This window comes from Armigeres subalbatus, chromosome 2 (assembly GCF_024139115.2).
Source record: "Armigeres subalbatus isolate Guangzhou_Male chromosome 2, GZ_Asu_2, whole genome shotgun sequence".
Classification (NCBI taxonomy): domain Eukaryota; kingdom Metazoa; phylum Arthropoda; class Insecta; order Diptera; family Culicidae; genus Armigeres; species Armigeres subalbatus.
In genome coordinates this window covers 57,142,336-58,034,000 of record NC_085140.1, presented here as the reverse complement: position 1 = coordinate 58,034,000, position 891,665 = coordinate 57,142,336, and the positions used below count along the sequence as shown (strand labels likewise).

At 40.0% G+C, this 891,665-nt stretch overlaps 8 protein-coding genes and 7 non-coding genes across 19 annotated transcripts; 9 read left to right on the top strand and 6 right to left on the bottom strand.

The window, feature by feature from the left end:
- Positions 1-35,663: 35,663 nt before the first annotated feature.
- LOC134208689 (anaphase-promoting complex subunit 15) lies at positions 35,664-37,245 on the top strand. Its single transcript, XM_062684491.1, has 3 exons — positions 35,664-35,900; positions 36,027-36,120; positions 36,920-37,245. Exons 1-3 carry the CDS (start codon positions 35,781-35,783, stop codon positions 37,069-37,071), a joined length of 366 nt encoding a protein of 121 aa, XP_062540475.1. The 5' UTR covers positions 35,664-35,780; the 3' UTR covers positions 37,072-37,245.
- On the bottom strand, positions 37,148-42,449 carry LOC134208688 (RNA-binding protein 1-like). 3 transcript variants are annotated; one of them, XM_062684488.1, is made up of 5 exons: positions 42,290-42,449; positions 41,582-41,814; positions 41,412-41,501; positions 39,460-40,472; positions 37,148-37,870 (listed from the first exon to the last, which is right to left on the bottom strand). In XM_062684488.1, exons 2-4 carry the CDS (start codon positions 41,788-41,790, stop codon positions 40,205-40,207), a joined length of 567 nt encoding a protein of 188 aa, XP_062540472.1. In that variant the 5' UTR covers positions 41,791-41,814; positions 42,290-42,449; the 3' UTR covers positions 37,148-37,870; positions 39,460-40,204. The 3 variants fall into 3 exon arrangements, with proteins under 3 accessions (XP_062540472.1, XP_062540474.1, XP_062540473.1); XM_062684489.1 differs by lacking the exon at positions 37,148-37,870 and adding an exon at positions 37,877-39,369; XM_062684490.1 differs by lacking the exon at positions 39,460-40,472.
- Positions 42,450-126,298: 83,849 nt separating this feature from the next.
- LOC134208685 (ecdysone-induced protein 74EF-like) lies at positions 126,299-844,253 on the top strand. 3 transcript variants are annotated; one of them, XM_062684484.1, is made up of 6 exons: positions 126,299-127,838; positions 320,464-320,537; positions 351,487-352,363; positions 352,873-353,046; positions 353,107-353,617; positions 844,099-844,253. In XM_062684484.1, the coding sequence occupies exons 3-6, from the start codon at positions 352,286-352,288 to the stop codon at positions 844,224-844,226; spliced, it is 891 nt and encodes a 296-aa protein (XP_062540468.1). In that variant the 5' UTR covers positions 126,299-127,838; positions 320,464-320,537; positions 351,487-352,285; the 3' UTR covers positions 844,227-844,253. The 3 variants fall into 3 exon arrangements, with proteins under 3 accessions (XP_062540468.1, XP_062540469.1, XP_062540470.1); XM_062684485.1 differs by lacking the exon at positions 844,099-844,253 and adding an exon at positions 469,099-469,202 and having other exon boundaries at positions 126,300-127,838; XM_062684486.1 differs by lacking the exon at positions 844,099-844,253 and adding an exon at positions 401,018-401,053 and having other exon boundaries at positions 126,301-127,838.
- Positions 350,094-351,091, top strand: LOC134214417 (U7 snRNA-associated Sm-like protein LSm11). Its single transcript, XM_062693794.1, has 2 exons — positions 350,094-350,536; positions 350,606-351,091. Exons 1-2 carry the CDS (start codon positions 350,188-350,190, stop codon positions 351,067-351,069), a joined length of 813 nt encoding a protein of 270 aa, XP_062549778.1. The 5' UTR covers positions 350,094-350,187; the 3' UTR covers positions 351,070-351,091.
- On the bottom strand, positions 370,445-371,786 carry LOC134214416 (protein arginine N-methyltransferase 1-like). Its single transcript, XM_062693793.1, has 2 exons — positions 371,689-371,786; positions 370,445-371,624 (listed from the first exon to the last, which is right to left on the bottom strand). Exon 2 carries the CDS (start codon positions 371,611-371,613, stop codon positions 370,558-370,560), a length of 1,056 nt encoding a protein of 351 aa, XP_062549777.1. The 5' UTR covers positions 371,614-371,624; positions 371,689-371,786; the 3' UTR covers positions 370,445-370,557.
- LOC134214415 (uncharacterized) lies at positions 557,541-565,164 on the bottom strand. Its single transcript, XM_062693792.1, has 5 exons — positions 565,003-565,164; positions 564,808-564,943; positions 564,574-564,737; positions 558,592-558,712; positions 557,541-558,526 (listed from the first exon to the last, which is right to left on the bottom strand). The coding sequence occupies exons 1-5, from the start codon at positions 565,070-565,072 to the stop codon at positions 558,379-558,381; spliced, it is 639 nt and encodes a 212-aa protein (XP_062549776.1). The 5' UTR covers positions 565,073-565,164; the 3' UTR covers positions 557,541-558,378.
- Positions 565,750-566,814, top strand: LOC134214414 (uncharacterized). Its single transcript, XM_062693791.1, has 4 exons — positions 565,750-565,903; positions 565,961-566,359; positions 566,419-566,545; positions 566,607-566,814. Exons 1-4 carry the CDS (start codon positions 565,855-565,857, stop codon positions 566,728-566,730), a joined length of 699 nt encoding a protein of 232 aa, XP_062549775.1. The 5' UTR covers positions 565,750-565,854; the 3' UTR covers positions 566,731-566,814.
- Positions 723,485-723,557, top strand: Trnar-ccu (transfer RNA arginine (anticodon CCU)). The gene has a single exon. It is a non-coding gene; the product is annotated as a tRNA-Arg (tRNA).
- Positions 768,724-768,805, top strand: Trnas-uga (transfer RNA serine (anticodon UGA)). The gene has a single exon. It is a non-coding gene; the product is annotated as a tRNA-Ser (tRNA).
- Trnan-guu (transfer RNA asparagine (anticodon GUU)) lies at positions 827,443-827,516 on the bottom strand. The gene has a single exon. It is a non-coding gene; the product is annotated as a tRNA-Asn (tRNA).
- Positions 831,733-831,806, bottom strand: Trnan-guu (transfer RNA asparagine (anticodon GUU)). The gene has a single exon. It is a non-coding gene; the product is annotated as a tRNA-Asn (tRNA).
- On the top strand, positions 840,519-841,725 carry LOC134208687 (uncharacterized). The gene is made up of 2 exons (XM_062684487.1): positions 840,519-841,245; positions 841,673-841,725. Exons 1-2 carry the CDS (start codon positions 840,535-840,537, stop codon positions 841,691-841,693), a joined length of 732 nt encoding a protein of 243 aa, XP_062540471.1. The 5' UTR covers positions 840,519-840,534; the 3' UTR covers positions 841,694-841,725.
- Positions 844,254-848,596: 4,343 nt separating the features above from the next.
- Trnan-guu (transfer RNA asparagine (anticodon GUU)) lies at positions 848,597-848,670 on the top strand. Its single transcript has one exon. It is a non-coding gene; the product is annotated as a tRNA-Asn (tRNA).
- A 10,895-nt stretch (positions 848,671-859,565) lies between these two features.
- On the top strand, positions 859,566-859,639 carry Trnan-guu (transfer RNA asparagine (anticodon GUU)). The gene has a single exon. It is a non-coding gene; the product is annotated as a tRNA-Asn (tRNA).
- A 30,896-nt stretch (positions 859,640-890,535) lies between these two features.
- Positions 890,536-890,618, bottom strand: Trnal-cag (transfer RNA leucine (anticodon CAG)). Its single transcript has one exon. It is a non-coding gene; the product is annotated as a tRNA-Leu (tRNA).
- Positions 890,619-891,665: the final 1,047 nt, after the last annotated feature.

The following is an 891,665-nucleotide window of genomic DNA, read 5'->3' as shown; positions in this document are numbered from 1 at the left end:
TCCTGCAGGGACTTCTTGAAGGAACATTCCCGGGAATTATTGAAGGAACTTCCCGGAGAATTTCTGGAAAAACTTCCGGAGAATTTCCTGAAGAAAAGTCCGGAGAAATTCCAGACAGAACTTCCGGAAAAATTCCTGGAGGAACTCCTGAGGAATTCTTGGAGGACCTTCCTGAGGAACTTCCGGAGGAATTCCTGAAGGAACTTCCGGAGGAATTCCTCAATGAACTTCCAGAAGAATTATTGAAAGAATTTCGGAAGAAATCCTGAAAGAACTTGTGGAAGATGTCCCGAAGAAACTTCCGGAAGAATTTCTGAAGGAAATTTTGGAAGAAATTCTGGAGGAACTTCCGGAAGATTTTGTGGAGGAAATTTCGGAGGAATTTCTGGAGGAACTTCCGGAGAAATTCCTGGAGGAACTTCCGGAGAAATTCTTGAAGGAACTTCCGGATGATTTTCCAGAGGAATTTTCAGAGCAATTTCCGTATGTTTTTTTTGTAGAAATTTCCGAAAGAATTCCTGTACAAATTTCTGGAGGATTCCCTGTAGAAGCTTCGGAAGTAACTTTTGAGGAATTTATAGGAGAATTCCTGGAAGAACTTCCGAAGGAATTTCTGGAGGAATTTCCGGAGGAATCCTGGAGGAACTTTGAAAATTTCTGTAGGATTTTTTATAAAAACTTCCGAAGTTATTGTTTGTAGCATTTCGGGGAATTCAGGAGAAACTTCGTGGGGTGGGGGATGTCTGGTGACTGCTGGAGCAACTTCCGGAGGAAATATTTGCAAAATTTCTGGGGAATGATTGGAGGCAGTTCCAGGGGAATTCCTGGATGGTTTCCCGGAGGATTTTGTAGAGGAATTTTCGGAGGATTTTTGGAATGATTTTTTGTAATTTTTCATAAATTTCTGGAGGAATTCCTGGAAGAACTTCCGGATGAATTTCTGGAGGAATTTGCGGAGGAATTTCCGGAGGAACTTACGAAAATTCCTGAAGGATTTAAAAAAAAACTTCCGAAGTCAATTTTTGAGGAATTTCTGGGGAAATTCCTGGAGGTACTTGCAGGAGAATTACTGAAGAAACTTTGGGGGGAACTGTTGGAGAAACTTCCAAAGGAATGCCTGGGGGAGCTTCGGGAGGATATCTCATAGGAACTTCCGGAGGAAATTCTGGAGGAACTCCCGGAAGAATTCCTGGAAGAGCTTCCGAAGCAATTCCTAGAGGAACTTCCGAAGCAATTCCTGGATGAACTTCCAGAGCAATCCTTGGAGGATCTTCCGGAACATTTCCTGGGGGAAATTTTGGAGTTTCTGGAAGAACATCCTGAGGAATTCCTAGTGGATTTTTCGTAGGATTTTCCGAATGTTATTTTGTAATAACTTCCGAAGGAATTCCTGTAGAAATTTCTAGAGGACTTCCTATAAAAACTTCTAAAGGAAATTTTTTGAGTAATTTTTGGAAAATTCCTGAAGAAACTTCCAGAAGAATTCTTGGTGAAACTTCCCGACGTATTCTTGAAGGAATTTCCGAAGAAAATTTTAAATAAACTATTTATAATTCATGTGGATATTTTGTAGGCATTTCTAGAGGAATTCTTAGTGGAACTTCTAGAAGAATTTACGGAGAAACTTCTGAATAAACTCTCGGAGGAATTTCTGGAGAAAGCTTCAGAAGAACATCTTGAGGTACTTTCGGAGGAAGTCTAGGAGGATTTTATGAAGGAGTTCCTAAAGAAGCTCTCGGAGGAATTTCTCAAAAAAATCCTGTAATGACTTGTGGGGAAACTTGCCTAGGAAACACCTGAATCAATCACGATTTTTAATGAACCTCCATCCTCCAATGTCCAAAAATTCAGTTGTGATTCTCCTTCAAATTTTCTGAATACTTTAATAACTTGTCTAATTAAATATAAGCTCAAAATCTCGAGCGCCAGAGATACATATATCCATTCCGTAATAACTTATTTGGAACCCAACAGCGACAAATAAATGTTAACTGATTAACTGTCAAAAACCGTATGCATTGTGGGTTGCTTATCCGTTTTGCGTACGTTTTGTATTTTAGTACAAAACGTATCAAACGGATAGCAATACGCAAACTCAAACGCAAACGCAACGTATCCATTGTGCTCCAGCCTTAATCGCGCGTGCGACTCCGTTTGTTGTCGACGAGGAAAGGGGCAAAGTCATGGCCTGCTATTTACTAGTTAGTGTTAGCAACCAAACCGTTATACGATAGTTGCATATCTGTCATCAATGCACTCTAAAAGTGGATTGCCCAACTCCTAATATATCTCACCCTCACATTCCCCTTCTTCTCTCACTAAAAAAGAGAAAAAAAACCATTGACTTATGATTTTCATAAACAACTATTTACATCGCATTTTTTTCTAATTTTACAATCCAGTATCCAATATCCGTACTAGAGTTTCCATCCCGGGACATCCCGGGACAAAAAATCCCGGGATTTAGGACAAAAAATACTGTTTCATTTCCGGTTCGCCAACAGTGTAACGCGAAACCCAACTTAGGTGATAAACTCATATCATATTTTTATACCTCCATCAGACATAATTTTTTTTCCAAGTTCGTTTATTTGGTAGGCTTAGGCATGTATACGGAGCCAAGGTTCTTTGTGATGCACAATCGATATCATTTTATTATTAAATTAGTAAGAGAGGAACAGACATGAAAATGTCGGAGATAGTTAATAGAAGACCTTCACATAAAATATTAGATTCACCTATACCACTCAATGGAAGGCTACTGACTGATACTTTTTCCAGCAGCTACAGCTCTCTATTATTTAAACGACAAGTATCTACAGTACAAGATCAGCTACATCTATTTGGCGCCTGCTTCCTACCCATCTCCCGTCTACAGCGAGGTTGTGTACACTAGCTGATATTCGCCTTGCTAATCTCCTCGCGCCGCCCAACATTGAGTCAGTCTTCCTGAGCTTGTTGCCTCCAAAACAATTCTTGATTCAATTCATGTCCTTCCAATCGACGTTTGAACAACAAACTTTCCAGCACATGCGCAAGTACAAGTGGTCCGACCCCGCTCTGCCTAATTTTTTTGGTGTATCGCTTCGATCAAAATCAACTCTGGTCAACAGGCTGCAATCAATTTGTCCAATTCTCGGCTTCTGTCAAAATTGTATACCAACTTTAATCTCGTAATCTATTAACCCCATTATCGTTAAATTATCGAGTTAACTAACGTTAAATTATCGAACTCCGACAATAATTGAATTGATTCATCTTTATCGCAGCAAGCGATTACGTTGAACACAATCAACTTTATCGTCCATAACGATAAATTAATGATTAATATCAAGATTAGGAAGCGATCTGTTCATGATTAGTAAGGGCTGCAGCTCTTGTCAAAAGTATCAATAGGAGGATACTCTAGTATTGTGTTTTATTTGTGAGGGGGTTCCCATATATCCAATAGGTTATGGGCCCAGTACGATTCTACTGCGCATCTTCTATCTTTTGTCACTAGGGTATTGAATGCAATCCCAGCAACTGTCACTGTAAACCCAGTGCATATTCAAAACAATGCAAACAGTCAAGCCGACTTCAACCGCCAGCAATCCCTTCTTCTCGGACTCGGCGATCATATATTCCAAAAGGGTACTCTACCTTCCGAGAAAAGCGTGAATATTATTTGCTTCTTGAAGTCGTAGAATCGATTCAAATTAAATTGAGTTCCAATTTGAAATCTGTATTATCTGGCCTTTCTAAAATATGAACTTTACCCCTGAACATTGAATAAAATCGTTTTTAAATCAAAAAATAAGTTCTCTAAGGAAACATCGAAAAATCCCGGGATCCCGGGATTTCCCGGGATATACGAACAAGTTCATCCCGAATCCCGGGACAACAAAAATGGCCGGGAAATGGAAACTCTAATCCGTACTCAATTCCTATATTCAAAATCATCCTAATTCAAATTGGAATTCAAATATTTCAATATGATTTTCCAATCTGATACTCAAATCCAATGTATGAACAAGAAACGCTAATCCAATATTCCTATTCCATGACCAAAGTTTTATTCTTGGTCTGAGAACGTTTTTATAATGGAATACTAAAATCAAACATTCATATAAAATGATCAAGTTTTTTTTCATTCTCCTCATCTTCCATGGCTCTGCATTACAACTAGTTCTCGGTTTACTATTTATGTGTTCTTTAGCATTTTCACAGTAATTAATTGAAAGTTTTATTTATGCCTGCCATTGCATGGTTATGTTTTTTGTCCATCCATTTTCACAACAAATATTCTAATCCATGTTAGCTATTTCAGACTCATGATCCTCCAGCTGTATTCCTTCTATTTTTTTTGCGAATATTTTTAGCATTGCAATCCAAAACCAATAGAATTCGATCCGGCAGTCCATATCCAATACAATTTGATGGCCTTCCAATGGGAAAATCAAAACAATATCGGTGGTTCGCCAAACATACTATGCCCTTCAAGTTCAAGCCAACACTACTAAAAATTCACACATATTTATTGGCAAAAATCCATAGATTTAACTTATGATGTATACCAGCGCACACATAACCATTCTACACGCGAACACCTTATGAAATATATTTACAAATAAACTTTATGTGTGGTCTCGAATCAGCAATTATTTAATTTATGTGTGGTTCTATATCGATTATATTAGGGTGCAGCTATTGCAAAAATTTATAACGGCGACACATATATCTTATATAGATATTTTTGGCAGTGAATAAGTCCGGTACTTTCACACAACACCTTCGAAATTCAAATTTGAATAGTTGTGTTCTGCTGATCCGCATTAACGTTGCTTTGACGCGAACAATCCGCCCTTCTTTTACACAACCTTCACCATCAAAAACTGCAACAATCCGATACTCTTCCAGAGCACCTTCGACAACACAAGAAGAAAACCGATGGGAAAACAAATCATTTATTCCGAAAAAAAAATCATGTTTAGTCGAAACCGATAAGAACATCATATCTGGTACCTTCGATATTACAGTGGAAACCGATGAGAAAACGAATCATTTGCTTCCGCGCTACTCCAGAATTCTTTCGACATTTTAACTCGTTTAAGTCAAACCAATAAGAAAACAAATATCTTTTTTTTTCGGCGTTTTTCCAGAGCGTCTGCGACGTCACAATCCAAAACATTCAATCCAGTGCTCTACCACAGCAGCTTTGACATCACATATCGAAACAGATGAGAAAACAAATCATATATGCTGGCGCTCTTCAAAGCGCCTTCAACTTTTTAAAGTAAAAACCGTTGAGAAACAACACATTTGTCAATCCAGCGTCTTCGACATCAGAAATCGAAACCGATGTGCAAATCATTTTATCCGACGCTCTTCCAGATCGTCTTCGACACTACAAATCCAAACCGATGAGCAAATCAATCATTCCGACGCTTCCCACAGCGTCTTCGACATTACAAGTCGAATCCGATAGACAAAACATTCAATCCGCCGCTTTTACAGAGCGTCTTCGACATCACAAGTCGAATCCAATGTGCAAATTTATCAATCCGACGTTCTTCCAGAGCGTCGTCGACATCACAAGTCGAAACCGGTGTGCAAATCATTCAATTCGACACTCTTCCAGAGCGTCTTCGACATTACAAGTCGAAACCGATGTGCAAATCATTTAAGTCGACGCTCTTCCAGAGCGTATTTGACACTACAAGTCGAAACCGACGAGCAAATTTTTCAATCCGACGCTCTTCCAGAGCGTCTTCGACATCACAAGTCGAAACCGATGTGCAAATCTTTCAATCCGACGCTCTTCCAAAGCGTCTTCGACATCACAAGTCGAAACCGATGTGCAAATCATTTAATCCGACGCTCTTCCAAAGCGTCTTCGACACTACAAGTCGAAACCGATGAGCAAATTTATCAATCCGACACTCTTCCATAGCGTCTTCGACATCACAAGTCGAAACCGATGTGCAAATCATTCAATCCGACGCTCTTCCAGAGTGTCTTCGACATCACAAGTCGAAACCGATGTGTAAATCATTCAATCCGACGCTCTTCCAGAGCGTCTTCGACATCACAAGTCGAAACCGATGTGCAAATAATTTAATCCGACGCTCTTCCAGAGCGTCTTCGACATTACAAGTCGAAACCGATGAAAAAATGTCCCAATCACGCCCACAGGATACTTACAAAACAATTATTTCCAATCAGGAACAACCTAGCAGGATCGCCAAATGTGCGGCCTATTTCTGCCGAACGAGCGGGGTGTGCTGTCTAATCGCGCGTGCGACTCCGTTTGTTGTCGACGAGGAAAGGGGCAAAGTCATGACCTGCTATTTACTAGTTAGTGTTAGCAACCAAACCGTTATACGATAGTTGCATATCTGTCACCAATGCACTCTAAAAGTGGATTGTCCAACTCCTAATATATCTCACCCTCACACAATGATCACCAACATGTCGGGCCCCGTTGAAAGGCTAATTTCAACAAATACCAGGCGTTTCTATGCTAAAAGGGTGGTAGCTTCCTGGGATGTATCGATGGGAAGTGAACAGACTTCGGTTATTGCCAGTCGATATTGGCCATGGGCAGTTGGAAACTGTACTAACCGGACACGTCCATCCACACCGGGGAACACCTGTTGCACTCGATCGTGGTTCCATCTCATTGGCGGAGCATTATCGTCTTTAAGCAGCACGAGCGTTTCAACTTCGACATCCGGATGGATTGTTGGCCACGTAAAATGATGGAGACCTCTTTGCATTTTTTGGAACAAATCAAGGCGATTAATTGGGGTGTTAGACAAATCGGGCTCGGGGAGGGAACAAAGTGGTTCTCCCACGAGCAAATGGCCTGGAGTAAGGGCAACAACATCTGCTGGGTCCGACGACATCGGACAGAGTGGACGGGAGTTCATTACGCCCTCGATCTGGATGATCAAGGTGTGGAAGTCATCAGTGTTGATTACCGTGTCCTTCATCACACGATACAGGAAGCTTCCCAAAGGCTACCAAAGTAAGGCGAACGAGCGGGATTTAAATGGAAGGTGATTTCCGTTTATGCACAGAAGTGTTGTAGTCAAAGCGATTTGTGCATTGCGTCGAACTGGTTTCGATTTTCCTCGAGCATACGGTTTGCACCGACAAACGTACGCGCATTGTCGCAGTAGATATCGGATACACGACGAATGCGTTGGACGTCAGATTGTACACCATGTCGATGTGTAACCGCTTTCGACGACATATATACATATACATACAATACATACGAAAATAGCGACGTGTATTTTCACCGCCGAACCGCGACGATTTGGAAACGAAACGGAAAATGGCCCGCAATAATTGACGCCACAGCGGGTAAACGCGCGCGACGGCGTGATATTGTCGGCGTAGCACCAAGTTAGAATTCGGAAGTCGGGACTTCCGAACCGAACTTTCTTACGAAGTTTTGTTTGTCAAACTAATTGATGCGTTGTTTAGCGCATCTTTAGGCGAATCCAGCGCACTACTTCCGAAGTTAGGAAAGTTGCTTGTATCTGGAGAAAAATCCAACTTCGGTATAAAAGCGGTATAAATTTATTCCGGATACACAATACGAACAGCTGGTACACGCAAAAAAAGCGTTCATGAATTCGTGAACTAACGAGTTCACGGTGTATTTTTTCGTGAACAACAGTCGCGGATTCGAGAATACAGTCACGTTTTCTGGAACGTTCTGGAAAACGTGACTGGTGTTCCCGAATCCATGAATTAAATCACGGTGTATTTTTGCTGGTTCACGAATTCAGGAACGCTTTTTTTTGCGTGTAGTGGTCCCATAATTTGGCCAACGCTTCGAGGACTGCATCGGAAGCATGTGATACACTCTCAAACAACTTTCTTTGCGAGGTCATGACCTCGTATTGGCCAGTAGCGCTGCCGCAGGGTCGACAGAAGAAGTTGTTGAAATAAATATAGCATTCGCAAATGAGTACTTGGGTGTGAGTTGTGACTTTGAAGGCAACATTAGTGGATGTTTGGTGTCGTACGGAACATTGAGATGTTGTAGTCGCCCGGTGATTCGAAGCAATCCATCTGCGTCCACGAATGGGTGTAGTGATTTCAATTGCGACTTGAATGAAAAAGTTTTGCTGCAAGCACCATTGTGCTTCTTAAGAAACTCGATTTCTTGCGAAAAATAGATCCATTGCGATTGCTTGATCAGGAGTTTCAAAGATTGGTCCAGTTCGGTCGCTGAAGGTCGCCGAAGAATCCGAAGTGAAGATAGAGCGTTTATTTTAAGTGTGACCACCAATTTAGGAAATCCTCCGGTAAAGCATCATTCCAATTGAACTTTTCCGACCACAACGCTTGAAGAAAGATTTTTGCACCAACGATAGCTGCTCCGACAAGGCCCATCGGATCGAATAGGCGAGACATCTCCGAAAGATCTGAACGTTTTGTGATTGTCTCCGACCAAGAGAAGACGGGTACGTTGAAGCTGAACTCATCTGCTTTTGGTTGCCATAGAAGACCGAGCGCTTTCACCGAACTTGGTTGGGTTATTTCAAGCTCGCTTCGAGAGTCCCACAGTGATTCCGGAATGTGGGCAAGTACCGCGAAACTATTACTGCACCATTTTTGCATGTTGAAGCCGCCTGACTGAAGAAGCTCAATCAGCTGGAGGTTTGTTTCCACTTAGACGTTGTTCATCATCATGTCCCGATAAATAATGGTCCAAGTAGAAACATTTTCTTGACTGTTGGAGCTGCCAGCGGATACCTTTCAGCTTCATCTTCCGCTAGTTGATTGAGGACACGTGTGGCAAGGTACGGTGCCGGAGCGGTACTATACGTCACCGATTTTAAGCGATAGGTTTTCAATTCATCAGATGGCTTCTTCCGAAACAGGATCAGTTTGCAGCAAGCAATCATTTTTCGGCATCTGCACTCACTGCATGCCGAGGAACACGAAAATTGATGAGAGTAGAGACGAGCGGTGGTTGAACAGTGGGGCCGATGTAGCAGAGATCATTCAACGAGGAACTTCGGCCGTGTTTTCCTCCATGTGCTTCAACGATAAATACTCATCCATGAACTTGGAATACTCTGTGGGTCTGACGATAGCTTTCTCTCGATCGCTGAGAATCAGCGTTCAGCGATTTTGAACGACTCTCCCAACGTGCCAAGCATTTCCCCACGAATTGGCAAACGAACCACGTACCGACTATCAGAGGCTCTGGAATGTGTCTTCCGGAAATGATTCTCGCAGTACAGCTCCTCTAACGATAACGCCTTGCCCTTCTCGAAACTCTCCACCTCCCAAAACTTGGGAACCATCGAATCCAAGTTGTCGATCAAAATTATGTTACACACAACGGTGGGAGAAGTTTTCTGCTCAGCTTCACCAGCAACGACATATTCGAAAACTGTTTAACGTAGCACTGGTAAACCTGCGCCTAGCGAGATTTGGTCGTTGGCCAAGGCGCGAGCGAGAAGATAACTGCCACAAACGTGTTTTACTTTGACGTAGACAGTAAGCATGAACACCGATGTCATGCATGCTTTCGAAACGAAAGATTGATAGGGGCTAAATGTCAACGAAGGAAAAATCAGTACGTTTTGACAGGAACATGTTTGGGAACGAAAACAAAGGGAATTGCAGCGACAATCGTCCTCCATGGTTGACCCATCCGACGGCGACGGGGCCGATCCCATAACCCGAGGTACCAAGTGACATTGATCGGCAATGCACGACACCGACGATGGCTATTCGACAACCGATGCCGATCGTGAGGATTGTTGACATTGCCCATCTGTGCCGCTACGGACTTATCGTAGCTTTCTGTACTAGTATTTGGATTCGAATGCAACGGAGTATGGTGGCGTTTGTTGCATGTCCGACACGGGCGACACAAACCCGCAGAACAGTTCTTCATCAAGTGTGATGATTTTGGGCAGTTCAAACACAGACCTTGCCTTGCCAACTCGAAGCGCTTTTGTGGTGTTAGCTTCTTAAAATCGTCACACAGCGAGAGCATGTGCGACTGCTTGCGGAGAACGCATTTCGGTGTATTATCATTGTATGGCAGAGTGGTACGAGGAGGTTTTTGAACGGTACGGTTTGGACTCATTGGTTCGGTTTGGTTCGGTTCTGGCAACAGGGGTTAGAGGTTGGGAGAGCGTAATAGATTGCAGAACGCGTTACCGTTTCCGAATAAAGGTTCCCCCAAACACACGCGACGCGACAGTCGCGACGCGATTCTATCGTTTGGCGACAGCGATTCTGTCGCCGTTGGTATAGAAGCGTAAATAGAACATTGCCTGCAGCGACCCAACGATAGAATCGCGGCGACTAGTTGTCGCCGTCGCACATAGGGGAATTTTCGCAATCTAGCCGGAATAAATTATTTTATCTCTCAAAATGCTATATTTCACCTTGTTTTTGTGGGATTAACCGGCGGACACCCAGCAGGTAGCGAAGTGGACAGGTCAACACCGAAAGCGGACGGAATTAACCCGGGAACTCGCGATAACGTGGAAATAAAACGCAACTCGTACCGACTACTTTAGAACGTGTTTATTACTCGGACTGTTACACGGAATAAAATGTTTTCTCTTTCTCTACTGCAAAACAGCGTAGTGACGCCGGGTAAAATATTGCCCCCTCTTATACACTGCTAACAGTTTTATGATACTGTGATGATAATTTAGCTGAAATATCAGTTTTCTTAATTTTCACTTTTTGACTGATGTGCTTCACCTTTTAAAACCCTGAAAAACATTGATAATTTCAATTAATTCGTTCTCTTTATCGCTTCTACCGAAATCAGTTCAACTCTATGTGTTTGCAAGGGGAAACATATAGCTAAAATATGGTGTCATGGAAATTGATCAATGACTCTTCCTCTTTTCATAGGGAGGTTGAATGTATGATATAGGTCATAAATGCCTTAAATACAGTACCAAACTAAAAACATCCGCTTTCTAAATGGCGCAAATTTGCGTAAGATTTTTTTTTCGGGATCCTAAAATATAGACATAAATGCGTCCTCTCTATACTGAAATATTACCGATTATCATCGAATAAGTGTTTTATGCTTATTGAAAAGAGTAACATTAACTAGTTTAAGTTCGAAAATGGACTTCGAATTACACTTTTGTATTTCTGTTCAGAACCATTTATTCTTGTCAAAAACATGTTTACATGATACTATTTTGTCTACTTTTTCATGGTATGTACTGATCTGTTGATTACTGTGACAAATATTTGACCACAATAAAACATACCGAACGTAATCAAATTCAACAGAGAAAACCGGTAATGAAAAAAAAACCTAATGAAACCTCAAACCTAAAACCTCAATGAAAAACCTCTAACTTTCTAGAAGTGTAGTGGTAAAACTTTAAATCTACATAGAAAACCTACTACTAGGAGTGGCTCGTCTACTATTCAGAGAAGTTTGAGACATATTTAGACTGCTCTAGGACAATTTTGAAAATTTAACTTTATTCCGGCTAGAATGACGAAATACCCCTATGTGTGTCGCGGCGATGAAATCGCTTAGGTCTGGGGAAGCCTTAAAGGCAACTAGATCGGCATACACCGGCCGCACATCATCTGCTATTTGGTTTTCCCAGTAGATGCATAAGTATTAGATTGCTAATATCGTTCCTGTTCGCACGACTAACACCTAGGTTACTTTGACCTGGCAGCCAAAGTACCGGTACTGCAAGTGTCAAACCAATGTTGGTAATGTAACAAAACATGCACAACAACATACTGCATAACAAACAGACAAGTTAGGCTTGTGGAAGCATATTTTGGCAAAATACTTTTAATGACTGCAGCGCCTCTAGCGTTCTAGTACTTATGCTTCTACCCACTCCTTTTGGGTCGACGGATCGAGTTTGCTACTGAGCAACTCAACCAAAAAAGAATTCCAGTACTCCCTGGGATCCTCCAACTTATTCAACACCCTAACATGTTTATCGAATTCATCAGCGAAATTTCACATTAATGTCAAAAAATGTTGTTTAATCAGCAGGTTCTTGTTGCCAAAATGCTTTTTCGGCAAGTTCCACTCAATAGCATATTCGCTGATGAGACTGCAAGCATCGCCTTTTAGTACAGTTTTAAAGTATAGAAATTTCTGTACTGCCGAAAGTAGTCCATTTGTTTGGATGAGAGTGGAAAACAGATCATGAAAATTCAGTTCAGGGAGGCGAACAGAAGGAGCGTGTGCAGGTGGAGCACCAGGCAGGGGAGTGAGGAGGTCGATCAGCTCTTTCATCAGCAATCGCAAATTTGCTTGATAAAGAACCTTTTAGTTCAAAATACTGGGTTTCAAATGGCGATGTTCTGTCCAAGATTGTGCGAGCTGACAAAGTGACTACCAATTTCGGCGACCTTCTCTGCAGGACTTATCAAGCGATCCTTAGAGCCATTGCTGTCTGGATTGGATTGGATTTTAGAAATTTGGTCAACTTCCAGAACGGTTTAGCACAGTCTGGGAGATCGCGGATCTAATTGGAAAAATCACTATTTCTGAGGTCCACCATTCTGGCCTGGATTACTTTTGTCAAGCGATTGCATCGGGTTTTGAGTGCAGGCAGACCCGTACATTGGTACTGTCTGCGATCCACGTTGCGAAGTCGAATGAGATCTTTGGTGAGGGTTCCCATGGTTAGGGGGTTGCTTACCTGACGAGCCGATGGAACATGCTGCTCTCAGGTCACCGAGATCGACTCTTCGATGGAGCACAGCTGGTGGTCGATACTTTCTGGCGTCTCCGGACGCACCTCGTAGTCGATGGAGGTGTCAACAAAAGATATTTTAGTTACCAGATAAAGATTGTCGCTGTCGTCGCTGTCCGGAACATCCCGCATGGAAAGAAATCTAACAGAGAACAGGAATCTACCTGGATAAGATGCAAACCATCTTAGTCAAGATTCATTTTCATCTTGGGCACGAACCAACTCCTTTTTAAGTCTTATCATTTGTGTGTGTACACTCACACTGCTGAGTGCTGAGAATCGAAGCGGTTCTGCTGTCAAAAATTTTCCATAATATAGTTCGCGCGCGCATGTTCTTGATCGGCTTTTTTATTCAATCCAAGATAAATTTTAACTTTCAGTCGGAACTCGCCGTTTTAATTATCCTTAGGTGGACAAAGGCACTTCTCAACCTTTCTCAACTGATCAATCGATCAGATCGGACGAAACACTAATGTCGAATAAGAACCCCCGAGGAGCAACAGCAAAAAGTGTGGGAAAGCGGGATCGAACAACGGAATCCTATAGTGCTGCTAAATATTTCTAATGAGCTTCAAGGCTTAAAGACGACGGTCACCGATGCGGATTTCATATGGGCGATGGCATGTATCAAAAATGATTCAGATCATCGGGAAATTTCTGGTGAGTATTATGCTCTAGCTTTCAATCCGCGAATGTTCACTTTTATCATACCCATATGACCAAAACGTAAATGTTTCTTACAGAAATACCTGATCGGGTAAGCGAAACCGGAAACTTCCCTGGCCGACATTCACAAAATGGGTAGACGAAAACTTATTTCAACGTGCAGCTACATCAGATGGCTACGAACCAATGTTGGACACCCGTGTTCCAAATCCCACCCTTTGCAGAACCAAGCCGCTGTCGACCGTCGAAAATTACATCAATTTCCATTCAGCTTCCGGCCTCGCTCCTTGTTCCAGCTTTGACGTCTTTTAAAACCATAGAACCTCTCGGGAACTCCGTCACGCTCGAAACCATCATAACCATCACATTAACCAGGATCAAAAGTTGTGTCGAACACGGAACTGTGGGACCCACGAACATTCCAGCCGCTGCGAACGGTTTTGGCTCTGGAACAGTGTCATATTCTTGCCGCAGAATGTGATATACGGTATCTGTATCGTTAGGTTGGCCTGTTTTCTTCGGGGATAACGATCGATCACCATGCTCACAAAACAGTCGGATCTGCGGCCACTTGATCCCAGCAGATCCACATATATTTCTCGAAATAGCCTTGTCATTGAAGCGGACAATTCATAAAATGTTTATTTATTATAACTTACGAATAAAAAAAATAAAAATATGTGTGTTTAAATTTCAGAAAGTTATTTTTTAGATTGTAATGTAAACAAGCCGAAAAAAACAAAAAAAAATAATAATAACAGAGAAAAGAAAAAGAAGAAGCAATATGGTACCCACATCTAGGAGAAGTCTAGAAGACCCGTGGTATTCGAGTCTAGAAGATATCGAGGTAATATCTAAGAGACCACACCTGTCATATCCCTACCGGTTCAAACGGTCTACTCGTCTAAAATTTGAGGTAGACACCGGTTTAAACGGTTGTTGCATTTGAGGCGGATTTGAGGTCTGACAGGTTCTAGAAATCGACCAAAAATATCTAGGAGACTCATTTTTTTGTCTCAGAGATATCACGGGAGATTTCTAGAAGACGTTTCCGAGCGGGATCTTATGCTGGCGAGGATAGGGGATCTAAACGTCAATGAAGGAAAAATACATACGATTTGACAGTTAGGTACCACACATGTTTCGGACAGCAGAACAAAGGGAACCGAAGCGACAATCTTTATCTGGTAGGGGAGAACGGTCCAAAATGCACCCCTGGGGCAAAATGGCCTCACTCATAAAATCACTCATATTATCTATTGTAGTACATTTATGAACGAATATATGAGCTCCATTGGAAAAATTTAGCAAAATCCTATCATATTTACTCAAATATAACGATTTTCTATTCTTCCACCACATCCGTAAGATTGTAGTTCAATCCATTAAGAAAAAACAAACAACCATGCGTTCACCATCATCTTACATGCAATTGAGTCATTTTAGACCACCATTCGGGCGTTTTGCCCCAGGCCTATTTTTAAAACATTTTTTAAATGCGTTAGGAAGTCATGAAAACCATATTGTTTTGAATAGGAGATCATTGTGAAATGTAGCTGGGTTTGTAAATTTTGCACCTATACGTTGAAATCACAGACAAACAGACGTAACACTATAGAAAATAGCATCGAAATAGCAATTTGAATTTGATTGATTGAGCGTTTCACAACTAGAGGCGCTAGCGTCGGAATCCTTCTAGTTTGACATTTACTCTAGCGCCTTCTGGTGACAATGTCATACGAAACATTGTTTCGTGTAACATGCTCGTAAGATGGTGATAGAGGAGTTGAGTGATGGATTTTTCAGAAAAATGTTCAAGCTGTTACGTCTGTTTGTCTGTGTTGAAATGGTTGAGTATTTTTGTTTATATGGGCGAAAACATCGAAAAAGCTTAAGGGGTGCATTTTGGACCGTTCTCCCCTAACTAAAATATCTTTTGTGTCAACGCACTGCTGAAACCGCTGCCAGTTTATTCGATGGTAGTTCCTTCTGGAGAGTTGGTGACGGTTGATCGACGAACCGATTTTGGCCACCACCGGATAGTGATCCGAGCTGAGCTCCTGGTACACAATCAGTTGTTGAATGTGATTGTCCATGTTGGTGATGTACAGGTCTACCGTTGCGTGGACTCCGGACCGAGTGGGGGTATCCGGGCTCAGGATCGTGAAGTGATCTTCCTCCATGTTGTTGCCTCAGATGGTACCGTTTCGATTGCCGCGTCTGTTGCCCCAGGCTTGATGCTTCGTTCAGGTCACCGGCAAGATTGCATTATTGGTCATGATTTGCGTACTAGCTATCAGGGAACAAGTTACATAAGTGATTGTTCATAAAAATTGGTTTGCACTCAACTTCAGTTCAGTTCTGCCATGTTTGGACTTGGATGCTCGCGAAAAAGAATCTACATAGAGCGCGAGAGAAAATCTGCTTATAACCCGAGTAAATGATAATGACTAAAAGTGAACAATTTATAATTCAACAGATCTAAGGTAGACACATTCTGTTGGAAAACAAGGGAACCCCCTCACGAAGAACAACAAACACTAGAGTTCCCTTGGGATTAGATCCAGTAAATTGAGCTTTCTGAACGATTCACAGGCTTTTTACAACATGAACAAAAATGCGAGTGTTACAAATATGCGATCATGGACAGAACAGGTATGTGTATACAATACTTCAATAACAATCTTTCCTTAACCTATCCTAAAGAGGAACTACAACTAACCGGCGCCTGCTCCCTAACCATCTTCGATCTATAGCGAAGCGTCGCACACTACCTAATACTAAACTAAATTAAATCTACTAACTAAATCTGGGAAAATGCGTATTTGGAGTGACAGAGCTGCATAGAGATTATGAGAATTAGGGGCCACATCTGTTTAAATTTTCTTAAACTTGCTTTGATATTTTCAATACTGACAACAATTCTAAAAATGCAGTTTAAACCTTGTAAAAAGTATTCCGAAACCATTGTAGTTATGACTTAACTAATCAAAGATAACATTCTATGAGCAAATAAAAAGTGTTAATACAAAGCAAATCGTTTAGAATAGAACGCGAAGATAAAAGAGACGTACATACATAGAGCAAGCGTGAATCGATAGCAAAGAAAAAATAAGCAAAATTAAACCAAAATAATGAATAAACGTTCAAAGATAATACAAGCCGAAATGGACTAGACTAGAAAATATGAAAACAATTCCAAATCATCTTAACATAAGGAACAAACTGAAACAAGAGAACTGTACCCCAAACTTCACATCCTGTAGTAAATTGTTTTTATATACAAGTTAGCACGCATGTTCGAAATGAAAATCCAAAAAAAAACATATAGCCGTAGATTCCGTTTTAAACAGAAATGTAAACGATTAAGTACCACCAATCAACAATACAGAATCCGAACAAGATGGGAAAGAACAGAGTTTGTTGATTTTCTGTTTCGAATATGCAACCGTACACGAATGAGTAGTTGAAACTAGAAGTAATCGTTTTATAACCGTATATATATTTTTGTACCTTTTTGTAAACATTCAAAGGAGTACCGAAACAACATTGACGACACACAAATAATGGAAAGAAATAGTTTTTGTGCCTAAGATCGCAAATTAAATTGACAACACATTCTGAAGTAAGTAAGCATCCACTCCTATTCCTTTCGAAATTCTACAATTTCGTTCATTGGGATGATCAAACGAATAATTGTACTCCGTAGATTATTACAAGTAAAAAATGGCATAAATGGTGATGTCTCCATATGTTTATGTAATCCCAAGTGTCATAGAATTATAGCGTTCAACAGTCATTGACGAATGAAGATCCTTAGTTAATTAGATCAATCAAACCATGATAGCAATCCGAACAGTTCTAAATCTCATCGAATCATAACTTAACTGCAAATTCGCGAAAGAAAAAAGATAAAATTACCACCAAAGAAACGTCAGAATCCCACGTAGAAAAAAGTCATATCTCTTAATGCCAAATTTAGTCAGTCCGATATTCCATCTCAAGCCTTCTCAGGGCTTCTTTGCACCGTTTTTATACAAGAATGACAAACCCTAGCGGAAGCAGTTCTATTGAGTTTTATAATAAAACAATTTAGCTTCTGTCTGGTTTGAAACGGTTATTAGTTGACGCGCGCAAAGCGAAGATGGTATGAGTTTTGAGCCCAATTATTTGGTTTGCAATAGATTGAACTGAGAAAGATATCATAATTTGCTTCACAAAATCGTTCGAGAAAGACACGTGACACGTGTGTTTTCACTCGATTCGAAAATGTTGCATCAATATTAGAAAGCCAGAGAGAGGAATGAAAACCAAGCAAAAAGTGATGCACTAATAAAACAAACAAATCTCTAAACAAAGTGAAACAAGAAATGTATTTAGAATATTAAGAAAAGAAATCTCAATAAAGACACAAAATTTCCAATGTTCGATTAATGATTAAAACGTAAGTAAGGTAAAATGACAAAAAGTCACCTTCTGTATGGACGATGTGAAGACAAAAAAGTGAATATAGAGGAAGTAAAACATTTATTGAGAAACAAACGAACAAAAATACTTTGTTTTATTCTGACTTTCAGTAATATCACGGATCATTCTTTCTTCTTGATAATACCTTTACTTGATACGTAATTGGCTACAGCTCTTTCCTCAATGAGCCTGTGCCGTATGAAGTATCATTCTTCACTGGACTCGATCCTGAGCAAATCTCTTCTAGTTGCGCTGAACGGTCAGCATTCTCAGGCCCTCATTAACTGCGATAAGCAATCCTGTAAGCCAGTGATCCTCAAAGTGCGGCCCTCGAGGCCTTTTCCTGTGGCTCGCGACGAATTTCAGAATATACACTACATGTGGCCCGTTGATAAGCATTACATGACCTGAAACGCCTTTCATCATGCTCAGTTTTTTTTTGTTGTACTCAGGGAGTCTGTTAACTACCAAATTTAAAACAGAAAGTTACCATCCAACTATCAACACGACACCCTAATGGTGATAATGGCAATTTGAGAGTAATTTACGTTATAATTCTTGTTTTAAAATGTCCCAAATAGCTCCCGCTTTGCCAAAAGAACCCTCGAACGATGGTACCTAAAATATTTAACAAAGTCAAGAATTTTCCCATGCTCCGATTGGTTGATGAACAAAAGGTTTCTGTAAAATTCAATTTATCGGCAATCTGGAAACATGGTAAATAGTGCGGAATTCAGATTTATTGTCGCGCTTATCTTTTTCTAGAATGTTGCGGTGGTCTTCCACTCGCAGGCTCGACTGCGAAGGTAAACGTCAAGATAGCTGCCGTGTTATATAATAGGCAGAATTTTCCCGCTCAAAACAAAACCACGTGCTTTTCGCGAAATGACAGCAGTGTTCGATTGTATTAGTGAGAGGCAACCGGAGTCACTGAGTACATGGAGAATGTGTAACCACAGAGAAACAGACGTCTCACTCAACATATGTTTCATCGTACACCTTTTTAACAGTTTATTTAACTTTTTGTAGGTGGTCAATCGGCCACCGATGGCGCTTTAATCGATTTTGCTTGTGCTTGACGTTTGCACACTACCGCCATCTGGTTGCCGCTTGGCCACACATCGGGATTTTAGCATTGGGCGACAATGTTTTCGTGACGATGATTTTGATTTCATCTAGTTCTAAGTGAGACGTCTGTTTCTCTGTGGTGTAACGTTTTACGTTTATTTCAATTAAGTTTTAATAAAAATAGTCAATTAGAACCGTTTAAATAAAAATAAATTTTGAATTGTGTTTCAATTTGTGATCGTGTGTCGTGTTTCGTTTGCGTTCGTAAAATCTGTTCGTTTCCTGTATCAATTTCAAGTTTATGGTATTTGTTATAAAAGCTCAACTCATTATGGCACGCATGTGAGCTGCAAATAGGCGGCAAACTGGCGCCATGCTAATCGGTTGGCGCAATTTTATTTGAATATGCTTTAGAATCAAATTGAATGATAGCTCAGATTTGAATAGTTGAATAGTAAAATGATTTCAAAAGATTGAAAATTTCTTGGCGCAAGTACGACTCAGACTCGCTCTTTTCGTCTACGAATCGGCTGGAGAGCAGAAGTGCGCGTTCAGTTCTTGAAAGTTTAAGATTTTGCTTGAATAATTTTAGTTTAATTTGAAGCTTAGTGGACCGAGATCCATTTGATTGCGTTTTCTGCTCAGAAAATTTTATTAAAGTGAATTGGATTTGGACTGGATTTTTTGTCGCTAATCGGCGGCATTCATCGTTTCATCGAGATTCCGTTCGTGGTACTTCACCACGATTTCGTCCGTTGACCATCCGACCCGTGTGCCCAGCGAAGGCCAGCCTCAAGTAGGTAGCCAAACAGAGGTGAGTGAAGTCGCTAAGCCAATCGTAGCGAATATTCCACGTCGGTCGTTAATTGCCGACGGAAAGGTCCATTCCGTTACATTTTCGGACCAGTGTTTAGAGAGTGTAGGTTCGTCTTTCTGCGTGTCGTCAATTGCACGCCACGAACCTCGATCCTAACCTAAAGGATAGAGGACACACCACTCCCCGCACGGTGTACAAAAAAGGATTATTATCGAAGTTTCATGTACCTCTGATTTTTATTCACAGAAAGTTAGGCAAGGTCGGCAAGGTCATTAAAAATGAGGTACGGGGTGTTTTAAAATATTTCATCGGCGATTTTTCAAAAAAAAAGTGATTTTTATTGTTTTCTTCTCTTTTTATTTATTTATCATCAAACTTAGGCCGGAGTGGCCTGTGCTGCACATAAAGACTTCTCCATTCAGCTCGGTTCATGGCTGCACTTCGCCAACCACGCAGTCTGCGGAGGGTCCGCAAGTCGTCCTCCACCTGATCGATCCACCTTGCCCGCTGTGCACCTCGCCTTCTTGTTCCCGTCGGATCGTTGTCGAGAACCATTTTCACCGGATTACTGTCCGACATTCTGGCTACGTGCCCGGCCCACCGCAGTCTTCCGATTTTCGCGGTGTGAACGATGGATGGTTCTCCCAACAGCTGATGCAACTCGTGGTTCATTCGCCTCCTCCACGTACCGTCCGCCATCTGCAACCCACCATAGATGGTACGCAACACTTTCCTTTCGAAAACTTCAAGTGCGCGTTGGTCCTCCACGAGCATCGTCCAGGTCTCGTGTCCGTAGAGAACTACCGGTCTTATAAGCGTTTTGTAGATAGTCAGTTTGGTACGGCGGCGAACTCTATTCGATCGGAGCGTCTTGCGGAGTCCAAAGTACGTACGATTTCCAGCCACTATGCGTCTCCGAATTTCTCTGCTGGTATCGTTATCGGCGGTCACCAGTGATCCAAAGTACACGAATTCTTCAACCACCTCGATTTCGTCACCACTGATACAAACTCGTGGTGGCTCACATTGACCTCTCTTGAGCCTCTTCCTATCATGTACTTCGTCTTCGACGTGTTGATGACTAGTCCACCGTGTTTAAACAGCTCACCTGGTAGTTGGTCAACTCCAGGGGCTTTGTTGTTTTTCAACCGGCCGATCTCCTCCTGGATTTCCTGGAGATTCGGAGCCGGAAGTCGCATGTCCTGCGCGCGTGCTCCTAGGTTCATTACCATACCACCACCGTTGTCTGCCATATCGCCATTCAGGTGCTCTTCGTAGTGCTGCCGCCACCTTTGGATCACCTCACGCTCGTTCGTAAGAAGGTTCCCATTTATGTCCTTACACATATCGGGCTGTGGCACATAGCCCTTACGTGAACGGTTCAACTTCTCATAGAACTTTCGTGTGTTATTAGCGCGGTACAGTTCCTCCGTCTCTTCACGGTCTCGATCTTCCTGCTGGCGCTTTTTCCTCCGGAAAATCGAGTTTTGTCTGTTCCGCGCCCGTTTGTATCGTGCCTCGTTCGCCCTCGTGCGGTGTTGCAGCAATCTCGCCCATGCTGCATTCTTCTCCTCAACTAACTGCTCACATTCGCCGTCATACCAGTCGTTTCTCTGATCCGGAGCCACCGTGCCTAGTGCAGCGGTTGCGGTGCTTCCAATGACGGATCGAATATCTCTCCAGCCATCTTCAAGAGATGCTGCGCCTAGCTGCTCTTCCGTTGGGAGTGCCACTTCCAGCTGCTGCGCGTAGTCTTGGGCTAGTCTACCGTCTTGTAGCCGCCCAATGTTAAGCCGCGGCGGACGACTCCGACGCGTGTTGATCACCGTCGAGAGTTTTGAGCGCAGACATACTGCGACGAGGTAGTGGTCGGATTCAATATTCGCACTGCGGTAAGTGCGTACGTTCGTGATGTCGGAGAAGAATTTACCGTCGATTAGAACGTGGTCGATTTGGTTTTCCGTTACTTGATTAGGTGATTTCCATGTAGCCTTGTGGATATTCTTACGGGGGAAGAAAGTGCTTCGGACTACCATTCCGCGGGAGACTGCAAAGTTTATGCATCGTTGACCGTTGTCGTTCGATACGGTATGCAGACTATCCGGTCCGATGACCGGTCTATACATTTCCTCCCTGCCTAACTGAGTGTTCATGTCACCGATGACGATTTTGACGTCCCGCAGTGGGCATCCATCGTATGTCTGCTCCAGCTGCGCATAGAACGCTTCTTTCTCGTCGTCGGATCTCCCTTCGTGTGGGCAGTGCACGTTGATGATGCTATAGTTGAAGAAACGGCCTTTTATCCTCAGCTTGCACATCCTTGCGTTGATTGGCTGCCACCCAATCACGCGTTGGCGCATCTTTCCCAGCTCGTTGGTGGTGCCACAGCTTTGGTAGAAGGTAGCCGCTCGATGCCCGCTTTTCCACACTTTCTGTCCTGTCCAGCAGATTTCCTGCAGCGCTACGACATCGAAGTTGCGGGGATGTAATTTAGCGTAGATTATCCTATCGCAACCTGCGAAGCCTAGCGACTTGCAGTTCCATGTTCCAAGCTTCCAATCGTGATCCTTTATTCGTCGCCTAGGTCGTTGCCGATTGTATCGAGTCGTATTATCTTCTATGTCGTTTGTAATAGTTGTTTTTAAAGGCGGCTTATTGGGCCTGCGCAAACCTCCTGTCTCGTCGGAGGGCCGTCGTGTCAGGGCTGTTTAGCGTCCCACCTAACACCAGGACTTGGGCTTGTGCCCTTTGAGTGGCACACGGTCGCTTTGGCGGAGCCTACTTGCGGATACATGCAGCTTTTTATAGAGGTTTAACAGGGCCCACTGTCAAACCCCACCACATCCTAGGCAGGCGCCGCAACTCGCAGATGGCCTGGGGAGGGATCGTCAAGCCCTTGGACATAGTCCCTGCTGCCCCCGCTGTTTTCTTCTCTAATATACCATATAAAAAGTCAATCGATAACCCAACAAAGGATCAATCATTTATATCATTCCTCAAAATTCAAAATGTACACATTTGTAGACTTTTTTGAGTAGAAAACCTATCTTGAAATAGATCTAAATATTTGAAAAATATCAATTTGTGTTATTCAAGCCTTCCTAAACTACGTTTTTATTTTTTTCTGCGTTATTTTCGATTTTTTTAAGCAATAATCATCCTTTTCCTTTTTTTTCACATTTCTTTCTTCCAACAGTCGCACTATGAGACCAGCCCATTGCCAGTCTGCCATATTTTAAAGGGTTCATATTTTCCTCTAGATACAGTGTCTCATCATTTGTGGGGTACATACCATGTACAATAACCTTACCGAATATTGTTCGCAGCACATTTTGCTTGAAAACCCCAAAACTTTACTGGCCTGCTTCTTATAATTACCACGCTTCATGTCCGAAATAGGCTATCGGATGCAGTTATACACAGCAAATTCCATTTCCGGTTGCATCTTACATTTGATTAATTCCATATTTGTGTGGGTCATTCATACTTTTATGAGCAGTAATCTGGTAAGCTGTAAAAAAACGCTTTTGCACCCAAGTAATAATTATGATTTTATAATGTTTTTGAAGATAGCGATTTACTCGTCAGATATGCTATGAAATCATTGTACATAAATACAACGATGTTACTAGGGATCATTATCCCATTTCACAAGCATTCCATGTGAACTATTTCTTCAACGACTCCAATTATCTCCTGTACACAGAAAAAAATAAAATTGTACCTTTAAAAATTATGCACTTTTAATCGAAAAGTTGCAAATTTTCTTAAAATTAAAAGTGAAAAAACAATAAAAGAAAATTATGCATTTCAATCAAAAGTGTTTTTTTACTTTCCTGAGTGTAGTTTTAAAAGTTCATCTTTTCAATTTCAAAAACTGTTAAACTATCAAAAAACTGTTCAACTGTCAACAAAAAGTTCTGAAAAAACAGAGAAGAAGAAGAATTGTTTTTTTTTTGTGGCTTTATTAAGGAGACTTTCAGCCCGAGGCTGGCTCGTCTCCGCAATGAAGAAGAAGAATATATTGCTTTTTCGGTTGTATTCGATTGCCTTTGCCAACCAAAACCAGAAGTGCCATCAAGTTCACGCAAATGTGTCGTCGACATTAAAACGCTATCGTTTATTTCACGGAGCAAGAAGGTAGATATTTTCCGTATTTTCCTAATTATAACGTGAAAAATGTGAAATGCAAAGCAGTGCCAGTGTTCACTAATTCTAATTAAACAGCGTTGAAATAACGGAACACATCACGATAAATACTTATGCGAGATTTTCTTTTTTTTTTGCCTTGCAGATAATTCGCATGAGTCGGAACTTCTGGCCGACAAGAAAGATGGCGCAGTATCTCCACATGCTAACGACGTGCTCTCCGATGAGTAACTGTATTACTCGAAGCAGCCACCTTTGCATTTTAGACGCAGCTGTAACGTGTAGTACAGATTAATTCTGAAAATGCAATTAAACATTAAAAGCTATTTAATACGATTTTATTAGGTTTGAAAGAAACGATAGATGGTGAGTAGAGGGATTTAAGAAAGAAAAATCTCTGAATTAAAATTTTACACATGCTGCTTCCACCAGTGTAATAATTTTGTATTGACATTTCTACAATTTTAATTTGAAAGTTCAAACTATTAAATTTAGAGTGGTAAGCAGCTTTAAGCCATGGTAGTTGCAAAAGTTTCCATACTTTTATTTTGAACATAACCAACCCTCTACGAAAAAGAACCAACGCAACTTTTTATTTTAACCAATGTTTTTCTTAACATTACTAATGATTTTTCTTTCCGTGTACATCCTCTTATTTCTATTTCTATCCGTAACAGTGTACTTCATAATGGTAGTGTGAATGGATATGTCCTTTCTCACCATCTCAATCTTCAGTGAGACAAAAGTCTCCACCACTACTCTGCGATTGTTTCCTAAGGATCTTAATTTCATCTGCAAAACCAAGGAGCATATGCATAAGCTCTGCCAAGATGAAGTACATAATTACATGCAGAGACAGAGATAAGCTTAGTGTTGTTTGTGCTAAGAAAGTAAAGGGGATATGTATGAACAAAATTTACCTTTGAAATGCTGACAAACACTGACAAACACTAACAATGCTGTAAACACTGGCAATGACGTTTTCTATGAAGATTGTCTGCTTTATAGGGTTACCTCTGGCGTACATAACCAGTTTTAGGTCTAAGTTATGTCTCGTACAATACAGGTGAAGAAAAATAACTCAGATGGAAACGAAATTCGCTTTTTATAATTCCTCTCTTCTTCGGATGGACAATTACGGACATGAAACGTTAAAAGCAGCCTAGGATACTTTCAGATTTTTCTAGCGGAAGATGCTGCGTACAATACTCGGTGAGATGCCAAAAAAAGACATGTGGCTCATACGCATGAATTACAAGCAAAATCCATCATCAAAGGAGAAAACATTCTGAATCTTATAAAATACGGCGCACTTCAGTGGGCAGGTCATCTAGTAAAAATGTCAGAAGATAGAATTGCAAAAACAATATTCATCAGAGAACAATATAGATGCCAGAGATAGATTATTGTTTCAGCAAAGATTTCAAAACATAAAAAATAACACTAAAAATACTTCAGGAACGCTTGAACTTTAAAAATGTTTTTCAAAATTTTATTCCCTTGTCAAGATAGGTTATCTATATAGATACGAGACAGGCAAAAAGGCTAAAAATGTGTATATAATCAATTTTGAGGGGTAAATTACAATGATTAATCCTTTGTTGGGTTATCAATTAACTTTTTGTACGGTATATTAGAGAAGAAAACAATAAAAATCACTTTTTTCAAAAAATCGCCGATGAAATATTTTAAAACACCCCGTACCTCATTTCTGTTGACCTTGCCTAACTTTCTGTGAAAAAAATCAGAGGTACATGAAACTTCGATAATAATCCATTTTTGTACACCGTGCCCCGCTCGGTGAACCGGAAAGGTACGCGAAGCCGGGTCGCTTGGGTACGTGTGCCTCTATTTGGCGGAGCCGATCGTCCCGGGGAAATCCAGGCCAAGTGCCACAACACTCTCTCCGATCGAAATCGGGAGCTTCCGTTCCAGCCGCCACTCACTCCGCACCTTTAGATCGGCCATATCGCACACAGGTCATCTCCATCGCTGCGCGCCAAATCGCAGTACGGACCCGCCGGTGACCGCCATCGTTTTACCGCCATCTTCGAAGTAATCGTCGCCATCATCGAGACAACGAAAGCCTCATCGTTCCCGCCAGCACCGAGTCATCAAAATCCTGCGCAGGTACGTGAAGAGCTTTTTATCACATGGCCATGTTTGCTCTATTCCAGAGTCTATTATATAGAGTTACGCAAAGAGGATCTTCTTACACTTATTCTGAATGATGCTCTTCTTATTCTGTTGCCAACTTGCACTTTTGTTCAACCCATCAAGTGACTTCTAAAGCTTTTTAATTCGATAACCTGGTCACCCACAGAGTGCGAACAGGTGAGTTTCTTGTTGCTACTTTATTGGGGAATGAATTGATGTACAGTATCCCCGCTTATCCGGACCTCGCTAATCCCACGACTCGTTAGTCCGGATCTCCGTAATTTGGAATTTTCCGGATTAAAAGTATCAACACCCATTTAAACACATTATGCTGTCAGTTTTCAAATTTGTGCTGTGATTTTGTTTTGGTTCATTTGTATGGATTTGACAGTCGGATTAACGAGAGAAACCTCGATAGTCCGGCCATACATTTGTCGGATCAGCGGGGATACTGTATTTTGAAGTTGTTTCTAGATCAAATCTAATACATTTCAATTAATGCGTTTTGATTCGCCATAATAATCATTAGGCGATAACAATACTTCCGCTTCACCGACAAGCATTTGTTTACTTTGCTCGGTAGGTAGACGTTGGTAGACGGTTTGACAGTTCAATAGGTAGATTTGGCTTCACTCAAGTGTTGATACTTTTTAATCCGGAAAATTCCGAATAAGCCATTTTACGAGACAGGTTCGATCAGCTGATCGAAATTTTGAGTGGACGGCTCGGTCTTTGTTTTGGTAAATTTGCATGCAAACCATCATCAATTCGTCATCATCATCATCATTTCATTCCATTTTCGCAAATGTTCCTTGTAAAATGTAAATATTAGTGTTAGGTCTCCTGTCATTTGAGCTTTCTATAAAATGGCTTATTAGCGAGATCCGGACTAACGAGTCGTCGGATCAACGAGGTCCGGATAAGCGGGGGATACTGTATTACATATTGTCGGTGTAGCACCAACTTAGAATTCGGAAGTCGGGACTTCCGAACCGAACTTTCTTCCGAAGTTTTATCTGTCAAACTAATTGATGCGTTGTTTAGCGCATCTTTACGCGAATCCAGCGCACTACTTCCGAAGTTGGCAAAGTTGCCTGTATCTGGAGAAAAATCCAACTTCGGTACATATCAAGACAAAATTTTCAAAACGACTTATATGCTTTTGTAAACAAAGATTTAAACGACGATTTGACGAATCTGATAGCTCTCCCACGCAAACCAACACCATCAACAGGTAGCAGAATCCTTCAACTACCTATTGATGGTGTTGGTTTGCGTGGGAGAGCTATCAGATTCATCAAATCGTCGTTTGAATCTTTGTTTACAAAATCAGATAAGTCGTTTTGAAAATTTTGTCTTGATATATTTAAAAAGCGGTATATATATATATATATAACTTTGTTCCGGATAGACAATAATAAATCTAGAGTGCTTTGAAAATAGGTCGTATGTGCAAAAGAGAGTCTCTCTTTGGATCTACATATTCTCTTTCGATTATTACAAAACTACAGTATCCCCCCGTTAATCCGGACCTCGCTAATCCGACGACTCGTTAGTCCGGATCTCGCTAATTCGGAATTTTCCGGATTAAAAAGTATCAACACCCATTTAAACACATTATGCTGTCAGTTTTCAAATTTGTGCTGTGATTTTGTTTTGGTTCATTTGTATGGATTTGACAGTCGGATTAACGAGAGAAACCTCGATAGTCCGGCCATACATTTGTCGGATCAGCGGGGGGATACTGTATACAAAAGTTTACTTCTTTTTTTTTGGCAGATAACCAAAGACGATAGCTTTGTCTATCATGCTGAAGTGGAAATGTAGCAAAAAATGCAAAACTAGCCGATATATTAGCGAAAGAGAGCGCGATCAAAGAGAATCTTTCTTTTGCACATACGACCTATTCTCAAAGCAATCTAGAAATATCCCCCAAATGCTACGTGAAATTTATTTGCAGGGCGCGTGTATTTTGAAAGGCTGTCAGGTTGTCCGCTCAGGGATGCCAGACATACAGACATGTCTGTATTTATACAGACATTTCTAGGAACTTTTTTCAAATGGGCGTACATGATTCTGAGCTTGATTTTTGGAACGGCAACTGTGCTCATTAATTAAACTGTTTTGGTGAATTTATGTGCCTAACAGGAAGAATAGATTCCGATCTATCTGGTAGTACCGTTAGCTGAACGAAATATGCTGAATTGAGAGAGTATTAGCCATTTCAAATTTCAAGGTCAAACACAGTTACGCCTATTTGAAAAAAGTTCCTAGATTTGGACTTGCACACCAACCCCGTGGCAAGACATGCTTTTCAGCGTAGCGAACATCTTCATGAATATGTCCAGCATACATTTTGAAAAGTACTTCTCCCGAATCGTGCGTTTACAAGCAACTACATTTTATCCAAACTATTGTTGGCTACATATTTTCAAATTATTCAAAAATAATGCCAGCTATTATGGGCATGTAAATATAATCCTAAAACATCTTTCTGCACACCATTTATTTCATTTCAATTTCACTATTGAATGTTGTTCGAATTGCATCCCCGAACCATTTCAACTGTGATGCTCATCACAGTATAAACAATAATAATATCTTTTGTTTGATTCGGAGCGGGAGAACAAGTTACGAAATATGATTTCGTGTAGCGTTTGATTTCACCTATCGATTCACTCCAATTCGTTAGTTTATTATATTTTATCATCAAATAACATAATTCCCATGGTCAAAGATGGAAATCTTGCAAATTATTTCGAAAACAATTTTCAGATTTAACCAAAACAAATAGTAAACAAAACACATAATGTTTATTTTCGTACAATAACAACGGACGGTAATGAGCTACCGTCCGTGGACATGGTGGCTATTGTCAAACCCCTTGTGGTAGTATAGGACGCCAGGGGGGTGTTGCACACGGATAAAAATTAAAAAGCTAAAAAGATTAAATTCTAATCTAAAACCATATTCGGTCCATCCACTCATTGCTTTGTATAATTCTACGATAATCCTATGAATGAATACCATAAATTTAATCATTGGAAGGATTATTCCTTTTTTATCTAATAATGATTAAAGTTAATTAATTTAGTCAGTAGATTTTTATCCCAAAACAAAGACATCTGACTTTTCAAAATAAATAGAACGGAATGTTGTTTCAGCAGTGGCTTTTGCCGTCACGCCGGTGAAAATGATTTTTGCCGGGTTCTGCATGGGAATAAAACCGAGATTAAAACCTTGATGAAAACGTAAAAAAAACAAAAACCAAAAGTGAGCTCCTTTAAGTATGGTGGGTTTGAACGAGGGTGATGGTGGTTCGATTTTTCTCAGCCTTATCGCGGGATCATATGGGTGAAACATTGTAATTGTTGGATTGCCAGGGAGAACAACACATATTTTTCCAAGCCGTTTGCCAATGCCGTTTGCCAATGCAGATATCATGCAGTCAAGTAAGACAGCAAAACCCGCACAAGAATATGCCGTCTTTTTCGGCTTGAAAAAAAAACACGTGTCGTTCCCCTTGGGGATTGCTTTGTCGTTTCGGTGCAACTCCAGAACAAGTGCGAGAAATTAGTTTCTGACACGATTTTTCGTATTCTTATCGCTGACTGCGCAAAGCCGAACTCGGAGCGGACGGTCAGGTCCGTAATCCGATCAATATGGGCTGGAACCACCTGAAAAAAAATCTGAAGAAATTTGGCACCGATTCGACCTACCTTGATGAGCGACAAATATATAATGAATATTTTTCTCAAGTCTCAAGAGTAGCAATGCGAGCTTGTTAATCATTTAAAAGTTTATATTTCAGAAAATCATACCAATGCTTAAATACACAGAAAGAAAAACCATAAGTATAATTAAAAAAACCATTGGTTAAAATAAAAAGTTGCATTGGTTCTTTTTCGTAGAGTTGCTTATGTTCAAAATAAAAGTACGCATACTTTTGCGATAACCATATCCTAAAAGCTGCATACCATTCTGAAATTAAAAGTTTAAACATTTCAAAACAAAATTGCACAACTGTCAAATTTAAAAGGTTTCACTGTGGAAAATATAGTGGGGTATTTTCAATCATGATTTACCCAAAAAGGAACTTCCCACACCCTACCTTTTTCACCTTTTCCTTTGAAATGAAATTAAGTCGGTATGAAGTTTATGAATTTTATTATTTTAAGTATTTCTTTATTAAATAGTGCAAGCTCGGCAAGCTCTCATTCGCCAAGGCGGCTGAAAAAAATATATGCATTCGTCGGGGTTCGCAGGGTAGTTGTTTATACAATGCACGATGATGTTTTCGTCGGACACAAATGGGTTCCGGTACCATATTATCTGTAAAAAATATCAAAAACCTTCCATAAATGCTCTGATATCGAACAGCAAAAGCAGCGCCTAACTTCGGTCGCGGCCTTCGAAGCACCGGAGTTGGGTACTGTTTTGATGGCTGGAATTAACACACACGGGTTCTAATTCCGACTAGACACTTTTATTCTTGTTTTAAAGTATGACTTACCTTCCGATTCCATGATTTCATGTCCCGGTCGCGAGCCCGGTCGTTTTTTTCGGCGTATTGTATTATGGCCTCGTCCTTGTCTGATGATCAAAGCAGTAAATTTACGCGGGCACGGGAGCATCTTTGGATACTGGCGGCGTTTCAGGGATATTTCTAAGAGCCTCAAATAACCGAATAATGCCAAAAGATATGTCTTCCTTTCATGCAGTTCTCACTTTCGAGAAAATTTACTAGAATTTACACTTAACGAAGATGAATTAAATAATAAGCACAGCACCAGACCTCAGTTGCAAAAAAAAAATCTGGTTTGTTGTTGTTTGCGATGCGTGGCAAAAAGGGAACAGTATTGTCAGATTTTCTGGATATGATACACTGCGCGGCGTTTGTAATGTTCCCAAATGGGTACTTGCACAAAACTTCACGCGGCGAATGACTGTCGAAAGGTACGGCCGCGCCAAACGATACACCGCAATGCTATTCACCCATAAGAATCAAGTAAACGGGGTGCAGAAAGCGCGGCGGTACCTATCACGAAGGGTTCGCCGCGTGCAATTTTGAGAAAATCAGGCAATATTGTATTTTATACATACCACACCGCGAAAAACACTGAGAATTTTTCATAAATTAATGGACAAAATATGTTAAAAAAAAAAAATATATATATATATATATATATATATATATATATTTTCAAATAAATATACATGCAAGTAAAATAAGCTTAGTTATTTTTTTCGACTTATTCCATATAGACGAATCCAAGTAAAAATAAGAAGAAGACACACGACGGTGTTAACTTTGACAGATCCTACAGCACAGCATAGGAAGATCATTTAAAATGCTTATAATAAATATTTAGAAGCTTATCTCAATTTTTTGTATATTTTCCAAAAATTGATCTATTATTTATACAGTTCGGAACTTTTTCCGTACCATACATCAATCAGATTTTAATTACATTTTATCTGGAATTTATTATAAGCATTTTAAAATGATCTTCCTATGCTGTGCTGTAGGATCTGTCAAAGTTAACACCGTCATGTGTCTTCTTCTTATTTTTACTTGGATTCGTCTATATGTGTTTATTCTTACGTAAGAATAACATAAAAAATAACTCAAAATATTTGTTCGATAACCCAAATATGTACATATGTAGTAATTTTTTACCACTTGATAGCCCATAATGCCGTTTTGGGACTTAATTATTTATTTTTCAAATCTCTCATTTTTACCAAAAGGTTTATCGTCATAGATTTGACAGTTCTAGATTGCTTTGAGAATAGGTCGTATGTGCAAAAGAGAGATTCTCTTTGTTCACGCTCTCTTTCGCTAATAGATCGGCAAGTTTAGCATTTTCTGCTACATTTTCACTTTAGCACGCTAGACAAAGTTATTGTCTTTAGATATCTGCCAAAAAATCCAACATAAATTTGTGTATAGCTTTGTGATAATCGAAATAGAATGTAACCGAAGAGAGGCTCTCTTTTGCCCATACGACCTATTCTCAAAGCACTCTAGAGTTCTACAATGTTTAGAGGGAAAGGAAGAACTTTTAAATTCATATTGAGAACAAGAGAAAATGAACTTTTAAATGAAGAAAATACTTTAACAAAAACCAATTTCATTTTTATTTTCAAAGGAACGAAGCACTTTTTAAGCGGAAAGTGCAAAACTTTCTATAGCACCATGTTTGTTTTCTGTGTGTAGCAACCCAGGCTAAATTTATTAATAATCCTTGCAACAATTAAAATTTGAAAAAGCATAAAAAGGAATAAATATTAAGCTAATAAGCTTTTTTCATTTTATCCGTGCATACAGACATCATACAGATTACAGACATTATACAGACTTTTGATTAAAGTTACAGACTTTTACAGACATTCGGTTTTCAAAAACTATGAACTTCTAAACAGAATCCTTGTTTTTTTTTTGGGTTTTCAAACAAAATCGTTATGGGGATTTCGTACGGAATTCTATAAGGTAAACGGTATCATTTTGGAATTCTGCGCGCGGTTTTTAGGCTTCTGAACGGGATTCTGGATTTCACACAGAATCCTTTTAAAATTCCAAACAGAAATATTTTCAATGGTTATTTTTTATTCTATTCGAAGCCCTAAAAAGATTCCATTTAGAAGCCCAAAATTAATCCATTCGGAAGCACAAAAGCATTCCGTTAGGATACCCAAAAGATATCTGTTCTTACGGATTTCCGTGCAAAATTATGTCAACTTCCGAACGTTTCTTCCGAGGTTTCTTAAGGAATCCCTTGGAGCTTATGAATGAAGTTCTTTTGGGCTTTCGAAAGGAATCACTCTGGGCTTTGCAAAAAAAAATCTCTTTGGACTTTCAAACGGAATTCTGATGGGATTCAGAACAAAATCATTCTAGAATTTCCAACGGAATAATTTTGGTCTTCCGAACGGAATCCTTTTGGACTTTCGAAAGAAATACTTTTGGACTTTTGATTGGAGCGTTCTGGGCTTGTGAATGGAATTTTTTTCTGCTTCTGGATAAGGGATTTCGATTAGAATACTTATGGAATTTATTACCGAAGACCTAAAAGAATTTTGTTCGGAAGCGCAAAAGGAATCAATTCGAAAACCCTGAAGAATTCCAAAATCCCAAAAAGAAATCCGTTCAAAAAAATCTCAAAACAAGTCCTTTCTCTGGGTTTTAGAACGAAATTATTTGGGGTTCTGGAAGGAATTCTATTATATATTGGAACGAAATTCTCTTGGACTTCCAAAACAGAATTCTTTTGGGTTTCCGAACGGAACCTTGTTGGGCTTCTGAACGAAATTATTTTGAACTCAATTTTCATACGGATTCCTTTTAGACTTTCAAAAGGAATACTTTTGGAATTCCGTGGGAGCCATCTAGGCTTTTGAATTTTTTTCTGTCTCTGTACAACGGATTATATTTGGGATTGCAAAGCCTAAAAAGATTCTGTTCGGAAACCAAAAGGATTTTGTTCGAAAGCGCAAATGGTATTGGTTTGAAACCCCAAAAAGAGCTCCGTTTAGGCTTTGATCCGATTCGCGAATTAAAATCAAATTAAACCGAAAAGTGACAATTGGGTTGTTTAGCAAAGAAAAATATGAGGTTTTTTATAGTTTGACATAAAGAACATGATTTGCTGATCTCCAACATATTTTTATTTTGTTTGAAAACCTTTTATTTACATTTTTATACAGCAAACAATAAGCCATTTCAATCGATAGAATGACACTAAGATTCATAGAATGACAGTTAGCCCATGCAGCATAAGAACAAATTTTTAGTCCCATATAAATTTAAAATGCAAATTAAAAATAGTTCCGGGGCTCCAAAAATTCTGAAAAATTGGGGTTAGGCTCAGGGTTTTATGCAGATTCAGAATATGTCAAAACATATATACCCCTAAACAACCCAATTCGGAAATTGTCGAAAAATGATTCAACATCTGTCAAAAGTAATCTTGCTCTGCAAGCAGGATTATTTGAAAATTTCAATAATTTGTCAACTGTCATTTTAAAGATAAATTTGATTGCAATTCGCGAATCGGACCAAAGCCTTAGAAGCCAAAATATCCAAGTAACCATGAAGCTATATAGGCTTGTAAAGAAACACAGCCCTAAAAGTTGACTTAAAGTGGAAAAGGGCAATTATTGCCGATTTCACCAATTTGAAGAGTTATGTGTAGATTGTGATTTGCCCGCTTCTTTTTCTCACACTCACTCTCATTTCGGGTTGATCGATTTTTGTTACTGAAATTTACCCAATTATAACCCATCACTCGTTAGTCACGTGTAAGCGTGTACACTAAATCGATTCCCGCCATGATTTGACGTCTATTTGTTTTCAGATTGGGCACTCACACTCAAATATTATACACGGAAAATCAAACTTTTTTGAGTGTATTGAGTGTGAGAAAAAGATGACTGAGAAAAAAAATCTCGCAGAACTCTTATAAAGTGCAAAAAGCGCAATATAAGACCGAACTAATGATTCATTACTTTGACATGTTGAAATAAAGCATCAGTAATGCATCGCTGCATTCGTAATGCTGATTTAGAGTAGCGTTGTCTGACAGTTGATAAATAAATGCAACTTCACATCGTCAAAACTGATCTAATGCAATTAGCATTTAACATGCCGATTTGTGATTGATATATGTGCAATATTGTAATGCTTGGTGTTACTTGGGTAGTTTGAAAGACCGAAGGTTCTCCGTTTGTAAACCCAAAAGATGTCCGTTCCGTTCTTCGGGTTTTTAAACGGATATATTACTTCTGTGCATCTCCTTCGAACAGAACTCTTTTGGACTTCCCAACTTCCCAATTTTTAGAAAATTACTTGGATAATTAATTTATGCTAATGTAACAACATACATATTGATAAGTACATTATTCAGAGCTTTTAGTGGAATATTTTCACTTGTCCTAAGACGAGATAGTATTATCTAATTTAATTTCATCACTTGATTGTAACTTTACATTATGTAACTTCATGAACACGTATTTCGATCTCAACAGCAACCTTACTTGTCTTCAGTATCTCGTACTTGGACTCGACTAAGTCTTACACCGACTTTTTGATTATTGAAACCTCGATATTCTACGCTGTCAAAAGCGCATGATTTTTTAACAATTTTCCAATTCCTGTACAGTGATCGTTCGCTAATTGGGGCACGACCTCACCCCAACTAGCGAATGCCGTTCGCTAATTGGGGCGGTTTGACAAGCGTCAATGTTGTTTACTTTTTGCATTGAACAAAAGAAAATTTTACGCGCCAGAAAATATCGATCCCGCCAAACACGGAAACAAAACGTCAACACGTTTTTGACATCACATTCTGACGTTTAGCTGCTTTTTAATTGGGTTTCGCCCCAATTAGCGAACCCCCAACTAAAAAGCGCCCCAACTAGAAAAACCCCAATTAGCGAACTGTACCTGTACCTGTACCCAATCCATACAGACAAATACAGACATTTTGCTGAGATTGATACAGACTTTTAAAAATTGGATCTGGCATCCCTGTGTCCGCTGCATGCGCAAGCTGGTAACCTCGTATGCTGTCAATCATTGTTATGTCAAATTGGTCGCAAATGTCAAATGCGATTTGTTTATTTTATTATCATCGATTTCGAATTCTCGAGTCGGGCGAGATTTTCCGACGGTTTACGGAAGAGATTTTGATTTATTTGTGGTCCGCTTTAACTGTAAATAATTCCGAATGCTTCCGTTCTTCCCGACGCTAAGGCCAGCCGTCGCCAACAGTTTGTGGTTTGCGGTGGACGAATGCTGCGACGAAGACGCCGAAGTGAATGCAATGGAAACGGAGAATCAGGATTGGGTACGTTCTTCTGCGAGGAATCGGATGTGATCCAGTACATACATATTTATATGGATATTTTATTGAACTGTACAGAATTTCGCGACTTTCCTAACTGGGTTCCATATATCACTTCCTCTTTTTTAGATAAATCGAATTCAGCAGATAGGTGCAGATTTGGTACCGATCGGGAAAAACGTCAACGAACATACCGATAACATGGACTCAGAAGATGAAGACGGTAATTTTTGTTTTGTTTAAGGGTTGATAAATTTTAAAACATTAATCTATGATGCATGAATTAGAATGTTCGGGTATATAAGCGGAAAACTCTACCTTAGTATAATGTAACCAGACGTCCCACGTTTCGCGGGACGCTGCTGTAGTGTACAAATGAGTACAACTTCAACTTCGTTTTACAAATTTATTACAATTCATACAGCCTTACGAACATTTTCCAAGTTTTTTTTGGGCCAAGATCTATGCGAAATGCACTTTTGGAGAATCCACTTTCAATCCAGTGACGCAATCCAGATAGGCTACATGTGTTTCGCAGGACGCTTGCTGGTCACATTCGTAGCTATTCGATGTGGCTATGATTTTACTAGGCACATGTTTTCAACTTGAACATTCGATCTTTGAGTGAATTCTATATTGCCGTTATACGCATAACTATCCCATGTATATAGGGAATCCCAGCAAACATGGGACAAATATGCGTATGATGGCAGTATACATCTCTATTGATTTTGAGCTCCGAATCTTTCACTTTTTTATGGGGCTCCATACAATAGATCTATTTCCAACAGAATTATTTCCAACGGAAATGCGTATAAGCAGAATATATGCATGAATGTAACATTCATTGAATAAAAATTCAAGTCATTTTAGGCCTGCTGACAAAAAACCAGCCCAATCTAATCGCCAAAAATCAAGATATCTACATGGCCATTTTGTATGGAAACCGAGCTTGTCTAAATTTTGCGCACAACTATTCATGTTGTTTAAGACTTATAATTTCCTTAATTACCTATTTACAGCAAACGACGAAAGTGACGATTCGGATAACTCCGATGAAGATGATGAAGACATGGATGATATCAACAACGCAGCTCGGGCCAACGATCGCCTCGTCATGGAGACGACCTACAACAATACGGACGATGAAATACAGCCAAATGACACTCTTTGAGCAACATCCTAAACATCGTTCGTAAAGGGGAAACCATGATGGATATTTCTTTCGTTGTGATAAAAAAAAGTTCGTCTTCGAGTACACGTTATTGTATTGTATCTCACTTTATATTTAGATAATATGTAACTTGCAAAAACTAAAAATACATTTACGTTGTCCTAATCAAAAGGATTACTCGTCTCCTTTCCTACCGCGTGAGAGAATTCCAAATCTAAAATTTGTGTCTCCTCCGTCCTGAACTCCGGCTAAATTCTTGCTTCTAGGGCTATCTTGTCTTACATTTCATCCTTTCTGAGTTACGAATTCAAATTCCTGCTCTGAAGACCTTGCCAAGCATGAGTGAATCCCTGTCTGCCTGTGTTCTATCTCTAACGACACTAAACTCGAAAGTAGGGGTTGGTGTGTTCATACATACATTACCTATGTATTTCGACCTTAAAACTATTAAATGTGTTTGCATACAATTATACAAAGAATGATGACCGACTTCATTCCTGAATCCGAAAGCTTCCGAGTGTTGGTGATTCTACCATTTTTGTTTTAATTTAATATTATTTGAACTTTATTTCATCATCTTCGTCACTGTTGTTGTTTTCTATTGCAAGTGTTTGTTAAAAGTTACTCAAATATAATTACTTCATGTCTGGCGGAAAGTCGTCCTCATCATCTGTTAATGCGCTGCGCCAAACCGGCCCACTAGCGACGATCGCGGGATCCGCTGCGGCTTCGACGGTCACGGTCGCGTTCACGGCTCATGCTGCGGGAGCGTGATCGGGAACGGCGCGGCGAACGGGATCTGTAGATTTGGTTGAAAAGAAGAGCAGAACGTACAGCACATGTAGTAAGCGGATTTGGAGTCGATTGGAGATGGTGGTTGCGCGGCAAACGATGCTGGCCAACATGGCTGAGAAGTTGTCGGGGAACTGGGAAGCGGTGGAACCATTCGACGATACCGAACGAGGACTTCCTTGGCGGGTGGGGGTCTGATCATAGCTTTCGGAGGCGGCGTTCGCGGAAGTCATTGTTCAGTGCTAGCCTGATGTTGGTCCAGAAGATGTTGGAAATCGCTTCCGGGCAAGTGGGCGGTAAGAGCAAGGTGATCTCGCGTGTTTATGGTGGATTGGCTCCCGTCGCACGAGTTGGTACAGGAAGAAAAGTGCTAGCAGATTTGTAGAAGTTGGTAAAAGTTGGCGAATGCTGACGAGCGGCATCATGAGCGTCGAAACGATTCTGTAGGTGAGCTGACGGGCAGAAGAACGGGACAATGGTGTCGATGCACGAGCGCTGCTGTAGTTCAGCTTTCGGTGGTTGTCGGGCGGAAGAAGAGTCTCGTTGGGGTAGAGATGTGTGTTGTTGTAGATAGATGTGTGATGTGTCGTCGATTTTGATGGGATGATGAGAGATGGATGCAGATTGGTTAAAGCTGGGCTGATATTGCGATCGAGGCTCATCGATCGTTTAATTGCGTCACACAAATAGCTGTAGATGCAGTCAATAATCTTAACGGCAGTAACACAATTGACGAAAGATGAAAAGGCGAACCGTTGGAAGGCGACTTTATGTGATTTGGGTGGAGTAAAATACAAGAAATGCTACTGGATGATGAACAGATTGAGTTGAAAATTTAAATTAACCATTCAAGGCTGGTGGTCGCTCAAAAAGTATAGCGAGAAACTATGGAAAAAGATTAAGTAATAATGGATTATTTCGATTAATATAATTTCAGCTAATTTAATGCCCGTATTCATGTTTACGTTCAAAAACACTTTTAGTTGTCCGTAAACAAAAATAGGGGATATATGTAGTCGGTTTTTAAACAAACCCAAACAAATGAATTGCCATTTCCGTTTTGGACAACAATTTGTTGATTTCACGCGTAGGTATTTCTATTATTCAAAGCAACTAACAGAAGTGTTGTCAGAAATGGAGAGACACTGCGCTGATATTGGTCGAATTAGAAGTATTGGTTTGTTTGTGATACCACGAAACTACTGAAAAATAATTCAAGAAGATAATCCATTGCATGAAATACCAAAGTTTTGGTATCACAAAAAGAAACAATTCTAAACATTTGATTTCCCTCAAAGATTGCCAAATCAAGTTACCAGCCCGAGTTTTCTATTTGGGTATTAGATAATGACCAGATGATTGTTAGAATCGGAGAGAAATTGGAACGAACTACAAACATTGCGTAAAGAAATACGCCATCGGTCATCATTTCTAAACTACTTCTAATTAACAAAAAATAAATGAAAACAATTAACAAATAAAGAGCAAAACAACGCTTGTAAACTGCTATAAAAGAAAATCGCAATCGGTCACATGAAAGAAATGAACAAAAAATAAATAAATAAGAAAAATACAGGAATTTACAATTCATCCTACCTTTTCCAAGGGACGAGTGTGTGGGTCGCAGGCATAATACAGTTTGGTTTTGTGTGTTGTGGTGGACACGGCCTGTGGCGAAACTCTCTCTCTTTTCGAAAAAGCTAGGATGTTGGTTGCTTGGTTGATTTGGTGGTGTAGACCATGATGACCAGGATTTGAAGACGACGACGGATGACGACCACAAATTGGACGTGCTGGTGACTATCTACAGCGCTGGTTTTTTTTTGTTTATGCGCTTTACGGATGGTTACGCGGAGTTAGAAGGGCGCGTGGTCGATTGCAGATAGCGATTTGCTTTGGCGCACTACACATTTCGATACTAGAAGCGGTAGTATTATAGGTGGCTGGTGGTTGGTGTTTTTTTTTGTGGTGATGGTGGTAGTAGTAGTAGAAGGGCTGTCACGATGGTGTCGTAGAGTAGTAGGAAGAGCAATTCGGAAGACTGATGAGATGAGTAGCCGTAGAGTTGGTAGCGCTCGGTTTCGGACGGTCGTGGTGGATGAAGAAAGACGTGCGGTTGACAGTTGGGAGAAGAAACCCGGAAGATCGTCGGAGCTCGCCTTCGGAGGTGGGGAAGATCGTTGATTGGTCGCACAACCGCGCGAAGGTGTCCATCGAAGGATCGAGTTTGCTTTCAGCACACCGTTCAAAGGCGTGTGCTCACCGATCAGTGAAGTGTTGCTTGTAGTGTGGCCCAAGCAAAATTAGGTTCCGCCCGGTTGAAAGGGATGTCCGCTTTCCCTCAGGTCGGAAGAATAAATTTCAATAAATTTCGTCGTTGTGGTTGTTGTTGCTGCGGTTGAGAGCAAGTTGAGAAGCTTGTTTTCAGCGGCAGCAGCAGCAGCGATGTCGTCGAACGATGCAGCAGTTGTTGAAGTGCTGACGTTGGCGATTGCAGTAGTTGTGGCGGTAGAAGAAGTGATGTTTGTGGTGACGGTTGAGGCGGTTGCACTTTTGGCAGTAGATGGGAGACTACTTGAAGAGCTTGCACGGCGAGAAAGCGAACAAGTCTAGAAGAGATCGAAGAGGTTGAAGAGGTTTCTTTGGCGGTGATGGTGGTGGTGATTTGGTTGGTTGTGGTGATGGCTGTGGTGGTGGTGGTTTTGGTGGTGGATTTGATGCATTCGCTAGTCAGTACGGGCGAACTACTAGTAGAAGGTTGATTAGATGAAGTTCTGTGGCGAAAGTTGCTGACGCAGATTTTCATAGAAGAGCTTGCCCTGAAATTTGGTTGATCACCGAAGGTTAAAAATATTGGCATTTTTTACAACTTTGATTAAAATTTAGGAGGTCGAAATAAAGGAATAAATGACAGACAATAAATCTAAGAACTTGTCAAAGGTATAGAACAGTCCGTGGAAATGGAGTATAATAGATGAATGAGAATATGATCATGCAATTAATGTTTCGTGCAGTCATGCAGTACGATTTTCCACTATTAATAATAAGATTATAAAATTGAGCGCCAAACAAATTCAATTAATCTTCTTTTTTATCAGCCTGTATAATCAAAAATTTACAAAAATGCGTATATTTGGGAAGGCAGGGTTTAAATTAAAAAAATATTATAGAAAATTAGTCCATCGCACAGTGAGTATAATTGAACTTTTCTCAAAAGTTTTTACGATTATAATTTTAATGAATGGAAGATCGTACTGTTTCAAATTTTTATAGCATAAAACAAATATATTTTGTCAAAATTCATCCCGTCTTTAAGTATACGTCATAGAAATGTCAGAAATTTGCAAATCGGCTGCAAATTTCTTCCATCGGTAGATAAAAATATTGTTCTATTTTTAATGCGAAAAAGGCTATACACAAACGGTCAACAGGTGTAAAATTGTCGAGTACGTAGGTAGGAGAGCAAAAGTAATCAATCACGAGTGTTCTATTTTTTGTTTTTTAAACAGAGAACGGCGACTATTGCATTTGAAAACGAGCGAGCTTACCTGTACGAACGGCGGGGCGGCCGTCTGCGGTCATCGCGGCGGGTTCGGCCAGAGGACATCTCCACTCGGATTCGGGTTCCACAACATCTCCTATCGAGCAGCATAAAACATCTCATTATTATTACGATCCACCACGTATTTCCCCCCTCCCATTCTGCGGAGTAACTTACGTTCCGTCTAGCGATCGAACTGCATCTTCGGCGTCCCGTTTGTCCTCGAATTCGACGAACGCGAAACCTGGCGGGTTGCGAGCCACCCAGACGTTCCTCAGTGGGCCGTACTTTCCGAAGGCGCTTTCGATCTCGTGCTTCGAGGCGGACGATCCCAGATTACCGACGTAGACCTTGCACTGGAGGTCCCACTCGCGATAGCGTGCCATTGCTATAAAATGTTGTTTGGATTGCTAAAACAAAACGTCAGATGTTGGGTTAGTTTATTTAATCATACTAAAATTTTATTTCACAGGAAAGCAGATAGTGCTAGTTTATGTATTGAATTTAAAGCAAACAGTACAAAATCCATTCGTTACCGGATGGAACTAAACATTCAATATGTTAATTCAATTTGCAACTACGTCATTTGTGGAATGCGGATTATTATATCAGCAATTATTGATTTTTATTCCTGACTATAAAATATTTTAATAGGTACCTATTATTTTCTACATGAACAAACTGAACAAATAATCATGAGATAGTCAAACGAAGGAGAATAAACACTCGGACTCGAATATTGATTTTGCACTACCGAAATTTCAAAATGGCTGTCGGGGCGTAGCACCGCCTTTCACTAACTGCGTCGAAGTATCCACGAAGGCAAATCTTTTCTTCATCAGTTTTCCAGCAAGCATTCATCCGTAGGAGACATTTTCCACTTACCTCGAGTAAAACGTACTACCGGCTACAAATTACCAGCACTTTGGTACGATTTGAAGATTGATTTTACGATGTTTGGAACTTTTTCACGCAGCTAACTAGAAGAGCGTGCTATTTTTGCAGATGACGATCAACTTTTGCTTTCGAAAGACATCAACCTGACTGACAGTTTTAAAGTTCATAGAGCTGTGCCAGAGGAACATGCGGAATGTGGAATACAACAGGTCTACCTGGTAGTCAGAGGTAGAATTAAATACAATATGGTTGAGCTGCGAAGCTCTGGTTGTGACTAGGTGAACTAACAGATCTCGCGCTAGAGATGATGGTTTGCATGCAAATTTACCAAAACGACCAAAACAAAGACCGAGCCGTCCACTCAAAATTTCGATCAGCTGATCGAATCTGTCTCGTAAAATGGCTTATTAAAACTTAGAGTGAAATCAGGAGTGATTTAGTTTCATTTCAAATTTTCGACCACTATTCTAGTTTGAATCTGGAGCAAAATATGTAGAACAAACTCGCTGGTTTCCGCAGCAGTGTTCTATTCATGTTTTTCAAATTTTCAATTTAATTATATCATTATGTTGCTGCCAAGAAAGTAACTGCAAAGCGGATTGATCCGTAGATAAAATGACACGTTTATACACCAAAAAAATTGAAAAATATTTGATTCTCGTGATTCATTTGTGGTTCAAATCTGTAGAAAATAAAATGGAGCGATATACCAGTTTTGTTTTTTTGACAGTTGACTGGTATAAAAAATGAAACTAGAACAGCTGCTGGGAATATTATGGCACAGAGAAACAGACGTCTCACTTAGAACAATATGCAATCAAAATCATCGTCACGGAAGCATTATCGCCCAGTGCTAAATGCAGTGTGTGTGGCCAAACGGCAACCAGATGGCGGTAGTGTGCAAACGTCAACCACAAGCAAATCCGATGGAAGCGCCATCGGTGGCCAATTGACCACCTACAAAAATTTGAATTCACCGTTAAAAAGGTGAACGATGGAACAAGTGTTGAGTGAGACGTCTGTTTCTCTGTGATTATGGTTTCAGATTCATATTCAAACTGATAGCCCCGAACGATTTGAATCACTGCTTGTAAAATGTAAATATTAGTTTTAGGTCTCCTGTCATTTGAGCTTTTCATAAAATGGCTTATAGGCGTATAAACAAAAGATATTTTAGTTACTAGATAAAGATTGTCGCTTCGGTTTCCTTTGTTCTGCTGTCCGGAACATGTTGGGTACCAAGCTGTCAAATCGTATGGATTTTCCTTCTTTGACATTTAGCTCCCCTATCCTCGCCAGCAAAAGATGTTCCGGACAGCGACGACAGCGACAACACAAAGAAACAGACGTCTCACTTAGAACAAAATGCAATCAAAATCATCGTCACGAAAACATTATCCCCCAATGCTAAAATCACTGTGTGTGGTCAAGCGGCAACCAGATGGCGGTAGTGCGCAAACGTCAAACACAAGCAAAATCGATGGAAGCGCCATCGGTGACCGATTGACCACCTACATAAAATTAAATTAACCGTTAAAAAGGTGAACGATGGAACATGTGCTGAGTGAGACGTCTGTTTCTCTGTGGCGACAATCTCTATCTGGTAACTAAAATATCTTTAACATATACTCACAGAGAACAGACGTTGAAGCTACACTCGCCATGTTGTGATAACTTTTTACTGTTCATTTTGAAATTAGTTTGGAATGTCGCCGTTATCCCGTGCGTAATCAGCGCTAGCGTCATCAAAAAATGCCACTGTGCGCTAGTGTTGTTATGCATACAAGAGCATACCAGCGCCATCGTGTTGTCAAAATGAGATTGTGAGTTGCAACGTCGACGTCGATGGCGTTGAGGTTCGGTGTGTTTGTTTACACATGTTTTGCAAGAAATTTTGTTCGAGCCTCCATGTCTGTTCTCTGTGATATACTGTATTATAAAACATTATAAAACAGACGTAACAGTTAGATCAGTTTCCTGAAAAATTAATCGCCCAGTTACTTTATCACCATCTCGCGTGCATGTTGCACGAAATGTTATTTAGTACGACAATGTCAACAGAATAGGGCCCTCCTTAGCCGTGCGGTAAGACGCGCGGCTACAAAGCAAGACCATCCTGAGGGTGGCTGGGTTCGATTCCCGGTGCCGGTCTAGGCAATTTTCGGATTGGAAATTGTCTCGACTTCCCTGGGCATAAAAGTATCATCGTGCTAGCCTCATGATATACGAATGCAAAAATGGTAACCTGGCTTAGAAACCTCGCAGTTAATAACTGTGGAAGTGCTTAGCGAACACTAAGCTGCGAGGCGGCTCTGTCCCAGTGTGGGGATGTAATGCCAATAAGAAGAAGAAGAAGAAGATGTCAACAGAAGGCGCTAGTGTGAGATGTCAAATCCAACGGTAAACGATGCGCGCGTCTCTAGGTGTGAAACGAGTAATCAGTTTAGTTTAAAACGACCGTTCAAAGCATGGGCGATGGAAATTTCATCAGTGTTACGTCTGTTTGTCTGTGGTGCCGCCGTTGTTTTGATGCGGTGAGTGCTAAATGAGTTACCTTGATTGATCCCTTCGGTACACGGCTGTTTTCAAAAACCCATGCAAATAAATTTCTGATTATATAGTGTTGTGCAAAGACGATCTTCTTACCACAGAGAAACAGACGACTCTCTCAACACATGTTTTATCATTCACCTTTTTAACGGTGGATTCATATTTTTGGTAGATGGATCGGCCACCGATGGCACTTCCATCGATTTTGCTTGAGTTTGACGTTTGCACACTACTGCCATTTGGTTGCTGCTTGACCAAATCACTCAGAGACTGAGTGAAATTGTATTGCCGTCTCTTTTTTTCCCACGGAAAAGTTACTCAATTTTCGTGAGGAAAAAGAGACGGCAATACAATTTCACTCAGTCTCTGAGTGATTTGAAACGGGCGTGCAGGGCATTTAGCGTTGGGCGATTATGTTTTTGAGACGATGATTGCATTTCGTTCTAAGTGAGACGTACCTTGTAGCGTTCAGCAAAGCAATTGCGCGATTGTTGCTACAATCCTGCTTATCGCCCTTTTTGTATATGGGATACAGCTTCCATTCCTGCAGAACATCCTCCTCCCAAATCTTGGTAATTACCCTGTGAAGCGCTCTAGCCATCGGTGGTGGTGATTTAAACAGCTCTCCCCAGGTATTTTTTTGTGTTTTTCAGCCCGCTAATCTCCTCATGGTTTCATCAGCATTAAATCGCTATCGTTGTCTGCCACACGCCGTTCAGGTGCTCTTTGTGATGCTGTCGTCACAGACAGACGTAACAGCTTGAACAATTTTTTGAAAAAATCCATCGTCCAACTCCTCTATCTATCCTCTATCCTCTATCTATCAACCACCATCTTGCGAGCATGTTACACGAAACAATGTTTCGTACGATATTGTCACCAGAAGGCGCTGGAGTGTAATGTCAAACTTGAAGAGTTACGACGCTAGCGCCTCTAGTCGAGAAACGCGCAATCAATCATATGCAAATTGATCGTTGAAGTCATGATTGACGGTAATTTCTTTAGTGTTACGTCTGTTTGTCTGTGCTGTCGTCATCTCTTGATCACTTCACACTCACTGCAATCTCACCCATGCTGCATTCTTCTCCTCCTGTAGCTGCTTACATTCGTCATTATACCAGTGGTTTATCTGATCCGGGGACATCGTCCCAAATGCAGCCGTTGTGGTGCTTCTAATGGCGGATCGAATATCTCTCCAGCCATCGTCGAGAGAAGCTGCGCCTAGCAGCTCTTCCGTAGGGAGTACCCTTTCAAGCTGCATCGCGTAGTCTTGGACTAGTCTACCGTCCTATAGCCGCTCAATGTTTAGACGCGGCGTTCGACTTCGACACTTTTGTACACCGTTGAGAATTTTGATCGCAGGCATACTGCAACGAAGTAGTGGTCGAATTCAATAATCGCACAGGGTGACGTTCGTGATGTTGAAGAATAACTAACCGTCGACAAGAAGGTGGTCGATTTGGTTTTCCGTTTCTTGGTTAGGTGATCTCCATGTGGCTTTGTGGATATTTTTGCAGGGGATGAAAGTGCTTCAGATCGTTGGCCGTTGCAGTTCGATCCACTATGCAGACTATCCAGTCCGATGGTCAGTCTATACATTTCCTCCCTTCCTTCCGCAGTGGGCATCCATCGTACGTCTAGTCCAGCTGTGCATACACCCAACCGGCGGTTGTTAGATTTTCTAACAATTCTGTATAAGAGAATCTACCAAAACCTGTATACGAATTTTGCAGATGCGAAATTTCCATAAAAAATAGGAAATAGCCAGTAAAGAAATCAGGGTATGAGCAATAAAGAAATATAAAATTTTCACAAATAATGCAAAATGTCGATATACAGTTACCGTTCGCTAATTGGGGCACGACCTCACCCCAACTAGCGAATGCCGTTCGCTAATTGGAGTGTTTTGACGAGCGTCAATGTTGTTTACTTTTTGCATTGAACAAAGGAAAATTTTACGCGCCAGAAAATATTGATCCCGCCAAACACGGAAACAAAACGTCAACGCGTTTTTGACATCTCATTCTGACGTTTAGCTGCTTTTTAATTGGGTTTCGCCCCAATTAGCGAACCCCCAACTAAAAAGCGCCCACTGTACAATTGAGAATTTTCGACAAAACAAAAATAAATTAGCACTTTTAAATGCAAAAATTGCAATTGTAAGAGAATGTTTTCCCATAAAGAAATCAACGTACAGTCACAGACAAACAGACGTAACAGCTTGAACATTTTTCTGAAAAATCCATCGCCCAACTTCTCTACCACCATCTTGCGAGCATGTTACACGACACAACGTTTCGTATGACATTGTCACCAGAAGGCGCTGGAACGTGGAACATTTTAATTTCTTTATGAAAAAATATTTTTTTATAATTGCAATTTTTGCTTTTAAAAGTGCTAATTTATTTTTATTTTGTGGAAAACTCTTAATTGTATATAGAAATTTTGCATTATTTGTGGAAATTTTATATTTATTTATTGCTTATACCCTGATTTATTTTCTGGCAATTTCTTGATTTTTTATGGAAAATTTCTAATTTTTTAGAGGGAGTTTTTATTTTAGTCCGCGTAAACTATAGCAAAGATCTGAGGCCGTACTGACTGCGCTCAAGTCGTGGCGGCGAAGTCGGAGTGGAAGACTTTGCTAGAGGCCAGTAAGAAGGCGGAACATAAGATCCGTATTCTTACTGAGGAAAAGACGTCGGCGGTGAAGGCCAGGAAGAAGGCAGAATCCTTACTGAGGGGAAACGGCTGGCGGAGAGCCAGACTGCGGAGCTCCAAAAGCGGATGGCCTTCAGCGGTGCAACTCCGAAGCTAAGTAAGGTAACGCAGGTGGCGGACCTGAATGTAGCTAAAAGGGTTACAGTGCTGCCTAAGAGGAGAGATGCGGAAACCCGTCCCTAGAGGATTGAGTGGATAGTTGCCCCTAAGGATCATCGGAAAACAGTGCCTCCACACCCAAAAAACAAATCTTACAATTATTGTATAAAAATCTTGGCATATACAATTCTGTAAGCTTATTATACAGATATTGTATTAAAATAATACAAATCTGTATTATTTCAATACAAAAATTGTATTGAAATCTTCCGAAATTGTATATGCCAAATTATTATACAGTTTCTGTAAGGTTCTTATGCAGAATTGTATTAAAATCTGCCATCCGCTGGTTGGGTGCACCAAAGAGGGTAACTGAGGATCGCCGGGAGGAAGACCTGCCGTGGACGGCGGTCGTGAATCCCAAAAAGGCAAAGCGGAGTCGTCAACAAGCCGCAAGGAATGCGGCAAATGGAGCGGAGCAGGCCACTGCTAAGAAGGGTAGAGCCCGTGAGGAAAAGGGTGCGCCTTCCAAAAGCTCTCTAGTCTAGGAGGAGATGTTAACTGCATCCGTCGAACGCGGAAAGGCGTAGGGACCTGCATAGTTAACTCCTTGAGTCTCCTTACATGAAATTTTCAACTCGACGGAATACTGCATACAAAGTACACACATGTTGCGAACCACCTATAAAAGCTATTCGAAGGTGTTGTACTTTAAACAACGGTGCGAGTCCTGGAAGGTTATGTGAGACGAAAGTTATGCGGGGTGCTGGTGCTTTGCCAATTGCCATCTAGACCTTTTATCAAAAAACTGTTTTAATATGATCGTGGAGCACTTCGCCTTCGCGAAATACAAAACTTCTTCATATTCCAACATCACTCTCATTTTCCTTTCCCACTAGCGAGCTATGCGGCTGCCTCCCACATCACGATAGCTCTTGATCTTGAAAGCAAAAACAACCCCTCCGCGCGCGGTACATTTAATGGCCAAACAGCATGCAATGATGCAGCATGGAAAATATCATGATCCCTTCGCTTCTCCGCACCCACCGATCGTTCACTTTCCATCTACACACTCACCAATCTGCCCCATCGATAGAAAGAAGAAAAACCGCATAGATTTGCTGGTTTCTGCGCTTTATCCACGAGATCCAACCGCCGCCGCTCTGCTGCACGGTTTATTGGCACGATAGTGAAACAATTTCACTTTTTTTTTCTGGCCTCTCTCCGGTTGCAATCATGCAAGCGCGGCAGCAAAAGTGCATCGTTCCGGCGAGGTGCACTTTTGGAAAACCGCGCGACTTTTCTTTCAAACCAGCCAACCAACAAGAGACTCGTTCACTTGATAGGGTCGCCACATAGATGTACGATGATCCAAAAGTGTGGAAAATTTAATATTTTTCCAAGACATTCTCCAGTTGGAAGCGCGTATTCCCCCATTATAAACGAACATAAATTCAAATTTGGAAATTAAGATAATCATTTAAAAATATTTGAATTGTGGCATCCGTTGGATGAACAAGTCAAATAGCAAATAACAAGCCAATCCGTGATTATTGTTTTGTATTACACCAAAGTAATTCTTGTATTCGATGGAGGTTTTAGGTTTCCTAAATAATTTAAAAATTGAACCCCGGACAGCAATATCTAATATAATTGCAATATTCAGTAGTGGATAAATAAGTAAATAGGTATTGGAGGCTAGTTAAAAATGTTCGTTACCTAGTCCCTTCGAAACCAGTGTGAAGTGGCGAACTGATGCGTTCGCTGATGGTGTCTCGGGACGGTTCAGTAGAATGAACTTTTCTTCTCCATTTGTGGCGCTTTTCCTCGCTGTCGTTGGTAAATTGAACCTACCTCACATTGGCTATGTTTAGTTTATGCTTTGGATATGAAAAAATACATCAATCCACCTGGTGGTTATGATGTTTTTCCATGCATTTACAAAACAAAAATATGCCTTAAATCAGATTAAGCAGCAGTATTTCGGTTTCAGACAGCAATGACTCAATAAGCGAGTTGAGACAGTTGACATGCGAAATTCGGCCGGATCCGGATCTTCTATCGAACTTATGGCCTTTCGCACACGTAGTTGGCGTTACAAATAAGAAAAAACTGGCTCTCGGTGAAATGGCACACGGTTAGTAATCGGACGTTGAACTTGAAACTTTGCGCCACTCTAAAGTAGGTACGCCTAAGCAGTTTAGTGGAGGCTTTTGCTGCGGTGGGAAGGATGCAGATGCAGTTCGGTATCTCTCTTCCTTGGCTTGGGTTGCATGACTTGGAAAGTTTTTGCGCGGCGTCGACGGTGTGCAGTGTGAAACGAGTTTGGATACCCATTGCAGATTTGAATTTGATTATGCCCGATGTTTGCGAGGGGATTGAGCCAGATCTAGGTTAGTAATTTCAATAACGGCAACGGAATCTATAAGGAAATTTCTAGAATAGATACTAATATGATTAGTATTAAAGTATTAAAGTAAATTAATTATCGTCTACGTAATTAGAATTCCTTACTTCTGAGTAACATCGTGTGGTAAAATATTGATTGGAATTATAAATGCTGAAATTTTATACAAATTCTACAAGGTTTTAATACAGAACTGTGTTAAAATCTGACATCCACTGGTTAGGTGTAAGACGCTCTGTTGGAAATTAAAGATGAATCCAATGTCTAAATTTCATTCATAAATCATATGTCCACCATACGAATCGTAAAAGAGGCCTCATCATCTAAGGCTGCGCTCGTATGTTGATTTCTCTATTACATGCGAGTTTCACGAGCGGAAATGTTAATTTAATGTTGAAAGAAAATTAATTAATTGCAAAAATCATCGCAACGATAAGTGATATATGATCTCTTCATAATTAAACTTTTGATAGATAGGCTTGGAGACCCATAGTGTTATATACCAATCGACTCAGCTCGACAAATTGAGGTGATGTCTATTATGTTTTTTTTCTTCCTAAGCAATGGAGGGGGAATCTGCTCAACAGACATCCTGGGTTGTCCAGGAACTGCGGGGTTAGGGATCACCTCCAACAGCAAACGAGGGAGGCAGGACTACATCCCCGACCCGCTAAACCGTTTCCATTGCCGCCAAGACCATAGTCCGTTCGGTACAACCAGAAAGTAATGCTTCAAAGGGGGGCCAGTGCACAACGCACCTTCGAGGTTAGCTGCGTGTCCTTGCAGCACCGAACATCGTAACTCGCTTTTTTAGAAGAACACCATGGTATCGTGCCAGCGCGTTGCCGGCTTTTCAGGTGGCCTTACCACGCCTTATGTCCTCGGAAGGTGGGAAGGGTCGACTTCGTTCCTGCTTCCCTCTGCACGACTGGTATCAAGAATGATGATGCTGCGTGCACCCCAAATTGACCTTTCTGCGATAGGGCCTGTGCAATTCAACATCGCTCATAACAATCACCCATCATATTTTGCATTGCTTACACTCGCGACTCACTAGGATTGACCGCCCGTAAAAGTGTATCTCGTACGATGGCTGCTGTCATCTGTCATCTGACTGAGGAGCAGAGGTATATTAGGCTTGTTCATGTTTATAGGCCTGTCCAATGCCACACATCTCCCCCTTTCTCTAAAAAAATAGCTGGCATCTTATACTTTAGGGAAAAAAAACAACAATTCCGACATAAAATGTACAATGGGATGACTCTTCCACTATGATATAAGGCCATCTTGCAGCAAACAATCACTTTCGTCACATTATTGGATACACCGTTATGGGTGCCAAATCTAAATATGGAAAATCACTCTCAAGACATTCCCGAGTAATGACGTATCGACTGTACCCTATTAATACAAATCATCACTACTACTACTTCTGCCTGTAATTTAAGCACACGTCTATTGAACTGTGCATCTGTATATGCCAAACAACCAGCGACATGAAACCAAAAAAACCGTAACTGGACTGGTATCGATAAACAGTTTTTAATCAAATCAAACTTTTCGAGTAGATTTGACCTTTCGGATTCACAATAAAATCATTTTTCTTGCGGGCGTCCCACAAACGCAGTGGAAGAATTTACTTAATGCGGGCGTCCCACCACGCAGAATTGTAATCATTACGATCCACAATAACACCATTCTTCTTGCGGGCGTCCCACCAACGCAGAGGAAGAATCTACTGAATGCGGGCGTCCCACCACGCAGAATTGTGATCATTACGATCCACAATAACACCATTCTTCTTGCGGGCGTCCCACCAACGCAGAGGAAGAATCTACTGAATGCGGGCGTCCCACCACACAGAATTGTGATCATTACGATCCACAATAACACCATTCTTCTTGCGGGCGTCCCACCAACGCAGAGGAAGAATCTACTGAATGCGGGCGTCCCACCACGCAGAATTGTGATCATTACGATCCACAATAACACCATTCTTCTTGCGGGCGTCCCACCAACGCAGAGGAAGAATCTACTGAATGCGGGTGTCCCCCCACGCAGAATTGTGATAATTACGATCCACAATAACACAATTCTTCTTGCGAGCGTCACACCAACGCAGAGAAAGAAACACTTAAATGTGGGCGTCTTTTCACGCAGAACTGTAATACATCTACAGCTACACCAATCAAACTCTTTTTGATGAACTTTTACATCGCGTCCACATATTTTTCTAATGATAGATCAAAAACATTCAAACAGAACTCCAATTTATTGGTGAGTCATAACAATATTAGCCATCAACAATATTCACCTAATCGAAATATTGCTAATCAATTGCAATTAACTTAATTCACGCGATGTTATAGGAATTTTCTATCACAGCATTATTCCATTTCAATATATTTAGATACAAGTGCGATTGTTATTGCGTGTTCTTGATAAATAAAGCTATTGTAATCAAAAAGAAAACTTTGAAACATTTTGTTTGAAAATGACAACACTGAAATTATAACACATAGGAGAAATGTTGCATCGTACTATATGTGAATACATCTCATCTTGGAACAATGAAATAAAGCACCAATTTCATCGGATCTTTTTGCTATCGACAGTGTACACTGCTAAAAGAATCACAAAAATAATATTAAACCAACCAATTTCTTTTTATTTCTATGGTTTTGATTGGATGAACATTTGGCTATAAATAACTGGCACAGTTACCCTAGTTAAAAAAATAAAAACTTGTAAACTGTTAATTATGGAATAACCATTTCTCATTGGTGTATTGTAAAGTTTCAGACTACTTACAGAAAATCACTCCTATATTCGTTATTACTTTTTTCGGTTTTACCAAACATTTTTTTCGTGTGTATCGATAATCACACTTCTATTTAGAAAAAATCTATACTTATACTGAATCGTGTTGGCTTAGCTGACAACAAGGGGAAAACAGGGCAACTTGTTCGGAGCTTAATCATTCGACTTAATTATTGTCTTTCCGGAACAAAGTTAGAACGCTTTTTTATACCGAAATTGGGCTTTTCTCCAGATACAGGCAACTTTCCCAACTTCGGAAGTAGTGCGCTAGATTTGTCTAAAGCTGCGCTAAACAACGCATCAATTAGTTTGATAGATAAAACTTCGGAAGAAAGTTCGGTTCGGAAGTTCCGACTTCCGAATTCTAAGTTGGTGCTACGCCGACAATATCTTGCGCACGTCATACACTTGATGTAAACCATCAACAAATCAAATTGACGTGATCGGATCCAATAAACTCCGTTTAACGAATCGGAAGTAAGTCTCACAAAAACCACTGTATTTGACACAGGGGATTGAAGAGGTGGCCAATTCATCTACCCATCATTTATTCAATATGGCGTTCAATGTTTTTGTTTTTATTTCGTTCATTTCACAATAACAAAGCTTCGGAGTTATCGACGTCCAATTATTTTGACATAACTTCTTACCAGTGTGAACAAAAAAATCCGCCGCTTTACCTGTTTTTCGGCTCCCCGAGAAATGCATTCGAAACACTTCTACATAAAATGATGGGTGATTTCACGAGCAACGTTGGTACACACTCCTGGCAGGATCGCCAAATGTGCAATTCAACATCGCTCATAACAATCACCCATCATATTTTGCATTGCTTACACTCGCGACTCACTAGGATTGACCGTCCGTAAAAGTGTATCTCGTACGATGGCTGCTGTCATCTGTCATCTGACTGAGGAGCAGAGGTATATTAGGCTTGTTCATGTTTATAGGCCTGTCCAATGCCACACAGGGCCTATTCGCCAGCACATAGAGGGACTTGCCGACGCGGTGCCTACGTCTGCCCCAGCCTTGACGAGGACCCCTTTCCGTCCTCGGGCTCGGAACCCGCCCGGTTGACCGACGCCGCGAAAGCGACGATACCATGCGTGGCCACTTATTCGATGAAAGGATCGAGTTCGACCACAGAGCATGACCACCGGTATGACCCATGAAGCCGACTCCGATCCCTTGGACCACCTCTTATTTGCGCCTGAACTAGCCATCGCTTGAGTCCACGCGCCACCTTCTGTGTAGCTCCGAGACGATTTGGGCGATAGCCGATAAAACGGCGTTCCAGCCAACTTCATCTTTACACATTCTCCGAACTAGGTTGTCCGGGGTAGTATCCAGACACCATGTGGCAAGCATGTGGCACGCATTGCGCGAAAACGTGAGCACACGGACAACACGTGTTCCGCCGTTTCCTCTAAACCTGCGCTCACCAAACACTCGGGCGAGGCCGAGCAAGCCAGCTGCGTTACCTGCACTGTGATTTTACAGCACGCTTATACGCCGGGCACATCGAACCCCCCATGGGGTGCTTGCTATTCACAGCTTTGCTGGAACAAATCAAACAATTGGGAGGGTTAGTGCAGCATTGTGCCTTATGTCCCTCCAATCCGCAGCGTCGGCAGAGATTGCTTCTGTCAGGGCCTTTGCAGTCCCATTGCTTGTGCCCCGGTTCCAGGCACTTGAAGCAAGCTTCGGGTTGCTCGTATATGCCCACAGGGCATACCGACCATCCCACCTTGACGCTCCCTAACTTGACTACCTTGGAGGCGTCCGCTGCAGATAGCCGAACCAATGCTACCTGCGTCCCTGCCGGACCTTTCCGTAGCCGAACGGCTGCGGAGGGCGTCTCCACTTCACACTGTCGCCGCAGTGCCGTGACGAGCTCTTCGACTTCGGTGATCTCGTCCAGGTCTTTAACCCTTAGATTCACCTCCGTCGTGAGTGCCCTAACCTTGACCGTCTCGCCTAGGACTTCCTCCGCCAACTTCTTGTAGGCGGCGCCCTTTTGCGAGACGCTCCGCTTCAGCTCGAGGATCATCTCGCCCATCCGGGTACGTCTTATTCGACGTACGTCGGCGCCGAGTTCACCGAGCTTGACGTCACTCCTCATCGCCTTCAAAACGTCCGAGTACTTAGCCTCGTCCGCCGTGATGACTAGGGCATCGCCCCTGGAGCGATTGGTGCCTACCCTAGACTTCTTGCTACCCTCATTCGCCTGGGCCTTCTTTTCGGCCCTTGACGTCTTCGGTTTCCTCTTGTTCTTGACCAGGGTCCAGGAGGCGTCATCTCCATCTATTTCCCTGGTCTGGTGCGGCTGAGAGCTCTGCTGGGTGGACGGACCTTTCCAGGTCCTTCCTCCCCCGTTTTTGGAGGTACCTGGCCGGGGTTCAGCTTCCCAGCCCCACTACTCTTGTTCGGGGTAGTAACCCTCCGCGTTTTGGAGCGGCCCCCAGGGAGCTCATCCCCTGGAGACTGTCTCCCCCGTTTTTGTGTCTGCTCCGTTGGAGTATTCACCCCCGACGTACCCGCAAATACTTGAGCCTCAGTCTGGGTAGACTTTGGTATCACCGTCTTCGCTGGCACGCCTTCGGTCGATTCGACCTTGCCCGAGTCCGCGAATCCTTGGGCCTCAGTCTGGGTAGACCTTGGCCGTCCCGACCGCCCTCTTCAGCTTGGCGTCCAGCATCGACTTTCGAAGTTTCTGCAAGCTCCTCTTGAGGTCCTTACCGATATTATGCTTCGATGACGCAAAGTCGATGATGGCGTCCAGCTGTTCCGTCGCTACCTCGAAGGCCGAAAGCCGAAAGATTAGTATTGGCCGAGCAACTGGCAGGTTCCTTTCGACGGGGAGTTCTGTCCCATTGTTTGCTATTGAAAATTAGCTAGATCGGACTATGAGATCAGAAGTTATGGCCAAAATACTATTTCTTATTCACTCGTTCATATTTTTTTAACGAGAAAAATACCACTAACTTAACAGTAATAGGGCACTGCACGGACAAATCTCTTCATAAATTTTGACATTTACTGGCCTTGTTGTTTTCCAAATTTCTTTGAAGCGAGAAAGAGGCAAAGCAGTCTGTGCAGTTACTTAATACGCATTGCAAGAAAAATTTAGATGTGAAGATTCAAAGCCGCCTTCAATGAACATTTGCGATGATTTGTTAATATTTATAATTATGACATTTCTACACTGTGTCGAACAATTGTCCGTACCATGCTTAAGGTGGCTGGGTTCGATTCCCGGTGCCGGTCCAGGCAATTTTCGAATTGAAGATTATCTCGATTTCCCTGGACTGGAGCCTCATGATATACGAATGCAAAAATGCTACCATGGCTTAGAAATCTCGCAATTAATAACTGTGGAAGTGGTGAATGGACACTAAGCTACGAGGCGGAAATGTCCCACTGGGGGATGTAATATCAATAAGAAAAAGAAGAAGAAAATTGTGCGGTCTGATGATATTTACATCATTCTCCCCTTTGCAATTTTTCTATTGCTGCCGGATAAACAGCATCTTCGCCTTCGCTTTCAAAGCTCTTCTATCTCGTTGCATCAAATAGCACCCATCATATTTGCTGGTGAAGATTGGAGAATGGGGTTTTGTCTTTCACCGTATGTAGGCTCCAATTTTGCATATATTTAGTTTTGCTGGATCTCTTAGACCGCTTTTCGCGCTGCCGTGGAACTGTGGTGCGGTGCGGTTGGGGATTAGGTGTGAAGAAGCACTCATATCCATATCCACTTTCCCTGGTTTTGCTTGCACCGCCAACAGCAATAGCAACACGCAGTATACAATAAGTGGGCGCCTCCAGCCATCATCACTATATCATGCGAATATGCGATCACTTTACGGTGTTGTAGCAGCAGTCTTGTGGATTTTGATTTGAACCACCTCGTGTTTTCTTCGTTTTTCTTTTTTCAGTGCAATTTATCTTTGGAATATTTAACTGATCCACCAACGAATTGTGTAGGTACATTTGTTGATTGATATCCTTAATCCCATCAGCAAATGTACACGGAAAGGATCATTTCATGGCTAAGATAAGTTGAAAGAAAAGGTAAAAGTTTCCCATCTTGTGTGATTTCTTAGCTTTGATCTAATCCTTCAAGTGTTCTATACCGATACACACCAGGTTTGGCCATTTGTCGATTAGTGTAAAAATGTACATTGAAGCGATATCTCCATCAAACTTACGTATTTATGGCATTCGTTTTATGTCATTTATGTCTAACGTTTCTGATTTTTGCGCTGTGTATGGCTATGTTGTGTATAAATTCAATTTTATTCTTTCTTTAATCAAATGTATTTTTATGTTGAAAAATTTTAAATTTTAAAAGTAAAGATAAAAAAACCTGGTATAAACAGTTTCTAAGGCCATACACAATATTAATATGTACACAAGAAAATTATCTATTATTGTTAAACCTTTTTATAAAAATTGTCAAACGGTGAACTTAAAATTAGCATATCTCTGGCGTCTTAAAACAGAGGTAATAATTTTTTACTCACCAGAACCGGACAGGTTTCCAGAATATGACTAATGACATAAACTTAAGATTGGTCTCGGATCCAAAGCCGATTTGGAAACATTTTAGTATTGATTGGACAATCTTCAGCATACTTTTCAACTAAGATTCTTGAAAATTGTTAAATTTAAAGATGACAATGTTTAAAGTTGTTCTTGTTGTGCCAGATCCTTCATCCGCACCAAATGTGGTTAAAAGAGAATGATTGCGTGGTCACGTAATTATGAAAATATGATACCATAGTTTTCATTTAAAATTAAATGCAATCAAAATCAAATCCAATCCAAATCTATTTTGAATGCAATCCAAATCAAATCCAAGTTAAGTCCAATTAATCCAAATTCAATCCGAATCCAATTTAAATCCAATCCAAATGGAATCAAAATCCAATTCAAATACAATCCCGGTTAAGTTCAAATTCAAATCTGATTTAAATTCAATCCAAATGCAATCCAAATCCTATCTAAATCCAAACCAAATCCAATCTAAATCGAATCCAAATTCAATCCAAATCCAATCAAAATCTAATCCAAATCCAATCAAAATCCAATCCAAATCCAAATCCAAATCCAATCCAAATCCAATTCAAATCCAATCCAAATCCAATCCAAATCCAATCCAAATCCAATCCAAATCCAATTCAAATCCAAATCCCATCCAAATCCAATCCAAATCCAATCAAAATCCAATCCAAACCAATCCAAATCCAATCCAAACCAATCAAATCCAATCCAAATCAATCCAAACCAATCCAAATCAATCCAAACCAATCCAAATCAATCCAAATCAATCCAAACCAATCCAAACCAATCCAAATTCAATCCAAATCAATCCAAATCAATCCAAATCCAATCCAAACCAATCAAATCAATCCAAACCAATCCAAACCAATCCAAACCAATCCAAACCAATCCAAACCAATCCAAACCAATCCAAACCAATTCAAACCAATCCAAACCAATCCAAACCAATCCAAACCAATCCAAATCCAAGCCAAACCAATCCAAATCCAATCCAAACCAATCCAAACCAATCAAACCAATCCAAACCAATCCAAACCAATCAAACCAATCCAAACCAATCCAAACCAATCCAAACCAATCCAAATCTAATCCAAATCGAATCAAATCGAATCCAAATCGAATCCAAACCAATCCAAACCAATCCAAACCAATCAAATCCAATCCAAACCAATCAAACCAACCAAATCAATCAAATCCAATCCAAACCAATCCAAATCAATCCAAACCAATCCAAACCAATCCAAACCAATCCAAATCAATCCAAACCAATCCAAATCAATCCAAACCCATTCCAAATCCCAATCCAAATCCAAACCAATCCAAATCCAATCCAAATCCAATCCAAATCCAATCCAAATCCAATCCAAATCCAATCCAAATCCAATCCAAATCCAATCCAAATCCAATCCAAATCCAATCCAAATCCAATCCAAATCCAAACCAAATCTAATCCAAATCCAATTTAAATGCAATCCAAATCAAATCCAAGTCAAGTCCAAAAACATTCCAAATTAATACAAATTCAATCCGAATCCAATTGAAATCCAATCCAAATGGAATCAAAATCCAATTCAAATACGTTTCGCGGCGGCCCAATTATTCACGTTTTGTTTTGGTATAATTCTGCGTGAACATTCCGTTAGGTCCGAACACAAAATAATGTTTAAAACGTTTTACTTTTTATTCATGTTTTCTTCAGCATTTTACGATTAAAATGTAATGGTATGAATAGCGACACGGATTCGAAATCGTTTGAAAAACTTTGTTCTAAAGCCCTAGTAACCGAAAAGTAAAAAAGATAGAATCGATGATCCGACCCATTGAAATGTTCAGCGCGAAATAACCAAACAAACGGGCTCCCACTAATTGTCAAAGTAGATAAACACGAGAAAAACAGCTGACTCGATCCGTCTCATAAAATGCCTTATACAAATCCAATCCAAATGTAATTCAAATCTAGGAATATTTTTCAAATAAGAGCTTTGCAAACATGATATTTGAAACCTGATTCCAAAACCAATCCTTTCATACAATCTTGAAATTTCGTTTTAAACTAAAAAAAAATACATTTGTATCAAACAAACAATCCAACTCGTCATCTGTTTTTTTATAACCTTTTTTTCTACTTGTCATCTTTTTTTTGGAGACGAATTATTCTTTAACTTTCCATCTTTCTTTTGCACTTTGTTTTGTCGCCCGGCCTACTTCTCTACCCTTCCATCAGGGCAGGGAGCCTACCGGCGACGCTAGTCTTTGCCAATTGTTCGTTCTTTTATTATTATTGCCGATTTCACCAAATTGAAGAGTTATGTGCAGTTTGTGATTTGCCCGCTTCTTTTTCTCACACTCACTCTCATTTCGGGTTGATCGATTTTTGTTACCGAAATTTACCCAATTATAACCCATTACTCGTTAGTCACATGTAAGCGTGTACACTAATTCCACCTAATTCCATTCCCGCCATGATTTGACGTCTATTTGTTTTCAGATTGAGCACTCACACATAAATATTATACACGGAAAATCAAACTTTTCTGAGTGTATTAAGTGTGAAAAAAAGATTACTGTGAGAAAAAAATCTCGCAAAACTCTTATAAAGTGCAAAAAGCGCAATACTATTACAGTAGCGATTCGCTGGTTGGGCCAGGACCTCGGCCCAACTAACGAATTCGGTTTTTTAGTTGGGTCAACTGACAGCCATTTGAACACGTGTATTTCGACTTGAACATCACAAATGATGTCCAGTGACGCCCAATCCCGTTTCCCGTGTTTACATTGAATTTTGACGTACGGTTGCTTTTTAGTTGGGCCATGGCCCAACCAGCGGAGGCCCAACTAAAAAGTGACCCAAGTATTAAGATCCCAACCAGCGAATCCTGACTTAATATTATTATTGTGCCATCTCTTTTGCATTTTGTTTGCCACCCGGCCCACTGCCCTTCCGTCAGGGAGCCTACACGAAAGAAAAAAGTACCCAAAATTGAGTATTTTTAAACTTACTTTTGAGTTATTTTTTCTCTTCTCTTTCATCCACTCTTTCTTTTGTTGTCAAAAACAAAAGAGCCAAACAATCCAACGACGCCAGTTCAATACGGGAAGCCAATTTTGAGTTTTATTACCTGAGGTCGAAATTGAGTGAATTAAACTTAAATTTGGGTAAATAAATTTTCCGTTGGGTACTTTTTTAACATGGGAGTAAAAGCAAACTACTTCGACCCTACTTACTCAATTTTGGCTTCCCGTACGGATGTTCGAGGTTGGGTGAATTAAACTCACTATTGGGTAGTTTATTTCTTCCGTGTACAGGAGACGCCAGATTTCGTCATAGCATTTTTTGTTTGTTTTGGATGCCATTTTTGTTGTCACCCGGCCTACTCCTCTGCCCTTCCGTCAAGGAGCCTACCGAAGACGCCAGCTTCTATAATGTCCAATTTTTTTTTTGACTGCTCTCTTTTTGCCCTTTTTTGTCACCCGGCCTCAGAGGAGCGACATCCAATTTTTTTACTATGGATTTTGACAGGTTTGCCTGTTCGTTCTTTTTTGGGGGATAAATTTATCCCCCAGTGTCAAATTACCCCATACTGATTTATTTTGCAATAGTATAGTGCGCAATAGTATCCCGCATAATCATGGACCATACGTAGAACGCATCTGTTATAATTAGAAAGAATAAGTGTTACTGGTGCGATGGTCTCACTAATAGTAGTTAACCATAAATGGACAGTCTCATATACTGTTTCAACAGTAGCTCAGATGGTAAACGGCCAAATGACCATATGAGTAATAGGCGGTTAAGTATAATTAACATTTAAATCCGGTCGTTTTTCGAACAAAATTTTCGATGTACCATACATTAATTGGTAGATGTACAATTGAAGAACTATATAATTACACATCGACAGCGTGGTATGTATTAACAGTAAGCGTTGATGTAGGGTTGGTATGGTAAATCAAGCTTAAAATCGTATGCTAACAATGAAGCGAATAGTGACAATATATCCTATAACGCATATGCAATTCTGACTGCATGGTATGTCGTTTTTCATTATGCGGGATGTGATTCAGAAAAGATGTGACAAAGATGGCGTAGCTTGTCATCCCCGTGCCCGGCCTACACCTTTGCCTTCCGTCAGGGAGCCTACCGTTTATATTTTTTTCATAAATATTTGCTCTCTGAATCTTTCATTTTATTCCTTGCCGTTTCCTGATTCCACCCTCCACTACGTATCTTATATTTCGGGACCAATTTGCGATTTCGGCGAAACTTATTTTGTAAACAAATATTGTTTTAAGGATTCCGTAGAATGCAAGCGTTTTCCTTCCAAACTAATTACGTTACCTGCTAGAGATCACGATAGCAGGATACATACCGTGGTTTGCTCAGGAAACGCTTTTTTTAGCAGGAATTCGCCTTCCAATGTTTGTTTACAAAATAAGTTACGCCCAAATCGCAAATCAGTCCCGATTTTCCCGGAGCACTACAAAACAAAGTTAACCGAAAAACCGAGGTTCCAATTTAAATCTACCGGCTCCGGCATTATCGTGACCAAAACGAGGTTACTAGGTTCGTCCGTTCGTCGTAACAATACTCAGCAAACTGATTCGCTTTTCGCTTTGACACGATTATTCGAAATGTTTTCGACTAAGGTAGCTCGCTACCAATTCGAAAGAAATACATACCAAAAAAAGCGTATTCAAATTTAACTGATTGTCAATACCAAAATGCAGTACAATGAATCACTTTTTTGGCATAACAATGCGGCGTATCCTAAAGTGCGGTTATTCCTTTCCAATATGGAACGACGCGTGGAATTTCGTACAAATCCGCTTTTGGAAACATTACAACATCAGCACGGTGGATCGGATTAACAGCACCTTACAATATTGTACGTGGATTTCCTTATTGGACCCGACCGTTCGAAATAGTCGCTCCTTGAACAATCGTTGGAATCGCCATTTTCACCTTCACACCAGTTTTCATAGTAAAATCTGTGAAAACTGACAAGTCTGCCACGTGCTTTTTGCTGTATCCCTATTTCTTCTTCCGATGTTTTGACATCTGTTTTGATAGACAAGGAGCAAAAAACAAGGTAATCTACCAAACATTTATTGAGTTTGGCAAATCTTGTTGCATAAGGGAACGTTTGAAATAGGGAAGTGAACCGACCTTCGAATCCATTGGTCAAGTAAATCCACAATATAATTTCTTGAGGAAGCTTAAGGGCGATCCAAATATGGCGTCAACTACTTTTTGTGATTACTAGACCAAGATTTTTTTATGTACAGGTTATCCGACTTCGTCAGTAGATGGGAATAACCGGCGCGGGGGGGAAACATACATTTTCAGTGCAAAACGTAAACAAACGAGCATAAATTCCATACAAAAATCCAAGATGGCTGAGTTGGGGATATTGACAAGTCGGATAACCTGTACATAAAAAAATCTTGTACTAGACCACCTAGACCAGCCCTGGGGCTGGCAGCCAACACTGACAGTCTAAGCGGGGATGTGTTGATAGCTGTCCTGTGCTATAACGCGCGTGCGACGCCGAGGTAAGCCCGGTATAGAGATGGCAGACGCCCGGTATATTGGTGAAGTGCCGAGAGTGCACTGACCAATTTTTTCCATCTGACCATGACTTTAGATCTTCAGGAATATGTTATGGATATGAATGAATACAATTCCAACGCGAATCCCTAGGGTAACGCCTGTAATGACCAAAAAATTTGGGACTGAGGCTAGACGAAGGATGTAATGCGCCCGCACCAAGGAGGCAAGAGTGGACCGCCGTGAAGTGTTTTCTGCTGCGAAATTGGCTCTCAACAAGACCATTAAAAGCAGCAAGAGGACGTGTTTCGACAACCTGTGCAAGGGAGCCAACGCGAATCCCTTGCTGTGGTAACGCCTACAGGATTGTAATGGCCAAGACCAGAGGGGGTCTTCACCCCCCGAGCGGTTCCCGGATAAGTTGGCGAGGATTCTCGAGGTACTCTTCCCATCTGGTGGCTCCATTGACGAACGAAGAGATACTCGCAATGGTTAATTCCCTGGCATCGAACAAAGCTCCAGGGCCTTATGGAGTTCCGAACACCGCCCTCAAGGCAGCAATTATACTGCCGCTAATCGCAAGTCGAGCACATCTGTTAGCGGTAGTATAGCGAACCCGAACATGTTCAGGCTAGCTATGCAGAGATGCCTTGATGAGTGCAGTTTTCCCGATAGATGGAAAAGGCAGAATTTGGTTCTGTATAATTTGGAACTTTGAAGGGAAAGGGTTAATAGATGTATTTTTTCCAATAGATGAAGTAGAACGAGGATATGTTTTGAAAACATTAGACTGATGGTAGGCATTTTACGAAAAGACGGATCATGAAAAGACGGAAAGGATCACATCCATCAATCCAGGCAAACGGATACTTCCAAAAAAGAAATCTCATTTTCCGTTGATTGATGCCGGACAAACACCTTATTTTGAAGAAGGTAAAAAATCCAATATTGCCTCCGGGCAAACGCCTACTTTACAAGAAGGAATCATATTCACTATTGCTTTATTCCGGGCAAGCGCCTACTTTTAAAGAAGAAATCACATCCACCATCGTCTTACACCGAGAAACCGTCCACGTTTGAAGAAGAAATTTCATACACTTTTGCCATAATATGGGAAAAGGCATAAATTTTAAGAAGGAATCGCATACGCCTTCGTTATTTAAAATCTGGTCAAACGCCTACTCTGTAAGAAGGGATCAGGCCCACCATTTTCTTAATCCGGGCAAGCGCATACTTTTAAAGAAGGGTCACATTCACAATTGCCTTAACCCAGGCAAAATCCTACTTTTAAAGAGGGGATCACATTCACGATTGCCTTAAACTGAGCAAGTGCCCATTTTTAAATAACGAAACACATCCACCATTGCCTTAGCCCGGGAAAATGCCTACTTTCCATCGTTGCCTTAATTCGAGCAAACGCCTACTTTTATAGAAGGGATCACATCCTCCATTGCCGTATTCCACACAAAACCCTAGCTTCAACAAAGGAATCACTTCCACCATTGCCTTAACCCAGACGAGCTATAGATGCACTATTTTTTAAGACGAAAACATAGTAATTCTTGCCAATCCAATTGGGGCGTAACAATTACCATTGACCAATACTCGGCAAATTAATGTTTTCAACGAAATGATTATACCTTTTTAATATTATAATTGACCGGTGCTATATTCACCATTCCAGTTTTTTCCTCACCACTTAATCAAGCAACTAATTTAGTGGACACAAAAAAAATGCTATACATATATCCGTTATGGCAAACTACCCCCCATTTTTTGACGCTGTTCACAATTATGCCAAATAATCGTTATGCCAAATGACCCGCTCCCGTTTGTATGTGCTCGTTTCGATGTTTTCGGTCGGGACACAACCCCCGATATCCCTTATCCAGAGGATTTTTCAATTTATTTGATGCACATTATTTAGCTCCAATAGAATTTAACACGAAACATCATTCAATGTCTAGTTAAATAACAGCTAGACCAGAGCAGATGAAGATGTGTGATCAACATCTGGTACAATGTTTTTCTCATCACTGCACAATAGCTCAATCAAGCCATTCCTTCCAGCTCATTGCACTTTGGCGAGACATGTGTTCAACATGGATCCATCCATGTATGTACCTTTTCCAAGCATGGATCTCTAACAATCCTGCTCTCTAACCGGAGTCTCTCACTATCTCCATCATCAACCGGTCACATACCTACCTGTGCCCGTCAAGTTCAACCTGCTGTGAAAATGCTGAACGGCGCGCGGTGCGGTAGCAGAAACTGAAAGTGACAGCCAGTGACTTGACATGTCCATCATCCGAAGGTACCTCTGCGTTGCAAACCGATAGTCAACGACCTGCCAACTGCTGCACCAACGATGACTGCAGTAGCATAAATTGCAAACCCCGTTCATACCGTCGTCATCTTCATTCGGCGACAACATAACTGAAAGGGAAAAGTTTTCCTTGCCATCTCGACGATGACGACGACGTTGTAGGTTCGTTCAATTGACAAGACAAGAAAACGTCGCCCAATTGATCGTTAGTTGATCGCCACGGGCGGTGGGTAATCAGGGTTGCATCTCCACTTGGGAGTAACTAAATATACTCTAAATATTACCTCGATTAATATTCGAAAGGTTTATTCATTGATCGGATAATAGACGAATTAAAAATGTCAGGTCACTACAATGGCGTGGTTCTTTTTTTGTCTAGTGAAGCAAGAAGCTTGATTAGTAAAACCAAAAAAATGTAGAATAATCGGGATGAATTTTGAAAATTGAACTGTCTAAGACGAGTTTAGTGCTTCAGTGTCTCGTCCTTGACACCTAAGATGGCCTCACAGTTGAGGTCGAAATACGTATCTGAAAAGATAACAACACGTAGTGGAATCAAATGGAAAGTACTAAACCCGTCTTAGGCAGTTAAAGACATTCCACTAAAAAAGCTTAAATAATTTTTCGTTTGAAAATTGTTGAAGTTCAAGAAGAGAAATTGCTAAAATTGGTGAAATTGGTGAATTCCAAATTGGCAAAAATCCAATCAATCCAACAAATTCCATTTGTTGAAGCCGCCAATAGGCCGAATAAACTTGTCAAATGAAAACTGGAAACGAAAAAATCGGCTCCACCCCACTACCCCGAATGCATGTACCCCGAATGCCATTACCCCGAAGGCCACTTCCCCGAATGGGACAGTACCCCGAAAACAATCACCCCAAATGGGACACTATCCCGAAATCCATTACCCCGAAAACATTTGTAATCTATAGTATTCTTTTACTATGTTTAACATCAATAGATATCGATGAATTGCAACAGTTTTTAACCAACCAGTTTAACCAACAGTTTTGATTTTTCTTCTAATTAGCTTTAAAGCCCCAAATGCAATACAACGGAACGGCGACGGAAACGGAAAATTTGACAAAAAATATATGGGCTAACTGTCAAATTTTCCGTTTCCGTTGCCGTTTCGTTGTATTGCGTTTGGGGCTTAACTGTTATTCCTGTCATTATGACCTGGAAAAGTACTATTATACGAAATGGAGTAAAAGACCCTTTTTTCCAACAGAACGCGTTTTCCCGGTATAAGGTGAACAGAGGAGATGATTCCTTGTTTAAATGAAGGAGTTTTCCCGGTATAAGGCAGACAGAGGAGATGATGCTTTCTTTAAATGGACGCGTTGGCCGGTATAAGGCAGACAGAGGAGAGAATGCCTTCCTTTAATGGACGTGTTTGGCCGGTATAAGGCACACAGAGGAAATTAGGCCTTGTTCAAATGATCGCGTTTGCCTGGTATAAGGTAAACAGATGAGATGATGCCTTCTATAAATGGACGCGTCTGCCCGGTATAAGGCAGGCAGAGAAGATGATGCCTTCTTTAAATGAACGAGTTTCCCCGGTATAAGGCAGACAGAGGAACGTGCTTATACTTCGATAAGGCACACAGAGGATATACTGCCTTTTTAAAAGTAACGTCTGCTCGTTAGAAGGCGAAACGAGATGATGCCTTCTTTAAGTCAACGCAACTTTCCGAAGACAAACAAGATCTCCCTTTCTCTCACTCTCATACACAAACCCTCTTACTCACTCACTTCCTCTGTCTCACTAATTATTACTCATTCACCCATTCTCACTCACTTTTACTTTCAATCATTCGCTCTCTCTTTATCGCTCACTCTTACTCACTCACTCTTACTCACTCATTCTTACTCGTTTACTCTTACTCGCTCACTCACACACTCACTTTTACTCACTCACTTAATCACTCACTCACTCTTACTCACCTATTCAACCCCTCGTCGATCTGAGATTTAGACCACGCTTCATCCAGAATCCGTTGCTTTTACTACAGCGACCTTGTTGTCCTAGTAGCCATGCTGACGTGGACCGCAATTGCCTCCAACTCTCTGCATTGTGCATGAAAACGTGCCATGCCCTGCCATTCAGGAATCTTGAAGAGTGCCATACGAAATGGAACGGGATCTTACGGAGTAAGAATACTTAGTTCCATACTACAATGAAACAGTTTCAGTTCCAATTATTGTTCTATCATATGATCTATGAATAAACTGTTATTGAGTAACATTGTTTTCATTGAAATGAAGTATAAGCTTGAAATAATGACTAATTCGGGGTACTGGCTCATTCGGGGTAGTGTCCCATTAGGGGTAATGGCATTCGGGGTAGTGACTCATACGGGGTTGTGGCGTTCGGGGTAGTGGCCTTCCCCGTCGTAGAGTCGAAAAAATCATTTGAGGATAAAGTCTATTTTTTATTCTTTTTTTTTGTTCTATCTACTTTGTTTTTAGCATCCTTAAATTTCTTTTGCTCTAATCTTCGTTTTGGTAGCACGACAATCCTTCGAGGTAGACCCTGAATAAACCGACAAACATGCCTTAATTAAATTTGCAAACATCGTGAACGGGCCCGCAGCAGCGTGCCTGCCCCTAGTGCAAGTGAAGTAAGATACGCATGATAAAGTGCAGCAAGCTTGAAATGCGGTGCAATTGTGCACCAACCACCGAAGATGACGACGATGGTGCGCAGCGATGATGCAGTATCGGCACTACATAGAAATGAGCATTATAATAATAACTAATCGCCGAAGGAGGAGAAAAGCAGGAGGTATCAGCCGAAGAAATGTGGATATTTATGCGCACACCAACAACAACAACAAAAGTGCGCGCAAAAGTGGATTGTGACTAGTCGCGAGGTTAACAAACCTTTAAACCAGTTTTCTAACCACCGACTAGTGCGATAGAGACCGGGCAGCGGGATGTAGTTTCAATAATAACAAATGGTTTTGATATTTCAGTAAATGTCTCCCTTTAGGGATAAAATTATAACTGATCTACCATAAGGACAATGTTTGAAATAAAAATTCTTAAGAAAAACAGAAAATATAAAGAATGTCAGACTTTCTAATGCTGAATTAAAAAAATGTAATATGGAATGATAATAAGACAATTTGCAAACAAAGAATTAAGTTTTTACTGTGGTTGTGGGTGTGTGTTTATAATTTATTTCTAATTATTTATTTCATCGAGATCTTAGCAATTTAGGCTATTTTAGCTGAGGTTGAGATTTACACAGCGTAAATCATATTCTTACTGAGAAGTGAACAAAAAAGATATTTCGGATGGCAGAGTTGCAGAATTAAAAAAACTATGTATGTACGTACATATTTTTAGAATTTTTTTTATTTCCACAGTTATTTCAATTTCTATTGAAAAAATGTAAATTTTTATGGAACGCACACATTTCACCCTACGCGACTTTACCCATTTGAGCAGTGCATGTTGTTTGTTGCAATGCACTGCACATGCACTTATGTTTCGCGAGATGGAGCATAGTGTACTGCGTGATGAGCGCGCGATTAAGTAGCGGGTATGTGGCAGCGTCTCTTACTACCGAACAGGCAGGCAATCAGGTGATGATTCCGATGTGATAACAGCACAAAAAAAACAGCGAATCTTGTTTTGATGAGCACATTGTGTTCGACAGACAAACGGTAACTCATTGAAAGCGAAATCGAAAAGCGAGAGGAAAACAAACCATTGGAATGGTAATGTGCCGTTTTATGACGACAATGATGGGTTGTTAAACAGGTAAAAAGTGACCATTAGAAGGCATTCATTATAATTGGTGTTTTTCTTTCGGTGGATTTTGAAATTGTTGGTGCTTAGGGGTAGTAATGTAGTTCGTTTGTAAACAAATTTTAATAATTATCATTAGTTGCTAAGTGTCTCAATTATCAATTGGCAATCGCTTCCATCAACTGAGCATTATTATCGGCTCCATCAACATTTATTATCGTGTATATAAAGATTGATAGGAATTGAACTCAATTTGCATTGAATATGAATTAAGCTAAAATAGAATTAATATAGTCAAATTCAATGTAGTCAGCCGTAATGTTGCACATTGTTTCGTAATTATTCACTTAGTTTTAAAAATTTCTAAAAGTTCAAGCGTATTCTCTCACAAAAAAATTAACTGTATTGCAAATATATTAGAGCTTACGGAATTTTTGGTAATTGTGGTTTTTACTTTCCTACTTTAAAGTTTACGTCAGAACTGCAACGCGGATTCTAACTACCACCCTTATAAATTATGTTGTGAAGAACTTGATTTTGAGAAACATTTTTGTATAGAAAATCACAGATGCCTAAGTCGCCAAGCAATGAGTATATTTCCGCAATGAATTGAGAATGATAATGTTTATTGTCGTCCATGGCTTCCAGTCTACATCGAGAAATGGTGATAAATTACTCAACCCTTGAACTAATACCAACGAGTAGCAGCCTTGCCAGATGCATCAGTCTGTAGCTATCACTGTGTTGAATACAGAGAAAGTTCTGAATGCCACTGCTGATAAAGGGAAGCACAAACAAGCGAAAATGAGTGCGTCAGCTGCGTGTAATACGTTCTACCAAGCGACGAATGCAGTGTCAGTACTTAGAAGCTCTTGACAAACTCGTAAGCATATTATCCAACTAAGTCACTCAAAGATGGGCGAACTGCAAATAACACACATTTTCACGACTTGATAACACACTTTCATCTTGTTGTTCTCGTTGAAACGATCACTTTCAAGTTCACCCACCGACGACGTTGCGAACTGACCGACCCCGTCGCGCTCGAGATGTTAAAAATGGATTGACTCGGCGTCAGTAAGACACCAAGCGTCTCCATATGCAGCCTCGCCGCGCGAAGTCATCTTTCTTCATTATCACACTGATTGGAAGTGGTCAGTCAGTCGGGCCCTTCACCGGATTCTCGGTATTGGCCGCTTTGAAGGCTATTTCAGCAGCGCAGCGGAGCGTCAGTTATTCGTGCGTGTATTTAGTCTGATTCCGTTATCAAAGTTGTAATAGACGAGCCCAACATTATTGCATGGGAGCAGCTCTATAATAAGTTTTGTCAATTTTAACAGATGCGTAATTTACAGGGTTGTTAACGTTTATCAACGGCGTTGCGTTGATTTGCAAGGTTGTTATCGTTAGCGTCGACGATTTGCGTTGAATCAACGCTATCGAATCGCGTTATGTTGGCGTTGATTTTAATTTACGTTGGTAAACAATACGTTTCTATGGATAATCCTTGTTTCCATGAATAATTAAAAAAACACTACCCATGAGCAGAGCTTAAATAATCGAATATTTTTGGTGAAGCACATCGGCCTTCTTTGTCACCCTCACTTCGTACATATTCATATTCGGCAGAACATTGACTATTTCCGATCAAATATCAGTCAGTGAATATTTATTTAGGTTTGTAATCTAATAAATTACTGTAAAACAGAATACTTAAATGATGATTTAAACAATTACTCACATAGATCTGATCCCGACGTTAAACTGAGGGACTATTTTAGTGCCAAAAGTCAACATAATCAAGGCCAATTATGTTTTCTTTAAACGCAGTGACCATTCTCAGTCCCAGTCAAATGAATGAATATGTGAAGAAGAAAACTGAGTAAGTCATTCTATTAGGGTCTCGCCGACATTTCTCACCAACACGAACGCACGGTTGTGGTTGCAAACAATCCTATTTGATTTTGCCGTGACAGCTGCTCGTGGTTGCAAACAAACTGAGTAAAAGTGTGAGTGAAATATGCGTGTGCGTACACGCACGCAGAAAGCCTAATGTTTTGAATATTCAAGCGACGTTTGTCAATATTCGACCCGAAGCTGCTTCGTGAAGGTGAATATTTTATGCTCTGCCCATGAGTATAAATAGTCGTACAAGCAAGGAAAGCTTGTCAGTATTTTTACGGACATTTTGTAGCTAATCCATTTTCAAGATTTCAAATGGCCGTGAACGAAGCTACAAGAATGCCTTGGAATTTTACTTACTTACTTATGGATCCTGTACACCTCCGGTGGTGCAAAGGGCCGACTTGAAAGATCTCCATCCTGAGCGTTGCCCGGCTATCGCTTTAACCAGTTGCCAGGTTAGATTTCGGTCGACTTCTTTTATTTCTTTATTGAAGCTTCGCCGCCATGAGGAGCCTCTGGGTCTGCCTCTGCTGCGATGTCCCACTGGGTTCTAGTTTAATGCTTGTTTACAGATTTCGTTTCCGCCCCTACGTAGAGTGTGGCTGACCCAGCCCCACTTCCGATCCCGAATTTCTGTTGCTATCGGCCTCTGGTGACAACGGCGATGGAGCTCGTTGTTTGAGATCCAGTTGTGAGGCCACCAGGCCCGAATTATATACCGCAGGCATCTGTTAATGAACACCTGCAGCCGTTGAGTGTTCTCCACTGATACACACCATGTTTCGCTAGCGTATAACAGCACAGATTTTACGTTAGAGTTGAAAATTCGTATTTTGGTGCGTTTACTTATCTGCCTGTTTTTTCCAGATATTTCTTAAACTCGCAAAGGCAGCCCTTGCTTTCTTGATCCGTGCGCGTATGTCGATCTTGGTACCGCCATCTGATGCCATTTGGCTACCAAGATATTGGAAGCTTTCAACATTCTCCACTGATTGCCCGGCTACTGTGAAACTGAAAGGAGTCACCGTGTTTACATCCAACGATTTGGTTTTGTCGACGTGGCATCCAACGTGGTTTGTTGAATGCCTTGGGATGGCTTCAATATATACCTACTTCGATTTTGTACAGCAGAAGAGCACGAAAAATTTTGAAGCTCGATGCAAATTGTGCGACCCAGAATATTGTGTGATAGAGTGTGTGTTCACATCTTCGAATTTGAAAAGCCATCTTAAGGTAAGTTTTATTGAGCTGTAAACTAGGTTCTATAATTCTTATATTCACTTCATTAGCGGAAACACGAATATGCGGATCAGCAGGTGAAAAACGAGTTTGCAAGCGGAAGAAGAAAAATCCGATTTTCGGAAAATGAACCGGAAGCGCCAGTCACTCAAAAAGATGTTGATGATGCCGTAGATGAATACATTATCAACGATGGACTTGCTTTTCGTACCGTAGAGTCACGATTTTTCATGAAACTTGTTCTGCTAGGACTACTTAAAGAAATAACCGTTAGTTGCAGCCAAACACTGATGCAGCGTTTGGATGGCCGATTCCGAAGAATGTTAGGTGGTTTGAAGTCTCTCCGGGCAGAAGCCATGAACAGAATAACAAAACATGATATGGACTTGATTGACATAAGAGATAAAAGAACAGGCAACAATATCAAAAATTTGCACCGAAATATCACTTAAATATCAAGATGGATGGATAAGAACAAACTAATGGTACATGATATTGATCACTTATTACAAATAACATAGCTTGATCTGCTCATGATATTTTAGTGCGAAATTTTGATATTATCGTCTGATCTTTTATCTCTTATATCAATCATGTCCATATCTCATTTTGATATCTTATCAACATTTGATATTATTGAGCTATTTTCGTCTACTCGGGTCAGCTTGCAAATGCCAGCAATGTGGCAACGACTGCCGATTGCTGGACTAAATTCAGAAGAAGCTATCTTGGAATGACGGTGCACTGGATAGATGAAACTACGATGGAAAGTAAATCGGCTGCTTTAGCGCTTCGTAGAATTTATGGAAGACATACTGCCGAGACACTCGCTGAGGCCATCGATAAGGTTCACCGCGACTTTTCCATAGCAGAAAAGGTGAGACGATGTACCACAGATAGCGCAGCAAATCTCAGGAAAGCTTTTAAGGATTTTGCTACAAGAAGTCCTTTGAATGGTAAGTTTTAATTTGTTTTTATTCGTTTATATCATTTGAAAGATGTCATTAAACCTTTTGAATATAGTTGTCCTTGCATATGAATGAATTAAAGAAATCAAATCATTTTACAACTTCTTGAGGCAAAACATTTATAAGCCATTATATAATCCTATAATCATGATGCAACATTTATTATTATTTTTTGTATGTTCTTGTTACAGATGAGATTGATCATGAGGACGACGAAACCGATTACTTGGAATCAGTAGATGTCGATGAGTTATTGACGAATCTGGAAGTATTCGAGAATGATGTGTTACTCCCACCTCTCCAAAGGTGTGCCAGTCACATTCTGAATTTAGTGACGTCTCATGATGGGTTCAAGAACATAAGCGAGAAGAGCAGTCCATTGTCAAAAATGGAAGCAGCTGTTCAAAAGAAATTAAAAAATTTGGTGGCGTCCACAGAATAAATCGTCTGCAGTAGCGGAGATAATAAAGGCCGGAATAGGCGTATGCTTTATTACGTCTTGTAAAACAAGGTGGAATTCGGAGCATAAAGCAAGACAACAGGTTAGAATGCTTAGTTGTATGTCGAGTTGCCTTTATTGATTTTATTTTCTTCAAATCCGTGAGCTGTACGACAAGAATGTTGAAAACGTTGAGAAAGTAATCGATCGAGCAGGACTTCCAAAGCTTCTTCTATCCGAGTTAACATATCTCCGGGAATATGTATGGGTAACACATATGCCTTAGATTTACTCCAAAAAGAAAAGTACATGTTTTTGGGGTATCTTTAACCCACTGTGTATAGTCTTCTCCGCCAGCTAGAAGCTCGAAAATGAAAAAAAAAGGAAAATGAAAGGAAAGCCATTAATGAAGCCTTATTAAATGAAATGATTCGATCAATAAATTCAGAGCGAAGATTTGGATGTATGATGACTGAAGAAGATCTTTTGGTAGCCACAACTTTGATTCCTAGTTTCAAAATTGACTGCAATGGCTTTAATGTTCATTCATCTAAGGGTATCATACAGGAACTGCTTTTAAAGCAGATGAAAGCAGTTAATGATGGCACTCATCCGTGTGTTCGTCATGCCACTGAGGACGTGCATTGCAATACCCAAGTAACATGTTAAGTTTTATTCCGCTCTAGGAATGGTTTTCAAGATCAATTTATAAGATCTAACAATAAAACCCAATATTACACGACAACCTTTTGATGACCACTATAAGTGTAAGATATGACGAAGTGGCCCTCTCTAGATAACCACTATAAACCTGTTATAAGAGTATTTAGAAATCCTTTTTAAACCGCCTGCAAAAAAGGGAATTTGGCTGCGGCAGCTGTCAGAAATCTTGCTTTGAAAAAAGGGAAACAAAACTTTGCAGAAAAATAATAACAACATAAAATGTTGATGAAAATCATGATGAGGATGACTATTGAAAATATTATTTTCGGATTGTTTTACAATGTGCTTCCATCGGAATGATGTGCGCGTTCAATTTCATGGTGAAAACTAGGAAAAAAGTTAGATTGAACACCACGCGCTCTCAAAATAATGTAGTTTTGGCCATTATATTTATAATAATTGTAGCAGCAATATCCCTAATTTACCTTGAATATATTGATATTTCTCCCCAATATATTTCTAATGAAAATCAATGATCAAAAAAGGGTTTTACGCGATGAAAACATTACCTAATCATGCATGTCAGCGATAAATTTTACCGACTTGAAAATTCTTCTCCATTTTAAATATGGCCATCATAAATTTCGATTAGAAAAATGTGGCTCTTATTGAACACCTTTATAAACTCTTTGCAATGCAAATATTCTTATTGGAGTTACTCATTTCACCACATTACGACCAAAACATTTGGTTTTGATCCAGCTGTGGAAATAGGGTTTATCACGCTCTCCATCACAACTGTAGAGTCGCTCATAAGGTCAATAAGCTTTTGACGCTTTTTCAGCATATTTATGAGAGGTTTATTGATAGCAATAAGGTCGATAATAAAACTGAGCAACTAGCTATGGTGATTGCTATTATAAATCCGCTATAAGAATTAAATAAATCCAAGAAGCATGGAAATTGTTACCTGGGATAACTCCTTTCAATTTGAAGCTGAACGGTCAGGCGGATTTGAAGAACCAGATGAAGATTCGTTGTTTTTCAGGTTGAACCATTCCACGCTTTCAAGACATTCTGCAATACCCGATGAAGAATCAGTAGAAGAGCAGCTTGCACGATTTCTCTCTTCAAGTAGTCAGACGAGTATTGAAGACTGTTTCGGAGAGAAGAGCAAGAAACCATTCAAAAGATTAGGAAAACTTTTCTTGTATTATAACACAGCCCTTCCTTCAATAATCTTTTAACACTAGAAAAGATTATTTTCTTTAATTTTTTTAAGATACATTTTTGTAAGATACATGATTTATTTTGTAAGATACATGAATTTGAAAAATTCCTCATTTTTGCCTTTCTTGTGTACTAAGTATACATAGAAGCTACCCGAGCAAAAATGAATAACTTATTGATAACAAATTCTGTTATCCGGTTATCGGACATTTTGATAACTGAATTTGTTATCATTTTGGCTGAATTAACAGCCAACATAACAAAAATGATACCAGAATTTTGCTCCTGAAATAACTAAATGAAAACAAATTAAGTTATCACTGATACCACGTTGATAGCACATTTTGTTATACATATTATTGACTCAAATAACTAACTTAGTTATCAATTAGTTATCACTCATCACTGTTTTATCGACCAAAATAGTTAAATCTTCTTTGCCGACTTCGTTACGCATTGAAAAAAATGTTGGCATTCACTGGGGTTCGAACTCGAATCACGTGATTGTACGGCGACGTCTCTGGGCACTCATCCAATTACGCTTTCTTGTGGAGCAAAAGAGAAGAGCACTACGCTTCCTACAATCTTGTATTTACTGAAGACTATTTATAATCAAATCATGATGCCATGACCATAACAGTTGGCTGGACATAGTGCAAAGTAGAATAACTTATTAATAACAAACTTTATTATCAAATTATATTGATAACTAGAATTGTTATCATTTTGGTTGAATTACCATTTAACATAACAAAAATGAAAACCGAATTTAATTCAAAATAGCAAGTCGACAATCAATTAGGATAAATACAGTTCATCGTCCTTTTATTGAACACTTTTTTCAGTTGTGACCAATTAAATAAATATATAAATACTAGGCAATCGTTCCCGATCTTCCTCAGGTTAGTTTTTCTCACTTATTGTCAATCATTAGGTTGCTAGCAGTGCAACACTGTAAATCGATTTCAGTGCTAGGATTTATTCAAACAAAACCAAAATCTTGTATGTCGCAGTGAGTTACATGTTTTCTCAAGGGGCAAGTAACTCTAAACTTTGCGATAGTATTAATCATTGTCCAGCAATAGTATTCGTGGTATTTCTAGCATCCATGATATTCCTCAAACAAAGATACGGTTGCTAGTTTGGTTGTTATGGCATTTGTCTGTTAGTTTTTGAAACACAGTGCTCCCCCGTTTTGGGAACATCTGATTTGTACTTTTTACAGATTCTAGAAAACTTTTAAACCATAACATATTTCTAATGCCAACAAACCAAAACGGAGGCCCAAAACTATTAATAATAGAAAAACTGAACAATCATTTTTTTTTAAGAATTTAAATAAGACAAAAATCATGTGTTGCCTATAATGGGGTTGACTGTATTTCATGCTTTCCCAATCAGGGATCTTTGATCATTTCATCATAGATACGACGTAGTTTTTCGCTAATATTTTTAAGAATTTATGCATAGTGTCGAAAGTATGTGTTTTCATATGCATGTTTAAACTCTGCTGATCCCAAAAAGAATTAATCCATGAAAAAATGTTGTTATTTGTAGACAACAGAAATCTCAACTCATTCTTATTTATATGCAGTAAAGGATCAGGAGTCGATGTTCTATGACTCAATATCGATTCATAAAAGCAAATTTTTCAACACTAAAAATTGTTTTATGGGTTACTATGATGACAGTAGGGTAACGATACCAATAGTGGAGATATTAGTAGATCCACAAAAGAAAATATTTTTAAAAAATTGATAATTATAGGAAATTTACTGCCTTAATATCTAAGTCAATAGATAAACTAATAAATTTGCTAACAAAAATGAGATTGATGTCATTTAACATCAACAATTACCAAATATTGCTTGCACCACTAGGTGCTAGGGAGTCAATTTTGTTAAGGAAAATCATTGTTTTCAATAGTTTTTCAAGCGAAATCTCAAGATAAGTTGCATTTAACATGATATTTAAAGCACGACGCATCAACTCAAACCATCGTAAAGTGTATAAGTATGATAAATCTAATTAAAACTCCACTACCTCCACTATTGGTGCTACCTCCACTAAGGGTACGGTTACCCTACACCTACTTAATAATCTTCCATTCTTCATCTCGATATTTCCATGAGTCGACCGACCCTTAACTATCGTGGAGGTTTGACTGCATTTAACGATTTTGCCCGGATTCGTATTTTACGTTTCAAACCTAAGTTCAAAACTGTCAATAGTTGAGCATATTGCAGCGCTGCGCTTAGATCGACGTCAGTGCGATCATGATTGTTTTCTCCAAATCACACCAGATCGTTGCAATTTCTTGATTATCCGACAGTTAAATTCTTCGCTTCCCCATATATTTGAACACTGCGGATTATATAATAAGATGAATTATATTGCCGTTAGTGAATTATATTGCCTCAAACAAATGCAAACTCATTTTATATATAGACGTTATCCTACAAAGTAGGCGGTTAGTCAAGAGTATTCACCATTTTTGAATGAGCACATGCCCTTGGATCATATGTTTCGGGAGTTGCAATTCCACGTTAAGTTTTAATTCAACTCCTATATCGTATGATTCTCAGATACATATATACTTCATTATTCAACGACACCTGAAATGAAAGTAAAGTCAATAAGCATAGTATAAAACAAATAAGAAAACTTGAACTCTTGCGCAAATTCCAGAAAATAAACGAATCTATAGATATCGTTGGTAACAGGGAAAATCATCGTCTGCTTAGACGAACATTTCAGCTCAGTGTTAAGAAACAGTTCTTGTCACACTTTTTTAGCGTCCGCCATTATGGCGAGAATGGAAAGCTGGATAAACCTTAATCCTAATCTGTATGGTAAATCTGATTAAAGAAAGATTCGCAGTTTTATATGGTAGAGTTTTACCTTGTGTTAAACAAGTTGGGATGACCATTCACTATAAATTTGTCCATAGGGAAGTTGCTCCCACAAGTTAGTTTGTTTGAAAGAATAGAATGTTTAGTACGATATTTGAACGACGCGAAAATTTAAAGAAAATGGCAAATTTGTATTGATAATAAAATTTGTTATTATTCAGTTATCAGTTAATCACATGATTGATAACTGAATATCAAAATGATAATAAGGATAACTTAGCATGTTATCAGTTTGATATCATTTCAGTTATCTGCCTTTGCTCGGGTATATGATCGCTCCAAAAGCATTTAAAAGAAAGCCCGAACACCCATAGTGTTGTATATTGATTGACTCATTTCGACGAATCGAGGTGATGTCTGTGTGTACGTGTGTGTGTATGTGAATGTCTGTATGTGTGTGAGCAAAAATAATCTTAACTCTTTTTTAGGCACTTACCCTAAATCGATTTACTCGCAACAAGTTTCATTCGTCAGAGAATGTTGTTCCATAATTTCTCATTAAAAATTATGACCAAAATACATGTTCTTATGATGCACGAGAAAGACAATATTATCATTAGGAGGATTAATCAGGTTTTTTTTCGGTAATATTTTTTTCAACTTTCAGTTACTCAATAATGCCTTTTTTAATTGGATTTGGCAACGAACGCAACTTACATAACTTTTTGTGGGGAGGGTTATGTCTTAGCATTGCGCCTAATTCAAGAAAAAATCATCTATCACATAAAAAGCGTTACGTAGTGAGAATGGAAGGTGTTCAAAATTTTGCGCTTTTGACATTGCTACATAATAGAAGTGAGTTATAGATTTAACCATAACGTATTGAATGAATACTGTGTTCAATTACTCCTTGCCACAATGCCTTATTATAATTATAAAAAAAACTTAATAATCAATTTAATGAAAATATTTCGTTGATGTAACAAGATGACGCTAATTAAATCTGTTCTACCTTCCTTTGTTAGTTTAATAAATTCTACTCAGTAAATGTTCAACACCAGGAGCTAATAGTGCTTTTTTGATCATTTTAGGAAATCTGTGTTGCTTCCATTTGTTTGTGACACGAATATACCATTAAACCTTTGTATGATCATTAGTATTTTATCCAGCATCAAACAGGCTTATTGCAAGCCAAGGGTGACCAAATTCCGTTGGTTATGTAAATTATGACAAATCGATACTATGCCGAAAATTGGTCCTATACCCCATTAAAGCCTCAGAAAAAATATTTTTCTTTTCTATCTATGTTTTATGATGTATACCATCATTTATTGCAGGGGTTTGAGCGAAAAATAGAGTACAGGTTAGGAAAAAAAGCGGAGCAGGCTGTGCGCGTGAATAGCTGCTGTTTTCCTCCCTGTCACGTTTTTTTTCTGCCCGGTTTTTATCATTCGGATGATAACATCAAATTTCCGGAAAATTGTGATGATTTCTTTAGATAATCTTAAGATCCTAATTCCTGTTCGGAGAATCGCGTGTGTTAGTTAGCTTAGCTTAGCTTAGACTGACTGTACATTACATATCGATGCTTGCTACTTCGTGATTGGTCGGAGCTGGTGCGAATTGTACTTCGATCCAAGTGAATAGTGTTGGGATTTACCATCTATTCTCGAAGTGCACGTTCCAGCAGCTCTCGAATTTTGATCAATAACGGTGCCGGCCAAGTCCTTGCAGTCAGTTGGGAAAGGAAGGGAAGGTTAGTGTGTGGTTAATGTTGCTACTGGAGACCGAGAATACCTCTGCATCTCCACAATTACCACGGGAAGGAATTTGTGCTAGTTGGGTGGGGTAAACAGAAACATAGATCGGGATTCACCATGGAAAGTGATGTGATTTATGCAACTTCTATTTTACCAATTAGTACGTATATTTTTATATACAACAGTATTAGCATTTTCTTATCAGATCTTTTATTTTACGTGTTGAATTGTTCATCCATGGTGAGGATAAACAATCAATCACTCAAAGTGAGGACTAAAACGTCAACGCCATCGTTATTGTTTGAACGCGAGAATATCTAATGTTTACTGCGAAGTGGCGACAATGTAACAATGAAACTATTTTTGATATTTGAAACTAAGCAAAAAAAATATCATCATGAGCAACTCTATTCAGAATCGGATTATTAATTCTGTTACAATTGTTTCTGTGAACACTCAAATTAGAAGGTACCGGACACATAAGCCATCAAATATTCTTTTCAAATTAATCGAAAAAAAGGCTTAGAGACTGATAGTCTACATGCAATGCTTCTGCTAATGGACATAATGTCCAAAACGATTCATAACTTCAATAATGACAAAACGAAGTCGGAATTTATGATGGTATTTTGGTGAATGTAATTTGGGACTCAATAGCACTCGAAGGTTGTACAAATGCTTATTCATATAATTTAAAATTTAGATTGGAGAGATCTTGAGAGGAGTCCACCGATTATTGTGCCCGTGCCAATTGTTTTATTTGAAGAAACTAAAAAATACTTTATATTTCCTGTGGTAGGTAGGTAAGTGAAGGTTTCTGCAACCTGTTGATGGCGTTGGTTTGCATCGGAGTGCTATTAGATAAGTCAAATCGATGTTTGAAACTTTGTTTATAAAAGCAGATTACCGTGCGGGACCGAAATCCGTACAGCACCGAAATCCGTCCACCTAGAGAGATATCAATAAATTAAAGGGGGTTAAAGGTAATTAATGTAGAAATAATTTATCTTGTCCTGTTCAGATACTTGGCAGTAAGCTTTTAGGGCATAGAAATGGAAAGAAGGCTTTGAAATTAAAACAACAAAAATCAAAAACAAATCGCCACCCACCAAACGCGGAGTTTTTGCCGCCATTTTGTTTTCGGGTAGAGCATTATTGCACCAAAAGTAACTGTGTTTCTTTGCTAATTGCGAATCATTACATAAGATAAGCGGAATACAAATCGAAGGGATCGCTTCTCAAGGTGCGTATCGAACTATTTACAGTGGTAGTTTCGTCATTCAGACTGTTTCAATTTAAATATTTAGTTAAAAAATAGCTGTACGGATTTTGGTCCTTTGATTCGAAATCCGTCCACGGTGGACGGATTTCGAGTCAGGAGTAGTTGATTTTATTCATTATTTTATTATGTTTTTCGTAGTTTTTAATGAGTAAATGTGAAACACTTCAAAAGTAGAAGCCTTAATGCTCCTATGTCAATGAAAAACGTTTTATTTACATTCTATTCCTATTTTCTAATGACTTTTTCATAGACTGATGTGCTTTAGTTTACGGATTTCGATGCCCCATGGTAGTTGTTTTGAAATTTGGTTCTCTTGAATTGATGTTTGTTTTCAAGAATAAAATGTTTAAAGGAACAAAGCAGCTACAAGAGTATTTTCCTTGCGAGCCAGAAGATTCAACGAGAAATTAACAGAAAAAGTAGAATAACAAAGACTAAAGTAGGATGGTCTAACCGGTAGTACCAAAACCGGTAATACCGGTATCACCGTCCAATTTTGGGTACCAAAAATACCGGTATTAGAGACGGAAAATACCGGTATTTTCGGTATTTCAAATTCTGCATTCAGTATACAAATTCTCGAATATTTTTTCCCTACTTATATCAGCTCAACTGCCTGTAATCGCATATCTGTCGCATATAAACAAGAAATCCAGCATAGATAGGACAAATATTCGGTTATAAGCAGTAAAGACTCATCGAACAAAAAATACAATAATTAAATGCGCGTATGAATAACTTTGCCCAAGTAAGCATCATTGAAGTCGTTTACGGTACAACAAAAATCGATCAACATCGTCATTAATCATACCTGTTGCTTCATTCTCTTATCCATTTGTCAAACTGCGAATGACTTTTTCTTCAATAAACATTGTTGATATCGTCGAGAATTTTCCCACAATGTATGAAATTGTGAAAAAGGTACGAGCCGTAGTAGTTCTTTTCCGGAGATCACCTAAAAAAAACGATTTTCTGCAAACATATCTGCCGTGAATCGCATAATTGTCCCATATGAATAGGAAACCCAGCAAAGATAGGACAGATATGCGAAATAATTCAAGCCCTCGAACCTGTTCAAGCTGTTGTGGAACTACAGAAGCCACCAAAATTTCCGGCACTATTAAGATGCTTTTGAGGAATGAATCCAAGAGAGACGATCCAAGTACGCCGATCTTTTTGCTTTTTTGAAAAATTCTTTCCATGAAGCAATTAATCTTGGAGGCACCCAGAGGCGTTTTCTTGGAGGCACCCAGAGCTACTTTGATTACACAAGCGTACGGGATTTTGAAGCGTCTAATCATTCTTGAGGATCGTTGAGACAACGGCCATACCTGACGACCGGTACGAAGAAGATACCTCTATCGACTTTTTTTTTTTGGTTTATCGGTTAACCAACAACTTGTGAAGAGAGTGTAGCAGAGCAAAACACTTTGCTGGTGGCAAATAAGTTGACGCCAGGATCCTTGCATACAATCCGTAAGGAATTCTCCTACTATACATCGGAATGAATCAAGGGCAAGTATTTGACACTGATTTTCGACAGTCTTGGAACCATTCGTCCTACTTTGGTTGAGCCATAGAGGGCATTCTCAGTAGTTGGCAACATTGCTAACAAAATCCATTGGGATTGGGAGATGAGTGGCTCAGTATGTAATGCCTACTTAAGTTTCGCTTTGCCCAGCTCAACAAGCAATTATTTTAACTTTTGAAGTTTGTCAACAAATATTGTTTTTCATCCAAAAGTCCAAATAAAAAGTTTTTCTTTTACTACTTGAAATTTTCACAGAAACCGGTTTTCTATCGGTATTACCGGTATTCACTCCATCCATCAAATACCGAATACCGGTATTTGTCAAAAATAACCAATACCGACCACCCTAGACTAAAGAAATCACACGAAGAAAGCGAGAATAAAAATTTTTAAAAAAATCCACATACTTCTCAAAGGTTCGCCTATTATCTGCACGGCTGGTATGGAACATCGCACGACGCCACCCACGCAACCAATCGAACATTCACTTAAGCGAAACGGGACCCTTGTTCGATCAACAGGATCGCCCTCAGAATCGAAGCTTCAAACTTCAAACACCAATGATTTAAAAATCTTCGTACCTGAATCATGAAAGACCATCAAATCAGAGTTTACCGAAAGCTAAAAAATCACTTTTCCACGTGAATCGCGACCGAAAAAAAATACACCGCCGGAAAAGCGCCACACCGTAAAAATCACTCGTGCTAAGATCCCGGGGCCACAACCAGCCGAAATAAACAAAAAGCGCTGGATAAAATTCGTGTGAACGAAAATTGTTGACGTCCACCTTCGCGAACGGTTGCTACGATCTATCCGGAGCATCGCGTGTGTTAGTGTACAGAAATTATAATTAACAAGGACCAAGGTGTTTTCAAGACTGGGGAACAAGTACTGAAAAAATCTACCATCAAAGACATAACCCATATTTTGTGAGTCCGTTTCATGTTGTTTTCTGATTGTATAATCTCATGTATAATAACAAAACCTGAAATATTACGGTGCTATAGTTTGACTTAGCGCCTGCTTGAGGTAAGCGTTTTTCTGATATGTTGCCTTATCCATATCTTCTTATGCTTCTTATGTTGAACATGAACATTTCATTTAATTAAGTAGAGAAAGTAAACACTTTACAGGTTTTTGTTAATTTATTTGAATTATTCAGATAATATTTCAACCATATTACAAATACGATTTGATTTTTTTTGCTATTGCTAATTTTATTTGCTAATTATCTAATACATGCATTCATCTCTTAGACTAGTGTTTCCTAACACTATCATCCTTATTTGCTACATTTATGTTACATTTTTAGTTATTCTTAATACATTTCAATTGCCTCTGGCAGTTAGGATTTTCCTTTGGTTGAATTGAACCATGTAGGAATTAGAATGTTTTCAACTTAAACTAAACTTAACCTAATTTATACTAAGGGTACAAGGAGCTAATCGTTGCAATAGAAGATTGCAACGATTTTTGTATAAAATTGGAAATTATTGTGTTGGACATTTGTTGCAATGTCTCAATATTAGAAATTCTATGAAGTTCGTTGGTACTATACCACGGAGGCAACTTCAGAATCATTTTCAAAATTTTATTTTGAATCCTCTGGAGTGCCTTCTTTCTGGCATTGCAGCAACTAGTCCATATTGGCACAGCATACAACATTGCTGGTCTAAAAATTTGTTTGTAAATCAAAAGTTTGTTCTTAAGACAAAGTTTTGATTTTCTGTTTATAAGTGGATATAGACACTTAGTATATTTGTTACATTTGGCTTGAAGGCCTTCAATGTGATTTTTAAAAGTTAATTTTTAATCTAGCAGAAGTCCTAAATATTTAGCTTCGCTAGACCAATTAATTGGAACCCCATTCATAGTGACAATATGTCTGCTAGAAGGTTTCAAATAAGTAAATAAGAACGAAACCAGAGTAAATAAGTAAATAAGAAGGAAACCAGAAAATATCCAAACTTTTTTGCAATCTACTACAAATGACACGAAGGCTTCGCACTTTAGCGGAAAGGCCCGTGTCATCTGCAAACAAAGATTTTTGACACCCTGGTGGAAAATCAGGTAAATCAGAAGTAAAAATGTTATACAATATGGGCCTCAGTATGCTGCCTTGGGTAACACCAGCCCTTACAGGTAATCTATCAGATTTAGAATTCTGATAGTTTACCTGCAGTGAGTGATCTGATAAATAATTTGTTGAGCCGAATTAAATTCGTAACTCTTAATAACTGATGGGTGGTTGAATGCCCATGGCGAAAACCAAATTGCTCATCAGCAAAAATAGAATTCCGGCTTTAAAATTGGAACAACTTTGGCGTTTTTCCATTTCTCTGGGAAGTATGCCAATTAAAAACATTTGTTAACCTTCGGGGACTCGCGCCGTTGTAAAAAGTACAACACCTTCGAAAAAAGCTCTCAGGAAGTATTTTGATAAGTATGTAGAAAATACCATCATCACCCGGGGCTTCCATATTTTTAAATTTTCTAGTAATAGATCTCACTTCATCCAAATTAGTTCCCAACGAAGGGTCAAAAACATTCTCTAAATTGAGAATGTCTTCGAAGTTCCGTGTAATTGTTGATCAAGTTTTTGAGCCTTTTCGCCATTTGTTAATACAATTTAATTTCCCTCTTCAAGTGCTGGAATTGGCTTTTGAGTTGTTGTTTTAAGAATTTTCGTTAATTTCCAAAAGGGTTTCGAACTGGGATCCAACTTCAGACATTATTCTTAAAGTTGGTATTTCTCAGAATAGCGAAACGTTTTCCATTTTGCAATCTAATTTCATTTTGCAAATCTCGCCAAATAACTTTCAACGCGGGATCGCGAGTTCTTTGGTATTGCCTTCGCCTCACATTTTTAAGACGGTTCAGTATCTGAAGATCGTCGTAAATAATAATGGAGTTGAATTTTATTACATTTAGGAATTGCAATGCCTCTGGCTTTGACAATTAAATTTGTCAAAGATACGAGAGCATTATCAATATCACTTTTGGTATCAAGAGAAATATCAACATCAAAATTCCTATCGACATACGTTTTATATAAATCCCAATCCGCTCTATGATAATTAAAAGTAGAGCTGATTGAATTATCAATGGCTTCTTTTGAGATTTCAAATGTCACAGGAATGTGATCAGAGTCAAAGTCAGTATAAGTCACCAATTGGCCACTCAGCTGACTTGAATCCGTTAAAACTAAATCAATTGTAGAAGGATTTCGACTGCAAGAAAAATAAGTTGGTGCATTGGGATATTGAATAGTATTATATCCCGCAGAACAATCTTCAAATAATATTTTACCATTGGAATTGCTTTGAGCATTATTCGATCAACGGTGATTGGCATTGAAGTCACCAACCACAGGCGCTGTCAAGACGATCATTTCGGTAAATAAAATAAATCGGATAGAGGGTTCGAACAAAAATTTTCCTCTAAAAATTTTGTCTCTAAGGGGGTTTTATGTCCAAAACCAATAATCGCAAGACCACCCCCTCCCACCGGAGACTATGAATTAATAATCAGTTCATTACAAGAAACAGTTAAAAAAAATATGATATACGAATGGTAAATTGACTTATATCTCGCAGTTAATAACTGTGCTGTGAGGCAACAATGTCCTAGTGGGGGGCGTAATGCCAATAAGAAGAAGAAGGAGATCACCACCAGAAATGGTTTAGAAAAAAATGCACTGCTCTAGGACTAAATTTACAAAATGATTATTTTTACGGACGTTCCGGGTTTTCCAGAAGGCTGCCTAGTGGTCACCTACAGGCATAGATGAGTGAGAACTGTGAATTAACTCCAAGGTCATTGTCAGAAATTTTAGAGAAAATCATGCTACCTTAGGATGAATTTTTAATGAAATAAATGAATTCATTATTTATCACATGTCTTCCTGCAACTGAACCTTTTATTTAATTATATTTACCCGAGCCTTCTATCGAATCACTTTTGATGTCTTCTCCATTGATAAAGAACTAGTTTTGTGAGGAATACATGGTGGATTGGACTGTTTATGTCAGACGAAGCGAAATTTGATGTCAATTTCAATGTCTTTATTGTCTTTATGTCTATATTTATGTCTAATTGTTTATTAATCTGTTTTGTAAGATAAAAATAAAGATATTCTATCTCCAACTAGAAATTATTCTGAAGATGATGGGATTCTACCTAGTAAAATAACGTTTCATTTTTTTTATCCATCATGGAAATAAGCGCAAAAACCTCCTAAGGGTGTGCGCTTAGATGAACGCAACAAAAATCGAAAGCCGCAAAAGTGCAATCTACCCACAATCTTCTCTGAAAGGCTCTTACCCCGACGAATCTTTCTAAGCCAAAGCTGTGCAAAGTCTAGCAGCAACCGCGTGCAGCCGGCCTAGCATCATGCAGCTAGCATAGATCCGTCGACTCTCATCTCCCATAGGCAGGCAGTGGGAATGGTGCGGAGGGATGCACTTTTCCTCTCATTACAGTTTAATCAAACGCCGAGCCACCCCTCGCTCGTCCTATCGCCGTCATCGGAGGACTGACTGGACGTTGCGCAGTCTCAGCTTCATTGCGCCGCGGTCTCTCGTACCATGTAGGTCGGCCCCAGCTCCCAAACCATCATCATCATCATCATCATCACCGGCCGAGGCAGGATCCGGGGGGTGGTGATGGAGCCTCTTGACTATTTCTATTTTCTCTGCCTTTCGGAGCGACTGTATATTAGAGTGCACCTTTCTTCATTGCATCCATCTTGCAGAAAAGTGCATCGACCAACATTTCTTCTCGCTTGTCGCTTCCCCAATCCCCGCACCGCACTGTGAGTGGATATTATAGAGTTTGGCCGGTCATAGATGGTTGTATTTATGTTTGGTGAGCTCTAGTATACCTCTCACTATAAAACTGAGCTGTCTTAGCTAACTAGGCGAGGGTCGATGAACTTGAACGAATGCAGCAGCAGCGGCAGCTCCGCACAGCTCGAAGCGACTTTCGATGCACTTTTTCTTTTCTATGCACTTTTGCGCGCTGCACCGGTGTCGGTCCAGCCCGCCAACCAACCCCTGCACGGCAGTGGCTTTGAACTGGGATGAATGCGAAAGTGAGCGGCAGCAGTGGTTGGGGATGTTCGGTAGGATCGGATGGAAGGCGCGGAGCGAAGGCTTGTTTTTCCATTTCGTTTGACCGCAATCACTTTTCCCGAGCCCTCGTTTTGATTTTCTTGTGTGTTGTTTGGTGTACCGACCGGTTGGCTGTCGGTTGGGGCTCAGCAGCGTGGGAAGTGGGTAAACGTTTGCGGAGTACCTCCAACCACCGAGTATCATCGGGGAGGATTGTGTTCGAAGGTGGGTGGTTGACTCGGCTTGATCGGGTGAAATCGTGAATCATTCACCTTGATGGTTGATTTTCTTCTCAATGTCAACTGCCTCTGGCAGGAGGTGATTGTACAGGAACAATGTTGCAGGGGTGGAGAAATTGGATTAGACATCAGGAATACAGCGAACAACTGATCAAATGTGATAGAATGAATGTCCAACAGTTGATGTGATGAAAAGATAATGTTATGCATCATATAAAGAACTCCTCTATAAAATCTATCCTTTTTTTGCCTTTCTCGTATACAAAGTATACGTAAAGCTATAGGATCACTCCAAAACCGAACTTTTTATAGAAGGCTCGGAGACCCATAGTCTGTATGGCCCATATGTCTGTATGTGTGTATGTATGTGTGTGTGTACAAAAATGTGAGACACACTTTTTGGTACTAAGCATTATCCGATTTGCTAGTTGTTTCCTAATGAAAATTTGCACGATCGGTCATTGCGTTCCAAAGTTGTTAGAAAAACATTTTTATTTGCCAAGGGTCCCCCCTTGGGAAAAAAATTTCTAAAAACCAAAAAAAAAAAATTCTAAAGGTTGCAGCAATGTATTCAAATGACCGCAAATGGACATGTATTGGTGGAAAAAGTAAAATTTATCCCCCTAAAGTGCTATTTCGACCTCTTTTGCGTGTCTTCTTTTTTTTTAAAGCGCGAGAAAGGCACCACCAACGCTAGGTGGATTGATCTGGTTTTTTTATTATTTTTCGTCGGAAACAATTATTTTCAAGCATGTTTGTGATATTATCTTCACCCGACTATTTGTTACGGTGTCTCGAAATAACACGGATTTACTTGAGGCGGCTTACGCAGATTTTGAACTTAATATACTTACGCAGATTTTGGTATTTGTGCAATTTTTTTGGATTTGCACGGTTTTCTTACGAGGTTTTGATTTACGCTGAGTGTATCCCTCGCGTAAAAATCGACTTCAGTGTACTTCAAAAACGTTGTTGAAACCCTGAGCTCGTTAGAGCAATGCTTTTAGTCATTAGATATCAAAAACTTTCAATGAATTACCATCATAGTATTTAGATTTGTCATTAAAAAATAGATATTGGTATGTCCCAATTAATTGAAAAAATAAAGTAAATGAAAACATTTCTCTTAGTATGTCAGTGCAAACAATTGATATATTCATTACCTCCTACATCAAACAAGTACAAATAATGTTCATCTCGTTAGTCGTAATGCGTCACCACTCTCGTTGTCCGAAAAAAAGGGTTCTAAGTATGTACTAGACATTCCCAAATTAGTCATCTAATCTATGAGACTCGAATTTCACTTTACATTCACGCCGACGACCGTTCAAATCCAAATCCAATTTGCCAACCAGGCAAACGTCAACTGGTACATTTATTATTTATTTATTTATAAAACATTGCTTGTGCCTTCGGTATCATCTGTCTTTGTACCGCACTAGATTTACAATTGATGGGTGCCGGGTGCCGTGGGGTGGCAAGTTGTGTTGCATTGCATTTTTCCTTTTTCATTACATTTCATCGCTTCTCGCCGCAGATATTATAGTTAGGGACTGACTGGTCTGTATCTCCCATTTTCCTCCCATTCGAATGTCCCATGAGTGGACGGTTACAATCCCCCGTGAGGAGAGTCCGCGGCGGCAAACCAAGGAACTGCCATTCGTGTGCTGCTGCTGCTATTGCCCAGTTGCAATTGCATTCACTGCACTGCTGGTGCAGAGGCATGCGTTCGTTCACCTCGGTGTAGTGGCCAATGGCCGAGCTAAACCCAACGGCCCTAGTAGTGCAGCGCTTCTCGGGTTGCATTTTCTGGTGTGATGTGCGAATGGGTCGACAGTGGAGGTAGTGATGATGATGATGATGATGATGATGATGACGATGATGGCAATCATGGTGTAGAATTAGGGATCGAGTTAGGAACGCTAAGCCAAGAAATGGTAATTAGCCAACGTGAGACGAGTGATGGGATTGAATTTGGATTTTGAATGTCATTAACCCGCAGTTGTAATTTTGCATTCGAGGGATTGTGTCGACGAATTGTAATTTGCAATTCGTTCAGCGCACAAGAACTCGCAACCTACATACTGAGTGGAACGAAAGGGGAAGTCCTGTGACTAATCTATTCAGGTTAGAAATAAATTTTCACTAGTTCATGAATTAGAAAATGTCTCACAAGCTTTATTATCATTACAAAATTTGTAGGGGAGAGTGTTAGGTATCCAAATTACATTGTCATGATTTTATCAATAACATAATGATTTCAGGGCTTTAATAGTGACGGGAGCTTAGATGATACTTCCTTGTAGTTTACTCTTCAACTAAAAGTATTGAGCCCAGGCTGGAAAGTATACAACAATGTTTCACGCTTTTAATAAAAATATCACAGAATTTGAATTCTGATTACATATTCACTCATCAATATATCGAAATGTTAGTGAATTGAGTCTACAAAATAAGAAAGAGGTTATAAACAAATAAATTCAGCGGAAAAAATCAGTCAATCAACCCCAGGGCTGAAGTAGGACGGGCTATTTTATTAGAATAAGTGAGCACATCAATTGAACTGGTCGGTCAAAATTTGTGTCCAAACAGCCCACACAAAATTCGGCCAGTGATGTTTTCGAGAACAAACACAATTTACCAACAAAAAGGTGAGGTTACCCTGGAAACATTTACACCATTTTGTAGGAGTTTGAATATCCTTTCCTGCCACTACCTGTACCACGTTTTTGGAAATCGGATGAATATTGATTCGTGTTACATAAATAATTTTGCATACAACTTTGAGAATGGTACACAGCAACATAATGCCTCGCCAGTTATCGCACACAGTCAGGTCACCCTTTTTGGGCACCTTCACTAAGATACCTTGCATCCAATCGACCGGGAAAGTTGCGGTGTCCCAGATATTACGAAATAAACGATGCAGTAGTTCTGCGGATGTCATGGGGTCAGCTTTGAGTATCTCGGCTGATATGCGATCGACCCCTGGGGCTTTATTCGATTTCATGCTTTGGATGGCTGTTTGTATCTCTAGCAGTGATGGAGCTTCGGTATTGACGCGTGTTATACGTCGGATCCTAGGCAGATCATGCCGAGGTGGTGATGGCCTGGCTGGCACTTGAAAAAGTTGTTCGAAGTGCTCGAACCAGCGTTTCAGCTGGTCAGTTGGGTCGGTCAATAACTGATCATTCGCGTCTTTCACAGGTATCGTTGCATTCATCTTTGCCCCGCTTAAGGTGAAGGTGGGTTGAGTACCAAAACAAAGCTTTGAAAGTATTGGTACAATACAAACTGACATATACTGTAGTAGTATTGGTGTCGTATTTATGGAAAAACAAAAAATGTTAGTAGGGTGGTTCAAAAAACGACCCAGCTCCACCACGCTCACTTGATTCCGTCCCATACTACAAGTGTCCTCCAAAAGCCGATTTGAACAAAAACTGATTGAGAACAAGCCGGTTCAAGTTTGTATGAAAACTATTATGGGAAACTAAACCTTTCATTACACTGACTACAGCGCCTCCCTTCCAAACGCTGGCGAAAAGAGAACCCACATAGCTGAAAGCAACATTCCAGAGACTTCACTGAATGCACCTTAGAAAAGATCCGTTGAAATAGCATTTTGTACTCCGCTCACCCCCATGTCACACTTTTCGTATGAAGTATCTGCTGCTGGTGCGATAGATATCACAGAAAAAAAACCTGGCTATTTTGTTGAATTACACAATTACACAAACACAATGTCAGCGGAACGGAAACGGCAAACTTAACAGAAAATATATGAGCTAACTATCAAATTTGCCGTTTCCGTTTCTTTTCCTCCGACATTGTATTTGGGGCTTTATTATCATGCTAAAGATTTGCAACCTCTATTAAAATCGACTCCCCACTATTGGAACGTCCATTCAATATGCATTGTCTAAGGAGTTAAAGCTCTTGAATTTCATCCCGTCATATGGTCTTCCCGAATAAAATGTACCATAAAAAACAATAGCTTTTTTTGTTACAGTAAGAAAGAATACATTAAAGTTACAATAAAGAATAATGTGAATTTCACAATATAAATACAATACAATATATTGTGATGAACCATAAAATCCATTGTTATTGGAACTTTCACAATAAAAACGTAGGGTTGTTAGTTACCGTAACAGTAAAAAATCCACTTTTTCTCATATATTCTGGAACATAAAACAATGATTTCTATTGTTTTTGTATTGTCATAGTTTTTTTTATATAAACAATAGAATTTATTGTTAAACAATTGCTTTTCGATTCAAATGGCTCGGGTATAAATTGAAAGTAATAAAATCTTTTGTGCCAATCATTTAGATTTGAACAAAACTCAATTATAGTTTAAACGATGATAATCAATTTATTATTTAGACTTAAAATATTCGTTCAATATAACCAGTACATTTTTTTGTCTTCATTTATGTGAATTTTGATATTTGGATCAGTTCTTTACTCAAACCAGTACATCATAAATACATGTTGTCAAAATAAGGAATTCTGTAATTCTAACTTGAATTACAATTTACTTGGAATAATTTCTTCTTAGCAAATATCATTATATTCATAACTGTACATCTAATCTCTGATATTTGCAATAAAAGCACTGAGCAGTGTTGTGTTATTATATGTAGATATAATTTTGTTGCTCTTTATATTTAAATGCATGATTTTAAACACAATTTCCATAATTTTATTCTTATTCTGGAACCACAAAATTCATTAGTGTAGTAATGAAGTAGTTGTAATTAGTTCTTGATCTATAATTATTCACATTAGATCTATACATATTTACAAAGTTATGCATTTGCTCCGAATTCACAAATTATCCCTTCAGTCTCCTAGAAAATCGTCAATATTTGCGTTATGTAATTTGTGAATGAAGGCTTAATTTATTTTCTATATACCCTAATATATTTGTAAATTTATTTGCTGCACTATCAATACTAGCCGAATAGGATCCCCAATATAATACAGCAAATCTTCTAGCACCAGTGCGGCATCGTCAAATTGGTTCTCCAAGGATGCCTGCGAAGCCAAACTCAGCACATGTAGCTAATTTCACGTCTTCAGACTAGTCGTAGGCAAACGCTTACATCGCATCTTGCGGATTATCGTCATGGTAAGTCCGGCTTCGAGTTGGGTTTCAAATCCGATCTGGCAGACAAACGACATCTTAACTGTAAATCGGCATGGTGAAAACCAACATTATAAAAAATACGTCGTACAGAACTGTCTCGGTGCTCATGAAAGCAAGTTTTTACATTCCAACGGGGACCTGTTTTAGGGGTTTCGTTGCATTTTACAAGATCCAAGACAAAGGTTTTCGACTTACCTTCGATTGTGGCATCGAACAAAAGTAGTAGAAGTAGTTCGAAAGTATCAATGGATATGCTTTGATTGAATGTGGATCAAGCTAAGATTGGAGGTGAATTTGACCGATGATCCGCGGAGGATGATCAGTCAAGCGTAAATTATCTCGTATTGTAAATACCCTAGGATAAAGATTAACCATCAGAATAACCCTTTTAATACACACATGGTACTGGTTTTCGTTTCGATCGCGATTGACGATTGCAGTACGTGATCGGTCTGATTCCCTTCCGGTAGAATTCCTTCATTTCCAAAGCCAATTTTTGAAATGCCTCTCACCGTTACATCATTCTGGCAAACCACAGGCCGAATCGCATTACATGTTTTGCTTGCATCTCAAGCAGATCTGGATTCTCGAACTGACGTACATGTACATTTTTCCAACATTTTGACCGTCAACTATGTTTAAACAATTGTGCTTTGACCGTATTCTCCTGTTTATTGTAGTACGTTACACCAGCGACTAACTCCAGGAACTCAAGCAACACCATAGAGCGGTGATGCATCTAGGAGCGGTCTCGGAAGTGGTCATATTTAAAAATAAAAAGAGCACATCGGGAATATTGAACATAGGACAAAAAGAGCTGAAAGGTAAGACAGGTTGTAGGTTAGTTGAACGGACAGGAGCTGTTAGCATCTAGTAAGCGATACGTACCATATTTGCTCCGGATCCAGTAAATGCTTGATGTAGGATGCATTCTGGCAATTGCTGGGTAGCGCACTAAATATGTTTGCTTTTCTTTTAAGAAACATATTTTTCATTTTATTTCGAACAAAAAAAGTGTTTCGTATTCTGTCAAAAAAAGTGGCAGGGTAGCCAGTTTGAAAATTGAATGTAACAACAAAAAATGTTGTAAATCTATGGTATGAACAATAAACTCTGCCGAAGAAATACATTTTATTGTAAATGTGTTGTAAATACAATATATTGATTTATTAGTATAAAAAGCCTAACAATACAATAACAATATTTTTATTGTCTCCCATAAATTGTATTGTTTTTGTACAGTTCACACCATTTCTCGGGTACTTATTCAAAAGGACGTATGTGTTTTTGTAAACAAAGATTCAAACGTCGATTTGTTCAATCTGATGGCACTCCCACGCAAACCAACACCACCAACAGGTAGCCGAAGGCTTCCCCTACCTGTCTGTGGTGATGGTTTGCGTGTAAATACTATCAGATTGGACAAATCGACGTTTGAATCTTTGTTTACTAAATCACATACGTCCTTTTGAATAAGTACCCGAGATTTAAGTTAAGGTTTTTTTCTTTTCGGGTTCCCCTCGCCAGCTCCCAATCACGGAGTGCCACAATCAGAATAATGTAAAATTCAACCTCGCCATATCAACTGCCATACAAACCTGAAACGACCTGTGCACGGTAAGCCCCTATTCAAACCGACCGAAACCAGCGAACGACACCCAAAATATGAAACATAATCGACTGAGCGTGGAGGAGCAAAATCAGTTTTGAACCACCCTGTTTATTAGTTAGCTGCTATCGGTACCGGTGTTTACATTCGCTCCGCGATCAGTTTTTAATCGTTTTCTTCGGGCAAAAATTGCAGTTTATATTAAGTTTTCGCTTCAAACAAGTGACTTAATCCAAAAAGTGAAGTTTAATTTGCCTTCCATCAACATTTCGGGCTGCTCATGTGCGGAGAAGTGTGTAAAAAATTGATTTTTTCAATGCCCTTTGAGAAGAAGTGGAGTGCAGTGATAAACCCACCAAACCGCGGACGGCTGTTAAATTGGCACGAAACTGCTGGTTTATGCCATATATCGAGCCGAAATGCATAGGACTCTTTGAAGAAACATGTTAATTATCACGGGAAGTACATAAATATACTGTGAACAGGTTAGTAATCTGAATATTAAACTTTTGTTCGATGCTGTTCGATGCATTCGAATGTTGGTGGGAGAGGAGTGCGGGAGGTGTGGGGTTGACCCGTGGAAGGTCCGGTGCCATATTGACTGCCATCGTGGTACTCTTCCAACTATGTCCTTAAGCGTCGTGAGATATCGTAGAAGAGGCGAATGTCCCCGGTTGCGGCGGCTCTCTCTCCTTCGTCGGCCGGAGAGTCTGCCCACGCTCACTTGTCCCGTCGACATGAGCATTTTACTTCCTTCTCAAGAGCCGCGTATCGTTGTAGGGCTAAGACTTTGGCTCCTCTGGTTTTCGATCCCTCTATCGCGGCTTTGGCTTCTCTTCGCTCCTCTATCTTCCTCCAGGTCTCATCGGTGATCCATTGTTTTCTCTGGGTGCGTAGTTCGCCTAGATTGTTCTCGCTGATAGCGATGAAGGCATTCTTGATGGCGGTCCATTGGTCTTCCACGCTGCCGGAATATCTGCAGCACGCGTCTCCAGTTCTTCAACGAAGGACCGTTTCACCGTGGCATCTTCTAGTCGGCGTGTGTCGAATCGTCGTCCAACTCTTTCCTCCTGCCGACGAATCCGCGCAATGCGCAGGCGTATTTCGCCGATGAAGAGGTGATGATCAGACGCGATATCGGCACTACGTTTATTCCGTACATCAAGAAGGCTCCGTTTCCATTTTCGGCTGATGCAGATGTGGTCGATTTGATTTTCTGTAAAGCCGTCACGAGAGATTATATTTTTTCCCTCGGTTGAGGTAAACGCTAAACAAGAGAGTAACCCTTTTCAAATGTTTTTCATGGTTAAAAAAACTATATTTATTTGCTAAAATACTTGAAGTCTCATAAGCATTGTGATTTTGGGTTCAGATGATTATGGCTTTCACTGGTTTAATTTCGGATTAAAAGACACTGAAAAATCTGCAGAATGACCCCCCTATCTTCCCGAAGGACGTAATCCTTCGTCAAAAAAATCGACTTGGACAAGAAAATGTTTTTGTTAGAAAAAGTTTTTTTTTCCTTGTATGACCGGTTTGTAGGGAACATATCGAGTCAAAAGATTTTTTTTTGCAAATCGACTTTGAATTTTTTAAATATTTTTTTTTCAGCGTACGACTCAACTGGGATTTTTCGAAAAAAAAAAAATAAAAATTTGACTGATTTTGCGATAGTCGCCCATAAACCACTATTTTGTAGGACTTTTGTAGGTCTTTTTCAAGATTAAGTGACTTCTTGCGATAAAGTCTACATGTCCAGAAAGTTTCATTGAAATCTGAAAGGGTTTGCCAGCTCCGAATACGATTTGCGAAATGCCTCTTTCTCTTATTTGGCCAGTTCATTTCATTTCATTTATTTAGTTTACATCTAAACAGATAACACTGAATCAACAATTTGACGCCACAATACACGGTTTGAGGCCGCATCTATCCATCCTCGAATGCGCCCCATACTCGCCAAGTTGTTTTGCACCGGGTCTGCCCACCTCGCTTGCTGTGTACAACGCCGTCTCGTACCTGCCGGATTCCATCTTATGGCTCCGATATTCATCCCATTAAAAACAAATCAATGAAAAGGTATTTGATTTATGTTTTGTTTTGTTGACACATGTTGACAGAAATCAGTGACGAAATTGGTGCCGTATTTCTTTGTTTCGCGATGAGATGAATATATGTTCAGTGAGATGGAGATTGGAATAGTTCCCCTATTCTATGCAAACAATAATTTTATTGAATCTGTTGTATAAGTTTGATCTGTTGTGAAGATTTATGATACCTGAAAATCTAAGCACTGTGCCTTGAGTGCCTTTATTAAATGTTTTCTAATTTTTTAGTTTCCTTCATATGATCTTTTTAAAATCTAATATTTCTTTTTCGTTTATGTCTGACATTAATTTCCATTTCAGGTTTATGGTAGGATAATGAACCCTGGTGATAATGTTGCTTTGTATACAGTGGGTCAAAAAGTATTCGTCTAGCTGTGTGTTTTCTAGAAAATGTCAAAGATAGAATCTAGTAAGCTCAAAAAATAAAACTATCGATTACATTGTGTAGTAAATTAATCAATTCATCTTTATTGTTAAAAATCAAACAGAAAAATAAAACAATAACAAAAACAAAGGTAACAAAACATAACAATTCATTAAATACGGGCTCAAAAAGTATTCGTCTAGTCAGGTTTAGCGCGCTTTTGAAACGAAAACAGGAGTTGTAGAATGGAATTCAATATTTCGTTGGATTCCCCTGTGTATCTATGACGGGCTGTAGTTCTTGTGGCATGGAACTGACCAAATTAGCCGTAATGGGGGATGGAATATTCTTCAATTTTTCTAATTTCAATTCGTTGTTGTTCGAAATATGACTTTCACGAGTTTCACGAAAAGTTTGTCGTCCAGAACCTTCCAATGGAGTTAAGTTGGATTCATATCTGGGATCTGAGAAGGCGTTTTGAGTTGATTGGGGTATTATAGAGTAGCTACAGCTTAGTACTTTGGGCTGTGTGGTTGAGGTAATTATCACCCCGTAAGATGTATGTTCCCTGTAAGCCCAATTTTTCAGCACTGGCGTTCAAATTTTCTTCCAAAATGCGGATGAATATTTTGTGATACATAATTCCTTCAATAATGTGAAACTTTCCCACACCGGTTGCGCTCAAGCAGCTCAAAGACCATGACGGAGCTCCCACCATGCTTTACTGCTCAAAAGAGTTTCTGCGGCTGTATCTCAATATTCCTTTTCCGCCATACCATACATCGGCCATTTGATCCAAATATGCTGTACTTGCTTTCGTCAGATAACATGACTTAATTCCGAAAGTCATCCTTCTTTCAGCAATATTTTTAGCGGAAATCGAGCTGTTTTTGGTAATTTGATGACTCACTTGAATTTTCTTCCGTGATACTCGCCCATTATACCCATACTTTTCACAGGTATTTCTGTTCGTATTGGTTCATATCTGAGCACTTCTTCTCTCGAACTCACTTGCCTATATGGGTGAACTCGGATTTTTTATTTTCTGCACAATAAATCGCTCATAGTTATCAATTTACCATCGCTGACGACCACACTGTTATTTGTTTTGATAGATTTTTGTGGATCAACCACCAATTAAATGGTTGAATTCTTGCTACCCTTAGACTACCCACATTTCTTGCAAAGTCATAAGTCAACTTGCACTGATTATGCAGGCGTATAGAATAAGTTTTTTTCCATTTGGACTCATCTTTTTACTTTTCCCACCTATGGTGCTTCGATTTCCCGCGCCAAGCTCAAACAAAACAAAAACATTATTTGATGTGAGATTGTATATTGACAAAAATGTTGCTAGACATCACTAGAGTGTGTTAGTGTAACTTCTTCTTCTTCTTCTTCATTGGCATTACATCCCCACACTGGGACATTGCCGCCTCGCAGCTTAGTGTTCATTACACTTCCGCAGTTATTAACTGCGAGGTTTCTAAGCCAGGATACCATTTCTGCATTCTTATATCATTAGGCTAACACGGTGATACTTGTATGCCCAGGGTAGTCGAGACAATTTCAATCCGAAAATTGCCTAGACCGGGTACTGAATCGAACCCAGCCACCCTCAGCATGGTTCTTGCTTTGTAGCCGCGCATCTTACCGCACGGCTAAGGAGGGTGTTAGTGTAACTACATGCGAATAAAACAATTATATTCGTGTTTCACTCGATTATTTTCTGAATAGACGAATACTTTTTGAGCGAGCGAAATTGAGGAAATTTAGATATTCTCTACATACCAGAAAAAGTAATTGAAATTTCTGTTTGTTTTTGAATAATAATCATGTGTTGATAAGTTTTCTACCAAGTTTAGAAGACAGTTTTTTGATTTCACTTCTATCACGCCTAAGTTTTACATTTTACTAGAGAATATGCAGCTAGACGAATACTTTTTGGACTCACTGTATGCAATTAAAATTCCTTGAAATATTCATCAAACCTGGAATCATCATTGTTGTGCTTCATTAATAATCCTCTTAGGATTTCAGTAGAAGAGTCTTCAATAACAAATGGCTAAATTTTCATAATTTCGACAGTGATTCCTGTATTTGAGGACAAGCCTTACGGAATCCAAATTTAAAAGTTTCAAGGGCGTCAAAGTACTCGCGTTTTCAAGGGCACACCACTCAATACGCAAGCAACGCACAACGCAACGGTTGTATGACATTTGTCAGAAGGCCTTTTGCCGGAATCAATTTACCAGAATGCACCATTCCCCAGAATTGTTCATCTCCTATTTGCCATGCGCGCGTTTGCCCAGTATGCGCAATAATTCATAATGCCATGAACTTTTGGCATAACTATGAACAGCGTCAAAATGGAGGGTCATTTGGCATAAGGGACATTTTTCATAATTTTTTGTTGTTTTATAGTTGTTTTCTACACACCCGTTTCAAATCACTCAGAGACTGAGTGAAATTGTATTGCCGTCTCTTTTTTTTTCCATGGAAAAGTTACTCAATTTTCGTAAAAAGTGGAACTACTCAAAATTCGAGTAGTTCCAATATTTACAAAAAATGAGTAAGATTTCCGTTAGAAAAAAAAAGACGACAATACAATTTCACACAGTCTCTGAGTGATTTGAAAGGGCATGTAGTGAAGGATATAACACCGCACCGGTCGGTAATAAATTTGAAAAGACGTTATCCGTACATAAGACGTAAGCACACATTAGCCGAGTATAGCCGCTTGCTCAAATTAAGGCAATAATTGCGGATGTGATTCTTTCTTTCAAATAGGTGTTTGCCCGGATTAAGGCAATTGTGGATGTGATCCCTTCTTTCAAAATAGGCTCTTACCCGAATTATGGTAATGGTAGATGTGACTCCTTCTTTAAAAATAGGCGCTCGTCCGTATTAAAGAAATGGTGGGTGTGATCCCTTCTTTAAAAGAAGGCGCTTGTTCGGATTAAGGCAATGATGATTGTGATCCTTTCTTTAAAAGCAGGCGCTTGCCCAGATCAAGGCAATGGTAGATGTGATCCCTTCTTTAAAAGCAGGCGTTTGCCGGGATTAATGTAGGGGAAGGTGGGGAGACTTGTTCACCCCCTGTTTTATCGAGTACTAAAGTAGTTCTGTTCTAGCGTAATTTTTAGTATAGATCTTCTAGACAAATGACCTTTATGTGATGAGTTATTTTTTGGTTTGACAACCTTATTTATTCTGCAGGGCGGTTTGTATGTTTTGACCTTCCTAAAGAGTTTTTTATTGGCCACGCAAAATTTTAACAACTTTTCATAACAATGACCAAATGCTTTCTTTTTTCACAGCACAATGTCATAAATATGCTTAATGATCTGTACTGATGAAAATGTCAACACTCCATCAAAGTTTTAGGATATTTGGATTTGAAGTTATTGCCTCAATATGGGGACACTTGATCACCCATTAGTCACCCATACAAAAATTGGGCGAAAAAATTCAAAAAATATAAATCTGTTCTCAGGCTTCTAATTTTTTGTAGATTCGTCAGATTTGATGAAGGGTTGGCAGGAAAAAATATGTTTTTGCGTAGATATCATAGAATGGATATCAAGTCTCCCCAAACTTTAAAATTGCATGTGCTGTCGAATTCATTAAAGAAAATCGTTCATGTATACGCACAGCAATTCTAAAATTTCACGTAAAATTCGAAAAATATTTAAAAAATCTGAGGGCACCTTTCTAATTTTATCAAAGCAAGTTCTTGGAGAGGGATCAATTTCCCCCGAATATTTTAAAAGTCGATTTTTGACAGCACTTAAAAAAATCGATTGTGTATCAATAACAACAATTAATTTAAGGACCGGCATACATCAGTAAAGTTAAATACTATATTTCTTAGAGAGTCTGTGTGGAAATTGCGAATGTTTATTTATTTTTGGCTGTGATACATCGGAAATCAAAAAAGGGGATCAAATCTCCCCAGTCTCCCCTAATGGTAGATATGATCCCTTTTTCAAAAGAAGGCGCGAATTGTCCGCATAAGGACAATTGTGGATGTAATTCCTTCATTAAAAGTAGGCGTTTGTCCGGATTAAGGTAATGATGTGATCCTTTCTTTGAAAATAGGCGTTTGTTAGAAATAAAGCAATGGTGGTTAAGATCCATTTTTATTGAAGGAGGCGCTTGTTCCGATTAAGGCAAGGGTAGAAGTGATCCCTTCTTTAAAAGTAGGTGTTTGCAGGTGCCCGTGTTGGATGTCAATTGACCTGTCCCGTCAAAAAATTGTATTCGCTCAATCGATTCTGCACAGCAGAACACCACAGTAGATCTCGGCACAGTAGTGGTTAAGGCTTTGGTCCGATTCGTGAATCAAAATCGAATTAAACTTAAAAGTGACAGTTCAAAAATTTCCAGATAACCCTGCTTGCAGAGCAAGATTACTTTTGACAGATATTGAATCATTTTTGATAGATGTTTTGTTGGTCTTGCTGGGTAGCACCAGCCATTCTTATGAGCGGGGGATTTCATAATTTCCGAACTGTCACTTTTAAGTTTAATTCGATTTTAATTTACGAATCGGACCAAAGCCTAAGTAACACAGAGTGCCTGAATAAATAAATAAAGGAATAAAAAAAGCATCCTATTCAACTACTGCAATGTAAACAGATAAACAGTTCATTTTTAAAGAATTTTTGAAATTAATTTTGTCCAGATTGCGATGTGTTCGTGTATTTCGTGAACTTTGGACTATAACATTTATTAAAACTACTGCCCCACGAACTCTCTTGCAATTGGTGTTAGTCGACGGCATAAAATTTGGGAGAGTACCTTGTAGGCGGCGTTCAGCAATGTGATTGCGCGGTAGTTGCTACAATCCAGCTTATCGCCCTTTTTGTAGATGGGACACACGACACCTTCCATCCACTCCTGCGGCAGAACCTCATCCTCCCAAATCTTAGTAATCACCCAATGCAGCGCTCTAGTCAGTGCTTCACCACCGTGTTTAAACAGCTCTCCTGGTAGTTGGTCAACTCCAGGGGCTTTGTTGTTTTTCAGCCGGCCGATCTCCTCCTGGATTTCCTGGAGATTCGGAGCCGGAAGTCGCATGTCCTGCGCGCGTGCTCCTAGGTTCATTACCATACCGCCACCGTTGTCTGCCATATCGCCATTCAGGTGCTCTTCGTAGTGCTGCCGCCACCTTTGGATCACCTCACGCTCATTCGTTAGAAGGTTATGTCCTTACACATATCGGGCTGTGGCACGTGGCCCTTACGTGAACGGTTCAACTTCTCATAGAACTTTCGTGCGTTATTAGCGCGGTACAGTTCCTCCGTCTCTTCACGGTCTCGATCTTCCTGCTGGCGCTTTTTCCTCCGGAAAATCGAGTTTTGTCTGTTCCGCGCCCGTTTGTATCGTGCCTCGTTCGCCCTCGTGCGATGTTGCAGCAATCTCGCCCATGCTGCATTCTTCTCCTCAACTAACTGCTCACATTCGCCGTCATACCAGTCGTTTCTCTGATCCGGAGCCACCGTGCCTAGTGCAGCGGTTGCGGTGCTTCCAATGGCGGATCGAATATCTCTCCAGCCATCTTCAAGAGATGCTGCGTCTAGCTGCTCTTCCGTTGGGAGTGCCACTTCCAGCTGCTGCGCGTAGTCTTGGGCTAGTCTACCGTCTTGTAGCCGCCCAATGTTAAGCCGCGGCGGACGACTCCGACGCGTGTTGATCACCGTCGAGAGTTTTGAGCGCAGACATACTGCGACGAGGTAGTGGTCGGATTCAATATTCGCACTGCGGTAAGTGCGTACGTTCGTGATGTTGGAGAAGAATTTACCGTCGATTAGAACGTGGTCGATTTGGTTTTCCGTTACTTGATTAGGTGATTTCCATGTGGCCTTGTGGATATTCTTACGGGGGAAGAAAGTGCTTCGGACTACCATTCCGCGGGAGGCTGCAAAGTTTATGCATCGTTGACCGTTGTCGTTCGATACGGTTGCAGACTATCCGCTCCGATGACCGGTCTATATATTTCCTCCCTTCCTACCTGAGCGTTCATGTCACCGATGACGATTTTGACGTCCCGCAGTGGGCATCCATCGTATGTCTGCTCCAGCTGCGCATAGAACGCTTCTTTCTCGTCGTCGGATCTCCCTTCGTGTGGGCAGTGCACGTTGATGATGCTATAGTTGAAGAAACGGCCTTTTATCCTCAGCTTGCACATTCTTGCGTTGATTGGCTGCCACCCAATCACGCGTTGGCGCATCTTTCCCAGCACTATGAAGCCGGTTCCCAGCTCGTTGGTGGTGCCACAGCTTTGGTAGAAGGTAGCCGCTCGATGCCCGCTTTTCCACACTTTCTGTCCTGTCCAGCAGATTTCCTGCAGCGCTACGGCATCGAAGTTGCGGGGATGTAATTCATCGTAGATTATCCTATCGCAACCTGCGAAGCCTAGCGACTTGCAGTTCCATGTTCCAAGCTTCCAATCGTGATCCTTTATTCGTCGCCTAGGTCGTTGCCGATTGTATCGAGTCGTATTATCTTCTATGTCGTTCGTAATAGTTGTTTTTAAAGGCGGCTTATTGGGCCTGCGCAAACCTCCTGTCTCGTCGGAGGGCCGTCGTGTCAGGGCTGTTTAGCGTCCCACCTCACACCAGGACTTGGGCTTGTGCGCTTTGAGCGGCACACGGTCGCTTTGGCGGAGCCTACTTGCGGATACATGCAGCTTTTTATAGAGGTTTAACAGGGCCCACTGTCAAACCCCACCACATCCTAGGCAGACGCCACAACTCGCAGATGGCCTGGGGAGGGATCGTCAAGCCCTTGGACATAGTCCCTGCTGCCCCCTATGAGTATGAGTATGAGTTGATTTATATACGTGAACTCTCTCGTTTACGCTTAAAATGCTCACAAGCTCTTTCGATGCGATGGATACTTTTCGACAGTTTAGCTTGGTTATTTTTTGACAATAATTTTGCCTCTATCCACAGTCCCTAAGACTGAACTATTCATTTCGGATTGTCTGAATATTATCCGTACAACAAAATAGGATTAAAATTGTATTTTATTGGCAAATAAAAAAACATTTTACATTGCCGAACACCGAAAAAAGGTTTATTTATTCATTTAGAAATGGCTCTGAGACACACGACTTAAGTCTTTTGAGGAAATTATGCAGGATCGCCGCTAGTTCTTCTACAGGTAATTCTTCGAAGAAGGTAAACTTTAGAAGAGATGATTTTAGATGCTCCAGTGATTTGAGCAATGTTAAAAAACAGGATCATGGTTTCAACTGGAGGTCGCACAGAATAATTACTTGACACCTAGCAGGAAATTTATACAACAACCCATGGATTAGTGGACAATTTTCCGCTCAACGAAAAATTGTCTCCTTACTACTAACTCCTTATGAAAATACGCTTAGACGACTGCCGTCGCTAATAGCACGGCCACGAAGCCCACAGGTTCTGCAGACTCGTGATTGTAAGCAGGACCAATCGATTGGTCAATTGGATTTAAACCTGGTGAGTTGGACGATTATTCCTCTTTGTTAAAAAAAATCTGGAAAAAGGTGTTCGCAAAGACTAGTTCTCATTTTTGCCCCATGTGCCCATGAAAATTGCACAATTTCGCCTGAGTCGCCACCGGATTGTAGCCTTTTATTGAAGCACTTATAGTAGATTTTGCCATATTCAGCGTTTTTGCAATCACTGATTCCTAGTTTTCTCGATTACAAAGCTGAGCAACAGCTAACTTTCTGAGAACGCGGCTTCATTTCGTAGGTACTTGAAATCAAAACTCACCAAACTGTGTTTGTCAACAAAGAGCCAAAGTATTTTATTATTTATTTTGCTTGTATGCTTTTTATAACCCTTTTTGGCTGTGTGTTTTGGATCAATCGGTAATCTACGCCAAACTGGTGCATACATTGTAAGGCCTATGCATTGTAAGTATTTTTGTATCATGCACTACCAGCATTTGTTAAATCATGAAGAATTACTTCACACAAATTTCTAACCAGATATCTAATCCAATATTCTATTAGCGTAAGTAGTTTCCCCTACTCGTCTTTCATCCTTCTGCAGGGTTTAGTTATTCATGTTTTAATTAATTTAATGAACCTTTGATTGAAGAGAATTAAAAGATATGTTCGGATTTGATAATCCGCGATCCATTTACAAAATCCAACATTTTCTATTTAATGACAGCGAACTGTACGTGACGATCGTTGTACAGTGGTGATTGCTCCAACGCCAAAGATAGCCTACGTACATCCGAGCTTTCAACATTATTCAAGTATCGCAAACTTTCACACCTGGAGCAAGACAGACCTAGATCGGACATCTTTCCTTGCACTGCCGCTCGCTGTCAAGTTCAATGTTCGTAAACTGGAAACAAAATCCAACCTCCACCAACAACCGTTCTTTTCCACCCGGCGGCTATCAAGTTTGTGACAGTTTTCCTCTCCATAACTGCTTTGTGCGACAACCCGACCGATCATGGCGAGGGAAAATCTTCAAAAGCTTGCGCTTGCGCACGAATGCAAATTGCTCACCTGGCGGCCAAACATCAGTGCGATTTCCACCGCGCTCCGGTTGGTGATTATTATCTACTGCTGTGCTGGATATTGCTGATATTCAACGGAGAACTATGGAGTAGAAGAGCACAAACAATGACCGATGACTACAACGACTACATGATTTGTTATAAAGAAAGTGTACCAACAGTTCTCCGAGCAGTACTTATCGCGCTTTGTTTTGTTGTTTGCTGTCCATCAAGCTGAACGAAACTTTCGATTTCGAACCAATCAATGCCACGCTTTGTTGTGTCACTTTCTGCAGAACTTGAATTAATATAGTTAGTAAAGTCGACTACAATATACTTTTTCCGTAATTGAAACATGTTATTTACGTCAATTTGTGTTGTTTGTCGTCATGTTACTACTTTTGTTCCCTATTGTGTTTCTCCTCGAGTAAGTATATTCACCTTTTCTTTTCCTAAGTAAGTTATTTTCAAATAGATTTATTTATTCATTCAATTAGAATTTATAAAGGAAATTTTTGTTGCGAAGGTTTTTTTTCTTCTAATTTAGTTTCACAAGTTTCATAGAATTTCGCAAATATTAAAAATGATCACACAGCAAGTTATACTCCAAAAATTAAAAACTGCCATTGTTAATATGAAATAAATTGCCGTCGGAATACATTAGGCATCAAATCCATGAAATGTTTAGACCATTCGTCCTACCAAAAGTGCATTAAACCAGCGGAAAGGCGCACATACATTCGCACCTACCGCAGAGCCACGATAGTACCGCCAATATAGTAAAAGCAAGTTTGCGGCCTAGGGGCCATATTCCGAGATGTTTTCGCGCGCTTTGCTGCAGCTTTCCACTGTATTTTTTTTTCTAGCTGCAACTGCAACTGCACAGGCTGATGGCCTCTTACGAACCGGCCATTCTTCTGTCTTTTCCTGCACTAAGCGTTGCAGCTGACTGTGAAGGCATGGGCATGGTGGGTCGTGGCTAATGTTCGTGGCGGCGGTGGCGGATCGCTTCCTCTCTTTCTCTCGTGTCACATAAGTGCAATCATTCATCGGGCAAGCATAGGAGGAAAGTGCAAGTGGAAATTGTTTTCGAGGATGAACTTTAAATGGAGAAAATTTTCGCTTGTAAAACTTGTTGTAATTGCATTAGGTACTTCGACTCTTTAACTGGGGGATCGCAGTGTGCTGTGCTGGAGAGCGGTTGTGAAATTATTTTCGTGTCAAACTATTTTCCCGTTCTTGATTTTTTTTCGGATTTACTCAAATATGTTTACTAAGCTATGGACGAGTTTTGCTTGTTAAAACCTGATTTGTAGTGTTGCGAGTGTACCAGTAAATTACTAGGCATGTCAGAAGCAAACATGCTTGAGTTGGAATTACGGCGTAAATCTAAATATGGATGTGTTGGATGATTCAACTGCGACAAGGTATCCAAATCGGATGGGTAGCAATGTCCTCTGAAGGTGGTACGGTGTTCGGAGCAGGAAATCAAGATTCATCAAAAAAAAACAATATAACGGACGAGCTCGGCAGCACGGATCCTAATCTTCCACTGCTGATCAAACTTATCCAGGTGATGGAGAGGCGGGAAGGAACGTTAATGCAAGGAAGAAGTGCTCACCGAGATGCACCGATTTACCTTGAAAGATAAGTAGAGTTCCAACCAAGGTAAGATCTTCGACGTGGATGGTAACTTATTAAGGTAAGGTAATTGTAATTTACATTGTAACATTCCTAATCATGTATTACAAGTGTCCTAATCGGGTACCATGAGCTTTGCGTGGCTCCACTTGCATTTTGTAGGGCTTTTAATACGCTTTCCAGCGTACCACGTTTTTGTAAATCGAATTTAAATTGATTCGTGTTACAAACATTACTTTACAATAACATAAATTTACTCTCTAGCACCGAAAACACTAAAAAACATTCTCCTGTACAAACGAAAGCATGAAAACATCTAAATATTCGTCAGTACATGGGCGACCTAATACCTCACCATCACTGCGCACAAGAACCTTATCACAGGAGCCATTCGGCCAACCAGCTCCGGTTTTCCCTAAAATGAAATTTTCCTAATTATAGCTACAACATGTATGACATGTGATGCACAGAAGGTTTAGACATGATAAGTTATACTCATTATTTATTTTTTATGAACTACAGAATCCGCCACTTAAAATTTCATCAACATCGAGTGTCACACGTTTGTTATACTCGAATCTGAAAATAATCGATTTTTTGTCAAGAAATTACCTGTCATGAGGTAATTTCTCGAAATTGAGCATCTGTAGGCGTAGGAGCAAACACCTTTCAGTTATGTAGGGAGGTACCAAATGTATTTAAAAAAAAGGTTTCCAGTTCTACTTTCGAGAGAACTCTCATTAGGTTACTTTCGCCATACACATTTTTGATGGTTAACGTCATGAGGCTTGTCGCGCATATACGTTAGCGCCTGGATGCTGACAGCAGTGGGTAGTTGCTCGTGATTGTTTTATGAGTGAATATTTGCTAGTGAATATTTGGGATAATCAAGATAAAGATAACGATTCTAAGCATAGAAAATATGGAGCTATTGTAAGTAAATATGTAAATATTAATAGTTTTTGAGAATTACGCTTGTTTTTTTTTTATCGTTTTTGTTCCTTTTATCTCGTTTCAGAGGGCGAGTAATGGCGCTTGAACCTAGGCTTATATGTGCATTGATGACCAAATTTCTTCGTTATGTTTTCATAATAATCCTCATGAATTCATATAATATTTTTTATCATCAGTGTACAAGCCAGGACACTAGACTAAAAACTGTGTCCCATCCCAAGACGTTGAGGACCCAAGGAGTGAACAATAATTATCTTAGCTAAACCACTCCCAACCATTCAGCACCATCATCTAGTAATGTAAACGGAGCGGTTGGTACGAGATGTCCCCGTTCTATGGTTTAGTTGTGAAATCAAGTTAAGAATTGATTTTCACAGGTATTTTCAACAACGCTGCACAGTAGGCCTGGCCGCTTTTATGTTTGAACTACATCTATGATGTGCTTCAAAGATAAATAATGACAAGAAAAGTGATAGATGTAGTCGAATCTATCACTTTCCAGGATTCTTTCACGAACTGGCTGTGTATGTGTAGACTAGACTAGACTAGGTACTTCGACTCTTTAACTGGCATTGAATCGCAGCCGTGAGTGAGCCGGTTATAAGTTGGTGATGGTTCAATGGAACTTGGTTGGCTGGTTAGTTGACTTTTGCAAAATTGGCGATGCAGTTTCTTGACCCTGGCCAAGCGGTTTAGGACATTAGTTAGAGGTTCGGAAGAATAGGGGTCACGAATGGAATGGGATTACGGTTCAGGTAGCTGTAAATTGTGAAATGAGTTTGATTGTTTGTTTACTCTGCTGAAAAGAACGATTATGGAACGCATGTATGCAGTTTGACAAGTTTTACTAAACATGGGTACGGTTGACCCAGTATCGATTCTATTTTCAAAATCCTTTTGAAGCAGTCTACAGTTAGTCTGCAAAACTATCATGAAACTAGAATTATTAGTTAGGTAGATGCAAAGTGAACAAAAATTTCATGTTCCATTTCATTCCGATGGTTGCACGTGCTTCCAAAATTGCGATAGTGTAGTTCAACAATCTGTGATTAACCTGGATTTTTGAGATGATACGCGTATTAAATAACAAACGGAAATATGTATTCGTGGATATAGAAAGATTAAAAAAAAATTGACTGTGTAAGGGGTGCAGACTTGACAGATCAGAGGTAAACCAGCCAAGGGCTGAAAGCCTCTTTAATATAGAAGAAAAAAAACTTGACAGTTTTTAAATGCATCCCAATCCCGCCACCATCCTAGGTCACACATTTAGTATGGAGCATCGAAAACAAAAATGTATGGATCGTCACACTTATTGAAACCCCACCGCTCAACCTCTTTAAGCGTTACGTAATTTATGAATATTCCCTTAGTCCTTTGCCAGTTCCTTATGCTATGGAGATACTAAAAATAGGGAATAGCAGCAATGTTCTACGCGACAGAGATATTAGACAATTTAAACAAATTGGAACAATTAGACAAATAAGAAAAATTAGACTAATTAGACATAATAGTTAGACAAAGTAGACAAATTGAACAAATTTGACAATTTGAAAAAAATAAGACATATTAGACAAATATGACTAATAAGCCAAATTATAGGCAAATTAGACAAATACAGCAAATTAGACAAACTAAACAAATGATGCAAATTTATCAATTAAGAGACATAGGATAAATTAGACACATTAGACAAATAAGACAAATTTAACAAATTGAACAGATCAAATGACACAAGTTAGACCAATTAGATAAATTAGACAAACTAAAAAAATTGGATGAATTAGATAAATTAAATAAATAAGGCAAATTTCGACGAATTGAACAAATATGACACATTCGACAAAGAATGTCAAATTTGTCGAATTAGACCACTAAAATGAAAAAAAAAAGTTAGACATATTTTGGATACTGATCAAATTAAAACATATTAGACAATTAAAACAAATTAGGCAAATTCGACAAATTTGAATTTTTCTACAAATTCTGCGAATTAGACCAATTATACTAATTAAACAAATCAAATTGGACAAATTAGACAAATAGGCCAAATTAGACTAATTTGACTATAAGACAAATATTTTTTCTAATCTAATTAGACAAATTAGACAAATTGACAAATTTAAAAAATCTGGCGAATTCGACAAATTAGACAAATTATACAAATTAAACAAATCAAAACAGACAAATTAGATAAATCAGACATTAGACAAATTAGACAAATTAGAAAAATTATACTAATTAAATTAATTAGGCAAATTTAATAAATTAGACGAATTGGAAAAATTAGACTAAATAGAAAAAGTGGAAAAATTAAACAAATTAGATAAATTATACGAAAAAGATCATTGAATTAAATTCAGCTTATTACATAAATTAGACGATTGTACGACAATTCCCCGAAAACCAATTCCCCGAATGCAATTTCCCCGAATGAAATTTCCCCGAATAACAATTCCCCGAATGCAACATTTCCCCGAATTGTTTCCACAGTGCAGATAAAACTAAAACTGAAAAAGCAATCTGCGTCGTTTAACATATAGGGGAAACCGCCAAATGTTGAACGCCTAATTTTGTCGCCTATTGTTGAACTTCCATAAGAAATGCACGTGCGTTCAACAATAGGCGAAGAAATTAGCCGTTCAACATTTGGCGAATTACCCTACATAGTAACATAATTGGCTTTTGACATAATTTTGAGCTGCAACAAAATTATGGGTCGCGGGACAATTCACTTAAAAATTGTAAAAAAAAATAAGATGCTGGGTCATTGGGCCGAAGACCCTTATGCCGAACCGTCATTAGGCCAAGTGAGAAGTAATAAGTGAGAAATGATTAGTGAGAAGTGAAAAATGAGACGTGAGAAGCGTAATGAGAATTGAAAAATGAGTAGTGAGTAATGAGAAATGAGAAATGAGAAGTGAGAAGTGATAAACGAGATGTGAAAAATGAGAAGTGAGAATTTAAAAGTGAGTAGTGAGCAGTGAGTAGTGAGTAGTGGGAAGTGAGAAGTGAGACATGAGAAGTAAGAAGTGGAAAATGAGAAATAAGCAGGAAGTACATAGTAAGAAGTGAGAAGTGTGGAGTAAGAAATGAGAAGTGGAAAATATGATGCGAGACGTGTGATGTGAGGAGCGAGAAAAGGTGAAATACGACGGGAGATGTAGGAAGAGAGAATGGAAAAATAAGGAAAGAGGATAGAGATAAAGGACGAAAATTAATACGTTTTCCGGTATAGGGCGTAGGATGTTTTTTTTTGATAATCGTTTCGTCCGGTATTGGGGGAATACGAGTTATAATGCCTTATTAAAATGAACACTTTTGCCCGATATAAGACAAAGAGGGTAGATGGACCCTTCTTCAATTGAACACGTTTGCCTGGAGTAAAGCGAAGGAAGGAGATAATAGTGCTGTCCAATGAGAGCTCGAAGTAGCTCGAAGTTTCTCCCTGTCCTGCTCATGCCCATTTGTTGACAAAAAAGAACGAGCAGGACGGGAACAACTTCGAGCTGCTCATTGGACAGCACTAATGCCTTCCTTGAATGATCGCGTCTAAGCAATGCAAGGACAATGCAGGAGATATTGCCTTCTTTAAATGAACACGTCGATGAATTCGATATTTTTTTTTGGTATATATAATTGATATTTATTGCTAGATGCGATCTCATATATTATATCTATTCCGGGCTACATTCATCATTACCTTATTGCAGGCAATCTCCTACTTCTGAAAAGGTAATTTCATTCTACTTTGGCTTATTTCGAACTAACGCCTAGCTCTAATGAATAGATCATATCTACCGTTTTCTTATACCAGGTAGATACAAATTTTCAAAGAAGGAATAACACTCACTTCTTCATTATCCTGGGGAAACACCTACTTCCAAAGTAGATATCAAATTAATCCATTGCGTTATGCCGAGTAGATGCATTATTTTTAAAGAAAGGATCACATTCACCATCGCCTTATTCCGGGCATACGCATTATTTTTTTAAGGGTTCATATCCACGATTACAGTAACTTCCTAAGAAGGGATAGATCTTACATAGGGCAGAAGTTTTATTTCACAAATTTTTACCATGATGCTTTTAATCGCAATTTCCGTTCGCGATTCTACTCCACCAAAGAAATTCAGCCTTTGTTCGACTAATTTAGAAAAAAATGAATAGGAAAACACTTTAACTAATATCTTTATAATTTAACAATAAGGAAGATCAAGGACATACAATACTATCGAAAAATTTGATTATGTTCGGCATCTCCAAAGAGACACTTTGGAACAAATCTTCGATCGCTTCTCTGTTCGGGCGTTTATAGTCGATGACAATTATGCGTTTGCAAAAAATACTTTATTTTCGGGGATTTGTTACATTCGGGGAAATGTTACATTCGGGGAATTGTTACATTCGGGGAAATTGCATTCGGGGAATTGTTACATTCGGGGAAATTGCATTCGGGAAAATTGCATTCGGGGAATTGTCGTACAATCAAATTAGACAAATTAGACAAACTGAAAAAATCAAACTAAACAAATGAGATAAATCAGACAAGTTAGGAAAATTAGACAAATTATACAAATCAGACAAATCATATAAATAACAAACAAATTAGAACAAAACAAATTCGAGCAAGTTATATAAATTATAATTATAAAATAAATTGGACAGCTTAGACAAAGAAAAAATAAATTAGATAAACCAGGAAAATTGAACAAAATTACAAATTTAATCAAATAATACTAGGTAATCAAATTAGACTTATAAAACAGTTTAGACAAATTCAACAGATCAAATGAGACAAATTAGACGAATTAGTCAAATTAAACAAGCTAGACAAATTAGGCAAATAAGACTAAATAGACAAATTAGACAAGTTATACAAATGAGATAAATTAGACAAATTAGACAATTTTATCAAAGTGGACGAAAAAATAAGAAGTAATAGAAAGTGAGATGTGAGAAGTGACAAGAGAATGGTGAGAAGTGAGATTTGACACGTGTGAAGTAGGAAGTGAGTAGTGAAGAAAACAGAAGGAAGAGGTGAGAAGTGAGAGATTATAATTGGGAAGTGGAAAGCGGGATGTTGAGAAGTGAGAAGTGAATGGTGAGATATTAGACATGATGGAAGAAGAAAAAAGGAAAAAAGTAAAAAAGAAGGGAATAGAAGTAATAAGGAGTAAGGAAAATGGGAAGAGGAAGTATAAGGATGAAGGAAAAATTAAGAAGAAATTAGGATGAAGGAAGAAGACTGACCTAGGAATGAAGTAAGAAGAAGGGAGAGAAGCACAATGGTGAAGAAAGAAGGGAAGAGAAATCATAGAATGAAGGAAGTAAGAAGATGAAAGAAGAAAGAAAAACGAAAGAAAAAAAATAAAAGGAAAAGAAATTTATAAGGATAAATTATGCATATAATAATTTTCTTTTTTTACATAGCATCTCTCACTTGTCACACCTCACCTCTCACTCCTTGGTCCTCACTTCTTACTTCTCATTTCTAGATTGCTTTGAGAGTAGGGCGTATGTACGTGAAAGAGACTCTCTTTGCTCACGCTCTTTTTCGCTAATATATCGGCTAGTTTTGCATTTTTTGCAACATTTCCATTTTAGCACGCTAGACAAAGTTATTGTCTTCAAATATCTGCCAAGAAATCCGAAGTAAACTTTTGTATATTTTTGTAATAATAGAAAGAGAATGGAACCAAAGAGAGACTCTCTTTTGCACAAACGACCTATTTTCACTTTGCTTCTCTCACTATTCACTTCTCACTTCGCACTTTTTTCATTTCGCACTTCTCACTTCTTAATTCTCACTTCGCACTTCTTACTTTTCAATTGCATACTTCTCACTTTTCACATCTCACTTCGCAGGTGTAACTTCTCAAATGTCTTACTTCTAACTTCTCATTTTGCACTTCTCACTTCAAACTCTGCACTTCTCACTTTCCACTTTTTACTTTGCACTTCTCACTTTTCTCTTCCCACTTCTTTTCACACTTTTTATTTCCAGTTTCTCATTTCTAACTTCTCACTTCTCACTTCGTACTTTTCACTTCTTACTTCTAATTCTTCAATTCTCATTTTTCACCTGTCAATTCTTACTTCTCACTTCTAACTTTTCATTTCTTACTTTCATGGAAAAATGGGAAAAGGGAGAAGTTTGCCTTTTCATGTCTCACTTCTCACATTTTACTTCTCATTTCTCAATTCACTACCTGCTTCTCACATCTTATTTTTTATGATAAATCATTTCTAATTCACGCTGCACACTTCTTCTAATTCCGGCTAAACGCTACTCATGACTCACTTTTCACTACTCGCAATACAAGTTTTTTTTTCTACTATTCGGCCAAACGATATTCGGTCAAATGGTTTTCGCCGGCCAAACAGGATTCAGCCAAATGGCCCGACATTATTGTCCGACATCGTACATATTGTGCATGTGAGTTAGCAAGATGAAAATGTATTGGGTATTTACTTCGACTTGAAGATTATCGGGTAAGGGAGGTATCGACTTACGGAGGGAACATAGGAACACAAGGAACTTTAAATTTCAGCGAGTAAGGGAAAATATCGAGTTACAGGACATCGAGTTAGAGAAAGTTCACTATAAATTAGAGCAAATTATATAAATTAGTCAAATTAATCATATCAAATTAGACAAATCAGACGATTTAGACAAATTAGACAAAATTTAACAAATTAGATCAAATTAAACTAAATAGACAAATTAGCCTTATAAATGCCAACTTTTTTTTGGGTTGGGTGTAGTGTCGCTGGCCTTCTCCAGTACGGCTTTCTCATTCATTTACAAGTCTTCTCCATTCAGCTCGGTCCTTGGCTGCTCGTCGCCAACCACGCAGTTTACGAAGGGTCCGCAAATCGTCTTACAATACAAGGTATCAATGATTTCAATTCGATGCCTACACATATCAAACGTGCAACGACATTATCACAATTCAAGAGACTTTGTGTTTGACACCTAAAAGCTGTATTTTAAGCAGCTACTTAGTTGACTTTTTAAAAATCATTAATTATTGTTGACGTTATTAATTAATTATTGACGAAGTTAGACCTTCGGATATTTTGTTTGGGCAATTGTGTTTTTCAATTATTGAGGCACTAATAAACTATTTTGTTCGCCTCGATGATGATGATGGATTTTATATTTGCAGTCTACAAAAGATTGAGTTTCGTGCGCGTAAAGCAGATATGAATGATTTTTAAATTTATGTACAGACTTGCGCTTTTTCAGCTGTTTCAATGATTATGCGGATTAGTAATATGCTATTTAGTAGTTTGGTTTCCGCGGTTGATACCGAAACTTTTGATATCGACGGAGCGGTAACACAAGTTTTAATTTTGTTAACAACGACATAGTTTATTAGATTATTATTAATGCTTTCGAGTGGCTGACGTTACTTGTAATAACATGAAACGCGATTCTTGGTGGAACTTTTGAAATCTGTGCGAGAGGTATCACAAGTTTTGCATTTTTATGCACTCGAAGCATCACTACTGATACTTATGAGAATCTGTAGATGAAATAAACAGTTTTTTTACATTTAATATTTTTGCTGGATAGTAATGGAAAGTTAAGAAATTTATATCTGTGATGATAATCAGATCGTTTTTGTTTTGTTTTGCAAATCTGATTAAATTGTTGAAAAATTAAATTCAAATTATTATCTTAAAGATAAATCGTCTAACTCAAACCTTTGTAGGGGTATGTGGCGGAACCATAATCATCATCATGATCATCACCTTATCAATCCACCTTGCGCGCTACGTACCGTAGAATCCGCTATTGAAATATATACAGCTACTTTTTCTCCGGGTGAACTACCACGGTACTCCATCCTTCACCCTGTGTAATTCTTGAGTCCGCCAGGATTTCTGTTTCCAAGTAACGCTATTGTCCTCTTCAAAGATTAACGTGTTTTCCATTTCCAAACGTACATTTTCCTGCTTCTTATGGTTTAATGGAACTACTCTGATGTGCTATTGCTTCAGAGGAGCCTGTGAGAATTATGCCGACGTTCTTGCGTGCATCGATTTATCGGTCCTCAGCTCAACCGTTTTGTAATCATTCATTACACCTTTAAGATCCTTTAGACCATCTCTTTCTCATTCTCATGGAAGTTGTTCCTCCGCCCACGAAATTGTGCAGCTCCTCCATCAACCTCTTCGCTGCCACTATTTTTAGTTACCTTTGGCACTTGTATTGGTAAGCTGACGCGTTTTTGAAGCGGTACGAGACGCTTCTACATACCTTATAGAGCTGTGCTTTTTGTTCAGAGCCCATTGCAATAGATGGTCGAATATTGAGTCCTGCAAATATTCATCGATCAACAAAATTAATCATTTGTCCATATCTTCGGTTCAAAATGTCCTTAGCTCGAAAGGAAAGGCCAACGTGGAACATACTTCGCTACTGTACGTAACAAACGGTAACCTTCGTATCAGAAACCGTAGGAACATTAATCACAATCCAACTAAAAGGCTCACACACTTACTCATTGGACTAAACGAGAAGACATAGTACAACCGCCTCTCAGTGAGTGAAGTATGATGCAGCTCCAATGCTCCCCCATATCAACCGAACCGACAGCACAAAGCGCGAACCAAAACGATGACGTATTCATTCAATCGCATTTTTATTATGATTGTAGTATGGGTTCACCTTATGTTCCGTCCGCCACCCGGCGCGCGCGGCGATGCGATGTTCCGACCGAGAGCTTCACTCGGTTAAGGTGAGGCTCGCCTGCATCCAAAGTGGGTCAAGTTTTCAAGTCATCATCTGCTCAAGGCAGCCCGCATGAACAACGCTCTTCTCGCCGTCGTCGGTGGCGGCGGCGTTCTCCCTTCCCGCCTCGAGCAGAGGAACATCAGCAGCAGTTATAGCAGTGAAGCAGTGCTTTGCATTGATTGGTCCGACGAACGACGACGGCGACGGCGACGTCGACCACGCGAAACGGGTAGGTGGTTTGGTAACGAGACGCGAAGCACATATTTGCATCGTTCATTCATCGTTCGGTTCGATACGATGGGATTGCGCAGATTTTATTCGTTCCACCAACAAGCAAAGGTGCTTCTACCGGGAAACGTGAAAGTTCAACAACACTTTTCCAGAGGCGAACGTTTGCCGTCGACTGTTGATGAAGAACGGCGAAAGCAATTTCCACAATTTTCTTTGCTGCAATTCGGAAGGAAAAAGAGACGACGAGTGACGAAGGGAGACCCCGATGAAGGTCTGTCACCGAACGCTGCACCGTGTCGTGTCCTATTGCAAGAAAATGGCAGAAATATAACAATTATCGTTCTGTGACTGCAGCATTTTCACAAATTTTCCTACGTCCCTATTACCAATGTTACTGTTATGTGTGAAGCCAAGGCATATGCAGAAGGTTACAAGATTATAATACAAAAAAATTTAATGTGAGATTCTAATACATATACTGTATAAATTCATACATAATTGAAAGATTATTATAAAATGTTTAAATTTTTTTTTTTATAAACTTGTTAATTTGAACAAAAAAAAATGAAAGATTGAAAAGCCTTTTGAAGTGCATTTATTTGAAATTAACACTCGAAAAGGTACAAAACCTTCTCATCTATTCAAAAATTGTTATAAAAATAAAAATATGCAAATAATGAACAGCTCGACCGGAAGGACTTTATATCGGAGCCAATTCTAAGAAAATAAATTTCAAAATTAGGAGTTGTTATTCCACTTACCCCAGTGGAACTGGGTACCCGATCAGGAATACATAACAAAATTATAACTCAATTCTATCAATGGTTGTTATTAAGGTGAATCGCGTTGGAGTCCAATTAAAAATCTACATAGCGCTTAAAAGGGCACATAACTCGAAAAGTAAACGACAGACAAAAGCGGAAAGTAGTTTTTCACCTTTGCTCACTTGCAGCATACACGAAAAAAGGATTTCCAGATGTGCTAACCGCCTAAATATTTACATTTGTGCGAGCAAAAACGCGAGGTGAGGGATAGCACGGCCATTGTGGCTGCCATTTTTGGACGCCGCCGTAACTCACCTTAAAAACAACGTGTGTTATAATTAGATAATTCGATAAAAATGTGTCTTCGGCCAGTTTTATTTCATATCAAAATTATAACAACATTAGTTTTGTATATTTACACAAAATAATTGCCTACAATTTTTGATATTGGAAAAAAGCGGAGGTAATCACTTCCAGTATAACTTGAATCAATGTTCGATGTTAATAGCTAGTACAAAGTTAATTGCCTACATTATGGATGGAAATCCGGCGTTGTAGCGTACCACATTTTTATACGTGATGTAGGCAATGACCATGAAAGTAGATTTTTGTACCTCATAATCATAGCAACGGTTGTTATAATGTTGAAATGAAGGTAACAACCTCTGATATAATTATGTTACGGCTAGAGGGAATTTTGATATAATTTTTGTTATTTTAACAACTAACCAGCCAATTTCATAACACATTTTGTTACATTATTTTTCTGAAATAAATAACTCCCCTTGTTATAATTTTGTTATGCATTCTTGATCGGGTAGGTGGAAAACCCTAGTTACCTTGACCTTCAATTGTGATGTGTGGTGACATATAATTAAAATCAAAACGGTAATTGCTCGGAGTATCTTTTGAACAATAATTTCATTGAATAAACGGAATAGGTCCCCAAGAAATTATTGGAATAGCTAGAGAGAACCGTATTTCTTTTTCTCGTATACGTAAAGGCTATTTGTTCGTTCCAAAAACAAACTTTTTATAGGAGTGGAGACCCATTGACCGATTGACTCAGCTCGACAAATTGAGGGAATATCTCTGCAGAGGTGAACCAGCCAAGGGCTGAAAGCCTCTTTATCAAAGAAGAAAAAAAGGGAATATTTGTGTGTCTATGTGTTTGTATGTACGCAAAAGTTCTGGCCCACTTTTTTGGCACTTATCTTTATTCGGTTTGCTCGCAACAAAATGCTTTCGGAGGGGATTCTTGTCCCATTGTTCCCATTGAAAATTGGGCTGATCGGACTATGGGCTATATTTTACAAAAAAACTGACTTTTTATATGAGGCTCGAAGACCCTATTTATTCGGAAAATTAATTTCAAAATTTCACTTATTTTTAGGACACTTAGTCTTGACTTATTTACTCATAACAAGTTTTATAGGACGGAGAATCCTGTTTCATTGTTTCCTGATAGGAATGGGCCATATCGGGGCATGCTCAGAAGTTAAGGCCAAACCACATTTTTTATATGCAAAATGCGCTTGATGATGCTGTCCCATTGTAATATATTGAAAATTATCTTATTAAGTTTCAGAAGAGTAAGCTCATTTTTCAAGCAGGAACAAATAGAGAACTGAGTCGCGTTCTATTCTGCTGTCACGTGTTTTATATGAATATTTAAAAAAAATGTAAATTCGTAACTAGTAAAGTCTCAATAGATTATCAAGTGTCGTTGATAAATACAGATTAAAGATTTTCTCAAGTGTCACCCGCTTGGCGCAGGAATATTCCATCAAGGAGAGACGGAGCAACATCAATGTTCATAGAAGTGAGTGTTTATTAATCTAAAAAAATTCAACTTATATTATTCATATCTCTTGTTCATGTCAAATTCTGTGGACACTATTAAAGCCTTTTAATATTATTGAAACAGCTAGTCATCGCCAATTTAAATATCCAAAAATCGCTAGCTCCGATGGTGGAGTTTTAAAATGCTTTGTAGGACTATTCGTACATACATCGGTGTAAGCGATTCATAGACGACTTTCTACAAACAAATTGTGTGTGAGTTAGGATATGACGAGTTCTGCTTTAATCAAAGCAATTCAAAGTATCAAGTCGCCCAGTTACCTCCCGCTTAGTCCACTTCTATCTACCACTAGCTTCTCATACGGACCCGTGAATAGGATTTGAGATAATTTTGTCCGTAGTTTGAAATATCGTTAAGGACAATCACGATGGAGTCCAAAAATGGATGCCACAATGGTCGCCCTAGCCTTCACCACGCGTTTTTTCTCGCACAAATGACAATTTATGAGCGATACTTCTTTTTCTTCTTCTTATTTGCATTTCACCCCCCACTGGGACATTGCCGCCTCGCATCTTAGTGTTCATTAAGCGCTTCCACAGTTGTGGAACACAATGATACATTTATGCCCAGGGAAGGCGAGAAAAATCCCAACCCAAACATGTCCTAGACCTGACCGGGAATCCAACTCAGCCACCTTCAGCATGGACTTGCTTTATAGCTTTATATTTATATTTTACCGTGCGGTTAAGGAAGGCTCCACTGGCCAGTGGAGAGATATCAACTTCCACACTGATACTCTACCCTCCCTCTTCATCGGTAGTTTGGCAGAAGGAAGATCGTCGACTCCCGTAACACGGTAGATCACTTTGACGTAGTGTGTTGCGGTGTAAGATCTACCAAACAGAGCCCTAGCTTAATCCATTTTTCTAGCTAGGGCAATAAGTTGTGGTAATTGAGGATTCATCGTATTTAGTCCCCGCTACCAACAGCAGTGTCAGAAATAAAACATAATTAATGTTATCTTGCAAACAGTTGAAAGACTCGAATTCCTCTTGTTTGAGGCTAAACTGTATGCAGCGGAAACAACTTTTCAAGCAATTAGTTTAAAAAAACGGTACCCGGTCCTAGGCTGAACTGATTGCTGGAAAAATCGAGTTAGGGGTTTAAATACGTACTAACTCTTCATGAACTGGTGAAAAATGGTAGTGAGAGGAACACACGGAAGTTCTTATTACTGAACAAATTCTCTTGCTTGAAATGGTCTTGTAGGCAGAGCTAAATCCCGGGTTTTAAGAGTTTCACTGGTGATATTCTAGAAGCAAGACGAGGATGTGGCTAGGGCTCCGATGCATGGCCAAAAACAGTATTACTGTTCTGTTTTCTCAAGAAAGGATTGATTTCTTATTGATAAGGGGCGCGCCTTCAATGGGATTGCTCTCTATGAAGGGTCTAAATAGCGGGACCTTGTCATGGTGGTCTTGAGAAAACAAAACAACAACTGTATCGAAACCGATACTACATTGCTTCTCAATAGCACTGGAGTAATTCGACATGCACTTAAACACTAAGGATACGGGTAACGCTACAATAGATCTAATAATTGGTCGCAGTGGCACACCCGAACAGGAAAAAAAAAGGAAGATCGTGATATTTATATCACATACATTGCCCTCCACCTTATATATCACATACATTGCCCTCCACTACCATATTTCAACTGGAACTTGGCCTGCTTCTCAACTAAGTATTCTATTAGCATTTCCTCAGTTATTAATTGAAAGCTTTTCTATGCCCGCCATTGCATAAGAATTTACACCCGATTCTGTTTTTACACGGATTTTTTTTACACGGCCGTGTAAAAAAAAATCCATACAAAATGTCTGCAAATGGAGCAACATTTTGCATGATTTGTCGAGAAATTATAAAACTTTTTTACACGGATTTTCGAATTTTGAACTGATTTTTTCTACACGGAACACATCCCCTGTGTAAAAAAAAGAATCGGGTTTATTTTGTGTGGCAAGTATGTACAATGGATACTATGCCCAGGGTGTCGGGAAAGTTTCCAACCCGATAACATTCTACACCGCATCCGATGTGCAAGAAATCTTTATTCAAACCTAAAATTATAACTTCAATTATTGGTCCAGTATTAGTTACGGTCCAATAGCTACGATATTTTTTAATCATTGTTTCCTTACGGGACTCGCAACTATAGTAACACTACCGCAACTATTTGACGTTGTTTGTGGTATCCCCTAAGTATTTTTGCTGCGAATTCAGATTCATATTCCTATTGAAATGCGCTCCAAATCAAACTCTTGAAAATGCTCACAGAAAAGATGACTATTAGGTTTTTATTTGGCTTCTATTCATAAAGATATCTGAACTGGCTTTTTTTTCTGAAAAAGAAGTCTCAATTAAATTTTGTCGAGACTTTGAATTTTCGTATTTTAAAAATGTTTAGTTTAAAAATTGTCTTAGTCGAAAGCTAAGATCCAAATTTTAAATGCTTAAAGAGAAATCAGTATTCAGTTTCATTCCAAATTTTCGACCACTATTCTAGTTTGAATCTAGAGCAAAATAGAACAAACTCGCTGGTTTTCCCAGCAGTGTTCCATTCATGTTTTTGACGTAGGACTTACGTCTTTCTTTACTATACTGGGAGACATTTAGATTTTTGGAAATCGAGAGCGTTACGCTGGAAGGAAGATTTTGAACGTTACTAGCGCTTTTTATCTTTCGATGGATTTTAAGATTTATATATCAATCGACTCGGACACTCTCCAGCAATTTGCCTATTTCATTGAAACTTAAGATTACTAACGTAATTACTACTAATTACTAAGCTATTGAAAATTTCAATTCTTCTCAAATCTTTTTTTTCACTTAGTTTAATTTTCATTGAATCGACGCTAAATGAGCGCCAAATGATTCGATAATATATCAATATGTAGGTTGAGTTTCAAACTTAGCTCTGATAATTTTGCTAGTAAAAGGATAATCAGGTGTAACGGAAATTAATTGCTTAATGCTAATCGGAGTGAGAAGGTGGGTAATTGTAAGATTTTGTTGGTGAGCCGCAAGGTTTTTGAATGACACCGTAAGAGGCCTTCAATGTAAATACGTTACGTTTATGCAAGTCCTACGTCTACTCGCGGTTATGTTGAAAACATTACCCATTGATCGTTTTATTAACAAATAAACAAGGGGCAAGTAACTCTAAACTTTGCGATAATATTACTCATTGTCTCGCAATAGTATTTCGTGATATTTCTAGTATCCATGATTTTCGGTAAACAAAGAAACGGTTGCTAGTTCGGTTGTTATGGCGTTTGTTAGTTAGTTGATGAAACAGATTCTAGAAAACTTTCAAACTGCATTTTATAATTCAAATGCCATCTAACCAAAATGTGGGTCCTAAAGATTGCTCAAAAAGTAGAAGTAATAAAAATAGTTGTTCAGTGATTTCTTGAGAATTTAAAGGAGACTGAAGTCATGGGGTACCTAAAATTGGGTGGACTGTATCGACTGGGTGGCGTTGTGTTTCATGCTTTCCCAACCAGGGCTCTTTGATCAATTTACCGTCAATACGAGTTTTTCGCTAGTATTTGTTAGTATTTCTGAATACTGTCGAAAGTTTAGAGTTAGTTGCCCCTTGCAAATAAACAATGTTGCTTGCCTCTCCCGCAATACTTTTCACCCACAGCCATTTTACACAAAAGCGAACGAGGGTAAACTCAAATCAACAAACATACAGAAGTGATCCTTTGCGATCTCGCGCGGTAAAGCACTCTACGAACTGCTTCACCTCTTTGGCTACCGCTTCTCGCCTTTTCTCATCGCTTCCACTATGCCAGGTATAAGCGATTTCCATACATCGCTCATTGATGTAGCTGCACGCGGACGCTTCGCTTTTCTCTCAACTCTTCTAATCGCCCCTCTTCTCTCCCAGTATGGCATCATCCTTAGGGCATCCCACTGAAAATCTACTGAAACTACTTTAGGAATTTCAATTCTATTTTTTCAAAATTTAAGAGAAGTAATTTTTGTAAATTGTAGCTCAATAATCACTTATACATTACTGAATTACCACATATACCATTTTTTTCATAAGCATTTTATTCCACTAGTATTTCAGTACATAAAATTCAGGAAATATTCCAGAGTAACAAGATTTTTTTGTGATTTTCCTATTCATGTTCCTTCAGAGAATTGATCATATGAAATTTATCAGAATTTCTTCTAGCATCAGTTTCCTAAAAGATTAGATATGGTTTATGATTATTTTTTATTCCTTCTGATAAATCTCTTTAGATAAAAAATATCTATATTTGAAAATGAGCTCGCATTTCCTTGAAGTTATATTTCTCACGAACGTATGAACCATAACGTTCTCAAGAAATTCATGCAAATATTAAAGCACTGAAAAAACTGCATAGATACGTTTAGCAATTTCCACAATTCCACTTGAAATATTATGCAGGAGTGATTTCTATTTTCTGCAACTTGCTATGTAAATACTAAATTGCGATACATTACGTTACAATTCATACCAAAGATTCGTTACATTTTTTTTAATAAGAAGGCATTCTAGAATAACTTACTTAAAGATGTAACCTGACGTTTTTGGCAAACAGGTCGAGACAAAGAATGAAATTGTCCTAATCAAAGAGAAAGTACTCTATTATCTATGCACTAAAATATGTTCTGGAAAACGGTGTCTCATTTCTGTAGGTCAGCACTTATCAGATCCAGAACCTTAAGAATGATCCGTGGTGTGGAAGTCCTTTATTGAGCCGTTTCAAAAAATCCGATTATGTTGAAAGCTATGGGTCATTAAAATGAAATAAACCAATTCGACCCGTTCAACAAAGGGATCGGTTTTCCCCAGCTAGTAAACATGAATGTGTTAATATTAGGTTTTTGTTGATTTTTTTAATTACAAATACGCCATTATGTATTTATCTTATAGATATCCCAATAAGACCAGCAAATGTACCCCCATGGGTACATGGACTCCAGGTTAGGTTAAGAACCACTATCATAGAATGTAAAAATCCTAAAAATGGTCGAATAATCTGGAAGGCTAGAATAGTTTCTTACCGCATCTACACAGTGATCCTCAGCATTAATTAGGAGTCCAAAATCTGCAAAAAAAAGAAAGAAAAATTACAGCGCAAAAAAAGAACGTCTGACCTGATCAAGGACTACTTACCAAGTTATAAACTATCAAATTTGTATGCATATTGCATATACGTATATCTAATACCATAATTTTATACACATTATACAAAACCAAGAATACAGACCATACATTTGGTGTGTATGATGCAAGACTGATGCGGACCTAGTTTGCGGTTTCGGTGCCCATTGTTTTCTAAACAAACATTGGAAAGCAAATTCCTGCCGAAACAAGCATTTTCTGAGTAAACCACGGTGTGTATCCAACAATATAAACTTTCCTCTTCCGTATGTAAAATGAAGTCTTTCGCGTAAACGCATTGAAAATTTTTATTACTTTACTTTTGTGAATTTTGATACAGGTATCAGTTCTTCACTTCTATTGAAATTTGTAGAACAAATATAAATTTTTATTTTTTTTAAGTTGCATCATTACGATCGATCCGAAATATATGAATATTTATAAAACTATAATTTGCGAATAAACATGAGTTTGAGAAGAACAATGTTGAAAAATTTTATGAACTATTACAGACTTATCTACAAAAGAAATAGGTACACTCTGAGTGACAGTTGAGTGTTGAGTTAAAAACCGAATGATTTTGGTTTCTAACTGAATAGAGTATGCAATTCGGACACTGTGCGTCGCTTCCCAGTTCACGTCATATCAAGTGTCGAGCTTTTCCTTAGCAGTGAAACAGCACGGAGTCCGGTGGGTGGTGGGTGGACGTTGCAATGCAAAAGCAACAAGCGAGCACGCGATTGTTCGGCTTTTGCGCGAGCGTTCATCCGAGCTGCGGTTCATCCGTCCGTCGTCGGCGGCGTCGTCGCTTATTGCTCGCTTGCGCGAACGGCGTTGGCGGCAGCCGATCGCCTAGCGCTCGCCCCATCGTGCTGCCTGGCGCGCCAGTCAATCAGTGACTTTTGATTCGCGTTGACGTGTGTGCGCTTAGGCAACCACCATCAAGTTTCCCTCTTTGTGTTTTCGTTGCGTTTTTCGTTTGGGACGTCGATCCGTTCGTTCGTTCGCTCGTTCGTTCTGTTCGCGGTTCGCGGGATCGCTGCGTTTTTCGCGTGTGAATTTCCTCGCGTGCGCGGGGAGTATCGCTCCCTTCTTTGTGGATTTAATTAGCGTTATTTTGTGATAATTTTTTTTTTTGGGATTTGGGTTTTGTGTTTTTTTTTATTGCGGTTGCGTTTTCGATTTCTAAATCGACTGTGCGTATTCATTTAAGCTATACGACAAGCTGTACGTTTTGATCGCAAAGCTGAGTTGCCGAAATATTGGAATATCGTGATTGTTCTATAGCTGTGGAAAAATGGGTCACCGCGACAGCAGAGGCGGTTAAACCAGTGGGGGATCCACTTATGCTCATTCTGGATCGGAGAACCGAGGATTTGATTGAAAGTGAATTTTTCCGGATCTTTTTCCATCAACATTTGCGGTGAACTCAAAGGAAGATAAGGTGTGCAGTGCAACGAATAAGAAATTGCGCGCACGGTGGTTTAGAAAGTGATTTTAGCGTACTCTATGAAGGCTCCTGTGCGCTCTGAAGCAACATACCAAGAAGTGCCTGTACCAGAGATAAAAAATAACAGTAATAACAAACATAGCCGCCAAAGCACGAACCACGTATGTGTACAAAGTGAATCGAAGAAGCAAAAGTGATTGAAAACCGAATCTGCAAGTCTGTAATAGAGTAACATACAAACATATTTTTTCTAACGATATTTTTATTGGCCAACATCAACAATAAAACGAGAGGATTGTTATCACGATTTATACATGCTGGATTAGGAGAAAAGGAAGCAAACAGCAGCGTTAGTGAATTGAGAGCATGGTGTATGATAAAATTGGATTCGGCATACTGGAGAGAAGCAGAAAAATAACGAATTTGAATTGAAGAAAAACTTCAAGTGATACGAATATTGATTTGAAAACAACCCACTTTACATAAATACTTTGACCAGAGGCGAAAAATCGTGACTGATTGAGAAGAAAATTGAAAGTGTTACATACAGAAGCGACTACATAGGCACACACGCTCATACCCATAAAAATTCGTGCTTAGTCAAAAAGTTACTGCGAAAAGCAGAAGCGATAGTGTGAAAAGTGAACGAGTGATGATCAGCTAAAACAAAAAGGAAAATTGCCCGCCTCAATAATTGGCATACGTCGTCGAGAGTGCGAGAAAAGCGAAAAAAGATAATCGGATTCGGTGGAAAGTGACAAACAACTGTGCCAACAACAACGAAAAAACAAGTGCGTAACGTGTCTGTACACAGTATACTGAACGAGTGTTCCAAAAGTGATGTGTTGGTGACATTCGTCCGAGATATTACGCAAAAATTTGGATTACCCCCATAATCGAAGGAAGGTGTTTGCTCATCGTCGAGGATCCGGTTTATGATTTGAATCAGCAACATCAACGGAGATCGATTGTCAAGGTGAGAGACATTCATGCATAAATCCGATTGAGTCGTCGTCGTCGTCGTCGTTGACGTTCACGACGTCGACTGATCGTGGCGCGATTCAGACTTGAGTGAGTGAGTGATTTTAATTGGTTTCGTGATATGGTTTGCCTTGTGTCGTCGTCGTTGAAGCAAATCGATGTTTGATGATTGAGTGAAGGATACTGAGGCGCGTGTCGCTGGATGTCCTTACGGATCGTTGTTGTAGGCACACTGGATTGCTTTGAGAATGGCGAGACCAATACTCACCCGTCTGCCCGCAGGTGATTGTGGAATATGCACTCGGTGCTGCGGTGTCTGTGGCATTCAGCTTAAATGTGTTAATTCTACATGGGATAGGCTGCGTCATTAGAGGGTTCATAGCAGGGTCCTCTGTGTCACGACCCGTAGGTGACATTTTATCGCCTTCGGAGAAGTTAACTCGTGATTCGATGCAGATAGCATTAAAATTTTAGGTCCACAAATAAAAAGTCGAAACAAAAGTCCTGTCCACAAAAGTGAGACCAATTCCAATGTTTCGTTTTTGACTCTACGTCTTTTTTAATGGCGGAAGTGAAGTTTGAGAAATTCATTGTTAAACGTTGTTTTGCTGTAAAAGTTTCGTATTTTTTACAACAATTTCCTTTACATGCCTACCATACGAATAAGTGAAACCAGTGTATGTAGTAATGGCTGAAGTTCTTCTCTCTCTCGAATGAAAGCAACGGATTACATGATTATGTTTAGTTTGTAGTTTCATTTATTTAAGCAATAAAACTTATTTCGTGACGATAAAAAATATAAAGCAAATGTGGAAAATATCTTCCGATATCCATCGTTGATTTGTTATTAATTTATGCCCAGTCTGACCGAATTAGGTAGCAAGCATTTACCTATCTTCAAATCAAATCGATCATCGGTTCTCATTTGAAAAAATCACCACGACGTTTTTCACAGCCGTCCTTAGCATGTGCTTCGAGCGGATTAGGAAATATTTGACATTTCAACGTGAATGTCAATGCTATCGCCCGCCTCTACGAAGGATCAGTGCTGAGCACTGATGGTTAATCAATCGTGCTGATCGGACTTGACAACAAGATGCGTCACTCGATTAGAGTTCGCTGCTAATTCCGTATGCAACGCAGCCGAGCAACACGTCGTTCGCGTTGCCACACTGTGCCTGATCAGTGATCGCCGCCGTCACGGCATGGTGGCGCGGTGGGCCAAAGGTTAACTGAATCTGTCCTTGGACCTCAGCTCACAACTCAGTGGGTGATTTATCAACCTGCAGCGCTAGACGGACGCACTATCAATTGACCATTGTTTTGGCGTTTTGTAACGATGTTTTGCCGTTCTGAATCGAGAGTGTATTTCCCGGACTGTAGTCACTGAGTGAGTAATGGACAACAATCGATGTTGTCGGTAAGTGGCTGCCGTGGGTCGAACAACAACAACAACAACAATCACTGAGGATTTCCTTCTTTTCAGTTGGTTGATGGTCATACCGCCCGCAGCGACCCGAAAGCCAAAAGCGCATTATTTTGGGGGGCAAGCCTTGAAATGCTGTTCTCTCGAGCGCTCTACAGCGCTGCAGTAGCAATCCTACACGAAGATACAATTAACCAACAATGATGGCCACTGTTTTGGTAATTCGAAAATTATAAACTTTTGAAGGTTTATTACCAATTCATGTGCGGTTTATTGGTGTGGTGTTGGGGCAGCATACCACGTTGTTGGAGTGAAACATGTTTGGGAGTGGTGTAGTGCGAAGTGTTTCGCAAAAGTCAAAACCAGCAATTGTTTTGATAGGCATAACAACATTGCGGTCATCATTTTGTCCAAAATGTTGATTGTAATTATCATAGTGGGATTGTCATGTTGCAATCGAATTTGAGCTTGAGTAATGACTTCTTTCGCCGATATTAACAAAATTTAAAAAAAAAAACACTCAGTATTTCTGTCAAAATAAGATGCTCGGAGCGGTCCGAATTGAGACATTTGTGGCAAACATAAACCTTTACTCTAGCAAATGTCGCTCTTATTAACATTCGTTTTTATCGGAAGTAAATCAATTGATGTTTTATTTCAGTGCGCCATTCCGCGCCTAATTTGCACCTTGTTGATGCGGTTTCGTCGTTTGTTTGTAAGTTGCGCCAAATTTACGCCGAACGTGCCCAAAATGGTACGAAACAAGTACGCGCGTGGCGATTCGTACGTGACCAATAGCAATCTTTTCTAGAAACGCAAACTCTACTGCCTTAGTAGGTAAACTATTTACATCATATCACTGCAAATCGCAGCGTAACACAGACCAGTGACGTATTCAAGAGAGTGAATCTTGTCAGAGTTTGTCCCTCAGTCGGCATCAAATTGGTTTCCACATTATTTCCATTTTTCTATGAAACTGTAAATATGAAGCTTTTCGAAAATGAAGATGGCGTTTAGTTTAACAAAACCGCTATGGCTTTTTTTTGTTGAAATCGTCCTGAGTTGAATTTTTGTTGAGCTGTAAACAATAGGTAGTTAATAAAGAGGAATTGAGGTGCTAAAAGAATAACTTAAGTGGACTGCTACAGAACAGCTCAACCGTAAAAATCAACCAGAGCAACCCAAGCAAGACCGAGTCAAGTAGCTTCTCATGAATCCTGATTGTCGAGTTGATAACACAAAATCGAAATCAATTATATTTGCATTTAAGAAATTGTTTATATTTGACATTTAAACGCGCCCCCTTATCGCTGATTTAGCTATGATCTGCACCTACACGAGTCACTTTCAATTTCAGGAAGTATTCTCGGCTCATTAGGGGTAGCATCATTCACCGAGAAGATTGTAGAATTTCGCAAGGAGGTTCCAACTATCGTAAATAAACGAGCAATAGTGGCCGTCATGCACGAACTCGTCTGTTTACCGGCCCACAGTCACGTTCTGTTCGAATCCGAGAAAAGTAGCTAAATCTCGGGCCCCTTCTTTTCCGCGGCAGAATAGTTCTAGGTTTTATTATGGTTTGTTTCGTTATTACGCTGCTTTCGAAACCGTGTGTACCTTCCAGGCCTGTTGCCGTTGACGTGGCGAGCCACATTTTATGGTTTGTCGGTGGGTGACATGTGCGAAATGAAAACATGGGCCTGCAAGTTTTCGCTCGCCAGTGCGAAATCCGCGAACGGGACGATCTGGCGAAAGCGTTTGTTTACGTTTCGTTCTCGTGCCCGCGCGTGGTTCAATTTCCAACAATGCGATACAACCACAGCAGTTCCCTGGGAGCGTAGAACTGGCGTTCTGCGATAATGTGACGGTTTGTTGGAGAATTTCATTTGGTTTATGCTTATTATGGACACATATGAAATCTTATCAACTTAAAATAATTGTTTCAAACACGTCCATTTGTTATAAACTATGATTTGGAAAGAACAAGAATTTAAAAGCAATCAGGTTGGTATAAACATTTTGTAAAAATATGTCTTATTTTTGGTTAGAGATGGTGTAATCATTCTAGTGTTATCATTGCTAGTAGCAAGTGCTTACTCAAAATAGTTTCGATTTCTGCAAATATGTGATCCTGAAATCGCAGATTTTAAACGTATACTGTATGAGTCGTTTGGGTATATCCATAGTTCAAACCACAAATCAAAAATGTAGGATGCAAACCCAAAAAAATAATACCACGCGATCTCTGAATGACACTTTTTGAAACACCTAAAACTAAGTGCTCTTTTCTATGGCGATAATTGTTCGTTCTTTGGTATGTTCTACAACCATTTAAGCCGTGATATACATACCGCGAAAATCCCTCAAATATTTGACTAAATTCTCGAAAGTAGTTAAACAAGTATACTTATTTATAACAAAATGGAAGTGTCAATTTTTGGTGATTTTTGTTCTTTTATTGTCAGGAAGCCAGTTAATCGAGCTTTCTGGAATTTTGCCTCAATGCTTTGATATGCATTTGAAGGAAATCATTTCCAATTATCTAATAACAGAACGAAATTTGACAAAGCCGTCATTTCGTTTGCACACAACCTTTCTAGTCGATATTCTATTGATTACATAATCTGAATTTAACCAGGATTCGGTTCTTATTGAATCTTATGCAGAGGCGTCGCGTCCGCATGTGCAACCTGTGCACTGCACATGTTGCAATTTTATCCCCATCATTTAAACTCTAGATAGATTTCTTGTCTTTCTAATCCAATCATGTATTTGAATTATGTGCATTTGAAAGATGTTTCATGCAAATTTGACTATTAAATACATAAACGGAAAATATGCATGTTTTTTATAGGCGGCATGTGATGTGAGGCAACCAAACGCTGCGATGGGGACGCGTTATAGTTTTCTCTACGATACCGAACCGACCCACCGACACCACATGTTGTATCAACACGGAACTTTCAGCCGAGAACGTTTTGGCATGTATCATACACGCATTATTTTGTATGTGTGGATCATCTGCTCTAACCGCAATTGGCGATGTATAGGTAGTCAACGCGTTCCTCACAGGCAATGCACGGTTTGGTGCCTATCGAGAACCGCTTCAAACAGCGCATGCGCGATTCGGTGAAGAGAGCGCGCTCGAAACAAAATCGAAAGAGAAGAGTAAAGCGCGAGCATTTCTGCTTCCTCAAAGCGTTCCATGACGAAAGTTCCGCTTTGTATAAGCAACGCGAAGCAAAAGCGCTTTTGATATTTTTATATGTTAAATGGGATGGCCCGTTTACTCATCCACTAATCCTGACGACAATGTACTGTTCGATAATACTAACGCGACATTAGCTCAATTTAAACAGAAATTGTCATCTGCTAATAAGCGCAATAAAACCTGTTTACAAATACGCCTATTATATTAGACATTAAAGTATCCGATAATATTAACATATTTTAAACAGACTTCATCTTCTGATGAAAATCTATATTGTCGCAGAATTAGCGAATATGAAACGCGTCAACATTTTTAAAGAAGTTTTTTTTTCGAGAAATCCAATATATTTACTTAGGGAGGGGGTAAGTCAAATGTCAATGGTCCACACGAATTTATGAAATTTTTTATGAGCAAGTTTCCATGCTGATGGACGGAAAACTTCTCGACATCTGTCCAGTCCAGAATATTGATCAAAGATATAAATTGTAAATAGAATAATTATTAGTTGAGAAGAATAAGGGCTATGAACTTCATTGTTCTCTTTATTGTACAGACTTTATTTTTCTGATATGGTCGGGGTTCAGCCAAATCGCACCAAGCGGCTTTATGACTGACTTGTGGTATTTTGTTCGTAAAAATAAAACGGACATCATTTCATATTAATTCAAGCGTACATTTGTTGTAGGATATCCATGGTTATGAGGCTAAGGGATATTCGATACGATTTGTGATCAATTAAATCTGCTAATCGAAAGTTTGAGTAGAAAAATGGGTAATTTTTTGTTGGCGCTCAGTGCGATTTGGCAGAACCCCGACCATATGACATGCTAATTACAAATTATTATTAGAGCCTATATATTCCTTTTCTGTGCCTTTTCTGTATTTATAACTTCGTCTCATTTTACGAATAACTCAAATTAGAATTGAAAGTGCCAGTTCAATAATTTCCGAATTCTGATGATAGTATTTTTTAATTTTACTTAAATCACTTTGAAGCTTAGTTAAGTTTCAGTTAATTCAGAAAATAAGAAGTAGCTAAGAACCAGTTAGATGCAACAAAATAAGCAAACATATTGAGAAACGCGCTGGAAAATTATTTGTTTATCATTTCAGGTCCCTTTTATGTGTTTTTCTCGAAATATTAAAATAGTGCACAGGTTGAAGAATTGATCACGCGACGCCTCTGATCTTATGATTTAAGAGTTTTTAAAGTCTTTGAAACTAATGATGAAACGAGTTTCTTAAAGGAATTCCTAAGAATTGCATTACAAGTTAGATTAGTTGTTCATATGTTTTTTTCTTTTTTTTTGAGAATGCTAACAAATTTCTTTTGAGAATTCTAAAGAATTCTTTCCACACATTCGAACGAATATCATCAAAACTTAAAAGAAATTCTCGCTTAACTATTCAAAAGAACCTAAGTAACAGTTTTCCATGAGACATTTTAGACAAATTCATGCCAGTTCCTTCCAATACTACATACGAATTGCTTCTGTCCGCCTAAATGTTTGTCATTTCAGATGGAAATAATTATAACGTCAGCACTTTTATATGGGACTTCATTCGCTTCTAAAAATATTCCTATCGACCATTTGTTTGTTTTTTTTTTGGTTTGCGAAAATATTTACAAATCAGCTCTCTTCGGTCCACCCAAACGAACTTCCAAGCATTTAAGAATTTTTTAGGTATGTATTGCGTTTATTTGACAGGCTCAGACGTGTAACGGAGCCGAGACTCTTTATGATATTTACAAATTCTTCAGAATTTCCTCAGAAAATTATTCGGAATTTTCTCGGGATATTCTTTGGAATTTTTCCGGGAAATTTTTTGGAGTTTCCTTGGGAAGTTCTTTGGAGTTTACTTGGGAAATTCTTTGGAGTTTCCTTGGGAAATTATTTGGAATTTTCTCGGGAAATTCTTCAGAATTTCCTCGGGAAACTATTCGGATTTTCCTCGGGAAATTGTTCGTAATTTCTTTGGGAAATTACCGGAGTTTCCTCGGGAATTTCTTCGGAATTTCCTCGGGAAATTCTTTGGAATTTCCTCGGGAAATTCTTCGGAATTTCTTAGGGAAATTCTTCGGAATTTCCTCGGGGAATTCTTCGGAATATCATCGGGAGAATCTTCAGAATATCCTCGGGAAATTCTTTTGATTTTCCTCGGGAAATTCTTTAGAATTTTCTCAAGAAATTTTTCGAAATTACCTCGGGAAATTCTTCGGAATTTCTTTGGAAAATTCTTCGGAATTTCCTTGGGAAATTCTTCGGAATATCATCGGGAAATTCTTTGGAATTTCCTTGGGAATATGCTTTGGAATTTCTTTTCTGGAATTTCCTCGGGAAATTCGCTGGGATTCTTTGGAATCTCCTCTGGAAATTCTTTGGAATTTCCTCGGAAAATGCTTTGGCATTTACTCGGGTAATTTTTCGGAATTTTCTTTGGATTTTTTTAAAATTTTCCTCAGAAAATTCTTTGGAATTTCCTCGGGAAATTCTCTGGAAATTCTTCGAGAAACTCTTTTTAATTTCCTCGGGAAATTCTTTGGAATTTCCTCGGGAAATTCATTTCCTTGGGAAATTCTTTGGAATTTCCTGGGGATTTTGTTTTTAATTTCCTCAGGAACTTTCTTGGGAGATTCTTCGAAATTTCCTCGAAAAATTCATCGGAATTTCCTCGGGAAATTCGTTTGAATTTCCTCTAGAATGCTTTGGGATTACCTCGGGATATGCTTTGGAATTCCCTCGGGAAATTTTCGGGAGAAAATCTCGGGAAATTCGCTGGGTATTTTTGAATTTTCCTCAGGAAATTCTTCGGAATTTTCCCGGGAATTCTTTGGAATTTCCTCGGAAAATTCCTCGGGAAGTTCTTTGGAATTTCTTCGGGAAATTCTTTGGAATTTTCTCGGAAAATTCTTTGGAATTTCCTCGGAATATGCATTGGAATTTCCTCGGGAAATTTTCTGGAATTTTCTCGGGAAATTCGCTGGGATTCTTTGGAATTTCCTCGGGAAATTCTTCGTAATTTCCTCGGGAAATTCTTCGGAATTTCCCCGGGAATTCTTTGGATTTTCCTCGGGAAATTCTTTGGAATTTCCTCTAGAAATTCTTTTGAATTTGCTCGGGAAATTTTTTGGAATTTAATCGGGAAATTCTTTGGAATTTCCTTGGGATATGCTTTGGATTTTCTTAGAGAAATTTTCAGGAATTTCATCGGTAAAATCGCTGGGTTTCTTTGGAAAAATCTTAAGAATTTCCTTGGGAAATTCTTAGGAATTTCCTTGGGAAATACTTTGGAGTTTCCTTGGGAATTTCTTTGGAATTTCCTTGGAAAATTCTTTGGAATTTCATTGGGAAATTCTTTGGAATTTCTTCAGGAAATTATTCGAATCTCCTAAGGAAATTCTTTTGAATTTCCTCGAAATCCTACGGAATTTCCTCGATTTTTTTTTGAATTTTCTCGTGAAATTCTTCGAATTTCCTCGAAAAATTCTTCGGTATTTCCTTGGGAAATTCTTCGGTATGTCATCGGAAAATTCTTTGAATTTCCTCGAAATTCTTCGAATTCCTCATGAAATTCTTTGGAATTCCCTCGAGAAATCCTGTGGAATTCCCGCGAGAAATTCTTTGAATTCCCTCGAGAAATTCTTTGGAATTAACTCGGGAAATTCTTTGGAATTTCCTTGGAAAATTTTTGAATTTCCTCAGGATCTACTTTGGAATTTCCTCGTGATATGCTTTGGAATTTCTTCGAAATTCTCTGAAATTTCTTCGGGAAATTCGCTGGGATTCTTTGAATTTCGGATTTTTTTGGGAAATTCTTTGAAATCCTTGGGAAATTCTTTGGAATTTGCTTGGCAAATTCTTTGGAATTTCCTTAGGAAATTCTTTGGAACTTCCGAATTTCCTTGGGAAATTCTTTGGAACTTCCTTGGGAAATTCTTTGGAATTTTCTTGGGAAATTGGGGAATTTCCTTGGGAAATTCTTTGGAATTCGCTTGGAATTCCAAAGAATTTCCCAAGGAAATTCTAAAGAATTTTCCAAGGAAATTCCAAAGAATTTCCCAAGGAAATTCCAAAGAATTTCCTAAGGAAATTCCAAAGAATTTCCTAAGGAAATTCCAAATAATTTCCTAAGGAAATTCCAAAGAATTTACCAAGGAAATTACGAAGAATTTCCCAAGGAAATTGCAAAGAATTTCCCAAGGAATTTCCAAAGAATTTCCCAAGGAATTTCCAAAAAATTTTCCAAGGAAATTCAGAAAAATTTCCCAAGGAAATTCCAAAGAATTTTCCAAGGATTTCCAAAGAATTTCCCAAGGAAATTTCAAAGAATATCCCAAGGAAATTCCAAAGAATTTTCCAAGGAAATTTAAAAGAATTTCCAAAGGAAATTCCAAAGAATTTCCCGAGGAAATTCCAAAAAATTTCCCGAGGAAATTCCAAATAATTTCCCAAGGAAATTCCAAAGATTTTCTCGAGGAAAATAAAAAAAAATCCCGAGGAAATTCCAAAGAATCCCAGCGAATTTCCCGAGGAAATTCCAAAGATTTTCTCGAGGAAATTCCAAAGAAAAATTCCAAATATTTTCTCGAGGAATATAAAAAAAATCCAGAGGAAATTTAAAAAAATTCCCGAAATTCCAAAGAATCCCAGCGAATTTCCCGAGGAAATTTCAGAGAATTTCCCGAGGAAATTCCAAAGCATATCCCGAGGAAATTCCAAAGAATATCTCGAGAAAATTCCAAAGAATTTTCCCAGGAAATTCCAAAGAATTTCCCGAGTTAATTCCAAAGAATTTCTCGAAGGAATTCCAAAGAATTTCTCGCGGGAATTCCACAGGATTTCTCGAGGGAATTCTGAAGAATTTCCCGAGGAAATTCCAAAGAATTTTCCGAGGACATACCGAAGAATTTTCCAAGGAAATACCGAAGAATTTTTCGAGGAAATTCCGAAGAATTTCACGAGAAAATTCAAAAAACAATTCCCGAGGAAATTCCGTAGGATTTCCCGAGGAAATTCCAAAGAATTTCCTTAGGAGATTCCGAATAATTTCCTGAAGAAATTCCAAAGAATTTCCTTAGGAGATTCCGAATAATTTCCTGAAGAAATTCCAAAGAATTTCCCGAGGAAATACCAAAGAAAAGAATTTCCTTGGAAATTCTTTGAAATTTCCTTGGAAATTCTTTGAAATTTCCTTGGGAAATTCTTTGAAATTTCTTTGGGAAATTCTTTGCAATTTCCTTGGGAAATTCTTTGGAATTTCCTTGGGAAATTTTTCGGAATTTCCTTGGGAAATTTTTTGGAAATTCCTTGGGAAATTCTTTGGAAATTCCTTGGGAAATTCTTTGGAATTTACTTGGGAAATTCTTTGGAATTTCTTTGGGAAATTCTTCGTAATTTCCTTGGGAAATTCTTTGAATTTCCTTAAGAAATTCTTTTGAATTTCCTTAGGAAATTCTTTGGAATTTCCTTGGAAATTCTTTGAAATTTCCTTGAAATTCTTTTGAATTTCCTTGAAATTCTTTGGAATTTCCTTGAAATTCTTTGAATTTCCTTGAAATTCTTTGAATTTCCTTGGGAAATTCTTTGGAATTTCCTTGGGAAATTCTTTGGAATTTCCTTGAAATTCTTTGAATTTCCTTGAAATTCTTTGAATTTCCTTGAAATTCTTTGAATTTCCTTGGGAAATTCTTTTGAATTTCATGGGAAATTCTTTTGAATTTCCTTGAAATTCTTTGGAATTTCCTTGAGAAATTCTTTGAATTTCCTTGGGAAATTCTTTGGAATTTCCTTGGGAAATTCTTTGGAATTTCCTTGGGAAATTCTTTGGAATTTACTCGGGAAATTCTTTGGAATTTTCTCGGGAAATTCTTTGGAATTTCCTCGGAAAATTTTCTGGAATTTCCACGGGAAATTCTTTGGATTTTCGCAGGGAAATTTTTTGAAATATCCTCGAGAAATTTTTTGGAATTTCTTCGGGAAATTCTTTGGAATTTCCTCGGGTAATTTTTCAAAATTTTCTCGGGATATTCTTCGGAATTTTCTCGGAAAATTCTTTTCCGGAATTTCCCGTGGAAAATTCTACGGAATTCTTGGGACAGAGCTGCCTCGCAGCTTAGTGTTCATTAAGCACTTCCACAGTTATTAACTGCGAGGTTTCTAAGCCAAAATACCATTTTTGCATTTGATACTTCTATGCCCAGGAAAGTCGAGACTATTTATAATCCGAAAACTACCTAGACCGGCACCGGGAATCGCACCCAGCCACCCTCAGCATGGTCTTGCTTTGTGGCCGCGCATCTTACCGCACGGCTAAGGAGGGCCCCGAGAAAGAGAAAAATATTTAAGTATAAAGTAAGAATAGTAAAGAAAATAATATTAGTAAAGAAAAAATATTTCTCTTGTAGTAGTTTCATTGTCTTTATTAATGAGCCAGGCTCATCTCGTTCTTGTAGCAATTCAAATATTTTTTAGCAATGAGATTTTAATGTTTTATGCCGAGACGATTTGCAAATATGTATTATGTCAAAATTCTTGTTCAGGAAATTTAAATCAACAGAATTCTCGTTCGAGAGAACGTTGTTTTGAATGTCTAGTCTGCTCTCTTAAATGTTACTTTTCATTAAAACTACTTATAGTCAAAACTAATTGCTGACAGTAATTTGTCAAACCAATTTTAGCAACTGTGTTTCGCCTTGCCGGGTAATGTTTGCTTCCAACTTTGGTAGTGACGAGGGCAGCAGCCCATGCTCAAACTAAACACGAAATAGAAACCGTACTCGTCGTGAGTCATGCCGCAAAAACTGCCACCCTTGCGAGCGTAGGTTTATAAAATCCATATGCCCAAAACCCACCCGCTAACCTTATTTGCAACCGTAAGTAGTTTGATTGCTATCGGGTGGAAACCGATCTATCGTGATTTGCGTATTCGAGCGACGACGACGGGTCATATTTTTGGTGGTCATAGTACAAGGCAACGACAACTTCGACCTTTCGGCAAACAGGTTTCGCCGCACACCGCCGTGTCAGCGCAACTATGCAGCAGTGGTTAATGCTGCTTCGGGAATGTTGCGATTCCGGATTGATGTGTACGTAAGCTTAACTGGTTTTGTAACCAATCTTTTAGATTTTTGGAAGAACAGACCATCATGCTTACTCATTTGCACGGCATTACACTTCACAATGTAATTAATGTGTCTTCAAATTATGCAAAGATGGAAGTTTTTTCTGATGTTGTTACAGTTTGTGCATCATTTGTTGAAATTTCATCCTACTAGCTACTACTGATAAAATCTGCCAAAAACTTGATATCACGTCGTAGGCATCAATCGAATGCTAATGTTTTCTTCTAGAGTGCCTTATTAGTTTACCGAATTTCATCAATCACTCGCATTACCCAGCCCGGCACATGACGGCGATGTTATGATTCACAAAAGAGGCCATCGTTCGGGTTGTTTTCGCTACGAAATGCCCTACCGAGGCATTTGTCCGCATCGAAATGTTGTGGCAAGAACCACAGGGCTTCGACCGCCGCGCACTAAACCGATTCTGTTTGTAAAACTTACGGAGCTGAGCCAGCAGCCGGACATCGTTCGTCACCATCGAACCCCGTTGGAATTGTTTTCTTTTGACTAATTGAAACCTAAGTAAACAACGAACCACCATCGGAGCCCTCGATCGAGGGAGCTTAGCTCGACAGAATCCAGCGAGCAAGTAATCTAGATCACTGGATCATACGGTGTAGCCATACCGGCTCGATTGGTCGATCGTCGATCGGTGAAGAAACTTGCTGTCGGATGCGAAATCCGACGGAACTGGTCACATATTGAAATCGCATCGAGCTTACGTCACCTGTCCCGTTTGTATAACCGCCTGCAAACACTTGCCATTTTATTAGGTAACCTGAATATGCGTCTAACGCAACAATAAACGCACACCTGGAAATCCTCACGATTTATGTCATTTTATGGCACCCGATCCCACGATTCTGTCGCGCGCGGCGGCGCGATCACCGAATAATGGGCACTTGACACCATGGCAAAATAAAAGTGTGATCCGCCGAAACCCGAAAGTCACATTTACACGCCACAATCCAAAAAAATCCAGCGACGAAAACGAGAGGTCTGAGGTCTTGGACCATGGTGATGCGACGACACCGAGCAGCGGGGCAGGCGAGGGATAAACTTGACCCATAAATTAATTCAGCATCGGCGGATTGTGCTTGTCAGATTGAGAGCGAGATTTTTTAGAGCGGAAAGTGAATTTTGATGGCACGGTTTTGGCTTTTTGTTTTCAAGTTCATTGAGATGGGTATCAGATTCGGCGTTGGGAGTTCCAACGTGGAACTTGATTTAGACAAAAGGGTATTAAGTCACCGCTGGAAAAGCGGTGGTAAAGGTCACTGAAGAGTAACACTTGGATGATTCAATTCAAATTGGTTTCGTAATATTCATGGTAATATAGCTTGAGACCTTTTTAAAATCATTTAGGTCTCTTTTATCGATTATGTTACGTTGGATTAGTACTTGTTTTATTCGATGATCATTGACGTTGTAGTAGATAGGACTTTCAAAATCCAGAAAATGCACATGCAACGTAATGGCTTATATTTAAAAATGACCTCAAATCGGGTTTACAAATGTGCTAATTGCGACACAAATCTGCCGTACAATGAAGATCTTTAAAATTCCGAGCAATTTGGATATAAAAGGACTATAGAATTACTGGAACTAGCGTCAATCGGTAGATTTCGTCAGCTCCCAAACTTTTCCAATACCAGGCCTGGTAGCGAGTCACTTTTTAGTGACTTGGTCACTTTTTTCGGGTCAGTCACTAAAAAGTCTCTTTTTTCGACCTCAGGTCACTAAAGTCACTTTTTCTCGGAAAAAGTCACTATTTTCAACTATTTTGAAACTATTGACGAGGTTTCGTTAAGAGCATCGTCGCGGAATGAAAAAAAAATGTTGAAAAATTTGAAGCTTCTTCCATCGTAAGATGCTTTATTCATGACGGACATGAAATGACGGAAGAGGTGAACCAGCTAAGGGCTGAGAGCCTCTTTACTAAAGAAGAAAAAAAAATGAAATGACGGATTTAGAAAAAAAATGACTAGTATTTTTTGGCCCGAAAGCCGAAAGCTGTTCGCAACTTCTTAGTGACCTAAAATTCGCTCTGAATCTATTATTAATTATTAGATTTAAAACAGCGATTAATTGAAGGGGTTTTGTGTCACAGTGATCCAATTGGGTATATAGTGATGTGATGCAAGCAGGATGGGCACAGGGGATTGAGATTCTAAATATATTCACAAGACTAATAGCAGAACCTGCTTATTTTCAAATCTTTTTTAAAAACTATTAAACGATTAAACTCTACACCTTATCAATTCAACTGTTGAGTATTTCAATTCATCTTTTCAATAAAATTATGATATTTTTATCTCAGCCCTACAGAATTGTAGATACATTTCCTGTTGTTGTAATGCTCATTAGCTCGTAAGTAACAAGATTTTTAGTTTTTTTTTTATAATAAGTATGTTGTACTCACAAACATATAAATTTTTAAACATAAGATTTTTTTAGGATCATAATGAAAAAAAAACAATCTCTGCTTGATACTGCAAAGGACTTTGGAGTGGAACATTTCTTAGGTAGGGGATACCTCATAGAGAGATTTATTTCATATTTTTTCCGTAAGGAGCAAAATGAATGGTCTCTCGACATCTACTCCGATAAAAACAGTAATTGAATTGTTGACAATTTAGACATTCGAGACTGCATAAAATTTGGATATTCCATCAAGAAAAATCGTGAATTTGTTAAGATTTTTGTTATTTTGAGTTTGACTCACCGGTTGGTAGCTCAAACTTCTTGTTTAGGCTTTTCGAAATTCTGAACAAAATCCTTTAGGTTTCAAAATGATTCTTTGGTTTCAGATTTATAAACTTTGTGAGTCAAATTAAATCTATGTCGAAAAATTATTTAAATAAATTTCTGTATGATTTTTCGAATAAGTTCGAACCCATATAAAAAGACAGGAACACCGTCTTCGACCAGAGGTCGTACAGACAGAACACTTTACACCTAGACAACGGACAGGACACATAACACCCAGTGGACCGGTGAAGACCGATCACGAAAGGTTTCCTCCTTACTGGTGCGGGAATCGAACCCACGCTCCATAGCCCAAGCGTTTAGACGATTGACGTCGCTAACCGCACGGCCACGAAGCTCAAACATTATTGCCCATTATTTGGTATGACTTCCCTCAAATTGTGTTTTTCCAGTGGTAGAAGCCCGAAAGGTCAATTCATGTTTTTTGCGGAATTTATTGCCCCTTCAAATTGGAATTTTTGACCAAAAGATATTAGAGGGAGACATAATTTTTGAAAATTATTTGTATCGGCCTTCTAAACTTCATATAAAATATATTTTTTTCACTGCAAATGAAATTAAAAGTCACTATTTGGTCACTTTTTCTGCAGCTGAAAGTCACTATTTGGTCCCTTTTTTCGTCAGTTTTGGTCACTAAAGTCTATTTTGAGCGGCATTGACATTTGTGCTAACCTGATCGAACTAACAAATAGTAGTATGTAGCGTCTGCGTGCCTTATAGCAATTTCCCCCCTAAAATAAATTAAGCCTTACGGTGACAGCGTCGACATCATCGATGAGACGATTCGGCGATTGAAGAATGTCATTTTCATCCATGCATAAGGTGGTGTTGAACTCAGAAATTGGGCTTCGAAGTTCTCGAGTTCAACGGCATTTTCATTGTCTATTCCAATGAGTGTTTATAATTTTATTTTTTATCATGGAAAGCATAAAATTCCTTCAAAATAATTGCTTTGTAAAAAATATGTCTCCAAAACTGACCGAACTCCTGGCTCGGTTCAATATTTTTCTCATAATATTTATATTATGTATTTTGATTTATGCTACAGAGATCAGACATTTTTGTTTTCGAGCCTCGCTACGGACTCGCTAAATAATGACACTTTCTAATGCGGACTAAATATTTTTGATCCTTTTTTATACTCCAGTACTTCTGAGCCTTAGTATAGATCTGCGTGCTAAGCAATTGCTCATTCCAACGCGCGTTTGTGGTTTTAATTTATTCTCCCGAAATCAGAAAACTGATGAAAGCCTTGCAACTGAACTACGTGCATACGTCACATATATGAATTAATTTTGTTTTCTGATTTCTGCTTTAGATACCAACACATTTTTCCAATGCACGTGAACGAATCACGTTCCAACCCGCACTATTTAATTTTAATTTCTGAAACCGAAAAAAATCCAAATCTCGGTGCCGAGCTGTGGGCTAAATAATGACTCGTTCCCCTGAAAGAAGGCACGACAAAAACTACCCCGACGAAGTTTCCAGATATGAATCTCCGACATGATCTTGGACCAGCACAACTCCTAAGGACAGTAACGGAAGAAGCCGACTATCCTCGCGTTTTAAAGGCATAATTGTCAATTAATAGGTACTTGAAAAACTGTTTCACAGTCATTTGCTTTTAGAAATATTTGTGCCCGAAAGCGTAATGCAGTTCTTAAAGTGGTTCGGAAGGGGATTCAATTTTAAGAAACAATCTTTGTGTACACGTTTGGATATTTTTTCTCTTTCCAAAGTCCACCCACTTAGACTTGTTATCAATTTTCAGCTAGAAGGGCCGTTTGGCCCGAGACGTCAAATTACCTATTAGGCCTAATAACATGTTCGGCCAAATGACTTTCAGCTAGATGGGTTTCGGCCTAATGATTTGTTCGGCCTAGTGGCATTCGGCTAAATGGGGACTCTTCTCCGTTTTTTATAGAAGCCTATATAAACAAATTTTGATTGTCTATGCTTGTCAGTGCCTTCCTAAAACTCTTCCTTTACCTTTTCCAGGATTTATATTAATTTAAAGCTACAGAACATCAAATTGGGTTTTTTGTAGGTATTTTATTTGTTTCTGCATCTAAATACCCCATCTCTTTTTTTAGCCGCTGTTTTTCCTTAAACTTTTTGTTGCCTAGATCTTTGAATGAACAGCTTGAACTTGGGTAGACAAATAAAAAATAGTTTTTTACCGGAATTAATGAAAAATCAAATTTGTTTTGTTCTTGGTATGACACAAAAGCAAAGCATCTTCTTCTTACTAACATTGTGTTCTCACTTCAAACAAAACAGCTCAAACATATAATTTCAATAAAAAACGTCATTTACTTCCGATGTGATGTGACCACTAATCCGAAGCACTGAGTTATTGGATTTTCGAGTGTTCGATTAACTTCGTATAAGTAAATAGCATCGATTATCGACCTTCAGTATACCAACGTCTGCATTGTTTAATATCATTTATAAGATAGTTTTTTAACCCGCAGCTAAACTCCAAGTTTATCTCTTTAATCCCAATTCTTTTGCACCTCAACTTTCTGGCATTGACGCGTTTAAAGTAGACCAAGGCTTAACTCAGATCAGCCAACAAACGGCCTGTCAAACCCCGGTTTTCCAATAGATTGCTAATTCCAATCGGACACATTTCAAGAACGACCTTCACCAACACTCCTGCAAGCAACCTGTCCGACAATACCGAGTTGATTTCTTCTTGTCCGAAAAATTCAAACACCTTCCATCGCCAACGAACGCGCGGTGGACGTTTGAGGGTGACCCTGAACACCTCATATCGTAACGCTCTCGAGCCCTCTACAGCGCTGGTGGACTCTATACCGCGAGTGATCCTAGCACCAAAGTCCACCAAAGCCTAAATCAAGATTGCTGCTGCACCTCGTATTAGGTCGAATATCACTCATTATCGTAGGGGATGGTCGGTTCAATGTGTCATACTTCTCTCTCGCGTTTAGTTTAGGAATAAAAGGATTATTAGTCATTGAAGTAAAGCCAGCGCAAAAAAAATCTTGAAAATATGTATCTCTCTCCTTATATTTTTCTGAAAAAAAAAGAAGATGAATTGTTATTCTTTATTAAATTCAATGATTTTTGTATTTTTTTTGAAAATTATTATTTAAAAGAAAAGGTAAAAGAAAGTGGAATGTTTGCATTGTCATAAGATGAGTTTAGTATAATTCCATTTAATTCCACCATGTTGCAATCTTGACTGGAAGTCGAGTCAAGTACCAGACATTGAATACGGCCTTGAAAACAGTTGAGGTTGAAATACGTATCTGTAAAGATTACAACGCGGTGGAATTGAATAAAATTGTGCTAAACTCGTCTTGACAATGGATCATTCTTTTTTCCACCATCACGCACTGATGGAATAGCGATAGGATTTATTTTTTCAATATGTAATATTTTCATTGGCTTTAGTATCAGTATAAAAGCAGAAATCATCATCAGAAGTCTCTTTTTTCCCATCATGTTATATCTTTTTCCCAAAGGGTTCCTTCCAGCCCGTCTTCCCCTACCGAAGACAATGGGGAAAAGCGACGGCCGCGCGGAGCAGGACTGGATTGTACACTCTTTGGAGATCGCTTCTCGCCAAAAAATCTGGGTCAAGGTTGTGCCGGTTTCAATTCGTTAAAATGTTGCTTGAGCGCCATGCGCAGGCGCGCGCGCTCGAGAGCGCGTGAGTCTACTCCCCTCCCCTCCATTACTTTACATTTTTCGCTCACTTTTGTTCGTCATCTCCATCATCATCGAGTGAGATGCCTGCGCGCACCCAACCGCCATGGCTACCCAGTTTTTTCTTTCTTTTCGTTGTCTTGTTCACTTTGATTTTTCTTTTTTCGGGGGCCAGTTTGATTCATTTGTCCAGCCAGTTTTGGCTCTCTCCTCGTTTTCCGTGTTCGTTGCTCGATGCGACGAGACGCTGTTGTGCGCAATTGGTGTCTGGGTCGAGTCGGTCGCGACGGTCAGCATCCAAAACCTCCGTCCATGGGCGAGAGCGGTTTCATGTTTCGACATCCCCTTCGTCTGTCCACTCCAACCAAAATCTACACTGAACGAATGAGAGAAGGCTCACTTCGAACCCCAATACGCACCTCAGCTCTACGCAAATCATAAGTGAAATAAGGGGGCCTTCGATCAGTTTTTACCTAATTTGATGGTGCAGAAAATTGGCTTAGAGGGACGGGTGCAGCGGAAACTAGGACGGACAGGAGGTTTGCTGGATGTTTGCGAATTTGGTCAAACTACAAACCAATGAATCGTTACGCATTTAAACGCATTGGAAGCATGTGAGCTCGAGAACGAGACATTTAATCGACTACGCAAAACGGGACTAGTGAATGGTTGAATGTTGGTTGATTGGTTCACTGAGATAGAAACCTTTCTATTTTGTTCGCTTCAATTTAGAATTATTATATTTTGAAATATAACTTGAACTTTATATTTTTATTTACTATGTCTGAAACTCGATTCGCATATGCACAACATGTGATAGATTTTAGTTCGAAAAAGGTATTGGAGGGTAACCTGTGGGTAATTGGGTAAAATAAATAAATGGGGTTTGATCCCACGAAACCAGTAAACCAGTTAATTTCCACTCCGGGTGGCTTAATCCCCGGAACATAGGCAATAAACTTTGAATGTACTACAGTAAACTCTCTCTAACTCGATGTCCTGAAGCTCGATATTTCCCCTTAGGGATCGTACACATATTACGTAAGCATTTTTTCTGGGTTTTTCGACTCCCCCTCCCCCCATGTAAGATTTTTTTCATACAAATGATTTTTTATTTATATGGTGCTTAGAAAATGACGGACCCCCCTCCCCCTCCTTACTCGATTAAATTCAAATTATCTAAGTCGAAGTAATTTTCCAATGTATTTTCACCACGCTAACTCGATGCTGCCAGAAACAGTTACATGCACAATATAGTTAGAAGTAAGACGTTAAAAGTAATAAGTTAGAAGTGAGAAATGAGAAGTGAAAAGTTTGAAGTGAGAAATGAGAAATACGAAGTGAGAAGTGAAAAGTGAGTAGTGAGTTGTGAGAAGGGATATTCTTTCACTTGAATACATACTTTTTTAATTTTTGTAATTTTTTTTAACTTTTAAATCATTATAATAAAATTTTCAATATTTTCGAATTTTAAAAAAATGATTTATTAGCACTGAAGAATATAAAAATTCAGTGATGATTATTGTATTTCAATAAATACTAAAATATTTCATATACAAAAATTTAAAAAAAATAAAAGACTTTAAAATTTATTATTTTTGTACTTCTTATTTCTTAGAATTAAGAAACACTAAAACTTTTTTTGGATTGTTTATTTTTAAATCTATTTTTTTTTTCAATTTGGCCGTAACAAATATTTAATAAAATTTATGTCCTACTGGTCTCCAAACGGTCAGGCCCCCGCCTCTGATACAAAATAATACAAATAAATCATGAAATTTAAAAAATAAACAAAAACTCTTTAAATTTGCTGCAGCATGTTTTGAAAATCCCAATGGGAGGGAAGACATTTTTTTTAATGTTTGTATCGGCTTCATTAAATTTTATGAAAAATTTCTTGAATTTTTAAATCATTAAGCTTCAAAATTTTGAATGTGTGTGTATTTTCGAACCTATTATTTTAATTTAATGCTCTAATTATAAACTTTAAATTTTTATTTTATTATCTTTTGTTCATAAATTTTATATTAAATTTTTCTAATTTATAAATTTTAAAATTTATATAAATAATTAGAAAAAAAGGTTTTGATATTTTCAATTTTTTTTTGGTTTTTGAATCTAATAGTTTTTTTTCATAATGTTTCGTTTTAAATTTTTTTTTTAATTTTTGAATATTATTTGGCTTTATTTTTATTCCTTATTTTCAAATTTTTCAATTTTTGGGTTTAAATTTTTTAAAGTAAATTTTGAAATTTTTAACAAATTTTTTTTTTTTCAATTTTCAAATTTTCCAATTTCAAAATTCTTGAACCTTTCTTATTTTTTCAATCAGATCTATTATTTTTGGTTTTTGTATTTTTTATATTCCCAGTTTTTAAACATATAAACTTTTAAAATTATATTTTCTTTTTTTTGCCTTTTTATATTTTATATTTTGTCCATTTTAAAACTTTTAGATTTTCTTCTTAAGTATACATTTTTTAAAGTTTTAAACCTTTTCGTGTTTATTTTTTAAGTTTATAATATTCTAAGTATATCAATTTATTTTAAATTTTTGTAATATGTATTTTTTGAAATTCTGAAGTTTAGTGATTTTTTTTTAATTTTCCGATTTCAATATTTTTTAATATCTTAAAAAAAACTTTTCAATTTTTTTTATTGTTTTAATTTGTTTACTGAAAAGCTTTTAGTTTTTGTATTCTTAAATATTTAAATTTATGAATTTCTAAATTGAAACGATTTAAAAAAAATTATCTTTCAATTTAAGGAATTTTTAATTTCTAAAACTCAAAATGTTTTTAATTTTTCAATTTATAAATTTGTATTTATTTAAAAATTTATTTTTTTTTGTTTTTTTTTTCATTTTATAAATTCCTAACTTCTATTATTCAATTTCTTAATTCTTTTCTCAAGTTTTAAATATTTAAACTATGTATCAATACCAAAAAAAAAAAATTTTGTGTTTCGAAGCTTTTAAATTTCAAAACTTTTAAATTTTGGAAATAAATACTTTTTGGTGCATCGAATTTATTTTATTCATTTTTTAAACTTGTCATAAGACGAGTTTGTACAATGCCACTTAAGTGGTGGAATTAAATGGGATTGTACAAACTCGTCTTATGTCAAGTGAAGGCATTCCACAAAAAAGCTCAAAATAATTTTCTTAACATTTATTAAATTTATTCATAATTTTAAAAAAATAAAATTTTTGATTTCTCAAACCTTGAAATTAAAAATATTCAGATATTCAATTTTACAATTTTTAGATTATCAAAATAATTTATCAAATTTGTTAAATTGTTAAAATTTTTGATTTTTGTAATTTTCAAATTTCAATATTTTATTTATCAAATTTTTAATTTTAGTTTTGCATTATGCTATTTTTTCTTCACGTTTATATATTTTAAACTTTTAAACTTTTTGATTTTTAATCTCCTGAATCCCTAATTTAAAAAAAAATCGTATTATTTTGAATTTTCAAATTTTTAAATTAACTAATTTTTAAGTAAGAAAATTATGTTGAGCTTTTTAGTGGAATGTCTTCACTTGTCATAAGACGAGTTAGTACAATCCCATTGAATTCCACCACTTAAGTCGAGTCAAGTACGAGACACTGAAGACGGCCTTACATTTGAGGTCGAAATACGTATCTGTCAAGATACAATTAAGTGGTGGAATTCAATGGGATTGTACTAACTCGTCTTATGACAAGTAATTTTTAAGTTTTTGAATTTCAAAGTTTCTAATTTTTGAAAGACTAACCTTAAAATAGTAATAAGTTAAAGTTAAAATAAGTTTCATATTCTTGAGTTTCAGAAATGTTTATACATTTGAATTTTTAAATTCATCGTTTTTTTATTCCATTTTTTTTTTAAATTTCAATTTTCTAATTTTTTTTAAATTTTCAATTTTTAAATTTGGATTTTTTGTTTCTTTACAGTTCATTTTTTTTTAATTTTTTATTTTCCATTTTTGTTGTCCATATATTTTGAAGTGTCGAATTTTTTACAAATTCTTAAAAATTTTCCATTTCCTATTTTGAAATGAGTGAAGTCATAAATTTTATTTTTTTAGAGGAATGCCGTCATTTGTCATAAGAGGAGTTTGTACTACCTCAATTTATTGTACTTTTGACAGATACGTATTTAGACCTCAACTGTAAGGCGGTCTTCATGTCTCTTAGTCGAATCAAGTACTCGTCTTATGACAAGAATTTTTTCATGTTAAAATAATAAATTTTAAACATTTGAGTTTTAATTTTCTTTAATTTTTAATGTTTTCAATTTAAAAATGTTGAATTTCTAGTTTTTTAATTTTTTTTTCTTATTTTTAATTTTTTGATGTAATTTTAATTTTAATACCTATTTTATTTTTTTTTAAATTTTTGAATTATTAATTTATTGTTAATTTTGAAATTTATTATTTTGTTAATTTCAAAATTTTATTTTTTTTTAAATTTCTCGATTTTTTAAATTATTTCATTTTTTTTATTCTAATTAAAAGGTTTACATATTAAATTATTGAGTTTCTACATTTTTGAACCTTATTCTTTTTTAGTTTTTGAAATGTTTAAATCTCTAAACTACAAAGTTTTGAATTTGCATAACAATCAATATTTAAATTTTGATGTTTTTGTTTAGATAATAAAAAGTTTTAAAATATTCGGATTTAAAATTTGAAAAATTATGCGAACTCAAAACTTTGAAGTTTAGAGATTTGAAAACTTCAAAAAAAAAAAAAAATATATAGTTTAAAAATGTAATAAATTAAAAAAAAATTAATAGTGTAATAATTCAAAAAGTTAATGACTCAAAAATTTAAAAAAATTGAAAAATCTAAATTAATGACAAAATTGAAAAATTGAAAAAAAATTAAAAAAATCAAAATTAAAAAAAATATTCAAAATTTAAAAATTAAATAGATTTAACAATTTAAAAAATTTAAAATAAATTGTTAAATTTAATAAATAAAGAAATTTGAATTTTAAAAATCACAAGCATCACAAATTTAAAAATTAAATTTAAGAATTCATACATTTTATTTTTTTTCAGATTTTTAATTAGGCCGTTACAAATATTTAATTAACTTTTTGTCCTACTGGTCTCCGAAAGGTCAAGGGGGGGGAGGGGGGTATAATAAAAAAATAAATATTAAAATGAAAAAAATCAAAAAACTCCTCGGATTTGTTAAAGAATGTTTTTTGGAAATCCTCAAAATTATCCGAATTTTATTTTGTTGCCCCCCTCAAAATATTATTTTTTGGCAAAAAAATCCGAGGGGGGGTAATAGACTTTAAATATTTGTATCGGCCTTAATTGAATTAAAAAAAATTAAAATTCATAAATTGTCCATATTTTATTCTTTAATTTTTATTTATTTTTTAGTTCTTTAATCATTTTTTTCATTTCTTTTTTAGTTTTTTAATCATTTTTTTTAGTTTTAGTTTTAGTTCAGATTGTATGTCTCTTGAATAATGTATTTACTTTTCCAAAAAATCTTAAATTATTCATAGGCAATGAGAATTATAATCCTCCTTAGCCGTGCGGTTAGACGCGCGGCTACAAAGCAAGACCATGCTGAGGGTGGCTGGGTTCGATTCCCGGTGTCGGTCTAGGCAATTTTCGGATTGGAAATTGTCTCGACTTCCCTGGGCATAAAAGTATCATCGTGTTAGCCTCATGATATACGAATGCAAAAATGGTAACCTGGCTTAGAAACCTCGCAGTCGCAGCATAACTGTGGAAGTGCTTAATGAACACTAAGCTGCGAGGCGGCTCTGTCCCAGTGTGGAGATGTAATGCCAATAAGAAGAAGAGAATTATAACAACCTCATTAACTCGCATTCAACAGCTCCTTAGCGATCAATTTCAGGATCGCTTCCGATCAAGGCAAGCGCCATGATCATGAATGCGTCAACACACCTGCGATATCCGCTCCTGCGCTAACATCTCCGCCCACCCAGGTTGGTTGCTCACATGCTGCCCTGGTCTGACTATTTACGACTGCGAACACGGTAGCTAGGTACTTACGCACTGCCGATCGATTCATTGAAAAAAAAAAACCTTTATCAAACAACTAACGCCAAACAGTTAAACACCCATCTATTAACGACTTACACTAAGTGCACCCTTAAGGCCGTCACTGATGATGGCTTACTAACTGCTGCTGGCCGATCGGTTCTGGTTGTACTTGCAGTTAGTTGGCAAACGTTTCAAGATCGTCGATCAATCTTCTCGAGCCGACGGCGGCAGGCAGTATCACGTACCGGCGGAACCGGCCGTTGTTGTTGGCGCAGATTCGCTCGTTGTGCTACACTTCAGGGGCAGCCATAAATTAGTGTTTTAGCGAATTGAGCTTTTACGCGTGACAAACTGTTAGTTGGCGCAGGGGTATTGGGGGGTGATAAACCATCACTCTGTGTAATAACTATTTATTAATTATGCTAATTCGATCTGGCGGCGCGGCGATTTGCATGCAGCCGGAGAGTTCAGAATGCGCGATTCGCTTTCGATACGGAAAACAAGCAAACCGAGTTCACTGATGAAGTTGTTCTAAGACGCAGGTAGCGATCGACGACGGGGGGCTTGTCCTTGTTTTGAACGAACGCGTGAAGGAAATTACAGATTAGAGAACTTCACGGACGTGAATCGGCTCACCACTCCGTGCGGTTGATAATCGGATGGATGGAGGCGTGATGAGATTGCTTGATTAGATCAGAAAACTTCCTGATAACGTCGCGCATAGCGACCGGCAAGCGAGCGACCGCTTGGACACAAAGGGCGCTCGATGACCCACCTAGCGAGCATTCATCGCCGCCTCCCGCTCGATCCATTTCGGAATCGAGGCTAAGACGACGACGTTCGTCCGGCAGAGCAGAGTTCCAGTTATTTCTTTGCTGAGCAGGCAGCACGTGATCCAATTAAACCGTGCCGAAGCGGTTTAATTACCCTACGGTTTGTTTTGATTTCGACATTATATTGCTTTGTCATGTTTGAAAATCGGAGCTCATTGAAGGAACATTGAGTCATGCTTGATACGATTAATGTGCTTGCTGTAAAAGGCTGATTTAGTAGTAGTAGTAAAATTCTTCTTTATTTACACATTTTTTTGTTTTACAATTATTTTTGACATGTACAGTGATCGGCCGGCTTGGCCCTCCAACTTCAATTTTAATTATTATTATTATTATTATTATTTTTATGTTTCTACTTTATTTTTAAAATATAATGTATCATGACGGCCTTCAGGAGGCGCTAGTGTGTTTTTTAAAATTTGATAACCTAACTACTATGTACACTAATATTTACAATAAAAATTTGATAACCTAGATTGGAACTAGCGCCCTAAGCGCTTCTTGGTCCGAGTGCAAGCAACGGACCCTAAACTTTTCTTTACACTCACCAAAGCGTTCATGTAAGGTTTTTATTCCGGCCAGACGGTGGACCTCGGATGTTCTTGTCCTGGGAGGGGTGTTGTGGATCATCCTCAGGAATTTGTTTTGGACCCGTTGAAGTTTGAGGTGGTGGGTTTTAGCGCAGCTCTCCCAGACCGGCATGCCATATTCGATCACAGGGAGGATGATTTGCTTGTAGACAGCAAGCTTATTTTTCAGGGACAATGACGACCGGCGGTTGATCAAAGGGTACAGTAGTTTCAACAAGACGTTACACTTTGTCACCGTTTTGTCAACCTGTTGCCTGAAAATAAGCTTGCTGTCGAGGGTCAAGCCAAGGTAGCTGGCCTCATTGGCCCATTCCACAGTCGTGCCATTGAGGATGATTTTACAGTCCCCAGGCGGAACAAGCTTAGGGGATTTGGAGTGGGGAAAATGATGACCTGGGTCTTCGCCGCGTTGATACAGATCTTCCAGCTGGTGAGGTACTCTGTCAGGGCATCCAGGCCTCGTTGGAGTTTTGCCACTAGCGCTCTGATCACTCTACCGTTGTAGACGATGGATGTGTCATCTGCGAACAGAGACAGAATGCCGCCTTCTGGAGGTTCTGGCATGTCGGAGGTGAACAGATTGAAAAGCAGGGGCCTGAGGATACTGCCCTGGGGAACGCCTGCGACGATGTTGTGCGCAATGGAACTCGCTCCGCTGATTGAGACCCGGAATGTCCTTGCCGACAGGTAATTGTTGATGATTTTCACCAGGTAGCTGGGAAGATTGTAGCGTTGTAGTTTGTACACCAGGCCATCATGCCATACATTGTCAAATGCCTTCTCGACATCGAGTAAGGCCATGGCGGATGTTTTCGAGACAAACTTGTTCCGTCTGAGGACGTTGGTAACTCGGGTCAGTTGGTGTACAGTTGACCGACCGCGTCGGAAACCAAACTGTTCCTCGAGCAAGATGTTGAGATTTTCGGCAGACTCCAGTAACCGATGATGAATAGCTTTTGCGAATAGCTTGGATAACCCTGAGAGAAGGCTTATGGGTCGATAACTTTTGGGGGAGGAAGGATCCTTCCCAGGCTTCCGGATGGGGATGACTTTCGCTGACTTCCAGGACAATGGGAAGTAGCTGAGCCGGAGACACTGATTAAAGATCAGCGAGAGGTGCTCAAAGAACGGAGCACTCATGTGTTTGAGCTCGAGATTCAGGATGCTGTCGAAGCCTGGGGCCTTCATGTTCTTCGACGATTTGATATAGGCCGTCAATTCGCCAGCTGAGATCTCCAACTCCTCCGAGAAGTCGTTGGGAATCAAATGGATGTTGTTAGCATGCTCGTTGACGGCTGCTTCGTGTGGACTGACGATGTTCTGCCCAAGATTGTGTGAGTTGACGAAGTGACGACCTATTTCAGCGACCTTCTCTGCAGGAGTTATCAAGCGATCCTTAGAGCCATTATTGTCTAGTGGGATCAAAGGTGGAATGGGCCGAGGCTTGGATTTTAGAATTTTGGTCATTTTCCAGAACGGCTTAGCATAGTCTGGGAGAGTGCGGATCTTATTCGAGAAGTCATTATTTTTGAGGTCCACCATTCTGGCCTTGATAATTTTGTGATTCGATTGCAGCGTGCCTTAAGCTCAGGCAGTCCAGTACGCTGAAACTGCCTGCGAGTGACATTCCGCAATCGAATCAAATCTTTGGTGAGTGTATCGATGTTTAAGGAGTTGCTTACCTGCCGAGCCGTCGGTACGTGTTGCTCTCGGGCCGCCGTGATCGCCTCCTCGATAGCGCACAGCTGGCGGTCGATACTTTCCGGCGTCTCCGGACGCACCTCGTAGTCGACGGTGTTATCGACGCACTGCTGGAACCGCTGCCAGTTCACTCGGTGGTAGTTCCGCCGTAACTGCTGGTGCCGATTGACCGAGGAGCCCAGTTCCGCCACCACCGGATAGTGATCCGAACTGAGCTCCTGGTATACAACCGGCTGCGAGACGTGGTCACTCAGGTTTGTTACGTAGAGGTCGAGCGTTGCGTGGGCACCGGACCGACTCCAGCCGAGTGGGGAATCCGGGCTCAGGATCGTGTAGTGGCCTTCCTCCATGTCGTTGCTCCAGATGGTGCCGTTTCGATTGCCGCGACTGTTGCCCCAGGCTTGATGTTTGGCATTCAAGTCGCCGGCAATGATATACTGGCCTTGCCTCCGCGTCAGCTTGACGATGTCTCTCCGAAGGGCAGCCGATGATCCATCGCCGGCTTTGGCTTGCGTTGGACAGTACGCCGCGATGAGCGCGATTGTGCCCACCGAAGTGGTGATTTCGACACCGATGGCCTCGATGACACTGAGCTGGAAGCTTGGAAGCAGACGACAGTTGATGTTGTAGCGAAGAGCGATGGCCACACCACCTCCCCTGGTCGGCCGGTCGAGTCGCACGATGCGGAAGTCCGGGATGTTGATGTTCACCTCCGGTTTTAGGTGCGTTTCGGTGATGAACGCCACGTCTATTTCCTTCTCCTCAAGGAAATCCTTCAGCTCGATTGTTTTGCTCTTTAGCGAGCAAGCGTTCCAGTTGACCAGGCCCACCCTAGCAGCCATTTTCAATGATGAACATGCCAAGTGTGAAGACCTGGTCGAATCGGGTTTTGCAGCCGCGCAGTCGAGTGGCGAGCTGCGCGAAGATCGGCATCAGTTGCTCCGGAGTGTACAGCGGGCAGATTCTTCTGGTGGGACGGCTTCGTTCTCCGACTGCCGACGGAACCCAGAAGGAGGGAGCGGGGGCCATTCGCTGGTGGATGGTGCCGACGATGCTGGAGCTTGGACCGATGCAGCTGCCGCTGCCAGTCGCTTGTGCGGCTGTAGCGGTGGGAGTATTGGAATCACACGACGGGGAGCCGGGATAGCTGGAAAGTTCACCTCATTGATTACAGGAACACGGTTCTTCTTCGGAATGGTCCTGGTGGAAGCCTTCTTCCGGATTTCCAGGAACTCGGCTCGCTTTGGGCAGCCCTTTGTGGTGGCCCGATGTTTGTCGCCACAGTTGGCGCACTTGGGATCGGCCACCTCCATTTTGTCGCACTCGTCCGTCGGATGGGGTTCGCCACACTTGTTGCAGCGCGGCTTCATGCGGCAGTTCCTGGTGCCGTGCCCGAAATTGAAGCAGTTGGTGCATTGCGTGACATCGCGGTGCACTGGCCGATACCGCTCCCAGTCAACGACGGTGTAATTTATAACGCCAACCAGCTTCAGGTCCTTCCAGGTAGTGGAGCCGTGCTCCAGATGGATCAGGTAAAGCTGGTCGCGATATTTCCTCGCCTTGTCGTGACGAGCGATCTTGTGGACGGCTACTGGCTTCAGTCCGCAACTTTCAAGCTCTGCTTGGAGCTCTTCCTCCTTCATGTCGTGAAGTCCTCGCAGCAAAGCCTTGAGCGGCTTCGTGCCGGGGTGGTCATGAGTGTAGTACTCATACTTGTGGACCTCGAGGAACTCCACGACGGATTGATGATGGTCCCTGTTGGCCGGCATCACTTTCACGCCCTCGCTGCAGAGCCGAAAAGTACATTTCAGCCCTTAGCGATCAGCTGGCGAATTTTTGGGCGTAAATCCGGCGGATCGCCCTTCACAAACACGGGCGGGCACTTCTCCTTCCGCTCCGGTTGCACCTGCGGCAGCTGCGATTGCTGCTTCTTCCTCTTTTTCGGCGGATTGCCGGCGTCATCAAGCGGCAACGGCGAAAACACGTTGCTCTGCAAAAGCTGCTTGGAGGGGTTACCCGCGCCTCCAAGAGCAGTGCGCTTAGGCACTTTTCCAGCGACCGAATCGGCCACCAAGTCTCCCATGACGGGTCCGGGAGAAAATAACGCCAACGCGACAGGCGAAAACGTAAACAGCGAAAGAACGAGAAAAAACACTTCGAAAAAATGCGCGAGCAAAAAACACGTCCGTACGTGTTGCTGTCTCGAACTGGAATGAGTAAAAGGCTGATTTTCAGACAAACAAATTTGTATCAACCCTTCTATGCTTTCAATGCTCCTCCTTCTATTTTTTTTAATTTTGCGTCATGTTAGGATTTTTTTCCCAAGAGGGCGTTGAGGGTTTTTCATTCGGTTTGATAAAACTCTTTCTATCTACTGAGGTGATCAGCAGATACGGTAAAATGTAATCAGACACATCAGCTTGGTTTTTCGATTACAACCAATGTAAATTAACTTTTTGACATATTAATAGACCCGGCCATAACTATCACCTTCCTAGGAACTTCAATAATAATTTTGTTTTTGTCCATAAACACGTCCTTTTGATTAGAAAAAAACCCTACGTTGTAAGAAGAGTGAAATTACCCGGAAATGCTCCAGATGGACACTGCGACAAAGGCCATCATAAATAACCACGTCTCTTTCGCGCTGAAACGAGACAACAACAACGTGCCTTCTCCCTTTGTCTAGGATCGCTTGTGCCTTGTACATTCTCCAACGATCGACGTCGCCGACAGTGCAATGAACAAAATGCAATAAATTTCCTTCGTTCACTCTATCCCACCCCACACACAGACGCACACGATCACTTCTATTGAATCTTTTCTAATCGCTTCGCAAAACCTTTTGCATAAATAACTGGCCCTCTCCGTATCTTTCTTTCTCCGACCGACCGCATCATCGCCGGTCGGTGCGGCATGGCCGGAGAAAGACGGTTTATAAATACGAGCGCAATACACTCATGCACTGATCAACAACGCACGTACCGCAGCCAGAGTCGCACAAACTGAGATGCATTTAGCAGAGATTGCGCCGCCGCCGCCGCGCGAGCGCTTGGACCTTCGATTTCAATAACAAAATCATAAAACTATTTGCCTGCTTGCGGCGCGACTCTTGTGGCGGTGGAAAACCCTTGTCAGCACATCACCACCATGGTCACAGCCAGCGGTCAGAGTGGAAAAATCACGGGAAGTTGGCGTGTGGGTGGTGTTGGGTTTGATTTTAATGGTGACTGCCGGCGGTGCGTGCGTGTGTGTTTCGAGACCAAGTGACACGCAAATTCAATCGAAAACGACAATAATATTGAGTTGTTTGGCGGCAGAAACTGCTTCCGGCTTATTTTAGATACTTATGCTACGAGCTGCGGAAAGGTTTATTGGGCCTAGAATGTGGAAACTGAAATATTGTGATGTCCGGGCAACCTTGCGAGCAGAGCAAAACTCTAGGACAGTTAATCCAAAGATGGCGACGCGTTCTCTTGATCCAGTCTGATCTTGTTTTTCTTTTGGCTAGGCATTTATCTCGTACTCACATGCATAGATCAGGTTTCCAACCAAAGATATAATATCATGCAATGTAAGGCATTACAAAAAAATAGGTGATGAATTATTGAGTAACAACAAGTTGGCAAAGCTCCGATGAGGGCATGGAGATTTTGATTCCCTCTCATTCCCTTAAAAGTGCATATAATACGTTGAGATTCCACGGGCTGAAATAGAGACATAAACAGTGATACCTATGTTCAAATTATAAACACGATATAAATAGGGAAAAATGGATTTGAGAAAATTGCAGAGAAGTCTTGCACCTTTTCGGCTTCACAAAATATTTCGATTGATCTGCATTCTGTCTCAGAAGGCGTGAATACTGTCTAAATAAACTCATTTGTGGACCAAAGTTAAAAGTTACATCACTGGTTCACTAGAATAGTGTGCGCCGGTTCGAAATCGTCTAAGGTGGCGTTCGTTGTAATTCCTAGAATTTTCTCGAAAAAAATCCGAAAAGTCGCTCGAGGTAATTCAGAAGAACTTTCCGAGGAAGTTTCGAAGGAATTTTGCACGAAATTTCAAAGAATTTTCCAAGTAAATTCCGAAAAAATGTCTTAAGAAACTTTTAAGGAATTTTTTTCGGAATTCCCTTGGGAAATTCTTCGGAATTCCCTTGGGAAATTCTTCAGAACTTCCTGGGGAAATCTTCGGAATTTCCTTGGAAAATTCTTCGGAATTCCCTTGGGAAATTCTTCGGAATTTCCTTGGGAAATTCTTCGGAATTTCCTTGTGAATTTTTTCGGAATTTCCTTGGGAATTTTTTCGGAATTTTCTTGGGAAATTCTTCGGAATTTCCTTGGAAAATTCTTCGGAATTCCCTTGGGAAATTCTTCGGAATTTTCTTGGGAAATTCTTCGGAATTTCCTTGGGAAATTCCTCGAAATTTCCTTGGGAAATTTCTCGGAATTTCCTTAGGAAATTCTTCGGCATTTCCTTGGGAAATGCTTCGGAATTTCTTTGGGAAATTCTTCGGAATTTCCTTGGGAAATTCTTCAGAATTTCCTTGGGAAATTCTTCGGAATTTCCTTGGGAAATTCTTCAGAATTTCCTTGGGAAATTCTTCGGAATTTCCTTGGGAAATTCTTCGGAATTTCCTTGGGAAATTCTTCGGAACTTCCTTGGGAAATTGTTTGGAATTTCCTTGGGAAATTCTTCGGAATTTCTTTGGGAAATCCTTCGGAATTTCTTTGGGAAATCCTTCGGAATTTCCTTGGGAAAATGTTCGGAAATTTCCTTGGGAATTTTCTTTGAAATTGTTAGAAAATTCCGTGGGAAATTGTTTGGAATTTCCTTGGGAAATTCTTTGGAAAATTCTTCGGAATTTTCTTGGGAAATTCTTCGGAATTTCTTTGGGAAATTCTTCGAAATTTCCTTGGAAAATTCTTCGGAAATTTCTTGGGAAATTCTTCGGAATTTCCTTGCGAAATTCTTTGGAATTTTCTTGGGAAATTCTTCGGAATTTCCTTGGAAAATTCTTCGGAATTTTCTTCGAAAATTCTTCAGAATTTCCTTAGAAAATTTCCTCGGGAAATTCTTCGGCATTTCCTTGGGAATATCTTCGGAATTTCCTCGGGAATTTTTCAGGAATTTCCTTGGGGAATTCTTAGGAATTTCCTTTGGAATTTTCTTTGAATTTCCTTATGAAATTCTTCGGAATTTCCTTGGGAAATTGATTAGAATTTCCTTGGAAAATTGTTTGGAATTTCCTTGGGAAATTGTATGGAATTTCCTCGTTAAATTGTTTGAAATTTCCTCGGGAAATTGTTTGGAATTTCTTGGGAAATTGTTTGGAATTTCATTGGGATATTGTTTGGAATTTCCTTGGAAAATTCTTTAGCAGTTCCAGGGATAATTCTTTGAAATTTTCTCGTAAAATTCTTTGGAATTTCCTTGGGAAATTCTTCGAAATTTCCTTGGGAATTTCTTTGGAATTTCCTTGGGAGATTATTCGGAATTTTTTTGGGAAATTCTTCGCAATTTCCTTGGGAAATTCTTCGCAATTTCCTTGGGAAATTCTTCGCAATTTCCTTGGGAAATTCTTCGCAATTTCCTTGGGAAATTCTTCGCAATTTCCTTGGGAAATTCTTCGCAATTTCCTTGGGAAATTCTTCGCAATTTCCATTTCTTCGGAATTTCCATGGGAAATTCTTCGAAATTTCCATGGGAAATTCTTCGGAATTTCCATGGGAAATTCTTCGGAATTTCCTTGGGAAATTCTTCGGAATTTCCTTGGGAAATTCTTCGGAATTTCCTTGGGAAATTTTTCAGAATTTCCTTGAGAAATTTTTCGGAATTTCCTTGGGATATTCTTCGGAATTTCCTATGAAAATTCTTCGGAATTTCCTTGGGAAATTCTTCGGAATTTTCTTGGGAAATTCTTCGAAATTTCCTTGGGAAATTTTTCGGAACTTCGTTGGGAAATTCTTCGGAATTTCGTTGGGAAATTCTTCGGAATTTCGTTGGGAAATTCTTCGGAATTTCGTTGGGAAATTCTTCGGAATTTCCTTGGGCAATTCTTCGGAATTTCCTTGGGAAATTCTTCGGAATTTTCTTGGGAAATTCTTCAGAATTCTCTTGGGAAATTCTTCGGATTTTCCTTGGGAAATTTTTCGGAATTTCCTTGGGAAATTCTTCGGATTTTCGTTGGGAAATTCTTCGGAATTTCCTTGGGAAATTCTTCGGAATTTCGTTGGGAATTTCTTCGGAATTTCCTTGGGAATTTCTTCGGAATTTCCTTGGGAAATTCTTCGGAATTTCCTTGGGAAATTTTTCGGAATTTCGTTGGGAATTTCTTCGGAATTTCCTTGGGAATTTCTTCGGAATTTCCTTGGGATATTTTTCGGAATTTCGTTGGGAAATTCTTCGGAATTTCGTTGAGAAATTCTTCGGAATTTCTATTGAAAATTCTTCGGAATTTCCTTGGGAAATTCTTCGGAATTTCCTTGGGAAATTTTTCGGAATTTCCTTGGGAAATTCTTCGGAATTTCCTTGGGAAATTCTTCGGATTTCTTGGAAATTTTTCGAATTTCCTTGGGAAATTCTTCGGATTTTCGTTGGAAATTCTTCGAATTTCCTTAGAAATTCTTCGATTTTCGTTGGAAATTCTTCGGATTTTCGTTGGGAAATTCTTCGGATTTTCGTTGGGAAATTCTTCGGAATTTCGTTGGGAAATTCTTCGGAATTTCCTTGGGCAATTCTTCGGAATTTCCTTGGGAAATTCTTCGGAATTTCCTTGGGAAATTCTTTGGAATTTCCTTGGGAAATTCTTCGGAATTTCCTTGGGAAATTCTCCGGAATTTCCTTGGGACATTGTTTGGAATTTCCTTGGAAAATTGTTTGGAATTTCTTTGAACAATTCTTTGGAATTTTCTTGGGCGGTTTTTAGAAATTTTGTTCGAAAATTCTTTGGTAGTTCCAGGAAGAATTCTTTGAAATTTTCTCGTAAAATTCTTTGGAATTTCCTTGGGAAATTCTTCGAAATTTTCTTGGGAATTTCTTTGGAATTTCCTTGGGAAATTATTTGGAATTTTCTTGGGAAATTTTTCTGAATTTTCTTGGGAAATTCTTCGAAATTTCCTTGGGAAATTCTTCGAAATTCCATTGGGAAATTTTTCGAAATTTCTTTGGGAAATTCTTCGGAATTTCCTTGGGAAATTCTTCGGAATTTCCTTGGGAAATTCTTCGGAATTTCCTTGGGAAATTTTTCGGAATTTCCTTGGGAAATTTTTCGGAATTTCCTTGGGAAATTCTTCGAATTTCTTTAAATTTTTCGAATTTCCTGGGAAATTTTTTCGAATTTCCTTGGGAAATTTTTCGAATTTCCTTGGGAAATTTTTCGAATTTCCTTGGGATATTTTTAGAATTTCCTTGGGAAATTCTTTGCAATTGTCTTGGGAAATTCTTCGCATTTGTCTTAGGAAATTCTTCGCTATTTCCTTGGGAAATTCTTCGCAATTTCCATGGATATTCTTCGAATTTCCTTGGGAAATTCTTCGAATTTCCTTGGGAAATTCTTCGAATTTCCTTTGGAAATTCTTCGGAATTCCTTGGGAAGTTCGTCGGAATTTTCTCGAAATTCTTCGAATTTTCTTGGGAAATTCTTCGAATTTCCTAAATTCTTCGAATTCCTTGGGAAATTCTTCGAATTTTCTTTGGGAAATTCTTCGAATTTCCTTGAAATTTTTTCGGAATTTCCTCGAAATTCTTCGATTTTTTGGAAAATTCTTAGAATTTCCTTGGAAGTTCTTCGTAATTTCCTCGAAATTGTTCGAATTTCCTCGAGCAATTCTTCGAATTTCCTCGAAATTCTTCGAATTTCCTCGAAATTCTTCGAATTTCCTCGAAGTTCTTCGAATTTCCTCGAAATTCTTCGAATTCTCGAAATTCTTAGAATTTCCTCGAAATTCTTCGAAATTCTTCGAATTTCTCGAAATTCTTTGAATTTCCTCGGGAAATTCTTCGAATTTCTTCGAAAGTCTTCGAATTTCCTTGGGAAATTCTTCGGAATTTTCTTGGGAAATTCTTCGAATTTCCTCGAAATTCTTCGAATTTCCTTGGGAAATTCTTCGAATTTCCTTGGGAAATTCTTCGAATTTTCTTGGAAATTCTTCGAATTTCCTTGAAAATTCTTCGAATTTCCTGGGAAATTCTTCGGAGTTTCTCGAAATTCTTCGAATTTCCTCGAAATTCTTGAACTTCCTCGGGAAATTCTTCGGAATTTCCTCGGGAAATTCTTCGTAATTTCTTCGGGAAATTCTTCAGAATTTCTTCGGGAAATTCTTCCGAAGAATTTTTCTTCGGCATTTCTTTGGGATATTTTTTGGAATTTTCTTGGGAAATTCTTCTGAATTTTCTTGAGAAATTCTTCGGAATTTCCTTGGGAAATTCTTAGGAATTTCCTTGGGATTTTCTTTTTAATTTCCTCCGAAAGTTTTTTGGACGAGTTTGTGCTATTCCATTTAATTCCACTTCTTCATTGTACTATTGCCTGATACGTATTTCGACCTGAACTGTAAGGCCGTCTCCAGTGTCTCGTACGTGACTCGTCTTAATCTTAAAATTGATAATAATTTTCTAATCAAAATACCTTGGAATTTTTTTTAAGAATTTCCTCCGTAAAATGTTCGGAATTTCTTGAGGAAGTGGTTTGGGGTTTGCTTGGCAGCTTGGGAAATAAAATTCTTTGGAACTTTCTTTGAAAATTCTCTGAAAAGTGAAAGTGTGGCAACAAAAGTAGAATTTGGGAAAAAAGTCAAAGCAGAAATAATAAAGAAAAAAGAAAAATAGAAGAAAAATTAGAAATTATCTCGTAGAAATGAAGTAAGATTGATGAATGCTGAAATGCTGAAAAAGAGTGGAAAAAGCGAAAGAAAATAGTTGAAAGAGAAAGACGAACAATGAATAAAACTAAACGAAAAATGAAGAAAGAAATAAAGAAGAAAGTTTAAGAAGAACCAAGGAAGAACATTAAAAACAAAGCATGTAGAAAGATACTTCCATTTTAGAAAATAGGGAAGAGAAAAAAAGAAATTGAGATTGATGAAAGAGGAAAAAGCAAGATTTAAGCAAAATTGAAAGCTTGCTTTTCCAAAAATTATTTGTATTTTTGGACGAATGGCATTCAGCTTTACGACATACGGACGTTTTGCCCGACATTAGTCAAATTCTCGATTTCCTGCACCATGAAAAAAGTCATGTTACACATTGAAAGCAACCTATTCATAAATTTCGTTCTAGAATCATGATTTTCTTGATAATTCAAACGGATCATCTTATATTGATTAAAAATAAAACTACTTTTCTACTCGGTGAAAAACAGAGCTCTAGGAACAATCCTTACAGTCGAACCACTTGATACCTTCAACTACTAGCACTATGCAACTGTAACCAGTATGATGTCATCGGAATCCTTTCCAATTTCACTACTCAATCAGTCTCCCGTGGTCGTCATGTATTCCACAACTACATTGCACCCTCGAAGGCTATTGCGCGCTAAACACGCGTCGTTCGACCGAACTGCATTGCGATGGAACTGAATAGTGCAGGATTTGGCGGACCGCTACTGGCTGGCTGACTGCGTGCCTACATATGTGTGTCTATGTAGTGTCTAATAGCAAATGCGTTTTATTGCCATTGCCACCGACGACGACTAACTGTGTGCCGCAGCTTGGCCGTCCGCGATGTCGCGTCGTCGTCGTCTGTGCAAATTTATCGCTTTAGAATATTCAAGGCAACTCGCAACTGCACACACGGACTGGTGCGCGGTTAGATGCAATTTAGTGGTGCTATTATTGGCCGGACCCGGTCGAGCGCGATCTTGCACTCTGTGGCTGACGACGACGACGACCGAGCGCAGGCTGATGACAGCATGGTTCTCACCAGGAAGTGCGTTGGGTTAGATGATTGATTCGAGTGCGGGGTTCACTACTTTTTGAAGAGATGGTTTGAAGGATTGCAGAGCCTTGTATTTCGATGATTGCTTCCGTTTGGGCAAACGCGCGGTGTATTTGCGAAACTGGTGCTCACCGGTTCTCGCAATCGATTGGGAAAACGGGAGGGCACGAGAAAGCTCTGACAACGTGCTGCTTATCGGTGTTATCAGCGATAACCTAGAAACTCGAGAGTTTGTTCAAAACAACTAACCAACTCTGTTTCGTGTCCAAGCTCTGCGGCATTATCGACCATGAATCTGCCGATACGAGCTATGTAATGTGATGAGTGAAAACGATGACGTGTGGTGGAATTTTTCCGCTGATTGCCATTGCTTTAGTTTACTTATATCCCCCTGGGTAGGACTCTAATCACAGCAATAAAGCTTTTCTATAAAATCTAAACAAACTCGAAGACAATCCATCCTTGACTGTCCGTCTGTGTGAAAGTCTTTGTTCAAGAATCGTTGTAGCTTTGCAATGCTGAACTGGCACGCATTCACCAAGTGGCGATAGTGCGACCTTTTGTTGGCGGCTTTGCACTATCGCGCCCAGTACGTGTCCTATCTTATCGGCTGGGAACGCGAACCTTACTCAAGAGTGGTTCGTCGCCACCGCCAACGCCGCCGTCGCCATAATCGGCTAGTGTTTGGGATAGGCCTACTACCAAGGTACATACAGCCAATAGCGATAGAACTTCAGAACTAAGAAGGTGCGTGATTCCGTACCACAATAAACCGGGGTCAGGAAGTCACGTGGTGATACACTCTGCCTACGCTTCAACGGAAGCAGAACATGCATGCGTTTATCTATTAACAGATTTAATGACAGGGTTATGACATTGACAGAAGCTTGACAGATTGACAGAAAGGGTTGAAATCCACTATACATCACTGAAAGTACTTCAGAAATCACTTTACATCGAGTAAATATTGTTCTAGTTGAGTTAGGATAACCATGAAACGATTGCTACCATTTGTGTTGAACAAACATACTGCACGGCCAAATGCGTTAGTCTGTTTTTAGACTTAAACAACCGACGATGCACAACGTTCGCCAGATCATCTTGATTTTCACTCCAACTACGAAATACCTTACGAAAAAAAACGTAAACATATCACACCGCTCGCTTGCACGCTGACACATCCCTCCCGATGAAAATAATTCGCATCAAGGCAGCCATGATTGATAAGCCTCTGCGTTCGCGCACACTCATGCCGTCGCGCCAAGTCAGGAGAGCAATCGCATCGCATTCTTCGGCTTGTTCCTCCTATTGGTCGTGATGGTAGGTGGGTGGACAAACAAAACAAGTGGCGTTTCATTTTTCATCATTAAGCGCCGTTTTGTCGTCGTCGCTGGCGCAGTTCTTCCGCAAATCTTGCTCTCGACAATCTGCATTTTCGTTCGAACAGGCAGTCCCATATTCGACGGGATGCGCTATGCTCTACATTGTGGTCAGACCTCGTCAACCGGCAAACGAAAATCGAAATATACTGCGCCTCACCGTTGCTCGTTCATTGGCTGTTGTTATTATTTAGAGAGAGTGACGCGTCGCGGCACGACTTGGGCCTCACCGCCGAACTCCTCCGTCATGCCTGTTCGGTCTTCGGGTTCCCCCGGCTTGTTCGACTGACCTATATTTAGTTCTTGCTCTTGGCTGTGCACTCTTTTGTGTATTCGTTACTTTGTCTTCCGAGCGACAGTATCCATCCATTCCGTTCCCGTTCTGGGTTCTCGCGAAATGATTCGTCATCAATGGAGCGGATAGCTGCCTGCCTGACTTACTGCATTCGTGCGGTAGACAGGAGAAGTAGGGCGGCGTCGCTTTGCAAAACCAACGAGCTCTTGGTGGTGATTAATATTGGGGCACTATTTTTCTGCTCTTACGCTAGTTTTGGCTAAGCAAGATGCCTTATAAGATTAAGATAAAAATTTGAATATTCGAAATTTTAAAATGTAACAATCTCAAAAAATTAATAGATATACAAATCAAAGAGTCTTAAAATAAGAAAAAATAAATTTGTAAGTTTAAAGAAGCAGAAATCCAAAAAATTGAAAAATTAATTAAATAAAATAAAAACCTCAAAAAGCAAATTTTTGAAATTTTAGAACTGAGACATTTTTAAATCATTCAAATTAAAAATTTTGAAGTTTCGATTTTTTTTTCAAATTATTGATTTAAAATTTTTTGCCATTTCAAATCTTGAATGTTCAATATTTTGAATATTCATATTTAAAATTGTAAATTTTTTAAATTTTGATATTTAAGTATAAAATTTAAGTATAAAATTTTTATGTTTTCAAATTTTTAAATCCTTTAAATTTCAATTTATAAATTTTGAAATGTTTATCTATTATCATTTTAATTTATTATAAAATTTTTGATTTTTGAGGTATCAATTTTTTTTTCATTTTATAATTTGTAAATCTTTAGTTTGTAAATAACAGGAACTTTTTTTTTTATTATGAATTTTAAAATTTTCAAACCTGATACTGTTCAATTCTTTAATTTGTAAATTTTAGATTTTTCTGTGTTTGAAAAATATTCAACTGTTTCAAACATTTTATACTTAAAAATTTTAAAACCTCAAAATAAAAAAAAAAATTAAAATTCTATTACTTTATTATTTAAAATTTTGGCATTTTAAAATTTTTGAATCCTTTCAATTTTTTAAAAAAATTTCCATCTCTTTTCTCTCTTAATCTTTTTAACCTCTTATATCCCCCACTAGGACATTACCGCCTCGCAGCTTAGTGTTCATTAAGCACTTCCACAGTTGTTGACTACGTGGGTTCTAAGGCATGTTACCATTTTTGCATTCGTATATCATGAGGCTAACACGATGATACTTTTATGCCCAGGGAAGTCGAGACAATTTTCAACCCGAAAATTTCCTAGACCGGGAATCGAACCCAGCCACCCTCAGCATGGTCTTGCTTTGAAGCTGCGCGTCTTACCGCACGGCTAAGCAGAGCCCCTTTAGATCTCTACAGGTTTGATTTTTAAAATTTTTGTTTTCTTTTTTTTTGAATTTTCAATTTTAATTTTTAAATTAAACTTTTAGTATTTTAAAAAATAAAAAAAAATTGTAGATGTGGTGATTTTTGAATTTGAATTTTTAAATCTGTAAGTTTTTAAAAATTCAAAACTCTATAAAAAAGGAATTATTCAGTTTTAATGGTTTTACAATTTTAAAGGTTTAAGTTTCTAAATCGTATTTTTTTAAATTTCCGTGATTGCAGATAGCATAGCATTGCATGGAACCCTTGCACAAATCGTTGATGGAGTTGCAGAGAGGCAACGTTTCGGATTGGAAATTGTCACGATTGCCCTGGAATTGCCCAAGCAAATTCCGAAGAATTTCCCAAGGAAGTTCCGAAGAATTTCCCAAGGAAATTCCGAAGAATTGAAATTCCGATTGAAAATGAAATTCCGAAGAATTTCCCAATGAAATTCCGAAGAATTTATTGAAGAAATTCCGAAGAATTTCCCGAGGAAATTCTGAAGATTTTTCCGATGAAATTCCGAAGAATTTCCTGAGGAAACTCCGAAGAATTTCCCGAGAAAATTTCAAAGAATTTCCCGAGGAAATTGCGAAAAATTTCCCGAGGAAATTCCGAAGAATTTCCCGAGGAAATTCCGAAGAATTTCATGAGGAAATTCCGAAGTATTTCCCGAGGAATTTCCGAAAAATTTCCCTAGGAAATTCCGATGAATTTCCCAAGGTAATTCCGAATAATTCCCAAGGTAATTCCGAAGAATTTCCCAAGGCCCGAAGAATTTCCCAAGGAAATTCCGAAGAATTTCCCCAGAAATTCCAAAGAATTTCGAAGAATTTCGCATGGAAATTCCGAAGAATTTCCCAAGGAATTTCCGAAGAATTCCCCATGGAAATTCCGAAGAAATTTTAGAGAAAATTCCGAAAAATTTCCCAAACAAATTCCGAAGAATTTTCCAAGGAAATTCCGAAGAATTTCCCAAAGTATGTCCGAAGAATTTCCCAAAGTATGTCCGAAGAATTTCACAAGGTATGTCCGAAGAATTTCCTAAGGAAATTCCGAAGAATTTCCCAAGGAAATTCCGAAGAATTTTCCAAGGAAATTCCGAAGAATTTCCCAAGGACATTCCGAAGAATTTCCCGAGGATATTATGATGAATTTCCCGAGGAAATTCCGAAGAATTTCCCGAGCAAATTCCGAAGAATTTCCCGAGAAAATTCCTGAGAAATTCCAGAGGAAATCCCGAAGAATTTCCCGAGAAAATTCCGGAGAATTTCCCTCGGGAAATTCCGAAGAATTTCCTCGAGGAAATTCCGAAGAATTTCCTCGGGAAATTCCGAAAATTTCCCGAGGAAATTCCCAAAAATTTCAGAGGAAATTCCGAATAATTTCAAGGAAATTCCGAAGAATTTCCCAAGGAAATTCCGAAGAATTTCCCAAGGAAATTCCGAAGAATTTCCCAAGGAAATTCCGAAGAATTTCGCGAGGAAGTTCCGAAGAATTTCCTGAGGAAATAGTGAAAAATTCCAAAGAATTTCCCCAGGAAATTCCGAAGAGTTTTCCAAGGAACTTCCGAATAATTTCCCAAGGAAATTCCGAAGAATTTCCCAAGGAAATTCCGAAGAATTTCCCAAAGAAATTCCGAAGAATTTCCCAAGGAAATTCCGAAGAGTGAGAAATACCGAGAAAATCGTTGAAAGATCACTATATGAAAAGGTGTCTAATGTTTTTCTTAGCTTTGTGCACACACATACATATACACGGACGGACAGACATTTGCACAACTCGTCGAGCTGACAGGCCTAGCGGGACTTGTTGTTAACTGCGTGGTTTGTAAGCCGAGTTTTTGCATTTGTTTATCATGAGACCAACACGAAGGGAAGTCGAAAAAATTTCCAATTTGAAAATTTTCTAGACCGGACCGGGAATCGAACACAGCCACCCTCAGCATGGTCTTACTTTGTTACTTACCGCACAGCTAAGGGAAACCCCATTGTCCCTAGGTTTCTATAAAAAGTTCATTTTTAGAGTGAAATATTAGCTTTTTGGTATAACTTTTTTGTATGAGAAAGGTAAAAAGGTGCACGTTAAGACATGGTGCCGTGACGTACAAATTATTATTTTTATTATAACTATGGTTTTATTATAGACGTTTTAGCCTTAGGCTGGCTCGCCTCTGGTTGTGCCAATTTATACAGAATAAAAATTGTCTCTAGTAAACCACATCGAAGGTATTATTTAGCTATTACATAAAATACATTTTTTTCTTTTTTTCCGTGTCGAATCGTCGGGTAAACAAAAAACTCGTTTTAATAAGTGCAAGACTGAGTAGCCGTTCAATAAATGAAATTAAAACGTACAGTCGATCCATAATCAGTAAAATAAAATATATAGCTTCCTTATTAGGGTGGCTCAAAAATCACTTTTCCAAATTTTTTTCAGAGCATCAGGACATCAAATAGAACCGAATAAGAGGACGGCCCATCAAAAACATTGAAAATAGTTTTGACGTAGGACTACGTCTGTGTTTTCTATATTGGGGTACACTTTACGATTTTTCCCATACTAATTTGAGCCACCCTTATTTAACCAACTTATATAGAAACAGGACGAACGAAGAGTAAAATTTTGGCCCTGAATATCAAACTAGACCACGTAGTAGGCTTTCTGATAAATATTTTACATTCAACCTCATATAGAGTTACTGCACTTCATCTCATAGCTCCGATATTCATCTCACGAAATACAAAGCACTGAAAAGGAATTTGATTTGTTTATTGTTTTTGTGATTTTTTTTTAGCAGTGAGCACGCATGTTAGCAAGAAGAACCGACGAAATTGTGGCTGCATTTCTTTGTTTCGCGATGAGATGAATATGTGTTTAGTTAGATGGAAAACGTAACGTTTCCCCTATAACCTTTAATTTTTATGATAGGAATAATAATAAGAACATTTGTTGAAAGACAAAATTAATTGCTGAAGAAATGTAAGACTATAAGAATGAATAGAATCAACTATAAACTAGGAACTCAAATTCCATTCCCACCTTTTAAACCACCAAATTGAACCACTCACGTGCGCTCAAAATATATACTTCATTAGAGCCGCATCAGACCAATTAATATTGGACTCTCGAAATAAAAAAAAATCGAAGCCAATCTAAACAAAGCCACAACCCCTCTTTTACTGAAAACCACTTAACGTGCCATCACCGCAGCCCCGTCATAATAATTCATGGTCATTCTCTTCGCATGATTGCCACGCTGCGATGACGACGCCCGCCAGGTGGCAGATCTTTCTGCGCAATCTGAAGAGCGTCGCGTCGCTGGCGCTGCAGCGCGATGGCATTTCAGGGTTAGGTTGGACGCCCCGTGAAAACATCGCATTCGTTAATCCCGTCATCCCGTATCGCACAGATCGAATGGCAGCTTTTTGAGCGAACCATCAAGAAGGTGAAATTCGACCAAGTGTGGGATGAAACACCTAAGGAATGGTACAGTGGTACACTAATTAGTTTTTTTGCGCGGCTCCCTTTTTCCGTGTAGATCGTAAAAGAGCAGAACCAAGTTTTCTGTTCAAAAGTTATGGCCTCAAAAAAAAACTTGCGAGGCAAAAAGCCTTCTCGAAAAGCCTTAACGAAAAGCGGACGCATGGTGCGTTGTTTCTTTCAAATGTCAGTCAAACCGCAGTTTCACTTCTACAAGTTTTCCGACAAAAGAATTTTAAAATCCTTTTTTAATTGCAAAAAAAAAATCTAAATTTTTGTGATATTTATCTTCACTTAATATAAGATTCAATGTTTCTTAGATGACAACTATGTAGCTATGTTTGCTAAATGTCGAAAGATTAGAAAAATAAAACATCACTTGGTTTTCTAGTACATGGTGCCGTCTTTATCTAATTTTATTTTGAAACAAAATGTTTACTTTTAAAATATTTGTATTGTTTCCTTCAATAAACCGACAATAGTTCTCAGAGACAGCTTCACATTTCTCTCCATTCAACAATGTAGACCCATCAGACATTAGACCGGGATGAGGATGCAGAAATTTGGCAGCTTGTCTTCCTCTTCAAATACTATGTGCGCGAGATGTTACCCACTTGAATACCACTCAAAAGTGCAACCGACCAGTAACCGGTAGTAGTAGCAGTGGACCCTCCCTTGCTTGGACTTGTTGAATGGGGAGCTTTGTTTGGCGACGCACTGCCAAATGGTGACCATGAATTTATCATAAATTCGTTTGTTGTTGCCGTTGGGTGAAACGTTTTGTTTTGACTTGGACCACCGCGTATCGTGGTTATTTATTATTCAAAAAAGCATTTCTCGTAATGGAATGGCGGCATTTGTGGAAATGGTACTTTTAATAATAAAAATACGTGCTCAATCAGTTTACGGCCAGGGACGTGATTTATCACGCTGAGGAACTCAAATATAAGTTGAATAAGTGGAAATTATTTTTCGGTTGCTAACATAGGAATATAAATGCATTAAAGTATCTCGTGCATTGTATGCATTGACTATCTCTTGATCAGGGCGCACTAAAAACAGATTTATAGGTATTTATGTCAGAATTATTTCAGATTATTGTCAGATTATTTCTTTATGATTTATCAAAGACTGACATAGACTTATCTGAAATTTGAATAACCATGACTAGTTAGCACGTACTTTTTTGTCCTACTGTAACCTTGATACAGGAAAATGACTTATCAGTCGAACGTGCCATTCATAAATATTTATTTGAATTAAATAACCAAAACTTCACACGAATTGTTACTAAGGGCAAGGGGTTCCAATGAAGCCTTGCAAACATTCAGGGCACCAGCAATGCCAAGCTCGAGGCCCTCCACGCTTAGGATCAGTTTGATAGAGCTTTTCAAGGGCTTTTACTCATTTAAAGGAAATTCTATTTTTTCGAAATTTTGTGAAGCGGCAATTTTACCGGAATTTCCTCAGGAAATTCTGCCGGAATTTCCTCTGGAAATTCTTCTGGTATTTCCTCTGGAAAATTTTTCGGAAAATCCTCGGGAAATTCAAAGGGGAAATTCTACCAGAGTTTCTTTGGAAAGTTCTATCGGAATTTCCTCGGGAAATTCTACTGGAGTTTCCTCGAGAAATTCTATAACAGACCATGAGTAGAAATAAACTAAATTTATGCCAACTTGATGCTCTATTATTGCCTAATCGAGGAAGCTTTCTATATCGTTGAAATTTGGCGTTCATTGATTAAAAGTTTAAAGATCTTCATCGCTAACTAATGGGAGACAACTGAGCGAAGCAAATCACTCGGCAACCAAGCAATGAGTGTAGTTACCACACGCTGTTAGAAAAATCTTTTCAGACATTAGGAAAATTTAGTCCGCTATGAGTGTGGAACTCTAATACACTGCATGGGAGGCTTTGATACTTTCTCTCCTTCATCCCAACAACTTGAAAGCAAAGTGAATGAAGCAGAACACCTGAAGTGTTTTGATGTTTTGATGTAACACGAATGCTCAAGTCGTAGCTTCCATGGATATCATACGCAGCATATCGTTGTTTACGCAGCAACGATCGCTCATAATCGTTGTTTGGTTTCCATCTGAGCAAGGATGCTATGATTGAATTAGATCAATGCTCGTCCGCTTCACTCACGCTTTCAATGCCTGTTTTACCGGAACTTCCTAGGGAAATTCTACAGGAATTTCGAAAATTCCTCGGGAAATTCTTCGGATTTTCCTTGGGAATTCTTTGGATTTTTCTCGGGAAATTCTTCCGGTTTTCCTTGGGAAATTGTTTGGATTTTCCTAGGGAAATTCTTCGGTTTTTCCTCGGGAAATTCTTCGTTTTTGCTCGGGATCACACATGTTCCTCATTGGTTTCTGCAACTGATATGTGACCAGATTCAGTCAACCCGTAACGCTGGGTAGACACCCTTACGTGGTGTGTTACGGGGTAAGATCTACCACGGTTACATTGCCAGCTGCAGGCAAATCGTGACCCAACGAATACCTTCCTCATTATCCAAATCCGTGGTACTTATGAGGGTGTCGCTAAGTCGGTGGCCTCTCGTTAAGTAAGTACCACATCAATACTTCCTTTCTCTCCTTAGTTACAGTGAAGATGAGCGTGGCCAGGAGTAGTAATCCTCATGCTTTTGTTATTTTTGTTTAAGACTGGAATCAAGGACCACTCCCCTTCTTGATTTCTGATAGCATTCTAGATAAGGATCTCAAAAGTAAAACATGAGTATCACTAGTGTCCAATCTACGAATTACACCGTAACAATGCTAATGCTAATGCTAATGCTGATATGTGACCAGATTAAGTCACATTTAAGTTGCTGTAACCATTTTTGTCTGACTTGTTCGAGCAGCGGTTCGGAGTTTCCTTGGAAAATCCTTTGAAATTTCCTAGGAGAATTCTTTGACAATTCCTCGGGAAATTCTTTGGAACTTCTCAGGAAAGTTTTTTTGCGGAATTTTCTTGGGAAATTCTTTGAATTTTTCTTGGGAGATTCTTTAGAATTTCTTCGTGAGATTTTCTTGAGAAATTTTTTGGAATTTTCTTGGAAAATTCTTCGGATTTCCCAGGAGTTTTTTCGGAATTTCCTCGAAAAAAAAAATCTTTATGTTACCAGTAGAGAAAAATGAGAAATTAAAAGGAAATAGTGAGATTTTTTCAACTTGATTAAAAACAGAATTAAAAAGCGAAAAGGGAGACGTGAAAGATGGGTTAGTCTTCCTTCTTTCTTTCTTTCTGCGAAACGGAACTCGGTCAAATAAAGGGTGTAGGGCAGTGGTTCTCAACCTGGAGTACATGTACCCCTGGGGGTATCTTCGTTGGCCCCAGGGGGTACCTACCTCGGGCAAAAACCCATAATGACGGACGTATAACAATTCAATCAAAACTCATTTATAAAGTTTTGATAATTGTGTATTTTTTATTTCATAACTTTGTCTTAAACTTGAAAATAATATGCATGTCAATCAATAAATCAAAGTCAATTGAATCCTGCCTTCAACAACCAGCACAGTGTATGACGGTCTGCGGAACAAAAGATCAAAAGGACAAAACTTCGAATTAACAAATTAAAAAAAAACTCTTCAATACAATCTACCTGATCGAAACAAAATGTTAAATAATATGTTGAGAATATGCTTCTGATCTGAAATCTACCCAAGCAGCACAAGTTCGAAAAAAGTGGTTGCTGCAACTTGATTGTGACTAAATCTGGTCATATATGAGTTGTAGTAGCTTATGTGAAACGTATGTGCTGCTAGGGTAGAGTCTAAAGGTTCGGAGGCCTCCGTTTGAAAGGCATGAAACCTTCCTTCAATAAGCTCGGAATTCTTCTTTCAAGAGGCCCGGAAGCCTCCTTTCAAGAGGCCCGGAAGCCTCCTTTCTAGAGGCCCGGAAGCCTCCTTTCAAGAGGCCCGGAAGCCTCCTTTCAAGAGGCCCGGAAGCCTCCTTTCAAGAGGCCCGGAAGCCTCCTTTCAAGAGGCCCGGAAGCCTCCTTTCAAGAGGCCCGGAAGCCTCCTTTCAAGAGGCCCGAAGCCTCCTTTCAAGAGGCCCAAGCCTCCTTTCAAGAGGCCCGAAGCCTCCTTTCAAGAGGCCCGGAAGCCTCCTTTCAAGAGGCCCGGAAGCCTCCTTTCAAGAGGCCCGGAAGCCTCCTTTCAAGAGGCCCGGGCGCCGCCTTTGGAAAGGGCGGAGAGCCCCCTTGCAGCCGGCCCGGAAGCCACCTTTCAAGAGGCCCGGAAGCCTCCTTTCAAGAGGCCCGGAAGCCCCCTTTCAAGCGGCCCGGAAGCCTCCTTTCAAGAGGCCTGGAAGCCTCCTTCAAGAGGCCCTGGAAGCCTCCTTTCAAGAGGCCCGGAAGCCTCCTTTCAAGAGGCCTGGAAGCCTCCTTTCAAGAGGCTCAGAAGCCTCCTTTCAAGAGGCCTGGAAGCCTCCTTTCAAAAGGCCTGGAACCCTCCTTTCAAAAGGCCTGGAAGCCTCCTTTCAAGAGGCCCGGAAGCCTCCTTTTAAGAGGTTCAGAAGTCTCCTTTCAAGAGGCCCGGAAGCCTTCTTTCAAGAGGCCCGGAAACCTCCTTCCAAGAGGCCTTTTCAAAAGGCCCTGAAGCCTCCATTCAAGAGGCCCGGAAGCCTCTTCTCAAGAGACCCGGAAGCCTCTTCTCAAGAGACCCGGAAGCCTCCTTTCAAGAGGCCCCAGCCTCCTTCAAGAGGCCCAAGCCCTCCTTTCAAGAGGCCCGGAAGCCTCCTTTCAAGAGGCCCAGCAGCCTCCTTTCAAGAGGCCTGGAAGCCTCCTTTCAAGAGGCCTGGAAGCCTCCTTTCAAGAGGCCTGGAAGCCTCCTTTCAAGAGGCCTGGAAGCAGCCTCCTTTCAAGAGGCCTGGAAGCAGCCTCCTTTCAAGAGGCCCGGAAGCCTCCTTTCAAGAGGCTCAGAGCCTCCTTTCAAGAGGCCTGGAAGCCTCCTTCAAGAGGCCTGGAAGCCTCCTTCAAGAGGCCCGGAAGCCTCCTTTCAAGAGGCTCCTGGAAGCCTCCTTTCAAGAGGCCTGGAAGCCTCCTTTCAAGAGGCCTGGAAGCCTCCTTTCAAGAGGCCTGGAAGCCTCCTTTCAAGAGGCCCCAGCCTCCTTTCAAGAGGCCCGGAAGCCTCCTTTCAAGAGGCCTGGAAGCCTCCTTCAAGAGGCCCGGAAGCCTCCTTTCAAGAGGCCCGGAAGCCTCCTTCAAGAGGCCCGAAGCCTCCTTTCAAGAGGCCTGGAAGCCTCCTTTCAAGAGGGCTCAGAAGCCTCCTTTCAAGAGGCCTCGGAAGCCTCCTTTCAAGAGGCTCAGGCCTCCTTTCAAGAGGCTCAGAAGCCTCCTTTCAAGAGGCTCAGAGCCTCCTTTCAAGAGGCCTCAAGCCTCCTTTCAAGAGGCTCAGGCCTCCTTCAAGAGGCCTGGAAGCCTCCTTTCAAGAGGCTCAGAAGCCTCCTTCAAGAGGCCTGGAAGCCTCCTTTCAAGAGGCTCAGAAGCCTCCTTTCAAGAGGCCTGGAAGCCTCCTTTCAAGAGGCTCCGAAGCCTCCTTTCAAGAGGCCTGGAAGCCTCCTTCAAGAGGCCCGGAAGCCTCCTTCAAGAGGCCTGAAGCCTCCTTTCAAGAGGCCTGAAGCCTCCTTTCAAGAGGCCCGGAAGCCTCCTTTCAAGAGGCCCGGAAGCCTCCTTCAAGAGGCCCGGAAGCCTCCTTTCAAGAGGCCCAAGCCTCCTTTCAAGAGGCCCGAAGCCTCCTTTCAAGAGGCCCGAAGCCTCCTTTCAAGAGGCTCAGAGCCTCCTTTCAAGAGGCCCGGAAGCCTCCTTTCAAGAGGCCCGGAAGCCTCCTTTCAAGAGGCCCGGAAGCCTCCTTCAAGAGGCCCGGAAGCCTCCTTTCAAGAGGCCCGGAAGCCTCCTTTCAAGAGGCCTGGAAGCCTCCTTTCAAGAGGCCCGAAGCCTCCTTCAAGAGGCCCGGAAGCCTCCTTTCAAGAGGCCCGAAGCCTCCTTTCAAGAGGCCCGGAAGCCTCCTTTCAAGAGGCCCGGAAGCCTCCTTTCAAGAGGCCCAAGCCTCCTCTCAAGAGGCCCGGAAGCCTCCTCTCAAGAGGCCCGAAGCCTCCTTCAAGAGGCTAGGAAGCCTCCTTTTAAAACACTCGGAAGCCTCTTTTTAAGAGGCTCTGAATCCTCCTTTCAAGAGACCCGCAAGCCTTCTTTCAAGAGGCCCGGAAGCCTCCTTTCAAGAGGCTCGGAAGCCTCCTTTCAAGAGGCTCGGAAGCCTCCTTTCAAGAGGCCCGGAAGCCTCCTTTCAAGAGGCCCGGAAGCCTCCTTTCAAGAGGCCCAAGCCTCCTTTCAAGAGGCCCGGAAGCCTCCTTTCAAGAGGCCGGAAGCCTCCTTCAAGAGGCCCGAAGCCTCCTTTCAAGAGGCCCGGAAGCCTCCTTTCAAGAGGCCCTGAAGCCTCCTTTCAAGAGGCCCGGAAGCCTCCTTTCAAGAGGCCCGAAGCCTCCTTTCAAGAGGCCCGGAAGCCTCCTTTCAAGAGGCCCGAAGCCTCCTTTCAAGAGGCCCGGAAGCCTCCTTTCAAGAGGCCCGGAAGCCTCCTTTCAAGAGGCCCGGAAGCCTCCTTTCAAGAGGCCCGGAAGCCTCCTTTCAAGAGGCCCAAGCCTCCTTCAAGAGGCCCGGAAGGCTCCTATCAAGAGGCCCGGAAGCCTCTTTCTACGCGGCCCTGAAGCCTCCTTTCAAGAGGCCCGGAAGCCTCCTTTCAAGAGGCCCGGAAGCCTCCTTTCAAGAGGCCCGGAAGCCTCCTTTCAACAGGCCCGAAGCCTCCTTTCAAGAGGCCCGGAAGCCTCCTTTCAAGAGGCCTGGAAGCCTCCTTTCAAGAGGCCTGGAAGCCTCCTTTCAAGAGGCCCGGAAGCCTCCTTTCAAGAGGCCCCGTGCCTCCTTTCAAGAGGCCCGGAAGCCTCCTTCAAGAGGCCCGGAAGCCTCCTTCAAGAGGCCCGGAGCTTCCTTTTCAGAGGCCCGGAAGCCTCCTTCAAGAGGCCCGGAAGCCTCCTTCAAGAGGCCCAGGAGCCTCCTTCAAGAGGCTCAGGCCTCCTTTCAAGAGGCCCGGAAGCCTCCTTTCAAGAGGCTCAGGCCTCCTTCAAGAGGCCCAAGCCTCCTTTCAAGAGGCCCGGAAGCCTCCTTTCAAGAGGCCCTGGAAGCCTCCTTCAAGAGGCCCAGCCTCCTTTCAAGAGGCCTGGAAGCCTCCTTTCAAGAGGCCCGGAAGCCTCCTTTCAAGAGGCCCGGAAGCCTCCTTTCAAGAGGCCTGAAGCCTCCTTCAAGAGGCCCGGAAGCCTCCTTTCAAGAGGCCTGGAAGCCTCCTTCAAGAGGCTCAGAAGCCTCCTTTCAAGAGGCCTGGAAGCCTCCTTTCAAGAGGCCTGGAAGCCTCCTTCAAGAGGCCCCGGAAGCCTCCTTTCAAGAGGCTCAGGAAGCCTCCTTTCAAGAGGCCTGGAAGCCTCCTTCAAGAGGCCCGGAAGCCTCCTTCAAGAGGCCCAAGCCTCCCTTTCAAGAGGCCTGGAAGCCTCCTTCAAGAGGCCTGGAAGCCTCCTTTCAAGAGGCTCAGCCTCCTTTCAAGAGGCTCCAGGAAGCCTCCTTTCAAGAGGCTCAGAGCCTCCTTTCAAGAGGCCTGGAAGCCTCCTTCAAGAGGCTCAGCCTCCTTCAAGAGGCCTCAGGCCTCCTTCAAGAGGCTCAGCCTCCTTTCAAGAGGCTCAGAAGCCTCCTTTCAAGAGGCTCAGAAGCCTCCTTTCAAGAGGCTCAGGTGCTCCTTTCAAGAGGCCTCAGAAGCCTCCTTTCAAGAGGCCTGGAAGCCTCCTTTCAAGAGGCCTGGAAGCCTCCTTCAAGAGGCTCAGAAGCCTCCTTTCAAGAGGCTCAGAAGCCTCCTTCAAGAGGCCTGGAAGCCTCCTTTCAAGAGGCTCCAGCCTCCTTTCAAGAGGCTCAGAAGCCTCCTTTCAAGAGAGCTCAGAAGCCTCCTTTCAAGAGGCCTCAAGCCTCCTTTCAAGAGGCCTGGAAGCCTCCTTTCAAGAGGCCTGGAAGCCTCCTTTCAAGAGGCTCAAAGCCTCCTTTCAAGAGGCCTGAGCCTCCTTCAAGAGGCCTCAGCCTCCTTTCAAGAGGCCCAGCCTCCTTCAAGAGGCTCAGAGCCTCCTTCAAGAGGCTCAAGCCTCCTTTCAAGAGGCCTGGAAGCCTCCTTTCAAGAGGCTCAGAGCCTCCTTTCAAGAGGCCTCAGAGCCTCCTTTCAAGAGGCTCAAGCCTCCTTTCAAGAGGCCTGGAAGCCTCCTTTCAAGAGAGCCTCAGAAGCCTCCTTCAAGAGGCCCAAGCCTCCTTTCAAGAGGCCTGGAAGCCTCCTTTCAAGAGGCCCAGCCTCCTTCAAGAGGCCTGGAAGCCTCCTTTCAAGAGGCCCGGAAGCCTCCTTCAAGAGGCCTGGAAGCCTCCTTTCAAGAGGCCCGAAGCCTCCTTTCAAGAGGCTCAGAAGCCTCCTTTCAAGAGGCCTCAGAGCCTCCTTTCAAGAGGCCTCAAGCCTCCTTTCAAGAGGCCTGGAAGCCTCCTTTCAAGAGGCCTGGAAGCCTCCTTCAAGAGGCTCAGAAGCCTCCTTCAAGAGGCCTGGAAGCCTCCTTTCAAGAGGCCTGGAAGCCTCCTTTCAAGAGGCCTGGAAGCCTCCCTTTCAAGAGGCTCGGAAGTCTCCTTCAAGAGGCCCGAAGCCTCCTTTCAAGAGGCCCGGAAGCCTCCTTTCAAGAGGCCCGAAGCCTCCTTTCAAGAGGCCCAGAAGCCTCCTTTCAAGAGGCCCGGAAGCCTCCTTTCAAGAGGCCGAAAGCCTCCTTTCAAGAGGCCCGGAAGCCTCCTTTCAAGAGGCCCGGAAGCCTCCTTTCAAGAGGCCCGGAAGCCTCCTTTCAAGAGGCCCGGAAGCCTCCTTTCAAGAGGCCCGGAAGCCTCCTTTCAAGAGGTCCGGAAGCCTCCTTTCAAGAGGCCCGGAAGCCTCCTTTCAAGAGGCCCGGAAGCCTCCTTTCAAGAGGTCAGGAAGCCTGGAAGCCTCCCTTCAAGAGGCCCGGAAGCCTCCTTTCAAGAGGCCAGGAAGCCTCCTTTCAAGAGGCCCGGAAGCCTCCTTTCAAGAGTCCTGGAAGCCGCCTTTAAAGAGCTCGGGAGTTTTCTTTTAAAAGGCCCGGAAGCCTCCTTTCAAGAGCCTCTTTCACGTGGTACGGAACCCTTGTTTCAAGAGGCTGGGAAACTTCCCTTCAAGAAGCTCGGAATTCTCCTTTTAAGAGACTTGGAAGGGTACTTTCAAGTGTCTCAGAAGCGTCCTATCAACATTCTAGGAAGCTTCTTTCTAAATGGCTCAAAAGCCGCCCTCTCAAGAAAAGGTTTGAGAACCGCTGGTGTAAGGAATCAAATTGCATCATTTTAAAAGGTCGATACCATTTCGCCTCCTGGGTTGATTATAATGAAATTTTGTGCAAGACGGCTTCAGCATTTGTTATTTACTCTGCGTAAGTTTCATTGCTAAAATTTCCAATAGTTTCGAAACTACAGACGAAGGAACAGGACGTGCGCGATATTATCTTGTGCCGTCACCTCAACAATCCACATCTCAAGAAAAGATGCTAGTAATCCATTTTTTGATAATGGCCCCAAAATCACCCGAGTTGTGGAGTGATGAACTGATTCAAATATCAAAATTCACTAGACTATAAATAAGAGCTTTGAAGGTATCCAAAATTATGCTTTATGGAACATAAAATGCTGTATTTTTCTCGCGCGGTAACATTTTTATTGGCTAATAATACTAACAACAATTTTCTTTGATTAATTTTAGGTTAGCTTTCCGAAAACCCAATCTGTTTTGTCGCTTCTATCGTAAAAAAACAAAAGTCAAAGATATCAAAAAAAAGTACTGAAATATAATTTTGGACTGATATTCGCCAACCTTCACCGGGAAATCAATCAGATTGATGACTTTGCCATTGAGTGAGCCAGCGACCAGCAGACCCACTCTATAGCAGCCAATGTCGATGATGAACATACCCATAAAGAAGATTTGCAATCGAGTTGCGTGAAGATAGGCACTATTTACCCTGGACTGTACAGAGGAACGGTATCCTTGTAAAGAAAAGGAAGACGTGGAAAGTTCTGTTCGGAAAAGGTTGGAGCTGGAACTATTTTCTACCTTGTTTGATTCCTGATAGAAGCTCGCCTTCGGATATCCATAAATTCCGTCCTATTAGAGCTACTTCCTCCATCAATTCACATTGCACTGGTGGAAGACTGCCTCCGCATTTGTTGCATGCCATGCGATAGATCCTACTGAAATTATCGTACTGAAAGCAGTTGAGGCACTGGGTAACATCGGCACAAACTGGCTTGTATTTGTGTCATTCCACCACGGTACTGACTATCGCCTTGATATCTTTCAGACTTGTATTATGTCGAGGGATCTTAAATATGTTCGTTGACTTCAGTCTACAGTCCTCCAGTTCGGCTTTGAGCTCCTCCTCCTTGATGTCACCCAATCCATGAATTATAATTTAATCATTGCAATTATGTTGTAGTATTAGATAATTTTTATATTTTCGCTAATTTATTAAACTAATTTATTTTATCTGTTTCTTTTTTCAGGTAAGCATCCCTTCATGGCAAATAAGGATGTGCATCGCTGCCAACAGTTTGTAGCATTTTTACTAACCATATCTGCTCAATCACGGCTATAAAATTTGTATAACAATAATTTCTATACCCAGTGGAAGTAGGAGTCAACAGTATTTTATATTTTTTTTCCTTATTTACATTTTATTTTATAGTGAATAGTCTTATAGGAAGTGGAGTAAATTTTATACCCAAACATTTCTTTGATCGGGCCGGGGATTTGTACTTTTATTGCTGTGTTGTGAAAGACCGCCCTTCTTACATTTCTATATTATAGTTTTGCAATTTTATGCATTTTACAAACGATAACTTAAAAATCAAACAAAAATCTGTGGAGTGCGCATTTTTGTATTTTTTAGTCGATAGCGAAAAGTAAACAAAAATTGGACTTTCTCAGGAAATCATTGTAATAGCCTCTATGGCCAAATTTCACTTCCGCAAGCCAAAAGAAAAAATAGCCGCGCAAATTTTGAACTTTTTCAACACTCGTGAATCGTGAATAGATTCCGGAAGTAAAGGACGCAGCGCGAACGTAGATATGCTGCAGCATGGGACTCGATACGGTTTGTCGACGTAGGTGTAAACAAGTTACGCTCTGATTCCAGTTTGTTTTCGTTCCACATTCCAGCACAAAATTTCAAATTAGCTTCAGTTCTTGCAAGAAACGAAAGAGTTACAAAGTAGGAAAAAAAGCAAGCCCGTGTTTGGTTCTAAGTACTTTTGCTCAGGAGCTAGCAACAGTAGTCTGAAAACAAAGCCCGGCTAAATTTTGTAGTTGTATACTGACGTGTCAACTTATTGTGAGATCAAACAAGCAAATCAAATGATTCATTCTTAGTCATTCAAGTTCTGAAATCATCTGATATGAACATTACTTCCGGGTTTGGTGCATTTTCTAGTGCAACCCTTTCGGCACGCAATCGTCTAATAAATCACCATTAAGTGTGAGGTTGCGATTCAATAACCCAACCACCTAAGCTCAACAACGGCGTGTATCTAATCAACCAAGTTTTCAAGTTCACCTATGTACATACCTCCCCAATAGCATTCTATAGCGCACAAAAGTCAGCCCTCTCCGCTCCACCTAAGTTCACGCATTGCAATGATAAACACACCCAATAGTAAATTCCCGGCCCTAAACAATTTCTTCTTCAAAGAGGCACTTTCAATTATATGGCTTTGCACAATGATAAGGGTGCGGCTAAAAAAATCACTTTGCATTGACATGCGGTGAAACAAGGGAGCATGAGGGGGGGCACTTGCATTTGGTGCGAAAAACAATCTCCAATGTGTGCGATGTGCAACGGGCCGCCGCCGCCACAAGCTTAGCCCTCAAGGGCGCAACAACACTACCGCGCGCGGCGTTGACTCTCACCTTAAACTTCGCCTAGTTCGCTAGATGGCTGCTGGCCCCAATTCCTACATGATCAGTGGGGCATCTTCGTCGGCCGACGACGGCGTGAACTTTCGATTAGCACTTGCGCGATCCAAGCGGCTTCAATGGCGAGAATGTTTTCGGAAAAAGTTGTCCTTCGGATCCGAACGTCCACAACAGCCACTCGGAACCGACGACGACAAGCTCGCTCGGTACGTACGACGAACGCAACGCCATAAGTCTGTCAATCAGTAGGTCAAACTTCTAAGCCGCCCCTAATGTAGGTTGTAGGTCAACGTCAATGCAAAGCAAACGTCATTTAGCGGTAGAACAACAACGGCGAGCTCTACTACCAACAGCAATAATATATGGCTCTACAACAGTGGGTAGTTAGTTGGTTGCAGTTGCTTCGGATGGTCTGTCTAATCGCGCACCAATACCAGCGATGCGCTGCGTGACTACGAGCATGAGAGTTATTTCTATAAACCACTTCAAGGGTAGATTAGAGTAGGCACTACCCGGTCCGGCTAGTTGTTGGCTGTTTGGTTTGGTAGTGCGCTTCCGACCCCCCTCCTCCACCACCCTTCCTAGCGCATGCTTGTCTAACTCGGGCTCTTCATTCGATTCAATGCGAAACGGTTCGACAAGGTAGTGCCGCCAGCAGACGTGCGCGATTCAAACTGCATCGGCGGTGCTGCATTATTGCATATATGCATTCATGTGTGTCTATTTGGTGAGTCGATTGGGTTCGAACGCGGCTGGTTCTCGCCGTCCCACCATAGGCGGAAGCAAATTTGCAAACATGCGAGTGTTGGTGTGTGGGAGGTCTAACCATGAGGAAGGATGGGGGGAGGGAGCGAACTTAAGAAGGGGAAGTGCGGATAGTTGTTTGAACGAGGTCTGGGGGTTGTTTAGATAGTCGACGTCATACATGCAATGCGGGTTGTGTCATTGGCGGGACAGTGGAACAACGCTGATGGGAAAGGTTATAGCAAGAATGGCAATTTAGATGGTGAAAGTAAAATCAATGAGGATGTAATTGAAATTTCAATCAGAAAAATTGGTCAATAATGTTTGCAGATCTGCTACTGTGGAATAGGCTCTGTACAATTTAGCTTGGGATAATTTTCCGTAAAAGTTCACCTAAAAATTTTGAATTCACTTTGATTTTGGTACACTTGGATATTCAGAAAAAAAATCTCGTACGATGTTCAAAGAGTTTTTGCGGAATTCCAAATAGTTATACGGTTATTTTTTTAAAGGATTTTTCCAAGAAAATAGCGAAGAGTTTCCTATAGAAATGGATTTTCACGTGAAAATTTTGAAGATTTTCCTACGAGATAATTTCCGGGAAGCTCACAATGATTTTTCCACAGAAATTTTGAAGCATTATAGAAGAAGAAATATGAAAAAAATCCTTGACTAAACGAAGAACTTGTTACATACGTTTGAAAATTTCGAAAAACTTGAAATTCCAAAGAGATTGCTATGAAAATTCCAAAAAACTCGAAAAATTTCCCGAGAAAAATGCAACGGATTTCCCGAGAAAATTCCGAAGAATTTCCCGAGGAAAATCCGAAGAATTTTCCGAGGAAATTCCGAAGAATTTCTCGAGGAAATTCCGAAGAATTTCTCGAGGAAATTCCGAAGAATTTCTCGAGGAAATTCCGAAGAATTTCCCAAGGAAATTCCGAAGAATTTCCCAAGGAAATTCCGAAGAATTTCCCAAGGAAATTCCGAAGAATTTCCCAAGGAAATTCCGAAGAATTTCCCAAGGAAATTCCGAAGAATTTCCCAAGGAAATTCCGAAGAATTTCCCAAGGAAATTCCGAAGAAATACTCAAGGAAATTCCGAAGCATTTCCCAAGGAAATTCCGAAGAATTTCCCAAGGAAATTCCGAAGATTTTCCCAAGGAAATTCCGAAGATTTTCCCGAGGAAATTCCGAAGAATTTCCCAAGGAGATTCCGAAGAATTTCCCGAGAAAATTCCGAAGAATTTTCCAAGGAAATTCCGAAGAATTTTCCGATAAATTTCCGAAGAATTTCCCGATGAAATTCCGAAGAATTTTCCGAGGAAATTCCGAAGAATTTCCCGAGGAAATTCCGAAGAATTTCCCGAGGAAATTCCGAAGAATTTCCCGAGGATATTCCAAAGAATTTCCCGAGGAAATTGTGAAGAATTTCCCGAGGAAATTGCGAAGAATTTCCCGAGGAAATTGCGAAGAATTTCCCGAGGAAATTCCGAAGAATTTCCCGGGGAAATTCCGAAGAATTTCCCGAGGAAATTCCGAAGAATTTCCCGAGGAAATTCCGAAGAATTTCCCGAGAAAATTCCGAAGAATTTCTCGAGGAAATTCCGAAGAATTTTCGAAGAAATTCCGAAGAATTCTCAAGGGAATTCCGAAGAATTTTCCCAAGGGAAATCCGAAGAATTTCCCAAGGAAATTCCGAAGAATTTCCCAAGGAAATTCCGAAGAATTTCCCAAGGAAATTCCGAAGAATTTCCCAAGGAAATTCCGAAGAATTTCCCAAGGAAATTCCGAAGAATTTCCCAAGGAAATTCCGAAGAATTCCCAAGGAAATTCCGAAGAATTTCCCAAGGAAATTCCGAAGAATTTCCCAAGGAAATTCCGAAGAATTTCCCAAGGAAATTCCGAAGAATTTCCCAAGGAAATTCCGAAGAATTTCCCGAGGAAATTCCGAAGAATTTCCCGAGGAAATTGCGAAGAATTTCCCGAGGAAATTGCGAAGAATTTCCCGAGGAAATTGCGAAGAATTTCCCGAGGAAATTGCGAAGAATTTCCCGAGGAAATTCCGAAGAATTTCCCGAGGAAATTCCGAGGAAATTCCGAAGAATTTAACGAGGAAATTCCGGAGAGTTTCCCGAGGAAATTCCGGAGAATTTCCCGAGGAAATTAAGAACAATTTCCTAAGGAAGTTCCGAATAATTTCCTGAGAAAATTCCGAAGAATTTCCTGAGGAAATTCCGAAGAATTTCCCGAGGAAATTCCGAAGAATTTCCTGAGGAAATTCCAAAGAATTTCCTGAGGAAACTCCGAAGAATTTCCCGAGGAAATTCCGAAGAATTTCCTTAGGAAATTCCGAAGAATTTCCTGAGGAAATTCCGAAGAATTTCTTGAGGAAATTCCGAAGAATTTCCCCAGGAAATTCCGAAGAATTTCCTGAGGAAATTCCGAAGAATTTCCTGAGGAAATTCGAAGAATTTCGAGGAAATTCCGAAGAATTTCCTGAGAAATTTCCGAAGAATTTCTTGAGAAATTTTCGAAGAATTTCCTGAGGAATTCCAAAGAATATTTCGAGGAAATTCCAAAGAATTTCCCGAGGAAATTCCGAAGAATATTTTGAGAAAATTCCGAAGAATTTCCCGAGGAAATTCCGAAGAATTTCCCGAGGAAATTCTGAAGAATTTCCCGAGGAAATTCCGAAGAATTTCCCGAGGAAATTCCGAAGAATTTCCCGAGGAAATTCCGAAGAATTTCCCGAGGAAATTCCGAAGAATTTCCCGAGGAAATTCCAAAGAATTTCCCGAGGAAATTCCGAAGAATTTCCCGAGGAAATTCCGAAGAATTTCCTGAGGAAATTCCGAAGAATTTCCTGAGGAAATTCCGAAGAATTTCGAGGAAATTCCAAGAATTTCGAGGAATTCCGAAGAATTTCCTCGAGGAAATTCCGAAGAATTTCCGAGGAAATTCGAAGAATTTCCCGTGAAATTCCGAAGAATTTACTGAGGAAATTCCGAAGAATTTCGAGGAAATTTCGAAGAGTTTCCTGAGGAAATTCTAAAGAATTGCTCGAGGAAATTCCGAAGAATTTCTCGAGGAAATTCCGAAGCATTTCTGGAGGAAATTCCAAAGAATTACCTGAGGAAATTCCGAAAAATTTCCCGAGGAAATTCCGAAGAATATCCCGAGGAAATTCCGAAGAATTTCGAGGAAATTCGAAGAATTTCCAAGGAAATTCCGAAGAATTTCCCAAGGAAATTCGAAGAATTTCGAGGAAATTCCGAAGAATTTCCAAGGAAATTCCGAAGAATTGCCCAAGGAAATTCCGAAGAATTTCCCAAGGAAATTCCGAAGAATTTCCCAAGGAAATTCCGAAGAATTTCCCAAGGAAATTCCGAAGAATTTCCCAAGGAAATTCCGAAGAATTTCCCAAGGAAATTCCGAAGAATCTCCCAAGAAAATTTCGAAGAATTTCCCAAAGAAATACCGAAGAATTCCCCAAGGAAACTCCGAAAAATTTATCAAGGAAATTTCGAAGAATTTCCCGAGGAAATTCCAAAGAATTTCCCAAGGAAATTCCGAAGAATTTCCCAAGGAAATTCCGAAGAATTTCCCAAGAAAATTCCGAAGAATTTCCCAAGGAAATTCCGAAGAATTTCCCAAGGAAATTCCGAAGAATTTCCCAAGGAAATTCCGAAGAATTTCCCAAGGAAATTCCGAAGAATTTCCCAAGGAAATTCCGAAGAATTTTCCAAGGAAATTCCGAAGAATTTCCCAAGGAAATTCCGAAGAATTTCCCAAGGAAATTCCGAAGAATTTCCCAAGGAAATTCCGAAGAATTTCCCAAGGAAATTCCGAAGAATTTCCCAAGGAAATTCCGAAGAATTTCCCAAGGAAATTCCGAAGAATTTCCCAAGGAAATTCCGAAGAATTTCCCAAGGAAATTCCGAAGAATTTCCCAAGAAATTCCGAAGAATTTCCCAAGGAAATTCCGAAGAATTTCCCAAGGAAATTCCGAAGAATTTCCCAAGGAAATTCCGAAGAATTTCCCAAGGAAATTCCGAAAAATTTCCCAAGGAAATTCCGAAAAGTTTCCCAAAGAAATTCCGAAAAATTTCCCAAGGAAATTCCGAAGAATTTCTCAAGGAAATTCCGAAGAATTTCCCAGGGAAATTCCAAAGAATTTTATAAGAAAATTCCGGAGAATTTCCCAAGGATTCCGAAGAATTTTCCAAGGAAATTCCGAAGAATTTCACAAGAAAATTCGGGAGAAATTCCCAAGATATTTTTCAAGCGTTTCCCAGGAAAATTCCCAAGAATTTCTCAAAGAAATTCCGAAGAATTTTCCAGGGAAATTCCAAAGAATTTCATAAGGAAACTCCGGAGAATTTTCCAAGGATTCCGAAGAATTTTCCAAGGAAATTCCGTAGAATTTCACAAGAAAATTCCGGAGAATTTCTCAAGGAAATTCCGAAGAAATTCCCAAGATATTTTTCAAGCGTTTCCCAGGAAAATTCCCAAGAATTTCACAAGGAAATTCCGAAGAATTTACCAAGGAAATTCCCGAGAATTCCCCAAGGAAATTCTCAAGAATTTATCAAAGAAATTTCCAAGGATTTCCCAAGGAATATCCCAAGAATGTGCCAAGGAAATTCCGAAGAAGAGTCCCAAGGTCGGACTCACATGATATTGCCCTACTCGTAACTTTCGAGGAAGCAGAACTAGGTCCCTCCATCGCTGAATCACCCAGCTTTTTAATGGCCCTCGCCCTTGACTTGATCATCATCAGCCGGCCCCTCCTTCTCGTGTTAATGTGGCGACAGGTCACTCCAACGCCTCTTCCCTTATCACCTCCAAAAGACCGTGATAGTTTTATGTTGCCGCCGACTGACAGTCGGATTCTGCATACGATGACCGGTGATGGTCACCTCTCTGAACAGGCCACACCCTACTTCCACATGATTTCCCCGACAGGCCCTTCCAAACCGGGCAAAATATTTGGTAAAACATGTGAATTGATCGGTTTTATGGGTCAATGTTATGCGCTTAGTCCTTGGATCTGAGTGTTGCTACTTCCAACCCCCTCCCCTGCCAACTGCACCCTTGGTATTGGCAATATCATGACATTTGAAAAACTGAAATCATTTCAGAGTTCACGGAAATGAAAAATGAAATAAATGCGAAGAATTTCCAGCGGAATTATTAAAAACTTCTTATTGAATTTTCAAAAAGTGTTACATGAAGATTCCGATGAATTTCGCATACAAGTTTTTCCATAGAAAATCCAAAGTATTTCCGATAAAAACTTCTAAGAACTTCCCGTGGACATTGAAAAAACGTTTCAATGGTGCTTCCTTATGAATTTTCAGCTGAATTTTAAAGGATAATTTTTAATTATGGTCGTTAGTGTAGCCTTTCTCATATGCTATTTTAAACACATAACAGTAAAAGCCTTTATTAAGTGGGTTTATTTAATTTTTTTTTATAAATTTTGTTTACATTTTGATGCTTATCAAGTATTATATAATATATATACAACTTTCAATTCAATTGAAATTTATTTTCTGGCAAGATACATGTTTTATTTGTTTGAATTCTCTTCGTACCTCTTCTCTTACATCGGCTATATTATGCCTCGTTTTCTTTTTTCGGCTATTTCAGTTTCCATACACCCAAATATCAATTTCAAAAAATCCCCCAATTACACCCCAATTCAGTCATCGATTTCGTATCACCTTGAAAGCATCATTTTCTGCCCCGCTCTCGCTCGCGTACATTTGGCCACTTTCCGTGCCTAATTCTACCCGCAGTGGACCGCCATAATTGTGTGTGTGTTTTGTTTCCAATGTCAAAATCTACCGTTTGCTATGGTAAACTTGAATCTTTGCCACCCAACACCAACCGATGATCTGTACCCTACTACCACTCTGTTGAGGCACGGCACGGGGGTACGTTACTAGACACCAGATTTCAGCCCCAAGACCACCAACGATCCTCTGTGGTACGTTGTACGGTGTCCACCTCCTACAGATACCGAATCTGGTTTTACATTTGAGAATGGTTTATGAATTATTTCGACTTTCAACTGTTTTCCAGTCGTTCGCATATTTTATTATTTGATTATTGTTTGTCTCAGTGTATTAGGTATTTGTATCAAAAAATGGATTATTTTATCTTTATCTTATAATACATATAATATTTATAGGTGGATTTCTGTTATTTAATGTATTTTATCTAATAATTCGCTCAGAAAACACGACTGTCATATTCCTTTTTTGTATTATTTTTGTCATTGGTAATCTATTTTACCATTTTTAACGTGGATCATTTTCGCATGTTAGTCGAACGATCCCATGCTCATCCATTAGTTGCGTGCTCTAACCCCCACCGCCACCACTGCATGGTTATTCCGCTCACAGCAGCGCAGCGCTCTGTTGCAGTCATTTCAACCCCCAACTATCAACTGAGGCCGCACGAAATGAAAAAAAAAAACAAAACTGCACTCTGTCTGTCCGCGTCTCTCGCTCTCTGTCTCGGGGGATGTTGAGTCGCATCGTCGAGCCGAGAGTAGTGTGCTGCGAGTCGCTTCGTTTCCCCCCATCAGCAACCCCCAGCGCAGCGCTGCTCGAGCTGGCGATCGATGGCGCTGCGCTCGCGTCTCATAGCCCACAGAGCTCCATTGCAACAGCGAGCGTGGTGCGGCGAGACATGGGGATGCGGATGATGGGGGTTGGATAAATTTTATTTTTCAATGTAAAGTAACCCTGGCCTGCTATTGAAATTTAAAAGTGTGTTAAGTTTAAACCGCGCCGCGCCGTACCTCCCTTCTCGTTTGCTTTTCTGCGTCTCTCTCGCGGCTCGATTACCGGTTGTGATCTTGTTTCGCGGGCTCGCACTCACATAGTATACACATACATACTTTGAGTAGTTGGATTTTTTTTTCGTTTCATTCGCTTGTTTCTTCGAACCATCTTGGCTCGGCTTGATGTCGATCGCGTCGCACGTCCTGCTAGGGGGGTAGGTGGTTGCAAAGAGAAGATGCCTTGAATGGCGATTTGTTGTTGCTCATTGACGACAACGTCGTCGACGTCGATCTTTGCTGGAATGAATTTTATGCGAGTTGCGTACACCTACGATTTGGTGGAAATTATGCGCCGGTGTTGGATCCCCCTGCTGCAAGAGACTTTTTGGCGGTGACGAAAGCGAAACAGCCAGCGACGACTGGCTGTGCGAATGATGTGCGTAACCGCATTGGAACTTGGGAAAGTTGAAAATTGATGCCGTAGTTGGCGTCGCCGTTTGTGCGTTGAAATGCGTAAAGTTTTGTCAGAGTGTTTCGAGGACAATCGTTCTGCGTGAATGGGTGCAGTAATTGGCTCGAATGTTTTAGTAAATGAGGGTCCAAAAGATTTATATGTGTTGAAACGATGAGAGAAACTTCGACTGCTGACTAGTTTCATTTGTCAATTGTGGAGGTTATTTTTTGGATTCTCAGAGTTTTACGATTTCTTCTTTTTCTATTCTACTTACGTTTTTAACTAGTTTGAATGCGATTATGGGATTTACAAGACAGTCAACAGCCTTAGATATACTTTTGGGAAGCTCTATACCATAGACCTCTTCATGTTTTCAAAAAGTATCAAAAATTCAACCGGTTAACAATTAAATCACAATTCTTATGTTAATATAAGCCTCCTGTCAAATTTTCAGCTAATTCGGATAAAATTGTATTACTCAAATGTCCAGGGAAAAAAAGGAAAATAAATATTTTAAATTAGCAATGATTTGTCATAAATTCAAGAATTTTGTAGAACAACGACTTTTAGTGGAAACAGTGTTTTTATGCACTTATAAGCTTGAAAATCACTTTAACATGGTCAAAACATGTACGGAACGAATCGCAATGTTTACAAGACATGTAGAGCACACCAAAATCTTCCATATAGAGGTTGTTGCGATGGTTTTTGGATTTTATATCTCTTGTTAGATTTATTTCAAAATTGAAAATAGCCCAAAAACACTAAATCGACTTGAGCCACCTCGAAATTTTATCCGAATTAGCTGAAAATTTGACAGGAGGTTTATATTAACATAAGAATTATGATTTGGGGTTGACCGGTTGAATTTTTGATACTTTTTGAAAACATGAAGAGGTCTATTATACATGCTTTTGGAATCTGAGGTGATCCAGACAAAAATTAGAGGATATGAAGAACATGTTTTAGGCAAAATTTGGTTTGGAGAGCTCCAGACAAAATTCCAAGAAGCTGCTGAAAAGCATCAAACAAGCTTCTGAAACTCAGAAAATCACGGAAGATTAAAACAAGAATTCTGTTAGGAAAATTATTTTGAGCTTTTTAGTGGAATGTCTTCACTTGTCATCCTTTTGGTACTTCTTAAGGAAGTGAAGAATTCTGTGGTAAACATGTCCAAAAAATCCAGACAAGTTTGTAAGGAAAACCACTAAGAACATAGATACCCTACTTTAAAAAGAGGCAATATTACCAAGCCGAATGTAACGGGTCCGGTCAAACGGATCTTTCGGATTATAGATTTCCTAGCATTAAACGCTCTCAATCAATAGCTGTGGAAGAGCTTGTAGGATAATCTATAGGGGAAGGTGGGGAGACTGTTTTACCGAGAACCAAAATAGTTTTGTTCTTGGTACCTACCTGGATACCTGGTTGACTACAGCGTCGATACACATATGCCTGGCGTATTGTAGAGCTCCATCATCGTCGGTCTTGGGCGATGTTTCTCCAGTCTCCCCAAACAGTTAGGGTCCCCAGCTCCGATTCCACTGCGTGCAGCCAGCGTGTTCGTGGCCTTCCACGAAGTCGCCGGCACCTATCTGGGTCTCGGTAGGATATTGGTTTCGCTGTTCTTTCTTCCGTATTTTATACGATTCACGTATTTCCGTATTTTATACAATTGTCGTATTTTATACGATTCACAATATTTTCTTCTTTGTATACTTGATATAGCTCATAATTCATGCGTCTGCACCACATACCATTTTCTAGTTTCCCTCCGTGAATTGTACGCAGCACTTTTCGAAAACCCCGAAAGCTCTCCGGTCCGCCTCTTTTAACGTCCATGCTTCATGTCCATAAAGGGCCACTGGTAGAATTAGAGTTTTGTATAGAGCAAATTTCGTTTCCGTCTGCATGTTGCGGGACCTAAGCTGATTACATAATCCGTAAAAGGCCCTGTTCGCAGCAACAATTCGTCTTTCCACTTCACGGGAAACGTCATTGTCACAAGCGTCCCAAGGTAAACAAATTCTTCAACAACTTCAAACACATCCCCATCAAACACTACTTCAGCATCAACACCACTAGGTCTTCCTCTATCTCTACCTACCACCATGTACTTTATCTTGGAATAGTTAATGGTTGAGCCTATCCTCGCGTTCTCCCTCTTCAGTGGGACAAACGCCTCAACTACTGCTCTGCGTTCGATTCTAATAAGGTCGATGTCGTCCGAAAAGCCCAGGAGCATATGCGACCGTGTGGTGATAGTGCCCGATCCTCTGCACTCCAGATCTCCTAATAGCGCTTTCGAGTGCAATGTTGAACAATAAATTCGAAAGTGCATCACCCTGCTTCAATCCGTCTAAGGTCATTGTCACAAACGAGGTTGACACTTCGTCTGCAATCCGAATTACTTAATTTCGAGCCATCCAGCGTTGCACGTATCAGTCTAATCAGTTTAGCCCGAAAACCATGTTCAGAGATTATCTGCCACAGCGTATTTCTTTTCACTGAATCCTACGCTGCTTTGAAATCAATGAACAGATGGTGAGTCTGTAAGTTGTTCTCCCGGAATTTATCAAGGATCATCCGCAGGCTAAAAATCTGATCCGTCGTTGATCGGCCCTCACAAAAACCTGCCTGGTATTCACCGACGAAGGACTCCTCAAGCGGTATCAGTCTGTTAAACAGGATTGTTTACGCCGAGTTCAGAAAGTTGATCACTCTGAAATTTGCACACTCTGGTCTGTGCCCTTTCTTATAGATTGGGCATATGAGGCCATCCAACCAGCCGGCAGGCAGTTCTTCATCCTCCCATATTTTCTGGATAATGTGGGGGATTGTTCGATGCAGCTGCTCACTTCCGTATTTGAGAAGATCGATCGGGATCTCGTCCTTCCCAGCAGTTTTACTGTTTTTCGTTTAGAGCCTTCTTTACCTCGTTCAGCGTTGGTGGTTCCACAGCTTGACTGTCGTCAAGTATGTCCATCCTGATCCTTAATACACCTTCATTTTCACCGTTCAACAAATCTTCGAAGTGCTCCTTCCACCTGGCTGCCACCATAGTCTGGCCTGTCAGCAAATTCCCCTCTTGGTCATTGCCTTATGTCATTGTCTTATGCCGCACGCCATTGACAGTTGCGTAAAACTTCCGCATATCGTTTCTATCCATGTTCTCCTGTGCTTCAGTTATTACACTCTCTTCGTGTTGCCTTTTTTCTGCGGTGGGTTCGTTTCTCTTCTGCCCTTGCTACACTGTACGAATACGAGCCACTAGCATTCGACGCCTAGCAACATTTTTCTCGTCTATCACTCGCTGGCACTCCTCATCCAACCAACTATTTCGTTGTCGTTACTGTGGAGTGTCTAACACTTCCTGCACTGTTGTAGTAACAGCCTCGTTGATATTTTCCCACAATCTGTTGACGACGCCAGATCCGGTGGTATCTCCTATCCGCTCGTCCAGCTTCTGGTGGTACTGTTCAGCAACTCCTTCAACTGACAAGCGTTGGATATTGAAACGCATCGTTCTGTTGTTTCGTGAATTCGTGACGTTGGAAAATCGAACGATTTTTTGCAACTACAAGATAGTGATCCGAATCGATGTTCGGACCTCTGAAGGACCTTACATCTATAACATCCGAGAAATGTCGTCCGTCCACCAGCACGTGGTCTATCTGTGAGCAAACGTCTCCACACGGATGTTTCCAGGTGTGTTTGCGGATGTTCTTACGTGCGGAGTAGGTACTGCTGATTGCCATCCCTCTAGCAGTAGCAAAGGTCACAAGTCGCGGACCATTATCGTTGGTAGCGGAATGAAGGCTTTCCGTACCAATGACAGGGCAAAAGAACCTTTCTCGTCCGATCTGCGCATTTGCATCCCAATCTTTCCATCATGTGTTGGGCACTCTCCTTAGGCCTTATCAAGGCTCTCATAGAACTCATCCTTCACGTCATCAGGTTTATCGTTCGTTGGGGCATAGATGCTGATCAGGCTATAGTTGAAGAACTTGCCCTTCATTCTCAACACGCAAATGCGGTCGCTTTTCGGCTTCCACCGGATGACACGCTTCATCTGCTTCCCGATCATTATGACGCCAAATTCTGGTTCTGTTCTGTCACCGCCGCATTAGTAGATGTGGTACTTGAATGAAGTATTCGCTATGGGATCCACCGCCCGGAATTCACGTTCTCCAGTTCTGGGCCATTGTATTTCCTGGATTGCTGCCACACTCACGCCGACCTTCTGCAGCTCACGAGCCAGGAGCCCAGCACGTGCGGGTTCTTTAGCATGTGAAAGAAGTTTTGATGTTTGCTCTTTCAAATGAAACCGAATTGCAAAGTAAACGTTGAAACTAAAATTGTGAACACGAAGTAAATAATGGCGCTAACTAATTAATTATGGGCGAGTTTCGACGGGTCATCTAGTAAAAAATAATATTGAAAGAAACGAAATTAAAAAAATCATCAGATTTTCGGATGATGTTTCAGAAAGTTTTATTATTGTCCACTGAAATTGACTATTTTGACCGCAAAAATTTCACCGAATAGTTGATCATTTCTTCCATTACATTATGTGGAGAGAAATATGAGAGAGATATAAAAGAAGCTAGAGGTGAGAAATAAAAAAAACATTAACTGACAAGTTATTTTTAGTAATAAAACGCTATTCAGTTTTTAATTTAGTGAAACGAGTATTCTACTTACCCAACGTCTCGATACGGGGATTTTGTGTTCCTCAGTGGAAAAGTTCTGTCGTTTCTTGTGTCTATTGTTTGATCTATCTGTGACTGTCACGGTTGACAATTTCGTTTGTTGGCGAGTGTGAGAAGCTTCAGTAAGTTGTGAAAAACGAAGAAGATGAATTGATGGGAAAGTCGTTTGGCCGATAGCCATTTGGCCGAACTAACCATTGGGCCGAAGTCCATCTGGCTAATAGTCATTTGGCCAATTTGTCATTTGGCAGAAATGTATAAGCGCCTGAAAATTTCGGTCGGCCGAAAAAGTCGTTTGACCGAATTGGTCATTTGGCCGCACGGGTCGTTTGACAGAAAAGGCCATTTGGTAGATCATACGGCCGAAATTGTCGTTCGTCCAAACATATCTTATGGCCGAAAACGTCCTTTGGTCAAATAGGTCATTTGGCCGAAGTGATCGTTTCGCCGTTTTCCTTGTAGTCAGTTAGGAAGAGGGAAGGAATATTAGTAGGTAGGTTTTGCTATTTGAAGATCGCGTTTACCTTTACGTCTTCATAAAAAACCACAGAAAGGTAAAGGATTATCAGTTAGTTGGATCTGGATTTACTGTGATAGGTAATGCGACCGTGCCAATTATTTTAACACAATGATTCTAACTAACTATTACTCGGCCGCATAAAGCAGAACGAACTGGCTACTATCAATTGATTTACTTCTCGACCGCATAAAGTACAACGATTCATGATCGTGCGAAGTGTCGAAGGAAACCGAGCATGAATATGAAATCACCATACATGTTTGGTGGCACATACAAACTGTGCAGGATCGCGTTTTGATCAACCGAAATGACGCACAACACTAACACGCGATTCTCCAAACACTAAACAATTACTTTAGCTGTCCATCGGCGAGAGGAAATAAATTACACTCTGCATGCACGGCGGCATATGTGAACTGTCCATTTGGCTGAATGGGACATACCCACGAAAATGTTGTATGTCCGAAAGGTTGATACGACGGAAATGTCGTTTGCTGAACTGAACTTTTGGCCCAAAATGTTGTTTAGCCGAACAATAGTGAATGTGAAAAGTGTGAAGTGATCAATGCTAATTGAAACATGAAAAATGAGGAGTGAGACGTTTCACTTTTCACTTTTCGCTCTTAGTTTCTCACTTCTCACTGCGAAAAGTGAAAAGTAGGAGAATTGTGAAAATGAAAAATAGGAGTAAGATAGGGAGACGCCTCACTTCTCACTCCTCATTTCTTATTACTCACATTTAATGGAAAGAAGTGAGAAATTAAGGGCGATAAGTGAGAAGTGAGACGTCTAACTTTTCACTCCTCATTTTTTGCTTTTTATTTCTCACTTCTCACTTTGCACTTCTCTTTCTTCACTGTGAAAAGTTAGAAATGAGAAATAATGAGCGAGAACAGAGCCGCGGAACGATAAGTAAAACGTCTCACATCTCACTTTTTAGTTCTCACTTTTAAATTCTTTAGACCAAAGAACCATTCCGGTCATATGGTATTTGAGGTTTAATGTCCCTTTCGGTTAGATGACCATTTCGGCCAAACGACCTATTCGGCCGGATGACTTTTTCGGCAAAATCAACGATTCGACATTTTTTTTTAAAACGGGCTTGGTGGTCATATGGCTACCGCTTCTGCCTCATACGCAGGAGGTCGTGGGTTCAATCCCAGGCCCGTTCCGTTCCTCCTACTTTGTATCTTTTCATATATTTCTCATGTTCTAGCAATCGCTAGAGCTGGAAATGGGCTTTCCTACCGGTTTCCATCTTCTATCCCTATACCTACAACTTGATTAGTTCTAGCAGGTAACTGTTAGAATTCGAAATGAGCGAGAAGTTCGTTTCGGCATCCAATTAGAATACTACACCACCCTTTCATAACTATCACATTGGCAACCCGTTAACCAAGACGAACCTCTGCCATAAAACCTTAACCCCAAGATTCCAAAAAATTCCGCAGGAACTCGTGGCGAGTGCAGAGGTGTTCTCGGCTTGCAGTGGGCGAGTGACTGCATCATCAATTCCTTCCCATCTCCGATGACCGTGAGGACGTGGCCAGCGCCGTTATCGACTATCCAAAAATATTAGAGCTCTCGGACTGTGCACATTGAGGTTGGAGAGCAAATCCCATGCTTCCATCCATTGGTTCCCTGTGGAATTGCGATTGTTCTGGTCGATCACGGAGTAGCAACTACGAAATGCACGGTCATCATGCTCATGCTCATGCAAATCAACGATTCCACATTTTTAGTGCCCTGTGCGGATAAATAGCATTTTCGGCTTATGACGATTTCTGCCAAACGATAAATTCGGCCAAATGTCCCTTTCGGCCGAATATTTTTTTTGGCTAAATGACATTTTTGTCCAAACCGTTCTAGTCGAAATAACCGTTTCGATCAAATGTCGAATTCTGTCAACTGGAATTCAGCTAGATGACTTTCGACCTAACGTATTATTCGTTCAAATGGCTCCCGTCCAAAGGACTGTCGATCAAATCGAAAAACGATGATAGATATAAAAGTTGCTGATTGCGACGTTTGCCTTCAATTGCTAACTATTATCCACTGGAAGTCCTGAATAAATTCAAAGAATTATTTCCCATTGAAATTCATCCGAATTTCCCCCAGAATTCGTCTCAATGTTTTCCGGAAAAATCATGGGAATTTCCTCAGGAAATTAATTTAAATTTCATCAAAAGTAAATCTAAATTCCCCCGAAAATTCATATGAATTTGAAAGTTGTTTTTTTCTGAAAATCATTCATTTAATTTCCTCTGAATAAAAATCTTAAAATGCTTTAGAAAATTATGCATTTTTAATTTTTCCCGGAAATTTATTTGAATTTTTCACAAGCTTTAAACTGATTTACTACCCCTGTCAATTAACCTTCAATGTTCTAGTGATGAACTTTGTATTATCTTAAAAATCACTCTAATAAAGATTAAAAAAAAAAAAATTAACCTTCAATTCCTCTTCCTGAATTTTTCTTTTACCTCATGTTAAAAAAATATTCATTATGAAAACTCTTCTTAGTTTCTTCATGATTTTTTTCTAAAATTTCCCCTGGATTTTTTTCTAAATTTGTCCCGAAAATTCTTATGAATTTCCCCCGTATATTAATCGTAATTTCTTCCGGCTATACATTTACACACAATTCAGGTATAATTCAGATGCCGGAAAAAATCATTACAATTTCCCTAAAAAAATCGTCTTTAAATTTCCTTGGGAATTTATCACTTTCTTCCGGAAATGTTTCTTCCCATGAACATTCTTCGAGTCTAGACCTATTCTTTGGTATTTCTGAAGCTTCTTTGGAATTTTTACTTGAATTTCGTTTGGGAATTCTATGAAATTTTCTCTGGATATTATATGGAATTTCTTCAGCAATTTTTATTCTGAATATTATCAGAAAATCCCCCGAATTTTCTTTTGCAAACCGTTTGCTATTAAAATTCTTTTGGATTTTTTTCTAGAAATTCTTTCGTATTTTCTTTGGAAATAAGATTTGTATTTCTGCCGAAAATTCTACTGAGTTTCTTCAAAATTTCTTGTTTTGATTTTCGCTGTACATTATTCTGTATTGTATCTTTAAATTCAGAAGAATTTTCTCTAAAATAATATTCTTATCATTTAAATTATTCTATTATTTCTCCTGGAGACTTTCTTAATTTTCTCTAAAAAATCTTCAAATTTCATCTGAAATTTCCTGTGGATAATCTTTTGAAAGTGGACAGGCGATTCTTCTGAATTTTCCATGATATTTTTTATGAATTTCCCTTAATTTTTTTCTCCATGGAAATTGTACTGAACTCGCCCTGAAGATTTATCTGAATTTTCTCTGGAAAGTTACACAGTTACCGTCTAATTTTTTCTTAAAGTTGGTTCTCTTGATCTTGAATTTTATGTTCAAACAAACCTTAGTAAAATTCAGCATTCAGTTTCCAACGTCTGGTTAAGCCTCCCGCATTTGACTTGTAAATTTCCTCTGTTGCCGAACATATTCAAATCTTTTGGCGTTGGCTTCATCGTGAAAACGGCTTCTCCAACAAATTTGACAACCACCATCCAACACGAATCAGCGAAAGCTTCCTTCTCCATCGCCGCCACTCTCGCCCAGCTGACCCAACCGAACAATGTGCGTGCAATAAAAATCGTCCGACCAGCAGCAGCAGCAGACCTTTCCATTCGCCGGGCCGGACAGCGATGACGATTCCGTCCGGTGGCGCGGCTTGACCCTGACACATAAACGGTGGCGGCCGGCTGTCCTCTTTTTTTTCGCTCTCTCATTATTCGCGAATCAGCTTTATCTCAGCTCCAGGCTTATTCAGTGATGCTGCGCCGGCGGGCGGTGAACGGTGCAGGGCGAGTGAGTGGTAGACGATCAAGAGGGCCTATGTCAGAGCTGTCTTGTCCAAATTTGGACGCAAACAAGGATGCTGGAAGCTGCTTCGCCGATGCGAGTAGAAAATAATGCCCAATGCGGCAATGCGTACGGATTCTGTTTTAGGGTGCAGAATAATTATCATTCTATTTCATCACTTTTTTTCCCCGCGGCGCGGTGGTTTGGCAAGGCTTTGTTTGACACTCAGTCGAAAGCGAAAGTCAGACACTCGCAAACCAACGGCTTGTTTACGGCTTGGGAGCACGTTTTGGAGGGGGGTTTCTGTTTGTATTTAGGTGATCGGCGACTCGTCGTAATTTTACATAATATCGCGCACGCGAAACCAGCTGACTGATGGATGGCTACCTGCACACATTCGAGACAGGACAAGCGGACTGACGGGGAATGACACACTGCGCTAGACGGCGACACGCGTTAGCGACGGAACGACAAAACTGGTCAAACGGGAAAAATTTACACAACCGAATTTCACTTTTAATTTGAAGGTTAGACATAACTGATTGACTCGGGTGACTGATGGTGTAGCTTCCATGAGAAGATTAACCCGACCAGGAAAACAAAATGATATTAATACTCAATTCAATCAACTTGAAACCAACCGCTGATAACAGTTAGTTATTATCAAGGCTATTATCATTGTTTCGGCTATGCTTCGTAACTAAATGAAAACGTTTGTTTTGATATTTATCAGTTAACCACTAACCAGTTTAAATTTGTGATAAAAAGGTTGTCATGAATTCGATTTAAATTTGAATAATTTTTATGGCCGGGTTCCAGACACGAGTCAATTTCGGAAATTTGCATGGAACTGTGTGAAAATTAAAGCAAATCAAGTTTTTGCATAAATAAAAATTCATACAATGATACTGATTATGAATTATGCTGACGAACCACTGGTCTGCCTGGTCATGGGTATTTTCGGAATGAGCCATTTTGTATGAATAACGCATCTACTTAGGCGGACTAGAGTAGGACGTGTATGATTTATGACATTGAGCCGTTTCGGCGTTCCATTCGGCGTGGTTGGTTCCTTCTTGCCGTTCATTCCAGCTCAGAGTGGCGCATGGAAGAAAGAGAGAGGGTGAGTAGAGTTGAACTTGACAATCGGTTTTTGGCCAATGGTGATCGCCCGTGAGATTACGAACCGGCCTTTATATGTGATTGCACGTCACGTTATGTAAGCTGGCGGTGTGGCCGCTGATCGTGCTAAGGTGCTCGACGGTAACCGGTGGGTTTGGAATTTTTGGCGATGATTGTTTGCGTAATAGGTGATGTGAAAGTGCCGAAGAAAGTTATTATGTCGGTAGCGCAAGAATGATGAAATTGGTGGTTTGTATAAGAGAACTATTCTTGCATAGATGCATTATTTATTCATGTCCTATTCCAGAAAAATTTCAATATCAATTTAATCAACCCAACTAGAAAATATTAGTTAAATAAACAAAATTAAACAGGAAGTCGTTCAATCCTTGACCCGTTCCATTAAAAAAGGGGCTCGGTGGGCTAGTGACTACCGCTTCTGTGTCATAAGCAGGAGTCATGGGTTCAATTCCAGGCTCTATCCAATGTGGCATGGACTACACCAAGGAAGGGTGAATCGTTGAACCATGATTCAGTTTATCTACCCTACTCAATTAACACAACGGCAGCAAAATAAAATTTCCATGAAAAATTAGATTTAGACAAAATTAAACAGGAAGTCGTTCAATCCTTGACCCGTTCCATTAAAAAAAGGGGTCGGTGGTCTAGTGACTACCATTTCTGTCTCATAAGCAGGAGGTCATGGGTTTAATCCCAGGCTCTTTCCAATGTGGCATAGACTACACCAAGGAAGGGTGAATCGTTGAGAGTTTATCTACCCTACTCAATTAACACAACGGCAGCAAAATAAAATTTCCATGAAAAATTAGAAATTCTCCATAAAATAGAGGAAATTGCTAATGAAGAAATCAGGGTATAAGCATGAAATAAATATAAAATTTTCCCAAATACTGTAAAACTTCCATAAGCAATTGAGAATTTTCCACAAAACAAAAATAAAATTATTAAAAAGGAATTTTCCATTACAAATTAAAATGTTCCACGAAAAAAATACAAAATTTCCATAAATAAATCAATATTAACAATAATAAATCATCAAAATTTTCCAAAAAGTTTTTTTCCACAAAAAATTAAAAAAACTCAAAAATTAATCAATAAAGAGCAAAATAAAAATATGAAATTTTCCATAGAAAATGTAAAAAAACAATAAAACTGATGAAATTTTCAAAGAACTTTGATTGTTTTTGAAGAAGGGGTCATTATATGGAAAAATCAGGTTTATCACTTTTTTATATTTTATCACATTTTATTATTGCTTTTTATTGAATTTTTATGGAAAGTTTTTAATTTTTGGTGAAAAACAATATTTTGTTGAAAATTTTATAATTGTTCATTGCTAATTTTAATCATGGACATTTTGTATTTTTTTCCGTGGAACATTTTGATTTCTTTATGGAAAAATTTCTTTTTTTATTGCAATTTTTGCTTTGAAGAGTGCTAATTTATTTTTATTTTGTTGAAAATTCTTAATTGTTTATGGAAATTTTGCATTATTTGTGGAAATTTTATATTTCTTTTTTGCTTATACCCTGATTTCTTGATTGGCGAAAATTTCTGATTTTTTTCAGGGGGAGTTTTTATTTTCATCTTAGCACAACTTCCTTTCTATGGTATTGTGAGGATGCATTGCAGAGGTATTTCCGTTCTCTAGTAGCAACAATAACTATAAACAAACATTCCCCTCCTTGCCCAACTATCTGTTAGGACTTGGCCGGCGCCTTTATTGATCTAGATTTGTCCGCAGCTGAAACGTGTACTTCGAGAATGGGTGTTAAATCCCACCTTCTATTCACATGGATCGTAGTGCAATTTACAGTCAGTCTAACCTAAGCTAAGTTAAACTAAATTACTTCACCGATTTTTTTTATGTAAAGATAGTCATGAATGATTGTTTTTTTTTATATTTGTTTTTTTTTTGTGAACATTTCATGCCTCGCAAAAAACGCGTGCATCTCTAAAATTCAATAAAAACGAGTTGAAACTTGCGTAAAAATTGACTCTAGCAGGAGTCTGCGATCTTGTAAATGAATAAATAAATAAATAAATCCACGAATGAACGAAAAAATCGCTTTTATGAATTATCAAAATAACGAATTATTGAATTAACGAATGAACGAACTACGGCACAACTAGTCAACGAATTATTAAATAAACGAATCAACGTTGTTACGAATCAATGGATCAACGAATTAGCGAATTGACTTGTTAACAAAATAAAGAATCCATGAATTAACGATCTAACGAATTGATGGCCTTATAATCTAACATATTGAAGAACTAATGAGTGAACGATGCAACGAATTAAAGAATAAGATATTAAAAAAAAACGAATTATCAATTATCAAGTTAATGAATCAACTAATCAACGAATTGACAAATGAGTGAATCAACGGAATAATGAGTTAACGGATTAACAAATCGAGGAATTGATGAAACAAATTAATTAACAAATCAACGACTATTGAAATATTTTGGCTTTTTCAGTCTGATATATTCAAACGGGTTTATATTTGCATTGCGCGACGTTTCGGCCCGTTTGTTGGGTCTTTTTCAAGGGAAAAGCTGTCTGTCGTTCTTCGTAGCCAAAATATTTCAATAAACACCCCAGTCGAACTGTAACAAATTAACGACTTAACGAATTACGAATTAAGGAATTTATTTAATTATGAAATAATGATTTCACGAATTAACAAGTTAGCGAATGTATGAATTAACAAATTGTTAATTAATTAAATGAATCAAATAAACGAATTAATGAATCGACGAACTAAGCAACGAATCAATTTCGAAATACGAATTAAAATAACAAATAATTAAAATAAATAAATCAAATAAACGAATTATCGAATTATCGAATTTATGAGTTAACGAACTAACAAATTGTGTAGCAAATGAATTAACGAATTGTCGAATTAACGAATTTATGTACTCACAAATTGAGGCTTTAATGAATTACGAATTAACGAACTAACGAGTTAAAGAATTAACGAATTATCAAGTTATCGAATAAACGATTTAATGAACGAATGAACGAATTAAAAATTTCACGAATTACAGTATTTATGAACTAACGGATTAACGAATCTATGAATTGTCAAATGAACTAATTAACGAATTAACGAATTGTGAAACAAACGATTTAACTAAGTAACGAATCAACGACTTGTCGAATAAACGAATTATCGAATTAAGGAATTCATGAATTACGGATTAACGTTTAAACGAATTACGAATTAACGATTTAACAAATTAACGAGTTAAAGAATTAATGAATAAACGAATTATCTAACTATCGAATTAATAAATTAACAACGAATGAAAAAAATACAGAGTTTATGATCTAATGAATTAATCATCGAATTGTCAAATAAACAAATTACGTAAACAATTTTTCTGGGTTTTCCAACCGCCCATGCAAGATTTTTCCCATTCAAATATTTTTTCATTTATATGGAGCGTAAGAAAATGGCAGACTACCCCTTTCATAAGTTCTTCCGTAATTAGTGTACGACCCCTTATCGAATTTGTGAATTAACGAAACACGAATCAACGAATTAACTAACAAACGAATTGATTAGAAAATTACCGAATCTACGAATTAGCTCATGAACGATTCAACGCACAACGAACTAACATCAATTTAATTGATTTAGCGATTCATCAAATATCCGATATGATGAGCAAACCTATTATCGAAATAATGAATAGACGGATGAAACATCAGACAAAAATCATTGAATCATCAATTCAATTGACGAATAAACGAATCGACGGATCACGAATTTACAAATTAACATATTACGAGTTAACAAACGAACTAATCATCAAATTAGTGAGTCAACGAACAAAATATTAAGCCGATATCCATCTGGCTGAAAATGTCATTTGGCTGAAATGGACTTACGGCCTAAAATGTTGTTCGGCCAAATTGATTATTTGGTCGAAAAAGTCATTTGTAGAAAATGTCTTTCTGCCTAAAATGCTATATGGCCGAAATGATCGTTTGATGGAAAGGCCCATTTGACCGAACGGGTCATGCGGCCGAATATGTCCAAACAATAGTGAATGATAATTGAGAGCTGAGAAATGAGATGTGAGAAACAAGAAGCGAGAAGGGACACGTCTAATTTTTTACTTCTCATTTCTCACTCCAAATCTCTCATTTCTTATTATAAAAAGTCTGAAATAGAAAATGAGATATATTTTAGTGCTGAACTAGTTGCAATATTGATCGCAGTTGTAATAAAGTCCCAACAACAAATTGCAGAACTAAAAATTATCAAAATTCACTGTACATATTAAGGAAAAAAGTGACAAATAAGAATTGATAAGACAATTATTTAAAGCTCTAGTGGAATGTTTTCACTTGTCCTAAGACGAGTTTGAACTATTCCATTTAATTCTACTACTTTATTGTACCTTTGACAGATACGTATTTCGACCTCCACAGTAAGACCGTCTTCAGTATCTCGTAAGTCGAGTCAAGTACGAGACACAGAAGGCGGCCTTACTGTTGAGGTCGAAATCCGTATCTGTCAAAAGTATAAACTCGTCTTATGACAAATAAGAATTGACAAATGAAGATCCACAAAATACGCAACGTAAAAATTGACTATTTTAATCCCCCCCTCCCTCATCGTCACATTTTTTGTATTAAATCCCTGGAGTTTTTTACCCGACGTGACGTACTTTGAGAGCGTGACGTACTTTGTGGATGGCCCCTGAGAATAGAGAAGTGAAAAGTGAGCCAGTAAAACGTCCACTCCACACTTATCACATCTCATTTCTCACTTTCTACATTTCAATTTTGATTCACACTTCTCACCGTGATAAGTGAGAAATGTAAAATGAAAAGTGAAAAAAAAAACAACACAGATAACAGATACGTAAGCCGATGATTGAAATAAGGCCTATATAAATATTAAATTTATTTTATGTCCGACGGCTCTTGGAAGGTACGAATAAAAAAATAACAAGGGAACGGTGTGAGGCCAGCCTACGTCCATTCACACTGTGGAGTTGCTGTTGATATTGGATTTCGATGACATTGTCGTTGGGCTCAGCAATCGGGATCCAGTTGTGAGGCTACCAGGCCCGAGCTGTAAAACGTAGACATCGACTGATGCATACTTGCAAATCTATATGAACTCTGTAAATACGCACCAAGTCTCACTGGCGTATAATATCACAGATTTCACGTTAGAGTTGAGTATTCGAGGTTTGATCCGCCACCCGACGTTGTCTGGCTTTGGTTTTCGACCTTCTCCACTGTTTGTCCGGTTACCGTGGAGTTGGAGTTGTTCATATACAGCGATTTGGTCTTGCTGACGTTGATGAGTGGGAGTGTTCGACCAGGTCATTCAGTTTACTCTACATGGTAGAGCGCTGTTGCGCTGGCAGAGCAGAATCATCTTCTGAGTCGAGGTCGTTAGATTTCTCAATGGTGGTGGGCTGCTAGAGCGGCCCTTGATTTCGTCGATTACGATGAGCAACAACAACAGAGATACAATACATCTATCCTTGCCTCACTTTAGCGACTCCATTCCACAGGACTCTCGAATTTGTTTAGACCTTCCTGGGACGCCCACAGTTTTTTTGTGCTTCAGACGATCGAAGGTTTCTCCGTGGCTATTTAATCAGTATCAAATGGAGGGACTCTTGAAATTCAATGACCTACACCAGGATAATGCGAAGCATGACAGTATGATTCTCATTTGATCATCCGGGCCGGAATCCTGCCGGCTGCCGTCAGAGAATTGTCAACCTTTCCCTATATACGAATTAGGATAAGTCGTCAGAACTTGAAGAAGTTGTTCTAAGTGGTCGAGCCAACGTTTAAACTGATCAGTTGGATCGGTGAGTGACTGACATGTCGCGTCTTTCTCTGGCATCCACCAATTTGTCCTTGCTCCAATCAGACTTTGTGAAATATCGTAGAGGAGGCGATTATCGCCGGTTGTTGCGGCTTTCCTCCCCTTGCATTGTCGGCTGGGGAGTCTGCAGCCAGCAGCGTTTGATTTACTTCTCAGGAGCCGCTTTTAGTTGGCAGGACCAAGATTAATACATTACTAGGTTTCCAATCTTCCAAATTCATGGAAAAGAAGAAGGCGGGGGTGGAAAATTCATTTCCAGTGCAAACAAACTCGCTGGGTCTGCCATACTAAAATCCAAGATGGCTGAATCATGAATTTGGCAGATTGGAAAACCTAGTAGTGGGCAGGACTAGTATTTGTATTATCTAGGAATGGGTTAACTTAAAACCGCATTGCTCGGATTCAGCGGCTGGATGAGAGGGTCGGGCAACGAATCAACATAGACCGACTAGAAGATCCAACTGAGATCGTTCGTTGAAGAACTTGGAACTCGGGTAGTTCTGGAAGGTAGCAGTGTAGAAGAGAAGTCGGCGGCGAAAAATGCTTTTATCGAAACCGGCGAGAACAACTTGGGTGAGCTGCGCATTAAAAGAAAAGAATGAATTAAATATGTTACGCGGCGGAAGATTTAGGAGCGTACAGTTGCAATGGCTGAGAAACGAAAGAATCAGAGGAGTAAATTACGAAGTCGGACGCTGCTGCAGACAGGAGAGTCGGGCATAGGTGGACATCTTGTCCGATGAAGTAAGGATAACTCAGCATCCGGAGATTATTGCCTCAATTACTCACTGACTTGGACAGCTAAAATGCTGGTTCGAGCACTTTGAACAGCTTCTTCAAGTCTCAGTCAGTGTTCTTCAAAAAGCAGCCATCCGACGCATGAAATCTAAAGAGGCTCCCAAGGTCGATCGGCTTTCGGCGGAAGTGTTCAGGGCTGACCCTATGTTGTCTGTGCTAATGTTGAAGCAACTATTATGCAATATCCGCTCCGCATCATTCTGGAGCAGGTCAAACAGGTGGAAGTGTCCCTTTATTTGCTAAATATTCATTGACTACGGAAGGGGTTCTCACTGTCAAAATCACGAAAATCTGTGTGGCACCCATTGATGCAAGCGATTTTCAGATAGGGTCATAGCTTCACCGACCCCATTCAGATAGTCGCTGATGTGAAGCAAGGACGCATTTCATCTCCACTGTTACTTCTCATCGTAATCGATGAGATCTTGGTACGTACGATTGACCGAGTGCCATACCTTGAGCTGTTTGACAGTTTATTTTTGTGAAACACCTAGACGACTCCGATTTGGCTAATGATCACGAAACGCTATATCAGTACTGCAACGCTCTTTTCTGCGGAGTGGGCTCAACGAGCTGACCGTATGTTTCTTTGGGACGTCTCACCATCACCGTCAGCAGGACCATGTAGTTGATTGTCATCGAGAACAGCCCCTCAAACTTTGAAGTAGTCGAACGATCGAAAGATTTCAATATCTTGACAGTCTGATATCATCAGATTGCAAAATTGGAATCGACATGGAAGCACTAGTCAGAATGGCTACCTTCGCGAGTTTTCGAAATATTTGGAGACCCAATTGGATTGGATTGATACACGCACCAACATTCGAATGTACTACTCTATTGTGAAACGCAGATGATATCTAAAATTTAAAATTCCGACGATAACAGTTAGATATCATGTGCCGAGCAACCGATAAATACTAAATACCGATAACAATAGATGTTTGAAATCGTGGATGGAAATGGGTCGGCCACATATTGCAAGGGATATTAGACGAAATTTGTAAGCAAGAGTCCCTTTAATATTCGTGACCTGATAGGATATAGAATATTTATGCCGATAGAGATATATGCTCGTATTTTCACTTTAAATACTCTTTGTGACAAATGTATGGTCTTTAAATGATATAATTCAAGCCAAAATAAAAACAGTGATGCATAATGCTCAAAATAAAAAAAACCCTTAAAAAAAATTTTTTTTCGCCCCCCTCGATATTTTTGGAAAATTGAAGAGGGGGGGGGGGGTGACATTAAATAAATTTAATATTTGTATCGGCCTAATTTGAACCTCAGAAACGTATTTCGTAATCGTTTTAAGATGGCGTGGTGACCATTGTTGTGTAAACACAGCCCAAATGCGATTGCCAATCATTGCCCTTTTCACTGTGAGAAGTGAAAATGAGAAGTTAATAGTAACAAGTGAGAGATGAGATGTGAGACATCTAACATGTCACTTTTTATTTCTTACAGTGAGAAGTGAGAAGTAAAAAGTGGGAAGTAAGAAATGAGAAATGTGAAATAAGAAATGAGAAGTTACTCGACTTACTTTTTACTCTTCGTTTTCCACTTCTCATTTCTGAGTTTTCCCTTTTCACAGTAAGAAGTGACAAAAAAGGTGAGAAGTGTCATGTCTCACTTCTCACTGCTAATTTCTCACTTCTTTTCCGACATTTTCGGCCATATGACCCGTTCAGCATACGACATATACGGACGTATGATCCATTCGGCCAAATGACATTTACGGTCAAATAATCCTTTTTTGAAAACGACCATTTCGGCCAAACGATATTATCAGGCAGATGACTTCATCGATCAAATCGTCTTTTCTGTTAAATGACTTTTCTAGTCAAACGGCATTTTTGGTCAAATGATATGTTCGGCCGAAAGATATTTCTGGTCGATTGTCCATTTCGGCCATACCTATGGCGTAATTATCGCGTCGGCCGAACGTGTTATTCGGCCAAATGACTCATCTCCTTAACGACATATTAAAATTATTAACGAATTTATGAATCAACGAATTAACGACTTATTGAAATGACGAACTAATAAATTAGAAACCTGTTCGAATTAACAAGTTAGAAATCTGTTCAAATTAGAAATCTGAACAAACGAACTAACAAATCAAGATAGTCCTGATGAACAATTAGTAAGATGAAAAATTATTGAAAATAAAAATAACGATTGAACGATTTGTCAAATCTTCTTCTTCTTCTTATTGGCATTACAACCCCACACTGGGACAGAGCCGCCTCGCAGCTTAGTGTTCATTAAGCACTTCCACAGTTATTAACTGCGAGGTTTCTAAGCCAGGTTACCATTTTTGCATTCGTATGCGTGTCTTACCGCACGGCCAAGGAGGGCCCCACGATTTGTCAAATAGACGAACTAGCTAATTGACGAATTACAGAAAAGAAACAAACAATAATCGATTTGACAGTTTGATAAGTAACGGATTTACGAATTATCGAAGTAATAAATTAAAGTGTGACCGATTTAAAGATGTAACGAGTTCGAGAATACACAATTTAATAAAACAACAAATTCATGAAATAGCTGAAAACGACTTGAAGAATAAACGTCTTTCGAAATTTGTACAATAACGTGTAAAAGACGAAATAAATCATGTATATGTATTATCAATCAAATTCCTTCATTCCAGAAGTTTAACCATCAAAAGTTTATGCACCATGCGTCTCCATCACTTCGTATTCCTTCGTATTCCTTAGGAGAGTCCAGTTTCTATGAAAAACACGCATGAGGATAGTTCAGATTTTCCGAAAACACTCAGTTTTTCCACCATATGCAAAAATTCATCAAACGAATTCAACATGTCTTATAGCATTAGCATTGAGTAATTCGCACAAATTCGTAGGTGCTACAAGCCTGGACTATTATATGAGAGTAGAATCATTTTCATCCGTTACCACAGATATTGATTTGGGACTAATCACTCTTAGATGGAAGCAATGCACTCTCCAATACTCGAGATCTGTCCTGGCCTCGTCCTTGCGAATGCTGAGGAAGGGGAAGTATGGTTAGTTGGACACCTACTAAAAAAAGATGAAAGAAAACAGAAAAACAGATGTTAAGAAAATTATTTTGAGCTTTTTAGTGGAATGTCTTTACTTGTCATAAGACGAGTTTGTACAATCCCATTGAATTCCACCACTTAATTGTATCTTGACAGATACGTATTTCGACCTCAACAGTAAGGCCGTCTTCATTGTCTCGTACTTGATTCGACTTAAAACGAAAAACAGATGTTTCTCCGGAGGTTTTGGAATTGTTAGTGTGGGAGGTTATAGCAGTAGGAATCGTTTTGATAGATCGTGAAACACAGAAAGAACTTAATTAGCAATACAAAGTAGGAAAGGGACGAGCCTGGAATCAAACCCACAATCACCTGCTAATAAGGCAGAAGCGGTACTCACTAGACCACCAAGCTCGCCTACCACACGAAATTCAACATGTATAGGCACAAATTTTACCAAATAATCACGATTTCGCTATCATTCAACAAAAGCTATTCCCAAATTCTGTGGTTATGAATTGCCATTGCGAACCATAAGCATCCCCAATATTTGTTTACTAACTGCCGACCAGTGCAGTGGTTATAAGTTTTGATCAGTTGAAGTTGTATTTCCTTGCGTTTATAGAATCCGTTTATCCATTTTTTATATTAATGTGCATGACAATTGTTATTAATGTTAGATATGGCATGTATAAGTTTTAAATTGGATAAAAAGCTTTTAATCGCCATTGAACATAATTTTCTTTAGAGCAATTTCATTTGATCGCGCTTTGGAATTATTCCAACACTTGTCCATTTGAATAGTTCACAAAAAAGGTAATATTCATGGCGCAAGGATCGGCTATAGTGCGAAAAATTGTGCAAATTAGTTCCTTTTACAAACTTAATGTTTTCACATATCTCAGCTTTGCAGCTCTAGATCAAAGATTGTAGAATTGACGAATTGTTATCGCGGCTTCTTCAAGAGTCGAATCGACCTCGTGGCTATTTTTAATTTCTAAAGTCCGGAGAATTACAAATTCTGAGGTACGGAAAAGGCACCGGAGCGTTTTTTAAGGCGGAATTTCGAACTTTAGGGATCATTGTCTCTTCGAAACTTCTTCTTGTTTTTCGACCACGATTTCTATCCGTTAACTGTCAACAATCATGCCTTAAAATGCATGACTCAAACAGATGGGCAAACGGAGGTAGGTGAAGTCACTTAGTTTATCGTGGTGGCGTTAGTCAATTGCTGATGGAAAGATGGTTCAGTTCCGTTTTATTTGTAAACAAGTCATCTCTCGAATGCGGTTTGTGTGTCACTGTGGGCCTCAAACCTGATCTTAACATATAGCTTGTATCATTCCCTGCCCATTCCCTGGATATGTGTGCCCTATTTGATGAATTGGATCGTTGATGTTTGAATTTTGCCAAGTGCCACAAAAACCCTCTCCTTCCCGAATGAAATCGAAAGCCATTATCTCTACATCTTTTGTTTTGGCTATAGTGTATAAGGCTCGCCAACCTTCCTGCTATCGTCGCTATCATTTGAACAAGTCCTCGTCGTACACAACGTGTTTTCAAGACTTTGTATTCATGACTTTGCAAAAATAAAGCAAATTGATTTAACATGAGGCTAATTCGATAACAATACGTTTGACTCTAATTAGATGATAAATCTACTAATCAATCAAATTTATGTTTCGACTCGCTGCTTTGCTTCAATAAGAAGAATTCCTCAAACCCTATGTTTTCATGCGATTTTAAGTGTAAAAGAAATTTCCTGCGCTTGAAAATTAGTATATTTTCCGCGAAGTGATCCCTGTACGAAATAGTCTCCGAAGAGTAAAATGCAGTAAGAAGCATTGAATTTTTAGTTTGTGTAGCTTTCTTTTTCAAAGCATTAAGAACTTGAAAATGCAAATCTTGTTTAATCATTTCCAGCTACAAATTGTTCCATTTCGCATCTTCAGACAAGCACACTGCACCAGATTCAGAAGCATCCAGCAGCCTCAACAGATAAGCCGCGTACCTATGATTGAGGCGCAGGCCGTGTCATATTCACATTTAAGTGGTAACACCAAAAAACCAAATGTAGGTCATGGCTAATGCCAAAGTGACGATGACGAAGCCGAGCGCGCCCAATACAGAGTAACAACAACGTACCTACGCACTCGCACGTTCAAATTTCGATGGTGCCGGCGCGCACACGTAACATTTACACCGCTGCTGGCTGCTAGCATTAGGTCGGCTGCGTCCACGTTTGTGTCTGTCTGCGAAGCAGTGGTTATAGCGAGCGCAATTCTACCAAATATGAATAATGGCGAAAAATGCGCCGAAAATAGAAACCGAAAGAGATTTCGCGCCGCTAAATGGTAGGGTGGTTCGCCGGTTCATCACCTGTGAATCATAAATGATCCCAATCTGGAGTGTTCCCCCCAGAATCAAGAACACTCAATCAAATCTAATCAAACTTGTTGATGGACATCAATTGCGCCATTATTGTGACGGAGAAATTTTCGTTTGGCACAATTTTCGACGGACAAGTGCAACCCCAGCGGGCGCTTCACACCGCGAGATAACGCGCGGCTGCTGTCTCTAGGTCGAGAGGGGGCCCGTCTGAAGAGAGTACCTCATCTCTTGCTTGGTATGTAAACACACTTTCAACTGTCGACGTTGTGGATGGTGGGAGCCGCGGTAATGGAGCAAAAAATAAAAACATGAAAACAAACCGAAGAAGATTAATAACGTTTGGGAGCCTCACGCATGTAAATTTCGGCTATTTGGCACAACGCACAATACAATTAAGTACCCCACTTCATCCAACAGTCGTGTGTATGTTTTCATTTATTGCGATCATCATATCAGCCAAGAGCCGGACGCGTCAGGTGGTTTGATGGAGTGTGGTGCGTACACGCACATTCGTAAATAGAACCAAATTTTGGTGAACGCCGCCGTCCGCGTTTGTCGTTGTTATGTGCGAAGAGTGGCGGCTGTGTGGTGCTTCAAAGGCAATTTATCGACACGCTTTTTTGGCTTTGAACGTGAATATCAGGGTGCGTGGAAAGGCTTTGATATCACTCGATATTCTTTTGTTTTTGATTTTATTTCGTCCGAATCAAATCAGCCAGCGGTTCTCCAAAAAGTTCCCTTTTTATGGTGCTGTGTTTTTGCTACTGTATACATACTTATATACAATCCTAATAAAATTTCTTCTAACATAATACGAAGGTATGTTCTTAGTAAGCAACTGATTAGAAGAAGAGTTTTCCTTAAACATTTTAAGGAATTTCTCATAGAAATACAGAAGAATTTTACGTAAATTAAGAAGAAGTTTGAAACGAAATTTTAGAAAATCACAATGGAAGTACAAAAAGGTGTCCCGTAAAAACTCAAAAGAATTTCCCTGGAAACATAGATGATTCTGCCGCCAAAATTCAGACGGATTTTGCGAGGAAAATCAAAATTTTCTTTGGAAATCCGAAATCCGAAAAAAATCAGTGGCGATTCATAAGAAATGCAAGGCTTTTGGAGTGGTCAATGTTATGAGGTTCGACACGTTTGGCAGAGATTTCACTCTATAGTTTCTAAACCAATTGGACACGCACAACCGATTCCGATGAGATCACGGAAGTTTGTATTCGTAGACAATCATCTAACTTCAAGCCAGCCTTTTCTTGTTTCTACCAACGAGACATACAAACCTTATCTCCGCTCGGTAAAATCGGGCGATATTATCCTCCGGTACTGATGTATCCCAACAGAAATACGGGCTGCCACTTCTACGAGCCACCTTATAGCGTTTCATATGACTTCAATAAGGTCAATGTCGACGTTTACTTGTTCGGAATTTTTCTTACACGCGTTGTCTGCCTGTCCCATAAGAATAGGAAACGTCGCCTATCTGTGCCATACGAATAGAAATCCCAGCAAAGATCGGGCAAATGCGGTTACAGGCAGTTGACTGGGGTGCAATTCATCAAACCTTTGACGCCAATCTTGCTGCTTCGACTGTGTCAAGCATATTACTATACGCTATCTTTAAATTTATTAATCGGCTTGCTCATCTTAAAAACATAAAACGAGGGAAGCGCGCAGCTCTCATACAACATAGCCAGTATCATACAAATTCTACAAGAGCCAGCTTTATGAAGGCACACTTTAAGGTGGTTATACAAGAAAGCCACAAATCAGCCATCTTGGAAACCACGTGCTTTTTCTAGTGATTTTTCAAGAGCACGAATTGAGAGAACCAGAAAGCATGAGGTTGAAACATCCGTAGATTGTTTGCTTACTTTTGGTAAACAATCGACTTTATTTTCAGCATTGTACGAAAATTGTTACGCTAGATTTAAGCTTTTGATAATATGAGTAGAAAAACGTATGGTGAATTTGAAATTCACCACATGGCTTGATTGTATAATCACCTTAAGATGGTTATACAACAAAGCCACAAATCGGCCATCTTGGAAACCACGTACTTTTTCTAGTGGGTTTTCAAGAGAGAGAAAAAACAACGCCCATGGGGATGAAACATCCTTAGATCGTTTGCTTACTTATGCTAAACAATCGACTTTAATTTCAGCTTTGTTCGAAAATTATTACCCTAGATTTGAACTTTTGATAATAGAAGTAGAAAACCGTGGGGTGAATTTAAAATTCACCACATGGCTTGATTGTATAATCACCTTAACTATCAGCAACACAACGACCATCTTCGTAATGTCTTTCAAAATCGTCTTACAAAGCCGACTTAAGGACAACCTTTACGGAATCCAAAACTTAATGCACTCGCATTTTAAAGGGCGCCCCAATAAAAATGACAGTTGTGCGTGGCTTTCGTTTTGAATGGGGTGCCCTTGAAAAAGCAAGTGCATTTAGTTTTGGATTCCGTGAGACTTGTCCTTAAAACTAGGCCCGATTTTTTGGCAATACGTATACGAATAACGAAAGGAATTAGGACCGCTCTATACGATGTCGGATGGTTTACTTACAGTAAGTATTCCCAAAATGATATAGCGCTTAACGCTCAGGCTACGGTGATGTTTTGGCCGAACATCTTGGTATCGTTGGTTGGACTAAATTTTACGTTGAATATTTGATTATTCAACCAACTCACAAGGAATTAAAAAAAACTTATGCTAATTAACGAAGGGAGAAAAAAAACTAAACAAATTAAAAAAGACCTTACAAATTTCATAAATCTTTGAGCGTCATGCTACTACTTGCAAATAATCTAGGATATTTGGATAATAATTATTTGTTTTGGACTGAACCTTTTAGGCGCGTGCCCTTTTCTATTTCTATTAGACTTCGTTCGGGCACGGGTAGCCCTTATAGCAGCGTTTCTCAACCCGGGGTACATGTACTCCTGTGGCCCTAGGGGGTACCTCGGATAAAAATGTACAATGGCGGACGTGTTACAATACAATTCTAATCGGAGCTTATTGATAAAGTTTTGATATTTGTGATTTTTTTATTTCAAAACTTTGTCTCTTCAACTAGAACAAAATACGAAGGGCTGCGGAACAATAGATCAAATGGATAAATGTTGAACGAGAAAATTTAAAAAATCTTTAATATAATCTATCTGATATAAACAGAATGTTCAATAATATGTTAGAAACATGCTTTTGAACTAAAATCTAGAATCTAAAGGTTTGGAAGCCTCCGTTTGAGAGGCATGTAGGCTTTTTTCAAAAAAAGTTCAGTTGTTTCGTTGCAAGAGGTTTAGAAGCATCTTTCTACGCTTAACGGAAGCCGTCTTCAGAGCAGCACGAATGCCTCCTTTCAAGATGTTCAGAAGCCTCCTTTCAAGAGGCTCGGAAGCCTCCTTTCAAGAGGCTCGGAAGCATCCTTTCAAGAGGTTCGGAAGCATCCTTTCAAGAGGCTCGGAAGCATCCTTTCAAGAGGCTTGGAAGCCTCCTTTCAAGATGTTCAGAAGCCTCCTTGTAAGAGGTTCGGCAGCCTCCTTTCAAGAGGTTCGGAAGCATCCTTTCAAGAGGTTCGGAAGCATCCTTCCAAGAGGCTCGGAATCATCATTTCAAAAAGCTCGGAAGCATCCTTTCAATTGGCTCGGAAGCCTCCTTTTAAGAGACTCGGAAGCCTACTTTCAAGAGGCTCGGAAGCCTCATTTCAAGAGGCTTGGAAGCATCCTTTCGAGAGGCTTGGAAGCCTCCTTTCAAGAAGCTTGTATGCCTCCTCGCCGGACGCCGGGAAGCCCCCTCTCAAGAGGCTTGGAAGCCTCCCTACAAGAGGCTTGGAAGCCTCCTTTCAAGAGGCTTGAAGCCTCCTTTCAAGAGGCTTGGAAGCCGCCTTTCAGAAGCTTGGAAACCTCCTTTCAAGAGGCTTGAAGCCTCCTTTCAAGAGGCTCAGGAAGCCTCCTTTCAAGAGGCTCAGGAAGCCTCCTTTCAAGAGGCTCAGAAGCCTCCTTTCAAGAGGCTCAGAAGCCTCCTTTCAAGAGGCTCAGAAGCCTCCTTTCAAGAGGCTCGGAAGCCTCCTTTCAAGAGGCTCAGAGCCTCCTTTCAAGAGGCTCAGAAGCCTCCTTTCAAGAGGCTCAGGCCTCCCTTTCAAGAGGCTCAGGAAGCCTCCTTTCAAGAGGCTCAAGCCTCCTTTCAAGAGGCTCAGAAGCCTCCTTTCAAGAGGCTCAGAGCCTCCTTTCAAGAGGCTCAGAGCCTCCTTTCAAGAGGCTCAGAAGCCTCCTTTCAAGAGGCTCAGGCCTCCTTTCAAGAGGCCTCAGAAGCCTCCTTTCAAGAGGCCTCAGAAGCCTCCTTCAAGAGGCTCAGGCCTCCTTTCAAGAGCTCAGGCCTCCTTTCAAGAGGCTCAGAAGCCTCCTTTCAAGAGGCTCAAGCCTCCTTTCAAGAGGCTCAGAAGCCACCTTTCAAGAGGATCAGAAGCCTCCTTTCAAGAAGCTCAGGAAGCCTCCTTTCCAAGAGGCTCAGAAGCCTCCTTTCAAGAGGCTCAGAGTTTCCTTTCAAGAGGCCTCAAGCCTCCTTTCAAGAGGCTCAGAAGCCTCCTTTCAAGAGGCTCCAAGCCTCCTTTCAAGAGGCTCAGGCCTCCTTTCAAGAGGCTCAGAAGCCTCCTTTCAAGAGGCTCAGGCCTCCTTTCAAGAGGCTCAGGCCTCCTTTCAAGAGCTCAGAAGCCTCCTTTCAAGAGGCTCAGGAAGCCTCCTTTCAAGAGGCCCAGAAGCCTCCTTTCAAGAGGCTCAGAGCCTCCTTTCAAGAGGCTCAAGCCTCCTTTCAAGAGGCTCAGAAGCCTCCTTTCAAGAGGCTCAGGCCTCCTTTCAAGAGGCTCAGAAGCCTCCTTTCAAGAGGCTCAGGCCTCCTTTCAAGAGGCTCAAGCCTCCTTTCAAGAGGCTCAGGCCTCCTTTCAAGAGGCTCAGAAGCCTCCTTTCAAGAGGCTCAGAAGCCTCCTTTCAAGAGGCTCAGAAGCCTCCTTTCAAGAGGCTCAGAAGCCTCCTTTCAAGAGGCTCAGGCCTCCTTTCAAGAGGCTCAGCCTCCTTTCAAGAGGCTCAGGAAGCCTCCTTTCAAGAGGCTCAGAAGCCTCCTTTCAAGAGGCTCAGGAAGCCTCCTTTCAAGAGGCCTCAGAAGCCTTCTTTCTAGAGGCCTCAGAAGCCTCCTTTCAAGAGGCTCAGAAGCCTCCCTTTCAAGAGGCTCAGGCCTCCTTTCAAGAGGCTCAGGAAGCCTCCTTTCAAGAGGCCTCAGAGCTTCCTTTCAAGAGGCTCAGAAGCATCTTTTCAAGATGCTTGGAAGCCTCCGTTCAAGAGGCTTGAAGCCTCCTTTCAAGAGGCCTCAGAAGCCTCCTTTCAAGAGGCTTGGAAGCCTCCTTTCAAGAGGCCTCAGAAGCCTCCTTTCAAGAGCTTGAAGCCTCCGTTCAAGATGCTTGGAAGACTCCGTTCAAGAGGCTGGGAAGCCTCCTTCCAAGAGGCTGAGAAGAGTCCTTTAAAGATGATCAGAAGCCTTCTTTAAAGAGGCTCATAAGCCTCCTTTCAAGAGGCTCAAGCCTCCTTTCAAGAGGCCTCGGAAGCCTCCTTTCAAGAGGCTCAGAAGCCTCCTTTCAAGAGGCTCAGAAGCCTCCTTTCAAGAGGCCTCAAGCCTCCTTTCAAGGGGCTCGGCAGCCTCCTTTTAAGAGGCTTAGAAGCCTCCTTTCAAGAGGCTCGGAAGCTTCCTTTCAAGAGGCTCAGAAGTCTCCATTCAAGAGGCTCGGAAGCCTCCTTTCAAGAGGCTCGGAAGCCTCCTTTCAAGAGGCTTGGAAGCCTCCTTTCAAGAGGCTCGGAAGCGTCCTTTCAAGAGGCTCGGAAGCGTCCTTTCAAGAGGCTCGGAAGCGTCCTTTCAAGAGGCTCGGAAGCGTCCTTTCAAGAGGCTCGGAAGCCTCCTTTCAAGAGGCTCGGAAGCCTCCTTTCAAGAGGCTCGGACGCCGGCTTTCAAGATGTCCGGAAGCCTACTCTCAGGAGGATCAGAAGCCTCCTTTTAATAGGGCAGAAAGCCTTTTTTCAAAAAGCTAGGAAGGTTCCTTTTAAGAGTCTCGAAAGCCTACTTCCAAGTGAATCGGAAGCCTCCCTTCAAGAAGCTCGACTTCTTCCAAGAGGGTTGGGTTGAAAGCATACTTTCAAAAGGTTCAGAAGCACCTTTTCAATGTCATAGGCTGTTCTTTGGGTCATTTTATGCCTAACGTCCATTATGCCTAACGTACATTATGCCTATCGTCCATTATGCCTAACGTCCATTATGCCTAACGTACTTATGCCTAACGTCTTTATGCCTAACGTACTTATGCCTAACGGGGTATACCCCCATTCAAAAGCGAGTGTTCGGAATATGAGTCATGTTCGGAATTTGAGTCAAAACGGTAAACCCTGAATGAATTTGCGATGAAACTCCTGAATTCCTGAAGAAATATCCGACATTCTTAAATTCATCCCTAGAATTCCTTTGGACATTCCCCCAAAATTTCTTTAGGAATTCCTTTACGAGTTCCTTTGGAAATCCCTTTGCTTACTAAAATATTTCTGCAGTAATTGCTTCGGAAGTTCCTTTGCAAATTCATTCAGGGACTACTTTAGAAATTACTTCGGAAATTCCAGAAATTTTTTTGAGAGCCCTTCGAAAATTTCTTTAGGAACTCCTTTGAAATTTTCATTAGCAATAAAATAGATTTTTTTTTAATACTTTTTTTGAGATTTTTTTCAAATATTCCTTCAGGGATACCTTCCGAAATTATTTCAGGAAATTCTAAAGGAGAATCCTCCAGAAAAATCTCTTCAGTACCGGAGTTCCTGAAGACATTACATCAACAATACCTTTACAGCGTTTATAGAAACTTCTTTCGGAATTCCTTCGGAATTACAATAAGAAATACTTTCGGAACTCCTTTGGGAATTAGAAATTCTTTGCCAATTATTGTATTATTGTTTCTATAAAAATATCTTTGGAAATCCTTTGGAAACTCCAGAAACTCCATCAGAAGTTCCTCCGCAAATTAATTTACGAGTTCTTATGGAAATTTCTTTAGGAATTCCTTTGGAAATTTCTTTAAAAATATCTTTGGAAACCTTGGAAAACTTCGTCCTTTCCTTCGAAAATTCATTCATTCAGAAATTTCATCAGGCAGTTACTCTAGAAATTCGTTCGGAAAGTCCTTTACAAATTTCATCAGAAAATATTTTTTAAATTCATAAAATTTTGAGAGAACTTCTGCAGCAATTTTAGAAAGAATTCCATAAGAAATAACGTATGGTTTAAATAAGAGAACTTTCGAAGTAATTCCTGGAGAGGTTTTCGGAAAATGTCCAGACAATTCTATTCAGTAACATACCATTTGCACTTTTTGGAATTCTGAGCTCAATCGAGCAATCAGAACTTCCAGATTCTCCAGATCGAATGAGTGACGAAGATGAATTTTCCTAAATATTTTGTCTGAAATCCCCATACAAACTTCAAATCAAATGCGCCAGCTTATGCAACAAGCGATTGAGCTGAAATTTTGAAAGATTGATTTTCTCACCCAAAGACACAATCCTAGGGAGTGGAATTCGACTGGTGGGCCAGTCTAGTATTTAGTATGAGCTCCATGAATTAAGAAATAATCGAATTTGATGTAATTCAGGAAATTTGGAATATGGACATCACTCACATTTGACGAACAAAAATCTAAATCCTCAAGTCACATATTTCCTAATAAGAAATATACCATCACCACTAGGTGGATTAATAATCGCGTTTTTTTTATTTCGTGGTCTCATTCGCACATATACGTTTTGTGAGTGTTATTAGGCTTGATGAAATTAGGTTGCAACCTTATTCGCGTTCGGTTTGGAGCGCACGGAAAAAGCTACTCTGCGCGCACGCGTGTGTGACTGTGCGAAGATGCGAATCGCAGCATTTCGTCAACAACAAAATTTGAGGGCCCCGAAGGAGACGGAACAGACGAAGACGAAACGATCGAAAAGCGGGAATCTTTAGTTGAATATACATGAAAACAAAACATCGATCGGAACGTGCGTGACATGATTCGTTGATGATTTTATGTTCGCGTGTTGTGACCTTGGTGCTGTCGGAATGATTGTTACCTAATTTGGAAAGCTGAAATTGAAAGTCAAAAGTGATAAATAACCATTCTGGAAGATAGCGCGCGCCCGTTGACAAGTGAACTATCAATTTTGATTAGAAGTTGGAAAAGATTTTCGTCAGAGCAAGGGGCTCAATCAATTAGTCAATCTCTCGCCACTACATTGATATCCAGTTACTGTGATCCGCTTGTCCAGCAACAGCTGAGCTCACATTAAATTTATTGTTATTGCGATCATTATTGCTTGCCGCGTCGCATCGTACTGCAGTGGTGCGACTCACATGTCACCGCGGTCCAAGTATGCGTGGCAAACGTGTTGAAAATCAAGCACCAATGTCAAAATCATTGAAACCTTCCCCGCCGGTTGCTGCCGAGCTGTGGTGCAGTTTACAACTGTCTACCAGCAATAATAACGACCACGGAGTGATACAGTGGGGATCGCTAAATTTTTGAATCGCGATCGTGCGACAATCATTACAGCCGGCGTGTCGTCACAAACTCACAAAAGGTGGAGTGTGGAGTGGAGGGATCGACCAGCCGAATTTCTGTTGGACGCGGTGATGGGGCCACGCGGGTCAGACAGACGGGTGCGGTGCTCCGTTGCGAGTTTGGCCAGACAGCTATGATGCAAACATGGCGTGCTTGGCAACAATTGTTAGACCGAGCCGAGTTGCCGAATTGAAGTCTGGCCGGGCGGTCTCCGCGGATTATTGGGCTGGTGGAGGTGGCTGTGTCTCCGTCAGCTGGTGGGCTATTAGCATTGTGGGTAAAACTTTGGCGGTGATCAATTGTTTGGTTTTGGTTTGCTCTAGACATTGTCGAGTTTTGGGGAAATTGCGAAATTTTGCATAATCTGCTGTCACGTTTTGCGGGTGACTAGACAGTTTTTTGTGCAACTCTTGAGGTAGGTACAGAAATCTGGTTTTGTAGATTTGTGGACAACTGCTTCTGTTTGAGTCGTAAAACTTGTAGCAGTCCAAATAAAATACGTCCTATTTGATCCTTCGTATATAAAATTAATGGATATTTTGGTTTTAAGGCGCTTAAACGCCAGTGTTCGGAATATGCGTCATGTTCGAAATTTGAGTTAAAACGGTATCGGTCCAGATCCAAGATCTAACGAACTTGCCAACATGAGTACTTTGCATGATTAACATGTCTGTCCAGTTCAGCTCCGGTTTCAGTGTGCTTCATGGTTAGTCTTGTTCCTTTTTTTCTTAAAACCACGGGGGGTTGCGGATTGAAATTTGTTGATAGCTTGTTACGTTTGATGAAGTTTTTGATAACTACTTGATCGCTCACGTCAATATTTGATTGCTTAACTTTCCTTCTATTATCTTTCACAATTTTGCCTTTTTTTCTGATCACTTTGTTTATCGTGGAATATTAAACTGCCCTTCTACGCATAGTTGTCCCATGTTAGTTTTTGTGGATTTTGACTTTTAATCCTAGAGCAGTCTATTTCGATGCATACTTTTAGAAAACTCTAACAGATTTCGAACTTTGTTCGGAAAATCATTGGAAACAACATCAAGTCTATTTGTCCCATTGCTTAATTTCTACGCATAATTGTCTCGTGGTGATTAAATTCATCATTATGGCGGATTCTGTTATTTTATGGAGCAACACACATTGAAATAGCATTTTCTATTTAGATCTTGCAATCTTAGCCTGTTGCACTGGTTTAATGGGGGCAATTTGTACAACACTCATTCTAAGCGACATAATCACTTCAACCACGTGGAAGGTTCACTTCCATAGATAAAGCATGTGGAGACATATGTCAATCGCAGTAGTCATTCACGAAATCATGCATTGAACGGGGCTGAAACCATAAAACAAGTGCTCTATTTCTCGGCATAACTGTCCCGCCAAACTATTTTCATGATTGTTGACGCAAATTCTATTTGTGAGTAAAAAATAAGAATGATTTCAATGAAATTAAGTCTTCTGAAGGGTTCTGTGATGTAATAATCTTATATTGCATTATGATTATACGCCAGCAATGAAAATTAGTGTTCAATTTCAAATGCCATTTTCTCATTTGTTGTTTTTTGAATTTGGTACAAGCATGCGTAGAACGGCAGTAAACGTTAATGCCATTGGGCGCTGGAGTTTTATCCCGAATTTTACGTCCTTGAAGAAGCTTCGCTGGTTCAATATTTTGTTACAGAATGTGTAGATCGATATGCCATTAGAAAGTTTTGAAGATCTGATCTCCAATCTCTTTCCATCGCTGCGCTAATCTTGATCGTTTAAGCAAAGTTCTGTTCAATCGTTCCTCCAAACCATTTTAAAACGGTGCGTACGTAACAGATTAATTAATGGTATACTAGATTCGTTAAAAAATTGACTAAATTCTTTTGAAAAAAAAGGTTGTGATAGCAAACTATCTCATCCGGAAATTGTATTACTAGCAGTTGTTGATGGCATTATTTATAATTCTGGATACCTTGAAAAATAATTCAACGACTAGGTACTAGCAGATGGGAACCATTTGTCACTTCGGTAAAATTCATTGATAGTTTTTCCGTGGAGCTGATGCCATAGGTATTAGGTATGTGTCATTGGTTCCGTTGAACATTCTGAAACCAATAAACATTCTTGACATGTACTTACAAACCTTTCCCTTTAGACGTTTCTTCATTGCAATTATCCTGATGTGGTTCGTAGGCTAACGCTAGGACACGTTTCTGCAGTAACTTTGGTACTTATTATGTATTTTTCAAAACCATGTTTCCGTCGGAGTACAAATCTTTGGAGAGAGTTTTATATCGATACAATTTCCTACGTCACCTTTGCCAGCTAGTTCATCAGTTCAGGTAATCTATGTCATTCTTATTAGCATCGTTTATTTCTGCTTGTGTAAGAGCTACGGGACAAATATTCGAAGACATACAAACTACACCTTGCTGGCTTAATCTCGAAAATGGAACGGCAATCCTTGCTTCTCCCTGATGATATATGACTTTGTGATTGTAAGACATTAACCTCAATATCCACCTCTCTATCCTATCACATGGGTTTGCTCTATCACCAAGTATGACGAAAAGAGGTTTGTGGTCCGTAATGAGACAAAAGAATTGTCAATAGAAATAATAATGATGCTTCTTCACCGCCCAAACTAGAGCAAGTGCTTTCCGTTCAATTTGTTTATATTGTCTTCCAACGTCAGACAGCGTTTTGGATGCATAACTGATAAAACGAAAAACTCCACCGTTATCCTTATGGAATTAAACGGCTCCTAGTCCAACAGGACTTGCATCAGCCATAACACATGTTTCTTAATTTGTGTCAAAGTATGCCAGTGCTTCGTTCCTCGCAAGTATTGTTGTTAGTTCTTCAAAAGCTAGTTGATGACCATCTGACCACTGGAACGGTAAGCCGTTTTTTGTCAACTTCTTTAGAGATTTCGCAATTGTAGATAAATGAGGAATATACTGATAAACAAAAGTTATTAACCCAAGAAAGCTCCTACCATCTCCGGCAGATTTGGGTGGACGAAATTTAATAATCGCTTCCAACTTTGAATTTGAAAGGTGAACTCCCTTTTTCTATAGATGTTATCCCAAAAATTCCAATTCTTTGACACATTCAACTTTTTACTTTCATTGATTCAATATTTTATGTGACATCATCTACTTCTCGAATTAACTTCTGTTTCCTGAGCGGTGCATGTAGATCTTGACTTTTGGATGGATGAACATCAGATTTGTGCTTCCGATTCACATTAAGGGGTTCTTTTTGTTCGACATACAGCGCCTTGTAAAAAGGTCAAAATTTCCTACACAGACGACATATTGTACGCGCAGGATATTTGGAATCGTTGCCTAAATGATTTTCTGACAAACTTTTTGTTCGTGATTTCGTATACAGAAACATCTACAGAATCAGTTGAAGATTTGTTACGTATGTACGGCCAACCTTCAACATATCATCCAAAGATCTATCATAGTCCAAGTATTTTGCACGTAATTTATCATCGCTTTCTGTGGCAAAAACGATTTGATCCATTATCATCTCATCCGTTTGATCTTTAAACTTGCATATTGCAGCTTGCGATCGTAAACGAATTACAAAATGGTCCAATTTCTCGTGGGGATTGAATATCATTTGACGGAATCTAAATCTTTCGTTGCGCAGAGACATCCTGGGTGAATAATATTTATCTTAAACTTCCATCAAAATGGCTTATCCAACAAATGTGGTTTTACAAATTTTAGCGGTTTGGGCGATTTTCCTAACATCAATACCGCCGAAACACATGAGAACGTTGAATTTTCCATCATGATCTTCAACGGACTCGAGAGCAAAATACGCTATAAATTGGTCTTTCCAAACTTCTTATCTGGTGCTTGTGTGACCATCACCATTTTCCACGAGGAAGGGTCGTTTGGCGGAAAGCCTTTTGGCCGAATGCCACTAGACCGAACAAACCATTAGGCCGAAACCCATCTGGTCGAAAGTCATTTGGTCGACGTCTCACTTAACACTTCTCGCTGTAAAAAGTGAGAAGCGCTAAGTGGGTAGTGAGACGTCTCACTACCCACTTCGCACTACTCACTTTTCACAGTGAGAAGCGCGAAGTGAGTAGTGAGACATCTCACTTCCCACTTTCTACAGTGATAGGAGCAACATAAAGAGTGAGAAGTGAGACGTCACACTACTCACTTCTCATTTTCTCTTCCCACAGTAGAGAGTGAGAAGCGCGAAGTGAATAGTGAGACGTCTCACTACTCACTTCGCTCTTCTCACTTTTTACAGCGAAAAGTGAGAAATGAGAAGAGAGAAGTGAAACGTCTCACTTCTCACTCCTCATTTATCACTTATCGCTGTAAAAAGTGGGAAGCACGAAGTGAGTAGGGATACGTCTCAGTACCCACTTATCACTACTCACTTTTCACACTGAAGAGAGTAGTGAGACGTCTCACTTCTCACTTTTCATTTTTCTCTCCTCACTAAAGAAAATGACACTACAGTCAAACCTGCATGAGTCGATGTTCTATAACTCGATATCGACTCATGGGAGCAAATTATTCCATATTAAAAAATATTTTCTGGGTTACTATGATGATCCCTTCAAACAGTTCTCCAAGGATTTTATATTTCACATCTAGATCTTTCCATGAGTCGATGGTCCCTTCAATATCTACTCTTGGAGGTTTGACTGTACTCACTTTGCGCTTCTCATTTTTTTACAGTGAGGAGTGAGAAATAAGGAGTGAGAAGTGAGACGACTCATTTTTCACTTCCCACTGTAAAAAATGAGAAGCGTGAAGTAAGTAGTGAGACGTCTCACTATTCACTTCGCGCTTCTCATTTTCTACAGTGAAAAGAAAAATGAAGAGTAAAAAGTGAGATGTCTCTCTTCTCACTCCTACCTAATTTCTCACTTTTCAAACGACCTATTCGGTCAAATGTCCTATTCGGCCAAATGTCCTATTCGCCAAATGTCCTATTCGGGCAAATGACCCTTTCGACCAAATGACCCTTTCGGACAAATGACCCTTTCGGCCAAATGACTTTTTCGACCAGATGAGCCTTTCGGCCAATTGACCCTTTCGGCCAAATGACTCTTTCGGCTCAATAACCCTTTCTGCCTAATGACCCTTTCGGTCAAATGACCCTTTCGGCCTAATGACCCTTTCGGCTAAATAACCCTTTCGGCCAAACGACCCTTTCGGCCAAATGACTTTCGGCCTAATAGTCTGTTCGGTCAAACAAATAAGACATTCTAATTTTCTCTGCTGACTAAAATGAAAACTCCCCCTTAAAAATTAGAAATTTTCCATAAAAAAATAGGAAATTGTCAATAAAGAAATCAGGGTATGAGCAATAAATAAATATAAAATTTCCACAAATAATGCAAAATTTTCATAAACAATTAAGAATTTTCCACAAAACAAAAATAAATTAGCGCTTTTAAAAGCAAACATTGCAATTATAAAAGAAGATTTTTCCACAAAATAAAAACAAAATATTCCACGAAAAAAATACAAAATTTCCATAAATAAATCAATATTAGCTATAGACTAGATGTACCAGTCGTGGCAATAGCACCAGTTGTCGCATTAGTGGATTATACACCAAGTGGCACTTCACATCACCACAAAACATTTTCTGATCAATGAACCATATTCATAAGACACGATAACACCCGCTCGTTGCCAAAGCAGCAGTCCAAATAAAATACGTCCCATTTGACCGGGCGGTATGATCTGAATGACACTTTATTGACAATCTTTCTCTAAGACTACTGATCACAATCATGAACACTACTACACAACTAAGGTGCTGATCGCCGTTTGATGTCATTCAACATTTAATAAACCCTTTTCTATTATTTGATGTTCTGTATATCAAACAAAATGAGTAAAGTTGGATTATATTAACTACTGCACTGAAGTTTGTTAATCATAGCTCTAAACTACATTTCACAAATCGCTTCTTACGTGAAAGCAAAATTCAATACCAGTAAATGCCTGCCATGTTCTTCTGGATAATCTGATACGGTTGGTTGAACGACGCTTGCTCAATAAGCTATAGGATTTCTAGAGTTCTTATAACAAACGTAGATTTTTTTTTATCTTGGCAATAGTTCACAATAATATCCGGTAATCCAGCTGTTATTTTGTTTATTCATCGAGGGAAACAGCCACTTTTTCCGCCAGATGGTTCACTAATAGATAACCTTGAATACCAACCGTGGCTGACGCGGCTGGCAAAAGATACAGTAAACAACAGTGGGCCCATCAGTTCCCCAGAGAATCTTCGTAATTTCACAATAGCCAGCTTGTTATTATTTTGATTGCTTTACGCTGCACCGTTAAGCTGGAACAAGTATGCGGTACAGATCTCATCGTAGCTTACGCTGACGATATCAGTGTATTGGCAACGTCAGCTGATAAATTGGAAAGCATGATGATTCTCTTCCAACGTTTTGGATGTGCTGGGGGCGCCAGGTTAAACTTAATGAAGACATCAGCAATTGATGTGGGCTTTATAGATGATGGTGTACTACCAGTACCGTGGCTAAATACCGACTACAAAATTAAAATTCTTGGTGTGTTTTTTGCAAACTCAATCCGTGTGATGATAAAGCTCAATTGGGACTCTGTAATTGCAAATTTCTCCAGGCTAACGTGGCTGCATTCGCTTCGCTCCTTGACACTACATCAGAAAGTATCGTTATTGAATACCTATATCACATCAAAGATATGGTATATATCATCAATACTCCCAGCTTACTCCAAACACACAGCAAAGATAACGGCTATAATTGGTAGTTTCCTTTGGAATAGAAGCCCTTTTCGGGTTCCTTTGCAACAGTTAGCTCGGAAACAGGAAGATGGTGGCCTTAAACTACAACTTCCACTCCTGAAAAGCAAGGCACTACTGATAAATAGACACATCCAAGAAAAAGAGTCCATACCATTCTACACATCATATTTCGATGGAGGGAACAATCAGCCAGCAACCATACCAGCTGATCTACAGTGTTTAAAAGTTCTTCGTCAGTATTTGGAGATTATACCAGATCATATTCGACAAAACCCTTGCTCCAGCAGCATACATGATGTATTCGTCAACCAAACTGATATCCCTAAAGTGGAAAGAAACAATCCAGTCCAAAATTGGAAAAGAATATGGAAAAACGTCAATGATTCACACATTGCAACAAAACAAGAAGTAAGCTTTACTTGATCACAAATGAAAAAGTAGCAACAAGGAAGCTGTTATATGTAACTGGACGAGCTGATGGAGAAAACTGCAATCACTGTGGTGCAACAGTGGAAACTATTCAGCATAAATACAGTGAATGCCGGCGGGCAACTGAAGCATGGAATCTAACCCAAAGAAGAATCTCCGCTATTTCTGGGGTTGGAGAAGGTTTTCGTTCAACGACTTATTACAACCAACCTTGAATGGAGTTAGTAGACGGTATAGAAATAAGATGTTAGAATTATTCACGATACATTTTGCTTTTGTTGATTCATGTGAAAACATAATAGACATAAATGAACTAGAATCTGCTTTACAATATGGAATGTAAATAGGCATAGTTTTGAATTTTACAAATAAACAAAACAGTATTTTATAAAAAAAAAAAAAAAAAAAATCAGTCACTAGTGTAGTCCTTCGAGGCGATCAACAACGGCACTTGCACTCAATCAGACCCATTTGTCTGATAGGGTCATGACCAGAACACATGTCCCATAAGCAAGTAGCAGGCATTCGACGCAGACCTTGACAGCTGAACGAGAGTCCAGCAGCTTCTCTCGCAGCTCGTTCGAGTGTTTTTGTTGTGATTTTTTCTGCTCGCTCCAAGAGACTGTGGTTTGCAAAACGTCTGACTGATGCATGACTTGCTTCAAAGGACATGGCGATAAAGCGAGGCAGAAAGTGAAAATACTTATTTACTTGTCCGCGTCGCACATTCGACGGTGACGATACGCGCGGCTTCCAGCTCTGCGAAAATATCACGCCTTATTGGGCAAGACATATTATGTGAGATCCTCGTCCAGTATTTCCAGTATTTGTTCAATGGGTTGTAATTGATTCATGATTTTTTCCATTCAAGGAGATCAGCGGTGATCCCCCAAGAGCTTGGTTGGCCATGAAATTGACTGAAATTGCATCATAACCCACTTGGATCCATTTGCATAACGAGCTCTTCCCCGCCCGCCTTAACTTCAAAATTCATCGAAGGACCTTTCAATTTTTAAAATTTATAATTAATCATTTTTATACCAACAATAAAACCTATCGCTCACTGCTGAGCAAAAGAGCGAATAGTCCAAAGAGTAGACGCCGATCGAAGTGCGAAACGGAGAAGAATAATCGATCGTTAAGTCGAATATTATAGGCTTTTAATAGCCCGTTGTTGAGACGACGATGGGGTAACGACAACGCTACATTCATAACCCTCAATTTCATGCTCAAACGGGCGACGGTGGCCAAAGAAATGAACTGTGAAATGAAGTTTTTAAAACAACAATCCAGCCGCCACTACTGCCGGTAGCGGAACTTGCACATCCAGATCGCCAAAACGTGCTTCTGGTCGTTTAATCTGACAAAGGGTTGCAGTGTTGGAAAGGTGCTTTGTTATTGGAAGTTTACTTTAAACGATAAAATTTTAATAAGTAAATGATCAATTTAGATCGTTTAAGCGTCAAACATTATCGTTTCCAATTGCAATAGCATAACTGACATCTGCTAAGATATCTCAATCCCTGCTCCGCCGCGAGATATGGAGAAGTGATTCAAACATCGCGGCTGGACGCGGTCACAACCGTAATTATATTATTGTTTTCATTCATCGTTTGCATTAACTGGCAGTCTGGCTGGAACGAGTTGTGCGCTTGTTTTGACTGACGAACATGGCACAGGGTATCTAGCTAGCCACTACGTCTTCGACCTAAACATTTGTTACCGACAGTCACCCACCTACCCCCTTTCGGCGAACTACCTGGAGTTCGGACTAGAGTTCCGCATTTTGTGTGGCTTTCGGTGAGCTTGACTGAGTGTAATGGACCGTGATTAGGGGTTGCGCGCGACAAGTCTGCTAGCGGATGTGGATTAGAAAACAGGTTTTTGGAGGTTAACCAGTGACCCGCGGAAAGGTCGTATCTATAATTAGGTTGATGAATACACCGCTGTGTGGAAAAATTGCGTCTTTCAGAGTTCGAAGGGCTTTTATCGTGTTATTTTTAATGTATCGTAATCCGTTCAATCAGTTCGAGGTGTTAAATCCTGCGTATCTTACTAATATCAAATATCAATAACATTCATAGGTTTATGTATCAAAATTTATCATTCTTCGATCGTCCAATACAAATAAATTTTAATTATTAGTTATTTTTCCCTGATTATCCCACTTTGTACACTGTATACCGTTTAATTGCTTGCGCATAATTAAGTCGTTCAATTAAGTTCAACTGGTTTCGGACAATTTCTTTACCAAACCAATACGATTTTCGCATTCGTTGCGTTCCTCAATGGAAGTAAATGTCTTATTTACCGCTTCTTCTCCCCCTTCGCTTCGCAATTGCTTACATACGTAAATCTCATTGATGAAACGGCTTCATGTAGGTAGGATGCAAAACTGAGCGTGAAAATATTTTTCAATGATCAACAATGGTACAACACTTTTCGATCGTTTGGATCGACCTTCATCGACGAATGAGGACTTCATTCCGAGGTCATCGCTGAAATCGCAACATCTTGTCCGTCGATCGAGTGGCTGTGGAGCACCCATTTGATGATTTGTTCCGGATTCGGACACCGAATCAACGCCAGTGATGGATAGCATCTCACTTTTCCCCGCGAGCAATGACGAAATAAGAGTGAAATTGCAAATGACTTTCGCTGCTCCTCTTATTTTTTTGCTCATGTATAATGGAAAGTGCGCGCGATGAATGGCACTTCGCGCCCTTATCATCAGCCGAAAAAGTAGCGCACGGGCGGGCGTAACGATGTTGTCGTTTGTGGTGGTCGTGGCGATTATCACCCCATGTATCTACGAGCATTCTTTAGTGGCGTTTGTACACCTACTTCAGTGGTTTGTGCGATAAAAACAAACGCCTCCAAGGGACGCGTCTATTTTGGGAAACATACATATAGAAAATTTACTGCGAAGCGATTGAAGCACAATCAGAAACGCATATTCCATTATATTACTCTTATTGACACGTGTTGTAGTGATTGTCAAGTTATCGTTATCCGAACGACGATCTTATTGTACCTACCACGCAACAAAGTATTCCACGGTCCGTCCGATTGAATGGATTCGAAATATTAATCGAAACAGTTTGTGAGTTCTTGTGGGACGATACGATGCGCGCTGCATCAATGGCAAAAGTGACGCAAACTACAGCGAAGATTCGACAAACGACAAGAACCGAGAGGAAACGGTTTGACGCTCAATGCCGCGCCGTAGTAGTTTTCATGGTCGATGGACAACTAAGACTACGCCGCGCGCGGTAGGTTTTATCAGCCGAACGAAATCTCACGAGCAGCGTGAATTAATATTTGGTTCTAGCTTTTTTTTAGTTAATGAAATGTTAGTGCCAAGGTCAGCAGTGTCTTCAAGATTGCTGAATTTGGTGTGGATCGCATCGTTGGAGCTGGTATTTTACCTTGTTGAATGATTTGGTGTTTTCTAGATTGTTTGATGCGCTTTAGCAGCACTCATATCATATTTTAGACATGGTTAGGACTGATTTGCTATTTGAGGTTATTTAAATTATTTAAAATTTTGTTTTTTCCATAACCATGATCCTTTAAGGATCACATAACTTCCTTCTAATAGGTCATTGCTCTAAATCTGAAATTGGTGGCGATTTGATTCTTTTTTTTTTAATTTCACACACTTTGTATTTACAACAATGATCTATATGACAAAGTGCTAGAATCCTTTAAGCTTTACATGTTAATAAAAAAAGCCTGAAAGTTATAATTTTTGAAAAAAAAGTTATTACCAAATTCGCAAAAGAAATCCCACACATTTTTTGGAACATTTCCCATCACAGCACAGAACAGAGACTCATGTTCCAACTGGTATGCCACATGTCCAACTACATTAATTATCATAATTTCTTTAATTTGTAGGAACCCTGGTCGAACACCATCAACTCCCTTTTTCTTTAAATAAGGTACACTGGGGGAAGTGGAAAAGGAAAAATCGATAGTGCATGTTTAAATTAGTGTAAAACCAGTTTAAATGATCTAAATGCGTTCAATCAAAATGGGCTATCAATAACAGTCAATTTTGCACCAACTATGCGGAAATTCATACCATTTTGGTCGCTTGAAATTTATGGAAATAGATTTTAAAATTGGGAGTTCTTTTTCCACTTACCCTAGTGGGATGGGGAAAGTAGAAAACGCCTTGTTACCTTGTTACCTTGACCTTCAATAGTGATGAGTAGTTACATACAACTAAAATCAATACGATAATTGCTCTGAGTATCTTTTGTGGAATAATTTCATTACCTTAACGGAATAGATCCTAAAGGAATTCTCGTAATAGCTAGAGGAGGACTTGTTTTGCCTTCTCGAACACTAAGTGTACGTGATAAAGCGATCAAAGACTAGAGGAGCTTGTGTGTAAGCATGTCATCAGTAGTCGATTATGGAGTAGGAAGTGAAGTGCTCATGTCTTTTGTGACATAAATTTACGGGGAATGATTTTCCACAGGGAACTCTTCTTTAGTATTACAGGAAAAATCTTCTGGTTGAAATAAAAAGTGAGAAGTAAAACGTCTCGCTTCTCATTTCTCACTGTGGGAAAGTGAGAAGTTCGAAATGAGAAATGTGTAGTAGAAACTACGTAAGTGAGAAGTGGGAAATTATGAGTGATAAGTGTGAAGTAATACCTCTTACATCTCATTTCTCACTGCTCATAGTGAGAAGTGAGAAATGTGGAGTGGAAAGTGTGAAGTAAGACGTTTCACATCCAATTTATTATTTCTCACTTCTCACTGTGAGAAGTGAAAAATAAGAAGTGAGTAGTAAGGAATAAATTGGAAGCGAGAAAAAGAGCGTGGCGTTGAAACAGTTCAAATATTGCGTACTTACTGTATTATTTTTTGATAAAGAGAACTTTTCTAATTGAGAGACAAGAGATTAGTATACCAGTTTACTAAATCGAATTCACCTAGAAAACCAGTATGTCACTTGAACAATGAACACTGCACGATGAAAAGGTGGAATGAATATTCACGGACGTGCGAGTTTGCAAAATGTTTTACAACTACGGTCAGAGCAATCCGGGAGTCCGAATGGATAAATCGCGAACGAAATGTTATAAAAAAAACTATCTACAGAATGAGATAGAAGGATAGGTCGGGTCAGTTGGACATAAGGGTGAAAGAGACGACGCTTTAGACATTTGCTAAAATTCACTAATTCTCCGCCAGGAATTCCGCGGGAGTGTCCTTTGTCCATTTCGAAGTTAGATCACGCGATCATCTGATAGTTTGGCTCAATCGTGATCGGTAGTTATCAAAACCTGCGACCTAAAAGTTACTTTTACGTTTCGGTAGTGACTAGAAAGGTAGTGTAAACTATAGTTAATACCTAGTAACACAAATTATATATTTAATTGTTTAAATTCCTAAACTAGGTCCATTGAAAAATCTCTTTATCATCTCAAGTATAAAATTATTAAAAATGGGTGTAATACGGTTTAAATTCTGAAAAGGTAGGAAAAGTTTTCTTATGATAAAAGTTGGGTGTGTTTTAACATGTGGCTTCTATTAGCCACGGAATTTGTGGCTTTTCCGTTTGGAATATTTTTGTTCCCAGGAAAACGGTGAGAAATCTCCAAGCAACCTTGCGAGTGAGAAGAAGTCGGGAATCTCGGCACACAGGCCACCCTGATCCACGTGGTACTCGACATTGAGAACCGGTCTTTGACGTGAAACCAAACGTACGGTGATTGGCCCGAATGCTAGATTAATCCGCAGTGGTGAACGTACGGTTGATTCCTGATTTGGTAGCCGTACCTTTCGTTCCCACTATCCGTGCTAGAATTGAACAAACCCTCAGCCACCGCGTGGTCGCGCTTTGACAGCGACCCGATTTCGCACGTGTACACCATCTCGTCCCGCCCAGTTGGCACGTGGGCGTTCACTTCGATTGCCAACAGCGATTCATCCGCACCAAGAACCCAGTATCAGCAAGGAGGAGAACGGCCGCAACGAAAACCCCAGCAAAGGTACCTATAGGTTTTTTTTTTCCTTGTTGGGTACATTTTCCACTGCGACCAGTTGGTTGATCTATTGTGGCAGGCCCCGTTTTAATGTTTGTGCCTTGTCAGTGTGTCATATCACTATGAATTTGAGTGACTTCCACTTGCTGATTGTAGGCATTTTCCCAATAAGGTATAACATATCTTATGAAATGTATTGCCTTACTGGGAGAAGTCATCCATACATCTGATGGTTGTATTAGTCCTTTATCGAAAAATTTGCGCCTTTTTTGGAAAAGTGCTTCACAGGTACACAATAAATGTTCCGAATCTTCCGTGTCCCTTTCACAGAAACGACAGGTATCATCTTGAACTTTACCTATAGGTTAAGCCACACACACACACACCCCCAAGCAGGTTAGGTTTAGGGCTCATCCGTAGACCCCGTAGCATTGAACCAGAGAGAGAATCTACAATACATTGTCAACTTAAAAACCTAATGTTTGTATTACTGCTACAATTACTGTCTCGAAAGAGTTGGGTTATTGGGGGACTCGTGTTGATCTAGATTCGAAGTGATTTAATTTCCGATACAGCATACCGATACGTACTCGTGTACAACTTGATCGGGTTTGATTCGTTGGCGTTAGAGAGAGAAATAGAGGGAGTGTTGAGAGTATTCGATCGGACATTCGAGTGATCCACAGAACCTGCCCTGAGCTTCATTCTCGGTAGTTAGTCGGGCGTAAAACACCAAGCTGACAATCTGGAAGTCTATCCAGATTGGCGCGTAAGCCGGTTTCGGTATAGGAAGCTGGATTTGTTCCAAAACGCACCTCACAGCGTCTCACTTTGAACTTTTTATTCCTCACTTCTCATCTTATTTCAATCTTTTTAATTTTCACTATTCTCGTCCCAATTATTACTCTTCACTCAATTATCATTAATCACTTCCGCTTTTCACATACACTATTGTGCGGCCTTACATTTTCGGCCGACCGAACTAACAGCAAACAACATTTAAGGACGTATGAAAGGCCAAATGACGTTTTCGTTCAAACGACATTTTCGGTCAAATGGCGTTTTCTGTCAAACTTTGTTTTCGGCCAAATAACTTATTCAGCCAAAAGGCTTTTTAGGCCAACCGACATTTTCGGCCGTATTGCCCATTCTGCCAATTGACCATTTCGTTCAGACGACGTTTTCGACCCAACAACATTTTCGGCCAAATGGCCTTTTCTGCCAATCGACCATTTCGGACAAACGGAGTTTTCTGCCAAATTATGCTGCCGTCCAACCGACATTTTAGGCCACATGCTCTTTTCTGTACATCAACTATTTGGGTCAAGCGGTGCTTCCGGCCAAATGACCAATTCTATCATCAGCTTTCTCGGCCAAACGGCTTTTTTGGATAACTGAATTGCTGGACACGCCAGGTAGTCAAATAGAATGCGAAGTGAAAAATTCAATTTCTGCATTGAAGAGCAGAAAATCAATTAGGACGGTTTCGATTGTGTTAGTGCTAGGCACGTCAGTTCAGTCAGGAGAAATGATGATTTGAAACACGCTTTTTGTCTTCGTGTCTTTAAAATAACTTTGCCTATAATGAATATATTTAGTCGCTTACCAAGGTGACTTTTCATGAATTACCTTCTGAATTAACCAGCTAGCGTTTCCAGTGACGCTCACGGATATGCAGAGGATTCCTTGGTCTCTTGTAGCAATGAGTGTCGAACTAATTCTTTTCTTCTTATTTTAAATTGACTGTGAGGAGTAAGGACGGCATATTTATTGGTCTTGAATTAAGGGAACCTCTTAATCAAAAAATTTACTGTAAGAACAGCTTTCTAGTCCCTAGAAAACTATTCATTTGATGTGCTGTGTACATTTGTTGTTTCTCGGCCAATCACGACTAGCAACTACGATGTGTACGGTCAATCAAACTAAGTTAAGCAAACGTTATTTTCGGCCAAATGGTTCTTTCTGCCTAGCTACCATTTTAGCCACACGTCGTTCCCGGCCATATTATCTATTCGGCCAAACGATGTTTTTGGCTAAATGATCACTTCGGCTCAATGGCATTTGCGGTCGTATATCTATTTCGGTCTAACGGTTTGTTCGACCGAATGACATATTCGGCTAACCAGCTTTCGGTCTATTGGAACGAATTTTTGACCTGCCTAACCTCGTTGGTCCAGCTGTGCTACAAGCGAAGATATTTGTGCAATCACATGGTGAAAGGAAAGAGAGCTGTGATTGGAACGATCCGCTGCCAAACGAGTTCCAGCAATATTGGCTTGACATCCGCCAGAACAGCATCTCTCCAAAATCCTAGATGGACATATAGACGCACGGCATAGTTGGTTTAGAAACACATGGCTTTTGTAATGCTTCAGGCAAATGCAGCTTGTTTATACCTTAGCTGCGTTTTGAAAAATAGGTCAGCTTCATTACGTCAAAATGGAGAGAGGCGCTCGCCATTCCACTTTAGAACTGTCTTCGGTACTTTGGTTAAGATACCTTTACGTGACGTTTTGCAGCATTCTTCAACTTCCCCTGAAGTCATATTTCAGGACAGAATCTATGATTGTAAAGTGCAGACTGTCATCATTACCTTCTGGTTCACATGTTTTCGTCGCCAATTGACTATCAGAGACACGGAGACTGGAATCACGTTGCCGAAGCTCAACACCCTGCCGACATTCCATCACTTGGTGCAACGGCTGTTCACTTGCAAAACCAGTGTTCATGGTTTGAAGACCCGCTTAGGCTTGAATACCCGGTTAGGATCGCGCGACAAAACCAAAACCTCCGTCAACACATCCAAAAATTGATGGTTCTTTTGTAGAGGAACGCAGTACAATAAGGCTTCCAGATCAGTCAAAACCTTCAAATGAACTCTTTGATCATCGTTTATACGGGTCTTGTACGTCTCGTAGCCTAGATCCGTAGATTCGCACACAACAGCTCTCCACGCACTCGCGTTGTCATGCTAGAATAAAATTTCTCTTAAAGCGAATTGAACGATTTTCTAAACAATCTCACGCGTATTTCTCAACAAAAAAGTTATGCAGGAGAAGTTGCAGAGATGAAACAGGATCCGCAGTTGTTGCATCCGATTGTCATTGATGGGAAACTCCGACGAACCTGCCCATTTCTGGATCTCAGAAGTATCCGAGGATTTCGCATCCCCAACGTCCACTAACTACGCTAGTAATCAAGCACTTTTTTGAACATTCGTTTTTTGAAGGCTCATTTGCCGTTAAGCGTTTCGGAGCCGAAATCAGGTTTTACAATACATTCGGTTTTCTATAATTTCAGATTTGGGGATCCGAAAGTCTCGCGATTTAGTCGAGATTAGGGAATCCAATAATACAATAAGAAAGAAAGGGAAGTTAGAGTGCTTAATCGACCAGCAGATGGTAACAGATTGTTTGGCATACTATCCTCGAAACCGCAAAACTTTCAATGTTTTTCTTCGGTTGGTTTAATCTTCAAAGCGATTGTATCCATTCCGTAGCTAACAAACCCTTGACAAAGACAATTACACCTTTTTATTGAGAAGTACCCCTTAAGACCTTAGCGTTATTCGTGGTACTTTCTGGGTATTTTTGCTGGGAATCCATATTTGAACTCTTGTTGAAATAGGCTTAAACAGCAACTCTCGAAAATGTTCACAGGTGTATCTGTATATTACTGACAATTAGGTTTCCATTTCTTTCTATTTGTTATCTAAAATCTTTATTTAGAAAAAAATGTCAATTCAATTTTCACCACGCAGAAAAGGTGTTCTCAAATTCGTAAACAAGCAAAAGTACACCGTGATTTAGGTCACGGATTTGGAAACGCTAATCACGTTCTATAGAACGTTCCAGGAAACGTGACTGTTGTCACATAACACAACTTCGAAGAGAAACCGTAGCAAAAAGTTGGCCCCCTTTTGCTTCTCGCCAAAGTTGTATAACTGGTATAGGGAACATCGTTCTGTCATCTGAGAAAAGAGACACGGCACTAAAAAGTGGTATAAAAGTTAAGCCCTGCACTGACAAATAAATTAACCCAAAATTTGAGTCACATTATTTGTATATTATTCGGCAATTCGGTCGAACGAAAAAAGAATGTTTTTGTTAAATATCTTGGCTGTGCATATGCACAGCACATGTTTCGAAATGGACAAATTGATATGAAATTTGCGAAAAAGAATCCACGTGTCTTGGAGGGACTCGAACCCTCAACCTCCTACTCTCTAGATAGGCGTGATAACCCCTACACAACAAGACCACTTAAAGGTCACGTTTGCGGAAAAGCCATCAGAATCCGAGTACCAACCTCCACCGCGGTTAGATCTCTTTTTGCAAATTGAATATCTTTCGAATGCTTGATTTGTCCAATCTCCACATGTGCTTTACTGTTGTATATCCACAGTCAATCGAGTGCACATTGTTTATTAAACGAGAGGATCGCACTCCATGCCTCCAACAACAGGCTGGGCGGACTGATATAGAATGCGAATCAATTGCACTCTGCTGTGCCAAAGGCTTGCTTGGCTAAAGCATTTGATGAGTTTGATTACCTTACGTGTGCGGTCGCGTGTACTCAGACGGCTAATGACGGTGAAAGACTGACACCTTATACCTTTGCAGTCGAGCCTACGAGTGTAAGACCGTCGCAGCATTCTAGAAAAAGATAAGTACGACAATATGTCCGACGGAGATCCACATAATGTACATAATCACATATGAGTTTTAAGAACATTGTAAATTAATGCCCAAGTAGGGTGGTTTAATACTCGGAATACAGGCAATTTACTTTGATTGAACTAAAATCAATTATTGTTTCAAACTTAATTTTGTAATGATGAAGGAATTTGGTTAAATCAACCAAAATTTTCAAAGTAGAATTTTTGAGAGAAAAGGGTGACTTCTTCACGGTGGGAATAATATCAACATAAAAACAGTACTCAATAATGGGTAAAGTCATCTAACCGTGTAAGGTTTAATTGTGTTTACTATATTTTTTTCCGTGTTTCGAAAGTGAACTGGTTTAATGGCTTTGACATTACGATTTTCTCTATACCACCTCTGAATCTGAACTTGGGTACATCTTTTCGAACCTGAGTTACACATATGTTATGTGCTGTTGTTCTCGAAAACCATGACTCAAAATGCACCGTGATCTTATTAGTTCACGTGTTTGTGAATGCTTTTTTACGTAAAGCGAGATTTCGTTGAGACTTAAAATTTCCGTATTTTTATTGATTATTTGATATTTTGATTTTGGCTGTCGAAAAACATTTTTAGATTTGGACGGAAATAGTAGAATTTGAATTCATCTGGAAAACTTATTTTTGTTTTCTTGAGATCAAATTTATTTTTGGGAGTCAATCTTTCTGAATTCTGAACCAGAAAAAAAACATTGAGAAAATATAAATAAATCTTTTATGACAGGTTTCACTTCTAATTTTCCCAGAATTATAAGAAGTAATTCTTTAAAGCTTCTTGCAGAATATTCACTATGCATAACATCCAATTACAAGGGACGAAAGTGTCGTCAATTAAGACAATAATAATAACATCCAGTTGTACAAAAAATATGATGTATTTTAATGAGCCAGTTGTTTTTATTATTTTAGAAAACTGTTTATGTTCCTCCAACCTGTTAAATAATCATATCATTAAATTATATCATTCATAAAATAATCATATAAAAAAAATCTGTTGGGAACTGTTTTTATATATTCTTCTTCTTCTTCTTCTTTTATGGCTCTACATTCCAACTGGAACTTGGCCTGCTTTTCAACTTAGTATTCTATTAGCATTTCCTCAGTTATTAATTGAAAGCTTTTCTATGCCCGCCATTGCATGAGTATGTATCTTGTGTGGCAAGTACAATGGATACACTATGCCCATGGTGTCGAGAATGTTTCCAACCCGAAAACATCCTAGACTGGACCGAGAATTGAACCCGGACTGACAATCCTACGCCTTTGTTCGCAAGGCTACTGGAGTTACATATTATTCATATGGAAAATTTACCAGATATGGTTGTTTGATTTAATAGAATTTTCCAGCAAAAGTTTATTCGAGGAGGTTTTTGGGTAATTTAGCAAAATTGAAATTTTGCTTGAAATATTATCTTGGAGGGATTTCTCCTGAATTAAATGAAAGGATCGTCAAAAATATATTTCCATTCAATAAATTCTTCTTTAGAGTTTTCTATCAAAGAATTCCTGTTTTTTGCAGCATGCACTGTGAATTGCCTTTCCAATTCAAACCGAAGATTTGTTACACTATTTTATAAGGAGTGTCGGTGGTGGGGCCCTCCTTAGCCATGTGGTAAGACGCGCGGCTACAAAGCAAGACCATGCTGAGGGTGGCTGGGTTCGATTCCCAGTGCCGGTCTAGGCAATTCTCGGATTGGAAATTGTCTCGACTTCCCTGGGCATAAAAGTATCATCGTGTTAGCCTCATGATATACGAATGCAAAAAGGGTAACTTGGCTTAGAAACCTCGCAGTTAATAACTGTGGAAGTGCTTAATGAACACTAAGCTGCGAGGCGGCTCTGTCCCAGTGTGGGGATGTAATGCCAAGAAGAAGAAGATCCACAGCTAACCGCGGTGGAGGTTGGTACTCGGAGTCTGATGGCTTTTCCGCAAACGTGACCTTTAAGTGGTCTTGTTGTGTAGGGGTTATCACGCCTATCTAGAGAGTAGGAGGTTGATGGTTCGAGTCCCTCCAAGACACGTGGATTCTTTTTCGCAAACTTCATATCAATTTGTCCATTTCGGAACATGTGCTGTGCATATGCATGCACAGTCAAGATATTTTTCGTACGACCGAGTTGCCGAATAATATGCAATTAAAGGGAAGATATCGGGACTGATTTGCGATTTGGGCGTAACTTATTTTGTAAACAAACATTGTTTTATCAATTCCGTAGAATGCAAGCATTTTACTCCAAAACTAATTCCCTTATTTGATAGAGGAAAGCCTATTCTGTCGGATACATACCGTGCACAGTAAATAGTTTTGAAAATTCAACGACGTGTAAAATAGCAGCTAATCCCATCAAACGAATTAACATTCGATATTCAATTAAATTTGACTAAATTTTACAAGCAAGCACAGTTTAAATTTATTTCGATTTAAGGGGACAGTGGAATCGATCGAATGTTACGTTTATTTGTATGCTCCAAATATGTGCATGAAAATACATTTAAAATCACAACATATTTTTATCTGTGTGGTTTACTCAAAAAATGCTTGGTTTTGCAGGAATTTGCCTTTCAAGGTTTGTTTACGAAATAAGCTACGCCCAAATCGCAAAGCTGGTACAATATATAAAAAGACAATGCATGTCTGGATTGGGATCTTTTGCGAGATTGGGGTTTATTTCACTCCTATTTTTTGAATCTCAGAATATGATTTTTTGAAGACTGGTGCAGGTTCAGTGTTTCAGAAGATAGAAGAAGGCTTGTGTCATCCATTCTATATTAGGTACTCCATCCGCCGAATCCCGGCAATTAGATCTTTTGTAGCGATTTTCATCTGTTTGGCAAGCAAGCCGGTATATATGGATATTGCGGCTTATTTATCGACACAAGCATTCATGACCGACTTTAGGATGATCGACATCACGACTTATGTCGATATCACGCTGACATGTCGACTTCTCGACATCACGCGAATGAAGCCTCGACTTAAGTCCTCACCTCTGAACCACGCTCGCCCAGAAACTTTTGGAAATATGGAAAATAGCCACCGTCCAAGTTCGTTGTGTGTCCAATTTCTTTTCCAATTCTGAAGAGTACACGGAGGACTAATGGGAAGAACTCGTTGTGCCCACCTTTGCCAGCGAGTCTCCTTCTCATTGCTGTAGATTGAGCAGTGAGAAGAGACCCACACAAAGGTAATCTTGATCATTGTAAGGGGCCGTACACATATTACGTAAGCACTTTTGGGGGGAGGGGGGTCTGTGGTTTTCTTACGCGCCATATAAATAAAAAAAATATTTGTATGGGAAAAATCTTAAATAAGGGGGGGGGGGTTCAAAAAACCAGAAAAATTGCTTACGTAATAAGTGTACGACCCCTAATCTTGAATGATCTTTCGACTAAAACACGCATCTGCTCTCTCATGTTTGTAAGATACGTTCTTAACAGGTTTCATCGACCGGAGTGCCACGATAGAACTAAGACTATCCGAGAAGCTGAAATAATACGGGCTGATTGGAAATTATCCTCAAGACGAAGTTAATTACTGCCAGCTCATCAACATAAACCGAACACGGTTCCTGAAGTTTTCGGAAGGTGGTTGAAGTTACATTAAAAACTCCGAAGCCAGAGGATCCGTTAATGCGAGAACCATCAGTGAAATATCTGTTACTGCAATTGACATGTTCATATTTTTCAGAAAAAAGGAGCGAATAGTTATTTGTCTAAGATGATTTGGTATTCCTTGAATATCGTGTTTCATGTACAGGTCGTATTCAATTGAAGAACCGCCTTTAGTGAAGTAAACTCAAGATGGATTATAACACGGAAGACAAAGATCTGAGGAAATGTCGTTGAGATAAACTCTCAGGAGTCTTGATCGACGAACCAGTTCAAGCATGTTATCGAAGTTATCTTAGACAAGTGTGTTACTTGTTCCACATTCGATGTCTATTCTAAGTGAGAGCTCTCAATAGCGGTGCTTACAATGAGTGACTCCAGCAAGAACCTCCAGGTTAATGTATACAGCTAAGGCTTTGCAAGGGCAATACGCAAACAACGAATTAGTTCCAATTTGATCAGTTGGTAATCAGCTGCTGAGAGGAAGCAAAAAGAGCCATACTCTAAAACAGAGAGAATAGTCATTCTAAACTCGGCAGTTAAGCTACAACGAATCAAACGCACATTAATTCTCAAATTCCCATGAGTAACGATTCCAATGACTTCTTGGCACTGACCGCAGACCAAGTCCTTATTGGAAGACCGCTCATAACAGTTTCGAAACCAGACCTCCAAGACGTTTCGGAGAATCATTCGTCTAGGTGGCAGAATTCGCAACACTTAATCCAGAAATTGTAGAGCACTTGGAAAACTCACTTTCTGTCTGACCTTCATAATCGGACAAAGTGGAGGAAACAGCGTGACGGCGTAAAACTTGGCAGAATGGTAATCGAAAATGAAAAGATTCTCTGCCGCCACAAAAAGGTGGCAGCTGGATCAATTAGAAGGGATTTTCCCAAAATCGGTAGTAATCGTCCGGGACAATGAAATGGTCTTTCAAAAGCAGAAATTATTGAAAATTTCTATGGAAAGTTCCTCGCAACTTCCCCGGGAAACCGAATTTCCAAGGAAACGCTGTACAGAATCCACACAGAATCTGTTTTTAGATATCCATTATTCGTTATCGTTGTAGTTGGCAGTTCATCTTCTCGTGAGTCCATTGTATTGGCTGCCATTTAATCCGGGCAACGTTGGAGGAATGCCTCCCAGAAGACCAAGTTGTCAGTCGTCATCAGGCAGCCGTGACGGTAAGGCGCATACCCCAAGACGCCACCGTATTAGCCGTGGACCCGGCGACTGGCGAGGGTTTGGTGGAGGGGTTGGGAATCGAATTCATGGGCCATGGCCATTCGCTTATACTTAAGGCGAACGTGTAGCCAACTACGCTACGGGCCCCTCTACACCAACTCTTTTTTTGTTTTTATTTTGATTTGGTGTCTTATTATGAGAGAACGACCGGTAATGGAAAGCAAACGTTGATTTAAATCTGGCTTAGATACGTTAATGAGTCTCTGACCAAACTCCAATACAGTAATGTTTCAAGTTATTTGATATCCATAACATTCAGATTTCATTGAACCACCTTCAGTGACCTGCCACTCAAAGCTCAAATCAACGTTTCCGCGATTTATTGGTACGGTACGACCGATTAATATACTCATGTGTCAGTCAAAACAGCCAGCTTTAAATTGACAAATATGGAAGCGAATAATAAAAAAACGTATTAGCGGAAACATACTGTGCCATTCGGATGAATGGTGCTACAATAAGTACCACAAGCAATTATATTCGAAACCAATTTAAATTATCTCAGCGCAATTGCAGTAAATCGCTACCGCGCTGCTACTGCGATGGTACCGCGTCAAGTTTGCTGGCTCGCTGTACGCAAATGATGCTCATTGAAAAAGTCATAAACCTACTTTCCGATTCAAAATATGTAAACTTTCACAGAGATTCCCATACTGAAGGGGAAAACAACTACGACGAAAAACAATTCGCCATCAACTGCTGTGTAAATACTGCGGATCATAAAACCCTAATCTGAGCCCGTCCATCATGGTGTGCGACGGTTGCGGATGAGACCTTACGGACAAAGTGACCCTAAACTGCAACCAACCTGCCCCCATGACATAATCCGTACAACAAAACCCAAAAACTGGTTCAAGTTTCCCAGGAATTGCTTTACGCGTGCGACCTTCAGAAAAACCTCCACGCAGGCCGGCGACGACGATGGCTCGGCTCGAGACGAGATTGATAATGACCGAAAACCGCAGGCACAACTCTAATAGAAAAGCTCGCAATTCGCACTTGACCTACCTACGTAGAAGGGGCCGTCCGTCCATCCGACCGCGGAGCCGCTGCTTGAGCTTGAGTAGTTTTTCACTATACAAACTACACAAACGAGCTGAAGTGGCCATTAATCGCGCCACAATTGGACCAAACTCGATCTGACGTTGTTAAAGCAACAAAAACAACAACAGCAAAGCTCAACAAAAGCGACGTCCGATTGTTAGAGACCCAACCAGGCAGCAGCAGCAGAGCCGTGGGTCTTGAACCATGAAGGAACCGTCGAACGTGAGTGACGACGAAGACGTCAAATGAGCGCGTAAGTGCCGGAGGCAACGCAACGGCTGCGGCAACTATTGAGTGCGCACCAAACTCTGCTGGATAGAGAGATAATATGGAAATCTGGGTCAAAGGCAAGGTTATGTAGTGGCGGCGACGACGACGACGGTGGCCGCCTATTTGCATCAACCGTCATAACCTGAGTTAGTGCCATAGGTCGACGAAGGGGATCGAACCATAAATTTGTGGTACCTGTTGCGATGAAGAACGAAACTATCATGTCAAGGGAGAATTGAGTAACTCCCCTAGATATTTGTTTCGGGTCGGTTGATGTGGCGCACAGTATGTAGAATATTTTGCGTCAACTTAAAAACAATTTAAAATTTTGATAAAATACAAATCAAACATAGAAATAGGGACATTCCCGTGTTGCAGTTTTGTCAAAGCGACTATTAAATTTTTTTTTTCTTTAGCTCTGTGTACGCTAAATTCCAAGAAAACATACTTACAGGTATTTGTTTATTTTGATTTCTTCATAGCTCAATTCCCTCCGTCGTTTCTCTTTAGGCGATTTTTGCTGCCAAATGTTTTTCGTTCCCATCGCTCCCACGTTTTCCGTTTTAATCCACATGATAGGGATTAATGGTAGCTTTTTTGTCGTGGATATACGATGTTTGCTTTACAGAAAACAATAACAAACACCCTCTTCAAGACTTTCTTTATTCGTTTTTGTTGCCGTCGTAGTCGTCATTTACGTTTCGATTGTGGCTGAATTTGTTGCGCGTTTTCACTTTTCGGTGGGAATGGTCAAGTTGCAAATCGAATTTGGATTCAATGCAGACGTAATCAGAAGAGGATGATTGCTTCTTTAAAAATAATTTTAGCTGCATTTCCTTGTTTCCCCCAATTGGCATCCAATTCCATTCCAATAAAATGGAATTGAATTAATTCAAATGAAATATGAATGGAAATCCGAATAAAACTAGAAAGAAATTGGTATGGAGTTCAAATGAAATTGGAATCGTATCAGAATAGAATTGGAATGGAATTGGAATGGTATCAGAATAGAATTGGAATGGAATTGGAATGGAATTGGAATGGAATTGGAATGGAATTGGAATGGAATTGGAATGGAATTGGAATGGAATTGGAATGGAATTGGAATGGAATTGGAATGGAATTGGAATGGAATTGGAATGGAATTGGAATGGAATTGGAATGGAATTGGAATGGAATTGGAATGAAATTGAATGGAATTCGAATGGGATTGGAAAGGAATTGGAATGGAATTGGAATGGAATTGGAATGGAATTGGAATGGAATTGGAATGGAATTGGAATGGAATTGGAATGGAATTGGAATGGAATTGGAATGGAATTGGAATGGAATTGGAATGGAATTGGAATGGAATTGAAATGGAATTGGAATGGAATTGGAATGGAATTGGAATGGAATTGGAATGGAATTGGAATGGAATTGGAATGGAATTGGAATGGAATTGGAATGGAATTGGAATGGAATTGGAATGGAATTGGAATGGAATTGGAATGGAATTGGAATGGAATTGGAATTGGAATTGAAATGGAATGGAAATGGAATGGGATTGGAATTGGAATGGAATTGGAATGGAATTGGAATGGAATTGGAATGGAATTGGAATGGAATTGGAATGGAATTGGAATGGAATTGGAATGGAATTGGAATGGAATTGGAATGGAATTGGAATGGAATTGGAATGGAATTGGAATGGAATTGGAATGGAATTGGAATGGAATTGGAATGGAATTGGAATGGAATTGGAATGGAATTGGAATGGAATTGGGATGGAATTGGGATGGGATTGGGAAGGGAATGGGATGGGAATGGGAAGGGAATGGGAAGGGAATGGAATGGGATTGGAATGGAATTGGAATGGAATTGGAATGGAATTGGAATGGAATTGGAATGGAATTGGAATGGAATTGGAATGGAATTGGAATGGAATTGGAATGGAATTGGAATGGAATTGGAATGGAATTGGAATGGAATTGGAATGGAATTGGAATGGAATTGGAATGGAATTGGAATGGAATTGGAATGGAATTGGAATGGAAATCCAAATAAAACTAGAAAGAAATTGGTATGGAGTTCAAATGAAATTGGAATGGATCAGAATAGAATTGGAATGGAATTGGAATTGGAATGGAATTGGAATTGGAATTGAATTGGAATTGGAATGGAATTGGAATTGGAATGGAATTGGAATGGAATTGGAATGGAATTGGAATGGAATTGGAATGGAATTGGGATGGAATTGGAATGGAATTGGAATGGAATTGGAATGGAATTGGAATGGAATTGGAATGGAATTGGAATGGAATTGGAATGGAATTGGAATGGAATTGGAATGGAATTGGAATGGAATTGGAATGGAATTGGAATGGAATTGGAATGGAATTGGAATGGAATTGGAATGGAATTGGAATGGAATTGGAATGGAATTGAATGGAATTGGAATGGAATTGGAATGGAATTGGAATGGAATTGAATGAATTGAATGGAATGGAATGGAATTGGAATGGAATTGGAATGGAATTGGAATGGAATTGGAATGGAATTGGAATGGAATTGGAATGGAATTGGAATGGAATTGGAATGGAATTGAATGGAATTGGAATGGAATTGAATGGAATTGGAATGGAATTGGAATGGAATTGAATGGAATTGGAATGGAATTGGAATGGAATTGGAATGGAATTGGAATGGAATTGGAATGGAATTGGAATGGAATTGGATGGAATTGGAATGGAATTGGAATGGAATTGGAATGGAATTGGAATGGAATTGGAATGGAAATCCAAATAAAACTAGAAAGAAATTGGTATGGAATTCAAATGAAATTGGAATGGATCAGAATAGAATTGGAATGGAATTGGAATTGGAATGGAATTGGAATTGGAATGGAATTGGAATTGGAATGGAATTGGAATTGGAATGGAATTGGAATTGGAATGGAATTGGAATTGGAATGGAATTGGAATGGAATTGGAATGGAATTGGAATGGAATTGGAATGGAATTGGAATGGAATTGGAATGGAATTGGAATGGAATTGGAATGGAATTGGAATGGAATTGGAATGGAATTGGAATGGAATTGGAATGGAATTGGAATGGAATTGGAATGGAATTGGAATGGAATTGAATGGAATTGGAATGGAATTGGAATGGAATTGGAATGGAATTGAATGGAATTGGAATGGAATTGGAATGGAATTGGAATGGAATTGGAATGGAATTGGAATGGAATTGAATGGAATTGGAATGGAATTGGAATGGAATTGAATGGAATTGGAATGGAATTGGAATGGAATTGGAATGGAATTGGAATGGAATTGGAATGGAATTGAATGGAATTGAATGGAATTGGAATGGAATTGGAATGGAATTGGAATGGAATTAGAATGGAATTAGAATGGAATTGGAATGGAATTGGAATGGAATTGGAATGGAATTGGAATGGAATTGGAATGGAATTGAAATGGAATTGGAATGGAATTGGAATGGAATTGGAATGGAATTGGAATGGAATTGGAATGGAATTGGAATGGAATTGGAATGGAATTGGAATGGAATTGGAATGGAATTGGAATGGAATTGGAATGGAATTGGAATGGAATTGGAATGGAATTGGAATGGAATTGGAATGGAATTGGAATGGAATTGGAATGGAATTGGAATGGAATTGGAATGGAATTGGAATGGAATTGGAATGGAATTGGAATGGAATTGGAATGGAATTGGAATGGAATTGGAATGGAATTGAATGAATTGAATGGAATTGGAATGGAATTGGAATGGAATTGGAATGGAATTGGAATGGAATTGGAATGGAATTGGAATGGAATTGGAATGGAATTGAATGGAATTGGAATGGAATTGGAATGGAATTGGAATGGAATTGGAATGGAATTGGAATGGAATTGGAATGGAATTGAATGGAATTGGAATGGAATTGGAATGGAATTGGAATGGAATTGGAATGGAATTGGAATGGAATTGAATGAATGGAATTGGAATGGAATTGGAATGGAATTGGAATGGAATTGGAATGGAATTGGAATGGAATTGGAATGGAATTGGAATGGAATTGGAATGGAATTGGAATGGAATTGGAATGGAATTGGAATGGAATTGGAATGGAAGTGGAATTGGAATGGAATTGGAATGGAATTGGAATGGAATTGGAATGGAATTGGAATGGAATTGGAATGGAATTGGAATGGAATTGGAATGGAATTGGAATGGAATTGGAATGGAATTGGAATGGAATTGGAATGGAATTGGAATGGAATTGGAATGGAATTGGAATGGAATTGGAATGGAATTGGAATGGAATTGAATGGAATTGGGATGGAATTGGAATGGAAATGGAATGGAATTGGAAAGGAATTGGAATGGAATTGGAATGGAATTGGAATGGAATTGGAATGGAATTGGAATGGAATTGGAATGGAATTGGAATGGAATTGGAATGGAATTGGAATGGAATTGGAATGGAATTGATTTGGAATTGGAATGAAATTGGAATTGGAATGAAATTAGAATTGGAATGGAGTTGGAATGGAGTTGGAATAGGGTTGGAATGGAATTGGAATGGAATTGGAATGGAATTGGAATGGAATTGGAATGGAATTGGAATGGAATTGGAATGGAATTGGAATGGAATTGGAATGGAATTGGAATGGAATTTTAATTGAAATGGAATTGGAATGGAATTGAATCTGATTTGAATGGAATTTGATTAGAATTTGTATTGGAATGGATTATGAATGGAATTGTAATGAGATTGGAATTGAAATGGAATAGAATTGCAATGAAGTTTGATATGGAAATGCGAAACGTTTCTGATAATTTTTCCATGATCAGATCAGCATGCCAAAAAGTTTAATTTTTATCATAACACATCTCAACATTTTCTACAGAACTACTTTCTCATCGTGACAAAATATGTACGATAGAAAGCTTCTCCATCATGCTAAAGAACGTCTTCTTTCCTAACGTTTTCCTTCTCTGAAATAACAAAAGACGAACGAGCATGAGTGATCCCGATTGTGTACCCAATTCTGCAACAATCAGCATCACGATGATGGGATCAAAGAACGTCACACCACAAACGATTCATAAAAGTGGAATCAACCTAACCGACGATAATAGCGGCAACGGCCAAACACTGAAGTCAATCGAATTCTTGAGAACCGTTGTCGAGTACGCCGGACTGCAGCACGTGTGCTACATGGCGAAGAAAAGTGATGCACACCACCCACACCCCCTCCGCGATAGCGCGGCAAAGGACGACACACCGCCGGTTGTGGAGTCAAGAAGGAGAAGCTACAACAAACGAGAGCGTTGTGCGATGTTGTTTATCATCTGTGTCGCCCACCTCGCGCCTTTCGCACCGCATTTCCACCTCTTTTCATTTTTCATCCCACCGACGAACGGCGACGTCGACGACTACCACAATGATGACGCTTGACCCGATCCCGAGTGCAGTCTCATCGAGCGCGCGCTGTGCTTATGCTGCTGCAGTGTGTTTGTGTTGAATGTTGCAGAATCAGGGAATGAGAGCCATTGACCTCGGCATCGGCATCGCAGCTCCTCCGCGACCTGCCACAATGAGAAAAATGTATTTCCGACGGTAGGCGGCGGTGGTGGTTGGGGTCGTTCAGCGTAGTGTAGTCGCTCCGCTCGTATGGGACTGTGGGAGATGTGGGTGAAGCTAGAGGAACTCGACGATGTCGACGGACGGGATAAAATGGGTGTTTTGAAGAGCATTGAAAAATGCAACAAGCGCAAGCATCGTTGCCATTTGTCCGTCCGCTTGCCTTCCTATCCTTTATCGGTTCCCGGTGTCCGTCGGTGGATGGAGGAGGAAATGGATGTTAGAAATGCAATTCAGTTGGCGTGCATTGGGATGGCACGCGGTCAGGGCTCCATCGAAGGAAGAGGAGGAGGAGGTCATTGAATTGAACGACCGATGCGCGCTGCCATTCGACACAATGGGAACAAATAATCAGTTCGTGCGTTCGTTCATTTGAGCGGGTTAGCAATAAATGGGTTTTCTTTACGGGTGTACACGTACTTAATGAAATATGGCCTGCCTTTAAATTTAGTGTTTTTATAAAGATTTGTATGCCACATGAAAATTGCGTATGGTTGTTTTTCGTTCTAGTGAAAAAAAAAAAAAGAAAAATATTGGAATTATAAAACATACTTTAAGCCACAAGTATGGATCATCCAACTGCATCTAGGATTTGAATTCTATCTAAAATTGACTGTTTAATTTTTCCTTCGAATACGTATTATGCAGATTCTCAAACAAAAAGTCATATCTCATCAAATCGGTACTTTAAAAGTTTCAGCTCATCAGTCAATCGTTTCATTTGTTATTTTGAGAGGACGATTCCCCCACATGGGGTAACGACCGTCAGTGCCGCATATCATTTCTATTTTCAATGCGTGACTGTATCCCGGGGAACGTGATGGGAGCGATGTCACCAAAGTAGATGAAAAGGTTGTTGGCCATCTTACCCATTTTCATTTTCTTTGCATTTCGCCTACATACATATATGTACGTTTTTATTTTCTGCATGCAGTTTTCATTCCACTGCTTTGTGTTGACAGTTCACCTACTTGTGTTTATGTTTGTGGCCGGCGGCGACCCAAAATTTACGAGTCCGTGTTGATTGATTACCATGTCCTGAATGGGAAATTTGTTTATCGGTTTCTTTAGCTTTGACGTAAATGTGTCCGAAAGTGAACAATCTGTTTAAAAATACTCTAATAATTTATTTTATTTTATTTCGATTTCAGGTAAGATGTGTTTCTCGTATGACGTGGGACAGTTTGATTGGAAGTCTCAACATCTAGTAGACTAAATGAGAACTCATCTCGTATTCGCATCTTTTATGGTAAGAAAATTACTTCATGTGCTTCACTGTTCTCAACTGAATGTGCAAATTTAGGATAATTATACACAACTATGACGAATGCATGAAAAAAAACTATGTAAAAAAATTAGATATAAAAATAAATAACAAAAAATAGACAAGTTATTTTTCAATCGTAGACATAAAACATCAAAGACAATTAATTTTCAAAAAAAAATCTATAACCGATTCATGGAATACAAGTCAGGAGGTGTACAGAACCCATAATAAAATACAAGTCAAGTTCGTCAATGACTCTGTTTTGAGAAAATATGTTCGTCTGGTGAATTGACGATCTCGCTAAGCTCGTTTCATCGTGAAACGAAAATCCATTTTATGAAAACGGTCTTAGGCATACGTAATTAACACATGACAGATTATCGCGCATGACCGGAAAAGCGAAGATGAGTTTTATATTGCGGTAGAAGAATTCAGACTGTTCTGTCTCTTAGGTTTATGATGTCGCACGCACATTTCAACCACCCAAGGTGAAAAATAGATTGAGTGGAAATAATATACATATGAATAAATATTTGGGCATTAAAATAGAATGTTGCTTGTAAACAACCCTAAAGGTTGGTTTTTACTGCTGTGAATTCGTAAATTGTGTAAGTCCAGCTGAGTTGAAAACTGAGGATTTTTGAGCTTGAGTAATTTTATCTAGTCGAAATATCAAACATGTAAAGTTTTACGAAGTTCCATCTTAATACGAATGGAAAGACTTACAAATCTTCGCTTTCGTTTGCCATTTTCCCTTTCACCGAGACGAAATAGACGCGAAAAGAAAAATGCTGCAGCAGCGCCAGCTTGGGATAATCCAGCACCACCCCAAAATATGCATGTCTATCGGAACACAAAACGGGAGCTCGAAACAAAACACTCATTATGGCTCATACATATGTACGCGCGTACCGCCAAACACGCACGTGCACCACCGGACCCACGTCAACAAAGCTAAGCTTAATTCGCGGTGAATGCCAAGTGCAGCGCTCGGAGTTGCATCGGCGCGGTGTGGCATGAATTTAAAAATTTTCCATTTCTAAACCGGTCGGTGCATCGTCGTCGTCGCAGTTAAAGGCAGTGCAGCGAGAAATGGCTCTCGCCAAGCGTGAAAAGTTCAGCGACTTTTCTCTACTTTTTTTCATTTGCATTATGCTGCTACTACTGTGTTTTCGCGTTTGTTTACGATGCAAAGCCAGCTGTGCAAAACACAAACAAAGGGCACCTTTTTACTTTTCTTTGAAGATTTTCCACGGAACAACAACAAACGGTAGGGAGTACATATGAAAAAGAAGACAACTAAGGTACAAATGACATACAAAATAACGTCATGAAAATGATGTTCATTTTCCGTGACTCTATGCTTCTACTGCAACATAGAATACATCTAAACACATAATACTGAATCAACCATTTGGCGCCACAATACACGGTTTGAGGCCACATCTCTCCATTCTCGATTGCACCCCACGCTCGAGCAAATTTGAATTTAATTTCCCATGCATATTCGAAAGAACTTCGCAAAGAAGTCCAAAAGAGTTTCTCGAAGAAATTTGAAGCAATTTCCCTAAGAAACTCGAAGAAATCTCCCGAGAATATTCGAAAGAACTTCACGAAGAAATTCGATGGTTTCTCGTGAAATTTCGAAAAAGTTCAGATGCGTTTTCCGAGGAAATTCGGAGGAGTTTCCCGAGGAAATTCAAAGCGATTTTCTAAGGAAAATCGAAGCGATTTCCTGGAAAAAATAGAGGAATTTTCGTCGTCGTTTTTTTTCCCCAAAAAAGGGAAGAATTTCTCTAAAAAATGTGGAGGAATTTCCAGAATATTCCAAAGAAAATCGAAGGATTTTCTCTAGGAAATTCGGAAGCAATTCCCTAGGAAAATCGGATGCATTTCCCGAGGTGATTCCTAGGATTTTTTTCAAAAGAAAAGTGGCCATTTCCTGAGGAAATTCGGAGGCGTCTCCTAAGAACATTCTTAGGCAATTGGAGGGTTTTTTCTGAGAAAATTCGAAGAAATTTTACAAGGAATTTCGGAGGAGTTTCCCAAGAAAATTTGGAAGAATTTCTCGAGGAAAATCGGAAGAATTGCCTAAGGAAATTTGTAGGAATTCATCGAGAACATTCGGAGACGCTTTCCGAGGAAGTTTGATTTTTTCCCAAGAAAGTAAAGAATAACATGTGAAGGAAATTGAGAAGGATATCACGAAGAAATTTAAAAGTATCGAGAGGTAAGCCAGCCAAGGACCAAAGACAAACATAAAACAGTGTTGACCCGATTTTGTCACTCCCCGGTTTTGTCTACTCCCGATTTTGTCTACCCCCGATTTTATCATGTTTTCGACCCGATTTTATCACGTCCCGATTTTGTCACGTTTTCGACCCGATTTTGTCACCCCAAAAAAATTTGTCATTCTTTTTATTTTCGTAAATAATACCAAACACAACATTGATTTTCCTGAAATAACTTTCACCGCCTTTAGTTTATTACGAACGACTTCTAAGTACCTGGGAAATATTCTGTAAGCAACTTCGACAAGAAATAACGGGTACCATTCACGCATTTGGCCTTTCCAAGGCATAAAATGATTCATATTTGTGGAATGAATTAAAAAAAAAAGAAAATATTTTTTTTTCAATTTTATCGCATACCCTGTTTTATCACCCCAAAATTCATCAGGGGAGTGATAAAATCGGGATATTACTGTATAATAAAAGTATTACTGGAGGAAATTCGGAAGAATTTCAAGAGAAAGATCAGAAGTTTCTCCCGAGGTAAATGTAATTTTTTCCCCGAATACATTTGGAAAAGTTTTCCGAAATACAGTCAATTCTCGACGCCGGCTGAAATTCAGGATGACTAGTTGGGATCGGGAAATGTAGGAAATATGCGGTATTTGAAATTTCATGCAGGAAATGCGGAAAAAAGAAGGGATTTCTTGAAATTATGCAAAGAAACGGGAAAAAAGTCAGGTATTCTTTTCATTAAATCATGCTTTGATAAAAATACAATGAAAATGCTATTCAAAGTTGAGTCTAGAGATCTTCTCGGTAGTGATGATGGACCAACGTGCCACCCATCGGCATACGATTCCGAAGGATGGTGAGACCATCGAAGTATCCAAGAAAGAGCTAATAGCATTTCGTTGCAGCTTGTGAATTCCTAAAGTAGATCAAGCGATCGATATTCTTTTGAAAGTGACTCGAATGTTGTCTGAAGGCTTTTGACGACCACAGTCGAGAGTGAGCTATTATGTTCAATTCCAGACAGACAACTCAACAATCCCTGATCTATCTTTTCTAACATCTTGATTCTATCAAATGGTAACTGGAGAAGTGTTGAAACTATCTTAAATCTACAAGGGTCAGATGGACCCCTGGCTACTCCCCTGGACACTGGTCTAGCCACGGTGTCCACTTGAGGTGGGCTCTACAACAGCCTCTTTACAATGATAGTTATTTGTGTTTTACAGGGTCGTTTAAAGAATATTGGGTTCCGGGTAAAGCTTGGTGGACTATCTTCCCGCGTGGTTATTTGGGCAAATTATATACAATTTGGAGGAGGAAACAAGCAAAAACCTAATATGGAAAATAATGTAATATTCTAAATAAATTAAGACTACGCAATTTAGTTCAGACAAATAACAGACATGAATATAATTTATTGGGGTAATCAAACTTTCAGCTAATTTTATTTATATTATTTTCTTTAACTAGTTTTTAGCGTGTGGGGATAACTACACTTATAGATTGCAACCATGGTTTTATTTATCACAATGTAGGTACCTACTCTTTCGTTGCGGCCGATCGATGATCACATGTTGGTCGACATCAGCAGTTGGTGATAGGGTTGGACAACGATGACGGTGGCGCTGCAAGGGACACTTTCTTCGATGGACAGGGGCTTGACAAAGCTGGGTAGTGTCAAGGGGGCACTTGATTCTTCGTTCCCGTTATTGGCGCGGGAATCACATGTGACACTGTGGCCGAGTTTAACGATTGGCCAATGTTCCGGGGTCCAGGAAGTGGTTCACATTCGCGCGCGCACTGTTTAGTGTGGTCCCTACCGAGCGAGAGACACCAGAGCTGACGGTAACAGTCTTTTCTCAACACCGCGTGGCAAAAGTAGCTTCTAAACGTTCGTTTCACTCAGCACCACTTCACCCGTCAGCTCGGACCACTGTTTCTAGAAATTCACTGTCTATTGTCCGCACCACACTCGCTCGGTTTTCATTTGGTACGAAATTGACCTAACTGGCTTAGCGCGATCAGAATCTAGCATTTAAAAAACTTATCTTTGGGTGTCACTTATTCTCTGATCGTTTGTGGTGCAGCCATGAATAGGTCCGTACCTCAATTCACTACGGATAATGTTTTAACGTGGTGTTATAGCTGTTCACAATCACCGTAGTTTTTTTTAAACTTTAACTTTAGATAGTAGGTTTTACTTGTGGTTTTGGATTACACTTTTCGTACAAAACTCACGGAACTGCGAAATGCAAAAAAACGGGCAAATTCGCGGGTGTCACTTTTCTTCACTCCTCTGGACCGGCACAAAATAAGAGAGCAACTCTATCGTGCTATGGTCTTTTATATTTTTTTTTAGTCCCGAAAATAACGCCCATTGCCTTCCGTTTCGTTATTCCGGTGAAGAATCGCTGCGTTTCTCGGTGATATTTTGTTAGTAGAAGTTGAGGGGTTTTGGTTGGTGTTATATTTAGGATTTCAAATTTAAATAATTCAAAAGTAGTACTAGATTGCATGCATAATCTTTACACAAATACCCTAAGTGCTTGTTTCTTTTTCTTTTTGGTTTAAGGGATAATTTATTATGTATTTTAGTGAACATTTGATTGTAAATAGATAATTTTATAAATAGTATAGAAAAGCATCTTAGAAACAGTGTAAATAAATATTTTTCAAATAATTTAAATAAGTAATCTGATAAATAATGTAAATAAATATTGAAAATAAATAATAAAAATAATCAGATAAATAATGTAAATAAATATATATTTCTTTTAACACCAACCAGGAGGTAAACAAACAATTAACAATGAAATAACAAAATTGAACACAAACGCCATCTTTTATCTATAATAATTGTTTGCATACACCCTATAACTACTATGTACAGAATAAACATCAGTCAAACATATAAATATGGACCACAGACATTTATTTTATACATAGACATTTAATAATAAATTAGTAAACGAACACATAGACATATATTTACATTTTTTTTGGGGACTGAACTAAATTGGCCCAAGAACCAAGGGGTTTTAATTGTAACCCTAAAATGGCGGGTTACAGTGTTTTAGATGAATGGACAGTGTTTGGTCGTAAACTAATATCCGTTATTAAAACAATCCATTATCTGGATTTTGTTTATTATTCAAAAAAAAAAAACTATGATCTCGCGACTTCCCGGAGTATGTGACTTATGCCATCCCGTGATCTTACATAGTATAAGAAAATGAACTTCCTAATATTGAACTTTCTGAAGAGAATTTTCTAGAAATCTTGGTGAAGGATTTCCCTAAAATTACGTAGAATTTTTTTTTCCAAGGAAAGCTGAACTTTTGGAAAAACAATTCTGCGAGTTTTGGGAAAAAAATCCAATTCCTTAGAAGAATGGGAGAATGGGTCATCACTCTCACCGGCAGTCTGGAGGTCGTAGAGTAACATCGATCAAAAAGGTCTCTTATATTTTAGTCTTCTTGCGCTCAGATGCATTCAATCTATTCTACAAGCATTCTAAGTAGTTGAAACAGTGACCCATTGTCACCCCCATTTGACCCATTGTCACCCCCGTTGACGGTACTTAACATGGGTAAGGGCCGTTTGGCCGAATACCGTTCAGCCGAATGCCACTAGGCCGAAAGTTGTTTGGCCGAATATACCATTTAATCAGGTCATTTGGCCGAAAGGATCATGTAGCCAAATAGGTCATTTGCTTAATAATTCATTTGGCCGAAGAAGTCATTTAGTCGAATAGGTAATTTGGCCGAATAGGTCGTTTGACTGTATAGGTCAGGTAAGCTTTTGGCCGAATAGGTCATTCAGCCGAACAGGTCATTTAGCCGAATAGGTCATTTGGTCACTGTGAAAAGAAATAAGATGTGAAAAGTGATGAGTGAGAAGAGAGGCGTCTCCATTCTCACTTTGCTCTTCTCACTTTCCACAGTGAGAAATAATAAGTGAGAATTGAGGGGTGAAAAGTGAGAAGTGACACGTCTCACTTCTCACTCCTCATCTCATACTACTCACTCTGGAAAGTGAGTAGTGCGAAGTGAATAGTGAGACGTCCAACTTCTCACTTCGCACTACTCCCTTTTCACAGTGAGAAGTTAGTGATAATGTATGAGAAGTGAATAGTGAAACGTCTCACTATTCACTTTTTACAACTCACTTCTTACTGTAGAAAGTGAGTAATGAGACGCCTCACTTCCAACTTCGCTCTTCGCACTTCTCACTTTTCACAGTGAGATGTGAGAAGTGAGGAGTGAGGAGTGAGAAGAGAGTAGTGAAACGTTTCACTACTCACTTCTCACTCCTCATCTCTTGCTTTTCACTGTGAAAAGTGAGTAGTGCAAAGTGAGAAGTTGGACGTCTCACTACTCACTTCACTTTTCACAGTGAGAAGTATGAGATGAGTAGTGAGAAGTTAGACTTCTCACTTTGAGGGGTGGAAAGTGAGAAGTTAGACTTCTCACTTTCCACTCCTCATTTCTCATTTATCACTTCTCACTGCGTAAAGTGAGAAGAGCAAAGCGAGTAGGGAGACACCTCTCTTCTCACTCATCACTTCTCACTTCTTATTTTTACTTTTCACAGTGAAAAATGAGATGTGAATGACCCTTTCGGCCGAATGACCTGTTCGGCCAAAGGAACTTTTCAGCCAAATGACTTATTCGGCCAAATTATTAATTAGGCCAACTGGCCTATTCGGCCAAATGGTCTGTTCGACCAAATGGTATATTCGGCCAAAGAACTTTCGACCAAATGGCATTCGCCCAAACAGTCCTTCACCTTTTATACATAAGCGTCTCGTAAGAATAGAGTATATGTGTCTCGATATTCATGAAAACCAAACAAGAGGGTCAAAAGTTGTACTGAATTGCTTGTTTCCTATAAAAAAAACCCAAATATCTCCCTCATTTCAAATGACCCTCCCATCTCCTCTATAATCCTTTTTTTTAGGATAGAGGATACGTTTTGCAAATTTACCCCTCCTCCACACTCTCTTCTTTTCCTAATGACTTTCCTTCTCACAATATAATTGTCCCTTTAGGACAGAAAATGTGTTCTCAGAATTTGATTGAAATCGGTCATGGGGTTAGAAGTTACACTGATTTAATCTATAACTAAACAATACTCCCCCTACCTTTTGCCATGACTCTCGTCCACACCTCCAACTTTTACTGAAATCAATTTACGAGGTTTTTTTACACGATGATTCAACCATCCTCAAAACCACCGAAAATCTATAAAATAATTTTCAGATTACCGTTTTGGCTCATATTCCGAACACTGACGTTTTAGCGCCCAAAATCTCATGTTTTTTCGATTCTCCGTACTGAGGATCAAAATTACAAACGAATTGAAGATCCTATGAAGAAAATTACACGAAAAATGCCAAAATAGCTTTTTGAAAGCGAATGTTCGGAATATGAGTCATGATCGGAATTTGAATCAAAACGGTAGTTCTACTGTAGGAATTTCGGTGAAATTTCACCAAAATATGCGATTTATTTCAAGTGTGTGTTCTCATTGCTAGTTATTGTAAAATGGACAACAAACAAGCTGCCTGTTACTTAGTAGCAGTAAATAAATCTAGATCAACATTTGAAAAGGGCGTAACAGTCACAACTTAATCTTTACAGTTCTTTGTCTATGTAAATAGCTTTGTAGTAGTGTGTATGTACACTCGAATCGAAAAGAATGTTTTTTAGCTGTCACACCCTTTTAAAATTTGGGTCTAAAAATGTAAAATTAAGTTGGTATTAATTTCTACCCCTTCATGGGTGCTATACAAGGTCGCTTTTCTCATACTGGTCTCATACAGGCTTGTTGTATGGGTTGCGAGGGTATGATAGAAGTGTGCCTTCATTTCTCTGTTCGTTCTGTTCGAAAGAATAACAAAAATTATGCTCATAAAAGAGGCGCATTAAGACAAACGTTCTCTCTCAAAGAGAGCGGCTCCTCATTTTTTCATGACGAACCGTGCTGTCATGTTGCTCATTTTTGACGAACTTTTGTTTGCTCTTTCAGCGCATTGTGCGAGTATATCCCAAGCCTGCATACATGCAAACATGCAAGCATTAAGTTCTATATCGATAGACAGATAGATTAGTAACAGCCTTAGTGGCGAAATTATACAAAATGTGTGATATATGACCGCAGAATTCGAGAAGGATACTTTTTAGGAATTTTTCAAAGCATCGGGGGTTGCAAAAGAGGTGGAATTAGTAATTTTTCAAAATTATTTGAGGAGGAACATTCTGGATAAGGAATTTCTCCTTTCACAATTCCTGTAGGATAATTTTCATAGAATGATTGAAAAAACGAATGGCGAATCTCGCTTATTGTCATTTTTATTATTTCACACATGCTGCGACGCAGCAAAGCTAAATCAACAAAAATGACAGTTGTGCGCCGCCTCCGTATCGAGTGGTGTGCCCCCGAAAACGTGAGCACTTTGAATATTGGATTCCGTGAGGAGTGACCTTAAGTGGTCGGGATGGGATCTGACGACCATACTGGTACGATCACACAACCCTTCTTCATTGAGCGCAATTGTTGATGAAGCTGTGTGGATGCCACACATAACTAAATACTCATCATACTCGGCTTTATGCCTGGTGTTGGAAATTTGTTCTCATCATTAGCCTTCTGAGCTGCGAAGGACGATGGAGGTCCTTCGTAGCTTAGTAGGGAAAGCACCTGTGTAGCATACTGGTTTGGTGGGATCAAACTCCACCGAAGGTAGTAGTTACCTTCCAATACATTTTTTTTCAAACTAAATCTTTCACATGTTGTTTAATTGCACAAATCGAGTTACAGACATAGTAAGGGAAAAAACTAAATTAAAAAATTAAATGTTTTTGTAGTTACTTCGTATTGCTAACGAAATTGCGTGGAGTTGCCTTTTGTTGTTCGGTACTTCTTTCGAAAGACTTCTTTTAATGGCAAGTACTGGAAATCGATTTCTTTTTAACTTACATGCCTATTATAATCTTGCATAAGCTTAATAGCTCGCTCCGCGTAATTATTCGCCACTAATTGATTACAATTTCTTGACTAGTTTGGCATTCAAGATTTCTGCCTCACTCACACTGGTTGATGAAAAAAGCTCACTCTAATACTCAATATTTTAAAAATGCCACATCGCTTGTAAGCCCTATAACTGAGTGAAGGATTCACGATCAATCCACGAAGAAGCTCATTTTTTTCCTTCCTGAATAGCACAGAAAAAATACATATTCAAAATCATAACCGACTTTTTTTTATTAATATAATTTTACTAACTTAAGTTTACATGAGTAGTGTCAAAGGGCATTATTAACAAAAAATGTCATGCGTGATGACACGTGGGGGTTGCTGAAAGCATATCGATACCTATGGCGCGTACACTAAAGAAGCGTGCTCTGCGCTGTGTGCTTCAGCTGTCTGTTGAGGGACCACTTAGCGTCCATCTATTGGTCTGAACATTTTCTTTCGTAGCTGGAACATTTCGCACTTTTGCAAAATAAGGGACGGCTTATTCCAAAACCGAACTTTCAATAGATGGGATCCATAGTGTTATTTACCAATTGACTCACCTCAACGAATTGATATGGTGTCTGTTATGTGTACATATGTATGTATGTATGTATGTATGTATGTATGTATGCATGTATGTATGTATGTATGTGTGGTTGTGTACAAAATTTTGTGGACACACTTTTTTGAAATTTAGCATTTATTCGCAACAGGTTCCATTCGACGGGAAATCCTGTCCCATTGTCTGCTAAATTGGCCAGATCAGACTATGGGCTCAGAATTTGTGGCCAAAATACTATTTCTCAAGCACAAAACACGCTAAAAACACACTCACTCTTATTTTTTAGTATTTGTTTAGCACGAGAAAGGCATCATAACACAAGATGGATAAAGTTTTATTTTTAAATTCCTGATCCTTTTAGATTCCTGATTATAGCTGTTAAATGTTGTTCATTGGAAATTTTGAATTTTTGATTCATTACGAAAAGGCTTCCGAGAACCGCAAATCACTTCGATAAAAGAATATTTATTCCATGTATGATCTTTGTTCTTGTGTACCATCTTGTAGATGATCTCTGTTGAATTTTTCTAACGAGAAAATAAAGAAAATTATTAAGCTCTTTTAGTGGAATGTCTTTAGTATTCTTCTATTTATTTCTACCACGTTGTAATTTTTACAGATACGTATTTCGACCTTAATTGTCTTCAGTGGTAGGAGACTGATGATGGCCTTGACTTGACTTCTAGCCAAGTACGAGACACTGATGATGGCCTTACAGTTGAGGTCGAAATACGTATCTGTAAAGATTACAATGTGGTGGAATGAAATGAAACATGACTCAATTGGTCGTAAGACAAGAGAAAATATAATAAATGAGAGCTTTTTGCTTTTCCCCTTTTTAAATGTGCAAGGTATTTCTAAATTTCCACTCCATTTAAAGTACATGAGGGGAACAACATCCGACAGGAAATTTTTATTTTATTGAGATGTGAGGCTACTTTCAAGGTAAAAACTAAATAGAAAATATGACTTTTTCGATTAATAATCGAGTGGGATCCTACAGTCAGTGCATTAGCGTTTTTCTGATATAGATATCATCCTACTTTTTATGGAAACTTTCTGCTTCCACAAAAATATTTTGCATAAAAATCTAGATTTCAAAATGTATAAACATTTTCTGTATGAGATATTAGCTTTCCCCTGATACGAACCGGTTGCTGCTCAGTTCACAACACCAAGAACTTGTCGCTATGCTGAAGAAAAACTAAAACAACAACAATCCAGAAAAACAACATTCATTGCATCACGCGTTTCTGCTTCGCTATCGGCATGACTTTGCGATACACCACCCGGACCATTCCCCGGGAGTCACGCATTTGCATTTCCCATACCACTACTGAACCACACTCACAATCAAACAAGGAAAAAAAAGTACAACCAGAGGATTGCATAATAATAACCGTAATGAGCAACAACAGCGGCAGCGAACTCCACCGCGCTTATTCACTACACGTCCGACCAAGAAGACCGGTTATCCCGATGTTCCTGCGACGTTCTCGCCGATATTCTCAGTAGACACACCATCAGAACATGGTGCTGCATCACGGCACGACCACATCGCGAACAAGAATCCAACCGGCGCGAAACTGCATTCGACGGATTATGCAAGCCTCGCGAAGTGGAAGCAGCGTAGACGAAGAAGATCAATGCCGTACTCGTCGTCATCGTCGTCGTCGTCGTCGACAACGACGACCGTCTAGTCAAGTAACTTCTCATCGCATCGGAGCAGAAAACTGTGACGAGATAAGTCGTCTCCCAATGTGGAATGGAATCTGCGAGCTATATATAGACATGTGCCGCCCAACGATGATGATGTTGATGATGGCGATGACGACGAGCACAAGGTAGCGCCCAGTTATTCCCATGCATAGTCCCGGTCGTCACGGGAGAACTGACCATACTCAATCGGCGCATACGGCGGCGATGGCGACCGCGGGAAATCACGACAAGGTGCTGGTTTTACTTACTGCTCTTGTTTTATTGGGATTTCTAATCAGTTGATAGTGCCGAGAGCTGCTCAACCGAGACGAGAAAGAATGCGACGGTGTCGTTCGTTACACACCTTCGGTCCAGTCCAGCCAGTCACGAAACGCGTTGATATTGAATGTGTGCATATATGCTAATGACACTAAAGGTTGCTGACTATAGTGCAACTTTGTAACATATGACACTGAGCGCAAAGCTATTTAAGCTACATACTGTGTAACATGAATTTATGCTAAATGTGAGGAGTAATTCCCTAACAATTTGTATTTCTTCAGATAATGAATCTTTGTTGTAATGATTTTATTTAAATTTAGCTTGTTACTGATATCTTGATATCAGCTAGTAGATGTTTTCTTCAATTCTTTCAAAACTCCCTTAAACGTTGTACAACATATTTAAATCAAAATTATCAGATATGCTTACTTTATTGGACAAGGAAACCAGATGCTTTTCAAACATTTCTTCCAATTTGATTAGATTTAATGAAAATAAAAATATCATGGGATTCAAAGTTTTGGATATCTCCATTTCTCAACCCTAACCAAAGAAGAAGCTTATAGTCGACTTTCGATTTGTGATGAGCTTTAAATTCCATTTACTGAAAAATATATTAAGCTCGTTTAGTCGAGTCAAGTACAAGACACTGAAGACGACCACACAGTTGTGGTCGAAATACGTATCTGCAAAGATAACGAAAATTAACTGGTGGAATTAAATGGATAGTACTTAATCCATTTACTACTGCATGTATGTGCTGTATCAAATAGTTCGTCAAGTGTAGTCATTGTTCCATAGATTACTATGAAAATTTTCAACTCTAATCTCTATTAGACAGGCTAGGAAGTCAATCAGGTTACGTTATAGAATAATGTGCCACATTGCATATTTAATGATTGTATATGCAGGGGCCCTTCTTGGCCGTGTGGTAAGATGCGAGGCTACAAACCTAGACCAAGCTGGTCTAGTTCGATTCCGGTCCGGTCTAGGAAATTCGCGTGTTGAAAATTTTATCGACTTCCCTGGGCATTAAAGTATCGTGCCTCTTGATATACGAATGCAAAATGGAAACCTGGCTAAGAAACCTCGCAGTTAATAACTGTGGAAGAGCTAAACTGCAATGTCCCATTAGGGGATGTAATGCCAATGAAGAAGAAGACGATACAAATTCATAAATGCTAATTGTTGAGTGATATCGTTTTGTCATTTCTAGAACATTCACATATTACGCTGTCTCAGGTATGTGCTCACAAAATTAAAACCTTCTCACAATAGTAGTAATACATTCAAACACCAGGCACGATGGCATCCATAAATAGGCATCACGCGTTGCAGTTAGCACGTGAGCTCGAACACATGCTACAGCGACTAAAAATAATGATTGGGTCCAGTCGCTTTAATTTACACTGTTTTCCCTTTCCTGTTGCTTTGGCAAAACTAATTCCATTATATGAATGGTAAGCCTAATTTGGTGCATCTATCTACCAACCTTTCTTGACAATGAAAATATGAAATACATAATACGAAACATGGGAAGAGACAGTCAGTGGTACCGAAACGAAAAGGCAGTACACAAATCAACAAACCCGCATACAAATAAAACAATCTCTTTCATTTACCTGGCCTGCCCTTCCTCAGACTCTATGATAGCTTATACGCTAAGAGAAGAATGAATTCTGTCATCAAAAGAAAAAGTAGAATCATGAAAAGAATTTCACAGCGAGGTATGGAATGCAACTTTCAAAATAATTTTCAAAATTTCAAAATAAAATTTATTTATAAATAATTTATAGCATGAGGTTAGAATTTTTATTATCTACATTATACATATATTAATTTGATTGCTAATGACAATGAAGTTTTTTCTTGAAATGATTCCGGAGATAGTACTACTTTTAATCTTAATTGAATTTCTAATCCCGCCTAATAAATCATTTTCAAAAAAATCTCTGTTTGTAATTTTTAAAATTATTTTCAATTCCATTGGCTATACCTTGCCGTGTTAAATTTCAGTGATTCTACTTTTCCTCTGATGACAGCGTTCATCCACTTCTCCTCGCGTATTGCACCTGAGAAAAACGTGACGACGTCACTTACCCACCCACTAGCCAGTCCAAAGCCCACCTCTTCTCCTGTGCTGCGGGAAAAGCTGCATAAGGAACTACCCGAACTTTTGTTTTGTTTTCTCCTCCAATAAGAAATACGATGTTGCCTTCACCTTCGGGTGCATCCGTCGCAGCCGAATGAATGAACACCCGAGATCTTCGCGGTCGAGGAGATCGTGTTCGTAGAAAGAGACGGGAAAAACACGAGCTTTCACGATCACGGCGACGGCGTTCGCGTGGCGTCGGCGTCGCAAGCGGCGATTTGAACTTGAGCTGATTCATTTTCAAGTTCACCCGAAGTGGTGTGGTGTGCGTGCGTGCAATCGTCATCGACACCCGTTCGCAGCGTGCTTCGCAGTTTAGGTGCAACATCAGTGGTGTTGATGTAGTTATTCCCTCCTTCCTTCCGCAAAAAGCGAGCTGTTATCAGTAATGTGCTTGCTCAATAGCCACCGCAGCACGCCGTTGTTGTGGCACTGCTTACTGCTGCAGGGATGCTCTATCCGAAAAATAATTGTCCTTTCCGATTTTAATTACTCAAAAACATAATTTTTTTTTGCATCGCTCCGGTCTCCAGTTTAGCCTTGCGAACAAAGGCGTAGGATTGCCAATCCGGAGATGGCGAGTTAAATTCTCGGTCCGGTCTATGATGTTTTCGGGTGGTAAACATTCTCGACTCCCTGGGCATAATATATCAATTGTACTTGCCACACAAGATTCATACTCATGCAATGGCGGGCATAGAAAAGCTTCCAATTAATAACTGAGGAAAAGCGTATCTTATGTTTATGTATGGATTTATTATCCATTGTTTTAAGCAAAGAAAGGTAATTCGGTTAATTCAAATAAGAAGAACGTGTTGAAATCATACAATGATACAAATCACGAGTCGAATCATGAACGATTCTCGTAATAAATGAAAGCTGTTATACCTTCACAAAGTCTTGTTCACAATTCCTGCCAAAATTTTTGCCATGTAGGATAAGCTTCTGATTAAAATATGCTCAGTCTCGAAAGGCTAATAAAATTTTCATATAATAATTGAAATTTGAAACACATTACATTATCTGTACATGGCGGACTCGATTATCCGGAGTGTTGAAAAAATCAGAAGGGTTATATACAAGATACGACCGCCCGACGTAAACTACGTAAAACATATCATAAGATAGTTATTGTGGTTAGAGCCTAGAGTGATTGAAAATTTGACTTTTGCGCTCCCTTATGCTTGAACGATAACATTTGCTGTGTTGGTGTACCTCCCAAAGTTTCAACTGAATTGGTTAGAATATAACTGAGTACGAGCAGTTTGAAGTTTGTATGGAAATTACTATAGAAATCGGAATGTGAGAGATCGTTTCGTGAGGCGGATCATTAACTATTTAGGGGGAGATCTCCCAGCGCCGGACACCTCCCAATACCGGACACTTCTTAAAACGACACTACTTGCAGAGGTCCCTCCTTCATCTTATTAAGTACAAAAGGAAGCTATTGAAAAGGCTCCTAATGGCAAGGAATATCAGATCTTCATATGATAAACTTTGTACAAAATTTGAAGTTGAATAAAAATTCTTCACTCCTGTTTTGTTACACTTACTTCAATTCAATTGTTTCTTCTTGCTGAGAAAGCCACAGAAATTAGCAGAAACAAAAATTGAAGAGGACATTGAAAAAGGTGGGAATTTGGATTAGGATGTAAACAATTTAGCTGAAGAGTCAAATAAGCTCCACTAACAATTTTTAATATTTACTACTTAAAGCACGCGAATAATATTACTATTCTGAATGATGTCTACTCATGTAACAGGAACTTAGTCACATTTGAATATGATGCAATAGTGTCCGGTACTAGGAGACATTTTTTCACCAAAATTCATCGTCGAAAAACGTGTTCAAATGATCAAATATAGTTTGTAGGTAAGAATCATCAATGGTCAATAGTCATATTTTGTGTTTCTTTCTTCTATCTATCTAACTCACGAAGAGGATGACCGATTTGCGAGATTCCCTCACTAATCGGGAAAATTGTCAAAATACAATATTATGGCGAGTTTGGAGAAAACCTAATGCGATCGCTCGAACAATGATCTAGAGTGCGGCGTCGCTCGCAATCAACGCAGAAAATGACATTAAACGTAAAACCCGAGCAACGCAGGGTACGTTCTGCTAGTATGCTTTAAAAGGAAACAAAATCCGGATAGTTAAAGTTTTTGTTTGTTAAATGACTTATGTGTCCGGAACTGGAGGATATCCCCCTAAATATAGTAAACCCGAATACTTTATAGAATACTAGCTGACACGGCGAACTTTGTCTCGCCCAAAACTGATCAATTTGCTGATATATTTTTTACATACACAATTTATCTGAAAAACAAACCGGTTTTTCAAAATAATTTTTCCTTTTTTTGACATTATTTTTCATGATGCTTTTCAAATTAATTTAGTAGCCAAACCAAAATTAACAAAAATGGATCTTTCCGTTACCTGATGACAATTTCAATTTAGATGACATGATTTGAAATTATCATACAATATATTGTTGCGATATTGTTGCGAACCGATCGGGTTTTCGTAAGCAAAGTTATAAAGAAAAAAAATGCTCATTATTGATATGTTATTCTTTTACGTGCTCAATTGAATTTCCCACGATGTAGTATTTCCTTAATAATTTTTCTTGCAAGCAGGGAATTGTTTCACAATAAAGACGATCATACAAACTTTAAACCGCGCGTGCGTGCTTAGTCAAATTACATTGGGGTGTTGGATATATGCATGGGGTCGGGAGGTAGCGAGGTTTGTTTTGGTAAACGTTTTGTCGCGTGTAATGTGTAGTTTTTCCGCAAATCATGTTCGATCGGACACCAATCCATTTATGTTTCGAACAAAATTGGCGTAACTCACTATATATGAAAATGGTTGGATATGTCAATTTAACATTTTCATTTAAAACCCCAAATTTATTATTCCGCAGTGGTGATGATGCCTTTCTCCGATTGTTATTCGACTTAGAGTGATTAATGCATTTCATAGTTAATTGCATATTAAATGGCAATTAAATGTTATGAAGTGTTGCCTAAATAGTAGGATACACGCTAACTTTCACCTACTCAGTGACTGAGTAAAATTGCATTGCTCTCTCTTTCTATCCCACAGAAATTTTACTCAATTTCCGTCAAAAAAGTTAGAGTGTAACCTTGTTTAAAGTTGATAAGGGGTCGTACACTTATTACGTAAGCAATTTTTCTGGATTTTTTGACCCATCCTCCCCCCATGTAAGATTTTTTTCATACAAATGATTTTTTATTTATATGGAGCGTAAGATATTGACAGACCCCCATAAGTGCTTACGTAATATGTGTACGACCCCTAATCAATTTTGATATTCACCTCTTGCTTTCATGAATATGTCCAGCATCTGTAGCACTTTTTCATAAACACTACTTTTTTCTCCGGCCGCGGTCATTGCTCTGGTTCTGTTTTGTACTTTTTGTACGAATCACCGCACAAAAGTAGAGCGCAAGAACCAACCGCAGACAGCGGTCGTAACGAAACTGTACAATTTTACTGGATTGGTAAAGATTTGGATTTTTTCATGTTTTTACGTTGATAATCAATAGTTCCAATAGGCTTAAAAAAATGCTGGAGAGTTGCCGATTCGATTGATAATAATATCTCGAAAATCCATTGAAAGATAAAGGAGCTATTAGCATTTGAAATCTATCCTAATTTCGTGACGGTCTCGAATTTGGAAATTTTCGTTCTACACCCTGTATCAGAGTCTTCCCCTTAGACGTAGTTTACGTCAAAACAAATTCACTCCGGATAATCGTGCCATTTTTTTTTTGCTGAAAATATAAATTTTGTTCAAATAATCTTTATTCCAGTAAAATATTGTCTATCCGGATAAAAGCTAGACCGCTTTTTATACCGAAGTTGGATTTTTCTCCAGATACAGGCAACTTTCCCAACTTCGGAAATAGTGCGCTAGATTCGCCTAAAGATCCGCTAAACAACGCATCTGTTAGTTTGACAGATAAAACTTTGGAAGAAAGTTCCGTTCGGAAGTCCCGATTTCCGAATTCTAAGTTGCTGCTACGCCGACAATAAAAGCTTAGAAAATATCCCGTTGTTTCGCGCATGCGTTCTAACGGTAGAGATGTGCGCCGATCTGCAAATCGTTGGCGGCGTTTTCGGCGTCAAGCCGAATACCATTTAGCCACCGGCGGCGTGAAGGGCCGTGGCGATTTTTCTATTGCGTTTGTTACCTAAAGATTTGTCAGAATATTTTTAAGACATTAACAGGAGAATTTTTATATTTTCGCCAGAAAAACCTTATCCCTAGGAAATTATTCCAAGCTTTTCGGATTTTTGACGGGAAATTTCCAGGGAGTTTTATTTAATTTTTCACGGGAAATTCTTTAGAGTATTTTATTTATATTATTTATTTATAGAATTTCCACATAAATAATAATAATTGTAATGGATTTTTTTTTATTTTCACTGGAAATTGTTTCAATTTTTTAAGGGAAATGGTTCAGAAAGTCTTCGGAATTTCCACAGAAAATGTCACTTGCTGAACAAGTAATACGACTAAAAATGACGACCAGGAGGGTTTGTGGTCTTTCAGTCCTTCTCGTCGATTGTCGAAAGTCAATCGGTGGAAATCCTTTTTTTCAAATGCCACTTGACCGAATAACATGTTAAGGCAAGAGTTATCTAGCTAACTTCTATTAGTGCGAAAACGGTTTGGCCGAAAAAGTCATTTGGCTCAAAGCGACATACGGGTGAAGTGGTCATATGAACCACGAACTGAAAATTTGGCTGAAAAAGTTGTTTTCCCCAACAGATCGTTTGTCCGAAAATGGCGTTTGGACGAAAATGTCGTTAGGACCAAAAGGCTGAAAATGTCATTTGCCATATCGTCATATGGACAGAAATATAACCTCATTCGGCTAAATGGCCCTTTCTGCTAAATGAGCATTTCGACCAAGCGATATTTTTCTGCCACATGAACTATTCGGCCAAACGGCAATATGAGCAGTTCGGCCAAACAACACTTTCGGCCTTATATCCATTTTAGTCAAATAACATTTTCGACCGGATGGCCCGTTTTGCCATTTCGTCCAAAACGTTATTTTGTGCTAAATGACCTATTACACCAGACTACTTTTTCGGCCAAATTACCTGTTCTACCAAACGACTAAATGATTTTTGATCAGACGAGTTCCGGTCTAATGATTTGTTCGGCAATGACATGTCCGACCAGCTTTGGGCTTTATGGCCTTCGACCAATCGGCCCTCTCCTTTAAAAATGTTGATTTCAAAGTGAAATTCTTCAGGTTTTAATGGGAAATTCTTGAGAAAATCCACAGAAAATTTAATAAAATTTCCATAGGGAATTCTTTAGCCTTTCAACAAGAAATTGTTCAATATTTGCACGGATATTTTTTTTTATGTTCATTATGTTCATGTTCATGATTTTTTATGTTTATGGATTTTTGCAAATTTCAATCGTGGAAAACTGTAGATCAGTGGCGTGATACTTTTCCGGTGACCCATCGCAAAAATGTCGGCGGCGGCATGATGCCATAAACTCCTCCGAAAGATCTGTGGAAGATGGAAGATCCCACAAAAAGGTAAATCTGCGAATTTCATCGAAAAAGCACCAGGATTTTATAAATGCATTTGTTTTCATATTCTGAGTATGGATTTGATGTTGTGGCATAAACATGTTTACTATGACCCTCCTGAAGATCCGGAACATCCGGAAAATGCCAAATTATTAAATCATCATTGCAAAGCACCATTTGCGATGATATTATTAGATCATGAGGATAAGTAAAATATTTCTTCCTATGAGTATGGAGCTGGTGTTGAAATTCATGCATGACGTACCTGTGGAGGTTAGCCATTTTTTTTAATATAAATATTCCGGAGGAGCATTTGGTGCCATGACTCCCAATACCAATGCCGTACTAAAAATGAACTTACAAATGTTTCTAAAAAAATCGGTGATTTGAAATTAAATTCATGAATTTGCCATCTTTAGAATGTTTGATTTTGGATCCCTTAGAAAAGCGAGAAAGGCATTATCACCACTAGGTGGATTAATCTGGCTTTTTGATATTAGTCTGGCACATATTGGGTACGTTACGGCTGCGTTTGCCTTGATGTTGTGTTATGTGTGCCAAACACGCGTGTCGCGACTAATCGTAAAAGTGAGCTATGATATTATATTGATATTCTATTTTTTATTCGGCTTTGTTTGAATTATACACATTCGGGAAATTATAAGATTTGCAAAATAGCAGCGCGCCAATGCTGCTGGCGCACACCTCTAGGAGGAACCGAACCTACCGGCTATTTTATTAGTTGACTTCTAGATTTGGTTTTAGCATCCGTGAACAGAGGATTAAATTTAATTTTGTTTAAATTGATTTTTGTTTCATTGGATTTGTACTTTTGTTTGGCTTGATTTTGTTCTGAAATTTCAGTTTTGTTGTAATATTTTAAAATAAACTGGATCTTATAACTGAATTACTTAATACGTGATTGATCTCCATATAATTTCGTGATGCACGACACATATGATATTTTGTAAAATTTCAAAAAGTCTACTTAAACATCAAGGAGGGGGAAGGGAGGCTTTTGTAAAAGTCTACGGAAGTCTACTAGAGGGAAAGGGGTTTGGAAATGTAAAATTTTGGACTACGTGGTTTATGGACAGCCCTTAATGTGTATTTAAAGATCTATTCATTTATAGACTGCAGCAAATTTTTCATTTGATTAGTTGGAATTTGGAATTTAATTAGTTTTTTGCAGTCCTGCACTTGTCTATAGAGCATAAATATGTTGATTAATTTCTCCACAGTTATACTCTATTGATATCAAGAAAGTAGTAGAGATATGTTGTTGATAACATGGTTGTTAATCCTTTTCCGCGTCTTGTAATCTTTGGGGGCTGTCCATAAACCACGTAGACTCTTGAGGGGGAGGGAGGGGTTTCGAAAAAGTCTACGTTAGTCTACGAAGGGGGACGGGGGGGTTTACAAAAAGTGTACGTAGACTTTTTTTTAAAAACAATTGATAAAGCAGCTATGTGCAAGGTTCACTATTGTTTGATTTTTTTTAAGGATCTTCTCAGATTTTTTTGCAAGACTTTATCGAAATAATCTCTTTCATTTCTCTAGAAAAATCTAATGAGTTTCACTGATGTAATAGTCTGAACTATGGCTTAAAACTATATGGATTTCCCCAGGATATTCTTCTATGTTGAGCAGGAAAATTCTCCGAAGTATTCTATAAAAACTTTTGAAAAAATTTCAAAATTTCCCCTTGGATTTTATTGCAGATTCTACTAGAATATCTTTTGATTTTCGTCGGAAACTTCTTTAGATTGATTCTTTATAATTTTCACGAAAAAAATATGTCGCACTTCAACGGGAAATTCCCCGAAATTTCCGCGAGAAACCCTTCAAATCTTCTGGGAAGTTCCCAGGAAATTTTTCTTAATTTCGGAAATTCTTCGGAATGTTCGCGGAGAATTCTTTGGATGAATAAGCGACATTTTTCGAAATATGGGAAATTCTTCGTATACTTCACGAAATTTCGTCGGAAGTACTAATGCGAATTCTTTGGACTAATTTGTTTATTTATTTATTTATTTTGCTTATTTCATCTGACTGTGTCGTCTACATGAAAACTTAAACTAAAGGTCAGTTGATAAAATATCTGTTTAGCCGTTGACGAAACGCGGATGAACTGATGTTGAAGTCGAATTGGTCCGACACCTCGTTGAAATGACGGATCATAGCGACAATGTAGCTATTGGCAGCATAATTGGTGTTAAGCCTTTCTTCGAAGAGCAAATCTCGAGGTCGAAGGGATCGTGAGGGTGCATACAATAGAATTTTTGCCAACAAATCTGGCACGTTGTACTCGGATAACAGAAGTTTGGCGATGAAAACGGCTTGCGTCACGTTTCTCCGCTTATCAAGATTAGCTAGCTCCAGCAGACTACAGCGATCAGCATACGGTGGTAAATTCAGCGGGTCCGTCCTTGGGAGATGGCGCAGGGCATATCGTACGAACTTGCATTGCACAGCAGTCCAAACAGCTTGATATGGATTCCACACAGCAGAAGAAAATTCGAGTTGAGAACGTACCAATGAGCAGTATAAGGCTTTGTAGCATAAAGGATTGCGGAATTCATTTGAGATTTTAAAAATAAAACCAAGCTGGCGATGCGCTTTGTCGATCGTAGTTGAAAAATGACGTCTGAAAGTTAGTCTGTCATCCGTCGTGTTGGCCTAGATCTTTAACATGATCCACACGTTGTAAAATTGTACCTGCGATACTATAATCGAAAACCACGGTTTCTGCACTGCGACGGCAAAGCTTATTACGTAACACTTTGAAACAGCCAGGACCATCATATTACGCTCACAATCAATTGAAAATCTTCGGAATTTCTAGATTAATTATTGAAAATTTCCACGAGAAATTATTTGAACTTCTCACCAAAAACTCTTTGAGTTTCCGCAAAAAATTGCAATTTTTGTAAGATAGCTTTTGTATTTTCATAAAAAAATATTCGAATTTTTTACGAGAAACTCATCAAAATTACAACTGAAAATTCTCCATATAATTTCCACCGCAAAATATTCGGATTAGTCTTTGGAATATAGACATTTTTTTATAGGATTTTTTTTTCAATTTCTTCAGGAAATTGTTCCACATCTGCAAGAATGTAGGAAACCATTTTAAAATTGCATGGGAAATATTTCGGAATGTCCATTTAAACTTAAAATTATCTCGGGAAATGATTCCAAGTTTTCACGGAAATTTACTCAGAATAATCACGGGAATAGTTTTGGAATTTATAAGGAAATTCTTTCGATTTCAACGGATGATTATTCAATGGGATATTGCATGGAATTTTCAAGAAAAGCATCGGAATTTTCACGGAGAGTTCTTCGAAATATTACCGGGAAGCTTTGAAGATTATTAATCGGGATCTTCTACGAAAATTTCCAAGAAAAACTTATTGGAATGTAGACTTGACATTCTCGGAATTTCAACACGAAATTTTTCGAAAATTCCTCGGTTTTCTGCAAACTAGAACCGGCGTGGAGAATTATAGTTCAGATGCGTGACAGACTTTTAGCTGTGGCGCGCCGATGCAAAAGTATTGGTAGCGGTGCTGCACACCTCTAGGAGGAGTCGAATTCAACAGAAAAATTGATTGACTTTGAGATTTGGTTTCAGGAGCTGTAGACAGAACAGAGGATTAAATTTGATTTCGATTTTGATTGTCCAATCACATATGATATTTTGTAAAATATGAAAAAGTCTAAGACTTCAAGGGGGTGGGGGAGGGGTTTCGGAAAAGTCTACGAAAGTCTACCAGGGGGGAGGGGTTTGAAAATGTGAAATTTCGGTCTACGTGGTTTGTGGACAGCCCCTTGCTTCTGATTCCTAGCACTTTTTTGACCATTATATCAATTGACCTTTTCTATCGTAATCAACTAGGGAAAATCACCAAATGATGAACGGCTAATTTTTCGCCTATCCAGATGTATTGTATTGTACACAGGATTTTGTTTTTACACGATTTTTTTTCGCTCGTGTTTTTGATCGTGTGACTTCAATTTACCACCAAAATCTTCGCAACATGTTTAAAAAAAATCCTGAATAAATCAAAGAAAAATTACATGATAATTAACATGCGATAAACATTAAGGATGAAAGGAAAATTGAGAAAATGTAAATCATGTAAAAACGGAATCCAGTGTATATAAAATTATACAATCGGTAATAAATTGAGGAAAAAATCAGCCATTCGGATGAATTTATTCTTCGAATTTTCGGATGATCGATGTATTTTGCAGACATCACCTCATTTTACATATGCTTCTTACTTACAAATATTTACCATTGGTGGTTGCTATTGAACTCGACTTTGCAATGTCACCAAATGTATCAAAACCAGTAAAAGTAAACAAAACGAATTAATGGCTCCGGAGACGAGCCAGCCTCGGGCTGAAAGTCTCCTTAATGAAGAGTGAAAGACACAAAAAAAAGAATTCTCGCTTAACTTTTCAAAAGGACCTAAGTAACATTTTTTTCATGAATTAATATGAATAGCGCAATCAACAGAACTACATGAAAGCTATTGATTGCAGTATTCAAATTAATTCATGAAAAAAATGTTACTTAGGTCCTTTTGAAAAGTTAAGCGAGAATTAATGGCTTATTAATAGAAAACTTTGATAATTGCAATGCAACAAGGTATTGAAAAATTGATTGAAAAATCAACATCCCTCGGAAAATAATGCGAAGGAGATGAACGCATTTTCGGGAAGCTGAACCGCAGAATGAACTGTGTCTGTTCCCTGCTTGTGGTACGCGTTGGGATAGGTTCGGGTTCGGCGCTTTGGAAACAGCCGGCGTCTCGCCCGGCGCGAGCATTCCATGATGCGTATCGCGTACAGCGTAGCGTCGTATCCCGACTCTGTCTAGGGAAGAGCACGTGTTTCGTCGCGTCGCGTTTCGCGATTAGGAGGGCGAATGAATCGTTGGATCCCGTTGGTGGAAGTGTCGAGTGGCCGGCCGGCCCGCTTGTGTAAAGTAGCGCGACACGATAAAACGGGAACAAGCAGGAATGCATGATGGGAATCGCGTCGCGAAAGGAAACTGAATTCGTCGTTCTTCTCCGTTGATTCGGGTTCCGCGCGGATTATGTTGAGTGCGGTCAGGGATTGCGATTTTTCTTTTTTTATTTCTTTGGCGGAGGATGAAATAGAAAGTAGATTGGCGAGATTCGTGTTGTGCTGGGTTAGGTTTTTTGTTTGTGGAGAGACGAAGTTTATTTATAACTTATGACGGGTAATAAGAATCTTTTGGTTTCTGTGCTGGTGTTGTTGGTGGAAAAAACATCGTTCATAAACGATATATAGTCCATTTTGTAGTTTGGATTCAATTTCCAAAAAATGTTAGTAGCATTTAATGATTTTTTCAAACCATTCTAGGTATCTCGAAATTGATCAACTCGAAAAAAACAGTAAATAGAATGAAGCCTTTGGTCGTAATTATTCAGCTAAATATAAATGTTGTATAACGAGGAAATGCTTTGACACTGCTTAATTACCCTTTCTGAAAATATAAAATAAACTAGTTGTGACTGTGAGTATATCTGGAAAACACTTATTTTCAACCACAATTCCAATATTTTTTTGCTACCTTTGACCGTCGGTTCTCTTAGTTTGGTATATACATAGATATCTAATCGTCAACATTTTCTACATATGGACATTGGTTTATTCTACGACTTCCTTTTTGCATTGTCATGTTTCCTCGCAGATTAATCTATTTTTCTTTTTTCACGCGCTAAGGCGGTTTCGAAACGTTCAGAAACGTATCTTCTAATCTGAGCTCCAGGATAGTGTACATGTCTGTATGTGTGTGTGCATTATAGATTAGTGCAACATCTATTTGGCAATTAAACGCTCCTATTATCGTGGAAGTTGTGTTCAAACACATAGGAAGAGTTAAGTTTTACCTTTGCAGAATTGATTAGTTTTATATAGTAAAAACAACATCGAATTTAAATCAACTCAACACCACAGATAGAAACCACCCAGGGTCGACCTCAAGATGTTTGCAGTTTTGCTCTGCATGATGTTTAATTTAGTGCCGCATCATTCACCGAATCGTTCGAATGAGTGTCTGAAAGTCACACTAATCAACGATTAAATGTTGTTGTACGGCGCGACGATGATTTTTTAACGATTGACTCGGATCACACGACCCCCTGAGTACCGTTCAATACGCTTCATTACCAAGTACTTAGAGCTGTGAAACGGTAAGCGCCTGTTCAATCAGTTTAGCGAATCGATGAAACACGTCGCAGCAGCGGCAGTCCCGCCATTTAACCGTCAAGTTTTTTAGAATGTCAATGTCAATAACGTGCGCCATCATCCGGGCCGACTACCAACCAACAGTTTGGTCCAACGATCGATGGTAGTCTTGGTGCTGAATAGCGAATCTCGCGCCCATTGACTGTTTGGTTTGAAAAAAATATAGTTAGGAAAGGTATGCGAGAGGCGGCGTGAGTTTGTCGTAGGCAGAGTGCCAAAGCTCCATCCACACCGTGTAACCACCAATAGCGATGTATGCATGTACTACATTGGTTCAAAGTTTCGATGTTTAGAAGATAGATTCGTTTCAATGCATTACACGTCTCTCATTCTCATATAGACTGCATCGTGCATCAATATCTGGTAGCATTGACTGTGTAATAGAGTTGTTCCGTTATTTTTGTTTTTCCTGTTTGAAAAAATGTTCTAATCATATTTATGGTTACCTTTATTGAAATAATTCTAAAATGTTATATTGTATTAGCGAGTTAAGTTTGTTGAACTATGATTAAATTATTTTAAAAAAATCGAATGGGGCCTATTATATCTAGCAGGCCATTTGTACGCGAGGTATGTGCAACGGAATGAGATTCGAGATATGTATTGCAGGCCGGTTTGGGAGGTCCGATGGGGCGCGTGGGGTCACATGGCGAGAGATCAAAGACAGCTGCGCGTGGAAAATTCAAGATCAAATTCATGGCTCTATGAGGTATGACTGTGGTAAATAAATATGCGGAGGTTTAGTACTGGTTCACGTGTACGTAGCAGCTACATGGTAATATGTAGACAAGAGCTCGTCATAAGTTATGATAATTTGAGTAAGTGTGAGTCAAGTTTTATGCTCATGCATTATTAGTGCTGACATTGAACTTCAATCGTCGATTTGATTGATGATTCTTTGAACTGGAGGTAAAACTTTTTCCATCGTAACAAGTTTCGCCATGATTTTATTTGCATTTCTTACGGAAGTACTTTATCAAACATGAAGCCTACTTGGAACTGCACGCAGCATGATACACATACACTAAAACAGTTTGTTCTTATGTTTAGATCAAATGTATCCAAATTGGGATGTATCGATCACCTTTCATTGCTTCCTCGTAGAATAGAGGTTAGACAACTGCTTTTAAAAGCATGCTCGAAGACGTTTCTTCGATCCTATGACACGTTTGTGGAAAATTTCGAACAAATTTTCCTTGCTCTTCAAAATAATCCTTTCGTTTATCAAACGCTGAGCCATGATATTCTGATGTCCAACTTTTTAGGCATAGTTCAGCATGAAAAGAAACTACATCTGTTATAGAAACTTCATGTACAAACCAGACAAGTTTCCGTCATAAGTATCTCCTAAAAGACGTCATTTAGATGCATGTGTTATGGAGTGTGGGTTCGATTCCCGCCCCAGCAAGAAGAAAACTTTTCGTGATCGAAAAAATCTCCGCTGGTCCACTGGGTGCTATGTGTCCTGTCCGTTGTCTCATGCCAAGTATTATTTGTTCAGTCTTGTACGACCATTGGTCGAATACGATGTTCCTGTTTTTTTTATCTTCCCAAGGAGGAGGTATTTGGATAAAACACCTCCTCCTTGGGATGATTTGTATACACATCATTTATCATTTTTACTGTATTGAAGCTGAGAAGAACCGTTATTTTGAATATCTTATTTAGTTCGTAATCTTTCAGCACGAATATTCAATCAACATGTTACTCTTTCGCTCTTTATACGATTTGAAAACAAAACAGAGCTTCAATAAGAATCGCCAGGATAGCAGCAAGCCGATTAAATGCGTTGAATATTGGCGTGGTTTTCTGCCTCCGTTAATCCATTCCTCATCCGATGAAGATTTGTTTTTTCTTCAATTTTTGAGACGCAAATACGATCTTTTTTTTTGTCCACAGCTCAAACGAGATGGAGTTCTCTTCCCCAACCAATCTTCACTTGGTTTGAGTCACTCGACAACGACGACGACAACCGTCTCTCGTCGTCGTCACGGTCAACCGGCTCTCAAGCCTTGATCGTGACAAATTTTGCGGTTGAAGTCGGCGTGCGTGCGTTTGTATGCGTTGCGCCATACTCACTCACTATAGCTGTGGTACGGTTTGCGGTGTGACGTCATTCAAGCGCGATCAACGATCAACTGGTTGGCCGATGCTGAAGTGACTGGCAACACATGAATAAAAAAAAGCGAATGCCATAATAGCGGAAAGGGTGGTATTTCAAGTTATTTTTTTCTGTCTTCATGTTTTTACTCTGGCTCCAAAAGTTGATGGCCTTGTCAGTGTCTTATATTTTTCGGCGTGTTCATTGCGATCTTCTTATTTTCGCCTTCGCAGTAACCAGCGTGTTTTCTTGCCATTTTTGGGGTTGTTATTATTAGAACCATGGAGTTTTTTTTCTCTCGTGTTTGTGTCCATATTTCTTGTTCTTCCGTGCATTTCAAACTTGGAGCTCAAAAACTTGAATGGGTTAGAGTGTTTACAAGTAAATCATTACGAGGAGGGGATTTCTCGTCCATACCGGGGTGTGTTTTGAGCGGTTTTCAGTGTTGGTTTTTTATTGCTACTGGAGAATTATGACTCCGTCACCAGAGATTTTTATAGATCCAATGCATTTGAACGCGAGACATCTGATCAGGAAATGATGAATGCATAAGGTTAAACGGTATATGGTTAGACATCGCCCATGCATTCTTTTGATTGATTTGTTTATAAAACTTATTTGCATTTTGAGCTTTATCTAGATAAAACTGAAAAGCATTTTTTTTTTTATTTCTGGAGAGGGAGGGGGTTGAGCGATTCAAACAAAATTTTCATATGCTTCATACAAAAAGTGTGACATAGGGGGAAGGAGGGTTTGAAAATTCTCAATTTTTGCGTTACGTAATTAATGGATCTTTCCTTACAAGGATAGATATAGCTATCGCCACGCTACAACTAGTAAGGACTGCAATGTACAACAAACATAAATTGAAATAATTAATATTGAGCGTCTTAGGGAAAAATGTTACAAGGTTAAAAATGGAAGTTTGAAGTATTTTAAACATACATTACCTTTTGGTACTGTTCTTGATTTTCCAGTAATTCCTCCTCCTTTCGTTGGACAAAGCCTCTTGTCATTGAAATTCACGTAGGCTTTGAATTTTTCATCCGAAATTTTAGAAATTTTGCGAAATTTTGGAAACAGACATTCTGCTTTAATGTAAATCTTCCTTCTCTCTCATCGTGTATTCCAGGAATAGAGGCAAATCTCCAAGCGTTGTGACTTTGCATTCTTTTAGAAATGTTGTTACCAGTCAGTGCTTGATACTCAATGTCGATTTGAACCGCAATGACGATGTCATCTACATATATTAAAAGGTACATCTTGGTAGTCCTAATTTGTCAAACGTATAGGCAAGGAACCAAAACTGAGCTGCGAAAACCCAATGTTTTTAAAAATCCATCAATCTTGCGATTCCATACTTTTGCCCCTAGTTTGGGTCCATATATGCTGCAGCGTAGTTTGCACACACTTTTATGTAGATCTCCTCCTGCAGCTCTGTAAACAGGTATATAATTTTGATGTCTACATGACGCAATCGCATCCGATGCCCACTAGCCAGTGTTTGAACAGTCTGAAAAGTTGCTTGCTTTATGGCAGAAGCTAATAGAAGTTCCTAGCCAGCGCCATTTTTTTTTTGGGAAAAACCAACCAGTTTCGGTTGCACTTTTGTTTGAAGACTTATTTTCAACCTATGGTTTTGCATCCTGAAGGTATCAGCTCGAAGATTTCCCACATTCCGGTCTTTCATTTCATTTTCAATCAAATTGATCGGCGTACTGTAACACGTTCAATACAATGATCTTCGTCGGCTTCGTAAAATTACACAGAATCATGCAATTATTCGACCTCGGCCTCGTAAAATTGCACAGAATCATGCAATTATTTGCCATGTAATATCACATAAATAAAGTTAAAAAACGAACAGTGGGTAATGTCTGTGACATAACCGCGAAGTGGACGTTGAACTTGATTTGACCATGCCTTTAACCTACTTCTTCTTTTCTACTAGATCGCTCATGCAGTCCCGCCCGTATTGTGAACGACAAACGAGCTTTTAAAGATACATAATATGTCCAAATCTCTCACATCAACTATTTTGGATACATAATCGGGGTTGCATACCATTCCTTGGCAAAATCTTCTCATCAAACCGACACAGAAAACTACCTCGAACTAGAATAATAAAAAAAAAATAGGAAGTATCTGTCCGGTCACTGACGAGTAGCAGTGTCGGAATATTAGCCTCGTGGCTCAGCAGCAGGGGATGTGGACTGTATCTTTGCCCTTCGAGTGAAGAACCTCCGAGTCCGTACGATAGCGACTGAAGGAGAAAATTATTCAACACTTAGAGCCTTGAAAAAGAGGGGCCCTCCTTAGCCGTGCGGTAAGACGCGCGGCTACAAAGCAAGACCATGCTGAGGGTGGCTGGGTTCGATTCCCGGTGCCGGTCTAGGCAATTTTCGGATTGGAAATTGTCTCGACTTCCCTGGGCATAAAAGTATCATCGTGTTGCCTCATGATATACGAATGCAAAATGGTAACTTGGCTTAGAAACCTCGCGGTTAATAACTGTGGAAATGCTGAATGAACAGCGAGGCGGCAATGTCCCAGTGCAGTGGGGGATGTAATGTCAATAAGAAGAGGAAGAAGAAGCCTTGAAAAAGCTGGTTGCTTCGGCATAGTCCAAAAAGTAAGAAAACGATCTTTTCAAATAACCGCGATTTTCGCGTGATGGTTTAAAAAACTGAACGCTCTTCGAGCGAATGCATTTTTCTTTTATACTTAATTTTGAATCTTCTCTGCTTCCCAATTGGTCGACCAATCAGCGAGCGTCTTGTATCCCGTTCCTTTGTCAACCAATGCGTCATCATCATCGATGCGTTCGAGATGGGCTTCTTCTTTTTTTACTCTTGTTGCTCGTTGCTGGCGTCTATTTCCTAACGGGACTTTTCGCTTGGTACAGGTCAACAAGCCGGGCAAGCGAGCTTAGAATTGCAGTTCAGGTGGGAAGTACGTGTCCTTTTCTGAGACAACATTGTTAGTAGTAGGGGGAAGGAAACACCCGTGGTCTACTCGGAGTGAGCAGGACGGGACATGGGTGATAACATTTTGAATTGGTAACATGGGACGATCATTCAGTCACGTTCGCTTTATGTGCGGCCAGTATCAAACTTTTTTTTTCTACATATTTTCTATCAATGACAAATCCAACATTTGATAAAAATCTAGTTTTTTCTAGAGAATTTTTTTTTCTAAATTGGTCACGAAAATTGTAATAATAATGTTTGAGCTGTTATCGGCTGTACTCTATGTTTGAGTACACGCGACCGCATGCGTAGAACAGTCACACTCATCAAATGCTTCAGCCAAACAAGTCTTTGGCACAGCAGAGTGTGATGTTCTCGATAATAAACACGAAAACGTGACCTTCAAGTGGTCTTGTTGTGTCTATCTAGAGAGTTGGAGGAAGAGGGTTCGAGTTCCACCAAGACACGTGGTTTTTTTTTCGCAAATTTCATATCAATTTGTCCATTTTGTGCTCATGCACAGCCAAGATATTTGCCGAATAATATGCAATTAATCATATTCGCTTACCGACCGCCTTGTTTCGGGATTTTTCGTCCAATCAGCATCACTGTATCCGGAGAAAGCCGAATCTGCACTGTTTGGTACCCCGGAGGAATCATAATTTTCTTTTGGCTGCTGTCCAATGTGAAAGCCCTCTGGATCACTGCAAATCGATCTGACCACACTTATAGCGTGAATGATGTCCGGCCTCATGCACTGTGTGATGAATTGAAGATCTCCAATCATTTCACGAAATGACACCTGCTTCATCTTCTTTCTAACCCTCCCCCCTTTTCTGTCCTCAATAGTTACTGGTTTACGTCCAGCAGAGTTGATATCCGGTCACAATCGGTCATGTTGTCATGAGTATCTCATTGAGTAGTACCTAGCAGTAGCGACTTGCGCCATCAGCCTTTGTGACACGCAGCCCCAGAGCCTGCTGGGCTCATCCTTCATCTAGTCCAGCGGTTCTCAACCTTTTTCTTGAGAGGTACCCCTTCGAAGTTTTGCATAATTTGAGGTACCCCCTCTCGAAAGCAGGCTTCCAATCCTCTTGAACACATAATTCCGAGCCCTTTTGAAGGGAAGCTCCTTTATGCTTTTGAGTCCCTTTAGAGTAGGCTTCCGCGCCTTTTTATTAGAGGCTTCTGAGCCTCTTGTAGAGAGGCTTCCGAGCCTCTTGAAGGCGGTTTTCGAGCCACTTGAAAGGAAGCTTCCGTTGCATCTTGAAAGAACGCTTCTGAGCCTCTTGATAGTATGCCTCCAAGCCTATTGAAAAAAGAATTCTGAGCTTCTTGAAGCGAGGCTTCCGAGCCTCTTGAAAGAAGGCTTCCGAACCACTTGAAAGTAGACTTCCGAGCCTCTTGAATAGAGGCTTCCGAGCCTATTGAAAGGAGCCTTCCGATCCTCTTGGAAAAAGGCTTCAGAGCCTCTCGAAAGGAGGCTTTTGAGCCTCTTGAAAGAAGGCTTCCGAGCATCTTGAAAGGAGGTTTTTGAGTCTCTAGAAAAGGAGGCTTTTGAGCCTCTAGAAAAGAAGGCTTTCGAGCTGCTTGGAAGGATGCTTCCGAGCCTCTTGAAAGGAGGCTTCCGAGCCTCTTGAAAGGAGGCTTCCGAGCCTCTTGAAAGGAGGCTTCCGAGCCTCTTGAAAGGAGGCTTCCGAGCCTCTTGAAAGGAGGCTTCCGAGCCTCTTGAAAGGAGGCTTCCGAACCTCTTGAAAGAATGCAGCCTAACCACTTGAAAGGAGGCTTCTGAGCCTCTTGAGAGGCTTCCGAGATTCTTGAGAGGCTTCCGAGCCTCTTGAAAGGAGGCTTCCGAGCCTCTTGAAAGGAGGCTTCCGAGCCTCTTGAAAGGAGGCTTCCGAACCTCTTGAAAGGAGGCTTCCGAGCCTCTTGAAAGGAGGCTTCTGAGCCTCTTGAAAGGAGGCCTGAGCCTCTTGAAAGGAGGCTTCTGAGCCTCTTGAAAGGAGGCCTGAGCCTCTTAAAAGGAGGCTTCCTGAGCCTCTCGAAAGGAGGCTTCTGAGCCTCTTGAAAGGAGGCTTCTGAGGCCTCTTAAAGGAGGCTTCAGAGCCTCTCGAAAGAAGGCTCCCGAGCTTCTAGAAAGGAGGCTTCTGAGCGTCTTGAAAGGAGGCTTCTGAGCCTCTTGAAAGGAGGCTTGAGCCTCTTGAAAGGAGGCTTCTGAGCCTCTTGAAAGGAGGCTTCCGAGCCTCTTGAAAGGAGGCTTCTGAGCCTCTTGAAGGAGGCTTCTGAGCCTCTTGAAAGGAGGCTTCCTGAGCCTCTGGAAAGGAGGCTTCTGAGCCTCTTGAAAGGAGGCTTCCGAGCCTCTTGAAAGGAGGCTTCTGAGCCTCTTGAAAGGAGGCTTGAGCCTCTTGAAAGGAGGCTTCTGAGCCTCTTGAAAGGAGGCTTCTGAGCCTCTTGAAAGGAGGCTTGAGCCTCTTGAAAGGAGGCTGGAGCCTCTTGAAAGGAGGCTTCTGAGCCTCTTGAAAGGAGGCTTCCGAGCCTCTTGAAAGGAGGCTTCTGAGCCTCTTGAAAGGAGGCTTCTGAGCCTCTTGAAAGGAGGCTTCTGAGCCTCTTGAAGGAGGCTTCTGAGCCTCTTGAAAGGAGGCTTCTGAGCCTCTTGAAAGGAGGCTTCCAGGCCTCTTGAAAGGAGGCTTCTGAGCCTCTTGAAAGGAGGCTTCTGAGCCTCTTGAAAGGAGGCTTCCGAGCCTCTTGAAAGGAGGCTTGAGCCTCTTGAAAGGAGGCTTCTGAGCCTCTTGAAAGGAGGCTTCTGAGCCTCTTAAAAGGAGGCTTCCTGAGCCTCTTGAAAGGAGGCTTCTGAGCCTCTTGAAAGGAGGCTTCTGAGCCTCTTGAAAGGAGGCTTGAGCCTCTTGAAAGGAGGCTTCTGAGCCTCTTGAAAGGAGGCTTCTGAGCCTCTTGAAAGGAGGCTTCTGAGCCTCTTGAAAGGAGGCTCTGAGCCTCTTGAAAGGAGGCTTCTGAGCCTCTTGAAAGGAGGCTTCTGAGCCTCTTGAAAGGAGGCTTCTGAGCTCTTGAAAGGAGGCTTCTGAGCCTCTTGAAAGGAGGCTTGAGCCTCTTGAAAGGAGGCTTCTGAGCCTCTTGAAAGGAGGCTTCTGAGCCTCTTGAAAGGAGGCTTCTGAGCCTCTTGAAAGGAGGCTTCTGAGCCTCTTGAAAGGAGGCTTCTGAGCCTCTTGAAAGGAGGCCTGAGCCTCTTGAAAGGAGGCTTCTGAGCCTCTTGAAAGGAGGCTTCTGAGCCTCTTGAAAGGAGGCTCTGAGCCTCTTGAAAGGAGGCTTCTGAGCCTCTTGAAAGGAGGCTTCTGAGCCTCTTGAAAGGAGGCTTCCGAGCCTCTTGAAAGGAGGCTTCCGAGCCTCTTGAAAGGAGGCTTCTGAGCCTCTTGGAAGGAGACTTCTGAGCCTCTTGAAAGAACGCTTCTGAGCCTCTTGAAAGGAGGCTTCTGAGCCTCTTGAAAGGAGGCTTCTGAGCCTCTTGAAAGGAGGCTTCCGAGCCTCTTGAAAGGAGGCTTCTGAGCCTCTTGAAAGGAGGCTTCTGAGCCTCTTGAAAGGAGGCTTCTGAGCCTCTTGAAAGGAGGCTTCCGAGCCTCTTGAAAGGAGGCTTCCGAGCCTCTTGAAAGGAGGCTTCCGAGCCTCTTGAAAGGAGGCTTCCGAGCCTCTTGAAAGGAGGCTTCCGAGCCTCTTGAAAGAAGGCTTCCGAACCTCTTGAAAGAATGCAGCCTAACCACTTGAAAGGAGGCTTCCGAGCTGCTTGGAAGAAGGATTCCGAGAGACGTAAAAGGATGCTTCTAATTTTCTTGCAACGAAGCAATCGAGTTCTGGTGAAAAAAAAATCATTTTGTTCATTCAACGTTTTTTTCGTTGGATCTTTTGTTCCGCAGCCCTTCATACATTGTGCTGGTTGTATCAATTGGGATTTATTGATCGCATTACATATTATGTACAATATAAATTTTTGAAATAGAAAATACACAAAAATCAAAACTTTATAAATGAATTTTGATTGAAATTGTAATATGTCCGCCATTACGCATTTTTGTCCGAGGTACCCCCTAGGACCAGCGAAGGTACCCCCAGGGGTACATGTACCCCAGGTTGAGAACCGCTGATCTAGTCCTTCATCAGAAAAACTGTGCACAACTGTCGCTTCACATTGTCGACCAACCCATCAGGGTCGAACGAAGAACAGAACGTACATCGCTACGTTGATGATTTTTCCACTGGCCATACACGTGTCGAACTTTGATTACTTCAATCCCATCTGGTGCAGTTTCTGGACCAGCCTGAAAAGTAGGCAAGCTCGTACGAAGCTATTTTCAATATGCAGACTTTCTTTGACACTGTCTCGCCTCAGAATGCCCCATAAATATCTTCTTGTCGTTCATATCGTCTTGGAGAAATGTTGTCGCAGCGGCCATATGGTAAAATGAGGCTCAACGGCCTGCACAATAAGAAATCGTGGCGTAGGGAACAATATGTGAGATGTCCAGTCCACTCCGTTTACTAGTAAGTTATCCTTTATCATAAGTCTTGCCTTGCACCGCACAATGGTGCCGTCTGGGTTGAATTTAAGCATGAAGACCCATTTTTAAACTCGTTTGTTTTTGGAAGATCCTCAAGACAGCATGTCTCTTTAGATGGGTGCCCCCTTTCGCCCTAGAGCCGCTGGGCTTGAACGATGACTGTTCTTGCTTTCCTTTTACACAGGGAACACATGATGCCATCATTTCATTCGGGGTTCCCATTCTTGTCACCGTGGCACTGCCCATGATTTCATAGTTGACGTAACAACCAACACTATCGATGTTGGGAAAACGCATTTTTATTAATTTCATCCGAATTTTCATATCAGTCAACAAAATACATAAACTAATCTGACTAAATGGACAATATTAGTAAATATTTTAAGGCCGCAAGGAACTAATTATCGTTCCTTTGATTGAAGTGACCAAAATATGCATACGACAGTCTATGCGATCAAACAAACGTTTTGTGAAATGTTTGTTCCCATAACATGGCGTAAAAACCAGGCTACTGAGTGTGGTTATATAGCGTTGGTTCCGACGATTTATTGGTTTTGAAAAGTTCAAGTTTCCGGGAAAGGTTTTTCGGATAGTTCTTTCCGTGAAAATTAAAATTATGTGGTAAAGATAAAATTATGTGTTGTAGAATTTGTGTTGCATTGAATTTAACCCGTTTCGGCCCGGGCTACAATTTCAAATTATAAAATCCCCCGTTCTCTTGTTTTTCGAACGATTTGCATGAAATTTGGAGGAAAGGTGCATTAAACCCCATATTTTTGTGTAGATGTATTGATTTGGTGATTGGGTCCTTGGGGACGGTTTTATCGAGGGGGTCCCCTGGGTCAAATGGGGTCAAAAATAGGTCAACTTTCTTTTAATCGTAGATAGCTAGTAGTAAATGCTCTCAATAATGATGCCATCGTTTTTATTCATCATTTTGCAATAGGGGGAATGGAAACTGCACATTTGGACCTACAAAACCCGTTTACAGATGTTCCGGGAACCTGGTTCCCCCAGGGAAGCGGTCCATTTTTGAGTGGTTCTGAAACCCAACTTGCGACACATCAAACTTCCTGATTTTGCAACACAAATATAATAGAAGACATTTGCAGAGCATCTGTGCACATTAGCCACTTCCGGAGGTTCCCTGGGAACCTGGTGCCTGGGAAGTGGTCACTTTTTGATTGATTCTGAAACCCAGCTTGCGATACATCAAAATTCATGATTTTGCAACGCAAATACAATAGAACACATTTTCAGAGCAACTGAGCACATTGTCCACTTCTGGAGGTTCCATGGGAACACGATGCCCCGAGGGAATTGTTCACTTTTTGAATGGTTCTGAAATCCAGCTTGCGACACATCAAGCTTCAGGATTTTACAACACAAGTAAAATAGAAGACATTTGCAGAGTATCTGTAGCACAAGTGCCACTCATTTTGTTTTCCGATTTGCTTAAAACAAGTTGCATTCGAGGCAGAATTCTGTCCCATTGTTTCCTATTGGCCAGATCGGAAGCTATGGCCAAAATACTATTTTTATTTGCACGAGAAAGGCACTATCACCGCTAGGTGGATTAATCAGGGTTTTTGTTGATATTTTTGCCTGCTCTTTTGAATCTTCCATCAAAGTTCATATGTTTTATAATTCAGTTAGGATTCTTCCAGGTAAATGTGCTCGAAATATGCAGGGTATATAATAACGTATCATAATGATATCTAAAGTGAATTCACACTTCTTGAATCAAAATTTATTGCTTTTGAATCTGGTGTGTATTTAGTGATAAAAAGCATTATTTTTAATTCACAGTTTTACAATAAAGGCTTACCATGTTTTCCAAACAATCCTTACGCTCACCTGCACTGATGGTTTCACTTTCTTATCAATTTACTCGCCCGCACAACAGAACCTGACATTTCGATAACAGCGCGATCGTTCTACGTCCAACACAAAACACGAGCAATCCTGCACTGATCATTTCCCATACAAAATTTTGATATGCTTCTAAAAAAAAGTGTGACACAAATGGTTAACTATTTCGTTACATAATTAATAGATTTTCATTCTTCTATTTATATTAAACTTCCTTTTGAATGAGCGATTGTCTTAAATCAAGACTTTCTGCTACAATATTTAGCAAACAAACATTATTTTATTGATTCCAAAGAATGTAAACATTTTTCTCCAGAATTACACCTCGATAGATGAAAGCTTATTTTGCCGGATTAGACCGTGATTTGCACAAGAAATCCTTGCTTTAGCAGGAACTTGCATAATAATTTTATTACAAAATCAGTTACGCCCAAATCATAAAGTAGTCCTGAAATACGAAAAAGTAAAACTAAAACCTATGTTGTGCTTAATTAGTGGATTGTGAATGTGGAAAAAATATGAGGCAGGTTTTTGCTTCATATTGCAGCAGGTAATGGAGGTACGTCAACTTATGCGATCAAATGGTCATTTTTTCAAAAACAATTATAGCTATAACTCGAATGTTTCCGATCAAAACATTCATATTTTTTCATGGAGCATATGTATAACCGTACAAAGAATCCATATCCGCGAAAAAGTCACTTTTGATCATTTTGGCTTATACGTCAACTATGTGATCATGGGCAGGGCAGGTCATCGCTTTACGCTGTCTGCGTGGAAGTGGCCCGTCGATGTTGCCAAAGCTCGAGATAGGGTAAAGTGCCCAATAGTGGACCCCCAACCAATAGTGGACCCTCCAGCCATTTTTGCATTATTACAGCACAATGTAAACATTTTGTTATGAAATTCCACCGGGAGAACCTACCTTACATTCATATGATTTGATTACATGCATTGGAAATGCTATGGAAAGTAAAATTAGATTATTTTTTACAATTCTATCAAAAATAAACACGAGAGTGTCCATTATAGGAATATTTTGAGGGGTCCATAATAGGGAAGAAGAACGTCCCGAAACGAAACATGAAAATCAAATTAAGTGTCCACCATAGGAAAGCAATTTCCTATTAAGGACCCCCAGGGGGTCTATTATAGGGCGAATTCGGCCAGACTTTTAAATGTTAATTTCAACTAATAACGTCGAGTATCTGAGTGTTTTATGTATGTATCGTGATAAAAGGAGATGCAGAACTTGGTATTAGATATCAAGCAGAATTAATATGTTGAAAATTTCTTTCTATGACACGAATAGCAAAATTCCTCTACTAAGGGGTCCACTATTGGGCATTTTACCCTATATAGCAGGATGTGCTTCATATATCCAATAGCGATAACTTCTCACGTAGAGTCGTGTTTGACATTAACACGCATCTTTGACACTATAGATTTTTTGGCAGATACTATTCACAGAAAGAAGGTTTACTGGAAGGTTCAATACATAAAACTTTAGTTACATCTAGGCTACAGCACTCATCATCTACTTCAGCGTCTAGCTCGGCGTTGCTTATGACAACAACCGCTATCACGTATGCCTCTACAGCATAGATGGATGCTACACCTTCTTTGCACCTCCTGTAGAGAAGCCTCGTCCCAGTACATATAGTTTCCAGCTACATACATCAATATTGATTCTCCTACTGGTCCATTCTGGTTCTTACGCTTAAAAAGTCTCTTCTCCTTTTAGCTTCGATTTTTTTTTCGCTCTTGTTGGCATTCTGACTCGTAGTGCCCAAGCTTCTCGCATGTGAAACACTTCATGTTCGATTTGTCCTTCTTCTTAATGACTTGATTAGTACATGTTGCCAGCCCAGGAACCAGGTTCGATCGGAAAATCTTCGATATGATCCAATCTGCCGTCCACATGAATGCTGATACGTGCCCATTGGCTCGTATCTCTTCGGCAGGATTGCCATCACGAGGATCAACAACACGCGGGAAACCATTCTCCTGCAGCTTTTGGCTCGTCGTCAAAATTTTGTCCACATACTCTTCAACGCATAAACAGTCTTCTTGTCTCGTCGGGGACTTTTCCAAGCTTTTATGGATGTTAGCGTGTTCTGAGCCGGACTATAATTGTACCTTTCGATTCTCCGGTAAATCGTCGTTAAGACGCGGTCCGAGAGGGTCGGGTTAATCTAAACGTTGTCCCGAGAATTAACGACACGGCAGATTCCTTCTTTGACCATTATCACCAGCATTCCGAACGTCCACATCGAGTAGTCGTTACGGCCTTTTATCTTCTTCAGGGATCAATGATACATGTGGCTAAATTGAACTTTCTGCTCGCACATTCTTGCTAACTGATTTTCTCCACATTCCTCTGGATGCCAGAATTACTGATATTTTTATTTCTTTCGTTTTCTATTTGGACGCCGTCTTTAGGTGGTAATAATCCATCTCTGGTTCTATTAATATACATGTTTCTGAATACTTCATGATGAAAAATAATTTTCGCTTTCAGCTTGTTATCGGCCGGATGCTAGCTGCACCAGGAATTTGGCCGAGATTTTTTTTTTTTATTTCCAAGGTAATTTTAAAGGAATTTTCATGGAAAATTCTTCAGTATTATCAGAAGAAGAAAATCGTTGGAATTTCCAAGGACAATTTCTTAAGAATTAAGGCTTTGGAATTTTCCCAGAAAATAATTTTGAAAAGAGAAAATTGCTACTTCGCTAAATCGCTACGACAATATTTTATTTTCATAAAAATGTGGATTCTTGCAAATTCAAACCGGCGTGGAAAATTTGAGATCAGCGTCGCGAAATATGTCAGACGATACAAAAATGTCTGCCGATTTTTGTATTTATGTTTTATGGTGGTTTTATGGTCATTATGAGACTGTGCTTGGAAAATTTAATAAAAATTATTGATTTATTATTGTTTTTAAAACTTCTGAAGAATGAATATCACGTTTCCTTCATCAACTTCAGTTTTACTAGGTTGGTTTTTCCACCTCCTGGGGGGCCGCGAGACTGTACCAAGGGGGACCGTAAATCTCTTTGAAAAAGGATGACAGAAATGTTTCGCTTGCCTACAAGACATTTTTGATCAACTAAACTGGCAAGCAAACCAATCTGATTCAATTAAGAAACAATTTGAAAGCCTTCGTGACTATGGTTAACGCTAGTGAGACGTTAAAGCGATAAAGTGTGCAGTTGGATTGAGGAAGGATCAACTAAATTTGATAAAAACAGATATCAAATTGTAAGTCATGCCTTATCTTGACTCACTGGAGCAACAGTTTGATTATTATTTTCCTGAGCTGGCTCGAGAAGATGCTCCATTCGTTCGCAAACCGTTTTTGTTTACATTGGACGTGGCTAGCCTTCTAGATGAAAATCAGAATGAATATTTGGACATGTGAAATCGTTCATCATCTCGTGAATTATTCGATGAAAAGCTTGACTTGACAACAAAAGTTGTGTGTATTATACAAAATTTATCCCAAGGTCGCGTTCCAAGCTTTGAAGATTCTCAACAATGCTTGTGGATCTAATGGAAGTGGATTTTCAACACATCTCTGGATCAAGACCTGAGCAAGTTACAGATTTAGAATGAATAAAATAAAAACTGCCTCAAAAAATAGAAAAAGAGTATGGAACGACTATAATTTGCTTTTAGATGACCCATCTTATCCTCTCGGGATGGAGTCAATGGAGTAAATTATAAAAACGTAACTCAATCTTAGGCTGGTTTCGAAGCCGACGACATGGATCTTCAAGCTCCAGAGCGCTGATTAATTAGGAAAGAAGCGGATACGAATCTGAAAAAAATACTGATAGAGCTCTGTGTAAAGGTGAGTTTCAGAAATGCTCAAACGCAATGAAATCAGATCTCTGTACAAAAACGAATTCGGATCTCATAAGAAGAAGCAAAAATATGTTTGAACTTCAGTACCGATGCATGGCCAAATTCAGTATTATCCCATTTATTGTTGAGCCGAAACTGATTGAGGGGCGCGCCTTTGAGAGTTGGTATAAGCCGTTTCTCGAAGGGTGTAAATAGCGGTACCTTAATCTAAAGAGGCCTTACATTAAGCTTGAGAAATATATGAATAAAAAACGCCTACTTCATTTCTTCTCAATAGAAGTAGAGCAGAAAGACATGCACTAAACAAATGACACGGGTATACAGTCTCATCCCGATTTTGGCAACACCCGTTTTTGTCTACCCCCGATTTTGGCAACACCCGTTTTTGGCAACATTTTCTTCCCGATTTTGGCAACAACCTCGAAAATATTTTTTTATTACTTTTTAGAGCTAAAACCTTTTTATAATTATGTAATAGGATAAACAAAACCAAAAGTGAATGTCATTAAGGTTTATATGCGTACTATGGGCTCTGTACGAATAGTGGGCACTTTCACTGAATTAATGAACCACCACTCATATTACCGCTCATTGCAAACAATGTCTATTGAAACTTTTCTGCTCTTTTTATTCACGTTTTCCATGTCCCTATTCACACTACCCTAATCTAACCAGCCCACCGTAGAATGTCGTATTTTTTGGCATCTCACTGATTTTGTCGTCGATAAGCTGACTAACACCGTTGTACATAGTACAACACCTATTAAGCGAAGCCCGCTGTTTACATCACAATGCAACCGATACTGCATGAGTGATCCAGGAACAAGCAACCCCCGTAGGTTTAATTGCTAGTGATTGGCACATTCGATTTTCTAAATGCGCTGTCTAGCCATCAAATCGTGTTGCACATTACGCGCCTCTTTTCTGGTATCAGCCGAGAAACCGTAATTTTATCATTTTATCCGTATTTCTACTGAATTCCTGTATATAAAATAAGCAACAATTTTATTTCAAAGAGTTTTATTTTTTTTTAATTACGCAAATTTGTCTAGCGATTAATATCAGAATACTGTTGGCTTTTCCATTTTCCTGATGTGTCAAATGCATAACGAGCCTTTCGATTCCAGCATGTTTGCCAACAGTTCAATAATAATGGTAACAGTTTTGTAACATGTAACCGTAAGGCTCTCGAGCAGGCATTGACTTAAATCAGATCATGAGAAAAAATCGGGTTAATCTAAGACCTCCATGAGTCTGGAACTCTAGTACACTGAATGGGAGGCGTGGATACTTTTTCTCGACTATCTTATCACCTTGAAAGAAGGGCGAATAAGGGAGCATCCATAAATTACGTAACGCTTAGATGGGGGGGGGGGTTGCCCGAAGTGTGACAATCCATACACAATTTTCAAATGCTTCATACAAAAAGTGTGACATAGGGGGGAGGGAGGATGAAAATGGCCAATTTTTGCGTTACGTGATCAATGGATCTTCCCTAAAGGAGAACATTTGATGTGGTTTGATTGTTTGGTTTCAGTGTACTAGAGCAAGCGGGGTACGAATGCAAAAATCGTTGCTTACATGGATACCTCATCACGGCTTGGCTTGTTAGACGGTGTTGCTTATTGTTTATCACAGCAACGATCGCTCCTACTCATTGTTTGACATCCATCTGAGTGAGGCAGTTAACTCAGTTAACTTGAGCCTACTTCGTCTTCAACGTGTTAATCACTAGCATGGAGAACTGGAGTGCGATGTGCTGCAGTGAGCACCAGTAGGTTGACTGCTATCGAGTGTCAAAGGTGGCATGCCGCAAATGGTCTTCCAGCTTCCACTTGGTCACACTATCACTCGTAGTGCTAGGTGCACATAGTGCGCATGGATCAATCATTGTCGCCTGAAATATTCCTGGGTTGAGTGGTTTGAGTGAGTTTGTAGGAGACCGACTAGTGCAAAGGAATTTGGTTTTAGTGAGTCGAGTGTAGTTAACCCATACTCACACTACATTGGATACGCTTGACCAATATGCAGAATGGAGATTTCCGTTACCATTTTCTAAAACAATGGAACGTCTTATGACTTGCGTTCGTTTTTTCCATAATGTCAGCGAAAATTGTGCACAGAACTTTACTCTTAATCACACCAACCACAAGAAAGTTTGCCTCCATAAAAATCCATTATATAAGAATCTGAAATTTTTAGCACATTTAGTCATCTTGTATCCATCGGATCGCTATTTGATTTATATAGAGAATTATGTTTTATCATTTACAAGCATTTTCGGTGGACTAAAATTTATATCAGATGTCAGATTGAAGTCAGCACTTCAGAGAACTACTATAGAAACGTTTTTTATTACTACAATTTTTTTGTAAGGACATGGCCGACGCTATTGTTAATTTCAAATATTATTTATTATTAAAATTGTATTATGAAATTGGCTAATTATGTACATTATGTTTTGATTACCATTATTGAGTTTGTTTCAATTTTGTTCGAGCTACAATCTCCGAGTTATGAATAATATCGCAAAAATGACAATTATGATGCACGTGCATCACTTAAACACACTCCACATACTTTGTAGAACATATTCTAAGTATTTAGCTTCAATCATGCAAACAAAAAAAAAAATTGAAATTTTGTATGAAATTTTTTCCCCGTTTTTGGCAACATCCCCATTTTGGCAACATTAAAATCCGGTCGTGTTGCCAAAATCTGGAAGGGACTGTACTACAAAAGTTCAATGAAATGGACGCAGTGGTTCATCCCGAACAAAAAAAAACGGATGAAAGTGATACTACTCTCATACAATAGTCTTGGCTTGTACCACCTACGAATTTGTGCGAACTGCTAAATGCTAATGTTAATGCTAATTTAGTGGAACATTTTGAATTTTTTTTGTTAAATAAACAATAAAAATTTCAAAATGTTCACAAAATAAATATTTTTTTTCCATAAAACATTAAAAACTTCCCACGAAAAAAATCAATAACGAGCAATAAAAAAATATGGAAATTTCCATAAAGAAATATAAAAGCAATAAAACTGAGCATTCTTCTATAAATGACCCCTTCCTTAAAAGCGTTTAAAGTTGCATCAATTTTGTGAATAATTTTCAATTTTACATGAAAAAAAAAAAATGTTGTGAAGAAATATTATTTATCGGCCGCACAAAGCAGAACAAATTATTTCGAATGATCGTGCAATTCAGTAGAAAACCGAAATGGGCGTCTAGCGAGGTTGGATTTTTCTCACAATCCATACGTTAAACCTAATTTCGGAAGTGGTGCGCTGTATAGCGCAGCACCAAATGAAAACAGCGCACCACTTCCGAAGTTAGGTTTAGCGTACGAAATGTGAGAAAAATCCAACTTCGCAAGTCGCCCCTTTCGGTTTTCTACTGAATTGATAATACCGACCGCACAAAGCATAAACCCGGTCATCGCAATTTTTGTGCGTCCTAATACGAACCCGAGTAGAAGGTCACAATAAAAACTATATCAACTTGTGTTGCTAAGTTGAAATATTTCCGCTATTTGTGGTCTCACATTTTGGCGATCCTGCCAGTCGCTGATTTCATAAGGTGAGTTGAATTCAAGCGGTTAAGGTTACGTTGTGAAGAATTATATATTTTGGTTTGCAAAATCATAGGACGCGCCTGGAAGACCGTCGGAAAATGGTTTGTGGTTTGCAAAATCACAAGACGCGTCTGGAGGACCGTCGAAAAACTTAACTAATTTAGTTAAGAGTCATTCGCTGGCAGTACTAGTTTACACGTCTTTCATTTGGGTATAATATCTTTGACTTTTCGAAATTCAAAATAAATGTCACTTTCTAGGCGATTGCTCGGAAGGTCATAAAGTGATATAGAGTCCGAGTGTGCCATGCTTGCGACCGGTCGCAAATTTTAAAACGTCAATTTTTCGCCGGGTGCTGGAATTTGAATTTCGGCTGGTTTCAGCTGAACGTTTTCGCATGATTCAAAAATAATAATGTAGTGTCGGCAATGATTAATTTGTGATGTTCAATGGTGGAAACCAGCAAAGCGGGATGAGATCTCTCTGGAAGCTTTTGCAGGAATATTGTATGAAAATTGTAATGAATCGTGGAGACTCCACGGGTGTTCGCGGCGCGTTTTTTGTTTAATTCAAAACGTTTTTTTTCTTTTAAAACTTGTATTTTCTTTATATTATTCCTTCCGGATACGCGAGTGCTAACATTCTACAAGTGAAGCATGTGGAATATGTGCCGAGACAAGAATTGTTCCGCTTAAACCAAGTGATTTTTCTCTCACAGATTCCGAAGAAATAGATTGAGTGCAAATTTAGTTCTCCAATGTATATGAAGTGCATGTGAGTTGGTGGAGAGAAACGGTGGTGCTAGGGAAGGGATAGCGGCCTAGCGAGAGACCCAGGTGAACGATTAATTTAGTATTTCATGAATAGATTACTGGAGTTAATGTAAATTATTGGAGAATCTTGTCCGGCGACTTATGAAGTTCTTCTCTGGAGATTCCAACGCTGGTGCTTCGGATGTTAGCAACCGCGGAGTTCATAGTATACCAAGCTAAACTGATGCTTGTATTCCTGAAAAAAAATGTATCTTTTATCTTTTGTTTGGAAAAGCTAAGTATCATGCACATAAAAGATAAGTATCATTCACCCTTTTATGTTATTACTGTTTTCATGTCTTCTATTGTTGCAACGCAGTTTAACATGTATTAAGCAGTGTGAACGTATAGGCATAATTATATTTTGATTAAATTAAGTTCGAAATAGAAAATCAAAAGTGAAAATTCAGTTCGCGTTCAGTCGTGTTTTCTTCAGTAAACAGAAAGATCGGCCGGTCTTCGAAAATTTTGTTCTGCTTTGTTCGGTTAGCAGAACGATCGGCCGACCGACGAAATTATGTTCTGCTATATTCGGTTGCGTAAACTATTGTCTATCCGGTACAGAGTTAGTAGACATTTTCTACCGAAGATAGATTTTTCTCAAGATACAAGTAAAATACCCGTCTTTGGAAATAGTGCACTGTATTCACCCAAAAAAGCGCTAAATAACGCTTAGTTTAGTCTGACAGATAAAACTTTGGAAGAAAGTTCGGTTCGGAAGTCCATACTTCCAAATTTTAATTTGGTGCTACGCCGACAATAATTAGTAAGTGAAGATTCAATTCGCGCCCAGTGGTTATTTTTTTAATAAGCAGAACAATCGGCCGGTCATCGAAAATTATGTTCTACTTTGTGCGGTTAGTAGAATCATCGGTCGGTCCCTAGAAGAATCGTTTAACTCACAGAGCAGAAAGTACAAATTTGGTAAATTTAGATTTGTTCAACGGATAATTGTTGATAGATTAAGGTTAAGAAATCGCCTGTAAATTACTTAAAGAATAAACTGTAAATAAAATTGATATTAGCATACTCTTTCGACAGCCGGCTGGCAAGAGTTTAAATAAAACAGGTAAACAACATAGTCTGTGGGTCGAATTGCCAGCTTGAGGCAAACCTCCATGACCTACCTTACCCTACCCAACCACCAACTCCGTAGAACTTATGAGGGCGTCGCCAAGTCGGGGGCCTCTCGTTAAGTAAGTTCTACATCAACATTTCCTTTCCTATCCCTAGTTACGGTAAAGATGGGCGTGGCCGGGAGTAGTAATCCTCATGCTTATGCCATTTTTATCTTAGATTGGAATCAAGGGTAATTCCCCACCTTGATTTCCGATAGCAATCTGGATAAGGATTCCGTAAGAAACGTGAGTATCACTAGTGTCCAATCTACGAAGTATACCGTAACAACGCTAACGCTAACGCTAACGCTAACGATTGCTCGGAAGGTCATAAAGTGACCGAATTTCACAAAAGAATAAATAATGTTGAGCGTCATATTGATAGTGCACTATACGCGAAACTTAAAGTTTGATTAAATGTACGGAATCAGATATTCAGATTATTGTTGCAATTTATAATGTTTATGATCATAATCATTATACTGAAAACCTGTTCAGTTTACCATTTAAACGAGTGCCGTCGCTTGTGGACATAAAGCTTACCAGATGTTCGATATATCTCAATCTATTAGAACTATAAGATAATGACTTCTATATTATTGCTCTAGGATTGAAACCGTGATATTGAGACAAGTTTATTCTGGTATACACCCAAGTAACCACCAAGCATTAATTATTACATGTAATCAATCACAGATCAGCATATTCAATGCTTATTGCATTAGATCAGATTTAACGATGTAAAGATGCATTAATTCATCAACTGTCAAGCAACGATAGAGTAGTTCAGCATTACGAATGCAGCGATGCATTACTTATGTTTTATTTCAACATGTCGAAGTAATGAAGCATTATTTCGGTCGTAAAGGGGCCTTTTTCCACTTTAAGTCAACTTTAATGGCTATATTATTTGCATGCATATATAGCTCCATGGTTACTTGGGCAGCTTATAAAGAAATGGTTTTCCAAATGCAACCAATGTTCACCTTCGTCTCGTTCAAAAAACCCTATACTAAAAGATTTTTTCCTTTTTTAAATGATACAAGAAGGGAAATGTGGGGTTTTAGTAAAATACCTTCAGCGTGTCAATCGGCGTGCAGCAAGCCATTACTCTGCCTCTTCTTGTCAGATCTTGATCTATTAGTCACATATTAGTGAAAAATACAACTTGGCCCTCAACCGGAGACACTCCCCTTTATGTGCTACTGTAAACATTTTAGATGAGCGCAAAATTTTGAAAATATATCATAAGGCACTGCTCGATTATTGCTTCCCTGGTTATATGAGATGTTGCACTTCCACGAAATGTACCATCCTACAATTTCAAACAATCCCTTCAAGGAAAATCAATTACTATGATTCCTGAAACCATTCACCTCTCGCACAATCGATTCATCCAATGGAATTCCTCTCTCCTCCATTGCTCTGACGGTTGTCAGGTGGGTGGGTACTGTTACAGTGTACCTTCACGCCCTGATACATGATTTATAGAGTTATTAGCGCTCCATAGTCGGGTGCCATTGAGAACACTATCCTGCCTCCGCCAACCAGTCAGCCATCCAACCAGCGAGCTGAAGAGGGACTTTCCCCTTTCTGAACTGGAACCAGTTTGCTCTACCTATTACGGAGAGGAGTGAATCCGAGCCTCAAGTTCGAGTCAAACCTCCGATAATATGAATTTATGATTCACTGTCGAAGGTGACGGGTAGCGACAGCGGCCCTAATTGCTGTAATTAAACGATTGTGCTTATTAGTTGGAAGAGATCCCTGTTCTTTCTCTTTCTGCACTGCAGCTGCAGTTTGACGTAAAAGTGCAGCTCCGAACATCCACCTCCGCACAAATAAAAGCGTCGGCCATGCATTTCTCCACTTCAAGGCGGTGACGGTGACCTAATTTCTTCCTTGAACCGGGTCCCTATCCAACCGGGCTGAAATCCTGTTTTCCGTGAGATGTAAACTTGTTTCTTTTTTTTCAATCGCAATGTCTGTTGACCATGATTCTATTTTTTCGCAGGGAACCGTTGACGGCGGGACTGGCACTCAAATAAAATTAATCGCAGCTTAGAATTTGCGCACGCCAGCTTGTCATAAATCAAGCAACGCTTTACCAGCAGGCGAACCAGCGCAACAGTTGTGCAGGAATTTTGCTTCGGGAGCGGTGTGAATAAATGGATTGATTTGAGTCTGGCTGTGAGCTCCCGCAGTTTTGTTTATAGAGCTGGAGAATAATTATTGGATCTATTGTCTGATTGCGACCATCGTGATGCGATTTTTGATAATCTTTTAATTCAAAGTGACATACGGTAGTATATCTAAAATGAAATAAGAATTATATCCCAATCTTTTGAATAATTTCTATTAGCTTCTTGGAATGTACTGTGTACAATATTCAAAAATATGTTTTCCAAAGATGCCATCTAAAATTTACATTTACGTGTTTTTTTATGATTACGTCCTTATTTACGTATATTTTCTCATGGAAAACTATTAAAAACGTTGCAAACGTATGTTACGTGGGTCAGGCTTTATGCATGTCATAAAAAGGTCATTTAAAACATCATTGAAACCGAATAAAATCCCTTGTCATGCGTTCACAACAGGTCATAAATTGTCCACCTATGCACTGTAACAGTGTACTCAACTAATTGAAGCCGATGATATTAATTACGCCATGTAGCAATGCCGATCGGCTGTGGCCATTGAATCAACATATAGGTATTTATAATACCGTATAATCCCGAACTACGCCAGCCGCCGCGTGTTCAATCGATCGTTCCGATACGACTTTGACAATGAACCTCGGTGTCATAAATATTGTCCGTTTGCATCGCGGAGCCTGTGTAGGTATTGTGCGCACAAAAGCCCACATCACCGTAGATGGCGTTTCACACTCGCGGCTTTTGCTCCAGCTGGTTGCCAGAATCGCGCGCGCGCACGCTCCATCGCAATCGTCGTCATCCAGTATCATATTGCACACCCTGCTTCCGCGAACATGGCGACCCTGTTGTCAAACAACGCCGCTGAATTTAATCAGCGCTGCTGATGGGACAACATTGTTGGTCGATCGCCATAACTACGACAACAAACGTTAACGACGACGATATCCTTCGAAACAGGAAAGTTGTAAACACGATTCGGCGATACTGATGTTGGCGGTGGCGGTGACGGTGGCGACGGCTTGGCTGCACAGCAATGACTGGCGGTGATTGGAATGAAAGTAAAGACATGTAAAGCGTGGAGATTGCGCTCGGAATGTTAATCAGGCTCAGAGTTGATTCGATTCGGTGGCGTGACGAAACGTTGCTAGGCGCTAGGGGGTCCCGCCGAGTCAGTGTAATGTCGTCATTTTTTGCAATCGATGTACAGTGAGGGACTATCAAACATAAATAGTCAGGATCATCACGCTCCGATAAATATCGACAGAAATATCAAAGTTAATTAACCCATGAAATAATATCGGCTTCCATTTTCTCGGCGGAATTCTAAAAAAAAAATTATAAGAAAATTCCGTTGATTTTTAATTTGAAAATTGTGGAGATTTTCTCATGGAAATTTCGAAGATTGGAATTTTTAATGAATTCGAACTTCCGAAGTACCGAAGAATTTTCCTCGGAAGTGCAGTGTATTTCCCTTGGAAGTTCCGAAGAATTTTCCTCGGAAATTCCGAAGAATTTCCCTCGGAAATTCCGAAGAATTTCCCTCGGAAATTCGTATAGATTTCCCTCGGAAATTCCGAAGGATTTCCGACGGAAATTCCGAAGGATGTCCCACGGAAATTCCGAAGGATTTTCCACGGAAATTCCGAAGGATTTCCCACGGAAATTCCGAAGGATTTCCCACGGAAATTCCGAAGGATTTCCCACGGAAATTCCGAAGGATTTCCCACGGAAATTCCGAAGGATTTCCCTCGGAAACACCGGAAAATTTCACACGTAAATTCCGAAGGATTTCCCTCAGAAATTCCGAAGGATTTCCCTCGGAAATTCCGAAGGATTTCCCTCGGAAATTCCGAAGGATTTCCCTCGGAAATTCCGAAGGATTTCTCGGAAATTCGAAGGATTTCCTCGAAATTCCGAAGGATTTCCTCGGAAATTCGAAGGATTTCCCTCGGAAATTCCGAAGGATTTCCTCGGAAATTCCGAAGGATTTCCTCGGAAATTCGAAGGATTTCTCGGAAATTCGAAGGATTTCCTCGGAAATTCCGAAGGATTTCCTCGCAAATTCCGAAGGATTTCCTCGGAAATTCCGAAGATTTCCTCGGAAATTCCGAAAGATTTCCTCGGAAATTCCGAAAGATTTCCTCGGAAATTCCGAAGGATTTCCTCGAAATTCCGAAGGATTTCCTCGGAAATTCCGAAGGATTTCCTCGGAAATTCCGAAGGATTTCCTCGAGAATTCGAAGGATTTCCTCGAAATTCGAAGGATTTCCCTCGGAAATTCCGAAGGATTTACCTCGAAATTCCGAAGGATTTCCTCGAGGTTCCGAAGGATTTCCCTCGGAAACACCGGAAAATTTCACACGTAAATTCCGAAGGATTTCCCTCGGAAATTCCAAAGGATTCCCTCGGAAATTCAGAAGGATTTCCCTCGGAAATTCCGAAGGATTTCCCTCGGAAATTCCGAAGGATTTCCCTCGGAAATTCCGAAGGATTTCCCTCGGAAATTCCGAAGGATTTCCCTCGGAAATTCCGAAGGATTTCCCTCGAGAATTCCGAAGGATTTCCCTCGGAAATTCCGAAGGATTTCCCTCGGAAATTCCGAAGGATTTACCTCGGAAATTCCGAAGGATTTCCCTCGGAAACACCGGAAAATTTCACACGTAAATTCCGAAGGATTTCCCTCGGAAATTCCGAAGGATTTCCCTCGGAAATTCCGAAGGATTTCCCTTGGAAATTCCGAAGGATTTCCCTCGGAAATTCCGAAGGATTTCCCTCGGAAATTCCGAAGGATTTCCCTCGGAAATTCCGAATGATTTCCTCCGGAAATTCCGAAGGATTTCCTCGGAAATTCCGAAGGATTTCTCGAGAATTCGAAGGATTTCCTCGGAAATTCGAAGGATTTCCTCGAAATTCCGAAGGATTTCCTCGGAAATTCGAAGGATTTCTCGCAAATTCCGAAGGATTTCCTCGGAAATTCCGAAGATTTCCTCGGAAATTCCGAAGGATTTCCCTCGGAAATTCCGAAAGATTTCCCTCGGAAATTCCGAAAGATTTCCCTCGGAAATTCCGAAGGATTTCCCTCGGAAATTCCGAAGGATTTCCCTCGGAAATTCCGAAGGATTTCCCTCGGAAATTCCGAAGGATTTCCCTCGAGAATTCCGAAGGATTTCCCTCGGAAATTCCGAAGGATTTCCCTCGGAAATTCCGAAGGATTTACCTCGGAAATTCCGAAGGATTTCCCTCGGAAATTCCGAAGGATTTCCCTCGGAAACACCGGAAAATTTCACACGTAAATTCCGAAGGATTTCCCTCGGAAATTCCGAAGGATTTCCCTCGGAAATTCCGAAAGATTTCCCTCGGAAATTCCGAAAGATTTCCTTCGGAAATTCCGAAGGATTTCCCTCGGAAATTCCGAAGGATTTCCCTCGGAAATTCCGGAAGGATTTCCTCGAGAATTCGAAGGATTTCCTCGGAAATTCCGAAGGATTTCCTCGAAATTCCGAAGGATTTACCTCGAAATTCGAAGGATTTCCCTCGGAAACACCGGAAAATTTCACACGTAAATTCCGAAGGATTTCCTCGGAAATTCCGAAGGATTTCCTCGAAATTCGAAGGATTTCCTCGGAAATTCGAAGGATTTCCTCGAAATTCCGAAGGATTCCTCGGAAATTCCGAAGGATTTCCTCGAGAATTTCCGAAGGATTTCCTCGGAAATTCCGAAGGATTTCCTCGAAATTCCGAAGGATTTCCTCGGAAATTCCGAAGGATTTCCTCGGAAATTCGAAGGATTCCTCGGAAATTCGAAGGATTTCCTCGAAATTCTGAAGGATTTCCTCGGAAATTCCGAAGGATTTCCTCGGAAATTCCGAAGGATTTCCTCGGAAATTCCGAAGGATTTCCTCGGAAATTCCGAAGGATTTCCTCGGAAATTCCGAAGGATTCCCTCGGAAATTCCGAAGGATTTCCCTCGGAAATTCCGAAGGATTTCCCTCGAAAATTCCGAAGGATTTCCCTTGGAAATTCCGAAGGATTTCCCTCGGAAATTCCGAAAGATTTCCCTCAGAAATTCCGAAGGATTTCGCTCGGAAATTCCGAAGGATTTCCCTCGGAAATTCCGAGGATTATTCTTGGAAATTCCGAAGGATTTTTCTCGGAAATTCCGAAGGATTTTTCTCGGAAATTCCGAATGATTTTCCTCGGAAATTCCGAATGATTTCCCTTGGAAATTCCGATGGATTCCCTTCGGAAATTCCGAGGAAATTCCATTCGAAATTTCCACTGATTTCCCGTGAACATTCCGAAGCATTTTCCTTAATCTCTTATAAATTTTTTGTTTGTGATCCGGCCACTGTGCCTCCACATTAACCACTAATTATTTCATTTGTTTCAATTTATATTGTCAGTTTAACACAAGTGGTCAGAGTCACCGTCGCTTATTCTAGTCGGCTGTCTCGACTGGCATCATGTAAACCACTACTACAACTGGTTTGATTAGTGTTCAGATCGCATCAATCTAGCCTCGATTGAGCTGGAAAAAGAACTTGCAACGAGCAAGCATCTACTCATAAAGCCTCAAAAATGATAGTGTTCTGCTTCATCAGATGGTCAAGCCCATTTCGCCCTTATTCTAGCTTTGTCGAGAAATGTAATTTTCCGTCTCATTGTCGCTCCCCTTTCGACGCGACACCGACGACACGGTTGGTGCCGCCTCGCCTGTCGAGTGTCGTGAGAAAAGATGATTTCATAGAATTTACCACAGGCGCTGGCCAGCAAATGGTGAAAGTTGTCCTGAACTTGGGATCGAGTTAATTCTGGCGAAAGATTGCATCATTACGTCGCAGCCGATGACATGTGTAAATAAATACACGTTCACTTAGAATTAAAACGGTTTGCCCTTGAGTGGATTCTGCTAGAAATTGTAGAAGTTAATTTGATCAATACACCTACAAGCGTTAATGTTAGATGCGGACACTGGAATCGGTTCATATAATAGGCCCCGGAATCGAAGATTCAGCGTTGATTATAAATACTTCCTTATTGTCGTCGTTAAATATGGGTAAACGACGTTCAATTGATTTTGAATGATGTCATAAAGTGCGTCGTTCTAGCTTTCACCCTCGTGATCCATTGTCCGACAAATGTCGTTACAGATGAGACAAAAAAAAAAATAAATCAACCCAACTGCTGCTCCCATCATTCACTGTTTCGCAGATTCGAATTAGCGTTGTTCTTGATTGCATACAATGGAGCAAGCAGTCTAGTGAATCAACTTTAAATGTGCTAATCTGCCAAGTGCAGTAGCGGAATGGCGTGACAAAGGAGCCACGCTTCGTTGCAAATTGTCGACGCTATTTACTGCGTTGTGGTGGGTAACCACCTAATACTAGTTGTCCCTGAAGTTGCAAGTCCTTGCCGTGCTTGCGATCCGTCCTCCTCTTTTGGCGACTGGTGCGTAGAAAAAATATTCTACGCAACACCTAAATAACAGATTAGGTAGAGGTGCCATCGCTAATATAGTGGAAGGTTTAGAAGTCAAGAAAACGGGTTCGTATTTTTCCATATGATTCTATTATGTAATTAACTACATCGTAACATTCTTACACTTTTTCTTCTGTTAATTATTATCTGCATTGTGCATCTTTTTTTATATATAATTTTGTTTGTTAATTATCTAATACATGCATTAATCTCTTAGACTAGGTGCTCCGTGTTTTCTTAACACTATCATCCTTATTTGCTATGCTACATTTTTAGTTATTAATACACTTCAATTGCCTTTGGCAGCTAGGATTTTTCCTAGAGGAACTTCCGGTGAAATTCCTGGAGGAATTTCCGGAGGAATTCCTGGATGAACTTTCGGAGGAATTCCTGGAGGAACTTCAGGAGGAATTCCTGGAAGAATTCCCGGAGGATTTCCTGGAGGAACTTCCGGAGGAATTCTTGGAGGAACTTCCGGAGGAATTCCTGGAGGAACTTCCGGAGGAATCCCTGGAGGAACTTCTTGTCTTATTCACCATAAATTATTTATCGCGTCCCATTCCTACATTTGATTTCTATTTATTTATTTGGTATCTCCGAGTTACAAATGGGAATACGCTTTTTTCTAGTGTCGCGCTACATACAAAGTTGACGGACTTTCTATCGCTCGCATCGCTCCTTTTCTGCCGTACGCCACAAGAAAATTTGGCGTTGACTACTCTCCCGAAATGGTAATTTTTGTATGGAACTAGGAAAACTTGGTTGAAGTAAAACAAGCTTCCTTCAAAATTTAATGCGGTCACATATACTTTTTATTACATCAAAATTATCGTTGAAAAATTTCAAAACTTTTGTCAGTTGGGTTTCGGTTCCTTTATGCCTCAAATCATCGGAGAGAGGTACAGAGAAGTGAAAATTTTAGTTGCACAATTGTTCATCAAGTAAGTCAGAAGTAAAAATGTTATACAATATTGCTGCCTTGGGGAACAACAGCTCTTACAGGTAATCTATCAGATTTAGAATTCTGATAGTTTACCTATAGTGAGTAATCTGATAAATAATTTTGGATCAGTTTAATAATGTGCAGAGGAAAATTAAAATTCATCAATTTTACAATCAAATTTTCATGCCAAACACTGCACTGTCAAATGCTTTCTCTATATCAAGAAGAGCAACTCCAGTCGAATATCCTTCAGATTTGTTGAGCCGAATTTAATTCGTAACTCTTAATAACTGATAAGTGGTTGAATGTCCGTGACGAATCCCAAATTGCTCATCAGTAAAAATAGAATTGTCATTAACCCTTTATAAGGCAGACGATTCTAAACAATAAATTAACAAAAACAACAATAGGACACAATATTGACATGGTAGTAAACTCAAATGTATGTTTGTTATACTTTAAACAGTTCAGAAACATTGAAAAATTGGTGGCCACTGCCCGGCAAGCGGGAAAACAGGCAACAAAAAAAAAAGATTTTTTTAAATTAGGTTTTACGTAAAAGCAGTCAAATCAAGGCACGTTACATTTTTTGGTGAAGAGTCCTAGTCGGAAAACGCATTATAAGTGAAAAAAAAAAAAAAAATCTTGCGCTTTTGTTCCCAAGGGGGAAAAAACACAATTTCGTCAAAAATCAAAAAACCAAATATACAGAAAGGCAAAGCTTTTTTCACGCTAATCACGTAATAATCTAACACAGGAGATTCAAAATAATTAATACGGGAAAAAATATATCTTTGTCGTTTTTTTTTTTAACGAATTATAACTGAAAATGCTTCTTCTAGCCTATTCAGATTGGGCTATTTATGACTTTGTTAAATGAGAGGGTATCCAATTATTACGAGGTGTTCAGACTGCAGCAAGATAATATATCTTGACGTTTCCATGTTTCCTCATTTGCACGCTAATACAGGGTTGAATTCAAGGAGAGTTTTAAAATTTAATTTGCGAAATCAAGCATTTGTGTGGCGACAATCGAACATTTTTTTCTGAACAAAGTTTCTACGAAAAAAAAATATTTAAAAAAAAATATGAAAAGGGATTTTCGAAGAATATTTGAAGCTCTCATTAAGGATAATGAGCGAAGCTACATTCATTAGTTGGGTGCGCCGTTCTTCGGGGAATCAGACTATTCCTCAATTTATTTTTAAATTTAAGGAGTATTTTGATTCTGTACTTTGATCGAACGGAGATTTGAAAAAAAAATTTTGATGCTTTTGGGAATTCTCACAAATAAATAAAAAAAAGGACGGTTGGACCAATTTTCAAGAAATATTATCGAACTAAAATGTATTTCCACCAGTATCTCCATGTATGAAGGGCAACTCAGCAATTTAATTTTTTTTTTTCAAAAATGGAAACTGAACCATTGAGTTCTACTCGACAATCAATGATACAGCTTCTAACAAAATCGAATCGTGTGAATGTGATATAATTTAAACTGGATTTTGGATGAATTAATGCATTACCAATCCATGTTTTATTTAAGGTTATTCTACTTTATATATACATCCCATTCAAATTGTACAGTTGTCCCACGTGAAAAATGTTGAAATCCAAAGTATATTAAGCCATTCAAGGAGCAGAATTGAAACAATTTATGAAATCATGTTTATTCATCAAATATATTCGTTTTACAACCATTCCTACGTTTTAAATTGTCTTCCGCATTGGCCCTTGAACTTTGAAAATTTATTCGATTTGTTCTATTAAATCTAGGTTTAAGTTAAATACTTTATGTTAATTTTAGAGAGCATCTGTTTTTTAAACAATTCATGTTGAATAAGTGGAGAATAAATAATTATCATCATTATTTTTCATCATATAAAATGCTTTCCACAAAACCATCACAATCCGAGTTATTCTTCAGCGCTCAGAAGATTTCCATCTAACATGCATTCGACACTGCTGCGACAGAAAGAGCATGACTGTCAACTACAAAACGAAATGAAAACAGAGAGAATTTTCTCTCTGGCAAAGAGAGCGTGACGCTTGTCAGTTTTGTTTTGTTGAATTTCTCCCTGCATTCCAGTTAGAACGAAAGCTCTCTCGTAATAATTGTTCGTAATAAATTCTTTATGCCTCTTTTTAGCGGGTATCTTTTGACAGCGCAAAATGTATGGAATATTACGTAAATAATGACATCATAAAGCGTATTTACCCTGAAACGCCAATTATTATGTCATTAATGGCGTAATCTGAATAGGCTATTCCACTCAAAACTTACGATCTGTTCGTAAAAAAAACTGTACTCAAATTGACATTTCAATTTATTTATGGCTCAAATTCATCTGGGGTGTTACTAGGAAGCAAGTACAGCCACTACATGAGAAATAATAAGTAGAGCTGTTGTTAATAAATAGAAAAAAATAATAATTTGTTGGTGGCAATAAAGTTGCCACTGCCTTATTATGAGTTATTATAAAATTATGGGTTAATATGAACTATCATTCTATTTAAAATAATCTCTTCAAACAGTTTGCTTATTAAAGAAAGTAAACTGGTTGGGCGATAACTAGAAGCCTCAGCTGGATTTTTGTTCGGCTTCAAAATTGGAACAACTTTGGCCCCGAGCAGCACAAGTCAGACAAAAATGGTTGCAGCAACTTCACTGTGACTGAATCTGGTCACATCTGAGCTGCAGTAACTTATGTGGAACATGTGTGCTGCTAGGGGCGTTTTTCCATTTATCTGCCAATCTGCCAAAAGAATGCCAATTGAAAACATTACCAAATTAACCAAAAAAGATAAAGAGCTCCCAGGAAGTTTTTTGATAGTTTTTTGAACTACCGTCTACGGGGGTGTCATTGGGCCAAAATGTGGTATGCTCCAAGTAAATGTTACAAAGCTCTAGTAGTTAACATTGGATTCAAGTTTTAATAACAATTTGGTACAAGCTTGAATAATGAATTTACCACTGTGTGGGGAAAAAATAATAAATGAGGGAACTTCTTCATAGTTACATGTTGTTTAAAATTGGCCCATTCTCGCCCCTCACAGGGGGTGACATTGGGCCAAGTACAATAAAGTTCATCGGTGACGATGCAACGATTCAATCGTTCATTAAAAATAATTGCCTACATTACGGCTCTTACCAACTATGTATTAAGCATATGCGGTATTTCGAAAAATTTCGTTTTAGGGCATTCGAAACGAAATTCCGCGGAATTTGAGTATGGCGAAATCTGGTATTCTGATTTCGTTTCATATCACAGAAAATTCATACTTTTAACGAAATTAAACGGAATTTCGCGGAATTTCGAAATGAATTTCCAATATTTCAAAATTTCAGATAAAAAAAAATTCGGCTGCGCCGCTGAATAAAGCCATTCAAACTCTATTCAAAATGTTAATCTTTGTAATGACCAGGGAATGTAAAATAACAACATTGCAAATGACAACAACATTATCCTCTCTTGTGAATGTTAGGACAAACTCAACTCGCAATAAGCGTTTGTCAAAAATTGCGACAGAATAGGACAATTATTGCCTGTCGCGCATTTTGAGAAGTAGTCGGTTTTCGATGATGTTTTTAGTCAGTTATCCATGTTTAGACATAAACTTAACCATCTGTTCACATGATTTGTGTTTTACTTGAAATTTACAAGTTATCGCCGTTTGAAAGATCACAACAATTACCTCGCCATGTTTGTTGCAAATAAAAGGGAACGCAACAATATCTTTATCTTCTGCAGATGAGGACAAAGAATTATCGCTATTCTCTTTCGTTGCTTGTTTTTGCATTTTTCAACGACAATTACATTCCTTGGTAATGACTTAATATCACCACGAAATACAATTCTAGACCAACATTTGAAAAGGGCATAACAGCCAAAATTTATTCCTTCTGATTCTTCGTCTACATATATACTGCCGCTAACCGCAAGTCGAGCACATCTGTATATGGAGCCCCATATACAGATGTGCTCGACTTGCGGTTAGCGGCAGTATAGCTATTCGTCTACATGAAGAATCAGATGGAATAAATTTTGGCTGTTACGCCCTTTTCAAATGTTGATCTAGATTCTGTATCTACAACAGAAACGCATTTAGCTTTCCACTTAAAAATGTCTACAATTTTTTGTTGAAAGTGGTCAAGCATAAAACGTAATGCATATCTGTTAATTTAAACAATATTGATCAGTGACGTAAACATAATTTGTACATGTCATCGTTTTGGTATGCTCTATTTTTATTTAAGTAGACTGAGTTGTGTATGTAATATTCTTCTTCTTTTTCTTCTTCTTCTTCTTCTTTTTTTTTTTTTTTACCAGTTCGTTTATTTATTTGGCTCAATTGTTTAATTAAAAACTCTACGGAGCCGACAACATGACAAATAATTTGAACAAATTATTCTGAAGAAGTTTCAGATGCATTTCTGCGAGAAGTCTTCTTTGGTGGGGATCGGTCTGTCGATCCTACCGTAACTAAACGATCCCGTCGCTGACTCGTCGACTGCGCTTGCTGCTTTTTCAACTCCTCTTCCCTTTTCATTTTGTTGTAGTAATCCGTGTAGCCCATTATCCCCTTCTTCACAAACCAGACTCGATCTGTATTGTTTTTAAATTCCATTGTTTCCGCTAGCTTCTCACGCTCCACCATCGAATTGGGAATTTCAAATGTTTCCGTTCGTCCAGTTGGATCGGTGTCCAGTTCAACCACATCTTCCTCGGCCACTTCAACTACGTTGTTCCGCATTGCTTCCGCTGTTGTTTGTCCGAATCCAATAACGACACCGGAGTATGTTTTCCGTTGTCCGTCTTGCACATTCATTGCCTTCTTTCCAACTTTCCTTTGTGGACACGTATCCTTCCGATGACCTTCCGTTCGACACAAAAAGCATTTGTCTCGTAAATCTTGATAGAACACGTTTCCTTTCCAATTTGATATTTCCAACGATGATGGAATTTCACTTTTCACATCGATGTACACGCCTCTTACGCCTGTGTACATGTGGTCCAGTCCTAAGTTTGGCGGGAATTTCTCCCGAACCACACGATCCACTTCCCCATACTCCGCAAGACACTGTTTCAGTTCATTATCTGGCAACTCCGGTGGCAAGTCAAACACTCGGACGTATCGAACATTGCTGCCGGCAATCGTCATCTTCACTTCCACTGACATCCCGCTGGTGTAATGGAATTTTCGAGGTTCCATATTCTTCTTCAGTGACTCTTGCATTGCTTGCAACGAAACAAATTTCACAAACAGCGAACGATCCATAGCTGTTTTATAGACTGTTTCCATTGAAGATACATCGAAGTCCAATTGTCTCACAAACCCAGCAATCTCTAAACATGTTGGTCGGGGAGCGGTATGTGGAAAACGAAATTGGACGGTATTGACGATCATTTCGCACATTCTGATTGCCCACGGTGAAGAGAAGCGTACGAGCGAGGACCGATAGATAATGCGAAAGGCAACGGTGCCTGGTACCTACAGTGCCTGTATTTAACACAATCCAGCAGCAAACTGGTAGACGTCCGCGCGCGACGAGAGCAAAACAGCAACTGATCTTCTTCTTCTTCTTATTGGCATTACATCCCCACACTGGGACAGAGCCACCTCGCAGCTTAGTGTTCATTAAGCACTTCCACAGTTATTAACTGCGAGGTTTCTAAGCCAAGTTACCATTTTTGCATTCGTATATCATGAGGCTAACACGATGATACTTTTATGCCCAAGGTAGCCATTTCCAAGCCGAAAATTGCCTAGACCGGCACCGGGAATCGAACCCAGCCACCCTCAGCATGGCCTTGCTTTGTAGCCGCGCGTCTTACCGCACGGTTAAGGAGGGCCCCTGTGTATGTAATATGTAATGTATTATGAGGCGATTGTTCGACCTGCACTCTAGTTGGGGTAGCTCTTCGATAAGCGAAATATTCCTCACTGGTCTACTGAGTATTGTCCGTTTTCCGTTGTCTTTTGAAAGTATTCAGTTTGAACAACCATTTGTTTAAAAACAGTGAAATGGGGATGGTGATGTTTCAGAAGTTTTCCTGATTTATTAGATTTTTAAATCTTTGCAGATTTAAGAATGCTGATTTAAGATTTAAGATTTAGGACCCTCAAGACCCTCAACTTCAGTCGGTTCAAGTTTCCTATATTCTCTTAATTATTCAGATATTTACATTCCATTTTCAATGGATTGAATCTCCAGGCTTTACAGATTCATCATGGAATGGAGAACTTTTCTTGGACGCCAGGCAATGTGAGGCAAGTGGGCTGAACCCGGGACTGGCCCGCATAATTTAGAACGTTTGGCCACTTAAACCTAATGCCTACATGCAGATAGCGCATTCCAAGGCTATTATTGTTCAGGTTCGACTCCCACCGCAGCAGTCTAGCTAGCGTCTAGCAGTCACGATTTTCGTTAATCTTCCAAGGCTAACTCTATATAGAAAAAAAGCGAATGATAAAAAATGTTTTCACCATAACCAAACAAAAATGCTCGCCTAATATTTCTAACAGACCTCAGTAAAAATTTAGAAAAAGTCGAATTTCTCTACTACAATCAACAATTTTCATATTGCATACTTTCATATTTGAACCGTTTGTTTGAGAAACTGCATATGTAACATTTTTGGCCAAAATGAGATTTTTATATATTCTGAATCCTCGTCCAAAAATACATATTCTGGCAAAAACTAAGAAAAAGAAATTTTTGTTCAGGAATGTATGAAAAAAAAAAACGTTTGTTTGAGAAACTACATATGTCCACGTACTTTGCAGAGCAATTGTGGAGTACTGCTTACATTTTTTGCACTGAAAGTGCCCTAGAGTGTTGAGTTTTGCCAAAAACTATTGATCTGTATCGAAGAAATCGAAAGATTCGGTGCAAATTTGTTAAAAAACAGTTTTTTGTTGTTTTCTCGTAATAGTGTAAAATGGACTTATGCAGTTTCTCAAACAAATGATTCATTTGTTGAAAAGACCAGTTTGGAAAAAATAAATTTTTTTATAAATATTCATGAATTTGGTTGAAAATTTGCCTGGAGTTCAAAACGTTAATTTTACCTCATTTCATTTATGGTGATTTCATTTATACAAATGCTTTGATTTCCTCAATTGATAAACTTACACAGATAGAAAAAGTTGTTGAAATTTACACGAAAAGTAATGCACATAAAGGGAACGCCAAAAAGAGCGTAAATTTAATCGATATTATCGCCTGAATGTATGCGACTTCCATTGCATCATGTCAGTTTTTATCTGATTTATGCTATAGAAATTGACATAATGCAATAGAAATTGCATACATTTAGGGCGAACTTGTTGGAAAAGATCCATATCCGCCCGGAATAGTGTAATTTTCCACGTCTATATTTTTTACGCGCTAATTAGTTTTCATAATTTTTTTCTGTGTAGGTGTGCTCAAAATGCTTGCATCAGATACGTTTTTAATTTATCTAGATACTCTAGAGTATCTCTTCTTCATAAGGTTCTCATCGGATGTAATTTTTCTAATTTTTATAAGTATAGATCATGCATTACATTGTTTTAAATTATGCTGTCGCAAAAGCCTTACTGTTTATTCTCTAAGCTAAACCCCATGCGAAGTGATCGCAATAGAAATTACCACATTCCACAGCATCGATCTACTTATTATAGTCAATCGCAACGCTCGCTCGAGGCGTTGTTTAATGGAATCAGTTGCCTCTAAATATTAAGTCCAACGTTTCAATGTTTAACTTTAAAAGGGACCTTAAGCAGCATTTGGCAGTGTAAATCAGTTAGATGAGGAAAAAAAAAAATAAAAACACGAGGTCTAATTAACGTATATATGTATTACTTGTGGTAGCAATTGAAAAGGCTTGTAGCCTTATGTTACGATTTCATGAAATAAATAAATACAAGATGTTGATTGAAATGGAGGGGTGGCACTTTGAACCTGTAATACTTTTCAAAATGATGAACAGATCCAATCAATGTGAAATCTGTTTATTGCAGTTATAAATCGGCTTTTTTATTTTTACTGAGGTCTGTTGGATATATTAATCTATGAATATGTTTACGTTGTTTATTCTGAGGGGCATACTTTTGGAAACGGTGAACAGGTTAATTATGTCCTTTTGTAAAATTAAGCTAGATTCTGCCTATGGCATTTGGGTAACAATATTATACTTAAAAACTTAACAATATTATGCTTAAAAATATTAAACTAAATTATTTTCTACGTGGATTTTTTTTTATTTATATATAATGCAAAAAAAACTATTCAATAAAAATTCCGCGGAAAAAAATTAAATTTCGTTTCGTTTCGTAAAATTTCGAATCAAATGGACCTCGATTTCGTTTCGTTTCGAAGTCTCGGAAGTAAATCTGAATTTCGTTTCGTTTCGAACCAACAATAGCATTTCTAATTTCGTTTCGTTTCGTCAGGAAAAAATGTGTTATCGCATACCCTTACTATGTATGGCAAATCAACCAAAGGCTTGGCCCAATCTCACCCCTTTTTAGCGTGCATTGCTTGTTGCTACGAAAAACCAGAACCGCTATATAAATATGCATAAAATTCGATAAAACAACAACAGATTATCGTAACATGATAACCAGGTATCCATCAATCTAAAAACTAGTTATGTAATAGATTTGTAATGCCCCACTGACACTATTTTAATCCGGGTTCATTATGGTACGAGCACAATTAGTTCTTGTAATTTGTTTTGTGATTTCCTAGACGTGAATTTTACTATAATTTTGAACCGTTTGAAGTTTTGATCAAAATTCGTAACAGATTCTGAGATATTAGGAGTTGAAACATTTTTCGTTTTTGGCCTAATCTTACCCCCTAGGCCCAATGTCAGCCCGAACGACGGTATGTAGAAAATACCATCATCACCCGGTGCCTTCATATTTTTAAATTTTCTAGTAATAGATCTCACTTCATCCAAATTATTTCCCAACGAAGGGTCAAAAACATTCTCTTGATTGAGAATGTCTTCGAAGCTCCGTGTAACGTGATCCTCAATTGGACTAGTGAGACCTAGACTAAAATTATGGACACTCACGAACTGCTGAGCAAGTTTTTTAGCCTTTTCGCCATTTGTTAATAAAATTTTATTTCCCTCTTCAAGCGCTGGAATTGGCTTTTGAGGTTATTTAAGAATTTTCGTTAATTTCCAAAAGGGTTTCGAACTGGAATCCAACTTCGAGACAATATTCTCAAAGTTGGTTATACTTACCTGGCACAGGGGTTACCGTGATCATCTCAAAGTTGGTATTTCTCAGAATAACGAAACGTTTTTTAATTTCATTTTGCAAATCTCGCCAAATAACTTTCAACGCGAGATCGCGAGTTCTTTGGTATTGCCTTCGCCTCACATTTTTATGACGGATCAGTAGCTGAAGATCGTCGTCAATAATAATGCAGAATAATAATAATACCTATACGACTAAAACACACATGCGTATGATGATGATGCGACTCCACCAACTGTATTGGTACGAAGACATAGTATGGGTACTTATTTAGTTTAGCATTAGAAACCGCTGCTGCACTGCAGTTTCAGGAAGTAAATAGTCGACTGCCGACGGTCGTCGGCGGGGATCGTGTCCAAGCCGAACTCGTGACATGACTAGACGGTGACTAGAACGCTTGTGATGGAGCAGGCAATAGAGGAGCAACTTGATCTAAACGACCACGGATCGTGGTGCTGCTGATGACGATGGCGACGAGCAACCGAATGGAACGAACACACACGGACGGGTGTAGTTCGAATTCAAGGATACGCGGTGGGGTTCGTCGTCGTTGATGGTTTAGTTACAGATAAAGAGACCAAATCTGGAGAAAGGTTTTATTGGTCATGAATTAGATGAACTATTCAAATTTCTTTGGTTGTGTATCACATTTGGAGGATTTTTTAATTTGTCATTTCAACATACATATGGAGCGATAAAAAAAATCAAAATCTGTTTGTCTATGTTAGTAGGAAGTGTTCTAAGCAATAGTACACGCAAAAAAATATTGCAGTCGAAACTACCATTCCGAGGGTTATTTTAAGAATATGCACCGACGATTTTCAGCAGATAACAAACCCGTTTGGTTTTACCATGCGCGCAGTAAAAATCAACTGTGGCCCATGCGGAATGTTGTCATATGAACTGAAACAGTGGTGAATTTCTCTGAAACCATGGTAAAATTTACTGAAATTCCATGGTAGTTTTAAAAACAGAGCGTAGTCTACAAAATAGTAGTTTTAACCACGGAATTTTTTTCTGTGTAGTATATATTAGGTGTTGCATTTTTTCGTTGAATTTTATTTCTTTTTTAATACAGAGATTTAACTTATTCGAAAACATTCGGTTATTGTAACCAAGGCAGCGTGAAAACACCGAGAACCAAGAAAGCGAGTTATCGATGATCGTCTGGATTATATCAAACACCGTAATGACTACACTCGCTACTGGTCTTGAGACAGACACTTGTCTCTCCTGAGAAATCACAAACGCGAATGCAAATATCCATGCCTAGAAACCGATCACCCTGAGATGCAAATTGCAAAGTGCAAGTGATCGACCGGCAAAACATCCGACGCGCCGCGCCGCCGGCAGGCACGGCCGAGAGCCAGAAGCGCACAAATTCATGATCGCAACAGCCTTGGACCTTGGGCGGCCTCACTCCACCAGCACACCGGTGTTATTTATTGCTCTGTCTAGCGTGGATTCTGTGCTGCTGGGTACAGCTACCGGCCGCGGCTGGCTGGTTGTAAATCGTTAGATGCGCTTAGGATTATTAGTCATTACGTTGCTCCTGCACGGCATTTCCTGTTACTCATTGCGCACCTAACCAGATAGTACGATCTGTTTATTAGATAATACGTTTATCTAAAAATTATTTATTCAGTTTATTGATAATGACAAGATTTTAACGTAATATGAGAAAATGTTCAAAACAATTTATCAATACTTAACCGAGCTTGGCGTGACATAAACAGGAGCCGTCCTCAGTAAAAATTGATTATGAATAAAAAGAAAAAATATACATAATAAGGGTGATTTATGACATTATAATATGAGGTGTGATTTTAGTTCAGGAATGGAACAATTACTTTTACATCCGGCAGTGCCTCATTTATAAGCATGTACGAAAATATTTCACCCTTCGTAGCGCGCGAATAGGTTTTGTACTAATTTGACGTTAGCTCGCTGCAATTTATGAAAAATTCAAAATCAACAATAATTTTAAATATTCGAAGTTTAAAATAATTTTCCTAACATTCGATGTCTGTTTGTCTGAGGTAAGGTGAAGTAAGACACGATGAACTATGACATTCAAAATACATACATCATGTGTTGATCGTGTTTAGAGATGACAAAAAGTTGTTTAGTTATTTGTGATTCATTGGCATATCTGATATCGTTCATCTATGAGCCGCTTCACAAAAATATATATAATTTAATCTAAATGTATTCCTCTACTAAATGTTTCTTCTTCTTTTCTTATCCACAGATTTGATCAACTATAATGATGGAAATCCTACATTAGAAGAAATTTGAGCAGCTTTGCTGCTTACTGCCCAAAAGGTAAGTTTATATAAAAAAAACTAGCTGACCCGGCGAACTTTGTCTCGCCCAAAACTGATCAATTTCCTGATAATTTTTTTACGTACACAATTTATCTAAAAACAAACAGGTTTTTCAAAATAACTTTTCCTTTTTTTGACATTATTTTATCATAACACTTTTCGAATTAATTTAGTAGCCAAAACAAAATTAACAAAAATCGATCCTTTCGTTATCGGATGATAATGTCAACTTAGATGACATGATTTGAAATTATCATACAAAATGCACGACAAACCATTTTATCGGAGAGATTTAATTTCGAATGTCATTTTTTTTTTTTTTCAAAAAGGAAGGGACATAAATTAGCAAAAATTGAGCTGTCTATTCTTGAGTCATGCGCGGTCGTACAAATGCCAACTTTGTTCTATATATATATATAGATAGAGAAGAGAAGAGAAGATGATCAAAATTGAAAAAAAATCATGCAAATTGTACGAAAAACCATTTCAACGAAAAGATTGTGCATTGATCTTTAAAGTATTCCATTTCATCTTAACATTTTTCCTCGTAAATAGAAGAAGAAAATGGATATAAATTAGCAAAAATTGGGTTGTCTATTCTTGAGCGATGCGCGGTCGTACAAATGCCAACTTTGTTTTATATATATAGAATTAAAGATGGTTCTTCTTCTTCTTCTTATTGGCATTACATCCCCACACTGGGATAGAGCCGCCTCGCAGCTTAGTGTTCATTAAGCACTTCCACAGTTATTAACTGCGAGGTTTCTAAGCCAGGTTACCATTTTTGCATTCGTATATCATGAGGCTAACAACGATGATACTTTTATGCCCAGGGAAGTCGAGACAATTTCCAATCCGAAAATTGCCTAGACCGGCACCATAATCGAACCCAGCCACCCTCAGCATGGCCTTGCTTTGTAGTCGCGCGTCTTACCGCACGGCTATCAGGTATCAGGTATCAGAACGTCGGCTCAGGAGGCACGTTCCCCTCAATTCGAGAGATTTGTGCCATCGCCTTCACAGCCTTTCTCATCACGCACCTGACGGAAAAGGAAGTGAACAAAAAGGAAAGGAATATGGATGGGAGAAAAATGGGAAGTTTGGGAAAGGTACCCTTGAAGAGGGCATACAACGTATACAACACGTACAAAAGCTCATAGCTCCTTACCACAACGGGTTATGAACAACAGAACACTTTGAAGGTTCAGGTTTCTGTAGTCAATTTCACTTAGTAAGTGTTTACCAAATATTTGGAAACGCAGTTGCGCATAAACTGGGCAGTTACATATCAGATGATAAGAAGTTCCATAATCGGATTCACAACCATCACAGACAAAGGATTCAACACGTTGAATATTTGCCATGTGATAGTTGAGTCGGCAGTGACCTGTCAAGGCCTTGACTAAGACACTGCAATTCTGTTTAGACAGATTAGCTAAATAGTTAGCTACTACCGGAGATGGCTCTCGGATATACAATTTTGTTTGTCGACATGAATCCAAACTACTCCAATACCGTTTGTGCTGAGTGGAAGCCCAAGAGCTAATCAAACGCTTCACCCAACACTTAGATATTGGAATAGCTGGCTCAGGACCAAAAAAGTCTTGTGATGCTCCAGTGCGAGCTAACTCATCAGCCAATTCGTTTCCAGCTATGGAAGCATGGCCAGGTACCCATATAAGGTGTAAAGTATTAACTGAATTCAGTTCCTCAATTTGAGTTCGACATGCGATTACTAACTTCGACCTTGAGTTGGCCGAGGCGAGAGCTTTAATAGCTGCTTGGCTATCTGAACAGAAGTATATTACTTTGCCCATAATGCGTTGCTGCAGTGCAGATTGCACTCCACACATGATGGCAAATATTTCCGCTTGAAAGACAGTGCAGTGTGTACCCAGTGAGTGTGACTGTTCCAATCTCAGCTCACGCGAATAGACGCCTGCACCTGCTCTACCTTCGAGGAGGGAGCCGTCAGTGTAACAAACAATGCTGTCCGACATACTTCTCTCCAAATAACCAGATGTCCACTCATCCCGCGAGGGGAATTGTGTTGAAAATGTCCTATAAGGGAAACTACTAGCGAGTGTGAGATCACTTGGAGCAAGGACTGTTCTGTCTCAATCAAGCATGAGCTGTAACAGCGAAGTGTGTGTGTAGAACTGCGGTTTACATGATTCTCTTCCATGAAACCGAGAACCCATAATCAGTAAGTACAGGAAAGTGCTTTTTGGTTGAGATGTATGTGTAGTGGGACAACGTCGAGAAGAACCTCGAGAGCAGCCGTGGAGTCGAAGAGAACGCACCAGTCATTGCCATTAGGCACATCCTTTGAAGATGGCCTAATTTAGACTGAATTGTCCTCACTTCACCCTTTTGCCACCACACAAGACATCCATAAGCCAAAATTGGTCGTACAACTGTTGTGTAAATCCATTTGATATATTTAGGTTTAAGACCCCAAGTTTTACCAAAAGTTCGTCGGCATTGACCGAAAGCCATACACGCCTTTTTGACTCTGAACTCAATGTTAGGAGTCCAGGAGAGCTTGGAATCAAGAATTAGTCCCACATACTTTACCTGATCCGTTACATTGATTTCAGAGTCAAAAAGATGTAATGGGCGAATACCATTACGGTTACGTTTTTCCGTGAAAAGTACAATAGATGTTTTATTCGGATTAACCGAAAGGCCATATTGGCGACACCAACTTTCGACTGCCTGAAGAGCATTTTGCATCAGGTCGAATAAAGTAGTAATACACAAACTGGCTATTAATATTAGATAGTCGTCGGCAAATCCATAGGTAGGAAAACCGCCATTATTGAGTAATCTCAATAGCGTATCTGCAACGAGGTTCCACAAAAGTGGAGATAATACTCCCCCTTGAGGGCAGCCACAGACACTCAATTTCCTAATCGCTGCTTGACGTAATGTCGAGTAGAGATGTCGGTTTTTAAGCATCTGGTGAATCCATTTGGTAATAATATTAGGTAGCCCATGACAACGTGCGGCTTCCAATATTGCATCGAAAGACACGTTGTCAAAAGCACCCTCAATATCTAAGAACGCACCCAAGCATGATTGCTTTTGAGCAAATGCTTTTTCGATGTCGTAGACAACCTTGTGTAGAAGAGTCACGGTGGACTTTCCAGATTGGTAAGCATGTTGATTAACATGAAGAGGCATGTTTGCCAAACAGTCATCACGAATGTGATGATCGATAATGCGTTCTAAGCATTTCAGAAGAAATGAGGTCAGACTGATGGGTCTAAAACTCTTTGCTTCTTCATACGAAGCACGTCCTCCTTTTGGGATAAACTTTACAGTGACATCCCGCCAGGATATGGGAATATACCCAGTAGCAAAACTGCATACTAAAAGTTTTTTTCAAAACATGTTTGATATGCTCAAAACCCTTCTTAAAAAGAACGGGATAAATCCCATCTTCCCCTGGAGATTTGTAAGGAGCAAAACTATTAAGAGCCCATTGAATCGATTCAGTAGTTATGATTCTACGAGCCTGAGCCCAAGACCCATAACTACATGAAAAGACATCAGGAACATCCGAAGATGCAATATCTACACATCCAGGGAAGTGTGTATAAAATAAGTGCTCTAACGCTTCTTCGTCAGAAGAAGTGTAGTCGCCATTTGGCTTGCGAATTTCGCCAACTTGGAAATCCTTGGATCTCGCAAGAATTTTGTTCAATCGAGTGGCTTCACTCAAATTGGAAACATTTGCACAAAGGTTTTTCCAGCCGAATCGTTCAGCAGATCGTAGAGCCTTCTTGTAAGCTTTGCGAGCCAACTTGAAAGAATCCGTCCCTGCTGAAAGGCGTCTGTTCCAACTCCTTCTACACTGCTTCCTGAGCTTAGCCAAATCGGAATTCCACCACGGGGTTCCTCTTGAGGTTTTCACAGAACGCAAGGGCAAGCTTCTTCAAAAGCTTCCACGATATGCAACGTTGTAGTATCAACGGCATCATCCAAGTCGGTAGGAGTTTCAATGGATGGTAGATATCCATGAAATTTTGTCGAGAGCAACTCTGTATAGAGATCCCAGTTGGTTGAACGGGGATTTCTAAAACGCAAGGTCTGCGAAGAAACATTCAACTGATCAAAATAGATGTAGCGATGGTCAGATATGGATTCCTCATCTGACACATGCCAATTCGTCAACTCGTGACTGATTCTATTGGAGCAGAGAGTTATGTCTAATACTTCTGCTCTATTAGATACCATAAAGGTTGGGCGATTGCCTATGTTAAGTAAACCAAGTTCGGTACTACTTAAGTATTCCATCAAGCTGGAGCCTCTCAGATTGATATCCGAGCTACCCAGATGATGTGATGAGCATTAGCATCACTACCGACAATTAGCGGAAGGCCTTTTGACGTGCAATAACTGACCACTTGTTTGAAAGCATCCGTAGGGATGATTCATCATGTGGTAAATAAACCGAACAATAGACGTATTTCCTGACGGGGATCCGCCAGTTGCATCAATTGTGACAGCACATACATCTCTGGTTGTTAGTTCAGAGATAAGTGTAGCAACGATAGCGTTGTTAACAAGTACACATGCACGCGGCATTGATCGAGAGTTTGCCATTTCATTACTGAAAGCAGCAAAACCGGGTTCACTAGGTTACCTAGGTAAAAGCTACCCTTGCGAAAATAGGGTTCCTGCACCAAAGCCACTTGGGATTTGCCATTTTGCATAAGTCTACAAAGATTAATCGTTGCTGTTCTTTTGTGCTGAAGATTGATTTGAGCTATCCTAACTGTAGCCATTGCGAATTACGATAATACACTCCACAACTTCAACATTTATGTGAACAGCAACGATGAAACCAAGTCGGTATCGTATCAAGAACGTCAAAGACGAAACACAGAGTACACTGTGAAAAACGCATAAAGCGAATCCATATAGGTGACAATTAGATAAAAACTAAATAAAAACATACTCATAATCCCACCCTTATTTAACCTCAAGTTGAGATTGAATAAGAGTAGCCGATTATTCCGGAGAAGCAATAAGTCAACTACGCCATAGCTCCGGTTGGCGCAATAAGGGCTCAATACTGTGAAGGGTGCCCTGGTGCTTCACAGGCTCCGTTAGCGGTTAGGTTCATTTTAGACCCCCCTAACCATTCATTCATAGGCACGGTAAGCATAAAGCCGCATCACACCAAGAATTAGGGGTCACCTGTATGGTGGACTTTTACCACTGGAACAGGCAATCCGTAGCGTTATTCTTAGCCAGACAACCGGCTGCCGACACCACACGGCTATCTAGGCTGTTCGTGGAGAGAAGTTGACATTGACTTTACGTCAACTCTCAATGTGGCCGAACAGCCGCAAAATTGGGCTGTCTATTCTTGAGCGATGCGCGGTCGTACAAATGCCAACTTTGTTTTATATATATAGAATAAAAGATGGTTCTTCTTCTTCTTCTTATTGGCATTACATCCCCACACTGGGATAGAGCCGCCTCGCAGCTTAGTGTTCATTAAGCACTTCCACAGTTATTAACTGCGAGGTTTCTAAGCCAGGTTACCATTTTTGCATTCGTATATCATGAGGCTAACAACGATGATACTTTTATGCCCAGGGAAGTCGAGACAATTTCCAATCCGAAAATTACCTAGACCGGCACCGGGAATCGAACCCAGCCACCCTCAGCATGGTCTTGCTTTGTAGCCGCGCGTCTTACCGCACGGCTAAGGAAAAGATGGTTACGCCCAAGATTTTTGTATGTACAGGTTATCCGGCTTCGTCAGTAGATGGGAATAACCAGCGCGGGGGGGAAACATACATTTTCAGTGCAAAACGTAAACAAACGAGCATAAATTCCATACAAAAATCCAAGATGGCGGAGTTGGGGATATTGACAAGTCGGATAACCTATACATAAAAAAATCTTGGTCACGCCATTCTAATATTCGATCCAATATGAACTGTGGCCTATTGACAAATAATCCAAAATCTATAATTAGGCTCGTTTTGAATACCGCGTGACCTTTTGGAAATTATTTCATTGGTAATTATACTGCTCAAAGCGAAAAGGAGTAGTTAAAAGTAATGAAGATACATATTCGATGCCAAAAGCTGTTTGAACTTAATTAAAATAAAAATATTTTAGATGCTTTTCTGGGAAATTCGTGGGACACTTCCTTCCTCACATGCCCTTTTTGTAGTTTTTATTTTATCATTATTGTTGCTCTAAGGGTCTGGGTCATTTGGCCAAAAGTCATTTGGCATTTGATGTATTTTTTCCCATAGATAAAGTGGATCAAGGATATATTCTGATAAATTTAGACTGCAGAACGATGGGCAAAGAAACGGCAGAACTACTTCAGAGGAAGAGATAATATCCACCATTGCCTTTCCGAGTAGCACAATCCAGACAGATTCAGTTGCAGCGACATAAATATGACTAGATTTGGTCGTACATAAGTCAAGGAAACTCGTCTATGACAAGTGTGTTGCTCGGGACTCCGGGCAAAGTTCGACTTTCAAAAAACGAATTACATTTACCGTTACCTTATTCTGAGCAAACGTTCACTTTAAAAGAAGAGAACAATTCCACCATTGCCTTATTTCGGGCAAGCCCCTACTTTCAAAGAAAGGATTTCATCCACCATTGCTTTAATTTGGAGAAACGCCTACGTTTTAAAGAAGGGATCTTCTTCTTCTTATTGGCATTACATCCCCACACTGGGACAGAGCCGCCTCGCAGCTTAGTGTTCATTAAGCACTTCCACAGTTATTAACCGCGAGGTTTCTAAGCCAGGTTACCATTTTTGCATTCGTTTATCATGAGGCTAGCACGATGATAATTTTATGCCCAGGGAAGTCGAGACAATTTCCAATCCGAAAATTGCCTAGACCGGCACCGGGAATCGAACCCAGCCACCCTCAGCATGGTCTTGCTTTGTAGCCGCGCATCTTACCGCACGGCTAAGGAGGGATCACATCCACCATTTAGAGGTATGCGCCGCCGCTGACAGTTTTTCTACATTTCTGCTTCGGCGCGCCGCCGTTCGAAATTTGTCAAGCCACTGATCTGTAATTTTTCACGCCGATTCAAATTTGTAGAAGCCCACAGAATTTTCCAAGCACACTTAATTCTATTTGCCGGGCTCGGTTAACGAATTACCGATTTCTTAATTGTTGGTAGTAACCTCGGTAATCGAATTCATTTACCGACACCTCAGTTCAGCATTTACGGTAGTGAACCGTCAAAAACTTCCGTAAAATATCACGGATGGATTTGTAAAAATATTACCGACTTGTGTAATCGAAAGAACCGATTCAAATGTAATTTAATTTCCGCCTTCCTTTTTGATAATAAATAATTACACACATAAATATTTGTAAGGCTGCATTATGAAATCAGGTTGTAAAGAATAAGTGATGAAATATGTTTCTGTTTCTGTATTCCGCTGATTTTAATACAGGACTAGCACTATGGGAAGCTGACATGGAGATAGCGGTGAGGAATAAGGCAGGCCTAGCAATTGTCTGAAAATTTCATGTAAATTTGTAAAATAGATTTTTTTTAAGAAAAAGTGGAAATTCCAACAACAGTAAAGGAGTCGTACACTAATTACGTAAGCACTTATGTGTCCCCCCATTTGAACGTAAGAAAATGTGCGCTTCTTTAGAGGTCTTCATGGTATTAATGGTATTAATGATCAATCCCCCTATTGAAAAATATGTTGTCCATATTTCAACATACAAGGTTTGTTTCTTCACAAAAGTTGTAGCAAAACTTTCCCTCGTTCCTAAGCTCGTAATTTCATTATTTTTGGAGATGAGTTATGTTTTATGCCGACAACCCCTTAAAATAGTTTTTAGCCTTTCTCGTACTAAGTACGAGTAAAGGCTATATATTCGCTCTATAAAAAAAAACTTTTTCATTTGACATTTTCTTACGTTCCATATAAATAAAAAAAATATTTGTATGGGAAAAATCTTACATGGGTTGAAAAACTCAGAAAAATTGCTTACGTAATTAGTGTACGGCTCCAAAGCAAATTGGGCAAATCAAGCATCCGAAAGATACTCAATTTGCATATAAGAGCTAATTGCGGTGGAGGTTGGTACTCTGATGGTGATGGATTTTCCGCAAAGTGGACCATTATTACGCTATCTAGAGAGTGGGAGGTTAATGGATTGATTCCCTCCATGACACGTGGATTCGTTTTTCGCAAAATTCATATCAATTTGCCGAAGGCAACAATGCCGAATATGTAATTTGACCGAACAAATAATTTGGCCGAAAAGTTTACTTGGTCGAATGGGAAATACGGCCGAAATTGTCGTTCGGCCGAATAGTTCCTTTGGCTAAAAAAGTCGGTTGGCTGAATAGCTTATTTGACCGAAATGGTCGTTTGACAGAAAGGGCCATTCGGTCTAAATGGACATTCGCCCGAAAGCGTCGTTTGGCTGAACTAACCAGTTCATTTTGGCGAAAAGGTCGTGTAGTAAAATGGCCGAAGATGCCGTTTGGTCGACTGGTTGTTTGGTGGATAGGACATTTTAGGGTAAAATGACCCTTATTTCCAAAATACTCTTTCCACCAAACGGCATTTTCAATTAAATGACGGCAAACAACTTCTCCGGCTGTATGTCGCTTTCAGCCAAACCATTTCGGTCAAACCATTAGCGTCCTACTCACTTATGCTCGACGTAAACCATAAAAATTACCGAGTACATCAGCAATTCCATTTGAAATTACTGATTTACTGTAATTGTTCTTATAAGGGAAGATTAAATAATACGTAACGCAAAAATTGACCATTTTCTAATCCCGCCCCCACCCCAACATTATCGCTATGTCACACTTTCAATATGAAGGATCTATTATTTGTTGTGTGGATTGTCAAACTTACGCCCCCTATAAGCGTTACGTAATATATGGATACTCCCTAAACTACATTCTACATTAATTTTTATTACTGATTTTTTGGTAATGCTCATTGTTTACTGGAATTCTGCCAAAAGCCAGTAAAAATATTTACTGAGTTTTCTTCAAAAAAGAGAAGAGTGACAACTAACAAATCAGAAAAAAATAATAATTTCATTGCGTCCCGTTACCCAATTCTCAACTGTAAAAAGATTTTCAGATTTAGACTTTTGCAAAAATAAATATTATTTTGGATCATAATTTTGGAAATATTTTTTACTGGAAAACTCAGCAAATAAAAAGTAAACCAAACAGTTTACGAACTGTGTGCCATGAATTTATAGTTATTTGAATTCTCGTTTGGCAGTGTATAATATGCATAATATCCATTGCCGATATCTATACTCCAAATAATCTAAACGTTGTTTCCACCTGAATTTTCAGGTACATTTTACGTGCACACGTAGCTGCAAATGCTTTAGAAAATTCAGGTGAAACTTACGTGTCCGGTGAACTCTATCCAAAACTCAGGTAGAACTTACCTGATTTTCACGTAGAATGAAATTTCTATTGGTAAATCAGGTAAAAGTTACGTGAATTTCAGGTGGAAAAAATCTACGTATTTTTTTAGGTGGAAAGAATGTGCAGATTTTTTTGTGTGTATCTTTCGATCTTACGTCTCACGTGACTCGCCATACGCAAGCGCGTCAACGAGGCATAATTTGAATTAAGCTTCAGTAGGCCATGACTTAGGGAAGATCCATTAATTACGTAACGCAAAAATTGGGAATTTTCAACCCCCCCTCCCCCCTATGTCACACTTTTTGTATGAAGCGTCTGAACTTTTTGTATGAGTTGTCACACTTCACTTGACCCCCTCCCCTCCCCCCTCTAAGCGTTACGTACACGTAAAAAAATAACCTTATATGTTATGGCAAAAAACCATTCGAAAATACTTATACTCTTCATTATGCCACCTAATGAATGATCCCATATCAAAAAGCTAATAACATTCATAAGTTAATGAAAAGTATAAGTTTCCGAATGTATGTGACTAATGCGATGTATAAGTTTTTTCTTATACATGTCATTAAGCGCCTGCTTTGGCAAAAAAAGTATTAGAAATATTAATAATAAACAACATTAATTTTTTTTACGTGTAATTTGTGGACGTTCCCTTACAACACGTTTGCAAAGCAAGCAGTTTTCCCCCCGATTAGTTACGGACGACACGTAAGTACTATTTTGTCCCCGACTAATCCAGCTTTCCACGTTCACCATAATGGCGGATGCTATAAATTTTTAGACACTAACTGTTTCCCGACACTGAACTGAATTTTTAGTCTAAGCAAACATTGAATTTGCCGTTACCAATAACAGCCAATGCGTTGTTTGTTTATCGTCATCAAGAAAAAAAATGGTGTTGAATGCTTCGACAAAAGATTTTATCTTTTGACATGAAAGGTGGTTAAACAGGAAAGGAGCCGAACTATTATTGACTTAAAAAATACCCAGATTTCGGTGTGCTGAACCACTCATTGCTCATCGTAATTTTATTTGCCCACATCACAGGTCTTTTGTTCGTCGCAGCATGTGACACGACTAGGATTTCGTACCTAGATGAATTTCTCACAACTTAATCCATACTGCTAAATATTTAAAAATGTATATCCTATGTATGCGACAAATATTTGAACCGTTGAAAAGAAAGACAACCGTTCTCCCATCGCAAAGGTTTTTACTTTATTTCAAAATTGGATTCTCATGATATATAATAAGTTAATAGGTTCCGCCGTGCGGGACTTCTTTTGACAAATCGGGGGCTACTTTGGACATTTTGACACAAGAGTTATAACGTAAATTACTATCGAATGACCATTATTAACATTCAGGTGTCTTGTTGATAGTTGGATGAAATCTTTCTGTTTCAAATTTGGTATTTTTTTCGTTTAAATTTTTTAGAAAATCAAAATTCCAAAGTAGCCCCCGTAGTAAATAGAAGCCTCACACGACGGTATATGATTAAGTTATTAAGGATATGCTCAAAATCATATTTAAAATTGAGTAGTGAAACGTTTCAATAATCCAGACCAGGTATTTCTTTTCAGACAACTAAATCTACTAAACCAACTAAAAATTTATGTTACCAAAATGAAAACGTTTGCGAATATTTGATTTCGAACTGTTAGATATAGTTTTCTATTCCATCTCGAAGTGAAAAGTTGAAAGGCAGAAGGTAACAACACCTGATATCTTGCGAAGCGTATACAAATGCTGCATTCACACCAGCTCGTCACATCAGCGACGACTAAAGCCTAAACGCAGTGCAGCGGAACGGTGACGGAAATTGCAAGGTTTAACAGTAATTAACTGGGCTAACTATCAAATCTTGATCTTTATGACGGAAGAACGAGTATCTTTCTTTTTCATGCTTTAAATATTTATTGTGCACTTGGGATGTAAATTCATAAAATAATTTGCTGTATGGATGAAGTTGTGCGAGCTTTACCTACATGCCAGTCATACCGAGTCACGAAGAGCAAAATACCTTCGATGTCGGTCAAATAAAATTACGATGAGCTGCGAGTGTTCCCGCACACCGAAATATGTGTCTTTTGGAAGTCTCTAATAATTCGGCTCAGCGTATCTAGCTCGATCCCTCTGAATGCCTCTATCAATTGTACTTCTGTTCTGAAGATAAATTTTCATGGGGTAAAACGTATCTTTTAGAAGTTTGAGTTACTTCCACTTCAGCACAAGAACTATTATATCAATGAATCACCATTCGTCATTTCTAAAGGTATAATTTGCTAGCGGAGCCACTTGAATGTCCATTTAATAAATGTGTGGGCCTCATAAATTAGTGTTATTAGGATATCTCAGTATCTAGAATAAAGCAAATATTAGTAATAATAATAGTATCAGAAATATAAAATAGTATTTTTCGAAGGATATTCGTCACCATTTTTTCCTTGTTGACGATAAACAAACAACCCATTGGCTGTTATTGGCAACGGCAAACAGCACTGTTTGCTTAGACTAAAATTTCAGTTCAGTGTCGGGAAGCAGTTAATGTCAAAATTTTTATAGCATCCGCCATTATGGCGAACGTGGAAAGCTGGATACATAACATATTCGGCTGGTTCTTTTCCGATGACACGAGGCCACACAGGAACAACTCAGTAAGTTCTGATTTGATCGGTACTTTTTGACAATTCATAAGCATTTTTAATACCGAGTTTTCAGTAACCAAACTATTTACCGACTTTAGTCAGTTGTTCAAAAAGTCGGTACAATTTAACCGAAATTTTTATCGAAAGTTACTGTGTAATAACCGTTTCGGACAAATGAAACTCGGCTAGAAGACTTTCGTTTGGATAAATAAGTCATTTGACCGAAAATACCGTTTGCCGAAATTGTCATTTGGCAGAAATCGTCAGTGGCGAATAGGTTAATATCATTATGTCTTTATTTAAGAGACTTGTAGCCGTTGGTTGGCTCGCCTCTAATCTGGCAGAAAGGTCATTTCACTGAAATTGTCATTTGGCCAAACGGGTTTACATTTTATACCATAACACCCGTTCAGCAAATGACATTTTCGGCCGATTGACTCATTCTGCCAAATAACATTTCTAGTAAAATGACCTGTCAAACCATTTCCACCGGCCGAAATGGCTTTCGGTGTGACGCCGAAAACGCAGCCGCCGCCGGCCAAAATTAAGACAAACCAACGCCACCGCCGACGATTTTCGGACCGGCGCACACCTCTACCACCATTTCCTTAATCAGACCAGGCGTGTACTTTTAAAGAAGGGATCACATCCACCTTTGCTTTATTCCTGTGAGATGCGTTCCAACCCAAGAGTAACAATCGCATCGTGTCAGCATCAAGAAGGCAGCCCCTTCAACGCGATGTAGGTAGCGCAACCCTGGTAAGGTAGCCTACCGAAGATTCTACAGTTACCAAGAAAGGCAAAAGTAGAGCAAACGGATTGATTCAACGGCAACAGACTCGGCAACGAATAAAGGACAACGATTGGCAAGTCGGGTCTTGGAACGTAAGAACTTTGAATGAACCCGCACGTGTTGGGCTCCTGGCTCGTGAGCAGGAGAAGGTCGGCGTGAGTGTGGCAGCAATCCAGGAAATACGGTGGCCCAGAACTGGAGAACGTGAATTCCGGGCGGTGGATCCCATAGTGAACACTTCATTCAAGTATCACATCTACTATAGCGGCGATGACAGAGCAGAACGAGGAGTTGGCTTCATGGTGATCGGAAAGCAGATGAAGCGTGTTATCCGATGGAAGCCGATAAGCGACCGCATTTGCGTGTTGATAATGAAGGGCAAATTCTTCAACTATAGCCTGATCAGCATCTATGCCCCAACGAACGATAAGCCTGATGACGTGAAAGATGAGTTCTATGAGAGCCTTGATAAGGCCTACGGAGAGTGCCCAACACACGATGTAAAGATTGTCATCGGGGATGCAAATGCGCAGATCGGAAGAGAAAGTTTCTTTCGCCCTGTCATTGGTACGGAAAGCCTTCATTTCGTTACCAACGATAATGGTCTGCGACTTGTGGCCGTTGCTGCTGCTAGAGGGATGGCAATCGCACGTAAGAATATCCACAAACACACCTGACAACATCCGAGTGGAGACACTTGCTCACAGATAGACCACGTGCTGATTGACGGACGACATTTCTCGGATGTTATAGATGTAAGGTCCGAACATCGACTCGGATTCGGGCAAAAATTCGGGCGCGACCTTCAAGCGTCACGAACTCACGAAACAACAGAACGACGCGTTTCAATTCGCGAAGTCGAAGCAAAATTCTTCACACAAACAATGACAGTTCTTTATGGGTTTTTACAGTAGAGCAACAGAGAGGAGGAGATGGCGGCCATGTTTCACTCAAACTCTGACAGATAGCAATGGGGTTTCCCATAGGAGGGAAGAGCAGAATTTGCTTCGACTTCGCGAATATCCAACGCTTGTCAGTTAAAGGAGTTGCTGAACAGTACCACCAGAAGGTGGACGAGCGGATAGGAGATGCCACCCGATCTGCAGATTGTGGGAAAATATCCACGAAGCAGTGAATAAAACAGCGCAGGAAGTGTTAGGCTCTGCACAGCGACGCCAACGAAATGGCCAGCGAGTGACGGACGAGAAAAATGTTGCTAGGAGTTGAATGCTAGTGGCTCGTACCCGTTCCAACAGAGAGCGGTATAGTGTAGCAAGGGCAGGAGAGAAACGAATCCACCGCAGAAAAAAGGCATCACGAAGAGAGTGTGATAGCTGAAGCGCAGGAGAACATGGATAGAAACGATATGCGGAGATTTTAACGAACTGTCAATGCGCGCGGCATAAGACTGCCCGCCATGTGCAATGACCAAGAGGGGAATTCGCTGACAGACAAGACTATGGTGGCAGCCAGGTGGAAGGAGCACTTCGAAGAGAATTTTGTGTGAGGTTGACCAGTGGAGAATTTTCCGATCACGAAAAGTTTCTTCCTTGCCGGGTCGGGAATTAAACCCACACTCCATAACACATGCATCTAGACGATTAACGTCGCTAACCGAACGGCCACGAAGCCCACCATCCTGCTGGGAATGATGAGATCCCGGTCGAGCTTCTCAAACACGGAAATGAGCAGCTGCATCAATCGATCCACCACATCATATATAAAATAGCCCTGTTTGTCTGCCCGGTGACTAGCCAACCAGACGCAGCACGCGGGGAAATTTTCACAAAAAAATAAACTATTTTACACTTCAAGTCTTTTTTACTATCAGATGCAGAAAACAGAACCAGTGACAACCTTAGACAACCAGACACAGCATTTGATAAAAAAAATCACAGACAACAGACTTTGAAAACTTTGATTTTTTTAAATGCAAAAGAGAATCTTAAAAATTGAAAAAAAAAGCACTTGCCACGGGCGCTACTGCGCCCACAAATAAACTAGTTATTCAGAAAACATGGGAGGATGAAGAACTGTCTGCCGGCTGGTTGGTCATATGACCAATGTATAACAAAGGGCACAGACTAGAGTGTGCCAATTACAGAGGGATCACCCTTCTGAACTCGGCGTACAAAATTCTGTCTTAAACAGGATACGGTTTAACAAACTGAGACCGCTTGAAGAATCCTTCGTCGGCGAATACCAGGCAGGTTTTCGTGAGGGCCGATCAACGAGGGATCAGATGTTTAGCCTGCGGATGATCCTTGATAAATTCCGGGAGTACAACTCACCGTTCATTGGTTTCAAAGCAGCGTACGATTCAGTGAAAAGAAATGAGCTGTGGCAGATAATGTCCGAACATGGTTTTCCGGTGAAACTGATAACGCTGGTGCTGAGGTAGTGCTTGATTGGGATGTGTTAGGAGTTGTTAAAGAGTTTATTTACCTTGGAACGCTTGTGACATGTGACAATGACGTTTCCCGTGAAGTGAAAAGACGTATTGCTGCTGCGAATAGGGCCTTCTACGGATAACGTAACCAGCTTAGAAATTTGCTCTATATAAAACTCTGATTCTACCAGAGGCCCTTCATGGACATGAGGAATGGACATTAAAAGAGTTAGACCGGAGAGCTTTCGGGGTTTCCGAGCGAAACGAAACGCAGACGCATGAATCATGAGCTATATCAGGTATACAAAGAGGAAAATATTTTAAATCGTATAAAATACGGCAGACTCCAGTGGGCTGGTCACTTAGTGGGAATGTCGCAAGAAAGAATAAAGAAAACAATATTCAACAGAGAACCAAATAGGGGTCGGCGACTTCGTGGAAACTGGAGGAACTAGAGGAACATCGCCCAAGACCGTCGATTATGGAAATCTAATACGCCAGGCATAGGTGTATCGACGCTGTAGCCTACCAGGTATACGGGTAGGTAACTGTTTCTGACAACATCGAGTGAGGTGAAAATTCATTGGAAAATTATTTCGACTTATAAATATCGAATAAGGGAGATATCGACTTACGGAGCGAACGCAATATGCTAGATTCTTTAAAGGGACTTTTAATTTCATTGAATGTAAGGAAAATATCGAGTTACAGATCATCGAGTTAGGGAGAGTTCACTGTAGATGATACATTATCATGGGATTCGTAGCAGTGAGGCTGGAGCGGACAGGCATTCAATATCACTGTGCTGTAGAGTGTTGGCTCGATTCCAACCTTAGTCGCAAAACTTTTATTAAGAAAAAAGCATTCTGTAGAACTAATGGACGTTGCACACTGATCCGTTGTCCAGTATGGTGCTTGCTTCGAAGACCAAAATGCTTACGGGAAGCATGAACGTGTAGTGTCTTTTGGAAAATATTCCATCCCTTCCCTGATTGCTGTAAGGACGCGGCCAGCGCCGTTATTGGCCCTGCAAAAGTGGAGCTTTCGGAACAATATCATTGAAGATTTTGTGCTTATTCCATATCTACTCCATTGGTTCCCTGTGTAACTCCGCTATTTATGACAATCGCGGAGGCTGCCAAAATAAATTGTGGCTAATGCCCACCCGAATAAAAAAGTCCAATAGAATTACAATAGAAATTATTGTAATAATACGATAAATTTTATTGTAATTACAATAATCTCTATTGTTGCTCACAATAGAATAACAATTGAGAATATTGTTTCCCACCATAAATCCTATTGTAAATGGCAGTTTTACAATAAAAATAGGGCTTGTTAGTTACCGTAACAATAAAAAAAATCGTTTTTTCTCGAACAAATTTTTGCCATTACAATAAAATTTATTGTTATTCTATTGTCAACATTTTTCTGTCAATAGATTTTATTGTGAGTTTATTGGAACAACAATAAGGCAATTTAATTGGTACAATAGAAGAACAATAGAATTGAATGTTAATCAATAAAATGTATTGTAATTTTATGATATTTTAATGTAATTCTATTGTATTTTCTATTCGGGCATGTCATTGAAACTACATCACCCGTAAATAGCTTGGCTTCATAAATGTAGGTATTATTTAGCTTGAGAAACTGCTTTTGAATGTATAACATTTTCAACACAAAATTTTCACTATGAAAAAAAAAACAGTTATTCGCAAACCATATTTTGAAAAACGCAGTGTTCAAGGACAAAATATAGTGATGAAATGAAATGAGATTGATAGATGCCATAACGGCAATGCACAATACGAAGAAAAAAAAAGTTTTTATTACTCTATATAAAATTCCGTACACTTTGTCTGACGTTTGATAGATATTTTACGGAAAAAATGCCCGTGCTGATGCACTTGGAAGCTAATGGTCAAGATCGCACACTCGGATATGTTGTTGTGTTCCTTTTTTGTTGCGCCCAAGGTAGTTGCACTTCTGCTGACCAAATAGCAGCTTCAACTAGCTACTGTATGTGGTGTGTTCACTACACTATACCTACCATTAGGAGTCAACGTTGGGAGACGCAGGCAGGCAGACAGACACCGAGGAAGGAAGCAAAAATTGCATTCGAGTCAATGCCGTCCGCGTCGAGCAAGCCCCACTACCAGTGCACTACGAGCAGCGGGGTAGCATCGCAAAGGGTGAACTGCAGGAAGCGAGGAATCGATCTCCGCATAGTTGCACTGCATTGCATTTATGTGTTAACCGGGTGCAAAGTGATGCTTGTCGCTGTCAGTGAAAGTGATTCGATTGCACCAGCAGCAGCAGCTAATCTTCGGTGCATGGGGGATGTTCGCTGATGGGTATTATGTGAGATGGATACGCGGAAAATAGCGGTGCGGCAATGTCCAATCATGGGCAGGACTGGGTGATGGATGGGCAGAGCAGACGACGACACGGGTTGGGTTTAATGCGCCGTTCAGAATGTGAATCGGGATTGTTTTGAGCTGGGGTCTTTAAATGGAATTCGTTAGTTGAATGACTTAATATCCAATCAGCTTTGCACGGCAAACTGTGCTGAGCTTTTTCAAAAGAAGTGATTAAATGATCCGAACAAAGCTTCTTATGAAGTTGATTGCTACTTTCACTTCTTGCTTAAAAACCTTGAAAAAATAATACATTTAACATTATCATTGAGATTTGCAGTCATTATTGGTTCACATATCCCACGACACCTTCGATTATGGCAACAGGTTCCATGCAGCTCTTTTTCGTTTGTTTTTCCACTGAACCTAAACGAGAAATTTAAAAAATCGATATGCATTCTTTCCCAAATGTTGATGAATGATTTTTGCAAGCATGTGTGATAGTGGGTATTTAAAAACTAATAGAAACAAGTAGAAAGAAAGTCGTAGACAGTTTTAATCCGTCGAAGTAAAATCTTGTTTGCTGTCGAAGGTCGTTAACGCTGTCCGTCCGCGTCAATGACGACTGTAAACTGGAAAGGGTATTGTCCCTCGTTATATCTATTTACTAATTGAATTGAAGGTTAAACTTGTTGGGGTTTTTACGTATGGCAATGTAAATTTGACGCTTGGTAATGGATTTCATACTTCAAGTTTTCAATACTTGCTTGTCGCAGGATTAATATAATCGGGTAGTTTTCGTTGGGTTATCGTTAGGAATATTTTAATATGGGAACTGTACCGGTTTTGGCCATGTTCCTATTTTGGCCAATTTTGCGAATAAATAAAAAAAAAAGCAATTCGCAAGGGTTTTATTAGTTCTAACAAGAGATATATCCCTCACGCTTCAACGCTGCTTTCAACTGATCGATTATTTTGGAAAAATATGTATTTTTCAGGGTTGGCCAAATTAGGCACTAAGTTGGCCAAAACCGGTGCACTTCCCCTATTCTATTTTCTCCTAAACTAACGTGCTGCAACGAAACAAAATCGCAAGCCACTATTCGAAAACGGGTGCCCCATGCAAATATTATTCAAAAAAGTTTTGTTCAATCGTGTGGTTATAGACCTAAGTAAAACTAAGTAAAAGTGATATTCACTAAACTAAAATGTGCTCGATACACTTTTCTAAAGCAGCTGTGATGAATGTTTCCCTTCAAAAAGATGTATTACCGACAGGGATAGATAACGAACAACGATAAAAGAGAGGCAAAAATCTCTTCGAATCATAACAAGCCATGAAAACAAAACTATAGCACTTGTTGAAATTATATTCTTTGAAATTTTCTCAGGAAATTCTCGGGCAATTTTTTATAATTTTCTCTGGAAATTCTTCGAATCTTCTTTGAGACAATCTTTGTAATTTTATCGGGATGTTCTGTGAAATTTCCTCGGGATAATCTTTGGAATTTCTTTGGGAAAGTTTTTGGAATTCCTTCGAGAAATGATTTGGAGTTTTCTCAATAAATTCTTTCAAATTTCCTTTCCCAAAATTCACGCTGGAATTTGTTTTGGAATTTAGTAGGGATTTCCTCGCAATTTTTGTTTTAAATTTCCTCGAAGAGTTCTTTGAAATTTCCTCGGGAAATTCTTCGCAATATTTTTTTCAAAATAATCTTTGGAATTCCTACAGGAAATTCTCTGATTTACGCGGAATATTATTTAGAATTTTCTCGGGAAATTCTGTGAAACTGCCTCGAGAGGTATCAGAAGCTCCACCGTTTTAGTAAATGAAATCAATAGTTTTTTCTTAATTTACATTTTTTTCTGGATACCTAGTAATGGAAAGTTATGTAATTCATATCTGTGATGGTAAGCATATCGTTTTAGTTTTTTTTTTTCAAATCTGGTTGAATTGTTATATCAAATTCAATTTATTATCTCAAAGATAAATCGTCTAGCTCAAACCTTGGTAGGGGTATGTGGCGGGACCATCATCATCATCATCATCATACATGGTTGTTACGCTATTCTTTCAAATGCATAGGAATTTAGCGAAATTTTGGTGTTTATACTTTATTCACAGAGAACAGGCATGGAAGCTCATACAAAGCACAGAGAACAGATATGGATGTTCGAACAAAATTTCGCTTAAAACGTGTGTAAAGATTTGAATCGCACCTCAGCGCTGCCAACGCAGGCTGCCCGACATAAAAACTCAATCTCACTAAGCGATGGCGTTGGCATACACTACAAAAACAATGTAGTGCTGCCACCTAGGAGCGAGCCTAGGAGCAATTTGGAACACTAGCGCTAAAAAGCAAAACACGGCAAATTTCAACCATATTTATCAGCACACTAGCACCGCGAAACGGAGGCATAACGACATACCACAGACAAACAGCCATAACACATTGAACATTTACTCATCAAATTCAACGTCGTTCAAACACTAACGACATCTGTTGATTTAAGTTAGTTGGGCAAATCACGAACCAGATGGCGGTAGTGAGCAAACGTCAAACTCGAGCAAAAACGATGCGCGCGCCACGAGTGATCGATTGGCCAACTAATGATTATTTGAATTCACCAGTTAATCAGTGAACGATGGAAATTCGACGAGTGTTATGTCTGTTTGTCTGTGGACATACTTAAAAATTACCAGTACAAACTTTTACCACAGACAAACAGACATAACACTCGTCAAATTTCCATCGTTCACTGATTTACTGGTCAGTTCAAATAATCATTAGTTGGCCAATCGGTCACTAGTGGCGCGCGCATCGGATTTGTTCGAGTTTGACATTTGCTCATTACCGCCATCTGGTTTGTGATTTGCCCAACTAACTGAAATTAACAGATGTCGTTAGTGTTTAAATGACGATGAATTTGATGAGTGAATGTTCAATGTGTTATGTCTGTTTGTCTGTGCTTTTACACAACCACGCGAATGAAGATGAACGTCTGTTCTCTGTGTACAAAGTTTTGTTGAAAACGTGTGTTAAACTCCTCAGCGCTGCCAATGCAGACTACCCGACATACAAACTCAATCTCACCAACAGATGGCGTTGTCTTACACTACGTGTTACTATCAGTACACTAGCACTGCGCAACGTGGGCATAACGACATACTTCAAAACGACGAGTACAAAATTTTACACAACGGCACGATTTAAGACGAATGTCTGTTTTCTGTGCTTTATTCTTCATATTGAGTCATTATTGACTTTTATAAATTTATGCTGTAATAATGGATATTTTCTTGAGAAATATGAAGCAAGGGATTCCTACTTTTTACTGGAGATGTTGCTGTTACTCTGTTAACACAAGCCTGTTGAAATGATTATACGCCTTCTGAGAAAATCAGAAGCAGACTCCCACAAGAGCTCTTTTGCTACAAATCTTAGTTCAATGGGTACATCGGGATGGCCTAAAAGTTATTGGATACTAAATTTATATCTATTGAATCTGAATAATGTATATAAATTATAATTAAGGTACCCCGGGCAAGTGAAAATACGGGGTAAGTGGGTACTATGACTGCAGATGAGTCGATGAACGTTTTTAATGGTAACAATGTTCTAGGAAGATGAAGCAGATCTATAAACGAATTCACCCGACAGAAAAATATTTGAAGTCAAAACTATTTGAGGTACCATACTAATCCTATTGTTGATCATAACTTTAAACTACCGGGAAAATCTACACTGCGGCTAGTTTCTATAGCCGCACCCCTAATTTCACACACCTTGCGATGTTCACGATACAATCAATGGATGTAACGGTGTGTGTCTGTTTGTATTAGTGAAACATATGTTTTGCATACTGTACTTTGATAGTGTCTGTGTAACATTTGTTAACTTAACGTGTTTTCAAAAATTTGAGCGTCCATTTTCTATAGCCGCGCACAGAGTATTTGCCTTGGTTGGTTCAATTCGATAAAGTTTAATCCATTAAAATTGCTTGAAAAGAGGAAAGTTTTTTAAGTGAGAAAGAGAAGGGAATGATTGAAGCTTATAAACAGGAAGGTGTTTCAGTTCGAGAAATTGGGCGTAGACTCAGTCGATCGGATAAAGTCGTACGAAATTATTTGAAAGATCCAGAAAAATACGCTACGACCAAACGGAAGCCGAAAAAATCGAAGCTGTCACCGAGGGATAAGCGAAGCATTGTGAAGTTGGCCTCAAATTCCACCATATCACTCTCTAAAATCAAGTCCACTCTCAATTTGCCAGTCTGTAAAGAAACAGTTCGGAAGGCTTTGCAGACCAGTCCCAACATTATTCGGGCAAAAATGAACAAGGCACCAAATCTGACCCCTGTGCATAAACAGAAACGAATAGAATTCGCCAGACTCAACATGGCACGCCAGTGGGACACGGTAAAATCTTTGTGAAATTCATTTTTTTTAAACTAATGAGCCCAACTATATTTTGTTTATTTTTAAATTATTTTAATGTTCGTTTTTAAACTCTAGGTTATTTTTTCCGATGAAAAGAAATTCAATTTAGATGGTCCCGATGGATTTACCGGCTATTGGCGAGATCTTCGGAAGGAACCAGAGTACTTCTCCAGACGTAATTTTGGGGGAGGATCTCTAATGGTTTGGCTGGGATTTTGTGCTACAGGAAAGCCTAATTTGACATTCACATCTTGTAAGATGAACTCGACGGATTATATTGAGGTTCTAAACAGCTGCTTAATTCCGTTTAAAGCTAAGTACCGTCGCAAAAAAATCGTGTTTCAACAAGATAATGCCAGCATTCACACCAGTTCCGCTACAAAGTCTTGATTTAACGACCGGAAAATAGAACCACAGAGAACATAATTTCGAACAAAATTTCGTTTAAAACGTGTGTAAAGATTCAAACGCACCTCAGCCACAGAGAACAGACATGGATGATCGAACAAAATTTCGTTAAAAACGTGTGTAAAGATTTAAATCGCACCTCAGCGCCGCCAACGCAGGCTGCCCGACATAAAAACTCAATTCCACTAAGTGATGGCGTTGGCATACACTTCATAAACAATGTAGTGCAGCCACCTAGGAGCGAGCCTAGGAGCAATTCGGAATGAACACTAGCGCTAAAAAGTAAAACACGGCAAATTTTACCCATATTTATCAGCACACCCATATTTATCAGCATAGAAACTAGTCGCAGTGTATAACTTTTATTTTAATTCAATGGGTTTCCAACTAAATAGTCGTTTCCAAATTCATCATTGATGTGAAAAGTGAATATTTTGAGCAATTGAATAATTGCGTGACAGCGAAAAAGATTTAAAATTTTTAATTAAAGCCAAGATCTGCAATTTTCATTTGCCCTTGAGTTTTAACATACATGGGGCAAGTGGGACATATTTGAACAACATTTTCGATAAAGCTATTTTAATTGTTTTTAGATGGTTGTCTAGTGAAAAATAACTTCGTCATTCATATATCATATGGATCTGAATCAGATGCAGTTTGATTTCGTTGTTAAAAAGTATTGTACCAAACGTGTATTTTAAATTATGAAAATTATATCTCCCGCATGAAGAAGAGCAATGGCTATAACTATGCGATATTCTTCCATTTACAGTGCGAATAATCTATTTATTCTACAATAGGTCAACAGGATTTGTCTTGTATTTTGTTACACCCAGGTTTTTTTACACGGTTTGGTTTTAGTCGTTTAAGACCTTCAGCATCAATGAAACAATGAGTTAACCCCACGAAAAAATTCACAAAAAATCAAAGAAAATTCAGGGGGTATTTAAAAAGCTGTGAAAATTCAAGTTAGCCGAGAAATCAATGAATTCCAACCGTGTAAAAAAAAACCTGGGTGTATTTCAAACTTCGCATCTGCTTAATATTTTGGATATTTTGTTCTGTTACAAATTAAAAACACTGCGCATCGCCTGAATAAAAACGTTTTTTCTGAAGTAATAATTTGTGTTCTAAAAGAGAAATATTTATTCATACGAAAAGTAAACAAAAGTTGCTTAGCCTTGTAACTATGTTACAAGATTAGACAAAATATTCTGTTTCAGTTCGATTGATCAACCTTTCCGTCTGAAGTAAGATTGATTCAAATCAGAAGCTACAGATCGCAGCCATATTCTGCCGTTTTATGACATTCGCGCCTTCTCGCGGTGGATAGCCAAATTATTCTATTACCTTATCCCGATACAATTTTTATGCCCACTCACGATATTAAATTATTTGTTTTACTCATGAGTTCAATTTTAACGGCAATTGTTTGAATCATTATAATAGAATAAAGCTAACTAAGAAGTAAGAAACCCAATCAAAAGTCTTTCCGATTCGATCAGTGATTAAAAGCGGACGTGGTCCCAAAAGTTTGTGGAAGTATAGAAAGTTGAAAAGTGACTGTTAGCTGATTGAAAAGTTATGTGAGTTAGGCTCAGATCGAACGATTAGCCTAAAATTGTAGAATTGCTTTTTAATTATTCTAGTAATTATTCGGAAAATTATTTTAAAAAAACGTGGAAAAATAGTAGGCCCAGTGAGTGGAAACGAAGATTTCCAAAGTGAGTTGGTAAATCCGCCATGATGATGATGTAGTTTAATTAGGATTTGTGTCACTTTTCTAGATCTTAGAATAGATTAAAGCTGTCGCCAAACCAGCTAAATTCAGAATCTGCTGCTCGAGGCTCAGGTAAGCTCGTGAAAAACTGATTCGGAGGGAGAATTTTGTGCCGTCTATATTGTGTATTTGGTGCTAATCGATACGTGTGTGTCTTCTTTTTTGTTTCGTGAAGGAATCTAAATCCTTCACGCGAAGGTGTTCCTGCCGGGTTCTAGAACCGGAGGTAGGTGTAGGAGGATTCGACCATTCCGGATCCTCTGGGTGAATCCAGAAGCCTTGGCGGTTTGTAGGCTTTAGGCCTCATCGTCGGGCCAGTGGTTCATCGTCGCACCTACGGGCCAGGGAGAACACCACATCTCCCGAGAATCGCTTTTCGGTAGCCAACAACCGGACGCATTCTCCTTTCTCGTTGGCCTCGAGACAGCTGGCAGATCGACGTCCAAACGATCGGCACTAGGTAGGGTCGGCGCACACTACAGCTCAAGCGAACCACCCACAGCATCGCTGGGTGATCTCCAGTCGACGAGCACCGCCACGTTGGCCATCGTGCGAAGCACACACACTACCGCGCGAATACCCTTCGGCGCACTGACATCGCACCCACGACCACACGGACAGCCATCGTCGCTCCGGCGACACGATTCGTTCGCCAACACACAGCATTCGTCGCTCCGACGGCAAGAAACAGCTTTCGTCGCACACGCACACAGCTTGATCGCCTTCGTCGCACCGGCGGCGAACTCGCCACTCACACCACCATCTGTCGTCACACCGGCGGCGTACTTATCAGCGAGCCATCGTCGCATCGGCGGCGTACTCCGCCGAAACTGCTCCGCTACGCCTTCACCGCATCCATCGTTGGACCAACCTGAGCTCGAGCTGAGCGAGCATGATTCAAGGTCAGATCTATCTATACTATATGTAAACAGTAGAGTAGAAAGCGAAAGGGACCAAGCCTAGAAGCACGGCCGTGCGCAGAAATTCCAATTGGAATCTGTTAAGTAGAAGCTAGAGGATTTGAGAACTTGACAATACACCTGTGAATTGAATGTTTGCTTAATCACTTTAGAGGAAGGAAGTTTTTTGATTGGTGGGATTAGTGGATTTTTGGGTATTTTGGAGGGATTTTGCGTCCTTTGCCGTTGGGTTGAAAATTGTGGTCGGATAGGTCGGACTCGCTTTCGTTATTTCCGCGTGTTTTGATGGACTCGCCCTGAGTCTCGCCGGGCATACAAATATTGCTGCTTCACAAGCAAACGATTTAATCGTCTGCTTGGCGCTAAAGTGAAGTCAGTCGAAGGAAACCAGAATCGAATCCAACCGATCTTGAACCGTTTCAGCCTTGCCACCTAAAACATTTGGTACAAAAGTAAGCTAATGAAAAACAAGAAAACAGCCAGATAAACATTAAATCGCCTGTTGTCTTGTTTTCATATCTGAATATAACATTATAATCCCTTTCTTGTAGCAAAAATAAAGTCCGACATGCAACCAATCTTCATTCATGATCTTAAAATACTAAAACCACAGAGAAAAGACGTTCATCTTCATTCGCGTGGTTGTGTAAAAGCACTGACAAACAGACATAACACATTGAACATTCACTCATCAAATTCATCGTCGTTTAAACACTAACGACATCTGTTAATTTCAGTTAGTTGGGCAAATCACGAACCAGATGGCGGTAGTGAGCAAATGTCAAACTCGAGCAAATCCGATGCGCGCGCCACTAGTAACCGATTGGCCAACTAATGATTATTTGAACTGACCAGTAAATCAGTGAACGATGGAAATTTGACGAGTGTTATGTCTGTTTGTCTGTGGTAAAAGTTTGTACTGGTCATTTTGAAGTATGTCGTTATGCCTCCGTTTCGCGGTGCTAGTGTGCTGATAAATATGGTTGAAATTTGCCGTGTTTTGCTTTTTAGCGCTAGTGTTCATTCCCGAGTTCATTCTCAATTGCTCCTAGGCTCGCTCCTAGGTGGCAGCACTACATTGTTTTTGTAGTGTATGCCAACGCCATCGCTTAGTGAGATTGAGTTTTTATGTCGGGCAGCCTGCGTTGGCGGCGCTGAGGTGCGATTCAAATCTTTACACACGTTTTAAGCGAAATTTTGTTCGAGCATCCATGTCTGTTCTCTGTGCTAAAACTCAAAACTAATATCACAGACAAATAGACGTAACACTAAAGAAATTATCTTCGACCATGATTCAACGATAAATTTGAATTTTTTTGATTGCGCGTTTCACAACTAGAGGCGCTATCGTCGTAATCCTTCGAGTTTGACATTTCACTCTAGCGCCTTCTGGTGACAATGTCATACGAAACATTGTTTCGTGTGACATGCTCGCAAGATGGTGGTAGAGAAGTTGAGCGATGGATTTTTAGAAAAATGTTCAAGCTGTTACGTCTGTTTGTCTGTGCTAATATGAACAGAGAAGCGGGCATCGAGCGGCTACCTTCTACCAAAGCTATGGCACCAGCAACGAGCTGGGAACCGGCGTCATAGTGCTGGGCAAGATGCGCTGCCGCGTGATTGGGTGGCAGCCAATTACCGCAAGCATGCACAAGCTGAGGATAAAAGGCCGTTTCTTCAACTATAGCATCATCAACGTGCACTGCCCACACGAAAAGCGACCCGACGACGAGAAAAAAGCGTTCTATGCACAGGTACAGCAGACATGATGGGTGCCCACTGCGGGACGTCAAAATCGTCATCGGTGATATGATAGGAAAGGAGGAAATGTACGGTCCGGTGGTCGGACCGGACAGTCTGCATACCGTATCGAACGACAACGGAAAACGATGCATAAACTTCAAAAATATCCACATCATCTACCCAAGAAATCCAAGTAAATCCAAATCGACCACGTTCTAATTGACGGTAAATTTTTCTCCGAGACCACGAAAGTCCACACCTACCGCAGTGTGAATATTGAATCCGACCACTACCTCGTTACAGTATGTCTGCACTCAAAACTCTTGACGGTGCACAACACGCGTCGGAGTTGTCCGCCGCGGCCAAACATTGGGCGGCTACAAGACGGTAAACTTCCAACGGAAAAGCAGCTTGACGCAGCTTCTCTTGAAAATGGCTGGAGAGATATTCGATCCGCCATTGGTAGCAACATAGCCTCTGCACTTGACACGGAGCCCCTGGATCAGAGAAACGACTGGTATAACAGCGAATGTGAGCAGTTAGTGGAGGAGAAAAATGCAGCATGGGCGAGATTGCTTGAACACCGCACGAGAGCGAACTAGGCACGATATAAGCGTGCGTGGAACAGACAAAACTCGATTTTCCGAAGGAAGAGGTGCCAGCAGAAAGATCAAGACCCTGAAGAGACGGAGCAACTGAGTCTGACATGTGTAAAGACATAAATGGGAGTCGAGCTTGATGTGATCCAAAGGTGGTGGTAGCACTACGGAGAGCACCTGAATGGCGATATGGCAGGAAAACAGGGCGGAATGGTGAAGAGCCTGGGAGCACACGCGCAAGACAGCGTCGGATCTCCAGGAAATCCAGGAGATTAGCTTGCTGAAAAACAACAAAGCCCTTGGGATTGACCATAACGACCTGGAGAGTTATTTAAACACGGTTGTGATGCACTGGCTAGAGCGCTGCACTAGGTGATTACTAAAATTTGGGAGGAGGAGATTTTGCCGCAGGAGTGGATGGAAGGCGTCGTATGTTCCACTACCGTGCAATCATATTGCTGAATGCTGGCTACAAGGTACTCTCCCAAAATTCGTGCCGTCGGCTAATGTCAATGCAAGAGCAGTTCCAGGCGGGATTCATGGGCGAACGCTCCACCACCTGGTTCACCGTACGTCAGGTATTGCAGAACGAATTCAAAAAAATCATCGACTTAAACGCTACAATCGATCGGGACCAGCTATATGGCAGCTAATACGGTTGATCACCTACGATGAATCGGGTGATGTGCGTAGTTCTAGTTTCTGGGACATTTTCGAATCCCTTCCCGAATCCAACTCGCGACGAAATCGAGGTGGTTGAAAAATTCGTGTACTTGGGCTGGTGACCTCCGATAATGATGCCAGCTGAGAAATTCGTATACGCATCATGGAAGGAAATCGTACTTACTTTGGCTCCGCAAAACGCTCCGATTTAATAGAGTTCGCCGCCCCGTACCAAACTGATTATCTATACAAAACGCTCATTAGACTGGTAGTCCTCTACGGACACGAAACCTGGACAATGCTCTTGGAGGATCAATGCGCACTGGGAGTTTTGGAAAGGAATGTGCTGCGTACCATCTATGGTAAATAGGGTGCAGATGACGGACAGTACGTGGAGGAGGCGAATGAACCACGTGGTGGACTGGACACGTAGTCAAAATATCGGACAATAACCCGGTGAAAATGGTTCTCGACAACTATTCGACTGGGGCACAAGAAGGCGAGGTGCGCAGCGAGAAAGGTCAGTTGGAGGACGATTTGCGGACCCTCCGTAAACTGCGTGGTTAGCTTGCAGCCGAGTTGAATGGAGAAGGTTTCTTCATAAGGACCAATGTCGCAAACGTAAACAATGCCTTTTCCTGAAAATTCCTCAACAACTAGGACCGCTCCCAGCCAACATCCACTTGAAACTGGTGGCGCTCCGCGCCTTCTATCCAACGGAAGTGGAAATCAGCAGAAGTCAATGTTTACGTTTGCGACTTTCGCCCTTTTGAAACAACAATGTCGACTTATTTATTTACTGCACAGGCCATTCTGGTCTTGTCTGAAAAATAATAATACATAATACGGTACCAACTAGACCATTTGTTTCTGGCTGCTCACTTTGCTGTTTTGTTTTGATTTTTTCACGATGTTCCATTTTTCTTTTCGTCAATCCACGTGAAAAATGACTTTTTAATTTGATGTTCAAACCAACGGGGTTCAAATTAAAAACAGTTAAATCACAGACAAACAGACGTAACAGCTTGAACATTTTTCTAAAAATCCATCACTCAACTTCTCTACCACCATCTTGCGAGCATGTTACACGACATTCGTATGACATTGTCACCAGAAGGCGCTAGAGTGAAATGTCAAACTCGAAGGATTACGACGATAGCGCCTCTAGTCGTGAAACGCGCAATCAATAAAATTCAAATAATAAATTGTTATTTATTTTCCAATATTCCAACGTGTTTCAACCCTGGAAAATATTACACAACAGCGCCACTGGCTGTGAGAAACTGAAACTAATAAGGAACGCTGTGAGAGTTTCTCCTGGGAACGGCTTCGAAATCGAATCGGAAAACGTCAAACGTATTTTTGTTTTGTTTTTGTTTATGTTTGTTGTAATCAAACTAGCTGGTTTTGTTTTTCCGATTTTTCATTAAACTGCTTTATATCCATTAAACAAATTATTAATCAAAATGAGTGATAGTGAAGAATCAAGCACCCCCAGTCACAGTGGCAGCGATAGCAGTTCGGAAGGCAGTCCGACCATGCTGGATCCCACTTCAAACTGTTTCAAACCGCTGAGGGTTCTCTATTCACGCAAGGCAACGCGAGCTGTCCCAGTTCCGGAAGCAAAACTACACGACAATGTTGGTCAGTTTGAGTCGTGCTTCAAACAGTTAGGCGGCTTCGACCAGCAGTATAGCGCCGAGCGGATGAAACAAATTCAGCAAGAAAGGGCCGCCAATTCCAAGCGGGCCCAAATGCAAATGCCCAGTTCGAGTTGGACGGAGATGCCCCAGAGACGGTTTCTGCCACATCAAGGTAAATAAGTAAAGTGGATTAAGGAAATTTTTCTCATGTATTGATTAATATAAAGTGTTCGATTTTTAGGTATGATTAAAGCGGAAAAGCCGGCCCGATTCAAACGCAACATTTTAATGAAATTGGAAAACACCGATGGCCCGCTAAAGCTTTTGCTGGGTTGGATGCGGGAACGCATCCGGGTTAAAGTCTATACTCGCAAGGAAAGTGGCGTTAGGGGCTTTGTGACCGGATTTGTGGAGGCGTTTGACAAACATTGGAACATGGCGCTGGTGGACGTGTACGAGTCATGGAAGCGACGCAAGTATCACTACTCGGAGAATAAGCTGTGTACGTTGGGAGAACCACAAGACTGCAGCGAAGTGCTGCGAAAGATGGGCATCCAGGTGCCAGAAATAAGCGTTCAGTCGGCGGGGCGGAAATATGTAATGTGCAGTCGAAAGGTGCCAAAGTTACTGATTCGAGGAGAGCAAGTAGTGTTGGTGACGCGTGAAAATAGTGTTGATGTCAAGAAAGAAAAAGAAGAGCAATGAATAAAGTTGATATGGAAATTTATTTTGAGTTTTTTTTCGAAAACTTTAGTACGTGACACTGAAGGCGGCCCTACTGCTACTGTTTAGGTAGTACTTATCTGTAAAGTTCCGATCAAGAGGTGGAATCAAATGAGATAGTACTAACTCGTCTTATTGCAAATGAATTAAGTTGTTAAATTGATTATGCAGTAAATCAATGGTTTGGATTAGTATAATAAAATGTTTAAGAACAAAAAAAGGAATATAGAATACCCTTATTTAAAAAAACAAAACATTTGGACATGATTGGATATTTATTTTTTTATAGAGGACTTAATGGAAATCATAGCACCCTAATCCTATACATTTTCTAACTATCCTTACTGCTCTGAACAATTTCAACCTACTAATCGTTATTCAATATTTTTTCAATTGCAGATTTCTTCTCTACACTGCCGTCAACAAAAGTTACCAAAACTGGAACCTCAGTTCAGATACAAAAGTCAACTGAACATCCTCGCCAATGTCTTCCTAACAAAGGCACTATACAGCATCCGCAGTGCCACACAGTCCGTGAAATTTGGTTCCTACTTTCGAAGGATTTTGCAGAAGGGCACAGCAAAAAATGATCATCGCAAACCCACCGATCGGACCAGCTCAACCACAAAAGCAACGTCTCCGAGTTGAAACTTCTGCCAATCGAACCGGGAACCATCGGACAAAAAGGAGAACGTTTAATTACCATAACTAAAGCGAAACAAAGCAACAAACTGTGATATTCAAAGGCTACCACACTACACCACGAAATTTACCAATGGGTTAGAAAGATAAGTTCAAACACCGTCCTATCACTGAAAGTCAAAATCAACCAAAACGAGTGCCTTCCCTTTCGACCTTCAATCGGAACGACCGAAATTTGCATGTGTTCATAGTTTAGTAGCTTCAAACGTTCGGGATCTCTATTTTATGGCAACAGTCAAACTCGCTGCGCGAAAAGTGCTATAATTATTATCCTATATTCGAACCAGCTGTTATACAGCCGCTGTATTTTTATAGCACCTTACTCAGTACACGCACTCAACAAAAGAAGTGATTTTATAGCGGACTACTGGTAGGAAACTGTTCGAAAAAAAATCCGCGTCTTTGAAACAAAAACGTCGCAAAGGGACACCGCAACCGCACCAAAGGCCAAACGCTGGCGCTAGCAAGCTTACGTGGTGGCTCGGCCATCGTGGCGATGCCATTTATCGATGAGGACCTACTATGGTGCCCGGACAACGATGCGCGGATGGTCGACCTACAAGCATGTCTTCAGGTGAGTATCCGTTTCCGGTTCTATAGTATCAGGGACAAACACTTGTTAGTGTTAGTAACACTTTATAATTCAAGCCTCGTGCTAAATGCCGTTTTAATCATTTTTAATTTGAGCGATGTTTAAAGAATGAGGTACATATTAATGCTGTCCAATGAGAGCTTGAAGTAGCTCGAAGTTTCTCCCTGTCCTGCTCATGCCCATTTGTTGACAAAAAAGAACGAGCAGGACGGGAACAACTTCGAGCTACTTCGAGTTGCTCATTGGACAGCACTATTATTAAGAAGAGTTGAGATTAAAATCAGTTTCACGGCTACAATGGCTAAATCTTATATAAGTAGTTACAATGGTCAAGAAAGATATTTAAGTCCTACAAACTTTTTTTACTCCTAGTTCGCAGTATAAAAAATAATTGAATATAAAATAATAAGATGCTTATAGAATAAATGCTATCGAATGCTAATATTCAAGCTAATATTCCTCTATTTCATCTACCTCATCTCCATTATTAGGATGCCAACGGTCAAAATCAACCGTCAGATGCGAGTAGTGCCAATGGCTGTGATCTAAATAACCTGGAGGAATCCCTGTGCAATGACTCGGACGACCTGCTGCGACAACTCACGGAAAACACCTTTGAGTTGGAACAGTTCTTCCAGGACTTTCCAGTTACTGAGATTAAAGTCGTAACTATCATCTGGTTTACATTTCTATGGATATGTTTTTCTAATTTTCCTTATTTTTAGGAGGAAAACAACAACGACCTGCAGCTGGACGAGGAGACCAGCGGTCAGATTTTCCTGCAGAGTTGTAGCCAGTTACTAACCTCGGCTGCGGCCGTTGCCGTGGCAAACTCGCACCTCAATGTCCTCGCAGGCGACGGCACTAGTCTGAGCGATGCCCTTCTTGCCAATGGAGCCAACCTGTTGGCCCAGCAACACAACAACGGTGCCAATGGCGGAAGCTCCGCCGAAAGCCACCTGCAGGAGCAGTTGTTCCTGGTGCAGGCTCAGGGGCTGTTGCAGCACCAACAGCAACAGCAGCAACAACTCGCTCAAAGTCAACAACACCAACAGCAGCACCAGAATCGGTTACACCAGCTGGCCACCAACACTCTGCTGGCGGAGAAGTTGCTACATAATCAGACCACGCTGACCGCGCTGGACGGAGCGGGGATACCGACATCGATCGCGGTGACGGCAGCGGTTGTACAGGGAAACGGACGCGCCGGAAAGCCGCCCGATATCGTCATAAAAGGTACGGTGGGTACTTCTGGTTGAAGGGGGTTAGACGAGGAAAGTGGGGTTACTCGTCATATGGGGGAAAATTGCATTAGTGATCATTTCACATTATTATTCCACAGAATAATTTCACATTTTCCATTCAACAAATTCTACATTTATTAATCTAAGAGTCTCAGTAATTATAATTGATAGTGTCGTAAAGAGCAGTTGTGGATGAAGCTTGCATTATTGCAAATTCAGTTTATTTATCGCTACAATCATTTATATATAATATCCACTATTAAATGAACAATTATGTGCAGTGCGTACTTAAATTGCCTGTAATCGCATATTTGTCCCATCTTTTCTAGGTTTCCTGTTCATATGGAACAGATAAGCGATTATACTAAAGACACACTGGTGGTACAAGGACCGTGGTATACCACGGTTATGTACCCTAGTACATATTGTACCATGGTTTTCCACGTTGTACCAGCATGGTACAAGGTGACACACCTGTGGTACAACTTGTACCATGGTACGAATACCACCAGTGTGTCATTAGTATTATTGGCAGTAAAGTACATTGCAAAATTCGGTAAAATTTCAATAGTAGAATTGTTCTAGACAAGACGATAGACTAGCCCAAGAATGGCACTCCCAACGGAAGAGCAGCTAGGCGTCTCTTGAAGATGGCTGGAGAGATATTCGATTCCCCATTGGTAGCACCGCAATCGCTGCACTTGGCGCGGTGCCCCCGGATCAGAGAAACGACTGGTATGACGGCGAATGTGAGCAGTTAGTGGAAGAGAAGAATACAGCATGGGCGAGATTGCTGCAACACTGCACGAGGGCGAACGAGGCACGATATAAACGGGCGCGAAACATACAAAACTCGATTTTCCGGAGGAAAAAGCGCCAGCAGGAAGATCGAGACCGTGAAGAGACGGAGCAACTAGGAGGAGGAAGTTTTGCCGCAGGAGTGGATGGAAGGTGTCGTGTGTCCCATCTACAAAAAGGGCGATAAGCTGGATTGTAGCAACTACCGCGCAATCACATTGCAGAACGCCGCCTACAAGGTACTCTCCCAAATTTTATGCCGTCGACTAGCACCAATTGCAAGGGAGTTCGTGGGGCAGTACAAGCCGGGTTTTATGGGCGAACGCTCCACCACGGACGGACCAGGTGTTCGACATTCGCCAAGTACTGCAGAAATGCCGCGAATACAACTTGCCCACGCTTCATCTATTAATCCGCATATGATACAATCGATCGGGACCAGCTATGGCAGCTAATGCACGAAAACGGATTTCCGGATAAACTGATACGGTTGATCAAAGCGACGATGGACCGGGTGATGTGCGTAGTTCGAGTTTCAGGGGCATTCTCGAGTCCCTTCGAAACCCGCAGAGGTTTACGGCAAGGTGATGGTCTTTCGTGTCTGCTATTCAACATCGCTTTGGAAGGGGTAATACGAAGAGCAGGGATTAACACGAGTACAATTATCAATAAGTCCGTCCAGCTATTTGGCTTCGCCGACGACATAGATTATATGGCACGTAACTTTGAGAAGATGGAGGAAGCCTACATCTGACTGAAGAGGGAAGCTAAGCGGATCGGACTAGTCATCAACACGTCGAAGACGAAGTACATGATAGGAAGAGGTTCAAGAAAAGACAATGTGAGCCACCCACCTCGAGTTTGCATCGGTAGTGACGAAATCGAGGTGGTAGAAGAATTTGTGTACTTGGGCTCACTGGTGACTGCCGAAAGCAGAGAAATTCGGAGACTATGCGCCACTTCAGCCACTATGCGCTGGAAATCGTACGTACTTTGAACTCCGCAAAATGCTCCGATCGAATAGAGTTCGCCGCCGTACCAAACTGACAATCTACAAAACACTCATTAGAGTTTTCGAAAGGAAAGTGCTGCGTACCATCTATGGTAGGGTGCAGATGGCGGACGGTACGTGGAGGAGGCGAATGAACCACGAGTTGCATCAGCTGTTGGGAGAACCATCCATCGTTCACACCGCGAAAATCGGACGACTGCGGTGGGCCGGGCACGTAGCCAGAATGTCGGACAGTAACCCGGTGAAAATGGTTCTCGACAACGATCCGACGGGCACAAGAAGGCAAGGTGGATCGATCAGGTGGAAGATGACTTGCGGACCCTCCGTAGACTGCGTGGTTGGCGACGTGTAGCCATGGACCGAGCCGAATGGAGAAGACTCTTATATACCGCACAGGCCACTTCGGCCTTAGTCTGAATAAATAATAAATAAAATAAATAATAAGAATTGTTCTAGAAACATTTGTTCAATTTTTCGATAATGTAACAGTTGCATAATAAAAAAATTACAAAAAAAATGTAAAAAAACGTCGATCTTGGTGTTGGATTGATCCTGCTGTGAAGAGATCGTTCATCGAAGAAGAGTAGTGGACTACTATCAAGAATGCCTATATCGAAACCATTGAAGAGAATGGATTAATGTTACTGGTGCAACCTGGCAAAAGATACCCGAGCGTAGTAAAGCAAAAGCGATTGGCGCTTTGATGTTGCATGCAAAAATCTCCACGGGAAACCAAAAGAAATTTTTTGAAAACTCTTCTCAAAAATTTTAAAACAAGTTAATTAAAAACGGTAAACAGGAGTTGGACTACTGTAGAATAAACACAACATTTCTATTCCAATTTTTATTTTGTGATATTACACTTAATACACAGTTCAAACCCGTACTGCTTACCGTTTTTAATCAAATTGCCTTCAGAATTTTTGAGAAGAGTTCTAAAAACTTCTTCGTATACTTTCCCGTGGACATTTTTTCGATTATCATCTGTCTGCTTCTTCTTCTTCTTCTTCTTCCTCATGCAACATCAAAGCGCCAATAAAGCATGCAGGAACCGAAGCAGTCAAAATATAGGTGCCGACGACGATATTCGGCTCTAGAAAATGAAGTTCAACGCTGCTGTAGACAGGAAAAGCAAGCGTGGACGCACGTGGGCGTACTGCCTGTCCACCGAAAGGATAAATCCACAATGACTGGCGCTATTGCTTCCTCTACAAAATCTCACGTTCCTGTTTAAAAAGATGCCACAGATCAGTTACTTGCGGACCCAACTGATCTGCTAAAACATTTGTTTGAGCTTTTCTAATAACTTGATAACAGGTGAGCCCAAGGGTGAGCCCGCCTAGGGCTGAAAACCTCAAGACGTTTTGGTTCACTCGTTAGCTCTTTTTCGGTTCCGTTTTGGTATAGAATCGATTTATTCTTCTCTGGTCAAAATGTCGAGTACTGTCACTGTGAAAATATGCTGGCCTTTGTGTTTCCTGGAGATGCCGTTCAGCTTACAGTTGCAGACATGGCAAGCTTCATCAAATCCATCAAAGGTGACCTATCGACGATGGAAGCGGGAAGCGGCATACAGGGTTTCTGATAAGAAGTCTGTTTTCATACGTTTCAACAGCGAAGAAGCGATGAAACTTGTTATTGCCAACAACGAACAATTACATTCCCCAATACAATTATGGAAATAAAGTGATGGTTCGTATGGCCGGGGCGGGAAACACTAGATATGTGCGCATATTTGACCTTCCACCAGAAATAACGCATGCTGACCTGACATCTGTGTAATCCAAATTTGGGAACATTTTACGTGCCGTAAGAGAGCGATTTCCGCCAGCTTTCAACCTTGATATGCTAACCGGAGTACGTGGCCTCTATATGGATATCGAAGCGGGAATTCCAGATGTTCTATTCGTTCGTAATCAAAAAAGTAGACATTTGAAAAGTTGTTGTCCTGTTGCTCGAACGCGAAATGAAAAGAAAAACATCAAACAACTATTGAGCTTGAAATCGAAACCCTCGAGGAAATGGCAGAAGAAGGCGCTAACGCGGTGGCAGTGGAAGAGCCAGCTTCAGAAAGCAGCAATAAAAATGGGAAAAAAAAACAACCAAAAAGAGGAAGGCGGATGCGAAACGACAACGATCGATCGATTCTGATCGAGAGCCGGACGCTGTGGTCAACCAGATACAAAAGAAACCGATTTTTTTTTTTTTTTGTAAGGAGTACGTTTATTGGTCGATATGCTTATTTAAAATTATTTACAATAATTAATTTAAACTTCGACTTCTAAGGTGAAATTTAAGGCATCTATATCTATTCTATCATTGCTTCAAGTGAAAACGACGGTAGCATAATAACAGTACCCGAATATTCATCCGGGAACAATAGATACAGATTACGAACTTATGAGTGGCTAGACGATGAAGACGATCGATGAGCACTGATTGAAGAGGATAAGCAAAGGCTAGCAGCAGTCCTTGGCATTCTGATAAATAGAATGCAGTTCTATCATGATTTGTTTCAAATTACATTGTAATTTAATAATACTAGGTTATCAAATTGTATGTAATTACAATATTGTAAAACAAACAATAATGCTCATGGCATTTTTTGTACACGACTGAGCCTATCAAATGAACAAATGAATTATTGGCAGTGGCTGATTTTCTACCCGCCACTTCAACATTCAGGCGCTATCGTATATGCGCAAACAGCCAGCAAGAGTTAACCCCCAGAAATTTGTATGGCGAAAAACGTCTAACGCGGGTTTCCTCAAAATGAGGAACTTTTCAAGAGAAACTATTTGGTACCGGTTATGAAGAATGGTGTCCGCTACTACGCCTACCAAATATTTTATCGATGAATCTGCTTAATTTTGAGAAATCGAACCTTAGATGCCTTTCGCCATACTGATTTCAGAAAGTTAACTCCTAGTGTACCGCTGTAAGCACGCTCAAAGCAGGCGATTCATTGGTAAAAAAAAAAGTTTCGACGCCCGGTGATTTTTCTAACGTTGCTGTTATTCAAATAGGAGAATACTACTATTGTCATTTCATTCGAGCAATTTCACGTCACTCCACTCGTAGAATAAGCTGGGGGTTCGCAGACATTCGTCTCTCCATTCCTCTGCAGCAAGGTTTGAAAAGGATTTACCTGTTGCAGCAGAAACATGGATACGTCAATGCACGGTCACGACATTGTAGTGATAAACAGGAAATGTACAAAAGTCATAGAAAACAAATTAACTTTTAAAATAAAAAGATCGTATTTCAAAATAATAATGACAGCCTAGAAATGCATAAAACTTTAGGAAGATCAGTATTATTTTTATTTTATTTATTTGTTTAAGTCTTTAAGCTTGAAAAAAATATAAAAAATCGCACATACTGGAAACAAAATATTAATCTTCGATCTAAACACATTTTTCGCCATATTAAAATCAAACAAGTGGTAGGGTAAAAGTTCCAATAGTCGTGGGTGTTCCTATAGTTGCGGTAGTGCTATTTTTACAAAATTTACGTCTCAAACGCAGCAACCCATCTAGTCTACCAATTTGTTGACATGCCAATAGACGAAATAACAGAAAACAGTTATGAATTTCCCGTAAAATCGGTAAAGTATCATTTAAATACCTTAATTTTTTCTCAGCCTTGCCCCAATAGTTGCGGTAGTGTTCCCATAGTTGCGAGTCCCATATGAAAACAATGAGATTCGCAACTATAGGAACCCGAATTAAAAATTACCGCAACTATTGGAACACTGCACCAATAATTGGAGGCACCATTTTAGGAAACAATGATGGGTGTTGCTGCAATTAGCTCAGTTTTTGGATGAAATATAATGAATAACCTTCCATATGCACACTCGAGGTAAGTGGAATGAAGTATGGACTTGGTGTGAACCAACAAATAGTGATAGAACGTGCTTAGTTCCTCCACTATTGGGTCTTTTACCCTAGGTACACATAATTAAAACGTTGACAACACACATCTAGTGGATTATTTTGTCCATAAAGAGTTCGATGCGCTGCACTACGGAAAAGTAAAATCGCCTGGTTATCCTTTCTGGAGCGTTGAACCGAAGCTTTCCCAAGAACAGTCAATATTGCCTTGGAGCAGGTCAAAAATCAGCAAACGTTGGAGAAACTCACGTCGCTGCTATAGCGTTGGTAAACTAATCAAGGCACATCGTTGTTGGTACGATGGAAGAAATTCACGTGTGCGCCACGGAAGGTGCCGAAGTGCATATCGTATGAAAACCTTCTGGACTCGTTCCAGACGAGCGATTTGCACGGCATGATACGGGGCCCAGATAGTAACACCATATTTCAATATACTTAGAACAAGCGAAACGTATAACGATTTGAGGCAATAAACGTCAGTGAAGGTCCCCGTGTTACACCTTATCTTTCCCAAAATAGCAAACGCTTTAGCGGTAGCAATTGCGACGTGCTCAGAAAATCTTAGCTTGCTATCAAGTGAAATACCCAAGTCCTTGATGGTCGCAACTCGTTCCAGAATGATATTCCCCATCGAATATTGAAAATTGATTGGAGAGTGTAAGCGAGAGAAGGTGATAACCCTGATTTTTTTTTGGCGTTCATGCCATTTGTTACGCACCAGCCGAGCAAAGCATACATGTCCATCTGAAGAGCACAGCAGTCCAGTAGAGATGTCACAACTTGGTATATTTTAAGCACCGACAAACCGACGTGCCTTCCCATATACAGTTCTTCAAATTTCTTGGCAATTACTCTCCTTTCATTACCTAGCTCCATCTGTGCGATGGTTTACACAACAGCTCTCACAAATGTGCGGGCAAATTTGGTCATGCACTCTTTAATTTATTTCATCAGCTTCCACGCAATAATCAATATTCGATATTATAAATATCAAGAGTTTTATGATAGGATTTGTTAGCCAAATGAAAAACATTCGATTTTCAAAAATGTGTGTAATGATCGTAAAGACTTAAATGTCGATTTAAGCATCGAAAGAGATTTTCTATTTCTTGGTTGTTTTTATCCTCATCGCTGTGTAGATTGTTTGAAACGTGCATATAATGTTTACGTCGACCAGCTGGTGGATTGCGCGCATTTTGCTTTTTCTTTTTCTCAACTTTTTCTATCAAAAGAACGTTAATGTCAGTATATGACAGAACGAGTTACTACACTCGGAGTAAAACGATTGTAATTTTTTTTTGCCAATTTTGAAATCAGAGAGGCCCGTCGGTTTGTCGGTGTTTTAAGGTCATCTACATACATTACTTTACATGATTTGAAAATGGAGGGCAGATCGTTGACGAAGAGTACAAACAGTAATGGCCCTATATGGCTACCCTGAGGGACCCCGGAGTTTACAGAGAAAGGCGCCGAAAATGTTGAGCCAATTCCACCAGATTGTGAGGGACGCGGTCGTAAGCTTTAGAGAAGTCGACGTAGATAGCGTCCACCTGCTCACGTTTCTCAATTTTGCCTAACAGAAGGGACACGTAGGTCATGAAATTTGTTGGTGTGGAACGTTTTTTTTTAACAAAACCGTGCTGATGGATATATGATCTTCGGCAGGCAGTTGAGTATAGATACAGTAACCGTTCGCTAACTGGGCTAAGAGCACTGACCTAAGGCTAAGGGCTGACCTGTCAAACGCTTATGGACACCGAGGGTGATGTCGATGCAATGTTTTGAATTGCTTTTTAAAAACAATAAAAATATGCAACACGAGTAATTTGCCAATTGGGCGAATCTAACAAAATGCAAACAACTCAACCACAATTATTTACATTACATACTAAAAGACCTCACTCCTTGTTTGTTGTGTTGCTTTTAAATTATTCATTTGTACAAGATATTCTTGATTTTATTCAAACAACTAGCTAAAGCCTAGTACGCTGCTCTTACGGAATGGGTTTACGGAAAATTTGATCAAATTACCAAGGTAAATTTGACAGCTGATTCAGTATGGGAGAATGTCACTTTTCCGTACGGAATAATGGTACGGAATATATTTCGGTAAGGAAAAGTAATAGCTCCCAGAAAAGATTTAGCTTACCCAGCATTTTTACGAAATTTTCTCTACTTGTCAGCTCCGTACTACTCACGGAATTTCAGTAGCGGAATCATTCCGTGACCATTCCGTATCCTATCTATTAGCACAGTACTTTTCAGTAGCCTACTAGCTTTAAGTCATGCATTATTGTTTGGCAGCAATTTTAAAAATGTAAGCAGCAATTGGGCAATTGATCCTATTATTAAAACATTTTTTTTTTATTCAAGATTAGTTTTAAATAGTTCCCGCGTACCGAAATTCATTAAATTTTGAATTGAAATCGTCATTTATAACCACAGAGAAATAACCATCAAACTGCTGACCTTTAAATGGTTCACAATGGTGGAATGGTTCACATTCTGAATTTTAGTTGTGGCCATGTTCATAAATTTCAACTACCGAGATTATTGATTCAACTGATCCGGGTTTATTATGAGGGTACTTCTTACAGATTAACAGATTTTAACGGTAGATATTGAAATGGGTGCGATTGATTTCGATTTCGATTGATTACTCGCTTTCGGGCAAGAAGTTAATTTTTAAAAGGTCTTCCACATTCCTGAACATTATTTTGCGACCCTAATTATTGTTTTAATTTCTGAATAGAAATAATAATTGGTTTACGCCCGATTATCATGTTACTCGAGAATCAATTATATTCACTCGTCTCCCTTTTGCATGCCCCTTGCTAGCTTTGACAATGAGATGTCAAACTACTTTTGACGTCTATTTTTGACGGTTGTCTGCTTTTTAACTGGGCTGTAGCCCAGTTAGCGAACGCCCAGTTAAAAAGCAGCCCAGTTAAAGAGCGCCCAGTTAGCGAATGGTTACTGTATTCCTCTTTATTTTCTGACTTTATTTACGTCTCCGGCTTTATGGATTGGAGTTATTGCAGCCATCTACCATAATTTTGGAAAAAAAGCGCCTCACTTGAAAAGCGGTTGAAAAGCAGCGTAGGAGGTAAAGCCAACGAAGAGCAGCATCCCTTGATGAAGCTAAAGCTAAAGATTGTCAGAGCCAGGGCCTTTCGAGGTTTCAATGTTCAGGAGCTTTCTATGCACCTCTTCTACCGCAAAAGAAACAGCTGGTATGTTCAAATCATATTCCGGCAAACTGCTCAAGTACAAGATCAATATTAGCCATAATGTAGGCATTTATTATGGAAATATGAAAAAAAAAGAAATGTTTTCCTAAAAGTAAATGAATATTGTAAATGCTTTCAATAACAGTTGTCTTATCAAACAGTCGTCCTCTAACAGGGACGTTCCGTGGTGGAACTCTAGGTTGGAAAAACTGCGGAAGACTTCTCGTACATTTTTTAATCCAGCTTTTTACGCGGGTCATGCTATAAATTTTGAATCACCCCCATCTGACGTTTGGGGTGTCCACTATAATTTTAATAATTCGATCAAAGTATGCTTTGTTATGTTGAAAACCGGTGATTATGCATGGAAACGATGGAAACGTCATCATGTTTACCTAATGGTTTTACCATAGGTATTGATATTTGATATTTCAGTTATTTTTCATAAATTTTCTACTTTTAGGATCTGTCTCATTTGGAGAATTAAACTGAAATTAAACTTAAAAGTGACATTTCAATAATTATCAAATAACCCTGCTCGCAGAGCATCATTTTGCATCGATGTCTTATTGGAATTGCTGGGCAGCATCAGCCATTCTTATTACCGGGTTATTTGCTAATTTTCGAACTGTCACTTTTAAGTTTAATTCTCCAAATGAGACAGATCCTTAGGCAATTCAAGAGCTGCTGACGGTTGAGCATGTTATGAAACACGTCTGGAGAAAACGAGACCATTGATTGTATGTGCCAGGATAAGAGAATGATAGGTTTTCGAGGTGCTACGGCGGTTTTCAACCGCGACTTATTTAGCAAAGATTTGTTTCAGATTCACCTCGCCAGACTGATAATTTTCTGATGATTGTGATGGAAATTCCTCCGTTCCATGTGTATTGATCGATTGCATTCCGCCCTCTCAAAGCACTTCGAAAACTGTTCATTATTCGATGTCACTGACGAGACGGGTTTCATAGAAGGCTAGTGGGTGTGATTATTCTGAGCGGTACCTCTCTGTGAATACCACTTGTCTTTAGAGTCGGCATCATCTGCTGAACATGGAGATTTGACCCATACATAAACTGTGAGTACGGCACATAGGCAATTTGTTGGAACTGATAAAAACGAGATGTACTCTCTTGGTAAGAGCTAGATGCTTTTTTATGTAGGTGAAACCAAAACCGTGGTTGGTTAATCTAACTCCCGCGTACGGTGTTCAACAAAAGTCCCGAATGTGGTATATGATGTCGCTCTGCGCATTTGCTCAAAATAAATGCTGGTTTCCGAGCAGTGGAACGCGGAGGACGTGGTTTTCAATTATCGTATCCTTTAGTAGAAACCAAGCAACAAATGGTTGTGATTACTTGAGGATCCATTCAAACTTTGTGTTCCACTAGCACGGATTATGAATAGCACCAGCACGTTTCACGTCATGCCGCTCTAATGCTATGTTTGACACTTAATGAATCCAATTGGATTACCATAAGTTGAACATGTTCAACTATGTTTATGTTCAAATGAGTTTAACGAAGGTGTTCATTTCGCGTAGCAGTCAGCAGCAGAATTGCTCAGTGCATCTCCCTAAACTAGACTTAGAAAAAGATAGTTCAAGTGAACAAGTTTTAAATCGAAATGACCTATTAAAACCGTTAGAGAGTTAACCACGTTTAAGTTTAAGTTGAAATCAGTTAAGTCCACTCATTCATTTGCCTTATCTAAATCTAATGATATGAATGAAGAACTATACGGATCTGTGGTCAGTTTAAAAAGGGCTCGCCCAACTAACATTTAATGTCAATGTAAATGTTATTTCAACTCGTTTATACGGCTTCAAGCTGAACATGTGTGCTATACTTATGATCAAGAACATCTATTCAATTCCTTTACCAGCAAATCTGGCGAATCTATTCAGCTGTTTTTGACGTGCCGGCACAACTACTTTACAGCATGTTACACAATTTTTTCTCAATCTTTACTAAACAATTTAGTAATATAATTCGCTTCAATGGCGCTTATTCAGATTTGTTGAATCTGTTAAATAAGTTTTATACAGCCACTGAATTCAATTTGATTAAATATTATTTGAGAGGAGAGTAAATTTCGGAGTTTATTTAATGTTTTTTTTGTGAGAACTCAAATATCAATTTTGTTGCTACCTAGTTTCGAACTCCTGATCTCCTGATTCAATGGCCGCTGCTCTGTCATCACCGTCACTTTGACATACGTAAATAACAAAGAAAATTATGGATGTGCTTCTTCGCATACCCTATAGGTTGTTTTACTAACGCTATTTTCAGATTCATGCTGTATAAACGTTAGAAAGAGGCCTACATGCTGCTTTCAGCACATAAGCTTAAAAATTATGCTTTCAGCATTATGTCAACCATTATTCAAACATTTATCAGCATGTTCTGTTGGCTAACTTTTTTGCATCATCAATCGCTGAAATTGTTTTTAGGCAACATTTTTTCGATCTGTATGGATGCTACTCTGCTGCTAATCGATTAACAGTAGCCGTCAACAGAAATATCGCTTCTAACTGGCTAGTTTTCTTACACTAGCTGCTAGCGTTATTGACAGCGCTTTGTCAGTTGCTATAAGAGCAGGTGAATACTTTTGTAGCTGCAGAAATCAATAGCTCATACACAGCTCCGGCAACAAAAATCAAATGTAAACAATGCGGTTTTGACGTCCCATAAGCTAGTAAAAGCACACGCATACTCGCCGATGTGCTCAAGGACCGTGGATTCGGCATCGTAGCGCTGCAGGAGGTTTGTTGGAAGGGATCAATGGTGCGAACGTTTAGAGGTAATCATACCATCTACCAGAGCTGCGGCAACACACACGAGCTGGGAACAGCTTTCATAGTGATGGGCGATATGCAAAGGCGCGTGATCGGGTGGTGGCCGATCAATGAAAGAATGTGCAAGTTGAGGATCAAAGGCCGGTTCTTCAACTTCAGCATAATCAACGTCCATAGCCCACACTCCGGAAGCACTGATGATGATAAGGACGCATTCTACGCGCAGCTGGAACGTGAGTACGACAGCTGCCCAAGCCACGACGTCAAAATCATCATAGGAGACTTGAACGCTCAGGTTGGCCAAGAGGAGGAGTTTAGACCGACTATTGGAAAGTTCAGCGCTCACCGGCTGACGAACGAAAACGACCTACGGCCTACGACTAATTGATTTCGCCGCCTCCAAGAATATGGCCATTCGCAGCACCTACTTCCAACACAGCCTCCCGTATCGGTACACCTGGAGATCACCACTGCAGACAGAATCACAAATCGACCACGTTCTGATTGATGGACGGCACTTCTCCGACATTATCGACGTCAGGACATATCGTGGCGCTAACATCGACTCTGACCACTATCTGGTAATGGTTAAACTGCGCCCAAAACTATCCGTCATCAACAATGTTCGGTACCGACGACCGCCGCGGTACGACCTAGAGCGACTGAAGCAACCTGATGTCGCCACTGCATACGCGCAGCATCTCGAGGCAGCGTTGCCGGAAGAGGGTGAGCTCGATGGGGCCCTTCTTGAGGACTGCTGGAATACAGTCAAAGCAGCCATTAACGACGCAGCGGAGAACAACGTCGGGTATATGGGTCGAAGTCGACGGAACGATTGGTTCGACGAAGAGTGCAGACAGATTCTGGAGGAGAAGGACGCAGCGCGGGCGGTCGCGCTGCAGCAAGGTACCCGGCAGAACGTGGAACGTTATAGACGGAAGCAGAGACAGCAGACCCGCCTTTTCAGGGAAAGAAACGCCGCCTGGAAGAAGCGGAGTGCGAGGAGATGGAACAGCTGTGCCGTTCTCAAGATACACGCAAGTTCTATCAGAAGCTCAACGCATCCCGCAAAGGCTTCGTGCCGCGAGCCGAAATGTGCCGGGATAAGGATGGGAGCATATTGACGGACGAACGTGTGGTGATCGAAAGGTGGAAGCAGCACTACGAGGAACATCTGAATGGCGCTGAGAGTACAGGCAGTGAAAGTCAAGGCAGCGGAGGAGATGACTACGTCAGTTCAGCGGACGATGGAAGCCAACCAGCCCCCACCTTGAGGGAAGTTAAGGATGCCATTCAACAGCTAAAGACCAATAAAGCAGCTGGTAAGGATGGTATCGGAGCTGAGCTCATCAAGATGGGCCCGGAAAAGCTGGCCACTTGCCTGCACAAACTGATAGTCATAATCTGGGAAACCGAACAGCTACCGGAGGAGTGGAAGCCCCATCTACTAGAAAGGTGACGAGCTGGAGTGTGAGAACTTTTGAGCGATCACCATCCTTAATGCCGCCTACGAAGTGTTATCCCAGATCATCTTCCGACGTCTGTCACCATTAGTGAACGAGTTCGTGGAAGTTATCAAGCCGGCTTCGTTGACGGCCGCTCGACAACGGACCAGATCTTTACTGTACGGCAAATCCTTCAAAAATGCCGTGAATACCAGGTCCCAACGCACCATCTGTTCGTTGATTTCAAGGCGGCATACGACAGTATAGACCGCGTAGAGCTATGGAAAATTATGGACGAGAACAGTTTCCCTGCGAAGCTTACCAGACTGATCAAAGCAACGATGGATGGTGTGCAAAACTGTGTGAAGATTTCGGGCGAACACTCCAGTTCGTTCGAATCGCGCCGGGGACTAAGACAAGGTGATGGACTTTCGTGCCTGTTGTTCAACATTGCGCTAGAAGGTGTCATGCGGAGAGCCGGGTGTAACAGCCGGGTACGATTTTCAATAGATCCAGTCAATTTATTTGCTTCGCGGATGACATGGACATTGTCGGCCGAACATTTGCAAAGGTGGCAGAACTGTACACCCGCCTGAAACGTGAAGCAACAAAAGTTGGACTGGTGGTGAATGCGTCAAAAACAAAGTACATGCTTGTGGGCGGAACCGAGCGCGACAGGGCCCGCCTGGGAAGCAGTGTTACTATAGACGAGGATACCTTCGAGGTGGTCGAGGAATTCGTCTACCTCGGATCCTTGCTAACGGCTGACAACAACGTTAGCCGTGAAATACGAAGGCGCATCATCTGTGGAAGTCGGGCCTACTACGGGCTCCAGAAGAAACTGCGGTCGAAAAGATTCGCCACCGCACCAAATGTGTCATGTACAAGACGCTTATAAGACCGGTTGTCCTCTACGGACATGAAACATGGACAATGCTCGAGGAGGACTTGCAAGCACTCAGGTATTCGAGAGACGGGTGCTTAGGACCATCTTTGACGGTGTGCAAGAAGACGGTGTGTGGCGGCGAAGAATGAATCATGAGCTCGCCCAACTCTACGGCGAACCCAGTATCCAGAAGGTAGCTAAAGCCGGAAGGGTACGATGGGCAGGACATGTTGCAAGAATGCCGGACAGCAACCCTGCAAAGATGGTGTTCGCTTCCGATCCGGCAGGTACGAGACGGCGTGGAGCGCAGCGAGCGAGATGGGCAGACCAGGTGCAGAACGACTTGGCGAGCGTGGGGCGTATCCGAGGATGGAGAGATGCAGCCTCGAACCGTGTATTGTGGCGTCAAATTGTTGATTCAGTGTTATCTGTTTAGATGTTAACTAAATAAATGAAAAATGAAGCTAGTAAAAGAAGCAGTATAAGATTTACTTAAACGTTGTGTAATCTTCAAAGATACAGAAGTTGCCTAAAAGCTTCGTTAGTTCATTTATAGTGCCAGTACGCTATATTGATAGTGCTATAACAACAGCGAAAACGTTTTCATTGTGAATGCTACTCACCGTAATATGGGAAGTTGCTATCAAGCAACTCAGTTACATACATTAGCTCTTAACCGATAAGCTTTGTTGCTAATTCAGACAGAGCTGTTTTATGACTATATGAAAGCTGCATAAACGATAAAAGTTGAAATATATTCAGCACAAACTGACTAGCTGATAGATATTTGGGTAATAGTCGAGTTGAAGTTCAAGGGATTATTTGCGGTCAAATAGTACACAGCCAAAGGCTTTTAGCACCAAAATTGTTAGTTGGGATGTGCATAGTTCGAGTTTCAAGTCCATTCTCGAGTCCAAAGGGTTACGGCAAGGTGATGGACTTTCGTGTCTGCTATTCAACATCGCTTTGGAAGGGGTAATACGAAGAGCAGGGATTAACACGAGTGGTACAATTTTCAATAAGTCCGTCCAGCTATTTGGCTTCGCCGACGACATAGATATTATGGCACGTAACTTTGAGAAGATTGAGGAAGCCTACATCAGACGGAAGAGGGAAGCCAACTGGATCGGACTAGTCATCAACACGTCGAAGACGAAGTACATGAGGTTCAAGAGGTTCAAGAGAAGACAATGTGAGCCACCCACCGCGAGTTTGCATCGGTGGTGACGAAATCAAGGTGGTAGAAGAATTTGTGTACTTGGGCTCACTGGTGACTGCCGAAAATGATACCAGCAGAGAAATTCGGAGACGCATAGTGGCTGGAAATCTTTCGTACTTTGGACTCCGCAAGACGCTCCGATCGAATAGAGTTCGCCGCCGTACCAAACTGACAATCTACAAAACGCTCATTAGACCGGTAGTCCTCTACGGACACGAAACCTGGACGATGCTCATGGAGGACCAACGCACACTTGGAGTTTTCGAAAGGAAAGTGCTGCGTACCATCTATGGTGGGGTGCAGATGGCGGACGGTACGTGGAAGAGGCGAATGAACCACGAGTTGCATGAGCTGCTGGGAGAACCATCCATCGTTCACACCACGAAAATCGGACGACTGCGGTGGGCCGGGCACGTAGCCAGAATGTCGGACAGTAACCCGGTGAAAATGGTTCTCGACAACGATCCGCGACGGGCACAAGAAGGCGAGGTGCGCAGCGGGTAAGGTGGATCGATCAGGTACAAGTTGACTTGCGGACCCTCCGTAGACTGCGTGGTTGGCGACGTGTAGCCATGGAGTATTACATTGCTAATGTCGTTTCTGTTCGCGTGACTAACATCTTGGTTACTTCCACCTTACAGCCAAAGTACCGGTACTACAAGACTACAAAAGTGTCGAACCGATGTTGGTGATGAAACCAAGCATGCACTACGACATGATGCATACATAATGGCCAATTGAAGCTCGTTGAAGCATAATTTGGCAAAATAATTTAAATGACTACAGCGCCAATGGAGAAGACTTCTATGCACTGCACAGGCCACTCCGGCCTTAGTCTGACAATAAATAAATAGTGCGCTACTAGCGTTCTAGTACTTATACTTCTACTGGCTATAGTAAGCAGTCGCCCAGCATGGACAATGGACATCTTTTGCGTTGGTTATTTGTCTATCTACCAAACTAATAAATCCTGTAGGATTTTTCAAATTAGACTCACCTCAAAAACACGATAATATATTCATGACCAGGGAAGTAGAGAGAGTTCACAGACCACAAGTATACAAGTTCTTTTCAAAATGTGTTTTAACCTTGGTCACCATCATCACTCATCACTTCCCGAATTTTGGAATGACTTCCAAGGTATTCAGCATTTAATGCATGCTTTTCATTGTATCTATAATATAATTCTTGTACAAGTTCATGGTAAGTAGCGGTTATATCACCTTGATTCTTGTTTATGTTTGAATGCTCTTTCGGACAAAAGTTGATGCACATTTCTCGTTTTCGCCAGATAAATTAAATGGGAGAATATTTCGAACAAATTGGATTCGCTGGAAAGTACAGTTTGTCCATGAAGAAGAATACGGTATACTGGCATTTTAATCTTTATTTCGGAGATTTTCAGCCCAAGGCTGGCTCGTCTCCGCGTATAGATAGTCACACTGGGCAACACCCCTTCCCCTTTAAGCGTTACGTAATGTATGGATGTTCCCTAATATGAGATTGCCTTTTGGAAACCAATCAAACAACACCAAATTCTGAGATGCAAATAATTTATTTCGATATAATGTGAACAGTTTCATACCTCATTTCATGCGTAACAAAAATACCGTATAACATGTACTTAGTATCTAATCATATCTCACACATCATCGCAGTTTATAGAAAGTATCTTCCTTCACATCCGAATGCACTCCCTTGAACCGCAGCTTGATCCGGAAGTCTGCCTTCGCGAACCTCCCGGGCGAATACATCGACTTCATGCTAAACCTACCGCCAATCAGTTCGCCCTTCTCCACGACCAAGCCCTCGTCCAAATAGAAAATCATCTGCTTCCAGTGAGTGAACGGCGTCATCGGGGAGGTGCTGAATCCCGTACGGTGCTTGCAGCGGGTAAACTCCACATTGAAGTAGGTGACCAGCGCGTGCACAAAGTCGGTCCGCTTCGCGGTCAAACGAAACCGCGACTCAAATTCCCAGTCGCCCGTGGCGGACTTGCACTGGTCGACAGTGTACATGTCAATTTCCTTTATGCGATAACACGTGGTGACCATATGTCGATAGTGGATAGTATCCACACGCGGCTCTTTGATGGCCGCCCTGCGGATCGCGCTCATGTCAAACCCATACACATTATCCCACCAGTTGATTCGTTCATCGAGAACTTTTCGGTCTTCGATACCCGCGATGTAAAGGGTGCAACGATCAGGAAACATCAAACCTCCATTTGGATTGAGCCATTTGTTACGAGCATAGATGACCGTATCCAGCATTGGTCCATCCAGCAGACAAAGTCCCATCCACTCGGAAAGAATAATGTCCACATGGGTGATTCCGTGCGGAAGTTGATCGATGGATTCGACTCTTGCTTTAACCAGAGTGATAATGTGGCCGAGACCATTTTCGTCGACGACGTCCTGCGCGTAATCGATACCGTTGGAAAAATCTATGGCAATGACACGGGCAGCCCCGGCTCGGGCAGCAAACATCGATAGGATTCCCATGCCGCAGCCGACATCCAGTACGATTCGCCCTTTGAAGAGGTGTCTGTTCTTGTATATGGCCTTGCGGTAGGCTTGCGAGCGGACCTGGTCCTTCAAGAACGACTCGTGGGCAGCAAAGTGCGCGTACGGATCCAAATCGTACTCCAAGGAGGTCATGTCCTCGGGTCTGAGCGAACTAAAGGATGATGAGGATGTCGTCATCGTTGTGGTTTCTATGGCCAAAAAGAGAAAACGTCGATTGTATTTAAGTTAAAATTGACGTTAATGTTTACTTACTGGAATGAATTTAACGAGCTTCTTCAGAAATCAGTATTTAAATCCACACACGTCTGAAAACGGAAGCAGACAGAACTGCAATGTTACACAGATTGCTCCTTGCTGTCACATGTCGCTATTTCAAATCCTTTTGCGTATATATGCTATAAATTCTACTACCTTCATTGCGCTCGAGCGGTTTGTGTCTCGAATAGTGAATCAAGCAAAAATGTTACAGCTTCTTGTCGAATGCTCGTAGATGGCATGCGGTGTGTCTTTCTAGTACTGCATTTATTTTACATCAAGAGTGTGCCAGAGTGGATCGAATCGATCGGCTCGGATGATTTGGCGCGCGAACTGTAAATTAATTGTTGGGATGTAGTTTCGGTAGTATCAACCAGTTTTGAGTTTTAAAAGAGGGGGATTTGTATAAAGATCTGTTTTATTGTATGTATGATAAATAATATTCTACACTTTCTACTACTCGATGTTCTATATCTCGATATTTCTCCCAATGACGATGGTTTCCTCGGTCCCTTCAATCCATGTACATTCGGGCATTCTACATCTCGATAACCTCCCTATATCGATGTGTTCTGATCAGTACTGAAATTTCTCAATGTTAATTAGAGATGTCACGCGATCTGCCCCTTTCAATATCTATAGAAACGCGAAAGATGAATGGCATGCTACAAAAATCTTGTTGTTCTGTGTTCCTTGAGGGCATGAAAGTGTGCAATATCTGCTTTATTTTTGTGTTTATCACCACTTTCAACTCGGTGAATTGAAGGAGTATGATTCATTCATATTCCTCGCATATATGTATTAAAATGCCTTAGAAATTTTAATTTTAAAATAAAGCAAAACATCCTTTCATGACTGCCTTTCATGCGAAATTGATCAAAGAACCCACGATTCTTTCATTTGATCGCCTGAAATAGAAAAAGGCGCTTTGATCTCTGTCTTATGACGATCACGACCTTTTCCAGTATTGGTTCTGATCATATTTTGTTCAGGATTCACAATTGGCGTAAATAAGGGGGGGCTGGCCCTCCCCAGACCCACTTCTCCTCCCCAGAAAATTAATAAATTGAATTACAAAACTACCACACAAATATTTCCTCATTCCTCATTGCATCACATGTTTCTTTGATAAATTTTTCAGCAAGGCATCGAACTTGTTGCAAAATGTGAAGTCCATAGATTAGTCTGATTTTTATTGCCAATCACTGTTTGCAAAGCGTGATAACATCCTAGTTTATTAATTAAATCAAGTAGAAAAATAAGATTGTTTGAAAAAATATACATTGTTCTGACATCCAACTACGGTTAGATTTCGAAGCTGGAACTTTCTCGACCACAATTCAAAGAATAATAGACGTGACTGTTTACACATATTGTTGGCACCCACAATTGACCTTTCCCGTCATTTTTTTATTCGCTCAATCGATTACCGTGCACGCACCATACTTTGCGCAGTTAAGGAAATTCAAAATTTAACCAACTCGCACAACTTACAAAAAGTAGCTATCCGCCTGAAATAGTTTCCATGCTGTTGTATTATTATCATATTAATGTTCGAGAACTAAATTTGGTACAAAAATTTGTAATAAATAGTAAATTGAACTTTAAAGCAGACCCCTTATTATATGCCTAACTTTGCGCACATAGCTTGGAAAATTTCTAACACGAAGCAAGCGTCTATCATAGAATTTTCCAACCAAATTTTATTTTTTCAACTAATACTACTATTACAAATCATGTTCATTCCATTTGTAGGCATATATGAGCATATTTAAGAAAATGAGGATGCCCGGCATCATTTTCTCATGATTCGACATACTTAGTATGTTTTCACGTCTGTTGGTGTATGTACAGCCTCATTTATGTACATTGACCACAGCTAACAAAAGTACTTTTCTGTTCAAACCCTTTTCCGATGAGGTATATCATAAATGTTGAAAATATCGAAGAAATACGAGTTGTGCGCAAAATTAGGTACACTGTATTAAAAAACGGTTCCTAACATTGCGCATAATATATTTTAACGAAAAATATAAATAACAAACCAAATTCTCATTAGATGGCTTCAACAATATTATAATTATTCGATCCATGTGTAATAAGATGTCACCGAATGTAAAAATTTACAAAAATTACAATTTTTCGAGTAGACCGTCACTTCTCCAATTGTGCTAAGAACACGCCATTTTGATAATTTTCACAGTTTTCAGTACAAATTTCAACTATTAAAATAAAAAATCTGTCTTTTAACAGAGGCAAAATGCATGCGCTGTTATAATTACATGTATATTGTGCTGACTAGTTGTAATTATATTTCGAAATTCAATTTAAACGCATTCTATATCAAAAATAACCGCAAAATGCGCAAAGTTAGGAGCTGCGCAAAGTTAGGTGCGTGCACGGTATTTGGCTTATTTAAGGTCAACTTTCCCAAAGAAACCATATTTTTGAAATTTTAAACAAAAATCGAAAAAGTGCTGTTTTTAAGCATTGCATTGGCCCGATTTTGGACGAACATCGGGTGACTTCTTCATTCACATTGTTTTTTTTTATTAAATAGTTAGAGGCTTCAAAAAATATAGGTTCTTTGGGAAAGTTGACCGATGTTGAGACAATAAAACGAGATACAATTTTTGACGGGAAAGGTCAATTGTATGCTCCTAAATCCAGCAAAAGATAGTTCAAACGATAATTCTTTTGTAAACCTTTCCAAAATAGAAATTAGAGATTAGAATCGATTGGATATTATTTAAGTATGCCGCAAAACAGTTGATCAAATTCTTATAAAGGTTTTAAAAGTTGAATGTCCTTACAAGTCCAGATGTTTAGATTTCACTGCTCAACAAAACTCGTCCTCTTGTAACTTAACAGATATGCCTTTTCCAGTCGTTTACGTTTACGATGTCGTTTACGAAGCTGTTTATGATGCTCAGTCCTTATAAATCTATAATAAATACACTTTTATGCTACATTTCTAGCAGGCATATTAAGTTCGTCCTACTATGATATTCTACAACATCCAACCTGGTGTTTCAACAGGTTATAAATATTTGGCATTATTATTTACTACTAAGGTAAATTAGCTTACTTACTTGATGGGCTACAGCTCTTCGATGAACCTACGCCGAATGGAGTATCCTTCTCCACTGGACTCGATCCTGGGCCAATCGCTTCCAGTCGCCCTGAACATTGAGCGCCCTCAGGTCCTCTTCAACTGCAAAAAGCCATCGTGTACGCGGCCTTCCACGAAGCCTGCGGCCTCTTCCGGGTTCTATACTAAATATTATCTTCGCTTGACGTTCTTCCGGCATACGAACAACGTGACCAGCCCACCGTAGTCTGCCGTGTTGCATAAACTTATTAATATCCAGCCCTTTATACACCTGGTACAATTCGTGATTCATGCGACGCCGCCAGATACCGTTCTCTTGTTTACCGCCGAGTATTGTCCGCAGCACCTTACGCTCAAACACTCCGAGAGCTCTCCGATCAGCCTCCTTTAACGTCCATGTCTCATGGCCGTATAAAGCCACCGGAAGAATCAGAGTAGTATACAGCGCGAGTTTTGTTTTCGTTTGCAGACTACGGGACTTAAGCTGGTTACGAAGTCCGTAATAAGCCCTATTTGCAGCTGCAATACGCCTTTTCACCTCGCGGGTAACATCATTATCGCACGTCACTAATGTTCCAAGATACACAAATTCTTCTACCACTTCAAATTTTTCACCACCCAGCACTATTTCGCTACCACCACCACTAATGAACCCACGTTGATTGCCAGCGACCATGTACTTCGTTTTGCTGGTATTGATCGTGAGTCCAACCCTCGCTGTCTCCCTCTTAAAAGGCGCAAAAGCCTCTTCCACGGCACGGCGATCAATTCCGATAATATCGATATCGTCCGCAAATCCCAGGAACATATGCGATTTTGTGATAATGGTACCGCTTCTTTGAACACCAGCTCTCCTAATCGCTCCCTCGAGCGCTATATTGAACAGTAGGTTCGAGAGTGCATCACCCTGCTTCAATCCATCTAAGGTAACAAATGACGTCGATATTTCATCCGCAACCCTTACACTTGATTTCGATCCGTCCAACGTTATACGAATCAGCCGTATCAGTTTCGCCGGAAAACCATGTTCAAGCATAATTTGCCATAATTCATTCCGTTTCACTGAATCGTACGCCGCCTTGAAATCAATAAACAGATGATGTGTCTGCAAGTTGTACTCCCGGAATTTATCAAGGATTTGTCTCAGGGTAAACATTTGATCCGTCGTTGATCGGCCCTTACGAAAACCTGCTTGGTATTCGCCGACGAAGGACTCTTCAAGCGGTCTCAATCTGTTAAACAGAATACGGGACATAATTTTGTACGCCGAATTAAGGAGGGTTATTCCTCGGTAATTGGCGCACTCCAGTCTGTGCCCTTTCTTAAAGAGAGGGCAAATGAGGCCGTCCAACCAGCTAGCAGGCATTTCCTCGCCTTCCCATATTTTCGACATCATATGGTGCAGAACTTCGTAAAGCTGCTCACTGCCATGTTTGAGAAGTTCAGCCGAGAGCTGGTCCTTCCCCGCAGCCTTATTGTTTTTCAGCTCTTTGACAGCTTTTTTAACCTCATCTAGTGTAGGTGATTCCACAGCTTGTCCATCGTCGCTAATATTTATTCTGTTCACCGATGCACCGTCACTTCCTCCATTCAACAAAGTCTCGAAGTGTTGCTTACTCCTGGCAGCCACTTCAGTTTTATCTGTCAGCAAATTCCTTTCGTGGTCGTTGCACATGACGGGAGATGGCACTGTCTTTCTCCGCACGCCATTGACAGTCTCATAAAACCTCCACATATCCTTCTGCTCTGCTCTTCTGCTCCAGTGCCTGACTAATCATTCGTTCTTCATACTCTTTTTTCTTCCTGCGGTGTGTTCGTTTTTCGGCTGCTCTTGCTTCCTTGTACCGATCTCTATTCGATCGGGTACCTGACACCAACATCCGGCTTCTGGCAACGTTCTTCTCGTCTGTCACTCTCTGGCACTCCACATCGAACCAACCCGTCTGTGCAGTGCCTACCACTTCTCGTGCTGTTTTGCTCACCGCTCCATGGATCGACTCTCATAGATCGTTGATGTTGTCGCTAACGTTGATTGCACTTGTCCGTTCTTCGAGCTTCTGGCGGTACTCAGCCGATACTCCTTCCGCCGACAATCGCTGGATATTGTAACGCATCGTTCGCTGTGATCTTTCGTTCGATACAGTTGACAACCGTGATCGAATTTTACTGACAACGAGGTAGTGATCAGAGTCAATGTTCGGACGTCTGAATGTCCGCACATCGATAACATCCGAGAAATGGCGCCCATCCACCAGAACATGGTCTATCTGGTTGCAAGTTTCACCATTTGGGTGTCTCAGGTGTGCTTTCGGATGTTCTTTCGTGCAAAGTAGGTGCTATTGATGGCCATCCCTATGGCAGCAGCAAAATTTACTAGCCGTAGGCCGTTGTCATTGGTAGCGGGTGAAGGCTCTCCCTACCGATTATGGGACGGAAAAAGTCCTCTCTACCGACCTGAGCGTTAGCGTCTCCGATAACAATTTTCACGTCATGCTTTGGGCACTCTCCATAGGCTTTATCAAGACATTCATAAAACGTGTCCTTCACGTCGTCGGATTTATCGTTTGTCGGTGCGTACACGTTGATTAGGCTGTAATTGAAGAATTTGCCCCGTATCCTCAACACACAGATTCGTTCGCTAATGGGTTTCCACCGCATCACTCGCTTCATCTGCTTGCCCATTACTACGAAACCAACTCCATGCTCTGCTTTTTCAAATTAGCTTACATTCTTTAAAATATTATGTCATGTGAGTAAAAATTACTCACGAGTGAGTAATTGAATTGGTCATACTCACTCGTGAGTATGAGCATTGCAACCCATACTCACGCGTGAGTATACTCGCAGTGAGTTCGAAACTGAATACAGTCCCATCCCGATTTTGGCAACACCCGTTTTTGTCTACCCCCGATTATGGCAACACCCGTTTTTGGCAACATTTTCTTCCCGATTTCGGCAACAACCTCGAAAATATATTTTTTATTACTTTTTGGAGCTAAAACCTTTTTATTAATATGTAATAGGATAAACAAAACCAAAAGTGAATATCATTAAGGTTTATATGCGTATTATGGGCTCTGTACGAATAGTGGGCACTTTTATTGAAATAATGAATCACCACTCGTATCACCGCTCATTGCAAACAATTTCTATTGAAACTCTTCTGCTCTTTTTATTCATGGTCCTACTCTAATATAACCAGCCCACCGTAGAATGTCGTATTTTTTGGCATTCACACTGATTTTGTCGTCGTTGACTCACACCGTTGTAAATAGTACAACACCTTTAAAGCGAAGCCAGCTGTTTGCATCACAATGCAACCGATACTGCATGAGTGATACAGGAGCAAGCAAACCCCAGTAGGTTTAATTGCTAATGACTAGCACATTTGATTGTCTAAATGCGCTATATAGCCATCAAGTCGTTTTGCTCATTATGCGCCTCTTTTCTAATATCAGCCTAGAAATTGTAATTTTATCATTTTATCCGTCCGTCTAAGACGAATTAAGTACTCTCCATTTAATTCCACCAATTAATTTTCGATATCTTTGCAGATACGTATTTCGTTATGGTCGAAATACGTATCTGCAAAGATATCGAAAATTAACGGGTGGAATTAAATGGAGAGTACTTAATTCGTCTTAGACGGTTGAATACATTCCACTAGAAGAGCTTTATATATTTTTCTGATTTTATCCGTCTTTCTGGTGCATTCCCGTACAGATAATGAGCAACAATTTATTTCAAAAAGTCTTATTGCTTAAAATTGACGCAAATTTGCCTAGCGATTGATATCACAACACTGTTGGCTTTTACAGTTTCCTGATGTGTCATTTGCATAACAAGCCTTTTGATTCCAGTATGTTAGCCAACAGTTCAAGAGTAATGGTAAGAGATTGGTAACATGTAACCGTAAGGCTCTCGAGCTGGCATTGAAAAAAATCAGTTCATGAGAAAAAATCGGGTTAATCTAAGCCAATTTGATGCTCTGCCGCGGGACAAGTTATGAGCTTCCTTAGATCTTTGAGATTGGAAGTTCGATGATTCACCGTTTAATGATCTTCAACGCTCACCAATGGAAGCCTATTGAGTGAAGCTTGGTAACACAATAATGAGCGTCATTACGGTGCGCTATTAGAAGAAGCCATTCAAGCATTCTAAAAATGAAGACCTCTTAGAATCTGGAACTCTAGCATACTGAATGGGAGGCGTTGATACTTTCTCTCGACTATCTTATCACCTTGAAAGAAGAGTGAATAAGCATGTGGATGAATTGTTTGGATTCATTGTACTAGAGCAAGCGGGGTACGAATGCAAAAATCGTAGCTTACGTGGATACCTCACTGCGGGTTTAAAATAAAAAAAAAGAAACAGGGTCACCGTCTTCGACCAGAGGTCGCACAGACTGAACACTTAACATCTAGCATTAGACAACGGACAGGGCATTTACACAACACCCAGTGGACCAGTGGAGAACTTTTCGCTTTACGAAAAGTTTTCTCCTTACCGGGGCGGGAATCGAAACCACACTCCACAGCACATGCGTCTAGACGATTGACGTCGCTAACCGCACGGCCACGAAGCCCACTTGGCTTGTTAGACGGTGTTGCTCATTGTTTATCACAGCAACGATCGCCCCTACTCGTTATTTGGCATTCATCTGAGCGAGGCAGTTCACTCATTGGCTATGGATGCTACGATTGCAAGAATAGGTCAATGCTCACCTACACTTCCAATGCCTGCTCTCGAGTGTTCTGTTTGTGATGGCGAAGTATCAGAAGTGGAATACCTCCTGTGAAGTTCCCATGAGATCGCTGGTGTAATTCTAACTGATTCGATAGGCGAGTGATGCGTCACATGTGGTTTTATTATTATTTATTCAGCCTAAGGCCGGAGTGGCCTCTGTGGTACATAACAGGCTTCTCCGTCCACTGCTGTACGTTACCAGTCACGCAGTCTACGGACGGTCCGTAAATCGTCTTCCGCCTGAACGATCCACCTTGATCGCAGCACACCTCGCCTTCTTGTGCCTGTCGGATCGTTGTAGAGAACCATTTTCGATCGGAGTGTATTTTGGAGTCCAAAGTACGTACGATTTCCAAGTGAGCCCGAGTGCACGAATTCTTCAACAACCTTGATTTTGTCGCCATTGATGCAAGCTCGTGGTGAATGGCCGTTGTCTTCTCTTGAGCCTACTTCGTCTGCAACGTGTTAATGACTAGTCCGATTTGCTTTGCTACCCACCTTAGTCCGATGTAGGATTCTTCCATCTTTTCAAAGTTATGAAAATTAAAGTAGTGCATGGAGAACTGTAGTCGAGTGTAGTTCATCCATACTCACACTACATTGGATACGCTTGACCAATGTGCAGAATACAAATTTCCGTTACCATTTTCTAAAACAATGGAATGTCTTATGCCTTGCGCTCATTTTTTACATAATTTCAGCGAAAATTGTGCACAGAACTTTACTCCTAAGTCCTAATGACACCGACCACAAGAACGTTTGCCTACAATAGAAACGTTTTTTATCACCACAATTTTTTGTAAGGACGTGGCCGACGCTATTGTTAATTTAATTAATATTATTTATTATTCAATTTGTATTATGAAATTGGCTAATAAATTATCGTTTGATTACAATTCTTAAGTTTGTTTAAATTTTGTTTGAACTACAATTTGCGAGTTATGAATAATTTCGCAAAAATGTCAATTATGATGCACGTGCATCATTTAAACACACTCCACATACTCTGTTGTACATTTTCTAAGTATTTAGCTTCAATCATGCAAACAAAAAAAATGAAATTTAGTATGAATTTTTTTTTCCCGTTTTTGGCAACATCCCCATTTTGGCAACATTAAAATCCGGTCGTGTTGCCAAAATCGGGAAGGGACTGTACTCATACTCGTGAGTGAGTGAGTAGGTTTCAAGTACTGCTCACTCATTTCTCAACACTAAGCTGTATACTTCGACAACCTCAGCAACCATACAAAAAATTCGGTCAAATACGTGATTGGACCCGGACCCTCCACCATTAGCACATTCAGACTGACGCGCTAATCATCTGGACCGACGCGACCAAAGGCAATCATAATCCAAGTTTCATGCTATACGGATGTGACAAGTGGAAGGGTAACAGGTAACAGGGGTAACAGAGCAATGAAAATAAATACTAAGGTATGGAAATCCATATTTTGTGTGCGTGCCATTCGTGTATGGCGAAAAAGCTTTCACTACTACATTCGAACGAGCTCCCATAAGAAACCGTGCAAATATGTACGTCACCATTTGCTGTTTACATTTTCTATCATCCACTAATACACTTGCATTTGGTCTTCTTCCACACCTTCTATCTATTCTCATTGGTAACAGAGATAGAAATGAGTGATGCGAGTGGAATAAACACCATGCATATTTGTGTCCTTTTCCGTTATCAAGCTAAATGGAATCAGGAAGATTGTGTGGGTTAAAGTTATATTGTTGTACACGATTCATATACTTGTTCTAGGTTCGTTTGGATGTATCGATCGAAACCAATTAAACCGACTTAATGCAATGAGCTGTATTAACAAGTATGACATTCTCTGATCGGTTTGAATGCGAGATTTGATGCAAAATGCTTAATACTAGAGGTGTGCGCCGATCCAATATACGTCGGCGGCGGCGTTTATCAGAATTTTGGTCGGCTGCGGCGGCGTGATTGTTTTGCATTTTTTCGGGATTTTTTTCAAGACTTAAATTTACAAAGAAAGAATTTTTTGAATTTCGCATGAAAAATCTAAAGAACTTCTCCATAAAATTCCGTTTTCGAAATTTCCACGGGAGCTACTTTGATGTTTCGAGAAATCTTTGGAATTATCAAAAAAAGAGAATTTCCAAAAAAAATTGTTTGGAATTTCAGCTTTCAATTCGTCGCAATTTACATTAGGAACTTCAGAAAAGCTTTGTAAAGTTCTACAGGAAAATTTTCGGAAATTCGTTGAGTTTATGTTGAACATTTTTCGAAATTCATACAGATAATTCATCATTGGGCCCTCCTTAGCCGTGCGGTAAGACGCGCGGCTACAAAGCAAGACCATGCTGAGGGTGGCTGGGTTCGATTCCCGGTGCCAGTCTAGACAATTTTCGGATTGGAAATTGTCCCGACTTCCCTGGGCATAAAAGTATCATCGTGTTAGCCTCATGATATACGAATGCAAAAATGGAAACTAGGCTTAGAAACCTCGCAGTTTATAACTGTGGAAATGCCTAATGAACACTAAGCTGCGAGGTGGCTCTGTCCCAGTGTGGGGATGTAATGCCAATAAGAAGAAGAATTCTTCATAATTGTAGGAGAGTGCGGCTGGTAGAATGGGTGTTTTAACGTTGGCTTTCTCAGTCTAGAATAATTAAGATGGCTAGTTTGGCATAGCCATCGATAAAACAGTAAATTCTTAAGAATTTCCACGGGAGACTTCAAGGAAAATTCTCTGGAATATTCACGAGAAATTCTCCGGAATTTTAACGGAAACTTCTTTAGAATTTCCGCGGAGGATTGTTAAAAATGTAGATTTCTATAAAAAATTTTTTGGATTTCAACGGAAAATTGTTCGGAATTATTTGATTTCTACGGCAAATTCTTTGTGCTCCACAATCTTGTGCACTTCTATTTCATCTGACGTTGTCTGACACTCGTTTGGCGTCTAGATTGCGTCGCAGTTATTAAATGGCATTCGCTAACTGAAACGAAAACATGTTGCAGTTATTGTATGACTATTGAACGAACGACTTGGAAAATTCCATTGGCCGAAAGCGACATAGGCCGAACTGGTAATTTACCCAAAAAAGTTGTTTGCCCTAACAGGTCGTTTGGTCGAATAGGTCATCAGCCCGAAAATGCCGTTTGGTTGAAATTTTAAACTACCGAATGAGCCATTTGGCCAAAAATACCGTTTGGATCAGCAGGTCTACGGGAATATGTCAATAACTGAGCGGGTAATTTAGTCAAAAATATCCATCCGTTCGGCCTAAATAGATTTACGGCGAAAATTCGTAACCTCTCTACTTTTTAAGTCAATACTGGCTTTTAAGCCAAAAGTCATCTAACCAAATCCCAAATCTCGAACATATTTTGATCAAAAATGTAGTTTGACCGAAATCCACATACATTCGAAATGGACATTCACCTGATTATTTGGCCGAAAAAAATCATATAACCGGATAGATCATTTGACTGAAAATGCCGTAGGACTGGCCATTTGGTCCAGAAATGTGCTTTCTACAAAACAGCTCTTTCGGCCAAACGGCATTTTCTGTCTAATGACCTTTTCGGCTAAACGTCATTTTGGCAAAATGATCAATTTAACCGAACGACACTTGTCAAAGAAGGTTGCAGAAAGGACATTTTTGGGCCAAATGGCTCTATCTGCCTTATGTCAATTTTACCGAAAGACATTTTTGGTCAGATGATCTTTTTGGTCAAATGACTTTTTCGACAGTCTAAGGCGAGTTTCTTCTTCTTCTTCTTCTTCTTCTTCGTTGGCATTACATCCCCCACTGGGACATTGCCGCCTCGCAGCTTAGTGTTCATTAAGCACTTCCACAGTTATTAACCGCGAGGTTTCTAAGCCAAGTTACCATTTCTGCATACGTATTATATCATGAGGCTAGCACGATGATACTTTTATGCCCAGAGAAGTCGAGACAATTTCCAATCCGAAAATTGCCTAGACCGGCACCGGGAATCGAATCCAGCCACCCTCAGCATGGTCTTGCTTTGTAGCCGCGCATCTTACCGCACGGCTAAGGAGGGCCCCGAGTTTAGTACTTTCCATTTAATTCCTCTACGTTTTGTTATCTTTACAGATACGTATTTCGACCTCAACTGTGAGACCATCTTCAGTGTCTCGTACTTGACTCGACTTTTCCGGCTGATCTGTTAGGGCAAACAACTTTTTACAAGTCCGGCCATTTGGCAGTTAGCAAAAAGTTAAAAATGAGAAGTTCTTTCATCTTCCTTCGTATATCTGTCTTCTTCCTTCTTCTTTCTTCCTTTTTCCTTCTTCTTTCTTCCTTCTTCCTTCTTCCTACTTTCTCCTTCCCTCATTCTTCTTCCTTTTTCGTTCTTCCTTCTTTATTCTTCTTCCTTCCTTCTTCTTTCTCCCGTCTTCCGTCTTCCTTCTTTCTTCTTTTTCCTTCCTTCTTTCTTCTTCCCTCTTCCTTCTCTCTTCTTCCATCTTTCTTCTTCCTTCTTCCTTTTTTCTTCTTCCTTCTTCCTTTTCCCTTCTTCCTTTTTCCTTTTTCCTTCTTCTTCCTCCCTTCTTCCTTCTTTCTCCCGTCTTCCTTCTTTCTTCTTCCTTCTCCTTTCTTCTTCCCTCTTACTTCTCTCTTCTTCCTTCTTACTTCTTTCTTTTTGCCTTTTGCCTTCTTTCTTCTTTCTTTTTCCTTCATTTTTATTCCTTCTTCTTTCTTCCGTATTTCTTTTTTCCCTCTTCTTTCTTCCTTCTTCATTCTTTCTTCTTCATTTTTTTCTTCTTTCTTCTTCCATTTTCCTTCTTCCTTATTCCTTTTCCTTCTTCCTTCTTCTTTCTTTCTTCTTTCTTCTTCCCTGTTCCTTCTACCTTCTTCTTTCCTCTTTTTTCTTTCTTCCTACTTCCTTCTTCCTTCTTTATTCTTCCTTCTTTATTCTTCCTTCTTTATTCTTCCTTCTTTATTCTTCCTTCTTTATTCTTCCTTCCTTATTCTTCCTTCTTTATTCTTCCTTCTTTATTCTTCCTTCTTTATTCTTCCTTCTTTATTCTTCCTTCTTTATTCTTCCTTCTTTATTCTTTCTTCTTTATTCTTCCTTCTTTATTCTTCCTTCTTCTTTCTTTCTTCTTCCTTTTTCCTACTTCCATCTTCCTTCTTCCTTTTCCTTCTTTCTTCTTCCTTTTCCTTCTTTCTTCTTCCTTTTTACTTGTTTTTTCTTCCTTCTTCTTTTTTCCGTCTTTTTTCTTCCCTCTTATTTCTTCCTTTTTCCTTCTTTTTTCTTCCTTCTTTTTTCTTCCTTCTTTCTTCTTTCTTCTTCCTTCTTCCTTTTTCCTTCTTCTTTCTTCCGTCTTTCTTCTTCCCTCTTCCTTCTACCTTCTTTCTTCTTCTTTCTTCTTTCTGCTTTCTTCCTCCTTCCTTCTTCCATCTCCCTTTTTCCTTCTTCCTTCTTCTTTCTTCCTTCTTCCTTCTTTCTTCTTTCTTCTTCCTTCTTCCTTCTTTCTTCTTCCTTCTTCCTTCTTCCTTCTTCCTTCTTTCTTTTTCCTTCTTCCTTCTTCTTCATTCCTTCCTTCTTCTTTCTTCCTTCTCCTTTTTCTTTTTTTCTTCTTCCGTTCTACTTCTTCCTCACTTCGCACTACTCAATTCTCACTCCCCAGTTCCCATTCGGCCTAATGACCATTCGGCCTAATGGCCATTCGGCCTAATGACCATTCGGCCTAATGACCATTCGGCCTAATGGCCTTTGGCCTAATGACCCAGCATCGGCCTTTTTACTGTACGCTTTCGTCCGAACTACATTTTCTGTTAAATCAAAACTTATTTGACCTAAAATGATAACAGTTTCCGTTAAACGTTTAGTTTTGCTAAATGGTACTTGGCTAGATGTATTTTGGTCTAAAGGCCAGTATCGACTTAAAAGTAGAGAGGCTACGGAATTTTGTTCAATGGTCAATTGACAAAAATGCCACTACGCCAAACGAGAGCCATTTTTGACCATGGTACACGTTCAGTCATTTGTATTTGGCTGATGACCTATTGGACCAAATGAGATTTTCGGCCAAATGGCCCATTCGGTCAAAAATCCATTTCGGTCAGACGACCTGTTGAGGCAAATGGCTTTTTCTGACCAAAATACCAGTTGGGCCGTTTGTCGCTTTTGGTCAAAAGAATTTGTTGTTTTAACCGTTGTTTTAAAGTTGGTTATGCTAAACTAGCAATATACTGATGAACTTATCCCTGCGAAAAAATCACTCTAATAAAGGATAAAAAACTAGCCGTCCTAATTAATCTAGATTGAGAAAGTCAAAGTTAAAGCATCCCTTTTACCAGTCACAATTTTCTGTGTAAATTTCAAAGAATACTCAACAGAAACTCAATAGGAACTTTCCGTGGATATTATGAATATTTTCCTGTAGAAATTTGGACCAACTTCCCGTGAAAACTCTGAAGAGATTCTCATGAAAAATTCTGAACAATTTTCCCTGGTAAATCCAAAGAGCTCCTCTTGGTGATTCCAAAGAGTTCTAGAAACTTGAAAGTAGTTTCCGTGGAAAATCTGAAAATAATTTCCAAATGTATATTCTGGAAAAACTTGCAAAATTTTTTGGGGAAGTTTATCAAATTTTTGAGGTGAAATTCAAAAAATTCTCCCGTTAATGTCTTGAAAATATCCAAAATGACCAATTCAGCCGAACGACACTTTCGACCGAATGTCCATTTCGGCCAAAGGGCATGTTCGGCTATTGAGCTATTCGGCCAACCATTTTTTTTTCAGCCAAAGGAACTGTTCGACATAATGACATTCCCGGCCAAATAACTTTAGGGCCGGATATCCTATATTTTGATTTTGGCATCAAATTGATTCATAATATGTTTTCAAATATGAATCATCATGATTGATTATATTACTAAATTATTAATATTACTAAATTGAATGATATGACATCAAACTGCGTACTTATTTTGTTATCGGAAACCAATATCAAAATTAGTTTTTGATTTGCTCTTATCGACAGCAGGAATAGTTTTTGATTTGATGTCACAGTAAGATTTTTCGTTTTGTTATTTCAACCGTTAAAACGACCAAAAAGATATCAAATTATGTAAACATAATCGATGATTTCACAACATTAAAACAAGTTATCGATTTGCTCGGAAAGGCTTCTACCAAATAGTCTTTTCGGTTAAACGACATGTTAGGCCTAACAACTTTCAGCCTTGTGGTCTTCGGCCAAATGGCTTTCTGTCGAACGACTCATTTCCGTTCAAAAATTCAATTTGTTTCGTTTTGCTTAGTTTTTACGGAGAGCTTTTCGCAATTTTAACAAGAAATTGTATAGAATTTTCATAGAAGTCATTGGTGTATTCTCGTACAGAGAGTAATTAGTAAATTATGCGAAAATTCACTGAAAATTTTGCGGATTTCTTTAAATTTGAATCGGCGTGGAAAATTATAGATCAGCGGCGTGGAAAATTTAAAACGGCGGCGCGCCGATGCAAAAATGTCAGCGGTGGCGGCGGCGGCGTGGCGAGGCGGCGCACACCTCTACTTAATACAAATGAATGTCCCACATAATCGTTTCGGGTGTAGATATGTTTTTCCTTCCCAAATTATTATCGAAATGAAAGATATACATATGAGTTGATTCGAAAATTGACCCGATAACAAAGCGTGCTTGCGACGAGTGATGCCCTACCTCTTACACCACCACTTTATACTCGAGGAATCCAGGAAACTTAAAATAAGAATTTTATTTTATTAAATTTAACAAAATATAATTTGAACAGGTTCTCAATTATTCCACGCGACGCCACTGACCGAGAGAGATTCGTAATGGGTGGTTTCTTCTTCGTCTTCTTATATGGCTCTACATTCCAACTGGGATTTGACCTGCTTTTCAACGTGTTCTATAAGCATTTCCACATTTATTAAATATACCTACGTATACGTATTTCGTTTCCTACTTGAAAACTTCTCCAGTGCTTTGTTATCGACAGAGTCAAAACAAATACACGGAGAAAAATAAACAGTAGAAACAAGCAAAACGTGGGTTAAATCAACCAAAATCTTAGGTTGAATGCTTTCCAAAATCTTAGGCACAAACAATGCTTTAGTTTGAAATAACCTAGTCGTTAAGTTGAAATAAACTAAATTATTGCGTTAAATTTTTCGCCAATTCTTATACGAATTCAACAAAACTTATGTTTGAATCAACTATATTGTTGGTTTGTTTGTTTGACGTTTATGAAACAACCAAGAATTATAGTTGTTTTAAACTAAGAAAAGTAGTTAGAAATAAATAAAACTTAGATTGTATCAGACGAAATTATTGGTTGATTCAATCTATGAAATGGTTGTTATTTCAATTTATGGTAACCAAAAAATGATACTGCATCTGAAAGTACCCGGAAAAGCGCGATGAAAAAAATATCTTGATCTGTGTGTTACTTTTCACAATCATAAACGTACAAGCTTATATTTGATAAATACAGACTGATCGTTTGGTAATAACAACAAAAATATTGGTTTGAAACCACTATAATACATATTGAAACAAACTGGAATTTTAGCTTGAAACAACTTAACAAAACTGCTTGATTCAACCTTCATGCTTTTATAAATACAAACAACTTTTGTTTAAAAACAAATTTGTTTTATAGTTTAGAAATCAACCAACATTTTGAAATAAAGCTATGTCCATCTAGAATCCGGAATCATTCATTGTATTGCAGCGGCACGGAAAGTGACCGCTGCAAGAATTCTTTTACAGCGGTTTGTCAACCTAGGCGCCCACTTGCTGTGGTATAAATTTCACGAAGTTTCGTGCAGCGTGTCAAAAAATATTCCAGATGGAAACCGAAAGGAGAGAAAAAAGTCTGCACACCCACGTTGATAATCCTGCTCATCGATGATGGAACCAACGTCAAAATGGATTTCGGACAGCTTCCTAGCCAAAAATTCTACATGGTGACGGCACGAGGAGTAGTTCCTGCAAAGTTTACGTTTGATTTTTGGACAACTTGCAAAAAAAACGGATGATTTTGGCAAGGGATATGCACCTGTTGGGGCAAAGACCTAAGTGTTTGTGACGTTTAAGACGATGGACTCGAAGCTGTACAAGGAGGAATGTCTCAAAAACCGCGGTCGACCTTCCATAAAGCCCATAAAGGTCCCGTGAAGTTTTGGCCAGATTTGGCGAGTTGCCACTACAGCCGGGAAGTCATCCAGTACCACGATAACGGTACGCTGTACCACGATAATAACGAAGATTCCATCGATAAAAACATAAATCCACGCAATTGCCCACAGCTCCGGCCCATCGAGACATTTTGGGCAGTAATGAAGCGGAAGCTTAAGAAAAGTGGAAAAAGTGGAAAAACATCTCGGGTCGCGACTCAGATGACCAAAATGTGGAACAAATCGTTACCGCGATACAGATGATTTTATTATTCCGGATTCTAAATGGACATAGCTTTACGTATTTGTTGATACAAAGTGAATATAGTGGAAGTAAATGGAATAGTGAAGTCTTTTTAACTTTGTAACATTTTCGCCTAAGACGCTCAATATTATTTTTTCATAAAAATCTAGCTTATTCAGCTTGAATTGTTTGTTGGGAAATCTTGGCGCTCTAATATTGTTATCGATTGTTTTGAGATTAAATGGGTGATGGCATATTTTTCTAGGATACTTACCTTTACCCTAGTTGATTTTGAGTAGGTAAACAAATACGTTAAAGTGCCTTATTTCATAACATGACATCATCGGTGATTCATCTTCTTAAAATTCTGAACAATAATGCATTATATTGCTAATGAAAACCAAAAGGAAATCGAACTACATTCCTTTCGGTAATTGGAGTATTTGATGTGGCAAGCACCTCAACGAGCAAAAAACGATGGAATTTAATTGCGACTCAAAACCGTCAAACTTATGATTCATTGATGTTTCACTGTTCCCCTGTCTCCAGTTAGCCTTGCGAGCAAAGTCATGGAATGCCCAATCCGGAGATGGTGAACTCGATTATCAATACGGTCTTGGGTTATATTAGAAAATTTCTGGTGGGAAATTCTTTCGATTCCCTGATGTGCAACAGTGTATCCATTGAACTTGCCTTGCCACACAACTATACATATTTTTATGACATGACATTTTCAAATTCTGACAGAACACTAAGTTGAAAAGCAGCTAAGGTTTCAATTGGAACGTAGAGTCATTAAATGAAGTCCGTTTATTTTTACCTTTCAATACTATTTGATATAGAAACGGAAGAAGTAAGGTATTTGGTCACCAATGTCAAGTGCAGTGGCCTAACTGTGGCAACAACGAATTATGCTGACCGTTGCACAGCGCAACCATGCACCATGCTACTTGATATGTTGATTACAGCTTTCGCAAGCGTGCGAAATTCTGTTTAGGGAAGCCGAATACAATTAAGACCTCACCAAGGTAATTTAAACAAGTATAATTTGGACTCCAACTTTTGATTGGGTGTCAATAATGGGTCGGAATAAATCAGGATAGTATTTAATTCTCTGAATTGAGAATATATTTCAAAATTTGTGATATGGTTAATTAAACTGCTTTGTACGTGATGAACTTATAACATTAATATAAAAAATCACGGAAATAAAGTATATAAAAAAATGCTGTGCTTTGAAAAAATCACAAATTTGGTCGCTTCTAACCGATTCATACGAAGGAAGGTTTAGCTTTTATTCTAACTAACTAAACTAAACTTTTTTTTATAAACTAAACAAACTAAACTTTTTTTATACGTAGTGATATGTATGAGACTAAGCGAATAAATTTCCATTGGTCCGGAAAAGTACATGCTTATGGTTGCTTTTTCAAAATTGTTGCTGAACTCGTTCTTAGATTGATATTTTATCGAGTTCTAAATCCTCTTAAGATCCATATTAGTGCGGGAGTGTAATCTGTTTCCATACTATAAGTTACAAACTTCATAAAACATATAAATAAAAAATTGAATGGTACATGAATCACAATGGAATCAGATGTCTGTCATAGGTCTTAGGCATGTATGCGAGCACCAAAACTGCCCATTTAGCGAACTTGGCGAAATAAAATCCGCTCTGGAAGCGAATGGCATTCCGGTGCATTCCGCAGCTCTTGTGTCATGGTTGGTAAAAAAACGCACGCAATAGCCGGAGGTGCATAACTGAGTTCACTGAACTGCATACTAAATATGTATAACGGATTTGAAACTCGATGCTATTATAGAATAATGGAAAGGAAGAAACGTCCCTGGCGATATGACGTGGGAAAACCGGGTTTCATATTTTTTAGTGAGAAATGTGAGACACTCAAAAATCGAGTGAAGATACTATATTCAAGCATTGCTCTTTATGATTATATAATTAGGAATGGTGTTTTCATTATGTTCACACACAGTTGGTTTGACATGGTTACAAATTTAATTCATTCAATTGAAACAATCAATTAATTGAAACACTAATTTATCCACCTAGTGGTGAATAAATTAGGGTGCATATTCTTCCAGATTTAAAACTAAATTTACTTTCACGTCAAGAAACAAACCTCTTTGGATCGATCGCTTCAACGTACACACGGTTAAGCATGCTGGACCAATATTGATTCCGCTTCTAAAAAATTCTTCGGTTGTTAATTTTTTATCGTTTGTGCAGTTGTTCTAGCAATCAATCGACGTTTGGTGCTCTCTGGAGAAAACGTTTGGAGAAAAATGTAAAGGTGGTTTTTGGGCATTAGAGGGTTAATCAACAAATGATGCTCATTTCAAATTCTTCTTCTTCTTCCTATTGGCATTACATCCCCCACTGGGACATTACCGTCTCGCTGCTGAGTGTTCATTCAGCACTTCCACAGTTATCTACCGCCAGGTTTCTAAGCCAAGTTACCATTTTTGCATTCGTATATCATGAGGCTAACACGATGATACTTTCATGCCCAGGAAAGTCGCGACAATTTACAAATTATAAATTGCCAACACCGGCACCGGGAATCGAACCTAGCCATCCTCAGAAGGGCCCACTTCAAATTACTATTTCATAAATAAGGCTTCATCCATGGCATAGTGTGATTTTCGTTTGTTTCAAACTTGCCCTTAGATAGATACAAGCCGTTGTTCGTAAGCACTTTCTTAACCCTTTCAGGACGGAAGGGTCATATATGCCCAATGTTCTAGATTGGCTGTGTAAAATCACAGAAGAGAGATAGGCCACCATTTTCCTCAGCAAAAATGTTCACCAGGATGTTGGCTTTGCAGGAAAAATATCGGGGGTCAAGTTTGACTATACCCTGAAGATTCAGATATCCGAAAACTGGGGAAGATTTTGCTTCTGAGAGTGTGCAAATAAATCTGGCATGTTTGAATCCTAAATCACATCGTTTCATGATTCTGAATACCTAGTTAAGTTGAGCCATCCTGAACGTTATGGCTGTGATTAATTTTCAGAAATACGAGATGCTCAAGGTACTCCAAAACCAGTGTCCTCATCGTCGGTATACACCCAAACGCATCAGGCAACCCCTATTTTCTTGAATACGAGATGCTCAAAGGACTTCAAAACGTTCTGAAGTTCAGTTCACGCCATCTATCAGATAAATCAAGGCTTTTGCAATGTCCTCATCGTCAGTATACACCCAATCTAGTTCAATAATCATATACGCATCATGAAAACCCAATTTTCATTAATATCCTAAATATTCTTGAGTTTAGTTCATAGTATCTTCCAGATCAATCAAGACTTTCGTAATATCCTCATCATCGGTATTTACCCAATCCGGTGTAATAAGCATATGATCCTAACTTCCATGAACATGAGATCCAATGTCCAAGGTGCTCCTAAATAATCTTGACAATAAGGTCATCCTGCGATTTGTTCTGCATACATGGACTTGGATGATCAAGTAGTTCAATCTTTGTGGTTTCCAGGACGTTTTGGTGAACCTAAACGCTCTGTAGTAGTTTGCATCTAGGATAGGATGTGACAATTAAATTGCGACTGCCTTGTTGTTTTCTCAGTCGGTTACTTCAACGAGGTGGAGGCCAGTGCTTCCGAATATTTTTTTGCGAAATCCGCCAAATAGTATATGTAAAAAAATCATGTTTTCTCGTTCATTTCTTACATTATCCTTAATAAAAGATGCTACGTACCATCAGAAAAAAGTGTTTACATGGAATTAGATAAGTTTTACAGCGAAATGGGTAAAAGTTAATTAATAATGCTTCAATTCGAGTGGTTTAAACTAGCATAACCCTTGAGAATTATGCATACATCATTTGAAGTCTAGCATAAATTCATTTTACCCAAAAAATCAAAAAAAAACTTTTGAATTTTGTCATCCATTTCAATTTAATCACCTAGTAACATGACCAAGGTAACAACAAGTTGCCCTTTTTTAAAATATGATACCGACGATCGAAGTAATCGATTGTCATTTTCACCCAATCAGCAACCGGTACGATTTTAAATGACTAAATAATTGGTACATCTTATCCTAGGTTTGTATGAATAATTATTGAAGTGATATCAACTCGATGAACTTTCTGGGATATCATATTAACACCAAATTTTCAAAACGAATTATCTGCTTTTGTAAGCAAAGATGCAAACGTCGATTTGACGAATCTGAGAGCACTTTCTCGCAAACCAACACCATCAACACTTAGGTGAAGACTTGTGCTATCTGTTGATGGTGTTGGTTTGCGTGGGAGTGCTGTCAGATTCATAAAATCGACGTTTGAATTTTCGTTTAAAATAGCAGATAAGTTGTTTTGAAAAATTGGTATTGATATCTTACACCATTCATAAGTTGGATAAGTTGGATTGGATAGATATTTTCGGATGCATTCGAGAACAGTTTGAACGGCCTAGGACATCCTTAAAAAATATTTCAACACCTTTTTAGTTTTTTCTATACCAGTTTTGGCAGGATCGAGCGGAAAAACCCAGATCTGTAAGTTAAATTAATGTAAAAGGAAGTCGTCCTGGAAGGGTTAAGGATTCAGTTCAACATAATAAATATACTCAATATGCTTTTTTTAGATTTTCATAGCTTGTCACGCTTAAACATTGACCTTATTTGTATACATTAGTATTTTCTTCTGATTGCACCGTTCAGAAACATAATTGTTTGCAGATCTAAACATTCCTGTTCTATTAGACTACCAGCTTCGATCCGCATCAAAAAAGACTAAAGCATTTTAGAACTATGTACATCGAAATGAGCACCTGTAGGGGAAGGGGGGGCAATATGCCCTAGCTAAGCAAACACTGCTCTATTGTCTTATTTGTAACGCTATTCATGGGTATTTTTACATTATGCATCAGTTAAACAAGATAGCTAGTTGATGCCATTCAAAAATTGGCAAAAATCTCAATCATATTGATAATATTCACATTTCAAAAAAGTGGTGATATTCTGTTGCCGGAAAACTCATGAGGCAAAACGCCTTTTCGGTGTCAGCTCCTAGGGAACAAAGTACCACGCGTCGGCGAATCAGCATTCTAGTATGGATAGTCCGTGGAGACGCAAGTACTTTGTAGGTTATTGCCACTAGGGCGTTTTGCCTCGCTAAAATGTTAGATGTTTCTTCAAAATGTGGAAATTTTCGGTTTTTCCGACCTTCCCATACACTATTTTGAAACTTTCTTCGCCTATCCTACATAATTTTAGATCTAGTTTTGTTACGGACATCTTAATGACGGTAAATATGAGGGAAACCACAAAAGGCGTTTTGCATCGGGGGGGCGTTTTGGGGCCTCTTCCCCTACAGAGGCTTGGCATTTACTCGCACAATGAGCTCAATGAGCAAAAAGTTCATCAAAAGAGAGCAACAAAACATCACGGATATGATCAACACATAAAAAAGATGCTCTTCGTTGTGGGAAAAATTAAGAGCGCCTCTCTTTGAGAGAAACTGTTTGTCTCAATGTGCCCCGCACAACAGCCTCACACATTCGTACCTTTATGAGACCAGCATGAGAATAGGGACCGTGTATAGCATCCATCAACGGGTAGAAATGAACACCATTCTATCTTTACATTAATTATTTACTGCTTCTAAGCAACAGGCAGCTTGATGTAGGCAATTCTACATTTATCTGGTTAGCAATTTACAATTTGAATTGCAAAGAGATTATTGACGACATTATTTTATACTACGCGAATCTGCCCGATCTCGCTCGGGTTTTATTTTTGATCTGTCAATCATTTAGTTGATTGAGGCGTCGCACTCTAGATCAATTTCAGTTCGAGCTAGATGGCTTTCTTCAGAACTCATAAATCCGTTGCATTTAGACAACTTCCCAACTTTCCCCAGCAAATTGATCAGCTATTAGTATGTACAAACACAGCTGATCCCAAGACGAATCGATCACTGAGAGAATCTTGTAAATTGGTCCACCCGTTCGTGAGTTATATTGCCTCAAAGGAAATGCAAACTCCTTTTTATATATAGAGACTAGTTGAACGTACCCGACCTTGCTCGGGGTTGTATTATTTTGCATTCCTGCACAAAACAGATAGACATCATAGAACAAACTGCAAATTTCAAAGTAGGCTCTTTGTGTATCAACAATCGACGGACGGCACTCCCGTATATCCAGGGCGACAGAAAGAGAAAGCAAAGCATGCGATGCTGCTCTGTCTTATGTGCGATGTTCAGTAAAGCTTGACTTCCACCGCTAGGTTCGCTAGCATTCCAAAATCATCGAAGGACCACATTCCACGGCAAAGATGCTTATATGTTATGTGATTCCTGTCAATTGTTGTGTTCATTGCAGCGCCGCACTCTAGATCATTTTATGTGATTTGTAGACAGTTTTCCAGCTTCCCCCACCAGATTTGCAAACTTTTTGAATATATAAACACAGCGGAGCCAAAGCCGAATCGATTGGTGAGGAAATCTTGCAAAGCGGTCATATTAAACCGCATGAAAAGCGACTCCAGTGTATGCCGTTTTTACCGGTTTTTTATTATAGCCACGTATTATTACCATAGTTGATTTTGACACATGCCGTGTACAGATTTTATGGTACTTGCAGGGTTCGTAATGCTCACTCAATCTCAGGAGCACATGATTTTCCCTCACGAAAGTTTTCGGGGAGAAATCGCTTTTCGGGAAAGAAAATCAGCCTGGAGAGTGATAACAATTTCTCGCTCACTTCGATTGCCGCTAAACAGTTGGTTTGCTCTTTTTCTTTCATATTCGAGTCTTTTCGTGACATCATCAATGCAAATGGTAGTAGCTTATGTGGAACAAATAACTTAACGCTTTCATACAGATAGCGTGGTGGTGTGGCTAAAGTAAGCGCATCCCAACAGCTATTATTGTTACTATTCTGGGTTCGAATCCCGGCGCGGCCATACAATTTTGTAATTGTTCTGCGATAATTCTCGCGAAAAATGAGTGAGAGGTAAAAGTTATGAAACGAAAAAGGATTTTCATCTAATAGGCAAGATTTTCATTCATCTTCCAATGCTAATTCTGGCGAAAAGATTGATGGGTGAAAGATGATCCTCAACATAAACAACGAAACAAGATTTTCCCTTGGCCCGAAAAACGGTTGCTTTGGTCTCATTGAAACGAAAAGTCGAAACCCTGGGTACTTGCCATCCCAGCAACCTAGAATACTTGCTGAACAATTGAGACGTCAAAATTTTCGCATTGTGTTGATATCCAATTAGCTATTTATTATTTCTTCAAGATATTTTACTTTGTATTTAATGCTTCTTATATTTTAGATGGAAATGCAAAACAGGACAAGAACAGTCCCCTAAGGCATGGTGACCAGCGAACCGGGAAAACCGGGAGAACCGGGAAAAAACCGGGAATTGAAAATCACCGGGAAAATGTCGGGAAATTTAATAACCACCGGGAAAATTTTCAAATCTGCATTTGTCTCTTTGTAAAAAAATGGTGCAGTAGTCTCAAACATCATGAGATAATTGGTAGACTCATTTACTCATTCCATTCTATTTCAAAGTTTACAAATTTCTAAAATAGATCATGTATTTATGAAGACTAGACTGGCCCAGATTACTATGGGGAGAAAAAAATGTTGTCGAATTCCACGGGGCACCCCCCAGAATTGTGTCTTTGGGTGAGAAAATCAATCTCTGAAAATTTCAGCTCAATCGCTTCTTGCATAAGCTGGCGCATTTGATTTGAAGTTTGTATGGGGATTTCAGACAAAATGTATAGAAAAATACACCTCCGTCACTCATTCGATCTGGAAATTGGTTCTGATTGCTCGATTGACCTCAGAATTGCAAAAACGACAGTTGGTATGCTACAGAACAATTTCACAGAACATTGCATGATGATTAAATGAACTTTTGTATAATTTTCGGCTGATTTATTAGGAGCTGATTTAAACCTATACCTATATAAAAGTTCATTTAATCATCATACAATGTTCTGTGAAATTGTTCTGTAGCATACCAACTGCCGTTTTTGCAATTCTTATAGGTCAATCGAGCAATCAGAAGCAATTTCCAGATCTAATAAGTGACGGAGGTGTATTTTCCTATACATTTTGGCTCAAATCCCCATACAAACTTCAAATCAAATGCGCCAGCTTATGCAACAAGCGATTGAGCTGAAATTTTCAGAGATTGATTTTCTTACCCAAAGACATAATCCTGGGGGGTGCCCCGTGGAATTAGACAACTTTTTGTTTCCTGGGCCAGTCTAATGAAGACCCTATAGGGTCTATAGGGCAGGTATCTATAGATACCCCATTAAATCGAGGATCAATCGTCACCAAAGTTGAGTTATTAATTACAACTCCGGGTTACTTATACCCAGAACATGAGTAATAAACTTTGATTGCACCGATTTTTTTGTATTAAATCTGATTTGAACTTTTTTTTATTTTTTTATGATCCATTCGATTTGTCCAATCGATTGTCCAAATAAAAATATTTGGCATTCCTCCTCTTTTATTTCAAATATTGAAACATTTCCAAAGCCATTCAAAAAAGCGTTTTTCCACCTTCGTTTTCAACAATAATCTTGTATTCAACAAAAAAAAATCAAATTTGTCTTTCACGATCCTCATGATGCATCAAAAAGTTGTGACGATGGAGATTTGATTCACGGTTACACATTATATTAATTCGTAGTATCATATGAGGTTTAGGTTCGGTAATCTTGTTTACGGACGAACTATACTTTCAAACGTTAACAAGAATATGGACTTTCGATTAATAGAACCGAGAATAGAACATTGTACACATGTTCTGAGAAAATTATGTTTATTATCAAATTGTTGAATGGTTTGAATAAATGCGATACAGAGGAGATGTTTAAACATTTTATTTTTTATATTTTTCGATATTTTTCTGCAGAATTATTCTATTATAGCAATGTCTAAATAATTTGTTATGAGTTCATACTTACTAGAAAAAAAAAACCAAACTAATTAAGTAAAAAAATAGTATTATTTAGCCAGCAAAAATCACTCTTCTACATTTAATTTTGCAGTTGCATTTTTTTTTTGTACCGGGAAATTTTCCGTAATACCGGGAGAAAACCGGGAAATAACCGGGAATTTGAAATTCAAAATTCACTGGCCACCCTAATATCTTATTGGATACTAAATATGAACCCATGTGTACTATGTCGACCGCCAATGTGGAGCTTCATTCTCTTTATTTAGGGAATCACGAAGTTTCAAATGTTTGGGATTTTTTTTGACGAGAAGTCTGTTTTCCCATACCAGCTTCACAATGTACTGCCGAGTTCTGATGTCAACGAATTGCCCCTTTAACTAGAATTCGTTGAGGGCATTATCCTTGTGCACGGTTTTCCGAAAAGTTTATATGTGGACAAATTATTGGCTTATGGTGTGACAGCCGCTCTTGCGCGATTTTTTGGTAAACTTTAGAAGACTGAATTTTATTTTCAAGGACCGATTTGCCGACCGTGTAGAAATTCGTTGGGTGTGATCGTATTATGAAGTATGTTCAATATACAGAATGTTCAGGGCATAGCGAATCCTATATGTTTCACCTTTTCTAACTCAAATTGTGTAATTCGAACGGGATTTTAAGAACCTGTCGAGAATCAGCAATTATTCAGAATTTGAAGAATTCGTAAACGTGAACGTTTTTCCAACAGAGGAAATATGAAAATCTACAAGCTAAACGGCCTTCAATTGACAATCTGCCATAAAATACTGTAGCGATTGAAAAGCTGTGAGCGAGACTTATGTGTGAGAAGATTAACACATATATTAATTAAAAAATGGCTAATTGTTAACCAGAACAACGTGTACAGTACTGCGTATCTATGAATATCTATGCTTCTTTCAATCGTATTGTTTATTTCTGAGATAAGGCCTCGAATAATTATGTCATAATTTTGGGTCACTCTTGGATTCCAATTCGTATTCTCGAGATAGGCTTCATCAATTCATATTCAAATATCAAATCTAAAGGTTATGTTTTTCTTATGAATTATATTCAGTGCTCAACTTCAGAAAAAGCTTCGAATTAATAACCACCTAAAAATAAAAACGTATTAAATATTCGTCAACATATCTGAAAGAAAATGAAAACAATTATACTGAATCTGTTTGGATTCCAAAACAATGCAATTTTCCGACATATTACTTTTTTAGCACTCCTCTAAGGCTACTATGACTGCCCTTTAAAATCTGTACACACCATGTGTCAAATTTTAATTACCATAGTTGATTTATGGCTAGCGTAAAAAGCTGGATACTAAGCTCTTTTAAGGGAATGTCTTCAACGTGTAAAAATCAAATGGAACAGTCCTAAACCCGCTTTATGACAGTGATTGAATTGTTTTCTAAATAAACACGATAAATACAATAACCTACTGACTACCCTTTAGATTAGCCAACTAATTATCATAAATTTATTCGCCACCACCAATTCCGTCCTTCGAGAAAAGAGGCTCAAAGATACTCAATGAGCAACTTTTTCCCCACCTCATTGAGTCAAACCATTTAATTATCAATGAGAAATGAATAAATTTCGGAGCTACCCGAAAAAGAGAGAAACACAAAAGTTCAAAAGAGAAGAGCAAAGATTCGTGTGTCGAGAGCAGTGAGCATTTTTTTCTTCTCCTGATTCGCTCTGAGGAGCATTCCATCCCTGTCTGTACACAAATCCGCTCAATGAAATTCTTTCGAAAATCTTCGAGTCAGTCGAATGGTATGCCGCAAACAGTTGAACAAATTCCTAAGAAGCTTTTTGTTTTTGCTACTCAATGTACAATGTACACTCCCGGCCAAAAGTTTGGGTTCACCCTCGAAAAATATAGCTAAAAGTTTTTGGTCGTATTTTCATTTTACATCCGATTTCGGGTATTGTTAGCTCGATACAAATAATATGAGTAGATCTTGCATCGTAGGTATTTAAAACTAACATTTTTTTATGTACTAAAATATTACATAAGGATACTATTTTTTTATATTTATGTTGTAAAAATTTCGAAATTAAATGGTATCCAATTTTAATCTTTTTTTTTTTTTAATCCAAATGTTTACTTAAGTGCATAGTATGCATCGGTTAAAAGTTTGGGTTCACCCACTACATATATGGTGAACCGGTCATAAGTTTGGGTTCACTCTCCTGATATACAGTTCTTGATGTTTTGTTTGGAAACTCACTTTCCTCAATGTATATTTTGCCTGAATGTATATTGGTTTAGGGCTCTAATCCGTATTTTTACAAAGACTATGAGATTTACGTAGTTTATGAGCAATATCAAAAATAAAAAAAAAATGTGTTGCCAAAATCGAATGGGATTTGTACTAATTTGAAATGCTCTTCAAAGTGAATGAAAAATTGATTTATTATTCTTTTATTTATTTCTATTTTTAACAACATATTAGTAACATAACAACTTCTTTGAGTCAATTACTTATGATTTTCTTCTCAAAACGGCACAACTACTCCTCGCATTGAAAACTACTTTCTAAACATACTGCCATCGGGGGTGACAATGGGTCTGGGGGTGAGAATGGGTCATCGCTCTCACCGGCAGCCTGAAGGTCGGATAGCAAAATCGTTCAAAAAGGTCTCTTCTATTTTAATCTTCTTGCCCTCAGATACATTCAATTTATTCTTCAAGCATTCTAAGTACTTGAAACAGTGACCCATTCTCACCCCCGTTTGACCCATTGTCACCCCCAACGACGGTACATTAAAAAAATTGCCTAAAGCTAATGTGGCATTCGTCCAGAAACAAGATAAGAAACACCAACGACAAAGATAAACTTCTTTTGTTGTTTTATTTATGTTTAGCCAAATGCAGTTCAATGAGGATTGTGATTTTGAAAAAAATAATATTTGAAGAACGATTCATCTGTATGATCGTTTATGCCAAACATGATTTGTTCAAATTAGGATGTTAGAAAATAAAATATTTATTTGAATTGCAAATTTTGAAGTTCGTTTACCCAATTTTAATTATTTTCCATTTCCTTTTTTTCTCATTTCAGGTACGCATCTTAGAGTGCAATAATTGAAGGTATTGTAACAATAGTGAATCATGCCGATGTCTATAATTTGTGTGATTTTATTTCCATAATGTATGTGTATTAGCCTGGGACATGGATATATGAAAAAAATAAATTTTCGTTCCCTCATATTTTTCAGAAGCCTTTTGGGTCTTACAATGCTTGTGCGAAATTTCAGATCAATTGGTGAAACTATATTTTAGCGCCGGCGATTTTAATTTTCCATAGGATTTACTATGGGGAAATTTATCTTGACAAAGAAAAAATCCCCAAGGTGTCCCATTATTCTCTAACGATAAATCGATCTAACTACATCATAGGAAATTTTACCAGCAAACTTTCATTGGAAGACCGCAAAGTGATCCGATTCTCGTGAAAATGTTATTTAGATAAAACTAATTGCTGTATGAACGCAAGGCTCATTGCACTTCTTGTTCCAGCATCACTGCCGTCTGCTACTTGCTGTTGTTTGTACGAGGCACCACTTTGCGTGGAGGATTCGCTTAGCATGAATGAAAAGCGGGTTACTAGGGATACGTTTATTGGCCTTGCTGTTTGAGTCTTCGTCCTTCTATGTAGAAGAAATTCAACCAAATTTCAATGAAGGTGTGATTAACAAAAAGAGGCATGTAACGCACACTTTCCACACACAATGCAACAAAGCGACTATAGATGCGAGGTATAGGTTGGGGCCTTTCATTCTCGACGTCAATAGTTCGAAGCTGGTCTGGGCGGAAATGTTTTTTGATACTGGTATTCTTTAGGAAATTCTTTATGTTTCCATATTCTTACTTTCGAGAAGCTTTCTGGTATTTCTAATAGACTGAGATATGATTCTTGTAATACTGATTTCAGAAAAGAATAATTTAATGAAGTTGCTTTGCTTCTTTGATGTTTGATTGATATGCCAATAATTCAAATCAAAGACTTGAGTTACAACTAATTTTCTATTTTCATACAAACTATTCTGTCATCCGTGTATTTTTTTTTAATTATGAAGTGATGATTTATTTATTTAGTTTACATCTAAACAGTGATGATGTTGATAGTTAATAGTTATATCTTAAAATCATGAACTACTGTACAAACAGTTCTTAATATCACCGTTGATGTTGTACACGAATATTTTGAGTTCATATGTAGGAATGTGACATAAAATAGATTTAATAAATATGCTTTAAACCAAAATGTAAAAAAATAACTTATTTATTATTATACTTGAGACAAAAGAGCCATTTCAAAACAACCTTTCGAATAGATTCATTTTATATGCTTTCAAATTATTTTCTATGGGAAAATATATTATCCATTTCTATAAGATCGTAATAATTTAATTTTTTAGTTTATTTATTTATTTATTCTTTTCCATCAACAGGCTTAAAATAGCCCCAATGATGTTGATAATAGTTGCAGAATTATATAATTGATTTCTTTGCTAAATTTGTTTGATTAAATATTCATGATGTGACGTTGATTTAAAATGGGATGTGATGTAAATTTTACATACAATCTAGATTTTTTCTATAATCTTTATTAAAGAGATTTCCAACTCGAGGCAAAACAAATCTAGGAATCTCCTAAACTATTTCACAATTTAGAAAATACACAACTTTACAAAAGTGTCTCTAACCCGGTAGTCTTTGATTTGAATAATCGGCATGTCAATCAAGTATCAACGCAGCAGAGCAAGTTCATTAAATTATTCTCTTCGGAAGTCAGTATCACAAGTACACAGCAAATAGTTTTGAAAATTCAACGACTTGTAAAATTGCTGCTAATTCCATCAAACGAATAAACATTTGATATTCAATTAAATTTGACTGAGTTTTACAAGCAGGCACAGTTTGAATTTAATTCGATTTAAAGGAAAAATAAGATCAATTAGATATTGCGTCTATTTGCATGCTCCAAATATGTGCATGAAAATACATTTAAAATCCCAACATATTTTTATCTGTGTATCTTATCTAAATCTGTTAGAAACACTGGAAATCTTCTAGAAAATTAGAATTTGGGAATATAAATATTAACATCAAAAAGATTACCAGAACCAAAAAAAATGCCCGTTCAGACCAGCTTCGAACTATTGACGTCGCGATTCAGAGGCCCCAACTAATACATCGCATCTATTATCGCTTCGTTGCATGATGTGTGGAAAGTGTTCGTTACATGTCTCTTTTTGTTAATCACACCTTCATTGAAATTTGGTTGAATTTCTTCTAGCTAGAAGGCCGAAGACTCAAACAGCAAGGCCAATAAACGTATCCCTAGTAACCCGCTTTTCATTCATGGTTAGCGAATCCTCCACGCAAAGTGGTGCCTCGTACAAACAACAGCAAGCAACAGACGGCAGTGATGCTGGAACAAAAAGTACAATGAGCCTTGCGTTCATGCAGCAATTAGTTTTATGTAAATAACATTTTTCACGAGCGTCGGATCACTTTGCGGTCTTCCAATGAAAGTTTGCTGGTAAAATTTCCTATGATGTAGTTGGATCGATTTATCGTTAGAGTATAATGGGACACCTTGGGATTTTTTTCTTTGTAAAGATAAATTTTCCCATAGTAAATCCTATGGAAAATTAAAATTGCCGGCGCTAAAATATAGTTTCACCGATTGATCTGAAATTTCGCACAAGCATTATAGGACCCAAGAGGCGTGCGAAAACCATGCAGGAAGTGAAAATAAAATTTTGTCCCACCCTAATGTGTAGCTTATCGTGAGAAACATTTGTAGTTATCTGATACAAGAATAAACGTATTAACTTAATGATAAATTCTCTCTAAAAAGCTCCAAATGTGTTACCGGTGCTGATGATGCATTTTCACTTGTTCCAGTTGTACGAAAAAAAATTTGTCCCCAGCGGTAAATAAACGAAAACGAAGAGTTGATATTAGTGCTGTGCACCGCCGTTGCAAATGGCTTTGCATTCGACAGTTTGAAACTGCGCGTTGCTGATCATAATTTGGCCGATAAAAGGTGGAAAAAAGAAGAATAAGCAAGAAAGAAGAAGAAATAGAGACTTAAGAAAATTTGGCCAAATCGTAGAATACAAAGGCAAAATCGGTGCATCTACCCTATCGATGAACAGACCGATCAGAGCGAACACATTGATCTATCTTTCTATCAAACTATCTACTTATAGGGTTCCCGTGCTTTCATACGCTTCATCGTTAGACATTTTAATTTCATAATTTAATTTTCAATCCGAGCACGCCGGCTATTTCAATTCGAGGACGCTAGTTTTTTGAACAGAGTCGATTGGTATATAATACTATGGGTCTTTGAGCCTCTTATAGAAATTCCGCTTTTGAAGTGAAATTATAGCCTTCTGGTAGGTACAACTTTGTTGTACGAGAAAGGCAGAACATGCCAGAGCCACAGGATCGCGCACAGGTCAAGATTATAATGGACAGAAGTGTAATCCAGAATTCCTCTTAAGAACAAGCCTCCCGGAATCCAGAACTAAATGCACTCTCGTTTTCAAGGGCACTTCATTCAAAACGGGAGCCACGCATAACTGTCATTTTTATTATTCCAGCTATGGTGCGTCACAGCATGCGTAAAATAATAAAAATAACAGTTGTTCGTGGCTTCCGTTTTGAATGGGGTGCACTTGAAATCGCAAGTGCATTTAGTTTTGGATTCTGGGAGGCTTGTCCTCAAGGACGAACTTTTGGGAATCTAATGTTTTTTACTTCGCGTTTTCAAAGGCATCACTATCAATAGTAAAGCAACAAGCAATCGTCGTCTTTTTATTCTGTGCTAGAAAGATATTCGCTTGCCATTGAACTAATAAATTTTATAAGAAAAAAATTGATTACTGTCATAGTTGTACTTAAGTTTCTTTAATCTCTTCCAATCTTTTCCAATCTATTACCCTTCCATACTGCCATTACAGATCTCAAGTGATTCCATGAATCGATAAATTGAATTTGTTTTTTTACGGTCCCATTAAACCATATATTTTCCACTGTACCTTATTCTGCTTAGCATAGTAATACCTATTTCTGTTTAAACTGCTTAAAAAATCTTCCCAAAATACTACTATTAATGTGACAATAAAATTATTACCACCATACTTTTTCCTTTTACGAAAAAGAAAAGCAATAAATTCATTCGAAATATGGTAATTTAAAAGTAAAGTGGATAACGTACATGATTTCGGTGCAGTAAAATTTTTAATGCTTATGGACCAGAGCATTGGAATAGTCCCTCTCTCAATTAGATTTTTTTCATAAAAGCTCAAGTTTTCCTATGTTTTGAATATTTATTAGAAACACTGAGTACTCCACTCTAACTAGGCAGATTAGTCCCGCATTAACGTCCGCGTCTGGTGAGTGACAAAAACAATTTCACCGAACATACTTTCTCCGCGTTCAGTCGTAAAATTGTCAGCCATGTCCTGTGATCCTGTCGGGAACACGACAAGAACAAGTGCACCAGCAGCGCTCGCTGATCCGAACAAATCGACCAACGATGATGATGACACGGCGGCAGTGACATTTTTACACGACTGGTGAACTGGGGCTGGAACTGTCGGTAACTCCGTGTCCTCCTTTTTCGTTGGGAGTTGACTCGACCAAATAGCGAAACGGAAGGTGGTTCATAAATTTTATTGCTTTCGTCTGCTCCGCGTCGTCATTATTTCAACTGAACTTTGTACCATCGCATCGCCAACTGATACGATGCTGCTCCCGAGTAGATATAGACTGTGGCTGCTGATCCCTCGCCGTACTCGTTTTTGCGCCTCGTAAGGGAATAGTGGGACAGGATGCCTATAAGACGCAATTACTGTTATTAATTTAAAAAGTGCCTTCGTCCTAGATAAAGCTAACCCTTTGGCTTTACAGTCGTTAAGTCGTTAAGCAAGTACAGCTAACCCTTTTGCATGTGCAATAAATAAGGTTCTGTGGCCAAGTTGAAGTTGAATTTGTCTTCCCATAGTTCGATCGGATAACGCAATCATCTGGATTCGTCAGTATGATATGGTTTTGTCTTTCAACTATGCCTGAAAGTAACAATGAAATTTCGAGCCCGATAGTTTTCTTTAGACCAAACCGGAAATTTAATCTGTGACATACGACTTGGCACCTAAGTAAAGTCTTATCTTTACTAGAGTATCTGTTCCATTATTAATAACATGCTCCTATATCAATAACATTGGCAAAACAGGCAAATTAGGCACAATTAATGTCATGTTCTGTTGTTATCCGGCGTGCTCACTGCTGGAAAAATCCCAAAAATGAGAAACAAAACAATTTGCACACCAATTCGTTGTTTTCGAATGGTATTGATTTGGGTACCTACATGGTATGAATTCAAGGAGCAGTTCCCCTATATGAAGTTTAAATTTCCAATATGCAAATATCTACTACTTTCTTGTACAGTTGTAGAAATCTTCCAATCGGAAATTTTCTTGAGTTGCCACTACATTATAGTATCACCTTGCTACCCACATGATATTCGAAAGCAAAAATGGTTAATTGGCTTATAACCCTCGCAGTTAATAACTGTGAAAGTGCTCAATGAACAATGCCCTAGCTGACCACACTTTCCCCTGTTAGAATTCAGTCACATTTTCCATTATTCTGGTTGCGAGATTCACTTTATACGGTTGTCGTAGCAACGAATGAAAACTGCAATACTGGATCAAAATGGGGATGGTTTTGGTGTAGGTAACCATGCACAAGAGCGGTTGATCCTGGTAGTGTTTTATGGCAATCTGTCTGAATATCGGAATATAAGTTTAGGTTCTTGCACATAAAGTTTTTGTTCATGGTTATAAATTAAAATGACGTATACTTTAATCATTTTAAAATCAAGATTCAATTCGATCTGAAGCTAATTGATTTCAATTCGAATGTTAACCAATTTCTATATGATTAAATTTAATTAATTTGAATAAAGTTTCTCAAGCACTGAGAGTTCAACTCTGTTTTTGCAAATGCAGTCTTTAATCCTTGTGAGGCCTCCATCAAGAGGGTGACCAACGAACCAGGAAAACAGGGAGAACCGGGAAAACCGGGTATTGGAAATCACCGGGATGTTATCAAGAAATGTGCGGGAATTTTATTAAGCTCCGAGATAACATTAAAATTTTCATTTGCCTCTAGTGACAAACAATTCTCAAACATCATTGAGAGTTTTGGCAGACTCGTTCCGTTCTATTTCAGAACTTACATTTTTTTGTTTCAAGTGTCGGTCTTCCACCATCATTAGTCATCTGATTACACGCGACCGCATGCGTAGAGCAATCACACTCATCAAATACTTTAGCCAAGAAAGTCTTTAGCACAGCAGAGTGTGATTGATTCACACTCTATACAAATCCGCCCAGCCCGTTGTTGGGGGCATAGAGTGTGAAGTTCTCGATAATAAACAATGTGGGCACGCTTGACTGTGGATAAACAGTAAAACACATGTGAAGATTGGACAAATCAAGCATCCGAAAGATATTCAATTAGCAAAAAAGAGCTAACCGCGGTGGAGGTTGGTACTCAGATTCTGATGGCTTTTCCGCAAACGTGACCTCTAATTGGTCTTGTTGTGTAGGGGTTATCACGCCTATCTAGAGAGTAGGAGGTTGAGGGTTCGAGTCCCTCCAAGACACGTGGATTCTTTTTCGCAAATTTCATATCAATTTGTCCATTTCGAAACATGTGCTGTGCATATTAGGGTGGTTCAAAAAATTAATTTTGCTCCACAGCGCTCATCTGATTCTTTACCATGTTCTGAGTGTCCTCTGAAAATTTGAGCTCATTTGGATTAAAACTGATTTAGCACAAGCCGTTTTAAGTTTGCATGCAAATTAGTATGAGGAAATTTATTTTTTCATTGTACTGTTAATGACGCTTCCCCATTAGGCGGAGGTTAAAAGAAAACCTACATAGCTAAAAGTAATACTCAACACCTTTCACCCAGTGAAAACTGCATCTTAATTAATCTTTCCAATAATTAGTAATCGAATTTAATCTATACCGTGGTTTTCTGGAGCTAATTGCATAACTCCTCAACAGGCAACATTGCTGCTCGTGGCGCGAAAGATAGCACACACAAATTCAGGCTACTATGTTGCCCTGCACATTTCAGTGATGCCCTCAAAGCAGTTTAACGATCATGACTAGAGATTCGCATCCTGTCTTAAAATCGATTACTAATTATTGGGGCAATTAATCAACATGCGGTTTCCGTTGGGTGAAAGCTGTTGAGTATTCCTTCTAGCTATGTAGGTTTTCTTTTAACCTGCACTCAATGGGGAAGCGTCATCAACAGTATAATGAAAAAATAAATTTCCCCATACTAATTTGCATGCAAACTTGAAACGGCTTGTGCTAAATCAGTTTTAATCCAAATGAGCTCAAATTTTCAGGGGACACTCAGAACATGATAAAGAATCAGATAAGCACTGTGGAGCAAAATCGATTTTTTGAACCACCCTAGTGCATATGCAGAGTTCTGATAGTGAAAATTTGATTCAAAATTCATTGATTGATTAATGAGCTACAGCTCCACGAAGAGCCTACGCCGAATGAAGTATTCTCCTCTACTGGATTCGATCCTGGGCCAATCGCTTCCAGTCTTCCTAAACGAGCGCCCTCAGGTCCTCTTCAACTGCAAAAAGCCATCCTGTACGCGGCCTCCCACGAAGCATACGACCTCTTCTCACTGGGTTCTCTACTGAAAATTATCTTTGCTTGACGTTCTTCCGGCATTCGACCGACGTGTCCAGCCCACCGTGATTTGCCGTGTTGTATTCATTTCATTTATTGATGCCACAATACACGCTTCGTGGCCGCATCTCTCCATCCTCAAATGCGTCGTTCTGTGCCAGCAACCTCGCTCGCTGCGGTCCACGCCGTCTTGTACCTACCGGATCGAAAGCGAACACCTATCTTGCAGGGTTGCTGTCCGGCATTCTTGCAACATTCCCTGCTCATCGTACACTTCTGTCTTTGGCTACCTTATGTATGCTGGGTTCGCCATAGAGCTGGACGAGCTCGTGGTTCATCCACACACCATTTTCTTGCACACTGCCAAAGATGGTCCTAAGCTCTCGTGTCTCGAATACCCCGAGTGATTGCAAGTCTTCCTCGAGCATGGTCCAAGTTTCATGTCCGTAGAGGACATACCGATCTTCTTTTATATATGACATAGTTGGTGCGGTGGTGAATCTTTTTTAACTGCAGTTTCTTCTGGAGTCTGTAGTAAACCCGGCTTCCATAGATGCGACTTCGTATTTCACGACTAATATTATTGTCAGCCGTTAGCAAGGATCCAAGGTAGACGAATTCATCGACCACCTCGAAGGTATCCCAGTCTATCGTAACACTGCTTCCCAGGCCGGTCCTGTCGCCCTTGGTTCCGCCCTCAAGCATGTACTTTGTCTTCGACGCATTCACCACCAGTCCAACTTTTCTTGCTTAACGTTTCAGGTGTACAGTTCTGCCACTTTTGCAAATGTTCGGCAGGCAATGTCCATTAGAGTGGCCCAAGCTTATATGGAAAAAGTGGAAAGTCTGGAATTTCAAACCTTGCACCCTTAAATGACAGTTTGGGGGTCCCAGAAGCTCCCCTGAAAATTTCAGCTCATTCGGTCCAGTGGTTGGCGTGCGCAAATGGCTCAAAGTTTGTATGGGAAAAGTGATCCAAATGTATGGAGAAACGCAACCGTTTCAGTTTTTTGCTTCTAGGTGGCGCTGTAGTCGACGGATTCCTGTTGTGGACAAAATGTAGAACCTTTTTTATATAAGGAAGCGACTGGTGAAGACCGGATGTAAATCCCTTTGAAGTTGGCCAAGTTATAAGCAAAGTCGAGGGTGTCGAGCGTGTCTCCCAGGGGTGTTTAAAATGAGAGCAACGTGCCACCGACCATTGCGGCGGCGATGCAGGCGTATTCGGTGCCGTGCGAAATTAAAGGCATGATTATCACGCAATCTCGCGAATTTTTATCCGATTGGTAAATACTTTCCGTGCTCTGTACAGTAGTGTAGCTAGAGAGGGAGGGGGTGACTTACCACTAAAGCCAACGAGCTGAAGTTTTTAAGGGGAGACAAAATTCATGAAATATTTGTAACGAGTTGTATTCGGACATCGTGATTAGGGCTTCCATTTTTCCCGGGAATCAACTTCCGGGAAACGGGAAATGAAATAATAATTTCCCGGGATTTCGGGAAATATAAAAACTCTCGAAACTAATTCAAAATCGTAATTTAAATTTTGTGTGTAAAATATGGTTTTGAAAATATACATTCGACATCAGGGAGGCTTGCTGTTTTGACCTCAAATGAGGAAAGAGTTGGTTAAAGTCTGAGAAAGATTTTGTTCAGTTTGAAAAGCGTTTACTCCTTCTACAACAAGTTCGCCATGTCAAAAGTATCAGCATCTGCTCTGGATCAAGAGTAAGATTTGCAGTGTCCTGATGAGCTCCACTATGTGCTACTTTTCCATATTTTTTTAAAAACTTTTTCAGGTTATACCCGCATTTTTTCAGTTTTTGGACAACGACGGCCAAAATATTCCTAAAATGAACTATTCTTATACTCAACGACTTTTTTTTAGTGCATAGTATCTTCTGGTCAATTTTGAAGGATAAACCATTTTTATACATGTACGTCCACTTAAACACGTTTTGTATTTAAAGCAGATGAAATATTTGAAATGAGAATTCTTCCATTCGGGCGAGTACTTGATTATCGTACTTTAATGATCCTGGCTATAACATTTTTTTCAGTCAAACTTTGCTTGAAATGCCGAACAGCACCTAAAATGCATCAAATTGCAAAAGTTTAGCGAGTATTTGTTGTAAGACAGTTGTAATGATCGCATACTAAAGACATAAAATCTGTTTTTCCATCAAGATCTGTTAGCCCACCAATATTATAAAATATTCAAATGAAATACTTCAGAAATATCTAAAAAAAAACGAGTCTGTGGAATATGAGTCTGTTCGGGAATTGAATCAAAAAGGATTGAAGGTCTTAAAAAACCTTTGACAATAATAGGACAAACCTGCCAAAGCGGTCATTGCTATTGCTTCAGTATCTGCGAAAATTGATAGCTCTACCGTTTCACCACAGAAACTAAATTTTTAATTCGACTTCACAACGCTTACCGACGTTTGAACCTACTGAATAAACGAACGATAGATACAAACTGGTTCTTTGTCTCGCCTCTCTTCAACACGTGTTGGAATGCAAAATCCGTTATCATCAAATTAAAAAAAATAAGACAATTATTACAAAATATTTTAGTATATTCATTTTCCGGGAAATTCGGGAAATTGATAAATAAATCCCGGGAATCGGGAATCCCGATATTATATAAGTTATATATTTTTCAAACAACAGTTTTAATTTTTATAGCATAATTTATTAACTGAATAAAACTACAAAGTTATCAACACTTATACCTATATTAATTATTTATTTCAACTGCTAGGCCTTCCTTTATAACAGGGCGAGTGCAACCTGGAAAATTTTGCCTATGCTGTTGAACAACTTTGAGAAGATATTGAAGCTGTTCTTCATTTTTTGTCAGTTTTCCACAAAAATCTTGAACTAGTTTAACTCCTCTTTCAGCACAGTCATTCACTACCAAAAATGAATTAATTAATTAATGAGCAATGTCAAACAATCGATCCAAATTATTAATGAAACTAGATGCTTGCTCTTTCTGTTTATCTCCCGCGTGAGAAGATTTTTTTGATAAGTTCTCGCATTTTGTTTAATAATTTTAGGAGCTTAACAACATGTCTCCCAAAAACTTTGAAGTTCAGTTACTACAGTTTTAGCAGCTGGTTTTATACTCAAGTGTTGATTTTTCATTATAAAACGCATCCGACCAAGCAGCTCACCGTTTGAAGGCAACTTTACACCTTTAAAACTTTCAATTGGAACAACAAGTTCCATACTTAATTCTTCCTTAGATTTTAAATTCATTATATGTATTCCACAAAAGCAAGAAGCACATTTTTCTTGCAGGACCAGTGGTTTTGGAGATACAACAATTTGAAGAATGAAAAATTAATTACGTTATATCGAGGTATACCTGTAGACATAAAGAACTTTTATTTGATTTGTTAATATAACAAATAGGCCTAATGATTTGGGAGTTACAATTTTATGAAAAATTAAAATTCCTGAAATGATCGATTTTTCTGAATACCCTGTATTGAAATTGGTCACCATAAAGGGGAAATAATAAAATGGGTCCAATATTGTTCTATAAGGAACGATCTTACCAAATATAAGGTAATTTTGAGGGATCATATCAATAATGTTGGAACTGGATGGCTGTATATTTTTATTTGAGGCTAACAAAATAAATGGAAGAAGTACTTAATTTATTTCGTGTATTTACATTCACGCTTCGAAAATTGAACTCTAAACTATAGCATAAACCAAACTTAACCAAATTTTGAGTTCTTCAATTTATGTCAATTTTGAGTAAATTTTTTTAGCGTGTTAGCTCGAAGATAAAACGACGCCAGAATATTGCGAAATTAAACATCGAATATCCCGGATGTGTTTTTCTACAAAAAAAAATCCCCCCGCCTTGCCCCCCCTTATTCACCCCCTCCCTCTCTAGCTACACTACTGTACAGAGTACGGAAAGTATTTACCAATCGGATAAAAATTCGCGAGATTGCGTGATAATCATGCATTTAATTTCGCACGGCACCGAATACGCCTGCATCGCCGCCGCAATGGTCGGTGGTACGTTGCTCTCATTTTAAACACCCCTGGGGGACTCGCTCGACACCCTCGACTTTGGATGCTTATAACTTGGCCAATTTCAAAGGGATTTACATCCGGTCTTCACCAGTCGCTTCCTTATATAAAAAAGGTTCTACGTTTTGTTCACAACAGGAATCCGTCGACTACAGCGCCACCTAGAAGCAAAAAACTGAAACGGTGGCGTTTCCACATAAATTTGGATCATTTTTTCCATATAAACTTTGAGCCATTTGCGCACGCCAACCACTGGACCGAATGAGCTGAAATTTCCAGGGGAGTTTATGGGACCCCCAAACTGTCATTTAAGGGTGCAAGGTTTGAAATTCAGGATTTCGTGCATTTTGGGCCAGTCTAATGTCCATATCATCTGTGAAAAAAAAATAAATTGACTGGATTTTCGGAAGTCGTACCCCGGCTCTCCGCATGACACCTTCTAGCGGCACGTGACGTAAAAAGAAGTTGAAACATTATTGACATCCGAAAGTAAGCCTATAAGAAGGCACTCTTAGAAACCCAAAGAACAAAGTAGATGCTTTGTATAATCATCATTTGCTTTCAATAATTGTTTAATAATTTCCTGGAGTCTACACGCGTAACCAAGCAGCTAAGGTCTACAATCGTAACGAAAGAGCTGTTATCTCTTTTTAAAATGGTGCATTTGATATATAAAACCAAATTCCGTTCCAGGTCATCCAAGAATTCCCTGGAGTATAGGTCTTGAGGTCTACCCGCGTAACCGAAGGGCTGTTATCTCTTTTTAAAAATGGTTCATGCCCTATATGATCTATTAAACCAAACTCAATATGCCTTAAGCAGCCGTTCCTTTCCAGGTCATCCAAGAATTCCCTAGACTCCTCAGCCGCGGTTTCATCCCAAATATGTCCAGGTAGTACCAGACGGGATTTATGGGTGAACGCTCTACCACAGACCAGGTGTTCGCCATACGTCAGGTATTGTAGAAATGCCGCGAATACAACGTGTCCACACATCATCTGTTTATCGACTTCAAAGCCGCATATTATACAATCGATCGGGACCAGCTATGGCAGCCAATGCACGAAAACGGATTTCAGGATAAACTGATACGGTTGGTCAAGGCGACGATGGATCGGGTGATATGCGTAGTTCGAGTTTCAGGGGCATTCTCGAGTCCCTTCGAAACGCGTAGAGGGTAACGGCAAGGTGACGGTCTTTCGTGTCTGCTATTCAACATCGCTTTGGAAGGAGTAATACGAAGGGCAGGCTATGACACGAGTGGTACCGGTTAGATCGGTAGTTCTTTACGGACACGAGACCTGGACGATGCTCGTGGAGGACCAACGCGCACTGGGAGTTTTCGAAAGGAAAGTGTTGCGTACCATCTATGGTGGGGTGTAGATGGTGGACGGTACGTGGAGGAGGCGAATAAACCACGAGTTGCATCAGCTGTTGGGAAAACCATCCATCGTTCACACCGCGAAAATCGGAAGACTGCGGTGGGCCGAGCACGTAGCCAGAATGTCGGACAGTAATACGGTGAAAATGGTTCTCGACAACGATCCGACGGGAACAAGAAGGCGAGGTGCACTGCGTGCAAGGTGGATCGATCAGGTGGAGGACGATTTACGGACCCTCCGCAGACTGCGTGGTTGGCGAAGTGCAGCCATGGACCGAGCTGAATGCACAGGCCACTCCGGCCTTAGTCTGGTAATAAAATAAAATGTTCTCCGAATATTTCACTTGCATCTCAAATCCAGGCATACGAGATGTTGTAAGGTCTCCAAATTGTTCTGGAGTTTGAATCAAATGGTCTACCGAATCAACTGAGGCTTGCGTGATGTCTTCAGCTACGGTATCAACCTAATAATCTCCTCCGAGTACTTGTCTTTCACTTGCGTCTCTAATCCAGGCATATGAGATGTTTTAAGGTCTCCAAATTGTTCTGGAGTTGGAATTAAATGGTCTTTCGAATCAATATAGGCTTGCGTGATGTCCACAGCCATGGTTTCAACCCAATTATGTCCTCCGAGTATTTGTCTTTCTCTTGCGTCTCAAATCCAGGCATAGGAGATTTTGCAAGATCTCCGCATTGTCCTGGAGGCTTGCATGAAGTCCTCAGACGCGGTATCACCCCCATCATGCTCTCCGAATATTTTTCTTTTACTTGCATCTTAAATCCACACATATGAAATGTAGTAAGATTTCCAAATCGTCCTGGAGTTTGAATCAAATGGTCTGCCGAATCAACCAAGGCCTTCATGATGTCCCCAGCCGCGATAACAACCCAATTATGTCCTTCGAGTATTTTTCTTTCACTTGCGTTTCATATCCAGACATATGAGGAGTTGTAAGATCTCCAAATTGTCTTGGAGTTTGAATCAAATGGTCTACCGAATCAACCAAGGCTTCCATGATGTCTCCAACCGCGGTATCAACCCAATTATGTCCATCGAGTATTTGTTGTTCACTTGCGTCTCAAATCCAGGCATATGAGATGTTGTAAGATCTCCAACTTGTTCCGGAGTTTAAATCAAATGGTCTACAAATCAAATGGTACTGGTAATAGAACACTAATTTGAAAAGCAGGCTAGTTCCAGTTGGAATGTAGAGCCATTGAATAAGAAGAAGAAGAAAACAGATTTTACTTTTGGAAACATTGACTTATTCCGGGCAAACATCTATTTCTAAAGTAGGAAAAACATCCACCGATGCCTTTTTCTGCGTAAATGTCTATTTTTAATGAAGGGATCACACGCACTATTGCCTTATTCCGGGTGAACGCCTATCTGTAAAGAAGCAATCATCCTCCATCCAAAAGGAAACACATTAATCATTGCTTTTCACTGGGCAAACCATGATTCCGATGGAGAGGGTAACATTTATCATTGCTTTATACCCAGCTAAAGCATGATTTCTACGAAGGGATTATGTGTTTTTAATTGTATTACCGACCAAAGTTATTTTCACCATTGTGGCTTTATTCCAGTAATACTCAGTCTAATAACTATTTCAGTTAACACAAAAATTTTAAACGTCCATTGTGTCAAATTACCGCCACTTTTGACGTCTTCTGAGTTGATCGATCCCAATTTCCGTCTCCCAATACGCCAGCGCTGCGGATCCGGCGACTGACTAGGGTTTGGTGGAGGGGCTGGGAATCGAACCCATGACCATTCGCTTATAAGGCGAACGTGTGGCCAACTACGGTACGGGACCCGATACTCAGAATCTGTATCCAAAAGTGCTTCCGAAGTTCGCGTTGCTTCCCAACGAACTAACGTTAAAAATGATGGGAATGTATTTTCTAATACCGACTATGCTGTGCAAATTATGTCAAATTCTGAACACAGCTCCAAGAGTTGCATAAATTCAACGAATTTGTGTCATTACATAGACAGTTATGATGATCATAATCTTAAGACTTTTTGTGGATTTGATTTGAAGGAAAATCCAATCTTACACATCAATGAATACGCTGATAGAACACATTAACATTCCAATGAATTGAATTCTCTCCTAATTTGGTGACATATTCAGTTGTTTTGTTCGGACTTACAATCGAATTGCAAATTTGGCATTCACACATCGTCCTGCGCTTCGAAATTGTTCCAAATCCACCAACGTTTGAAGCAACGGCTTCGATTTTCTTGGTACCATTTCTGCACATCAAACGTCGACAATTTTGCTCGGTACTTCAAAGGGCCGGTAACTTTCCTCTGCTGTTCTGCCCTGTCAGCCAGACAGCCCCAAACCTAAATGTGTACAGTTTGACGTTGCATGACAATATTCAATTTTTCCTAGTCTGGCGCTCCACCACATCATTGCAGACTGCTGGTAGCGAAAGAATCCAGAGCATCCGTTGTGCACTTTTCCCGCTATTTTATTGCCGTGCTCTTCTGCATTTTCCCGCCGCAATGGTTCACTTTCCATTTCAGCAGATCTCCGACATGCCACATGCAAGGGGAGGGTCGTTCTGGCTTTTCCGTTTTTCCCTTTTTGCCTTGAAGAAATAAAAAAAAACTGTCGTTTATGGTTTTTACTGCTGCTGGGTTGCAGCAGCAGCAGCGATGACGTGATCCAATGGCACAGTTGCCTGCCACAGCAGTTAGCTTCGTCTAAGACGGATCCAAATATGATTGTCACTTATCCGACTCGGCGAGACATAGTTTTCCTAACGGTTATGGTGGTGTGGCGTGGAGTTGTTGGTCGTAGACGATTGAAGGCTGCTTTCGGTAAACAGGTAGTCTAGCGCCTAGACGACAAGTGCTAATCGTACCCAGTCCAAGCCAACTGCACCAGGCTTATCGGAACGGATGGGCCAAACTATTGCCGTGACGGCAATCGGCGAGTGGAGGGCTAAACAGAGATACCCTTGAAAGTTCATTGACTAGTGCACTGCCTTCGATGGATGGAGACAGGTGGTTGTATTAGGTTTAGGTACGATCGTTGGAGCGACAAATGCCGATCATTAGTTGAGGGGCTTTTCGATGACAAACAATCGAGCGGCGGCGATCGATGGTGACGGTGTGGTGGTTGCGTGTACTGCAAGAGCAAGAGTTGATCTTGAGACCCTAAAAGGCGATGGATGATGTTGGTCATTGGATCTTGACTGCACTGCACGAAAGGTTCTAAATCATTTGATCTTGTCTGGTTCCGTGTGACTATGTTACTTTATTCATTACAGGTTATTTGAACCTTATTTACTGGTCATCACAGTTGACTTGTGGAAAATGTTATTCAGTTAAGAACATGTTTTTCAATGAGGTTGTAATTGCCTTGTATCAACTTCTTATGCACTTTACTGTAGAAAATGTATCGTAAAACTTGATCTGAGAATAATTTACCTGTAGAGATTCTAACCCAACGTCAATTGATAATAAGCCCTCATCGCAATATTTTCAGCATCCTTTCCTTTCAGAATGTCACATTTTTACGATCCCCTAATGACCTTGACCTAGATTCGCTAAACCGAACAGCTGCCGCAGTCGCCGTACGTTGCATTGCTCACCCCCGTCTGATGAGGACGAGACCGTCGTTGTGCCTCCTTACGACTTGAAAACGCCGTCCATCACGTATGCTTATTTCTTAGAACGACGATCCTCTATATTGGTGTCAACTTTTACTGTCGTACTGCTTTGTATGGCTGGTTGCACACCGTCGCGTCGTCATTGGCCATAAAAATCGCGTAATTCATGCTAAAAAAGATGGCACTCGGATTTGCGTCCGTTTCCCCGCTGTCGCTTCGAGCAAACCAAGTTATAATTTTTATGGCACAATTACGCTGTCAAATTGATTTTGAACATGGGGACACCCACTTTGGTGCTCTTTGAAGCTGACCCGGGAACATTACCGTTTAATGAGCAATTGATTTTTAATGGCTGTTCTCAGATGTAGGCACTTGAAGAAGGTTTGCGCTTTTTTAGGACAATTTTATCAATAAAATCAAGCAAAATGTTGCTGATTTTTAGAATTGTTGATGACTACATTATTTTCAGTTTAATTTTAGTTGTAATTTTAGGGTGGCATATTTTCTTGACTTTCTGGGTAAGTTTACTTAGTTAACTACCTCAGTAAGTATTTTTATGAGCGTCTCCTAATCTTAGAAAAAAATACAAATCAAACCCTTTCAAATGTTGCAATCCGTTGCAATACATCCGTCCCTGAGGCTCAATTGAATCAAATAAAAATCATCCTGTGTCAGCGTCTCGTCGGGGATCATAAATCCCGTTATACGTTTTCGGACACGTACACTTAACTCCAATTTACAGGGGCAGACAGAAAAACGGAAAACCCATCAACACAACCGCCATCATTAATTTTCCATTCTGCAGAGCGTCTTTCTTATCAATTTCCAACCGTAAATCTCCACCCGTTTTCCGCCGCATCGCTCAGAAATAGAAAACTCAATGAGGCATTTGATTTTACGACTGACACAGCTTCCGAACATGCCACAATCCAATCCACCTTCTTCGAACTTGATCGGAGCTGCTCCGATTATGAATGGAAGTGCGTGATTGGTGCAGAGAGCAGAAAGTGTTCGGTGAAGACGTCCATCCGTCCGTCCGAGAACTAGCCAAGCAGCTTGTTTTGTCCACTCTTGCAATGTCAAATGGCGCCATAAAAATCTCTGGTGACATGAGAGGATGAACGCACGACACGACCGACGACGACGACGATGACGATGATGGATCGTACAATAAATCAGAAACTGTTCGTCACTCTTCGAACTGGAGTCTAGATTGGCAAGCTGAGCTGATTTTCAGTTCGGCAGATTCTTCGAAATGGTGTGGAAAATGTGCCATTGGGAGTCTGGTCAGAAGGAGGTTTGGTCAGCACTTTGATTTGATGGAACATGATTAGTTCAACCATTTGAGTCAATATCTGTGTGTACGAGCATATGTTTGGGTGTTTATTTTTTCTTCTTATTCTCTAGACGCTAGAAGAGTTGCAAGTTCCAAGTTTTTGTGTCTTTATTAGTATCCTGGCGATAGATGGGTGACGAGTTTTCATGTTTTTCTAGATTGTGACCATTTCATATTGCTTAGTATGTATACTTCGCTTAACTAATCGCAGGTTTCATTTAATCCAGAATGTAGAGTGTAGAATAGTTTCTTCCCCTACTAAATCCTCAAAAAAAATATAAAACGCTATTCATGTTGGGCACAATGTATCCATTCCCATCCCCCCTCACTTAAAAACTTAAAAACTCAAAACTCATGAACGAGAGTTGAAACGCATTCAACAAGCACCTAAAAACTCATGCATGAGTTTGATCATCCATTTGAATAATCGTACACGCCAAAAATTAACTACTCAAAATTGTGTCAAATCCGACTCATTTTCATTAAAAACGGGACAACTCAAAATTTGAGTAAAAATACTACTTCAATAAAATGATGATTGCACATAAAATAGGAGTCTGTTTGCCGTAAAATTCAGTTAGATAGATAGATAAACTTGATTCGCATCTGTCGTATTAAAAATTGATGGAAGGCCAAGCTTAACTTTCGCGAAATCATTATTTTATTGAAGTAGTATCTATTACTCAAATTTTGAGTTTTCACGTTTTTAATGAAAATGAGTCGGATTCGACTCAATTTTGAGTAGTTCATTTTTAGTGTGTAGGATTTCCTTTATTCTCCTTCGTTAAAAACAAAACATCGTTGTTGTTGTTTGTGTCATAGAACAATGAATACATTTGCGTGTGTGAGAGCAATAAATTGTCCCTAAATGATTTTTTAGAGCGAGATGATCTTTCGGAAAATGAGTAAAACGATGCGATTTAGCATGAAATAATCATAGGCGTGAATGATACTACCAATACTGGGAGTGCTATCAGATTAATCAAATATACGTTAAAGTCTTTGTTTACAAAACCAGTTAGTGTTTTAAAAATTTGGTATTGCGTTGTTTTTGCCACACAGGGTAAATTAATGCCCCAACACATAAAATATGCCAAAAAATCGTTTTTACTTATTTTATTCAACTTTTTTTATCGCGAATTAAAACAACAAATGACTGCTCTTGCAATAGTTTGCAGCTTTATTACGAGTAGAAGATTATTATGATATGTAGGCTGGCTGGCTCGTCTCTTTTAGGTGGAATTCTTTGGAGAATCTTGTTGGTTTTATAAAAACTTTTCGAAGACTATCTGGAACTATTTGGTCGAATTTGTCTCTTTAGCAGGGTTTGCAGAAATCGCTCTCGATAGATAACGAACAACGATAAAAGAGAGGCAAAAACCTCTTCGAATCATAACAAGCCATGAATAGTTATCGCACTTGTATACAAGTTAAAAAAGACTGATTCGTACAGGGTGGCCTTCATCGTGGGGGTTTTATAAAACACGTTTTCTCGTTCATTTTATGTTAGGGACCATATTATTTTCGCACAGCTGTGTAAAACAAGTGTAAATGCATCATCAGAACCGCACTTGGGGCTTATTAAAAGAAATTTATCATGGGTTGTAGCCCCCCGAATCAGTTCATTATCGTAACAGCTACCGAAAAACGTCTCTCACGGTATGCTACCTATCGACAGTGCATACAGAGATGATTAGTGAGAGATTTTCTCATTATCCTCTAAATTCAAATCTGCTCTTTAGTATTAGACATGACAAATATGAATACAGTGAACTCTCCCTTACTCGACATTGAAGGGATCATCATCATTTTTTTCCCCAAAATATCATGTAGAAATAAGATTTAAGGTCATTTGACCAAATGTCATTTGGGCGAAAGGGTCATTTTTGGCCGAAAGGGTCATTTGACCGACCTCCATGCCGACCTGAGTGCCGTTTGGATGAATAGTTAAAATTGTTTCGTTATTTAGTGAAGGGAAAAGTGAGATAGTCGAACTGAATAGTGGAAAGTGAGAACTGAGAAGTGAGTAATGAGATGTTCGGAGTGAATACGTGGGTACAGGGTAGTGAGAAATGAGTAGTTAGTAGTGAAATATGTGCAGTAACAATTGAGAAGTGAGAAGTTAGAAGTCAGTAGTGGGAAGTGAGAAATAAGAAGTGAGAAGTAAGATGCGAAAGCTGCAAAGTGAGAAGTGAGTAATGATAATTGGAATGTGAGAAGCGAGATGTGAGTGGTGAGATATCAGAAGTGAGTGGTGAGATATCAGTTCCTTGTTGGGTGTTTTAAGAGATATCAGTTATACAGAAGAAAGAATAAAGAAGGACAAAGTAGAAAGGAGTAAGAAGATAGAAGATTGTATGCTGAGGGGGAAAAACGAAGAACGAAAATGGAAAAAAAGGCATAAGGAGAAGAAGGAATAAGGAAGATAGAAAAAGAAATAAGGATGAAAACGGATGAAAGTAGGAGAAAGAGGGAAGAAAGAAACAGAAATAAGGGAAATGGTAAAGGAACAGGAAGAAAGTAATGAAAACAAAATCACCGTCTTCGACCAGAGGTCGCACAGACTGAACACTCAATATCTAGCATGTGACATGTGACGGACAGTACATATTACACAACACCCAGTGAACCAGTGGAGAACTTTTTGCTTTACGAATAGTTTTCTCCTTACCGAGGTGGGAGTCGAAACCACACTCCACAGCACATGGGTCTAGAAGATTGACGTCGCTAACCACACGGCCACGAAGCCGACAAGGTTGAAAATATAAGTAAGAGGAAATAAGGAAGCAGAAAGAAAGAAATAGGTCAAATAGAAGAAAAAAGAAGAAAAAAGGATGCAACAAGAGGAATGAAGGAAATTGCAGGCCTGGTAGCTAGTCCCTTCTTAGTGACTTGATCACTATTTTGAGTCTAGTCACTAAAAAGTCACTATATGCATCCAAAAGTGACTTAAGACACTATTTTTCGGAAATTGGTCATGAAGTCACTATTTTTGCATTGCCTACAGGGTGTTCAATAAGTTTGAATACAAATGTTTGATCATTGTACTTGTGAGCAGCTATGGGAAAACTCACTCACTCACACGAACCACGCAGATTTAAAATCCCTATCCATCAGCGAACACACGATTGTAAAATGAATGCTACTCAACTCAACAGCGAACCAACAAACGTTTCATACCTACTGAGTGCCTCCGCAGCAGGAATAAGTGAAACCAAAGATAGTGCGAAAAGAAATCGAGAGATGAGGATAAACCGATGTGTAGTGAGCGCTGCTGAAAATACTGAGTTGGACTCAGAAGATTGATTCAATTTAGACTCAATGAATCGTTTTGCGGGCTGAATCTTTCTGCCGAATCCTCACTCACCACTCAATTGCGATTTCATTCGTTTACGAACCGAATGTAAACAAATACTCGGCTATGCATCATTTACTATCTGTGGGAAAGATTCGGTGATGAATTTTGTCTGTTTGTTTTTGGCACGATTCGTTACTAACTGACGCCAAACGGTAGACAATCGAAATCGAAAATATTGGAAGGGCTCGTGTACGTTTGTCTAATTTGCGATTGTGTGTAGAGGTGAGTGAAACATTAACGCTAAATGAACCGATTTTTCCCATACCTGCTTGTGAGCCCAATGTACATATTCTTTATTAGTATTGGTGTCAGCGTTAGCGGTATATATACGCTAACGGATGTGTGTGATGTTGACATTCTGTCATTTGTTGTTTGTTAATTACGCGCGTTGAAAATGGATTGGGACATCGTAAATAGCCGTTTTTGAAGGTCAAAATCATTGCGGCGTACTACAAAACTGAGGTTTTGTGGACGATTAATGCCCCCAGTGGCCCGGTGCTAAGACGGAGATGAGTCCTACGTGTTCCAATAGCATGATAACCCTTTATATACGGAAAATGCGACTTAAGCCTAATATGGGGACGATTTCATCGACTTTTTGGACAAAACTTTGCGACCTTCCAGCTTCCCGGATTTGAACCCTCTTAACTTTCTTGTTTGGTCCTTTATTATATTAAGGCTGTACGAATACAAGGTCAGTAACTTGGACCAGTTCAAGACGTTATTATCAAAATCTGGAACGAAATGCCCATGCAAACCATGCGTGCCGCTTGCGATGAGTTTTAGAAACTTTTGAAGCTCGTGAAGAAAACAAAATAGAAGTCATTTCAAAAGAAATGTTACAAACGTTCATTATAAAAAATACTTCCAATGAAATGTAACCGGGAAAAGAAATAATTTAATCTCAATTTTTAAAATTTTTTTGAAAGTGTATTCGAACTTATTGAACCCTGTATTGTAAAAAAGTTCAAAATAAAAATCATTTGTTCCTACTATTATTATCAACCAAATCAAATGCAGGGCTGTTACAGGAATCGCGGATTTTGCGATTTTTGCGTTTTTCGTGAATTTCGCTGATTGGTCGCGGATTTGCTGATCGAGTCGCGAAAATCGCGGTTCTTTGAAATGTTGTCGCGAAAATCGCGGATTTATATTTACACTCTCTTGAAAATTGGTTGATGTTCTCACGATATTTGTAGACCATCTGTTGACCTGACAATATGATCATATTGTAATCCTGGATTTCCGGGAGGCCGAATTGTGTTTGTTGATAGTTGGATAGTTACCATCCAACTGATGTTTACGGGGAGCTGAATCACGCAACTTTTATATTCCCCTCTGCTTTAATATAAACTATTCAGTGATGATAGCTCCATTCATCACTTCGTGGACAGCACACCGTATTTTGACTAATTTGTTCCGCAGCCCTCATGGACATTTTTATCTGCCTTTGCATCTATTTATCAGAGAGTTCTTCAAACTTTGTTGGGTAGGATTTTAGGACCTGTCTGGCGCATCAATTTAGAAAACGAGTTAACACATTTTAAGTTATTGCTCTTCAAGATTATCATTTATCAATTTGTGATTATCGTGTGACTCAGCACCATCTGAACAACTTACTTTGAAACTCGTATCGATGTCAGTTCGAGTGTGTAGAATCAAAGCTGGTGGCTTCCCACCTTGGTTCCACCAATAGTTCGGAGTCACCAACTGTTCTTATCACAATAGAATCAAATTCATGCAATTGTAGGCCTCGAAACCCTTCAATTGGCTGTTAAATCTAGACCAACATTTGAAAAGGGTGTAACAGCCAAAATTTATTCCTTCTGATTCTTCGTCTACATATAAAAAATCAGAAGGAATAAATTTTGGCTGTTACGCCCTTTTCAAATGTTGGTCTAGAAATATTCATATTCATAGATAATCAAGTATTTTGGCTGAATTTGAAAGCCAGTTCTGCTTGAACATATAGACCATACACAAGTTTTATCATTTGATAATTGTATTTCATATAGTATAAAAAATAGTATAATGTAAAATAATATAGTAAAATAGTATAATAGTATAATGTATTTCGGTATGAGTCATCATGTACATTTGCAATGAAATTTAAATCTGTGAACTTTGACATCCAAACACTTTTTAACAAGCGATAAAGCCTGAAGGCTTTTATGCCAAAGAAGTTATGTCAAATGACACAGACTCTATTTCGGCGTTAAGCTGATTGGCCTCTGATTTTTTATCAAATAGAATGTAGATACCGATTTGCTATGCTAGGATCCATTTTTTAAACCGTGAAATTATGTCTGCTTTTCCATTCAAAACATTTTACGGCATAAATAATTTTATTTTTCTCTATTCATCAAAGTTTCGATATATTAAAAGCAACAGTATTGAAATTTCCTATTGAAATGTGAATCTACGTGATAATGTCATTATTTTTGTTCCCGCGGTTTTAGTTTTGCAGTCGCGGATTTCATTTCGTTAGTCGCGGATTTCGCGGATTTCGGAATTTGGTCAATTTGTAACAGCCCTGCAAATGTGAATCTGGTGGCAATATATGAAATTTGGGACATATGCACCAAAGAAGTTTCAAGTGTGTTGTGGAAATCGTGACGTTATTTCCGATTCATGCCGAAAATGATCTTTTTCTTCACGAATCGAATATGTTAAAATGCGAAATTTGGACCTCGAGTATATAGTACAGAATTGAGGAGTATTGGAACTTGAACCGTGTCTGTTGGTGAGTGATTGTAGTGAACAGTGAACAGTCTTAGTTGTTACTTGTAATTCACCCGTTCCCGTGACACCGTGTACATATTTTCTCGTGGAATGTTACTTAATATAATGCCGTAATATGATACCATGATCACATTGCTAGATTCTGGCTGATCCAACGAATACCAATTGAAGATGGTACCAACTCCGTGGTACTTTTATGAGAGTGTCGCAGTCACTTTCTTCCATCTTATCCCTTCTTACGGTGAAGATAAGCGTGGCAGTACCAGTAATCTTCATGCTTTTGTTGTTTTTACCTTTTCTTGATTTCTAATAGTATTCTAGATATGGATTTCAAAGATAAAACACTAGTTTTCCATCTACGAATTTTATCATAATAATGCTAATGAAACTTGTAGATCTATCCCCGGCTTATAACTTCATACAAAAGTCGCTATTTGGTCACTATTTCTGCAATTGAAAGTCACTATTTGAAAACTTTTTCGTTATCTTCCCGATCAGGAATACATAACAAAATTATAACTCAATTCTATCAATGATTGTTATTTAAAACAACGTGTGTTATAATTAGATAATTCGATAAAAATGTATCTTCGGCCAGTTTTATTTCATATCAAAATTATAACAACATTAGTTTTGTATGTTTTAACGTAATAATTGCCTACATTTGTTGATGTTGGAAAAAAGCGGAGGTAATCACCTCCAGTATAACTTGAATCTCAATGTTCGATGTTAATAGCTAGTACAAAGTTAATTGCCTACATTATGGATGGAAATCCGGCGTTGTAGCGTACAACATTTTTATACGAGATGTAGGTAATTACCATGAAAGTAGATTTTGTACCTCATAATCATATCAACGGTTGTTATAATGTTGAAATGAAGGTAACAACCTCTGATATAATTATGTTACGGCTAGAGGAATTTTGATATAATTTTGTTATTTTAACAACTAACCAGCCAATTTTAAAACACATTTTGTTACATTATTTTTCTGGAATAAATAACTCCCCTTGTTATAATTTTGTTATGCATTCTTGATCGGGGTTAGTCACTAAAGTCACTATTTTGAAAGACATTCTTCGCTACCAGCCCTTAAATTGGAAATAATAAGGATTTATTTCACAATTTTTAGGCTCTATAAACCGTAATCAAGTACTAATACTAATGCACTTTTAGAAATGCCGTGGAAATGCAAAAAAAAACTTTAGAACTGCTTTTTTTAATATCATGTTTCAAATGATAATAGAACACATACTAACTCCGAGCATTTGGATCAAACACATACACTTGTCATGAACATTCACTCATCTTCAACACAACAACAATTTGCTTTTTGCCTTTCTCGTATACTAAGTATACGGTAAAGGCTATATGATCGCTCCAAAAACAAACTTTCAGTTCGACGAATTGAGGTGATGTCTGTGTGTGTGTGTGTGTGTGTGTGTGTGTGTGTGTGTGTGTGTGTGTGTGTGTGTGTGTGTGTGTGTGTGTGTGTGTGTGTGTGTGTGTGTGTGTGTGTGTGTGTGTGTGTGTGTGTGTGTGTGTGTGTGTGTGTGTGTGTGTGTGTGTGTGTGTGTGTGTGTGTGTGTGTGTGTGTGTGTGTGTGTGTGTGTGTGGGTGTGTTTGTGTGTGCACAAAACGACGCAAAAATGTCACTCATTTTCGGGCACTTATCCTCAACCGATTTGCTCGCAACAAATTGCATTCGACGCAGAATCCTTTCCCATTGTTTCCTATTGAAAATTGGCCAGGTCGGACTATGGGATCGGAAGTTATGGCCAAAATACAAATTTATACGTAAAAATCGCGTAAAAATGTCACTCATTTTTCGGGCACTTATCCTCAACCGATTTGCTCGCAACAAATTGCATTTGACGCAAAATCCTTTCCCATTGTTTCCTATTGAAAAGTGGCCAGGTCGGACTATGGGACCGGAGGTTATGGCCAAAATACAAATTTTACGTAAAATCGCGTAAAATGTCACTCATTTTCAGGCACTTATCCTTAACCGATTTGCAACAAATTTGCAACAAATTGCATTCGACGCAGAATACTCTCCCATTGTTTTCTATTGAAAATTGGCCAGATCGGATTATGGGATCGGAAGTTATGACCAAAACACAAATTTATACGTAAAAATCACGTAAAAATGTCACTCATTTTCGGGCACTTATCCTCAACCGATTTGCTCGCAACAAATTGCATTCGACACAGAATCCTTTCCCATTGTTTCCTATTAAAAATTGGCCAGGTCGGACTATGGAATCGGAAGTTATGGCCAAAATACAAATTTATACGGAAAAATCGCGTAAAAAATGTCACTCATTTTTCGGGCACTTATCCTTAACCGATTTGCTCGCAACAAATTGCATTCGACGAAGAATCCTTTCCCATTGTTTCCTATTGAAAATTGGCCGGGTCGGACTATGGGATCGGAGGTTATGACCAAAACACAAATTTATACGTAAAAATCGCGTAAAAAATGTCACTCATTTTTCGGGCACTTATCCTCAACCGATTTGCTCGCAACAAATTGCATTCGACACAGAATACTTTCCCATTGTTTCCTATTAAAAAATTGGCCAGGTCGGGCTATGGGATCGATATTTATGACCAAAACACAAATTTATACGTAAAAATCGCGTAAAAAATGTCACTCATTGTTCGGGGACTTATCCTCAACCGATTTGCTCGCAATAAATTGCATTCGACGCAAAATCCTTTCCCATTGTTTCCTATTGAAAATTGACCAAGTCTGGCTATGGGATCGGAAGTTATGGCCAAACTACCTTTTTGCCTTTCTCGTATACTAAGTATACGGTAAAGGCTATATGATCGCTCCAAAACAAACTTTTATAGAAGGCCCGGAGACCCATAGTGTTATATACCAATCGACTCAGTTCGACGAATCGAGGTGATGTCTGCGTGTGCGTGTGTGTGTGTGTGTGTATGTGTGTGTGTATGTGTGTGTGTGTGTGTGCGCAAAACTACTCAACAAAATGTCACTCATTTTTCGGGCACTTATCTTCAACCGATTTGCTCGCAACAAGTTGCATTCGACGCAGAATCCTGTCCCATTGTTTCCTATTTGAAATTGACCAGATCGGACTATGGGATCAAAAGTTACGGCCAAAATACAAAATCATACGAAAAAATCGCGTAAAAAATGTCACTCATTTTTCGGACACTTATCCTCAACCGATTTGCTCGCAACAAGTTGCATTCGACGCAGAATCCTGTCTCATTGTTTCCTATTTGAAATTGACCAGATCGGACTATGGGGTCGAAAGTTATGGTCAAAATACAAAATCCTACGAAAAAATCGCGTAAAAAATGTCACTCATTTTTCGGGCACTTATCCTCAACCGATTTGCTCGCAACAAGTTGCATTCGACGCAGAATCCTGTCTCATTGTTTCCTATTTGAAATTGGCCAGATCGGACTATGGGATCAAAAGTTATGGCCAAAATACAAAATCATACGAAAAAATCGCGTAAAAAATGTCACTCATTTTTCGGGCACTTATCCTCAACCGATTTGCTCGCAACAAGTTGCATTCGACGCAGAATCCTGTCCCATTGTTTCCTATTTGAAATTGACCAGATCGGACTATGGGGTCGAAAGTTATGGTCAAAATACAAAATCCTACGAAAAAATCGCGTAAAAAATGTCACTCATTTTTCGGGCACTTATCCTCAACCGATTTGCTCGCAACAAGTTGCATTCGACGCAAAATCCTGTCCCATTGTTTCCTATTTGAAATTGGCCAGATCGGACTATGGGATCGAGAGTTATGGCCAAAATACAAATTCATACGAAAATATTGCGTAAGAAATGTCACTCAATTTTCAGGCACTTATTCTCAACCGATTTGCTCGCAACAAATTGCATTCGATGCAAAATCCTTTCCCATTGTTTCCTATTGAAAATTGGACAGGTCGGACTATGGGATCTGAAGTTATGACCAAAATACCTTTTTTCATGAAAATCACAAAAAATGTCACCTATTTTTCGGCCACCTAACCTTAATCGATTCACACGCAACAAGTTGCATTCGACGCAGAATCCTGTCCCATTGTTTCCTATTGAAAATTGGCTAGATCGGACTATGGCAGTGGTGCTCAGCACTTTGGGCGTTTTTTCCCTTAATTTACTTCTCACACCATAAAAATGAGCTTAACCCATACAAATTAGCACTTGGTCGAAAGCTTTCAAATATATCTATCTGCTGAGGGTAATAAAACGGATGTTGGTGTTAAATTCACTCCGTACGAAACGATCAAAGCAAAACAAAAGTGCGGCCCGCGGGCCGCAGGGTAATTTTACTTTGATCAAGTCGTACGGAATGATTTTACCACCAATATTCGTTTTAATATCCTCAGCTGATAGATATATTTAAAAGCTTTCGTCCAAGTACTAATTTATATGGTCAAAGCTCATTTTTATTGTGTGATAAGCAAATTTAGGCAAAAACACACAAAATGCTGAGCACCACTGGACTATGGGATCGGAAGTTATGGCCGAAACACCATTTTAGCTTTTTATACGAAAAGGCTGTATGTTCGCTCCAACAACCAAACTTTTACAGAAGGCCTGGAGACCCATAGTGTTATATACCAATCGATTCAGCTCGACGAACTGAGATGATGTCTCTGTCTCTCCCACTTCATACGGGAGTTTGGCAGAAAGACGGTCATGAGATTTATATCATAACAAATATTGCCCTCCGCTCGCGGGATGGGAATGACATTTTCGTTTTCTTTTTGTGTAGTCGGAGCTTCAGTTCAACTAACATCCAAAAGTGATATCCTTAAAATATATGACTGGGTGAAATAAAACAGGGTTATGTACGTCAAAAAGATTGGAAAAGGAAACAAAAATGTCGAAATTCTTATTAGCATATTGTAGATCAAGCTAAAAACCGAACCGAGGTCCCGCGAAATCGCATTTTCTCGCATTTCCGGATGTTGCAACTGCATCGCGAGTAGTGCGCAACTGTGCCATAGTCGGGCACCACTCGCGATGCAGTTGCGACATCCGGAAATGGGACAAAATATGATTTTCGGTTTTCAACTGGATCTACAATATCTTTGCCATAAATAATCTGATTTTCATAGAACGGACAAAGAAATTTGTCTTTTTTACTCCTAGCTACTAGCTCATCTTTTTTCAAGCACACACATTTTACGAAGGTCGAGAAAGGCACCATCACCGCTAGGTGGATTAATCTGGGTTTTTAATAGAAAAATCACAAAAAAATGTTACCTATATTTCGGACACCTAACCTTGATCGATTTACACGCAACAAGTTGCATTCGACGCAGATTCCTGTCCCATTTTTTCCTATTGAAAAATGGCCAGTTATGGCTAAAATGCAAACTTTTACGAAAAAATCGCGTAAAGAATGTCACTCATTTTTAGGCATTTATTTTCAGTTTATTTGCTCGCAACAAGTTGCATTCGACGCAGTATCCTGTCCCAATGTGTCCTATTGAACATTGGCCAGATCGAAATATGGGATCGGAAGTTAAGACCGAAACACCATTTTTGCTTTTTGTCTACAAAGTATACGAAAAGGCTATATGTTCGCTCCAAAACCAAACTTTTACAGAAGGCCTGGAGACCCATAGTGTTATATACCAATCGACTCAGCTCGATGAACTGAGATGATGTCTCTGTGTGTGTATGTATGTATGTGTGTACGGTGCGTGCACCAAAAGTGCGAAAAGTTTAGCTCACTTTTTTGGTACTTATTCAAATCGGACTATGGGCACAAAAATTATGGCCAAAATGCTTGGAAGGTCGGACTATGGGCACAAAAATTATGGCCAAAATGCTTTATGTTATAAAAAAGCGCGTAAAAAAGTCTAGCTCATTTTTAATGCACTTACCCTCAATCGATTTACTCACAACAAATTGCATTGGACGCGGAATCCTATTCTATTATTTTCTATTGAAAATTGGCCAGCTTGGACTATAACCTTAGAAATTATGGCCAAAATACTTTTTGCCTTTCTTGTGCTACAAAGTTGTACCGAAAGGCTATAATTTCTCTCCGAAAACGGACTATCGGATGCTTCCACACTGATACACTTCCCTCCCATCTTCATACGGGAGTTTGGTAGAAGGACGGTCATGAGATTCATATCATAAAAAATATTGCCCTCCGCTCGCTTGATGGGAATGACATTTTCGTTTTCTTTTTGTGTAGTCAGAGCTTCAGTTTAACAAACATCCAAATGCGATACCCTTAAAATATATAACTGGGTAAAATAAAACAGGGGTATGTACATCAAAAACATTGGAAAAGGAAAAAAAATGTAGAAATTCTTATTAGCATATTGTAGATCAAGTTGAAAACCGAACCGAGATCTCGCGTTTTCAACTGGATCTAAAATATCTTGGCTTGAAATAATCCGATTTGCATAGAACGGACAAAGAAGTTTTTCTTTTTTAATCCTAGCTCATCTACTTTCAAGCAAACACATTTTACGAAAGTCGAGAAAGGCACCATCACCGTTAGGTGGATTAATCTGGGTTTTAATCAATTTTTCTGGATTTTATCACTCCTAAACATAATTCACTAATCAAGCTCCACTTTTTTCTTCAATTTTGAACAAAGATTTCTTCACATCAAGTCAAAACAATAACGAAAACTGTTTCCAAACACTTGAAACGTGAATCAAACTTGTCGACGTATTGTGAATGTAGTAAAATTCGCACCACTCAAATTTACTAGCGCTATAAATGAATAGTGGATTCAAAATCAAGTCTGGCAACATTATGTATCTGCTGGTATATTTTTAACACCCCATTTCCACCCACCCCAGTTGTAAACAAAATTTATTTATTAGTGTTGCTCTTTTTCGTAGCAATTTTATACCAATCCTAACAAACGATACAATCATTATTTTCAAAATTGAGTGATGAGGCTCAATTATCACATCGCACTTTTCACCAGTCATATCCCACTTCTCACTTCTCTTTTCTCACTTTTCACTTCATACTGCTCACTACTCACTCATCACTTCTTTTTTTTTTTCTCAGTTCTCACTTCTTGTTTTCCACTTCTCACTTCTCACATCTTACTTCTCATTTTCACTTTTGATTTGTCACTCCTCTCGGCTTTACGTGATGCTTTCAGCATGTTTTCATTCTCGTCCAAATTGATAAAATGGCCAAAAATCAATTAGACATTGTCTAAGTGTCCGAAATTTAACGACAGGATATAAATAGGGTGGTTCAAATTAGTATGGAAAAAACTTTTTTCAATTTTTTCGATGGGCCGCTTTCATATTCGATTCTATTTGATGCCCTGATGCTGTGGATAAAATTTCAACTAAATTGGTCAACGTTTGGACAGTGCTAAACTCATTGGAAGGTTATATGCAAAAATGTATGCAGAAACATCCAAAAACAGTTTTTGGATATTTCTGCATACATTTTTCCATATAAACTTCCAACGAGTTTAACACCGCCCAAACGTTGACCGGTTTGGCTGAAATTTTGTTCAGAGCATCAGGGCATCAAATAGAACCGAATAAGAGGGCGGCCCATAAAAAAAAATTTAAAAAGTGTTTTTTGAGCCACCCTAGTGGACAGGCTTTAATTACGAAACGTGTATAGGAAAAATTCCTTTCGTCTACTCATGCGATTTCCTCTTGCGTTCAACGGGAAAATGTACACCGTTCAGTGATATTTAATTGCCTTTCTCCTGTGTATAACCTCCTGACGAGAACATCGCGTATCAAAACAATAATCATCTTCTGGAACTCTAAGCAATTCACAGTAGTACCATTAAATATTAAATCGCAGTAGTAAATACCTAGGATTTCTCGGATCCTATTTCGACACGAAGCGTGAGATTTGTCAGATATGATTTGAATCAAATAACGAAATTTAAAGATATGCCCAATTTCTTTAATCCAACGAGTAGTAGATATCTTATGGTCAACACCATTAAACACGGCTTTGAGATCCATGCACACAGCGTCGAGTTGAGCACCAGAGTCTTCTTGGCCATGCCGACAAGAAATTAACAAGGATCTTTGAAATCGATCGATCAGGGAAAAATCCATGTTGATCGTTAGAAAAGTAGCTCTGATAGCTTGCAAACAGAACACCAGTTATATATTTTTATCTTAAATACTTTTGAGCTGGCACAGAGAGATGTAATGCCATGATAGTTTTTGATGTCAGCCTTATCACCTTTCTTGTGAATAGAAAACATGCTAGAGTATTCCCAAAGCGTAGGAAATTTACGGTGTGCTAATGAAACTTTGAACAAGACAGATAAGGGCAATTTGGCAGAAAGTAATTCGACCGAACGCCATTTAGCCAAAATGTACATAAGACCAACATTTTAACTCGGCCTTTTTTTACATTCTGTCTTTTAACATCTCATTTCGTCCTTTTCACTTCACACTGTGAGAAGTGGTCAGCAACAAGTGGGATGTAAGACTGCTCATTTAATATTTCTAATTTCTCACTTGTTAATTCTCTCTTCTAAGTGTTTTCAAATAAGAAATAAGCTAGAAGTGAGACGAAGAAGAAATGGACATACGGCCAAGAATGTCGTGCAGCAGAAGGGGCCATGAGGCCGAACAGGTCATATAGCCAAAAATGATGAGAAGTAAGACATAAGCAGTGAGTAGTAGGACGTCTTACTTCTTGTCTCTCATTTTTCACTTGTCACAAAAGTGAAAAATGAGAAGGGAGAAGTAAGATGTCACACTTCTATTTCTTTAAAATGTCAAGAAGTGAGTAATATGTAGTGAAAAGTGGGACGTTTTACTTCTCATAAAAACTGAGAAATGAGAAGTGAGATTTATCACATCTCTCATCTAATAAATTATTAAAATAATTAATAAAAGGCAGTGAGAAATGATAGTAAGAAATGAGAAGAGATAAATGAGATGTGATAAGTGAGACATCTTACTGTTTATTTCTCACTCCCCACTTCTTACTTCGCACTTCCAAGTTCTTACTCTTCAATTGTCAGCAGAAGAATCTTGTATGATTTAAACAACTAGGTATTTCGATTATTAGATCAAACAACATGGAGATTATTGTTTCAATATTCAAAGTGTTTCTTTCGCGTATTCACTGTTTTATTCAATTGAATAATTGATCTAAGCAATAATCTAGCTTTTACGCTAAATAAACAAGGGGTGAATCAATTCTGACGTATGCTGTGTGTAAGCTTATGGCGATGTCTCAGTAGCCAGGATTTTTGTTCGCCAATAAATGTCATGTTGTTTAGCTATGTTTTGAAAATATGAACGAAGCTCCAGGACCATCAGGGTTTGAATCCAAAGGAGAATGCGAAAATCTCTCACTTATCATGTCTGTATACACTCTCGATAGGTAGCATACCGTGAGAGACGTTTTAGCTGTTACGATAAAGAACTGATTCGGGGGCTTCAACTCATGATATTTCTTTTAATAAGCCCCAATTGCGGGGGGCACCGGTTCTGATGATGCATTTCAACTTGTTTTACCCAGCTGTGCGAAAAAAATATGGTCCCCAACAAGAAATGAGCGAGAACAAAGCGTTTTATCGACCCCCATCCGAATCAAACGCTTTGTCGGTCGGTTTTTTTTTCAACTTGTATTCAAGTGCGATAGTTTTGTTTTCATGGCTTGTTATGATTCGAAGAGGTTTTTGCCTCTCTTTTATCGTTGTTCGTTATCTATTGAGAGCGATTTCTGCAAACCCTGTCCAGGACTGATTAGCGTTTTTGGGTAACATAAAATACTGTACCGTTCATAGAAGAATCTACTTTTCCGCTTATTTTTAATCGCAACAGAAAATGAGCGCCAGATAGTCGCCAAAGAAAAACATACCGCCAAAAATAAAAGCAACTTTGATATTTTTGAAAATTCGGCCGACACGTGGTGGATTGTGGCGATGAGTGCTTTGATGGCACGTGCTATTTGTACTACGGATAGTTTTTTACATCTATGAGAGCCTTGGAGGCACTCATCTTGGTTCATCTTGCCACAACCACAAATGGTCTGCCAATGCTGGAACTCTTTGGCGAATTTGTTCACCTTCTTCCTTATGTCCTCAGGAACGGCCAACCGTGACGTGGCAATGTTAAACTCCTTCCCGGCAACTGCTTTGTGTCCGCCTTGATGTGAGTCTCGTTGTCCGTCACGGTGCACTTCGGTAGTGCTTCCTAGCCCGATTTTGGCTAATGTATTTCGTTTGTCGTTCAGGTTTGGTGCCTTCCTGTCCTTGTATCCACGTCTACATCAGCACGTTTTATCGTTTTTTTTTCGGCAAACCAGATGGAAACCTCCACTTTCTTTGCCTTCCTTATTCTTCTTCTTCAATTGCTCTACATTACAACTGGAAGTTGGCCTGCTTTTCAACTTAGTATTCTATTAGCATTTCATCAGTTATTAATTGAAAGCTTTTCTATGCCTGCCATTGCATGAGTATGTATCTTGTGTGGCAAGTACAATAAATGCACTATGGCCAGGTGTCACCGTCGAATGAGGCTTCCTTAACCCTTGTGTGGCCGGGTACCTTTTTGGAATTCAATTCGCGATATCTAAATAAATGTTCATAGTAGGATGTTGAAACTCTGTCATATCCACAATAATGACGGCCAAAATCGATTGTACGGGTTAACTGAAATTTTGGGGAGGGGTGGAGGGAGGGGTTCCGACATTTTTTTACCCTTTAAATGGCTGGCAGGGTACCCGGGTACCCACGAAACTAAAATGCTTATATCTTTGGCAATTTTTAACCGTTTTCAACCGTTTTGGGCTCATTCGATTAAGAATTTTGTCCTTTATCATGCTGTTTTAGGGTGGGACCGGTCAGGTCCCTCGGATCACCGGGAAATCCGGATTTCTGAGGACATGTCCTGCACAGATTATACTGATCGTGGATTTCGATAGGTAATCAGCAATATGAGTATCAAACTTCTTGATATTTCATCAGCAGGTTGATTTTTATTGATTTGGGTCCATCAGACGTGCAGATCTTCAATTGGCCATCTTCAATTCCAGAACAGGTTCCTCGAGGGGTCATATATGGCCATGAACAATTTTCAAGGGAACATCAACAATATGGGTATCAAACTTCTTGAAATTATTTCCAGCGTGTGTTCTTGACAAGTTGACTCCGGAGTGGCCATTTTGGAACAAGTTTCCCTGGTGAGGAAGGGGGGGTGTTTGGTCAAGGTAGGCCAAAAACTTTTCTCATTGGATCCCCAACAATATGGATGTCAAAATTCTTGAAACACCAAACTGTTTATTATCTTGGTACCAGTTTCTTGGGAACAGGTTCCCAGTGGGGCCAAGAATGGTCATAAACAATTTTCAATGGAACCTCAACAATATGGGCATCAAACGTCTTGAAATTGCCTCAGCAGTTGGTTTCTCATCGTTTTAGAGCCACCAGACGTGCTGACTTTATTGTTTACATTTCAGAACAGGTTCCCCGTAGGGTCTTAAGTGGCCATGAATACTCTCTGCTCTGGAATAGCCGAAAAGGTGATCGATTCTAGAAACTCGCTCTAGAAAGCTGCGACTTTCGGAGACGAGCCAGCCTCGGGCTGCAAGTCTCCTAAATAAAGACAAAAAAAAAAAAAGCTGCGACTTTTTTTGTAGCTGTGTGCGATCAAAATCAATTCGAGAATCATTCATTGACACCGTGTGGCCGTTAGGTGAGCATCTGGAAGCTTCGGAACTTTCAAAGATGTGCCAATTTTTAAGTCGTCATAGAAAGTTGTGAGGTTTTAGAAATCGCTTGTTGAGAAATGTGAGAGCATAATTGATGCAATCTAAACGGATAGCCACAATACATCCAATAACGCTGCGACTTTCAATAAATAGTTCGTTCACTTCAAATGGTGGAATAAAATGGGATAGTACGAAATCGTCTTATGACAAGTGAAGACACTCCACTAGAAGCTCTAAACAACCTTTGACTGACGTATTGTAGAGCTTCACAATTGTCAATCTTGGGTGGTGTTCCTCCATTTTCCTAAACGTTTAGGGTTCCCATGTCCGATTCCACCGCGTGCAGCAGCTAGCGCAGCGTGTTCGTGGCCTTCCACGAAGTCACTGGCCTCTATCCGGAACTGTGGTGAATATTGTTTTTGCTATTCTTTCTTCCGACATTCACACTAAGTGACCGTTGCACGTATCATCGTAATCAGCTTCGCTGGAGAACCATGTTTAGACATTTTCTGCCACAACTAATTTCTTTTCACTGAATCATACGCTGCTTTGAAATCAATAGACAGATGGTGAGTCTGCAAGTTGTACTCCCGAAATTCATAAAGGACCATCTTCAGGCTAAACATCTCATCCGTCGTTGATCGGCCTTCACGGCCAGACAAGTAGATTTTGAAACTGGAACGACGAAACCGATAGGACTTGCCAGTTTCTTCATCTACTGAGGGAGCCCATCTAGTTACAGATTTTTTTCACACAGATTATCAGTGGATTTAGAATGCAAGTCAATGTAGGGAAGGGAGATGAAATGACGATGCAATCACTCGCCCACTGCAAGCCGATTATACCTCTGCACTTGTCACGAGTTCGTACGGAATTTATTGGAATTTTTGGGTTAAGGTTCAAGAGGCAGAGGACCGTCTTGGTAAACGAACTGCCAATGTTATAGATAGAAAGCAACTGATGGAATTTCTAATTGGATGTAGGAAACGAGTTCAGATTCAAAGTAGTAGAATGGAACGGACCTTGGATTGAACCCACGACCTTCTGCGTATGAGGCAGAAGCTCTTCTCCGTCTCTTTTGACTTTGTTACAAAAAAATCAGAAGGGTTATGTACAAGACACAACCGCCCAACGTAAACTACGTAAGGCAGTTTTGTTCATTGAGGATTGTAGTGCCATCATGCATGAATATTTTTAGAAAATTCATTTGATTACTTATGTCACTGGTTTCGAACAAAACTAGCGTATCTTAAGATATGAAAATTGTTGGATACGACAATTGTTTAAAAAATTTACTAAGAAAACCCAAATTTAGTCCTCAGTGGTAATGATGCCTTTCTTGGATCCGAATTGCCTACATTTGGGTTTTGAAGCATTTGATGAAATAATTCAATAGAAGAAGCCCTAGGGAAGCATTCTCTTTTCCGTTTGCAACATTTATTATTCAGAAACATTCCAATCATAGGCATATCTTGTTTTTCGTGCATCACTAGAAATCATAAAATGTCAACCATGTACCAAAACCCAATTAATTTGGTTGTGATGCGCGAGTAGTAAACGTTGCGGACGGGAAAAGAGGGTGTGTGTGTGTTATTAGAATCTAACTCCCACTGTCTGGCAGTGTCACCAGTGTTGGTAAAATCTCAAAATCTCAAATCTCATCGGCGATTCAAACCATGCGTGAGTCAAATCCCATCAGAATTATGGCCGAGAGATTTGCTCATGATTTGAATCGCAATTTGCACCATTGCATGATATTTACGTGTTATTTATTGAATGAATTGAATGCATTGAATTATCTATTTTTCGTCTAAAACAATGGCTAATAATTATATATAAACAAAACATACGTCTCGATTGCGTTTTGACGCTTTTTAGAACGAAATCATTTTTCGGTGAGTAAGCGAAGCGATGCGATTCTGGCCGAGAAACTCAAGCGCGATGCTTCTCCTACAGAATCGCAGGCGAGTTAGCTCGTGCATGAAACCTCGATGATTCAGATTTGAGTATGATTCTACCAACATTGAGTGTCATTATGGATAAAATATTCATGCAAACATTTTATTAATATCATTGCAAGACTTTTGAATCAGGGAGCAAGAAGGTGATAGCTCTATTGTATCTCATATAGCCCGTTGCAAGAACGTATGCGTTCCGAAGCTTTTGTCGTGTACAATAAGTACCGCATTATTGCACCCACGCAGTGACGGGAAATGTCATATCGATGTCATGGGACTTATTTGTTAATAACTTTTTTCACAAGTAATTTAGAATCGTATGTTTTATATAAACATAAAGCCCTCAAAGGATACTAAAACTTGTTCTGATAGGTCATTGCTCTAAAACTGAAATTGGCGGCGTGAGAGCCGATTTAGTGTCAAATGACATTAATGTCATGACATTTCGCGACATTTTTTTAGATTCGTTATCATGCCTCAAACTGTGTATTTAGAACAATGTCCTGTTTGGCAAAGTTGTAGGATCCTTAAAGCATTACATGTTAATAAAAAAATTCGAATTGTAAATAACTTTTGAAAAAAGTTATTAGCAAATTAGTAGTAGCAACCCCATGACATTTTTTTGACATTTCCCGTCACTGCACCCACGTATGATAAAAATATCTTTTGTGCAGTCACACTTCCTGAATCAAAGTTAAATCCTTCTGATTCAGGCGCGCATTTAATTGGACAAAATATTATTAGGCCGAAATATTTTTTTTAATGTGTCCCCACCCCCTTCGAATTGTTTTGCTCAAAATTAAAAAATTAACAACTTGAGGGGCAACAAAAAAAATTTCCGGTAAATTTTGAGAACTTTCAAAACATTCTTTAACAAATCCAAGGAGCTTTTTTTTTTTTTTTTTTTTTTTCATTTTAATATTTATTTTTTATTAGCAGACCCGTCGAACTTTGCTTCGCCTAAAATTGATTTATTCTCTGATTAATTTTCGAGTTATGCAGAAATTTCTGGTTCATTTGCAAGGGAGCCTACCTTCCCAGAAGGGGGAGGCGTTGCAAACCACCACAGAAACATATCTTCTCTTCCAAAACCTCCACACGCCAGATTTGTTTCCATTTGCTTGATCTCGAGTTATGATGAAATTGGTGTTTCATTTGTATAGGAGCCAGGTTTCAAAGAGGAGAGGGGTCTCTAACCATCTTAAGAACCTTCCCCGGCCCCAAAAACCTCTGCATTCAAATTTTCATGCCGCTCGATTCAGTAGAAGAAGAAGATTACCTCCTCCCCCTTGACTTTGCGGAGACCATAATTTTTAATAAATATGTGTTACGGCCTTTTCAGTTTGCAAAAAAATGCATTTTCCAAAGTCGTTTTTTAATATAAATTGATTGCATTACTAGCAAGGGCATTGGCATTGATAACAATTGATCGTCTCATGCCTGCACAAACATGCCCCTATCTGGATCACTTTTTATACACCATGCACTACATTACGCATTTTTGTTACATTTGTTTCGACCGCGGTCACTGGTCCGGCTCCATTGTTCTACTTTTTGTGCGAAACACCGCACAAAAGCAGAGTCCAAAAGCCAAACGCACTGAACGGCGACGGCCGAAACGAGACTCTTGCGGACAAGAAAAGAGGGTGCTACCAAAATAAACCGATACCCTATTTTCACATCCATAACCCAAAGTTTCAATATAATTGACAAATTGGTAGAGAATTTCCGAATCGATTGATACATAAATCTCAAAAATCCATCGGAAGATAAAGGCGCTATTAGAGTTCAAAATCTTACATGATTTCGTGACGGTCTCGAATTTGGAAATTTTCATTTGTCACCCTGTATCCGAGTCTTCCCCTTAGACGTAGTTTACGTCAAAATTGTTCACGATTACGCAACTGTTGAAAACAAAATGTAAGAAATGACGATTGCTTCCGGAATTCCGGTATTTCAGAGGGCTTCTTGGTGGCCACTCGGGATCAATGAATGATATTCGCAATCTCGCGCTTAGATTCATAAGGGCGTAACTGTTTTGATCGATTTATCTTCGACGAGTTCTTGGTTGTAATGAAGGATGATTGCATCTTCTACCTGAAGTAAATATAAAATCGATTATGAGAAATCGATCAATACAGTTACGCCCCTATGATTCTAAGCGCGAGCAAAGACTCTGCTTCTATACTGCTATTACAAACGATTTTTGAAAGTTTATAAAACGAACTCCAATAATTGACCACTGCTCTGGATGTCCCTGCACTTCTGGAGCATCATTTGGGGACCACCAGGTAGCCCTTGCATTAATTTTGCTCTCACAACAAATGAAGAATTTCAAGAATTAACCACTGCTCCGGATGATTCGGAGCTTCCCAAGAATAACTTAGTGTCCACCTGGAATCAATTGATGGCCCTAGACATTACTTTACAACGGATTGTTTATAAAAAAGCCGAAAATTTGTAGAACAAACTTTCGTAGTATCAGATAGAGGCCACCTAGGATCGAAGAGTAGTGCATGCATTGGTTCTGATGTGACAATGTTAAAACAAACGGTTTATGAAAAGTCACATCTATCTAGAAGAATTTCTGGAATCGATCATATCTCCGAGTGTCCGGAATCTTATGGTGGATCTCCTGCTGGTCACCCGGTGTCAATGAGTGGTCCTTGCATTGATTTTGCACTCACATTGCTAGATAAATTGATTTAAAACAAAATGCGACTCTGAAAATGTTTATGAACACTCTTGACTCCTCTTGACAACCTATTCCGGAATTGGCCATCCGGGGTGAACTTGTTTGATGAACTTAAATAGATCAGATATAAACGCTTGAGACAATTCCAAGAAATTTGACACCCATATTGTTGGGGTACCAATGAGAAATGTTTTTGGCCAACCCCGGCTCCCGGAGAACCTGTTCCAGAATGGCCACTTCGGAATCAACTTGTCTGGTGAGCTTAGGATCATGAAGGATATACGCTAGAGTTAATTTCATGAAGTTTGATACCCATATTATTGATGTTCCATTGAACAATGCTCATGACCACCTATGACCCCTCGAGGAACCTGTTCTGGAATAGCCAATCGAAAGTCTGCACTTCTGATGGACCCAAATCGATAAAAATCAATCTAGTGATGAAATTTCAAGAAGTTTGATACCCATATAGCTGATTAGCTACTGAAATCCATGATCAGTATCATTTATGCAGGACATGTTCCTGGAAATCCGGATTTTTCAGGAATCGAATTGACCGAATCGGTTCATCCTGATAACATCTTTATAGAAGAGAAAATTCTGAATCGAATAAGCCCAAAATTGTTGAAATCGGTTGTAAATTTCCAGAGATATAAGCATTTTAGTTTCGTGGGTACCCGGGTACCCTGCCGGCCTGTTAAGGGTGTTTTTTTGCCGGCCACACAACGGTTAATCTTGCAGTAAGATGCACGGCTACAAAGAAAGACCCGATTCCCGGGCCTGTCGTGTTAGCCTCATGATATACGAATGCAAAAATAATGGTAATTTGGCTTACAAACATCGCAGTTAATAAATGTGGAAGTGCTAAATTATTGTTTACATTCAAACAAAAATAAATTCCCACAAATAATTGAGTTCAATCGGATTAATCGTAAAAATTAATCTATTTTGAGCTAATTTGTAAATGAAAATAAGTTCAACTGGTTGCTCATGATTTTTTTAATTTTTTTCTCGTTTCAGGTACGTATCAAGTCGAGGGAAAAATCAACATTAACGGTCACGCAATTCTTGGAAAACGTGAAAAACAAAACTTCAGTGCATCCTTTGCAACACGGTTGAGTAAGTCACATTTTGGAACAACATACAATTGTTGGTTAAATGTTTCCTGTCTACCCCGCCCACTCAATTAGGCCCTAACTAGAGCGAAGAAGCTAAAGGAAAATTTTCATGCATGTTATTTAGGGAAATCCTTAACCCTCTCAGACAGTAGCGGCGAAATTTGACACCGACATCAACTGGCAACGTCGTAACTTTTCCTACCCGTTAACGTCGCAAGCGCTAGCTTTCGTTCCTAAAAACACTTGCCACGGTTTGTCTGTCTACTTTCTTCACCAACGCCAACGCCTCTAGGGATTTTATTTTCTCGAGACAGGACCGAAGCAAAATAGTGCAACCTCAAGTGGTTCCTCAGAGGACGATGCGATGGTGCATGGTGAGAATATTTATGAGTGCAGGAAAAACGGTAGTGACGGGGCGAGAAAAAAGGACACTTTAAGGACGACATCGTCATTGATGACGTCGATTAGGACGATGGGTTGCCGTTGTCACTGGAACAGGATGACAAGTGCAAGTCATCGCGCTGAGACCACTTGAGGTAATGACATTTTGTGCCTCGTTTCGAAGGTACATGTTTGAGATTATATGATTTTTAGAAGGCCTTTTTAGTGTGTGATTATCGCACAACTAGGTATTTGTATATCGTAATATTTGGGGCCGTACATTTATTACGTAAACAAATTTTCTGGGGTTTTCAACAAGATTACAAATTGTTTTCTATTTATATGAAGCATAAGAAAATTGCAGACCGCTTCTCCGTCATAAGTGCTTACGTAATTAGATCGTATCCAGATATCGAACTGAAACAAATCTTCAAAGCGAATTCACATAAATTCTCGTATCGATATCCAACCCCTAGCTCAGCCGCCACTTATACCAATCGTTCCGTATTTGGAGAGCATATTCATAAATAAAACAAAAAGCCGCCAGATTTCGAATCGACACGAATAAAAATAAAAATAAATAAATGTGCGTCCGATATGTGGTGTAAGTATCCACCTAGGCTGGAGGTACTCCAAGTTACAAACGCACCACACTGAACTGGCAACTGCCGCACTCGTGGCCTAGTGACTAGCGAGTACCCACCCGGCCAGCAGCTTCACTGACAAATTGAAAACCGATATCGTTAATATGCTGCGCATTAACGCAGCTGGTTGGCACATGGCTGTACCGGGCTGGTATGTAGCGCGTATGCAATATGCATGCCCGGTGGCGCACTAAATCTCTTTGTTTCAATGCCGAAGCTTCGGGTGGCTTTTCGGTTTTGCATATCTACGCAGGTACGTACGGAACCGTTTTGCTGTGGATTTACAATGCCGGATTGGATTTTGAAATCGGGATCGGATTGGACTGCCGCTTTGAATTGCTGCGAGTTAAGCGAAATAAGTTGTGATAGTGAAATTGGCTTTTCGTCTGTCATTTTTTGATTGGGACTTTTAGAAAACCAATGAAACTATTTGGCATCTGGGGAGCTTCCTAGAATTGTTGAAAATTTCCACCAGATCACTAGGAAGATTGTTCTGTTGTACGCCATCTCGATATGTATGTGGCATTGGCGTGGAGGAAATTATGGACACAAAGTTGTTCCATCTGAGCATGCTGATAACAGCACCGATAGCGCCCCGGAAGGCAAACTGTACGAGTAATGTGTTGTTTTGTGCAGAAAGTTAAAAAAAGCCAGCAACGGATTGATTAAAAAGCAGAAGGTGAGTCGAAGCTAATTGAAGATTAGCGCAATGTGTTCGAAAATCTGGAAAGTTATATACTTAATTGTGTTCCATGTTGAGGATGTCGATGATTTGAATTCGAATCAAGTATGAGATATTGAAGACAGACGACCTTACTGTATAGGTCGAAAATTTCGTCGAAATTCGTATCTGTGAAGTTACAATGAAGTTGAGGAATTAAATGGGATAGTGCTAATTCGTCTTATGACAAGTGAAAACATTCCACCAGACTTATCATTTTTGTATTGCGAAAAAATTATGACCAATCAATATGTTTCCCGTTCTGATGCTGAAAACAAAATTATGATAATAAGAGCAAGTTTATTTGCTTTTCATTCGTTTGTTTTAAATAGAATAACCCTGTTGAAGTTTTTGTAAATAAGTCTTACTAAATGTAGGTATTATATGCCAGAGCCATTCATGCTATTCTTATTTCATAATGACATCTTAATAGTGAGGTATCACTCATTATTATGAATCATTGCCACTCAAACAATATGCACGCAGGAATGACTATTTATGTTCGATGCATTTGTGGTCTTTACCGAATGCCTTTCAATAAGTCATGATATTTTATGGTCATGTGTTTATAAATCCAAAAACAAACCTAATCCAATATGCCGAAAAACCGGACGTCACCAATCTACCGACTCCAAAACTCAGTTAATCCATTGCGCAATTTCCTTTCAGATAAACTGTAAGGACAGAGAGCACAATCGAAAGGCGAAATCTCCGCAAACAAATCCACAACTAGTTATTCGAAACACCCAACGTGTCTCGGCCAACATTTATTTCTTCGCCCATGCAACCACGTATAGGAGGAAGTTCTCAACGAATGGCGCAATCCAGCTCCACCAAATAAGGCACCCGAAAAATGGCCAAATCTCCGCGAAATCGAAAGTGAGTTCGTCGCTGCAGCAGCACATCAAAACAACAACGACAAAAACAGCTCCAGCGCGCGCACCGACCTAAACAAGAAGCCGGCTTTTCCCATAACCTCGACCAACTATTTATTTGAACGTCATGCCGATTTTTTGTGCTTTTTTTTGTGGGTCTGATCTGTTGCTGGTGCACTGCCTCTTGGCCCCAATCGCAACGGTTTTGGTGCTGGAACAGACTGGTTCGTTCAGATGAGTTGGCATACAGCGGTGCAGTATTTGGACGGCTACATCATTTACAATTCAATCGTAATTCAAAGATTTGAGTATTTCAAATTGATTCAGGTCTTTCGTAATTATCTTTTCTCCAATTCAGATGTCAATATCTCAACAAAATCCTACTGGATAAACGGCATATGTTATCAAACTGCCAATCGTTTCATGAACCAGTTTATCTCGCGCATGACTTGTACTTATTCAGCGCTTCACTTTTCCACTCTCTCGAGCGGTTTCGTACCTCGAACCGATCACTGCCTCGTCGAAGTCGTCATACATAGGATTGCAACACATCTCCTGCGTTTAAAATTTTGCGTGTAGGTAGACTACGCTATGATGGAGATACGCAGCGGTGGGGGGGGATAGACGGTCCAAACTCGCACTCTCTGAAAGTAGTTAAGCGGGCGGGAGGGTCGCGCAACGCAGCACCGCCGCAGGCTAAAGCGGGAGTCCGTTCATGGACGTTCATTCACTTTTTCCTTTTGCTTTTTAAGTGCACCTATTCAGCTACAACAGCAACAACAAAAAAACTTCTGTCAAAAAAACCTGGCTTAGCATTAGCAGCATCAGCTGATGCCCGATGGTGCTGTTATTGTTGCGATGATCGGTCGGGTTGAGTATGCGGGCGAAAATGGCAAGTGATGCTGAGAAATTGTGTCGGTTGTGCTCTGACGGGCGGCATTGCGCAATGGTTGGACAATGTCGGCAAAATTGTACATGCTGAAAATTACCGGAGGGCATATACTGATTGGTGTTTTCGTTTGAGGGGCGGAACAGATAAAGATGAGTTTATCCAACCCCGACCTCGGAACAGATGTAAACATATTGCTATAGTGAGTAATTCTCGCTGGAACCAGGCCGCCATTGGCACATATCTTTTGATTTCAAAATTTCCATCGCTATTAGTTAGAATATATTGAAACTAGATGAAAAACGCTTTGGTTGAGCCAAATTGATGGACCCCTCGTTTCCTAAGGGGCTAAACATGTTGTAAAAAAGTCGATTTTTCGATAATTTCAAGGTAAGTAATCAAGTTATACCACAAAATTTTACATTGAAACATCTTCAAAACTCGTTGCTGTTGTATAGAGGATGAATAAAGCTTTCAATTGATGTAAAAAAAATGTGGCGGCCATCTTGGATTTGGCCGCCATCTTGAATTTTATCAAAAATATCGATTTTCACTATGGGCGCACCGCTCAATCTAAATTCTGAGTAGACCATCTGAAAGCAGAGAAAAAAAAATACATAAGATACAGTCGGTATCAGATGAGGTTTACGTTGAAAAGGTGCAGATGGTTGGAAACATCAGTGAGCATGATTTCCAAACATGACGGAAATTCTATCTCGACTTGGGATCCGGAATGTAAGTAGAAGAGAGCTGCGACGGGAAACCTTCCGATGCGAAATGCTTAAACAAGCCGTGAATGCAATAAGGCAAATTTTGAAGGTTGATTGCCAAGTGTACTATGACGATACTAACGTGCCAGTTATCAACACGGTTAGATGACTTTACCCATTAATGGGTACTATGTTATTGTTGATATTATTCCACCGTGAATTCACCCATTTTCTTTAGTGTCACTACCCATTAAAATGGGTAGTGGCGCTTTTCAAGAAAATGGGTGAATTTTTCACGGTGGAATAATATAAACAATAACATAGTACCCATTAATGGGTAAAGTCATCTAACAGTGAAAGATATCCTTGACAATTGTAAGATCGCATCAAAACCTGTCAAATTCCAAATTTTTAACATTGCTCACTCCTTCATGGAGCATGGAGCAGACAGAAAATGATGGATGAAACAGGATGCAGTAAGTATGGTAAAAGTCATCAACATTCGGAAGCTAATTTTCCACAATTCTGCAGGTAAATGGTTCGTCGCAAAGGCTCAACAAGTTCTTGCTTCGAAGGGGATTCTTAAACCTCCAGATGCTGGTACATCGGTAACAGGAAGAGGCAAAACAGTACTATTTGGACTGTAGTACGTTAATGCCCGGTATGCGGGATAAAATAAGTGTAAAGACACCCACCGGTCGAGAAAGTAGGCAAAAACGTTTGCTTCTTGGATCACTAAACGAAATTTTTGCAAACTTTTCCCAAATTTGAAAATCGGATTTTCTACGTTCCCTAAGCTTCGACCTCCGGAATGCATACTAACCGGAAGCTCCGGTACGCATACAGTGTGCGTATGCATGAGGCATGAAAATATTGAATTGTCATTGCGTGCGGCTAAAGCCTTATCGATAATGCGAGACAACTGCTTAAGCGAGCTGATTCAAAAATATTTAGTATGTAAAAACCCTTCTCCTCAATGCTACTTTTTGGAATGCACAGAATGTCTTGAGTGACTTCAGTGGAAAATTACTGGATGAAATTGAAAAATTTCCTCTTGAAATCATCAAGTTTAAAAATTGGACTCTGATTGAAAACCATTATCAACTTGTTGATAATACAGCAAGCGCACCTGAAGAGCTGGTAGAAAACTTCAGCAATTTGCTCAACGGCTTCTTGCCACATTACTTCATCACAAAGGTACACAAATGACAAAAAAATGACCCATTAATACTCATTTTATGTTTATATTCTTAGGCACAAAAAGACTATCTATTTGAGCTGAAGTCCAATCTGAAGTCAAATGAAGCTATCGTTTGCGCAGACTTTTCAGAAAACTACAAAGTAACCATTCAAAACGAGATACAGTCGCACCATTTTGCAAGACAGATGGTGATGGTGATCCATTCGTGATTTATTACAGAATCGAAGGAGAGCTTCTTCATAAAACATTAATAATTATTTCACCCGTTCTTGAGCATAACTATGTTTTGGTGCATTGCTGTTTTCGTAAGCTGTTTGAGTTCATGAAGATCAATCTTACGCAGATTACAAAGACCCACGTGTTCACCGATGGAGCTGGGAGTCAGTATAAGAACAAATATAATTTCACCAACATCACATTCATGAAGAAATATTTCCAAATGGATGTAGAATGGAATTTTCACGCCAGTTCTCAACATGTTTAGCCCCTTAGGAAACGAGGGGTCCATCAATTTGGCTCAACCAAAGCGTTTTTCATCTAGTTTCAATATATTCTAACTAATAGCTTACATCTAGTTTCAATATATTCAAGTGTGAAATAGGCAATTTTTGAGGCAGCGAAGCATAAAGATTATGAAATTTTCACTAGAAAATTAGAAAAATTATTAATAAAGAAATCGAGGTATGAGCAAAAAATAAATATGAAATTTTCCTAAATAATGCAAAATTTCCATAAAGAATTAAGAATTTTCCACAAAACAAAAATAAATAAGCACTTTCAAACAGTGACGGGAAATGTCAAAAAAATGTCGTGGGATTGCAATTACTAATTTGCTAATAACTTTTTTCAGAAGTTATTACAATTCCGATTTTTTTATTAACATTCAATGCTCAAAAGATCCTAGAACTTTGTCGAACAGATCATTGTTCTAAATACAAAGTCTAAGCCATGAGAGCGAATTTTAAAAAATGTCACGGAATGTCATGACATTAATGTCATTTGACACTAATTCGGCTCTCACGCCGCCAATATCAGATTTAGAGAAATGACCTATTGGAAAAAGTTTTAGGGTTCTTTGAGGGCTACATGTTTATATAAAAAACATAGTTGTAAATAATGTGTGAAAAAAGTTATTAGCAAATTAGTCCCATGACATCGAAATGACATTTCCCGTCACTGCTTTCAAAAGCAAAAATTGCAATCATGAAATCAGAATTTTCCATAAAGAAATCAAAATGTTCCATTAAAAAAAACACAAAATTTCAAAAAAAAAAAATCAATATTAGCAAAATTTGCCAAAAAATACATATTTTTCTTGTCTTGTCTTGTCTTGTCTTAGCACATGCACAGCCAGTATTGAAAAGCATCCTGGAAATGTCGGTTGTCATAAATATGAAACAAATATCAAAACAGCCGGACCCACAAGCCCAAAGAAAATCCAGAACTCCCCGGCAATCAGATTATTTAGTACTAAATAACATGATTAACGAAGAGTTTTGAATCTACGAAATACATATTTTTCCGTAAAAAACTAAAAACTTTCCATAACATAATCATAAATAAAAGAAAAAAGAAAATGATTTTTTTTAAATGCGAAAAAACAATAGAACTTCCTGAAGAAATCCAGATAAAAATAATTGCAATCAGTGTTGTAAAATGTCATTTGCATTCGTTTGTATAATTTTCTCAAAACTTTTTTCAGAAGTTAGCTATTGATTCTGGATGTATGACGAACTTATAGCGCATAAATGTGCCTACAACTTTGTCTAACAAGACATTGCTGTAAATATGTAATCTGGGGCGTGGGAGGCAAAATGTCATTCAAATGACATTATGTCAAATGACACGTGACATTTTGGAGAGTTTCCACTCTCCAGCCTTAGATGTTATATTTAGAGCAATGTACCCTTGAACAAAAATATAGCACTACTCAAGCGTTATGAGTACATCTAAAATTATGATGTGAATTTTATTTCTAAAGAAAGTTATTAACAAATTAGTCAAATGACATGCAGATGACATTTTACAAGCCTGATTGCAATTCAAAAGAATTTTTCGTGAAATTTCCGAAATTTCATGTGTAAATGTGGGGATCTGTGACAAAAGGTCGAAAGGACAAAAGGTCGAAAGACAAAAGGTCGAAAATACAAAAGGTCGAAAGGGACAAAAGTGAACTATATTTACTCTATAGTTTTAATTATTCATCTTCAATTAGGACTTCTGATTTAAAAGACATGCTTAGTCGAAAGTCAAATTCATACTGTATCTTCACTTACAATCCTAGTTTCCATTAAGCTTAATTCTACACATTTTTTGTAAGTCTACATAAGTTTAATTTTCTGGGAGGTGCTTGAAGTTTGTTTTTAAATAACTTGTTGACCAATCGTCTTCCAAGTTGTCGGTTTGCTTCGGTGTGTTTTGTCAAGTGGTTATGTTACATAAGGACCAAAAGTGTGTCAGGCGGTTATGGAAAGAATGCGGACAAGAAATTGCCTTGTATGTAATTTGAGCTTTTATTTGATTTTGGAAAGCGGTCGAGGTTAAGTTTATGTTTGGTTCGGGTAAGGGAAACATGTGCAAGATATTATTTTGAAGCGAGTAAATACAATGTGTTATTTTAAGAACTCATGCACTTGAGTTTTATGAAACTGTTTCTACTACAAGCTGGTGGTGTCTCGTGACAATTTATGGCCTATGGATGTAATCTTCTTGGGTGAGCTTCATGTCTTATGTAATGATAAATCTTTCTAGGAAATCGAGTATGTTAGACTCTTACCGGGATCAAATATCAATGTGGGAATCTAGTATGCTACAAAAGGTCGAAAAGACAAAACGTCGCTTCGAAAGGGACAGAAGGTCGAAAGGACAAAAGTTCGAAAGGGGCAAAAGGTCGAAAAGGAAAAAAGGTTGAAAGGGACAAAAGGTCGAAACGAACAAAATGTCTAAAGGGACAAAAGGTCGATAAAGAACGAGTTGGGTGTATTCTAAAGGAATTTGTTAAATGCATTTATTTTCAAGCAGAAATAACACACTCATCTCATCAATCAAAGTTGAAGAATGAGCAATTTTCAAAGAAGGAGTAATTACTATGAACCAATATTATGAATATCTAGATAGTTCTGTTAGAGATAAAATAGATTGTTAATTTAAGAAATGAATAAAACTTGAATTGTGCGAGACAGAGTTGTCCTATACAGTTGGCAAAAAAATTGCTCTTTTATTTTTCACTATTTTTAACAATTGAATAAAAATCCTTGAATGAGTGCAAATAGTAGATGAAGATCTAGATTTTCTAAATGTCTTTTTCTAAACTATTTTCTAAATAGTGCACGCCGCAGCCACGCAAGTGCGCGCATTAAAAATACACCGGTGTGTAAAGGCTCCCCAAGGCCTGAGCGATTTCATCGCCGCAACGGCGACAGCATGTTGCCGCGATTGTATCGTTTAATGGATGCTAGCAATGCTCCATTTACGCATCCATACCAATAGAATCGCAGTCGCCAGGCAATAGAATCGCGTCGCGATTGTCTCGTCGCGTGTGTTTGGGGAACCACAACACACGCCGATTTATTTGATGTACGGCGTGCGCCATTTTCAGGGAACGAAGTGACATTTAGAAAACTCAAACATCCATCTGTACATACTGAATGATTTTCATGTAATTGTTAAAAATTATGAAAAATAAAAAAAGCAGAGTTTTGCCAATTGTGTAAGGCAACTCTGGTGCGGGATTGATTCTATCCGTATCACAGGGCTGGTAGCAAGTCACTTTTTAGTGACTTGGTCACTATTTTGAGCCTAGTCACTAAAAAGTCACTATTTGCATCCAAAAGTCACTAAAGTCACTATTTTTCGGAAAATGGTCACTAAGTCACTATTTTCGCACCACCGTTTGTAAAAAAAAGTTCAAAATAAAAATCATTTGTACCTACCATTATCATCAACCAAATCAAATGTCAAATCAAAAAAGCAGAGTTTTGCCAATTGTGTAAGGCAACTCTGGTGCGGGATTGATTCTATCCGTATCTACAGGGCTGGTAGCAAGTCACTTTTTAGTGACTTGGTCACTATTTTGAGCCTAGTCACTAAAAAGTCACTATTTGCATCCAAAAGTCACTAAAGTCACTATTTTTCGGAAAATGGTCACTAAAGTCACTATTTTCGCACCACCGTTTGTAAAAAAAGTTCAAAATAAAAATCATTTGTACCTACCATTATCATCAACCAAATCAAATGTAAATCTGTTAGCAAAATATATAAAGTTTGAAAAATTGCTCCAAGGCCGTCTTAGGAAAGGCAGAGTGGGCTCGAACCATGGACTTCGGGATCGAGACACACACAGATAGACCACACAGCGAAGCTTGAGCATATGTTTAGGCAACGCCGTATATAAAGCGCAGGATTGTTACGACTACGAGGATTTCGCGATTTTCGTGGTTTTTGCTATTCTCGCGGATTTGATGCGGATTTACATAACGGTTGAGACTTCGCGCGGATTTAGTTTTGGGTGGAAATTTAATAAATAAGGAGCTTAGGGTTTTGTTTTCGATAGCAAAATATCGCTGAGAAGGGACTCCACATTTGAAGTCTATGCTTACCCAATTTTTTTGGATATTTCCAAGCCATTATTGAATGCATTATACTCTTGAGCACTCGTTTAACAAGCATGATAAGGGTAAGAACTTCACTTGCTGTCATTTTTCATCGTTTTTGAATATCCATTTTTTTGTCACGTCAATTTTGACATAATTCCGAGATATTTCTTAGTTTCTGATTGATTAACCCCTCTACGACGAATCACAGAGCATGACATTGTCAGCGTAGCACCACATTAGAATTCGGACATCGGGACTTCCGAACCGAACTTTCTTCCGAAGTTTAATCTGTCAAATTAATTGATGTGTTGTTTAGCGCATCTTTAGGCGAATCCACCGCACTTCTTCCAAAGTTGGGTAAGTTGGCTGTATCTAGGGAAAAATCCACTTCAAGCTCTATCTGGAATAAGGGCGAATGTCGCAAGAGAGGATTCTTTTCGTCGACTTCCCCTCTTTTTAATAAAAGTGACAAGCAGCAGATTTCCTTGTGGTTTATCACCTCAGCACGACAGAAAACAATGCGAAATTGCATTCTGAGGTGATAAAGTGCAAAGAAATCTTCTGCTTGTCACTTTTATTGAAAAGAGGGGAAGTCGACGAAGAGAATTCTCTCTTGCGACATTCGCCCTTTTACCAGATAGAGCTTGACTTACGTTATAAAATGCTTCCTAACTTTGTTTCTCTTGGAGGAACTTTTACTGTAATTTCTGTAGCGATGACCGCATAAATCTTTGTGTAAAATTCCGTAAAAATTCCGCCTTGAATTTGGGAAATAATTTTCGGAAGGTTTTTCTTAGGAATTCACCAAACAATATCTATAGGAATTCTCAAAAAGATTTCTACCGGAATTCATGAAAAAATCCGCTTGTATTTGAAGGAGATTTTTTTTCAGGGATTCGCAGAGAAGTTTTTATAGTAATTGACGTGCAGTTTCCGTGGAAATTCCTGAAAGACAGCAGGAATGTCTTCAAAATATTCTGCCTTAAATTTATGGTATGAAAGAATGTCCGGAAGTTTTTGTGCTGACATTCGCCATCGGATTTCTGTTCGAATTTCCGTTTAAACTCCTGGAGAAAGATTTCACAAGGATTGAAGTATTTTCTGCACAATTTCTGAAGAAAGTCCTAGAAATTTTCACAAGGTTTTCCACAGAAAATCAACGAAATTTCAGAGTCAGAGAAATTGCTTTTTGCATCGAATTCAAGATTTTGGATCACATTTTACGAAACTTGAAACTTAGGAAAATTAGGTTCGGTAAAATTTATGTTATATATGAGTTAATGTTTTTAATGAAAACGAGGTCAGGGTCTCGAAAAAACAAATGGCAAATGGACTCTATATGTTTTTAAACTTGTTATTATTTTTAAAATGTTATTTTTAATTATTAAAAATCGTATTTTAAAAATGTCATCATAATTTTTAATTTATTAACAATTTTTCCTTATAAAGATTCATAAGCTTTGTGATTCCAAATAATTCTCTGTCTAGTAATTGATTAGATCATTTTATTTCTTTTTTGCCGAAAAACCGTGTTAATTTTTCAGCGTGCCAAAACGAATGTTCACACGTCTAAATACATAAAAATTAGCGAAAGCCCAATCCAAAACATCGTTCTAGCACTTTTTCGTCCCCTGCTAAGATCCATCCTCTTCCTAGTTACGATGAAGATGCACACGGCCAGCAGTAGTAATCCTCATGATTTTGTAATTTTTGATTTCTGATAGCATTCTAATAAGGATTTGAAAAAAACATGAAATCCCTAGTTTCCGATCTACTACGAGTTACACATTAACAATACGAATGCAACTCAGCTCACTACCTCGTTAGTACTTCATACAAAAGTCACTATTTGGTCACTTTTTCTGCTTCTGAAAGTCACTATTTGGTCACTTTTTTCGTCATCGTTGGTCACTAAGTCACTATTTTGAACGGCATTTATCGCTACCAGCCCTGGTATCAGTTTCTTGTCTATTTCGACCTTTTATGACTTTTGACCTTTTGATCTTATTGATCTTTTATTTTTTTCGGCATTTTGTCCCATTCGACCTTTTGTCCCTTGCGATCTTTTGTCCCATTCGATGTTTTGTTCTTTCGACCTTTTGTCCCTTTCGTCTTTTTGATCTTATTGATTTTTTTTTCTTTCCACCTTTTGTCCTGTTCGACGTTTTGTCCTTTTCGACCTTTTGTCTTCCGACGTTTTGTCTTTCGACCTTTTGTCCTTTCGACCTTTTGTCTTTCGACCTTTTGTTCCTAACCCTAAATGTGGACGTGTACTATACACATGTGGAAGGGTTGGCTTGAGAAATGGATTGCGAGTGATTTGACTATGCCTCCAATTTGGGAATCTCGAGCTCGTTCAGTAGCCGCTAGGTTGCGAAGGCCGACGGAGGTCCTTCGTAGCTTAGTTGGTTAAAGCACCAGTCTAGCGTACTGTAGGGTCATGGGTTCGAGTCCCATCGAAGGCAAAGTAGTTACCTTCAAAACATTTTCCAAATCAATATCTTCCACATAACGTACATATTCACATATGAGTTTTCATAACATTGTAAATTAACGTCCAAGTCGGGTGGTTTAATCCTCGGAAATAGGTAATTAACTTTTATTGAACTGATCTGTAAATTGCAAGGTATTTGCCGTGAAATAAAAAATACTTTTTTTGTAAAAAATCAGAAGAAATTCCCGTTCGAATTAATTCAGAACTCACGTGTTTCACTCCAGTTTTCCCGAACGTGGAATATTGTTTCCGCTATACTTTCTTTCGACTGACTGAAGTCTGTCGTATTTTATTGATACAGCGCGTGAGTCATGCGTCTGCGCCAAACGCCATTTTCTAGCTTCCCACCGAGTATTATACGCAACACTTCTAGTAAATGCTGTGTAATATACCCCATTTCGTGGTCGTTAGCCTCTTACCCAGCAACTCCTTAGAAAAATCAGTTAACCAACTCTACTCGGAACTATGGTCGTATGGTAACAAGGATAGCCGATAGCTATTGAAAAAATATCCGGATGAATTCCTGGAGAGGAGAATTTACGGAAGAGTTCCCGGATGCGTTTTCGATGAAGATTGTGTAAGAATTATTGGCAGATTGGCTTTCCATATAATTTTCGAGGGATTAGCAGACGAACTACAAATGAAATTGTATGTATGTTGGTCTGAACTGAACCCATAGTCCGATTTGGCCAATTTTTGAAAGCAAACAATGGAACAGGATTCCCCGTCGAGTGAATCTATTGTGAGTAAATCCAATGCTAAGTTCCAAAAAGTGTGTTACACACATACATTCATAAACACAAACAGACATCACCTCAATCCGTCGAGCTGAGTCGATTGGTATATAACACTATGAGTCTCCGGGCCTTCATATAGTCTTTCGATACATTTAGTGCACGAGAAAGGAAAAAGGTAGAAATTTTCCATATAAAATAACAAATGGCCAATAAAGAAATGTAAAATGTAAAAGCAATTATTAAATTAAAAATTTCCCTTGACCAATTGCTTTTCGATTCGGTCTGTTGCAATTCACATTCGACTAAATGTCTACCAATTTTTTTGATCAGTTAGTTTTTCTAGATCATTTCTAATGGAACAAACGACATTTTTGACTATATGACCTGTATCGTAAATGATATTTAACGGCCGTGTGATTCACTCGGTCAAATGACATTTTGGACCAAATGGCTCTTTCTGCTGATTTTGACGTTTTCGACCAAAAGACTTTTTCGGCCAAACAACTTTTCCCGTCAAATAACTAGTTCGGGCATACGACATTTTTGACAGTATGTCCCTTTCGTTGCATATGATATTGATGTTGGCCGAGAGGTGGAAAGACGGGTTGTGGCTGCAAGCGGGACTGGCCGAATATGTTGTTTGGCTGGACAAGCCATTAGCAAGCCTGGCTGCGAAAACCATTCGACCTAAATGGACCTACCCTCCTATACCTATGATGGTCGTACACTTCTTGTTATCCGTAGCAAAACCATGTCGCACGTTCGTAGATCACCAATCGCCATCGGCGACCGGCGCCACCGCGACGGCGAAAACTAGTCGCCGCGATTTTATCGTTGGGTCGCTGCAGGAAATGTTCCATTTACGCTTCCATACCAACGACGACAGAATCGCGTCGCGTGTGTCTGGGAGAACCTTAAACCTTTTTGGCTGAGCGAGTCACTAGGCCGTAAATATTATTTGCAGAACGGGTCTTATAGCCGGAAATGTCGTTTTCTTCACAAATAATATGAGCAAGAAAGGCATTCGACCATACAGAATAAGACATTTTGTCGAAAAAATTATGAGTGTAGCTACAAATGAAGCTACAAATCTACATATTGAACTGTCAAACCGTCTACCTATCGAGCAAAGTAAACAAATGCTTGTCGGTAAGGCGGAAGTATTCAAGGGCGTAGCCAGAGGGGGCAGGGGAGGGCCCCCCCCTAAATGGTGGAAAGATTGAACGGGTACTGAAATGAATTCCCTTAAACATGTGCACTTTACGATCAAATCATATTCAGAAATATATGGTTGAGATTCAAAAGATTCCAAAAACTTATTAGGGTATACAGGATCCATAATATACAAAAGTTCAAAAAACTCGAAACATTTCGGGCTGAAGAATTCTCCTTGAAATCCTTCTATAAGCCCCTCTGGGAACTTCGAAATTCCTCCGGAAAGTTATCCACAAGTTCTTATTAATAAATTTCCCGAAAAGATGAATTCCTGAAAAGATTTTCAAAAATAACTTCATAGGATGTTCCATAAGAAATTTTTGAAAAAGTTTTTTTTTAAGATTTGGAAGAAATTTCATAAGGAGGTGGAAAGAAACTGTACAGGAGTTTCCAAATAAATTACAAGTAAACCTGTCGAAACCTGTCGACGTGATAATATGCACAGTCCCTAATGTCGTTTTTGTTTGCGCCAATTAGGAGACGTACAAAGAAAATGTATGTGTTAACTACCCAAGCAGCACACATGTTATAGTTACAGTAACTCATATACAATCAAATTTGGTCACATTTGAATAGTTGCAGCAAAATAATGCGAATTCATACACATTAAGTCTTGCCAACCCGCCAACCCCGTAAAACAAGCGCTAGTTCTTGAAGCCACCGTTTGTTGGCGTGGCGCTAGTGCTGTTTATAAAGTTTAAAGCTCCGTTCATATTGTACCGATTGCATTTCGTGCGGGTATTCAACTATCCCAAAATGATCTAAAATGTAAATTTCAATAACTTAAGTTAAATTGGTATGTTTTCGTCTTTTATTCAGCGATAATGAATGTCAAAATTAAACTCATGTTCAGGTACGGTGCAGTCTATTTAACGTTTGGCTTCATGATGATGGTGGTCGCTGCGATGTCAAACGACACACCATCATCATGAATTGACTTTTCCCGGCCGAAATTTTTATTCTAGCGCCTATTTGAGGCTAACTTTCCCAAAGAACTCATATGTTTGACGCCTCTAAGTATTTTAATTTTTTTGAGATGTTGGTTTGGCTTGTGCCGTTTGATATTCTTCCAGTCATCGACAGTTGTTTTTTTGGAAAACTGTTGGAACCGCGTCTATTTCTAAGGATTTTTTTTTTTCTTTGCATTTGATCTGATTCAACTGGAATATCGCATTGTGGATAAAATTTTGCTTTTAACTCTACAATTTGTGTGTTGACAGAATAATAGTTTTTTTTAAGCATAATGGACTTAGCGTAAGATCAGGAGGTTAAAATAATTAACTATCGAGCTGCCAATTACCATGCACCGGAGATAAGTTATTTTTAGCTGAAGAGAAACCTAAATATATTGCCTGTATAGCAAATGTGTAACATTTGTATTTTTGTCGATTCTTAATCTTAAGAATTGTTTCCAAAGTGTCAGTTCTTTGAGCGGACTAAATGAAATCTGAAAGTTTGTTCTAGAAAACCCGAAAAACTGTTAAGATGTTTTGTAATATTGAGTGGAATGGCCGAATAACAGAAACACTGAAAAATTCTTTCGTCGCTATGCCGTGCACAGCTGGTTTCGTTACTAATTTGCACTCAAATAAAAAATGTCGCTACCAAAGATCACAAAAGATTATTTTTTGCCATTTTTGGAGATTTTTAGAAAGTTATTTAGATTTCCATACTAATACATCTATCATAAACTTAAACGTCCAATTTTGCAATAGCCAGCAAAAAAAATTGGACAGGAAAGGTCAATTGGTTTCCAGATTTTTTTTTTTCTATTTGCGAAAGTTTATCTACAAATAGAAAGATGCATTAGGAATTAAAGGCTTTCTAATGTTAATAAGCCCGTAGCCCACTCTTTGTCACAATGACAAATATTTTCAAGTTCAAATCAAACAGACAGGCAGACTTGACAAATATTTGTTATTGTGACAAAGACTGTGCGGATAACTTTTGCGCTAGGTGTATCTGAAATGAACGAATCAGTTATAGAGATAATTGCAATAAAGTTTTAAAACATATTTAAGATGGTGTGCTTTTTCCACCTTTTTTCGTTCAACAACAGCCTAAAATATAAAAAAACAGTTATTTTTTTATTTGAATTAAATCTGCCCTTGAGCGATATTGCCGCATGCGTCACTGTGTTCCATGCCTAAAGCCACAACTTGACAGCTAGCACCAAGTTTTCGGCTTCAATCGCATTGTATGCAGATGACAGCCGTTTCAGGGGGCTGGTAACCGTGGGTCTTATCGCTGAGCTACCGAAGGTCTGATCGAAATGATTGTAAGTCTGAAAAGATGGCAAAGCCAAGAATAAGAACTGTAATAATCTTATAGGATTATCTTTAGAGTAATAAGGTCAACAAGCAAGAAAAGATCCTGAAAATTTGAAATTGAGAATGCAAGCTTAGCAATTAACATCACCGAGAGAAAGCGTCACTATTCACTACGAACATATTACACATCTACCCTGTCATAGACCACCCCGAAATCGCCAGGCCTATTCGCCACTACAACTGTCTGCAAAGGGGAACTGCAACTAATTTAAATGTCATTCTACGTCCGCGCATTTTGTAACACCGATAAAAATTATCTAACAACAACGCTTATTATTACTACCTTCCACCATATAGGTAGGCACGGCTTACACACCTTCGGTGGCGTTGTTGTACATATACCTACTTTTCGATTGATGCAGTCGTCGTCGTCGTCGTAGTTGTTATTGTTCCTAACCACACCGACCGACTTATTTATAACCAATCAGTTTCAACTTGTTGCCGTGCGCTTTTGGGTCGCGTGCACCAAAGAAGGTTCCTTCCCCTTATGAGATCACGTGGGCAACCTTCTCTCGCTCAGAACCAAGAACACCGCAGACAGGTGCCACATAGGGGTGTCGGAACGTAACGCACGATTCCGCACTCCCATTCGCCGAGACGAGTGGTGCGGAGATTTATCTGCTTCAGAGGACTGGGGCCAATGACTATAGTGCGGAATTGGGACCATGTTGTCGGCGCACTGCGTCGATGACATTCCGTCCGTGACTGGCCGTATATGGGAGGGACATTCTGGGAGTACCGTCGGCTCGAACTGGGGAGGTCCGATCGTTACGGTTCGAATTGGTTGTGCTATTTGTATTGGAATAGCTTGAGTTAGACTAGTTTTGACATTTATTTGCATACTGAACAATAATGTCAATTGATTTCAATTTTGTCGATCAAATCTGTATGCTTAGGTCACAGGTGGTCAGAGTTAATTTTGAATTTCGAAGATATAACTGAGCACAATAATAACACGAAGAAGGATTGCTCCGGTTTGAGGTTTCTTCTTGTGACGTTTCAAAGTTCATTGTTTGAAACAAAATCATAAAAAAGTGATACATAAAGTGGAGGTCATATAGGTACTTCTCCAAACAATATATAAGGCGATATACTTTAACATCTTAAGTTGCATGATATACGATTTTGTGTTGACTGGGAAGTTTCTGTGCGAAAACGTGAAACTTCAATAAAAAGCCATACAGTCATATAACATACGGAATAGCGTTTTGGTAGATTATACTAGTCCAGAATTAGCGTCACAGTTTAAAGCATACATATGGTACAGTCTATGTGGATGATGCTACAACCACTGTTCTGATACACGGCCTTTTCAAAGACATCCCGCATATTAAAGTGACTTTGCTGGTCTAATTGGCAGCATCAGTTTGCACATAACATAGGATTATAGTAAGGTTTCGGACCCGTGCTCTAAATCTGGCAACGGTTATCCTTTCATTATCATAGGCTCCCACTTCATAAGTGTGTGCCTATAGGCGTTTAGTAGGAAGACAATTCCACAATGTCGGGGAGCGTGTTCACCTCGGAAACTAGAGTATAACAAAATTTGTCCCGACGGCATTCTGTGCTTTCCAAAGTTTGACCAACGGACTTCACTCAGTCCTAGGATCTCAAGTTTCATGCGGCGTGCGTCGTTGGCAAGTTGTACCAATTCACCCTGATGGGAACGATTAAAACGTTTCATTTTCATATTCGTGTTCGTTGTTTTGCGCTAAGAGTTGTTGCTGTAGAATCAGTTCGTATTATTTTATTGTCTGATTCTCGAACAAATTGATGTTTCGGGAACAGTAGGTTCTTGGCCCAAGGTTACCAATAGATTTGCGAACCCTCCGAAGGCTGCGTGGCTAGTGACGTGCAGCAGTTGAACCAGTTGATTCGAGACTTCTATGTATTGCACAGGCCTCTTAGGCCTTACTCCGACTTTTCGAATTTTTACTTGAAAAAAAAACTATGTTTTTTCACTAACTTCGGAGGGCAATGATCAATCGGTCCAATTTTAAATGATTATACATGCAACTACCGCATTCCGCGTCGTTTGCAACTTTTTCCAAGAAAATCGTGGAATGCCAAAAAGTGTGCTTCACGTTTTTGTTCACATATACACAAACAACACACACGAGCTAAGTCGAGTATATAACACTATGGGCCTCTGAGCGTTCTATCAAAAGTTTGGTTTTGGAGTGATCCTATAGCCTTCACGTATGCTTAGTATACGAGAAAGGCAAAAAAGGAAAATGGAAGAGGGACAAAAGAAAAAAAAAACACTATTGATGCACCTTTCTTGTGCATTGTGTTTGTTAGATTTTTTCAACAACTCTGTATTAAAACCTACCAAAACCTGTATGAGAACTGGGAATATGCGAAATTGGTAAATTTTTATACAAAATATGTAAGCTCACAAACACATATTGTTAAAAAAACTTGCAAGACCTCATATAATATTTGTGATAGAATCTAGCATTTTCGCATATGCCTCGTACTTATAAAGGCTTTGTTTGGTTCTTTAAAAATTCAAGTGAGATTTTCTCAGCGTTTTTTTTTTGTATGAAAATCGAAATTGAGCATTAACTTTTGATCCCAAAGTCCAATCTTACTAATTTTCAGAAGGAAACAATGGAAAACGAATCCCCGTCGAGTGCAACGTGCTGCAAGTAAATCAGTTCAAGATAAGTTTCTAAAACATGAGTGACTTTTATTTTGTGCACATACATACACACATGCACATGCGCACACACATACAGACATCATCTCAATTCGTTGAGCTGAGTCGATTGGTATATAACACTATGGGTCTTCGAGCCTTCTATCACAGAATCGTGTTTTGAGTGAAAATATAGCCTCAGTGTACGAGAAAGGCGAAAAAGGAGGAGTAATGAGAAAAAAGAAAAAAGGAAGTAAAAAGAAGGAAGTAGGAAGAATAATAAAGGAATCAATCAGGAGCTTAACTGAAGAAGGAAGAAAGGGAAGAAAGATTAAAAGGGAAGGAGGAAGAAGGATGAAAGAAGAAAGAAGATTGAAAAAAGACGAGCAAAGAAGGAAGCCGGAAAAAGGAAAAAGAAACAGGGGAGAAGAGAAAAGGAAAATTAGATGAAAAGTCCTTATTTCTGATCTTCAGTATTGTCCTACACTGTGTGCACAAAATTTGCACACATCTTTGATTTTACACCATCCAAACGATTATATAATCTTAATTCAGTAAGTGCAACTAATAGAAGGATATACTGGTCCAACAATGCTAAATCGCCTACAGTTTTTGAATCAATTGAATTTGGAAGGCAAAGTTAGAATGAAACTGCCATTACTTGATACTTGATACTTGATGGGCTACAGCTCTTCGATGAACCTACGCCGAATGGAGTATCCATCTCCACTGGACTTGCCCTCAGGTCCTCTTCAACTGCAAAAAGCCATCGTGTACGCGGCCTTCCATGAAGCCTGCGGCCTCTTCCGGGTTCTCTACTAAATATTATCTTCGCTTGACCTTCCGGCATACGAACAACGTGACCAGCCCACCGTAGTCTGCCGTGTTGTATAAGCTTAATAATATCCATCCACCACCACCACCACCACTAATGAACCCACGTTGATTGCCAGCGACCATGTACTTCGTTTTGCTGGTATTGATCGTGAGTCCAATCCTCGCTGTCTCCCTCTTAAAAGGCGCAAAAGCCTCTTCCACGGCACGGCGATCAATTCTGATAATATCGATATCGTCCGCAAATCCCAGGAGCATATGCGATTTTGTGATAATGGTACCGCTTCTTTGCACACCAGCTCTCCTAATCGCTCCCTCGAGCGCTATATTGAACAGTAGGTTCGAGAGTGCATCACCCTGCTTTAATCCATCTAAGGTAACAAATGACGTCGATATTTCATCCGCAACCCTTACACTTGATTTCGATCTGTCCAACGTTATACGAATCAGCCGTATCAGTTTCGCTGGAAAATCATGTTCAAGCATAATTTGCCATAATTCGTTTCGTTTCACTGAATCATACGCCGCCTTGAAATCAAAAAACAGATGATGTGTCTGCAAGTTGTACTCTCGGAATTTATCAAGGATTTGTCTCAGGGTAAACATTTGATCCGTCGTTGATCGGCCCTCACGAAAACCTGCTTGGTATTCGCCGACGAAGGACTCTTCAAGCGGTCTCAATCTGTTGAACAGAATACGGGACATAATTTTGTACGACGAATTAAGGAGGGTTATTCCTCGGTAATTCGCGCACTCCAGTCTGTGCCCTTTCTTAAAGAGAGGGCAAATGAGACCGTCCAACCAGCTAACATTAACTTCCATTAACCATGATAAAAATGTGTTTGGCATCTAACTTGAATATTCGATTAAAGGTTATAGAAAGCTTCCTCAGCGTGTCTGTTGTTATATTCCCAGAGATAATAAAATTCATTAGGCTGTTTCTTTTTTGGACAACTTTTTTTTTTCATAGCTCAGACAGAACGCGGGTTCAAGAGCGATAAACTAGACTTGTGTGCCGATTGAAATTTTATCGGCGGCGGCGTGATTGATCATTTCTGCCAGCAGCGGCGGCGTAGGTCGCCGTGGGCTAATTTTATGCTTAGGAGTTCCCTCGTAAGGTTATCCAGGAATTCCTTCGAGTGTTCCTCCAGGAATTCCTTCGAGTGTTCCTCCAGGAATTCCTCCGAAAGTTCCTCCAGGAATTCTTCCGGAAGTTCGTCCAGAAGTTTATCTGAAAGTTCCACCACAATTTCCTACGAAAGTTTCTTAAGGAATTCCTCCGGAATTTATTCCATGATTTCCTTCAGAAATTCGTTCAGACATTTTTCCGAAAGTTCGTCTAGCAATTCCTCCGGAAGCTCCTACAGCAATTCCCTCTGGTTGTTCCTCCAGGAGTTCCTTCGGAAGTTTCTCCAGAAATTTCTCCAGATGTTCCTCCAAAAATTTCGTTTATCTGAAAGTTTCTCCACGAATTCCTACGAAATTTTCTTAAGGATTTCCTCCGGATGTATTTCAGAATTTCCACCAGATTTTTTTTCGATAGTTCATCCCGAAATTCCTACGAAAGTTTGTCCAGTAATTCATCCTGAGGTTCCTCCTGAAATTCATCCGGAAGTTTCTCCTGGAATTCCGCCGGAAGTTGCTCCTGGAATGCTTCCGGAAGTACCTCCAGCAATTCCTCCTTTAGTTTCTCCAGGAATTCCTCCAGAAGTACCCTCCAAAAATTTCTCTGCAAGTTCTTCCAGCAACTCCTCCGGAAATTTCTCCAGGAGTTCCTCCGGAAGTTCCTCCAGGAATTCCTCAAGCAGTGCCTCTTAGAATTCCTCCGGAAGCTCCTTCCGCAATTCTTCCAGGAATTCCTCCGGAAGCTTTTCCAGCAATTCCTCCGGTAGCTCTTCTAAGAATTTCTTCAAAATTTCCTCCAGGGATTCCTCTGGAAGTTTCTCCAGCAGTTTTTCCAGCAATTACTCCAGATGTTCGTCCAGAAGTTTATCTGAAAGTTCCACCACGAATTCCTACGAAAGTTTCTTAAGGAATTCCTCCGGAATTTATTCCAGGATTTCCTCCAGAAATTTGTTCAGATATTTTTCCGAAAGTTCATCCCGAAATTCCTCCGAAAGTTCGTCCAGCAATTTCTCTAGAAGTTCCTCTAGCAATTCGTTCGGAAGTTCCTCCAAGACTTTTTCCAGGAGTTTTTCCGAAAGTTCCTCCAAAAATTTCTTCGGAAGATCATACAGAAACTTATCTGAAAATTCCCCCACTTCTTCTTCTTCTTCTTCGTTGGCATTACATCCCCCACTGGGACATTGCCGCCTCGCAGCTGTGTTCATTAAGCACTTCCACAGTTATTAACCGCGAGGTTTCTAAGCCAAGTTACCATTTCTGCATTCGTATATCATGAGGCTAGCACGATGATACTTTTATGCCCAGGGAAGTCGAGACAATTTCCAAGCCGAAAATTATCTAGACCGGCACCGGGAATCGAACCCAGCCACCCTCAGCATGGTCTTGCTTTGTAGCCGCGCATCTTACCGCACGGCTAAGGAGGGCCCACATTTCCTACGAAAGTTTTTTAAAGATTTCTTCCGGATGTTATTCCAGAATCTCCTCCAGAAATTTGTACAGGCATTTTTCCGAAAGTTCATCCCGAAATTCCTCCGAAAGTTTATCCAGCAATTCCACTGGAGGTTCCTTCAGAAATTCCTCCGGAAGCTCCTCCTGAAAATCCTCCGGTAGTTTCTCCAGGAATTCCTCCAGAACTTGCTCCTGGAATGCTTCCGGAAGTACCTCCAGCAATTCCTCCGTTAGTTTCTCCAGGAATTCCTCTGGAAGTTCCTACAGCAATTCCTCCGGCAGTTCTTACAGCAACTCCACCGTAAACTCCTCCAAAAATTCCTCTATTTGTTCCTCCAGAAATTCCTCCGATAGTTTCTCCAGCAATTTCTCCAGAAGTTCCCTCGGAAGTTTCTTCAGGAATTCTTCAAGAAGTTCTTTCTGAAATTCCTCCGGAAGCTCCTTCAGCAATTCCTCCGGTAGCTACTCCATGATTTTGTCCATAATTTCCTCCAGGAATTCCTGTGGAAGTTCCTCCAGCAACTCTTCCGGATGTTCCTCTGGAAGTTCCTCTAGCAATTCCTCCAGGAATTCCTCCGGTAGATCCTCTAGGAACTGCTCCGGAAGCTCATCCAAGACTTTCTCTGTAAACTTATCCAGGAATTTCTCCGGAAGTTCATCCAGAAACTTATCTGAAAATTCCTCCACAACTCCAGAAGTTATTCTAAGATTTCCTCCAGCATTTTTGTCAGAAATTTTTCCGAAATTTGATCCCGAAATTCCTCCGAAAGTTCGTCTAGAAATCGCTCCAGAATTTTCTCCGAGAAATTGTTCAGAAGCTTTGGCACATGAAATCGAAAATCACATGAGAACTCCATTTGATTATTTCACAGATGCAAAAACTAAAAAAAGTCAATTCGAGAAATCCCCTAAAATTCCTTTTGACTTTCAGAAGGAATTCTTTCATACCCATCTCCCATTCAGCTCCTGAGAATTCATCCAGGTATTTCCCCCAAAATTTCTCCAAGACTAGAAATTCGTTCAGAAATTCTTTAGAAGTTTCTTCAGGATTTCTTCTGTAAATTCTTAAAAGATTTCCTTCAGACATTTTTCTGGTTATTCCTATTGAAATTTTTACAACAATTTTTCCGAAAATTTCTCTGAAAACAACTTCGGTCATCCTTCTGAGAATCCAACCAGAACTTTCTCTAGAAATTGTTTAATGAAATATTCCCGATAATTCCCACGGGAACTTCTCCAGAAACGATTGAATTCATTTGACGATAGCAGTCTTAATAAGTGGCGTTTTCGCTCCGAAATCCGGCTAATCGAAATGCCGGAGCAAAAAAAAAACGTTTTTGATACTTTAAACGTTCAAACGTTTAAACGAAAGACTTTAATCTTAAAAGTACGACCCTCATATGGAAAATGACTACCCATCTCCAGAAATTACTGACGACATTTCACTAAAAAAAATCTCCAGGTACTATCCCCAACAGTTCTACAATTGTAGAAAAATCCGAAGGAGGTTCTGAAAGATGTCATGAAACAATTCCTGAAGTATTTAGTTGTACCAAAAGATGTCAATCTACTTTTTTTTTGCATGCCGAACTAGGCACCAGACATTCCTTATAAAAAAGCTGCTATGTATTTTGTCAAAAGCTGTTAAAAAACGCCGAATCAATTAGTCAATCAACTCCTCAAGACTCCTTAGTAACAATCTGCCAACAAAATTTCCACTGAGCGCAGCCACCTTCGTGAACCGAAAGGGCAACAAGTGTCCATCAAGGAAATTGCAAAATCTTTTCCACTATCTCCATCCTACGAAGCCTTCACCGTTGCCGTTTCAAAACGGTACAAAAGCTGTTCCACGATCGCCGTCTTCGTCATCGTCTTCAACGCCACATACCGCCCTATTCGCGTGGCTAACTTTGGCTTGTTTTCAAGTCGGGTCATATGTTGCAACCACCTCATGATGGTCCATTGTACTGCTTTTAATGATTTTGCATGTTCTCTCATTAATAAATATCGCGTAGTTCCTTTCCCTTCAACACAGCACTTCTCCTTCGCTGTTGTCCACGGTTTCGGAATGTGAATAAGCAAAAACGAAACAACTTATGACTTCCAGCAAGACAAGCGTGCTTCCCGCGCTGCTGCCCCGTGTCGCGTCGTCAGCCGGTTGACCTAGTGCCAATGAAGCCGAAAAAGTGAACCGGCGACAACGACAATCGATTATGAAATTTCTGCCCAGTTCTCCTCCGTTTTCGGGAAACTTGTTTCCAACTCGCCGTGCCAAGTTGTGATGAACGGTTGAAAGTTGGAAACAACGAATAGCTAACCACTCGGGGACCGCCAGCAGAGCAGAACCGGATGGATTAAACTCAAGGTCCCGAAACGGTGGTAGCTTTTAGCTGTTGCTAGATAGAACAGTGCTCTTCATCGAGAATGGTTCACCAAAAAACCAACGGCGCAATGCCGCAAACTGATTAGCTAGACAGAATGGCTACCGATTGATCGGATCGGAGCGAACTTTGGAGCGTGAAGTCGTGCGAAGCTAAACGTTCGCAATAAACCGCGCAGTAACGGTTCTGTTTGTAATTCTAGACGTGTTGGATTTCGGTTCTGAAGCAGTTAGCCCCGGCAATGCAGCGGACGGTTCTATATTGCGGGTCGACGAAGCCTGGGAAAGTTGAAGGCATTTAGCGAACTGGAAAACGGTGCAAATCAATGAAATATATTGATTTGTTGACAATGCGAAGGTATTGAACTTGCTTCCGGTTTAACATGGACGATGTAAAAAATAAATTCTTGATGCAATAACTCAGGAGGAATAAATTAATTTGTTGTTCTATACGAAACAGTTTACTATTCAATCAGAAACTTTTAATGTGATTAATGCATTATAGGATCTAATTGTTCTTAAAGTTTTATTGATTACGTTCGTATGTAGATCGAGGTTTCTTAAAATCGATTCGTCAGCTTGAATAATTTGATTAGTAAACACCAGCGGCTGTTGACGATGCAAGCACGTTACGCTTGAATACAAGCAGCGAGTTCACACTCAGATACGCAAGTTTATCCCACCCTAATCAATTTCATCTCAAAACAACTGTTCCACATTTCCCTTTTGTTACCCAAAGTATATACAAGTCACGTCCATGCCATATTTCAAAAGAGGGCCTTCCCGGTTTCGGTTTTCCCGCTTTGTTGCTTCATTTCCATCATTTGCTCACACAGGATGTCACCAAACCGGTGACGACAACAACTTTGACGGTGAAGATAATGCTGATGAGAGCGAACTGCCACCCGACACATGGGTGTTTCCTGTGAAGTACTTAAGCGTAAGGGTTAAGCGCAATTAAGCAGCTAATCATGTTAAGTCACCGAAAGATTAATGCAAGGAAGAGACGATTTGCCGTTAATGGGTTTTTGGTTTTTCTTGGGATGGTGCACTTCCAAGGCGTAACAATAACATATCCCTATTTCAAGGATTGCGTGACTTTTCATGTGAGAATTTTCCTGTGTTCTCTTTCCTGTGTTTGATGTGTGTGGGAAACCTCTAACCAACGAACATTCCTCTCTGTGTTCCATTTCAGGTAAGGTTTGTCGATTTGCAACTGCGTCGGTGGCTGTCGGTCCCCGGTCGGATCAAGTTAAGTCAATCAAAATTCCTGCTGCTCGTTAAAGTGACCATTCAAATTAACCAATGGCGACGGTGCACGTGAATGGAACCGAGTTCGACAAATGGTGATCGAAGCGAGATTAATTGGCGTTTAGACAATAGACATGAGCAGGGCGAGTTGAGCCTCCCGCTATTGCATCGGCGGCGGTAGCGAATCGAACTCTCAATATGAACGAACGTTCCACTGGGAACACGCTCACGTGTTCTGAAGTGAGCTGAAATGGACTTGCAGGCAGGCGTTGTTTGATGGAATCTGACTTTTTGACGGTTATTGGTTGAGTGGTTCAACGTTTGTCGATTACGGTGTATCATATTTTGTAGTGGTTATTAGTTTGATCCCGATGTTTAATCTTGATGTTTAATGAAACTCGTTTCTACACGTTCATTAGTTCATTACTATTCTAAACTTTTGGGAATTTTAAACATTTTTTTCTGATTCTAGGGTACTTACTTGTTTATTTCCCTTTTCCAACAGTTAGCAATTCAATCATTTCCTCAGTTTATCAACTTTGTTTACAATTTATGTTTTGTCCAGAAACCGTAGATCAAACAGCAATTCTTCTCCTCCTCCTCCTTCTTCTTCTTATTCTTATTCTTATATCTCCATTCCAACCGGAACATGGCTTGCTTTTCAACTTTAATATTCTATTTGCATTTCCTCAGTTGTTGATCGTAAGCTTTTATATGCCCACCACTGCAATCGTCAGCACCAGAGCTTAAAATATTCATCTTCATGAAGCAACTTCAGTCCGAATATTGACAAACATCGCATGAATATTCAAAACATAGAATGACATAGTCAGACGACTACTCCACGAACTCATTCATTCGACTGTCACTGAGTGTGTTTACTATGTGCAGAAAAACATAATTAGCATTGTTTATGTTGATGTTTACCGTCGAAAGTGCCTCGCGGATGAAAATCGGATTCAGTTCTATGTGATACATTACTTTACTCATTTGAAACATGCTCAGATTTCAGATAATTTATCAATTTGTAAAATGTGCATAAATATTCAATGACTAATATTCAACTGAATATTGACTGTCCAGAGCCGACTATGAATGTGTCGGAAGTGAACTGACAAATGAAGAAAAATGGACTTCACCAAAAATTTTCGATTATTTTACACTCTGGTCAGCACCGTAGTTGAGTATTTCATGTAAAATCGCATTGTCAAACAATCATTTCGCTGTAGAAGACAATAACAAATAATTCATCCGTCAATGAGTCTGATGGTTTTTGGTTCGCTTTCGGTTGGAATTGTGCAAATTGTGCACAGGGAAATTCTTCTTTTATAATTGCTATTTTTGCTTTTAAAAGTGCTTATTTATTTTTGTTTTGTGGAAAATTCTTAATTGTTTATGGAAATTTCGTTTTATTTGTGGAAATTTTATATTTATTTATTGCTCATACCCTGATTTCTTTATTGGCAATTTCTTAATTGTTTATAGAAAATTTCTAATTTTTAATGGAAATTTTATTTTGCTGCCATTTGGATATGATTTGGAGTGGATTTTGATGAGATTTGGATCGGAATTGGATTGGATTGGATTTGTATTGGATTTGAATAGTATTTGAATTGAATTTGGATTATATATGAAATGGATTTGTATTAGATTTAGATTGGATTGGATTGGATTTGGATTGGATTTGAATTGGATTTGGATTGGATTGGATTTGGATTGGATTTGGATTGGATTTGAATTGGATTTGGATTGTATTTGACCTGGATTTGGATTGGATTCAGATTGCACTGGATTGGATTCGAATTAGATTTGGATAGGATTTGGATTTGGATTGGATTTAGATTGGATTTGGATTTGGATTGGATTTGGATTTGGATTGGATTTGAATTGGATTTGGATTGTATTTGAAATGCATTTGTATTGGATTTAGATTGGATTGGATTTGTATTGGATTTAAATTGGATTTGAATTAGATTTGGATTGAATTGGATTTGGATTTGGATTGGACTTGAATTGGATTTGAATTGGATTTGGATTGGATTGGATTTGGATTGGATTTGAATTGGATTGGATTGGATTTGGATTGGATCTGAATTGGATTTGGATTGGATTCAGATTGCATTGGCTTGGATTGGATTTGGATTGGATTCGAATTAGATTTGAATTGGATTTGGATTGGATTTTGGATTGGATGTGGTTTGTATTTGGATTGGATTTGGATTTGGATGGGATTTGGATTTGGATTTGGAATGAATTTGGATTGGATTTAGATTGGGTTTGGATTGGGTTTGGATTTGGTTTGGATTTGGATTGGATTGGGATTGGATTTGGATTGGATTTGGAATGAATTTGGATTGGATTTAGATGGAATTTGGATAGATTTGGATTGCATTTGGTTGGGATTTATATTGGCTGTGGCTTGGATTTGGATTGGATTTGGATTGGTTTGGATTGGATTTGGATTGGTTTGGATTGGTTGGATTGGTTTGGATTGGTTTTGATTGGTTTGGAATTTGGAATGGATTTTAATGGATTTGGAATGGATTTGGATTGAATTTGGATTGGATTTGGATTGGATTTGGATTGGACTTGGATTGCATGGGATTGGATTTGGTTTGGATGGGATTTGGATTTGGTTTGGATTGGTTTGGATTGGATTCAGATTGGATTAGATTTGGATTGGTTGGTTTGAATTGGATTTGGAATGGATTTGGATTGGATTGGATTTGGATTGAAATGGTTTGGACTGAATTGTATTTGGATTGTATTTCTATTTGTTTTGGTTTGAATTGCATTTGGATTGGTTAAATTGAATTTGGATTGGATTTGGATTTGGATTGGATTTGAATTTGAATTGGATTAGTTTGGATTGGGTTTAAATTAGATTTGGAATGAAATTTGGGTTGGATTTGAATTGGATTCAATCGTTCAAGTCAAGTCAAGATTTGATTTGGGTTGGTATTGGATTTGATTTGGATGCGATTTGGATCGTTTTTTAATTGAATTTCGATTACTTTTGAATTGATTTTGGATTAAACTCCGATTTGGGTTAGACTTGAATTGGATTTGAATTGGCTTTGGATTGGATTTGGATTGGATTTAGATCAAATTTGGATTGGATTTGGATTGGATTTGGATTGGTTTGGATTGGTTTGGATTGGTTTGGTTGGTTTGGATTGGATTTGGATTGGTTTGGATTGGTTTGGATTGGATTTAGATGGTATTTGGATTGGTTTGGATTTGGTTTGGTTTGGATTGGTTTGGATTGGTTTGGATTGGTTTGGATTGGTTTGGATTGGTTTGGATTGGTTTGGATTGGTTTGGATTGGTTTGGATTGGTTTGGATTGGTTTGGATTGGTTTGGATTGGTTTGGATTGGTTTGGATTGGTTTGGATTGGTTTGGATTGGTTTGGATTGGTTTGATTGGATTTGTATTGAATTTGGAATGGATTTTAATGGATTTGGAATGGTTGGATTGAATTTGGATTGGTTTGGATTGATTTGGATTGTACTTGGATTGCATGGGATTGGTTTGGATTTGGATGGGATTTGGTTTGGAATGGATTTGTATTGGATTCGAATTGGATTGGATTTGGATTGGTTTGGATTTGAATTGGTTTGGAATGGATTTGGATTGGATTGGTTTGGATTGAAATGGATTTGGACTGAATTGTATTTGGATTGTATTTCTATTTGTTTTGGTTTGAATTGGATTTGGATTGGGATTTTATATTGGATTTGGATTTGAATTGGTTTTGGATTGGATTTGAAATGGAATTTAATTGGATTTTGATTGGATTTAAATTGGATTTGGAATGAAATTTGGGTTGGATTTGAATTGGATTCAATCGTTCAAGTCAAGTCAAGATTTGATTTGGGTTGGTATTGGATTTGATTTGGATGCGATTTGGATCGTTTTTTAATTGAATTTCGATTACTTTTGAATTGATTTTGGATTAAACTCCGATTTGGGTTAGACTTGAATTGGTTTGAATTGGATTTGATTGGTTTGGATTGGTTGGATTGAATTTGGATTGGTTGGATTGGTTGGATTGGTTTGGATTGGTTTGGATTGGTTTGGATTGGTTTGGATTGGTTTGGATTGGTTTGGTTTGATTTGGATTGGTTGGATTGGTTTGGATTGGTTTGGATTGGTTTGGATTGATTTGGATTGGATTTGGATTGGTTTGGATTGGTTTGGATTGGTTTGGATTGGTTTGGTTGGTTTGGATTGGTTTGGTTGGTTTGGATTGGTTTGGATTGGTTTGGATTGGTTTGATTGGTTTGGATTGGTTTGGATTGGTTTGGATTGGTTTGGATTGGTTTGGTTTGGATTGGTTTGGATTGGTTTGGATTGGTTTGGATTGGTTTAGATGGTGTTTGGATTGGTTTGGATTTGGTTTGGTTTGGATTGGATTGGGATTGGTTTGGATTGGTTTGGAATGAATTTGGATTGGTTTAGATGGAATTTGGATAGATTTGGATTGGATTTGGTTTTGATTTATATTGGATGTGGATTGGATTTGGATTGGATTTGGATTGGATTTTGATTGGATTTGTATTGAATTTGGAATGGATTTTAATGGATTTGGAATGGATTTGGATTGAATTTGGATTGGATTTGGATTGGATTTGGATTGGACTTGGATTGCATGGGATTGGATTTGGATTTGGATGGGATTTGGATTTGGATTGGATTTGGATTGGATTCGAATTGGATTAGATTTGGATTGGATTTGGATTTGAATTGGATTTGGAATGAATTTGGATTGGATTGGATTTGGATTGAAATGGATTTGGACTGAATTGTATTTGGATTGTATTTCTATTTGTTTTGGTTTGAATTGCATTTGGATTGGATTTAAATTGAATTTGGATTGGATTTGGATTTGGATTGGATTTGAAATGGAATTGGATTGGATTTGGATTGGGTTTAAATTAGATTTGGAATGAAATTTGGATTGGATTTGAATTGGATTCAATCGTTCAAGTCAAGTCAAGATTTGATTTGGGTTGGTATTGGATTTGATTTGGATGCGATTTGGATTGTTTTTTAATTGAATTTCGATTACTTTTGAATTGATTTTGGATTAAACTCCGATTTGGGTTAGACTTGAATTGGATATGAATTGGATTTGGATTGGATTTGGATTGGATTTGGATTGGATTTGGATTGGATTTGGAATGAATTTGGATTGGATTTAGATGGAATTTGGATAGATTTGGATTGCATTTGGATTGGATTTGTATTGGATTTGGATCAGATTTTGATTTAATTTGGTTAGGATTTGAATTGGATTTGGATTGGATTTGTATTGAATTTGGAATGGATTTAAGTTATCTGGATTTGGATTGGATTTGGATTGAATTTGGATTGGATTTGGATTGGATTTGGATTGGATTTGGATTGGATTTGGATTTGGATAAGATTTGGATTTGGATTGGATTCGAATTGGATTAGATTTGGATTGGATTTGGATTTGAATTGGATTTGGAATGGATTTGGATTGGATTGGATTTGGATTGAAATGGATTTGGACTGAATTGTATTTGGATTGTATTTCTATTTGTTTTGGTTTGAATTGCATTTGGATTGGATTTAAATTGAATTTGGATTAGATTTGGATTTGGAGTGGATTTGAAATGGAATTGGATTGGATTTGGATTGGGTTTAAATTAGATTTGGAATGAAATTTGGGTTGGATTTGAATTGGATTCAATCGTTCAAGTCAAGTCAAGATTTGATTTGGGTTGGTATTGGATTTGATTTGGATGCGATTTGGATCGTTTTTTAATTGAATTTCGATTACTTTTGAATTGATTTTGGATTAAACTCCGATTTGGGTTAGACTTGAATTGGATTTGGATTGGATTTGGATTGGATTTGGATTGGATTTGGATTGGATTTGGATTGGATTTGGATTGGATTTGGATTGGATTTGGATTGGATTTGGATTGGATTTGGATTGGATTTGGATTGGATTTGGATTGGATTTGGATTGGTTTGGATTGGTTTGGATTGGTTTGGATTGGTTTGGATTGGTTTGGATTGGTTTGGATTGTATTTGGATTGGTTTGGATTGGTTTGGATTGGTTTGGATTGGTTTGGATTGGTTTGGATTGGTTTGGATTGGTTTGGTTGGTTTGGATTGGTTTGGATTGGTTTGGATTGGTTTGGATTGGTTTGGATTGGTTTGGATTGGTTTGGTTGGTTTGGATTGGTTTGGATTGGTTTGGATTGGTTTGGATTGGTTTGGATTGGTTTGGTTGGATTTGGATTGGTTTGGATTGGTTTTGGATTGGATTTGGATTGGATTTGGATGGTATTTGGATTGGATTTGGATTGGATTTGGATTGGATTTGGATTGGATTTGGATTGAATTTGGATTGGATTTGGTTTGGATTTGGATTTGGATTGAAATTGGGTGGGATTTGGATTGGACTGATTTTGGATTGGATTTAGATTGGATTTGGATAGTATTTCTTTTGGATTTGAATTGGATTTGGATTGAATTGCATTTGGATTGGATTAAGATTGAATTTGGATTGGATTTGGATTTGAATTGGATTTGGATTGGGTTTGAATTGAATTTGGATTGAAATTGGGTTGGATTTGGATTGGATTTGAATCGGATTCATTTGGACTTGAATTAGATTGGATTTGGGTTGGTATTGGATTCGTTTTGGATTGGATTTAGATTGGATTTGGATTGGATTTGGATTAGATTTGGATTAGATTTGGATTAGATTTTAATTGGATTTGGATTGATTTTAATTTGGATTGGATTTAGATTGAAATTGGATTGGATTTGGCTTGTATTTGGATTTGGATTGGATTTGAATCGGATTTGGATTGAAATTGGGTTGGATTTGAATTGGATTTCGATTGGATTTAGATTGAATTCGGATTGCATTTGTATTGGATTTTAATCGGATTTGGATTGGATTTGGATTTAAATTGGGTTGGATTTGGATTGGATTCGATGTGGATTGGATTTGAATTTGGATTGGATTTGAATTTGGATTGGATTTGGACTTGAATCAGAATGGATATGGGTTGGTATTGGATTCAATGTGTATTGGTATTGGATTGTCTTTGAATCGAATTTCGATTGGATTGATTTTGGATTGAACTTGATTTGGATTTAGAATAGAAGTGAATCGGATTTGCATCACATTTGGATTGGTTTTTATTGGATTTGTCTTGTGTTTTGATTTGATTTGGATAGGATTTGAGTTGGAGATTGTTTTTTTTTTAATTGGAATTTGAATTGGCTTGGCATTGATTTTTGCGACGTCTTCTACTGACTTCAAATTGGCTTTAATTAACTTTAAATAACCTATTGAGCTCTCCAATCGAAATTGAAATCCGGATCTCCATTTCGTGAATTCCGAGAAGAAAGTGTTAAGTCTTGAATTGATGCATTTCAGTCATAATAAAACATGTTTTTTCTTGATGCTTCGGATATCTAGCGTAAGACTTTCATACAGTTTTTTGCCTTTCTCGTACAACTAAGGGGCTGTCCACAAACCACGTAGACCGAAATTTCACATTTTCAAACCCCCCCCTCTCCCCTTGTAGACTTTCGTATACTTTTCCGAAACCCCTCCCCCACCCCCTTGAAGTCTACGTAGACTTTTTCAAATTTTACAAAACATCATATATGATCACAGAAATTCAGTTTTCAGCAATTCAGCTATTCAAATCCATTTCCATATCCCTTGTGAACATTACAGTAAAATTCAAATTTCAAACATAACGAAATCAAACTGAACAAAATCCAACAAAACAAATATCAATTCAAAACGAAATCAAATTTAATCATCTGTCCATAGCTCTTGAAACTAAATCTCGAAGCCAATTAATTTCATTTCTGTTGAATTTGATTCCTCCTAGAGGTGTGCGCCATCACGCTATGTTTAAAGGCAACTATTATGCAAAGTGAATGCACCTTGGATGTTAAGCCGTTAGATCATAGTTTTTGACCTCTAGTTTAAGGATCTGTGTCGATTGAAATATTTCATCGGTGAAAATTTGACTTTTTTACCATTTAAGGTAATATTTTTAGCCTAAAAATGTATTCTGATTTTTTTAATTTTTTTGTAGCAAGTTATATAAAATCCAGGCACCACATTTTTTTCCTGACGCTTCAAAGAAAATTTTCATATAAAAACAATTTTCATATAATGAAAGTAGCAGAAGTTATACTAAAAATACTGTTGACACCGAACATATATTTCATTTTTCGATATCGAATTCTTGTGTAACTGCATATCTCATACGTGTCTATTAAAAAACTGTCTAAGCCTTTTTGTCTAAAATTAACAAATGACAATTAACGCATTTAGGCTTAACAAGGCATAATATGCTTCATATTTGTGAAATGAATATTCCCCATTTTATCATCCCAAAATATAAAATTAAGATATTACTGTATCTAAAAGCGGAACGCTCCACGATATAATCTTGCTTATTGCCACTATCCGATTCCATTACAAATCGCCAACTGCAACACACCCTATCACGATTAGCTGATGGTTGTCACTCGACCGGAATTTCCCGTTTGTTTCAAAAAGTTAACTGTCAGTTTCCAACAAACCCATTCTCGAAAAACACACTCCGCCGGAGAGTGGAACGCGTTTCCCTTTCCCCGTTGTTGTACCAGAAAATGTGAGAGCTGATTGGGGCGCCCAAGTTTGCGCGCGAAGCGAACGTGTGACCAAAAGTTCCGACCTTATGCAATAAACCAAAATAGGTGTCACTGTCTATAGTAAGGTAACACCTCGAAGGCGCCAGAAAGGTCCCTTTGTCACATCGCCGCGTCGACACCGCAGTCGGTGCAGCTCTTTGGGGCTTATCGCCCCGGCGAAGCAGTCTTTCGAAGCTGAGAAAATCGCCCGCTCCGCCACTTCTTTCGCATCGTCATCGTCGTCTACTTAACTGGAACTTTAAATCTGTAAACGATAGCAACTTCTCGGTGGAGTCACCGCTGTTCGGCCGAATGGACGGGGAAATTTATGTGGTCTCATGGGAAACCGCGTCGTTGCGATTAGGAGGTTCAAAGGACATGTTCGGTTTGGTTGGTTGGTTTGATTGCAAAAAAAGGGGGCAGCGATAGAAACTGAAGTCGATGAGTATGCGGCCCTAGAGGTGCTAAATCAATTTCTGGATCGTTATCTTCATCTGCTAATCTCGGTTTCACACTTTTTGCTGTTTTGAAAGACTAATTTATTGCTGCATCCCTGGTCTTCAAATAAGTGGCAACACTACCTCTAACATAAGCAATGAAGCACTGTCTGTGTTGCAAGGCGCTTTAGAAAACTTTCATAAATGCACAAAAAAACATTTTTTTTCATAAATTTGGTATGTTTTTTTAAGAAGAAAAAAAACTTCAAATTAAATTCAAATTAATCCTCAAGCTTTGGAATGTTGAGCATTTTTTTTGGCAAACGGTACCTATGTGGATTATTCTGGTTTTGTCCAATCGCATAAGCTATTGCCGTTGTCCCGTAGTCGAACTGGGATTACAAAATCTCAGTTGGTTGACATCGACTATCTAATAATGATGAATCACACTTCGTTCAAACAGTGCCACGTCTTACGGAGATCTGCAGCATAACAAAATGGAAACAATGTTATTCCGTAGCTAATCGTTCGTTCCAATTATGAAACTACTCTTGCTGGTCTGCCCTTTCCCCCCAAACCGGCGACGGCTGCTGTGTGTTGTGGATCATGACTACACGCCGAGACATCCAGCTGGGCTTCCAACGCACGCAGCCTCAGATCATTCGACTCGACTTCGACGCATAGTTGACATTCTTTTGGCTTGTTTCAGTTTCATTTAGTTTGTAGCAGAAATATTCGCTTCGGTAACCGGGAGGTCCGAAACTCCGAAAACGATTTTTTTTTGCGTTAAATCCTAGGCCAATACAGTCCCGATGCAACCCCCGTTGCTAGATTAGATTCCAATCAGTGTAGAAGAGTGAGGGTTTCTTTTGGAGAGCACAGGAGCGGGTTTAGGGAAAATGTTTAGAAATTATTTATTTGATTCAAATTGATCCACTGTTTCGAGTTCTTGCCTCAGGATATGTAATCGAATTAACCAGTAAAATTTGACTCAACCTTGGTAGTCCAAAAAGTATCGGAAGTGGTGACCTTTTGCTCTACGAACTTTATTATCGAATGATTTCATACAGCCTGCGGTCACTATGCGTCGAAGCTGAGATTTGAACAGTCTTTGGTGTAAAAGTGCAACAGTACCAGCAGCGACGGTGACCTGCTGCAGGCAATGATAAATGGACGGTGATCGTCGATTGGCACAGGAAGGAGTGTCACCATTACGGGCCATCGCGGTTTCAACTGTTATTGCTGTGCGCTTGCGACTGGGGCTTTCGCAGTTGGATTGCGTCGTGTGCGAATGGATGTCGTTCCCAATTGGCCCAAGTCCGAAATTGGTCCGCGAGAGGGTTCCGTCTGTACGCAGATATGAGGCAATCCACTGGCGAGCGAACAAGCGTGGTGGTGTCGGTCGATACGCGCCACCCGATAGCGATTGAGACGGACATGACCAGCAGCGGGGTTGGCTTGCGGCTGAGGTTGTTTAGTTCGGATGGGGTGGATCTCAAATGGAACAAGAATTTAGGTAAAATAATATTTAGGTAAAATATTTGACCAGGTTGTTAGATTACATTCAAAAGACGATAAAACAAATTTAAAAGGGGCAATATATTAATTTTACTAAAACTTGAGAATTCGAAATTCCAAGAAACCCAAAACTAAGAATTTCTTATAGAAATGTTTGGACATATTTCAACAAACGTAAGACAATTTGAAAAAAATGAATACTTAAAAAACATATTACTTAAGCTTCCTTTGCGATATTTTATTTGAATGAGAAATCCGCCTATTTTTTTTATTAATGGATTGGAAAGATTTGAATTGAATTGGATATGGATTGGATTACGATTGGATTTGGATTGGTTTTGAATTAGATTCAGAATGCACTTGGATTGGATTTAGAATAGATTTGGATCGGATTTGAATTAAATTTAAATTTAGATTTGAATTGGATTTGAATTAGATTTGGATTGGACTTGGTTTGTATTTGAATTTAATTGGATTTTGATTGAATTTGGATTGTATTCGTTAGATTGATTTGAATTGGTTTTAACCTTTCTCGTGGTTTTTTTTTAAAGTTCGTTTATTTGGTAGGCTCAGGTGTTTATAACACTTCGCGGAGCCACGGTTCTTTTTGATATTTATAATCGACTAGCGAAAGAAACCCAGCTTTGCCCGGGTGTTGCAAATGTCACAATGTACCATTTGCAGCACCGCACTCTAGAGTCTAGATCAATTTCCATGCGTTTGTTTTGTTTTCCTCAACAGCTGGCCCAAAATTGTGCTCTAATGTTTTTTTTACTTTCCCCCGTCAAATTCACCAACTTTTTGTACATACAAACCTTGCGGTTCCCAAAACGAATCGTCCAGGGAAAAAATCTTGCAAATCGGACAACCCGTTCGCGAGTTAAGAAGGAAATCTCAACTCATTTTTATTATATAAGAAGAAGATAGCATATTTTTAACCAAAAAAAGTGAACTGAATTGGATTGAATTTGGATCAAATTTTGATTAGATTTGGATTGGATTTGGACTGTATTTGAGTCGGATTTAGATTGGATTTGGATTATATTTAATTTGAATTGGATTTAGATTAGATTTAGATGGGATTTGTTGGATTGATTTGAATTGATCTTGGATTGGAAATGGATAGGATTTGGAATGTATTTAGATTCTATTTCAATTTGGATTGGATTTGTATTAGACTTACATTAAATTTGAATTGGATATGGATTGGATTTTGATTGAATTTGGATTTGTTGGAGTGATTTGAATTAGATTTGAAATAGATTTGGATTGGATTTGATTCTTTTTTGTATTGGATTTGGATTTGGATTAGATTTGAATTGGATTTTGATTAAATTTTGTTTGGATTTGGATTAGATTTGAATTGGATTGGATTTGGATTGTTTTTGATTGGATTTGGATTGGATCTGCATTGAACTTGGATTGGGTTTGAATTAAATTTAGATTTGATTTAAATTGGACTTAGATTGGATTTGGAATAGATTTAAATTGGATTGAGATTGGATTTTGATCAAATGTAGCTTAGATTTTGTTCTGATTTGGATTGAATTTGGAATGATTCTTGATTGAATTTGGATTGAATTCGGATTTGATTTGCTTTGATGGATTGATTTGAATTGGATTTGGATATGGCCTGGAATTTGATTGAGTAGTTGGATTAGGACTGAATATGGATTTAATTCGAATTGGAATTGATCTGGATTTGGATTAGATATTAATTGTCTCTGAATTTGATCCAGATTGCATTTGTCAGATTGATTTGATTTGGAACTTTTTTGTGTTGGATTTGTTTTGGATTGAATATAGATGTGATTTGGATTGGATTTGAATTGGATTTGTACAAGAATGAATTTTGTCAGAAATTTTATTGGATTTGGGTTGAATTTTTCGGATTTCTGTAAAAATCTTCGGATTTCGCCAACAAATCTTCGGATTTAACCAAGAAATCTTCAAATTTTTAAAGGAAATCTTCGGATTTCTGCAAAAAACATCGGGTTTCTGCAACAAATCTTCTGATTTCTGCAAGAAATCTTCGGATTTCTGTTAAAAAGCTTCAGATTCATGTCTTTGTTTGCGTCTATTTTTTTCGGATTACTATGAAAAATCTTTGGATTACAGTGCAAAATCCTTAGATTTTTGATTTTTGTAAAAAAATCTTTGGATTTCTGTAAAAAACATTGGATTTGAGTGAGAAATTTCCGAATTTCTGTGATTTTTTATATTTCCTATGAATTGTTTTTGAATTTCTGTAAGAATTCTTCGGATTTCTGTAAGAAAGCTTCGGATTTCTGTAAGAAATCTTCGGATTTCTGTAAGAAATCTTCGGATTTCTGTAAGAAATCTTCGGATTTTTGGAAGAAAACTTCGGATTTCTGGAAGAAATATTCGGACTTCTTCGGAAGAAATATTTGGATTTCTGGAAGAAATCTTAGGATTTATGGAAGAAATCTTCGGATTTATGGAAGAAATCTTAGGATTTATGGAAGAAATCTTCGGATTTATGGAAGAAATCTTCGGATTTCTGGAAGAAAAATCTTCGGATTTCTGGAAGGGAAATCTTCGGATTTCTGGAAGAGAAATCTTCGGATTTCTGGAAGAGAAATCTTTGGATTTCTGGAAAAGAAATCTTTGGATTTCTGGAATAGAAATCTACGGATTTCTGTAAGAGAAATCTTCGGAATTCTGGAAGAGAAACCTTCGGATTACTGGAAGAGAAATCTTCAGATTTCTGGAAAAGAATTTTTTTGATTTCTGGAAGAGAAATCTTCGGATTTCTGGAAGAGAAATCTTCGGATTTCTGGAAGAGAAAACTTCGGATTTCTGGAAGAGAAATCTTCGGATTTCTGTAAGAGAAATCTTCGGATTTCTGGAAGAGAAATCTTCGGATTTCTGGAAAAGAAATCTTTGGATTTCTGGAATAGAAATCTTCGGATTTCTGGAAGAGAAATCTTCGTATTTCTGGAAGAAATCTTCGGATTTCTGGAAGAAATATTCTGATTTCTGGAAGAAATATTCGGATCTCTGGAAGAAATATTCGGATTTCTGGAAAAAATATTCGGATTTCTGGAAGAAATATTCGGATTTCTGGAAAAAAAAATCTTCGGATTTCTGGAAGAGAAATCTTCGGATTTCTTGAAAAGAAATCTTCGGATTTCTGGAAGAGAAATCTTCGGATTTCTGGAAGAGAAATCTTCGGATTTCTGGAAGAGAAGTCTTCGGATTTCTGGAATAGAAATCTTCGGATTTCTGGAAGAGAAATATTCGGATTTCTGGAAGAGAAACCTTCGGATTTCTGGAAGAGAAATCTTCGGATTTCTGGAAGAGAAATCTTCGGATTTCTGGAAGAGAAATCTTTGGATTTCTGGAAGAGAAATCTTCGGATTTCTGGAAGAGAAATCTTCGGATTTCTGGAAGAGAAATCTTCGGATTTCTGGAAGAGAAATCTTCGGATTTCTGGAAGAGAAATCTTCGGATTTCTGGAAGAGAAATCTTCGGATTTCTGGAAGAGAAATCTTCGGATTTCTGGAAGAGAAATCTTCGGATTTCTGGAAGAGAAATCTTCGGATTTCTGTAAGAGAAATCTTCGTATTACTGTAAGAGAAATCTTCGGATTTTTGGAAGAGAAATCTTCAGATTTCTGGAAGAAAAATCTTCAGATTTCTAGAAGAGAAATCTTCGGATTTCTGGAAGAGAAATCTTCGGATTTCTGTAAAAGAAATCTTCTGATTTCTGGAAGAGAAATCTTCTGATTTCTGGAAGAGAAATCTTCTGATTTCTGGAAGAGAAATCTTCTGATTTCTGGAAGAGAAATCTTCTGATTTCTGGAAGAGAAATCTTCGGATTTCTAAAAGAGAAATCTTCGGATTTCTTGAAGAGAAATCTTCGGATTTCTGGAAGAGAAATCTTCGGTATTCTGGAAGAGAAATCTTCGGATTTCTGGAAGAGAAATCTTCGGATTTCTGGAAGAGAAATCTTCGGATTTCTGGAAGAGAAATCTTCGGATTTCTGGAAGAGAAATCTTCGGATTTCTGGAAGAGATATCTTCGGATTTCTGGAAGAGAAATCTTAGGATTTCTGTAAGAGAAATCTTCGGATTTCTGGAAGAAATCTTCGGATTTCTGGAAGAAATATTCGGATTTCTGGAAGAAATATTCGGATTTCTGGAAGGAATATTCGGATTTCTGGAAGAAATTTTCGGATTTCTGGAAGAGAAATCTTCGGATTTCTGGAAGAGAAATCTTTGGATTTCTGGAAGAGAAATCTTCGGATTTCTTGAAGAGAAATCTTCGGATTTCTGGGAGAGAAATCTTCGGATTTCTGGAAGAGAAATCTTCGGATTTCTGGAAGAGAAATCTTCGGATTTCTGGAAGAGAAATCTTCGGATTTCTGGAAGAGAAATTTTCGGATTTCTGGAAGGAATATTTGGATTTCTTGGAAGAAATATTCGGATTTCTGGAAGAGAAATCTTCGGATTTCTGGAAGAGAAATCTTTGGATTTCTGGAAGAGAAATCTTCGGATTTCTAAAAGAGAAATCTTCGGATTTCTTGAAGAGAAATCTTCGGATTTCTGGAAGAGAAATCTTCGGATTTCTGGAAGAGACATCTTGGGATTTCTGGAAGAGAAATCTTGGGATTTCTGGAAGAGAAATCTTCGGATTTCTGGAAGAGAAGTCTTCGGATTTCTGGAAAAGAAATCTTCGGATTTCTGGAAGAGAAATCTTCGGATTTCTGGAAGAGAAGTCTTCGGATTTCTGGAAAAGAAATCTTCGGATTTCTGGAAGAGAAATCTTCGGATTTGTGGAAGAGAAATCTTCGGATATCTGGAAGAGAAATCTTCGGATTTCTGGAAGAGAAATCTTGGGATTTCTGGAAGAGAAATCTTGGGATTTCTGGAAAAGAAATCTTCGGATTTCTGGAAGAGAAATCTTCGGATTTCTGGAAGAGAAATCTTCGGATTTCTGGAAGAGAAATCTTCGGATTTCTGGAAGAGAAATCTTCGGATTTCTGGAAGAGAAATCTTCGGATTTCTGGAAGAGAAATCTTCGGATTTCTGGAAGAAATCTTCGGATTTCTGGAAGAAATCTTCGGATTTCTGGAAGAAATCTTCGGATTTCTGGAAGAAATCTTCGGATTTCTGGAAGAAATCTTCGGATTTCTGGAAGAAATCTTCGGATTTCTGGAAGAAATCTTCGGATTTCTGGAAGAAATCTTCGGATTTCTGGAAGAAATCTTCGGATTTCTGGAAGAGAAATCTTCGGATTTCTGGAAGAGAAATCTTCGGATTTCTGGAAGAAATCTTCGGATTTCTGGAAGAGAAATCTTCGGATTTCTGGAAGAGAAATCTTCGGATTTCTGGAAGAGAAATCTTCGGATTTCTGGAAGAGAAATCTTCGGATTTCTGGAAGAGAAATCTTCGGATTTCTGGAAGAGAAATCTTCGGATTTCTGGAAGAGAAATCTTCGGATTTGTGCAAAAGAAATCTTCGGATTTGTGGAAGAGAAATCTTCGGATTTCTGGAAGAGAAATCTTCGGATTTCTGGAATAGAAATCACCAGAATCCAGAATCCAGAAATAAGAAAATGTAACATCACTTCGTACCAATGTAAGAACATGCCTATCATCTTCGACTACATCCGGTCGTAGATGATAGGCCGAGTGCAGCACCTAAAGGATCTAGGTGTTACCCTGGACAGATGATTTACCTTTTGATTTCCCTACATTGACAATGATACAATCGCCAGAGCCAACCTACAATTGGGCTTCATGTTCAAAATTGCTGACGAATTTCGTGATCCATTTTATTTGAGAGCCCTCCACTGAAAATCCTTTTTTTTCTCGAAAAAGTGCTCGAAAAACTGATGTTTTTCAAGACTGGGTTTTTAAGATTGACATTGAAAGAAACATCGGGTGAAAGGCCGGTTCAGATGCGCAGCACTTTTTTGCTTTTTGTTTTCAATTTTTAAAATAGTTAGAATTTAAAAAAAAAATATGGGTTCTATATGGGAAAGTTGACCTTAAGAAAGACAAGTAATCGACTGAGATAATAACACGTGATACAATTTGTGAGGGGAAAGGTCAACGAGTCACCAACTAAACAAGTTTTTTGAACCTATTTGATTTTAATGTTTCTTCGGACGTGTTTCTTCAACGGATGCTCATTTCCAGTTAGGTTAAGTTTTATTTACTGCGACATCATTTGTTAGTTGGATTATAAATGCTATAAATAAATAAATTTATTTACGAGACGAGACAGCCTCAGGCTAAAAGTCTCGATAATAAAGACAAAAAAAAATAAATGAATAAATTTATTATTTTATTTTCTCACACCAAACTGGTGAATGATAGATTTTCTAACAATTCTATATAAGAACCTACCAAACATGTATAAGAACTGGGGATTTGTGAAAATGCTAGATTCTTCTACAAGTATAGTATAAGACCTTACAATTTTGTAAGATTTCTTTTATAATAGTTGATTGTTACATATTTTGTACATTTTTTGAATAAGAATCTAACAATTTCACATATGCCCAATTCTTATACAGGTTTTGTTAGGTTCTTTTACAGAATTGTTAAAAAATCCAACAGTCGCTGGTTTGGGTGTACTGTTTTCGTTTCTATAAAGCACCATAAAGTATGCAGGAAAATAGTTACACCAAAATAAATCTTAAACATTCTGTTAGAAACCTTCCAATTTCATTAAACTGGTTCTAGGACGTACTAGCAGAACTTCATTTGTGCATAGAAATATCCAACCACCCTATCGCACAAATCCCACAACACAGTGCGCCAGCTGCACTTTGTACTAAATCAAAATCGGAAAAATTTGACAAATGCTGCCGCACCAGATAGCAGAACCAATCAGCAAAACAACAAGCTCACCCAATCCCCACAAAACGGTTTTGTTTCAGTACGACCAGGCAGAACCTCCGTTGCACAAGGGGACCCCATGGACGAATACGCATGCATGCATGCATGCAGCCATACGGCAGGACGAGATTGGCCAGCCAGATCGATCGTTCCAATGGATACCAAATTGGGCCAAACCACTCTGCCAGCCAGCCCCGCAGCGATGCAACGATCGCACCGAGGGAAACCTCCGCTCTTATTTCGTTCCTTATTGCACTCGAAATGCACTGACACTTTTTTTCTCGGTGCCAGCAGAGCCCTATCACACGTTCGACAGTTGTCGCGCACCCCGCAGCTGCGTGTTCTGCGGCGAAATCGCAAATCGGCGGCGCGGCCATGCGGGTCGTGAACTACGCGTACCGAATCGCGCCCGCAAAAAAAACGTGCGCGCGGTCGGACATTCTTCGGTGCCGGCTGATGTTGGAGCGCCCTTCGCAACCTCCGTCCGCACTCTCCGTAGGTAGGTAGGTACTGATCGCTGTTGATCAGTTGGTGGTGCGTATGCGCTCTCGAGTACTGCGAACCGAGCTTGTAATCAATAATAGTGTCCCCATTTCGTTGTTGTTGTCGTCGCCGTTCGTCGTTCGTCGCCAATTTATTGAATGACAGACGGTGCGGTGCGGCGTGCGGGAACTGAACTGACTGAGGGTGCAACCAAGAGAGCAACTTATCTACGGCAACAAATGCAGTGCGGCGCGGATGTAGTGAACGCGGCTGCGTAACTAAGCGCGCGCGGGTGTCACCTTGTCCGAAGTGATAGTCGTTTGCGTGCAATCGGAAGGAAGGTAGTTGCTCGAAATGCGGGGGCAACGGAAGAAGTTATCCGCATTAGTCGGGCTAAGTACGACATGAACTGGAGTAACTTTGAAGCAAATGCAAAAATTGTTTATAATATTGAAGATCTGCAAAATAAAAGATTAATGCAATACATTTTTTCGTAAAAAAACAAGAAAATTTTTCGTGTCAATTTATAACAATTTCCTGTGAATAGGAAGATGAATTATTCGTAATATCCCAGGAGTATTTTCGGTGGAGAAGCAGTAGAATTTCCCATGGAAATTCAAAAGAGCTTCGAGGAACTTAACGTAATTAAAAAAGCATTACGCCATCACCTCTAAAAAATGCTTTCGGCATGATGCCGAAAACGACAATTTATAGACCGGCGCACATTTCCAGTGTTGATTTACTGTCTGACAACAAATATTTATCGAATGAATGCAAATTGGAGCGTTTTTGATGCTGTTCACAATATTAGACAACTTGAATAAATAAAATATTCAGTATTGGGACTTGGAATCATTGAAATAAGACTATCAAGCGCACAATTGAATTATTATTATTATTACTATTACATTACAGTATACAAATACAATCAATCGCAAAATTGAGCATACACCTTGGATTAGATGAATGTATTAACAATTTCAAAGGCAATTAAATTTTTCTCAAATTTTCTTTTTATGTATTTCAATAGTGTTTTTCATTCTGTTATCAATAAGAGTATAAAAAGATTGAAATTGTGTCTCGATTTGTGAACGAAAAAATAAATAATGTGCTTGACAAAATCACTATTAATGAGTAACCTGAGGTGATAATCGACCTGATCAAACAGTTTTTGATAAAGTTCTACTAAATTTAATTTACATCATCCTCAACATTTCGGGACTGATTTGCGATTTGGGCGTAACTTATTTTGTAAACAAACATTGGAATGCGAATTCCAGCTACAGCAAGCATTTCTCGAGAAAACCCCGGTATGTATCCGATAGAATAGGCTTTCCTCTAGCAGGTAAGGGAATTAGTTTTGCAGAAAAATGCTTGCATTCTACGGAATCCACAAAACAATGTTTGTTTACAAAATAAGTTACGCCCAAATCGCAAATTGGTCCCGATTTGTGTTTTCTCTCCATGTTTACATCTATTTTTATTAGCAACCGGCTGGGTTTCCACATTATTTGCATATGTTAAACTCATTTCCTATTGTCCTACATATAATACCGTATTGTGAAGAAATTTACAATATATTGAAACTATTTTTCCCTGCTACATTGAATTTTTACAAAGCAACGTTCTTGCCGTTTGCCGTTGCAATTTTAATCAAAAGTCGAGTGCTCTAATTTCAAAACAATGAATGTCAAAGTAGAGGATATTTATTATTTCAAGCCTTGTTATGAAAAAACGAGAAAGGCAAAAAGACATTAAATAACATTGATATAACAAAAAATTTGATAAATGTTTTTATTTGCCTTTGAACTTGTTAATACATTCATCCAATCCATGGTGTATGCTCAATTTTGCAATTGACTGTAAGTTTCTTTTTTTCAATTGCTTGCAAGCTTTTTTATTTTCTGGAGCTAGTACCTCATTAGCAATCGACGTTGCTTAGCATCGTCACATTACTTAGCGTATCCTCTGATATGTAATGATATGCTTGATCAGACCATAAAGTCTTCACTTTCACGAAGCAACTTCGGGCCGAATATTGATAAACGTCGCATGACTATTCAAAACACAGAATGACTTACTCAGTTTTTTCTTGATCGTTGGGTGGAGTGGAGTATTAATACCGGACTAATGTTGTTTTCGATACCTTGAAGGACAATTGCTATCAGGAGTTTTCTCTGATATTCATCAGCTAGCTCACTTGCCACCACAATCACGATTCTTCAATTCAAATCGATTTATTTATTAACACCGACATTTGCGTACAGACTGAAGTATGAAGTAAAGTTAGCTTTTCTTATTTTCCTAATTATTTTTCTAAAAACATTTTTCACACGTTAAAATCAAATAAGTCTGAACGTCGTTGAATGCTCGTAGACATGAACCAAATGGGTTATTGAAGCCATCATTATTTCTGTAGTAAGGGATAGTTAGAAGCGAGGAGTGGCAAACTCCTCTTATTGGAAGGTGTTATGCGATTTTTTACCGACTCTTTTAACAGTCTTGTTCAATTTGGTCAGTTGGTTAATTTTGAGATACCGCCATCTGGGTGACAATGGGTCTGGGGGTGAGAATGGGTCATCGCTCTCACCGGCGGCCTGGAGGTCGGATAGCAAAATCGTTCAAAAAGGTCTCTTATATTTTAGTCTTCTTGCCCTCAGATACATTCAATCTATTCTACAAGCATTCTAAGTAGTTGAAACAGTGACCCATTTTCACTCCCATTCGACAGTCACCCCCGACGACGGTAAAAAAAATGATGAAAAATTCTTTCACAACCGCGAACGTTCTGGTAGTCACAACTCAGCAGTTTTCAAATTGTCTCGTGTTCTATTCTAACAAACTATGGACAAACTCGGTCCCACCGGGACAGCATCCAGCGACGCAGCCACACACTCTGCAAAATCCAGTACTACCCGGGCAGAAGCCATGAACAGAATAACAAAACATGATATGGACTTGATTGATATAAGAGATATAATAACAGGCAACAATATCAAAAATTTGCACAGAAATATCATTTGAATATAAAGATATGCTATGGATAAGAACAAACTAAAGGCACATGATATTGGTTACTTATTACAAATAACATAAATTTATCTCATAATGATATTTAAGTGCAAAATATTAACATTGTCGTCTGATCTTTTATCTCTTATATCAATCATGTACATATCTCGTTTTGCTATCTTATCAGAATTTGATATTATTAAGCTATTTTCGTCTACTCGGGTACCTTTTGTGGAAACAACGCCTAAGCCACCTGCGGGATGGAGGTCCCCATGATCATGTGCCAACTAAAAACAAGACAACTCGTTGAAAAGCTGTTTCTTGGAGTGTTCTTTTCAGGCTGTTTCATTATATTTCTCAACTTAAGAGTTCAACTTAAAAAAAACTAAATACGCGCTGGATTTCAAATTGAAAAGTTTGTTTATGGATCCATTATCCATTTGATAATGGTAGCATAAACAGGCGGGGCTTATTGCGAGCAAAAGTGACCTCGGGCTGGTCATGAAACACCGGGCAGTTCGAAATGGGTCACTGGAGCTGCTGTAGAGCTAGCACCATCTACAAGTTCCATTTACTATGAAGCTTGTATTCAAGATTGCATACACAAGAAAAAGTTGTGTGAAAAATTAAATGACGTGTAAATTTCAGAATTTTAAACTGCTAATTCAACTTCGTCATTACACCATGTGACTGATTTAGGTCCTGTTTTTCCACTGGTTTTCGGAATGCACGCTTCTGATGCGGAAACAATCTTGCCCGTGAATTTCTCCTCCGTCAATTGATTCTACGAACGCAAGGTTCTGCTTGTAAGGCCCTCGATACGTGTCCATTGTCGCTTTTATCGTGGATCCATTCTACTCAATCTTGTAGTTTTGCATGCGGCGGTCTGTGTTTCAATCAGGATTGGGAAATGTTCACTGTCTGAGCAGTCTGGTAGAGTTTTCCAATCGAGCTTCGCTACGACAGATGTCGGACAGATAGAGTTATAAGAGCTATGGAGTTTCCTGCTACCGAGTTTCAATTCGAGTAGCTCAATATGACCAAGTCATGTTGCACCACAAGTTGTAGTACTTCTTCGCCTCTTTTTTTTGCTCTGCTGAGCAATGTTCCAATTTTACTGCCCCATGTGATGTTGTGTGTGTTAAAATTTGCCATTGTTAGTACAGGATTTGGTAGTTCAATTAATAATTTATTCAGCAGGTTAACAGCGTCCTTAGTCTTAGGTAACAAGTATTCGACGTACCTATGATTTTTATTGAAACGAAGATTTGTGCAATAATTGTTTGATCTTGGTTTGCAATGGTATGTGTTGAAATGGAGTCCCGTTTTTGATGGCCTTCTCGTCGAGGATATCTGCTGGCTGTGCTGCGAGTACTTTCCTTCTGCGATGTAATGGTCGATCTTGGGTAGGTAGAAAAGCTTTTGGGAGCTAATTTTTTTTTGAATTGGGAAATGTGTGAAGGTAATTCCCGTTGATGGTAGATTAGCACGCCAACTGCCGCCAGGAGGTTTTCGGGATAAACCGGCACATCGCTGGTCAGGGTGGACGTGGAAGGTCTCGCCACATGTTTGCTGATCGGGATGTTGGTATCGGGTACACGGTTGAATAGAGATCGGTACAAGGAAGCAAGAGCATTCGAAAAACCACCGCAGGAAGAAAAACAGGATAAAGAACAAGTGATTAGTGAGGCCGGCAGGAAAGAAGGGAGCTGAATGATATGTGGAGGTTTTATGAAACTGTCAAAGGCGTCCGGAGAAAGACAGTGCCATCTCCCGCCATGTGCAACAACCATGAAGAGAATTTGCTAACAGATGATATTGAAGTGGCTACCAGTTGGAAGCAACACTTCGAGACTTTGTTGAACAGTGCAAGGGACGGTGTAGTGATGGGCAAAATGGTTCAATTATGTGACCGGCTCTGAGCCAAGCATTCGCTTGAATGAGCCTATTCATTTGAACGGCTCGTTGGCTCATTACAAAGTTTTTTTTTGTGAACGAAGCAAAAAAGCGAACTGTTTTATGATATCATGTATATTAAACTGTTTATGTGCTGGTTTACATATACAAATTCGTCCAGCCAAACGTTCGAGCTTCAAGCAAAGATAATATTCAGTAGAGAACTAGGAAGAGGACATAGGCTTCGTGGAAGATGGCTTTCCGCAGTAGAAGAGGACCTACTGGCGCTAAACGTACAAGGCAACTGGACGCGAATAGCCCAGGATAGAGACCAGTGGAGGAGGATATTCCATTCAGCGTAGGTTCATCGAGAAGCTTTCATTAGCATTAGCAGTTCGCACAAATTCGTAGATGGTAAGAGTCTATTGTATGAGAGCAGCATTTTTCCGTTCGTTACCGTTTCGTTTCATCCGTTACCACAGATATTGATTTGGGACTAATCACTAACTCTTAGATGGAATCAATGCACTCTCCAATAGTCAAGATCTGTCCTGGCCACGTCCTTGCTGAGGAAGGGAAGGATGGTTTGTTGGTCACCTACTTAAGAAAGATGCAGAGAACTCTACGACCTCTCATAGGTGCCACGGGAGGTTTTGGGATTGAGTGGAAGGTTATAACAGTAGGAATCGTTTTGGTATAACGTGGAACACAGACAGAACCAAGAAATACAAAGTAGAAAATGGACGAGCCTGGAATTGAACCCACGACCTCCTGCTTATAAGGCAGAAGCGGTAGCCATTAGACCACCGAGCTCGTCACAGGTTCATCGAGAAGCTGTCATTGCAAAAAATAGCGTTCGTTATTCGTTGCCAAACTCGATTTTTGACATAATATTACGTCCTTCGGGAAGACAAGGGGGTCATTCTGCAGATTCAAATTTGAGACCTTCACGAAAAGTGGTCAGTAAGCATGGGCTAATATCTCAACCGTCTTTCCAGGCTTCGGAATTCTCACTTATATGAATAAAAACCTGCGATTAATCCATTGAGCGGAGTGTGATTTTTCATGGTCCCTCTGTGAGGGGATGTATTCTCACACAGCATTTTTATCCGGATAGAATGGCGGGTGATAAATTCGTGAGCGCCGGATAATTTAATTTTAATCCACAAATTTTCCTTCTCGTCGCCTCACCAGATAAATTTTACAAGCATATTTACAAAAATTTAGGACCGCAACGGGATTCGAACCCAAAACAATTTTAAAATGTTCAGAGCGCCCACTAAAACCACGCCACCACATGAATTGATTGAAAGCGAGGGGAAAAACTGCTGTATTGAACCTTCTGCTTATCGTGGCGCATCGTCAGATTCAATCAGCTTGGAGAGGCAAAGTAAGCAGCATTTGATTTTCGCGAAACATGGGAAGAAGGATAACAATTTTTCGCACCATCGCTTGTGCCGAAGTTTATCGCACTGTAATTTATCCGGATAAAATGCATGGTGGAGTGATCAGTTGTCGCGTGAGTGAGTGAGAAATCCGAACCCTGCGTCTTTCAATCGATTTTGAAGATTTTGATATCAATCGATCGATAAACTCTACAAGATTTTGCCCAACATTGTTTTAAATCAATGAAGGCGCTGAACTATTAAAAAAATTATTTCGGCAAGCACTGCTTAAAAATCGGTGAACCTACCAATCTCGTACGTGCATTACAAGCACAGACATCAAAATCGTGCAATCCTAATCCGGAAGGAGACGTGTTACCAGACGTACTCTTTTAAGAGTACATGTACTCTTTTTGGGGTAGAAAAATTACGTATTCTTCTTTTTCGGAGAAAATGGTCATATGTACTCTTTTTAAATATTGTCAGTACCAACTTGATTTTCAAACTTAACATTGCAAAGTGAATCAATTTTCCTTAGTTTGTACAAAAAAGTACGCTAAGATTGTGTATGTCACGTTTTGAATTGAACGTATTTATTATTTTCATGATATTTAATTTATTTAACTGTTCCTAGACACGGCGAAATTTAAGATAGGTCTCCAGTTTTTTTTGAGAAATTTAGATATCAAAATTCTGGAAAGTAATAGATGAGCCAGCCCTAGGCTGAAAATCTCTTTAATAAAGAGTTTAAAAAGTTGTGAAGCCAGCACGATCATATGACAATCAAATATGACACTGACAAACTGCATGAAAATTGGGAACATTATTTAAACGTTCGTTTCATACTACAGGCTGCGTTCATTCAAGCTTTTAAACCTATTCTTCAGATATCAGACTGTTTCATACCGTTTTGGGTCAAATCCCGAACATGACTCATATTCCGAACACTGGCGTTTTGGCACTTTAAAACTAAAAATTCTATCGGTTTTCAATTCTGAGGATCAAGATTACAAATGAATTCAAGATCCTATGAAGAGAATTATATGAACAAAGCCAAAATGGCCATTTAAAGTGAGTGTTCGGAATTTGAGTCAAAACGGTACAATATCAAACTTAAATTATAGATACAAAAATCATGAATTGTACTCTATTTTCACTTTTTGTCAATGTAATCTTTTTAGTCAAACCGAATCTGGCAACACTAAGTACGAAAACCCCTCTCTTATGTGGGGGTTCTCGTTTTTGTTCACTTGGATCTGGTGTAATTGGTGACGGCTTTGGTTCCCGTCGAGACGGCGGCGTGCTCGGCCAGATCGGCCGGCAGCAAGAATCGGATAACTTTCAGAATATCGCGGCTGGTGATCGTTTAACGTTTATTGTTGTGCGCCAGAGGCGGAAGCCTCATCCGCGATACGCTCGAAGATGTCGTTTATGAAGCTGTTCATGATGCACATCGCTTTCGACGTTGTTTGTTGCTTTCTCCTGATTGTTATGCCGATCGGTTGCGAAAACTGGACCTTGGCTTGCCAGTATTCGATATGAATTGAGATCGAGGCCTCGCCCCTTCGGTGGCCGGTAACGTTCGGCTTGTTGGCTCCGCCTTTCGTTCGTTCGATGCCAGTGCACCCGTGCAAAATCAGAATCAAGGCATTTCAGCAAGCGCCCATCGGAGCGAAAAGCTGCGAAAATTTATTCGCATGGATAGTGTCTATCGCGTTTCTGCGGCAAATCATAGAGTGGTTGACGTTGGCGTGCAACGGTGTAAAATTTCTGAATTCAAGATTCTGATTTTGGTTTTTGATTAGAAAGACATTATTGAAAACAAATCAGTTCTTTTCAGAATCATCATTTTGCACAAGAGAAGGTTGAGCCGAGACAAATATTTTTCAAAGTGCACATCATAATCGTTTGGCGATAGCAGAAATTTTCCGTCGGTAGCAACGCAAACACTCATCGTTGAGAGACGCGGGTTTCAGCGACAAATCATCGAGTGGCTGATGTTGGTGTCAGTGACAGTCAGGTGAAATTTTTCTAACAAGATTCAGATTTTGCTTTTGTTGCTGTTAGAGATTGGAAAAACACATTATTGATAATGAATCGGTTCTTTGCGAAGCCAACATTCTATACAATAGAAAGGTGATCCGAGGATTATTCAAAATGCAAACCGCAATTACCTGATTAATGCAGATCATCGCAACGATGGCATCGGTAACGGTCCCAGCTGCTATCGAATTTACTTGTCATAAGGCGGGGCCCTCCTTAGCCGTGCGGTAAGACGCGCGACTACAAAGCAAGGCCATGCTGAGGGTGGCTGGGTTCGATTCCCGGTGCCGGTCTAGGCAATTTTCGGTTTGGAAATTGTCTCGACTTCCCTGGGCATAAAAGTATCTTCATGTTAGCCTCATGATATACGAATGCAAAAATTGTAACTTGGCCAAGAAACCTCGCAGTTAATAACTGTGGAAGTGCTTAATGAACACTAAGCTGCGAGGCGGCTCTGTCCCAGTGTGGGGATGTAATGACAATAAGAAGAAGAAGTAGAAGACGAGTTTGTACCTTTTCATTTTATTCCACCACTTTATTGTACTTTTGACAGATACGTATTTCGACCTCAACAGCAGTGGTGCGAATTCTCAATCTCAGTGACTGAAATTTGTTGGATATTGATACCATTCCCTCTTCACACTCACTTCCTAGCAGTGAAAACTGAAAATGGTTAGCAGCAACAATCAAAGATAAAGTAAACAAAGACCTCTCTTCTCATTGCACACGCAGCCCGCACTGACAGTCTATTCAGTTCACTCGCTGCTGTGTGAATGCGACGGCCCTATATAAATGCATGGGTGAATACTATCACTTGAAAGACAATGACAGGAAATTTGTGCCGAATGATCATCAGCTTCAGCCCGCTGTTGGCAAACCGAGTTTGCTAAGCTACTCCTGCTTTCTCGTTCTGACCGAAAGGCACCGTCATAGGCAAAGAGGAGCAGAGAAAAATACAAAACAAAAGAATCACACTCAGCAGGCATTGTTGATAAATTGCACCACTGCTCAACAGTAAGGCCATCTTCAGTACGAAACACTGAAAACGGCCTTATTGTACAATCAAGCAGTAGAATTGAATTGGATGGTACGAACTCGTCTTATAACAAGTAAAGACATTCCCATTCCACTCAAAGCTCAACATAATTTTCATATCGAATTTTTCGAAAGTTAATACACTACAGTTGTTAATTTCGACTGTAGAGTTGATTTTTGAGATTTTTCGGCTTAGCAGTCTAATTTATTATAACAAATTTCTAAATGTTGCCCAACGTTTCGAAATCGGGTTCGATGTCATCTTCAGGGAAACTATTGTATTAGATATAAATTAGCTTAGTTTGATTAGCTACATAGAATTCTTAATATTACTTTCAAATTTTGCTTGCTCGAATACAATAATTTCCCTAAACCCGATAGTTTTCGAACCCGATGTTCAAACGTTGGACAAAATTTAAAAATTTGTCCTAATAAATCAGACTGCATAGCCGAAAAATCTCAAGCATACACTATATATATAATGTTATCACATAAAATTTTTCGTAATCCTACGTTCAATTAGGTGTATTCTAAGAAACAACCTAATACTTTTTCAGCACTCGTAGTATTTATCCATCCACGTACCATTTGTGCTGAAAAAAAATCATGTTATAATCATGTTTCACAAACTACTATTTTGGTACCGATTCGCACTCGGTATATACTGAATTGTTTATTTCATTGTCGCGATGAGTATGTTGATCAGCACAGTCTCTAAATCCACGTGATTTTACCGGCGCTTTAATTTCACTTCCATTTCGCACAATTTACATTAAATTTTGTATGAACTACACTTTACCGATACAAGCACTAATGAAATTCACCTGTGGGCACAGTTCAGGGTGCATACGGAATATATGTCAGAGTAAAATGAATAACTTTTGACCGAGCAACTTGAAGGTGTCGATATACAACGTGACCCGATCACTCGAAACTCTGGGCTCATCTGAATGTTATATTTCCTTTCGCTTTCAAATGGAACCAATATTGAATTATAATCATTAATTCCCTATAAAGGTCTTCAAAGTCAAAATGCGCATAAGTATAAATCAGAGCTCTATCTTGTAGTGGTCAGCATCATTTTATTTCAATTCTATGGTGGACATGCTGAATTTAAATTTAGTAACATTAAAAGAGCTCATCACTGTTTAGCTTTCAATATGGTTCTACATTTTATTTATGTGTTATTTGTAATCGTTGTCCTTAGAATTATAGAAGCGAGAAAATGTGACAATGATGTATAAAGACTGAAGCGATCCATATGGTTTAAGGCTTTAAATAAGATTTGTTGTTGTAATGATTATTATAACGTTTTTTTGAAAAGATGAAGAGGTTTTGTGTCTTTTTGAGAAAGAATTCGAAAGGAATTCATTCAAAGGGGCGTTTCCCTCTTCCAAATTTTTTGTTAAAATAAATAATAATAATAATAATAATAAGATTTGTTGTCATTGGAGTTTTAGGCATTGTACATTGGTTTTTATACATAAATAACGGTTATAATAATTTCGTCTAGAACACTGCATATCTTTAAGCTCAGTATCACAAAGTTATCTATTTTTCAATATGCTTTTAAGCAATTTATAATTTTATTTGACAAGTACAAAGAAGTTGTGAATGCTTCATAGCCGATAAAAACTTAGAGCGAATCGAAAATGTAACTCAAATTTGATTTCATGCGTTGTACGCATCGATAGCCGTTAGCTTACTGTGGAGGTGTAGTTTAAAATATAAGATGGAGATGCTCACTAAAATACAATATTTTAGTTAGCGATTATTCACCTATATTGAAGCTCATTTCATGTTTTATGCTTCTTAGTAACAAACAACCCTTCAACTCCTTTTCAACCTTTTCAATCCGATAGATATATTGGACACCCTTGAGCTACATTCCCACAAGGAGTCGTCTAAACCGCTCACGATGACAACGGAACAAGGGGGCGCAATCGGTTGCCTCCGTAGAACCCACCTCTAAGAACCCCGGACAGCATAAAGGAGCATACACTCTTTTTTATTTTGTCACACGATCGTTCCTTTAGAATGTCAACCACACACAACAGGGGCAGTGTGCAATGGCAGCATTAGCTGAGGCTTCAGAACCAACAACAACAATTGTGGTATTTAGAACGAACGCATGTGTGTCATACACGTACGATCGGGTGTTTAGATCCCAAAACATGAATAACGATCTAATGCGCTGGTCTGGCCAGCCAGTTGCGCAGTGGTGCAGCATACCAAGCGTAGATCTGCTGCTGAGACAACAACAACAACAACAACGACGAAAAAAATAACAATCTCGCAACTCTCAAGCAGCAGCATAACACTCGGCGCGACAAAGTGACAAAGTGCAAGCATGTGTTTCCAGCCAATCTCAGTCAGGGCAATCGAAGGATGACGATGCAACTGAGCACAGTGTGTCCGAAGATCTTGATCTGTGATTGAAAGTTTTCTGGCTGTAGAAAACAAATTCTTACTTTTGATTATGATAATTGTTTTGATGTGTTTTGATCAGGACTGTGAAGTCGTATTCGTTGTCTTCGTAATTTCATTAAATTTGGTATAATTTTCAATTGCCATCAGGCCCTCAGGGAACACTGTGCGACGAATGTAGGGAGGAGGTAAACGCATGCAGCACGAGGAAGATCGAGAAGCCTGTTATGCAAAAGGGATAGGCATTTTTTTTTCAACCTTTGCCTTACGTGTAGAGAGGAACACGTGTGCGCCCAGTTATGCAAGTGAAGGCGCTTGTTGCCATCGCGCGTCGTCGCCGGTCTGCCCAAACCAAATATGCATGTAAGACAACCCCCAAGTGCGTCCTGCTGGGTTTCGTTGTTTGTTGTTTTGTTAAGTGGCTTCTTAGGTTTCGCGATTTACTGCAGGCAATTGCGGTGTAAAGTAGTTATGAGTTGTGACAAGTGCCTTTTAAGGGGTAGGAAAAAATGCATTCTCAATTTGGTATTTGGGTTAGAATGGAAATCCCTGTTCAAGTCATGCGTTTTTTTAGATGGTCATCCATGGAAGATTTTGAGCTGATTTGGTGTGGCCACTAAACACTACAGTTACAAGATGTCAACGCGGTTGTTCTATTGTTTTAATTAGGATGCTCTGAATTTAGTTGATAACTTTTTCTATAGCGATGATCATGTTTTTAATTTCAAAATTGCAAAAAAACATCGATCATGGTCATGGTAACGTTAATTTTAAAATTAATAGGATTTTTCTAATTTGTAATTCGATTGCGCAATTCAATCAAATGACTAATTCAAATCAATTCTGTTGTTTGACCGCTCTGAATCTCTCCGAGCTGACACTTGTCCGTTTCCCAAGCGAAACGAAAGGCAACAAGATCACGTGTTTGAAGCGAAGAATGGGATCAAATCCCACATGATTCAAGCGCACTCACAAACTTGAAGGGGGAAGGTCAACGCCAGCCACAATAATGGACTTATGAATAATAATGCGCCTTTGGCAAGATGCAAAGCTCCGCGTGAACCGTGTGGACACTGACAGGACCGAACCGAACCGAACTGACCATTATTATAATGCACCCTCGGTTGAGGACCCGCAGAGTGGTGCTGTGTGGCAGGCATCAGATCTAACCGAACACGACGACTAGGCGAGATAGGCATCGATGACACTTAGTTGGCACTGTCGTGGGATGTAAAAGTTATTGGAGCCTTGATGGAGTATTTCTTGCGTGTGGCGCTCCACCTCACACAGAGTAATTTATCCCTTATCCAGTTATGATTTTTTTTTGTTTCTGATATGTTACCGATCGATGTGGGTGATTGTAATCCGATCCAGATCGCATAGCTAATGCCTTTATTCTCTTTTTTTTTAATTTCAGGTAAGCACCACTTTCAAATTGTAGGACCAAAGTATCATGTAAGTATATTATGTTTTGATTTCTGCTTAGATGGTTAATTTGTTTCGGCGTATGCAACGTATCAACGTTTTTGCCTTTCTCGTACAACAAAGTTGTACCAAAAGGCTATCATTTCACTCCAAAATCGAACTTTTTATACAAGTCGCGGAAAACCCAATGGAAAACAAATGTCTGATATGTGAGGATTACCTTATTGAAGGAAATGATAAAAGGGACAATGTGCTTTGGTGTGCTGAATAAGTGAAAAACCTTCGTTGCATCTTTTGAGCCTGTAAAAAGCCGGCTGTATGAAATCGAATAAATAATTATTCGTAGTGTATTGGCTACGTATCAGAGTTCCAAATTACGAATTGCTTGGAACTGTCGCTCGAAGACGTTCATAGTGATTTGACGCGAATTATCTGAGGTCATGTGGGTAGCTAGATTTTGATCGAGTAGATTTTGAAATTAGAAAAGCATTCATTATTGCTTTGACTTTATTTGAAGTCCAAATTGATAAGCACGAAGCGAGAATACAAATTCGAAGACGAAAATGTTATTTGCGGAGCTTTACAGTTGCTTGACTACTTTGGAGCGATTCGACTAGGACGTCCATTATTTTTTGAGATCTCTAGAACCCCCTCTACTTCCTCTGTCACGCTTTTTTGTATTCCTAGTATATGTACTGTCACAAAATCTTAGACTCCTCCCCCTAAAATCTGTGATTTGGATGGTTAAGGTACTAATTAAACTGTGAAAATGTAGCTGGGAGGCTCCCTATGGTATTTATTTGAGTCCCATATAATCGATGAAAATACAAATCTTGGTATGAACTTATCCTTCGGGGGCGTTCTTAGTGCTTTGTTTTATTTTGTGAGCTCCATAAACGCAAAGAAAGAGTAGAAACTCGTGCATGAAAACATCTCTTAGGGGCATTAATATTTACTAAGGCCCAAATGAAGCCTGAAGCCCAACGTTCTAAATGTCTAATGTACCTGAAGATATAAATTTGAGAATGAGATTGTCGCTAGACGGCACTCACAGAAGCTACTGTTCTGAGTCCATAAGAACGGTGAACGTACAAATTTTAGTTTGAAATTGTTGTTCGGAGGCATTCCTACTTCCTACATTTGACTACTTATCTGAATCCCACAAGAGCAGTGGAATAATAAATTCAAAAATGAAAATTTTGTACTTTTCTAACTTCAAAAATAAAGATGAATGTACTACTTGGAGTAAAAAGTTGATGCTTGGAGGTGTTAAATTAGTTCTTTTTTTTTTTTACTAATTTTATTTGCTAATTATCTAATACATGCATTCATCTCTTAGACTAGGTGTTCCGTGTTTTCTTAACACTATCATCCTTATTTGCTATGTTATATTTTTAGTTATTATTAATACATTTCAATTGCCTCTGGCAGTTAGAATTTTTCCTCTGGTTGAATTGAACCATGTAGGAATTACAAGGTTTTCAACTTAAACTAATCTTAACCTATTTTATACTAAGGGTACAAGGAGTTAATCGTTGCAATAGAAGATTGCAACGATTTTTGTCTAAAATTGGAAATTATTTTGTTGGACATTTGTTGCAAATGTCTCAATATTAGAAATTCTATGAAGTTCATTGGTACTATACCACGGAGGCAACTTCAGAATCATTTTCAGAATTTTATTTTGAATCCTCTGAAGTGCCTTCTTTCTGGTATTGCAGCAACTAGTCCATATTGGCACAGCATACAACATGGCAGGTCTAAAATTTGTTTGTAAATCAAAAGTTTGTTCTTAAGACAAAGTTTTGATTTTCTGTTTATAAGTGGATATAGACACTTAATATATTTGTTACATTTGGCTTGAAGGCCTTCAATGTGATTTTTAAAGTTAATTTTGATCTAGCAGAAGTCCTAAATATTTAGCTTCGCTAGACCAATTAATTGGAACCCCATTCATAGTGACAATATGTCTGCTAGAAGGTTTCAAATAAGAAGCTCTCGGCTTATGTGGGAAAATAATAAGCTGAGTTTTGAAAACATTCAGGGAAATTTTCCATTTTGCAAGTAAGTGGAGAAAATATCCAAACTTTTTGCAATCTACTACAAATGACACGAAGGCTTCGCCCTTTGGCTGAGAGGCCCGTGTCATCTGCAAACAAAGATTTTTGACACCCTGGTGGTAAATCAGGTAAGTCAGAAGTAAAAATGTTATACAATATGGGCCCCAGTATGCTGCCTTGGGGGACACCAGCCCTTACAGGTAATCTATCAGATTTGGAATTCTGATAGTTTACCTGCAGTGAGCGATCTGATAAATAATTTTGGATCAGTTTAATAATGTACAGAGGAAAATTAAAATTCATCAATTTTACAATCAAACCTTCATGCCAAACACTGTCATATGCTTTCTCTATATCAAGAAGAGCAACTCCAGTCGAATATCCTTCAGATTTGTTGAGCCGAATTAAGTTCGTAACTCTTAATAACTGATGAGTGGTTGAATGCCCATGGCGAAAACCAAATTGCTCATCAGCAAAAATAGAATTGTCATTAATATGAACCATCATTCTATTTAAAATAATCTTTTCAAACAGTTTGTTTATTGAAGAGAGCAAACTGATTAGGCGATAACTAGAAGCCTCAGCTGGATTTTTGTCCGGCTTTAAAAATGGAACAACTTTGGCGTTTTTCCATTTATCTGGGAAGTATGCCAGTTGAAAACATTTCTTAAATAAATTAACCAAAAAGGAAGTTTTTTGATAAGTATGTAGAAAATACCATCATCACCCGGGGCTTTCATATTTTTAAATTTTCTATTAATAGATCTCACTTCATCCAAATTAGTTCCCAACGAAGGGTCAAAAGCATTATCTTGATCGAGAATGTCTTCGAAGCTTCGTGTAACCTGATCCTCAATTGGACTAGTGAGACCTAGACTAAAATTATGGGCACTCTCGAACTGCTGAGCAAGTTTTTGAGCCTTTTCGCCATTTGTTAATAAAATTTTATTTCCCTCTTTAAGCGCTGGAATTGGCTTTTGAGGTTTTTAAGAATTTTCGTTAATTTCCAAAAGGGTTTCGAACAGGGATCCAACTTCGAGACATTATTCTCAAAGTTGGTATTTCTCAGAATAGTGAAACGTTTTTTATTTCATTTTGCAAATCTCGCCAAATAACTTTCAACGCGGGATCGTGAGTCCTTTGATATTGCCTTCGCCTCACATTTTAAGACGGATCAGTAGCTGAGGATCTTCATCAATAATGATGTAGTTGAATTTAATTTCACTTTTAGAAATTGGAATGTCTCTGGCTTCGACAATTAAATTTGTCAAAGATACTAGAGCATTATCAATATCACTTTTGGTATCGAGAGGAATATTAACATCAAAATTCCTATCGATATACGTTTTATATAAATCCCAATCAGCCCTATGATAATTGAAAGTAGAGCTGATTGGATTATAAATGACTTCTTGTGAGATTTCAAATGTCACAGGAAGGTGATCAGAGTCAAAGTCAGCATGAGTTACCAATTGGCCACACAGCTGACTTGAATCCGTTAAATTAAATCAATTGTCGAAGGATTTCGAGTGGATGAAAAACAAGTTGGGTCATTGGGATATTGAATAGTATAATATCCCGCAGAACAATCTTCAAATAAAATGTTGCCGTTGGAATTGCTTTGACCATTATTCCATGAACGGTGTTTGACATTGAAGTCACCAATTACGAAGAATTTTGATTTGTTGCGAGTCAGAATTTGAAGATCAGCTTTCAACAAATTCTTTTGCTGCCCGTTGCATTGAAAAGGCAAATAGGCTGCAATGAAGGAAAATTGTCCAAAATTTGTTTCAACAGAAACTCCCAAGGTTTCAAAAACTTTGGTTTCAAACGAAGAAAATAATTTATGTTTGATACGTCTATTAATGACAATGGCGACTCCACCACAGGCGCTGTCAAGACGATCATTTCTGTAGATAAAATAGTTTGGATCTCTTTTAATGGAGAGTCCTGGCTTTAAATACGTTTCAGTTATAATGGCAATATGCACATTATGAACTGAAAGGAAGTTGAATAATTCATCTTCCTTACCCTTTAGAGAGCGGGCATTCCAATTTCACACAATTATTTGGATCCATTGAAACGGAGTCCGATAACAATTTTTTGTGTGTACTTTATACCAACCTGAACAGCTTCAGGAATGGTATTTGCTTTGAACATTGCATCAATCATGTGATGCAATTGTTCAGTTAAAAAATCAAAATCGGAAGCAGTCATGCTACCTGAATCGGCAACATGACCATTATTTTCCGTTGGGACATGGGTATAAACCTCATTTTGAGAAGAGAAATTTGGTCTACCAGCAGCGATGTTTGCATACGTAGGTACATTGGAAAAATTGGAATTTACTGAAGTGCTTGCTACCCGTTGACGAGCGGCAAAATTTGTTTGTGAATTGTGGTGGGTATGAATTGCTCGACCACTAACCGGTTTCGAAATTTGAGCGTTTGAAAAATTTCTACCCGTCGAATCTGGGATCCGATTGGAATTTCCGTCATCAATTTTGCACGGGAATTCAAAACTTTTTGCGTGAAGGGCATTCCCAGAAATTGGATTTATGATTGCCCCCACAGTTTGCGCACTTAAATTTATTGGAATCTTCTCTCACAGGACATGCGTCCTTGGCGTGAGAGGTTCCACCACAAATCATGCATTTAGCATCCATGTGACAATGTTTGGTTCCATGACCCCACTTTTGGCACTTACGGCACTGGGTAGGGTTTTGAATTTCCCCAGGCCTGCGGAAATGTTCCCATGTAACACGGACATGAGACATAATACAGGCCTTTTCCAACTTTTCATATTATTTAGTTCACTTTTGTTAAAATGAACTAAATAAAATTCTTGAGAAATGCCCTCTGGGAAGTACCAGAATGGGATTTCTTTTTCATCTTAATTACTTGGACTGGTGAAAATCCAAGTAATTGAGAAATTTCAATTTTAATCTCATCCAGTGATTTGTCATCACTGGGGAGACCTTCAAGACGACTTTGAACAATCGCTCAGTTTTGTCGTCGTATGTGAAGAATTTATGGCGCTTCTCAGTTAAATAGTGAAGAAGACGTTTGCGATCGTCAAAGGATCCCGGCAAAACGCGGCAGTCACCCTTCCTAGCAATCTGAAATGAAACCTTGATCCCCTGAAGGTTACTCAAAATCTCATTCCGGAAGCCAGAAAACTCGGCAACAGATACCACAATTGGCGGAATCCTTTGCTTTTTCGCATGAATCGAATCACCTGGGCTAGAGGTAGATTCGATTTGCTCAATTTCATCATTAATCAAATCGAACTGATTGCTCAGTTCGATTGGAGAAGAATTATTTCCGATATTAGAGTTAGAAGGAATATCTGAATTCTCCAGCTTCCTTCTATTTTTTCCGCGCTTGGGCAGGACGGTCTTGAAACCTTGTTTCTTTGAAGGAAGTGGAGAATTCAGAGACTCCTTCCTCTTGTTTTGTTAATACTCATTGCTGAGCGTGGAGACGTGACCTTCTAAGAGGTTTTTTCCCAGAACGGTGTCCCTGCAGGATTACCACCGCTTGTCGGAATTTTACTTCCGCAAACGGGTCCAACGTAAAACGAAGGCACGGGTCCTTGCAAAGATCGTAACGGGATCAGTGGGTACAAATAGCGCTAAGAAGCACCGTTGAAATTAAAATAGCTTCGGGTAGTATTAAAACTTCCTTCCGCAAAGAGAGAAAGAACCGCACAGCACGAAAGCACGATGCGGTCTACCACCACTAGCTTTAAGAATTTCATGTAGACAGCACACGATAGCTGAAAGAGCCTGACTTAAAAGCGATTTTTTTTAAAGAAAACTAGACGATTTTCCTATCACGTTCTTATTAACAGCAGTTCGTACAATTCCTGAAACAGTTTTTCTTAGGGGCTTCTTTATCGAATTGGCAAAAATATTTGATTCAATCAAAATTAATAGCTTGTTTTTCGAGTATTCGTCCACCCAACTTGGACATTAATTTACTATGTTCTGAAAAGTCAGATGTGAATATATACATTATGCGGAAGATTTTGATTTGAAAAAATGTATTGGAGGTAACCGCTTTCCTTCGATGGGACTCGAATCCACGACCCTCAGTACGCTAAACTGCTGATTTTAACCAACTAAGCTACGAAGGACTTCCGTCCGCCACAGCAACTTAGCGGCTACTGAATGAGCCCGAGATTCCCAAATTAGACGAATAGTCGAAGCATTCACAATCCATTTGTCAAACCAAACACTTCCACATGTGTATACTACACGTTCACATTAGAGTGAACGTAAGTATTTATACTTTCTGGCGGCTACACATTCTCAATCAGCAATTGTTCTGATCAAGTAGAGGTTGTGTGTGCTGTTTGCCAGTCGGTCGTTAAGCTCCTATGCAAGGCTAGTTCATAACACAGTATAGTATCAATAACAGAACGAGGTATTATTGAGTTCTCTTGCTCGGGTAAGTACATTATGTGAAAGGTTTTGATTTGGAAAATGTATTGGAGGTAATCACTTTCCTTCGATGGGATCCACGACCCTCAGTACGCTAGACTGGTGCTTTTAACCAACTGAGCTACGTAGGACCTCCGTACCTCCAATACATTTTTCAAATCAAAATCTTCCACATAATGTACATATTTACATATGAGTTTTCAGAACATAGTAAAAGAATTTTCCTTTTTTTATATTAATTGTAGACAAACATAATTTTTTCAGGCAATTTAGAGATCTGGAAGGAATCATAAAAGCAATTAATTAAAGACGTGTGAGTTCCATGTATTTCAAATGGAATTTTTAGATTGCGTTGGTAAACTCGAGATTGTGTGATGAGATTGTCATGAATGTTTTTGTCAGATTTTTAAGTTTCTGTGATTACGCATAGTGGGAATCCAATTTTGAAATAATTTATTTTGTTCACAAAATGGCTATTCCATATTTATATTGCTCAGATATAAATTCTCCGATCTCATTTGTAAAGTCAAATCTGATATATCTAAGAAAATTATTTAGCTCTTTTAGTGAAATACCTTCACCTGTCATGAGACTAGTGTTAGGACGGTCGGATATTAAATGAAACCGTTTTTTGAAATTAACCTTTACAAGGATGATCAAACTGTGGAAGTGTAATATGATTCAAATTTTGAAAAGTTTTACAAATTTAAGGGGTTTTTATTTTATTTCTACCCACAATTTTAATTCGTTTCCCTCCTTTGACTTCCGTCTCAATCGTCCTCTTAGAGCTTTTCTCTAGTCTATTTCTAGCGTGTACAGTGACTGTCTGTCCTACTTGATTTCTGTGTCGTTCGTCTAGTTGTCGTCTTACTAGTACGTGGGCTGTCTGCGATTGTTCGAGCACCACTGTACTGTCCTTCGGTGCTAGTACGCCCACACGCTTGACGAACCCTTTCGACTCCGGACACGATGAGTTCTTCTATCACTCGCCGAACAACTTGGATTTCTGGTTCAGGAAAGGCACGTACTCCTTGATCCACCTATCCTATATCACGCTGGTTATTAGCTGGGACCGCTGCACTATGGTCCAGGATACAGATTTACGCGGAAAGATGTATTTTATGCCAAAACTATATTTTTTTTAGAAAAAACTGTTGTTCTACAAAATTGTTCGAAATAGTAAGGCCGTCATTATGGCGCTACGAAAAATAGAGTGGCCCGTCATATAAAAAAATTGAAAATATTTGTTTTATTTCTCAGAATACTGACATGTTGTGTTCTACAAAGTTGTAGCGCAGAAAGAGCAATTCATTTTGTTTATTATGTGGAAAAATTGGAGATATGTTATATTTTTATTTCAAGTTTTACCAATTTTACAAAAATCATGTTTTTTTTTTCAAGTAAATCGATATAACTCGACAATGGAAGAAGATACAGACAATGTTATTATAGCAAAACACGCGTTTTGAAAAGCCCCAAAAGTCTTCAGAAGGTGACATTCGTGAAAAATAAAAAAATCTACAGCTTTAACACTTTTCATAAGTTTTATCATTATCACCGTATTGAAATATTAACGAGAAAAGTTGCATTTCCGGCCTTAAGTATAATTTTAGGGAAAAAAATTGTTCCACAAAATTGTTCTGGATACTTGGGCCCTTATTATAGAGTTATCGAAAAATAGGGTGGGCCATTTTATAAAAATGTGAAATTTTATTATTTTTTTTAATTTGCGGTATATTGACATAAAATGTTCTACAAAATTGTAGCGCAGCTTTTTACAATCAACTTTGCAACATAAACTTTTTATGTAGCTCTTAAGCTCACTTGCTTAGAGCAATTTTACTTACCAGGGTTAGCTTACTTATCAATATTTATGATCTGCTCATTTCATTTTTTATTTTTCACGAATGTCATCTTCTGAAGATTTTTGGGGCTTTTCAGAACGCGTGTTTTGCTATAATAGCATTGTCTGTATCTTCTTCCATTGTCGAGTTATATAGATTTACTTGAAAAAAAACATGACTTCAGTTAAATTGGTAAAACTTGGGATCAAAAAATAACATATCTCCAATATTTTGACATAATAAAGAAAATGAATTGCTCTTTCAAATGCTGTGTTAACATTTTTTTGTCTCCTGTCATAAGACGAGTTTCAACAATCCCATTGAATTCCACCACTTAATTGTATCCTGACAGATACGTATTTCGACCTCAACAGTAAGGCCGTCTTCAGTGTCTTGTACTTGACTCGAGTCAAGTACAAGACACTGAAGACGGCCTTACTGTTGAGGTCGAAATACGTATCTGTCAGGATACAATTAAGTGGTGGAATTCAATGGGATTGTTGAAACTCGTCTTATGACAGGTGAAAACATTCCACTAAAAAGCTCAAAATAATTTTCTTATCATTTTTTTGTCTGCCCTAACCCAACTCAACTTTTGAAAAAAATGTAATTTTGACAGAAAAACGAATATAAGTTTCGATCGGAAAAAGATATTGAGCATATTGACCCATCAAAAGTTGCATTTTTTAAGCTCTAAAAGTCACCCGAAGACGACTTTTTTGTAAAGTCTAAAACAAAAAAAGTAGATCAAAAATACCGTTTTTTGAGGTACATCCTAATCCAATTAGGTGAAATTGCTCTAAAGCAGCCAACTTAAGCGATACAGAAAAATCTTTTTTAGAAAAAATTATTGGACTAAGCTGCGCTACAACTTTGTTGAACATAACATTCCAAGAAATAAAAAAATCTAATTTTTTTATATGATAGGCCACTCTATTTTTTTATAGCACCATAATGATGGCCTTACTATTTCTAACAATTATGGAGGATAACATTTTTTTAAAAAATAGTTTTGGCGTGGAATCCATCTTTCCGCGTAAAACTGTATCCTGGACCATAGTGCGCTGGAAAGCGTTCCGGATGTTCCCTGCCAGATGGGATGGAGGTGGTGTACCGCTTGGCTGTTTCGGTTACCCACCCCTAACCTCCTCAGCCTCTACGATTGCCGTCTGCAGAATCTCGTCCGTCAGTTGTCTTCCACCAATCAACGATGTTAGCGCCTCCTTCACGGAACGCACCTACCGCTCCCGGACGCCCCCATATGATGGGCAGTGGGTGGTTTGCACGTCCACCTAGTCCTTGCGTTCGTCATCTGGTCTGCACAGTCATATCTAATGCCATGTACTGTACAGCCTCTACCACTTCCTTGCTAGCTCCTCGCAGATTCGTACCATTGTCGGAGAAGAACTCAATCGGCCAGCCGAACGTCCGAAGATTCGGAGCGATGCGTTGCACAAGTAGTGGAGCCATCCGCGGAACATGCGGACACCAGACGCAGGCCGCCGACACTTTCCTCACCACTGCATCTACGTGAGGAATGTAATACAGCTACCGCAAACGCGTTTTTCATCACCATCCGGTGGTCGTTCGGAAGAATCACTGGGAACCGCAAGTCAAACGGTAGAAACGCCGGTCGCTCCACGCGGCCTTCCATTCTAATAAAGCCATACTTGTCTACCGGCGGGGTCTGCTTGTATAGCGGAATGAACTTCTCGAGTGCCATCCACTGACTCGCCGGACGATCTTACTCCTCGATAGCACCTTCATCTCGTCGATAAATCTTTTCGACTGCGCTCGTTCGTTAGTGATAGTCGAACCGACGCAACCGCATTCGATATCTGCGACTTCAGCTGACCTTTCGTAACTTGCAGAGTCTCTATTGGTAGCTTTCTTCTGTTTCGGCTACAGTTCGACACGAATCGGACTACACACGCCATCGTTCGAACCAGGATCGTCCACTTCGATACACGGTGCGCGTCTACGAGAATCGCTGGTACCTGCACGTCGTGTAGCAACAGATGAACCCGAAGTTCCTCAGTCGTATTCGCCGGCGGCAAACTCTTCCTCGGCCAATTTTCCTCCTGGTCGTACAAAAACTGTGGGCCTCGTGCCCACGGACTGCTCGGATGTAGATCTGGGTTCTTTCCCCACTTCGTCAGCAGATCTGCAACGTTTAGTCTTGTCGATATCCACCGCAATCTGCTTGCTTGACGACGCTCAGGATCTCTCGGATGCGGAAACCAACAAAGTTTTTGTAGCGGCGCTGATCGGATTTAATCCACGATATGTTGTGGTTTCGAGTAGCGTATGTGACAATGTGACATCCGTGCACGCAGTACCGCCGCAAGAAGCTCCAGATGCGGAACACTCATTTTCTTCAGGGGGCGATTTTCGCCCTGCTCATCACTAGCGCATCACGCAAAATATTGCACACATTCGCAGCTGCACGTCATGGATTTCATCGATTCTCGCAGTGCCGAAGTAGCTGCGCGGTAAATTAAACGCCTGAAGAGATGCTTGTCAAACGCGTCCACTTTTTAAATGATAGGTCATCTACCGTATCATCCCACCGTATCATGGCAGCCTGTTCTCCATAGATTTTTTACCAGAATTTCACCCAGGATGGTAACTGGAGCGAGGATTCCGGCCGGATCAAACTGTGCTATGACTATGCTGACGTTTGACAATAGCATCTGCTGCTTCTGGTACATCTTCGCAAATTCCTCCGCATTGACATTTTTCACGTGCTGAACACGTGGGTGAACACGTGGATCCGACAGCTACTTCGTCCATCACCTTTGAGCAGCTCCGAATTCAGGGAAATGCCATTCACCAAAGGCCTGGTTTTCGTGGGCTCACCACGGTGTTCAGCGGCAGGTACCACACAACAGATTGAGCAGTCTCCATCAACTCGGCGTCGGTTACTTTGTACGCGTATCCTTACTGCTGGCACTCTCCGATATGCCAACAGAGCCAACACACATTCTCCTTCACCGCTGGATTATTTTCTAATTTCCGATCGAGTGCATGCATTCTCCGCATAGCCATTGGGTAGCGATCGAGGATCTTTCGCACATCGTTGCGCCACAGCAACCCAGTTTCTGCTGACCAGACTTCACGTAAAAACACTCTAACCACAACTTCTTTATTTATTCAAGCCACAATACAATAATTGTATATAATAATTGTATTCTCCTCTTAAAATTTTCTTCGATTCGCTAATAAACCACTTTACTAAATTCGGCCATTTGTTTATGCTTTTCTACTCTACATCTTTAACGTGTATTCTTCTCAATCGCTTGCATTTCCTCACTCACTCTCACCATCATGTCAGCTGTTAGTTGACATCTACCTAGTCGGCCAAACGTTGTAATCTTTACAGATACTTATTTCGACCTCAACGTTTTCTCAATAACCTTTGAATTTTTTCGAGAAATGTAAAAACCGTCCTCTAAAACTTTGTTAAAGTAATTAAACGATCAATCATCATCACCCACCAATGCAAAATAAATTAGCACGTAATCTAGCGCCTGAACTGCTGAATTATTATTTTCCTAATCGACCATCCTGCTGTGACATAATAATGACATAAATTACTATGAATTCAGCCCCAACCGTTCAAGCCAAGACTCCAATTGCAAACGACAAGTACACGTGGAATTGATCGGAAATTAATAAGCATCATAAGTCTCAGGCGCGTCTACGGCCGTGTCGCGGCGGCTTAAGCCTCTACACCGCCCTCACGCGACTCTATCGCGCGACATGTCATCTAAGCAGACATAAACTATAGCCCTCCCCGCTAGGAGAGAGATATACCGAACCGAACCTACTCCACGTAACACCACGGACAGGTGTGACAGCTAGGGCCTGCTCCAAACCCTATGGTTTGGGTAAGTAAGTCAGCCCCCAATCGGTCTTCGTTCACCGACGACGGTGGCGTGGTCGCAAAGTACGAATAACAATGTTTTTTCCACCGATAGATTAATCCATTTGCACCCCTCGCCTTCTGCTCGCTGGCTGCTGCCCGTGCCCTTCGCCGTGGACTCACAATAGAAGCCAAGCGATCCAACCGAACGCAACGATCACGTGGACCGAGAGACGACAACGCGAGCGTGCGCACGCGGCGGCCGGTGTCGACTTGCAAATAAATATATCGACATATTTTAATCGCGATCATTATAGGCATTTTGCGAAGCCATTAGTCGCGCTCTGGGCCACGAGCATGGGGGCGATGGGTGGCGAGGGCGCTAAACTGGGGCGTTCCCCGGTTGGCACTCTATGGTAGGGCCGTTTTTTGTTTCATTTCGACTCGATCGATGATTATGGTGATTGTTATGGAGCTCTAATCGGGTCGTTTGGCGAAATTTATGGAATGATTGACGCACTGCAGTATGGCAAAAGCGGGACTGACCGGACTGAATTAGTAGCAAGGGCTTTGACATTTGTGAAACCAAGAACAAGATTTGTGGTCAAATTGTGTATAAAAGACATACTTTTTGATTACTTATTCTTTTTCTCATAAATAATAAACGATAAGTTTGGAGATGTAAATATATCCGGGCTTTATCAAAAACATCACCCAGTTAATTCTACTGATCTGATTACAGAACAAAGTGTAGTAAACACATTTTATGTTTAAAAATTTTGAACATTCCAACGGTCATGTGCTAGATTCGTTATTCAGTCGACATGATATTTATAATGAACAATAGAAAACGATTTTGTTTTTCGATCTCCAGACTATCCGTGAGTCCCGTGAATCCGCGTCCCTTAGACATATTCTGCGATGACGGTACTTGTATTTTCAGAGAGAACCCAGCCCTGATCTTTTCGTTGAGGAATTTTCTATTTTGCATTCAGTCTGGAAAATGTTCTTTTCTGAAGAAACCACCAACCATAATATATATTTTTTTAAGGTTGACTCTATCAAATTGTCTACAATCCAGGAAAATTGGTTGCACATTCGATAAACAGAAACACCTTTAGACAAAACTTCAGACAATATTTCTACTGTAGAATAAAAGAAATAATCAATCTCGCAGGTTATATAGAATTATCGTAAATAAGAAATTTGTCTTCGAGACCGTAATTTTGAATAATAATTGAATTTTTTGCAACTTATCAAAGTGAATATGTTAATGTTATTACATTTTGCTCTATTCTTCATCTGATCAACCTCAGTCAGCTAACGTATAACTGATTTGTCTATATACCACTTCCACAGAGCAATCATTTATAAAGGAGAAGCAAATTTACATCTAACTTAACGGAATTTGACAGATTTAAGCGATTATGTTTTAGAAACATGATGTGAACTTCGAACGATAACTTAAGTTTAGTTGGTCCACAATGCAGTGAAATTTATTTGCGAATACATCAAATCGCCTTCTTCTTCCTATTCTTCTTCTTCTATATTGAAAAAGAAAATCTGTCTGTCGGACCCTTATGGGCTCGTAAACTACTGAAATTTTCAAATTCCTGCATAACTCGAGAACTAATCAAGCAAATGGAATCAAATTGGGCATGTGAAGGCAAGATATGTGTCTGAGGTGATCCGAGACCCCTCCCCGCTCATATACAAAGAAAACGAAGATTTCTGCAAAACTCTCTAGATCTAATCAAGCAAATGAAACCGAATTTGGAATATGGAAAAAAAAGTTGACTTTTGCTCTGCGAATACATTTGCCCCTTTTGATTACTTCGTCGTCCCTCGAGGAAGAGTTTTCTGAAGGGTCAAATGAAATCGATTGTTTTTCGGCGAGACGAAGCTCAACTGGTCAGCTAGTAGAATATAGTATTAAATCAGATTCATGTTTGAGTCGCCAAATAATTATATTCAACTAGCTTTATGTACCCGGCCTTGCTCGGAATTGCCAGTTTGATTCGCAGTTTTTTTTTTCACAATCGGAAAATGAATAAACCAATTGGTCAACAGGATAATTGCGTTATCTTATCGATACTTCATCATTTGATCAAAAGAAGGCAGATTTCATTTGAAAACATTGACTGATTTTGGAAAAGGGAGCGAATCCATAATCGCCATATTCCGGGCAAACGTCTATTTCTAAAGAAGGACAAACATCCACCGATGCCTTATTCCGAGCAAACGTCTATTTTTAAAGAAGGGATCACATTCACCATCCAGAAGGAAACACATTAATCATTGCTTTTACGTTGGGCAAACCATGATTTCGATAAATGGTTGAATTGATCGATAACTAAACAATACAATAATGGGTTCAGAAGTTAGGCTGGAGCACACACACAAACATACAAACATTGAGTTTTATATATCTCGGCAACTTATTCAAAACGACGTATGTGATTTTGTAAACAAAGATGCATACGTCGATTTGTCAAATATGATGACACTCCACGCAAACCAATACAACGAACATGTAGCCGAAACCTCCCCTACCTGTATGTGGCGATAGTTTGCGTGGGAGTGCTATCAGATTGCAGAAATCAACGTTTAAATTTTTGTTTACAAAATCACATACGTCACATACGTTGAATAAGTATCCGAGATATATAGATAGCTAATAGCTATATGTATCCGGCTTTGCTAGGGACTGAAAAGTAAATTATAGAATTAAAATGTCCAATGCTGTAGCACGAAACCCACAGAGGTAGATCTACCGCTCATAGAATTGAACCTTTGTATCAATATATTTTTATATCTTTGTTTGGCCCTACCTTTTCAATAAACATCTTCCAAAATAGAGAATAAGTGTACCAAATCTGGTTGGAATTTATCCTGGGAGTTACACTGAATTCCTCATTTTTTAAAGACAACCCATTCCCCCCATAACTTTCCCTTTTCCAAAATGACCCTCCCACCTTCTTTGTTATCTTCTCCTTAGAATAGAAAATGCGTGCACCAAATTTGGCTGAAATTGGTCCTGGGAGTTGGGTGTTACACTGAATTGCTCTTTTTCTAAAGACAACCCTTCCTCCTTACCCTCCCCTTTTCCCAATGATCATCCCACCCCTTTGTTATTTTCTCCTTAGGATAGAGAATGTGTGTACCAAATTTGGATGAAAGCGGTCCAGGGGTTCAAAAGAAACACTGAATTGCCTGTTTTCTGAACAATACCCCTCCCCAGACCCCTCCCTCTTTCCCAAATTACACTTCCATGTGATCGACTTCTCTTAGTGAATACGTGTACAATATTTGGTTGATATGGGTACTGGAAGTTGGGAGTAACACTGAATTGCTCGTTTTATAAAGACAACCCTCCCCCATACCCTCCCTCTTTTACAATGACCGCCCCAATTTCCATTTGTTATCTTTTCTTTAGGGTAGAGAATGTGTATCAAATTTGGTTGAAATCGGTGCAGGGTTCAGAATTTACTCTAAATTACCCGTTTTCTGAACAATACCCTCCCTCCAGACCCCTCCCCTTTCCCAAAATCTCTCATATGATTGTTTCCTTATAGTGAATATGTGTACAAAATTTGGTTGAAATCGGTCCTGGGAGATGAAAGTTACACATAATTGTTCGTTTTCTAAACAAAACCCTCCCCTTTCCTAAATGACCCTCCCACCCCTTTGTTAACTTCCCTGAGGATAGAGAACGTGTACCAAATTTGGGTGGATTCGGCCTAGTGGTTCAGAAGTAGTTAGCGAACATACATACATAGATTGGTTTTTATATATATAGAAGAAGAAGATAACTTTCCGATTGCATGTAAATTTTATGATTTAAAAAAAGAAGGCTCCTCCATGTTTTGTGGAAACCTCTAACAACTTTTTAGGAAGACTCTATAGGGCTTCTCAACTTCTTATGGAAAAACTATCGATTTATTATTTTCTTTTGACTGTCTAGTCTTTTGTGATACGCATTTGCCAGCTACTGGAGAACAATTCTTGAACGATTGTGATGGAAAGTTAATCTATTTTTGATATAAGAAAACACATCTTCTCAAAGCCAGACGCTTCTAGTTGATAACGAAAATCTTTTCACGTTTTGAACAGCTTTTTCACGTTTTGCCAGCTTTTCAGAAAAACTCTTTCATTTTATGTAGGGGAACTGCTCCTGCTCCATACCATGTACCCAAATCAAAACCATTCGAAAACAAAAAATTGATGCGCAAATTGTTTTATTTCTCATTTTTGTATTTTTTTCAGCAGTGAGCACGCCGGATAACAACAAAACACGACACAAATTGAGCCTAAATTGCCTGTTTTGCGAATGTTATTGATACAGGAGCATGTTATATAATGGAACAGATACCCTACAACGATTTTTTGTGGAAGGACTTCTTACATTTCTGTAGTATGGATCTCTTAGCTTCTGTAAATTTGTTCAGCTACTTTTTTGCAGATTAAAAATCTTTCCTAAGTTTGGATGTTTCTTCGGAAAGCAATGCAAAACTACCACATTTTTATTTTAGTTTAGCAGGATCTTTGGAAAACTTTAAATATTCAATATAAGCCTTTAATATAAGCCTTCCGACATGAGATAAACGTTGGGTCATTCTTTGGGTTCTGAGAAGCTTGTCTAAAAATCTTCAGGAGAAGTGATTTAGCCCGTAATGGAAAATTTGTTCAGATTCCGAGAAAAAAAAAATAATTTGATTTCTGAGGTTAGGCTGTGGAAATAGAAAATATTTTGAATGTTGCAAATGTCTACAATTTTTCAAAGGTTTCCTTTTTTAAACTTTTTTCTTATACACCGACCCCACATATATGGGTCACTTTGTAACAATTATAAGTCACTCTATTTTGCATGTTGATCAAATGGAAATGACCCATGTTAGTGTGTGACCCATGGTTGTGGGGTCAGTGTATTCATTTTAGAGTTAAATTTTCTTTAACTTTTTTATAATTTTTTTCTGTCTTTCAGAGTAAGGGGTCGTTCAAAAATGATGTCACAGGTTTTAGGGGGGAAGGGTCTAAGATTTTGTGACAGTACATGTACTAGGTACACAAAAAAGCATGACAGACGGGGAAGGGGGTCTAGAAATCCCAAAAAGTAGTGGACGTCATATTTGAATCGCCCCTAAGTCTCTGTCCGAAAGTTTTTGCAGTTTTATGTTTATGAGAAATTTATTTTATACTAGTCGACCCGGCAGACGTTGTCCTGCATAGTAGGCGAAAATGCGCGTTGTGAACTGCCCATGCGAAGTTTCCATACGATTCTTAATTTTAGTTTTTCACGATTTGCTCAACTTTACTCGTAATTTTCGCATTAGGAAATATCATATAAACCCGTCGGAAACTATAACGAATGTTTCTGCTGAAGAAATGAAAAAAATCCATCCAGCCGTTTTCGAGTTATGCGGATACGAACACAGACCATTTCATTTTTATATCTAAGAAGAAGAAGATTCTGGAAGAAGTCAGTTAGGAGGATGACATGTCAATATTCTTGAGAAAGGAATCTACTATTGTGTAATATTCCACTAGAACCCGCTTCGCCAAATTCGTTGGGCCATTTACATACACAGAAAAAAGTTAAGAGAAATAAACAACGCGTAAAACTTGGGATGCGGAAATCTACACTATTCTACGCTGAAATGGCCCAATAACAAGTTTGCTTAGAACTTGCATACAATATTGACTAATCATGTAAGATATTGCGTGTACTATTAAGCTATTTCTCGTGTGAAGTTACGCTAACTATGGCGTTCCACTGATGTGCTTGAATTATAGCGTAAATTTAATAGATTTTTCTATCTGTGTACATAAGATTTCATTTGATTTTTCTATTTGTGTAAATGAATATTTAAAAAATATACCTTTCGCGGTATGAATTTTGATGGTTCGTAGCTTATTGTAGAACTACTTTTGGCAAAATGTACCATTTCACGGAATACAGATTTTCGGAATGTGCTGTTTATAAAATCAGAATTTTCTGAAAAAGAACTGTGTAGAACAGAACCGGATTTAGCCGGAAGTGGTCCCCGGGGGATTTCGTCGAATGGCGTTCCGCGAAATGTCTTTTAGTGAAAAATGTGTATTCCGCGAAATGTCTTAAGGAGAAAAGCATTACGAATGGAAAAAAATATCTACGAAATGGTTCTTGGCAAAATTGCATATACAAACCACGACTTAACTTGCGTATAATGACTTGCCAGTTTCTAAAGAAAAATCCTCTAAATCGTAGTGGGAGCTTATACATCCTTCTCGACAGCTTCTGATGCAATAAATCTCTGGCTATTAAATATACTTGTTTTGGATTGCGATATTTTGGAACTTATAGAAAATTGCCTACAGACATAGATTCCAATAACCATGCGTGCGTAAAGACGTCGACTTGCGGTTGGCATTCATTCCCTTCAAAGTAGGAGTTGAAACAAACGGTCCTCGACTCATCCATATGGCCGAAGAGATTCTTCATTGGAGAGTTTGAGAACATGCAGACCGATCGGGATTTTGAGGACCAGTGAAGATGTCACGAATCGAAGTTCGAACATCATCTCACTCTAATCGACGTAACTCCAGTACTAAGATAAACATTCTAGACCTCTTCAACCAACTTGCTCGTTCAGGCTAATACGACATAACGAGAGCGTCTTCGACCATTCAATTCCGTCATATTTGCAGGATTACACCTTTCGACCGCTCCATCCGTTGCTTGCAATGCGAATGCATCAGATAATTATCCGATACGTACCGTAAGAAGCTTTTTAGAAGACCCTGATCTCCTCAACTAAATTCCGCCGTGGCAAGTGATCATCATAGTCGTTGCGATCCATCACTAGACCACTGAGGTCTATCGCTACGATCGTAGTACTCTTAACAGTAGAAACTCCACATGAGGTGAAGTTTTTGTTGCGGTTCGGAAAGGGTTGAAGGACAGTGCTATACAAGATCCACCGGATAGGACTCGTGAAATCCAGTACATTGCAGGTCACTGTCACCGTATCTACGATTGTGGGTCATTTGACTCCAACTGACTCTGACGAAATTCTAAGGTTCTGAAAACTCAGATGTGAATATGTACATTATTTCCTTTCCTTCCTTCTAAAATACTCGTATTGGTTACTTCAAATACATTTTTAAATTAAAAATCTTATCCTTTGGTGAAGCACTTTCCAAATATCTCAATATTTGTTGTGTCGATCCCAACAAGTCTGGATATCGATTTCAAAACTTCTACGCAGACCCGACCATCATCTCATCGCTGAAGTGCTGACTAGCATTGACTTGGATTCTGATCTCGCAGATAACGTAGATGGGCTGCTCTCAAAAAGAATTGTTTTCATTTTGTGACGGTGGTGGAAAAGGTCGACTTGAAAGATCTCCTTTCTGAGCGATGTCGAGTTTTCGCTTCAACCTGTTGCCAGGCTACATTTCGGTCGACTTCTTATGTTTCTTTATTGAGGCTTCGCTGCCATGAGCCTCTGGGTCTGCCTCTGCTGCGATGTCCCGCTGCGTTCCACTCTAATGCGTGTTTACAGATTTCGTTTCCGCCCCTAAGTAAGATGTGGCCGACCCAGCTCCACTTCCAATCCCGAATTTCTGTTGCTATTGGCTTTTGGAGTCAACGACGATGGAGCATAAACATATACCGCAGGCATCAGCTTTCTTGATCCGTGCGCCTACTGTCAATCTCGGTACCACCGTCTGACGCCATTTGGCTACCAAGATATTGGAAACTTTCAACATTCTCCACTGATTGTCCGGTTACTGTGAAACTTGAAGGGGACGCCGTGTTTACATCCAACGGTTTGGTTTTGTTGACGTTGATGACTAAGCCTGCCGAAGAGGAGCGCTCAGCAAGGTTGTTGAGCTTATTCTGCATATCAGAGCGCCGTTAAGCGAGGGGTGCAACGTCATCTGCCAATTCGAAGTCGTTCAGGTGCTCCATGGTTATAAGACGCCATATCTGTTCGCGGTTTGATTCACGATCAATCGCACCTACCAGAATCTCGTCGATTACGATGAGGGACAGTAAAGGTTATAGAATACATCCTTGGCTCACACCAGCTACGACGGATAGGGTCGGACAAAACCCCATTGTGCAGCACTCTACACGAGAAGGCCTCGTACTGTGCCTTGATAAGGTCGATGATTTTCTCAGGAAACCTCTTGCGTCTTGGGGCGCCCACATATTTTTGTCATTGAGACGGTCGAAAGCTTTTTCGTAGTCAATGAATACCAAATAAAGGGACTCTTGGAATTCGTTAACCAGCGTGACAGCATGGAATCTGGCCTGCGGCCGCCGGAGAGTTGCATCAATCTTCTTCTAAACCCGGTCTAAGATAACTTTGCCTAGAATTTTAAGAACGGTACACAGCAACATTATGCCTCGCCAGTTATCGCATACAGCCTGGTCACCCACTTTGGACCGATTAGGAAGTAATGATCAGACGCGATATCGGCACTATGCTTATTCCATACATCAAGAAGGCTCCGTTTCCATTTTTGACGCAGATGTGGTCGATTTGATTTTCTGTAAAGCCGTCACGGGATACCTACGTGACATTCTTATGTTATGGTCTTAAATTCGCAAGTTGTGCCAATTTACCCTGCTGGGCTAGGGTTAAAACGTTCCATGTTCCTAGTCGTGTTCGTTGTTTTGCACTAATAACCGTTGGCGTAAAATCAGTCCGTATTCTATCGTTGTCGGATTTTCAAGCAATTTGACAACAGTATGTTGTTGGCCCAAGGTTCTCTATCTAACGAGATGGAGCCGGTCCAATGTTCGGCGGCAACGGCGTTTGTCAAAATTTTGGTCGGCGGCGGTGTAAATCAGAATGGAGATTTTTTTATTACGTTTCTTTGAGATTTTGTTTTGCATTTTTTCGGGATATTTTTAAGATTTAACTGGAAGAATTTTTCGATTTCCGCATGAAAAATCTGATGAACTGTCACAGAAAATTCTTTAAGTTTTTCCAAAATATTCAATTGGAATTTATTTTCAGAACTACTTTGAAGTTTCGAGAATTCTTTGGAATTACCAACAGAATTTACATAAGAAATTCTTTAGAATTGTTCCAAATTTCTGAAGGAAAATATTCGGAACATCCACGGAAAGTTCCTGTTGAGTATTCTTCGAAATTTACATTCAAAATTCTTCATATTTGTGGAAGAGTGTGGCTGGTGGAATGGGTGTTTTAACGTTGATTTTCTCAGTTTTAAGACGGCTAGTTTGGCAAGGTCAACGTTAAATAGAAAATTCTTCAGAATATCCGTGGAAGACTTTAAGGGAAGTTCTCCGGAATTTCTACGGTAAATTGCTCAAGATGTAGATTTCAATAAAAAAATTCTTTGGATTTCAATTCAACGGAGAATTTCTAATTATTTTTAAGGAATTTCTTTGGATTTCTACTGCAAGTCATTTAACTGCAATTCGATAGTTGCAAGAGTTTTGCAGTTATCCGACCGTTGAACTTCAGAACGATGGCAAAGTCGATGATAGCTGCATTGCGCTGCACAATCAGGTGCACTTCTAGACCAACATTTGAAAAGGGCGTAACAGCCAAAATTTAGTCCTTTTGATTCTTCGTTCACATATATAGCTATATATGTAGACGAGGAATCAAAAGGAATAAATTTTGGCTGTTACACCCTTTTCAAGTGTTGGTCTAGTCTTATATTGTATCTGACACTGACAGCCGTTTGACGTCTAGAGTGTGTTGCAGTTATGGTACGGCATTTGCTCACTGAAACGTAAACGCGTCTTAGACAGTTGAATACATTCCACTGAAAAGAGCTTAAAATATTTTTTCAATCCTTTCGGCCATACAGAATTTTCTACCAAATTACCTATTTGGCTAAACGATATTTTGGCAAAATGATCAATTCAGCCGAAGGGCACATTCGCAGAAAATGTCATTTGGCCGAGCTGGTTGTTTTGCAGAAAAGACATTTTCGGGCCACATGGTTCTTACTGCCAAATGACCATTCCTACTAAACGGCATTTTCGGTTAAATGATCTATTCGGTTAAAAGGTTTTTTCGGCCAAATTACTAGTTCGGCCGTCTGTCGCTTCTTATCAATAATACAAATAACTTCATGTAAAAATCCAAAATTCCTTAAAAATTACGAGCTGTTTTCCGTAAAATTTGAAGAATTTCGCTTGGAAGTTCCGGAGAATTTCTCGTGAAAATTCCATTGTCTCTCGCGGACAATTCGAAAAAATGAGTTTTAACGTTGGCTATGCCAAACTAGCCGTATTAATTGATATAGATTGAGAAAGTCAACTTTTAAGCATCCCTAAGTTAATAGGTTCCTACTATTGTGAAGCATTTTCTGTGTAAATTTCGAAGAATACTTAACAGAAAATCAACAAGAACTTTCCGATGATATTTCGAATATTTTCCTGTAGAAATTTGGAACATCTTTTCGTGAAAATTCTAGAGAGATTCTCATGTTCAATCCGAAGCCAACTTTCAGCCTTGTGTTAAGCTTTCTGTCGAACAACCCTTTTCCGTTCAAAAATTCAATTTCAACGACAAATTCTTTGGCTATCAACGGGAAATCCTTCACAATTTCCACACGAAGTTTTTCGAAATTTCAACAAGAAATTGTACACAATTTTCAAGAAAACTATTGGTATCTTCAAAAAAAAATTCTCAGTTCTCAATTCTCAGGGATCAGTAAGAAAATTCTACAGAAATTCCACTAAATCTTCGGAATTTCCACTAAAAATTCCACCAACAATATTACGCATAAAGTCAAAATGGACATTTAAAAGCGAATGTTCAGAATTTGAGTCAAGTTCGGAATTTGAGTCAAAACGGTACGATTTTTACTCCAAACTGACGCCTTGAAAAGTAAGATTGTTCGATATTATGTAAGCTCCATAACCTATCCAATTAGCTGAAACTAACCTGCTTCCATGTAAACACAGCCCGAAGCACGTGTAAGGCTACACGAAACCCTGGAAAATCCCGAATCGCCCGCAAAAAAACGCCCGGTCATTTTGTACCCCGTGAAGTGATCCAACGCGATCAGGCTTTAACACACAAGGTTGCATGTTATTCGCCCTTTCATCTTGATCCTCACGTGATCGTGGTGGCACCGCAGCCGTCGAAAATGATCAACGATCTAACGATTTTCATTAAAATTTCAATTATTTACTCTCTGCGGAGCTGCAGGCTGAGTTCCCCGTCCGACGGAGGAGCCCAAAGCCATGCCTCGCATTTGGCACGCAATGGCGGCAGCAGCGCCAGACTGTTGTGATCGTTCGTTGTTGGTGCAAACGTTTGTCACAACACCAAGAGCAACAATGAGCCATGTGTGGTACAAAACTGTTCTGGCGGATTTGGGTTTGGCGAAAAAATGTCGCTGCAATCTCAATGTCGACGACAGGCACTTACATGAAACTGAAATTATCGTACACCGAACGACGGTACAATGGGGTTTTCTAATTTACTCGAGGTTAAAATTATTATTTTTTCTATGTTGATTATCCCTTTTACCATGATTGACGTAGGAACTACATAATTTGCTTTAAAATCTTTGCTATTTAACCTGCATAAGATAACTTGATGTGTAAACACGAAATATTTTGTAGGCTTGGTAGACATTAAAGTCCTTAAAGGCCACATTGGTCCAGTATCAATTTCAACCGAGCGTCCCTTGAATCGATTTCACCGTGCAGAGAAGGTGTCTTAGATAGCTAAGCGATTCCTCCTTCATCCCATTCCCTCTGTCTCTTTCCCTGGCGCTCGCAGTCCAGACATCGTTAATTTATGTTATTCATAACAAGTGACATAAGCCCCCGTGAACACGCGGGAGTTGACGCGCGATCTATTGAGCCTGATCATGCAGAAGTCAGCCGGTTGAAGTGCTGAGCATAAGCCGACCAGTGTTCAAGCTCGGGGGAGCATGCGCAGCTGTTTTCTTAGCCAGACTTCTGCGGGATCATATAGTGTCCATTCCTATTTGAGGGGTGCTCCCGAAGCGCGATTTAGAATATGATTTATTACCCGACACTTGCCTGGGTTCGTTGCGGCAGGACCCGCTCAGTAACTGTTGCCGACGAGGGGGTGATTGACGGCTTCGCTAAGGGTCTTTTGGGGGCAGCTCACTGGTTCGAAAAGAACGTTGAACCGGTTGACCCTCGGCCTCTTTCCGAGCACGAAACGGACGTAGAAAAATTGATTTTTCCGCCGTCGTTCGCTGATTGGCCGGTCGGGGACGACGGAACATGCATTCATCTGTGCGTGCTCGACTGCGTTAACATTCTTCTCCGCTGAAGCTGCTCGCGCACGGTTCATGGAAACTAGTTTTTTTTTTCGACACGGTTGTCGTACACACGCAGGATATTGGCTGCTTTTGGAGAGGAGCGGTCGCCGTAGCAAATTAACCGAAATCACTCTCGTTTTCAGGGTGAACGGGGTCGAGTAAGTGGTTGTTGTTGTCGATTGAAGATTTCTGATCTTGTGAGAAGCGGTTTTAATAACGGAATAAGCAGATCATGCTCGGTTGGTAGGCCGGCAGTGCGGTGATGAAACACTAGGGAAGAATTTGTCAGCGGATAGCCTTGAGCTGTGAGTTGGAATTTATGAGGTAGCTGTTAGTGCAGCCGTATTACCTGATTCATTATTGAACATAAAGTGGTTACAATTTTTCATGAATGCTTATTAAAATAACTACTAGATTGGAAAAAAAATTCCCACCACATATAACGGGTTTCACAATATTGCTGCTCCATCAGCTTTATGAGTCCGGATTGCAACTAGGGCTGAGGACGATACGACAGAATAGCATGAAGGCAATATAAAAGAAATCGGGATGATGACTAGAAGTTTGCAAGACTTAATACCTATTTGAAAGATTTTAAGACCGAAATTGGACCGAAGTGAAACCAAACTGAAAATTACAGAAGATTCAAATTGAAATTGTTCAAATTCGAAAACAGTGGAGCTTCTCATTTCATTCGTCGACGCGTAGTTCTAAATCAATTCACTCCGGATACCGACAATCGGCTCGTTGGAAAAGCTCATTTTGTCAAGCTCATTATTTTGCATATCTCTTCGAACATATCTACATGGCACGATGGACGGCCGAGTTTTTTTTTTCTCTCTCGCAAACCACAAACCGTCGTCCTCCGCAAATTGTCTGCTGCCGCCGATTGGTTGGTCTGGTGTTCCGCCCGTTAAGCTGCGGCCTTTTAGTCGGTTGGCTGACTAGCTAGAATCGACGCTTTTAAACATATGCATTAGCCAGGCGACAGAGTTAGTAATACGCGTGGGCAGCTACCATGTGCCACCGTCTTCAGCGGGGCTTGGTCTTCGTATGCTGCTGGTGGAATATGGTACAGGGGCGTTTCGTTTTTCGGAAAACAAGTTGATAGTACTAGTAAATAGCATCCTGGGAAGAAGCCATAATCTAAAAACCAGATATGGTTTTTTTTTATAGAAGGATGAAGGCAAATCTGCAAACAGACACCTGAAATTATCACTCAGGGAGTGGGGTTGACGGAACGCCGGACCCACTAAACCCACCCAAGCAACGGAAAGTTACTTGAGTTACCCTCTCTACTAATACCCTGGATCCCCCAGGAGATGCCTCCCATCATTACTTCTGAGGGATAGGCAGTACTTGATGTACTCGCTCATTCACGCTTACACAGGCACTCATCCCGTATGAGTCTTACTTGGGTGCTCTCTCTTAATTACCCTCTGACACACCCTGACACTATTTCTGACGCACCATATGAGTCTTACTTGGATGCTCACCACTGACATACAATGTGAGTCTAACTTGGGTGCTCACCCTTTACGCACCATGTGAGACTAACTTGGACGCTCACCGTACCACCTGATTCACGCTCTAGCACACCAATTTGAGACATATTTGGGTGCTCACTCTAGCACACCTTGCCACTCCTCCTGACACACCATGTGGGACTTACTTAGGTTCTCACTTCTAACATGCCACGTGAGGCTGGCTTGGATGCACACTCTACTCTTCTCTGCCATGCCTCGAGGTGTCGATAGCGATAGGTGCTAACAGTTATATGCTACGACCCTCCTACCTCGGCATGTGCACTCTTCTGCCATGCCTCGTGGTGGCGACTGCGGTTGTCACCCGCTGCGAGACTCTTACCTCGACATGTGCAAACCTCTCATTCACTTCTCCGCGCTCAGCCTGTTTTCGCTCTAACTAACCAATCACAAGTTATTCATGCTTGTCGACTGCTGCTCGGCGCGCCAGATTCTCTGCAAGCTGCAGGCAATCTGAGTGGTTGCAGTCGAAACTGCGTTCCACTTCTACACCGCTTGGCACATCCTCTGAATAATGGTATCCGGGGTTGTGTCCCGGCCGCAAAGTCTAGCATAGCTCTTCTTTCGACGTCGAAATGAGGACATAAGAGCAGTATGTGCTCTGCAGTTTCATCAACACCTGGGCAGTCAGGGCAGACATGTGCCCAAACCTGTGGAGTTACTGCCGGAAGCAACCATGGCCTGACAGGAATTGTGTCAGATCCATAGTTTGATATTGTTGTCGTTGCCAGTTCATCTCATCGTGAGTCCATTGTGTCCATTTGTGCCATATGGTGAATCAAATGATCGTTGCTTTGTTCGGTTGGGAATCGAACCCATAACCATTCGCTTATAAGGCGAACGTGTAGCCAACTACGATACGGTACCCCCACATGATATTTCTATGCTAAATATTGATATTGTTATCTGGTCTCTCATATCTATATGACTCTAAAACTGATATTATAAGAATGTTTTGGGATATTCTCAAAAGTGCTTCAAATTGTTCATAAACTTCGGACTTAATACAATGATTATGGAACTTCTTCTTAAATTCACTTCGGTATGAACAAAAAATTCCTCGTTGTCCTGCTCGCTTCGGAATAAACAAAAAAAACTTTACAAATCTGGTTGCTCCGAAATTATCACAAAAAATTACCCAAACAACGATGTTCCCATCATTTAGTAATTTGGGTTCGATCATTTAGTAGTTTGTCAATAACTCGTTCCAGAGGATAATTTCAAAATGTGTTGTATGGTGCACTTCTAGTGTGAAGATTTTTCTACACCTCTGCATATAGACTCATTTTTGAATTCCATTAATAACAGAGTTAGAGTACTAAATGATAACAACCTTGCCGTTTAAAGGACCGACAAGAATATTCAAGAAGTCCTCACCCACGCCCAAGAAGCCCTCACTGAGCAGAATTCTTCTTCTACTGTTCATACGACTCTCTACCCGCTTCTACTTTCTGAAAAACTATCGCATCCGCCCGCTAGGCACCAGTCGAACTTCAGACTGGTCATCTCCATTTTTTTCACAACCAGTAAACCAGGAACAAAACAAATCCAAAATAACCAAAATTTTCTCAGCTAACCACAGCTGTGCGCAAGTATCCAAAGCTTTTCGAAAAGAGACCCTCGACCGTAAAGATCCGGAAGTGCCCCAGAAGCACAACGGTTCAACAGGAAGAAAACAGGCAATGGTATTGGCAAGTAAAACTTCGCCAAGTTGCCAAATTTCCAAGTAAAAAAATCAATTTTTCGTGAGTAAACCCCGCCGGCCTTCAACGCACCAAAAAGTAACAACGCTGCCATCTCCTTTAAGCCAAGGTCTGTTCCAGGTAGTCGAGGTGCCTTAAAACTGGAAGCCATTCCCCAAGCGGAACCTTGGGTTGACTTCGGCACCTAGAGAAAGCCGCTCACGAAGAGCCCTCAGGATAGTCGGGGCGCCGGTAGACTGGACACCAAGACCTGACCCGGACTATGAGTGCAAACCAGAGAATCAATATTCGAGCAACGTCTAACAAAATCTCGTCAACAGAGTTTGTTACTAACAAACGCACCTCGCAACAAGCCTTTGTCAGAACCAGGGTTTGCAGAAATCGCTCTCAATAGATAACGAACAACGATAAAAGAGAGGCAAAAACTGTTCCGAATCATAACAAGCCATGATAACAAATTTATCAAACTTGTATACAAGTGCGAAAAAACAGAATCGGATAGGCAGCCCCCACAGAAAAATTGTAATTCTCGCTTTGTTTTCGCTCCTTTCGTGTTGATTACTGCACAGCTGTATAAAACAAGTTGAAATGCATCATCAGAGCCAGTGCTCCCCGCATTTGGAGCTTTCTAAAAGAAATGTATCATGGGGTATAGGGGAGGAGAAGACCACCAGCTGTCATCGAGAGAAAAAGTGGAATCATTGAAATTTCACACGGTGTGGTATAGAAAATGAAGTATATTTTTGTTATAAAACAAAAATCAAGGACGTTTCTCAAAAAAATCTTGGTTTACGGGGTTAGAATTTAAAAAGCACACAAAATAAACATGATATCTGGATTTTTATATTTTTTTGGAATAAGCAGTTATTGCTTAAGATTGTTGAATTTCTAACCCCACGAACTAAAAATTGTTTGACGAAAAAAATTTTATAACGATCTTGAGACATTTTAATTCTCATTTTCTATATCATGCCATGTCAAATTTCCGTGGTTCAACTTTTTCTCTAAACTTTTCCAGGTGGCAGCACTGATGAAGGAACCTTCCATATAACATCCCGAATCAGTTCTCTATCATGACAGTTTGCGAAAAAAGTTTCTCGCGGTATGCTAGGGTAACCGGCGGTAATGTTGGCCCTGGATGTAACATTGGCTCATCACGCAAATTAATCAATATTTCAGCGATAATATGTCGATTTGTAGGGAGATATTAACCACTGCTTCTATAGAAAAGTGTATCAAACATATATCTGCTTCATAACTCTAGATTTATACACTTCTCAAACTATTACAAGCATTTATCTTGCGTGAAAAATCATTTTGACTCGGTTTTTTAGCAGCCATGTTTCGTTGACTTATGCAGGCTGGCTGTACTAGAGTTTTTCTTTTGCCCAATAAAAGAGTTTTCTGAATGAACATACCTGCTTTCGCACACCAGATGAATGGATACCAACCACACTATGTCAGCTATCATTTTTATTTCACAATTTCCATTAGTATAGCGACATAATTAAACAAAACTTTTTTGGACAATACTGGGGGCACCCGTAGCCAAATGGTGGCATGTGCTTTCGATTTGTAGCACTACGTTAGTATAGGTGAAAATCTGAAATCAAAACATTCTCACCAATAATCCGTACTGCAGAAAATAACCGAAAGCTGCAGATAGAATATCCGATGCTTGCGATTAGGTTGCTAAGAATTTTTGTTAAACTCAACACACACCAAGCCTCTAGTAATGCTTCATGTATGGTAGGATTCTTAAATTTATAAAGTCCTTAACGCTCAGACAAGTACCCTCCCACAACCTGAAACATCATGTAGTTTGTAAATGGGCCCTCATGATGCTTTTCTCGAATCACGATATAATCGCTTTCATTCGCAGAACATACCAAAAATAATTGCCTACCTTACGGCTTCCAAACACGATTCAAGCATCAACCTTTCGTGGTTCGATACACCATTTTCTTCATAATTTCGCAAATAAATGATTCAATTAGTGTAAGAATATTTAGTTTTATCATCTTTCGCACGAATCCTACAAACATTTTCTCATTTAATAATGGAAAGATACAATGGATCGTATGTTTCATTAGATAAACTTTCAACGTCATTTCATGTGAATAATTTCAAGTCAAATTACTTGACAAATACCTTCATCATAATTTAGATTTATTATTGCTTGCAAAAAGTATTTTGATCTGTAAAATGATTCCGAAAAAGTATTCTTTCAACTCGGGAAGTTAAAACACGTGAGAGTTTTGAGAGGATTCACAACAGCTGATCGATGTAGAGAGGAGTGGAATCAAACGCACGTACCAATCATACAACTTCAATGCAGGCAGAGTTAAAAACAAGCATCCAATAATTTTATTTATGAATAATTGTGTAATAATATCAGGTAGTTGGCACAGTTATAACTGTTTATGCACAGTACAAAGCAAGGAATTGCCTAGAATAAGTTTTACAAATGACTTTCTTTAGTAGTGCGTTATGCATCATCCCCACCTAAAGCGTTGTTTACGTTTTGGAAAAAAGTTTCTTGGAGAGTATCGCAAGAGCGAGAGCAACACAACTGCCATGGTTTCAACTAGCAGTAAATCTCAAAATTATGCGGCAGCCAATAATTAACATATGCAATTTGTTTGAAGGTACAACATGAGGGCTAGAACATGTAGCCTTTTTGCAAGTGCAGTTTTTAATACAGTTTTCATTTTTTTAAACTTCTACACTTGCAAATATGGTAAATATTTGGGAAATAAACGATTCATATAATAGTATTTTCGTTAGCATGTCCTTGGTAAGCGTGCTATTGGGGGAATCAGAAACGCACTCTCACAGTCAGTGTAGTAGTATTTTACATGCAACCAATTAGAATTCACGCTCAATAAGATGATTTGATTTTCTCTATTTGTTTGCATGCTGCCTTTATTTAACGCAAGCAAAATGACTGGTACTATAAACAGCAACCCATCTTTATCTCTCGCATGTTCGAAATCAACACTCACTCGTCCCAAGTGGGCTGAAAAATTATCCACCTGATAGGGACAAGGATGCCAAACTTTTGTCCATTTCTCTCGAGACTTTCGCTGGTTTAAATGAGATATTGAGGACATTCATCGTCGTTTTTTGCTATTTGGCGTCAAAACCAAATGTAAGCAAGCTGGCTGGTGGAATAATTCTGGTTGGAAATGCAATATATGAAGATTTATAACGATAAATGTGCTCAACCGTATCATAATGGGCCAAGGTTTGAGCCGTTACCCCTACATATCGTATATGTATACAGAGATGATAAGTGAGAGACTTGCTCTTTCTCTTTAGGATTCTATCCCTGGTCGGAACCCAAACACAATATAACAAGAATAATTTGGCTTGCATGCTCTGATATTTCCGAGCACTTCTCGAATTCGCCTATGGCGTCTTGAATGTCGCTGGGGCATGTAGCGTTAGCGTTGCTACGATATATTTCGTAGATTGGACACTAGTGATACTCATGTTTCTTATTGAAATCCTTGTCTTGATTGCAGAAATCAAGGTGAGGATTAACCCTTAATATCAATCTAAGATAAAATGACATAAGCATGAGGATTATTACTCCCGGCCACGCCCATCTTTATTCTTAACTAGGGATAAGGAAATAAATGTTGATGTAGAACTTACTTAGCGAGAGGCCGCCCTCATTAGTTCTACAGAATTGGTGGTAGGTTATGAAGGCTTACCAAAAGCTGTCAATTTGACCTATAGCTTATGTTGTTTATATGTTTTTTTAAATTGAATTTTTGCCAGCCCGCTGTCGAAAGAGTATATATGTACTTATATCATATTATCAAGTGTTTGTTTTTGAACGTCCAAGTTAATACAAGTACCCATAATTAGTTTAAACGGTGTATTCACTCACGAAACTCAAACATTTCGATTTATTCTGCTGTGGAATATTCTTTATGCATAATTTTCTGCTATGTTAGCAAAACGATCCCTCTAGGGTCATCGAACACAAAAAACGAACCATGTAATATGAGGATAATGTTACTGAAATGTTTTACTCAGTTTTATTTTACGAAATTTTTCGCGATATCCGATTTTAAGATTTTGTTTTTCTCCGATCGTACACTAACTGCTCTAACAACGAAAGTTTGAAAATTAAAAATCAAACTTCTTGAGAAATGCGTTGCGCGAATATTGAAATAGGGTTCGAATTTCGATCCGTCCAACGTTATACGAATCAGCCGTATAAGTTTCGCCGGAAAACTATGTTCTAGCATATTTTGCCATAATTCATTCCGTTTCACTGAATCGTACGCGGCGAAATCAATAAACAGATGATGTGTCTGCAAGTTATACTCCCTGGCTTTTGGCCTTTTAAGAGGGAGACAGTGAGGATTGGACTCATGATCAATACCAGCAAAACGAAGTACATGGTCGCTGGCAATCAACGTGGGTTCATTAGTGGTGGTGGTAGTGAAATGCTGGATGGTGAAAAATTTGAGGTGGTGGAAGAATTTGTATATCTTGGAACATTATGATGTTACCTGCGCGGTGAAAAGGCGTATTGCAACTGCAAATAGGGCTTATTGCGGACTGTGTAACCAGCTTAAGTCCCGTAGTCTGCAAACGAAGAAAAAATTCGCGCTGTATACTACTCTGATTCTTCCGGTGGCTTTATATGGCCACATGGAAACATGAACCTTAAAGAAGGCTGATCGGAGAGCTTTCGGAGTGTTTGTGCGTAAGGTGCTGCAGGCAATTCTCGGCGGTAAACAGGAGAACGGTATCTGGCGGTGTCGCATGAATCATGAGTTGTACCAGGTGTATAGAGGGCTGGATATTATCACGCTTATACAACACGGTAGACTACGGTGGGCTGGACACGTTGTTTGTATGCTGGAAAAACGTCAAGCGAAGAAAATATTTAGTAGAGAACCCGGAAGGGCCGTAGGCTTTGTGGAAGGCCGCGTACACGATTGCATTTTGCAGTTGGAGAGGACCTGAGGGCGCTCAATGTTCAGGGCGACTGGAAGCGATTGACCCAAGATCGAGTCCAGTGGAGAAGGATACTCCATTCGGCGTAGGTTCATCGAAGAGCTGTAGCCCATCAAGTATTGAGTATCGAGTATATGGAATCAGGTACCCTATTATCAAGCACCTTTCCCTTCTCCCGAAATCTTGTTCTTCAGTTCGTTCAACCAAACTGACCAAACCTTCCCAGATGAGTGACGGCTCAACCTCGTTATCCTAATTCTCAAATATAACGTTTCCTCTCGAGATGCCATCAAATACTGACTGATTTCGCTTACCTTTTGAGTGCCCAAGGTCGCCAGACCGGAAACTTCCCTATGAAGCGTTCTTCCCTACACGGCACAGTGGCATAAATCGTTTTTAGCGCGTTTTTATCATAAGATTTAGCTTAATGATGTCTTGATTCAGATATCTCATGAATAAGTGAATGCGCTTCTTAGGAGGTATTCAGCTTAATGATCGATCCCCCTAAAAGTGAGATGAAGAAAATGTTTTTTTTCACCTTACAACATACGAGGTTTGTGTTTTCACAAAAGTTGTAGGAAAACTTCTTCTGAAAAACTTTGTCGAAGGCGCCAAGTTTGTAATTTCATTACTTTTGGAGATATATTACTATTTTTGCTAAAAGCAGGGCCGGATTTACCCAGAAGGGGGCCCCGGGGCCGACAGCTTGTGGGGGCCCCAAAATGTACAAAAAAGGTTGGTTTTGGTACATAAGATTTGTGGGGGCCCTGGGCCACGCCCCCCCCCTTAAATCCGGCCCTGCCTACAAGTTTTAAATATGTACAGGCATATGGAGACCTCTGGTGCATTGTTTCGTTAACTTGAAACTAAACTTTTTGTGCAAAAATTAAAGGTTTATAATATTCTGTATACCAGTGAGAGCATATTTGCATGAAGTTATGATCAAAACAACCTGGCATAATGTTAAGGCCTATTTGAAGTTTCACAAAAGTAATGGCAGGCCTGGTAGCTGGTCACTTTTTAGTGACTTGGTCACTTTTTTCGAGGTAAGTCACTAAAACTCTCTTTTTTAGACCTCAAGTCACTAAATTCACTTTTTCTCGCAAACAGTCACTATTTTCAAGTATTTTGAAATTATTGACTAAGATTTTTTGACGTAGGATTACGTATTTTCGGAACATATGGGGGTCATTCTGCAGTTTCAAATCTGAGACCGCCACGAAAAGTGGTTAGGAAGTATGGGCTAATAACTCAGCCGTCTTTCAACCGATTTTAAAGATTTTGGTGTTAATCGATCGACGAACTCTTTAAGATTTTGCTCATCTATCGAAAAAATGCATTCAAGGTGCTAAAATATTGAAAAATTGAATTTTACTAGGCACTGAAAAATCGGTAAATTTTCGGTAAATTTTCTCGGAGAGCGAGCTCAACGATGACGCCCGTAGCAGCAGTCTCAGCAGGAAGCGGAACATCGAGTGGCCATCGCCAAAGGCAACAATCTTTGGACTATCGTTTAGTTACTGTTAGTGGCGCATTGTGGAAAGAAAATCGATCCTTCTCAAGGCCATTTTTTTATGAGAAGAAAGAGTTGATTGCAAAAATGGTATCGATTACGGTCCCCGGATACCAGTGGCGCCACTGACTAACATTTGGTTGCTATGAATGATTAGAAAGGCCCATTGTGGATCAAAATCGATTCTTGTCAAATCTACCATTGTACGCAAGAGAAGGTAGAGCCGAAATATTTTCTTCAAAGTGCACATCATAACCGCTTGGCGACGGTAGAAAGTTGGAATAGGTAGCAGTAAAAGTGCGGGAAGTAAACAATGATGACGTCTCACATCATTGAGTTGCATTAGCGGTCAAATGGATTTTCCAAGATTCTGATTTCGGTATACTTGCTGTTTATTATTGGAAAGGCGCGTCATTGGAAACAAAATCATCTTTTTACACGAGAGAAGGTTGAGCCGAGACAAAAATCTGCCAAAAATGCAAATCATAATCACTTGGTGAAGGGCAAAATTCTTTGTCGGTAACAGCCCATGCGCTCCTTGCATGGAGACGTTGCAAAACAATGTATAAGAATGGATGACGTCTATCGTGTTCCCGCGACAAATCATAAATTGGCTGACAGTGGCATCAGTAGTGGAAATTCATTTCAAAATTTTGATTTCCGGCGTTCGCGGTACGAAAATTCCTCTCCTCTTTGAGTGGGACTGTGGCCCTGAAAAGGGCCGTTTTAGGTGAAGCCACTTCCTCGTTCATTCACTAGGAGCTGACTTACGACTGACTCCGAAACGGCGGGCTTCACCAGCTCGACACGTACGAAGATGTCATTTACGAGGTTGTTTATAATGCTCGAAGCCATCGATGAGACGCCGTTGATGATGTTTCTCTGAGCCTTGCTTCCGCCGCTCGTAGCAATTATCGTCACTGCCATCGCCCGTAGCAACCATCATTGCTGTTGCCTTCTCCGCAGCCTTTCCGCCGCCGGTGATGTCTGGTTGGCACTGCGATGCAATTGTCCTGCCGATTTTCCGAGAAAACCAGACTACGGCAAACGTATGCATGGAGTCCGAGGCCTCGCCCCTTTGGGAGCCATATCATTGGCATCGTCTTGCTTGCTCCGCCTTTATTTCGTTCGATGCCAGTGCTTTTGTACATAACCAGGGCCTCTTCTTCTCCTCCTGCTGCTCCCCCTTCCACTTCTTTTACTTCTTCAAAGTGCAAACGATAATTGCTTGGCACCGGCTTACTTGCCCCGCCTTTCTTTCGTTCGATGCTAGTGCTTTCGTATATAACCAGGGCCTCTTCTTTTCATTCTTCTTCTTCTTCTTCTTCTTTTTTTTTCTTAAAAGTGCAAATTATAATCGCTTGGCATCGGCTTGCTTGCTCCGCCTTTCGTTCGTTCGATGCCAGTGCTTTCGTACATAACCAGGGGCCCTTCTTCTTCTTCTTCTTTTACTTCTTCAAAGTGCAAATTATTATCGCTTGGCGTCGGTAGCAGCGCAAGCGCTCTTCGGAGGGGGATGCTGCGAAAATTTATTCGCATGGATGGTGTCTATTACGTTTTAGCGGTAACTTATCGAGTTGCTAACATTGGGGTCAGTAGCAATGAAATGAAAATTTCTCTAGATTCTGCTTCGGTTTTGTCGCTGCTTGTGATTGGGAAGGTGCATTACTGAAAACAAATGGGTTCTTTTCAGAATCATAATTTCACACGAGAGAAGATTGAGCCGAGACAAATATTTTTCAAAGTACAAATCATAAGATTTGTTGCTGCTTGTGATTGGATAGGCGTATTGTGGAAAACAAATTGGTTCTTATCATAACCATCATATTACATGGGAGAAGTTTGAGCTGAGGCGAATTTTCTTCAAAGTGCAAGAGCAACAGAAGAACGCCGTATTCTAATAAATATGAAAATTGCTAACAGTTGAGTAAATTTTCAATCGAATACCGCCATCGGGCGTGACAATGGGTCTGGGGGTGAGAATGGGTTATCACTCTCACCGGCAGTCTGGAAGTCGTAGAGCAAAATCGTTCAAAAAGGTATCTTATATTTTAGGCTTTTTGTCCTCAGATGCATTCAATCTATTCTACAAGCACTCTAAGTAGTTGAAACGGTGACCCATTCTAAACCCCATTTGACCCATTGTCACCCCCGATGAATGTATCATCTTTATTCCCAGCACCTACTAATCTAAGAACCTACAGAGATTTCATCTGGTTCATGAACCAGTTTCTCTATCTGGATTCTGGATAGTGCTATACTACTACTATGGGCTATAGCAACTACTCTGGGTGGCACATGGCTTGTTCTAACGTTCACCCGGAACGTAAGTGTGGAATGCAGGAGATACTGCACGTACTTCTCCTACCGCCGGCCTTTTTTGTCGATTCTTGCGGTATCCCGTGGTAAAACTAATGATTTAGAGTTAAACATAGCTCTCTTCATCAGTTATGTTATTTTATTCTAGAACCAATCCCTTCCCAGTGAAGTGAATTAACGTCACTGATTGTCGTTATTCCGCTAGTTCATCTGCCAAAACGTTCGATTTCAACCTGAATGACCAATCATTGATATCAGCCGTACAGTCCGTAGCAAAAATAGACAATTGCTCCTGAAAACGAAGCTTGAGTATTCAGTAACTAAATTTATATTTGAATCATAATGTATTTAATATGAAACATTCTTTCCGTTTTGTTCTTTTCTTCGTTTTCTACAGATTCAGCCCAACAGTGCATTGATACAGCCTTTAACATTCATCGGGACTCAAAAGGCTTCAAGCCAACATAAACAAACGGCCCTTTTCAGGGCCACCAAATATTCACACAGGAAGTTGTTGTTAAGGTTGTTGTTTACCGATCTTCTGTTTCTTTAATACTGTGCTTATAGTTATAAACCGAAATGAGTTTATAGTAACAATCGGGTTTTCGCCCATTTATTTCCACAATATGAAACATGCCGAGGGTATTCCAACCCAGATCGAATTTACAGTCAAATCTTCGAAAATCAGCACCAAGGAATATATTCATAATTTCAAAATAAAATCTTCTACACTTCACATAATCCTACATCCAATTGGCGGTCGTGTCTCGGATACAACCTTCTACTTTTTTAAATAAAGCTTTATGTATCCGTCGGATGATGCTTTGATCACGGCGGAAATGAAATTACGGCTCTTGTAAAAATTATCGCTCAGAAACTTCGCCCGCCATTTAACTCGCTGCTTTTATTGGCATTTCACCAGTAGCTATTGTGCATTTAGATCAAAACTGTTTATATGACGCTGATGAACTGGCAGCAAGGCCCGCTTCCAACGAGATTCACACGGAAAAATAAAATAAATATGAAGCACTGCACGGTGTTATCTGTCACAAAATCGAGCTTGTTTTGTCGTTGACAACGTCGCGGGCACCAAATTGAAGTTCGGAAGTTGATTTCCACACTTTCGAACGCTCTTCCGACAATGTTTTGGTGGCAAATTCAAATTTTGTTCTAACGTTCATGATGTCGGAAGTAAGTTCGGAAGTAAAACGTCGGAATACAATTTAGTGCTGGCGACACATAACTAAAGGTGTTTTATATCACAATTTATAAATTGCTATATAGTCATGCATGCAGGAGACCTGCTGATTCCAATTTTGTTTTAAAGCTTAAACTTTATGCAGTAGGGGAAGGTGGGAAGACTTGATCCCTTGGGAGACTTAATTCTCCGCTATTTTACCGAGAGCTATATTGCCGTGAATTGCATATCTGTCCCATCTTTGCTGGGTTTCCTATTCATATGGGACAAACATGCGATTCACGGCAGTATAATAGTATTGTTATAGCGTATTTTTATTATAGATCCTCTAGACAAATGATCGTTATGTGGCGTTATGTTTTTAAGTGGCCACGCAAAATTTGAACAACTGCTCCTAATAATGATAAAATGCTATCATTTTTTCACAGCACAAAACCGTAAATATGCTAAATGATCTTCACTGATAAAAATGCTAACATCCCACCACTAGGGTGGCTCAAATTAGTATGGGAAAAACTTTGTTCAATTTTTTTGATAGGCCGCCCTCTTATTCGGTTCTATTTGATGCCCTGATGCTCTGGACAAAATTTCAGCCAAATCGGTCAACGTTTGGGCGGTGCTAAACTCGTTGGAAGTTTATATGGAAAAATGTATGCAGAAACATCCAAAAACAGTAAATTGCAGCTGGACTACACAACTTACGATGAAGAACTATGATACTCATTCAGATCTTGGAGAATTTAATACAGAATGTTATGCAGAAAACCGCGAGAAGATTCGAGTTTGCCCAGCTAAGTTATTAGCATTTCTCTGCAGTGGGGTTTGAGCAAATTTCGTTTCTTTTACCTTTGAATAGAAATAAATTCACCCGAAAACACTCCAGTAAAATGCTAATATCTTTGCGTAATAAACTCTAATCTTCTCGCGGTTTTCAGCATAACATTCTGTATTTTATTTTAGAAGAACTGAATGAGTATCATGGTTCTTGACCGTAAATTGTGCCATCCAACTGCAAAACACTGTTTTTGGATGTTTCTGCATACATTTTTTCATATAAACTACCAACGAGTTTAGCACTGTCCAAACGTTGACCGATTTGGCTGAAATTTTGTCCAGAGCATCAGGGCATCAAATAGAACCGAATAAGAGGGCGGCCCATCAAAAAATTTGAAAAAGTGTTTTTTGAGCCACCCTACCCACCACATTTTCCGGATAATTGGATTTTGATTTGTTGCCACACTATGAGGAGACTTGATCCTTGAGACTTGAGAAGTTTGACAAAAAAATTTAAGAAAATATAAATTGTTGTACTCAAGCGGCTATTTTTTGTAGATGTGACAGGTACAGGTGTAATGAAGGGTTTGCTCTAAAAAAATAATTATTGAGTACCTAGATATCATAGAGAGAGAATCAAGGCTCCCCAATTTTGAAGATTGCATGCGCTATCGAATTCCGTAGCAAAAATCTTTCATGAATACGCACAGCAAGTTGGAAAATCTGCGTATTTTGGAGGAAAAATATTTAAAGTTCAGAGAGCATGATCCTGCAGGTCGTGCGTTCATTCTGCGTACTGTTGTCATTTTTGTACTTAAAATTCCAATAACTTCCGTGGCACATATGATAAATTGTAGAGTTCTTTACATCTTTCTTAAGCAGCTAATCCAGTGAACGTAATTTTCACCCATGCTCACCAGAAGAGAATGCTCATTCACGCAGATTTTTGCCTGGAAATTATTTTTCCTAAAATAAAAACAGGTCTTAGGAGTGATAACCATATTTCGCTCACTTCCAGTGGCGTAAAAATTCTCTAGTCCTGCTTTTGACTCATATTTAGTAAAATTTCCGTGGGATTAAAAGAGGGGGCAATACAATTTTACTTAGTCACTGAGTAGATAAAAGTTAGCGTGTACGATTTTCGTTTCTCTTCTGAGTTCGTTTTAAAGCAGACCCCAGACGACGGAAAATTTTTGACAAACTATTGATTACTCAAGAAAAATATTGATGGTGGGAGTACCATGCCGGCTAATCAGTGAAAATATTCAAGAAAAGTTTGATGAGAAAAGTATTTTCAATATATCTCTCGTCTGGGGTCTGCTTAAGGTCACTCCTGACGGAATCCAAGTTTCAAAGTGCTCGCGTTTTCGGGGGCACACCACTCGATACGGATGCAACGCACAACTGTCATTTTTATTTTTTCACGCATGCTGCGACGCAGCAAAACTAAATCAACAAAAATGACAGTTGTGCGTTGCTTTCGTATCGAGTGGTGTGCCCCCGAAAACGCGAGCACTTTGAAACTTGGATTCCGTCAGGAGTGACCTTAAGAGAAAAGAGTGGTGAGCGAAAGATGTTTTCCGCCACAAATTATGAAAAAAAAGATTCTCATTTAACCCAAGCTTGATTTCGTCTCATCGATCTTGCAACTGAAACTGAAATTCACCATTTGGTCACTTTTTCTGCCACTGAAAGTCACTATTTGGTCCCTTTTTTTGTCAGCTTTGGTCACTAAAGTCACTATTTTGACATGCATGGTCGCTACCAACCCTGCATGGCAAAATACCGATAATTGATTTTTGCTTTAAACAGTAGGAAATAGTTTTTGATTAAACATACCATACCTTACATTCGCTTGCAACTCGACAGTTCATGTATTAAATCATAGTTAATTACATGTGCTTTGAAAAACATATGCCTGAAAAATCTATAAAAACTGTTTTAACTTTATTATGTTCCAAGTTTTTGAGTCGCAACAGTCACTAAATGGCATATTTCAATATTATCTAGAACTTCATAGAAAATGCAAAAAATGTAGAAATGATAATAAATACGAGAAAGGCAAAAAGGTTTAGAAGAATAAACATTTTTAGGGGGGGTTGTCGGCATAAAACGTGACATATCTCCAAAAATAATGAAGTTATGTAACTGAAGCAGTGATGGGAAATGTCAAAAAATGTCATGGGTTGCTATTACTAATTTGCTAATAACTTTTTCAACTATTTATTTACAATTCATTTTTTTATTAACATGTAATGCTTAAAGGATCCTACAACTTTGCCAAACAGGTCATTGTTCTAAATATACAGTGTGAGGCATGATAACGAATTTAAAAAAATGTCACGGAATGTCATGACATTAATGTCATTTGACACTAATTCGGCTCTCACGCCGCCATGTTTAGTTTTAGAGCAATGACCTATTAGACAAATTTTTAGTATCCTTTGAGTGCTTTATGTTTATATAAAACATACGATTGTAAATTACTTGTAAAAAAAGTTATTAACAAATTAGTCCCATGACATCGATATGACATTTCCCGTCACTGAACTGAAGTTACGTCTTCGACAAAGTTTTTTAGAGGAAGTTTTGCTACAACTTTTGTGAAGACACAAACCTTGTATGTTGTAAAATGGGAAAACAAAATTTCATCGCACTAATATCACATCCTGCCATTCCGAAATCATTTGTTGGAGGCCATCTGCCGCAAAACCGCCTTATTCGCCGCATCCACATCCAGGGGGATCGGATTCTACTCACAATGGCCGTCTCAGATCATCCACATCGGACTCAAATTTATACTTCGTCCGCTCTTTTGAGACTCAGATAGGCACTGAATCGGCAGCACTACGAAGAGCACCTGAATGGCGATATGGCAGACAACGGTGGCGGTATGGTAATGAACCTAGGAGCACGCGCGCAGGACATGCGACTTCCGGCTCCGAATCTCCAGGAAATCCAGGAGGAGATCGGCCGGCTGAAAAACAACAAAGCCCCTGGAGTTGACCAACTACCAGGAGAGCTGTTTAAACACGGTGGTGAAGCACTGGCTAGAGCGCTGCACTGGGTGATTACCAAGCTTTGGGAGGATGAGGTTCTGCCGCAGGAGTGGATGGAAGGTGTCGTGTGTCCCATCTACAAAAAGGGCGATAAGCTGGATTGTAGCAACTACCGCGCAATCACATTGCTGAACGCCGCCTACAAGGTACTCTCCCAAATTTTATGCCGTCGACTAACACCAATTGCAAGAGAGTTCGTGGGGCAGTACCAGGCGGGATTTGTGGGTGAACGCTCTACCACAGACCAGGTGTTCGCCATACGTCAGGTATTGCAGAAATGCCGCGAATACAACGTGCCCACACATCATCTATTTATCGACTTCAAAGCCGCATATGATACAATCGATCGGGACCAGCTATGGCAGCTAATGCACGAAAACGGATTTCCGGATAAACTGATACGGTTGATCAAGGCGACGATGGAACGGGTGATGTGCGTAGTTCGAGTTTCAGGGGCATTCTCGAGGCCCTTCGAAACCCGTAGAGGGTTACGGCAAGGTTATGGTCTCTCGTGTCTGCTATTCAACATCGCTTTGGAGGGAGTAATACGAAGGGCAGGGATTGACACGAGTGGTACGATTTTCACGAAGTCCGTCCAGTTATTTGGTTTCGCCGACGACATTGATATCATGGCACGTAACTTTGAGAGGATGGAGGAAGCCTACATCAGACTGAAAAGCGAAGCTAAACGGATTGGACTAGTCATCAACACGTCGAAGACGAAGTACATGATAGGAAGAGGCTCAAGAGAGGTCAATGTGAGCCACCCACCACGAGTTTCTATCGGTGGTGACGAAATCGAGGTGGTTGAAGAATTCGTGTACTTGGGCTCACTGGTGACCGCCGATAACGATACCAGCAGAGAAATTCGGAGACGCATAGTGGCTGGAAATCGTACGTACTTTGGACTCCGCAAGACGCTCCGATCGAATAGAGTTCGCCGCCGTACCAAACTGACTATCTACAAAACGCTTATAAGACCGGTAGTTCTCTACGGACACGAGACCTGGACGATGCTCGTGGAGGACCAACGCGCGCTGGGAGTTTTCGAAAGGAATGTGTTGCGTACCATCTATGGTGGGTTGCAGATGGCGGACGGTACGTGGAGGAGGCGAATGAACCACGAGTTGCATCAGCTGTTGGGAGAACCATCCATCGTTCACACCGCGAAAATCGGATGACTGCGGTGGGCCGGGCACGTAGCCAGAATGTTGGACAGTAATCCGGTAAAAATGGTTCTCGACAACGATCCGACGGGAACAAGAAGGCGAGGTGCACAGCGGGCAAGGTGGATCGATCAGGTGGAGGACGACTTGCGGACCCTCCGCAGACTGCGTGGTTGGCGAAGTGCAGCCATGAACCGAGCTGAATGGAGAAGTCTTTTATGTGCAGCACAGGCCACTCCGGCCTTAGTCTGATGATAAATAAATAAATAGGCACTGAATCCACTATGAGCGTCCCAGAGCAACCATTTCATATCGTTTGACTCAAATCCCGAACATGACTCATATTCCGAACACTGACTGGCGTTTTGGCACCATGAAACTAAAACCTTCAATAGTTTCCCGTACGGAAAATAATATTGCAAATAAACTTAACATCCTATGGACAGAATAACATGAAACAAGCAGACATAGCAATTAAAAAACGAGTGTTCAGAATATGAGTCATGATTGGGATTTGAATCAAAAGACTGAGTCATTAGACTCAGTATTATTGACCATGAGAATTCCCCACGAAACTGCTTAGAAAATCCCATGAATTTTTTCCAATAAAACCTTTTTGAATGTTCCAAAAAATCGTCTTCAGAAATCCGAATAATTTCTCGTGAATATTTGAAAGAATTTTTCTCAGGAATTCTGAAAAAGTTTCCGTTTAAAGGTAGCCCTACACCTCGGAATACTTTTCCTCCGGATTTTGCTTTCCGTGTATTTTGAATGGGGCTGGGTTTTGATTTTCCGTATCGAAATCCGTTCAATCCTGATGCCTGTTTAAAAACGGGAATAAAATCCGTGAACAAAGTTCCAGAGGTGTAAGTTTTTCCCGTGGTAATTCGGCAGATTTAGTCTCAGAAATTCCAGGAACGGTTGTGTTTCCATAGAAGGGTATTTATCAACCTTTCGTTAAGATTTGACTCAATGCTTTCTGCTCTTTTTAGCTATTTTTTTTAATTTTGAATGGTTTGGCATCGGGCAGTTTCTGCATTAAGAGTGGATTGTTTTTTACGCGCAGGGGCAGTCGTTACTATCTTCGAACATTGAGATGGAATTTTCATATTACAGTTCACATTTATTACTCAAATACAATCACTGGTTTATTTCATCTTGCCTATTATATTTTGACGGTTTAAACCAGTACGGAAACCGGTGGGGGCGCGTGACCGGTCCAAGGGGGGCGTAAGACCTTTACAAAGATTTCACCCTTTTTGTGATTTGACTATCATGAACTGAACATGTTTTCTTAGTATAATTTATATATCATTTCTTTTGTACAAAATTAAATATCAATTCAATAGGCCTACACAGAATCAGGAACCTTGAAATATAAGTTTCTTTGCTGTAGTGATTTGAAAGCTGTAACCAAAAGCTACGAAATCATCGCTGCAATAAAGTACCTTTTTATCTGGTGTCAAGCAGTGGGAGAAAGTTGGGGAGTTGTACTGATGGTGCACCAGAACTTCTTGGTTTAAAATTAGCATTTCAAGAAGAGTAAATAGCTTGCTCCACATGCCAAAGGTGTTCATTGCATATCTCACCAGTATGCCCTTGCTTGTAAGACACTTCCGCGAAGTAAGTACAAAAATCATACTGAATGAATGTCACATTCGAATGATAAACGTTATTGAAATGAAATGACTTGAAATGTTTGAATGTTTGTTCTTGATTTCTGCATTACATATTCAGGGAGCCGGGGACCATCTGGCTAATCATTAAAGAGGTCTGATATCGAGGAAATGCAAAAGTGAAAAACGAGAAAGCACTGTACTTAGAACCAGAAGACGTTGGAGGTGGACAGCACTGGCGGAGACGAAAACGGCGACGACGGGCGTCGAGACATGCATGATGTTATTATTTAAATTGAAAACCCACGTCGTTGTCGTTTCCGCAGCAGCCACCACCCCAGTAGCACATTAGCCAGCACACGATCAGTGGTGACAATTTGTCAAAATTAATTCGAATTTGATATTTATTGGGTTGGCATTCCTCCCCAGAAAGGTGCTGCTTCCGTTTCACACGGTTCGCCGCTGCAGAGGGGGGCGAAATAGGACCCCATGCGCGAGCTCCTCCAGCGCGGGCTAGCGGTAAATTAAGGTCAATGGCAAACCGAGCGCGACCGTTGTTCTTGTTACTGTTGTTGCTACAGGCACAGGTGGTATCAGGTGGCAGCTCGCGATTATTTCGCCTAGTGCTGTCAGTGCATGGATTGAATACGAAAATAAACCGCACGCAGATCCTCGACGCAGCGTAATTGTAGCCCTCTTCAGTTACCTCAGTCACGTTATTGCGCGCTGAACTTTGGATGATGCGAAGTTGGAGCCTGAAACCAGCTCCATACAAGAGAGTGGCGGCGGCGAAGTAAGTAAGGAAAGGGGCATTGAGTGTGACCTGAAAACTGGCACGCCACACCCCGACGGAGCCGGTAAACGGAGGAGTTGGAGCTTTCTGACATCAGACATTCATGGGTACCACACCTCTTACGTAATAAGATTTTTGTGCAGCAGGACAGCCAAGCAACAGTTCCAATTTGCAAATATGTAGTACTCATGGGGCAAACTTTATTAACGCTAATGATCCGCAGAGGCTTTTTAACGAATGAATTTATTACCGCGATCTGCCAACCTGCCAGCGGACCTCTGTGTGGTGGAATCTAGTCCGAGTCCGAGAGGCATGCCGATTCGCTTGATCCGGTCTCCCTAATACGGTAACCAATCGGTCAGTCAGTCAAAATATGTCGGTCCTTAGTTTGAAGGGTACTGGGGGTCCCTATCGCGATCTTCGCCAGTTTGCCACAGTTACTGGGAAAACGGCAAGTGCAGTCCGCTGGATTATGATTGGGGTTTGTATGGTAACTGTGCACTTTACTTGCATTGAATGCAAATTTTTAAAACTCAAAACCAACTTTAATTGATCAGAAAAATAATGACGAATCTGGAAAATAAAACGTTGAAAAGTTTTGGAAGAATCATACACATTTTTAAATTATATGAAGCCTGTGTGTTCCAATGTTTGGTGCTAAGATGTTCTAATAATCGAAAAATTCTACTACGAGCTCCAACGTAGTGAACCATAACGTAAACGAAACTATTCTACTCATTTAGTTAAATAATAATGATAAGCTTTTCATCTGAGACTTGACAGCATTCAAAAGCACAGAGTCGAAGATATGAAATAGCAAAAGTGGTTGGAAGAGGAAGAGGAAAGTAAATAAGTTGTCCAACTTTGACTCTCGAGGAATGTCGCATTGAACAAAGCGGAGCGGAAACGGTAATCAATTTCAAGTAAAATATGCATTAATCACGCACTTTGCCGCATGGATTAGCTGGTTAAACTTGTTCGTTTACCTAAAAGGATCCAACTCATTCTCTTTCAAACTCCACCGTCCAAAAACAGCCCGAACAACTTATGATGGCAGCAGCACCCAGCTCAGGTTCGGTTCACAGCTCAGTTCACTTCTACTGAAAATCGCGCGCACTCTCTTGTGCACACACGCGCGTAATCGATGTCAAGGTGCACAACACTACTTTTCAAAAAATAAATAAAGCAAAAGCAACTGCAGCAGCAGCAACAAATAAACAAAAAAAAACTTCACCCGAGTATGAGACGCAGTTCAAGCAGGGTTCCTTTTTTTCTAGGGTGAGCTCGCGATGAAAAAAAATACCTATCTGATTGCAAGAGGGTTCATATACTCCTTGCAAAAGCGTGCAAGATGCTGATGATAATTGCAGGAAAATAAGGTTCTAGAGATATGAGCCGCTGCAAACAGATTCACTACAGTAGGGTAAGACGGTATAATGCGCCCCACCTGGCCAAAACTAAGGGTAAAAATCAGTTGGAACCTATAAATATTTGTAAAACCATCATACTATGTGAATGTGGAAGTATTTTTCTATTACGCAATGAAAATAATAGCAAAATACAAAAAGTAACAGTTTTGATGTAACTTTTCATGTTTGTTTGCTCAACATTCTTGAGCGACTCTAGCATACTGTCCGGAAAACTTGCACTGGAACACTCAGTTGGGCAACAAAATAACTTTTCTCAGTGGTTAATATGATATAAAATTGCTTCCATCTTCAAAAATGTAACGATTTTTGAAAACATGTTTCACTGGCCAAAACGCCCCAGTGTAGGCAGGACGGTATGCCCTTACCAACTGGACACAAGCGCAGCGAGCTTGCAGCAGTTGCTTCCAAATTGTATGGAAAATATTGAAATGTAATTCACACCTGCTTGAATGGACCTATGTTAGTTTTTTAATGTCAAGCGCATAAGGATTTGTAACCTTTTTATTATGGGATAGATAAAATACTAATGAAGGGCTATGATACGTGTTTGATAACGGTGGGGCGTATTGCCCAGGCACTTTTTGAAATCCAGTTTTTCACGACTTTTCAAAAAAGCTTTATTACGTGTTCTCAGTAATATTTTTATATGACTACTCACAGGTAATGCATTTGCGACTTATTGAACTACCAAATAACACAAAGTTTGCATAAATTACGTTGAAAAGTAAAAAGTTTTCATAGGTATTGCCTTAGGGGGGGCATATTATACCGTCTTACCCTACATATAGCTGTGGCATAAATTCACGATAAATCGTTCATTTGAATGTTTAGAGACATATGCAATGAAACCTGTTTTATGCAAATTTGAATAATAATAATAATAATAACCTTTTTTCCCCTTCTAGAATTATAAAAGTATCTCACTCTCACATTAAACATCATCACTCTTTCATTCCTGGGTCAGTCTAAGTTGCAACTGTGACAACAGAGACATGATCACTTTAGGCCGCGTTCGATCCTACTAATCTCCTGACTTTGTGGTTGGATAATAAAGCAGGTCGGTATCTGTGCACAATTCTTCAGGGATGGCTGCGGGCTGGAGATACCGGAGGAAATTCTTCCAGGATTTCGGAGAAATTTTGTCTAGATATTCGAAGGAATTTCCTCCGAAAATTTGGAGCAATTTTTTCAAAGAATTCGGAAACATTTTCTCCAGGAATTCGGAACAAATTTTTAGGATGAATTCCCGAAAAATCGAGAAGTTGGAGGAATTTAATTCAGAAATTTGGGAATTCAGAATTGGGAGGAATTTCCACCTGGAACTCGGAAGAATTTTCTCCAATAACTCTAAGAATATTCCTCCGGGAATTTGAAGAAGTTTTACTCGGCAATTCATGTGCATTTTCCGGGAGTTCGGAGCATTTGTTTCTGATAATTCGAAGTAATTTACTCCGGGAAATTGGAGAAATTTCTTCCGGAAATTCGGGAGTTATTTTCCTCGATAATTCAGAGGAATTCACTCCGAGAGTTCCTCCGACGTCCTGGGAGAATTTTCTTCCGGGAACTCTGAGGAATTTCCTCCGGGAATTCGAAGAAATGTTCTCCGACAATTCAGAACAACTTTCTCTGAAAATTCAGAGGAGTTTCTTCGAGAAATAGGAGGAATTTTCTCCAAGGAATTCGGCAGCAGTTTCTTTTGCAGTTCGGAGCAAATATCTCCGAGACTTCGAAGGAATCTCTTACGGAAAGTCGGAGGAATTTTCTCCTGCACTTTCTTCCGGAAACTCAGAGAAATTTCCCCCTGAAATTCAGATGAGCTTCCTCCGGGTATTATATACGAGAATCTTGAAGATTTCCCTCTGGGATTTCGAGAATTTTTTTCCATGAGTTCTAGGAAATTCCTTCTAGTGATTCAAAGGAATTTCCTGCAGGAAAACGGAGAAAATTTCTCCAAGAATTCGAAGGAATTTCCACCGGCAATTCGGAGAAATTTACACCGACATTTAAGAGGAGTTTCTTCCGGGAATTTGGAGAAATTTATCCCTGGAAATCGGAAGGAACCCATGGTTTAAGCGTCAAAAAATCCGTAGAGCTTGTGGACAAACTGAAGAATGTCGAGATGCGACAAGGAGAAATAATGGTTCCCAAACGTAACCGTGGCAGAAGTTATTATAAGTTTGCGCAGACACCTAGAGAGAAAACGAGCACCCCCCAATCACATCGCCGCTTACCCAACTGTGGAAGTGGAGCTTACCTAACTATGTAGAAGTATGTATGAAACAAATTGTTTTTCATATTCAGGGGTAAGTTTTACAAACAAACGTTTAGCCTCAGCATTGGCAGCAAAATATCACCACTTTTGGCTGATGTGTTCTTGACTGATTTTGAAGTAAATCTGTCAAAAGAAAAGCTCTTCCCTTTGAATCTGGAGGCGTTACGTAGACAACGTCTTTGTGAATTTTCCGTGTGAATTCAGAAGATTCAGTGGAATTTCCTTAGAATTTCCCGATTGATTCCCACACCATAACGTTGAAACTCCTGCCAAAGTACTTTTCGTGAAAACACCAATGATTTTCTTAAAAAATCCATACAATTTCCAGTTGAAATTTTGAATAGCTTTCCGTAAAAACTAAGAAGCACTTTGAGAAGAAATTCCGGAGGGTTTTCCGTTAAAATCTGAAGAATTTATCGTTGAAATAGAGTTTTTGAACGGTGGAAAGCCATTTGGCCGAAGGCCACAAGTCTGAAAGTTGTTTGGCCGAATATATCGTTTGACCGAACAAACCATCCCATTTAGACTAAAGTTATAAGGCCGAAAATGACCTATGGCCGAAACTATCATTTGGCAGAAAGAAATGAAAGTTAGGCCGAAAGGATCGTTCGACTGAATTGGTCATTTTGCCAAAAAAGTCGTTTAGCCAGATAGGTCATTTAGTTGAAAATGCCGTTTGGCCGAATTGGTTGTTTTGCAGAAAGGACATTTTCGGGACAAATGCCAAACGACCATTTCTACCAAACGGTATTTTCGGTCAAATGAACTTTCGGTTAAATAACTTTTTCGGCCAGAGTACCAGTTCGGCCGAATGTTTATTTAGGCTGTGTGTCCCTTTCGGCTACATCACGCTTTCGGTCAAACCGGAAAGGTACAAACATAAAATAAAATATAGACCTATATTTTCCTCAATCATTATGAGTACAACAAGAATTATTTACAACAGCGTTCACGACGAAGCTACGCTGAGATGCTGAAAAAGACCACTTCAACTGTTGAAGCAGATAACATCTATTCGTCTCTATCTGTTGACGATCCTGTTGACTGTCCTTTGTTTTCAAAGGATCATCGACGGAATGAGGAAAGCAGAGCCAAAGACCCTCGAAAAAACTTCGAAAACTGCATCGCAGTGTTCCCCCAGCCAACATCGAAGGTACGTGGAAGTATTCCCAAACGTTCAGCTCCTAGAGTCTTTCTCCTGGAAGAACAGGACTTTCCGCCCCTTCCAGGGACATCTAAAATCCCTGATGTTCCCACTTTTTCGATTTTTCCGTCAGCTGCTGAGCATCGCGCGCAATCTCACTGAAAAACATGGTCAATTCAGTTCTCCCTCTTCTGAAGTAGCTGTCTTCCAAAATGCCCCTCTTGAAACAATCGTATCCTTCAATGGCTAATTCGGTCAACAAGGTTAATACGATTTCGGTTCTACAGTGGAACTGTCGAAGTATTCTTCACAAATTAGATATTTTCAAATTTTTAATTAACAAATTAGAATGCGATGTTTTCGCTTTGTGTGGCTAACACCCGATGTGAATCTCCATTCGAGATCGTGCAGACAGGCATGGAGGAGTGCTGTTAAGGATGAGAAAACAGCACTCCTTCTATAGAGTCGATCTTGCACCTCTGTCAGGCACCGAAGCCGTCGCATGTCAGGTGACTATCCGAGTAAAAGACCTCAGTATCGCCTCAATATATCTTCCTCCGGGAACTGCGATATCTCGCAGGCATCTCCCACACATCTGCTCGGTTATGCCCGTTTCCTCTTGGGAAAATTTAACTCCCACGCAACAGGCTGGGGGACCTCTGATATATGACCTATGCGACGACTTCAACAAGACCATTCTTAACACTGGAGAAGTTACACGAGTGGCACCTCCAGCAAAAGAGAGCCGATTAGAGCTTTCAATATGTTCGAGCTCACTATTGCTGACTGCACGTGGAGGGTAGCTCAAGATCCCTTCCCCATGGTAGTGATCTTTTGCCAATCGAAATATCAATCTCTAATGCAACATACCAGCCTCCTCCGGTAGATATCGCATATGACCTTACGGAGCACATTGACTGGGGCAAATATGCTGAGGCAATTGTTGACGGTTGACAGACGGTAGGCGTACTTTCACCGCGGGAAGAGTACCAGTTTATATCCGAATTAATTCCTAACAGCGCTCTCCAGGCACAACGCCGGCCGGTGCCAGGAGTTTCAGCCCGTAGGAAGCCATCCAGTCCGTGGTTGGACGACGAGTGTACAAAACTCTATCGCGAGAAATCCGCTGCGTTTAAGGATTTTCGAAAACATGGTTCGGTTGTACTTCATAAGCGATATATCGCTCTTGAGGACCAGTTCAAGAAATTGGTCAAGGCGAAGAAAAGCGGTTACTGGAGGCACTTCGTCGAGGGTTTGTCGCGCGAGACCTCAATGAAGACACTTTGGTCCGTTGGGAGAATAATGCGTAACGCGTCGTCGGTGAACGAGGATCGCGAAAGTTCACCACGGTAGATATTCGATTTCGCCAAGAAAGTCTGTCCAGCTTCCGTTCCAGTGAAGCGAATGGTTCGAGGCACCTCAACTGACAGCACTGGTGACATGGATCGGCCGTTTTCGATGGTTGAATTCTCACTTGCTCTTCTTTCATGAAACAATTCTGCTCCGGGGTTGGATAGCATCAGGTTCAATTTGCTGAAAAACCTCCCAGACGTCGCGAAGCGGTGCTTATTGAACCTATTCAATCAATCCTTGAAAAGGAATATTGGAGGTGCGAATCATAGCCATTCAAAAGCCTAAAAAGCCCGCGTCCAGTTGTAATTCGTATCGTCCTATCGCGATGCTATCGTGTCTTCGGAAGCTGTTGGAGAAGATGCTTCTCCGTCGGCTCGACGAATGGGTTGAGTCAAATGGTTTGTTGTCAGATTGATTTCCGTAGAGGCAAAGTAACGAACGACTGTCTTACGTTGCTTACTTCAGAAGTTCAACTTGCCTTCTCTCAAAAAGAACAAATGGGCTCAGTATTTTTGAACGTTAAGTGAGCTTTTGATTCAGTTTGCAACGATGTTTTGTGCAACAAACTCCACTCGAGTGGATTTTCACCAATTTTTATCTATTTATACAATTTGGTGTCAGAGATGTGTATGAATTTTTCTCATCGTGACTTGACAACTTCACGAAGGGCTTATGGAAAGCAATCTCTGTGTCTGCGGCGACTATCAGGATAGTGAACACGTCGTGTGGGGGCGCGTTGAGCATCGTGGAACTAGGTCTGAGTTGACTGACTTGGGTGCGAGGAAAACAGATAAAACCCGTTGGAGAAGTGTTGGCGGGTCTTGATTTAAAGTATATGAACCTTAACTATCTGTTTTTAACCACCTCCTTTTCCTATTGTGTATTTGTAATCCCTAACCTCGAGTCAGCCGCGTGTACATCGGTTACCCAAACTAACTCTAGTTATAAGATCTAGTTATTAGCAGAAATTGTAAAATGAGTTGTACAAAAAAAAATCCGGTTCCGTAACGCCAAATGGCAAATGAGTCTTCCAAATAAACGCAAGATTTAAAAAAAAACAAGAATTCTCCTTCCGATTTTTCTTTAAACAAATTAGTCAAAAGAATTGCAGATGATATTTTACAATACTGGGCCGAAGGTTACAATGCGGAATGGTTTTTGCCCAACCAAATCATAAAGCCAAACCCATCTAGCTGAAAATATCATGTAGTCAAAATAAATATAAGACCGAAAATGTTCGGCTGAAGTCGTCATTTGGCTGAAAAGGGTCATTTGGTCATTTGATCGAAAATACCATTTGCCGAAATGATCCTTGGGCCAAAAAGGTTATTTAACCGAAATGGTCGTTGGCAAGATGGACATTTGGCCGTAGTTGGGCCGAATGACATTTTCGTTCAAATGGCTTCTACTGTCAAACGATCATTTAAATCAAACGGCATTTGACCTTTTCGGCCTAATAACCTCTTCGGCCAAACGAGCATTTCAGCCAAATGACCTGTTAGGTCAAATTAGCAGCTCGGTAGTATGTCGATTTGGCCAAGTGAAATGTTAGGTCAAACCGTTTTTGATGTATAAATGTTTTGCCCAAACGTTCATTTCGAAATGTAATTTGGCTAGATAAATATCGGCTTAACGTGTTATTTGAAGATAAATTGTTAAATTTTGAAGAATTTTAGTGGTAACTAAAGTTATTGGCTCGTACTTCCTGACCTCTTTTCCGAAATTCTTTAACCGCACATCCGGTAAAGATATAAAGTAAATTCCTCTGCATTCTAGGATAAAATTCCTTCGAATTCCCGGAAGACTTCCAGCGTACAGGACTGCCTGAGCTTAAGGCACGCTGCAATCGAATCACAAAAATTATCAAGGCCAGAATGGTGGACCTCAAAAATAACGATTTCTCGAATAAGATCCGCACTCTCCCAGATTATGCTAAGCCTTTCTGGAAAATGACCAAAATTCTAAAATCCAAGCCTCGACCCATTCCACCTTTAATCCCACTAGACAATAATGGCTCTAAGGATCGCTTGATAACTCCTGCAGAGAAGGTCGCTGAAATAGGTCGTCACTTCGTCAGCTCACACAATCTTGGGCAGAACATCGTCAGTCCACACGAGTCCGGCCGATCACTGTACATATTGAAAATAATTGTAGATCAAAAAATATTGAAATAAAGAAGAATTTTACTACTACTACTACCCGGAAGACTTTTTTCCCGAATTCCCGAAAGATTTTTTTCCGAATTCCCGAAAGACTCCAAGATTTCTGAAAGGAATTTCCTCTGGGAATTCGGAGGATTTTTATTCAAGAATTCTGAGGAATTTTCTTTGGGAAGTCGGTGGAATTTCTTCCGGGGGTTTGGTGCAATCACTTCCGAAGATTCTGAGGAATTTCCTTCTGGAATTCGGAGGAGTTTTTATTCGATTGCTGACGGCCTCGGTAATATCTGAACAAGTTCAACTTTTGGCAAGTCAATTGAATTCAACTGAGTTGTTCAATTCACTTGCCCTGTCTAAATTTACCATTAGGGCTGCATTTTTGCTATTCAGGACATTCTTTATCGAAGTGCCTCCAAGTCCTCGTCTGAGACAAAGGGGTCGTCCAAAAATGACGTCACAAGTTTCAGGGGATCTGAGATTTTGTGACAGTACATATACTAGGTGGACAAAAAAGCGTTAAATAGGGGGGAGAGGAGGTCTAGAAATCTCAAAAAGCAGTGGACGTCATACTTGAAGCGCGCCAGAGAAGACAATCAATGATGATGACGATTATTTCAACGACATCGATGGTACGACAAATCAGATGACGAAGTCAATTCGTTCTCACTCGGTAATATCTGAACTTATATAATTATGATTATCTTGAATAATTCTCGTTTAACTTTTCAAAAAAAAAACCTAAGTAAAAAAATCTCGAATTGATTTGAATATTGCAATCAGCAGACCATGATTCTAGTACTCAAATTCTTTCAAGAAAATATGTTACTTAGGTTCTTTTGAAAAGTCAAGCGATAAAATCTCACACGGATCCAGGCAGCTTCTCATACAAAATTATAAGAATATCGAACATCCGCTGGTTGGGTATAGGTTTTGAAAAAAAGTTTTTTTATTCTTTTTTACCGCAGGCCTGGTAGCGAGTCACTTTTTAGTGACTTGGTCACTATTTTGAGTCTAGTCACTAAAAGTCACTATTTTTGCATTGGCTATTGAAATAAAGTTCAAAATAAAAATCATTTATACCTACTTTTATTATCAGCCAACTCAAATGTGATTCTGGTAGCAATATATTGAATTTGGAAGATGTGCACCAAAGAAATGTGTTGTGAAAATCGTGAGCTTATTTCCGATTCTTGTCAACTATAATCTTTTCCTTCACGAATGAAATTGAAAATGAGGAAGGTCCCCGTAGTGCTGGTAGAACCTTTGCGTGGTGTATTACGGTGTAAGATCAACACGGTCACATTGTCTACAGGTAAATCCTGACCAACGAATACCTCCCCAATATCCAAACTATGTGGTACTTATGAGAGTTTCGCAAAGTCGGGGCCTCTCGTTATAAGTACTTCATCAACACTTCCTTTCTCTCAAAGTTACGGTGAAGATAAGCGTGGCCAGGAGTAGTAATCCTCATGCTTTTGTGATTTTTATCTAGATTGAAATAAGGACCACACCTACCTTGATTTCTGATAGCAATCTGAATAAGAATTTCAAAAGAAAACATAAGTATCACTAGTGTCCAATCTAGAAGTAACAGCGTAACTATGCTATGCTAAATTTGTTAAAATGCGAAAGGCTGACCTCGAGTATCGAGTACAGAATTGGGGAGAATTGGAACCAAATCCACGTCTGTTGGTGAGCGTTAATATTATGCATCTCGAGAAAATATAGAATACTGCGGCGTCCTGCTGGCTGCTTCTCAGGTAATCGCAACAGTCACTAAACACGACAGAGTCAATAAAAATCTTACCCACCGTATGCACTTGTCATGATAAAACTCTCCATGTACTCAGTGACTCGGTTGCCTCTCACTAATCTAAATCGAGTACTGCTGTCATTTGGAAATCACGTGGTTTTGTTTTGAGAGGAAAATTTTCCCTATCTTTAACCCGGCGGCTATCTTGACGTCTACCTTCGCAGTCGAGCCTGCGAGAGTAAGACCGCCGCGAAAGTCTAGACAAAGATAAGCGCGACAATACCCTTCGGTAACAAAGATAGTGAACAGCCTCAGCCACTGAATTCAAAACATTTGATTGGAATTATTTCAGAAATATTATTCTGTTTTTGTTTATGTTAATTGGATTCTGTTTATTAACCCAAAAACTAGTGTGAGGATGAATGAATTGGTGATTTTATAAATTTAAAATAAAACTAAACTAATAAGATTTAAAAGTTTTTTAACTGAGATTATTGGCCACCTTTAATTATTTTAATCCTTTAATACTAAAGTCTGAGAGAAATTATAGTTTATTGAAATTTCTGGATTTCTAATAAGATACAATGGTTTGATTGATTTTCACAATTTCAAAATGCCACGTCGAGTTCAAAATTTCAAAAACTTCTGTTTAAATTTGTTATTAAACCGCAGTTTAATAATGGATCAAATTGTATTTTAAATTTTCGTTATTATTTTAATTACGTTATATTTTTCGAACAAATGGTCAACCAAAGATTCATAAGCTTTGTGAGTGCAAATAGTTCATTGTCTAGGAATCAATTAATTAGATGATTTAATATCATTCTTTGGCTGTTATACAGAAACTTTGTGCCATATTAAAAATAAATGTGTTGTTATTGAGAACATAATTTTGTGGCACAATTTGTAACTCACTACCTGTTCCCATGACGACGGTTGGATACTTTCTCGTGTGTTACTCAATATGGTACCATGGTATGGCTAACTTCTGGCTGATCCAACGAATACCATCTTCAATATCCAACTTCGTGGTACTTATGAGCGTGTCGCAGTCTCTGTCCTCTTGCTTCTATCCTCTCCCTCCTTACGGCAAAGATGGACATGGCCAGTAGTAGCAATCCTCATGCTTTTGTGGTTTTTGCCTTTTCTTGATTTCTGATAGCATTGTAGATAAAGATTTCAAAAATAATATGTACACTAGTTTGCAATCTACGAAGTATACCGTAACAATGCTAATGCATCTTGTAGCTCTATACCCAGTTGAAGACTTCATACAAAAGTCACTATTTGGTCACTTTTCTGCAATAGAAAGTCACTATTTGGTCACTTTTTGTCATCGGTGGTCACTAAAGTCACTATTTTGAACGGCATTCATCGCTACCAGCCCTGTATTACGAGACTCGTTGAAGAAAAGTTGACACAACATCTTCATGTGATCTTTCAGAACTCCCTAAACAGCAACATCATTCAGGTCCATGAATGCATTATATCCACAAATATTTTTTTTTCCAAATTCTTAGGTGTGATTGAAGAACACTGAATATGTAATTCTTATTAAAAATTGAAAGCTTTGAAGTAATTCACAAGATCATTGAGAGACGTTTGTTGAATCATAATTTCGCAATTAACGCATATAATTACCCCCGGAACCCTGCCTGCGTGCAATTCCTTCTCTGTACTTCTGTTCACCAATCGGACAGAGGTTCGCATTGAAAGTTAATGTTCGCACACAGACAACCAAGCGTACCTAGTTCTGAGTTGGAAATTACTAATCTGATTCCTCATATCCAAACGTGAAATGAAATTTCAAAATCGCGTGAGTTATCTTCTCAACTAGCCGTAAAACACGAATGTGTCGTTCGTCCGTAAATTCTTTCATCGGTTTGTCTGTGACCCTCGGTCGTGTTGTGAGTGATCTGGTTTCGGACCGGTTCTACCCTTAAAGCAGGGGGCGATGATTATTGATTTCCGTTACGTTTTACGAGCTTACGGAGGTACGTTCGTTCGTTCGTTGCTACACGGACTAGTCGGATTGAAGTTCCAACCCAGCTTGTACGTACCTAAACGTACGCATGCCACGCAAAGACCCCATAATTTATTGTTTATTTTAGTGTCGCATTCGCCGGTGGTTTCTTTATAGGAGGACGACTATCGCGAATGTAGTTACCACAGAAGCCCCCGAAGGCAAAACGTCATCAATCGTGTGGTGGCCAATGTGTCAAAGTGACAATTGGCAAGTCATAATTCCGCGTGGACCGATGGGCCCCGGAGGGCGTCCGGTGTGTGTGAGGCTGCGGCAGCGGCAACTTGGCCTATGATCGACGAGCGTAAAAGTCACTTTATTTGTCTGTTTTATTGGTTGGCGAGCTTTCGCCCGAAGCAGATTATCTCTAACATTTAACATTCAGTGCAGTGGTAACGGCTGGTTGGTTGATTTGGCACTAGCCTAGTTACTAACTACCTAAGACTAGCAGTTGCAATTCCGCGGAAAATCGCACTACATCTGCCATCAGGTCCAACTGTTGGCAATGCATCGACATCGGATCACGGCGGCACATGGGTGTTAATTATATAATTCAATCGGACCCCGACAGCGAGGTGCGGCTGTCGGTGAGGGGAGCTTTGAACGCATTCTGTCAGCAGCGTTTATTTATGATAATCTTGGGACAGAATCGAACCGAGTGCTGGAAGGTACATAGCGAAAGGAGCAGGCAGGTGTTTGACCCAAATCTTACGCAGGCTCGTTGGCGTTCTCCAGCTCGACGCATGGTGTTTTAGTCAGGAGGTTGCGTTGGAAGCCGCTGAAGATGTCCAGCAAGATCGGGGATCGGCAGTGTAGGAGCTCTTGCGCAATGCAGTGCTGCATGGAGTAGATGCGGCTGTTGGATAAACAAATTGAATACGATTTAGATTTTATATTACCAAATAGCTGAAGTTTACTTACTGACATTCGACGAAACTGTATTCTTTGAAAGAAATATTCATCGGTGGATTAATGAGCTGATTGACACAATGTTCAAAAATGGTGGACAACTGCTGTTCACAATTCCAAAGACGTGGATAAGCTTACGAAAAGAGAAAAATATTTAGATAGATTAAATAGATCATGTGCTGTTGCAGAACACTTTTCCATAGAGGTTATTAAACTGTTTTTGATCGTAGGAAAGTGGCAATTAATATGGAAGAATGTTTACATCAAACAATAGAACATATCTCTCTGAAAAGGGCATTATGATCAGTTGCCGTGCGGTTACTCAATAGAGAAATATTGTCGCTATTTGCTGAAAGAGATAGGCTGGGAATAAATATCAACGAAAATCCTTACGTTTTGAAAAATATGCACATGGCATAGGTAGTTGCGAATGAAAACAAAGGGAGCAGTAGCGACAATCGTCTTCTGTGGATTATTACCTCTATTGGTTAGTGGCGTCAATCGTCTATGCACATGCACGTGCTATGTGTAGGTTCGATTCCCGCCCTAGTAAGAAAAAATCGACTGCAATATATTCACTGTTCCACTGAGATGTTGTGTAATGTTAGGCGTTTAGTATTCGTCTCTGCTCGAAGATGGTGATCCTGTATGTTTTTAATAAGCCTGTGCCTTCTTGTTGATTTTTTTATTTATGCCATTAGAATTAAAGAAAGCTTTGCAGCAAATCATGCATGGGCTACGTTACTGTACAGCATTTTGCCAGAATCAATTGATTTCACTTTAACGTCAGATTCAGCTATCCAGAACAATCAGCTCTACCGGATTGGAATCAAACGCCAACTTGTCTTCTTCAGACGCCAACATCTGCTTCATACTTCGGTCTTAGGCGGAATGCGGAGTCGAATTATACATCAGCATACATACAGCATAAACATGTCCCATTTCCAGTTGAATTTAGATGCCTAGCTAATTTGTAATTGCTTCTTAAATGATATGTTTGCCCTTTCTACTTTACTGTTGGCTAGGGAGTATAGTTTTTCGAAGTTCTATACCACATTTCTTGCAGAAATATTCTAGAGCTTCGCTTACAGTGTGAGAGCCATTGTTGCTCACTCATAACAAATGCGCGTGCATTCAACAATAGAAATTAGCCGTTCAACATTTGGCGAATTACCCTAATTACCCGAGAATCCTTCGAAATTTTCAGCTGATAGTACGCATTAGCTTAGGGAACCTAACTACACCATCTACGCCAGCTAGAAATCCTTTGAGTCTTTGAGAAACGGTACCACTGGCGAGCAAACGCCTTAATCTTTAGAAGCAGTCACATCCACCATTGCCTTATTTTGGGTAGATGCATACGTGTACAAGACACGACCACTCGACGTAAACTACGTAAAACCTTTTAGTGCAATGAGAATCGTAATATCATGTTGTTGTATACATGACAAAATCGCAAATTTTAACCAAAAATTAAGTGAAGTGCAAAATGCTTACGATACAAACAGATCGTAATATGTTCTTAGCATAAACATTTTCTTCAATCACCGCCGACGACATCGTCTCAAGTTAATTCAGAAAGCTACTTTCCCGTTTGCGGTTTTGCTGAAAATCATCGTGCGATCGTCATCAGCATCGGCAGTGCTCAATAGAACTAATTGTTTAACACTACGAAGCTCTTCCGAGCCTCTTGAAAGGAGGCTTCCGAGCCTCTTGAAAGGAGGCTTCCGAGCCTCTTGAAAGGAGGCTTCGGAGCCTCTTGAAAGGATGCTTCCGAGCCTCTTGAAAGGAGGCTTCTGAGTCTCTTGAAAGGAGCCTTCCGAGCCTCTTGAAAGGAGGCTTACGAGTCTCTTGAAAGGAGGCTTCCGAGCCTCTTGAAAGGAGGCTTCCGAGCCTCTTGAAAGGAGGCTTCCGAGCCTCTTGCAAGGAGGCTTCCGGGCCTTTGAAAGGAGGCTTCCAGGCCTCTTGAAAGGAGGCTTCTGAGCCTCTTGAAAGGAGGCTTCCAGGCCTCTTGAAGGAGGCTTCCGAGCCTCTTGAAAGGAGGCTTCCGAGCCTCTTGAAAGGAGGCTTCTGAGCCTCTTGAAAGGAGGCTTGAGCCTCTTGAAAGGAGGCTTCCTGAGCCTCTTGAAAGGAGGCTTCTGAGCCTCTTGAAAGGAGGCTTCCAGGCCTCTTGAAAGGAGGCTTCTGAGCCTCTTGAAAGGAGGCTTCTGAGCCTCTTGAAAGGAGGCTTCCGAGCCTCTTGAAAGGAGGCTCTGAGCCTCTTGAAAGGAGGCTTCTGAGCCTCTTGAAGGAGGCTTCCTGAGCCTCTTGAAGGAGGCTTCCGAGCCTCTTGAAAGGAGGCTTCTGAGCCTCTTGAAAGGGAGGCTTCCGAGCCTCTTGAAAGGAGGCTTCTGAGCCTCTTGAAAGGAGGCCTGAGCCTCTTGAAAGGAGGCTTCTGAGCCTCTTGAAAGGAGGCTTCCGAGCCTCTTGAAAGGAGGCTTCTGGGCCTCTTGAAAGGAGGCTCTGAGCCTCTTTAAAGGAAGCTTCCTGAGCCTCTTGAAAGGAGGCTTGAGCCTCTTGAAAGGAAGCTTCCAGGCCTCTTGAAAGGAGGCTTCCAGGCCTCTTGAAAGGAGGCTTCCAGGCCTCTTGAAAGGAAGCTCTGAGCCTCTTGAAAGGAGGCTTCCAGGCCTCTTGAAAGGAGGGCTTGAGCTCTTGAAAGGAGGCTTCCGAGCCTCTTGAAAGGAGGCTTCTGAGCCTCTTGAAAGGAGGCTTCCGAGCCTCTTGAAAGGAGGCTTCTGAGCCTCTTGAAAGGAGGCCTGGAGCCTCTTGAAAGGAGGCTTCCTGAGCCTCTTGAAAGGAGGCTTCTGAGCCTCTTGAAAGGAGGCTTCCTGAGCCTCTTGAAAGGAGGCTTCCTGAGCCTCTTGAAAGGAGGTTTCCGGAGCCTCTTGAAAGTAGGCTTCCCGAGCCTCTTGAAAGGAGGCTTCCCGAGCCTCTTGAAAGGAGGCTCTGAGCCTCTTGAAAGGAGGCTTCTGAGCCTCTTGAAAGGAGGCTTGAGCCTATTGAAAGGAGGCTTCCGAGGCCTCTTGAAAGGAGGCTTCCAGAGCCTCTTGAAAGGAGGCTTCTGAGCCTCTTGAAAGGAGGCTTCCTGAGCCTCTTGAAAGGAGGCTTCCTGAGCCTCTTGAAAGGAGGCTTCCTGAGCCTCTTGAAAGGAGGCTTCTGAGCCTCTTGAAAGGAGGCTTCCAGGCCTCTTGAAAGGAGGCTTCCTGAGCCTCTCGAAAGGAGGCTTCCAGGCCTCTTGAAAGGAGGCCTGAGCCTCTTGAAAGGAGGCTTCCGAGCCTCTTGAAAGGAGGCTTCCGAGCCTCTTGAAAGGAGGCTTCCGAGCCTCTTGAAAGGAGGCTTCCAAGCCTCTTGAAAGGAGGCTTCCAAGCCTCTTGAAAGGAGGCTTCCAAGCCTCTTGAAAAGAGGCTTCCGAGCCTCTTGAAAGGAGGCTTCCGAGCCTCTTGAAAGGAGGCTTCCGAGCCTCTTGGAAGGAGGCTTCCAAACCTCTTGAAAGGAGGCTTCTGAGCCTCTTGAAAGGAGGCTTCCCAGCTTCTTGAAAGAAGGCTTCCGAGTTTCTTTAAAGGAGGCTCCTTAGCTTCTTGAAGGGAGGCTTCCGAGCCTCTTGATGGGAGGCTTCCGAGCCGCTTGAAAGGAGGCTTCCAAGCGTCTTGAAAGAAGAGGCTTCCGAACCTCTTGAAAGAGGAGGCTTCCAGGCCTCTTGAAAGGAGGCTTCCTGAGCCTCTTGAAAGGAGGCCTGAGCCTCTTGAAAGGAGGCTTCCGAGCCTCTTGATAGGAGGCTTCCAAGCCTCTTGAAGGAGGCTTCCAAGCCTCTTGAAAGAGCTTTCCAGCCTCTTGAAAGGAGGTTTCCGAACCTCTTGAAAGGAGACTTCCGAGACTCTTGAAAGGAGGCTTCCTGAGGCCTCTTGAAAGGAGGCTTCCGAGCCTCTTGAAAGGAGGCTTCCGAGCCTCTCGAAAGGAGGCTTCCGAGCCTCTTGAAAGGAGGCTTCCGGGCCTCTTGATAGGAGGCTTCCGGGCCTCTTGAAAGGAGGCTTCCGGGCCTCTTGAAAGGAGGCTTCCGGGCCTCTTGAAAGGAGGCTTCCGGGCCTCTTGAAAGGAGGCTTCCGGGCCTCTTGAAAGGAGGCTTCCGGGCCTCTTGAAAGGAGGCTTCCGGGCCTCTTGAAAGGAGGCTTCCGGGCCTCTTGAAAGGAGGCTCACGGGCCGCTTGAAAGGAAGCGTCCGGGCCTCTTGAAAGGAGGCGTCCGGGTCTCTTGAAAAATGGCTACTGGGCCTCTTGAAATGAGGCTTCCGGGCCTCTTGAAAGGAGGAACATAGCAAATAGTTTTGAAAATTCAACGACTTGTAACATTGCATTCGATATTCAATTAAGTTTGACTGAATTTTACAAGCAAGAACAATCTAAATTTATTTCGATTTAAAAGATCAGTAAGATAGATTGATTGTTACGCTTATTTGCATGCTCCAAATATGTGCATGGAAATACATTAAAACCACAACATATTTTTATCTGTGAATGTTTCCGAGAAACGTAGAAAAATGCTTTCAATCCTCTTGCAACGTGGCAACCGAACTATTCGAAAAAAAAAGCCTTCATGCCTTTCAAACGGAAGCTTTTGAACCATTAGATTCTATATTTTAGTTCAGAAGCATATTCTTAACATATTATTCAACATTTTGTTTCGATCATGTAGATTGCATTGACGAGTTTTTTTTAATTTGTTAATTCGAAGTTTTGTCCTGTTGATCTTTTGTTCCGTAGCCCTTCATACACTGTGCTGGTTGTTGAAGGCAGGATTCAATTGACTTTGATTTATTGACCGCCATGCATATTATTTACAAGTTTAAGACAAAGTTATGAAATAGAAAGATACACAAGTATTATAGGCTTTATAAATAACTTTTGATTGAAATTGTAATACGTCCGCCATTACGGCTTTTTGTTCGAGGTACCCCCTGGAGCCAGCGAAGGTACCCCCAGGGGTACATGTACCCCAGGTTGAGAACCGCTGACTTCGACCATAAAAGTCGTGCTGATGCTGCCGACCGCCACAGACGCCACCGGAGCGAACATTTTTCTTCCGCCACCGAGAAAAAAAAAGAAATCTTCGCTCCGTGAAATCTCGAACGAAAATGACGCGCGCGCAAGACACGGCTCTTTTTATGCACAGAGAAAATGGAGCGGTGGGCCAAAGTAGAGATGTCGCAAATTAATCGATTACTTCGATTAATCGATTCTTCGTTGTGATAATCGATTATTTCTGAATCGATTACTACCCAACTAAACGATTCAATAATGGACTAGAATCGAAAATAATCGATTAGTTACTAATCGATTAATCGAGGTTTTAAGACATATCTAGCCAAAAGGTGTGTACCTTACATCAATATGATGTCCGTGTTGGGGATGCATGAACGAGATTAGTTGGCTCGGAAATTTTTACCGGGCGTTAAAGAATTAAAATTGTCTATAGTTTGACGTTGAAAATCGATTGTTTAAATACAATTACAATTTGCTGAAAAGTTGGAAAAAAAGGCAAGGCACCAGGTCCAGAGCGTATCCTGAACCATGTCCGGATATGTTTTGGAGTTGCCTTTCCGTACTGTTGGAAACGGCAGAAACTGGTGATGTTACCACAGTCCGGGAAACCCCTCGGAAAATCTAATCAGTCTTCCATCATCAATCTGAATGATACCCCCGAGTTTCCTTAACGCGGGAGGCACTACGCATCGTGTATATAACCCATCTTTCGCCTTATTCTAATTTATCACCTTGCAATTTCGGATATGCAAATTTTGGGTTTCAGTTAATTGATGTAGCTGTAAATGCTTCAGCATGCATTTTGCGAGTAAATACGCGGCGTAGGAAAAAAGATTTGCATCGCGATAGAAACGATGATGATTTGATTATTGTCCGTGCTTCCCGTATTACGTGACTGAAACATGCAATGGAGAACTTACATTTAGAAGGCGTTGATTTTTCGTCTGTGCAGAGCTTTTTCTGAGTTTTTGAAACGGCACCAGTTAAGATGTTCTGCAATTCCGACCGAAAACTGACTAGAATGTCATATCTCTCAATTTCTTTCCATAAGCAATCGGCTACTGCTTTCAACTGCTGACAGGCGCTATTGCTCGTTTTAAAATTAGATTATTATAACTCCATGTTAAAATTACTTTATTGGTTCATTCGGTTACCTCTCATGAACCTTAAGCGACGAACCAACGATGGCGTCATTTGTGAAGCAATTAGCCATTTGTGATATCCAAATATCGTTATTATTTGTTGCAGCTCGTTGAAAAACGTCCTCTTCCGGAAGAAATGCCACTAAACCTGGAATATTCCAACTAATCACGTTTCTATCGGCTTTCCTGAATCTGTTCGGTAGTTACCGGAGCTCATTACGCTGAGGAAAACAATCACTTTCAGCGCTTTTGCGAATGAACCACTGAGTACGAACATGATTTCACGTCTCAATTTAAACTAAGAACCCACAACAATTGAACCATACGGTCATACGCCATTATCACTTACTCTGACTCACTCACTCGCCCGTAGAATCTACTCGCAAACAGTATAGCATTCCGCGCGAAATTGCCTCCGATTAGCCACGATTTCGTGTCCCACATCCAAAACAGTCAGTGGCCCTTTTTACATTCCTAGTGAACAACGGTTTACCGAAAGGCTCTTTTACACTATGAAAATTTAATTTTGATGGGAAATTCGGAAGTGTAAAATTCATATTCTTAATCTCTTCTGTGGAAACATTTTTTTTGAACTCATATTATTTTATCAAAATTTCATAACGAGAAAACCACCAGCTAGGTGAATTGCTCTGGAGTTTTCTCTTCATGACGATCATCATCATCAATTGGCGCATTCATTCATGAACAAAAACACGCGCAATTTGTCAATTTATTTCAGCTCTTTGTTATCGCCCTGTGTCCATTGTTCTGTCCGGACGTGGCGTCGCCGTCGCCGCCCGGGTGCGAGGGCGGAAGCCAGCCGCTAGAATACGCCGATCACGCATCAACTCTCGGTTCCCTTTGGTGGCGGTGATCTCAGTAGCGGTTCTAGATCGACGCTCTTTTTGTTGCAAAAACGACGGGTAATTCCCAAACAATATAAAGTCATTTGAGCAAATGCTGGAGTGCTTCATTGGTTTTCACGGGGGATGTCAACTCGCCGTATTCTGAGTTCAGTTTAGTTCAGATTGCGAATTGTTGAAGTCCGGTTCGGAAGAGATGACTGCTGTTGCTTTGGTTGTCGCGGGGATCATTCTTGCCTTGACAGGTATTTTGTATCGTTCAACTTCTTTTAATTGACCAATGACTACGACCATCGTCTTAGGTGTCACAAGAGCCGAAACGGAACCTCCAATGACACTGGAAACAGCCGAATTCATGAAAGACATCAAAGACGAATGCCGTAATGCAACGGGGGACGATCGGGCATTCAGGGAATTGGTGTTCACCATGAGCAGTGAAACTCCGCGATGCTTCATGGCGCACGTCAACATAAGCTACATGCAGACTCCGATTGATGGGCTGAGCAAGGCCGAACAGGACACGCTTCTGGGCGGTATTTGCCAACAGTTGGAAAACGCAGCCGTTTGCATCGAACCGGTGGTGGATGCGATTAAGCCCTGCATGGACGATGAAGATGATATGAAGATTCTGATGAAGATTGTTGACACGGTGCCGGATGCGATCGAGATGATCTGCGATAATCACGGAGCGATATTGTTGGGTTAGTGGGATTGGCTGAATGCTTTTGCAGAGCTTTGATAAGTGTGCATTTCGTTTAAGAACTGAGGGAACCTCTGTCGAGGTCTTGCGCGGTGGAGTTAGCACCAGCCATTGACGAATGCATGGATGTCATCAGCAACAGCACTATGATGATGGATCTGAAGGACTACAGCGCCACGGAATGCAAGTAGGATAGCGTTTTTGATGAAATTCTCGTTGCCTGTTTTACTGAGAAAGTTTGGTTTCAGTGAAATTTATGCCATGCGGGACTGTCTTGACCGAAAGATCCGGGACTGTGGAGCGTTGACCTATTTGGAATTGTTTAAACTGTTTTATCGGAATCTACTCTCGATTACGCCATGCAAGGAATGAGTGGAACGTTTGTGTGGAAATGGGGCCACTTAGAGTGAAAACTTGTAAATGAAGCAATAAAGTATCAATTTTCTTAAATATTAATTCCAATCCGTTTTTTATGAAGATATATCGCTTAAGTTTTTGTAACTAATTTTTTTAAAGCTTCCGATTTTAAAAACGTGCAATGATGTTTTTTCATATTTGTTTGGCAAAGCTTTGATAAGTTAGCTATAATAAATAGAAATATAATACCAGCTTTTTTCTCTTTCTTGGTCTTTTTCGCCAAAGGCTAAAGAATCCTGTTCAAAATAAAATAATTGGCCGTGGCATTGAAATAGAACTTTCTAGGGAATGTACAAACAAGAGGTGAAACTGGAAGTGGCCAATCGGCTAGGATGGAAAGCTTTCAAGCTCTTTGCACCATTCGAGATGTACAGGAGTTGTGGAAATCCAAGGCTCCCCAAACACACGCAACGTGACTGACACTCAGCGAATGCGATTCTATCGCCGTTAGTATGAACACATAAACGGGACATTGCATGTAGTGACCCAGTGGTTGAGTCGCATCGATAGTCACCAAACGATAGCGATGTACCACTTTTGAAACTATTTGATACGCCTTTGGTTACGCGTGTAGATTCTAAGGCCTTTCTTCAGAGTTTTAAGACCTCACTCCAGAGAATTCTTGGACAGCGCATAACTTGTGTTGTGATCACATTCTATCCTAAGAATCAGCATAGCATGCACCACTTGTGAAACTAATCGGTAGACCGTTAGTTACGCATATATATCATAAGGTCTTACTCCAGAGATTTCTTGGATGACTCAAAATATATACTGTAAACGCATTCTATGCTAAGTATCACAAAGAGCATGTACCGTATTTGATATTGGACGAAAGACCTTTGGCTACGCGGGTAGACCTTGGGACCTTGCTCCAGGGATTCCTTGAATGACTAAGGCCTTACTGGGTGACTCAGAACATACTAGAACTAAAACATACTCAAAACTAAGGTTCGCAAAGAGCATGTAGCATATTTGAAAATGGTTGATAAACCTTTGATATGCCTTAAGGCCTTACTTCAAGTTTTTCTTGTATAAATAAAGAAATAAGCTGTAAATTTTAACAGGTGACCAAAATCATTGCCGTTTCTAAAAAAACCATAATTATTCAAATCGGTTGAAAATTGTTAAAGTTGTGAAAATGTAAATTTCTGGGTACGAAAGTTTTTTTTATTTTGTTGACCGCATAAGGGTTAAATTTGTTGTGCAATGTGTTTAAATGATTTTGCCTATCTGCCTCTATGACATGAAATTGATGTAGAGGATTAAAACTCATGTTTTGTCTTAAGTCAGTTTTTATTAATGATAAAATTGATCCAAATTTGAGTGAAATCAGATGAGCGTGCGGTCCTTCAATATGAATGAATTTTTGACTAAAAGATATAAACAAACAGAATTTAAACTCTATCCGGTAAAAGGGCGAATGTCGCAAGAGAGAATTCTTTTCGTTTGAATAGAAGTGACAAGCAGAGGATTTCTTTGCAGTTTATCACCTCAGAATGCATGTTCGCATTGTTTTCTATCGTGCTGAGGTGAAAAACCACAAAGAAATCCGCTGCTTGTCACTTTTATTAAAAAGAGGGAAAGTCGACTACAGATAGAGAGATAGAGCTTGAATTTAGCACCCAATACATTAACAGTTTTCCACTTTTATATCTGGTTGCCGAATGGAACAAATTCATTAGTAATAAAAGAAATTGCTATGCCGATTATAAAGAGGTGGACCTGTTCCATTAATAAGGTACACTGGGGGAAGTGGAAAAGGAAAAATCGATAATTCATCACTTGTCCTAAGACGAGTTTATACCATCCCATTGAATTCCACCACTTAATTGTATCTTGACAGATACGTATTTCGACCTCAACAGTAAGGCCGTCTTCAGTGTCTCGTACTTGACTCGACTCGACTCGACTCGAGTACGAGACACTGAAGACGGCCTTACTGTTGAGGTCGAAATACGTATCTGTCAAGATACAATTAAGTGGTGGAATTCAATGGGATGGTATAAACTCGTCTTAGGACAAGTGAAGACATTCCACTAAAAAGCTCAAAATAATTTTCTTATCGATAATTCATGTTCAACTTATTGTAAAAGCAGTTTAAATGATCTAAATGCTAATCTAATTCAATCATTATGGGCTCTCAAAAACAGTCAATTTTGCACCAACTGTGCGGTAATTCATGCCATTTTAGTTGCTTGAAATTTATAAAAATAGATTTGAAATTTAGGAGTTATTTTTCCACTTAACCCAGTGAAATGGGGTAAGTGGAAAACCCAAGTTATCATGACCTTCAATTGTGATGAGTAGTGTTATATGATTGAAATCAAGGTGGTTATTGCTCTGAGTATTTTTTGTTGAATTATTTCGTTTGATTAAAGGAATAGGTCCCCAAGGAATTCTTGTAATAGCTAGGAGTGGGAAGGTTGGGCCTTCTCGAACACTAAGTGTGTAAAATCTGTATGTTCGCCCCAAAGATGAACTTTTTTGAGGAAGAATGACTCAAGAGTCGAGTCAAGTACGAGACACTGAAGACGGCCTTACTTTTGAGGTCGAAATACGTATCTGTCAAGATACAATTAAGTGGTGGAATTCAATGGGATTGTATAAACTCGTCTTATGACCAGTGTTGGTAAAATCACTCATAAATCTCAATCAACGAGCGCTCCCGTGCGAACGAAATCGCCTGCGATTTTAAAGGAATGCATCACGCTTGAATTTTTCATGCTAAAACGCATCATTTCACTCATTTGCCAAAAAATCATTTTGGTTTAAAAACGCACTTAAAATTAATTTGGGTGCAATTTTTTGCCTATACGTAAAAGAGTGTCTAATATTTTATGTGACAAACGTCAATTCACTGTTTTTAACGAAGGAGAACAAAAGAAAACTTACGATGATTCAAATGGATGATTCAACTCATCCATGAGTTTGTAGTTACTGAGTTGGGTGCGTTTAAACTCACGCTTGATTTGAATCATCCATGAGTTTTGAGATTTTGAGTTTTTACCAACACTGCTTATGACAAGTGAAGAAATTCCACTAAAAAGCTCAAAATAATTTTCTTATAAGATTCACAGTTATCGAAATAAACCATGGAGGGAAGGAAAAATTAGCGTGATCAGAACATTAATCCACTTCCCCCGCAGTGTTCGATATCAGGGGTAAGTGTAAAATCTTTAAATTATTTGCTTTCATCGTACAAACTACTACAAACTGAATGTGATTAGTTTAATTGTATTATTATGGTCACCTGTGGTGCAAAATCACAAGAAAAAGGAACAATTTATGCTAGTGAGAATTAATTTTATGAATGCAAAAATTAACTTCTCGTGAAACCTAAAATGACAGCTCCAGCGTAAACTGTGTTAGTGTATGTTTAACACAGATTTTAACACAGTATTAGTGTGAACATTAAAGTATATTTTTGCACAATGTTATGGTGTAGTAAAAACTGTAAAGTTTGTACAATTGAAATTTTTCGAGTCGATTTTTACACTTACCCCCTTTTTCCACTTTCCCCAGTGTATTAAAATTACTGAGTTTGTGTTAATAGTTGTTATATTTAATGAGCACCAATCATCAAAGGAAGAGCATCCAAATGTATACCAGTTGAGCTGTATCTGTGATTTAGTGTAATTATTCGTTATTATCTTTCAATTTAGCGAATGTCTTAGACTGCCAACAATAGGTATTTTCCCCTATTTCCGTACACATTTCTGCTGGAATTCTCCTAAGGAGTTACTGGAAAAAATCCTAAAGGAATTTCTGTAAAAAAAATCCTCAATGAAGATAAATTTCATGAGGAGTTGTGGATATGATTTCAGAAAGAATTCTCTTCGGTTTTCTTCAAATAAACTTCACGCACAGTATACAAAAATATTATTAACGGGTTTTCTATACGGGTTTCTGTAAGAATTTTTAAACTAATTCCATCTACCGAGGTAAGTTGAGACACAACTTCTTGGGAAAATCCTGAATTAGTTTCTGGATGAATTCCCAAACAAATTTCAAAAGATTTTTTTACTAATTCTAGAATGTAGTAAAGGATCAACTGCATTAGATGCTACATAAAATAAACCGAAAAACGGATATTCATAACATTTTTGAAGGATTTGCGAACAGTAGAGATCTGGTCGAGCGGCCGTCAACGAAGCCGGGTTGATAACTTCCCACCAATTCTTTCACTATTGGTGATAGACAGCGGAAGATGATCTGGGATATCACTTTGTAGGCGGAATTTAGGATGGTTATCGCTCGAAAGCCTTTCATGTAGATGGGATATGTATATCTCAAGTACTTATTCAAAAGGACGTATGTGATTTTGTAAACAAAGATTCAGACGTCGATTTGTACGATCTGATTGCCCTCCCACGCAAACCATCCCCATAGACAGATAGGGGGAGGCTTCGGCTACCTGTTAGTGGTGTTGGTTTGCGTGGGAGTGCCATCAGATCGGACAACTCGACGTTTGAATCTTTGTTTACAAAATCACATACGTCCTTTTGAATAAGTACCCGAGATATGACCTCTTCCTTCCACTCTTCCTGTAACTGTTCTGTTACCCAGATTCAAACTATCAGCCTGTGCAGACATTTGGCCAGCTTTTCCGGGTCCATCTTGACGAGTTTAGCTCCGGCACCATCCCAGCCAGCTACTCTATTGTTCTTGAATTATTGAATGGCATCCTTAAATTCGTTCAAAGTGTGGAATGGTTGGTTTCCATCGTCCGCTCCAGTCCGTAGTCATTTCCTCCGCTGCTTTAACCTTCACTGCCTGTAAGTGCTGCTCCCACCTTTCGATTACCATATGTTCGTTCTTCAAGATGCTGCCATCCTGATCCCTGCACATCTCGGCTAGCGGCACGAAATCTTTGTGAGATGCGTTGAGCTTCTGTTAGCACTTGTGTTTCTTGAGAACGGAACAGTTGTTCCATCACCATCTCCTCAGGAAGTTCTTCCGGGAACTCCTCCGGAAGCACCTCTGGGAACTCCTCTGGAAGTTCCTCCGTGATCTCCTCCGGAAATTCCTCCGAAAACACCTCCGGAAGTTCCTCTGGGAACTCTTCCGAAAGTTCCTCCGGGAATTCTTCCGAAAGTTTTCTCCTTCGGAAGTTCCTTCAGGAATTTCTTCGGAAGTTCCTTCAGGAATTCCTTCGAAAGTTCCTCCAGGAATTCCTTCGGAAGTTCCTCCAGGAATTCCTCCGGAATTTCTTCCAGGAATTCCTTCGGAAGTTCTTCCAGGAATTCCTCCTAAAGTTCTTCTAGGAATTCCTCCAAGAATTCCTCCTGCAGTTCCTCCAGGAATTCCTCCAAAAGTTCATCCACAAATTCCTCCGGAAATTCATCTTGGAACTCCTCCGGAAGTTCCTCCTGGAACTCCTCCGGAAGTTCCTCTTGGAACTCCTCCGGAAGTTCCTCCGGAGGTTCCTCCTGGAACTCCTCCGGAAGTTCCTCTTGGAACTCCTCTGGAAGTTCCTCTTGGAACTTCTCCAGAAGTTCCTCCTGGAACTCCTCCGGAAGTTCCTCCTGGAACTCCTCCGGAAGTTCCTCCCAGAACTCCTCCGGAAGTTCCTCCTGGAACTCCTCCGGAAATTCTTTCGAAAGTTCTTCCAGGAATTCCTCCGAAAGTTCTTCCAGGAATTCCTCCTAAAGTTCTTCCAGGAATTCCTCCAGGAATTCCTCCAGGAATTCCTCCGGGAGTTCCTCCAGGAATTCCTCCGGAAATTCCTCCTGGAACTCCTCCAGGAAATTCCTCCTGGAACTCCTCCGGAAGTTCCTCCTGGAACTCCTCCGGAAGTTCCTCCTGGAACTCCTCCGGAAGTTCCTCCTGGAACTCCTCCGGAGGTTCCTCCTGGGACTCCTCCGGAAGTTCCTCCTGGAACTCCTCCGGAAGTTCCTCCTGGAACTCCTCCGGAAGTTCCTCCTGGAACTCCTCCGGAAGTTCCTCCTGGAACTCCTCCGGAAGTTCCTCCTGGAACGCTTCCGGAGGTTCCTCCTGGAACTCCTCCGGAATTTCTTCCTGGAACTCCTCCGGAAGTTCCTCCTGGAACTCCTCCGGAAGTTCCTCCTGGAACTCCTCCGGAAGTTCCTCCTGGAACTCCTCCGGAAGTTCCTCCTGGAACTCCTCCGGAAGTTCCTCCTGGAACTTCTCCGGAAGTTCCTCCTGGAACTTCTCCGGAAGTTCCTCCTGGAACTTCTCCGGAAGTTCCTCCTGGAACTTCTCCGGAAGTTCCTCCTGGAACTTCTCCGGAAGTTCCTCCTGGAACTCCTCCGGAAGTTCCTCCTGGAACTCCTCCGGAAGTTCCCACTGGAACTGCCCCGGAAGTTCCGCCTGGGACTCCTCCTGGAACTTCTCAGGAAGTTCCTCCTGGAACTCCTCCTGAAGTTCCTCCTGGAGCTCCTCCGGAAGTTCCTCCTGGAGCTCCTCCGGAAGTTCCTCCTGGAGCTCCTCCGGAAGTTCCTCCTGGAACTCCTCCGGAAGTTCCTCCTGGAACTCCTTCGGAAGTTCCTCCTGGAACTCCTCCGGAAGTTCCTCCTGGAACTCCTCCGGAAGTTCCTCCTGGAACTCCTCCGGAAGTTCCTCCTGGAACTCCTCCGGAAGTTCCTCCTGGAACTCCTCCGGAAGTTCCTCCTGGAACTCCTCCGGAAGTTCCTCCTGGAACTCCTCCGGAAGTTCCTCCTGGAAATCCTCCGGAAGTTCCTCCTGGAACTCCTCCGGAAGTTCCTCCAGGAATTCCTCCGGAAGTTCCTCCAGGAACTCCTCTGGAAGTTCGGCCCAGGAACTCTTCCGGAAGTTCGGCCCGGGAACTCTTCCGGAAGTTCCTCCAGGAATTCCTCCGGAAGTTCCTCCAGGAATTCCTCCGGAAGTTCCTCCAGGACTCCTCTGGAAGTTCCCTCAGGAACTCTTCCGGAAGTCCCCCGGGGAACTCTTCCGGAGGTTCCCCCGGGAACTCCTCCGAAAGTTCCCCCGAGAAGTTCCTCCTGGAACTCCTCCGGAAATTCCTTCTGGAACTCCTCCGGGAACTCCTCCGGAAGTTCCTCCTGGAACTCCTCCGGGAACTCCTCCGGAAGTTCCTCCTGGAACTCCTCCGGGAACTCCTCCGGAAGTTCCTCCGGGAACTCCTCCGGAAGTTTCTGCGGGAACTCCTCCGGAAGTTCCTCCGGGAACTCCTCCGGAAGTTCCTCCGGGAACTCCTCCGGAAGTTCCTCCGGGAACTCCTCCGGAAGTTCCTCCGGGAACTCCTCCGGAAGTTCCTCCGGGAACTCCTCCGGAAGTTCCTCCGGGAACTCCCCCGGATGTTCTTCCGCGAACTCCCCCTGATGTTCTTCCGCGAACTCCCCCTGATGTTCTTCCGCGAACTCCCTCTGATGTTCTTCCACGAACTCCCCCTGTTGTTCTTTCGCGAACTCCCCCTGATGTTCTTCCACGAACTCCCCCTGATGTTCTTCAGCGAACCCTCCTGATATTCTTCCATGAACTCCCCCTGATGTTCTTCCGCGAACTCCCCCTTATGTTCTTTCGCGAACTCCCCCTGATGTTCTTCCACGAACTCCCCCTGATGTTCTTCAGTGTACTTCCCCTGTTATATTTCCGCGAACTCCCCCTGTTATACTTCCGCGAACTCCCCCTGATGTTCTTCCGCGAACTCCCCCTGATGTTCTTCCGCGAACTCCCCCTGATGTTCTTCCGCGAACTCCCCCGGAAGTTCTTCCGGATATTCCTCCGGAAGTTCTGTTTGTTTCTGTTTCTGAATGTTTCTATGGAAATAAAATTGCGAATTCCTCCTGAATATCAAGGTTTAAATTCTGCTATCCGACTCCCATCTCCCTTCACGGCGTGCAAAACAAAACATTCTCTAATGCGGACTAATGTTATTGATTGTTCGAAATTTCCTGGGTGGAATATATTAAATACTATCAGATACTTTACATCCGTGCATTACTCGCAGCATACAAAACAACCAACCTTTTCTAACACTCGTTTTTGAAATGGTAATATCGATTTAAAATATTTGACAAAAAAATCTCAAACGCTTGTTTTTTTTTCTTCTCACTGACTGAGTAGAAATAAACGGGCCCAAAGGGCTAAGCCCCTTTTTCATATTCGGAACAGTATTTGTCAACTTTCAGTGATCTGTATTCTGATAGCCACACAATTGGGTTATTTTTGGATTATAAATTCAAAATATTACAACTTTAACATTTATTTGACCAGGTCGGTTTATCTCATAGACGTTGGCGATCATATCAATCAAGGATTTATTTTGATCAAATGTCTATTCAACAAAATGTATCAAAAAAAGACTGAATGACTTTTCAATCTAGTTAACAAACTAAATAGTTTGTGATCAAACTAACTAATTGTTTTCTCTTCATTTCACAGGTAAGGACATACCCATTTGGTAAGAATTTCTATCAGATTCTGATCATATTTTATTGAATATTTCTATTATTAGTTTTTTTAGCTAATTGTTCGAAGGAGTATTAGTGTAGTAGGCTGTAATATATATATAGATGATCGTAGTAGACTTTTATATGCGTAATAAATCACTTTGACTTTTGCACCGGATCTGAAAGGACGTCTTTTAATTGTACGAGCGAATCCTTACAGTGGCGACGAGCCGAAACGGACCGGGAGGGAAACATTTTTTCGTGAAGATCAGCGTGGAGTAAATTTTCAAGTTATCTTTAGCGAAACAGAAGTAAACTTGAAGCAACAAATTACAATATAGAAAAAAAAAAGAAATTATTAAAATGTCGAAGGTAATAAAATAAATATCTCTATTTTTTATGAGATCGAAAGTTGATTGATTGTCAACTTCTTCTTCTTCTTCTTCTTCTTCTTCTTCTTCATTGGCATTACATCCCCAACACTGGGACAAAGCCGCCTCGCAGCTTAGTGTTCATTAAGCACTTCCACAGTTATTAACTGCGAGGTTTCTAAGCCAAGTTACCATTTTGCATTCGTATATCATGAGGCTAGCACGATGATACTTTTATGCCCAGGGAAGTCGAGACAATTTCCAATCCGAAAATTGCCTAGACCGGCACCGGGAATCGAACCCAGCCACCCTCAGCATGGTCTTGCTTTGTAGCCGCGCGTCTTACCGCACAGCTAAGGAGGGCCCACATTGTCAACTTAATGACTTCTATTGCTTTATTAACAATATTCTAAGGAAAAAACCCAGATTAATCCACCTAGCGGCGATGATGCCTTTCTCGTGCATCGTAAAATGTACTGAAAAAATCACATAGGAAAGGTCAAAAAGCACTTTAGGGGATAGATCGCATATTTTCTATCATTTTGCATGTTTTTGCATTAATTACTATGCATTCCCACCATTCTTGAAAAATTTTTTTTCGATTTTGTAATTTTTTTCCAAGGGGACCCTTGGGAAAAAACAATGATTTTCAATAATTCCGAAATGCAATGTCCGATCAGGCCAATTTTCAATAGCAAACAATGGGACCGCATTCCCCGTCGAATGCGACTTGTTGCGAGTAAATCAGGCAATGCTAAGTTCCAAAAGTGTGTCTACAAAATTTGTACACATACACATACACACACACACATACATACATACACACAGACAGACATCACCTCAATTCGTCGAGCTGAGTCGATTGGTATATGGCACTATGGGTCTCAAGCCTTCTATCAAAAGTTTGGTTTTGAGTGAAATTATAGCCTTTACCGTATACTTAGTATACGAGAAAGGCAAAAAATAGATTATTAAAGAGTTCCGTAACGTAGTTGGAAATTCAGAAATTTTGAGTATTGAATGCTGAAATGTAGGGGATGCTTCGAGTAATCCCAGCCCATTAAAGCATGTAATGAAATGATTCAGAAATTCAGTATAATTTCTGAGGAAAATGTAGGGAGCACTACGAGTGGCTCCAGTCCATTCTAATAAGTATAGGAGTTAGGTAACTCAGTCTACTGGAAAAAAAAATAAATAAAAGTATAAAATGTAGGGAACACTGCCAGTGCTTCCAGTCCATTATGAGTTGCAAATTCTGATGACAGCGGAATCGCGGAAAGAATCGCGGAGATTATCATGAATAATCTCAGTTTGAAAAAAAAAAGGGATAAATAATATCCTTTCACAGAAAACTGTTGTCATGGATACCCAAGAAATATTTTTGAAATTATTAAAATGAGTCCAAATCAATCAACAAGTCGATATTCCTAAAATAATATACATATTTGTTTATGTAAAAGTGGTTTCATGCATTAATGAATCAATTTTCGTAGCTGAGTTTCAACATATCGCCATTTGTTGAGATCGGTGATGGATCGACAAGCTCTCGATGGGAAGAATGGAAGGATCAGTTCACAGCATTTCTTTCATTGAAAGGAGTTGAGGACCATAATGAGATGTATAAAGCCCTCATGTGTTTCGGAGGTGCAGATGTCCGGAAAATAGGCAAAACAGTGTCGATGGATGAAAGTACTGCGATGGACAATCCGTATCGTGTAACAATAGAGGCGCTCGATAATTACTATTCACCTCGTATGTCACTGCGGTACGAGCGATTCAAATTCAGACAACTCCAATTCAACCCCAACGAGAAGCTTGATCAATTCCTTATTCGCTTACGGGCCCAAGCAGAGCTGTGTAACTTTGGAGACCAAAGTGAGAATATGATCATGGATCAAATAATATTTGCTACAACTGATGATAAATTGAGAGCAAAGCATCTCGAAGCTGATACTTCCCTCGATGATATGTTGAACATCGGAAGGACGTATGAATCAGTAAACAAGCAGGTATTAACTTAAAAATAAAACATAAAAAAAGGGAATTCTTTGAAAAAAAAATATTTCTATTGTTATTAAGGTTCAAGAGTTCCGTGGGAAATCAAATGTTTCAGCCGAATTAAACACCTTCAATAAAATGTCCAACAATCAAAACAAGAAACCAAGCACGAAGTGTACCAGATGTCTTGGGAACCATATATCAAACGATCAGCATTGTCCCGCTAAAACCTTTCGCTGCAATAAGTGCAACAAAATTGGGCACTTCGCACGTTGTTGCAGAGACAATCGAAAGTACCGGTTCAGCGACGTAAAAACTGTGGCCAACGGAATACACCAGAATACGGATAGGAAACCGAAATTCGTACGTGAGATCGACGATGTTACCAAAAATGTGGAGATTCGAGAATTATTCCATCTAGAAGGCAAACGAACGGTGATGGCTGATGTCGGTGGAGTCACTCTTCGCTTTATTATCGACACCGGAGCGGACGAAGACGTATTGAGCACGGACGATTGGACTACATTGAAACGCTTAGGTTTCAGAGCGTACTCCATCAAGAAAGGTAGTGATAAAATTTTCCGGGCATATGGTTCAACAACTCCTTTAACGGTGCTTGGAGAGGCAGAAATGGAAGTTTCGATTGACGGAGCATCCTGTGTTAGCACGTTTTTTGTCATCAAGGACGGCAGGTGCTCGCTGCTCTCTGGAAAAACAGCTGAAAAACTAGGCATAGTGAAGTTCCTACGTACGCTCACTCCTGAGGTGACCTGCATCAAAGGTAAATTTAGTATTGTTTAACTTTATATGACGTGTATAATGCATAGTTTAATTAAAATACCCAGATATGTGTGCTTCGATAAAAATAGATAAGTCTATACCACCAGTCAGACAATCATATCGACGAATTCCAATTCCTCTAGAGGAGCTAACATTACTGAAACTAAAGAATTAGAAGATCTTGACATAATTGAACGGGTGTTCGAAGCATCGGAATGGGTATCACCCATGATTGTCAAACGTAAAAGTGCTACAGAAGTTCGAATTATTATAGATTTGCGTGAAGCAAATAAGGCAATCATTCGAGAAGTTCATCCATTGCCCACATTCGAACAAATGATTTGCCGGCTGAAAGGAAGCCATGTTTTTTCCAAATTTGATATAAAACAAGCATTTCACCAACTTTTGCTTCGAGAGGATTGTCGATATATTACAACTTTCATATCGCCGCTCGGATTAATGCGATATAAACGGCTCATGTTTGGCTTATCTGCCGCCCCGGAATTATTTCAAAAATGTATCGAAACAATTTTGGCCGGTTTTCCATGGATAATAATATTCATAGATGACATTTTAATCCATGCACCTAATGAAGACATTCTCAAGACATATTTCTTCAAATATGTTAAATATTTGAAGTTAACTACTATTACTTATGTCCTTCTAGCTAAGAACCGAACTGGTCAAAAATCGCTTGAAGGAATACAATGTTGTTCTGAACGATGCGAAAACCGTAGAATGTGTCACATCACTAGAATTTCTTGGTTACCATTTATCTGCACAGGGTGTAAAAGTGTCGGTTGAGAAACTTGCTGCTATTACCAAGTTCCGTGAACCAAAAACGACGGAAGAAGTAAGAAGCTTCTTAGGACTAGTCACATTCGTAAATTTACATATACCGAACTTGTCTACCATAGCAAGCCCTCTGAACACATTAGTAAAAAGGGGTGTAAATTTCAAATGGACAAATGTTCACCAGGAAGCTTTCGGCAAACTTAGAGCGTCCCTAGCAAACAATGAAACCTTGTCGTTCTTTGATCCAAACATGGAAACTTTTGTTGTAACCGATGCGAGTCCAGTAGGATTGGGTGCAGTATTATTTCAGAAAAATGAAGATGGTATTGTAAAAATAATCGCGTATGCTTCCAAGACATTATCTGAAATTGAACGAAGATATGCACAGACAGAACGTGAAGCTTTAGCTGTTGTTTGGGCACCAGAAAAGTTCCATTTCTACCTGTATGGAAAGTTCTTCTGGTTGATCATTGATCACAAGCCTTTAGTGACAATATTTGAAGATAGAATCAAACCTTGCGCAAGAATAGAACGTTGGAAGCTTAGGTTAATGTCATATGATTACCGTGTGATATATAAGCCCGGTAAATTCAACATAGCAGATCCGTTATCACGATTATGTCAGGAAGGGACACTCTGTACAGAAAGTTATGATGAAGAATGTGAAAGGATTATTCGATTATTATCTAATGACATTAAGCCTATAGCTATCACATTACAGGAAATTATTGACGCAACAAAGAAAGACATTGAACTCACAGAACTGATGAAATGGATTCCATATCCACCAAGGAGATGGCTACAAAACTCTAAATCGCTACAAATTGATTGTAACTGATCTTTCGTCGAATGGTGCAATAATTTTGAAAAATAGAAAAATTATAATCCCAAGAAGCCTACAAATCAAAATTTTACAACTTGCTCATGAACCACATTTGGGAATTCAAGCAAGGAAAAGGCGTCTCAGGGAAAAGGTTTGGTGGATTAGAATCGACACCATGGTCGAACAATATGTGAAAACATGCAAAGGATGTCAACTGGTATCTGAACCAAGTGTGGAACCTATAACACGCATTTGTATGCCAAGCAAGCCCTGGGTAAAATTAGCGTTGGACTTTATGGAAGTTACTAATGGAATTCATTTGTTGGTAGTCGTCGATTATTTTTCCAGATATCCTGAAGTAGAAGTTATGACTACCACAACTGCAAAAGCTACTATTTATAAGTTACGAATAATATTTGCACGGTTTGGATATCCAGAAGAGTTAGTGTGTGACAATGGACCACCGTTCGCATCTGAAGAATTCTCTGAATTTTGTACTACTAATGGAATCATCATTTTACATTCGATTCCTTATGCACCTTTTAAAAATGGGCTGGTAGAACGATATAACAGGACACTACTTAAAACAATAAAAATAAGTTTTGCCATGAACCGTGACTGGAAATCGGACTTGCAAGATTTTCTTCTAGCTTACCGGAACACTCCCCATTCTACTAACGAAACTCCAGCCAAGTTGCTTTTTGGTCGAAATTTGAAAGACAAACTTCCAGACATAGTTGGCACTGCAGGAAACGATTCAGTGAGAGAACTAGATTTTTCAAGAAAGGAGAAAGGAAAGAAGTATGCGGATCATAAGAGAAATGCCAAGTATTCAAAAATTGATGTCGGAGATCATGTAATTGTAAAAATTTCTCCAAACGTAATAAGTTAACTACAAATTTTCATCCTCAACCTCATGTTGTTTTGAAGAGAGAAGGAACACGCCTTACATTGGAAAATATGGATACCGGTGTAAGGTCCGACAGACATGTAAATCACACAAAACTGTTAATATGCAGCAACCCATTTGAACAATCACAAAGATTTACAGCCCCTATCGACGATATTTTGAATTCAAAATCCAACCCAAAACCAATACCACAAGAACATGAAGTATCGGATCAGAAGCAAATGTATACTCGAGAGAATCGATGTAGTCGGAAGAATCGGAAACCAGAATACTTGAAAGATTATGTTCTTTATAAATGCAAGCGTATGAATTAATGTAAACAGATAATTTTGTTAAATTGTGTTTAACTATTAAAATGTCATAAAAATATTTTTAACGTAAAGGAGAGATGTAGTAGGCTGTAATATATGTAGATGATCGTAGTAGACTTTTATATGCGTAATAAATCACTTTGACTTTTGCACCGGATCTGAAAGGACGTCTTTTAATTGTACGAGCGAATCCTTACAAATAGATTCTAACGGCCTGAAAAGTAGATGATTTTTGAAAAGAAATAAAAAATGACTATAAATGTATAACAAAAATGTTTATTCTACCGTTTTCTGGCTACAAAATATAAAATTACATTATTGAAAGAATTAGGCCTAAATTGAACCATTTTTTGAGCTAGAGCTAAAAATTGTGGTAATTAAGGATTCATCTTATTTAGTCCTCGCTACCAACAGCAGTTTTTGAAGTATAACAACATTGAAAGACTCGAATTTCCGTTTGAAGCAAAACCGTACGGACCGGAACTGTATGCAGCGGAAGCAACTTTTCATCAATTGCTTCAAAAAACTTCGATGCCGATCCTAGGCTGAACTGATCGCTGGAAAAAATTGAGTTAGGTGTTTTAATGCGTACCAACTCTTCATGAACTGTTAACAATGGTAGTGAGAAGAACAGACGGAACTTCTTGTTACTGAACAAATTCTTGGTTTGGGTTTGTTTGGTTCTTGTTGGTTTTGTAGAGCTAAATTCCGAGTTGGTACGAGAACTGATTTATGGAAGGCTAAGTGTAATAATCCGAGTATTTTTCCATTCAGTAGCTAAGTCAAGTATGATGATAAAATGTGTGGATTCTCTTTTTCACACGAAGCTTTCATTCAATTTTCAATCGTTGTAATTCGTTCGCAATCCACTTCTGCACACCGGAGAAGGTTGTTCAACTCCCAAATAAAATATAATCCACAAAACTTACACGCTTAAGACACAGCAGTTTTCCCATGCTAACAAATTCCAAAAAAAAACTCCGAAAAAGAATAAGAAACCATAATCTCGCCAGAAAGCACTGCATCAAATTGGGAACTAAATCAAATAAACCATAAAGTCTCTCGTTCGGCTCCCGCCCCAGGTTCTCCCCAACGGCGCAACGGCCAGGACGACGACGAACAAACGAAAGCAAAACAAGCTCCGGATCCAGGATGGAGGATGTCTGCAAACTTTTGCCACTAAATTCGACTTCATCCCTTATTCCATCCTTTTTGGCATGTTGTGGCGTGCGCTGCAGCGCAGTCCCAATCCAAGAATAATGTGTCTCACTCCCGTCCCGTCCCCGTGTGTGTGTGTGTGTGTGTGGTGGAGGCAGTAAAAGTTACAAAGTCAGTGCGGTTGAGTCGATTTGTTCCCGATGAGACTCTCGACGGTGGGGTGCCGGCGTGATCCAGTTTCTAATTGGCTGAATTATGAGCGTATCAATTGGGTGATTTTCCGATTTTTTTAGTTGACTTCGCAGAACTGGAAAGCAACTTAAATCGTTATCGAGAGGTGAAAAATGAGATTCAATCAGGGTGATTTATTTTGCGGGTGCGTTCGAAATGTTTACATCTGATTGCGTTCCCTCGGACTGGAACATGAACTGAATGTTTAGATGGTGAACTTTGGCGGCAAAGCACAAAGTCGGCAGACAGCTGCACCGATGTCAATAGTGGAACAATTAATTCATGCCAATCTCCACCCAAGCTTGTGACGGTTTATGTGGAGGTAGGCAGATCGAAGCCTCGCGAGGACAACCTTTCGACCCGATCCCCATGACGGTGTTGCAAGGGGGTCCAATGAATTGTCCAGAGTGAATTGAAAATTAGGGATTACGCAGTAGTTACTTGGAGTAAGAAGAACATCTGATCCGAAGGACAGTGCTTGGCCAGAAGTCCCCACGAACTCTCAATCAGCTCATCGCCTTTTTGTAGATGGAATACGACACCTTCCATATACTCCACCGGCAGTAGCCCCTCCTGATAAATACTACTAATAAATACCAACTTGGTTTTGCCACCGTGTTCAAATTGCTCCTCTGGTAGTTGCCCAACCCCAAGAGCTTCTTGGTTTTTTTGCTTCGAATTATTGGAGATCTGGAACTAAATGAAACCGCTTCTTCACACACCAGTCCTCATTATTAGCTTGCGTACAAAGTTTTACATGCAAAGGAGATACTCTGTTCCAAAATACCTGCCCAATTACTGTATGAACCGTTCATCTTTCCCCTACACATCAAGTGCGGAATCGCAAATACGCACCACTTCCAACGTTTGAACTAAACCCGATCGAATCACCAATCGATTGGAACATTGCGTTACCCGTAGGGGTACGTGGAAAAATGGCACCAGCTTACTTGAAGAAAAATGTTCTTCGCCCCTCGCAATGTTCGTGTTGTGCGACCCGCTCTCCGCCTCCTTTAGCAAACTACAATTACGTAACTGTGAACGCGGCACTACCCTGCCGTTCGTGGTGTACCATCGCCGGCGAGTCTTAAGAGCGTACGTCTTTGCGTACCCAGAAGACCAGTCCTTCGTAGCCCATTGCTCTTCGGGAGAACTTTCAGAGTGCGTTGTTGCAATGCTCCTTTTTTCGCACCGCAAACGAGACCTGTACTGCGCACTCCGTTCAAGCCAGGAAAAGTGAACAAGTTTGTCCAACTTCAATATATATGTTCTTTAACACGGTTGGAATTTTTGATGAATAAATACGAAATCGTCATCATATTTGTGGGATGTTCTGTATTTCTCCGTCAATGGAATAATGAGAATATTTTGTTGCAAAAAATTAAGCATTTATTAATAATTTTTTTCTTGAAAAAAATGAGCTTTGCAAGCATTTAACTGACAAATAAATAGAAAGAAAATGTTTTTTGATTCCATTTGTTCTCCAGGGTTTTTCGAACGCAAATTCTATTTTTTTTACAATTTTTAGATATTTTCAATTATGTTTTTTTGAATTTATGTTCTATGTCAGTCATTATCTCTATTCTCGAATAGTTTCTACATGATCACGGGTCGATCAGTGTGCTACCATTTGTCGTCCAGGCGTTGTCGTTTGTCGGTGGCGGCGCGGTACAAAGAATGTGCGTGATTTCCGTGAGTTTGCAACTTTTTCCTTTTGGTTTGCTATAATAGTCGTCAGTGTGAATTGCGAATCAATACACGGGAGGTTGGTCGACGGTTAGTTGGTTGCAACAAGACTTTCGGTTTATTTTTGTTTCATTGTAAAGTATGTAGTTGAGCTGCACACTGTCGGTGGAGTTAGTCTGAAAGGGTTCATCGACATCTGCTGCGACAGGGCGACGGGCGGCGGCGCGTCACGATGCGAGAGGTTCAACATTTCACACACAGCAACACAACGCAACGCCACGCCACCTCGCCGGAGAGTTGCGACATGGGTTGTAACAACTCACTCTTGTGATTATGTCATTTAGGATTAGAAGTTGGAGTCGTTTTATGGCGCTCGATTAGAAGGGGAATGAGTTGGTTATAACTTTTTTCCTTGATCATGCGTTGCACTGTATGACATATGGCGTTTGAAACGACGAAATATGAATGGTTTGATAGATGTTTGCTATTTTAATTAAGTTTGACTTCAATATTAATATTCATCAAATGAATTGAAGTGGTCATTTGAAAACATTCAAAAACAATATGTTTATCTTACCATCGATTGCATGAAATAAAAATTTGAATGTAAAATCATGTAACGAGAAAACCTTGGAGAAAACGATTTTATTTTAAATTGTTGAACTTTTGTACAACTCCAAGCGATACGGAGTATAAATCATGCCATCTTTCAAAGCTAAACAGCACTTTAATTGACAAAAGAATGAAGCAACAAATATAATCTACCAAAATGGTAAAGCTTAATTTACTTCATATAATCATTCGTGCCAATAAATCAAGTTGGTGCAGAGGACAATCAGATTCCATGTTGTCGTCCCACGCTATGCAACGCTCTGCAACCATAGATGAACCTGCGTTTGAAGAATTTTGATATCATGTCCATCAAACTATTTCATTCAATACGCGACGCAGATAATATATTAACTGACCAATCACCCAAGCTAATTCACCAAAATAATGTCATGTAACGCGGGGTCTCCAGTTAGCCTTGCGAACAAAGGCGTAGGATTGCCAAACCGAAAGATGCGAGTCCGATTCTCGGTTCGGTCTAGGATGTTTCCGGATGGGAAACATTCTCGACTCCCTGGGCATTTTATATCCATTGTACTTGTCACACAAGATACATACTCATGCAATGGCGGGCATAGAACAGCTTTGAATTAATAACTAAGAAAATGCTAATAGAATAGTAAGTTAAAAAGCAGGACCAGTTCCAGTTGAAATGTAGAGCCATAGAAGAAGAAGAATATGGTAGAATTAAATCCTGGGATAAAATCCTAAATCATTTGATGATTATTCTACAATCACAATCTAGTATGTAATCTATTTGACATAATTCAAACTTTTCACAGCAGCGTAAATCAAGGATTCTTTCCTTCGGGATAATTGTGTTTGTGTACCGGCAAAGTGTTGGTCTGTTGTTGCATTACACGGACAATCATTATTTATTGCAGATATTGGCCGCAAGAATTATAGATCTGCAATACATATAAACATGTATTATTCGAAACATAAGCACACCGCCGCCACATTTTTGCCTTTCTCGTACACCAAGGTGTAACGAAAATGCTATATATTCACTTCCAAGACGATTTTGTGATAGAAAGTCCGGAGATTGGAAAAGTCCGGATTGGTGTTATATACCAATCGACTCAGCTCGACAAATTGAGATGATGTCTGTCTGTGTGTATGTGTGTGCGTGTGTGTTTGTATGTGCGCAAAATAAAACTCGCTTACCTTTTAGGAAACTATCTTGATTCGATTTGTTTGCATTCGACGGGGAATCCTCTCCCATTGTTTCCTATTGAAAATTGGCCAGATCGGACAAAGGGATCAAAAGTTATAAGAAAAATACGATATACATACAAAAAAACACGCTAAGAAATTCTCACTCAATTTTTTTCAGTATGTCTAATGTACGAGAATGGCACAAACACCGCAAGATGGATCAATCAGGGTTTTCTCCATCGAAATTATTTTTTTTTGTTTCGCCCTTTGTTGTCACCAAACAACGGACAGGATAACGGACATGAATTCTGGATAGTGTGAATTAGAACCCGTGTGCCGATTGATTTTTTTCGGCGGCGGCGTGATAGATAATTTTTCTCAACCGGGGGCAGCGTGGGTCGGCGTGAATCAATTTCGTGTATCAAAAATTCTCCGGAATTTCTATGATAGTTCCTCCACAAATTTTTACACGGATACTTAATAAAGTTCCTTCATGAAATACTGCAAATACCGCTTCCTCCATGAAATGCTCCCAAAAGAAGCTGCTCCAGGTATTCCTCCGGAGTTTTCACCGGAATTCTTCTGGAGGCTCCTCAAGGAATTCATTCCAGAAGTTCCTTCAGGAATTCCTCCGGAAGTTCCTCCAGGACCTCTTCAGGGAGTTCTTGCAGGAACTCATTAGGAAGTTTCTACAGGAACTCTTCCGCAAGTTCCTCCAGGAATTCCTCCGGAAGTACCCCCAGGATCTCCTTCGGAAGTTCCTCCAGAAATTCCTCCGGAAATTCCTCCAGAAGTTCCTTCGGAAGTTTTTTTTGGGTATTCCTTCAAAAATTCCTTCAGAGGTTCCAACAGGAATTTTTCCGAAGGTTTAACCGCAAATTCCTTCTGAGGATCATCCAGCAATTCCTCTTGAAGTTCCTCGAAAAGTTCCTCCAAAAGTTCCTCCGTAAGATCCTCCAGGGGTTCCTCCGGAGGTTACTCCAGTAGTTCCTTCGGAGGTTCTTCCGGAACTTCTTGCGAAGGTTCATTCAGAATTCTTCCGGAAATTTCTTCCAGAATTCTCCAGAACTTCTTCCAGGAATTCCTCCGGATGTACTTCCATTGATTGTTAGCAGTCCACTAGGAGCTACTACAGATTTTTTCCCCGTGAATTCCAGCACAAATTCCGCCAAAACTCTTAAAAAATTTCTTTGAAAAATATACTTCCTTCTTCTTTCTGTCTTATATCTCATCACTTTCTCCTCACGTCTCAACATTCACTTATCAATTTTCATCTCTCACCCTGTTTTTCTCACTACTCACGTCTTACTTCTCAATTCGCAATTATCGCATCTCACTTATCACCACTCACATCCCACTTCTCATTTTTCACATCCCTCTTCTTACTGTGTACACATCTCACTACTCTGTACTCACTTTAAATAACCCATTTCTCACTTGACAGTTCTCACTTTTCACTATTCACTTCGAACATCTCATTTCCCACTTAACATAATAAGGAAACAATTCTAGATATTCGATCAAAAGACGTTCGGACAAATGAATCTAAACCATATTTCTGTATGCTATGGTAATTGTTTGATAAGTATTATGGAAGAAATATAAATGTTTTCCCTATCTTGATACCTCCCTTACTCGATACTTACTTCAATATCGAGTAAGGATTTATCATTATTTTATTTATTTTTTGACGTAGGACTACGTCTGTGTTTTCTATATTAGGGTGCACTTTACGATTGCGAAAATCAGGGTCCGTCACGAAAATATGATAGACTTTGAACTTTAGTATCTCAGCCGTTTTTGATGGATTTTCTATTTTTTTCGACCATTCGATCAAGGATGAGTCAACGCTTCTGTTTATTTATATGAAAATACTGATTTTTAACTATATATTATCGATAATTGATAAAAAGTTTAGAAAAAGGTAAACTAACCAATCACGTACATGCATCGCTAGCACAGACATCAAAATCAATCACTTGAGGGTTTGGATCTAATCCTCAGTTTGAACAAGCTTTTACGCATAGCAGACGTATCAGAGCGATCGTAGCGGAGCGGACACAGCATCACGGAGGCGCTAATAACATTTTCGAAAGAAATCCATCGCATTGGTGGTGGTGCTCGATGTGTTGCTGCAGATCATTCAACCTCAACTAACCAGAATTTCATATGAAGAAAAGGTTGACCATAAAAATAGCACTGTGGCGATCCCGCACCGCCAGTGCCGATGCTGAAAATTTATTACAAATTGTGGTGTCAGTTAGTTGGAAAGAAACATTGAGAAAAGAAAATTGATTCTTCTTAGGACCAACATTTTATGAAAAGAAAGAGTTGCGAAAATGGACTGTTCCGGTGGCATCGGGTTTGGCGTGGTAGCTTGGTTGCTGTTAGTGATCCCATCCATTAAAATTTACTACATCATCTCCATTCGACGCGCTATCAAATTCGCTATTTACGATTGAGTTTTGAACTTTGAAGAAAGTTTTTTTCGGATAGTCGGATCTTTTGTAGAAAATCAATGAAGACGCCACCTCAGTGGAAACTTTCTACAGCAACCACTCATCGGTGAACGTCGCTCGGACAGACCAAGAGATAATGTTTGGTAATATGAAGAATGAAGGGCCCTCCTTAGCCGTGCGGTAAGATGCGCGGCTACAAAGCAAGACCATGCTGAGGGTGGCTGGGTTCGATTCCCGGTAGCGGTCTAGACAATTTTCGGATTGGAAATTGTCTCGACTTCCTTGGGCATAAAAGTATCATCGTGTTAGCCTCATGATATACGAATGCAGAAATGGTAACTTGGCTTAGAAACCTCGCAGTTAATAACTGTGGAAGTGCTAATTGAACACTAAGCTGCGAGGCGGCAATGTCCCAGTTGGGGATGCAATGCCAATGAAGAAGAATAAGAAGAAACTTCGTCTTGAGTAAAATTTCTGTTGTTATTCCTCGAAACAAAACGCATATTAGATAAACAACAACTCATGCCCAATTCAGAATCTTGCGAGAAAATTTCGTAGGATTCTTAGAACTTGTCATTCTCCAAACGGTATTTTGTCTGCGGAATCCAGATCAAAATGGCTCGCGCGCGCCGGAAAGCAGCTTTCTTATATCTAATGAAGTAATTCCATTAGCCCGCCCCTTCATTAATCGTTATGAGTGCACATTTTATTTACACCCATATCAGCTCACAAAGGGGCGGGGCTAACGGGCTTAATCTATTGAATACAAGAAAGCTGCTGTCCGGCGCGCGCGAGCAATTTTGATTCGAGCGGTTTAACATTCGAGTAGTGGAACGGACACAGCAGCACGAAGTGGCAATGCTGAAAATTTATTTCAAATTTTAGAGGCTGAGCGAAAAATCATCAACTGACGGTCGGACAGTTGCAACGCAAGGGTTCGACAAGCGATTAGATGCAGTTAGTTATTGGAAAGACGCATTGGGAAAAGAAAATTGGTTCTTCTTAGGAACAACATTTTAAGGAAAGAAAGAGTTAATTGCGTTAATGGACTGTTTCGGTGGTAGCTTGGTTGCTGTTAGTGATCCCATCCATTCAAATTTACTGCATCATCTCCCTCCGACGCGCTATCAAATTTGCTATTTACGATTGAGTTTTATACTTTGAAGAAAGATTATTTCGGATAGTCTTATCAACCTTTTGTATAATGAGCGGTTGGAAAAAATGTGATGCAGCGGAGCACACACAGCAGCACGAAGGCGTGGGTAGCAGTGGCAGGGCTGAAAATTTATTTCAAATGGTGAAGGCTTTGCGAAAAATCATAAAGTGATGGTTGGACAATTTCAACGCAGGGTGCTGACAAACGTTTGGATGCAGTTAGTTGTTGGAAAGACGCATTGGGAAAGGAAAATTGGTTCTTCTCAGGACCAGCATTTTATGGAAAGAAAGAATTAATTGCGAAAATAGATTGTTTCGGCGGCATCGGGTTAAACGTGGTAGCCTGGTTGCTGTTAGTGATTCCATCCGTTCAAATTAATTGCATCATCTCCCTCCGCCGCGCTATCAAATTTGCTAGTTACGATTCAGTTTTGCACTTTGAAGAAAGATCATATCGGATTGTCGGATCAACCTTCATTTGTATAAAGACCTTTTTGGAGGACACTATCTTTAAAAATGGCTGAAATAAAGGAGAAATTAGCAGAATCAGAAGTGGCGTGAAACCAAACGCAAATATATTTATTTGCAACGTTTGGTTTTCGCCCGCGATAAAAGCGTACGTGGCAAAGTAAGGATTGTGATGTCCCCGACTGAAAGCCAGTCGAGTGGCTTCAGCGGCCGATGAGTCATGTTAATTCCACGGTTAGAGACTGGGAACAACTATTCAACTTCTTGATTCAGTTGGCCTCCGAGCAGTTTGCTCAATGTTAATAAAACGACACAAATTATTATGGCAAATACCATCAATTTTGAATAGCTACGTAGTCCTACGTCACCTTTGCGTACAACCCGATTGGGCTGCACCTTTGAGTTTTATTTAGGACATTTTACATTAGAATGCTGCATTCGTGGCTATGAGTATTCATAAGCGATTTTTATTATGGAAGTCGACTTACCGAAAGACGTAATTCTACGTCAAAATATCTATTGAGTAAATATATATATCATTAAAAAAGAAAGGATCAAGTCTCCCAAAATTATAAGAAGGCATGCAGAGTAGAGAGTAGGCAAATTTTTACTTTTTTGCTTCCCGATGCTTAAACGATTGCATCTGCTGTCTGCAGTCAGAATTGTGCTACCAGGGTATGCTTGCAGCGGCAGTTAATTTCTCGTCAAAACAGGGGAGTCGAGACCAAGAAGAAAAAGAGAACGTTATTTTTAACAACCGGCCTGGCAACGAAATAAGGATTATGATTGGAAACTCGGTACCTGGAATACCAGGACCCTAAATGAACCTGGACGAGCTAGTAACAAGTCTTCTGGCTCGTGAACTGAAGAAAGTCGGAGTGAACGTGGCCGCTATTCAAGAAGTCCAATGGCCTTGATCCGGAGAACGTGAATTCCGAGCCGTGGACCCCACGACTAACACTGAATTCAAGTATATCATCTATCACAGCGGCGCGCGGCGGGAAAGCAGAGCATGGAGTTGGTTTCGTAGTGACGGGCAAGCAGATGAAACGAGTGACGCGGTGGAAACTCATTAGCGAACGATTCTGTGTGCTGAGGATACGGGGCAAATTCTTCAATTACAGTCTAATCAACGTTTATGTATCGACAAACGATAAATCCGACGACGCGAAGGAAACGTTTTATGGATGTCTTTATAAAGCCTATGGGGAGTGCCCAAAGCATGACGTGAAAATTGTTATCAGAGACGCTAACGCTCAGGTCGGTAGAGAGTACTTTCTCCGTCCCATAATCGGCAAGGAGAACCTTCACTTCGCTACCAATAATAACGGCAAATGGCTAGTAATTTTTGCTGCTGCCAAAGGGATGGCCATCAGTAGTACCTACTGTACACGAAAGAACATCCGAAAGCACACCTGGAGACACTCAAATGGTGAAACTTGCAACCCGATATTTGCGGACATTCAGAGGTCCGAAGATTGACTCTGATCACTACCTCGTTGCCATTAGAACTCGATCACGGTTGTCAACTGTATCACAGATCACAGCGAACGATGCGTTACAATATTCAGCGATTGTCGGCGGAAGGAGTATCCGCTGAGTACCGCCAGAAGCTCGACGAACGGATAAGTGCAATCAACGTTAGCGACAACATCAACGATCTATGGGAGTCGATCCATGGAGCGGTGAGCACAGCAGCACGAGAAGTGGTAGGCACTGCACAGAGGCGACCCAGAACAGGTTGGTTCGATGTGGCGTGTCAGAGAGTGACAGACGAGAAGAACGTTGCCAGAAGCCGGATGTTGGTGTCGGGTACCCGATTGAATAGAGATCGGTACAAGGAAGCAAGAGCAGCCGAAAAACGAACCCACCGCAGGAAGAAGAGAGAATATGAAGAACATGTTGTTAGCGAGGCGCAGGAAAAAATGGAGCAGAATGATATGCGGAGGATTTATGAGTCTGTCAATGGCGTGCGAAGGAAGACAGCGCCATCTCCCGTCATGTGCAACGACCAATAAGGGAATTTGCTGACAGATAAAACCGAAGTGGAAGGTGGAAGCAACACTTGGAGAGTTTATTGAATAGTGGTGTATCGGTGAACAAAATAAATATTAGCGACGATGGACAAGCTGTGGAGCCGTCTACACTAGATGAGGTTAAAAAGCTATTGAAGAGTTTTAAAACAATAAGGCTGCGGGAAGGACCAGCTCCCGACTGAACTTCTCAAACATGGCAGTGAGCAGCTTTACGAAGTTCTGCAACATATTATGTCGAAAATATGGGAAGACGAGGAAGGGCCTGCTAGCTGGTTGGACGGCCTCATTTGCTCTCTCTTTAAGAAAGGGCACAGACTGGAGTGCGCCAATTACCGAGGAATAACCCTCCTTAATTCGGCGTACAAAATTATGTCCCGTATTCTGTTCAACAGATTGAGACCGCTTGAAGAGTCCTTCGTCGGCGAATATCAAGCAGGTTTTCGTGAGGGCCGATCAACGACGGATCAAATGTTTACCCTGAGACAAATCCTTGATAAATTCCGGGAGTATAACTTGCAGACACATCATCTGTTTATTGATTTCAAGGCGGCGTACTATTCAGTGAAACGGAATGAATTATGGCAAATTATTCTAGAACATGATTTTCCGGCAAAATTGATACGGCTGATTCGTATAACGTTGGACGGATCGAAATCAAGTGTAAGGGTTGCGGATGAAATATCGACGTCATTTGTTACCTTAGATGGATTAAAGCAGAGTGATGCATTCTCGAATCTACTGTTCAATATAGCGCTCGAAGGAGCGATTTGGCGAGCTGGTGTGCAAAGAAGCGGTACCATTATCACAAGGTCGCATATGCTCCTGGGATTTGCGGACGATATCGATATTATCGGGATTGCTCGCCGTGCCGTGGAAGAGGCTTTTGTACTTTTTAAGAGGGAGACAGCGAGGATTGGACTCACGATCAATACCAGCAAAACGAAGTACATGGTCGCTGGCAATCAACGTGGGTTCATTAGTGGTGGTGGTAGCGAAATGGTGCTGGATGGTGTAGAATTTGAAGTGGTGGAAGAATTTGTGTATCTTGGAACATTAGTGACGTGCGATAATGATGCTACCCGCGAGGTGAAAAGGCGTATTGCAGCGGCAAATAAAGGCTTATTACGGACTTCGTAATAAGCTTGAGTCCCGTAGTCTGCAAACGTAAACAAAACTCGCGCTGTATACTACTCTGATTCTTCCGGTGGCTTTATACGGCCATGAAACATGGACGTTAAAGGAAGGCTGATCGGAGACCTTTCGGAGTGTTTGAGCGTAAGGTGCTGCGGACAATACTCGGCGGTAAACAGGAGAACGGTATCTGGCGGCGTCGCAAGAATCACGAGTTGAACCAGGTGTATAAAGGGATGGATATTGTTTAGCTTGTACAACACGACAGACTACGATGGGCTGGACACATTGTTCGTATGTCAGAAGAGCGCCAAGCGAAGATTACATTCAGTAGAGAACCCGGAAGAGGCTTCGTGGAAGGCTATTTGACGCGCACGATGGCTTTTTGCAGTAGAAGCGGACCTTAGGGGGATCAATGTTCAGGGCGACTGGAAGCGATTGGCCCAGGATCGAGTCCAGTGGAAAAGGATACTCCATTCGGCGTAGGTTTATTGAAGAGCTGTAGCCCATCAAGTATCTGTGAAGTTTAAGTCGCTCGTTACTTAATCAAAGATAATTTAATATGATTCCAAAATGCGCCAAGTAGGGACATGGGCATAGCCAGGATTTCGAGCAAAGGGGGCCAGCTTTTTAATATCTTCTGAATCATAGTTTTGGCAAAAAAAACTTGTAATGGAATTATTGCATTGGAATTAGAATTATTGCATATTCTGAACTTTTATAAAAACTCATGAATGTTAATGTTATTTCCTTCTGAGTTCGAAAAACTTTGGAAACGAGAAAGTGAAAATTTTGTTTCGAGTGTGGTTGTGTTTTCTTCAGCAAGTAGAAGTATCATGTTAACATTTTCCTACCTATTCCTTAATTGACCTGCATTCGGACACAGCCGGCGTTGGTTTTGCCTATTTTTGGGTCACCAGTTCACATTTTTTTTTCTTCCTAAACAATGGAGGGGGAATCTGCTCAACAGACATCCTGGGTTGACCAGGAAGTGCTGGGTTAAGGGCCACCTCCAATGAGGGAGGCAGGACTGCATCCCCGACCAGCTAAACCGTATCCATTGCCGCCAAGCCCATAGTCCCTTCGGTGCAACCCGAAAGTAATGCTTCAAAGGAGGGCACGTGCACCACGCAACCTCGAGGTTAGCTGCGTGTCCTTGCAGCACCGAACATCGTAACTCGCTTTTTAGAAGAACACCATGGTATCGTGCCAGCGCGTTGCCGGCTTTCCAGGTGGCCTTACCACGCCCTATGTCCTCGGAAGGTGGGAAGGGTCGACTTCGCGTCTGCTTCCCTCTGCACGACTGGTATCAAGAATGATGATGCCGCGTGCACCCCAAATTGACCTTTCTGCGATAGGGCCTATTCGCCAGCACACAGAGGGACTTGCCAACGCGAGGCCTACGCCTGCCCCAGCCTTGACGAGGACCCCTTTCCGTCCTCGGGCTCGGAACCCGCCCGGTTGACCGACGCCGCGAAAGCGACGATACCATGTTGTTCTTCGCGCGGCCACTTGTTCGATAAAAGGAACGAGTTCGACCACAGAGCATGACCACCGGTATGACCCATGAAGCCGACTCCGATCCCTTGGACCACCTCTTATTTGCGCCTGAACTAGCCATCCTTGAGTCCACGCGCCACCTTCTGTGTAGCTCCGAGACGATTTGGGCGATAGCCGATAAAACGGCGTTCCAGCCAACTTCGTCTTTACACATCCTCCGAACTAGGTTGTCCGGTAGTGTCCAGACCACATGTGGCAAGCATGTGGTCACGCATTGCGCGAAAACGTAAGCACACGAACAACACGTGTTCCGCCGTTTCCTCTAAACCTGCGCACACCAAACACTCGGGCGAAGCCGAGCAAGCCAGCTGCTTTACCTGCACTTTGATTTTGCAGCACGCTTAAACGCCGGGCACCCCCATGGGGTGCTTGCTGTTCACAGCTTTGCTGGAACAAATCAAACAATTGGGAGGGTTCGTGCAGCATTGTGCCTTATGTCCCTCCAATCCGCAGCGTCGGCAGAGATTGCTTCTATCAGGGCCTTTGCAGTCCCATTGCTTGTGCCCCGGTTCCAGGCACTTGAAGCAAACTTCGGGTTGCTCGTATATGCGCACAGGGCATACCGACCATCCCACCTTGACGCTCCCTAACTTGACTACCTTGGAGGCGTCCGCTGCAGATAGCCGAACCAATGCTACCTGCGTCCCTGCCGGACCTTTCCGTAGCCGAACGGCTGCGGTGGGCGTCTCCACTTCACACTGTCGCCGCAGTGCCGTGACGAGCTCTTCGACTTCAGTGATCTCGTCCAGGTCTTTAACCCTTAGATTCACCTCCGTCGTGAGTGCCCTCACCTTGACCGTCTCGCCTAGGACCTCCTCCGCCAACTTCTTGTAGGCGGCGCCCTTTTGCGAGACGCCCCGCTTCAGCTCGAGTATCATCTCGTCCATCCGGGTACGTCTTATTCGACGAACGTCGGCACCGAGTTCACCGAGCTTGACGTCACTCCTCATCGCCTTCAAAACATCCGAGTACTTAGCCTCGTCCGCCGTGATGACTAGGGCATCGCCCCTGGAGCCAATGTGCGCCTACCCTAGACTTCTTGCTACCCTCATTCGCCTGGGCCTTCTTTTCGGCCCTTGACGTCTTCGGTTTCCTCTTGTTCTTGACCAGGGTCCAGAAGGCGTCATTCCCCTCTATTTCCCTGGTCTGGTGCGGCTGAGAACTTTCAGCCTGCCGTAACCCCTTACCACCGTCTTGCCTGAGTGGACGGACCTTTACAGGTCCATCTTCCCCCGGTTTTGGAGGTACCTGACCGGGGTTCAGCTTCCCAGCCTCACTACCCTTGTTCGGGGTAGTAACCCTCCGCGTTTTGGAGCGGCCCCCAGGGAGCTCATCCCCTGGAGACTGTCTCCCTCGTTTTTGTGTCTGCTCCGTTGGAGCAGTCACCCCCGACGTACCCGCAAATACTTGAGCCTCAGTCTGGGTAGACTTTGGCACCACCGTCTTAGCTGGCACGCCTTCGGTCGATTCGACCTTGCCCGAGTCCCCGAATCCTTGGGCCTCAGTCTGGGTAGACCTCGACTCCACCGATTTCACGGGTTTACACTTGGCCGTCCCGACCGCCCTCTCCAGCTTGGCGTCCAGCATCGACTTTCGAAGTTTCTGCAAGCTCCTCTTGAGGTCCTTGCTGATATTATGCTTCGATGACGCAAAGTCGATGATGGCGTTCAGCTGTTCCGTCGCCACATCGAAGGCTGAAAGCCCATCGCGTTTGCGGTTCATCGCCTGCACAAGCCATGGGCCGTCAATAACTTCTACCGGCGTTTTTACAGCCGAGAGGAAGGTTGAGTGACCCACTCTGGCGCTGCGCACTGAGCTGCCGACTATTGCCTCTGGCCTCCTAGGCGGAGACCTGAACAACCCACCTCTTGCGAAGGGGTTGTCGTCTACACTACTACCACTAATTGAAGAATTGACTTGGTTTTCCATCTTGGTCCCACGAGTTGCTCGGGAAAAGAGGTCCACCACGCCAGAGCCCAGCATAACGCGGTAAGGGACAATTACTGTGGAGGGTGCCCAGGTACCCCACAGGCTCCGTTAAAGGCCTAGCTTATTATTTCACCCCCTGGCCATGCATCCCCTCGGCACGGGTCGCTTGACGCCTTGGGATTAGGGGTTAGGGACGATGGTCCCGGTCTAACTCGCAGTGGCCATGGGGAGGGGTCGTCAAGCCCTTGGACAAAGTCCCTGCTGCCCAGTTCACATTGAAGATAATGTTAGTCGCTACTTCATCTGTTACTTCTCTGTGCAATTTAGGTGTAATTACAGCTGGCCTGGCAATAATGGAGTAGCTCATGCTGAGTTCGAAAAACTTTGGAATCAATTCCACAACAAACAGTAACTCACCAACTGAGGACTGTCCGGCAATCCCATTGTTGGCTAGATATTGTGTTTTCTGCAACACTTCTTGTAATAATTGGTAGACCCTGGGTTAGCCATCATGGCTCTTCGAGAGGGACCATTCTCCAACGGCCTGCATATTCGTCCGATAATGAACTGAATCCTTTACGGTTTAGGAGAAACTGACGGCTTCGCGAATCGAACCGATTACTCGGCGGATAAGGAGTTCAAAAAGTAGAGATCCTAAGGGACAGATCGTTGATGATACCGGGTTTTGCTGCACTCCGTCTAGAATAAACTGAACGGTTCAATGTGCCATCTAGCGTATGCTAGAAAAGAGTGTGAAGCGCGGTTCTCACATAAAGGCAGGGTTGTTACGACTACGCGGATTTTGCGATTTTCGCGGATTTGGCGCGGATTTACCTAACGATTTTAGGGCTTCGCGCGGATTTGGCGCGGATTTAGTTTTTGGTGAAAATTCAACAAATAACTTGCTAGATCTAAGGACGTTTATTTGAAAATTAGTGGTCTAAATAGATCTGCTTTATTACCGTTAGCATGTTCTATAAAAGTAACGTTTGAAGTCATTTACTCACATTATTTTTCGAATATTTACAAGCCCTTATTGAATGCCATGATTACAGTTTTGAGTATTCATTAAACAAATGTTATTAGGAGAGGGGCGCTACTTGTTGTCATTTTTAAGTTATTCTGAAACATGATGCGTCTTATTTCGTCGTAGTTCCGAGATATTTGTCAGTTTCTGGTTGATGTTTTACGATGAATCACATAGCATGATGTATCATATCATTTTTCGAAAGTTTTTTTGTCAGGAATTCTCATATTGTATTGAACATTTTATATTGCTTCCATAACATTCTTCTAAAAATTTAATACACAAAAATGTGCCTTGATTTTATGCAGATGCCTTATTTTAATAAGTTTTAGCATAGCATAGCATATGTGATTGTACAAATCGTGGGTGGCTATACAATGCTCAATTGAGCAATCTACTGTATATTGTCGCAAATTGGTACTTGGGATTAGTACCTTTTCCTATACAGTAGCAGTTGTATACCTGGCCACGTCCTTACAATCACGGAAGGAAGGGAAGGAATGTTAGTTCAAAATCTGCTATTGAAGATGCAGGGAACCCATACTACCTTCATAGATGTTTCAGGAAGGAAAATTTGTGTTAGTGGGTAAGGTAGGGAGCTCTAATCGACAATATAGAGTGTTTATCAATAAAAGTAGATGCTAAAAAAATAATAAAATATATTCATCAATTTACTTACGAACCGTCCAAAGGAGGACAAAATAACCTGGATTTTACAAATGTTTCGCGCGATCGTTCTGCCGTCCGAAACAAGAGCCAACACGCACTGAACTAATTAACTTTATTATTTACCGGCCGCGCAATGCAAAACACAAAATTTCGGCAAATCGCGTGATCGTTCTGCCGTCCGAAACAAGAGCCAACACGCACTGAACTAATTAACTTTATTATTTACCGGCCGCGCAATGCAAAACACAAAATTTCGGCAAATCGCGTGATCGTTCTGCCGTCCGAAACAAGAGCCAACACGCACTGAACTAATTAACTTTATTATTTACCGGCCGCGCAATGCAAAACACAAAATTTCGGCAAATCGCGTGATCGTTCTGCCGTCCGAAACAAGAGCCAACACGCACTGAACTAATTAACTTTATTATTTACCGGCCGCGCAATGCAAAACACAAAATTTCGGCAAATCGCGTGATCGTTCTGCCGTCCGAAACAAGAGCCAACACGCACTGAACTAATTAACTTTATTATTTACCGGCCGCGCAATGCAAAACACAAAATTTCGGCGCATCGCGCGATTGTTCTGCCGTCCGAAACAAGAGCCAACACGCACTGAATTCAATTTTCAAAAAGTATTTCTGAATAAAAATTGTAGTAATTTCAGGAGCAATTTTTTGCGACATTTTTGGATAACTCCTTTGCAGGAATAATAAAAAAAATCGAAACCTCTCGAGGAATTTTCAGAAATATTCTATGAGGAAGTCAATAAATAAATTTTGACAGCCTAAAGAAGATTTGGATCATTGGATCTTGAATTCGTTTGTAATCTTGATTCTTTAGTTTTTGGGCGCTAAAACGCCAGTGTTCAGAATATGAGTCATGTACGGGATTTGAGTCAAAACGGTACATATCGATAAGAAAGAACATTATTCAGAGCTGTGTAATAGAATATCTTCACTTGTCATAAGGCGAAATATTGTGTCGCCAGCACTAAATTGTATTCCGACTTCCGACGTTTTACTTCCGAACTTACTTCCGACATCATGAACGTCAGAACAAAATTTGAATTTGCTACCAAAACATTGTCGGAAGAGCGTTCGGAAGTGTGGAAATCGACTTCCGAACTTCAATTTGGTGCCAGCGACGTTGTCAGCGACAAGCTCGATTTTGTGACAGATAACACCGAGCAGTGCTGCATATTTATTTTATTTTTCCGTGTTAATCTCGTCGGAAGTGGGCCTTGCTGCCAGTTCATCAGCATCATATAAACAGCTTTGGTCTAAATGCACAATAATATTATCCCATTTAATTTCACCGTTAGTTTGTAACTTTACAGTAACTTCTCAAATGCGTATTTCGAACTCTACAGCAACCATACTTGTCTTCAGTATATCATACTAGACTTGCCTAATCCTTACACCGACTTTTGGATTATTGAAACCGACTACGTTGTCAAAAGTGCATGATTATTTAATAATTTTCTAATTCCTGTACCTTCTGAGCTCCATACAGACAAATCAAGACAAAATTTTCAAAACGACTTATCTGCTTTTTTAAACAAAGATTCAAACGACGATTTGGCGAATCTGATAGCTCTCCCGCAAACCAACACCATCAATAGGTAGATGAAGGATTCCGCTACCTTTTGATGGTGTTGGTTTGCGTGAGAGCTATCAGATTCGTCAAATCGTCGTTTGAATCATTGTTTACAAAAGCAGATATAAAAAGCAGATATATACCACTAAACGACCCGTTCGGCCAAACGGCCTGACACCTTTTCATCAACGCTAAAGCTCGACATAAAATTTAATTGATATATTGCCTACATACCTGACCATCTTCTCACCAAAAAAGTAAATCTGGACTTAGTTCTATGTTCAATCTATGCGGCGATATGATGATATTATCACATAGCCCTAATTTAGGGAAGATATATAAGCAAGTGAACAAAGTGAAAAAAATCCCCCCAGTAGCGCACTATGCCAACGTCGTCGCCGGTTTCAACACTTTGCACGTCGTCGGTTGCGTCGTATGCAAGCAATCATTGATCAGCAGCAAACAGTGATGTCGATATGAACTATTGTGAAATCATAGCGGAAACATGTAAAATATCGATTTAATTAGTCATTCTTTTCCTAACGCATTATGTATTGATGCAATAATAATACCTTATTGATTTTGTTTTGGGGTGCATTGTTAAAAATTGAAAAATCGGGGCAAAAAATGATCTTGTTATTGGTGCGTTTGAGCAGCTGGCAACAACAGTTGAGGATGTAAACATAAACAGCCAGCATCGTGAAAACATTCAGGAATATTCACCTAAACCAAAGAAAAACTGATGCTTTTCTGACAAAATTCCATCTGTTAATCCCATGCTTAGACTGTATTGATTAATACTGCTTCTAAGTTGGGCTGAATTCTTCCGAATGCGTGCAATGTTTACTGTTATTGGATGTTAACAAAAAATGAATCCCACGTGTATGCTTACTGAATTGGTATTAGAAGTGTTCACCACTACAAATCCGTGGTTGATGATTTTTATGACACAATACATTGCAATTTGAGTGTCACAACGCTTCACCTTAATAAAACATAAATTAACAAATTGTAACCTGACATTTTGGTCGTGCTTTTGTTACAACATGAAACCAGCTATGATTTTGCTACAATACTTCGTACTGGACCCATTATAGAACCTATCGTCTCAGGATTTGAAATCCTAGAAACCAGTGTAGTAGAAATATTAACTTCAATTAAAGTTTTGTAGATAATTCTTAACAGAGTGTAAATTAATCGAAAATTTTTAGTGAAGTCCACCTTTCTTCACTTGTCACGGTGTGTTTGTCCGAAGAGGCTTATTTTCAAAAAATCAGTATCTCTCAAACACCCACTACACGAAAGTATAAGTTTCCCTCTTTCACGTAGGAGCTATTTTAAAATGTTCTGTCGAGGGTCATTTTTGTTAAATCGGCTATCATTTGAAATTTCTGTGAAGTTTGCACCAAAAATAGTGAAAAATAAAAATTGTTCTTCATACCCCGATAGAACATTTTAGGTTACCCACTATATGAAAGAGCTGAGCATCTACACGGTAAAATGAACTACTCAAAATTGAGTCGAATCGACTCATTTTCATTAAAACAGGACAACACAAACTTTGACTAAAAGATACTACTTCAATAAAATGATGACATCTCGCAAGTTAAGCTTGACCTTCCATCAATTTTTAATACGACAGATGCGAATCAAGTTTATCTATCTATCTAAGCGCATTTTACGACAAACAGACTCCTAGTTTAAGTGCAATCATCATTTTATTGAAGTAGTATCTTTTACTCAAATTTTGAGTTGTCCCGTTTTTAATGAAAATGAGTCGGATTCGACTCAATTTTGAGTAGTTCATTTTTAGCGTGTACTTTCAAGTGGTGGGTGTTTCAGAGATACTGATTTTTGAAGAATAATGTTTCCCATAGAGACACCGTGTTGTCAGCTCACATCCACATTCACATTCACACATTCATAGTCGGCTCTGGACTGTCAATATTCAGTTGAATATTAGTCATTGAACATTTATGCACATTTTTCAAAAATTATCTGAAATCTTAACATGTTTCAAATGAGTAAAGTAAATTATTACATAGAACTGAATCCGATTTTCATCCGCGAGGCACTTTCAACGGTAAACATCAACATAAACAATGCTAATTATATTTTTTTCTGCACATAGTAAGCACACTCAGTGACAGTCGAATGAATGAGTTGGTAGAGTAGTCGTCTGAATATGTCATTCTATGTTGAATATTCATGCGATGTTTGTCAAAATTCCGAAGTTGCTTCATGAAGATGAATATGTTTTGCTCTGATTCTTAACCTCGAGGACTCGCACCGTTGTATTATTATACTACACATATTGTCTTTATTAAGGATGTTTTCAGCTCTAGGCTAATACAACACTAGCGAAAAAAGCACGCTTGTTGTACACAACGGAGGCGAGACTGAATGAGTGATTCATGACTAAGCGAGTCCCGGAAGGTTAATATCTGAAGAAAATCTTATGATTATGCTGATTTAGTATTTTAAAGAATCCTCACATCAACATTTTTTTTTTTCAAAGTGATCAGCATATTTGTTAGTTATTTTGCAGAAAATTTTCATTTTGCTGAAATCACAGTATTACATTTAACTGGGTGTGGTTTTATAAAAGCATTGAAATATGGAGTTTGGTAGAGGACACTGGGTTTTAGAAAAACAATATTAATACCTAAAATTAATCTGTCATTCTCAAGTTAATTCCAGATTTTGATATCCTAGAATAAATTTAAAATGCCATAAAGAACGATACAATTTCGAGCATCACAAAAAATATCCCGAAGAGTGGTTTATGATTTTACAAACTATATATTTCAAAATGGTGAAAAATATTAAGACTGGTTAAAGAATCTTGTAACAACAACAAAAAAGTCCACAATGCTGTGTAAATGTTATTATTAAGTGTCACAATTGAATAAAGGGATTTCAAACAGACTTCAGACATTTCAAGGAGCATTATTGAGCCCGTAATGTTTCATATATCATAGATCCTGGATTCCCTAATAAGTGTTTGGGCATCTTTTGAATCTCAACTACTTATTTCTGAGTATGATTGGAAGTGCACATGATTAAGAGAATTCTTTTTAGTACCCGTTCAATCTTTCCACCATTTAGGGGGCGACACCCCCCTCCCCATGACCTCTGGCCGCGCCCTTGAGTAGGGAGCACGCGAGAAATTAAGAAACATAATCTACTGGTAAATTGTAAAAAAATGGCATTTGTTGGTTGAGTGTAACCTAACGGCCTATAGAAAACAATATCATTATTATTATTCAAATCCTTGTTCACAAAGAAAGCGGTGATTAATCGAAATGTTACATAACTTTTGACATATTACCGACCAACAGTCGGCAATCACCCAGGGTATACAAATGATCGTTAATAATTGATGTCACTCGACGGTAGTAATAGTTCATCGATAATCACTCTATCCAATAATGTCACGTGTGCACGAAAGAGAGCCAAAATCTCCAACCCCCCTTCGAAATCTGAATCATCGGAAGCACCCCGAAAACGATACTCGCATCGATGAACGAACCGAAAGAGTGGCTCCCCTTGCCCCATGTTTGTCAATGTGTTCGGATTGATGCGACAGCGAGCTGTTGCTGGGTTTCCACACTACCTTCCTGTTGCTGTTGAGCTGAGCACTGACTGATATGATGGGGATGCCTTTGTGTGCGTTGTCGCTGTCGTCGTTGTCGTTGCCACCAAAAATAACCCAGGGGCTGCACCAATCGCTCGCTACTTGGGGCAGGTCATGATTCCGGTATTACATTTTTTTTTCGGTTATCTCACCCCGATGATGCCATGCCTACTGCTGCGTTGCGGCTTGTTGTTATCGACGGCGCCGGTGACGACGTCGACGACGTATTCACGCTACGGCTTTCTCCCTGTTTTCCTTTCAAGGTCGGACGACGTAGTGTAGTGGGATGATGAGGGAAATGGTTATTGGAATTAATCTAAAATGTAGCCGTTAGCATGTTTTGTTATTTCCCTCTGAACCTAACCATTAAATATGATTATGATAAATTGAGATTGCTGGCCCAACGGCAACAGTAAACTATGCACATAAGTTGTTCTAAGCAAAACTATTCAGTGTTGCAGGGCTGGTACTCAATCTCAATTTTTAAACGCATGTTTTTCATGTTAATATTTCACAAGAAACGCAAAAGTTAAAACTGTTCTGCTTTTCTTTTGAGCCTGCAATTTAAGGGGGCATAATTGTTCGGCATGTTTTGTTCTCAAGTTTTTGCGTACTAAGAATTGTACTACACGATGCTGTCTCTCAAAATTTCTACCAGCGAAGAACTGGCCTCATTTAATAAAGACCCAAAATCTTCTTCAAATAAAACAGACTGGCTCCAAAAAAGCAATAAAAGAAATCCCATTAATCGCTTTCACAGTTTTCTCAGTCAACATTAAACTGATCCCTATCATTGGATTACTTTCCTTTAAAACTTACTATTCCTAGTAATCAGCGAACGCAACCATCCCTGAATTTGGGAAAACCATCCTCTTCACTTCTTCGTCCCGCCATACTATTGTCTAGCATTCTAAAGTAAGAGTTTCCGTTTTCTGACAACGAAAGCGAAAACCCCACATCCTGAGCTGAACGAACGAAAGAGAAACCCGCCTCTCTCTTCCAACCTCGAAAGCTTTCGCTTTCACGTGAACCAGCAGCAGCAGCCAAGCAACCAGTCCAAGGTTGAACCAAGGACACGGGCGATGACGACCAGGCAGGACGACGACGACGACGATGACGAGGTCGGGCACTTGTCTGGGTCGACGGCGCCGTTCTTGCCGTCCGCATCGGTCGATCGGTCGCAGAGAAGTCTGGATTTCCCTTTCAACGACTGCGACGAGAACGACGACGTCCGTCGTCCTCGACTGCGCTGGGTCGCTATTCGTAGGGTGGAAAGAGGGCACGACTAAAAGCTCCCACAGTGGGTTGACGCTCCGTTCCAAGACGACCGCCCGACCAACCAAACGAGAGTTCACTGTGCTAGACAGGATGTTCGGGTGCTGAGAGCGCGCAAGGAAGAGCACAGAAAAAAATGTACGTTCAGGAAAGGAGGACGACTGTGACGTGACGTTCGGTCTCCCTCCGTAGTTGACGGGTTGGATCGGGTTTTGAGTCGAAATGGGCGCGCGCCCAACCACCCCCCGTGTTTGCATCGGGAGCAGCGGGACCAATACAGCCGAACGTGGCAGGATGATACTACGAATGGAACGTTTGGATGGATAGGATGATACTTTGTTGTTACCTTATCTGACGGCTCATGCTGTGCTGTTGTTACTTTCGGGTTTGATGGGTGTTGGCTCCGATGGTTCGGCAGCTTTCAGCAGCGCCAACACCTTCAGACCCGGACGCCAAGGGATTTAAAGTTTTTATGAAAGAAATTTGGTGGATGCATGCATAAAATGGGATGGCAGAGATAAACGGATGAGGGAGATGTTTGTTGAGAATAGATGTTCAAAATCTTCTGATTGTCGACTTGTTTCGAGATGATGTATAATCAGACCAAGAATTGTAGTTGTCTCTCAAAAAGTCTAGAACCAAACATCAAGGAAGGCTTGCTGTTTATTCTTATAATTATAATTAATTGCATATTATTCGGCAACTCGGCCGTACGAAAATCATTTTTTTGTTAAATATCTTGGCTGTGCATATGCACAGCACATGTTTCGAAATGGACAAATTGATATGAAATTTGCAAAAAAGAATCCACGTGTCTTGGAGGGACTCGAACCCTCAACCTCCTACTCTCTAGATAGGCGTGATAACCCCTACACAACAAGACCACTTAATGGTCACGTTTGCGGAAAAGCCATCAAAATCCGAGTAAAAACCTCCACCGCGGTTAGCTCTCTTTTTTGCAAATTGAATATCTTTTGGATGCTTGATTTGTCCAATCTCCACATGTGCTTTACTGTTGTATATCCACAGTCAAGCGAGTGCACATTGTTTATTAAACGAGAGGATCGCACTCCATGCCCCAACAACAGGCTGGGCGGACTGATATAGAATGCAAATCAATCGCACTCTGCTGTGCCAAAGGCTTGCTTGGCTAAAGCATTTGATGAGTTTGATTGCCTTACGTGTGCGGTCGCGTGTACTCAGACGACTAATGACGGTGAAAGACCGACACTTGATTACAATTAATTGCATATTATTCGGCAACTCGGCCGTACGAAAACCATTTTTTGTTAAATATCTTGGCTGTGCATTATTGGGGTTATCACGCCTATCTAGAGAGTAGGAGGTTGAGGGTTCGAGTCCCTCCAAGACACGTGGATTCTTTTTCGCAAATTTCATATCAATTTGTCCCTTTCGAAACATGTGCTGTGCATATGCACAGCCAAGATATTTAACTTATAATTATAATTATTTTCCGAAGAAGAAGACATACCCAACTATTGGGTGTCAGATTTTTATACCAAGATTTTATATGGATTTCCAGAAGTTTTTTTTTCTGAGATGTATGAAAATCTTGCATTTGTTTGGTGCAATAATAACACATTTCATCTAACAATCATTTCAATCATCTGTTACAATCACAACAAATATGTTATTGAGCATTTAGCATGAGCATTTTAACCGTACAATTTGCTTCTTCGTTATTGACTAGAACTTGCGAAATCGTACAGAGAATAAAATAAATGGGGCTAGGGGTTGGCTATCCATTCTCAATGTACACGTTTCGGAAGCTAAAATATTTTCAGTCAGAAACGACGCCGGCCACGTACTTACGGTCATATAAGAATGGAAGGATTGCTAGTCCGACCCTCGTTGATGCTACTAGAGACCGAGTATACCTCTGCATCTCCACGATTGTCTTGGGATAGGACATTGTGTTAGTTACAAAGGATAATTTATCTGGATTCACTTCGGCAAGAAAGCATTTAAAATGTTTTACTCACTTTCCTTTCTATCGAATCGGCGAACGTGCTAACCTCAAATACATCCAACAGCGCACAACTTAGAAAACACGCTCCAACTAGCACTAATTTATTAATATTTACCAGTCGCACAACGCAGAACAAATTTAGGATGATCGGACGATCGTTCTGCACATTTCTCGAAAACACGCACAAGCAAGCCTTTGCGTATTGACCGCACAAACTCGGATTTTAAAATATTCTGCGTTCTACCTGTAACACGTCCGATCTCGCACCTTTTGATTTAATCACTCTGTAATAAATATATTATTAGTTACCATCTTTTCAATGATTTAATTGGTCGGGGTTCTGCCAATTCGACCCAAGCGCCAAAGAAAAATCACCCAACTTTTTGCATAAAATAACGTGTAGCTGTTTTATTTATTAACAAAGCGTATCAAACATTCCTCGACTTAATAATTGAGGATATTCTTAATCGCATAATCGCATAAACAGAAAAGAATATTGTTTTGTGTGTGTTTTTACGAGCTAAGTACCACAAGAGAGTCTGAAAACCGCTTGGTGTGGTTCAACAGAACCATGACCAATTGTTGATCTTAACCTTTCCGTCGCTGACGGCTGTTTTTAAGGGCTTTCAAAAATCAAAACTACTGTAAAAACCTCATTTCTGGAATGATTCCTTCGCAACAAGTTGCATTCGATCCGGATGGATTTCAATGTTTGGTTTATATGAGATTGGGGCAATCCTTAGTACGGAGTTATTCTATAATTATTTATTCTAGAATCCGTTGGGGTCAGTCCGTAGGGGTTCCCGGAAAAGCGACCATTTACAAATTAAAGCCGAAATAGGTCGTGCGACAACTCAGACTTTATGATTTCACAATACAATGATGGGAATGATATTTTCAGTATTCCTAGGTCACTCGGATTCAATCCGGAGGCCCTCTTGAATGGCTATTTCCTAAATTGAGCCAAAATAGGTCATGCGACAACTCAGACCTCATGATTTCACAGAACAATGATAGGAATAATATTTTCAGGTTTCCTGGGCCACTCGGGTTTAATCAAACTTGAAGTCCTCCGGAATGGCCATTTCCTAAATTGAGACAAAATAAGTCTTGCGACACCTCAGTCCTCATGATTTCACAATGCAATTATGAGAAAGATAGATTTAGGGTTCCTGGGCTACTTTGGTTCAATCCGGTACAAAAGCGGCACAATCCGGAAGACATACGGAATGGCCATTTCCTGACCTGTTTTGAATTAAATTTGTAACTTTTTACACTTTTCCGAAGACGTTTTTTTTTTTCAGATTCTGGAATAATTCTGGAATTGTATTTAGGATTGATCCATTATCCCAAACCCAGTATGAATAAAAAATTGGGATCCATCCGGATCAAATGCGAAGGAATTGATCAAGAAATGTGGTTTAGGTTTTTAAAGCCCTCAAAAACAGATGTCAGGGACAGAAAGGTAAAAATCATTATAAATAAATCAACTTCTTTCACCAAAATATCATTTTGATTTTAATAGATGGTGCCCATATAAAAAATCTTATTGTTGTATACCCAATTCTGTTTTTCATAGATTTTAAACACGACCGAATTCCATACAAAATTTGCAAATTTTTGCAATGTTGCTTTATTTTACATGGTTTGGCGAGATATCATAAAACTTTTTGCCACGGATTTCCGAATTTTGAGCAGAAAACATTATATAAAAGTATGTAATAACTCGCTTATTCTCGTTTTAGACGACCACTTATATCTCGAAGATTAAGGTGATTATAGAATGAAGCCAGAAATCGGCCATTTTGTAAACCACGTGCTTTTCCAATATTTTTTTCAAGAGCACGAGATTAAAGAACCATTATGCGTATGGGGCTGAAATAATGATAGATCGTTTGCTTAGTTGTGCTGAACAATCATAATTTGAGTTTCGGCACTGTACGAAAACTATTACACCAGATTTGGGGGTTTGGAAATGTATGTAGATAAACGTGTGGTGAATTTGAAATTCACCACGGGCTTCATTCTATAATCACCTTAAATGAAATATGTTTAATTCATCGTATTCATTTTGTATTCGCTTAAATACATTCAAATAATTTAGAAATTTTGATTTTCAAAAACTAAGCACAAATTCTCGATGATGGATTTTCATGCGAAAGAGATGAAGCAGCCCACAAAATTTTCCTGGGATAGAAAAAAACGTTTTATTCACTCTTCCATAACGATAACGACCTTTTTCAGTACTACTCTCAGTTATAACTTTTCTTCAGTCTGTTCATCAGTAACAGTAAGGATCCACCTTCTCAGGCACGAAACGTTTGCCATTATTTATCCGGAAACTTTGGCTGTCAATTCATTTAAAAGGATTGATCAGACACACTGTAAAATAATCGTATTTATTCGAAATTTCAGAACAAATTTCTTTCAGTATTTCCATTAGAAAATTTTATGGTTAACTCTTCGAATTTTCTTAACAAATATCCATTAGAAATAATTCGACAGTGCCTTGAAAAATTCTTCGGAAGATTCTTCAGAAAATCTACCATAATTTCCATTGGAAATTGTTTGGATTCTCAATGATTTTTCTGTTTTTCCAAAATTTTCTGAAGAAAAACTCTTATTGTTTTTTCAACTTATTTTTTGGTCTTGCAATGCCTTTCAGAATCGAAAGGATGATCGTATGCTCGATTGAAAATTTGTTTCAGTTTATGCTTTTGAAAATCAGTATTTTGGACAAAACTTCCGAATCCGGTCCATTTTCTATAGAAAACAATAAGACCGGAATCCCCGTCGAATGGCAAAGATGACTGCCTAAAAAATGATCGAGACTTTTTACGCGCTCTTGGCAAGTGGCACATTACATTACCACGAAATGTTTTACGATCAGTGAACCATATTCATATGACACGATAAGAACTTTAATCTCCCCCAAATCAAACAAACCATAGGCTAGATGTACCAGTTGTGGCTATAGCACCAGTTATCGCACTAGTGCTTTATATGCCAAATAATCAATCAAACCACCGCAAACCAAGTTCATATCGATAAAACCTATTCATATGATACGATAAAACCTTTGATATCCTCCAAAACAAGCAAAGCATAATTGTAAAAATTGATTTTGCTTAATTTTTTACGTCCTTTGCACCAGTTGTCGCATTAGTGGTCCCTATTTGGCCAATCCCATAAGAAAACAATGGAATTTGCCATATAAGGAACCAAAATTAAGAATAGTGCCACAACTGGTGCATGCGTTCCTATTATGGATTAATCAATTTTGAGGATTATAACAAATCTTATTGTGGTTTTCAAAGCTGTTCTAAGGAGCAGGAAGTAAAACCATTCGCTTGATATATAAAGTCCACCCACATGCCTTTTACTTATTCAAAAAAAAATAGTTGTTCTTATGTATGGCGACAATTGGTACACCCACCCTAATTGTAAAAAATGGTTTTGCTTAATTTTCGTCATCCTTTGCACCAGTTGTCACACTAATAAGGGTCTCATTATGACCAATCCCATAAGAAAGCAATGGGATTTTCAATAATAGTACCCAAATGCGTTCCTATTATGGATTAAGCAATTTTGGGTACTATCACGAATTTAAATACGGTTTACACATTCGTTCTAAGGAGCAGGAAGAGAAATCTTCCGCTTGACTAGCAAACTAGCAAAAATACATATTTTCGCTGAACATTGTAACTTTCTATCTCTATCTCCCTTCTTTAAAAATAGACGTTTGCCGGGAATAAGGCATCGGTGGATGTATTACCTTCTTTAGAAATAGACGTTTGCCCGAAATAAGGCGATTTTGGGTTTGATCCCTTTTTCAAAATCAGTCAATGTTTTCAAATGAAATCTGCCTTGATGAAGTATCAATAAGAAAACACAATTATCCTGTTGACAAATTGGTTTATTTGTTTTCCGATTGTGAAAAAACTGCGAATCAAACTGGCAACTCCGAGGAAGGCCGGGTACATATAGCTAGTATGATATAAAATTGCTTCCATTTTCAAAAATGTAACGAGTTTTGAGAATATGTTTCACTGGTCAAAACGCCCCAGTGTAGGCAGGACGATATGCCCTTACCAACATGGACACAAACGCGGCAAGCTTGCAGCAGTTGCTTCCAAATGATATGGAAAATATCGAAATGTAATTCACACCTGCTTAAATAAACTTATGTTGGTTTTTTAATGTCAAGCACATAAGGATTTATAACTTGTGTATTGTGGAATAGATAAAATACTAATGAAGGACTATGAAACGTCTTTACTAATGAAGGACTATGAAATGTTTGGTGGGGCGTATTGCCCAGGCTAATTTTGAAATCCATTTTTTCACGACTTTTCAATAAAGCTTTATTAAGTGTTCTCAGTAATATTTTTATATGACTTCTCACAAGCAATGCATTTGCGACTTTTTGGACTACCAAATAACACAAAGTTTGCAAAAGTTATCATAGTTTTGCCTTAGGTGGGGCATATTATACCGTCTTACCCTATATATAAGAAATAGATACTCGGATAGTTCAGCAAAATTGCTCGTAATAACATTTGCTATAACTTTGCGGAAGATATCTCGTGTCCATCTCATTCTGGTGGAAAAATAATTCTCTCAACTCGCTTTTAGGGGGATCAATCATCAAACTGTTTTTATCAAAAGATGCGCTGCTCAATATCTTGAATGTACACCCGATTCTTTTTTTACACGGGAGATGCGTTCCGTGTAAAAAAAGTTTTCAGTTCATGCAAAATGGAGCAACTTTGCAAAAATTTCGTATGGGATTTTTTTTACACGGCCGTGTAAAAACAGAATCGGGTGTACTGTGAACAAACCCTATATCCAAAAACAACATTTTTTGAATTTTTGTATTTCGATCGTGAAAATGACAAAATAAAACACTGTGCTACGATGATTGGTTCACCCATACCCTACTTAGTAGATCAGAACGGCAAAAATGTGAAAAATCCGTCATTTTGAGTTACTAAGAATATGAAAATATTTCAGGTTTTTCATTACAACTCTGTATTCAGCAAAGAAATCCGTCTCCAATCAAATAATAAATATATTATTTTTTCTTCTTCCATTTCAGGTAACCATGGATACTTGAAAACGATAAACGATGATAAGGTTTGTTACATTTGACAATTTTTGTTCAATCAAAGTGAATTAACTATTTTCCGGGTATTGGTCACCCTGTCGGGCGGTCATTAATCTATAACAGCGGTTCTCAACCCCTTAGAACTTTGCATACGCATAGCCGATGCCCACGTAGCGTCTTTTCAGCACAGCGTTAAAAAGACGTACCTAGGTGTGCATCGAGAAAAACCGGTAACGCAGCGTCGGTCGCAACGCCGATGCATATCTGCGTTATTTGACCATCTTAGCCTTAGATCCTATTTCCATAAAAAAATAAACGAAAAAACAGGTTGCGATTCAGTCTCAATTTCCACAAAACAAATTGGAAAGGAAAAATGGAAAATTATTTTTTTTAAAATTCCGCCGCAGATGGTTTTGCATCAGCGGACTGCAGCTACAATTTTGAAAAATGTTCAAAAAAAAACTCGAAAGAATTTCTTGTGAATATTCAGAAAAAAATCCAGTAAAGAAATTTCCTGTAAAAACTTTGGACATTACTTCATACAATCCTGATAAAGTGCTGGCATTCAGAATGATTTTTGAACAATTCTCTCTGAAAAATTTTGCTTGGAAATCTTGCTACAAATTGTTAATGAAAAAAAAACAAAACATCTCCAGTGTAAATTTCGAAAAAATTTCCTTAAAACTCCGAAAAAAAAACCATGTGAATTCTGTCTGAAAATTCAAAACAGTCCCGTGGGAAATACATATAATTTTCGGTGGTAAAATATGTTCATATTTTCATTTTTTTACATTCTAATGAATTTCTTCGACAAGTTCTTCCAAATCTTCACCAGAAAAATCTTCTTCATTTTCAAAAGAAGTTTTTCGTACATTTTAAGGAGTGCACTTCAAAATGTTCAGTCTCCAGTTAACCTTGCGAGCAAAGGCGTAGAATTGCCCATCCGGAGATGACGAGTTCGATTCTCGTTCCTGTCAATTTATAACTGAGGAAATGCTAATAGAATATACTAAGATGAAAAGAAAACCAACTTCCAGTTGGAATGTGGAGCCATAGAAGAAGAAGAAGACTTCTAAATTTTTCAAGAAAAATTCTTCGGAATTTCCAAGAGATACTAAACAGCTAATGCCACATGAAACACTTTGATATTTCCGTTGATTTTTAGTTTTTGGATATTTTGTTTTTCAAATTTGGAATTTTGATATGAAAATTTTCCGAAATACTTTTTTACGCTCTTTGTGAATTCTATCACATTTTTCTTAAATTTTCCAAGTATTTTTTATTCGGCACTATTTATAATTTCCACAGAAGAGTCTATGGATTATCTCCAAAAAAATCTTCGGATTTTCAAAGATTAAATCTTTAGAATAGTGTTATAATAACAATTGAAATTGAATTCCAAAACAAATCTCAACCCTTTCAGGACGGATGGGTCATATATGCCCAACGTTTTAGATTGCCTATAAAATCACAAAAGAGAACTAGGCCATCATTTTTTTAAGCAAAATTGTTCATCTAGATATTGGCTTTACAGAAAAATATGGGAGCTCAAATTTGACTGACCCTGAAAACTCAGATATCCGAAACTAGAGCTAAACTAAGAGCATGCAAATGAAGTTGAAATGTTTGAATCATTCTGAGCACTCAGATAAGATGGGTCATCCTGAACGTTAAGCCAGTGATTGATATTCAAGAATACGAGATGCTCAAGATACTCCAAAACGTTCTCAAGTTCAGCCCACGATATCTACCAGATCAATCAAGACATTTGCAATGTCCTCATCATCGGTATGTACCCAATCCGATGCAATAAGCATCACCCAACCAGCGGATGGCAGATTTTAATACAGTTCTGCATAAGAACCTTGCAGAAACTGTATAATAATTGGGCATATACAAAATCTGTATTATTTCAATACAATTATTGTATTGAAATAATGCAGATTTGTATTATTTTAATACAATATTTGTATAAAAAGCTTACAGAATTGTATATGCCCAGATTTTATACAATAATTGTCAGATTTGTTTTTTGGGTGTATGATCCTTATTTTCATTAACATAAAATCCAAGAGTCAACGTACCCAAAATTATCTTGAGTCAACATCAAGTTGCACAATGCCAATGAGGTTTGTTCGCAAACTTTTTTGTAGGGCCTTAGAAGCACTGGGTTCACGGACTTGAATGATTAAGTAGTTCAAACATTACGACTTCCAGGACGATTTGTATAACCTAAAATGTCTGTAGTAGCTTGTATAAATAATATCAACCCAATGGACCTACTGAAATCTATTGGTATATTCAGTGATGAACTTCATAATTATTTTAAAAAAATCACCAAAAAAGAAATTAAAAAAAATAAAAAATATAGGGATATTTTGGAATATTTCTAAACCATTACAAATTTTTCTCGAAATTTGTATAACATATTCGCGAGTCCACATTGTTTGTATCCTCCTGTTGTATCGAAGGTGTGCGAGTTCAAGATATCCTAATACCTGATACACATTACAACATGATAACATCATCAAAATGTTAGAATTCATTAAAATTAAAAATTTCCATGCTGGGTTTAGTTTGATTTTGAATCAGTTGAAATTGTCCATCTTCAAAATTGATCGGATTAACCATATGTTTTAGTTAATTAGGTTTTTTTTAAATTTTTTTTGTACTTGAAAAAAACCACGTGGTCATGTGGGGGGGAGGGGGGGGGGTCTGCCAAATGACCACGATAGACCACATGGGGGGAGGGGGGGTTCAAAATCTTCAAAAATATGACCACGTGGTTTCTGGATGGCCCTTAAGAGGCTTCTGAGCCTCTTGTAAAGAGGCTTTCGAGCATATTGAATGGCGGCTTTCGAGACACAAAAAAGAAGACTTCCTTTGCATTTCTAAAGGACGCTTCTGAGCCTCCTGAAAGAAGAATTCCGAGCTTCTTGAAAGTAGGCTTTCGAGCCTCTTAAAAGGAGCCTTCCGAGATTTTTGAAAGAAGGAATCTGTTCCTTTTAAAATGAGCTTCTTAATCTCTTGAAAGTATGCTTCCGCACCTTTCGATAAGAGGCTTCTGAGCCCCTAGTAGAGAGGCTTTCGAGCGTCTTGAATAGTGGCTTTTGAGCTACCTCCTTCTAATGCTTTGCACCTTTATAGGATGCTTCTGAACCTCTTGAAAGTATGTATGTCTTGGAAGAAGAATTCCGAGCTTCTTGAAAATAGGCTTCCGGACTTCTTAAATCAAGGCTTCCGGGCCTCTTGAAAGGAGGCATATGGGCCTATTGAAAAGAGGCTTCTGAGCTTCTTGAAAGCAGGCTTCCAAGCCTCTTGATAGGAAACTTTTGAAAAGAACCTTCCGAGCCTCTTGAAAGGACCCTTCCGAGCTTTTTAAAAGAAGGTTCTGACTCCCTTAAAACGAGGCTTCCAACCTCTTGGAAAGAGACTTCTGAACCTTTTCAAAGAAGGCTTTTGAACATTTTGAAAGGAGGCAATCGAGCTGCTCTGAATAAGGCTTCCGAAAAGCGTAGAAGGATGCTTCTAATCCTCTTGCAACTAAGCAACCGAGTTTTTCTGAAAAAAAAGCCTTTGTGCCTCCCAAACGGATGTTTCCGAACCTTCAGATTCTAGATTTTGGTCCATAAGCATGTGTTCGCGCACGGGCAGGACTTTTCTTCCTACGTTGTGTTAAATAAAAGACGATTAAAATGTGTCGCCATCTTGCCATGGCAATAGCTCAGAATACACTAATTTATTTTCTTAACATGTATAAGGACAAGTAAAGTACGGACATCTAGGTGTGACAATATACATTACTTTTGCACAAACAGCATGTTTCTAACATGTTATTCCACATTTTGTTTAGATCAGGAAGATTGCATTGAAGATTTGGTTTAGGTGGGCAGAGTTCAATTGGCTTTGATTTACTGATCGCCATGCATATTATGTATAAGAAAAAAGTTTTGAAATAAAAAATACACAATTATTAAAACGATTGGATTTGTAATACGTCCCCCATTATGCATTTTTGTCCGAGGTACCCCCTAGGGCCAGCGAAGCTACCTCCAGGGGTACATGTACCCTAGGTTGAGAACCACTGATCTACAATATTCTGAAAAACTTCGATTTAAATATGTACATTATGTAGAAAAAAAAGTTTGATTAGAAAAGTGTATTTTACAGTGTTTGCAGAAATCGCTCTCAATAGATAACGAACAACGATAAAAGAGAAGCAAACACCTCTTCGGATCATAACAAGCCATGAAAACAAAACTATTGCACTTGTATACAAGTTGAAAAAAAAACTGATTCGGATAGACGGCCCCCACCGAGGGGGTTTGATAAAACGCGTTGTTCTCGCCCATTTAATGTTGGGGTCATTTCTTTTGCACAGCTCTGTAAAACAAGTTGAAACGCACCATCAGAATCTTATTAAAAGAAATTTATCATGGGTTGTAGCCCTCCGAATCAGTTCATTATCGCAACAGCTACCGAAAAACGTCTCTCACGGTATGCTACCTATCGAGGGTGTAAGTGAGAGATTTTCTCCATCTCCTTTTGATTCAAACCCTGGTATTGGAGGTAACTACTATCCTTCGATGGGACTCGAACCCTCGAGCCTCAGTATGTTAGACTGGTGCGTCTAATCAACTAGCTACGAAAGACCTCCGTCGATCTTCGCAACTTAGCAGCTACTGAATGTGCTCAGTTGATTATAAGCACCAGTTTAGCGTACTGAGGGTCGTGGGTTCGAGTCCTATCGAAGGAAAGTAGTTACCTCTAATACATTTCTCGAATTAAAATCTTCCACATAACGTACATATTCACATCGAAGCATTGTAAGTTGACTATTTTGTTATTTCAACCCTTCCGGTATTGAATTTTCTATAATTTATTCATCTTCGCTGATTTCAAGAAACAAATTAATTTTAAATTCAATTCTATTGTTGTTATTTACGATAAAAAAATGTAACTTCCGGAATAATTATAAATAACAAAGATTATGAAAGGGCTTGCCCTTCACGGTAGAACTATTTTCTATAGAATTTCGGTAGGTTTGATTGATAGAAGTTTTTTAAACTTTCCATTTTCTTGTCTTGAAATCAAATTCTTGTCTTAACTCTTGTCTTGAAATCAAAAATTCTGAAAATAAGCTTCTTGATTTAAACATTTTATGGAACATTTTGGTTTCAATTTGCGACAATCCAACTCCGTGGTACTTATGAGAGTGTCGCTAAGTCGGTGCCCTCTCGTTAACTAAGTACTACATCAACACTTCCTTCCTCTCCCTAGTTACGGTGAAGATGGGCGTGGCCAGGAGTAGTAATCCTCATGCTTTTGTTATTTTTGTTTAAGACTGGAATCAAGGACCACTCCCCTTCTTGACTTCTGATAGCATTCTAGATAAGGATCTCAAAAGTAAAACATGAGTATCACTAGTGTCCAATCTACGAATTACACCGTAACAATGCTAATGCTAATGCTAATGCTAATGCATTTTGGTTTCAATTGGCGACAATGATGTGTTACGATGCCATAAAGACCTCTCTATTGATAATTGTGATTATTAAATTAACAAATTCTAAAATTAAGTTTAGGTGTTCATTGATTTACTTTTTCTGTCCATGGTAGAGGACTTCGGGTTTACGACACCAGCAACATCACAGACAAATGGACGTAACACAGATTTCCTTAAATAATCAAAAAAGCACTTTTAGCTTCTGGTGTTGAAAATTCACTGAGTAGAACTTAATAAACTAACAAAGGAAGGTAGAACAGATTCAATTAGCGTGATATCAACGAAATAGAATTTCATCTATTTGATATTTCATTAAGGTTTCTTTCATAATTATGAAAAGGTATTGCGGCAAGGAGTTATTCAACACACTATTCATCCAACACGTTATGGTTAAATCTATAATTCGCTTCTATTATGTAGTAATGTCAAAATTGTAAATTTTGAACCTGTTACCTTCTCAATGCGTAACGCTTTTTATATGACAGATGATTTTTTTTATTGAATTAGGCGCAACGTTAAGACATAAACCTCTGCCTCAAAATATTATATAAATTGTGTTCGTCGCCAAATTCAATTAAAGTGGCATTATTGAGTAACTCAGATAAAAATTGAAAAAAGGAGTTTGCTAAAAAAATCTGATTAATGCTCCTAACGGTAGTGTTGTCTTTCTCGTTCATTATAAGAAAATTTATTTTGGTAATAACTTTTGATCCCATAGCCTATTTTTAATAGGGAATAATGGAACAACATGATGAATGAAACTTGTTGCGAGTAAATCGGTTTAGGGTAAGTGACTAAAAAGAGATAAGATCATTTTTGCTCACACACATACAGTCACACGTACGCACTGACATCACCTCGATTCTTCGAAGTGAGTCGATCGGTTTACAACACTATGGGTGTTCGGGCTTTCTTTTTAATGGTTTTAGAGCGATCATGTAGCTTCTACGAATAGTTAGTACATGAGAAAGGCGTATGATGTTTTACTGAGGGGTTCCAAACTGTTTTGTTCGTTTAATATTGCGTAAAATATGCTTATACAAAACTACTAAAAACTAAACTCTGGACGGAACTATTATTACATTATCAAGCATATTGCATAGATCTGTTTAAAAGCTTTGTAACGATATATTAATATGTTACTTTTGAGACGCAAATATGGCAAATCTTCCCGTTATCCGTAAAAACGTAAAAATATCATTTCTAGGCGGGGCCAGTTAGAACGATCCCCCAACCCTTCCTAAAAAATCTAAAAAATAAAATCCGCCCTGATTATAAAAATACAGGTTATAAGCTGTGTATTCACACATTTTACACGCCCAAATAAAAAAATGGCCTTTTGGTAGTTTTGGCCACTCCTGTATATGGGGTTGTCCTATTGTGGGTTGGTATTTATTAATTTCTCAGATAACCTGAACTTTCACAGCTTTTAAAATACCACTTGAATTTTCTTTGATTTTTGTGATTTTTTTCTTGGGGCTGACTCATAGTTTCATTGACGCTCAAGGTTTCAATCGACTAAGTCTAAGTCTATGACAAGTAATTCCTCAATTTAAAAATTTTCATCTCAATATTCCCGTTGGAACACGAACAATTTCATAGAATGGTTTATTTGAACATTATTTCCATACAATGCATCGAGAACAGTGGCTGGCAGTTGGATCGGATACAATTATTGAGTTGCCTAAAATTTATTTATAGTTTTCTGTAAATCATTGTTCAGTTGAAACACAACACAAATATCTGGAAATCATCCGTCATTATTAATGCGGATGTACTTTGTTGAACTTGTTCTCGATTCGATATTCATTAGACGTTCCTATAAACGAAAATCTAAATAATCGTTTATCATCGAAATGCGAAATCTTTATTCAATGAATCGAAATTATATTAACACCTCCTCTAAAATTTTACTGCGCTTCTACAAGCAGCAAGCTGCCCATTGATTATTTTTTATTACATCAAATGCGTATCCTAGGAAGTCTTATGGGTCCCGTGATGGGTTTCCAATAACGATAAAAAATAAATTCACGCTCAATAACACGACAGCTTCGTTCAGCCAATAGACCCGAACAATTTGAAGCGATTTTTTATTTTATTTTTAACATTCATCAAAGTATTACAGTTTTCGATGCTTGAGTTAAAATTTCTGAATATAGCAAAAAACTTGCTTCAACTCGAAATAAAAATACAGTCAATAACATACTGCTACAATCTACTCCCATTGAGTTAATAAATGTTTTCGTTCACGTGCATTTTTATTGCAATAATGAAATTCTAATGATCAAAACAAAACTTTTTATCCCATTGTTGACCCCCAATACGCTATACAAATCGTAATTCATGCCGGAAATCCAGCTGGGCCAATAAATTTGCGAGCGAATTCAGGACGATGGAAAAATCTGTACCCGGAATGAGGGCCAAACAATGCCCGAAACTTCTGCGGCGGTGTATACCCGGTAATTGAATATTAAATAAGTTGCCATAAACAATTCGCGGGATTTTTTTTCTACTCCCGCGCCAGGATCGTTAGAGTGAAAGTTGGAGGGAAAATTACTTCTTCATTGATATTAGGTGGCCGTTTGCTTGTTCAAGGTGGAACGAAAACCCCATTGTGGGTTAATTGTGTTGGTTGAGTGTACTTCGGAAATCAAGCACCTAATTAAAACACATATTTTTTTACTCCGTTCCTCCCACTGACATAAAGCTCGGAAACGAGCCACATAATTCCAAGGAGTCTTGGAAATTTTATTGGTTATTACAATTATGAGCTATTATAAGTCTATGGGAAAATAATCAAAACATTGGGAGATGTTTTCCTTTTGTTTCTTCTTTTATAATTTGCCCGTAAAATTTTACATCAAGTTATATTATTTTGATTTGTGATCTGTCTTTTATATTGGCAGTTTTCTTCATATAACACTCAATATTTTTATATATAGTATTTGATATTTATAGCAAACTTCATCAACTGTATATTTCTCTCTAATTGATGGGAACCAATCGAGAAAGTTAGAGCCGAAGAAAATTATTACATTATGATTATTGATTGACGGACCACACGCCTCTAAGTGCCGCAGCGCGGCACATAAATCATCGACCACACGCGTGAACCCCGTCAAACATGGCAAATATTCCATGCCAAATCGAAATCAAATGGCCGAAATCTTATCGAAATGATTGCTACCGCCGAGCCGCACCACTTGCCGGTTAGCCGGGGCAGTGTGATAGTGGTTGATGGAAACGGCCAATTCCCCAATCATAATTCTCCTCTGTTTGCCGCCCTTCGGACGTGGCAAAATATGGAGCAGCAGAACTTTACCAAGGAAATACAGAAGAACAGCAGCGGTGACGGCGCGACGCGTCGCGTCGGTGGCGGAAAACGCTACGCGGGTGTAATTTATGGAAAAGCAAAAGTTTGAGCACTCCCGTCGGAATTGCGATAGAGAGGGCTGGGTGGGTTCCGCGGCACATGCGAACCAACCAGCAGCCAGAGGAGTGGTAGCGCGGAAGGAAGGAAGTGCGCTCGCGTGGGTAAAAACCCCTGAAGGAAAATAACCATGACTTATGAATATTCATTTATTTATTAGCCACTTCTTGGGAGTGCGCTGAAGTGCGATCAAAGTGTGCCGAACGCTGTTGTTAGGGTGAAAAAAACAGTGGGAATCGCAGTACGCAAAAGGATTACTCGGAATTTGTTGCAGGATAATGGTCTTGGAGGGTAACTAGAAAACCGTTTGCTGGTGGAAGCATCTTCAACTGAATTATTTTCGCAGAAATTTGAATTGTTTTTGTTCCTCTGTTACCGTCGAATTCTAGAGACAATATCTTAAAAACAATGGATAATATCAAATTGTTTAAAAAAAAACACCGGTCCATTTCGTATTCTCTTGATGATTATTAGGGTGGTACACTACTTGGACACATAAGCCAATTCTCGGCACAGTGTACAGGAAAACAATGGTTTATTCTGTCCGTTGTCTCATGCTGGGTGTTAAGTGTTCGACCTACGGGAATACAACCGACATTTCCAGAATGCTTTTCAATACTGGCTGTGCATGTGCTAAGACAAGTCAAGATAAGACTGTAAACCATTTCATCGATTCGTTTAATGAAGTTCTAGACCAACATTTAAAAAGGGCGTGACAGCCGAAAGTTATTCTATTCCGTTCTTTGTCTGAGTATATAGCTTTGTATGTAAACTGGGAATTGGAAAGAATGAGTTTTGGCTGTTACACTCTTTTCAAATGTTGGTCTAGAGTTAATATTTGACAGTTCTGTTGGTTAATTTCCTTTCATGGTTAAAGCATGCCTAATCAACTTATACTTATTGCAGTGGAAGACGACGTGCTCCACGATGTTGCGGACGTTGCAGACATAAGAGGTTCGTTCAAAAAGACCTACGTTTGGGCACCCCGTAGATTCCAACCCACTCACTTCTCCACCACCCTGGGTTATTTACTCGGCCGAGTCAGCTCAAGTCTCAACAACTCTTAGTCACTTGACTTCCGTACTCTACTTTCCAATAATCGTCAAGAACTAAGGAATCACCAGCCACCTTCATTATCTATCTACATCGCCTACTCTTGCCAAACGTCGATCACCAAAACTAGGAAGTCTCTCAGATGGTGGTCTACTGACACTCATATGGCAGCCAAAGCTCGGCTGACGCACTGTTTTTTTAAGAGACCCTCTTTTTATTGTTTTGCAAATTGTTTGGGAGTCTCTCCTCTTTCGGTGATAAAAATTAAGATTTAAAGAAGATGTGACAAATAAAACTTAATCTGGACACTTATTCATCAACTATGTTAGCCATGATATAGGACGAACCCTTTCTTGTTTTCTGTAGAAGCCTACCGGAGGAATTCCTGGAGGAACTTCCAGTGGAATTTCTGGAGGAACTTCCAGTGGAATTCCTGGAGGAACTTCCGGAGGAATTCCTGGAGGAACTTCCGGAGGAATTCCTGGAGGAATTCCTGGAGAAACTTCCGGAGGAATTCCTGGAGAAACTTCCGGAGGAATTCCTGGAAGAACTTCCAGAGGAATTCCTGGAGGAACTTCCGGAGGAATTCCTGGAGGAACTTCCGGAGGAATTCCTGGAGGAACTTCCGGAGGAATTCCTGGAGGAACTTCCGGAGGAATTCCTGGAGGAACTTCCTGAGGAATTCCTGGAGGAACTTCCGAGGAATTCCTGGAGGAAATTCCGGAGGAATTCCTGGAGGAACTTCCGGAGGAATTCCTGGAGGAACTTCCGGAGGAATTCCTGGAGGAACTTCCGGAGGAATTCCTGGAGGAACTTCCGGAGGAATTCCTGGAGGAACTTCCGGAGGAATTCCTGGAGGAACTTCCGGAGGAATTCCTGGAGGAACTACCGGAGGAATTCCTGGAGGAACTTCCGGAGGAATTCCTGGAGGAACTTCTGGAGGAATTCCTGGAGGAAATCCTGGAGGAACTTCCGGAGGAATTCCTGGAGGAACTTCCGGAGGAATTCCTGGAGGAACTTCCGGAGGAATTCCTGGAGGAACTTCCGGAGGAATTCCTGGAGGAACTTCCGATGGAATTCCTGGAGGAACTTCCAGAGGAATTCCTGGAGGAACTTCCAGAGGAATTCCTGGAGGAACTTCCGGAGGAATTCCTGGAGGAACTTCCGGAGGAATTCCTGGAGGAACTTCCGGAGGAATTCCTGGAGGAACTTCCGGAGGAATTCCTGGAGGAACTTCCGGAGGAATTCCTGGAGGAACTTCCGGAGGAATTCCTGGAGGAACTTCCGGAGGAATTCCTGGAGGAACTTCCGGAGGAATTCCTGGAGGAACTTCCGGAGGAATTCCTGGAGGAACTTCCGGAGGAATTCCTGGAGGAACTTCCGGAGGAATTCCTGGAGGAACTTCCGGAGGAATTCCTGGAGGAACTTCCGGAGGAATTCCTGGAGGAACTTCAGGAGGAATTCCTGGAGGAACTTCCGGAGGAATTCCTGGAGGAACTTCCGGAGGAATTCCTGGAGGAACTTCCGGAGGAATTCCTGAAGGAACTTCCGGAGGAATTCCTGAAGGAACTTCCGGAGGAATCCCTGAAGGAACTTCCGGAGGAATTCCTGGAGGAACTTCCGGAGGAATTCCTGGAGGAACTTCCGGAGGAACTTCCGGAGGAATTCCTGGAGGAACTTCCGGAAGAATTCCTGAAGGAACTTCCGGAGGAATTCCTGGAGGAACTTCCGGAGGAATTCCTGGAGGAACTTCCGGAGGAATTCCTGGAGGAACTTCCGGAGGAATTCCTGGAGGAACTTCCGGAGGAATTCCTGGAGGAACTTCCGGAAGAATTCCTGGAGGAACTTCCGGAGGAATTCCTGGAGGAACTTCCGGAGGAATTCCTGGAGGAACTTCCGGAGGAATTCCTGGAGGAACTTCCGGAGGAATTCCTGGAGGAACTTCCGGAGGAATTCCTGGAGGAACTTCCGGAGGAATTCCTGGAGGAACTTCCGGAGGAATTCCTGGAGGAACTTCCGGAGGAATTCCTGGAGGAACTTCCGGAGGAATTCCTGGAGGAACTTCGGAGGAATTCCTGGAGGAACTTCCGGAGGAATTCCTGGAGGAACTTCCGGAGGAATTCCTGGAGGAACTTCCGGAGGAATTCCTGGAGGAACTTCCGGAGGAATTCCTGGAGGAACTTCCGGAGGAATTCCTGGAGGAACTTCCGGAGGAATTCCTGGAGGAACTTCCGGAGGAATTCCTGGAGGAACTTCCGGAGGAATTCCTGGAGGAACTTCCGGAGGAATTCCTGGAGGAACTTCCGGAGGAATTCCTGGAGGAACTTCCGGAGGAATTCCTGGAGGAACTTCCGGAGGAATTCCTGGAGGAACTTCCGGAGTAATTCCTGGAGGAACTTCCGGAGGAATTCCTGAAGGAACTTCCGGAAGAATTCCTGGAGGAACTTCCGGAGGAATTCCTGGAGGAACTTCCGGAGGAATTCCTGGAGGAACTTCCGGAGGAATTCCTGGAGGAACTTCCGGAGGAATTCCTGGAGGAACTTCCGGAGGAATTCCTGGAGGAACTTCCGGAGGAATTCCTGGAGGAACTTCCGGAGGAATTCCTGGAGGAACTTCCGGAGGAATTCCTGGAGGAACTTCCGGAGGAATTCCTGGAGGAACTTCCGGAGGAATTCCTGGAGGAACTTCCGGAGGAATTCCTGGAGGAACTTCCGGAGGAATTCCTGGAGGAACTTCCGGAGGAATTCCTGGAGGAACTTCCGGAGGAATTCCTGGAGGAACTTCCGGAGGAATTCCTGGAGGAACTTCCGGAGGAATTCCTGGAGGAACTTCGGAGGAATTCCTGGAGGAACTTCCGGAGGAATTCCTGGAGGAACTTCCGGAGGAATTCCTGGAGGAACTTCCGGAGGAATTCCTGGAGGAACTTCCGGAGGAATTCCTGGAGGAACTTCCGGAGGAATTCCTGGAGGAACTTCCGGAGGAATTCCTGGAGGAACTTCCGGAGGAATTCCTGGAGGAACTTCCGGAGGAATTCCTGGAAGAACTTCCGGAGGAATTCCTGGAGGAACTTCCGGAGGAATTCCTGGAGGAACTTCCGGAGGAATTCCTGGAGGAACTTCCGGAGGAATTCCTGGAGGAACTTCCGGAGGAATTCCTGGAGGAACTTCCGGAGGAATTCCTGGAGGAACTTCCGGAGGAATTCCTGGAGGAACTTCCGGAGGAATTCCTGGAGGAACTTCCGGAGGAATTCCTGGAGGAACTTCCGGAGGAATTCCTGGAGGAACTTCCGGAGGAATTCCTGGAGGAACTTCCGGAGGAATTCCTGGAGGAACTTCCGGAGGAATTCCTAGAGGAACTTCCGGAGGAATTCCTGGAGGAACTTCGGAGGAATTCCTGGAGGAACTTCGGAGGAATTCCTGGAGGAACTTCCGGAGGAACTTCCGAGGAATTCCTGGAGGAACTTCCGGAGGAATTCCTGGAGGAACTTCCGGAGGAATTCCTGGAGGAACTTCCGGAGGAATTCCTGGAGGAACTTCCGGAGGAATTCCTGGAGGAACTTCCGGAGGAATTCCTGGAGGAACTTCCGGAGGAATTCCTGGAGGAACTTCCGAGGAATTCCTGGAGGAACTTCCGGAGGAATTCCTGGAGGAACTTCGGAGGAATTCCTGGAGGAACTTCCGGAGGAATTCCTGGAGGAACTTCTGGAGGAATTCCTGGAGGAACTTCCGGAGGAATTCCTGGAGGAACTTCCGGAGGAATTCCTGGAGGAACTTCGGAGGAATTCCTGGAGGAACTTCCGGAGGAATTCCTGGAGGAACTTCCTGAGGAATTCCTGGAGGAACTTCCGGAGGAATTCCTGGAGGAACTTCCGGAGGAATTCCTGGAGGAACTTCCGGAGGAACTCCTGGAATTTCGCAGGAAGTTCTTTCAGGAATTCCTCCAAAATTTTCTTCAGGAATTCCTTCGTAAGATCCTCTAAGAATTCCTGGAGGAACTTCCGGAGGAATTCCTGGAGGAACTTCCGGAGGAATTCTTGAAGGAACTTCCGGAGGAATTCCTGTAGGAACTTCCGGAGGAATTCCTGGAGGAACTTCGGGAGGAACTCCTGGAGGAACTTCCGGAGGAACTCCTGGAATTTTGCAGGAAGTTCTTTCAGGAATTCCTCCAAAAGTTCCTTCAGGAATTCCTTCGAAAGATCCACTAGGAATTCCTCCGGAAGTTTCTCCAAGAATTCCTCCGGAAGTTCCTCCAGGAATTCCGTAGGAAGTTCTTTCAGGAATTCCTCCAAAAGTTCCTTTAGGAATTCGTCCGGAAGTTCCTCCAGGAATTCCTCCGAAAGTTCCTCCAGGAATTCCTCCGGAAGTAACTGCGGAAGTTCCTCCAGGAATTCATCCGGAAGTTCCTCGAGGAATTCCACCAGGAATTCCTCCGGAATTTCCTTCAGGAATTCCACCAGGAATTCCTCCGGAATTTCCTCCAGGAATTCCTCCGGAAGTTCCTCCAGGAATTCCTCCGGAAGTTCCTCCAGGAATTCCTCCGGAAGTTCCTCCAGGAATTCCGCAGGAAGTTCCTCCAGGAATTCCGCAGGAAGTTCTTTCAGGAATTCCTCCAAAAGTTCCTGGAGGAACTTCCGGAGGTACTTCCGGAGGAATTCCTGGAGGAACTTCCGGAGGAATTTCCCGAAGAATTCCTGGAGGAACTTCCGGAGGAATTCCTGGAGGAACTTCCGGACGTATTCCTAAAGGAACTTTTGGAGGAATTCCTGAAAGAACTTCCTGCGGAATTCCTGGATAAACTTCCGGAGGAATTCTTGGAGGAATTTCCGGAGGAATTTCTAGAGGAGGAATTTCCGGAGGAATTTCTAGAGGAGGAATTTCCGGAGGAATTCCTAAAGGAACTTTTGGAGGAATTACTGAAAGAACTTCCTGCGGAATTCCTGGAGAAACATCCGAAGGAATTCCTGGAGGAACATCCAAAGGAATTCCTGGAGGAACATCCAAAGGAATTCCTGGAGGAACTTCTGGAGGAACTCCCGGAGGAACTTCCGGAGGAATTCCTGGAGGAACTTCCGGAGAAATTCCTGGAGGAACTTCCGGAGGAATTCCTGGAGGAACTTCATACTTCCGGAGAACTTCATACTTCCGGAGTAATTCCTCGAGGAACTTCCGGAGGAATTCCTGGAGGAACTTCCGGAGGAATTCCTGGAGGAATTCCTGGAGGAACTTCCGGAGGAATTCCTGGAGGAATTTCCGGAGGAATTCCTGGAGGAACTTCCGGAGGAATTCCTGGAGGAACTTCCGGAGGAATTCCTGGAGGAACTTCCGGAGGAATTCCTGGAGGAACTTCCGGACGAATTCCTAAAGGAACTTTTGGAGGAATTCCTGAAAGAACTTCCTGCGGAACTCCTGGCGGAACTTCCGGAGGAATTCTTGGAGGAACTTCCGGAGGAATTTCTAGAGGAGGAACTTCCGGAGGAATTCCTAGAGGATCTTACGAAGGAATTCCTAAAGGAACTTTTGGAGGAATTCCTGAAAGAACTTCCTGCGGAATTCCTGGAGAAACTTCTGGAGGAATTCCTGGAGGAACTTTCAGATGAATTCCTGGAGGAACATCCAAAGGAATTCCTGGAGGAACTTTCGGACGAACTCCTGGAGGAACTTCCGGGCGAATTCCTGGAGGAACTTCTGAAGAAATTTCTGGAGGAATGGCGTTCCAAAGAATTTCACAGAGCAAACTCCAAAAAATTTCCCGGGAGAAATTCTTACAAAGAATTTCCCAGAGGAAACTCAAAAAGAATCGCGGAAGAAATTTCAAAGAATTTACCGGAGGGAATTCTAAGAAGTTTACCGGGTGAAATTCCAAAGAATTTCCCGGTGCAAATTCCAATGAATTTCCCGAATGAAATTGCTAAAAACTTTTCTGGAATTATAAAAAATACCCGGTGGAAATTCTAAAGAATTTCTCTGAGGAAATTTTTAAAAAGTTCCCGAATGAAAGTTCAAAGATTTGCCCGTGGAAATTCTGATAAATCTCTCGTGATAATTGATTATCGATTTCTGAAGTCTTCGGAATTTCCCAGGGATTCAGAATTTTCCATGAAGATATACAATAAATTTTCAGTGATAAAAATACCGAAGAACTTTCTTGGAAATTCAAAATCATTTTCATTTGGAATTTATAATTCCGTGAAAATTCAGAAGTGTGTTTCGTCTAAATTCGGAAGAAATAAAAATGGCATATAATTTAAGTAGAAATTGCGGAAATTTGCTTTTAATTGTATTCATTATTTTTTTTCATGGTCACTCTCCTGTACTTGTCATACAAAATATAAGTTGACGAATGGAAAATTGTCACGCCGGCTAAAAGTGCGCCGCCGATGCCGCCGTCTATTTTCGGACCAACGCACACCTTTACATGCGTAGTACTATCGTACTTTCTTGGATATGAACTAGAATAAATTATGAGCTTATTAGGGAAATAGTAACACAAGTTCTAAAAATTGAACGATCATACAAATTCAAAGGATAAATAGTTTGTTGTGCCGAAATGTCAAATAAATTAATTATTAAATCAGTCCGAAAACTGTGTATGTACTAGCTGGTCGCATTTCTTCGATAAAAGTTAATAATCATGTTTGCTACTCAATTGTGGTCGAAAAATCCATCATCCCCGATTGTGGGTGGGGTACGTCTGCGGTTTATGAAAATACTTCCACATGCTGACGCCTTTAGAGCGCTGGCGACGACGACGACGGCGGAAAAGCAGGAAATGTTCCAAACGGTGGTGGCGCAGCTTGGACGGGGCTCAGATGGTTCTAGCGGTTCTGTGCTTGCCTTTGAAGGGCGTCCTCGTCACAGACATAATTTATGTTGGTTGATGTTCGTGACACGTGTACACGTCCAACGCGATTAGGCTTACTCCACGTGTCATAATGGTATTTTGATACGGAGAACATACCTTTCGACAATCAATATTTTGAGCCTGAAAGCCGATTTTGTATTATTTTAGAAAGTTTTTCTTTTCCGTTTGAACTGCGGAAGATACGCGATAAGTATGAGACACTGTACACACGTATTCATAGTAAAAACTCGAATAAAGTCATTTGTTAGACTTCCTTGAAACTATCTCTAATAAAGAATAACAAAATATTTTGTTCAAGGAATGATTTTGCATTGGCTATTCAGTAGACTCAACTCGTTTGAAATCAATACCTAGCTCAATAAAAGCATCCGATTTAGACCAGCCAAGACATTATATCGAACGACCCCAATTCGAAGAAGAAAAAAACTTCCACCTCCTCCTCCTAAAATGGTTGTCAAGGCTATCCGTTTTATTCGCGATTTATCGCAAACAAATGCGAACCTAATAGCCGATCAGCAAGGTCGTCTCGGATGTTGGCCAATCGGAACGAACCCAGGTTGGTTGGGGGCAATTATGGCCTGGATATTAGTGCGTGCGAGGCTTTTGAAGGGCTTTATTACGCGAGCAGGTCAATCGAGCGTTATCACGATCGACCAGCGGGCCAATCTTTTTTCCATTATTAAGTTGAATTTATGTTCCAACGATAAAAAGCATCCGATAGGCATGAGTCAACAATTTTTCGCCTCTTTGGACAAATCGTCGGCAGTCGTAAAAAATACGAAGAAGCTAAGAACAATCAATCGCGCGCCAACCGCCGGCAGCCGTCGAACAACAAGACACACGATGAACGATGATGCGGCTTGGAGATTTCCGACGGTCGTAAAAATCCGACGTTCCGGCGAGAATCCTCAAAACCGAAACCGGCCTAGACCTTGAAAAGCGTTTTATCTGCTCGCTGCCAGTCGCCAAATTTTGCGGACAGATGGAACGTGACGCGTTGTCGAGACGTCGGGCAGACACAGGAAAGGATGGGTAAACCCGGGCCGGCGAGCCATCAGCACCTGATGAAAGGCATCAGGGCACTGCTTGGGGATTTGAGGATCTGTTGTCGCAGAAAAGAAGACGAGCAACTTTTAACACCCACCGACTCGCCATCAATTTTGGGGCCAGATACATTATGTTTGTTTATTATGGAATTAATTTTTAAACTTCCTTTTATTGTTGGCTACTGTGAAATGCGCACTTTTGAACGACCCTGTACCTGAGCTGACAATCGTCAAGCGGAATTCGATAGAACTGCTCACAAGTTCCAATCCTTCAAAGTGAAATGAAATAACATCACCGGTTGTGATATGTTTCAACTTTCCGGCCTTGAAGGAAAGTTTTCCCATTTTTATTTCCCGGAAACAACCACTCCCAGTGCGGCAGGCACGTGACATCCGCTCCGTCGCCTTCAACCGCCGCCCGGTTTTTCAACCAACACACCCACACCCTCAGATGAGCCTTCTTTGCGTCCGGTACGGAGTGGGTCGTGTTTCCGTTTCCGTATCCTCCACGTTGATGTATGATGAATGCGTGTGTCTGTAGGATTTTTGGGGCTTTATACATTATTTGCGTAGAACGGTCGGAGGGCGAGCGGGTCGCTTTTTTTGTCTCCTCGTTTATTCTCCGGTTGTTTTATTTATGTTGCTGGAATTTCACGGGTTGGGCTCCTGAGCCGTTGCGTTGGTTGGCTGGTAAATATTTTAAGTGGACAATAGATTGCATTTTACTAATGCATATTCAAATTTTCACTATAGATAAACGTTTTCCTTTAAATATCAACATTTTCCATTGATAAAAAATAATAAAATTCCACGAAATAAGATTTTTGATGCGTAATCAATTGAACCGGTCCTGAGCAAAGTCTGAAAACATAATGAGAGCATATAGAAAACACATCACAATGGCAATTTCTTGAAAAGTGGTACATGTACAGTTCTACCCACTAAAATCCGCTTATTAAAAAGAAAATTTGAGAACATGAATGTTTCAGCAACAGATTTTAAACTTAATTTGGATTCCAAAATGGTTCACTGCCGTTTAAAATAATTTTATAAATGTACATGTACCACTTTTACTGGCAACGATTTTTGGTTTCTGTTGCATTTTGTTCCCATTAATAGTGTGCATTTTGTTCCAACAAACTTGAAATTTGTATATCAAAATTTCTAGTCTACTAGATCATTTTCGCTTAACTTTTCAAAAGGACCTAAGTAACATTTTTTCATTATTAAATTTGAATCATGCAATCAAAAGCCTTTAAGTTATTCTGATGATTGCAATATTAAAATTAAATCATAAAAAATGTAACTTTGGTCCTTTTGAAAAGTTAAGCGAGATTTGTTGTGTTGTCGTCATAGTGCTTTTTCTGATCTAGTGTCCATTTCAATGCTTCATCCATTCGTCAATCTCTCCATATCTCGAAGGTGTCTCTAATACCCAACATGTGAGAAGACGACTGTGAAATCAATAGAAAATTTTTAATGCTAGAGATTGCGACTGGTAGAATGGATATTTTGACGTTGGCTTTCTCAGCCTAAATTGATTAAGACAGCTAGTTTGGCATAGTCCAACGTTTCGGACCCGTGTATTGGACTTTTTTTCAAGGGATAAGAGTCGGCCGACAGGGCTATGCCAAACTAACCGTCTTGATAAATTTAGACTGAGCAAGTCAACATACGAAAAATTTTATATTTCCATAGAAAACTATAAAAAACATTATCATTTAGTTAGTTTTACCTAACGTGAGATATGCTTAACTTGTCTGACTTGTCCAATCTTTTTCAAAATGCAGACCATTTAACCAATTGCTAAATTTTGTCCACAACTTGTACAATTTTCTACATTAAATTTTGTTCGATTTTTTTCAATTTTTTCAAAAGTCCAATTCATTGTTTACACCATGTTGGGTTGTTGTTTTGCATATTTATCGTATTTAGCGCATTTTAAATTTTCTCGATTTGTTCTAATTTGGCAAATTATGTTTCGAAGTATGGTCAAATTTCGTTTTTTTAAGTGAGGCGTTGATAAAGTCTGCCGTTCCCGTATTCAAAAGCTTTTTATTGGCTGGCTCGTCTCCGCTATAAAAGCCATTCCACTCAGCCTATAGCTACACATCACCAACCACGCAGACTATGGCGAGTGCACAATTCATCTTCCACCGGATTGATCCATCTTACTCGCTGTGCCTTCTTGATAAATACTCAAGGGATATCAAGTCTTCCTGGCAGTCAACAAAGTTCCATTAACACTCATTAACATTGGTTCAGTTAATTTGAATACATTCAACCGATGGCGAAACCAAGTAGGTATGCCAGGCTTGCGAAACTGTTGATTGTAGTCAAATCAAGTTCGTATTTTCGCAATACGCGAGCAAAATGTTCATGCGTTGCACGATGATATTTTGACAACTGAGGAGCAAATCTCAAATTTTAAACAAAGGTACACTAAGGTCGCTTTTTGAGCGGGAAGATTTTATCAATTTTTCGGTCTACCTCAATTATTATTTATTTAATCAATTTTATGTACCGTCAACTGTCACACGTTGGGGTATACTTAGATGGGTTACGATTTAGTGGTACTGCAGCTTAATCAAAAAGGGCTTTTTTTATTTTATTCAAGACACTTTACACCATTACAGTGAATTTTTATCACCCAAATTTCGTCAGAAAAATTACAATTTTTATATGTATATGAGTATTTCATTTTTGCCTTTCTCGTATTTATTTGTTAGCTGCTTTGCTCATAACGCTTGTTTCTTAATTGGCTGCTCTTGTTGTATTTCTCTAGTATTTTTTTCGGTTGGGGGTCAGTCAGTTAGTAGTGAAAATAGAGAAATTAGATGTTCGATATAAGTAGTGAAAGGTAAGAAGTGTGTAGTGGTAAGTAAAAGATGAAAAGTGAAAAGCGAGAAATGAGTAATGAGTACCCAAGCAACCAATAAACACTAAAATTCGCTAAATCGGCGATATAGTGCTACTTAAATGCTTATAATTTTTAGAATAGTCGTATATGGGCTCTATATGGTGATTTAGCGAATTTGTAGTGCCTATTGGTTACTTCGGGAGTGTGAACCCAAGCAGCACACTTGTCATAAACGAGTTACTGTAACCTATGTATGACCAAATCCAGTCATATATGAGTTGCTGCAACTAAATACGTCTAAATTGTGTTACTCGGGTAGTGATTGGTGAAATACAATAGATGAGGCCGTACACTTATTACGTAAGCATTATTCTTTGTTATACAACCGCTCTCCTCCCATGTTGCAAGAAAACAACAAACCACCCCCACCCCCACCTTATAAGTGCTTACATAATATGTGTGCGGCCCCTATGAAGTGATAAGCGAGTAGTAATAGATATGATGCGTGAGGTGAGAATTAAGAATGAACAAGGAATAAAAAGAAAGAAAAAAGGCAGATGGAAGAAGATATTTGTAAACAGATGGAACGAATAAGGAAGGAAGAAGGAGAAAGGAAGAAGCAAAAAGGAAAAAATAAGGAGGAAAAAATAGATAGAAACAGGAAGAAGAAAGAAGTTTGCATGAAGAAGAGATAATATAGAAAAAAAAGTGGAAGAAAGAAGAAAGACGAAGGGAGAACAGTAAAGGGAGGAGAAAGAAGGAAAAAGTAAGAAAAATGAAGAAGAAAGCAAGAATTAAGAGAGAAGGAAGATAGAAAAAGCAAAAGGAAATAAGGAAGATGGAAGAAGAAAGAAGAAGGAAGGAATATGCATGACGGCAGAATAAAAAATGAAGAAGGAAGAAAGAAGATAGAAGAAGGCAGGAGAAAGAATTAAGATGAAAAAGGGAAGAAAGAAGAAGGAAGAGGATCGAAGGAAGATGGAACATGAAAAAGGAGAAAGAAGTATGAGGAGCGGAAAAATGAAGAGGAAGGTAGGAATAACGCAGATAGAAGGAATGAGAAAGAAAGACGAAAATGGAGAACGAAACACTCATTTCTCATTTCTCGCTTCTCTTATTTCACAGCCCACTTTTCAGTTCTCAATTCTTACTTCGCAGTTCTCATTTCTAACTTTTTATTTGTCATGTTTCCTTCCTCTTTTCTATTTTCTAAGTTCTCAGTTCTCACTTCCCATTTCTCACTTCTCACATTTCACTTCTCTTTTCTCACTTCTCTCTTCGCATTTCTCATTTCTCATTTCTCGCTTTCCATTTTACGCATCTTACATTTTATATCGTATTTATCAGGACTGTAGGACTGTATGACTACGTCTGTCTTTTCTATATTGGGGTACGGGTTGCGATTGCGAGACTGTCACAAAAATATGATAGTCTTTGAACGTTAATATCTCAGCCGTTTCTCGATTTATTTCCAAAGGTTTTGGACTATTCGATCAAAGATGAGTAAACCTCAATGCTTCATTGTGTTGTCTAAAAAATACAGTTTTTCAACTATGCAATATTCAAAATTTGCAAACAACTTAGAAATAGTAAAACCAATCCTGTGCATGCATCGCAAGCACAGACATCAAAATCAAGCAACTTGTGGGTTTGGATCGATGAAGAAATTTCGTTTAGATACTTTAGTGTTGGAAATGGCGCATTATTAAGGAATAAAGGCTCTTTTCAGAATCGTCATTGAATCGTTGGTTAAATGGATAAATTAAAAACTTCAAGCTGAATAGTCTGTTTGTCTTGGTTAAGATTTTTCCTAACGGTCAATACCTCTTCTTTGATAAATAGTCTAAGTCCTGAAAAGGACTAAATTCTTAAACTTCCTCTCACTTTGCTACCGGTGCCAAAACGATAAAAGTACGCTTCTATCGTGAACGGAAACCAACTTACTGCTTATTTCTCCTTTGTTTCGGACATTTTTGAGGATGGTGTCTTCTAGGATTGTAATGACCTCCACTGAAAGCCAGTCGAGGGACTCCAGCGGCGTTGAGGTCAATCCCTTTTCCACGGTTGTAGACTCAAAGTCCATCCAACTGGGCGCTACTATTCGGCTTCTTGATTCAGTTGACCTCCGAGCAGTTCGTTGAATGTTGATAAAGAGACACAAATTATGATGGCAAATACCATAAATTTCGTATAGCTGCGTAGTCCTACGTCATCTTTGCGTACAACCCGATAGGACTGAACCTTTGAGTTTTTTTTTAAACTATTCGGTCAAACGGCGTTCTGCCAAACAGCATTCGACCAAATAGCGTCCAGGAAACAGCATTCGGCCAAATGGTCTGACCAGGCATTGAAAAAAATCAGATCATGAGTAAAAATCGGCTAAATTCATGCCAACTTGATGCTCTACTGCGGCCTAATCGCTGATGCTTTCTATATCGTTGAAATTTGGCGTTCGTTGGTTCAATGTTTAAAGATCTTCATCGCTCACCAATGGGAGACAACTGAGCGAGGCAAATTACTTGGTAACCTAACAATGAGTTTTGTTACCACACGCTGTTAGAAAAATATTTTCAGTGGTACATGAACAGTTTTACCCACTAAAATCTGCTTTTTGAAAAGAAAATTTAACAACAAAGATGTTCCCGCAACAGATTTTAACTCTATTTTAAATTTCAAAATGGTTTACCGTCGTTTAAAATAATTTTATGAATGAACATGTACCACTTTTACTGGCAACGATTTTAGGTTTCTGTTGCATTTTGATCCCATTAATAGTGGTACATGTGCATTTTGTTCAAACAAACTTGAAATTTGTCAAGAAACTTCATATATTTCTCATTACTACCTTTAGGCACACCAGTCATAACATGTTGGTAGAGTTGAATTGCAGAAAATAGCTTATTCGAATTTCATTGTTGAAGTTTTTGGGAAAATGCGATTCCTTTAAAATTTACTCAATGTAACATGTACCACTTTCTCGCTGGAACCGGTGCATATAGTTTTTGGGAGATGCAGGGAGACCGGAGATAGTCCTTATGCTAGTTGGAAACCCCTTCTACATTGGGGGGAGGATGCAGGAGCACCCACGCAAATGAACTATAATTTTGTGCCTGGCTCGAGAACGAATCAAGTTATTGGAAATTTTACTCTCTCTCTCTTTCTCTCTCTCTCACACTCACTCTTTCTCTCTCTCACACTCACTCTTTCTCTCTCTCACACTCACTCTTTCTCTCTCTCACACTCACTCTTTCTCTCTCTCTCTCTCTCACTCACTCTTTCTCTCTCTCTGTCGCTCACTCTTTCTCTCTCTCTCTCTCACTCTTTCTCTCTCTCTCACTCACTCTTTCTCTCTCTCACTCACTCTTTCTCTCTCTCACACTCACTCTTTCTCTCTCTCTCTCTCTCACTCACTCTTTCTCTCTCTCTGTCGCTCACTCTTTCTCTCTCTCTCTGTCACTCACTCTTTCTCTATGTCCCCCTCACTCTTTCTCTATGTCCCTCTCACTTTTTCTCTATGTCCCTCTCACTCTTTCTCTGTCTCCCTCTCACTTTTTCTCTCACTCCCTCTCTCTCTTTTTCTCTCTCTCCCTCTTACACGCTTAACATCAATAACACAGAGATGTGTTTGCTTCACACCAAACGGACCTAATGCAGAACAACACCTAGATGAGCGACAGTTACACAGGCACAAAAATGCCTCGTACGGTCGTGATAACGTTTGTACAGATTCCTTGTTTCATGAGGAACCAAATACTGTTGAAAATATTGAAATCCAAGCTTCAATAAAACCACACGAGCTATTTTTGTGGCTGTGTAACTGTCGCTCATCTAGGTGTTTTTCTGCATTAGGTCCGTTTTGTGTGAAGCAAACATATCTCTGTGTTATTGATTTTAAGCGTGTATTCTTTCTCTCTCACTCTTTCTCTCTCTCCCTCTCACTCTTTCTCTCCCTCTCACTCTTTCTCCCTTTCCCTCTCACTTTTTCTCTCTCCCTCTCACTCTTTCTCTTTCTCCCCCTCTCTCTCTCTCTCTCCCTCGCACTCTTTCTCTCTCTCCCTCTCACTCTTTCTCACTCTCTCCCTCTCACTCTTTCTCTCTCTCTCACTCTCTCTCACACTTTCTCTCTCACTCTCTCTCGCTCTTCTCTCTCTCTCTCGCTCTTCTCTCACTATTTCTCTCTCATTCTTTCATACTTTCTCTCTCACTCTCTCATTCTCTCACTCTCTCACTCCTTCTCTTTTACTCTCTCACTCTTACTCTTTCTCTCTCACTCTCTCACTCTTTCTCTTTCACTCTCTCACTCTTTCTCTTTTACTCTCTCTCTCTTTCTCTCTCTCTCTCTCTCTCTCTCTCTCTCTCTCTCACTCTTTCTATCTCTCACACTCTATCTCTCTCATACTCACTCTATCTCTCTCACTCATTCTCTCTCTATCCTCCTTCCTCCCCCACACTTTTCCCTACAATATTTGGTTGCACATTGCATAAGGGAGCAAATTCATTCATCGTCACATTCTTTTTTTTGTGCGACGCACATTGTTGAAAAAAGTTCTAACAGCTCAACACACGCACACTCATGGATCACTCCAAATAAACTTCATTGGTGGTTGTTTTGACGCATTGAAAAAGATTTCTTCTCTACATAACGATCCATACTGCACTGTTTGGTTTTATTACGGCCATGGCGTTCATGACTTGCTCAATATGGCTGCTTTGAAATCAATATAACATATGACTGCAAACTAGGAACATCATATCAAGTTTAATCGGTACCTCCATAACGTCAACAAAATGATTTCATGTATGGGGCGATTCAAATATGACGTCCACTACTTTTTGGGATTTCTAGACCCCCTCTGTCACGCTTTTTTTGTATACCTAGTACATGTACTGTCACAAAATCTTAGACCCCCTGCCCCCCTAAAACCTGTGACATCATTTTTGAACAACCCCTATCCTTCCTTGAGCATGTTTACGAAATCGGTCAATAAGAATTGGTACGCGTATTAGCGAACTGGTTTTTATGTGTCTTTCGCCACTTCCGGTGCTTCACAACAAGTTTGTTTGTGAAAGGATCTTTAGAACTGTGCAGTGGAGTATAATTTGATTATTTTTCTTCATCCGGCCGGTGTACTCGTAGGTTTTATGTAATAATTATTATTATCAGCATATATATTAATTACTAAAATAATGATGATTCTGATAGCTTGAGATGCAATTCAAAACATTTGAAGCTGCCATCGATCATATCACCGTTGAAAAGGTTCAACGGGAGATAGTTGCTTTGCCATCAGCACCAGAATAATCAAGCGAAGAAAGTTCCGCCGACGAGGAACTAATATTGGATGGAGATATACGTGCTCCTGGCCCAGTTGAATTTTACTCATCGTGTGAAGACCGAAGTGGAGTATTATCGGATATTGATGCGAACATAGTAGAAGGAAGCAACGTTGTATCCATATAGCTAACTCACAGTACGAACAAAACCTGTAAATTTCCGTTTAAGTAGATGTAACAAATCTGCTCCGTGTTAAATAACATAAAGTTATAGGTTGCTTTAAATTTACTCGTGCTGGTATTTTACAGTTCTTATTTTTATTGGAAAACAAAAAAAATGGAGCAGAGCATGGGAATTGAACTTGAAAATTGAACGATAGCTTAAATTTACATGACACGGAAACTCCTTCGAGACGGAATCGTTTGAGACTCAGTAAGCTGAATGCATCACAGATTTCTCGCCGAAATGTTCGAACACCATTGAGTTATAGCGATGAAAAGCTGCAACAGGACTATCATCTTATTGGGATTCCGAATATATACATTTGGTAAACGCTTTTGTGAACAAATTAGATTCCAGCTGCGGTTTGCAAGAAATGGAATGGGGTTTGGTTTGATTTGTTTTAACAGCCACGTACTCATTCGCTAAGGTTTCCGATAGAGTCATGTAGAATTAAGATATATTTAATTGAAATGTCAATGATTTTATCATTTACATCACAGAAACTTAAAATTATGATCTGGTTCCAGGGAATCAATTTTTTTGGAATGCGCCTGCGAAACAAGCGACAAAAGAGAACCAACGACAAAGCTTTGTTTTTGTCGGAGATAATAATGACAAAGATCCGAAAATTTTTGTCAGCAACAAAAAAGAAGACAATCTTGTTGCTAACTTTTCATCCCGTTATTTTGCATTATTTCTAGTGAAAATTTCGGTTTTATGCTATCATGGTTTCTGCTTTTATGGAAATATTCGAGAATCGAACGATGATTACAAATTTAGCAGCGTATTTTCGGAAATATCAGAGCATGCAAGGCAAATGATTCTTGTCATATTGTGTTCGGGTTCTGATAAAGGTTTGTCGCTAGGTGCGTTTGTCAGTAACAAACTCTGTTGATGACAAAGAGTATATTGTTAGGCGTTGCTCGAATATTGATTCCCTGTCTGGTTCACATTCTGTTTCCGAATTTTACATTCAATTATGAATTCCGTCGTGGCTAATTTTCATAAAGTTTTACTGTGTAGTCAGGGTCTTAACATACAGATTGATGTTTTATGCGAAACAAATGTAAACGCTCACTAGCGCCCCTCGTGCAAAAAATCAGCATTATTTCGATCAGTTCTTGAGCCGCCAATGTACTCTGAACAATATTGCTGAAGACTCCATGTAGCTAACTAATAAGGTTCTTGAGATACAGATTGATGTTTTACGCAGAAGAAGTTGGATGCTCACTAGCGCCACCTCATGTAAAAATTCAGAATTATTTCGATCATTTCTTGAACCGCCACGATGCTCTAAACAACTTTGCTGAAGACTCCATGTAGCTAACTAATAAGGTTCTTGAGATACAGATTGATGTTTTACGCAGAAGAAGTTGGATGCTCACTAGCGCCACCTCATGCAAAAATTCAGAATTATTTCGATCAGTTGTTGAGTCGCCAAGATCCTCTGAACAAGTTTGCTGAAGACTCAATTTAGCTAACTAGTCAGGATCTTGAGATACAGATTAATGTTTTATGCAGAAGAAGTTTGGATGCTCACTAGCGTCACCTCATGCAACAATTCAGTTGTTGAACCGCCAAGATGCTGTGAACAACTTTGCTGAAGACTCTATGTTGCTATCTTATCAGGGTCTGGAGATACTGATTGATGTTTTATGCGAAACAAATTTAAACGCTCACTAGCGCCCCCTCGTACAAAACTTCAGAGTTATTTGGATCAGTTCTTGACCCGCCAAAGTACTCTGAACAACTTTGCTGAAGACTCATTACTTGATTTTTGTATGAAAAAGTTCAGTTTTCTATGGACGCCTACGCCACCTAGTGAGTCAGTTCCGATTTAAATTGTTCACTATATGAAAGATATTAGTTCATAGAACAATATTTACGAAGACATGTAAAACTTCAGAGCTAAAACTTCCCAACAGATTTAAAAAATGTAACTGATCTATAAATAGATCACTGGGCGTTAACGGGTTTAGAAATGACCAGGGTGTTGGGCCAGGTTCGTGATTTCCGGTGAAATTTGAACGGTTGACAAATTAGGCACTGGCTGTAATGTAGCTCCTACGCTCAGCGGGGGTGGTGAAATTAGCTAATGCACTACTTCACAAAGTTTCCACTATACGCCACTAGGAGAGTTCTTGTTCACGAATCAAACTAGTATCGTTGTTTTACACATAGTTCAATTTTATTGCTTAAACTAGACCAGAAGTATAACTTTTGGAACACTTTCTTTTAGGATAGTTCAATTCGGAATAATTTATTTGCTGAATTTCAAGCCTAAGGAAATCTCTTTGGCTACTACTAACGTTCCTTTGAAATTGAATTTCATCAATGTATAACACTACTATTGCCGCATAGCCTATATTTGAGGTACTGTATTGCGGGTGGGTTCGGCACGAAACTATAAATTTTTAGACGAGAGAAGTGAGATCAATCACAGGGTTTGAATCCAAAGGAGAATGAGAGAATCTCTGTCTCTCACTTATCATGTCTGTATACACTCTCGATAGGTAGCATACCGTGAGAGACGTCTTTCGGTAGCTGTTACGATAATGAACTGATTCGGGAGGCTACAACCCATGACCAATTTCTTTCAATAAGTCCCAATTGCGGGGGGCACCGGTTCTGATGATGCATTTCAACTTGTTTTACACAGCTGTGCGAAAAAATATGGTCCCCAACATAAAATGAGAGGAAAAAACGTGCTTTATCAAACCTCCTCGGTGGAGGCCGTCTATCCGAATCAGATTTTTTTCCAACTTATATACAAGTGCGATAGTTTTGTTTTCATGGCTTGTTATGATTAGGGTGACCATATGAAATTTTTCTAAAGGAGGACAATTCACCTAAATAGTAGCTAAAAAGGAGGACATTTGGTCAAAAAGGAGGACATAAAAAACATCGATCGATTTTTGCTTTTTGGCATGATTAAAAATATTATATTTGTTAGAGTGTTGCACACTAATGTTTATTGGAAGAAGTTTTTGTAAGAACCAGCAAGTAACCAAGCAAACAAGAGATCGTATAACATTGCGAATAAGTGCACAAAGTGGAGGCCATATACTTACACTTTGCATGAACTCAAATAAAAGCATGTACATTAGGGTGGTTCAAAAAATCGATTTTGCTCCACAGTGCTAATCTGATTCTTTATCATGTTCTGAGTGTCCCCTGAAAATTTGAGCTCATTTGGATTAAAACTGATTTAGCACAAGCCGTTTCAAGTTTGCATGCAAATTAGTATGGGGAAATTTATTTTTTCATTATACTGTTAAGGCGCTTCCCCATTGAGCACAGGTTAAAAGAAAACCTACATAGCTAGAAGGAATACTCAACAGCTCTCACCCAACGGAAACCGCATGTTGATTAATTGCCCCAATAATTAGTAATCGATTTTAAGACAGGATGCAAATCTTTAGTCATGATAGTTAAACTTCTTTGAGGGCATCACTGAAATGTGCAGTGCAACATAGTAGCCTGAATTTGTGTGTGCTATCTTTCGCGCCACGAGCAGCAATGTTGCCTGTTGAGGAGTTATGCAATTAGCTCCAGAAAACCACGGCATAGATTAAATTCGATTACTAATTATTGGAAAGATTAATTAAGATGCGGTTTTCACTGGGTGAAAGCTGTTGAGTATTCCTTTTAGCTATGTAGGTTTTCTTTTAACCTGCGCCTAATGGGGAAGCGTCATTAACAGTACAATGAAAAAATAATTTTCCCCATACTAATTTGCATGCAAACTTGAAACGGCTTGTGCTAAATCATTTTTCATCCAAATGAGCTCAAATTTTCAGAGGACACTTAGAACATGATAAAGAATCAGATAAGCACTGTGGAGCAAAATCGATTTTTTGAACCACCCTAATGTACATATATCGCCTCCAACTTACACTTACTTGCTAGCACATGCAACTTTGTTTAAGCTGGGAGATATGAAATCTTTTTCTACTTTTTACTTATTAGGAAAATTATTTTTTTTTTGGACCAAAATCTGTGCAAAATGCACTTTTGGAGGATCCATTTTTAAGCCAGTGACGCAGGACGCTTGCTGGTCACATTAAATATTCCCAACTGTCATTATAGCACATTATAGTCTATATCACTTTCCAGTTATAAACTTCCAGCGCCTTCTTTGTAATGGTAAGATTTTCGCTTAAACTAATTTTGAAATCAACTGTGAACAGAATTTTAACAAGAACAGCGCTCACAATTCTGAATATTTGTAAATAGATAACTGACTGAACATTAGGTTCTATAAAAACGGAACACAAGATGCTTAGGGGACCAATGAAATTTGTTTCTTGAATGCCATTAAGAATCACAAAATGTAAATGATAATGATATTGTTAACTGTATCACCAAGTTCTTAACTGAAGAAATTTAAAACTGTTCCATTTCAATTCCATTCTAGGCATGACATAGGGACTGCTCTTTGCCGCACATATTCATGAAACGTACCGTGCGATGCGTTCCAAAGGCAATTCAATGGGTGTTTACTCGTAGAAAATTTTGAGAAGCATTTGCATTTTTCCTAACTCAATTTCCTATCCAATCCAATACTTATTCTTCTGTTATCTTCGACATCTGTGTTACTGCAACTCAAGCATTCAATTTTCGATATTAATATTGATTTTATTCAAAAACTTATACGAAAATATTTCATATTAGAAAGCAAAACACCATAATATGTGCAACGATTAATTTGCTAATGGATCTCTGTTGCAGTAACTAGAATTACTACAGAAGAAAGTTATTTTTTTTTAAATATCCAAAAAGGAGGACATTTTAGCGCAAAAGGAGGACATCTGATTTTTAATGAAAAAGGAGGACATGTCCTCCTTTAGGATACCATATGGTCACCCTAGTTATGATTCGAAGAGGTTTTTGCCTCTCTTTTATCGTTGTTCTTTATCTATTGAGAGCGATTTCTGCAAACCCTGGAAATGACCTTTTTGCCTTTCTCGTATATTTAATTAGTTGAAACAATCTGCTTCTAGTTAGAAGTGTGTTCACGTCCAACAATAATCAGCGGTGGCGTTTGCATAGTTTTTTTATTTTTACGGGAGATAATTCTGATTTATATTTTCAACACAAATTTCTTTCTTCAGAATTCCTACGGAAGTAATTTTTATTTTCATAGAAAAATTAGAATTTCTACTAGAAAAGCATGATTTGATTTTTAATGTTTATATCTTATCTATATTTTATTGCGAATATTAAATATTTCAAATACTTTCATCGGTTCAGGTCCCTATCTTATTTCTTACAAGCTTTTCTCTTCCCATCGATTTCCTTCCTACGCTTTAACATGTATAGAAATAAAAAAGCCGCCAGTGGCGGACGTTCGCCTTCATCGGCATGATTCGGAAAGACAGCCGGTTCCGGTGCACCCCTTTCCGGCTATGGGAAAATTTTATTTTTTTTTTCCTGTAATGTAAGACATAGCGGTTTCAAGGTCTTGTTTCTGCCGGTTTTTTTGCGCATCTCTTTTTCCTTCTTACCGTTTCTGTGAATTCCTGTTGCTAGGCCCGTAAGTGCTGCAGAGATTTCCAAGGTAAGTTTGAAGTGCGGAACTTGTTGGCTTTTGGTTCTGAGAAGTGAACCGAATTTCCCATGTTTTGAAGATAGTTCCCTCAGCGTATTCGGAAATTACCCCCCGAACGCCAAACATATTAGGAATTCAACTCAGGTTAAGAGATACATCAATCCCTAAGTTTGCCTTTTTATCTTAAAGGATGTCTCTTTGGGAGTCGGTCGTCGACGACGGCAAGTCGCACGCCATGTGAAATCTGAGCCGGCTCACAAGCCGTTTTCAAACACACTGCGATATAAGAGAAGCTTTACAGAAATCATAATTTTGCGACGCGTCCTGGCGTCGCCCATACACTTTGTGTTATATTTTCACTGAAAACAACATAAAACCTAATCAACACCGCCGACGACAGATGTCGGGGGTTGATATAGATTGTCTCGACGGGATATTTTCCCGATGGGGTGGTGGTGATGGCGATGGAGATGATGGGGGGAGAACTGTTCACACCTTGTAGAAGCTGCAAAGTCATTGATAAGCGCGTTCCTATAAACGACTATATGGGTGTATAAATATGTGCGGGCGTGGGATCGTTGCACTGCAATTGTTCCTCATGTTTCCATCATTCTTGTTTTCTGTGAGGTTATAGATTTCTACTTTCGGTTTCGAATTAGATAAAGGTTAGTTCGAAGTATCCAATGCCGGATTTGATAAGATAAAATGTTGCAATTTCAACTTCAATTTCACCTTTCCTGTCAACCAGTCGAAGTTAGCTAAATCAGTTCAGTAAACTCGAACAAGTATAAAAAAAACAGTGTTCATAAGTTTACCATTTTCCAACTATGTACCACTTCTCCTTCTTCTTCTTCTTATTATTGGCGTTACATCCCCACACTGGGACAGAGCCGCCTCGCAGCTTAGTGTTCATTAAGCACTTCCACAGTTATTAACTGCGAGGTTTCTAAAGCCAGGTTACCATTTTTGCATTCGTATATCATGCGGCTAACACGATGATACTTTTATGCCCAGGGAAGTCGAGACAATTTCCAATCCGAAAATTGTCTAGACCGGCACCGGGAATCGAACCCAGCCACCCTCAGCATGGTCTTGCTTTGTAGCCGCGCGTCTTACCGCACGGCTAAGGAGGCCACTTCTCCTGTTTGCATTGAAGTTGATGGTAGTTAACAAGTGTTCTTTTTTTTCTCCTGCTATCAGAATTTGATGGACTCTGTGGCAGCTGTGGGAAAGTTTTCAGACGTGCCCCGGAGCGATCGTTATTGGTTCGAACGCTTGCTGTGAATTTGTTTTGACCAAGACCAACTGATGTAACTTGAGAATTATTAACGAGAGCTGATTTTGTGTTGCTATGCTCAGAAAGTGAATGAATAAATGTAGCTCTAACAATACCATGAGAAGGAATATTTAAATTTGCAATGAATTTATTTAAAAATCCTGAGATTGAAATATTGAATTAAAAAGTAATGTGGACTTTATTTTTTAAGCGAGCGGTGCGAGACTAATTTAATTTTGGAATCACTTTTTACTGTATATTCTGCGATTTTTTTTTTGTTAAATGGAATCACAAGTAATCAATTCATGTTTTACATTATTCTTCGGTGTATTCCGTCTGATATAACTACGACTATAAATTTGTCCATCGATCGTCATCAAACAAGGCTAATTACTTAGTTTGAAAATTGACTGTCAGTTTTTAAATCCTTCGGCCAGACTCATGCTGTGTCTTCGATGCCTATTGTCGTCGTTAAAATTGACCTTGTTTTAACCGTACAGGATGACAACGCGACATCAAACGGAAAAACTAGAGCCCATAGTGAGAAACAGCTGTTCGCTGTCTGGGCATTTGCGTGTCGAATGGAAATTAATGGTTCGCGATGACTAGACTCAGGGGTATTACTTGGGTATCGGACAGGGAGCGACGAACGGGAATAGTAGTTTTAGTCATCTCTACAAAAATTCCATATTTAGATTATGTTATATCGGATACACGGCAAACATTTTTACAAATTTTGGACTGATAATAGAACGTGTTTTTCAGGAATCAAAATCAAACATCTTTGGTCAAAATACTGACAGCAGAAGACTATTTGTTCACTAATTTTCATACTTGTTTAGGATTCCCATCGATCATTTCTTCGATGAGAACAAAAACAACAATTTGCCGGACGTTTCGGGTGATCTACTGGCCGTTATAAACTATCAGACAGCCATAACAACTCTGTTACTGATGAAACCTGACGAAAAGTTGAGGAGCCTATATGGGCAAAGGCTGCAATGGAGCAGCCAAATACAAGTTCCTTCCATGGTGTTGGGCTGTACAAATGTAAGTCAAACGCTGCTGCAGATGGGACAAGCGAACGTGGATGGACTTTTTGGCCGACGAAGGGGTTCAGAGTATGCCAATTCACTCTCGATTGATAGTAATAGACAAGCGGTTCCCAACACTTTTGTTGAGTGATGGCCCGTAGAGTTCTTGAAGGAATCTCTGGACCAACTTCTGGAACAATACAATTTTTGAAGGATTTTTCTGAATTTTTCACGAGTGAGTTTGAAAAGCTACTAATGCAAGTTTGAAAGCATCTCAGGGAAGTTCGAAAAGCTTTTCGTAGAAGTTTGAAAAGCTTCTCAGAGTAGTTTGAAAAGCTTCTCTGGGAAGTTTTAAAAGCTTTCCAGGGGAGTTGAAAAGAAAAGTATGAAAAGCTTTTCAGAGGTGTTTGAAGAGCTTTTCAGTGAAGTTTGAAAAGCTTTTCAGAGAAGTTTAAAAAGCTTTTCAGAGATATTTGAAAAGCTTCTCAGAGAAGTTTGAAAACTTTCTCGTAGAAGTTTGAAAAGCTTCTCAGAGAATTTTGAAAATTTTCTCAGAGAAGTGTGAAAAGCTTTTCAGAGAGGTTGGAAAAGCTTTTTCAGAGATGTTCGAAAAGCTTCTCAGAGAAGTCTGGAACGCTTCTTAGATAAATTTCAAAAGCTTCTCAAAGTAGTTTGAAAGGCTTCTCGTAGAGGTTTGAAAAGCTTCTCAGGGAAGTTTAAATAGCTTTTCAGAGATATTTGAAATGCTTTTCAAAGAAGTTTAAAAATTTTCTCGAAGATATTTGAAAAGCTTCCCAGTTTCCCAGAAAAGTTTAAAAAGCTTCTCAGAGATATTTGAAAATCTTCTCAGAGAAGTTTGAAAATTTTCTCGTCGGTGTTTGCAAAGCTTATCATGGAAGTTCGAAAAGCTTCTCAGTGAATTTTGAAAAGTTTCTCAGAGAAGTGTGAGAAGCTTTTCATAAAAGTTACAAAGTTTGTGAGAAAAGTTTGAAGAGCTTCTCAAAAAAGTTCGAAAAGCTTCTCAGAGAAGTTTGGAAAGCCTTTCAGGAATATTTCAAAAGCTTTCCGAGAAGTTTAAAACGCTTCACAAGTAGCTTCTTAGAGTAGTTTGAAAAAATTGTTGTAGAAGTTTGAAAGCTGCTTGTAGAAGTTTGAAAAGCTTTTAGTATAAGTTTAAAAAGCTTTTAGTATAAGTTTAAAAAGCTTTTCAGGAAAATTCAAAAAACTTTACAGGGAAGTTGGAAACGCTTCACATGGAAATTCAGAGAAAAGCTTTTCAGGGAAGTTTAAAAACCTCATCAGAGAAGTTTGAAAAGCTTCTCAAGGAAGTTTGAAAAGCTTCTTGTAGAAGCTTGAAAATCTTCTTGAAGAAGTTTGAAAAGTTTCTCGTAGAAGTTTGAAAAGCTCTCTGGGAAGTTTGAAAAGCTTCCAGAGAAGTTTGAATAGCTTTTCAGAGAAGTTTGGAAAGCTTCTCAAGAAAGTTTGAAACACTTCACAGGGATGTTTGAAACACTTCACAGGGATGTTTGAGAAGCTTCTCAGAGAGGTTTAAAAAACTTTTCAGAGATATTTGAAAAGCTTCTCAGAGTAATTTGAAAAGCTTCTCAGAGAAGTTTACATGGAAATTAAAAAAGCTTCTCAGAAAAGCTTGAAAAGCTTCCCAGAGAAGTTTGAAAAGCTTCACAGGGATGTTTGAGAAGCTTCTCAGAGAAGTTTGTACACATCCTCAAAGTAGTTTCAAAATCTTCTCGTGGTAGTTTGAAAAGCTTTTCAGAAAAATTTGAAAAGCTTCTCGGAGCAGCTTGAAAAGTTTTCCAGTGATTTTTCATAAGCTTCTCAAGGAAGTTTAAAAAGCTTCACAAGGATGCTTAAAAAGCTTCACAGGGATGTTTAAAGAGCTTTTCAGAAAAGTTTGAAACACTTCACAGGAAAATTGTAAAAGCTTCTCTCTCGAATAGCTTTTCAAAGAAGTTGAGGAGGTCTAAAAACTTTTCAGAGATAATTGTAAAGCTTCTCAGAGTAGTTTGAAAAGCTTGAAAAGCCTCCCAGAGAAGCTATAAAAGTTTCTCAGAAAAGCTTGAAAAGCTTCCCAGAGATTTTTCAAAAGCTTCTCAAGGAAGTTTGAAAAGCTTCACAGGGACGTTTTAAAAACTTTTCAGGGATGTTTGAAACGCTTTACAGCGAAGTTTGAGAAGCTTCTCAGAGAAGTTTGTACCGATCCTCAAAGTAGTTTGAAAATCTCCTCGTGGTAGTTTGAAAAGCTTTTCAGAAAAAATTGAAAAGCTTCTCGGAGAAGCTTGAAAAGTTTTCCAGTGATTTTTCATAAGCTTCTCAAGGAAGTTGAAAAAGCTTCACAAGGATGTTTTAAAAGCTTTACAGGGATGTTCAAAGAGCTTTTCAGGAAAGTTTGAATCATTTACAGGGAAATTGTAAAAGCTTCTCAGAGAAGTTTGAAAAGCTTTTCGGAGAAGTTTGAAAAGCTTATTATAGAAGTTTGAAAAGCTTTTCGTAGAAGTTTGAAAAGCTTATTATAGAAGTTTGAAAAGCTTTTCAGTGGGGAGAAGCCGTTTGGCCGAATGCAACTAGGCCGAACAAACCACAATGCCGAAAAGTAAAAATGAGGTATGAAAAGTGAGACGTTTTTCTCACATCTCACTGTACAAAATGAGTAGTGAGATGTCTCACAACTCAATCCTCATCTCTCTCTGCTCACTGTAAAAAGAGAGAAGAGACGTCTCACTTCTCACTTCGCACTACCCGTTTTGTACAGTGAGAAGTGAGAAAAACGTCTCACTTTTCAAACCTCATTTCTCACTTTTCGTACCTCATTTCTCACTTTTTAAATGACCTATTCGACCAAATGTCCTGCTTGGCCAAATGACATGTTCGGTCAAATGACCTATTCAGCTAAATGATCTATTCGGTCAAATGTCCTATTTGACCACATGTCCTGTTTGGCAAAATGTTTTATTTGGCCAAATGTCCTATTCGGCTATATGACCCTTTCAGCCAAATGACTTTCAACCTAATGGCCTGTTCGGCTAAACAACTTTCGGCCTAGTGGCCTTCGGCCAAATGGCATTCAGCAGAACGGTATTCGGCCAAACGTACCTTTCCCCTTTTCAGGATAGTTCGAAAGTCTTTTAAGGGAAGTTTGAAACGCTTCTCAGAGAAATTTGAAAAGCTTCTCAAAGTTGTTTGAAAAGCTTCTCATAGAAGTTTGGCTTTTCAGAGAAGTTTAAAAACCTTCCTAGAGAATTTTGAAAAGCTAAAATACCTAGGAGAATCGATATAGAACTATGTCGGCTAATACCAGAAGCCACAATCGGAAGGAAGTGAAATGGTACAATCATCTTAATTCCACATTTTTCGCCGACCCACCATAAATTATACTAAACACAAATCCACCTACAAATCTACATCAAACACACGAAACAACCCAGTGACTTTGGGCTGTCACTCAGTTTGCTACATTGTATAATTCCTCGTGACGAACCCAATCAATCAACAACCGGGGCCATAAACGACCGGAACGCGGGAGGAATGAATATCGCCGAAGCACACTTTCTTCGCCATTGACCTTGACTCGCTTGCAAACGATTATCGCTGTTCGTACTAATAATAGTAGAGCCCCTGACCCGCCGCAGGCAACGCCTTTTCCCATGTTGTGATGATTATGTGATACGAACGAATGCGTGGATTTTCCACCTTCCATCAAATGGAGGCTTAGCTGGAAACAATTCCCTCCGAAAGCGAAACTTTCACTTTGTTCTAATGATTACTTTCTCGTTTCTCTCGTTGCAGGTAATCCACGCGGGCAGAGGTGCGGGGCATTCTCAGATTCCACCCCGCATTTCTTGGCATTGTTTGTGTTCCACAGTAAGTTTTCGCTCGTAGTCGATTAATCCCTCCGACAAACAAGCATTTCGTTCGAGCATTGTGTCTAGACTTCGCGAACGAGATTGGGAAATCGTCAACGGGAGGTGCTGCGGGGCCGACTGCCAACGAACGCGCGGGGTAGGAAATTAATAATTAATGATCGAAATTTCCTAACGTCAGGAATTTTAAAGCACTGCTGCCTGGGCTGGGTTCTGATGGTGAGAGCTCTGTACCATTATCGCCAGCATCTTCGCCGCTCACGATGGGAGGCCCAAGTTTAATCATGTCCCAAACGAGTTCCGCTTCTGTTTGTGTCAGTTGGGCTGTCAACCATTTCATTCGCACCGGGTTACTCGGAAAATCATTACCCTCTCGGCAGGAAAATATACATTTGTGACAGAACATTGGTTTTATACCGGTTTTATTAAACAATATACCTTTATAGAGCTGATTTTGATACTTGATAAAACTTCTTATTTTCTAAAGTCAAGCTAAAAAAAATTCCTTAGATTTTCTGGATTTCGGAAATATTCAATCTGATACTGATAAACACGGTCCCACGATGTAATTCCACAATGGAACTTCTTCTCGGGCGTGATAAACTTCGTTGTAATCAAATACAACAAATTTTGCGTATTTACACTTCCTTCCTATTTTCTCTGCACCGCCACCGTTCAAATGACTGTTTAGCAAGTAACTAAGCCTATACGAACAAGCAAGAAACGGGTGGCGATGATTCATGAGCCTCTGAAATTTCCACGGAAAGGTGAGCTTCTTCTCATCCCCCTGATTTTCTTCTCGGCAGATCGTGTGGGTTGGTGACGACGGTTCTTCGGTGTCCTCCGGCACGGTTCTTAGGCTTTTTCTGCCAACCAGTGCGTGTGTGTTGGGAGGTAGATTTGCGCTTTATTCGAAGTTGGGTAGTTCTACGTAACTTTGAGCGGGTGTCAGAGGTCTATTACTTGTTGATTTATTCACCGGGGCTGATTATTATCAGCCATTATATGGTGATGATGAATAATATAACTTTTTTTAAATTATTGAATTAATGGCAATTGTCTGCCGAGTTGTGTTAGCAAAATTTTGCGAAACTGGTTAGCAAACATAGATGTACATTTTTATAGAAGAATAAGAGGCTAAACTATGGATATGGCAAACGAGATATTTTTTCAGAAGTAGTTTTTTAAGCAAGCTTAGGGTTTTTTTTGTCTAAATGAATCAAATGATCTCCCTAATGCAAAGTAGGTGGAAGGGAAAAGTATCAACATAGCAATGGATCTCTTTTCACTGACGGGTTAAAAGAGATGAAGAGAGGAGACCGTTCGCATTGTAGATTTGAGTCCCGAAATTAAGAAAGTAAAAAGTAATGCATGATTTAAAAAAATATCTTCCTTCTACTTCCACTAATTTGTTTTTTCGTGTCTACACAAATACGTATTTCATCCACTACTTGTGGACATCTTCAGGTTCTCGCCCTTAGATACATTCAATCTATTCTACTAGCATTCTAAGTAGTTGAAACAGTGAACGATTCTCACCTCCATTTGACCCATTGTCACCCCGACAACGGTCCTTCGAAATTTCAAATTCTTCGAAATATAAAGCGAAATTTTTCGGAATTTCGATAGAGAATTCTTTTCCATTTTGTCGAGTGTTATTTTTTTAGAATACCGGCTATTTTTTGTGCAATCATGCATTAATAATTATTTTCTCGAGCGTCTTAGGGGAAAATGTTACATGGTTTTAAAAAAAAATATCTTCCTTTTACTTCCACTGAAGATGTCCACAAGTAGTGGACGAAATACGTATTTGTGTAGACACGAAAAAACAAAACAAATTTGACTAAAATATTACAGATCTTTTTGAACGATTTTGCTATACGACCTCCAGACTGCCGGTGAGAGCGATGACGCATTCTCACCTCCCAGACCCATTGTAATGACCGGTGGCGGAATTTAAAATAAAAATTTAAAAAAACCAATGAAAATTTCGAATTATATCCCTTCAAAATTTCAAACAATATTCCGAATAGCTTTTCGTGGAAAATCCAAAGAACTTTATTTGGAAAAAGAACATTTCTGTATAAATTCCGAAGAATTTCCCCGGAGAATCTTTTGAGCAAATTCTAAACACATTCCCCAGGAATGTCCAAAGGTTTTCCAGAGAAATTTCCAAAGTATTTCCTGAGACAGTTTTGAAAAAAAAAATCATATAGTTTCAGAGACAGGAAATTCTAAACAATTTCCTAGCAAATTCGAAAAAAGTTCTCAAAGAATTGACAAAAAAAAATCCCGTGATAGTTTCATCGGGAGTGTAAGCAAACTGTAGCAAAACCATGTCACATGCATTTGTGCTTTCTTATGCATTATGAAAAAAGAATTTCCAAAGTATTTTCCTTGACAGTTCCTAAAAATTTCCCGAGGATTTTCTAAAGAATTTAACAAATAAGTTCTAAGGATTCTTCTGAGATAGTTTTAAAGAATTACCTCGCTTAGTTGAACAACACTCAAGCCGAAATTATACTTCGATGTATCTCCGATTGGACTAGGGGTGGTTCTTGGGCAATTTGTACAATGAATATGCTGTCTCGATAGTTGTTGCACCGGTTAACATGACCTGCTAAAGAGTCGCTGAGAGATAGAAACTTCCATAGGGTACTGCACGGACGAATCTCGTTCTCTTTCGTTCTTCATGAAATTTGATATTCACTGGCCTCGTTTTTTCTAATTTCTTTGCAGAGAGAAAAAGACAAAGCAGTTCGTGCAGTGCCCTGTTGGGCAGTATTAAGAATAAAATAAGCCAGGTCGAAGGTCTTCTCCCTTGTGCTTTTAAAGCAGTATTCTTCAGTATTTTCGGCATTTTTCTCCCCCAAGCTCACACCATAAAAACAATCCATTCTCTTACCATATTAATTCTTATCAAAAACCGTTTCGTACGAAGAGAAATAATAAAGTGTTGTTGAGATTTGCTACACAAGATACATTTCTAATTTGTATGGCATGGATGTCCTGACAAAGTGGGTAGATTTGTATCAACGCGGCGAAGACCCAGGACATCGTCTTCCCACACTCTAGTTCCTCTAAATGTGTTTCGTCTGTTGATTGTAGAATCACCCTCAATGGCACGACAGGGGATTGATCCAATGATTCATTTCATTTATTTAGTTAACATCTAAACAGATAACACTAAATCAACAATTTGACGCCACAATGCACGGTTCGAGGCCGCATCTCTCCATCCTCGGATACGCCCCACGCTCGCCAAGTCGTTCTGCACCTGGTCTGCCCATCTCGCTCGCTGCGCTCCACGCCGTCTCGTACCTGCCGGATCGGAAGCGAACACCATCTTTGCAGGGTTGCTGTCCGGCATTCTTGCAACATGTCCTGCCCATCGTACCCTTCCGGCTTTAGCTACCTTCTGGATACTGGGTTCGCCGTAGAGTTGGGCGAGCTCATGGTTCATTCTTCGCCGCCACACACCGTTTTCTTGCACATCGCCAAAGATGGTCCTAAGCACCTCACCTCTTGAATACTCCGAGTGCTTGCAAGTCCTCTTCGAGCATTGTCCATGTTTCATGTCCGTAGAGGACGACCGGTCTTATTAGCGTCTTGTACATGACACATTTGGTGCGGTGGCGAATCTTTTTCGACCGCAGTTTCTTCTGGAGCCCGTAGTAGGCCCGACTTCCACAGATGATGCGCCTTCGTATTTCACGACTAACGTTGTTGTCAGCCGTCAGCAAGGATCCGAGGTAGACAAATTCCTCGACCACCTCGAAGGTATCCCCGTCTATCGTAACACTGCTTCCAGGCGGGCCCTGTTGCGCTCGGTTCCGCCCACAAGCATGTACTTTGTCTTTGACGCATTCACCACCAGTCCAACTTTTGTTGCTTCACGTTTCAGGCGGGTGTACAGTTCTGCCACCTTTGCAAATGTTCGGCCGACAATGTCCATGTCATCCGCGAAGCAAATAAATTGACTGGATCTGTTGAAAATCGTACCCCGGCTGTTACACCCGGCTCTCCGCATGACACCTTCTAGCACAATGTTGAACAACAGGCACGAAAGTCCATCACCTTGTCTTAGTCCCCGGCGCGATTCGAACGAACTGGAGTGTTCGCCCGAAATCTTCACACAGTTTTGCACACCATCCACCGTTGCTTTGATCAGTCTGGTAAGCTTCCCAGGGAAGCTGTTCACGTCCATAATTTTCCATAGCTCTACGCGGTCTATACTGTCGTATGCCGCCTTGAAATCAACGATCAGATGGTGCGTTGGGACCTGGTATTCACGGCATTTTTGAAGGATTTGCCGTACAGTAAAGATCTGGTCCGTTGTCGAGCGGCCGTCAACGAAGCCGGCTTGATAACTTACCACGAACTCATTCATTAATGGTGGGATATCACTTTGTAGGCGGCATTAAGGATGGTGATCGCTCGAAAGTTCTCACACTCCTTTCTTGTAGATGGGGCATATAACCCCTTCCTTTCACTCCTCCGGTAGCTGTTCGGTTTCCCAGATTCTGACTATCAGTTTGTGCAGGCAAGTGGCCAGCTTTTCCGGGCCCATCTTGATAAGCTCAGCTCCGATACCATCCTTACCAGCTGCTTTATTGGTCTTTAGCTGTTGAATGGCATCCTTAACTTCCCTCAAGGTGAGGCTGGTTGGCTTCCATCGTCCGCTGAACTGACGTAATCATCTCCTCTGCTGCCTTGACTTTCACTGCCTATACTCTCAGCGCCATTCAGATGTTCCTCGTAGTGCTGCTTCCACCTTTCGATCACCACACGTTCGTCCGTCAAGATGCTCCCATCCTTATCCCGGCACATTTCGGCTCGCGGCACGAAGCCTTTGCGGGATGCGTTGAGCTTCTGATAGAACTTGCGTGTATCTTGAGAACGGCACAGCTGTTCCATCTCCTCGCACTCCGCGGGTCTGCTGTCTCCGCTTCCGTCTATAACGTTCCACGTTCTGCCGGGTACCTTGCTGCAGCGCGACCGCCCGCGCTGCGTCCTTCTCCTCCAGAATCTGTCTGCACTTTTCGTCGAACCAATCGTTCCGTCGACTTCGACCCATATACCCGACGTTGTTCTCCGCTGCGTCGTTAATGGCTGCTTTGACTGTACTCCAGCAGTCCTCAAGAGGGGCCCCATCGAGCTCACCCTCTTCCGGCAACGCTGCCTCGAGATGCTGCGCGTATGCAGTGACGACATCAGGTTGCTTCAGTTACTACACCGCGGCGGTCGTCGGTACCGAACATTGTTGATGACGGATAGTTTTTGGCGCCCAGATAGTGGTCAGAGTCGATGTTAGCGCCACGATATGTCCTGACGTCGATAATGTCGGAGAAGTGCCGTTCATCAATCAGAACGTGGTCGATTTGTGATTCTGTCTGCAGTGGTGATCTCCAGGTGTACCGATACGGGAGGCTGTGTTGGAAGTAGGTGCTACGAATGGCCATAGTCTTGGAGGCGGCGAAATCAATTAGTCGTAGGCCGTTTTCGTTCGTCAGCCGGTGAGCGCTGAACTTTCCAATATTCGGTCTAAACTCCTCCTCTTGGCCAACCAATCCAATGATGCCGACTGCTTTGGCTTGACCCTTGCCAGCAAGCTTATTTGTAACTTGCTAGCTCAATGGGTGGGGTAATCTGAGGGTCGTTGAATGACTGTTATTCCACATACAAACCTGGGGTGACATTGCGCATCTCGAATCGAATCACTCGATTCGTACGTTTTTGCATTCGTTTCGAAAAAATTGCGGCATTATGTATTTCGTTCGACTTCATTCAGTCGCAGTACAAGATTTCGAATGGTGCTGTACTAGCTCAATCGAGTATGTTCTGTCAAACGAAATGTAAACAGAGAGAATAAGAGATAACTGTCCCCGAATTTATCATGCCGCCCGCTGGAGAGACAACCTTCAGAGCATTGCGAATGTGAGTAAACAAAGAGAATAAGAGTAATTTCATCTACGTGTAGCATGTTGCCTGTTGGAAATCCTTCATGGCATGAATTGGCAGTTAATTTATAAACAAGCAAATCGTTCCAATGACTATAAAAAGCAATATTATTTATTGAACAGTTGAAACCGATTAAAACATTATGCCGATACGACATGTTTTATAAATTGAGATATAGTTACGACACAAATTATAAGTTTTATTATTCGGCAACTCGGCCGTACGAAAACCATTTTGTTTTTGTTAAATGTCTTGGCTTTGCATGGCTTTTCTAAAGCATTTGTTTAGTTTGATTGCTCTAATTGTAATCAAATGTCGGTCTTCCACCGTCATTAGTCGTCTCAGTACACGCGACCGCATGCGTAGAGTAATCAAACTCATCAAATGCTTTAGCATTTATTATATTTATTCGAGTTTATGCCACATATCCGGTTTTGAGCTAAATAATTTAGAGCTAAAAAAGAATTCGATAATAAATTACTTTGATGTTTCCATGTGTTTTAGTTAGACACACTTGGGTCATCTCTTGCGCGTTTTTTTTATTTAACTCAACTATTTTGACGTAGATTCTGGAATATATACGTTTTTACGCAGATTTTCCCCATAGATTTTTCACGCGTTTTATCGAAATTGTCAAGAAATAGGGGAACTGTTCGATCTTCATCTCACTGTACATAAATCCATCTCATCGATAAACAAAGAAATACGGCACCAAAGTCGTCGCTTCTTTTTGTCAACAAATTCCATTCCATTGCTTTTGTTTTGATGGGATGGAAATAGGAGCTATGAGATGAAGTGGCAAAACCGTTCCCCTACGTGGAAACTGCAAAAAAAACGATTTAAGTTGAAGTCGATTTTACGAGGATTTCGGGATAATTAGAGATTGCATATTGTCTGGAAACAATAAAAGTAGGTATACTAATGACATTCTTTCCTTCAAAATACAATTATGAAACATTTATACTCTTCCCGTACACTGAAAAGAGGTTTGCAGCCAAAAATACTATTTTAGAGGGTTAAATTAAATGCACAACGCCACTAGATTTGTGCAGACTGCGCATAACGCTCATCCTTAACAGAGTGTGTTTTAATTTTTACCATGGCTTCGAAACCAACACAATCGGTTAAAATAACCATGTTCCATTGTTATTATGATAATATTTACAATTAAAATAATTATGCCAATCGTTTAAAACGAAAATGACCGTGTAGTGAATATTACTGGGGTGGTTACTTTGGATACTCATAAGAAATACACCAAATTGCGAAGTCAAAACATTTTTATTATAATATTATCGCCGCAACCGTCCATGAAAATTGTAATTTCCGATAAACATAATATCATCTTTCTTCAACCTGACATTTGATGCGTTTACACAAAGCGGTAATTGAACACTTGCTTTTTCATACTCATATTATTGTCGCAATTCTCTGACTTGCAGTAAAACGAAATAGATATTCTTGGCTTTGATGATAGCAGGTCGTCTCTGAGGTTCCGCCGGAAGTATGATTCCGTAAATGTAAAGGGCAATCCAGGAATTGAATCATCCGGGATCCCGATCCGGATCCGGGATTCTCGAGAAGCATTTTTCGCCACCGTTTCAGACTGCAATGGAAAACATCGTTTAAAGAAGATAATTTACAAGAAGGAGATAAGAATACTAACCTGTGCTTGTGTATCTACTGTATATGTTATTGAAAAATCGATAAATATGAAATCCGTCACTTGTTTGTGATCACCGACGTGCACCAGCATTCAATCACAATCACAATATGGCGGCTCTGGTGGAGTTTTTTCTTCACCACATTTTGTTGTTATTTCAACTATGCGCATGGTAAAATTAATAAACATGCTGTTCATTCAATCAGATTCGTTTTTGTGTTGACAACTTTGTGAGATAGTAATTTTAAGAATAATTTTGCGGTTTTAGTTACTCTATCATTCATTTCAGTGTAGAGAAATAATAACAAATATAATGAAAATCTTTCAGCAAGAAATGACTCTCGAACAACATTCGAAAGCTATAAAGGTGGCGAGTGATTTTCATTCGACTTGAGTCGTTTTTCAGTGTGCTATCGAGTCTCCATAATGCCAAACCTCTCGTTATTCTTGTACCTCCTCGAGCATACTCGAACGATGAGTCGTTTTCGAGATCGAATCGACAGCCGTAATGCCAAACATGTTCGACTCGATAGAATTACGTTCGAATCGAGATGCACAATGCCACCCCTGGACATGAATGAGATTGAGCTCGATACAGGACGTAAGGTACTGAAACATCTACCCATAGAAATTGCATTGTTGAAGCGGGAGTGTGCAAACTTCAACCCAAAGGGGTAATTAACTAAATACACAAAAATCACACGAATGACGAGGCCTGAACGGTTCCTTTGTGAACCCGAGTAGAGACGAACAAGAAAGGTGGGAACATCTTATAATTCAGGGTTGCTCTCCTCAAATAATAGGCCACCACTGAAGCTATCTCATTTTTATAAAGGTTTTATTATAGAGACGTCACAGATTTGGTACTTGCATGCGATGAATGGTCTTCTTCAGTGGTTAGAGTTGTGGTGTTGTTGGCGTTTTGTCCATTTGCCAGCGGGTTTGACTCCTTGAGCGACGGGACAATAGAACGGCACAAGGTCGAAGTGTGGTTTCGTGGTGACTGCGATTACCAGGAAGAAACGACTGAGCACGGGCTACGGGCGTACCCCTCAGCGTTGACGCAGACGTGACCACAAGGTCCCGGTCGGGAATCGGATGAATGTTTCGATACAGCGTGTCTATCTTGGCTCGATGGACCAACTTCGGGCCTGTGTGTGAGTGTGGGTTATGCGGTTGGGGTTGGATCGGGCGAAGATGGCGGGCAGTAGCCGTTGTTGATAGTAGTGTGCTGACGAAACGCCGTTGGAACGGAGCGCTGGTGGCACGATCCTCGGCCATCAACTTGCTGGATTGTCCCTCAAACGACCCTCACACACGTTCACTTTTCCGGCCTGACCTGTTGCACTTGGATAAACAATACAAAAGAAAAAGGTCCTTGGACCTATTCACCAGGAATTAGTACCAGTGACGTCTCAAACCTAACCTCATTTCGTCCTCTCCTTTAATCACTTTATATTTACCTTTTCCTTAATGTTAATTCGTTTTTTCACAATTATTTTAACATGTATGTGAATCGTGGCATAATGATTTCCAGATAATATCATTCTTCACATTAATTACTAACATTTGATTTAAACAAATTTATGCCAACTTGATCCTCGAATTGCTAATATTAGTCACGCGCGCACTTCTAGGTATTTTGAGGATTTTGTGAACAAAGAGGTCCTTGATCGGCCGGAACCCTTTTTTTTATAGAAAATCGCTGTCCCATCATAGTGATGACAGATATGTTTTTTATGCTTTCCGTTTGCACACCCTGATATCTACTCCAAACTAGCGACATCTGTGGACTAGCGTTGATTAGTCAGGGCTGTGTAAATATGTTTTGCCCATCGTTCTAACTGCTCGATTTTGGTCTGACATTCATGTGCCCAGTTCCTGTGAAAGTGGAACAGGACAGCAGGACAACAGTGAGTGCCACTGTTTAAATATTTTCAGGGATGTATTCGGTATGGGAATGTAAAAGGAACTTGTTGTGGAGCCAACAAGCATTTATGGAACCGAACGGTTACATATTTTCAGGCAACAGGTTGACAAAACGATGACGAAGTGTAACGTTTTGTTGAAATTATTGTTCCCTTTGATCGACCGTCGGTCGTCATTGTCCCTAAAAATAAGCTTGCTGACTACAAGCAAATCATCCTCCCTGTAATCGAATATGGCATGTCATGTTCTGTGAGAGCTGCGCAAAAACGTATCACCTAAATCTGCAAAGAGCTCAGAACAAGTTCTTGAGAATGATCCTCAACACTTCTCCCAGGACGCGAACTTCTGAACAAGAGCGCTTTGGTGAGTGGCTTAGAATCCATTGCGCCTTTCGAAACCAAACAATTTAGTAAATTAATGATTTCGTGTGTGTTACTTCTACGTGAAGTTAAACGATTTACAATGATGTGGAAATGCTAATATCATCTTCCAAACTTGGACGTACATGTTCATGATAGCATTAGAGGCGAAAGTATAGAATTGATAGTTCCGTTAGGATACGGCAGGCATGAAGAATGTTTTATAGAAGTCGATTTGAAAGCGAGCGGAGGGCAATATTTGTGATGGCACATATCGCACGACCTTCCTTCTGCCAAGCTCCCGTGTGAAGGGGGAGGGAAGAATATCAGTGTGGAAGCTGATATATCTCCACTGGCAAAAGGAAGGTGGTTTGACTTGCTCATATGCCATCGCGTGCGGAAGGATTTGCTATCGACGAGTACTGTCTCCAAATTTCTAATATGACATCAGCATTTAGTCGAATAGGATTTTTATTGCACAGTTCTGTTTTCTCATTGCGTCCGTCTCGTCGCAACCAACTTGGCTGCCTCGGAGAGAACAAAGCAGAGAAAGGCACTGCTGCTGTACCGTCGACCAATAACAGCTGAATTGATGGATGCCCCCACCAAGGGTAGTACACTAAATTAATGATTTCGTGTGTGTTACTTCTACGTGAAGTTAAACGATTTACAATGATGTGGAAATGCTAATATCATCTTCCAAACTTGGACGTACATGTTCATGATAGCATTAGAGGCGAAAGTATAGAATTGATAGTTCCGTTAGGATACGGCAGGCATGAAGAATGTTTTTATAGAAGTCGATTTGAAAGCGAGCGGAGGGCAATATTTGTGATGGCACATATCGCACGACCTTCCTTCTGCCAAGCTCCCGTATGAAGGGGGAGGGAAGAATATCAGTGTGGAAGCTGATATATCTCCACTGGCAAAAGGAAGGTGGTTTGACTTGCTCATATGCCATCGCGTGCGGAAGGATTGGCAGCTTGGCAGAAGGAAGGTCGTGCGATATGTGCCATCACAAATATTGCCCTCCGCTCGCTTTCAAATCGACTTCTATAAAAACATTCTTCATGCCTGCCGTATCCTAACGGAACTATCAATTCTATACTTTCGCCTCTAATGCTATCATGAACATGTACGTCCAAGTTTGGAAGATGATATTAGCATTTCCACATCATTGTAAATCGTTTAACTTCACGTAGAAGTAACACACACGAAATCATTAATTTAGTGTACTACCTTGGTGGGGGCATCCATCAATTCAGCTGTTATTGGTCGACGGTACAGCAGCAGTGCCTTTCTCTGCTTTGTTCTCTCCGAGGCACCCAAGTTGGTTGCGACGAGACGGACGCAATGAGAAAACAGAACTGTGCAATAAATCTCCTATTCGACTAAACGCTGATGTCATATTAGAAATTTGGAGACAGTACTGTCGATAGCAAATCCTTCCGCACGCGATGGCATATGAGCAAGTCAAACCACCTTCCTTTTGCCAGTGGAGATATATCAGCTTCCACACTGATATTCTCCCCTCCCCCTTCATACGGGAGCTTGGCAGAAGGAAGGTCGTGCGATATGTGCCATCACAAATATTGCCCTCCGCTCGCTTTCAAATCGACTTCTATAAAAACATTCTTCATGCCTGCCGTATCCTAACGGAACTATCAATTCTATACTTTCGCCTCTAATGCTATCATGAACATGTACGTCCAAGTTTGGAAGATGATATTAGCATTTCAACATCAAACAATTTAGGTTATTAAAATTTTCGTAGTGTAAATATAGCCTCTGGGTCTTACTCTATTGCAATGTCCTGATGGATTCAAACCTAACACTTTTTTTTTAAATTTTGTTTTAACCCCTACATAAGCCAGTGACACTGATGATGGAGGTCCGTGTTTGAGATTTAATTGAGTGATTTATTTCCTGATTTATTCTTTGAGTTTTGATTCAGTGCATTTTGTAGTAGCCCGTCTGAAATCCAGCTCAAAAGGGTGGTCAGCGTAAAGAAGCGTGGATATTGGCGCACTTTTGTTGAAGGCTTGTCATGCGAGACTTCAATGCAAACTCTTTGGACCGTCACACAGCTGTTGAATGTTCTTAGCGCGTTTAATACTTACGTACCTGACACTTCCCCCAAGTAACCAATATTCCAGGGCGCCCCGGAATGTGACCAGCTGGACCAAATACCCTCTGAACAAATTCCTATTGACTTATTTTGCAAAATGATGAAGCTTGTACGTTGCAAGCCTGGTTTCAGTAATGGTCAAAAAGTGGTCACTTTCGCCAGGGAACCAACATTCCAGGGTATTCCGGAATGTGACCAGATGGACCAAATGCTCTCAGAACATATTCCTATGGAGTTGATTTACAAAATCATAAAATTTGAAACGTCGCAAGCCAGGTTTCAGTATTGATCAAAAAGTGGCCACTTCCTCCAGATAACCAGCATTCCAGGGTGTTCCGGAATGTGACCAGAATGACCAAATACCCTCACAACACATTTCGCCGAGCTTGTTTTGCAAATCATGAAGTTTAACATGTCGCAAGCCAGGTTTCGGAATTAATCGAAAAGTGGTAACTTCGCCCTGGGAACCAGCGTTCGAGGGTGTTCCAGAATATGACCAGATGATCCAAATACCCTCAGAACACATTGTTTTGCTAAATCATGAAGTTTGACACGTCGCAAGACAGGTTTCGGAATTGATCAGGCAGTGGCCATTTTTCCGGACCGGGAGGTTTCCCCAGTACTCCCATCAATGTCCCTGGAACTATAGGAATTTTGTGATCGATTGCAGAAAACAGAAATAAATTCCGATGCAAGACTGCTGAGAACCATCATTTTGAAAATTTAGTTTTACGTGAAATTGGGGGTCAGGTACGTAGCGGAATTTGGGGCAAGTGTGCCACCTTAAGCACTTTGTTCAGTAACTCAGTAACAACAGTAAACTCTTTGTTAAAACTCGGATATGGTTTCAATACCAATTTACACTTATATTTTCACTAATGATTGAGTCCTAGAAAAAATAAATGCAAAAAAAAGCTATTTCTGAAGCGTTTTAAAATGGTTATAAATAACCAGTTTTTTGGGCTGCGGGGCAAAGAGTGCCACCTATATGGGGCAAGACGGCCACCTAGATAATATCAAAGAATTTAAAGGAAAAATGAACATTTTAGCAGGTATGGCACTGGTACATGCTAGGGGTATGCAAAAGGAAGCATTTTCAACCATTTTTAGTTTACCGTTATTGGGTGTGACTTTGAAAAAAATGGATTTATTGTACGTACCAAACTTTCAATGAATATGTTTGACATAACTGTTATCGTTACATTACAAAAGTGTCATTCAAATATTGATGGTGGTTTGGGATCGTCCATAAATCATGTCACGCATAAGGAGCGAGGGATAGGAAACGCGATGGTCAATACCACAGTTTTTTGAGCTATCATACAAAAAGTGTGACATGATGGAGAGGAGTGGTTTGAAATCCCGCGTAACATATGATAAGTGCGGATAAACTATTAGTATATGCCGGCGTTTGTGTGAATTATCACTTTCTGCGTGGCATAATTAATGGACGTTCCTTCGTCCTAGTCCCAAGGCTGCACCTCAGAAAGTTTCAGATTCATAATTTCCTTCATTTTTCAACGTTCAGCGGTTGAATCTGTGAACCCTGGAAGTTTACGGTTCTGGTTTCTGCATGGAAAAATTGCCCACCTTTCAAATGAAGAATCATTATGTAGTGAATAGCGTGTCATGAGATTGAAATATAATTAATGGTTTTCTTGATTTCGTATGTTTATTCAAAAAGGCGAAACAAAACAAAGGCAACTTCAACGATAACAAATCAATCATTTCATTACTACAAAGTTCATACTAGTTTTAAAGAAAAGTCAAGCCACCTTCGGATCATTGCCGATTAGTGGGTACACGTTGGACATTCATCTTTGTAACATTCGTGAAACCAAGCATTGTATGCACCACACTTGTTCCACCCCTTACCATGCTCAGATAGAAGGAAACATTTGTCGCACAGATCACATAAAAAATCTTCAAGTGAGTCGTCATCAACTACACGTTTGCGCTTCGTAGATTGCTTTGTATTGGGTTTCTGACGTCTCTTGTTGGCTTTCTTGATAGTTTCTATATCCTGGGACTCCTTCAAAGCCGTACGGTACGGGCTTGATGTAAGCACTGTTGCCTTTTCTTTCCGCTTTCGGGTCACCTTCCGGGTTCGTGTCTTGGGTAGCGGAAGTATGGCCTCTGGAGAAACTGCAAATCCTTCTTGTGCAGCACGCGAGGTTCCAGGTGGACAGTTTTCTTTATCATCGTCTGCAGCAACCGAATCCACAAGTTCATAACTGCTGAGTGTCATCAGGTTTTTGTCGTTTTCTTGTCAGGCGATCCGCAAACTTCGACGCCGATGGTCGGTCGATGGTCGAAAGGTCGATGTCGGTAACATCAGCAGGTGCAAAAAGATCGTCACTGAATACTTGCCTGTTCCGGGGAACCAATCCCGTCTTGGCAAATCCGTTTAGGGGCCATCCACAAAGTACGTCACGCTCCTAGGGGGGAGGGGGGGTTCCGAGCAGCGTGACCACTCATACAAAAATTTTAGTTAATTTCGATTGTTGCGTTGCATGTTTTAATGTAAGCCTTTCCAAAAAGTTCACTCAGCTCATTTACGGTAACAACCTTGCCTGGATTTTCCTTAAGGTATTCGTCGATTGCTCTGGAGAGATGGGTATTCAATTGCCCCATAAAGGTTACGTCCAACGGTTGCATCCGGTGACTATAGTGCGGCGGGAAGCTGATAACAGTCACGTGGTTTCGACGCGATGTTTTTGGTATGTGAGCTGTGACCATTAACACTCCTCCGACCGTGATAGGTTTTACTTACACGAACGACCATGCCTCGAAAGACACTATTTTCAAATCGCTATATCTCAGCCGTTAGTGAACCGATTTGAACAATTTAGGGACTCACAAATTTTCCCGTCCATCAAGATTTGTCTGAGATGTTGAGACCTCCGATCGGACCAAAAATGACCTCTGTGGACCTCCAAACGTCGGAGCAAGTCGTGATTTTCATACAAATTGCGTGGTTGGTGCTCACCAGCTTGATGTTCATGCTAATATTAGCAAGATATTTCGAAATCCGTGAGATTTAGAAAGTTGCCGTCTTCTACAATTTTGTTCAGGAGGCCAAAACCATACTGTCGCTGATTATATTATTTCGGAACTCGTCCGCTTGGCGGCGCTAGTGTATATGAGAAAGATCGCTGGGTCAAATATTTCGAAATCTGTAAGATTTAGAAAACTGCCGTCTTCTACAATCTTGTTCAGAAGTGTAAAACCATACTGTCGCAGATCATATTATTTCGGAACCCGTCCGCTAGGCGGCGCTAGTGTATATGGGAATACTCGTTGGGTCAAATATTTCGGAATACGAAAGATTTAGAAAGCTGTCGTCTTCTACAATTTTGTTCAGGAGGCCAAAACCATACTGTCGCAGATAATATTATTTCTGAACTCGTCCGCTTGGCGGCGCTAGCGTATATGAGAAAGCCGTCTTCTACAATCTTGTTCAGAAGTGTAAAACCATACTGTCGCAGATCATATTATTTCGGAACCCGTCCGCTAGGCGGCGCTAGTGTATATGGGAATACTCGTTGGGTCAAATATTTCGGAATACGAAAGATTTAGAAAGCTGTCGTCTTCTACAATTTTGTTCAGGAGGCCAAAACCATACTGTCGCAGATCATATTAATTCTGAACTCGTCCGCTTGGCGGCGCTAGTGTATATGAGAAAGATCGCTGGGTCAAATATTTCGGAATCCGTAAGACTTAGAAAGCTGTCGTCTTTTACAATTTTGTTCAGGAGGCCAAAACCATACTGTCGCTGATTATATTATTTCGGAACTCGTCCGCTTGGAGGCGCTAATGTATATGAGAAAGATCGCTGGGTCAAATATTTCGAAATCTGTAAGATTTAGAAAGCTGCCGTCTTCTACAATCTTGTTCAGAAGTGTAAAACCATACTGTCGCAGATCATATTATTTCGGAACCCGTCCGCTAGGCGGCGCTAGTGTATATGGGAATACTCGTTGGGTCAAATATTTCGGAATACGAAAGAATTAGAAAGCTGACGTCTTCTACAATTTTTCTCAGGAGTGTAAAACCATACTGTCGCAGATCATATTATTTCGGAACTCGTCCGCTAGGCGGCGCTAGTGTATATGGGAATAATCGATGGGTCAAATATTTCGGAATACGAAAGATTTAGAAAGCTGACGTCTTCTACAATTTTTCTCAGGAGTGTAAAACCATACTGTCGCAGATCATATTATTTCGGAACTCGTCCGCTTACCGGCGCTAGCGTATATGAGAAAGATCTCTGGGTCAAATATTTCGGAATACGAAAGATTTAGAAAGCTGACGTCTTCTACAATTTAGTTCAGGAGGCCAAAACCATACAGTAGCAGATCATATTATTTCGGAACTCGTCCGTTTGGCGGCGCTAGTGCATATAGGAATACTCGTTGGGTCAAATATTTCGGAATACGAAAGAATTAGAAAGCTGACGTCTTCTACAATCTTGTTCAGGAGTGTAAAACCATACTGTCGCAGATCATATTATTTCGGAACTCGTCCGCTTGGCAGCGCTACTGTATATGAGAAAGATCGATGGGTCAAATATTTCTGAATACGAAAGATTTAGAAAGCTGACGTCTTCTACAATTTTGTTCAGGAGTGTAAAACCATACTGTCAAAGATCATATTATTTAGGAACTCGTCCGCTTAGCGGCGCTAGTGTATATGGGAATGCCCGTTGGGTCAAATATTTCGAATCCGTAAGATTTAGAAAGCTGCCGTCTTTAAAATTAAGTTCAGGAGGCCAAACCATACAGTAGCAGATCATATTATTTCGAACTCATCCGTTTGGCAGCGCTGGTGTATATGGGAATACTCGTTGGGTTAAATATTTCGGAATACGAAAGATTTAGAAAGCTGACGTCTTCTACAATTTTGTTCAGGAGGCGGAACTCGTCCGCCTGGCGGCAATAGTGTATATGAGAAAGCTCGTTGGGTCAAATTTTTCGGAATCCGAGAGATTTAGAAAGCTGACGTCTTCTACAATTTTGTTCAGGAGTGTAAAACCATACTGTCAAAGATAATATAATTTCGGAACTCTTCCGCTTAGCGGCACTAGTGTATATGGGAATGCCCGTTGGGTCAAATATTTCGGAATCTGTAGGATTTGGAAAGCTGCCATCTTCTACAATCTTGTTCAGGAGTGCAGAACCATACTGTCGCAGATCATATTATTGTGAAACTCGTCCGCTTGGCGGCGCTAGTGTATATGGGAATACTCGTTGGGTCAAATATTTTGAAATCCGATAGATGTAGAAAGCTGGCGTCTTCTGCAATTTTGTTCAGGAGGCTAAAACCACAGACGAACAGACGTAACAGCTTGAACATTTTTTTCCTCTACCGCCACCTTGCGAGCATGTCACACGAAACAATGTTTCGTATGACATTTTCACCAGAAGGCGCTGGGATACGAAGAACAAAGGGATCCGATCGATTCCAGTTTGAGACAGCAGCACGTACGAACGTGTTTTTTGCTCGCGCATTTTTTCCAAGTGTTTTTTCTCGTTCGTTCGCTGTTTACGTTTTCGCTTCGTCGCGTTGGCGTTATTTTCTTCCGGACCCGTCATGGGAGACTCGGTGGCCGATTCGATCGCTGGAAAGTGCCTAAGCGCACTGCTCTTGGAGGCGCGGGTAAGCCCTCCAAGCAGCTTTTGCAGAGCAACGTGTTCTCGCCGTTGCCGCTTGATGACGCCGACAATCCGCCAAAAAAGAGGAAGAAGCAGCAATCGCAGTTGCCGCAGGTGCAACCGGAGCGGAAGGAGAAGTGCCCGCCCGTGTTTGTGAAGGACGATCCGCCGGATTTATGCCCAAAAATTCGGCAGCTGATCGCTAAGGGGCTGAAATGTACTTTTCGGCTCTGCAGCGAGGGCGTGAAAGTGATGCCGGCAAACAAGGACAATCATCAATCCGTCGTGGAGTTCCTCGAGGTCCACAAGTATAAGTACTACACTCATGACCACCCCGGCACGAAGCCGCTCAAGGCTTTGCTGCGAGGACTCCACGGAAGGAGAGTCCATGAAGGAGAAAGAGCTCCAAGCAGAGCTTGAAATTTGCGGACTGAAGCCAGTAGCCGTGCACAAGATCGCTCGTCACGACAAGGCGAGGAGATATCGCTACCAGCTTTACCTGATCCAGGACCTGAAGCTGGTTGGCGTTATAAATTACACCATCGCTGACTGGGAGTGATATCGGACAGTGCACCGCGATGTCACGCAATGTACCAACTGCTTCAATTTCGGGCACGGCACCAGGAACTGCCGCATGAAGCCGCGCTGCAACAAGTGTGGCGAACCCCATCCGACTGACGAGTGCCACAAAATAGAGGTGGCCGATCCCAAGTGCGCCAACTGTGGCGATAAACATGGGGCCACCACAAAGGGCTGCCCAAAGCGAGCCAAGTTCCTGGAAATCCGGAAGAAGGCTTCCACCAGGACCATTCCGAAGAAGAACCGTGTTCCTGTAATCAACGAGGTGAACTTTCCAGCCATCCCGGCTCGCCGTCGTGCGATTGCAATACTCCCACCGCTACAGCCGCACAAGCGACTGGCAGCGGAATTCCGGATGAATTCCCGGAGGAACTTCCGGAGGAATTCCTGGAGGAACTTCCGCAGGAATGCCTGGAGGAATTTTCGCAGGAATTCCTGGAGGAACTTCCGGGGGAATTCGTGGAGGAACTTACGGAGGAATTCCTGGAGGAACTTCAGGAGGAATTGCTGAAGGAACTTCCGGAAGAACTACGGAAGGAACTTCTGGAGGAATTCCTGAAGGAACTTTTGGAGGAATTCCTAAAGGAACTTTTGGAGGAATTCCTGGAGGGACTTCCGTAGGAATTCCTGAAGTGACTTTCGGAGGAGTTTCTGGAGGAATTTGCGGAGCAATTCCTGGAGGAACTTCCGGAGGAATTCCTGGAGGAACTTCCGGAGGAATTCCTGGAGGAACTTCCGGAGGAATTCCTGGAGGAACTTCCGGAGGAATTCCTGGAGGAACTTCCGGAGGAATTCCTGGAGGAACTTCCGGAGGAATTCCTGGAGGAACTTCCGGAGGAATTCCTGGAGGAACTTCCGGAGGAATTCCTGGAGGAACTTCCGGAGGAATTCCTGGAGGAATTCCTGGAGGAACTTCCGGGGGAACTTCCGGAGGAATTCCTGGAGTAACTTCCGGGGGAATTCCTGGAGGAACTTCCGGAGGAATTCCTGGAGGAACTTCCGGAGGAATTCCTGGAGGAACTTCCGGAGGAATTCCTGGAGGAACTTCCGGAGGAATTCCTGGAGGAACTTCCGGAGGAATTCCTGGAGGAACTTCCGGAGGAATTCCTGGAGGAACTTCTGGAGGAATTCCTGGAGGAACTTCCGGAGGAATTCCTGGAGGAACTTCCGGAGGAATTCCTGGAGGAACTTCCGGAGGAGTTCCTGGAGGAACTTCCGGAGGAATTCCTGGAGGAACTTCCGGAGGAATTCCTGGAGGAACTTCCGGAGGAATTCCTGGAGGAACTTCCGGAGGAATTCCTGGAGGAACTTCCGGAGGAGTTCCTGGAGGAACTTCCGGAGGAATTCCTGGAGGAACTTCCGGAGGAATTCCTGGAGGAACTTCCGGAGGAATTCCTGGAGGAACTTCCGGAGGAATTCCTGGAGGAACTTCCGGAGGAATTCCTGGAGGAATTTCCGGAGGAATTCCTGGAGGAACTTCCGGAGGAATTCCTGGAGGAACTTCCGCAGGAATTCCTGGAGGAACTTCCGCAGGAATTCCTGGAGGAACTTCCGGAGGAATTCCTGGAGGAACTTCCGGAGGAATTCCTGGAGGAACTTCCGGAGGAATTCCTGGAGGAACTTCCGGAGGAATTTCTGAAGGAACTTCTGGAGGAATTCCTGAAGGAACTTTTGGAGGAATTCCTGGGGGAACTTCCGAAGGAACTCCTCGGGGAACTTCCGGAGGAATTCCTGGTGTGAATTTTTTTGACAGTTTGCTATAACATTTAGAAAATTCAAATATCTCTCTATTAGTTAAACTTACTCAGTTATGACTATAAAATCGTTCAGATGGAGTAAAACCAAAGTGCAGAATTTTTTCCCTGAGCGTAGGACAACCTGTGCGACAGTATGGTTTTGGCCTCCTGAACAAAATTGTAAAAGACGACAGCTTTTTGAATCTTGCGAATTCCAAAATATTTGACCCAACGAGTATTCTCATATACACTAGCGTCGCCAAGCGGACGAGTTCCAAAATAATATAATCAGCGACAGTATGGTTGTGGCCTCCTGAACAAAATTGTAGAAGACGACAGCTTTCTAAATCTTACGGATTCAGAAATATTTGACTCAACGGGCATTCCCATATACACTAGCGCCACCAAGCGGACGAGTTCCGAGACAATATGATCCTCGACAGTATGGTTTTACACTCCTGAACAAGATTGTAGAAGACGTCAGCTTTCTAAATCTTACAGATTTCGAAATATTTGACCCAGCGATCTTTCTCATATACACTAGCGCCGCCAAGCGGACGAGTTCCGAAATAATATGATCTGCAACAGTATGGTTTTGGCCTCCTGAACAAAATTGTAAAGACGACAGCTTTCTAAATCTTACGGATTCCGAAATATTTGACCCAGCGATCTTTCTCATCTAAACTAGCGCCGCCAAGCGGACGAGTTCCGAAATAATATGATCTTCAACAGTATGGTTTTGGCCTCCTGGACAAAATTGTAAAAGACGACAGCTTTCTAAATATTTCGTATTCCGAAATATTTGACCCAACGAGTATTCCCATATACACTAGCGCCGCCTAGCGGACGGGTTCCGAAATAATATGATCTGCGACAGTATGGTTTTACACTTCTGAACAAGATTGTAGAAGACGGCAGCTTTCTAAATCTTACAGATTTCGAAATATTTGACCCAGCGATCTTTCTCATATACACTAGCGCCGCCAAGCGGACGAGTTCCGAAATAATATAATCAGCGACAGTATGGTTTTGGCCTCCTGAACAAAATTGTAGAAGACGGCAACTTTCTAAATCTCACGGATTTCGAAATATCTTGCTAATATTAGCATGAACATCAAGCTGGTGAGCACCAACCACGCAATTTGTATGAAAATCATGACTTGCTCCGACGTTTTGAGGTCCACAAAGGTCATTTTTGGTCCGACCGGAGGTCTCAACATCTCAGACAAATCTTGATGGACGGGAAAATTTGTGAGTCCCTAAATTGTTCAAATCGGTTCATTAACGGCTGAGATATAGCGATTTGAAAATAGCGTTCCGACTGTTTGGGAGGCACGGTCGGAGGAGTGTTAAGCAGCAACAATATCGGGCTCGATTCAGTTGGTCGAGTATGTTTTAGGAAGTGATCGAAATATTTGTCAAAGTCAAAACCCGTCATCCATCTACTTTTGTTGCAATGAAACAATGTTTCCGATGGGGCGCCCTTCTTCAAGCCTTCCGTCATTTGAGCTCTTGCAAAAAGTAGCATCAGTGGCTACGCAAGGCTGCGCACATCATGAGGACCAATTCCGTAGCATCGTTTTTCAAGCTCCAAAATGTGGTTAACCATTCCTCCTCCTGCCGCGAGTTGAAAATAGGCTCGTAACGACCCAAACTCATCTCCAAGCTGGCGCCGTGTCTTCCTTGGAACTTTGTGTTCTTCAGCAGCTCGTTTCACCGAGCCTGCTGAGTACCTTTTTCGGTCACGGGCCGCACTGCCGCTTCCATTCTGGCCGCTGGCCAACTTTTTTGGGACGAAATTCGCTGAAATTTACGAACCATCCTGCTTCACTGTGAACGCAACTGTGTTTACGTTTTTGACAGCTTCAATCTCGAGAAAAATAACGAACATAAAAGGTGGCACTCCTGCCCCTACTAGTGGTGGCACACTTCCCCCAACATTAACAAGTCATCGCTAGAAACAATTACTCTTTCATTCAGTTCCACACTGCAATATACACTTTCTCGATATTTTGTTTGTATGTAATCTGACAACTTATTTGAATTGGCTGGAATATTATAAAATTGCACGCAGTTTTGATGCTCATTATAAAATTGATTATAAAAAAGTGGAGATTTGACAATTCTATACAAAATTCCGTACACTATGTCTGGTAATACGATCGAATCTAGCTGTGTACCGGCTGGGTCGTTTAGGCTCTGTCTCATTTGGAGAATTAAACTTAAAAGTGACAGTTCGAAAATTAGCAACTAACCCAATCATAAGAATGGTTGGTGCTACCCAGCAATTCCAATAAGACATCGATGCAAAATGATTCGATATCTGTCAAAAGTAATCTTGCTCTGCGAGCAGGATTATTTGATAATTATTGAAATGTCACTTTTAATTTTAATTTCAGTTTAATTATCCAAATGAGACAGACCCTTAGTAGATATTTCACTGAATAAAAGCCGGGTGGCTCACTTGCCCCTATGGCACATTCGCCCCAAACTACCTTAAGTGTTAATTAATAATAATTCAATCTTTATTTTTTTGTCATTACTCCTGTGAAACTTCAAGTAGGCCTTGACCTCAGGTCAGGTCGTTCCTGGACCGCCGATCGCCAGTCTCCTTGCACACCGCCTGGACGCGCATCTTCCTCGGTCCCTCTTCCGTCCAGCAAAACATGATCAATTTGAGATCACGTATCGTCATTTTGGTGTCTCCAGGTGTGCTTTCGAATATTCTTGCGTGCAAAACAGGTGCTACAGATAGCTAGTTCGTTGTCATTAGTAGTAGCATGGAGGATCACCTTTCCAATGACCGGGCGAAAAAAACTCCTTCCTTCCGACCTGTGCGTTTGCGTCACCGATGATGAATTTCATGTCGTGTTTTGGGCATTCCCCGTAGGTCTTGTCTGGACGCTCAAAGAACTCGTCCTTCACATCATCGGGTTTGTCGTTGATTGGTGTGTATATACATTGATCAAGTTGTAGCTGAAGAACTTGCCCTTAATTCTCAACACGCAGATGCGCTCACTTACCGGCCTCCATCTAATGATTCGATGCTGCTGCTTACCAAGCGCTACGAAACCAACTCCAAGCTTCGCCTGCTCGCAGCCACTGTAGTAGATGTGATACTTGAATAAGGTACACGCAATTGGGTCAACTGCGCGGAATTCCCGTTTTCCTGTTCCTTGCCATCGGACCTCCTGAAGTGCTGCTTCACCCTTTTTAGCTCTCGAGCAAGGAGGATAAACAATTGACGACTCCACTGGCTTACAGTGATTTTAACGTTTTTCATAGCGCCTGCTGAAAATTTGAAGGTACAGCGGAGCAATCAGCTAAACACTCCTCACCCGAGCAAATCGCATCCCTACCTCTCAACCACTGGCACTGTTTAATCTACAAACTTAATTTTTTAGCGAGATCTCAGCGAAATCGTCATCTTCTACCGAGATTCGCACAGCCGTAGCCCCAGGCAAACATATTTTTTGCCGAGATTTCTATCAAAATTACTGGAAATCAGCAAATAATTTGCCGAACATCAGCCAACAAACATCATTTTTGCCGGAATATCAATTTTTTATGTTGCTGGCGCACGGCTGTGTGGATTTTTGCCGAACTGCAGAAATAAAACACACTCAGTTTTTATTTCTGCAGCTCGGCAAAATCCGCACAGCCGTGTGCCCAGCAAAATAAAAAAACCGATATCCCGTCAAAAATGAGGTTTGTTAGCTGGGCCTCGGCAAATTATTTGCTGACTTTCAGCAACTTTGACAGATTTCTTAGCGAAAAACATGTTTACTGGGGCTCGGCTGTGCGAATCTCGGTAGTTGTTGTTGAACAAATTGCTGAGATCCCGGTAAATAAAATTAAGTGTGTAAGTGCGTACATCGACAGTTTAAGTTCCCTGGTGGCTATGTGGTCAATAAAACCAGTACTGGCCCCAGAGGGCGCACAATGTTTCGAACAGTGCATTAGCAAAAAATCTTGTAGAGGACGGACAATCTGCGAATATCAGGAGCAGAAGCTTCTCAAAAAACCCTTCTAGTTAGCAGACGTTATTTATTTATTCGTTCCCCATTTGAGGTGCCGAACGAATTATTTTTTACTGTAAATCTAAGGGAGTGAATGCTACACGGTTTAATAAACTGTTGTCTTCCTTTTACTTCCACTAATTCGTTTTTTGGTATCAACACAGATACGTTTTTCGTCCACCACTTGTGGAAATCTTTGTGGGGTTTGAGTAAGTTACCATCAGCGTCTGATTATGCATTAACACTTCAGCGTGTCGATCAGTGCGCAGCAAGCCATGACTCTTATGGTCAGACCTCCGTGGCGTGCACACGCATTTACGGAGAGCTGCTGTCATAACAATTTGCTCCGGCCATTTGGGGCCACACAGTTTGGCGATCCTGCCAGGTTATTTGTTGGATCCTGAGGCTGATTGCAAGTTTGTGGAATTCAAATTGTTAATGTGTTAATGTGTTTGATGATTTAAAAAAAATACAAGGCAATGGGTTTGTATTGCTACACAGCGCGTCAGGAAGAACGCTGCAAAATGGATTGTGGTTTGGAAAATCACAAAGCGTGTCTGGAAGACCGCTGGAAAATGTATTGTGATTTGGAAAATGACAAACCGTGTCTGGAAGACCGCTGGAAAATGGATTGAGGTTTGGAAAACCACAAAGCGTGTCTGGGAGACCGCTGGAAAATGGATGTTGGTTTGAAAAATCACAAAGCACGTCTGAAAGACCGCTGGCAAATGGATTGTGGTTTGGAAAATCATAAAGCGCGCCTGGAAGAGCTGAAAAATGGTTTGTGGTTTAGAAAATCACAAAGCGTGTCTGGAAGACCGCTGGAAAATGGATTGTGGTTCGTCTGGGAGACTTCCGAGAAAAGGGTTGACAATCTAGAAAATCCCTAGGTGGGTCATGAAAGCATTGATTTTGGTTAAAATAAATTTAATTTGAAATGTTTAACTTGTCGACTTTAGTGTGCCTGAGACTACCAGTTAAGCTTGTTCTAATAAAATCTGAGAGATATGGAGATCTATCGTATGCTACAAAGTTGTTTGGAAGGCTTCATTTATTATCTTGAAGTTTATTTAGGAATTTACAGACTATGTAGTCAATATTCACGAAGCTCAAAAACGTTGCCAGCATTCACAAAGTCATAAGTTTGGAGTTATTGGCTAATTGTACTGGTTAACATAAGTCTAAAATTTAGGTATATATTTAGGCTATTTCATTTAAGCATGATATCTCTGCCAAATTTTAGATAAATATCATCCTAGGTCAGATGTTCCTAAACTACTTGTACATGCGACCCTCCCACATTGGCTTTTAGAATTTGGATAAAAATGAGTTCGCGTTAGATTGAACAAACCATTATGAATTGCTTCATATCCCATCATTATATTACTTTGAATGGATTGGAAATGATTTGGAATTCGAACGGATTTAGATAGGATTTGGATTAGATTTTGGTTGGATTTGGATTGAATTTGGTCTTGATTTAGATTGGATTTGAATTAGATTTGGATTAGGATTGCATTTGATTGGATTTGGAACGAATTTAGATAGGATTTGGATCGGATTTGGATTAGATTTTGATTTGGAATGGATGTGGAACGGATTTGGATTGAATGTAGAATGACTTTGGATTGGATTTAGATTGGATGTTGATTGGAATTGGATTGAATGTGGCTTGGATTTTTATTGGAATTGGATTTGAATTGTTTGGATTTCATTGTATTTGACAAAATCTCAAAATTCATTGTTCTCCATTCCTACATAGATCCAAATCTAATGGCTGTGATAGATTTGTGGGCAAAAAATAGGGACAAAAGTATGAATCAAGATTCGCCTTCGCAACCCATCATTGATCAGCCCACGACCTCCCTGGGAGTCGTGGCCCAAAGTTTGGGAACACCAGGCCTGGTAGCGGGTCACTTTTTAGTGACTTGCTCACTTTTTTCGGGCTAGTCACTAAAAAGTCTCTTTTTTCGACCACAATTCACTAAAGTCACTTTTTCTCGCAAAAAGTCACTATTTTCAACTATTTTGAAACAATTTTTTTTATGATGCTTTATGTATCCATCAGATGATGCTTTGTTCATAGCGGAAATGAAATTACGGATCATGGAAAAATTACCGCTCTGAAACTTCGCGAGCCATTTAACTCGCTACTCTCATTGGCATTTCAACAGTAGCTGATTGAAGGTGTTTTACGTCACAATTTATAAATTGGTATACAGTCATGCAAGCAGGTGACCTGTCGATTTCAAGTTTTTTTTAACTCAATCTTCATATAGTATGAGAAGGTGGGGAGACTTGACCCCTTGGGAGACATGATTCTCCCCTGTTTTACCAAGAACTAAAGTAGTATTGTTATAGCGTGTTTTTGTAATAGATCTTCTAGATAAATGATCGTTATGTGGCGAGTTATTTTTTCGATCGACAACCTTATTAACTCTATTATTTACTGTGTTTTGTTCCTCCTAAAATGTTTTTTTTTTGTGGCCACGCAAAATTTAAACAACTTCTCCCAATAATGACCAAATGCTATCATTTTTTCACAGCACAAATCAATAAATATGCTTAATGATCTTCATTGATAAAAATGCTAACATTCCACCACAATTTCAGGATTTTCGGATTTTGAGTTCATGCCCCTTATTAGTCATCCATATATAACATAATACAAAAATTTTTCTAAAAAAATTCAAGAAAATATATTTTTTTCTTATTTTGTTTTGTAATTGGAGAGATGTAATGAAGGGTTTGCTCTAAAAAAAATATTTATTGAGTAAATATCATAGAAAGGAGATCAAGTCTCCCCAATTTTGTAGATTGCATGCACTATCGAATTCCATAGCAAAAATCGTTCATGAATACGCACAGCCAATCGAAAAATCTGCGTATTTTGGAGGAAAAATATCTAAAAGTTCAGAGAGCATGTCCTGCATTATAAGCAGGAGGTCGAGCGTTCAATTCCAGGCTCGTTGTACATGAATCTTCATAATTTTTGTTTCGTTTTCTATCAAAACGATTCATACTGTTATTCCTGTCGCACTAAACATTACAAAAACTTTCGTGGCACCAGTGACAAATCGAAGAATTTTCTGGAATTGTCTAAAGCAGGTGTTCAGCTAATCAAATGATCGTAATTTTCACTCATTCTCAAGAGAAAAGAATACCCATTCACGCAGATTTTCGCCGAGAAATCATTTTCGGGAAAGAAAAACAGGTGTTATGGATGATAACCATATTTCGTTCACTTCCAGTGGCGTAAAAATGTTATTTGCTTGCAAGACTACTCATAGTTTTGAGTAGTCCTGCTTTTGAGTGAAATTTCCGTGGGGTTAAAAGAGAGGGCAATACAATTTTACTTAGTCACTGAGTAAATAAAAGTTAGCGTGTACGATTTTCGTTTCTCTTCTGAGTTTGTTCCAAGAGAAAAGAGTTGTGAGTGAAAGATGTTTTCCGCCACAAATTACGCAAAAAATATTCTCCTTCGACCCAAAAACGCTTGATTTCGTCTCTTTGAACTAGCAACTGAAATTGAAAGTCACTATTTGGTCACTTTTTCTGCAACTAAAAGTCACTTTTTGGTCCCTTTTTTTGTCAGCTTTGGTCACTAAAGTCACTATGTTGAGTGGCGTCGGTCGCTGCCAGCCCTGGAACACATGTTCTAAGCGACTGTTAGTAAGCTCACCATAGATATGTTGAAGGTCAGCTTGCTGGTATTAGTATATATGAAGCTGATAGTTGGATTCAATGGACGTTATAAGATATTCTGATTATTGCTATAATATAAAATGTTTCTTGTGAGATCAATACCATAACACTAGGTACCAATTTAGTTTAACATTTAAACGATAAAACCTATTATTGACTTGCATTTCGTTGTTCTGCGATTTAAAACCACGATGATCAGACAAGTTTATTTTGGAGTTCTGTTTTCAAAGGATTTATCGGTTTCTTAAAAGCAATATGTTCATCTTCGTCTCGCGTAAATAAGTTAAAAAAAATATTGCGTACTAGGAGATTGCATGACCATGCACAATTTGCGAATATTAGAAAATTACTCTTAGTGACTCAATTTTCATATTTTTTGTTGCTTTTTATTGATTTTTTCAAACAAAATTTTTAATTTTTTGTGGAAATTTTGTTTTGTGCAATTGTTTATCGCTAATATTGATTTATTAATGGAAATTTTCTATTGTTTTTCCGTGGAACATTTCGATTTCTTTATGGGAAATTCTTCTTTTATAATTGCATTTTTTTTGTTTTGAGGAAAATTCTTAATTGTTTATGGAACTTTTGCATTATTTGTGGAAAATGTATATTTATTTATTGTTCACACCCTAGCAAAAAATGCCTAGCTTCGTCCGGGTTGCAAATGTCACATACTGGACGGCGGTTGTTTTGTTTTCCTCACCAGCTGACTAAAAATGTATTCTAATGTCTTTTCAACTTTCCATAGGTATTAAATTCACCAACTTTTCATATATACGAACCATTCGGATCCCAAAACGAATCGATAAGGCAGAAAATCTTGTGAATCGGTTAACCTGTTCGCGAGTTAAATCGTCAGGAAGGATATCTCAACTCATTTTTATTTATATAGATTTCTTATTTTTTATGAAAAATTTCGAATTCTTCATGAAAATTGTATTTTGCTGTCCCACTGAAAGTGCCGTGGAAATTCCAATTTCAGGGCTCGGGCGTTTTTCTCGATTTGTCGCGGATTATCTCATCCAGTCGCTATATTCGCGTTTCCTTAAAATGCTGTCGCAAAAATCGCGGATTTACGCACTTCCATCGGGAACTCCTTTAACAATTCTTCCAGACAATTTTCTTAGAAATTTTTGAACGAATTGTTAAAATAATTGAAGGATAAATACCTGAATGAATTTGCGATGAAACTCCTGAATAAATTTCCGACTTTCCTTCTCCAAGAAGGGATTCCTCTTATAATTCCTTTGGAAGTCTCCTTGTTTACTAAAAAATTTCTGCAGTATTATTCCTTTAAAAATTCATTCTGGGGCTACTTCAGAAATTCGGAAATTCTTTCGAAAATTTCTTTAGAAACTTATTTGAAAATTTCTTTAGCAATATATTCGGAAATTCCTTTAAGAACTCCTTCGGGAATTAAAAATCCCTTGGAAAATGTTGTAGGATTTCTAGAAATATCTTTTGATATCCTTTGGAAAATCCATCATGAGTTATTTCGAAAATATTAACTCACGCGTTTTTTCGGAGATTCCTTCAAGAATTCCATTGGAAATGCTTTCACGAGTTCTTTCCGTAATGCCTTAAGGATTTTCTACGGCAATAACTCCAGCAACTCATTTGGAAAATTGTCATAAGACGAGTTTGTACAATCCCATTGAATTCCACCACTTAATTGTATCTTGACAGATACGTATTTCGACCTCAACAGTAAGGCCGTCTTCAGTGTCTCGTACTTGACTTGACTTAGTCGAAGAGACACTGAAGACGGCCTTACTGTTGAGGTCGAAATACGTATCTGTCAAGATACAATTAAGTGGTGCAATTCAATGGGATTGTACAAACTCGTCTTATGACAAGTGAAGACATTCCACTAAAAAGCTCAAAATAATTTTCTTAATCATTTGGAAAGTTCTTTACGAATTTTATAAGAAACTATGAATTTTATTCTCAAAATTAATTTTAGAAAGAATTCAAGATATTGCGTATGGTTTACATGAAGAACTTTTGGAGTAACTTCTGCAGAGGTTTTCCAAAAATTCCCATAAACTTTTCTGAAGAAATCTCTGAAGAAATATCCGTCGAAAATCTTCTCAGTTTATAAAATAAATCCTGAAAAAAAATTCTAGAGGAGTTCCCAATAGAATTCCCGAATAAATTCTTATTGAAATTTCTGCAACAAAAATCAAGGTTTTCTCCGGAAGTTCTAACGAAAATGCCTCAAGAAATTCTTTCGTAAGTTCTCCAGAATTAAAAAATAACGCGAATGTTAGGTTTTTTTTGCAAAACATATTTAACGTATATATTCCAATTGCAAGAATTATCAATTTGGTGGGTCACGGGCCCCATTTTAACTTCGCTAGTTTACAATACTTTAGTATCCAAACACGTCATATCCAAATAACGTTTTAATTATCGTATGGATGTTTCTGCAGTCTTCACAATCAGTAGGTACTGGAATTTCTCATTTTCAATAAGAGGTGTCACGCGATGTTTACATATCTGCCCCTTTCAAAATCTATTGAAACGCGAAGGATGAATGACATGCTACAAAAATCTCAAAAAATATTTGTTCCGTGACAGGTCATGAAAGTGTGTAAAATCTGCTTAATTTTTGTGGTTATTTTCACTTTCACCTCGGTGAATTAAAAAGTATGATTAATTTATCGACTAATCACTATATTTCGCATGTATCTATTAAAATAACTTAAAAATTTTAATTTTAAAATAAAGCACAACATCCTTTCATGACTGCCTTTAGCATTAGCATTGAGCAATTCGCACAAATTCGTAGGTGGTACAAGCCAAGACTATTGTATGAGAGTAGCATCACTTTCATCCGTTACCACAGATATTGATTTGGGACTAACCACTATCTCTTAGATGGAAGCAATGCACTCTCCAATAGTCGAGATCTGTCCTGGCTACGTCCTTGCGAATGCTGAGGAAGGGGAAGGATGGTTAGTTGGACACCTACTTAAAGAAAGATGCAGAGAACTCTACGACCTCTCATAGGCGCCACGGGAGGTTTTTGGAATTGTTAGTGTGGAAGGTTATAACAGTAAGAACCGTTTCGGTAGAACGTGAAACACAGAAAGAACTAGAATAGAAATACAAAGAAGGAAAGGGACGAGCCTGGAATTGAACCCACGACCTCCTGCTTATAAGGCAGAAGCGGTAGCCACTAGACCACCGAGCTCGTCTAACATTCTTTCATGACTGCCTTTCATGCGAAATTGATCAAAGTACCCACGATTCTTTCATTTGGTCGCCTGAAATAGAAAAAGGCGCTTTGCTCTCTGTCTTATGACGATCACAACCTTTTCCAGTACTGTTCACAATATTCCGTTATACAGACTGGTCATATTGCAATTCTGGATCTCCGGAACGCCGAATTGTGCCTTGAGCTTAGATCTCTTCGAAGCTTTTTACAGTGGTTCGCTTAAATGGTTATTGCAAAAATTGTGGTTTATTATAATGTTTTGTTTCAAAATATCTCGTTTCTTCGTTTGCTTATGCCTACTAAGTCATATTAAAGCTGTTGGGATTCTATGAGAAACCAATATTGACCAATTTGTCCGAAAAACCGCAGATCTTACAGGCGTTTCTGTCCGTCTATCGCATCCTTTTGTTCTTCAAGCTTTGTTGGGTAGGATTTTTGAAGCTCTCTTGAGAATCGTACAAGGATTAGATTAGATTAGAACCTTAAAGAATCTGCACTTTTTGATTTTAAAGCAGATTTCAAATTCTAGCTGTTCCTTCGCGGAGTAATGCAATGATCAATATAAATCATTTGAAATTTGTAGTTACTTTAACTCCGAATTTCATGTTACTTTTTTTACTACTGGCATATCTTTAGGTTTAACATTATTTTTTTGTAACACGATACCTACGATCGATACGTCAACTATGCCATTGTGTATTAATTAATTTTTTTTTATTGTTCAATATTTTGATTATGTCGACAGATTTTGTTTTTGCAGTCGCCGATTTCAATTTATTAGTCGTTTGTTAGCCAGTTTGTAGCAGCCATGCAATTTATTTGCTTTGGAAAACTAAATGAATTTTCCATAAAGGTTTCATTGAGTTGGATAGAACTTCAATGGTTGGAAATTGAGAAAAAAAATCCCGTGTGAATTCCAAAGATTGTGTATAAGAATTGTAATCATTCTACCAATGATATGGAAATATTATTCTATTCTATTTATAGGAGTTTCTCTTGGTAATTCCGAACGCATATCTTTTAAAAATTGTGAAAGTTTTTTTTAAACAGATTTTGAAGACAAACAAAAATTTGCAGAACACTTTTGCAAGGGTTCTTTAGTGAATTCCATGCAATATTCTTCCAAAAGTTTTTCCGAATCTTTCAGAATTCCAGTTCATCTACATATGGCACAGTAAAATATGTTATTTATTGTCACAGGCGCTCCACTAGAAATTTGCATACTGGCTGTGCATGTGCTAGGACAAGACAAGACAGGAGCTCCTCTAGAAATTTTCCCTCCATAAATAATGCCAGAAGTTTTTATTACTTCATCACAAAGTATTTAAAGATATTTTTTAAATCTCTTCCACGCATTAATACAGAAGATGAATCTGGTGCTCTTCAACTCCACGGTTCATGTCATCTAGGTGAAGGAGCTCGTTTTGTTTAAATTGAGCCACTCCACTTGCTCCACTTTGTTTACATTGAGACACACACACTTTAAATTATTTTTGTGAATTAGGGGAACGGTTTGGCACTTCATCTCATAGCTCTTATTCCCATCCCATCAAAAACATCAATTTTGATGAATTTGATTTGTTTTTTTTTATAATTATTTTTTCAGCAGTGTGCACGTTTGTTAGCAAAAAGAAACAACAAGATTGGTGCTGTATTTCTTTGTTTTGCGATGAGATGGAAAACGGAACAGTTCCTATATCGATGTTTATTATCAGTTCTTTCTCACCACATATTAAGCAAGCCGCGAACTGCTGCCAAAATTCTCCAATTTCTTTTACAATGGTTGAATATAGAATAACCGGAGCCTGCACAAATTCTCCGGCAAAAAGACCCTCAGCAATATTAATCAAATTGTAAGCAAAGCGGTTGGGTGTATAAAACGACATCTGTTATTTCTCAATTCTTATTTTACAAGTCTAGTAATCTCGTCTGGTCGGGGTCACTATTTATCAACTGAGTGTCCTAAATTTACAATTTCATAGAATATTTTTTGGTACACACCAACTTTGGGCTCATCGACCGTACTTCGTCTTCTCGTTTCCTCGTTCTTCACATATTTCATTCGAACCAAGCCAAGCACCCTATCAGCCGTGCAGCAAGCTACCAATTTAAGTAAATATTCATTGAATCACCGAAAAAATGTCGTCTAGTCACGGTTTCTTGTGCTACTCTACCCCGAACCTCCTGCAAGCCTGTCTGCTGGTGTTGTTTTGTGTCAAACCATGCTTGCTGAAACCATAATTTCTGTCAGATTTACACCCGTCCCCGCTTCGGTTTCAATTTTCTATTTGTACCCGATAAGCAGAGATTTTATTTGTGAAATTTCCTCCCAATCTTCGCCACCAGCTTTAAATATCGCCTGATTCGTTTCATGCGTCAATTTTGCGCTTACATTTGTTCAACCACATTTCCAATTGGAAGCTCGTGGTTTGCTTTTCTTTGACATATGTCACCAACGGAAAAGGTTTGATCTGCACCACCTTTTCCACCACGTTGCAGCGCTGGCTGCCTGTACACCACCTCGCAATCGATACTACCGAAACAAGCAAACACTTGCCGGTGAGCTTTTTTTTGTGCTGCTTCCTCCGCTCGGTTGAGTACCATCGAGACGAAAAGAATATGTTCAGCAGGGAAAAGCATCCTGTCAAACAGAAAAATACACTGCAAGGACGTGCGAGGCGAGACGGCGAAAGTCGTCCATCCTGCCAGAGGGAAGTGGCCGCACGGTTTCTACAACTTGAGTGGGTTCGTTGACTTTCTTTTGCAGTGGTGGCTCTCCTTGCACCTCAAAAGTTGCTTCAGGATCTTCTTCCACCCACAAACTGCGTCCGTCGTTGTTGGTTGGATGGGAAGAAAAAGCATACACAGTCACTTCTAAAATTAATTTCCGCTACCGAAAATAAAAGTGAATATAGCGTGGAAGGAGTAAAACACCTATAAGAATGAAAGCAACTAACCACATTGCAAATCAACATAATTTTATGGAAAATAAATTGATTTAGAAAAAAAATATATATGAGCGATACACTGAGAACTGTTGAAGTCAAATTACGTATCTGCAAGGCTTCAATGAAGTAGTGGAAAGCAAATAGTACTAACTCGTCTCATAGACCGGAGCATTGTTGATGTTAAAGGTAATCAGTTCTTAGATAAAAACGCATAACTATAAAGAAAACTATGCTGCAATGGTAAAGGTACGCTGGTGCCTCTGTTATTCTCCCATTCATTCACTTTTTTTCGCTTTCCCAACGAATTGAGTTGAGCACAGTACCTTTCTTTTAATGTCTTTCCAAACCGTAGCAGCCCTCATCGAAGCGGACGAGAAAAGTCATAGAACACAGGCGAAAGCTCATGCCACTTCCTTTCATTAGTCTTAATGAATTCTCTTTCAATTATTTTTTCTCAAATATTTCGTGTCGTTTACGAGCTTACCGTGTGGTCGTCCTCATCACCTGATACTCAAGAACATACGTTCTTTTGAACTGGAGTACCCCGAAAAGGAAGAACAAAAAAAAATAACCCTGTTGGTGGAAGTCATCCACTTCACCGAAAGGAAGATTCCTTCAAACCCGATAATGAAACTTCCCAATTACGGCAGCGTCAGTCGCCTTAGGACTAGATACCACTCGTAGGAAAAAAATATGTTTGTTGGCTGCCACCGGAATCTACACCTGAAAACGCTCTTCCGTTTCCTCGAATTAAACGGGGAAACGCAACAGGAAAGGCATGTCCTGCCAGAAGCTAGAAGAAAATACTTGAAAGTGAAAGGAAGCACCGAAAATCCTGAAATCGCTTTGCGATGCGATGAATGGTACAATTTGTGTCTCAAGTGGTTGTTGTTGTTTCCGTAGGTTCATTGCGCTTGTTTCAAAAGCTTTCACTTTTGTCTGCTGTATTTTAAAAATTGTTGTAGGTTAAGAATTGCCTCTGGGAGACTAGGATGCTTTGCTGTGCTCAGGAAGTATCAACTTGAACATGGCTATTCAAATATGTCTCTTGATTTTTTTTTAAATTAGGTTTTTATTTGGACATGTAGCATACAGCTTCTACAACCTCAATCATAATTGCAGCGGTACAAATTCCATTCGATTAGAAGGAATTATCTGTCCATTATCTGTTATTGAACTCAGATTGGTTGCAATGTATCGCTGATATATGATAACAGTGATCAAACTTTTCGAAATACATTTTTTTTGTATTACACCAAGCAATTATTATAATATATGATCTGAATCTACCACCAGACGACTACAAAAATGCTTAAATTAAAAAAAGTTCGCATCATAAACTTGCAAAATATCTTTCCATTGGAATCGCCACCATCACACAATTTAATGATAAATATGTAAACACTCCTGCTAGACAGCCTGGGAAAAGTCAGCTCCATGACAAAAAAAAACAGAAACGCTGCACCGAAATGAGGACACCCCCGCAAATGCTGGGCCCCAGAGACTACACCCGTCTGCTACTCTCGGTACCGCAATCATCAGACAAGCAAAATAACACACCATCAACAACAACAGCACCAACGAACGGACGGCAGCAACCAAAATTATCGAGGAAAATGTAAAATCCTTTCGAGAGTTTTCTTCCTCTTCTTGACCCGCCTCACGCTGAATGGGTCCAACGCTAGTAAGCAGTTCCCACCCATTGCAAAAAAAATCATGGGAAAACCCGCTACAGTTTTCCGTTCCGTCGCTTCCAAGCACCCGGGCCGAATTCCGTCAGTCAGTCGGTCGGTCTGTTCGTCCGGGAATATCATCTATTTGAAGAAAACGGTATCGAATCAACCAACAACCCCAAAAAAGGAGACGACGACGGCGGCGGGTTGGTTCCCTAGATTTTCGCTTCCAAACCCATCTTGCTGCATAACAACGACGCGACGGTGGCGCATTATGGAGACGGGTGGTGTACCGAAAAAGGTTGATGCACCCGTAAAAAATTGAAATGTTCCCCGAAAATGCAAAGCCACGTAGCAGCCACACGCTTCACTGCTGCTGCTGCTGCTACCATAAGCAGCTCTGTGTGGTCTGATCTGATGTAGTACGGTACGGAGACGAGGGTTCCAGAAATTTTATATAATAAAAAGCTCTCCCCGAAATTCGTTCAATCAGGACGTGCAGTGGCGTAGCGTTGGTATTCGGGAGGATTCACATGAGAAACGGCGCTAAGTTGGAAGTGTTAAAAATGGAAAGATCATCTTTTTGATCGAATCTATGTGATGAGGTCGTTAAAACTTGGTTACCACAATCGGCGGAGATTTCTTCGCCACAGTGGCAGTCAAAAGTGACGGCTGGCTTTGCCTCAGCTTTCATGAAATCTCCACCCTTTTGCTAGGGTTAAACATGGTACATGGGATGAACCTCAGAGCGCAGTTGAGCTGTCGGAATATTTTGTTTAGGCTTTCCTCTGCGAGCAATCGTACGGCAAGAAATGTAGCGGTGGAAAAGTCACTCACAAGATCTAAATGTTCCGCAAATGCAAGGGTTGGGAAGCACACGAAAAAAATCGCGATTTTGACCTGGATGTTTTGCATTAAAAACGATGAAGATAGATCGGCATTATTCAGGCGTTATTCGACGCGAATCAGTTCAAAATCGTCTAAGTATGATGTCAAATGCTTCAGTGCGCTCGATTTAAAAACCGGTGCGGCGCATGCTAGATATTGATCTTGATGAATACTTTCACGTTAAGCCAATCGACAAAGTATTTAATCCGCTTATTATGGAGTTCATCGGTGCTTATTGAAGAAACCTCTAGTCGGTCCATATTGTCCTTGTTTTGAAGTAGATCTATCCTACCGTCCCGGAGGCCACGATGGCGCTATGATGCCGCTGGCAACATTTCCTGATTGCATTCAGGTCGTCTTGGTTGCCACTGCAAACTAGCAATCAGCCGGAACTTAAAGCTCTCCTCCGGTGCTCGGACGAAACGCGTTGGATGGCTAAAGCGAGAAGGAAGGACTTGCGTTGCATTTGTAGGCTTTCCCCTGCTCATCCAAGATAGGTAAGTGTTGTTGGAAAATTCTCGTTCGAGGTATAAGTGAAACGATGCGATTGCCGACTAAACGCTTAGAATGACACACAATGAACACAATTTTGTATTCCACACATATTATGTCTACGCTGTAGCTTGTGTTGGCTGAATGGATTTTGTACCTGTCTCACCAATTAAGTGCACTTTTCCTCTTTTAATCACAATCTGTTGCCGTAGTCTTACACCTTTACCGCGATCTGACACTCAGCGGAAGTGATGTGTGATGCTGTGCGTGTTGAAACGATGATCCGTGATGCTAACCTTTGAGCAAACTAATTTAACTTGGGGCAACTTCGGCTTTTCCGTGGGTTTTTGACTTAGAGGTAGTTTACAGATCCATTTTTGTAATCCGAAAATAACATATTTTGTTAATCCAAGGCTGAATATTCCAATGTTACAGTGTGTGCCAATGCACAAAGAAGAACACTATGAATGCCGTTCCGCAATCAAAAACTCTGATTAATCCTCCTCGCGGTAATTGTGTTTTTCTCGTGTATTATAAAAACATAGATTAATTTTCTCAAAAAAACATTGCCCAGTTACTTCATCACCATCTTGCGTGCATGTTGCCCAAAATGTTGTTTAGTACGACAATGTCATCAGACGGCTCCACTATCCCGAATGGGACACTACCCCAAAAAGCCATTACCCCGAAAATAGTTAAAAACAGATACCGATGAATCGCAAAATGAAAATATTTACTAAATATACTACTTAGAGTCACTTAGAGAAACGCAATAAAGATTCTGTTAAACCAACATTTTTAATTTACGTGTAATTGACTTGGACTGTTATTCTACGCCATTATTATTTGGAAAAGTGCTATTGTACGAGAGAGGAGATAAGGCTTTCTTCCAAAAAAAAAAATTGTATTGTCTTTATTGAGGAGACTTTCAGCCCTAGGCTGGCTCATTTGTCTGGCATGAAGTGAGCAGAGGAAATAATGCCTTATTTAAATCTTTCCTTCCCATGGTAGCTTCCAACTTTTATCGAATTTTTTCAACAGCAAAAGGCAATATTTAGCACAGCTTTATAGTTTTATTAGACTACTTTTATATTCAATTTTGTGTTTAAAAACAGTGAAAGTATTGAAAACAATCAAGTAACTGTTGTTTCATGATTAAACCATTTTAGTTTTCCACTATTTCAAGCTATAATAAAGTTATGAAAATAACTTTTGTTCTAGCATTTTTCCTTCTAACTAACTTCTACTAGCATTATTGTGAAAGAATGATAAAAAATTGTGATAAAAACATGTCTTCGGCTCCATAATGCTTCACGGCAAATGAGCCTTCCAAATCAACAATAGATAAAAAAAAAGATTTTTACGAAAAATTTCTAATCGATTGGTGGGAAAAATAAAAAATCGGTTAAAAAAATAATGTCTTATTAGCTACTAAAGTCTATCATTCTGACGCGCTAATTTTACAAACTTGTTTAGTATCGAAAACTAAAAAGTATTCTACTTCAAAGATTAATATTTATTTATTCAGACTAAGGCCGAAGTGGTCTGTACGGTATATAAGTCTTCTCCATTAGGCTCGGCAACCAACGTCGCCAGCCACGCAGTCTACGAAGGGTCCGCAAGTCATCTTCCACCTGATCGATCCACCTTGCCCGCTGCGCACCTCGCCTTCTTGTACCCGTCGTTGTCAAGAACCATTTTCACCGGGTTACTGTCCGACATTCTGGCTACGTGCCCGGCCCACCGCAGTCGTCCGATTTTCGCGGTGTGAACGATGGATGGTTCTCCCAGCAGCTTATACAACTCGTTGTTCATTCGCATCCTCCACGTACCGTCCGCCATTTGCACCCAACCGTAGATAGTAAGCAGCACTTCCCTTTCGAAAACTCCAAGTGTGCTTTGATCCTCCACGAGCATCGTACAGGTCTCGTCCGTAGAGAACTACTGGTCTAATGAGCGTTTTGTAGATTGTCAGTTTGGTACGACGGCGAACTCTATTCGATCGGAGCGTCTTGCGGAGTCCAAAGTACGTACGATTTCCAGCCACTATGCGTCTTCGAATTCTTTTGCTGATATCATTTTCTGCAGTCACCAGTGAGCCCAAGTACACAAATTCTTCTACCACCTCGATTTCGTCACCACCGATGCAAACACGCGGTGGGTGGCTCACATTATCTTCTCTTGAACCTCTTCCTATCATGTACTTCGTCTTCGACGTGTTGATGACTAGTCTGACCCGCTTGGCTTTCCTCTTCAGTCTGATGTAGGCTTCCTACATCTTCTCAAAGTTACGTGCCATATTATCTATGTCGTCGGTGAAGCCAAAAAGCTGGACGGACTTATTGAAAATTGCACCACTCGTGTTAATCCCTGCGCTTCGTATTACCCCTTCCAAAGCGATGTTGAATAGCAGACACGAAAGACCATCACCTTGTTGTAACCCTCTGCGCGTTTCGAAGGGACTCGAGAATGCCCCTGAAACTCGAACTACGCACATCACCCGATCCATCGTCGCTTTGATCAACCGTGTCAGTTTATCCGGAAATCCTTGTTCGTGCATTAACTTTCATAGCTGGTCTCGATCGATTGTATCATATGCGCCTTTGAAGTCGATAAATAGATGATGGGTGGTCAGACCGCATCGTGCTTTCGTGCTGTGCGGTTCTTTCTCTCTTTGCGGAAGGAAGTTTTTAATACTACCCGAAGCTATTTTAATTTCAACGGTGCTTCTTAGCGCTATTTGTACCCACTGATCCCGTTACGATCTTTGCAAGGACCCGTGCCTTCGTTTTACGTTGGACCCGTTTGCGGAAGTAAAATTCCGACAAGCGGTGGTAATCCTGCAGGGACACCGTTCTGGGAAAAAACCTCTTAGAAGGTCACGTCTCCACGCTCAGCAATGAGTATTAACAAAAACAAGAGGAAGGGGAGTCTCTGAATTCTCCACTTCCTTCAAAGAAACAAGGTTTCAAGACCGTCCTGCCCAAGCGCGGAAAAAATAGAAGGAAGCTGGAGAATTCAGATATTCCTTCTAACTCTAATATCGGAAATAATTCTTCTCCAATCGAACTGAGCAATCAGTTCGATTTGATTAATGATGAAATTGAGCAAATCGAATCTACTTCTAGCCCAGGTGATTCGATTCATGCGAAAAAGCAAAGGATTCCGCCAATTGTGGTATCTGTTGCCGAGTTTTCTGGCTTCCGGAATGAGATTTTGAGTAACCTTCAGGGGATCAAGGTTTCATTTCAGATTGCTAGGAAGGGCGACTGCCGCGTTTTGCCGGGATCCTTTGACGATCGCAAACGTCTTCTTCACTATTTAACTGAGAAGCGCCATAAATTCTTCACATACGACGACAAAACTGAGCGATTGTTCAAAGTCGTCTTGAAAGGTCTCCCCAGTGATGACAAATCACTGGATGAGATTAAAATTGAAATTTCTCAATTACTTGGATTTTCACCAGTCCAAGTAATTAAGATGAAAAAGAAATCCCATTCTGGTACTTCCCAGAGAGGCATTTCTCAAGAATTTTATTTAGTTCATTTTAACAAAAGTGAACTAAATAATATGAAAAGTTTGGAAAAGGCCTGTATTATGTCTCATGTCCGTGTTACATGGGAACATTTCCGCAGGCCTGGGGGAAATTTACAAAACCCTACCCAGTGCCGTAAGTGCCAAAAGTGGGGTCATGGAACCAAACATTGTCACATGGATGCTAAATGCATGATTTGTGGTGGAACCTCTCACGCCAAGGACGCATGTCCTGTGAGAAGATTCCAATAAATTTAAGTGCGCAAACTGTGGGGGCAATCATAAATCCAATTTCTGGGAATGTCCTTCACGCAAAAGGTTTTGAATTCCCGTGCAAAATTGATGACGGAAATTCCAATCGGATCCCAGATTCGACGGGTAGAAATTTTTCAAACGCTCAAATTTCGAAACCGGTTACCGGTCGAGCAATTCATACCCACCACAATTCACAAACAAATTTTGCCGCTCGTCAACGGGTAGCAAGCACTTCAGTAAATTCCAATTTTTCCAATGTACCTACGTATGCAAACATCGCTGCTGGTAGACCAAATTTCTCTTCTCAAAATGAGGTTTATACCCATGTCCCAACGGAAAATAACGGTCATGTTGCCGATTCAGGTAGCATGACTGTTTCCGTTTTGATTTTTTAACTGAACAATTGCATCACATGATTGATGCAATGTTCAAAGCAAATACCATTCCTGAAGCTGTTCAGGTTGGTATAAAGTACACACAAAAATTGTTATCGGACTCCGTTTCAATGGATCCAAATAATTGTGTAAAAGTTCTAAATTGGAATGCCCGCTCTCTAAAGGGTAAGGAAGATGAATTATTCAACTTCCTTTCAGTTCATAATGTGCATATTGCCATTATAACTGAAACGTATTTAAAACCAGGACTCTCCATTAAAAGAGATCCAAACTATTTCATCTACAGAAATGATCGTCTTGACAGCGCCTGTGGTGGGGTCGCCATTGTCATTAATAGACGTATCAAACATAAATTATTTTCTTCGTTTGAAACCAAAGTTTTTGAAACCTTGGGAGTTTCTGTTGAAACAAATTTTGGACAATTTTCCTTCATTGCAGCCTACTTGCCTTTTCAATGCAATGGGCAGCAAAAGAATTTGTTGAAAGCTGATCTTCAAATTCTGACTCGCAACAAATCAAAATTCTTCGTAATTGGTGACTTCAATGCCAAACACCGTTCATGGAATAATGCTCAAAGCAATTCCAATGGAAAAATTTTATTTGAAGATTGTTCTGCGGGATATTATACTATTCAATATCCCAATGGACCAACTTGTTTTTCTTCCAGTCGAAATCCTTCTACAATTGATTTAGTTTTAACGGATTCAAGTCAGCTGTGTGGCCAATTGGTAACTCATGCTGACTTTGACTCTGATCACCTTCCTGTGACATTTGAAATCTCACAAGAAGCCATTTATAATCAAATCAGCTCTACTTTTAATTATCATAGAGCTGATTGGGATTTATATAAAACGTATATCGATAGGAATTTTGATGTTGATATTCCTCTCGATACCAAAAGTGATATTGATAATGCTCTCGTATCTTTGACAAATTTAATTGTCGAAGCCAGAGGCATTGCAATTCCGAAATGTGAAGTTAAATTCAACTCCATTATTATTGACGACGATCTTCAGCTACTGATCCGTCTTAAAAATGTGAGAAGAAGGCAATACCAAAGAACTCGCGATCCCGCGTTGAAAGTTATTTGGCGAGATTTGCAAAATGAAATTAAAAACGTTTCGCTATTATGAGAAATACCAACTTTGAGAACAAAGTCTCAAAGTTGGATCCCATAAACCCTTTTTGAAATTAACGAAAATTCTTTAAAAAAAAAACAATTCCAGCGCTAAAACAGGGAAATAAAATTGTAATAACAAATGGCGAAAAGGCTCAAAAACTTGCTCAGCAGTTCGAGAGTGCCCATAATTTTAGTCTAGGTCTCACTAATCCAATCGAGGATCAGGTTACACGGAGCTTCGAAGACATTCTCAATCAAGAGAATGTTTTTGACCCTTCGTTGGGAACTAATTTGGATGAAGTGAGATCTATTACTAGAAAATTTAAAAATATGAAAGCACCGGGTGATGATGGTATTTTCTACATACTTACTCTACAACTTCCTGAGAGCTCTTTATTCTTTTTGGTTTATTTATTTAACAAATGTTTTCAATTGGCATACTTTCCAGATAAATGGAAAAACGCCAAAGTTGTTCCAATTTTGAAGCTGGACAAAAATCCAGCTGAGGCTTCTAGTTATCGCCTTAATCAGTTTGCTTTCTTCAATAAGCAAACTGTTTGAAAAGATTATTTTAAATAGAATGATGGTTCATATTAATGACAATTCTATTTTTGCTGATGAGCAATTTGGTTTTCGCCATGGGCATTCAACCACTCATCAGTTATTAAGAGTTACGAACTTAATTCGGCTCAACAAATCTGAAGGATATTCGACTGGAGTTGCTCTTCTTGATATAGAGAAAGCATTTGACAGTGTTTGGCATGAAGGTTTGATTGTAAAATTGATGAATTTTAATTTTCCTCTGTACATCATTAAACTGATCCAAAATTATTTATCAGATCGCTCACTGCAGGTAAACTATCAGAATTCTAAATCTGATAGATTACCTGTAAGGGCTTGTTTTGCCCAAGGCAGCATACTGGGGCCCATATTGTATAACATTTTTACTTCTGACTTACCTGATTTACCACCAGGGTGTCAAAAATCTTTGTTTGCAGATGACACGGGCCTTTCAGCCAAAGGGCGAAGCCTTCGTGTCATTTGTAGTAGATTGCAAAAAGTTTGGATATTTTCTCCACTTACTTGCAAAATGGAAAATTTCCCCGAATGCTTCCAAAACTCAGCTTATAATTTTCCCACATAAGCCGAGAGCTTCTTATTTGAAACCTTCTAGCAGACATATTGTCACTATGAATGGGGTTCCAATTAATTGGTCTAGCGAAGCTAAATATTTAGGACTTCTGCTAGATCAAAAATTAACTTTTAAAAATCACATTGAAGGCCTTCAAGCCAAATGTAACAAATATATTAAGTGCCTATATCCACTTATAAACAGAAAATCAAAACTTTGTCTTAAGAACAAACTTTTGATTTACAAACAAATTTTTAGACCTGCCATGTTGTATGCTGTGCCAATATGGGCTAGTTGCTGCAATACCAGAAAGAAGGCACTCCAGAGGATTCAAAATAAAATTTTGAAAATGATTCTGAAGTTGCCTCCGTGGTATAGTACCAATGAACTTCATAGAATTTCTAATATTGAGACATTGCAACAAATGTCCATCAAAATAATTTCAATTTTAGACAAAAATCGTTGCAATCTTCTATTGCAACGATTAACTCCTTGTACCCTTAGTATAAAATAGGTTAAGTTTAGTTTAAGTAGAAAACATTGTAATTCCTACATGGTTCAATTCAACCAGAGGAAAAATTCTAACTGCTAGAGGCAATTGAAATGTATTAATAATAACTAAAAGCGTAACATAGCAAATAAGGATGATAGTGTTAAGAAAACACGGAACACCTAGTCTAAGAGATGAATGCATGTATTAGATAATTAGCAAATAAAATTAGTTAAAAAAAAAAAAAAAAGATGATGGGTGGGCATGTGTATTCGCGGCATTTCTGCAGTACTTGGTGAATGGCGAACAACTGGTCCGTGGTGGAGCGTTCGTCCATGAAACCCGCCTGGTACTGCCCCACGAACTCCCCTGCAATTGGTGCTAGTCGATGGCATAAAATTTGGGAGAGTACCCGAGAGGCGGCGTTCAGCAATGTGATTGCGCGGTAGTTGCTACAATCCAGCTTATCTCCCTTTTTGTAGATGGGACACACGGCAGCTTCCAATCACTCCTGCGGCAAAACTTCCTCCTCCCAAATCTTGGTAATGACCCAGTGCAGCGCTCTAGCCAGTGCCTCACCACCGTGTTTAAATAGCTCTCCTGGTAGTTGGTCAACCCTTTGTTGTTCTTCAGCCGGTCAATCTCCTCCTGGATTTCCTGGAGATTCGGAACCGGTAAAATTATGTCCTGCGCGCATTCTCCCAGGTCCATCACCATACCGCCATCTTCGTCTGCCACATCGCCATTCAGGTGTTCTTCGTAGTGCTGCCGCCACCTTTGGATCACCTCACGCTCGTTCGTAAGAAGGTTCCCGTTTATTTCACATATCAGTATGTCACATATCGGTATAAGGCGAACTGAGAAGATAATACATTCTAAAAATCAACGCGTCTGCACGGAATAAGGCAGATAGAAGAAAAAGACCTTCTATAAATTAACGCGTTTGCCCGGTATAAGGCAAACAGGGTATTTAATGGCTCCTTTGTATGAACGTGTTTGCCCGGTATAAAGCGGACAGAGGTGATGATGCCGTCTTTAAATTAATGCGTCTACAATACAACGGGTACAATGTAAAAAGAAATAATAATGCCGACTTTAAATGAGCGAATTTGACCGGTATAAAGCAAACAGAGATGATGTATCTTTCAATCCGACGCGACTGCCCGGTACAGGGACGGGAACGGTTGACATTTCTTTTTATCATTGAATCTGCCCCGAAGTAAAAGGAAAACAAAAACACGGCAGCCGCAGCAGCAGCCACGACCAAGCAGACGACAGTCACCATATGATTTTTTTTATTTTCTCTCCCCACAATTAATGTTTTTCACGACGTATGACCGTTTTTGGTGGTAAATGATTATTTCTCTACTCCTTGCTCATTTTTGAGACTAGAACTAATGAATTAGTACCAACGGCTAGCATTCTTTCTGGGCTTTGCGCCACAGGCAATTAAACTCGAATCGGTTCTGTTTGCGCTGCGCACGAACCGAAACAAGAAATCTGCTGACTGCACCGACGGCTCAACTCTCACGCAGCAGCAGGCAGGAACATACAAACAGTTTGCCTCATCGGTAAAAAAAATGTCACAATGAGGCGTACATTTTTTTTGGAAAACTGTTTCGGTTTGTTCATTCATGTATTTAGTTAACATCTAAACAGATAACACTGAATCAACAATTTGACGCCACAATGCACGGTTCGAGGCCGCATCTCTCCATCCTCGGATACGCCCCACGCTCGCCAAGTCGTTCTGCACCTGGTCTGCCCATCTCGCTCGCTGCGCTCCACGCCGTCTCGTACCTGCCGGATCGGAAGCGAACACCATCTTTGCAGGGTTGCTGTAAGGCATTCTTGCAACATATCCTGCCCATCGTACCTTTCCGGCTTTAGCTACCTTCTGGATACTGGGTTCGCCGTAGAGTTGGGCGAGCTCATGGTTCATTCTTCGCCGCCACACACCGTCTTCTTGCACACCGCCAAAGATGGTCCTAAGCACCCGTCTCTCGAATACTCCGAGTGCTTGCAAGTCCTCCTCGAGCATTGTCCATGTTTCATGTCCGTAGAGGACAAACGGTCTTATTAACGTCTTGTACATGACACATTTGGTGCGGTGGCGAATCTTTTTCGACCGCAGTTTCTTCTGGAGCCCGTAGTAGGCCCGACTTCCACAGATGATGCGCCTTCGTATTTCACGACTAACGTTGTTGTCAGCCGTTAGCAAGGATCCGAGGTAGACGAATTCCTCGACCACCTCGAAGGTATCCCCGTCTATCATAACACTGCTTCCCAAGCGGGCCCTGTCGCGCTCGGTTCCGCCCACAAGCATGTACTTTGTTTTTGACGCATTCACCACCAGTCCAACTTTTGTTGCTTCACGTTTCAGGCGGGTGTACAGTTCTGCCACCTTTGCAAATGTTCGGCCGACAATGTCCATGTCATCCGCGAAGCAAATAAATTGACTGAATCTGTTGAAAATCGTACCCCGGCTGTTACACCCGGCTTTCCGCATGACACCTTCTAGCGCAATGTTGAACAACAGGCACGAAAGTCCATCACCTTGTCTTAGTCCCCGGCGCGATTCGAACGAACTGGAGTGTTCGCCCGAAATCTTCACACAGTTTTGCACACCATCCACCTTTGCTTTGATCAGTCTGGTAAGCTTCCCAGGGAAGCTGTTCTCGTCCATAATTTTCCATAGCTCTACGCGGTCTATACTGTCGTATGCCGCCTTGAAATCAACGAACAGATGGTGCGTTGGGACCTGGTATTCACGGCATTTTTGAAGGATTTGCCGTACAGTAAAGATCTGGTCCGTTGTCGAGCGGCCGTCAACGAAGCCGACTTGATAACTTCCCACAAATTCGTTCACGAATGGTGACAGACGACGGAAGATGATCTGGGATATCACTTTGTAGGCGGCATTAAGGATGGTGATCGCTCGAAAGTTCTCACACTCCAGTTTGTCGCCTTTCTTGTAGATGGGGCATATAACCCCTTCCTTCCACTCCTCCGGTAGCTGTTCGGTTTCCTAGATTCTGACTATCAGTTTGTGCAGGCAAGTGGCCAGCTTTTCCGGGCCCATCTTGATAAGCTCAGCTCCGATACCATCCTTACCAGCGGCTTTGTTGGTCTTTAGCTGTTGAATGGCATCCTTAACTTCCCTCAAGGTGGGGGCTGGTTGGCTTCCATCGTCCGCTGAACTGACGTAGTCATCTCCTCCGCTGCCTTGACTTTCACTGCCTGTACTCTCAGCGCCATTCAGATGTTCCTCGTAGTGCTGCTTCCACCTTTCGATCAACACACGTTCGTCCGTCAAGATGCTCCCATCCTTATCCCGGCACATTTCGGCTCGCGGCACGAAGCCTTTGCGGGATGCGTTGAGCTTCTGATAGAACTTGCGTGTATCTTGAGAACGGCACAGCTGTTCCATCTCCTCGCACTCCGCTTCTTCCAGGCGGCGTTTCTTCTCCTGAAAAAGGCGGGTCTGCTGTCTCCGCTTCCGTCTATAACGTTCCACGTTCTGCCGGGTATCTTGCTGCAGCGCGACCGCCCGCGCTGCGTCCTTTTCCTCCAGAATCTGTCTGCACTCTTCGTCGAACCAATCGTTCCGTCGACTTCGACCCATATACCCGACGTTGTTCTCCGCTGCGTCGTTAATGGCTGCTTTGACTGTATTCCAGCAGTCCTCAAGAGGGGCCCCATCGAGTTCACCCTCTTCCGGCAACGCTGCCTCGAGATGCTGCGCGTATGCAGTGGCGACATCAGGTTGCTTCAGTCGCTCTAGGTCGTACCGCGGCGGTCGTCGGTACCGAACATTGTTGATGACGGATAGTTTTGGGCGCAGTTTAACCATCACCAGATAGTGGTCAGAGTCGATGTTAGCGACACGATATGTCCTGACGTCGATAATGTCGGAGAAGTGCCGTCCATCAATCAGAACGTGGTCGATTTGTGATTCTGTCTGCAGTGGTGATCTTCAGGTGTACCGATACGGGAGGCTGTGTTGGAAGTAGGTGCTGCGAATGGCCATATTCTTGGAGGCGGCGAAATCAATTAGTCGTAGGCCGTTTTCGTTTGTCAGCCGGTGAGCGCTGAACTTTCCAATAGTCGGTCTAAACTCCTCCTCTTGGCCAACCTGAGCGTTCAAATCTCCTATGACGATTTTGACGTCGTGGCTTGTGCAGCTGTCGTACTCACGTTCCAGCTGCGCGTAGAATGCGTCCTTATCATCATCAGTGCTTCCGGAGTGTGGGCTATGTACGTTGATTATGCTGAAGTTGAAGAACCGGCCTTTGATCCTCAACCTGCACATTCTTTCGTTGATCGGCCACCACCCGATCACGCGCCTTTGCATATCGCCCATCACTATAAAAGCTGTTCCCAGCTCGTGTGTGTTGCCGCAGCTTTGGTGGATGGTATGATTACCTCTAAACGTTCGCACCATTGATCCTGTCCAACAAAGCTCCTGCAGCGCTACGATGCCGAATCCACGGTCCTTGAGCACATCGGCGAGTATGCGTGTGCTCCCGATGAAGTTGAGAGATTTGCAGTTCCACGAACCGAGTTTCCAATCGCTAGTCCCTTTTCGTCGCAGTGGTCTTCGCCGATGGTTCCGGTCCGTACTCTCTTGTTGATTGTTCGTTGCTTATGATTTTTAAAGGCTGGCTTGCAGGGCCTGACACCAAACCCCTAAATTTCCGGAGGACCATTCCTCCTTATTTCCGGTGGACCATGGTGCACAGTTTCACTTTAGAGTCCCTCGCTGGCACTCGGACGATGATCAGCCGCCGCTAACATGGAGAACAGACGCTGTTGTGAGCCGATCCTGACATGGAGAACAGACGCTCAATAAGATTTGCACCTCCGGAGAGGAGCAAACCCCCCCTTCCCAGCATACGACCATAGTTCCCACCGGGGTTGGTTACCCGATCTTCCCTAAGGTTGCTCGTATCCCGGCCAGCACCGCGGGGAGGTAGGGATAGGAGTTGCTGGGTAAGAGGCTAAGGACCGCGAGATGGGGTCTATTTTATTCCTTTAGGTACGCGAAGTACCAATGGTACGCTTTACCCAGCATTTGCCGTGCCTGTTTCGGTTTGTGCGGTGCGTGAAATTTGATCGGATAAAATGTAAACATTCGCATAATCACAGTGTTTTACTGTACATTTCCCAACACTGGCCCGGTATAAAATAAGATAAAAAGACAAAAAGAGGAAATAACGCCCTCATTGTCCTTCTAGCTGCTTGTCGTCTGTTATTCTTCTTGTCGAAACAAGGTAAACCGCCGACTTTCCATACAGTATTGAAGCTACATTCCCACAGAGGATCCTTCAATTTATTCTGTCCACCTCTATATCTAAAGTATGCAGTCTATGTCTAAATCAAAGCCCAGTCGTCGTGGAGTTGGTGTCCACCAACTATCTGCATTTTACATGAAAAATGCTGCAAAATCTACCCCCAATCTTAACAATCAGGAAGGGTGACACACGAAGTGAAATGGGATTTTACGGAACAAGAATTCATCGTTCTATACTGTATTGAAACAATTCCAGTTTGAAGAACGGAACTCACCGTCGAGTACTTGCTAGTATTACATGGTGAACCTTGTTGAAAAAGACGCAAAAGGAGGTGACGAAGGATTGCTATTGATTATTTCGTAAAACAATTCTTAATTCATAAGGATTCTGAACAAACTTTTATTGAGTAGAAGAATAAAAGTGAAATAATGACTAGTTCGGGGTACCGGCTCATTCGGGTAGTGTCCCATTCGGGGTAATGCTTTTCGGGGTCGTGACTCATTTGGGGTAATGGTCTTCAGGGTAATATCATTATGTCGGCTCAGTCTCATCATCCCAATTCTAAAAAAAATAACGTTTTCTCCCGTAATGCCTTCAAATACCGGAGAATTTCGCTGACCTCCTGCGTGTCAACGGTTGCTGGAAGGTTGGCCAACCGGCTGATATAAGATTATGATTTCGACAACACCTCTACTACATAGCTGTCTCCTCAACAGCTTGGAACTTCCCTGCCTTTTCCACCGTAACCTCACCGATACCCTGTCGCCGACCCGCAAACTGAGCCATTTAGGAAGGTATTCAAATCATCCTTCTTAACAACTAGAACACGACGTTTGTCTGGATTCCATGGCATTGCGCAGCTTCTGGTAACAACTCCTCGCTGGTGTTGGTCATCAAGGTTTGCGTTTCGTATCAACTGTCCCCCTGGTGGATACAAAAACTTGGATCAGAAAGACCCTCTGAGAAGATTAGGTCTGCAGCTGGAGCATCTCTACCACCTCTACTACCATAGCTGCGAAGAATTAATAAATGTCCAATCTGAAGGACAAGCAGATTACATCTTGACTGCAGATCGGTCATACTCGGCTCTCACGCAACAGCGTGCGAAATCTGCGGAATCCTCAATACTGCCGAAAATTTTCTGTGTTACTGCCCGACATATCCCAGTAGCCCCAGAGAAGCCAACAGCCTTGTATCGCTAAATGTTATACCAAAACTAAATTTTATCGTGTTATAAATTGCTGTTTTTTTCCCCGTGCGATCAGTTATTAGATTTAGTGCATGTCGAATTTCTCCATTAGTATTAAGAATCAATGCAGGTTTCGATTACAGTTCTTATTTTGTTTTCTCAAGATCATCATGACAAGATCCCGCTATTGAGACTTTTCACAAAGACAGAGAGCATTGTCATTGAAGGCGCCCTGCCCCCCTTATCAATAGAAAATCAATCCTTTCTTGAGAAAACAAAACATTAATACTGTTATTTGGCCATGCATCGGAGCTCTAGCAACATCCTTGTCTTGCTTTTAAAATATCAACAGTAAAATTTCAAACTCGGGACCTGGCTTCCTTATCTTGATCTCACTACCTTTTTAAGATATCGCAATCAGAATGAACACATGGCATGGCCACCGGAAGGTGCCTCCGAACTTCTTCGGATATTTCTGTTGTATCTTTTTCGGCCCATGCTTTGGGTTGTGATTGTTGCCAGGCTGATCTAATCCACCATTACTGATAGTATAAAAGTACTGCCTCGTGATTCAAGGCAATCGAAACTCGGTTTTCGGAGTAGGCTATGCCCATCCCTGGGGACCAGCAGAGTAGACCGTAGCGTGCGAATGCACCGGCTCCGGGTCGTCGGGACACCATTGAACTGGAAGTTATTTCCACCCGGAATCCTTGGATTGACCTCGGCACTCGTCCGGTCACCCGTTGAGACGGGACGTCGGGGAACTCTCCGTTGGAGTAGGATTGGTCCACCACCGGGGGCTATAGGAGTAGTTCGCTACCAAGGCGTGAGCTATATGGCTCAACGGTTAAGCAAGAAGCTAAAAGGCGCAGTGCATGGGAAATCGGTTAATCGGAGTAGGCTAGGTCCACCGCCGGAGACCAGTTGAGTAGATTGTGGCGCGCGAATGCACCGGCTTCGGGTCGTCGGGGCACCACTGAACCGGAAGCTATCTCCACCCGGAATCTTTGGTCTGACCTAGGCACTCGTCCGGTCACCCGTTGAAGTGAGAATGTGCGTAGGACTTGAGCAAATCTATGAACATGCTAACCAGGTGAAAGAGTAGTGTTGGTAACGTAATAGCCTTCCACGGATGCGGGTCGTCGGTATCGGGGGAGCTTCGCGAGGGAATATCTGAGTAGCTTGCGAGTATGTTGAGAGCTAATTGTTTCTAAAAATAAAAATAAAATAGATGTGGTGCTGAATAGCACAAGGCAAAAATAAAGCGCTCAAGGGCTCAATGTTTTTGTGTGCTTGCTGGCACCGACAAGGGAGCCAAAGGGCTCAAACGTAGAATAAAACATCGAAGAGAGGCACTGTGAAAGGTGTCGTTTTGGGAGGAGTACTTTCAGTACAGGGCATTAGAAGAGAGGGTAACCCAAGTAACACTCTGTTACTTGGGTGGGTTTAGTGGGTTCGGCGGTCTGGCCTCCTGCCTACCGCGCCAACCCCTCTCCCAGACTGATAATTTCAGTTGTCTGTATGTAGATTTGCCTTCATCCCTGTAAAAAAAAACATAAGGGGCTCCAGGTAACAGATCATCCGCGTAAAAATCATTGAATACAGGCATTGTGGCACCAGATTAGACAGATACTTATGTGCCGCATCTTAAGCCAATTTGTGTAGATTTTTACTGCCGCTAACCGCAAGTCGAGCACATCTGTATATGGGCCTCCATATACAGATGTGCTCGACTTGCGGTTAGCGGCAGTTTAGTGGCCAAATAGGGACGGAGTAAACGGTCGTCTATGATGTTGTAGTATTGTATTGTCTATTTGCTCCATGCGGCCAAGCCGTTCGTAGTCAGTCATGAGCTGCTAGTGGCCTTTGTTTCCGCTCCAGCTGGCTCTCATTACTAAATACTCGGCGCTTAGCATAACAATCTGGATCGTTAGCTTTGAGAAGGCGAATCACAGAACGGTTCCGTTCGGTGATAAGATTTCTTCGCAATGCATTTCATAGTCCGATGATGTGGATGGTGCCGCGTGGAATTCGACAAAAAAAATTCTCCCCATGCTAAGCTGGGCCAGTCTACTATCGAGAAAAGTTTGTCTTCGTAATAGGCAAGGAGGCCGTGCAATTATCGATGATCCAGAACAGAAGCTTAGTGAACTACGATTGCTTTCTTGAGTGGATGGCGTTGATGTTCGGTTCAATTTCTTTTTCTTATCGCTTCAATACGATAGGTACCAGCACTACGTTCACTGTGGCTTGGCCAGGAGCTTTTCAAATTTCGTAGACATTCAATTTGTCATGGACCCTGACCTGAGTCAAACGAGGCTCGAGCTTAAAAATATTTCCGTCGTCGTCAACGACATTAAGAGCTACTGTCTCAAAAAGCACCTCCATAACTTGCGATTGGGCCGACATCACCACAGGTGGTCTTGACGGAAGTTCCTGGAGAGTCGATGGCTGGAGTATACGAACCTAACGTTGTTGAGATGGATTATTATCCGATTAATTCATCTTGGAAATGCAATTGTGAGGATTGTGACCGATGCGAAAACAGTGAACACGAAAAACGTAATGATTTGCTGGGATTATTTTCAGCTACAGCTGCATTGACTTCTATGTAATTTCGGTGGAAGTTGCTTCTTCAAACGTGGGCATGCCAGCTTTTTTTGGGCCAGTTCGGGATAAAGGACATGTAGTGCAGCGGCTTCAGTATTCGCAACGCGTTTCAACGTTGTTGTATGTCGTTGTTGGTTGGAAATTAAAACGAATTCGGAATCGAATCGCGGTCTGATTGTTTGAAGATTTTTTGCATATAAGCTTGATGAACCGAATCCCGAAGATCTCCAAGACTCAAATTTTTGTTTTAGGAAGGGATTTTCTATTTTGCTCTCTAAATTCAATCTAAGCAAGTTGCGAGTAACTCAAACTTTTAATTTAATTATTCATGAACCTCGTATTTTGATTTTTTTTTTAATTGTTTGATCAGCTTTATTTTATGCTTCGAAATAATTTCCCCTAATCTTTTCAATCTTTCAGAAGCAACCAATAACTCTCGTCTTCTTATTTTAACTTTACTGTAACTTTTATTTTTATTACTTTTATTATTTTTTATTATTTTTTTATTTTTTATTTTTATTTTTTTATTTTTAATTTTTTTGTCAGCGAAGAATAAAAAGAAAAATCATCATTTTTGATTCAAATATTGCGTCCTTTGAGCCTATTATTGCGGTAAGATCCTGTTGTTGTGTGATCACTCTGCATAAGAAATATAAGCAGTGCCGCAACAATAGAACTGATCTTCAAAAATATCGCAACAATAGGCAACTGCGTCCTATTATTGCGGTAGTTTAACACAATTGACGTAATATTCACGAAACTAGAGTTAATTAGCATCATATTCGAAAACTGCAATGTAAAAAATGATAAACAGTTGACTTTTAAAGATTTTTTGAAATCAATTGTGTTTTGACGCGGTGCTTAACCCCTCCATAATAGGTCGTTTTACCCTATATATATTCCTATCCAGTAGCCGTACCGGCCGTCGAGCACTTAGGTGGTGAACCGAGGAATTTCGGCGAGCTGCGCTGTTAAAGCCAGACGCAAGGCCACCTCCTTAGACCAGCGACCACCTCCTTAGACCTGACGTCCTGGAGTCTTATAAGGAAAAGCATCGGCAATGTAAGATAATCATCAGGGAGATGAAGTCCAAACAATGGGAGGATTTCATCAACAGCATCAACCCATCCCAGACCTCCGCAGAACTCTGGAGGCGAGTAAATGCAATTAGTGGAAAATTGAGGGCGGCTCCCATTCACCTCGATCAGGGCAACCGCACAATTTCTGACCTTGCACAAGTTGGCAATGCTCTCGGTCTACTTCGACTCCCTGGTATCAGTCTCTCAGTACCCAGCCGAATTCCAGAGGACTATAGCTACTTAGACTACGACTACACTACAGCTCAACACTACCCTTATTCCCGCGAACCTCCCGGCTGCCTGCTGAGCCAGTCTTCCTCAGCAGGTGAGCTGGCTTATGCGATTGCGAAGTGCAACGGGATCTTATCCGGACCGGATGAGTTGGGGTGTTCCATAATTAAATGGCTCCTTCCGGCCGCGAAAGTCCTTTTTCTTAAGCTCGTCAACAACATTTGGGATAACCGCACGTTCCCGGTAGAGTGGAGGAAAAGTTTCGTTGTGCCTATTCCGAAGAGCATCGTGACAAGCCGTGATGTATCCAAGTTCATGCTAATCTCCCTGACCTCGTGTCCGTCCAAAACCGTCGAGAAGAGGGGCAATCGGCGACTCAGGGAGAAACTGGAAGCAGACGGAAGATTTGGCTACCGTCAACACGCTTTTCGCCCAGGCTGCGGCACCAGCACATACTTTGCCAACCTGGGCAGTGTGCTCCAAGAAGCGTATAAGGAAGGTAAGCATGTTGACCTTGTATCATTCGGTATCGCCAAGGCTTTCAACCGGACCTGTACCCCTTTGGTCCTTAGGTCCTGGGGTATCACAGGCAACATGCTTGCTTTTGTAAAAAAAAAACTTCTTCACCCGACGAACCTTCCAAGTACTCATTGGCGGCACAGCATCGGACGTGTACCCTGAAGAAACTGGCGTCCTCCAAGGGTCGGTCCTAGCGGTGACGCTTTTCCTCATCGCTATGGACGGGGTTTTCAGCGTTCTACCCGCGAACGTATATCTATTTGTATACGCCGACGACATTTTATTGGTCGTGGTCGGCAGAACGCCTGGAAGGACCAGGATTAAGACTCAGGCGGCGGTAAGTTCCATCCATCGCTGGGCTTCATCCGTTGTGTCGGCTTTGTCAGAACGCCAGTAAGTGTGTCCGAGTACACGCCTGCAGCCGCTGGCATCGGCTAGTAGGATCCTCCATAATGTTCGGCACACATTGGCGTAACTAATGAAAAAATCTAGGGGGGGCTAACTTTTTTTTAAACTTTACACTCATAACACAGAAAGTTCACCATTTTCGCTTGATTCAATTGATGTTATTGTTCGCAAGTTGGTCTATCAGATATTCATGGACGAACTCAATATTTCAAATCTCGTGGGATTCGCAAAATGCTTGATAGGTTCAGAAAACCATAGGTGTTGCGCTCGCCGTAAATAGAATGTGGAGCACGATCCTGATTTTTAAAGATTTTTTTGATCTGCTTCGAACCTAGAATACATTATAAATTAAATATTGGATAAATTAGTTAGTTAAACTCTTTTCGCCAGCTTTCAATTCAGTGGCCTGACAATTCCTATGAGCTTTCAAACTGTGATCTGACCATAACAAACTAACCTTTCTTTTCAGTTAGAATAACTTCTAGAATGATTTAAGAAAAAAAAACTGTTTTACATCCCAATACAACTTATGTGTTGTTAATTTTCAATTTTGTTAAACAAAATTGCAACAAATTTACTTATAGGAGCATTTGTTAACACATAGGAATATTTAACACATCTTTTCTCTCAGTAGGCCTGTTTCACGCTTACCTACTGAGACATTTTCACTGGTTTCATTGCTGCAGCGACAATAGGAGTTTAGAGAATTAAAAAATATGCGGAGTTTCTAAAATCCATCCGAAAGAATTCAAAGTTCTTTCTTATTCAACTTTTAGTTACCACTACTTGAAATCTTAGAGTTTTACCGAACCTTTCTCAAGCAGCCTACAGTGATGATTAAATTGGGCTGCAGCTTTTAGGATTGGTATTAATTAGGAAGGTTAAGATCATACGCTCGATTTAGGTAACAATTACTCACAAAAAAATAAATTTCAAAATCTCAAGGAATTATTCATCAAGTACTTGTCTTCTTCTTCTTCTTCTTGGCATTACATCCCCACACTGGGACAGAGCCGCCTCAGAGCTTAGTGTTCATTAAGCACTTCCATAGTTATTAACTGCAAGGTTTCTAAGCCAAGTTACCATTTTTGCATTCGTATATCATGAGGCTAACACGATGATACTTTATGCCCAGGGAAGTCGAGACAATTTCCAATCCGAAAATTACATAGACCGGCACCGGGAATCGAACCCAGCCACTCTCAGCATGGTCTTGCTTTGTAGTCGCGTCTTACCGCCCGGCTAAGGAGGCCCCATACATTTTTTAATTCACTTGTTGATAAGGTATTTCCTTTGGTATTTCATAAGTTATAACGTGTTTGGAGCAAGCCTTATAACAATTGCTCGAAGTTCAAAAACTTGAGCGAATAGATTCAACTTTCTGTAGTAGTGTTTCGTCGAGAGGGATTGGATAATGAAGACAATCCTTTCACAGCATTTACCCCCGTATATAATCAGTGGACTATGTGCAATACAAATTTTCTAGGGGGGGCTATCCAGATCCTAGGTGGGGCTACAGCCCCCCCTAGCCCCCCTGTAGTTACGCCAATGGGCACGGATGCCATCCGTCGACATCGACCGTAGAGCTAATTTGTCCTTTCTACCGGAAACTCATCGACACACTCAACAGCTACGTCCGGCTGGCCTTCGGTCTTCTTCCGTCCACTCCCGCTGAAGCTGTCTGCGTTGATGCCGGCGTTCTTTCCGGCATCGGATCTGTTGCAAAGCCGCCTCTTTCGCTGCTAGCACCTCAGGAGATGACAGGATCCCTTTCCTCGACGAGGCTAACCGGATCCTGAGAAGTGTAACCGGTACCAGTTCCCCCTAGTGTCGCGGATTCACTGGCACGGAGCAAAGGGCTGGCAGTTGCTTCCTGTAACATTCCCCCGGTTGAAATAAGGTGATAACACGCAAGGTGATAACTCCGAAGATTCATACTGGAACTCATTGCAACACGCTTCCGAAATAGTGAGATTCGGTATACCGACGGATACGTCTCCAGCCGAGGAATTGGCTTTGGAGTCTGTGGACCTAATCTGGCCAAATCCGAGAGCTTACCATTGCCAGTGCAATATTTTTTTCTGCCTAAGTTGCCGTTTTTTGTTGCGGTCACGCTCCTGGCGAACAAGGCAACCGTGGTCTTCACGGACTCCGCAAGTGTAATTTCCGCCCTTCAAAGTGAGACTGCGAAATACACCTGGATCCAGGGAATCTTTTCAGGTATGATCCCCGGTACAACCTTTGCCTGGATCCCCGGCCACTGCGGTATTAGGGGAAATACCGAAGCCGAAGCCCTGGCCAGTGTCGGACACTAGGGTCTACTTTACAGCCGCTCCGTCCCGCTGGTTGAGAAATGGACGAAGTCGTCGGCCAGGACTGGAATCGTACTTGGAGCAATAACAGAGGACTCTTTTTGAAAAAAGTCAAAGGATTTATCAGCTCCTGGAATGATCCAGCGAATCCGAAAACAGCGTGGAGCACTTTATCTGCAGGTGTCCCAAGTACGACCACCCCCCGACATCTTTACGGGATACCGGCGTAAAATGCATCTTTCCGCGTATCCTGGATCATAGTGCAATGTTACAGGAATTGCTGTATAGATCTGCTAAATACGCTCAGAAGTTCCATCAGACTTCTACAGACTCCTACAGCAGTTATTTTAACATATATTTTCATGAAAAATGTTCTCAACATTTTCTTGTTGTTTCATGCATGATTTCATTTCCAGACTGATACTATCTGATAATGTCTGTTCGTTTGATGATTTCTCAGTTTGTTTGCTTTACAAAATTTACGAAGAGAGCAGCTACCACATGATTTTTTAACGGAAAACCCTTCCCTCAGACCTTAAGGTTTCTAGTTCAAGTTTTATCTAGTTAGTTTTTGAAACATCGTTATTCTCTGTGTAGCTAATTTGCTTGACACTTTTCTTGCATCCGGTAAAGCACTTCCGAGCAGCTTAACTACCTGTTTAGGGCCTTCAACTGTTTATTAAACATTTTTTCCCCTTTGTGTAAGTTTCCAAACTTTCGATTGATATTTCAAAACATCAAATTGAATCTTATCCCACGCTTGTGGTTCCTTGCTACAACCACGGCGTCCATATCGTAACAGTCCCTACGACAACTTACAACCTCTAGCAGCTTGGCAGGGATGAAAATGCTAACACTTGCACTACACAAAGCTTGGCTCAGCGCAAGTAACAAACATCGCCATCGTCATCTCTTCGTCGTCTGTACTTTTACGCTTGGATGGCAGCAGAAGTGGCATTCCCGGTTTACGGGTGGGAAAACTTTTGCTGCCATCTTCGTTTTCTTCTTTTTCTTCTTCCGACTAGTCGAAGGAAGCGTCAAAGCACAACCAGAGGACCTTTGAAGGAGAGGAGATTTTCACTCTCAACTGAAACGAAACCGAAAGGGAACTTGGTACCAGCCCCTCCCACACCGACAGGACCGGACCATCTGCACTTTGGCTGTGCTTGTGAAGTAAATTCAGTTAGCGACGAGGATTCGCCCCAGAAGACAACGGGGGACAGCTTAAATAAAACAAATAAACACAAATTGTAGGATCATGGTGCGCTGGTTCTGCTGCTGCTGCTACTGCATGGCATGACGTCTTCGTCCGCGGCATCGTTGTCGCCTTCGTCGTCGTGGTCGGTTAGGTGGAATCGATGTTGCTCGCTGTTTGCCATTGCCTGGTTGCTGTTTTGAATACCGAATCGAGGGAAAAGCTGGAATCCTTCGCTTGGCGAAGGAATTGCCGAAAGAGCAAAGCTGCCCGTCGAGTGTGCCGAGTGGCGAATGTTTGGCATGTTTTTACAATAAATTCAGCAAATGCTATTACGAACCATTTTACTTCGTCTGCATTTTTAATGGGCTGATGCTCGATGTTCCCGATGTTGGGATATGGTTACTAAAGTGTGCTTGTTGTTTGCACAGTCGAAGGACCTAGATGGTAGAGTTGTGTTTTGGCTTCTAGTGTTGGATGTCTCTGGTTTTGTTCATACAGAAAGCTAGTCGCGATGCATCATAAGATGGTTTGATTTAATTTGTATTTTCTTTTTATCTGTTCTGGTCGGTTAATGCGTAGTATTCTCTGTTCGTTTCTTTTTTTGTCCTATTCTTTTTAGTTCTGATTAATCATACTTTCCTATTTTATTTTGTTGTATTCTGCTCTCCAATCATTCTAATGTAACTTTTAAAAAATGAACGCGATATGTCTGAATCTGAATTCCCAAAAAAAAATCGCTGCCACATACACTGATATGCAGTTATCTTTCATTATACCCAAGCTTACAAAAGAGTCTACCACTGCAGCGAAAGAAGAAGATTTTATATTGTGCAGATTTCCCAGGATTCACCAGCATATAGCATAATGCGACATCCGCTCTTCATCGGAACGTTTCTCTATCTTGTTTCGTCCAAAAAGAAATTCGGACGCATCGATGGTTCTGCTACAATGTCCATAAAAAGTGGAAAAGAGCGATGCAATCTCCAACTAACTGCTCCGGAGATGAGACTGATGTCTAGCAGAGCTTTTGTTTTAATGTCAATCCTATGGTCGCCAAAAACGGCGGGAAGGAACTACCGGTCGTTGTTCACCAAAAATTTAATTCAGTCGACTTCGTGTCGTCCATGTAAGACGAAGAATAGTCGAACTTTCCCAGACAAACGGAATTTCATTATCATCATTTCCGATACACCTCATCAATTTTCTTTCAGCTCTCAGCGGGGAATATGTGAGCGTCTGGAAGAATTCGTAGTTATTCTTAGTGTTCCCAATAGTGGGAATCATTACCATTCCCGTAGCTGCTCCGCTTTAGGGATGCACTGCCAGTTTAGGGCAGTCAGTGGTTCACAATCTACTTTGGTTAAAAAATGTTTTCAAAAATAAGACATAAATCCAATAGGACATTTTCATAGTCCAGCGGGAAATGATCGGTTACGGGACAAAACTGACTGTGAGTGTGTTCAATTCCTGGGGCATTGTCCTGCTGCCTAATAAAGGATAGGTCTGCGATGTCTCTCCTCGTAGGCGTGCGCCGTCACCGACATTTTTGCATCACATTGTTCGAGATGTGTCATGCCGCTGATCGATAATTCTCAAGCAGTTTCAAATTAAAATGAACTTTAATTATTTAATACCGAATTATTAGTAAATATAAAATTCCTACTAGAACATGCTGAAACTGCATTTACGGCTCCATTGTTGAAATAAGAACGAGTATTTTTTCTTTGAATTTAGTTGTGGAATAAGTAAGCCACTGTAAATAGCAGACAAAGACCTTTCTTGGAAATCAATTTTAAGAATTTTAAAGTTATAAAATATCTTCCAATGAATATTTTTGTGAGGATTTGAAGGAATTTCCGTTGAAAATTTGGTAGAACTTGCAGGGGACAGTCAAAGTATGGATAAAAAAAATCTGGTAGAACTTCAAGAGCGTTCTAGCGGATACTCAAAATAGTTTCTCGAAAAATATTAATCCTCCATTGAAAATCCAATAAATTCTAGAGGCTTTGGGACAGAATGTCGAAAGACAAAAGGTCGAAGGACAAAAGGTCGACGGTCAAAAGATCGAAGAGACAAAAGGTCGAAGGGACAAAAGCTCGAATGGACAAAAGGTCGGAAGCCCAAAATATAAAAATCTATAATTCTGTAGACAAGTTTGAAAACATGTTTCTAAAGAAAAATCTAGCTTATTACATTTCCCAGAGATTTCTCCTTCTTTATTTCATGGGCAGTTCTTTAACCAATTTACAGTGAATATACAGCAGCCAGGGCGAGCATTGTATGATTTTTATTAGTTCTCGGGACGATGAAGCTGAATAATTAGTTCTTGTTAGATCGTGCTCTTGTAACACGTGTCGCTTCGAGTGCATGTTTGAGTGAAACACGTTGATTTTGGTATCTTTGAATCAGTGTCGTATAACCCGAGCAGGAATGACTACCTCGATACCATACCCTGTTATGAACTAGCCTTGCATAAAAGGTAAAATTCCAAAAAATAATACCAAAAATCAATATGTAGAATACTTTAGGCATAACGTACTTAGGTATTACAATACCAAACGAATAATAATTTGTGATGCGTTGTACGGCATACGAATAGTATGTGCTCTGACGTTTATTCTAGCCCTGGACAGTCTGGGTTGATAGGAGAGTCTGCCTGCCCGAACATGTGCGTAATGCCTACAGCTGTCGTCATCAGAGTAACAGAAACTGTGTCAGATGGAAGAGAACTTCCCCATGCTGCCTACTCTCCCATACTGATACGGCAGGTATTAGCCGATGGGTCCACCTACCCCTGAAAAAAAATCCCAGTCCCGTTGTCACTTGATAGTCAAGGTGGCTTTACGGGTTCCTCTGGTGCCACGCATTTCGAATCTCTCCTCGTCTTTCCGTATGACTATCCCAATGGGCATCAACCCTGCTATCACACAGGCAGCATCCCGTGATACCGTGCGATAGCCATTCATCACTTTGAGACAGATCAACCTATGTGTGCTCTCCAGCTTCTGAAAGTTACGATCTACGCTAAGCGTCAAGACCCAAGCTGGTCCACCGTAACTGACGATATATACGATACGGCAACGCCAGCTAGTAACCTACGTCTGCTAGAGCGTACCCCTGAGCTATTGGTCATTATTCTAGATAATACCGCAACAACTGTTTAAGCTTTCTTGGAAGGTTCAGCTTCTCGTTGGTCCTCACCCCAAGGAGCCTCACCTCCCGCTTAGTATTGATCGTGGAATCACCCACGCGAATAACCTACCTAATGGTGAGCTAAGTCCAGCTGCATGGATCTCATCCAATCCTCCAAAACGGCGATCGCGTGGGCCGCCGTCAATTCTAGAGTAAATGGTTAGGCCTATCCTCGCCGTGTCTCCCTCCGTGGGACAAAAGCCTCCACTAGATCATGAGCATATGCGACCGTGTAATGATAGTGCCGTTCCGCTTCAAGCCAGATATCCTCATAGCGCCCTCGAGTGCAATGTTGAACAATAAATTCAGAAGTGCATTACCCTGCTTCAGTCCGTCTAAGGTCACACACGAGGTTGACACTTCGTCTGCAATCCGAGTACTTAATTTCGAGCCATCCAGTGTTGCACGTATCAGGCTAATCGATTTCGCTGGAAAACCATGTTCGGACATTATCTGCCACAGCTCATTTCTTTTCACTGAATCGTACGCTGCTTTAAAATTAATGAACAGATGGTGAATCTACAAGTTGTACTCCCGGAATTTATCAAGGATCATCCGCAGGCTAAACATCTGATCCGTCGTTGATCGGCCCTCACGAAAACCTGCCTGGTATTCGCCGACGAAGGACTCCTCAAGCGGTCTCAAAGGTCTCAGAGTGTTAAACAGGATACGCGACAGGATTTTGTACGCCGAGTTCAGAAGGGTGATCCCTCTGTAATTGGCACACTCTAGTTTGTGCCCTTTCTTATAGATTGGGGATATGATGCCATCCAAACAGCCGGCAGGCAGTTCTTCATCCTCTCCCATATTTTCTGGATAATGTGGTGGATTGATGGAGCTGCTCACTTCCGTGTTTGAGAAGCTCAACCAGAATCTCGTCTTTCTCAGCAGCTATATACTGCTTTTCAGCTCGTGTAGAGCCTTCTTAACCTCGTCCAGCGTTGGTGGTTCCACAGCTTGACCGTCGCCGACTATGTCCATTCTGCTCCTTAATACACCTTCATTTTCGAAGTGCTCCTTCCATCTGGCTGCCACCATAGTCTTGTCTGTCAATAAATTCCCCTCTCGGTCATTGCACATGGCAGGCACTGGCGCAGTCTGCCGCGCACCATTCACAGTTGCGTAAAACCTCCGCATATCGTTTCTATCCATGTTCTCCTGCGCCTCAGCTATCACACTCTCTTCGTGTTGTATTTTTGACCCTTCCTTCGGAAGTGTCTATAATTTCACTTTGTATGCGTTACGCAGGTGTGTTACGTATTAATCTATCAAGAAATCTCGTGAATTAATTAATAAAATGTATGGTATTTTAAACAAATTCACTTTGACATTGAAAATATAATTATAACAAATGATATAACATGGAATTATGCCTATTTTTCTGATTTGTTTCAAAGAAACAAATGATTTTAATTGAGGAACATATAGGAGCATGTACAAAAAAATCTTCTCAGAAAAGCAAAAACGTAAAAATTGAAAGGGATTTCAAAAATTTCTTCAGTGGAAGAAATAGCTAGATAGCAAATGTGAGCATGTTTTGAGACACTAATAGATCACTTGTATGCATGTATGTGTGCGTATGTGCGCAAATTTTGAAATTTACTACCATACAAATCTCGCTCATTTTTAAGGTATTGAACAAGTTTAGTTTTACCAAATTAGGCATTCATAAGGCGAAATATATGTTATTATTGAACGCTATTGAGTTTCGCTCAGATCAATGACTGATTTAGTTAGTTCTGGATTAATTAATATCGAGGTCTCTGGAAATTACGAGTACAATATATGCAACCAGCGTTACGATAGTTGCTAACCATGTCACAATAGTTATTCAATCCGACGAGCGCCTTATAGATAGGCAGCATGAAGTACAGTACGTTATCATTCGTTGAGTTGTCACTCAACCCATGACATCCGCCTTTGGGTAGGCAATTATTTTGTCACTTTCACGGTAAATCGCCGTGGGAAGCTGAGTAGTTTTATCTCGTTTTAAATACTGGAGTCTGGAAAAAATTTCCTTATAACTAAGGAAGGGTCAAAATCTCACTGTAGGTGGATTAATCTGGGTTTTTCTGCGTTGGATTTGTTTCTCTTCTGCCATTGTTACACCGTACCGCTCTCTGTTGAAACGGGTACGAGCCACTAGCATTCGACTCCAAGCAGCATTTTTCTCGTCCATCACTCGCTGGCACTCCACATAAAATCAACGTTGGTACCATTTCATTGGCGTCGCTGTGCAGTGCCTAACACTTCCTGCGCTGTTGTAGTCACAGCTTCGTGGACATTTTCCCACAATATGTTGACGTCGCCAGATCCGGTGGTATCTCCTATCCGCTCGTTCAGCTTCTGGTGGTACTGTTCAGCAACTCCTCCAACTGATAAGCGTTGGATATTGAAACACATCGTTCTGTTGTTTCGTGAATTCGTGACGCTGGAAAGTCGTGCCCGAATTTTTTCAACTACAAGGTAGTGATCCGAGTTAATGTTCGGACCTCTGAAGATCCTCGCATCCATAACATCCGAGAAAATGTCGTCTGTCGATTAGCAGGACTATCTGTGAGCAAGTGTCCTCACTCGGATGTTGCCAGGTGTGTGTTGCGAATATTCTTACGGGCGGAGTATGTACTGCTGATTGCCATCCCTCTAGCAGGAGCAAAGGTCACAAATTCCAGACCATTATTATCGTTGGTAACGGAATAAAGGCTTTCCGTACCAATGACAGGGCAAAAGAAACTTTGTCTTGCGATCTGCGCGTTTGCATCCCCGATGACAATCTTTATATTGTGTGTTGGACACTCTCCGTAGGGCATATCAAGGCTCTCATAGAACTCATTCTTCACGTAATCAGGCTTGTTGTTGGTTCGTTGGGGCATGAATTCTGATTAGGCTATAGTTGAAGATTTTACCCTTCATTCTCAACACGCAAATGCAGTCCAGCTTCCACCGGATAACACGCTTCATCTGCTTCCCGATCACCATGAAGCCAACTCCTCGTTCTGCTCTGTCTCCGCCGCTATAGTAGATGTGGTACTCGAATGAAGTGTTAGCTGTGGGGTCTACCGCCCGGAATTCACGTTCTCCAGTTCAGGCCCACGGTATTTCCTGGATTGCTGCCACACTCACGCTGACCTTCTGCAGCTCACGAGTCAGGAGCCCAACACGTGCGGGTTCATTCTAAGTTCTTACGTTCCAAGATCCGACTTTCCAACCGTTGTCCATTATTCGTTGCCGGGTCCGTTGCCGTTGGTAACTGTAGAATCTTCGGTAGGCTACCTTACCAGGGTTGCGCTACCTACAACGCGTTGAAGGGGCAGCCTTCTCGATGCAGATACGATGCAGCATGGTGTGCACAGTTTTGCTTAGAGTCCCTTGCTGGCACTCGGACGATGATCAGCCGCCCCTAACATGTGGAACAGACGCTGTTGTGAGCCGCTCCTAACATGGAGAAAGACGCTTGATCAGATTTGCTCAGAGGCATTCTCGAGTCCCTTCGAAACGCGCAGAGAGTTATGGCAAGGTGATATTCTTTTGTGTCTGCTATTCAACATCGCCTTGGAGGGTTAATACGAAGGTCAAGGATCGACACGACACGAATGGTCCGATTTTCACTAAGTCCGTCCAGTTATTTAGTTTCGCCGACGACATAGATATTAAGGCACGTAATTTTGAGAAGATGAAGTAAGCCTACGTTTTACTGGTGATATTCTAGAAGCAAGACAAGGATGTGGCTAGGGCTCCGATGCATGACCAAAAACAGTATTACTGTTCTGTTTTCTCAAGAAAGGATTGATTTCCTATTGATAAGGGGCGCGCCTTCAATGGGATTGCTCTCTATGAAGGGTCTAAATAGCGGGACCTTGTCATGGTGGTCTTGAGAAAACAAAACAACAACTGTATCGAAACCGATACTGCATTGCTCCTCAATAGCACTGGAGTTATTCGACATGCACTTAAACACTAAGGATACGGGTAACGCTACAATAGATCTAATAAGTGGTCGCAGTGGCACACCCGAACAGGAAAAAAAAGCCTACATCAATCTGAAGGGCAGAGATGCATCTGAACACAAGAGCGCGTGTTCGTGTGCAAAACTTTCTGAACACTGCACACTGTTCAAGAGCGCTGACTTAACTGACTAGTAATGGAACACGTGGGCATCTGACGGATAGAAATCTACCATGCTCGTATGTTTCTGCATAGTTCCAAATCTAAGGAAACTTAATGACCATGATCGTTTTGCTTGCGTACCAACCCAGTGCACACTGAACTGTGCTCAGAGTTCAAAACTAAGAACACGAGCGCACGCTCTTGGCTCATGTTCTGTTCAGGATGCATCTCTGCTGAAGGGTGATGCTAACCGGTTTGTGTTGATGTGAGCAGTGTTTGCCCTTTCGCAGTGATTGATGACGTTTCGAAAGTCACACTAACGGCATAGATCTTTTGTTTTTTTATTATTGTTGAGTAATCAGCTACCGCCATGTAATTTTGTGATCGTCTTTCAAATAATTGTATTTTACAAATAATAAATTATATATTAATAAACTATTTATTATATTATATTTATTATAATATATAATATTAATAAATTAATTAAAAAAAAATAATAAATAATAATAAACCGTAATTACAAATAATTTAATTTGACAGGATGCTTATTTTAGCATAAGAATTGTGATTCTGGGCTGACCGGTTGAATTTTTTATACTTTTTGCAGTTTTGACGACGGTTTACGCAAGATGATCACAGTTATCAAGTTCTACTGATCAATTGTCCAATGTGGTTTCCCGGCCGACGATCGTTTGTTGCTGAGCTTCTATTGCATCGAAATATGGATTAACTGGAAGCGAATTCAGACATCCAAAAAAAGCCCGTGAGCCGGAATCGATCTGCCAGTTTGGTAGTACAGTGTCAATTAGTGCAAGAAGAAGTCCACAGATTGGTTCATAACCTTCATTTGAGTCGAGATTTCTTGGCTGGGTGGATGCTGTGGCAGAGTTGAAGAAGTCGCTCCCGGATCGAAATGGGGCGGTGGTCTCCAAAATCCTGGGTGTTAGCGCATCCATCCACCTCACCAAGAAACTTGATCATTTTCTAGATTACTCTTTAGATTCTGAGAAGATTGGGTGTCGGTTTTGTTGTTAATGTTGGTCTTTTGTACCGAAACCTGTTTCTTAGTTACTTATTAGATTCTGAGAAGTTTTTAGGTGTCGGAAGACCGGTTTATTCCGTGGCTGTATATTGCGGGGTTTCTGAAGCCTGATCGGTGGTCATATAGAGCTCCATTTATGTCTATTTGACTTTTGCTGTCAACCATTCACATTGCAATGCACTATGGCCCAGGATACAGATTTACGCGGAAAGATGCATTTTATGCCAAAACTATATTTTTTAGAAAAAACTGTTGTTCTACAAAATTGTTCGAAATAGTAAGGCCATCATTATGGTGCTATCAAAAAATAGGGTGGCCCATCATATAAAAAAAAATTAGAAAATATTTTTTTTATTTCTCGGAATATTGACATCCTATATTCTACAAAACTGTTGCGCTGCTTATTCCAATCAATTTTGCTAAAAACTTTTTCTGTAGCTTTTAAGTTGGCTGATTTAGAGCAATTTTACCTAATTGGATTAGGGTGTACCTAAAAAAAACAGTATTTTCGATCTACTTTTTTTGTTTCAGATTTCTCGAAAAAGTCGTCTTCAAGTGACTTTTAGAGCTAAAAAAATGCAACTTTTAATGGGTAAATATGCTCAATATCTTTTTCCGATCAAAAGTTATAATAGTTTTTCTATAAAAATTACATTTTTTTTTTTCATAAGTTGATATCTCCGGTTAGGGCAGACCAAAAAAATAGATTTACACGGCATTTGAAAGAGAAATTCATATTCTTTATTATGTCAAAAAATTGGGGATATGTTATTTTTGTATCCCAGATTTTACCAATTTTACTAAAATCATGCTTTTTCAAATAAGTTTATATAACTTGACAACGGAAGAAGCTACAAAAGATATTTTCATAGCAAAACACGCGTTTCAAAAAGCCCTAAAAGTCTTCAGAAGGTTACATTTGTGAAAAATAGAAAATGAAATTAGCAGATCATAAATATTGTTTTTTGAGGGACACCCTAATACTGGTAAGTAAAATTACTCTAAACAAGTGAGCTTAAGAGATACATAAAAAATTTATATAGCAAAGTTGATTGGAAAAATCTGCGCTACAACTTTGTAGAACAATTCTTGTCAGTATTCCGCAAAAAAATCTTATTTTTATAGAATGGCCCACTCTATTTTTCTGTAACACTATTATAAGGGCACAAGTATCCAGAACAACTTTGTAGAACAATTTTTTTTCTCAAAATTATACTTTAGGCCGAAAATGCATCTTTTCTCGTTAATCTTGCAATACGGTGATAATGATAAAACTTATAAAAAGTGTTAAAACTGTAGATTTTTTATTTTTCATTGTAGAACAACAGTTTTTTTTTTTCTAAAAAATATAGTTTTGGCGTAAAATGCATCTTTCCGTGTAAATCTGTATCCTGGACCATAGTGTATTGACCATTGTGAGCATTTACCCATCTACTTTCTGGAACTACTATTCCCCGATTCCCCCACTACTCATCGCTTGCATTTTAGTTAAAAATGGACCAAGAACGAGCTGTTTGTAGTTGTCAAGATTCGTCCAGGTCCAGGACGGTTACAAATAGCGAAACAAGAAGAAACCGGCGTAAGAAGAGCAGAAGATAGTTTATTGAAGACTACGTGAACTTTTTAAGTTCTACGATTAGGTTCTCCTTGACCATGACTCTTTTGAAGCGAGAATTATTCATCATGTCACAATAACCTTTCTAGAATAAGGAAAGAGACTCCAATAAGTTCGTGCACTTGTAATGGAAAGATGATTTTCAGAATCTAACCCAGAATGCTTCCTTTGCAGTAATGAGAATCAAAATTTCCACGGGAAATTTTATCCGTAAAGTCCTTTGGAACCTCGTCAAGGAATTCTTCTATTTTTTTTTAATTTCTTCCAAATATCAACACAGGAAAATCCTCTCAGGGCATTCTTTGGTATTTCCTGGGAAAAATTGTAGTTTCTTTGGAAAATTCTTCAGATTTTGTACAGGAATTCTTGGAACTATTTGGAATTGCCACGCAAAATTGATCGAATTTTCCTCTGGAAACTCTGCAGAATTTCCAAGAGAATTTCTTTGGAATTTTCACGGAATTTATTAGAATTTCCTCGGATAATTGTTCGGAATTTTCACAGGATTTCTTCGGGATTTCCTCGGGACATTTTTCGGAAATTCCTCTAAGGGGTCGTTCAAAAATGATGTCACAGGTTTCAGGGGGAGGGGGTCTAAGATTTTGTGACAGTACATGTACTAGGTATACAAAAAAGCGTGACAGAGGGGGGGAGGGGGTCAAGAAATCCCAAAAAGTAGTGGACGTCATACTTGAATCGCCCCTAAAAGCTTTACGAAATATCTACGGAATTTTTCTTGAGAAATTCTTCGGAATATCCTAAGGAAATATGATGCGGGCTTGGTAGTCATATGGCTACTGCTTCTGCCTCATACGCAGGAGGTCGTGGGTTCAATCCCAGGTTCGTTCCATTATCCTATTTTGTATCTTTCTCTTTATTTCTCATGTTCTAGCAATCGCTAGAACTGGAAATGGACTTCCATACCGTTTCCATTACTATTCCTATACCTTCAACTTGAGTATTCTAACAGTAATCTGCTATAATTGGAAATGAACTATAGAGCTCGTTTCCTACATCCAACTAGAAATTCCATCAGTTACCTTCTCTTATCTATCACATTGGCAGCTCGTTAACCAAGACGGACCTCTGCCTCTCCAACCTAACCCAGAAACTTCAACAAATTCCGCATGAACTCGTGGCAAGTGCAGAGGTATATTCGGCTTGCAGTGGGCGAGTGATTGCATCATCATTTCCTCCCCCTTCCCAACATTGACTTGCATTCTGACGTGGCAGGCGCCAGTATGACCTAACAAATGAGATCACCAGTACTTGTACATTGAAGATGTGTGCAAGAACAGCTGATCTGGTCATAATGGAGTAGCAACTACGGGCAGTCAATCAACCTCAAGAAATTCTTCGAAATATCCAATAGAAATACTTCAGAATTTCCACGGGGAAGACTATGGTATTTTCACGGGAAATTCTTCGGAATTTGCCCGGGCCCCGGGATATTTACGAATATTTATTACGAATATATACGAATCTTTATTTTAGTTTTTTCACGATTTACGCAACCCTAATTGTGATCCTCGCATGAGGAGATTTCATATAAACCCGTCGAAACGATAACGAACCTTTTTGCAGAAGGAATAAAGAAAATCCATCCAGCGGTTTTTGCGTTATGCGAATACGAACACAGACCATTTCATTTTAATTATATAGAGAAGATAAGAAATTACTTAATATTTTCTCGGGCAATTCTTAGATGTTTCTACGACGAAGTCTTCGGAATTGAAACGATATGTTTTAATGAGCTTTGAATTGGACAAAAGGTCGAATGGACAAAAGATCAAATGGACAAAAGATCAAAAGGACAAAAGGTCAAAGGGACAAAAGGTCGAAATTACAAAATTGGTTAGAATTTAAAAGCCATAGTATTGAGAACAATACAAAGCAAAACTATGATGTAAGTACCGTCATCGGGGGTGATTGGCCAAATAGTGGCCATGTTTTCAACAAATTAGAATGTCCTAATAATGGAATTTATGTATCTGGGCACAAGATAAGATACTTTTTGAGCGATTTAGATAACCGACCTACAGACTGTTCGTGAGAACGATGGTCCAATCTTGACTTGAACCCACAACCTCTTATTTCTACACAAAACTATATCACCAATATGCAATCAAATGCACTACCATAAAATACACACCACGTCTCGCTCGTATGAAATACCACAGATTTTACGTTAAAGCTAAATATTCCAAATTATTTTAATGCTTTGATTGATAATCGTTAAATATTTCTTAAACTTCTTGTTTTTTTGCTCATATATTGATCGCAGTTCTACAGTCCGACGCTTTTTGGCTGCCGAGATGTTGGAATTTTTCGATCTTCTTACTCGGCTTCGATACAGTTAGAGCGATTGTACGACATCCAATGATTTGGTCTTGCTGTCGTTGATGTTAAATTGAGACTCGTCGTAGAGGAGTGTGCGGCAAGTTCTTTGCGCCTACTCTCCATAAGTATCACCGCACAACTGCGCTAATAGAGCAGAATCATGATCCAAATTGAAGTCGCTCAGATGTTCCAGTGATAAAATGTCATAGTAGTCCACAGTTAGGTACCTACACGGTCACTATGATCCCGTCGTTTGCGATGAGGCACTGTTGTAGCAGTGACAAATCTCGTGCTTAGAATCACAGGGGCGTAACTTTTAATCGATTTTATTTTTTGTTAATAACTCAATTGTTTCGAAAGCTACAACCGTGATTATTGATTCTGGTGCAAGATACAATCATCCTACAACTAACTACAATAAAAAAAAAGAAAACATCGACCTATACAGTCGATCTATACAGTTACGCCCCTATGAAACTAAGCGCGAGAATTGTTTCAACAGCTACGATCGTGATTGTTGATTCTGGTGCAAGATGGACCCTTATAACATCAATCAATAAAATCTTCAGCAAACTACCACAATTCGCTATATAAGTAAAAAGAAACATCGACATAAAGAAATCAATCAATGCAGTTACGACACAAATCCACTCACGGTGTGTTTGTCCGAAGAGGCTAATTTTCAAAAAATCAGTATTTCTAAAACACTCACTACACGAAAGTATAGGTTTTCCTCTTTCACGTAGGCGCGTTTTTAAAATGTTCTATCGGGGGTCATTTTTCCATACATTTTTGGGTAGGTTGAGATTTGGTCATTTGAGATTTCTATGGAACTTGCACCAAAAATAGTGAAAAAAAAAAGTTCTAGATCCCCCGATAGAACATTTTAGTTTACCCACTATATGAAAGAGGGGAGCCAAATGTAAAAAAAACAAGCCTTGTTTAAATCGCTGTTATCTCACCTAACGTCCACCCCGGAACGGCTTGGATAGTGACGTGTTGATCACTGTTCCAAAAGCAGGCAAAATAACAGCGATTTCAACCTGGTGATATTTGGTTTGGCTAGCGTAAGTAGTTCTTTTGATTCGTTGCACATCAATGCTTAGAAATTTTTACTAAGTACGTAACTAAAAGCACGACGTTTTTCGCTCATTCTTAGTTGTAACTTAGATTTTTATTTAAATCTAGAATAGACATAAACTGAAGAATAGAACTACTTCAAATAACAAAAGTAAATCAGAAATGCTTTGAATGAGAAACACTGCTCTTTGCTGCAAAGAGCGAAATCGAACCGACAATGTGATTCGTTCGTGCTATTCTTTGCTATCATACAAGCTACCTACCTACCGACCAGAATACCATCGATGAAAATGTGTGTCTGTGCGCGGGTGTTTGTTTGCGAGCACACGCTGGTGGTGTTGATCATGATAGTTATGATGATCATAACACGTTCCGCGCCGTTCTTTGGTTGTTGCACCCATCCAGCCACCTTCGCCGTTCACACGTCTAGTGGAAGCGCCATCCCGTGGCGGTTGGACGTTGACGATAAGAGAGTATTTTGCCACCACCGAAAAAAAAGAAAACCAGTATCCTCGTTTTCTTTTGTGGGCTTTATGGGTGGAGCATAATGAGAAAAATGCATCCCAGTCCGTGGGAGGGAAAACGATAAGAAATTGTTTGAAATGAGGTTTTGCCCCTCGCTCGCTTGCACTCATTCGAACCATCGCGCCATCGCCGTCGCAACGGGGAATAGGTACCAGGAACGAGTAGAATGGGCGATCCTTTGTGTTTGCGGAGCTACGGAACTGAGCTGATGCGTCTCGAGCGGATGTTGGGTTCTCGGGCTCAGGTCGGGCTCCGGGTGGGTGTCAAAATAGTTTTTTTCGCGGGGATGGAAATGGAAACTCTAGCTCGTCTCTTCTGCAGCCATCGACCGACCGCCCGGCCAACCGTTACAAAATGTCAAATTGGGCAAAGATGGGAAGTTACGGCGGAAACGTGAGATTGCACCAACCTGGATGTAATTGGGCGGGTTGTTGCAGCTAGTGGTACACTCGCTGTGGATGCTTTTTGTCAGACTGCTCACTGGGGCGGATTTCCCTTTCTTGCTTTTTTACGTTGGCTTTGCTAGATTGGGGGATGGAATTATCTTGCTTAGATGAGAGGGCGATGACCCTGTTCGACTTCTATTAAGATTGCTGCAATTTCTTTGTTGAAATACATTGCGTCGATAAAAAAAAACGATAGAACTCAAGGTGATATACTCTGCTATCCATCTAATATATTCCCTTATGTTTTTAATTTCAGGTATGTACATCGACCATTCATCTGGTTTCGAGCATCATTTTCAGATAAAAAGCGTGCGTAAGTACCCACGAAGATCTACACTTTACACATTCACTAAATGGTACAAACAACCAACGGTGCGCATCCAACAGTGCCCCAGTGGCCTAATGGAGAAGGCACCGGCCTCCTAAGCCGGGGATTGTGGGTTCGAGTCCCACCTGGGGTATATATTTTTTATTCTTCTCCCATCAATAAAAAAAAGTAATTTGTTCTCAAAAATGCATTATTCGTACTGATTAGTGAAAATATAGGTTTTTAAATTTACTGTGATTTGGTGCATTATGTTCGTTGAAGGTGACAAATTTGGCATTTTATTAACATGTTTTGACTTTAGTAGGTATCAATAATGGATTCAACAGCTTATTTGTAATGGTAAAATATTGGTTAAATATAGAGTAAATGTATTAATTTTGGCCAACCTTGTAAAATATATATTCTTCAAAAATTATCGATCAGTTTGAAGCATTGTAGAAGCATAAGGATTAATCTTCTGTTGGAACCAACAAACCCTTGTAAATTGTTTTATTTTTGGAGTTATTCGCGAAATTTGTCAAATTAGGAGCCATGGTCAAAACCGGTACAGTTACCCTAGATGAGTTCAATGCGGCGCTTTAACAGTCAAGTGGAAATCGAGAAACAATGTTCAGAACTTTATTCAAATTCCAAGTATTGGGTGTCCCAAAAAGTATAAACACGATTTAAAAATAACATTATTACTTTATTTTTTGGGAATAATTGATTATTGTTTCGCTTTTATATCCTTTGCTATGCTTTACTGCAGTTCAGTATCACTTTTCCGGGATCTTTTTGATCGTACGCCAAGGAGTGGGAATTTGATCAGATGATACCTATTAGCTTCAGCACGAACCGTTTGTCAATTATTTAGGCTACATTTTCAATCTTTTTTACAAAATTATGATGGAGTCCGTTATTATCGTTATTAGTTATAATCGGAAATTCCTGGGAATAATACTGCAAAACTGGAAGAGGTCTGGAATTGATAATAAATAATATACGACTAACTGGTAGAGTGAAAATATTTACTTTTTAAAATAGTTTTCAGTGAGCTGCCCGGGGTCGGACGGTCGCTTGATGTGGTTTGGTTGTGGCACTTACCGAATGTGTTTTCGTATGGTTTCAAATCGACGACACGAATCTCGCGCACCTTAGGGTCACGTTCCTGCAAGGTTTTGATCAAATGTTGACCGAGGAACCCGGCGCCCTCTGGAAGGAATAGGACATAAGGTCAATAATTGCCACTTAGTGCTGTCGTTTCGGGGAGGGAAAACCCACCAACGGTGCGGGAGGGCTAAAAAAGTGATTACAAATAGGTTTGCGAAGGCTGGTAAAAGTGAGCAGAATGGCGACAATTCTTCACGGGAAAAGGAAACGTTCTTGTGCGGTTTTTCGCATCAGAGAATCGTGACCGGAATCTGGATGATGGAATCAGAGTCACTTTATTTTAGTTGGGTGAAAATTCACGCCAAAATATTATATGAGCTGCTGATTCACTTGAGCGGGTCAAAGGAGAAAGAAGGGCAGAAATGAGACAGTATTGATAAAAGTATTAGTGAGCTACCATGGTTTACGATGTCAGGCAAATTGTGTCAAGGCTATTTTCATTCATATTGCAATCAGGCTACTATTTATTTTTATTGTAACATTGTGTGTTGACAATTCTGTATCAAATTTTAGCTTATAGGGCCTACTCTGCGATTTAAAAAAGTATAAAATTTATTCGTATCCTTCTACAACTGTCAAATCGAGATTAATTCAAATGTTCAACCCCAAAATCCTGTAAATAAAGTTGATTCTTTCTCGGATTCCGTATCCTCTCCAATGTGCAATTGTATTGCAAAAAACGCATGAAACATAAAAATGGTTGGCGATTTGTTTGGTCGCCTATTTACGGATGCAATTCAGGTATTTTTGTGTTTCCACACAGGACCACGTTTTTTGCTATTTTGGCGCTAGTGAGTAAACTTTTTAGCTTAGCTTAGCTTAGCTTAGACTGACTGTACATATCAATGGTTGCTACTCCGTGATTGATCTGAACTGGTGCAAATTGCACTTTGATCCAAATGAATAGTGGTTGTTTGGCGCTAGTGAGTAAACTTTTTGTATGGTAAAGTCATATTTGTAGCCCGAATCAATATCAATATTGTGTCCTGTCCGTTGAGTGTTCAGTCTGTACGACCTATGGTCGAAGACGGTGTTCTTGTCTTTTTATAATATTCGATTTCCAAAAACGTGGTACACAGGAGCGGATATTCAAAATCCTACAAAATGGTAAAACGGTTTCCAAGGTAACCCCTTTTTTAAATTTAAAAAAAGTGATTGCTCTCGAAAACACGCAGTGGGTTTGTTGGCCGAACTTTGTGTGGGATGTTTGGCCGAGTTCAAATTTTAGTAAATTTGCATTTGCATTTTCACACAAATTTTGATTGATTCCCCAATATAAGTAGCATCGAAGGAAGAAAAATTTACAAAACATAAATACTACCTTTACCCCACTTTTAAACATTTTCCACCGATTCATTTGACCTGTTTCACTTATTTTATCAAACTTGGTCAACCTACCCCAGCCCTGGAGTTGGTTGATCGAATTGTTCCGCCGCATTTGTTTGGTTATAACTGTTTCCTTTTTTTTGTTAAATATCTTGGCTATTTTGAAATGGACAAAGCGATACAAGACTTGCGGAAAAGAATCCACGTGTCTCGGAGGGACTCGAACCCTCAAACTACTACTTTTTCCTCATTTTTTCATCGTTGAAATAAATGTACCGATAAAATCATTCAATTGAAAATGTATTCAGTGTTGTGCTTAATCATTATCAGGAAAAGATATTTTAGTTACAAGATAAAGATTGTCGCTTCAGTTCCCTTTGTTCTGCTGTCCAAAACATCTGTGGTACCTAACTGTCAAATTGTATGTATTTTTCCTTCATTGACATTTAGATCCCCTATCCTCGCCAGCAAAAACTGTTCTTGTTCGAGAAAAAAACTAGCATTTTTAAATGTTGATTACAATCTGGAGACCTATCACGACCTGTAGCTGCACAGTAAACAATATATTTTCTATCTGATTCTGTTATAAATTTCTAACAAAATATGTAATTTTTTGGATAAAATTGTAACACAATTTGATAGTTTTTTGTTTCGAGTAGTGTAATTTTTCATAGAAATTTAGATATTTTAACAACATCCTGCACCATATTTCTAACAAATTTTGTTATAAAAATTTTGTATAACATAATAACATATGATGATATAATGTTGATATAACCTTCTAGTCGGGATGTCGGACAGCATTGTTTGTTACACTGACGGCTCCCTCCTCGAAGGTAGAGCAGGTGCAGGCGTCTATTCGCGTGAGCTGAGATTGGAACAGTCACACTCACTGGGTACACACTGCACTGTCTTTCAAGCGGAAATATTTGCCATCATGTGTGGAGTGCAATCTGCACTGCAGCAACGCATTATGGGCAAAGTAATATACTTCTGTTCAGATAGCCAAGCAGCTATTAAAGCTCTCGCCTCGGCCAACTCAAGGTCGAAATTGAGGAACTGAATTCAGTAAATACTTTACACCTTATATGGGTACCTGGCCATTCTTCCATAGCTGGAAACGAATTGGCTGATGAGTTAGCTCGTAATGGAGCATCGCATGACTTTATTGGTCCTGAGCCAGCTATTCCAATATCCAAGTGCTGGGTGAAGCTTTTGATCAACTCTTGGGCTGTCACTCAGTACAAATGGCATTGGAGTAGTCTGGATTCATGTCATCAAACAGAATTGTACATCCGGGAGCCATCTCCGGTAGTAGCAAGCTATTTAGCTAATCTGTCTAAACAGAATTGCAGTGTCTTAGTCAAGGCTTTGACAGGTCACTACCGACTGAACTATCACATGGCAAATATTCAACGCGTTGAATCATCTGTTTGTGATAGCTGTGAATCCGATTATGGAACTTCTTATCATCTAATATGTAACTGCCCAGTCTATGCACAATTGCGCTTCCAAATATTTGGTAAACACTTACTTAGTGAAATTGACTTCAGAAACCTGAACCTTCAGAGTATTTTGTTGTTCATAACCCGTTGTGGTAAGGAGCTATAAGCTCTTGTACGCTTATGCGTTGTATGCCCCCTTCAAGGGCCCTTTTCCAAACATTTCCTTTGTTCTCCCATCCAAATTCCTTTCCTTTTTGTTCACTTCCTTTTCCGTCAGGTGTGTGATGAAAAAGGCTGTGAAGGCGATGGCACAAATCTCCCAAATTGAGGTGAACGTGCCCCTGGAGCCGACGTTCTGATACCTGATACCTGATGCTGAGGGTGGCTGGGTTCGATTCCCGGTGCCGGTCTAGGCAATTTTCGGATTGGAAATTGTCTCGACTTCCCTGGGTATAAAAGTATCATCGTGCTAGCCTCATGATATACGAATGCAAAAATGGTAACCTGGCTTAGAAACCTCGCAGTTAATAACTGTGGAAGTGCTTAATGAACACTAAGCTGCGAGGCGGCTCTGTCCCAGTGTGGGGATGTAATGCCAATAAGAAGAAGAAGAAGAAGGTAGTTAGAAAAAATAGTTCAAAATGTAACGGTAAATACTTTAAATCAAGATACGATTTTCAAACAATTCGAAATCGCTGGCGTGTTTTTATAACTTGATAATTTAAAAGGAAAATCGCGGGTGAGTTTGATCATTGTCGATTTTTTGAAAATTTGATTTTTCCTATCCCAGGCATTGAACATTTATGGATCGTTGTTCCAATCTATGGGCAAAAATAAAAAATTTGCCATCTTCAAAGGAAGTCCCGGAGAATTCCCCAAGCAACTCTTAAATAAATCAACGAATTTATTCGGGAAATCAATTAGGGATGGCTTCGTAAATTCTTATGAGAATTCACAAAGCAATTTCTTCAGGAATGTATTGAAAAGTACAAAATTAAAAAGAATTTTTCTTTTTTTCTGTTTGTTTCATTTACGCGATTTTTAATTTAGCAAAAGTTCATCACGGACAAGAATTTTTCAAAGCAATTCTTGGAATAACTTCCGAAGGAATTTCTGGTGCACTTTTCAAAAGAACTTCCGGAGGAATCACCAGAGAAGTGTGTCCATAGTAATTAAAAGCGTAATTTCCTAGATTATTTATGGAGGAATTTCCAAGGTGAGCCCCCAGAAAAAAATCCCGAAGGAGTTTCAAAAGATATTTCAGGAGGAATTCCCTAATGGATTTTTTTTTTGAAAATTCCCAAAAGAAGAGATCTTAGAGAATATTTAAAAGTAATTTTTAAAGAATTTTTGCCAAAAGAAAAATTGGATTTTCCCAAGGAATACTAAAGCTCGTCTCGATCGAAATCCCAAAAAAAAATTTCAAAATAATTCTCAAAGGCGATACCAAAATGAATTTCCGAATAAATTCCCGTATGAATTTCGAAAGCAATTTTTATAAGGGTTCAAATGAATTTCTGGTAGATTTCTGAAAGCAAACCTGATGTTGGTCACGCGAACGGGAGTGACATGAGCAATCCCATACATTTGCCCCAATTATATTTCCGAACGAATTTCTAAAGGAATATTCCGAGGAAAATTTGGTAAGGGAATTTTTAAAAGATCTCGTAAAAGAATTTGCATAGGAATCCCCAAATAATTTTCTGACGGAATATTCGTAGCAAGTTGTGAACAAATTTCCGGAGCTACTGCTGAAGAAGGCTTCTAAAGCTTCTTTAAAGAAATTACCTAATTAAAATCTAAAGGAATTCCTAAAGAAATTACATAAAGAATATCTGAAGAAGTCTCCAAAGTATTTTATGAAGGTATTTTCGAGGGATCAACAAATTTTCGAAGGAGCTGCTTAAGTAATGTGACCAACAAGCGTCCTGCGAAACGCGGGACGCTTATCTGGATTGCAACACTGGCTTGAAAGTGGATTCTCTAAAAGTGCATTTCGCATAGATCCTGACCCAAAAAAAATAGGAAAAATATTTGTAAGGCTTTATGAATTCTAATAAATTTGTGAAACACAGTTGAAAAATACAGATCACATTATCTTTAAGGAATTTCTTCGGGCTTCGCCGCTATGAGCCGTTCAGTCTAAAGCTTGTTTACAGATTTCGTTTCCGCCCCTACGTAGAGTGTGGCCGACCCAGTCCCACTTCCGACCCCGAATTTCTGTTGCTATCGGCCTCTGGTGACAACGACGATGGATCTTGTTGTTTGAGATCCAATTGTGAGGCCACCAAACCCGAATTATATACCGCAGGCATCTGTTGATGAACACCTACACCCGTCGAGTGTTCTCCACTGATACACACCATCTTGGAGGAAGTTCCGAAGGAATTCCTGAGGGAAATTCTGAAACAATTCTTAGAATTCCTTCTTTGAAGGAATTTCTGAATTCATTTCCGGAGGATTTTCAGAAGGAATCCCTGGAGGAATTTTTGAAGGAATTCCTGTAGAGTTTTTTTTTGTTGAATGGCTGAAGCAATTCCTGGAGGTATTTACTAAAGAATTTCTTAAGTAATTTACGAGAAAAGATGTTGTGAGGCCACCAATAATTTCTTTTGAATTACAATTTTTTACAATCAATACTTCGTTGCCGTCCGGTTAGTGGCATAGTCGTCTGAGGGTATTCTAACGCATTCGCTGTTTACGTACAAAATGGTCATGTTGGATCAAAATCTCGACTTCTAGCGATTAGATTAACGACATATTTTCCATCCCAGCCTAAAAAGGCCTAAATTTTCTAATAATATTGATTTTGTTTGCAAATGTATACATTTGTATGCATTTTTGTATGCATGTTTACTGAAAAGGCACGTTTCAGCTGGAAATAATTATAAAGTCACCACTTTTATATGAAGCTCCATACGAATAAAATGGAGTATATGTCCTTAATCTAATCGCTACACCCAACATGTGATTGTTAGATTTTATAACAATTCTGTATAAGAATCTTGTATAAGAACTGGGCGAAAATGCTAGATTCTTAAACAAATATTGTATGAGACCTTACAATTTTGCAAACTTTTCTTACAATATTCGTTTATAAAAAATTTTTCATAAGAATCCAGCAATTTCACATTTGCTCAGTGCGTATACAAGTTTCGGTAGGTTCTTATATAAGAAATCTAACATTCGTTGGTTGGGTGTAGCAGTCGAGATTTCGTTCTTCAAACATGACCATTTGGTATGAAAAATAGCGAATGCGTTATAATTATTTCCGGGGGTGTAGTGTGTAGGACACTAAAGTCGCCGTTTTTTGTGTGGTTTTTGGGATTTACGTGGTTTTGATTTAATCGGAACGCCTCCCCGTGTTAAACTTAACTTCAATGTATAATTGTGTATTATGAGATGACAGTTCGATTCCCGCTTGAGTGATGGACACTCTTCGATAATTGGTTCATTGGTCTTATAGATATTGTCCATTGTCTTTTGTAGGTAAATGTTCAGCCTGAAAAATCATTGGCCGAAAACATGGAAATTGTCTTTTTCAACATTCGGATGTTTCAATCGTTTTCCTGATTACATATTCAGATTTTTAGATCTCTGCAGATTAAAGGATGCTTATTCTTCACATTTTCCAATATCTTTAGATTCTAGAGCGGATTCACATTCTTCCGGTTCAGACATGCTTCATCAGTAATTGCGCTCGATCCAGTGAGGTTGTGCAAGCTTGTAGTCACCTATCTAGCGTACTGGTATCGTGGGATCAAACTCCACCGACGGAAGTGATTATCTTCAATACATTTTTAGAACTAAATCTTTCACATGTTGTGCATATGTACACCGAGTTTCAGACATTGTAATTAAAGTAGTATCCACAATTGTTTGGCCGAATATGTCATTTCTAGACCAACATTTGAAAAGGGCGTAACAGCCAAAATTTATTCCTTCTGATTCTTTATCTATATGTGGCTATATACGACGAAGAATCAGAAGAAATACATTTTGGCTGTTACGCCCTTTTCAAATGTTGGTCTAGATTTGGTCTAACAAAGCATTAGGCCATAACCCATCTGGCCGAAAGTCACTTGGCCGAAACTGCCATAGACCGGAATGGACATAGGGCCGAGAATGTCGCTCGGCCCAACTGGTCATTTGGCTGAATATGCCGTTTGAGCGAAATGATCGTTTGGCAAACAGGGTCATTTGACCGAACGGGTCACTGACGAAAATGTTGTTTGGCTGCTGAACAATAGTGAATGTGCAAAGTTTGAAGTGATAAATGATAATTGAGAAGTTAGAAATGAGAAATAAGAAGTGATTTATTAAACCAAATCTACGTTATGCCAGACCGCTATGCCAATTGGCCTTTTTGCCAAATGGCATTATGTCAAATGACTTTATGCCAAATGGCCCGCTCCCTTCTATTTTCGGCCAATCGACATTTTCGGATATACATATGTCCCTTTTAGCAAAACCGTTTCGGCAAACGTTTGGCTAAATGAAATTCAGCTAGATGACTTACGATTACGGCTTTCTCTTTTTCATGAGGGCTTTGTTCTGGAAAGCTAGGCGACTGGGCAGCCCTATAGGGTTTGCTGTCAGGAGCAGTTTGCTGGATTCGCCATATCAAAGAGAATTGAAAACTATGTTTCTAATCGTCCTCCGATGTTTCTGTTCATTCAGAGCATTTTATAACAAATCAACTCCTTAAAAAATGGCCCTAAATGCACCAAAACGTTGGGAAAAGAATAAAAACATAGTTTTCATTTACGATCAAGGTTGTGAAGCGATAATTTCCAAACAAGTAGAAAGTAAAAAAAGGAAGAAAAAAAACTAAAGAAGGAAGAAGCGAGAAAGTCGGAGGATTGTTGGAAGAGAAAAGAAGAAAGAGTCAAAGCAATATTCGGTTCGAAAAATGTTCACAAACATGTTCATAGTATTCGGCCAAATTTTATTCCCATTCTGCCAAACGACCCATTTATTAAGTAGGTGTCCAACTAACCATCCTTCCCCTTCCTCAGCATTCGCAAGGACGTGACCAGGACAGATCTCGACTATTGGAGAGTGCATTGCTTCCATCTAAGAGATAGTGATTAGTCCCAAATCAATATCTGTGGTAACGGATGAAAGTGATGCTACTCTCATACAATAGTCTTGGCTTGTACCACCTACGAATTTGTGCGAATTGCTCAATGCTAATGCTAATGCTAACATATAAGAAATTGTCCTCCTTATTTCAATTTTCTCCTGTTCAACTTATCAGATTTCAGGGAAAAGTTTTTTTTACCAATTAAAGTTAGCGAATAAAATTCCATTCATTATCTGTAAAACACATGAATGCTTTTCGAACATTACTCCAAACAGCTCCTCAACAATATCCTGATAATCTGTTTTCACCAAATCCGAGCAATTGAGACACCATCGCCTCCCCCCTTTTCAAGTCGCAACTTTTTGACCATATTGAACCGTCTATCGAGTAATCTGCCGCCCGCGTCAGGCACTTCATCAGCGAAAACTCCCAAAGATCAATCATCTAGAGTGGCACTTGCAAGCAGCAGCAGATCAGAGGAAATGGTTCGTCTGGCAGTCAAAAATCCAATCCACTACTGGCCACCTCCGCACACTCACTCGGGTCCGTCGCGGATTGAGACAAGTTGGCAAGTTAACGTCGGTAAAAGTGAGTCCCTATTATCGATTCGTTTTTTTCTTCACTAGCCAAGTAAACTGAACTGAACTCGCTGACTGTGGTCATTGGTTGGATGGTTGGTTTTTCATTTAATTAAATTTGGTTGGAAGTGGGGAACTGGGATGAGTGGATGGGAAAGTGGTCAAGCTTATCTGAAGTTTTTATTTTAATTTGTTTGTAGAACCAGATTGTACCAAACCATCTAATCTATATTACACTCAACTGGTGATTGTTAAATTTTCTGACAATCCTGTATAAGAACCTACCAAAACCTGTAAAAGAACTGCCCGGATAAAAGTGTACCATAGGCTCAACAGTGTAAGCAATTGAATTACCATACTCTCTACGGTATACAATAGGATATATTGTTTCTTGATGGGTGTCCATATTGTATCAACACCGTGGATATAATAGGTCAACATAGATCTCTAATGTAACAATACTCCCAATTGTTTTTAGAACATTTAGTGCATAAATTTTAATTATTGATAGCATCTGAAAATTTTGTTCAAATTGCATATAAGGAATATAACAATATTTATCCCATTGCCGCAAATATGCATTATTTTTCTTCAAATTTCATTGTTGAACGATAAAGCCGTCATAATTAAGAAATCCAATATCGTATTGTTTTACTATAAAAATACAATTCAATCTAATGTAATTTGAACGGTTTTCTTTGGATATTTCAAAATATATTTACGATACACTCTATTGTTTGACAAAAAAAGTGTATGAAAAAATCTCAGATTTTGTATAGTTACGATACTTAACAACCCGTACATTCTATTGCGAAAACTTCATTTACATTTGAGTGAATGGTTCATAACAATACATTCTAATGTATTTCTATTATTTCATCTACAATAAAATCTATTGTAAACTTATTGTGCTGTATAGTGATGTTACAATAAATTGTATTGTTTTTCTATCATATTTTTTATTCGGGTGGGCATATGCAAAAATGCTAGATTCTCATACTAATATTGTATGAGACCTTACAATTTTGCAAGCCTTACTAACGATATTTGTTTGTAAACTTACATTTTTTGTATAAGAATCTAAAAATTTCGCAAATGCCCTGTTCTTATACTGGTTTTGGTAGTTTCTTAAACAGAATTGTATGAAAATATAGCAGTCGCTGGCTGGGTGTTGAAAAAAAAATTAATAGGGAAATGATAATCTATAATAAACTTGTCCTTGTTCCAATTATTAGCAAATGTAGTTATAAAAATTCCTCAACATTCATGGGAAGAGTAGAACTGAATCATAAATGAAGCCAAAACTAATGTCTTTATTTTTATTACTATTTATTTATGTCTTAATAAGATAGTTCAGTTATAGTTAGGTAGAATGCTTTTTGGATTTCTCAAGTGCATCCGAATTTGTTGGTTGATTAGAATCATTAAATACGAAAAATCAAGTTTTAAAAGCTATCAACATCTTTCACCCAATAGGTGCCCAATTAGTTTGGTGTGCGAAAAAACAATTATTGCCAATCCAGAGATCGCGAAATTCTGAGTTCGATGCAGAACCGACATCCTTGGCATATTTTATCATAAAACTCTTTCCATCCCAATACATTCTTTCACTTTTCATTCGTAGACCTACAAATAACAATGCTTTACAGAATACTTAGTTTAACGGCATTCCGAGTTCCATCAAGAACGTAGTGCTACGAAAAAAAAAGCAGAGGATCCGTTCTCGCAATAAAATAAACAGTTGAAAAAGGTTGATGTGAATCCCACAAAAAATGCCAAGGATTAATTAAATTACATTACCTTTAGTCGCTCGGTTTCCCATCCTTCTCCCTGTACCAGTTGCTCCACCCGGTTGGATACCAAGGAAGGGAAACCCCACAAAATTAGCTTTACCTCTTTTGGAGTAATTAATTTGTAAAGTTTTTTCTATCTCCCACCTGTCTGCGTTAATTTCCGGTTCGTGAGATTTTTTTCCTTTCCTCGACATCAAGCAAAGCATTTCAAGGGAAATTTAGCTATTTCTGAACTCATTTTCGCCTGCCAGGGTCGCAGACTCATCCTACCGAGAAGTGCAAAGCTCGGCAATAATCCTTCCAATGATTGAAGCATCGCCGGTGCGACGGATCGTACACACACAATCTGCTTAATCCTTTATGATAGCCGAATGGATTATCGTAACTTGTATTTATGGTCGATAACATTAAGTGGCGTGTACGTGCGTGTGTGCCCGCATCGGTGATGACCCTTTATAGGGTGGGAGAATGGAAGCATCTCAATCTGTCAATTCGTCTGCGCCATTGTGCTTGGGCACTGAGACTGACATCCTCCTTCTATGGATCTCGATGGGTCAAATTGTGAATGCCCAATGAAACGGCAGCCATTATTCATGGAAAAATTGGAAATCCTATACCAAAAATTTCAAACCCAAAATTCAATGCAAATTAAAATAAGACACACTTCAGGAAATATATTTAAAGAACATTTGAAAAAGAATTCTTGTTTTATCATACACATTTGTTTGCAAAAACAAAGATTTTTAGATCTAATACAAATTCGAGTAAATTCAGTTTTAAATGAAGGAAATTGTATACAGTTATTAATTAATTTGAAACAACTTTGCATAAAAAAATCTGCATCGCTACTGGACATATTTGAAGCTGCCTCATCGGGATGAGTAAATTTCCCACACCCACCCACTTTTTTTCCTCGTATCGTCGAAACGAATCTGTGCACTTTGTGCTTCGCCGTCAGCTTCCAATCGAAAAGCTGAACCGGATTGAATATCATTATTATTACTGCTATTATTATCATCGTCATCGACGTCGTCGTAGTCATAGCCGCCATCGTATGCATGCGAATAACCACCAGCCACGTCGACGGACGTCGAAGGATTTTCCCCAAAGGAAAGGTATAGTGAGATGCTGATGTGAGTGCTGCTGGCCCGTTGGTACATCCATCCTGCGCTTGTCTTCGCCTTAATACGATGTAGAATATTCAGTATTGTGCGCTTTTTTAACCATTTAGGATTTCTTGAAAAAAACAACGGTTTGCTAATTCTCCAATTGAAATATTAACATTCAATTGAGATTTTCAACGTCCTTATAAGATCATTTGTCACATAGAAAGACCAATGTGAAGCTCGTTACGCCCAATACTGCACCGATATTACTGAGTAGCTCCAGTTAACTGGAACCGATCCGTGGAAACACAAAATTGGCAATCCATTCGTCGAAGGAAACATATCAATCTGCCGCCTGTCGGTTGGACGGTCGGGTTGGTCTGTCGCAAGGACGTGGGCGCGTGCAAAATGTTTCGCGGAACTGTGTACCCTTGTGGGAGCACCAGCAGCAGCGGCAACAGCAACAGCCAGCGTTCTTTGAACGCTCCGCTTCTTGTCACACACTGTATAGGAACTGGAAAGGATTGCGTTTGATGACGGCGAGCGTGTGTCTTTCCGGTTAGATTTGCTCATGTTTACACCTTCCATTCTGGGAAAGTTTCGTTTTCGGTAAACATTTCAATTGAAGGAGCATTACGTGGAAGGCTTGAAATTCTGCCAATCATAAGTTAAGTGGTTTAAATTGGTACATGAGAAAATCATTTGTTACAGAAAAGTTGAGCAAGAAGGGATTCAAATCTCAGTAGGGTATCCTTCCCTTAAGTATTCAAAACTGTCGACTTTTAACTCTTGTTTCAAGGAAAACACGGTAATTAATATTTAATTTTCAAAAAATGCTTTTAATCCTGTAATAAAAAATATCCTGGTTCATTGTCAGCACTGGGGCCTTCCTTAGCCGTGCGGTAAAATACACGGCTACAAAGCAAAACCATGTTGAAGGTGGCTGCTTCCGATTCCCGGCCCAGGCTATACAATTTTAGGCTTGGAATTTTTTCGACTATCCTGGGCATGAAAGTATCATCGTGTGTGTTGCAAAAATGGTAACTTGGCTTAGTAACTGCACAGTTAACAAATGTGGAAGTGCTTAATGAATATCAAGCTGCGAGGTGGCAATGTCCCAGTGGAGAATGTTATGCCAATAAGAAGAAAGACATTGCCAGCAGAAAACTATCATCAGTAGCATTAGGGATTCCATATCCAGAGATTGTCAAGGTTCTGGCAATCCGCACTGAACGTAAATATAAACATAACCATTTTAAGCACAAAATACCGATATTCTAATTACCGTTTTGACTCAAATTTCGAACATGACTCATATTCCGAACACTCGTTTCGAAATGGCAATTTTGGCTTTGTTTGTGTTGTTTTCTCCAAAGGATCCTATCCATATAATCCGATTCCATAGAAAACCGATGAAACATTAGATTTTGGGCGCTAAAACGCCATTGTTTGGAATATGAGCCATGTTCGGAATTTGAGTCAAAACGGTATTAAAAAATCGCAAATAGCTTTTCTCGACTCTTTAATCAAGGATATTCTTCATCAAATTAAAACACTCAAAAAGATATAAAAATTGTTTTGTTTTCTTTCTACGAGCAAAGCATAACAAGACAGTCGAAAAGCCGCTTGGTTCGGTTTAGCAGAACTTAGACCAGATATGCACAAGCGGTCATCGCCAATCTGCCATAACAACTGTCAAAGTCAGAGCCAAATGAACATTCTTATGCAATCCGGCTCCGACCTTGTATTTCCCGACGTCAGAAGCCCTCAAGCAACCGACAGATGATCGGTCGAGTGTCGAGGTCGATCCGAAGATGGAGATAGCTTCCGGTTCAATAATGCTGTTCGATCACGAGCTTAATGGGCCAGAACCGTGGCCTGATCCTTCGGTTGTAGAATCGCCGGTGTAGATAAACAGTTGCGAGCAATTAACTCTAAGCTTTAGCTGTCGAGGCGGGGCTAAGTTTCGGTTGTCGTTTGGTCTTCTTCGTGTGTGCTAGTTTCAACATGCCGTCGCTTGTTGGCATCAACACCAAGCCCTACGATGTGTAATAGAAGTCGAAAGGCAAACAAGGGAAGTTGGCGTGAACAGGTTCCCCGACGACCCGCATTCGATATATTCGCACGCCACGATCGCCCTGACAGCAAAAGCTCCTCTGCAACTGACTATGCCACCACACTGCGGCAACGCGCTCACCGTAAGCTAACGACAGATGCAATGTTCATTATTGACATTTGCCTCTTGAAAGGAAGCTCCGCTCCTTTTGGAAGAAGGCTTCCGAGCCTCTAGAAAGGAGGCTTCCGAGCCTCTAGAAAGCAGGCTTCCGAACCTCTAAAAAAGAGACTTCAGAGCCTCTTGAAAGGAGGCTTCCGAGCCTCTTGAAAGGAGGCTTCCGAGCCTCTTGAAAGGAGGCTTCCGAGCCTCTTGAAAGGAGGCTTCCAAGCCTCTTGAAAGGAGGCTTCCGAGCCTCTTGAAAGGAGGCTTCCGAGCCTCTTGAAAGGAGGCTTCCAAGCCTCTTGAAAGAAGGCTTCCGAGCCTCTTGAAAGGAGGCTTCTGGAGCTCTTGAAAGGAGGCTTCCAGAGCCTCTTGAAAGGAGGCTTCCTGAGCCTCTTGAAAGGAGGCTTCTGGAGCTCTTGAAAGGAGGCTTCTGAGCCTCTCTTGAAAGGAGGCTGGGCCTCTTGAAAGGAGGCTTCCAGCCTCTTGAAAGGAGGAGGCCTGAGCTCTTGAAAGGAGGCTTCCGAGCCTCTTGAAAGGAGGCTTGAGCCTCTTGAAAGGAGGCTTCTGAGCCTCTTGAAAGGAGGCTTCCAGCCTCTTGAAAGGAGGCTTCCTGAGCCTCTTGAAAGGAGGCTTCTGAGCCTCTTGAAAGGAGGCTTCTGAGCCTCTTGAAAGGAGGCTCTGAGCCTCTTGAAAGGAGGCTTCCGAGCCTCTTGAAAGGAGGCTCTGAGCCTCTTGAAAGGAGGCTTCCAGAGCCTCTTGAAAGGAGGCTTCTGAGCTCTTCTGAAAGGAGGAGGCCTTGAGCCTCTTGAAAGGAGGCTTCCTGAGCCTCTTGAAAGGAGGCTTCTGAGCCTCTTGAAAGGAGGCTTCTGAGCCTCTTGAAAGGAGGCTTTGAGCCTCTTGAAAGGAGGCTTGAGCCTTGAAAGGAGGCTTCTGAGCTCTCTTGAAAGGAGGCTCTGAGCCTCTTGAAAGGAGGCCTGAGGCCTCTTGAAGGAGGCTTCTGGGCCTCTTGAAAGGGAGGCTTCCTGAGCCTCTTGAAAGGAGGCTTCTGAGCCTCTTGAAAGGAGGCTTGAGCCTCTTGAAGGGAGGCTTGAGCCTCTTGAAAGGGAGGCTTCTGAGCCTCTTGAAAGGAGGCTTCCTGAGCTCTTGAAAGGAGGCTTCTGGAGCCTCTTGAAAGGAGGCTTCTGAGCCTCTTGAAAGGAGGCTTCCTGAGCCTCTTGAAAGGAGGCTCTGAGCCTCTGAAAGGAGGCTTCTGAGCCTCTTGAAAGGAGGCTTCCAGGAGCTCTTGGAAAGGAGGCTCTGAGCCTCTTGAAAGGAGGCTTCGGAGCCTCTTGAAAGGAGGCCTGAGCCTCTTGAAAGGAGGCTTCCGAGCCTCTTGAAAGGAGGCTCTGAGCCTCTTGAAAGGAGGCTTCCGAGGCCTCTTGAAAGGAGGCTGGAGCTCTTGAAAGGAGGCTTCCGAGCCTCTTGAAAGGAGGCTTCCAGAGCCTCTTGAAAGGAGGCTTCCTGAGCTCTTGAAAGGAGGCTGAGCCTCTTGAAAGGAGGCTTCCGAGCCTCTTGAAAGGAGGCTTCCGGGCCTCTTGAAAGGAGGCTTCTGAGGCCTCTCTTGAAAGGAGGCTGAGCCTCTTGAAAGGAGGCTTGAGCCTCTTGAAGGAGGCTTCTGAGCCTCTTGGAAAGGAGGCTCTGAGCCTCTTGAAAGGAGGCTTCCTGAGCCTCTTGAAAGGAGGCTTGAGCCTCTTGAAAGGAGGCTTCCAGGCCTCTTGAAAGGAGGCTTCTGAGGCCTCTTGAAAGGAGGCTTCTGAGCCTCTTGAAAGGAGGCTTCCGGGCCTCTTGAAGGAGGCCTGAGCCTCTTGAAAGGGAGGCTTCCTGAGCTCTTGAAAGGAGGCTCTGAGCCTCTTGAAAGGAGGCTTGAGCCTCTTGAAGGAGGCTTCCGGGCCTCTTGAAAGGAGGCTTCTGAGCCTCTTGAAAGGAGGCCTGAGCCTCTTGAAAGGAGGCTTCTGAGCCTCTTGAAGGAGGCTTCTGAGCCTCTTGAAAGGAGGCTTCCCGAGCCTCTCGAAAGGAGGCCTCTTGAGCCTCTCGAAAGGAGACCTCTTGAGCCTCTTGAAAGGAGGCTTCCAGGCCTCTTGAAAGGAGGCTTCCTGAGCCTCTTGAAAGGAGGCTTGGAGCTCTTGAAAGGAGGCTTCTGGAGCCTCTTGAAAGGGAGGCTTGAGCCTCTTGAAAGGAGGCTTCCAGGCCTCTTGAAAGGAGGCTTGGAGCCTCTTGAAGGAGGCTCTGAGCCTCTTGAAAGGAGGCTTCCGAGCCTCTTGAAAGGAGGCTTGGAGCCTCTTGAAAGGAGGCTCTGAGCCTCTTGAAAGGAGGCTTGAGCCTCTTGAAAGGAGGCTTCTGAGCCTCTTGAAAGGAGGCTTGAGCCTCTTGAAGGAGGCTTCCGAGGCCTCTTGAAAGGAGGCTTCTGAGCCTCTTGAAAGGAGGCTCTGGAGCCTCTTGAAAGGAGGCTTCCAGGCCTCTTGAAAGGAGGCCTGAGCCTCTTGAAAGGAGGCTTCCGAGCCTCTTGAAAGGAGGCTTCCTGAGCCTCTTGAAAGGAGGCTTCTGAGCCTCTTGAAAGGGAGGCTTCCGAGGCCTCTTGAAAGGAGGCCTGAGCCTCTTGGAAAGGAGGCTTCCGGGCCTCTTGAAAGGAGGCTTCCGGGCCTCTTGAAAGGAGGCTTCTGAGCCTCTTGAAAGGAGGCTTGAGCCTCTTGAAAGGAGGCTTCTGAGCCTCTTGAAGGAGGCTTCCAGGCCTCTTGAAAGGAGGCTCTGAGCCTCTTGAAAGGAGGCTTCTGAGCCTCTGAAAGGAGGCTTCTGAGCCTCTTGAAAGGAGGCTCTGAGCCTCTTGAAAGGAGGCTTCCGAGCCTCTTGAAAGGAGGCTTCCAGGCCTCTTGAAAGGAGGCTTCTGAGCCTCTTGAAAGGAGGCTTCCTGAGCCTCTTGAAAGGAGGCTGGAGCCTCTTGAAGGAGGCTTCCGGGCCTCTTGAAAGGAGGGCTGAGCCTCTTGAAAGGAGGCTTCCTGAGCCTCTTGAAAGGGAGGCTTCTGGAGCTCTTGAAGGAGGCTTCCTGAGCCTCTTGAAAGGAGGCTTCCGAGCCTCTTGAAAGGAGGCTTCCGAGGCCTCTTGAAAGGAGGCTTCCGGGCCTCTTGAAAGGAGGCTTGAGCCTCTTGAAAGGAGGCTTCTGAGCCTCTTGAAAGGAGGCTTCCAGGCCTCTTGAAAGGAGGCTTCTGAGGCCTCTTGAAAGGAGGCTTCCAGGCCTCTTGAAGGAGGCTTCTGAGCCTCTTGAAAGGAGGCTTCTGGAGCCTCTTGAAAGGAGGCTCTGAGCCTCTTGAAAGGAGGCTTCCTGAGCCTCTTGAAAGGAGGCTTCCTGAGCCTCTTGAAGGAGGCCTGAGCCTCTTGAAAGGAGGCTTCCTGAGCCTCTTGAAAGGAGGCTCTGAGCCTCTTGAAAGGGGAGGCCTGGGCCTCTTGAAAGGAGGCTTCCAGGCCTCTTGAAAGGAGGCTTCCGGAGCCTCTTGAAGGAGGCCTGAGCCTCTTGAAAGGAGGCTTCCTGAGCCTCTTGAAAGGAGGCCTGAGCCTCTTGAAAGGAGGCTTCCGAGCCTCTTGAAGGAGGCTTCTGAGCCTCTTGAAGGAGGCTTCCAGGCCTCTTGAAAGGAGGCCTGAGCCTCTTGAAAGGAGGCTTCCTGAGCCTCTTGAAAGGAGGCTTCCTGAGCCTCTTGAAAGGGAGGCCTCTGAGCCTCTTGAAAGGAGGCCTGAGCCTCTTGAAAGGAGGCTTCCAGGCCTCTTGAAAGGAGGCCTGAGCCTCTTGAAAGGAGGCTTCCAAGCCTCTTGAAAGGAGGCTTCCTGAGCCTCTTGAAGGAGGCTCTGAGCCTCTTGAAAGGAGGCTTCCAGGCCTCTTGAAAGGAGGCTTCCTGAGCCTCTTGATAGGAGGCTTTCTAGCCTCTTGAAAGGAGGCTCTCAGGCCTCTTGAAAGGAGGCTCCCAAGCCTCTTGAAAGGAGGCTCCCAAGCCTCTTGAAGGAGGCCTGGGCCTCTTGAAGGAGGCTTCCGAGCTTCTTGAAAAAGGCTTCCGAACCTCTTGAATGGAGGCTTCCAAGACTCTTGAAAGGAGGCTTCAGGCCTCTTGAAGGAGGCTTCGAGCCTCTTGAAAGGAGGCTTCCGAGCCTCTTGAAAGGAGGCTTCCTGAGCCTCTTGAAAGGAGGCTTCGAGCCTCTTGAAAGGAGGCTTCCTGAGCCTCTTGAAAGGAGGCTTCTGAGCCTCTTGAAAGGAGGCTTCTGAGCCTCTTGAAAGGAGGCTCTGAGCCTCTTGAAAGGAGGCTTCCGAGCCTCTTGAAAGGTGGCTTCCGAACCACTTGAAAGCAGGTTTCCAAGTCTCTTGTAAGGAGGCTCCCAAGCCTCTTGGAAAGGAGGCTCCCAAGCCTCTTGAAAGGAGGCTCCCAAGCCTCTTGAAGGAGGCTCCCAAGCCTCTTGAAAGGAGGCTTCCTGGAGCCTTGAAGGAGGCTTCCGAGGCTTCTTGAAAGGCTTCTGAGCCTCTTTAAAGGAGGCTTCTGAGCCTCTTGAAAGGAGGCTTTGAGCCTCTTGAAAGGAGGCTTCTGAGCCTCTTGAAAGGAGGCTTCAGAGCCTCTTGAAAGGAGGCTTCCAGGCCTCTTGAAAGGAGGCTTCTGAGCCTCTTGAAGGAGGCTTCCTGAGCCTCTTGAAAGGAGGCTTCTGAGCCTCTTGAAAGGAGCCTTCCGAACCTCTTGAAAGGAGGCTTCCAGGGCTCTTGAAGGAGGCTTCTAGTCCACTTAAAAGGAGGCTTACAGGCTTCTTGAAAGGAGGCTTCCGAGCCTCTTGAAAGGAGGCTTCAGGGCCTCTTGAAAGGAGGCTTCCAGGCCTTTGAAAGGAGGTTCTGAGCCTCTTGAAAGGAGGCTTCTGAGCCTCTTGAAAGGAGGCTTCTGAGCCTCTTGAAAGGAGGCTTCCGAGGCCTCTTGAAAGGAGGCCAGGCCTCTTGAAAGGAGGCTTCCTGAGCCTCTTGAAGGAGGCTTCCAGGCCTCTTGAAAGGAGGCTTCCTGAGCCTTGGAAAGGAGGCTTCCTGAGCCTCTTGAAAGGAGGCTTCCGGAGCCTCTTGAAAGGAGGCTTCTGAGCCTCTTGAAAGGAGGCTTTGAGGCCTCTTGAAAGGAGGCTTCCAGGCCTCTTGAAAGGGAGGCTTCTGAGCCTCTTGAAAGGAGGCTTCCGAGCCTCTTGAAAGGAGGCTTCCTGAGCTCTCTTGAAAGGAGGCTTCCGAGCCTCTTGAAAGGAGGCTTCCGAGCCTCTGAGCCTCTTGAAAGGAGGCTTCCGAGCCTCTTGAAAGGAGGCTTCCGAGCCTCTTGAAAGGAGGCTTCCGAGCCTCTTGAAAGGAGGCTTCCGAGCCTCTTGAAAGGAGGCTTCCAAGCCTCTTGAAAGGAGGCTTCTGAGCCTCTTGAAAGAAAGCTTCTGAGCCCCTTTAAAGTAAGCTTTCGAATCTCTTGAAAAACACTTCTGAGCCACGCGTACGCGCCAGGAGGTAGGGAATTTGTCCGGGTAGAGGAGATGCAGAAAAGATAGGAGCCGATGAAGAGATAATAAAAGGGCACACGAACGCTCTGATGGTTCTTCTGGCTTGAGCCTCCGTTCGAATAAGGTGCGTGAAAAAAAAACATTAAACGTCGTTAGCGAGAAAGTGACTTAAAACGTGCTGGTGCTTTCTACCTTAATGAAGAAGATTATACTCTCAAGAATCCGGTCGTGAATCGTGCGAACGCTGGAGTATTCGTGAATCTGCTTTAGTGATTCTGAAACCAAGAATTATTGGGAAACGTGCTCGTGCTCCCGACGGGGATTGTAAGTGTAACAGATCGAACCCCGCGAGTGTAAAGAAGTTGATCGCTGAAATCGAAGTGCAGAACTAGGTCCGAACCACCTCCCAGGGTTAACTGCCCTCCACGCCGAGCGGGCAAATTATTGTGTGCGCGTAGTGTCTGAACCGATACCCTCGAGAAGAACCCAGCGGCTAATGACGGTGTGGGCTATCGTAGCTCCCCTCAACTCTCATCAGGCTAGGTGCCCCTGGGATGAGACAAAGGTAAGTCCATGCTCTACCGCCTATTAGGACCTAAACGCTAACTTACAATTTGTTGAAATACGGCGTAGTTTTCACTCGCGAGGAAATCGCAACGAACCGTCGAGATCGCGATCAAAACAATAACAATCCGTCATTGAAGGATGTGTAACGTCTGTCAGGTTTGACAACTCGCCATTGTTCCTATCAATGCCCAACGTGAGCCACTACGACTTGTATACAAGTATGGATGAGAAGCGCTATAAATGCTTACATGGAATATTTCATTCCAATTTGAAATACAGTGTTCCCAGTTATGCTATTGAAATTATTTATCTAGTAGTTAATATGAATTAATATAAATCGCTATTACACTATGAACGAATGTAATGACCTGACTTTGGAAATACACTAATGTTATCCACAAACCAAACCAAAAACTGTGTTGAAGTTTAACACAATTGTTATAAATCCGCCATTACGCATTTGTGTTCTAGGTACCCCCGGGGGTATATGTCCCTCAGGTTGAGAACTGCTGCTCTAAAACGCGGTGAAAATTTTTCAGCCAAACAATTTTTGGTCTGTGGGGTTAGAAAATTAACAATCTTCTTAATTAGCGGCTATTTGAAAAATTATTATAAATTCGAGATTACATACTTTTGTGCTTTTAAAATTGTAACCCCTTAAACCAAGAACTTTTAGGAAAAGAAATCTACTGCTCATTCTGAAACGGTCAATTCTGCACGTTATTGTTAATGTGTCGCAGCCCAAGTAACATTTTAAGTTTTATAACGCTCTTGAAGACCATAATTTACTCTTCAAGAGTGCCATGAAACCAGCATAAAACCAAAATGTTACTAGGGAGTGCTCTGCTTACGTCCCTATGGATACGCAACGGAAAAAGGTCGATCAGTTGACAGTCGATCAGTTGAGCTGGTTAAGCGAAAAACGTACTGTTAAAGGAATTTTTGGTTACTTGGGATAGGTCTCTCCGTGGTAGTTTGCGCAATGCAAAACGACAAAGCGGCGTTGTGTTGATTCGATGGGCTCCGATCCGTTGTTGTAGCAAGAGCTCCAGACCGCCGTGCAGTATTTCTACGTTGATCGAACGAGAGAGCAGTAGAGTGCCTTCAAGCAATGTACGTCGGTGAAATTTCGAGAAGAGTGTAACTAAACCGGATCAGCTCCTTTTTCATGAAAAAGTAATTACCAAACATTTCGCCGGGTTGACCACATCTGGTTCGAAGTACACCAGAAGCCAAACAGATGGGAGGTGCCGTGGTACGACCACTCACGAGTAGAGGTCCAGAAAGCGATTATTATCGTTAACCTCAGATGGCTGTTAATTCCTCCAACGTTCTGGTAGTAGATGGAGATGTCAGACTGCATGTGGCGATAAGCGGATGAAGCACTGCAAATCGGAACACAATCAGGTAGAGAATAATTCATTGTCTGAGAGTACTTGCCGACATAATGAGTTCGGGAGAGAGTACTTGGCGGCATAAGGAGTTCCTGACCTAAGCACAGGATCGGGACGTCTGCTAGTCGCTGGCAGGAATGGCACGACTGAGTTGGGAGGATATAGAGTAGAGGCAAGGGGTGCGATGTCATATCTCGGAAGATCTACAGGATAATCAGGTTCTTCGCCGTATTCAAGTTGTTGGAAGACCCTCTTCTCGCTTCCGACAGCAGGGCCGAAACGACTGTGATGAGCGGAGACGGCGAGAGGCTGGACTGAATCGGAGGCGTTAAGAGCTTCTCATGAGGCTTCCTATGGCGCGTTCCGGGTTCACGAAGGTAGGCCATATAGCAGAACCGGTACGTAGATTTGCCGAACGCAGGAGACTTCTAAAAGGATCGGCATCAGATGTCGGAGAAACGAAAACTTGATTGTATTTGCCTGTCTTCGCAGGATGAAAGACCCCCGATCTGCAGCTAGCTTCAGGACCAGGACGACTAAGATGAGCGCAGACGGCGCTGTACTGAGCTAAACGAGTCGAGGGCTTGCATAATGGTTTCCACAATGCGTCCCGGTTGCGAAGATAACGAAGGATTAACAGTAGCCGCGGATGTAAAAAATGTTCTGGTCAGAGCTGCTTCACTACCGGATCTGCCGCTTGCAGGTACAGTATACTGTACAGAGTATAATATAGAGTACAAAGTTGTGCTGGAACACAGAAGCGGATCAGGCAAAGAAATGTTGTCACGAATCTCATACTTGCTTGAGAAAGGTGGTCGAGAAACCCCTATACCAACCTCGATAACAGGGCCAGAACTGATGGGCTGATGGCAGGAAACAGTACGATTATGCATACAGGAAGCAGCTAGCGGGACTGGATCGAGATGTTCGTGGTCTCCAATAGGGCGACAGGCATTGCTTTCTGGTGTACAGGAACGGAAGGATTGGATCAATTCACGGAGCGATATTGAGAGACACCTGAGAAGCATTTCTTGACGTTTGTCAATAAATCTTCAAATACGGTAATTAAAAAAATAAAACAAACTTGCTACTAAATCAGTTTAAAGGGCTTCACTTGTATTAGTTCCAAACAAAGGACTATGCTCCATGCTTGTTCACAAAAACACACAAACTTCAAAGCGAGTTCAAAATTATTATATTTAATATTATCTGAAGGTAAAAGAGTTCCACTCGCGTCACATATTCGACTATCTTGTCGTCACGTACATATCTGCCACCAATTCGTTCCTCTGATAGCAACAGTTTGCGCACTCACGTTCATACGGTAACCCTCGAATATACTCATCAGTAGACTGAAACAAACTAAGATCGGGACAACCACACCGGATGCCGGAGAATCTAAAAAGCTCATGCAAAATTTAATTAAATTCAATTTCGTGTGAAACCACATCTTCCTCCTTGTCGCTTACTTCCCCCCAGCGACACTCTCTAATTATCACCAACGAAACCACGACGTTTCATATTGTTCCTCGTCTCTGCTGGCTGTGTGGTGTGGGTAGGTATGGAAAAATAACGGAACGAGGAACATGAATTCGTTACACGGCGACGACGCCCAGTCAATGACGGCGGAGCAAACTTTTCCATTTATCCCTTTTCCGATTCGGTCGCCGTCGACGACGACAGTCAGTCAAATGTATGACAAAGTTTAACTTAATGACACATGAAATTTTATCTGCCACCAGGTAGGGGGAACGAGGGCGAAAATGCACCAGTATTATGTTCATTTTTCATGAGTGCTCGACGAAATAATTCAAATACACGTTATGTACAGTATGGTAACTGTAAGTAGCAAAATTTCGAAAACTTTGTCTTGCTGTTTGTTGTCAAGTTAAAATAAATTAATTAATTTCAATAAAATCAAATCCTTCGGAAAAATCATGGAGCAGCATGGTTAAGGATGCCTATCTCCAACCTTAGAATAATTAACCCTTGTTTGATTAATGTGGAATCCATCTTTCTTATCTATTCTAATTTTATAAATTTCTCCACACGTGTATCAATGCATTTGTGTGGGAGGTGAACATGGCACCACTTTGTACCATTTTCTTGTATGTCGATGACGACGACGAAAGACAATAGCTTGAAGCCATTGCACTTCCCAGCTCTGTGTTTCTCTCTCTGCAGCCAGTAGCGACCCTTGTCGGTCGTTTGGATTCTGGAACTTTGACAGCATCGTTCGCAGAGCTCTGCTGCGCTGGAAGAAGTTCCCGACAATTTCTGAGTTTCATCCACCTGCGGTGGATCTGTGATGATTACGAAAGGAAGAACGAACGACTCTGCTTCAGCCAGTCGCGTGGTGGCGGTGTCCCACAAATCACTCTTCAGGACGTTGGCACCACGTCTAAACGAAGTGCACCTTCCATGGTGATAACAAACCAACCAACTAACCAACATGGAGGGAGAAGCAATGCCAAGTGATATTTATTCCCATTAAAAATTAAAGTGTTTTAATAAATTCTTATTGGAATGAAGACTTGGAGTTTGCAACAGAACGATACGCAGTGGATGCTTATTGTAGTTTCACTTGCTTTCACTCAATTCTCATATGATCCCAACAGGTTCTAGACATATTTTTTTTAATTATCGTGAAACACTTCGATTTAAATTCGATTTGATAATAGTAGTTTGTGCAACAAGTTGCAAAAAGATGATTTTTTCAGCATGAGTTGTACGTTCATCCAACGAGGCTTGCCGAGTTGGATAAATACTACGAGTGCTGAAAAAATCGAGTTTTGCAACGAGTTGCACACGCTATTTTTTGCAATGACAAAAAATGGACTTAAATTTGATAAATCTGTACCAAAATTGTACAGTCATTCTTGCCAATAAATTATGTTGCTGCGCAGAACAATCAGATTCCATGTTACCGTGCCACATTGCATAGTTCGATACGCCGTGAAGCGATAGATATACTTGACTTTGGAAATTTTTGATGTCATGTCCACCAAGCTATTTAATTTATTACGGGGCGCATAGAATACACTATTTGAGCACTTACCGAAGCTAATTCAGCAAAATGTAGTCATGTAACTACTGTTCTGATGTTGGTTTTTCATTATAGCACCCAAATGAGTGCTATAATGAATATTATGCAACCCATTTGAGTTGCATAATGTTCATTAAAGCACCCATTTCGTTGGTATGGAAAAGTAGGCCGTTTTATCACTCAAAGACGAACTGTAAACCAGATATTATGATCAGGAATTGCAAAAATAATTTCCAAGCTACCGTAGTAGTAAAAGTAAACTTCAATAATGCAGCATTTTCTTGTCCTCTCTTTTTTGTTCAATATAGCAGACGGTTTCATCCTGGACTGAGCTGACCACTCTCATCGATCCGCAAAATACAAACTGGAAATGAGAAATTTATGAACAAAGCGTTTCATATAGTTTTGCTTCACCAGACATCCATTTTAGACCACCGTGGCGGAGTGTGCTGCAAGCTCTGGATTTGCAAGTTTTGGGAAAATACACTCGCATTGGCTAAACTCTGTGGTGCAGCATTGCGGTGGGAGTCTTCTGGGAGTCATCTGTCGGTCTTGGTTGGCGATTGGCAGTTCGGAATTGATAGTCACTCTGACTGTCTATATGACCACGGCGCTCCACCCGAGAGCGAGTAATGGACATTCAATTAGGGGTGGTTAATTGCATGAACCCGCCCGATGGGGTGATTAATTTTTCACAGTCTAAAACTAGAAGCGAGATTTGATAGTTCCGTTAGGATACCGCAGGTATTAAGAATTAATTTAGCAGTAGATTACAAGCAAGCGGAGGGCAGTTTTGGTGACGTATTACTGATTCACTAGTTAACAGTGTTTCACTCCCTTCAACCATTTTCAGTAAACTTAAAAGATTTTTTTTCGCTGAATTCAGTCATGTATTCAGATTTTTTGTAACTCGTCTAGTTTTTGAGAAAAAACGGGTTTTAATTCACAAAACTACGTATTCTCATGGAAATTTGGTTTCTCTGTTCTGTAAAGCTGATTTTCGGCTTCTTACTTTGAGGTTTGAGAATGAGGTTTAAATTATATAGAAGAAATCGAACATGGTCCAAATAAGCTGTTGAATTTTATTTGACACGTCATTTGTACGTACGTAAGTACTTACGTATTTGTAAGTACGCATTTTCATAGAACTTTGATTTCTATGCTCTGCGTTGCTGAATTTCGGCTTCTCACTTATAGAATAAAGTTTGAATTTCGTAGAATAAACCTTGCAGAATGCATATGATTTGTTGGATTTTTTTCGGCACGTTCATTTGTTGTGAAAAACGGAATTTATTTCACAAAAGTTCGTATTTTCATAAAAAATTGGTTTCTCTCCTCTGCAAAGCTGAATTTTGGCTCCTTACTTTGAGAATAAACCTTGATTTTTTTAGAATGGGCCTTGTAGAATGCATGTGGGTTGTTGGATTTTTTTTTTTCGGCACGTTCATTTGTTGTGGAAAACGGAATTTAATTCACAAAAATTTGTATTTTCATAGATATTGGTTTCTCTTCTCTGTAAAGCTGAATTTCGGCTCCTCACTTTGAGAATAAACCTTGAATTTTGTAGAATGGGTCTTGTAGAATACTCTGTGTTCGTTCATGAATACCAAAAACCCAGCGACTGTGACTTTGAAGAAGTCCTTGAATACAATAAAGCAAACTATGACTACATAAGACATAAGCTAAGTAGATTTAACTGGAAGCAAATTTTAGAGAATAAAGGTAATATTGAATCTTCCGTTGATATCTTTTATAACATCATTTTTGATATTATTATTGACGAGGTTCCAAAAAGAAGAAAACGAAGGAGCGGAAATTCAAAATATCCAATTTGGCACCACACCCAAATAAAAAATTTAAAGAATCGCAAGCAAAAATTACATAAAACTTACAAGCTAGACAAGACGAATGAAAATTTGGAAAAATATTTAGACATCTGCGATCAATTAAAATTAGCAATTGATGTAGCATTTAAAGAACACAACACGAAAACAGAAAACGAAATAAAGTCATGTCCAAAGAACTTCTTCAATTACGTAAAATTAAAACTAAAATCAGACAATTTTCCATCATCCATGTATTTTGATTAACGCGTCGGTAATTGCTCGGAAGATATCTGTAACCTTTTTGGAGATTTCTTCCAAGAAATATACACCACCTTTTCGGAACAAGATCGCGACCTAGATTTGTTTGCGCCTATTCCAGAATTCGCTAGGGATATCGGTGTTAATCAGATCATGGTGAACGATATTCTAAACGCTTTAAAAAACTTAGATGCATCTAAAGGCCCTGGTCCTGACAGTATCCCACCGATATTTATGAAGAGTTTGGCTAAAGAGCAGACTGTACCTTTGTTTTGGCTCTTCTAATTTTCATTGGAATCCGGAAATTTTCCCATTGTATGGAAAAGCTCCTATCTTGTGGCTATCTTGAAATCAGGCAAAACATCTGACATTCGTAATTACCGTGGAATAGCCATTATCTCTTGCATTCCCAAACTTTTTGAATCCATTATCAATGAAAAATTATTTTCACAACTTAAAAACAGAATTACGAATATGCAGCATGGATTTTTCAAAGGTCGCCCTACCGCTACAAATTTAATAGAATTCGTTGAATATTCTCTTAATGAAATGGATAATGGTAACTACGTGGAAGCTCTAAACACTGACTTTAGCAAGGCATCGCATTGACATTCCAATGTTACTCTTCAAATTGCAAATAAATGGAATTGAGCTAGGACTCCTTAGATGGCTTTAATCTTATCTCACAGACCGGCAACAAATAATAAAATTTAACGGAAAGAAATTCAATCCCATTCAAGTCACTTCAGAAGTACCACAAGGATCTCATTTTGCCCCTTTTTTATTTATATTAAATGTAAATGACATTACTTTCATTCTCAAGAATATAAAGATTTTAATTTATGCCGATGACATAAAGCTATTTATGGAAGTAAAAAATGAAGACGACATAATCATATTCCAGAATGAAATACACATGTTCTATACATGGTGCAGAAAAAGCCTATCGCAACTGAATGTAAAGAAATGCAACATATTATCATTCAGCAGAAAAAGAATAACACCAAATATACAAATTGTACTAGGAAACAATACTGTAGAAAGACACGAAAGAGTTAGGGATTTGGGAGTGATTTTTAGATTCGAAACTAACTCTTGTTGATGACTATAACACAATCATTCACAAAGCTAATAATATGCTAGGCTTTATCAAGCGTTTTTGCTTCAACTTTCAGGATCCCTACACAATCAAAACATTATATACTTCATATGTACGATCTCCCGATCCCCCAAACACACACGATGCGACAGTCGCGTCGCGATTCTATCGCTTGGCGACAGCGATTCTGTCGCCGTTGGTATGGAAGCGTAAATAGAACATTGCCGGCAGCGACCGAACGACAGAATCGCGGCGACTAGTTGTCGCCGTCGCGGCGATGTAATCGCTTCGGTCTGGGGGGAGCAATGTATGGTCGCCTTATTCAACCACATGAAGAAAGAATAGAGTCAGTACAAAAACAATTTCTATTATATGCTCTTCGTAAATTAGGTTGGACGTCATTTCCTCATCCATCTTATGAAGCACGTTGCATGCTTATAAATATACAAACATTGAAGGAGCGTCGAGAATGTGCAACGGTTTCATTTGTTTACATACCTTCTCGGCTACTTCGACATAGAACATTATTTTTAACCAACCACTGCCGAACAAATTACGCCAAATCAATCAACACTGCGAAGCTATTGACTTGACAATGTCTCGGCATAACATTAGACAATATTTTCAAAGAACAAACATTACAAATTCAGCAATAAAAATTCAAAATCAAAATCAGGGACAGAAAAAGTCATTTCAACTACACTCAAACAGCTGACATCCAACACACAATCAAGTTGCTAGTCCTTCCCAAATTTGAATGTGCGAATGAATCTGGCATGCTCACGAACAGCAGCAAGCGTCGACTCTCGGTGTCAGCGTTGTTTTGTGCGGTGTCAAAATGAATCTTCAGCTTGGCACATTGATATTCAATTTGAAAACTCAAAATATGAATATCATTTCATACTGCGGTGCATGGATTCAACATTTTGAAGTCAGATTTCTAAAACACATGCACCTGTTTACGTTGCGTTGCGTTGCGTTGTAACGGAGTATTTCGTAGATTGCATACTGATAGTTGTCATGTATATTTTTTACCTTTCTTACCCCAATTGCTTATGGATTTCCATTTGGGATTCAATGGAAATCAATTGGGGTCCAAAATGATAAAACATGAAAGCTATCATTGCCGGCCACGCCCATCTTCTCCGTTACTAGGAAAGGGAAGGAAATGATGATATGACATCTACTTAACGAGAGGCCAGCGACTCACCGACGCCCTCATAGATGTCAAGGAATTGGATGGTGGGTAGGGTATGTGGTTTAGGAGTGTCATTATAAGCAAATAATAGAAAATTTGTGGAAATACGTTGGGAGTGACTTTGCTAAGTAATTTATGTAATATCCTTGCCGATGATTTTCCTCGGATGGGGCGAAGGTATTAGCCTTGCCCTGGCTAATAGCCTAGGTTTAAGCGCCTTTGCTCGCTCTCTGAAACGAAAAAAGAGCAAAAAGAAATTAAATTTCCCTTCCCCCCTGATATGATAATGATTTTGATCAACAAATGAAAATACATTGCTGTTGGCTTAAAATGAATAAATTTTGTTAAATGTCACGAAATAAAATAGATACAATAATCAAAACCTAACTCAATAAATATTATACACAGTGTACACATATTATACACATTATCATTGCACGGATAACGTATATCTCGGTTGTCTTTCCGTAACCACATGAATAATGTAATATACAATAGCTATACTATTTGTAATCGCATGTCAGTACCATCGTTGTTGAATTTCCTATTCATATGTGACAAATATGGAATTATGGGCAGTGTAGCACACATAATAATAAATATAAAGTCATTAATATACAATAAAATCACAGTAATCTCCATCAGCCAAATTTTAACGATTCATTCATTTAGTAAACGCTGTAATCAACCCTTTATACTCTGAAAATGGTTGATGGCTAACTTGATAACAATAACAAGTATCATACGTGTATATAATATAATGTTTAAAATGTAAAGTAAAATGTTATTTGATGAATATATTTTTCATTGGATTTCACTATGAAACTAAAATCATGTTTCGAAACTTCAAATGCATTTCATTTGACAACTATTATAGGTACTGTAAAAACATACCGCTTTTTATTGAAAGCAATTGTTCAGTTATATTGGTTTTACGAACCTTTTTGTTGGATTATCGCAAAATGAAAGTAACAAAACGATATATAACCTTTTGTTTGCCGAACGTTGAAAGATCGTTAAAAAATATATACTGTAAAATAATCTAAGTGTGTAGAATTATTCAACCATATCCAAGTGATTTAAATATTTATAGATTGTTTATAAAAAATCATAATTCTCATAATTATATACAATGGTCAGTAAGAGTTTGTTCAACTTTCAATTTTTAAAATTTAAGTTAAATGTTGAGAAAAATCTATGTGAAACCATCTAGAATAGACTGCCTTTGGGATTCCGTTCAATAGATATAATGGATTTTCTGGCTCTTTGTAATGAATATAATGGAGTCACCAAGAAGTCAAAATAAAATTAAACGAACTAATAATAATTATATGTATATGCAGAATTTTAGTCGCGTAAGCCTAGACCTTGCTTTTGATATGCAAAGAGTTATTATGAAAACGAAGTCTTAGTTAAACAACAAAAGGTCGGCAGCAAAACATAAAAACTTTAGAAAATTAAATATAAATCTCCACGTAACTATTTATCTACTTTATGTTTGAAACTGAATGCAGTGTATCACAAAAAAAAAGAATATAAATAATTGGAACGGACTTACTATTTTCGCTGTCAAGAAATTCGTCCTTGCACAGAGGTACATGCCATGCCTGCATTTCCTCTTATCCTTGAATCATCATTGACAAAAGGAACCTTCAGAAAACAGTCCAAGACCAGTGGCCAATACAGGGAATAACTTCATTTTGATAGTGCTGGCGTCGTTGCTTGATTGATCAAAACGCACAAAAATCGTTACTTCCGTCAGTTCTTATCTTGTAGTTCTTGAAACTCATATAAAGGTTTCCAGGGATATGGGGGACAACACCATCACAACATAAGTATAATCCTTGACCTGAAACGCTTCTTGGGATGTTGACCGTCTGACTTGACTTAGTAGCTTTCATGTTTGATCAAAACGCTTGAGACATGGGGCCGGAAAAAATCTTCAATTTCTCAAATTGGATGACATCAATCCTAAAACACATGCACCTGTTTAGTATATAAAGTAAAATAATCATCATTTATCGGTGCAAATCAACCGCAATTCAAAATATTCATTTCAGCCCCGGTAGATATTCATTTTTACGCTCGATTATAAATCGGCTATTCAAGACAAAATTTTCAAAACGACTTATCTGCTTTTGTAAACAAAGATTCAAACGACGATTTGACGAATCTGATAGCTCACCCACGCAAACCAATACCATAAACAGGTAGCGGAAACCATCAACTACCTATTGGTGGTGTTGGTTTTCGTGGGAGAGCTATCAGATTCGTCAAATCGTCGTTTGAATTTTTGTTTACAGAAGCAGATAAGTCGTTTTGAAAATTTTGTCTTGTATTGAGGATCGGGCGGTAAATTTGGTATGGAAGATGTTCCCCTGCGAGATGTTCGTGCCTGCATTGCCGAGCGTCTGATCAAAACAAAGACGAATCAATGACGAAGCTGCCTACTGAGCATCGATGCAACTGATAGTAAAACGAAGATTTCCGTCCTTGATCAAAATTATACATCACTTTTCTAAAAAAAACCTATTATTTAATTATACTATAGCAGCGGTTCTCAATCTGGGATACATGTACCCCTGGGGGTACTTTCGCTGGCCCTAGGGGGTACCTCATACCAAAATTCGTTATGACGGATGTGTAAAAATTTCAATAAAAACTCTTTGGTATAGCTTTGATATTTTTTTATTCAAAGACTTTGTATTGTACGTAATATGCATGGCGTTAAGTAAATCAAAGACTTTTGAATCCTGCTTTTCCCAAGGGACACAGTGTATGAAGAGCTATGGGACAAAAGATCAAAGGCACAAAACGTCGAATAAACAAATTTAAAAAATCTTCAATGCAATCTACCTGATCGAGACAAAATGTTGAATAATATGTTAAGAATATATTTCTGAACTAAAATCAAGAATCTAAAGACGAAAGCCTCCGTTTGAGAGACGTGAAGGCTTTTTTTCTGGAAAGCTCAGTAGCTTAGTTGCAAAAGGTTTGGAAGACTTCTTTTTAGAGACTTGGAAGCCTTTTTTCAAGAGGCTTGGGAGCCTCCTTTCAAAAGGCTTGGGAGCCTCCTTTCAAAAGGCTCGAAAGCCTCTCTTCAAGGGGCTCGGAAGCCTCTCTTCAAGGGACTTGAAAGCCTCCTTGCAAGAGGCTCGGATGCCTACATTCAAGAGGCTTGGAAGCCTTCTTTCAAGAGATTCGGAAGCCTCTTTTCAAGAAGCTCTGAAGTCTCCTTTCAAGAGGCTCGGAAGCCTTCTTTCAAGAGGCTCGGAAGCCTCCTTTTAAGAGGCTCGTTAACCTAGGAAGCCTACTTTAAAGAGGCTTGGAAACATCTTTCAAGAGGCTCTATTTAAGAGGCTTGAGAAGCTTCCTTCAATAGACTTGGGTGCCCTCTTTAAAAATGTCAAGAAGCCTTCTTTTAAGAGGCTTACAATTCTTCTTTCAAGAGGCTCAACCTACTTTCAAAAAGCTCGGAAGCCTACTTTAAAGAGCTGCCTACTTTCAAAAGGCTTTGAAGTTTCGCTTCAAAAGGCTTCTTCTTCTTCTTCTTCATTGGCATTACATCCCCCACTGGGACATTGCCGCCTCGCAGCTTAGTGTTCATTAAGCACTTCCACAGTTATTAACCGCGAGGTTTCTAAGCCAAGTTACCATTTCTGCATTCGTATATCATGAGGCTAAGCACGATGATACTTTCATGCCCAGAGAAGTCGAGACAATTTCCAAGCCGAAAATTGCCTAGACCTGCACCGGGAATCGAACCCAGCCACCCTCAGCATGGTCTTGCTTTGTAGCCGCGCATCTTACCGCACGGCTAAGGAGGGCCCCAAAAGGCTTAGAATTCTTTTTTTAAGAGGCTTGGAAATCTTCTTTCAAGAGGCTTGCAAGTCTCCTTTCAAAAAGCTCGGAAGCCTCTTTTCAGAGGCTTGGGAGTATCTCCTCAAGAGGATTTGAAGCCTCCTTTAAAATTCTCAGAAGCCAACTCTTAAGAGGCTCGGAAGTCTCCTTTCAAAAGGCTCGGAAGTCAGCTTTCAAAGCTCGGAGAGCTCATTTCAAGAGGCTTGGAAGCCTTCTTTGAGGAGGTTCGGAATCCTTGTTTATAGAAGCACGGAAGCCTCCTTTTAAGTAGTTCGGAAGCCTTCTTTCAAAAGGCTATGAATTCTTCTTTCAAGAGGCTTGGAAGTCTCCTTTGAAAAGGCTCGCCTTTTTTCAAGCGGCTCGTAAACCTATCTTCAAGAGGTTCGTAAGCCTTCTTTCAAAAAGCTCAGAAGCCTTCCTTCAAGAGGCTCGTAAACCTATCTTCAAGAGGTTCGTAAGCCTCCATTCAAAAAGCTCAGAAGCCTACTTTCAAGAGGCTTGGAAGTCTCCTAACAAAATACTTGGAAGCTTCCATTACAGATGCTCAGACGCCACATTTTAAGAGGCTCGAAATTCTTCTTTCAAAGCTGCTCGAAGAGTTCTTTTTAAAAAGCTCGGAAACCTTCTTTCAAGAGGCTTAGAAGCCTTGTTCCAAGAAGCTCGGAAACCTCATTTTATCTTTTCAGGAGGCTCGAAATCCTACTTTCAAAAGGTTCGGAAGCCTTCTTTCAAGAGCTTCGGAATTATTCTTTCTAGTGGCTTAAAAACCTCCTTTCAATGGGCTGACAAGCGTCCTTTCAACATGCTCGGAAGCCTCCTTTTAAGAGGCTCGGAAAGCTCCGAAAGTCCTCAAAGTATTGTAGGAAGCTTGATGTATAAAAGTAATTTGAATTGAAAAGTTTCACGGAATATTGATCATTTTATACAATTTTTTGGAAAACCCATTAATGTTTAGGTCCGTTTTACATATATCTTTAGAGTTACGCTTACTTTTATTTACGATAAAATATAGGAAGTACCTCAATAAATGAAAAAAGTTCGAAGGGGTACCACTATAAAAAGACCTGGAGGAAGATAAAGGAGCGAAAAGAAGTCAAAACCGCGATAGAGCGATCAAAACCAGAGGAGCCAAAGTCTTAGCCCGTCAACGATACTCGCCTCTTGAGAAGGAAGTAAAATGCTCATGTCGACGGGACAAGCGAAATCAGGTTGAAGCGATAGCTGGACAATGCTCAGGGTGAAGATCTTTCAAGTCGGCCCTTTGCACCACCGGAGGTGTACAGGATCCATAAGCAAGTAAGTAAGTAATATCGCCGTTTCTTTTTGCTACGCATGTTGGCTCACTGCAGAAAAACATAACAAACATAAGAAACAAATCCTTCCATGGTAGCTTTGAGTTAAAGTGCAGACCAGTTCCCCTACATTATGTGGAAGAATTTGATTTGAAAAATGTATTGAAGGTAACCACTTTCCTTCGAGCCCTCAACTGAGGGTCATGGGTTCGAGTCCCATCGAAGGAAAGTGGTTACCTCCAATACATTTTTCAAATCAAATTCTTCCACATTATGTACATATTCACATCGGAGTTCACAATTCCATTTAATTGCCAAATTCATGGAAAAGAAGAAGGCGTGCTAAGAACAAACTCGCTGGCTCTCCCATACTAAAATCCAAGATGGTTGAATCATGAATTTGGCAGATTGGAACACCTAATAGTGTATTCATCTTGTATCAGTTGTGAATTGCATTAGGCCTACTTCGATGATTTCGAAGCAATGAGCTAGGAGAACCGGATGAATGCTGTCATCAGAGAAAGAGTAGAATCACAAAAAATTACCGCGGCAAGGTATAGCCAACGAAATTCAAATTGAAAATGATTTATTGCACGAGATAAGAATTTCAATTAACATAAAAAATAATACCTTTTCCGGGATCCTTTCGAGAAAAACATTTATTATCATGAACAATCAAATAAATATATGTACTATGTAAATAATCAAAAGTCTAACCCGGTGTTCTAAATTATTTTCAAATAGGGGAACTGCTCCGATCTCCATCTCACTGTACTGTGATGATCGACTAGCCCCGCGGCTACACCCTCTCAGGGTCGGCGAAACTTGCTTCGGGCTACTCACCTCACCAATCAAGTGGAAACTGTAGATTCGATGACGTCACAGTGCAGAAAACAATCAGGGACACACCATAGACCAAATATAGAGTTACAGAATAACAAATCATTTAGCTTAACATATATATATCTCTTTACTTAACAATTTTTGGTTTTAATCATAATTTAGAACATGCTAGCGATCGATGCGGCCGTTACAGGAACCGTTGGGGCCCTTACATTTAGGTGTATAGAAATGGGTCAGAATGTACATGCATTATCTCACGTGTTCTTTTTCCCCAGGAGGGTGTGTTTCCCTCGGTGGGATGAGTCCTTTGATGCCCCGATTGGGTCCGGATTGTCTTGCGGCAGCAGTTTGGGACGTAGAGTACCGGGAGGGGGTCTATCTTCCTCTTTCTACCGATCCTTATCAGTGTCTGCGTGTCGATGTCTGTTGAGTCGTCAAGGTTCTGCGAAGCAAGGGATGGGAGGGGCCTATCTTCCTCACTCTCCCGATCCTTACCAGCGCTTGCGGGTCGATGTCGTTTGATTCGTCAAGGTTCCGCGACTGGGACGAGAACTTTCGGGACCTTGTTATAGGTTGGCCTGTAGACGTTCGTTCCATGACCCTCGCTGTTTGGGCACGGGTTTCAAGATGGCGTCCGTTGTGGCGACGCTCAACGAATGGCCTTTCTACTTCGATGGCTCCATTTTGGAAGGAAATTAGTACCCTAGTACCCACTGACGGATAGAGAACACATCGGATTGGATCCAAAAGCGTGGGCGAACCCTCCGGCCTTTGTGGACCAGATCCTCAATATCGTTGGTTCTTCGATTCCGCCGCGTGTGGTCCAACGAAATAACTATTGGGGCTCGTTGGCCACTGGTACGGAAAAAGTGGCTCAATGTTCCTTCGACGGCTTGGAACTTTTCCGGTCATTCGTCACTGAAATTGTCCCGGTCACTTCTTTTTCGGATATGCGCGCCACGCGGTGGTATTGACTACGGAATTCCGAATAACGAGCTCGGTACACTCTCTATACCTTACCACGAACCGACGCTAACTGACTCCTGGCTTTTATCCGTTCTCTACTTTCCGTCTTTTTCGCTTCCTACCGTGTCCTTTCCTTCGGTTAGAAGGGTCGTGCCGCATGTATGAGGTGATCCCATCGAGATAGTTGTTCTTTATAGTATACCCCGGTGGAGGGGTCTTTTTATAGCATGTACATTTTTCAATTTAACCGTTTTATCAAATTTTGTGTCTAACTAAGTTTTATTTAACAAAATGCCTACCTTAGTGCCTTTAAATAATGTTTGGTCCTTATTTAGGATTATCTCCACATTGTGACGACTATTGCGCGGTAACAGTACATATATCCATCTCATCGCTAAACAAAGAAATACGGCACCACATTCGTCGCTTCTTTTTGTCAACATGCGTGCTCACTGCTGAAAAAAATCCCAAAAATAATAAACAAACCAAATTCCTTTCCATTGCTTTATTTTTGATGGGATGGAAATAGGAGCTATGCGATGAAGTGGCGAACCGTTCCCCTACATATCATTTTGAAATTTTTTAAAATTATTTATAGAATTGCATCCCATATCTCGTTGTGGAATTTTTTTTGTGATTCTACTTTTTCTGTTTTAGCATTTCTCCTAGCGTATTGAATATTTGCTTCATATGAGGACGTGCACCGAACCGGTATCCTTTTGGACTTCCTAATGGAGCCTTTTAGGCCTCTGAACGGAATTCTTTTTTGGTTCCGAAGAGGATCCTTGTTCGATTACTTTTGAAAGTCCAAAAGATTCCATTTAAGCCCGAAGAATTCCATTTGGAAGCCCAATAAACTTCCGTTTCGTTCTTTTGGATTTCCTAACGGAATTTTGAGGGCTTCCGAACTTAATTTTTTTGGGTTTACGAAAGGAATTTCTTTGAGCTTCTGATCGAAATTCTTTTGGACTTCCGAGCGGAACCTTGTTGGGCTTCCGAGAAAAATCATTTTGGGGTTTCGGACGGAATAATTTTGGACTTCGGATTGGAGCCCTATCAGCACAATTCAGGCCAATTTAGTTTCAGTAACTCACATATGACTGAATTTGATCACATAAGAGAAATATGAACTTATTTACAACTTATGCGCTGCTCGGGAGCCTACTTGCTTTCTTAACGGAATTATTTCTGCTTCTCGGCAGCGGATTCAAAATAGAATTCTTTTGGAATTCTGGACCGAATTCAGGATTTTTTTGCAGATTTTGTTCGGAAGCGCAAGAAGAATCGCTTCGAGAACCTATGCAGATGAGTTTCATTCTAAACCCCATTTTCCGTTTGTAAGACCAACACATCTTCGTTCGTAAACCCAAAAGAAGTCCGTTGAACTTTTGAAAGAAACCTTTTTATGCTTCTGAACGGAATTCTCTTGAGCTTCCAAAACAGGATTTTTTTGGACTTCCGAGCTGGATTCTTAAGAGCTTTATGCTTAACAGAATTCTTCTGGGATTTCTTTCGTAAGTGAAAAACGATTTTGTTCGGAAGTGAAACAAGAATTTGTTCCGAAGCGCAAAATGATTCAGTTCGAAAGCTCAGTAGGCTCTTGTTTGAAAAATCTAACGATCTCCTTTCCATAATTGGATTTTCCGAACGGAATTATTCCTTGTATGCTTCTCTCCTTCGTATCGAATTCTTTTGGGCTTCCGAAACGAATTCGTTCGGCCTTCCGAACGGATTTATTTTGGGCTTTTAAACCAACTTCCAGTTGGTCAATTGCATATTGTCATATTGTCAAGCATATTGTCAATTTATGTTCAAGTAACAACATACATATTGTAAATCCAGGTTATGAACAATAAAAATGGTTTGAAAATGCTTATTATTGTGAATCTTATTCTTCCCTATATTTTTCAAAATAAGTTGAAGATTCTTTTGTAACCTTATAACTCCCGAACGGTTTTAGATTGCAAGATTTTCTCATCAATCGATTCGCAGTGCTTATATATACAAAAAGTTTATGAATTGGAATTGGACGTTGGATAATTGTTCAATAGCAATATTAGGCACATTAAAGGAGAAACAATGCGATAGTACATAACTTGATCTAGAGTGAGGTGTTGCAATAAACTCACCATCAACATCTATCGACTAGAATGCAAAGCTCAACTGCAAACCCGAACCCAGCGTTAGTTAATGTAGATAAAATAAATTGGTTTTCAGTAAAGAGAATTTAAACAATACAATCAGACTTTTTTAGATTGTCTCCCATAAACTGTATTGTTCTTGTACAGTTAACAAAAAACAACTTAAGATTGTGAAACAATTCCATCAGGCGTTGAGGGTGATTTTAACAATAATAGAAAAACAAAATAATTCCATAAGAGTTTTGAACAATTTTGAAAGATTTAAGAAAATTGATCCTGGCATCCCTTGCACTGCCTCAAAGTAGGTCTTTCATTTCCATACACTCCCATACACAAGTATTTCTCGATATTTCAGCATTTTCCAGTTTGGTTGAGTTTTCCAATTATCCTAACTGCACAGTTTCATCGTTTTATCAAGCGTTCCTAATTTCACCAAACTATGCGCTTATAATCAGGGTTTGAATCCAAAGGGAATGAACATATCTCTCACTTATCATCTCTGTATACGTTTACGATATGTAGCATACCGTAAGAGACTGTCATGCAAAACAACTGATTCGGCGGCTATACCTACCCCATGGAAATTTGTTTTACAACCCAGGTAACCAGTAAGCATTATATAAAGCATTTAAGTGGCATTATATGCGCCTTTACTGCAAAACATTAAATGCCAATAAGCCCTATAGTCTCCTTTAATACTATTTTAATGCAGGTTTGGGCCCAATATATGGCTTCTTAAGTGCTCAATCCTAATCTATCGATAAAGCAGAAATTTTGCTGCGTAGCATTTAGTCAGCATCCGAAATGCTGAATAAATGCTTAATTTTAAAAAACATGAAAAAAGATTTTTAATGGCGTTTTTTTCTAATTCTTTTTTACATAGTTTTTTTCTTCATATTATATCGTTATTTTATTTTCATATTTAAATTGGAACACAATTTTTTACTTTCTTCGAGCGGGATTCGAACTCGCGCTCTTGCCACCCGACGCTGTAGTTGTCATCGCCCTTACCAGCTGGCCCATAAGAGAGAGATGGTAGTGGGAATAATTGATGATGATGATACTACCATCTATTGTAGCAAGGCACCTGCCGATAGCACTGGACATATCTGACAAACAATATGATCATGGTTATACTATTGTATGTATTTCATCAAACTCCTGTATGGAGGGGCAAAAATGGGTGGGGTGGTTCCATAAGAAAGAAGAAAGTTCGTACACACAATATTATAATCTAGCCCTCGTTTCTCAGATTGACCCAATAGATGGGGAGAAGAGCCCGCCCTTTATCCACGAGATGTTAACAATAGGAAGTTGGCGATTCCACTCTTCCTATCCAAATCACTTCAATCGGGTGCCCTGATGGTTTTTTTTAGTAGTGGGAATAATTTTGCCCAAAATAAACATTATGCCCCTTCAGGAACATTGAAACTTAATCTAACTCATCTCAGATTGCAACCATCACAAACGTCATACCAAGGTGCAATAAAACAGCTACAGTAGTGCTGCTTTAATGCATCCATCGAAAATAGTGCAATGGAATAATAAAATGAAGCTAAACTATGTAATTAGTTATAGGGTTAGATTAACGACAAGTACTCCACTGTCAATGATCGGAATGAAAAAAAAACATTCTGCACGTACCGATTTCTATTCTCAAATGTATGTTCATTGGACAAATAGTCCCCGCTATATGGTTCCATATTGGAAAACATTCGACGTATGAACACTACAGGCTTTAAAGTGGCACTAATGTAGCTGTTTCATTGCACTTAACGAAAAACAACATTGTGCATTCAAAATGCTATTTTAAGACTATGCCTCTCATGATTGCTTTGAGAATGCTTATTTAGAACAGCCAGGTTTTCAAAATGCTTATATACAGCGTGGAGCATATGCAATGCCAGTACAATGCTACTATAGTGCTTACTTTAATGCTTATTGGTTACCTGGGAAAGCTCCAATCACGGGGAGCACTGTTTCTAATTATGCATTTCAGAACAAAGCGTTTTGTCATCACTTCTCAGTGGGACTGCCTATTCGGTTTTGTTTTTTTCGCACTTGTATGCAAATTCGATCAACTTTGCCTGTCTTTTATCGTTGTTCGTTATCTATTGAGAGTGATTTCTGCAAATCCTGATTAGGACAATTGCACAAGTTATCCAATTTCAAGATGTTTCCTATCTACCATTTGATTTTCCAATATTTAACTGTTCTAAGTTCAGCCATGACGATTTATCGAGATCGATGCCGACCATCTTTTGCTTATTCATTGCTACATATCTTCCTGTTGCGCCAACGCGTGATAGGGTGGCAGCCAATCAACGCAAGGATGTGCAAGCTGAGGATAAAAGGCCGTTTCTTCAACTATAGCATCACCAACGTGCACTGCCCACACGAAGGGAGATCCGACGACGAGAAAGAAGCGTTCTATGCGCAGCTGGAGCAGACATACGATGGATGCCCGCTGCGGGACGTCAAAATCGTCATCGGTAACATGAACGCTCAGGTAGGAAGGGAGGAAATGTATAGACCGGTCATCGGACCGCATAGTCTGCAACCGTATCGAACGACAACGGCCAACGATGCATAAACTTTGCAGCCTCCCGCGGAATGGTAGTCCGAAGCACTTTCTTCCCCCGTAAGAATATCCACAAGGCCACATGGAAATCACCTAATCAAGTAACGGAAAACCAAATCGACCACGTTCTAATCGACGGTAAATTCTTCTCCGACATCACGAACGTACGCACTTACCGCTGTGCGAATATTGAATCCGACCACTACCTCGTCGCAGTATGTCTGCGCTCAAAACTCTCGACGGTGATCAACACGCGTCGGAGTCGTCCGCCGCGGCTTAACATTGGGCGGCTACAAGACGGTAGACTAGCCCAAGACTACGCGCAGCAGCTGGAAGTGGCACTCCCAACGGAAGAGCAGCTAGGCGCAGCATCTCTTGAAGATGGCTGGAGAGATATTCGATCCGCCATTGGAAGCACCGCAACCGCTGCACTAGGCACGGTGGCTCCGGATCAGAGAAACGACTGGTATGACGGTGAATGTGAGCAGTTAGTTGAGGAGAAGAATGCAGCATGGGCGAGATTGCTACAACACCGCACGAGGGCGAACGAGGCACGATACAAACGGGCGCGGAACAGACAAAACTCGATTTTCCGGAGGAAAAAGCGCCAGCAGAAAGATCGAGACCGTGAAGAGACGGAGGAACTGTACCGCGCTAATAACGCACGAAAGTTCTATGAGAAGTTGAACCGTTCACGTAAGGGCCACGTGCCACAGCCCGATATGTATAAGGACATAAACGGGAACCTTCTTACGAACGAGCGTGAGGTGATCCAAAGGTGGCAGCAGCACTACGAAGAGCACCTGAATGGCGATATGGCAGTCAACGGTGGCGGTATGGTAATGAACCTAGGAGCACGCGCGCAGGACATGCGACTTCCGGCTCCGAATCTCCAGGAAATCCAGGAGGAGATCGGCCGGCTGACAAACAACAAAGCCCCTGGAGTTGACCAACTACCAGGAGAGCTGTTTAAACACGGTGGTGAAGCACTGGCTAGAGCACTGCATTGGGTGATTACCAAGGTTTGGGAGGATTAGGTTCTGCCGCAGGAGTGGATGGAAGGTGTCGTGTGTCCCATCTACAAAAAGGGCGATAAGCTGGATTGTAGCAACTACCGCGCAATCACATTGCTGAACGCCGCCTACAAGGTACTCTCCCAAATTTTATGCCGTCGACTAACACCAATTGCAAGAGAGTTCGTGGGGCAGTACCAGGCGGGATTTATGGGTGAACGCTCTACCACAGACCAGGTGTTCGCCATACGTCAGGTATTGCAGAAATGCCGCGAATACAACGTGCCCACACATCATCTATTTATCGACTTCAAAGCCGCATATGATACAATCGATCGGGACCAGCTATGGCAGCTAATGCACGAAACGGATTTCCGGATAAACTGATACGGTTGATCAAGGCGACGATGGATCGGGTGATGTGCGTAGTTCGAGTTTCAGGGGCATTCTCGAGTCCCTTCGAAACCCGTAGAGGGTTACGGCAAGGTGATGGTCTTTCGTGTCTGTTATTCAACATCGCTTTGGAGGGAGTAATACGAAGGGCAGGGATTGACACGAGTGGTACGATTTTCACGAAGTCCGTCCAGTTATTTGGTTTCGCCGACGACATTGATATCATGGCACGTAACTTTGAGAGGATGGAGGAAGCCTACATCAGACTGAAAAGCGAAGCTAAACGGATTGGACTAGTCATCAACACGTCGAAGACGAAGTACATGATAGGAAGAGGCTCAAGAGAGGTCAATGTGAGCCACCCACCACGAGTTTCTATCGGTGGTGACGAAATCGAGGTGGTTGAAGAATTCGTGTACTTGGGCTCACTGGTGACCGCCGATAACGATACCAGCAGAGAAATTCAGAGACGCATAGTGGCTGGAAATCGTACGTACTTTGGACTCCGCAAGACGCTTCGATCGAATAGAGTTCGCCGCCGTACCAAACTGACTATCTACAAAACGCTTATAAGACCGGTAGTTCTCTACGGACACGAGACCTGGACGATGCTCGTGGAGGACCAACGCGCACTGGGAGTTTTCGAAAGGAAAGTGTTGCGTACCATCTATGGTAGGTTGCAGATGGCGGACGGTACGTGGAGGAGGCGAATGAACCACGAGTTGCATCAGCTGTTGGGAGAACCATCCATCGTTCACACCGCGAAAATCGGAAGACTGCGGTGGGCCGGGCACGTAGCCAGAATGTCGGACAGTAATCCGGTGAAAATGGTTCTCGACAACGATCCGACGGGAACAAGAAGGCGAGGTGCACAGCGGGCAAGGTGGATCGATCAGGTGGAGGACGACTTGCGGACCCTCCGCAGACTGCGTGGTTGGCGAAGTGCAGCCATGAACCGAGCTGAATGGAGAAGTCTTTTATGTGCAGCACAGGCCACTCCGGCCTTAGTCTGATAATAAAATCTTCCTGTTGGTTGTGCTACGTCATATCGGTTTTCTGAAAATCAAATGTTTTGTCAATAATCCTTAGTCGTTAGTTAGTCAATTCACTCAATTGATCGATTTTTACAAAAACTTTCGCTCTTATAATTTTTATATAACAGTACTCTCTACATTTCAATCTCTAGATCTATCGTAAAGTTACTTTTAAATGTGCAATTTTCTTCGAAAGCATAAAAAATCCTTAAAATGGTAGTACAAACAAACTATTTGATACTAGTTATCATAATTGTGGATTATCCCTTATACCAAATTTGATTGAAATTTGTAAAATGTGCTAACGCACATTTTGAAGGATTTGAAATTAATAGCATCGAAATGTATAATTCGGCGGGTTATCCTATAAAAAAACATATGTTTTTTACTAGATTTTCTGTAAATAATCGCAATTTCGTGTATTTTTTATGTTCAATGTAATTAACCTTTGAAATATTGTAGAATCATAAATGCTTTTTTTATTTGAAAATTTTGATATCACCTTTTTCTTTTAATTCAGCATTTCAGCATATGTACTAGAGTGGGGCATCAATGTATTTTTTTTTAAATCAATGGTTTTTCGAAACCATTCGGGGTCCCAAACAACTTCGCGAAATTTCAGCCCGATTGGTTGCTTCCTCGCTTTCCGCATCGCGTTTGAAGTTTGTATGGAAATTAGTATGGGAAAACGTACATTTCTTCATTTTTACTCCTAGAGGTTTCAGTTTATTGTCAACCAAGTGGCACATTGCATTAAAGTATGACCCAAAGAATGCCGAAGAACCTTGCTGAAGAAGGTACGTTGGTGGATCGTACAAATCAGTCAAGAAGGAAGAATGGTTTTGCCCTCTGACACGCATAGGCTGCCTGGGAGTGCTGGCATACACGCTGATTTATTGGACGCGGTTTGAATAATCCATCTTCGAAGCGTTATAACATTTTTTGTAGACGTGCTAGCAACGTACCTTCTTCAGCAAAGTTTTTCGGCATCCTTCAGACTATATGCAAACGTATTGAGTGACGTAATTGACGATAAATTGAAGCCGATAGGAGCAAAAATGCAAAAAAGTACGTTTTCCCATATTAATCTTCATATAAAATTCAAACGCGATGCGGAAAGCGGGTCGCAACCAATTGAGTCCATATTATGCACAGTTGAATGGAGTCCCAGAACGAGTCAGAAAAACCTTGATATAACTTGATAGGATGAAGTTTGCGTTTTCCCATACAACTGCGCCCCACTCTAATATGTACTGTCACAACATCTTAGACACCCCACCCCCCATAAAACATGTGACGTCATTATTGAACGACACTCTCTACCTTCAAGCATAAGAAAAATGTTAATTTCTGTCAGCAAAACTGAAATATATTTACGTCTCCTTTAGCACAAGCGTGCAAGTGCTGCTTATCAGCAACTCATAAACTTGATTGAACTTATCATCTACTGCTTCTCACTGATTAATATGAGTTGAGTGAATTAATTACGCAGCGAAACAACGGGGCGTTTAATTCGCTTCCAACCACAAAGAGCAACGAGCGTGAATTTCTCCCCCATCGCCATCTGCTGTGGTGTCCGAGCGGTTAAGGAGATGGACTTGAAATCCATTGGGTTCTACCCGCACAGGTTCGAATCCTGTCTACAGCGACATGTTTTTTTTTATTCGACCGGGCTATGCTCCACTGCGAACTATGTTGATGATGGATGATGCCATCATCAGGCGCCAAAGAGGACGGGCGGTCTGACCGCCCGCCCACCGGGGAACCATCCGAAATGATTTGTGTGCGAACCAGAAGAAACACTTAAAATTCAATTCATTCGTGAATTTGTGCCATTTGTCAACCGCAGCAGCGTGGACGACCAACCAACCGGTCCGGTCTCCGGCGGCGGCGTCGGCTCTCAGACGAGGGACTCCGACTCTTGGGATGACACTTTTCTTCTTTGACGGCTGCCGCTTCTATTGCTGCTAAAAGCAACCGAAGTAGAAACAACAAGACCAAGATGACGACGACGTTCATGTTCACTGACCCATTCATAATTTCTGTCTGGAATGCTATCTATGCTGTTTTGGAGCTTTTTTTTCCTTCCTTCACTCCCTCTTTGATGTTCGGGATGGAGCAGTGAAAATGATATCCTTATTAGAAAATGTCTCGGGACGGGACCGACATTTTTCATCGCATTTTTATTAACGTTTTCTTCCTTTTTAACTTTTCATTGCAGGTATGTAAAATGTTTTCATCACATCACTTCTAATATCGGGGTCGTCACCCTCCGGTGAAGTGCGACAGCGGGAGACTCACGTCCTGGTTTTTAAAGATCCAGATCACACAGTCACTGATAATGCGATAATGGGCAAGGTGTCGAATGTTGAAAATCCAGTTTAGTGAGGTGAGTCACGTACAAACGGGTACGACGCGGGGACCACGATAACGACGGTGGATGACAATGAAGTTGTTTACGAATGAAGTGTAAGGCGGCGAAGTGTGCAATAAATTACTAAACTATTATAACCTTCCGAATTCCGAAAAAAAATGACGAACGTCGTCGACGCCTGCCACTATGCAAGAGTGACCAACGAACGAATGCTGTGTTGTACCATCAGTCAGTGTGGTAACGACGGCAATCCACTACTAAATCCACTTGGACTTTCTAGCTCAGGGACGACGACGACGATGAGGTATGAAAGTTAAGTGCTGTAGTGAACGGGATTTTACTGGATTTCTCTTTCATCCGGTAATGAGAAGCTCAAACATGTAGATACCGATTCAAGAGGTATCAAGTCTAACGAGAACTATCATTCGCTATTTTTGTTAACTTAAATAGGGGAACCTGTTGCTGACAACCTGAGCTTTTCGCCAAATTGAAGAATAAAAACGAACATATACCCATAAATACAAGTATAGCTTAACTGACATTTGTTTGGTCTTCCTTGATGAACGGCTTAGTATGGGGAGAAAAACATGTCGTCGAATTCCACGGGGCCCAGTATTGTGTCTTTGGGTGAGAAAATCAATCTCTCGAAATTTCAGCTCAATCGCTTGTTGTATAAGCTGGCACATTTGATATGAAGTTTGTATGGGGATTTCAGCCAAAATAAATATATAAGAAAATACACCTCCGTCACTCATTCGATCTGGAAATTGGTTCTGATTGCTCGCTTGAGCTCAGAATTGCAAAAAGGGCAGTTGGTATGTTACAGAACAATTTCACAGAACGTTGTACAATGATTAAATAAACTTTTACTTAGCTTTCGACTGATTTATTAGAAGTTGAGTTGTGTATTTTTGGATTTATTGATCGAATCGTCTAAATTATATTCAAACGTGATGTATGTTTGCTGCATTAGGCATGTTTTGTTAGGATTGCTAAAAATAGTGGCACCCTACCAATAATGCCGTGATCTACTCTATCAAACTTTATGATTTCAAAAGTCATGACAATCTACGGTAGTTTTGTATGTTATGACATTCTATAGTAAATTTGAATTATTTAGATTGTTGGAATCGGTAAAAGATTTTGCAGGGAATCTGTAATGAAGCCAATTTTGAGAAATAAGCAAACACTATCGTGTTACTTATCTAACTTCATATATAAAAAAATGTATTTAAAATAAATCATCTGACATTTGTCTCAATGAATACATCATACTTGGACACTACATACTTCTTCTGGTTGTTCGTCAAACTCGTATAGTTCATCCACAGCCGTGAGTGCACGTTTAGGGTTTAGGGTCTCCAGGTTAGATTCAAACGCGTGCAACCAGCGTGTTAGTGACTTTCCACAAAGTCGCCGGCCTCTATCCGTTTCTATGTTGTCTATTGTTTTCGCAATTCTTTCTTCCAACATTCGCACTAAGTAACCAGCCCACTGGAGTCTACCGTATTTTATACGATTCACAATACTTTCTTCTGTGCACACTTGATACAGCTCGTGATACATGCGTCTACGTCACACACCATTTTCTTATTTTCTTCCGAGTGTAGTAGGCAGCACTTTTCGCTCGAAAACCCCGAAAGCTTCCCGGTTCGTCGCTTTAACGTCCACGCTTCGTGTCCGCACTCCGCAGGTAGAATCAGAGTTTTATACAGTGCAAATTTTAACAAGCAGCGTCCGCCAGGGTGGATGGTAGCTGACCAGACACTAATCAAACAGATCTGTTGTATACTGGAAATTCATGTATATCAGCACGAGGTCGTAGAAAAAACTGCTCGTGATGACTGCGTCTGCTTCTCGATGCCGCGTGGGACGATCACTTCTTGTTCGCTTCCAGGAAATTGACTTGATCATGTTCATCCTAGTTTTGCATGCTTCTCGGGTTCGCTTGAAAAGTTCTTTGAACGTAAGGTGTCTGTTCACCGTAACTCTCACGAGTTTCACACTGCTCTTGGTTGGGACGCTGTTCCCGTCCAGGAGGATGGGCCAATTCAAGGGCCGTTGGTTAGACGTGCAAACATGGGTAGGGACGCATTAACCGCCATTACGTGGCCAACGGATTTGACGCATTTTCGTGTCTTTCACCTTTTCCAGAATTTGGCTAGTGACGCAAGGTTCGACTTGACGGAATGAATGTTGCCGGTTATCCAGCCAACTGATACTCTCTAGGAATCTAGGTACTCAGTCAGTCTCCTATTGCCCCGTCGCTCCATCCGGACCAGTTGATTTACTTTCTCCCTTCCTCAGTGTGAAATCAAGTACTCGACTAGCTAAAACATTATTCGTTGTTGGGGGGAGTTGAAACGCACGGAATTCGGAAGCGGGATTAAGATTTTTTTGGAATGGTTCTGAATATTCTGGTACGAGAATCCGAAAATGATCGGCCAAAACATTCGCTACGAGGACCGGCTCGCGATGTTTTGCTCGATATATCGTGAGAGTGGGTCGTCTTTTTCCATGAAAGCAGTTCAGGACTTCTCCACCAATTCGCGAATGATTTGCCGGCAATTATTCCCAACAGTCTGCTATTCGTAGCTATTCTAGGACGGAGTTATCAGGTTGCAGTCGTTCTTTCCCTCTCTTTCTCTTGCCCCCGGCAGTTCGATAACTGTGGTTTGTGGTTTGGCCGACAGTTCGATAACTGTGGTTTTGCAACTCTCGCTCCATCTCCAATTGGTAGCTGCCCCAATCGAATCTGCTTGTCCATGTCCATTGAGCTCTGCGGGAAATCTCCGTAGGCTTGGTTTCATGCGTCACGAGTATCTGCCTGAGTAGAGTAGCCAGCTCGAGGCTATCGAAACATAAATGGCAACTTCGGATGCTGCGTTGCAGATGTTTCCAATGAGGTTTTTTGTATGGCTAGCCGAGGAGCGATGGTAGCCATTCACGTCACCCAGGATGACTGCCTGCGACGACAGCTTTGGTAGAATCGTTCGTTAATAGGGGGGTCCCGTAGCGTAGTTGGCTACACGTTCGCCTTATAAGCGAATGGTCATGGGTTCGATTCCCAGCCCCTCCACCAAACCTTCGTCAGTCGCTAGCAGCGCAGTCCGTACGGTGGCGTTTGGGGAATGCGCCTCACCGATACGGCTGCCTGATGACGACTGACAAAACTGTTCTTCTCGGGGGCACTCCTCCAACGTACTTAGATTAATGGCAACCGAACAAGCGGCTACGATCACTGGATTCACCACATGGACAAATGAACACAATGGACACACGATGATATGGACTGGCAAGGACAACAAAGACGAATTATGGACATCTATAAATAGATTCTGTGTGGATTCTGTAGAGCAGAGTACCACAGTAGATCACGGCACAGTAGCGGTTAAGAACACAGAGTGCCTACCAAATAAATATACGAATAAAAAAAAATCGTTCGTTATCGAAAATTAATAAACCCGTGTTTTTATTTTGCCATTAGGCAGATAAAATATTTAAAAACAATTTTGTCTCCCCCCCTCACATTTTTTTTGCTAAAAAATAATATTTTGAGAGGGCAACAAAATAAAATTCAGATAATTTTGAGGAATTTCAAAACATTCTTTAACAAATCCGAGGAGTTTTTTTTTTTTTTTCATTTTAATATTTATTTTTTATTATCCCCTCCCTTGACCTTTCGGAGACCAGTAGGACATGATGTTAATTAAAATTTTGTAACGGCCTAATAATAACCCTTTTTGCCTTTCTCTATACTATGTATACGTAAAGGCTCCAAAAAAAAACTACGACGAATTGAGATGATGTCTGTGTGTGTATGTATGTAAGGACTGTATCGAAAATAAGTTATCCACATTATTTTATTCGAATAAAATCGGATAAATTTTAAAAATTTATTGAAATTTGTCTAGCAATATATGTGATTGCTGTTCTTTAAGTTTTATGAAAAAATATAATACTAAATGAATATTGTACTATTCCAACATTTATTCAAGCATTTTCCTTCCTGGTCACAAATCGGCATAAAATTAATTCGTTTTATAATATGATTACTTTCTGGTCCAAATTTCGGTCACTTGATTTTGATTTTCTCCTTTTTCCGACAGGTTAGCGAACGTGTAGTATTCCCCAAGCTTGTTGACCATGAATTTTTACCTTTGGGGGTGGATAGCGAAATGCTAGGTCAAATTATCCATCTCGATGCCCTTCTTACGGAGCCATGTGTCCAAAACTCGAATTTCAATATCACATTCAATTTGCGATACACCGGAAACAACAAATTTTGAACGAACAAATAAATTCTGATTAGAAACTTAACATATAAATATATCGAATGCAGGATAAAACAAACCAATACCTTCATGAGCTTCTGGGTAGTAACACTTTTAAAGTGGATAACTTATTTTCGATACAGTCCTTATGTGCGTAAAAAGTCTCGCCCAATTATAAACACTTAAACTTAACCGATTTGCGCGCAATAAGTTGCATTCGACGCAGAATCCTGTTCCCTTGTTTCCTATTGAAAATCGGCCGGATCGGGCTATGGGATCAGAATATATGGCCAAATTTTTTTTTCATCTCCAGAAACGTGAGAAGTCTAGCTCACTTTTTTGGCACTTAGTCTTAACCGATTGACTTGCAACAGGTAGCATTCGACTGGAAATCCTGGCCCATTGTTTCCCATTAAAAATTGACCAGATCTGATACATTTCCGATACATTTACCCGTGCAGAAGTCTCACTCATTTTTCGAACAACTTACCCAAACCGATTTGCTCACGACACGATGTATTCGACGGGAAATCTTATCCCATTGTTGGCTAATAAAATCGGCCCGATCGCACAATTCACTCATTTTCGGGCTCTTTAGCTAACCGATTTGCTTGCGGCAAATTGAATCCGACGGAGAATCCTGTCTTATTGTTTCCCATTAAAAATCGGCCCGATGGGCTTGATTTTTTACCTTTCTCGTACACTAAATGTATCGAAAGCCCCTTATAATTCTGTGGACGTGCCTAAAACGTTGGAGTGTGATTCTAACAGTGACAATTTCGATTGATTTTGGTTATTGCTTACCAGAGTTGTTAACGTTAATCAACGATTAACGCTGTTAATGCTAACCTTGCAAAGATGCAACGTCGACGGCGTTGCGTTGAATTTTTGACAAATCAACGTCAACGAAAACAAAGAACGTTGAATCAACGTCAACGTCAACGTTGATCGTATCGTTCATTTTCACCCATGAGTGAAACATTTTCTATTCTTATTTCTTTTCGTCTAAGCATTCTTGATTTTCTAAAAGGTAAGGATGGTTATATCGATACTAATATTCTGTTTAGATTACAAGTTTTATAACTAGGGTAAAAGACCCAATAGTGGAGGAACTAAGCACGTTCCAACACTAATTTCTCTATTACACCTAATCCATACTTCATTTTTCTTACCTTGATAGTGCATCCGAAAGCTTATTATCTCTATTTTATTCATATGTGCCATAATTGCATCAGAATCCTTTATTGTTACCTGAAATCAAACCTCCAATTATTGGTACAGTGTTCCAATACTGCCCATGATGTCATAGTTGACGTATCAACCATTTGAAATTTCAGCAAATTTAGCCTATTACGCCTTCAGTAAGTTATTTCAACCGCTGCAACATCGATACGTTGCTTGTTCCAAGCCTCTTTTATGTGCTTACGAATTGAAATATTTGAAATTTGCGATGTTTGTCCCTAAATTATTCGAAATACGCGCGAAAGTGCAATGGTTGTTACGTCAGCTATGAAATCATGGACAGAATAGTTGCGGTATTTTGTTATTCGTGTTCCTATAGTTGCGAATTCCATAAGTTTTATACGGGATTCGCAACTATTGGTGCTATAGGGAAAAGAAAAAATAAGGTATTTTAAAGATACTTTACCAGTTTAAATGTAATTCAAATATTATTTTTGTTTCCATCGTGTTATGACAGGTCGACTGCGTTTAATTTGTTAAATCCCTGCAAACCGTAATACCGCAACTATAAGAACACCCACGACTATCGGAACTTTTACCCTAGATATAATATGAAACGAGAATATAATATGTGAACTTTGACATCAAGATACGCCCCACTCTAATGTTCACGTTACAGTGATATCTCGATTTTTATCATGCCCCAATTTGGCCTGCCTCCGATTTCGTCTACCATCATTTTTTTTTAACAAATTTTGCCACATTTTTTAACAGAATTTTATTCTCAGAAATAATACTCAAAACAACTAACGATTCCCATTGTATGTTGCTTATTATAAATTCGTCCAAGATGTCTGTCAAATCTTTTTTTTTTAATCTTTCGTTTATTTTAGAGGCTCAATTGCCGTGAAGCGTTACGGAGCCGAAATCAAGTTTAACAATTCATTTCTTAAATCTTATACATAATGTTAGTTTTGAGGAACCGAAAGACTCACGGTTTGGTCGAGGTTAGGGAATACAATAATATAGTAGGAAAGGAAGGGAATTTAGGGTGCTTAAGTAATTACGATGCTGATGTTCACATAGTTGACATTCTTGGCGATGTTTCACATCTGTAACGGGACAAACATTTTTTTGGGAGACAACAATGAGAGGAAGACATACGAAAGGGGTTAACGACAGACATTGAAATGGACAAAGAGAGGAAGACATTCGATATGGGGTACGACAGAGAAAGGGGTGTGCAGACTAAGATCAGTCTGTCAAATCTTTTGGAAGTCTATATAATAATTAAAAACAGTACACGATAAACTTTTTAGCGCCAAGTCATTAATTGGTTTACATTTGTGAAATAAATGAATGCAATCAAATATGATGGAAATAAAGGGATCTATCCCCATTAATTGCGGTGTTGACTTCTTTACCTTTTCGCGATATATTTTATGATGAGCGAGAAAGGCATCATCACCACTAGGTGAATTAATCTGGGTTTTTATATAGAACTAGTCGACCCGGCAGACGTTGTCCTGCATAGTAGGCGAAAATACGCGTTGTGAACTGCCCATGCAAAGTTTCCATACGATTCTTAATTTTAGTTTTTCACCATCTTACCCGATTTACTCCATCTTACCCCATTTACTCCATCTTACATGTGATTTTCGCATAAGGAAATATCATATAAACCCGTCGGAAACGATAACGAATGTTTCTGCTGAAGAAATGAAAAAAATCCATCCAGCCGTTTTCGAGTTATGCGGATACGAACACAGACCATTTCATTTTTATATATAAGACTAGCTATCCCGGCAAACTTTGTTTCGCCAAAAATTGATCATTTTTATGATACAATTTATCTAGAAAACATCGGTTCTTCAAAATGATCTCTTAATTTTTTTGACGTAGGACTTACGTCTTTCTTTACTATACTGGGTGTCATTTAGATTTTTAGAAATCGAGAGCGTTACGCTGGAAGGGAAGATTTTGAACGTTACTAGCGCCTTTATCTCTCGATGGATTTTTAAGATTTTTATATCAATTGACTCGGACACTCTCCACCATTTTGCCTATTTCATTGAAACTTAAGATTATTAATGATAAGCTATTGGAAATTTCAATTCTTGTCAAAGCTAGTAAAAATTTCATATGTAACCAATCCCGTGCATTCCTAACACGGACATCAGAATGCGGTATGTCACGGGCCTTCGAGTCTACCGGAAGATTTTCTTTGTGTATAAAAGAAGCAGTGCCTGCCGTGTGCGAGTCATTACAATTTGTGACAGCAGCGCGTACTGACGTGCTTTTTGCTCGCGCATTTTTCGTTTCGTTCGTTGTGTTCACCTTCACAGCGACAGCATGCAGTCTCCAGCGGTAGAACTGCCGGTGGGTCTGCGTATATGCATGAAAGAAGGGGCGCATTTTTTGACATTCTCTGCTTGATGATGGTCGGATGCTGTGGTGTCGGTTGCGATGGATGCAATCGCATCGCTAGGAGTTCACGGCTAGAGGACAATGATGGCTGAGGCAGTGAGGACAGCGGTGGTGGATGAAGAAAAATAAAATTAGAGAGATTTGGTCTGCTCATCATCATCATCGCATCATCTGCTAATTGGTTTTATAATCCACATGATCCCGGGATGGGTACGAGTCATGTCATATGACTGACCATATGTTAAGTTGTACTTGATACTAAATAACACGTACATTAAAACATGGTTATACTATAACAGTTCTGATTCCCCAGCAAAAAAAAATCAACTACCTGATGAAAATAAAAATTTGATTAAAATAATTACTTTCATTTATTTGCAGAAGGCATTAGCAATTAAAGATGCACAATCAGCAATAGTGTTAATATTCATTTTAGATTAGAAAATTTCGCTGTATTACATGTAAATATTAAAAAAAAGTCCGCGAAAAATAATTTCCAGAAGAATATTTAAATAAACTTTATCTTATTCTTTGTTTTTCATTTTCTGAGAAATCGTATTATTGAACTTGACGTAGACTCGTAGTTTGGAATCAAAACATTAAATAATTTGTCGTTGATGTATTAGCAGTACCTCCTCTATTTTAGTAGGTTTACTGCTCCTTGACTTGTTTCTTATTGTTGTGATTTTTTCAGCAGTAAACACGCATGTTAGAAAAAAGAAGTAACAAAATTGATTATGTATTTCTTTGATTGGAAAACGGGACAGTTCCCCTAAAATAGCACATTTTACCCAAATCTGAAAATTATATAAATAGAATTTTTAAACTTCAAATACTATCATCAATAAGAAATCTATAAATGCCCTACATTTGCTTGAGTAAATAAGGACTTAATAGTTAGAAACAAAGCAATTCCAATTATGTATTTAATTATTAGTTTTATTTCCAGAAGTTATGAATAAACAAATTGCTAATAATTCCACACAGCATGGAAGTTGTCGTTTCCAATATCAATACTATAATCGAACTCCATAGATCCGATTAGAAGTTAAATGTTAATACGTTACGTTTATACAAGTCCTACGTCTATTCGCGGTTATGTTGAAAACATAACCCATTGCTCGTTTTTTACAAATTTTTTACATATAAATGGTCAAAAATTTTAAATTCCATGCAAATTGTACGAAAAACCATTAACTGATTCCAGAAGCTATACCTCATGATACATTTCTTTTATAAACCTCCAATCGCGGAAGCACTGGTTCTGATGATGCATTTCAACTTTTTCTACAAAGCTGTGTGGTCTCCAACACAAAATAAGCGAAAACAAAGCGAGAATCATCACTTCTTGGGAGTGGGGAGGGGGTTCTGTCTATCCGATTCTGTTTTTTCGCACTTGTATACAAGTTTGATAAATTTGTTTTCATGGATTTTTCCGTCTCGCATTAAGCCCTTCCACAGTTATTAATTGCAAGGTTTCTGAGCCAAGTTACCATTTCTGCATTCGTATATCATGAAGCTAACACGATGATACTTTTATGCCCAGGGAAGTCCAATTCAAAAATTGCCTGGACCGGTAGCGGGAATCGAACCCAGCCACCCTCAGCATGGTCTTGCTTTGTAGCCGCGCATCTTGTTCGTTATCTATTGAGAGCGATTTCTGCAGACCCTGAGATTCGATTATTCTAAACTATAGCAAAAAAAAGCGTTCCCGAATTCGAGAACCAACAAAAATACACCGTGATTTAATTCATGGATTCGGGAACATTAGTCACGTTTTCCAGAACGTTCCAAAAAACGGGACTGTTTTCCCGAATCCGTGACTGTTGTTCCCGAAAAAAATACGCCGTGAACTCGTTAGTTCACGAATTCATGAACGCTTTTTTTGCGTGTAATTAAATCGAAATTTCAGATTTTTTTAAACCGTAACTTTTCACCTATTGGACTGATTTTCAATGTGCTCTTTCGAAGTAAATGCTTAAGAGTGCTACTTTTGTGAAAAATACGAAACCATAAAATTCAGTTTGATTTTTCCTTAGCGGCAACTTATGTATACCAAAAATAGATCTTTTATTGTAGATCATTTCTTCCGAAGACGTTAAGGTGAATCCCGCCGAATCCACAACATTTGGCGCGAATATATTTGCATGAGTGCCTCTCCATCTGTAGACCGAGCGGTGGGTTATCTCAACAAATCATTGTCTCGCTGCACATAACACTGCAGTCATTTGACATGTGATTAGAAAAAAGCAAAAAATGATATTTCGCTTTCGGTTGATAGTTTTTGACACGGGTCTGCCGAGATTTAAATATTTACCCCTTTATTCCCACTAGTACGCGCTCGTTATTAGTTTCCAAACATTAGTTAATAATTGAATAGATGTTAAAGAGAAGAAAATATAAAAATCTCCAGCATCAAAACGTAAACAACCGCTGGGTTGTTGGTGGTTATTAGCGAAAAACAACACAGATTAGAGAACTATTCTCTTAAAATGCTCCCAAAAATAAGTGTTGAGTGAACTATTGACAACACAGAAGCAGCTGCCACAAACAATATTCACATTAAAAGTGTATAATTCCAAGAGTTTTTGATTGGGGCTCAGAGGTGCATCTAATTTTCATATTTTGATCTATTACCTCTGGGCAGCGACCCAAATGGCCATCTTAATGGTTCAGAGAAGTTGTCATTTGTTCGAATTCGCTTCAGACCTTTTCCAAATCGTTTTTATTGTGAAAGCAAAACCAATGTAGCACCACGGTTTGACTCTAGATTGCCACCCACAAAGTATTCTCCAGAAGCTTCAAAGAAATAGAAAAACTTTAAATTCGTCCTATTTGAAGTACGAACTACAAATTTATCATAGCAATATTCAGCAATCAGTAATCAAAATAATCGCGTGCGTTTCATTGCCCATGGAAGGCTAACAAGTATTTTTCCCCGAAATAAGCATCCGAAGAACCAGTCTTCTATCAACGAAAAGAGTTCATAATGCGATCACGGATAATCAGGATCACATGGGCGGCAAGTGACTGATTCTGAAGAAAAACACTTCAGATGGCCTCCTATTGACCTGGGTGGTTAGATAATTACGTAATCACTTTACGCCACCGATATTGCTCTTAGATTGCTATAAAACGGTTAAGAAAATATTGTTAGATGAACTCAGAAAATGGAGTGGATGCTCCAGGGATTCCGGAGGATCATTTTCTGATCACCCAGGATCATGGAATGGCCATTGTAATGATGTTATTCTTACATAGAGAAACAGAGATAAACTAAATATCATTCCTTTTCATATGTTTTTGTTCTTTCCGATGGCCAATAATACTTCTTCTTCAAAAATGTTGTATTCAAATTTGTAATGCAAAACGTTTCGGCATGAAGAAATGTGGTATCACATTCCCTTAATAATTAATAATAAATCGTATATAACATCGTAATATTGTAAGAAAAGCGGAAATTTGGAATTAAGAACTTTAAATTTTTATGATATTTTTTAATCTGTTCTCTTTTTTACCCAGACGTAGAACCAAATGTCTTCATTTGAAATGAGGTAAGCGGGTAAGTCTACACTCAATACGCATGCAACGTAGAACTGTCATTTTTTATTATTTCACGCATGCTGGTGGTGTGGCCTTGAAAACGGAAGTAAATTTAAATTTGGATTCCGGGATGCTTGTGCTAAAACGCATACTTAAAATCTGACAATTAAAGGGTTCGTCGTAGTAATCCGCTCACTGAGACGAACGCTATTAATAGCACGTTAATTAACGTTCAAAATGCTGAAACACAGCATAACGCGGTCGATTTAGAAATTTTGAAGTGACACCCGGTATAGTAAAGAGAGACGTAAGTCCTACGTCAAAACTGAGAAACTGTTCTGTTCGTACCGCGGAAAAAGTTCAGTATTAGCGGTTTATAAAAGGGATGCCTGATAATAATAAAAAATAAAATAATCACCGTCCTAATTGGCGTCACTATCAGCCGAATCACAAAATTTACTTGACTGAAACACAAACAATACAAAGGTGTAGATATGTTTCAATTCTTTTGACTTTTGAATAAATTGAGTAAACATCTTTGCTTCCGTGTTTTTGAAGCACATCTATTGGAAGACGACGATTACAATTTTTGAACATTGAAAATCACTAATCAAATTTTTTGATTTCATTATTTTTCTGTTGATTGTTTGAGATGTTCGGTCGAAATGGAGAAAAGGCACTCTCACGATAATAGGGCTAAATGATTGCTCGCGATGAAAGGGTCATTTGGTCGAAAGGGTCATTAGGCCGAAATGGTCATTAGGCCGAAATGGTTATTTGGCCGAAAGGGTCCTTTGGCCGAAAGGGTCATTTGGCCGAATAGGTCATTTCAAAAGTGAGAAATTAGGAATGAGAAGTGAGACGTCTCACTTCTCACTCTTCATTTTTCTCCTCTTACTGTAAAAAGTTAGAAGCGCGAAATGAGTAGTGAGTCGTCTCACTACCCGCTTCGTACTACTCACTTTTCACAGTAAGAAGTGAGAAATGAGGAATGAAGATGGAGACGTCTTTCTTCTTACTTCTAAATTCTCACTTTTCAAATGACCTATTCGGCCAAATGTCCTATTCGGTCTAATGACCCTTTCGGCCAAATGACCATTTCGGTCAAACGACCCTTTCGGCCAAACGACTCTTTCGGCCAAATGGCCCTTTCAGCCAAATGATCCTTTCGGCCTAATGACCCTTTCGACCAAATGACTCTTTCGGCCAAATGACCCTTTTTGCCAAATGACCCTTTCAGCCAAATAACGCAATTGGCCTAATGGTCTGTTCGGCCAAATGGTATATTCGGCCAACAAATGGTATATTCGGCCAAACGACCCTTCCCCGCACAGAGAGACGAGCGAAATTCTTTCTCATAAAAAATAATCAAACTTTTGCGATATATTCCTCTGTCATAAAACCGTTAGATCGTTTACCTGGACTGTTTTGCACTTCCCAATATGATTGGATGAACATATAGAATATTAGATTCGGGATTTTATCGAAATTTCTTTTTTTACTAAGTTACTATCAAATTTTTGTTATCATTCTGGGATTGTGGTTTTTCTACGTGATTATACATTCTTCATACATCTACGTGATTCTACATCTACAAATTATAGATCTCCGTCCTAAAATTTTTGTTACGACTACTAAAGGTCCCACAGCTTATAATGGGAGGGGGCCAAACCTCAAGTGAAGCATACTTTGATGTGTGTTCCTTGCTTGGAAAATATGTACCTATATGACTTTCAAAATATGGTCCATTCTTGTGATTTTATTTCCTCAGTCTGTGACCTAATCACTAACAATTCGACCCATATACTTTTTTGCATAATTATTGAGCGCATGATCTCGAGGGGTTCGTTTGCTGTGAATCATCACCATTAACCATTTTGGCTGTCTACTGAGGTTCGTCTCCACCTGACCACCAACTGACCGACCGAAAACATGACGAACTCGCACGTTTTTTCTTCCACAACAATCTGTGACATGTTGGCGGTTGTTCGTATAGTGGACCGATTGACTGACATTATGATGTCGCGCGCGATCGCGTCATTCAACGACGTGATGGTGACTTAATGGTGGTGGCTGTGCTGTTGTCACGATGCGATGGTTTGATGTTGCATCCAAGGCCAACCCAAGCGCGCTGGCCCGACCAACGACGACGACAATAACAAATTTAGCAACACGGACAAATGGGGGAAGTCCTTTGATTTTATGATTCCGAGAAGTATACTATAGGAAAGCAACTGTATTTCAGGAAATTCCTGACTTTTTTAATTGAAGTGCAAATGAATAAGTTTGGTTTCGCAATAATTTGATTATGGTAATGTGAACATCAGACACAACTAAATTACCTGAAATATCTTTATTGTGTTTACCAAATGTTCCTTGTATAAGGTAGCGTTCGTTTCGAACACAACTAATACGTTGCATGCAATTAGGGTAACCGCACCCTTAGTGAAGGTAGTACCAATAGTGGAGGTAGTGGAGTTTCAATCAGATTTCACATAATTATGCACTGTACGATTGTTTCAGTTGATGCGTAGTGCTTTACATATCCTTTAAAATGCAAATTACCCTAAGATTGCGCTTAAAAAACTTTCTAAAACAACGATTTTTCATAATAAGTTGACCTTGCACCTGTAGAACAACTGTACCAATAGCGAAGAGTCTCATGAGAAATCAGTGGAATGCACCACTTTGGGAACCAAAATTTATTTTCACCATCCTTAAGGGACAGTATACCCATTAATATTACAAGCAATATTCGGTAGTTGTTGATGTTAAATAACATCAATCTCATTTTTGTTAGCAAATGTATTGGTTTATCTACTGGCTATAAATGTCCCATGAATATCGATTTTTTAAAAATATTTTCTTCTGTGTATCTACTAATACCTCCACCATTGCGTTACCCTAGTTATTTTATATTCAATATTTCCGTACAAATGTTTTGTTTTAATTTTCAATTTTGTTCACACTGAAAATGGTTTGTAACCATACAAGTATATTAAAATCTTTTATGACTCAGTGAAAGTTTGGTTTACTGGCGAACCTTTTCTGATGGCGATCACGAAAAAAGGTTCTTCCACCCGAGGGTGAATGAATCACAAGATTTGAATTTCTTGATACTATCGTAAGGTGTGGACTACAATCCAGTTGGTCCGTTAGATTGCCAATTTTTTTGGCGCTGCTTGACGTCGTTTTATTTCGCAGATGAAATCATAGCCTAGCTGCGAATAACATCGCCGCGCCATATAACTGAATCTAATGTTGATTACGCAGGTTGTGGTGCGCCGTGGCGGCAGCGTGCGGCTATAAACTATTGCATCATTTCGGGGGGCTGCCGTTGTTGTTTGTCAGAAGGATTAGACCTTGGTTAGAATGACATGCCTGTCCGCGTATTGTAACTGGAACTTACGGCGGGGCGAGTTGTTTACTACCTCACTGTCTCTCTAACGCTCGGTCGCAATTATGTGGAACGTGAAAGGTGGGCTGCGCACGTCACGAAAAAGTGGAAAACGAAGAAGGAGAAGGTGAATTCGTCCATAAAGGCAAACCGAGTGGGTCAGGGTGGCCTCCCGAAACCGGCGGATGCGTGAATCAGTAAACGGTTTATATTGCGCATTAGCAGAATGCTTGGACCGTTTGAAGGTTTGTTTTGATGTCGAGCGTAGGACAAACATCGTAAACACGGATATGTCGGTGGAATGTAGGTCAATGCAGGACTCAGACGATGATGGAAACAATCTGAAATGAGCATCTGATTAGTTTATTATTGTATGTAATTACGAGAACAAATGTTACGTAGGTCAGTGAAGGATTGTAGCTTGAGATCAGATTCTGAACATCCCCAATAATGTAGTTTGGATTCAAAAGTTCTGTAATCAAAATTAAAGTTTTAGACTTATGACTTTTTAATAAGGATTTCCTTAAGTATAACGATTTGAAATGAATCATTTGTTCGAGAAACTGCATATATCCATTTTACACAATTTCGAGAAAACAACAAAAAACTGTTTTTTAACAAATTGGTACCGAATCTTTCGTTTTCTTCAAAACAAATCAATATTTTTTAGAAAACTCAACACCCTGGGGCACTTCCAGTGCAAAAGCTACAAGCAGTACTCCATAATTGCTCTTCAAAGTGCGTGCATATACAGTGAACTCTCCCTAACTCGATATTCTGTAACTCGATATTTTCCCTTACTCGATGAAATTCAAAGTCCCTTGAATCTAGCATACTGCGTTCCCTCCGTAAGTCGATATCTCCCTTACTCGATATTCTCTAAGTCGAAGTAATTTTCCAATGTATTTTTACCTCGCTAACTCGATGTTGCCTGAAACAGTTACATGCACGATATAATAAGAAGTTAGAATTGAAAAGTGATAAGCGAAGAAGTGAGAATGAGAAGTGGGAAGTGAGAAATAAGAAGTTAGAAGTGAGAAATGAGAAGTGAGATGTGAAAAGTGAGAAATGAGGAGTGAGAAGTGCGAAGTAAGAAGTGATTAATAACGATTGAAAAATGAAAAGTGAGAAGTTTGGAGTGAGAGACTCGAAGTGAGGAGAGAAAAGTGAGAAGTGAAAAGTACCCGACCAGTATACAGTAACAGATTTATATCAGATCTTGTTATTCTATTACAGCAATTTCTTAAACAGCGGTTGTTATAAAACATTTACCATTAGTAGTTAAAATAACAAAATTGTAACAAAAGAGAAATGAGAAGTCAGAAGTGAGATATAAGAATGAATAAGTGAGAAGTGAAAAGGGAAAAATGAGAAGTACGAAGCGAGAAGTGAAGTGAGAAGTAAAAAGTTTATAGTGAGCAGTGAGATATTTGAAGAAATTTGAAGAAATTAGAAGAAGTGAGAAATGAGAAGCAAGACGTGAGAAATGAGGAGTGAGATTTGAAAAGCAAGAAGGCAAAATTATATGTTAGAAGTGAAAGTAATAAGTGAGAAATGAGAAGTCAGAAGTGAGATATAAGAAGGTATAAGTGAGAAGTGAAAAATGAGAAGTATGGAGTGAGAAGTGAGATGTGTGAAGAGAGAAGTGAGAAATGAATAGTGAGAAGTGACAAGTTAAAAGTGAGCAGTGAGAAATACAAGATAAGAAGTGAGTAGTGGTAAATTAATAGTGGGAAGTGAGAAGTGAGAAGTAAGAAGTGCGACATTTGTAGTGCGAAGTAGTACTGAAAAGTGAGATGTGCGAAGTGAGAAATGAATAGTGAAAAGTGAGAAATGAGAAGTGAATAGTGGAGAGAGGGAGGTGAGAAGAGAGAAGTAAGAAGTAAGTAATGGGAAATGAGGTGTGAGAAGGGAGCAGTAAGAAGTGAAAACTAAGAGTCTAGGAACGAAAAGTTAAAAACATTTTTTTCTGTTTCCTTCTTTTTTATCATCTTCCTTCTTTTTTGTGTCTTATGTCCCTCCACTCACTTCTCACTACTCAACATCTCACTTCTCACTACCCAATTATTATCTCTCATTGCTCACCCTTTGCTTCTGTTTATCTAACTAACATCTCACTTCTCACTCCTCACTTCTCATGTCTCACTTCCCACTAATCACATGTTACTGCACATATCACACTACTTAATGCTCACTTCAATTTCTCAGTACTCACTTCTCACTACTCTGTACTCATTTCTAACATCAAATTTCTCACTTCCCAGTTCTCGCTGTTCACTATTCACTCTGAACATCTCACTACTCAATTCACTTTATTAGGAAACAAATTTAAACTATTCGGCTAAATGGCATTCAGCCAAATATAAATATTTTCCGTATCTCGATACCTCCCTAACTCGATGGTCCCTTCAATATCGAGTAAGGGAGAGTTCACTGTATGTTGTTTCTCAAACAAACTAAAAAATTTCATACATTCCTAAACAAAAAAAATATGTTCGCGTTTTTTTTTTCCAGAATACGTATTTTGGACGAGGATTCAGAATATATAAATGTTACACATGCATACTCAAACAAACGGTTCAAATATTGAACTAATATTTCGGTTTATCAAGCTCACATCAAGCTATTTCCACTGGGAATTCTTTGCTGATTCCATTAGGACATTTTTGGAGTTTCCACAGGAACTTCTTTGAAAATTACACAAAACATTTTTTTAAATTTGCACAGGAAATCATTTCTAGTTCCACCGGAATTTTTTTTTTGAAATTTCTTAGAGAAGCTTTTTTTAGGGATTGTTATTTCCACTAGAAATTCTCCAGAATTTTCACGGAAAATTCTTCGGCATATAACGAGCATTTTGTTTTTAAAGTTGTACGTAGTAAGGTAACTACAGGTGAGATGCCACACGTCAGGGGGAGACGGCGCACTTTGGGAAATTTTGGAGAATTGAAAAAAAAATTTGCGGTGAACGATATTTTTTTTCAGAAAAGCATGAGTACTTATATTTGTACTTTAACAAAAAAGAAAAAAAAATCATCGCCTGAACATTTTATTATTTCAACTGTGTCACAATACACATGATTCATTAATAGGCTTTTAATTCATTGTTTTTCTCCGTCCAACAATTACACAGATCGGTAAAAATTGCGCATATTGTGTTTTTCTATATCCACGTTTTTTTTTCAGCTTGTGTGCCATTCTTAGATGGCTTGATGTTTTTCATTGTACACAGAAAAAATAAAAAACCTAAAAAAAAGTTTAAAGAACTCAACTTTAAGTACGAAGCTCAAATTTTTAACTCAACATTAGGTGGTTTTCTCACTCTCTCTCTCTCATGAATGATATTATAAACAAAGAAAGTTGCTTCGACGTATGCCAAAGTTGAGTTTTTTTTTATCATAGTCTTGTGTGAGTGAAAACAACACGGGAGTAAAGGCAAAGTACTCACCGTATTTTTTCGCATTTTACTTATTTTTGGCTTCTTCCATGCAAGGGCGGATTTGAGTGAAAGGAATCATAAAGTGAGTTGTTTCGCGGTTCCGTGTAATTTCTTCCATGCCTGCTTTTCCTTGGTAGGGTATCTGCTCTTAAAATTGTACCCATAACAATAACAATCGAAAACGAAGGATTTGGGCGCAAATTGAGTTGTTTTTCATTATTGTGGCGATTTCAGTAGTGAGCACGCATGGTAACAGTATATAACGACACTGATTAAGTCAAAATCGTTTCTCATGCGAATATTAATAATATCGGAGCATGTTATTAATAATTGAACAAATAATAGACGCCACATCACTATATTTTTTACTCAAAACGTAAACTGCCTACAAACATAAACTACAAGCTTTTAGAGGATTCAAATAATGGAACAAACATGTGTATTCTAAAGAATTTCCGCAAAACCGTAAGAAAAATCTTTATTTAAAATTGCGTTAGAAATTTTACGGCCTCCGCGGCATAAATAAAAGTGTGTAACCATCATATTACATTTTTGGCTCATAAGTCATAAGAATGAGTAGTTACTACTTACGTTTTTGTTTTCGCTACAAAAGACATACTTTCACATACATTTGTGCCAATAAATCATGTCTGTTCTACCAGATCTCTAAAGTGCGGCATCTCACCCGAACTTACTCATTATCGACGAATTTATGGAAATTTATGGACGATAATTGTGTTTTAAAATAAGGTTCAGCTAGCAACCTGAATTAGCTTTGCTTGTGAACAATATTACTACAAGTTTGTTCGTTATTTAGATAAATTTCCCAAAAAAATATTTTTTTTATTATCTATAAGAAGCACACGAAATTATTTTGTGAACACAGAGCTTGCTCCTTAGCCGTGCGGTAAGACGCGCGGCTACAAAGCAAGACCATGCTGAGGGTGGCTGGGTTCGATTCCCGGTGCCGGTCTATCGGATTGGAAATTGTCTCGACTTCCCAGTTACCTGGGCATGAAAGTATCATCGTGCTAGCCTCACGATATACGAATGCAAAAATGGTAACCAACCTGGCTTAGAAATCTCGCAGTTAATAACTGTGGAAGTGCTTAATGAACACTAAGCTGCGAGGCGGCTCTGTCCCAGTGTGTGGGGATGTAATGCCAATAAGAAGAAGAAGAAGAAGAAGAAGAGCTTGCTTCTTGTTGTTACACTGTTGCATGAAAATTCATTATTTGGGTATCTGAAACCATATAAAATACCTGAATTCTATTCGAAATTTTGTTGGAAGAATTCTTCCGGAAATTTACTGTACTGAAAAATTTAACAGTTTCTGATGGGATTCCTAAAAGAATTTCCGAAGCAGTACTTAAGGAATTTTCAAAGAAATGCTTGAAGGAATACTGGAATGAGCTCATGAAGTCATTTTCAACAAAATGTTTTAATGAATTCTCACAGTATTTTTTAGCGGAAAAGTCAAAGATTTCCTAAAGGTATTTCCGAAAAAAATTCAAAAGGAGTTTTCAAAAAATTTACTAAAAGGTATTTCAAAGGGAATTTCTAAATTATTTACCAAGGAAATTCCTAAATACATCGAAAAAATTCTCATAGGAATTCTCGAAGGGTTTTCTGATGGCATTTCCAAAAAAATAAAGCAATTTCCTAAGAAATTTTCAAAAGAATGTCTAAGAAAATTACTGGGGAATGTCATAAGTAATACTTTAATGATTCTCGTGAAGGAAGTTCTGAAAGATTTGCTAAAGAATGGTAAACAAATCCTGGAGGGTTTTTTAGGAATTCCTAAAATAATTTCTAATGAAATTCCTTTAAGTATTTCTGAAAGAATTTTCATATGAATGTTTGGTGGATTTTCCTAAGTAACTCCTTAATGAATTCCTAAAAAAAATCTCAATAAATTTCTAAACTAATTTCTAAAGCAACTTCCAGAACATTTTTAAAAGAATTCCTGGAGAAACTTGTAAAAAAAAATCTTGAAGCAGTGCCCAGAGGAAGTCTAGGAAAAATCTAAGAATGTCGGAAATTCTTTCAGGAGCTCCTTTGAAAATTCTTTCAGAAATTCTTTCAAAAATTCTTCAGGAACTTCCTAAAATTTTGTTTAAGAACATCGTAAGGAATTCTTGAGATATTTTTTTAAAGTATTCCTAAAGGAATTGCCGACGGAATTCTTGCAGGATTTTTTGCAGATTCTACCCGAGCAGCACAAGTCAGACAAAAATAGTTGCAACAACATGATTGTGACTGAATCTGCTCACATGGAATCTGGAATATGTGTTACCCAAGCAATTTTTTTTCCTAAAAATCCAAAGGAATCCGTTACTGGTTTCATTTCCGGAGGATGTTTCTCTACGGCAGTGGTTCTCAACCTGGGGTACATGTACCCTCGGAGGTACCTTCCCTGACTCTAGGGGGTACCTCAGACTAAAATGTGTAATGGCGGACGTATTACAAAAGCTTTTATAATTGTAAAAATTTATATTGCAGGACTTTGTATTGTACATAATATGCATAGAAATCAGTAAATCAAAACATATCGAATCATGTCCACCACAGCCAACACAGTGCAGTACAGTTAGGGTGGTCTAACCGGTAATACCGAAACCGGTAATACCGGTAATACCGACCCATTTTCGGATACCGAAATACCGGTTTTATAACGACAAAAAACCGGTATTTTCGGTATTGAGATTTACACCAAATTTATAATCCATCACTCATTCACTCACATAAACTACAGTAGCAAACGAAAATAACATAGAAAAACCTCGCAGTCCATTAACCTTATTTCTCAAAACAAACATAATATCTTTCTATAGATGCATCATTTATTTGTACTTTCGTGCGAGAGAGGTAAATGAAACACACTGTGATTGAATTGCATCACTAGTTTTCTTTAGCTTTTTTTAATTTGCTCGAACAATTCCCTGAATATTATGACGGAAAACGAATTTTCATTTATGTAGAGGAGTTCATTCAGTGCCCCTCAAACATCAAGTAATGTATTCCTTCATAGTAGATATGTTCATCGATGAAAGCAGCCCTGTCAGGACAAGCGATTATGGGGACGAGCACCAAATGAACACAATGACATTTGAGCGGTGCGCTGTTTATTAAAAATGAAAGTGTTCATACATCGAGTTCATTCAAAACGAATTTTGGCACTGCCCCGTCGAATAATGAACCTATGCACTGCCCCATTCCTTCTCGCTTCATTCGTACCCAAGATTCAGATTCTGCTGTTAAGTTATGCACTCCGGAAGCGAAAGTGATTTAAAATGGATTTCGAAGATATCTGGCTTGTCTGAAACTTCGGTATGATTTCATTTTCTACGTGGAAATCGCGGAATAGCTAAATGTGTGAAGTGTTACAAACTGATTAAAATGAACCTTAAAAGTGTGCATGACATAAACTTGTAAAAACGAACAGCCTCTCCGGAAAATGTGAACGATCAGCCTTCAACATCGAACGCTATCCTTAAGAGAACAAGTCTAGACCAACATTTGAAAAGGGCGTAACAGCCAAAATTAATTCTTTCTGATTCTTTGTCCCCATATATAGCTTTATATGTAGACGAAGAATCAGAAGGAATAAATTTTGGCTGTTACGCCCTTTTCAAATGTTGGTCTAGAAGTATTATGCAGTACTTTTCAAAGGTGACTCCGCTCGAAGCAGCTTTGGCTCGTATGGCTGCTAAGGATGGTATCTCGTACAGAACCATTGCTGGCTCAGAAGATATTCGTCTGGGATTGCTCGCTCGTGGTTTCAGTGGAATTCCGAAAACTCACGATGGAATTAGGCAGAAAGTGAAATCATACTATGAGTTTGTGGTAGGGGAGCAGGGCCGGATTTATGGGGGGGCCGGGGGGGCCATGGCCCCGGGCCCCCACAAATCTTATGTACCAAAACCAACATTTTTTGTACATTTTGGGGCCCCCACATACCGTCGGCCCCGGGGCCCCCTTCCGGCTAAATCCGGTCCTGTAGGGGAGTATTGCAAACAGTTCGAGAAATTTAAAAAGGATCACCAAACTCTCAGCTTGACCTTCGATGAATGGACATCGAACAAGAATCGTCGCTATATGAGTATCCACGTCCATGGCTGCCAACAAACATGGAATCTTGGCCTCAGGCGAGCTATCGGCTCAATGAATGCAATTAATTGTGAAGCCTTACTGGAGAACCATGTACAGGCGTTTAAGTTATTGCTTTCGGAGGACGTAATGGCAGTAATAACAGATGGACCTCCGATAATGCTGAAAGTGGGACGGCTACTAAATGTCACTCAGCAATGCCAGGTGTGCTTGGCGCATGGCATACATCTGGCGGCTACTCAGGTTATGTACGAGAAGCAATCAACGAACACGGAATGTATTGTAGAAAGTGGAGGTTGGTATGATTGATATCTCTTAAAGTTTGTTGTATTCACCATTTCCTCGGCTGTTTTCAGAATCAGATGAAAACTCAGACTCAGATGGTGAAAACTCGGAGTCTTTTTCGCTGGATATTGTGTACAGAGCGCCAGCTGCCCTTAAGCCACGAGCTATTGTGAAGATATTTCGAAGATCACCTGTTGAGAACGACTTGCTACAGAAATATGTCTTTTCGGAATTCGGAAAGAATCTGAATTTGATTGCTGATACAAAAAACCGCAGGACCGTCTACTATCAATGGTCAAAGGGTTTGATGACCTGAAGCGGCCCGTCCAGAAAGTTTTTATTGATTTCAAAAGTCAATCAAAACTTAACTTCAGCGATGAAGAGTTTGAACCGGTTAACAAAATGATTCGTGCTCTTGAACCAGTCCAGGCCGCAGTAGAGCACATTTGTCGAAAGCACTGTTCGCTGTATGAAGCTGGTGTAGCGCTTCAATTTATGTTAGAGCAACTGGATGCTCAACAGTCAGACATTACAATGCAACTTTTTGACGCTCTTAAGGACAGGATCAATGAGAGGCGCTCAGAATACGCAGATTTGTTTGCTTTCTTGAATAATCCTGCCATCAAAGGAACTGTAAAAAACGATTTTGGGATATTCTTCAAAACATCAAAAACTGCTATGATTAAGCAGGCAGATGAAATTCTGAAACGATTGATTCCCAAAAATGGACCCGAAGGAACTGAAGAGGCTGTTACCACTAATCAAGAGGATGGCAGTGTGGATATGGACGAATGTACCGGTCTGTCAATGAAGGAGAAGTTTGAAAGGCGACTCCAACAATCCAAAGCACTTGCGCCCGCGCCGGAAGCCAGTTCATCGTTGACACCAGGGTCGTTCAGGACAATAAAGAATGAATTTTCTTACTACGAATCCGAAGGAATCAGAGGAAAATACCTTAGCATCCTGCACGATGCACTTCGAACCATCCGGCCAACATCGGTTGAACCAGAGAGGACTTTTTCAGTGGCGGGAAACTTTGCGAGTAAGATTCGCTGCGGCATGGGAGATGAATCACTTAATATGCTATGCCTGTTGAAATTCTACTTTGCTAAGCTGAAGTGATTAAATATCGATAATAAATGATTTTTTAAACCTAAAAACTTTTTTTTTTCAACCCAAGAAAAAATAATAATACCGGTATTACCGGTATTGGCTCCAGCAATACCGAAATACCGGTTTTCACCTCAAATGGTCAATACCGACCACCCTAAGTACAGTATATGAAGGACTGTGGAACAAAATATCAAAAAAATCTTCAGAAGCAATTTTCTTGATCGAAACAAAATTATGAAATATGTTTAGAATATAGTCCTTAACTAAAATATTGAATTTGAAGGTTCAGAAGCCTTGAGGCATAAAAGCTTTTTTCCAAAAGAAAAAAAAACTCTTGGAAGTCTTCTTCTACGCGGTTCGAAAGCCTCCTTTCAATTCTCGTTTTAAAAGGCTTAGGGGGTAGAGATGGTCGGGTTTCGGCATAACATAACCCTACTTCATTGAGCGCCGTTGCTGATGAAGCAAGTGTGTAGGAGCCGGACAATACTAAATACTCATCCTACTTGGTTGACATGTGTACAAAAAAAATACATTTGAGAGAGTTAGTTCTGAACATGTATTACGAGAGCTCGGCTGGTACCTGGTGCTGGGAATTTGGTTTCATCAGTACCCGCTAAGCTGCGGTGGACGACGGAGGTCCTTCGTAGCTTAGTAGGGAAAGCACCTGTCATGCGAACTGGGGTCGTGGGATCAAACCCCACCGAAGGGGCGGTTACCCTCCAATACCTTTTCCGAACTAAATCTATCACATGTTGCACATATGCATAATCAAGTTTCAGACATAGTAATTAATTTCCACTCCGGGTGGCTTAATACCCGGCATATAGGCAATTTTAACTTTGAATGTAGTTTGAGTTTCCCGCCAAAAAAATAAGTTCGGGTCCAACTCGGGTATAAGACTGCACAAATTGTCGGGTACGAGTCGGGTTCGGGTTTGGTAAGATTTTTCATTCCGGTTTCGGGTCGGGTCCGGGTTTGAAAGGAATTTCTAAGTCGGGTTCGGGTTTGCAAAACGTGAAACCCGACCATCTCTATTAGGGGGGTCCCGTAGCGTAGTTGGCTACATGTTCGCGGACGGTCATGGGTTCGATTCCCAGCCCCCTCATCAACCGTCACTGAAAAACGTGTTTAGCGGATGGGGTGGCTATGGGGGACGCCCGTCCACTACGTCAACCAATTACTGCGACATATGACCCTCCTATGATGTTAATTCATCTAAAAATAATCGAACAATGGCAACCGAATCATGGCTTTACACAAACGGACGTAAATGTGGACAACCGGACTGCGACAGCGGAGCAACTGCTTTGTCGATAATGTAAAAGTGAATCAATCAGTACGATGACAGCACCAACATGTGTAACAGAGTGTATGTATTTAAAAGTAGCGACACCGTCAGAATTGGAACAAAATTCATCTGTCATTCCCATCATGGGCGTAGCCAGGATTTCGAGAAGGGGGGGGCCAACTTTTTCGGTCTTCTAAATCGCAGTTTTTTAGTAGTTTTATAAAAACACATGAATATTAACACATGAAACCAAATCCAAACCAAATCGAAACAATAATGATTAAAACAATAATGAATTTAAAAATGCGTGATTTATTGCTCATCAGATATTTTTAAATAAAGTGAGAAAAATATTAACGAACTTAGTATTCAGAAAGAATATAAAATCGTCTATAACAATTATTATAAAAATCCTGCATTCTTCCATAAGTCTTGTCTTATGCATTCTTCCATAAGTTTAAGAAAACTAGAACCATACATCTGAATTTCTAAACAAATCCTCTCTGAAATAATATTTATTATAAAATAGGCAGAAAAATCAATATGTAAGCTTTCTCCAGGAATTCCTTCGACAATTGCTCCTGGCATTCTATCCGAAATTCTATCAGGGATTCTTTAGGAATGCCTCCAGCAACTTATTCGGCAGTGTCTTCAGGAATTCCACCATAAATTTTGCCGGGAATTGATCCGAAAATTCCACCATTATTTACTCCAAGAAAATCTCCACGAACTTCTTTATAAGTTTTGCAGAATTCTCTGCAATAATTCAAATAATTTCGTGCTGTTTCCCATAATTTTTAAGAATAAGAATATTCCGTGGAAATTCTGCAGAATTGCCAGTAAACATTCCTGAGAATTTAACGAAAAATCTTCGAATTTCTTGTGTAAATTCCATAAAATTTTCCGTGAATTGTTTCGAATAATTTCTTCTGAAAATTTCAAACAATTTCTCCAGGAATTCCACAGGAAATTTATACAGAAATTATTCCGAAAATGAAATCAACAATGGAATTTTCGGAGGAATTCTCAGATTAATTCGCAATGAAATCCTGAAGAATTCCAGTGTAAACTTCAAGATTTCCACTGGGAGATCCTCCAGGAGTTTCTCCGAAAATTCCTCCTGGAATTCTTTCAGGAGTTCCACCGGCATTTCCATTTTCTCTAGGATTTCCTTCGAGAAATAATTCCGGTAGTTCTATCGGCAGTTCCTCTGAAAAATCTTCCGGGAATTTCGGCAGAATTGGAATTTATTTAGGCTTCTACAGGAATTTATATAGATTTTCCACCAGAAGCTCCTCCGAGAATTTCTCTGCGAGCTCCTCAGGTAGGTCCTCTGATGATGATGATGGTCCAGCTACAAATCACAACAAAGGTTTCAGCTAGACGAGATTTGTCTATAAGATGAATTCTCTTAATTCCGAGAATGCTTCTGGTAGTTTCCACGGGGTTCCTTTGAAAATTCTCCCGGGAGTTTCTTCAGAAATTCTTCCAGAAAATTCCTTCGAGAGTTCCTCCGGGAATTCCACCAGCAATTCATCCGGGAGTTTCTCCGGAAATTCCACCGGGAGTTCCACCAGAAGCTATTCCAGGAAATTATTCAGAATTCTTCTAGGAGTTCCTCCTGAAATTCCTCCGGGAGTTCTTACGGGAGCTCCTCCGGCAGTTCTTTCGGGAATTCCTCCGGGAGATCCACCAGCAGTTTCTACGAGAAATCCCCCGGCAGTTTCACCGGCAGTTTCTCCGGGTGTTTTTCTGAAAAGGAACTCCCGGAAGAACTCCCAGAGTAATTTCCGGAGGAACTCCCGGGGGATTTTCTATAGGAATTTCCGGAGAAATTATCAGAGGAATTCTCGGAGGAACTGCCGGTGGAACTTCTGGAGGAATTTATTGAAGAAATACAGGAAGAATTTCCGGAGGAAATCCTGGAGGAACTCTCGTACGAATTCTAGGATGAACTCCCAAAGGAACTTCCGTAAGAATTCTTAAAAATTCTTGAAAGTTCTAAAAGTTCTAAATTCTTAAAATTCTAAAAATTCTTAAAAGAACCTTCCGGAGGAAGTCCCGTAAGAACTCCCAGAGAAATTCTCCGAGAAACTTCTGGAGGAATTTGTAGATAGATGCCTAAAGAAATGCTAAATGAATTCCTGGAAGAAAGCCTGAAGAAAGCCCGAAGGAACTACTGGTGGAACTTCAGAGGATCATCCTGTGGATCATACCCTAGAGAAAGAGAAAAAATATTTCTGAAGGAACTTCCGAAATCCCATTTCCCGTGAAATTCCTGAAATTCGCTATTGAATGTTTGGAGGTATTCCCGGAAAATTTCCTGGAAGTAATCCCGGATGAATTAAAGGAAGAGTTCCGAGAGGAATGCCTGGAGAAGTTCCTAGAAGAATTTCCGAAGGAATTTCTTATAGATTTACAAGTGAAATTATGGAGCTAAATCGGAGGATTTCCGTCATAAATTTTTGAAGAAACTTCTGGTAGAATTTTGGGAAGAAATTCCGTAAGTATTCTTGACGGAACTCTCGAATGCATGCCAGGAGGAAATGCCTGATTCTTCCTGAAGAGAGAATAGCCGAAGAAATATCTAGAAGTAAATCTTGGAGAGAAGAAAAGAAATCTTCAAGGAATTTCCTCGTGAATTTCCTAAAAAAAATTTAGTGGGGGGTTTCTAGATAAGGAGGAATTACAATTACATGAGAAGGATTTTCGAACGATTTTCAGAGGAATTTGTGAATAACTTTCCGGAGGAATTCAGAAGTTCCCAGGGGAGCTTCTATAAGGATTGCAAGGAGAATTTGAGTCCGAAATGTTTCGAGTTGTTTTGAACTTTCATATATTATGGATCCTGGATGCCCTAATAAGTTTTGGGAATCTTTTGAATTTCAACCACCTATTTCTGTGTATGATTGGATCGTAAAGTGCACATGTTTAAGGGAATTCATTTCAGTACCCGTGCAATCTTTCTACAATTTAGGGGGGGGCGACGGCCCCCCTACTATAGCTACGCCCATGATTCCCATATAAAATCCTGTTCCAAACGAGCAGGAGACCTGTCAAATCCGACACATGTCGCCACTCTTAATTACATACAATGTGATGTGTAAGTGTATAAAATTTACGAATGTAAATAATGTAAATAAAAAATTACGCTGTTCTAATCAAACTAGAATAGTAGTGAATGATATAAAAAAATATATTACTTTAAAAGGTTTGGAAACCTCCTTTCGAGGAGCTCGGAATTTGTCAGCCAACCCCCACAAGTGGCTCGGAAGCCACTTTTCAAAAGGGTCGGAAGCACAGATTCAGGGGGCTTGGAAGCTCTATTTTCAAAAGGTTGGAGGCTTCCTTTTAAGAGACTCTGAGAGCAATTTTCAAGAGGCTCGGATGCCCAATTTCAGATGGCTAGGAAACTTTCTTTAGAGTGGCTCGGAATTCATTCAATGAACTTGGAAGCCTACTTTCAAACGGCTCAGTAACGTATTTTAAGATAGTCAAAGCCTCCTTTCAAGAGGCTCAGAAGCCCACTTTCAAAAGATTCGGAAGTCCCCTTTAAAAAAAAATAGAAAGCTCTCATTCAAGAGCTCAGATGCCCCTTTTTCAAGAAGGTAAAAAACCTTCTTTTCAACAGGGTTAGAAGCTCTCTTTCAATAGGCTCGGAAGCCCACTTTCAAGTGGCTCGGAAACCCAATCGAGGGGCTTGGAATTCTTCTTTCAAGAAGCTTGGAAGCCTACTTTCAAAAGGCTCAGCAACGTCATTTGTTAGTCAAAGTCTATTTTCAAGAGGCTCAGAAGCCCACTTTCAAGAGGTTCGGCAGCCCCTTTTCAAGTGACTCGGATTTTTTTTTTTTTTGGGGGGGGGGGAGGTCTCGGAATTCTTCTTTCAAGAAGCTTAGACGCATACTTTCAAAAGGTTCAGAAACTTCATTTCAAGATGCTAAAAAGACTCTTTTCAATAGGTTCCAGCCCTCCCGCCCTACTTAGTCATGCTTGATCGACAACTAAGAAGGTTTGTCCAAATGCAAAAAAAAAAATATTTTCGTTTACGTACGAGACACTGAAGACGACCTTACTGTTGAGGTCGAAATACGTATATGTCAAGGTCAGGGATTGAATCCTGATGAGAAAGAACAAGTCTCTCGCTTATCATCTATGTATACATATACGATATGTAGCATACCGCCAGAGACTTTTTTCGCAAGTTGTCATGGTAGAGAACTGATTCGGGAGGCTACACCCCGTGATAAATTTCTTTTAGAAAGCTCCAAATGCGGGGAGCATTTGCTCTGATGAGGCATTTCAACTTGTTCTACACAGCTATGCAGTAACCAACACAAAATGAGCGATAACAAAGAATCACCATTTTTCTGTGGGGCTGCATATCCGATTCTGTTTTTTCGCACTTGTATATAAGTTTGATATATTTGTATCATGGATTTAGATTCGGAACAGTTTTTGCCTCTCTTTTATCGTTGTTATCTATTGAGAGCGATTTCTGCAAACCCTGGTCAAGGTACAATTAAGTGGTGGAATTCAAAATAATTTTCTTTCGACCTTTTGACTCAGATTTTTTGTTTTGACCTTTTGACCTCCGACCTTTTGTACTACAACTCATCATACCACATTGAAATTGGTCTTACAACCCTTTGCCCTTTGTGCTTTTTTGTGGTACCGGCTACATATTGCTAATAAGGTTGCTCCCATACGAAAACCGGCTCCAGCTAATACGATTGGAGTCTCTACGAAAACGACGCATATTTCTGCAAACAATGTTCGCCTTTGACATAATCAGCAACCGAATAGACTGTCCGGATCTTCTACAGCAGGTGAATATTTTTGTTCCTGCTCGCCGCTCCCGCCAGCGTTTGCTGTTTTGGGCGGCACGCCATCGTACAAAACAACCCGCTTGAGAGATGTTTTGCGCTTCTGAACGGTGTTGAAGGCTTTAATTTCAATGTGAGTAGAGTTTATTTTAAATGTTTGTTATTAGGACAACTGAATATGTAAGTTTCAATAAGTTTGTACAGTCATAGCTGAAGACAAAGTGAAATCTATATAATAAAAATGAAATGGTCTGTGTTCGTATCCGCATAACTCAAAAAAGGTTGGATGGATTTTCTTTATTCCTTCAGCAGATATGTTCGTTATTGTTTCCGACGGGTCTATATGATATTTCTTCTCACGAAAATCACGACTTACAGTGAGTCCAAAAAGTATTCGTCTAGCTGTATGTTTTCTAGAAAATGTCAAAGATAGAATCTAGTAAGCTCAAAAAAAATAAAACTATCGATTACATTGTGTAGTAAATTGATCAATTTATCTTCATTGTTAAAAATCAAACAGAAAAATAAAACAATAACAAAAACAAAGGTAACAAAACATAACAATTCATTAAAAACGGGCTCAAAAAGTATTCGTCTAGTCAGGTTTAGCGCGCTTTTGAAACGAAAACAGGAGTTGTAGAATGGAATTCAATATTTCGTTGGATTCCCCTGTGTATCTATGACGGGCTGTAGTTCTTGTGGCATGGAACTGACCAAATTAGCCGTAATGGGGGACGGAATATTCTTCCATTTTCCTTTCAACACTAATTTCAATTTGTTGTTGTTCGAAATATGACTTTCACGAATTTCACGAAAAGTTTGTCGTCCAGAACCTTCAAATGGAGTTTAATTGGATTTATATCTGGGCTCCGAGGAGGCGTTTTGATTTGATTGGGATATTATGGAGTAGCTACAGCTTAGTACTTTGGGCTGTGTGCTTGAGGTAATTATCATCCCGTAAGATGTATGTTCCCTGTAAGCCCAATTTCTCAGTACTGGCGTTCAAATTTTTTTTCAAAATGTGGACGAACATTTTGTGATACATAATTCCCTCAATAATGTGAAATTTTCCCACATCGGTTGCGCTCAGGCACCTCAGAGACCATGACGGAGCCCCCACCATGCTTTACTGCTCAAAAGAGATTCTGCGGCTGTATCTCAATATTCCTTTTCCGCCATACCATACATCGACAATTCGATCCAAATATGATGTACTTGCTTTCGTCAGATAACATGACTTGATTCGAAAGTCATCCTTCTTCCAGCGATATTTTTAACTGAAATCGAGCTGTTTTTGATAATTTGATGGCTCACTTGAATTTTCTTCCGTGATACTCGCCCATTATACCCATACTTTTCACAGGTATTTCTGTTCGTATTGGTTCATGTCTGAGCACTTCTTCTCTCCAACTCACTTGCCTATATGGGTGAACTCGTTTTTAAGGATTTTTTTTATTTTCCGCACAATAAATCGTTCATCGTTATCAGTTTACCATCGTTGACGACCACTCTGTTATTTGTTTTGATAGATTTTTGTGGCGCTGATGCAACCAATCACCAATTAAATGGTTGAATTCTTCCTACCCTTGCTCTACCCACATTTCATGCAAAGTCATAAGTCAACTTGCACCAATTATGCAGGCGTAGAATAAGTAGAATAATTTTTTTTCATTTGGACTCATCTTTTTACTTTTTCCACCCATGGTGCTTCTATTTCCCGCGCCAAGTTCAAACAAAACAAAAACATTATTTGATCTGTCATTGAATATTGACAAAAATGTTGTTAGACATCACTAGAGTGTGCTAGTGTCAGAGCCGTAGCTTGGTCTCTCAGCGCCCTTGGCGAAACCGTTATTGGGCGCCCCTTACTTTCGTGCAAAACAAATAGCATTATAAGAGCTGGGTTTTTTTTCAAAATTAACCCTTTTTTGCGTGGTGGATTCAATAAACGTTTCCTTTGAGAAATTCCTTAAGCCTCTATAACCTGCATATCTTCCAGCCAAATTGTAAGGAGTATTAAAAGTCCAGAATATTTCTCTTACTCAAATAAAAAAAAATAGATCCAGTAGTGAGTGTGTTACCGACAAAAAATCCAAATTTCATTGTTGTGAATTCACGCACTAGTGAATATACCTAGGCCAATAAAATCCATCTCTCCCTACTTTGCCATGCCTTTACCATCAGAACCCTGATTTGGAGTGGATCGAATGACCTTCGGAATCGCCATTAGGCCTTGGTCGGTGGTTTGAAAGAACATTTTTTTATGTGCCCGACGTTTCGACCGATGGGTTGTGGCCTTTTTCAAGGTCTATCATCTATCGTAAATAATGGTAAACCACGTTCAATCAGTGGTGGAAAGGGTGCTTTAAGCTTGCTTTTTGTGAAATGTTGGAAAAGATTGTCATTTTCTTATTCTTCATATAAACAATAGGAAAAATCTTACAAGGGGAGAGGGGGGTCCGAAAAACCAAGAAAAAATGCTTACGTAACTATTGAACGACCCCTAACATACAACAACTGTAACGTCGGGCAAGTAAAAAAAAACATCGTTCTGATGCTTTAGACTTAGAAATCCAACCCAAGCAACACCTCTTGTTTCTCAGTGAGTAACAACAACTGTGGTGTGACTTACTAAAGGTCTGACTTATGCACAACGCGTCGTATTTGGAACTCCTTTGTGACACAAAAAGCGCAAGAGGTGGAGCCTATTTGCAACATCTTGCGGCTACAATGAAAATAAAAACACAAAAACCAACCGGGAATCGAACCATGGACCTTGAGATTTGCAACCACCTACTATAACCATCACACCAACAATTTTATTTGGGGATTCTGCTACAAGTGCACTACATAAACAACAAAGTCATTTGTAACTTCATTGTACCTTATACGGAACATGCAGGGAACTGTCAAAAATAAAATACTGCTCAGCTGAGCTCGAAGTGTTTTGCAACATATCAGAAACATTGTCGTAACAGCAATGAATCGGAGTGTTATTAATTCTGCAACTTATCTGTTTTGTTTCTGATATGAAACACCTCGAATTTTAAACCACCCAAGAAGTCAGATGGGTAGAATATTGCGACGCCACTTAAACGGAAATGAAACATTGTGTTTTTCTGAAACTGGGAAGTGGCTTTAATGTAACTCGATGTATTGCCAGTGTCTTCAATGCAATTTATTAGGAACAAACACCTATTTGGAAGATGTTGCGCGTGCTGCTTGGGAATATCCGAGTAAAACTACTGGACTGGACTGAAATTAAATTTAGAGAGAATTGGCAGAAGGTAGGATTAGTGAGTGGACCTCCAGACCTATTCGGATTAAAATATATCAATTCCTTATGTGGATCTATCAATAGTTTGGTAGTATTGGTTGACTTGGTTAGGTCAATAAATTTCAACTTGGTGGTAGATCAGTTGCCACCATTACTGAAATCCCCCAATGCAGATTCTCGAATTCAGCATGTCTTTGGATAATTGCCTCGCTTAAAGCGTTACCAGATTATATAGACCCAAAGTAAAAAAAATCAAATTCAAAATATCATTTAATATTCAACGGCTTTGCTTGTTTTTTCACCCTCATACAATTGTCTGGTTTACAAGAATCGAAAATGTCACTGGATCAAAATGGTCCGAATTTATCTCAAAATAAAACAAACTCCCTATCACTACTTCTGAGTATCTATTATTCGAAAACGGCTTAGATTTCTTAGACAAACGAACAAAATTATACACGTTTTTACAGGTTACCCTGCATTTCGCCTTTGGCGTATTGAAGTCCTTATCTAGGGCTTCTTTCCCAGAAACTTGTTCCATTCTTCTTTTCATTTGTATTTCCTGTTCCTTTCATTGTTCATTTCCTTTTTCATCAGGTAAATGTTAAAAATAAGTCAGTAAAGATGCTCCCTGAACCAGGGTTCTGATACCTGACGGAAAAGGGCCTTTCGGAAATTAGTCTAACGGTTGATTATGAAACACTTTAAACTGGAGAATATACCAAGGTTTTTAACACAGTTTGATTTTAGCAGTTTGAGACCCTCAGCATCAATAAAACAATGAGTTGACATCACCAAAAATCGCGTAGAGAAAACCTTGATAACATTTTACATCATTTCCCATAGGGCAATTCTGGATTTCGGCGCCCTCCTAAGGTCTGGCGCCCTTGGCGGGGGCCAGCCTGGCCAACCACACGCTACGGCACTGAGTGTAACTACATGCGAATAAAACTATTATATTCGTGTTTCACTCGATTAGTTTCTAAATAGACGAATACTTTTTGAGCGAGCGGAATTGACGAAATTTAGATTCTCCTACCAGAAAAAGTAATTGAAATTTCTATTTGGATTTGAATAATAATCGTGTGTTGATAAGTTTTCTACTAAATTTAGAAGAAAGTTTTTTGATTTCTCTTCTATCACGCCTAAGTTTTACATTTTACTTAAGAATATGCAGCTAGACGAATACTTTTTGGACCCACTGTACGTTGAGTAAATCGTGAAAAACTAAAATAAAGATTCATATAGAAATTTCCCATGGGCAGTTCATAACGCGCATTTCCGCCTACTATGCAGAACAACGTCTGTCGGGTCTACTAGTAAATAGATATAAATAAATAATTTCCGTGGCTCGTATTGTTGCTCGTTCCATGATAAAGATTTACTTTCAACAAACGCTAACGGCTTCTTCTTGGTACATCTATAATCCGATCAGATTTCTCAAAATCTTACGCTAACAGTCGTTCTTTTATGACAGAGTAAGATCAGCCAGACTGTGCAATTCCGTAACTAACGGATCGTAGGATTCCGGAGGGGTAACAAAAAGTTGCGGAACAAAATCATTTTCTGGAACATTTGCTACAACTGATTTAAGCTTCTGAATGAGCCCGTCAAAAGTCTTCAGGTGGTCTTTGGTCGATGCACATTCTACCCTTGAGCTTTCTTTCGTATTTTCACGTATAAGTTTTTTTAGGGTTTCAAAAATTGCTTTGCTTAAAACGAATCTATCAGTGGTAAAACCCAAGCAGACGAAAATAGCTCAATAATATCAAATTTGAGAGAATAGAAAAATGCACTAAAATATCATGAGGAGATCGTGTTATGCTATTTGTAATAATTGATCAATTTCATGTGCCATTAGTTTGTTCTTATCCATAGCATATCTTGATATTTAAATGATATTTCGGTGCAAATTTTTGATATTGTTCTGTTCTTCTATATCCTTGTATCAATCATGTCCATATCATGTTTTGTTATTCTGTTCATGGCTTCTGTCCGCGAAGTTTGTTGACAAGGTAAACCATTCGTGAGTTGAATTGTAGAAATGGGAATATTATTTAATTTTTATTTATATAGTAGATAAATATTTCCGTTAGATTTGATTTGAAGAAAAGTTTTAGGTAATTTAGCAAATTTGCGAATAAAAATAGCGCAGGCCCGCGGAAGCATCAGTTACGGAGCCTAACCCATTATCAAGTACATTGGTGAATGTACAAACGTCCGGCAGTGAATACTACAATGAAGGTCACACGAATTTGTTATGCAGACCTTACACGCCAACTGCACTAAAAAGCGCATTTAGCATAATTAACAACAGCGATCACACACGCAACGCGCGGAATGTTTTGAGTCATCCAGGTGTGAAACCTAACGCAATCGGAATTACCAAAACCCAATCGATCGATCGATCGTCCACTACTGTGCCTGCACTTTGCATGTTTCCATACTAGCGGCAAATGGTATAGAGGGTATTGTCAGTCAAAGATAGTGATGAAATGCCGCCGCTTACTTACGAATGTGCGCGTACGCCTGTGCATTACATGCACGATTGATCGCTCAATGCTAAATCGATGCATCGCCGCCGCCACCTCGACAATCCTTCTACTAGCCAGCGTGCTAGCTGGAACGCTTCATCCGAACCGATCTGATCCGATCACACACCACCCGTCCGCCCGCGCTGGGGGCCCGGGCACAAAGAGCGTGGCATGAGAGTGTGAAGTAATTTGTGCTATTGACACTTGTGCGGCGCGGCAGCGGTGAGGCGCGCAGTGGTCGGACGTCACAACATTATACACACTTGACGCGTGCTTTCGCGCAATGATGATTGCGCCTGATAATACGAAACGGACTGACAGCTGTTGTTGGTATTGTTGTTTAGGCGAGCAGCAAGCGTTTCGAGGAATTGGAGGAAGGTGGAAGTGTCTGCCCATCGCTCGATAGCATTGACACAGAAAGTTGATTTCATAGTAAATATAAATCAACAGCCTACCGTTTGTCGAGGTGTTTAGAGTGCAATCAGTGTAGGGGAAAAAGGGGTGGAAAGCGCCAATAGAATGGAACCCGGGTAGACGAGAATAGCTGAATAATATCAAATGTTGATTACATAGCAAAATGAGATATGGACATGATTGATATAATAGATAAAAGATCAGACGACAACATCAATATTTTGCATAAAAATATCATCAGGAGATCGAGTTATGCTATTTGTAAGAAGTGATCAAAATCATGTGCCATTAGTTTGTTCTTATCCATAGCATATCTTGTTTGTTATTCTGTTCATAGCTTCTGCTCGGGAATGGATGATCGCAATAAATCTTATAAGAAACATCCCATAGCTTCATGAAAAAAAAGGTTTTTAAGTTTGCTTAGTGGTATATTTTCAATAGATTTACAATCCAAAACGTAGTTGTTCATATTTTTTTTATTGAAGAACGGTCCATATGCATATCTGATCCTTAACCGGTACTTTTTGTTGATGTTTTGGAAAATTTGCCCATATATATTTCTATTTAGGGGTTTCTTGTTTAGGATTATGAATTTTCTACTTTCCAATTATATTTTAACAATGAAAATAAATTAAATCGTACCAACTAATTTCTGAGTAGTTTGACTGTTACATGTTTACTGTAATTTAAAAAAAGTTGCAATTTTACGTTCTTGTTGGTATTGCCTTTCTCGTATACTAAGTATACGTAAAGGCTATATGTTCGCTCCAAAAACGAACTTTTGATTGGAGTCCCGGAGACCCATAGTGTTATATACCGATCGACTCAGCTCGACGAATTGAGGTGATGTCTGTGTGTATGTGTGTGCGTATGTGTGTGTGTATGTGTGTGTATGTGTGTGTGTATGTGTGTGTGTATGTGTGTGTATGTGTGTGTGTATGTGTGTGCGCAAAATAATCTCACTCATTTTTCAGGCACTTATCCTTAACCGATTTGCTCGCAACAAGTTGCATTCGACGTAGAATCTTGTCCCATTGTTTCGTATTGAAAATTGGCCCAATCGGACTATGGGCTTCGGAATTATGGCCAAAATATATTTATGTATAAGAAAAATTCTCACTCACTTTTTAGGCACTTACTCTAAGCTGATTTTCTCGCAACAAGTTTCATTCGACGTAGAATCTTGCCCAATTGTTTCGTATTGAAAATTGGCCCAATCGGACTATGGGTTTCGAAGTTGTGGCCAAAATTCATTTTTGTACATAAGAACACGTACAAAATTCTCACTCATTTTCAGGTACTTATCTTTAACGGATTTTCCCGCAACAAGTTGCATTCGACGCAGAATCTTGTCCCATTGTTTCCTATTGAAAATTGGCGGAATCGGACTATGGGATTCGGAGTTATGGCCAAAATATATTTTTTATAAGAAAAATTCTCACTCATTTTTTAGGCACTTACTCTAAGCTGATTTTCTCGCAACAAGTTGCATTCGACGCAGAATCTTGTCCCATTGTTTCCTATTGAAAATTGGCGGAATTGGACTATGGGATTCGGAGTTATAGCCAAAATATATTTTTTATAAGAAAAATTCTCACTCACTTTTTAGGCACTTACTCTTAGCTGATTTACTCGCAACAAGTTTCATTCGACGTATAATATTGTCCAATTGTTTCGTATTGAAAATTGGCCCAATCGGACTATGGGTTTCGAAGTTGTGGCCAAAATTCATTTTTGTACATAAGAACACGTACAAAATTCTCACTCATTTTTCAGGCACTTATCTTTAACTGATTTTCTCGCAACAAGTTGCATTCGACGCGAAATCTTGTCCCATTATTTCGTATTGAAAATTGGCGGAATCGAACTATAGGATTCGGAATTATGGCCAAAATATATTTTTTATAAGAAAAATTCTCACTCACTTTTTAGGCACTTACTCTTAGCTGATTTACTCGCAACAAGTTTCATTCGACGTAGAATATTGTCCAATTGTTTCGTATTGAAAATTGGCTCAATCGGACTATGGGTTTCGAAGTTACGGCCAAAATTTTTTTTTTTCATGAGAAACACGTACAAAATTCTCACTCATTTATCAGGCACTTATCTTTAACGGATTTTCTCGCAACAAGTTGCATTCGACGCGGAATCTTGTCCCATTGTTTCGTATTGAAAATTGGCGGAATCGGACTATGGAGTTATGGCCAAAATACATTTTTCAAAATCTCACTCATTTTAGTCACATATGTACCCTCAGCCGATTTGCTCGCAAGAAGTTGCATTCGATGCAGAATCCGGTCCCATTGTTTCCTGTTGAAAATTGGCCGGATCGGACTATAGGCTCAAGAGTTATGGTCAAAATACTGTTTTTTCACCAAAAGTGCGTAGAAATTACTCACTCGAAAGAAACGAGAAAGGCACCATCACCGCTAGGTGGATTAATCTGGGTTTTTTTAAATTTTGCGTATCCATTTTTCCATCACGCGAAATGTCAACAACGTGATTTTTTTTAAATTTATAACAAAAAAATATACAGCACATATCCAACCATCATACCGTAGTACAAGCGAAAGGGGGCGCTTCGTCTGAATAACTGGCGATTGCGACGAATCCCCTCCGCGGCCCCACAGCACCATGAGGATGGTGATGGTGATGATTGACAACGCAAACGAAAACATACGCAACCGGGCCGGGCGACGACGACGGAGGCGGCGATCAACGCGCAGAGTCCGGATCGGACGTGCGATAAAAATAAGCCCCCAGGGCTGAGGCTGCTGAGTATAGGAAGGAAAAGATTAAGCAATAAGGCGAACGAGCGGACGCAACTTCGGCTTAGCTCATGGAGCTGAGTGTGGAAGTGTTTGTTTAGAGTCGCCGTTGCCTCGCCAAGGACTCCTTCCCGCGTGCGTGAGCGCGCGCGCTCGAGCTCTCACTTGCATCGCGGTTGTTTGATTTGATTGTTTTTCTTCGACGAATGCATGTGAATGCGAGGCAGCCGGTGGGTGATTTGTTTATGTTTCAGTTGAAAATTATGTGCAATTGATGGATGGGGTTAAGTGCGGGGCGGAGACATCAAGTGACAGGGCGACGATGCGGAGGGGATAAATGCTAAGGACATGTGGGTGATTGGAGAGGCTGCTCAGCTGGGGAAGTTGTGTCATGCGGAAATTCCATGACCTGGATTTGCATTTGCGGAACTGGTTAAAGAGGATGTGTGAAAAGTGCGAAGGTTGCGATGATTATCGCATAATGTGTGCCAAGTCGCGATCTCACGATGTAGATTTGTTTATTGCGGTAGCACCCTCAAAACGAAGGTCTCTTGTGTTGATTATTCATATAGACAACGGTTGGTTTTTCGAATTAAATACAGCCTCAGCAAATGATCCAAATCAACTAGGAAATAAATCTTCATGGTCGGCATCATCTACTTATTTGTCGCATTTTACTGTCGTGCGTTGAGGGTTAAAACGGCAAAGCCTGTATCTTTAAGAATCGAAAAGATTGTCCAATAATTACTAGGAGTAGTGATTATCAATTTCAAATACCATAACATGGAATAAAATGTTAATGTTTTATTGAAGAAAGTTGGCAAAATCATCTAGTTCATATCTTAATTGGTGTTTTCAAAAATTTCTTGTGATATAAGATTACTGTTCCGATTCTTCATCTCATAACTCTCATATTCATCATATCAAATACAGAGTAGTGGAAAAGCATTTGATTTATTCCTTATTTTAATGATTTTTTTCAGCGGTGCGCACGCATGCTAGCAGAAAGATCCAATGGAATTGGTGCTTCTTTTTTTTCTCTATTTAGAGATGTGATGAATTTGTTACAGGAATAATGCAACACTTTTGATATACATTCGAGTCTTCAGACGGCTTTTTACATTCTATTCCGAAATAACTTGGATTATTTTTGCGCGATTTTTTTTTGTTCAAAACGTTTGGGTAACTAAATCAAACATGGACGCATGAGAAATAACGTCTCAAAAAACCATATTATTACACAGTTTTACCGAAAGGGGCCGAAATCTGTTTAGCCGTACCCTTTTTCGTAGAACGTATCAAACAGCAAAAAAGTTCACTTGGTCGAACGACATTGCCGAACATCCTATTTGGAATCACTACAAGCCATGATAGCAAGTTGATCAATCCTATATATACAAGTGCGAAAAAAACAAAACGGGTAGGCAGCCCCCACCGTTTTCATTTCATTTATTCAGTGTACATCTAAATAGATAACACAGAATCAACAATTTGACGCCACAATACACGGTTCGAGGCCGCATTTCTCCATCCTCGAATACGCCCCACGCTCGCCAAGTCGTTTTGCACCTGGTCTGCCCATCTCGCTCGCTGCACTCCATGCCGGATCGGAGGCGAACACCATCTTTGCAGGGTTGCTGTCCGGCATTCTTGCAACATGTCCTGCCCATCGTACCCTTCCGACTTTAACTACCTTCTGGATACTGGGTTCGCCGTAGAGCTCGGCGAGCTCGTGGACGTCGTTCATTCTTCGCCGCCACACACCGTCTTCTTGCACACCGCCAAAGACGGTCCTAAACACCCGTCTCTCGAATACTCCAAGTGCTTGCAATTCCTCCTCGAGCATTGTCCATGTTTCATGTCCGTAGAGGACAACCGGTCTTATTAGCGTCTTGTACATGACACCTTTGGTGCGGTGGCGAATTTTTTGACCGCAGTTTCTTCTGGAGCCAAAGTAGGCCCGACTTCCACAGATGATTCGTATTTCACGACTAAAATTGCTATCAGCCGTTAGCAAGGATCCGAGGTAGACGAATTCCTCGACCACCTCAAAGTATCCCCGTCTATCGTAACACTACTTCCCAGTCGCGCTTGGTTCCACCCATAAGTATGTACTTTGTCTTTGACGCATTCACCACCAGTTCAATTGCTGTTGCTTCACGTTTCAGGCGGGTGTACAGTTTTGCCACCTTTGCAAATGTTCGGCCGACAATGTCCATGTCATCCGCGAAACAAATAAATTAACTGGATCTGTTGAAAATCGTATCCCGGCTGTTACACCCGGCTCTCCGCATGACACCTTCTAGCGCAATGTTGAACAACAGGCACGAAAGTCCATCACCTTGTCTTAGTCCCCGGCGCGATTCGAACGAACTGGAGTGTTCGCCCGGAATCTTCACACAGTTTTGCACACCATCCACCGTTGCTTTGATCAGTCTGGTAAGCTTCCCAGGGAAGCTGTTCTCGAACATAATTTTTCATAGCTCTACGCGGTCTATACTGTCGTATGCCGCCTTGAAATCAACGAACAGATGGTGTGTTGGGACCTGGTATTCACGGCATTTTTGAAGGATTTGCCGTACAGTAAAGATCTGGTCCGTTGTCGAGCGGCCGTCAACGAAGCCGGCTTGATAACTTCCCACGAACTCATTCACTGATGGTGACAGACGTCGGAAGATGATCTGGGATATCACTTTGTAGGCGGCATTTAGGATGGTGATCACTAGAAAGTTCTCACACTCCGGCTTGTCGCCTTAGTGTAGATGGAGCATATAACCCCTTCCTTCCACTCCTCCGGTAGCTGTTCAGTTTCCCAGATTCTGACTATCAATTTCTGCAGGCAAATGGCTACCTTTTGCGGGCCCATCTTGATGAGCTCAGCTCCGCCCCCACCGAAAAGTGACGATAAAACGCGTTGTTATCGGTCATTTAGTGTTGGGGACCATATTTTTTCGCACAGCTGTGTAAAACAAGTTGAAATGCAAAGTAAGAGATTTTTTCATTCTTTTTTGGATTCAATCCCTGGTAGTCAGCAATGGATCTTCAATAGGACGTCGTCAGTTGCATTCTAGCAAAAAATCCGCTTGAATTCCTTTCAAAACATTTTAACAACAGCTGGTGGCGACAGGTGGTGTTGCTGCGTGTCTGCATCAATGTGATATTGCATATATAGTCGGGTCGCCACCAAACCGGACCGCGCGATTGAGCACTCGCGCTGCGACGCGAATCGCGACAATTTGAAATATTTCATTAGTAGTGCGCATCATGCACGCATGGATGTACTATCATGCGCACTAATCAGAAATGAGTTGCGACGTCTGATAACTGCAGATATTTCATTTTATTGAAAACATATTTTCGATTTTCTACTATACACGGAATACATTAGTGACATCTGATAGTCGATATCGTAAGTTTTCAATGTTCCTTCCACACACACGAGGTGGAGAACAATCCTGAAGAAATTTGAAGTAAACAGATAGAATTTAGTATGGAGGTACAATAAAATCTCTTTTATTGTTTAGAACTGTCGTAGGTGCAAAAAATCTAAAAAATATTTGTTGCTTTCATATTGATCCGATGCGTCGTTGATGAAAACGGATGATTTATCCATATACAAGGAAATTCATGTTACTTTAAATGTTGTGGCGCCATCTCTTTCAAACTGGTCGTTTATATAGTACATTTTTCACAACTCAATTCTTTATTCTCACTCTCATTTTTTAACTTCTTAATTCTCACTTCTAGTTTCTAACTTCACACTTCGTCAAATATTTGGTCAAACTACTTTCCACCGGACGGACTTTGGCCGACTTTCCTTCAAATGATTGTTAGCTCAAGAAAAAATACATATTGAGCTCTTTTAGTGGAATCACTTCACCTGTCATGTCACGTATCTGTTAAAGATTCGAAGGTGGTGGAATCGAATGGAATGGTACTAAACTAGCCTTATGACATGTGGCTGTCGGCTGTTTAAAAAACAACTTTTTTTTACAGGATGTCTGCAAATTATCCGTACAGGTTTTGATAGTTTGCTTCTACAAATCAAAAACAGACAATAATGGACTGAGGACAGAAATCGAAAATTATCATAAGTTTTAAGGATAAATTGAGATAATTTGGTGTTAGAAAGGACTTAGCGAACAAAGCACTGAAGCGAAATAATGAAATTGTATTAGGACTTGTTGTACACCTAAACATAGTACGAAAACACAATTACATCTAAATGATATTTCCATTTAATCAAAAGAAAAATTCATAAATTACGCAACGCTTAGCAGGGAGGGATTGCGAGATGTATGACGATCCAAATAATTTTCAGAGGATTCATACAAAAAGTGTAAGATCGGATAGGGAGGAGTTATGAAATAGTCGATTATGTTACGTGATTGGCTCTACATTCCAACTGGAACTTGGCCTGCTTTCCAACTTAGAGTTCTATTAGCATTTCCAAAGTTTTCTATGCCCGTCAATGCATGAGTAGGTATCTTGTGTGACAAGTACAATGGATACACTATGCCCAGGGAGCCGAGAATATCCTTGACCGGACCGAGAATTGAACTCGCCATCTCTGGATTGGCAATTCTACTCCTTTGCCTGAGAGGCTAATTGGAGACCCTTTCTAAGCAATACCCAACCCCAATATCCTTCCGCAGGGGCCCTCCTTAGTCGTGCAGTAAGACGCGCGGCTACAAAGCAAGACCATGCTGAGGGTGGCTGGGTTCGATTCCCGGTGCCGGTCTAGACAATTTTCGGATTGGAAATTGTCTCGACTTCCCTGGGCATAAAAGTATCATCGTGTTAGCCTCATGATATACGAATGCAAAAATGGTAACCTGGCTTAGAAACCTCTGTGGAAGTGCTTAATGAACACTAAGCTGTGAGGCGGCTCTGTACCATTGTAGGAATGTAATGCCAATAAGAAAAAGAAGAAGATCCTTCCGCATTCCAAATGACCCTCCCAACCCTCCTTCAGGATAAATTCTTCTGACACAACGCCATTTGACATTATTTGGAACCGTTTGCTTAGGGCAGCTAATACGTGTTCCAAATTTGGTTAAAATCGAGTCATGCGTTACAAAACTGTTCATTTCATAAGTACGCCCTCTCTCCCTTTTATCTATGACACTCTAAAATAGTCTTCCTTAGACCAAATTTAGTAAAAATCGGTCAAAGGGTTCATAAGTTAAACTGAAATGATCGATAACTAAATAATCCCCCTCTAACACCCTCCCCTTCCTTCAATAACCCTCCCACCATCACTACACTAATAAAAATCCTCACATTTTTAAAATTGGGAAAAATCTTAAGAAATTTACAAATAAATGTTATGTGTGCGTTAATAACCACCCGCTATAGAAGAATCCACATAAAGGTTATTAGTTAATAAAGGTTATGTGTATTTCCACATATATGCTATGTGAATTCACATAGCCGTTATGTGGGAAATGCTATAGTCAAAATTTATGTGTGCCACACATAATGGATATGATTGGATTTTTGTCAGTGTATAAATGTTTCCATAGGACAGAGAAATTGTGTCCCAAATTTGCTTGAAATTGCCAAGGGGCTGAGAAGTTATATTGAGTTGATCGATAACTAAACACTACCCTCCCCCTCCAAACCTCCTTCTCCTCTTCACTATGATTACCTCATTAGGGCAGAGAATATGTGTTCTAAATATCGTGGAAATCTGCCTCTACTCTACACCCTACTACTTTTTCAAATATCATCCCAATCATAATATCGGTTTGTCTTTGTGTCCTATTTGGTGTAAGGCCATCTGGCCAAATGCCATTGGGCTTAATACTACAATAGATTGAAAGCCGCAACTCTCAGGTTGAATATTACATAGGCTACCACCCTTCTAACTTCTTCATTTATTTTTCTTTCCTCTGCCACATTCTTCTTCTATACATTTTCTTCTTTCCTCTTATCTATATCCTTCTCCTTTCTCCTTAATTGTTCTCGTTTTTTCTTGCTCTTTTCTTCTTCCTTCTCCATTCTTCCTTTTTTCTTCCATCTTTCTTTTCCCTTCTTCAGTCTTCTACTTCCTTTTTTCTTACTCTTTTTCCAGGATTGAGAATATGCGAATTGGTTTAAAACGGTCGATTGGTCAGGAGAAGTTGGTGAACATACATACATACAGGGTCCGGCTATTGAAGTGCTTCATTAGAATAAACAGATAAATTGATCAAAACAAAAATATTTCATTTAAATTTCATTCGATTCCACCAGCAAGCATACCACTTTTGTTCACCTTTTTTGTCCTTTGCTGAAACACTCGTGGCAGACGAATGAGGAACGCAACGATCGAGTCCCGCGACTCGACTGCCTGGTCTGGTATTATTTTACCAGAGGTCACCAGATGTCGCTGCAAGACTTGCACACGAAAAACATGATGTTTTAGAGCAGCCGCGGCCTCCAACGTACTCCTGACAGTTAAATTTCATAGGGTTTATGTCCAGCGAACTCGCTGGCCGCTCTTGGCTCGGAATGACTCTTGGAAACCCCTTAGTTGGGTTTTCTTCATTTTTTGAGCCGGCGTCTAATCCTTTCGTAAGACCCAACCCCTGGTATCAAAATAACGACGTGCCCGCGGTTCGACGAGGTTGTGTAGTAATAATTCCCACCTACTTCTTGTGATCATTTTTGAGAATTTTCTATGAACGATATTTCAAAAAATTTTCTATGAACGATGAAATCAAAAGAACTACAGTAGACGTTCGATATCTATAAGTCATTCAACTGCAATTCGATAGTTGCAACAGTTTTGCAGTTATCGGACCGCTAACGCTGTTATAGACTAATAACGCTAACGATGTCCAACTTATTGACAGCTGCATTACACTGCACAATCAGATGCACTTTTATTGCATCTGCCGTAGGTTGACAACCGTTTGGCGTCTAAAATGCGTTGCAGTTATAGTTTTTTTTGTTACCCTATCGATTTGGAAGGCTCATTTGCCGTAAAGTACTGTACTTGTTGAAATTAAAATATTGAACGGGGAAGGGCTTTTTTGTCGAATTGAAAGTCATTCGGCCAAAGGCCATTTGGCATTCGCTCAATGGCCAATTGGCCATAGGCTACACGCTCGAAAGCTGCTTGACCGAATACGTCATTTGGCCGTACAAACCATTAGGCCGAAAATGTCATTCGGCCGGCATTTTTCGACCAAAAAACCTTTTGGGTCAAAAAACATTTTCGACTTTTGGACAAACGACGGGAAGAACCGATCGTCTGAAAGCCATTTGGCGAAGATCCATTTTGGGGAATGCCACAAGGCTGAAAGTTGCTTGGCTGAAAAGAACACTTGACAGAAAGTGTCATTTAGCTAAAATGGACATACTGTCGTAAATGGCCGACCTGGTCATTTGATCGAATAGGGCATTTGGTAGAAAATGCTGGTTGGCTGAAATGTTCGTTTGACATAAAGAGCAATTCGGCTGAAAATGTCATTTGACCTAAATTGAAATACGGCCGAAAATTTCGTTTGGCAGAACAGATCTTTTGACCGAGAAAGTCGTTTAACCGAATAGATTATTTTAGCAAAATAATTGTTTACCGGAAAAGTTCATCTAGCCAAAAATATCATTTGATCAAGTTTTCAAGTAGAAACCAAAATACGTATATGTTGATACAAAATGATTATAGTGGAAGTAAACGGAATAGTGAAATCTTTAAACTCTGTCATAGGGCTGAAAATGTCATTTTCTGAATGGGCTATATAGAGTTATATGGCCAAAAATGTCCGAAAGTCCGAAAGGGTCGGACGTTCGGACATTTTTGGCCATATAACCCATTCAGAAAATGACATTTTCAGCCCTATGACAGAGTTTAAAGACTTCACTATTCCGTTTACTTCCACTATTAATCATTTTGTATCAACATATACGTATTTTGTTTTCTACTTGAAAACTTCTTCAGAGTTTTGTTATCAACTTCGAAGAAGTTTTCAAGCAGCAACGAAATACGTATCTGTTGATAATAGGGTAAAACGACCTATTATGGAAGGGCTAAGCGCCCCATCAAAACAAAATTCTTTAAAAAAATTCGAAAATTCTCGAAAATTCTTAAAAAAATTAACTGTTTATCTTTTTTCACATTGCAGTTTTTTACGTCAATTGTGCTAAGCTTAAGTTGCTTTGTTTTTATCACAATAAAAATAAACCAACGCAGTAATAGAGCGCAGTTGCCTATCGTTGCGATATTTATACGTCAGTCCTATTGTTGCGGTATTGTCTGTATTTCTTATGGAGAGCGATACCACAACAATAGGACCTTAGCACTACCGCAATAATAGGCTCAAAGGATGCATTTTTTTTAAACGAAAAATGTTGATTTCCCATCATTTTGAACGGAATTCTGTCAAACAAAAGGTGTTTTAGTGGTTGATTCGAATAGTTTAAGCGGATCTACAATTATTGTTGATGTTATTATGTCCAGAATGAACTATTTAAACACTATCGCAACATTAGGACAAACCACAACGATAAGACGTTTTTCCCTAGTGGAATTTTTTTATTGTCTTTATTAATGAGGTTTTCGGCCCTAGACCGGTTCACCTCATCCTAGTGGAATTAAATGGAATAGTGAAGTCTTTTAACTCTATAACATTTTCCCTAAGACGGTCAATAATAATTAATCAGCCCAATGACATTTTCGGCTAAATGGCTCTTGTGCCAAGCGACCATTCCAGTCATACAGCATTTTCGGCCATACGACCTGTTGGGGCAAAGGTCTTTTTCGGACAAATTACCAGTTCGGCCGAATGCCCCTTTCGACCTTATATCGACCAATTGGCGTTTTCGGTCAAAAATTTCACGTAGAAAATCTAATAATTTTAGTGGAAATTCTGGAAAATTCCCCGTGTAAATTTCTAAGAGCTTCCCAATAATATTTAAAAAAATGTCCCGTGTAAGTGCAACCGCAACACGACTTTTCACCTCGCGGCTTATGTCATTATTGCATGTAATGAGTGTTCCAAGATACATGAATGCGTCGACAACCTCAAATCACATCCCATTTCCATCTCGGAAATAATTTTCCTTTCAGAGAAGAACAGAAATTATTACCTACGTTAACCAAATTTGCGGCCCGATTAGTTTTAAACGCTTTTAGGAGCGAATTGTGTTTATGGAAATGTTTGGCGATGTATTCTATTAAAATCGCAAACGAAATTGCTCGGTCGTGAGTGCAAAACTTGAAAATGAATTTACAGTTTATGATAAATTCTCGCTTAACTTTTCAAAAGGACCTAAGTAACATTTTTTCATGAATTAATTTGAATACTGCAATCAATAGTTTTCATGTTGTTCTGTTGATTGCGCTATTCAAATTAATTCATGAAAAAAATGTTACTTAGGTCCTTTTGAAAAGTTAAGCGAGAATTCTTTTTTTAGCTTTAAATGCGGAGGGCACATTTCAACTTGTTTTTTTTTCACAGATGCTCAAAAAACCTGGTCCCCAATAGCAGATAGCCAAGAACTTTGATTCGGCTTCTTCATATACTCATAAGAATGTAAGGTGGCTGTGGCTAGCCATAATAACTTTCACTGGGTGATGTTTGTCACATAGACTTTTTGCCCGGTGCTCACTCTTCGGGATGATCCCAACCGAATTTCCGCACTTGTATTTTCAATCAATGGCCACATTTTGTACCGTTTCAAAACCAGTATAAAGGCTTGGGTTTTTTTTCTTCGTTGGTACATATGCTCTTCCACGACCAACAAGGACAAGGAGGGTAAATCTCCCCAAAACACAATGTATTCCAGGAACATGCAATACATTTGAAAAATATGTAAATTATCATGAAAATTATTTGGCTTCTTTTTAATATCTTTCCGGCCATAAAATTAATTTAGTCTTATTCCATTTATGTCCACTACATTGTAATCTTTACAGTACAAGAATTGAATGAAACAGTGCTAAACTAGTATTATGACAGTAAGTACATTCTGTTTCGGATTTGCACATTATGACTAATTGATTGCGACTAGTTAATTACGACTATTTTATTAAGACTAATGCATTATGACTGAAATCGTACGATGACAGGATAAAAATATTGTGTAAAATTCAAAAATCAAACCTATTTTATAGATTGTACTACCCACTAAAATTTGTGCGGCGGATTTAAAACATTAACCATTAATCAAGTGACGAAATTTCCTCCTGCCAGCACCAGCACAATTAAATCCTATGATTCATTGTGATGTTTGATTGCGTCAACCGTTGCCCGCACCTTTGCCGATGGCAACGCAATTTACCACATTGTAATTTCTTGAATCGGAAAAGCATACAACTCAAGACGAATCAATTACTCGCATTCACATCCATGAATGTCAAAAGGGGTCATAGCGTGTACCACAGCTTCCACCGCTTGACACCAGCCATAAAATACGAACTGACTCGGTAAACTTCCACTCACCGACCGAATCCGGTTAAGGGTCGCCACAGTCACGTCACGGATCACATAGTCCATTCAAAAAAAAAACCAACCGAAGAGACCCCAAACGAGATAAGATCCGTGGTCACACCGTAGCCGCCGGCGATCGCCCCCTCGTCCCGGCATTGCATTATTATTATTGGTCGGACCCGCTACGCTGCTACATCTCAATATTACCCACCGACATATATTTATGCACGGAGTGTGTCAGTAGTATGGCCGAACTGACTGCCGCAGAGCACCGTTGTTATGTAATCGTCGGCGAGTGAATTAAAATGCTTCGGTTGTTGCCTTGCAGGACAGGTACCTGCCTCCCGAGAGGCCGCAAAGTGTATTGAATCCCGAGTAAGCGATGAACTAAAATGCCGAACAATCCCCAATAAAAATTTCGAAATTTCTTATGTGAAATGCAGATAACGAAAGCAGCTATTGGCGAAATGAGGATTTTAGTTGTACAGAAATGTATTATCAAGGTTTTAATATGAAATTAGCATATAACACTCGAAATTTATTACACTTTCCCGATCGATCTAGTCCGAGAAGTCGCACGATCGGGTCGATTCGATTCGATGGAGTGCCCGAGCGGAAAGTAAATAAACAATAAATATCAGTCAAGGTCCCGAAAAATGTGATCCGAATGAGTTTAGCCGCAAACTAGCAGCAGATAGAGCTGTGACTTGAATTGATTCAAACTGTGAAAACCCGTTGGTTTAGCATTTTTTTTTTCGGTTTTGTTTTGTGAACTGCTTACCTGCCGGGTCGATTTGACAATTTGACGTGCCGACGATGTTGTTATCGGCCGAAAAGGAAATGCACGCTGAATATGAATCGGCGATACGCGGTGACCCATTGCAGCTGGCTATTTGCATGGGTCGCCAAAGCCATCTTATGATTTATTTTCGTCGATCGAAACGGGTTTTTGAGGGTCGTCCAAAAACAGTATTTATTTATGTGATTCTCATGTGTATTTTGAAATTTCTATTCTGACTGTTATTAGAAATCAAGGTTTAATCCTTGATTCCAATTCAAGATAAAAATGACGAAAGCATAAGGATTACCATTCCCGGAGGCGTAACTGGGAAATGGGAAGGGATTTGCGAAAATGTCCATAATTTGCCACGTAAATGTAAATGTTTGCATTCAGATTATCGAACAAACTGACACAGATTAGCCAAAAGACTCAACAGAAGGTAGTGTGAACCACCCATCACGAGCTCTATCAGGGTTCTTTCTAAAGTTACGTAACGCGAAATTTCGTTATTTTGGACCCCCACCCTCCCCCCTCGTAACTCTTTTTGTATGGGAGTTTTAATTTTTTGTGTATGGATCGTAATGCTCGACTTGACCCCCTCCCTCTCCATTCAGTGTTACGTAATTTTTGTAAAGCTTCTTAGTACTGGAAGGGTGTTTTCGACTGGATGGGATGTACTGTTCGGAGGATGGCTTTCTCAGTCTGAAGTATCAAAACGATGGTTTATTTACTTGCCCGACGTTTCGGCCGATGGGTTGTGGCCTTTTTCAAGGACTATACGACCCTTGAAAAAGGCCACAACCCATCGGCCGAAACGTCGGGCAAGTAACTAAACCATCGTTTTGATACTTCAGACTGAGAAAGCCATCCTCCGAACAGCTTCTTAGTACATAATGGCGAAATGGTGGTGGATGTCATCTTTATAGTGCATTTGAGCACACTACAGAGTGTCGAAACCGTACCAGCAGGAAAATTCGAAGAATCAATCGAATTTGATGCAATTTTATTTTCTACTAAGTGTTTTCTAAAACGTAACAAAAAAATCTGCAATCGTTATGTTAAGAAATAATAATTATTTGAAATAAACTTATAACTAATTTATTGTTTATCTTCTTATTTTTGCAGGTAATTAAAAAAAACAATTGACCGGGTGATATGACAAGTAAGTTTAATAAAACGTAAGCTGGCGTAACTAGTTTCAATACTTCGAATAATGTTTGGAAAAGCTTCCAAACTATTTCCTTAGATAATTGTTGGGATGTTATAACAAGAAGAACTTCAAATAGAGTTCCGATCGTATATATCCCTCTTTTGCTAATTTATTAAGGCTGATACAAATATTTAAAAGCAATAATGTCTCCCCACCGTTACTGTGATCTATGTGCAACATGTGTGCTGCTCGGGTAATAAGCTGATATCAATTGTATATATCGCATGGAATCGTGGCTCCGTAAAGTATCATACACGTCTGAGCCTACCAAATAAACGAAATTGAAGAAAAAAAATTTCCTAATTGAATCTTCCATACATTTGTCCAGATCGATATCTAATTTCCAAACACTGTAAAAAATGTCACAACGACTGATCATTTGCCGGCAAGGCAAGTTACGTTAGAATAAATCGGAACTCTTTCTATATTTTTCGTAACGTTTCAGTTATGATTCGAGTCTTCTTCAATAGGAGAAATCCTCTTAACTATTTATCATATTAGTAGACATGAGCTGTACGTAGGTGCTATGTTCCATAATACGAGAAACGATACTTGAAGGGGAACATAAAAGAGGAAAATATTAAATAGTTTGTTTATCTAAGATTTCAGCGCCGTTAGAAATAGTTTCGGTAGTCTCATCATATTTGAACCCTCATTATATTTGAAGAAGCAATTTTTTATATAGCTTTTGAATAAATTTCGGAACAAATTTGTGGAGGAACTCTCTATGCAAAATCGAGGATGATTTTTTTGTGGATAATTAAAAAAAAATTAGACAAAATAAGTCTGAAAAATCTAACGCAGGGTTCTGAAAACTACTGAAAAGATCTCCGGAAGAAAGCAATGCAACAAATATTTTTCTGGAAATTCTTTAAGGATCTTTTTCAATGTAATTGCTGAAAAAACTTTTCTACGAATGCAAATACACTCATTGTTATCATTTTTGGGAATTTGTTTTATAGCGCTTGACGTTTATTAGGATGCATTTGATTGCTATCTTGTCACTCTTACTTCAGCATATAAACCACAATCTATTTTGTTGGCAGTACATATGTAGATGATTACGACCAGTGGTTGATGATCGAATGTGACCCACTTGCAAGCCGAAGATAAGCTTGCTATCAAACAAAAAAAAAACTAGCCAAGGTGTGCAACCTCGGAGAATTGTTCATCTTCAGATTTGATAAGCAGTTTGTATTTCGCTGTGCGAATGCAATGATTTGTATTTTGCGACATTTTCACAAATATTTTAATCTTCAAGATACTTTATATACACATCCGTGCCGTTTGGACACGAGTGTGCGATTAACTCGCCCTTTGTTTCATCTTCTGGCAGAGGCAATGCGTCGAAAGTGTGAAAAATGGACAGGATAGGTCTCAGAACGCTGTCCTAGAGGAATCATAAGGCTTAGGAAGGACCTAGAAAAAAGAGGATGAACTGCGGGAAGAACTTCCGGAGTAATTCCAAAAGAAAATTCCATGAGAAAATTTCGGAGGAACTTTCGAAGGCCTTTTCGAAGAAATTCAGGAAGGAATTTGATGGACGAACTTCCGGACGAAGAATTCCGAGAGAAACTTCATGAGGAGTTCCGGGAGAAAATTCCGGACAAAGCTTCCGGGAAAAACCTACAGAGGTATTCCGGGAGGAACTTTCTGAGAAAACTTCGGAGAAATTCCGGGACGAACTGGTGGGAAAAACTACCGGACGAATTCCAGGAGGAACATTCGGAGGAATTTCAGAAGGAAATTCCTGGCGGAAGTTCCAACGAAATTCTGGTGGAACATCCGGAGGAATTCCTGGCGCTACTTGCGGAGAAATTCCTGGTGATACTTTCAGAGGAATTCCTGGCGGAACTTCCGGAGAAATTCCTGGTGGAACTTTCGAAAGAATTTCTGGGTTACTTCCGGAGAAATTCCTGGCGGAACTTCCGGAGGAATTCCTGGCGAAACTTCCGGAGGAATTCCTGACCGAACTTCCGGATGAATTCTTGGCGGACTTCCTGGAGGAACTTCCGGATGAATTCTTGGAGGAACTTCCGGATAAATTCTTGGAGGAACTTCCGGAGGAATTCCTGGAGGAACTTCCAGAGGAATTCCTGGAGGAACTTCCGGAGGAATTCCCGGAGGAACTTCCGGAGGAATTCCTGGAGGAACTTCCGGAGGAATTCCTGGAGGAACTTCCGGAGGAATTCCTGGAGGAACTTCCGGAGGAATTCCTGGAGGAACTTCCGGAGGAATTCCTGGAGGAACTTCCGGAGGAATTCCTGGAGGAACTTCCGGAGGAATTCCTGGAGGAACTTCCGGAGGAATTCCTGGAGGAACTTCCGGAGGAATTCCTGGAGGAACTTCCGGAGGAATTCCTGGAGGAACTTCCGGAGGAATTCCTGGAGGAACTTCCGGAGGAATTCCTGGAGGAACTTCCGGAGGAATTCCTGGAGGAACTTCCGGAGGGACTTCCGGAGGAATTCCTGGAGGAACTTCCGGAGGAATTCCTGGAGGAACTTCCGGAGGAATTCCTGGAGGAACTTCCGGAGGAATTCCTGGAGGAACTTCCGGAGGAATTCCTGGAGGAACTTCCGGAGGAATTCCTGGAGGAACTTCCGGAGGAATTCCTGGAGGAACTTCCGGAGGAATTCCTGGAGGAACTTCCGGAGGAATTCCTGGAGGAACTTCCGGATGAATTCCTGGAGGAACTTCCGGATGAATTCCTGGAGGAACTTCCGGAGGAATTCCTGGAGGAACTTCCGGAGGAATTCCTGGAGGAACTTCCGGAGGAATTCCTGGAGGAACTTCCGGATGAATTCCTGACGGAACTTCCGGATGAATTCCTGACGGAACTTCCGGAGCAATTCCTGGAGGAACGTTCGGATGAATTCCTGGTGGAAGTTTCGGAAGAATTCCTGGCGGAAGTTTCGGAGGAATTCCTGGCGGAAGTTTCGGAGGAATTCCTGGCGAAACTTTCGGAGGAATTCCTAGCGGAACTTCCGGAAGAATTCCTGGTGGAACCTCCGGAGGAATTCCTGGTGGAACTTCCGGAGGAATTCCTAGCGGAACTTCCGGAGGAATTCCTGGCGGAGCTTCCGGAGGAATTCCTGGTGGAACTTCCGGAGAAATTCCTGGCGGAACTTCCGGAGGAATTCCTGGCGGAACTTCCGGAGGAATTCCTGGCGGAACTTGCGGAAGAATTCCTGGCTGAACTTCCGGAGAAATTCCAGGTGGAACTTCCGGAAGAATTCCTGGTGGAACTTCCGGAGGAATCCCTGGTGGAACTTCCTGAGGAGTACCTGGCAGAGCTTCCGGAGGAATTCCTGGCTGAACTTCCGGAAGAATTCGTGGCGAAACTTCCTTAGGAATTCCTGGAGGATCTTCCGATGGAGCTCCTGGTGGAACTTCCGGAGGAATTTTTGGCGGAACTTCCGGAGGGATTCTTGGCGGAACTTCCGGAGGAATTCTTGGGCGAACTTTCGGAGAAGTTCCTGACTGAACTTCTGGGGGAATTCCTGGCGAGTTTTCCGGAGAAATTCCTGGAGGAACTTCCACAGGAATTCTTGGAGGAACCTCAGGATAAATTCCTGGCTAAACTTCTGGAGGAATTCCAGGCTTTACTTTCCGTGTAATTCCTGGTGAAACTCCCAGAAGAATTCCTGGCGGTACTTTGGCAAAACCTCCGGAGATATTTTGGCGGAACTTCCGGATGAATTCGTAGTGGAGCTTCCGGAGAAATTCCTGGCGGTACTGTAAAAGGAATTCCTGGCGGAACTTGCGAAAGAATTGCTGGCGAAAGTTTCGTATGAACACCTGGCGAAAATACCGGAATCAGTGGCGTAGCCACGGGGGTGATTTTAGACATAAAACTCCCCCGAGAGACAAAATTTTTAGAAGAAATTTTTTTGCCGAAAAAAAATGTTCAGAAAACCCCCCAGATCAATTTCCTGGCTACGCCACTGACCGGAGGAATTCCAGGCAGAACTTACGGGAGAATTCCTGGCTGATCTTTTTTTTTGTTAATATCCAGGATCAAGTTCTCATTTGAAAAGGTTAGAAACGGAATGGTGTAAACGAAATTTTGAAGAAATTCAAGTTAGATCTGATAAAATAAACTTGGTATTTAGAGATTTTCAGCAATTTGTTGATTCGTATTTGAACCCTAATCCAACCGGCAGTTTTGGTACCGTTCCCTAAAATGGTTGTAAACATTTGTTAACAAAAGTTTTATTTGAGAATGTTAGGTCGCTTCTTGAAAGATCAGCGAATAATGAGTTGACATTTTTTTTATGTTTGATATAACTTATGTGAACTTTAAAAAAAACAAAATCGAAATCATTCCCAGCTAGAATAAAGCAATCGGTTGATAACTGGCCGCATTATTTAATAATATACTCTTTAGTAATATACTCTTATAGACGTTAAACTAACAAAAAACCATAACATACTAAAACAATCATGCATATCCTGTAATAAAATTTGATAAAATGTTTCTTTGAAACTTCATCTAGGTTAGGCTGTGATAATTATAAGTTTTATTTATAATCGAAGTGTTTTTTTTTTCCTTTTGTCTAATTTTATGCCCTGATGCGTAATCACAGTGTTTCTTATTTTTAGATATTATTATTTCTTGGAATAAATTTTCGAACAAATACAATTGAATGTAGTACTACAACAATTTTTATGGTTTGTGCTTAACGTAAGAACGACACGACACTCATAAGAAACGCAGTAGTACTACTTTTGATTAAAAATTGATGGGTAATGAAGAGTCGGAATTGGAATTAGTTCTGATTATTTTCTCGTCACTTTGCCATTTTGACATTCCACTGTAAAATGATTTGTTGCTTGCAACTAGGGTACTTGTTCCATTATAAATAACTCCTAGGTATATCAATACATTCAGAAGTTGAGAGTTGGCTATTACCTAATTTTCATGAGCAATTAGTTTGTAGAACGGCTAAAAAAGAACCATATCGCTTTCAACAAGCAAGCCATTTAAGAAACCGTCGGTAAGTTTTCATTTGATCCTTTCTGATGAAATTTCTATTGAAAGTTTCTGCCCAGACATGTAGGCCTGCCAATTAAGGTCGTCGAACCAAAGTCAATTAAAAGCCCATCAGTCTACAGCTGTAACTAGGCCGCCTGTTAACGCATTAGCTGTGTCTAGGGCATATCAAATGCAACGCAATCTTCAAAGGATGGCAACAAGCGCTGAAGCCTTCGCTTCACCGTATCACGGAAAAATACGTCACTCTGAACATGGGCTTCCAAGCATACAACAGCTGGATAGCTGACAGCTAATTGCTGGAGGATCGATATATGAACTCCCAATGGTGAGCAGGGTTTGATATTTTTGTCCTCTTTATCTTGTCTACAAAACCTCTTCAACCTAACATAAAAAAAATCTCGTTTTTTTTTTCACTTGATTTCAAATCTGATAAATTTATGTCCAGTTCATTGACAATCATTCCAATCCCTGCCTTCTTCACACAACCGTATCAGCCAGCGTAGGACATTGAACCACTTTCGCTAGAGACCGCTCTGTATTTCTTGCACGGAAATGTTGAATGTCACAACCAAGATGTTGCGACAACCGGACCGGCCAGACTGAATTGATTATCGAATAATAATCATACCTACCACTTAGCGCAGTTCCAGTGAATTGGACAGTGGATGAAACCAGTAGCGAGTTGGGTCGGACTGATACACTTGCGATTGCGATTGAAGGTCAAACATGTTTCCTATTCCGTTGAATGGGGCTAGACGAAAACTTTGCCGGACTTGAAAAAGCTTCAGTGAAAGAGATACTGGAATCTAAACCCATCATCGCCCCCTATTCCGCTGACTTTTCCTCATCGCATGGCAGCCGTTTGATATCTAAATTATCGCAAATAAGCAAAGAAAAATGCACGCCCCCTTCTCCGTGATTGCGTCCGCCCGTTATCGCCTTGTCGCGCACCACCGGTCGGATGGATGCCTGCATCTATCGAGCTATTGTCGCTTTTCCCATGCCCAAGTGGGCGTGCGGAAAGTAGGGTGTGAAAATCGAAAGAAATCGAAACTGAATGCATCTGCGCGCGGTAGCGGCGACGGCTGCGGCAATGCATGATGTGTTGCTAAGTACGTGGTTGGTGCATATTTGCATCGCTGAACAAGGGAATGTGCATTTCCACGCGGTAATTAAGTACATACCATCGAATCGCGTTGCTCCGGCTCGTTTAACACCACATGGGGAGGAGATTGATCGCTACTGGCGCTGGGCTGACTAACTGACTAACTGACTGATTGACTGACTAAAATGGATGAATAAATATTACGACTGGAGGGAGGGCGATGCATCGCGCGAAATAAATCTTAAAATTTGATTTCCTTTCAATCATCCAATTAGAAGGTATTTCGCTGTATGATAGTCACAGGTGGTTTTGATCAATGTCGGTCGATAGTCTCAAATTAACATATCATTATAATGGAGGGAGCTTCAACGTGATCATTTTTTTTGTGATCATAATGCGAAATCTTCTCCATAAGTGTGTCTAACAATTTGAACACAACCTTAGTTTCATAACAAAATTCATAAGATCTTTGAATTCATCTTAAAATATTAGCTTTCGTTCTCTAGTCACTTTGAGTAAAATAATTCCGCCCCCGGGTGGACTCGAACCACCAACCTTTCGGTTAACAGCCGAACGCGCTAACCGATTGCGCCACGAAGGCTTCTATGGTCACGCTTTGCAAATGTGAACATGTAAAAAAAAAATCTTTACCATGATTATATTTGGTTCTACAATTTTTATTAAATCGCTTTCAAATATTTCTGGGGAACACAATGCAATATGATTAATTTTAACATAAGTAGTTGTTGATTAAATTAAATTCCAGAGCATTTTTTTACAGCCTGTGTTTAGCCATTGTTTAGTGAATTTGTCACCAGTTTCAGTAGCTTCAGTAGTAACAAATACATGAAATAAAGCTCAACATGCATGTTAATTCAAAACATTTCTATTTTGAGGATAGGCCGTAAGCTTTTAGGTCTTTCGATCTGGTGTGACTACCACACTCATAATTTTTTTATTATTTTTTTAGAATAATTGGATAAGCCACATGAGTTCTTCGTTATCTTCGTTATCATCGTTATCGGCCTGTCTTGGCGCGGTGGTTTCCATACCACTAACCAAGCCGTCCACAACCAGGACGTTAGGCAAGAAAATTTACGTTCCGATTGTTGTGCTGTTCAATAGATATCCCGAGTAGCACATTAGTCATAGTTCAGCTTCTGTGACTTATGTACGATCAAATCTAGTCACATTAGAGTTGCTGCAACCAAATCAGTAAGAATTGTGCTACTAGGAATGGTCTTCATGCCTCCCTTTCACACTCTATCGTTTCATACTTTCTCGCGCCCTGGCGAACGGCTTTCAATCTGATGATTTTCAATTATCTTTCGATTATCTACTCCCTCATACTTTGAGTAGAACTGACCGATAAAGCCGATAAACAAATTATTCATTTCAATCACGGTCGATAAATCTGTTTAAATTATGTTATTGATAAAAATTTAAAGCAAAAATCTCAAAATCTCATCTATCTCAGTGACAGAAACTTAGCTTTGAGAAAAATTAGTACCACATTTTTCAAAAAATTTTCCGTTTCATTACAAATTGTATAAAAGAAAAGTTAAAAAATTACAAATTTTCCGCGAATTTTAAAATTTATTATAAAAATCGTGCAAACCACATCAGCATATTGCCGCAAAGCTTTAGAACCAAAGCATTTTTTTACTATAGTCAATTCAATGTGGATGAAAACTCCTCTGCTTCTAACCCCGTCAATTATGGTTCCAATCCTCCAATTTGAAACTTTCAACTGGACAGTTTATTTAACAGCCTTATATGTGTGAGAGATGTTATTTTGAGTAATCTAGTTCTTTGGATGTCATTTGCAAGGAGTCCGAAAATCACTACCAATTTTAATCCTTAGTTTGGCTCTGAATTTCATGACACTTATCTGCAAAAGCATTTCAGAAAAATTACCGATTTTCTTCTGAAGAAATGTATTCAAGTTGATTCGGTTGGAGAAATCTTTAGAGTTCTGTGTAGCAAAAGTTCCCAAAAAGCTAATACAAAGTTTAAAAAGTATTAGGAACTGCCGTTTAAATCAATGTTCTGAACACTTAATTTACTTTTTTGGTTTTAAAACATTTATTGGTATAGGTAACTAAACTAGACATTTCTTTATTTTGAACTACTTGACAGATATCATATTCAGAAATATCATTATTCAGATTAGAGTCTCCATCGGAGTTAATATCACGACGGGTTTCTTCACAGCTTTACATTTTCCGTCGAAAAACTTGTGGATAGATGACTGTGGCGCAGGTCACTGCACAAAATTATCTGCAATTTCGTCTGCATCATTATATTACGCTCCATAGACGATTCAAGTAGGTTCCCTCGAACTTCCTTGCCCGCTTAATTTGCCATAGCTCAGAGGTAGATGAACGACTCGTGAATATTTCCTGACAACCAGACCAGGACTTGGTCCTTGTATCTCTTTTTTTCTTCTCTGCCATATTAAATTGACGTTTAGCTTCTATTTTTAGAGGATCAACACTATTAATTTTCCCCTACTTTCTCGAAGCTTATCGCCTTTCCTTATAGCTTCTTTCATTTCAGGACTAAACCAAATTTGACTTTTCTTCCGCAGAGCTTTCAGTGTTGATTAAAACTTCCCAGATTCAATATTTACATCCAATGCTTCAAGGTTAAAAGACTATTATTCTTCCATTTACTTCCACTATTAACTTTTTTATGTATCAACAATCAGATACGCATTTCGTTTCCTACTTGGAAACTTCTTCAGTGTTTGTTATCGACTAAAAGATCGATAACAAACACTGAAGAAGTTTCCAAGTAGGAAACGAAATGCGTATCTGATTGTTGATACATAAAAAGTTAATAGTGGAAGTAAATGGAAGAATAATAGTCTTTAACCTTGTAGCATTTCCCTAAGACGCTCTAAAATAATTAATCATCCAATGCTTGTTTAGTTTACATCCAGACAGATAATACTGAATCAACAAATTGACGCCACAATAACGGTTCGAAGACACATCTCTTCATCCTTGATTGCGCTCCACGTTCGCCAACTCGTTCTGTACCTGATCAGCCCACCTCGCACTTCCCAGATAGCAACGGTGATATTGGTGATGTTAGCCTTCGAGTCTCTCCGGCAATCTTGTACAACAATCGTTCTTTTGATCGAAATTTCGGAAGACATAACCTGATTTAACGTGTATACAAAAAATGGTCACAATCGTGATCATCTGCCTCGCAATGGGAATAAGGTTTTGGTTATAGTATATTTGACGGAGAAGAGACGAATCAGATGTGCATTGGTAAAAGTTTGGATATCCATCGTTTAGAACCAAAAGGTTTTTTTTTTCAAGAGTCCATTCTAATAAAAATCGATCACGCAAATTTGATTTACTGGAGGAACAACCAGAAGATTTCAAAAAGCAACTTCCTGAAGAATTCCTGGCAAACCTTCTGGAGGAATTCCTGACGAAACTTTCGGAGGAATTCCTGGCAGAACTTCCGAATGAATCTCTGGCGGAACTTCTGAAGAAATTCCTGGCAGAACTTAGAAATGAATTCCTGGCGATACTTCCGGCGGAATGGCTGGCAAAACATCTGGAAGAATTCCTGGCCGAACTTTCGAAGAAATTCTTGGCGGAGTTTCCAGGTGAATTCTTTAAGGTACGTCCGAAGGAATTCCTAACGGAACCTCCGAAGAAATTCCTGGCGGAGTTTACGAAGAGATACCTGATGGAAATTACTAAGATATTACTGGTGGAGTTTGCAGAGGAAATTGAAGGTTTTTTCGAAGGAGTGTCTGGCGGAACTTTAAAAGGAATATCTGGCGGAAATTCCGAAGGAATTCCTGGCCGAACTTATGCAGAAATTCATAGCGAAAATTCCTGAAGTTACTTCCTAAAACACTCCTGGCGGAGCTTCCAAAGTAATTCTTGGCGGTACTTCGGGAGGAACTTTTGGAAGGATTCTTTGAAGAACTTCCAGAGAAGTTCTTAAAGTCCTAGAAATTCGTGGAGGAACTTCCAAGGGAGCTTCTGGAGGAACTTCCAAGGGAGTAACTGGAGGAACTTCCAGGAGAGTTTCTGTAATAACTTCCAGTGGAGTTCCTAGTCTAACTTTCATAGGAGTTTCGTAAGAACTTCCAGATGAGCTCCTGGAGGAACTTCTGGAGGTGTTCGTGGAGGGACTTCTGGAGGAGTTTCTGGAAGAACTTCCAGAGTAGTCTCTGGAGGATCTTCCAGAAGAGTTCGTGGAGGAATTTCCAAAGGAGCTCCTGAAGGAACTTCCAGAGGAGTTCCTGGAGGAACTTCCAGAGGAATTCCTGGAGGAACTTCCAGAGGAATTCCTGAAGGAACTTCCAGAGGAAATCCTGAAGGAACTTCCAGAGGAATTCCTGAAGGAACTTCCAGAGGAATTCCTGAAGGAACTTCCAGAGGAATTCCTGAAGGAACTTCCAGAGGAATTCCTGAAGGAACTTCCAGAGGAATTCCTGAAGGAACTTCCAGAGGAATTCCTGAAGGAACTTCCATAGGAATTCCTGAAGGAACTTCCAGAGGAATTCCTGAAGGAACTTCCAGAGGAATTCCTAAAGGAACTTCCAGAGGAATTCCTAAAGGAACTTCCAGAGGAATTCCTGAAGGAGAGGAATTCCTGAAGGAACTTCCAGAGGAATTCCTGGAGGAACTTTCTGGGTGGTGCTGTATTTCTTTCTATCGCGATGATATGGAAATAGGAACAGTTCCTCTATGATGACTAAATATGATCATTGAATTCATATCATCAAAGTAATATGTTTGACACTTTCAACCCAACCAAGTTGTATGCAAAGCAAAAACATTCGCCCCCGGGTGGACTTGAACCACCAACCTTTCGGTTAACAGCCGAACGCGCTAACCGATTGCGCCACGAAGGCTTATGGGAAAATTGTTTTCCATTCTTCAACCGATAAGCGTACCTCAAGAGCACATGGATGACAAATGATTCAAATGTAATATCCCTTATGTACCTATTTTATCACAGTAAATTCTTTATTCAGCATTTTGTTATCTATAGGCAGAGAACTTTGTTTAATCGAACTAAGGAAAGCTGATACGGTTTTGTCGTATTATGTATGGATCTTGTGTAATTTGAGATGCATAGGTTTGCGTTTGCGTTGCATACGTATTAGGGTGCTAATGAATGGGAAAAATTTGACCATCGAATTTCAAAAACAGGTAGTGTTCAAAAGTTTCATCCCCACGAAAAAAGTCCCTATGCAAAATTTCAGCTCAATCGGACTTCATTAAGGGTTTGACAGTCAAAGTTTGACTGTTTTGAACCGGGAAAAATACGAAATCAATTTTTTTTATGCCAAATGTCTTAGAAATGTATGAAACGTCGTTATCTGGTGTTATCTCGAAAAAAATTGTTTCGAAAAAAATTGACTTTTAAATTTTTTGGAACTTAATAAAAAACAGATCTCAACGTGTCATGCATTCCTAAAACATTTGCCATAGAAAAAAATAATTTCGAAAAAATTCTCAAGTCCAAAAAATTAATATTATAAGGCCGTTACAAATATTTAATTAACTTTTTGTCCTACTGGTCTCCGCAAGGTCAAGGGGAGGATAATAAAAAATAAATATTAAAATGAAAAAAATTAAAAAACTCCTCGGATTTGTTAAAGAATGTTTTTAAAATCCTCAAAATTATCCCAATTTTATTTTGTTGCCCCCTCAAAATATTATTTTTTGGCAAAAAAACCGAGGGGGAGACAAAATAGATTTTAAATATTTGTATCGGCCTAATTAAGTACCAAAAAGTCAATTTTCTCAACATATTTTTTTTTTGGTGCATCCAGATCTCGAAGTTTCATGCATTTCTAATACATTTGGCATAAAAAAATCGATTTCGATTTTTTCCCGCAAGACCAACCAATTTCCCAAGGGGGGAAAATTTTCGTGTTTCAAAACAGTCAAACATTGACTGCTTTGGTCAAACCCTTAACGAAGTCAGATTGAGCTGTAACTTTGCATAGGGACGTGAAACTTTTGAGCACCACCCGTTTTTGAAATTCGAAAAGTCGATTTTCATTGGCACTCTAATACGTATGTACATATTTAAATTAGTTTCATTGCTTCAATATTTGTCAAATGATTCTCTGTTGAGTAGCAAGTGTAATTCCGTCTCCGTGCTAAACCTCCTGCCCTTCCACAGAAATTAATTTGCTTTTGAACTAATAAACTTGACACTTCGCACTCGTCTGAAGCAGCTTGTCAAATTAATCACAACTGACTATTGCCAACTTCCAGGTGGATTCCTGGAGGAACTTCCAGGGGAATTCCTGGAGGAGCTTCCAGGGGAATTCCTGGAGAAACTTCCAGGGTAATTCCATGAGAACTTGCAAAGTACCAGAGTTCCTGGCGAAACTTCCAAAGGAGTTCCTGGAGAAATTTCCAGAAAAATTCCTGGAGGGGGAACTTCCATTCTGGTGGAACTAGGAGGAACTTCTTGAGGAGTTCCTGGAGGAACTTCCACTTGAGTTTCTGAAGGAACTTCCAAAGGAATTTCAAGAGAGTTCCTTGAGGAACTTCCAGGGGAGTTCCTGGAGTAATTTGGAATAACTTCAAGGATAGTTTTTGGAATGACATTCAGTAAAGTTCCTTCCAAGTGGAACTTCGAGAGGATTTGCGAAGGAATTTCCAGGAGAGTTCCTGAAGATACTTCCGAAGGAATTCATGATGGAACCTCCGGAGGAATTCTGGGCGGAACTTCCGGAGGAAAACATGATGGCACATCCGGAGGAATTTATGGCGAAACTTTCGTAGCAGTTCTTGGCGGCTCTTCCAGAAATATTTCTGTCGGAACTTATGGATGAATTCTTTGAAGAACTTCCAGAGAAGTCCTTGAAGTGCTAAAAGTTTCTGAAGGGTCTTCCAAGGGAGTTACTGAAAGAACTTCCAGGGGTGGAGGAATTCCTGGCGGAACTTCCGGGGGAGTTTCAGGAGGAACTTCTGGATAAAAAAAACCTTCACACCATCGTAACGCACTCAATGTTGCTTTCAACACTGTCAATAGTGGCATTTAGCAGTGTGGATATGATGGAATTTCCATTGAAACTTTCTTGACGACAAGTGAAAGTTCTCAAGCTAAAGTCGATTAAAAGTCAGTCTAATGCAGTGCCATTCTTCAAAAAAAGACAACTAGTCCTGAAGCATTCGCTATGTTAACCAAATCGCGGAAAAATGCTTCACTCATCTCATCGGATTGCTCTTGATAATTTACTTAAAACTTTTTTACAATGCGGAATTTTCTATGAACTTGTATCTCTTTAAGGATCCTAGAACTTTGTCAAACAGATCACTATTCTAAATACAAAATGTGAGGCATGAGTACGTTATTACAAAAATGTCACGGAATATCATGCCATTCATGTCCAATGACAATAATGTTGGTCTCACCCATCAATTTCAGGTTTAGAGCAATGACGTTTTTGAGAATAGTTATAGTAGGGTAACGGCTCAAACCTTGGCCCATTATGCTAAGGCTGAGCACATTTATCGTTATAAATCTACATATATTGCATTTCCAACCAGAATTATTCCATCAGCCGGCTTGCTTACATTTGGTTTTGATGCCAAATAGCAAAAAACGACGATGAATGTCCGCAATATCTTATTTAAACCAGCGAAAGTCTCGAGAGAAATGTACAAAATATCGGCATCCTTCCCAACAAACAACGACAAGCTACAAATAAGCATCTAGGTTGAATTATTGTTTATTTGTGATCTTTGTAGCTGAATAAAATGGATGCTGAATAATTTGCTAGACAGATTTCATTTCAGCATTTAATCTAACTAATATTCGACATGGCCTATTTATTTGTTTACTACCTTTATTTGAAGTCGAACTTACGTTTTCGTTTTATCACATTTCAGCTCATTGGGGAAGTTTAACAATGTACTGAACTAATGATTTTTAAAGTTCTCTGTTCGACTATGATGTGATGCTCTGAAAGGGTGGTCGAATTGAGTTTGAATAGTAAGTTATTAAGCAGGCATTAGCGTCCTTCTTAACCTTTGTCCTTCTTAACCATTGGATTTCAAATTTATCTGATCTATCGCACAGTGGGAAAAACATACTTTTTCATATTGAGAGAAAATCTGGGTTCTAGATCTGGGAAATTTGATTTATAGAAAAATAATGATTTATTTTCAAGACATGCTTTTTATTTTCGTGATTTATTAAACTGTCGGAGGTTATAACGAACAAAACTGCTGGAGCAATAAAAAAAATCATGCATTCATGCGGAACTAAATTTACTAAAAGCCGGACATAACGCCGTTGAATAACGTCGGAAAATTATTGAATCTTTGATGTGTGGAATCCCAATATTATCGCATGGATGTTGATGAAATTGGAATAATCTTAGCATTTGACAATCATATCGCAACCGTTTTTCAAGAGATTCTGAGGAAGGCCGAATATACATTGATTTTATTTTCATAAATTCATAAATAGCATTGGGGACGGATTTTATTTTATCGTTTATCGACATTATTTTTACGTATTTTTCCTAGGGTGCGATGGTTATGTCTGGCTGAACAATGGTTGAAATAAAAATCTTGTACAGTTATTAACAAACTGTAGTTTGACAGATCGACTTATTGAATAAGAGTCCAATTATGATTCATATTCAGCAATAAGATTATTTATGTTATGCATTGAGTGAGCCATATCTAACAAATCAAGGATGGCGCGGATGACAACGTTACCGGCGGATGATCAAATGACAGCAGTTCGAGACCCGATTTAGGAAAATTTCAAAATGATTATATGAAAATAGCAATTGCTTCCAAATACGTTCATTGAAGATCTTACTGATGTTACCTTCTATGCGTTATTATTTTCGAAGAATTCACATGTAGCTGAATTGAGGCTTAGTAAAATGCTTATTAAAGGTTTAACGAATCAGTTAATAAAGTTGTTTTTCAAAATGAGATGATGTAGTTGTATAACTTCGCCAAAATTGTGTGAACAATGCTTGAACAGAAGTTGTGATAAGAAATAGTACAGACATAATTCAACACAGCGCTGAATTAAATCATCATACTGATGTTAGTTCAACTAGTGAATGTTTGTTGGGTTGTCCCTATCATGTGGATAATTTTTCAGCCCACTTGGGACGAGTGATTGTTGATTTCGAACATACGAAAGATAAAGATAGGTTGCTGTTTATAGTACCAGTCATTTTGCTTGCGTTGAATAAAGGCAGCATGCAAACAAATAGAGAAAATCAAATCATCTTATTGAGCGTGAATTCTAATTGGTTGCATGTAAAATACTACCACACTGATTGTGAGAGTGCGTTTTAGATTTCCCCAATAGCACGCTTACCAAGGACATGCTAACGAAAATACTATTATATGTATCATTTATTTCACAAATATTTACCATATTTGCAAGTGAAGAAGTTTAGAAAAATTAAAACTATATTAATAACTGCTATTGCAAAAAGGCTACATGTGCTAGCCCTCATGTTGTGCCTTCAAACAAATTGCATACGTTAATTATTGGCTGCCGCATAATTTTGAGATTTACTGCTAGTTGAAACCGTGGCAGTTGTGTTGCTCTCGCTCTCGCGATACTCTCAAAGAAACTTTTTTCCAAAACGTAAACAATGCTTTAGGTGGGGATGATGCATAACGCACTACTGAAGAAAGCCAACTGTAAAACTTATTCTAGGCAATTCCTTGCTTTGTACTTTGCATAAACAGTTATAACTGTGCCAACTACCTGATATTATTACACAATTATTCATATATACAATTATTGGATGCTGGTTTTTAACTCTGCCTGCATTGAAGTTTCATATTGGTACGTGCGTTTGATTCCACTCCTCTCTATATCGATCAGCTGTTGTGAATCCTCTCAAAACTCTCACGTGTTTCAACTTCCCGAGTTGAAAGAATACTTTTTCGGTATCATTTTACAGATCAAAATGCTTTTTGCAAGCAATAATAGATTTAAATTATGATGAAGGTATTTGTCAAGTAATTTGACTTGAAATTATTCACATGAAATGACGTTGAAAGTTTATCTAATGAAACATACGATCCATTGTATTTTTTTATTATTAAGTGAGAAAATGTTTGTAGGATTCGTGCGAAAGATGATAAAACTAAATATTCATACACTAATTGAATAATTTATTTGCGAAATTATGAAGAAAATGGTGTATCGAACCTCGAAAGGTTGATGCTTGAATCGCTTTTGCTTGAATCGTGTTTGGAAGCCGTAAGGTAGGCAATTATTTTTGGTATGTTCTGCGAATGAAAGCGATTATATCGTGATTCGAGAAAAGCATCATGAGGGCCCATTCACAAACTACATGACGTTTTAGGTTGTGGGAGGGTACTTGTCTGAGCGTTAAGGACTTTATAAATTTTGAAACTCTACCATATAAGAAGCGTTACTAGGGGCTGTGTGTGGGTTGACAATAGTTTAGCGTTATGTAATTTGCGAAAGAAACTTAACGGTTGAGTGGATTAACCTGTTTTTACAAAAAATCTCAGCAACCTAATCGCAAGCATCGGATATTCTATCTGCAGCTTTCGGTTATTTTCTCCAGTACGGGTTATTGGTGAGAATGTTTTGATTTTAGAGTTTCACCTATACTAACGTAGTGCTACAAATCGAAAGCGCATGCCACCATTTGGCTACGGGTGCACCCAGTATTGTCCAAAAAAGTTTTGGTTAATTATGTCGCTATACTAATGGAAATTGTGAAATAAAAATGATAGCTGACATAGTGTGGTTGTTATCCATTCATCTGATGTGCGAAAGCAGGTATGTACATTCAGAAAACTCTTTTATTTGGCAAATGAAAAACTCTAGCACAGCCAGCCTGCCTAAGTCAACGAAACATGGCTGCTAAAAAACCGAGTCAAAGTGATTTTTCACGCCAGATAATTGCTTTTAATAGTTTAAGAAGTGTATAAATGAATGTATAGAAGTGTATAGAGTTATGAAGCAGATATATGTTTGATACACTTTTTTAAAGAAGCAGTGGTTAATATCTCCCTACAAATCGACGTATTATCGCTGAAATATTGACTTATTTGCGTGATGAGCCAATGTTACATCCAGGGCCAACATTACCGCCGGTTACCAAATTTCCATAAACAGGGATTAAATTCAAAGCCAAATGCAAAAATCTCGCACTTCGCCAGAATGGTCGGTTACGAAAAAATCACGAGGCTGTGGAATGAATTTTTGGAATTGACCTCTTTTACGGTTGTTTCGGATTTTCCAGAGGACTTTCCGATCACCGCTCAATGGATGAAGCTACCAAAAAACGACGCATAGAAGATAGCAAAAGCAGTTGGAATCATCAGAGCACATATTTACAACCAATTTTTTGTTTCAAGCACGAGACTCGAAAATTAGGTACCAAATTTGAAGCTCGAACAGTACCCCTTTAGTACAGGTTCTTCGGGGATGAATCACCACAGGGCCTTATTCCAGGAACCTACGGCTTTCGTTTGGTTGCTAAAGATCAAAAATCGGTTGAATTTTGAGTTTTTGTGATCGTTATGAAATCTTGGGTCCAGATGGACCTCAATGCACAAGCGTCACAAGCGTCGTTTTGTGGTGCCTCTCCTAGATGTCGCTGAAAGTTGATTTTCTCAGGGAATCTTAGTTTCAAAAGGTTAGGAAAAGTCAGTTTTTTTTTTCAGATGTTTTATCTCGTTGCGTTACAGCGTTGTTTTATGTGTGCTTGGATCGAAATGAACCCCATTCCTCTAGGAAGGTTAATGCCTTGAAAATTTAGTTTTGTCCAGGTTGCATATTTTTCTCAGAGTTTACTTTGAGGCAGCGAACAATTTTATTGAATTTACAAATTATCCAGTTCGATAATTATTTGGTCTGTGGTTAAAAATAACCATGCTCCGAAGAATGGCGTAAGATTTGATAATTCGATGGTACAGTTTTTCAAATCTGTCAAAACTTAATTTGTTCTAAGCAACTTTCAATCTTTCAAAATTAAAGTGTCCGTTCTTGGAGTAAAATTTTAACCATGTTGTATCTATATTAGAACTCTCAAAACAGTCAAAAGTTTATGAAAAGGTGAATCAATCTTATAGGAAATTTGATTGGCAACCTAAGGATATCCAAATGATTTTGACGATTTTGAATTCAGCTCAAGTAGTACTACATGTGAAGCTATTCGTAATAGATGCTTTTATTGGTTGGTTTTGAAATTACAGTTCTAACTACATATTAGCAGTTCAAAAGAATCATCAAAGCATACAATAACTTGTAGATTGAATTGTAGACCAAACACTGGACGATTAGTATATAAACCAACTTTAATTTTAAATTACAAAAATCTTAAGCCAAGAACTAAACAAATACATTCTTCAATGGTGTATAATAGATGAATAAAAAATTGCATATAGAAGACAGTCATCATAACCCAAAGCAAAGTGGGTCATTCGAGAGCGAAGATCACTTTGGTCGTCTAATTCTAAACAGAAAACCTAATGCCTAAAGATATTAGCGCAGCACCATCACAAACGGAAAGCCAAAGTCGTCTAACGATGCCGTGTCGTCGAAGCGGCTCGTCTTCTGGCCAGGAAACAACGAACCCATCTCCGCGGATTGCAACGAAAGGAAAATTGCATCTCTCGAAACCGCTCGTTCGTTGCCGGCTGTAGGTAATGTGTGTCGGTGTCAACCACTTCCATTCAATTCGTCGTCGTCGTCGCCGCCATCTGAACCAGAAGATCCACGATCTTCTCTCGCATTGTGGTGGCTGTCGTCGTCGCACGCAGTAGGCTTGGAGAACGAGTTTGAAGAACTCGAAGCAATCGCGACGATCTATTGCGCTCCGTTCCTGTAGAGTCGAGTGGTGGGAGGGGGGTTAATTGCAGCTGCATCCCTTCGTGTTGTCCGCCCCGTTTACAGAAGCATTTTTCTGTACACACTGACTGCTACTTGCGCATGTTTATTTATTCGTAGCAAGTCGCACACAGGTTTTTTTTCTCAGTTTTCATCACGCACTTATCTACAGTTGGCGGATTGCCTGCAGTCAACCGGGAGGAAATGAAAGAGTGTTGCACGAGCGAGGAGGAAACATGATTTTCCAGCTCTATCGTTGCTAGCTCTGGGCCTACTCATCGCTTGCTATGTTTGTCGCATCCGGTCGCTTCTTAGTTGGACCGGAGCCAATGAGCTTAAATGTAAAGGTGAGGAAATTGACTATATTTGTATTTGTGCAGCTGCCATTCTCTCACTACGCCAATCAAATAGCTCAGCTGATCGCTGCATGGAATGTTATGCCTACGTCACCATTTTTGTTTACTACTGACTTCGCCTAGCAAACGTACTATCTGAGCGAGAGTTATATTTTTTTACAGTTTTAAAGTGAAGTATTTTTTAGAATGCCAGTTTGTGCAGTGAATTTGTGTAATATTTCATCTTCGGAAGCAGTGAAAAGAGCAAACGCAATAAGCTTTCACTGTTTTCCGAAAGAAAAATCGATGCGATCCCGGTGGTTGAAATTTTGCGGAATTCCGGTTGATCCAGGGAAAACATTATACGTATGCTCCCAACATTTCACCGCAGATTCATTCGCCAATAATGCAACCATCCAAAACATGGTAATGAACCATCGAAGTTCACGGAATTTATTAATTAAGAATGGTAAGTACTCAATCCAAATTATAACGTTTTGGGTGTTTACAAATTGGTCGATTTTAGCTTGTCCGTCTATCCGCAAGCCTCCTGTTCCGGACAGCGACAGGAGTGCACGAGCGACTCGGTATGAGCGGAAAAAGCAAAAGGAGGTGGTAACAGCACTTCTTGAAGCTTTTGATAAACAGCAATTGAGCTTGGATCAAAAAACAGACCAGCCGCCAACACCGGTGATTTCACCACAGTCCGAACCACTGTTGAATAGCCCGGAACTTTCACACACTGATCATGCTGTTCAAAGCCGACCAAAACAGCTGGATTTTTCGACACTTCCCCAATGCGAGTCCGATGTTCCCGACTATCTGAACTGTGCACAATCAAATATGGATGTCCTTTTTCAAGCAATAGAAATTGCACAAACATCCGGTGCTAGATTCAATTCGGACCAGAGCACAATGCTCAAATGCATTGATCGAATCGAAACACCACGAGAATTGACGTCAGGCTTGGACGATTCTGGTGTGGTTGACGTGGATGACAATTCTAAATCGTTCAGCAATAATAATTGCCCATCCCCAACGCATGCTAAAGTTCAAAGATTGGAGTGTCAAGTACTGCGATTGAAGAATCAGCTTGTATCGAAGAATCAAATGGTTAAAATGCTACGGATGCGGGTAAGTTTATTTTTTTTTAACTCACAAAACTATTACATTGTTCACCCTAAAATATACGTAAACATATTAGGGTATCTGTTTCATTATCAACACTCGAGCACACTAGTTGTATTTTGAACAACACCAGTGAAAATACATCACTAACGATGCACAGCATGAAGGAGCTATCATGAGCTATCCAACACCGCTCGCGTGCTCGAAGGTTAATAACAGGCTAATATCTCAATTCTACATTAGTATGCCCATACTAGGTACATGAGCCCCACTGCCGTCGCAAGCATAACTGTCCCATACTAATAAGAAATCTATATAAATATGGGACAGTTATGTTTCCGATGGCATTCTTAGGAGCAATAGTGTGTTAGTTCTTTTGGACCTGATCACAAAGAATAATTAACTATTTCCAAGCTATCCTATTTGTTTTCAGCTAACTCATTTAGGGGAATAAGTGGCATTATGACCATCCGGAGACGATTGGACACCCTACTGTAAGAATGTACGATTTAATTTGATAATTGATTTTGACGTTGTGGATTGAATTCATGTAAAATAGATTTGTTATATGGAGATTATTTCGGCACCAATCAAACGTTAACTAATGAACTCGTTTACTTATTGAGGGTTTCCAATCTGTCTCGGGAGTTCACAACCTGTTTCTACAACCTATTATTTGAACCTACTTATAATAATTTTGCTCCGTAGGTGATAAAGAACAATAAACACTTCATCGCTCTGCTCAGAACTTTAAAACAGAAGAATAAGGAGATTATGCAGAAGGACAAACAACTTGTCGAAAAAAGCGAAACTGTGGAACAACTTCGAAAGGCTTGTGATCAACTAAATGTAATCCGAGAGAAGACCATCATGGATCGAGTTGAGAACACATTACAAGGAGTTTTCACTAAAAACCAAATCGATCTATTTCTAAAGAAAAAAAAGAAGGTAACATGGACTGCCGAAGAAATCGCAAAATCGTTTTCGTTAAGGTATGTAACATATTATATCCTATTCTATATTGTTGGCGTAGCACCAAGTTAGAATTCAGAAGTCGGGACTTCCGAACCGAACTTTCTTCCGAAGTTTTATTTGTCAAACTAATTGATGCGTTGTTTAGCGCATCTTTAGGCGAATCCAGCGCACTACTTCCGAAGTTGGGAAAGTTGCCTGTATCTGGAGAAAAATCCAACTTCGGTATAAAAAGCGGTATAAATTAATTCCGGATAGACAATAATAAGTCTTTTTGTATATGCTACACTTGGAAATAGTCCAAATATTTAATAACATGCAAACAAATATGTTTTCATATAGTCGTCTCGTAGCTCTATGGAAAAATTGAACACTTTCAGACACAATATTTCGTATTGTCTAGTATGATGCTGGGTCATTAGGCCGAACGGTCATTAGGCCGAATGGCCATTAGGCCGAATGAGAACTGGGGAGGGGGAAGTGAGTAGTGCGAAGTGAGGAATAAGGAGAACGGAAGAAGAAAAAAAGGAAGAAGGAAGAAAGAAGAAGAATGAAGGAAAACGATAGAAAGAAGGAAGAAAATTGAAGAAAGAAGAAAGAAGAAGGAAGGAGAAATAAGGTAGAAGAAGAGGGAAGAAGCAAAAAGGAAGAAAGAAAAAGGAAGAAGGAAAAAGAAAGGAGGAAGAGAAAAAAAGGAAGAAGAAAAAAAGAAGTATAGAAGATAGAAGGAAGAAGGAAGAAAGAAGGAGGAAGAAGGAAGAAAGAAGGAGGAAGAAGGAAGAAAGAAGGAGGAAGAAGGAAGAAAAAAGAAAGAATATAGAAAGAAGAGGAAAGCAGAAACATAATAAGGCAAGCATAATAAGGAAGAAAGAAGAAGGAAGTAGGAAGAAGGAAGAAAGAAGAAGAAAACCCCTGATTAATCCACCTAGCGGTGATAGTGGAATGCTTGGAAAAATCGGTTAAGGATAAGTACCTGAAAAATTAGTGGCATTTTTTTGGGTAGGTGAGCACACACACACACACACACACACACACACACACACACACACACACACACACACACACACACACACACACAGACAGACAGGCATCACCTCAATTCGTCAAGCTGAGTCGATCGGTATAGAACACTATGGGTCTCCGGGCCTTCTATAAAAAGTTTGTTTTTGGAGCGATCATATAGCCTTTACGTATACTTAGTATACGAGATAGGCAAAAAGGAAGAAGGAAGAAAGAAGTATAAAAGAAAGAAGAAAGAAGGAAGAAAGAAAAAGAAAGAAGGAAGAAGAAAGAAGGAAGAAGAAATAAGAAGGAAAAAGGGAGAAGGAATAAGGAAGAAAGAAAAAGGAAGAAGGAATAAGGAAGAAGGAAGAAGGAAAATGGAAGAAGGAAGAAGGAAGAAAGAAGGAAGAAGAAAGAAGAAAGAAGGAAGAAGGAAAAAGGAAGAAAGAAGAAAGAAGAAGGAAGAAGGGAGAAAGAAGAAAGAAGAAGGAAGCAGGAATAATGAGGAAAGCATAAAGAATGAGGAAAGAAGAAGGAGGAAGAAAGCAGGAAGAATGAGGAAGGAAGAAGACAGATAGAAGATGGACGATGCAACAAGGAAGAAGAAAGAAGAGGTATGGTAAAGAATGAACTTCCCATTTTTCCATTTTTGATTCTTTGTGCTAATACGGCCATTCGGCCTAACGACCGTTCGGCCTAATGACCATTCGGCCTAATGACCGTCGGCCAAATGGCCTTCGACCTAAAGACCTGACACCGTCTAGTGTAGATGGTCCAGAAATTGGTGAAACTACGGAGACAATCGTTTGAAAAACCACTGAGATATGGCCAATTGAATATTTAGAATGTTAATACTATTTTTTTTAATTATTTAATCCTTTGCAGATATCACAGCAAGCCGGCATATGAACTACTACGTACCGAATTCAATTATCCTTTGCCAACTCTACGATGCTTGCGGCAATGGGCTTCTCATATCAATATGCGAAAAGGCGTGCTCGAAGATGTGCTAACTCTGCTGAAGATAGCGGGTTCACAAATGACAGATCGAGACAAGATGTGTGTTCTAGTTTACGATGAGATGTCCGTTCAGTCTACAAGCGAATATGACAAGAAAAACGATGAAGTGATCGGACCTCATACTGAAATGCAGGTGGTCATTGCCAGAGGTCTATTTGCAAAATGGAAACAGCCTATTTTTGCTGATTTCGACGTCAAAATTACTAAGCAACTTTTGGAGAATTTGATCACACAACTGTATAACATCGGATTTACTGTTATGGCGAATGTACATGATTGTGGTGCAGGCAATAGAGGTGTATGGCGCGACTGTGGAGTCGACTTTGAGACTAAGCAAACGTCAATGAAACATCCAAGCACCGGAAAGGACATTTTCTTTTTTCCAGATGCTCCCCATCTCTACAAACTCTTCCGGAATTGGCTTTTGGACCACGGGTTCCAATACAAAGGTGACTGAAAAATAACATTGTTAGTTTCAAATGATAAATAATATTTCATCTTTAATAGGAAAGCTGGTTACTAAAAAGTTTCTGGAACTATTAGTTCAAAAGGCGTCGACATTAAAGCGACCTTTTTCAGAAAATGGCGAAGAAAGTACGGTAGAATTTAATTCGCTATTCAAGCTGACATCGAAGCACTTGACAGTTCAAGGATCTGAGCGGCAAAATGTGCGATTGGCTGCTGAGCTCTTGAGTCACACAACTGCCGTTAACTTGAGAAGACACTTTGGACAGTATGAGGAAGCATGTTTGTTGGCTGAAATGATTGAAACTGTAAATATGTGGTTCGATGTTATGAACTCTTACTCACTTACTCAAAGTATAACTTCAAAAAAGTGCTATGGTGTGGAGCTAGTTGAACAAAATAAAATTCTCAACAATATGGAGAACATGGTCAAACAAATGCGGGTGCTTTCAAAGCACTGTCTTCCAGCACAACCCGGATTAAAGGTAAATGAATGTTTAAGTTGCAAGGTATTTTTCAATATATTTTTACCTTTCAGTTGTTTCAAAAATCGATACTGATTTCAATCGAGTCAACTAGAAGATTATTGATGGAGATTCGAAAATTCCCGGCCTTGAAAAGCTTTCCTAATGACTCATAAGGTTAACCAAGATTGTGCAGAAAACGAGTTTGCTTTGGTTAGACTAAATGGCGGAACACATGATCACCCTACTCCGCTTCAGGCTCTAGAACGACTAAGACTAATGATTCTTGGCAAGGGATTGTCTAAGCAGCTGAAAGTAAATCAGAACACTCAGTCTATTTTGATCGACGAAGATTATCTAGTATCCAAAGTTTTTCGCAAAGCTCAACTGTACCTAGGACAAACTACCGATCAGGACGAACAATCAAGTGATGAAGAGGAACTGCCATGGGTGTATGAACCGAAAACCCGGGAGCTGGAGGAAGCTGATGGTTACGAATACGTCATGGGTTACATAGCCAAATCTCAGATTAAAACTCATCCGAATCTGGGGAACTATACCTATCAGTTGGAGCAGGATTGCGAGCCCGGAATGAACAAAGAAAATTATATACAAGATCTATCGCATGGCGGTTTAGTGCAACCTAGCGACGAATGGATGGAAATTGGAGACCAACTGGATTCATGTTTCAATTGGATACATAACACCGGCCCCGATGCCAATCAGATCGGATTCCGGAATAAAAAGAACGTCAGCAAAAGAACATTCCTAAAACTGAAGAAAAGATTTCCGCAGCTTTCGGATCATATTCTGAAAACTTTTACTAAGAGACGTGTCTCAATACGTGTACGACATCTGAAGAAGCAAATGCAGGAGAAAAAAATTCAAAAAATCAAAGAACGTTCAATCAAGAAACGAGTAACGAAAAATACAGCTATCGATAATTCTAACGGTGATGAAAGATGTGCTATCATCAGGAAAAATTCGCGTAAAATGAAACATTTTGTTATATAAATATTACTTATGATTACATGTTAGCATTGATTCTAATATGATTGTCTACGAATCTGAAGAAACTAAGTAATAAACATTCATTAAAATGTGTACTACAGAACAGAACAGAGTTTATATTTACATATTACATTTATTTCCAGGTTTATGATACATTTAAGAGCCCCGCACATAGGATAAGTTTGCGTTGCGTTTGACAGTTTTTCCATGGGAAATGACGCAACGCAAACGTATGCTATGCGCGGGGCCCTTTAGATTTGGTAAGTAAGTTCAGCAAGGGAAGATCCATTAATTACGTAACTCAAAAATTGGCCATTTTCAACCCCCCCTCCCCCCTATGTCACACTTTTTGTATGAATTGAAATTGAAATTTTTTGTATAGATTGTCACACTTCGGTCAACCCCCCCCCCTCCGAGCGTTACGTAATTTGTAGATGCTCCCCAAAACACTCGTCTTCAATGCAAATTAACCATCCAATCCCCACCACAGAATTCAATTCGTGTTCATGTCATGAGATTTCAATTAATCAACACTATCCAAATTTTGTAATACGGTAATCTATTTATGCTAATTTGACGATGAACACGAGCCATTTATGTTTTTTTTTCTTCTTCAATAGCTTCACGAATAACTGACAGAGTAATGACATTATGTCACCGTCAATTTTGTTTAGTATAAACACTTAAACTATCAAGTTTTGTGTAGCTTCCATATATATTTCTTCAGCAGTTCAAATGGTGACGTCACCAATGTTTACTTTTTTGAAGCATCTACTAACACCAGAAAAATGAATCTTCAACCTCACCTTTCTATCTATTCTCATTGGACCGGAGCTATTAAAAGCCGATGGGCTCTCGCAGCACGACTTTGTGCAATGCGCACGTGAAGGGTTGAAGACGGACGAACGAAGATTGCGCGATAGATTCCTTTTCTCGTCGCTGTTGCTGACCCCAACCACAGTCGCTGTTGAAACTGAAAGCTAATTCCACTTGGCAAATGGTCTTTGTTCAAATTTCTCAGGAAACCATCTCGTTGTATCGCTGTTAAGCAGAAAGACAAAGATGTTGCAACTCGTGACGAAATCTTACTCAATCCCAATTAATCAAAATCCTAGAATCCATAACCTTGCCACTTTCCAGAACTCACGATTCTAACCTGTTTATGATGAGTGGATTCCGGTTCTCCTGTTCGATGTCAATCAAAACGAGTGGAGGACTGCCGTCGTTCATCATTCACGCTCGCAGATTTGCAAATGCCAAATAGATCCGGCATAATTGCATCTCCTTTTGCTTATTCCTATAGTTTTTGAGGCCGGACTTCCTCACAGTGCAACGCGAAGCATGTCTATATCTACCGCCGTATAGTCGACAACCGCCGACCGCGCCTGAGCTAGAGTGACGTCTTTCAAACACCGCTGAATGTTCCTTGACGGAATGGGGTCAACTCGACCCAGTCCCGTCCAGGGCACGGAAAACCTTGACTCTGATCTAATAAAACGTGAATCATACGGAGGAACTAGGAGAAAAGTGCATCTCGTCGACGGCGTCGGTTCCCATCGCGGCCGCCAATCGTTTGCTGTGCAGCACCTATTTTCAGACCGTAGATCACAAGACGACGGGCACTTCCCGTACTAGTTGCGCGTCATCAATTTACCATGCAGCGATTTCAGGGCAGAGGGATTTGATCAGACACGCTGCGTGCGGCTGGAGTGCGATGGAGTTTTTGCGAGATTTATTTACAGAGCGTAAAAGGTAAAATAAGCGAACGTTCGCCAATGCAATGTGGGCAGGAAGTGCGTGCCGTCTTTGCGCTGCATCCCGAACGGCGACCATGCATGGCGACAGTCAGTTTTGATTAATTTGACAAGCTGCTTCAGCCGAGTGCGAAGTGTCAAGTTTATGAGTTCAAAAGCAAATTAATTTCTGTGGAAGGGCTGTTGTTGAGTTATAGCACGGAGACGGAATTACACCCGAGTAGCACACATGTTTCAAATCAGTTGCCGGAACTTATATGTGACCGAGTTTGGTCACAATCAAGTTGTTGTAACCAGATTCGATTGAAATGTGCTACTAGGGCACTTGCTGCTCAACAGTGAATCATGTGACTAATTGACGCGATGAAACTAATTTAAATATGTACTACGTATGTAAAGCAAACGCTACCTGATATGCATCTCAAAATACACAAGATCCATAATACGACATAACCGTTTGAGCTTTGCTTAGTTCGATTAAACAAAGTTCTCTGCCTATAGACAACAAAAATCTAAATAAAGAATTTATTGTGATAAAATAGATACATAAGGGAATTACAATTGAGTCATTTGTTATCAATGGTGACTATTCTGATGCAATGGTAATCAATGTGTTCTTGAGGTTCGCTTATCGGTTGAAGAATGGGAAACAATTTTCGATTATCATAAGCCTTCGTGGCGCAATCGGTTAGCGCGTTCGGCTGTTAACCGAAAGGTTGGTGGTTCGAGTCCACCCGGGGGCGAATGTTTTGCCTTTCTCGTACAACAAAGTTGTACCGATAGGCTATCATTTCACTCCGAAAACGTACTTTTTATTGAAGCTTCGAAATCCCATAGTGTTATATACGATTTGACTCAGCTCGACGAGGTGAACAACTGTCTGTCTGTCCGTGTGTATGTGTGTGCACAAAAGCTAAGAAAGACAACTTTTCATACAGTAATCCTTAACCGATTTTTTCGCAACAAGTTTCTTTCGACTGGGGGCAAAGGCTAGTTGATCACTATTTAGTTTGATAACGATCGACCGTTGCGTTAAAAAGTTATGAAGAAAATGGAACATCGAGCCATATCAGCACCATATAAGGTTGGTGTTTTGGCTAAATGCGAGAATGCTTTTCTATCACTACTTGGTGAATTAAGTTGGGGTTTTGCTTTGCATACAACTATGTTGGGTTGAAAGTCAAACAAACAACCATGATGATATAATGGTTCCAATCATCATATTTAGTCATCATCATAGAGGAACGGTTCCCATTTCCATCTCATCGCGATAGAAAGAAATGCAGCACCAACCTCGTCGTTTTTTTTTGCAAAAATGCGCACTGTTTGCCAAAACAAAATGCTGACAAAAATATGAGATACAAATAAAATTCCTATTCATTATTTTGTTTCTGCATTGAGCAACTGCAGAAACAGAGCAGAGATGCATTCTGAACACGAAAACGCGTGTTCGTGTTCAAAACGTTCTGAACACCGCACACTATTCAAGAGCACTGACTTTACATAGAAACATGTATCCTAGGAAAACAAATTCAAGCGACGGCATGCTACACATTTTTCGTTTAGTAATGAAGTAGAAGATAGATATAGATAGAAGATTTAGATAGAAGTCAAGCATGCTCGTATGTTTGTGCATAGTTTCAAATCACAACTCAAACTATCGAGGAAATTCCGGAAGAAACTTCTGGAGGAACTTCCGGAGAAATTCTTGAAGGAACTTCCGGAGGAGTTGCTGGAGAAACTTCCGAAGGAATTCCTGGAGCAACTTCCAAAAGAATTCCTGGAGCAACTTCCGAAAAAATTCCTGGAGCAATTTCCGAAGGAGTTTCTGGAGAAACTTCCGGAGGAATTTCAGGTGGACCCTTGGAGAAATTTGTGGAGCAACTTTCCAAGGAATTCCTGGATGAACTTCCGGAAGAACTTGCGAAGGATGTTTTAATGCATGAGGTAAATTCACGCCGACCCACGCCACCGATTACCAATGGCGTGCTGCCGATGGTTGAAAACGATTATGAACCAGTGCATCGAGACGTTACCCAGTCTAAGGACTGTCGCCGCTACGACCACGAAACTCGGAATTGTTTGATAAACTTCCCAATACGTCAATAATTATTCACTATTGAGTTGAAGAATGCGAACGGATAGATGAAGCGGATCCCAAGTAAGTGAGTGGGAAAACTGTACCATATCCTACCCCTGGAAGGTGATAACACGGTCGGGAAATACTTCGCCTCTCTTGTCTCGGTAAGCGACTAGAGATTTGAAATTGAATCTCAGTAGGCTGACAGAGAATTCTAGATTGTTTGCAGGGAACAAAGAAAATAAATAAAGATCATTCAGTGTTCGTTTCTTGAGGCGTAAACACGCCATTTGTTTGCAAGTGTCCAACGCTTATTTACAAAAAAAAAGCGAGTTGGAGAACGGATTTGCGTGGCTACAATCACCAGATCCTCAACACTCGAGAACTTACTAGCCCGGCCGGATTCAATATTTTGGAACTTATCGAATTCCTCGATCAACCTACTTTTCTCTGCTGCTGAGCTGATTCACTCTCGCCAGAAGTAGCGGGAAGTCCTCTGGTCCTGATGAATTAGAATACTCTATGATCAAAAACCTTTTACTCAAAAATCCTACTCAATAATAAAGTAAATCAAGATTGGTCGGACCAAACATTTCTACATGAAGAAAAGCATCTAAAAACTTCCTGTGTTTCCAAAGTTGCCGAGCAACTAGTCAAAGACCGACCATCTACGCGAGAAGCTCTAGTCCGACGGAAGTATTCAGTAATTCCACCGAAAGTTACTCCAGGAATTTCCCCGGAAGATCCTCCAAAAATTCCCCCGGAAGTTCCGCCAGGAATTCCTCTGGAAGTTTCTCCAGGAATTCCTCTGGAAGTTTCTCCAGGAATTCCTCTGGAAGTTTCTCCAGGAATTCCTCTGAAAGTTTCTCCAGGAACTCCTCCGGAAGTTCCTTCAGGAATTCCTACGGAAGTTCCTCCAAAATTTACTCCGTTCTTTTAGGAATTCCTCCGGAAGTTCCTTTAGGAATTCCTCCGAAAGTTCCTTTAGGAATTTCTCCGGAAGTTACTTTAGGAATTCCTCCGGAAGTTACTTTAGGAATTCCTCCGAAAGTTACTTTAGCAATTCCTCCGGAAGTTCCTGGAAGTTCCTCCACGAATTCCTTCGGAAGCTCCTCCAGGAATTCCGTAGGAAGCTCCACCATGAATTCCTCTGGATGTTCCTTCACGAAACCCACTGAAAATTCCTCCGAAAGTTCATCTACGACTTCCTCCGGGGTTCCTCCATGAATTCCTCTGGAAGTTCCTCCAGAAACTCCTCCGGAAGTTCCTCCAAAATTTCCTCCGGGAATTACTCCAGGAATTTCTCCTGAAGCTCCTCAAAGAATTCCTCCGGAAGTTCCTCCAGGAATTCCTTCGAAAGCTCCTCAAAGAATTCCTCCGGAAGTTCCCCCAGGAATTCCTCCGGAAGTTCCACCAGGAATTCCTCCGGAAGTTCCACCAGGAATTCCTCCGGCAGTTCCACCAGGAATTCCTCCGGAAGTTCCCCCAGGAATTCCTCCGGAAGTTCCCACAGGAATTCCTCCAGAAGTTCCAACAGGAATTCCTCCGGAAGTTCCCCCAGGAATTCCAACGGAAGTTCTCCTAGGAATTCCTGCGGAAGTTCCCCAGGAATTCCTCCGCAAGTTCCCCAGGAATTCCTTCGGAAGTTCCCCAGGAATTCCTCCGGAAGTTTCCCAGGAATTCCTCCGAAGTTCCTCAGGAATCCCTCGGAAGTTCCTCAGGAATTCCTCCGGAAGTTCCTCAGGGATTCCTCCGAAGTTCCCTCAGGATTCCTCCGGAAGTTCCCCAGGAATTCCTCCGAAGTCCCCCAGGAATTCTTCCGGAAGTTCCCCTAAGAATTCCTCCGGAAGTTTCCCCAGGAATTCCTCCGGAAGTTTCCCCAGGAATTCCTCCGGAAGTTCCCCCAGGAATTCCTCCGGAAGTTCACCCAGGAATTCCTCCGGAAGTTCACCCAGGAATGCTTCCGGAAGTTCCACCAGGAATGCCTCCGGAAGTTCCCCCAGGAATTCCTCTAGACATTCCTCCAGAAGTTCCTCCAAGAATTCCTCTGGAAGTTTCACCAGGAATTCCTCTGGAAGTTTCACCAGGAATTCCTCCGGAAGTTCCCCCATGAATTCCTCCGGAAGTTCCACCAGCAGTTCCCCCGGAAGTTCCTTCATGAATTCCTCCGGAAGTTCCTCCAGGAATTCCTCCGAAAGTTCCCCCAGGAATTCCTCCGGAAGTTCCCCCAGGAATTACTCCGGAAGTTTCCCCAGGAATTCCTCCGGAAGTTCCCTCAGGAGTTCCTCCGGAAGTTCCGTCAGGCATTCCTCCGGAAGTTCCTCCAGGAATTACTTCGGAAGTTCAGCTTCCTCCGGAAGTTCCTCCAGGAATTCCTCCGGAAGTTCCCCCAGGAATTCCTCCGGAAGTTCCGTCAGGCATTCCTCCGAAGTTCCCCAGGAATTCCTCCGGAAGTTCCCCAGAATTTCGTCCGAAAGTTCCCCAGGAATTCCTCTGGAAGTTCCCCCAGAAATTCCTCCGGAAGTTCCCCCAGGAATTCCGCTGGAAGTTCCCCCAGGAATTCCTCCGGAAGGTCCTCCAGGAATTCCTCCGGAAGTTCCCTCAGTAATTCCTCTGGAAGTTCCTCCAGGAATTCCTCCGAAAGTTCTTCCAGAAATTCCTCCGAAAGTTCTTCCAGGAATTCCTCCGGAAGTTCCTTCAGGAATTACTCCGGAAGTTCCTTTAGGAATTCCTCCGGAAGTTCCTCCAGAAATTTCTCCGGAATTTCATGTAGGAATTCCTCCGGAAGTTCCTGTAGGAATTCTTTCGGAAGTTCCTGTAGGAATTCCTCCGGAAGTTCCTCCAGGAATTCCTCCGGAAGTTCCTCCAGGAATTCCTCCGGAAGTTCCTCCAGGAATTCCTCCGGAAGTTCCTCCAGGAATTCCTCCGGAAGTTCCTCCAGGAATTCCTCCGGAAGTTCCTCCAGGAATTCCTCCGGAAGTTCCTCCAGGAATTCCTCCGGAAGTTCCTCCAGAAATTCCTCCGGAAGTTCCTCCAGAAATTCCTCCGAAGTTCCTCCAGGAATTACTCCGAAGTTCCTCCAGGAACTCCTCCGGAAGTTCCTCCAGGAATTCCTCCGAAGTTCCTCCAGGAATTCCTCCGAAGTTCCTCCAGGAATTCCTCCGGAAGTTCCTCCAGGAATTCCTCCGAAGTTCCTCCAGGAATTCCTCCGGAAGTTCCTCCAGGAATTCCTCCGAAGTTCCTCCAGGAATTCCTCCGGAAGTTCCTCCAGGAATTCCTCCGGAAGTTCCTCCAGGAATTCCTCCGGAAGTTCCTCCAGGAATTCCTCCGGAAGTTCCTCCAGGAATTCCTCCGGAAGTTCCTCCAGGAATTCCTCCGGAAGTTCCTCCAGGAATTCCTCCGAAGTTCCTCCAGGAATTCCTCCGGAAGTTCCTCCAGGAATTCCTCCGGAAGTTCCTCCAGGAATTCCTCCGGAAGTTCCTCTAGGAATTCCTCCGAAGTTCCTTCAGGAATTCCTCCGAAGTTCCTCCAGGAATTCCTCCGGAAGTTCCTTCAGGAATTCCTCCGTAAGTTACTTCAGGAATTCCTCCGGAAGTTACTTCAGAAATTCATTCGGAAGTTCCTCCAGGAAGTCCTCCAGAAGTTCCTCCAGGAATTCCTCCAGAAGTTCCTCCAGGAAGTCCTCCGGAAGTTCCTCCAGGAATTCCTCCGGAAGTTCCTCCAGGAATTCCTTCGGAAGTTCCTCCAGGAATTCCTCCGGAAGTTCCTCCAAGAATTCCTCCGGAAGTTCCTCAAGGAATTCCTCTAAAAGTTCCTCCAGGAATTCCTCCGGAAGTTTCTCCAGGATTTCCTCCGGAAGTTCCTCCAGGAATTCCTCCTGAAGTTCCTCCAGAAATTCCTCCGGAAGTTCCTCCAGGAATTCCTCCGGAAGTTCCTCCAGGAATTCCTCCGGAAGCTCCTCCAGGAATTCCTCCGGAAGTTCCTCCAGGAATTCCTCCGGAAGTTCCTCCAGGAATTCCTCCGGAAGTTCCTCCAGGAATTCCTCCGGAAGTTCCTCCAGGGGTTCCTCCGGAAGTTCCTCCAGGAATTCCTCCGGAAGTTCCTCCAGGAATTCCTCCGGAAGTTCCTCCAGGAATTCCTCCGGAAGTTCCTCCAGGAATTCCTCCGGAAGTTCCTCCAGGAATTCCTCCGGAAGTTCCTCCAGGAATTCCTCCGGAATCTCCTTCATTAATTCCTCTGGAAGTTCCTCCATTAATTCCTCTGGATGTTCCTTTACGAAATCCTATGGAAATTCCTCTAGAACTTCCTCCGAAAGTTCCTCCACGATTTCCTCCGGGGTTCCTCCACGAATTCCTCTGGAAGTTCCTCCAGAAACTCCTCCGGAAGTCACTACAAGATTTTCTCCGGGAGTTACTTCAGGAATTCCTCCGGAAGTTCCCTTAGAAATTCTGCGGGAAGTTCCTTTAGGAATTCCTCCAGAAGTTCCTTCAGGACTTCCTCCGGAAGTTCCTCCAGGAATTCCTCTGTAAGTTCTTCCAGAAATTTCCCGGAAGTTTCGCCAGGAATTCTTCCGAAAGTTCCTCCAAGAATTCCTCCGGAAGTTCCTTCAGGAATTCCTCCGTAAGTTTATTCATGAATTCCTCCAGAAGCTCCTTCAGGAATTCCTCCAGAAGTTCCTCCAGGAATTCTTCCCTAAGTTCCTTCAGGAATAAATCCAGAATTTTTTTCAGGAATACCCCCGAAAATTTCTCCAGGAGTTCCTCTGGAAGTTCTTCCACTGATTCCTCTGGATGTTCCTTTACGAAATCCTCTGGAAATTCCTCAAGAAATTCCTCCGGAAGTTGCTTTAGGAATTCTGCGGGAAGTTTCTTTAGGAATTCTGCGGGAAGTTTCTTTAGGAATTCTGCGGGAAGTTTCTTTAGGAATTCCTGCAGTAGTTCTTCAGGAATTCCTCCAGAAGTTCCTTCAGGAATTCCTCCCTAAGTTCCTTCAGGAATTACTCCAGAATTTTTTTCAGGAATACCTCCGGAAATTTCTGCAGGAATTCCTCTGGAAGTTCCCCCATTTATTCCCGTTTCCTTACGAAATCCTCTGGAAATTTCTCCAGAAATTCCTCCGTAAGTTCCTTCAGAAATTCCTTTGAAAGTTCCTGCCCGATTTCCTCCGGCGTTCCTTCACGAATTCCTCTGGAAGTTCCTCCAGAAACTCCTCCGGAAGTTAATACAAGATTTTCTCCGGGAGTTACTTCAGGATTTCCTCCGGAAGTTCCTCCAGAAATTCCTCCGGAAGTTTCTCCAGGAATTCCTTTGGCTGTTCCTCCAGAAATTCCTTCGGAAATTCCCCCAGGGATTCCTCCGGGAGTTCTTCCAGGAGTTCCCCCGGAAGTTCTTCCGAAAATTCCTTTCGGAATTTCTCCGGGAGTTCCACCAGGCATTCCTATGGAAGTTCTTCAGGAATTTCTCTGAAAATTACTTCACAAATTCCTCCGGAAATTCCTTCATGAATTCCTTTGGCTGTTCCTCCAGAAATTCCTTCGGAAATTCCCCCTGTTCTTCCAGGAGTTCCTCCAGATGTTCTTCCGGAAATTCTTCTCGGATTTCCTTCGGAAGTTCCTTCACGAATTCCTCTGGATGTTTCTTCACGAATTTCTCTGAAAATTACTCCACAAATTCCTCCGGAAGTTCGTCCAGGAATTCCTCCGGAAGTTCCTCCAGGAATTCTTCCAGAAGTTCCTCCAGCAATTCCTCCGGAAGTTCCTCCAGGAATACATCCGGAAGTTTCTCCAGGAAATACTTTGGCTGTTTCTCCAGAAACTCCTACGGAAAATTACCTTCCAGAGTTCCTCCACGAGCTCCTCTGGAAGCTCCTTCAGGGATTTCCTCCAGTAGTTCCTCCATGCATTCCTCTGAAAGTTTCTCCAGGAATTCCTTCGGAAGTTTCTCCAGGAATTCTTTCAAAAGCTCCGCCAAAAATTTCTCCAGAGGTTCTTTCAAGAGTTCCTCCGAATAATTCTCCTGAATTTTTTTCCATGAATTCATCCGCAAATCCCAGATTTTTTTCAAGAAATTCCCACGGATTTTTTACAAATTCAATATTCCTCCAATTCTGTCGCCCACCTGTCCCCAAGAATTCTTCTGGAAATTTCTCAAGGAAATCTTCCTCACATTCCTCAGAAAATTCTTCCAGAAAATCTTTCAGAAAATAACCCAGAAGTTTCTCCTAGAATTCCCACGGAAAATTGTTTAGGATTGTATTTTTAAAGCTCCTTCAGGAATTCCCCCGGAAATTTCTACATGAACTAGCTCGGTGGTTTCTCTGAAAATCCTCTGGAAATTATGAAGGAAATTCTCGGAATAACCAAACGGAAATTTATCCATAAGTTTTCCGGAACTTCCTGCTGAAAATCCTCTAAAAATTTCTCTAGGTATTCGTCTCAAAATTTCTTCAAGAGTTCATCCAGAAAACCCTTAAAGATTTTTTCGGGTAATTTTCTCAGGAATTACTTTGGAATATTATATCTTTGAGGAAAAATTCTTTGAGGAATGAATTTGTTTTGAGATCATCCCAAGGAGTTTCCGAGAGATTTTCTGGCACAGTTCCTGTAGGTTTTCTAGAATAAATTCTTGACTTTTGGATATGGAATTTCTGGATATTGTAATTACTGAAAAAGTTCTTGAAGATATTCCAGGAGAAGTTGTCAAAGGAATTCCTGATTCAAATCCCTGGAGAATGTTTTCGATAAACTCTTGAAGAAATTTCTGTTCAATTTTCCAATAAACTTCCAGGAGAAATTCTTGAAAGAATTCCTCAGAGAATTTCTGAAGAAAACCCAGGTGCAATACAGAAGGAGAAGTATGTTCAAGTATGTGGGGTTCACGAACGGACTTCCGCTAGTTTCTCCAAGAGACTTTAAGACCCAAACCTCCCATTAATTGAACAATAATTAACTACAATTCCATGGTCAAATGTGTTCAACTTGCTCTCCTCTCCCCTTCCAAATAAATTGTTTGGTTAAATCCACATTTTCGCTAGCCCCAATTCAAGATTGCCATTTTCTGAAGCCAATGCAATCGAATATTCATCTGATACATTAAAAATGCTCTTAATCGTTATCAATATCTTTCCTCCCGGCCGAACAATAGTCCTTCGCTTTGTATGCTTCACGCTATAATAAATGTTCACGATGAATCAAATAGTTTTTATCTGAATGGGCGTATACTTTCCTCCAAAGATCAGCGTCCCAAGTTCCAAGTGAACGTCCCACGTCAACGTTTCGGCCATAGGAATCCAACCAATCAGAGCTTAACAGAGCTGTTCACCAAACATCCTCTAGACTCGATTCACCCATCCAGTAGTCTAATATGATTTCAACCTGAAGAAGCAGACTGGTTTTAGATGGACGGTAACCTTATCATACTTTGTCCAACGCTCTGCATTTCCCGGCCCGTATCAATATTCACGGTTAAAAGCCATACTTGCGGCTCCTGTGTTACCTCTGCTGATACATACCGGCACACAGATTTCACTTAGGATTTGAGTATTTGAATTTAAATGCAGCGATGATCGTTGCCTATACTAATCACTATGTTACTCGTAAACAGTGAGCATTTTATTGACAGTAGCATGAATGAGTCAATGAACAAAAAATCTTCACATGTTATTCTATATTTTGAATAATCATGCGACGGTTGTCTAAGTCGGAGCGAGTTTCCTCATGAAAATTAATATTTTAAGCTTTGAGCTCACTCATAACTAATTCAAAACTACATTTCACAGTACATCATGCCTCTGATACCAAGTCCGCAATGATGCCACAATTGGCACACTCAGTCACCGGGTTTTTCATGTTTCTCTAAGTCTAACGCATTTTTTTCCGCCGACGTTCCTCATCACCTCAAGATCCGAACGGAACAAGTGAGAGTGATCCGCACACGCCACAAACGCCGATGACTATAACAACAAACGAAGGGGAAGTTGCCTTGCTACTACTTCATCATAGGAGGTTGCCTCTACTCAACGATGATAGAAGACCAAACAGCTACGGCGACGACGACGGGAGTCTCGCTTTTCATGGCCAACTGTGGCAATAGAAAATGAAAAACTCCTTTCGCCAACCTGCCTTCTCTGCCTCCCGGTGCGGTGGTGGTGCAGTCGCTGACTGCTGCTGCTGCATCTGCAATTCTGTTGCAACCTGCACAAGCCAAGCATACGATAGATGGATGGAGTGTGGTGCCTGGGTTACTTGATTTTTCCATGTTGACGTTGATTTCTCTAGTCGACGACGTCGCCGTTGGTGCTTTCGTCATTGCGCATCGCTTCAAAGAATGGAAACTTTCGATTTTCATTCCCTTCAACGTCGATATGTGGTGGATTGTCATCCGCCGTCGTCGCTGAAACTGTAACAACGAAAGCATAATTGAAAGGGAAAGTGCTTGATGTTGGGGAGACTTTTCCTGAATAGAGGAAAATCTTGCTCGATCAATGCACATAAAAATAAGTTTGATTCGGTTCTCATTTTGGTTATTTTTTTCATCAGTAAACAAGTATGTTTGCAAAATGACTGGTGAAATTTGTACTTGAAAAATTTGTACTTGAAATTTGTACTTTGTCAATGCGACATGTTCAAACAGTGAACCTTCTATATAGCAACGATAGTTGATTATTTGTGTTCAGATAATTTTAATCAATCTTTGAGCCAACATATAGAAAAAAGATTGCACCATCAATCGAGGTGATCTGAAATAAGAAAAGTAAAAATTTATGGAAAACCGTCAAGATCAGTAGCAGTCAATTTTAATAACCGCCACTTGCGCCGGGAAATGAGAGTTTACTGATAAAATGATCCGCCATCAAGCAGAAACTCACACACGGCAATTAATCAGATGATAATGAAATACCCTCCACTCCCCTCAAACCGGCAACGAAGGAAGCAGTGGCAACCATTTGATAGATGTTCTTTCCCTTATATGGGCATAAACCGCTAATTTAAAGACTTTCATCAACATAGTGTGGCACATCGTCCTCCGATCGGATTGGCATTAGCTTCTGCAATGTACAAAGTAAAAAATTTCCCCTTTGTGATAAGAAGCACATTATCAACGATCGTCACCGCGCGCGCATCCAGCACCTCTCATTAGTCTTAATTGTCCATCCATAAGCGAAGACGAACACACTCAGCTGCATTGGGTGCAGGTGCCTTCTGCTCTCGTGTAGTGTAGGTAGATTGGAAAGTGATGAATCTTGTTCCTGCGATGAATGGCGTGAGCCTCCGATACTCACAATAGGCCACACTTCGACTTCGTCTATCGGCATGGCATGGAAAGAATTATACACACAGAGTCACGTATTGTTGTTATCTGCTTGGTGCGGTGACGGTGACGTTGTTGCGGTAGGTTTATGAGAATTGAAAATGGGAATCTATTTTTGCACCACACAGAGCCGGGGAAGAACGGTGATGATGGTGACGATGTCGGCGCGCTAATAACGATGAATGCGATAGAAATGGAAAGGCTTGGGTCGTATCGAAAGAAAGTGGTAGAAAAAGAGATGAATGTATCGGCCTTCGTGGCGCAATCGGTTAGCGCGTTCGGCTGTTAACCGAAAGGTTGGTGGTTCGAGTCCACCCGGGGGCGTATCTTTTTTTATTGTGTGTAAATGGAATCTTTCAAAGAATTCAAAATTCGATTTAATAGAGGAGAGTAGAGAAGAGAGGTAGATGAAGACAAATGAGTTTTCATCTGGAATAATTTTTAAAAGAGAGATTTTTAAAACTTATTGGTAATAATTATTTGAAGAGTCATCGCAATTAATCTTTAATTCTAAAAACCTAACTAACAACATATTTCTTTTTATTTACAGGTAAGCTGGTAAAAATAACCAAACACGATGATGTGGAGGTATTTACTTTAATTATTCCAAGGATTCAATTAAATTGCGTTTGACATATTTGTTCCTTTTTCTGAGTATGTATTTACTTTCAACTTTCAATTAAATCAAATTCAAAACTATTATTGAATATTTCCATTATTAATACTATTACTTTATAAAGGTAATCTCTTATTACAAAATTAAATCGCTGGTTTTGTCGGTATTTTGTGCTACTTCTATTAAAAATTCACTAAACAAGGACGGAGACCATTTGATTTAAATATTGTTAAAAATAGCATGACTTAGAGAACTTTAAGATGAAGTTCCAGATAAGTATTATTTTTGATAACATTTATTTTTCTTCAAACTACTCCAGTGTTTAATTATTACCTCATAAAAATGCTTCTACTTAACACTTAATACTTAACACGGTAACAAAGTGGTAAAGGGGAGAAATACGCCCTAGGTAAGAAAATGCTGTTATTTTTTAATCGTAACGATTTTATTAGATATTTTGTATGTTTTTGTTTTATTAAATATATTGAATGTTTTCCCTGAGCGAAAATTTCTTTATTGTAAGGGAACTGCTCCTAGAAAACAAAGGAAACAAAGAATTGGTGCGGAAATTGTTTCATTTCTCATTTTTGTGATTTTTTTTCAGCAGTAAGCACGCCGGATAACAACAAAACACGACACAAATTGAGCCTAAATTGCCTGTTTGGTGAATGTTTTTGATATAGGAGCATGTTATTAATAATGGAACAGATACCCTATATAATACTCTACATAACTTTTTGATATTAAAGCGTTTCTCATTTGGATTTAAGAATAAATGGTATCTAGGGAAAATAAAATATGATAAATACATAGCGTAAATGCTCCAGCCAAGTATGTAGTACGAGCCGCTGTGATTTCTTGGTCAATAGACTGAATTAAGTTGCAACACTGATCTGCCGTAATCTGGAAAAGAGACGTAACAGCCATTTTACAACATGCATGTTTTCCATTTTTCTGTTAAAGAGCTCGATGAGTAGTACTCGTTAACACCATTTTTGGAAAATGGCGTATACGTCACTTTTTCAGATTACGGCAGTGATGGCAGCTTCAAAATCACCGAAATCAAAATAATAGTTGCAACATCGTTAATTGAATTTAAAAATTTAGGCTGTTGTTTCCCAAAGGTTTTTTACAAAAATTCTCCATAATCCTATCATGTGTCTTAAAGAATACATTAGTAAGAGAAGAGAGATGAGATAAACAAGAAATAAGATTGACAAATGAGACATGAGACGCAAGAACTGAGAAGGGAAAAATGAGATGTGAGAAGTAAGTTTCTAGAAGTGAAATCTGAGAAGTCAATAATTTTTCACTTTTTCGGGGACTAGGTTTTTGACTTAGAAGACGTGGCGTTATGCTAGATTTGTTATGTTTTATATCACATGCTACACATTGTTTTTTTTCCATCGTTTATTTATTTGCTCATTTGGCACGTTTGGCTAATTTGCTCATTTGGTACGAGCCGAAATAAATGTATTTTGTATTTTCGTTTTGTTTCATCAAATTTTCGCACTAGCTAGTCAGCCATATATTCTTCAGGTTTAGTTGAGTAATCATTTATTCTCTTTATGCTATCGAAAAATACATTTTGCATCATTAGCTCATCATGTTGATACTAGCCTAACTTTCAAGAGAGTCCTAAGCAAAACGTCTTAACATTAAAAAAAAATCTATCGTTTTGACGCAAAGAAACAGACGTCTTACTTAGAATAAAATGCAATCAAAATCATCGTCACGGAAACATTATCGCCCAATGCCCATCCTGGTAGCGAGTTCTTTTTTAGTGACTTTTTTTGGGCAAGTCACTAAAAAGTATATTTTTTCGAGCTCAAGTCACTAATGTAAATGTCACTTTTTCTCGCAAAAGTCACTATTGTCAACTATTTTAGAACTATTGAATAGGCTTAGTGCTTTCTTAAGGGGTCGTACACTAGTTACGTAAGCATTTTTTCTGGGTTTTTCGACCCCCCTCTCCCCCATGTAAGATTTTACCCACACAAATTATGTTTTGTTTCTATGGAGCGTAAGAAAGTGACAGACCCTTCAACCCACCATAAGTGGTAACGTAATTAGTGTACGACCTCTAACGTATTTGTGGCTTCATATTCGCTCTGAAACTTGGCCAATCGTTTAACTCGGTGTTTTTATGTGTTTTTCAATATAAAGGGTTTAATGTCATAGTTTATGAATTTGTATATAGTGATGCAAGCATGATGCGCACAGGGAATTGTTAATATTATAAGCTTAAAAATCTATATCGTAATTGATGCCCCACCGTTGGGGTTTCAGATGATTAATTTCAATTTTAGATACACTTCCTAGTATTTCGAGGGAACCAACAGTGAGCGAGGGGTTGCTCAGATAATCATTAATGCATACCCAAAAAAATCATACATGCCTTTAATTTTGTTTAACTAAATGCTTCATCCATAAATATATCAATTTTGTAACATAAAATGAAACATAAAATTTATTTTATACATCGTAAAATTGAAATCTGCTTCTGTGTTTGATGATGTAATGGGATATTGGGAAGATTTTGATAATTTTGAATTTGACACACCATTTGATATTCCGAACAAATGCTTGTTTAGATATGTTGCAGTCCTTAACATTTTGAATTTTTCTGGCTTTCTCAGTCTTATGTATTCAAAACGATGAATTTTGTTTTGTCGACGATTCTGCCTTGTTTCGCCCTTGAAAAAGACTAAAATAAAAGGCCGAAACGTCGGGCAAAACAAAACTCGTCGTTTTGAATACATAAAACTGAGAAAGCCAAAAAAAATCCAGAACAAATCTTCCAGTCTTGTTAAATCTGCCTTAAGATCCTCCGAAAATCCTTCGAAATAAGAATTGATAAGCAAGATATGTTAGAAGTAATTCAAGCACAGGCTAGGTTCCATGGAATTTTGACCGTGTGTGAAAAACAGGCTGCAAATGCAAGTTGCGGACCAAGTGCAGGAAGTCATGGAGAAGAAAAATTGCTTGGCTTCACGCTTCTTTACAAAAAATAAAAATGTGCCGCTAACTTTTGCTAAGAGAGTATTTATTTAGTTCTTTTTTACTGTGCTTAGGGTCAATTTCTTCACCTCTGCTTAACTCCTAAGCGATGCTTCATAGGTTTAATCCATTGAAAAAGGAACGATGAAGGTACCGAAACGTCGGATCAGAATTAATATAGCGTTTTAGCTGGTCATCAGACTGCATAGCCGATAAACACTTCAACGAGTTAATTACAGTCGATAACCACCCCCACTTCATAGGTTAGATAAAAAAGATTTTGCTGCCCCACGCATATTCGATTCAGTATCATATTCAGTGTCCTTCAACACTTTAAGCTGATTTAGATAAAACAAAATTTTGAAAACCAAGTACGATACAAATATTTAAAGAAAATATCTCTCCCCTCGTTATTTGCCTTTCTCGTACACTAAGTACGAGTAAAGGCTATATACTCGTTCCAAAACCAAACTTTCCATAGAAGGCTCGGAGACCCATAGTCTTCTCTACCATTTGACTCAGCTCGACAAATTGAGGTGATGTCTGTGTGTATGTATGCGTGTGTGTATGTGCGCAAAAATTCTCGCCATTTTTTTGGTACTTACCGTTAACCGATTTGCTCGAAACAAGTTGCATTCGACGGGGAATCTTGTCCCATTGTTTCCTATTGAAAATCGGGCTGATCGGACTATGGGATCAGAAGTTATGGTCAAAATGAAAAATTGTAAAAGTTTTTTTTAAGTTACTTACCTCAAACCGATTTGCTCGCAAAAAGTTTTATTCAACGGAGAATGCTGTCCCATTGTTTCCTATTGAAAATTAGGCTGATCGGACTATGGAATCGAAAGTTAGGGCCAAAACATTATTTTTTTTATGCGCAACACACGCTAAAAACACTCATTCATAATTTTTAGTATTATTTTGCTCGAGAAAGGCACCAACAACAACCGCTAGGTTTATTAAAGTTAACTTGAATTTCTAGATGTCTAATCAGGAAGCCATAGTTCTGTTTCATTTTTTTTTTCTACGGACACGAGACCTGGACGATGCTCGTGGAAGACCAACGCGCACTGGATGTTTTCGAAGGGAAAGTTCTGCGCACCATCTATGGTTGGGTGCAGATGGTCGACGGTACGTGGAGGAGGCGAATGAACCACGAGTTGCATCTGCTGTTGGGAGAACCACCCATCGTTACACCGCGAAAATCGGAAGACTGCGGTGGGCCGGGCACGTAGCCAGAATGTCGGACAGTAAGCCGGTGAAAAGGTTAAGAAAAATATTTTGAGCTTTTTAGTGGAATGTCTTTACTTGTCGTAGGACGGGTTTGTACAATCCCATTTAATTCCACCACTTAATTGTACCTTTACAGATACGTATTTCGACCTCAACAGTAAGGTCGTCTTCAGTGTCTCGTACTTGACTCGACGTCAAGCGGGCAAGGTGGATCGATCAGGTGGAGGACGATTTGCGGACCTTTTCTAGAACTGAAAGTCACTATTTTCGGCTCTTTTCCCGTCAGCTTTAGTCACTATTTTGAACGACATTGGTCGCTAACAGCCCTGCAAATACACTGAGGTGGTTCAAACGGCAACTAGTTGCCGATAGTGTGTAAACGTCAAACAAATCCAATTCAAAAATGAATACACCGTTGAAAAGGCGTACGAAGGAATATGCGTTGAGTGAGGAGTCTGTTTCCCTGTGGTTTTGGTGTCAATTTTCATGAAAAGCGGCAAGCCAAACAACCACCACTAAAAAGTAGCAGTAGCAGAACTCTTCATCTACATGATTAGAAAGAAGTACCTAATATATTTTCACTCAAATCGGGAGTTCAGTGTGGGAAGCCAGTTTGGGAGTAAAATTTACTTAATATTAAGGTGATTATACAATAAAGCCACAAATCGGCCATTTTGTAAACCACGTGCTATTCCAATATTTTTTTCAAGAGCACGAGATGAAAGAACCGTAACTCTTATGGGGCTGTAATAATGGTAGATCGTTTGCTTAGTTGAACAGAAACTAACCAAAAGTTAGGTAAATTTTACTTAATTTTTGTAAACATGAGATTACTTAAAATTGGGTTCCCAAACTTTACTGCCTTTGTAGAGTGGTTTTGTTCTTCATTTTATGACAACAAAGGGAAGAGGGAGGGAGATGCGAGAGAAAACCTAATTCCAAACCTAAAATTAGGTACTTTTTTCTAACCGTGCATCTATTGATGGTGTTGGTTTGCACGGAAGTGATGTCAGATTCGTCAAATCGACTATTGAATCTTTGTTTACAAAAGCAGATAAGTCGTTTTGAAAATTTTTTCTTGATTTGTTGTTTGTTTGTTTGCATATTTGTTGTTGTATATATGGCATTGGTGCTGAAGAAGGCAGGTTACACATTTAGAGCAAACGAAATAACTGCTCATATTGAGAGTCACTTTAAGTTCTCACAAATTTCAGGATTTTTTGTCTGCTGGCCGTGAAGCCAGAATTGCTTTTATTCTCTCCACGTGTCTCTATATAATACCAACGTCTCTGGTACTCTAGTCGAACATGGTTTTTGGCATTATGAACAACTTTCCGAAATAAACCACACTGCTAAAATCATTTCTTAAAGAGTCATGCTTAAAATGCCGTGCGGGACCGAAATCCGTACAGCACCGAAATCCGTCCACCTCATGAGATATCAATAAATTAAAGGACGTTAAAGGTAATTAATGTAGGAATAATTAATCTTATCCTGTTCAGATACTTGACAGTAAGCTTTTAGGATATAGAATTGGAAAGAAGGCTTTGAAATTAAAACCACAAAAATCAAAAACAAATCTCCACCCACCAAACGCAGATTTTGTGCCGCCATTTTGTATCCGGGTAGAGCATAATTGCACCAAAACCAACTGTGTTTTAATTGCTTTTTGCAAATCATTACATAAGATAAGCGGAATACAAATCGAAGGGATCGCTTCTCAAGGTGCATATCGAACTATTTACATTCAGACTGTTTCAATTTAAATATTTAGTTAAGAAATAGCTGTACGGAATTTGATCCTTTGATTCGAAATCCGTCCACGGTGGACGGATTTCGAGTCAGGAGCAGTTGATTTAATTCATTATTTTATCATGTTTTTCTTAGTTTTTAATGAGTAAATGTGAAACACTTGAAAAGTAGAAGCCTTCATTCGCCTGTATCAATGGCAAACGTTTTATTTACATTCGATTCCTATTTTCTAGTGACTTTTTCATATACTAAGGTGCTTAAGTGTACGGATTTCGATGCCCCATGGTATGATTTTTAGGATTCATTCATACAAACGTGCGGTCAAAATTTAACTTTTTTGGAACACGAAAATTTCCCAGGGAGGGGGGTAATTTCGAAATCGAATTTTTATTTTTAATGCCAAATGTCGTAGAAATGCATGAAACGTCAAGATCTGGTGTCACCTAAAAAAAATTTTTTAGGAAAAAATTAATTTTTGGGACATAATTTTTTTTAAGAAGTCGAAAATTTATTTTGATGCCGATTATCTTAGAAATGCATAAAACGTCGAGATCTAGTGTTATCTCCAAACAATTTTTTTTTTTAAGATAGATAGTAGTTAGTTAGATAGTCTTTTCGGGAATTTGTTTTGAGATCGAATTTTTTTATGCCATACATACATATGTCTTTCTACGTTTGATGCATTTCTAAAACATTTGGCATCAAAAATAAAAATTCGATTTCGAAATTTTCCTGACCACCTCTTCACCCCCACCTTGGGAGATTTTCGTGTCTTGTCTTTTCTTAGCACATGCACAGTCAGTATTGAAAAGCATCCTGGAAATGTCGGTTGTATTTTAGAGCATTTTCTTGTCATCAATAATATTTGCAGCATATCATAAATATGACACAAGTATTAAAACGGCCAGGCCCACCGTGCAGACTTGAATTTGGGAGAAAATCCAGAACTCCATGGCAATCTGATTATTTAGAGAGATTATTTGGGAGATTTTCGTGTTCCAAAAAAGTCAAACTTTGACCGCTTTGGTCAAACAGTTAACGAAGTCCGGTTGAGCTGAAATTTCGCATAGGTATAGGGATTTTTCTCGAGGCAAAGCAAGTTGAGCAGTACGTTGTACTAAGCAACAGTTTTGTCGACTTGCTATTTGCTCGCTTCGTTACTGTTTGGCCTTTCCACCCATTATTCCAGTTCTGATCTTTCTGATTGCAGTGTGGAGGTTTAGATTCCAAATCTTAGGGGAGGAGGTTCGGTTATGGGCATCCCTATGTATCTTTTGACAGATAAGAAATGCTGTCATTCTGACAACCGTCATTTGTTTGCTATAGTAGCATGATGTTTTGTACTCAATATCAAATCAGGTGGGCATCTCTACTTTGAATTAGAAACAAATATGTTTTTTGTCCAAGAAAAACAACACGTTTGTTTTAGCCTTTTTCAAAGTGTCATAAGTTGAAGTGATTTAATACAGTAAATTTAAGAGCCAGTTCGCGAGAAGCGCGACCCCCTTTCCAAGGGAGGTTGCAACGATGTTCTCCGATTTGGATGAAATTTTCAGGGTTTGTTCATATATGTAAGAGAAGGCATTTTGCAAATTTTCAGATTTTTTCATTGAGGGGAAGTGGAGTAAAACGGTCCTTCAAAAATTATTGTTCAAAAATCGCCAAAAACAAAAAAATTCAATAACTTTGGCAATGAGTGACCGACGTTATTAAAATTTTGAACGTTTTTTCTACTCAATTAGTACTTTATACCAAGAGCTTAATAGGGTTATAAAGTTGTTTACTTTAGGAGAAAATTGACTTTTTCGATAAAAAATGGTCGTTTTTCCAAAGGGAATATTTTTCACCAACAGATCTAGGATAAAAAACTAAACCCGTAAGGCAATTAAGGAACTAAAGAGCTTTCATCCCATATATAATTCAGAAGCGCCAACTCAAGAATTTCTTAGAAAATCGCAATTTTCTGCAACACTGTTTATTCTTAAGAAAGTTCGCAAAAATTTCGACCCTACGTATGTTGATGTTTTCCGATCTGGTGAAAACTGTCCAAACTTTTTGTCTCAGTTGAAATTAAAAATCAGAATTTTCTATTAGGGAGTGTAGGGTAAAATAGGCCTTTAAAATTAAATGTCAAAAATACATCATTTTTTATGTGAGTTCTAGCAGAAAATACATTAGTTTAAACAAACTGTTTCTTCTTCCTTTCAATTCATCTATATTTTTCGTCTCAATAGATATGTATATCCTTCGCTGATCTATATTAGATAGCAAACTATTTGCAGAACAATTTTCAACAGAAGTAAAATAGGACCAAAATAAGTGTCTTAAACATTAGCACGTCTTTCGCAAACTGAAACAAAAATGAACGATTTCGGCGAACGTGCTTGTTGATAATTTTTTTTTGAATAAGCTACAATTAATGTGGGTACCGGTAGTGATGTTGCTTTTACATCTATGCGAACAAAAAACAATTATTCTTAACGACAAATGAGCAATTTCGGTAAATTGGGTAAAATAGCCTTGTAAAAATAAAATGTCAAAAATACATAATTTTTTATATGTGAGCTCAAGCAGAATATACATCAAACTTATTGAAACTTATTTCAGTGCGCCGACTTAAGAATAATCAATCAAATTATGAATTTCTGCACATTGCACTGTTTGTTTGCAAGCCAGTTTGTGAGAATCGCAACTCCATTTTATCGATGTTTCAGCATCTGGCTGAAACTTACAAGGTTTATTTCTATATGTAGATGAAACTATTTTGCAAAATATTGGGATGTGGAGAGAGGGGTAAAATAGATCTCCAAATATAAATAATGTTACGAAACAAGATAATCGTAACCACACTTCTTAGATTTGATTATTCCGACCCAACTGGCAACTAATCTAGTGATTTTGCTAGTTTGCTTCGAAATTCTTCCAAGCTTAGTATTTTTATGGTTTTTTATCTGTCAACAATTAAATCCTTCACAATCTCTCAATCTCAAAAAATAACGTGAACTAGTCAACTAGTCATGTCATATTATAATATTCCGTCATTTCTATAAACTCCCGTTAAAAAATATTGTTCCACCAAAATATATTCCCACCAGTTTCTCCATGGTGACGTCTTAATTGCAAGAACGATGCATGGTTCAAGAAGGACGTAAAGCAGAATCCAATGCTTCAGCTAGTTTCCATCCATTCGGAAGTGAGAATATTTGTTTTGGTACTTTGTTTGTTACATTGGTACTTCAAAACGGTAGTCTATTCCTCGGTGAAAAAAGCAATAGATAGATTTCTCAAAAAGTATTGCAAGCTGTTACTACCCAAGTACTACTTCTTAGCAAACCACACCTTATGGTTGGTTGGAAATATGTTCATATAAGGTTAGCAAAGATTTCAAGAGAAAAAGGCTGATATTTAAGGCATCCTTTTTACAATCAACTACACAGTTTTGTTGAGTTACTCAAGCACTTTCAGGTGATGTCAATTAAGCCGAGAATAAAACAGTTTTGCTTGGTAATCCTTAAATTAATTGATTAAGCGATCTACAATTTACATACTTTATCTATGAGTGTAGAAACGTGTAGAAACATGAGGGGTGTGTTTTCAAATCGTCAGACAATTGATATACTATCCTATTCAGTAGTATACACATTACATTGTTACGCTCTCCTTGTAAAAAAATCAGCTCGTTGTAGCAAAAAAAAAGGTTTCTCCCGTATTGTGCCAAATGAATTCGGAACTTTGTTAAACTTTGGAGTGTTTTTTACACAGTTGTGTAAACATAGAATCGAGTTTATTCCATTACCTATGAGATAAAATTGTCCAACTCTTGAAAATATATACACCCGATTAGAACTGGTATAGTCCATTCAGTCAAACATTTGGTTTAGATTGTATCTCTGTTATATTAGCTAGCAGTTTGAAGGTTAGTAATTCAAAATGTATGAATGGTACACGGTTTGACGTTTTTGCACAATAATCTTTGGTTTATTTGGTTTAAATTGATAATGATGGAGGATGAAAAAGAGTTATGAATACCACACAATCGTTACAAGCTACAAAAACAAGCCTATGGTAACCTGATGCAAGTAGGTACAAAAAAAAATAATCTGAGAAGTAGCTCCACCAACAAGCTACACAGATAAAAATATGTTGTGATTTTAAATGGATTTCCATGCACATATTTGGAGCATGCAAATAAACGCAACATTCAATCGATCTTACTATTCTTTTAAATCGAAATAAATTTAAACGGTGGTTGCTTGTAAAGTTCAATCAAATTGAATTTGATATCGAATGTTAATTCGTTTGATGGGTTCAGCTGCAATTTTACACCTCGTTGAATTTTCAAAATTATTTGCTGTGTATGTTTAAACGTTACGAAATTGCTCATTTGCCGTTAAGAATAATTGTTTTTTTTTCGCATAGCTGTGAAAGCAACATCAGTACCGGTACCACAGTAATTATAGCTGATTAAAAAAAAACAACAAGCACTTTCGTTGAATCCGTTCATTTTTGTTTCAGTTTGCGAAGAACGTGCTAATGTTTAAGGAACTTATTTTGGTCCTATTTTACTTCTGTTGAAAATTGTTCTGCAAATAGTTTGCTATCTAATATAGATCAGCGAAGGATATACATATCTATTGAGACGAAAAATATAGATGAATTGAAAGGAAGAAGAAACAGTTTTTTAAAACTTATGTATTTTCTGCTAGAACTCACATAAAAAAATTAAGTATGTTTTGACATTTATTTTTAAAGGACTATTTTACCCTACACTCCCCTAATGAAAAATTAAGATTTTTAATTTCAACTTAGACAAAAAAGTTTGGACAGTTTCCCCCAGATCGGAAAACATCAACTTAAGTAGGGTCAAAATTTGTGCGAACTTTCTTTTGAACAAACAGTGTTGCAGAAAATTGCGATTTTCTTAGAAATTCTCGAGTTGGCGCTTCTACATTATATATGAGATGAAAGCTCTTTCGTTCCTTAATTGCCTTAAGGGTTTAGTTTTTTATCCTAGATCTGTTGGTGAAAAATATTCCCTTTGGAAAAACGACCATTTTATCGAAAAAGTCAATTTTCTCCTAAAGTAAACAACTTTATAACCCTATTAAGCACTTGGTATAAAGTACTAATTGAGTAGAAAAACGTGCAAAATTTAAACAAAATCGGTCACTCATTGCCAAAGTTATTGCATTTTTGTTTTTGGCGATTTTTTAACAATAATTTTGAAGGGCCGTTTTACCCCACTTCCCTCAATAAAAAATCTGAAAATTTGCAAAATGCCTTCTCTTACATATATGAACATACCCTGAAAATTTCATCCAAATCGGAGAATATCGATACAAGAGGGGGTCGCGCTTCTCGCGAACTGGCTCTTAATTTATTTTGAGGCACAATGACGATTGCCATCAAAATTTTAGCGCGAATTTTTTTTTCTTCACATTCCAAAAAGGCTGCGAAATTCGGTTGTGGGCACTCTTATTGGTTCGTTTATGGGCGCCCTAATTTTATTGATAAATAATTCAATATCGTTTTAGTTGTCCCTTAACTTATTTTTAATAACGTTGTTATTTAGATTTTTTTATTTTATTATTTAGACATAATTGATTGGAATAATGAGTTTATTTAATATTTTTGTTCTTTGAGCATGTCGTTGACCGATTTGCTCGCAACAAGTTGCATTCGACGGGGAATCCTTTCCCATTGCTTCCAATTGAAAATTGGTCAGATAGGACTATGGGATCAAAATGTATGGTCAAAATGTTATTTTTGTAATGAACGGCACTGTTACCGGTAGGGTGATAAATCAGGATTTTTTTGACAGTGATGCATACCAATAAAACGTAAATCAATGAAAAATTGAAGCCCGTTTACCTAAATTTCTATTTTAGACCTTTATGTGATTTTTTCAACATCCCCCTTAATGCACCGAGGAAGGCATCAACACTGCTAGGTGGATTGATTTGAGATTTTTAGTGTCTCCTGGCTATCAGAATGAATAAACCATTCCTTGTCTTCAAATCTGGGTGGTTTTTATTAATGCTTCTTCATTTTTAGCTAAGTTTTCATGGGTGACCGCAAAATAGAAATGTCCAAAAATGTCAAATTTTCTAAATTGTCAATATTTTTTTCAAATCGATGAAATCATACTAATTTCTTTGCTAGTAGTAAGGTTATACGTCTAGCTTTCCATTGCTATACAAATGTCGGCATAAGATCAACCAGGGCCAAAGTTATGGACCAAACACAAAAGGGTGCCAACACAACCGAACCTCAACCCAACCGAATCTCCTCCTTCTTTTAGGACATGCAAGTTGGAGCTTCGAAGTGGGGGTCACTCTTCAGTAGAGACTCTATCTTTGTAGATTATGTAGTTATCTGGGAGTGCTTGAATTACGGATATGGCAAGATTCAGGGCGCTTGCCGCATTGAAGGTAACTCTGCCAATGGAGACCCGGAATGCCATCATTGACAAATAGTTTTGTTTTATTGATTTCCTCGAGCTATAATTATTGCATTAAATAAATAATAATAAATAATTATAAAGCATTTGGTAGTTTTCATACAAAATGATCATGTTTGAGGATCAAAATATCGACTTCTATATCTTAATTAAAAATTGGTTTGAGAAACTGTTGTCTTCCTTTTACTTCCACTAATTTTTCCTCACAAATTAGTGGAAGTAAAAGGAAGACAACAGTTTCTTAAACCGTGTAACATTTTCCCCTAAGACGCTCGCAAATAATTTATTAATACAAATTTAGGTCATTTTAGGATGAGATTGCAAAAATGTTCTCAATCTAATCGCTAGAAATTGAGATTTTAATCCTCAAACATGACCATTTTGTATGAAATTCAGTGAATGCTTTATAATTCAAAACCAAATATTCAAAACGACTTATCTGCTTTTGTAAACAAAGATTCATACGTATACGAGACTCGACATCTGAGGTCTTCATATTTTTAAAGCAGCAGTTTCATGTGGGATGGAAATGTTTTGTTCAAGTCTGTGTATGCTAATGAAGTGCTGACCTGAACTCCGGAAAACTTCTGTGATCATGGCTGTGCTCCAGATGGTTATATGGATCAAAGAAAGACCGTTCATAGTACGGAGCATACAACGATCAATCATAAATGATTGCAGTGGATCATTGACAGGTAGCTCATCGAACCTCAACGCAACAGGGCCGAAAGTCAAGACCTCCCAAAAATGTGGAACCGATAACGATTACCAAATATTTTGTAATTTTTCTCCGTTAATCAATGTGCAGGTATTTTCCAATTATATTCCGTAAATGACCAGCCTAATACATTCATGTCGGGAGGAAGTCACCTAATTGCGCCATCCCATAATGACTGCAGCGAACAGCAAACACATCATCGCCGTTGTCGTGTTACGCAACTACCGTGCCAAAAAGAAGCAAAACAAAATCCCATCCATGTCTAAATTTTACGACTGCTGCAGCAGCAGCAGCAGCACCGAAGACCTACGTACATCATCGCGACCACTCAGCAGTCCCATTCTGCTTATGGTCTTTGTTTTCAAAAACGTCGAGTCAGTAGGTACGCGTTAAGTCTCATCATCCATCAACTCTAAACAACCACCGAGCACAAGCCATCATCACCGTTCGTCGGTCCGGTAGATAAGTGTTGAGGAGTGGACACTACCGCCAGTCAGGGTTGCATCTACTGCTGCTGCAATCCTCCTTCTAAAATGGAATAATAATGGCTCCATCGCAGAGGCAGAGCGCCATCCACCTCGTGCTGGTCTTGTAAACCGGAAGGGGTTGTGCGACAAGGAACGGAGAGGCTAGCCGATGATGAACATTCGAAGACTTCCGTTGATCGTTTTTTTTTTGTGACTTAACATTTCCAGATTTGGAACCTTATAGGATCCGGGCACTCTTCACTACTACATCTGATGTATGGCGAATTTCGCAAGTAAACAGAGATTTTACCGGCGTGCTGAGGGCAACATTTTGCAACGGTATCGTTGCAGTAATAGAATTGTGTGCATACCGAAATAAAAATATCAAAACTGAGAAATAAGCAATGCAATACGACTCGCGGAGAAAAAGAAAAAACAGCATCAGAATAAATATTGAAAACGAAAATGTAGCGAACGAAGAGCAGAACGGGAGATAGCGTTTACTGCGAATTCCGCAGTATCATAGGGTGACGATTTTGATTTTCATCATCTTCTTAATTTGTTTCAAAAAAATTTGTTATGTTTCAATTTGACATGGCCTAATTTTGCTTAACAGTTGTGTTTGTTATCTTTGTACAAGATTTCTTTATCCTCATCATGCTTCCTTCCTTATAATTGTTATTCCCAGATGCAAATATAATCAATTAGTCAACGATTTTCCAAAAATATATGAGGAAAAAAACAACCAGACCAATTTAGATCAAAATCCATTGCCATCATCTGATCATTTGCCAATAACCTGTTGTTTCGAAAAGTGGAAATGCAACAAAATAAAATCGCGAGAAGACGGCAATCGTTTAGGTATAGACAAGAAGGTTGGATCGTGCGACGCGAGTATCACGATGCGGCGACGACTGACGGTGAGAGAACGGAAACCTTGGCGCGACGAAGACTGCAACGACGACGACGACGAGCCCTTATGATCAGAAAAAGTGGGTCCCGCACGGCGAAAATATCAAAGAGCAAATGTTAAGTAATAATCAATTTAATGACACCGTCGTCGTCGTCGTCGTTGTCATCGCCATTGCCGCCGGTTTTCCGATGGTGGATGATGGGAGGATCGAACCAGCGAACAGTTGTTGCGATTTTTTCCTCTACAGAATGAAAGAAACTTACTCGCGAGAATTTTGCGATGCAAAGTGGCTCTGAAAACAGATGAAAGACGCTGGGAGAGCTAAGAATGCATCGTGCATTGCATCGGGAGTGAGCAGACGAGTTAGCAGACAAAGAAATCGTAAATCGATCGTACGGACATCTGTTGCGCTGCTATTTGATTGGTGGAAGAAGGAAGTCTTGATGAGCATGAGGAGACATACGATGGTACTGGCTGGAAAAAGGTTCATCAATATTGTTGCAGCGTGGTTCATGCGCTAGTCGTGACGGTTTCGTGATGCAACCGGCTGATGGTATTTCCTTTTGCGGTTGTTGCCGAGAGAACTCTTTGGAATGCTTTTTACAGAAGCTGAAGTTATTTAATTCAGTTTTTTAGCATCCTTCCAAAATTGTTTGGGTGGTACAATGCTATTGATATTATAAAACTGCTCAGAACGCACAGTTGTTATCATTTTAGGCATATCGTAATTACGATATTCTTTGTAAATTGGAGTCATGGGTATCACTAACTTTTTATCCTTTGTTATCAGTGATCAAGGTGGAAGTAACCCTTGATATCTAACAATCTAAGATAAATATGACAACTCATGGTCACATTAATGTTTACTGTAGTGGCGTTCCGGGTAGACTCATAGTTGTTATCATTTTTCAATTGAATTAATTTTTCATCTAGCCTTCACGCTTCCAAAAATAAAGCTTTCCAAACTTGTAGAAAAAGCTACTAACTAATCTTCTTGGAAAACGTCTCTATTCTCCCAGAAGAAGCATTCCAAACTTCCATAAAAAGCTTTCTAATTGTTTAGAAGAAGCTTCCTAAACTTCCAAAACAAGCTTTCTATGCTTCCATGAACAAAAAAACACTCGAAGCTCTCCACCAGAAGCTTTTAAACTTTTACAAGAGTGTTTCTCAGCTTCATTATAAAAAGCCTTCTAGGCTTCCAGAAGAAGCTTTCCAAGCTTGCGGAAAAAGCTTTCTATGCTTCCGAAAGAAGCTTTCTCAGCTTCCTTAAGAAGAATTCTCAGTTTCCAAATGATGTTTTCTAAATTTCCAGAAAAAACTTTCTAAGCTTCTAGGGAAGTCTTCTAAGCTTTTAAGAGAAGCTTTCTAAGCTTCCAGAAGAAGCTTTCTAAGCTTCCAGAAGAAGCTTTCTAAGCTTCCAGAAGAAGCTTTCTAAGCTTCCAGAAGAAGCTTTCTAAGCTTCCAGAAGAAGCTTTCTAAGCTTCCAGAAGAAGCTTTCTAAGCTTCAGAGAAACTTTCTAAACTTGGAAGAAGCTCTAAACTTCCAGAAAACTTTCTAAGCTTTCAGAAGAAGCTTTCTAAGCTTCCAGAAGAAACTTTCTAAGCAGAGCTTTCTAAACTGGAAGAAACTAAGCTTCCAGGAAGCTTAAACTCAGGAGCTTTCTAAGCTAGGCTTTCTAAGCTTCCAAAAGAAGCTTTCCAGAAGAAGCTTTCTAAGCTTCCAGAAGAAGCTTTCTAAGCTTCCAAAAGAAGCTTTCTAAGCTTCCAGAAGAAGCTTTCTAAGCTTCAGGAAGAAGCTTTCTAAGCTTCAGGAAGAAGCTTTCTAAGCTTCAGGAAGAAGCTTTCTAAGCAGAAGAAGCTTATCTTCAGGAAGAAGCTTCAAGCAGAAGTTTCTAAGCTTACAAAAACAAGCTTCCAGGAGAAGCTGTCAGCTTCCAGAAGAAGCAAAGCTTCCAGGAAGAAACTTTCTAAGCTTCCAGAAGAAGCTTTCTAAGCTTCCAGAAGAAGCTTTCTAAGCTTCCAGGAGAAGCTCTAAAGCTTCCAGGGCTTTCTAAGCTTCAGAAATGGCTCCTAGGTTCCCAGAAGAAGCTTTCTAAACTCCAGGAAGCTTTCTAAAGCTTCAGGAAGAGCTTTCTAAACCCAGAAGAAGCTTAAAGCTTCCAGGAGAAGCTCCTAAGCTCCAAACTCTAAACTTCAGAAACTTTCTAAGCTTCAGGAGAAGCCTCTAAGCTTCCAGGAGCTTTCTAAGCTTCCAGGAGGCTTTCTAAGCTTCCAGGAGGCTTTCTAAGCTGGGAGGCTTTCTAAGCTTCCAGGAGAAGCTGGGCTCTAAGCTTCCATGAGCTAAACTTCCAGGAGGCTTTCACTGGAGAGCAAAGCTTCAGGAAACCTAAGGAGGCACAAGCTTCAGGAGGCTTTCTAAAGCTTCAGGAGGCTCACAAGCTGGGAGCTTTCTAAGCTTCAGGAGCACAAGCTGGGAGGCTCTGGGCAGGAGGCAAGCTCAGGAGAAGCTTTCTAAACTTCCAGAGGCTTTCTAGGCTTCAGGTGAGCTTTCTAAGCTTCAGGTGAGCCTAAAACTCCAGGAGAGCTTTCTAAACTCAGGAGGCTTTCTAACTCAGGAAACTTTCTAAGGTTCCAGGAGAGCTTTCTAAACTGAAAGGCTCTCAAAGGTTCAGAGGCAAAAAGCTGGAAGGAAGCTTCAGAAGCTGGAAGAAGCTTCAGAAGCTTCAAACTGGAAGAGCTGAAGCTGGAAGCACAGAAGCTGGAAGGCTTCAGAAACTGGAAGCTTCAGAAGAGCTGAGCTGGAGGAAACTGAGCTGGAGGAGCTGGCTCAGAGGCTTCTGGAGGAGGCTTCAGAGGCTCAGAGGAGGCTCAGGCTGGAGGAGGCTCAGGCTGGAGGCTCAGGCTGGAGGAGCTGGAGGCTGGAGGCCAGGCTGGAGGCTCAGGCTGGAGGAGCTGGGCTGAGGCTGGGAGGAGGCTGGGCTGAGCTGGGAGGACCAGAGCTGGAGGCTGAGGCTGGAGGAGCTGGAGGCTGGAGGCTGGAGGCTGGGAGGAGGCTGGGCTCAGGAGGAGGCTGAGCTCGGAGGAGCTTCCAGGCTGGAGGAGCTCAGGCTGGGAGGAGCCAGGCTGGAGGCTCAGGCTGGAGGAGCTGGGCTGGAGGCTGAGAGGAGGCTGAGGCTGGAGGCTGGGCTGGAGGAGGCTCAGGCTGGGAGGAGCTGAGGCTGGAGGAGCTGGAGGCTGGGAGGAGCTGGGCTGGGAGGAGCTGGGCTGGAGGCTGGGCTGGAGGCTGAGCTCGGAGGAGCCAGGCTGGAGGAGCTGGAGGCTCAGGAGGCTGGGCTGGAGGAGCTGGAGGCTGGAGGAGGCTGGGCTGGAGGAGCTGGAGGCTGGGAGGCTGGAGGCTGGAGGCTGAGGCTGGAGGAGGCTGAGGCTGGAGGCTGAGGCTGGAGGCGCTCAGGAGGAGCTTCCAGGCTGGAGGAGCTGGGCTGGAGGAGCTCCGGAGGCTGGGCTGGAGCTGGAGGCTGGAGCTGGAAGCCAGGAGGCTTCAGGCTGGAGGAGCTGAAGCTCAGGAGGGGCTGGGCTGGAGGAGGCTGGGAGGAGCTCTGGAGGCTGGCTGGAGGCTGAGGCTGGAGGAGCTGCTCCAGGAGGCTCAGGCTGGAGGCTGGGCTGGAGGAGCTGAGGCTGGAGGAGCTCAGGAGGCTGGGAGGAGCTCAGGCTGGGAGGCCAGGAGCTCAGGAGGAGGCTGAGGCTGGAGGAGCTGGGCTGGAGGAGCTGGAGGCTGGGAGGAGCTGAGGCTGGAGGCCCAGGCTGGAGGAGCTGGGCTGGAGGAGCAGGAGCTGGAGGAGCTGGAGGCTGGAGGAGCTGGAGGCTCGGAGGAGCTGGGCTGGGAGGAGCTGAGCTGGAGGAGCTGGAGCTCGGAGGAGCTGGGCTGGAGGAGCTGAGGCTGGAGGAGCTGAGGCTCGGAGGCTGAGCTCAGGCTGGAGGAGGCTGGGCTGGAGGAGCTGGAGGCCCAGGAGGCTGAGCTGGGAGGAGCTGAGCTGGAGGAGCTCAGGCTGGAGGCTGGAGGCTGGAGGAGCTGGGAGGCTCAGGCTGGAGGCTGAGGCTGGAGGAGCCCAGGCTGGAGGCTGAGGCTGGAGGCTGGGCTGGGAGGAGGCAGGCTGGAGCTGGGAGGCTGAGGCTGGAGGAGCTCAGGCTGGAGGAGCCAGGCTCAGGAGGAGCTGGGCTGGAGGAGGCTGGGCTGGAGGAGCAGGCTGGAGGAGCTGAGCTGGAGGAGCCCAGGCTGGAGGAGCAGGCTGGGAGGAGCTGGAGGCTGGAGGAGCCAGGCTGGAGGAGCTGAGCTGGAGGAGCTGAGGCTGGAGGAAGCCTGGAGGCTGGAGCTGAGCTGGAGGCTGAGGCTGGAGGCTTCCAGGCTGGAGGCCAGGCTCAGGAGGAGCTGGAGCCAGAGGCTGGAGGCTGAGGCTGGAGCTGGGCTGGAGGAGGCTGGGCTGGAGGAGCTGGAGGCTGGAGGAGCTGGGCTGGAGGAGCCAGGCTGGAGGCAGGCTGGAGGAGCTGGAGGCTGGAGGAGCTCAGGCTGGAGGCTGAGCCCAGGAGGAGGCTGGGAGGGGCCCAGGCTGGAGGCTGGGCTGGAGGAGGCTGAGCAGGAGGCTGAGCTGGAGGAGCTGGAGGCTGGAGGGGCTGGCAGGCTGGAGGAGCCCAGGCTGGGAGGCTGGGCTCGGAGGAGGCTGGAGGCTGGAGGAGCTCAGGCTGGAGGCTGAGGCTGGGAGGAGGCTGGGCTGGAGGCTGGAGGCTGGAGGAGCAGGAGGCTGGGAGGCCAGGCTCGGAGGAGCTGAGCTGGAGGAGGCTGAGCTGGAGGAGCTCAGGCTCAGGAGGCTGGGAGGCTGGAGGAGCTCCAGGCTGGGAGGAGCGAGGCTGGAGGAGGCTGGGCTGGAGGCTGGAGCTTCAGGCTGGAGGAGGGCAGGCTGGGAGGAGGAGCTGGCTCGGAGGAGGCTGGAGGCTGGGAGGAGCTGGAAGCTGGAGGAGCTGGGCTGGAGGAGGCTGGAGCTGGAGGCTCAGGCTGGAGGCTGGAGGCTGGAGGAGCTGAGGAGGCTGGAGGAGGCTGAGGCTGGAGGAGCTGGGCTGGAGGCTGGGCTGGAGGCTGAGCTGGGAGGCCAGGCTGGAGGAGGGCTGAGCTGGAGGCTCAGAGCTGGAGGAGGCTGGAAGGCTGGAGGCACCAGGCTGGAGCTCCAGGAAGGCTGGAGGAGCTGGGAGGCCTGGAGGAGCTGGAGGCTGGAGGAGCTAGGCTGGAGGGAGCTCCAGGCTGGAGGCCAGGCTGGGAGGCTGAGCTGGAGGAGCCAGGCTGGAGAGGAGCCAGGAGGAGGCTGAGCTGGAGGCCCAGGCTGGAGGAGCAGGAGGCTGGAGGCTGGAGGCTGGAGAGGAGGCTGAGCTGGAGGAGCTGAGCTGGGAGGAGCTGAGGAGGAGGCTGGGCTGGAGGAGCTTCCAGGCTGGAGGAGCTGGAAGCTGGAGGCTGGAGGAGCACCAGGCTGGAGGAGCTGGAAGCTGGAGGCTGAGCTGGAGGAGCCAGGCTGGGAGGAGCCAGGCTGGAGGAGCTGGAGGCTGGAGGCTGAGGCTCAGGAGGCTGAGCTTCGGAGGCTGGGCTGGAGGAGCTCAGGCTGGGAGGCTGGGCCTGGGAGGAGGCCAGGCTGGAGGAGCTGGAGGCTGGAGGCTGAGGCTGGAGGAGCTGGGCTGGAGGAGGCTGGGCTGGAGGAGCTGAGCTCAGGAGGAGCTGGGCTGGGAGGCTCAGGCCCCAGGCTGGAGCTTCCAGAAGGCTCAGGCTTCCTGGAAGAAGCTTCCAAGCTGGAGAAACTGAAGCTGAAGAAGCCTTCCTGAAGCTTCAAGCTTCTGGAGCTTCCTGAAGAGCTTCCAGCTGGATGGAAACTTCCAAGCTTCAGATAAAGCCAAGCTGGAAGAAGCTTCAAGCTTCCAGAAGAAGCTTCAGAAGCTGAAGAAGCTTCAAGTTTCAGAAGAAGCAGAAGCTTCAGAAGCTTCAAGCTTCCAGAAGAAGCTTCCAAGCTTCCAGAAGAAGCTTCCAAGCTTCCAGAAGAAGCTTCCAAGCTTCCAGAAGAAGCTTCCAAGCTTCCAGAAGAAGCTTCCAAGTTTCCAGATGAAGCTTTTCAAGCTTCCAGAAAAAGCTTTCCTAGCTTTCAGAAGAAGCTTCCAAGCTTCCAGAAGAAGCTTTTCATTCTTCCAGAAAAAGCTCTTCAATCTTCCAGAAGAAGCTCTTCAAGCTTCCAGAGAAAAGCTCTACAAGCTTACAGAGGAAGCGCAACAAGTTTCCAGAAAAAGCTATTTAAGCTTCCAGAAAGAGCTCTTCAAGCTTCCAGAAAAAGCTATTTAAAATTCCAGAAGCACCTTTTCAAGCTTCCAGGAGGAGCTTTCTAAGCGTCCAAAAGTACATATGGAAAAAAAAATTCTGCTTCTATAAAAAGTTTTACAAATTCCCAGAACAAGCTTCCTTAAGCTTCTTAAGCTTCTAGAAGTTGCTCTGCAAGCTTCGCCTACATATGGAAACTACTTTTAAATGGATCCAGGATGCTTCAAATGCACCTTCATATGTACTTCTCTCATACAATGCTCCAAGGTATGCCTGCATCATTAACATGATGGAATATACTCGAACAAAGTTCGCAAAACGCTTCCCTCCGAACGATTGCAAAACCCGAGTGCTTCCAAATCTTCCACTGATTGCTGTCAAATCTATGTGACCGCAATTCGCAACAAAAAGTTCCAATCTTTAACCAACCCCCCAAATTAATGGCACCGATCGTCATCAACAATGCCCCATCAACCATCTCGCGCTCATCTCGCGTATTGCCTAGCCTAGGAGAACCCCAACCAAACGACCTTCGCTTACCCGCTAGAGTGCGTTGAACCTACACGCTGCGCTGGAAAGCCTCTAGAAACCTCCCGAAAAAAAATGCCATGCCACTCAACGAAAACCACCGACCATCATCCTCCAAAAGGCAACGCGTGCACCGAAACGCATCAATAAAGAGCCTCCATCATCATCATCGCATCACATCGCCGCCGCGAGCAGATTCGGAGATTGCAACATAACTGCGGAGTCGCAAACTTGTCTACCTCTACTTCTTCGGCTCACAGTTTAAGCAGCCATCCAAAACGGTGGTACTGATGATGGTGCCGGTAATTTTGCATCATACCGCGGAGAGCATCTGGCGGAGAGCAAGTCAGTATGTCAGTTAAGCACTTTTCCAATTGTTTTTGCTCATGTTGCCGAAAAAAATGGTGGCTTGTCGGCAGATTCATCTGCGGTGTGATTTGGCGCTTCTGAGCTTTTTTTAAAGCTGAAAATTTCTGGGATTTCTGCAGATTCATTTAGCTAAAAATAAGAATTTAGTATTATGAATTTAATTAAGAAATAAAAATCTGTCGTTCTAATTTATCTTTTTATGTCTTTTTTAATGCAATGTAAGCACCTATACATGTAATAATTTCAGACTCACTATTTAATACTTCTATCATCTTGTAGATTATCTTCACATTTCAACATAGGAATCTTATTGACACATATGCACAAGCATTTATAAGCGTATCATTGATTTTTTTTTGGAAATCAAAATAGTATGATGGTTGAAAAGTAGAGAATATTCTCCATTGGAAGAAATCCTAGACCTGGTTAAAGAATCATATTACCAATCGATCGCCTTAGCCTACAAGGCAAACTGGAAACCTTTATTTAAAGCTTTATTACCGTGACTTTCAGTCGGAGACTAGTTCGCCTCTTGAACTGAAAACCTAATGAAAATAATTTGAAATAAGGAAAATTATTGAATTGGACTGGAAAATTATTTACTAGTCCTGACCAGCGCCAAAATATAAATAAATATTTACTCTCAACCAAGTCAAATGTAAATGACAATTGTAAAATTATTTAGTTTTTGTTAATTGAATTTGGTTGTAGAAAAAAAATAAAGCAGATTCTACAGCGTTCTCACAAACTGTATCGAAAAGTAAAAAAGCATCCACTGTTGATGATGGAGACCTTGAGCTACTGCCGCTGGCTGCTTTTGCTGCTGCAGGTCGTGAAGAGATTACCCAAAACCGACCACCGAAACAACGAACGAAACCAAAACAACAACCACAGCCATTCAGTGGTCCGGCCAACAGTGGTGACTTTTATTTTTCTCTCATTTTTTGGAGGCTGATCGTTGAACCCCCCACAGCTGGCTGGTTGATCGATTGACCAATACTCGGAATAGATTCTCACCAGCAGCGAGCGGTGTGCGTCCGCAGTGACCGCGAGTCCGGCCGTTGCCATCATCTCCAAATGCCACCGAAATGCACAAAAACAATAGACCAAACTGCGAAAAACAGGAAAATTGTGCAATCGGCTAATGAAAATTTGGAGGTGCAGCAATCGAAACGAATCACAGTGGTCGGTCAGTTTCATTCGGGGCTGGCTGCCCGGGGTTTTTCGGATTCTGGGGGGTCGATGCACGGGGATCGCAGCCGCTTAAGGTCTTGGAAGGTTTTGGGTATATCGTGACCATGCATGGCCGATCTTTTCACATGATGATCATGTGATAGGAAATTTGGCATTTTTGTATTTTTTTTTTTTGGCTGTTTCGGTTGAAGTTGAAACCGGAAAATATTATGTAAGCATCTAACTTTGGTTGTCTATAATGTCGGATAAATTGGTCATGCTATTTGATTCTGGCTTTAATTTTCCTAATATAGGGAACGTTTCTCAATCTCCTAAATTAAAGAAATTTTCGTAGTTTCTCGATGGTAAAATAGCAGTACCGCGCTTCATACAAGGCAACGAAGGTAAATAAGTTTGATATATTTTTGTGTGGAAAGATGTATGTATGGTGAATTCGATTAGTACGTGGCAGTAACTGTTGAACGTTTTAATGCAATGTTGATGTACGACGAACCTCTGTGCATTGATTGTGACAGTGATGTGAAGAAAAGAAAACTGTGAGAATTTTACTAGGGTCAATAAAAAAGAAACCGGTTCCCAAGTCAATTGATTTTTCGTAAGTTTTGATAATGTTCATAATCACTTGTTGGTAGTGTTCGAATTTTTCTTGTCCAAGGCATCGAGTGCTTCTTCTGTAAAAAGTGTTAATTCCGGTTATCAAATTAAAGCACCAATTAAAAACCAGAAATGCTTCATTGGAAATGAGATGTTTTGTGATTCTGAAATTGTTTTACTTACATAAAAACTACTTGAATGTTACCAGAAATGAATAAATCAGCAATTTGGAAATAAAAAATTAGATTGAGATTGAGTAGCCAGTAATCACTGACTTTAATAATTTTTATCATCCCAATATCATTTTTTTCAATTTCATTTTCATCGAATTCAATTCAATGGAAATTCATCTGAACTTTCAACGGAAATCCATCCGAATTTTCAACGAGAAGTCATCCGAGTTTCCAACGAAAATTCGTCCAAATTTTCAACGCAAATTGAATTCATTCAAATTTCCAACAGAAAATCTTTCGAATTTCCAAAATAAATTCATTCGAATTTCTAACGGAAATTCATTCGATTTTTCAACGCAAATTTATTCAAATTTCCAATTTAAGATTCATTCGAATTTTCAATGGAAATTCATCCGTATTTCCATCGAAAATTTATCCGAATTTCCAACGGAAATTCATCCAATCTTCCACGGGAATTCATCCATTACATTTTCAACGGAAATTCATTCGGATTTTAATGGAAATTCATTCGGATTTCCTAAGGATATTCATTCGGATTTCCTAGAAAATTTATTCGGATTTCCAGAGGATATTCATTCGGATTTCCAAAGGAAATTCATTTGAATTTCCAAAGGAAATTCGTTCGAATTCCAAAGTGCAATTCATTCGAATTTTCAACGGAAACTCATTCGAACTGAAATTCATTCGAATTTCCAACGGAAATTCATTCGAATTTCCAATGGAAATTCATTTGAATTTTCAACGGAAATTAATTGGAATTTTCAACGGAAATTCATTCGAGTTTCCAACGGAAATTCATTCGGATTTTAATGTAAATTCATTCGGATTTCCTAAGGATATTCATTCGGATTTCCTAAGGAAATTTATTCGGATTTCAAAGGAAATTCATTCGGATTTCCAAAGGAAATTCATTCGAATTTCCAAAGGAAATTCATTCGAATTCCCAAGTGAAATTCATTCGAATTTTCAACGGAAACTCATTCGAACTGAAATTCATTTGAATTTTCAACGAAAATTCATTTGAACTTTCATTGGAAATTCATTCGAATTTACAACGGAAATCCATTCGAATTTCCAACGGAACTTCATTCGAGTTTCCAACTTCCGTCATTCGAATTTCCAAAGGAAATTCATTCGAATTTCCAAAGGAAATTCATTCGAATTTCCAAAGGAAATTCATTCGAATTTCCAAAGGAAATTCATTAGAATTCAAAGGAAATTCATTTGAATTCAAAGAAATCCATTCGAAATTCCAAAGGACATTCATTCAATTTCCAAAGGAAATTCATTCAATTTCAACGGAAATTCATTCAATTCCAACGGAAATTCATTCGAATTCCAAAGGAAATTCATTCAAATTTCCAAAGGACATTCATTCGAATTTCGAAAGGACATTCATTCGAATTTACAAAGGAAATTCATTCGAATTTCCAAAGGAAATTCATTCGAAATTCCAAAGGAAATTCATTCGAAATTCCAAATGATACTCATTCGAATCTTCAACGGAAATTCATTCGAATTTTCAACGTAAATTCATTCGAATTTCCAACGGAAACTCATTCGAATTTCCAAAGGAAATTCATTCAAATTTCCAAAGGAAATTCATTCGAATTTCGAAAGGACATTCATTCGAATTTACAAAGGAAATTCATTCGAATTTCCAAAGTTATTCATTCAATTTCCAAAGGTAATTCATTCGAATTTCCAAAGGAAATTCATTTGAATTTCCAGAAGAAATTTATTCAAAATCCCAAAGAAAATTCATTTGAATTTCCAAAAGAATTTTATTCGAAATTCCAAATAAAATTCATTCGAATTTTCATCGAAAATTCATTCGGATTTCCAACGGAAATTCATTTAAATTTCCAACGGAAATTCGTTTGAATTTCCAATGGAAATTCATTCGATTTCAACGGAAATTCATTCAATTTCCAACGGAAATTCATTTGAATTTCCAACGGAAACTCATTTGTATTTCCAACGGAAATTCATTCAATTTCAACGGAAATTCATTCAATTTCAACGGAAATTCATTCAATTTCAACGGAAATTCATTCAATTTCAACGGAAATTCATTAGAATTTCAACGGAAATTTATTAAATTTCAACGGAAATTCATTCAATTCAACGAAAAATCTTTCGAATTTCTAACGGAAATTCATTCGAATTTCCAACGGAAATTCGTTCGAATTTCCAACGGAAATTTATTCAAATTTCCAAAGCAAATTCTTTCGAATTTCCAAAGCAAATTCGTTCGAATTTCCAACAGAAATTCAATCGAAGCTCCAACGGAAATTCATTAGAATTTCCAACGGAAATTCATTCAAATTTCCAACGAAAATTCATTCGAATTTCCAACGGAAATTCATTCGAATTTTCAACGGAAATTCATTCGAATTTCGAACGGAAATTCATTCGAATTTCCAACGGAAATTCATTCGAATTTCCAACGGAAATTTGTTCAAATTTCAAAAGCAAATTCGTTCGAATTTCCAACGGAAATTCATTCGAAGCTCCAACGGAAATTCATTCGAATTTCCAACGGAAATTCATTCGAATTTCCAACGTAAATTCATTCGAATTTCCAACGTAAATTCATTCGAATTTCCAACGGAAATTCATTCAATTTCAACGGAAATTCATTCAATTTCAACGGAAATTCATTCAATTTCAACGGAAATTCATTCGAATTTCCAACGGAAATTCATTCAATTTCAACGGAAATTCATTCAATTCAACGGAAATTCATTCAATTTCAACGGAAATTCATTCAATTTCAACGGAAATTCATTCAATTTCAACGGAAATTCATTCGAATTTCCAACGGAAATTCATTCGAATTTCCAACGGAAATTCATTCGAATTTCCAACGGAAATTCATTCGAATTTCCAACGGAAATTCATTCGAATTTCCAACGGAAATTCATTCGAATTTCCAACGGAAATTCATTCGAATTTTCAATGGAAATTCATTCGTATTTCTAACGGAAATTCATTTGAATTTTCAACGGAAATTCATTCGAATTTTCAACGGAAATTCATTCGAATTTTCAACGGAAATTCATTTGAAGTTTCAACGGAAATTCATTCGAATATCCAACGGAAATTCTTTCAAATTTCCAACGGAAATTCATTCGAATTTCCAACGGAAATTCATTCGAATTTCCAACAGAAATTCATTCGAATTTCCAACGGAATTTCATTTGAATTTCCAACGGAAATTCATTCGAATTCACAACGGAAATTTATTCGAATTTTCAACGGAAATTCATTCGAATTTCCAACGGAATATCATTCGAATTTCCAACGGGAATTCATTCGAATTTGCAACGGAAATTCATTCGAATTTCCAACGGAAATTCATTCGAATTTCCAACGGAAATTCATTCGATTTTCCAACGGAAATTCATTTGAATTTCCAACGGAAATTCATTCGAATTTCCAACGGAAATTCATTCAAATTTCCAAAGCAAATTCATTCGAATTTTCAACGGAAATTCATTCGAATTTCCAAAGGTAATTCATTCGAATTTCCAACGGAAATTCATTCGAATTTCCAACGGAAATTCATTCGAATTTCCAACGTAAATTTATTCGAATTTCCAACGGAAATTCATTCGAATTCCTAACGGAAATTCATTCGAATTTTCAACGGAAATTCATTTGAAGCTTCAACGGAAATTCATTCGAATATCCAACGGAAATTCTTTCAAATTTCCAACGGAAATTCATTCGAATTTCCAACGGAAATTCATTCGAATTTCCAACAGAAATTCATTCGAATTTCCAACGGAATTTCATTTGAATTTCCAACGGAAATTCATTCGAATTTCCAACGGAAATTTATTCGAATTTCCAACGGAAATTCATTCGAATTTTCAACGGAAATTCTTTTGAATTTCTAAAGGAAATTCATTCGAATTCCCAACGGAAATTCATTCGAATTTCCAACGGAAATTCATTCGAATTTGCAACGGAAATTCATTCGAATTTCCAACGGAAATTCATTCGAATTTCCAACGGAAATTCATTCGAATTTCCAACGGAAATTCATTCGAATTTCCAACGGAAATTCATTCAATTTCAACGGAAATTCATTCAATTTCAACGGAAATTCATTCAATTTCCAACGGAAATTCATTCGAATTCAAAGGAAATTCATTCGAATTTCCAACGGAAATTCATTCGAATTTCCAAAAGAAATTCATTCGAATTTCCAAAAGAAATTCATTCGAATTTCCAAAAGAAATTCATTCGAATTTCCAAAAGAAATTCATTCGAATTTCCAATGGAAATTCATTCGAATTTCGAACGAAAATTCATTCGAATTTCCAACGGAAATTCATTCGAATTTCCAACGGAAATTCATTCGATTTTCCAACGGAAATTCATTTGAATTTCCAACGGAAATTCATTCGAATTTCCAACGGAAATTCATTCGAATTTCCAACGGAAATTCATTCAAATTTCCAAAGCAAATTCATTCGAATTTCCAACGGAAATTCATTCGAATTTCCAACGGAAATTCATTCGAATTTCCAAAGGTAATTCATTCGAATTTCCAACGGAAATTCATTCGAATTTCCAACGTAAATTCATTCGAATTTCCAACGGAAATTCATTCGAATTCCTAACGGAAATTCATTAGAATTTCCTACGGAAATTCATTCGAATTTCCAACGGAAATTCAATCAAATTTCCAACGGAAATTCATTCGAATATCCAACGGAAATTCTTTCAAATTTCCAACGGAAATTCATTCGATTTTCCAACGGAAATTCATTCGATTTTCCAACGGAAATTCATTCGAATTTCCAACGGAATTTCATTCGAATTTCCAACGGAAATTCATTCGAATTTCCAACGTAAATTCATTCGAATTTTCAACGGAAATTCATTCGAATTTTCAACGGAAATTCTTTTGAATTTCTAACGGAAATTCATTCGAATTCACAACGGAAATTCATTCGAATTTCCAACAGAAATTCATTCGAATTTCCAACGGAAATTCATTCGAATTTCCAACGGTAATTCATTCGAATTTCCAACGGAAATTCATTCAATTTCAACGGAAATTCATTCAATTTCAACGGAAATTCATTTCAATTTCCAACGGAAATTCATTCAATTTCAACAGAAATTCATTCGAATTTCAATGGAAATTCATTCAATTTCAACGGAAATTCATTCTGAATTTCAACGGAAATTCATTTCAATTTCAACGGAAATTCATTCGAATTTCAACGGAAATTCATTCAATTTCAACGGAAATTCATTCAATTTCCAACGGAAATTCATTCGAATTTCCAACAGAAATTCTTTCGAATTTCCAACGGAAAATAATTCAAATTTCCAAAGGAAATTTATTCGAATTTCGAAATGACATTCATTCGAATTTACAAAGGAAATTCATTCGAATTTCCAAAGGTAAATCATTCGAATTTCCAAAAGAAATTCATTCGAATTTCCAAACATTTCATTCGAATTTCAAACGGAAATTCATTCGAATTTCCAACAGAAATTCATTCGAATTTCCAACGGAATTTTATTCGTGTTTCTAACGGAAATTCATTCAAATTTCCAACGGAAATTCATTCAATTTCCAATGGAAATTCATTCGAATTTCAACGGAAAATCATTCAAATTTCCAACGGAAATTTTTCGAATTTCAATGGAAATTCATCTCAATTCTCAAAGGAAATTAATTCGAATTTCTAAAGGAAATTTATTCCAATTTCAAAGGAAATTCATTCAATTTCCAAAGGAAATTCATTCAATTTCCAAAGGAAGTTCATTCAATTTCCAACTGAAATTCATTCAATTTCCAACGAAAATTCATTCAATTTTCAACGGAAATTCATTTTAATTTCCAACGGAAGTTCATTCAATTTCCAACGGAAGTTCATTCGAATTTCCAACGGAAATTCATTCGATTTTCCAACGGAAATTCATTCGAGTTTCCAACGGAAATTCATTCGAGTTTCCAACGGGAATTCATTCGTATTTCTAACGGAAATTCATTCGAATTTCCTACGGAAGTTCATTCGAATTTCCAACGGAAATTAATTCGAATTTCCAACGGAATTTCATTCGAATTTCCAAAGGAAATTTATTCGATTTTCCAAAAGAAATTCATTCGAATTTCCAAAGGAAATTTATTCGAATTTCCAAAGGAAATTTATTTGATTTTTCAACGGAAATTCATTCAATTTTCCAAAAACCATGCAATCATGCAAACATGCAAGTGACTTCAACGCTGTTGAAGCGATGATCCCCTTCCTACTTTGTGACCAAATAATCTCTGAATTTTCCCAATCTTACAAAACACGCCAGTTTTAGATTTTAGAGGTCGAGAACTCCAAATGCAACACATGAGCATCGCGAATACAAACTTTTTGTTGCTTTTGTTTTGATGAACCTTTCCTTGATCGCGTATAACAACAACTTGTTTTTCGCTATTCAGTTACCTAAATAAAGATTGTTGTTGAAAATTTGTTAAATGGATTAAATTCACTGCCTTTCTATTTGTAAACATGCTTCCTAACCATTGAAAAAATTGGAATTGTTTCTTATAACGTTACGCTCAAATATCATAGCCTGATACTGATTTACAACACGTTTAATTATTTTTATAATAACATTTGAATCAAACTACTAACTATATATTTGCATTATAATAACACTTCAAAAGTGTGAAGCTCATTTAATAAAAGATTCCCACATATTGTGAATTTATTTCACTACTCTTGATTAATTTGTCCTACTTATAATTCAAATATGTGTAAGACTTAATCGAGGTGAAGTCTTTTCAGATTTGATTGCATGTCAAAAAGATTCGCTGTCAGAAGTGGGATTCGAACCCACGCCTTCAGAGAAGACTACGACCTGAACGTAGCGCCTTAGACCGCTCGGCCATCCTGACTTGCGTACTAGCCGGAGCGGCAACTCGCGATGTGTCGCTGAATATTCGTTTAGATTAAGCATTTTTGACGCGTTTATTTTCCGCCGTTAGAGACCTGCTCCGCCTAATCACCATTGCGCACGCTCGTCAATCACCGCGGGTCGGACGTACCTAGTCGTCGTCGTCGTCGCCGTAAGCTGCTAGATTGAGAGAGTGGCTGTTTATCACAATTAAGCCGCTGCTGTTAGGAGGCACACATAATTGAAGCAGCTATTTATGACCAACCGGTGGGAAAATGCAATCAAACACTGGCTGACCCACTCGTTCGCCCCGTGTCGTGTCTGTTCTTGCCGTTCGTTGGTTGGGATGGAAGTTTGTGATATTTCCTCACAGCCAGCGCTAGAGACAGCTCGAGGTTGTTTGGTAGCGGGCTCATCAAATCGCGCAGTGCATTTTTATCAGTTATCAGTACTTAAGTCTGGGTAGGTTTATTAGTTAGCAGTTGACTTGAGTTTCCCTTTCGCTGCACATGCGTGAGCGCTGTGCGTATCGTCGTTACACCGTTTACTCGCCTGTTCCAGTGTCGTCGAGTATACACCGGAGAGATAAGCGGCATTAGCTACGCTACACACTCGCGCCGGAATCTAAGTCAAGGTTCGGTCTACTTCTGGAATTATTATAAACGAACTGTCTGGCGTTATGAATGCGTTATTGGTTGACAGGGTCGTATTCTGAAGTGTTGTTTGCGGAAGAATATTGATGGATTTTCCGGAAGCAATGTAGGTCAAAAGCATTTATATTTCCCAGTTGTCACATCGTTGAATTTACTCTGGAACATTCTATTCAGAAGATAGAAAATTGTCAATGTCCAGAGGTTTTTCCTCTGAATGTAGATTGCTTCATTTGCCGTTCATTTCATGTCATGTTGATGCTGCCCCTAGCCTACAACATCTATGCCTAGAAGCAGCTTTCAGAGTTTCTAAGAAAGTTAGACTTTAGTACTCCAACTTTGCTACTTATTCTGCAGGGTGATCAAAGCAATGTAAAAGTTTCTGAGATCCTGAGTTT

Coding starts and splice junctions, on each gene's coding strand:
- LOC134214417 (XM_062693794.1), top strand. CDS start 350,188: ATGAGTGATAGTGAAGAATCAAGCACCCCCAGTCACAGTGGCAGCGAT. Junction 350,537..350,605: donor ACGGTTTCTGCCACATCAAG/GTAAATAAGTAA, acceptor TTCGATTTTTAG/GTATGATTAAAGCGGAAAAG.
- LOC134208689 (XM_062684491.1), top strand. CDS start 35,781: ATGCTTCCGTTCTTCCCGACGCTAAGGCCAGCCGTCGCCAACAGTTTG. Junction 35,901..36,026: donor AAACGGAGAATCAGGATTGG/GTACGTTCTTCT, acceptor CCTCTTTTTTAG/ATAAATCGAATTCAGCAGAT. Junction 36,121..36,919: donor GGACTCAGAAGATGAAGACG/GTAATTTTTGTT, acceptor ACCTATTTACAG/CAAACGACGAAAGTGACGAT.
- LOC134214415 (XM_062693792.1), bottom strand. CDS start 565,072: ATGTTCGTACTCAGTGGTTCATTCGCAAAAGCGCTGAAAGTGATTGTT. Junction 564,944..565,002: donor CCTCAGCGTAATGAGCTCCG/GTAACTACCGAA, acceptor GGAATATTCCAG/GTTTAGTGGCATTTCTTCCG. Junction 558,527..558,591: donor TACAGTTTCGTCGAATGTCA/GTAAGTAAACTT, acceptor TTTATCCAACAG/CCGCATCTACTCCATGCAGC.
- LOC134208687 (XM_062684487.1), top strand. CDS start 840,535: ATGGTAATGAACCATCGAAGTTCACGGAATTTATTAATTAAGAATGGT. Junction 841,246..841,672: donor TTAAAATGCTACGGATGCGG/GTAAGTTTATTT, acceptor ATTTGTTTTCAG/CTAACTCATTTAGGGGAATA.
- LOC134214414 (XM_062693791.1), top strand. CDS start 565,855: ATGACTGCTGTTGCTTTGGTTGTCGCGGGGATCATTCTTGCCTTGACA. Junction 565,904..565,960: donor GATCATTCTTGCCTTGACAG/GTATTTTGTATC, acceptor CCATCGTCTTAG/GTGTCACAAGAGCCGAAACG. Junction 566,360..566,418: donor TCACGGAGCGATATTGTTGG/GTTAGTGGGATT, acceptor ATTTCGTTTAAG/AACTGAGGGAACCTCTGTCG.
- LOC134214416 (XM_062693793.1), bottom strand. CDS start 371,613: ATGACGACATCCTCATCATCCTTTAGTTCGCTCAGACCCGAGGACATG.
- LOC134208688 (XM_062684488.1), bottom strand. CDS start 41,790: ATGGCACGCTATCGCGAGTGGGACCTCCAGTGCAAGGTCTACGTCGGT. Junction 41,502..41,581: donor GTTCGATCGCTAGACGGAAC/GTAAGTTACTCC, acceptor GCTGCTCGATAG/GAGATGTTGTGGAACCCGAA. Junction 40,473..41,411: donor CCGCCCCGCCGTTCGTACAG/GTAAGCTCGCTC, acceptor GATCTCTTCTAG/ACTTGTTCGCTTTCTCGCCG.
- LOC134208685 (XM_062684484.1), top strand. CDS start 352,286: ATGCCATTTATCGATGAGGACCTACTATGGTGCCCGGACAACGATGCG. Junction 352,364..352,872: donor ACCTACAAGCATGTCTTCAG/GTGAGTATCCGT, acceptor CTCCATTATTAG/GATGCCAACGGTCAAAATCA. Junction 353,618..844,098: donor GCCCGATATCGTCATAAAAG/GTACGGTGGGTA, acceptor AATCCTTTGCAG/ATATCACAGCAAGCCGGCAT.